Genomic DNA, 965,000 nt, shown 5'->3' with positions numbered 1-965,000 from the left:
TGTCGCTAAAATGTAAATTCCTTGAACCATATAATATAAAAACTTTATTTTGAAACCTTTTTTCCCCTTTTTAAGTGACTTTGGAGCCCATGTAACAAGTGATTTAGGAACCCAAGTAATCTAACCAAACACGAACATATAGGTTATATATATATGTTTTTTTAATTGCTTGAGGAGCGTGTTATTTTTTAGAACAAATATTTTATTTTTCCCTTGTATGAGTTTTTTAAAAAAACATCTAATAAAAGCAAAGGCCTTGGAAATATTCATATTACAAAAATCTTGAGAAGCAGGGAGGTCTGCAAAAAATGTTGTTGTTTTTCACATTCACAATATTTATATACATAAGAAAAATTTTGTTTTACAGCATAATGTTTTTTAGCTATATTCTTACAGTCCCACTGGAATTGACAATAGAAAGCAGTGAGTTTTGAGTAATTTAAAGGGACAAATCTTGCCCCTAGAACTGAACTGATTTATTTAAAAATTTACAGATTTATTAATAAGAGCTATAGTAAGTTAGATAAAATTTTAAAAATATTTTGTGTGTTTCTGTTATTAAAAATTAGGCATTTATATTTAACCTTTTAGAGTCACTGTATTTATTTCAATGTATACTTGTTTCTTCAGATATTTGGAGGGTATTTAATACATGACTCAGTGTCATTTGCATTATATAGGAATATTAATTTTACAAGCTCTATTTGAATAACTTTACATATTGACCTAGAAAAGAGCTTAATCAAATTTGACTAATTAAAGTAACTAATTGTCATATTCGGAGGAACTTCATATTGAGAAGAAGTTAAAGACATAGAAATCATTAGCCTTTGGTTTGAAATCAAATTTAAAGGATTTTACAAAGTTGTGTTATATTTAAATGAAGAATCTATTTATTTTACATTAACCCTAAAGTATAGGTAATCTAAAACGTTAAAAGACAAATGTCTGGAGAGTGCCGAGCATTTAGCTTTGTTTCTGAAAGAAACAAAACACTAAATTACAAAAGATGAAAAGTATGACAAGTAACTATGGTACTTTTAAAGGTACAAAGGGTGCAGTAGGTATAGTAGGCATACGAAGGGTATAATAAATATTTCTAGAAATGATGAAAGTCAAGTAAAATTTTCCATAGTGTATGACTTAATGTACTAGTCCTCATAATGTACTACTGATGCACCTTTGTGATCAGCAAGTCCAAATAATAATGGCACTGACTTCTGGATTCCTGTCAGGGTAGTGGGGATGACCTGGCCCATCAGACCATTTATTTGGAGCAGTAACTTTCAAAGATTTCTGACTGGGACTTACAGTTCCTCTCACATTCTGACATACCATCCTACACACATTCCTATATATGCCCTTCTACACAATGACTCGACACTCATCTCTGTACAGCAGCCTTCTCGTATCCCTACGTACATCTTTGCATATGTTCCTAAACACACCCCCTACACAGCCTTTCACAAGACCCTACCCTTCTCACACCCTGAACGAAAACATACTCTACACTAAAACAAGACTTGCCTTCTTATCCCTATTTTTTGTGTTGTACCCTATTTCATTCTTTTCTATTAAATTTCACGTTTAAAACAAATATTCACAACTCACTAAACACACTTTTTGTCATGCTTGCTGTTATAATATATCCCAACTGATATATAGGTCTATTGCTAGGTATCTAGGCAATAGAGAGGCAAATATAGATAGTCTAGGAGGAAATAATAATTTGCTTATATTTCTAATTTTGTGTAGGGTCTTTTTCAAGCTTTTGTGATGTGATCTTTCATTGTTCAGCAATAATGAGGTATAGATTATAAGCTCCCTTTTTTCCTCACAATATGATAATACAAACTGCCAGAATATCCTATGCAGAAATATTGAAAGAAACTAGAAGTTCAAGCAAAGAGGATCATATAATAAGATTGAAATTTCTATACTTTTATGTTATATGAAGGGCTTCATGCCACTAGAGTGGCAGTAGGTTCAAATTTTGGCATTATGTGAAATTGTTCCTAACTACTTACTGACATTGAGAAATGTTTAATTCCTGGGAAACATCTTTGATATACAGTCAGTCTTGTCATATAAATGTCAAGAAGCCAATACTGTTCCTGTTATATTTATTATCTCTGAAGTAACCTCTTTTATGTCTATTTCTATAAAATTGAAATTAAATGAAATATGCCTGAGTAGCATGAGATTTGTAGTCATACAGACCTGGATTTGAATATCCACTTAGGTAGCTGTGCCATTCTGGGCAAATTCCTTAACCTTTCTGAGTTTCGATTTCCTCATTAGTAAAGTAAAGATAATACTTTATAGACATGTTCTGAAGATTAGAGAATAGCGTATGTAGAATGCCTGGCACAATTGCTGGCCCATTAAATCCTCTATTCATGGTAACACATGTCATCATGATTATTATAGTTATTACTAATATTGTTGTTAATCTCATATTATATTTATCTTGATTTACAAGCAAAGCCAAGCTATTTTGTTAAATGTATGTTTGATTTTTCATAACCCAAAGGATAAGAGATGCCTAAAAATTTATATCATTATTACTGTCAAGAAAGATTGCTTGAGAAAAATAGTATCATGTATAAATTTGATTATAAATTTGGTTTTCCTCACTCATAACCTATGATTTCTGGATTAATATGAAATTACAGCATAGTACTGTTTCACAATTTATTTCAACAGAGTGATATGAATACTGTATTTTCTAAGCATCTCAATTTTTAGTGTTGAATTTAATGTGATATTAAATTATTGATAATAAAAGAGGTCAGTTATGTGCTCAGACTTACCTGAAAATAAGGAGTGTCTCGCTTAAAAATTTAGTTTGTTAGAATTATAAAGCATTGACCCAGGGAGAAAATTGGTTCCCCAAGGTTATTTGTGGAAAATATGTTTCACCTTGAGTTTTATTCATAATAGTATATTTTCATTCATTTAGAATAGTTGGAATCTTAGAATTTAAATCTAGAAGTGACTTTATAGATCGACTAGTAAAATTCTTATTTTCCTTAAGAGTATCTGTATAGTTAAGAAATCTGGAGTTTCAGAAGATTTGTGAATGATTGGTTGAAAACCGATAATAAGTAGCAGGGCCAGATAGATAGACTTTGACTTTCTATCTCCAAGTCCACTGTTTTTCCCCTATATAGTTCTGATGTCCAGTGCTCATTTATGTACATTTGTGGTTAAATCTCTTATAGTGCCTACATAATTCTCAAAGGTTGTATAATTTCTACGATTATCTAATCGGGCTTATTGCTTAGCATATGTACCCAAGATAATAATATTTTCTTATTTTGATAAGTTATTCAAAAAATTTCCTTGCATTTTGATGTGTGTGTGTGTGTGTGTGTGTGTGTGTGTGTGTGTGTGTGTGTGTATGGTCTGAGTTTCATCAAGAGCATGATTTGATATATACTTCCCATAAGGAGGTTTAATCTATATACAAATTTATTGTTTAAATCATCAGCTTCTTTTGCGTCAGTGTTGTATGTGAATCTCTTAGTATTTTTGTGTTTCATTTTTTAAACCTAGTTTGAATTTTTTTTTGTTTCTGGTAACTGTAGGCTTTTATACTTATATCACTTTATTAGTGATATTGCTGTTCCTACTTGATACTTGCTTCTCCTTACTATGTAGTCTCCCAAAATTTAAAAATACTGCTTCATGAAAGAAAAAAAAAAGTACTAGCATATTTTCCTCAAATTACCAGACTATGAGAATAATTTGCCTACAAAATTTTAGGTGGCAACCTTTTAAGTATCTAATATCAGAAATAGCAAAGTAAAATGAATAATTTGCTTAAACAAATAGCTTAACTGGTTATTATTTTTACATTAGAATATCTTAGACATGTTTTTTCTTTGTTTTACTGCTACAGATGCTTCTCAGTTAAAGCAAATAGTTTTATTGAGTGTGCTATAGAAAATAGTGTTAAATTTATTATCAACACAAAATAATGAACACGGACACATATCCCAAACACAAAATTACAGATTCTAAATTTTCTCAGTAACCTTGGGTATCCTCAAATTTAAAGATGGTAGAAATACTCGATGCCCTTTTCTGTTCTTACCATGGTATACATCGGAATTGCTCACTGCTCCATACTGGATCATTTTTATCTATATCTTGTGTCTGTTCTTTTTATATAGAATAAATATTTATGTTTTTTCATTTTTCTAAACTAAGAGATGCAGATAAAATAGGTTTGAAGTATCAGCTATAATTCACTGTTTGAAAAGAAAGGCCATATACTGATATTGTATGGAAAACTATCTAAATCATTTCAGCAGCAAGCTTATAAACAAGATAACATCAGCATTTTCCTTCTTGAAAATGTATCTTCCATATATTAAAGTAAGGAAGCAGTATTTTATTAAAAATAGTATGACAAGCTTAAGCTATCATTATCACAAACCCAGCTTAAAGAAGATCCTGTTATGTTTGCTAGGGAAACAATGGTAAGATTTTGTTTTAGTCATATTTTTACTATATAAGATCATCAAAAAAACTTCTAAAATATAAAAACATAAATAAATAAAAAAGTAAAATAGTTCTTATGTTAATAGCTCATAGTTTTCCACTTTCAGTTCTCAAAAAAAAAAAAAAATACTATCCCATGTAAATATAATAATAAACTACATTAATGACTTAATGGCTAGTTGACTAACATCATAAAAGTTATCAATTTGTAAAATCTATAATTTTATTTTCTTCTCACACAAAATGTAGCCTTGTAATTTAGCACTGATTGCATTTTTTTTTTGTAAAGTTAAATATTTGTATAGGATAGGAACAAGCTAACAACAGAGCACTTGATATGCATTACTTAAAAATTAGGAATTAAAAAGGTTTTAATTATGTTAGAAATATTTGACATTCTTTGGAAATCCCAATTTTCATTTCTTGACATAGTATTACTTTTTTCAAAAATGAAAAATAAAATTTTATTGAACTATGATCTATATAATAAAATATGCCTTTAAATAATTTTTGATGATGGTATGCTAGAGTAATTTGTAAATAAATAAAATTTATAAACTTCATTTAACACGTTTTCTATAAATGACCATGCTGCATTAGTTTATTTTTATTATTACTTTTCATATTGCTACTTATCTGTGGTGTATTCAGTAAGGGAGTAAATGGCAGGTTACATTAAGAGCTGCATTTTTAAATGTATGAATTACTTTGTTTTCATTATGAAAGTAATGCATGTTCATTATTGATCATTTGGAAGATGTAGAAAAGAGGATTAAAAAAACAACAACCAGAAGTCATATCCTACCTCCCGGAGATTACCACTGCTAGCATGTTGGTGTATTTCTTTCTAGCTTTTCTTCTTGCCTTCATTTCACAACTATTTACTGAGTGTCTTCTAAGTGTAAGGCCCAATAATAGTTGCTGGGAATACTATGGTGTTCGTGGCAAGATATCACTAACCCCTGTCCTCTCGATGCTTATAGTCTTTCGGAGAATATAGACAAACGAGATGAAAGTTAAGGAAGAACCGAAGGTACTGTTAAAGCCAGCAGTAGGGGGACTAACCTGGTTTGATGGATCCCAGCAAATACTCCTGATATTTTTAGAATATGGTAGGAGCTTTGCTAGATTCCCATACTATTATAGGCATATGTTCTCACTTGTGCTCTCTCATATTTAAAAAATTCCATTGGCCATGTCAGTGAGCATCTAGAAGGAAAAAGAATTTTTTTGTGCATATAGCCTTCATATCTGAAAAATTCACATTACTTTAAAAACCACTATGGTATCATTATCACTGCTATAAACTTAAGTAGAATGAAAATGAGCAAATCTCCAAAATATCTATTAGGCAATTACTTCACTAAGGGCAGAAAAGAATTTAGCATTTCCATATTATTTTTATGATAATATAAAGTTGCTGATTCACTTGTTATATTTTATAGAAGTATTTTATCTTATCCAGTTTTAACGCTACTGTTGTCCTAAAACGATTATCATGGTTTCATAGCAATTTTGTAATAACAATTTAATAATAATATTGTACTTAACTTAATCAAATTGTTTAAAGACCTATTTTTCTAATCACGTAATCATGTGCATTGTTTTTACCATTGTGCTAATCAATTTGAAAAGTAACCTGTACTATAGATATATTTAATAGTACCATAATCCTACATCATTAAAGCAGTAAATTCAGAATGTCACAGAACACTTTTAAAGTTGGGAAAATTATTCTGATTTGACTGTTTCTTTATGATTGGGGTGTAAAGCAACATATGTATACTTTTTTTAAAAAAAGCATTTATGGAACTCTGCTCTGTGTGAAAGTTCTCTTTACATATGTACATTCAGCTCCATGTGATCATTTCCAGCATAATAAGGATTTGCAAACCTAAAAGGGGATGCGGAAAGATGTTCTATTTACAGTATATACAGTAAACTCACTCTGTGAAAATCAATGCTGCAGTTGTTTTTTTGTTGTTCATTCAAACTGAAAGTCTTAAAGACCAGGATAAGAATATATTATATATTGTTTTCAGGGGAGGGATATTTTTATGCTGCAGGAAAGGTTTAATATAGGAGATATAAAAATATCATGCTTAGCAAAAAAGCTGAGTAATAGTATTGTCAGCAGCCCAGGCTATCAGGAGTAATTTTACTATGATTCTTTTGGTCTTTCCACCATGGTACATGGTTCAAAGATGGCTACTTCCAGTCCTGAAATTAAAGAGGAAGGATGAAGTGCAAAATGGTATTTCCCCTTCGTTCTTAAAATGCAATTTCAGCCAGGCTTTGATCCCGTTATATCTACTACTCCACTGATACGGCTCTTAATGCTGAAAGTGTCTTGTCACTAAAATCTCTTTGTTTTGTCAAATTTAATAGTCATGCCTGTCTGAATCTTATCTGACCATTCAGCATCACTTGACAATGTTGATCACTCCTTTCTTGAAACATTTTCTTATCTTGGTTCATATGAACTTCCCCCCATTATCCTCTAATTTTGTTCCTACATAACTGTCAACTCCTCAGTCCTCTTAGCTGAATTCTCCACTGTACCCAAGTTGTATTAGCATGGCCTAGTCCTCGGGGTCTTTTTTTTTTTTAAATCTATATAGTGTTCCCTAGATGATTGCATATAGTCTCATAATATCTATATGTTGGGACTTCCAGACTTCTAATACCAGCCCTGAACACTTTTCCTAAGATCTTTGTTCATATATCCAGATGTTTGCCTGACAGTTGCATTGAATAAAGATTGTCTCAAGTTTAATGTTGTCAAAATAGAATACTTTCCTGACCCTTCCTCATTTCTATCACAACTTTCTTCTCTCATAGTCTTTCCCAACTCTATACCATTCTGGGGTGCCAAAGAAAAAGGAATCATTCCTAATTACTCTCTTTTGTTTATTCCCCATGTCTACCTGTCAGCGTCCCCGGAATCTGAGCCATATCATACTTGTTTTTATTCCCACCACTACTACAGAACTTCAAGCTGTTATCATTCTTGATCTGGTTTATTGCAATAGCCTTCTGCCTTTTTTTCCCTGTTTTCATTCTTACCTAACCTTTACCCTTCTTTCTCTATACTGCAACCAGAAAAGCTTCAAACACAAAATCAAATCATTGTCACTTAACTTCTTAAACCCTCCAATGGTTTCTCATTTTTGCAAATGGAATAACCAGTATCGCCTACATACTCACACCTAACATGTCACTCTCATGCCAGATATGCTGACCTTTCTGGTGCTCAAACATGCTGACCTCGTTTGTACTGTAGGGCCCTTGGCCTTGTTTTCTATGCCTGGACATTTTCTTCTCACAGATTAGTACATGACTGTTCAGTTACATTTTTGCTTTATTATTCTCTTGAAGTTGAATGCATCACTAAGACACTTCAAACTGTAATGGAATACAGTGTGTACAATTTATTTTCTATTTTAAGATAAAATTGGAATAAAGAAACCACATTCTACTGATGTTTTCTGTCTGTGATAAAATATGTCCCAGTAATTGAAAAAATAAGAAAAGTAAAATAATTTTTTGAAAACCCCTTCATACTGCAATGGAAGGTTAAAATTTCCTGGGTAATTATTGAACATCTGTATTATGAAAATTAGCACTTTCTAAATGTTTAATGTATTTTTGATTTAACAGTATGGTTGCCATATAATGTGGCTGTGAAATCAACTTTTATTTTTTCATTTTTATAAATTTAAATTTATAACTTCATGTTTTTGTTAACTATTGCATTATGTCAGGGTTTTATATTCAATTTAACAGTATACTGGGATTTTCTTTTGAAACCCTTGAGTTTGAACTCTCTAGATTCCTAACAGCCCTCAAGAGTCCTTCATGGACCTACCTCTGTAGAGGCTTATGAATCTTCTTCTTACAAATAGAGGCTATTTTTTTTTTCTTTCTCCGAAAGTAAGCTTTTGTGTTAGTAGCTGTCAAAGAATTGAAAAAGCCATGGACCTTGATAATAAATCCTCTTTACATGAGCTTATTTGAAGAGCAGTCATTCCAAGGTAAAGACAGAATTTTATGTTGCTCAAAAAGTGATTGTTGCAACATTTTCCCATACCCTTTTATTGTCCTCAACTATTCCTGAATGAGATTTAGGAAATATAACACAACAAATCCTAAATATTGTCAGAATGCTTGAAAAATGAAAAGCAATTGGTATGTTTATCAAAATTTCTATAAATAATCTTCAGGGAGCAGAATTGTTGAACTGTTTTGGATTTGAAGGTTGCTTTTGGATCAGTTCTGGAAGATAGACTCAAGAGCTTTTTGTATAACTGATTAATGTGGTCAGTATCTAGTGGGGGGAAAATCTATTTGGAAAGGCATGTGAAGCTTTTAAAATTTATTGATCGTGAGCAATTCTAATTCTCCATATGTTATATGGGAAAGATAATTCTTTGGAGTCAGCCAGAGCTGAGTTTGAAGCCCAGCTCCTTTTATATTTTTAGGTGTATGACCAATAGCACTTCCTCAATGTCTCCAAGCCTCAATTTTCTCTATGGGAAATGGGAATGGTAATACTCATGTTGCCTGGCTTTTGTGAGGATTATATATAATGCATGCAAATACTTGGTATTTAATAAGTAGTCAAAAAATCAAAACATTTATTTGCCACACATCTACATCGTAGGGAATTCATTCATATATTTAAGAAGTATTTATTGAGAGGCTATAATATAATCGGAATGGCACTAGTTCCTGAGGATGCTCCAAAATCTGCCATCATGGAGCTTACACTCTAGTGAAGGAAGACAGATGATACATACAGAAGCAAGTAAATGATCATTTCATTGTGATAAAGGTTATAGAGAACAATCTGAGTGGTGAAAGAAGGGCTGGTTTTGTGCACGAAGTCAGAAAATTCCTCACTGACTGAGACCTATATGACAGAAAAAAAAGGAAAAAAAAGCATACCAAATCCAAGGCAGAGGAAACAGCTCGTGCCATTTGTTCAAGAATCAGAGGGAAGAACAGCATGTTTGGAGCCAGGTCAGCAAGTTGGAGAATTGTACAAGATGAAGCCAGAAAGGTAGGGGGCACCAGATGGGCCATGGCAATGGTTTGGATTCTACTCTGAATACAATGCTACTAAACAATTTCAAGCAAGGGTAGGATGTGATGTCATATGGTCTTACAAAGATTGCTGTTTGCTATATGGAGAGTAGGTTGTATAAGTATAGAAGCAAGAAGGTTGATGGGGAAGATACCAGAGTAATCCAGGAAAGAAATATGATAGGTTAGAGTAAGGTGGTAACAATGGAGATGGAAAGCACTAGACAGATTTTAGATACCCTGTAGTGATAGAGGCAACAGGAGTTGTCTCCAGTGTGTGAGACAAAGAAATTAAGGAATAACCCTAGAGTTTGGGCTTGAGTGATAAGTGAATTGTAGTCCAAGAGAGGTATAGAGCTCTTTGCGGGGGTTGGCGATGGCTTAGGAAGGGGAATCGAGAGTTTGGCTTTGTACATGGTATATTTGGCATGCCTATTAAAATGCCAAATTCAATTCAATGAAGTAGCAATGGTATATGAGTTTAAAGAATGGAATATATACTATCAGGGCTGAAGATATAACTTAGAGGGTCATCATAAATAGATGGCATTCGAGACCGTTTAGAGCTATCTCCAAGTGAGGTTATCAAAGGGTAACAGAATTCTAAAGACAGCAATAAAGGGAAGTTAAAAAGAAATAAAAGACACGGGAAAAACTCAGAGAACTAGGAAAAGAAGAAATTTAAGAAAGATGCCAATATTGTGTTGGTAAGGATGCTTTAACTGCAAGTAACAGAAAACCCAACTTTTTTTTAACATTACCTATGTTGTATATTCAGCATTAGGTCGTTATAGGGTTAATTAATTAAAGAAGATTATTTCCGTTGTCTTCTGGCATTATCAGTGTGTTGACTTTTAACTTTAGGCTTGTCTCTCATAGTCACAAGATGGCTGCAGTAGCTCCATGTATTGTGTCTTCACATAATAATACAGAGAAGCAAGCCAAGGAACTGATCCCTGTCTTGTGTTCTTGTTTTAAGAGGAATACTTTTACAGAAATTCCCCAGTAGGTTTTCCCACATGTCTTATCTACAGTCAGTTCATGTTTCCCATAGGGTCTACCATGATAGTTAAACACATTTGAGAGAAACGAATACATTTAACCAGGTTATATATATATATGGAATTTGCCTCACAATGAAACTTCATTCCTGTGGTATGGACTATTCATTCAAATAATACTATATAATAAGAAATAATCATGTTTCCCATGTATTTGTAAAGGCCTCTCCATTTAAAATATTGTCCAATTTAGTATGTGTATGTGTGTGTGTGTTTGTGTGTGTGTGTGTGTGTGTGTGTGTGTGTATTTAAAAGAAAAACAAAATTTATTATTTCAGGGAGGTAAATTAAATTACTTTTACCTTCTCTTCCAATTCTATAATTGAATATTTCTAAAAATTGAAGAATTTATCTGATTGTGACCTGTTTTCTTTGAAGCAACAACATGCCTTAAAGGGTCTTAGTCAACTCTACAGGAACTATATTTGTCTAATTTCTACAGCAAATCATTATTTATTGTTCTTATATATTGAACCTACCTAGATCCCAAGATTATTTTCATTTCAGTTGGACCACCACACTAGGGTTGTTGCTTTATTCAGGGAGAAAAGTATTAATTTACATTCATCTGCAATTACAACATCATGCAGACTATAGGGTAACTCTGGGAGGAACTGCCATAAAAAATGCTAATGAAAGGCCTATGTTGTAATTTTGAAGAATTATTTAATTACTGCCTTTCCATAATTATTACCATTTATGAATGAGTATTTTTGAGAGTAATCATTCACCTGATTGACTTATTATTTATTGTTGCAATCTTTGAGTCTGGTAATACAAACAATTGAAATTGGAAGATCCTTTGTTGCTTTCAGTTTTATATCCCACATATGAGTGAAGTCACATGGTTCTCAACTTTTTCTGTCTGACTTAGTTCACTTAGCATGATAATCTCAAGATCCATCCTTGTTGTCGCAAGTGGCAGCAACAAAGGAACAAGACAAATAAAGAAACAAAATCTCATAGACACAGACAACAGTTTGGTTACCAGAGGGTAAGCGGGGAGGGAGGGATGGTAGAAGAGGGTAAAGGGGGTCGAATATATGGTGATGGAAAGAGAACTGACTCTGGGTGGTGAGCACACAATGTGATATATAGATGATATATTATAGAACGATACACTTGAAAGCTATATAATTTTACTAACCAATGACACCCCAATAAATTTAGTAAATAAAAAAAAAATGTAATAAAGTTAAGTCTGGAAGAAGGCAGGAATAAAGCTTATTGAGTGCTTTCTATGGGCCAGGATCTGTGCTATTTTATTTCATTCAATGCCTTTAGCCATCAGTTGTAGTTACTACCATTTTATACAGGGGGAAAATGAGGTCCATAAAGGGTGATTTTTTTCAAAGTTGCATAGCTTTGGATAGTGTGTGCATCAAAGTTCAGATTTGAATCTAGGTTTGCCAGTCGCTGACCACAAAGCCCAAGTTTCCTCCACGACACAATTGTATAGAAGAAACAGAACAAATGTAAAGTATGTCTGAAGACACCATCCACTGGCGTTGTGTAATGCCAGAACCAGAAAATGATGTAACCAAGTATTGACTACCTTTCCATGTCATGTCCTGCTCCTTTCCTGTCTCCCACTGGGCTTCAGCTGACTTAACCTTCTCACTGTTCCCTCTACCTGGAATGCTCATCCCTTTATTCTCTACCTGACTTACTCCTTATCCTTCAAGTCTCAATGTATTTGTCATTTTCAGGAAATTGGGGAGCTTCCCTGAAACTTTCAGGTCCTTCTATTGAAAGTTTAATAGGCCTATACTTTTCTTTCATTGAACATATTATAATTGCAGTCATATTAAACAACTCAAGTTATCAATTGTTTTAGTCACAAATTACAAGATCTAAAAGGCAGGGACCACGTCACTTATATATGACAGTATTTTTTAGCACCTAGCACAATACCTAATACATAGTTGATACTCAATCATGGAGGGATGTATACATAGATAACTTAATAACTCTCTGAATATCTTACTCAGATAGGATATTTTAAAATGTCAATGTATTAAATATTTTTTCCAATGTCCTATAGCCTAGATTATAGAATTTTGAGAAATGCTTTATACTTATAGAATAATTAATCAATCATAGAAAATATTGGTTAAATGAATGCATATTCAGGCAAGCTTTGTAAGTCAATTGGAACTTGCAAAGTGGCCTACTCTTTTGAACCATTTAAGGACATGTCAATGGTTTCATGGTACCAGTTTAAAGCAAACAGTTGAAAACATTTAATGTTTTTCTTAAAAAAGCAAATTGTGGCTAAGTGATAATCTGTAAATTCAAGATGTGGAAATGTGGCTCTTATTTTTGACACTGATTGTGAAACACCACTATTAGAGAATTTTGTGTGTGTGGAATTATCTAAAATAGTATTTTTAATTTTTTTAAGCAAAGTCAACTTTCGTCATGTATGAAAAATTAATGTGCCATAGGAGATGTGTTACTTGGCTGTCTAATGAGCAATTAATTTCAAATAAAACTGTGAAGATTAATGGGTTCACTTTGGGAAAAATAGCATTCAAGTTGAAATAGAGATATTTGAGGCAACTTAATCTGTTCACTTGGGAGTAAAATTTTGAAAATGCAGTTTCTAAACTTAAGGTTATTTCTAAAAGATACAGTCCTCAATGTTGTTCACCTTAATAAAGGATAGTTTAAGTTACATTAGGAAGTATTTGTTTTTAAAGATTCACAATATTAATTTTTGGTCATGTGGGAGGGTATATTATTTTGATGTGATAGCCCAACATGTAGAATATTAATCATTTAAAAAACAAATTCTCCTTATGGATTGTTATAGTTCCGTTTTCTTTTCTATCACATTTATATGCCTGATGGACTTTATTACATGCTTTCTCCATTGCATTGTAATTATATGCACACCTGCCTACCACATTGGAACATGGGCTCCTCTAGCCAGCAAGACATTTTATTCATCTTAGTTACTTCCAACACCTTGCCTAATGTCTGATACACAATCATTATTCGTAAGTTTTTGGGGGAGGATGAAAGGAAGAATTCTAGGAATAGACTTAAGATCATAAAATGTTTAATATGAGTCAAGGGATAAATGTATTTCAGACTCTTCTAAAATAAGAAGATTGTTTGATCAATACAATCAAGTCTGTCATTGGATTACAAAAAAAATCAAAATGATTCTTTAGGTTTTGATTTACTAACATTTTCATTTTGTTTTGACATTTGTACACAGTTAAGTCTGTATTAGATCAAATGATGTTTCTATGGATAAATTTTTGTTAAGGAAAAGTACTTCTTTTTCTCTACATAATAGTCAGAGATGATTTTTTAACCACTGATTAAAGGTACTTAAATAAAACGTCAGTATTAATAAGAACATCTGCTACCCCCCAAAAAAATCTACAATATGATATTAATAAAAACAGACCATGTTATATTTTAACATATTACAGGTTGAATCTTGTTCTAATTTTTCATAAAAAATTCTTGTTTCATAAATTGCATGAATCCAAAAAACACGACAAAGAATTTCATGTGGACATTACTTGGTATTATTGAATGACTGCATGATTTTTACCAACAAGCAGTAAATATTTAATTCATCGTATCGAGTCTGTAATAAGCTGTTCACATCATGGAAATGCCAAAACCTCGTTAGCCATAACTCTGATTACCTCTGCATACTATTTCGCTGAGAAACTTTATAGTATTTGAAACCAAACTATACTTATTACTAACTTATCTAACAAAGATGATTTGTTTGCTTATCTGTTTTTACTTTTGTATTTAAATAAGTTTAGATTTTAAAAGTTGCAAAAATTGTATAAAAAGTATGGAGTACCCAGCTTCTCCTTATGTTAACATATTATAGAAGCATAGAGCAATTATCAAACCTAAACCTTAGTATAACATTAAGTAAATTATAGAACTTTTTGGATTTTAACCAGTTTTGCCAATAATGTCCTTTTTCTGGTCCAGGCTTCCCAATGTCATTTTATCATCATGTCCCCTCAATTTGTGTTATTTTTTCCTTGCTTTTCATGACCTTGACACTTTTGAAGAGTACGATGCATTTATTTTGTAGATTATATCTCAATATAGATTTGTCCAATACTTTTTTCATTATTAGATTGAGTTATGCATTACTAGGAAGGCTACCGATTTTGGTATGGTTATTGCTCATATTACTGAAAAAATAAAATACGCTATAAAAGTATTTTCCAGCTGTGTAATGACCTCAGTTGTTGCTTAATAATTGCTAGTCATAGCATATATATAAATATATACATATGTATATATGTATATATACATATATATGTGAGTGTGTGTGTGTGTGTGTGTGTGTATATATATATATATATATATATATATATATATATATATATATATGAAAATCTTAATGCTCCAATTACTGATTTTTTTTTTTTAATCCAACTTGGAAATCTCTTGGCTATGGAAGTATAATTGGACTGGTGATCTTGCATATCTCAAACATTTTTAAACATTGTTTTTGCGTTTTTTAATTTAGTAGCATTTTTTAAATGCCTGGCAATTAAAATCTGTATGTGTATACTTAGGGCAAAAAATAAAAAAGTTAAATTTAGAAATGTCTCTTCTCCTTGTATACCTATGATGAAAGTAGAAGTTTATATGTATTGTCTTTAAATATTAGCACATTCTGGATTTTGAAATGTTATATTTAGTGAATAGTTGATAATTTATGCAAAAATGTTTACTAAAGAATGTCTTTAAATATTGTATTTTTGTATGCCGTAAACTTTTAATTAATATATATTAGACATATGCTGTCCTCATTTGCAAATATATTTCTGTGGGCCCATTCTGGAATTTGAGGGGTTTTGGTTTTGGTTTTCTTGTTTTCTATAATCAGTGCTGACCACACACCAACTTACCAACCTAAATACTTCAAAAGCAACTCATATCTTTAAAACTAAAAATGTTATAAATGAAGGAAAGTTATTAATGTGGGGCCTCTAATGTAGATTTCTATGCTTATTTCCCAAATATTAGAAGACTACTAGAGAAAGAGAGGTTTTTTTGTTTGTTTTTTAAGATCATAAGCTCCTCAAGGGTTATGAAACATATTCATCATATAAGAACTCACCTGTCAGAAGAAGAAAAAAGTATGGTGGTATTCTTAGCCTCCAGCAAGTTAGCACCATATCTTAAGTACCTAAAAATTCACATTATGAAAGTTGTGCTTTTTTTCATGTTTCGGGGAAGGTTATAAACTTAGAGAATTGGGTTTAGGCTCATTTAGAGTCTACCCTAACTCACACATACTGTCCACCATTCATTTTATTTCCTTTTTTTATCCCACTTATTTTGCTAGACTCTCACCTTCCACTCACTGATCTTCATTTCCTCTGCTATAAATAAATATGCCTTCCTTAGATAACTGTGCAAATCCTTAGGGTCTTTCTTCCCAGGTCAGAGAGATTCCTTCTTGATACCAAATCATACCTGGGAAATCCAAATCTTATTTTTTTTTTAATGTATTGGGGTGACAATTGTTAGTAAAATTACATAGATTTCAGGTGTACAATTCTGTATTACATCATCTATAAATCCCATTGTGTGTTCACCACCCAGAGTCAGTTCTCCTTCCATCACCATATATTCGATCCCCCTTACCCTCATCTCCCACCCCCCACCCCCCACCCCCCTTACCCTCTGGCAACCACTAAACTACTGTCTGTGTCTATGAGTTTCTGTTTCTCATTTGTTTGTCTTGTTCTTTTGTTGTTTTTGGTTTATATACCACATATCAGTGAAATCACATGGTTCTCTGCTTTTTCTGTCTGACTTGTTTCGCTCAGCATTACACTCTAAGATCCATCCATGTTGTCACAAATGTTCCTAATATCATCTTTTCTTACCGCCGAATAGTATTCCATTGTGTATATATACCACAACTTCTTTATCCATTCATCTATCGAAGGACATTTTGGTGGTTTCCATGTCTTGGCCACCATAAACAAAGCTGCAATGAACATTGGAGCACACGTGTCTTTATGGATAAATGTTTTCAGATTTTTTGGGTAGATACCAGGAGAGGGATTGCTGGGTCATATGGCAATTCTGTTCGTAATTTTTTGAGGAACCTCCGCACTGCCTTCCATAACAGCTGCACCAGTCTGCATTCCCACCAACAGTGTATGAAGGTTCCTTTTTCTCCACAGCCTCTCCAACACTTGTTACTATTTGTCTTGTTGATGATAGCCATTCTTAGTGGGGTGAGGTGATATCTCATTGTGGTTTTGATTTGTATTTCTCTGATGATTAGTGAGGTTGAGCATTTTTCATATGTCTATTTGCCATTTGTATGTCGTCTTTGGAGAAATGTCTCTTCAGGTCGTCTGCCCATTTTTCAATTGGGTTGTTTGTTTTTTTGTGTTGAGTTTCATGAGTTCCTTGTATATTTTGGATATTAGCCCCTTATCGGAGGCACTCTTTGCAAAAATCTTCTCCCCTTCAGTTGGTTGCCTCTTTATTTTGTCGACGGTTTCTTTTGTTGTGCAGAAGCTTTTAAGTTTCATATAGTCCCATTCATTTATTTTAGCTTTTACTTCCCTTGTCTTTGGAGTCAAATTCATAAAATGCTCTTTGAACCCAAGGTCCATAAGTTTAGTATCTATGTTTTCTTCTCTCCAGTTTATTGTGTCAGGTCTTATGCTTAAGTCTTTGATCCGTTTTGAATTAATTTTGGTACATGGTGACAGATAGCAGTTCAGTTTCATTCTTTTGCATGTGGCTATCCAATTCTCCCAGCACCATTTATTGAAGAGGCTGTCTTTTCTCCATTGTATGATTTTGGCTTCTTTGTCAAAAATTATCTGTCCATATTTATGTGGTTTTATTTCTTGGTTCTCAATTCTATTCCATTGGTCTATGTGTCTGTTTTTCTGCCAATACCATGCTGTTTTGATTATTGTAGCCCTGTAGTACAAGCTAAAGTCAGAGAGTGTGATACCTCCAGTATTGTTCTTTTTTCTTAAGATTACTTTGGCTATTCGGGGTCTTGTGGTTCCAAACAAATCTGATGATATTTTGTTCTATTTCTTTTAAAAATGCCATTGGGATTTTGATGGGGATTACATTAAATCTGTATATTGCTTTGGGTAATACAGCCATTTTAACTATGTTGATTCTTCCAATCCATGAGCACGGAATGTCTTTCCATTTCTTCGTGTCTTCTTCAATTTCTTTTAAAAATGTCTTATAGTTTTCAGCATACAGGTCTTTCACATCCTTGGTTAAGTTTATTCCTAGGTATTTTATTCTTTTTGCTGCAAGTGCAAAAGGAATTGTTTTTTGTATTTATTTTTCTGAGATTTCATTGTTAGTATATAGGAATGCAATGGACTTTTGTACGTTGATTTTGTAGCCAGCAACTTTACTGTATTCGTTGATTGTTTCTAATAGCTTTTTGGTGGAGTCTTTAGGGTTTTCTATATATAGCATTTTGTCATCTGCAAAGAGTGATAATTTAACTTCTTCATTCCCAATGATGCCTTTTATTTCTTTCTCTTGCCTAATTGTTCTGGCAAGGACTTCCAACACTATGTTGAAAAGCAAAGGTGATAGGGGACAGCCATGTGGTGTTCCTGAACGTAGAGCAAAGGGCTTCAGTTTTTCACCATTAATTATGAGATTAGCTGAGGGTTTGTCATATATGGCCTATTATGTTGAGGTATTTTCCTTCTATACCTATTTTATTAAATGTTTTAATCATAAATGGATGTTGTATCTTGTCAAATGCTTTTTCTGCATCAATTGATATAATCATATGATTTTTGTCCTTTATTTTGTTTATGTGATGTATCACATTGATGGATTTGCGGATGTTGAACCATCCTTGTGCCCCAGGGATGAACCCTACTTGGTCGTGATGAATAATCTTTTTAATACATTGTTGTATTTGATTTGCTAGAATTTTGTTTAGGTTTTTTGTGTCTGTATTCATCAAAGATATTAGTCTGTAGGTTTCTTTTTTTGTGTTGTCCTTACCAGATTTTGGTATCAGGGTAATGGTGGCCTCATAAAATGAGTTAGGGGGTACTGTCTCTTCTTCAATTTTTTGGAAGAGTTTGAGCAGGATTGGTATTAGATCCTCTTTGAAGGTTTGGTAGAATTCACTAGTGAAGCTGTCTGGTCCAGAACTTTTGCTTTTGGGAAGGTTTTGGATGACTGATTCAATTTCGTTACTGGTGATCGGTCTGTTTAGATTTTCCAGTTCTTCATGGTTCAGCCTAGGAAGGCTATATGTTTCTAAGAACTTGTCCATTTCTTCTAGGTTATTGAATTTGGTGGCATATAGTCCTTCATAGTTTTCTTGGATGATCCTTTATGTTTCTGTGGTGTCCGTGATAACTTCCCCTTTTTCCAAATCTTATTTTTAACTTCCCCATTTCCATGCTACTAAAAGGCACCACAAAGAAGTAAAAAGTGACAAGAAGAAGTAAAGACTTAGAAAAGCAAAGCTACTCTACTAGATCTGCTCCAGAATCACAAATTGGAGAGATAAGTGATTGCTCAACAAATGAAATAGAATTATTCATGTATTCTCATACATGGAATTAGAAATTCATTATTGCCCTTTTATCTATCTTAGTTGCTATTAAAATAAAGGATATGATTTTATAATATTAAACAAAGGGAGATTTCTTTGATTAGCTGTCTTTTATTTGAATCAGTAAGTAGAGAAAAAAAGGGAGAAATTTATAAAATAGCTCCATTCTGTTTAATGACAGACATGTTTGAGCTAGGTTTACTGAGAACCTCCCTAGTTACTTTAATTTTACAATATAGCCCTAGACTTTCTAATTAAATATGCAACTTCTGTCATAAGAAAAAACCTCTTATGCTTTTTACAGTAAATTTAATTAAGCATTTCTTGTAAGTTCATTTCAGTGTCTATCATGGCCCACTAAAGTTGGAATTCAGTCGTAAAATGGTAGATTAATTGCCTTTTGTATTAAATGAAATAAGAATCTCAAATATGCAAAGTCAGGAAATTTAATTGTGGTATTCAATTGCTTATTCAGTGCATTGGAAAACTGAATGCAGAAGTACAGAAAAAAAGGCCAAAGGTTGTTTAATGTAGCACATCACACACATTTTGCACTTTACTTAATGATCCAAGTATTTATTACTATGAAGTAAATGCACCATTTAAAGAATTATGGTGGAATTGTAAAACGTTAAAAACTCTAATTAATTTTAGTCTGAAGCATGCAGTGTGCTCATTTTGCCTAAAACATTTTCATTATCATCAGTATTTTTCCAGTTATTAAGATAAATTTTTCCTCATTGTGCAGCAGCAGCATATTTTCTGTATTAAAAGCACAGTCTTAAATGCTGTTGAGAGTTATATCTGGTATGTGTTTTAACTGAATAAAAAGGTTTTTGACCACAGATTGGAACAATATATATTGCTTTTTGACATTTGTTCTATAACTAATAGAACAGGTTAAATGTGTCTACATATTTTTCACCAGAAACTATATAGATATAGATATAAATACATTTAAAAAGGACATTATTAAAGCATATAGATGATTTTGACTGCTTATTTGAATCCAATTACAATAATTCTTCCTTCTCTGATTAGTCAATGGTATATTTAAAATCTAAAGAAAATATGGTAAGAAAATAGAAATAGTTTGTCAGTGCTTAGCTGCACCTTCTCACTTCATTTCACTCTGGTACCATCATGTGTCTTTGTTATGAACAGCAAATTCAGTGAAATAAAAACAACTGACATCATTCTCTTTGTCAACATAGACCCCCAATAGGGTTACTTATTTCTGGAAATAGTTTAAGTCACCAGGTTATAAAGGGATTTATTAAAAGAAAGCTTATATTTTCTGATTGTGAAACTAATCCATACTCAGTGTAGAAAAAAAGAAAATACATGAAAGCACAGATGATAAAATAAAAAATTCACATAACCACTATGAATATTTAAGGTACTCAGGAAAGGAATTTTAAGTAAAACCATGAAAAGCAAACAATTTATTTTAGCTGCATATTTTCAGTGTAGGAGCTACAGGTGCCTTAGATTTTTTCCCCCACATACAATCTTTGAGCATATTTCACACTTACTTTGATTTAGAAAACTTTAATTAAGTAGCCATTTTCATTTTTATAATCTATTTTGAAATGATCTTGGACTTACAGAAAAGTTGCAAAAAGCCTACTAATAATCCACCTTTGCCCTTCATCCAGCTTCCTGTATTGTTACCATCTTCTGTAGCCAAAGTAAATTATTGAAACCAGGAAATTAACATCAAGACAATACTATCAACTATTGCGTGAACCAATACTCAAATTTTGCCAGTTTTCCCACTAAAGTCCTTTTTATGTTCTAGGATCCCACATGGCGTTTAGTCATGATGTCCCCTTAGTTTCTTCCAATCTGTGATAGTCCGAGCTTTTTCTGTCTTTCATGACCTTGACACTTTTGAAGACTACTGTTCAGTTATTTTGTAGTGTTTAAACTGATGTTTTCTCATGATGAGACTGAGGTTGTGCATTATCGGGAAGGCGACCACAGACCAGAGTCTGTGTGCTGTTTTTAGTGCATCATACCAAAGGGTTAGTGTTAATAGGTATCACTGGTGATGTTAACCTTTATCACTTGATTAAGGTTATGTTCTGTCTAAGTCATCTTCAAAGATACAAAGAAACAATAAGGAAAGTTGTCACTTTGTGTAATTCTACCTTTAAAAGAAATTTAAAACTTGGCAGTCTACAGGATAAATACACAGTTATCTATACTTGTAGACTGTAATTTAAATCTAAATATTACTTGAGCAGTAGAAATTTCAGCTCTAAAATAATTGGCATTTGTTTGGAGTTGGTTACCTCCTAAGAGAAAGGAAAAGCAGATCAATAGCTTTATTAATTCACATCAATTCTTTGAACTATTATGAGAACTAAGTGACATTTGTAAATAAAGAAAAATAGAAGGCATCTTTATTGCAAATTGATGGTGCAAACTGAGTAACATTTAAACAAAATCTTGCAAGTTTTGTTCAATGGTAAGAAGGATTGAGTTTAACTTAAAATGGCAGTGTTTTTACTTATTTCTCTATTAGAATAGTCTTTTAGTCTCATATTGCCAACTGGAGCATTAAACCATAATTACATGGGACATGCCTAGAAATTACATTCTCCTCACTACAACAATGTTGTCAGTGTAAAAAGAGCAAGAAGACTAAGGAACCACATTTAGGTATTTGACATTATGAACGTTATTGTTATATGAGTGCATATTCTTGAAATTCCACATGTAACTAGCAATCGACATGTTTTCTGGAGTATGAATTAACAAGCTTAAACATTAAGAGGTAAATCTGTCTACTTTCCAGTAGCCCCAAAGGGTACATTTTCTTGCTGGCTGCTCAGAACACTTCACGAAACAAATGTCAAACTTGTCAGGGCTGTCACTAAGAAAATGATCCGTGTGGCAAGGGTCTTTCACTGGGAAACAAACAGATGTCTTATCTCAGCAAAGAATTGACAAAAAAAAAAAAAACCCTGCCACCTATCAGAAGAAAATTTTGCCTGCCTTTAATATTGAGTAGTGAAGAAATACTTTGGGGGGGAAAAAAAATTCCTTTCTTTGCATTTCCATTCTTTATGCAGTCATTTGTCAATGATACTTGATTTGCTTCCTGAGCTATTGTAATGATTTTATTAATCTTGAACTGCACATAAAATTCTTACAAAAATTGATCTGCAATGTTAGAAACACAAATTAGCACTTCCAAAAAAAAAAAAAGTCAAAACAACCTCTAAAATCCTTTTTAGAGCTTTCTTGTCTCTAATTCCAGTGCTTTTATTTCTAATAATAAAATCTATTAGTGTTATTTTGATTATTTTGATGATATTATACTATAGCAATTCTGATGGTTATTCTTTTGCAGTTAGGATTAAATGCCTCTCCACCCCTCCATGATTCTTTTCTACATCCCGATCACAGCTATCCTTGTACAAGGAAGAAACAGATTGGATCTTATTACTTACACAATGGTTTAAAGGCATAGAAAGGCAAGATATTTTGAGACATGTCTTCAGCATAAAGGAAAGTGCGAAACAGTTTTTGGACCTGTGCTGAACAGGAGGCAATGTTACAAAAGACATGCATATGTAAACCTTTCTTTATTACTAAGAAAAATTCAACAATAAAACGACAGGGATTATATGAAGAATGTTAGTTAAATATGAAAGTAAAGCATAGAGATACTTCCTAGCCCTCAGTATCATTATTAAGCGTTTACATTTCTCTTTTAACTTAAAACATCATTGAAGGTTGCTAGGAAAACTGAATAACCAAGCTTGTTAAACCAGTAAGTCATGTTGGTGTGGGAAGTTAGACTTTCCACATGATAAAAGCTCCATTCTTGTACATATTAAAGGATATGAGCTTGATAATGGCTGTCTTGTCTGATATTGCTTCAGACAGTTTAGCTTATTTCTGTTTTCAGTACTGTTCTAGTAAGTTCCGATTGCTAGAAGTGTGACTACTGCATAAGCAAGGATATTGTGGTTTTCTGAATTACGTATTAGCTTAGGTATACCTCTCTTTTACTCATTTTTTGCGCCACTGTTTCACATAGTTCAGAAAACATTTACTGGACTCCAACTATGTACTGAATGTGTGCCCTGTTCGATGGTAGAATGTAAGACAAAAGGTAGCCCTGCCTTGGGGAACATATAGACAAATTCAATGCTACCTAACAAAAATCTCTTGCCACCTTTACATGCTGATTTCACACTTTCTGTCAGTGTGTCGCCTGAAGAAGGCAGTGGAAAGGGTAGAATAAGATTTGCTTTTTTATTAGGATGTCATTAAAATGTAATCTTTAGAAACTCTTGTCTAAAGTGGAAACTACCTGTTCGTGAATAGATTTTCAAGAGTTAAACATAATATCTCTGTTCAGTAGAGAGAAGTTGAAAAAAATATGAAATAAAATGCAGTGGATTTTATGCTTAGAAAAATATATTAAAATTACATTGCCAAAATGATATTCGAAACACCATCCCCTGTATCTCACATATCTATAATGACTCAGGTTTGTTGACAATATAATTTCTCTACTTTCCTGGTGTGTTGACAAAGACTAAATCACAGATGCTGTTGAATTTAGAGACACAGTTTATAAAGGAAGCTTTCTCCATCTTAATTTTTACAGGCAAAGGTGTGGTTTTTCATGGGGAAAAAAAATGATTTGCATTTGTTTATAAAGTCAGTTTACTAAGCAGAGCTCAACAATTATTTAATTGAATTGAATTTGGTTTTATAAGATGTAGAGATACAGGGTGATGTGTTTGAAATAACTGCTATTATTACTCTTGTCTAGATATACTCAAGAAGTAGCTACTGCTGCTTTAATGAACTCAGAAAGAGTTTGGCAATGCTTTTAATTCAAAAAATAAAAATGAAAGATCTTGACATGTCATAAATATTAGGAACTGCTTTTGGGATATTGTTGAAGGAACAGGTATGATGAGATGGGTTTCAAATTGTAAGATGAAATACTTTTCCAGACTCTCATTATTTATACTTTGGAGGTTACCATTTAATACTGAAAACAAAATATACTTCATTCCTATGGAAGCAGACATTATGATATCACTTCATTTATTCACCATGTTCCACAGGAACCTGTTGTGAATTACAAGGCCACCACTTAGAAGGGAAACTGTAGACGGTTGTAAGCATTCTATAGCCTGACATGCCCATGTTTCCTGTTTTAGAGCTGACTGATCTTCAGATAACATATGGCGGTACCAGTAATTGGAAAATTGGCAGACCTGTCAAGGAAGCATGCTACTAGATGAGACAAAAAGGCCATGCAGGAGCACATACAGTGTCTTAGAAGTTAAATTTATTGCTTTTCATCAAACAGTGAAGTAAAAATATCTGATTCACCCCCTAACAAGGACACTTTTTAGTGGCAGGTGTTTTCAAAAGTAATATTTAGGTCGTTGATAAAATAAGTTGCTTTTAAAAATATAGTAATTTTTAGACGCTATGTAGTACAAAACAGCACCCACTATAAATATTTAAATGTTACATAATTTTACCATTTTGTTTATAGCCTTCCCTAGGATTACTGGAATCACAACAGTCAATTCTTGAGAGAAACAGAGTTAAAATGTATTAGGTATAGCTAATAAAATGCCCTACAGTTTATATTTTAATGTTTTCTAAAATTTATTTCACAGGAAGATGAAAATGAAGCTGAAAGAAAAAATATATCTCAGGAGCTCAGCATGGAACAGAAAAATCCAAAGAAATAAAGGATTTTCTGTAGTGTTTTGAAAAGTTTGCAACTTATGTAGTAGCAGATAAAATTTCTAATTGTAAAATGTTAAATTGTAAAATCTTAATTTGCAAAATGTTCTGAATAAAGTTGAAAATGAAATAGGAGCTTGCATTTGGAATTTGTATGTTTTTAGAGCAATTTAAACTTTTATATAAAAGTTAGACCTTTAAAATATATATATTTTTTAAATTCTTAACTGAAATTTGAGAATAGAGACAGAATTTTCTCTTACCTATAACCTAAGTGTTAGCACATCTGGATGACCTGAAACAAAACTCTGAAAGTTTTTTATCCCCTTGCTAGTCTGTATTGTCTTCTTCAAAGGCCTAACAGAATTGCAATTATTCATAGAAAGAAAAACCAGCACAGTTCAAAACTGAACAGGGAACATGTGTTCATGAAAATACTTAAAATCAACAAATGCCACAAGATGAAATGGCATTTTCTGATTTTTTTCAACTTGTATATTACATGATACTCCAGGATTGCAGGCAAAGACTAAAAAGAAATAATTTAACCTTTTCTGTGGCAGAAGTAGGGCCATGACTTTTAATTCATAAAATATTTACGAAGGTTATCTACTATGTGCTGGGCCCTACACTCTTTTCCTGGACATTTCAAGAACACGTCCCATCTGTGTGTTTGGCTTTAGGAATTTCCTAAAATTCCTTTGATCCCCATCTTTATCAGTCCCCAGTAACCAGCCATTTTACTTTCCCGGGTTCTAATACCCAACCTTTCATTTGCCAACTTTAGCAGGAGCAAAGAATCACCTTGGTATTTCCAGAGCCACATGTTTTTGAGATGTCTTTGTTTTGATTGTTTAAGGCAAGAGTTTCTCGAAATGAGAGGCAGAACTTGAGAAGGCTTATAAGAGAAGGTCAGCATACAGCTTCTTCCCTGTGAGAATGGAATCCCTGTACTTGCCCTAGAGCCATAGTTTTATCACATGCATCTGACAAGCTCTATAAAGGTATGACAGTGGGACATGCTGTCAGCAATGGTACAGTGGCTGAAATGGGAAAAAGTGCAGCTAAACAAGAGAGAAAATTCATTGCTATTTAAGCCTCCAATAATGCAACATAACTGGGTATCAGGAAAACAGTTATATCCCACAGACTGTACTCCCTCAAAGAATTAGGAGCAAAGACTTCGAGCCAAAGAAAAGTCAGAAATCAGGTCAGCGTCTGCATCAGGCTTTTGCAATAAGCAACTACAAAAATTAAGTTGACTTGTTCTCCTATTTTTTCTTTTTTTTTTTTTTTTTAAATAGACATCAATCTATTTCAAAAAGCCCATATTCACATAGATTGGAATTACATTAATGGTGTCACTTTTGAAAAGAAGCAATAAAACATTCATATCATAGCTGACACTTATTATATTTATTATGCTGCAGGTACTGTGCTAAATGCCATTGAGGGTGCATTAAGCCACTAATCATCCCAATTAACATACCAGATAGTTACCATTACCATTCCAATTTTACCAGTGATCCAGCTGAGGCTTTCTGACATGGGAAATAAGTTAACTCAGTGATTTTTCATTAGCTTTATGGCCATATTTTTCAGGAGATTGTTTGTTTAATTAGTATTGTGTTATCATCTCATCTCTTAATATTTTAATTTCTAAAATAAGTTTTTGAATAGGAGAGGCACAGTGACACTCAGCCACCCAGCCATCATTTTAAATATTTATATTTAAATGATACCTCTAAACACTCAACACCCCGGTTTTTCTTTCTAATTTTTTTTTTCAAAATACATACTCCTTGGTTTAGGACAGTGAGTAATAAAGTGGAGTCACTGTAAACTTCCTTTAGGGAAAAGTTACCATATGAGTTTCTCAAAGTTTTAAGGTCCATACATTTATATAAATCTTATTTTAATGCTGTAAGTTTGCTTACATTATGTGATTAAGCTAGTCGCTATTTGAATCAAATTATGCAGATTATATATTTTATATTGTATAGAATATTACCTATTAGCTCAGGCTGCCATAACAAAATACCCTAGGCTGGGTGGCTTAAACAATAAATTTTTTTTTTTCACAGTTGTGGAGGCTGGCAGTCCCAGATCAAGGTCCAGCAGGTTCTGAGTTCTGACGAGCCCTCTCTTCCTGGCCTGCACATGGCGGCCTTACTGTACCCTCACATGGTCTTGCCTCAGTGAATGCATGCGGAAAGCAAGCAGGCAGCTCTCCAGTGGCTCTTCTGATAAGGACACTAATTTGTTTGGATTAAGACCCTAAACTTATGACCTCATTTAACCCTAATTACTTCCTTATTCAAGTACAGTCATACAGGGGTGGGGGTGTTAGAGCTTCAACCTATGATATGGGGTGTGGGTACATTCAGTCCCTAACACATTATTTAAATAGGTTCAAATACCTCTGTTATAACAACTCTGAGGTCCGTTAAGGAGCGCTAGAACAAAGTCCCAGTGAAAAGGCTATGGCAGTATGGATTACATTTAGGGTCCTTCGAAAAGTTAATTGGAATATGACCAAAAAAATTGATTTATAAAGAAGACAAGCCACTGCACAATTATATGTACCTGTTTTATCTCTATATCTCCATTAGCTCGTTTTCTGAACCATACTAAGTGTAACATTGCCACTATAAATCAGCCTGGAACTAACAATATAAAATATCTAAAAGACAAAATTCTTTTTTACCTCATGATTCCTATATAATTTCCACCCACTCAACTAACGTATATTCTCTTCATGTTAGTTATTGAGTTATAATTATTCACATCTTCAAAGAATTTAAAAGTAAAACAACTTTTAATCAGTTTTCTCTATCATACTTATGAATAGCATTTTAAAAAATGTATTCAGCATTCTCTTTCCTCGGGTCTATGGAACAAACAGCAGAACTAGGGAGAGGTCTTATGCTGTTCTCACATAGGCAGTGCTGGGCATTAAGATACCCAAATTCTTAAATTTATTCAGCAGAACTTTACTGGGACCTGCTATATGCCATGTACTATCTAGCATGGGGTATTCAGTAACAAACTCCCTCTACTGTCACAGTCTTGAAATTCTTAATACTTTTTAAATAAGGGACCCCGCAGTTTTGCATTGCACTCGGCCTGCTAATTACATAACAGGTACTACTAACAATGTATTGGTTTTACTCTTTAAATCAATTTTATTGGAGTATAATTTACATATAATTTACAAAATGTACCCATTTTAAATATGCAGTTCAATAAATTGTGACAAATGTATATATCTGCGTAGTCACCACTCCAAACTAGATATAAAGCATTTCCATCACTCCAAAAAGATTTATTGTGTAATTTTGTAATCACTCACACATACCTACTACATATAATAACCTTTCTTTCTTTCTTGATTCATTTTGCCTGTTCTAAAATTTCATACAAATGGACTCATTTTGTATGTGTTCTTTTGAGTCTGGTTTTCTTCACTCAACGTAATATTTTCAGATTCACACAGGTTATTGCATGAATCAGTAGTTTATTCCTTTTTATTGAATACTTTTCCATTGCATAAATATACCACAATTTTTGTATCCATTCACCTGTCGCTGGACATTTGAATAGACATTATACAAAAGAAGATAAACAGAGCCAGTAAGTAAATGTAAACATACCCATTTAGGTATAAGGAAAATGCAAATTAAAACCACAGTGAGTTACCACTGCAGATCCATTAAAATGTCTATAACTGTTTTCTGATCCAGCCACTAGCCACTTGTGGTTATTCGGCACTGGAAACATGACTAATCTGAACTGAGATGTGTTATAAGTATAACATACATATCAGATTTTGGTGACTTAACATGAAAAAGGATTTCATTAATAATTTTTTCTGATTACATGCTGAAATTATAATATTTGAATACTTTGGTTAAATAAAATATTACAATAAATTTCAACTATTTTCACATTTTTAACATGGTTCATAGAAAATTTGAAATTACATATGTGGTTCCCATTGTATTTCTACTGGACAGACATGGGCTATATTTTAAAGTCTGATGATGAAATGTTGGTGATGTTGTAAAACAACTAGATGTCATACAAAGGACTCAGCTAAGCCATGTCCAAACTCACGACCCATGGAAACTGAAATAAAAAAACGTGCATTGTTATGAGCTGCTAATTTTGTGATAATGTTTATGCGGTAATTGAAAACTAATAAAGCTATTACATAAGAGGTTGAGGATAGGTTGCTGCTGTTGGCAAGTTAGGCATTCAGCAGTAACCGAATTAATCTTCAAGAGTAAATATTCATGTCATTGAGTCCCTACATAGTTCTCATTCCTGCAGAATGGCCATTTTGTTCATGATCCTATTGAAAAAGCAATGATGTGGTTAATTAATGCAAGTGTAAAATGCTACGCCACTTTGGGAGAGATTTGGAAGTTTCATACCAAGTTAAATATGCTCATAATATATGGCTCAAAACTCTACTATATATTTTTACACCAAAGAAATGAAAATATGAGCCCACACAAAGATTTGTACATAGATATCTTTAATAACTTCACTTATAACAGCCAAAAACTAGAGGCATTTTTTTTTTTCTTTTTAAGTAAGAGTCATACTTCATAATGGTTATTCTTTTCAAAAATCACTTGTCACACTAGGCTGTGTAGTATGGTTCACAAAATTAGTGTTCAAGCCTTGATTTTCTTTCAGGGAAATAGGATGCATTGTGCAATAGTATTTGTAACCACAGTATAAAAGTTAGAAATAATCACTATCTACAAAAGATGCCAATGAAAATTAAAAAATAAATTAACATCCCAAAAGTTCAACATTTAAAAAATAGTGTGATGTGTTATTGAAAACATTTAATGTAGTTAAAGCTTTTTAATGATTCCATGTTCTGTTTTAATGATTTTTTAATGGCCTTTACAATTGAAAACACATTTAAACCCAATTAAAATATTTTAAATCATAACGGTATCTTCTGAACAATTTCTATCCATTTCCCTTTGGATTAGAAAGCTTAAGGGAGGAGGAAAGCAAGAAGTGTGCCCAGTTGCTCTAACTTCTAGGGTCCATGAATTGCTTTGCGTGTCAAGAGTCTGTGAACTTTGAGTTTCATTGCCACACACACCAATGCTTTTCCTAGGGCATAATAGTTTCTCATTTGTCACTTTCTGCTCATCCAGATGAAATGAGGTGAGTCTAGGTCATTTTGCTTATTTAATATTCTTTGGAAAGTGATAATTATATTCTTGTTGCACATTTTGTGTATTATGTTCTTTCTGTAAAACAATTGCTAATGCCTTTCCACTAAGCTTAAACAGTGGAAGACATTTAGAATATCCGTGTTGTCCTACATTCAATATAATTTGTCTTGATATTCCCAGATGCAACAAATGGTTGCTCTTTAAACTGAATGTATACCAAATAGAAAAAAAAAAGGCGAATGTCCCTACAACTGCATCTCTTACATGGCTATGTAAGATTTACCCCAAAGTCCATTGAGAAAGAAGAAATAATTTTAATTGTTGACAATGCCCCAGTGCCTTGCGTCCTGAGGCCTGCACACATTTCTCTTGACTGGGTGCTAACACTGTGTGGGACTGGTGCAAGTTATTCCTCCCGAGTGTAGGCTAAATGGCTAAATAGGATGCACTCTGAGTAGTGAAGGTTGATTAGAAACCTCCTCCATTTCACATTACCTCAAGAAAACAATTTTTACATAGTCATAAATGAGCACAATTCAGTCCCATCCCAGACTATCCTGAACAATGATAGCAGGTAATAAACGTCTCCCCATGGTGAATTCAATGTGGAGTCCATGGTTTTGTTATCTAAAGAGGAACTTAAGAGCGAACCACAACAGCAGGAAAACACATGCAACTACGGCATAATTCTGATTTGTTTCAGAAAAACTATTAATTTCCTTGTTACAAAGCCAAGTAAGAACAACCCTTTAAAACTGTTGAACCACGAAAGCCATTTTCCTTAAGGGTTTTAAACTTGGGAACAGACTCATGACATTTATAGCTTTAATGAGATATTCTTTGCCTGTAGCCAAGATGAGAGCTAGATCATTGGTTTCCCAGCAGGACACCCATGTATTCTTGTGTGCACTTGATATCATTAGGCTCATAATAACACAGCCAACATCACATTAACGTTTGAAAGGTTCACTGTTGTCTCTTAGTTTATGTCTTTCATTTACACCTACAGCATGCTAAATATCTCACCCTAGAAAATAAGATATACTCTACTTTTATTAATATTGTCAGTGGAATAAAAAAAAAAATACTATTTTCATAAGCACGTTTCAAGCCACAATCAACAGATATGGTTTCCAGAAAACAGTCGATAACTGAATCAGATGTTGTATGTGTACGTCTGAATATGATAACCTTCCTTATTGATACATAAGGAGCAGAAAATGTGGCTCTACGGTGCATGTCAGTTCCAACCATTACCATTTTTGATACTGAGTCTAATTCTAAAGGTGATGCAAGATTATTGTTGCTGTTAAAGATAATGAAGTCTCTCAGGATATTTCAATTTCAGGGCAATGAGAAAAGCAGCTTATTAAATAGTATCAGAAAGAGGTGCTAACCACTGTAGGAATCTGTCATTGTATGCTTCATGATGAAATACCATATGCAAGACCTCTGAAGACAGTCAAACCTATTATTCGCAAAATGTCATTATTATTTTGACATTCTACAAAGAAATTCTGTGATTACAGAACCTAATTCTATAAGCTGTGTCCTTAAATTTGTGCCAATGCTTAAAGGTATTTTATCCATAAATTCACAATCCTGCTACTATTTATTATCATCAACAATAGCAGACACAAGAGAGTGGAGAGAAGAGTGTAATGAATCCCCACGTACTCATAACAGATTCAACAAGATTATTAAGGCTTTGCCACACCTGCTTTATCTATATATTTGTTGCCTTTCTTTCTTTCACCAAATTATCTTAAAGCAGATCACAGACTGCAGTGTTTTCTAACGCATATTGTGCTCCTTCCAACAATTCATTTCTGATTGGATATGATTAGTTTATACACATTTTTCTATGACAGAGGCACATTTTGTTTTGTTTTTTAATAATGTGAGATAGTCGATAGGTTAACATGGTAATGGACGATTGAACCACAGCGTATTCTGCCTTGTGCACCTCAGGTCACATTCTTAGTGAGATTCAAAAGAAGATATTTGCTTTGAACTTTTTTAGTGGTGATGAGGTAAGAAGCAGAAATGACACAGAATGTCAGTTCACATTTGCACCTTAGGCAGAAAACCAGAACTAATCAGAGATGCAAATCATAAAGGAGAAGACGGTTCAACCTCCAGAGCACTGCTGAGCCAAGACATCGCTCTGGACGCAAGTGGTATAGTCAGCAGTGCCTTCAAAAACGTATCTTGTTAGTAAAAATCAAATTAACAAAAGGAACATCTGTTCAGGATTACGATTCTTTCTAATTTTTTAGAGTGTATCTTTTTGGCAAGTATTGATTTGGGATTTGAAATTTTACATTTGATTATATCTAATTCTGGAAGTCAGGAATAGTTATGGAAAGGCTTTAGTAAACTATTTGTCTTCAGTTCCCTTAGACACACCTAATTTGTGAGTTCCTTCTTCCCTCGTACCAGCTCAGGTCTATCATTCCAGATGAATAAGTTCTGTTCAAGACCTTTCTTTCACACCTGCATCCTTCCCAGAATTCTCTAAAATCTAGCTCTGCTTCTGCCTTCCCTCAAACCCAGACTCTCTTTCCTATGGAGTTTCACATTCTGCTTTTAGTTATATCGCAAGAGAATAGCTGATCAGTATGGTGAATGAATTCTTTGTGTGTTAGTCAGGCTAGGCCACCCTCTGGAAGCAAACATCCCTGAAATCTCAGTGTCTTAAACTAGCAAAAGTTTACTCCTCACATCACTATCTGATGGGAATCAGGGTAGCTCTTGGCAGTTCTTGGAGAAGAACTGCCTCATGGTTGATTACGTTCCCTTTGCAACTTAGCCTTTTGTGTGTTCACCATGCAGGGGAGGGGAGGCAAGGAGAGGGGAGGGAGGGAGGGGGGAGGCAGGGAGGGAGGGAGAAAATCTGGTGGGAGAGACAAAAACAGACCTAAAAAATGGTCATGAATAAATGCTTCACTAGGAGTTGTTAAAGGGTGCTAGAGATCACATAAGGGAGCAGCTAAATAGGCCCAGAGGTGGAAAAACACTTCATAAATTTAATAATGGAGTACAGCTTTGAAGACATGAGTTTTCAAAGGTTGAAGAATATCCAGCACGTCTGGATCCAAGGAAATGCAGGGCAGGAAGTGAGAGGAGCCACCTCTGGGAAGACAGAATGAGGTTTTCTTATGAAAGGCCTTGGGCTTTGCTAAGGCACTTGGATTTAGTTCTGCAGAACTGACTATTTATTCAAGTCAAGAAGGAAGAGGGAACGGTGGTAATAGCTGTACACTATTATGAATACAATTAATGCCACTGAATTATATACTTTAAAATGGTATATTTTGTGTTATATATATTTTTACCACAGTTAAAAAAAATTAATAATGGAATGTACCAAATGCCATTGAATTGTACACTTTGAATTGACAAATTATAAGGTATGTGCATTATGTTTCAATAATGCTTTAAAAAAAAAAAGATTTAGCCTGAGAAAATAAAAAATCATGGGGAGCTTTTTAAAAAACTGACACTTGAGCCCCATCTAATGATCAAGTAAATCAGAATCTGTGGAGGTGGGCAAGGAATCCAGCAGCTTCGAAAGCACTCTGGGTGATCCTAATGTGTGGTCACGGTGTAGCATCACTTCCTAGGCAATAAGGATGCGGCAAAGAATTTCAATCAGGGGAATAACATGATCAGAATTGCATTTTTGGAACATATGTCCTTTGCTTTTCTACTCAGATCTTTCAGTGGCCACAAGAATGTGTACATGCACAGTAGTCCCCACTTATCCGTGCGGGGATATGTTCCAAGACCCCCAGTGGATGTCTGAAACCATGGATGGTACTGAACCCTATAAATGCATTATGTTTTCTTCCTATGCATACTTACCTATGATACAGTTTAATGTATAAATTAGTCACAGTAAGAGATTACAACAATAACTAATAACAAAATAGAACAATTAGAACAATATACTGTGATAAAAGTTAGGTGAACGTGAGCTCTCTCTCTGCAAATATCTTACTGTACTCTAGTCACCCTTCTTACGATGATGTGAGATGATAAAATGTCTTATTAAGTCAAGAATTTTTACCTTTTCACTCAAGGAAGTACTTTTATGCCTTATCTTTGGCATATTAAAATGGCCAGCATCACTATTCTGGCGCTTTGAGGCCATTATTAGGTAAAATAAGGGCTACGTGAACCCAAGCACTGTGAAACCATGACAAACAATCTGATGACCAATATGGTTACTAAGTGACTAACAGGTAGCATCTAGGCATCCACAGCATGGAGATGCTGGACCAAGGGATGATTCAGATCCCAGACGGGATGGAGCAGGACTGCATGAGATTCCATCCTGCTAGTCAGAGCAGCACACAATTTAAAACTTATGAATTACTTATGTCTGGAATTTTCCATTTAATATTTTCAGACCATGGTTGACCATGGGTACCTGAAACCGTGGAAAGTAAAACTGCAGATAAGGGAAGGCTACTGTAGAGACTTTATTCATAATAGCCCAAACCTGGAAACAACTGAAATGTCCTTCAACTGGCAAACTGGTAAACTCTGGTATATTCATACAATGGAACACTAGTCAGCAATAAAAAGCCTGCACCACCTTGTCGCATATTAACTCTCGTTTTTCTGCTATTTCAGGCTCTGTTTGCCGAGGCAGAATCTGCTCTGTTTTCTTTGGGATTGTCCTCTGCCCAAAGAAAACAACCAAACTTTCCTATTAACCTTAGCAATGTCACTCTCCAGTTGTCACTCGAGTCACAAATCTCATTCATTTTGCCTTCACTTTTAAAAGTTACGATTTACATATCGTAAAATTCACAGTTTTAAAGTACAGTTCTGTGTGTTTTGACAAACCTTATGGTCATGTAACTACCACCACAATTAAGATAGAGAACAGTTCCATCACACTCTCAAATCCCCTGTGTCCCTTTACCTCCTACTGTCAATGTCTCCTCCTCACCCTCAACATCTGGCGGCCATTAGTCTGTTTTCTGTTTCTGTGGTTTTACTGTTTTTCAGAATATCATAAAAATGGGATAATACAGTATGTAGCTTTTTAAGTGGGGCTTCTTTCCCTTAAAATAGTTCATCCATGTTGTTTCATGGATCAGGAGTTCATTCCTTTTTATTACTGAGTAGCCGTCACTGTCTGGAGTTTGTATATCTAGTCACCAGTTGAGAGACATTTGAGAGGTTTCTAGGTTTTGGTGATTACGACTTAAGTTGCTGTAAACATCTGTGTACAGATCTTTGTGAGGACATAACCTTCATTTCTCCGGAATAAATGCCTAGGTGTGGGAATGCTGGGTCAGATGGTAAGTGTATATTTATTTAACTTTGTACGACGCTACCGAAGTGTTCACCAAAGTGACTAACATTTTACATTCCCACCCTCCTTAGGTGATGGCTATCGTTGCTTCACATCTTCACATTCTCACCAGCACTTGGTATTTTTTGTTTGGTTTTGCTTTGTTTTGATTTGTCTTTAGCCAGTCAAATTGGCATCTCATTGTGATTTAAATTTTCAATTCCTTAATGACTAATGATGTTGCACATCTTTCATGTGTCTATTTGCCATCTATAAATAATCTCTGCTAAAGTAGCTTTTGCCCATTTTTTTATGGGGTTGTTTGTTTGCCAATTGTTTTTTAATGTCCTGGTTGCCTTTCGTGAACTATGACTGAAGCAATCAGTTGTTCCTCCATTACAATAATCAAATTTTGTTTCTTCTATCATTAAATGTCATTCTAGGTCCTAGAATGTCATTCCAGTCTGGAACTCGTAGCATCCTCTTGTTAGATTCCTATTCCAGCCACCTATCTTTCCCCATTTGAGGCCGTTTCTCACAAAGCTGATGACGTCTCCAAACTTTCCTCCTCATGTAATAAAGCTTTCAGCTGTCTTGCATTGTCGCTTTTCTTCCTTCTGTTCTCCTAAATATCTATTGCACGACCGCTTTCTCCGCTTTCATGTTGAAGGCTTTCCTCAAATGTCTGCACATTCTTGACTGCCCACTCACACTTAAAGACTGGACACTATGTACGTGGGGCAGCACGTAGGCTGGTGAGCTTCACCCCAGGGGCTCGAATAGGAGAATCCTCCACAAGTAACCACCTCCGATTCTTTTTTATGAGGCTGTTCATTTCCTCTAGGAAGAATGCTACAGCCTCAATCCTGGAACTATGTGTCTCAGGGTGGTGTGCCAGGGGTGAGGGAGACAGGCCTCTAGTGGGGCTAAAGAGTCTCATGGCCCCACGTGTAAACTCACTCAACCTCCCTGTGGTCAGCAGGAGTCTCCCCTCTGTCCTAGGAGAACCTGTTGGCCCTCCATCTGGAAACTCTGGTTTACTTTTCGCAGTGAATGAACTTCCTTTCTTCAGCTGGAGGGATACTTATCTGACTATGCAGGTTGAGGAAGTGCAGTTAGATATCTGTTCCTCCTCCGTGTTGTTTTTGAGCTTCACTCTTTACTCCAGCCTTCTACCATGCCTATGGTTCTATTACTTGAGTTTTTATGGGGTTTGAGACATATGCTGGTCTGAGTCCCATCCCCCTTAGCAAACACCTCGGCCTCAGCTTCTTTGCTCAGCTAAGACAGTTACCACTCATCATGCTCTTCCCATCGGTCCAAACTTTGACTTCATTTTTCTCCTTGCCCCTGTGGTTACAAATCCCTTTGTTTCTTTACTGCAATTTGATTGGGTCTTAGAGAGGCAGCAGTGAGGAACACAGGTTCAGTCTACTATTTTTCAAAGAAAAATCAGCCCTAATTTTTAAATCTAATTTTCACAGGATTGTTGTGAAATTTCTTAGTCACATACAGCTAGTTTGCAAAGAATAAAAATCCACTCAAGCCTGTTTATGTCAAAGGAGATTTGATGTGTGAATTCAGGGATATCTCACAAAATCCAAGTGCCAGAAAGCCTCTGACAGGCTAGAATGGGGAACTAGAAAGTTTTCAAGAATCAGGGTAGTTAATTGGCAGCATTCTTCTCTGTAGTCTTCCACCTATTTTTCTCACCTAAAATTGATTCCCTTCTCTCTCTCTCTGTAAATAACCTCTCTTTCTGATTACTCGTCAGCATAAGTTGTAAATGAATCATAATGAGCCCCTGATCTAACCCAAGAAACTTCTACTAACGAATTCTAAAGTCTGAAATGAGGTGATCTGGTCCAGCTCTTGAGTCACATGTTTCCCCATATCCAATCAGCTTTGGGCAGAGTGGTAGGCTACAAATGCAGTGACAGTTAGGACCATTGGAAGGACACATTTCTCCTAGACCAGGGTCACTAAGGACACATTTTTCCCAGACCAGGGTGCTACATAAAGATTAAATAAGTAAAGGACATGACAGTGTTCTGGTACATGATAGATATTAAATAACTTTATTTTCCATGAAACAGTTCTCTATCTCGTCCTTCATAAACTCATTAAAACATTTTACTCTCAAATAAGCTTAAGCGGCATTATAATCTAGTAAGAACAGAAAAGGAAAGCTAGTAATATTAGCCAAGTGGCTCAGAGAAGCTACACATGGTGACGGAAACTCAAAGCATGAAGAACAGAGGCCTTGAGGGAGAAGATAGTTAATTTGTAAGGTCCTAGACCAGAATCTACAACCTGAAGGCGAATACTCAGAACAAGACCTGAAGCTTCGTAATGAGGCCAGAACACTGTTAAAGTGAGGAATCTAGAACCAAACCATTAATGGAACAAAAATATAAATAAAGCTGTCTATTTGAGAAGAAATAGTTTTATTGAAAAGCAGGTGTAAATATCAGGGGTGAAAATGAAATATAAAAGAAGAGGCAAAAATCTGTACAAAATTTAATTTAATGTTAGAGCTATTGTGGCTTTGGGTCCAATCAGCTGAGGGCAGGGAGTGAATAATATTACTTTTCCTAAGAATCATACTTTCAAAGATAGTATACAATAGTATTGCAATGACAGAAATGATGTAGGTTGGAATACTAAAGATAACGCAAAACTAGGGAAATAATTGATTTAAAACACTCTTGCAGAATGAGGACCAATTTCACCTTTTAAAAAGATAAAATCTAGTGGAATGTTATTTTCAAAGCTTTGAGAATAAAAAAGTTAAACACAGATTGGTCTTTAAATATTCTCAGAGCACACAGGGAAGATATATTTCTCTGGCTTGTAAAGGTTTGCATTTTCTGCAGTTCACTGAACAGACAAAATGTCAAAGGGAAATTTCAGGTCTTGGTGTCCATAGTTTATATTATAAAACATAAAAGAAGCTCTGAGCTTCCCTTAAAAAAAAAAGAAAGGCAAAACACCACCAACTACAAAACCCTTTTGTTCTGTACTCATTCAACACCGGGTTAATGTCTTTTCCTCCTGGTTTAGTGTATCTTGATCCTCGAATCACATGCACCTTTTGAGAAACTGGGCTGGAGGTACAGGTTTGGGAAGGGTCTGCAGAGGAATCAGCCCTACAGAATCAGAGGAGAGAAGTCTCCTAGCCAGTGACCCTCTCTTCGCAGAAAATCACAAGAGTCAGATCCCTGCTCTTTAGTTGATTGTTGGCCTGAGGAGACCAGAAGGAGCACATGTGCTACCAACACTGCCTCAGAAAGATTCTTTAAGTGCAGGGTCAAATAAACATCCCCAAACTATGTGTGGCTTTGCCTGGCAAATATACTTCTTATAGAGCCCCAATTCCAGACCCTCTTTGTATTCTTCTAACTCAGGCTTGAGCTGGATGAGTGGAAAATTTCCCTGCCCAGAATTCTCCTGACTCCTCAAGGGTAAAAGAGTGAATTCCCATTGAGGGGCTGGTGTGTTACTGAACTCCAGCTCAGTTTCTCTCTTCCAGCAAAGCTGAGACTTTATTTTTCTTCCTAAAGTGACTAAAGGGGATCACACCTCACTACCAAGAGAATTCATTTCCACCCACTAACCACCCAGGCCAGATCTATGTTACATGCCAGATCTACAACCAGATTGTACTTCTCTGCCTGTGGTTCTTTTCAATATCAAAGACCCCTAGTCTTTCATTTTTATTAACTTATTTTAAAATAATTACCACCCATTAGGAACATGTCTATTATGTAAGAAGAGAAATACCCAAGCTACTCTACAAACACATAATCTACGAATGTTCATCGAAGCTCAGCTTTGCTAAGCTAGATGTGTTAGAATGGAAAGCAAAATTATACCAAAACCTCTAGGTAATTGTCAGAGATAAACTCTTAAGGTTGCCTGTCAAAGAAAACAGAGTAGGATATTTGTCAATGATGGCAAGACAGATTTTATTTGGACTCCGGCAATAGGAGAGAGACACTTCTGTGTAAACTGAGTTCAACTCCACTGAAACAAAAAGCAGGGTGCTTTTGAAATGCTGGGTGTGCAAAGGAAAAGTACAAAAGGATGTTGTGAAGGGAAGTTGGTCAATGTGATTAGACCATCTGTGTCTGCTAACTGGTGTTTATGGAAATTAGGCTCCTACCCTCCCACAGAGAATGGGAGACAAGGGACCTATCTTTCTTGATGATTATATTTCAAAGAAATGGCTCATAGGTCCTTGAGAAAGATACCCCTGGGTTGTAGAAGATACATCTCAGAGGAACAGAGAAAAGATTTACAATTGCAAATTTTCTCAAGTAAATGCTCTACCAAAAGGGAGATCTGGGACCTCTAGTCAGAGTTCAGCTAGAAGAAACAGTAAGTTCTTCTGGCAGCACTGAGCTTTCTCAGGGCAGCCATTTTAAGGGGGCTGGGGTTGTCATCCTAGGGACAACCATGCTAAAGTTTGTACAGGTTTCTTAGTGTAGGTGGTAGACAAAATCATTTGTACATAAAGTTTTGCAATTCTTACCTCCATGATTCCTATCTTGACATTCATGGCTTTGTGTAATCTCCTCCCTTTGAGTACAGGTGAGACCTATGACTTGCTTCTAATCAAATGACTTCAACCACAACGACGGGATGAACATGACTACGTTTACCTAATTACATAAGATGGTAATACACATCTTGTGAAGAGACTCCCTGCTCACTTGTTGATTTTAATAAAAGGAGCCCCAAGACAAGGAGCTGAGGACGGCCTCCAGCCAACAATCAGCAAGAAGATGAGGTACCCAGTCCTACAACTCCAAGGAAATGGACTCTGCCAATAGCTTGATTGGAATGAACTTTCCCCCAAACATTCAGATGAGACCCATCCCCACACAACACCTTGAATGCAGCCTTGCCTAAAAGAAGCAAAGTGTAGCCACACTCCTGACCCACAGAAACTGTGAGATAATAAATGTGTGTTGTTTTAAGGTATATCTGTGTTAATTTGGTACAAGGCAATAAATAGCTAATACAGTCAAAACTTCCAAAAGCATGTGTAGTTGAACACTTTTCTCATATTGGGCTACATGGGGGGAAAAAGAGGGGGTTTCACATCCAAATCAGTTTGGGAAATATTGCATTCTATGTCCCCTAACCCCTTAAAGAGTCACAGTGCATTCTGAGAAATAAAAGGAAGAAACTTGGTTAAATCAGATTCACCTAAATTTTATTTCCTTCTGGATCCTAGTTCCATTTTGATTTTCTAATGTCTAATAATTTCTTGTAAAACTAGCTTTCAAATTATCATACCACAAAGTAGTGGTTGCAACAAGCAATAGCCTTCGAGCTGGGGAACACATCCCCTAAAGGACTCAATTTCCAGATTGTCACTTCCTTATGTTCTTTTCCCAAGCTAACAGTCCTAGGAGGGGTCTTCAAGTTTCTCTTTCCCACCTTACAAAAGAAAAGTGCCCCTCCCATTCATCCCCAAAACACCTCTATATGATAAACAAAAGGACAACTTGAAACACTGGTGCACATGTTGAGAAAGTGAATGACCTTAAGACTGGATATCAAATCTTTTCACAAACAAGATTTTTCTTTATTTACTTTCACATTGCAGAAGAGCTTATAGGATTGGGGAAATTGATGTGGCCATCTTTGGAAAATACAGTCTGCCACAAATGGGCAAATAAATTCATAAATGAGTCACCTCATAGGTAATTAAAACAAAATGAAGTATGTCCAAATATAGGGCTAGGATGCCCCCTGGGACAAAATATAACCGATAGCCCTGAATGTTGATGAATTCTGTCTGAGCATGGCAGCCGGTCATGAGGAAAGAAGGAGGCTTAAAAATCCCTGGGGTCCACATATAGAATTAATTCCTATTTCAAGGCAGGGAGGGAGTGAGTAATGAGGGAACCCTGTTCCATGCCAGACATCTTCACGTTGACTCCTCACAACCACTCAAAAGGTAAGGGGAACTATTACCCATGTTTTATAGGTGCAAGAAACTACACATTAGTGAACTGCAAAACTAGGATTTGAACCCAGATTTGGGACTCCAAGTCCAGTGTGCCTTTTTAATACCATACCATCAAGTGGATCTTCTCTATTACAATGCAAAGGCAGCTAACCAACCCTTTTTATTCCCCCCCTTGAAGGGAACAGTTTAGTTCCTTCTATGGAGCTTACATCTCTGTAAATGGATCTAGTGACCACTGGGCTCCCAGGGAGATTTAGATGCAACTCAAATGCCTGAGATATAAGCCTGTTCAAGTTGCATTCTTAAATTCTAAGCATAAAGGAGGGCCATTTTTTAGCTCTTGAAATGTCTATTGAAAGACATGAGATTCTAGTGATCAGAAAGTACTTTTTCTAATAAATAATGACATGGCTGAGAAATATTTATAGAAACTGAAAATATCATTTACATGATATAAATGATTGTAGAAATTGAGACACACCAGTCTAACCTTACTACATATGACTTTGTTTATTCATTTCTAAAGTGTATTCAGCAGTCACTAGTAAGGTTCAATAAGACAGCTAAGTGCTTCATTGTCTCTGAATGAAGTATACCAGGAAAGAACAACCGCAAGGGAAATTACAATTTTTCCAGAAATTGCTCTTATGAGATTAAATACAGAGACATGTATAATCAACCTGTATTTCTTTCTTTATATCTGGACTATTCCCTAAAGAAGTAGAGATGGCCTGTAAAATCTATACAATAAAATAGAAAAAAATAAACATAAATAAATAAAATCAGGAACGGGTAAAATACAAATTAAGAACGAAGGTCAAGACGGGAGAGAGATAGAATGCAGACAGGTAGATTCTACTGAGTTATTAAAATTGAGCCACAAATTTGGCTCTGAGCTTCCTGGAGGCTAAGCAGCTAGAAATTAATGAATAGACTAAGAGATTTTGATATGTTATCAGTAGGAAAAATGTATTTTTTATTAACAGTCTAATTCTATAATACTTCACACTAAATATTCTTTGCAGATAAACTTTAAATATGGTGTTTTTTTTTCCAAAATAAAGGTTTTGCTAATTAGAAGGATGAGCATAAAGAAGTGTGTTTACAAAACTGTTTCTCATTATGATGGTTTCAAAAAATGTATTATGATAAGGAAGCATTTCAAAGAGTTCTCAGGTTAATCAGGAAAAGTAACCAAGGGCCTGCTGCTTTGAAGGTTTAATCCAAGATGCTTATCCAGCATCTTAGTTGAACAAATTTTGCAAATAAGGTCTTCTCAGAAGATTCACAGCATTTTCTGTGGGAGTTTGAAATGTCAGCAGAACAGGCTTTTTGATGATATTATGCTGGCATAACATCCTAACAGTTGGGGTGGGGATGGAAATGGAAGATAGCAAAATAGTTTTGCTGCCTGGTATTTAGGCTATATTACATTAACAGCTTTTCTGGCAATGATGATAGGGGTAACATAAAGAAAAGACAAAACAGGTAAATACACCAAAGAAAGAAACCAAAACTTGACAGGAGCCAGAAGCTCTTTGCCCTAATAACAGATTCTTCCATGACTACCTTCAACCTAAGACTGCAGCCTTTGACGAATGGATGAGATTCGTGAATGTCCAGAACTCAATATCAACAAATCCTTAGTTAAAGCATACATTTCAAAAGAGGATAAAATCAAAACTCTTATGAAGATAAAAAAAGTGAATACACATTAAAGATTTTATTTAATGCACTGTTAACAAAGGAAGCAGGCAGATGTTACAACTTGTTCAAAGAAGAATCCAAAGAACAGATATATTTACAGATCAGGCATATTGAAATGAATCTTCAAATGGACCCATAAGAGAGGACTGTCCCTCCACCAGACAATTCAGTTGCATGTCCATAAACATGCTTGATTTGCTTTGCCATCAATTGTAGACTAGATCAAAGGCCATGAAAGCTATAATCAGATAACTTTGGAAAGATGTTTGTCTCTAAACAATATATAGTTTTCCACTGGAGACTCCCAGTAATCTTGTTCATTCTGAATTTCCTTACACTGGTAAGTAAATACGTCCTCCATCCTTGACTCTGCACTGGTACTAGCAGTGCCCACCTTTGGGGCATTTTGAAGCATATGATGCTCTTTATCTGTCTTCCTGAGATTTATAAACAGAACAGTGGCCTTCAATCTTACTTGAAGAAAACAAAATAGTGTCATGAACAGAGTCTTATTGTTTTGTGCACCCTCAAGATTTGTTCCACAAAACTTTCAATGGCTGCCTTTAAACTAAGGCTAAGGCATTATGATAAATGAGTAAGATTGCTGAATGCCCACATCTCATCAGCATGGACAAATCTCTCTTGCAAGAAGTTACCTAATGCCACAATTCCAAAACAATGCTTTAGTAATGCATTTTAATAATTTTAAATAGTCAACAAATAATTTAATTTGTTGACTTTTTTTATTATTTAAAGTAATTTTAAATAGTCAACAAATGAATAAAATTCATCCGAATTCTCTTTCACTAGGTCTTTCCATTGGTAGGAGAGACACTACCTGTTCACCACATTTATCTCCTCCTTTGTTAGGTTACACAGCTAGACTGTGTTCTCAGCTACCTTTGCAGTCAGGAGTAGATATATGGCTGCATTCTGGCCAAAACAATGTGGGTAGCAGTGATTGCCCAACTTCTAAGCCTATGCCTTCTCCCTGCTCCCTGCCCCACCAGCTGCATGCAGAGGACTCTGAGATACATAGGAGGCCGGAGACCTATTCTGAAAGGAGCGTATGTCTCTGAGTGACCATGATCTTTTGGACTCTATGTGAGGGAGAAGTAAACATATATTGTATTAAGCCTTTGAGTTTTGTGATTTATTTGCAATAGAAGCTAGTATTACCTTAACATACAAGCACCCCAAATTTCTTTTGAATTTAAATTTTAAAAAAAATAGGCAATAAAACAAAAAATTGTTTTAACCATCAAAACAATGTCAAAGGTGCACATTTATAATCTCACTCCCACCTTATTTCTGTACACACTAAATATCAGTGCCAGTTAGGATTTAAGCCCAGTCCTAGCTGATTACAGAACACAGGCCCTGCCCTACCTTCATCAGGGAGACAGGTACCTGGAAGAATTGGTTCTTTTCTTCACCAAAGACAACAATATAAAGCACACATGGAGAGTCAAGTAACCAAAATAAAGTAAGGATGTGGTTGAGTGGAATTGCCCTCATCACACCAGGTGGCAGGAAAAAGGCGCAGCAGCCTCATTCAGCAGTCTGCCATGTATAATATTTTCTGTCAACAGCAGATTAGAACGAACTGTATTTGTGCTCCCAGACCTCCCTATCCTATTCCTTATGAAACACCAGTTTGGAGGCCATCGTCAATCTACATATCAGAGACAATTTTTCTTTTTTTTTTAAGCTCATAGCCCTCAGAGCTGAAAGAACAAAAAGGATACCTTTTATTTTCTCCCTCAATTTAAAATTCTCTAGCTCTTGGTCTCCATTCTCACTTCTCTCCCTGCCTCCTGCACATTTTATCTTGGATGTCTAAAACCAGATGCTGCTTGCTCACCTGCCTATTTCTCCTGGATTCAAAGTCAAAGAGCCATTGCTGAGTGTCTTATACCCGAAAGGCAGCAGCCAAGTCCTCATGATTTTTGGTTCACAATGTTTCTCACACTAGGTAATGTGGAGGAGGCATGACTGCAACCTAGATCTGTGTGGTTCCCAATGCGGAGCTCGGGATGCTTTTCTATGCTGTATAAATTCCTTACTGAGCATGTTTTAATATATAGACACTGTTCCCACACCAGTGTTCCCATCATCCTCACTGCTAACAAAGCCCACTGAGAATACAGGACGACATCAATCAAGGGAAAGGTTAGGAACTGGGCATGCTAGTGAAATGGTAGAACTTTCGATGGGAAAAGATACCTAGAGATTAACTTGTCCAACAGGCTCTTTTTCCAGATGAAGAAACAGCATCAAAGATGATGCGTCTTGCTCAAGGATGGACCCTGAATGAGCAACAGAGATTTGGTCTTCTGATGTCCACTGCTTTTTTCCTTATATTTCATGCCTTACTTTCAAAGCTTTGTATTACTAGCCATGCTTTTAACTATTCTCAACTTAGCAAGTGCTCTATTAATGGGCTGTTTTCAACCTGCCTAAGTAGTCCCTAGTTTAAATAAGGCTGAAAGAAATCATGGAAAATTGTTGACCTTTGCATATGTGAGTAGTGAAACTTCCTGTGCTGTTTTGAACCCAAATTTCTTGGGTAAGCATGGGAGTAAGGGGAGAACAGCTGCGTGGGCTGAGATCTAGAGAGTGGCTGTATACTCTGGGTACGTTATTCTTTCCACCTTTCCCCTGAGCATCTGGAATGTTGCTGATTGTAAATCTGTGTCAGTATTACAGGGCACACGAGTGCCTTCCCAAGAGAGCAAAGGAGGTAAAGACACCTATTCTGTTATCATTTAGTGCTCAGACTACATTTTTCCACCTCAGTGTGAATTTAATACCCTACCCACAGAGTTAACATTTGTAGACTTAGTTTATGGCCTGTCCAGAAGCTTATTCAATTTGCATCATGTCAAATCATGACTTTGGAAAATGCAGTGTGAGGCTAAAAGTTGTTTGGCTGCTGCATCCTTGGAAGGGGTTAGCGCCTGGCCCGTGTCTAGTCCTTTACTTTGTAGGTTCAGACTCAGTTTCACCTATTAGCCTGAGACCATTGGACATAAATCATATTTGGTTCACGGTAAAGAAAGGTAGTGACACTGACTTTGTATGTCCAAAGAAACACCCACCCTTCATTCCCCAAACTTTGGAAGAGTATTCTCACGCATCTGAGACCACATGACCCTGAACTGGACCAATCACTGTATTTCACCCCTTGGGCATCCCTCACAAATGAACCTCTAATCCAAATCTGAACAATAGGAGGATGCGTCTTTTAGGTTTTTCTCAGCAGCTGGAACTAGCAACATATTTTCTCTTTCTTCTTCCTTGTGAGCTATAAATATATAACCTCAGAGCTGCCAGGTGTCATGCCAAGTGTATAAAATCCCAAAACAACGATAAGCGCAGAACAGGAAGTTCTAGTTTCCATATCCTGAAGGCCCTGAAGCAGCCCTGGTGCCTGAAGTTTCTTCTCTGTGAACCAACTTGACAATTTTCTAGGAAACTCTTTTCATTTAGCTTAAGTTGGGTTTCTGTAATATAAAGAGTCCTGGCTACTCACCAAGATTCTCAAGAGTTTGTTTTATAAACTAGGTTGTCAATCTCAAAAATTATGCTAAGAAATATAGCTGCCAAGTGGATTGGCTGTTAGTTCATTCTCTTCCCTAGAGGACGGACTATGTAGGAAACTAAATTATGATGAAAAGGTTGCTGCACAAGTGCAATGTCAGGATAAAAGAAGCAAGACCATCTCAAGGGGCACTTCCTGGAATCCATCGCACTTTAGGGACACAATGTCTGTTAAGTAGGGCAGAGCAATTCTGCCAGCTAAACAAGGCCCTACTCCCTTGCATAATTCTTAGAGGCACGTTGACAAATTCTTCCTTCCAACTTTTCACTCGAAATTTTCTTATCAATCACCAAATCATTCTGGTCCTTTCATCAGCTATCATGCAGTTTTATGCTTCTTTGACTTTGCTCATTTCCTGTGCCACCATTCCTCCCTCATCAAACCCCTTACCACCATCCACCTTCTTTCTCCTCTCTGATTGTAGAAATCTGCCAAACCTTCCAGGATTCGATGCATACATCAGTTTCTCTGGGAGGCTTTCCCATTTTTGCCCAAGTTGGAATTCAATCTCACTCTCTTCTCTGTTTCCCTTTAGGAGCAAATTGCACTCATTTTGCAGTATTGCAAGTTGAGTGTGCATTGCATCTCATTCTAGATTATAAGTTCTTTGAGGACACAGAGTCAATCTTACTCACTCTTTCTGATCCCCACTTTTTAACATAATCCATTGCAAATAGAAGATGCATAAAATGTATGTTGAATGTTAGATATATTAGCAGAAATTATTGCAGTTTGCTTTTGTTTTGTTTTCCTTACAGGATGTTATATTGCTCAAGACTCTTTGGGTGATATTTGACAGAAAAGAAACCTAAATTAAAAGGGTTTGGGATGAAGACCTCAGAAGCAGGCTTGAACAACCAAATGACAGGAAAGGCAGGAGCACAGCTGAGACTTGAGACCAACTGGTCCTAGTATCACAGCCCTCCTGAGACTCTCTCTGTCTTTGGTCTCTGCACCTCTCCCCACACACCACTGCAGACCAGCTTCTTCCTCACACTGGGGTACATGGGTGCTGACCACCTCAGAGCTTCACATTTCCTAATGTCTGCTACTGACCAGGAGCTAAAATTCACTGGCTTGAGATGGAAGATTCCTGAAGAAGTGTATGGGATTCTGTGGTAGATAGGACATTGCCCCCAATTCTCAGGTCTCCCTGACTTTTTATCTTTTGTGTTTGACTGGAAGTTTTACCTCACAAAAGACAGACTGTATTTCCCCCTATTGGACTATGTTTGAATGAGGTGAAGACAATAACATGCTAATTCTGAGCCCAGGCCTCAGGAGACCTCTTTTATTTCCATCTGTGCTCTCGCTCATGGGCTATTCCATAAGGAGGACTTGCCCAGGCCGGCCCTCAGGTCCCAGAGGGGATAAGAGATGCATGGAGCGGCCACCCAGCCCGCTCCAGGCTGTATCTTCTGACCACAGCTGACCTAGCTGCATGCGTGAGCTCAGCTAAGACCCTCAGAGCTGCAAGGCTTAACCAGCCAACACCCATGTGACCCAGATGTGGGAGAATATATGAGCGTTATTTTAAGCCACTGAGTTGTTAACCCAGCATTTTCATGGCAAGAGTTAATTGATAAAAACCAAGTCTCAGCTTTGCAACTTTCTAGGTATGTGACCCTGAACAAGATACCTAACCATCTGGATTTCACTCCCCACCTCTGCAAAATGGAGGTTTTATATATATTTATATATATATATATATATGTGTGTATATATATATATAATATATAATTATATGTATTATTATTATTTATATATATATTATATGTAACAATTCTATGACTATATATAGAATCATAGAATTGTTTTGAGAGTAAGAGGAGTTAAAAATCTAAAGTGTCTGGCACATAAAAAACACTAACATATTTTTTATTATGATTACTATTTCACATGCCCATCCACAAATGCTTGTACCCAAGGAGGTGGGAGGGGGCCTAGGGAATGGTCTGGTTTGAGCAGGTGTCCATCTCTGGGTAAATCAGCTGTGGACAGAGAGGACAAGGGTCTGAAAGAAGAGAGCAGCTCCCACTGAGGGAGATGGTTGGATGTGGCGGGGGGGGGGAAGCATTTCCCAGGAGACCTGAAGGCTGATTCCACATTAAAATGGGAGGTGGGTTGGGCAAACAGAAGAAGAATGCACCCAGGACGCTGTAGTTTTTTACTCGAATCCAAGTTTCATTGGTAAACTCTGAATCACTAGAGATGGTTTCAGATACCTAGCACAGAGCAAACAGCACGAGTGTATGCTGTCTCTTCTATTTACTAGGCTGGAAACGTAGGTTGTTCACAGACAACCTGCGTTTAAAAGCTCAAAGATTACGAACTTAGCTTCACTTAAATTCTTTGAATATTGAAGAATAGAAATAGTAATTGCTATCTCCTGGCACAGCTTTAGGAATTAAATGAGATCATGTATGTAAAACAAGAGCACAGTACATGACATACAGCAGGCACTCAGTAGCGGTGGCTGTTGTTTTTGTAGCTGTTATTCTTGGCTCCTCCTGGGAGGTGCTGTTTCTCATTAGCTTCCATTACAGGAGGGGAGCCTTCCTAAGCCAGCAATTTCCATCTCTGGGGCTGTGTTCACTGACTGCAGCCTAATCGTGCGTATGAAGTCTGAACACGAGCAAGGTGCATCCACTCGCGTGCAGTTAGTGCTGACCATATCCACATCCCTCGTTTTTCAAAGGTGACAGGCTCAGAAGAAACCTTGTGATACGTAATCTGGAAAGGCTTTTTAGTGCAGAATCTGAATTGCAAAGCTCTTATTCAACTTACAAATGATCAGCAATGGTAAATGTGTGACATTAACCCTCTGACCCTCTTTCTCTCTCCTTGGCTGACACTGGAAACCTGGTGGGCAGCTCACTGAGTTGGGCTGTAATTAGTGTGTGCCTAGAAATGCAGGTTGTTCACAGACAGACCTTTGCAGGGAATTGCTCATTATTCTTGTGATTTCGGGAAATAGAGATTAATTTCCAAGCCTAAGATAGAAAGAAGAGCAACATACAGTTTTCCTTGGGCAACAAGAATACGGGGAAAAGCTGATCAGACCCAGCTTGTCTACCCAAGACCACAGTCTGATGGAGTGCAGTTGTCCCTTCTCATCCCTGTGCCTGAGAGCAAAAAGACAGGACCACCATCTTCCCCGGAGGAGGATGAAGGTGTGCTTCAGTGGGCTGGTCTTTCCAGAAGCTAAGAGCAATTGCCTTTTGTCCTACCTCGGACTGGTGCCGGGAGATATGCTTGGGAGGAGAAGGCAAGTTTGCAGTGCTTTAATGAAAACAAACCGAGGAGAAGAGAAAGAAACTGTACCATGTTTCTACATGGAGTTAAATAAACTACCAGTCATAATTGTAGATATATTCTCTGGATAAATAAACAGTTTTCATCCTCCTATGTGTATGTTTGAACTTGGGTGTGTTGGAGTGAGGCTACGGAGGAGGGAAGGTTGTGAGTAGAGTGCAGTGGGCTAGCATGTTCTAATATGTTGCTAAATGTCAGGGAAGTGGAATCATGTGCACAGTGGGTTGCCCTGGTGCCTAGCTCAGAGGCAATGAGAAGATGTTAGCAGGCTCGGGCATCTCAGCATGTCCACAGAAATGCCACCACACTTACTATCCTTAGGGGAAAATGGTGAGTTCTCAGACAGGGGAGGGGCTGCAGTGAACTACGGGGACGCTGTGATCAGATAGGATCAGTGGTCCTGGCACCTGGAGCGAATTCTACCGACTTTGCACGGAAGACATGATCAATGGCTGTTTTGGAAAGATCTTAATGTTAGGTAAATTCACTTTCCCATCATGAACGCTACACTATCAGAAAGACAAATTAATCTAGCATAAGTGGCTTACTACTCCCTTATGAATTACTTTCCAATTGTTTTTAATAGCATCTCTTTATCTGTAGCACAAGAAAACACAGTTGACCTTTAACAGCCTCTTTTATAAATGAACCCAATTGTAGTTCAGCGTTTTCACTTTCAGATCTTTATCTCCTGGCACCTTGAATCCAAACTCATCTGAATGCAGGTCTAGCTGCCTCTCTAATGGTATCTATCCATTAATTAAACACTCGGTTCTAAACAGCTTGCACACCAGCAGCTATGAAAGATGAGAAGGCAGTTCTCCTTTAATCTACAAATATTTATTTTCTTTTGGTGCATTGGTTGGGAAAAGATTAAATGTATAGGAGGATAACCAGTTTATGGAGAATGTGCGTGTTGTGGTGGAAGTGTCTCGCCGAGTCACACCAGGTACAGTTAATAAGCAGGGAGGCTGGCTCCTAATCCCTGCAATCATAAATTAAGAAGTGCTGGTTAGAGCAAGTGTCTTCCTCCATCTGGGCTGAGGAATGTGTCTGTGTTCTCTGAGTATTTTAATGAGTGCATGTTAATGAGTTTACAGGGAGAAGTGAATATAGCTCACACAGAATCGGACTCTGATATTTATGGGATCTGTCGGCACAGGCGCCGGGTCATGGCTTGTACATTCTTATCCTGCCATAGTGCATTATGGGACCTTCCTTAGTCCATTTACATTTTTCCTTGTTTCTCAGACTCATTCATCACTGAACTGTATAGAAACTGTCCTGGAATAACAAAACAACAGGTTGAAAGTTGGACACAGCATTAGCTTTTTGAAAATGTTCTTCTTTTAAATACAGAAACAATATATGTGTGTGGTAGAATATTTGAAAATACAGACAAGCAAAACTAAGAGAATAAAGAAGATGATCTTGCAAATACCTAGAGACTGAAGAGTCAATGCCTTACTGTATATCTTTCCGGATCATTTTATGTCTTTGGATATATATATATACACACACATATATATGTATATATATATACACACATATATATATATATCCAAAAATATGTATATACATTTTAAGAAAGGAAAAAACTGCATTAAAATTGTAATACAAAGAATGACGCTAGCATTCTTTTGACTAATGCGAACGTCACACTACACATCACTACCGTAATTCAATTCAACTTGGCAAAGTAATACCTAGATAACATCTCTTAAAATGTGCACATTTTTGGCACCCCCAGTATATACATACATATATATATACACAGATATATATATATATATATATAGATAGATAGATAGATAGATAGATATGTTATTTTTGTAATCTGCTTCTTTAGTTAACAATATCTATTTTCCACTTATAATTGTCTCAAAAATGTCCTTTATATTTGCTTTGTCCACACCAGCATCCCATCCAGAACCACACATTGCCTTTAATTGCTATGCCTCCTAGATCTCTCTCAGTCTAGCCTGGTACATCTTTTCATGCACTAATGTGTTAGAGGGAGTGGGCCAGTTAGTTGTCCAGCTCAAGTTTCCATGGCTTAGTTCAGGTTCCCTGAGAGCAGAGCCTGAGATAAACACTTTTGTGTCTGTAGTTCTGGAAAGTGATCTCATGAAGTAGAAGTGAGGGGCAGGAAGACAAAAAGGAAGAAGGAAATGCTAATGGGGATGTGTGTTATTGACATTGCCACCATAAGGATTTGGGTTCAATTCTGTTAGGACTGCTGAGAAGCACTGAGGAATCCCCTGGAATTGTCTACCTAGGAGGAAAGTGAGGTACTTAACTGCCAGCCTCCCTTGGGAAAGAGGGCATTCACTCTTTTCTGCTTCCAGCTTCGCTTGCACAGGCCTAGAGCTTGTACAGCATCAGAGAAAGTCCTGGGCAAGAATGCAGAGCAGCCCATCCAGTGTCTGTCTTCTCTGGATGTGGCTGCGATCAGAGGTGGGCCAAGGGGATATGATGTGAGTCCTGGGAGCTATAGCCCATGTTTTGGATTTGTCTGTATTTCCCCCTATGTAGTATTATTCAGTATGTTATTCTATAGGACCATTTCTTATAAACTAAAAGTTATCTAAGGCCAGGTATAGTTAAATTAAGCATTGTGGGAAAAAGAATGGCTTGATTACTATTATTTACATATGACTACAAAGACATGCTAATCCCTTTTATTCTCTTTTCAAGAGATTAATTCATCCGACAAACTTTTACTGAGCATCAGATAATGAGATAGGTGATGGTAAAATAACCCTGTTGTTGAGTTTTAGCAAGTTTTGTAAAATAAAATAGTGCTATAGTAGAATTTTATAGAGAGTGTGGTACTAGGTCAGAGGAGGAAGTGATCAATTCTTTTAGCGTAGTGAGGGAGGAGGTAGAGGAGAGAGAAAAGTCTTTCCCATGGCAGTTGTGCTTGACCTGGGTTGTGAAAGATGAGTAGATGGGGAAAAATGTATTTGAGGCTGAATTATATTGGGAACAAAGGTTATAGTCATGAAGAGGAAAACTTGGGAAACTGAAAGTCATTCATTATGACTGGTGAGTGGGTGAAGCCAGAATCAGAAAACAAGGAAGGGGCACATCATGGCGACCTTGTACATCAGACTAGCTATTGTCTTCACTGCTGATTTGACATGGACCATTCATGGCAGGAACATAGCATGCTCCAATCTTTTTTCAAATTGTGAATTTTGGAATAAACAAAACTGATATTTCAAAAAACAAACAAAATTTTCTAGAAGGCAACTCCAGAGAATTGTTACAATTTAGTTAGTCAAGATTCTGATTGTATAAGCATAACTTTCACGTGATTTTAAAATGCAGCTATGGATGTAACTTCTTTTTGGGTCATGGAGTTGCATTAGACACTAAATGTGTAAAATAGAAACAACCTAGGAGGTGGACGGATGAGACAGTAGGATTCCCTAGACCTCTTTTTGCAAGAATTGATAGGCATGAGTTGGAATAGACTTCAGGAAAGTGGGAAACAGGAGTCAGGACTGTTGCTTCTGGTAGCCCACTTCTAGAGACTTCTGTCGAGTCCCATAAAGCAGAACTAGTGGCCAAGATTGATGGAGCTGTTTCCATGAGGGAAGGTGAGGCAAAGAGCGTGGGCAGAATTGCTTTTGTACATCGGTGCTGAAGGGCAGCATGGTGCTGGGGAGAAGAGAATTTTTCCACTTCCTCAGGGACATAGGCCGTCACTAGCTGCTTGAAGGTTGGGAAGTTCCAGAGACGTCCCCCTTGACAGAGACGTCCCCCTTGACAGAGACATTCGTGTTCTCATAGCAAACACAGCAAGTGGGGCAGCATCACTAAGCGCCTTTGCAGGTTGCGGGCAGTGGTTACAAAGGAGGAGGCAGGAGCATATGCTGCGACATAACTCGGGCTTGAACTGACAACTTGGTAGAAACTTTGGTGTGATCACTGGAGACTCGCCAAAATCATTAGGTCAGTCTTTGCAGGGGACAGCAATAAGGAGATGGAGTCAGGTCACTGAAATTAGTGTTGACATAGATATAGTGAGCCCCATTTGATTCCATGTGTAGGTAAGGCCTGGAAGATTGGGGTTACAGATAAATGATAGGAGTATTCCTGGTTGGGTTTTTGTGGCTCAGGGCCCGGAGCCTGTACATGAAAGCCTTTCTTACATGTGTTTATGGCACCATCGTGATGGTCTCCATCTGGTGGTCATATCCTCCTAAAATGTGCATTATTGTTATGGGCTATACCATGAATGTTGGAAGTTCCTGCAACATGAGACATAATTACCAAAAGCCCCAGACCTATTGCTCCCGTCCACCCTTTGTTGGCTGGCTTATCTCCATGCAAATATTGATCACTGCACGGGGAAAAGACTATATATTCAACCCCTTCTGCCAAAAGGAGGAGATTTATCTGAGTATAAGTAATGAAAGGAGGCAGGAAGAAGGGAAATATGGCCAGGAATCAGCTACACTTGAGGAGAGAGTGATGTCTGGAGGAGTTAGTGACAAAAAAGAGACAAATCAGAGGAGCATCACTCTCCACAGCACAGCCAGCAGCACCTCCAGGTGATGTATGATGATACAGGTTGCCGAGTGCTACTTTTCTAACTGGTCTATGCTGAGCTCTCTTGAACAAGCAGATTTATTGTACTGTCATTGGTGCATCACCGAGCAGAGAAGTTGTAAGGAATTGTGGGTAATAGGTTTTTGTTTTTTTCTTGTTGAAGCCAACAGCCTGCCTCCTTTATCTCAGCTAGCAGGAGACTCAGAGACAGAACAAAGTGGAATTTATACATACACGGCTTACGTTCCTATCCCTCCACGTTTTGTTATAGGGTGTGTTTGAGCTTTGTTTCTACAAAAATGGTAGAATAAAAATAACACAACTATAGTCATACATAACATGAGAAGGATAACATCGTCTTCTGTCTTTCCTGATGTTCCTATATTTTTACCAGGGGTCTATCAATCTTGATAATTTGTTAATAATTGTGAGCTAATGATAAAATACATCGGGTTTCTATTTTGAGGGTGAAAAGAGGGAGGGAACTAGATGGGTAGAGAGAGTGCTCATGTACCTTGTTGGTGGCAGAATTACTTGACTCACTGTTCTGGGGGGCAGTTTAAACACCAAGCAGAATTTAAAATGTAACCTTCCTTTGATCCTGCAGTTTCACTACGAGAAACACTTCCCTACAGATATGCAAGTGTGCAAAGATAGATGGAAGGATGATCAGAGAAGCACCCTTTAGAGGGGTAAAAATTGGAAACAACTGAAATGTTGGTCCATATGGGACTTGATTAAACACATTACAAGTGCAACCTCACGATGAAATATTACTCAGCATTAAAATGAGTAGTGTGCATTGACAAAAAGCAAGATGTAGAACAGTTTGTGGAGTAGGATGCCCTTTTAAAAACATACACATGAGTGTATGTGTATGTGCTTGTATATGCCTAGAACATTTTAAAAAAGGAATGAAAACTGAACTATCATTCTTGTGGAAAATGTGACAGGGGGGTGCTTATAGAGGTAGATGTTAGATACTATTGTATAAGGTGAAAAAATATATTACCAGCATCTTTATGTAAATTTTAAACACACTTGAAAGTAAAAAAACAAAAAGGAATATAATTAGTTGTCAGGATTTTTTTTTTTTTTTAACACAGCCTGTCTCAAGATAGATGGAGGCCCCAGATGACTACATGGATGTAAGTCCGTGTCCTTTGATCTTATGTTAACACATCTCTCCTCAATACGGTTTTCTTTTCCTCTTTTCACTTTCAGTATGATTTTTTTGTAAACTATCTCAGGGAAAAATAAATTGAGTAAAAGTGTTTGTGTGGAATTATGTAAAAACACTTAGAAATAATAGGAAAAAAATCCTTGTTGACAGCCATCAACCAAGAGGAACGCACAATCTACTTTCCATGGCCCTTTGTGATGGGCTGTTCCTGTGTGCGGCTACTGCCATGATGATTTGGACAAAGTCATTGTCATTTTAGTCACACGCAACTCCCCAGAAGTCAGGGTTGGATTCTTCCTTAATTTTCTTTCCTATGTCAGGAAAGCTGTGGCCCGTGTTTTTGCAGCTAAGTGGAGCCAGATCAATTTCAGAACAAGAGCATCTCCAGTTCTCAGTATTAGTTTGTGTGGAGAGATCACTAAACACCCTGAGGTGTCACCCATTGTTTGATGTTGCTTGTAAAGAAAATCTGTGCATGAAACCTATACATAATTGGTTAAACTGAACTTTCTTGATCGAATGGCCATTTTCGGAAACTGACCCCATTTCTAATCCAGCGGCATCTTTGAGCACTTTCTATGTATCAAGCCCTACTAGGCCCTGGGGATATAAAGACAAATGTGCATATTCTCATGGAGTTTACCGTCTAGTTGGAGAAGTAAATATACGGCACACAAATTACAATAGAACATGTTAGTTGCAATGAGGTGAGTAGGTCCAAGGCATAGTCATTATCAGGAGACACACACACTGATATTTATAACCGGAAAACACATACCCACTTTAGCTTCTTAATTTGACTGAAGGAATCTACCGTTATAGTCATCATCTTAAGGTTTTCCTGGGATGAACTGTATGTACAACATTGTAAAATTGTAATCTAATGCTGGGAAAAATGATCTTGTGGGCAAATAAATCACTATAGAATTTTTGACTGTCTATTTACAATATGCATCCTGTTTCCAATCTAAAGAGATTCCCTGCTTCTCCAATTAACATTGCAACAAAACTCAGTGCTCTCTTATGTGGTTTTCCAAATCTGTTCACTGAGAAAAAAAAATTATTTCCTCTGAATATTGTACAAGAAACAGTTAGATTTGGATTGTTTAGTAAAACTTATTAGGACATTTTGAAGCGAAGATAGCAGCTATCAATGAACAATTAAGAGAGCTCTCGACATTGTTAAAGACCAGTGGATGTCTTTCCTTTCCATTCTAAAGTCTTCTACACTTGTTAATTCCATTTACTTTTAATTATACCACATGAATAAATCACATGGAAAAACAAGAGATCTATCTATGTTAATGATGTATTGAAGGACAAATAAATCCAGCTGATCAAACTGAACAGAACAAATATGTGTGTGCTCTTTGGTTATTTTTGTTTGGCTGTCTGTTTTAACAAGCATTACCCAGGTTTACTTTGCAGCAGAGTAAAAGGAGAGCAAAAGGAATGCGATAGGTAAATCTAAGATTATGTTCAACTGAAATAATGGAACTAAAAATTAAGAGCCCAAAAGTTGTATGACAATTTTTTTGTTGTTGTTGTTCTATAATTTGATATTTGGGGTCCTTCTGAATATGAACTCTTTTTTGCTTTCCAGAAGGCTTTGGAGTTAGCCTCGTGCCATCTGCTGGATAAGATTAGGGTTTGCATATGAACTAGGATGATCTGGAAAGACATTTGCTTTCACAGTTATTCTCTCTTTTGCTACTGGCCACCCTTTTTTTTCTGGCCTGTAGCATTTCCCTTTGACGATGTTTTATTTTCCTTCTGCCTTCACTGTCAGAAAAATGGATAAATTAGGAAAATTAGGAAAATTTAGTTTTCAAATCTTATGTCTATACATTATGGCCTCCACAAACAAATGAGATTTAGGGGACAGTGAGTGAATACACAGACCTGAGTCTCCCTGTCATAGGCTTGTTTGGGTGGTTATATCCTTTACCAGGGGAGAAAAAGATGTAGCCAGGTAAACTGAGTTATGAATGTCCTATTTTATTTTCTCTGTTCTATCAAATATCTTGTTAAAAAGGTGTCCAGAGTAAGTTTATTCTGACAAACAAGCTGCATCTGATAAAGATGAAGAGATATTTCAGTAAAGAAAAAAAGGAATTGATAAAATAATAAATATTTAAAATATTAGGTTTATGGAAAGATCAACACTTGAAATTGTGATTGATGGTTTATTATTCTAGGATAACTATACGGACTTTGCAATCAAATCACTGCCTAAACACTACAGAGTGGGAGGAATTCAAAGACTATTTCATCATTATATACAAACAGAAGCAAATAACCAAAGCTGTAGAAAAATGCCCAAGGAACATATTCTCATTGGACAAACATGTAAGGTCTTATTAGTCATAAGTTCACTACTTGGTGCATTTTACATTTTGAAATTGTTGGAGCATTCACATGGGACACAAACATAGCCACTATTGCCATGGTAAAGATTTTTCTATCATTTCTTTATACTTTGCCATTTTGTGGGCATTATAGTGCTTGTGGCAGAGTGTTATCTGTATTTCTAACTGCACTTTAAGCCTAAAAAAATTGTAGTACTTCTCATTTAGCCAACCAGCCCACTTCAACAAGTTAGGAAAAGAAATACATTTGAGACACTGAGTCCCTGTCTTACAAATTGTGCAGTGTCACAGAAGACACCGAGCCAGATAGCAAGCTGGCATTTTATTCTTTTACGGATAGAATAATAGGTCAGCGGGATTGCAGTGTGAGAGCGAGTGCAAATGTCTAGAGACTAGGCACGTAGAAAATTGACAGCTTGCTGTAGTCTTGTTATGCAAGATCAGCTGCTCAAGAACAGATCTGTTAAATCTCACATTCATTTCTTGTCTGTCACTAGGGTTGGCCACTCTAATAGATGCAGATGACAAGAGGAAGGCAACTGTGACAAAACAGAGCCTTGCATCTCAGGGAAACTTTTGTCATTGCCCCGTTTCATTCAACCTCAGCACTGAGTCCCACACATGCACCCTCCAAACACCTACTTATCTCTGGGCCACTTTGATCCAGAAAAGACTGAGTTCCATGAGACTTGGGGGAAATAGAAAATATATGTGTGGATATCTATAGGTGACAACTCTTGAAAGCGGTCACTTCTAAAACACATTTATTATTACAAGAACCCCTAACTTATTTAGGAGAGTAATAGCAATGGGAGTATAGGGAATAACTTATATCTTCTAAAGTACCAGGGATTATTCTTTTTAATTAATTTATTTTATAAATAAGTTTTTATGCGTTTTCTATGCTGGTACATTATTCAGCCTGCATAGCTAGCCTCAGAAAATGAAAAATCTTCTATTTACATATGCAAATGAGCATATTCATAGTTCCCCATTTTCATAATGATCCAGTGCATATTTTAGAGGGTTCCTATGACTACTACGGTTAACAGTATTTAAATTGGAATATTTGGCTTGAAATTACATAAGAGTGTTCTGAAGAACTTGGAGACCACGGGATTGACTATAGAACTATGGCTTAGAAAAATCAAGGACCGGTTAGGTCAATAGGATGGTGAGTATATTTGTCTAATGGATCTGAGCATATTGGTAAGTCAGAACCAATTTACAAACGATTCAATCACTAGAATCTTGCATTAGGTGAAATTTAGAACAATGAACATTATGTGTAAGGGATAAAATGGGATAAAGCCCATATGCTCCCTCAGGAAGCCTATTGTCCAGTATGGGTAACAGACTTCAATATATCAACCTCTGGTAAAATGCATTACATGGTGATTATCCCCAAATGAGAGATAAGCAGAACACTATGAAAAGGTAATGATTCTGCGCAATGTAATTAAGAAAAGCTTTATGGAGAAGATGGCATTGGAACAAGGCTTTGAAAGAAAAGGGAATAGAGCTAAGGTTGATGGAACAGCACAACTGCCATATTCAGGTTAGAGATAATGAAGGCTAAAGGAGGCCACAGGGAATTGAGGCAGAATCAAAAGAGTATTCAGGGAATAGCTGATAGTTGTGTGGGGCTGGTGTGTGGGCTATCTACAATTAGATTTCTCATCTTATTTGAGGGGAAATCAGAAGCCACTTCTGTGTGCCAAGAGAGGCAAAGACAGGATCCAAAGCACGCTTTTAGGTAATTCTATTTAACTTTATATTTTACAATTCCATATATCAATCTGTGAAGATCTACTGATGTTACTGCATAATTTTCTGGTTCCTAGAGACACTGTGAGAAGGTATAGTTTCACATAATTTGCCGGCATCCATTATGAACATTAATTTCCTTTTTAATTGAGTGGCTGTTAATTGCTTTCTTCACACCAAGGTTCCCAGTAAAATAATTGGTAGTTGTTCTTAATTCATCAACAATGTTCACTGTGTTGCAGTGATTTGGTCCATGAATATTTTCTGAAACTTTTTATTGTTTCTCTTATTGCATTGGGAAGACCAGTACCAAGAATAGATATTTTGCCTGAACTGCAATCATTAATTGTACTCCTCTTATTGAATCTCTGTGATTTTTGATTTGTAAATGTCCTAAGTTATCTTAGATTTAACATTTAAATGTTAAATCTAAGGAGACATTAAAGGATTAAGGTCTGCATTTGGACAGATCCATGCATTTCCAATACATTCTTTCATAAGAATGATTGTATGGATGGTTGTCCTTACTCATGTAGAGAACTCAGGTTCTGTTTAATAAATACACTTAAAAAAATACATGTCAGTGGGAATGGAAACAGAAAATGAAACGATTCCTCACCAAAGACATTTGGCTATTATGACATAGTGTCAGGGAAAAGAACAAATTCAGGGTACTGCCCGTAAGACATGACCTCAGAGGAAAGAGTAATTCAAGGCTGTGGTTGTAAGGCCCTTGGCTAAGACTTTTGAAATGATTAAAGTTCGTACTAGATCCTCTTACATGGACAAATGAGTTCATACAAAGATTAAGGTCTTGCTTCTATAGATGCTGGAAATCTCCAAAGTATTTGTAATAGAGTCTCCAGAGAGAGAAGCATGTCTCAGAACGAATTATGGGTGTCATATATTTTGGTGCCACAATGTCTAGAACTTACAATGTTTTTGAAAGAGCCGTATTGAAGAAAGCATTGCCAGCCTGAACTAAGGACTGACATCATTTGCGATTTAAAAATGTCCTGGGACCCCCAGCTTTCCTCCGGCAGGAATCAGGCTGGGAACACTGCTCAGTATCCCAAAATCTTAGGTCCTCCAATGCCCTCTTACAAAGTGGCCAAGGCAGATGATGGAAAAGGAAGAGGGCAGAACCATGGAAATTAATGAATCAGTGAATCACTTTCAGGAGCAGAACCAGGGCCTAATCAAGAAACATTTCCCACCCTCTGAATAGTGAGTTCTGGCAACATATTTTCCACTGGGATTACAGAATAGCTATGAAACAGTGACTTACATGTATCCCATTCTTCCATTTTTCTAATGGGAGTCCTTATTACTTTTATTCTATTCCTGTTCTATCTTTGTATGTTGGATGTGTTCTGGGTGGCTAACCTGTTATTTTATTCAGAGGTCTCTGTATCAAGAAGATCTACATGTAGTCCTGACGTAGATAAAAAGGTCTTGGACTTTGAACCTGATGGTTGATTGAGACTTTTGAGCGTCTTGGAATGGGGATGAGTCTATTTTGCATATGGCAAGGATATGAATTAATATAAATAAGAGACTAGACTATAACAATCTGTTGTGTTTTGGTTCAGCAAATACTCCTTTCTGCCTCCCACTGTCTCATTGGTGCTTGGCTTGTCCATGTGATTTGCTCTCACCAACGGGATGTTAGTAAATATTACATAAGCAAATGTTTGAAATGTGCTCGTGTGGTGGTGCTTCTGTCGTTACCATGAGAAGAACACATCTTGGGGACTTGCTGGTCCCAGGAGAAGAGAGACATGGATCAGAGCCGGCTCAGCTTCCCCTCATACCGGCAGCTTAAAGGTGTCACCCTAGCCAATTCCAGACCTCTGAGTAGGAGAATAAAAGCTTGCTGCTGTTATGCCACTGAATTTGAGGGATGTTCATTACATATCCATAGCTGACCAATAGAATGCTATATCCAAGGCACCATGCTAAGCACTCAATCATTTCTCAGCCACGAAAGGTGTATTATTAGCTCCACTTTGCAGGAAACTAGAGTTTAGAAGAGTTCAGTAACAGAGCATAGTTTATAGCCAGGCCTGTCTGATTAGAAGTGTTTTCTCTTTTACCCTGTTAATATTTTTTCAATGTTCTGTAAAATTCAGGTGTGATTCTTTGCTCCCACTTGCCCTGACCCTGCTTGTAAAGGGAACTTTCTTTGGGAAGAACATACTCTGTTTTTCAGCGTAGGACAGGAAGGTTCTCTGCGACCAGTTTTAAACCTCAGCAGAGATGACACCAACCAAGGCTGGTGCAGGAATTGGTTGTGAAGCTGGGAAAGTTGATTTTGGGTTATGCAATGGCATGTACTATCCTTACCATTCAAGTACTTTTTTTTTTTTTTAATTTCTGAGTCCTTTGGAAATGAAAAAGAAAACCGAAAGGAAATATTTACTTGGTGAAAGAAACTCATCAACACCTTGTATTCTTGATCCTACTTCCTTGTACTTTAATCTTCTTTTCTCTACACGTGGAATTTAGGGCTTTGTAGTCTCTTAAATATATTAGAGTTAAATGTGAGCAGGTTAGGGAGACTTTGGGGGCTGGCGAAATACAAGTAATTCAAGCAAATCTAGCTCTGAAGGGGAGGAAGGAAAGAAAAGAAGGGTGAAGAGTCGGTAAAAGTAAAGAACAAAACATAGATTTGAGCTTACTGTAAGTGCCAGATACTTTACAAGTGTTCTGGTGTAGCATGCAGCCCACCTGGAAAGAAACCATCCTACTAAGAGGTGCCACATACACCTTTCATCTACTCTGGAAAGTTGAACTGTGGCTGAGATAGTTAGATAGAGGCTTCTCTCTTGCAACCCACCCCACCAGCAGAAAATGACTTGCAGCAATTCTTGGAAAAAGTCCTTTTAATTATTATTTAGCAAATTATGCCTTATATTGAGTAGAGTTGATTTTTAAATTTCTAGATTTTTCTTTATTAAGAAAACTGGTAAAAATCACTGGCTAAGGAAAAAAATTCCCTAAACCTTATTTGAAATAGAATCTTTTTGTGCAGTATAATTGATGACTTCCTGCAGGGAAGGTATTAGTATGGAAAACAAAATATTAAGCAATTTTCTGATAAACTTTATGAGAATTAAGGAGGCTAAAAATTTGTTCTTGGAAAAACTACCACCCATTCTTCCAAGAGTCTAAGGGATATTTTGCTTTTTTTTTTTTTTTTTTTTTTTTATGTTTGATCTGAAAAAGGTTATTTAACCTTTCTCAGTTTCTAAAAATGCCATTACCAAAACTAAAACTTTAAGTTGCCCTGCTAATTAAATTGTTCTCCAAACAGCAACATTGTAAACAAATGTTTGCTTGTATGCATAAATAGCAAGATTATAACCAAACATGTATCTATAACTAAATTTCCCACTGGGGGAAAATTTTTAGAACATTTTTCTGGGCCAATTCCTCTTCCTGTGCTGCTTGAGGCTATTTGTTCTCTTTGTGGTTCACCCTGTTCTTCTCACAGGCCAATGTGTGGGGGGGCGGGGTTGGGGGTTTGGGAGATGGGTTGGGGGCAGTTGTATGACATTGAATTCAGCCATGGTGGACCTCATGTTACATGATAATATTTGCATAATGCCTGGCATGGCATAGCTACTCAATCACTGTTGATTTCCTGCCTTATTTCTCTGCCTTTCCTTCCTTCCTTTTTCATTCCCTCTGCTCAGATCCCTCTTCTCAGAGCAATCATAACTGTCAAATGGTTTTTAGAGCAAGAAGATCGGCCGCCCCCCTCCCCCAAAAGGGGAAAAAAACACCTTCAGGCTCTTATCCTCATTCTGCTCTTGACTTTTCACAATTGCCCCTCTACAGAAGTCTATTCTTTCAGTATACTCCTTTAATCACATAATAATTTGCTTTCTCTCTGTGTGGCTGACCCTGCAGGGTGTTCTTGATTGAAACTGAGCATACTGGTTCCTCTTCTATGGGTGGGGGTTGCATCTGTGTGGGGATGAAATAGATGTGGGTGTTCTGTTCTAATCCCTTCAACTCAAAGATCAACGTCATGGCTGAGGTCAAGCTGAGAACAGAGCCCTCCACACTGGGCAGAGACATAACTACCAGGGCACTTTTTGTCCTGCATCGTTAAAGCCTACCCCTGACAGTAGAAGTCCAGGGTTGCCCTTTTTCTATTTCATGCCCCCTATGGTGTGTGCAGGCTAAAAATCACACTTAGTCACTGCAGGAAATCTGAAACATGGGGACAGACACCTTTATTTTGTAGAGGGGAAAATGGATTCTCAAAGAGATAGGTCAGTTTTCCCAAGGTCATATGGCTAATGAGTGGAAGAGGACGATTATCACATTGGCTGATGGTGGAGCCCGTGTGCTTTCAGCACACATTTTTGTACCTGCAACGCCTTGGACCTTTCTATACAAGTATGGACTGCAGATCTATGGCACTGGCATCTCCTGGGAACTTGCTAGCAATAAGGTATTGCAGGTGCCACCCTGCAATACTGAATTAGAATGCTCACTTTTACTGTGGTCCCCAGGTTATTTGTATGCACGCGAGTTTCAGATACACAGAGATAGGACGTAATGTGCAGCTACTGAATAAAGGCATAGAGGATATGAAGGAAATTTTTACAAATATGTAGGCTAGATAAAAACGTCCTGAATCTAGTCACTTAGGAGAGCTAGAAGAAGAGAGCAGAGAGAATAGCTGGAAGGCCACGTGTAAATAACAACAGAGAAAACTTTCTCGGCGTTACCTGTCAGACTGAATGGGGTCCCTGAGTACAAAGTAGAACAAAGGGAGAAACAACAGCCACTCATACCTAGATAAACTGAAGACACACATATTTCAGAACACGTAGGATAAGGGAAAAACTTAAAACTTCCAGAGAGAAGAAACAGATTAACTAGGGAATGAGAAACAGAAATATAAGTTCCAAGAAGAAAATGGGATAACACAAATATTCCTAGAAAAAACATATTTCAACCTAGTATTCATACCAGTGAAACTGTTATTCGAAGACAAGAGCAAAAGAAACGTATTTGCAAACATAAAAGTTGATTCAGTTGTGATTCTTAGTGGCAGATCACAAAACTGTCTCTATCAAGTTTCAGCAGAAAGGGACTAATTAAAGGTTTTTACGTAGGTCACAGATCCTCTGGGAAGGTGAAAGAATGAGGTTAGCAGGTCCCACAGCCAGGAACAGTGCAGCCAAAGGCTGGAGCACTCACTCAAACCACCGGACAGTGTCAGCAAAAACCCATGACTGTGGTCTCTTAATGCGCAGTGCCTATGATGCTAAGAACTGGACACGAGGAACTCCGCTGCAGCCCCCAGAGGAATCAGATACCTTTATTATTGTGTTTGCCTAGAGTGAGCTCTCTCTGCACTTTGTGTCCACTTGCTCTTGCACATTTCTCTGTCTGAGCCTCATAGGGGTGTAGCTGAGGTCCCATGGAGGCAATAGTGTCTGGAAGTTGGAACCATAGTTTTCAGGATGACAGACTCTACAGAACAGGAAGGCAAGCTAGAAGAGGGGTTGAATCAGAGTTGAGTGAGCCAGACGACAGTGTTTGACATAAAATGGTTCAAAAAAGTTCACAGGTAATAAATACCCTCTGAAAGAATTATTAGTGAATGTACTCCACAGCAAGAACAATTTGAATCCAAGATGAAAAAAGGATTACAAGAAACATGGTGATAAAAGAAGCTAGTGTTTAAAACATGTTTCAATATGTATTAATTATAAGATATTTTGGATCTGAAATTTCAAGCTTGCCTTCCCATTTCCTTCCTATGAGGACATCCATGTTTTCCAAACCTCTGGTCAAACGTGACGAGTCGTGGGTAAGAGAATGGGTTTTAAAACAGCATACACTAGCACTTAAATCCAGGCTGTGCTACTTAGGGTCTGTGTGAATTTAAGCAAAGTCATTTTCTTTCCCTGAGCCTCAGTTTTTAGTTTATAAGGAGGTTTAATAACAATATCCAATTGGCAAAATCAGATATGAGATGAGTGTACTTGACACCATGTTGCCATAACAGGAGCTATTACGATGACATAACTTTAGGTGCCCTTGAAAAATAAATTAGCTGGGAGATCTAAATATCTTCACTGTTGATGGTGAATGTGGTGCATCAGAGACCCAATGTAAGAGGAAAAAGAGAATAAAATAGACGATTAGCAAAGTAAACTGGAGCCATTAACCTATAGGAACCCTTTTTTATTGCTTGCAAGTCTCATTGCAGTTATTTTGACAATATAAATCTAAAGCACTGAAACTAGGCATTTGGGGGCAGCAATTCTTTCAAAAACTTTTCCAAACAAGTCAATTCAATCATTTGTTACAAACCAGGCACCGTTCTATACACTTGGGATACATTAACTTATAAATTAAACCTGCTAAATTGAAAAAAATATGTATATTAGAATTTATATACCAGAATTAGGATCCAGCCTGAAGTACAAATAAAAACAGAGCTTTTATTTTTCAGTCTAATTCGATTACTTCTGTTCCAGATTGGCAGCAAGTGCTGTAAATCTTTGGTGAGAGGACCAGAGTCCCTCTTTCTTCAGAACTGCACATGAAACACACAGGTTTAATCAGTCCAAAAGAGCTTTTACAATTCCTAATAAAAACCTTGTGTCAAATATATGGTGATGGAAGGAGAACTGACTCTGGGTGGTGAACACACAATGTGATTTATAGAAGATGTAATACAGAATTGTACACCTGAAATTTATGTAACTTTACTAACAATTGTCACCCCAATAAACTTTAATTTAAAAAAAACAAAACACAAAAAACAAAAAGCCTTGTGGTGAGAGAACTAGAAGACAAGCTCTGTTTACAGAGATTTGTCAGCTACTATTTACTGTTACTGTTGCTCTCCTGTAGTGACTCTGAAATCAGCCCCAACAGCACAGGAGACCAACAACTATGACACCCATGGTTCAAATCCCTGCACATACCAGTGCTTCTTCCAGAAATGGAGCTCTGCTTTTCTGAGCATTAGTCACAACAAAGAGCGCTCCATGTCAGGGCATTGACTTGCTTTATCTTGAGGCAATGGGATTATGGGTAGTTTCTTTTTTTTTTCTCTTTGCTTATCTGTAATTTCTAATTTTTCAATAAGAACGTGAATTATGTGTATTAATTTTTCAAGTTGAAAAGAGAAGCCACTTTTAAAGTGAACCTTATCAGTTATATTCAATGTGAAATTCCTCTTGTAGAGCTCATTGAGAAAAGATTAAGCGTGGATATTCATTTAAAAATGGCTAGATCAAACTTTTCTTTTATGCACTAGTCTTTCATTCGGTAGGTAATTTGGAACATGGGGTTTATGACAGGGAGACATGGATAGAAAAGGGACATGGCCCTACATTCATGGAATTTACCAATTCGTCACTACATGCTAGTGAAACACATGGAATCATTTTCTGGCAAAGCAGAAAGCTCTCTACTCTAGATGTGGTGTCTCTGCCATTAGACAGTTACAAATGGCATGTAACTCAGGTGTAAAGGAAGGCTTGGACTTTCAGATGGATGTTATAAAGATATACAGAGCCTGGTGGACAGATGCCACGATGAGGCAGTACCACCTGAGCTTCCATCCTGGTTCTGTCAGTGACTCCTGTGTGACCTTGGACTAATTATTCCATTCTCTCTTCATGACTCAGCTTTCTTATCTGTGGCACAGCATAGTTTTACAACAAAGAGTGTTGGAATCCACATTACTGCCACCTAGATATCCCTGCTCATAGAAAGGTGGGATCCAGCCCAGTTCCTTCCTCCCCAAACCTTTCTCTGGTAGGTTTTGGGACTTGAATTATATGCATGCCTGCACTGGCCCATACCACAGCTGCTTCTTTGCTGTCTCCTAACACATGTTCTCCTTTCTGTCATCTCCAGAAAGCTTTACACACTGGATACTCCTTCCCTCACTCCTCAGACCATCCGTAAGATAAGACTGCTGTGTCCAATAGACATGCGAGTAATATAAGGGAAACATAACAATACAGCAGAATTTGAATACATGACATCATTGTTAAAAATTTCCAGGCCTCATAGGTATAAGGGATTTCTCACTGTCACCTTTCTCTGGAGGTTCTTCTGCTGCTGTGTGAATGGCCTTCTGTTTGGCTAAAATCTTTTCTTGTCTTACCAGCTGCCTGGGAGTACATTTGATGTCTTTGTCATACAAAACAATTTGGTCTTCACCTAGATTAAGCTTCTGGTCTACTTTTGCAAATTTAAAAAGAAACTAATGACTTCCACTCAACAATAATCAATCCTGAAGTCAAGTCTTCATTTCTTCTGGAATGTTTAAGTTGAGGCAGAAATTCTCTTCTTTTTTAATAGAATGCCCCCCCCGCCCCCGTGTGTTAAACTAAGCTATTGCTGTTGTTGGTTCTGCCTCATCGAAGATAGATTCTAGGAACAGGCAACTTGAAAACAAGTCAGTAGACTGGGTGTGTTTTCCCAGGCCATTTCTCTAACTATGCTTACGCTTTGAGGTGAAACTATAAACTCCTTAACACAATTAAGCTTAAATTGTTGTTTCTCCATTTTTTATTTCTGTATTGATTTTTGTCCAGTGCGGTGCAATGTTTTCATGAAAGAACTTCATAAATTTGATTGGATCATCACTTCCATATGCCTCATAGGCACCAGGGCTGAAAGATAAACCTAAAAGCAGAGTGGGTGCTGGGTTTCAAAGGACAATGGTGATAGGGAAGAGAAGTTAGGGATTAGTTTGAATGGTACTGCCAAGATTGTTTCCACAACTTGAAAATTGCTGATAAACACTGTAGGGGAAAAAAAAAAAAAAAATGAAGTTCTCCATTCCGTGACACCTGCTTGTCCAGATTGGGTTGGGTCACTTCTAGCCGGTGACTCAAATGTCAATGGGTTTACACCGAAGGAGACAATCTGGTCTAGCAGTTCTTGGACTGGAAAAGGGAATGAATTGATAAAGAGCTGTCCTAGGCACGCCAGTCTTTGAAGGAGCTGAGGAAAGCCCACTGAGTGCCAAATTACTGCAGGGTCAGGATGGTGCTATATATCTATTAGCAGGCACAAAAATCATCATTTTCTTGGTATTAAGGATAAGATCTTCTGAAGACAATCGCCCAGATGAAAAAATGCAGAAAACAGATATATGTTGAAAAACTCAGTGGCAGAATATGAGTAAAATTCATAGTCTCTGGGTTTTGACATGAATCTAGGGGGATACTGGAAAATAACCAGCAAATTCACCTACTTATTTCATTACCTTTTAAGCCTAAACATTTTCATTTCAATTGTAACCATTTTTTTTTTAATGAAAACAATTTTAGATTTGGGAAATATATGAATAAAGTATGTTCATCTTCAAGTATTTAGGCGATAAAATAATTTTAAAATGAAAAGAAAAATATCAACAATAAACTGCCATCCAATAAAATTATTCCTAGCTTTACTTATGATGTGTACCTTTCCAGATGATTTACACACACACACACACACACACACACACACACACACACACACAGAAATACAAAAATTTATCTGTGAATGCATTTTTCTTTACTTACAGAATGAGATCAAACTTCCACATGTTGCTTTGAAACATGTCATTTAGCATCTCACTATGCCATTGCATGTGTCCATATTAATAAATATATAGGCGTAACCCATTTGATTGTACTTCGCAGATATTGTTTTCATCAACATCAAGACAAGACTCTCCACCAGCAAAAAGATCACTGAAGGCTCAGATGGTTAGCATTTTTAGAAATAAAGTATTTTTAAATAAAGATATATACACCGTTTTTTAGACTTAATGCTATTGCACATTCAGTAGTATTATCAACAAGTCACAGATAGAGCAAAAGAATCACTAAAATCTGAGAATGAAGGGGCAAGATATGAGCAGAAAGCTATTCAGCTGCATTCACCTCCTAACTGAAGGACAGATCATTAATAGATTTTACTAGTAGATTTGACACCTTAAAGTTAATAGGATAGAAAAAGGGGATTGTTAACTGTGATGAAAGGGTGCAGCACAACATGTTGATAAATTCTTGGTCCATCATTCAAGAAATGTGAGCTTCCTCAATTAAAAAGAACATGCTTTCCTGCTCTCCTTCCTTTCTTCCTTATAAAAGGACAACTGCTGTTTATTATGTCAACAGAAGGAAAGTGAAGTGAACTAGAGATCAGATAAGTAAACTTAAATATCATCAAGGAGTCTGTAGGGAGATGGAAGGCCACATGAGGTACTTGGCAATGAGAGGTGGCAGAGGTTAGAGGAGGTGGAGAGAATGCAGATATAAAAGAATCAAGTCAGTTATTTAATCTCATGTAATCCTTCTAAAGATTAATTATATGTTTGAAAATGTAGCTTTTGACTCAGTAAGTATATTTTTAGTGCCTAGCCTGCTAAGGCCATGTATAACATTGAAGATAATGGCAGTCAAAGAGCTTACAGCAGCATTTTCCATGTCTTTAATCAGTGTTGTTCAAAAGTTGCATGATAACTACTACCTGTGGATGTAGGAGAGGGCAAATGAGGAGCTATTGTTAACTTTAATTAATAAAATATTTCTGGAGAACAGATTGGCAATGTAAATAACAAGCTGTAAAATTTTGTGTGCTCAACGTCACTAATCACTAGGAAAAGACACCTGTACATCACGACCACAATGAGATACCATCTTACCCCCGTTAGGATACCTATAGTCTTAACTTGCTATGGCTGCCATAATAAACTACTGCAGATGTGGTGCCTAAACAACATAAATTTATTTTCTCATGATGCTGGAGGCTAGAAATCCAAGACAAGGTGTAGGCAGGTTTGGTTTCTCCTTAGGCCTCATTCTTTCACTTGCAGATGGCCACTTTCTCACTGTGTCTTCTTCACATGGCCTGTCCTCCATGCACGCATGGAAAGAGAGAGAGATCTCTGCTGCTGCTTCTTCTTCATAAAGATACCAGCCCTACAGGGTTCGGGCCTCATCCTGATGACCTCATTCATCCTCAATTATATCCTAAAGCCCTCATCTTCAAATACAGTCATATTGGGGGTTAGGGCTTCAACATATGAATTTGTTGAGGGTGGGAGGAACACACAATTCAGTCTACAACAACCTCAGTGTTTACAACAGGCAAGAATTAGAAATAACCCAAATATCCACCAACAGGAAATTACCTAAACACATCTCTGTACACTCATACAATGGAATGCTATGAAGCCATTAAATAAGATGATTTACATGTAACGGCAACACCTTGCCTTGAGATATGGTAGGTTCAGTTGCAGACCACCCCAATAAAGCAAACATCGCAATGAAGCAAGTCATATGAATTTTCTTGGTTTCCCACTGCATGTAAAAGTTATGTTTTTACTATACTGTAGTCTGTTGAGTGTGCAATAGCATTAAGTCTAAAAAACAATGTATATACCTTTATTTAAAAATACATTGTTTCTAAAAATGCTAACAATCTGAGCCTACGTCCTCACTTGCTGTCTTTTTTTTTTTTTTTCTTCTTTTTCATATTAATCATCCTAACAAGTTTGAGGAGGTATCCCATTGTGGTTCTGATTTGCATTTTGCTGATGAAGGAAACTTTCAGGTTTAGACCTTATCTGACAAAATGTCCTAGCTTGTGTGGAAATTGCTTGAAGATTTCCTTTTCACTTTAATCTGTACCCCTCCCTGACTTTTTGTGCTTTTCTAATTAAAACAAGGAAGAGTCATTCAATTTCTTTTTCTCAGGAAATTCATATATCTATTGGAATAAATAGGAAGCCATAAAATGGTTGAGCCTACAGGTATACATAAAAACATAAAGTTAAACAGCTAACAAGCATAATCTTTGGAGAGGGTATTTGGAGAAGAATCGCCATCCACTTTCCCACAGGTGAAAAAAAGAAAAAGATACCTAGTAAGTGGAATCATGAAATGTTTGTCTTTGTGTGACTGGATTATTTTGGTTGGCATAATGTCCTCCATGTTCACCCATGTTGTTGCGTACTGCAGAATTTTCTATTGTTTTTAAAGACTGAATAATATTCCAGATATGTATTCACCACCTTTTCTTTATCCAGTCATCTGCCTATGGACATTTAGTTGTTTCCACATCTTGACTACTGTGAATAGTGCTACAAAGGTCAACAGGTGTTACCAAAAAATGCTCAGCAACACGAATCATCAGCAAAATGCAAATCAGAACCACAATGAGATACCACCTCAAACCTGTTAGGATGATTAATATGAAAAAACACACACAAAAAAGACAGCAAGTGAGGACGTAGAGAAATTGAAACCCTTACACACTGTTGGTAGCAATGTAAAATGGTGTAGCTGCTATTGAAAACTGCATGGATGTTCCTCAAAAAATTAAAAATAGACTGCCATATGATCCATCAATCCATCAAGCCCTTCTGCATATTTATGCAAAATAATTGAAATTAGGAACTAAAAGAACTATTAGCACTCCCACGTTCGGAAGTTGAGTCTTAAGACGTGAAGGTGTGGGATGAGGTCAGCCAGAGGCCTAGTAGGAGCAAAAGTCCCAGGGACAACAATGTCGTGTGTGGAGGGCAACCACAAATTGTACTTTGATATTGTCCATTGGTTAAGTGAAGGCAGGCAAGGAATGAAGCAAGCAGAGCCTAGATCACCTGGAGTGGGTGTAGGACCTTCAGTATGACATTATGGAGATTGGCTTTTGTAACACAGGGAAGGATGTTCACCTAAACCATTTAAAGAATACAGCGATATGGCCAATCCTAAGATCATACACATGACCTGGTAGACTTTGACAGGATAGCTTTTCAGGGCATGAAGTAGGAACTGGAGGCTAGTATCCACGTCAATTGTCCAGGAGAAAGAGCGTGAAGGTGTGAAGTAATACTGTGGGAGGAGGGTGGAGAGAAGACAGAACGGAGAAATATTTAGGTAGGTGAGACATGAGGGAGAAGATAGAGGAGGGGAAGAAGTCACTGTGGGTATATGGGTTTTTCATTTAGGAGACTGAGTAATTGGGGAGTGCCCTCAACTGGGTAGTGATTCAAGAGGGAGGACCCATTTGGGGATGTGGGTGACAAACTTCATTTTGATGTCCATTTGAAGATTCTTAGAACCTATGGGAAGAAGAGCTCTAGGTCAGTTCTTAGGCTGTCTGTGACACAGGGCCTGTTTTGTTTTGTTTAATTTCCAAATCATTATGGAGTAAGAAACATGAATAACTAGGAAAAGTGAAAAAAAAAAAAAAAAGAATGAGAAGGAAAAATGAAAAAGACATACAAAATACAAGCCCAAGTAAACACAAAGTGACTTTGTCAAATTACTGTCAGTTTCTAACTTCTTCCTACTTCTTTACTTAATTTATCCCGGACATGTAACTGTTTCTTTTAACAGGGACCACACTTTGAGTAACACAGGCTCTAGGCTATAGATAACGATTTGAGGATCATTAGCACATATTTACTTAAGATTTTATATTATCTCCCTATTGCCATCAGGATAAAATCAAAAATATCTTATTAATATTTACAATTCAATTGTTTTCTAGCTTGGAGCTTTTCAAACTTTAAAGTACATAGGAATCTCCTGGGGGATCTTATTGAAACACAAATGCAGGTTCAGTAGGGCAGGGGAGAGGTCTGAGCTTCTGCATTTCGATGAGCTTACTGGTGGTGCTGATGGTTCTGGTCCATTGACCAAACATTATCAGTAGCAAGGTTAGCCAAGTGCTTCTCAACCCTCAATATGTGCTTTCCAATCACCTGGGGTGACTATGCTGGCACCCTATTCACAGATACTGTGACTGTGTGTGACTCAGTTGGTCTGGAGATTTTCTAAAATTTCCTTCACTGGTTTTGGGTAGCCACAGTTGATAACCACTGATTTGTTTCATTCCTTGCCCTTTAACCCTCATGTGGAAAGTAGAATGCCTGGCTTCTTCTCAGCAACCCACACGAGCATGGAGTTCCCAGAATGGCTGGCAATTTTTTTTCTAGCTTTATTGAGGTACAACTAGTATCCAAAAAGCTGCACATAATTAATGTATACAATTTGGTGAGTTTGAAAGTATGTCCACACTTGTGTTACCGTCATATGATTGGTAATTTTTAAAAGATAACAGGTACAAGAACCTGGGCAAAGTAGGTTCTAGAAATCAGAAATTCTATAGTCTTAAAAATAGGGTTAATAAGTGTTGTGGTTTGCCTGGGATCGTTAGCTTATGGCTGTTAACATCCTAGTTTAATTGTTTGTAGTTTCTCCTCTCACTCACGAAAACTTTCTCATTTGTACAATAAATAGTATGGTTGATCTACTTATAAAAGAGCAAACTATGATCACACGTAGATTCTCTGAACATTCCTCCTCTAGAATTTCTTCCTGTATTCTTGGCAGAACACAGGCCTGGGAAGCATCATCGAGCTATGCAAACTTGATTTACTTAAGATTTAGTAGATCAGGTTTGTGGGAGAGCTGACAGGCAAGACTAGGCAGACGCTCTGAGCTCATGGGCTCAAAGTTTTCCATTTAAAAACGTGATCTGTCATTGTCTTTTTCAGGAACTACACCTTAAACTACAAGTTCCCTACTGACTAAGATACCTGTTGCTTTGTGAATCACATTTGTCTAATTCTATTGATTTACTTCACTCTGCTTTTACCTCAGAGCAGAATCTCTTACAACATATTGTTCATCCTAAACTTCTCCCTCGTTTTAATGTGGTAAAATTTCCTCCTGATATGGTACATTTTCCTCCCGGCCACCCTTCCTCATTATGTGTTACACGTGTCTTTCTAAAATTTTTCTCTCTTTAGGCATGGAGCTAACATTTGAATTTTCTACATTCTTCTCTCCTGATTGGTATTACCCATTAAAACCAACACAACATATGATGCTACCATGGTAAACTCAAAGGAAATACTGATAGCCCATTACATGGATTGTCAGTTACTATTGTTCACAGTTGATGTCACTTATATTTTTCACTGAGGTTAAAATCTCCTGTTCTAACGAGCAAAACACCAAATTAAAAAACTGGCATGTAAGTACATTGGGGGAGGGTTGTTTAGGAGAAGAGAGAGGCCAAGAAAACAAATCTATAAGAGAAATTTGTTGGTGAGGGACGAGGAAGATCCAGGTGAGTCAGGACAACTAAGCAAGGTTTAGTTTATCAACAATGACAGAAGCTACAGGAGGGCAGTCTATGGATTAGAAAAACAAAAATAACAAGAAAAACAGAAAAGATGACTATTCAGGTACTTTATGTTGTTCCAGTTTCTTATAATACTGATTTATTTTCCTTAAAAGTCAAATTTTCTGACATAGTATTAAAATTAAGATGTTTGAACTAAAAAAAAAAATTCACTGTGCAACATATTTATGGAGTGTCAAGCCACATTATTTGTAATGAGATATATCTAGGTATATTATTGCAAACATAATATCATTATTGGATTATTGGCTACTATATGAGGATATTCATAATGCGTTGGAGCAGTTGGCATTGTTTAATGAGATTGTCTATTTTTCTTCAATTCATTCAGCTTTTAATACTACCAGTGTGGCTTGTTTCATATTTCAGTGGGCTGGCAACAAATAGTTGTGAAACAAGGGGAATGCTGCAAGGTGGCCTCCGTCCTAAAGTGCTGTTGCCAATTGTCGTAAGCATTTTGGGATCATCTCTTTATTCAGTCCAAATTCCTCTTTATCGTGTTTTGTGCTCTGTCATAAATGATAACATTGAATTACTTTTTGTTTGCTCACAACATGCCAGCTAAGCCCTGTGCAGTGTTCCAGGGAAAATATATACTTTCTTTGAAGTATTTGCTTTATGATTTTTTAAAGCTTAATCTTGTTGCTAGCTGCCTCTTCCATATCTCAGATATATATATATATATATATATATATATATATATATATATATATATATATAGTGTTGAATTACAGAATTAAACAAACAAAAAAACCCAACAAAACCCTTATTACTATTTGGGCACCAATTGAGTTTCATGTATCCATCTATCCTGGTAAGATAATGAACTAAGTTTATTAAACATTTCCATTATATTTTTATTATTCCTTAAAGATTTCCAAGCTGTTTGTGTGTGGGCATGAAGAGGCTCTCCGTCATTAAGTACATTAAGAAGAAGGTAAAGAAAATGGTATGTTTATTTTCGACTTATAGGATTTTAACATTTCAGGGAAACTATATGCACGCCTGATCAATGTAAAGCAACATTCTGAGTAAAACGTGTAATTATTGCAAATAAACTCTGAGAACCCAGCTATCATTTGCTGTGATTAGCACCATAAAGCAAATTACCCTATCTTTTGTTTTACGTAGTTTGTACCACCAATTGTAAGGTAACTAACTACAATCTTTCTGTAGAACAATTAATATAACTATTAATAGTACTGGTTTACATGGCTGTAATTGTCTCTGTCTTTTACACAGTAAGTGTAAATTGTCTCTGTCTCTTCCTCGGTAAGTGTTTTGATCATGACTTTGCTGATTTTATCCTTTTGTTGAGGATAATGCGGAAATTGACAGTTTTCTTTTTCTGCAGTCCTTGCAACCCTAGGGATTTCATTTTGCTACTCTGTTGAAAACAGGTATTTAGTTTTAAATTCTATGATTTGCATATGAAAGTCTTCCCATCTCTGCCCCTTAAGAAATTTGCAGTAGGTGTTCAGTGAAAAAATTGAGGTGAATGCTACCAATAGAATACTTCACAATATTTTTTTCTGGCACTGTAAATCTCTCCTGAACTCCTCTTCTCTGTCCTCACGACTCCACACCTGCCAATGCAGCAACAGTAGTGGTCCTCCTTACTTCTACCAGGACTATGGCTATAGATTGCCAACTGGTTTTCAAATGCTACTTCCTAGTGGTCAACAACACCCCACCACTCTCTTTTCCATTACTTTGCCTTATTTTTCGTAATAAAAGAATAAATATTGGAAAATGTCCATGGCTTAACACATTTGTATTGTAAGTGAGAGATTTCTAAAATACACTGCTCACACCCCTGATCCTGTACACAACAACAAAACTATGGTTAGGTTCCAGTTCAAGATGGCGACATAAGAGATCCTAAACTCACTTCATGTCCACATCGGATCTACAGCTACATACAGAACTACTTCCTCTGAAAAAAAACTAAAAACAGGCTGAAAGACTCGGAAGCATCTGGTGAATGAAGGTTGACATTGAAATGGGTAGGAGAGGCTGGGTGGGACTCAATCTCATCATAAATCCCAAGCCTGGCGCAGCAACTCATAGTGGGGAGGGAGCTCAAAACCTGGAGCTTCTCTTGGAGGAGCAAAGGATTCATACCCTACCTCAGGCACCGCAACTTGTAAGACCTGCTATCTGAGACAAGTCCCTAAAACATCTAGCTTTGAAACCAGTCGCGCTCATGTCCACAAAACCCGCAAGAGTACAAACAACTGAGATACGATTCTTAAAAGGCTTGTGCCCATGAACTCACCCTCTGCAGGGCCCAACGCAGCACCAGGCATGGGAGGGGCACTGGAACTTGGGCTTGCTGTGGGAGAAGCTTGTGTGCTTGTCTTGGAGCTTTGGCCTGAGGGGCAGGCATCTAATGGACACTGTCATGCAGGGTGGCCTGCAGGGTCTCTGCTCCCGCTCCCCATACAAGAACGCAGGATATGGTGAGGCCAAAAAGGAACACCCACGGAGCCATAGATGGGGGAGTCATACCACTATATTCTCTCTGGCGGCACTATACTCTCACTGGAGGCTGGATCCACACTGTCCGCAAACCGCCATCCACATTTGCCAGCCCAGCCGCCATCTTCTTGCTAGCCCCATTCTTTCTCTCTTTCCTCCTTTCCTAGCGTAGCCACAGCAGTTATATTAGTGGCCAATGGCTCACTGGTTATAGCTGACGGCCAACTAGCCACAGCTGATGGCCATGCAATCACAGTTGGCCATTTACTACCTGAGCCAGCACCTGTCTATGTGAGGCCGAGAGCCTGGAAACTACTCTCTGGGGCTCCGCCCCCACAGACACACACAGGGGGCAGTCTGCTGGGGTGCTCTCCTGGATGAAAACTGTCTGGTGCCATCTTTGTTTGCTCTCTCTGCCTTGCTCCAGTTGCCTGGCTCCTTCTTTGTTTGTTTGTTTTCTTTCCTTTTGGGTGCAATCTCTTCACTTTGGTCATTCTAGTCGGTGGGCGCCCTCTTCATACTGTCCCTCTGCCTTGCTCCAAACTCTATATTCTCCCTCTGCTTCACTCCAGCCAGTGGGTATCAACTTTAAACACAACAACAAAAAAGAAAGAAAACAAAAACAAAAACAAAAAAACTCTAAGCTTTTCTGTTTCATTTTCTTCTTTCTTCAGAAAATTTTTCTTTCCCAGCAGGCACCATCTGTATGCTCCCGTCCCCCTAGCTCCAGCCAGCAGGCACCATCTTTGCGGTCTCCCTCTGCAGCAGGCTCTAGAGCAATGGTATCTTCTGGAGGGGAGCTTTTACCTGTGTCTGCCTCAGTTTTATGTCTGGCTGCTTGACAGGGGACACTTCTACATCGCCTGGCTCTGGTGGACAGTGGGGCTGACGGAGAAAGCGTTCTTAAACAGCTTCCATCTCCATGACACAGGAAGAGGCAACAGACCCAGGAGCTCAGTCTTTCTTTGAGAGAGGGCCAATTAGCTAATCATCATGACTACTGCCTGAGGGGCAGGCTTCTAATTACAGGCATTTAAGGGCTGACTAAACCTTCCTTCTGAGGGCAGGTGCTATCTTCCTAATCTCCCCCTGCTGTGCTCCAGAGCACCAGTAATTTCCTCGCATTCTGGAGGGAGGGATCTTTTGCATGCATCTTGAACCCTAGTATTTTCTTTTGGAGCCCTGATCTTTGTCGCTGCTGCCCAGTAGATATTCCTTAATAGCCTGGCTCTGGTGGCCAGGGGGTTTTGGATTTCTGGGTCCCACAGGGCCATCACAATTGGAGGGATAGTTCTTGGCAGGCTACCATCCCCAGGATACTACACAGCCAGCAGACTGATACACATGTGTCAACTGAAAAACAATATCGACTAAGTGTTTCATCACCAAAAAGACTTATATGGAAAAAGGAAAGGGTTGCAAACCAGTGCGTGCGGACACGGAAAGCCACTTATATACTCTGGCCTGCAAGCCAAGATGGAAGAGTAATTATAGAAGGAAAAAATAAGTTAATGGAAGGGGCAGTTAGGGCCAGAATTCTTCCTGTACAGTTTGCACTTGTATGGTTCTTGTGATTACGTAGAGTGCGAGAACTGCCATAAGCCTTAGCTCCTCCCATAGACCATCCAACGACTGACCATGTTTGCTTAAAGTTCCACTTAGTCTTTATCAAACCCCAGTCGTTTCATGAAAGAGGCCTACTTGCTTGTCCTGGAGTTGTGGCCCGAGAGGCAGGCTTCAGGTGTGGCACATCTAGGACCTACAGACTTGCTCTCAGGGAATGTAGGCTGGTACATGCCATCTTGGGTTCTTTCTCTGCCTCACTGCCCAGGGAACTCCTGTAGATCACTTGGCACTGGTGGCCAGTGTGGCTTACACTTGAAGTCCCATAGGACTGTATATATTTACATACCTTAAAAGCTGCTGCCTGAGAATCTGGCTTCCAAACAGCTTGAATCTAGGTGTTGACTGACATCCCGTTTAGGGCATTGACAGGTCTTGGCACACCTTCAACTACTGGGAGCCATTACAAGTCAAATAGGCCCCTTGAACAATCACAAAGGTTTGAGAGACAACAAAAGGCTAAGGCAGGGTTGAATGATAAGTCATGGGGATGTAATGTACAGCATGGTGACTATAGTTAATTATACTGTATTGCATATTTGAAAGTTGCTATGAGAGTAAATCTTCAAAGTTCTCAACAGAAGAAAAGAATTTTTTGTAACTTTGCATAGTGACAAATGTTAACTAGACTCACTGTGATGATCATTTTGCACTATACACAAATATTGAATCATTACATTGTATACCTGAAACTAATATAATGTTATTCAAATATACCTCAACAAAACAAAACCATAGTTAGTTGATTTAACTGTGTTATCAAACAACAGAGGCCTCATGAAAGATATCTTTAACATATGGATCATAATTTCTATTCAAGTAAGTATTTGTATTGGTCCAGATAAGAGTGGGTACAGGTTTATTCCTACAGTTCTATGTTAACTTTCTTGGCACTAACATATTTATAGGGCTTCATAATTCCCATGGTGTTCTGCTAAGTATATGGCACCTTCATCCATAGCCCTTTGTCATAAGATGACTATTTTCTCATTTTCAACATAATTTTTCCATTTATGGTTTAGTTTGTTTAGCATCCTTTGGTGATAATCCAAAAATAATCCTTTGGTAGAGGATTAACTCAAATTTCAGGAAAATATCCCTTCCCTGTAACACATATTAATTTACCCTTTATTTCCTAGTTACAATTTAGTGCAGTTTTTAACTTCCAGCTGGCCTTAGAATTCCTGGCCACTTTCTTTTTCTTGAAAAGGACATCCTGACCTGATAGGATGTTTTTATAGCTTGAATCTAACTGGGTGTAAAATATTGCTTATTAAGAATTCACTCAAAAGTGTTTTCACCTAATGAAAGCTAGAGAAGAAACAATTCTGAGGAAGAAACAGCAAATATCTCAATCTTGTCTTATTCACATGAATTATTGTATTAATTATAATGTCTTTCTTAGTCTTTGAAATACTATGCTTAAGGATAAAAGTTTTAAGAAAGCAGCACTATTATCTGTAGTGTTATCTTGTCAAATTAAAAGGTTTTAATAAGATATGATGTGATTCTATATGTACTCAGCACTATTATTTGCCCTTTCTCTTCTATACTCCATTAGCATGTGAGTCAAATTATGATTTCCTCTTAGATCCACAGTAATGCAAATTGAGTTACTTGAAACAAATCCACCACCGTACATGAGTACATTCCAGTATTGCAACTCTGGCTGACAGAATACTGCTTTGGGCATCTACCTGTAATTCTCAGTCCAAAGTTAATTCACATCCATAGAAGTTAGGCACACTCTTCTCAAATTAAGTGCCCCAAATTAAATACTTTTATGTTAATCAACCTTTAGCCAGATACTTAACAGTAAAATCAAAACCCAAATTATTTCTTTGTTTAGCAAATAAAGCAAAGCAACATTAATGTGAGTTCATGGGTCCTCATTTACATTTCAGTTGCCTTCTTAATAATTTTCAACTTGTGGCCTGCTGTGTCCCCAGTTATTCTGCTGTGTCCTGAAAAAAATCAATGGGGATGTTTTCCACAATTCAATGTGCCTTTGGGACCACAGCCAATGCTTTTCTGAGAAAAGATGACAGTTTTACTGACCTTGTCTAATTTTGAAACAGAAAAATAGCGAGTTTCCAGCTTTCTTTAATTTTTCTTTTCAGGGGTGAGAATGCTAAATGACAGCTGTGTGGGCCGTGTTTAGCTCTTCACATCAAGAAAACAGACTATTGGACCATCTGATAAAAGTGCTGCTACCATTTGAGTGTTACAACAGTTTCTCTCCTCCAGAAAACATCTAAACAACCATGAAACTTGAAAACTGGGAACCAAAGGAACCTTTGGCATTTTGTTCAACAGGTAAGTTAACCTCAAATTCTTAAATATATATATATTTATTTTTTTTTTTTACAACGAGGCTGAGAAAGGAAAGTGTCTATCAGAGTCGAAAAGGCAGAATTGAAAAGGAAATCAGAGTTTATCAACAACTGTAGCCACAATTTATGGTACTTCCAGATTTGAGATTTGTCGGTCTTTTTTCTCATATCGCTGGTCTTTTTTCTCATATCTCCATGATAACCACTATCATGATTGTTCTCAATGATTTTTATATCAGTGATGACTAGTAATAATAAAAACGAATAATTCTTGATATCCACCTTGCACCAGGTACATTTTAATGCACTCTTAAATACACACTGTCATTTAATTCTCACATCAATAGGTATCTCCATTTTACTGATGAATGGACTGGGTCTTGGAATAGTTAAAGAACTTTGCCTCTAATCACTCAGCTGATAAATTGCAAAACTTATATTGAACTATGGTCAATTTGAATTCAGAGTCTTAGCTTAACAATTACATATTTCAATATAATATTTATATTGTTTTAATGAAGAGTTGCCTGAACTTGAAATCTCTAGGATCAGATTTGAGTTCCCTTTGATTTGATAATATATTTATTTTTAGCTCAATTTGTTTAGTTTTGTTGTACCTGTTTAACTGTTAAAATTTGAAGACTCAAGAGAATTACATAAAGGAGATGCTCAGGTAAAATTCTATTTGTTTTTCATAGAGCTCATAGCAAACATTTAAAAGAAAAATAATCCAATAATCTCTATGACAAACAAAGGCAAGGTATATCATTTAACTCACAGAGTGAAAGTGCCCATTCTTATACATGAAGTCTTACATTAGCATTAGAAATATGTGCCTCAGTGAGGCATACCAGGCTCCTTTGTCCACTGCTTAGAGATGCCATATGGAGTGGCTAGAAGAGCACAGATCATTTTGTGTCATCTCCAAGATCTCAGTTGTCATACTTAGAGATGCCAAAGTTCCCTCTAGAAAGTATATTCCAGTTTTCTCTTTCCAGTAGGGTATAGAAAATTCCAAAGCAATCACCCCAAATCTCTCTCTTTATATATATATATGTACATACACACACACACACACACACACACACACACAACTTTCACTATTTATTTTAAAGTTGTGATCAAATATCTGTGGTTCTAGGGAAGTCATCTAAAAAGACTGAGATCCACAGAGATCACTGTTCTAATTACACAAAGGCACTATACCACACAGAGTTATTCATGAGTATTGTTAGGCTGCATGGTAATGAGGCATGAATGAAAAACAGTTCACTAGAAATAAATAATTCTAGTGTTTTTTTTACAACTGAATCAAGATTTCTTAGACTATGAAGTCAATTTTCCAGCATATATTTTTAAAGTTGTCAGTGTTGATACTTTCTTTGCATACGACAGTACTAGTTAACAATCCCTGACTAGCTGGAACACTTGTGCATTTCAGAATACTGAAGTTTAGCTTCCAAGAGTGAGAATTTCTTTCCTCCAACAATAAAGTTCTCTGTGATCTACTACTAGAACATTCTAACTCTACCACCTGTTTCCTTTCCAGCTCCAGACTCCTAGATCTCAACATTTCTTAAGCGGTATGTATAGTCTTTGTATCAGAATCACCTGAGGTATTTAATAAAAACACAGATACTCTGGTCTCTCTCCTTGCAGAATCAGAATCTCCACGCATGAGGGAAGTCCTCAAACCAGGTTTTCAAGTGTGTCTGATGCAGACTAGAGTCCCCATGCTATATTGTGTTAGAAGTCTTAAGAGTATAGACAAATTATACCATGGACCTGAGATTTTTGGATGTGTGACTAAGATATTGTGTAAAGAGAGGACATACCCAGCCAAGTGAGGAAAATGGTGAGAAAAATCTCAGCATTCAGCTTTCTCTAAATCTCACTTTTCCAAATTTATGATGGAGAAATATGAGGGATGTTTGGGTATTATATATGTAGTGGACATAAAGCATATGACATAGAGTATTATTACCCATAGTACATGCTCATCAATTGTTGTCTTGTGATATTCATTCATTCAGTCAACTAATTTTTAAGTGCCTACATTGGTCAACACTATGCTAAGCACTGACTAAAAAAATGAGCAAAAGCAGGCATGGCTTCCCCTCAAGGGGCATATAGAACATTGGTAAAGACAGACAATAATCAAGTAAATACAAAAATCAATATAAGATATCAAATGAGACAAACACTGGAAAGGGGAGAGAGATGGTATTAAGGGAGTATACACAAGAGGAAACTTGATCTAGACAGAGAAAGGGAACAAGATTATGTTTCCCAGAGAAATCCAAAGGAAGTATACAGAAGGCCTGGAGATTTGGAGTATTTTTAGGCCAAAAGATCAATATGCACTTTACAACCCAGTGGTTACTATAAATGCCTATGTTCAGTGATTTTTGCCTCATAAGTCTTTCAATTTTTTACTCTTTAGTAGACAAGAAAACTGAGACTCAGAGATATTCATTAATGTGAGCAAAGTCACACATGATTTAGCAAGTGATGGGTTTACAATTAGAAATCCATTTGGTTCTGTTTGAAGCTTGTAATCTTTCTCATTTGGACATGAATGTATTTCAGAGGGCAAATGACATAGTGTCTTCTCAGGCATTGCTTATAGAAGGGTAAGAAATCAAGCTTTAAGTCTATAGAGTTGGGAGGAAGAAGCAAAAGGAAATAAAAAGAGGGATATAATGATACTTTCTTGTATCACAATTTTGCTGTGGGTTGAGAACCACCGGTATAAATCCCATTGTGGTAGAAACGGCAGAGTTGAAGCATCTGGAATTTCCATTGTCTTCTGAAAGATTGAATCGAAATCAACTCTGTATCTCTGGAGAAATTGTAGATGTTAGTACTACCACTGAAGTCTTGAAATATGAAGATTGATGGTTTTTATCACATCCACAGTTAGGTTAATGCAGAAGACAAATGTATCTTGGAGTATGGTTGTGGGTTATTATAAGCTTTATCAGGTGGTAAATCCAATTATAGCTGCTTTTCTTGGTGAGGTCTCCTTAGTCGAGAAAATCATCACAGCCCATTGAATCTGTTATATAGCTATTAAACTGGCAAATATTTCCCCCTTTTGTCCAGCAAATAAAAGATAACAGAAGCAGTTTATTCTTACCTGAAAGGGAAAACAGTACATTCTTAGTGCTTTTCCTCAGGTTTTGATCAGTTGTCCAGCTTTGTGCTACAATTTTGTCTAAAGGAAATGTAGCTATATCATTGTTTCACTGAATGTCATGTTGGCTAACCACATTTATCACATCCTTAAAATATGAGGGAAAAGGAAGTAGAAAAAAGCCCTGGAAGCCTTTGTAAGACACCTTACCAAGTACCAGAAGAGGAGCATAAAAATCTTGACAATATAATGTCTTCTCACCTCTTTGAAGTACCTGGAAAATATCAAGATTTTTTTTTTCTTCACAGTGAAAAACAAATAATTATGCATTGAGCTTGTTACCACTAAGAAAAAGGTATAATTCTTTAAAAAATTTTTTGTGGGTATGCTTTACAGGTAATGCATTTTACATCTGCATGTATTCTATGACCCTGGAAGTTTTCAGTGCAATGAAGAGCAAGCAGTTATACCACTCTACTTTAGTGACCTAGAAGATGCTGTGATAATAAAATTGTCTCTGGAAAACTGGGAAATTAAGTGAAAGCAAGTAAAGCTCCAAGAGGAGAATCCATAACAGAGAGGAAGCATAATAATTCCCTTTGGGAAAGTAACTGTACTTATCAAAAAGCAGCTCTTATTTCTAACTAGCGCAGTAGGGACCATAGGACCGGGGGATGAAGTGATCCAAGTTGCCCCTTGTAAGTTGGTATCATTATATCTGCCTAACAGCACACCGTCACCAAATCAAATGTCAAACCAGCAGATCCTAAAGGTACAAGAAAGTTGCCTGAGTAGGTAGTTCAAGCACTCAGTATGCCTACTGCCACCCTACGTGACCCCATAGTCATGGCTATTTGGGGAGTTCATTATGACCTATTTATGGAGGAGAAGATTCAAGTTTGAATTATGGATGGTGCTGATGTTATACTCATATAGTCCTCATGAAGGACGGTGGGAAGAAAAATTCCCTAGGTGGGCTTAATTTCAAATATATTATATTGACCTCTTTGGCAGAAGAAAAGGCTTGAGATAAAGGAACAGCATGCCTCATGAGTAATGACTAAGATTGGCAGGATGATCAAGATCTTGAAAACGGAAAAATTCAAGGATCCAGGGGAAGATGAATACTTTGGGTATTTCCAAGAATGGTCCCAGAAAGACAGAATATTTGAGTCTTATGTAAATTCTCATCAAAAGTGCCCTACTGCAAAGTACAAAATGACTATTCTATGGATGTCAATCAGACTCAGTCTCCAGCCACTCCAGTGCTTGTTTATTGAATTTGTTCATTCAACCAAGTCAACATTAGGCATCTTTTCGTAAGAGTTGTCTGCAATATTTTCACTGAAGGGAATGTTGTATCTTTCTAATTATGGTTAGAAGGATCAGAGCAGGGATGACTGGATTAATGTACCCCACGATGTCGTGGTAGTAATTTTCCATTCTAAGTTTCCATTCTAATTTAACTGCCTCTTAAGACAACTTCACTATACCAAGTAGATAGACAATTTAGAAATTGATTAAACGATTTAAAAAGAATACACTTTGGAATATTTTATTATTTTACTAAAAGATTTAGGGAGATTAGATGGTGAAGTAAAAAGAAGGTAGGAATGAGGTGGAGTGACAGAATATTGGGTAGTACATCTGTAGAGCACTTCCTGCTAACGAGTTGTGCTAGTCTTCTTTTAGAAAGGTCCTCATTTAGTCTCTTGAATACTCTGCAAGAGAAGCATTACTATTTTCAATGTAAGTGAGGAAACAGATTAACAAAGATGAAATAATTTGCCCAACTTAAACAGTGAGTAAGTGATAATAATCAAAGTTGAACTTAGCTCTTCTGGCTCGAATAATCAAAGGGAAAGACGGATGATGAAGGAGATCATGAGTTTTAAGCATATTGCTGGATCACATAGAGCTGATAAATGGTTCTAGTGGTCATTTTTGACCACATTAATTAGGTGGAAAGTGAGCGGCCAACTCACGGAAAAATCCTGCCAAATAAGAAACTGCAAAATACTGAATCATTAATTCCCCCAAACAAGATAAATAAGGTTTACTGATTGTGTGTGTGTGTGTGTGTGTGTGTGTGTGTGTGTGTGTAGTCTATGTTTAGAAGGACTGAGTATTAAAATGGCATGTTCATTTGACACATGGTTTCTCAACAATAGGGCTTTTGGAAAATTTAGTTCAGCTTTGGATTTAAAAAAAAATTACTTGTCAAGTATGGTTTTACAAAGATATGTTTTCTATAGAAAAATAGACATTCAAAAGCATAGCTTTATTTCACCATGCTGGTATAAAAGAATGGGAAAATATAATAAACTTAAGGGTACCCTAGAATTTCTATTGATACTGTTGTATGTGTTGAAATGCAGCTGAGCAGTCTGTACAAAGAAACCCATTTAATTGTCCTAAACTCATTTTTTTTCTATTCTATTTGATCAAATAGCCCATTTAACATGGAACATACATAAGCATTTTTAGGAAACCAAGTCAAGGGAACACAATTTGAGGCATACTTTCTAGGCCAACGTCTTTTTTTCAAATTCTTTAAGAATTTCCTATTAACTATGTAAAGCTGAGTTCATATAGGAAACTAGGTAGTTACTATAACAATCAGAAAGGGGGTCATGATGCAGTCTTTCTCCTGATATGGACAACAGAGTTTAGGGTATAATAGTCTATCTTGAAGTCTCTTTTTCCCCCTCTATTTTTCCCTCCTTATGCCTGACTTCTCCCTATTTTGTTGTAGCTGGTGATTAATACTCGAAGAAAAAAAGAATTTCCAGTGTACATGGTACATGTCTACACAAAATGGGAAGTTTTGTGAATTTTATATTTGGTAACAGACTTCTCTGACCTGTTTGTACAGATTCTGAGCCTGGATTCTGGACAGTGGTGAGGACACTATGGACCAGTGGGGGATTCATGTGTAATAGGGTCATAAGCAACTGAATTTCTTCTCATAAACTCAGGGAGAGCCCTCTGCTCAGGATACTGGCGGGTGCATATGAAGGCTACAGGACATGCTACCAAATGACTAAACAGCATGTGGGAGATCAGAAGAATATATCATGCAATAGAGCCAAAAAAAATGATTTCTTGGGCCAAATACACAGCCAAAAATTTGCGGAGTGCATTGGCAGAAATTAACACTGCATAAAGTCTATATTTGAACTTTCAGACCAAGAACCTAAAGGTTTTGAAATATATGTTAACTTAGAAAAAAAGAAACTAATAAAAAGACTTTCTAGTTCAGATGTTAAATGACAATGATAAATCAAAGGCAATGGAGAACTTGAATTCATTCATTCACTCCACAAATATTTATTAAGCATAAATTATGTTGCTGGCATGGTGCTAGATGTTGGCCTGATTTCTCTTCTAAAGGGACTTACAGGGTACAACAGACAGAATGGAATAGCCTAGTTAGGCCAGGGACATTTCCTTTAGCCATACATTGCTAAAGGAAGTAGAAATTAACATTAGACTGACAATGAATATTAACTATAGATTGCTATGTGTATTTATTTCATATTTAGGTCAACAGGTAAATGAAGTCCTCATATATAATACAATGGTTTAGGATAGCAGAAAATAAGAGTATTCATTCTTCATCATCCATAATCTGTAAGTCTACTACTAAATAGCTTGTGACCTTGGGCAAGTTATTTAACCTTTTAGTTCCTCAGTTATCTCAGTCAAATGGGGAATGTATGAATACCCACCTTAAAAAGCGGTTCTGAGAATGAAGTGTACCTATTAAATGTCAGAATGGTGCCTGGTATATGGAAAATGTGCAATATATTTTGCTATCATTATAGTTTAAACTTATTATACTAGCTATTGGATAGTCCAGTGACTTTAAATTAATTCTTTATTGTCATTTTAAGAAATTTATTTAAAGACCTTTATAGGTTCTACCATAGGTAAATATCTGGCCAGAACAGAACCAAACTAAAACTTAGTACAACTCTCTTTGAACTAAGTAAACCAATAAAATAGCTCTCCTTATCAAAGGCTGCCTTATCTGGGTTGTTCCTGTACAAACACACACATTTCCTACAATAGCATGTTTGCTTGAGGGTGAAAGTCCTATTCCACATCTGTAAAATGACAAGATATTACAAGATAATCTCCAAAGTCTCTTTAGGCTCTAATATTCTGTATAGTGTCATTAGAGCTGTTAATAATATTCTGGTCTTCTTCTGGGCACGCTTGAAGTCAATAATTTGCTTGGCCGATAAAATGTGAGTGATAGTGATGTGTGTCTTTTCCAGGCTGAAGCTTTTACAAACCAGTGCACAAGTCGCCACAACATTTCTCCTGTCGGAGATTGTGGAAGCAAGGTTGACACGGTGTGCTGCTAGCCACATAATGTGAACCAGAAATAAATCTTTGCTGTTTGAAGTCACTGCTATTTTAGGGCTATTTGTTCCATAGCAATAACTGGCATTCCCTGCCTGATACATGTGATATAACCCAGTGCAGAGGCAATGTGTATATAACATATCGGCCACAGTATGTGGCTTAAAACTATCTTGTTTTATGGTTATCATGATGATTTGTTATCTGACTCAAAGAATTGATAATGAAAATCAAGTGGCTCAGTTTTACTTGAACATTGAATTATTCAGTAATGTTTTCAACCTGATTTTTGGTTGTATTCAACCACATATGGTCTCCCTCTCTCTATGCAAGATTGGTTAGTCAGATGCTATCAGGCCCTGTGTCTGTGTAGTGCAAAATATGTGAGAACCAGAATGTCTATTTTTTTTTTGGGGGGGGGCGCCAAAAAGTTATGACCTGTTTAATTAAAAAGGCCATTGAAAGAACACATGTTATATGCCAGGGACTATATTAGGTGACTATTAGAATAAACTTCTGGGATTAAGAAGATAATTCTCAGGAAGCCTGGATGAGGTACATTGTTTTGGACTTAGAAGAATAATGTGTGACACGGTTGGTATTTCCCTTTCCCATGGCACTGGGAGTCACTGGGTATGGCTGCACTCTGAAAGCCTGGCGTCAAGGACTGAGAGCAGAGAGAACTAACTGGACAATGGCACTGGGAGCCAAGCTGTGGAGACTTGGCAGCTAATGAGGAGCTTCGCTGTGAGAGTCTGACTGAGATTAGAAATGAAGTGGGCAAGATAAACTTTGTTGATGCCCACGTTTTAGACTTTGTTGAAAAAGAGAGGGAAAAAAACTTGTAGAATATATGTTTTATAACCCCGTTATTTTAATTTTAATCATCTTTTATACTTTAATTATAGGTTTTAGGATAAGGGGCTTGAGGATATCAGAAAATACATCATAATGCAATTATTTCTTTTTTCCCCTTTCCATTTTTCATTCTTTTTGGAAGTCTCGAGAGCCCATCTCTAGATGCTGATAGTCCTTAAAAAAAAAAAAAAAGTTTAAATTGCAGTTGATTACACTGACCTAGGAATCTCTTAATATCTAATTCTTGCATGAACATATAACGAGCAAGATGACTCCTGCTGGCTTAATATGCTTATTAAAAAAAAGCCACTTACAGTCACAGAGCATTGATGTAGATATTTGAACATTATGAAAATGAATTCATAAGCCCAGTCTGTCTGTCAGATGTTTTTAATTTAAATGTTCTGATGAGTGATGAGGCTCAGCATGAGGGCATCAAAAATTGTCTTGTGAAATTAAAAAAAGTTAGGGGAAGAGGCTAGAAAAATTTTACCATTTAGTTCATAATCATGTGCCTATTTGGAATTTAAAGTTTCAGGTCAAGCAAGGAAAGTTTTGATTTTCCAAAATTGAACTTTACTACTTAAAAATCACGTGTGATTACATTGGGATTTTTTTTTTTTTTTTCATGGCAGAGGTTATATACTTTAGCACACATCACCTGTGGAAGGCTGGCGATATCAAGTCAGTAATAATATTAAGTACTTTCACCTGAGCTTCTAGATGACCAACACTTCAAATTTCTCTTTCTAAATAAATGCAGGTAGCTTGAGGCAATTTTAATGTAAGGCTATTTTTCAGTTTGTGTGTGTATGTGTGTTTTAATGAATGCTGTAGTTTTCATGTAGCATAATGGTCTGCTGCATGACCTTCTACTAGACAGCAGTGTTCCACTATCACTCCTGCACAGCGTCATTCCACAGGTTTATTGCTAATGGGAGGGCGGCCTGCAGCTATTTGAAGGTCCACAGCCAAAGGATTGCTAACTCCGGCCCACCTTGCCTCAGTTCAAGACTCTGTGTTTCTGCCTCCCTAATTCCTGCACTCCGACTGTACTGTCTTCATGGCAGTCACATCCTTAAAACTATCAAGTAAGCATATAAGAGAAGTCAATAATTTGTTGGAGACGGCCAGGATGATAATGATATAGGCTCTTTGCCAGTTAGGCAATGCCGATATGCAGCACAGAGTCAGAAATCAGACTTAGAGATAGATTCTTATTGGTTCTTTCATTTCTCTCTGGATCTTTTCCAAGCATTCTGAGTTTAGCCTTATTCTTAACATTAAGCCAATGCTCATTTTCTCAAGAAGACTTTCTTCCTTGTTTATAGTTTTTCCTAAACATCTTCTATAATCTCTTCTGCTGTACATTTTTTTTTGCCTCTCAAAATATGTAAAAGTGTCATTTAACGAGATTTTTTTTTGTGTGTGGAACTATCACTACGAGTAAGACCATGATATAAAAGTTTCAAAGGAGGTATTTGTCCTAACTTTAATACAAGATTAAATTTCTACCATTATATAAGAGTAAATAAACTAATTGCTCTACTGCGAGTGTATTACGATGACCACATACGTTTTTATTACCTAAGAGGTACCAGAAAACGTCAAGGGGCCTGCATTAATTTTCATCCAGGTATCAAGAAAGATCCAGCCCATAGAATATACTTTAAGAAATAGTAAGAGACAGAAATAAATTTTCTTTATATTTTTCAAGTCATGATTGTTGAGCATAATAACTGCACAAAATTTATATGGCAAGCTGAAAGGTAGACACTATGAAAGAAAATTGGTAGTGTTCTGGAAGTTTGGTGGATAGAACATATGGGATAAGAGTAACATTTATAGAGCCAAGCAAAGCTAAAAAAAAAAAATAGTTTAAGTAGGCAAAAAGGAGGGCAGAGTTTCCCAAGTACCCTGTTACTCTCCAAACCTGTCTATGGGTAAAGCTTAATTTTTACAAGAAAAAGATAATAAAGTTTGTTATTTTACCTTGCATGACATATTGGAATTCAGAGTTCAAAATATGCTAGATTGAACTTAAAAAATATGTCAATCAAAATGAAAAATATAAGAAATATCATTGGCCAACATTTACCCAAGGCATATAAGTTACAAAATTAAAGCAGAACTTTTCTTTTTCTCTAAGCTTGATACATACTGAGGACTTCCATAGGACATGAGGAACTCTTTAAAATAATTCATCTAACAGACCAGAAAGTGTGTTCCAATTATTTATTTTCTTCTTAAGAATGTTTTATATTTCTAACTTTTCTAAAATGCAAACATTTTACATTTTTCAATAAATGTTTAAAAATTCTAGGTGTCTTTTCTAGCTTGAGGAATCAGATGGTTTGTGGGAAAGTAGGAATGTTGACTGACATAGTAGCTGGGAACTATTAAGGCACTGATTAGTACCAAAGAGTCAAATGACTATCTTTGTAGGGCCAGCATTTTCTGTCTGAAGTACCTTGCCTGGCTGATAGAGAAGGGAGGGCAGAAATATTTTTCTGGTATGGATCTTCTTTCTTGACGCACGGTGACAAATAAGACTGTGCCTTAGTCACAAGGAAAGAAGAAGAGTGCCAGCAAGAGGGACAACAAGCTGGGGAAATCAGAAAATTAGGCTAAGTCGCAGTGGTTTGCCCAAACAGGTTGCAAGCAAGCCACCCACCAGGTAGCACTGCATGGCTGCAGCAAAATCTTTAGAGTAGAACACCAGCTTCATGCCCAGAACATAGAGGCATTTCAGTCGGAGCCCAAATGCAGAGCATCTGTCACTAAATCACTTATAATTAATTCTGCCTTTAAATTAGTAGCTCTCTTAGGACATTTTGCTGGTGGGTGGCTTGGGGACAAAGATGCAATTTAGAGTGTAATGGATTTGAGCTTGTTCATTTTAGGGTGACCACAGTATCCAAAATTGTGCTTGTCTGAGGGCTCTTCATGTTTATAACAGTGGTAGTGACCCGTTTTGACATCTTTAATATTTTCTTGGCAGACTAGAGAGACAGTTAAGGATTTAGACCATCAAATTGTTCTAATTCTCATGCAACTTGTAGTCACATAATTTGAGGGAAATCTTATTTGATTTACAAAAATCAGTCTAACATTCTGCCAATTCCTGAGGTAATGGACACTTAATTTTCTTTCCTCCACATCACCATTCGATCTACCAGAGAGCAGAGATTGCAGGATACTAGTTAACACAAGTGTTAACCTGGTGGTTGTGGTGACAGCAGGACACTTTTACACATCTTCTGAGTTGTCAGATGATACTGGCCCTCGCATGGTCATTTGCTTCTGACCGTCATCCCTCCTTCCCAGATACAAATGATTTCTAATATTGTATGTTCAGGTAAAACTTGCTGGATTAATATTTGGTGACATGAGTTTCATATTTGGGTAGATCCCATTTTACTTGTTCTTTAGGATATTATTTGAAGCTTGAGCACAAGTAGTACCTCATTCGTTTTTGCTAACAATAAAGAAAGAGCTGTTTGGTGAATTTTCCAGATGACAATAATCATAGGCGCTAGCATACATGGAACTCTTATAATGTGCTAACACTTTGTTAAACACAATTGTGGCAGCTTCCAAGAAGACCCCCAGTGACCCACCTCCTGGAATTCATGTCTTGTGTAATCCCTTCCCCTAACTGTGGACTGGATTTTGCGACTGTGACATAACTATTTACTGTTTTCAGCTACTAGTTTTGTGATAAATTTTTACACAGCAATCAATAACTAATACAACTTTAAATGTATTACTTCATCTTTATAACCATCCAAGGAAGTCAGCATTATTATTACTACTGTGAAAAAAGACTTGGAGAGGTTAAATATCTTGTCCAAAGTAATACTACTACAACCAGGCTAAATTAGCAATTTAAATTTAGATCCGCCTGACTCTAAAGTCAGGTCTTAAAACTGTTAAGCTATTTTGTCTCAGATGACAGAAATTTTAAACATCAAGGCATAAATAAAACTTAAGCTTTTCCCATTAATCAGAATGTTGCTGTCACTGAAAGCTTCTTTGCTTTTCAGAAGTTGAGGTGGAAGTTGTTCTGAACCCTGATTCCAGTTGTAGCGAGGAGGGTATTACAGTGTGCACGTGGGGTTCCAAGGTGTTACTTCAACGCCCAGTCCCTCTGGTCTCCTCTCCGCTCCTCCCAGTCGGCACTCCCATGCTGCCCTCCTATTGCCAGCAGTCCTCTAGGGAACTTGGCTGTTTTCTCTCCCTACCCCTCTCCTTCTGCCCTCTTGGGAATCATCTCCCTTGGCCACTGACCATCTGTAGCTCTCAGGAATTCTGGAGAGAACACTTCCTCCCTCTGGTTGAGTTGTAAAGATAGCCATTCATTTTGATGATGATGTTAGATGAAGATTTTTCTCTAGAGGTATTGCTATACTTTTGCTCGTATTTTCCCCACATCAAGGACATCAGATTGTTGTTTTCATAACAGTTTTTTTAGTTTTTCTGCTTTCGTGTTTACTTTTTTTTTTTTTTTTTAATTCTCCTTCATCTTGAAATTCTTTACAACCTAGGATGGATTGCATGATTTTCAAAGTAAAAATAAATAGACTCAGAGTAAGGACTGAGGGCCACTTTCTAGTGTGTGTGCCTGTAGCCCCCTCTTGCCCCCACCATCTCTTTTCTTTTCTTTTTTTTTTTTTTTGAGAACAGGTTCACAGTTTTATTTTGGATACTAGAACTGCCCAAAGTTAATTTCTACCTAAGTGAGGTATTTCTGTCTTTTTTCATTTCATTTCTTCTTATTTGTCAAAATAGACACATTCTTATTCATTTTATTCCTGGATAACTCCAACAACTTTCTAACTATTCTTTCTGCCAACATTCTATTCGTCTCCAGACCAGCCTCTCAATGGCGATCTGATAAGCATTTCCAAGTCACTCCACTTATATTATAGTGTAATCTGATGATGACCTCCAGCATAGCTTTATGAAACAATCCGAGAACTCTTCTTAGGGTTAAATACTGATTGTTTAAATAAACTAAAATGGAATGTTTAGAGTGAGGAATTGGCTAATTAAAGTTGGGCTTTGTCCATTAAAATTATCAAATAGGTTTATGATGACTATACCACTAATCCTGATTGATATTAAATTGCATTAAGTGTGAAAATAAGTAGAAAAAAATAGTGTGATTTCTAATTGAATAGTAACGCTTAATATAATGAAAGTCATTTAGGTGTAATAGAAATAATTTTAATTACTATATTATGTTACTTGAGGTATACTAATAGTGATAGAAGTAACACTGGTAATGTTGCTAATAGGTAGCTTGATAGAGTATCTACAGTGGGACACTGATTGTGACAAAGACCTTATACACATTGTCTCTTTTGACCCTCAAAAAATCCTATGATATAGGTACTAACACCATCCTACAATTTATAATCCTATTTTAATTTCACAAATTAGATTACTGCTTTTTTTTTCAAACTCTAAGTAACTATCAGTCCTGTTTTTATCAGTCAATAAAAATTTCATGTTTTTTGGTCTTCTGTTATAGACATGTGCAATACAGCAGTTTAGGGAAATGAAATATCTTTTATCATGAAATATTATACTACTCTAAATCAAGATTTATTATAGCTGTTTGAAGCTTCCACCTGGGAGAATTTTCTGTCATACAAGTCAAAGAACTTCTATTTGTTCTGCCTAGTTTAGCTTTTCTCTCTACTTTGCTGGATAAAATAAAAAGATGTGACAAAGGAGACATTAATACCCACAAATCCATTTCCACAGAAGTGAAAATCGGTAGCTTTTATGATTCCTTTGGCAAGAGGCTCCTTCTAGAAGGGAGTAGCAATTATAAATAATACTAATAGCAGTGATGCTAGTAATAGTAGTCAATTTATCTTAGAACTTCTTTTTTATTATGTACTTTTACTTTTTCCAAGTGAATCAAGATAAAGTTCATAGTATCTCTATCATAGTTGTGATGTAGAGGTGAGTCAGGAAGAAAAAAAATATGTAATTTTCTTGCCTGTTAAAATGTACCATAAAGCATTATCAAGTGTTAGTCAAATTATAATACTCTTAAAGTTCCTAAGTCTTGATTATTTCCAAGCTTGTTTGATTTAGAACGATGAACTTGGGAAGTAACTTTTGATAACAAACAGTAGAAAGATGAAAGCTCCAATCTGTTAGAAACAACTTCATTTTTGAGTATGTGGTGAAATAAAAACCAATTCTCCCAAATGAATCCTTCCCAAGACAAGTCCCTATATACTTCTTATAGGATCATATGGTTGAAATGATTTAGAGGCAACTCAGCAATAATCTTGGTCAAACATAAAATATATTATGAGTTTCTGTTTCTCATTTGTTTGTCTTGTTCTTTTGTTGTTTTTGGTTTATATACCACATATCAGTGAAACCAGAAACTCATAGACACAGACAATAGTTTAGTGGTTACCAGAAGGTAAGGAGGGTGGAGGGTGGGAGATGAGGGTAATGGGGATCAAATATATGGTGATGGAAGGAGAACTGACTCTAGGTGGTGAACACACAATGGGGTTTATAGATGATGTAATACAGAATTGTACACCTGAAATCTATATAATTTTACTAACAATTGTCACCCCAATAAATTTAAATTAAAAAAATAAATAAATAAAAATATTAAAGGAATTAACAAATTCAACACCAGTTATTACACTATTAATTCCCTCACGTTCTATGTTTGGGTGTACAACATACATGTAATATAGGCAAACTTGAAGTTTTAGAGAACTGCTGAATACATTTTAAAAAGTCAAGATCAATGGGCTGGCTCGGTGGCTCAGGCAGTTGGAGCTCCGTGCTCCTAACTCTGAAGGCTGCCGGTTCGATTTCCACATGGGCCAGTGGGCTCTCAACCACAAGGTTGCTGGTTCAACTCCTCGAGTCCCGCAAGGGATAGTGGATAGCGCACCTGCAACTAAGATTGAACACAACACCTTGAGGTGAGCTGCCGCTGAGTTCCCGGATGGCTCAGTTAGTTGGAGCGCATCCTATCAACCACAAAGTTGCAGGTTCGATTCCCGCAAGTGATGGTGGGCTGTGCCCCCTGCAACTGGCAACAGCAACTGAATCTGGAGCTGAGCTGCGCCCTCCACAACCAAGATTGAAAGGACAACAACTTGACTTGGAACAAAGGCCTGGAAGTATGCAAGTATTCCCCAATAAAGTCCTGTTTCCCTTCCCCAATAAAATCTTAAAAAAAAAAAAAAAAAAAAAAAAAAAAAAGGTCAAGATCAAGGTGAACTATACCTGTTGTGAGAAATTGTATCATGTCAAATCAAAGGATGCATTCCAATGATAATAAAATTGTAAAACAACTACTAGTTTAGGTATTTTGTGTCTTTATTAGTCTCTGCTTGCATATGTTCATTTGCCCAATTATCTGTGATTTCTTTTGAATAATCACTTCATGCTATGTAATTTCAACTAAAATCAGGCAGTGATTCAAGAAAAGAGATAAATAATTCTAGTAAATAATAAGTAAGTTTTCAGAAATTTTGACTGTTCGTATTGCTTTAATGCACTCATTGAATTTGGTAAAGTTGGCAAATAAAAACACACACACCCCAGAAACCTTTCCACAGTCTTGAGTGGCTTGTGTGTCTCGTTAGTAGTGTTATCAACTCAGAATCAATGGAATTTAGCATCTTATTCTTCCAAATAAGTTTACTCTTGTAATATCCATATTATATGTGTTTCTGTCCATACTTAAGTCCTTCTCCTAAACTTCCAGGCTTGGTACTTTCGTTTCAATTTGGATTCAGCTAGTATCCTGATTCCTCACTCAGAGCCACAGTTTTGTCAGTGCTTGCTTTATCATGGGCTTTACATCCCCCTTTCCTCACTTTAATCTCATTAATTCAGAATCTTATCGAACTAATATGTTCTCATCATTTCGCATAAAATTCTTTAATATTACTCCATAACATATAGGATAATATCCAAAATCTTTAGCCTGGCATTCAAGATATTTCACAATATAAACTAGAGCAAAGATAGTCTATTAATTTCCCTTTCATTTCTTTCACATTCTACTCCAACCAACTTTATCTTTTAGCTGTCTTATAAAATGCAATTCTCCTTTCTGCCTTTATGTTTTTACTTCTGATGTTCTCTTAGCTTCCCTCCCCCAATGCCTGTTCCCTTCTAAGGCCTCATAGCCTCCTCAGATCCTTTATGTTTATAGCAATTATTTCTGCATTTGAAGTCTGAGAGTCTATTATTCTCAACTTCACTGTTATTCTGTGCTCTTCTTTAGGACCAGACCATTCTTTATATCTCTCCTTTGAGTCTATTTTAGGGCCCTTTAGATATCACCTAATTTATTTTTAAAAGTATTAAAATTCAATACACTGAATTTATCATTCCAAAAGACTTGCTATGACGCCCCTTCTACCTTTCTCCAATCCCAGACAGCTACCAATACAGGTATACTAAGTAGGCACTGAGACATGTGGATTATGGCACTCAGAGGTTGTGAAGATTTTTGTTAATGGGACATTAAAACAGAGCTCTTTATTCTATAGGCCCATTATTACTATGGCCACCACAGAATTAATAGCAAAGATAGTACTGTTTTGGATGAATATGTATTTGGGACAGATTAATCTACAATTGAAAAAATTTTAGAGGCTAAAAAAAAAAAACCTAGGTATTTTTTTGTGGAGGAAAAAGGGGAGAAGGCAGAAGTGAGACTTTACCTTGGGAAAGGTTGCTTTAAACTGATAGGAAACTGTTTTTACTGGCACAGACTGGGACAGTGTTCACTGAACATGGCATCTATCAGGATTCGTACTTTCAAGTGATAGAACCACATCTGGTTAATTTAAGCAGAAAATCAGATTTATTAAGACTATTAGATGGTAACAATCTCTGTGACTGCTGGAAAACTAGACTTGGAGGCTTCGTACTCAGAGATAAAGTCCAAATCATCCTGCAGAACTGGTCCATCAAGACAGCACTGTTGAGAAAGAGTGTCTCCACTGGAATAGCTTCCATGATCAATGCTGGACAATAAATAATGCTAGAACCCTTTCCACTGTTGCCGCCTTTGGGAAATGGACGCACCTACTGCCTTTCCTGCCGATATTGACAGAATGGATTCTGCATACTTCCTGGTTCTTTGCATCCCAGCTTCTAAGCCAAAGTATAATGTGGTGCATCTTATTGTCAAAACCTAGGTTCTGCAACTAGCTGCAAGGAAAGCTGGGGAAAAGACTTTCAGTTTCTAGAGTCAGCAGTAGTCACTGAATCTCATAAAGATTTAGGAGTAGAGATTTTCCCAAATATAGAGGGGAGTGGTGGGGTTATTATAGTCCAAACAAAAGTCAATGTCCACCTAACAAGTTTGGGTTTTCCAGCTATCCAGAAGTATAGGATGGGGGTTCATGAAGAAATTTTATAAATTAAAAAAAATTAATGTAAAAAAATGTTATGTATATGAAAAGTTTTCTTCCCAATACAAATGCAAAACCTATGAAATACATGACTTTGTTTCATGCCAAAAATATAACATGAGGGGATTTATAAAATCTAAAACAGTATGTTTACTTGACCTTCATTTTTTTCTGGAAAAATGAAGTTCTAACATAGCATTTAGAAACCAGAGAATATTCCCAGGACAAATATATAGGAATGAATGTTCCCATTTTGATATTGAAAATAAATATTTAAGACAATTAGAATATCTAGGAGTGAGTATCTAATAGATAACACCCTTATTCTCTGCTTAAGTGTAGAACTGTTGGAGAAATAGTTACACAAGGCGGGCAGATAAAAATGGAAGTATTATTACTTTTCTTGCTAGTTTAAAGAATGGGGCTTAAAAGAGAGGAAAAAATGAGGTTGTTAATGCTTCCCAGACAGAGACTTACCCACTATCACCACCTCCCACTCACTGGTTTGGGTTGCTAGAGAAGGAAAGAGCTTATGTCCTAAATATTGAAGAGACATCTGATTTGGAAACCTGAGCTACTAATTTCTTCCCACCAAACAGTGAATGAGCAGTGGCTATGAGTAGAGAGTGGCAGTGCATAGGACGAGGAGATTTACTTGAAATCTCTACATAGAAATCTCTCCATGAGGAGTGAGGGGTAACTATTTTCCATAACATTTCCAATTTTTTGCTCCTTTAAACATTGGGTTAGTAATTAGTCATTGGTTCTCCAGGGATGTGACTGTGGGCCTCAGAGGCGATCACCACTTATCCAGATACTACTCTGACCCTCATGAAGACATTCTCTTAATGCCAGCAGGGCTCTTTTGTGCAGATTTCTGGGACCACTGGTGAGCAGTGTGGGTTTTGATCTAGAAGCCTCTAAAAATAAGTGAGGACGGTGTGTCATTTAAATTAATGCTAGGACCTTGCTCTACCTAATGCTTAGAGGTCTCCTTATTCTATTTCTCTTCCCACATTAAATCTAGACACATGGTCTACTAGATCTTCCCAGAGGATAGGCAATGAGATTATGCAACAGTATAAAGATATTCCAAACACAAAACGCCACCAAACAGAGGTGTCCCGAATTTGAATATCTGTGCTTTGCTGTTATCAAATGGCCATGGAAAAACTGACTTCAAAGATTAAGAACACAAAGAAATTAAATTCCAGAATTCTTAAGTTAAATTCCAAGACAATTAAAGCTCTCAATAAAATTCTCTTGTCCACAGGTTATAAATCCAATGAATTAAAGTTCAATTTTTTTCCTCCACCTAATCTTATATAATAGGAATCTTTTAAAAAAGCATGACCGTGAAGCCCATTTAATGGCCGTCTGTTCCCTATACATCTGTTCCAGGTTTAGAAACATTGACCATAATACAATTCCCAACATCGAGTCATGTATTTCTTTCAGGAGAAGACCTGTGGTCAGTGACATGATAAACAGCAAACGGGATCCAAAAACTCCCAGTCCTTCCTTATAGATGAGTCCTTTGGATGGCACATTGTTATATTTTCCTGAGCTGAGGAGAATATCCTCTTCCCAGTTAGAATGAGAGATTGATTTCTCATCTTAAAAGTGGGGGTGCCACGACTCCAGGGCAGTGTCTGAAGGCTTATACTCCAGGATTTGCATAGCATACCTAGGGATGCTTAGGCCATTCACAGTACAGCTGGCACATCAGACACCAGTTGACAGATTGAAATTCTAGGCTGAGCTTCCTTGGGTCATCAGTATATCAAAGGTAATAACAAAAGCAAAAATATGAACCCAGTAAAATTTCCCAGGCCTCCAGATACCTGGGATAAGTCACTCCCCTCAAGTCCTAGGTGTTCTGTTATACATGCCAGTATTTTACCATCAAGTTTAAGGGATAATCCAAACCAACTTTTCCTCCAATGCAGTGATCTCATCCCTTTGGTTTCAGTTCCACATGGCATCATTTAAGAGCATCACAAGTGCCTCTGTGCTGGTTCTTATGCTCCAATCCGTTAGTAAACCCCGTGGAGTGCCGTGACATAGGACCCATTCTAGAGCATGATTTGGCATTCTTGTATCTTTATTTTGCAGTCTGATAAATTTTCATGGCCACCATTCAATATGTGATCAAACAACTGTTTTTTAAAAACACTTTTCAAAATAGTTGTGTTATGTTCCCTTTTCCCTTTTTGTAGTGGTAGAAGTCAAACTCTGGAATACCTGAAACATCATTTTGATGATAACCAAGTGATTCCACAGACTTAAGATCCTCTCCTTTTTAAGACAGAAAGAAAAGTCAGCGACAGTTTTCCCTCATATGTTTGAAACAAAACAGCTGACAAAATCATACTCACACATACTACCAAGAAGTGTACCTGTCTTGAGAAGAGACCAAGTGGAAGGCCCTGAAGACTAGAATCTTTTCTCTCAACAGGTGTCAACCAATCTGGGGGCACATTTACAAATGGCATCCTGCTGTCATCCCATGATGCCTGGTTGTTTTTTCTAATTTTCATGGGAAAAGGTTCCATCTATTGGGATAATTGTAGCTTTTTAACACATTTCACTATAATTAGTTAATCTGCATGTCAGTGTTTTCTAGCATATTCCCTGATTGAATTGGAAACCGTTTTAGTTCTCCCCATGATCCGTCAAAGATAAAGAATTTGTTTACTGTAAATTGCACACCACTCACTCCTATATGCCATCTGCCACACTTAACTGCACAGTGCTATAATTTTCTAATAATAGCTCTTTGAATTTAAGAAAAATAGTCAGAGGTGTTAATCATACATGCTAAGGGAATATTTACTTCTCTCTATCAACCTTTTACGTATTGGTGGGATTTTCATTTTAGTGCATCAAGTTAAGATGACATTGTACTTCTATCAAATAGTTCACAGCCAAGCAGGGTTCAGAGATTCCGCTAAGAGACTGTCATTTAACATAATTTTGAGAGGTTTATTTCCAAGAAAAAGTAGAAAGTCATATTTAAGAAAGGAATTTATATTTTTAACATGGCTGTTTTTGTCAGGTCATAGGTCAAATCTGTGAAGTTTGCCTCTAGAGTGCTCTTACCTTCTTTTTTAGTGCTTTCTCCTTTTCCTTACCTTTTTTATGGAAATATTGGGTAACAATGAAGTCTGTAGGTCATGTTCTTAACTTTTCTTCACATTTTTCATTATTCCAAATGGGTCTCCTTTGATGCCATATTGGAAAGAGTAATAAACAAAGTTACTTTAATGATTTATTAAGCAAAAGGCCCATGATATTAACAAGGCCTTTCTTCAAAGAAATGAGTTGCTGAAATTATCTATCAATAGCAACAGTGAGTAGATGCAGAAGGCCTTATTTGGTTAGAAGTTCTCAGAGCCCCTTATATTGTAATAGCTGCCCTCAGATGACGTATCTGGCTGTTCCAGTAGAGTCAGAATAATTAAATCTTTTACTTATAAAAATGAAATAAAACAATGAAACCACTAACGAACAATTAAACAATAAAACCACTGTGTACCTTTTTACAAAGCACTACAGCCCATTGCTCCTTGGGAATTTTGTTCTTTCATTTGGATAACCTTAGAGGACACTGCATGATGGAGGAAAGCCAGCTGGCTGGACTTGAAGGGCAGGTTGAATCCCTTTTTCAACATTTAATATTTATGTTCTCAAATATGTCCCCAAACATTTGAGGATATTGATGTTATGACTTTATTTTTGTTATCTCTGAGTCATTGCATTGCCAGAGCCCTCATTTAACTAACTGTGATGAAAGAGCATCATAGATAGTCTGTCTTGCAGAGGACAAGCTCTAAACTTTTCCTTTGAAATTTATCTTTTGTACTTTGATGTTTTTGTTACCAAATGTCCCCTGTGCTCACAAGCTTGGGATAAAATGAAATTGCATTTGTATTTACGACCAAATTTCATTGGCTTTAAAACCTCACCCAGTTTATTAGCAAGGTTTCCTTTCCCAAACTTTTCTAAGTCTCTCCAGGGATGTTTACACATGCCCATGAATCAGTTATCTTAGAAGAGATAGAAATTCAGACCTTTTGTCTGGACCCACTGAGGCTGACACCCAGTTAACTTTATCTGTCAGGTACGTCCTATCAATCAGGTGCTTCTAGGTTCTTTGGAGCCCAATCTCCTTAATTCAGTGGGAGCAGACTCAAGGGCCCCAGGAGATTCACAGAGATATGGCTCAGTTACATTTTCTGTTCCTCCTGGTTCTCATGTCTCCCTTGCTGATCCCATTGCTATTACTGCTGAACCTCTGCTTCTTTGGATACTTTGTCCAGCCATGAATTTTCCTCTCAATGAGAAGGAGAACAGTATCACACTCAGAAGGGAGAGACCCACACACAAAAAACTGCTTATATCCCAATATTTATTAGTAGGATGCTTTAACTCTTTGAATGCACATACACAGTCATTTCTCCAGAAATATACAGAGTGCAAGAGTAACTGAATAAGATTGGGTTCCAAAGTTAAATAAAAACAGAATTCCAGAAGCAATATTCCCATCTGGAACAGAGGTCCAAACCTTTTCTTTCTTATGGTATTTTTCAGTCAGAAGCCCTCATTGTCTTTATTGCAAAAAGACATGATTTTATATTTTGAACTTTACTGTTGATGGTGGGTTACTAAGTGGGGAGAAGGGTCATGGTCCAAGTTCTTTATCTATCATGAGACTCCAATTCCTCCCAATAAATCTTTAGCATTAAAATGTATGTTGAGGGAGGGTTTTTCCCCACTTTCTCTCAAGCCAAGCCATTGGGAAGAAATGACATTACATTTCTATTGCTGATTACATGTAAGCACAGATTTTTACTCAAGCAAAACTCCTTGTAAATTTGTATGTTATATGTTTTGGGTACTTAGAATTAACACATTCAGTTTGCTGTAGTAGACTCCAAAACATATCGTATGAGGATGAAATGATAGTGTGAGAATTGGGGTTAAGGTCATAACTATCACATAAATAATATATGTGGACAACGGTCTAGTTTTTTTCTAACTGGGAACAATAGCATCAATTTAACTTAATGAAAAGCAGCACAAATTTAAGTGGTGAAAAGATCTGTAAATTATGTGGTACGTTTTCCCTGACCCTTTGTCCTTTTCTTAACTACCCATATTCTCATTATATTTTTATTCAGCTAACATCTATTTTAATTTTAATTAGGTTAAGTCTTAGAGATACCTGGATTAATTAGATATCATCCTTACTCTTAAGGAGTTCATGGTCAGAAGAAACTAAATAGGTTAAACACACACACACACACACACACACACACACACACACACACACACTACCCATTATCAGGGACTCAAAAGAGTCTAAGATGTCAGTCAACTTAAATGCTTAAAAAGTGAGTCTGCTACAGTTTTATTGATGCTGGCATACGACATGAGATTCTTGGGTCGGAGAAAAGAACTTTATTACTCATGGCACAGAAGGCAGTGTGGACTTCATGTTCTCAGGGATTCCTACCACATCCTCACCAAGTTCCATCGGGCTAATGTAATGTGGCCGAGAAACATGTGTGTACAGTAGGTTTGTATCACAGTTGAAGAACCCTAAGCTTATGAAACTCCCAATCTGATGAAGGAGGCTGCTAGCAAACTTGCCTAACCTTCACCTTGGTGGCAGACATTATCTATTATCAAGATGGGTTAGGAAAAATATCTGCCTTCTTCCCCCTTGAAAGGAGACACTTCCAAGGAAGTCAACCATACAAAAAGCCTTGAAAAGATAGTTAGAAGCAAAAGCTATCAATGTCTCTGCTCAAATGGGCAAATGTACAACAGCCTTATGGAAAATTCCCACACTATATACTAACAATAGTAACAACAATGTGATACATTCTGTAGAAGAGTGATGGATATGCCACAGAGGAGGGCACAACCAAGTCTGCCTAGGGGAATGTAGGAATAAGGGAAGATATATTTTAACCCGATATGAAGAAGGGGGAAAAATCCGGACAAAGGAAACTTCCTAAGCATGGAAACACCGACTGCTGCTCCAAGACTGCCCTCTAGTGTGTGGAAAGGCTTCACTTCTCTCGCCTTCCGCGTTGATGACTTTCTGCAGCTCCTTGGCATGCCATTCTCGGTTATCCTAAGAATTTATGCTACTAAAAGTTTCTCTCACCTTAAAGCTGCCTTGCTGATTTTGTGTGGTGAGTTTAAGAGGATGACTTCTCTTGGGGTCAGATAATAGAAGAATAGCTTATTGGTTTTGATAGTTTACCCCTCATTGCCTGTAGATTGTATGTGTATGACATGAAGGCGTGGCCCAGATAAATGGAATTATTGGGACAGAATTATAGAACTAAAAGTTCTTAGAGTTATCTAGTTGTGCCCTCCTTTTCTTTTTCCTTCCTTATTTTCTTTCTTTCTCAAACACTTTACTTTGTTTGGGGATACAAAAATAAAGGACAATGGCTTCTTTCCTTCAGTTGCTCACAGAATAGTAGAGAGGAAGAGACATAGTGGTTAGGGAACCTGATTCAGATAAGGGTATCATAAATGAATGCCCAGAGGAGATAATTCCTGAATTGTGTCTGGGAGGATGAGCAGGGGATGTCTAGGGAAAGAACGGGAATGGAGGCGGTTTTTTATGTCATGCAGAGGAGTCTGGATTTTTATCCCAGTTGGTTCCAGGGAATTTTGGAGGATATTTATCAAGGAAGTGATATGATCAGATTTGCATTTTAGAATAATTACTTTGGCAGTAATGTGGAGAATAGATTGATAGGAGAAACACAGACATGAAGATCAATGAAGACATTGTTACAGTGACCTAGGCAAGTGACAGCTGACACTCTGACTCATAAAAATTAACTTGCAAATTGAAAGGAATGCCTAGATACTAGCAGTGAAATCAATAGAATTGGTAAAAGATGGAGGAAATGGGAAAGAGTGAGGATTCAAAGATGACTCATGTACGTGTTTGGGTAACTGGGTAGATGGGCTGTCATCAAACAAGATCTAGAGAAAGAAAATGTGGTAACAGACTTGAGATTAGTTCAGGTTTTCACACACTGTGATTTCATCTTCTCTGAATCATCCATACAGAAATGATATCTAGACTTGGATTTATAGATAATGGGAACTCACTTTTATTCTGCCCTATCATTGCTCGATTGGCATTTATTCCAGTTTTTCATTTTTTTCTGTAGACCCTTTCAAAGTCATCATGCTTGAGCAATGGACAGCAATACTATTGCAAAGCATTTGGGGTTCTCTATTTCACTAAGCACATTTCTCTCATTGAATGCTCATACCCCTGAAGGCAGTTGTTTCATGTAAATCTTTGCTTCACAATGAATGTGACTAGAATTTATTGTAAGGTACACACCTTTATTTGAAAGTCACTTAATTCAATGGTTCTGTTGTCATAAAAATGTTTTTCAATAGATATGCTTTTCTTTTTTCCCTTTATGTTGGAAGCATTTAGATTGTTCGGCAAATGTTCATAGCATTCTCAGAACTATTCAGCTTGCCCAATACTTTCTGAATCTGTTATACTGGGAAATTGTAGATTCGTATGATGACAAAAAATAGTTTCATTTTTTTTGTTACTATTTGCTGTTTGTGGAATTTGGTTTCTGCATTATATTTATTCAGCATGAATTATTTAAGAACAGCACATATTAATAAAGGCATTTTAAACACTTAAAAAAACAGAATAATTTTTGCATTTCATTTCATATTCACCAACTGCTCCATGCTTTACAATTCAACCTCTTCACAATTACAATCCTAAGGTTATTCGTAACTTAAAATCTACTTCATTCTTTGTATTATACTGACTAGTGAGTATAGATTTATTTTAAAAATATTTTCATCATTTTGTAAACAGAATGACTGTAAGTAGACATAGAAAAAATATTTATTTTGTCAGAGATTGAAACTTGAGAAAAAGATCAGCCAAAGGTGTATATTTAAGGTCTTCTAAGCTCCTTTCTGAGTCTGTACCATTCCCTGAGCATGCACAGCCATTTTCTAATTTCCGCCATATATGCAGTTGCTTTGGAATATTCTGATCTTTAATTTCTGGCTCCCACAGTGGGAAAAAGAGAAAATAAAGTATGGCGGAAAGGAGCTAGCCCTTCAAGTGCCAGAGGGAGGGGCCTGCAATAAGAGGTGCGAAAACAATGGCCAACCACCTCTCAGTATGCACTTCTGTGATCAGAAGCAGCAATTAGTAATCAGAGCACAAAATCCTGATATTTGGAGGACAGGGTCCTTTTTGCCCACCCTGTTTTCTGCAATCTATGTGCAGGTTGGTCAAGGGACATGGGAACACATGCACAGCTACCTCCCATGTGGAAGTTGATCAAAATTAACTGCCATTTACTGCCCAAGCCTTCCTCTGGAAGGTACAAGCCTTCAACAGACTCCAGAGTTCCAAAATAGTTATATCAGACGGTTTCTGCCAGTGCAGTTGCCTAGTGCTTCCTAACCTACCATCTTCTCTTCTCTTCTCTTCTCTTCTCTTCTCTCTTCTCCTCTTCCCTTCTCCTCCACTCCCTTCCCTTCCCTTCCCTTTCCCTCCTCTCCTTGCCCCTCACCTACCTTCCCCTCCCCTCTTTCTACTGTTTCTCATTCCTTGTCTCTTCCCCTTTCCTTCCTTCCTTCCTTCCTTCCTTCCTTCCTTCCTTCCTTCCTTCCTTCCTTCCTTCCCTCCCTCCCTCCCTCCCTCCCTCCCCCCCCCCCGTCTCTCTCTTTCTTTCTTTCTTTCCTTTTTTTTTTTTTTCTTTACTTGTGTGTCAGTTTACCAGCACACCATTGTGGAAAGGCTGCTGATATGTGTTCCTTGGTATAAGTCGGGTTGGGATCAACTGGACCCTGACTGCAGTTTTCCAACTAGTTTTCTTCATGGTGCCCCATGGCTCCTTCCCATTGCTGCTTCAATGCACTGACTCTGGGAGTCATTTAAGTGGAGGTGTTTACAGTCTGTGGTCCCAAATTATTTTCAAAATCTTGATGCCAAAAAAAAAAAAAAAAAAATCTTGATGCCATTCTTTTCTTTCACAGGTCTTTTATGTATGTCCTCTTCCTGTAGACACCTGTCCTAAGCACAGAATTGCTTTCTCTTGCTATCATTGGACTCTCCAATACTGTCCTGTATCATCATTTCTCATTATGGACAGGACCATTTCTATGAGTATGCATAGATACTCCAGGGCCTTCTATTAAAAAAACAAAACAAAACAAAACAGCAAAACAAAACAAAAACAAACCCTCTTTTGACCCATCACCCCTGTCTGGCTACCATCCCATTTCTACTGCTTGTCTCCATTTTCATACCTCCTACCTACTCTTAACCCCACTCCATCACTTCAGTAACCTGCCCTTGTCAAAATCACCAGTGGCCTCATTTTTCCCCCAAATTCAATGGAGTATTTATTGTTGGATTGCTTCAGAGCTTGTTCTTGATATATCTTCTTTTATCTATTTCACTCTCTCCACAGTTGAGTTCATCTAGACCCATCTTTAAAATACAACTTATGTACTGATGATTTTCAAATGTATTTATCTAACCCTGAACTCTTCTCTAAGAATCTCATATAGACAAATATTTGACACTTTTATTTTAAGGTCTAATAAGCTTAATAAGCTTTTCAAAGTTTACACTTTCAAATCTGAACTCTTGATTTCCCTCCCAAACCTAGTCCTCTCTTAGTCTATCTCAGATCAATCATACTCTTCATGACTCAAATGAAAAATCAAGGAATAGTTTTAATTTCCCTCTTTCATCTCTCATACACAAACCACAAAGAATTATTCTCGACTGCTTTATGATACATCTCAGAGCCGTCTACTTCTATTCTTTTTCACTGTGTTCTAAGCCACTACTATTTTTTATCTGGCGTGCTGCAAAAGTTTCCTAATTGGCCTCTCCATAATTCCTTCTTTACAAGCCAATCTTTAAAGAACACAATAGAGCATTCCACTTACATGCTCAAAACCTTCAGTGGCTTCACAGTGTTTTTAGAATAATGTTTTATCTCTTCAGTGTGACCTAGAAGTAAGTGCATAGCAGCTCCTTACTTCTCACACTTCATTGCATATTGCTCCCTCCCTTTTCTCTAATCACATTCTTTTTTGACTTAGGATTTTTGTACTTGTTTTCTTTCAGCCTAGATCTTTCTCCTCTTAGTTCATTGACCCCTACCTCACCCTCTTTTAAATGTTTTGTTGCACTGCTATCTGAAATTATCTTGCTTCATTATGTAACTACTCACCTTCTCAAAAAAATCTGTGTTCTCAGACTTGAATGCAATTTCCTTGAGGTCAGGGACTTTGTCTTATTCTCTGCTCTATCACCATCTTTAGAATGATATATGGTATTGGTCTTCAAACTGGAGTACAAATACTCCAAGAGGGACATAAACATTGACGAGAAATCCACCACCAATTCAGCCTCTGTATGTATTTTTTCCTAAAATTGATCTGCTTGACAATCCATTGTTCAGATTCTTTGCCAACTCCAATGTAATGATAGTCCCTATACTACTTAAAAAAGACAAAGCCTATTTCCTGCCTGTCTTAATGTAATGCATTGCTCTAAGATGCAAAATCTTCTAGGGCACCAAAAATGGTTCAAATGGAAATATTAGAAATAAATTTCAAATGGAAATTTAGAAAAGTGAAGCATTCCAATCTCTAGATAGCAAATGGTCTCACAATTCAGGTGGTTTCTAATTGATTTCTAATTCAGTATGGTTTCTAATTGATTTCTTTCAACCAAAGGGAAGAATAATTGCAATTTTTAAAAAGTGATAAATTCTTATATGACTTTTTTTTGTTTGATGTATAACTCAGAAACAGTTCCGAGAATTGGGTGGCACTGCTACAACTAACTGTTCACATTCACTTCTACTCTTTGACTTAGTTTTACATTATTTAATAAAACCAGGTTAATACAAAAAAATCCCTAAAAATTGAAAACAAATGGAAATCAGTCAACTTAAAAGTAGATCTGGTTTGTGAGGAATGTGTATCTAGCTGACTTACTCAGCTAGTGACTTAGTTTGTGCAATGCCATTTGCTGGATGGCTGTGGCAGCCTACACATCTAGTTAGGATAGAAAGTGGGACTGAACTTCTGGAGTTTGAAGGTAAGAGGCTAAGTAGGAGAAGGGAAGGAAGTCCAGTTAGTCTAGAAAGCAGGATTGAATATAAATGGAATCTTCAACAGCAAGAATTTCCACAAACCCATATACAGAAATGTGTCACTTCTTTTATTGCCTTATAACTGGAATTAGTGTCTGTCTTGAGTCTTCCCTTCTCTCAGTCACTATGTTTATGTGACATGCTCTCTCCTGACTAGTTTCCCTGACATTATAAGCCATTTGTGATATGTTCTTGCTTAAAACTTTAAACACCATCGGTTTTCCTAATTTTCTCTACTCGTCAAGAATTATTGTACTTGTTTTTCTTGTTTAGACATATGTTCTGTGTCACCCCAGTAACAAGTTGTTACTAATAATCTTGAAATCATCTTTTCCTCAAACCAGTGGCTGATTATTTTGACATGTTTTTTTCTTAAGCTACAACAACGCAGTTTATCTTTGACGTTGTTGCTTTTAAACATCAGTTAAAATTTACAATTTATAGTTCCTTTTGTACAAAATACTATTAATTATTACACATTTTAAGGGTTTTATAGACTTACAGAAAAGCAGGGCATTTCAAGGATTTCTTTCTCGGGAGAGGCATTTTTAGGGAAAATAAATTTAGTTCAAGGCCTAATGACAGTTACTAGTTTCTGGTGAGTTACTAGTTTCTTTGAAGAGGTTTTAATCCAGTTAACATCTATCAGAAACTGCTTCATAGTTCATCAGGAATACCATCTTTTCTTGGGATGACATTGTATATTGTATTACAAAAAAAGTTCCTGTCTCTGAGCAGATTTGGGAAAGTTTCTAGTTTAAAGTCCTTCTTTTGACAATCTTCAAAGATATGTATCATTCAAAAAAAAAAAAAAAAAAAGCAGGATCTCCTTGCATATTTGTGCTAAGATCACTGTTGAATTTTTTGTCCAATCACTTTCACATTTTTTATAAATGACAAAACTTAGACATAAGCTTAATTTATGCTATATATGTGGAGTCATGCTTCACAGGTCATCCGCAATGTTTCATTATATATTGATATTCCTTTTCCTATATAATAGGAATCTTTTTAAACAAAATCCTATGGCAACTCAGAATCAGTATTAGCTGTTTTATGTAGTCTGTGGACTAAAGCTTTTATTTTAGCTATGTTATTTTCAATGTGGCCTACTTTATTTACCCCAGCCCAATTAAGATGCTGATTAATTGTCTTGCTATTTGCTTAACCAAACCAGAGTTATTCCATACTAAAGATAGAGGATTAACTTCTATTTGGAGATTACAAAAAAAAAATAAAATCCATTCTACATTATTGTCCCAGAATCTCCTTTTCTCTCCTCCCCTCCATTCACACTCTTCTGTTCTCCTCTCCCTCCCCTACTCACTTATCTCCTCTTTCCTCAATTCTTTCTTCCCCTCTTCCCTCTCCTTGGTCCTCTACTTTCCACTTTCCTTTTTCCTTTAATTCTTCCTCTCTCCTTCCCTTCCTTCCTTTTCTTCTTCCCTCCCCATCTTTCTTTCCTTCCTTCCTTCCTGCCTTCCTTCTTTCCTTCCTCACTTTGTTCCTCTTTCCTTATAACTTCTTTCATCACCTTATTTACTCTGAGGAAAAGGACCACTCAACAAGTGGCTGTTTACGTCTAGGATTACCAACCATCTCTAAAAATGTAGGGCTATACATTTTTTTTTATCTCTGAGAACTGAAATTTATCATTGTACCTGGTCTTCCAGGAGTGGTGATACACTCGTATATATCCCTGTAAGACTGGAAATCTAATTGTCACAGAGTAGGTACCAGACTAGGTTATATATATGAAATAGTCCTTTAGAGTAGGCTTGTCATACCCAATTAAATGAACTTTGCCTTTAAGTGTGACATTTCTGTTATAGTTCTGATTATAGATTTGGTTTATCTAATTATACTGAAACTACGTAAACAATTACATTGTCATGAGCAATACAGGGAATCAGTAAAGGGACTGTGCCTAATATTTGACCTGTTTTATGAATAGTTTTACAACAAGATCAATCCACATATATGTTATTTTTTACAGAATCATCATAAGTACCATCAGTGATTTAATTATTTACAGATCTTTTGTGGTTAGAATAAGTAACTACCAAAACATATTAGCTTTATAGAAATGAGAAATTTCTTATTTTCCTGTCGGTTTGCCTTAAACTGTTTACAGTTACGAAATATGCCAAAGTAGCTCCAGAGTCAATAAACCTTTTTAACAGTACACATAGGTAGCAGTTATGCCAAAAAATGCTATCTGGGTAGACTATGAAGAAAGCAAAAAGATTTTTGTACAACCTCATATTGAAAACAGGCTGTACCCTTAAAGACCAATTTTCTTTGTGAACTATCAGTGCTCATTTCTCTACGATACATAACTTTTAAAAAATTGAATCTTACTACCTCCAAAATGTTTTTATTTTAAATATTTAGACATATACTACACAATAATAAGATATCACTTAAGCTTAAATCATTAGTTTTGAAATGCAGTTATTCTTATAAGCATATTTTAAGGCAATATTTTCACTCCACTAATTTTATCCTCTTAAAGTAAGCATTAAGAACAAATGTGTTTATAAACAAACAAGAGTATATAAGTAAAAATTAGTGTGTGGTGACCAAGTATGTTTGTTTGAGACTATTGGCAAACTGTCTGTTACAAGTAGAGGTTTCTATTTATTTTAATTATTTAAACACTTTCAAGCCTTAGATCTTAAAGTTAATTAAGTTTGAAGTATTGAAGTTAATTAAGGGTCATAGAATTACAATTTCAATTGACATTAAAGAACAATAAATCTATCTGGTGTTAAACACTTACCCCTAAAATTTTACTCAGATAATATAAATAAAGTAACTGTAGGTTTAGGCAATTTGTAACATTGCTTAAAGTTTACAAGAACAATATTTAATATGTTCATTATTTTAAATATTTATGTATATATGCAATATTAAGATCTTCGTATAATTAATGATTGTTATCTGGTCTATAAGATAGATATAAGTTGTTTCCAATTAATTATGCTCCCTGTCAGAAAATAAGTTAGAATCATGCATGAACTAAAATGTTTGCATTTTATCTCATACTGCAATAATATTTAATTTGTCTAAATATTACTGTAATTAGAAATGTTAAAAATTGTAATCTTATATAAAATAGTTGTTAATGAAATATTTATTTATCAACAATTAAAGTATTTATAAATTAAAATTAAAAACTTTTTGTTTGATTAATGGCATAGTCTCAATACAAAACAGTTTCTTAAGGATGACTGATGCCTATCTGTCTTTTGTTTTTAAATCTTTGTCACCAAGCCCATAACTGTTAACTGAAATTCAGTTGTCTCTGTTTCGGAGACTTTTCCCCCTTTCTGTAAGGAGAACAAATTATTTTTAAAACCAACCATGGTAAAACTTTCCTGAAACACTTAATGTATGGGTTATTGTTTCTAGTTAGGCATTCATTGTTTTAGTAATCTATTTCTTTGCAAATATAGAAATAGATGCAAAGGGCCTGTCATTTACTGGGGATTTTGAAATGGATTTAGACTTATTCTGAGATCTCTGTATTTTCATGGGTTTTCCTAACTGATACATTACTCAAGCTAACACTTAGTTTTGCAGATTTCTTATTGTCTTTTAAGATGTTATGTTGGCAGTGTTCTGATGCAATTTGAATCTCATCCAAAGTGGCCCTCTGACAATTGAACATTTGCTTTTCACCAAACTTCCAATGTCAGAATTTAGTCTTAAAAAGTAGCAGCCCAAATACTCCTATCTTTATGTTAGGATATGTGATACCAGAGTGTTATAAAAATAACTGATAAAGGTACACAGTACTTTACAGTATGAATCTCTAAGAACAATTGCTCTAATTCATAATATTAAAAATATATTTTGGCCTGATTTAGATGAACTTTGTTCTGGTGAGAGAAACTGGCTTACTTTATCATTGGAGAAAATTTGGCTGTTAGCAAATTTACTGAAATCAAACAGAAAACCAGAGCTGAGATTATATTCTGAGGTTTCTCATCTATAATTTTAATAAATAGAAAAGCACTCCTAGGAAAAGAAATAAGATTTACATTACCAAGTAGCAACTGCAGGTTGATAACAGAGATGGGAATATGTGTATAAACTGAAAATTTTGTTTTCATGATTACAAATAGGATTATATACATAGGCTTTCTACAAAGCTCATACACACAGGGAAAATTTTGTGAAGCTCTTTGTTTTAGTGGTTTTCTATTAAGGATATGAAATTTTCATTGAGCCCACCACGCCTTTCCCTTTCTTTTCCATACTCCATTCTTTTTGTCACCTACTTATTCTTTTAGTGAATACCTTTACAATATCATGGTGCTTAGAAAATTCTCTTTGTAAATGTTTTTCTTTGCTTCTTGAACCAGAAGCCAAAAGCATCATGTGTTTCTGTTTTTGAAGTGTAACAAAAGGAGTTTCTAAAAAATACGAATGGTGTAGTTGAGACGGGATGGCAGTATTTTTTAGAAACACGTTTTTATAGAACCAGATGGTCTAGTATATTCTCAAACAAACATGTCACCTATAATTTGATGAATACCTTCCAAAGGAAAATAATTTTTTTAGTAGATAACAGATGGTATCAGTCAAAAGCATATCGAGACACTTTAAGAAAAACTTGATAGCTCCAGTGATTTAACCAACAAGATTTCCTTCAATGTGCCAAGCATGTTTTAGGGTCTAAAATTTATCATCTGCAAATAATTCAGCCTGATTTCTAAACTTTACTCCATGGAGAATTGAATGCAACCTGTTTTATATGCTACCTATAAAAACGATAAAAATTCTGAAGTTGGTTTCTGGCTCTGGTTTTCAAGTATCTATTACATTATACTTAAAGAAAAAAAGTACATATCTAAATGTCTTAAAACAATAAACAGTTAATACTCAAATATAAAAATATTTTAATAGGACTGAAATATATTTTAGTCACAGGGTATAAACTTGTAGTAATAGTGAACTTTTTAAAATGCTTTTCTTAAAGCTGCAAAAATTTCTGAAGCTGCAGGTATGTTTTATTAAGAAATACTTGGACTATGAGTCATTAATTTTGCTCTGTTTTTTGGAAAATGATACAGGGCCTTGGTTCAGAATCCCCAACATACTGGTATGTTGATAATAAGATCTAAAGCCTTTCCTAGATAAGTATGTGATTGCCAGTCATATTCTTCTTTGGGAAAGTCTAGAAAGTAGATCAGCTTTAGCCTAAACAGAGGGAGCCTATTGAGGGAAAAACTGGATTTTTTTTTTAACTGAGATAAAATTGACAGATAACATTGTGTGAGTTTACGATGTCCAACATATTGATTTGACACATTTTTATTGCAATACAATTGTCTTTGTAGTATTAGCTAACACCTCTGTTGCATCATATAATTTTTTTTCTTCTAGTGATGGGGATAATTAAAATCCAGTCTCTTAGCAAACTTAATGTTTGTAATATAGTTTTGTAGTCTATAATCACTGTGCTGTGTATTACACAGGACTTATTTATCTGCTGGTTCAAAGTATGTACACTTAACAACATCTCTCCTATTCCCCCATCCCCAGTCCGTGGTAACCACTGTTCCAGTCTCTGTATTTTTTTAGTTTGGCCTCTTCTTTTTTTTTTTTCAAGTTCTTGTTTTTTGTTTTTAATTATATAGGCTAGTATAATTGATTGAATCCAGAGGGGACTTAAAATTACAGTTTCTTTTTCCCATGAGACATAAGCTTGGTCAAGACTTATAAAAGACAGGTAAAATTTCTTGCAGTTTCCTCACGCTTAGAGACAAAGTCCTGCTAGAGAGAGAAGGGCAGTCTACATATCAAAATATTTGATACATCAAAATATTTGACACATCACTATATTTGAAGGAGGGGGGAGCAGGAAAATATAGAGCCAAGTTCAAAATCTATAATGGGCAGACTGTAATCTCCCATTGTATTCAGGACTAAAGAGACAAAGACCTTCCAGACTTTAAAGCAAAAGTCCAGGATACCCATGCCCAAGGAATATTTTTGAACAAATTGTGGACTGCCTTTTATTAAAACTGAAACCTAGGCCTGATTCAGTTAAATTTTTGAATGGGTTTCGGTAATCAATTTTTCAATTTATCTGTCTAAGAGGGGAACAGAATAACCATTCTTTGGGGAAAATAACATGATCAGCAGATCCTACAATTATTTTTTGCAGTGTCAAACATACAATAAAAATTATGAAAATATGAAAAGATAGAATAATATGACCAATAATCAAAATCAAAAGGGCAATAAAAGCAGACTTCAGATTTTAACACAATTTAGAAGTTATACAGAGAATAAAATTGACATGTTGAGGTAAAAATACAGTATATGATTACTTTAAATGCAACTGGATTAAATGTTCCAGTCAAAAGACAAATGGATATAGAATATGTGGTACTATATACAATGGAATATCATTTGGCCATAAAAAATATGAAGTTTACCATTTGTGACAACATGGATGGACCTAGAATGTATCATGCTAATTGAAATAAGTCAGGCAAAGTGAGACAGATACCATATTATTCAACTTACATTTGGAATCTAAGATACAAAATAAATGAACAAACAGAAACAAACTCATAGATACAGAGAACATTGATGATTGCTAGATAGAAGAGGGTTGAAGTGATGGGTAAAAAACATGAAGGGATTAAGAAGTACAAATTGCTAGTTATGAAAATTACTAATCATGAGAATATAAAGTACAGTTTAGGGAATACAGTCAATAATATTGTACTAACTATATGTGGTGATATTTGAGTACAAGACTTATTGGGGGGATCACTTCATTATACAAATGTTATATAAATGTCTAACCACTATGCTGTATACCTCAAACTAATATAATATTGGATGTCAGCTGTAATTGAAAAACTTAAAAAAAAGTTAATTCAGTATTTGAAATTAAGTATAATTAAGTGGCTTAATATCAACCTGGATACAGTGAAGACAGTATTAGTGAACTTGAAGATAGGTCAATAGAAACTATTTAAATTGAAATAAAGAGAAAAAATACTGAAAAGAATAAATCAAAGCACAAGGGACAGTAGACACAAGAAAATTTCTAACATACAAAGACTTGGAATTTGCAAAGGAGAGTTGATAAAGAATTGGGCAGAAGCAATATTTGTAGAGATAACATCTGAGAATTTTCCAAAATTAAAGGAAGTATCAACCTACAGGTACAGGAGACTCAGTGAACTAAAAGATAAGTACAAAGAAATCTTTATCTAGACATATGATATTAAACAACTGAAAATCAATGTATAAAAAATGCTTAAAAGTAGCCAGAGGAAAATAAACACATATTATCTTTAAAGTAGTAGCAATAAAGTTGATTGCTAACTTTTTGGTAGAAGCTGTGGAATCCATAAAACAGTGGAATGACATCTTTAAAAAGCTGAAAAGGAAAACAATGACTAATATGTAATTTTATACACAGTAAAAATATTCTTAAAAAACGAAGATGCTTTATACTATGTATTATCTCAGATTGTATCCTAGGACAGAAAAAGGACATTAGTGGAAAATATGGTAAAATATGAATGAAGTCTGTTGTTTAGTTAATGGCAGTTTTAGTGTTTTAGTTTTGAGGTGTGCCATGTTTGTCAAATGTTAATCTTAGGGGAATCTTGGTAAAGGCTATAGAAAACTCTCAGTAGCATCTCTGTAATTTTTAGATAAATATAAAATTATTCAAAAAATATTTAAAAAATAATTATAAAATAAAGAAGCTTTCAGATAAATAATATCTGAGTATAATTGTCACCAATAGAAGCAGAATATAAGATATAGTCTAAAGGAAATTCTTTATACTAAAGCAAAGTGATTCCAGATGGATGTATAAAATTACAAGAAGAAATAAAGTACAATGGAAAGTATAAATATGAAACAATATTGGTGTTTAAAAAAAACATAATAATATCCTAGTGGATTGTAATATATGTAAATGTAAAATATGTGAGTATAATGGCATAAATGTCAAGAGGATGCAAATTAAGTTAAACTGTTGTAAGGTTATTGCATTGTTTGGAAATGATAATACAAAAGTTAGGAGGATTACATGAAGATAAAGATGAATACTGCAATGTCTAGGATAATTTTTAAAGCGTAATAAAAATGTAAACAAGTCTAAAGATGAAATAAAAGGAAGTAAATATAATTTTTGATTGATCGTAATGAAGGCAGGAAAAGATTTTAAAAAGAAACAAATACCAGATGGAGCAAAACAACAATAACAACAACAACAACAACAACAACCAATAATTGAGATGTTGTTAAATGCAGCTACATTAGGAATTACATATAAATGGAGTAATCACTATTTAAGAGACAAATGGATTAAAAAATTCAAACACATGGTTTCTAAAGAGACTCATTTTTAAATATAGACATAGATTGAAAATAAGAGGATGAAAGCAGATATACCATATAAACGATAACAAAAAGAAATTTAATGTGGCTATAATAATGTCAAGCAAAAAGATTTTACTGCAAGAAGCAAGAAATATTGCTAGATATAAAAAGATATTTCATAATGAAAAAGGGTCAATTCAACAAGAAACCAAAACAACTAAACTCATATGCACTTATTAACATATCTTCATATATATATAAATTGACAGGATTAATTACGATTGTGGATTTGTCTATTTTTCATTTTAATCTTGTCAATTATATTCTAGTCTTAATTTGTATGGTGATTACATTTAATACTGTGTACTGTATATATGTTATACCTCAATAAAAAAGCTTATAGAATATGTTATGGGCCAATTAGGTGACATATTTAATTTAGTATATTTATTTTATATTTTACCAAATCTCTGAGACTGAATAATGAATAGTCCTATATTAGAGGTTGCTAATATGTTTAAATAATATTTAATGGAGTGTAAAGGTCACAAAACTCATCATAGTTATAAAGACATTTGGAAACCTTGTATTTTTTTATATATTAATTACCTCATTACCCTAAAAATATAAAGAGAAATATGGGTTAAATTGTGTTTTAAGATATTCCTCAGGAAATACATGATCTTCTTTATAAAAATTATGGGAGCAGGATATTACCATACATATTTTTAGATATAGGGAGACCAATAAATAGTGGCTAAACGTTGAGATATTTTGGATAAGCAAGTTCTAAAATTAGTATTTACTTTTTTTCTGGCATTGTTTTAGACAACGCTATTAGAATAGGATATTCTAGTATACATTATGTTCTTTAAGATATTTCAATTTCATTTAATTTTGTAACAGCTTTCTGAGATATTAATGACCTATATTTTCTACAAGAAACACTTTCATTTGCTGATAGTTAATAGCTACCGTGTGGTTTTTTTTGTGTGCTGTTAATGATGATAGCTATTATTTAGACAAGAACTTAGAGAAGCGTTATGTGGAATCTCTGTAGTATGTACTTTTTTCTAAGAGCTCTATAAAGTGATTATGAGTCTTTGAATCTTCAAAATATTTATATAGTTTTGTTTAGTACATTTCCTGACAATTATTACATACTCAGGAAACAACTGGGGTACATGTTAGTGCTATAGTAGTTGAGGCATTTGCAGAATTGGATTTGGACTAAGAAGATTGGTAGGATTTATAGGAAGAAAAAGATAAAGTTACCTGATACAGGAAGAAGAACTGATCACAGTATTATACTGAGAAAGAAAAATGTATATAATGAGATTCCCTATCTAAAATACAGACAGTTGTGTAGAAGTTGTAATTTGCTGCCTGGATTCTATTTTGGGATTGGAGAATTTATTCTCCCAATACAGGATAAGCTGCTGACAGACAACTCTCAGCTGTCAGCTCTTTTTGGGATTGTCTTAGTTGAAGAGACTCCTATAGCTCAAGGTCATGGTCCCTTTCTGGGAAACCTGTATCAATGACTGGTTGATGAATTTGTATAAAGTCATGGTCCCCTTGCCTCAACGCTGGAAAACTCTGAGGGGTCATTCCATCTCTAGAACACGCTTTAGGATTGACTGAGTTCTTCACTGAGACTCCATTGTATCCAAACTTTTTTCTTCTGTCCAATCCTTTTGTTTCCTTTTTTTTTTTAAGAATGTTGTTTCCAAGAGCAAAGCTAATTTCAGTCTCAGAATTTGCTTTACTCGAGTAGAGTTTTTTCCTAAGTTTCAGCCTGGGTTTTGACTAGGTCATAGGAAATTTGGAGAAGAATGTTCATTGTTTGGGACAGAGTGGAAAACTGGAGAACTAGTGTTTCTAACTTGACCACTAGAGGCCATTAATAGTCACTTGAGACCATTAGCAGCACAGCTGGGGCATTAAAGCTTAACAAGGCCAGGGATAAGAGGCTGAGAGAGATGCTTGAGACATGTGACAGTGCACATGGAATCCTTAGAAGTAATTGGTAGATGAGTTCCAGTGGGAGTGGATAGGGATTGATGTATTGTAACCTGATATGATCACAGGCTAGTGAGGCCTGGTATTCACAGTAAATCAAGGTCTTGGTGAGAACACAGGTTTAAAAGATAAGAGGAAGTGGAAGAATGATAAGTGGTATATCAGAAGTTTCATTAAACAATTGAAAAAGACCCACAGATTGTATTTCTACTTACCTCCCTAAATAGTTTATTGGTAGTGGGCTGAAAAGGGTGATGGAGTGGCATATACGGGCATCACCACACACCAATGTCACGGTGGAGGAAGGAGCAATGGGAAAGAGTTGTGGAGCTCTGGATGAGGTCCCCCTTTTTAAGGGGAGGTTGAGGCCTGGAGTGTTGAGGGGAATGTGACAAGCATGCTATATTCCCCCCCCCCCTCAGAAAATAAAGGGCATAAACCACTGTAGATGAGTAAAATTATTATAAAAAGGAATAATAGTAATTAGAAGTAGGAAATGCCTTGACAAGATAAGAGTGTTGGGAGTCTCATAATAAAACTGACCTATGCCATTGTTTCCATAGATGAATTATGGATTTTTTAAACAAGGTCATTTTGTTATTCAAACATGATATGGAACATCTTGGAAATGACCCCAAAATAGTTTAATAAGATTCCAGCAGGTCCCTAACAATGTGTTTGGCATACAGAGGAAGTAAGTTTCTCTCTTTGCCCTTGAGAGGAAACAAGATTGTCTTTTATAGGAAGAGCTATAGAAGAACACGATCCAAGACAATTCACTTACTGAAAGATAAACAGTATACTGATATGCCATTGTAATTTCTCCAAGTTCATAAACACTTAAATTGGAGATTAAACCCTGGTATTTTGTTTCTCATACATTTTTATGCTTTCTTCCTTCTAGGATTCAGAGAGCTATAAGATTAGCATTAGTAGTTTAAGCTCTTGCTCAAAGTGTGAAATTCTGTTTATATTAGATGATCTGTTAGGTTATAATCTTACTCTCTACCAAGCATGTCATGGAAAATGGCTCTTTCTCGAGAGAAATGTAGACATCAAGAGTTGATATCTTTTCTCATTTTGAAGAGACAGAGTTGAGGTTGTACAATTCTTGAAAGCCATTGGTTAGGAAAGTTTCTTTAGTTTTTAGTTTTTAGACTACCACACACAAACATTGGTTCCATGATATCAATATCCAGAGCTCTGTTTTTCTGCTCTGTTATCCAATTATCTCTGTTTGGTTCTCATTTACATGGTGATTTAATTATCACAATATGGTTGTTCCAGTCCCATCTGTGTTCAGGGAAAGCAAAGCACTCCCAGAAGTATGCTAAGGTATTATAGGCCACAGTTGGCTCTTCTATACCTAGTTGCAAAGGAGTCTGGGAGATACACTTTTTTTGAGTGGAATTTTCCCAAGGACAGAACTCCATCAGGTCGGCAGTGGAGGAATAAAGAGTTGGATGGAAAATAAATTAGAAGGATGTTTGTGAGACCTGAGACAAAAGTCCTCCCTGAGGGTGTTACATGGAGAGAGGTTGACTGACTATCATTGTGCCAATGTGAGCTTCACGTAGTCTGTGCAAAGAACCTTCATTACATTTTTTTGGGGGGTGAGGTGGGGCAGAGAAGGCCTTGCATTGAACCTGACTAAAGCTTTCTAAGACTTGAATGGCCTCCTTTGGAACTTTTTTAATGGTGAGATACTCATAACCTTGGAAACAGAGGGTGGGTTTCATGACACTTAAAAGCTGCAGGCCAGGACAGAAGGGAAAACTTTTACTCTTGATCAGGACTGCAGAAGAGGAAAATTTCCTCCCATTCACCCTTCTGCTAATAATTTATGCACAAATATTATAGACTATCTCTTCTGTGATTTAACATGTTTTCTTAAAGTCTTTATAGCTTGAATTTCAGTTTTCAAAAAATTTCAGAGATGACAAAATTTGGAGAAGGAATGGGAGAAAAACTCAAGGAATTTTTAAATAAAGCTGTGCCTGAACTTAATATTGCAGTAAAGTCAAGGGAACTCCACCAACTATTTTTATTATAAAAGTATTTAGAAATATTCTTGGACAACTTTTGGGAATGACCTTCATCATTGCTTTTAACCTTGTCTCTCTGTGTGTTTCCCATTACCTTTGTTTGATTTATATTGATATCAATGTGGTTACACTTCTATTGTGGGGAGCTTGCGGTAATGGATATTCATGTGCTCACCAATTTTTACAAAGTATTGGGCAAATAAGATGTTGCCTTTCACAGGCTATCCTAGGGAGAACACATTGTAAATAAGTAATGCCCCCTGAAAAAAAGAAGGGAAAAAAGAATGTGTGGATTTGAATGAATATAAACCTTTTAAATTTTAATTCCATCTTCTCAGAAGTGAGACTAGTATTCTTGCTCCCTCCAAAATGTATTTGATGGATACTTCCACAGGTGTGTGCTTTTATTATGCTATTCATTTGATTCATGATTCATAAAGCGCCTTTGTACAAAAGCTGGCCAGTGTCTAAGCCAACACACTGACTTTACAGATATGCTTGGCCATAATTCTCTGCTCTCTGACTAGAGCAGCAGGGAACACCAACAGAATTTAAACTCAGAGTCTTTCAAAGTAAAATTTGATAAAGAGAGGCTGACCTAAAATATTGTTGGTAAAAGTAAAAGGAAGACAGTGACTAGGGGAAAAAAATGCAACAATTGTTCTCTTTTGGAGCTATTTTTTAAAAGAAAAATGGTCGATCTTTTCATTCTTGCTATTCAAGTATTTTCCCCAACTTTTTGACAAAATAGCATTATCATTTTCGACAAGGGGAGTCAGATATTATTTGGTTTTTAACTGGAACCAGAATACTGTGATTCTGATTAGTTATTGTAAGTTTTAAAATATGAGAGCCATATTCCAGCCAGGGGTACATACAGGTTTTTAGTGGATAGGAAGTCGGCCTGTTTATATGCTTTTTGACACAATTCCAAGAGTGCTGAATTCCAACAATCAGACAACTCAGCTCTCCATTCGTTCTGATGAGCAGAGCAGTTCAAGTAATACTGATAAATTCTTTAAATGGCTTTTTCTTATATAATGGGCTTTTACTCTTATAGGTAACACAACTGGAGGGTAAATAGAGCAGAATGAAGCAGTGTTGCCAAGGGGAGAACCCACTATTACTCTTAGCATTCTACCCCACTAGAGTTAAAAGCTTTAAAATAAATAACTTTTTTTGGAAATTATTAAAAATTCTCCTATAAACAGAAATAGCATTTTTGGGGGGATACGTTTCATGTTAAGTATATATTCAAAAGCTTTAAATATATACTAAGCTGGAATAAGGGAGGGAGCATTTTGCGTTCAGCACAAGCAAAATACTTTGGATTATGTATCTAGGGTCTTAGTTAGTAGTAACCGTTATTGATAAAGGATAAGAAATTAAAGTCTCAAATTCTACTCTACTTTGCTGGTGCCTTTTGGGAAACGCTGCCTTAGCTTGTCACCTTTACTTCCTCTGTGACTCAGACACTAGACTTATGGAAATCATACCTGATTAGCATGACTATGGCTCTTTTCTTCATTCAAAATAAATGAATGAATGAATGAATGAATGAATAAATAAATAAATAAATAAATAACCATTTTAAAATAATACATACATAGAACTTTTATCTTTCAATTTTCACAACAATACCTTATGGTAATCAGAGTATGTGGTATTATTTCCATTTTGCAGATGTTTATGAGATCTTAAGATTTGAAAAAGGTAGGTGACTTACCCACAAGCCTAAATCATCCTGTAGCTAACACTAGGGTGTCCTACAGTCTGTAGTCTCTTCTTGTTAACATTGTATGGCACTCTATACCAGCAAGATCAGGTGATCCCTAGAAATTCAACTGGGCCAGTGACTAAGCAGCCAAGGTCAGTTGACTTGGTTTCCAGCATTGGCTGAGGCCAGCTCTTCTCTCACCAATCTGGGACTGGGGGAGATCAACTGAAAGAAAAACATCTGATTCATGTCTGGCGCTGTCTCCCTTTCATAGCTTTGGCTGTCTGAGAGTAGGGAATCTGTATTTTGTGGTAATTTCATGTCTGACACAGAGTTCTGGGAACTGTTCTAATGAATTCTTGAAAGAAAGAAAAAGAGATTGTATACCTGAAACCTATGTAACTTTACTAACGATTGCCACCTCAATAAACTTTAGTTTTAAAAAAGAAAAAGAGCAATGTATCTATCTCTGAATTGCTCAGGTCGGTCAGCTGGGAGTAAGCAATGCCTAGTTGCATGGAGATTGCCTTGAGGAACAACTCAATCAATTCACATGTGATGCCAAAGAGCAAAGATAATGGCAACTATATAAAATCCAGTTAAATGCACCATCCTCTGTTCTTGCCTTTCCTACTCTGAAGTTGGTGTGTTGATAAAAATGACTTTCTGCTATTAGGTGTTCATTTCAGGAAGAAATGCTCTATATTTGGGAATATTTTCTATTTGATTAATGACATGTATATATCATTCTTTTTTCCCTTTTGGATTCCTTAATACATTTTTTTCTTAATTTCATATATATAGGAAATTAAGAAAAAATCTATTAAGGAATCCAAAAGAATAATATTTTGCAAATAGTGATACCACCACATAGTAACATCTCAGAGTTGGGAGCAGCCTTGAATGATTCAAATGCCCTACCTTATGCATGAATTCCCTCTACAAAATCCTGAATGCACTGTCTCCAACCTCTACCCAAGTCCCAACATAGACAGCCATTTTCTTACAACAGTCAACTAAAGTGCTGGATTTCTATAATTGTTACAGCTCTTTCTAATGCTGAATTGAAACCAACTCTCTTGTTTTCCACTCATGCTGCTAGTCCTCTTATTTTTTCTATTATTATTATTATTACTATTATTATTGTTATTGAGTAAAACAGATGTAAATTTGCTGGATTGGCATTTAAAATTAAATTGAAAAATCCATGTGTGATATAGGCATATGTGTATTTAAATATATTCTATGAATAGTCTTTTGAACTGGATCTTTCAAACAATGCAAAAACCCTTCAAACCCCTGCCCCCACCCTTTGTTCTATTTTTAAGCACCCTCATTGCACTATTTCACTCATGTAGGTTAAATAGGGATCTCTGTTTTGGACTGAACTGGAATTTGAATGTGTGTGGGCATGATTTCCATCTGGTGGGTGGGTCTATGAAGAGTTCATTTAGATTAAAAAAAATGGGGTGCTTAGGAAGAAAGTGGTTTGTTCTGTTTCAGTATCTGATCAAGGAATTGAGATGTATTATAGCATGGTGTTTGCGCATCATAATGTCCCTTTCTGAGACTGTAGAACAGCAGCCAGAAGGCAGAAGAACACTTTACATGAAAGACTGCAGGAAATATGGAAAAAGTGATAGTGCTTTGGCTTTAGTGCCAGTTACAAAGTGTGACCCAAGGCAGGGAGAGAGTTGTTCTCTTTGCATCTCTTTGAGTCCCTGGGGGTACTGCTCTGAGAGTTTTTTGGTGGTGGCAGTTTTGGTCTGAAAAAAATTGCACTGGATAGAGTTAAACAGGCAAGACACATTTTATTCAAGACTATTGTAATAGGGGAGAGAGATTGAACTCAACTCCACTGAGGCAAAGTTGGGAGAGTTTTAACCACTGGGGTGATCTAGTGGAAAGTAACTGGAGGACATTAGGGGGGAAGGTTGGTGGATACAGTTAGTCCATCTGTGTTTGCTAATTGACACTTAACACATTTAGTCTCCTATCCTCCCACAGAGACAGGGAGATAGGTGCTCTATCTTTCTTGATGATTATATTTCAAAGTCCTTGAGAAAGACATTACTGGGTTGTAAAACTGGCAAGAAGCTGGGAGATTTACATCTCAAAGGGGTGGAGAAAGAATTTGCAATTCAAGTTTTCTAAAGTTAATGCTTTAAGAAAAGGGAGTTCAGGAGCCAGTCAGGAAGAAGGCTGTCTAAAACTTGGTCAAGCCAGGGAATGTTAAGGCAATTTTGGTCAGACATCAGTACGGCTGTCACAGTGGCACTGAGAGGCACTGTCTTCAAGTGATTTCAAGGCAGTGGGCATCACTGAAAACACAGGGCTGGGAGACTGAGCGGGCAGCTCAGAAGAACTAGTGATACATGACCCCAAGAAGCATGTGGAGGGGTTTGCAAAGGGCTGAGAGTTTGTGTAATGTAGTTAGAGGTAAGTCTAGTGAAATTTGGGTCATTGCCATTAATGAGATTCCCACAGATAACCAGTGACTGACAAAGTCTGGGGAAACATTTTAGACTGACTTTGAAAGTTATCATAACCTTTAGTCTAGGAGTGCATATAATTTGATGTCTTGCTGCTTTGTCCTTTTAGAAGAGGTGTTGTGGTAGACTTGAAATAACACTGGATAGACAGCTAAAAGATCTGAGTTTTTAAATGAAATTAAATTAAATATTATTCTTCCCTTCACCAGCTACATTGTCTTACATGAGTCATTTATATTTCCTTTACTTTCTTATAAGGAAATTGGGGATAATATATCTGTTGCACAGGGTTGTTATCACAATGAAATAAATGCACACGGCATCCTTTGTAAAGCAAGCACTATGAACAATAGGTATAATGCCTTTCTTTTGACCTCTAATGTCTCATGCATTACTTAAAAACAGCCTTAATATGACCCCAATCATGTCTCTTTAGAACCATTGTAAATTTTCATAATCAGATTATTTTTCCTATGATCTGTTTATGCAACCTTATTTCAGTTCCCTTTAATTTAAGCAGAACATACATGTTTTAAATTGAATCTTTCTTTCTATGGTGTGCTTTGTCTATTTCCCAGCTCACCAAGTCTTACACTTGAACTTTCTTTTCTACAACACTGTCTCTCAGAAGGTCTTTTGTAATGACACAGAAGTCAGTGGGAGTCTTGCCCCATACACTCCTACCTGAATACACATGTAACTACTGCCATTGTCTCATCATTGATAAGACACCTGAGTGTTTGGTTAGTGGCTTTTATGTTCTTTATGCATCAGTTCAAATCTGCGTAAATTATGCTATGTAGCCATAAGCTGCGTGACATCAATATCTATGCCTGATATACGTATCAGTTTACAGAATATCTAAAGAAGATGCCAAAGAAAAATCTGTACTCTTCGATAGAAACTGTGTTGATAAGAAACAAATATATATATTATTTGATGAGAAAGCTAAACATTTGCTTACCAGCAAAAAATAAATAAATTCCCAGTTTCAAAGGACTTGCTTATTTTTCTATTAAATTCTCAGGACAAAAAAAAATAACTATTTTGAGAGGACTATCTAAAGATGAAGTCATAGTTACTTAGGTATCTGGCCCTTGTTCTGGAGTAATTTAGTCTGAACAAGACCCAAGTGTGTGCTATTTTTCGGCTTTACAGTCGTCTTACCGTAGGCACTGATGGCATTCATGATTATGGATTAAACAGGGCCAACTCTTGTCAGTAATGTGTTAGAAAACTCCCACAGAGATACCTATGATGCTGCTGAACAATGACTTTGGTCGTGTGTTATTTTGCTTTAGGAAAAGCTACAGCATTCCAACATGGGGTTCAATGCCTGGTACTGGAAGACTCTACTCTATCTGATGTAAATTAGACCTTGAGTACACTCTGCTTGGTATTGCAATTAGCATCTGGGGTCTGACCAAATTCTAATTTGTGCAATTGCAGATTACTTACCACTGCATAACAGACTCCTCCATATCCTTGCTTTGTTATGTGATTTTTGCCTGGGGTTGTTAAATCACTGTTGCATTCTGCCACTGTATGCAGCCAGTGGGCTTTCAGAAATTTCAGCATGAAAGGCTCTCAAGAAAACATGAAAGTCTTTTAACATAAGGCTATCTCCAGGAGACTACTTTTGGGTTTAGTTATGTGATTGCATTTGAACAAATGTATTTTTCTTTTGTCCTACTTAATGTTTTTTAAATTGATGGACTTCCACGATAAGTTTTCAGACCTTGTGCTTTCAATTTCATTTTGGGGATAAAAGTTTCCGAGTGAGATATGAAGAGTTTTGTGGGATGAATAAATTAACATATGATCAATTAGTATTTTGCCAATCTGAATTTTTTCTGGAAATAAATAAAACAGTAGAAAGCTAGAATCTCTAAGTAAGAGAAAATAAAAATTTTAGAAGATGTTTGCTGGATAGTCTAATATTTTATATACTCATGAAATCTTTCATATTTCAAAGAAAATATTAATTGAGGTACAATTGGGTTCTTCGTGAGGTGGTAACAAAGGGCTTCTCGGTTTACAGAAGGGTCAGCAGCTGTAACCCACAGGCCAAGTCTGTCACTTTTTTTTTTTTCTTTCTGTAAAAAAGTTTCATTGGAGCATGACCATGAACACTTGTTTATATATTTATTGTCTATGGCTGCTTATATAGACTGTATGGCCTATAGGACCTAAAATATTTACTACATGGCTTTTTCTAGAAAAACATTTGCCAATCCCTGGTTTACACAATTACCTTCATCTTGTGGAACCAGAGCTGAGTGTGCACATCCTCAGAACCATGGGAAAATCAAACCATGTACTTGACAAACACTAAATCTAGGACTTTCCCATGCTTTGACTCTGGCTAGACATTTGTGGCAACCACAAGCTTCCCCTTCTCTTTCCTCCTTTTTCAAGTTTCTGGGCATCAGTTCTTATCTGTGACTGTGGCACCAGCAATTTGATAGACTATTGTTAGATTGACGGTGTGTGTCTTTACCTAAACACTTGGAGTTACGTTTTGGAACCAATGGAAATATGAATTTTAGAGTAGTCTCGCATTTTAGGCTGGCTGTTTAGAGTTGCCATTGTGCTACAGTTTACTCTTACACTATAAAGCATAACAACACAGTTCTCCTCTCTTATCATTGGCCTAAACTGATCACACACACCTTTTAAACCACTACTGTGGACTAATCAGAATCTTCCAAAATCTGCATTTTGGAATAGTGTTATTTACCCTTGTATCACTTGGGAAAAGGGTGGATACATAGATTGGTAATTTTTGTTTTGCCCCTCCAGAGCTACCCACTCTCTGTCTATTTTATCTTGGATTTCCCCCAAAAGTAGAGCTTGAGAAAAGGAATACAGGAAGTTAGTTGTTTTGAGAAATGATGCCAGGGAATCAGATTCAGAGAACTTGGAGTAGGAAGAGAAAGAAGGCTGTAAGACTAATCCAAGAGCAGAGTTATTAAGGTTGAGTGTTAGTTACTGTTATGGGCAACTGGGCCCAATCTGGCTGAGAACCCTCTGAAGATCCTATATAGATCCTGTCTTAGAATTGTTTGCTCAAGACATGGAAGAGTGTTTATTTGTCTACTGGCTTCCAACCCTAATTGGTCAAGAGTTGTCCCCAGGACAACTAACTTCTTTGTATGTACAGGTAACTATGTTGCAGAATGGGTAAACAGTCTAGTCTCATGTAGACTTAGGATTCTTGAGGTATAAGAGACATGCTGTGTAGCTGAGCCAAGGTGCTATTGCCACAGTGGTTGCCATAGCAATGGCCAGATTAAAATAGTGGCCCAAGGATGTGTGTCTCAATGCCCTTCTCAGAAAGATGCATATCTCACTGCCCTTCTCAACCTGCTCCATACCTCAGGGCACCAACCTCTTTGCCTCAATCTCCTGAGCTCTCTTGCCACCTGGCTTGTCTTTGAGTCTTGGTACCAGGAGACATGGCAGGAAATCTGAAAGCAGGAAAATAGAATGGTTGGATATTTATTTTCCCCAGCTTCCTCCCTCCTTGCATTACCATTGGCTGCAATTCCTATTGGGTAGTCCTGCTTCCATGGCTCCAGTTCTCTCTGGGGTTTGGTAACACCATTCTCTTTACAGCAAAGGCTACAGCTCCTGTCAGGAAGCCTTGTCCTGTAGCTACACCTCTCTTCTGTATTCAATAACCTCTTGCCCATCTTTCCCTTCAGGCCTAGAGCAGGTTTTAACTCTCTATTGTTACTGACCTTTGGACTCTGCCCAAACAAGTCTAAACAGTGCTTTCACTGAACTTTTATCTATTAAGTACTTTGATTGTGCCTTTATTTTCTGCTTAAAACAAAATTGGGGTTTTGTTAGTAGTAAAGAAGGGGGAACATTTTTGGGTTGGCATCTAGGAGTGTCCATTATTCTTTTTATGGGGACCAACAAAAAGTGTGTCAGCAGTGTAATGCCTTCAACACACTTCAAAAAATGGCATAGAGATAAAATTCCTCTTCTGGGGCAGCTTTCACCTTCAGTAGCTGATACTCCCATATTTTGGATTGCTAAATTGGTAATGCTAAATTTAAATTTTTTCTTGTGTTATTTTTCTTCTTATAACATTCATATATTTTAAATGTAAAGGAGTTAAGCAGTACATAAAGGCATACAGATAAAAGTGAAAATCTCTTTCATTTCAACCACTCTTAGATAAATATTAACATTTTGGTGTGTATTCCTTCAGACTTTCTTAAATGGGTCTATAAAATAAACCAGCGCCTCAATTTTATGTTTGGAAGGAGGACAATGTAAAACAGAGGATGGTGTGAGAGGAAAGGAGAAATAAGTCACCTTGTTGCTAGATAAACACCAAGTTTGGAAATATCTCTTACTATTCAAGGCTGTGAAAAGAAGAAAAAAGGGAAATAGAAGAAAAAAGAAAACAAACAAACAAAAAAATAGTCTTTACAATCCCTCCAAAAAAACTATAATTCACTAATCAAAGGAAGACCATACATTTCAAAAAAATTTTCATGGGTAAATACTTTTGACAACTTAAATGTCCATCATGGGGTAGTGGATAAATTAATTATGATGGATTCATTCAGTGCTACTTGCTCACTACTCTGAGAACAGTGTTATTTCAGTGAATAAATGTGATAGCCCTTCTATGATGCATGTAGAGAAGTGTTTATAAACATGTAAAACAGATGTATGTATGCTACTTGTGTACTACTTTGAGAACAGTGGTGTTGTTATACATTAGAACGAGGTAGAATGAATATTCTATGCTAACATGAAATGATCTTCAAGACATATTTTAAAAAGCAAGGTCTATATAAAATGATCCCTTTTGTACTAAAACAAAAACCATAAATATGTATTTATACGCTCATGTTTACATAAAATATTTCTGGAAGAAAATGCAAAATTATTAACAATGTTTAATTATAGGGAAAGGGTGGATATTTTGGATAGGAGGGAGATTTGCTTTTGATTACATATATTTTCTCAAGTTTGATTGTTTTTGTTGGTCACATATTTTTATTAAACTAGCGGGAACATAATTACATCATAACTGTGCACACAATTAACTTCAAGAAGACACAGAATCAGTGAAATGAGAAGAAAGATGACAGAAAGAGTGAAAAGGGGTTTCTATACAGTTATAAATATAAAAGGAGCTGGCAAGAAAAGTTTAAATTGTAAAGAAATTAAAAAGGTAATAAGGAAATTAAAGTCTATGTTAGAAACAGTACAGATAAGAATGATATCTTCAGTGAAGCAACCAGTGATGTGGAAGACGTCTTTCAACAATTCTCCCAGGACTCAGAGGATGAGAACAAAGAGAAGAAATTACCAGAAAGAAAAGGATAGATGTGAAAGGCAAGGAACAGAAGTTCAACCTCTAGAAAATCAGTCTTCCAAGAAGAGAGAACAAATTGAACAGATCAAGGATCAGGAAATAATGGTATAAAACTTTACTGAGATGAAGAATATCCGGAGGCAGCACATAAGGCAATTTGGGCAAAAGGAAAACAACACCTAAAAATATCCTGATAAAATTTTTGAATTTCAATAGTAAGCAAAGAACATCTTACACATCCAGAAAGAAAAAGTAGAGAGATCTGACTGGTCTCAATCATATCCTATATAACATTGAATATTAGATCTCAGTCGGCAATGTCTATGGAATTTTGAAGTAAGTATAACAATCTGACGAGGAATTTTTTATTTAGTCACCGTATCATTAATGTGTAAAGAGAAACTTTTTATTTAGCATATATTGATTATGAGCTTTGGAAAATATACCCCACGTTTACTCCTGTTGGAAAAAGATTATTCAATGATACACTGAAACTAACCAATAATTTATTTTTATTTGTAAAGAAACTCAGGCATTCTGCTTCTGGGAAGATAAAGTAGGTGTACTTTTCCTTATTCTTCCCACTAAATACAGCCAGAAATCCTGTATATTACATATAAAACAAACATAAGAAGACTTTGAAATGTGGAGGGAAGAAGGTAGCCTAGCTAGCTGCAGATCTTGGGACCCAAGTTATAACAAAGTGATGAGTAAATGGATTAAATGCTCCAATCAAAAGATAAATAGATAAAGAAGAAGTGGTACATATATGCAATGGAATATTACTTGGCCACAAAAAGACTGAAATCTTGCCATTTGCAACAACATGGAAAGACCTAGAGAGTATTATGCTAAGTGGAATAAGTCAGATAGAAAAAGACAAATACCATATTATTTCACTTATATGTGGAATCTAAAAACAAAACAAATGAACAAACATAGAAACAGACTCATAGATAGAGAAAAACAAACTGATGGTTGCCAGATCAGAGGGGTGTTGGAGGGCTGGATGATTAAAAGTAAAGTGATTAAGAAGTACAAATTAGCAATTACACAATAGTCACAATGATGTAAAGTACAGCTTAGGGAATATAGTCAATAATGTTATAATAACTATATATGGCGTCAGGTGGGTACTTGATTTATCAGGGCATCACTTTGTAAGTTATATAAATGTCTAACCACTATGCTATACTCCTGAAACTAAAATAGTGTTGAATGTCAGCTGCAATAAAAAACAAAACAACAACAACAAAAAACTAAAAATAAATTTTAAAAGTTTACAAAAGTGGAGATCCTATTAGTCCACAAAGAAACCATAATAAGTTCTAGAAAGCAGAATTATATTGGATACACTCTTCAGCCTTAATGTATAATAAACCTTATTATTAATGCAAAATTAATATGAAGGATGCAAAATACCTCCATTTGAGATGAAACAAACATTAATGCCAACCAGCCTCCTTGTAAACTGTTAAGTCAAAGAGAAGTTCAAATCAGTTATTAGAAAAAACAATAGCAAGAAAACCACGTAAGAATATTGATGGCATATTATCAAAGCTATAATCTGAGGCAAATTCATAGTTTTAAATGTTTTCATTATTAAACCATAAAAATAAATCAATTAACTCAGAAATAATCAAAGGTAAAACCAAAACACATGAAGTTAAGCAGAAACATAAGTTTATATAAGCCCCATGAAGACATGGGCCTTGTCTATTCTGTATTGAGCTGGCAGCTCTGGTCTGCGTCCTGAACCAATAGACAATCAATAAATATTTGTTAAATTGATGTGTGAATGAATGACTGAATAAGTGAATGAGTAGAAACAAAATTTGTGGGGAAAATGAATATGAGTGGAACTGAAAATCTCAGACCTCCTCAGAATGCTCAGGCTGTATTCTTAAAGAAGATTCTACCCTCTACCCCTTGAAGCTGTGAAAATGGACAGATCAGTGGCAAATACCTGTTATATAGAGAAAACAGGTAAGGTGAACCAAATGTGGTCTCAGATGCACAGCTGGGGAGGGCTAGAGGCCTCACTGCTCATTTCTGGAATGTTTGGCACCTTCTGGGGGTGTAGGGGGGCAAAAATCTGTCACAAAGGGAGGAGACTTGCCTCTGGTTGGGCCTGTGTAGGGACCATTTTGTGGTATTGCAAAAGAAAACAGCCATTCTTATTGTTTATCCTTGAAATCCTTTGAGCAGGTGCAGAAGGCTTTCATTTCAACACCCAGAATAAAAACCTTTGCAGGATAATCCATTGATTTAGGTTTACTGTGAGGTTTGTTAGTGAAAGCAGAACCTTTCCTGAATGCACAGTTTTAGATGGGAGATGCTGCACTGCTGGGTGCGGACAAACTGAAGGGGAGGAAGTGTATTCATTACTATGGGGAAGAACGTAGGATGGTTAAAGACTCATTTTAATTATACATTTTCCCAATATTAATTCTCCAGAAAAGAAAGAACAAACAGAATCTCAAGCTAATGACACATTGTGACTATAGAGAAAGTCACTTTTCATGGTTCCCGTTACGAGTCACTCTGACTGGCTTCCTTCACTTATATCCCCAAGTCTTCTGATGTCAAGATGAAATAAAATAACTATTCCTCTACTGTCAATCTTTTGTCCTAAAAAAAAACAAAAACAAACAAACAAACAAACAAAAAAAACACTGCTTTGACCCGTGAAAAGATCAATCAAATTTAAATGAAAGCCTTCAAATTTCAAAATATTGAATAATATGGATAATTAAAATTTCCTGTCATGGCTCAGGTGAAGGTCCCACTCACCTGACCGCCCACTTAAAAGACAGACTTCTTTTTAATCAGACAGTATTGGCCAACACCCTGTTTAGAATCCTAGCTACACCTCCTAATTTCTCAGGTGCTTCACACTAAAGACTAGTTTGCTTTTTTGCTTTTGTTTGGAAAGTCACCTTTATCAGGGCTGTAATTAATTCTTGCCAGGCTAATAGTGTTCCCTGTGAATCACACAGGTCTTGAGGGGAGAAAATTGATAATCTAATAACCACAGCAAAGTGAGACATCTTCAGCTTCTAGACCAGGTATCTGCTGTCTCTTTTTGGCTGACACAGCTTGGTCTGTAGATCTGACTGCTGCTAGCTATAGGAAAAATAAAATATAGTTCCTTGGTGTTCTTTAGGTTAGCAGCATCTTCTGTCCCTGCTTTCAAGTACAAAGTCAGATTCTGAGTCACCCCATCCCCTTACCTGGAAGCAAAGGCTTTTCATGTAATGAGATACAACAGCTTAGCTTGCATAAGGTTTTTGGGAAAAGGCCAAATATTCAAAAAACCATCTGCTTGCACTGCTCATAAATCACAGAAATGATTGCCCTTGATCTGCAGCCATTCCCCATTACAGAGGATATTGGTTTCCAAAAGATGTCGCAGCATATTGAAATGAGATGGTCTCTTCCAAGCAGAAAATTCCTCTTCACCATTACATTATATCGTGGAGTAGAATTATGTCATGTTAGCCCTCAAAGGCAGGATCTCAGAGAAGATGCAGGTGGAGGGGTGGTTGTAAATTTTGCAACTAGCATAAAGGACAAGCTGCTAACATTTTTTATGCTTGGCTCCAGTCAAATGCCGTAAGAGTTTGAAATGATTGGGAGCAAGGACTTCTATTTCTGAAGCTGTCTTTTAACTAGGTGTCCATCTTGTCACTTGTAACACTGTTTCTCACCAAAAGCAGAGACAACGGCAGTTAATAGAATAAGTATAAAGAATGACTGTACTGCAAATAGCCCATGAAAGCTAGACACTGTTATTATGTAACACTTGGGGAGCCATCTGCAGAATACTTGGCATTGTACAAAGCACTGGAGATGACAGAATGTCTGGCCAACGACTTTGATGATCTAAGTGAGACACAACCTTCTGAGGAGCTGCCATGGCACATGCAAGCTCTTCTCATTCACGCTCTGTGGTAAGAACAAGTGAAGTGCCAGGTCTGAAATCCACAAAGCGTTAGGGAATTCCTGGCACGTTCTTTAACACCCAGAGTGCATTCCAGCTGGGCCAATCTGACAGCATGTTTCTGGGTGATCTACAGGGAGCTGGTTGCAGTTACAGGCTCATATGTGGTATCTTTGTTGAGAAAATGGTTGCAATAAGGGTTCTCTCATTCTGAGTTTACTTTACCATCTGGTCCGAAATCACTTGTGCACTGTGTATTTATGTTGATTGACATAAAAATTCTATTGTTACTAAATGGTGCTGTGTACCTCATGTATGCATTGAAATTGTCTTCAATAAACATTAAGTGTTACAAGTGTGACCAACCTCGATTATCACTTTGGTTTACATTGTTTTTCATGACAGCCTTGTGTGATCTTATTAACCTGTTTAGCTATTGAGGATGTTGGGATAAATTATGGCTCATGCTTGGGACTGGAAAGTAGGGGAAAATCCAGAGTGGGTGGAGGAATAGGGAAGATAGTAGTTAAGTGAAAGATTTTGGTGTTTTATAGACTTGGGTTTGTATTCCACTTCTACTAATATTACTTTTGAAATTATATGACATTGGGAAAGTTATCTCACCTCTCTAAGACTAATTTCCTTCATTGATAATAATAGTACTATTTCATAAGAATTAAATGAAGATTAAAAATAGATATGTGTGTGTTTAAATATGCATATATGTATATATATATACATTATATATATATTACATATATATATATATATATATATATATACACATATACATACACCTAAATATCTATCTATCTATCTATCTATCCATCCATCCAGAACAGATCCTGAATAGAAGATAGATTTTATTATCTCATTCAAGAAAGCAACAATTCCAGGACAGCCTTTGGTAAAACAAAGAAGTTAGTGGCTACAACGGAATTGACAACTAAAGTGAGAGTTGATCTGATAAAGACTGGGGCAGGATCTTCTTTAGCCCCATCTAGTTGTGTGTTTCGCCTGTTCCTATGGGAGAGTGAAAGTTCAAACTGAATCAACACTGAGCAGTGTGTGTGTGTGTGTGTGTGTGTGCGTGCATCCTGCATGTGTTTGTGTGTGTGTGTGTGTGTGTGCGTGCATCCTGCGTGTATGTACATACTTCAGCTTGCAAGGAAAGAAATAGGCTCAGTTACCGGAGGCATGGGGATTTACTTCCAGGAAACATGGAAAGGACGGAAGACAGGGCGTTCTCTGCAGCTGCCCTTGGGTGTTTAGAACCCGGAATGAGGTTCACAACTGTTTAGGTTACAGCAGCAGCTTCAGCAGCTTCTGTGTGTATGGAAGCTCAATCATCTGTCACCCATCAGAAAGAGATGCCTACTACCCAAAGCCCACCCCCCACCTTTACCCCCTCGTGTGAGCACAACTGTTCCTTGGCTAAAGTTATACCTTCCCGTGCTTCTCTTGACTTTCAGAATAGCTCATTGTCTGCCTTCTATAGCTTCTCTCTGAGGGCTGGATGTCCAGTGGTCATATGTGTACTACAAGGTCTTGTCTCCCTGGCATAGCTGATTGACCCAGGGGTGGATACCTGATCTGAGCTGGGCGGTATTATGCTTTCTCACAGGAATTATAACATCAGAACTAATAGTGAGGGAGGAGCAGCCGCTGAGTTTTGTTAATAGCCACTCTCTAGAGCAGGGTTTCTCAACCCTGGCACTATTGACATTTTGAGCTGGGTAATTTAGGCTGGGTCTGTCCTGTGCGTTGTAGGATGTTTAGCTGCCAACTTGGCCTCTACTCACTAGATGCCAGGAGCACTCTCTCTCCACCCCCTACCCCCACCCTCACTCCCCCACCGCCACCTGCTACATTGTGATAATCAAACCTTACCCAGATGTTGCCAAATATCCCCATGGGGAGAAATCACCCGTGGTTCTGAACCACCACTCTAGAGTAGTGCTATAAAAGTGTGCTCTATGGCCTGGCAGCATTCGTGCCGCCGGGGCTACTAAGAAATAGGAAATGTTGGGCCTTACCTCAGAGCGACTGAATCAGAATCTGCGGTGAAGTCCAAGAATTGGTGTTTTCACAAGGTTTGCAATGACCTTGATGCTTGCTCAAAGTGGAGAAGACCGCTCTAGAACTTTGCCACCCTAGGTGTGGTTCGAGGATCCACTACCTCAGATCACACGAGAGCTTGTTAGGAATTCATCACCTTAGACTCCACCCCAGACCCAGGTTCAGCATCAGCTGGGCACTTGTTATAAATGCAAATCATTTCTAACTGATTTTATGTAAATCAGAAACTCTGGGGCTGGAGCCCAGCAATCTGTGTTTTAAGAAGCCCTCCAGGTGATTTTCATGTAGCTAAAGTTTCAGCCATGGTTGCCAACTGAAATCACCCCTAGGATTTTAAAGGACACTGGCATCTGTGTCTCATTCCAAAAGATGTTGATTTTAATTCTTCTAGGGTATGGACTGAGTATCAGCATTAACATTTCAACTGCCATGTGATGTTAATGTGCCAACAAACTTGAGAACCACTGCCAGAGAGAGAAGGTCTTGAAACTCTGCTGCAGATGTCCCTGGAGTTTCTGTGGTTTCTTCTCAAGGCTTCATGGCTCAACTCTCATTTTAATTTGTGAGCTACTCCTATACTCTTGCAATAATGTTTTTAATTAAGCTAGCCAGAGTCCATTTCTGTTGCTCACATCCCTAATAATCTCAACCAATTCGGTCAATGCTCAGGGGAGAGAGTGCAGGCAGTAGACTCTCAGGAAAAGTGGGAGGTCAGGTATGTGGAATGGTTATTAGATTGTGTGTGTGTGTGTGGGAAGGGGTTGAGGGGTGCACCCCTGCATATTCTGGAATGGATAACTAGTAGTCTGTGATCCATACACAGCCAGCTATTAGGGACTCTGCTCAATGTCTCTTCCTGCCTGTAGCCACTGGGAAGAGGATTGCAGCTGTAAGACATTAGCGAATAACACTCAAAGCAGCTGGAAGACTGGTGCACCAGCCTGGGCAAGGTGGTCTGGGCAAGACATTGAGAGTACATTCTGTATGGGTTCATTACATTGATGATGTCAAGGTGATGGGCCTGGAAGTACTCGTATAGGAAATGGGAGGTACCTCAGAGGTTTTGGTTAATGGAATAGGAGATAACTCCTGGTAGTTGATGCTATGCCATTTGTATGGCAAGAATAGTTTAGAGTATGCTGGAATCGTATTTCCAAACTAAAGGACACGTTTCTATACCCGATGTCCTCTACCATGGAGAAGAAGCACAACACATGGCACAGTGGTCCTCTTCAGATTTGGAAGAAGCACGGTGCACATTGTCTCTGCCCTGTCTACTTGGCATCTTAGTCTGTGTTTGCTAGGTTTTTCTGTGTAACAAATAATCTCGAGAACCTCCGTGGCTTACAAAAACAAGCATCTATTTTCCCCTCATTTGCATAGCACATCGCCACTGCAGCTCTAATCCAGGCTCCATATGTGACTCATTCAAGAGCCCAAGTTGAAAGAGTGTCACCCACTTGGGATGTTCTCTTGGTACAAGGTGAGCGTGCAAGAGAGCAATGGGTAACACACATCCCATTTTAAAGTCTCTCTTTAGGAAATGGAATACTGTAATATCCACCCACATTCCATTGATCAAAAAGCAAGTCATGTGCTGATGAAACTCAAAGTCTGGGAGACAAGGAAATATATTCTATCCACAGTGAAACATGGCAAGAAAAGGGAGGGAAAGAATTTTGAATTTTTCCCTTGTGGGTACCTGAAAATCTCCCAGAGCAAGAGAAGCATTGTTAGCTCTCACATAGCAAAGTTTGCATTGCTGTTTACTCAGCCCCATGACCAAGCAGTTCCAAAGGTGCTGTTTGGAGACCAGGATGCACAATGGAGTCTGTGATAAGCCCTAATCTAATGGTAGTCTCTAGAGATTGAGAGAAGAGCCATGATCTTCTTTTCATGTAACTCTACTCCTTTTTAGAATAAACTCCCAACTTTCAATGGACTCTGGTAAGGACAGCATACCTAGTTTTGGATAGCTATAGGCTTTGAGCTACTCATAAGCAACAAATATTATTTGATGTATCTCGCTTTAAAACTGAGAATAACTAGTAATATTCCACCATCACACACGATCCTGAAGGCACAAATTATTTGCAGTCAGGTCACATACACTCCCACTGTTCACACTGCCATAAATTCCTCAGTCCATATCTATGCATGGCCTCATGGGTAGTTTTCTATGACCACTTGACTAAAGATACATGCTTGGTTCTCTGTGAAGTGCTGACAAAAACTGGAAACAGTCTGCAGTGTTACTGATCCAGACAGGAGTAGACTTGAAAGACACTGGAGAAAATTAAACCTCTTTGTGGCAAGAATACCAAACATAACAATTTGTTATTTACTTTGTTTAAAAGGAAATTTGGCCTAAGAATCAGGAACTACGGGGTATGATCAAGAAATACGGTGAATGTTTAGGGGGGAAAAAATTACAGTAAAAGACACATTGCCATTAATCCTCCTCAAAATACTCCCCCTCACTTCGAACACACTTATCCCATCATTCTTGCCACTTCTGAAGCAGTTCTGGAAGTCCTCTTTCGTGAGTGTCTTTAGTTGCACTGTCATGGCTGCCTCCATGTCCTGAATCATTTTGAATTTGAAGAAGAGCCAGAAGTCACATGGTGCCAGATCCAGTGAATAAGGACTCACTGTAATGTTTTTATTTGACAGAAATTGTTGTACCAGAAGTGATGTGTAACATGGAGTCTTTCTGTTGTGATCACAAAACACCGTGAACATTGCTGCCGAGTACCATCCAACGGAAAGGCAGGGATCTTCCATACGGGAAGCAGTGCATTGAACCTTAGTAACGGGGTGTGACAAGTTTCAACTTGTTTGGTGCAGTCAGTCCGGTGTGAGCTACAGTTGAGAGAAGGTGTGTTTTAAAGTGTGCCATGAGTCATCTTCCATTATGACAACGCTCTGTGTCCCACATTGCTTCTGGTATACGGCAATTTCTCTCAAATAAAAACATTACAGTGTATCCTCATCCACCTTATTCACTTTATCTAGCACTGTGTGACTTCTGGCTCTTCCCCAAATTCAAAATGATTCAGAACATCAAGACAGCCATGACAGTGCAACTAAAGACACTCACGAGGACTTCCAGAACTGCTTCAGAAAGTGGCAAGGACAATGGGATAAGTGTGTTTGAAGTGAGGGAGAGTATTTTGAGGAGGATTAAAGGCAATGTGTTTTTTACTGTAATAATTTTTTTTTTTTACTTCAACATTCGTTGTATTGTTTGATCACACCTTGTATACTGATTTCTAGGCCAAAGTCACTGTCTGGCCCTTGTTGAGGAGGAGCAAGATTGGAATATTAGTGACAAGAAGGTTAAGGATTATCGGGCTGGTGTGGTTGGATCTCTCAGAATGAGATTAGAGCATGAAAACAATTGTATCCCCAATACATCTTTCAGAAGACTTTCACTGTAGAAGAGACACTTAGTAATCAGGTAGACAAGACAGCCCAGAGATGTCAGTCATTTTCCTTTATTAGCCTATACAGTATTTAATCAGTGGGCTATAAACAAGGCAGGTATGGTGCAAGAAATAGATGCTATGCTTGCTATGGGTTTTACTGCATGAATTTCCCTCACTAGATTTGACTTGCCTAGGTAGTATCATTCTTGAACGCCCAGTTTTTCAATCAACAGCATCCAATCCTGAACCACAATGTGGCATCAAACCTCAAGGGTCCTGTCTAAGTACCTAGTAACTAGATCAACTAAAGTGGGCCCCTTCCATAAGTGAATAAATCGGAGATTTTTTTACTATCAGAATAGAAATGCATGCTCTGGGTTTGGGTTTACTTTTCTTCCCTGTATACCTGTGCTCGTCATCTATGAGTTTACTGAAGGTCAAGCACACTGTCGGAGTAAACATATTACCTCCAAATTCACTTCACAGCAAAAGTGGCAAGGCAATGGGCTGATACCGGAGGGATTAATGGACACTATCATATGCCCTATCATTCAGAAAATACTGGCCTTCTAGAATGATTCAATGACCTAATAAAAACCCAGCTGTGACATGAGCTGGCAGTTATCACCTTGCAATTTTAGGGTGCTATTTTGTAAGATGTACTATATGGTCTGTACCTGTTATTGGCAGATTTGTAGAGTAAAAGTCCAAGATATCCCTGGAGCATCTCTATTTCCTTTTCTTTCTGAAAGTAGATTATTCAAACTCTTCTTCACTTCTATGAAATACCCTAGTGTACAGCTATCAATCCCCCTCCTTTCTTTTTTGCTAAAGCTTGTCAGTTGGTTTGAGTCATTTGCAACCAAAACATTCTTAATGAACATATCCTACAATTAAATTCTTCTTTTTAAAAATAGCAATGAGAAGCTCTAATGATCATTTTCATTGAGGTAAATAAAATAGTTGACAATTTTCCAAGTGTATGGCAGACATTTTAGTTGTGTATCCAGTATCCTTTCTCCTTTGCTTTATTTGTAAAATAAATTCTGATGTTCTTTAAGAAAGAAAAACACCCAGCTAAAAAAAATGCTGTGTTGCCCAGCCTCTTCTGCAGCTGGGATGAGTAAAGAGGGACATAGTTCTGGTGATGTGATGTAAGTAGATGCTTTCAGGAAAGCCTTTGAAAGGAACAATAAACCTTTCATCTTTTGCCCTTGGCATTCCCTCGTTTGCCTGGAATGCAGAATGAGTTGAAACTGCAGCAGCTATTGTGTGTCCATGGATTAACAATGTAAAGCAAAGCTATCCACTGAAGAGGACAGAGAAGAAGTATTAGGGGAAGTTGAGACACTGATATCCTTGTGGAGTCCTTGGACCAATCCCGGGTTGCCTACCTCTGGACTTACTCTAATGAGAGGAGAGTTGAACCCTCTTTGATTAAGTCCCACTGTATGTTGGGTTCTATTATGTTTAACTGAAGGCACTATGAAACTAGCACATACAGCTTCCTTTCTTTTTTTATGATAGTTTCAACCCAGAACAAAAATCTTTCTATTTCCATATAGATGACAGAGCTGTGAAGGTGAGTTGAGGCTATTGAAAGTAAAATTTATGGCCGTTTTAGGAAAATCATAGGGATTCAAATAACTAATAACTTTTGTTAGGATTACTTTAATTTTAAATGACAAAAGGAACACAGATGAGGAATTTAGGACAAAGTTAGTTTTGATGTGCCAATTCCAGGCACATTTGTGTATCTTTATTTCTCCAAACACAGAAATTACATTATTTTTTAAAAAGTGCTATATTTTCTGTCACCAATAAATTCTACCACCACCAGGAAAGGTGTTCCTCCCTTTTGGTGCTGATGGATTTGTGTTCTGCCTTAAACTCTGCAGAACCGTCTCCAGATTTCCTTCAGCAATATTCGCATTTGTATCGATAAGCAGTTGCTAATCCATTGTGAAGAGTTTTTTTTCCCTCCCGGATTGACTCAAGGGTCTTATCTTCAGCTTCTCTTGTTTTCTTTCTTACTGTTCAGTTGGTGCAAAAGTAATTGCGGTTTTTGCAATTATTTTTAACCTTTTAAACCACAATTACTTTTGCACCAACCTGCTAAATAACCTTTGAGATTTTGTACATGGACATCTGGGGGTTTGCCATTTCAATTGTATAGGTTTTCGTGTCACTATATCTACCATGTCAAAGCACAGGAATGTACACTTCAAGAGGTCCAGGAGCTAAGACTGTAATTTCTAGACAGAAGGTTGAGGATCGTGGTTCCTAGAGCTGGAGGAAATCTTCAGTATCATGTGCCTTAAACACTCACATCCAAGACTCCTAGATAAAGGATAAGAAGGTGAGAGGAGGAACTGCCCTACTTTATAACTAGAATCGGAGACCTGAGAACAGAACCCTAATTTCCAACTTAGCGCTCTTTCCAGGACCTTACACTTTTCTTTCCTTCTCTACTCAGGTCTTTCCCTCTGATACTTGGTTTCTCTTTGAACTTTCTTCCATTTGAAGCCAATCCTACTTCTTTTGAATTTTTCCCACTTAAGCCAGAAAGGATTTGCATCTAGTTGTTCAATCATGATGTACTTTCTTTGGGCGTATCTGAAGTCACTCATCAGAAGTCAGAAGTCGCTAACACTGCGATGCCGCCCTCTCCTGAAGCTATGCTCCCTCGTCCATAGCATGGCAGGTTTCTTCTGTATTGATGGCATACAGCCTTACCAAGAATTTCCTCCTAGACATTGCCACACCTCCTTGTATTGAAAGAACATCTATCTTCGTTTCCTATGGCTTCTTTGAGAAAATAACACACATTTTCTGGTTTAAAACAACACAAATTCATTCTCTTAAAGTTCTAGAGGCCAGAAATCTGAATGGGCTGAAACCAAAGTGTCAGCAGGGCTGTGCACCCTTCAGAGGGTCTAAGAGGCATTTTGTTTCCTTGCCTTTTGCAGTCTTTAGTGGCTGCCTATGTTTCTTGGTCTGTGGCCCCTTCCTCCATCTCGAAAGCATATTGGTCAAGTCTCAGCTTCCAATCTCTGCTTCCATCTCCTCTAAATGGAATCTTCCTCTGCCCGTTTCTTATAAAGACACTTCTGATTTCATTTAGGGTCCACTGGATAATCTTGGATAATCTTTCCATCTAAGATCCTTAACTTAATTAATCATGTTTGCAAAGTCACTTTGGCCACATAATTAATATTGAGATGTTCTGGACATTAGAGCCTGGATATGTTTGGGGGCCATTATTCAGCTTACCACAACTACCTTTTCCGTTTTTGATCTCTACAGCAGTCCCCCACTTACCTGCTAGGGATATGTTCCAAGACCCCCAGTGTATGCCTGAAACCGTGGATAGTACCAAACCCTCTATATGTACTATGTATTTTCCCTATACATTCATACCTTATCACATAAAGGAAGCACTTTATGGCTTATCTTTGGCATATTTGAATTGCCAGCATCACTACTCTTGTGCTTTGTGGCCATTATTAGGTAAAATAAGGATTACGTGAACATAACCACTGTGATGCCACAATAGTCAATCTGATAACCGAGAGGCTACTAAGTGACAAATGGGCAGATGCATGTACAGTGTGGAGACGCTGGACAAAAGGATGATTCATGTCCTGGGCAGGATGAAGAGGGATGTCATGAGATTTCATCATGCTCCTCAAAACAGCACACGATTTAAAATTTATGGATTATTTTGGAATTTTCTGTTTAACATTTTCAGACCAAGGTTGACCATGGGTAATTGACACCACAAAGTGAAAATGCAGATCATGGGGGAACTACTGTACTTTGCCATCTGATTACAATGAGTACTGACATGTGACTACATCTGTGAACACAGCTTATGACCCAAGATTAAGATGTCTACATAATCCAGTCAAAGTATTAGCCTGTATATTACAATTTGTTCTGAGAAAAATCATTCTGTGTTTGCCCCAATAGCAGAAGTTATAGTGTGTAAAACTCAGACCATTTGGTAGTTAGTTCTGCCGTAGTAGCAGAGAAGATACCAGTTGGGGGGGGGGGGGGAGAGAGAGAGACAGAGAGAGAGAGACAGAGAGACAGAGAGACAGAGAGACAGAGAGAATATGACTGAAGACCATGCAGCAGAGATGGGGATAGGGTGCCCTACCATGATCCTGGTTCCATTCTTGAGGCCCATCTGAATTTCTGCCCTTACCTTGATCGGCTGGTCAACCCTTTCTTGGTTTCTGTGAGATCCCTTATCTTAACAACAAATTCCTTTTCTTTTCCCTAACTCTGATTATGCCACTGTCAAGAAGAGTCTTAACAAATGCAAGAATATGGAGGCGGAGAGAGAATGTTAATGGGGGGTAAAGAGGGCAACACCTATAGATAAGCATTTGACTTTGATTCTGTTGGTGTTAGGTGGGCGGGAGTGCTAGGTACAGGGATGCGAGATAGAGCTACTACGTTGCTCTGTCAGTATGATATTCTGGCTCTGATAAATGGTTTTCAAATGTCCAGATGCTGTGTAGTAAAAGTAGGTGATATTTGCAACGAAGAAGTAGGGAAGGAAATATTTATGGCATTAAAAGAACAGTTCTTTCTAGTCCCTGAAACACTGTTACTTAATCTCTTGAAGATTCTATAGTTCAAGGTGTGTTAGCAAAAATGTATTTTGGGGGGGCAAAATTCAGGCATTTTATTAGGAAAAGGCTATTAAAGTGAAGGAAGAGGAGGACATAGAGAAGGTCCTAGCCCTCTTGAAAGTCCCTAATCCTGGAAAACATCCCTGGAGTTGCTTTGGAGATTTATTTAGAACTCAGGAAAGCAGCCTTCCCAAGGTCATGTAGCAGGTCTTTCTTGCGTCTCACTTTTCAATTGCAAACCTCCCTGGAAATGGCCCTAATTTAAGCTGGTATTAATGATCTGTTAGCTTTCAGCAGATAGCCAGCCAGGAGGAAAAATGAGGAAGAAAAGTTGCCTGGGGAGGGTAGGCTAATAAGAGTGATGGGGGTGGTAGTTTTGCCTGGTGTTGACAGTGTCTCTTCCAATCATCACACATGTCTGAACCCCAAAGGGTAGAAACCCAATATTGTTTTTTGAAATTGAGGAATAGAAATCAAGTTTTGTTTTGTAACACATATGGTCCTATACTTCAATGGAATAGAAGAGACTTCTAAATTGAAGAGGAGAATTTAGATGGGATACCCAATGCCAAGTCTCGGAGCAGAGATAGCCTACCAAGATATGACACCCTTCTTAGCCCAGGACTACCTCATTTATTTATTATTATTACCTAACAAGGTGACACAGAGGGAAAATCAACAATTCCTACCTAATGCAAAATGAAATACGGCATCTAGGACACTGGAAAAGTAAAAGAGATCCTCTTTCTGATGGAACAAAGGGGTTGGAGAAGATTCCTGAGGGTCCTTCCAGCAATAAAGGAGGAAGGGAGAGAGGGAGAGATGCAGCCTATGGCAATGGGGATGCAGGTGGGGCAGAGGAAGCCACCCTGACAGAGTTCAGAGATGGCATGACAGCCTAATACACCCTCTCCAGGAGGAGAAAATCCCGCTTGCAGCACAGTGTGCCTGCTGGTCTCCTGCGAGGCATGGGACTGCTCATTGCTGGGGTTATATTATAAATGTTAGCTCGACTGACACGACATCTCTTAATAAGGAGAGAGTCCTTCATGTATTTTTCATAGTGCACTGGTGACAAAATCCCTCTCAGTTTAGCAGAGAAATACTGCAAGAGTAAATTGTCAATGACAACATCAGTGTCCTCGCTTGGCTTCAGGGATTAAGTGAACAGCAGCCAGGGCCAGACCCCGACATTGCTTTAGGCACTTAAAAAGAGAGAGAGAGAGAGAGAGAGAGAGAGAGAGAGAGAGAGAGAGAGAGAGAGAGAGAGAGAGAGAGAGAACCAAATTAAGGCCACATATATGAGGGGAGGGAAACCTCCTACCCTGGCAGGGAGCTACCTTTGATTAGAGCTCAGCCTGACCTTCCTGCTTCATCACCACGGAAATTGAGACACATTTCCTAAATGGCAGGACTTTACAGAATCGTAATGAGCAAGGACCAGGATGCTTTGTGCTGTATTTCCATCTTCATTCCTGGGAGCGGGCAAAGGAGAACATCCAGGAGGGTCTCTACTATTTGTTATCCAAAGAACAATGCAGTCCTCTTCCCCTTGTTTCTTTTGCACAAAGGCAGAATTATCTGTGGAACAAGCAATCATTCCTGGACACTTTAGATTGCTTTTCTGCACAGCTGAATTCTTAGGGTATTAGCATTTAGTGGATGCCAGCAGTTTGATGGGGAATCTTCTGTTTTGAGGGTGAAATGTATTAGTAAAGAATTCACTCTGGGAAAGCAACCCAAGCTTCAGGGAATATAAAACAAAAACAAAACCCAACAAGGGTAATACCTATAAACCAGAGGGTTTTGGTTTTAGGTTCTTTGATGTTTCATTAAATCAAAATTACTTAAATTGCAAAATGCCCAAGTAGTCTATGAGATCAATAGGACTTTTCTGTTTTTATCACATTCATTTTGTGAAATTAAAACAATTTCTACCAACTTGGAAAACATTTCCACTGTAGCACTGCGTTAGTTCTTCTTGTGAATTAAAATAAAAAATTAATAAAAACTGGGTTCTTACATTTTTAATATCCTCCATTTAACTTTATTTCCTATTAGAGCTATAGAACCTAGCACATTTTGGGGACTTAGTAAAGATGAAAACATTGTAATATAATATTTGTATTGGAAGCCAGGTTCCAATGAAATTGTATAAATATTTTTTAAGCTTGGAAAACAGTACCTCATCCATCATATTTTTACAGAAGCAGTATATGTGGCTACAAGGTTTTGGTGAATATATACTCACCCAAGACAGAATAGGTTTTCTGAAGGTAAACAATGCTTATTAAAGAGAAAAAATTCTGTCAGCTTGTGTGGAATGAAATTACATGATCTCAAATAGCTTCTCCACTGTCCCCATTGTCATTTAACATGTCCTTTATGCAGTGTCAGGTCTGTGTTCCTGCAAATGGTGTGCATGTATCCAATAAAATCTCACCTGCACAGGGGAGGAATGTATTATGTGCCCATCAATGTTCCCAGATGAAACCAAACACATTTACGTTTAGCAGCGGTCTGCTTGAGAAGGGGAGAAAAAGAATCTCCAGGGGAGAATGGAAGCACAGCCCACCGGTGCACTATTCAAAACTGAGGACAGACTGCCCTCTTGTGGAAACCTCTGGTGCCAACACGTGCGGCCTGGATTGAGTGCTGTTATTTTCCTAGAGAAGGAATGGTTTTAAATGGTTCACTCCATTAGGATCTCAGAACAACATTTGAAAATTCTAGTGGCATTCACATACCGTCTTTATTCTTTCACTTACGCTCTTGGTGCAGAGAGTCAAATCTCAATCTAAAGGCTAAACCTTACTATTGTTCTTTCACAAAATCTTTGATAACACCTTCCCTGAAAGAAGAGACCCATTCCTTTTCTTCAACTTCCTTCTTTTCGCTCTCTTCACTGACCCTATCGAGAATAGAGTTTACAGCTTTCTTGGTAAAATAAGCTAGCGAAAACTAGACATTTCAGGGTATTTTTCCCCCCATTTTCTTTGCTTTTTTTTTTTTTTTTTTTTTTAAGATTTTATTGGGGAAGGGGAATAGGACTTTATTGGGGAACAGTGTGTACTTCCAGGCCTTTTTTCCAAGTTAAGTTGTTGTCCTTTCAGTCTTAGTTGCAGGGGGCACAGTCCACCATCCCTTGCGGGACTCAAGGAGTTGAACTGGCAACCTTTTGGTTGAGAGCCCACTGGCCCATGTGGGAATCCAACCGGCAGCCTTTGGAGTTAGGAGCACGGAGCTCTAACTGCCTGAGCCACCAGGCCGGCCCCATCTTTGTTTTTGTTTTTGTTTTTTTGTTTTTTTTGAATAAAAGGTAATTCATGCACAAAACTTGGAATAAATGGTTAGCAAGTAAATGCTAAGGAAATGTCTGGTGCCAAGCTGAAGAGGTGAAGGAAATTAAATGACAACGTTTAACCACTTCTCCCCCAATTGCTTTGTTCAACTGTCCTCTCTCACCTCAACCCCTGGCACACTGATTTTCCCTTTATTCAGAAGATAATCTTACCTCCTACTTTATTGAAGAAGTAGATGACAGTACATTCATCTTAGAATTATTATTTTCGTCCTTCAGTTACCAATCTACCTGGGTCCACATTGCGAAACCTTCCCCAAGGGGCAAGGATCGCCCCATCTCCAGGGAGGCTAATCTTTTCCCCTCTCAGGAATGCACACTTCCTCCCCACGTGTGTTTGTATTTTAAAATGCTGCCCCTCTACTGACTCATCCCCAATCACCTCCAAATACATATGTCTCTCACATATTACAAACAAAAATAGAGAAAAACAACTTATGATCAAAGCAACAGAAAACAAAACACACCTGCCCTAAATCCTCCACTGTCCTCTATCTGTAATTCTACTTCTTTAGATTTTCCTAAAGAAAAGTCTACAGTGTCTTATTTCTTCGTTGTCCACTCATTGCTTAATCTACCTGGCCATGAAGCTCTCAGCCCTTCTGTGGAAAGAGGCCCCCATCTGTTCCTTCACCATCGAGTAGTTTGGCATCTCCACAAGCTCATTCCCTAAATCACAGTGTCCATGAAAGAAGATGTTAGTGGTTCCATATGTTTGGGAAATGCAGCCTGCTGTAGGCTCTTGTAGACTCAGAGTGCAGATAACCCACTTAAAGCACCCAGCAACCTCACGGTGACAAAGTCTGATCAATTCAATGTAACTTAGAGTTACAACCTACTTGATGGAGAAACCCTTTGTTGCTTAATACCTATTATGCCCTGGAGAAATAGTGTTTCACATACATGTTTTTCCATAAAAACAATTCTTGACTTATCCTTGAGTGTATCTTGTGCATGTGTGCAAGTCTTTTTCTGAGAAAGATTCAGAGGAGGGATTTACTGAGTCTTAGGCAAATTCAGACAAATTGCCCGGCAATGTGGCTGTACTGTTTAGTTAAAGCCAACGGCATACATAAAAGTATCTGTGTTGTCACACAATTGTCAAATCTTGATATGACGACATTTAGAAAATTTTGACAGGTGAAAATGGAAATATTATTGAGATTTGATATATAATTCTCTAGTTTCTTTTTAATGAGGAAGGGGCACATGTATATACGTTCCCCTTATCTGAGAGTTGCTGTATATATTATTTGATTTTTTAGAAGATAGTTTTTATTCTTTATATACATTCTGGATTCTGATCTTTTGTCTTTTATGTATAATGGAAATATTTTCACTCCATTTTTATTTATAGTTTAATTTTTATGATGCTTTTTGCAACATTTAAAAAAAAACTTTGCCATTTGCAAAGTTTTAAATTTTGATATTGTCAAATCATTAGTATTTTCCTCTATATCTTTTAGGAAGGCCCTGACTTTTACCAGGAAAAAATATGTCTATTGTCTTAACATTTTCTATATCAAACTTCTTATTTCAACATTTTCATTCAATACATTGGTATCATTTTAGTATCTATTTTTTAAAAATGTGTTTCTTAGTGTTTATTTGTATTGGTACCTCTGTTCAAGTATATATGCATTTATTTTACAGTGAATTTTAAAACGTGATACATAGAGATTCTTGGAGAGGGTACTTTCAGGTACATATTTGGGAACAACAAAGAAGGACAATTTGGATGACAAAGGAAATATTTACTTTCCTTTGAAACGAAGAAGAATATTTGATCAAGTAAAAATATATCTAGTCACTAAATCTTTGAAATAGACTAGGTGCTAATACTTATTTTATTCTAGTCCATGTCATTGGTAATGTGTTATTTAGTAGCATTTTTTTCTTTCATTTGTGTAATTGAGGTTTATCTACATTTTGATTGTTCTGATTGTCTATTTGTTAGAATTAAAAATTCATGTCCTGAAATTCAATCCAACATTCACGACACTGTAACTGGCAGTTGCTTGACACCATTCTCTTTCTATATTCATGAACTCTCCCTGTTTTACTAAAACAAATTACAGACAAATAGTGTGATAGCTGAATTCTGGAAGGGGCAGACTGAAGGATTACAGTGTTTTGAAGAAGAATGAAATAAAGAGTCACTATCCTTCTTGACCCAGCAAATGAATACCATTAGGTGATTTCTACCGACTTTTTGCTCTAGCAATTCAGTCTCAATTAGTGATGATTTTAGTGGAAGGATAAGGGCCAATTACCAGAGACTCAGAAGTATTTCTTTGTCCTTGGGTGCTCAGGCAGCTTAGTGCGGCTGATGAATTCGTCTGAGGCATTCTCAAAATAACTGGAGACTTAATTCCACTCCCAAACCAGCATTGAAATGAGTAAGGGTCCTAAAAGGAAAAGCATAGAAAGCCACATTAGACAACGACCTGCAGTCCCAAGGCCAGATGACAGGTATAGGGTACTGTTGCGCATTCATTCCACTCTGGCGGGGGGGAAGAAAGTGTTTCTCAATTTTATGGCCTTGCAGGGCTCTTCTTTCCTTCCAGCTTTTCCAGCAGCCAAAAGGAATCCATGAAATGGTTTCCCCTGTTGAGGTTCAGAAATGCCCTAATTTAAATTCAAAGTAATTTTCTCTGGAATAAAGAGGGGAACCTTTTAATTAGCATAAATTAAATTCCTATCTTGGGAGGGGAGGAGACATACAGGTACATGATCAGTCTGCCACCTTGAATTGCAATTTTGGTTTTGTTTCTTCTCCCTACTTTCTATTTCGTTTTAGACAAGAAACTCCGCGTATTTCCCGGTCCCTGATTTTGCTTGCTGGGCCTGTGAGGATCACCAGGCAGAGATGCTCTGGAAGGCAGAGAGGACAGCCACCACAAGGCCACACTGAATCTGGTTCGCCTGCTGACGAGGACTGCTTCAAGGAGGACCTGATTATGGCAGGACGAACACATGGTAGGGACCTGGCTGGCACGCTTCAGACCCATGACACGAGGAGCACGAGCGAACACGGGCTCACTTAGGGGTACCTGCTGGGATGGAGAAGCTGGCTAATGATAATCACTGAGCAGATACCCTAATTGTCACCAAGCACAATGAAGGGAACTTTCCAGAACTTCTCCTCACTGTTTCTTCATCCTCAGTCTGGATGGAGGGCCTGGGTCAGTTTTGCTACACTACAAACCACCTACATTTGCATCTTACCGAACACATCCCTCCTTCCACAGAATGTGCTCAAGAATTAAACTGCTTCTCTAGCTGGATCGTCGGATACTGGAGCAGACCACCTGTCTGAGGAGAACTGCCCTTTTATTGTGACAAAATGGAACATGTGTAAGAAAGGCTACTTTTCAAAGCAGACTTCTGAATACAAATACCTTTAGGAGAAGTGGTCTCTGGATTCCAGCCACAGTTCAGTCTGGGAACTGTCTTAGCTCTCTGTCATGAGAATGTCATGTTCTATGCCAATATAATGGCCTTTCTTTATTTTGCTCCACGTTCTCTTTCCCATTTTCTTTTTTCTTATTGCTCTTTGTGTGCTCTTGACACCTGCTGTTCCTCTCCTAGAAAGCTTGTCTTTTCTCCTTCTCCTCCTTGAAGTCTCTGGTCTCCTCCAGCACATCTTCTCTGGTTTGACTTTCTTTACTCATTTACCACCCTATAACACATTTGTATATTTCACTCACTTACTCACCCTGTGCCACAAAAGCAGGGATTTAAAAAACAAACAAACAAACAAACAATTGTATTCACTGCTAAATTCCTAGAGTCTGGAAAAGCACCAGGAATATAGTAGATGCTCAATGAATGTTTAAGTTAATAAGTTAACCTTCACATTAATCTCTCTGAACTATCTACTGTTCCCTCTACCCAATCTATAAATTGGGAGCCATTGCTTTTGCCCATTATCACAAGTCCAAATCTTATCAACCTTCAAGGTCTACTCAATGTCACCTCATGCATAGACTGTCTATTGGCTCTCCCGAGTTACAAATAATGCCACCTTCCTGGCCTCACTATAACTTTCATAAGTAGCACTTTCTTAACGGTATAGATATTCATACAGAGGGTGCCAAAAAATGTATACACATTTTAAGAAAGGAAAATTGTATTAAAATTTTAATACTCAAGGGGCCAGCCTGGTGGCTCAGGTGGTTAGAACTCCATGCTCCTAACTCCGAAGCTGCCGGTTCGATTCCCACATGGGCCAGTGGGCTCTGAACCACAAGGTTGCTGGTTCAACTCCTTGAGTCCCGCAAGGGATGGTGGGCTGCGCCCCCTGCAACTAGCAACAGCAACTGGACCTAGAGCTGAGCTGCACCCTCCACAACTAAGACTGAAAGGACAACAACTTGACTTAGAAAAAAGGCCTGGAAGTACACACTGTTCCCCAATAAAATCTTAAACAAAAAAAAAATTAATACTCAATATATACCGATAACAAACGATGAATACAAGTCACGTTTCACTTCTGCAGTTATAAGAGTGCTCAAAGTGGTACCATCAGCATCCAGACACTTCTGATTACGGGGAACTACTACATGAGCAATGCTGACCGAAGTGTCTACTTGTATACATTTTTTTGGCACCCCTGGTGTGTGTTTTATCCCTATTCCTAGATGGTAAGTGATTCGAAGGCAAAACATATTTCTTATTAGAATGTATGATCCTAGAAGCTTAAATACTGTTTCATAACAATTTTCACAAAGCATATATAAAATAGCCCAGAGCTTAAAGCCATGGATTTTGCAGTCAGATGAACCTGGATTTGGTATTTGACTACTCCTTCTCACCTGTCACGGAGGGCTGTGTGGTCTCTGGAGGGCCCTGGGTTCTGGTTTTGAGATAGTGACATGTGGTGTCATCGCTCTCCATACACTCCATATCTTCGCCCCCTCTCTCCTCCACTACCTCACCTTTTTCGAGGTTATAGCTCTGAAGGGCAGTGACCGTAAGTTTTCCTACTTAATCCAATTGAGTACCTAGGGTGTGGTAGAAATTCAAGAAATGTTTGTAAAAGGAATGAAATAGTAACTGTGAGAATTGTACTTTTAACGAATGAGTATGTTTATCCCCTAGATAGCTGCTCTGTGAGCTAAGGTATAAAGATTGTGGGAATTAGAAAATGTCAGACTGAGAGTAGCATGTTCTCTGCTACATTGTGCAGTGGAGATGGCAGCAGAATGACGGTAAGAGATACGTCATAAGGAACTTAGGAGCGGAGTTCTCCAAAATGATGGTTGCCAGAGAGGAGGGGGTTGGGGAGCTAAGGTGAAAAAGGTAAAGAGATTAAGAAATACAAATCAGTAGTTACAAAATAGTAACGGGGATGTAAAGTACAGCAGAGAGAATATAGTCAATGACATGGTAATATCTATGTATAGTGCCAGGTGGGTACTCGACTTAGACTAATCGAAGGGTTCACTGCATTAATTATATAAATGTCTAATCACTGTGCTGTACACCTGAAACTAACATAAAATAACATTGAATGTCAACTGCAACTGAAAACTTTTTTAATAAAAAGGACTGGCATTCTCACTCATTACTGACTCACTGGGTGACCAATAAGTCATGCCGCCTTTTGGGGGGAGGGGGGATGGGTGGAGCTTAGTTAACCATTGGTAGAACAGGATTGTGGATACACACCTTCTTGTGTTATTTAAAATCTGGATCTCACAGTGCCTGTGCAGACAGCTGCCAAAGTTTGTTGAATGAAAGAAAAGTGAACGGACCATTATTAATAGAAACAAAGACAATGTTATTACTATAACCGTTGATATCAACGAATTATTTATTTATTTTTAATGACCCGTCTGTAATTCATACTCTAGGACATTTCAGCAGTATTTTTCAGTTTGTTAGTTACCGCTCTTTCTTTGCGGAATATATATATATATATATATATATATATATATATATACACACACACACACACACACACACACACACACACACACATTTTTGTTTCTTAATCAAAGAAAGCAAAGTATGAAAGGGAATGAGCTGTATACTGAAATTGTACACTTAAAGATAGGAGCAATTAATCATGTTTTCTTTCCATTATTAGTCTTAGCTGTGATCATTAAATATTTACCCTTTGCTTGTTTATATTCCTCATTTTAGCATTTTGTACCTCATCAGACCTTCTCTTAGTCTTGTTTTTTTCTTAGTCTTTTGGTTATTCAGATGTTACTCACTTTGTTACATGCAGCGTCCCACGTCTGCCATCTAGTGGAATAAAGCGGTCAAGTCAAGTTTTTATAGTGATGCAACCGTCCAAATCGGGCAGTGTTGCTTGGAATAGAAATGGCTCCTTTCATCCGAGTTCAAAGCAACGCCTGGACTCCAATTTACCAAATTTGTGTAGTAAAACTGGAAATTGCATTTAATTCTCTAAAATGACTGCTAGATATGTAACTATGTTTTCTGTTTTATTAAATTTTTCAGAGCTTCTAAAGATCTGAGTAACCCAAAATAGGTCTGTTATATTTGCTGTAAAAAGTGTGATAGTGAAAGTAATGACAGAAATGATTCTATAATAAAGGCTGACATTAGAAGCAGGCATCTTTTCTGGGGCCCATCAAGGATCATAGCCGTTTTGTCCTGGAAAAAGAAAATGACAAAACTCAGTCACTAATCTCCCTATTAACTGTATAGTGTGGAGTACTTTAGGCTGGGGCAGATGGTCTTTGAAAGGCAAACACATAGCTGATATTATTGAACAATATATTATCATACTGTTTTATTACATTTTTCTGCATAGGTGAGTGAAGAATATATTACCTATTTTTTATCATCAATCTGGAATTTTTGAAACATATTCTATGATTATAAAAGTAGCGCAGTTTCATTACAGATAATTTAGAAAGTTCAGAAATACATAAAGAATAAAAAAGACACCTGTACTTTTGCTCTCCAAATATAACCACTTTTTTTTATCATTTTGATGTATTTCCTTTCATCCTTTAATCTCATCATAGATGTAATATATTTGTAATTTTTCTTTGACTGAATTTCAGTGAGTTTGGTTCTTCGTTTCTTAATTAACATTACAAGAGGAACATTGTCACGCAAGTGATTTAAGAACATAATTCAAAAAATATTTTTCTTAATTATGTACAAAAGTTGTGCAGCCAATCCTAATTGTTAAAAGCATAGGTTGTTTCCAAATATTTTGTTCTTAGAAATACCGCCACCTTGAACTCTTGGCATGTACCTATTAATGAGAATCTTATTGTTTCCTGAGGACAATTTTTTTTGAAGTTCAGGTTTTGCAATAGTAAAATATTTTATGGCTTTTGATTTAAATAGCAAAATTACCTTTCATAAAGTTGTAATAATTTTTTTTAGGCTAGCATTGTATGAGAGAATCTGTTTCATTTCATCCTAGGCAATATTATTTTTGTTTGATTAAATAAAAATTTAAGAATATCTCAATGAATAATACTTTTTATTTCTTTGATTATTATAGACTGAATTATTTTATGTTTACCAGAAATTGCATTTCTTGCATAATTATTTGTACTTTTGTTCTATTGTGGTATTTTTCTTGTTGATTTGTTAGAGCTATTTATAAAGTTAGGCTATTAATAATTTCTCATCCTATATACTACCAATCATTTCCCCAGCTTGTGTGTGTTTTATTGTTTTCTGAAGTTTCAACTTTTTGTGTGTAGTAAAATTCATCAGTCTTTTTTTTTTTTTTTTTTTTTTTGCATTCCATTTTCAGCTTTCAAGTTCAGAAATACCCTTTTCATTTTTCACCTTCATCTGTCTTTTGCTTATGCTTTTCCATTTCCATTTCATAGAGGCCAGGCATTTTGCATCTTTTTGAAGATATCCTTTAGAAATGGTTCTTGTATTAAATCATTTCCCAATATAATTTTTTCCTCTTAGCCTTTGGGAAAAGGAAGCAGCATCTTCCATAGGTCACAATTAGTGAAAATTTCTCTCCAATTGTGGAAAAGTTTTTATTATTAGTGAACTTTCTGTTGTGAGAGTTTTTTTCTAATTAGCACTTAATGGGACACTGGGGGACACTGGGACACAAATTCCTTGCCATCCTAAACAATATGTCTGCTTCATACCTTTTATTCAGAAGGATCAAGACAGAGTGAGAAATGAGTGAAGACTGGGAATTGTGGAAATGGAGATAATTCTAAATGATACTGAGTAATTCATGTCAGATACTGACAATACGGATACGCTTGCCTCCTTGCTGGGACTGTAGATTGGGTTAATTCCTTTGATAACTCAAATATGAAGATTCGAGGAAATTTAGGCAGTCAGAATGGCTAGTGTTTTGATCTTTTAAGTATTTCTTCCTCCTATACCCTGCTCAGCAATTACTGAACTGTGGCATCTCATTTTTCTTCAAGCGCCTATTCATTAAATGACAGGTAAATGAAATCGAGGAATATGACATTTCAAGCCACGGTATGTGCTTCCCCTGTTGTCCATCTGATAACCTGAACTTTTTGCCCTTTTGCTGTAGGAAGACCCCTTAAGTGACATGGCAGCACTACACACTTTTTGTGGTTTTTACACCCTAATTCAAAATAAAATAAAGGCAAATGAAGGTGATTTTGATCAACTATCCCTTTTTCCCCCCTCTATTTTCTCTTCTTGCCTTCCTCCAGTTTAACAACTCTATAATCTAAAGTTAAAAACCCTGTAAAGTGGAATGAAAGCTTATCACACCCCCACACAGTCGTAAAGTGGTTAAGAGCAAGACCCTGGTCTGGCCACCTGGGTTGACTGCCTGATCTACCATTCCTATCTGTGGACAAGTACTAAACTGACTGTGCCTCCCTTTTCATCCCTAGCATGGTTATAATTCTACCTAGTTCACTGAGTGGTTGTGAGGATTAGCTGAGATAACCCATCTAGAGTATTTAGAAGAGGACCTGACACATAGTCAGAGCTCTAGCATGTCATTGTATGTTACAGAATTGATGTCTTTTAAAGAAAATACTCAGCATGTGCAAGGGGGAGCTTCGTCACAAGGATAATCTAAGGGATGATAATTTTACACTCTTCCACTAGGGGTCTCTATAACTGTATTCAAATGTTAATTTTCTGGGAGCAGAAACTCAAGTGTTAGAAATTATGGATATTTTGAGATCAGAGATGTACACATTTCTCCCTAATAATAATGCAAACCTCGGAGTTTTTGAGATTGCAATTACAGTGATTCCTTTGAACTAGCATAATTAGATATAGGCAGAGAGGAAAGTGGCAGTTGAATTTATAAAGCTAGAACTTTATACACCCTCAGGACTTCCTTCTCCTTGTTTCTAGCTTTCCTCTTCCCTCTCATTGTTGACTGTCTCTCTGCTTCCCATACCAGAGGGTCAACAATTCCAAGTGTATACGTTCATGCTCCAGCCACCAGAAGTACAAAATGAATCCATTCTGCATTCTAATTCTAGCTCCACTCTTCCCCCAGGAGAGCACACTGGGATTCCTTATGTGACCTCTTTGGAGAGTGGGCTTCCCACTCCTGGTCCCATTAACTGTGACTCCTCAGCAAACATGCCCACTGGGAATGCTCTACATAACGTGTGCGTGGAGAGAAGGGGCAAGACCCAGAAAGAAGGGGCTAGGAGGTAACCTACAGGGTGGCCACCAAAAGTTGGCTTATAAATAGCATGTCCATGCTATTAGGACATGCTATTAGGATGGTGCAAAAGTAATTGTAGTTTGAAAGGTTAAAAATAATTGCAAAACTCACAATTACTTTTGCACCAATCTAATAGAAACTACAGAAAAGAAAGATGGTTCAGAGGAAATGATGAGAATTCTGAAATAACAATATAACCAAAAGTTAGTGATGACTTATGACTTTATACCTTACTTCAGTCCCCAAAATTTTGATGAGACTAGAAAGTGGTTGATTGACAGAATTTTCATACTTACCTCTCTAAAAAAGTAGAGGAGAGTAATATAGAGGGTGCCAAAAAAAAGTATACACATTTTAAGAAAGAAAAACAAAACGATTAAAATTGTAATGCTCAATATATACTGGTAACAAAAGATGAATACAAGTCACATTTGACTTCTGCAATGACAAGAGGTGCTCAAAGTGGTTACCATCAGCATCCAGACACTTCTGATTATGGTGAACTACTGCTTGAGCAACATTGACCAAAGTGTACACTTGTATATTTTGTTTTGGCTCCCTCGGTACATTACTTTCCTTTGGGATTTACCTGTATTAAGAACAATTAATGAAAACAAAGAATTCACAACATTGCATGACTAATTTTTTATTAACATTCTCTGAAATCTAATGTCAGACCTACTTTGCAGTCTGTTGCTATAGACAAGCTTGGTTTTACTTTGCTAAATCATGAACTACACAGAAGTGTGCCTATAACAGGTTCCTTATTTTCTAGAGCTATATGATATATCTGTGGTTTCTTGAGCATCAATAAATAAAGACGCCGTGGCAGTTTTATTATGAAGACCCCAAACGGATCCTCTTGTTTTTCATTTACTTCAATTGCATATTTTCCTGTCAAAGCTGCTAAGCTTAACAGGCTTGGCAAGTTTATCTTAAAAACCATTTAGAGTAATTTGTGATGGAGATTGGAGACACTTCAGTTGCCTGACAGCTGCTCTGCAGTCAATCAAGATGGCGAAGTAAATTAATCCCATGGCTTTTTCCCTTGAGAAACCTTTATGCAAATAATCTTGTCAAAGAGAGATGTGACAGCTCTCAGTAACAGTACATAGAAGTTGAGGCCGGGTTTTCTTTAAGGGACAAAAAGCTGGTTTTGATGCCTAACTTTGACTGCCAGCCTCACCCTCAGAAGCCCTTCTTGAGTTGCTAAATTATCTGACTTTTAAAGGGACAGATGGAATTTGGAGCAAGTCCATACACAATATTTGGGCGGAAAGTAATGCCAATTATGATTGTGGCTCATTAAATAAACTTTTGAAGTTTTATGAGCAAAGCATAATTTGTGGAAACTTAGGCAACTAAGAGAGTCAGGTTTAAGATTGTTTTAGCCAATTGATTTTATTATTTTATTATTGAATGACTATGTCTTAAATAATACAGTAGATTTATCCCAGAAAAGAGGAGGGAGCTCAGAATATATATTTCAGACCATTCTGACATGAATACAGGTTTTGTTTTGTTTTTGTGACTGTCTGTTTTTCTGTGACAACTTGACAAAAATTTCTGGAAGTGGAAGAAATAAAGCTAAAGTGGGCCAGTTTTGCTGACCCATGCACTTAGTTCTCTTCACTAAATAAATCATTAAGCCCAAAGAAGCCACAGACATTTTTGATTCTTAAAGAACAACTTTTCACTTTTAAAATGATGCCTTCCCTCCCCCACCCCCCCGGGGGTGCTCTATGTGAAGAGAGGAGAAATTTCAGAGTCCATGCACCATGATCCTGAATGCTTGGGAAAGAGCGCAATGAACTCCAAACTGAAGCATTTCTCCTTGTGATCCTCATTACAAATAGGGGATGAACAGTTGAAATGCCTCACCCTGCAGGATGATAATCAGAGGCTATGCTTGCAATTATCTCATTGTAGCCTTGCCCCGACCTGTAAGCTAAGCAAGGTGGGAAGTAGTGCTCCCAGTTTTATACTTGAGGACATGGTGAGGTGACTTGCTGAAAGTCATATGGCTAATAAGTGACAGAACCAGCACTCTCTCCTAGACTCTGAGGTTTCATCTATCCCAAACTCCAGTTATTTCTTTTCTTCCTTCTCTTTTTCCCCTTTCTTGCCTTTCTTTTTCTTTCCTTTATTCTTTCTAGAAAATGAGCGGATCCAAAGACTCACTGAAGACATTACACAATGTTTGGACTAAATAGTCCCTAAAGGAATAATTTGGATTTTTCACATTTCTCAAAAGTGATCCTATGATTATTTACAACTATTCTTACTGTGTCTACACATGAAAAGACTTCTAGTTTAATGAGCTTCAAATCTGAGATTACTCAGTTAATTATTTTTAATTTGAGATTTGACAATTCTTTAAATTACTGTAGGATTTTTTTATTTTGGAATTTGTGTACATATTAGAAATATCTGGGTAGCTACTTAATAAGAACATATTTTAAATATAAGGGGGTGTGGTAGGTGAAATAACGCCCCCCCCCCCCCCCACCAAGATATACAGGTCCTAATCTCTGGAAATTGGGAAGATATTACCTTACATAGAAAAGGGGATTTTGCAGATGTGATTAAGTTAAAGATTGGGAGAACAGAAATGTATCCTGGATTATCTGGTTTGGCCCGATGTAATCACAAGCATTGTTATAAGAAAGAGGCAGGAGGGTCAGCGTTAATAGTAGACGTGATGGTGGAAGAAAGAGGTTGGAGTGATACAGGGAAAAGCCATGGAGTGAGCGAAGGAAGAAATGCAGGTGGCTTCTAGAGGTTGAAAAGGCAAGGAAACAGATTCTCACCTGCAACCTCCAGAAGGAATGCAGCCCTGCCCCGCCTTGATTTTAGACCACTGATCTCCAGTCCTGTAAGGAAACGAATTTGGGATGTTTAAGCCACTAAATTTGGGGGTAACTCATTACAGCAGTAATAGGAAAGTAAACAGTAGGAATTTATCTTGGTTATTTTTTCTCTTCAAGTCAGAGTATCTTAGTCAAGCAAAAGAGTATCTATTTTGGTAGATTAAAGACAACATTCTCTTCCATTACATTTTTATATGGATTTTTGTGGCATCTTAATTACAAGCTAAGGGTCAATTTTTATTTAATCGAAATAAATCTTTTCAAAGGAACATTTAGTTTTTTTTGGAGCAAAGCAGGCCGCCTAAGCAAATGTTAACTTAGAACTGGATTTATTGTTGCTGTTCCAATGATTTATTATGTTTTCTTGTTATGACACCATTTACTCTCTGTGAACATTTCAGGTAATATAAAGGTATAAATAAGAAAGTTAAAGTTGTTTAAATGCCACCATCGCTGGAAAAAGCTCTGAGGTCAAATCTGGTGTGATTGTCTTGTGGAGTTTCCTCTGAAAGCAATATGTGCTTCTCCAGTTAATCATCAGAGATTGAGGGCTCTAGAAGTGGGCTTTGGACTAGAAGGTGAACTTGGGGAATGAGGGAAGTGACACTAACAAATGCCTCTTGTCTGGGTGGTAGTTAGCCTGATGGAAATCACTCAAGTTGTCCTGATAGCCATGGGCTAGGACAGGGGACTCTGGCAAGGAAACCAGAGGATACAGGTAGGCTTATGCCCTCTACGTGTAGTCGTAAATATTGCTGCTCATAAACACTTCCCTTCGCTCCCTTTGCCCCAGATCCTTCTGTAAGGTCCCGGTGACACTTATCGGGTCTCTGTTCTGCTCTGGATAATTAACTTCTGAACTTCTGCCTTTGGAATGGAGTCATGGAGGTAAGGGCACTTACTTCTCTCCACAAGCCTGGGTGTTTCTAGCAGTCAAAGGAGGAATCCCTCAGTGTTTGGTGGCTTCTCCTAATGCTGTGAAAATCTGCCTTGCTGCTGCAGAAGCACCAAATCTCTCCACCAATAGGTACTGCTGCACCAGCTTTCAAGTTTCTCCTCACACAGTCGCTTATCTGCCAGGGAGCAGTTTCCAGAGTCCTCCAGATATGAACTGCGGGGACTATCCAGCATTGGAAAAGCCCCATGTTTGCTCAACATAATATCACAGAGGCAGATTCCTGGGAGAGCTAGAAGTAGCTAGAGTTCACGGTGAGGTAGGAGTTTATTTCTGACCGGCTGGTGGTAGCTCAAGCATGTTATTTGGGAATGGGACGTAAAGTGATATCATTTGGAATTTGGAGGCCTGTGTTTTTACAGTGGCAAGTATACATTTTATACAGGCAAGTTGTCATCCACAGGAGCAGCCGTGGGAAATCCTGGTATCATGTATAGATCTACGTTTAGAGGCAACACAAAGACCTGCTGGGCTGCCTTGTATGGCTGTCTAGAGTTCACTCTGCACAGTTTTAGTCTATGATGTGTGTATGATATTCCCTGGAGTTTTAATGTGCAGACGCCCTGCCACCTGACTTCTGTGTATTCAAGTATTTGAAGCTCAGTGTTGTGTAATAATTAATTTGCTTAGGGTTGTCTATCATTATCTATCACATACTTTAGTATTAAAACCCTCAGGGGTTTGACATAATCTTTAAAGACATTTGATGTCAATCTGCCTAAAGATGAGACAGCTACAGTAGTGTGTGTGTGTGTGTGTGTGTGTGTGTGTGTATGTGTTACAGCATGATCAGCTTTGTTTTCAAGGAGCTTTGTTACCTGGGATATAATAGTAAGTGCACGCATAATCTACAGGACTCTCTCCAAACTATTGCCTTCTGTAAGGCCCGGGCACAGAAGTTAACAACCAGGAGGTGCTAGCTATGGCTCTTTTGGGGATGGTTGGGGTGAGACAAGTGGTGATATGGCCCCAACTTTTCTGTTAAAAATTTAAAGCATGACATTTAAAAAATTTCTTTTGGAAAGTCAACATTAGATGTTCCTGGGTATTAAAATGTCAGGGTGTAGACAACATCTTGCATTATACATTTCATACTCTACCATTGATTTAAAAAGGAACAATAGTACAAATAATTTGAAATATAAAATAATCCGAAACAGGCTTTATTTGATGATGGAATGTAAAGTAGCAGCTTCCTGTAGTTCCTCTAGGAAAACACGCTAACTCCTTCAGAAGCTAGGCTGTGAAGATTCTTGAAGGCGTTAAACATTACCGGTTTCCTTATTCTTCTCCACTGATTGCCTCCTGCCGTTTTGCTCCAGGTTGAGAACATGTAACCCTGACTCTCGGATGGATGGGGAGCACGTACTGGTGAGAGAGGCCAGGCTACCAAGGCCTGGTTTTGGCTTTTAGAATGGCTATGCTCTCTCAGCTTAGGTTACTTCTACCTCAAGTTCTACCCAAACAGTGCAAGCAACTACGTGAAGGCAAAAGAGAAGTGAACACAGCTCCCTGTTGCCTCCCTGGCTCTTCAACAAAATTCACCTAAAGTTTGATCAGTGTTGAGACAGGTTAGTGAGTATGATTGTTAGGCAGACAGGTAGGTCCCTGGTAAGATAAAGAAAAGACAGCCATATCCTAAAACTTCAGGTTTTGATATCACTCCTTTGCTCCAGGACATAATGTAACAAGGCCTTTGAGGTAAATCATAAAATTCATTTTGGCCTGACAAATGGAGCAGATTTGATAGATAAGAGGGGATTGCTTTGCTAATTCCTCTAGGATGGGCAAGCAGAACCAACCTGGTAGACAAATTTCATTAGAAAGTGCCAATTCCCTTCTTCAAATAAGTTCCCTTCTTCAAACAGCTCCCCTTCCCCAAGCAGGCAAGGGAAGGTATAAAAGAGCTTTTGCCTTAGTCATGGGGCACCCCCCATTCGGGACCCCCTCCAGCTCGGGAGCTGCAACCTCTTCTCCTGCCTCTAATAAACTATCCTGTTTTTTAAAACTTTTTGCCTCTCCCTGGTCTGTGTTTCCATTCTTCGGCTTCACGATACACGATCCCGGCCCACACTCAGAAACTGCCGGCAGATCCAACATCCCCTACATCAGTGACCCATGTGGTACGGGGACTCCTCTAAGTCATTTAGCTCAGAGCAGATGAAAGCCACTGCTTTCATCCCACTGGACTGAGAATGTGCCATGATGGCATTTATGGGTCTACCTACCATCACATAAGGGATTCCTGGCTGGGCACTAGTCTTGTGTTCTTAGCCTTGCGGACTATGCCTGCCAAAAAGATAATTTGAGTGGTTCCGTTTCTGCCGTTTTGGGGCATAGGATTTACCTGCATATATCTGTTGCCTCTTACTTCTGACTCTGGTTCACATGAGCGAGCATGATTCCGACATGACCTGCAAAGCAAATAGGAGCTGAATGCAGTGTTGTTTGCTATTGCTGCTAACTCTTTTGCCAGATTGTTGTTGCCCCCCCACCCGCATCTGTTTTCCTTTCTTCCTGAGACATGGCTGACCAACTTGAGGCTGGGTGTAGTTATCAGAATAAATACTCACCTATCTGTAGGCCTCACCAAGGGTACAAGAGGCAGCAAGAACCTGGATCCTGGATGACATCACTGAGCCAGTGACCTAGTCAATCCACAGAGGTCTTGGTTCCCTGCTGTGGAAGGTAGTAATACGTGGCGTCACTACTTGAGCAGTTTGAGTCAAGGTTTCTTGCAGCTGAAAGCATGCAAATGAATACTCAGGTTAACTAGTCCCTTTCCAGGCATCTTGTCAGGGCTTTTCCCAGAGCAAATGTGACTGATTAGACCTTATCAGAATTACAAGCTTAACTCTTTTGCCAAGTGTTTTAAATTTAGCCATCTCCTCCTGCTGCTGTTTAAGCATATGTTTTATTGTCCTGTCAGTGGAGAAAAACTAGGCAATATACTGCATGTTATTTGGCAAATCTTCCCCACTACTTTTATATCGGTATTAATTAGAATCTAGAACTTTAAGACTTTCTTACTAGATCCTATTTTATAACCCTTTAAATTGGATCCAAAGAAGCTAATTACATTATGGTGTATGGTGTAACTGATCTCTTTCTTTCTTTGTTATTTTATAGTTTAAAACTGTTATGCTTCAAAAACTTGGGATTAAATAATTGTTCTAACATGACTTCCAAACTCCACAATTGCTCTAAGTTAGAAAAGTCTCTTCCAACTTTCACAAGCAACTCTCAGGGGACCCTTCCAGCTTCCACCTGCTACTTGGGGCAAAGCCAGCATCACATGGTTTAGGTTTTTCTAACTTCTAGAGACCAAATTCTGTTATCTATTTCTGAGTAACAAATCACATACAACTTAAGAGGCTTACATCCACAATCATATATTTGGCTCACAGCACAGTGGCCAGACGTAATGTCCCTGCCAAAAGTGGAAAAGTTTGGGTATAAATGTAGAGAAGGAAAAATAGTAGCTATGGGTAAAGGAATAAATAAATGCATTATGTAATGAGGGAAATCCAATATCACATCAACACCTCAAAAGACACTCAGAGCAAGAGATGATCTTGAGCTTAGCTCAGTTACATCAGATGCCTGCAAGGGTGAAGCCATATATTGGTGACAGGGGACATTCCTTCTTTTGGAACCTGACAAGATCGAATGGTATCTCAAGTAGATAGTGTCAGAATAGAGATGAACTGTAGGACACCCAGCTGGTGTCTGGAGAATTACTTGTTGTTTGCATGGGAACCCCCTCCACCCCAGTAAATTGGGTCCAGGAATCCAAAGTAGCACACATGCTCTAGCATTCCCTGTCACCAGTATCCTACTTTGTTTTTTCCATGGCAATTTTCACCAACCAGCATATTATATTTCCTTATTTTTTGATTGCCTCTTTCCCCTCATTAGAAAGTATGATCAGTCTTTTATTATTCCTGACTGCCCACCATTCAGAGCCCACAATGGTGCCTGGCACATAGTTGGCTCTCAATAATTATTAGTGAATGGATAAATGGGCAGAGAGAGACACACCACAGGCTCTGTCTTTATTTGGGGGATCTGAGCGAAGGTTTCAGACCTCTCACTAAGTGGTCTTCTCAGACTCTCAACTTTAATTGCCTGCAATTTCCTCTATAAGATAATATAAATATAGTTTGCCAGCAGTTGCCATATTAGTAAATCAATCGGAGAATGTTAGAACTAAGTCTTTTCATGTGGCAAATAGCATTCTCATTACACCTGCCTTTGGATTGACCATCAATACTAAGTTCCCAGGATTTTTCAACTTTCTCTTACTAGCTGGATGGAAGATAAAAGCTTTTCATGTGTTTACTGATCTTCACAGCAGAGTTCTAACAGAAGAGATATAGTGATAATCCAATTAGATAAACATTTGTTCCATTTTTTCCCCCCTAGGGGCCTCTGATGCGCATTTTTGGAGAGTTTTTTCCCCTACCTATTTTATTAGCTTCAACAATTGAGGCTGGATATCTAATCAGAAAGACAATGATCTGTTCTCTGTGCTTCCGAAGTTGGTGTTTTATGTTTTTCTAAGTCCAGATGAGCTGTAAACGTTTTGCTCATTATCTGGTAAGCACCGACCACTACAGACAGAAACCGGCTTCTTTTTCCAGCTGCTCTCCCTAATGTTGCAGAAACCTTCCCGTTCAGTTCATTAAATTTAACTTCAGGCAATTGCTAAAATGCAAGATAATTCTTTTTGTTATTTCTTTGGCACTTCCAAAGTTCAGTCTCACATTAATGACAATGAGCCGGAGGGTTTTTTATTTTTATTTTTTCCTGGAAGAAAGGGGCTTAGGCAGAAATAAAGATCCATTCCAAACGACAAATATTCAGCATTGTATTTCCTTTTATTTATGCTGAAAGGCCCTGAATTGCAATTGCCTTTTAAATTGGCTTTCCAAGTGCATGATTAGGAGGAAATATTTTTGAGTTTCATACTGCACCAAAATCTTGATTCTCAGTTTCCAATTGTTTGTAACATTTAAAATAAACAGGTTGAAGACCATTTTCAAAGCATAAGTGAGAAATATTTTGGGAATGTGTGTGTGTTGTGACTTCTCACTAATTTTTGTCAGACCGCAGTTCTGAAAAATTAAAGACAGAAATAAGAGGATCTTATAAACAAGATCTTGTATAGTATTCTGTGTTATGTATGGACCGTAATTTACTTATTTAAACTTTCCATTAGTTATATCCATTTTGTTGCCTCCATAGGTTTATAACTACAAATATGATAAATATCCCCATAGTATATCATTGTGTACCTGCTTTATATAAATTATCTATCATCTAATCTATCATCTATCTATTATCTCTGCACACACACACACACACAGTGTGTACACATATACCACATATTATCATATCTTTATCTGTCTATCATCACTCATTTATCATCTGTCATATCTCTCTCTAGACTTTAGGATCAGTTTCTAGAAGTGGAATTATTAGGTCAAAGGACGTGTTCAATTTTAATTTAAAAACAGTGTCCACATTACCATTCATCACCTTGAATCAATACGTTCCCCACTAGTATAAAAAAGTTTTTGTCCTTATACTTGATAAGATTGTGTATTGTCAAACTTTATTTCCCCATCCATTGTATTATTGTTTCAAGTGGCATTTTTTCCACTATGAATGATCATAAGAATCTTTTCCATAAGTTCAAAAGCCATTTATATTTCCTCTTTTCTTCTTGCCCTGTTCTTATATCCTACCAGAAAGTAAAATGGAACTTTAATTCAAGGTTTCTGGTTCCTCCTTAGAGTTTCCTTTTTTTTTTTTTTTAACCGCTTTTGTAAAATATGCAAGATCTGATAATTGTCAGTGGTAGGTATTGCTCTTAATAGTTACGTACCAATGGACTGTGACTGTGAATGGTGTTGTAGTCTAAGTAAAATAAGGTAGCACTTTATCACTACATCTGCTTTGATTGTAAATCCATAATTACATTTAAATGTTTTTTGGCTAGGAATTGTTGATTTTTGAAAGCCAATATCGTGCCTAATCTGAAAGGAATTGTATCAAAGGCCTCTTTAGTTTTTATCGCTGAATAAACATTACCAAAATCTTTTTGCAACATGCATTATATCATGATTACTACCAGGCCTGGCTTTGGTCGATCATTGTTTACTTAATTATGAGACATTTTAATTTGATTTTCTTGTGGATTCTTACATATAGACATTAGAATGAACATGAGCATACAAGATTTATTTACTTGTAATTTTTAAGGGTCTTTTATGCAAATATCAGATAAAATCCTGTCCAGTATGACTCCTACAGCCAGGATACTTTGTTCTCGATTTATTTTTGTAAATCTCTTTTCCCATAGATGGCAAGGTAGTACAATCAGAAGAAAAAATTTGTAGTCCTTTGGCAAAGATAGTAAAAAGTGATAAACATAAAAAAAAATAATCCCCCAGAAGACAAATATTATAAATGAGTGAAACTTTTATATAGATAAATTGTGAAAGGGAATGGTTATACATCCCTTTCAGAGTAGCAGCTGGAGGGTCACTGGGGATACAGTTTGACAGGGTTTTCACTATAATCCCTATGTTTATGAAAGACCAGCACGCAGGCCTATCCCTTCCCTTAAGATGTTCACTTTCTCCTCCATGTTACTTTCTAGACTTACTGGCTAACTCTGATTTTGTAATTCTTTCCCTTTCCCAGGAAATCAACACATTGTATTCTACAGGGAATGGATTTTAAATGGTCTCCCGATGTATTTACGTGGTTGCTGAATGTCCCCCTCTATTGTTCCTAAGTGAGTTATGGGTATTTGGGAAGCACTTTGAATTGTAGCTTTATTCTGTTCTGTTTTATTTCTGCTTTAAAGCAAATCATCTGACTATTATTGATACCATAAAATAAACTAATATAGTTTAAGACTGAATAGGTTAGACAGGCTGCTTTTGCATCCTGGAACAAGAGCTGTTTAGAAATTTGCAATCGCCCTTTCTTTCATCGGCCTCCCTTCCTAATTTTTCAGCATTTCCAGCTCCCTCATATACTCCCATGCAATGAAACTAAAACTGAGAAAAAGATTTGACAAAATTTTTTCTTTTACAGACTCCACTCTCGATACCAAATCCCACAGCACACGTCTTACTGGTATTTCTTCAACTGTCACTCCTCCATCATGTGAGGCTCAGTCACCACTGTTTTTACTTCTTAAAACTGCTCTGTTACTGTTCTGTCCATGTCACAATACTGTGCCTTCTGAAGAGTTTAGATGAACATACTCCTGGCAAGTGAAATGAATATAAAATGTATTCATGATGGAGTACTGACAACTTTAAGCTTTGGATGAATTAGTTGGTCTCTTCATCTTAGCGGCTTCTTTGTAACTGATCTGCTATTTAACCTTAACCACTCATTGCCCATAAACCTCGCCATTCACAAATTCTTTTGTTCATTTATTCACTCAATAAAAACTCATTATTCTTGCTCTGTGTTGGGCTTCATTCCTGGCAAGGAACAAAACGGATAAAGACCTGGCCTCTCCCATGTGTGAGAGAGTGAAAAAAACACCACAATGACCTCTCCCCTAAATATATCAGATGCAAAAAAAAAACCCACAAACAAACAAACAAACAAACAAAAACACCCAAAAAACAAACAGAAAAAACAACACCAAAACCTAAACAAGGACAGGGGAATAGAGAGTGACAGGAGTGATCAAAGAAGGCTTCTCTGAGGAGGTGGTATTTGAGCAGAGCCCCGCGTGAAGTGAGGGAGCAGCCAGACCTATATTGAAGGGAAGAGGGTTTCAGGTAGAGGTAACAGTGAGGGCAGAGATCTGAGAAGTACATGGTTTTAACAGAAGACTGGGTTCCATGAGAAGGGGTGAGCATGGTCAGGATACAGCAGAGCTGGGGGCAGCCACGTGGCAGGGGCCATTGTAAGAGCATCTCTGCCTGGAATTAAAAAAAAAAAAAAAATAGACTGTGGAGAAATAAAATCCAGAAAGCTCTATTTTCTTTACCAAAAAGTTAATTTTGTTGATGGCCTAAAATTAACAGCCACTTGGCATCACCACAATTGCCATTTAAAAATGATATATAATAGAGGATCAAATCCAAGGAGCCGACACATAAGAAAAAAAATGAGTTGCTCAAATTTGCTAGTAGTCAAGGAAATGAAAACAATGAGAGGGATTGATGTTTTATTTTTGCCAGGATTCGGACTTTTTCATAGCTTAAATTGTAAACAAAATCTATGGCATTTGCTTTAGATATTGTGGGGGTGGAACAAAGGACATTTTACCGTGTTTGAAAATTGTAATAGGAAAAACCGACACTGTTTTCTAATTGTATCTACTAAATTCATCCCATTTCTCTCCCTCTCCCTCTCCCGCCACTCTTTCTCTCTCTCTCTCCAACCCCGTCTTCCCCTATCCCCATTATGTTTACAAGTTATATGGTCAGGGAGAAATATATAGCAGGACAGATATCAGATTGTTAAACTGAGCTACCTATGCAGAGAGATGCTGAAGAGGAAGGTAAAATGGGGGAGGGGAAGTCATCTGAAAATAAAAAAAAGAAAAAGACTGCAATATCAGAAAGAATGACTGCATTTAAGTATTTCTGATGTATCTAGTATCTTTTGTGAGTAATTGACATTGATGAGAACTGTGAATTGAAGTGTGTTGGCTTTTCTTTGGAATATATTCAGAGTTTAATGGAAGGAATCACTAGGGACCCAGAAGAAGCAAATAGAGACTGTAGCCCGGTCATGTTCATATTTGTGTTTGGAGGACATAAATTGGAGCTGCAAAATAAAAAATGAAGTTAGTAATTTGACTATAAATATGTATATGTATATGTGTGTGTGTATATATATATATATATATATATATATATATATATATGTAATGTATATGTATACACACACACACACACATACACACATACACACACCAGGGGTGCCAAAACAATGTATACACATCACTTGTATTCATCTTTTGTTATTGATATATATTGAGTCTTACAATTTTCATACAGTTATTTCCTTTCTTATAATGTATATACATTCTTTTTGGTACCCTCTGTGTGTGCGTGCGTGCGTGTGTGTGTATCTGGGTTGATATACTTGAAATTGTTTTCATCTAGATTCAATTGTAACGAACAATACAGAAAATAAAGGCAACTGCAAATCACCATTTTTCAACAAGCGTTTGAAGCTAGCTGCATATTTTGAGTGGTTCATATACTAAGTGTTTAAAGGGTTCCCCGCTTAGTTATATCTTAGCAACTAGCTATTTCAGAAAATTGTTTAACTGCAAGCTACCCTGGCAGTAATTTATCTAATTTGTGCACCCATTCCTGAATTGTACATGTAGGAATCTTACTTAATTTGGGGAATTAAGGGAATCAATTTGTCAACGTGTGAGCTCCTGACTTGCTTTTTCGGTTTGGTCTTTAATTGGTAGACATAGGGAGAAGGGACAGCAAAGGTTTGTCTTCTGACTGAGGCAAGAAGGGGTTGTGCTCTATTCTAGAGTGTTTACCATCCTTTCTTTTAATTGACTGGAAACCAAGAGATCTTTGTCCAAGATGATTAATCTGGTGGCCTCAGCAGACTATTAAGGTAAAGGTTTGCATCTCTTGAACTTTCTAAATTGGAGTTGTTAAAAAAAGACTCAGGAACAGGCAATTAAAAGTCGTAAAAGGATTTGGATATTCACTGAAAAAAAAAAATTAACCCGCTTTTGAGCAGCAAATGATGCAAATTAAAACAGATACACATGAGTAGAATGAAAATGGGTTCCGTGTTTATGTTTCTCAGCAACATACTTATTTACAAATTACCCATATGAAAATGTAAAAAAGCATATTACATCTTCACATGCCATCTGTATTAACTGAATAAAGCTTAGTGGCATTATTTGCAAATCTGTAGTTAATTAGTACATAGACATTTGTGCATTTAAAAAAGAAATGTACATAATTTAAAATAAATTACATTAAACAATTTACAAAGTAATATTAACAAAAACTTCTTAGACAGCTGCCTTCTTATTTAAAGAAAATAAATATTCAGGTAATTAAATTAACCAAAAAAACACATTTAGGGATTATAATTTATAGAAAGACATATTGCAAATTTAATAAAGTTATATTTTACAACAACAGATACCGATCTCTTCAAATCTGTGCTAGAAATAGGCAGGAAAAAATACCAGAAAGGGAATCTTAATGTTTACTTTAAAAAAAATAAACACAAATAGATTCCTGAAAAATAGTCGAGAAAAGTTCATTAAGGGTTCAAAGTAGGCGATCTAGAAACTATTGCTTTAAATTTAAAAAAAAAAAATCTACAAAACACAACAATAAGACTAACACCCAATTATATATCTAAATAGAGATATTTGATTGCTGAAAACATGACTCCCACACACTAAGTCTTCATAATACTGCCTGTTTTAAGGTCTGGCTTGGTATAAGCACAAAAAACATAAAACTACAAAACTAACTCTATCCATTTAGGATTTATTTTACTTATTTAATAATGTAGACATAATCATTTATCAGTGTCCCTGCTAGAAACAGAATGATCATATCACACATTCTTTTCATAAAGAGTAATGTTTGCTAGGCCCACAACACACCAGTTCCAGACACCTGAAAACCTGTTCTGCAGTCATGACCACCTGAGGATAGTCCGGGTGAGACAGACAGATGTTTCAGTTCTCACATCTAAACTCCACCCAGGAGGGATCCCTCTCTGACAAGATCCTTCACAGATTTGTTTATGCACTGCTGTCCTTTCCACACCCTCCGTTTTCCAGGGGAAACAGAATAAGAAACAGATTTGAGTTTGGTAATATTTTTAGCAATAGTGAGATCCCAGGTCATTTGGGAAACATGATTCTTGCAAATCAATTCAGATCCCAAATCAGCCTCAGAATTGACTCTCCTTTGCGAATGAAACAGTGTAGGCCTCCCTCACTGTCTGGTACAGTGGGATGTGAAAGAGGCAAGATGGAGGTCGGAGGACACTGGGTTGTGCTAAATTGACTGTAGGAATTGACATTTTTACAGAGAAGGTTTTTTTTTTTTTTCTTTTTTTTTTTTGCATGTCGTCTGCGTCTTTCCTCTTTACTCATGTCTTTGACCAGTACACTCTGTTTAAATCAACATGTTCACACTCTAAGTGACACTTTGACTCCAATACGAAGGAAATATAGGTATTCCCCTCTTTTTTTTCCTATTAAAAATGTGGGCATTTTAGTAGAAGGTGGTTCTGAAGAGAGAGTAGACAAGGTTAGTTGCTGATAAGAGACTAGAGAGAGACCAGGCAGAGAAAATCATCATAAATGAACAAGGATATAGGGAGTTAGTGGAGGTAAAAAAAAAAAAAAAAAAAAAAAAGGAAAAAATAAAGTGTGAGATGTTACTTGCTTCCTCTAAGCAGTTTTAAATAAGTGGCTTTATCTTGAAGTCTCCAGGATTTTAAGAAGTTTCTGATAAGCCACCATGACCACTGCTACCTGCCTGAGGGTAGAGGAGGGGTACAGTAAAAGCATAGCAGCATGGCCTGAGACGCAGACATTATACAAGGAAAAACACTAGCCACACTGAAAAATCACATCTAGAGGAAAGGGTGATGTGTGTAAGTGCTATTGTCACTCGTTAAGAAGTTTTTCCTTCTTTTGAATGTCTTAGGTACCAATGTATACAAAAGCCACTACTAATTTTATTTTTTTACAGTGCCTAGCTGAGTGTCTTACCTGTGATAATTTAATAAATATTTGTCTTATTATAAGTAATTTGTGCTTTGTTATAAGTAATTAAGAACATGCTTTTATGCACTCCTTTCCAAATTAGCTTAAGTTACACTGTAGTGTACTCAAAAAGGCTTTGAAATAAGGATTATGGCCAATATCCTAGTTTAGGTATTGATGAATGAGCAAATTGACCCATTTCAAGAGAGATCAGTTATGCCACTTCAACACGGTTTATACTGGAACACTCCAACACAATATTATACTGCTGTGTCAATATTCTTTAAAAAACCAACAAAAACAAGCAGACCTTCATACTTATACAATAGTAGTTGTAAACCTTTTTGGGCTCAGACCATTTTGGTAAGGCAGAAGTATCAATAGACAAGTGACTTATATATTCTCCTTCTGAATTCTTAAAATGAACAGGAGGAATCAGATTTTGATGAAATTCCAGTAAAGTATTTAACTCATTATTGACTCATGTCAGGAACAAAAATAAGGCCATTTTCATGTTATAAACATGAATATTTATCCAAACTAGCCAGCTAACTATATTCTCCTCTTTCTACCTTTCTAACCAGAGGCCATCCAGTATTCATTTATTTTAACAATGAACTTCCGATATGCCCCCTACTGTTAGGTCATATTGGACCCAGTCTCCTGCACATACATTGTGTTGTAAAGTGTAATCAATTTATGAATAAAATCACCTTGCATTTTCATAACATTTTATAATTTTGATCAATTTATTCATTTAATTCTTATAATAAAGGTGGGGTGATACTGATCTACTTTCTGAATTAATGACATTTTACAGTATTGTAAGTATAGCTTTAACAGTAACAATACTTTATTTTAGTCAATACTTTCAAAGTTATTAGGTGTTGCATGCCTTTCATAAGGCTGTTAGCTGAATTCTTTAAGTAACTGCAATAGATTCTTTCTCAACCATTTTGGTCAAATGGAGTTTATTTTATTCAAAGAGATCAATTATGGAAGACTCCTGAGTACTTATACTGTAATCACAGTTTTAGAGTAACATATTATTTTTGTCTTCCTTTTCAGTAAGACAGGTGAAATGAAATTTGTTTTTATGCTTTTCCTTGTTTAAATCCATGGTGTAAGGTAAAATTCTCATCTTCCTGACTACTTGTTTGCTTTGAAATTATTTACATTGCCTTATACAGTGAATATTGAATAAGGAATTAGTGTTTACTACATTTAATTCTTATTGAAGTATGTAGAAATCTGTTCATTTTGGAGACAATGACATCCCAATCTGATGTCTTCTATAATTTTTGCAAATACTTTAATGAACAGCAGGGGGAGTTCAAACTCTAGTATGAATGTAAAATACCTTGTAGTCCAGAACACTTTCTAGCAACACAGCTCTGTTTAAGATAAAATAACTTGTTATGCTATTTTTAAAAGACCTCAAACCCTAATGTCCTCCCCTCTCTCAAAGTTTGTTGCAGTAAATGTTGCTTGAAAATGGTATTGCTTTTTAATGACACCTTTTGAATTTTCTTTTCATATGAAAGAAATCAGCCAAGTTAAATATTATTTCACTGTGCCACTCCCAGGACTATAGCTGTAATATATATATATATATATATAATTTACAACATAGCAATAAGTTTAATGGCTATTTTTCACCTTTGTAATTAAACACTGATTGCAGTCTGAGTCTGAGGGTAAATGAATGAAAGCTAATGATGACCCAAGGGAGAGTTAGCTTTTAAAAAACTTCTAGACTAGCAGCCAGCAAACCATGACCAGCAGATGTGGCTTGCTGACTGCTTTTTTCAAGAAAGTTCTATTGGAAACATCCATGCTTTTTCTTATATGCCCTGTGTATTGTCTATGGCTGTGCTTTCACAATGGCAGAAATGAAAAGCTGCGACATAGACCTGGCTGAAAATATTTATCATGTGGCCCTTTACAGGAAGAGTTTGCCACTCTTGGTCCAGAATGAAGCCCTGGGCAAAACATTTACTCTTCTCTTTTTACATTTTTAGTTTTTGAAATCATATATCAAAAAGACCACTTCAAGTTTACCAGTGAGAAGGAGAAAACTATGGATTTTGAAATACATTTGGTTTGAAACTAGGAAGACAAATCAGGGAGAAAGAAAAATCAACACACAATTTCTTTTAGGTACAAAAATCATCAATTCATTATTTTCTCCATCTGCTCAAAATTAAAAAGACAACCAGTTCCTCTTTTTCTTTTCTTTTCTTTCTTTTTTTTAAACAAAGATAACAAATATAAAAATCTAGTCATAAATAGCCTTCAAAGTACAATTAAAAACCAACTAGAGGGATCCATCTTTTGGAGGGTTAATGAGTTTGGGATTTCAACACTTAAATTATCGCCATGTTGTCGATTTTACAATGGTTGCAGTGATGAGGAAGAGTGTATGCAGCAGATATAATAGCTAATTCCATCCTGTCGCCATCCAAAATGAACTTGACTCTCTTCAGGATACAGTAACTTGTAAATGTCTCCATGACACTCTTCGTGTAGATATCTTCATCCCATATGAAAGAGGCAGTTTCTATGGCAATATTTGTTAAGTGCCTATCATGCTGCACTAATATAGTGCAAAAATGTGCCTTCCAGGCAACCAGTTTGAAATTAGGGAAAGTAGAAACTTATTGTATTAACACAAGCAAATTAGTTTTCCAGACAATAACCACTATAAAATACTGAACTTGAGGACTCTTCTAAGGTACTAGTACATGTCCAGCATTTGTACTTTGGAGAGAGACAAGAAGGAAGTCTTATAAAAGAGTCTTTGCCTCTGAAATGCAGGTCGATAAAAGCTACCATCAACCACCAAGTTGCTGCATTTATTCAATGGGTTTTCTGCTCAGCTTTGAGCTTATCTTTTATTCATAATTAAAATGGCTTATTAACAAGTATATAATCTGACATAATAATATGTATTATTCAGTTGAGGATACATGATATTATGTTTGCCTATGGTAGTAGAGATCTCGTTATAAACTCTACATGCTAAAATGTTACTACAGGTTAGCACTGCAGACAGAGGCTTGCGTGAGGCATCCTAATTGCCCAATTCCATCACCATATTTTAGAGATGAAAGTAAATTGCCAGTTGGTAGGTTTTGTGAAAGATCACATACGTAACACTCTCAGGAGGCAGCATGTATTCACCTTAATCTCCTAGACTTCTCAGGGCTGATGGTTTCTATGTAAGTGGTACTGTCTTGATATCTCCAATGGCACTGTGGTTTTCACTCTTTTCTTAATGATGATCTTTAAAAAAGGTACAATGCATTTTAATCCACACAGTTTGAATAGCTTTGTGGCTTCTGGATATCTACTGCAAAGTCAGAAAGCTGAAACTGGTTGTTGCCAGGATAAATTATATTTTACATGTCAGCATCTCCATCATAGGCTAAGGTTAAAGGTTTCAGTCGGTTGTTTTGCCTTCTTTGGGGTTTCTTTGGCTTTTTGCTGTTAAAATAAGTCATTAAAATTGGGAGAAAAAAATCAAAATCAATCTTCCATTGTAAATTTTATTGCTTTGATTGAAAAAAAACTGAAACATATTGATAAACCTAAATTACTTAATCACATACATTGCCTAAATTCAAAATTAAAATTTTATTTTCTGGTATCTTTGAATTTCTCAGTTTTATACTCTGAATAAACTTAAAACAGAACCCTTCAAATATTTTATTATCCTGTAAAAGATAAATTATCCAAATGGAAATCCTCTAGTACTAACAACAGACATAGCATTATAATATAATCATTCATATTTGGCCAGAATCCTTTATGAATAATACATAACTTATAAATAATACTTGTTTTAAAAGATACGTAGTTGAATAAGATTAGGTATTACTACAATATCTTCCTCCAGTAGTAATTTGATGTAGAAATCTACAGTTCACCATAAGCATATTCCCTGCATAACCAAGCCTGAAGCAAGTCTGGCTCATCTGCAGAAATAAATGGCTCAGATTTGGTAGTTTTTAGACTAAGACTAAGGCCATGTTTCTTCAAATGAACACTAAATAAACGTGGAACACTTATTTGGGACATTAGTTTGCTATTCCTTTATTATGGTCAACTGAAAGTGTTCCTCTGAAATAGAGATTATGTATCCCCTTAGATTTTGAAATATTTAAACACTCACCAAGCTAGATAAATCATGGAGACAATAAAGATGAGTAACACACATGCCCCAGCTGCTACACCGTATACCCAGGTCTTTAGTCTCCCATCTAAGAAGAATGGATATTAATCATTAATTTATATTAGTCTGGTATATAAATGACCGTCTTTAACTATGACCGATGACCAGTCACATAAGACTAAATCCTTTCAAAACTCAAAATGAATTATTGCTTAGGCACAATTAATAATTATGAGCTAGATGCTCCTTCATTAAAGATAAATCATCAATGAAAATTGAATGGAAAAGTAATAAATAATATTTTTAATTTGAGTTCAGATTTCAAGTGTCTAAACTTCTGCTGCTTCTTATCTGAATTTTACTTTGAATCCAACACATGCATAATGCTATATAAACATTTTCTTCTGATTTACATTCTATTTTGAGAAAGGCAGTTATGAGGAAAGAAGAAAAATAATGCAATTTCAAGAAAGTCCTACAACTTAGAGTTAATGCAGATGGGTATTTGCACATAAACTTTGTCATTTTAACATTTTTTCCAGATAAACTGAAAAGGAGTATATTTAACATGTTTTGAAATTAATAATCTTTCATCTAGTTTATACTTACAGTATGCCTTAAAGTAGATTTGACACTATTGTTTGCAAAAATAACCAAGTTTGATTCACAGAAAAGTACCTCTAAATAACTTTTTTCTATCTTTTCTATTACAGGTATCCCCCGCTTTTTGAAAGTTCTCATTATATCACTTCATTTTTCTTTTATCAAGTACCTGTTTTCACTAACTGAAAGAAGTCCAAAGTGAAACTTCTCTTTCATGAAAAAAGGCGAAAAGCAAAAATAGTGGTCAGCGTGTGTTTTGCAACCTGCTGTTACAGAGCAGCATGCACTCCAGGCCAAGATAGCTCGTAAGGGTGTTATGCTTCGTGTAAAACTGGGTGTAATTAAGTGTATTTGATATGAATTGGTAGGCTATTTTTTGGGCCTGGGACCACTTATTTTTTTTTTCCATACTAAAGGTAACTGCTTCTTTGCTTTACGCCATTTCAGTTTATGAAAGGTTTCATAGGAATGTTCTACTTTTGGATAGCAGGGAAAACTTGTATATGGAATCAGATAAATCAGGGTCTTTTCTAATATGGTTTTCTGATCTTATTCTGTCTGAACTTCTCAGTTTTATGTTCTGAATAAATTTTAAACAGAAGACATTATTAATGACTTTGCTAACTTAATTTGGTCCTCACATCAAAAAATATTTTCTGTTGCATGCATGCAATTAAACATATGATATTAGTGTTAAATTATGGATTGGGCAAATTGACCCTATAAAAGACTCTGGTTTCTTCAATTTTTAAATGGCATTAAAAGCAAATCAATACTGTGGAATTCTTTTCATCTATATCTGCATCAACTTAGGGGTTGGTTCAATTTGCTGGAAATAAATTAATATTTTAAATGCCATTTCTTTTTGATTCTAAAGATTTTAAAATTTAAGCCTGAGTTTAAAATCAAAAGAGCTGGCCCACTCTTGGCTATATCTGCCCTGATAGTTCAACAAATATTCTTTGGGACTTTCAAAAACCAAGAACAGGGTCTAAATGTATTCTTAGAACATATATCTTTTAAATATATTTAAAAAGTTTACTTTAGGTAAACTATATATTACATCTAAATTGACAATCATAATATTCCCTCTTTTTAAAAACCAATTTTGATGTGAGGAGACCTGCTTGGATTCTTTGTCAAGGTCAAGATTGTTATGGCCATTTGCTGGTCCACTGTCTTGAACACTGAGAGAAGAGTTCCCTATGTTTACACAGTCAAGTCAGCTTTGCAAAATACAATGTATTTTTAACTAAAACCTAATCAAGGCAGAGGCAATGTGGCTGGATAATGAAAATACTTAAAATAATCCCAACAATGATTTTCCGGTAATGGAAAGTGTTCTGACTTAATGCCTTAAGAATAGAGATGTGTTAGCTATACGAATTCCTTCCTTCCTTTCTCATATTTCTAATGGAGTTATAAAGTAGTCCATGCTTAGCTTTGCCTGGAGATTTCCTTTGGTTATGAACTAGTAATGCCTCTTGCTGTGAAAAACAGTGGCATGATATTAGCTACCATATAGCCCTCATAGCACATTCTAGGGATAAGTTTATGGTTGAATCCAACTGGAGAGAGAAAGTGTGCAGAATAGGAATAGCATTTCATCAGGCCTTCAAGCTTTCGCCTGTATTGGCTTCAAGTCCATTACTAGACACATTAAGAGCTGTCTAATATAACAAGCATACGGTCAGTCTCCAAGTTCGGATTGTCCCATCTAAACAGGAAGGCTCCTTCCCTCCTCCTGTGTATCTGGTGCTAGTATAGATGCTGAGATTTTGAGTGTGCCAACTCTAAGGGATGATAGAAATAGGCCTGGCTACCACGTACCTTCCAGCATGGCACTGCATTACTAATGTTCCTATTTTAGTTTCAAATTATTACCACTCTGTGGTCAAATGAAAAATTCTTGAATGTCTTTATAGTTCTATTAGTTCCAGTACTGAATGATAACACGCTTTCTCCTTCTAATTAATACTTTCATTGTTAGATTTCTTTGCACAATGTGAAAATAATTTTACTTGTAAATTTAGGACTGAGATTGAATAACTAATACCAACCCTAAATGTTTTTTCTCAAAAGAAAGTAATTTAATTTCTCTGAAATTTGAGCATGAGTGTTTTTTTCATAATGGAAAAAAAAATTAAGATCATGTGTCAGAATCAGAACAAATGTTTCAGTAAAATAATAAATAGCTCACATTAAAATGCTTGCTCACTTTTCAATCTCTTGGCATTGATTAAATATGTAACTAAAGAATTGTACATCAATGCTGCCTAGTCAGTTCACCTGGCCCAAAAGGCTGTAGAAACCAGGTCCTTCCCCGTCCTGCCGGGTTACTGGAGGGTTGGGTTGGATGTACTGCCCGGCTGGTTTTCACATCTCCTCTTTTGTCCTCCACGGTGGGTATCACCACCACAGGGATCAGTGTGCATTGCTCAAGTGTACCATTAGAAGACAGGACTTCAGTGTACCCTTCTTCACAGCTGCATGTCCTCGTCTGCAGGAGAAGAAGGAGGTTTCTATTGTGCATACAATATCTTTGAAAGCATAAAAGACCTTACCTGAAGAGAAGCCTTTAAAGAAGTATTGTTTTGGGAATTTACTGTATGTAATTTCTGTCTTTACTATTTAAAACGGAACACACTTTTTGTATGGTACACAAACTTATTCTAACAGTAGAAGTAAGTGCATTCAGAATTGTTTATATTGATAAAAGGGGAGGTCCAAAAATAGAACGTTTATGCCTCAAGATATGATTTCTTTAAAGGGAATTGGATTGCACGAGAGGCAGTAAGTAGGGTGACAAACGATGAAGCTGGCTTGTCTCCCCTAATGACTTCACACATACCTCGCTACAGTAGGAGTGAGGTTGACTACACGGTGGGTGACAAGACCTGTCAGCGTCAGGCTGGCGTACCACCAGGCAGCCCCCTGCAGAACAGAAAACCAAGTTTTGACAAGTAGTATCGCTTGCAATGATAAAAAAGACACTGCTGTTATAGGCTTGTCTTTGAATCCTGAACCACTTTGGGAATCCCACAGATTTTTCTGAGGGTGGTGGACTGTGAAATATTTGGTTAACCTTGATCACTTTATTTAGAAACTCAAAGCTCTTCTTAGTCAGAGGAGACAGGCAGTGCCTGGCTTGGCAGGTGCTCCTTAAGCACTCGTGAGCACAGGATTTTATAGTTGCTACTTTGAAAACACCGATGGCACACAAGCTACTTCTGTCATTTTTCTTGAGGTCACATCCCACACTAAAAAGTAGATTTAATTTTCTTTCAAAGTTAAAATTCTTTCTTGGCTATTCAAAGAAATAGTTTTCATGTCCTTTGAGATGTCTCTTTAATTTATGTGACGACCACATAAATGCATTTTTTATTATGTATATTTCTTTTCGAGAAAAATCACTATGCCCACTAATTAGGGATTTTTTGGGGTATAGGAAAGAAAACAAATATAGCTACTAAATAGTGTTCTTACACTATTGTTTTAACTTGACATTGCAGCTCTATTTATCCCTCTTCTTATTCCTTCTTTTCCAGTATAGTATCACAAGTCCCTAAGTTGTTATAAGTAAAGTTTTTAAGATGAGAATACATGTCATAAGGAAACAATATTGTTGACGTGGAAGGAACTCATAGTTTCAAACCATCCTTGTTTAGTTTAACAGCATTTTAGCAAAGCAAAGTTTTTCCTTTGTTTATGGAATTGATGATACTCTGGAATTTATCAGAGGCAACTATTGTTAATTCCTTGCCTTATCTCTCAATATTATAATCAAAATACTCATAGAAAAAATGTTATGGAAAGCAGGTAGTCATTGCAAGGCAGTTGCAGTTAAATGGCCATATTAAGTTATTATCATTAAACACATGAGAAAAAGGAAAACAATATTTTGACTTTCTTAAAAGGATAACTATTCATAAAATTAAAGCAATCAATCAAGGTAAGTAATACACTTTACATGCTTGTCTATTTCTCATAAAGAATCTCATTCCTCCCAAAAGATGGAAGGAGAATGCACATAAAGTTTATCACAAATAATTTGCACATTGGCTTTTTGGTATCAAACAGTATTAGAAAGAAATACACTGGACACTATATTGCATTAAAAAGAAATTGAAAATATGATTTCTACAGGTAAGTTGTTTAGAATTTGACTTTTTGCATTGAGGGATAGCCCTAAATTCAGTGGGAAAAGCACTTTTACCATGTAGAAGAAAAGGCAAATATTATTTGCATCCATATTTAGGAAAAAAAAAAAAAAAACATTGGAAACTAATAGGACCCCCAGGGAAGCTATAAAATTCCCTCTGGATAGTTTGAAGAAGAATGTAGACATTCATTTTCAACTCCTGAGTTGAGGGAACCACCTCTATAATGGCTTCCGGGTTCAAAAAGCCTATATTTCCCCTCCTGCAGCTCTTTCTCCCCCTATGTCTCTTAGAGTGGTGTGGTTGGAACAGATTTTTCCCCCAGAAGATAATACTGTGAGAGAGCAAAGGGTTTCCTGGAAGGTGTCTTTTTTTGTTATGCACGTGTCCACTGGGAGTTGCTATTATCAAGGGTTTCCCGGTACAGATTTCTCATGTTTAAAATCTTATCTTCACAAGAATACAATTTGACATCCTGCTCCAGATCTCATAGGGAGGAAATGAGTAATTAGGTTTCAATAAATCCAGGTAATTCAAAATTCAATATAAAAGTTGATGCTTTCCAAAAAGCATATTGATCCCTGCTCCTGTTATCTTACTGTATATATTACGGCTAAATTTATAAATGGACATACTCAGGGGCAACCAAATGCACATTACTTTTTCTCCCTGTCAGAGGGACTGAACAATGGCAACAAGTCAGCAGGTCACCCTGAGCAGTTAACTGTCAATATTCAAGCTACTGCTATGCTATGGGGATATCTGCAAATTAGATCTTTTAAAAATACATTATTTAAGAAGAGACATTAGATCTTTGGGTCCATGTACTTGAGGTTGAGCTTCTGTTTCCAACCTCAGTTTCTTTCTAGGAAATTTGCAGGGTGGCTCATCTCACTAAAATCTGGAGCTAAGTTTCTTCCCTCTTCAAAAGAATCCTTGGGATGGATCTCTTGCCTTTACTGGGCTCAGATAAGGAAACTTGTAGTAACTGCACATTAAAGTAGTTCTTTGGAGTACATTTGGGTATAAAGGACATTCAAAAAACTTCTTCATTTGGATTTCTTCTTTGGATGTATAATAATTTTTGAATGGGTGCACAGTAGGTGAGCTGTTCAGATGTTTTGGGTTTGAGATATACCAACAAATCTTTCCTATTAATTAATTTTTAAAAACCACAGACTTCTGAATTCAAGAAGATATTTGGATTTGTATAATATTATTCCCTTGGTAATATTTTTGGTCTGCATGTGTATTGCCTTTAAGTCACAGGAACAAATATAGTCAACAAAACAGTGACTATATTTTTAAGAAGTAGTGAGTTATTAATATGTTAAGTATCTAGGAAAACAATATGATAATTATTTATTTACTTATAATAATTATTTGAGTTAGACAATAATTTAATTAAATGAATTCTAGTAGCAATGTCTAAAATGTCTGGATGAGGGAGAATTTAACTGAAACATTAAAAAATGAAATAATTTGTCATTGGTCACCAGGAAGTTATACAGTTCAGGTATCCTAAATCCAAGCATGTGTTGAATATTGAAAGAATATCTTTCCTTAATATATATATTTTTAACCTATTACATATGTGTTACAGGAAGACTTTCAAAGAACAAAGAGAAATTGGAGGTTTACCTGTTACATTTATACCATCTGACCTTTGACACCAGACTGTTCGGGAAGAGCCTTTCCAAGCACTAGCCATCCATTTATACTCATAACACTGTCCATCTGCAGGAATACAATAAACATTACCAGAACATTCTGCTGTCCAGAAATACAATCATGGGAATGGAGTATTAATGAAATATTTATAAGCAATTGAAAAGTGATAAGAAATCCATCTCAAAATGATTCAAATGTCAATTTAGTGTCCCGAAGTTGCCATAAATTCCAGATAGATACCTAAATCCCAACACATTTTCCATATCTGCTGTTATACTATCTGATGTGAAACTGGATTTCTAATTTAATTTGATGTTTTACTTAAAGTGTTATAAAATATCAAACATACACACGGGACAGAGGATAGCTAAAAAAATACATTCAATTACCGATCATGCATTTTAACAAATATTACCATTTAGTCATATTTACTTTTGTTTTCTTTTGCTTGTTGATAAGTAAAAAAATAACAGATAAACTTCATGTCCTGTTATATTCCTTTCTGATCAGGTCTCCCTCCATGTCTGTCCAGCAGCACCTACTATTCTGATGTAGATATATGCATTTCTGTGACACGTTTATTCTTTTAATATAAATATACTATAAATACAAATATATATCCATGAATGATACATAGTGTTTTTAGTCAGTCTTAACATGAAAAAGAGTATCATATTCTGAAGCATTCTAAAACTTAATAGTTAACATTACAGATTAAATATTTCTATGTGATTTTAGTGTAGATATAGTCAATTTATTTTAACTGCTATGTAGAATTTCATGGTGCTAATTATTACTATTTATTTAGCTATTTTCTCTAAGGGTGGACTCTGAGGTTGTTTTCCATCTTTGTTATTCCAACAATGCCTCAATGATCCACCTTGTGCAAGTCTCCTGGTGCTTCCTTAAGTAAATATCTAGAGGGGAAATTTCTGGGTATCACAGTAGGGATAGCTGATTTTTATACTAGGTATAGCTCTTTTTTTTTTTTTTCCTAAAAGATGACCATTTACATATCCACCAGCCGTCTACAGGGTTACCATTGCTCTAAATCCTCATGAATATTTATAATTGCCAGATTTAAAAGTTTTTGTCAGTCTTGTGGGTATGGAAAGCTATCGTGTCATTTAAAATTTTAAACAGTAACAAAAATGTTTTGGGGCATTTAGATTTCCTCTATATGAATTGCTTATGTATATCTTCTGGCCTTTCCCCCCCTATTAAAATATATGTGTTTTCTTATTGAGTTATGGGAATTCTTTATTCTGGAATAGCAATTCTAAAAGTATGGTCCAGGGACAACAGGAGACTGACATTCTTTCAGAATGTGTGTATGTGTGTAGGCTGGATTTTCTTCATATACATAAACTAAACTAAAATTGCAGTAGATTGAATGCAAAAGCAGATAAGAGAATCCAGCTGTCTTCGTTTAAACCAGATATTATAGATATTTGAAAAAGAGTAAAACAAGACTATGCTTGTCATTAAAGTCACTTTCTTTTTGTTTTTATAAAAGTATTTTTCAGTAAATACAGTAACATACATTTGGTTTATGATTATTTTAAATAAATTAACAAGCATTTAAAAAATCATCAGTTTTCATTTTTAATATGATAAAATTTGATATATGTCTCACAAGAGGAAAGCAGTTTGGGGTCCTCAACAATTTTAAGAGTATAAAATTATCTTGCACTGAAAAATTTTAGAATTGTTCCAGACATTAATCCGTTGGAATTAATTGACTTCACAAGTATCATTTCTAAGTCTGTGGCTTGTCTGCTAACATTGGTTTTGGTCTACTTTATTGTGTAGAAGATTTAAATTTTCATTTAAATATATTTTTTATCTTTTCCATTTTTGTTTGTGCTTTCGGTGTCATATTAGGGAGATTTTCCTCAACTTTTTTTTCAATCAACTTTGCTTTACTTCTCAAGATTTCACATAAATGGGAGTTGTCTGTTTCTTTAAATTTTGGTAAAACTCATAATAAACGCCATTTAGGTTTTAGCCTGTGTATATGTGTAAGTATATATTTAATAGATCTGAGTTTTTAATAGTTACAGCATCCATGCTTTAGCTTCTCTATTACTCTTGGTAAATTAGAATAACATTCTAAATTGTCTTCAAGATTTTATACTTATTTGCAAAATTTACTCATAGAATATTGTTTTCTAAATACTATTTTATTTGTATTAGTACTGATTTTGTTCTCCTTTTTTTTTCTTCATTGATTTTGCCATGAGGTAGTCTATTTTGTGTTTGGTCAAAGAACAAGCTATTGATTTTGTTGATTATCTCATTGAATTTATATTTTTCTGTTATTTAATTACACTCTATTTCTTTTTTTTTTTTTAAATTGAGTTGAAAGCTTAGTTCATTTTAAACTCTTCTCTCTCCTATATAAGCATCTAAAGCTTTAAGTTCTCTTATAAGTATTATACTTTTAGATGTAAGATTCTAAAAGTGTGGTTTTCAGTTTTTACTTGTGTGTGTGCTTGGGGGATTTCTTTTGCAATTATAATGTCAATGATGTCTAATTTTATTTCATTTTCATTTTGGGATGAGCAATTCTCTTTCTTTCCTTAGAAATTATTGCATTTATTGTAACCTCTGACCTTTCTACTTCTTTACCTACTCTATTCCGGCACATATGAAATGTTTTATCTGGCTGGTAAGTTTGGGAAGATTTAACAGACAATGTAGATAATTCTATTTGTTGGATTAAGTTGTCTAGACCATTTGGATTTCATTTCAAGCATTCTTCTCCAACTTCTAAGCTTTCTCCTCCAACTTTTCATTAATAAAGATGATATTTTGGCTCCCGTTTGCTATTTTATGTCATACTCCTTGTTTCCGGACACGAGCAGGAAGAAGCGTGTTGTTCGATATGCCCTCCAGTCTCCGCTAGACAGCAATTCTCCTGTTCTCATTTATACTTGTAAATAGTGCCCCCAAACTTTGACATTTTAATACTCTGTGTTTCTTAAAAATGTCATGTATTGCTTATATTTGGTGCACGGCTCTACGCATGTGGACACATATACACACAGAAATAAAAATATGTGTGTTCAATAGGTTGCATGTCAAATTTAGAGTAATTCCATTTTCAAGTTTTTATTAAAAATATAACTAACATACAAGATTATATCAGTTTCAGGTGTACCCCATAGTTATTCAACATGTATATACCTAAGGAAGTGATCACCATAAGTCCAGCAACCATCTGACACTGTACCACTTTATCACAATATTTGACTATATTCCCTATGCTGTATGTTACATCCCTATAACTTATTTGTTTTATACCTGGAAATTTGGACCTCTTATTCCCCTTTACCTTTTCCTCCCGTTTAAATTTTTTTTAATTACAGTTGACATTCAATATTATTTGATATTAATTTCAGATGTACAGCACAGTGGTTAGACATGTATATAATTTAAGAAGTGATCCCCCTGACTGGTCTAGTCCCCACCTGGAACTATACCTAGTTATTACTATATTATTGACTATATTACCTGTGCTTTACTTTACATCTCCATGACTACTTTGTAACTACCAATTTGTACCTCTGAATGCCTTCGTCTTTTTCACTCTGTTCCCCAACTCCCCTCCCACCCATCACCTTGATAAATCTAGTACCCATCTGACACCATACATAGTTATTACAATATTATTGACTATATTCCTTATTCTATACCCTATATCCCATGACTAGTTTGTAAAAACCAATTTGTACTTCTTAATCCTTTCCTCTTTTTCACTCACCCCCTTAATCCCCCCTCCCATCTGGCAACCATCAAAATGTTCTCTGTATCTATGATTTTATTTCTGTTTTGTTTATTTTGTTCTTTAGAGTCCACATATAAATGAAATCACATTGTATTTGTCTTTCTGTGTCCGATATACTCCACTCAGCACATTATCCTCCAGGTCAATCCATGCCGCTGCAGATGGCAAGAACCCATTCCCTTCCATGGCCTAGTGATATTACATTGTATATATGTAACACTTCCTCTTTATCCATTTATCCATTGACAGACATCCAGGCTGTCTCTATGTCTTGGCTATTGTAAATAATGCTGCAATGAACACATGGAGGCACATATCTCTTCAATATAGTGTTTTGGGTTTCTTTGGATAAACACCCAGAAGTGGGACTACTGGGTTCTTCTTTGTCTCTTGTTATAACCTCTGTTTTAAAGTCTATTTTGTCTGGTATATTGCTACCGCAGTTTTTCTTTCTTTTTTTTTTTTTTTTTCTCATCTCCATTTTCATGAAATAACTTTTTCCATCCCTTTATTTTCAGTCTGTGTGCATCTTTCAATCTGAGGTGTAAGGATTTTGTTTTCTTATCCATTCAGGCACTCTATTATTTTGATTGGAGCCATTTAATCCATTTACATAGAAAATAATTGTTGACAGATATGTAGTTATTGCCATTTTATTATTCATATTTTTTATCTCTCTTTTTTTTTTTCCATCTTAAAGAAGTCCCAATAACATTCCTTTTAATACTGGTTTGGTGGTGATGAACTGCTTTAGCTTTTTCTTGTCTGGAAAGCTCTTTATCTCTCCTTCAATTTTAAATGATAGCCTTGCTTGGTAGAGTACTCTTGGTTGTAAGTCCTTGCTTTTCATCACATTGAATATTTTGTGCCAATCCCTTCCCGCTTGCAAAGTTGTGGTTGAGAAGTTAGCTGACAATCTTAAGGGAGGTCCCTTGTAAGTAACTATTTACCTTTCTCTTGCTGCTTTTTGGGTTCTCTCTTTGTCTTTAACCTTTGGCTTTTTAATTATGATGTGACCTGTTGTGGTCCTATTTGGGTTCATCTTGGTTGGAACTCTCTGCACTTCCTGGGCTTGTATATGTATTTCCTTCCCCAGGTTAGGAAAGTTTTCCTACATTATTTCTTCAAATAGGTTTTCAATTCCTTGTTCGTGTTCTTCTCCTCCTGGTATCCCTATAATGTGCAGGTTGGTACACTTTATGTTGTGCCGGAGGCCCCTTAAACTATCCTAATTTAAAAAATATATATATTTTTGTTGTTCTGATTGGGTGTTTTCTGCTACCTTGTTTTCTAAATTGCCAGTTTGATTACCTGCATCATGTAGTCTGCTGGTGATTCCTTTCTAGTGCGTTCTTCATTTCAGTTATTGAATTCTTCATTTCTGACTGGTTCTTTTTTATGGTTTCTATGTCCTTTTTTATGCTTGCTATGTATTTGTTGAAGTTCTCTCTGAGATCACTAAGCAACCTTACAACCGGTGCTTTGAATTCTGTCTCTGGTAGGTTGCTTGCCTCCATTTTGTTTAGTTCTTTTTCTGGAGTTTACTGCTGTTCTTTTACTTAGAATTTATTTCCTTGTATCCTCATTTTGCCTGCCTCTCTGTGTTTATTTCTATGTATTACATACATCTGCTATGTCACCCAGTCTTGCTGAGTGGCCTAATGTAGTACGTGCCCTTTGGAGCCCAGTGGCACAGTCTCCATGGTCACTTGAGCCAGGTGCTCTGGGAGTGTCCCTTGTGTGGGTTGTGTGTGTCTTCCTGTTACAGTTGAGACTTAATTGCTATGACCCTCAGGCTGACTGGCTATAGGATTTGGCCAGTCCATAGCTTATGCACTGCTCTGTGGGAGGCTTACCCCATGGAGCGGGATTTACCCCAGTGGGCTCTGTTGCTTGTTGAGAATGTGCTTTGTGTGTACCATTTGTGACACTAATTGGGTTGTGGTGTGAAGCCAACCTCCAAGTATGTTGGTTCTGGTCTCTCTTGGGAGGGGCTCTGGTGCAGGCCAAGGTCAGCCAATGCCTGTGACCAGCTGGGGACTACTTAGTGAGAGCTACAAAGGAATCCATGGTTGGTTGTTCTTTGTTCTGTGTCTGGAGGCATGTGGAAGAGGCCATGCTGCAAACCAAGGATATCTGCCACCAGTATCAGGCCTAGGGTAGCGCTGCAAAAATAGAGCTTCATGAGGTACAGAGATGGGTATGGCAGGGTCCCAGTGAATCACCAGGGTGGAGAGAGTGGAACTCATCTGACCAATTCAGATTCAGATTTGGCCATAGGCATGGGCAAGGGGCTCAACACAGAAAAGATGGTGTTTGCATGTGGCTGCACAACTTTCCCTTTCCCCAACAAGGGAAAATGGCAACTGTCCCTCCAGTCTGAGCCCTGAAGCCACACAACTAAGTCTTGCCTGTATGTCTCTGATGTCCCCTGTGTCAGTGTCCTTCTGCCAGAGACCAGGGTGAGTTTATGTGCAGGCTCTTGAAGAGGTTATCTGGGTTTCTTGCAGTATTCCAACCCCCACAGATGGTTGGAATCACCACTGTTTTTCACAGCCAGATGCTGTGGGGGCTCCTCTTCTTGGCACCAGTAATCTGGGCAGGGAACCTGTGGGGCTGGTGTCCCTCACTCCTCTGGGGGGAACTTCTGTGCCCAAGATATCCCTCATGATTTTCTACTGCCACAGGGAGGTCTGGGGCCAGCCCATTTCACATCTCTGCCCCTTCTACTAGTCTCAGTGTGATTTCTTTATATCTTTAGCTATAACATCTCTGTCAGCTAGACTTCAGATAGCACTCCAGGTTGATTATTCTGTAATTTGGTTGTAATTTTGATGTATTCACAGGATGAAGCAAGGACAGCACTTATCTACTCTGCTGTCTTGGATTTCTTCCCCATCTAGAGTAATTTTTATTAACATACACCAATTAATTAATATAAATCAAGACATCAATTTATGATAATTTAGTAAAATCTCTTTTTGTTGTAGATTTGTAATTTTTGATTCATTGTTTTGATGTAAATAAATTCAGGACAATGCTAGATTCATACACGATCAGGATTGCTATAAGTATACAAATAATGTTTTCCTAATTGTCTCAGCTTTCTTTAGCTCATAAACCTGGGAGAAATTTTCACAATATTTCATATCTAATTTATGAAGGGTGGCCAGATTTTTCTTCCTCTAAATCTTTAAAATTCAGGACCATACCCTTAAATTAATTCTCAGCCTTAAGAGAGATCTTGGCAAATTTGCTTCTTTAACAGAAAATTATGTATCTTGTGCTTTTGCTTATCAACACAAAGTTAAAATGAGTAGATTTCATGAATTGTGGCACTTACCATCACATGATTTTGTTTCTAACATCTGCTCTGGGCACAGGTGTTGATTCTCTAGTTCTTGGATAATTACTGCTCTCGAACGGACCTGTATTCCACCAAAACCTAGGTCCTCACCATTCACACAGGTCAACTGACACAGGCTCCATGAAGACCAGTCCTTCAAATAACAGTCACCTGCAAAACACAGGTGTGTAGTTTATACCCACACCCATAAAGAATAGCCAGCCAGATAGTCATTTTATTTTTAGCCCTGCTGGGCGATGTCTGTAGGTATGCCAGTCATACATGGTATTTGTAAGATTTAGATAAGTATTTTTATTTTTTAAATTTATTTTATTTTATTTTTTATTAGTTTCAGGTACACAAAACAATGTAATAGTTAGACGTTTATCATTTTTATCCCTCACCAATGACAACCCCCTCTCCCCATCCGCTATCCCTCTGACATCGCACACAGCCATTATATTTGCACTGTCTCTATTCCTAATGCTGTACTCCGCTCCTTGTAACCATATATATATAATATATAATTGTAATATTTGCAAGATGTGTGTAGCTTTACAAGTTTGTATTAATATTATTATTTTCTAAGTAGTGGATATTACTGGTATAGAATATGTGCTGCTTTATGATATAAAATGCAAACTACTGCTTGAAGGAGTTTGTCCATTATGATTTCCCTCCTCTTAAGAGATAATAAATACTTGATTAAAACCTACTACCACTTTGTTATTATCATTGTAAAGGGGTTAATTAACTACTTGTTACTATTCCAAGAAAATCTAAATATACATCAAACTTGCCTTCTAGGTATTCACAATTTCAAAAGAGCTTGAAGTCCAAGTCTGAGAAATCTGTATTTTTGTTTTATTCCTATGTCTTTCCTGAGGCACGAAGGTGCTAACTGGGCAGTTGCAGTAGTGGCAATAATGCATGACATTTCCTTTAATTTACATCTTCAGTCAACTTTGCCTTTTTTGTCAATTATTGACTGAAGAATAATATTCATGCAAAATGATCACATATCATAAAAGCACAGATAGCAGAGTTTTCACAACCTGATGATATATTCATGTAACTAACATCCAAATCAAGCAACAGAGCATTCTCAGAATCTCAGAAACCCGTCTCATGCTATGCATGGAATTGTACCATATGTATGTATTTTTTGTTGCATCTGGCTTCCTTTACTCATTTATATTTTTTTGTGAGAGCCATCATCTATGTATATAGTTCTAATTTGTTCATTCTTCTGCTGTGCTTTACTCTTATTATATAAATTACCACAACTTAGATGTCCATTTTAGTATTGGTGAGAATTTGGAGAGTTGTAAATATTTCCTATTATGAATACTGCTGTTGTAAACATGTTAATACAAACCCTTTGGTGAATTCATATATATGCATTTCTATTGGGTACATACCTATGGGTATAATTGCTGGGACATGGTGTAGTACGTACATGTTCAACATCAACCTTTTCAACTATTTTGAGAACAAGGAAGATTTAATGAAGTACACCTTTCCCATATACACATCCTCTCTTCAGGACTGACTGCTTGGTGATACTTTTCAGAAGATACAGTAAATTATGATAGACAAATCCATATGGGTTCTTATCACTTTAATTATTCCAGGCACATCACATGAATAATTCATACTGCCTTATATTATGCTGAAGTAGTCTAATACTATCACAAAGTTTCCTGGATATTTGATTAATGAAAAAACTTCTTGTGCTGTGATTAAGAAATCCTACAAAGACATGAATTATTGACTAACTGATACATATACAATAGTAAAGTGTAATGGTTTTTTGTAGACTTTTATTATAGTACGTCATTAATACTATCTAATGTCATCCTGAAGTGCAGAAAATTCTCATAAATTTTGGAAGTGTTAAGGAGAAAGAAACTAGTACGAATTTTTAAGTAGTCTAAAAATGTTTCAGAACTATTTCTATCCCCTAGGAAATGCCCCTCTTGGGTTACTCAGTTTTACTTATGCAGTAGAAACTATTAAAATTTAAAAACTCCAGTCAATATGAATATCGTATGCCTTTGCCTCTGTGATTGCAAACTACATGGAAATAAAACAAATCTTTTTTACTAGCAGGCTTTATCTCTGTGTTTCTATCACTTCACATAGTGTATTTTGCAACAAAACTCAATAAATATTTTAATGGTAATCTGTGAATTATATAATAATCACCCCCAAAGAATCCGTGTCAGGCTTCAAAGATTCAATAACAAATGAGAGTGAGACATTGCCCTGTACTAAACATATTTTTATATTTTGACTCTATAAACCATTGTAATAATAAAACTACACTATGCCTGTCAAAGATATGACAATTAAGTATATAAAATGCTTTCCATACTTCTGTATTTCACTCTTCAAAGCTTATTGGCTCACATATTGCTAGCTTTCAAAAACCCATCACTGGAGACAACTACCAAGAGAGGGATTGAAATGAATAGATTGCAATTTATAAGAGATGAGCAGCCTCCTCCTGGATTTGTAATTAATTAGAATGGTGTGCTTACCCTGTTCTGTTATTAGGGGATCTAGCAGTTTTCCTTTGCCTGGCTTACCACAGATTTTAATCTTATGTTTATTTATGTCACTCTTAGATTAGCAACTGAATCTTCCATTAAAAAGGTAAACTCTATGAGGACAGAGTGTTTGTCTCCCACTGTATCTCCAACCTTGAGCCCAGTGCCTAGCCTACAATAACACTTGATTAATAATAATAATAATAATAATAATAATAATAATAATAATAATAGTAAATGGGTGATTGTGCTACAGGAAGTATAATGACAAGTGGGGAGACTCCACAATAAATCACATGCCAATGCCTGGCAAGGATTCCAGGTCTGCTTAATGTCATGGGTGTCACAAGGATCCTGTTATTGGCAATGGAGATTTAGTTTTGGATTAGGTAGTTTTTCCAGCTTTTAGCTTTGGTTAACTTTTGATGACCATGTGGCTGTTCCACACATCAAAGCCCCAAGGTTCACTCCCTGGCCCTGTCCACAGCCCTAATCTATTGTCACAGCCCCAACCTCAGTCTGCTGTGAAGCAAAATAATTTTATTAAATTGTATTGTGTGTGAGATCTGGACGGAAATCAGGCTAGTTTGCACGGGCAAGAAATAAAACAGGGTAATTGCTGGATCAGGAAAAGGTTATTATTGGCACGTTTGGGAATATCTAAGAAACAATACTTTGCCTAGGTTCAGAGTCAGATTTAAAAACAAAACGTATTTTTTTAACCTTAGTATCTGAAAATATCAGTATGTGCAAAATCTATTATTACAGCTGAAAATATAGAGTGAGGAATACACTCAAAGTCTAGCATATAGTTCAAAGTATCAGGGGTTATTTTATTTACTGTTCTATTTAATTTATTCAGTTTATCTTAATAATAAACTATAGAAACTACCATTATTATCACCTCAAATAATTTAGTTACTAAAGAATAAGAAAATTGATGAGTGAATGAATGGGCAACCCATGCTGTCAGCTCTTCCAGCTTTTAGGGACTTGACCCCATTTAAAAAAGAAAAGAAAAATACTTAAGTTCATCCATTAAAAAAATTTTCTTAAGTCATATGACTTTTATACAGAAAGTCTATTTTATGTCCAATGGGTATTTGTTTGCCAAATCCTCATTTTTGTTTTTTTGAGATCGTATTTGAAACAACCTGTTTTTTAAACAGATTTATTTTTTCTTATCGTAATTTTAAGCAAATTGGGAGAACAAACATTTTCCACTTGAGGGTAAAATATAGGTAACTCACTTCCAATTTTGTTCTTTTCTAGTTCACTAATAAACTGTTGCCACCGTATCTTTCTCAAGGCCTTAGGCTCATACTTGTCATCGAGTTTATTTTGACCCTTTATCTTCCCTAAAGTTCTCTGCATCAACCCAAATTCCTAAACATTAGCTTAGCACTGTTTGGCAATTAGTTTTATACTATTTAGTATACAACATTTGTTTTTCACATTTTACTGCATGCTACCCTTTTGTCGAACATTGCATCAGAATGACTTCTTTCAAAGTTTTCTTCATATATATATATAATTTTTTCATTCTTGAATCATAATTTAGCTAGGGATAGAATTTTAGATTGATGATTATTTTCCATCATATTTCAAATACAGTCATGTGTTGCATAACGATGGCTCGATCAACGATGGACCACATGTACAACGATGGTCCCATGAGATTATAGTGGAGCTGAATTTCCTGTAAGAAATGGAAGGATATGTGGTTTAGGAGGAATGCTTTCTTTCTCTGATGGGAGCAATACATGTGGGGCTTGGCAACAGATTCCCTCTCACTCACAGCACCTTCATTTTGAGGGCACAGATTCCATCTCCATCAGTCAGGCACTGACCTGTTTTGGCACAGAGGAGCCTGTACCCCAAGCACTACTTATTCAGAGGGTGCTACAGCCCTCCCAGGTCTAGCATGGCCTTCAGAGTACATTGCCGTAAATCCTTCTTGAGAGCATAAGCTCCCGTACAGGACACGGGCCCACAGGAGCGGTCTTTTAACAAGTATTAAGTGTCACTGCCGCTTTACCAAAAGGTTTCTGTGGTCGTGTGGAGCCAGCCTGTCCCTGTACTTTGGAAATATTTTGGGGTTGTCATGATATAAAGCATAGATATGTTTTATTTCTTCCATTGATTCAATGCCAGAGAGAGCTCTCTGTGCCTGACAGGGTCAATGGAACCAAAAATATTACATCCTCAGTTCTACACTCTCTATAAGCTAATCACTTTCCTTATTATGAACACCACAAATTTACTTAATCTGACCACTGCTCTAACATCCCTAGATTTGTGTAAGGAGACTGTATGATGTTCTCACAACAAAATCTCCTAACAATGCATTTATCAGAACATATTGACACGTGACATAATATTCCATTGTCTTTTAGCTTTCATTGTAATTGAAAAGAACTCTGCTATAATTCTAATTTTGTCTTCCAAAAGCAGGTAATCTGTTCCTTTCTCTCTGAATGTTTTAATAGTTCTCTATTTTCTATATTTTCTGTTTTAACTATAGTGTATCTGGGTATGAATTTGTTGTTGAATCTACTCAGGACCCAGAAGAAGCTTTCATTATATGGACTTAACTTTTTCTTTAGCTATTATGTGTTTAAATGCTGCTTCTCTCTTATTTCCTATTCTCTCCTTCCAGAAATCCTAAATAGATGTTATGTTCTATCCTTATTTTCTCAACTTTTCTTTCATTCTTTCCCTGTCAAGCATGAGCCTAAGGCTTTAATTGCCAACCCCTGCAGATGTTAAAACTTCAAGGTTGTATGTGTCCATCACAGCCACACAGGAGACCTGGACTTCACCCCCACTTGGCAGTAAGGAAGCAGCGCCTCCATTCACCCATACTATAGTATCCAGCTATTGGCACACATCGTACTGAATAAGAAGAGTGCTGACACCCCTTAATTTAGACAATAGGTGCATCCTCTTCTCGACCCCCAGTCCTGTTAAGAAATAACCAAAATATGAATTCTGTTTTGCTGTTGTTACCTGGGCAAGGCTGAGTGCAGGTTTCCTCTAGGACCATTTGTTTATTACCATCTATAATGGGTTCAACTTCGGTACAGAATTCTTCATCCACTACTTTGCTGAAATCATCAGCTGACCCATCACTCACTACACAAGAAATGTTTCTTGTTCTGGTCCCTTCTCCACACTGGGCATCCTGGAATGAAGGAAGAAATAACTAATTAGGAAAAGAAAAATAATTCATTAGTGAGCTCATCAATTACAGTCATCTCTGCACCACTGATTTTGATTTATGAGCAGTTAAAGAAGCATTTGAAACCCTAGGGAAGAAGTCCTATAGGGCATTAGCTCTAAAGCATACAATGAACAATTTATGTGTTTCCTAGCCAAAGACAGGCAAATACATTTTCATTAAAATGAATCAGTTCTCCAAATGATTTTAAAAATACAGGACAGGGAGTGCTTGTTATCAAAATTAATTAAGCAGTTATGAAATGGCAAGGCATCTAAAATCTGAAAGAGGAAATATAATGTGGGCAAGCTCTGAAAAATAATTCTAAAACCAAGTCTCTGCAGATAAAGAATGCACATTCCATATAACTTCTTGGGATTTGATACCTGTACTTGGCATGGAGACCAGTGACCATATTGCCACCGATAACAGGGCTTCACTGGGCAAGGCTTGGATTGTTCCATCAGGGCAGGGCATGGTCTTCCATCACCCTGAAAGGGCTGGGTAACTGTTCGTCTTCGGATCATTTTTCCTTTAAGAGATACAAGGGAGGCAGCTTTATTGATATGTTATAATTGTGCAAACACATATCTTATTGGGAAAAAGCATCACAGACATTCCTCCTGAGGAGATCTGAGGAACAAAGAAGTGTCAGATGCTTTGGAAAGAAGGATGCCCTGATTCAACCTTACTGAAGATTATTTGATATGACTGAAAGCAAGAAGGACATTTATTTTTCTTATTTTTTGACCATTAGCCTCATACTAACCAAGGTGCACACTAACCTGTGAGGCCACATGTTTGAGAACATTCTGACCAGGGAGACCAGTCAGAAAGCTGACAGTTCACAGGGCATTCCACCATGCAGGATGTGTTCATCTGCCAGTTCTTCTCCAGGCCAAGCTGAAAGGAGAGACGTAGATCTGTTTGTACTGATATGAAGGCATTACTACAATGGATTGCTGATGGGAGGAGGGAGGAAGAAAGAAGACAGGAGTGGGGATGAAAGGAAAGCAGAAGAGAGGAGAGGAAGAATAAGTAGGATGCAAGACAGAATAAAAAGGTATCTGGAGGACAAGTACCCAAACCGTTAAAAACATAAAGTGGATCAACCCGGGAGAGTGGGAGCAAAGGGTACATGATAAATGAAGGAACACATTTACTTGATATGCTTATACAGTTTTGAACTTTGAAAATAAGCAATGAAATAATATTTCATTGCCAAATTAGTTGAATTTCCCTAAATGAGGAACAAATAAGTGTAAGCATGACTATTTTCCATTAGTTAAAACCCAAGAACACCAAAAATATACAGATCTAAAATTGTATCTTTGGGATATTGTTTATTTTTATGTGTGCATGTTAAATTGAAAAGCCAAAGGTAAAGGTTTTAAAGATAAATTGTCACTCAAAACTAATAATATATCGAAATAATATAAAATATCAGTTTTTAAGTACGCTATCTTTCTCAAAAGTAAATCTGGATCACTAGATTTTTTATGAATATTTTATATACATATTTTAATTACAAAGATTTTTTTTCTTCTAAAGCTAACCTCAGAAGCTAAGATATAATTCAGTTATTTTAGCATTAGCCTCTCATCAGATAATAACATTGTGCCATTTTATTGGCATTGAGTTCCAATACTTATTTAAGTATTCTTTAAAAATACTAAGATGAAATTTCATCTACTGTATATACAAACATTAAAAAAGTCTAAGGTACAAAGTAACATTGAAATAGAAAAATTTAAGAGCATGTTAGGAGAATACAATTTCTTAAATTGGTAATCATTGGGATTTTCGAGACCTTTTTTATTTCTTCATGAGGAAGAGGTTTATGTTATCTAATTTCTATATCAGAAGATAGTAAAAGAAAAACATTTCTGAAATGTTATTCTGTGGTTCAAGTACAGCTCTCGGCTCTAAGTAATCCACTGAGAGGAGATCGGATGAATGATTTATGTACTATATCCCTCTTTGGGCACTCAACTTATTAATATATTTTCCATCAGTAATACTTGACAGAGATGGGCATTTGGTATGAAAACTTACCATATCACTTAAATAAATTCTCATAAAGTAACTTAAAGTCGTGGGAGGTTGGAGATTAGAGTAATAAGGTGAGATGATAAAAATGTTGTGTTACATTTAAGGTAGCTAATAGTTTTCAAAGAGAGAGGGTTTGAATCACAGAATTGAACCACCACTGACTTATTCATTTAAAATTAAAAATGATGTCTATTTATAGATAAACTGGGTATCCAGTAGTAAAACTTTTTAACCCTATACTACGTTTTTACTTATATTTATTATATGTCTTTATTTTCTCATATCTATCTATCTATCTATCTATCTATCTATCTATCTATCTATCATCTATCTAAACATATGCACAAAATGAAATCTGTTCAGGGATCAAAGGATAGGAAAGGAGAAATCAATTACTAGGTATCAGGTGAATAAATGTCTGGAAAACTTCAAAGACAAAAATACTATATAAACGCTGGATGGGTTTAACCTCAATTTTCCTCTGTTGGGTAGTAATGCCATCTTTCCTTTTGTCTGTTAGAGGAACAGCAAGAGTTAGCTACTGCTGTTGCATTGAATGCAGGGTTTACACATGTATTAGTAGGCAGGCAATCAATCCATTTGTAAAAAGATAGCCTGCTCTTCTAGGCTATTATTTAATCTTACTGCATCCATGGGGATGGATAAAATGGCAGATGGGTTATTTAATCCAATTCCTGCAGAGAGTAGCACTGTTCTCCCTAAAGACAGTGTTTGTTAGGATGTTATGATTTAAATCCCTAATTGCCATTGCAGTCTTCAAACATAATATATTTACATAAGAGTAAATTTTTCTAGTTACCTAGATACTTAAAATTAGTTATTTGTCCGGTTTTTACTCACATTTCATATAAGAAATGAAAGACCTTATTTATACCTTTGTCGTGTAGTTAGTTATATGAGCTATTTTAAAATTGGTCTTCTATGACTTGGGTTAAACGTTCAAAAAGCTCTTAGAGCTATTCATTTTATATTTCACTCTGACCCAGGAGGGCTTTTATATGTGCATTTGCAAGAAGAGAGACATAGTAATCAACTAGAAGTAGAAAGCTCTCCAGCCAGTATCTGACTATAGTCAAGTTTATTAATAATAATGATATTTTGATAATGATTACATTACTTTGATGTTATTCGTTTCCAAACCAAATTGATTCAGGTATAAAATTTCTAACTAAATCTAAAGTACGGATAGACTAATTTATAAGATAGATGAGAGTGAGATAAATTTGTTTTCAGCACATTTAGGAGCTCTGTTCACATGAACAGACATAAAGAACGTAAGTTAAGTCCACATGATAAAGATGTCAGATGGATTAACATATCTGCATCTCGAGTTGTTCCCTTAGGAGTTGGAACGGTTTACCACAGGCTTATAACAACCCGCAGGATGTACAGACAGACAGCAGTCGTAGTCACCATATCCACTGAACCCTAATGTGCGTTCAGTAGCTCTACCAAGTCTCTACCCGTGTGTTCTAGATCTATCAAGGCTCCTGCTGATCTTGGTTTATGTTTAACCCAGTGGGCCTCCGATGCAGTACCAGTCAAAACCTGTCGGCAATGTGAGTACCCTTTTGGTATGGAAATCAGACAAAACAATTACAACATGAAGTGTAGCTTCCTGAAAACTAAGAAAGGCCAAAAACCGTTTCCTCACATGTCAGAAGGTCACATCTAGAAATAATGCTATTACTTTTGCAAATTGGAGAATTAACAGTTTCAATTCTCTGTATCTAAAATATACTAATGGCAGACTCCATTCCTTTGTTTGAATTTCAATCTCTCCCTTATCCACACCTGAGTACTTAGACTCTCACAGCTGGGTATTAGATCTTAATATCAAAATCTGCTACAAAACCACATGCGATCAATGTTTAACAACAGAGAGAATGAATGATGGATCTTGGCAGGTGTCCCGGGCAACACAAAATTCACATGAAATTACAAAGATGATGAGTAGTCTGATTAAGATTTATTGCCTATCTTCACCTTGATTATTTATTGTTCCCCAAGCATTTCTTTCAGAAAAGGCTAATTAACATACCTTTGGGCAGAACAAAATACAGGAAATTATGTGTAGAAATCAGTAGTGTTGGACAGTGTCTCTTTTCAAAAGGGTGCTTAACAGCCTCTAAATAGTGCAGAAAAACATCTGCTGGCGATAAGCTTCGTGGAGCATAGGTCACTTGGCTCAGCATGAATTGGAATTATTAGGAAAGAATTTACTCACAAAGGTATAACACAGCATCCCCTCACCTCTTCACAATATTTCAGGTCAACCGACTTGCCATCACTTCGAACACAATCCAACATCCTGGTTTTAATGCCATTTCCACAAACGGCCTTCTCACTCAGCTGGCATGTACTCCAGTCTGAAAGGAAGGGAGCTCATCAGAACAGAAGGCCACGTATGAAACAGATTTCAAATGGAACTCTGATGACCTGAATCCCATATTTAATTCACAACTGCTTCCTAAGCCCCACAATCAATCATCCCACATGCAGAGCATATGGGTCCTAGCTTTGAACATATCAGGAGTCAAATGGAATTGCTGGGGTTGCACATAGCTGCAGGGATTATTCTGGAAGGCAGATGTCTACTTGACAATCTTGATTGCCGTTTGGTGGTATTATAAAAATGGCTTTGGCCTACAGATCAAACGTGACTTAAAAACTTCTCCCCTCATAAAAGCAGAAATTTCAATTTTAACATTATTTTTGTTTTAGCAAAAGAATCATAATTTAATGGATGGTACTTTAACTGTGTTATATTCAAATAAAAGTCTATTTCACTTAGTGCTCATATTTGGAACGTTTTAAAACATACATTTCAAAATCACTTTGGCTGTACTTATTTCTCTTATTTTATGTCTGTCGCAAAAATAATTTTTTCACCTTTTTTTTTTTTTAGAGTAACATAGAGTATCCCAGAAAACTCTGATTTCCTTGTGTCATCAGAGAAAAATGAAGAGGAAAACCTAAAGAAACAAAAGCCAATCTGACTGCTGTGTATCATTGTACAATTTCTGGAGTTTATTTCAGTGTGAAAATTACTTGGAAAAATTCCAAAAGCTTCAGTGTTGTCCCAAGTCATATACAAAAATTCTCTTCTTTCTTCGAGTATATGTTTTGATGGTGTGAGGTGAGGGTTAGGGAAAAAAATAGAATTTATAATAAGCCTTTTTTTTTCTGAAAAAAATACTAATTTATCAATTTTTATCTGTACCTTTGACAATATTGAAATCGTTAGATTTTCTTTATATACTTTTTGGCAAGCTTAAAATTGCTGACATTTTTACATACTTATGAAATACCCCCCACACAAAGAATTGATGTCCCACTATGTTATAGCGATTAAACATCTTCTGAAATAGAAAGACATCTCACAATAAACCTGATACCCCCGGGAAACATCTTTTATTTGCACCTTCCCAAAGTGGATGTCTTAAATAGGATCACTTATATGGTTTGCAATCTACCTTCAAGGCTAATGTTTGTGTGACATTTTCATTATCTATATCTTGATGTTTATTAAAAAATAAAACAGATAAATATTTCTGTTACATAATAAAGAATTATTTCTGGGAGAGTAAGCAGCACATCCAAAAGAAACACAAATGGAGATGAACAATACTTACGGGAACACTGCTGAGTCGACAGGCACGGGGTTTGGCCTTTAACTCTGTGATGAGATGACTATCCACGTACCTGTTACATTATAATCGTAGTGGAAGCAGTTTCTGTTCAGGTTACAGGGCTCCTTCTCAACAGCATCAGGGCAGACTCTTCCTTCATCGGCAGGTTGTCTGATGGGATCGGCTGACCTTTGCCGGAAACTGCTTTGATTACAAGGCTGACAAAGAATAATACAACGCCTCAGAAAGGTGACTACTCAGCTACAAAAAGGATAACGTGTTAGGAAGAGCACTGCAGCAAGAGTTAGGACTTGGAGCCACTGGCTGACTTGAACAATCTTATTATACATCAGTTTCTTCATCTATAAGATCAAAGTGGTGGGTGAGTTTATGATGTCCCATCTAGCTATAAGATGCTTAAGAGTCTGTGTGTCAAATACTAATAGATACATCACATCACATGTATGTAAACATACATATGGTCATATTAATTATTACTAACTAATTACTACTAATTACTAATACGGAAATTATTATCAATCTAATCTAATCTAGTCTCTTGGACCCAAAAACTGTTTATTTCAAGGGTAACTTTAAATGACTAGCTGTTACCTAGTGACCTTTATTTCCTAATGTGCACATATTCATGCACACAAACACAATTTAGCACTTAAAAGGACTGGCTTGCCAACTTCCTCCTGGTACAATCTTGTTCTGAAAGCGATTAGTTTCTAAGAACAGGGGCAGTGACTTCAAATCTGATGCTATGGAATTAGAATAGAAAATCATTTGCATACCGTTGTGAAAATTGATTCTTTATTACAATTTAATCTGTATCCAAATCAACTGCCAGCCCTGTTTTGCTCTTGCTGTATCAGTTGGCTCTAATCAGCACCTTTAGTAATGTTAACACTGAGATACAAAATTAATTTTTCCTTGAAAACATGCGTCATAAATTCTCTGAAAGGGTCCTATATTGTATTTCAGCAAATTAATTCCACACTACATGTATTTACCCCATGCTTTTCATGCCATTTTGAAATGTGCAGCTTTACAAAGCTGCCCAGGGGTAAACCCAATTTTCTACATCATCAGCCAGTTCTGTTTCAAATGACTCTCTTCCCAGGGTCCCATGGAGGAGTCCCTATGGGCTGGTGAAATCTAGAAGCTTTGTGTGATTTGAAACTCTCAGCTGGCCTCCCAGGCCCAAAGAGACAGGGAGTCAGTGTGTGGAAAGAGATTCATTGGCGCGCAGCTTTCTTCTTTCTACTTCCTTTCTTTCCAGGATCCTTTGTGTTTCAATGTTAATACTCCTGCTGCAGAACCCCCACTGTGTGAAAGATTATTCCTACAATTTAAATAAAATGGATTGGGCAAAAAGCAAGGGATGACAATAACCCGACACTATTAAAGTACCTTTACTAGAGCTCCATTCTTTGTCCCTTTACCTGGAGGAAGTCATTATGACCACTGCAGTTCTTCACCTGCTGTGTATTTATAAGCCAATCTGAAGGTGTTTTGTGCTGGGTTAGGAGGATGCTGGAGGAGTATACAACTGGCAGGAGGTCAAACTGTTCTAGTGTGAGTCGAAACATTGCTGACTTTAAAAGACACACTCACAGAATGAAGTAGCCAAGAAAACACCCTTTCCTTTGATAACTAATTTGGTAACTAATTTAGTAACTATGACTTTCTTAAAAGTTTTCTTTAAAGCTTTAGTGGTAAGGCATGAAGCAAACTCTATATTAATAAAGGGCTAATCATCTCACCAAAGTGCATCGAGTCCATGGACCCCATTCAGATATCACACAATCTTCCGGACATGGTAATTTGCATTCTCTAGAGCCCAGGGGCATCTCCTCTGGGTCACAGAGGTAATCCTCTACATGGTCAGAAGGGCCATCCGCTGTGTTCTGCATGCATCTAGAAGAAAACAGACCTATCAGTGAAGGAACCAGGACAGTTAGAACAATGGCTAACGCACAGGATAGATGGTTAGTCTTGATACCATCATGGGGTTGGGGGATGGAAAGGTTTGCATTTAATGAATAAAATTCTTCAAATGTGAAGACATAAAAGGATCTCTGCCTCCCATAAATATTAGTAGAGCTTCAGTATGATTTTAAAATTTATGCATGTGGATGTCATCACAATCCTTAAAAATTATAACCACTGTGTGTATGTAAACTCTGTATGTCTTCCTCTGAAGGGAGAGAATCATGTACAACCGTGTATGATGCAGGCACTAATGAGCAGTGGTCCAAAGAGATTCATAGAGGGGTTGCAATTTTGGAATATAAGACATTTACGTTTTCTTCTGAAGAAAATGGCAGATTCTGTAGAGAAGGTAGACGCATATATGATGGAAGACGAGGCACACTAAAATCTCCTAGTGACAGGTTTCACGAACGGCTATTGAAAGTAACTGATGACATCTGTCAAACAGTTTTGTCATTTAAAAAGTTATTTAGCCTCTCGTGCTGATAATTGTAAAAGAAAGCAAGAAGTGAAAAAACAATTATCGTAATAGCAACATTCTCTAAATGTGGTTGTTTGGATCTTACTATATTTATTATTATTATTTTTATTAGTATTACCTTTTTTATTATTAGTTTTTCTTTGTAACAGAACAAATTCAAACATTTTATTGCATTTCATTCTATTATAAGCAGTCATGAAGGGCTGTTTACTTGGGCATCTAATTAATGTGGCTAGTATCAGCCTTCACTTTCACCATACTTAATAATCTCTCCAGGCACTTTTCTAATAGAAGAGAAAATCTTCATCCTTCATCTATAACTTGGAGAAGGTCAACCAAATTAATGGGTTTGGGAAGAGAACTGCTTTGCCCAAGATGAAGGAGGCTGGAGCTCTTACGCCTCTCAAACCCATTGCAATGTTTTAAACTGTCACTTGAATCACGTTACCAATTATACCTGAGATCTCAACTTTTTCCCCCAGAAATTTACAATCAGTTGGGGCACTGCAATTTCATATGTCTACTCCGCAGAATAACTTTTCTATACAGTGCTGCTGAATTTAAGAGAAATGTCTTTTTCCTGTGGGGTGCATTCAGAAAGTGTGCTATTAGTCATGTCTTAATTTGGCTTGTAGCCTGAAAAAGTATCTATACAAATACCCACCACCTCTGTATTTTTTTTGTAAATTGGATAAATACATTAAAGAGCAAACACAAAAACACACAAAGGTAGATATTTATTTGATTTCATTGTTGAAAAAATCACAAATTTCTTTGAGAGAATTTTAACTTCCCACGAAAAAGTTCTGCCTTCAATGGCCTTTTAAAAATGTTCTGCGGTACATTTATACAATGGAGTATTATTTGGCCATAAAGAAGAAGAAAATTCCATTTGCAATGGTATGGACCTAGAGAATATCATGCTAAGTGAAATATGTCAGATGGAGAAAGACAAATACCACGTGATCTCACACATGGAATCTAAAGAACTGAATAAATGAGCAAACTAAACAGAAATAGTCTCAGAGAAGACAGAGGAAAAACTGATGGTTACTAGTTGGGAAGAGGGTAGGGATGAGGGAGAAGGGGAGGGGACTAGAAAGCACAAATTGGTAGTCACAATATTGCCACAGTTATATGGAAGACAGTTTGGGGAATATAATCAATAACGTTGTAAAGATGTTGTAGGGTGTCAGATGGGTACTTGTCTTATTAGGGAGACCACTTCATGGATGGTGTAGATGCCAGACCACTGCACTGTACACCTGAAGCTGAAGCTGAATAATACTGAATGTCAACTATAATTTAATATATATATATATATATATATATATATATATATCCACAGGATGTGAAGTACAGTGTAGGGAATAGAGTCAGTGGAATTGTAATAGATATATACGATGTCAGAGGGGTAGTAGATTGGGGGAGGGGGTTATCACTTTGTGAGGCATGAATTGTCTAACTCTTACATTGTTTTGTACATCTGAAACTAGTACAAAAAATAAAAAAAAAGTTCTGTTGATAGCAGCTTTGAGAGGACATAGAACAGACAAGAGAGTTCAATGCTCAAAGCTGGATCTGCTGCTAAGAGATTGCACTCACTGCAAGAACTGACAAAATGCACAAGGATTAACTTGCAAAATTACCTATTGATTCGGAGTTAAGGACAGATGGTCAATACTCTATTAAGTACTTATGCACATAAAACTTCATTTTCAAAGGCTTTTATCTTCCTTTAATTTTTATTATACAAGCAATATGTTCATTTTAGGAAAAACAGAGGAAATAAAAAAATTTGCATAATTCTTATCAGAGATAACCACTCTTAACAGACTATTATATTTAAACATATATTTTCATTTTATTAAATGGGAGCAAACTTTACCTACTATTTGTACCATTTAAGAAAGAAAAGCAAGAATACATTATTGATGTCTCTCTTGTATTATTAACTATTTTTCTAAGATATAATTTTTAATGACTACATTTGAATGTGCCACAATTGAAAAAAAAAAAAAAAACAACAACCAAAAAACAAAAAAAACCTTTATTGTTGACATTCAGATTATTTATGTTTTATTTATTTTATTTGGTATTAATGATTTATTTAATCAATCTAGAATACAGAATATTTGGGTCGAATTTTGGGCCCAAAGGAAGACACTTTAAGTTCATTTGCTTTCTTCAAATTCTTGGCCTTTCTCCTTTCCTTAGGAAAGGAATTGTGCCGTGAGAAAACTGAACTGTATTAGAAAACAGTGTAGAATCAAGATGGAGGCTGAGGGTGGGGCCAGAGGCTCACATGTGGCAATAGGGGGTGCACTGTTTGCAGAGAATTCTAAAGCAACAATAAAAATAACCAAATCAATCTGTTTTATTATTATTATTATTATTATTATTATTATTATCATCACCATCATTATCATTGCAATGTGTTGGAAATTTCAAAAAATTGTCAGTGAAAAGTATCTCTTCCCACCAGGGCAAACCATTTCTATCACTCAGTCTTTGATATGTCATACCATCCTAAAGTAGAAAGAATGACATCAAATATATTCAATCCTGCTCTTACAGACTCATCCATCCTAAAATGTCATCGATTGCTGACAGCTAAGCAGGACACTTGGACCTTAATTAGCAGAGGATAAGGTTAGGGAGGTATGCTACTCAATAAAGAAACATTATTACATGATCAGAGATCACAACCAATGCTGACCTTCTCTTTTCTATATATGCATTAAAGATGTTTACTGAAAAAAATAAGTTGATCAGAAAAGTTACTTTATTTAAGATGTGTTTGGAAATGTTGAGAATATCTATGCACAGAGCAAAAAAACACGTACACAGATAGTTGAAAGGAAAGTTGAAAGAACAGTAGTTCATTATAATTTCTTTTATTAACCAAAAAACCAATGTACCCAAATACTTAATATCAGAGAAATATTTTTAAATTTAAAGAAGAAATTTTAAATTTTGAAGAAGTGTAGAAAGCAGAATTTCTGCCTTTTCCTTCCGTTTCCTTATCAACTCATTACCTCCCCTGCTCCCATCCACCTTTTTTTTTACGTTACTCAGAAAAATAACTTGAGAGTTCCAATGGCTTTGGAAAAAAGAAATATATATATATATATATTAGAAGCGAAGTTATACGTAGTATGTCAAGGACTTAGAATAACAAAAATTGTTAATTTGGTCTACTTTTCTATTGAAACAGATTAAGACATATGAATCTTAAACTGATAAAAAGTTAAGACAGCGGTGAGAATGAGCTTTTTCAAAACATGAGCTGTCAAGTTCTGGATGTTCTTAGATTTGTCTTTACTTTGTGCCACTCAGCATGGTTAGAAGAAACTGGTATAATTAAAAAGCATCTCTCTCTCTCTCTCTCTCTCTCTATTTATATATACATATATATGTATATATATGTATAAATATATATATGTATATATATTTATACATATATATTAAATTATAGTTGACATTCAATATTATTGAGCTTCAGGTGAAACTAATAAAAACATGAAGTGACAAGAGACTTAGGTTTGAATGCAAACTGTGTCACTTTACTAGAGGTAAATTAGTACTTGTGAATCTACAAAGTGGAGATAGTAAAACCTCATACACTTGTTTCCTAGGTTCTAGAACTCTTAAGGATTGTATGCAGATGCTGTGGAGAAAATTTAATGAGTATCACTCTTGTATTATGTGTCAGGGAATTTCTATGACTGTGACAAGGTCTCAGTTTGGAGAAATGTACAGGGTTTAATAAAGGCGACAGACATGTAACGGGAGCTTTTCAAAACAATGACGTGCACATAGGGTACCATGGAACAATGCTGCTCAACAGAAGTTTCTGTGTTGATGGAAATGCTGTCTGATGGAATAACCTCTCGCTCCCCGTGGCTACTGAGCACTTGAAATGTGGCTCCTGTTAACTGAGGAAACACATTTTTTATCTTATTTCATTTTAGTTAGCTTACATTTAAAGTGAGAGTGGGCACACGTGGCTAGTGGCTACTGTCCCAGATAGTGAGGCCACAGAAGAAGAAATGAGAAGCGCTAGCCAGCAGGGGTTTTAGAGACGGCTTCCTGGAGCAGGTGACAGTATTCAAAAGTTGGTCAGTTGGATATAAAGGAGCAAGAGTTTATCACACATTATCACTGAAATGCAGTTAGAAATATATTTGGCGTTGAAGGAAAAAGTTACAGGGGTTGGAAAATCGGCATTGGTTCAGCTCGAATTCAATATGAGACTCTTTCCCTGCAAGAAAAGCACCTTGAAGCGAAGCTTCCTAAATCAGAAAGCCGAATACGATAAACTGCTGCTCGAAGCAGATCCCTTTAGAATGTTCCATGAACACAAAGTCCCTAAAAATAAAACTGAAGACAGTGTATTTAGGAGACTGGCGAGCAGTGAACGCTCATGTTGGCAGGTGTGAAACTGGGAGGTGTTGTGGATTTTGCTTCTCTGGGCACTTCAGCTTGGCCTCACCTCACTTTTCGGGTTTGCACGCCCTCTCCGCAGTTATCCCGCATGTTCACGAAGGTCACCTTGCAGACGCTCCATGGCTCTGTGACCCATAAGTACTGGTGGCAGTCACTGTGGCAAGGGACGACCTCATATACCTGAAACACACACCATTCTCAATGATCTCATCTTAGGAACCTGATGAGAGTGAGTGGGAAGACTACAGCTTAATAATCATTATATTCTTATTTTACATATTTTTATTTCTCTCCCTTGTTGTTCCTTATTCTAAAATAGAATCACAGAGATGTTTGTTGAGACTTCTAGCACTGAAAGGCAGGGCTAGCTAGCTGTGTTTTATTCTGTTCCTCCATTATTACGTTGCAGCTATGGATCTGACCTGCTGGACCACATTTGACATGTTACTTCCCCCGCACTGACCCTCCCCACACAGTACTATGATTTCCTGGGTCATTGGTCTTATTTACAGTTTTCTGTGTCTTCAATAGTTACCCCTGGTTACTCATATGCCAGGCATTTAATAGAGATTTGTTGAATGAATGAATGAATGAATGAATGAATGAACGAATGAAGGAAGGAATGAATGAAATGTATCAAACTAGCTGTTTTCAAATAAATGTAATTTGGCTGGTTTTCCAAATATGTATGTGTTACAAAAAACACGTGCATCTTTTGTGTTCCATTTATGAAACTAAGCTAAAAGATAAAGAACATGAACATATCTTCAAAGTAACCCTCAATCATATAGGGCTTGGAAGCAAGGTCTGCAATTGGTTTCATATCACATAGCTACAGCCTGAAGCAGTGAGGGCCACAGGAAGCAAAGCAAACTGTCTCTGCTCCCTTATGCATAAAGATTTTCAGCCCCAAGTTTGAGGTGGTTTGTTTGGTTTCAGGATTTTTAGAACAATGAACAATTATTCTCTTTTCTCAGTGAGAAGAATGGCTAAATAAAGGAAATAAATGGACCACTATCCACTGCAACAGAGATGACTCAACCATTATAGAAAATGTTTTTTTCAATCATTTCAAAATCTATAATAACCTGACTCTATTTTTTTATGCTACACACACACACACACACACACACACACACACACACACATGAATGTCTTATATAACTAATTCCAGAAAATATAGATTTAAATAGCCCTTTGGAGTCATTCTTTGTGCAAATTTTAGTGGACTTCACCCAAATAAAGTGACAAAGGAGATCTATTTCCAAGTAAAAAATGTGCACTGTTGGTGAAAGAATCTATACTTACTGTGATCAAATTCACATTGGGTGCTATATTAAAATACGACTAAATACTACTAGGTAAAACATTACCTTAAAACTTGTGGGAAAGGGAAAAATTGAAGGGGAAATCCTTAGATGGCAACAAGCATTTTAACCTCCTACATTGCAGTGAGTACAGATCAGTTCAGCAAACTCCTGCCACCCACTTTCAGCCACCTGTGCGCTTACTCTCCCTCTGAGAAGCATGAGATCATTCAGGGGACGTGTCACTGTTTTTTCAAGGCTGGTGAAGTAAAGCTAGTTTCCCACCTCAAGCCCTGATTCTAAAATGAGAAAACACAGGTAGCATGCTAGGAAATAAAAAGGGATCAGCTGTAGAACACACATTTTATGGAAAGTATGATATTTTCTTTTTCCTGTAAAAGATACAACACAACAGTAGGAAAAAAAAATACATTTTCAGAAATCAGAAGTAAAACAGAAAACAGGCAGCACTCTCTTATAAGCCATGAGGTTTAAGAGTTCTTACCTGTGCCTGGAGTGGTCACATTCAACGGAAATGAAAAAAAGGGAGAGAAACAAAAATAAGGAAAATGTCAGTATTTTTAATAACACACGTTCTAAGTTTCAAATATTATACCTATATAAATCCTATTTTTTTGGTAAATGATTAGAACATTTTTCTTTGGTCTTGGGAGACAAAAAACAACTTATTGTCTAAAATTAAGATGCGCAAATGAGTAATGCAAACAGCAGAGTCAAGGAAAGGATTAGATTGGCAGGATGAGGACATCTCAGAAAGCTGAGTAGACCGCAAAATACCTACCATGGGGAATTGATATATAACTACACATGTCTTGTGGCTCAAATTGTGAATGGACTACCTACGTATGGATTGATTGATTGATCAATCTACCAATCTTCATCCATTCTTCTATATTTCTTAGGAAATGAGGATTTGTTTCCTCAATTGGAAAATGGAACCTCAGACACAATTTTCGAGTCAATGTACCACCAGGCGTTTTGAGGAATGTGTAATTGTAGTAAAAAGTATGTGATTTACAATTTTCAATATTGACACACATTTTTGCATATGCTTTATGTTCCTAATATTTTACTAATATATAAATCCCTAGAAGTTTCTTTCTAAATGTAGAACAATTATGCTCAAGGTCAAATATTCAAGAATCTATTATTTCTTGTTTTAGCTTTGATTTTTCAGTTGTTAATGCCTCAATATACCACCAGTAAGCTGACAACACATACCCAGATGTACTTCTCAGACTCTGCATTAGATTCTATCAGCATTGGAGAGTGACAGAGAAATGGCTTAGATTAAAGACTTTTCATAGCATGACAACTTGGCACAAAGTATTGAACCTTTGCAAATTCATTATTAAACAAAATGCTGAAGCAAACACAATTACTTTTAATTTAAGAATTGACTGGCTGTGCACACATACACATATATACTAAAGTATAAATATGTATAGAATTTCTCTTTATTAGAATTATGGATCAAAATTTGTTAAAATTTGAATTCTCTATTGGAAATTAAGGATTTTAAAACTTGTAGGAAAATATTATTTTGTATTATAAACATTACATTTCAGTTATTCTGTTTCATTAGGGTGATGGAAGTGAATTTTCTTTTTTGGAAATATTCACTAGGACAGGGAAACCAATAGATGGCAGCAATGCAGTGTGTTACTCCCTTTCAGTTGCATTTAAGGGCAAATTTAGCTACTTCACTAGGGGGAAATCAGGATTCATTCAGAGTACTTTCTAGGGAATTTAATTCTTCCCTTTCTTCATCCTAATCCCTTTATTCAAAAGTTCTCGACAGTGTACTCTCATTGCTATGAACAATTTAGGTTAATTTAGGAAGGAAAGTCTGTGTAGTGGTAAGCAGTGTGTTTGGAGGTTAAAATTAGACAGTCTATGTATGTATGAAACATGTCTACACATTTAAGGTTGGTTCGTACATATGACTTGGTTCATTTGATTGTGACATAAGTTTAAATATGCATTTTAATATTTACATATACTATATGAAATTCTTTGTTAATTCACATGTAAGCCAAGCATGATAAGAATTGTCTGATGCATTTTCTATTACTTTTAGTCACAATTCCTTCTATTAGCCTTTTTCTTTATATTTCCAATAGAACATGAGTAACAACTATTAAGAGCAACTAATGAAATGTGCATTCAAAGTCAAATAAAGTTCCAAATAAGATTGAAAAGTCCAATGACTAAATTGATAAATAACATACTTACAGTGGCTTTGAGGCCATCTTTAAATTTTTTAACATATTTTATATCACACAAATTTAAATGAACATACAGTATATATTTCCTAATTTTAGACCCAAACCCACATACTTTCTCTGATTTTTAACTGAAGTAGCTAGTCATTGAGATACCTTTTCTGAGAGTCTAGAGAATTCTAAGAATGAGATAATCTTGCTCTCAGCATACAAGTTCGATGTACATTAAATTTTATATCAAATACCTTGCCATTATTTCAAAGGTAGGTTTCCTTTTATTTCCACTGAAGGCAAATTCATTTGAAAAATACGCAGGGTACTAACTCTCTTGAGACTACAGAGATGATATGTCTGATTTGGGATTTTAATAACATATGTGTATGTACTCAGGCATTCTAAAGATAACATGCTTATTCAGGGACTATTTGCTTTTGTCTATTTTGGAACAAAAAATAGATCATTGTGAATCTAAACCACAGTATTTTAATAATCCCAATGGTAGAAAATACCTGGTTGACATGGTCCAGTTTGGGGCAAGGCCTTCCTCCATTGTACGGTTTTTCTCGCAACCATTTAGATCGAACCTTCACACCACTCCCACAGGACTTACTGCAGCGGGACCAATTGGACCACTCACTGAGCTTGCAGTCGGAGGGGCAGGGGATGATGCAGGCCTCTTCGATGTAACCTAAGTGGAGGAAAATGAGTCGAGAACCATCTCCTTCACATGTCAGTCGCCCTCTACCACCCACCATTCTAGCTCATTTAGAAGGTCCAAGTTTGACTTGACAGCAACATGCAAATGCAGAGATGTCTCTGTCATTAAGGAATCAAATTAAATTCTGCGGGAAAATGACACATACACGCGGTGACTCTGTTATAATAACAGCTGAGCAGCTGCCATATGATCTGCTTAGAATTCACGTGCACCATATTTCAACATTTCTGACTTTCTGACAGCTAGTGTTTAATTGACAATAACCTGTCTGCTGCCATATCATTCTCATGCTGCCAAAAGATTCATTAAAAAAATTATAACAGTTTTCTACAAAATCCTATCTGTTAATGGAACACAAGTTCAGGTTTCTGAGTCTACGCAATGTTCTTCCTCAAGAAGAAAGCCAGACACTCTCAGTGGATTTCCAAAAAGAATCATTTAACTTAGCACCTTATGTTTCTCCTTCTTTGAAAATCAAGTCTGAAGAAGAACAGTGAAGGATGTTAAATAAATAATGTCTCATATTTTTATAGTGTTGTCCATTTCAAAGTGCCTTCATATCTTGTATTCATTGGATTCACTTGAAAATCTTATAAATGTATCGGGCAAGTATTGATTCTACTGGCAGATAGGGAAACAAATGCAGAGAGATAATTGACAAGTGCAAGGTCATCCAGCAAAATGTGGGGAAAGGTTTTCTGACCTCTGGTCCAGTACTCATTCCATCCAATCACACAGCCAATTAACTTAAGAGTCTACAGAGTAGTTGTGAGAAACAGAAGCATTTTCCTTGAACAGTCCCTTCCCATCAACTTGGTGTTTCTATCAATTTATCACTATTGTTCTCTAGGCAACTATGTGGAAAAAACAAAATTCCTCTGGTCAAAAGTAAAATGCTGTCCTCCGTAACACTTTGTGGAGAGTAGTTGTTCTGGATGCAAGAACACATTCTGCCTTACCCTTTTACATCAACATGAAGGATTCTATCTTGAAAATGATTATAATATAAACAATTTATACTAGGATTTCTAAGTAGAATTTTAAGAACTTTATTGAGCCATAATTCATATACCATAAAAGTCAGCTCACATTTTGGTATTTAATATATTCATTGAGTTGTGCAACCGTCGCCACCATCTAATTTCAGAACATTTTCATCACCACGTAAAGAAACCCTGTACCTATTAGCAGTCACTTCTCATTTCCCCCAACCCCCCATCCCCCGGCAACCACTAATCATTTTTATGTCTCCAAGGATTTGCGTATGCTGTACATTTCATAAAATGAAATCAAACATTACATGGTCTTTTGTGATTGGCTTCTTTCACTTAGTGTAATGTTTTCAGGGTTGATTTATGTTGTAGCATGGGTTAGTACTTCATTCCTTTTTATGACTAAATAGTATTCTGTTGTATAACTATATCATATTTTGCTTATTCATTTATCAGTTGATGAATACTTTAGTTGTTTCCATATTTTGCATATTATGAATACTGCTGCTGTGAGAAGTTTCCATGTGAAAATGTTCAGTTCTCTTGGGCATATAACTAGGCGTGAAATTGCTGGGTCATTTAGTAACTCTGTATTTCACTTTTTGAGAAGTGCCAAACAGTTTTCCAACATGACTGCCTCATTTTACAGTATCATTAGCAAGGTAGGAGTGCTCTAATTTCTACATTTGTTATGTCTTTTAAAAAAATTTTAATGTCCTTTGAGGAATAAAATTTTAAATGTTAATGAAAGTCAATTTATCTCTTTTTTCTTTGGTTGCTTGTGTTTTGATGTCATAGCTGGGAAACCATTATCTAATTCAAGCTCATACTATTTACACCTATGTTTTCTTCTGAGTTTTATAGTTTTGGCTGTTAATATTTAGTTATAAATTCATTTTGAGTTAATTTTTGTAAATGATAAAAAGTTAGGCAGTCTAATTTCATTTTTTTGTATATGATTATCAAGTTACCCCAGGCCCATTTGTTGAAAAGACTATTCTACTACATTGAATTGTTTCGGCACCCTTGTTGAAAATCAATTGACCATAAATGTAAGGATTTATACCTGGATTCTAAATGCCATTCCATCAATCTCTATGCCATTACCACACTGTATTGATTACTGTAACTTTGTAGTAAGTTTTAAAATCAGTGAGTCCTCATATTTTTTTTTCTTTTGCAAGATAACTTTGGCTCTTTTGGGTCCCTTGTATTTATATATGAATTTTAGAATCAGCTTGTCAGTTTTTGCCAAAAATGAGAGCTAATATTTTGATAGGAATTGTGTTGAATAGCTTTATCAATTTGGGAGTATTGCCATCTTAACAATCCAGATACATGGATAATTAAGTCCTATGGCACGATTAATATATATATATCAACTCTTAACAGATCATCTTCAAGCTACCATCACTTTCTATTTTCATTTTGTATTAGATTTGTGTTATTTCTTTATGTATGCATTATTTATCTTCATTACTAGGATATAACTCCTTCAGAGTCTAGAAGGATGCTTGGAACACAAGATATTCTTAACAAATACCTTTTGACAAGCTGACTAAATTATAAAGGAATTCAACTAAAAGAAAAAATTTCCTGAAAAGATAAATGAATCAGGGACAATGCCCAAAGATGCTGTTAAGTCTACAAGTGACACATGGGGAGATTTTGAGGTACTGGTTATGATGTTCCATTTCTTGAAATAAATGGTGGCTATTACATAGTTCACTTCAAAATTATAGTTGAAACTTACAGATATATATTCTTTCCATTTATTTTGGTCTTCTTTAATGTTTTTTAGTGATGTTTTGTAGTTTTTAGTGTATAAGCCTTTTGTTAAATTTATTCCTAAGTATTTTATTCTTTTCACTTTAGGTAGATTTAAAAGAAAATGAACAAACATTGATTTCTTTTATTATAGTGAAATAAGATCACATAAAAACCAATATGACAAGTTTAGTCTATAAGTTCATGCCCAAAGTGCCCTGGATTGAGATAGTGATTTAAAAAGCTTGCTGGGCTGGCCCGGTGGCTCAGGTGGTTGGAGCTCTGTGCTCCTAACTCCGGAGGCTGCCGGTTCGATTCCCACATGGGCCAGTGGGCTCTCAACCACAAGGTTGCCAGTTCGATTCCTTGAGTCCTGCAATAGATGGTGGGCAGAGCTCCCTGCAACTAAGATTGAACACGGCACCTTGAGCTGAGCTGCAACTGAGCTCCCGGATGGCTCAGTTGGTTGGAGCACATCCTCTCAACCACAGGGTTGCCGGTTCGACTCCCACAAGAGATGATGGGCTGCGCCCCCTGCAACTAGCAATGGCAACTGGACCTGGAGCTGAGCTGCGCCCGCCACAACTAAAATTGAAAGGACAACAACTTGACTTGGAAAAAAAAAGTCCCGGAAGTACACACTGTTCCCCAATAAAGTCCTGTTCTCCTTCCCCAATAATAATAATAATAATAATAATAATAAAACACAAAACAAAAAAACAAAAACTTGCTAATTTACTATGAAGTATTTCCTAACGTTGCTTATCATAAATTTCCTGGAATACCTGTTAAAAGTACATGTTTACAGCAACCCCAGACATTAAGCTACAGTTCACTTAGTGTAGGGTCTGATTTGGGAAATTAATATATTTTCTTGTGTTTATTTGGCACTTCCTTTTTTTTTTTTTCTTATCAAGATAATTGTAGATTCACATATAATTACAAGAAATAATTGAGAGAGGTCCCTTTTACACTTTTCCCAGTTTCCTCCAATGGTAACTATAGCATAATTTCAACCAAGATACTGAGATGGATGTAATTTATTGAGCTTATTCAAGATTCACCAGTTGTACTCATTTGTGTATGTGGGAATGAAATTAGGAAACACTTTTACAAGACACAGATGGAACCAGTAAAATCTGGAAGAGGAGTAGATTTGTAGCCTATCTGTTGTGCGGGGCGGCCTGTGGGGTCTCTGCTCCCACTCCCCACATAAGAACACAGGATGTGGTGAGGCCAAAAAGGAACACCCATGGAGCCATAGATAGGGGAGTCATACCACTATGGTCTCACTGGAGGCTGGGTTCACACGACGTGCGACCTGCTGTCCGCTTTGCTGCCAACCAACCGACTCTCCTCGACTCTCCTTGACTTCCCTCGACTCTCCTCCATAGCCGCGGCAGTTATATTAGTGGCCAATGGCTCAATGGTTACAGCTGACAGCCAATCAGCCACAGCTGACGGCCATCCAATCACAGCTGATGGCCATTTACTACCTGAGCCAGCACCCCTCCACGTGAGGCCAAGAGCCTGGAAACTGTTCTCTGGGGCTCTGTCCCCACACTATCTTTCTATACATTATCCCCGATACTTTTGTCAAAGGTATACATCACCTGTTTTAAACTTACTGTAGTCTCTATACACAAAAGTGCATCTTTCATAAATATCAAGTTCACTAAAAAAACTCATAAAACTAACACTCCAGAACCCTCCTTTGTGTTCCCTTCTGATCACTACCCCTTCTCACATGGGCAACCATTATCCTGATTTCTCACAATGCAGAAGAGTTTTGCTTTTTAAAAGTTTATGTGAATAGAATCAGAGTGTATACCCACGTGTGCTAACCTCCTTTCACTCCACACTGTGATGTGAGATTCATCCCTATTGTTGCATGTTGTTCGAGACTTCATTCTCCTTGATATATAGTATTCTATTGTGTGAATATACATTACGGCTTATTCATTCAGTCTATTGTTGGCGAGTGGGTATTTTTCAATGTGCATCTATGATTAACAATAGTTATGAACATTGTAGAACATGTCTTTTGGTGAACATATGCACGCACTGCTGTTGGGAGTATTCCTAGGAGTGAATTTGATGCATCAGAGAATATATGCATATTATGTCACCTAATTATAATGAAGAATGAAAGACAAAGTTTTTTTAACGATGGGATCACAAATTTGGTCTGATGAACAGGATGCACTAAATGAGTTTTCCAAAGTGGTAATTAGTCTCAGATAATCTCCAGGAAGGCAGGTGTGCCGCCAGTTGGGGTTTTGTCAGTTGTAAAACACTGAAGACAGGAAGAAGATGCAGATGTTAAGTTTTGAATATACTTCTGACACTGAGGAAGGCTTTTGGAGTATTGATAATGATCCAGAGGAAAGTCCAGGAGTGAATTGAAGGAATAATTTATGAACATTTTGAAAAGCATAATCTTTAAGAGGGGTGTATTCGTCTACTTACATCTGATAGCTTGACTTTAATTATGGCTTGAGGTGAGGAAACAAAAGCCCACATCACTATTTTGAATTGAAATATATTTCAAATTCCATTCCCTTTTTCCTACAGCACAGCCAGTTAATGAATTTACCTAAAACAGCATGAGATGCTTAAAAATGTAACTCCTGATTTGGCTAGTAATAATTTTTTAATGTAATAGTTTTGTGTTGTCTAGTAATAGTTTAAGAAATAAAATCAAACTGTAAAAATGTCTAAAGTTATTCCCAAATCAGTGCCAGCCTGTGACCAAACTGTTTAATGTTTGTAAAAGTCCAATAATATTTTTAAATCACAATTATTTTCCAACATCATCAATTGCTTTGGAAAAAGGACACTAGTATTTTAAAGGTGATATTACTGAAATATTTCTAGCAGAATTGCATTTTTCCACCATGTTAAACTTCAAAACCACTTCAAAAGTAAACCTCTCAACTTTTTTTATTTAGTAACTATAGTGGAAAGTAGAAAACATAATCTTTCATGACTCTACTTCTTGGAGTAACAGGTAAATGAAAATTTTTTCTTTCCATTTTATCTACTGAAATACTATGGCAGTAGTGAGATTTACTATGTATCACTTCAGACTGATTCCCTTTGTATTACTGAGTAGACAAATATAACACATTATGTCTGAACTTGCAAGAGCGTATTACAGAAAACATCTCTCAAATAAAACTCAACCTATTAAATTGTTAAAAGATACAAATTAGGCACTGAGATAAAGACAAAACTGCAGCATAGTATAATGCTCAGTATTCCATTTTTTATTTTCCAATTGTGCAACAACATTCAATAATTGCCTGTCATGTTTATCTAGCACAATTAAAATCCTTAATGCTAGTAGTGAACTGCTAGATAAGCATTTCCCTGCATTCTCTGCTAAGATCATTTTTGAAGGCAATTAACACCAAACAATCATGGGTGATGGAAAGACAGAAACATTTGATGTGTTTTGAGCTAAATAAACTGATGGCATCTTGTAGCAATTTATGGCTTCTGAGGAGTGCTGGAATAAAATAAATGACTTCACAATTAGGGTGTTAAAACTTTTAAGAGCTCAACACTGAATTTGACACATGGAAAAATCTAACTCCTGATTTGTGTCCTATATCTGTTCTGACTGCTCTTTCAGGTTGAAATGAATACAAAACACTGGCAGCCTTAAAGTGGCAACTGGAGGACATATTGCCTTTGAGATATATCCAATCACCTCATTCATTTGAAATATGAATGTGCAGATAAAGTAGCTTTCAACAACCTTCACAATTACTATTTTGTGCTGCTGAAAGGGGAACTGTTGATAGATTAAAGAGTTCATTTTGAAAACACATGGAAAATATTGGTTCTGATTTACAGCTGTGTGAATGAGCCACTCTGGCACTCAATGTGAAACATCTGGATTAATTTCCAAAGTGACCTCAAAAATCTCCCCTACTTAAATGTGTATTACATGCATGTGACCGCAATCAGGAATGAGAAAATTTAGCTATACCTTTATCTACTGTTGTCCTCTTGGGTTTGAAAATGTATATATTTTTTAAATTAAAATATTCCGAAATGAACAGAATATTCTTTTGCAATTAAGAACTTTTAACTTGATAACCCAGGGAAACCAAACTACTATGTATATATCTAAACTCCTACAATCAAATGTTCTACCCAAACTCATATAGTCAGTGTATATATCAGTGAACATTGGGCAATTAAAGTTTTCATAGTGGAGTTTTCAGGTAAATTTCTATAACTACAATGCAATGCTATTTTAATTTTATTTATTTATTTTTTATACACATGTGAAAGCATATCTCTTCATATCTACTAAGTATTTAAAGGTTTTTCTCAGGAAATTTCAACATCAGTGTTAATGACTGTGGGGTTCTGTAGCTGTTGTTATTCCACTACTGGGAATTTACCCAATGATTAGGTACATTCAGATTCATTTAGATACATCTATGTATAAGTTCATTCATTATCAAGGACATTGCTCATAGCAGGCTCTGAAGCTTTCTGTTGTATTAATATAATAAAGAATTTGGCTGGTCTTCATCCCAGATGACTGGGAGACAGCCTCCAAGCCCTGACATTTCTTGAGTGATAGGACCATCTCTGTTATCCAGGGTGGTCGCCTTGGACTACACATGAGTTGATGGTAAAGGTGTCTGGTTGAGTGGACTGGTCACCAACCAGATGTTTAGAGGGTTGGGGCTTTAAGTCACATGATAACTGACCAACCTCTGAGGAGGGGAGTTGAGTTCAACCATGTAGTCAGTGATTCAATTAATCATATCTACGTGATGTAACCCCAGTAACAGCTCTGGCTATCAAAGCTCAGGTGCATTTTCTGGCTGATTATAGACATTGATGTGCAGAGAGGGTGATGTTCCTTGGCTCCACGGGAAGAGAACATGGAAGCCTTGTGTTTGGGACCCTCCCAGACCTTGCCTTTCAGTCTTTTATTTTGGCTGGTTTGGATTGTATCTTTTTGACATAATAAAACTGTAATTGTAAGTGCTTTCCTGAGTTCTCTGAGTCATTCCAGTAAATTATTGCACCTGAGAGTGTATTGGGAACCCCCAAATCTGTAGCCAACTTGGCAGTAGTAAGGTTAAACTGTGGACCCCCAAACTTGCAGCTGATGTGTAAAGTGAGAACAGTCTTGGAGAGGACTGAGCCCTTAACCTGTGATGCATGGCCTAACTTCAGATAATTAGTGCAGGAACTGCACTGTACTTTCAGACATACATTTTATTTAAAAAGGAAATAAATAAACTTATTTATGTTAGAACCTGTACTATAGTTTACTTATTCATCCAAAATAAAAACCTTGGGAATAATTACATGTATTAAGACATTTACTGACATTCTCCCCAAATTTAACATTTATAATTCTAACTAATACTCTACTAAAAATCATAGATAAGTTAAAAAAAAACTCACTTGGGTAATAGAATTTTATCAGCAATATAAATATATTTGATGGAGTGTTCAGATTATGAAGTAATGGGAAATAAATTAACTTTGAAACTTATAAGAGTAATTTATTTTTAACTTGATCCGATGCAAGGCTCTGTTCTTTCAATCAGTGAAAATCATATATTACCACAGAAGTATTTCCAAAGGATGATCTTTAAACACTAATGTGTTGGATTGTAAATAAGTATTAAACATTACTTTTAGAGAAAGCATGCTGTGGTCAAGTTAAAAAGTTGTTGCATTAAACTGGGTTAAACAGGTCTCTTTACCCTGGGCTTACTTCTTTTGCTAATTATGAACTGTGAATCTCTAGGAGTATGACTCACATACTGCATTTCTATACTCAATGACTTTTTTCTATAGCATCTCACTGAACACGTGAGAAATAGATCATACACATAGGTTGTAATTATAATGTATTCAAATTGGATCCATATTTTGAGCTGTACAGAGTTTTAATATTTTTTTAAAGTATGCTTTCTTATGCCCATTTACATATACGAAAAAAAAAGTAAAAGCAAGCATACAAATTAAAAACATAATCCCCCAAACTTAAGAAAGTTTCATTCTTTTTAAAGTATTTGATACTTTAAAGTTTTAAAGCTTCAAAGGTCAAACTTAAGGCAAAGGGAGGGGAAACTGGTATGTGGATAAATTTAAGGTTTTTTTTAATGGCTATTTAAAAAGATCTTAAAAGGAGTCAATTTTGTTTTTATGCAAATTAACTAAAAATGTCCTATATGGGCCAAATTGACCTTCAATGCAACTATAAAGAAATGGGATAAAATGGAGAGTAAAAACAACTAAATATTTTTCTTTAAAATTAAAATTTCAAATGCCCACACAGTTGTTGGCATGCTCTCAGGTTACTTATGAGTCCATAGATATGGTTTATGTCTAATATATGATTTCTTCATGCATTTCTTAAAAAATTCCTGTGTGTAAGCCTTGCTCACTACACGACCATTATGATGATGCTTTGAAGTAGAAAAAGACTTACATTTTAGGAATGAAACTAAATCCAACTCATGGACTATAGAGCTTTAAAACTATTTTGGATTTGCAGGACTTTAGTAACGTAATAGGAATATATATGTGGATTCACATAGGTCATTTAGCATCTCTGTGAATTATGAAGCCTTGCAACACCATCTAAGTAACAAATAACTCTATGGTTATATCAATAAAATTACCACAGATATCAGGAAGATTACCACTCTAATGATTTCATTGAAATTAGTGTAATCACTTCCCTACGGCATTAGGGGGAATAAGGGCCAGTGATCCATGGAAAGGATATGGAGTAAAATATAACAGCAGAAATTGTTAATAAAAGCAAAGATCAAATTTCTTTTTCTTTTTTTATTGTTGCAAATAATAAATTATTCTTAACCGTTAAATTTATTTTAAGTAGCAGGACACTTTCTTCCTAAAAAGTTGAAAAGCCCTGTAAGTGTATGGGATATATTGGAGGCTGTGTTTGACAGCCTGGCTTGGGGGGGCTCTGTGGAGCCCAGTCTGAAAACTATATTATTCATAGATGAGTTGAGGTCTCTGGGACATTGAATACACAGAACTAAATGCTAACACCAGATGGTTTTCCATCACACATGACGTGAACGGTAGCTGCAGGAAATTTTCCAACGAGAAGTCTCTCTCTCATCAACTCCACAAGCTCCTTCAGGGAGCCTATTCCAGAATAATGCTGGTATCCATACATTATTTAACTTTAACCCTAGGCAATCACTTTCTTTTTGTATACAATTATCCAGAGTAGTCCTTTCCTTCTTTCCCTGGCTCTTTAAACTTGCAACTATTACTTCAAGAAAAGTCTGTCCCTTAACCCCTGCCTCTCTTTTACATTTGGTAGGAAAAAAGATCTCAATTGTGAAGAATAACGGCAAAAAATATACTAGCTGTACCTGTGCTATCAAGTCATTTAAATTCTGAAATGCAATAGACAATAAATGAATACCACCAACTGAAAAAGCTTTTCAGAGACAGCAGCACCCCATTTCAGCTTGTTTATGAGACTATTTATTGCCCTTTCTGCCAAGTTTAATTAAACATGCTCTTCCTCAAATACAAGCATCCACTATGATAAGGAGCAATTTCTCAGTCAATTTTGTTCCTAATTAACCTCTAATATTAAACTTACATAATCTTCTATAGAATCCCATTACAGATAGTAATACATTCCAGGAATATTATAGTTAAGTGCTCATGTGGGCTATAATTAAATCTTTCCATATTCATAATTATTTTTATCAGTTGTATCTGAGTTCCATACAATGTCTTAAAAGTGCATGCTACTGAACTAAAATCTATTTGTAAATTGAGTACTACATGCATTTTTTAAAAATTCAATTGGGCACTTGTACCACAAATATACCCATGATGTATTTATTCCTTTTCTAAGTGTGGATGATGGTTCCTTTTTGGTCCCATAAATTCTAATAAAAAACAATCCCACACCTGTGGCATATGTACTTTAGGCTCTGACTGATAAGGCAGCACCTAGTAGTTACAGTTCCTTGCAGCAGGTAAGGATGGTCATTTACACATGATACTGGCTTTGAAATCATCTGCATCATAACTGTGTGAGGCTGGTGAAATAAGGATGTAGATCACCTAGGATATTAGGCAGCAATATTTAAAAGTTACCATACAAGGGGAAGCTACAGTTATAATGTGAAACTATTTTATTGACAGTTTCACTTGTAAAATGTGTAGATTTCTATTTTAATAATTAGTGCTGTAGTGCAAACCAACTGTGAAGCGAATCCTGTAAGAGCAACTTTGGGTGCCAGCGCCAGCCAGGGTTTTTGCAAAATACCAACTTTAATGGGCACACTTTGAATCCCACAGATGTTTCCAAAAGCAATTACTAAACCCATTCATTAATGACTAGAGGTTCTTTGTAATATCATTCATAAACAGAGTAGGCAAAGAGAGAAAACATGGCTGTGTCAATACAAATAACTAGACTTTAAATTTAACGTTAAAGGAAAAGTAATCTTATTACACAAACTACTTTGAACTATTCAAAATGACTACAGTCAAAAGACAAACTGAAGTAACTAAAAGGGGTAATGTGAGCAAAAAAAATGTTTTGCAGCTGTCTGACTACCACCATAATGTCCAAATGGCAAAGTCCTGATAATGTTAGAGCCATTGGATCATGAGTATAAAGTGCACAAAGTCAAATGCACAGTCCTTTAATAAAATAGGGTATTCTGTTTACTTATCGAGCAGTAAGTAAAACCAGAGCTCTCTCTTATTTCTCTGTCTGAACAATCATTAAATTGCCAATATCCTTCCATAGAAGGTCCTATAGACGCATTCTGTTTTCAAAATCATACCTAAATAGGCATTCACCTTGTGAAGACCCATTGTTATAAATTTCAAACATTTCCTAATGTTCTCTTCCCCACAACGGGTAATCAAGTGAATATCACATGGGAGGTGTCGAATGTTTTGCCCAGACAGCATCAGATTGTGGTTCTCTGGATGGTGATCTCAACAGACCTTTCCCATCAAGGTTCATGCTCATGATTCATACCTAACCCTGTGAGTATCCTCATGATCCAGTGAAAGAAACTTTAAATGTGTCATAGAAACCCCTGGGTATTTTTTCGAAATGCAGATTCTGGCTCAGCAGGTCTGCAATGTGGCCTGAATTTCTGCATCCTCTCCTTTCCCTTGATGTCTACATTTCTAGTGAACCAATCAAGATCTTAATGGATTCTAGCCATGAGTAGAAAATATGTGATTTGGTTTTTGAGTGACTTAAAATCTGTTGCTACAGTAACACCATACAAGATTTCATACCAAGAGTAAATATATAACTTATATTATATGTTTTAGGATAAATGCCAAAATGTATTTATATATCAATATTTGTAAAAAAATTATATATAATGACATGTATGGGGGGAAATGAACATTTATGTGGCACCCATGGTATACTTTAAGCTCTGATTTTTGAAGAATAGATATATCACTTTTCAATATAGATTCTATTACTATGGAGAATTCCAGACCTAAAAGAATTGTGCCTCAAGTTTAAGACATTAAAAAATGGTGACTACATAGGAAATGGCCTAATGAAATCAGTGAAAGTAAAATTGCTTTATCAGTATAATAATTGATAACATGATCCACAGATGGACAAAACAAACCAAATAGAAATGGCCTACAGCCATGATTGAACAGGGGATTAGTGTCTTTGCACTGCATACATGTGGGGATCGATTTTATATTTAAACTAAAAGTACGAAGAGACTTTTTTTGAAAAACACTTCAAAACCCCATTTCTACCATCCATCTGGAAAGCTGATTTGGCTGCGACAAGGCCGTGGTCACAGAGACAGCAATTTAGAGTATGCCTAGGATAGAGTATCAAAGTTACAGCATTTCACTGACACCATCAGAACTGACAGAACATATATATACTCGTATATTAAAAAAAAAAAAAGTCATAATTTCCAAAGGAATCAGGCAATAGAGATTCAATTTTCTCAGACCTTACTTTGAGTAAATATGTTAGTAAACACTAAAATAATCCATTGGGCATATATCATATATCAGATTTAACGAGAAAGGAATGATGCTGGACAGACATAAAAAACTAAACTGGAACCGTTCACTTAGTTAAGGATTTTAGGTTCTTTCACAATCCTCATAGTTCAGTGCCATCATGGGTCCATCTTTTTCCTACCATATTCCCCCGAAAATAAGACGTAGCTGGGCAATCAGCTCTAATGCATCTTTTGGAGCAAAAATTAATATAAAACCAGGTTTTACTTTACTATAATATAAGACTGGGTATAATATAATATAACATAATATAATAAATATAATACCAGGTTTTATATTAATTTTTGCTCCAAAAGATGCATTAGAGCTGATTGCCCAGCTAGGTTTTATTTTCAGGGAAACATGGTATATGTACTTTTCTTCCAGATACTGCTTTCTTCATGCTTTGATTAACAATACTAAGTTAGGAAGTCTACTGCCTTTGGCCAATTTCAATTATTTTTGTACTTTTACTGTTTTTTTTAGTGATCAAACATTTTTGTGAGAGTCACAGGATATTTTAGAAGTTTTTTTCCTAAAAATAAGATGGACTGTTACGTGGCTTACTGAAATGCTCATGCAATTCATTAACAGATCAGGGTAAAAGTGAGAATATATGAGAGTCATTCTGAAGCTTACAGGTTATGTTAAAAACAAATGATTACCCTGGTGATTCACTATGCATAACAATTTAAAATATGAGCAAACACTCACATGCTACATTCCAGGAAAAACACATTTTTAAGGTCATATTTAATTTAAAATTTTAACAACTAATTATGATCTTATACATTATCATATCATCTCAGAATGAAAAGTACATTTACATTTTTCCTGGTATCTAATTGATAGCATCTATGATATTTGATGTAGAGAATAAAATATTCAGTTATTCTTAGAGCTGTTTCTCAAAGTGTACTTATTATAAACACTAGATTCTTTTTTCTTCTATAGTAATTGTTCTAAATGCATGGGAAAATAAACTTAGCAATGCACATATATTAAGCTGAAAAATACTTATATCTGGAGTTTCAGTATCATGGCGACTTTGGGGTTTATATCATCAGGCTTTGATAAAATAGGAATTCTGAGATAAGCTGAAAAATAGGATAAGGTTTTTGGAAACTTCTTTGTCGAGACTAAGAGATTCCAACAAATGTGTCACTATGATACCTTGATGGTTTATAAAATGTGAGACGGCCCTATTAGTTCATGTTGATTTCTGAACCATATAATGAAACTAGAGGAGCACCATTCTAGTACAAGTTATTTCAGCAAGATTGGAGGGTAACTGCTATGCACCTCCCTCCTAGCAATTTAATTCATCTTCCTAAGGCACCTCCCTGAAGAAGGTGAGAGGATCATCATCCAGTCATTGCAAATATGAGACATTTACAAATCAAACTGTCCTTCTATAAGCTGATCTCATTCCATTATATATATGTACACATATGTGTACATATATGTATTTTTATATTTTAACACATATGTGTACATATATATGTACACATATATGTATTCTTTCATTTTAATATATAAGTAATATATATGTTATATATATATATATAATAGATATGTATTAATACATATCTATGTGTTAAAATGAAAGAATGGAGAAATATTGTTTCAGGCTGACTATATTAAGACTTAGAACCAAAGGGTTCACTATATATGTCAAAGTATATGTCAAAGATGGCCACTCTTCATAAACTTTTGGCAACTCAATTATTATCACGCTATTTTAGTTTCTTTTTTGTTTTGGTTTTGAAAACAAAAGTGGGCACAGTTTCCTAAGAGTATGTACTTTATTATTTGGTCAATCTCAACTCAATGAGAAATAAACAAGGGGTTTGAGTTTTCACCAATTACGGCTTTCGATCCTTCTTCCCCGCCACTTAATAACATTTTGGGCATATTGCAAATCTGGCCAGTTTGGCAAGTATATAGTCTGTCTAGTTTCAAACTTCATCCTCAGACTGAATTCAAACCTCCTTTCCTCTTCCCTCCCTGTCTGTACACAGACCTGGTAGGGATGATTGCGCTTATTCAACAGACTCTTAATTAACTCCAAGGGAGGTTTCTGGCACCATTTTTGCCTATCTGTAAGGCTTTTTTGCCACCAATTTTGGGACTTAGTTGCCAAAGTCTGGACAATGAGACAAGTGCCACCAAATGTCCTGTTACATAGAAATGATACAGTGTGGTGTCCCATAATGTTCAACTGAGAGCTCACTTCTATGAACCTTCATTTCCCTCCATTCTCATACACATGCATTTTATTTCCCTCCACTCCCCAACGATAACAAATGTATAACAGTAAAGAAAAATTGGATTACCATGGCTGTTGCATCTGGATGTTTCCACGAGCCGGCCATTTTGATCGTAGCATGCCACTGCTTGATAACGGTATCCTTGACCACATTCCCTGATGTCTCCTTGTACTTTCACTCCCAGCAACACTTCCACTTTCCCCTCTGGTAAAATGCAGTCTGACCAGTTCCCCACAGGCTGTGCATTGTATTTGTCACAAGGACAATACTGAGTCTCAATCAAGGGGTACAAATGAGAATTTTTACATTTGTCCTTCTTTTTACTTTTTCCTGGGGAGAAATTTAAGTTGGAAAATGTCATTATTAATTTCAAGGATCGCTAAGTTTTCTCTTTTCCTAAACTTCCTCTCTCCATTTTAACCATATTCTATAGTAGCCTATTAAATAAATGCTATTTTATCACTCCACAGTGCTTTCCATATAGGCTCTTGTTAGTACTGGGTGCTTTGTACAGTGAAATATTTTTTATTTTAAAATAGTCTATTTTTCATAAGGCGCTAATTGTGCTAAATTTTATACTCTTTAAAATGATTAAAATCCTCTCAAATGATCACGTGCTTTCACTGACTGGGAAGTTTGAGGTAGCTGCATAAATCTCTCCTTTATAATGTGCAAAAATATGAAATAGAGTGTCACTGCACGGAATTGCACAGCTTCTTTGTTAATTCCAGATAGCTGGTATAGCTATATAAGAATACAATTTAGAAAATGAGATTTTTGTATTTACTTTTCTGATTATGATTTTTCATCTTTCAGTATTTCTGGAAAGTAATCATTTTGACATGATGATTAATGTAGGAAATGTCAATAACATTCAATATGAAGATATTAAATATCAGAATAAAAATATTAAAAATGCTTTGTATATAAATATAAATAAATCCCCTTAAAAAAACAAAAAAAAAACCCTCAAGTATAAGAGTAATACGTGCTTTAAAAACAATACATCACGATTTTAATTAGATCACATACATTTATATAATTGTATTACATTATGTGCCATATATTATATGCTATTTAATTATATTGCATATCATTACATATGTTTTACATATAGTTATCTCTTTCATAAGCTGCCTTATATAATTTTCAACAGTCTTCATTATGATAGGCAGCTCATTTATAATTTTTAAGTTCTGAGTAGTACTAGCACTGATATTTTTAGATTTCTTTTGCCACTGACAATACTTTTGAGTGCATCAGGATTTAGTTTAGTATGATGGCTCCTGTTCATTATATTACTGCTTTTTGTCATTGTGATTGCCTTTTAAAATGTAGTTTTCAGCTACAGAATTAATGCCACATTCCTCTTCTAGGATATGAAGTAACCTGAGGCGGTGACAGTGAGAATGGGTTAAGAAAATAAAGTGTCAACCTTTCTCCTTGTTCCCACAAAACTTTCCTTTAAGCATTTCACAGTCTTTAGGCAATGAACCAAAAGTACATATTTAACAAAAATAATCTTTCACGTATTGTGCTGGAAGACAGAGTTTGATTTTCAAGGCTACTTTTTTCCATACTAAAAGTACATGTATCTGTCACTGCCAACTTTCATTAAAATAAATATCCGAATCCATTGACATATTAGGTGTAAGGATAGCAACAATAAGGCATATCCATGCATTTTCCAAATACATTGTCAGAACTCTCTTGGTCTGACATTTTTGTGTTTTTCTGCCTTGACAAGTGTTGTCTTTGGCATCCCAATTATTCTTACCAACAATAGTACGCTTTCTGGTCCTAATTGCACCACAGTCTCCATTGCATGCAGAAAACCTGGACCAGCTGGTAAACTGACAGTCATCTTGGCAGGGTATCTGGCAGGCTTGGGTAAGGGCTGGCACGGGGCCTGCATACTGGAGGCATTCATGGATGCCAGCCGGTCCTCCATCTTGCTTTCGACAAGTAATGGCTAAAGGAAAAGCATAAAACTATTTATAACAAACTTGAATGTCTGTAATTGCTCTACAATTTAGGAATTAACCTAACATTTTCTTACACAGTCAGAGGAATCCTCTTTTAATTCTTTACTTGCAGCAGAAATCCGGTAGTTTTTCTAATAATCACAGTAGGCATTAAATTGATCCTGTAGGTTTTCTTTTTAAATAATAGATAACCCTCAGTGGTTTTTGTGTCACAAAAAAAGCATATGGATGCATGTATGCACGCATGTACGTGTACACACACACACAAACACACACACACATACACACATGGCATTTAGCAGCTTTTATTAGATGCTATTAAGAATTCCAAGTCACATATGGAATATATTTAGAAATGAATTATTTACGAGACAAATAAATAATGCATCGTCTCTGATAATAGTTTATGTTGAGCCAGACTATTCATAGAGGTTCTGGGAGATACCACATATCTCTAATAATTATTTTTATATTATTGACCACTCTAGGATACCTATATAAAAGGGTCTTACTGGCAGTAAATTGGTTGGAAGGTTTCAGTGGGAAGGGAATGCTTACGGAACTTGTCTTGAAGCTGCATTTGCATAGTTTTGTTTCTGTCTTTGTTTTTTCACATTGGAAGTTTGTTGGGATGGCTTTCAAGTGGTTAAAATGGGAGGGAACAATGTCAAAGGTCCCCACCCTATCTGTCCACAATTTCATCCCATGCACGAATATCAACCATGAACTTAAAAATAAAAATAAAAACTTTTATCACCCTTAATCTATCATATCATAATTGGTATTTCCTCAATCACATATGGGCTCTTAAAAATGGTCAGATAATTTTGATTCACATACATTATTTCCCAAGATATTGCTCTACTGAATTCTTTAAACCATGTCATAGTTTTATTACTTATTCAATATAGATGTACTTGCTTTAATATACTTAAATATACTTGCTTTAACGTAAAAAGGTCCTAAAGAAAAAGAGCAAATGATGTTTAAAGTGTCCTTTCTCCCTCTGCCATTTCCCCCTGTTGATTTTAAAAATCATTCATTCATTTACTGAGGAAGCAGATGAAACATTTATACCGTGGTCCTAAAGTTAAGTCTTTATTGAACTAGCTTAAATGGCCTCAGTCAGACTGATTTACATGGCTCTTTCAGGTTTATGGTCTAGGCTGAAACTGCTGCTGATCTCTGCCCTGCTCAGGATTTTATCGTGAAACTAAGGTGGAGGAGCCTGATATTTTGATCCCAAATTACAGTTAGGGCACAGAAGGTCTCAGGTTAGACAACGCTCTCTGAATCTGTATACTAAAACTTCACGCCTAGTAGTGTAGGGCTGCGTGATGGAGTCTGTTTAAGGATATAACAATTCTAGAAAGGGAAGACTTTCTCTGTGTAGGGGAACACAATTTGTTGCAGCTGCTACAGGATAAGTTATGTAATTGTGCATGTGTAGGTGAGTACTCACCTATTTCTTAGCGATAGATATGTCTTCATTTAGTATGCACAACATGAGAAGGACCAGTTTGTATGATAAGGACAGGCAGCACTGAATTTTAAAGATAATGAAAACCTGGTAAAGTGGACAATAGTGGCCTTTCTGAAGGTTGTGTGACAAGACTCACCCCTCAGGGAGGAGCCACCTGGTGATCTGTGTTTATCATACTAGTCTAAGGTAGTGTTTCTCAGTTCAGGCTGCAGATTAAAATTACCTGGATAACTTTAGGAACATGTCCACATCCTTGCTGAAGTCAAACATTCTGATTGAATTTGTTGAGGACAGGGGTCCTGGGCATGAGTGTCTTTTCAAAATCCCCTTATGATTCCAGCATGCAGCAGTGCTCTAGTAGATATGTATATATCCACTTACATCAGACACACACCTGGAAGCCTATTACAGGGGAAGATTCTTGGATTCATTACAGAGCTCCTGAATAAGAACTGTGTGGGGGGACAAGGAATATGCATTTTTTTCAAGCTGTTCAGATGTTCCTCATACACCTTCAAGTTTAAAACCTACTAGGTTTGCGTATTCAGGGCACAAGAAGGGGTCTGGATGATACTTGTGGCCAAGACTGAAAGTTCTTTGGTGCTCAGTCACCCTGGCACTGTGCCAAGCTTTGGGAAACAATGGCTGAGCACGTGGGAATGAGCTAAGGGTGGTCTGAACTTGGAGTTCAAGGGGACTTGTGCAAGGAGTGGATCAAAAAAAGCATTCATATAATTTGGAAGAATGTCATCTGTGGATTGGTGTACAGGGAATCCTATCTGTGGAATGATGTGGTATATTAATGAGCTGATGGGATTTTGCAGTTCTCTCCACACCTGCCTTGTGGAAGTGGGGTTGATTCCTTAAACATTTTAAACTTTGTAAGTTCTGATGGTTTCTGGGCAAAATTGCTCCAAGGAGACCCAAGAGAAGGGATTGATAAAGAGGAAGATATTAGACATTTTACTAATCAGGATATGTAGGAACCTCAAGAAAGATAAATTTGGAAAATAAGAGATTTGACCATATCAGAACCCTATGCTTTAAAGAAGGTTGCACTGTTATAACTAAAAGAAAATTACAAAATTAAATCTGGGTACTTTGAAATAAGACTTTTATCTACTCATCCAATTTGACTCTCTGAAACAGAAACTTGGATATAAATCTTTTGAGAAGCTAAATGGAATTGCCTTAAGTTCTCCATTAAGGTTTTTTCTCTAAGATTCTCTCTCACAAAATGTATTTCAGAATTGCTCCAATTATCATAACATTAAGTAACAACAAAAAATGAAAACAAAATAAAACTATTACCAACACAATTCCAGAAACAAATTCATTATCTTTGTGCAGATCTATACTATTTATATAAATCTAAAGCCCTTTCCTATATACCTGCAGTACCTAAAATAGTTTGTATTTCAACTACCGTGTTTCCCCAAAAATAAGACCTAGCCGGACAATCAGCTCCAATGCGTATTTTGGAGTAAAAATTAATATAAGACCTGGACTTATTTTACTGTAAGACTGGGTCTTATATAATATAAACTAAAATAAAGTAAAATAATATAATATAATACCCAGTCTTATTTTACTATAAGACCTGGTATAATATGATATATGATATAATACAATACAATATAATATAATATAATACCAGGTCTTATATTAATTTTTGCTCCAAAAGACACATTAGAACTGATGGTCTGGCTAGGTCTTATTTTTGGAGAAACACGGTAGTTGAAAAGAAAAGAAAAAAGAGGTGTAAAATTCCCACATCTGTTCTCAGAAACCCACTTAGCACTCCACTGCCCTTATCTGCCATGTTAGACAGGGTACTTTGAATGAATTACTCATGCAATGTTATGCAAACATATAGCAACACCACCATTCATAAAATATATTGAAAATTTATCACACATCTCAACTTGTTTCTATTCTGATGTAGAGGAAATACTGTTCAAACACAGGAATGCAATCTGAAATGAACTTCCTGGGGTGAGGAAAATATAAATGTTTGCAAAGGAAACCATCTGGTCTCTCAACTTTATAAATCTTAAAAATCTTTCTAAGGTACTGAAAACAGGGTGGTTTGCAATATAGAAAAGATTCATCATACTAAGCATCATTTCCTAGCACACCAGAAAGCTACATGTACTCGGACAATTGTATCTGTATTTACAGGTGGAGCATGTGTGTCTTGTGTATAATGATTATGCAAGTGCCCCTTTGGGCTGAGGTCTTGTTAGAAAGATGGGCCCAAACCATGCTGCTTGCTGCCCTATGGGTAATTCACCATGAAAGCTTCTTGGTGAGGTCAACAAACACCAATGTAATTATTGTAAAGTCAAATTCCACATGAAACTCTGTTGATTATATTCATTTATTTTATTTATAATTTTATTTTATTTACAGGGCACAGTAATTTTTATTTAGGTGTCACGGTCAGGCTGCTTCCGGCAGGCTAAAAGCCTGGGAGACATCTATGTGATTGACTGTGGGTTACATATGAATCAAGTCACACAAGCTCAACCCATCAATACTGAGGAAATGTTGGAAAGATAAATAAGAAAGCCAGTTTCTTCAATAAATAAATGCTCTGAAAAAGGGAACTAGAATTGTTAGATTCAAAGTGACTTAAGAAATATTCTAACCAAATGCAACGTGAAGAACTTCATGAACGCTGATTTAAACAAATCGATTGTAAACAGTTTCGACACAAAGGGGGAAAAATTAAACAAGGTCTGAATTTTAGATGATATTAAAAATTACTGTTAATTTTATTTAGTATTATAATAATGCTACTGTTATGTTTTAAAAAAATAATTAACTATTTATAGATGGTATATATATCTCCTTTGAAGTTGCTTTATTTTAATTTTATCCTTTATTTAATTTAATTTTAATTTTTTTCTGGGATATTTTATCCCAGAAAAATCTTTTTAAGTATGTGAGGAGTGGCAGACAACCAATAATGGCAACATGTTAAAAACAAATATATGGTGATGGAAGGAGAACTGATTCTGGGTCTTGAGCACACAATGAGATATATAGATGATGTATCACAGAATTCTACACTTGAAACCTATGTAACTTTACTAACCATTATCACCCCAATAAACTTTAAGAAAAACAAACAACAACAAAAAACTGTTGAGGCTGAGGGAGTCATGACTACACTACTAGTACTCATTATACTATTCTCTTTACTTTTGTGTATCTTTGAAATTCCCCATCAACTTAAATTGTAAAAGATTAATAAGTAGAACAAGTAGAGTCAATTCCAGAATGCTTTCATGTAAGTTGAATTTTGAGCTGTGTTTCAAAAAGGAGAATAATAAAGGTTCCTGGAATGAGGGGGAAGAGATAACATTGGTTTGAGCTAAAAGGACACGGATATTGGTGTTACGCATATATCAGTATGTAAATGAAAGGCTACTGATGCAGCTGTGAAGTAAATTTAACAGAATTCACAATGTAGTTGCTCATCTTCATTTTGTTAAGCAGGAATGAAATGCCTTTATTATTTAGGATGCAAAGAAAGGAAGAGTTTATTAGTCTATGGAATACCCTTCAGTGTGTAAGATCATGTTGTCATTTCATTGCAACAATCAGTGTGAAATAAATTAGTAGATCTAAAATGTGCACAGAGAAGTTCATTACAGGAATCAGAATAAGATCAATGCCCAATTGCAGTGAAAGCTTCTGGATTATATGTAACAAAGAGTTCAAGGAGCTCTGAGACCTGATTTGTTAAATTGAACAGTATTACCACGGTTTATCCCACAACAACAGCGTCTGGGTAGCACTAGAGACAGACTATGTTCAGCTGATTAGAAGAGTGATTAGAAGAGTGATTTTTCTTATACTGTTACGAAAACATGTTAATAGTGAGAATGAATCATGTAGGAATGAAAAAGTAAAAGCTTTATGTGAGCGGAGTTAGATACCAAGAGACCTAATTGTGCTTAGAAGACCAAACCTATAAATAATGCAAGAGGGCTCCTGTTGTCTACTAGGGGGATATAATGATCCTCATCTTTCTCTGTGTAAGAGAGATTTTCACCGACACATTTGCCAAATTATACTTCCTAATTAATGTGAATGGAACTGGCAGAAAGGGGAAAAAAATGCACTTTTTAAAACTGATCCTAAATAGTTATCAATGATCCCCGGTCTCATTGATGCTCATAACATATGAACGTTCTTGTAGGAGGGCTTACTAGGAAATAATAATCAGCTCCCAGTGGACTAGCTCAGACTGAGGTCAGCGAGGTCCCCTACTGGGACCTGGGAAGGGTTAACTAACTGCCTGACAACAAATGAAGCTTGGTGGAACCATGGCAGTCACATCCCTGTCAAGCTGCTTTTACAGCGCTACTTTCAAAATAGGAAATGCTAATAATCATTTTATGACAGGGCTGTCCTAGACATAGAAACAAAACCAAAATCTCCATAGACTAGGGTGCTAATATTCATAGACAATTAGAGGAAATGATTTAAAAATAGAAAAAAATCTGGAAGTTGAACATAATAGCTTATATAAATGAAGCATACAAAAATATTGGGTGGTAATTTATAAACATATTAGCAAAAAGAAGATTTTAAAGATGTTGTGTGGGCCAAATTTCTTTAAATCAAGCTCCTTTGCTGTTTTCTATCTAGTTTGTTTTCCTCTTCTGTTCTTTTTCTCCCTATTGCATAACAATCTCTAAAAATTAATAGATTAATGTGAGTTACTGAGATAAGTTGGCCCAGATATTCTGGGCATAATCCCAACAATGCCTCTAAAATGTAATCTTTTAAAAAGAACAAAGTGGGCCAGAGTTTAAGCAAAGGAGTAAATACCAAGAGCATCAATATAGTTTAAGACACTTAATTTAAGCATAAGATTTAAGTATATTTGTTCACTCAAAATAACAGCATAAATGGTAAATACTTATATCTCACATGCTACAATATTTATTTAACTTTGGCAGAGGGAGAATTAGAACTTTCTCTTTTCTTTCTAGACTTTCTATTTATAACCTTATTAATCAATAAGTGATATAGGGTGAGGACCCCCCCAGGGCTGGGAGGGTTCCTGCTATGTGAGGCATATTATTGAAGTTTTTTTTTTTTTTTTTTTCCTTTTTTTTTGGTCTATATTAGAATCATGCTGGCTTCCACATAAACAGACTGATGTCAGATCTTAATGACACGTCAACACTACAATGGGCATTCTTGGCAGGTGAGGATACAGAGGGGCTGGAGGATTAGGATAGGTGGGGTTGCTCCTGGGGATTATTTATTCTAGCTCCACATAATTTACAGAAAGTATGCTTGTCAGGAGATAGCATGAAATCACATAGAGATCAAACAAGAGCAAATTTGAAATTATTTTTATGAAATCTCAACATCTAATCTATGACACTTTTGCATCATACTCTTGGTATAAATATGTCACATAGTAATAAATAGTGGAATAATATACTGGGGGGGGATGCCAAAAATGCATACAAATGGACACTTTGCTCAACATTGCTCAAGCAGTAGTTCGCCGTAATCAGAAATGGACACTGGTGGTAACCACTTTGAGCACCTCTTGTAATTGCAGAAGTCAAACGTGACTTGTATTCATCTTTTGTGTATTACAACTTGAATACAGGTTTTTCCTTTCCAAAAATATATATACATTTTGTTTGGCATCATCTGTATATACATTTTAAGTAGTAGTGACTGACATTGTCCCTTAGGGCAGTCATAAAGAAAAATTAAGTAAACCGTCTCAAATTGTCATTATTATGAGCCATGTTTTTACTTATAATGCAAATATAATGGTTGACTCTAGCCACAGCTATATGAGTAGCTTTCAATGACACAGTCACTGATCCACCCATAATATAGCCTTCTAAATGCCATCCAAACTGAAGAATGCGAGTAAAGAGAAAACACAGATGTTAGTTTTACTAAAAGTTTATACACAAGTGACTCAAATAGTATGAAGCAAATATAAGCCAGCTATTCACTTAAAAATTAAATAGAAGGTGGATATAATTTCACGATAGTTGCATGTCTTTTATTGACATTATAGGAAAAAGATGCTTCTTTCAATGGTCCTCTCAAATTTCCCTATGAAATTTAAGAATGATTTGTTTTAAAGTTGTCAAATCCTGTCACTTCTTTCTTCTTTAAAATTTCTTTCTCTTCTTTCTTTTTAGTTCTTATACCATTAGATAAAATTTCCTGGAATACACCATTGTCAATATCCAAAGCCTTGCTGAGATTCTTTACTATTTCTAATTTTCTACTGAGAAAAGTCCTCCTCCCCTGCCTCTTTTTCCTCCTTCTGGTATTCAAATACTCCTGGAGATATTCAAATCCTCCAGAGTGTGACCCCTTGCCTCCAGCTCACTCATAGGAACTCTAGGCAAACTGGTCAATGCACTATTCATCAAACATATAGATTTTACTTCCTGCCTTTGTGCTTGAGTCATCCTATATTTAAATGCCGTTTTCTCTGTTACTATGCACTATCAGTGGTTACCTTTTTATCTTTTTCCAATTCTTAGGGTTGTTGTATATATACATTACTAATGTATTACTAACATGCTTGAAACCTGAATCATATATATCTACAGTTTGTTTCCTACCATAAGAAATTAACTGAAACTGTTATATAATTTTATTCTCTTGACAGGCTGGGCCCAGTACCATGTAAGCCACATGAAACATGTGGTATGTATTCAATAAATATGTTTTTGATAAAAGAATAAATTGTACTGAATGATATTCAGTTTCAGTTGGCTTATAGGGACTGGTGGTATAATCCTGTTTTCACAGCTTTCTTAGAGAGATTAATACTAACAAACGTACAGCTCGTACACCGGGATGGGAATTTCATTTAAAGACACTGATCCTTCATTATTGCTATGGACTGAATTGTGTCCCCTCCAAATTCATATGTTGAGGCCCTAACACTTGTATTTGTGATATATTTGGAGATGAAGGCTTTGGAAGGTAATTAGGCTTAGATGAGGTCATGAATGTGGGGCTTTCGTGACAGGATTAACGTCCTTGTAAGAAAAGATCAGAGGGACAGCTGGTTAGCTCAGTTGGTTAGAGTGCAGTGCTCTTAACAACAAGGTTGCCAGTTCGATCCCCACATGGGCCACTGTGAGCTGCGCCGTCCACAACTAGAGTGAAATAACTACTTGACTTGGAGCTGATGGGCCCTGGAAAAACTCACTTAAAATAAATAAAAGTTAAAAAAAAAAAAAAAAAAAGAAGAAGAAGAAGAGATCAGAGAGCTTGCTCTGTTTCTCTCTACCATGTAAGGTCACAGCAAGCCAAAAAAAGAGATCTCAGCAGGAGCCAAGTTGGCCAGCATGTTGGTCTTGGACTTTCCAGACTGCAGAATGGTGAGAACCAAAGTTCTATTGTTTAAGCCACCCAGTCTATAGTATTTTGTATGGCAGCCCAAGCTAGATTGATATAGCTATTAATACAAAGTTTTAAGCATTTACTTTACAAAAGATTCCTAATGTTTCTACAGAAACAATGAATTTAAGGAAAAATATCCTGTTTGTAGTAGAGTAGCTAATCCAATTTAGAGAAAATTGGGCAAAAATTACTGGTGATTCTGGGAATGGTTGATATAAAATTTTGCTTCATCATTATTTCACTTTTCTTTTCAAATGTAAAAAAAAATAGGTGTGCTCGCTTAGGCAGCACATATACTAAAAAAAAAAATAGGTCATAAATAATCATAAATTCCTATGTACTTTTACAAGTTTCAGGAGTATATTGATTTTCTTTTGTGTTCTAATGTAATAGTTCAGAAAGTATTTTCACATAGTTTTGAAATATATAGAATATAATTTGATCAAAACTACATTTACTTCGAGTGGAATCTTCTTATAGTCTTACGCCTATGTTATTCTAACTCATTTCTGGTGAAGCTGAGTCTCACTAATTTGCTTTTCAGGGAGTGTCAGTACTTCAATGGTAAGCAGTTATTGTTAGTTACTTGCTTAAAGAGACTCTGGGAACATAATTTCTTCCCAAATCCTTTGAAATGCATCACCACAGACAGTTCCTACAACTGGAACTATTATACTATTAAGAATATTAATAGTAAAAATGAAAGTCTGTATATAATGGCCACACTTTTTATTAATGAGTGGTGAAAGTACGTATAAGTGACTGGATACTAGAAGACCTAAGATGGTTGGCTAGTAAGCTAGTAAAAGAGAACTTTGTGTAATATTTTTTTACTAATATGGAAGGTTCAAGCAATTTGAGAAATCCTGAATCATAATAGGTAAGTGTTCTTCTGAGTGGTGCATATTCTATCAGACTCAGACATTCTTTCCTTTCTATGCATACTTAGTAAATTAACTCTTGATGTCCAGTTGTTGGGTATGATTTATCATCTTCTAGACAGAATTATAAGGACATTGTCTCTTATCTTCCTTATCCCATGTTTTATCTGGTTTCACTTTTAACTCTTAAAATTTTTTTTTTTACTACTACAGGTTTTAGAGTCACATTTTATTCCTAAATTCCCCCAAAGAATGCAGCAATTTTATCCTAAAGGTATATATTTTACTACTGTGAGTCTTTAAAGTCCACTGCTCTTATAACTATAAAATTGTTCCTTCATAGATGAATTGAATTTGAAAACTTTTTGCCAAGTGACCAGATAAACTTTGCAGATTTTCTAACCCAATAGGGTAATGACTATTCAGTACTACGAGAAATTGTGACTGTATCATGGCTTTAGAATTTAGATCAGGGGTTAGCAAGCTTTTTTTGTAAAGGGCTATGATAGTAAATATTTTTGGCTTTGTGGGTCATATGGTTTCTGTAATAACTACAGTCATCCCTCTGGATCTGCGGGGATTGGTCCCAGGACCCCCTTGGCTACCAAAATCGGCAGATGCTCAAGTCCCTTATATAAAATGGAGTAGTATTTACATATAACCTATGCAGATTCTCCCGTATACTTTAAATCATCTCAGAATTACTTATAATACCTACTACAATGTAAGTGCTATGTAAATAGTTGCCCTGTATGGGTTAGGGAATAATGACAAGGAATAAAAGTCTGTATATGTTCAATTCAGATATAACCATCCTAGGCCAAATCACATAGTACCCATCAGCAACAATCTAACAATTTTTTTTTTGGTGTGTGTGGGTATTTTCCATCCCTGGTTGGTTGAATCTGCAAATAAGGAACCTCTGGATACAGAGGGCTGACTACACGCAACTTTTCCTTGTATCATAAATACAGCCATAGACAATAGATAAATAAATGTGTATGGCTGTGTTCTAATAAAATTTAATTACAAAACCAGGCTGTGGGTTGGATTTGGTACACAGGCCATTGTTCGCTGACCATTGATCTAGACAAACAGTCTGATAAAAGCTATGCAATAAAAAATTTCTACCATTGGAATCAGAATGGTGAAGCTAGCTATCTCATGTTTTAGTTCATATGGTGTCATTTCTGACACAAGCAAGAAAATACTAATTTAAAGTTAATACCATTTAAGTTCTTTAGGTGAAAAGAAATGCTTAAACCGTCTACAAATGCAAACAGGTTAGAGAAAAAAAATCTATTAATGGTAAAATACAATAACCTCTTTCTCCCCTGTATATAATGTATTTTAGAGATCTTAGTTTCTCCTATGACTTCGTCAGATCCCTTTACGGGGATTACACAAATCTCTAACTGCTTTCTTAAGCTATTTCTATAGCTACATTTCTACATTTCAAATGCATACTTGGATATTTCTAATTGGCTCCCCTGCCATCACCTCTAATGCATAATATACAAATATACTTTCTATGACCAGCTCTACTTTCAGACCTAGGAATGTTCACCAATATTATAACTACTCTCAAGCAAAAAATATTGGAGTTAAAGAATCATACAATCACCTTTGATTTGTTTATTTCTATTTCTACTACTATTCTGCCACCAAGTCCTAAAATTATTTTCCTCTACTGTATGTTGAAAATCCATTTATTTTTGCTCATTCCCATCACTGTGGTTCCAGTCTGAACCCGATTACTTCATCCTTGCATTGCTACAAGAGTGTACTAAGCTGGCGTTCAGACCTATGCATCTTGTCTTTCTAATTTATTCTGTACATGCTGACGGATAAAACACTGCTTTCATCAGTTGCTTGCTCCTACTACTTATTGAACAAGGTCTAAAATACTGATCCTGACATTTATAGCCTTATACAAAATCACCCCAGGCTCTAGCTCACATCTTCAGTGTTTCAATCTACCTACTTTTCTGTGAACACATTTAATGTTTTATGTTTTTTCTTACCTCAAATGCTTAACTTATAAAATTGATCTTATTTTGTATTCTTTTTTCCTTTCTACTTATTATGATATTATGGTACAAGTCTCAGTTCCTCCTTTAGGTCTTTCTTCAGCTCTTTAGTTTTAAAATATTGCTTTTGCAATGGATCAGTTACAGTTTTTAACTCATACAGAGTGGGCAATGTTACCAGTGATCTCATTTCCCTCATCAAATGTAAGTTCCTTGGCTTGAACATCTTCATTCTTTCCTGACACAGTCTTCTCAATGCAATCATATTGAACTAGCGACTGGAATTAGAAAGTCTGACTTACTAGAGAGAAAGCGTATAGCTTCTCTATAGTCTTTGCTGATTGATGCTAATCCTTACTACACAATTATTTTAATCATCAACAAACAGTACAAGTTGGCACTTTTTAAGTTTCTGACAAGATAAAGACAAAGATTAAAATAGCAAGAATCTGATGGGTCAGTCATGCAGAGTTTTGAAAACAGTCCTGACCACAAAGAGGAAAATTTTGCCTTTATGCCATATGCAAAAGATATCTCTATACTCTTGATTCTCCCTGTTTCATATTTCTATAGAAACATAGGCTCTAAGGAAAAATAAAATAAAGAAAAACACTTTAATCTAGCGAGGCAACAAAGAAAAAGATTATCTTCATATGGAAGTTAAGGAGGTTCTTCTTAGCATTTTTATGCAGAAATGACTTTCTCTTTCCACCTATCTTGAAAATAGAAAAAACTGCAGAGATACAGTCAGTCAGATGAGTATTCCAAGATTAGAAATCATTATTTAAGTACAGGTGGAGGAAGAGGAGCCAGCAATAGGAAACAAAGAATGAGACAATCAGAAAGCCAGAAGAAAGTAGTATCGAGGAAGCTGAAGACCGCTTTTCATGGTGGGAGTGGATCACAGTACTAGATACTACATAGCAGTCACCCAGGATGAGGAATGACCAGAGGTTATCAGATTTGGAAATGAAAAGGTTACTGAGACTCACAGAAGAAACAGTTTTTTAAACAAACTTTGTGTCAAAAAACAAAACACCCATGTTGATTGATATTGCTGTTTCTATGCCTACTATGACTTATGCCCACATTCATTGGGGCCGTGACCTAGCTGGCAGTGGGAAGGATTTCACATTTGATGAAGACTTAATATGTGCAAAACATTGTGAGGATCATGATGTTCTCAGCCTCAGAGGGAGGAAATAAATGAACCAGAGTTCTGCAATTGTTACGTAGTAGAGTTTGGAACTGAAGCTCTTTTCACCGTATCTTCCAGTGGCATTCTATCAAAATATGGCCTTCAACTGTTTTACTTATTTTCATTTCACACTTGGATCACTGCGTATTATCTGTGCATAGATAATAGAATATGTAAATTGGAATAATTCTAAAAGATCATTTGGTCCAACCCTCTTTTCCTTTTTTTCACTTAAATAAACTGAGACCCACGAAGCAGAAGTGATGAATAAGACTCACACTGTACCAGTGAAAGAACAAGGACTAAAACTTGTGTTTCCTGATTCCCAAACTCGTATCTGTTTTCATTATAAACTCCAGGTAAGGCCCAAATTGCATGCAAATGTATGCTTCATTCAAGGAGGAATTAGTAGGGCATGACAAGAAGGTCTCACATCACTCAATTTCTCGATGAATGGCTTGAAAAATGGGAGAATGCCTTTCAATTCTACATACCTAAATCTCTATAACTGTAAAAGGAGACTTATTTATTTATTTTTTTAAGCTAAAGCTGATGGTGGAGAATACATCATGAAAATTAAGTGTATAAAATAAAATCTGGGCCGGCCAGATGGCTCAGGCGGTTGGAGCTCCGTGCTCTTAATGCCGAAGGCCACTGGTTCGACTCACACATGGGCCAGTGGGCTCTCAACCACAAGGTTGCTGGTTCGACTCCTAAACTCCAGCAAGGGATGGTGGGTTGTGGCGCCTGCAACTAACAACGGCAACTGGACCTGGAGCTGAGCTGCCCCCCCCTCCCCCCCACAACTAAGATTGAAAGGCAACAACTTGACTTGGAAAAAGACCTGGAAATACACACTGTTCCCCAATAAAGTCCTGTTCCCCTTCCCCAATAAAATCTTTAAAAAAAATAAAAAATAAAATAAAATCCTAAAAATCACTAGGTAGTTAATATCATGTGTAAACAAAATGTTATGTTTCAAATGAAGACTTCTAAAATGATGATTATAAATATAGAAGATTTTTATAGAAAAGAAGCTATTTTTCTCAAATTAGGAAAACAATCTTTTCACTGTAAAGAAAAGGGGGTCCTAGGTCACATCAGCAAAAGCTGGAATTCCATTTTGTATGTTCAAACTTTTGCATTATCATCAAATTTACACAAAGACAAATGAGGGAGCAAAACTTGTTTTTATGAATTAAAGAGGTGGCAGTGTATTCAATTATACATTCTAGGTATATAGCAGAACTACATGCTAAAAGTCGATATGAGTAAAAACAACCATGTACTCTCTAAAGACTGAATTTGCAGCATGCATAAATAACATGTTCCAAAGCTTGGAATATAAGTATTATTTATAATACCCAGTAAATAATCATGGCAAGTTGGAAACATTGCAATCATTCACTTCTGCAAAATTCCATGTTGTCTCATAGTGCAGACAGATTGTGGTCCACATATGGCAGGTTTCGAGTACATAAATCTGCCATTTAAAAATCAGTACTGAATATGAACAGAGTCAGGGATAGCCATGGCAATGTTAGGGATGCCATTGCTAAGAATTTCTGGGAAAGTTAACCAGTTATATTACTTTATGTACATGCACATATATAATGCATATGGGTAAGTATGTAAGGATCTTATTGATTATTAAGGTGACAAGCAAAGTATGGTATACCATGATCCAAAAACTAAAACAGCAACAACAAACAAGCTACAGTTTAATCTATGTCATAAACCTTTCAAGAGCATGGTCTGATTATCTTCTAGATATGAACGGGGGAAAAATTCAATCGGAGGAGTTATGGGCTAATGTGTCAAAGAACAAAGGACACGATTTAAAAGACAAGTTTCTGTGTTCTGGTGTTAGCTGAACGGGTAGTAGCAGATGCACATTTGCTCTGCTCTGTTGGCTGAGCATGGCATCAAAGTGCCAAATGCGTCAGGCTAGTGGTTAAGGTAGAGACGTTGGAGAAATGAAAAGCAAATCAGCTGTGGAATGAGGCTTGCTTCCCACCTCGTGCCTGCCGTCCGGGCCCACAGCCCTCCTGCGCTGCGGGGCTGTCCTGTTGCACGCTCCATGGGACTAGTTGGCACCTGCGCCATTTGTGAGTCTTCCACCTACAAGAAAAGAACAGAAGCCTCATGGAGGGGAAGCAAAAATGCCAGGCAAATGATAGAGATATGGTGGCATGGAAACACGACTTCGACCACTACAAATGGAAGTGTGACAATGCTCGATCCTCTAAATTTAATTTAGATCTCCATCAAGGCATTAGAAAAAGCAGCATGGCATATAAAAGTACTTCCTATGGCAGTGGAGACAGAATCCATCATTGTCAAGTTGTATGAGAATAAACTACTAATAGCCCTCTTAGCCTTTTTAATGGTTAGGACTGCCAGCAGACGTACCAGATAGCAGATGCATTCTATTTAAATAAGGTATATTTAGTTTATATTCAAGTTGTGAAACTGCACTCACGTCATCAATCTTTTGATAACAGTGCTCTTTTGGTTAGTGTTATGGGGGTAACTCAGAAACTGCAATTATACTCTTTACAAAAAACAAATCCCCCAAAGAAATACATTTGGGCTAATAGTTGTCAGTGTTCATCATATAAACATGCAATTGCATTATTTGTCATCTCACAATTAAATACAGATAAATTAAGATGGCAAATTTGTCATCAATTTTCATCTTAAAGTATTATTTTGTGATCACACATTCCATCAATGGATGCCATAATATTTCATTTGTTGGCAGGATTGCAATTATATGCCACATCAAGTTTTAATTAGGTGCTTTCTTTTTATAGTCCTGAGGAAAACTTTCTCTAATAATTACTAAAATGATAATATATAACTTCAACCACCTGAATTTTCTTTGAGGTGGCCACAAATGAGTAGAACAGACATCTTATTGGTATCACTGAGATAAAGACGTCATTTTGTGAGCCAGAATACCAGCACTGAGGAGGAACACGTGCTTTGTGGAGCAAGGGAAGGGTGCTTAGGCTATTTCTCCAAGTGAAAAAGAATTCCTTCCTAAAGCATGTTTTGTAATTATTAACCACTTTCCTGCATTCCTTACAGTTTATGTCAACGTAAGAAATACCCCCTAACTCCTGCAGCTAATAACACAGCTTGGAAATTTCACAAGTAATTGTCTCCCTGGATATCATTTCAGTGGGAGAGCAGCTCTTTTAAACAGTCAAGGAGCGGCCGGTTAGCTCAGTTGGTTAGAGCACACTGCTTTTAACAACAAGGTTGCCGGTTCGATCCCCACTTGGGCCTGTGTGAGCTGCACCCTCCTCAACTAGATTGAAACAACTACTTGACTTGGAGCTGATGGGTCCTGTAAAAACACACTTAAATAGATAAAAGTTCAAATTTAGATTTGCTTTAAAAAAAAAAGTCAAGACATGGCACATACAGCCATAAACACCCCAGACGCCACTGAGCCTGAGGGACAGGGTTGGACTTGAAGTATTTTGCTCAATGCCCCATTCTCAATGCTTCTTCTTTAACTTGGTTACCTGTAGCTTTGGCACATCTGCGGGGCCTCGCAGACCTTCTCTTCATAGAGAGGGTCCATGCAATCCCTGCCTCCATTGGCTGGCAGCTGAAGGATGACCCGGTGCCGAGACTGCTTCTTGACTCCGGAATCCCCTGGAACGAGGCAGCTTTTTAACCTCTGTACTCTGCACTGATAAAAGAATCTTCAAATACCAGCCCGTGTGAAGAAATTACATTGCCACCAGCTCCACGTGCTTTGACAATCTTCAATGAGAGGCCTCATCTGGTCTAATCATTTCCTAAATTCTCCTGAAGACTACTTATATTGAAAACCCAATCAATTTATATTTAAAAAATGTGAAGAATGGAGAAAACAGTACCGTAGTCAACTAGCCTTCCTAATGTGCAGTTGCAAAGTAATTGTTGTTCTGTATATTTCTTTGCCCTTGAGAAATATGACAGATCTAATTAATTTATTTTCCTCTACTTTAAGTTTATTTTCATGCCATTTCACATAGCACTGTTTGCCACATGGGACTCATATACACGTCTAATGAATCTTTCTTAGGAGAATATATTCCATGTTTTAATGTGAAATTTTATTTCTTTGTTATTCACTTAATTTCAGATGCATAACTCGTAAATTATTCTAGTCATTTATTATTCATGTTAAACAGTCTAAGATCTCTAATTCAGGTCGAATTCTAAACATCAAGGCTGTAAGTAGTGAAATGAAAGTCATTTCCTAGAGGCAGAATTTTTAGGGAAGCATTTGAAATAGCAATAACTACTGTTGGTAAATGACTCCAAATTATGCTTAAAAATCAATGGAAATAATCAAGATTTACTTTCACCATGAAGATATCAACTTGACAGTTGACATAAACATGTTCACATTTTTTTAGTATTAGAAAAAGATAAAGTATAAGACTTGTCAATTTTAAATAAAATATATTCCAACTTACAATACATACACTTTAAGGATGAATAGCCCCATGACACAATGCACTTACAAAAGAATTCCCTAAAAGGTTATTTTAATAGAATCCCCATCATGTATTTACATTTTTTGGTAAGATCAGGAAATATTTGATTCCTAAACTATAGGAACTGAGAAATGTAGATGGGTTAGCAGCCCCTAACAATGAAAGCTTAATCAGAAATGAGATGAAACATTCTTAAAGTGATTGTGTTAGGAGAATAATATGATTTGACAATTAGAACTTTCTAATACTGTAAACATCTTTTCTCATGAAGTCAGGGTATCCCACAACAAGGTCTGGGCCACTGACTTCCAACAACGTGGACTGAAGTTTCCTGTGTTAGATGGGAGAATGGATCAGATGAGTGATTCCTACATGTCTTACTGCATAGGAGAATTTCTTAAAAAAAAAAAAAGAACACCAAAAACATCAAAAATGTATTTCTCAGCCTATACCCTGAACTACTAAATCAGAATCTCTGAGAGCTGGGTTTGGAAATCTGATTTCCACAGGCTTGCTAGGGAACTGTAATGAACAGGCAGGTTTAAGATCCACTGGAATGGACTACCTTGTATGTCTTGTCCCAATTTCAGAGTCTAGAGTTCACATGTAACTTTTTAGCATTATTCCCATTGTGGGGATATCTGTACTATTAACGATTGTATTAACTATTTTAGTGAATAATTGGACTACTATAGGTAATGGAGTAGGGATTTAGGGACTGGTGGTAGTAAGTAGCAGAGAACTAAAGTATTTGAAAATATTGTCATGGGCATTTTTATTGTGACAGTAGTAGTTTGAATGTTACCTCTAAGTTTTTACATATTAAATATCATTTATCTAGGAAAGATCTAAGAAGTGGCAATAGGACTTTTAATAAAATTGCTAATGCAGTCTCCATCCATTATATTATTCAATGACCCCTATTTTAAGGCCCAGGTGATAAATTCCTCTAATAATTCAGAGCTAGGTAAAAATTCATTTCTCCTGACAATCTGTTAAGAAGCCCCTGTGCTTCTATTTTTTTCCTTTGTTCACCAGAATCTCAGAGCTAATTTTCTTCTCAGTTGCAGCTTACCTTAACACTGATTTTATAGTATAATCTTTCTCTTTCTCTCCCCTCTCTCCACCTCCACTTACTAACTGACTCCATCCTTCTTGTATACTTTCTGTTATTTTCCTCTTGTTTTATGTTTATTATTTTTCATTAATCTTTTCAAAAGAGTATGTGAACTAAATGATCATTTTTATCATTTGTTTAGCATTGGGGGTTTCCCTTAGGAAGGTATTCACTTGTTTTGTAACAGGGAAAAGAGGAGAAGAGCAGAGAAGCAGGTCTTTGTTTCCCAGGAGGTCAAAATTATTAGAGTCAATAACTCTCCAATCCTATTTAACCTCCAGGTAGACAACAGACACACAATTGAGACACAGGGATCCCGAGACTGTGGGTGACTGTGAGTTCAGTATCACTGGCACCTTATAGATTGAAGCTTCTGGTCATTAACTATCTAGATATCACCTGGTACAGAGGCAGGGATGTTCAGGAAGCAACAATCAAATGTCAGTGTTTCAACTCTACTTCGTTTATTGACTTGAAAGCGAAACTGTCACCGAAGGTACAGCCCTGAAACACTCCAGTGCCTATTCATCACAACCTTTACAAGTTCGCAATTGATATATAAGATCATGGTAACTTTTTTTCACTTCCATAATTGATTCCACACTGGCAATCCATTTATTCTTATAAAACGTTCTTATAAAACCTTAACCTTGTGCAGCCCACATAATAGAGACTGCAACCTGATTAAAGAGAGACATTTCGAAGCCATAACACCTAGAGAAGAAGTTTAATGGAGTTGCACAGGAAGTGTCATGACATCCATGTTTCTATCCACTGGGAGGTTCATTTCTTCTCAGATCTCAGTTAAGAAATTACTTGTACACTCACAGGAACAGCTCTGTAGACCTCAGCCAGGCTACAGAACTCTCAGATCAAAGTGCAGACAAAGGGAGAGCTACAGCACACAGTGAAAAAGAAATCTGGAAGGTTCCTCACTAATAACTTGAGCTGGCAAACCGGAATTTTACAACTTTCATAGTTTCCTGTCTGTATTTATACCTAATTTACTATATGTGGTTGATATACAGATATAGCTTCTATTTATCTTTGTGTTTTAACACCTAGAACAATAGCCACATACAGTAAGACCTTAATAAATACACATTTATTTTGCATCTTCTCAACTGGATTATTAGCATCTTCAATTTCTTTCAATGCATTTCCTTATAGTAGTAAGCACATGGATACTAAATCTGTGCATTTGGCTTATTGGAAATAATGAGCATGGGAAAAATAAACAAATATTCCTATTGTGTTTATACTTGAAAATAACTATCTAGGACAGGAATAGGAAAAAAATAGGAAAAATATATTCAGAAAACAATTATGTGATAATGGGGCACGTAGATTCAGAGGATAGGTAATGTCTCACAGAGTTACAGCATTTTTCAGATTTCTTAAGACATTCAAGATACATTTCATCAGAGAAATTACTTAATGGAAGGATTTAAAGGGCAGGCAAAACTTAGATATGTTAAGCTGGATGTAGGATGGATGACAGGCTGAAGCAGCATAGCGACAGGAAATGGAAAAGGAAATGTTTCATGCCAGTAGTAAAATGTGAAGGTAGTTTTCCTATCTTTGGGGTAATCCTAGAGTAGTACTGCTTAAGGGTATCAAAGTAGAATAGATGCCGCTGCAATATCCTTTCTAGCTCTCCTGTCAATAAACGTAGTGTGAAAAAAAAGGAGTGAATAATATTTGAGCAGCCAAATGTATTATTTGATCAAAAGCATTGATTTTTTTTGAGTAGGGTTACAAATAATATATGCATAAATGTTTTTTCTTTTCCTACAAAAAAAAAATGCCCTTTGTAAAATTTATGAAGATTTGAAAAAAGTTAACAAGTGCACTGGTTTAAGGATTAAACTACTCTCTATTCAATGCTGATCTTTATTGGCATTGATTTTTCAAAGCATATCTTGAGAGAGGGCTGAATAACATTTCAAATAACTCTTTTTGTTCTTCCTGGAGTGCTAAGCTATTCTGTCCCATTTTCTGCAGTACTACAGTGTAATTTTATCTCCTTAAAGTGATTTTTTAAAAAAAGTATAGCTTCACATTTTTAAGAAATCAAAATTCTTATAAATTTTAGACTTTACCTGCATAATTAAATTTAAAAGAATCATCCCATCCTTGAATTAGTTTTCTGTTGCTATTGTCTATCCTTGACCACACCACTTTGTTTTGCATTTTAATTGTGTGTGGAAGTCAGTGTAATTGCAGTAAACTTAGATTAGTCCCATTTCATACCAAATAATGAAAAAAACTAACCATATGTCATTGCTTCATTTTCGTTACAACAAAAGGCTAGTTTTCTGTAACACCACCGTGCCCTTCTCCTCAGTCACAGCAGTGTGCAGGCAAAATAGTCAAGGCTTCGGGACACACAGAGCATCTTGGCACTGTCGTCCAACAGCCACCCCTCTCCCAACTCCGAGTCTTTCTTTCTGTCCTCAATACACAATTGTAGTTATCTTTTTAAGTCTGAGAGCCTAGGCTTAGGGTTTTGGAGAGCCTTTTGTTACAGGAGATTCAACATACTAGAATAGGGAGTATTGATCTGCTCCTGGTGAGATGACCTGTGCTCAACCCATCACAGCCCCAGAGAGTCTCTTGCTCACAGGACAGCAGATACCTGAGAGAGCATTCTTGCACTCCTTGGTTACCACCACCCCAGGAGCTCCAGGGGAGAATAGTATCCTAGTGTGGCACCATGCATTTTAATTTAGAGCAGTTACCTGCCTTACTCTGAGAGACTATCGCAACTAAACCCATTATATCTCACATGCCTGATATTCATCCCAAGAAACTAGTTATGCCACCCTATGCCTGCCATGAATGTCTTCCATGATCACCTGGATCCACAGCCCTATCTACATGCATAACCTGATTTTCAATTCTCATTCTTTTCCATCCTCTAATCCTTCCACCACCGTGCCCATTGGATCTCATGGTTTCTCATCTTCCATCTCTTAGAAAGTTTCCTTCCTAATCTTTGCCAGTGGAAGCTGACTCTACCTAGCCATTTCCTAGTCTTTTCTCCTCCCTCTACTTTCAAAAATCTCCCCTGAAGCTCCTGTTATCAACTTTACTATCAGTTATCCACCCTGTAGCAGCCATCTACCAACACTAATTAATGACTTTAGAATGTCCCTCACTGTAATCCTTTCTTTTCCTACCCCTGTTACCACTTTGGTGGCTTTGGTATCCACGTGGTTATTATATCCAAGGCACTGGACTCCATGTTATTGCACTTCCTCATCTCCAATGACATTTTCCTGCACCTCACATCAATTACTAGCTCTTCTGTTTATCTTGTGATGTTATTATCATCAGTCATCTTTAAACATCTTACTTTCTGATCATTCCTCTAACCTTTAAGTTCATCTACTTTAGTTTTCATCTTACTAAAATTCTCCAAACTCATTTAAAACTGTCAATTAAATTTCCCTATCACTTTTTAGTATCTATTATTCCCTTCATGACCTCATCTCCATCCTAACATAATTTAGATTTCATACTCCATCATTATTACAAGTACTCATTTGAAAACACCCTTGACTCCCTGGTTCCTCCCCCGTTCTGTACTTTCCTAGAAAAGTCCCAACCTCAACCAAAACCAATTATTTTCCTATACTTTTCCTGCACTCAGGCAGTTGAACATGGCTGGAGAAACACTGGCAACTGTGTTGAGCAATCCCTTTATAAAGACATGACTAAATGCGCTCTCCGTGCTGCCTAGAAACTCTATTACACATTACTAGCTTGCCCACCTTTGCACTCTCCAAAATGATGTTGCATCTTCTTCTCTTTCCTTAACATCCCTGAACCTTTTACTTGATCCTTCATACTCACTGAGAAATTAGAATAATCATTAAATGCCTTACCTATCTTGTTCCACCAGAATGGGCATTGGTTTCTTTGTTTACTGATCTGTCGTTTATATATAAAATTGTGCCAGGAGCATTATAGTTACTTGAAAAAGTATTGTAGAATGAAAAAAGCTAATGATTGCTTCAAATGGTTTCTACTTTTTCCTTGAACAACACATCTTACTTGTGGTCATCTAAGACTTTTACTGATGCCTTTGATTCTCACTTGGGATTCTCTTGTGTTCACTCTTTCAAAAAGATCTCTTCTACCATCTTTTCAACAAGATTTTCCTCAATATTTGCTCCCACAATGGTTTTCCCTTCCCTTTCCTAGATCTCATTTTGTTTTACTACTAAATCTTATTACTGAATTCACATTATCTGATTTATGGAGAAGAGTTCTATATTTTAAATGAGAATCAAAGCTTCCTTGGGGGCGGCTGGATAGCTCAGTTGGTTAGAGCACGAGCTCTGAACAACAGGGTTGCTGGCTCGATTCCCACATGGGACAGTGAGCTGTGCCCTCCAGAACTAGATTGAAGACAACAGAGCTGCTGCTGAGCTTCCAGAGGGGCGGCCGGATGGCTCAGTTGGTTAGAGCGTGAGCTCTCAAAAAGGCTGCCGGTTCAATTCCTGCATAGGATGGTGGGCTGCACCCCCTGCAACTAAAGATTGAAAACGGCGACTGGACCTGGAGCTGAGCTGCACCTTTCAAAACTAGACTGAAGAACAATGACTTGGCGCTGATGGGCCCTGGAGAAACTCACTGTTCCCCAATATTCCCCAATTAAAAAAAAAAAAAAAAAAGCCTTCCGTGAAGTCAAGGACTGTGTCAACTCCACAGAGCCATCAATGTGTTAGTTATATAAAGGAATCAATCAATAAAAAAAATTCAGTAAGTATTTATGCATATGTTACAGATGAGTATTAATTAACACATACAAAGCATTCACAATCTATTTGTTCCCTCTTGTATCTGCTAAATTTTTTAAGTGCCTTATGTAAGTTATCACAGTTGTCACATAAATTTTTAAAAATTTCATAATTGGTCAAACAGAAGAGTAAATTACTTTCTTAGTACTATAAAAATCATCAGCAGAGAGCAATGAAAAATCATATTATTAGATTTTCAATTTTTTTTAAAGAGTAAGTTACATTTATTGTTTTCTTTCCTTTCCTCATATAATCCATACTAAGATCACAAATACATTTTAAAGACTTAACGAAAAAAAAATTCATAGGCTACTAAGCTGGTTCCTAATTCCTGGATACATTCCAATATCCAAATTATTTTCAAGTGAAGGTCTAAAGAAATGAGAAAATTTTACCTGATTCCACGTTTTTATGGGTGACTATCCAAGAATCAATTTAATGGAATCTTTTTTTCTCTTTCCTTCCTTCCTTCCTTCCTTCCTTCCTTCCTTCCTTCCTTCCTTCCTTCCTTCCTTCCTTCCTTCTTTTCCTTCCTTATTTATCTCTCTCTCTCTCTCTCTCTCTCTCTCTCTCTCTCTCTTTCGTTTTAAATTTTATTTCCTTGAAATACTTTTGACCAAATCAACTTTTATTTTAAAATACTTTATGCAATATAAGGAAATAACCAATATATTAAAAGGCAAAGTTTTTTCCCCATTTTCAAAAGCTTCACTTAATAATGTTAAATTTGTTGGACTGTTATCATACAGTTATAAATGTAACTGCATATGCTTTGGAACTATTAGTAAATGGCTTTATCTCATACTAACACAAACATCAAGTATAAAAATATCAAGAATAAAATTTCCAAGCATATGAAGTCCATGTAATAAATAACCTTTTCATTGTAGTGATGAATAACCAACATTTACCACAGAAATATTAACCTATTAGAAAGTACAATTCTATTGCTGATTATGACCAAAGCAAAGGACATCATGTTTAGCTTTTAAGAAAATAAAGGGATAAGAAAAATAAAATTCAGAAAAAAATGTCAGAAATGATATCTCTTTTTTAGTAAGATTAATGCCATTAACATTTTTTTAAAAGTTAATGCAAACTCCTTTTGACCCAAAAGCTTGTTAGATGTCTTAAAAGACTTTTAAAATCAAAATTTTCTATTCTTGCTTACCTTGTGGTTTAATTTTATTTGATACTACAATGGTACTTAAACTAAAAAAAGGATGAAAAGGGAACTCATTTCTCAACTATATAAAATTACAATCACATTGTAAAAAAATCCATTATTAAATTTATAATCTCATATATCTTAAGGATTTAAATAATTTCTGGCAACTTGAAATAGTTGTTAAAATTGAAGTTGATTCTTAATTGAATCTCTAATTAAAGTCAAGAAGCATAAATAAAAAACATACAAGGAATTTAAGAAAAACTATCTGTATTTGTTGGGAGAGTAAAATAAAAAATAGGAGACAGTGACATTTGTGACATGAAGAGAAAATTTACTCAGTTATTGCATAAATCACTTGGAAGTTGTTGATACCTTTCTCAGTAGCCATGACAAACGACCTGATCCTTGAGGGTAAGGAATTATGAAAGTATTTGCTATGATATTAAAGAGTCTATGTCTGTGAGTAATAAAAGGAACACAAAACCAAAATGAGAACAAATCCTCATCTTGTAAATGCCCCATGGCAAGTTAAGAGTTGGCAGAGGTAGAATTTGACCATTTTTCTCTTTCTTTTATTCCTATCCTGGGTCACATAATTGAATCTGTAGTGAATCTGCTCCCATGGCTATTTCTTGCTATCAAGTAGGTTGGAAGCCATGAGTACTAATAAGATCACTTTACACTCTTTCTGAAATATATAAGGTCACTGTACATTCTTTTATAATTAATGTTAAAGGAAGCATTAATAACGTCTAGAAGCCTTTCACTTTGTTCTATTATCATAAAGTTTTAAGTCAGTTTTGGCATAAAACTCATTTGTTTGGTCCTCTAAAGCTGTATTATTTTTCAGAAGGAAACCAAAATTTTATGGCATGTATGCCAACCCACGGTTACACAGCCCCATGTAGGAATCACAAATACTGTTCAGTCAGAATTTGGGGGGTCCCAGAGAGTGGTTTTCTAAGTGAGGAGCCTTCAGAACACTTCAGGTCGTACCTTCTTTACATGAGGAAGGGCATGATGTCCAGTCACTATATGGGGTCACGATACAGTCCTTCCTACAAGGAAGCAGACAGGGCCTCACTGTTTCAGGCCGAAGACTTTCAGGACACCTAGAAAAAGCAAAGGGAAGTTACTAGGCCTCTCTAGTCATCCAGAAAACCAAGTAATTTAATACTTTTAGGATTTTCGTTGTTAAAATTGCTAAATAGTCACCAGTCTGTATTATTTCACTTCCAAGACCCTGGCTTTTGACAAGAAATATACAACTAAATTAATTCTTCCAAACTGGACCTCAGTAAAACTTCTCAAAGCAGGATGTATAATTTTAATAAAAGTAATTATGCTGTCTAGAACAAAATGCAATAATTATACCTTATCCCCTTATAATAATCTCTTCCTTAATAAATTTGTATTTTCTAACACGTTTTCAAGAAATTTGTGGAAATTCAAATTAACAATTTAAGGACTCAATTCTACATCTTTGTGTAACTAAGTAAGCTTATTGCTGATTATAAATTTTCAGATTATTCTGAACTTGATTTTTACAAAATATGTGCAGCACAAAATAAATTTATAATGGAATATATTCCATACACAGTACATGCTTAAACAAGAGTTGTATTTACAGCTACATATTTCATTATAATAAATAAAATAATAAAAATGTAGAGGTCATTATGATACGCAGTTTTTGTTTTATTCCAGGTTTCATTTAATGTCTCTATTTTCCATCTGCCATTATGTTCCTAGTTTCAAATTATGGAATTTTAAATATTTTTAAATGTTATAATATTTTTTGGAACAAAAAGTGAATATAAACAAAAACAAAGATAGTCAATTGTAACTTAAAGAAAATAAAACACTGTGTTCTTGACATAAACTATGGTAAAATTAAATTATTATTTTTACAATATAGCAACATATATTATTTATTAGGAACACAAGAGAAAAATAATGACAAAACACTGAAACGTCTTACATTATATAAGATTTTCACTTCCTAAAAGATAATTTTAGGGAGCTGATGGGTAAATTTTAAATAGATTGTCTTGTTTATTGTGTACTTATTATATGGTTTTTAAATTTCCCAGTTCTTCTCTACATCTTCACAATCTGATTATACTATTGCTAGTGGTCAAATGTTGGACATGAGCATGAAGACTGGAAGATGTACATTAGGACAACAAAATATAATAATTCATGTAACTAAAAGTAACTTAATGTTCTGATTCCTAGAAAATATTATTTTGAGGTCATATAAATTTCCAAGAGGTTAAAAGGCAGTGAAGAAACAAACCAAACAACAAATAAATCTGTTAAAGGAATAACTTGACAAATTAGTGAAATATGGGATTTAAAAATACTCCCCATGAGAGAAGCCAAATTTTTTGTAGGTCAAGATAAATTGTGGTTTAACAAGTAAGTTAATCAGGTTTTCAGAATTGAACTATGAGTGAAATAAAACATCATTAATCTCTTTCCTATAATTTCTTTACAGAAGCTTGCTGATGCTTCATTTTTGATATGTCTTGTATTTTCATCATTTATTTATGTGTTCTATCTCATCCATAAATACTATGTTCTATTCAATTACAGATGCATGCTTTCCTCTCTCACTCTATACAAATGTCATTCAGAAGTGGATTTAAAAGACATATTGGATTTAACATTTCAAAAAGAAATAATCTCCATGTTGCAAATAAGCTTGTATTTTCTTAATTGCTATGACTACTCAAAGTCATGAATGACAATTAAATATAGATGTGAATCACAGAAGTTAAAGTATTGTTACAAATGAGATTATAAATCACTGGAATTATCATTTAACCTTCACTTTTAACCAGGAAACATTATATGGTAAAACCTCACATAAAATCTTGCTAATTCTTTTGGAACTATGGAGCTATTAATAATTATTATTGGAAGCATGCCTTTTCAATGAGGCAATTTTATAACTTTAACCATGGGAGAGCATTACTCAATTGTAAGCTTTTCAAAGTTTAAGCCTGAATAAATGAGAGGAATTCACAATGCTATAATTGACAACCTCCAAAATTTTGTTTTAGTTTAGAAATATCCACAGCAAGATACTTGGCTAACTGTGGAGAACAAAATTACTAACAACAAAGCCATTAAATGAACACACAAAGATAAATTATACAGCCTCGATTACATCCAATAAAATAAATTCAGACTTCCTTCAGCGAGGCAATTGGTTCAGTCAACATGCTTCTTTTCTCTTTTGTACTGTTTATATTTAGTGATTGTGGTTTACATCCAGGAATTGATTTACCCCCAAATCTTATTCAAGGTCAAATTAAACAGATATGGTAGGAGTTGAAGTTTGTTACTCAAAGGATAGCTGAGATCAATAACATTGATTTTACCATTGCACAGTAATCTGTTTTATTAAGAGGAGTTTAAAACAAGTTTTCTATTTGCATTTCTGTTTCAAATGCTTGTACTGAAAAGCATTCATTGAATTTAACCTAGCATTTATACATAAGAGCAGTAACATTTTCTTTTGAATTCACACTATTTGCTTACTTTTTCAGAATTTTAAGGGCAAAGTAAATCCATTTCATTTAACCAATTTACCCTATCCATGTGTCCAGGTCATTGAATAAAGGCTGCAAGGGCAAAGCACATTTTTAATGGATTATTGTGGTGGTCCAACATGGGGCTTTATGACACCATCCCTATTGAATGATTTAATGACATTAATCCAGCAGGCTTTTTCACACATAGGCTTCTACACATGTACATCCACTGCTCAGCACAATATTGTAGTTTGCATAATGGAGGAAAACATCAACATCAACATTTGAAAGGTGATTAATTGTAAGACAGGAACAGAGTGAGCTTACTTGCAGAAACTCAGCATTGTAACCCTCTGTCTTGGACTATGCCAGGTCGGTAAGGTTATTAACACTTTGCAGTGACTATTCCTACCTCTGTGCTTATCCCAGAAAGACCCAGAATATTCCAGGACTGGGGACATCTTTCTCCTGCTGTTACTGCTATTGAATTTTAATATACTGCCCATTAATTTCTTTTGTTAGAGTCATCACAACTTTAGCATTGCTTTCTATCAAAATACTGGTCTGGGGCTATCTATTACGCATGTGGAATAGTTTCTCAATTTACTCAAGTCTTTTTGCCATATGTTTTCTAATATGTTTCCTAATTTCAAACCATATAAACAAAGTGTGGGGCAAAATTTCCCTAATGTCTGGAACCCTGCCCAGGTAAAAGCAACTCATAATGGGATTCTTATTTATTCTCTGGGGTTTTCCATACAGCAGGTACATTATTATCATTTCCCTGAAACACTAAGAAGTATCTCAAATTTCTAAGAGAAAATAACAATTTCTAAGATTTACTGAGTAATTACATTATTTTTTCTCCATTAAGTCCTTTCAATAAACTGAAAACTGAGGCCAGAATCAGTTAAATAACATGCTTATGATCACATGTAGTATTTAAGCAGTTGGCCAAGTAATTGGAAATTATGAGGCCATTTTCATATTAATGCAAACTTGACTGGTTTTACTTCTAATGTTTCACATGGCTGAAATGACTTGAATTTTAAAATATATGCAGTCTAAATCTCAAAAGATAAAGAAGTTTTTTTCCTCCATAAAGGATTACATTTTTATAGTTAATTTATTGATTTTTTTCGAAGAATGATTAGCCTAGTTATGTCATGACTTGTTTTTGTTTTTGTTTCTCACAATGCATATATACTACGCTAACTCTCTAGTTCTTTGTCCTCCCCTCTGGCAAACTGTTTGCGGCGTTATCACACTATTCGTAACCACAATAAGAAACTGATGGTGTTTTCTACTTGTAACACTCATTCTATCCCAAGGCTCTCTCTTGGAAGTAAATAGCTTATTCGTTTAACAATTAAAAGATGTAATAAGTTCAGCCTCAGTATTTTTGACATAATATTTGCTAGGGGATATGAAAGGCAGATCATAGAAGGCCCAATTAAACTAGGCTGGCAGCCTCCATAGCCTACGGGGAGATAGGCGGCCATGAATGACCTAGACCGCCAGGACTTTGTACACCATCATTATTGATCCGCCAGGCTGAGAGCAAGCACTTCTTTCATTGCCTCACTAGCTTAATAAAAGCAGAAAGTGCTACTATAAAACTGAAAGTAGGTATCACATAGAAAAGTTTCCACAGAATTTATGGATCCCAGGCCCAAGACCCTGAAGCTGTTGTAACTTTATCCACGGTTGACATTCAAAACAAATAAATCTTACTCGAGGACAGGTGTGACAAGCATCAGAATGTTCCATTTCAGGAAGCAAGTGAAGCCTGAGCCAACCCCCTGCATGGCTGGCCCACAGGATTGACTGCTGACGTTCGTTAGCCCTTACTTTTTGGGTCCTACTTGGCCCACATTGACCCGCACACAGATGACTTTTCTTGTCTGCATGCCGACAGAGCAAGAGGCCTCCCCGTTCCACGTTGTAGTGGTGTTGAAGGATGATACTGAGGTGTCCTCAATGCACTGGCCCCAGGGACCGGTTTGCCAGTGGTACACAGTACAGGCATGCTCGTTACAGCTGCGCACCTCTTGCAAAGCACTGGTATTTGGACAGTGAGCTCCACCTGTAACAACGGACAACGTTAGCAGATGAGATACGGTGCCAAGAGAAACCTTATCATTCTGTTTCTTGAAATTAACAATGGTAGCTGCCATTTATCAGCACATAGCATGTGACCAGCACATTGCTAGGAAGGCAGGCAAATTACATATTAATCTTACATCACTTGGTGTGGTCTGGCTTTAAACTTAAACTATGTGGGGCACATGAAATGTGTTTTGGGAGCTATGGAGCACCTCAAAGAGAGAGGCCATTGTTCTCCAGAGATGCTGAAAATGAGGGACAAATGAAGTCTATGTGATTGCTAACCAGGAAAAACATGGGCATTAAGACTCTGTGAATGGAGAAACCCACTGTGTTTTCAAATGTTATCCCCCAAATTGGAAGTCTTAATTACAGGTTTTAAATTGCTACTTATTTTAATGTATCAGGCTTTAGGGTGATTAGAAATAGGGTTTTAAAGTCTATTGATACTGTTTGATCTTCCATAGCACTCCTGGAAAAGTCATGTAGCAATATTGTATTTCTTCAAATCTAAAATGTCATTTGCTGTGAGATATACCATCACTATATGTATCCCAAAGAAAGGTAAATGGCTGTAAATTAAACTACAATGCAGTGTTTTCTTATCAACTCTATTTTGTATTGTATGCTTATTAAAATAGCTTTGTGTGACTTACTTACATAGTTGTTTTAAATACATATGTCACTCTTTTGCACACATTAAAAAGGAAGATATTCCTAAAAGTTCTTTACATTCAGAGTTTAAATCTTTCGAATCACTTTTAACTCAGACTCATCAAAGTTTGTGTTCTCTTACACAGGATCATCTCTGTGTCATCAAAAATGTTGATGATGCAGGATTAAAAAAAGAGTGCTCACCTGTTGTCTCCAGGGTTTCCTTTCAGGATACTGGTACCTATATCTAAGTTTTGATGTTATTGCTTTCTTAATTGCACCAGATGACTTCAGCGAAGTTTCACCAGGTAATCGAGGAAGAGTTTATTTTCCTTTCTCAAATGGTCCTTACTTGTTTTTGTTTGTTTGTTTTGGGCAGAACTATCACAGGTTGCTATTGCCACCAGGAATAACAACAAAATTCATGTGTACTATCAGTGACAACTATGTTATAACTGTTGCTTGGCTAGCAGTTACAGTGATTTTAAAATGCATCCACTGTAAGAGGCAGTAATTATAGAGATGGTAAAGGATAAAACAGATGTGTCTTCTAGTCAATAAAATATGCTGTGGAGTTTTCATTATGGAACACTTTTTATGTGCTAGCACCATTATAGGTACTTTGTAGGTGGGATCTCATTTTATACGCACAACTACCTTACAAGTTAAAAATGATAAAATAGATGAGTCCATATAGCTTAAATGAGGTCACAGGAAGAGCTAGGAGTTTACAGAGTCCAGTTTTTTAACACTGTTCTATTTATAATGCCAATTATGAAAGCAAAAAGCTTTATATTGTTAAAAGCAGAGTGTTGGAGGATGTTATTGCTTGCTTTATTGACAATTTGATCTATTCAAACTTATGTAGACTCTGGATTTCATCTTAGGAACAGAAAATAATTGGTTGTTAATGTGGAATGGTGGGAACCTTGGGTGTTATCATCACAAATATTTGTGATAGTAAATGCAGGAAATATTGAATATAATAAGAGGTGGGTTTTAGATATCAGGAAATCAAGTTTTAAAAGGTTAAAAATAAATAACAAAAGGTGACCCAATACCTAGTGACTCTAAAATGGAAGATGACCCCAAAAGTTTGAGATTTAGGTAAAAGTTATAAACAAAACCACAAATCTACACCCTGAGCTGATCTCTAGGTGTCACTTCACTTATGATTAGGGACATCCCTTTATTCAGCAAATAAATTAGTAAGAATTTAACTGCAATTTAGAATCATTTATGCAGTGCCCAACATGGGATCAACATTAGAATAACTTGCATTAAACAGTATTTCATTAATGCCCCCTTATTCATGAAGGTGAAAACATCTGTCACCGTTTATATCCTCTCCTCCATCACACAGCTCAGTGACTCTGGCAGCTTCTGAAAAGAAGTTTAGGATTTGAATAGGAACAAATCCTAAAACATACTAATTGGATTGGGGAGAAGTAAATGAGTGCTCTTATAGTCCATTCCCCGAGGCTCTAGATTTATTCAGTCTTATCTCTCAGACAAATACATGTTAATTACACACACACACACACACACACACACACACACACACACACACACACACAGGGTGCCAAAAAGAGTATTCATATTTTAAGAAAGGAAAAAATGGTATTAAAATTACGCTAATGGTAACCATTTTGAGCACTTCTTGTAATTGCAGAAATAATACTAAGTGACTTGTATTCATCTTTTGTTGTTGGTATATATTGAGTATTACAATTTTAAAACATTTTTTTCCTTTCTTAAAACGTGTATTTTTTTTTTGGTCTCTGTCTCTGTGTGTCTCTGTCTGTCTCTCTGTCTTTTTCTCTCTGTGTCTCTCTCTGTCTCTGTCTCTCTCTCTGTCTCTGTATCTCTCTGTCTCTGTCTCTGTCTGTCTGTCTCTCTCTCCCTCTCTCTCTCTCTATATATCTATATATCTATATCTCTCTATATATAACCATTTAAATCATATTGTTATATTTAATAGGAAAATTACTGATCTACAAAATAATGTGTGTCTTTACATACCTCAATATATGTATGCTATTTAAACTGTGATTTTAAAACTGAATTGTTTTTCATGTTGGAATTAACTGGTTGGCTCTGGAAAAAAATGGTAAGAAAAAAAGTTCTACAACATCAGCATAACGTGTCGAGGAACTGCAAAATAGCTGTTAAGTTTACAGGTATAAAGGCTATTTATTTTCTTGGCCCAATCCACATTAAAGCTACATCAGCAGTTTGGGGCTGATGTAAGGATACTTGTACAGATAAGCCCCAATGTGGTCTTAATTATAACAATGATGCGGCAATTTCGAAAGTACGGCTTGGAAGAATCAGTCATTGTAGCATTGTCATGTTGCTTTGGGAATGATTTTATGGTAGAAAAATTGATAGATATAATATGGAATTTATTTATTATTTATGAGCAGATCTAATTCCAGACATCTGTGAATATTTCCATAATACTGGTAAAATTATAAAATGTTATCCATGACAAAATTAGTGATAAGTATATTTTTTTAAAATCTTCATACATAAAAATATATACTTCATATTAATGTGACTAGGCTTTCTATCATTCCATCAAAAGGAAATATTTTATAATACTTTGATGAAATTCTGCCAAATAAACTTCCATGCTTATATAAAAATATCAAATGTTATATGAAACCTGTCTCTTAGAAATTAAAAAATGACTTTTTCTTCCCTCATCAAGTTCATAAAAACTTTGTGAGGATACATTTGAACAGACCTATGGTGTTTCTGGTTCTGGCACTAAAATTCTTACAATTTAGATGGCAGATTGGAAAAACAACAACAAAAAAACTGTTCAAAACATTAATTGGATATGTGTGTATGCAATGTTTCTGTCCGAAGTGTCAAGGGATTAAAAATAATTCCTGCTACTCTCAAGGATCTTATAATGTAGTGGAGAAAAGTGGTAGGGGGGATAAGATAAACATACAAATGAGTATAATTCTAGGTAGAACATAAGAATTATGTTAAAAGAGTTTTTAGTGTAATTGAGATTCAAAATTGTCAGATGCCATTAATTTCGGGGTCCTGAAAAATATGTTCTGGTAGGAGGCATTGAGATGAGTTTTGAAGTAGGATTTTGACAAGCAGAATTCTTGAAGGGCAAGAAGGAAGGGAGAGTTTTATTTAAACTGCAGAAAAAATAAATAAAAGCAAAGGCTTGTAGGGAAGTATGACCTTGGGAATTAGCGATATTGATGCAGTCAATTGGAGTGCAGAGTTCACACAGGGACGTAACTGGCAAGGAGGAAAAGAAAGGGGACTGGGCTCATATTAAGAGACTGTTAGTGTACAATGAATTACAGTTTTAAGATGCTTGTAATGGCCTGCTGTTGCGGCCCGAATCCTCTTGATAGCAGACCACTGCTGGGTGAAAAACACTTTGGCAATGCCAAGGTTTCAGGAATTGAATTGGAAGAGCATGAGCCACACAGGGAACCTTAGGAGATTCTGCTGAAGGCCTCTTCCTCTTCTCTCTCTTCCGTTCCTTGCTGAAAGAAGTAGAAACCTTCCTACTATGGAATCTGCATAAATCCTGCCTAGTGGTGAGGTAGGGACAGACTGAAGCAGAACTTCTTTTTCAAAGTGGGAAGATGAGGAAGTGATAGTATTCACTTAGAAGTCAGAGTTATGTGTGCATATACACATACAATGCTTCCAGGGTTCTTCAATTTCCTCTACGAAACGGAAGTGCTCCCTGGCTCTTAGGATGAAACTCATTTAGCTGCAAAAACTGGACAAATTTAATATAGAAACATTCCTCTCCTCAATGATTTATACTACAAAATTTTTGAAGATGCCTAATTATTTGAGTCAAAATTGGCATAATTCGATTTCAATTTGCATCTATGCTCTTCATGTATAAAGCAGGTGTAAAGGCACACTAAAATTTGGCTGACAAAATTATACCATCAGGTTATTCTGAACTTTGCAAAAATAAACACTCCCATTTCTTGCTCTGGGTGAATAATTAACTACGTAATGAGAATTAACAGAAGTTGTCATACTCAATGAAAAACAATTTGAAAATCATTTTTCCTTTGTAAATCAGCTTTGTTAAGGATCTGCAACACGGGTTCAAAAATTAGAGATGTTATAAATCTAACATAAATTTTTAATTCAAATTCAACCTATTACTATTCATATTAAATATACACAGGACTTAAGTGTTTAGAGATTGCTTCGTTTTAGGATTTCCAGCACAATTTAGAGTAGCTTTTGAGACCCATCCTACAGTTTATACAATACAAGGAAGATTTTTTTTTTTTACCTCAAGGTAACATACAATGTTAAAAAACAAGTTACCAATTTTATTTAACAAGAAGTCAAAATTTAGGAATATACACACACATACACATACACACACACTCAATTTTAGTTTTTAATTAAAAGAAGAAATTTTTTTACTTTCTCCAGTATATTAACTATCTCCAGTTGCTACTATTTGTGATTTGGTTTCCAAATGATAACAATTCAATAAGAAACATTTTATGACAACTTTTATGTATTGCTGATAATAGACTATATAATGTTATTCAAAACTGTATGAAAAGCATTTATATTCAAATCATATTTATTCTATTATTTTTTATGTTTTAATTTTGAACCAACCTCAAAATTACAGGAAAATTAAAAGTATATTATCACTAATTTTTTCCCTGAACCATTTGGAAGAAGTTGTTGCATGATGCCTCATTACTTAAGTACTTTAGTGTGTATTTCCTGTAATCAAGGCCATTTTCCGACACTTAAGCACATTCAAGATCAGAAAATCAGGAAATTGACATTGACACATTATCGTCTAATCCTCAAATCCATTCAAGTTTTCCAACTGTCCAAAAATGTCTTTTTTAAAGCAAAAGGATCTAGTTCAGAATCTAGTGTTGCATTTAGATGTGATGTGTTGTTAGTCTCCTTCAATCTGGAATAGATCTCAGTCTTCCCTTAATTTCCATTATTTAGACACTTTTGAAGAATAAAGGCTAGTTATTTTGTACAATGTCTTTCAATTAGGGTCTGTCAAATGTTTTCTTATGATTAGATTCTACAATATGCATCATTGACAGGGATATCACAGAAGTGATGTCATTTTCTCATTGCATCACATGGGGAACACGTGATTTCTATTTGCTCTGTTACCAATGATGTAACTTTTGATCACTGGATTCAGGTGGCATCTGTCATACTTTTCCATTAGGGAGATAGTTGAGACTGTAATTATAATTCTTTTTACCAGATATTCAATTAACACTTTCATTTATTTATTTATATCAAATATGGCTCCATGTTTCCTATTTTATCTAATTGGTTATAATCTCTATTACTATTATTTTGGCCTTCCAATTGATCCCATATGTGGCGGGTGGAAGACCCTTCAAGCTAGCTTCTGTGACCTTCTGACGTGCTCTCCTCTTCCTTTCTTTCTTTCTGGCACAAGACCTTCTAGGTACATCTTATACTTTTCCTATTCCAGCCCTGGAATCAGCCATGGTTCCAAGGAGCCCTGGTTCCTTTTTTCGGAAAATGGTACTAGAAACCAAGATCTGAGCACTGTATGCACTTATTGCTATTGAGATCTTGCTGCTCTCAGGTCCTTTCAAAGGACGTAGTTAATATATGTATATGTATTACACAGATAATACATATACTTACACGTATACTTACATTTGGGGATGCCAAAAAAATGTATACACATGACTTGTATCCATCTTTTGTTATCTGTATATATTAGGTACAATTTTAATACAGTTTTTTCCTTTCTTAAAGTGTATATACTTATTTTGGCACCCTCTGTATTTAATTCTATATCCATCTTTATGAATTGAACACAGTGAATTCCCATTGCTAACTTTCAATTCCAATATAATATAACAGGGTGTATTCTAGTTTTCTTTCTTAACACAATAGTAACTCCCTTCCCAGCAATAGAAACTCGACTCCTATTATTTTTAATACATGTGCTTATTTGGTCACCCCCCCACCCCCACCAGCACTACCAGTCTCTCACTGCCATCTCCACTGCTGTACCCACAAGATATCTTCATCACTCTGCCCATGTTCTGACACCCTGCATGAGGCTACGCCACATTACAGAAACCGTTCTCAACCCCTGCCTGGCTCCAACGCTGCACACTGGCTGGCTGCCACAATGATGGGATTGTCTCTTCACCCTGCCTGTGCTATGACATCCTGCTGCTACCCTCGTGTACAATCCTTGTGCCTCTTGTTGCTTAGCCTATTCAGTGTCTCTGACTTTCATGCCAGGCCACCCTCTTTCCACTGGGAATGCCCTTCTCACCCAGCCTGGGATCTGACAACCCACTCTGAACTATTGCCAACCCCTCACCTGCTGGCACAGATACTCAACAGCTTGGCTCCGACTAATGGCTTTTTAGATAAATTTGTTCAGGAAGGGAGAGAAAAAGCCTACAAAGGAAAGGGAGGGAAGAAAAGGTAAAGGAAAGGGGAAAGAAAGAAGCATAGTGTGAGGAAGAGCAAGTGCTATTCTATTATTCTATCATTTATTTAACAGGAACAAAGAAATGATCAATACAAGTCATAACATTTCAACAATGGAGAGAGGCCTAGTTCATTGATTAAATTAGGGCCATATGGAATAGTCCTTTATAATCTATCTATGGATATAGATAGATGATGAGATAGAGACAGAGACAGAGATAGAGATATGATAGAGATAGATATAGATATAGACAGAGACACACATATACATAAAAACACACAATAAGAAGACTGAGTAAACCAGGGGAAGGCTGGTAACCAGCACTCTTCTCTTTCTAGCTCACAATCGGGTTATATTACCCCTCACCCTGCACTCCGCTTGAAGTTAGACTCAACTTCAAGTCATGATTGTATGACTTTCTTTGACAATGGAATATCATTGGCAATGACATAAATCACTTCTGGATGGAGGAATTTAATGCTGATGCTTTTAAATCAGCAGACAGACTCTCCCATTATCATCTTCCACTAGGATGGGGATTATGAAGTAGGTCTTGGACATGGAGGTACAATGCCAAAATATTTGATGGCAGACAGACTGTCCTGGAGAGTTACCCAACATTAACAAAGTTCCCATAAGGAAGAAATAATTGTCCTTTTAAGTTGCTGGACTTCTGAGCTGTCTGTCACAAAACTTAAACTGTCCTTATTAATATAAGAGGGTATGTAATCTTTACTTAACGTTTAATGGTAAAATTCTGGCTGAGATAAACAAAAATATAGGGTACAGCATTTATTTTGTAAATCCGATAAATACTTTGCATATGAGTCTGAAAGTTATTTCACCATAAAATCATAGAATTGCACATCAAAAAAACTCGATATGTAATTTTTCCAGTGTAATCTTTTTCCATAAGGTTATCACAATAATTTTCTGATCCACAGAAAATTAAAAACATTTATGACACATACAAAATACTAATTCTTGGGGAATTACAGAAAAACCTACTTTTATATAGAATTATAGTTACCTAATTACAGGGAAACATATTTGAAACTTTGTGCAAATATAGTCCTAAACTATTTTTAAAATAGCTAAGAATTATGAGAGGTTTATTTTGAGGAACAGAAAATATGTGCAAGTGTTCAGCAAATAATAGGTATTAAATAAATATGAATTTTTGTAAGACAGATTCTTCATTAAATATCTCCTATAATTACACCAATTTTTGTAACTGTTATTACCAAAGACAAATAGAAGCAGATTTCCCATTGACAGTTTCCATTAAGGTTTCCAATTAAAATCATGTTTTGAATTCATGCCTTTATGATTTACTATATAAACATCTATAATTTTCCAGCATGGCTTTCTTATGGTCGCTACTAGACTTAATTAAAAATTATTGAAGTCTCACCTTGTCAAACTAAGTGGATGATACATATCAAAGAGCAATCATAAATTTCTGCCTTTAAAGCATTTCATGACCTTTCAGTGTGAAGCATCATGTCTGTAAAAATAATGATCTGGTGAGTTCTGCAAGCCTGGCAAAAATCTCTGCCATGTGACTTACAGGGTGAAAAGTCACTCATTACTAGTCACACAGAAAGTGTCTGCAGAGTATAATGGATTTATAGGAAGCAGGGTGACCACAGATGCAATTTTAATGAAGTTCAAGACATAATATGAGCTGATAGAGTTTGAAGTCTGAATATAATCTATACAAGGTTAGAGTTATTGTTTGACAGCACAAGGTATATAATTTTTTCTCTAAAAGCTTCTATATTTCGATTAGGCCCACAAATACACTGTTTATTTTTGTTTGTTTGTTTTTTGGTAGCAAATTGTTAAATTTATATTAAGGTGACAGAAAAAAAGTTTTGTATACTTTAAAGAAAATTCAAAGTTTTCCCATATGTCGACTATTTAAAACACGTTAAAATTTTCTCTGATGTCTTAAGGCAAAGGGAATTACATTTTTGCATAGATATTATATACACAGCAGGTTTGATCAAATAGGAATACTCTAAGGTTTCTAGCACTAAAATGTTTTATAAATAGAAAGATGAAACAGTCTACCTGAAAATTCCTCCAAAATTGATTACTTGGGAATATACACAGAGAAACACATGCTTATTACAAACATAAATTGTTATTTATCATGTGAATGAAGAGAAGTCTCATTCAGTTTGATAATATTTAAATAACATATGCCTATATATTCTTGAGACAGAACATGCTTTAACGTGACAGAATTTGATTGACTTCTGTTTTTCTTACTCCTGTGTTATTTTCCAGAATGACAAGATAAGTATGACATTGTATCACCTAGTCTCACAGAGGCCAAATTAGCATTTGGATATAAGCTTGAGAGATAATAACCAAGAGCCTTGTATTTCTCAACAATAAAGCTAGCACAAGTAAGGTATGAATATATGACAAAACATGTTTTATGCATCCAATAGGGTGAACTCATGGAAGAGCAACACATTTTAAAAATGAACACAATCTATGTATCAGAATTCTGGATCTCAGAGTTTATGGTCAGAAACCTGAATGGTAGGAAACCCATGTAATTTTTAGTCAAGCAATAGCCATGTTGTTGTTTATTTTTAAATAAACTTCATTATTGAACATATACACCTATTTATGAGAAGACAGAAAGTGATTTCAAGGAGAAAAACTGACTGCTAAAATAAAGAAAAAACAATGAAATATGACATCAAGAGTTTTGGGATTCATTTTCAGACCTTTTCAAAGGTTTAACGCTTTGAACTGGAAAGGATTTTAATTATTATGAGGGGAGAAAAGGCAAAGCGAGTTCACTTTTAAAAGTCTTACTCTTTTATTAAAGATTTGTTTTCAAGATTAATTTTGGGGAACAGAAGCAAGTTGCCCAATATGTCAACAGATTTTAAATCTCCTTGGATAGCTGGATTTCTGGAAGGTGATTTTTCTAGAATATCATCTTATCCAGACACGACAAAGTAAATGCAAACCAACTTCTGAAAGAAACACGTCTCTTCTAAAGCTCACGCCCTTACCTTCCTCACCGGCATAGGCCAGAATGGACCGCGATCGTATCTGTTTCCCTTCTGTGGTTTTCCCTGAGCAGGTGTGTGAGCAGGACGACCACGCAGACCACGCACTGAGCACACAGTCCCTTGGGCACGGGGCATAACAGGCCACGGGGATGGGGAAGATGGCATCTCTGCACAGCTGTCTGTCAACTTCTTCTCCTGGGAAAGACATCATCACCGACAATCTTATCATTTCTCAATAAATGTAAAATGAGCAATTGAAACCAGATGGGCAGCGAGATAAACTAGGTTATTTCCTTTTTGTTCTTAGTTAAAAATGAAGCCAAAAGTGTGACTGCCTACTACAACCAGATGTTAAAAGATCACACACACACACACACACACACACACACACACACACACACACACATATTAAATGCAGCATAATTTAGGGATGGATATCTCTATCTATCTATCTATCTATCTATCTATCTATCTATCTATCTATCTATATATGAAGTTTAGGAATGTAAGTTAAGCACATCGTTAAAAACATTTACCTGCCCAGTAATTTTCATACTTAAAATATTACACTTACAATAAGGAGCACCAATGAAATAAGGTCCCCTCTTTATGTCTCGTTATTGCAGATGAGCCATCATTTACAAATATCCATAGCCTGTGCCATATGTTTTCATGAATCAATTCATGGTTATCTCTATTTGTAAAAGTAAACTCTCTTGTGCCTCCCAGAAAATTTAATTTTGTGTAATTGGCAACCTTTCTTCTTTCATTAAAAAAAAAGTTCGTTAGAAATAACCAGAAAATGTAAACGATAGGATAACATTATTAAACCATTGTTTAAGGTGGTCCCATTGGGAGAGGAGAAAAATGACAAGGTAAGGAAATGGCAGAAGGAAGATGGTGTCACTTAAAACTCTTCAGTTGTTTCCTATTGCTGTTAAGATAGAGACCAGATTTCTTAAAAGTTTACAATACTGGCTCTTGTTTGCCTCTCTAGCTTCATCTCATTCCACTTCCTCTCTTGTCCTCGAAGCTCTAGAGATTTGCTTTCATTTAGTATTTGTTGAATGAACAAAATGAGATATACAAAAGGCTAATTAGAAAGAAAACATTGGTGCTGTTAAAACATGCCAAAGATAACCCAAAAAATTACAAATAAATGACCAAAATAGTGTATGAAAAAAGTCTGAACTCTGTGACTTAGCTGGTTAATGTAGGGTGCTAAGGAGGTCATTGGAACAAAGTGAATACACAAACAAGCAAAAATTAATCTGCTGTTTCGCCACAAAATACAACCATAATTCTGCATGAATGTATCAGAAATGTGTGCGTTGGGGCAATAGGCATTCAGGTGATAAAGGGTGACTAACTGTGCCATTCTTCACTTCTATTAGCCAAATAACTCAAAATTGTTTCTCACTGATGGAAAGTTAGGAGCACCATTTTAATGTACAGTCCTTTATTCTTATATTTGAAAAACAAGACAGAAAATCAGAGGTCAATTGGAAATGCTCTAACACATTAATGGCTACCAGTTTTCAGGGCCTTACGTCACTGGACAAAACCAGAAGTCAACTGGAATGTACCTAACATGTTAATAGTCACTAGTTTGCAGGCCTTAAATTATTAGGCATGCTCACTAGTAAAATTCACTAAAATGACAATTGTGTCATCATTACATCATTCATTCTTCCTTACTTACTTGGATCTGTGGGATCGCTTCTTAATTGTTTTTATTGGCCTTAGAGTTTGGCTTATATCACGGTAAAACAATATGATAGATTGTGGATTTATAGTTATACAGGTATAGTAAAAATCTCATTATAATGCGAGGCATTTAATATTTTACAGTTGACATAATAATGATGACTATATTTACTACTAAACTTTTTTCTTAGTGCAAAGATGGGCTTGCATATGCCTTATTGCCTTCATTGTTATATTTTATTGTTCCAGCTACTCTCTTTCACGTTCATTTCCAATATTCTGTGGAAAGTGAAGCAAGTCTGGGGCTACAGTTTATAGTCAACTAGGAATTATATAGTTTCACGTCTTCTCTAATAGTTACTTAATCATTTCTACTCAGAAAAATTTAATTTATTCTGCAGTAATTGCGAGTGGTGTGCTATTTTATGTGCTATTAGATTAATTTGCATGGCATGAGTGATATATTTCTGTTTCTTGTCGTGTAAACCTAAGGGATGTACAGTTTGGACCTTTCTTGCTTTTTGAGTTATTCTTTCTCTTTTTCAATCTGTGTCCCATATCTTATATTCGTTCTTTTTCACTTTTCTTCTGTTTGGCCAGGTGTATTTTTCTGTAGCTACGTTTCTTCTAGAGTATACCTTAACACTCTGTGGAGCTGTTAGGACCCACCTGGGATCCATCGTCTAAGAGTTCCTTAAATTTCAGCCTTTACTGCACTCCCCCCAACTTCTCCAGGTGTGACCTTGTCCCTGTTTGCCCCTCTGATTGTTCCCACCACTGTCTTGCATCCAAATCATGACATTTTTTTATAGCCACACAATGGCTCTTTCCCTATCCACCTACAGAGCAATCTCATTATTGCCTCAAATCCTTTGCATTCTCTCTTTACTTTGTATGAAAATGTCAGAACTTCATATAGCAGACTGCTTCTCAACATTTGGGTTTCAGTTCAATTGTCTCCTTCCTAGAGGACTTTTAATTGACCATACACAATCTCACAATAACCTCATTTGGTTTTCACTATAGTTTTTAATCACCACTAGAAACTATTTCAATCAATTGTTTGCATGCTTATTGTCTGATCCTACCATTATATTAAAAGCCCAATGAGGGTGTGATTCTTATCTGTCTGGTTCATTATTTTATACCTAGAACAGTGCCTGGCACATAGTAGACACTAAATGATCCTCTGCTAAGTAAATGGATTAATAAATTTTAAGCTGTTGTGTCAGGAAACAGAATGTAGCATTAGACAAATATGGGATTAAGTACAGTATTTTTTAAACTGCCACACATTCAAGGGCTCTAGGATTCTGCTAAAACATAATCAATGGACAGGCAGCTTATGCATCAGAAGTTTGCTGGAAATGCAGTCTCTCAGATCCTACTCACTGAGTCATAACTTGCATTTTCAAAAGATTCCTAGGTGATTCATAAGTACATAAAATCTAAGAAGCATTGCCCTAGGATTTTCCTGCCTTTTTCCTCTTGTGGTTTGAATAGAACCAGACTGCCTCTTGAAAGGGCAACTGTATAAAACAAATTCATCTGGATTTCATACCAAACACCATTCATTTCTCTATGGGACTTCCCTTTATATTTCTCTTTATACAGAGTATACTTGGATGAGAATGAGAACATTCGTTCAATGAATGGTTACTGATTGCCTATCTTTTGTCAGGCACTGTGCTTTGAATATTGTATACCTCATCTCACCTAAGGGCACAGTAAATTTTTTTTGAGGTATAATTGACATGTAACATTAGCCTCAGATAGACAACATAATGGTTCGATATTTGTATGTATTACAAAATGCACAGTAAGTCCAATTAACATCTGTTCCCATACATAGCTACAAACTTTTTTTCTTGTGATGAGGATTTCTAAGATTTCCTCTCTTAGCTAGCTAGCATCTTTCAAATATGCAACACAATATAACTAACTATAGTTACATTGATGTAAAATCCAATCCCTTGGCTTACTTATTTTCTAACTGAAAGTTTATACCTTTTACAACAACCTTCAGACACGGATATTTTAATAGCTGTTTTTTTCTTTAAAGGATATTGAAGCTCAACAAGTTTAAGTTTACTGTCTGAAATAATATAAGTTTGACTAAAGCAGCAGAAATTTGAATTGAATTCTAACCAATTGCCTAATCTCCTTTTTAACTGGTGCGGCGGTCGGGAGAACTCAAGATGCCGAGGACGTTTATAATGGATGAGTATTTGTCTACAAAGAAGTCAAGAAACTGTCACTCTGAGTTGTTTCTCAAGAGACAGTGATGTATGGTCACAGCCACACACTGTCTCAACTACAAAGAGTATGCATTGTTAACATGTGCAGGGTTACATATTTTGGACGACAGCCATTGAACAAACAGCAACAGATACAGAAATATGAAATCATTCAGATCTTTGACTTTGCTTTCAATGGATGCTTTAATCAACTCAGCTAATTGACCACTAACTGGAACTATTAGGAGCTTTGTTCTTGTAAACTAAATCTCCAGCATTCCAGGCATCAGTCATCTGGGAAACATTAGAAAAAATAAAGGTGGATTTGTATCTATCACAGGAAACTCCAAAACTTGTCATCTCCAATTAGTTTCAGAGGCTGCTACTTCTATCTTATTTTGAATATAAAAAGTGACTCTGGAAATAAGGTCTTTATTTATAAGATTGCAGAAAATAATTCCATCCCTCTTCCTCACATTAAAACTCGTTTTGATAAACATTATTTTAATTAGATAAGGACTGTTTTGCATGACATTATTTTGGAGAATATATAGCAGTAAATTAAACATGTACATATCAAACTATCAGGTTAATTGATTCTCTTTGCATATAGAGAAATGGAAATCTTGCTGCTTAGCACTCTGGAAATTCCACTTTTCCTTATCAGCTGCCTTACTATTAGGATATTTTCAACCACCATATGTCCCCATTATAGAACCATTTGAAACTTTGATTATCTGAGTGTGCATCCCAATGAATCTGGGCAGACACATCCAATTACCATTACAGTGAGTGATGTAGTTTACAACTCGTGCAGGCACAGACCAATGCGACCTATTTTTCTTTTTTCAGTCCTTCTCAGGACAATTTCTTAACTAGATTCTGTACATGATGTCATCAACATTTAGAATCCTCCCTATACCAGCCTTTGTGTATTACATATATCATATATGTATGTATATATTTGGCATGCATCTACCAACATAAAAAGTTTCAAAAACTGCTTTGCATTTATGTAATTTGTTTTTCCCCCCATGAAGCGCTAGGCATTTTAATTAATCCTGCAAAATGTATATTTGACATGAAATATACAACACAGAACTAAATGAGTCAAGCATCGTCTACATATTACAACTTAAATCTTACTTTGAAGTGCGAACTAAAGCATATCTGGTAGTTTAAACACGTGTAATGTTTTTGATACCCTGTACAAAAGGTTGAGAAATAAAATGAAAATGCTTGGGTTTATTTATTTTAATGAACTCAAAATGAGATGTAGATAGTTTAAGTTAATGTCTCCCCATTTAACCTCTTTCTTCACAAATACAATTTTAAGAATATATTTTTAATAATTCATCATTGTAATGAACTTAAACATGTATTTTGACATCTTTAAAGAAACCCCCAAATTTCTCCTTGTTTGGCCTATTTTCATGAACACTGCCAAACTCTTTCATAAACTCTCACAAAATATCTCCTTTCATTCTACTGTGTTTCCTATTATCAAGATAAGAGAAATGAACATCTGTTTGAAGTAATTACGCTAAAAAAACATGAAGATTTCAATAGAAATAAAGCAAAATGAGAATTGAGATAAGAGGATAGACTTTTTTTTCTTAGTAAAAGTGTATACTGGAAGTTTTTGTATTCATTGTGCTGGAGCTTCAATATAATATAAAATATAAATCTTGGTTTATCAAGATTTTTATGGTTTCCAGGTTTTATAGCTTAGGACCTGAGTCAAGAACACAACATTAATACATTAAAAATACAGCTAATTGTATTTTAATATCAGACAAATACGTATTTAGCACTATTCCCTAAATGCCCCTTGCATTATCCTGATTTCTTTTTAATCATAGAAATGTGAAGATTGTTATGGTTAATTTTTCAATCACAGTGGTACAATGTGTAGTGTACCTCCAAAAGTCATTGCACAACTGAAACTCAGCAATGTAATGAAATTGAGAGGGGGGTGAGCATAAAGGAGTAATTAAAGCAGAGAGAAACCAGACACAGAGCCAAGATTTATTTTTCCTTTAAAACACACTGTTTATAAAGTCTCTGGTATTGCAATTTCGGTATCAGATATCTCTTGCCAGACCAGTACATACTCTACTATAATCCTGAGAAGTATTATTGAGTCATTGATGTCTTTGTATTCATCAGAAATTATCTTAAAAATTCATATTGACTTTTGATAGTGAAAGTCATTATTTATATACTTACTTATTTATTGAAAACCAATACATATGTTTAAAAGAATTGAGATGGAAAAATCATGGAGTCTCATATTTGCCTGGATTATTCTAGAAAGCATTTTCATTTAATAGTCTTATCAGAACTTTATAACAACTGTAAAATATGAAGGTCCAGAATCACTCTCAGTTTGTTGAAGAAGAGAACTCATGAATTGAGTCTTATAAGTTTCTTCATACCCCTCCTTGAAGAGTAGGTACAAATCTCCTAATTTTAAGTGGAAAATTTACAAATCATTTTTAATCCCTGTACTCCCTTTGCTATCACAACCAGGTTGTGAGTCTGATTTATTCAAGGTACCAAGTATATCCTGACCTCATGTCCTCTTCTAGACCATTGCACACTTTGCTCTGGTCTCCTGCTGTATCACACTTTCCCTGCAGCCCATCATCCATCCTGACCCCAAGGGTGTGTTTCTATAATATAAATATGAGCATCACAGTTTCCCCAATACTTAGGATCTGAAGACCAAATTCCTTACTAGAGCATAGAAAATCTTTATCTTCTGTCATTTCCTCATGTTTTCCCTACATGCTACCCACAGAAAAGCTCTTTGCTTCCCCATGAACTGACATGCTGCTTTCTCACTTGTCTGCCAGTTGGTGTACACTGATTTCCATGTCTGGTTGACACACCTCTTCCTACATTATCCTCTAGGACTGGATTTTCTTCCTCTGTTAACCCTCTCTGACTTTCTCAAATTGCCCAGATGGAGTTCTGCTCTATCCTCTCCATTCCCACAGCATTGTAGACATAACACTTTTAAGACTTTTTACGCATATAATTGTCTGTTTACTAACTTTCACCTCCATTAGCCTATGAGAACCTTCTGGCCAGAGATTTTGTCTTATTCAACATCTTTATATCTGAATCCTTGGGTCAGCTATAATCAAAACTTGAATTTTGCAGTAAATGTTTGTTGGATGAGCTGGAAAAAAAATAGATGAGAAATCCAGGAACATACATTACTTTTCTGGAAGAAAAACAACCTGACCAAGATGGTGTTAACACTGCCCTCAGCTTGAATAAATCTTAGTCAAGTTGCTTCCTGATTCTAAGCCCTTGATCTTTTGCAACTATACATTCTTTTCTTTTGAAACTTAGGTAAATCTTCTCCTAGCCTCTCCCAGTCTTACGCCCAGGAAATGTCCTCAAGGAGAACTATCTCTGACAAGGAAACATCAAAGGATACAGTGCACTGACCTCCCAGTCTCTGTGGGGTGGTAGGTACCTAACTTCTTCAATGGACACCAATTAACACACACAGATGATCATCTGTGTTACAGAGAAAGACATTGACAAACTCAGAAATAACTCAATGTGCTCAACACTTCCCACTGATCATTCTTTCCCCTAATGTCTTTGAGTGCTTTTCCACTAGCTCACCTCAGTGCATAAAAAATATTCCAGCCTTTTGTTTACTTCTGTAGAGTTGATTTCAGTTTCTCTCTATTGTAATAGTTTAGAATAAAGTCTTGCTTGTGTAACTTTGGTGCAATTTTTATTTTGACAAACCAACTTATATCCAATTTATAATATGAATATTATCTTTAGCTCATCCTCTCTTTCCTTTTTTTAAACAATCTATATACCTGTTGACTTTTAAATGTATTTAAGCAACCTAGGGTCTCCCTATTATGATATAATTCTTTTCAAGATTTCCCCCCTTTTACATCATCTTCGAACCCTTTCCATTCTCAATAAGTTTATCTCTCATGTTCCCAGTATATTCTCTTCCTTGTCACCTTTCTTTGTTTTGTGATCTCAAGTTTCTGCCTCAGTTTATATTCTTTCATGAGCCTGGTGAAATGAATCAGGTGAGTCTGAGGTAAAAAGCTGCCTTCCTGCCCAAAGCAGCATCCACTTTCCTACCACAGGCTCTGATGCAGTTAAGAGTACAACCTTTAACTGCATTTTTGAGAAGAAACACGTTTTAAACAAAGTGTAGTAAATAACATAATTTGTTGTAAATAGATGATAAAAATTTAGTGCTAAATTGAATCATAACTTTGCATTGTCTTGCTTTGCTGAATTTAAGGTACACACAGTGTAAATTGTCCATTTAGTGAGCAGGGTGCTAAACAAACAACTCTTTATCCATGACTTCCTTTCTTAATAACTCTGGTTAAGGATTTCACTTAGGGTTAGCCAGGAAAAAAGGGTGTCCTTATACTCTGTAAAGTTTGACATTGGGCCCATGACTTCTGCTCCTGTTTAATACCAACCATCACGGCATATATATGTATATGTATATGTGTTTTAGAATAAAAATGTGAGATCTGTTTTCTTAACTTCATTTAACTGAAAGTAATACTTCATTTTTATGCTCTTGCCTATTATCCTTTTGTTTGTGTGCCTGGAAGTCTCAGGCTATGCAGCTTTATTTATTTTCAGTGAATAAAAAATGAACTGACTCATGGTTATAAAAGCACAATGGAAACTCTAGAAATTTCAAATAATGACTTCATCTCTGGCGTTATTTGAGATTAAACAAAGTTTTATTCATTCTTATTTCTCAGGATTTATTTCCTCTTTTCATTCTTGAATATTTATTTCTTGTAACTTCATTCTTCTTCATTGTTTTTGAGTTTGAAATGATCTATAATGTTAATTTCATCTCCTCTAAATTTACTTTTTTTGTGACTAGAAGTCAAACTTCCCTAGTTCAAATTCTGGCTTTACCCTTTACCAGTGATGTACTCCTGAGCCAATCTCACAGTTCTAAGACTCAGTTTCCTGATCTATACATGGAAGCTAATAATAGTACTTATCTTATAGCACTGTTATGTAAAGTAAATGAGAAAAAATGCAAACGAAGTGTGCAGCTCAGAGTCTGGCACACAGGTTAAAAATATTACTTATTAAAGAATACCATGTCTCCACTTTCGTCGCCTTCTGTCAGTGGAGGAGTTGACCGTGGCTACCGTACACCATGGGGATGGATCTGCTCCGTTCTAAAGAGTACTGTGTTTCAATCAACTTGAATGAATGTGCTTAATTAGTATTTTTCCTAATTCTGCTTATAAGCGGGCTTGCAGAAAGGTATTAGTAAATGCCACTGCATTAGACTCATAGTATGAGCTGGAACATTCAGTAATTTTATAATTTTCTTTTTGTTAATGTGTTAAGGTTGTGAGGGAATACAGGAACCCAGGAAAAGTAATTTATGTAATTATGACTATTACATGTTACAGTTCATATTTTGAAAATTATTTACTGTTGTGTTATAAATAACTTTTGGCCAGCAATCAAAAATTTTAATTGGAGGTTATACTATAGAATATTTAGCTCACAGGATAAGCAGAAGTACCAAACATGTGGTATCCTATAATGCTCCTTTAGTCCTCTTTCTCTCTATGGACTAAATAATTTACATTAATGTTTAAAAACTGTAAATTAAATAGCACATAATGATTTTCAGTCATTAAGTCTCTTAGGCATCTTCTAGATAAAAAGTAAAAAAGCTTATTCTGGAAGTGTTATGATGCAGTTACACTGAACTATATAATACAACTAAATGAGAGAAATTATGCTACTAAATGAAAAAAATATATATAGTAAGGCCATTTTTGAAGAGTTGTCAATATAATTAACAAAATAGTCATGTTATAATCTATTGGTTTAATTAATTTAACTTTAAATGCTTATGTAAATAGACAGTTCCACATCAAGTATTTCAGTAGAATTTTATTTACTCTGTGAGGAAATACAACTCCTATGTTGATCTCCCCAGCCTCTCCCACCATCATATTAAGGCATCTTGCAGATTCTATCCCAGTCAGTCCCTCATGGAATCTTACAGGGCTCTCTGTGAATGGGGGTCCTAGGAGTGGCTTTTCCTTTTGTTTTGCTTATATATATGAATATGCTCAGATCGTAGCTACCTCACATTCTTTCTCTGAGGGAGTATCACATTTCCAATCTGTCCTGCAAATTATCAACCAAACAGTCTGCCAGTCACACTGCTGTGAGTACATTATACTCTCAAATGATTCCCTATAGCTCTCCACATCATGCATGCATTCATGTCTGTTGTGTTTTAAGACATTCCACCATCTGCCCCCACTTGACATACCTTGTCTAACAAGTCCATTTCCCACGCTCTGGGTGTGTATGCAACAAGACTAGGCTCAGGGGACCTCATTGCCTAGAAAAGGATGACTCTGTGTCTTTATCAACTCTTTAGCACTAGGTTAAAAACCAATTTTAATTTTCAAATGTTCTTGTTTAAAGCAATTTTTACCACCTCTCTGCACTCCTACATTTTGAGATCTCTTTCATATTACCATAAATAAAAAGATAGCTGTTCTATAGATAGTTATTACAAGATCGCAATGTATAAACACATCTACAGAATAATGGGAAAATTACCAAAAAAAATTTAAATAAATCTATATTCGACTTTGGAATCTCACCATGATTAAGATGACCAAGTGACAGAGATATTATGTTTATTACATGAAAACATTCACCAGTGAACTTAGTGTAAAATTTCAGCCCACTCATAGACTACGGATTGATGGGATGATTAGAAATGGCACAGTTTATAAAGAAAGACATTTTAAAGGCCGTGAAATTTGAGGGAATGAAAGACCTTTGAGGGAATGAAAGCTAAGTGATTGGAAATGAGAAAGAGAAATTACACTTAAAAAAAAAAAAGGAAGCTTGATCTGGTCTACATGGGAAGGTTTTGAATCAAAAACTATTTCAAAGAATTAATCATCACCACTACACGTTTCCAAGATCTTCTATTCTGTCCCCTGACGACCCACATGTAAGAACATTGAAAGTTTGGACCGTGAGGATGAGAGCTACAGCTGAGTAAGTCACACCCTGATCCCTTTCATGTTCATAATAATAGTATGTCTGCTAGCAAATAATAGGAAATGAATCCAAGAGAAGACAAAGTTTCAACGATATGGGAAGTATTATCCTATTAATTAGTCTGAAAGCTGTTGTTTCCACGTTAAAAGCCACGTATGTGTTAGGAAAACCTAGCTCATTTCATCAATAGTTAAGATTTATAAAAAGTTGTTCAAGGCTATGTCAGAGTTAATAACGATCATAAGAGTTTGTAATAAAAATGTACTCAGCTGATGGAGAAACAGCATCATCAGTTCAGGAATTTAGATAGAAAGTGACTGTTAAAATAAAAATAAAAAAGCAAGCCATGATTAACGGACACCTAAGAGTTCTATAGAGAAACTATAGAAGGAAGGAAAGGAAAGGAAAGGAAAGCCTAAGAATTCTATAAAAACATTCATATCTGTATTGATGAAGGAGTTGGTTAGTCTGAAATGGGCCAAAATGGAACCCAGGAACCAGTCGACAGATGTCAAAATTAAACGACAATGAGAATAAGAACCAGGAAAATATAAAAAATTACTCCAGCTCACAGTTTTCCAAACCTGGTAGGGGTTTCTAAACAGTTCTATCTTCTGGTCCCATCAGAGAACTGCTCAGTTGGATCTACAAAGCAGTATCTTAGAAATACTCATTTAAAAAGGATCTCTAAGGGGAGCAGTCCCAGATGGTGATGTAGGAAGATTCTGAATTCACTTCTTCCCACATATACACTGAATCTACAGCTACATATGGAAAAATTCCCTGTGAAAATGAACTGAAAGCTAGCTGAAGAGCTGCTGCTCATCAAAGGAGAAAACGGCCACATTGAGGTGGATAGAAGACTTGGATGGGGATCTTGCCAAAAACGCCACCTCTGGTGCAGTGACCCACAATCAGAAGGGATCTTACAAATCCAGAGCTTCTCCCTGAGAAGCAAAAGATTTGTACCCCACATCACACACTCCAACTCTTAAGACCTGTGCCTGAGAGATGAGCCCCTAAAACATCTGGCTTTAACAATCAATGAGGCCCAGGGCTGTAGTTAACTGAGAGACTAATGCACAGATTCATTTGCTCCAGTGCCCAGTGCAGAGGCAGCAGTTTGGAAAGCACCCAGACTATATGTGAATGAGATTCATTTGTTAATTTTAAAGCATCTGCTGGAGGAGCAGGTGCATGTGGGATTCTCTCTGAGGAGAGAGGCAGTGACGGGTGCTATTTTGTGCTTTCCCTCTACCTTGATAAAGCCAGTGGACACATGCCATCCCGTACCCGCCTTCCACTAACTAAAACTGGCTGGAGCTGTTCCTGCTCTCTTCCTCTGCCTCATTAATGCCAGCGGGTGCCGTCACTGCACTCTCCCTCTGCCTTGCTGAAGCAGGAGGGTGTGAGCCATCCCTGGCTCTCTCTCTGCCTCACTTAAGCCAGTGAGTGTGCACAATCCCTGCACTCTTCCTCTGCCTCACCTAAAGCTGGCAAGTGCCATCCTGGCACTCTTCCCCTGTCATGCTCCACAGTGCCAGTATCTTCCAGAGTGGAGTTTTTACAAAAGTTTGGTGCCCTGCTTTTTTCTTTTTTTATGTCTGGTGTCCCAGTTTTTGTGGCAGCAGCCCAGGGGGCGCCCCTTGAGTGCCTGGCTCTGGAGACCAGGAGGATTTGTGTTCCTGAAAGCCACTGGATCATAACAATCAGAGAGATAGTTCTTCTCAAACTATCACCCACAGGGCACTGCACAGATAGCAGATTAAAACATACTTGCAGTCTTTCTGTGACAGAGGCCTATTCACTTATATTAGAGCTTCATCCTGAAGGGCAGGCTTTAGGTTAACCACACATCTAGAGGCTATGGAGGTGCTTTCAGGGAACGTGGGCCAGGGGATGCCATCTTTACACTTTTGCTCTACCTCTCTACAGCTCACTGGCATCTCCCAGAAAGGAGCTCATATACTTTTTTGAAGCATCAATTTTTGCAACTATCACAAAGGGAACACCTCAGGATCACCTGGCCTGGATACCAGCTGGGTTTATGATTGTAGCACCACAGGAATGTAGACATTTGTATACTTTAAAAACTGCTCCCTGAGTTTCTGGATTCCAATTAGCCTGAAACTCAGTGCTGACTGAAATCCCTCCCTCTGGAACACTAACAGGTCCTGGCACACCCTCAACAACTGGAGCTATTAAAAAATAATAAACCTAGCTGCTTGAAAAAAATCAAAAAGATTCGAGATATAACCAAGAGTTAGGGCAAGGTTGAACAATAAGGTTCATCTCTTATGCGAGGCCACTCCTTCAAGACTGGGAGAGGCAGCTTTTTCATCTAATACATAGAAACAAACAGAGAATCAAGCAAAATGAGGAAACAAAGGAATGTGTTCCAAATGAAAGAATAAGTAAGAACCTGAGGAACAAACCTTAATAAAATAGAGATAAGTAATTTACCTGATAAAGATTTCAAATTAATGTTCAAAAAGATGCTCAATGAAGTTGGCAGAAAATGGATGAATACAACGAGAACTTCAACAAAGAAATAGAAAATATGAGAAAGTACTAAATGGAAGTAACAGAACTGAAAAATATAATAAATAAATTGAAAAATACACTAGATGGTTCAATAGCAGACTAAATAAAGCAGAAGAAAGGATCAGTGATCTCAAAGATAAGGAAGTGAAACTCTCTCAAACAGAGCAACAAAAAGAAAGAAAGAAAAAATAAAAGTAAAGACAGCTTAAGAGACTTATGGGAAAGCATCAAATATAATAACATTCACAAGGGGTCCCAGAAGGAGAAGAGAAAAAGAAAGGGGCACAAAACTTATTAAGAGTAATACGGGCTGAAAACTTTTCTAACCTGGGGAAGAAAACAGACATCCAGATCCAGGAAGCCCAAAGAGTTCTAAAACTGATGAATCTAAAAAGATCCACATGACACATTATAGTTAAAATGTCAAATATTAAAAGTAAAGAATCTTAAAACCAGTGAGAGAAACACAACTTGTTATGTACATGGGAACCCCATAAGACTATCAACAGATTTTTCAGCAGAAACTTTGCAGGCCAGAGAGAGTGGCAAGATATATTCAAAGTACTGAAAGAAAGAAAGAAAAAATCTCCCAAACAAGAATACTCTAACTGACAAAGTTATTCAGAATTGAAGGAGAGAGAGTTTTCTAGACAAGCAAAAACTTACAGAATTCATTACCACTAAATCAGACTTACAAATATTTTAAAGGGACTCCTTTAAGCTGAGAGGAAAATGCACTAATTAATAATAAGTAAATATATAAAAATATAAATCTTACTGGTAAAGGTAAATATATAGTAGGGGCAGTGTATTAATCATGTATAAATAAAGTTACTATGGATGTAGGGCACTGAATGCATTAAAAAGCAGTAAAAATAACTATAACTAAAATAATCAGTTAAGGAATATACAAAATAAAAAGTTGTAAAATGTGACATGAAAAACATAAAATATTGGGAGGGGTGAGTAAGAATGCAGAGTTTTAGAATGTGTTCAAATTTAAGTTGTTGTCAACAGAAAATAAGACTATTGTGAATATAGGTTGTTATATGTAAGTCCTATGGTAACCACAAAGCAAAAACCTATAGTTGACACACAAAAGATAATGAGAAAGAAATCTAAGCATAACTCCAAAGAAAGTCATAAACCACAAAGAAAGTGAGAAAGAGAAGAAAAGAACAGACAGGAACTACAAATCTCAGAAAACAACAAAATTACAATAAGTACAAATCTATTAATAATTACTTTAAATGTAAATGGATTAATTCTCCAATTAAGACACAGAATGGCTGAATAGATTTAAAAAACAAGAGCCATCTATATGCTTTCTGTCAGAGACTCACTTCAGATGTATGGGCATAGATTCACAGCGAAGGGATGGAAAAAAATGTTCCACACAAAGGAAAACCAAAAGAGAAATGGGGTAGCTATACCTATATCAGATAAAATAGACTTTTAAACAAAGTGGAAAGACCACCTACTGAATGGGAGAAATATTGCAAATCGTATATCTGATAAAGTGTTAATATCCAAAATATATAAATAAATCATAAAACTGAATAGCAAGAAAACCCAAACATACAATTAAAATATGGGCAGAGGATCTGAATAAACATTTTTTTTCCAAAGAAGACATACAGATGGCCAATAGGCACATGAATAGATGCTCGATATCACTAATCAGGGAAATGTAAGTCAAAAACCACAATATCACTTCACACCAATTAGAATGGCTATCATCAGAAAGACCAAAAATCAGTGTTGGAGAGAAGGTGGAGTAAATTGAACCCTCATACACGATTGGTAGGACTGTAAGTTGGTGCAGCCACTATGGAAAACAATATGAAGATTCCTTCAAAAACTAAAAATAAAACTACCATATGATCCAGTGATTCCATTTCTGGGTACTTACCTGAAAAAAACAAAAACAGTAATTTGAGAAGTTATATGCAACCCCCCATGTTCATTGCATCATTATTTATAATAGCCAAACTATGGAAACAATCTAAACATTCATTGGTAGATGAATGGATAAAGAAGATGTGTCATTCACACACACACACACACACACACACACACACACACACACACACACACCAGAAAACTACTCAGCCATAAAAAAGCATGGGATTTTGCCATTTGTGAGAACATGGATAGACCCTGAGGGAATTATGCTAAGAGAAAGAAGTCAGACTGATAAAGACAAAAATACCATATGAATTAACTTATCTGTGAAATCTCAAACAAACAAACGAAAAAACAAATCACACCAAATCAAGTCAAATACAAACAAAAAACACAAAATCACGTTCAAGGATACAGAGAACAGATTGGTGCTTGTAGGGGGTGGGGAGAACAAAATGGGTGAAGGGGATCAAAAGGTGCAAACTTCAGCTTTAAAATAAATAAGTTATGAAGATGTAATGTACAACATGGTGACTATAGTTAATAATACTGTACTGTATATGTGAAAGTTGCTAAGAGTAAATGTTAAAAATTCTCATTACAAGAAAAAAAAATTGCAGTTATGTATCGTGAGGGACAGTGATAATTAGACTAATTGTGATGATCATTTCCCAGTATATACAAAGATCAAATCATTATGTTGCACACTTGAAACTAATATGATGTAATATATCAATTATACCTAAAAATACCCCTAACATCTCCATTACATCACATAATTACCATCTCTTTTTCTGTGGTGAGAACATTTAAGACCTACTCTCTTAGCAATTTCCAATATTGTTATTTATAATCACATTGCTGTGCATGAGACCTCCCACCCCCAGGATTTATTCATCTTCTAACTGGAAGTTTATATCTTTTGTGCAAAATCTCCCCATTTCCTCCAACCCCCCGGCCATTGGTAATCAGCATTCTACTCTCTGTATCTACAAATTTGGCTTTTTCGGATTACATATATAAGTGAGATTATATCCTATACTATTTGCTTTTCTCTGTTTTATTTCACTTAGTATAATGCTGACATTACAGTGGTAATAATATTGCAATATATAATTGTATCAAATAGAAACCTTGTAAATTTTAAAGCTACACAGTGTTATATGTCACTTCTCTCTCAATATAGTTGAGGAAAAAATGATCCCTAAATGATTCTGATAACAGCGTTTGGGAACTATTCTGTTTACTCATTCCTGATAAGTGCCAATATGTAGAAAGGAAGGATTAATTGTTCAAAACAAAATCTCATAGTCATTTTTGTGACTAGAACTTATAGATACTTATTTAATTAAAAGTATATAAGGTTGGCCCATTTTACCATCTTAATTTATCTCAAATAACTCTTTTTTGTTGTTCATCTCAAGCCCTGAGTTGAAGCAATGATTTTGGTATTTTCAGGAGACAGAGAAGTAAACCTTACAGGAGTTCTTTTTTATTTCACACTCTTTTGTGAACAAAGAAATGAAGTTTTATAATAGTGGCTGCCTAATAGGAACATTTGGGGGTAATAATATCATCTAGTTTATAAGATACTTTGATGAATGTTAGGAGGACTATTTAAACATGAATCAATAAAATGCAATTGCTTTCTGAAGGAAACACACATTTACATCAATGCACACGTAATATAATTTGACCCAAAATCTAAAAGTAAGTATAAGTATACGCGTACATTAATGGGAAACATGCTCTTATTAGGAGAGTACATTTTTTCTAAAATTGAAAGCTAACTAGATTCAACTAAATACAAGTTTCTCATGTAAATATGGTGCTAATATTCAGTTGGTGTGTGTTGCTTTCCACGCATAAAGACACACTGGTTTTTAAAGACAAACCAATTGGTCAAGACACCTGTTCAGATTGGTCTCAGCCTTGTGCTTTGGTTAGTGAATATTTTATTAAATATTATTTTGAATAAAACGCGTGGGTATAATCAACAATTTATAAATCTTGTTTTCTTAATTCTTAGTGTTCTAATTATAATTTCAAACAAAAACAAACAAAAAACAACAAATAATAAAAAAACATGCAATTTAACTCCAGAGTCTTAAACTTTTTCCCAATCTAAATCTACTTATGACTGCAATTCAAGGTAAGATGACCTAACATTTTTTTCGTGTTTCTTTTCTGTTTAAAAATCTGTAATAGTTTCACAGTGATTATATCCTGGATGAAGGGAAAGGATAAACACTTTTGAGCATCGATTATGTGCAAAGCAAATGATCGTTATGGCGATTCAGGAGGTAAATATTTTTAAATTGCATGTTACAGCATTTGAGGAAAAACAAAATAACAACAACAACAACAACAAAACAAAGCTGTTTCCCTTTGCCCCAAGTCAACTACTTAGTGGCAGAAGCAGGATTTCCAGCTCACCCTCCTATTCCAAAGCTCATGTTCTTTCCATCATAACGTGACAAATTTCAGGAACAAGCATCTGATAAGCATTTGATTAAAAATGGTAAAATTATGTGAGATATGGATAATGTATTACAGAATCGTACACCTGAAATCTATGTAACTTTACTAACAATTATAACCCCAATAAACTTTAATTTAAAAAATGGTAAAATAAATGAGCTCTTTTAAAAAACTAAATCTATATACTAGAGCATTTTCCAAAATACACTTTTTCTTTCAGAGTGTCATCTACCCTTAAAATTGACCAATTCTATTACAATCTGGAAATCATCAATAGTCTAACTAGGAAATGGAATTACAGTACAGACACAAATTTTCATGAATGGATGTTTAATTTTTTCAGGGATTAATTCTTCTATGCTGTATAATTGTTTCTGACATTTCAGTAATGCTTTTATGAGCAACTTGACCTGTGATGCATTTCTCTTTTCAAGATTGTAGCTTGATAATTTGACAGAAACACTACATTCAGGATGAAAGTTAAATGAGCAAAACAAAACGACCACAATAACTGGCTTATACAGCAATGCTTTTTCAGATGAAATTTTATCTGATTTATAATTTCACCTTTAGATTTATTTTTAATACTCTACATGTACATGCTATTTTACACGGTCCTTTCATAATCTGTGTTTCAAAATACATGCAATAACTAGGTAAGTAAACTTTAGGGAGGCATTGGCCCTATATGCTTATGAGGATAAATGTTAAACACACTAACTGTAAGCAAATGAAGAAAGAAGGGAAATAAACAGCACTTACACAGGTAAACTCTTTTGCTAAAAATCTGCTTGAATACTAAAGAAACCATGATCATGTTCTCTTACAAACCCACAGCACTTTTATAGCCCAGTTCTATAGTACCTGCTAAACAGTATGAATGAAGACAATATAAAATCAATTCGAAAACTTTCTACTATAAAATTATATCTTCTAGCATTGTGTGCCAAGATAATGCTCTCTAGAAGCCAGGAAAAAAATCAAAACCACTATTGAACTAGAGAAATCTTAAAAAGTGCTTGGCTTAGGTGTACATCTGAAAAATGGAATAGAGACTGCCTAATTGATCAGAGAGAAGACGCAAGCGGAATGAGTCCTATAGTTAATGTGTTAAGACTTTTGAAGTCTTTACCCTGAGGGTAGGAATAATAAGATACTCTGCTTGGATTTGGATGGACTTGCAAAGCCAGGGGCGGGAAATGGATGAGACAAAACACACAGAATCAAAATAATAGGGGACGTGGAGAGTTATGATTTTAGGCTATGTTACTGGAAAGTCAATGCACAGACTAACAATAGAGACACAAACAGGAGAATCTTGTCAGCTATTCTTCTAAGGTCATATATTTTTCAAGTGATAAATTCCACAATGAGTCAGAAGTATAAAGAAACACTATGTTTATATCTGAATACCATGTTTCCGATTTCCAGTCTAAAGGACATAACATAAAATCACCACCTGGAACTAATAACTGCTAACATTTACGGGCATGGCGATGTGCTAGGCACTGAGTGTTTTACAGGTTTCAACTGATGTAATTCTCCAGTAATCCTATGAGGTTGACATGGTTATTACACTCATACTCAAGAGAAGAAAACTAAAGTATGGATGTTGATTAATATGCCTAAGGTTACACTGTGAGTCTTTCTTACTATTGGGAGTGAACTGATTGATTTATCTACCCTTGGGATTCTCCAGTAGGACTCTGTTTTGTTAATGTAATCAGAGAAGTATACAGAAAATGTGGGAAAAATCTAGTTGAAGGAGTGGGAAATGAGGCCCAGAGAAAAAACTTGCCCAAGGTCACACCGCTAGTTAATGACAGAGTTGGGTTTTCATTCAGTGACCATATGGAGGTGGGGCTTAAGGATGCAGCATTTATTTTCTCATGTATGAGGTCATTACAGAGATTACAGGTATGGCCTCACAGCATTATGCTCAATTTTCTGATGCACCAAGAAAATACACATAAATTACATTCCTCCTAAGGGCCACGTACCTGTGCTATGTAAACTGCTTATACTAATCTTGAGAAACAAGAAATATAATCTCATTTTTACAAGTGAGAAAACTGTACAGATCAAATATAAAAGCAGCAAACCTCACTCCAGTATGCATGGGGTTATAAACATACAATGAGATTTTTCTTGAAAACAAAACCAAACCACTGAAGAAATTCAGCCAATCAGGAGTAAAACCAAAGTCAACCATTGGGAGTGGGAAAGATACAATGTTATTGGCCTGATAACAATGATTGAATCTACATAAATTAAAAAGAAAACTGAAGTTAACAATTGTGAAACTCATTCCAGAAGACAACATAGATGCCATGAATCCAGAAATGAAACTATCCAACATAAATCAAATGAAGTAATTTTATTGGATATATATCTGCTGAGATAGGCAAGATGTTTTGGTATACCTCCTAAATTTAAAAAGTAATGGTATTGAGAATAATTTACCTCACTGTATTTCATCAGGAGACATTAGAAATAAGGTAGTTCCTGAGGAAGCAGTTCAAACAAAGCCAGTCTTCAATCCAACATTGTTTCAAAGACAGCATGGAAAACACGGATCGTCCTTTTGGTAAGCACCTTTTGTAGTGCAATACACTATCGCTAATCTTTAATACTTAATAGCATGTTCCTTTCAGAAAACATTTTTCTTAAGGATAATTGTGCAGGTAAACTATTATCTTCATTGCACATATGAGGTAACTAGTCAGAGGTGCAGAGATGCAGATATGGTTCAGAACTCCTGACTGCTAAACTGAACTGTGGCCATTGCATTCTCCTTCGGTTCAGTGGGCAGTTAAATGGATTGGATAGGACTATCACTGCTTAGGAAAAGTCTTGAATTTAGGACCCTTTAGAGGATGACAAAATTCAATTATGTTTACAAAGACAGTAGAACTGAGTCTTGTCAACACCAGAGGATTAAACACCTTTGATAAAAGGAAATAATAATTAAAATTCTGTACCTCATTTCATCAGTTGTCCCAATACCTCTCTCTAAAAGTCCTTACAAATAAATGGTCCCTAAATCCAAACATCCATTTCTAATAGTTAATGTAAGACTTGAACTTCCTTTTTCCTTTTCAACTTAAAGTAGCAATGATTTGAAAATTTAAAATAATAACTCAGCTACAACTTACATTTCCAAAAACTGACATTACATTGTAAAGGAACAGTTTAATTCAAAAGATTTGAGAAGAAGAGTTAAAGAAAAGATGGCAAAGTAGTTCTCACAATTAAATTGGGAATAAAAGCTCTGTCACAGATAGAAACGTCAAAATTAAAAGCAGGTATTTTGAACATACTTTTAAGGCCAATAATTAAACACACTAGAGGATTTATATAATAAAAAGACTCTAGATGGATTCAGGCAGAATCATCCTTTCCATTAGAGTGAAAAATAGGAATTCATATAACATTACTGTGTTTAGTGAATAGGGTTATGGAAAATTTCACATGGTTAAAAGTGAAGTAAGGATTGAAGATAATTAGGAAATGAAGCATGCTCCCTGAATGCCATTTGTGACGTTATCACATTACTGAGACATGCATTACAGCTTGAAATTTATATGTCTGTGGGGCTCGTTATCGAGTTTCTTCTTCTGGTAGTGACTTGGCGTGATAAGAATCAGGAGTTATGGGATGGAGAGTCTAAGAGTGCTTTTCAAAGAGTACCTGTTTTTAAAAGTACTTCTTAAATAAAATTTTACATGAACAATACAGACATAAGAGGTCCTGGAGCGATGGCACATTTACTGAAATGGGACTAAAGCAGAGGTATCAGCATATACTATCAATTTAACTCACTAAGGGACACCACAAAATACAAATGTTTCGATGCTTTTATTTTTTTCAGTTTTCCTATTAAGTATTTTCTTAGCAAAGAGCATGCCTTTTACTATGAATTATAAGGACTCTACTTGATTTATATGGTTATTATTGTATTTGGTTCATTTTTCTCCTGATTGTTTCATTACTGATTTGGCCATTTTCTAGGTTCCGGCTTCCACTCTTGTTCTTCTCCACCCAGCAGCCTGAACAACCCTTGTCAAACATAATTCAGATCACATTCCTCTGCTGAAATCTTCCAGTGTTTTCCCATTAATGTCGAATCATTTCCTGAGTCCGAAAGGTCCTGTGATGATCTGGTTCTCGGCCACCTCTGCTCTTTCTCTCCCGCTTGATTCTGTTCCAGCCACATTGTCCTTTATGATACTACTGGGACACTGTAAGCATCTCCTGCCTTGGTTCTTCTTTCTGCTTATGACACTTCCCTCGAACACTGGCTTTATTTGCTCCCTCACGTCAAGTCTCAGGATAACTTTCTTCTAACAGAGGTCTTGTCTGGCCATTTGGTTATTTGGTCAAAAGTACTCTTCTCCCCACTCACAGCTCTCTATCATCACACCTTTATTTGTTTTGTTTTCAGGTATTTTTTTTTTTTTACCATTGTTACATACATTAAAGATGCATTGTATCTTTTTGTGTGTTTATGTTCTGTCGTTTCCAGCTAGAATACAAGTTCTACCAAGTCAGGCATATTATCTGTTCACCTCTCACTGCTGTATTCCTAATGATTAAACAAGTACCAGGCACATAGTTCAAGGGTATTAAACATTTCTAAGTAAATAAATGAATGTTACCTAAAGACTTTAGGCAGTCATAATAAGGAACACTTATAATTCAACAACAAAAAGACAACCCAATTAAAAAAATGGGCAAAGGATTGAGTAGATGTTTTTCCAAAGAAAATATATAAGTAGCCAACGAGCACATGAAAAGATGCTCAAGAGCATTAGCCATTATGGAAATCCCTATCAAAACCACAGTGAGATACCATTTCACACCCAAGAAGGTAGTGATAAAAGAAAAAACAAAAACAAAACAGGTGTTGTTGAGGATGTAGATAAATTGAAACTCTCATGCATTACTGGTGGGAATGCAAAATTGTGTTGTCCCTTTGGAAAACAGTTTGGCACTCCTGAAAAAATAAACTAGAACTATCATATGACCCAGCAGTTCCACTCCTTGGTATATACTCAAGAGAACTGAAAATATAGATCCACACAAAAACTTACACAAATTTTCACAGCAGCGCAATTCACAATAGTCAGATGGAAACATCCCAAAATGTCCATCAACAGATAAAATGGATAAACAAAATATGAGATATGGCATATTACTCAGACATTAAAAAGTAATGAAGCACTGATAAATGCTATAATGTGGATAAACCTTGAAAGCATTATACTAAGTGAAAGAGGCCAGACACCAAATGTCATATGATTCCATTCATAGATATATCCAGAATAGGTACATCCATAGAGACAGAAGGAAGACTGGTAGTTGCCATGGCTGGATGGTCAATGCAACAAGAAGTGACTGCTTAATGGGTACGTATTCTTTTGGTGTGATGAAAATGTTTTAGAGCTAGATAGAAGTGGTAGTTACATGTTGTGAATGTATTAAATACCACTGAACTTTATACTTTAAATGGTTACTTTCATGTTATGTGAATTTCACCTCCATTAAACCATTATGTGTGTATCATAGTCTACAAGGCCCTCAGCATCTGGTTCCTGCTATATTTCCACTATCTCTACCCCATCTACTGCCCCTGTGCATGTGTACACACACAGGCACACACCGACGTGCACATGCACACACACTCACACACCCAGTCAGGCATACATGTGCACACGTACACACTCAGCTTTGGACACCCTGCCTCCTTCCTAGTCCTCAAACCAGCCAGGTGTGTTCCATCTCAGCATCTTTACACTTGCTCTTCCTCCATCTGGCACACAATTCCCACCATTGCATTCAGGGCTTATTCCCTCTTTCTTTCTGGTTCTGCTTAAACGTTCCACCTCAGTGAGGTCCTCCTTGACCACCCAAAATAAAATAATACACTTTCCTATATCTCTCACCCTGTATGTTTTTCTCTATAGTCTTATCATCTGACTCATTATATTTTACTCATTTTCTTGTTTATTGTCTGTTTCCCCACTAGAATGTGAGGTCCATAAAGGCAGGGACATTACTTTAATCCTGTTATATCCCTTATATATAAAACAATGCCGTGCACAGAGCAGGCAATCGATTAATATTTATGGAGTAAATGCATATAATTTATGTATAGTTCCAAAACAAGTAAGCATAAAATGCTTATGAACATATTTACATGTGGTAAAACCACTTGAGATGGCAAAAACATAATGATAAACAAAAAATTCACTTAGAAAGTAACTCTGGAAAGTGGTTGAGTAGGACCCAGGGGGATGAGGTCATGAGGGTCCAGGGAACTTCCATTCTATTAGCAAAGTTCTATTTAAATTGGATAGTGTTTTAGTGAGTGCTTACTTTATCTTTATGCTTTATGACACGTAACATTGCATGTAATCTTTCATATACATAAAATATTTCACAAGAATTTTAAACAGGTTAACAGTATAATTATTTGGGTAACATTTAAAAAATACTAAACATACTTAAATAAATTACTTGTTTTCTCCGCTTAAGACTATTAGTTTGTCTTCCAGAAGACCACAGGGGTATTTGGTTAAGACTGAATGAATGGCGGCTCTAAAACTAAGGATCCCCAACATTCACTGACAGTGACTTGTTACTCCATTCCTAACTGCTCAGGAAGGATGTGTTCATCCAGTCCTGAAAATATCACCAACTGCTTCATATTTATACACATTTAAAACTGTTTCTTTTGCTTTGAATGGTAAAATAAGTGATAAATGAATTTATAAACACACTATCTATAGAGAAAAATGTATACATGTAAATAATCAGGATTCACAATTAGAAAGACCTTTAGAAAATATTACAAGTCATGCCTTCAACTGAAAATGAAAAAACGCTGTTATGATTTTAGTTTCTGTTCTAATAATAAAAATGTTTTAAGTTAAAATTTATTGGGGTGACAATGGTTAGTAAAATTACATAGGTTTCAAGCGCACAATCTGTAATACATCAGCTACATATCACATTGTGTGTTCACCACCAGAGTCAGTTCTCCTTCCATCACCATATATTTGTTCCCATTTACCCTCAGTTCCCACCTCCCTCCTCCCTTACCCTCTGGTAACCTCAGCCTTATTGGCTTCACAACATCACAATTAGTTGCTGGGTGTGCAATATTTTAACTTAATAGTCACAACTCCAACAAGATTAGCATTGAACAATCATAGGAGATGAGGATGGCAAATTGATCCTATTTTTCCACCTGTTATTTATTTGATATATCTCTGGTTGACCTCTGACAATTTTCAACTTGATTTCAAACTATGCAATCTACCTTTTAGCTGAAACAAGAAAATTCCTCTCTGACCCTGTAAATGTTCAAGACAGACAATTTAATAATCTAGAGTGCCATAAATCAGAACAAGTAGCAACAATCAAATAATGATGTATCTACTTAATACGAATAATTCACTTATCATCTACTAATCATAAAAACAACTCATTGCCATTTCATTTAGAGCTGCTTTCATTACCAGATACTGAGTTATCGTCACAGAAAATTAAAGCTTCAGAGATTTTGTCCATTATTTTTAGAGATGAATAATCTGAGCTTGTGAAAGGAGAAACGACTTGTCCAATGCTTTACAGTAAGTGACAGAATTAGGATTAGAATTCAGGTTCTTTATTCATATTTTAGTAGTCTTTTCAGTACACCTCTGGCAATGAGTTGTATACATATCTTGGTTGTATTATTCAAGGATATAATCTCACAAATTGTTTTGGCTGAGTTGGGACTTCATCACTGGGACTGGCCAAATCCCATTAAAAGCCTGTAGCTAAACTATTATCTGTGTCTATGAGTTTCTGTTTCTCATTTGTTTGTCTTGCTATTTTGTTGTTTTTGGCATATATATATATAGTTTAGTGGTTGCCAGAGGGTAAGGGGGGTGGGGGGTGGGGGGTGGGAGATGAGGGTAAGGGGGATCGAATATATGGTGATGGAAGAACTGACTCTGGGTGATGAACACACAATGGGATTTATAGATGATGTAATACAGAATTGTACACTTGAAATCTATGTAATTTTACTAACAATTGTCACCCCAATAAATTTAATAAAAAAATAAAAAAAGCCTGTCGCGATATTTCAAGTGGCAGTACCAATCCTGATTTAGAGTATACTATGAGGGAGCAAGTAATGGATAAGTTGTTTAAAGTATATAAATACGAGACCTTTTGGTTGTGGTCATTTTTTAAAAGTTATTTTTTAACTCCCTTTCCTAAATTGGAGATTTCTAAGAGGTACTATTTGTATGCATTTTTATTTTAAGCTGTATTCTAGCTACAATGAAGTATAATACCTAATTAGTAATTTAATGAACTTACTGGAAATAAATTCAAACCCAATGTCAAGGTAATGACACTTTTAAAATACATACATCCATAAAATACACTCATAAAATCAGAAACTTAAAACTAGTTCATTTACCCATTTCTAGAAATCAGAAAGTCAGAATGCAAGATAAGATTGTTGATTAAACTTAGCTAATGTCCCTGTACTCTAGAAATGACACTGTAAGAATTGATTCATGACTCCAGAAGACCCAACACTGATTTGTTAGCTCTTCCAGAGAAGAAATTATGAGAGTGTACTTTGCAGATATAATATAGCCGCCCACCCCCACCTGCTTATAAAATGAGGCTTCCACAGGACAGTCGACCTTCCCTGTGTGTAAAGATGACCTTGATTGTCTAGGTGCAAGGGCCAATGTCTGGGCGTAGGATGAAATGCTGTAAATAATATTTGGTTATACATTTTTAATTATCCGCAAAACTCTTTTCCTTTTTTTCTTAAGAAGAAGTAGGCTATTTACTGACAATATAAATCTCCATAAAAGAACAATTTATTCTTTATAGGAGTGACAAACAAGCTGAATTTAAATTTCATTTTTGAAAGACTGACTATTAATTTTTAATTGAAAAGCAGGATATATTTAAGTAATTCCTTAGGCGACACCATGTGTGTTTAATAATGAGCTTGAATTGGGGATATAGTTCCAATTGTTCTGTCATCTCATTAGCAGTTTGATAAGAGGAGGATATGCACATCTTTATATTGCTGTCATCTATCAGAATTATAGTCATTATATGAGGCAAAGGGATAAAAAAGAGAAAGCAGTGGTATTTTTTCCCAACCAAACAATTATTTTTAGATGTAAAATGTATTGCCATCTGTTTGTTACATTCATAGAGCCAACAGTTTAAGCAAAAGAAGGTAGAAGTACTTCCATATAATTAAAAAAAAATCAGAACACTATTTCAAAACCAACTGTCTACTGAGATAGAAAAAAAAAGTTTTCCCTCCTGAAACACAGCTATGTCATTAAAAATAGATGCATTGAGAACAATAAAGTCAGGCTACATAGTAAAAAATAAGTCCAATTCAGGGAAGAGAAACAGAAGAAAATCCCAACATATAAAATTTTGGTGTGAGCTTTTGATTACCACTTTACCTCAAGTCCTTTTTAGGGCCTTCTATTGATCTGAGCTGTCAGAAGACAACTACATGGTTTTAAACACAACTTCATAAATGTCTTATATAGAAAACACGTTTTAAAGGTGCATACAATGAGATACAAAGAAGAGAATTTTGTAGTAGGTTTACTTTCTGATACTTTATGAAAAGTGACAGACATATCATCTCTATATGGGAATCACTTCCCATCTAGAGTCAGGTGTTCTTCAGGGAAATTCAATATTTATAGCTGAAGAGCCAACAGACTGCTCAGATTTATAAATCTTTGTAGGCCACCCCCGTGCAGGACACTGGGCAAAGAGCTGTAAGAGGTAACAGATGGATAAGACAGGCACACTGCTATGGAGGCGGCATGGAGATATGAAAAGGAAACCTGGCTCCATCTTGACCTTTTCAACTATTTCCTCTTCCCTCCTCCTTAAAGTAACTACTCTTCTGATGTTCAAATCAGTCTTTTAGTTTTGTCTGGTTTTGAAATGCCTAGGATAAGTTTTTATCATTCTTTACATATTTGTAGTACATCTGTGCACACATTTCTTCTTGGAATATACTTAGAAATTGGGTTCCTAAGTCACTGGTGATGAGTTTGTTCATTTTTGCTAGATAATGGCAAACTGTCATTTTTTCCAGCGGTATTTAGAATTCCCTTGCTCTATATCCTCACTAACTCTTGGTATTGTCTCACTTTTACATTTTAGCCATTCTGGTGACTGTTTAGTGGTATATAAAGCTGGTTTTCAGTGGCATTTCCCAGTTACTAATTAGCATATGTTTTAGCATATTTATTGGTTTAGGGTGTCTCTTGAAAAATATCTGTTCAAGTCTTCTATTTTTTCTACTGTAATGACTGTGTTTTTCTTATTTATATATTTATTTATCTTACTGAATTGTAGCAGCTCTTTATACATTCTGAATACAAAACCTTCGTCAGCAAATATGTTCTCTCATTTTTTTCCCTTGCCTTTCCATGGTCATGATAATGTTTCATGATAATAGAAACTACTGACTTTAATTTAACTTATGAATCCTTTCCCTCCTGTGCTATTAAAGAAAACTTTATGCGAGTTCATAAATTTGATCTCCTGTATGATCTTCTGGATTAGAAGATCTTTATTGTTTGGTCTTTTATATTTTGATATACAATCCAGCTGGAATTGGTTTTATGTACTGTTCGAGAGAAGACCAAACTTCTTTTTTAAATTGATATTCCATTGACCTAGTATCATTTATTGAAAATTTTTTCTCTATGCTTTGCATTGTCATATTTATCTTACATTTTGTCCATAAGTCTGTGGTTCTGTTTCTGGACTGTGGATTCTCACAATTGTCCTAACTGTGTATCTTGCCTCAAAAGCACTATGTATATTTATTTAGATTAATAAAAAGTTTTACTCTTTGATACAACATAGTCTTCCATATTTATGTTTTCAGAGTGTATTAATTTTCTTGGCCCTTTGAATTTCCAGATACATTTTAGAAGTAGCTCTATTTTCTGCCAAAGAGTGACTGAACAAGTAAACAGATTATAATTTCTATTATAATCTTACAGTTGGATATGTTTAATATCAACATTTGATAATTAACTAATAAATGACTGAAATAATAGGAGGGATGAAAGTATGTATCCTTTTCTGTTGTTTATGTCAGAGGGAAAGCTTTAATATTTCACTATTAAATATGATGCATGTTTTAGTATTTTTTCATATACTTATGAAGTTAAAGAAGTTTCCTTTTATTCCTAGATTGCTACAGGACTTTTTTTTAAAATAACGAATGGAGGTTAAAATTTATCAAATATCTTTCCTGAATCTATTGAGACAATCGCTTTCCTTTTATTGTGTTAATTAGTTAGATTAATTAGAATAAACTTTAATTTTTGATTGATAAATTGACCTCACACTCTTGGAAAAAGACATAACTGTTTAGCATTTATGACCCTTTTTATATATAATTGGATATTGTTTGCTAACTTTTATTTAAGGTTTTGCATCTAATTTTAATATCTAATTTTGAAAAACGTCTGAAAATGTTCTTCATTTTTGATTTTCTCAAAAATTTTCATAAGATTGGCATTGTATGTTTGCTTAATATTTTGGCAGTATTTGCTGGTGAAGCCATCTGGGTCTATAGTTTTCTTTGTAGGAAAAATCTTTATTTTGGATTCTGTTTTGATGAATTGTATTTCTCTGGGAATTTATTCTTTTCATCTAAGCTTTAAAATGTTAACAGCATGAAGGATACTCGTATTCTTTTACTAAATGTTGATGTCTTTAGGATCTCTAATGATGTCTCCCTTTTCACCCTTAAACTGATAGTATGTGTTATTATTTTTTCTTCTTCATTTGTCTCATATGGATTTTTAAATGTTATTAGTCTTTGAAAAAATACATTAGTATTTATCATATTCAGTATATGATTTCTTTTCTACTTCACGAATTTATTGCTCTTTATTTTTTTTCCTTCCTATTATTTTATTTGCATTTATATTTCTATTCTATTTTTTTAAGTGCATGTGAGGAATACTTTGTTCATTGATTTTTAAAAAGTATTCCTTAATTTCTAATATATGTGTCTTTAAAATTATATATTTCTCTCCACACATGGCTTTAGCTACATCTCACTAGTTTTGAGATATATATATATATATATATACAGTATTAACATTATAATCAGTTTAATATATATTGTACATTCCATTTTGATTTTTCCCTTTGATTCATGCATTACTTGCAAAATTATTTCTTCATTTCCACACATATGAAGAATTTATATATTTTATATTTACTGCTAGCTTAATACACTACAATTAGAAAACATTCTGGAAGATTTGAACCCTTTTAAATATATAGAGCCTTTTATGTGCTATAATATTTAAAGATTTCAAATTTATTGATAAGACTACTCTGTGATTGTTGGATGTAGTGTTCTTTTAATTCAAATTTGTTAATTTTGATTTTCAAATCTTTGTTATTCTTATTGGTTTTTGTGTAATTGTTCTATTGGTTATTGATAGTGGTCTATTAAAATCTCACATAATGTTTATGTACTTGCATCTTGCAATCCTGGACAACTTAATCCAATTTTCATGATTGGAATGATTTGAAGTTGGGTTTCAGATTCTTTGTGCATTTGTCTGTTTTCTTAATTTTTTTACTTTTTATTTCTCCTAGGATAGAACTTGTTGAGGTCTTACACCAAAAAGACGGATGAATTTATTAAGGCTGCCTTGTTTGGCAGGTTCTGAATTATAATTCTTGTCTCCATAGCGCTTATGAAGCTATTGAAAGCTCTGCTAATCTTCTCAGCCTCCCAGTCACCTCTTCTGGAGATGCAGATATACATAGAGCGACAACTGTTCAAATACCAAACTTATATTTTTGTTATTATTCTCTCATATCTTTGACCTGTAATTTTTTACTGCCTTGTTAGCACTTCAGGGCTTTCAAACATTTCTATAAACATATTTTTCCAGTCTTTCTAATAGTTCTTAGAAGTATAGTCTTAATTATTACCTTTCCATTACCAGTAGAGGAAGTGCTGCTAGCTATGACTTTATTGAGCTGCTTAACCTAGGTCTCAGTTCACTCTTCTATGAAACAGAAATATATTACTACCGTTAAAATTTTCTAGTGATACTTTGCATATAGTAGTAACTGAGACAAGAATTTTATTTGACTCCATACTTTCTTTGCCTAGAGATATCGTCTAGTGGAATGGCTTTATATCTATCTATCTATCTATCTATCTATCTATCTATCTATCTATCTATCTATCTATCTATCTATCTATATTTCTATCTATCTATCTATCTATCTATCTATCTATCTATCTATCTATCTATCTATCTATCTATATTTCTATCTATCTATCTATCTATCTATCTATCTATCTATCTATCTATCTGTCTGTTATACATTTGACAAGCCCTACTTTGTTTCCTGACATGTCTTTTGAAGTTTTATTCCATATTCATCATTTGTTGGTTGCTTTCAATGTCCTTATGCCACCAATATCTCACATGTAAAACTAATTCATCTAAACAAACTTTTCTTCTCAAAGTCATTTGCTCCTGTGAATTTAGATAAATCTGCTTATATCAACTTTTTTTTAAAGTTACTCAGACTCAAAATCTTGAATCAAACTCAAAAAGTTTGAATCAACTTTTTACTCAAATTGATTCAGTCGCAAAGATCTGATTAGTCCTTAAAAATGTCACTCACAAATAGTCTTTTAGTTCCATTGCATGAATCTTGTTGTGAAACGTAGTCCCATATCTTTGGACTACTTTAAATGTCTCCTAATTCTTCTTTCTACTTTCAGATGCTCTTACATTCCTTCTGTCCTGCTTTCCTGTCAGGGTAATACAGTAGTCTCCACAGAGCATTTGTTAGCATTATCCTTTTCCCCCAAAGCCTTCAAGTAAATCTGGTACATTCAAGAATAAATCCCAAGCCATTAGGTGGCATACAAGACCTTCTACAATCTTAAATTACTAACTCTCCCTTCAAATTATCTCCAAACTACTTTCAGATGAAATGTCTGCTTTGTACATATCGATATATTCAGTTCTCCAGGATGCATGTGCACCTCTTCTTGTCTTTATTCAAGTTGTCTTTCCTCCCTTAGGACCCTTTCTTCTCTCAATTTACTGGATCCACACCATAAAATGCTGAGTCTGAATCAATCACTTCTGTCAAATCTTTCTGACCACTAGAGCTGGGAACAATCCTTAACTTCTTTTGAAAATCTGTAACATCTATGGAGATGCAGTATGGTACTTTGAGAGACTGCAGGCATTAGAGACAAAGGAAGCTGAATTTTAAACTCTTTTCCAGCTGCACAATCTTATGTAAGTTACTAGTTTCTTGTCTGTAAAGTGGAGTTAATATTATACTAACTCTTTTGGAGGGCTGCTACAAAAATTAGATATAATATATATAATAGCTGAAGACAGTAAAAAGAGCCTAGTACATAATACTTGTTAAAATAAATGGTGGATATGACTTATTTAAAATTAATCGTGTAATTTTTATTGTCAATTATCTTTTGTGGATACATTCTATATATGCCACAAGGATATAAAGTCCTTTAGAATAAGAACCATGATATACCTTTGCATACTGTGTAAATGATAAGTACTTGAAAATGTTTGTTGATTGAATAACATATTTATTAGGTTGGTGCAAAAGTCATTGCAGCTTAAAAGGTTAAAAAATGCAAAAACTGCAATTACTTTTGCACCAACCTAATACATATGAATACGTAACATTTTTAGGAATAGACTTGCTGAATATTATTTTAGGTTGATAAAAGAGATTACAATTGTAAAATAAAAATCTTAAAGTTTTGATATAATCTGACTAGAACCTGAACATCCCAGCTTTTATTTATGTAGGTAGTCACAGAAAGGTCTATAAAATCAGTGAACACAAGCGTATTGATTGTACTCAACGACGGAATCCTTCTGTTGAATAATCCAATCGAATGTCATTTTGGCAGGAGAGAAAAAGTGAGTTTGATGACAGGCAAAGGTCTCAGGGGTGGGGAGGGAGAATCGATTTTAGTCATGGAAACAAGAGGGATCAATATGCAGACCACCAATACACTGAGTGGCTTATAGGAAATCAGAATGCTGACTGTGCTATTAAAAAAACACAACCCACAAATATTGTTCTTCAAAATGTAGTCATTTAAATTTTCTGTATCTTCAGAGAATTTTCAAAACATCACCAATCAACCTGATTTAAGAAACATAGCGATAATTATTAACATACTAAACATTCAGACTTTTCATACATCTGAAAACACACACACACACACACACACACACACACACACACGTGTAGAATGCAGTCCTCAACCTCAGCTATCCCATTAGTAGTACTACTTTCTGATTACAAAATACCACGATACATCACCTTCCATTCTTTTAGACCTTTAAAGGAGTTAAATATGCCAACTATATGTAGCCTTATATTTTCAAAGAACTTTACATATAACCACTATTTTTAAAAGATTTATTTGCTAACTGGCTAAATGTGATTACTGAGATAGAACTCTCTAGAGACACTGGGGTCACTGAGATAGGGTCACATGCTTAAAAGGAGCTTTCATAGTACAATGCTTCCACTGTATGACTTTCCATTCAAATGACTGATTGGGGTGGTGGCAGGAAAAGAGAACTGCCACATAGCAGGAATAGGCAGTCACTACCTTCTGATTGGTTGACTTCAACAATTTATAAGGCAGATGTGTGGAAATGGAAATTGAATACATTAATTAATTCATATGTTACCTTGTTCCCCAAAAAATGTTTTAACGTGGTTTGTAACACCTAGCCATTAGCTGTGGTTGGAGTTCTATTTCGAAATGATCTGATTATACCACTTCCCTAGCAGAAGACTTTTAATTCCAATAGAAACGAACACAGTCTCTTTAACTTGGCTTCTTTCATGACTTGGTATCACCTAGACGACTCATCTCCTCCAACTTTCCAAAAAAATTCTGCAGTAAAATGCCCAAATATTTGCTCCCCTAGCTTCTCTAGTTCTTTCACACCTCTGTGCTTTTGCATAGCTGTGCTTTTAGTCTAAAACATACTGACCTTAAGAATTTTTATTTATCCTTTGAGTTAACATATGTCATTTCCTTTCTAAAGCCTTCAGTGACCTCCTGGGTTGAGAGCAAACTCTACCCACTCTGTCCCTTAGCACTCTGAACATATCTCTAGTTTAGAAATTATTGCACTGTTAAAATGATTTGATTACACAGTTTCCCATCTCCAATCAGATGTTGGGTACTTGTTGGGCAGAAACTTTCATTATTAATATGAATATCGCCAGCATATGCTACGTTGCCTGAACCAGAGCAGGCACAATAAATGTTGTGGAAAGAATGAGTGAATGAGTCTAGGTAGCAGACTCTTGGAAATCTAACCAACGTTCAAACCAATTCTAAATGTTGTTCATGAGATCAGAACTTCTCTAGAGGGTTCTAGCTCTTGCATGGAATGTAGCCATCTACTGGGTTGTATATCTTAGAAAAGCCCAGACTAAATATTCCAGAGGCTCTTATTTAAAAATCCTAATATAGCTCCAAATCAAAGTTGACAAAAATGTCAGGCAGATATTTTGTGACATCATGGCATTTCTTCAGGATCCCAGTAAGGATTTCCAGCAATTGAATGTTGTAACGTTAAAAAGGTAGAAGACAATAGGAAGTAAAAAATAATCTTTTAACAATAGTGACAAAAAATTAGACACCTTATGGCACGTTAGACACTCTACCATTTCTGTTGGCCTACTTCTTCTTCGGTAAGGACATGATGTTTTCTGAATCTAACATCAAATGCTCTGCAGAGACAAAGCAAGTCCCTCTTACTTCAAACATATTCTCACCTGCATTCTTTCTACTGAGAAATCGTCTGTAGAAATTGACTTACTTGTAAAAGTTACATTAGACTCTTCATTAGTATAATTGAGGGGTTTTGCAAATGTCACAGATTTTTTTTTTTTTAAATGGAGAGTGAATAATTGCTTATAGGTGACTTTTGGATACATCTGAAAATATAAGCTCAGGCAGCCACTCACTCAACGCAGGAGCTTTCTAAATAAAATTTTCTGTATCAGACCTCTTTTGGGGTAAAAATAATGAGGAGACTTCAGTGGTTGAAATAATGGCTTTGGGTAATAATTAAAAAATGGCTTCAGGTGAGGACAGATCCAATGACTCAAATGATACCAACTAACACCTCCAACTCTCCTCTTGCCTTTTATATTCTCAACTTTATGCAGTGACCCTGGACAGAGCCAGCATCTCTTTTAGTTGTTTCTGCACAGGTTCTTGGATGTATTCTCTTTTGTTAGCCCAAATTGGGTCCTATGCTCATTGTTAAAGCAATTGTTATGACCAAGTAGAGGGGATACAGCCTTTGCTGGGAAGTGGGATCAATCCCAGCAAGCCTTGTGCATAGGTTTGGGGAAAGGATACATTTCTCAAAGAAAAATCATAGGCACAGTTAATGAGAGAAGAAAATGAATGAATGGTGAGGAGGCAAGCAACACATAACACATATCTTTTAAAATTTTAATTAAGCTAGCAATTTCGTTTGATTAAAGATTTATATTTTTAAAATGAAGATCAAAGATTTAAAAATTTTACTAGTTAATTTACTTAAATTCTCTACCTACCTATTAGCCAAACTGAAAGCCAAGAAAAATGTACTGTATTAATCTTGTGGCTTTGTATACTATATTTCCTGTTTCAACAATAGGTGTCCGTCCTAAGATATAAGAAATCTCAGATTGAGAATCATAGCTAAATAGCATTTCCTCTTATTTCCTAATGTGGATTCTTGGTGAGTTTTGGGGGAAGATATATTTTTTCAAGCTCCCATTTAATGTAGTGCTCAGTATCAGCAGTCTTGAAGTACAAAGATTACTATAGATTTCTTTTCTCATTATATTTAATTGCCATTTCACAACAACATTCCCCAATCTTACATAAATCAAGTTGAGTCCAATTTCTCGCCATAGTCAGTGACTTATCTTTCTAAGGAAAGAAACAAAACTATAATTTCCTGATGTGACACATTCAGTGCAATTGTTAGGTCATACAAATAGAAAATGTACACTCGTACTTTAAAATTAATAGCAGTATGTAAACAATAGTTAATTTTCATAGATTTGGTCAAAAAATAACCTTAGTTCTCTTCAGAAGACATTACTAGGTCAATACTAATTTGAATCAATAATGTGTCAAGTAGAGAAAGACATGTCAATTCAGAAATCTGTTTCACTTGGTTAACAGGTGAAGGGATTGTTGTATTATGAAATTTTAATATTATACATTTATTTTATGTGTCAATAGAACAGGAAGCAGGTGCCTACTTCTTTAAGGCCATACATATACATACACTCTTTAAAAATAAGCATATTTATGAAAGCGTAATTTAATAAGTGTGTTATAAAAAAAGAAAGACTATAATTCATTTGATCAGTATGAGTAAGTAGTAAAATTCTTATCCTTAGCCAAACAAACAAACAAAAGGGAATGTTCTTTGTGCTCAGTTAACTTTTTCAGTATTGAACTCAGAAGAACGACACTAACAGCAAATACTAAATAGTACTCATGGGTCAGGCATAATTCTTAGCACTAAACATATATTAACTCATTTACATGCCACAACAATATTATGTATAAGTAATTGTACTATCCTTATTCACAGATGAGGAAACTTAATCACACAGGATTTAAACAACTTGCCAAAGAAAGTGGCAAAGTTAGCATTTAAATCTGTACTCTGTGTGCTTCAATGACTGTGTTTCAGAAAATTGAATCTCAACAAAAAATAGTCTAATGGCAAAATGCTGTGAGTGAAATTCTTCAGATTACAGGTTTTTATGCACATTCTGTTTATTTCTTTTTTCTCTTTATGCAAGTTCAGTAGCTCTTTTACTTTGGTGTACTGGGACTTGAGAGTAATTGAATTTGAAGGCATTTTGAGATGGTAATAGAGTGTGCAATTTGTGTCATGCTTTATCTGACATCTGGTAGGCAAAATTTGAATTTTCAGTGAGTGCAATAACAAAAGTTTATTTAAGGAGAAATTGAGAGTCATTTTCTGAGAAGATGTGATGTTTAGGGATAAAAGAAAGCAAGAATTTAGTGATGAATCAGAGGTTTATTGACAATCTGTTATGTGAGCACAGTGCTAGGAAATAAGCATACAAACATAAGCAAGTCATGATCCCTATTCCCTAGCAACTAACAGCATAGAGGAGAGAATGGGTAATAGTAAAGTATAAACAACCAAATCCTGGAAAATGTACAATGGTATAATAGAGGATAGGAAAAGCACTTGGTAAAGTGGGCAAGATGGGATCAGGGGAGACCTGTGATTCCTAATGGCTTTGAACTTTACTCAAAACACAACAGGAAGCCAGCGAGAAATTTTAAGCAGCTAAATGACATTATGATCTCGAGAGGATTTGTGGTGGAAGACCTGTAAACCCAGAATAAGGAAAACCAGATCCTGGGATACTGAAATCTCTATTAACTGCCTTGGTTCTTCCCAATTAGTTTAATTCTTTTAAACTAGCAAGCCCCCACCCCTCTTTTATTGTGGCAATCTTCATGTAAGCCCCATCGCCATCTCTATCCTGAATTACTGTAATAGCCTCTTCACTTTCCTAATACTTTGAAGTTCAGTCTCATGAAAGCAACATCAGTCATTTTTTAAAAACCTAAGTCAGTTCTGGTCACTCAACTACTCAGACCCTCTAATAGTTTATATTGTACGATGTATTTTCCTTTTCCCCTCAAAAAAAATCTATGATTAAAGAATAGCACTAAATCATTATTTTGAAGCGCACGGGAGAGATATAACAAATTGCCCTATGGGAGGGGAAGACAAAACAGCTCCTCTGACAATAAGAGCTCAAAGTAAATCAATGTTAAAAACAGAAAAAAAAAGAAAGGAAGCCACACCCCCATTGCTATACCGAAGAAGTCTCATCTATACCAGGGGTGCCAAAAAAATGTATACTAGTGAACACTTTGGTTGACGTTGCTCAAACACTAGTTTCCCGTAATCAGAAGTGTCTGGACGCTGATGGTAACCACTTTGAGCACCTCTTGTAATTGCAGAAGTCAAACGTGACTTGTAGTCATCTTTTGTTATCAGTATATATTGAATATTACAATTTTAATAGTTTTTTTTTCCTTTCTTAAATGTGTATACATGTTTTTTGGCACCCTCTGTAATTGAACCGGATGAAGATTATGAGATAGTGAATTTTAAGGCTGATGATATAATTACATGAGAATTTTGGTGGCCTTGGGATGGGAGGGGATATATTTTGCATGTGGGAAGAGTGAAAACAATTGTGACTAGAGAGTGAAACTGCAGTAAACTAAATTATTTGCCATAATTCTTTGTAATGTCTCTTATTAAGAGGTAGAGTCTATTTTTCTACCCGTATGAGTTATCACTGTGATTTGTTTTGACCAACAGAATGTGGCAGAAGTGACATTGTGTGAGTTCAAGTGGCCTGTCAACTTCTGTTTTTGTCCTGTGAAAGCAGTGCCCTAAAAACACCATGTAAGAAAGTTGGTCTGCTTAATGAAGGATGAGAGTCCATGTGGAGAACTGCCAATACACTTCAGCAGAGAGTCAGCACTAACGGCAAAATATGAGAGGGAGGCCATCTTGGACCTTCCTGTCAATAACCAAACCTTCACAAGTGAGCCCAGGTGAAACCTGAATAGGAACTTTCCAGAATCATGAGAAATCCTAATTGGTTTTGGTTTCAGTCAGTGAGTTCTGAGGTGGTTTGTTACCCAGTAATAGTTAAATGGCACATGGCCTGGAAGGTAGGAAAGAAATCAAAGGAATGCAGAATTAATGAGGTCATGGGAAGACAAAGTCTGACAGAGAAGCTAAGAGATGAGCAGAGTCAAAGCAGCAAACGAGGATCAGGAGATGCATCTGTTAGGTTTTAATAATCAAGTTCCTGCCTAATTTGACTGAAAGGTGTGCTTTCTATCTATACTGGCTTTTACTGACCCAGCTGTGAGAAAACTAGCTCCCCTGGATTGTGTTAAGGCATTTGACCACTCATGATGAAGTGCAAAGCTATTTTCTCTTATATTTGCCACCTGAAGCGGTAGCTTACATTGAGTGGGAACTTTATAACATTTGCTCATTAAGTGGTAAGTAAACTACTGTTTACTTAACTTTCATCTGAGGTTTCTGTTCAAACCACACTATTTAAAAAAAGATCTCTTTATATACTCTTTGCTAAGATATCACTATGCAAAAGAACAATGGCTCACTGCTGATGATTTTTGTACAAACCAAAAATATGATTTTTGTTAGTAATATATAAAAATATATTATCACACACACACACACACACACACACACACACACACACACACACACACAGCAGACAGATCAGGGTATCTAATGCCAGATTTTTGAAGGCCAAATAAAATTGTGAATACTACAAACAAACAATGAAGAATAACTTATTGCCTTAAATTAAAAACAAAAAAAATCATTTTCACAACGAATTCAAAAGAGAATCTCAACCCAATTATAGGAAACAAACTCCTACCAAAAGCGTTAGATGATCCTAATTGTAAAGTAAGAGACCTTAGACTTAAGCATAATATCCAACCTAATTATATTCCAAACACATTAAATGGTGTAGCATTCTACAGGAAGGAAACTTTGTTGATTTATTGCTTAAATTATGGAAAAACAATTCAGTTATAGGACGTATTTTTGCATTTAAACAATCAGCTTTTCCATATAATGGCTGTGTAATTGGTGTTAAGAAGCAGATTCCAGTTCCAGAGAGAGATCATGGTTTTGAAATTGCATTCTCTTCTGGCTCTATAGACTTTTGAATTGACATTCTCTGTTTTGCTTCTTTGTTCCCTCTTCTCTTACTGGTTTCTCCTGGGAGCACATCTTTAATCAACTCTGTGTATCCTAATCCTTGACCTGGCCTATGCTTCTGGAGACCTTACAAACATTCTTTGTCAAAACATCAGTCTCAACTATAAATTTTGTAATTTCTCTCTTTCTGTTTCTGGTGCTTTGCTCCTTATTCTCTCTCTAATCCTTATCGCACATACCTCTGTTCCGTGTCCCCACTGTTACTCTTTAATAAACATATATTTGGACAATTTAATTCAGTGTTTATACAATTTATAAATTAGATACAAATTTTACTACAAGGCTTAAAACAAAAGAGACCGGTACTTTGCCCCATCTGTCCTCACACTGAGTCCTGTCTCAAGAGTTAAAAATTTTCAATATTTTTAGGTGTTTATTCCTGTATTTACCTCAAGATATCAAAATATGTATCCTTATATTACTCTTAATACTGAATGTATGGGAAATAAGAAGTATGACGTGAACTACTTGGGAAAGAAATAGTATTCAAGTCTTCCTTTCCTTCTATCATATGTGGATACATACAATTCACTCCTGAAGGAAGAAACTAGGGGTAGAAATTTCAGAAAGACTAAGCAGTTGCATGACAAGCCAGCGCTCTGAATAGTAAAGTCATCTTCCTCCGTCTTTCATAGTTTTTTCGGTACTTCTGATGATATGCACAAATGGTTCCAAAAAGAGGCAGAAAAACTTAAAGGCTTGCCTCAGTACTTAGCTTCATACCTTGTTAATCACAGGTCTTCTTCAGTGTTACCCAAACCCAGCCAATTTGCTTTGGTGCTAAGAGTCTTGGGGTAACAGAGTTGGGTCTTCGGTTCCACCAAAACCACCCTTTTGTCATTGTAGTACAGTGGTTCACAAACTTCACCGCACATCAGAACCATTGAGTTTTCTGGGACTTGCCTCCATAGGTTGTAATTCACTGGCTCTGTAGATAAAGACTTAGGAATCTGATTTTTACATCCCTTAAGGAAATTCTGATACTAGGGAATCTAGGACACTCTTTGCAAAAACAGATCTAGCATCTCACAGGGTAAATTGAAAAAAAAAATATTTGCATATAATGAATACACACACTTAAGTCCACATATCTTATACCTATATATGACTTATAAACATCTAATATGATTGGTATAGTCTATATATACAAGAATTGGTTGGCAGACATTGTTAATAATCCAATAGTTTTTAGACATGTGGCATGACACAATAGTGTGTTATAATCAGGTTTTAGGTGTATGTAAAACAATAGTTGTTCATGACATGTAAAGCAGGTCAGTTACTTTAAACAAATAAGTTAGAGTGATTCAAGCTTATCTGTATAATAATGGCATTCCCATTGCATTTTGATATACTTTACCCAATGGAAGGGGAAGGAGGTCAGCTAGAGCCATGGTGCTTCAATAATGACATAATTCACTCTGAGGACACAGACTGGTCACTGCTCTGACTACTGCACCTCTAGAGCAGGGGTGTCCAAACTTTTTTCAACGTTTTTCACCAAGGGCCATATGCGGTAAAATACACAAACAGCCGGGCCACTCATTTGAGGTGAAGTACGTATTGCCTTACCTGGTTTATTTAAGTAAACTAAATATATTTTTGGAATTTGCTGTGGGCCAATTAAAAATGGATCGCGGGCCGCAGTTGGCCCGTTGGCCGCAGTTTAGACACCCCTGCTCTAGGAGTTGTGTAACGATGAATTGCTGTTTCGATTTACTTCCATAGAAATATTTTTTTGTTTGTTTCATAAAACGTGGTGTCAAGTATGAATATGAATCATGTATGTCAATGTCACTGATTGTGTTAACTTTTACGTATGTGGAGAGAAATAAGGAAGGTAGCGTAGAAGGTGCAGGCATTTTGAAACTGCTGAGGTTCACGGCTTTACAAAGCAATATCCGAAACAGAATAAGACAACCGTGGTTTTGTCAATACTCTGATACCTGAAATAGGTAATGAAATATGGATGGCATTATTTTATTTTTCAACAGAGGAGAGAAAAATACTAAAAAAACAATATTTGGTTTACAGTCCCCTTAAGTAATCGATAACACAATAGATTCCCCCCCCACCCCCCACTATCAGCCTAATAGCCTTGCTTTGTTCTGTCTCTAACCAACTAATCTGAGAAACAAAATATTCTTGCCCCACCAGATTTATACCTTTAAATGAAACACCGGCAAATTTTGCAAAATCTGAAATAGGGCAGATATGGAGCTTTCTCATAGATTCATCAATATCTAGCATGCCCCCTACCCTCAAACATTACCACCAGACCTTTGGAGTAGGTCTTATTTTTGTGCTGAGAGACCTAAAATTGAACTGCTGATGATCTTTACATTATGAGCACTATTTTTTTATTACACTTGAGATGTTTCTCTCTGGAGAGTCAAATTGTCCTCTGAGTTCTCTTTCACCTGAGTACCTGCATTCTCTGAGTGCTCAGAGAAGTTACACTTCTCTGCCAGTGAATCTGCCCAGGACTCCTGGGAGTTCTCCCAACCCTTCCCCAGTCCTGCTCCTTGGCAGACAGTTGAAAAACTGAAAGCAGCAGCAGCAGCAGCAGCAGCTAATCCTAATGATCTCTGGAAGCCCAGACAAATCATATTTCAGGGAAAAAGGTTTTGAGACTTTACATGTTTTGAGGTCATTAACAAACTTGTAAAATTGGTGAGGAATGTGGAGAGAAAATACGTTATTTTATTATTTGCTACATTCACAGACTCTAATTTTTCATTTCCCTAGTTGAGCTTTAACTTAATTATAAAACAAAATCTATAGCCGCAGCCCAGCCTAGAGGTAGAGGCTGCACAACTAATCAACTGGAATTCCCTGGGTTCGATTTAATTACAAAACAACATTTGGTGCAGCTGCTGAACACTTACCAGGTAACCACAAGATAATAGTACTGGAGTAGTATTTACAGATCTCCAGCTTTCGCTCTGATTCCATCAGCACAATCATGCTTTGATTATATATAAATTTGAGCAGCCTCTAGGACTTACAATAATAGAGACTTTCCTGGAGTTTATACACCCCTGTAGTTGAATCTAGTCAAAATATTGACTTGCACTACAACTAATTACTGTCAGGAAGTAAAATTCAATGATGAAAGAGGTGTTCTGACAAAGGACAATAATAACAAATTGAATATCAATAGAATACATGTTACCATTCTTAATTCACTTTGTGAGCTAGACGAAGTGAAAACAGCTTATGTATACTGAAAGTTATCAGTTTGCTTCTAGGTTATAGCATACATTACTTTTCAATGACTAGACATGTCTAGCTCATTCTTCTGTTCTTCAGTGTTCCACAAGGCAATTTAGGAGGTGAATATTTGTGTTACAAAACATTTTTTACCAGACAAAATTAGAATTAACCACTGACATATTTAAAATTGCCAGTTCCTCTAGTATATTTAAAATATACTCAATTTGCAATAAATGAGATCTGATTTTTTATTTGATAATATTTAGGCAGAAGTCCCATGCACAATTAACTTTTCATCTTAGGATATTTTTTTTTTTTTTAATTTTACCTCACCCAAATACACCTTTTATAATACCTGGGATCCCAGTTCCTTCCTAGGTCTATAGGAAAATTATTTGAATTGAGCAAAAAAGTCAAGAAGCACTATCAGTGAGGGAGTTACCAATGATGCTAAAATAAATATGATCCCTTACTGTTTTTAAAGCAACTCAGAAGATAATACAAAGAGTGCCATCTAATCCAAATTAGGATCGGAAGTGGGTATATAAGTACAACAGAATGTTTATTTTGCTCTCTTTTTCCTAGATGTCAACCCCCCTTTATTCTTTCTCTTTAGAACAGAACTGGCTAAAAGCTAAAGAGAGGATGTATCATAGTTAATTATGTCTACAGAGGGAAAGAACAGCAGAATACATGAAATTCATTGTAAAATACTTGGAGAATAGTCCCCTCTTCACCTTGCCACCTCGGTGCTGTTTCGGGTTTTACCTAGTGGCGTCCCCGCAGGACTGCCTTGGAAGCCTGAACAAAGACAACACTGCACGTCTCAAAGTTGAAAGGCTAATTTCTCAGTACTGAGAGTGTCTGTCAGTCTCTTACCCCAGAGAGTATCTTTCTCTACTGAACAGTGACTGAGTCACCAGAGGAAACAATTCTGCTGGCTGGGAGAAAATACGATGGAAGGAGTGATGACAGTTACCAGATGTTCTCGTGCCCCTGAGAGGGCACCAGAATGTTTCCACAGATGCTGTAAACAGCACAAACTGACAAACCAGTGGACCCTGGGGCTTGATGCTCATGCTGCTCTGATGTGCAGAGTCATAGAATTCGAGAGTAGGAAGGAATTTTAGCAATGATCTTAGCCAGAGGTTTTAAACTATGTGTGCAGAAGGTCTGCGTTACGTAAGTGTGACTCAGGGATGGCTGAAGAGTCAAAGGATTTCCTCAAAACAGTAGCAGCTCTCTTGGAAAGAATGTAACAATCTTATGTCAGGGATAACAATAAGACACGATATTGTATCAAACAAAAGTCAGTTGTCAAAGTCCAATGTGTATAATGCCTGTGGTTCAGGAAAAGAACCCTGTGGAAAATTACCATCCCAGTGGCTCTATGACATTTCTAGAGGGGTGGCCCCTAAGAGCTCAGAAGTTTGATTCAGGAACTCTGGGCTCTGATACACCTTGTGGATTGGGAATCAGGAAATTAAATTATATCACTAAGACACAGTATCAGGGCAAAAAATAAAGGCTTCTCAAGGCAAGTCAACCAATCCTTACAACCCTTCTCATTTTCTTTGGAAAAAAAATAAATACCACTTAGAAAAATGTTACCTTTCCTTGTTGTTTTTAAATTTGGCAATTTAATACATTATTGGCCTGATGATAATTTTAGCCTTATTCAACATCACCTGTTTTCAAATTAAAAAAAAATATATATCCTATAATAGTTCAAATAACCTTGCTACTGCTACCATTAGAAAGAAAGGAAAAAGAAAGAGTAAAAGAGAGGAAGGAAGGAAGAAAGGAAGGAAGGGGGGAGGGAGAGAGTGAAAAGGGGGGGGCGAAGAAAGAAAGAGAAAGAAAGAAAGAAAGAAGAGAAGAGAAGAGAAGAGAAGAGAAGAGAAGAGAAGAGAAGAGAAAAAGGAAGAAAGAAAGAAAGGAGGGAGAGAGGGAGGGAGGGAAGGAAAGAAGAAAGGAAGGAAGGGAGAAAGGAAGAAACAGCTATTTCTGTCTTTGTAAATGGAAGTAGTTAAGATGAACAAAGACAAGTTTTTAACACAGGGTAAAGGATATCTCCAGGGTTAAACATTCATTCATAAAAACAACATAGATGCAACTGTCTCACCGTCACTGTTGATGCAGACAACCTCTTGAACTTGACTGCCTGGACCACACTCTTTTCCATTATCTGGTTCACAGTCCGCAAGCCTCACTGCTTTCCAGTCGTAACAGGATGGCTCTTCACAGGGAATGGCTTCCAGTAAGTGAGGGCAGTTCCCAATGCTCCCAGAACCCCCCGTGGGCTCACTGGTAATGCGCCGTTTCCTCAGTTTGAAACCTGTATTATTGGGAAAGAGAATTGTTACCATCATGGGTTGACTATTGCAGAAGGCTGAATGAAACCCCAAGTGAAAGCTGGATGAGGTTACAGGGTAAAAGTCATATCTGCTTTAACCACTGGTGTATCCCCAAACTCCAGCTTAATGTGAGCTCATTAATAATTTATTAAATGAATAAATGAATGAATAAACAGAATGGCCAAAGAGGGACTTTTGGTGTTACCTTACTATAGTAAAAATAAGGCAAGAAATGCCAAGTACCTACCATATCCCCTGAGGGCTAGAGTTGGGGGGAGGGAGGGAGGGAGAGAGAGAAAAATCTAGATTGATTTTGCCTGACTTGGGAAGTCTGTAGTTATAAAATATTCAAAGAAACAATGAAATCTCAAGCTATTCAGAAATATTCATGACCAGACAAAAGTGCTATTACTCTGAATTCTTTAACACTATCACACAATTAACTTTGAAAAGGAGCTTCCGAGAAGTTGGATAGTCTCAGAGAAATTGCCTCTTTGAGCGTTAGTTGATTTTAGACTCCCTGGGAATTTGAATTAGGGATATAAACCATCTGGGCTCTAATGAGGAGTATTCAAAGTCCTGGTCTGTGCTTTAATAGCACCTAAGTGTTGCCCTTCCTGACAATGTACAAGAAAATTAATGTCTGTTTATTGCTATGTGAACATAGTAGACCACTAGGATGCTGTCCTTTGGAACAAAATACGAAAATGATTTCAGTTATAAGATCATGTGAAAATTATCCCACCATGCCTACCATGGAGTAAACCATTGCATTTATTCTACTCCTCTTAGATATATCATTCACATCATGAAAGCAATAGAGTTTTATTTTTGTTTTTACCTTCAAAGTGATGAATTCTGTTTACTGGGCATTAACTATAGGTCAGGCATTGAATTATGTACTTCATGTTTATTATCTTATTGAATCTTTAGAGACAACTTGGATGGTAGATATCATTACACTTCTCTTGCAGATAAGGGGACAAAGATTTAGATAAGTTAATTAACTTTTCTAAAGACTATAGGACTGAGTAGGTTTTCCAGGCCAGGTCAGTCTGACAGCACAGCTCATCTTAACCACTGCATTAAATTGCTTTAGATGGTCTCCATCTGTCGTCTAAATTAACAAGTATCTTGTCTATATTGTTCTTTAGTGTTAATCTTCTGGTACCATCACCAGGGTAGATTTATTCATCTTTTGCAATCAATACTCTTGACCCATTCTGGAAAAAACCACAAATGAGTAACTGCAAGAAACAACACGGCAACATTGTTAAATAATTCATGCTTTGACTCAACTGATGGGAGTTTTAAGCATGTCATGTGACTATTAACGTACCTTTCTTGCCTTGCTGGTCATTACAGTTTTCATAAGTACAAGGTCCCCAAGCTGTCCAAGGCGAAACCTCGCATTCAACAGGACAGGGAACGTGGCACAGCTGTGAGGTATTAGGGACAGGTCCAGCGCAAGATTCCAAATCCACTGGCTTTGAGGCTGTTGGCAGAAAAGCAGAGAGATTTCTAAAGCATCAAACAAATTGTTGTGGTCAACGGTATGATTCTTCTGAATACATGGAGAAGGAAAATGCTTAAAGAAGTGCCACCAAGACATTATTGCAATGCTTCTTAGCTACCTCCTGAGAATAAAAGGAAAAGGAATGTGTGTGTGTGTGTTGGGAGGGGGGGGAACAGGACAGTGTAGTCAAAGAAACAGGACTAGAAGTCTTATGGATTGTTTGATCACCAGTTTTACCACTAATTAGCTACATGACTAATAATGCTGAGCCTAACTTCACCAGGCAGTGAAATAATCCTTATGGCCAATTTTATCTCTAAAATTCTATAGTTAGATTCTAAGAAAGTGGAATCTACTTTAGAGAACTGAACACAATAGGAAGGGGACTACTGCATTATATATATGGGAAAAAATTCTCCACTGAGTGCCTTTTGAGGGAGTCTCTCTTCCCAGTTTTGAATACCAGACAGGTAACTAACTGGTGGATATGATGGAGAAAGCGCTCATGCCACCAAATGTGGTATCTCTCCCTATCTCCAGCTGCATGACTCACCAGACACTTTCGAGACTTTTATTGAATACATTACGTGCATACGTGATCCAAGTCTCAGAATTGCTGAAAAGACTGATTTACAATTGTCCATGTCTGTTCATAAGTTGACCAATGAACTATGGATACATATTGCTTGCCCTTGCTTCTCTTCTTTTCTATTTGGATGCCTGTAGTTTGGCTATTTTGTACAGCACATTCATTGGACAGTTAATGTCAAGATGTGTCCATATTTCTGGTTAAAAATGACTCATTGGACAGTTAATGTCAAGATGTGTCCATATTTCTGGTTAAAAATGACTAAGTGAGAAAGACATTTGAAGCTATATAGACAGCAAAAGAGAATCAAGTTTAGCATCTTGTATAGTATTCAGCGATAGTTACTTTTGTTAAAAGTTTTAAGAAGTATATATCTTAGAGACACATTTCCTTTAATAAAAGCTAGTTCTTGTTTCCCTCTGATAAGTTAGAATGCCCACGCCTGTGGCACAAAGCACTGAAATAATAGATGTCTTTGATAATCTTACTGTCTTTATGTAAAGGACTATCACATTCTAAATACATAAAGAAGCTCACAGAGAAATTAAAATATTTTAAAAATTAAGCTATATTATTGTAACTTTTAAATAAAAGTATTAAATATCTCTGCTTGTAGTTTACACTCTAAGGCAAACTGTAGGTACATGTGCGTCCCTCAACTTTCTGCATACACAAACATACACAATCAATACCATGTAAAGGCTCTTACGTTAACTCCTCTTTCTGGCACTGATTTTCTGTTCTGAAAAATATTCTATAGATTTTATTTTTTCTTTTTCCTCTTAGAAATGCCTATCTGCATCCCCTCTTGCTTCTCCCCACCCACCCCAAACACACGTGCTGCAGTGAATATCAATGAATGGGCACCCCTAGTTTGCTTAATACGGAGGACCATGAGCATTCTTAAATTTATCACAATTGCTGCTAACATGCAGCCAAAGCCCAAAATGATTAATTTTATTGCTTTCCAACAATGAAAGTACTTGGCACACTAATGACAGAAAGTACAGAAAGAAATGCTTCACTTCTCTGAATATAAAACATAATTTGACATCAATAATACATGTTTCACATAAAATGAATTGTTTTTAATATCCTTACAGGCATACGAGTCTTTTGACCATTAATTTTATGTGTTGACTTGACTGGCCTAAGGGACACCCTGATAGCTGGTAAAACACTGTTTCTGGATGTGTCTGTGATGGTGTTTCTGGAAGAGATTAGCATTTGAATCTGTAGATTGAGTGAAAAAGATCACCCTCACCAATATGGGTGGCGTATCAACCTATCCACTGAGAGCCCAAATAGAACAAAAAGGTGGAAGAAGCGAAGATTCTCTCTCTTTTTCCTTGAGCTAGGGCATCCATCTTCTCCTACACTTGACATCAGAGTTCCTCGTTCTGGGAAAGCAGGAACCAGTGGCCCCACTGCCATAGTAATGTGATCCAATTCTCATATAAACATCCATCTATCTATCATCTATCTATCTATATTACCTATCTATCTATTATCTATCTATTATCTATCTATCTATCTATCTATCTATCTATCTATCTATCTATCTATCTATCTATCATCTATCTGTGTCTGTCTGTCTGTCTGTCTGTCTGTCTATCTACCTATCACCTATCTATCCTATTGGGTCTGTTTCTCTGGAGAATCTTGACTAACACAAATCTACAGTATGTAGAAAACTATAACTGCAAATAAACATAAGCAATTCCTTCACTTGTGGAAACTTTCAAACATCATTAAAATTAGAATCGTGTATGTAATCACGTAAAAAGTCATTTTTTCTCTTCTTGACTAAAAATAACTTAAACCTAAGTGATCATATTGTTTCAGAAATCACAATGACTATAAAAGGAAGTCTACTGGATATGCATCTGTGAAGACTATAAGAGCTTGAAGAAATTTATTTGATATATAAGGTTAAAAACTTTAGGAGGGAACCAAGGTTTCATTGAGGAAACAGGTTAAAACATTGTGTTTCTAATTCCTGTCCCTTTTCTTTTCAAGCTTAATTTAAGCTTTCAGTGGATTTTGAATGAATCAAAGAGAACGATCAGTTACAAAAATCTTCTTGAGCTTTGAGAGAAATGTGATAAATAAAGGCTTGAGAAAGCATAGCTTAAAGCAAAATACTCGAGACCTTCTCAACTTCTAAGCTAACCAAGTCAACACTGAGATAACAATTTTTGAAAAATAACTTCAATTTTATAGATGTCTTTATATAGTAAAGTTCTTTCATTATCAAAGAAACACAAGGAGAGAGTACATGTTTGTTTGTGTATTATTCTATTCCTTCATGATTTTCATTATAGGCTTTTCTTGTAAATAGTGTATATATTGATTAATGTAAATCACAGATAGTAGCTGTGCTTCTCAAAGCTATGAGTCAATTACATTTTTGCAATTGCCCAAGGGTTATTTGGAATAAGTATGATTCAGTGAATGAGGCAAAGGACAGACCCTGGAGACCTTACTGAGTTCCAGTGTAATTTGATAATTCCTGTAGTTCTGTATTATATAACATAATATTTACTGCTGATACCATATTGTCAAAAATTGAGATGTGTATTTTCTAGAATGGCCTAGTCATTATTCTTGTATAATTTTAAGACATTGTTCATAAAGAAGAAGTTCCAAAGAAATATTAATACATATTAGACTTTTTAAAAAAAAGTCATATTGTCTAGCCTATAAAAATAAAGGTGAGATTTTTATTGTTTTCATATGACTTAAAAGATATTCAATTATACTTACTTTGCATGCTTCACGAGATCACAAAAAAAATGTCTGAACTTTTCTAGAATTAACAAAACAAACCAAAAAAATGAGTGCATTTTTGTAGGTCCAAAACATTTCTGTATTTGTATGTTAGGAACATTACAGATGCGGAAAAAAATCATTATAGGAAGCAAACTTAAGACTTTTGTTAACAGCAATGTGGTCAATGAGGTATTCTGAAAATACAACCACTGCAGAATCCCCAAGAACAGCTAATGTATTAGTTTAAAAAGGAAATGCTTTGAGATGATTGTAGATTTACATGAAATCGTAACTCCACAGAGATTCTATATATCCTTTATGCAGTTTCTCCCAATGATAAGATCTTAAAAAACTACAGTATAATATGACAACCAAAATATTGACACTGGTACAATATAGCTTGCCTGCCTTCTCTCCAACTTCCAGAGTCATTTTATGGTTTGTTTACTACATAATGTCCAGAAATTTTTCTTTTTCAAGCAGAAGAATTAGAAAAAATTACATCTCTTAGATCTTCCTGGAAGCATAAGTTTATACATTATTTTTAAATAAAACCTCTTAATTATATAACTGGAATCACAAGAAGGAAAATCCTCAAAGTCTTTCCCAAATTCACAGCTGGGGTCTGGTATAGTAGTAGAAACCTAAAACTGGCTTCTTCCTGGCACGTTACTGAGCACAGATCACAGAACTTTCAGTTTTAACGGCCTGGTGGGAGACCTAGAATTGCATATCCAGAATTCTTTAATTATCAGGAGCAAAGGAAGACATTTTTCAGACAGAAAATGAAAGTTTAATGGACCATTATTAGGGAATTTTCCAAGGGTTTATTTCTCATAAAAAGGAAAGTGAACACAGAAACAGAGTCTAAGATGCCACATGTAAGGTGATCAAAGAAAATCGTAAAGGTGAGTAAAATAAAACATTGGCTATAAAAGCATAATTATAATAATTAAATAGGGGAGTGTGGTAGGCAGGATAATGCTTGCTCCCAGCACCCCAAAGATTCCATGCCTTACTCTTTGGAATTTGTGAAGATGTTATTTGAATGGCAAAAACGACTTTGCAGATATGATTCAGGGTTCAAACCAAAAACGGGAAAGGGGTCTGGAGTATCCAGGTGGGCGCATTCTAATCACATGAGCCCTTAAAAGCAGAGAACACTTCCCAGACAGGTCAGGAATATGAGTCAGAAGAAGCAGGAGAGATTCGAAGCATGAAAGGTACTTGATTTGCCATTGCAGGCTTTGGAGGAAGAGGATAAGAAAAGCCAAGGAATGTGGATGGTCTCTAGAAGCTGGGAACAGTCTGCAGCTGACAACCAGTACAGAAATGGAGAGCCTTTCCTCTAACTGCAAGGAACTGAATTCTGCCAATAATTGGAATGAACAAGGAGACAGGTCCTCTCCTAGAGCCTCCAAAAAGGCGAGACCCATGTCCGATTTCTCACTTACAGAACTATAAGATAAGGTGTTAAGTCTGTGGTAATTTGTTATGGGAGCAACAGGAAACTAACAGAGTTTTAAATAGCAAGACAAGACTAAAATTCAAGACTGCATAGTACATAAGTTGGTGAAGGGTAATCAGAGGTAAAATAGTCTAAAGCCCTTAGGAAGGTAAATATATTAAGTAGAGATTGTATTCATTTGGGTCTGGACCTTAACATTTTAAGGTAATCTCTATATATAAGGTAATCCCTCTAAACAAGGGAAACAATGTAATAACAACAAACTCCCGTAATAAACTCTAAGGAAGGAGAAACAAAGAAACAGGAAAAGTGGTCAAAGAAAATAAAATAAGATTTGGAAGAAATGAATACAAAATACTAAACAACTCAAAGCCAGAAACGATCAGACTGAATAAAAAAGTAAAATAAAATCCAAACTGACATTTTATATCCACCAGTTTATCAGAAATTTAAAAGTTTGACACTACCAAGTACTGAAGAAGATGTGAGGCAACCAGGACAATTAAACACCACTGATGGAAATCTAACTTATGCTCACCATTTTGGAAAAAAACTTGGAATGATCTAGAATGGTTGAAGATGTGAACACTCCCAGGTGTATACCCTGAAAAAACTGCCAGACATTTACCTCAGGAGACATTTATAAGAATTGTCATTGAAATATTGCTTATAATTGCAAATTTCCAGAAATAACTCAAGTGTCCAACAGAAAGGGAATGGGCATAAAATTATGGATGTCAATTCTATGGAACACTAAGCAGAGTTAGAAATAAATGAACAAGAGCACAGTTATCAGTAGGGTGAAACCCACAAATATGTCAAAGAGGGTAGAAAATCAGAGAAGAATACAAAAGTATACCATTCATATAAACTTTAGAAAAAACAAGCACTATTATCATGATTTGGAATAAATACTTAAGACTGGGAAAGAGGAGAGCAGCCACCATTGTCTAGAAGCTGGCCTGATACTTTCAGTTGGCCTTGGTGTTTATATAATAGCAGCTGGCCTGGCACTCAGAGCTGTGCCATGGCATTGTCCTGTTGGACATCAACAATTTCATAAAGCGTGAAATCAAGCAAAGTCATTCTGTACTATGATGGAGTGAGACAAAAAATAAGACCACTTCATGATTTGTCAAAGTAAAACCAGAGTACCTGTGAGAACCATCAAAGTTATCAAATAATTCCCTCTGCCAGCTAATATGAGCTCTGTTTCTTCACCAATTATAGCTTTAGTCTCCTGCTAGTCTTTCCTCCTTCCAAATAAGGTACATTAAGATACCTGGCCACACAGTTATCCTTGCTTTCTTACAGCATTCAATCCAGACCAAAGCACACTTATTAGACCCTCCTAAAAAAGTCACAACGGAAGTTCAAGTCCTGTAAGTCCTTTATGACACTGTGACTGAGATGCCCACAGATGTCCATGCTGTGCCCACAGATGTTCCCGCTCCCTGCGATGAGAAATAAACCCAACTTGTCCAACCACAGATGTGTTCCTGGTACACTCTGGCTAAAGAACAAGGGCAAGTCAAATATACAAAGAAAAGCACGAGATGTTAAACATAAAATTTAAAATCGGGAATCCATTTGTGGATGGAGTGAGATGTGATTTATTTATTAACAAATGCTTATTGGTATTTACTATGTGCCAGATAATGTTATGGCATTCTAAGTACTTAACATATATTAATTCATTTAATTCTCACAAAACCCCATGCGGTAGGTATTCAATTATCCCCATTACGGGGGGAGGGATAATTATCCCCAAATGGAAAAAACTAAGTATAGAGAGGTTAAGTAACTTTCCCAAAGTCACATAGCTAGGAAATCGTAGATTTTGCATTCACATCCAGGCAGTTTGCCTCCATAATCTTAGATATTCCTCAAACTATTACTCCATGTGATTTGGAAGGATATGTGAGGGGGTTTCAATAGTATATACACAGATACACATACACATGCAAATACATTTGGTATAGAATGAATTAAAATATAATTAATAGGGGTTACTACTATAGTGTATGTCATATTAACATAATAAAACAATAGGCTATCAAGATAATCCCACATCAACCCTGCTGGCCTATCAGTGAAAATCATTCGGACTTTTGTATTCTAATTGGGAATGGAAACTAAACATTCATTCTACCAGATATCAAGAACTGGATGTCCAATTCAATTACTATTAAAGTGGGAGGTTCTGCACTTGTACTGATAATACAATGGTAAATATTTATATTGAATTTATTAAATGAAGTCTTTTAATCCTCACAGCAATCTTATGAAGTAGGTACAACTGGAATCCCAAATTTAAAGATGAGGAGACTGAAGCACAGAGAGTAACTTGCCCAAGGTCACATAGCTAATTAGTGGCAGTTGGGATTTGACTTCAGAGACCATGCTCTTATCCACTCATCTATACTATGATATGACAATTAGTAGAAGCCACGTGCTTCCCTCATGTTTGACCTCAACTCCCTGAGGTCTATACCGTATCTCCCCGAAAATAAGACCTAACTGGACAATCAGCTCTAATGCATCTTTTGGGGCAAAAATTAATATAAAACCCGGTATTTATTATATTATATTATATTATATTATATTATATTATATTATATTATATTACATTACATTACATTACATTACATTACATTATATTATAGACCGGGTCTTATACTAATTTTTGCTCCAAAAGATGCATTAGAGCTGATTGTCCGGTTAGGTCTTATTTGCAGGGAAACACAGTAAGACAAAGGGTAGCTTGACTAGAACACATAATAAATTTTAAATCAGTGCTTGGTTATTGTTGTGTGTGTGTTGGGGAGGTGACAGCAGGAACTGGAAGTGACATTCATCTGGAAAATGAATCCTCAGTATTTTAATAAGAAACAGTTTAGATTGTCATCCATTTTTAATAATGATTTTGAAACTAATTCTTGTTCTAGTGCCTAAAAATATTCCACATGTGTATTTTTTTAACTCTTTTTATCATGACAATATGTATTTGGATTTTCAAAATTGTTTAAATCAGAGATTTCACATGCAGCCTACTGCAGACCTATTTGTAAAATGATATGCCCTTTCTGTACTCAAGCAAAAAACATATTAGGGTTCAAAGGTTGAGGAAAATGCAATAAGTTTAATAATTCATTCATCCATTTAGCAAAACAGCTGAACATTCTAGCCACTCAAAACCTACTGATATTGTATTTATTTTCCACTGTCTTACCCGAAGATCTACACTTTTCTTGAAATAGCATATCTTAAACAAGCTTATTTGATTTCTAACTCACAGTTACAACAAAATTCTCTTGGATTTAAATTCTACCTTCTACACAGGAACTGACCAAACGTTATTATTAAGTACATGATAACAAAAGAGATTCTGAAGACCTGAAATAAAATCAGTTACAAATGGCTTCCTTTGTTATTCTGTTGTTAAGTCAGTTGAAATAAATGTTAAATATCTATTCTGTGCAAAGTCCTGCTATTGTGTGATATAGCACCTATATGACAAAGAGTGCTACGGGATCAATGGTAATGGCAATGGTGATTTTCTATTTTCCCTTAATTATTATTAGTGTGTGATAACATTCAAGGTATATTTAGCCGAAGCAGTTTTAATTCCAAGAAGGTTCTATTTGATGGTTTACACAACACCCACTTAATCTCAGCTAGAGGCACTATAAATTCACTCCCAAGAATTTATGTCAAGAAAATAGAGAAAGCCTTTATTCTGAAAATTAATTAAATTCTACATGTATCAATAATTGCTTGAGGCTTTTTGAAGATGTTCTTGTACCCAAATTTATTCACAGAAATTTCTCTCTTGTCTTTCTCAGGCTGTTGTATTTAATGGGGACACGAAACCCATTGTGTTCTTTTTAATAATATAGGGTATTGTTTTTCAGAGAACACACTATTCTTGAATCAATTTTGTAACCATATTCAAAGCAATGATTGGGAATTACCTCTTGGGATTGAATGTGCTTCAGAATTCACTGCCACTCCTTTCTGGCTATGATTAACTCATTATGGAGCTATTGTTTTTGATGAATCTTTTCTTCTTTTAACTCAAGACATTCTAGACTTTGTTTAGGAAGCATTCATGCACAGTTCTTGCGTTCATTTTCTACATCATAATTAATGTCGTCTGTATCCAATAGACTCATCACTGCTTTCGTGTAGCCCATGAGCGGCTAGCCACGACTGTCATCCGCAGGCCATCTGCCTGATCACAGCTTACTTGTGCTTGCTGCTTGGATAACCTCTTGAATTGTGTTGCAGTCACAAATTGCAACAGGTGACTGAGGTCCCAGACCATTTTTTAATCTTTTTTTCTTGTATTACACTATTTCAGAGCTAAGCTATTTGAGTGTTCTCTGTATTTGGAGTTATAGTACTTTTTTAACATAGGCTTCTTGATTTTTCTGTTTGGTCATTTTTGCGGGGTTACAGAAGACCTAGGCGTGTCCTCAAGTGGAAGTTATCCCAGATACATTTCATAAATGCAGATGAGGTTCTTCCCAAGTATTCCAACACAGGACATTTAGGTTCAGATTGAATCTAGAGTAGAATATTGCTCTTTCTTTTCTCCTCCACAGTATGTTCTAGTTTTAACTTCCCAATTGTGGGTGCTGAGGACACTGATGGTGGAAGGAACAAGCACATGACCAGCTATGTAAGCGATACAAACTTCCAAGAAAGCCATCTGCCCTCTATAAAGGACTCAGCTCACCTTGTATCGGGGCTGCGGTCTGAATACTGACTGTTAGTGGAGTCAGGAGAGCCCCGGTGATGGGCCTTGTCTTCAGCCGTCACTCTGCTGAGTTTGGGTGCCAGGGAGAGTCCCGTCGGGATCCCTTCCTACTCCTCATAGAAAGTCTACTCTTTCTCACAGGGTTTGTTCTTTTGCCTTGGTCCCTCCTTTCTTTCATTCTTTTATCCATATCGTCTTTACAAATAGAAACCTTTCTAAAAGCCTAGCCTGTGGATGGGTTCTCACCTTGTTTCCAGAACTGATGTCGGCTTCCCTATTTGTAAATTCCATTGGTCATGGTCGGAAATTATAGAGAGAGGGCCACCTGCCTCTGCTCACCATGCCATATTGCCTGGAAAACAAATATCCCCACAGCTTGACTCAAATAAAATAGAACTGTGATATCCTTTGAAGTATTTATAGGAATAAAAATGGCAGGTAATTTCTTTCACTGACCCTGATTTATATACGACAAAAAGAGTTAAAAATAAGTGGGATTTCAAAATACACATCTCTGTAGTAATGCCAATCATTGCTATGATTTAAATTTCACAAACTCTATCAACAGCTTGATGAGGACATCGCTCTCCTACTACTGGGGTGTACCATCTGTTGCAACACTGCAAATATGGAGTTGTTTTCCCCCCTTTAAAAACAAAAAAACAGGACATATTGTAGAACAGTCTATGTAAAACTCACACTGAAATCTTCCAGCAACACACTATTATTGACTCAAATTCCCATTTATAATGTACCTAACCTAACCAGACAAATAGTATTAACAGATATTCTAAATTAAAGTAATCATTTGGAACCTGTACTTTTTCCACAATATAACAATGCAGACCCTCACTCCAAATATATTCTGATGACCAAGTACACTTAGTTTGCTAGGGCTGCCATAGCTAAATACCATAGACGATGTGGCTTGAGCAACACAAATATATTCTCTCACAGTTCTGGAGGCTGGCAGTCTAAAATCAGGTGCCAGCAGGGTTGGTTTTTCTGGGGTCTATCTGGCTGCCTTCTCACTGTGTCCTTACATGGCCTTTTCTCTGTCCTTGCACATTCCTAGGATCCCTTTCTCTTCTTATAAAAAACAAAACAAAAAAACACTCACATTGGTTTAGGGACCCACCCTGATGACCTCATTGAAACTCAATTACCTCTTTAAAGGCCCTGTCTTCAAAACAAGTCGCATTGAGGGTTAAGGCTTCAATATATGGATGTGGGGGAGGGGGGGGAACAGGTTTCAGTCCCTAATGTCAAGCTTGATGGAATATTGAAGAAAGAAATCCTTTGTGAAGAATGACTTAAGCGTAGTCCGGAGTGTGACCATATTCACTGGCACATTTTATCAACTTTTCACTGCTCTTCTTGCAGGAAAACAGATCTAGGCTAAAGCTGCACTCACTCAAGTTTCTCCGTAGCAGGTGACTGTCACCATTATTGTCTGACCACCGCTAATTTAGAAGCAAACAGAGGTAAATGTATCCAGTGTGAGGTTTTCTGTTTTATTTTTTTCCTGAAATTTTCCATTCTTTTCTCAAAATCTCCATTTATAGAATTCTAAATGTAGAGTTCCAGTTCCTGATCATTGCATCAACAGTGGGTGAACTTGCCAAAAGTCTTGAAGAAGTTTTTTTAGCTTTTCCTTCTAATGTCTTAGAGTTCAAAAATAAAATATGACCTGGAATTCTGAGGCAAAGGCCAAAAGCATGATTTGTGGGTAACTGAGAACTATAACCTCAAACCTACTTATCATCTGCAAAAACACTGTTGTCATAATGAGTTTCTTGATGCCAGGCTCACTCATATTTTCTGGCTCAGCGAGTTATTTTTACCTTTCTGGGATTTCTCATTCTAGTTAATTGTCTGTCAAATCCTTTGTTATTATTCCTAAATTTCCCCCTTACACTTTGTCAGGATCAGATGTACCTTGTGACTATTTACTTAATTAGTAGATTCCACAAATGTTTACTGAGCACCTACTATGTACCACATACACACTAGTACCTACATGGTGCTTAGGATGTAGTAGAGAACAAAACAGATGAAGGTGCCTGCTTTCTTGAAGCTGACATTCTCACTGAGGAAGGAAATAGAAAATCAGTAAGCTGTATAAACACTAAATGGGACAGTATGGTGTAGGCAAAATGAGCTATGAGAAAAGAAAAAGAAAAGTAGAGGAAGGGTCTCGAGTATGTGTGGGAGACATGGGTTGCAATGTCAAACAGGGTGACCACATCCAGCCTCTTCAAGAATGAGACGTTTGAGACAAGGCTGGAAGGAAGGGATGGGATTAGCCAAGCACACGTCTGGTGGAAATGCATTCCAGGCAGAAGATGTATTCCAGGAACTGCAAAGGAAGCCCCAGTGACTAGGCTGCAAGGAGTAAGAGGCAGAGGAGTTGGAGTCAGGGTCAGGACATGAGTGGAGGAATGGGAGACTGGCTTGGAGTGAGCTGCAGCATCCATAGATGCACGGCTATGTGCGGGAAGAGGGACAAAGCCTGACGTGAGACTTCAAATGACTGCTTTGCTGCTGTGTGGAGAATTAATGGTGGGGGTACATGAAAAATGGGGTTACCTATGAGGAAGCTATTGCAGTAATAAAGACAAGAGATCATCAGACCAGGGGTCGATAGTGGAGGTGAAGAAGATATTGGAGGAGGAGCCAGAACAATTTTCTGAGGAACTGGTTGTGGGAATGAAAGACAGAAATCAAGAAGAAATCCAAGGATTTTGGTCCAAACAAGTGATCTCCAGCCCTTGGTTGTCATTGCATGATTTCTGATTGTTCTTGACCATTTAGACTGTGATAAGTCATTTTCTCACGCAGCATTTCAGAAGATCAAGGCTCTGTGCTCTACGCAACATTCCAGTTGACAGACACCTCCAACCCCGCCAATTCCTGCTCCCTGTACCTCCACTGTTGCCCTGCGCTGCATCACCTCCCATCAATCCACCCATTCCTGTAGCTGCCAGCTGAACTGGCAGGTTTGCATTAAATTACCGGGTTTGACATTTGAACAGTTGAGTTTCCCACATGCCTAGGTTCCTCTTTTATTAGGCTTTAACCTGAGGGCTGCTAATGTTCACCCCATTCATGGTAACATACAAAGAGTTCATGTTAGGACTCCTTGAAAAAAGAGCATTACTCCTGGGAATAATTTTTTCAATGTGGCTGAGTCACAACATCACCTGTTGGAAAATGTCATCATGTAGCATTAGAGCTTTTCAGCATGTGACAAAGTCACTGGTTTCTGAGTCTGTGGAACAGAATCACAGTTTTCGTGGTCCAGTTTAACCTTACAACAGTGACTTTTCAATTTTCAGTGCATTCAACAGTTACTGGAGGTGGGGGGTCGAGCAGGAGTGGGGAGAGGGGTTGTTTTACTGAAGCAGACTCCTGGGTACCATGCCTGGAAATTCTGGTTCATTACAGTTATATTGAAACCTAGAAATAACCTAGGAATGTGGATTTTTAACAAGCACTTTAGCCTGTTCTGACGCAAGTAATATTGAGTACCCTTGAGAAACACAGCTATGCATGATTGGAGCTGAAGGTGACCACAGGATGCCATAGCACTGTGGAACTAAATGCTTACCTTACAGAAAATGTCATGCACATTACAGAGCTGCATGCACTCTGGCGAATTGCTTGCTATTGTCTTTGGCCATAGAATATTAAGAATTATTTCTTCGGTGGTATTTTATTTTTTCTATTGGTGATTTATTTCTTCCTGGACATTTTTCTAAGCTTAAGACTGAGTCTACATTTTTACTTACAACAGCCCATAAGCTGAGTTTGAATACTTTCCCCAAGCTTACACAATATTATTTTAAGTAAAAATGCTTAGAAGAGTGATACTGGATATTCTGGAATATCTGCCACTGTGGATCTCAAACCTCACTAGGAAATCCTTCTGGAAGTTTGATATTGGTGCTCCTTGACTCACTTTTGTGGGAAGGTAAAATTGTCTTAGGGGAAAAGGATAAAAAAAAAAAAGAAAAAAAAAAGAGGGCTGACTGGGAAAGATCTACAAGGCAGATTGGCTTGTGTATTTTGGATATTAACCCCTTACTGAATACATAGTTCATAAATATTTTCTCCCACTTCATAGGTTGCCTTTTGATTTTGTTGGTGGTTTCTTTTGCTGAGTAGAAGCTTTTTAGTTTGATGTAGCCCCATTTGTTTACTTTTGCTTTTCTTGTCTTTGCTTTTAGTGTCAAATCAAAAAACTCATTGTTAAGACCAACGTCAAGGAGCATACACCCTATGCTTTCTTCCGGGAGTTTAACAATTTGAGGTCTTACCTTCAAGTCTTTAATCCATTTTAAGTTGAATTTTTTATTAATTATTAATGAGCCCCTCTTACATTTTATCTCACAGATTTTAACTTTTTAATCTCAGTTTTATACATTTGTGTCTTTATCAACTTCTAGCCCACTGTAATCATTTAAAATCTTATCTATTTTGTCTTTTTCATTTTTTATTTTAATGGTATGTTAAGTATCATATTTGTTACCTCATTACTTTTTCTCTAAATATTTGTTTTGCAACTTAAAAACTCTACTCCTAATCACTACTATTATTATTATTTTTCAGTTCCCTATTCTCGTATATTTCAAATTTTTTCCCCCCTCTGGACAGTAAAAATGAGAAAACCTACAGCCGTGTACGTGGAGTGGGCTCTTCCCTTTTCACTTTGCTCATCTTCTGTTTAACCCCAAAGCATCTCTATATGGTTTCAAGTACAGGTTAAAAAAATGCAATGAACTTGTGTTTTAATATTACACATCATTCAAAGTTTACGAGAAGAGTTATATGGTTTAAATTCCATTAAATCTGACACAAAGAATCACTGAATGTGGAGGAAAAAAGATATCAGCATTACAACCCAAGCAAGAGGGACCGTAGGCAAGTGTGCAGGGATGGGCTTTAAGTCTCTGGCTTCACCTTGATGAGGGACCAGGTGGCATGCAACCTGACAAGAACTCTTTAGAGGACATTTAGAAGTGAATCCAAAACTAGGGATCGGTCTCCTATGTATTTTGCTTGGATCTTGTGTCACGATGACTTCTGTCTCTGTTCTTGATGGATTCATCAAAGGGTCCTCTTGGCTGAGGCTTTTCTCTGGTCAGGGAAGCGTTGCCCAATGGGCTTAGCTGCATTTCAGTTGGGAGGCCACGTTTATTTGTGAAGAATGATATTAGGCCAGCTGGCACCAAATAGATCTGTAAAGCCATAAATATGAGAAGGGAAGCTGGTCTTTCCTCTAGGTTTTGGTTCCAACCGGATGAAGCTCTCTGGAACTGAGTTCCACAGCCCTTCCCAAAGGAAATTTGGATGTTATTCTGGGAGAAAGTTGAGAACTGGGGCCTGACGGCACTTACTTAAGTTCTAAGGTCTAAGGTATAAGGGTGGGAACATTTTATTCCTCACAACACTACTTGTGAGAGGAGAAGTTATTCTAAAACAAGGGCCATACTTTATATTTTAGATCAGATTTATTGAGATCAGTGTATATGCCTGGCATGGTTCTAAGTACATGTGTTTTCTCATTTAAAATTTTTACAAGTTTTATTATCCCTATTTTCTAGGGAAGGAAACAGGTTCACAGAGAAGTTAAATAAACTGTGCAAGATCGCATGGCTCAAACATTGCACCTTCACAGTTTACACTCTTTTTAACTGTTTGGTAATGAATTCTCTCAGCTTTCATTTCTCTGAAGATGTCAGCTTGTCCTGCTCAGTGTTGAGGGTATTTTTGCTGGATATAGAAATCTCACAATTATTTTCAGCAAAGACATTGTTTCATTGTTTTACAGGCTTCGTTGTCTCTGATGAGATTTCAACACTCATTTTTTTACCTTTATTCACATGTACATTTTGTGTGTTTTTTCCCCCCTCTGGCTGCTTTAAGAATTTTCCTGTTTGTGTTCAGCAATTTGAGTATAATGTATTTTTGCTGTATTTGACCTTGCATTTACTCTGCTTGGGGTTTGCTGAACTTCTCAGATCTGAAAGCTGATGGCTTCTTTTTCAACAAATTTGAGAAATTTTGGGCCATTATTTCTTCAAATATGTTTTCTGTCAGATCATTCCCTTTCTTCTCTCTGTGTGATATCATTAATACATAGATACCTGGATATTATTTCACCACTCACTTAGTCTCTTTACACTTTTTAATCCCCCCTCAATCTTCTTTCCCTCTGTTCTTCAGATCTGATAAATTTCTACTGATCTGTCTTTAAGATCAATAACCTCTTTTTTCCTACTCAGATCCAATAATTTCTATTGATCCGTTTTCAAGATCACTTAGCCTTTCTTTTGTAATCTACAATTATTATGCCCACTGAGTGAATTTTTTGTTGCAGATTTTTTATATTCTTGAATTTCCATATTCTTATAATGTCTGTTTTTCTCCTCATACTCCCTTCTGTTCACTCTCCAATACAATCTTTCCTTTAAGTTTTTGAACATATGTGTATTAGTTTCTCAAAGCCTTTGTCTACTAATTCTAATATCTGGGTCCTCTCAAGATATATTTCTACGGAATGCTTTTTTCTTGATAATAGGTCTATCTATTCTACTACTTTCCTTGTGGAGTAACTTTTAATTGGATAGTGGATTTTGTGACTGGTACATTGTAGAGAGACTGGATTATGACTCCTTTATAAGTTTTTTTTTTTCTTTTTTCTGTGAAACATCAAATTGCTGGCAGGTACTTTTGATCTTTTCAGGTTTGGTTTCATTTGGATTGGGGCTTGTCTGATTCAGATTTGAACTTGGCTTTGACATTGTGGTTCTTACTCTTAATCTATGTGGCCCACAATGCTTAGCAAATGTTTTTCACCCTTGAAAAGCCGGAACTCTCATATCTCCCAGCATTGTACTGCTTATACATTCACATCTCAGCCAGCCTTGCAGCCCAGGATCTCTGCTAGACTTCAAAGAGTCTCACTCTGCACATGGGCAGCCCAGCCCTAGGCCAAGGGCACCTGGTGTATACCCACCAGACTACTGGACTCCATCACTCCCCACAGAGCACATCTCCTTTCTCTATATCCTGCTCCGAAATTTCCAGTCACTTCAGCAGCCTGGAACTCAGATTTCTGAGTCCTTAGTTCAGAAAGATCTGATGCTATACTTGTTCTCACTTTTCTAGTTCTGTGCTCAGAAAAGCCTTGGGTAGACAACCAAGGACATTGGTCACCTCACAATTGTAATCACAGTCTTCTGCTGCTTGCTGTTTAATGCCTAAAAACAGTTGCTTTGTATATTTGCCCAATTTTATAGTTATTCTTATCAAGAGGGTTCCAATTACTCAATTATGTCTGGAAACAGAAGCCTACCAATATGCTTGCTTTTCTGGTTATTTAAAATATTTACTTACCAGGTTCTGTGGTATATTTCTAAATATGCATATCTTAGAACTTTCATCTCCATAGCTATCAGAGGAAGACAATCTGACAGAGAAAGGATTAGTTGGTAATCATATATATAAACTCTTGGGGCGGGTCATTACTAAGTCCATTATTTACTCAATAAATATTTACTGAACACTTATTATGTATTGTCTATTCTGTCAGTGATTTTTTTTTTTTCCGTAAAGTAACTTTAAGGGATTTACCACATCTATTTAACAGGTCATGGAGCTTGTACCATTCAGATATATGTACTCTGATATTGTTTTAAAACATTTATTTATTCTGCCATGACAAGTGTTTGTGGCAGGGAGACAAGCATCCCTGGATTAGTTATGATCGGAGATGTCAAACAGAAAGATCAGTATATGAGTTTGTTCCTCAGAGAAAAATTTGGGGCTAAATACATAAATTTGGGAACCCAAACAAATACCCTGGTGGTCCAAACTATATCACTACCATCCATTCTCTCTCACATCACCTTATTTTAATTATTTACATAATACTTATTTCTATCTCATAATTTCTTATTTATTTATTTCTTTTCTTATTGCCTCTTTCCATCAAAATACAAATTCTATGAAAGTAGAAATCTTGTCTGTGCTGTTCACTTCTCTATTTTCAGCACTTAGAACACTGCCTAGAGATGTAAATATTGATTGCTTAAATAATAATTTGGGGCCACCAGTTAGCTCAATTGGTTAGAGCGTGGTGCTTGTAACACCACGGTTGCAGGTTCGATCTCCACATGGGCCAGTGGGAGCTGTGCCCTCCACAACTAGATTGAAACAACTACTTGACTTGGAGCTGATGAGTCCTGAAAAAATAAACTTAAAATAAATAAAAAGTAAAAAAAAAAAAAAAAAAAGAAAAAAAAAAGAATGGCTTCATGCTATAGAAAATATAAAAATTGGCATTATCATACATGCATAGTTTTGTCATTAAATAAAAATAACTGTAATAGTTATTTTTTTAGTTACATACATTTAAAAGAAAAGCCCATATTCTAAAACCAATATCACTTAGAGTGGAGATAACTTTTTCCCTACATCAAACTTGCTTACAATTAATAGCCTTAACTCCATGGCATAATGGTTAAGAGCACAGACTGAGGAACTAGAATGTCTGATTCACAATCCTGGTTATGACATTTATTGGCTATATGCCTTTGTAACATTATTTAACTTCTCTGACCTTAATATCATATTCCCTGTTTCCCCGAAAATAAGACCTAGTCGGACAATCACTCTAATGTGTGTTTTGGAGCAAATATTAATATGAGATCCGGTATTATATTATATTATATTATATTATATTATATTATATTATATTATATTATATTATATTATATTATATTATATTATATTATATTACATTATATTTTATATTAATTATATTATATCATATATTATATCATATCATATCATATTATATATTATATTAAAAACCAGGTCTTATATTATAGTAAAATAAGACTGGGTCTTACATTAATTTTTGCTCCAAAACACTCATTGGAGCTAATTGCCCAGCTAGGTCTAATTTTCGGGGAAACACGATAGTAATAGTACTTACTTTATAGGTTTGCAGTGAGGGTCTACTAAGAAAATAAAAGTAAAACAGCAGTGTCTCACATATAGTATCTATCATACTTCCTAATCCTCCTCATCATTATAATTATTACTTCAAATTAGCTCATTTAATTCTATAGATTTATACTTGGAACTCATTTCATTTTTAAGAAGATACCAGAAAGTTAAATTGCTTCTTCTAAGCGACATTTCTGTTGAAGCTGGGTCTCCCTTGCATCTGTTTCAGATTTTTTGCTATGGATTATGAGCTATGGAATAGATACATGGTTCTTTGCTTTTCCTATATTTGTGCCTAAACTTTTTCTTTGTGCTGCATCTAGTTAAGCCTGAACTCATCCCCCTGTTTGAAGTGGGATAATATTTTATTCAAGTTTATGTCCTTGTCAAGTCTTTCAATTTTCTTTTAAGGATGCTAATCCTATCCTCACCTAGATGATAGCTGGAAAATGTGTCTCTGCACTTAACTGTATCTAAATCGAAAGCAAAATAGCAATACTCCAGATTCTTGTGTCAGGGGATATAAGGGAACTCTCTGCCTCTCAACATCTATCAAAGCTCTGAGGAGCGTTGCCTGAGGGCATAGCTATACACCCATTCATTTAGATATTCCGAACTCTATTCCTGGGTTATCTTGCTTAGCAGAGACCTATAAATCTGTACCATATCACTGTAGCCCCCACGGATTTGCTTTTCCTGAGTTATGTTTTCATATTTATGCTAGTGGCATACATTGAGAAAAACTGCTTAAAGCAAAAGCTTCCTTATACAATTAATTGTGGTATTTATTGTAAAGATGTTAATGGCATTGTAATTCAATACAGTTCAAGTATCTTTATGAAGGCCTAATGGTGAATTATTTTGGGGACCCTATAACCAGAAATTGCTGTACTTCTCCTTTACACCTGGTTTCTCTTGTCTAACGGACACTGCAAATTTCATAATTAATGTAGTGTTCCTCTTTGCGTTCGCTATGCCAAGCTTAGAGACAAAACTTCTGTCCTACGTTAAGAAAGTCACAGGATCTTATGGCACCTATTTTGTACATTATCTTTCCTATATTCATTAGTAGTTTGATATTCTCTTCCTAAGAGCATTTTTCTTTGCCCCCTATTCCTTTTCCATTGAATCCTTAAAATCACATGATCTCCCTTTATTCTAAGTATCTACGTAAAACAAAGTAGAACATAGGTTAAGTATTGAAAAGCACATCATTGAATGCAGAAGATTTCTTTTCTAAGTGCACATAGAGTAAAAGCTGCTTGATGAATTCAAGTCATTCTCAAGCCCTCACTATGAGTTATCACCCCATAAAAAAGTATCTACTATGGGGAAATCTACATATTTTTATAGAAGACCATCATTACCCTCTCTGAAGCACACCACATACAGCATACATGCATATCGTTCGCATGGAAACAGTGACCACAATTCACAGCCAGTAGCTGCAGGCTTGATTCTGATGGTGACAAGGCCAAGCCACAGAGTAGTTCACACCAGGCGACTTGATTTCCTACAGTGATGGTTCCTATTCAATTGAACCATATGAAATTGCCACTAATCAACAGCTCTTGACCTACAAAAATAACAATTTCATATGATTCAACATAATACTGGTTCAAATAAACATAGAGAAGATTCTGCTTTGACCTTAAGAGCCATCTCAGAGAATGAACTTAGTTGAATTCTAAAAAGGGCTTAAATTATGCCTAGTTTCCTTCAATTTTCTGTTATAAGAGGCAGATCTCTATGGCATTTTTATTTATTTTTGCAACAGAGATTATCAGATAATTTGACATAATGCGCTTACTTCCAATGATTTTAATAAAGCTGTGGACAGCTGCTGTATGCAGTTATTTACTCAAAAATAAATTCATAAGGCAGGAGAGTATGACTGATAGAGTTTAGACTTTAGAGTAAAAAAAACTGGCTTTGAGTCTGTCCTTTGTCACGTATTACCTCAGTAGATTTGGGAAAATTATTCTCTAATTATTCATTTAGTCATGCAATGGGAAAACACTATCATAATACATTTGTTTCTTTGCTTATTCCCTTGTGATGGATTTTTAAAAGACAGTGAGAAATGAATCAACAGCTTTCTTAGTGAAAAACATGACTTTATTTTTAAAGTACTTCTGGAAATTCCTAATGGAGGAGGAACTTAATTGATTCATGGCTTTCTAACCAGACCTAGCTGAGAACCTGTAAAACAATATTTTTTTTTTCTGCACTGATTCATTAATATTATTTTGACACAGAGAGTTAAGGTGTCCAGGGCAGAATGCTGCCCAACCAGTGTGGTTTGTAGATGTCCAGGAATCCCATGTAATGTAACAGGCAGATGAACCAGTGTGGAATTCTCATATTGAACAATGGTGAAAGTGTCCTTTTCAGACCAAAGAATCCTAGGTCTATTGCAAGCATTTCTTTTGGAATACTTAAGCACTGAGTGCTACTTAAACTTCTCAAGGAACCAGTGGCACAAAGTAAGGGAAGCTATAATTGTTCTATCTCCAATAACTATAGAAGTAAACTTAGTTATAGTTCTTTTTACTCTGAAATGATACAAAGAAAGTCTACTTTTTCCAAGAAAGCAGCAATTTCATATATAATGGAAGTAAAGAGGCAGAATTTTGGAACATATTGTAAAGAGAGACTCCATGAATTAAACATCCACTGTTATGGTTCTGAACTAGCAAGGCCAGTATACACTGATGTCTTGCTTACACGCAAAAAAAGTTTGGAGTGAAAATACTACTTAAAAAAAAAAAAAAAAAATTCCTCCCTTTTTATCAATTTAACAAAAAAGGAAACACATACACAGAAGCAATTACTATTCATTTGGCATATAATAAGTGCAAGGCCTTATGCTGGGGGATGTTTTACATATGTTATCTCATTAAGGCTTTGCAGAGGAAAGGAATGCAAAGAAGGAAAAGAATGAAGTTAGTGAGGCATGTAGATGAATCTGAAATGAAATACTATAAATGAGATTGAAGGAAGTCAATGTCCTTTGTCTGAAGGGCTTTCTCTGTCTTTCTTAAAGATATTTCTAAATGATACAATTAACAAATGTACTCAGACCTACGGAAAGAATGATGGATAATACTAAAGTTCAGGAGGGAAAATAAGGCCATTCCCTCTTCAGAAGCTTAAAATCATGGAGAGTTGGCACGAATATTCATGAGGCAATTGTAAAAGAATAGAAGTACATGTAATCAAGTAGTAAATTGAGCAATATAGTATGAAAAGATTATAGAGTTTCGATGAAGAAAGATTAGTGAGTTTTTATAGTGTGAAAAGGATTATTTGAAATAGGAGGAGCTATTTGGATAGTTGGGATGACCTTTGAAGCATTTCAAAGGAGAAAATAGAGGAGCACCAAGAGAACAGGAACAGAAATGTTACTGGTCTCTGTTGCAACAGATAGGGGATCCTAGGCTTAGAGAAAGTTCTTGTCTGTGCACAGATACAGCAGAGACTCTGATGCTGTGTAGATTTGTTGAATATTGAAAATGTGAAGTTGTAAAGAGGTGCATCATATAATTACAACAATATGGATGGCTATTTCGCATTATTGAATTGTGTTCGATATTCAATTTTTCCCCCTATATACTTGTTCACCCAATAACAGGCATTTTTAGCAGATTCCAGACTAATAATATAGATCCTTGTATTTCGAACGTATTTTTGTGTGTAATAAATGGTGAGACGTTTCCAAGATGAATCTGTTGTCATGGCTTCCTTTTTCCATTGCTATTCTCCCTGGTTTATTTCCCTTTTTATTGCCCATTGCTTTTAGAAGGAATAAATATTAATGAGCTCCACAATGTAGTTTGCACTCCTCTGTTAACACTGGTGAGAGTAGCTGCTCCCTATTGAGCAGTCATCAGCAAGGCAGGGAATAGGCAGCCACAAACCATTTCTTTTACATTCTTAGATAGCAGGGCTGTGCCTCTGAAAAAATGCTATTCATTCACCAGTGCACATCCCTGAGTGCTCGTTTCAAAATTCCTTCTGGTGCTATCACTCATCCACAACGGACTTGATGAAATCAGTGCTTAAGGGTTACAAAAAGCGCACACACTACGGCGACTTGATAGTGTCAGCTTTTGTGACATTTTATCCACCATCTTTCTTTCATTAATGGAAGGCCCTTTAACTAACAGCTTTGTCTTCTTTCCATCTTGGGTTACAGGTATAAGATGAAACAGTATCTGCGAGTACTAGGTGTTTTTCCTCTCCCATTTCCTAGCTTAAATACTAGCAAGGTAAGGTACAAGGGCTTTCTAAAGATTTGCAGCTCAGAGACCTAAAAGCAGGGCTCAGTGAGTATAAATAAGACCTATATTAGAACTGAAAGTTCTGTTCATTTCTGAAGCCATAGAGTGAGTTTTCCCAGTTACGCTATTCTCCCTGATCTTACTTCCAGAACTGTGGGAAAGAGGGCTTTTTAGGACATGAATGTCTGTGTTTATGTGTCTCATTTTAAAGGAGTGATTCTTTTTGTCTCTAATAGAAGCCAAAAATCTATGTTAGAATTTGGGATACATTTATTGAGGAGCCCAGGAAGCTTATGTGTCAGGGCCCTTCACATACACATGCCCCTTCTGAGACCCTGGCAGAGATTTTAGTGCTTTTGTACTTCAATTTTTATTTTTATTTTATTTTTTAATAATGACGGTCCCCTAAATTGCATAAGCTTTGGGGCTCAGAAAACCTGGACTTCCCTGACCCTACCCCAGTCTCTCCCAAAACTTTGGAAAGAGCCTTTTAAGAGGACTCTTATGAGCTTTTTGGTAAAATCAATTCCTGATTATTATCACGATGGTGCTTGTAAAATATACACCCTTTCCAGACCTACAGAATCACAATCTCTATGTATAACATCCAGGGATTTTTGCATTTTCTTAAAGCATGCAGGTGATTCTTAAACTGCATTTTGAGGAGGCGTACTTCCCAGAAAAGCAATTTACCCAATGAATAAGGATACAGGTTCTCTATTAAGGATGGACCATGGCTGTAGTGTGCTTTCAGAGCTTAACTGAAGAGCCCCACCCTGGCATGTCTGCAGACGTTTCTCCATGTCAGTCTTGGGAAGGGTCAGTTCTGAACCCCCAGTAAACACAGCTCTAAATACAAGGTTACTATTACGCCATAAGCTCCCTAAAGACAGGGATCACCTCTGCTTTTTAAAACATTCTTCAACATCTAAACCAGTGATGCAACATAATCGTTGTTCAATAAGCATTAACTGAGTTAATGAAGGAATAACAAGTGAGATATCTAAATCTGTAGTACTTCATCAATCAGATTGTGATTAGCGTTTGGTAGAGTAACACTTGGAAGAACAGACACAGAATGAATTGTACATTAAGTCACTGATTCCAACTGTTTGTCCCCCACCTTAATCATTTAATCTTCACAGCAACCAAATAATTAACATAGTGCGTTAATAAATGCAATCAATATTATCACTGTCATCATATCATTCTCATCATTATTACTATTCTTTTCTTTCACAGTGGGCATTTGGGACTTAGGTGTAGGTATTTGTATTTCATTAGGCTTCACACACTGTTGGAGAAATTCCATTGTTTTTAGCCTATTAATACCTTTTTGTGTCATAATATTATCCAATATGTTTTATCCTTATTAGCTTAATATCATTCACATATTTTTATCAGCACATGGGTGTGTGACTTTGTCTAAGACACCAACATACATAATGAATTTTATTATCTTCCATAGGTAATAATTCCTTTGTCGTTGTTACCTTTGTTTACATAATAGTGCCAATGTCATTCATGTTTCCTGTTAGCAAAGTGAGAAAATCTAGAATGCCACAAAGGAAGATATGTATGAAATACTCATGAATTTCAGATGTTTCTCTTCTTCAATTTTAAAAGTTTTCAGTCACTTTCATGTTTTATGGAACAATATCAATTTGGCAACATAATTTTTATTGAGTGTTATATTTGTGGAGATTATCCTTCATTCCAAAACTACTGAAGAAAATTCTGGGCATTTTTGATTATCCAAGAAAATTTTCTATCAAATGACATTTAATTGATCCAGAAATTCAATATTTGGAATAGTTTTGACATTGTACACATATATATAACGTAAGTCAATTTCATGTTATTTCCTTGAGAAAATAAAATCTTCCCCAGTACTTTGTATATAAAGGTGACACTATTGCCTGGGAAATACAGTGTGTGGTCTGTTAGTGTGTTTATGTATTTGCCAGAAGTGGTAAATGTTGAGACTGAGTAATCCATACTCTTTGATCACTGTAAACACTTATAATACAGCTGGCTGGTCTCACAGATGCTGTAATAATTAAAATAAAATGATTTTCTGTATTAACCTTTGACTCTGACATTTAAAAGTCATATTTCTAGATTTTTAATCTTATTTGGTATTAGATTATCTCTGTGAAAAAGGTGAATTTTTTTTCTCTTATTCAGTACCTCTTATTGAATTGATTGAATTTTATTTAATCCCTTTTATTTCCCCTGCTGGACTGGAAAGTACATATAATTTAATTATTAATAATTGATTTTTTTATCTTATTACACAAGTATTAATAATTATGAATTTAATAATTATTCTTACATTTTTAACAACATGATTTAATAATATATAAGGGTGCTCAGTATCTCTATCCTTTTCCAAACAATATACTGCTTATCATTTCCTCCCATCATATATTAATGTTGTTCATTGACCAACTGTACAGTGTTTTAGCCATGAAAGTTATTAGTATCACTTCATACATATCTATAGTTACATAGATTACCCAGATATTTACCCACTTCTTTGTACATCTTGAATTCTTTTCTTTCTTGGCTCAATTTCCTTCTTCCTAAACATTACCATTTAGAAGTTCTTTCAGTGAGGGTTTATTAGAGGTAAACCCTTCCATTTTTGTCTTAATTTTGCCACTAGTCCATAATGATAGGTAGCTGGATAAATCATTCTAAGTTGACAGTTATTTTCCTCTCAGTACTTTTAATACAGAATTTTTGTTATTTTGCTTTCCTGTAGCTGTTGAGAATTTCACTGTTGTTAATTCTTTTATAGTTAATTTTTTTCCTTCTCTGTATTCCTTTTAATGTCTTTGTAGTTTATGAGCTGAAATCTCAGTACTTTGTACCTAAATGTGCATATATTACTATCCTGCTTAGAAATTGTTTTTCTTGATTCTGTTCTGTTGGCTTTTATTGGTTCCAGAAAATTCTCTCCTTTTACCTTGATTCTCTCATTTTGAACCTTCTTATTTAATTCTGCATGACTATTATCTTCGCTTTCATTTTCAACTTCTCTTTTCAGTATGGCAATTTGAATAATTAATTTCCTAACGTTTGTCTTCAGTTTACTAATAACCGTGTAATCTCCATCTGTCTAATCTATCCATTTACTGTATTTATTTCCAGAAAAAGTACTTTTTTAGTTCTAGAACTTCCGTTTCTTTTTTTATCAGTTGTTTTTCATTATGACTTATTATATTTAATGTTTTGAATTTTTCCTTTCATCTTTAATAAGTTTTACATTTGTATTTTATGGTCTCTATCTGATATTTCTTATATTCCCAATCTTGAGACTAATCTTACACTGTTGGGCATTTAAAATCCTGTTCACAATGGATTATTTTTCTTCGTGTAGTTTGCAATTATAAATGGTGTACTTTATCTGGTGAAATCCTGTGGCTTAGGTTAAAGGATTCTCCTCTTCAAAATTTTTGTTTTTCATTATGTCAGGCACCCCAGTGGTACCATTGGTGAAACACCATGACTTATATTAATTTCTCAGTGGTCTTTGGACTCATGGAAGTACCATAAATTTGAAACTTAAACTTGTGAGTACTGGGCCATAGTTAGAATTATTAGAACAGGTTTGACCTGAGGCTGAGGCTGACCTGCTTCTGGTGAGCTCCCTCTATAGGTAAATTGAATTTCTCTGCTTACTCCTTGATGCTATAACCCTTTGAGGTTAATGAAGTAATGCAATATTTCTGCTTGTACTCTCTTTTTCTGAGTAAAAGTTGAGTGTCATGACCCTTATTGGCTTCACTCCCGCTACGTTCCCATAATGTGTAACCCTCCTCCTGCCCCATCCCTACCCAAGGATGACCACAGAAAACATTAGTTCAACCTTCCTGGTTTGTTCTGGGGAATCATTCAGTTTCAAGACATCTGCTCTGCTCTTAAAAGCATTTAAAATGACATTGTAGTCTCCATGTCTAGGTGTTTTATAAAGGATGATTTTCAGTTATTCTAATGTGCCATATTGCAGGCAATGGAATGGGAGAGTCATTAAATAGGTATTTTTAGGCAGATAAAGTTAAGCAATGTGCATAAGGATACAAGGACAAGCAGCAATAAAAATCAGGCTTCCTGATTATATATTATATCTGGGGTTCTTCTGAAAGTGGCCTTCAGATGAAAATTCAAAAGATTTTTAAGCCAAATATATAATTAGAAAGGAGAAAAAAAAAGAAATATATATATAAAATATATATATATATATATATATATATATATATATATATTATTCTATAATTACATTACAGTGCTTTTTATGTCTCCCTGCATCAGTGTAGGCTATGTGTGTGTATATATATATATATATATATATATATATATATATATATATATGTGTGTGTGTGTGTGTGTGTATATATATATGTATATATATACATATATATGTATATATATATGCATACATATATATATACACACACACCCTTTGAGGTTAATGAAGTAATGCAATATATATATATATACACACACACACATATATATATATATGAAGCCTTCTTAAATAAGTGGCCAAACCGAAAATGTACATGAATTTTGACTCTCATCATTTGATCTAACAATTAGATCACGTTTTCTCTATTCAAAGTTAGAGGTGTGAATAGTTATTTAAGCTGTGTGTGAATATAAACCCTTGTTGAAACAATGTTTTTTAAAGTGTTTTTGATATGTTCAAGAGCGAATTTGCAGACAAATGAAAAGAAAACTGTACCATTTTTACAAATGATAAACATATAAAACAACAAATGTTTATTAAATGTTGGCTGAGCCAAAGTTAGTATAAGCATACTGTCTTCATGTTTACATGACTTCCGAGCTGCCTTGTATTTTTCTTTAATTGCGTTTTGGTGGAATACTTCCCAACATCTTGTTAGCAAGCTCTTCCTCTACTAAAATTCTAAGTTACCTCTGGGGTAGACCACTGACCTCCTTAATCTAATTCCCAGCATGGAAATTTTTATTAGCTTCCATCCCAGTGGGTGAAACCTCTTGGCATCTCACGTTCCATTTTGTAATCTACTGATCACATAGAAATTTCATAGGGTAACAGCTCTTCTCTCCCACAAAATATCCAGAGAACTGATTTCCTAGGAGGATCTGATTCCTTCAGGGATTTCCTATATTTTAATTATTCTATAATTACATTACAGTGTTTTTTATGTCTCCCTGCATCAGTGTAGGCTCTGTTTCCAAAATGTAGCCATTGTCTGATTTGGTACCTTTTTTATTTACTACATTAAGAAGAGCAGAGCACAACATGAATGTGCTTAGAAATATGATAAACTATGAAAAATGTTCTTACCTTCATTAATTTATCCCAACAAAAGTGTTCATAACCAAACTTTATATATCTGTTCATATTTTTAGGGATCCTAGTGCCATTTTTACGTAAGTAAATTTAAAAAAAAAAAAAACTTTTTTGTTTTTGCTATAATTTACATCTATATAATGATGTTATAGAAAGTCAAGAAACATGAAAGCATTTCTATTTCATGGGACAGCTTTGATGTATTTCTAGCAAAATAGAAAGTGAAAGAAAACCACTATATTTCCTAGAGAGTTTAAGGACTATAAAAAATCTCTGATACACATTTCTGATTGAGGTGTTATGTAAAATATGCTCACCTACCTGTTATTTCAAAAGTGGTGGATAGGAAAGGTGTAGCACTAGCCTTCGACAAATTCTGATACTTACTTTCTGAAATAACAGGGAAATAGCACCATAAGCGTAGCTTTTTATATTTAAATAGCTTTGACTAAAGTGGGCTAGTTTGTGGAAACTGTAGATAAAATACTACAATTATAAAGAGTTTGCATCCCATTTTGGGATAGTGACTATTTTATTCTCCTTACTTCTTTGCAGGATGTGGGAAAACACGAGCTCTTTATTCATCTTTCTGTCTGCCCATTCACAGTTCAATCATCCTTCCCTCCATCCTTCTTTCTATTGATCCTCCAAATCTTTCTGCCGGTTTATCTCATTCTAGGTCATCATACAAGCTCATTATACTGGCTGTCTTCCCTAATAACCTCAAGTCCTACAGACATCATCCAGATTCCACTCTGGATTATTTGATATGTTTTCTACAAAAGCATGTTCTTAAGTTTCCTATAATATAAATCATGGTAAGCATCATGGTGCTTTATAACCAATATTTTTGGTTTCCCTTATTTAAAAACATGGTCAATCTATATCAAATGGCAGAATTTCTTGAGTTGCTATATGGAAAATCTACTTTTACCTCACTTTGTAAAAAAGAAAAAATCAGTTCATGTTCATGCATGCAGCATTTGCATCAGCTTTCTAGGATTTACACTGATAACCTCCCCACGGGCTAGGCTTCTTCCTGTCAGTTTCTGATAAGGGTAGGTTTCATGCCAGCATAAGCTGGACATTCTTCACAGCCTACTGGAATTCAGATCAGCTGGCAGAACACAAATTGTCAAGGGTTGTACTACTAACTCCTCTCAGTTGTCAGGATTGAGAGGGTTACCTATGGCCCTCAGCAATGCATGAATAAAATGTAGATACTCTCCAATATCAAGTAGACATATTTTTCCTGTTGCCTGTAGACACTATCATCAACTTAACAAACATTCTGATGATATAATTCAATTGACATAGATGTGATCCCAAGTTGTAATTATCATACATTATATACTCTGTACTTTAATAATACATACGTATTTTGATTTTCTGGAAATTAAATACATTACCTGCAAGGAGGAAAATTTGTACAGCCTAGTGTGGTGTGAGTCAGTTAACAGCAGTGAATATGCCAATAAATAATGCCCTGTCCTTGTGGTAAGGTGGTCATTAATATGATGTGCCAAGATAATAAAGGGAGTTTATAGAATTTCATATCACTTGTTTTCAATATTTTTGTATCAAGAAATTTTATTTTTGAATTAGAGTATTTTATTTTGAGTTAAGGCATTTCTAATAGCTTGGATACAGATGAAAACAACTTTCATAGGACACATACTGTGTTTCCCCGAAAATAAGACCTAGCCGAACAATCAGCTCTAATGCGTCTTTTGGAGCAAAAATTAATATAGACCCAGTCTTATTTTACTATAATATAAGACCAGGTCTTATATAATATAACATAACAACGTAACATAACATAACATAACACCAGGTCTTATATTAATTTTTGCTCCAAAATACGCATTAGAGCTATTGTCCAGCTAGGTCTTATTATCGGGGAAGCACAGTAGTATGAACCTGCAAAAACAACAGTACAGACTTTTTTCTTTAAATGAAGTATAAAGTGAATTGCTCTTAAGGTAACTTGTTCATGGACAGAGCTAGGATTTCTTGAGATGAGTACCTTATTGTTAGAAGTGATTGAGGGAGTTATTCTGAGAGGTTTCCTTCTCTTTATAAAGTAAGCTTTTATTCTTTCATATTTATTGAAAGAAGACAGACTACAAACAATCTTCACAACCCACAGTAGTATTGTTCTCCATTTTTATAGTCTTTACATGTCATCCTTGGGAAGCTGGTATATTGAATAAGTTTCATATTGGGGAATGTTAAATGCTTCTGGGGAGAAACTCACACTACCTATGTTGTGAGAAAAAAGAGCTGCAACTCATAGGGAGAATCAACTAAAAGAGTTTTGCAAAGTGTATAAGAGACTTATTAGTATTCTTCATATTTGACACGAAAAGACACAGATTCCTAAGTTATTCATGTTATATACTTACATGATAAATGTTAATTTTAGGATAACTGATTATTTCTGTATCTATTGATTTTTGATTTGCCATTTGCTTAGTCCAACACACATATCTTAACTATGCTATTCTTTTTTGTTTCCTTTTTTGTGTGACTATTTTTGGTGCACTGCAGTGCTTTGACAGCAGTAGGGAGACCCCATGACAAAATGAGTTTTAAAAATATGGAGTTGCAATTCAGAATTCTGGAGGCCCTTTTGAAAGTAATAACCTACAGGACATAATTGACATTCAGAAACTAAAATCTGATCTACCTCTAGCAATGAAATTATACTACTCTGAAAGGACTGCTATAATAAATCCACTTAAGAGTGTTAAAAACGTAACCATTAAAGTGGCCAAGAAAATATGAATGTACTAACATTACATGTTTTATGCTACTTCCTTACAATTTCAAGATACATTAGTAGTCAAATACATCCCTAGGCTAGATTCCTAAATGAGTTGACATGCTATGTAAAGCTAGTGGATACAAAACAATTAAATTTTGCAAATTGCAAATGCAAAACGGCAGCCTATTTTCCATGAATTGCTGGTCACTCGTGCCACTCCTTTTTGGGGAGGCAGAGAACACACCTCTTCTTTTGTTTTTCGAAATATTCATTTCTCTTGGTTGTTTCCCTTCTTTTCTGGTCATTCTTGATCAGATTCCTTCTCTAAATATTCCTTTTTTTTGGTGGGGTGGAGGAGAGGGTCTTTTGTTTGCTGGTATCACCTAGGGTCTTTATCCTTCTTCTTTTCCCTTTCCAAACAAAATATTTGCTGGGAAATACTATCCTATCATACCCACAACTTGCTAAATATAACATACTCATCTTTTCTGGCAAGATTTCTCTTTCGTTTTTGCTTTTCTTTTATGGTGTGCTTTCATACATGCTGTTCCCTCTGCCTGGAGTAGACTCCCTCTTGAATTCCTGGCCCTCTTAACTGTAGGAAATGTGTGTCATCACTCAGCTCAAGTGCCACTTCCTTCCTCTGTGAAGGTTTCTGTTTTTGTGATTCCTCCTACAGTTTGATACTCTAACACTCATTTATAATGCATATAATATTGCATTATAATTATTGGTTTGTTTGTGTGCCCTCATGCTGACCATAAGCACCTTCCTGACACAAAATTTGTACTGACATTTCTATCCTAACCACCTTACACAAGTGTTGGAACTCCATTGGCAACTGAAAAATATATGCTGAATAGATTTGAGATAGAAGTCCTGTTATCCCTCAGGTAGAGAGAAACGTAAGAGGGTCTGTTTACAACATGGCTTAAAAATATTCATATTTCTGTGGACTTAAAGCTACTAAATGAATATAAACTTGATCTAATAATGACTAGAGTAATATTAATACATAATATACATTTACCCCTGGCAATCTTTTTTTTTTTTTTGCATTCACTTATCCTATTGCACATTTATCACACCTGGTCTAAAACAGAATTAAACAAAAAAATTCTAAGATGTGATTTTTTTTTTTTTACTGTAGTTTTATTCTGTAATTAGTTCATTTAAATTCAAATAGAAATTTTCACTCGATACTATAACGTACTTCTCAACCACATTATAAGCAGCAAAAGGAGGTGTTTTTTATAAGCAGTTGTTATTTCTTATACAAAGAAAAGAAAACTTGGGCTTTAGAATATATACTTGCATTCTTTGCATATACTTACAAAAATGAGTGTTTACTCTATTTTTTATAATTAATTACTCCTACCAAATTTTGACTAAGAGCCTAAAGTCAAAAAACTTAATGAGAGACTTGTCAATAAATCAGAATTAACCAAAGAGTGAATGGCTTACATTTTTACAACCAAAATTTAGGTTCCTATTCACCATAGTGGATATCACCACGATGTGAACAGAAATACAGATATTCGCGCCCCAGAGGGTTGAATGTATAACCCTCCAGGGTCATCCCATGTGAGATCCTGGAGAAGAAAACCATGTTTACCTTCTTTGTCCTTGTGGGTATTTAAGTGTGAGAGGAGGTTTTCATTGATCTGAACGCAGTACACCTCTCGGGTCTGGACCCCTCCCCCACAGAGGGCCGTCTGGTTGCCTCGCCTTTTGTCCTGCTGACTGAGCAAAGGGTCCACGCGGCACTCGGTCCACTCCGTGGTTCTCCAGCCATACCTAAGTAAAGAAAACACCAGCAGTGGCAACCATGTTTATTGAGTAAAACTTTTCTCTGCTCTTGTCATCTTTTTTTCCTAAGAAAACTAACCTGAAAATCACTTTCCTCTTGAATCAATGGTAGACTACTAACTGCATGTGTGGTGCAGATTCAGTTTCAATCTCTTCTCCTTTATTCTCAACAGTGCTCCATTTAAAGAGGGGTTAAATTTAGGATGATCTTGTTTTAACTGCAATTACTGGAAGTTGTTTATAAATATTTTATGAAAGGAGAGCATAATGCTGAAAACATGAAATTTTATGTTCAGTTAAACTGCACTCAGGCTTGCCCTTTCTGGATGCTTATAAACAAAGGAGGATTGAATATGAGAATAGGAAACATTCTAAATGACGATCGACCCAAACGTTTGTTTTGCCTTTAATAAAACACATGAAAATTGCTTCTTCACATTGGATCAAAATTATAATTGTGTGTGAGGATTAAAACATATAATATAGCAATTTAGAGTTTTCTCTTTATTGTCAAGAATCTTGAATGTTTTCCTGTAGCACTGAGCATCCCTGATAAGTGCTGATAAATGATGAAAAGAGCTGACATTTCTCATCAGTGGAACACAGGAAAGATGATCTGTGATTCTAAATTAAAGCTCCAATCAAGATTAGGCTGGGGAAGAAATGTCAGCAGCTTGCCAACCCAACACGTGTGCTAAGGAGATGGCCAGGAAACCATTTCCCAATGCTACTGAAGACAGAAAGTAATGGCATACCTCCACCTCAAGGAAAGTGGATATTCTAAAAGCACAAGGAAAAAATGGCTCATGAAGCACTTTGTGTCACTTTAACCAAGACACTTTGTTACTAATCTGATGAATAGCCCACATAGGTAGAAATGGACATGCTAATGTTCATCTCAATTAGACAGAAAGATTAAATGGGGCCTCAGATGTCTCATCTAGTGCTTTGCTTTGTTAATGGTAAAGTTTCGAGACAGTGAAGCTGACTTTCATGCCCATTTTTCATTTTTAAGTGGGGATTTGTGGCTTAGCAGAGGCGCAAGACGGGGGCATCAAGGAATAACACTCCTGACATATGTTTATAAAGGAAGCACAGCATTCAGGTCAAGTCTAAGCACATGGATATTTGATACCTTGGGCGGAGCCTGGAATTGTAAGGAAAGTAAAACCCTACAAGTCGTTCATTAGGGGAGTTAAAATGAAAATGTTATTTTATTTTTATTGACTGGAGTTCCAATTTAGGTCACCCTAATGAGTCCTGTGAAAGGAATAGGCTTTCAATAATGTAAATTGGGTTACACATTCTAAAAATGCTACCCTCCGAAAAGGGGGAGAAGAAATATATCTTTATTTTGTTACTGATGTTTGACTATCAGAGAGGATAAAGAATAAAACATCTAGCTTGAGACAAAATTAAGAAGAAGAAAAAAAAAAACTCCTAGGAGACCAAACACTCTGATTGGAGACCCTGGCGACTTCCTCGAGCCTAGTATGTGGAAAGGAACACGCAGTCAGTGGGACTGGCAGAGGAGTTAGGACAGAAGCTCACTGGGGTTTTCAGTCACTTGTTACCTCAGGGGAGAATGGATGATTCCAGAGTGCTGCAGAACTGAAGATCTCATGAATCACCACTATCTCCATTATTCTCGTTAGAATGAGCAGCAGGAGGAGTAGCGATAATTTACCTCCTCACTGGGTCATGAAGTTTGAGCTGTCTACATGTTTTTTAAATGTTTAGAATATTCCAGACAAGCTCCAATGAAGCTTGTTTAGATCTATTGGGAAACTAAGATTCTCTAAATTATTTTTATAAATATTCCATATTCAGACTAAGCTGAAATGTATTTGTTGCCAAGATAATTCACAGTAATGTCTTGGAAATGATGTTTTTTTGTTGTTGTTGTTGTTTTCGTTTTTGTTTTTTTTTAGGACAAAAAGAAAAAAAGAATATGGTTATACTGCCAAATATTTCAGAATTAGTCTTATTTATCTGAATTCAACAAACGTTTATTGGGCAACTGCTGTGTGTCAGGCCCTGTGATATATGCTTTAGATTTAAAAGAACAACAGTTGAATAAACACAGTTCTTGTCTTCAAGGAGCTTAAAGTCTCATAATTTTGATGTAATATTTTATTCTATTCAATAGGATTTTTACTGTATGTTAATAGGATTTGCTCAATAAGCAGCAGAAACCTATATTTTGGAAGTTTATCTTACAGAATAGGGTAGACAAAGTATGGCTCAATGACTAAATCCAACCTGCCACTTGTTTTTGTAAATAAAGTTTTATTGGAACACGTCCACACTCATTTGTTTACATGTTGTCTAAAGCTTCAATGGCAGAGTTGAGTCAATGTGCCAGAGACATATGTGACCCATAAGGCCGATTATATTTACTATCTTCCCCTTTACAGAAAGAGTTTGCTAACACCTATTATAGAAAATATATAAACAGAGAACTGCTGCTAAAATCTAGCTTTCATGGAAATTTGGAAATTCAGCTGTTAAAGACTTTCATCTTGTAAAACCTTCTTTTTTAGGATAGTGTTTATAAAGAGATATTTTATGTTTCCAATTAGAATTTGTAAAAAATCACTATTTCCCAACATAGTACTCAGTTGAAATTAAACAGCTGAACAAACATGCAATTTGGGTAGAGAGAGCAGCAGAGGCTACAGTTCTCTATTCACTCACGTGGCACAGGGGGTAGCTGCATCTCCTTGAGACACACAAGGTTCTTTTTCCTCAAGTTCTGGACAATCCTTCTCACTGCCAATAGGAAACTTTCTGATGATCCGTGTCCTCACACGAGTGCCTTTAGGAGATGCCCTATCGAGGCACGTTTTTGAGCAGGAGCCCCATTCTGACCACTCCGACACCTGGCACTCTTTGGTGATCACACAGGACTGGAAGGTCATCGGCAGCTTCTCTTGTTGGCAAAAGCTGCAAAAGAGCACCGATATTCTCACCACAGACTCACAGGCAGTCATGAACTTTGTCTTCCACCCTGCAGAGTGAAATCAGCTTGGACGCTTTTATTTCCACTTGGAGTTGCAATTCTAATTTCATTGTAAATATATCAACTTTTATGATGTGTAAAAGCAGCTAGACTCACAGCTAACATTTTCATTTCCTCCAATTTTACAAGAGTTGTTAAATCATTCATAAGACATCGAAAATAAACGGACTAAGCAAAATTAGCTGAAACTAAGTTTACCGTTTTTTTCATTTCACCCATTCCAGATTTGTTTTAATTTAGAAAATGAGAAACCTAGAACTGTTAACAAATGATAATTTCCATTCTGTTTTGGGGTTTAAATGAACATCCTTGGCTAACTTAGTGCAATATAGTTTTGTCCAGAAAAGTAATTTAATATATGCTTACCATTACCTTTACTATTTGAAACTTTAATTGTCACTTACAATCATAATGTACATTTATGCAAATATATCAACTTTTCCAGGTCGCAGAATACATTGGGTATCTTAAATATGCCATAAGCATTAGAAACAGAAATCTATTTATATCTATATTACTGCAGAGATATAGTCTAAACAGATCTCTCATTTTTATCGGTAAAGTACTCGTGTTCAAACTCTCTCTATTCCTTCAGTTGCAGGGATGCTGGATTCTAAATTGAAATGTCTACATATGAAGATAAAGATGATGTCATGGACATCAATGACCAAGGACATACATTCTGAGGGGTTTTCCTGGAATTGAACGGCCTTGTGTTGAGTCTTAGTTGAACTTTTGCCCATTCTTAATAACCAATAGTGCACATTTACAAGACACAGGCAGCCCATTGCCAGCATAGAGCTGTCTGTTCCAATGGGAGAACACACTGAGAATTCTGCCTTGTCATTCAGCTGCTATATTTAACTACGGCAATCAACCATACAGAGAGGCAGGTCCATTAATGTAACAACTCACATCCCATCTTCTTAATTCTACTGGCATGTGTATGAAAATTGCACTCTTAGGAGACAGGGCTCAAAGCATCAAAGTCCATTTGTCTGAGTTGAGAGGTCTGGGAAGAAGGACCCTGTGAGAGTGATGGTCAAAGGGCTTTGGGAGTCAGCTCTGTTTTTCTTACAACAGCAGAGGGGACTGAAATCCCACTTTTACTCAAAGGTCATGTACTGAGTAGTAATGGTGTATTAGGTACAGCATGAACCATAAAGCAAAATTTTCTGTGTGAAATAAGCAAGTTTTCACTGTTATACTTAGGAGTTTATCCATGAAAATCAGGCAAATCATGTCCAAATGCTGACCTCCAAAACTCCTCTCTTACGAAAGTCTCCCTATTTAATTTCCTCTTGGGTACATTTCCCATCCCTCATGGACTGTTTTCATATACATATACATACATTATCCTTTATGTAATGCTTATTAAGTTCATATTGTATGCACAGCAGAGGATTAGCAATCCCTTTTAACCTTCTATAAAGAGTGTTAACATCAGTTAACTGCCTCCAGGTACAGTTACCCTGGTAACCAGATGAAAGTTGAAATGTCAGCTATGTTAGGAGATCATATTATTTATCATAAAACGACCCCTTTGGATAAATTCCATCTGCACTGAGGAAACTATAAATACCTGGTAGGCTTCCCTGAAGGTGGCAACTCTTAGAACAGGGCTTGTTTTTTTGGGAGAACTTGCAGGCTATGCTACCATTATTTCAAGAGATATCAGCACCTCTGAGAATTTCAACTAGATGAGGAATGTCTGATGCTACCGTGATGACAAGTTCTGATTCTTGTTCTATATTCTTCTAAGCAGACTGATGTTAAATGTAGCTGGCCTATGGTAGTTTTGTGAGTCTTGTGTATCTGAAAGTTTTTACAGCTTACATTTAAAACTAAACTCATATCACCTCATTTGACACTCACAATAATCCTTTTACGTAGGTACTATTATAATTTCCATTTTGTAGGGAAGGGGTCTCTGAAAGGGAATATGTTCAAGATCAAAGAGCTAGTAAGTAGCTCTTGGATTTTCTAAAATCAGAGCCCATTTTCTTAACCAGTCAGTCCTGCTTCTTCTCAGTTTAAAATGATTGTAAATCTTAGTTTGCTTTAGCTGAGGGTGAGGCCAAAGTTGTTGGCACATTGTGTGAATCAACTAGTATCACTATTTCACAGGCCAGGATTTATACCGTCCTTTGCAAAAGTGCTGCTTGTCCTAAGCAAGACTTAGTAACTATGGAACACCCAAAACAAAGCCATTTTCCTGATAAATGTTAACAATTTTCAATACAGGTCCTACATATGAGAAATCAGTAGCATAAACATGAGGATAGTATTAACTGATATGATGATGTACTTTTAAAATATTATGTGACATCTATTTATCTATCTATCTATCTATCTATCTATCTATCTATCTATCTATCTATCTATCTATCTATAGTTTGTCTCTCCTGTAATTGTTCAATACCCTGAACCATTATTTCTACTTCAGAAGTACAAAGACAAGATTACAATAGTTAAGTTGGAAGCATATAATTCTGCTTGGGGAGGCATGGAACATTACATGAAGTAGTAGGTTACTACGGTGAATTTAAAATGATATGTTAGAATTTTCCTGATTGAGATAAAAGTAATTAATAGAGATATGAAAGAAAAATAGCCTTTTATTTGTTGGTGGGTGGGGGAAATACATACTTTCTCTTGGCCTCAATGTGAGGAGCTTGTGTTGAGCAGCAGAAATAATAGTGGAAATGAAGCCTAGGTCAAATCCAGAACAGTTATGTTGATTCAGAAAAGCACCTCCCGTGGGTCAGGCACCACTCAATGATTAGGAGACAAAAAGAGATGATATTTGTATGTTACGTAGATTCTGATGGTGGAACAGAGAATGGAATATTAGGGTACATGCTTGGAGGCTATGATGATGATGATGATGATGATGATGATGATGATGATGATTATAACATTAATATTTATAACAAACATATATTGAGTGCTTACTATGTGCCAGACATTGGTCAAGCTGAGTGAGGTACGATCATGGACCTGAGTTTGACCTTCATTGCATGACTACTATGAGCCATGTACCTTGTGGCGTTTTACCAAGACTATCTCATGTAATCCTCAAAACCACTCTTTAGAGATCCACATTTTTTAAGGATAAGGAAAATAATGTAAATGTCTCACTCAATTCGAGAAAGGAGCAGGACTGGGATTGTAACCTGATCTTTCTTCTGATGAGGTTTATGAAGGTGTCAACAAAGGCAATTACAATAGAAATTCAAAGGAGTTACAAACTATAAGAAGACTTAGAAACTACACAGCCTGATGAAGAGTTGACAGGGTCAAATCATTTAAAAACTTGCAAGTTTCAAGCCTTGGTGATCTGGTTGAGCAGCACTGCAATTATTTGAAATGGAGAACATGGAATGAGAAAATAGTTTTTGGCGGCTGGTAAATGAGTTCAACATTGATATCTTAATTTGATATGGACATATCCAGGACACATCCAACAGGGTGAAATGCCCAGTAGGCAGGTCCAAAATTAAGGGTTAGTGTTTAGTAAAATTCTGGATGGCTTATACACGTTTAGAAATCCTAAGCATATCAGAGTTCAAAGCTAAGGCCACAGGAGTAGCTGAGCGCTCGCACACGGGGGCTCATTTTAGGCATAATTCACACATGGACTTACAGTGAGCCTTGGAAGGCCCATGAGCATTATGATGTTTATTCATATCATTTTTTGATTGTTCATGAGACTAAATAAAGTCATCAAATCATCCATAATTACTATATTATTCAGCTTCCATCCTCTACCATTCTTTCTCTTATTCTGGCCATGCAAACCGTTGATACTAAAGAGCTTCGGGAAGTACATATTCTGGTTCATTATGGTTTTCAGGAGAACATGACTCTGGGAAGTCAAAGGTGTGGGCTATGCTTCTGCAAGGGCAGCCTAGTAGAAGATATGATGGCCACTGTGACAATTTCCTTTTTATTTACGTGGTATGTTCGAGATAACCCAGATAGTTAAGACGGACTAGAACAAAAGATCGGCTTTGACACAGAAACGGATATTACTTAGTACACCTTGTATCAGATAGGGTAATCAGATAAGTATTGGAAAAAAATGAAAAAGTGTAGAGCAAAATTTAATATTTGTCTTTTAAGAAACTTCATTAAGAGATGACAGAGCACAGATATTCCTGACAGGTACTTTTAAACTCTGATTATCCAGTATATTTAACATTTTTTATTTCAGGTCAAGGTTAAAAAATTGATAAACTGTAAATTTAATTTTATTTCACTTTTGATCATTCAAGTGATAACATACAAAAAAGAATCCCATTTTAAATCTTTTTCCTAAAATTAATTCTGTAGCCCATTTAATCATCATAACACCTGTGAAAATACACCTTCTTTCTGAAGGTAGCCTAATTAATATACCAAAATACCATTATGGTTATTTAGCTTCTTAAACAGAATCTTCCCAAGACCCTCATTTTCTGAAGATCCAATCCAAATTTTCCTTTCTGGTAATCAAACTTTCCATAATCCATCACTGCTTCACTGCTCCCTCTCAGGTTGTCACTTAGCCAAAATTAACTTTCAGTCCTCTTCCCCAGTAGCCTGAAATTCTGCCCTCTCTCTTCATTGTCTCTAGAGAAGAGTAGCCCAGTTCTATCCTCTCACTTTTATTATTTACATTATTTGCCATTTAGAGTCCCAGCTCCCAATTATTTGCCACTCTGAAGCTAAGTCTCTCAGGATCAGGTGGTAAGGCTAATGCTCAGGAAAAGTCTCCAAATGTGGCCTGAACCAGCCCTCCCCACACAGCATCATGTGACATTTTTTCCTTTTCATGAGAAGCAGATGAAATTATAGACTGAAAATACGATGCCAAAGCTACTGGCAAGCAATATGTGTCCCTTACAAATAGGTAAGCTGCATATCTGCATTGAATTGGCAAAAAGTGACACCTATAAATCCCTTGTTTGAAGCCTCTGCTTGGAATCTACTTGTTTAATATCTCTCCTCTCCTCTCCCCTCCCCTCCCCTCCCCTCCCCTCCCCTCCCCTCCCCTCCCCTCCCCTCCCCTCCCCTCCCCTCCCCTCCCCTCCTCTCTTCTCGTCTCCCTCCCTCTCTCTCTCTTTCTCTCTCTCTCTCCCGCCTCCCCCTTCCTCTCTTCCTCCCTCCCTCCCTCCCTCCCTCGGTACAGGTATAGACATATGAGAAAAAGCCTTTACTCCTTGTGTTTCTACTGAGAAAAAAAAAAAAAAAAGAAAACGTTATGGTTGGATGTCATCATAGGCCCTCCTTTTTTAATCCAGAGAAAGTAATAAAAGTGATCAGAATAGTTTCTCTTCGTCTTGCTGAAGCCTAACATCTGCAGTCTGGGGCTCTGGAGGTGGAAATTATTCCTGAAGGCCTAGTTCAATCTAGAGTTTTGCTCCTCAAAGATTGATCTTTGGATCAACACCATTGCCATTAACTGGGAGCCTGACAGACATGCAAACTCTCAGATCCCCAGGCTGCACTCCTGAATCAGAATCAGTATTTTAACAACATTCCCAAGAGATCCGTATGCACAATGAAGTTTGAGAATACTGGTCTGGGGGAAACTCTCCCAACCACTGCAAATGTATAAAGGCATCCAATATTTACATTGGCTAATGAATCTTTATTAGGCTAGCCCTACTTCTGACACACAACAGGAACTGAGTAGATCACATAAAATGGGAATATCAGATATTAGGTGGTTTATACGCTAATTGGATGGGCTGGAGAAGAAGGCTTCTAAGCCAAGCCTCCAGGACAACTTCCAGCCCTCAGAGTCACTTTGCCATTTCTCTAAGCCACAGAGCTGATTTTGCAGCTACAGGAAGCCACATTTCTAGCACAAACTTCCCTGCCTCTTCCTACTGACCTCAGTTTAGAATCCAAGCCCAGCTGTAACACTGTGTTGGAGTCTAAATCACATCCAGGAACCTGGCTGCAAGCGACTTTGCACGCTTTACTGTATATTATAGTTTTGTGGCTTCATAGTACAGGAAATCCCACTAGAGCAGCGTTAGTCCAAATGTGGTCCGTGGATGAGGGCAACTGTTTGTGAGGGGTGTGTGATGAGCTAAGCACAGGAATTAAAAGTAAGTATGGAGGTATTTTTACAGCAATTTGAAGTCTGCAACACTCAAGAGCATGATCAGTGCATGTAACTTGATGTGCAGGGTGTACACCAGTTCTGTTAATGTTGAATGCCATGGTGAGAGGTATATGGCATGAGCTACATGCTAGACATACACAGTAGGACCACGTTATTGGGAGCTGTAGGAAATCAAAGACAAAAAATGAAAACCAGCAACGCATATCTGACCTTCACCACAGACAGCACAAGAAGCACTGCACTGGTGGTGTGGGATGATTCATGAGCCAGCCGACCTGTGCTCATTTCCTAGCTTCTTCACAGGCCTAGGACTGTGAGGAGCTCGTTTGATGTTTCAGAAATATAAATCATTTTGGCACTTAACATATTATCTATAAACAAGATCCATAGCAATGTATTTTTTAGTTCCTGTAGAATTCGCCTATAATAAGCACTTATAATATTCTTATTGAATTAAAGAACATGCTTTCTTTCTGTAAAGATACAAGTGAATTCAGTAACACTATTCATGTTACATATATATATATATATATATATATATATATATATATATATATATAGAGAGAGAGAGAGAGAGAGAGAGAGAGAGAGAGAGAGAGAGAGAGAAAGGATATTACCCTAAATCTTTCCATAATATTAACAAGCATCCTCAAATTTTGTGATATGAACAAACATAATTTGGTGTGCACAGTAGATTAAAATATTCATTTTATTTGTATAAAGCGAATATGTATTTGTAGGCTTGTACCCTCTGTTATGACAGCATGGTCACTCACTTAATTTGATTAGGTAATTTGCTCCAAGAATGAAAGTGATTGTTTTAATCCTGGCCAGCAAAATACAGGGGTCATGGGCCTTAAATCGTATGTAGAGTATTATTGTAACCCTATTGACTATTTCAGAAAAAAGAAAGGCATGCTTTTTGGGATAGATGCATTTTTCAAATATACTGATGGATGACTGACATGGTATGGACAGCCATCAGCTAACTGACCAGTTTTGTCTACAGTCCGATCTCTTATGCTTGCATATAAACATTTAATTTTAAAATTATATCCAGAGATTAATACAAGAATATAATGCTCAGATACATCTATTTTTCCTACCAATCTGCTATTTTCTATTTCAATGAAAAAAGTGAATGGACCAAGAAGATCGCCTGTTTTTCTAAGTCCCCAATTTGCAGCAAGTTAGAAAATGATTCTGTGCTCCTAGTCAAGACACCCAAGCCATTCCTAAATTGCCACTCTTGAGTTTCAGAACTGATCAGGCAGCGATTACTCTGCTCCATAGTTTTTCCATATGGTGAGATTCCATTTTCCTAAAAGATTTCTAAAGTCCCTTTCTTCCATAAAATTTAAGACTCTCTAGTTTTCATAACCTAATCAATCTGAATTCTTATCGGCTTGTGTTTTGAGATGGAATCTTTAAACAAACAAACAAAACTTTTCCCAGCTTTAACTATGTTGAAGCTGCATTCCTTTTTGAAACACAAAATTAAATTTCCTGTAATTTACCATTTATTTATCACTTTGAGTTAACAGTTTACAAATTTTCTGAGCTAATTTCACTCTCTATGTGTACCCTCTCCACAGAATTCACGAAGTTAGAAGCAATCATTCTTCTGGAATTAAACTACATGCACAAACCACTTTCTTTGTAAAGGCAGAGGTCTTTTCCCCTTGCTTTGATATTTGAAAAGCTTTTGTTGAGCTGCCGGGAACATTGCCAAATGGTGTCACCTGCCAGCTGGAGTGATCATATGCTCCCTATTAAAGCTGAGGGCCACGGTATTGGTCAACAGCTGAATGTGAGGGTATCAGCACTGCATGTATTTAGTAATGGGATAAACTGCTACAGCAGTGAGGCCTCCCTGGAAGGTCCAGTACATGCATTTTCCATCCTTTCGCACAGCACATACTTGCATGCAGCTGTTTCCTTATCACCCAGGCTGTTCCAGGTGGCGAACCATAATGGAGATTCATGGCACAGTCTCAAAGCCACGGCAAGTGAAAACTCTAGACAGCTTTATGAGACAGGGTAAAAACTACCTACCAGACTTCTAAAAGGATGGTATGTGGCATGATTGATTTGGCAATTCTTTTCATCAGAGGCATTCTTTAGTATTAAGGAAATTTTCACCTCTGTTTTTAAAACTCCAATTAAAAAGAGAAATGAAACATAACTACAGCAATATTTCAAATATTATTTTGGGTTCTGTATGCAATTTCAATGTGTGTGGGGGGAGCATGGGTGGGGACAATTCTTAGACAACAGCAAGTTGTCTGAGAATTCAACATGATTCTGACACAGTCTACCTGGAGATAGTGTCATATGCCACAGGTTAAGGGTTCATTCATACAAGACTACCACCCCACCCCACCCCCTACTTCAGACACCCGTCCTGAGTCGAGGTTGTCACCTGTACTTATGACCAACTGCGTATAAATCAGAGGTTCCCATAACCCCGTCCTCAGGTTCAATTAATTTGCTAGAGTGGCTCACAGAACTCAGAAACATTTATATTGACAGTATGACTGGTTTACTATAAAAAGATATAACTCAGTAACAGCGAGACGAAAGAGATGAACAGGGCAATGCATGGGGAGAAGGTGTGGAGCTTCCAAATATGCCAAACTCCCAGCACCGTCCTGTGCCCACCAAATGTGTAGCTCTCTGAACCCAGTCCTGTCAGGGGTTCTTGTGGAGGATTCACTATATAGGCATGGCTGATTAAATCATTGGCCACTGGTGACTGACTCAATCTCAAGCCCCTCTTCCCTCCTTGGAGGTTGGAGGGTGGCATTGAAAGTGCAAAACCTCTAATCACATGGTTGACACCACTGGCAACCAGCCCCATCCTTAGGTGCTTCCCAAAAGTCACCTCATTCACATAACAAAAGACACCTTTATCACTTTCAACACTTAAGAAAACCCAAGGGTTTTGAGTGCTGTAAGCCAGGAAACCAGGGCCAAAGACTGATTATATATGAAGAAAAATTCTGGTCATCTAAATGAGCAAATATATATTTTTATCATAAATTATAATATCACATAGCAATTATTTGTAAGGAGAATTACCAAGTATCAACTCAAACACTGATTAACCATCATAACTTTTATGACAAATGAAAGAGAGAGAGAAATCAAGCCTAACATATCCAAGTTAAGGGATAGAAGTGAAAGGCAAGAAAGCTTTGGGAAAGTAATAATGACTGGATATTCTTTTCTATGTTGGATTCCATTAATATTCACCTGACCCTGGCCAACTCCCCAATGCTTAGAAAATATGGAGGTCCCAGTGATTATTCTATTGAATTTAGTATAAAACAGAATCATAAAATGTAATTCATAACTCATAAAAATGTAAGAAAAATGCATTTTTAGTCTAAAACAAGAACATCTTTTCCTGCTTTTGACCAGTTTTTTCTTCCTTTTCTCTGAACTTTTACTCTAAGATGAACATCCATAACCATGACTCCAACCAAAATAACTACAGACATATTTCTATCTACCACAAATATAATAGCTCCTATATGAAATTCATCCGCTTCCCCTCAAACTGACTTTCCCATTCCTCCTGACTCTTCATTGTCAGCTCTCCCCTCTACCAAAATAACAAGTTATCACAAATCTTTATAAAGAGCATTTTTTTTCCCCAAATCATCTTCTGATCTGTTTCCACTCTTACAGCCCCGAGCCAAGTATTCTTTGTCTTGTGACAGGAGGAGGAGGATAAAGCGCCATTTTTCTTTCATCTGCCCCTGTATACACCATTCCATGCTGCCCTGTCAGAATGACTTTTCTGACAAATTTATATTGATCCAATCTATCACCTGCTCAAGAACGCACACTGGTTGGCTTACAGTCCACTTCATCCCATTGGTACCCTTCCTCCTGACTTCCCAGGTCCTTCACATCCTTCCTATCATCTCAGGGACATGGGAAAAAAACAGCATGTTGATTTCATCGTTGTCCTTACAGCTTCTGGTTCTCTCTCATTCCCGTTGGCTACCTTCATCTCTCAAAGGTGGCATGCTCCAGTCCATGATATGTTTACTGAATACTGAATTTAATAGGAGACATTTTAAATATTGAATTTAGAACAAATGACTCACCCCGAATTGACAAAGAGTCAGAATTGTTTCCCAAGAATAGTGGATCGTCAGGATTGACAAACATGGGTCAACTGGTTCAGGTCAGGTGAAACTTAAATGGGGGCAGGAATTCTGCTGCACACAGGAAAGGATTCCTAAATATTGTAGCTGTCCAACATGCAAAGAACTGCCGAAAAAGAGACATGGTCTGGAAGAATTGACACAGGGTCTGGGTGAATATCCATCAGGACAGGGTAGTGTGGTCAGGCTAAAGGGACTTTAATGAGTGGTTCTCCTGGAATCTCACCTTCAGTTCCTCTAAAGAAGCCTATTTAATTTTTTTTTTTAATACTCTAGGCTAATGTTTAGTTTTTGTTTAATTCAATGTTCTGGTGAAAAAACTTTTTTTTTTTTCCTTCTTTTTAACCAGTGGCATAAAAGAAGAGAATTGGCCTGGAGAGAGTGAAAAGATTTACATGCCTACGTGTCCTTTATTTGTAACGTGATCTTGAGCAAATCCAGTGATCCTCTCAGAGTCTCTAAATTAGGGACAGCAGAATTTGGCTTTTCTATTTTATAAATAACATAGTTGTGAGAATCATGTGAGTAACTGACATGAAAACTACTTGAAAATTGTTAATTCCTACAAATGTTATGTAGGAAGATGATGGCGAAGATGAGACGGACATTTACATATCTGAATCTAACCTTCAGCATTAACTTTTTCCCTCTGGAAATTCCCTACTCTCCCTTAACCAAAAACTGTTATCTCCTCTGACACAGAAGGGAACACTTGATAATTTAGTGTCTTTTATTCATCTGTAATTTCTACATGTGTGATACTATTTTCTCCCCTATTGGACTTTATATTTCCTCAAATATTGCAGCCTTATCTTATTTACTTGTTTACTTTGCCTTATACACTCAGTTGATAAACTACATGATGTAGACAATCAAATAAAAATAAGTCATTGTCAATATAGTGAGTGAAGATAGTAAAGGGTATTTTATACATAATAAAACTGGAGAAGAGGCTTTAAATTGGAAGACATCAAGAGTTCTTGAGCAATAGTACTTTAAAATATCCTCATCAAAAACTCTTTAATAAACTCTTGAGAGACACACAGTCTGTAGGATGAAGAATGGTTTTCTTAGTTCTTTCTACACTGAGAGAAATGGAAAAGCTAAATCATTTAAAAGAAGATAATTCTATTTGCCATTCCATAAGGCATTCTCAAAGGCTTCAAATGGCTCAGGGAAGAAACTGAGACAGTCAGAAATAGGACTTGAAAATCAACATCTTTAGATAAATGGCAATAAACAGGAAAAATGAAAAGTCATTACAACTATATGGAAATTCTTGCTAGAATATTTATTCAACTTAATAGAAAACTACCCATTGTTGGCTATATTTTTATCTCATTTTTTCACTATGTTCCAATATACATACTTTGTAACCTCAAAGTTATATCTCTTTAATGGTAGAAATCTCTTTCACTGAATTACAAAGTTACATAAGGAGATTAATAAAAAGGAGAAGGTACATTCCCGGTTTAGATACCTTTTTGACACCTTATAATACATAGAGGGTTTCCAAGTTATAACTGAAGTCTGATTGGGACTCTAATAACCATAGCTGTGAAAAAACCTCATGTTTCAACCTCAACTGTACAAATTTCTTAAAATTATGAGAATTTGCAAACATATTTACCAGTTAAAAAACAGTTTTCTTTTATTGCTACTTTAAGTATTAGGGAAGAGCTACCTAAATCAAAATTTAATGTGCAATAAAAGAAACAAATTCAATTTTATTTTAAAGGAGAAACAATGCATTAAATATTTGCAGATGGCACTCTTAACTGTATATATTTTTATTTTGGGGTGGAAGGGTTGATTACAATATGTTGTTTTGTTGTACTACATAGTCTATGATAACTGATTAATAAGGCTATTCTTCAGATTATATTAATCCTAATAATAGTGGATAACTGTGTAATCAGGCAGGAAACCTGTTATATTACTTGTGAAAATAATCGTTGTACATTAAATGTTTACAAGGGAATAAATATTATTAATCGATTTCATTACTATTAATAACCATAACCATTGATTTAATGGTTTGGTAGGCATTAAATATCATTATTTGTTAAGAATAGCTACTATGCATACTGGATTTGTAATCAAATGCAATAAATTTATAGATTTCATAATATTATAATATACTGGGCTTTAAACTTCCTGAATCAAAGCAATATATAAAAACACAGGACAGTATTAGGTATCCAAGAAGCATAGCAATGATTGGCTATAAGTATCATAAAGCACACACACACACACACACACACACACACACACACATCTATACCTATTCATATCTATCTATATATCTGTATATCTGTATATGTGTATATAACTATATATCTATATATCTATATCTATATCTATATTTCCCCTTGAAAGGAACCCAAGATAATACTCCCAACTGACTCCTCAATTTTACAAGTGAGTTAACTGTGACCCAAAAATGTTGAGCAATTCGCCAAATTCATAGAATTGCTACCACTGGACCTTTCACATTATAAGTGCTACCATCTTAGAGCCTACTGAGAAGCCTTGAGATCTTTATGACAGCACCCCAGCCCCAACCTAGCATATCCTGGACTGCCTAAGGGAAAGGCACCAGGTTCCTACTGCTGAGGTTCTATGCCCCTCCAGGTAGCTTCACTGAACTGCATCCAGTATGACCCCATGCTGGTCTCCCTCTCCGTGGCGTGACTTTCATGGTCTTCATGGAGTCTGCAGGAAGCAGCCTCTGCCGTAATTGTGTCTGACAGTGTAGGGCCTACATCATAGCCCTCCCAGGACACAGCAGTATTCTGCTGACACTGCCACTCCAAAGCAGACAATAAGCACAAACTTGATTCCCAGAACCCAGGAAACAGAGAGGTCCCGAGGAAAGGTCCCTCATTGGGTATGAGGTGAAGAGGACAGCCTCTTTTCAAAGAGATTACTTCACAAATTTTTCTTTCTCAGTGCTTTGACTCCTTTTTATATTCTTGAAGTGGATATGAAGATCAAAATCTGTCAGACAAGTATCCAGATATTTACTTTTGAATCACATATGTGTTTCCTAGAGTTACATTCCATACTTGCAAAAACAAACATCCTTAAACATATACAAGGTTGGACTCATGAACTCATCCTAGAAAAAGTGCTACAAATGTCATTGCTGAATATCACTATGGTTACCTTCAAAGCACTCCCCTTGGGAAGATATGCACTGATGCCAGCGCCTAGTCCACCCTTCAAAGCAATTTTGGAACTCTTTTTCTGGAATGGCCATCAGAGCTGTCATCATATTACCCTTGATGTCCTGAATGTCATCAAAATGTCTTCCTTTCAATATTTCCTTTATCTTCGGGTAAAGAAAGAAGTCATTGGGGGCCAGAGCAGGTGAGTTGGGAGGGTGTTCCAATACAGTTATTTGTTTATTAGCTAAATACCCCTTCACAGAGAGTGCCATGTGAGCTGGTGCATTGTCGTGATGCAAGAGCCAATAATTGTTGGCAAAAGTTCAGGTTGTCTAACTTTTTCATGCAGCCTTTTCAGCACTTCCAAATAGTAAACTTGGTTAACTGTCCAGTTGGTACAAATTCATAATGAATAATCCCTCTGATATCAACAAAGGTTGGCAACATCATTGAAACAAGTTCACAAACTTAATTGTCAGACCTCGTATTCATCATTATTTAAATGTGTATATGCAATGTATCACTAGGAAACTTATCAGAAGTGACTTTATCAGGTCACACATTTTAATAGTACATTTTGACAATATTGCCAAGTCACCCTCCAATTTGGCAATCTTAATTTATATCCTGATCAGCAGAATATGAGCACCATTTCATCATATCCTAATCCAAACTTGATATTATTAAAGTTTTATGTAAAGTTTTTAAAACTGGAAGGATGAGAAGTGGTTAACTCTTTGTTGCCTTATTTTGTATTTCTCTGATTATTCTCTGGTTAGTCCCTCATGGACTCTTTGTATAAACCAACTGGCCTTCTGTATTTCTACTTTGCTTTCACATGATGAGAAGAAAGAACAGCTTCCGTATCTTACCTTAGGGTTGCATTAAATCTCTGTGCCACAGTTTTTTCTTCAGGGATCTCATTCATATCATCATCCTAAAGGGTATTTACCGTGTTTCCCCGAAAATAAGACTGGATCTTATGCCATGTTTCCCCGAAAATGAGATTGAGTGTTACAATTGGGAAATAGATGAGATATAAATTCAAGTAAGTTTTTTGGGTGTCCAACAATCTTAGGTAGATGATGTCCAAAGGAAAAGGGAAATTATTGTAACTTGCTTCTCCTTACACAAAGAAAGACACAATGTTTGGGGAAACTCTTTGGATTATGGAGGAAACACACAACATTTAGTGCTTTGGATCTGATCCATTTACTAAGAAAATTAAGTAAATTGGCATCCTTCAGTGAAGCACAGAATAAAACCAACCAACCAACCAAGCACTTCTAGCTCATTTTACCTTTTATACCAGCAGCTGTAATATGAATCAGGGGAACTAATAACCATGGAATAATCAGAAAAGAGGGTTTTATAGTTTTGTGCAAAGTCATGCTTTTTCTTTATACCTGAATTCTACCTGCCCATGGATGTCAGTCATTTTGTTTCTTCAGTCGCCTCAAGGCTTGTACATGGAAAAGGTGGTCAGGCTGGCAAGGATGAAGGTTTTGAATGGGCTCAGACATACAACTCTCTTCACCAAAGTTAACTGGATACCGCCATTCTGAGAGTTTATCCCATTAGCAGCAGTGGACAACCCTCAGCTCTGGTACAACACCACATTATCTGGGAGAATCTGTGATCAGTGGTAGATTGAGCTTCTAATCCTGGAAGAAAGGGGCAGTTTGATATCACTGGAGCACACAATTCTTTTGGCTGTGGATTTGCCTTCCTTGTTCACTATGCTTCTGCCAGCACCATCCTCTAGAGACTTACTCAGTGCCTTATTCAGTCATGGCATCCTACTGTTTCGGAGCAGTTAACTTATTTTACAGCAAATGATTGAAGGCAATGAAACAGCCATGATGGAATCCACTGGTCTTAACATGTACCTCATCAACCAGAAGTTAACCGGCCCTATGGAAAGATAGGACCGTCAAAAGAAGTTTCAGTTAAGACGCCATCTGGGAAATAATAGTGCATGAAGTTGCAATGTTTTTACCTGAACCAGCAGCAAATATATGGTGCCAAAATATATAATTCTAGGAATCAAAGGGTAGGATAGGGAATTATAGCTAAGGATCTATTTGAAAAATTTTGGTTTGCATGACTTTGAATATCCCGCTGTAGAGGTTTTAGTTCCCAAACGATGAATGCTTCCACTAGGAAACAGTATTTCTAGTGATTTGGAGGCTGGCACAACCAACATGCTGTTTTGGGTTCTTCATCCTACTAAATGAACTAGCAAAAAAAAGGGGGTATATTCCTCAGTTGGCTGTGGCGATTGGTCCTGATCATCACAAGAGAATGGAGTTGCTGCTTCAAAATGGGGGTGCCTCCTGGTGCTGCCATGTTTAGTGGTATAAAGGCAGGTCTACCAAGCTCAAACCAATAGGACATTGAAGTTTCGAGTCACTCAACTAGATAAAGATTCCTGAGGCAAAAAGAAAATTGAATATACACTGAAAGAACTAAGTGACATTTCGTAGCTATGGCGTAACCAATTATAGAAATCACGACTGTGCTAGCTTTTCTGTCTTGCTTTATTATGTATCTACGTATTCATTTATAATAACATTATTTTTCTCCCTATGGTCCATTACATTTTATATAGGGCATGTTGGAGTGGATAATATCATAATATACTCTTATGTAGATTTTGGATTGTAGCTGAAAGATCACCAAGGGATGAGATTTCATGACTAATGAAACTTGGGGGAGAAGGCAAACATATTTTCCTTTGTAAATGGATAGTGCAATTTCAATAGCATGTGTTTACTAGGATATTTGATATATTAAAATAAAACCAAAATATTACAAATATTGAGTATGCAGAGGAAGGACCTGACCACGTCAAATATCACAGACTGTTCAATTCCATTCTACTCCAATCTCCTTGGAGCATGTCTCCTTGTACATCAAAGGCTGGAATGACAAGGACCACATATCTTTGGCTCCCTTGCAGCCTGGGTTACACATGAGACGTAGATTTTATAAAGCAAATGCAACTGCATGCAACTTGGAAGGGATAAGAACACAGCTGCATGCAACTCAAGGGACGTGACCATCCTGTAACAGAGGCAAGCAGTCACAGAGGTTTTTAGTTATTCTTCACCAGCCAGAATGCAGCTTCTGTCTTAAAGGGTACTGAGTAGTGAGTAAAGGCACGGGACCTCTGCTGGAGCTGTCACCTGGTGGGACGGGATAATTCTCCCAGCTGTGCTTGTGGCTATGTGACAGCCAAGCTTGTTTCCCTGTCTCTCCCACGAATTCTGCACTCTGCTTATTGCCAATAATGAACTCCTTTCTGCTTTTAAAACAGCTGTTGTGCACTCCATTATTTTCAGGTAAGAACACTGACCAGTATACTAATTTTCTAATAAATTCACTATGTCTGTAATTACTGTTTTGATCAAATGCCACACTATATATTTTCATATGTAGTGTACTCTTTTTCTATTATTTATAAATGGCTTTCAATTTTTTTAGCTTAATCTCCTCTTTAGCTCAAGAGCACATATTTTTCTTTTGGCTATCTTCAACTTGCCATTTTCTAATTGTAATGTGCAATTATAGTAAATACAGTTTGTCTGAAATAAATGGAAGAATACTGATTTAATCCAGATTTGTCTGGTTTCACACAATGTACTTTATCCATCACATAATACCTATAATTGTGACTTCTGTGATTTCCTCCATTATTTTAATTACTTTAATGGAGGAAATCCTCAAATTAGATAACATTTATGTTTTCTCCTATTTTCCTCCACTCCGCAACATTTAAAAAAAAAATCTCTCACTAGTTGTGCTGTAAACTAGGGCTCTAAATTCATTTTTTTTAAAAAAACAATTCTCTGTAACTAAACTTCCATGTATCACTAATATCACAGTACTATTTATTGCATACATTTTCCTTTATCCACTGATTTGATACTTCCTTTATGATAGACACAAATTTTAAATGGAGAAACTCTCTCAATCCCTTAATTTTGTAATTCAATTTTTATATGCATCAGTGCAGGCACATGACTGGTCTCAGTAACTTTTGACACATTTGCTACTCCTTCTCCATGAGGTTATCACAGTTCTCAACTTCTCTGCTTGTAAGAGGAAAATGAATCATCAGAAAATGTACCTGGAAATCAGTTCAGCATAATCTTCTGATCTCATCTTTCTCCTCCCACTAAGTTGGGATTGTAACAAAGCCAAGTCAAGAGGACACATGTGGAACCCCAGTAAGGTACATGTCCTGTAATAACGATATGGTCTGACAGTATTGACCCAAGGCTATCGAGAGTGGCAGAATAAACATTTTGGAGGGTATTGCTTTATTCTATCCACAAATGATGTAAAATGTAAGCATAGTCAAACTTGAAATTTCAGTCCTTTCTCAATTTTTCTCATACTTTAAAAGGAATCAAGAAAATGTGGTTCCCAGCAGCACTGCTTACATTGTGCATTCTCTTATTCACTTAACCTACAAAGACCCTTCAAAAGCCTAGTTTTTCTGTTGTTCTAATTGAGTTTCATGAGAGAATACACCCCTACATCTTTCTCCCATTTCTCCTTAGAGAAAAAAAGCAAAGGGGAAAACATGAAATAGCAAAAAGAGGGGAAGAAGGTTGTGAATTCTCACTGATCATTGATTTCCATTCTCTAACAGTAATTCAATTAATGCATTTATTTTTTAAGGTAATTGTCATCATACTCTTCAAGGAGACACAGAAAAAAAAATAACACAAGCAATATTTTTAGAATCTCACAGTGAAGGTATATTAGTGTTTTGCAAAATAACTATAAGAGTATGCAGATACAGCCAGGCAAGACATTTTATGAAACCAAGATTTCCTCTAACCAAAAGAAACTTTCAATCTAGTTCATTGTACTGATTCAACTTGAATAGCTTTATAGAACGATTGTATAGATTGTATAGATTTGTGTTGTCAACAGCAGCTGACAGAAGAAACCAGTATATGCATAATCCCCCCACACACACACACACGCATGCACACAGACTCATTTAAAAATACAAATCGTGTTTCAATTTTTTCTACTAGCTGCTCAAGTATGTAAGTCTAACTTTTGTTTTCAGTCGCTATAGCTAACCTCCAAATGTGATTTTAAAACTTTATATAATATTTCTTTTTTCTGCTCTTTCAATATATTGCATTCACTCTTTTGTTCATTCATTTAGCTTTTTAAAAAATAAAACATCCCCAAATCCTAATTGGAAATAGCCAGATTATAATTACATCATATGAATGCTAAGAGACATCTGAAATAAATATATTTCTAACATTTTTATTGTTGGCAAATGACACTAATACTTCACGCTATTTAGCATTCTATTTATCACACAGTATCAACAATTACTAATTTCTTTGTTGTCACAATAAGTTAGTTAGATATTATGTTTTGGTCTAATTAGAAAGTGAACTAGGATAAAGGGAAATCAACCACAATGTTTTGTTTCAGACATGTAGAGTTAATTGAAAATTGCCATTATCGAGAGTCTTTTCAATTAGCAATCAGAGAGGAAGAACATATTATTGTATTTGAAGATGGTAGGTCTCATTGCCAGATCTGGTTTCCAGTGGGAATTAACAGAACAGGAACTCTAACTCATAACACTTTGTATTTCCTTAAACAGGATTCAACTTGTGTACATTCCGTAACACAGTCAATGTTATAAAGCCTCTCATCTTGAATTATTTTTACGATAGATAAATCTCAGTCTAGAGCACAGAATACATCTGAGGTTTCCTAATTATCTGCAGAACTTCTGAGGATAAAAAGAGAACTTCAGTACGATATTACTATTACATGACTTGATTTTAGACACATATTTTCTTCTTTTGTGCTCATAACTAAAAATAATTATTTCAGTGAACTTTTAAATACATACCCTAGGGAACAAAATTTTTATTGATTACTGTCATAGTTGAAACTGCTTTGTCCATTCCAGTAAAACTATGAGGCAAAGGCAATAATTGACATAAACATTGGAAAAGATGAGAGAGAAATTTCTTTTGTTAATGTTATCATTATATACTCTGAAAAGTAGTATAGCTTAGTCGAAACTGTAATAAAACACTTTTGGAATTAAAAACATGAATGGATGTAAGTTAAATACATAAAAATTAATAGTGCCTAAACATAGAAATGTTAAAAACTCTATTTATATTAGCAAGGAAAATTATTTATAAAATATTTAGGAATAAATGCAGCAAGAAATATCCAGAATCTATATAATAATTACATTATTTTAAAACATGACACACAATATAAGAGCAGAAGAAACAGAAAACACTAATGCAGTCAATCTTGTTGGTAATTCATAGTTGCAATTAATTATAATTTGTCACAGTTAAAATCACATCATAGTTTGTCTTACAATTATATATAAAGACCCCAGCATTAAAATAGCTAGAAAACCATAAAAAAGAAGAACAGAAAGGGGAGTACTTGCCATTTCAAATACAGCAAAATATATTATACATTCACTGTAGAAAAAACTATGTGGTATTGTACAGGAGAAGACAAATAGAGCAGTCGTATAGTATAAAGATTCCAGAATTAGATTCTAAAAACACCAAGATATCGATAGTTCAAACAGGTGAAGAGATGACCTATTTAAACTGGTGCAAACTATCCAAAGTAAAGAAAATAAAAACTGAAGTACTGCCTTACATGACACAAAATAGAGAAAGATAGGATGTAAATTTAAAATTAAACTAACACAATATAAATCTTTTGAGAAAATCTAGGAGATTAAATTTATAATCTGTCGAGGAAGCCCACCTTAATCTCAACTGAAAATACAGTTATAACAGAACGGTGATGGAAAGTGAACTGACTCTGGGTGGTGAACACACAATGTGATATATATATATATATATATATATATATATAGATGATGTATTAAGAATTGTACACCTGAAATCTATGTAACTTTACTAACAATTGTCACCCCAATAAACTTTAATTTAAAAAAAAGAAAGAAAAAAAGACATGTCAGATGTTTTAAAAAATTAAAATTTGTGCTAGTCAGCAGATTGATGACAAGTTTGAAAAATTTGAAATTAATATTATAGAGATTTAATTACTATAAAATAACATAAGCTATTGTAAATTGATAAGAAAAGCCCAAATGGAAATACACATCTTTTGTTCATTACATACACAGATGCATGAAGAGAGGAAACTCAAGGAGCCATATACAAATGATAAAATGCTTAGGTTCCCTACCCAGAGAAATGAAAATTCAAGTAACAATGCAAAATTACTTGATATGCGTGAGACTGGCAACAATTAAGAGCTTTTGTTCAGAGGAATGAGAGGAAAAGGGTACTCTTAAACATTGGTAATGGAAATGTTAGATGCTGACCACCTTTTTGGAAAGCATCTTTGAAAATACCTTTCAAAATTAAATTTGATCTAGCAATGCCACACCTAGAGTTAATTGAAAATTGCCATTATGTGCTATAGAATATATGCTATAGAATAAAAACATCAATTCACATGAACTTATATATGAGATTATTTATTGCAGCTGGTTCCTGACAGTCATAACCAGAAATAAAGTTAACCCCCATCAATAGGAAATTTAAGAATTTAAGAAGAATGGATTAGAACTATTCTGTATAAATTGAAAGGGTTTCCATAGGGTTGCATTTAGCAAAAAATAAGATGTAGAAAAACGTATACAATATAATCAATTGTTTTAAAACTGAGCAAAATAAGTTAGTTGCATGTATACATGTGTATGTATAATCCTTATGTAGAAGTTCATATGAATACAACTTGTTAGCTTACACTCCATGGGGGATTAAAGATGTGCTCGCTGTGTTAATATGATGCAAGAAAGGGGATGACAAATTTAGCCTGTATGATACAATCCAATTTATGTAAAATTATATGCTATAGAGACACAGCATGATGCATAACCACCAAAATATTAATGATTACTTCAGTGTGGTAATCATTCTACATGAGTTTTACTTTCTTTATGTTTTAATATATTGTTCTCAGTTTAAAAATAATATGTATTATTTATATATACAGAAAAATAAGTCTATTTCCAGAAGTCACACATGCCAGAGTTGGTATATACAGATCAATAAAAATAAGTATTTTTAAAAATAATTACATTATGCAACATTTATATGTAAGCTAGAGGATATAAGGAACAGAAATATCATCAGGAAATTTTAAAAAAGGAACCGGTTTCATTTATTGTTCCTGAAATAAACTCGATTTTCAAAGCTTTTTTAAATGTAATTTTATAATACTGATGACTGCAACAAATGTTCATAAGTGACTCAACTATAATTTGCAGCCATATCTAGTCATGAACAACTAAGTTTCAAAAGGGAAGTCTTGATATGATTTATGAGTTTTATCTAAACTTTTCATTTAAAATAGCCATACGAGTAAAGAACAATTTCTTTCATTTCTGTACTTTTAAAATGATAGGTGATATGGAGAAAGGCATAAAAAATATGAATATCAAGTGATATTAAAATGTAAGTCAGTTTCAGTAATTATGACTTCCTCTGATTGTATACTTGATATTTAATTCTGTCGTCTTCCTAGAATACAAGGTGTGATCAAACAATATGGTAAATGTTTAAATAAAAAAAATGATTACAGTAAAAGACACATTGCCATTAATTCCCCTCAAAATACTCCCCCTCACTTTGAACACACTTATCACATCATTCTTACACTTTCTGAAGCAGTTCTGGGATCCCTCTTTCATGAGTGTCTTTAGTTGCACTGTCGTGGCTGCCTCAATGTCCTGAATCGATTCAAAACATTTACCTTTCATGGTCATTCTGACTTTGGGGAAGAGCCAGAAGTCGCAAAGTGCCAGATCCGGTGAATAAGATGGATGAGGACACACCGTAATGTTTTTATTTGACAGAAATTGCCATATACCAGAAGTGATGTGTGACATGCAGCGTTGTCATGATGGAGGATAATCTATGGCACACTTTAAAACACACCTTCTCTCAACTGTAGCTCACACCCGACTGACTGCACTGAACAATTGAAACCTGTCACACACTGTTACTAAGGTTCAACACACCACTTCCCATATTGAACATCCCTGCCTTCCTGTTGCATGGCACTCGGCAGCAGCATTCACTGTATTTCGTGATCACAACAGAAAGACTCCATGTCACACATCGCTTCTGGTACGGCAATTTCTGTCAAAAACATTATGGTGTGTCCTCATCCACCTTATTCACCGGATCTGGCATTATGTGACTTCTGGCTCTTCCTCAAAGTCAAAATGACCATGAAAGGTAAATATTTTGAATCGATTCAGGACATTGAGGCAGCCACGACAGTGCAACTAAAGACACTCATGAAGAGGACTTCTACAACTGCTTCAGAAAGTGGCAAGAATGATGTGCTCAAAGCGAGGGGGAATATTTTGAGGGTGATTAATAGCAATGTGTCTTTTACTGTAATAATTTTTTTTATTCAAACATTCACCATATTTATTGATCACACCTTGTACTGTTACAATTTTATAATTATCCTATCTGTTTCCATTTCATATCATTACCACTTTTGTATAAGTGGAAATTGCTGACACACATGTCCCAATCAGCTACGGCTCATCTCTAACTTAGAACAAAGCTCTAGTCTGGTGCAACACTTCTTGAATACCCACTCTACTTCTCTCTCAACCCACTCTACTTGTCTCTCAAAGGCAGAGAGTAAGATGGTAATGGCAAACCATGGGGTTAACAAACATCTGATCAGTTATGGGATCATTTTTCCCAGCAAAAACGAGTAATTAACAATTCTATTCTTACTTTATACCTTTCTTCTATCATACAAATACCCAAAAATTGTAATTCCAATGAATGTTCAGCAGTCACTATCTTTTCCTGAAGTATGTTGCATTATTGGTATTTTTAAAGCATATTTTAGAAATCTAAAATAGTGTATCCATTTCTCCTTTTGTAAATGTGTTAGATAAAATTCACCAGAACTACTTCTTTTTAACCAATGATATACCTATGGCACTGAATTACTGACCTAGATTAATTTAATTTCCATGAAGAAGTACTATGCTGTATTTGTATAGCACTGAAATAATAAATACAATATTTATAGGGGGATGACAGGTATAAAGACGTAACAGAATTTCCAACTTTAAAAACTGACACTGTTAATATGGTCCTTTCTAATGGAGATGATCAGTGCTGAACAACATCAGGATAACTGCCCCCACTCTGAACTCATTCTCCGCTTCAATTGTTCCTCTGGCTCCCGAGGGTTCCAGACTGCCAACTTCATAATGAAAGTAGGCGGTAAAATGAAACTATGCAAAAATATGTCACCAGTGCACTCTTACCAGAGACCTCCACAAATCACATTTAATAATGTTTTCTTTTCAAATTGATTTATTTCACAACACCCTGCTTTGGTTGTTCAAATGCAAACAGTTTCAGAAATCAAATTTGCAAGTCTAAAATTAAGATGACACAGCACAGCATATGCATCATTCATGATGATTTCACCGTGTTTTCTAGTCTGACTTCCAGTTGTCAAAATTAATATTACATGACATGATTTATTATCTGTTTCTCTCAACACTGCATCATCCAAATAATGACAAATTTAATTAAAACTAGTTTTGATTCATTCATTTCAATCCTTCCATTTATTTCTTTTAGCTCCTCTCTAGCCTTTTCTTTTCTTGGCTCCCAGATATCTTATAAACTTGAGGTTTCTAATTTTGTCATCCCCTAAATACCAATTTCTTTATAATTTCCAACACAATCCTCATTTTCATATTTTAATAGAAGATTTGGATTACCTTACTTTCCTTTCTTTGATTTATCTTCTTTATTACAAAAAAAAAATCCACATTGTTATTAACTACATCACAGATTTCTATCTTTATGTAGAGGTAGCTATAGACATAAACCCTTTGCCTTACAGACACAAATTTATAAACAAAGTTTCTGTATCCAGCTTTATTTTGAATGCAGTGTCTTACAAGTTAGGAAATAATTAAGGATGAAATAAGAAATACGAAATCAATTAATTATTTTGTAATGAAAATTTGTTATGCAGTAATTTTTTCTCAAGGGAAATTTCTATGATTTATTTCTATTATTTATTTCTAATATTTATTTTGATGATGTTGGCTGTTACATGTTTGTATTGGATTTGCTGAATATCACAAATCATATGCATTTTTTTAAAAAAAATATCCTTATAACAATCATACAACTTTTATACAAAGGAAATTTTATTTTGTGTTTAGTAGGATGTATGTAAAGATAACATCATATTGACAATATTTTGGATGCTTCTAGAATTTAAAATAGTTTTTTCTGGCTAGTGTGAGTACAAACTAAGATTCTGGGAGCTTAGCAGAAAGACGTATTCATAGTAAAACGCATATACTTATAAAGTAAACACTTTCTTAATACTACTTTACCCTAGCATATTAAAGGTACTTTGATATAAAAGTGTTTATTTTCATTTGTAAAACCACATACACATTGATTTCTTTCCATCTGTGGAATATAACTGTACCTTTTTGAAAGAGATTTAAAAAACTTAAGAAGTAAGTTTTGTGTTCTTTTCTTTGCTCCTTTTGTTTTCAATGATCTTGACCATCCAATTATTTTAGTCATCCTTTATTATTAATAAAAATTCACATTTTTCTCATTCACTCTCAATTTACACAGCAATTTTACATGAATAACTTTTTTGTATCTTTATAATAATGTGACACATACATAATATAGGAATATTATCCCCAGTTTGGAATTAAGAAGTAAGTGCTAGAGTTCTGACTTGAATCTAGGCTATGATTCTGGTGTTTTATTACATCAGTTGCATGAAACTACCGCTCTAGTGTCTAGTCTAAGATTCTAACCTCCCAGCAGATGGAGACACTACCTCCTCTTCTCACACTACCCAAAAGAGGAAGGAGATGCCTTTAAAGGGGCCACCAGGGACTCAGCTACCTTAATTTTTTTTCTCTTCTTAACCTGCTTGAATATCTAAAATTGATTCACTCACTATTCCTTTTGAATAACACAGTGACGAACCATATCTTATGATCATGAATATGTGAGTTGTTTTTTAGGTTAAATAACCCTAAAGGAACAAAATTAAAGCTAGGCGAAATTTAGACTGAGTAGAGAAACCCTCCAGAAATGCCACAGCATGGGTAGAGTTTAAAAGGCTTTAGGTATATCTATGTAGCCATAGAAGAGAATAAAGGCACAAAGTTGAAAGGACTCCCACAAAGGGAGACACTTAGGCTCAGGAAAAAAGTAATGAGTGATTTTGCACCTGTTCAAACTTTATCCCACAGTGCCTTGCACCTTCCTAAAATATTGTTACATTCACAGAATATCTAAATTAGAAGGTAGGGATCACAGAGGTCAGTGCTCTTAAAACTTACTTTTCAAAGGAAAGATGAAGCACATCATAGGTGCTCATTAAATATTTGGTGAAAAAATATACAGATACAGATGCTGAACTGCTTTTGGAGGAAAAGAATATGACACTCCTCGATGCATCAGCCAACTCACCCCCTACCTCACCCAGGGTGAGACTAGGGTCAGGCTAAAAAGTGCCCAGGGTGCAAAATTGAAGGAGGGAATGGTTGCCAGTCCCTGGGAGACACTCACTGTCTCCTTAAATTTTGTGCCTCAGAAACTTCTCTTGCCTCCACTAGTTGGGCCCTTTTCCCATTCCCTACTAATCTAAATTGTCTACCATGCTTTGATCGAAAGTCCTTCTTTCTTATTCATTATCAAAAAGAAAAAAGAAAAAGCTAAGCCAACCCCCTTAGCAGACTTCCTACTCTTTTATTTCATTTCCGTATTAGAGAAAATAAATAAACATAGGGGTTGTGGGGAGTGAGTAGAATGAAGTGATTACCAAAAAGGATCCTCTTTTGCATCCCTTTTTCTTCCTTTTTGGAAAGGTAAAACCGAGGCAGTATAGAGTTTGACTAACACACATAATTGTAAGGATCAAAAGTGATATGTGTGGATATGTTTAACAAAGGGAAGAAAAAGTCAGTTGTCACCATTGTAAAAGGTAATCAACAGGCATAGCTAGGATGAGCTTCAGTGTTTTGTGTGACCCCAGAGTGCCCCTGGCTCTGGTCTATTGAGGAAGTGGGACCCCAAATAAAATGGGCAGTTTAAAATCTATGTATTACTGGAGAAACATGAAATAACTGATCACCGAAATAGGAAAGGTGACTTATTGTCCTCTTTCTACTGTTTTCCAGTGTCCCATTTTAGCTAACCTGACCATCATAGCACTTTGTCACTTATTTGTCAGAGTTCTGGAAATTGGAGGCTCACACCCAGGCAGAGATCAGAAGACTCAATTAAACTTGAACAGAAATTTCTAAGATTAAATTTCATCTCAAATGATTCTGTATTTTCTGCATGACCTCAGAATCCCCAGTGCTGCTATGCTGATCCAGGCAGTCCTTGCCCCATTCTTGGATTATAAAGATGACCTAAGCCTCGGCTGCCCAAACTCTACATGTGGGTTCTCGCATCCATTCTGCGTGCCATTTCTGTTTAAGAACATAATTCTGCTCTTGCTTATTGGACTCCTCTCCACACACCCCGAAAAAAATTATCTGCCATACTATCAGGGTTTTCAGACTTCCTTTCTAAAGTTATTTACAATTATTTATATGCCCCTTTAATTAGAGTCATACCAGTTTCTTTACTGCCTTCTATGGATAACCTGTCCATTCCCACCTTTCAGATTTTTCTTTTGTTTAAAATCATGTTTGACTTGGAATGCTCACTTTTCCTATCATACCACACTTAGGTAAATACAATCCATTTTAGGGGAACGTGGTAAAATTCTATTACCTTATCACATTACTCTAGTCAATATACTGGGGGTGCCAAAAAAATGTATACAAGTAGAGACTTTGGTCAACGTTCTTCAAGCAGTAGTTCGCTGTATCAGACGTGTCTGGACGCTGATGTCACCACTTTGAGCACCTCTTGTAATTGCTGAAGTCGAACGTGACTTGTATTCATCGTTTGTTATCAGCATATATTAAATATTACAATTTTAACACAGTTTTTGTTTCTTAAAATGTGTGTACATTTCTTTTGGCACCCTCTGTAGATGCAGTTTTCCTTTGAAAATTTTAGCCATTTTTATATTAGATTTATGATTTCACCAAGCATTTTTACCAACCATGAACTATATATTAAAACAACTCATTAAGGACACATTCTGGGTTTATATAAAGTTACAGTAATTTAAAGTAATTTTATTTATTTTATTATTATTATTACTATTACTATTATTATTTTTACTTTTTATTTTTCTCTCCTTGTCTCTCATGCATAAAATTAAAGATATCAAGCACAGGAACAATGCTTTACACAGAGCTGAAACTATATGGTGTCTATTATGTTCTTGTTTATCTGTTTCTTTTATTTACTATGTGGGATCCTTGATAGATTAGAACCTGCCAGAAAACTGCATTTTTGATCTATGTATCTGTATATATGTATATGCATATCTATACCTCTATCTATAAACACACACACACACACACACACACACACACACACACACGTCAGTTAGTGGTCTGGCTTATATCTATTAGTAGCCTTTTGGAAGTGTTAATTTTTTTTAACCACAGAGGATATTTAATGTAATCTTAACTATAAGTGGTCACAATTGATTTTTCTTTATAAAAAACCTGCTTTGTTCCAGCACTCTACATGATTGTACCAACATTCCTAGATCTTTTTAGTACAATGGTTTCTTGTATTAAGCACAGCAGAGATTTTTGTTCATTTACAATTCAATTGCTATTCTGGTAAATACTACCCAAACAAATTTTCCATGATCACATCCTTTTAAAATCTAGTAGCAATGACCACATATTTGTACTAAGGAGGAAAAAAAAAAAAAAAAAAATATATATATATATATATGTGTGTGTGTATATATATATATATATATATATATCTGTCAAAGAAATTTCTGGGGAAAGCTAGATAATCACCCTGTAATAAAATGATACAAGATTAGAGAAATAAAGAACAAAGAACATAGGAAGGTGAATGTGTGAGTAGAGGCCTAAAATAATTCCCAGTACATAAGCAACAATTTTAAGATGGAAATCAAACACATGAAATGACTAACACAATGTGTTAGTAGACTCTGAAAGAGTGAGCATATTCTTGATTAGTTTATACAAATAGTGCATAAATGATTTATTAAATTCCTTATCATATGCAGATTTTTTTTTTCCTATTGAACGTATTTCCTCCCATTTAAAACCCTTCTTGTTATATTCCAGTCAGAGGGAGACTCAGTACTACCCACATAAAGCTAGTACAATGCCAGCAAATAGACGAAAACAATGGGTGAGATCACAGTTGCTGCCAAGGACAAGCAAGGTCAGTGCCCTAGTCAGTGGCCAGGCTGCTCAAGGGAGTGTCAGCTCAAGGAAGTTTCTCAAGGAAACTGTTCTCACACCAGCTCAAGGATGAAAGCTAAACTTAGAACAATCAAACGGGAGAGATTAATGAGGCTCTGAGGAAAAGTGAGAGAATGGGAATGGACTTTATTTAAAGTTTATGTGAGGGAGGATTAGGCAGTGATATTTACAATGTAGTTTAAAGTTAATCCCTGGCCGTAAATGCTTTCCTCAAATATGTTTTCAAAGTTACCTAAGAGCTCCTTTTTGTTCAAGTGTCGCAGGATAGAATCATAATTTAAACCAGCAATACTCCTAAGAAGTGATAGAAGTATAGGAGAGGTGAAGCTATCCAAGGCATGATGCGTCATGCCTATACACCTTTCATAGAAGTTTATAGGTGTATATTGACAATATTAGTCTATAGTTCATCATCGTCATCAATGCCAACTAATTGATAGTTATGACTGAATAGTTTAGTGGCTTCAAGATGTAAAAGCTGGAATGATAGACTACATAAGTAAGGATGCTTGAAATGGACCAAAGATTAAACTAAATAAACTAATGCTCAGAAACTATTGGAGTACATGTACAATATTAAGAATGACACATTTTCTAATTTCTGCAGAGAATATATTTTATTTAACTATTCAATGTCAATTGTTTAGCATTAACCAGGCACAATGATACTGACATATAGTCTCAGTTGTATCTCCTGAATGGAACCAATATTTATATTCTACATTCTATATATTCTGCATTCTCTTAGTTTAATATGATGTTTCAGTTGGTGACATTCTCTTACATATTTTGGATGTTTTCTTCATAATCTGCAGAAGTGTAATCTCCTATTGGCCTTAATGACTCCTTATTATTCACTAAAAGACTCAAGTTTGAAAACCAAATGACTCCCTTAAATTTTAGTACTTTAGCAAACATTTATTAGAGGCTGATTATGTGCTAGGCATTGTCATAGTTGAATGGGAGCTATAAATAATATTGTCTTTCACGAAGTAGCTTATTTGCTACCTGTTGCTATTACATGGAATGTGGATGTATACATATAAGGACATATGTGTTAGTATATTTCCTTACATAATATATGTCACAAGGCCTGAGAAAATTTCAATATTTAACAAAATACAGTTTTTAATGAAATTTGGGACCTGACATGATATGAATGAGCTGATAATTTTCTAAAAATTGTTTTAGTATTAGGTTGGTGCAAAAGTAATCGCGTTTTTTGCAATTATTTTTAACCTTTAGAACCACAATTACTTTTGCACCAACCTAATACAATACCAACAACATGTTTTTTTTGTTTTGTTTTTGTTGTGTTTTTTTTTTTGTCCCCCCCCCCCCCCCCCAAGGAATGGAACTAAGTTAAGGAAAAGAGCAGAAGGAAATAGAAATGAACTTTGATCATGCTGTAAGTAAACATATCAGGGTGGGAGATGTGCATAAATTCAATGTAAGTATGAAAAGAAAAATGTCATGGTTAGTGAGGGATGTTAAATAAGAACATAAAAATATGCAGACGAAGACAAGCTTTTCCTGCTTTATAATTTTGACCAGAGCAGCTATCTTGGATCCTAAGGCTGGTTTAGTGAAGTATATTCAGAGTTACAGGCATTTGTTCTGACAGGCCAGTTGATCTAATATTTTGAAATGAATAGAAACACATTCGATAGGCGCATAAAAATGTGTTTCCCTTTTACTGATTATAAATAACTGGATGCTGTATTTCCCTCCTCATTATCATAGTATTCTGTAATCTAAATGGGGTACTTTCTGGGAACACGCAAAAAATAAGAAAATGGAAGACTGACACTTCTGCTGTGAATCAGCCTCTTTATAAAGGGTGGGGAGATCATCATTGAATCAGATCCAAAGAAGCTGTCTCCCCTAAAACAGAAGTAATGGAGAAAACTATTTAAAAAATGGGTATCCTCTGAGTTTTGAAATATATCCCTGTTTGTGGAGAATAGCTTCAGCTTCTTAGAAATGCCTTCATGAGAACCATCTTTCCTCCTAGATACCCATGGCAGCACTCAGGTCTCACGCACACAATGGCTGGACAACTCTGATCAAGGCTTGTTCAAAACCCTCTGCTTTTGCTCTTTTTTGGGTAACTGGGATAAGACACTTAAAACTTCTTATATTCAATTTTTGCCATCTATAATATAGGAATAATGACAGCTGCTTTATTTTATACATAGTGACCTTTAAAAAAAACTGTTTCAAAGTAAAAGTTAGGTTTTATATAATTGCAAAGTTAATTCTGTGTTTGGCACAGCACTGAACGCATAGTAAGTGCTGAATAAATACTTGTTTATTGATTAAGTGATTATAATACACACGTGACATGGTAATTATATTCATGAACCTTCAGTGTTCAAAATAAAGTTTATTTAATTTATATATATTTAGTTAAATACATACCTTTATAAAATAAAATAAATATATATAAAATGGACTAAAAATCACTACCAACAACAATGTACCTTTTCGGAGATAGTTTAAGATTTTAGCCAACGATAACATGAACCTATATGATTAGCAAAATATTTCCTTATTTCTTTATATTATACTTAGTTTTATGATGATTTTTAATAACTTATACTATACTATAAAAGTATAGCATACTTTTATAATACTGTGGATTTAATTTTTAAATAAATAATACATATATTGGGATAGGCTCAAAACACTGTTTCTAATAAATTTGAAGATGATTGACCCACAAGATATAAAGCCCATTTACCTTGAAATCTAATATTTCCTTGGCTTCTCTTTAGTTTCTCATACATATATAACATAATCTCTAGATATGTGAATAATCTGCATACATCATATACTTGCACAATGAACCATTGCTGATGCAAGTTTCAGTGCCTTTGCTCTTGCTGTTCCCACAGTTTTCCACTCTCACCCTCTACCTTGTGCATATCTGCCTACTAGTCCTTAACTCTAGCAGCATTTCCTCCATAAGGCTGTTCCTGATCTTGTGAACTTCCCTTTAGGAAGAACTCAGTACCTCAGCTGTCACTTGCATGCACTCCCCCCACACACACACGTGCACGCACGTGCAAGATAGGACTTGCGATGTATTGTTTTTTTGCACCATATTTCCATAGCAAAGAATAGTTCCTTGAGATTAGGGTCTCCACTTTGTTTTTTTGTTTGTTTGTTTGTTTTTGTCTGTATACTCCAGCACCCAGAATGTCTTACACTTCGTTGAATGAAAAAGTAAATAAACATTAAGTGAATGAATGAATGAATGAATGACCAGCAATGACACAGAAGTCATTCTCTGGCTCTAACATTGTACTCTAGTATACATCAGTTATACTCATCAGGGTCCGCAGAAAACAAATCGCAAACTCATGGGCTAAATCAGAAGAATTTAATAAAAGGATTATTAAGTGTGAGCAGTGTTAAGAGAAATCCTCAAGGGATGGTGAAGACCCCTGGGGTTAGCAAATGTGGGAAAATGATCTTCCCAAGTGATAAAGGGGTTGGGGGAAAGGACTCTACCAGAAGCTGAGATGGACCGAGAGCTGTAAGACAAGGCTGCTGGACAGGGGCTGAGCCCTTTGGTTAGAGGAACGTAGCCATTGCTGATCCAAGAAGACAGGAATAAATGCCCCAACTCCCCTCTCCTCCACCTTCTCATATACTGCTACTGCCTCCCATGGGTAGAATCCAACCAGAAAGAAGAGCACTGGAAAGTCTTATTAATCCTATTTTTACTAATTATTGTTATTAATTATTAAAGCTCAGAGGTCAGCCTGCAGGCACGAGCAGGATCTGGAAGGGGAGGAGGACAGCTCTCTAAGGGCACACTACCCAGTCAGCTCTGCATTTTGAGAGAAGTAAAGGTTCCCTTGTTAGCCATGTACCATCGACAAAAGAATGTGGGCATACTGACTCTACCCCTTTCATCAGATGTGGGCAGCAGAGGCATGCTCGCTCGTGAGACAGGATGACAACGAGTATCTCGGCAAGCAAATTGACACTGGGTACTACAGGAAGTTTTATAATCTAAAAGCCTACTACTTATGCATGAGTAGTAATTTCATAAATGGATTCTAAATAACCTAGGAGTAGTCAGTATTACTTTAAATAGTGGGCAATTTACTCCCTTCTTTTTGGGAAGGTTAGAATTAGATTTGCAATTTCACTGATTCACAAAGTCATAATGTGGGAATGGGCCCTCAGGAAACATGCAGCATATGTATGGAGTAAAAACCCTGCAGTATTTTCAAGACTTCTGAGAGCTGTCTTATTCTACATGCACTATGTATACTAACTCGTGGCAACACTGAGCTTTTTATTGTTTCCACAGTTTGCCTTTTCCAGAACGTCATATAGTTGCAATCATACAGTATGTAGCTTTTTCAGATGGGCTTCTTTCACTTAGTTATATGTATTTAAGTTTCCTCCATGTCTTTTCATGGCTTGATAGCTAATTTGTTTTTAGCACTGAATAATATTCCACTTTCTAAACTAACACAGTTTATTTATCCATTCACCTACTGAAGGACATCTCGGTTACCTCCGAGTTTTGGCAATTATGAATAAAGTGTAATAAACACCCATGCATAGATTTTTGTGCAGACTTAAGTTTTCAGCTCCTTTGGGTAAATACCAAGGAGCATGACTGCTGGCTAAGAGTGCATTTATTTTTGAAAGAAACAGACAAATTGTTTTCCAAGTTAGCTGTAGCATTTTGTATTCCCACCAGCAAAGAGAGTTCTGTAGGTACACATGCTCAACAGCATTTGGTGGTGTCGGTGTTCTGTATTTGGCTATTCTAATAGGTATTTGGTGATATCTCCCTGGTTTAATTTCCATTTCCCTAATAACACCTGATCTTTTCATATGCATATTTGCAATTTGTATATCTTTTCTGGTGAGGTGTCGAAGTCTTTGGTCCACTTTTTAATCAGCCGTTTGTTTCCTTATTGTTGAGTTTTAAGAATTTTTTTATAGATTTGAGGTAACTGCCCTTTTATGAGGGCAACTATGTTTTCCCGGTGTAGCTTGTCTTTCTTTTTCCTGAACTTTTTTTTGCAAATATGTTTTCCCAGTGTAGCTTGCCTTTCATTTTCCTGAACTTTTGCTGATTTTTATATTAGATGTTGAACCTTTCTCTTAACGATTTGTAGAAGTTTTTTATGTATTAAGAAAATTATCTCTTTGTCAGTTATATGTGTTGCAAATATTTTTTCTCAGTTTGCTACTCGAGTTTAATGTTATTAACACTTTTCCTGAACAAATGTTCTTTTCTTAAGAAAATATGATTGAATATGAGTATATCAATCTTTCCCTGGATGCTCTTTGCAATCTGTGGTCTAATGTGTCCTTCTTTAAGACTTTAAACATTCTGTCTTTTCTTCTAGTATTTAAAAATATAACATTTTAAGTATTGAATGACACCTGACATTGTTTTGGTATAACAACTGACAAATGGATTTTTTTTTTCTTATTTATTTACGTGGCAAAGCAATTACCCCTTAATTTTTTTTCCCCAAAATTAATTTGAAGAAAATGCGGTGAAGGAAATGTTCCTTCACTATTGGAAACATATTTTAAGGTTTTGGGGCTCTTTTCTTTTCTAGACCCTATTCTGTTTGACTTGATTATCCAAGCACTAACATAAAATTGATATTATTATTCATGGAATATAAGGCATTTGATTTTTCTGTGATATTCGTCTTTTTACTTTTATTTTTTATAATCTTCTGGCTTTTATTATATACTTATTTTTCCCTTGGTAATTTACAGGGACAATGTAGGGACAATTGGTTTACTAGATGTTCTAGATAGTCACATGGTTACTTTTTTACTTTTCCAAGTCTGGTATTATGTGCAGAACTTTTACAGTTAGGCTTATTTCCTTTTTTTTGTTTGTTTACTACTATAAATGGGGATATTTTAATTATTTTTTCCCCATCATAATGCTGAGCTAATTGTTTGCATCTAGGGAATATATTGATCTTGGGATATTATTTTTGTATCCATCACCCTATTGAATTACTTTATTGTTCATAATATATTTTCAATTGGTTATCTTGAGTTTTCTATGACATTTGGAAAAAAATCTTAATTTTGTCACCTACTTTCCAATTTTCATTTCTTTCTCCTTTCAACTACATTGACTAGTACTTACAGATCGATGTTAACTAACAGTGGCGATAATGTGTTGCCCTGTCTTATTTTGACTTCCCTGTCTTATTTTTGACTTTAAAGAGTTTCTAGTGTTTCAGATTGAGTGCTGTTCTGGCATTCTGTGCAATGTCTCTTGTCTCTCTTTATAAAAATTGTTCTAGATCAGTTCTTGCATGAGGACATTTTTCAGCCTCTTTTAGCAGATTATTGGCCCTTTGCGATTTCAATCTGAGGATTAAAGTTTTCCTCGATTTCAGGAAAGTTTCTATTATATCTTTGTGTTTTTGTGTTGTCTGTTCTATTATTTTTTTTCTGTTGTTATCTTCAGTAATGCCAGAATTTCATATAGTGATCTCCTTTGTTTCCGTATTCATCATATTTTTGAAAAGCGACAGTTTACTTGATGTTCTGAAACTGTTCTCTGTATTGTTGACTCTTACCACAGAATATTTTCCACTTTTTGTTTCTTCTAATGTGAATTTCATTTCTTTTTTGGTTTTATAATTCTCCTCTATTTCTTCTATGAGCTCTGCCAAATCACTTTGAAATTCATTCAGTTTTCTTAACTCTTCCTTGAATATTGAAATTCTTTCTGATGGTTCAATAAAAAAATGTATTTCCTTTACTATCTTTGGTTTCTTGTAGAACTCTTTGCGTATACTTTCATACTAACTCTTGGCCTGGGGTAATATTCTATTTAAGCCAGGCTGAAACTCACTGTTTCACAGGGAAGCCCCCTGGACACATGGTGTGTATGTAGTAATTTAGAATTTGCTTCCAGTGGTCATCAAAACTTGAACCCTCAGTCTATCAACATGATAATCCTTTCTTGGAAGCAATGGCATAGTGAGTTTACTCTCTTAGTTCTGTCTATTATGCCATTTTGTTTGAAAACAGAACTCAAAGATGCTTCAGCAGCCCTTTCACTAACACAGACCATGCCATACTAAGGTGAGGTCATTGGCTTGGCCCCTCAGAAAGTTCAGGCTAGTCAGAGATTTTGAGTTCCAGAAAGTTGCAAAGACATCATGCTGCCCTAAGTTTCCTCCCTCAGTTTCCTTTAATTTTACCATGTTCCCCAAATCTTCTCTGTGAATTGTGATTTGGGACTGTGACTGTTTCCTATTATCATGAAATAATGGACTTTTCATTTGTGTTTTTCATACTTATTGATTTCAGTCTGTTTGAAAGCAGAGCGCAGGGCACATCTATCATCTTTAACCAGGAAGCTCAAATAGAAATAAATTATTTTTATTCGCCTATAATATTCCCCGATATCCTTAGGTTTATGTAGCTAAATTCATTTAGTTATTGTAATAAGATTTTTTTTAGCCTTATTAAATGATTTTGTATTCTTTTACATGAAAAAATTGTTTCTGAATTTAATATAAGATTAAACATTTTACATTTAATCACCAAGTCAGTAAGCTGTGGCCCTGAGCTTTGATGGTGTTATCAATTTACTCTTCATTTGATTAGCTTCACTGATATGGTATAATGTTTGAGCAAAATTTAGGTCAAAATACCTGACTTTTCTCTCTTCTTAACTAAGACTTTAACTTTTTTAATCATATAGTTTATTTATATATGTTCTTATAATTCTTAAATAAGAGAAATATTAATAACCAATTTGTTTAAAATAATGTAAAATCTAGGCCCTAATGAAGTTACAAGATATATGCAACTATCACTTTTTTTGGACATTCAATACTATTTCATCTTTTTTTGGATATACAACTAACCAGGGGATCACTTCATAAATTATATAAATGTCTAACCACTATGTGCTTAGCATGGAAGCTGACCCCACAGAGTGGGATTTTTCCTATGGGGCTCTTGTGTCTGTCGAGACCAGCCTCTGGGTGTGTTGCTTGTGGGGTTAATCGGGTAGTGATCTAGTGTGTATAAAGCTAACCTCTGCGTGTGTTGGTTCTGTGGCATCTTAGGAGGGGCTCCTGTGCAGGCCAAGGTCAGACACTATCTGTGACCGGCCCAGGGCTACTTGCTTGCTAGGAGCTAAAAAGCAATCTGCAGTTGGTTGTTGCCTGTGCTGGGCCTGGAGGCAGGTGGGAGAGGCCATGCTGTGAACCAAGGTTGGCTGCCACCAGCAGTGAGCCTGGGGCAGCTCAGCCCCAGGCCCTGGGTATCCTGAGGCCTGACATCACCTGTTACCTACCTGTAAGGCTGCGCCACTGAAAGAGCTTTGGCTGGTATATGAATTGGGTGAGGTGAGGTCCCAGGTAGTCACCACCAGGGTGGAGTTAGAGGGATTCACCAGGTTAATGCAGATTCAGGTTTGGTGCCAGTGCTGAGCTTGGGGCCCCTCACAAAAGTGTCAGAGCACAGTGAGGCCAGGCACCACCTGCCTCAGCCTGCAGACCCCTGAGAGTTGTCCAAGAAAGACTGGGGCTGATTGTCTGCCACCAAAAGTACCTCAGGCAGCGCGCAAGCCAAGGCTGGCTGTTTGCTGCTAAAAGAATCTCCTGCGGTGTATGGGGAGGGGCTGGCTGCTGGGGTTCCAAAAGTATCTCCTGTGGTGTGCAAACTGGGTGGGGCAGGGTCCCAGGGAGCCACCAGGGTGTAGCAAGGGGAGTTTACCAGGCCAATGCAGTTTCATATTTGGCCGTGTCAAGGAGGGCTCAACACAGGAAAGATGGCACCCACCTCTAGGCTACATGGGAGGAATGGTGGCTATCCTTTAGCCCTTGCCTAAAGCCACACAACTCAATCTTTCCCTGTATGTCTCTGGGGCTTCTCAATTTGCCACCCCTCCACCAGATCTCAGGGTGAATTCCTATGAGTGAGTCTGTGCATAGACGCTTTAAGAGGATCCTACATTGCCAGCAGCCTCTTCCATCCCATTCAGACAGGCAGAATCTCCAGTGATTTTCACAGTAAGATATTGTCAGGACTGCTCTTCCTATCACTGGAACCCTGGGCTGGGGACCCAGTGTGGGGCTGGGGAGCCCAGTGTGGGGCTGGGGCCCCTCACTTCTCAGGGGAACATCTATAGCCAGGATATCCCTCCAGATGCTTAACTACCATACCTGGTTGTGGGCCGGCCCATTTTGTGTCTCCGCCACTCCTACCAGTCTCAATGTGGCCTCTTCGTAACATTCTTAGTTATAGGAGTTCTGTTCTCCAGGTTTATTATTTGATTATTCTATAATGTAGTTGTAGTTTTAATGTAGTTAGAGAAGGTAGCAAGCACAGAGCTTGCCTACCCCATCATCCTGCCAGGAACCCACAGCTCTCATTTTATTGGAATACTTAGACATGTTATTTCTAACAGAATATAAGCATCTAAAAATGATCTAAAAAAATTAAAAATATTTGCTTATTTCAAACAGCTGGATGGCTATTTTAGGCTCTATGCAGTAGCAGGTACTATCCCAATTACACTTTTAATTGAGTAGTCAACATTAAATTAAATGTCTACAGTATGTTAACACAGTGACAGTGGGAGACAACTCAAGTTGCCTTGGAGGCTCATTCAATTACTTGGTGGGAGCCAAGTAACTAACATAACTGTAATTCTTCAGGAAAGGAGATCAAGAAATCAGCAGAATAAGTATAGTCAGAAAAAGAATAAAACAGGGATGGAACTGAAAATACACATGACACAGAATCAGAGGTGAACACACATACACACTTAAGGAGTTGTAGGGAACCTGGAGAATGAAGGCAGGAGAATAAACAGCTATTAGCAGGACCAGCCATGCAGTTGAACTGATGATACCAGAAGGGAGAAAGAGTAAATTACTATGTGGCTGAGAGAAAATACAGTGTCTCCCCCAAAATAAGACCTAGCCAGACAATCAACTCTAATGCCTCTTTTGGAGCAAAAATTAATATAAGACCCAGTCTTATTTTATTAAAATATAAGATCGGATCTTTAATATAATATAGTATAGTATAATATAATATAATATAATGTAATGTAATGTAATGTAATGTAATATAATATAATATGATATAATATAATATAATACCGAGTCTTATATAAGACGGGGTCTTATATTACTTTTTGCTCCAAAACATGCATTAGAGCTGATTGTCTGGCTAGGTCTTATTTTCGGGGAAACACGGTTTAACTGGTAAGTCCAAAGAGGGAAGAGAGTAACAAATACCCTAAAAATAGAGACCAGAACAATGCTATACTGAGACAAATTATTGTCTTGCACAGGTAAGTCTAGTGTTTGTTTACTTATTTACTTAAACTCTATCCTGCACTAAAAAGGCTTTAAATAAGCTTTCAAAATCTGTAGATAGCAAAATCACTAGTCAAGAATGAGTGAAGAAAATCATGAGGACGAGAAAAACATGAAGCCGGTGGGGTATGTTAGTGAACAATATAATATGCATGTCACAAAGTCCTATTTATGTTCCCAACAGCCAAAGTCAATAGGAAAATGTGATCTGTTACAAGATTTCCAGCGGCCATAAAGAAAACAATCCAGCTGTTCACCAGAGGCACATGGGTTGACAGTTCAGTGAAATTTATCTTACATGTTTTTAATTAAGAGAACAGACATATGATGGAGTAGATGACATTTTCAATGTCGTTTCTACAATATATATGATATAAAATTTTGAGTGCTGTTACCATAATTTCTCTTAATTCAGTCCAAATCATAGCTGCATAAATATTTCAGAAAAAAGCAATTATGCAAATGATCCACATAAGCCACTCCCAGATGGTCTGGCTTATCCAAGAGCAAAATTTAGAATACACAGAGAACATCATACCCTTTTAATAATCCTCAGTGTATAATCCTTAGTAAATAATTTCACAACAAATAAATCACACATGAGAAAATTTTTCATAATACAGTCATTATTTATCCAGAGATAATTTGACAAATAATTTCTGTCTAGAAAATGCAGCCAATTAATTACACGTTTGCTAAACGAGGCAACTCATGATTAAATGCCATCTACTTACCTTAATTTCAACTGGTTCCCCTTTCCTTCTCTGGGAAGAGTTATTTCATTTTATAAAACGTGAAAGGGAATTATTTTTAGGTATAGCTCCCTGGTTTGCTATTTAGATTTTGTTTATAGGGTAATTCTGAAAATGCTATAATCTTGGAGAGATTACAAGCGTGCCTTATTCTCAGTAAAATAAGTATCTGAATTCAAAATCCAAAAACTCTAGCCTCTATTTTTTTTTTTTTCCGTTATAGGTGGAAAACAGCACTGTGCCCTAAAGAAGCCATATCACCTCACAGAGAATCACTCATGCTCTAGGTTTTGACAGAAAAATTGAAATGAATTCTAGTAGTATAGTGCCTAAACATGAGCAAAACAGAAATGCCAGGAGACCCACCAAGTTTAAATGCCTTAAAGTGGAAAATATCATACTTGGGGATAGTGCATACTAGCCTGTGAGCATATGGATTCCAGGATTTCATACAGCGTGTCTTAAGTACTCTCTAGCTCATGGTCTTGACAGGGAGACACGAGTAGTTAACAGTAATAAAATGTTACCTCAAATCAGCAGCTTTCCCCGTCTTGTTCATACAGGTAACCTCTCTGGTCTGATATCCAATCTGGATGTCCCAATATTTGTTCTCTTGTCGGTTCTGTCTGTTTCTATTTCTCTTTTTCTTAATAAGTTCCCGGGCCTCTGGATCCTTCACTCCTTTTCCTCGGTCTTTCTCCCGGTCTCTATTCTTCCCACGCCTCCTTGCTTGTCTCACTTGTCTTGCGTGGGGCACTGAGCATGTGCTCCAGGGCCCCACATGCAAGCTGTACATGCTTTCTTCCGCTTCGCAGGGACTGGACTGACACACCTGAAACTCAGTCAGGTTGGGGCAGCCAGAGCCTCCAAACTGAGGGGGCGCCACCACGTGCCGAGTCCGGTGCTGGAGGCCACTGCCACAAGTCTTTGAGCATTCTGACCAGGCCGAAAACTCAGACACAATGCAGTCTTGCTGGCAGGGGATGAGGCAGGCCTGCTCCAGGAGAGGCTTGGGCTCAAAGTACTCGCAAATGATATCCTCCGCAGGAATGTCTTTCTCTTTCTGGATGCACGTTATCTCTCTCACTTGAATGCCTTCTTCCCCCTTAATGCATTCAAGGGGTTTCTCCAGGCTTTTTGAAATCACGGGCTGACACTGATTCCACGCTCCCAGCCTCCAATCGTACAACTCTTTGTGCCAGTCACAAACTTTGAAACAATTTTGCTGGTTACTGGGTCTCTCGGCCTGCTTACAGTTTGTATGTAATGTTGTCCATCCTTCCACATGAGCACACCACACAGCCCGGGTCTGAATGCCTCCTGGACCACATTCATCTCCCATGCATCGGCCCCATGGACCTAAAAATGACACCAGAGTTAACAGTGCTACTAGAAGAAAACTAAAAGTTACTTTACGTTCCAGAAAGACATTTCAAGATCTAGTACATTGACTTCCCCAAAGTGTTGCAAAGTAGGTCTCTGCACATGACTGTTAGAAAGTAATCATCTGCATTCAGAATTGCAAAAAGGGAACTGTGTCACAGTCTATATAAGGTAACTGCTGGGACAATTTCACTCTGGGTCCTTCTGGGATTATTAAAAGCTTGCTTCTATTCATTTCCTTAATTTTAGGTTGTTAGAGAACCCATGCTCATAAAGGACATCAGAAGTTGGTCACAATGAAAACCTATTACTCCTGCTTCATAACCATCAAATCCATTTCAGAAACAGGCAGAGAAAACAGTCCTATGTGAAGAATTTGGTCTCCTGCAGGCTATATGCCACACGTCAAATTTCTTTTCCTGAGCAATTAACTGTTTTATAGAACAGGCTCTCTTCTGTCTCATTTTCTATTGCTATACACCGTGACTGCAAGAGCCTAGTAATATATGTGTGTTGACAGAAGCAGTTACTTTCTGTTAACCAAAGCTGGGAAGTGAAAGTCTTCATCTAAGCACATTTTACCTTTAAATGTACCCCCTTCCCCAATTTCATTTTTTCTCATCTCCCCAGTGAAGTATAAAACTGGAAAAGAGAATTCAAATTTAACTAAAAGACTGGCAGCTTTCTGAACACTGAAGGGTTATTTGGAGTTCTATTAATTTATTCATTTCCTAGACATGAACTATTTGGTATTATAGAGCTATTTTATGGGATACTTAAGTGGCTTTAATATGAAACATGGGCCTTTTACTTTTGAATCCTTCTTAGCATAGATTGAAACCTTTTTATATTTGCATAGATTATTTCTTTTTTAAGGTATATAGTAGGATTTTCAGTGCTTTAACCGGCAGATCTCAATTTATAAAATTGAGAATTATATTATTTTGGAATTTTAAAGAAACACGATGATCATATAAATACATGATTTTCAAAATGTGCTCCATGAAACGTGAGAAATTATTTGATGTAACCTCGAGTCATCTTCAACAGGTTGTGTGAAAAGGTGAGGGCCAGCATGTAGGGTTGGGCTGTAGGGTTCCCCAACCCTACCCCACAGCCCTCCTCCCTCATTGTTGCCTCTATAAGAAAAGTTCCATTATTATTATTTATTGTATGCATGTTGAGATTATGCATAAGATTTTGTCTGACAAAAGGCTTCTGCTGCTGAAAGGTGAAAACCACTAAACTAGGCCAATAGATTAACTGTATGGATGAAAAAAAAACAACAGGTGACAAGAAGGGGAAGTGATTGCCAAGTTGGTGTTTTGAATGAATAACAAAAGCCATTGTGAACTTCAGATTCCAGTTCTGACTTTTTACCTTCATGATTTACCCTAGATTTTAGAACTCAAGACTTAGATACTCCTATACAAATTGATTAATCTACAAAGAATGAAATACGAAGAATGTGTTTATCATTTAATTTAGACATTTAAGTTTGTTTAACTAGCAAGATGCTTACAATTTGATAATGTTAATTCCATTACAAATGGAATAATGGAGGTGTAAATAGAAAAGGGATTGACTGAGAATATTTTGCTAACTAATCATTATTGTGTGAAAATAAGAATTGGATATTTGGCATACCCGTATCATTACCTTGTGAAATTTGTATGTGAAGAGTTATAAGGAAGTTAAAATACAGTTAGAGAAACAGTCTTTCCAGAGGGCTGATGTCAAAATTTTATGAGCTAAGAAAGTAAGTTTGTTACATCTGCCCATGTATAATACCTGATATTTTAATCTTATTTTTAATTTGTCAAAGGGAAATACATATTTATAAATCTATTCATGCTCTCTTAGAGATTTTGTAAATATTCAATTTGGGAATCACAGAACCTAGGACTGTTCTCAATAAGGGAACATAGTAATATATATAAAATTTTAGAATTCATTCCATACATATCTTAGATATTCATTCCTTTCCCCACTGTTCTTGAACAAAATAGTAATCCTTATTTACCACCCTAAATAGAATATAAAGATATGTTTATGTTGGACCATTAAGTTAGAAATAATAGCTATATGCCATATGTCTAAATTTCAAAATGAACTGAGTCTAAATCTCAGATATAATTCCTGCAAACTTTTTTTGATATTTTGTTGTTTTCCATTCTTTGCTATTAATTATGAAATTAGACAGATGAATTAGACTAGGACTATTAAGAAGTTAATTTTTTATCCTCAAAGTAAAAATGAAAAAAAATTATGACAAATTATAAATTTGTCACTTAAAAATATTTAATTGTACTTTTTAGATTGGTTGTACTACTATTAGTGCTTTAATTAACTGATGAAACAATATTTTATTACATAAATCTGAATATACAAAATGTGAATTGACTTCAAGTCTGCATGTTATTGCTGAGTAAGGAAAACATACATACCAAAAACAAAACCCCCCAAACTATGAACCAAACCTATACAAAACTAGTGAACTATTAAGTTTGAAAATTATCCTAGATAAGAGATTGTGAAGATATGAAACTTTTATACACCAAATTTACCAAGCACTCCAGGCTTACTTTCAAGTTTATTCAAAAATTAAAGTGAATGATGGTTACTTTGAAAATGACTTATGGTTTATGACATCAAATTAAGGAGAGTTCCCGTCTTACTCTCAGAAACAGCACACACGTTTCTCACATCATGCTTATCGCTATTTCAATTAGTTTACCGAATGATGGTTTGCCAAATATCTGTTTATCACATTTGACTGACTCTGTGGCTCCTTCAGGAGAGAGCATTGCCTTTCTTCTGCAATATTTCGTTTGATCGTGTCTTTTAATTTTCATGGCTGGCTTTTGAATGAACTTCCTTAATCATTTTGTTCAGAAAAGAGAGAACTTAGTTTGTAGATCTTACTGTCCAAGACATTACATGGCTGATGTCAAGGCAAGCAGAAAGAAAGAAATAGAGTTCAATAAAACTTCTACACTATTTTATATACATTGATAATGAGTAAGCATTTCTAAAGTTTACTCAGATAACCACGGAAGCATACATTGTAAACACAAATACAATTCAAATTCCATTCCAAAAATATTATCATAGATTCCTGTTAACCAGCTACTCATAGATAACACTGTTGCGTTTACTTCATTCCCTATATATTTACACTGAGAACCAGAAGATTGGCTATCCTGAGAAAATTCCATAGAGATCTATAAAAATACGGACTGGACTAAAGAAAGATAAAATACATGAGGACACTAGTGAAAGTAGAGATGGCAAAATAATCACAAGGGAACATAAAGAAAACTCATTCATTTTGCAGGCTTTAAATGCTGTCTTATCTTTTCATTGCACCTTGGGTATTACACACGTGTCCAATTAACAGACCTCTTGAAAAATCAGATCTTTACCACCGTATACCGATGAAGGGCTGTCTACTTCTTTCCTCCGAGCAATCTTAAAATAATCACACATTGAACAGAAGGGAGACCATATCTAAAATTGCTCTTGACAGCTAAGAATTGTTAGCCTATTTAGCTACCAGGTTTCAAGGAGTACAAATGTTGCAAAGGGCAATTTGAAAGCACAATCTGCAAACCCTATCAAGGAAAACATGAAGTCCTCTCCCAAGCACAATATGAAACTGCGATATTGAACTTATATGTCTGTATAAATGTTAAATTGTAGCCCATTTTATATTAGCAAGAGTGTGAAGTGGTGGTGCTGGAAAGGTGGCATATGTGTGTGTCTGGGGGTGGGGGATGTTTCCTATTTAACGAGAATAGAAAGGATTTCCACTGGTTTGGAACTTGCTTCATTTAGTATTCTTTTTCATGATTACATAAAGGGAACTTGAAATCTAATTGTGCAAAACAAAGGACAGGCAGCTTTCTACTTAAGGCCTTGGATAATACCACATTATGAATGGAAATGTATTCCTGCATACAGATTTGCAGGTTTGTGTTCATTCAGTATCATGCAAAACATTTCTAGGATGCGGGTCAAGAAATATATGTAGGACACTTAACTTGACAGGTTTTACGTAAATTGAGAAAAATACTGGATGTCTTATTCCACTAAAAAGAAGTTAAAACAACTGTTTACCCAAATTATTCGTGCAATTGACAGGCTCACAATAGAAATATTTTCACTTGAAATTGAGGCAAAATGATACAAAATTGTTAAAACAACTTTAAACAAGTGCTACTTGGCTTAGGCTTCGATAGGTTAATGCTTTAAATATAATTCTTAACTAACTTTCCAAAAATGTTGATTAAAAATGATTTTGTTTATTCCTGCTAAAAAGGGTTTTATAATATCCCTATTGTCTTCATGTCATTCACCGCTCTCTCTTTATTTCATTCTATAAAAGACAGGCCTTTAATTTTAAAATTAGTATTTTGCCCACCACATTCAACACTGATGTCTTCTAATACCACTTTTTATATGTCAAGGGCACAAGAACAATATAAGGTTGAGTCTATAAAAGGCCACATTATTCACAGGTGGCTAGCAACTGTTCCAAAGAGCCTTGTAAAAGATAAACACTATAAAAGGAGCATGAGAAAATTATGCAAACTACTTTCTGATCTTGTTTGCTATAAAATTCTCAGATGAGCCAGTTTCTTGTTAGACTAAATATGATTGCATCCTTCAGATGAGACAGTGCATTTTCCCTCATGGATCTGGTTACGGAACAGCGTTTTCCAGTTTGCCCAGATCGAGGAAAGCACAAGCAGTTTAGGAATATACTAAATTCTGTCTCTTGAATGCTGCACAGTAGACCACCATGTTTCCCCGAAAATAAGGCCTCACTGGACCATCAGCTCTAATGCGTCTTTTGGAGCAAAAATTAACATCAGGCCCGGTCTTATTTTACTATAATATAAGACCGGGTCTTATATACAATACTACACTATACTATACTATACTATACTATACTATACTATACTATAATATCGGATCTTATAATATAATATAATATAATATAATATAATATAATATAATATAATATAATATAATATAATACCAGGTCTTATATTAATTTTTGCTCCAAAAGATGTATTAGAGCTGATGGTCTGGTTAGGTGTTATTTTCGGGGAAACACGGTATTTAAAATTCATAATTCACAGAATTAAAAAAAATCTGTTTTTACTCAAGTAAATCAGTGCAAAAAAAAATTAGAAATTACTGCTAGTAGGAAAGAAAATTCCTCGTCAATCCCATAAACTATAGGTAAGCAGTCTTCATATTTTGCTGTCATCCTATTAGGCAATTAAAATACATATTTATATAAATTTGGGACTGTGCTTTAAATTGTTTTATAATCTGCTTTTTTACTTTACAATATGCTATAAAAGTAATTCAATTTTAATAAATGTGGGGGATTCAGATAAACACACACACAAACATGCACACATACACACACAGGTTGATCTTATTAGACAATTACTTAATCTCATTTGTTTTTAATATTGACACAATTAGATCTACACAATGGTTCCATAGTATGTTGTATAAATTTATCATGATTTATCTAATTTGTACTGTAGTTGTGAAAATTTACATCTTTTTTTCTAATTGTTTACAATATTATAAAGAATGCTACAATGAACATCCATTGTTACATACTGGTCAAGTAGTTTAGTCAAACATTTTGTAAATTTTAAAGCTTTTGATATAGACAGTATTGCAAAAATGCCCACCAAAATGTACCAGATTGCCCTACCACCAGCAATTTATTAGTATCTATTTTTTCCTCATATGCACAGACTGTTATTTGTGCAGGTTTGGGCTTCTACTGGGGGAACTTTATGTGCTCATTTCTTCATAAGATCCATCCTTTGGCTGTTTTGTCTCTAAAGATAGTCTTTATTCTTTTAAATACAATCCTTTGTGTACTGTGGTCTCCAGAAAGACCTCAAAGCTTCTGAAGAACTGAGAATATCTTTTTTTTTCAGCACTAAAACATAATTCTTGACTATTTTATCTTCATCTGGTCATTTAAAAGGACTTTTGCTGTGGATAGAAGCAAACATGTGGACTTATATGTCTGTCTTGAAATACTTTCAGAGATTATTTGAGTTGCCTGGTACATTATGCCATTCAATATCGAACTAATTATTTTAATTATAAATATGCACTCTGTCTAGGACACCCCTTTGTATAGATTTATGAACATAAAAACAATTAAAGTTTGAATATTTAAAGATAGTTTAACATTTCTTTTTAAAGAAAAACAAAAGGGGAGCTCATAGCTTCTTGACTTGAGTTTTAATTTAATGAAATTTAATTTAAAATATAATTCTCAAATGACAAATCACTTTGGTAGATAAGGCAAGATCACTGTGAAGTCAAGCTGAGCTTTCATCTTCAACAAGTAATTAAACTTTAAAGGAAATTATGTGAAGAATATCAAATTAAATGTACAAAATTAGGACAAGCTCTTTAAATCTGAATGAGGAATCAGCGACTACGATAGCTGATTTTACAGTTGCCAAATATAGTAATCAATTTTCAGACCCTATCATGTTTGATCTCTCTTAAGAAAATTACTTAACCTCTTTGGATCCTGGTTTCTCCCGTTTGTAAAATATAATACAAAACATGTCATTAACTTTTATCGTCTCATAGTACTATCTAAACCATAAGCTAAGTATCAATATTATGAAGTGTGGGAGTACAAAAAATTAATTTCCTTCCACATTCTAAGTTATTCTAGCTGGGCTAATAATCACGTTAACATGAGGCAAAAGAACAGAAATTGTCCAAAATTTATTACAGATGTATATTTGGGGGTGTCATACGATATGGGACCAAAGACTCATTGGACAGTCGTGGACAATCAAGGCTTGTATGCCATTTTGGACAAAGGAAAAAGAGGGCATGGGTCAGGGATTTCAAAGGGAAAGTAGGTAATTCACAAATAGATGAGAAAGAGCAAACGTGTGATAAACAAATTCGTGCTGAGCAACTCACAAACAGTGGGACACAGAGGGGAACCTAGCAAACAGATTTTTTGCTGGGATCCTCCCTGTTTGCACATTTAATTCATATATGCTAAGGTGAATATATTAAGGTTCCCTTCCTGATGTATACACTACCTCTTAGGACACCATAGTAAGTCAGGATCTGGTGTGTGTGTGTGTGTGTGTGTGTGTGTGTGTGTGTGTGTGTGTGTGTGAGAGAGAGAGAGAGAGAGAGCGAGAGAGAGAGAGAGAGAGAGAGAGAGAGAGAGAGAGTTGCTTTTCCTTTCCCCTAAAGGTGAATATTTCTCTGTTGCAGAAAGCATAGCCTTGATTCTAAATCCTAGCTGTCTATGCTGCAATTCTCTTATTAGGGCTAATTAGAGATTCCACATAGCCATTTTCTCTATCAGAAACCTGAGTAATAACATCGGATCTTCTGGGCCGTTGTGACCTGAGTAATTTAGCAGCTTGCACCACAGCCTGGACCTGCTGGAGAGGTCTCTACTGTAGGATCCATTTATACCTGGCAGTCTTCCACATCAAGCAATAAATAGATGGTGGTAATATTTCCAAGTGGGATGTGTGCTGCTTTCAGAATGCACAGAGGCTGTGGTAGCCAGCCTCCAAGATAGTCCTAGTGGTCGTTGCTTCTTAGTATTCATGCCTGTCTACAGTTCCCGCTAACACTGAGTAGAGTTGACCTGTAAAACTACTAGGATATTGTAGAATTATTGGCATGTAATGTATAAGTCTGGATTCAAAAAAGATAACGTGACTTCTGACTTTCCCTATCTTGGTTAATTCATTCTGGAAGAAATTAGCTGTGATATCATGAGGATATTCAAGCAGCCTTTTGAAAAAGGACTGAGCTGTCCTGCCAACAACCACGTGAGTGACCCATGATTTCCTTGGAAGCAGATCCTTCAGCACCAGTCAAGCCTTCAGATGACTGCAGACATGGCCAATGCCTGGACCATAACTTCGTGAGAGCCCGGAGTAAGAACTACCCAGCTAAACTGCTTCCAAATTTCTGATACACAGAAAATGTGAGATAATAAGTATTTATTGATTGTAATATGCTACATTTTGAGAAAAGTTGTTATACAGCAATAGATACCCAACACAGCACCTGGAAAACAATGCTGCCATAACCAGAAGTCAAAAATATGGGAGTGGTATACCTGAACTGGGCAGTAGGCAGAAGCTGGAAGGACAATGAGGAAAGTATTCGTAAAAGCCAAAGGTGCTTTGAAAAGACTGTTAGAAGAAGCCTAATGATGGCTGCCAGCCAGTAAGGACTTAAAAAGTAGTGAGGAGAATGTTATTGGAAACTTGGGGAAAGGAGATTCTTGTTACATCACGGCAGATAGTTCAACAATACTGTCACCTACAGTCATGTGTAAAATAGAAAATATACCTAATGGACTGGGAGATTGAACTAAGATTTCCAAGCAGTGTGTCGAGGGTGCCACCTGGTCTTTCCTATTAGGGTATTTCGAATATTTGCCACTTCTTACTCACCAAATCCAGCTAGCATATGTCCTGAATACAGTGGACCAGTGTGATGCTCTGAGGATGTCAAGACAACCAAGGTCCCTGCTAACTATAGAAGGCAGACGTATTCACCTGGCCCCGCGGTGAGGGAGGGAATGTGTCTAGGTCTACATTCTCCAGTAAAAGCGAACAGTTTTTGATCCTTTTTACTAATGGGAATTGAGAAAAAAATAATTTTGCTAGAGCAGTGTGCCAAACACTGTTTTGATTTGTTCTAGCTTAATACCAGCTCTTTGATAACAGCTGCGGTTGGATCTAACACTTGGTTACGTTTACAGCAGCTGGCTGTCATCTTCCATGATCCATCCAGTTCTTACTTTGTTCAGGGACAATACCTGAATATGATGTAGACCAGTTCTCCCGCCATCTTCTGAATGTGTGATGTGGCACTAACTTTGGAATTCCTCCAAGGATGTTATGCTAGAGGATAACACAAAATGCTTCACTTACTATTTACAATTCATCCCAATTTATCAAAAAGGTAGGAGTCTTAGTAACTCAATAGTAAGCTACCATACGTCAGCCTAGAAGATGAGAAAGCAAAGCATTTATCCACTTGCCCCTATTCATCACTGGTCAAGAATAAACCCATGACCATTCACATTAACTCCCTCACAATTTCAAGGTGTGTGTGCGTGAGTGCTGAGTGAATTTCTATAGGAGTCTTGCACTTCCATGTCAGAGAAGCTCCGGGAAAATAGGCTGTTCAGTCTGTGGTAAGTTGCAGTCAGTTTGCACCTGTGTGAATCTGGTTAAATGTGTAAAAAACTGGGAGTCACAGAAGTGACTGGAGGTGAAGGTGGAGCCAAGAGAATCTGAAATGACCAATTAGTGGCATCACATGCCTAGCAATTGGTGAAGGATTTTGTTTGTTTGGGTTTGTGTTTCTTCTAAAAATGTCAAACCAAAGGAATCTCTTTTTCTATGAACAATATACCTTTAAGACACAATTGCTAAAGGCTGAAGATGTCTGATTTTTTATCACATTTATTTATTCATTCGACAGATATTTCGTGTGAGCCTACAAAGTGCTAGTGCTGTGATAGGCAAGCAAAATAGATACATATTAAGATAAGAAAGCACTTCAAAGGTGAAAACAACCCAAACATCCATTAATGGAGAGACAGATAAACAAAGTGTGGTATATACATACAATGGAATGCTATTCAGCCTTAAAAAAGAATGAAATTCTGAAACATGCTACAACACAGACAAGCCTTGAAAGTGAGATTAGCTAGACACAAAAGGACAAGAATTATATGATCCTCCTTAAATGAGGTATCTAGCATAGCCAACTTCATAGAAACAGGAGGTACAAAGTTACCAGGGGCTGAGGGGTGGGGGTGGGGGAGCAGTGAAAAGCTCTTGTTTGGTGGGGACAGAGTTTCAGCTTGAAATGATGAAAAATTCTGGAGATGGATACTGGCGATGTTGCACAACAATGTGAATATACTCAGTGGCACTGAATTGTTCACTTGGAAATGGTAAAATGGCAAATTTTATGTTATATATATGTACCACAACAAAAAAATAATACTACAACAAATTTTAGCCAACACTTTTTATATTCACATCTATAATCCTCTGAAACATAGGGGACCTTTCTGGATATAGCAACATGGTGCCAAGGTTCTAGAAAGCTACTGCAAAATTCAAAGACTTGGAGAATTCTTAACTTCCTTAGACCTAGAAGCAATTTATTTGAGGCCTTCAAGCAAAGAGGGAAGGGCCAATTATGGATCTGATAGACTTTTCTTTGTCTTATTAAACGCTGAAAAAAAAGAAAAAAAAGAGTAGCTCAGAGATGCCACCATTATCATCTTAGGTAGAGTGTCTAGCATATTAAATAAGTAGTTCTCATTCAAAATAATATATGCCATGTTCTTCTGCTGATGAGGTTATACAGTTAATTGCATACCTCAATAATTACAACATAGTTTTAGCCAATAATTTCAAATTGTGCATACAATCTTCGCAAAATGAAAAATAAAAATGAAGTGAAAATAACCACCTTTTGATGTCTGTGCTGTTTTTATTACACATCTAGAAACATATATTATTCTATGATTCTTTAGGAGTTTTTTTTAACCCATATTCTGGTTAACAAATATATACATATCTGTTTTTATAATAAAGCTCATTTTTAGGTACAGAGTATATTTTAGTATTCCCTTGCATACAATAAACCACTCCTCTCAAACAGGACCCAAGTAGATTTTCCCCCATAATATTATACAACAATGAATAAACTTAGAAAAAACATTAATTTCTTAATTTCTGGCACTAGGGCAGGACTGCCTTCATCACAAGCAATTATTAAGGATGATGATAATTCAGTTTTTATCTTCTTTCTTAAATAGTCTACTGCTCTACACTTAATAAACTGAGAAATATGACTTCTTTACAAGAGACCATAAAGCCTTCCTTCATGGTAACTTTAATCAATGACCATGTGCATTGCTGTATATTTTTATAATCTCATATAATTTCTATCCCACAAAATGCTGTACTGTAATTTTATAGTCAAAAAAGTAAGCAATTCAAGTACCTGAAATAGATTTCCAACATAATTGGTACATATATGGATGTAAATATAAAAAAAACATAAATATAGTTTTAAATACAAATGACTTTTGCTACTAAAATATTTGATCTGAACGTAAATACTTTATCTGAAGCCAAGTAAATCCTTACAAATCCTACGTGTTTAAGGAACTTCAGTGTATGGTTTAGGGTAGTATTTTGTAACATTGGTGACTTGAAAATATCTATTAGACCTTAGATTATTATTTCCATAATTGGTAAAAGTCAAATAAGTGCTGTAAAGTTAAGCATGAGCTCAAAATTAGAAGATGCTAGAAAAAAAATAGTCAGTAGGTAATCAGTAAAAGATTTGCATGTAAATGCTTCAATTTCTCAAAAGTGAATTGAGAAACATCTTAATTTTTCAATTGTATCTTTCCAACTTTGATAATAAAATGTAACCCACAAACATGCACAGATTTCTTAAGGATTAGATTAGTTCATCACTTTTTTTTTGTACAATAATTTTAGTTTGGAAAATATGGCATGTGTAAGAAAGCCCTAAATTAAGTCATAAAATGCAAAGCCATAGCTATATTTGATCAATATTGTGTATTTCTTATTCTAATGAAAAGATATGAACTCTATTAATAAAATCAGATAATTGGTTTTATATTCAAAGGAATATCACCAATAAAGCAGTGTTGAAGATGCATATAATTCTGTTAATTGTTCTTTAATTAAATTATGGACACTATAACTAAGAACATTTTCTTTTAGCCTGAAATATTAGGATCTATACAAAATTAGGAAATTGGAAATAAATACCCATGTTTTAATTTTTATTTCTATGCATACTTTCTTTGTATTTGAGTATAAATTTCTCCTGGGATATTAAATTTCTAAAGCTAACAAATTCCACAAGTGTTAAATAGCCATAATTTTAAAATCATATAATATTAATACCAGTTTATGAGACCAATCTATACTTTAAGACAGTAGTCTTTGTGAAGACACATGTACATGTAATATTTCTTTTGTTTGATTAAAAATCACAGTAAGGCTGAATTTCTTAAACACATTATATATAACAACTGAATACTATTAACTCAGGGCATTCATACACATGGTTTCACTGAGTAATTGGTTCCAAGAGTATGATATTATTAGAATCAACTAAGGGAGATAGTTAGATGAGGAATAAGGGAGCTGACAATTGTACATTCACAGAGATTGTAAAATTTAAAACTGAAGGACACTGTAGTGATAAGTAGTGTAACATTTTAGAGCCAAGATCTTAAGACCATCAGAAGTTAAATGCAGGTTATATAGTCATCCAAACCAGGGTCTGAACCCAGGTGTCCTGACTTTCAAGCTCAGTACTTTCACATTCTACCTTAGATTTAATTCAGATAAAAGCTCACAGTGGAATTCTATTTCTCAAACTCTAGTTAGTACATTATCAAAATTATCTTAGTCTCCATAAAAAAATTCACTGTCACAAACGAAAATTATCTTTATCTTAGAATCTGTGATTTGGAAGGATCCAAGTGATCCTGAAATACCATCTTTCTTAATCTGACATTCTTTCAGCCTCAGATGGAACAATTCTGGTGACAAAAACTCACTGTTAAGCAAAGTTGCCCAGGCTGTTGATGGACAGCTTTATTTATTTATTATTTCTTTCCAATAGTCCTATAAAATCTTCCTCTCTACAAATTCTATTCTAACCTCTTTCTGACAGCTTTTCAAATATTTTAAAATTCCACACTAACAAATCTCTTTTTTTTCCCTCTTATTCCCAATAAGACTCCTGGTCCGATCATTAGACTTGTTGCTTTCCTGTGGCACTGTTAGGTGGTTCAATAATATCATAGAGAAATCTGGGAACTAGTAGAGAAAAAATAATGGAGTAGACAAATAAACTGCCTGACCACATCCACATACTTTTATTCTTATTAAGATAAAAAAAGGCAAATAACCTCATATCCATTTCAATGGGATGAGTCTCACCCCAGGTCTCTAAATACTGTGTTAACTCGTCTCACACACATTCTGATGAGATTCAGACTTCCTTGATTTACACTATGCTGTGTAATGAATTTACTCACTATGGTCATTCTTTTGGTAATTGCTGGGCTAACTTAGCCCCATAAGGACAAAGGCACAAGTTGAAAATTCTGTGCCTAAACATCTATTTCTACAATGAATCCTTATTCAGAGGCTGACTTGAGGAGCTGTGTCCGTTTCACCTCTGAGCTGTTCCACGTTACTTAATCTGCAACCTTCAGTGACCCAAATTCTTGAGATGCCATGTATTCAGTTATCACTCCCCAAATCTTTTACTCTCAGAAGGCTGTAATTCTACTGCATAGTCAGAATTGATAACTTTTAGGTGACGTTTGAAGATAAATACCCTCAATATATGTTTGTATGTTCTGACACAGAGTGTATACAATGCTATGAAGGAATAAGAGTGATTACACAGCAAATGCTGTACACATCTATCTGCATCAATTTAGTATTCTTGTGGTGGAAAGAAATGAGAATTTAAATCAAAATCACACTCATAAATTAAATTCTCTTAATAGGGAGCAATTCCAGTGCTAAAAATATTCTGAGCATTTTATATTGAATGTTCATTATTTGCTAGAGTACATAGGGCAGAGGGGCTCACAGACCACAGATGGTCTCCAGGCTAAATAGGACACAACAGCGGGATAGAGGAAACTTGCATTTGAATTACCTAGACTGTGTTTCCTACCAGAATTCAATTTTTATTTTTTTAAAAATTGTCTTATTGTGGTAAGAGCACTTGAGGTCTACGCTAAAATGTTTTAAGTGTATAATATCTTCTTGTTGACTATAGGTACAATGTTGTACAGTAGATCTCTAGAACCTATTCATCTTGCTTACCTGAAACTTTATGCCCATTGGTTAGTAGCTCTCCATTTCTCCCTCCCCCGAGGCCCTGGCAACCACCATTCTACTCTGTTTCTATAAGCTTGACTGTTTTAGATATCTCCATTGTATACCTCATTTTCATTTTGCATTCATTGACGGACAGTAAAATAGTTTCTACATATTGCCTATTGTGAATAGTGCTGCCATTTCTCTAAAGAAGACATACAAATGGTCAACAGATATATGAAAAATATGCTTATTTTCACTAATCATTGGGCAAATGCAACCAAAACCAAAATGAGATATCACCTCATACCTGTCAGGATGGCTATTATCTAAAAAACAAGAGAACAAGTGTTGGTGAGAATGTGGAGAAATTGGAACCGCTGTACACTGTTGGTGGGATTCTAAATTGTTCAGCCTCTATGGAAAAGTCTATCAGCTTAAAACTAGAAGTACCTTATGGTTCATCAATCCCACTTCTCAGTATTTATCCAAAAGAACAAAGATTAGGATATCTAGGATATATCAGCGGAATTTATATTTAATAATTATCTTCTGATGTATCCATCTTGGCTCTGGGCTTTGGTTTAAATAACCTGTTTTTCCTAAAACAAGTGTGTCAAGCTGTCTAATGATTTAATATCCATGACCCCATTCATACCAATATCTGGTTAATCGAAACATTCCATTCCATTTAATAAATATTATGTATGCCTAGAATTTTAAATATCCAGATCTCTTTGTCAATCCAAGCAGTCAGAATTATTTCTTTCCTCATTTTCCCATGGACTTCTTGAGTTGAAAAATACCTGAATTTAGAGGTGGGTGAAATTTTATTTCACATTACTGAAAAGTCATTATTGGAAGAGTCAAGTAGTTTTTAATGTAGAAAAACAAGGATGAGCATTGTTGTCTTCTTTTTAAAAATATAGCAGAGAGAAAAAAATAACTATTGGTTATTCACAACAAATTCTGAGGTAAGGTCTATGTGACCCAATTGTTAAAACTGCCATGTAAAGACATAGAAACAACTGAAGTCTCCTTTGACTGATGATTGGATAAAGAAGATGTGGTACATATATACAAGGGAATATTACTCACCCATAAAAAAGATGACATACTGAGATTTACAACAACATAGATGGACCTTGAGTTTATCATGCTAAGCAAAATAAGTCAGACAGAAAAAAATCAAGAACCATATCACTTCACTTATATGTGGGATATAAAACTGAAAGCAACAAATGAACAAAGCAAACAAACAAGCAAAAATTCCTAGACACAGACAACAGTTTAGTGGTTACCAGAGGATAAGGGGGGAGGGAGAAATAGAAGAGTGCAAAGGGAGTCAAACATATGCTGATGGAAGGAGAACTGACTCTGGGTGGTGAGCACACAATGTGATATATAGACGATATATAAATGTACACTTGAATCCTATATAATTTTACTAACCAATGTCATCCCAATAAATCTAATAAAAAACAAAACAAAAAAACAACAAAAAAACACTGCCACGTAAATTTCAGTGTTCTGCTGGCATTATTTTCAAGAGTGGAGATGAGGAGACATACACGTTAGCAATGTAGCCTAAATGATATGCTTGAAATCATAGCTCCTTGTTATATGTCATAAGTTAATATTTATGAATACTTATAAATAGTAGAGTGAGTTTTGTGGATTCCAGTCAGAGGGGAACAACAGGTATACTGAGAACCTAAAGAAGGAAGACAGACTCTTACTCGGAAACTCAAAGCTTGATGGAAATAATAAGATTTGAATTGGAGAGGTAGAAATGGAAATCATGGGACTTAATATTGGACAGGTACAAGTATGGGAGCAGAGAATTCCAGGAATAGGGAACAACACAAACAAAAACAGGAAATGCAGACTGTATATATAAATAGGCACACAGAATCCATAGATTATGAAAAGAAAACAGAGTTTGGGCCAGGTTGTGGAAGGCCTTGGAAACTTTCCCATAGGTGAATCCTAGCTCAATATATCTTATAATACTTTACTATAAGTAAATCCTATTTCTCTTTCAATAATGTGCTTATGTGCTTTAATTGTGCTCACTCATTCTCTTCTCATGTGAGTTTAAGAAGATTTCTCACATTACTTGTCTTACATGTTTTAACACATTGTTAAATTGTTTCTCAACTGTTTACCAAGTATTTTGTGTTTGCAAACCTATTTCTCAAATCAGAGTTTAAAGCACTCAGAGGTAGGAGCTTTGTTATGTTCCTTTTGTAGTTCCCACTATGGTGCTAAACTGCCAGTAAAAACTGATATGAGAGTCCTTTTCAGAGTACACTTAAAATATAATTGGTATTTCCCTTTATATATACTTGGTGAGCTACAAGAGATAGTGGAAGATGGCTGTTTCTAGAAATCCTCAAAGGAAAAATTTTGAATTAAAACAACAACAACAAAACATTTGGCATCCTGTATGTATTATCAAGGGGCCAGAAAACAGACTAGCTGGCTATGCAGGTCAAGGTTATACTACACTCAAAAAGTGACAGTAATAAGTGAAGTACTAGATATTGTGGCCACCCTGCCAATATCAACAAGGGACCAGTAGCCTGGGAGTTCGACATTAAAAAAGCATCAATTGCAGGGCTAATTGGTGAGAGAAATGAACTCATAGGTTAAGAAAATTGGTGCCTAAAAACTAACCAAAACTCAATCAGCTGCTCAAGGACATTAGATAATTAAAATGCAAAGTTTGAGATAGAAGCACCCATGACTGTTGAAACTTTAACAATCTTTAATATTTCTATCATTCTGGTTTATTTATTTATTTATTTTTTGAGGTTGCCATCAGGAGGCTGCATGTTTATCAGGTGTATTTCATTTTAGACTTGTTTGTCACTTGCTAATATACTTGTGAAGATGACTGTAAGAAGTGATGGAATTAAAATTATTTTCCCCTTATAGGTCTTCTTTCACTCTGATAGTGTTAATGGTTGACTCATTATTTCGACGGTACTTTCTTCAATGTCACAATGTCTCTCTGAATGTCTGTTACATTTTCATAATTGCTATCGTCCTGAAACACCTTGGTTTCTCCAGTGACAAACAATGCCCCTAAGATTTGAGATTCACAGCTTTCACAAGAAACCTCAATCTCTTAGAGGGTTCTTTAACTCATTTTGCCAGTGGCTAAATTTTTTATTTGTAGATAAGCAGTTTTTCAGAATTTTACATCATATAAAATCCAGTCTTATGTTCTTTGATATTTTACAGTTTTCAATTGACATAATGAATTATAAAGTAGGGGCTTCTGGTGGGGGAATTTCTTTATCTCTGACTTTTCTCTAGCTCCTGTAAAACATGGTAATTGTTGCTTCTCTTGAAAAGAAAATGAGCACATATATGGTGCATTTGACCATATTTTAAGGTTCTTAGCAGAACACAATAGAATGTTATATGCCTAAAACAATAAATGAAAAAAAGTGGAAAAATTATCAGGTACAGGTATATTTCTTTGTACTTAAAATTGTACCTTTTGGAGGTATTTTGAAAAGAAAAATATATGACATATTTTGGGTTTTGAATTTACTCAAATTAAAAAAATAAAAGCCTTTTCATCTATCTCCAGCTCTTCTGGTCATTACCCATGTGTCACTGATTTCCTTATTTTCCTTATTGTATACATGCTTCATCATAAGTAACTTAGATTCCATTTGATTATAGTATTTTATTAATGTGCTTGAAGGCTCTAAAGCAATCTATACTCAGATACGGGATTCTAAAATTGTAAGCCAGTTGTCCACATTTGCCCACCTCTAATCTGGTCTCTGCACCAAGCAGCCAGACAGATCTTTTCAACAAGTGAATCTGTTCATGTCACCTTTTTGCTTTCAGCTCTTTGATGCCTACCCATTGTTCTTAGGTTACAACAAAGCTTGTTAGCACAACCTATAAATTCCACCAGGCTCTGACCTGTACCTCCCTCTCAATATTGTGCTTTAGCCATACTCACATTCTAAACTATTTTCCCTCCAATAGATCTCTATTATAGCACTTAGCATGTTACCATTATTTATGTCTTTCTTCTTTACAGATTGTTAGTAACTTGAAGACAGATACTGTCTTTTTATTTTTCTATCCCCAAAGTTTAGGATAATGCATATCACATATTAATTACTACTACATAAATACTTATTTAATGAATACATTTAAATGAATAAAAATTCTGCTGTTTAATTAGGAAAATATATATATCAGTGTTAACACATTAGTGAGGAGAAACCTCTCTCAATGAGCACAAGATCTTAACTGAGTTATTATAAAATATAAATTTCCACTGAACTCCTATTTAAGAATCTAGACTCGTTCTACTAACGCGTGACCCAGGGACCAGCAATATCAATGATGTTGGGGAGCTTATTAGAAATGCAGAATCTCAGGTCCGACCCAAAACCTACTGACTGAATCAGAATATACATTTTCAAAAGACTCCTAGGTAATTTGTATGTTATTAAAGTTTGAGAAGTACAGATCGTTAATTTACAATGATTTAGAAGAGAGACCTTTATATCAGTTTAGAAGGAGAGGCATATGCTTGCATATGTGAAGAATTAACACAGAGAGAAAGCCAATTTTTCCTAGACAGTATTTTATGAATATATTTATGCTTTCAACCAGAGATAATGAGCAACAATTGTCTGCCAATGACTGGATATACCATGATGTTTAAATGTGATGCGATTATTGCCCTCCTACACTGTTTCACGTATTTGGAAGATTAGCTTACATAAAACCCACAAAAACTATTACATACTTAAAATTAGAGCAAAGGCTAATAGAAAGTTCAGTTAATATAAATCAAATAAAAATTCTAATAAAATAATTTTGCAAGAAAAATGTTTCTAAATTTCATCTCTTATTAAAATCAACTATATCTAAAATAAACATTATAAATAAAAGCAATAATATTGGGCTTTGACTGCTTTTTAAAATTAAACCATATTTTGATGTCAAAAGAGATAAAATATGGTGGCAAAGTAAGAATAGAAGAACAGTTCAACAGAACATAATAAAATATTCAAAACCAAAAAATTAAAGCATATTGTAAGTAAAATATGATAAAAGTGGCATTTTATATTAATAAAAGTACTGAATAAAATAATAATGAATAATATTGAATTCTTGATTAACTCTTTGGCAAAAGAATTTAAATCCCTACCTGGTGACATATACTAATGTAAATTTTGTATGGATAAAAGAACTAAATATAAAAAAGGAAACCTTTATAACCAGAATTAAGAAAAATAGGTGTGAATATATATTTAAAACAAAAAAAGAAGTCTTCTGCTTCACTTGACATACTTCAAACCACTTTTTTCAATGAGAACAATTAGAATAGCTAGTTAAAGGAAAAAAAAAAATCTGTCTGAAGGCATCAGAGACGTATCAATGCAGCAAGAACTTAAGAACCATGATCCCAGACAAAAATAAAGTGTAGAATACATCTGACATGTGTCTCAACTTATACCCTACAAGCATTTTCCATTTCTTAAACTGTGGTCAAGAGGTGAAATAGATGAGCAGAACTTTTAGCCATTTTATACCTGGGAAGAAAATATTATGTCCAGGGTTGACCAGGAAAAAGGAAACAACCTAGCTGTCAGATATGATTTCCAAAATGCTATACTTGTGGATAAAGTGAAAAGAAAAAAGAGGTGAGTTTTTAAGACAGCTGAAATTCAGCTTCTAATCAGCTGAATTCCAGACTAGATGTGATTAGTATTTTCCAGAGAATGGAAAAACATGATGATGAATTTTAGCAGAGAGCAGAAATTTACTTTAAAAATAAATTCAAAATCTAGAACTGACAAATACAATAACTGAATTAAGAACTGAATAGATTTTGCAGCAAGAGGACTAGTGAGATAGGAGATGACTGAATTAAAATGTCTAGAATGATGGAAAATGAATAGCTGGAACATAGAAGAAATGTTTAACATTCAAATGAATTAATGGAAGAGAGAAAAAATATCCAAGAAGAAAACATTTAATAAGTAATAAATAAAGATTGAAAAAGTAAATCCAAGTGGATATTGAATTTATAAAACAAAGTTAATGTCTAGTGCTGTTTACATTTATATGGAATAAAAATACATATTACTAAGAGCATTAACAGTGAAAGATGAGGTAAATGGAGGCAAACAGTTCTAAGGTTATCGAATTTTCTGGGATGAGATAGATTACTAATTTAGAGTTGACTTTAATAAAGATAAGTATAAGCCACAAAAATAATAACCAAAGAATGTACAATTAATGCACTATTAGAGGAGAAATAGTAATAATAAAATAATTAATAAGATAAAGGAGAAAAAAGATATGTAGAAGAAATGAGAAAATAGTAAGATGGTATACTTAAACCAAAATGCATGAATTTACATCAAATGTAAATGAAATAAATACCTCAGGTGAAAGACAAAGGTGGTTAGGTTGGATATATAACCAAAACCCAACTCTTGCGGCTTATAAGAGTAATACCTTAAATATAATGAAATTGAGTGATAGTCAAAAGACTATAGCATACAAACACTACCCAAAAGAAAGCAGGTGAAAATATATGACTATCAGACAAAGCATATTTTAAGAAAAGCATTAAAGACAGGCATATAATAATAATATGAAGAACCAATCCACCAAAACGATAAACCATTTTAAAATTTGTATGTACCTAATAATATTTGGCTTCAAATGTATAAAGTTAAAATTGACAGAAGTAGGAGAAATACACAAACATTTAATTGTAACAAAACACACTATGACACTCCTCTTATTAACTGACAGTAGAATTAGAGATATTGCCGCTACCAATTTAGGAGTTTTGAACATGGTTAACAGAATCGCCATAATTGACATACACATACTATTACATTCAGAGCTGCACAATAAATACTGTTTCCTTTGAATGTCCATAAAACATTGACTAAGATTGATCATATGGAAACTTTAAAGCAAGTCTTAACAAATCTCAAAGGATTGATCTCAGACAGTGCATTTTCTCTGACCACAGTGAAGTTAAGCTACAAACCAGTAACAAAAAGATAAACAGAATTTTCTTGAATGCTTGAAAATTAGCAATACGCATGGAAATAACATGAGTCAAAGAAAGAATCACAATGGATATTAAAAACTATTTTGTGTTGAATGAGAATAAAAATGTGACATATCAAAAGTTATGAGATAAAGTTAAACTAATTCTTAGAGAAAATGTATAACTTTAAGTGCTAAAGTTACAAGTTCTTAAGGATAAAAGGTTATGATCTAAGTATTCATCTAAAGAAGTTAGAAAAGAATAATAAGTAAACTCAGGTAAACAAACTCAAAGAAAGAAGAAAGAAGGAAATAATAAGGATAAAAACAGACATTAATAAAATGGAAATCAATTCTTCCACAGCAAAAAGCCATTAAAAAAATAAGACTGATGATATTGATAAACCTCAACCAAGACTTCTGAGTTAAAAAAGATTAGCACTGACAAATGACTAATATTTGGAATAAAAAAAAGAGACATCCTTAGAGATTTTGCAGACATTAAAAAGAAAATAATAATAATAATAAAAATATGACAAATCTTATGCCAAAAAAACTGGAGATTAAATGAAATAAATTCCCAGAAAATCACAAAACTTACCAGAACTGACATAAAGATATATATATTAAAAAAAAATTAAGTATTGCTCTTTCTATTCACTTCATAGTGAAAGCATTCCCACAAAGAAAATTATTGGCCCTGATGACTTCATTGATAAATTCATCCAAACATCTAAGAAAAGAAAATTGTGATAATTTGAACCCTAAAATATTTCAGAACATAGAGAAAAAGGGAGTCATTACAAGCTCCTTTTATAGAGTTATAATAACCTTGATCTCAACACCTGACAAGAACATGAGGAATGAGGAACATTACAGGCCAATACTTTTCATGAACAAAAATGTAAAAAATAACTTTAAAAAATTTACAAAGCAATCCTACAATAAATAAGTCAAAAGGGTAATACATCAAGACCAAATGTAGATTTTTCTAAAATATAAGATTGGTTTTTAATGTTTATAAATCAGTGTAATGAAATGAGAATTCATCAATACATACTGTTAAGTCATGTATTGAAATATGTAAGAATCTCAATTTTGTTGGACAAAAACAACTGGAATGACATTTGCAAAAGGCTAATGGTGTTTTTTTTCCCCTGCTTTGTAAGATAACAGATTTTAATTTCATTTTCCTTTTTGATAATATTTCCCTTCATTTTAAATAATAAATAATGATATTTTTTTCTTTAAAAATAAATGTAACATGCTACAGGAAAAACAGAAATTGTCCTACATTCTGGGCTCTTTTACTTCTATATGCCATTAGGGCTAAGAGCTTCCTTCTTATCCACTCCTTTTATTATATTGGTGCTCTCTGGCCTCACCCTTAGTATAAAATCTTGTTATTCACCTTTTATTGCTTTCAGTCTTCATCATCCACATTCTTTTATGAGAGAGTCAAGATATTTCAAGAAGGCCAAAAAGTTAGCTGTTAGAATAATAAGGTTATCGAAGTACCTTAAAACACATGCACATTGTCCCTATTTATGACAAAATATAATCTATGGAAGTCAGAAGAAGAGTGCAGAGAGTATACTTGGTATTAGATGGATCCGTTTGTGCCGATGCTTGGCTTTTATTTATTATACTTCTTCGGACCACTTAACTTCTGAAAGCATCTATTTCCTCAGTGTAATATAGAGGATAATAATAGAACACACTGCATAGGGATGTTGTATTAAATAGATCACGCACTTTGCATTGTTAATACTGAAAGGGAAAAATCCTAGAATCAGATATCACATTTGCCTCCTTCAGAGATATAGTTTGACATTTAGCAATGAGTGGCAAATAGCCATCGAAACCAGTGTGAGGCTGCATATGGCCTTTAACTGTAATATTTTAAACATGCTTTCTAAGATACTTAAATTACTACCAAGGAAAGTAGTGGAACAGAGTCTCAAGTACATGATGGTAACCGTAAAGTGCTTTTTCTAACCTCTGAATATCGTGCCATTAACAGCATTTACTGAGACCCCAGTTTTCCTTGGAAACTATCCTTTCCTTTAGCCTGTATCCATGGATCACCTTGAGGGCCTCTTATCTCTGTCACATTTTCGTTTTTCTTATCTTCTCTTTCAAGGGTTGAATGGGATCAATAAGAGAGTGTCACTTTCTAATAAGATGGATGCAAATCAAAGAAAAGAAAAAGGGTGACTTAAGTATTAAATTGACAGGTCTGTTACTTGTAGCAGAATTTCACAATTCAGGAGCCATCAATACCAAGTCACAGGTGAAGGAGCACCAAAAGGCTTTGTCTGGGATGTCAAGCAGAGTTTACTTGGCAGCCTCTTGATGGCATAAGCATGTTTAGATTCTAAGTAAAGAGAGGAAAAAATCCCCACTTCTCTCTGCATTTATAAGGTCGTGCAACAAAATTTATTTCTAAGGAAAAAATGCGAATGTCAAAAGAGACAAGCCTCTGAACTAGTTATTATGATATGACGCCAAAGGATTTTTTAATTTCCACTGAAATTGTTCCTGCCCATTAATGTTAATTACCAATAACTTTCAGACCCTGCCAGCAAGAACAGCTTTGCAGGCATATAAATTCAATAAATATGGTATGAGTAGAACTAATCAGCGGTAAGGTTGAGACCTTAAAACCCCACCAAGGGAAAGAAGGCAAATGCGAGCTAGGTTTCTATTGTGTCCTTAATTGAACCTTTCTTGATCCATCAGCCACATACATCCCCTAGTCAAAAGCTGTTCTCATGCCTTTTCAAAAAAGCTTTCTGCTGTGTGACAATCATAAACCCTCTACAGTATGGAGAGGAGGGGTTTGGAACGCTCATCTACTTTTGTAACCTATAGATATGAAAGTTCTCTAAGATTGTGAGGCCTAGTGTAAAAAGCGTAGTCTTGAGAATCCTGAAGACTGGAGCCACCCAGCTCACTTTTCAGCTGCAGAAATAGATCTAGGTTTTCTGGAATTTGCAGTTTATACAATTTGGGAACCTGGTCTAAGAAAAAAAAAGGAGTATGAGGCTACAGATACAACATTAGGTCCAAGAGTGAGTTTTTTTATAGAATGAGAAAATAAAGACACACATTGCAAGTGTTTAAAAGACAACAAGAATAAAAATATATGACACATGACATCACCAGAGCTTCTCCCTCCATCCAGGGCTTTATAAGGTGTCTGTGCAAAGGAGACCCTTTATGCTCTTCAAGGTAAATCCTTCTCTAATTGGCCAGTTAAAGGTGACCAGGCTATTTGTTATTGATTCTCAATTCATTATTTGGACTTCAAAAGGTTGTAGGAAATAAATTTTAAAATAATACATTTAGAAAATATCTTGGGAAGTTCACGTAGGTGTTAAATAAATAGCAGGTAATAATATTACTATAATTTAAATTCTGCCTAATACAGAGACTAGTATATATTGTAGATCAACCAACGTTTTATTGAATAACATTTTTATGAATTTATTATCAAGGGTCATATAGTAGTACATTTGGCTGTCCAGTGGTAATGAAACTGGTTTTTTTTTATTCCTTTAAATATTACATGAACTTATAATGCAACATTTTGTTGAAAAATATACTTGAGGCTATGTTTTATAAAATACATGAAAAATAATGCAAAACAAACATTTCTTTTAAAAATATGAAAGTTGACATTCCGTTTATAGACGTGGTTAGCTAATAATGTAGGAAAAAGAGGAATTAAAACATTTGAAATATTAATGGTTGATGCATTTAAATGTTTTTTTTTCTAATTTAGTAGACGTGTATTAAAAGAAGTCAGAAAAACTAAAATGTCTATGCATATTCCATAGAATCTAGATAGCACTGTTATGTGTTTTTCGTTTGTTTGTTTTTAAATCAGGTTTCATATTAAGTGCAAATTTTCTGGACTGGTACAAGTCCATTTATTGTATATTCTAGGAGGCATTATTAGCTTTGTCAACAAACCTCTTTTACATTTTCTTATTAAACCAACATTGGTTCAACCTGCAACAAAACACCTGTGCTCTTTCTTATGCTCCTCTCTCTTCTTAATACTCATTATTAATTGCATACTCTTTTCTATCAAAACCTTAGCCTCCAAATAGGAACAATTATAATAAATACTAAATTAATATTAAAGAGTAGGGCAAAGTGGAGAGAAGAAAAACTTCTTTGCTCTGCAAAGCAATCACCATAGTTGCAGATTATGGCCATATTACAATAAACATACTACTGAAAAAAGAGATGTTCCTTTTGGGCCCACAGTTTAAATACCAATAAATGTTAATGGGTAAACAAATATGTTGTGATCAGTACCCTGTCTACACTAATTTACGCAATTGAAAGTAACCTATGGGTCCCATGATTTTTTGATAATTCCCTGTGATTCATTTTAATAAAACTGCATAAAGCAACCTTGAAAAACATGTGAAAGAAACAGCTCCTCTGCTTTATTAAAGACACTTAGAAAAAATTCCCAAGCCATACATTAAACAAAAGTATATGTATTAAGAAAAAACAACATGTGCAATTTCAATATTAATAGCTAAACAGAGGCACACTCTTTTAAAATTGCAAGAGACTTCAGAGACAACTGAGCTCAAATACTTTATTTTGTGTACATAAAAACAAGACTGCTGAGGTGATATTTCCAAGGTCAAGGTGGGAGTCTCATGACAGCAAATGGGGCCAAGAAGCATATGTACTCTGAAGTCGAGTACATTGCTCTACTCTGGGTATGAAATCTATTATTTTTTTCCCTATAAGAAATGGAAGTTGTGTGGCCAGTTTTCCCAGTGGTTAGAGCACAGTGCTCATAACACCAATGTCGCTGGTTTGATTCCCACATGGGCCAGTGAGCTGCACCCTCCACATCTAGACTGAAAACAATCACTTGATATGGACCTGATGGGTCCTGGAAGAACACACTGTTCCACAATATACCCCAATAAAAATTAAAAAAAAAAAAAGAAAGGAAGAAATGGAAGTATTTTGGTCTTAACCTCACAATACACCAGAATAATTCAAGAAGACAAATTAGTCAAACAAATGGTGAACATGTGTAAGACACAACTAGGAGTTAATAGGCCTGCCCCAAGGAGACTCTTGATGTTGTCAGTAAATATACATCCTAAAATAGATATATGGATGGAGGAAAGTGGGAGTACAAAGCAAGGTGCATGTCATTGAGACTTCTGTCTTGAAAAGTCACAGATTATTTCATTAACGTCAACTGATTTTTTTAGAAGTCAAACAATGAGCCTGGGCTTTACTGGTTTTTATGCATAGAGGGTGTCAGTATGTAGATTTTCCCCACTATACTGAATTGTTTTTCCAAATCAAACCTAAGTTTCAAAATGTGGGCTGGAGTAGTATTTTTAGATGTGTGATTGCGGGCTAGGTCTAGGGCACAACTCTCAGACTAGAGTCAGGATTTGACATTCTCCCCAGCCAAGCTATTTATCACTTGAGAATTCTCTTTTCCTAACCCACATATCATTATGTATACAGAGGATCTCTGCTACAGAAATGTCCCACATGGAATATGAAAGGGCTGAATAAAATATGAATTCACTCATTTATATAACTCAAATCATTAATTTTGCTGCTAATACGCAGAGGAAACTACCTCACCAGAGGACAGAAAAAGACCTATACCCCTAGCCAACAGGAAATACTTCTTAGTGTGATAGAAAAATAACACTTAAAAAGACAGCTTTCAAAAAATGAATACTTCAAGTCACTAATTTAAGATTTATTTTTCTTTCAGTTACTATACTATGTGTAGGGATAATAGAATAAGGGTTATGGCTTGCCATTGGGTAACTACAAAGCAGTGTGAGAGCTCTTTGAAACACTCTGAAAATTTAAGAATGCTGTAATTTAAGACTGCACAGTGTCAAGTGGTCCTAGATAAATGAATGATCGACATCATTAGGGAAATTAGAGAAAGATTAGACCACCTTCATTTTTTGTTTTAATTTCCCTAGTTCTAGATACATCATTATTTTTTACAAGAGTAAAACTTTTGGTGTTTAAAAACTCCCATCTGCAGATTTTATAAATATAAATTACTGTACATTAATTACTAATTCACAAGTTGGTAAATGGGTTATATCCATAATCTAATGATCTTGCTTCAGAGGCACAATACTTCTAAATTTATTTATTATCAGTGCAGTCCCACAGACATTAGAAAGTAGACATTGTCTCAACAACGTACAGAATCCTCCATCTGAGGGCTCACTGTCCCTAGATTCCTTCTTGGCCTTCCAGACCTTTGTTACTGTATTGGAAGCATATGAGCCATTCCATTCGCAGTGACAACTCTCCCAACCTTTTCATGTCTAGGAAATGTATTTGTGTGTGTGTGTGTGTGTGTGTGTGTGTGTGTGTGTGTAGGTGCCCATGAACATGTGTGTTACAAATATGAGCAATGTAGGTTGTAATGTGTGACATCAACAGGCATGAAAAAATTGGGCAGAAAGCACCCCAAGCTGAACAAACAGCATGAGCAGACACAAAGAGCAGAAAATCTTTGGACTGACGTGTTTCTGGGAAGTCCAGTTTAACTGCAGTGCAGGACTTTGGGAGTGGGACATGAGATTGGAAACCTAGTTTTCACCAGATTCTGGAGAGCCTGAGGGGTTTATACTTGAACCGTTAGGTTCTGCGGTTATAGACAATGGAGAGCCACTGCCACCAAGGAATCTTCCATGAGTAGGCAGAAGCTAAGAGCTTAAGGGCTTGTGGCTATGGAATGGGAGACAGACAGATGGTCCAGGCATTCAGCACGGCACAACCTGGGGGCCTGGGTTCTGAATTTTCGTATACGTAAAGGAGGAGAATATTTGTGTCCAAGAGTTTGCCTTAGGGCTCTATTAGGCAGCTAAATAAACTGATAAATGCAGCCCAGTGGTATGGATATTAATAAGTTGATATTTTACTTTGATGCTATGCTAATATGTATCTAACAGAGCCCTGCTGGAATCGAACTAACTTTTATCGAAGACAGGGTAGTTAAGATGCACGTTTCCAGAATTTGGATAGTTTAATAAAGTGATTCAATCGCGTGAAGGGGCCGCATATCAAAGCACTGCAGACAATATTAACTTATTTAGTAAAAGCACAGGCCTCGTGTATTTCAAAGTCTATGGTATAAATGTATTATTCAGAGAGTTCCGATCCTATCTTTTTGAAGATGCTTTCACAGTATCCATAAACTAAGGAAACTGGGTCTCAATACTCAAACTGCCCCCAAATAGTCCTACTTCTTTACTGCTGTGATGTTAAACTAACACCTTTTGCTCTTGCCTCACATTTTCATAACAGACTGGCAGTCAGCATAACAACTGGTCTTAGATGATGAGGCTCTCTGACTTCTGTAAAATAATATTTCCTGTAAGACTTAACAAGTTTGCTGATGTTTCAAGTCTGATGCGAAGTTTTCATTGGTGCAGTTCTGGAGGCTAATAGCAGATAACAGATAACAAAGATCTCTCCTGTCATGTCTGTGGAATACCTGAAGGCTACAAAGGAAACTTAATAGACCCTCGATGGTAAACAGTAGGAATGGAAAGTAGCAAATGCTTTTAGTTGCTTTTCTGATGCTCCTAGCACTAGTGAAATCAATCTTCAAAATGAGAGGGAAACCTAATGGCCAGCTCCTTTGATAGCCTCTGGTTATGTACTAGCGCTGCGTGGTTTTAGTTAGAAGACATTACAAACTCCTAGGAGAAAACTGATTACTTTCCAGTTCCAGACATGATTCAGAGCTATATATTGTTTATTAATAATACTCAAATACCTAATTAACTTGTAGGAACAACAGTAAAATAATTTTGTAGGCATGAGTCTTTGAAGTCTGTAAGACATTCCTCTTGCTGAGAACCATCCTATAGAGCTGGCTTTGTGTTCATTCATTATTCATTGTAATTTGCAGTTTGCTGAATTGTACTGAAAACCATTTACGGTTTTACACACCCTTTCAAAAGATGGTCACATTAAATCTTTTCTTTGTTGTTTTGACTTTCTAAATTGTGATGCTTAGCTTTATGAGTAGATGACCAGAAAATTGCAATGCATGTAATGTATTAAAACATAGATACAGACAGAAGGTTCGATTAAGAACGTATTTTTGGGTTTTCATGAACTCTTACTAGGGCAATGAAACACAATCGACACATTTCATCTGTAATACATGTAACACAAAGAAGGATGATTAAACTGTTCCACAACAATTTTAACTTTTTCATTGTGTGGTTGTCTAACAGATTCCTAAAGAGAGTAGGAGAGTTTATAATCAATAGTATATTGAAATTCTGATGATTAAATGATATTAAGAAAATAATAATTACTCTTTTCTCTGAGCTTCATTCTTTTTCCCTTCTCACTTTTAAAAGTAAAATAATGCCAACTATTATGAACAGTGGAATTCAGTATGATTTGAGATTTTTTAATTCCTAACTTTTATGAAGTTATTCTTGTTAAAGTTTATAAAATATCCCAGAACTTCTGGCATACTTGATACCACAACTTTGAAAAAGTTTGCTCATTTCCTGGATGTGGGCATTTCTAATTAGAGAATCATTATATTTTTTCCTTTCTTTCAGATATTCCAATGGGGGAAACATTAAAATCCTAAGAATAATTTTTTGCAAACTCAGGATGTAGTTTCTGATGATATTTTTTGCTTAAATGTTATTTCTGTTCTTATCGTTTGCCATCAGACAATAGATTATACAATTGCTATTTATAATTACTGTATTTAAAAGCTATTTAATCAAGCTGTTATCGAGGCTTTCACTCTAGTATTAAAATCACACCTTTCACTCTGTTATTAAAATTCTCTCATTGGATTGTGGTCTATCTTAGATTAACGTTAAGATGTTAATACTACATTTATGATTCATTCTATTATTTTGAAAAGCAATTTATGTTTGTACTACATTATGTTTGTACTACAATATGTGACATTTCACAGGACATAAATATTAAATCCTCATTAATAATATAGAACAACCATCTTTGTCTAACTTTTAACTTTTGACAATTTTAATTGATTTAACAGCGTCACACATTTACTTTTAGGTTAAGTTAAATTACTTTACAAATAAAAAGTCATTATATGCATCACAGTGCCGTGGGGACCCATGATGGAGCCTGAAGCAAAAGGAAATATGTGGACTCTGACTTTAATAGAAGCGAACTCATCAATCACTTTTTTTCAAAATCCGCTTCTTTGCTTATCTTATTTTGAATTGAGAAAATTGCTATATTTGAAAAATTCCCCTGACCAAGCGACAATCTAAAGTAATTTTAATTAGCTTCAGCTTAATTAAAATTATAACAAATTATTTTGTGCCAAACCTGTAGCATAAAATATCTTTGAAACATTTTATCATCAACTATATTGTTCTGAAAAAAAAAATCCATTAAGAAATATATAAAAATATTTATCGAAGGGTACATATTTTTCCTTTTGCCACAGACTCTGATATGTCTCAGCATGGCAGTAATCTTCATTTAAAATTTTAATATTTTCTTCAGTATCGATTTTTTTGCACTAATTGTGATTTGTAAAACTATTACATTAAAATTTTATTATTTTGATTAATGAGTCTTTTTGGCACCCCCACTTAAATTTTGCACTGAGACAAATTCCTCACTAGCCTCACATGTTGATATATAACAAAATCACCAGCTGTGAATAAATGAAGATAATACTGATAATAATGATAAAAAATGTATTTCACTAATAAACAACAAAAATAAGTTTATAAATTTTATTAAAAACAGTTTTTTTTGGTTGGAATAAGCAGGAATGACTATTCTATGATGGGAATACTGGTTTATCATTTTAGTGATCTATGAATAGATTTTCTTACCTATAGATAGGTAAGAAAAATCAAATATACATACACTCCCACAGCTTACGGTCACATTTTGTGGCAGACATGCTTAAAACAATCCTCTCAGGAAAATAACTGAAAGAAAATATCTTGTTTTCATTACTGGAAGGGGAAAACAGGATTAGTTTTTATTTTGAAGGTCAGAAGAGTTACTTATACTCGCAAGTATCTTTTTTCATTTCGACTTTCAGAGTACTGTTGCTTGAGAATTTTTCTATCATCTCCAAGGTATGTTTGAGCAAACAATGAAAACTAGGATGTCAGTAATAAGCCAGACATTAATCCAAACATTCATGTCCCATAGATGATCATAACGTGTCTCATACCTGCCTAGCTCTCTGCTGATGGCCAAAAAGTTACCTCGTGCTTTCCTGTAGCTCAGGGCAGAGCTTCTCAACTGTGCTCTGAGTTAGAATCATTTGAGGAACATCTCAACAATACTGATACCTGGGTCTTACCCAAGGCTAATTACTGGAAATTTCTAGCAGATGGAGCTCATGTATCAATATCGTTTAAAAGCTCCCCAGATATTGAAAAGTGCAGTCTGGATTGAAACTCACTGGCTTATGGTCTCATGGAGAGAACACAGGCACTGCATACAGCCCTTCATCCAGACATTCAAAATGAGATGGTGCCACGGGAGAACAAAAGGCTGCTGTTTTTGTAAAGGAGGAGGACTGCCTGCCTACACAGGATGCACAGAAAGACCTTCCTGAGAGATAAAATTTAAACAGCCAGAAAACGATGAAGCAGCAGCCATGGAAAGGGTAAGAATAGGACATTTCAGGCAGGCAGGGAGAAGAACATGAGCCAATGTTCTAAACGGGAAAAAAAAAAAAAAAAGGAGATGAGTGTGCAGGATTTCGGAGCAGGGAGTAAGAGTGACAAGAGGTGAAGGTGGGGACCTATGAAATGGGGGTAGTGGAGGAGGAAAGTGACCAGGAAATCCCAGTTTTGTGGGCCTGCACTTCATCAAGCCCAGTGTTCTGCACTTGCCTTGAATGATCCCAGTTAATTCACATAGCAACTCTTGGAGATTTGTAGTAAGCAAAATGCAAGAGTTCAAGCTATTAAGAAGGATATAATGAAGACAGACTTCACTGGAATTCATGTAGATAAGATACAAAAATAATTTTAAAAATAAGTTTCTGTCACTCTATCTTGTCTTTGTTCTCTCCAGTGGGAATAAACTTTTATAGGATTTCCTTCTTTTTAGGATGAAAATGTGAATAACTATTAATTTCCATACAATAGGGAGAACACATTTATGATATGACAATGAAAGCTCTGGTCATGGTAGGGCTATGTCATACAAGAGAAGCTAGAGAGTCTGAGCTGAGGAATTTTTTATTTAACAAACTATCTGCCCAGCAATTATGCCCAAATTGGTGAAAGCTGCTAAAATGATAACTATTATGTCAGGTCAAAGCACTTGCTGGTTCAATGACTGCCTTCGATATCACAGTGTGCAATAAAATGCCTTTCTCCTCACTGCCTTTTTCCCTAATTGTATTGAAATAAAGAAGTAACCGATACTGGAACAGGATTATGACTTTTAACAACTTGACAGTGCAGAGAGTAGATGTCACTTCTGTGACCTTGGCTTTGTCATATCCTGTTGAGAAAAGATTTTTGAGGAGCTTTTTGAAAGACGCAGTCCATCCCTTTTTTGTGTGTTTTTATTGGTCAACTGAAAATAAAATCATGTTTTTGCTTTTGTTTTCTTTCATCAAACCAAGTAAATGATGTTATGCTCCTAAGAGCCACAGGTTAATGTGCCATTTTAGTTCTGCTTCTCCGGTCGCATTCCTTTAGACAATGGAAATGTCATTCCCAGGTGCCATTCTCTTTCAGGCAAGAAGGTCAACCCATAATTTCAAAAAATATAAGAGGTCTAACCTTTAGAAATCAATAGTAAATGGAGTAAAGATAGCTTTTTATGTATGGAACCTATTTCAATTAAGAAAGCTCTCATCCATTTGGAATGAATAAAGAAAAAAAGGTTAGCTTTGGACAAAGACCATTGAGCATTCCTGCCAAGCTGAGCTCCAAAGATTTGTATCTGTCTGCACTGAAACCTTTGGCTGTTACTGAAACGCTGCCAAATTATAAATTTCATTTTATTTCAAGGAGAATATTATGAAACTTTATTAGCTTCAAGCAAATAATTAATTCATAGTAAGTACCAAATATGAACCTTAATACTCAATATGACCATATATTCTTTGAATGGAGAAAACAAACAATATTCCACATTCTCCTATAATTCTTAGAGGCTAAGTATCTCTTTAGCTATTTTTTCAAGGGATAAGTTGCTTGTCCATTACAGTAGACTACTATATATATAGTTCTACCTGACTTTTCAGAGTCAACCAAACTTGGTGACTATACAAGAAGTAAAGCATGCGTTCACCTTGGTTCATAAAGTGTGAGGTGGCCATATATTTTGAAAGTGCTTGCTTCTTAAAATTTGTATGACAGGTTAATATTTTAAGGAAAGTATAAATGTATTGGAAAGAAGGCATGAGGTACGTACTCAATGTGACCACAACAACTTAGTTCTCTCTTTTTCTCAAAGTGTATTTTCTGAAAACTAAGTCTGACGGGTGGCAACAATCTATTCCATTCGCTCATGTATTTTATTTCCTATCTTGAAATCTGTTCTGAGGTTCATGTTTGTGCTTTGTCTTAAACTTTATTATTTAAGGAAGTTGCTCCAATATTTCACAGAATGGATGTTTGGGACAAAACTTGTTTCCTTGAAGACTCTTGCTCCGTGGGAGGTGAGCTGATCCATCCTGAGAGTCCTCTGAGGAGATTAGCACCCAAAGGCTAATTTATGCCACTCCTGAAACAACTCATGCTTTCTCGAATCTTCTCCTTGGGAAAAATAAGTCAACAACCTCCTTAATCATTTTTTTTTTTAAATAGACTAAAACCAAATACATATTTGTGCTGATACTCCTAGCATCCCTGCTTAGCTAAAATATTCCCTTTTAAAATGTTAGCTGAGTCAAATACAATTGTGTTCACATAGTGGGATACTTGAATGATACTTCTTTATCCATATTTAGCTTCTATGACTTTCTTCGTGGTATCTTCTAAATAACAAAGTATTACCTAAAGTAGATAGGTATCAGTAATAAATTTCAGTGGAATACTGAAGTAATATAAAGTCATATAATTTTTAAGTAATTCCTCACTTTAAAAGAAAGGTGATGTTTTCATTATATTTTTGGAAGAAATTAAGAAGGAACATGATTTACATCTGAGTGAAAATGTCCACGATGTGTGAGGTTTTCATATCCTTTAAAATTTGGGGTGAATGTAATTGCAGATGAAAGAAATAATTCACATTCACGCATTTATTCAAACTTATTCAATGTTTATTTCCAGATGGACCCTCAGAATCTAGTAAAGCTAAGTAATAACATATACTCTCCACATATTATAATTTTAAAATAAATGCAGGAAGTTTAAAGTGACTTGCTCAAAGTTACTCAGCTAGAAAATGGTCAAGGTGAGACTAACACTTATCCCTGAATTCAAGATTAAGGTCGTTGAGGTATCCAGTTAGAATACTAAAGGTTAACCATAATTAGACACTATCTTATCTTGTTTCTAATAAAAGAGTAGTGGATTTGGTGTTATGTTTCCCTAATGGAAGAGTAGTAGCTTTGCTACTGACTAGGTTTACTTTGCTACTGACTAGGTTTACTGTATGTTCTCCTCATCTTAAAAGCAAGGATAGTAATTCTTACAGGGTTACTGTAGGAGCAAATTAGAAAATATATGTGCACAGAATCCAGCATGTATCAGGTTCACATACCATGATATATGGTAGCTGTTGCTATGGTTCAACACATTATTGCTATTACATGCATATTTTTGAAAAAAGTTCTATAATACAAGAGGCTTGAAACTAATTAAGGCATCTCTAACCTCTCATAAAAGTTCAATAAATACTTTTGTAGCAATTTATTTCATAAAACTCAGAGGAATAATTTCACTTTTTATTTTTCCCAACATCTCACTAGTAAACTTTATAGAGGTACTCAAACAAGTTTTCCACCTGAGATTTTTAAATATGTAGGGATATAGAAGTATAAGTGAGTGTAGCTAAGGAGTTTTGCCAGTCTTAACTACGTGTTTCCGCGTAAATAAGACCTAACTGGAAAATAAGCCTTAGCATGATTTTTCAGGATGACATCCCCTGAACATAAGCCCTAATGCGTCTTTTGGAGCAAGCCTTAATGGAATACCCAGTCTTATTTTGGGGGAAACACGGTACATACATCATCACTCATTGTTCCTCATGGTTTCATTTTGCTGCACCTCTTGGCTATCCTCCTAAGCTTGACTCCAGTTGATCAGTGACTTCATTTTGGACGTTTTACGTTGTTACTTTCTTAGTATGTCATTTCTAATAATTGCTGTTTGCCTACATACATTTCAAGGAAGGGAAAATCAGTGGACCAACTCTATGCTCTTCCCAGGCCACCAAAAACCAGTGAGACTAATCTCCATTGGAGAAGAACTGGATTTGGATATAGTACTCTACATGTTTAATCCTGTTCCATGTCACCCACTAAAATTTGAGCTCTAGTCTACCTCCATTGTAGAGTTTTCCAGTTAAAATGAATACTGAGAGTATTCAGACATAGAGGAGAATACCCATAAATGGGTTTAATGACAGATGCTGCCTTGCAGAGAGAGTAAGTAGCTGTGATCCCACCAACTGAATGTGAGGTGATGAACCTTTCATAAGCTTTAGGGATTGCTCATCACACTGTTCACAAGGTTTGTTAAATACAGCTCATCGTAATCAGAAAAGGGACAGATGGGTTTCTGTTTGTGCTGTGAACGTGGTCACAATATTTGAACTAAAATATGCAATATGCTTCCCATTCCAACTTTTTTTAACCTAAATGTACTAATCTGTTGTATTTCATTTCTTAGAAATATAAATTAATTTATATATTTATCAAAAAAGTGGGAGTTCAAAGTCTAGATTGGAAGAAGACGATCCCACAAAAATTTAGCATAACTATAACATACAGTAATCATGTGATGAGAAGTTCTAGAATGTAAACCCAATGTAAATAATTGAATATAAACTTGTTACATGCCAGAATCCTTACCTAGACTGTATCACTTACTCTCAGCCATAGATCTGTGGCTAGATACTATTATTCACATTTTATGGATAAGGAAACCAGAGTCAGCGGGGTGACTAAATGTCCCATGGTCACATAGGTAGCATTTGGATGAGATGAGATATTAAACCAGCTATATTTTTTAAAGTTCAGAGATCTTTCACCACAGAATAATGTCTCCTGTTTATCTCTCGCTGACCATAATAAACCTCAATTAAAGGAGAATATTGGCAAAACATAAAATATACCAAGAATAGTCAGGATAATGAACAATTTTAAAATCTATGAAGATCAGGTGATGTTTAACCTAGAAATAGTTGTTGATTCATTTATCCAGTTGAAATTTAATGAGTGCCAAGTGTGAGCCAGTTCTCTGTGCTAGATACTAGGATTCCAGAAAATTATCAAGATATAATCTGTATTCTCCATAACGTACTTAGTAATAGAGAAGGAAAAAAAAAAAAAAAAAAAGGAAAATACTGATTCCCATGTATTGCTAGTTCTATGGATAAGGTACTTTGGAAAGATAAAATTGAGTACCTACCGTGTTTCCCCGAAAATAAGACCTAGCCGGACAATCAGCTCTAATGTGTCTTTTGGAGCAAAAATCAATATAAGACCCGGTCTTGTTTTACTATACTATATAAAACCGGGGAAACAGTAATCAGTCTCAAATGGGGTACAGCAGAATGGCCTCCCCAAGGAGGCATTAACTGAACTCATACAGGATCCAGGGGAGTTGGCCTCATAAATGAAATGGAAAAGGATGTTGGGAGAGCAGTTAATTGATGAAAAATATGGAAAACTAAACAGTAGTTTGATTGGTCCAAAGACAGTACAGTTAGGACATAATAATAAATGATTCTAGAAAGGCGATGGAAACAGATTCTGAAAGGCAAGCTAAACAGTTTGGACTGCATCTTGAATATGTGGTGAATAAATACTATTTTTTAAAATTAGGAGAATAACTGGATTCAATCCACATTTTATGGCAGCAGTATGAAGAATAGATTGAAGGTAGGCATGGCTCAGGACATGGGGAGTGGGAGGCGACTGCAGTGGTCCACGGTATATGATAATGAAGAATTGAAGTAAGTTTTAGTGCAGTGATAGTACTTGCTAAATGGATCTGAGGTGTGAGGTAAAGCAAAGAGTTTTGGAAGACTGAAGATTTCTGGACTGAGTCATTTCATGAATGCTGAAGCCAATTACTAATAAAGAAGTAGAATCTGGTTTGGCGAAAAAGATGATAAGTCCAGCCTCAATTCAGATGTGTTTGAATTACTATGCAGGACAAAGTGTTCAGTGGGCAGTTGGAAAGAATGAGATTGCAACATGGGTGTTAATTAAATCCATAAATGAGGGTGAAATTGCCAAGGGAATAATAACTCGTATATTGTTTTAAAGGTTTACCATAGGAAAAAAGATTAGACTCCTAATGTGATTCCATTAAGCACACATCAAGAAAATAGCTGGAAGATACAAATAGATTTTAATTCAGTATATGGAAGGACTTCTGAAACATGCTCATGCTCTGAAACATGAAGGTGCTACCTCAGAGGGAAAATTCTTGGTAGCGTTCAAAGAGAGGGAAAAAAAAAGTATTACGGAGGTGAAATGGCGTTCCTGAATATTATAGGGTAGGGTTTGCAAACTCATATACTTATTAGGCAAGTAAAGTAAATAACTGAAAAGAGTCAGCAGTAATATAATACGGAGAGCCCATGTCCCATCCATAATGGAACATGAGTTCTGTTCTAATTAGGGCCATAAGAGAGTATGGCCCTAATTTTTGATCAGAAGTTCAAGAACTCTGGGAATGAGAATTCTGTGGGAAATAGCAAGCTCTTAAATACTGGCGATGAATTCAATATACTTGAATTTGGCAAGGCCAAAGTGATTGCCATAGCTGTGGATTTAAAAATGAATTTCCATGGCATTTCCTACTGTGAGATTCGTGATTCTTTCAACCTATGCTCTCCAAATAAATATTGTAACTTCCAGTTTTTCACACATACTAGTTTGTTTTCCTATATTTGGGCATAATTTTATCATTTGCCATTGAACAACCTATCTTTTGCCTTGAACCTTCCAAAAACATTACTTCATTACATTCCCTGTACCTAGAAAAAACTCCCCAATTACTCAGATTATTGTCAGCTCATTAATTCTTTAAGGACCAACTCATGCCCAGAAGTTTTCACAGATAACCTCAGGAAGAACAAAATTCTCATTTTCCTTAAGTCAGCTAATACTTTCTTTTTCATGCTTGTTATACGCTACCAATGACTACAAACTCCTTGAAGATACTGATGACTTATAGAGTTTTATATCTTATATGGTATTCTGTCCAAATTGAATGTGTAGTAACTAGTTCTTGGATGAACATCAAGGTAAATCTTGAAAGATTGTGTAACAAGATAAATATTTTATATCAATACCCAAGCAAGAAGCAGGTGCAATTCCTGCTCTTCACTTGTTTACTGAACCCCAAAAGGAAACAATAATCATTATTGATCCTTTACAGTTTACCAACTGCTTTCAAACGTCTTCTCATTAACCTTTGGATAACTTTTCAAGATGAGAGAAGAAGCTATCGTTAATAACCGTCCATGTAGTTAAAGATCTGTGTGTAGAAAATGCAGGGATCTGTACAGTAAGAAGATCAAATTGAAGGTCACCTAGTTTCTATATGTAGGCGCCTTCCTAGAAATTGAAATAAAAATAACACCAATTAAATGCATGTAAATAAGCACTGCTCATTGCAATATTTTAGTAAGCTACTAAGTGCCTGATACCTTGTGTTTCAACTATATATTGATTGCACAACTTCCCCCAGTTGATCTGGGAGCCGTTACTGTATAATCATAATCATTAAATTAGCCTTTGATGGACTCTGACACTTACTATTGTAGTAGATCTGCTGCCCTGCCTGATTCCAGACAACTTTTTTTAAAATAAAAATTGTTGAATATATCTATCTAAATATGATATAATGATTATTTCTCTGTAAACTATTTTCATAAAAACTAACAAATCAGAAAAAAAATGCAACCTGCCTAGATACCATTGGTCTGATTTTTGGATCAACAAATATGATCCTGACAGGTAGGAGCTTCTGCCTGTAGAGAATTTAAACAGTGAATCTAAGAAGTGATTTTTTTTTTCATTCTTTCAAATTGCATGAGTTGGCAAATCAGCAGTACTGTATTTCATTTCAGCTTTCACATAATTTATTCACTGCTGCAAAGAGACAAGGCCCACTAGGGACTGTCCCAAATCTCTGTAATGTTACCTCTTACTATATTTCCCATTTAGCTACAGCTGACAGATGTGACAAAATTCCAAGTACCCAGGCAACTTCCCCACCCGGGCCCTACAGAAGCAATTCCCACAGCTGCACAGAAGAAAGACTGCAAATTATTCCATACTCAGGTTAAATTATTTCAAGTTAATTTGCACTTGAAGTTCTCTCTCCAAAGACACCTTTATTTCTCAATGTATCATAGAGCTGTTCTGGGCTGATTCTATTTAGGTTCAAAACAACACTTCAAATTGGAAACCATCCAACACTGAGAGGAAGTACAAAGATTAAGGAATTTGCTGACTTCAGAAATGGTAATGTGAAGAGAGAGCAATGTCAATTATAGAAACTAACGGTTCTAATCATTTTAAGTAGGTACACAAAATTGGAGAATCAGATCAGGTTTTGAGTCAGCTATGTAGCCCAAGATTATTTTTTTATTTTATATAGAAGTGACTGAAAAATAAGCACATATATATGTAAGTGCCTTGAAATGTTACTGATTGTTTTTGCATTTACAGTGCCATGATACCGTAACATGGCTAAGAGTCAGATAACTAATTAAGAGCCAAAAAAGCCCAATACAGCAAATTTGCAGCAAGAAAATAAATGAACCTGTGTCATATTAATAAGATAGTGTGACTTCTGTGTTCAGGCTAGTTAGATGCTGACCTTGAGGCATGGAATCCCAGGTTCTGTCTAGCAACACAGCCTCAATCTTTACAAAACATTAGCTATATTTTTAAAATTGTGTCCCACAGCCATAGAGAAGGAAAATGAAGCACACAAATATACTTTAAAGAAAAATTAAACCTATATGTACTAGTATCGCTCTATTAATATTATGCTTTTTATTCCTTTTCTCTGGGGGGGGGGAGGAACCTGGAAAAAATCCACTAGAAAATGTCTTTCTAGTAAAAAGCACTAATGTTAGCTTTGCATCTTTCAGGATATCCATCTATTTATTACCACTGATTCTTAATTTTTTATCAGTTTGTTTTTTATCAGTCTCATTTTATGACTACAAATCCTTAGCTCAATACATTTAAAGTATAAATAAAATATATAAAATATAAGCAAATCTTGCATGATGCAGACAAATTCTTAAAAACTGAGCACATGAGTTACCTTAAAAGTTAATTATAGTGATGAAGATGTGTCCTACATAAATAAATGCTGCATATAACTTTTTAAAAATTCCCATTCAAAATTTCTGAACCCGCTAGTTTTGCTATTTGGTGGCAGCACTTCTCCAGGGTGAAATCTTCAGCTTTCCACCTGTAACTGAAGTGTGACAGTTATTGCATAACTGACTTCCTGTATAGCACGTAAATAGTGTTATAAAAGTGATTATAATTTGCACTGACTGCAGTGTCAGGAAAGGCCTTGAATGTGTACACATAATAGATGATTGCTTTGTCCCAATATATGCTTGTTGCCCCAAACAAAATGTAAAACAAAATCTTCTCAGAAACAGAGTCAGAATGGTGTATAAGAACACTCTTAAAATTATATGGAGATAGCATTTATTACTTTCACAATTTATTAACAGCATATTTATTTTAATTCCTTATAATTATTGAAGATTTACTATTTTTATAAAGTAATTATTTTCTGAAAACCACAAGGCATACCACATGCTAAAGATATGAACTCTATTTTATCTTCTGATCGTAGATGAGGTGAAATAGATCTCACTTGTTAGATCAATTCCTGGCAGGCTTCCAACTCATGGAATAACAAATAATATACTCTCTTTTTCTACAATAACAGTGCAAAAACATAGTTAAGGCCATCATTTCAAATAACCCCCCCCCATATGATATTGGAAATGTCATAACTTTTGGAAAGTAGTTGAGTTTTATGTAATTCTAACTTTCCCTACTAAAGAATTCACTTACTAAGAAAACAGATATTCAAGTCTAACAAACAGATTATTAACTCAAATTAATAACATATATATGTGTATATATATATATATATATATATATATATATATGTATGTATCAGTGGAAAAAATTAACAGCTCTCTATATAACCAAAGGACAAAAACCTCACATGTAAATTCTTTACTAAAAATTATCTTATGACTAAAACTGGAGCTGAAATGTTTTCATGTTTGCCTATTTATATATAGCCCTTCATGAAAGAAGATGAAAGACTAAATTATCACTCAAACATTTCTGAAAATCGTAATAATTTATTCTGATCTTAATGGCAATCTCACGTTGGGACTGTTGTGCCCTGGATTTCATGGCTCTTTGCTCTCACTGCCTTATCTATTTAATAAATTATTCCCACATTCATGATTACTTCATAGCCTAGGGAAAAATAACAGACTTCGTCTACAAGTAATTCCAGCATCACAATGGAAAACATTGGCAATTTTAAAGAACTGTTTGTATTTAAATTTATATGCCTTAGTTGTTTGCATTGTTTTCTTTAAAGCAACGCAATCTTTACTAATTTTATTTTACAAGAACATGAAAAATACTCTATCTTTTCATATACTTATTTTTTAAACTCTTTTGTAATTCTCATTACTTTAAAATAGGGTTATCTAATTTAAAACAGTCATTTTTTTCTTTATAATTTAAACACGAAGTAATATTTCTTAGGGTTCTAGTTGCCATGTTTCAAGATATACATACCATTCAAACTGTTAAAAAACACAATGTGTACGTTTTTCTTTTTTTCATGTGGGATGTTGCATACCAAGATAAATCAGACCAGGCATGGAACATATAGTAAATACGTTATCAGGGTTTTCATATACAATTCATACAGATTTTCAATATGCAGATCTTTCTTTAAAGATGTGTGCAAATCATTTGAAAAGTCATGGACATGAGTTATTTATTTTCCTTCTTATTCCTACAATCCATTTATCTCACCTTTGAATTTTCTGAACAGTTTTTCTAAGCTCTATATATCACTATAACTCACTAGAAGGACACTAAGAAAAAATAGAAAATAAAAAAATGATTCAAATTCCATTCCAATCTTTTTCCTTAGCTACACTCTACTTGGAAACTAGCAGAAAGTGTTATACAGAAACTGCTGCTACTGCTGTTTTCCTAGTGCAGTGCTTCAAAAACTTTAGTGTGCAAATAAATCATTCAGGACCTGGTCAAAATGCAGATTCTGACTTACTAGGTCCAGGGTGGGAATTGACATTCAGCATCTCTAACAAGCTCCCAGGTGATGGAGATGCTGTTGGTCCTCCAGCCACATTTTGAGTTGCAAGGCTCTAGGTGACATGTACATGGTCCTTCTGCCCACTTCCCAAATACAAGTAAACCAGAGGGCTGTCTCAGACTACATTCCCTAAGGCTGACTCATGTGATAATAAGTGGGCTACAGAGGAATCGAACTTCTGAACCAATCTCTTTCTTTTTCTCTCTCTACCTCTCTCTGTCTCTCAGTCTCTCAGTCTCTCCCTCTCTCTCTCAAGACCTGCGCACACCTGAGATTACTTTCTCCCCTGGAGATGATTTCTCATGCCAAACCACTGGCTCTACTTTGTCACCTCCAGGTCTTAACCCTGACTGCTAGGTGTTATTTCCTGGGTCTGAGGTCTGTTTAGTGTCTCAGTCTATCTTCTACTTCTGCAGAGCTTAGCAATTAAGGGTAACATGCACTCAGTAAATTTGTGACGATATTAGTTTTCTATTGCTATGTAACAAATCACCACAAACACAGCAGCTTAAAACAATACCCACTCATTCACTCATACTTCCGTAAGCCAGATGCCCCATATGGCATGACTGGGTTCTCTGCTCAGGGTATCACATGAGACTGAAATCAAGGTGTCAGCTAGATGGGTTGGTTGCCTGTAGGATCTGGGAGAAATCCACCACCAGGCTCATTCAGTTGTTGTCAGAATCAAGGACCTTGCTGCTGTGGTCCCTGGTTTTGCTGGCTATCAGTAGTGAGGCACTCTCAGGTCTTTTCCAGTTTTTCCCTCCATCCTCAAGGCAGTAATGGCACTTCAGATCCTTCTGGTGGTTTGAAACTCTGACTTCTGCCACCAGCCTGAGAAAACTCTGTGCCTTTAAAGGGCTCATGTGATGTTGTCAGGCACACCCACCTGGATAAATTTTCATATTTTAAAATCAATTGAATTTGAATTTGAATTATGTCTGCAAAATCTCTTCATAGCAGTACCTAGATTAGTGTCTGATTAAGTAACCAGGAGCTAGGAATCTTAGGAAGCCATCTTAAAATTCTGCCTGAGCAAATTAAACAATTCTTTGTATTTCAGCTCATCTGTAAATGAGATTAATATGAATAGCTATCTCATAAGATCTTTGTGATAAATATTGTATACTATATATAATTCATTTAGAATACTATCTGGCTCATGCTAGGTACTTAGTATCTATTAACTACAATTATTATTATCAATATTACGGTCACTGACACCTTTTGTGTCTTATCTCTGGTACTACCATGTTTCCCTGAAAATCAGACCTAGCTGGACAATCAGCTCTAATGCATCTTTTGGAGCAAAAATTAATATAAGACCTGGTATTACATTACACTACACTACACTACACTACACTACACTACATTACATTATATTATATTATATTATATTATATTATATGAGACCCGGTCTTATATTATAGTAAAATAAGACCGGGTCTTATATTAATTTTTGCTCCAAAAGACGCATTAGAGCTGATTGTCCCACTAGGTCTTATTTTCGGGGGAACACGGTAAGCTAGCTCAGTGTAATTTTTCTTAGCCTTCTTAGGCAGAAACTTGTAATCATGCCTGCTCAGCCCTCTGGAAACTCTCAGAAGAAGGCACTGTATTAAACATCTGTTTGAGAGAGCATGCTCAAAGCTAAATATTTCTGCCCAGGGAAAATATGTACAACCCTCTTGGATAGCTACTTTCTCTAGACAAAATTAGCTCTTTGAATGTCCCTTGCATCGGTTTCATTCTTCCTAAGTGAACTAGAATGTGTGTTGCTGCACACAATCATTCCAACTTCCTGACAGTACTGAAGTATGAGACAGGCAGAAAACCCTTTCCCAAATTGTCCTAACTCGCCTAAACACAGTCATAATGGCACAACTGCAAACTATGAAAAATGGCTTCAAATAGACACACACACACAGACATACATACGCGCGCGCACACACGTGCTTGTTTATTATTCCTGCTTTGCAGTTTAGAAATCTTAGGTTCAAAGTGATTTTATTTCAGAATAAATAAATATTATTTTACTAAATAAAATTTATTTTATTACACCCAATGAGTGGCATCACTAGGATTAAAACTGGGTCAAGGTAGATCCAATGTCCATAGTTTTTCTAGTCTTTGTACTGCGTCTCTCACTTATCCCAATTGAGAAGTTGATATTTCTCTGGAATTAATATTTGCCATTTTCTACAGACATCTGTATTCCTTAAATGTTTACACATGTACTGCTATGTACTAGCATGGTGCATGGAGTAAAGACTTATATGCAGTCAGCACTTAATACATGTTTGCTCAGAGAATATTAAAATTAAATATACATTGTGGTATCTGACTGTATTTTGACCTTCTCTTTCCCTTTGATTTCACATATTATATCTTCCTAACGCTCTGATCAAACAGACTCTGATGGACAATAGGATGCATTGAAATGCACTGAACAAATTAACATGCCTCACATAGCATATCATTTTTGAAAGAGGAGCAGAGCTGGGAGATCAGAGAAGCTTCCGTTAAAGGCATCCCCTCTATCTAGTGCATGAAGGAAGAAGAAAGCCTCACGCTGAAACTGGAATTAGTTGCGGTATAATTGGCAACAGACACGGACTTGAGCTGAAAACAAAACAGGTTTCAGAATGCATTAGATTATCACTTAATTAATGGTACCTTTGAAGGATAAACCAATCTTTACACTCATTCTATACACAGAACAAGTATTTAATTGAGAGGAACAAACCAAAGGAAACCCCTGCTGGAATCCCTTAATACAAGTGGCAACAAGATAGTTTTTACCTACAGGTTGTTTGAACTTTTAATCAAATTTTTAAAGCAAAACTGAAAGCAATGAATCATGGCACACCATTACTACTAATAACACAAGGCTACCTGAAATCCAAAATCCTCAGCATTTTTAAATAGAACATGGGGATAAAATAAGAACTATGATATTTTTAAGACACAGTAAGTAATAATAGATAACAATATATCTTGGTATACTTAAACGTGTCTTACTACTGTGTTTCCCTGAAAATAAGCCCGGGTCTTGTATTAATTTTTGCTCCAAAAGATGCACTAAGACTTATGTTCAGGGGATGTCATCCTGAAAAATCATGCTTATTTCATGGTTAGGTCTTATTTTCAGGGAAACACGGTATTAATAGAATTAACAACGTTTGCTTTCCAATTCATGCACTAGATATAATTTAAGTGACTTCACATTGTGGAGAAAAGTGACATAGGTGGAATATCTGTTTTAAAACAATGTCTCCCTCACTGAGTTTCTTTGATGGATAAGGGGAAAAGCAGGAGAGGAGACAGAGACCCTTAGGCGTCTCAGTGGTGTTTGGATCCTTGGAAAAGTCACTGCAAGGCTTGTTCCACCTCTAGCCTTCCATAGTTTTCTGTCCCTCACTCCTTGCCAATTTTACTTAATTCAGTTGAGCTATACATCTGTCACTGGGGAAAAAAAATCTACTCATCAGCCAGATTATTATAATTCATGATCATTATCCTCATATAAATTCTGCGAATCATACCATTTTATCTGGTCAGTTCTGAGACACATTCCATCAGAAAAGGAAAAGCATTTAACATATTCTGAAATCAAACTCTTTTCAAACTTATCCCTTAGTTCCAGGATGTAAACCTGCCTCATACTTCATAGCAGAATAAGAGAGCATGCGTGAATTTCAACTTTCTGCAACCACACCTGCACTGTTCTAACTTCTGCACAGTGATTAAGATCCTGGGATTTGGAGCTGGGCTCCTGCACTTCCGATGGGTGGCATTATGCCTGCAAGTCATTTTCTATAAAACTCAGTCCTTTCATTTACAAAATTAGAATTTAATAGCCTCTATTGGATTGAGTTGTTGCAAAGATTAAATTAAGCTATCCATGTAAAGTGCTTAATATGGGGCTTGGCACATAAATTACAATAAATAACTATATTATATTATTATTATTATTAATTAATTAATTTTTTTGTGGAACTATTCTCTTTTCCTTACCTTCTATTTCAACAGACAAGGTTCTTCTCCCACCAAAGGCCAAAGTTTCCATACATGTTTTGAACATTTACTACTTACTTCCACTTTTGTGATTAGTGTTCAGTGTGAAATAGAAGGTAAGGAAAAGGCCGTTTTTATCATCCTTCGGAAGTGTTACTATCAATCGTGGTCCCCAGAGTGGGGCTTGTAACCTGATCTAACCCTGGGTGCATGCTATGTGAATGTACGGATGTGCTTCCTCTCCTGCCACGCTCTTCCCCAGCATACAAGCTATTCATGGTTCACGGCCAAGAAAAGCTTAAGGAACTATTCCTCTATAGCTTCTGACACAATTTGGGGCATAATTTTCCGAGTTATGTGGCGGTTTGGGAACTATATCATGTGGCACCATAAAGAAAATCAAATAAGTGAACATGTTTCATTTACGATAGCTCTCCAAAGCAAAAACATACCCTCAGTGGGTGCTTTGCCTAAGTTTAATGGCTGCACTGTATTTGAAATGCTAATCATTAATTGACATTTCAGAACTAAATGACTTAAAAAATATATACTCAACGTACTATGACCAATTTCAAGAAGTGATGAATTCCCCATGGATAGAGAGGAAAAAGAAAGTACTATTGGGTTTGTGCATGTAATTTGAAAGTATTTATCATTGTTATGCTGACAATTTGAGATTATCATCAAGTATCAGAAAACTGGCTCCCTACACCTATAAATAGTATACTAAGTAAAATAAAAGGCTTCATCATGATTATATTTGCTTAATAAGTGTCACAGAGATAGTTAAGTAACTTAAAAACATGTTTAAGCTACCTAGGTGAGTAAAAAATCATATGTAAAGCTCAGAAAGTACCTAGTATAAATTCCAAACATTAACATAAATGTGATTCAAATTTAGATAAGCCAGGTCTAGTTACAGCTACTTCTGAAAGGTGACCCAGTGATAAACACTTTGATTAAGTGTTGTGGTGACTCCAGGAATCCTATTTCCTTTGCAAAGGCCCATGGGACTTTGATTTCCTCTTCACTTCCCTTTCTATTAACCTGTGGCAGCCTGGCCTTACCCTGGACCCCCATTTTCTTTTATCCCTCCCACAAAAAAGGACAGGAGGAGATATGCCCTTAAGTTAGGGACTGAGGAATGCAGGAGGATTTTTACCTTTTATTTTGTTATTTATTAGATTTCATGATAGAATTTGTACTGTATGTTAGGTACACTTCATCTAATTTAGTTGAGTGGGCAAATGATTACTTTTGTTTTCCCTATGGGAAAATGTTTTTGGAGTACCACAACCCATGACAAATTAATTTCTGTAAATTAGTTCATTTTGTAGTAGGGATTACCAAAATATAGAATTGGCTTTTCACAGTTCAAAACCTCATCTTCTGTATTCTAATATTATTGTTATTCAGTGTCTCTAAGAATACCTGTCACATTGTAAGGCTTCCAGCTGGCCCTTCTTATAGACGTTTGAATAAAATGAGTGAGCACATAATACATGGCAACATATAAAATCACACATTTATCAATGATAGCATTTCTATTGTCATAGCTTCCATGCTATACAAATGATTCAGGTTATAGTTTTTCTTTACTAATATATTTTGAAACCACATTGATCTGGTTCTTACAAAATATTTCATAATTACCATAATTTTACACTTGAAAATTGAGCTAAGAAGGTTTTTTTTATTTCATGTAGATAATATCTTAATGTAGGATTACCAGATACCATATTTACATAAAAATGTGCTGCTAAAAAGGCACCGCTTTGCAATTTGTGCACATACGTCCCTTTGTTATAGCTAGAGCCACATGTGTATTGTGCCAGTGTCAGACCAAAGGCTATAGTCTAAAATATGAATGTACACTAAATATTTATAAAACTAAGTGCTACTTCCATTGGTGTGCAAATGACTATTTCAAAGCAGAGATTGCACATTGAACTTGCAAGTGGGAAGACATACAACGAGGCTTGAGAGACTATGATTCCTCAAAAAGTAAAGAAAAATTGCATTAATTTGCAAAAATAGTCTTTATATTTTGGCAGCTAAACAGTCTACTTTTATTCACAAGGCTGGTCTATTAGAAGGGACATGTGTGTTTCCCTTGTTTTCAGTAGTATATTAACATGGGTTAATATATCCAGGATTTAAGTGGAAACCCTATTAATTTAAATTACTCTTTCTTTATGAAAGTTTCTCTAACTTGGGTTTTGAAAATAGTCTAAAAAATTTAAAGGATACTATTTAAAAGCAAAAATATCAACTGCTTAACAGGAACACAGTTGCTTCTTAAAACAAAGTACATCGATACACTAGGTGAAATACATAGCACAAATCAGAGGAAATGCGCTCTAATCACTTTCAAAGATTAAGGCCAAGCTTAACAGAAAATCATTAAAATACATTTATCAGAGCCTAAAGAACCAATGACTTATTGGTAAATGAGTGATCAGTCATCTTCTTGTCATTATCTGAACACAGAAGATACTAGCAATCCAGTCAGCTCTGAATCAGGGTTTTTCACCTGTTGTTTGTATGCAAGAAGAGTTTCTCACTGACATAATTTCCTATTGTTTCTTTATATTTTAAAACATGACCCAAAGAGGTAGACGAAAGTGCAGTCTAGAGAAAATGTTACCCACAAAATGTGCAACTGGCTTAAATACAAAATAGAATGAGTTTCCAAAATGATTTAACCATTAAAGGGTGACACTGAGTTTAGAAAATGAGGTAGTCCTTTTTGTCTCAGGCACGGAGCAACCACTTTGAAATAGACCTCAGAATTCTCATTTCTAGCCAAGATACCATTAATAGTTCTGATTCCTTCCATGATTTTCCTGAATTCATGTCCACGTCACTGTAAATCACACTGGAGCCAGAGTGGGAAGAAAATCACAGTGTTTGTCTTTGCAAGGGATTTTTACCTCCTGGCTTGAATGTTGCCTCTTAGTTATGGAGCTATTACTTTTTTACAGACCTGTTCACTACCACACCCTGTCTCATATGCCAAGTGTGTTGGCTGTTTGCTGAACCAGTACATATAATCCTGCTGGATTTAGTAATCATGGGAGACTCTGGGAATTTATTATTAAGAGGAGCCCCAACTGACTTTTGTTTTGCCATTTGTTAGCTAAAATCAATACATTCTATCATTATAATCTCTGCAAAAACTCGGATGTGTGTGCCTGGCAGGTAAAACCATTAGAAAGACTAAGATCTTCCCCAGCAGTGGAGAAATCTGATTTTTATTTTTAATTAATATAAAATGCACATCGAAACCAGGGGCTGCGAGACCCAAAGGAATCTGCTGTAAAGCCTTTAGCAGCATGTGGTACATGCTCATCTACATGTCTGCATCCTTTGGTGCTTATTTGATATTCCTTTGAAATTCATTTAGCTTGGGCCAAAATAACTCCTGTAGGTGAAAGAAGTGCATACAAATGAAATATTTTACTCAAGGATCCTGTTAGGTTTTCTACTTATTTTTTCCCAAACAGACTGTCAAAAGTTTGAATATTTCATTTTTCAATTTTATTTTATTTCTTCCCCTATTCATGATTTCTTAAACCTAAGAAAATGTGTCAATAAATTGGCTAAGAAAGTAGCATGTAGCTCAAGCAAGTTGAGGAACGCTAAGGGGTCATTCAAATATTCCTTGCAATTTCCCTCATTTTATATTTTTTTAACCACATTTCTCTAACCTGGGAGATAATTCTAGCTTCTCTGTCTAATCAAGATTTATTAATCTCCAGAGTGCTTGGCTCAAAGCCTGGAGTTTGAGCTGTCTAATCAGATATTTTATATATTACAGAGATAATATACGGACAACGTTATAATTTATTTCCCAGTGTTAAACATCTGCAATTATTCTTTCAACTCATGTGGAAACATTCATTATAAAGAGTGATACTTTACAATCATAGGTACTATTAAAACATACTTTAAAAAATTAAATGGATTATGCTCATGTTTTCTATAGGTTTGAGAAAAAACAAACTAACCAACAACGAACAGAATCCCTACATATTTACTGTTTGCTTTCTAATATATTTGCCTATCACGGTTGCTGTATTATGTTCTATTGAGGGTGCAAAAGGACAACATTACTGCATAAAGAACTTCTCATAAAGTCAAAGATCAACAACCCAAGAGAACAAAATACCAATCAACACAGAACCGTAAGACCTTAAAATAAATCACTTAATCTTTCAGAAACTAGGTCTTCTCAGTTGTAACATGGAGACTTTGGAGTAAACGATCTTTAAAGTCTGTCCTAGCTCTGAATCGCTATGCCATTACATTTTCTTCACTTATTCCAGCCCAGAGATTTATGCCTTTTCTGAACTCAAAAGTTTTAGAACACTCTGCAGACAGTGTTCTGTTGTGTGTCATCTCTTGTATTGTGTGGTGTAATATGCTGTGCTGTGATAGGCTATTTCAACAATCATTAACAAATAATTATTGTGGATCAACTAAGCATAGTCCTTGAGGAGTTTAGGTATACAAAATATTATTTACTGTGACTCCCAGATGTTTAAACATTGTATGTAGGCAAATTAAACATATTAACATCGGAAACATAATGGAAAGCTGAGCAATATATTATTGATGCCACATGAGTGGATTAGAAAGTCATTATAAGGAAAATTCAGACAAGGAAGACAATGAAGGACCTCAATTTAGTTGATATTTACTATACACTAAAATTTGTATTAAGCCCTGGAAAACTAAAAATGAATAAGATATGACCCCGTTCTCATGGAAATCACTAGTATAACCTGAGCTAGTCTATGAAGAAGACGAGGCTGCAGGGTTGTTGAGCCATTTATTCAGAATAGTTAAGTCCCTGCTTTGTTGTAGTGCTCTGCTCAAGCTGCATAGGTTCAATGTGAAATGCATCTTTGGTGCCCCATCGTTTCTTGCACGCACTAGGCACCCAATAGATAACTCTTGAAAGATTGTTTCTCTTAACCACATGAAGCTATGCTCCCAAATACACTACTATAGTCAGATCTGCCTGAGATTAAAATGAAGAAAAAAAAAAAAAAAGAAAGAAGAAAGAAAATCTGCTGGCGTGATTTACACACAACCTGAGTGTCAGGGCTGCTGTGCTTTCTGACTTATCAGTCTCATGATTTGACCTAGTAAATGAGTTATGATGAGTTGAATCACTGATGATTCAGATTTGAGTCTATGGCCATAACTCACAGCTAGAATGGAAGGAACCAGAAGGAGTCTCTTCTTTACTTCTTCAACTGCTGTCTCTTTGGTCTATATTTCAGTCTGTGCCTGACATATTATTAAAAAAGAAATAGAATGAGGCCTTGACAGACACATATGAAGCAGTTTAACTTAGCTTTGATTATGGTATATTAAATACACAGAAGGAACCAGGACTTGGAGGTTGCAGACAATGGTCCTTTCTTTATCAAAGTGGGAAATAAACCCTTAGATTTAGAAGAGAATGTATATCTGGGAAGCCACAGAAAGCACAGCAAGTTTATCAAGGAATGTAATAGTTCCTGCTAGTTAAAGCCTGATACCTTTCCATGTGAGAGAAAAGCCGAAGGTGCTCTGGCTGCCAAACAGGATTGATGCAAACGTGCTTTCCTGCTTGGATATGACTTTTCACAGCCAGGCTTCCTGAATGCTAACTCTTAAGAGAGCAGAAAAATATCGTATGTGCTATCTGCAAACTTGATTAATGTCACTGTACTTAAGAGTCTTCTACATTTTCAGTACAAGTTTAGTTTTACAATCTGACTCTATTGACAATGCAAATAATTGTGTAAGCGCTATTTACAAAACTGATGGGTCCATTGTACACATTAAAGCAAGAGGTTTCAAAACTTTGGCTAGCATGAAAACTCATGCAAGCTTGTTTAAAAATAATGCTTGGCTCTACTTCAAGACTTTCTGATTCAGTAGGCCTGGGGTGGGGCCTGAGAATTTGTATTTCTAACAAGTTCCCAAACGATGCTGTTGCTAGTGGGCCATGAAACAAGCCTTGAGAACAAGCGCATCAAGGATATATATAATATTAAATACATTTTACATTTTTAAAGACGGGGAAAAAAAAAAGAAAATTTTGATAGAGCTATTTTTGCTCATGGTTTTTCTAATTTTAAATAGATGAACTTTTTATAACTCATCTTTCTTTCAGACCATTTGGGGAACCTGAATTAGATTCCCAGTAACTGATTTTGTTCCATCCCCTCATTAACGCTGGGTCTCACAGATGAAATTCAGCAATGGGCAGTGGAAGTCTTCATCTACAAAAACATGCAGCAAAAAATATACTTGCAAGTCCCAAATGGGTGGATGCCAAATTATTTGAGGGTAAAATCCAGGAGAGATATTCCCTGCTGACTTCCTGCATGCAGAATTAAAAAGCACTTCCTGAGTTCTAATTCAGAGAGAATCTGTACGTTGACCTACTTCACAAGAAAGCATGATTGATCAAGTTTGCAAAATGTTCTGAGGATAAGTGCTTGATTATTTCATCCAAGTAGACAAAAAACAAAACACAAAAAAAAAACAATAACTGTGCATTATTAAATTTCTCTTTCTAACACACCTCTATTTACAGACTATCATGTGCTTAAGATCATCAGGATATTATGCAACTTATATCAAAAACAGGAAGAGAATACAATACAGAGCTGAATGTAAGTTTCAGGATCTAACTGCCTAATATTTGCTATTCAATTGATAATTGTGATTTATTTTACCTTATTTGATAAAATAATGTACTTATTAAATGGTTTGAAGAGCAAACAATATATACATATTAATTTGTCTCAAGATGTATCTATTAAATAATGTATGTTAAATAATATTAATTCTGCAAAGGATATATAATTAACTTCTTTTGTACTGTGTTTTCCTGAAAATAAGACCTAGCCGGACAATTAGCTCTAATACGTCTTTTGGAGCAAAAATTAATATAAGATCTGGTCTTATATTATATTATATAATATAATATAGTAAAATAAGACCCAGTATTATATTGTATTATATTATAATATCATTATTATATTATACAAGACCCGGTCTTATATTATAATAAAATAAGACCAGATCTTACATTAATTTTTGCTCCAAAAGACACATTAGAGCTAATTGTCTGCCTAGGTCTTATTTTTGGGGAAACACGGTAGCAAACGTCTTAGGAATATTCCCAATACTGTCTTCTTTATTCTCCAAAGACTGTTAAAAATCTTGGTAAGTTGAAGGAATATAAATCAGATAAACAAATGTTATCTAAGTATTTAGCTAAACACACAGGGAAGGGACTTTTAATAATTTGTGCCTCAGTCATTTCAAACCATGGGTTTTGTCCTCCACTCCATATGGAGAACAAATGAAGGACTACAGAAAGTGACTACTCTTGAGCCTACAGAGTTCAAATTTGGTTCCCACTGATTAGTTGTATTGATGCCCTCCAGTGTATGTGACATTCCTGTAACCCAAGTGAAGGTTCTAAAATTCTGCTTCAATCTTAAATCTGACATTTCTTTGCTTATGTAGCTACTTAATCTCTCTATTCCTATGTTTCTTTCTCCTTACATATAAATCCAAACTTGCACTTCCATGGCTTAATATCATCGATTTCCTCATCAGGAAAGCTACCAGATAAGACTGTTGTTAGGATGATGTGAAATAATAAATGTGAAGCTATGACACAGCACAATGTGGGTACTTAACATGGTAATTTTCATTGCGGGGGGGGGGGGGGTGGCTAGTGCGTTATATCCCAGTGAGTAATGGTAGAAGTCTGTAACTCCAGTGACAACAAAAAACTCAGTCTGCTCCAGTTTCATTCTGTAAGAAATCTCTCTGAGCAAGACAAAAGTGGTCAAAGGCCAATTCATGTGTGAATATCCTAGTTGAGATAAGCATTGTTATTTACCACCTTTGTATTCATATCAACAAAAGACTATCTTTCAGGTGCTCACTGATTTTATTCGGATTTCTCTTTTTGTCACCAGAAAGTGTCTATTTTTAAATCCTCTAGCTAGCACACAACAAAAAGAAATAAACAAAAAGTTTCAGCTCAGCTGAAACTAAAAACTCAACACATGAAATGTTCAAAAGAAACCCTCATGCAATAAACCACATAAATATGGATGGGAAAACTATAGAACTTGTGTCTACGGTGTATGTTTCCAGAATATCTTACAGCTGATTACTGGGGCTAGTGCAAATGGGGAATTTACCCAAAGAGAATGATGACAGCATTATACAAAAAGACAGGACCATTTACTACTCTACGTTCCTGGGTCATGGGCTGACCCTATGTATTAAGCACTAATATTACAATCCACAATCTACTACTGTAGCTGGGGATTATTCATTATTGGTTGGTGCTTGGGCTTATAGACCATAAATATGTAATCATAAACCAGGGAAAGGAACAAACAAATTTTTCCTCTTGTCACATAAAATGCCATTTGCTTGTGTTGCTTTGGAGTTTACAGCTCATACAGAAGTCACCTAATCTTTACTGAAATCACTTACCTCTCGAAAAGGTCAACATTTTGATATAGCATGAATCATTAATCTAAGTAGTTGACTTTAGGTATTCCCCTCACCTCAAAATATCAGTACTGTGTATCCCTGAAAATAAGACCTAGCCGGACCATCAGCTTTAATGCGTCTTCTGGAGCAAAAATTAATATAAGACCCAGTATTATACATTATTATATTATATTATATTATATTATATTATATTATATTATATTATATTAATTATATTAAAGACCCAGTCTTATATTATAGTAAAATAAGATTGGTTCTTATATTAATTTTTGCTCCAAAAGACACATTAGAGTTGATGGTCTGGCTAGGTCTTATTTTCGGGGAAACACGGTAGTTATTTGCATTTCCTATGGACACAGCTATTGGTATCCAGGACCCAGATGAACTTGATGCCTCAATGACCCAAGCAGAGTGTCAGAATTGCTGCCTCAACTTTAGAAACTCATTATTTACTCAGTGTCTTCTACTCAATACTAACATCAAACCTCATGTGTAAATAAGAGGTAATAAATAAGTGGCTGACTGTAAGTTATTGTAGGAATTAAAGTTCTTTGTTTCTATGTAGAAATCATCAATTTCCTAATAAGATTTATTAAATCAGAAGTCAAGGCAAAGGGCAGAATTCATACACAGAGCAGACAGTAATCCTAGAACCCAGATGAATTTAAGTCCTTTCCAACTTGAACATTCCGAGCCCAGAAATAAGTATCAAATTTCTCCTTCCTTTCTACTTCCACAACATTACATTTCTACTTGCCTCTGATCAGTTGTTCATTTTTGTGTGCCTATGCATATGTAAAGAGTGACTAAGTGAACAGATAATCTTCTTAACTTTTCCAAACACAGGATGCCTTAATCTATAGCTCCAAAGCTATGACTCCTCAATTAACACAATTCTACATAGCACATTGCTGCTGAATCATTTAGCAGTCAGGTGAAATGATGCAAAACTCAACTTCTGAGATGGTGGCATTTTGTCTCCATCCCATTCCTCAAAAGATGGAGGGACTAGAAACTAAAAAAATAGTAAAAACTTTAAAAAAGAAGCTGATGTCACTTTACAGAGTTCAAGTTTATGCTTATAACCCTTTCCTCTCTAAATGCCTTTTTCAGCTTGTCTAAAACATGCCATGTTACAGAGGTGATTACTGGTTAAAAGAAAAGAAAAGAAAAGAAAATGAAAAAGAACTGATTGCTAATCTCTCTGTCATGAATAAGACTCCCGCTCATCCATGTTCTGAGAATGAGGTCTGAATTTACTGTCATTCTGCCCCGACTGCAGATTACTCATGTGAGACTAAATAGGTATATGCAGAACACAGGGAAACTCCAAGGACAGAGTAATTGACAAAAGTTTATTACACATATCAGGAAGCGATTTTATGGATATTTTAAACATGGGAAATTCTAACTTTTTTCAAAGATTAAGCAATATACTTCAACCTATATTATAAAGGTCCTATGATCATATTTCTCTGTCTAGTGGCAAACCTCTGCCAATTCTACAGGTACACCAAAGCCAGATATTCCCTTGTCACTTCAACTCTGTAATTCTTATCAGGGGTCCGGAAATTTAAACATGACTCAAATTTTATTAAACGGAATGCTGGTAATACCGTCCACATGTACAAGACAAAATTCATCCAAAGAATCTGTTTTTCCTCAAATAATCTTTAAGAATCCTGAATTAGGCTGTATCTCTCCACTCCCACTGCACTAAAGTAGCCACGGCATTTCACCTAGATGACTGATAGAACCCTGCTAACTGTCCCTTATACCTGGTCTTCCCCCTCTTTGATTCATTCTCCAAGTTGCAGCTCTAGTGATCTTTATAAACTGGAAAATGTGTGCATCATTTATTTGCAACCCTTCAATGGTTCCCCAATGATCTTAGGTAAAAATGCAAAGTTCATATGCTATTCCAGGCTTCTGAGCGCTCGCCCCACTATATCGCTTCCACTTCATTTAGAGTCTCTCTTTTGCTCTTGATGCTCCACACATCCCGAACTCCCATCTTTTGTCCCTAAGATTCTTGTATATGCTCTTTCCTCTGCTTCAAAACTTTCCCATCTTCTTTGCCCGGTTAGTTTCTACTTTTATTTCCACTCATGGCTTAAATTACATGTTGTTCCAGAAAGCCCTACTTGACCCTCCAAATCCAGGTAGGTCTTCCATCTGAAGAGTACCTAGGCACTATACACTTTCGTCATACCACTAAGCAGGTTTATTTACCCACTTTGTAAAATACTGATTTGTTTATCTCCTTAGACAAACTGTAAACTTATTGAAGTCAGAGAGCTTGCCTGTCATCTTCACAAATTTTCTTCACAACTCTCAGTTCATGAACAACAGAAATTCAATAAACACAGCTTTTCATAAAATAGAATGTGAAGTGTCAATGCCTTGTGTGTATGTATACACCTTAAACAAGAACAAAATTATATTCTATATACAAGAATGAAAGATCCTTGAGCTATAAGGAGTCTAAGAAGCAATGTTTCTCAACATCCTCATTTTTAAAAATGTGGAAGATTTGAACCAGAAAGGGTCAGTAATTTGCCCAAGGTCATAGAATTAATTTATTTGTTTTCTTGATAATTGACATTTCCAAGTAGCATATATATATATATATATATATATATATATATATATATATATATATATATACATACACCTGCCTCCTTTATTTCTTTATGTCAGTCATTTAGATGTTTCGTTTTTTTTTCATAAGACTTTGAAAACTTGAAGCTGCTATTCATTTGCTATTTAAATACACAAGTAATCTGAATTTAAAATACTGGAATGGAAGAATAAATATATGTCTTTAAAATGTTTTACTTATGCCAAACCTCCCTTCTAATACCTGTACAATTGTTATTTTTATTTCCTCTCCAAAATATCCTGGTAACATTTTTGATTATGTACAAAACAAATGTAGCAATGAAACCTGTATATTTTCCATCCCTGTGATCTTCTTGCAATAAATGTGTTCATTTTTTCAACAAATATTTATTGATTGCCTGCTAGGTTTCAGGTGCTGTTCAAAATACTTTGCATATGGCAATGAGGAAAAGAAAAAGTCCTTGCCCTTACAGAGCTTGCACTCTGGTTGATGAGATAGAAAACTACACTAGATAAATAAGTAAATTAAATGGTATGTTAGATAGTAATAACTACTAAGAAGATAAATAAAGCAGATAAGGCAAGTTGGAAATGTCACTATTATTTGTTTGTTGGCGAATGGTTTGCAGCTTTATTTGGAGCTATGACAAGAGGGTTCTCATTGAGTGAAGATGAAGGAGATAAGAGAGCTGGCCATGTATCTATGTGGGAAAAGAACATGTCAGCAGAGGGAATAGCAAGTTCATAGGCTATGAGAGATGAGCATTTCTGAAATATCCAGTCATAATAAGGATGCCAGTAGTACTGTAGCAGAATGAGCAAGAATAGTAGAATATAATAAGGTCAGATAGGAGGCAACTGGACCAGAACAGTAGGGCATTAAAGGACATTGTAGAGACTTTGGGTTTTACTCTGAGTAGCGTGAGAAGCTACTGGAGGATTGTGCACACTCTAGCTGCTAAATTGAGAATAGAACCAAAAGTAAGAAGGATGCGATCAAAGAGACCAGTTAGGAGATGATTGCAATAATCCAGGCAAGAGATGATGGTGACTTGAATCCAAATAATAGGTGTAAAAGTGGTGTTATACTGTGATATTGGGATATAGTCTGAAAATTGAGCCTATATGTCTTGCTAATGGATTAAATGTGGGGTACAGGTGTACGAGAGGGGTCATGGATGACGCCAGAAATTTTGCCTTAAGTACATAGAATGGAGTGCCATTTAATGAGATGTGATATTCAAAATATTAGATTGAATACTGTTCTTGAGCAAACTATAACAATTTCTAGTTTATTATTCAATATATGCACAGTCTTTTTGCAGTTAAGCCAGGATAGCTTCATTTTTGGCATATGCAGCAGAAGTATCTCTTTATTAAATATTTTCAAGTAATTCTCCTCTGACCTGACTCTGTGATATTGAGAGCAGAACTATATACTGATTTCATTGCTTACAACCAGTCATATGAAATATTACTGTGGATCCAAACCTAAGCAAAATTTCACTTTAGGAAAAAGAAAATATGTGTGTGAGTATTTATAATATGTATGCACTTAAATATGTATATACATGAATATATTATTCCCCAACCTAATAATGCAATATTTAAGCCTGAATTTTGAAAATTTGACCCTTGGCAGAGTTAAAAATAGTTTTTAATTTATTTTCAACTTATTGCAGACATTTAAGAAAGCCAAATTTTTAAATAAAAAAATTATTTTTTAGTTAAAGAAAAATAGTTCTTTTATTTTAAGGCCACAGTCATATATATGACTGTCATATATATATATATATACACACACACACATATCTATATCTATCTATAGCTATCTCTCTCTCTACATATATATATATATATATATATATATATATATATATATATATTTCTAAATCAGTGCATGAACACAAGCATGAAAATGCAAAAGTACACATAAGAGCTAAAAATCAAGCCTACTGTGTAAGCTGTGAGTGCAGTAATCAAAAAAGTAAATGCTACTGAAAGGTTCCTCCCCCCCCCTCCCCAGATCAAACCAGGGGAACACTTAAAAAAAAAATCCCTAAACACCTTTTAGTGTAAGACGTGTGACAAGGACAATGCATAAATTAAAGAAACTCCTCAAAATTAAGAGCAAAGAAACAGCAGAAATATTCTTTAACTGTTGAACATATTTGTTTTTGTAAAATCTAAAATCCACCTCAAACACGATTCATGGAAAAATAATATATTTTTGAATTTGAGTTTTAACATCATCCCTTTGCACTTCTATAGCAAAATACTGAAGTGTTAAAGTACAAAAGCATTAATTAAAAATAAATCCTACTTTCTAATTCCTACGGATGCCTGATACCGCTTGTTAACTTGATTACACATGTAATGAAACAGGATTAACAGGATTAAGTTTATATTAAACCTGAGATGTTCTCACCAGAAACTGCACATAGAGACTGAGCTTGCTTAAGCACTGAACACAGTTTCTACGATGAAGACTTGTACCAAACGTCTTCAGATATATTGTTTTCTGGGATGTTTTTGTTGTTAAAGTTATGAAAGACACAGCGTGTTTGGATTTGAATGGCAGTGGATATACTAAAATTCATTACTTTCTCATTCTGTAAAATAATTTTACATTTTTTTAGAATCCTGGATGGACAATGAAATGTCAATAGGGCCATATAAAAACGGAAAACGATTTTTAAGATTGAATTTTATGTGGTTAAAATTTTAAAAAATTAGCTACTTCATGTATTTGAAATAGACTTTTATTTGTGTATGCTGAGATGTTCACGGTGTTTTTTTTATGTTTATATCTATGCATGATATAGATAAGCAGATACATATTATATTTATCCAAACATCTAAAAGCATTTGTGTAACATTTGGTGTGAATCTGTTGCTTTCTCTGAACCTAAATTATCAAGAATACCAGGTTAGATTCACGATTTGGTTCAAATTGTAGGTCCAATACATATTTGTTGGGAGTCCTTAAGTGAATTATTTATGCTGTGTCCTTTCATCTATAAAAGAGATAATAATCATTGCAATATTAAATTTTGCATGTGTAGTATAAATATACTGAAAGTGACTTAGAAAAATCATGATTGATATTTCAATACAAACAAGACTAACTTAAATTGTTCTTTCACTGTGGTTATCACACTATAGTTTGATCACATTTTACATTAGTTAGAAAAAAAATTTACTTGTGAAAATTTGTGCAGTTTTGACTCATACAGTTCATTTTGGCAGCTGGAACCAGAGTTCAAAAGTGAGATGTAAATAAAATATCAACTTTTTTATTTCTAATATATAATGAAACTTTCTCTTAATAATTTGATAATGGCCATCCATCCCCCGTCATCTCATCTATAGCTTCTACCACACATCATAGTTTTAGGTTTTAAAAACAATGATTAGGTGCAGCTGTAAAACACACTGATTGAAAATGAGTTTCATTAGTCACATAATAGGAGCAGCACCAAAGAAATGCACAATGAAATCTGGGATTTCCCTTTTGTCTACTTTTTGGTAGTTAATCTGTTTTGGCCGGAGGTCTGCATGCAGACAGATGCCCAGAATTGATTGTGTGTGTGTGTGTGTGTTTCCCCTAATGATTTCCTTTCCCCTTTTTGCATTAAATTGATCAGGGTGGCCAATGACTGCGCTGATATTCTACATGGATTGTGACCCCTTCATGGCACACTTGAATCAAGAAATGCAATTTTGACCTATATTTTTCCACATTGGCTATTTTATCTGTGAGTGCCATATGAATCCTGACCAGTATATAAATAGTGCTGAAATTCACTTATTTCCCCATATATTTTCTTCCATAGCCTGAAGACAGTAATACTGACTTGGGAATCATAAAACACAAATATGCCACGTGGGGTTCTAGATTACTTTTCAATGATCTAAGAATAATCCCTCATGTCCATCCTAGTCTCTCTCTCACACATCGAAAAGCAGAAGTTTGGGGCACAGCTCTTGACAAAGTTACTGGGGCTCTGACAAGAGCTACATGATACCACTGGCTGGATGACAGGGGTTCCGAGGCTCACTTTAGAAGCATTCAAATTATTTTTTGTATTTGATCTTGAGACTCCAGTGCTAGTATCATATTATAGCTATTGTCTTTCTAATGAAAATGTAGGCTACAAGTGATAGGAACGGCTGTACTCTGTCCTTGTACCAGAAATGCATGTGAAGCTGAGTCACTGAGATTGTTACCAATCTCACCAGATAGTCATTTTCAACTCTCTTGAAACCTTCCTTCATTCCTTTCCCAATATTCCTTGCCTTTCTTTCTCTCCTTGACCTTCTTCTTTTCTAGGTCATTATATTTTCATTTTAATTGCAACAATCCCCCTTAATGCTCTTTTTTTACCCTACCAAGAGAATGTGATGTCTCAAAATGGTAACACCCATAATAAGGGGAAGGAACGATTCAAAACAAAGATAAAATAGTGCAATGAGTTAGTAAATATATCACCTATAGAAACCCCTATTAAAGGGATTCCTTTATTTATTACGCCTTTTCTAAATTCATTTTAGTACCAAAATGTTGAAATAATTGGTATACATCATTACCAACTTAGCACAATGAGTAGATGTGGAAAATCAATATGGGTTTTTTCATGTTTTTAAAAAGTGAAATACTTCAAAACATCCTTTATACTTTTCCAGCTTACTTAGGAGATTTGATATTTCTGCTGTTTTAAATAAATGACAGAAGAGCATCTCAAAATAATATTTAAAGGTGCTCCAATATCAATAGTATTTGTTCATTTACAATGAGATTTACATTTCTCTTACAATATATCCATTATTTTCCATATCCAATAACAACACTAACCCTTTTTACGTCACTACTGAGTAGTTTACAAATTGGTATCTCTTTCTTTGATCCTTAAAATAAACTTGATTTTATTTTGTTTCTTAGAAAACACTTAAATGACACTGTACTGTCAATAGCTGTCTTCAGATTGGAAGCTTCCTACAGTGTTTGTAAGAAGAAGCACTGAAACGTTGCAGGATCTTATTATTCTAAGTGTGGTCCAGGGACCAGCCGCCTGAGTCACCTGGGAGCAAACTCACAGATTCTACCCCAGAACTACTTTATCAGAATCTGCAGAACATTCTCCAGGTGTTTCATTAATTTTTACTCATGTATTTTTTCTATAAAACAGGAAACATTAAGTATTACCAATATTTAGTGTACAAATTGATATTGGCAGCCCCACTTTGTCCATTTGCTACATACGCTATTCTGAGATAATCAGAATTTGATCAAGCAAACACATGCTCAAACTTTTCTTTCATTTTCACATGTTTAATGTATTGGTGCTTCCTTGTACACTAATACATAGAATGAAGGATTCTATAATCTAGAGTAGCATAATTCAATCTTCTCCAAAAAATATATGACTTAAAAACTGTATACATGAATTGAATATGGGACAAAGTATGCAAACACAAGTGAACGAGAAACTCGCAAATCTGATTCTCCTTTTCCTATCACGAACTCCCTTTCAATCGTACTGGGGGGTGCCGTGGAACAATGACAATCAAGTCATATCTGATAAGAAATTGACCAAATATTGAGGGTATTACTTAAATTATGGTTCTTGAAGGCTAGTACTAACTTCTGTAAGTGTAATTTCTACTTTGAGATTTGGACTGATCAAATCCTAACTTTCTCTTGAAATATTCTATGTACCCAGTAGACTGAGTGAGGCGGCCAGTATCGACTTGTATACTAAATATCAGTAATACTTAATGTATTTGTTTTCTAGTAGCTTCGGGCTTCATGGTGGAGCAAGATATTTTAAAACTAAAGATTTTATTAACAAAGACAAACCTCTCCCACTTTTTCCACAATGTTAAAAATCATGATAAACCATCACTTTACAGAAATGTCCCACATTAAATAATATTTTGAAATATCTTTTGCAATTTCTAATTTAATGAAATTACACTGTTAGGGAAATGTAGATTTATTCTGCTCTGGTCAAAGAAAATGACAGAAATATTATATAAAAAACAATATGGCGACAATTTAAATGAATTCTCTTGTCAGCAAAGTTTTTTTAGGGGGGTAGGATTCACACAGAGAGCCTTGCTGACAAGTTGAAAGAACACACATGTCAAATTATGTAATTTTGGAAGGTGTGTTCATAGCAATATGCAAATATGAAAGTTTCTACCCTGTCTTAGCTTGTGAAAACCATAGTTTGAGATACTAAATAAAAAGGTGTATGGGGGCGGCCAGATGGCTCAGCTGGTTAGAGTTCGAGAACAACAGGGTTGCCGGTTCGATTCCTGCATGGGATAGTGTGCTATGCCCCCTGCAACTAACATTGAAAACGGCAACTGGACTTGGAGCTGAGTTTCGCCCTCCACAATTATATTGAAGACAACTACTTGGAGCTGATGGGCCCCGGAGAAACACAGTGTCCCCCAGCATTCCCCAATAAAATTTATATGTAAAAAAGAGATGTATGGAGAATGATACATTCTGAGTAGTAGATGACATTTAACAAAAGTTGTGTTTTGTGGTGAGGGGCCACTGTAAGTGTAACAATTGAAGTAGATTCTAGAGAAAGGTTACCAAGAGATAACACCTTATGTAAATTACTTTCACTCCATCCTTCCTGCCCAATGAAATGCAAGACAGAAACTGAAGGATGAAGAGCCCAAAGTGCTCTTCTACAGGATGTTTTAGAAACAAACAAAAAACACCAAGATTTATAGTAACTTCTTCACAATATTCTGTAATGCTATGTGGGCAGTGACCATGGACATCATTTACACTACAGAATGCTTTGCTGACTTTCTCATGTAAAACACTTAAAATAATTAGAGTTAAAGGTACATTAAATGGTTTTCTCTTATAAATGGAAGAAGTCCAAATTTACTATCTTTCAGTAGACTGCTGCCAAGTAGATGGTTTGGAAAACATACAGACATATTTAATCTGTCTTTTCAAGATAATATTTGAAGCAACTGAAGTTCCCATGGACACTATGAACACTTATATTTGGAAACACAATTTGCTCAATGTCTAAAAATATTAAAAAATAAAGAATTTCAATAGGCTTTAGACCTATTTATTAAAGTATGGGAGGGGGGAAGTCTTCAATTAGTTTGCCAAAGAACTGATTGACATCAGTTAAGACAGAGACACAACCAGCTAATGAATGTTGAAAATTTCAATATCAACAACATCAGCATTCTTTCTATACTTGGTGAGTGAATTTGAAATGACTATCTTGATTTAGCAATCATGGACAATAATATACTTTTTCCTTTTAGATTCACCTATTTTGCTACAAAATCACTTTGCTCCTAAATAAATTGCACCAAATACTAAATTTAACTAAATTCGGAACCAGAACTTTGACATGTTATTTTACAAACTGTTTAACCATAATTAAAATAAAGGAGAGAAGCATTTTAAAAATATTTTAATAATATTTAAATTAGTTACTAAGTATATTGAGTAACGTTCTTTTAATTTCTATTTTTGTATTTCTCTTATATAAAGTAAGTAAATGGAACTTCTAGAGGATATCACATGTACTCTAAATTCCTTAGTCTTATTTTTTCCTCTTTTTTAATTTACATTTCTGTCTTATAAAAATTAATGTTTTAAAATACAAAGTGTTAATAATGCATTACAATATATTTTACTGTGATATAACTATTCTAGAGGAACTGTTTGACTATTATTATACGTATTTTTATTTTCCCAGTTCTCCACCTTTGGTTGAAAATATGAATTAAATATAAGATGTTTCTGTCCACAACTTATCCTCCTCACCCAAATATTTCAGAGAAGTAAATATTTATCCTCCTGAACGCTGGTAGTTATAACTAATGTGCTGTTCCTTTACCTTCAGACCAATACTCTACTCATCTCTTGCAGCCTGCTGGCCACCCATTTTGAACTACATCTTTTATTAAGTATCCCTTTCATCTTTTCTTTTCTGTCTCTTGAGATTCTCTCAATTCACCGGTAGCCCCTCAGCTGTTTACAGAGCACCGATTTGCCCTCCACTAGACAGTCTCAGCAGACCTTCCATTCTTATTTCCCTCGTCTCCTACACCAACTTTCTACTCCAGTTAAAGTAGCCTCTCCGCTTTCCCCCAGACATACAATATACAGATGGTCTCACTTCGCAATTTGCTTTCATCATTATATCCTTAAAAATGCTTTTTTTTTTTTGGCCTTTCTGTATATATAATTAATTTCCTTTAAGAAAGTTCATGTTTAATTTTGTCCCTTTCCCATATACTGAACTTATTTGTTCTACTGAAATCCTATAATATTTCTCCTGCAGATAATTTGATAGTAAATCCCTCATTGGCTTGTGCTGTATACACTGACATACTGTATTGTGGCTTCATTATGCACACTGACATATTTTCCTATTTAGTTATTTTGTTATTTTTGCATAAAAAATAAGCTTTGTATCTATGAGGCTTGAACTTCCACAAAGGGAGATAACTTCTGATTTCTGTGCATTCCCAAGAAGGCTAACCATGCTGTTGACAGACTAGATCTTAAAAAGGTTTTAATTTGGGAAAGATTTATCAAGTACGTATAGTGTAGATATTTATGTATAATTCATACAATTAAGAGTTCTAACTATGTCTAGAATGGCACAGAGTTATGAATAGAAATTACATATTTATAAAGAATTCTTAAAGTTAATTGCTTGAGTTCAAAAATCGGTCGTATTTCCAATATCTCAAGATCATTTTTCCTTTTATTATTTTATCTTGTAGTCTATGTTTTTTTATTCATGGAGTTAGAGTAAGTTTAATTGCCTGATCTAAATAAATAATACAAGCAATGAGCCAAGCAGCAATCAATGCACCTGTGAAACAGAAACATAATATGGTTAAAATGACAGAGGAAATCAAGTTGCAGACTAAATCAGAATCTTTGCAAGGAAATCTAACCTGTACTCATGGAAACAGAGAAAACTGTTTATAGAAGAAGAATTATGACACGTGGCATTCCATCCTTCTGCTTCAAAAATGCCATTAAAAAGCACTAAACATTGATCATCCTAATTATTACAAGTGATAGCCCTCTAAGCCACCTTATATTAGTGTTAGAACCTATAGTACATTACGTTTATGATATGTTACTATGTATGCAGTCATTTCTGCAAACTTAATAAGTGAGTATTTGCACAATTAGTATGTATTAAAAACAATGCCATTCATTACCTAAGCATTTAAAAAAGTGTCTCTCTGGAAAAAAATCCTCACTGCAAAAATATGATTTTCAGCTGCAAAAAGAGAGACAGTGTTGTTTATTGGACATTAATCACATGGGCACATATTTGTTCTTTTGAAAACATGAGTGAATATTTTTATTTTAACAGAAAAAGATCCACACACCTTTGGTAATCCCTTTAGAGTGAGATTTTTGAAAACATACCATGCATTGCTTCAAGTATGATAATGTATCATCTTAATACATAAATAGATGAACCACAGTTCAGAAATGTAAAATAAAATTTTGAAAACCAAGTACAGTGTGGCCTACTGCAGGACACACAGTACAGAGTGAAACCATGTCAAAAATGAAATTAATTCTCATTCATGAGTTTAACCCTAAAGGGATTATTCTTCCAAGCTTGTATATCAGTGTCTTTTCTTCTTTCAAAATATTTTCAGCACATGTTAAATTAAAGATATTTTACACTGTGCCTACATAATACAGTTTATGCATAAAAAAATAAAAAAAAACACTCATGTAGTGAAGACTTTTCAAATACTTATAAAGCAACAACAACAGTAAATGTGCTCTCAACTCCATCTAGAGTACTGCCTAACCTTGGATCCAGAATTAATTATCTTTATGGCTTTGAAAGTACATGTAAGAGTCCTATGGCAGTGACCTTATTATAAGATTATCAAATGGAGGTGAGGGCATATGAACCATGGTTGAAAGCCTATTTCTTCAGATGAATCATTTTCAAAGTTTGCAACCTATATTATTCACAAAGATTTTTCTAAAATATCTTTAAAGAATGTGATTTCAAAGATAGACATACATTGGGATGATCCTGGACATATTTAGCAACATTGAACTACCCTATATAGTGATGAACTTTCAGTAAACACAGCCCCTTGAACATAAATATCCGAATAGTATTGGCTAATGTTAATTACTCAGAATTATAAATAAACATAAATTGACAATTTCTGAAGACATCTTTATTTTCACCAACTAAAAAGCCAAGCCCATCTCATGTGCACAACAAGGCGATTTCTTTCCTCTGCTGGGTCCTGTCCTGTAATAAAAACCCCTGAGGGAATCAGTGTTTCCTGTGGGGAATGGTGCCTATAGGAGAAACGGAAAAACAGGAATGACATATCCATGTACTATAGGTGTGACTTACTCCACTTCAAATTATGTCTGTATCAGCCCTGTTGTTATTCCCATCGTTGAGTTTTCATTTGGTATCTCCAAAAGTTACAAAATACTTGACTTATATACACAAACCAATATGTCTTACTGTTGATGTTTCTTAAATGGCATGTAATGATCAAAATCCAGGATACATGTGTTCAAAAAATAATGGAATGTCCAGAGCCCATGGTCACTTCATCTGCTCCTAACACTTCCATGTGACTGGTTGGAGGTAGAGAGAAGTAGTGATGGGATGACCTGGCTGATGAAATGCCAAATGTCACTGGGAAGAAAACTGTGTCCTGCAGTAAACAAGACGCTGTTTCTAAACAAAGAGTAGGAAGTCGAGGTCTGAAGTAGTGATTCCTTTGCTAAGTCATGATTGACAAAGATGTGGGATCTGAATAAGAACAATTAGAAAGAGAAAGCTCCAGATAAGGTAGAAATTAAGCTTCACAAATATCCCAAGGACTCTCGCTTCTTCCCTTAGTAAAACTGCTCCTGATCTACTTGATATTCACAGATATTTTTTAGTTCATATCTTAAAATAATTTATATGTTGTTAATAATACTATGCATTACAAACATCTCCCTTTCTCTCTCTCTCTCTCTCTCTCTCTCTCTCTCTCTCTCTCTCTCTCTCTCCCTCTCTCCCTCTTTCCCTCCTTCCCTCTCTCCATCCTCTCTTGCTATTATACTAATTTTCTTTTATTATATTTTCTTTCACAGCCTTTCTTCTCTTCAACTTCTTAAAGGCAAATTTTTCAGGGTTCTATTTTTGGTCTTCTCACCTCTTTCTGGGATCTCTTCCTTGGGGGTTCCCTTGTATTATCTCTTTGAACCCTCTCTTACAGGTATGAATACCTGTCATTTGTTGTGGTTTCTCTCTTAGAGCATTGATAATGATCTTTCTTATGTTATTAGTGTTTGCGTCAATATTACTTTATTTTCTAGAAGGTAAACTTCCTACGGAATGAAATTGCTCCCAAGAACAGGAATTTCAATTTAATACAATTTTCATTCCACACAGGGCATGACATAGTGCCTTGTCACATTTCCTGAAAAATATGAGAGTTTGGAGAAATGGAGAAAGTAATTGAATAAACTCTTTTTTTTTTTTTTTTGACAAAGTATTTTTCAGTTGATTTTACAGCCATTTTATAGAATTGTTTGGTTAATGATTTTTATTGCCTAGAGGACCAAATCCAATTATTTTATTTTTACCAAAGCTAAATTCATTGGACTTTCCCAAATTTACAGGTTACACCATTTCTCTGTAAGAACCCTCTGCTTCTTCAAATACGTCTTCTTACATATTTAGATTCCCTATCTGAAATGCCTTCCATCTCTCGTTGATTGCGCCATATACACCTCCAGTTCTAATTCTTAGTACTCCATTGGAGTGTCCCCATGTCCCCAATTCATTTTGGGCAGGTTTTTCTTCTCTTCTATAGTCATAACAATTTATCACTTATTTGGCATTTAGGAATGTATTAGTTAGTATGAGTTTTTGAAGTGTCTATAATGTTATAGTAACAGAAGTATTTTTCTGTATATTAAAGAAGGAGGGAACAAGGACCCTCAAATACAAGTTTCATGGATTAGTTTTAAAACGACTTTTTGTTACATCTGAATATGTAAAAAATTAAAAGTTGAAGCACTGTTAATATGATGCTAAAATTGTTATTATTCATTTTTGGATGGATAATGAAACTTTTGACTCATGAGAAGGCTAAGAACACAGTGTTTTGTTTATAATATAAATATCTTGTTTGGATATATTTAGAAATATATGGAAAGTGGACATATACATAAAATATTCTGTATTAAAATACAAACTATATGACTTGAAAAATGGAACCAATACTACCTAATTTCTTTTTTTTTTAATTTATTGGGGTGACAACTGTTAATAAAATTACATAGATTTCAGGTGTACAATTCTGTATTACATTATCTATAAATCCCATTGTGTGTTTACCAGCCAGAGTCAGTTCTCCTTCCATCACCATATATTTGATCCCCCTTACCCTCATCTCTCACCCCCCCACCCCCCTTACCCTCTGGTAACCACTAAACTATTGTCTGTGTCTATGAGTTTTTGTTTCTCATTTGTTTGTCTTGTTCTTTTGTTGCAATACTACCTAATTTCTTACACTCAAATGGCAGATTTATTATTTCAAGCGCTGTATTAATCATTTAAATATGTTGTTTTAAACATCTACATGGTAAATACATAGCTCTTAAAGTTCAACAGTGCACTTTTGTACTCCTAATTTATAACTAAATTTTCAGACTACAATCAAGGCAATGAAGTAACCCATAATGTTAATTGACATTGAGTAAATCCTTTTCTAAAGATGAATACATATAGAGTAAATAAAGATATCATTTGTCCAAAGTAATAGATGCATCTAAGATATTTTGAATAATAATTAATAATAAAGCCTAGGTCCACATGAAAGGAGTCAAAGTAAAGTTCTACATCTTTAATGATATTTAATATATTTAACATAGTAAACACGGAATTCAATTAGCCTTTCTAGAGCTGTTTGAAGCTATTGTAAGACTGTAATAAGAAAGGTATAAACACTGTTTTTTTCGTTCTTTTGGCACCAAAATCATAAAAGCAATCCACTTGATACTCAAAAGAAATGAGCTAACTATACACATATATGGGTATACTTACATGCAAGTGGAAAACTAAGAAGCACCAAATGGTGGGGAGGGGGCATTCTTGGCCTTCAAAGAAGGCTAACAAAAACTCTTTGAAACTATTTCGGCATGTATGTCATTTTGCTGACAAGGAACAGAACATTTTATATGCCAGAATATGAGAGCGCTGGCAAGGTGAGGTTAGACTGAGAGGGGGGGCTGCTTCTGGAGACAGAAGCTGCTTTCTGTGTGGTGGTGGTAGGGGAATGGGTCCCACTTCTTTTGGGTTTTTCTAAGAGAGGGAAGGAGGTAGTGGCTTATGGAAGGTCACCAAGCATGAGGAAAAGAGGAAAAAGTTCAAGGGTCATGGAAGGCCAGTCTGATCCCTTGCCAGTGCTCTTTCCCAAGAATTCCCAAGGCTAAATTTACTCTATTCACTCAGCTTTTGCCACCAGTGGACAGTTTCCAGAAAATCTGTGAAAACACGTCATCTTGTGCACAGGGGAGCCCAGAATAGAGGGAAAGCTCAGGAAGAAGGCAAAAAGTCACAAACAATGAAGAATCCGAGCAATTACAGATAATGACATTAGAGCATTTATTGGTCAAAGTAAATCTGAAATAATAAATATTTCTAAATTATAAGGCTAAAACATTTGGGAGGGGAAAAGGCAAGTCAAATGTAAAGTAAGACATAGAGTATCTATGCAAACCAATTTTTGAATGACTATGCTGATGACAGAAACAAAGATATAGTTGAGAAAAGTTCTCATCTTATCCCCAAACTATTGGTGATCCGAATAATTGTATTTTGTCTTTGGCAATAAGATTTATAAAACTACTTTTAAATATATATGTTTTCTGTTTTCAAAGCTCATGTGTATACATTGTTTCATACGGTCAGCACACACACACACAATCTTTATGTTAGATAATGCCAGCATGGTTATTTTTATTTTAAAGATGTAGGTGCTACCGTGTTTCCCCGAAAATAAGACCTAGCTGGACCATCAGCTCTAATGCATCTTTTGGAGCAAAGATTAATGTAAGACCCAGTATTATATATTATATTATATTATATTATATTATATTATATTATATTATATTATATTATATTATATTATTGTACCTTGTCTTATATTATATTAAAATAAGACTAGGTCTTATATTAATTTTTGCTCCAAAAGACTCATTAGAGGTGATGGTGCAGCTAGGTCTTATTTTGGGGGAAACACAGTAATTCTCAAAGATAACTGACATCTCCAAAGTCACACAACGCTTAATTTTGGACTTAAACCCAGACTTCTTAAATTCATACTCCTATTCATTCATGCAAGTCTTTCACTTTTAACTTGAGGAGTACGAAAAAACTGGTAAATTCAGAATTGAACTACACTGCTTTTTGCTTATTGTCTAGTTGTGATTTTCACAGGAAGCTAATCCAGAGGCAGTATAAGAACAACTGAACTGAAGATAATTGAAAAAATACAATTAAAAAACATGATTGGAGTCAACAGTCTTTAATGATGTAATAATTAAGGTGAGAAGAGAAAAATAACTAAATAAAAAATTTTCAGTTGTCATTTAAAAATTTGATTTCTCTTTCAAATGATTAAATTAGCAAAAATTAGATCCTTTGCCTACTGCCTCAATTTTATTTCCAGTAAAGGGAAATAGTTAAATATGATATTCTTTGTTTCAAGAATATACCTACTCTACTAATTCTTAATGCAAATCCTTATGATAATGGTTTGATAGAGCACATTCCAAGAACTCCTGCACTGCCTAATAGGTGAAGAGCTTAGATGCATGACCTAGAAATTCTATATCCATTTCTAAGAAATTTTCATAGAAAATGCACATTCTTTCAGCTGCAAAAGAAAACCTCTGTGCATGTCACTTGCACTTGCAGTGAAAGCCAGAATACTTGGATGTTGCTATTAATAAGGTCTCCTGCTGTCATTGCACATCATGATTTATCACCTTCACATCTAAGTGGGAGGAGGTCAGATCAGACAGAGGAAGCCATTCATTCAAAGGTGGCATTTCTCCTTCCACAGCCAGGGCTTTAAAACATGGTATTTCATAATTAATGGCTATCTGTTGTGTCATTATGATTTTATTCATTGAGGTTTACAATACAAACTGCTGCTACTTTCAAATATAATTCTTCAATAATATTACCATTAAGATTGGAAGTGTACCTTGGCAATTCGGAGTCCTGACTCCTCTCCCTTGTGGAAAAAATTGCCGACTACACCAAGGTTCATTCAAAGGATAAAAGATCAAGAAATGTTATGATTTAAAACACTGTGCTATGTATGATAGCCTTTTCAAACTCTAATTTATAGCCAGTGACATTTGTTTACCTATCCTCTTTCACTGACATTTATGAAAGCATATAAATACTTTATAGCCCTAATAGATAAGATACTTAGCAATGCTTTACTGACTTTCATTATTCAGTAGTAAATAATTCAATAATAAAGAGTTGAGATGTTTAGACTATTCCACCAAACCTAGTTTTACTGGTACTGTGTTACCTTATCTTTTACACCTGAAACTTATAGCAATTGGAAATAAATTTATCATTCACTGGAAACATTTATCAATGTCTGAGAGATAAATTTATATTCTACATGTTTTCTAGGTATCTCATCACTTTTGGGATGATTCGATGGAGAACAATGTTTGAGGATATCAACTAACTAAAAATAAATATTTCATCCTTTTGTAATAATCCATTCTGGTTTCAGATTTTATTTTCAGTTATTACATGTTAATATAGTCCTCTTAGTATATAATGTGTTTTCTTGAGGATCTATTTCCTTTTGGAAACACTCATTTCACTCTAGATACAAACTACAACACAGTCACATGAAGACTAATTACGAAGTGATTATCTCCTGTAAAACACACAGAGTCGTATTAGTAGATAGAAATCTATCTGCCCAATCCTATGTTATGTTCACCGACTAATATCTCTACATTGCATTGAGGGATCTCTTCAAAAAGCACCTCTTGCCTATTTTATCAACTTTCCATAAAGAATCACAAGGATCTTTATGATTCTTAAAAATTTAAATTTGAGATATAAATAAATACTGATAAAATATGCCATCATTAAATAAACTTTGAGCATATTGTTAACTTTAGATGGCACCAAACCGCATTCCGACCCACGCAACCACTTGAAATGTAAACCAACTGTCAGACATTTAATACAGACTAGATTGACATAGCCTGACACTATACAGCACTTTAGCGGTTCTTACGCTCTTTTCTTCTAGAGCTGCCCTGATTTCTAAGGAACCCCAAACTAATCCACACAGCTTTCATAAAAATTTAACATCTCATGATTTTTCACATGCCATGTTGGGTATTGCAGATAAACATTTTTAATGACTGACATGTTAATAATAAACTAGAAGATCTCTTTTTTGACCTTAATGTAACTGACTTCTTGGATTAAAATTAAGACCTATGTTCATTCTGACTAATGTACCAAAACATGTGGCAACAAACTTATAAAGTAAGCTTTTTCCAGACATCAGAAGATTGATTAATAACCATACATTGATTCATTTTCAATTAACATAAGTAAATTCATATTAATATTTGTATCAATTATTATGATACGATGATTAACTGACATTTTAATTAATTAAAAACTGTATTCACTTAGTATTTTCAATTGTTTCATTTACCCTTACATTTTATATATAAACATTTATTTTGAAATAATTACAGAATTATAGAAAAGTTGCAAAGATTGTATAGAGTTCCAATATAACCTTTACACAGTTTCACTTAATGTTAATATGTTTTGTTGCCATGTCACATTTGTCAAAACGAAGAAACCAACATTGGTCTATTACTATTAACTGAATTCCAGACTTTATTTGAATTTCACCAGTTTTTCTGCTAACATACTTTTTGAAGTCCAAATTTGGATTCCCTCATTGCATTTAGTTATGTCTCCTTAGGATACTCTAGACTGCAACAGTTCCTCAGACTCTCCTTTTGAAGCCCTTGATAGTTTTGAGAAGTACTAGTCACGTATATTTTGTAGAAGTTTCCCCCATTCGGCTTTGTCTGATGCTCTTCTCATGATTAGCCTGCGGTGGAGTGCCTTTCTCATCACAATTTGTAAGGGGTATATTCTTTCAACATGACATCACTAGGGATGCTAACCTTGATCATTTGGCTAAGGCAGTGTTTGCCAGGATTCTCCACTGTAAAGTGGCTATTTTTTCCTTATGCAAACTCCATTATTTGGAAATGGGTTATTAAATTCACTCCATACTCTCGGAGGTGGGGTTAAACTCTACCTTCTGGAGGAGCCAGTTGATAATCTAGTAACTTATAAAGAAGATTTTCTTTTCCACTGTCCTTAGCTTTTACACTTAATATTGATTATCATCAAGGCCTCATGTCAACGGTGTCTGCTTTCCAGAAGTGGATATCATTTACTCCCATATGAGTTTATCTAATGACAAAGTTACTTGGAGTGAAAGTTATTTTGATGGTTTTACAAATTATTGGCTTCTTTAACTTTCCATAAGAGAAAGAAAATGTGTTTTCTCTTTTGAAATGGCTAGTTTTAAAGAGGTTGTACCCAAAAGTGAGAATCTAAAATACTATTAATAGACTTGATTACTTACAATGAGAAAATTGTATGATACTTCTTAAATACTTTATAGTGCTTTTAGCATTTGTTATAATTATTTTTATTAATTGTTCTTTAAAGATACCTGTGAGGGAGCCTTAGTCATGCATATAAAGATGCACTTGGCCTGCTTCTCTAATGAGTTTACTTGTGATTCTAAGAACTTAAATACCTCTCCTTTGAGCAAGTTTAAGTGAAAAAAATGATATGAATTTAGAAATACTGAAATACAGAGAAATATAATTAAATTGTTAGATTGGTACAAATATTATTAGATGCCAGATTAGCTTTATCCATTTCACTTCCTGGGTGTATTCACTCATTCTTTTATTCCATAGGTTTTAAGTCTAGCACAGACCATGCCCTGTACCAGGGCTGGAGGTGCATACAGGAAAGACAGTCTCAATTAGTAAGGAAATGGTTACCTAGTATGTGTGGATAAACAGAGTAAAGGAACAATAATTTTACAGTAAATACATGCTGCTATAAAAATGGAAAAGGGAAACTTGGGAAATACAAAGCCAGGAGAGTTTAATTCTCCCAGAAGGCCATGGGAAACTTCTTAGAGAAAGTGACATATACTCTGAATTTTAAGGAAGGTATTAACCAACAGAACAATGGACAGGTAGATACTCTTGGCTAAAAAATATCAGTCAACAAATGTAAATGTTGTGAAATCCAATCTTCTTGTTCACTGAGCTTCCAGGAACAATTACAGAACACCAGCTTCACAGGAGGCCAATTATTGCCACGTAGCCTCTAGGCTCACATAATCACATCTATAAAAGCCCCCTTCATGGATGGTTTACAGTAGATTTTATTACGGCTTTCATGTTGTACCAGAGGCTTTAGTGCATACTGTGCTAATAATATCAGCAAACAACCAATTGAAAACCAGATAGTCAAAATTATTACTTTTAACTAGAAATAATTTATAATATTTAAATTTGTTCCAACATGACACTATTTTTTAAGCAGTACTTAGAAGTTAATTAACCACTAAATATATATTTTGGAACACAAATAGAAACTACTCGACTATAGTATTCTAACTTATAATTCTAATACTAACTTGATATACTGCTGAGATCATGATAAGCTATAAACATGTCTAACAAAATCATAAATATGTCAAGCCATCAAACAAACAGAAAACACTTTGGGCAGAGTCTGAAGGTTTAGTTGCTGTTTCTAAAACTTGAGGAAAACTTCAATGACATAAAACACTATTTAAGACCTATACAGCAATTCTTAAAAAATAAACCCATTTCAGGAATAAATCCCCCTTAATCGTGGTGTATGATCTCTTTAATGTATGGCTGAATTTAGTTTGCTAATATTTTGTTAAGGATTTTTGCATTTATGTTCATTAAGGCTATCGGCCTATAGTTTTCTTTTTTTATTTCTTTTTTTTTTTTTTTTTTTTTTGTAATGTCTTTGGTTTCAGAATCAGGATAATGATGGCCTCATAAAATGAGATTGGGACCCTCCCTTCCTCTTGAATTTTTTCAAATAGTTTGAGAAGAATAGGTGTTAATTCTTTTTTGAATGTTTGGTAAAATTCACCTGTGAAGCCATCAGATCCAGGACTTTTAGTTTGTTAGAAGTTTCTTGATTACTGATTCAATATCGCTACGTGGTTTTGTACATGTGAAACTAATTATAATAAAAAATATACAAACCCATTTCTAGATACAAAAGTTGTCCTGGGTTTTCATTAATGAAACGTATTTCATTAATGGTTAAACAAGATATAAAAATCAATACTTTTTTCATGGGGAAGAGAAATCTAAAATCTGTTCATCAAAAGTTGAAAACAACATAATGCCTCAACTATTACAATCTGGTCAATGTATAATATCTTTGCAGACAGTATCACTTATAGAGAAATACACTTTCTGAGAGTTTATTTCAGGAAGACACTTTTAGCATAGTTTTTTTTTTTTTTTATAAGGGGCATTATCTCGTTGCATATATAAAGTGTGCCTTTGAGGAGACTTATTGACATGTGGGGGGTGATATGTTATGAAAAAGTTGCAAATTGACAAATTCTAAAAGCCTCTTACTCATGCCACAAACACTCTTCAAACCATTCTCCATTTCGATATCACAACTGCCTTTCTAACTAATGGTTTCCCCTTGCTCAAAGTCTCCTATCACCAAGGAAAACAAAAAAATCAAAGACCACTTTGGTGTAGCACATAAAGCCATTCTGAATTGTGTAATATCTTTCCTTACAACTATTCCCTCAATATACACTATACACTTATCCTGTTGGTAATCAAATCATCCCACAGCCAAGGAACATGCAGATGTAGTTCTCTCTGCCTCAGGTGACTCTCCCATCTCTGTCCTCATCTACTTTATCAACTTTATTCAACCTTCAGGTCTCAGCTAAAATGTCACTGCTTGGAGTAATTCTTGGCTGCCCATATCTCTATTACGCTGAGTTACATGGTCCTCCTTTGTGCTCAAAAAAATTAAAAATATTTTTTACAATGTATTGTTATGTGTGTATGTATATAAACATACGCACATATGTACACAAGTATATATGTCTACAGACACACACACACACACATATATGGATATCTATATATGGATGTGTATGAATATGTATATTTTTTATATATAAATAAAGCCTAACCTGTAGCATAGTGCCTAGAAACAGTCTACTCAAAAAGTCAAGTAGATGGATTAAAAAGGCTTGTTAGCTCTTCTAATTTAGTGTAACTAAAAAATCAGTTTTTACCACCTTGACTCATCCTTAGAACATAATTTCCCTTAATGATTATATTATAGCAATATTTGTGTTTGGTCATTAAATAGTGTTTCTGCCTTTCAAGGAAAAGATATATCTTCCTTTCTTAATTAAATTTATTGAGGTGACATTGGTTAATATAATTATATAGGTTTCAAGTGTTCAATTACAATTCTATGATACATCATCAATACATTGCATTGTGTGGTCACCACCTAAAGTCAGATCTCCTTCTGTCACCATACATTTGACCCCCTTTACCTCCCCCACTCTCTCTTTTCCCTCTGATCACCACTAGACTGTTGTCTGTGTCTATGAGTTTTTCTTTGTTTGTCTTGTTTGTTGTTTTCAGTTTTATATTCCATATATGCGTGAAATCATATGGGTCTCGACTTTTTCTATCTGACTTATTTCACTTAGCATGATAATCTCAAGATCCATCCATGTTGTCTCAAGGAAAAAGACATTTAAATAATTGCTTTAGCTTTTCTCAAAGCTCTTCTCTATTGCTCATTTTATTAGGATTTAAAGATAATATATTTTATAAAAACATGTCAGTTGGAAGGATAACATAAAATTTGTGGAATAGTTACATAAGACTATGATTAGTATAAAGCAGGGATAAGTCAGATTTTACAAAACTTTAAAAAAACAACTGTATCATCAGTTATTCATTATATTGTTAAATTTTCCCTCATTTCTCTATTTTTTTTCCTCCATCCTTCCAATCAACAATCAGAGAAAGAGTATAGATAAATCCTGCAAATCTTCATTTTAAACACTTAATTACGTATTTCCCCAAAAATAAGACCGGGTCTTATATTAATTTTTGCTCCAAAGATGCATTTGAGCTTATTTTATATCACGAGCATCCTGAAAAATCCTGCTACGCCTTATTTTCTGGTTAGGTCTTATTTTTGGGGAAACACAGCAGCAGTCTTCCATTTTATCCCTAAGTGGTTATGACTCTATACTACTGTGCCTTCTAGCCTATATGTACCTTAAACATGTATGGCACTATAAGGAAATATCCAATATTCTTTAGAAAGAGGCCAGAAACTGAGCAACTGAACTCCATAATTATCTGAGCCTAAGTTCCTATCTCAAAGAATAAACAGAGATTGTTTTTTTTTAATCCTAGAGAGAAATCTAAATAGTTTGACTTTGTAATGATTTAGCAAAACATATTCTAACAATTGGGTGTCACAGCGTCTATTCAGTGATAGGGGACTCTTGAGTAAATAGTAAAAGTGAAAAAAATGCAACTACTTATGTGCGGAAGGACAATAAATTTGAAAAGAAGGTTTATGAAGTCCCGCGCCCCTTGACCTTCTCTTATTACTATTGCCTGGTGACCCTTTTCAAGATAAATGGTGTATATCTTTATCTATGACAGTCCATTTAGCAATCACAATATTTCCTATAAGTTAGATAAATTGTCCAGTCACTTGACAAAAAGAAAGGCCAACATCAATTGCAGCAAAGGTCACTCAATTCAGTTTTGTTCTGTATTAAATTGTCATCAGACCTGAACAGCAATTTCATCAATAACACATCTAACTAGAATGTTCCAAAATTTAGAAATCAACTGTCTGCTCTATGGGAAAAAATGAAGTAGGTAAATAAGGCACAACTTTCCAAGGTAAACTCATAGAGTATTGAACTCAAGATCATACTCTTCTAAAAGTGTCATTTATCTTTTAAACTAAATGTGACTTTTAGAAATAACTGTTAGTTCAACGTTTGTCCTTATTGATACTACACAAGTGAATGTTATGTGGACTCTGAAAATGTAAATTTGACTTTCTTGGCCAAACAAGCCAAGCAATGAATATATGAAAAAGAGCAAAGTGTATTATATTATGACCTAAATCTAATAACAAAAAGTCTGTCACACAGATCCAGAATAAGTGACCTGAAATCTGCCAGAGATTAAATGCCATGAAGAATAGAGGGAGGCAGGACTCAGATTGGGAGACAAGAAACAGGCAGTTCAGCCAATGCAATGAGTGGGCCTTGGTTTATTCATGATTAAACAACAACCATACAGCTAAAAAGGCCATTTTAAGAAAAATAGGGGAAATTTTTAAAATGTGGAAAATTGCTACTTGTCTTAGGTGTGGCAATGGGATATGGGTGTGTAAGAGGAGGTCTTTGTTTCTGGTAAATGGAAACTGAAAGGTTTAGAGGGAACTGTTGTGGTGTTTGTAGACAACTTTTAATGACTTGGCAAAATGGTGTGTGTGTGTGTGTGTGTGTGTGTGTGTGTGTGTAGACTGAGTAACTGTGGAAAGAGATAGAGTTCATGAATCTATAAGAAGGATGTACAAAGGTACATTACATATTTTTTCAAGTTCTGTGAATTTAAGACAATTTAATTTTTACAAATGAGATCACGTTATTCCTCAGCTCAAGAACCTATACTGGTATGCCATTTTATTTTGAATTAGGTCATTTTTCACAGTGGTCTACAACACCCAACATGATCTGGTTCTTCCTAGTCTCTGATCTCATGCCTATAATTATTTCCCTTTTGTTATTTTACTGCAGAGACACTGGCATTATTTGCTGTTTCTCAAACATATCAGGCACACATTTGTACTGCCGGTTCCCTCAGCCTAGAGCATTATTCCTCTAGATGTATCAATTTCATATTTAAAGACACCTCAATGAGACCTCCTCCAACTACTTTATTTAAAATCGTAATTCAGTTACAACACATTTAACTTGCTGTACATTTTTTTCACATCACTTCTCAAATTGTTATGTATTTGCTTACATAGGATATTCACTTTTATTGTATGCAATACCCCAAAGTAAACTCAAAAACAAATGGATTGGGGTGGGGGGGGTTGTTTAACTGAAAAAACTAGAAGAGCACATAATAGATTCTTAATTCTTGTACAAAATTTAATGGATGACAAAAAGCTTCATGGCTTTCCTTGTAGTAAGGAAAGGAAAGATCTGCATGAAATTTTGTGCTGTAACAAAGTGGATTGAGGAAGATAAAAGCCCAAGGAGGAAAGAGCTCAGCACAGGGAAACAGAAGTCTGCCAGGAGATCCAAGGAATAAGGAGTTAAAATGAGAGATGACCTCAAGGTATGTCAGATATTTGCTTAATTTTACAATATAAATGAAAACTATTTTCTACATATTTTGTAATGTGAGAAAGCTCATTTATAATCAAAGGATTTAGCATAAATGTAATGCAGTGAGATGTGCATGAAATATTCAATCAAAATTTAAATAAAAAGATATTTGTCAGATTATGTAGTATCGTAATCCAATGATGGTACTTATGTTAATGTTGAGCTTGAGTGTTACCTGTCTTCAAAGCTCCTCTACAAAAGAGCCTAGGACACTACTAATGCTAGTTGTCCTATAAGGGATATTGGCAAATGGAACCATACTCATATGCTTGCCATGAGGCAAAACCACCTAGTAAGTTATTCATATTTCAACTGCTAACATAATCCAGCTGCAATCATAAACTGGTTTGAACCCATAAGAACTAAATAACCAAGCACATGTAATGAGTGCTTATGGCAATGTGAAGTCACTCCAACTTTCTGAGAGTGGAGAGATATGGTTAGGAAACTTGAGGTTGGAAGGCATGACACTCATAGCCTCTTTTCATGATATGCATTACATTGCCACTTTTCTCTTCCTGGGTACTAGTGGAAGCTATTTAGGAAAGTAGTGATGGGTGTGATCAAAAATGAAACCAACTCTATCATATGATTCTGAGCTCGGGATAGACTTCTTGAACAAGGACAACGAGATCATGGTTTCACCTAAAATGTGTTGGGACATTTCCCATGTGTTTAACATATACCTTAGTTTTTAAAAAGAAAACATAAAATTAAGGACAGCTTATTGTGTGTTGTTAATTTATATAACATTCTTTGTTTTTGAAGATTTTTCTAAAAACATAACATTTAAGTGAAAATACATAATTTGAATTACAATTATTTGACTTACAAATTTTCTAGAATATAAACAACCTCAACCTCCCAAGAATCACAGTCCTTCATACTTTCAAATATATGACCTATCATAATACATTTAATGGATATTTAAATAATCACTTGTAGAGCAGCCTAGTCTGGAAAATTAATTTCAAATATATTTGTAACCAAACAACAGTTAATTATTAAATAATCAATGCAGTGGTCTCTTACTTGGGACTTAAAGTCCATAAGGTTATCACTGGGCTGCCATTTAACATTAGCTTATAATGATAAATGAGTTTAACTAGACATGTATCTTTTTTCCTCAGGAATTTATTCCCCAAGAAATGGACCTTAGGGAGACGCACTTTTCTAAGCAAAATTATATTGAGTGTTTTTATCTAGAAACACTCTGACATTTGCATCTAGGCATTCATTACCTTCCATGTAATCCTATCTCACCCAATTTATTAATTTTGGCAAATAGAGTTTCAGTTCCTACTATTCACAAGTATTGCCTGCAGCTTTTCTTTCTAATTATGTATCAATTTATTTATATCAAGTTGATTTATTTATACCCAATAAATATTTGCATCTCTAAACGAGTCCGCCTCCTAATTTTAATCTAAAAATATCTTTATGATTACTTGTAATATATAGCAATTATTAATTCAAGCATCTTGAAAATTAAATAATTTAAATAAGCATTTTTACAAACTAGATATTTCACTTATATCATTCTAATCTTAAATTGTACTTCCTTGTCACTATTGCATTTCATGCTAAAATGAAATATTATGATATATGGCGAATATTATGATATTTGACATGATAGAAGTAGACTTGAATAGTGGTGATCTAAACATTCATACCACTATTTCACATGTGTTCATTCTTTTTTTATATAGTGAATTGACAATTCTGTGATCTTTATGTAAACTGAAAAAATAAAAAATTAAAAATACTTGAAGCAGAAATAACTTAATTATCATGAGTAGTTTTATAAAATTATTTTATTTTCAGTCACTCACTTGAATATTACTTTATCATACTCAAAGACATTTAATCAATAAAAGAATCAAGTTAGAGTTAATTTTAAGTAATTAGTGTTTAAATAACTAATATTGCACTCAGAAGCCAAGCCAAATGTTTATTTCGTTAATGGGAATAATATTATTCCAAGAATTATATTTTAACCTCAACTAATCTGGTTTATTCTTACATTTGCTAAATGTCTGCTCTTAATGAAATCAGCAGAATAAATTTTCTGGTTTTCTAAGGTTAAGAATGTACTTTAAAGAGCAAGGTTAATCCTGATATTGAGCCACATTTTACCAGTGTTCTCCAGGAAAAGGACTATCATAATATTATCAGTTGTAACTGATGAATGATAATTTCAATCTGACTTTTGAACTTTATCATTATTCAGATCTTCCTAAATATCTCTTTTCTACTTTAAAAATTAAATACAATATGGAAAATGAATGTCAAATAAGATTATCACAGATAATTCTAGATTGTGTAGTTTAAATGATTTGTTTTTAACTGCCAGTGTTTTGAAAAATATATGGATGACATCACTCACTTCCTTTTTTAAAAGTAGTATGTATGTTTTGCAAAACAAAACGTATGTAAACAAGATCAATATTTATGGCTTAATAATTTTTATTTCCTAATCTTCTGAATTTACTGAAATATATCAAGAGCTCTTAGCTAGATAAATTATTTATGTCACAGTTAAAGATAGTATTCTTCGTAATATATGAGGTCTGACAATTACGTTTGCAAACCCATTCCAGAAAAAGTGCTACATATCTCATTGCTGAATATCACTATGGTCACCTTCAAAGTACTCTCCATGGGAAGCTATGCACTGACACCAGCACCTAGTCCACCCTTCACAGCAATTTTGGAACTCTTTTTCTGGAATGGCCATCAGAGCTGTCATTGTATTACATTTGGTGTCCTGAATGTCATCAAAATGTCTTCCTTTCAATATTTCCTTTATCTTCAGGTAAAGAAAGAAGTCATTGGGGGTGAGATCAGGTAAGTAGGGAGGGTGTTCCAATACAGTTATTTGTTTACTGGCTAAAAACTCCCTCACAGACAGTGCTGTGTGAGCTGGTGCATTGTCATGATGCAAGAGCCATGAATTGTTGGTGAAAAGCTTAGGTCGTCTAACATTTTCAGGCCGCATTTTCAGCACTTCCAAATGGTAAACTTGATTAACTATTGACCATTTGGTACAAATTCATAGCGAATAATCTTTCTGATATCAAAAAACGGTTAGCAACATCATTGCAACAAGTTCTCAAACTTAATTGTCACACCTCGTATTATATTAAAAAAATAATAATAATTTAATGTGAAATAAAAAATGCATTCATATGTATATGTTTGCCCAATAAACATTGGAACATTTAAAATGTTTGCATTTTTTGAGATATAGAAAACTAAAAAAGAGGAGATAATTTTACATAAGTATCCCATAACACCCTTCTATTTTAATTCCACCCCCATAACAGGCTAATTGTTCAAGTCTGAGAAAGACACGTATATTAACACAGACCATTAAAAGATTCTTCATCATAAGTAATATCATGAAGTATCTTTATGGCATAATTTAGAAGCCCATAAATATATTTAAACTATTTCTCCCCAATTAGAAAAATCAACAATGGCATTTTTCAACTCGGTACTAATTGCATTCTACACACTTCTAATAATAATGATGAGTAAGTGGACACAATAATCAAAGAGTTTTAATTTAATTTTCATCAGAAAAAAATAAAAACAAGACAGAATATGAAATCATTGAAGATGTCATAAAGACACAAAAATCTGACATGTGAAAAATTTAGTGTATATTTATAATTAAATACTTAAGTAGAAAATAAATATAGCCAATGTGAGTAGCTCATTTAAGGCATTGATAAAAAAGCGGCAGTCATAAAATTTCAATCTATATTGAACTGCTATTATAAAGATAAGTTTATTCTCAGAATACTCTATGCAATTTCAATCAAAATTCTAGTGATATTTTTTCCTGGAATTTGGAAAAGTGACTCTAAAGTTCATTTTGAAGAATAAAAGTACAACAATAGCCAAGATAATTTGGAAGAAGTGTAGCAATAAGGCCAAATTGTGTTTCAAAGAAACAACTCTAGTGTCCATCGATGGATGAGTAGATAAATAGAATGTGGTATATACATATAATGGTATGTTAGTCAGCCTTAAAAAAGGAAGGCAATTTTGATATATGATATAACATGGATGAACCTTGAAGACATTATGCTAAGTGAAAGAAGCCAGCCACAAAAGAACAAACACACTATGATTCCACTTTATAGAAAGTATCTAGAGTAGTAGAGCTCATAGAGACAGAAAGTGGAATGGTGGGTACCAGGACCTGGGGGCAGGAGGGGAGGGGGAGCTACTGTTTAATGGATACAGGGTTTCAGTTTTGCAAGATGAAAAAAGGTCTGGAGATAAATTATGGTGCTGGTTGCAAAACAATGTGAATATACTATCACAAAAATATACGCTTAACATGGGAAAAGTGATACATTTTATGTATATTTTACCACAATTTTAAAAAACAAAAAAAAGGAATCATACTAAATGTTCCATAGAGTAATTAAAAATAATTATAACCATTCCAATAATGAAATAGATACCTACTCCCTAAATCCCCCCACCCCCCATCATGCCCTCACTGCTATAATTATAAAGGTACATTTGGTAAGTAAAATAAATGAGATCTGATATTCTGTTAAAAAGAAAATTGTTAGTAAAGCAGGTTTTCTTTGTAGTCCTCTTTTGAGGGTGAAGCAGATGTTTTCTAAGATATGATTGGCACAAGGGTGCTGCAATTTCAATGAAGCAAGCTGAAAATTATTCTCTGGATAGCTTCTATTGGGAAAAAATAAATAAAAAATTGCTGCTTTCCAGACCACCGAAGAACTGAAACATGAAAGTCAGGGCATATGTTTCATTTTCTCCTTCAGGGCAGCTAACAGATTTGTAGATGAAGCTGTTCTAACCTCACATATGAAATTTTGCCCCCGAGACTGGATCTGCATATGAAAAATCAGGCCCAATAATGGAACACATCAAGCTGCTGTGACTACAATGCCTGGAAGGAAAATGTTGAAGGCTTTATAATTTTTCACAATTCCCTAGAGAGAAAAAGAAAATAAAAAAAGCCCTCCCTTTATTATCTGGTCACTATTCACAAGCTTATTTGCTAAATAGAGAGGGTGGTCCATTATAATCAGATCTCATTTTCTGTTTAATGACTTTATACAGAACCTACTTTAAATTCATATTGTGGTAGATGCAGCATTACATCATGTTTGTCTCTTTTGCACTCTTCTGTTTCAATGTTTCCTGTGCTTCGTAAAATGGGATTTTATCATTCCATTCTTCATATCCAATTTGTAAAGTATTTTAAAATAAGCTTCTAAAAATATAGACATTATATCCATTGAGTGAATTAACAAAACATGACAGAAATGTTCTAAAAGAGCCAGTGACCCATCCTGACAATTAATAAAATTGTTTTTTATATAAAAATCCTAACATCATAGAGTTTGAAAGTATTCCACAGCTATTTACAAATTGTGAAGCACCGATTATTAGCTGTTCCCTCTCATCAAGACCAATATAAATTTAAGGCATTCAGCCATCAGTGGCAACCACTATTAGCTTTTGAAACACCACTATATATTTTGCAGTTGATTTAACATCAAGATGTTTAACCATCCTACATTTATTTGCTTATTTAGGCATTTATTCTGTGTATATTCTCCATTGTTGTAAAAGCATTCAAAGATATAATTTACCATTTTTCAGAACAGAATGAAAAGTGATGCTTATTTTGCATGAGAGCAAATCACCGGACATAATGTATAAGGAAGAAAAATGTAAAAAGTAATATAAATTGCTCAGCTCAATTTCTGAAAAGTCCATTTCCTTGAAGGATGCAAACTTATAGTTGTCTCTATCAGTAGAAGGGGACATTCGATGCCATTTGATAGCATTTCCAAGAGATTTACTACACTTTTTTCTCACAAGGAGACCAAAATTCAATAAAGAGAATGCTCACATATCCAACAACACAGAGAATATTAGAGCCAATAGACCCAACAAATTGACAGGAAAAGGCCATAATTCTGCCATAATGGCATAACATAATGGCCTCTCTCCTCTCCTTTCTCCTTCCCTCCCCTCCTCTCCCCTCCCCTCCTTTCCCCTCCTCTCCCCTCCCCTCCCTTTCCCTCCCTCCCTCTCTCTCTCTCTCTCCCTCTCCCTCTCTCTCTCTCTTGCTGTCTTGAGGTAATAATGGCCAGCATCTATGGTGTACTGGATTTTAATATGATTCAGAGTAAAGGGCAGGTTATCCCCTTTACTGGGGGTTCAGAATAGGGAATAGAGAAGACAATTCCTAGATATTATTTATTTGTGTGTCTTCTAAATGTCCAATATTCATCCAGGATAAATAGTCCAATTAGAGAATTCCCTACCAGTTAAAGCCCATGAATGTAAGAAGGCACTGATGAAGTCAAATTCAGCAAATCTATGTTAAATCAATAATATTTAAAAGGAATGTAATAACTAATATGCGAATTGTACCTTGAAATACTTTTGAAGCTGGTATATTGTTTTCTCTTATAATCCAGAATATATCACACTATGGAAGCTGTTAAAATTGTACCTGCTGCTACAATAAGAAAAAAACTTCTCTGTTTAACAGATACATTAACAGACTTGGGGTGTCAGTTTCTAGATGGGGTTTTGGAAAAGATAATCCACTAAGTAGATTCCTCTTCCTAAAAGATGAAAACTTCCTCCTCACACATCTTGACACTTTCTTCAAAAATAAAGCTATTTGTATTCCTCACCAGGTCATGCTTTAGTTATGACTAGCCAAGTTATAACACTTATTTAATGGGTAGATATATTATCATACCTATTTTTAAAGCACTGTACTTCATTAATAGCACCAACAAAATAAAGCTCAAGATAATGAGTCTGAGGAGATCAGACTAAATGGAAACTAAGAAAAAAAGGTGGAAAAATGGGGAAAGAAGAGTAAGTTTCTTTACGAAAATCCACTAGCTTAGAAAAAAAGGTTTCTTTAAAAACTAATGAAACACTTTTAAAACTGTAAAGAATGATGTTTATATTCATAGATCACAGTTCAATCTTTATGCCTAGAGGGACAATTAAAAGAAAATAACTTCAGACTATAATTTTTAGAAACTGCTTTCATGTGAACAGAAATTGTCACATTGAAATCATACACTGAAAAATATACCGCTGATTCCACAAAGTGTATACACAAACAAAATATATAATACCCTTATTAATTTTTAAATACCACGCAGACTCTGCATTAAGAATTTATAAAGCACTTTCATATACATTATCTAATTGTGTTATTATATCAATCCTATGAATAAGAATATTAATATTCAATAAAACAAATGTAAACATAATTGGTATCATTAACTTTTTGACCCAGATGTACCAGAGAGATTTCCTAGGTTAAGTCTCCTATTGGTGTAAAAAGTAAGGATAAATGAAATAAATGATTCTCCGGAGATAAATCTGCTGGTGAGTACCACACATAAGTCTGACACCCAATGTAATGTTGTGTTCATTATACTGTTAGTTTAGCTAGAAAAAAGCATTTACTCCATCAATTCTGTTATGAACTACCAAGAAGTATTTAATCCACCTTTCATAAATGTCCACTTCTGACCCATGTTGATGTATCCTCCCTTTCTCTCTCTCCTTCACTCACCTTAACTATTCCTATTAGCAGTTAATTCCCAAACAAGATTTTTAATTAGGTGCCCTCTTCCATAGAATAGATCCAAGTTTCCAACTCCTTCCGGAATAGTTTTATTTGAAGTTATTTGTCTGACATATCAAGGTCATGAAGATTGACATTAGATTCACCATCTAAAAGTACTCTTTACCTGTGTGTTGTACCATCTTACTTAAGGTCATGTTCTTTCTGTGAGCAGAGGCAAAATTTCTCATAATGATCTGCAGTTAAAGCCTTTAATTTACCCTCAAAGCTTATTTATTCAATCTCACACCTCCCCATTCTTCTCCTATCACTCAGTGTTTATTTCTGCTTCCACAGGCCTAGTCCTCATCCTCCTTGGAATGAATTGTTATATTAACTTGCTTATTGATTTCTCTATTTATAGTTTCTTTCCTTTTTTAAGTCAACAACCAGTGGACTGCAGAATTAACATAAACATAACTAAATAATTTATTAACATTCTCTGTGACATATAAAAGTAACAATTTTGACTAATTGTAGTAAAATATTTTATTTAATATATCAGAAGTATGTGAACCAGAATCAGATGCCCCCAGTGGTCTATAGCTTCTGGTTTCTGTGTCTTGTATAGTTTTCTCCCACACTGAAAAAGGCTGACTTACGTAACCAATCAAATATTATGGCAATGACAGTGCATGACTTTTGGGGCTAGGTCATATGAAATATTCTGGTTTCTGCCTTGCTCTCTGAAATCACTAGCTCTGGTGGAAGCCAGCTGATATGGACGCTGGGAGCCCTATAAGGTCTACTTAGATTATAGGGTCCCATAGAGGTCCATGTGGTGAGAAACTGGCCAGCCAGCCAACAGCCAGCTCTAACATGCTGGGCATGTGAGTAAGCCACCTTGGAAGTGATTCACCAGCTCCAGTCAAGTCTTCAGGTGACTGGAGCTCCACTCAGCACCTTAACTGCAACCTCACAAGACATCCTGTGCCACAATCACCCAGCTAATCCATTACCTGGATTCCTGACCCATGAAAACTGTGCAATATTAAAAGTTTATTGTTTAGTCACAGCAATGACAAATTTTTACATAGCAATGGATAAATTAATAGAAGAGAGCTTTAACTTTATGGGGAGTGTTATGTAACAAGAAAATATCCAGGACGGAGAATCAAAACTTGGGTGCTAGATATGAGATAGTAAAAACATACACTGTACAAAGTATTCTAGAAGGTCAGGAGATAAAGAAAGGGAAGGTCATCCTGTAACCTCTACTCCCACGTAAAAATCAAATTTAACAACCTTTTATTCCATAGGTGGTTCATGTGTTTTTGCTACAAATGAAACAGATAGTATCAAAACGTAGGTGGTTCCTAAATTAGAAAGATTGGCCACGTCACATGTGTCTCTTGCTTATATGTTTGTGGAATATCTGTTTGAGATACTAAAAAGTAAACAACAAAAAGTAATGTCGGATTTGTCTCTACAGTGATATACAATTTCTCTTCTCTATTTTGAAATCCAGTTGGTAAAGAGTTCTAACTCCAAAAATTTAGTGCAAAAATTGTATTAGAATATTTTAAGTAGCTGTAAAGTAAAAGAAAAATATGCCAATTCGAACTTACAAGCCTGGCTTTCCGACCTCTACTCTACACATTCTTTGTGGCAGGTGCTTTCCTCTGCATCGTAAGATGCTCAGCAGCATCGTTGGCTTTGACCCACCAGATGCCAGGAGCACCAGGCCCTTTGCAGCTCCACCTCATAATGAAAAACGTTTGCAGACTTCAAGAAATGTTCCCTAGGCGGGCAAAATTACCCTTGGTTAAGGACCACTGCTACAGACACAAGGATGTAATGTAACCTATAGGCATTTACCGAAAAAGATATTTTTTTCCCACAAGTTGGAATAGTCTCATCTGTTCTGCAGAACTTCATACCTAAGGATGCAATATAAAGAAAAGCCAGAATTTCAGTTTGGATTTTCTGATTAAAGAGTCTGAGGCCATCTGCCATACTTATAATAATCTGTCAGATTGTCACAAATGATCAGTTTGATGTTAGGAATCAACAGGAAAAATATTTTTTTTAGATGTGTATCTGATGTCTTTGTTACAGAAGATAAAGAAGACTGTTAATTACACACACACACACACACACACACACACACACACACACACACAGACGTACTCTGGAAAAATCATCCATTCATTTTCAGTACTTCTAGCAGGTGGCCAAATGAACTCTGAACTTTTTTTATTTTAGGAAAGAACAAAAGCAGTAAACTTTAAGCATCGAGGATGACAGAAATTACAATCCAAAGTCTGTTCTGAAGTTTTCAAAGCTGAGTGAACGGTAATCATCACCTAAATTAATGAAAGGTCTTGAATACACAAAAGAACAGAAATTTTCATTAAAAGAGAAATAAAAACAGTATATATGTGAGTCTCTCCTACTTATTAGAATTACAGCTATTTCTGCCATGAAATATTTCGCTGTGACCCCCCAGGCTACAGAAAGCAAAGGAAATGATTTTTGCAGTATTAAGGACTTTTTTGCAATAATACAAGGTATTTTGGAATACTGTTCCATAATGAATGCTAAAATTACATACATTTTACTACTTTACTTGAATAATTGGTGAATCATTTACTTGAATATTGGAATCTTGACCATAAAAACAGAAAAAAACTATGCTACTTTTTAATTTTACTTATGGTTTCTGCAGAAGCTGAATCTGATACAATGATTTGTGTGTACAGACTTTATTTTCTGGTAAAGGAAACACTGGTAGAGAGATGGGAAAGTGAGACACAGAAAGAGGGCAGCCAATAAAGGGCACATGCTTAAACTAGCTGTCACAGAAATCAACTGAAGCTTAACCCCATTAGAGAAACTTTGAGAGAGCACAGAAAAGGCACGATTCAGAGTCACCCCACTGACGGGCACAGGAGCTGTGGTGTTATACTCCTGCCTTCCTCTGCCACTGTTTGAGGGCTGCGGCCAGGAACATCAGTTTCCTAGTATTTTTTACTTTCTCCACAGGCAGTGAAAATAGACTTCAGGACCGGAAAAGGCCCTCAGATGAACAAATACAGATTTGGGCAGTTAGAAGTCAATTAGCTAGTGAGTTAGAGGGCATATAGATAAAGCACTGGCCACATCTGCTAGATTACAACGTCTATAAAACAAGAAACATAATAGTTCAGAAATGTCACAGACACACTGCCTTCTTAATTAGATATAATCTTGGAGTTGCAAAATTTGCCCTCTGTATCAAAACTGCAACAAAAATATCTTTCTATTATGAGAATCTAAATGAAATTAGAAATGCAAATGTAATTCCCCTTGGTTCATCAGTTGATTAATATAGTCCATACCTATATTCTATACACTGTCATTAAATTTTTATAATACTTATTAATTTTTTAAAGATAAAGAAGCTTTTGTTTTACGGGATTAACAAATTCAAACTGCACATAAAGTTACAAAATAAAACTGAACACCTCCTTCTCTGAAACCAGGCTCTCTCCCTAATCTTGCTAAAGAGAGCTATTGTTAATATTTGCTTGTGATTCCTTTCAGAAATCCACATATGTCTGTGTGTGTGTGTGTGTGTATATATATATATTAATTTTTATTAAATTTTTTATGCTTCTTGAATCTTAGGATGTATGTCTTTCATCAATTCTGAAACATTCTCAACCAATATTTCTTCAAATATTGCCATCTGAAATTCCATTTAGATACGTTAGATAATATCATTTTCCCCTCCATGTCTCTTAACCTCTTTCATAATTTCCAACTCTTTTCATTGCATTAAATTTAATTTGATCTTCTTCCAGTTAACTAATTCTCTATTCATCCATATATAATCTGCTGTTAATTTATTGTTTTGTTTTGTTTTGTTTTGTTTTTTGTTTTGTTTCTAGGTTTATTTCTTTCTCTTTCAAATATGCCTGGTTTTCTTGGATAGTATTTTTTTTCTGTTCCTGGAAGTTTTCATTTTATATTTAAAGTTTTAGTCATTCTAAACATAGTTATTTTACAGACTGGAGCCAATAATTTCATGCACTAAAATTCTTGGAGTTCTAATAACGTCATTTGTAGTTTCTCTTGAGTCTTAGTCATGGGATCTGTATTATACCCCTCTTTCCACAAAGGGGGAGCCCTTCACAGGTCTGACCTTTAGGTGGGAGGTCTCAATTCCAAATGCCTATTTCTCTACCTCTACGGCCTGGTCTCCTGTCCTCATATTCCTACAAAATACCACATCCCCTAATTATTAAACTTGGAAACTTCAGATCAGTCTTAGCTTCACTGTAGAGTTAAGGACTATGAATTTCAGTCTCATTTTATTTTTGGCCATTCAAATTTCCTTTCCATTCTTATGAGCTTACCCTTATTTTTAATGTTAGACTACATTTCCTTCCACGTTTACATTTTGTAATATACACTATACACTCATGATATGTAGTGTTTCATAGTATGTAAAATTTCATCTGTTCATTCCCCTTTCCACCTGCTCTTAATCTTCATTGTTAATCCTGCCCTTTAAATATCTCCTATTCCCTTGGTACATTATGTGCCCCAGTATGATTTTATTTCTTCCATATTCCAGGAATCCATGATCATTAAAATAATGTTCTAATAACCATTTTTGAAATCACTCACGTGTATTCTGCATATTTTATACCAAATCTGCTTTTTCAATCATAAACATTGAATATATCCTAGCCTCAGTTGAATTTCACACACGGTTGTAATTAGCTTGCCAAGCTTTAATGAAAAAAGTAATAAGCTAATCTTTTACTCTACAAAAAAACTCCCTCAAAACTCAAATGGGCTCTTAGGGCTCATTGGTAATCTCCAGTTCATCCTTTACTAAATCTCTGATATACTTCCCCTTGCTTCCCCCTGGATCTTGTTTCCCATTTCAATCTGAAATGACTTACTTTACACTGGTTTATCCATTACAGAGTATCTCTACATATTAATCCATTTTTTTCTCCTTTTTCTTCTCAAATAATAATTTGTTTTACTTCTTAGTTTTCCTTCTTTTGACTCTTCAATTGTTCCTTCTCCAACATCCTTTTTCTAGTCTAAAATATTTTAATTTTTTTATACTCTCTCCTCTCCTAGCACTACATCATGGCAGATACGGGACCAATCACACAAAAGCCATCATTCACCCTGTTATCCGTTACCTTCCTCTATAATAGAGGCAAGTAAGCCAAATTACTCAACTGTTCCTCGTCCTCTGGAGTCATGGATAGCCATGCTACAGGGTTGTGGTCAATAAAATGTAGCTAGAAAACCCTGAAGAGAGATTTCCTCATTATAAAAAAAGGCACAGTCTTACCAGGACAAATAGCTAGTCTCTCTTTGCCTCCCCCACTCTTTCTGCCTAGAATGTGGTTGTTAAGTCTAGAGTTGTAGCAGCTGTCTCGCAGTCATAAGTCACGACTTTGCAAAAAATGCTAAGAAAGCTTAAATAGAGAAGCAGAAAGCACCCTGGGACCTTGCATATTTTTCAGCCACAGAACTTCCAAAATGCCTCACTCTCTCACTTCTGAATTCTTGCAAATGAAATAATAAACCACCATTCAAAAAAAAAAAAAAACCCAGAAGTAGAACTTATTGTAGTTTTATTTTTGTTAATTGCAAGCCAATATGATATTTATTAATGGATACCTTTCTTTGATCTCTCCCTACCCTCACACCAACTGACCCAAAAAAATCAAAATATTAACCAAACTATATATATATATGCTTGTTATCCCTATTTTGTCACCAACCTTTCATTACAAAGCGATAGTCGAAAACTGGTAGCCCTCAGGGTATATTAGTACCAAAAGGTACTATGCTTGGCTCTAAAGAGTGTATACAAATTTTAAATTAGTTGCCAACACTTAAGCATTAGAAAATGTTAGCTTTGTGCATTTCTGGGTTCATCAAAACAAAAAAGGTAGGTAAAAATGGATGGACCCCATACATCCTGAAGCAACACAGAGGGAGTTGTATAATGGCTGCTTTTGAAACTGAAGCAAACAATACAATGGAAGAAAAAGATGTCTTTTTAATAATGGTGCTTGACATCTATATGCAAAAGACAATGAATCTAAATACAGATCGTACACCTTTCACAAAAATTAACTCAAATGGATCATAGATCTAAGGGCAAAACACAAAAATAGGAAACGCCTAGAAGGTAACGTAAGAGAAACTTTAGATGACTTTGGGTATGGCAATGACATTTTTAGATAGAAAATTAAAGACACAATCCATGAAAAACAACAATTGATAAGTTGGACTTCATTACAATGAAAAGCATCTGCTCTGTGAAAGACACTGTCAAAAGAATGAAAACACAAGCCACAGACTGGGAGAAAATATTTGCAAAACATATATCTGACAATGGAGTGTTATCCAAAATATACAAAGAACTCTTAAAACTCAACAATAAGAAAATAAACAACTAGATTTAAAAATGGGCCAAAACTTGGACATTTCGCCAAGGAAGATACCCAATTGGCAAATAAGCATATGAAGGGATCCTCCACATAATATGTCATTAGGGGATTGCAAATTTAAAAAAGAACAATGAGATACCACTACAAATATATTAAAATGGCTAAAATCCAAAACACTGACAATACCAAATGCTAACAAGGATGTGGCATGCATTTCCATGCATTGCTGATGGAAATGCAAATGGCAAATCCACTTTGGAAGACAGTTTGGCAGTTCCTTATAAAACTAAACAAACTCTTACATAGGATCCAGCAATTATGCTCCTTGATATTTACCCAAAGGAGTTGAAAATTTATGTCCATAAAAAAACCTACACAAGGATGTTTAAAATAGTTTTATTCATAATTTCCAAAACTTGGAAGCAACCAAGATGTCCTTCCATAGGTGAATGGAGAAATAAACTGGGGTACAGCCAGACAAGAGAATGTTGTTCAGTGCTAAAAAGAAATGGGTTTTCATCAACCCATGAAAAGACATGGAAAAAATTTAAATACACATTACTAAGTGAAAGAAGTCAATCTGAAAAGGCTAAACTGTGAAATTTCAACTATATGACATTCCAGAAAAGGCAAAACTATGGAGATACTAAAAAGATCAGCAGTTACCATGAGATAGGTGGGAGCGTAGATTTTCAGGGCAGTGAAAATATTTTGTATGATATCTCAACAATGGATACATGTTACTATACATTTATCAAAGTCCATGAAGTGTACAACAGCAACAGTGATCCCAAATGTAAACTAATGTCAATATAGATTCATCAACTGTAACAAACATACCCCCTTGGTACAGAATATCAACAGTGGGGAGGGTGTGTGTGAGGGCAAAGGGCATATGGGAACTTTCTGTACTTTCTACTCAGTTTTGCTCTCAACCTAAATCTGCTCTAAAAAATGAAGTCTATGAAAAAAAATTGAAGTGAGCACTCTCTTCCTGGTCATTTCCATCATTACCTGGTCAGCTTCATTCATTTACATCACATGCCTAATCTCCACAGGTATTTACCACTTGTAGTCTGGACTCTGCCCTTATTGATCAACTATTAACTATGCTAGACAGTTATAAATGAACCTGTCATTAACCCTAACGGCCTTTTCTCAGCTCTTAATCTCCTCGATATCTTTAGCACAGTTGTCAATCCTGACCCCTGTTTTCTTCGGTGGTGCACTCTTCCCTCCTGTGCCGTCTCTAAAACTCTATTCTCCACGTTCTTCTCCTTCTCTGGTTTTTGTTCCTGTCCGTGCTCCAAAGTTGTTGCCCTGGAACTTTTCATCTTGCTTGCTTTCTCTACTCACTATCAGTCTGCTGTATTAGAGAATGACTTGGGGTAGAACAGATTTTCCACACTCTTCTGTTTTCACAGCCCCAGAAATGGCTCACCCATTTCTCTAATCATGACCACTCTCAAGCATCAGTCCAGATTTTCAACACCTGCTGGAATGTCCAACAGAATGTCCAGGAATCATTGCAAAGTCTGTATGTCCAAAACCAAACTCATCATCTTCCCTGTAAAGTAAGTTTATTTTTCCTCTCCCTCTTAATGACATCACTATCCTACAATTTTTTTATCCAAACTTTGAATAATCTTTTCATCTAATCCTTCCCAAATCTTTCTACAAGCTCATCATATTTATGTCATCAATATCTCTTGCCTGTATCACTTCAGTAATGATACAGCCATCTTTAGTATTCTCCTTCCATTGTTCTTTCTTAATGATTCTGCCACATTAATCTTGAAACACAAATTTGATATTTTTACTCTTCTATTGAAATACCTTGACTGGTTTCCCACTGCTTAATTGTATCTTTCATACGTCCTTTTGTAGTCTGGCCCAAATCTATCTGACCAGATTTATCTTTCTAAGGCATTCAACACTCCTTGCACATGCCCATTTTTATCCCTGACAGCCATTTGGTACTATTCATTGCTGAGAAGTGTTTTCCCTTCAGCCTCTACACGAGTTGTGTAGGTCCATACTTACTATTCCCAGCCTAGAATGTGTATAATTCTTTTTTAATAATTATTTGAGTACAGACAGTAAGACACACTCTTTCATAGACATTGTCAGAGAAGGCATTTCATGTGAAGACTGGAATGTAGAAGGGAACTGCGGATAAACTCACAGGCTCTGGAGTCAGGCTGCCTTTACTCAAATCTCAACTCTATCACTGTCTTGGGTGAGTTTTGAAATCTTTCTGTGACTTGATTTCATTATCTGTAAAATAGGGATAACAATATAACTAACCATTGACGTTGCTAAGTGAGTTAATACTCAACACTGAGTAAGGACAGACTAAGTAGCAAAACATAGGAAGTTATTATTACTGTAGCTTAGTGAGAGAAATCAGACAAGAAGCAAGTTATATAAATAAACAAAATGATTTTGAAGTAGTAATAGTGCTACAAGGAATATTAAACAGAGTGATGTGATAGATTGTAATTCAGGATGAGGAGACAGACTGGATGATCAGGGAAAGCCTCTCTGAACAGGTAACACTGGAGCACTGACTTGAACTTCCAAATGGACCCAGCTTCCCATGGATCCAAAGGCATGGTTTCTAAGTGGAGGGAAGAGCAAAGTGCAATGGCCCAAAGTGGTGTAAGTGTGAATAACATAAAGGCCACTTTGCTGAGCAAAAGGGGAGACAAGAGATTTGTTCAGATGAGGGACGATTAACCAATAACAATAGGCTGCTGCAGGCCATTGTGAGGGGATACAGTTTTATTCTGAAGTGAAAAGGGAAGTCCTTGGAGCATTTTAAGTAAGGGCATGCACGATTACTCTGACTGCTTTGTGGAGGACAGGAAAGGAGGCAGTTAGGGATGCCACTATAGTCCACCAGGCAAGAGAAGACCATACCCTCATCTTCTTTTCCAAGTAGATAAATCTCGGTCATTTGAGAACCAACTGAAAAAATACCACTGTTTTAGAAATTCTTCTGATCCTCCTTTAAATGGCCACTTATCTGTGCTTTCCTTAAGGTACTTGGTGTATAATTATTCATTCATGTGCACTTCTTCCTAAGCTCTTTGCGGGTAGGATTTATGTGATAAGGATTTCTGGATTTTTAATTTTGTGTCGTAAATATTTATTGAAGAAAGTAATTTTGTATATTGAAATTTGCATTTCTAGAATTAAATAGTAAAATGTTGTAAATATGAATAACAAAATATTTGCACTGTATTGATACATTTCTTTCAATATTTATTTGAAAATTAAACCTTATGGAGATACAAATGTGATGAGGCAAGGAATAACAAAATGGGCATTGAAATATATATTAAAAGTGAAGATACTCACTTTTTTAAATCAAAAGGGAGCAAATTAAATGTTTATTGACTTCTCAATCAGAGCCAAATAAAAGCACACATGATTGAGCTAAAAGTGCTGAGTGTTTTATAATGAAAGCAACCAAATTGTTTTGGATTGAAAATCAACTTAAGCAGCTCAGATACTGCTATACTGTATGGAAAATGAAAATTAAACAGAAAAGGATGGTGTTGACTGTCGTTTAAGGTAGTGAATAGTGTTGAGAAATTAAAAAAAAAAAAAACATATACATCCTATTTACGGAAACTAAATTGTAAACTGACATAGTCTGATTGGTAACATTTACTCAAAACAAACTGTAAGAACTATTACCCAGAGATTTGGAAAAGAATACCCAGTTCTTCACTTTGCAATACAATGGTTTCATACTCAACCCTTCAAATTCTTGTATGTAAGGTCGTTGACTGCTTTAGCACAACAGGCAGGATTAATGTTTATAAAATAAAACTGTTCCAATGAGAGATAAAGGAGCATTTCTGTATGAGCAAATTAAAAATTACATTAAAGATGAAATATTTTTCTACTTAAAAATTCCCTAAAATTATAAATTTTTTTAAAGTATATTAAGCTGAAAAATACTGATAAATACATGATTATTAAATATTCTAGAAAAGTTTTTACCAAATGATTTTTATTTAAAATATTTAAGAATCAATTGTACATATATATGTACATACAAATGTACATATAAAAATGCGACACATATATTACAAATTTATAAAAATTATATACATATAAGGACTGGCAGATACTCATTCTGACACTCAGTGAAACAATAGGTGCCTTTTTAAAATTTTCTGTAATTTTTATATAAAAAGTATAAAATTTAAAATAAACATTTTTTCACTTGGTTGACTACTCACACACCTGTCCCTGCCTTCACCATTACTTTAAAGAATAAACCCCATTTTAGACATACCTCTATATTCTATTGTAATCTGCCATCATGCTTACAATACTGTGACTAATGAAAAATATAGTGAGAAAGGTCAGAAGCCAAGCCTTGTATAACTTTTTATCTACTATAAATCTACAAAATCAAAATAAAATTAAATTTGGACCTTTTATTTCAATGGACAACTTTAATAATATGTACTGAACTATCCTGCGAGTACACAGATTAGTCAATACATAAATGCAGTTTGAGATTACAGCCTAAAATCTTGAAGTTTGTATGTCTGCAGCTAGCTCTGCAGGGCCTACTCTGATTATCACCCAGAGCCCTCCATCTAATTTATTTGGCAACTGGTATTTGTTATCTCTTATTATAGATAGCTATGGAAATTTCTCTCTCATAGTGATAAAAATGTTACTCCCCCCAGCCCATGATCTCCTTTTTCTAGGAAATTTTGTAATATAAGTGGTCAGATGAGATATGTTTACCCTCTGTTAAAGTTAGGGGAAAGTTGTAGTTCTCAAAGTTGAGTTGATTATGACAGTTGAGGATTTTCTATAAAGTGTGTTACATAGTGAGCCTTTATCTGCTGACAGGAACAAAGTTTCATAGAGAAAATTCCTTAGTAAATTATAGCATCCTAGGTATCTACTATTACCTTCCTTTTACGCATGTATTAAGACATAAAGAGCTCATAACCTATACAGTCTATTTCTTTAGATCTCAAATTTTGGTACTAATGGCTATTTTCTTTCATATAAGCAAATGAAACACAATTTCTACATTCTAAAGTCACAGAGGGACTACACAGAGTGGAATATATCAGGTAATGATGCTTCGCACCATTTAGTTTCTCTAGATGGCTCATCCTGTTCCTGTTCGCTGCTTCCTCTTTCTTTGCCTAGACCCTACTTCTTTGTGCAATCCCCAGAGGCTTTTTCCTAATTTTACCAAATTGGTGGTCTATTGTTTTTATAGCTTCATCTAAGTGCCCCACAGACATCTTCAACTCCGTAAGCCTAAAAAGTGTACCATTAGTTCCTAGGAAAACTTCTCTGTGCACTTTCTACCATAGACACAGTCACCTAGCCTAGAACCCTTGGACTTGTCTTTTCCCCTCCATCCTTTTCACTCTTATCTGTCATTGTTTTTACTCTCTAAATGTCACCCTATTATCTATCCATCATTATCACTTGACTGAAGTTTCTTACCCTTTCTGGCTTGGATTATTCTGAGTCATCACTGATCATACTGCTGATAATGTAAAACAGAGCTTTTCCACAGTCAGCAGTGGCCAGCCTGTTCTAAAGCACAAATCTGAATGTGAGTTTCCTGGTGAGAAGTCCTTGATGGCTGCCCATTGCAAACTACTCTTCATGGTATATGAGTCCTTAATAATCTGACTCCTAACTCCAAGCTCTACCAACTCTGCTCTTTTCCCAGTGCATCTCAAGACAAGTCTTATAGTGGGGCCAATCTAATCAGAGCTTTACCACACAGTATAAGGTACTCAACACAAATTCCAGTAGCAGCACATCCAAATAGACTAGCCAAGGTTATTTGTTCAGCCCACGGAGTAAATATAATACCTCCCAACTGTATCCAATGAGGAATCCGAATCATAATTCTGATAAAGGATACCGGAAGCTCTTAGAGAGGGAGAAATGGGTAGGCAGCCAAAAATCAAACACAAAAAACAAAATTAGAAAAAAAAAAAGTCCACTATACTGTAGGTCAGTAAACATTTTCTATGAAGGGCCAAACACTAAACAGTTTAGGGTTTTCAGTCCATACCGTCTTTGCCACGACCTTTCTCTCCTCCATTGTAGCCCAGAGACAGCCATAGATAATATGTAAAGAAATAGACATGTCTGTGTGCCAAGAAAATTTTATTTATAAAAACAGACTGTGGTCAAGATTTGGCCTATGGTTGAAGTTTTTCAATCCCTGCAATATATCATAGCATCATGATTTCAAAGTAAGATACACATGGATCAATTAAGATTTTGTTGTGTGTTTAATGTTATCATTGAAAATAAGAAAACAGTTACATAAATCTCTTTGGTATCTCCAAATGAATAAAAGAATTACAGTCTCTATGCAACAGAAAGAGACAACCACAGGAAAAGTTAAGCTAAGAGGATGAGATGGGAAGACAATAAGAGGGGGAAAAAGAGAGACAGAGGAGGTAAGAAGTATTTCAAGACATCAAAATTTAATGCCAGAATTAATATTTATTTTATAAGCAAAACAAAAATAAACATAATTAACAATGTCAAAACCATCAGCCATATGAGAAAAACTGCAAACGATTCTTCCAGTATGTAATGGAAAAACATAAAGCCATGACAAAGGGAGCTATGACATGCAGGGACTAAAGACTGAACTTGAAAAAAAACGTCTGCCTCTGAGGAAGAAATCTGAACATTTTTCACAGAAATAAAATTTAGACTTAAAAAATAATCAAAAACTGAAGAATCTAGAAATGGTATTGTAATGCACTGTATTTTTTTCCTCCAGAAATCAAAACTACAGAAATAGATTAAAATAAAAAACAAATCAAAGATATACTGTTTTATTAAGTTGGTTTAAAGGTAATTGCGGTTTTTGCAATTAGTTTTAACCTTTTAAACTGAAATTACTTTTGCACCAACCTAATAATATCAAAAAGTGAAGAAACATAAATGTCAAAACCTACAATATTATGTAGTCATTAAGCAAGACAATGGTGCTTTTTAAAAGTCATGTGGAAATGCTACACTATACTTTTCAAGTAAAATAATCAGATGTAAAAATTTACAAATGGCACATTCCAACAGTTTTTTAAAAAATAACTCAGTAAAACAGAATGAAAATACTCATGGTTAATATTAACCATGCTGTCTTGAACTTCTAATATAGATTTTTTCTGCTCCTTTATGTATTCCTTTCTTTATAAAAATTTTTAAGGACAAGTAAAGAATTGAAATAAATGAAAGCCAAATATGCAGATGTATTTTCAATCTGTTGATCAGATTATTAAATATAAAATGACTTCACCTTTTGGAAAATTAAGGTAGAAAAACAATGAATCTTAGGTTCCACTTTCAAAACCTGATGTAAAATAATGAGGAAAAAAAAGAAGAGAATTGGAAGAATTTTCAAGTGCATAAAATTTTTCTGAAGTTATAGTTTCGCTTAATTATGTTCTGGCATGTTTCATTTCCATTAAAATCAGCAAAACACAGACAGTAAAAAATATAATTTGTGAGGTCAAGATACCTAGACTTTTTTTTAAATATAAAAATAAATGATATACTACACAGATGCATAACAATTTTACTCAGAACCTGAAAAATTACAGTCAGTACTTCAGAGCTTGACAGTGTTTCCCTGCATAATTTAATTGAGAATTTCTTATTAAGCCAAATTGAATAGCCTCCTCTTAGCCTAGAATCATATCCATATCAAACTTCTGCTCAGGAATTAATGACCATTAGTGATGTCTTTCAGACCAGATATAAAGGAAAGTGGAAATCTCTTCTCTTCTACAAATCCACTTCCTTCTCTCCCCACTGCTTATTTTGTATCAGGCAACATAATATAAGGATTTAACTCAGGTCAATCTCTTAGTAATCCACAGTGTGAAGAGAAAAGCATCACTGCTGAGGGGTCTGTACCAGAATTTTAAGCTTGCTTCTTTTTCCAGTAAGCTTTATGTCATTGCGTAAGACCTAAGAATCAATAATGAGGGGCTCATCTTCATAAAGTCACTTGAAACATAAGTCTCTTTTCCAGTGAAACATTTCAAACATCCCTCCCACCCACTTTACAATCATACAAAAGCACACATGCCATCTTTGGCTTCTTCAGAATAGAAGCACATTCTTTATGTCAGAGTATCGTGGACCAGAAGTTTACCTTTTTTAACTGTATTATATTTAAGGACAACAAGATACATTTTTCTAAATATCAATAATAAAATAAATTATATACTTCATAAGTACTATCATTGGTTTTGAAGCTTTCTGTCCTCTAGAACAGTTTCAAACACGCACAACATAAATTGAACATCCTTAATATGTAGAAGAGGATTTAGCGGTATGCTGTTTTTTTAAAAAATAGATTAGATTTTAATGAAATGTTGCAAGGGATTTTTTTGTTTTTGTTTCATTTTGTTTTGTTTTTACTTCAGTTATACCCAACCTTGGATTTTAAAAAACAGGAGAGATATTCATTCATTTTAAAGAATTACAGTATTCTCAAGAAAATTAACTACACTTTAAATTTTAAAAGTATATTTGAATACACACACACACACACACACACACACACACACACACACACAAGGATACATACAACTAATGGCTGACTAATGTCTGTTTAGGGAGGGAATAAAAATACTAAAACCTCAATAGTCACCGTTATATTTCAATAATTCTAAACTCAACCCCCACTAGCATTAAAAGCCACTTATGATTTGTCAGAAAATGATGCTATCCTATATATAGGAAATCTCAATTCATGTTTTACAAATAAACAGGTGGCCTTCAATTACTTTTCTGGAGATGTCCCGATTAAAAAAAAGAAGTTTTAATCTAACATAATTTGTAGACTCCAGTTGTTGTAACACATTTTATTTGTCTACAGGTTTATGTTTTAGATTTCTTTGAAATAAGAATATTTACTTATAACTCAAATATAATATATATACAATTACAGAAGAACTTGCATACAACTTAGAAATGAATACATATTTGTTGGTATGTTCTCTGCTCCCCTTACCTTCTGCTTCCTGACCAGGATGGAGACAAAAACATTTGGAAACAATGGACCACAACATGCAGTGAACTGCTGAAATGAGAGGCCTTTGGAAGTATGAAAGATATTTGAGAAGAAGAGAGAGGAACAAAGTATATGGGATCAAGGAAGACCTAAATGAAGAGTCAGCAAACAACTAAGCAAAACTTCATCAACTTCAAAATTTTATATAAGGTCAACTATTTTAAAATAAATTTTAAGCCATTATAAATTGTAATACTCCTAATTATGCTTAAACTGTTTCCTAGAACTGTGCTAAAACATGTAATTTTGGTACTTCTTTGAAATTATATCCAGCATAATGTTTTTTTAAAACAGTCATGATACCTAAAAAGATTTAATGATGTAGACACTTAGCAAGCACAGATTAGCCTTTACAATAATCTCAGGTGTACGGTTTAAATATTATATATCTGTATATCATTCTAGACTACATTCTTTACACTGATGTTTTTATTCTTATGCCAAAATTTACTGTTTTGCTTAAAATAATGTTCATATTTTAATATCTGGTAAGAAATGTCCACTCTCCCATTATTATTTTTAAAATATTGGCATTTCCCCTGTATTTACTCTTACAAAGAACTTCAAAATAATGTTTACAGGTCTCTACAAAAATCCTTTGGTATTATGATTACAATCACATCACACTTGTATATTGATTTGGAAATCATTTTCATGTTTATGACATTAAATTTTCCATCCAGTATACGGCACATTTTGCTATTTGCTCAAGATTTGCTTCATGGTTTTCAATGGAATTTAAGCATTTTCTTCATTTAGGTCTTACCTATTGCTTGTTAAATTTATCCCTATATATTTGACGTGTTTGTGGCTATTATTTTTGTAGATAATGGGAAAGATGCTCTATCTGCCTTTTTTATATTTGCCTACTTACTTTAAAAATAAATAATTACCAATTTATGTATATTTAACACATATAGTCACTTAGCAAACTTTCCTATCAATGCTAATATTTTGCTCTGCCATGTCAGCTTTTGTAGGTAACACTCATAGCCCATATAATATGGTTTAAAATGTGTAATAAAATGACATTGCTGAATTTCCACTCAAAATGTAATTTAAATGTGAATAACAAATTGAATGTGTGGCAGAGAATCCTTCTCGATTCTTGTTTTGACTTTTTAGTATGAAAAAAAGCTCTCTAAAGGGAGCCAACCAACAGATAACATTAATTGAGGCAAATTCTAATTATGTCTGAAATACTACCAACAACCTGAAATCCTTCTCAGAAACTTTGTGCCAATCAAAACAACCCTTTGACTAGTTAAACATTTACAATTCGTGTACGTTTTTGTTTATTTTTATGTTTTTACTCCAGCTGAAACACAAAAAAAATATTGCTTTTAAATTTAACTGACTCACTTGATAACACTGGTGGTATTTATGGGATACATTTAAATCACATGCTATTTGCAGCCATCCATTTCCAACTTATTCATTCTGCTTTCTCAATTTTACTTTTATAAATAGCAAAAGTAGATGCATGTGGAATTTCACTTTAATTAAAGTGCTAAATCACTTTATAAATAAAAATACTACATCATCTCAAAGATAATCAAACATATATCACTCTTCTGAATGACCCTGAAAAATAGCTATTTTAATATGATTTAAATTTTAACTCAATACCGTGTCATCCACCTGCATTTAATTTAGAATATTGATTAAGAGACTAATAACATTTTAAATAATTTATCGGAGAAAATTTAACCATGCTATCTAGACCTCCACCTTAAAATAAAGTATCCAAAATACAGACACTGTGAGCACCACATGGGCAGAAGTGGGGGAGGGGCAGAGGCCAGTCAGGGGCCGAAGCACTGATTAGAACTAATGCACAGTTATGACTAAAAGTTTCGTAAAGAATTCATCTAACCATTTTGTCCTATTAACATGAAAAGAAGGAGGTATAGTTATTAGCACTATCTTCTTACTACTATAATAAACTCATCTGTTCTTTTTAAATTAGCTTTTGTAGAAATACAACATGCATACAAAAATGTACATAATGTTCTGGATGAATATTCATGAATTGAGCACACCTGTGTCACCATTATTTAGGTGATTTGAGAAATATTTTCATTTTTTAAATACACACAAGGATGCAGCTGACAAATATAAACATATTTTTTGTTATTAATGTGTGAAATGAGTATATAACTAATAAATCAGAAATAAATCATTTCATTCATTTTGGCTAATCAAGAATAATACCATGCACAGATATTAACAATGGCGTTCATATTTTGAGGAAAATAATACTATCTGAAAGGAATGATATTAAGTGTATTAACAAATAATGTAAAAAACATTTCCCCCTATTTCTCTATTTGGTATATATCTACATTTTGGTTTGAAGTTTAGAATCTAATTGCACAACTTTTATGATCACAGTCACACAAAAAGAATCACTGTTTTAGCTGCAAGAGTAGTTAGAAGAGGCATATGAATTTGAACAAATAAGTTCTTTAGTTTCTAGTGTAGAAAATTCTCCAACTCTGGTGTCCTTTTTATTTGTAATGACAGTATAATGTACTGCCTTAGACTACATCATGCTCCAAATTATATTACTTCATAACTGCATCAGGAAAACATTAATGCTCAGTTAATAAAGCTATTCCATTTTGCATAACGAGGGAAATTAATAATATATTTAACTAGCAAATAAAGTTTTTTTTGTTGTTGTTGTTTTTTTCATTCTAGTAGGCTTCATGAATCTTCTTAAAGGAATAAGTATGCCTGCAGTATAAATGCACTCATGCCTAAAATCATAATCCTGGTTGTCCTCCAAAAAGATTCAACTGTGTTGTTTATTGGCAGTAAAGGCCTTCTTTGGGATTTTATATCTCATATTAAAAGTTTCTATGCATATTTAAAATATTGTTTTTCACTTAACAATTAGTTATCACATACAAAACTAGATCCAAATTGGTATGATATAGAAATTGTTTGTTTCTTGTAGAAACATTACAGATTTAGATTTTAACAGCTGGATGTGAGTATAGAGAAAAATCCAATCCACTTGTTAACAGCTGTTGAACTCAAGGTTACACAATTAGGTGCAAAGCTGTTGATTTTGATACTACCCTGTTTCCCCAAAAATAAGACCTAGCCAGACAATCAGCTCTAATGCGTCTTTTGGAGCAAAAATTAATATAAGACCTGGTATTTTATATTGTATTATATTACATTACATTATATTACATTACATTACATTACATTACATTATATTATATACATTACATTATATTTTATATTGTATTATATTACATTACATTATATTATATTATCTTATTTTACTGTAAGACCAGGTCTTACATTAATTTTTGCTCCAAAAGACTCATTAGAGCTAATTGTCCGGCTAGGTCTTATTTTCTGGGAAACATGGTATATAAAGTACATACATAAAAATAACATAGACTGAAGCTCTCATGTGCCTACTTTGAGACATGAAAACCTTTTAGGGATGTTAACTGATCCATGGGAATGTAAAATAATGGCTCCACTATGTGTGTCTCGATCAAAAACAGGAGAACCAAGAACCAGACTTAGATCTATTCTTTCCAAAGGCCATAGTAAGACTTTGGTATACATTATTTTACCAAATGCTAACAGAAAATCTGTGATGTACAAATGAGTGAATTGAGGCATAATGAGTTTAAGATACTTGTCGAAAGTAACAGTGCTAGAAAGTGCCAGAAACAGGATTTTCAATAGGGTACATTTGAGTTCAGAACTGTCATCGCACCTCAAACAATTATGGATTCCAAATTAATGTAGTCTACATTACTGAGTGAGTTATATTTTAAAAGTCATGCCTATCCATATAAAAGTTTAACACATATCACTTCAAATTTGTAAAAGGATTTCCCTTTTGAATTGGAAAAAAATAACTGAAAATATAAGAATTGGAAAAAAATAAGTAAATTCTGTTTAGACTTGGAAAAAGGAGTGGGAAAAAATTATACAACACAAACAATAACAGAAATATAGAACAATGATGAAAATAATCACAAGAAATCTAGAGTCATAATCATGTTTTATTCTAATTTGTTCAAGAGCAGTAATTTTAAGTCTGTGATATTATGCACATAGTATATTGTTCTAATTAGGCAAAACTTACTACAAAATTGCAGTGACACACATTTATGCACATATATGCATATGCTCACACTGCATAGTTATTAGGAACACATTTAAATCAGTTCACATAAAAGATTGCAGTGTTACTTTTACAAAATGAAGATTTCTCATTTCATAGACAGTATTTCAGTATGAGTTTTAAAGCCACTTAATATTGACAGCTTTTTTGCCTATTGTCTATGATGTAACTATCTCTAACTACAGAAACACCTCTATGCTCTTTACAAAACTTTTTAGTCTCCAACAATGAGAGTTTGTTTTCCCAAGACTGAAATTTCCTGTTTTTAGAGTATAGGGATCGTCTCAACTGTATCACTTCCGTGCTCCATAGTTACGAAACCCTTCAAAATCTCTTTCCTTCCCCAAATCAGAATTCCTAGGGTTTAAGTTCCTCCAACACTGATGTAGACATGGCACCTGCGTTATAGCCACTTGAGGATTTCATATAAAGGTATATATTTTGGCTTCACCAGTGAATGACTGAATTAAAAATCTTGGAGTGAGGAAAGGGGATGTATGTTTGGAACATTTTTTCACATGCTTCTGATGCAGACAAAGTTTGAAAAATGCCATCTGTGTGTCGGAGGCCTTGCCAAAGTATACATTTCAAAGCCAACACAACTGAAATATAGGTTACTTAAAATGCTTTTGGAAATTAAACATGCTGCACAAAGTGCTATACACAGTTTCAATGTGCATAGGTTAAATTGACCAAAACAATGCTTATGGCAGATAAATTATATTTTTATGATATCATGTGACCTTCAATCACTAGCTAATGATTAAGGCTAATATCTTTCTTTCTCAAAGGAAATGGAACACCAGGCTTATACCACCTTTAATGCATTCAATACTGTAACTGAACATTCCGCACTTCCATTGTTTATTTCATGGACTGCCTGGTACTGTTCAGTAACGACCCTTGGCCCTCTCAATCCCCATCTGCAGATTGAACACACCCAGGTTCTCGGATCATTTGACTGGGATGGTGGACAGTAATAATGAGAGATCTACACACATTTGGCGCCTCCATTGAGTCACCATTAATTCTGGTAATGGATATTTTTTCCTTATTCACTATCCTCAAGCCCTCAGTTCTGGGAATTGGGTAAAGAGTTGAATCTCTGCATTGGTTCCCTATGGACGGCTATAATTATACCAGGGCCCAGCTTTTAGTCACTACATCTTAGTCTGCTACCTCTCTGCACTTGTACACATGCCTGCAAGTCTCCTAAGCTTTGGCCGATGTACCTAGAGTTCCTCCCCTTATTTACCACAGAACACTTCTCTATTCACACTCCCACTGCACTAATATTTGAGATTTATTCTCATTCTAAGATATTCGAAGGAAATGGAGACTATCTCTTTTCTGTATCCCATAGCCATGAAAATACTAATTAAAACATTGTACCGTGTTTATTATTGCTAGCACCTGCAGAAACAGCACCAAAATGTGATAATATAGTACCCTTTTTTAATCAATAAAAGAATATATACTTGGGATTTCACTGTGGCTACAAGTCTCTACGCTGTCAACGCAATATTTGCAGACAAAAATATATATAAACAAAATCTCCACAAAATTTTAATGGTGTCTATATTGTGCATAATATTCTAATTAAAGAAATATTTTAACATCTCTCTAAAGCTTCTTTAGGGAACATCATTTCCTTATATCATGCACAAATGAAAAGATTTGTTGACAACTTTTATTTATTCACACCTGATTATATGGTCTAGAAATGTCAGTTAGTAACTTATAATGTAAAGGAAATCATAACAATTTCCACTGTAAGACAAATTTATAATCATATGAAATGTTAAATAATTTGAAGTATCAAAAACCACAATAATTTTATTCAGAAATAGTTGTAATTTGCTTGTATTCAACATAATTTATGTATCACTATTTTAAAAATATGGTACAATTGTAACATACAAATCTCAAAATTTCACTTGTTTTGACTGTAACTAGTAGATTATTTTTGAAAGGATAATATGAATTATATTTGCCTTACTGGTTGATTTCAGATGCTTGCAAGGGCAAATGGAAAACTATTCAGTGTTGATTCTTTATTTTTATTGGGTCCTTCATTCAAAAAGCAAAAGCAATTCTAACTGTCACACTTCTGGATTTCTCTGTGATAGCTAAAACACATTTTTTATAATTTTTTTAGGAAAAATGAATCTATTTAATGCCCTCTGATCAGCTAAATATTCATGTATCATGTGTCTCCCTCACAGAGACAACCAGCATTCTACAGGTCAGTAATTGTAACTCCACATTTTAAAACTATTTATGTTTAATTCTGTTCTAATTGTATTCATGCAATGAATTCTACAAAAGTATTATTTTTTATTTCCAGAAAAATAAATAATATACTTAAACAGAAATAACATGCTAAATTATTTTCAAAAGGTACGTTAAATCTAAATCCAACCTTTTATTAAAAGTAAGTCACTAGGAATAAAACACTCAATACAAATGCAAAATACAGACCTTTGGGAAAATATTTCATATGGACTATACAGTTCATGTTCCCAAAGAAATAGTAAATAGGAAATATATTAGGATTTATAAACAGGGGACTTCAATTTTAGTCCACGGGATTGAGAAACGGTTGCTGGTATATAATCATTTAAAAATATATACATATAAAAATAAAAAGGGAGAAGTATGGTGGGCTATCTGGTGTAAAAAATGGTCCTGCATTAAAACAGGTCGATGTTTTGCCCCAACAGTTCTTGGATGATGAGCAGAATATTGTTCAGAACCTCAGGAACCAGGAGGCCTCATGGGGTCTGAGTAGTGAGCAGAGAGCTGGTGGGGGAGATGTGTGGAGCTGCAGCCTGGAGAAGGTGCCAGCCCGCAAGGTCTCTCCTCTCTGCTGTGTGCTTGTGTCTTAAGCTTCCCCCTTTTCCCATCCAAATACCCTTGGACTTTATGTCTCCCCTCCACTGCTAATTTAAGACCTTCAGCATAATTCTTTACCTGCGCAGAACACTCAGTGCAGCACTATTTTTAGAGACTGAAATCAGTTCATCTTCTTCCCTTTCTCTCCCCCTCTGCCTCTCTCTCTATTTCTGTTTTTCTTGCTCTTTTTGCTCTTATTCTCACTCTCTCTCACACACTCTCTCCTTCTAGGGGTGTCTAATTAGTTTTAAGTTCTTCTGCATACATGACATAGACCCCAGTGACTACTACTAACTGCCTTTTTACTCTGAAGCATTTTGATAAAAGAAATGTTCCCTAGGTGTAACTTTGGCATTTTTTTCCTAAGGAAAACATGTAGATTCTCTCTGCTGCACCCTCAGGCCTTCTAAATTACGGCTGGTAATGGGCTGTAGCCATTTGGGAAGATGCTACAGTGATCACATGACACAAGGCTATCACTAAGAAAGGTGAGGGAGTGGGCTGGGGAAAGATGGAGGCGGGATCTTATTTGCATAAATGTTTCATACTGGCTATTAGCTACTGTTCAAGAGAACAGCTTGAAATAAGTGTTTGAGAGAAAGGTTTTCCTACATACTACTTATTTTGGGTATCGAGAGGGACCATAATCATTTACTAGGTTTTTAATCAAGTAAAAGTCTGCTTTCTTACATATATAGGTGATATGAAAAAAAAAACACAAGAAGGTAAAAGTACAAAACCAGTTATTGATTTTATCATCTTTTTCATTTGAAGACTTGCGTAACTGTAAACCAAACTGGAATAACATTAAATATTGCAAGTTTTAGCCCCACCCGAACCCAAACTTATTTTGAATAAACCATTTAAATGTGAACTGAATTATTCACAGCATTAATTTATGATTGAAAATTTAGACAGTATGCTTTTCTATTTATCAGGAAAAGATTTATAACACCTAAGGCTCAGTCTGAGCTTTGCTTACTTGCTCAATTTCTGGATCTAATGAAGACACTAACAACATAGATGTCATAAACAAATTTTAATTGGTTTTCCCACTAAACACAAAAATGGGTCTCTTATGTACCAAAGCATAAATGGTATGATACATGGTTCAAGGTAAATATAACTGAAAGTTGTATCTAATATCTGATTTTAGTTACTTGCTCTTTTGGGGCTCATGTTGAAGTTGGGAGTTCTGGAACAGTGGGCTTGACAAGGATGTTAAACTCAACTGACAGTTTGGTTAAACATGAGACTGAGGAACTTGGAAAAGTAACAGGCCAGGTATAAATCAGAATCTGGAACTCCAGCAAAAAATCCCATGGAAGCATTATAGGAGACTGAACAAGAAAGCAGAAACCAGGTCGAAACTGGAGCTGTTGCCTAAAGCTGGCAGGTTTAGGAAGGAGGACAAGAGGCAAAACTGACAGGGATCACGGAGTTTGTTGAGGATGCCCACTGGGAGTTGCTGTATGGTTCAGAAATAGGGAGAGAATTTTCACAACATAAAAGCCATTAGACTGTTCATTCACACCACTGTACCTTTACCATGTGCTTCTCGTTATCTCACCTCTCAGTGTTTCTACCCATCCTTCAAGCCCAGCATAATTGTCAACACCTCTGGCAGGCCTCTCCTGGAACTTGCCCTTCCTCAGCCCAGATGAATCGATCACTCCCTCTTCAGTGTCCTTAGAGCACTTCCACGTGCCTCCTTGATAGCGCCAATTACACTGATTTATAGTTATGTATCTGCATCTCCTTTAAAGATATGAGCTTTTCAGTGACCAAGAGATCGGTCATATTGTCTATATTTCCCCATCGCTTGAAGCGGATCGAACCCAGGAATCAGTAAAACGTTTGTGTAGTAAATAAAGTGCCTCAAAGGGCACCAAACTTTATGCTGACATCCCCAGTATGTCTGCAATAGATTAAAACAGGGAAGGGAGACAATTGTTTTGCTTAAAAATAAAACAGTAAACACTCTGTCTTCATCTCAAATTTATCTTCCCATTCTAGAAGTATTACTATTATGCCAAGAATAATAAACTAAATACTATATATGGTGTAATCAAAAAGTACAGTGAATGTTTAAATTTAAAAAAAAACAAACAAACAAAAAAAACATGACAGTAAACGACACATGGCCACTAATTCCCCTCACTTCAAATACACTTATCCCATCATTCTTGCCACTTTCTGAAGCAGTTCTGGAAGTCCTCTTTCGTAAGTGTCTTTAGTTGCACTGTTGTGACTGCCTTGATGTCCTGAATCGATTCAAAGCATTTATCTTTCATGGTTACTTTGACTTTGGGGAAGAGCCAGAAGTCGCACGGTGCCAGATCCAGTGAATATGGTAGATGAGGACAAACTGTAATGCTTTTATTTGACAGAAATTGCCATATACCAGAAGTGATATGAGACACGAAGCCCTACTGTTGTGCTCCCAAAATATGGTGAATGCTGCTGCCGAGTGCCATCCAATGGAAAGGCAGGAATCTTCAATATGGGAAGTGACATGTCGAACCTCAATAACAGTGTGTCACAAGTTTCAAGTTGTTCAATGCAGTCAGTTGTGTGTGAGCTATGGTTGAAAGAAGGTGTGTTTTACAATGTGCTGTAAATGTTTAAATAAAAAAAAGGTATTACAGTAAAAGACACATTGCCATCCATCATGACAATGCTCCACATCACACATCACCTCTGGTGCAGCAATTTCTGTCAAATAAGAGCATTACAGTGTGTCCTCATCCACGTTATTCACTGGATCTGGCACCAGACAACTTCTGGCTCTTCCCCAAAGTCAAAATGATTCAGGACATAGAGGCAGCCAGGACACAGAGGCAGCCATGACAGCACAACTAAAGACACTCACGAAAGAGGACTTCCAGAACTGCTTCAGAAAGTGGCAAGAATGATGGGATAAGTGTGTTTGAAGTGAGGGAAGGGTATTTTAAGGGGGATTAATGGCAATGTGTCTTTTACTGTAATACATTTTTTTAATTTAAACATTCACTATAGTTTTTGGTCACATCTCGTACACATGCACAGGTAGACAAAATCATTGAAGATATTAGCACAGACTTAGAATGTTTTAATTTCAACTCTCAAAGTTATGGATGTAAGATAATATGGGTCTCTGTATACTTCAGAATGAAGAAAATCATTAAGAAAAATACTGAAACTTTTAAATATGCTTTAAAAGTACACAATTAAATAAGACAGAAAGACTCCTCAAATATGGTTTAATTCAGCATCTGACAAACTAGAAATTTCTTAAAGAATTTCCTCACAGTTCTATTAGAGCTATAAATTTTTGTTCGTAATGAAGACTGGTGCACTTCAGCCTTATGAAGACATTTATGCATCATGATAAACTACAGATTAAATTATGTGCAGTCTGATGTTAGTGTTAAGTACATTTTATTGGTTTATAATATTTTAAAACTAGGTGATTTGTGTGTTAATGTCTCTTCTGTCCATTAAGCAGACTTTGATTAAGATACAAATTTCCTGTGCACATTGGCCAAGTGAATTATCAAATCCACACACAGAGAGAAAAACAACTTAAAATAAGGACATGCATTGTCCAAAAGTTTTGTAAAGACTTTCAAAATGGAAAGACTATTCCAAGTTGTCCTCTGTGGTAAAATTGCTATCTGGGGTAAAATTGTAGTACGTACTTCAGGAGTAAAATGCTTCCACCAAGTGCTCAGGATGAATTTAGGAGTAGCTAGTCATCCACTCTGTCAGGAGGAACTTTTGTTCTAATATTCAGGAAGACACAGACATGGATCTGAATTCAAATTGAAAATGCTATTACACTGGTGGTAGGAGAAACCTACTACATAAATCTCTGAATACTAACAATTCTAATTTTCCTCTCTTTCATCACAAGCCCTAAGATATGTAGTATCTTTAGAAAAGACATTTTTAAAGTACAAAAGCCCGAATGAGAATGTTTCCAAAGCCTATTTACTGTCATGTTTGCAAAGGATTTCATTTGAATAAATTTACACTAGTTCTTTTACTTTCAATAATAAATTCTAGCTCATTTCACAGCTGTATCATATACAGCAGTCTACACTGAATATATCATAGCTTGGCTGCCGGTAAACAAATATAATGATGCCGGCAGGTTTTTACTTTGTCTCTTTCAGGGAAGAAAAGAAAATGAAAACTACAGCTGGAATGCAAGTCTCTCTGTACAGGACACTGCAAATGTCAGCATTTCTATTGTTGATAATGCTCCTATTTAAGAAATGTTATCAATTTATATACTTGGGAAATTACTCACTGAAATGAAAAGTAGACTGCATATTGTACCCAAACACAACACAGATGTTCAGACATGGAAGGTAAAAGAGAAGCGAAAGGATCAGCTTAGTAGTAAAAAAGAAATTTAAGGAGAGTGTGAAAGAAACCTGAGACTAAATACTAGAGTTAAAAGGGATTATGTGTGTGAGTGTGTGTGTGTGTGTGTGTGTGTGTGTGTGTGTGTGTGTGTGTGTCTGTGTCTGTGTTGGGGGGGTTGTACCAGAGGTAGGAGAGACAGAAGCTCTGTGGGGTTATTTCGGGAAATGTAAAGAGGGATTAAGGATGGTGTGTTGTATTGTGTTCAGTGTACATTCCTGTGTTATACTGTCAAGAAAATCCAGTTTAAATCTACATAACATTTTTTAAAATGGAATGAAAAAGACAACATCAATATATTGAAACTAAATATTGAATTATGACTTGAAGCAGTGCTTTATACTCTTCAGTGTTAAGATTCATTGCATCAGGAATATGAGAATATGCTTATATATGATTATATGGCAATAAATTGTTTAGATTAAATATATTATTATTCTACGTCACAAATTGAAAAAGCTATGGAAGTAAGGTTAAATCTCAAGAACACTGTCAAATGTTCAGTTAAGATACTGAGTAGTGGGGCCGGGGCCGGCCCCGTGCCTCAGGCGGTGGGAGCTCAGTGCGCCTAATTCCAAAGGCTGCCAGTTCGATTCCCACATGGGCCAGTGGGCTCTCAACCACAAGGTTGCCTTGATTCCCGCAAGGGATGGTGGGCTGTGCCCCCTGCAACTAGAAACGGCAACTGGACCTGGAGCTGAGCTGCGCCCTCCACAACCAAGATTGAAAAGACAACAACTTGCTTGTCTAAAAACATTAAAACTAAATTTCTGTTATTGATTATTATTTATACCATATAATGCTCATTTAAATATTTGAACCTTACCCTTTACCCAACTGAAGATTATTTCCCCCAACCTTCAGTTAAAATATCAGGAGTATATTTACAAATATTTTGGAAAAAATTACTATTTTCGTGTATGTCACAGCATAAAAGACACCAAGATATTTGTCCTGGCTACTAGTCTTATACTAAGAGTGTGATTTAGGTCAAATCACTTAACCTCAGGTACCTGAATTTATTCTTTCATTAAAGGGGACGGGCATTGCTTCTTGTCCTATATTTATGAAGAGATTGTGAAAATCTAGGAAAATAATATGTAAGTATGAGTGCTTGGAGAATTGTAGAGTACCATGTGAACACAAGCAGGTATTGTTATTACATCCATTAAGCTATAAAGACCAAACAGGCAACTTCTAAAATGCATTAACATTTAAATTTTTCATGAGTATCACTTTGATTTCTCTGTGCATTTTAACTGAACATTATTAAGTCATCCTCTCTTTCTTTAAGTCATCACAGCACTCTCATCCCAACCACTTTATTTTTTTCTTTAGTGAAGCCTTTGCTATGTGATTGGATTAAAAGCCCAAAAGGAGCTTGTTCTGGGCATCCCATCAAGAGTGCTCATGATGACTTCAGCAGATTTCCCTCCTACATGTGCTTTTATCTTATGAACGAGGTCCCCTAAAGCACTTTTCTATACTTTTTACTACTTACCTTCTAATTACACAATGATATCTTTATTGGAACTTTAATGTATTTTCTCAAATGACAATTATTAATATATCAAATTGAAGTTGCTGGAAAATAATGTATAGTACGCTGTGCTAAGTGCAAAAAAATATGGCTCAAATAGCCTGGCAGTTCCTTAATATTCTTCAAAATTTCGCGAAATTCTGACAGTTCCTTAAGATTAAACATAATTACCATAAAATGTAGCAATTCCACTCCTAAGTACATATTGACAACAAATGAATATATACAAAACTTGTTTCCATAGCAGCATTATATATTATAGCCAAAAAGTGGAAACCAAATGTCTATCAACTGATGAATGGAAAAACAAAATGTGCTGTATCCAGACAATGGAGTGAAACGAAGTACTGATATATGCTATACCATGGATGAACCTTGAAAGCATGCTAAGTAGAAGAATCCAGCCACAAAGACCACATGAGGCATGAGTCCTTGTACCAAATGTCCAGAATAAGGTAATCTATAGAGATGGAAAGTAGATTAGTATTTGCCTAGGGCTGGGCCTGACAGGGAAGAACGGGGAATTTGGGGTGACGGTTAAGGGGTGCAGGACTTCTTGCTCTAAAATTGACTGTAGTCATGGACACACAAGTCTGTGAATCCAGTAAAAGCCACTGAATTGTACACTCTAAACAGGTGAATTGCATGACATTTGAATTTTATCCAAAAAGCTTGTTAAAAACTGGCTCTGTGATAGCAATTCCAATAGTCAGCATATGGTTGACAAAGCAGATTCATCTGATATATAATGGCTTGGTAGAAGAATCACTTTTTCCTCCAATTTTCACATTTTTTTATTAACTAAACCACTTAATTTAGAGTTCAGATGATTCTATCAAGGTAGAAAATTACTTTGAGAAGAAGATCGGGGAAGCTCTGAAAACCTGCATCGGGATCGGGGCCTCCTGATACTCATGGTGGGGTAACGCTTGATCAACCCAGGCTGAAAGATCACCTCGTCCGCTCTACAATATTTATTCTCTCCTTGTGGAATTTTCACAGTTGAAGCAGTTCAAAGCCAGTTCTCTTATAAAACAAGCCAGGGGAACTAAAGAAATTACATTAAATCTTGCAATAAGAGACAGGGAGAGAGTACTTTTTTTTTTTTTTTCTCAGCAGCAGTCAAAGCTTTCCTTATGAATTATTGGATTCCATAAATCCAAATCCATTTTGATGGCTCTCGCATTTGGGATGTGTAGTCACCACGGCAAACTGTCAGAAGAGCCTAGTTTTAGAGAGACTGAACTCTATGATGCCTGCTGCCTTTCTGTAATTACACGCGCCAGCTCCGGGCAGCAGGGGCCTTGCTCCTTGCTAGCAGCGCCTCTCATTGTGCGGGGCCCGTTAACTAATGAGAACTAATGATGCCTAGTGTACGGAGAAGAGGAGGGAAATGTTGGCTGGCACGAGGGCTGGTCAGACACTTCAATGTGAGTTTGATGTTCCATGTATTCTCAGGTAGTCATTCTCTAAAGCAAAAAAAAAAGTGTCTTCTAAATATCTCTTCTGCCCCTGTATTTAACCTTCAGATTTTTACACACCTGAGATGACTGCCAAAGGCAGAGGTTGTAAACCAGTACCCCACAATCTAACTTGGGCTCACCAGACATTGTATTTGGTCAACAATGTCATCCCGTATGAGATCTTATAAAAACTTGAATCCCATCTCTAAATGATGGCAAAGGATACACCTGCAGCAGGGTAAAGGACGGTGTTGCTTCTTTAATTAACCAAATCCACACATACAAGTTAGTACAATCAGCCTGTACACCATGCCTGGTCCACTTCACTAATTTATATTCTCCATCACTGACCTCACCAGAGAAATACTACATAGACTTAAGGTTGATTCATTTTAACATTGGCCTAATCAAATTACAGAAGAAAAAAAATGAAATACTGAAGCACCCTTATATATAAACCAGAAAGGATACTTCACTCTTGAAATAAATATCTTTAATTAGCATTACTAAAGAGCATTTTTCATAGAAAATTTGCAAGAACTGTGCTAGTTCATTTATATAATTAACAATCTAGTAAAATTCATAAATTCACATATGACTGCACCTCTGCAAATACAGTCTATGATTCTTGCTAGTATTTTATAAATCCAAATAGACTTGGGTTCTTAGATTCCATGAGACAAACAACAGCAAACAAAGGCCAGACTCTTTATCATGGCAGACTCGGTGTTGTCCTCCCATTCTGATCCTCACACACGGAACACCCTTCTTCGTACCCCAATCATACCCTGCTTTTCATGCCCAGAACATCCTGCTGCATCTGGACACACATGCCATTTAATTTCTTCACAATGGCTCCTCTTTGCCTGGAATTGTCTCTTTGTCCATTTTGTAAACAGTCTCTTTTTCAAACTTGTGTTTTATGAAATCTTCCCTTCCCTGTTTCCTTCTTCGAGATAATCACCCCTTTTCTGTTCTACATATGTAGATACTGGGGGTGCCCCAAAAATGTATACAAGTGGACACTGTGGTCAACGTTGCTCAAGCAGTAGTTCACCATCATCAGAAGTGTCTGGACACTGATGGTAACCACTTTGAGCACCTCTTGTAATTGCAGAAGTCACACGTGACTTGTAGTCATCTTTCATTATCAGTATATATTATTACAATTTTAATAGTTTTTTTCCCTTTCTTAAAATGTGTATGCATTTTTTTGGCACCCTTTGTAAACATGGTTCTATTTTTGCAGTAACTTCGTTAAACAAGAATTCCTTATTTACATGTGATAGGGAACTTTGGAGAAATGGGTCCATGTGCTATTCATGCTTGCCCCCAGCACCTAGCACAGAGCTTGGCATAAAATAGACACTAAGCATCTGCCAGTTTTACTTAATTGAACCTGATGGACAAAAACTGGTAAAGAAAAAGTTCACCTAATTCTGACTGTGACTGAAGTCCCTGATGTTGTTCAATGTACTAGCTCTGAATGAACTCTATTTTTATAGGAAAAAAATACATTATATATATAATGTTTTTATTACACACACATACACAAACAAGACAAAAAATACTTAATCCATTTATTCCACCTGGGTCTCTTACTAGTACTGCCTTAATAATATCATAATCGATATAAAACATTCAAAAGTGATATTTTGTATAAATGATGTTCATGGATATGCTGGCAGGCAGATGCTACCAGAAAAAGTACTTCTTAGAAATTTGTGCAAGAAGTACAGTTTAAGGACATTGTTCAGGAGCCAGAGTAGCAAACACAGGAAGACAGTTAGACTAAAGGGATCTTAAAATAAAAGTTGTAAGTTAGTGGGAGATAGTGCAAGGACTTATATAATAAGATCTTTTATATGAGCACGTTCCTGATGAACATAGGGTTCACATAAAATTTTCTAAACTTTTAACATAAATTTTTGTATAATTAATATTTTACTGAAAAGTATTCACATTTTCACAAGTTATCACTATAAATACCAGATATAAAACACATTCAAGGAGGTATAATAATTTCCATAATACTAGATAAATTATGAAGTCCTGTGTAGTAATTTAGTCATATATGATTGTGCTGTTTGCATGGGCACACATGTTACATTTATGCACCTATGTATGCATTCACATATGTGTGTGAGTATACTTGTAATGGTGCATTAAATTATTATTGTAATTCTATCATAAATTTACCAATGCTACATAAACAGGTTGTAATGCGCATGAAAGAGCTAAATCACTCTCCTCCAATTTCAGAATCATTTTAGTTTCCTTCAGAAGATTTAGTACCACAAATATTGAGGTGTGTACATAAAGATATTTATATATATGACAAACACATATACCGATCATATACATGGCATGTTCATGCACATAGATATATAGAGACATTGAGAGAGAGAGAGAGAGAGAGAGAGAGAGAGAGAGACTTTAGGACAAGAAAGAGGATTCTGAGAGGGGAAGGGAGCTTCAGCATTCACTGTAGACTTCCTACACTCTTTCATGCACAGCATCACAGACCATGAATATTCTTGCCAAGAATATTCTTAGGTGTTTCCACACAAAATCAGTTTGGAATGCATAGTCCCACTTAAAGAGTCACACCTCCAACATTTCCTGCATGGCAGAGATATGCACAATCACAAGTAAAAATAAAACACTGAGGCAGATGTCTCTGGGTTTTAAAACTATACTTTGAACAACTCTGCAAATGGCAAAGCTGAGGCCTGCAACGATGCTGTTGTCTCTGACAGCAGGTAAGAAAGCAGAGCGACGTCAGATGCAGAGAAGCTTAAGATGAATATGCAGATTCATCTAGAAAGAAGAATCAAAATGAAGAAGGAAAGGATACAGGCAAACCCAGGACACAACCTGTAGCCCAGTGTGGAGGCATTCGCAGCTTGCACCAGGATCACACCCAATAAGAAATAACAGTTATTGAGCATTGACATTGGTCACCATCTCAGTGCTCTATCGGTAGGTTTATATCAAGTTATCTGTCAAGTAACCTGGAGAGTTACATACTAATATCATACTTACGGTATGGTTGAGGAATAAGACACAGGGAGACTAGAAATCTTTTTCTTAACAAATTGAAAATTTAGGTCAAGATACATGTCTGTCTGGCTCAAAGTTTGTTCTTAAATATCTCTTATTTATTACACTCACATGCAAAGGTTCACAAGTTAATATTTATTTAACTACTGAGCAATCAGTGCTTCTTTAATTTCAAGCTATGGGTTCAATTTTTTGAAACTAATCTCTTTCACTGTCAAGGGGAAGTATCTGAATATAGTGGACCCCTCTGCCACTTACAGTTACACACTGTGGTTTTAGTAGAGAAAACAAAAATAATCGTTAAATAGGCACTATTTGTGTTCTAATGCCATTCTTTAGCAGGCACATTATAGAAAACACTTGCAAACAGATCCATCTACAATACTCAGAACGGCCTGTTACTGCTCCTGCTATTATAATCCAAGGAATAACTTTCTATCCAGAATGTGTGGTAGAATTAGAAATCCCTGCATGGGGAACAAGTTAACAAGTTATATTATTCCAACTACAAGACAACAAGTTAAACTATTCCAACTACATAATCAATGCCTCTGCCTCATATATTATATTTGCTTGGAAAAATTAATTTTCCATCAAGCTCTCACTATAGTTCTAAGTTAGCTACTTGGGTAGTGTCCTGTGTTTCTAACCCAATGCCCACAATGAGTCACTGTTCTACTCGCCCAATTCTGGGGGTGCTCAACACTTTGTGTCCATGGGAAGGTCTGTGGGAGCAATCTAAGGAGGAGGGGGCCTTGACAACTCGGTTCCCAGGTCAGCTTACCAGGGGTTGAGGACAGTGTACCTCCACTGCTTCCCAGAAGTTCAGGAGGATATTTTACCCTGTGTTTTGTTTGTTTGTTTGTTTGTTTGTTTGTTTGTTTTTTGCCTGCCCATGGCTTCCTCCATGCAAGGACAAGAGAAAGTAGATATTCAACCACATGATTCATGAAACAGACCAGAGTCAGCTAGAGATAGAGCAGGTATGTGATACACTTGAAAATCTAATAAGTTTGCGGGCTCAATTTAACTTTTAATGTATCAGACCATTTTCTTCCATTTCAAGGTATCGTTCATTACTCCCAAACCCTCTCCCAAGGTGTTCCCCTCAAGGTGGAACAAATTAGACCAAGTTTAGGACCATCTCCATGTAATTTTTATTCTTTACTTAATTTCCACGTACTTTCTTTCTATAAAACAATTGCCTTTAATGTGGGCCATGGCGTCAGGGCAAGTAGAGCTTGTGCAGCACAGGATGGACTGAAACTCTGAGCTCAGTCACGTAAAGCTCCATCAGTTCCTGTGACCCTTATTTACACTATGAAAAGAATGCCGATCCCTCACCAAAGAAGACACACAGATGACAAATAAACCAATGAAAAGATAATGCTCAACATTGTATGTCATTAGGGAAAAGCAAATTAAAACAATGACAAGATACAATGATGCACCTATTAAAATAGCTAAAATTCAAAACACCGACAACACTGTTGAGAATGCGAAGCAACAGGAACTCTCATTCATTGCTGGTGGGAATGCAAAATGGTACCAACCACTTTGGAAGACAGTGTGGCGGTTCCTTACAAAACTAAACACACTCTTACCATATGACCCATCAACAGTGCTCTGTGGTATTTACCCAACAAAGGTGAAAACTTATGTGCACGCAAAATCATGTTCACATCTTTATTCATAATTTCCAAAACTTGGAAGCAACCAAGATGTCCTTCGACAGGTAAATGGATAAATTGTGCTGCATCCATACAATGGTATATCATTCAGTAATTAAAAGAAATGAACTATCAACTCATGAAAAGACATGAAGAAAACTTAAACGCACATTAGTAAGTGAGTGAAGCCAGTATGAAAAGTGTTTCCCCGCAAATGAAACCTAGCCAGACCATTAGCTCTAATGTGCCTTTTGGAGCAAAAATTAATATAAGACCCGGTATCATATTATATATTATATTATATTATATTATATTATATTATATTATATTATATTATATTATATTATTATTATAGTAAAATAAGACCATGTCTTATAGTAAAATAAGACTAGATCTTATATTAATTTTTGTTCCAAAAGACGCATTAGAGCTGATTATCTGGCTAGGTCTTATTTTGGGGGAAACACAGTACTGTATTATTCCAACTACATGACATTCTTGAAAAAGCACAAGTATGGAGACAGAAAAAAGATCAGTGGTTACCATGGATTTAGGGGGAGAGAGGGAGACATGGAGGGATCAACAGGTAAAGCAAAGAGGATTTTTAGGTCAGTGAAACTAGTCTACATGATACTTAATGGTGGATACACGTTGTTATATATTTGTCCAAAACCAGAGAATGTGCATTAGAGGGAACCCAAACATAAACTATGGGGTTTAATTATTAATAACGTATCAATATTGTCTCATTAATTGTAACTGATGTATCCCACCAATTTGAGATATTCATAATAGAGAAAAATAAGGGGAGAATAAGAGGGTATATGGGAACTTTGTACTTTTGAATTAGTTTTCTGTAAACCTAAAACTACTAAAATTAGTAGTTTTAAATAAATAAAATTTTAAAAGAATGAAGATGACTTGCTGTTTTCTCTTTTCTCTCCTTGTTTTGTTGCTCTCTTATAACGTCTTACTTCCTCAAGTTTTAGCAGTCATGCTAGCTTCTCCTGAACTTACTGATGTCACTCAGTAAATTCCATGTAGACCATCTCTCTCTCTGATGTCTCCTGGGGCTAGAGGCCCCCTGAATATTACCCAATTACATGTGTCATTTGAAATTATTGTCTATATAAAGAAGCACAGTTGTGCTTTTTCACATCTGCCCTTACTTCATTTTTTTCTCATAGTATAACTTTGATACAATATGGAAGCAATAAGAACAACACAAGAAAGATAATGACTTCATGTCATTATCTATGCAAAATATCAATTAGCTCAACAGTTATTCTGGAAGATGAAAGGCCTTGTGGTTAGGTTCAATTATGTACCAGAAGCAATAGATGACTTTTTGGTATCTACAACAGATGACTGTTTTAAGTACTGTTATGTTTCCCTAAATCTTTTCCAGTGTGTTTTTAATTGTTATTTCACTTCCTCTAAATGTTACTTTTCTTATTGCTTGGCTACCTGGAATTTAATGCAATTTCCTTTATTGTTCATCTTTTAATGTATTCTAAAGTGTCAAGATTAAAAAAAGATCTGATGACAAAAATTAGAAAAAAATCTCTACCTTATGACTCATTAACACCTCTTACACTCTGTGATGTGCGTGTGATAGGAAAGATATATTTTCCGAAGTGCTGTTTCCCCAGTGCTTCTTTCATCGAGGGCCACTCTAATGTTCCTCTGTATTAATTCCAAGGGAATCTGTTCTATATATTTGCTAGACTGAGAGGCTTCCACTCTTCCCCCTACAGAGAGGCTCTGCTGCCCAATCTCACCATTCTAATTTAAATCAGAGGTTGAGAGGTTTGATTTTCTCCTAAAAGGATCCATGGAACATTACACTTCTCCCATAACTTAATCAGAATGTCAGCATCTGATCCCACCACCATCAAGCCAGTTCTTTATATAAAATTAATACATAGAAAAAAATCTGGGTATGTGCTGCTCTATATTGCTCTTAACTTCAGTCCTGATTAGGGCTTTCATCATTTTGCAAACCAGGTAGCTACATACTTATCTTTTGCATAAGGAGTGACCTGAATTACCAGAGTCACTGAGATATTAAAGCTTCACAGATCCTCCTGAGCCTTTGACTTTTGATCCAAATAACCAATTAATGAATTTTGAGCACTAACTCTGCTACGTATGCTAAGAAAGAAGGGTAGGCAAACAAGACATAAACTGTCATATTTTTTAAGTTAATTTCAATAATCACCTAAGAAGTAAAACAAAACAATGCATACACCACAGACAATTCTACTGTGAAAGCATTTAATTTGGAAGGAATATGTGATAATGCTATTGCAAGAACGTGGAAATTCAGATTCTTGAGAAATCCCCCGAGACACAACACAAAATGAAGTATAAAAAAATGCTAATTAAATAATTTGTCCTGAATGTACTGCTTAAAATATTTTTTATCATCTTTAGTCCATGCTGTCTACATGTAAGTGCCAAAGTAATAAAAACAAAAAGACAAGCCTATAATAAAAATAACTTCTCTTTCTGGACCTGTTTTATTTTGTTTTCCATGGCGTCCCTTAGTAGGATAAGACAGAGAAATGCGTTGGATCAGTAAAATTCCCCAAGTTATGTCATTTTTAGGGGATAGAAAGATAAAGAACAGGAAGCAAACAAACATTTTTTGAATGCCCTGTGTTAGGGGTATTGTGCTAGATACTTGTTATTTACTGTCTGTCAAAACGTGACGAACGCCCTCTCACTTCAAAACTTCTGTCACCATTCTAAGGTAAGAAAACAAAGTCAGAGAGTGTAAGTAACCTGATCCATCAGGAAGAAGTATGATTTGAACCGTGGCTTGTCTGACGCCAAAGCCCATGTTCTGTCCACCCACAATGCTGTCTCCCTTATTATTTGTTGGAATATCTAGCACTCTAACTTATCAATTTGTAATTTCTAGTTCATTTACAAAAAACAAAAATGCTTTAGCGAAAGCTAGTGCACATTACTAGACTTGCTCCAGGTCATAAAATTAAGTAGTCATTGTATTACATTAAGTCGTCATTGTGTTATGTAATAGAATAATAGCAATAATAAAACTACAATTTACTGAAGTTCTAATATATATCGAGCACTTTACTGGTAAAATACATAACATATGCTACTATATTTGATCTTCAGAAAACCCCTATGTAATACATATTGTTTATCCATACTGGAGATGGGGGGAAAACTCAGGGAGATGAAATAATTTTGTAGGTAACATGGATATATTCTGATCCATGTTGCTCTGTATTAACTGGCATGGATGCCCACAGTCTGTCCACTCTACTCCATCCCTATCCTCCATTCCACATTCCAAATTAAGGCAAACTGTAAGCACAACTGAAGTGCAAAACACTCTTAAGATAATGCCACCCTAATGTTAATACTACTGGGATGGCACTGACCTTTCCTTTGCTATTTAATGAACAAAACTGGGATTGATATTTTTCCATATACCTTGCAGAATATGGATAACACTTGTTTTTATTTTATGTTGAAGCAAGGGATTATTTTATACCCCACTTACTGTGTAAAAGGCAGTGATTGTCATTAATAGTATTATTTTGCGTTGGATGAGCCTAGGTCAAAAGTATTTAAGTGAGAAATAATTTCCTTGAGACAAACTCACACCTATAAAATACCCTCATCACCTGAATTCTTAACAATGGCTAGTGTGTACCTGTTTCTCGAATTTCAATGTAATTACATTATTACAAAAATAATTCAATTACTTCTTAAGACCATTTTGAAAATATATCTCTATGAAAGAAGTTGACAGAAGTTGGAGGTCTTCCATACTTTCTGTCTGATTCATGTTTAGTCAATCACAGTTTGTTCAATGTACTGATACTCTTAATTTTGAATTGTCCGGTGAATATAATTAGCCATAATTATTATCAAAACAATTCCACATTCTAGAATACTAAAAAGTGATAAACTAAAACTTATCAGTAACAGTAATTATTCATCCTCCAATAATACAAGTGCTTTACCTCTCTGTGTATGAAATACATCTTCTAATTATTCACATAAAGATAATTTGAAAGTTACCGTCTAATGACTGTGACACAAAACTGTTGAAACATTTAACTTTTTTTATATTTTAATAAATATTTTCAGTATCTTATATTCTTGGGTTTTCTCTGTCAAAAACAACAGTGTAGTGGAGAGAATTACACACTAATTAGTTATTCGACTTTATCGATATTATGCCTTTTCCACTATCTTGATTATTATTCAATCAAGTTTATATTTCTATCACTCTGCTTAAAATGTTACTTCCCAAAACACTATTAATTATCTTACCAATTCCTCCTTTCACGTGATCTTTTCTGAAATATTTCATAGTCCCTTTCCAGACTTTCAGAATGTTTTAATACTTTTTGCCACCATCCCCTTCGTAACTTATCCTCTCCCATTTAGTACCTATTGCCATTTTTCTTGGACCTGTTCTGATCACACTTTCTCAGGCTCTTTCCCTAGCTTCTCTTCCATAGTAGCCCTTTAAATCTCACTATTCTCTGTAAAGTATCCTGTCCCCATTTTTCAATATTTTCTTCTTTTAATGATCCCTCCCACCACCATGTCTTAAAATAACATATATTTATAGAGTTCCAATCCTACACCTTCAGCCTTACTCTTTCTCTTAAACTACCCACCCATTCATTAAGTTTCCTATTAGATCTATTAATCTGATTGAGTATTGCTACCGCAAGTTCAGTATATCTGAATTAAATTGATATTTTTTCCCCAACGCCAAGAAATCTGCTCTTCCTTCTTTCATATCCTCTGTCTCAAGTAACTGTGTACAGACATGATGAAGATCTTAATAGCATTATTTCCCCCTCTCCTTCGCAGACATTGTGTTTCTTCACTTTAAACCGCAGCTAAAACTTCTGCCACGTGACCCCAGTCCTCCTACCCTCTTCCTTCACTAAAACTTCTATGGTCCTAGTTGTGCTTCCCTTTACTTCTCAGTCCCTCTCCTTACTGACCTCCCAGCCTCTTACCTCTCTCCATTCTGGGCAAAAACTATGTCAATCCTCTGCTCAAAGCTTCCCATGGCTTCCACCTGCATACAGGTTACACTAACACCTTTACCACTGTTTGAAGGTTTTCTTACAATCTGGTCCCAACTCACCTCATTGACATCAAATCCATTCATTCCCACCAAACATCTTGAACTTGAGGTGCAGTAGTTCCAAGACCTGGGAATGTTGTCATGTCTTTCATTTTTATTTTCGCTGTTACCTCTGCTTGGAATGGACTTCTGCTCCTCCCTGAGTAAAAATCTAGCTCATCCTTCAAAAGCCACATCAACATTAACTGTTCTTCAAAGCCCTCCACAACCTCATTTATCAGTTTTGTTTATGAGTATGGTATGCTGTGCTGTAGTTGTTGTGCATTTAGAGTATTATTCAATTGTGAATTTCTTGAGGGCAAGAATGACAAAATCCTAGTCATCCTCTACAATAGTGACGTCATGTAAGTCACACAGTGAGTCCTCAGTAACTCTGTTGTGAGTTAACCTAATAAACTTCCATATAATATACATTAACTTTTCACAAAATATACATTATGTATTATATATTATGTCTCATAAACCTCATGTATTATGTACATATATATGTTAATACATTATGTATGTATATATATATATATATATATATACACACACATATATATATGCATAATGTATGTTTATGGTGGATGTACGGTGCATATGTATATAAACTTATGAAGGCACTTTCAGGCTGATAAAGCCCTTAGATATCAGCTTTTCTTTTTGGTCAGCTCTTCTAATCAATGAATATTACAAAATAAGAAACCAATAGCCAAATCATTAGATGACTTTGCCAACATTCCATAGCGTGTTAGTGATAAACAGTCTGAGACTTCCTTGTCCCAGCTTCTCATCCATTGTACCATTCACCACATCACTTTAATTCAATGATCTCACCAATTATATGACTCCCTACAATCTGCTGTACCCAGATCAAGTTTATCCCACTGGAGTAGACATTCTGGACTGTCTCACCTCATTTTTCTCTCTCAATTCCCTCCCTGCTCTTTATTTTCATCAAGTGAGAAACACACGATTCTGTCATGCCTATATTTTTATTTACAGTGCATCCCTCCCCTTTAAGTATTCCCTAGTTCCTCCAATAACTACTCTCAATTCCTTTATAGACACGGTAATGTCTCCTTTCCTTCTCTAAATAAATAAACAAACAAACAAACAAACAGGTCATTATTTTGCTCTCCAGGTTAATTCACCTTTTCTCACCCAGCTAAGGATCATCATAAAAGAGATGTCATTATCATCCTCATCATACTAGCTGATGTTCCCAATAGGCAAACAACTTTGGAGTCGACACATTACTTCCTTATAACTCATTCACTTGATCTTCGTAACACTATAAATAGTCAGAGAAGGTATCACATTTATACGCAGTTGAAAAAACTAGGGGTGAAAAGTTAAATGAATTGCCAACATTCCTATAGCTAGCAAGCGCTGGAACTGGCACTGGAACAAAGGTCTCCACATCCTAGCTCCTGAGAGCTTTCCGTTTTAAACTGCTTATTGGCCTGTGTTCCCATCTTGACATTGATGTTAACATATGTTGGTACCTCGGATCCTGCACAGTAAATGCTACCCAGACGCTTCTTTTATCTGAATTCTTGCTTGGCTCTTGCTACTTTAATAGTACAAATTTCAAACAGGCAAGTACTATTTTGTGCAGCACTTGCTTACCTGAGAAGCTCTTACCAAGTATCCAAATAATACCATTTAATGACACATTACAGTTTGATAGTGTTTGCTGTTATGACTGAGCCTTTGAAAAGTAAAAACATGGCTTTAGCTGAATTAGAAATCTTCAACTCTTTGTTTTAAACTGAAATAAATTAATTTGATTTCATTTGCATCCACTAATCAACCGATCTTTAAACCTTGAGTGTTAGCAAGAATGGCTAACGCTAATCAAAATGGCTTTTTAAAAAACCAGTGTGCGTGTGTGTGTGTGTGTGTGTGTATTTCATACAACATTGCGAGGCAAATTATGTACTTTAGCTTTAAGTAAATTTCTGTTCAATTTCCTCACTAATTTGCTGCATAGTTACAATTTCTTTAAAAATTCAGGATATCAATGTAATATTAGAGTCAACTAATCTGCCTCTGCAGCAGAAGGCTACAGATAGCTGAAGCCAGGAAAGAGAGACTCACTCTCTGTAACTTGTTTGCAATCCTTTGACAAATACATACTCTCCCTCCTTTCTACTGAACCCTCTTAATGTTAAGTCATTGCCAAGAAACTTAACTTATCCCTAGCCCTAGGCAATAGCAATAATGTTTCTTACTTTATGCCTATAAACATGTGAAGTTTCAGGTCTGTTGAAGAATTCTCAGTGTCCTTTAGAGGAGAAAGGAGCTACTTGCTGGAGAGGGGGCAGTGATTCCTCACTTGGCATTGTTTTCCTGCCTGACGCTGCCCCACCAGGACCTCTAGTCAGCACTTTTGTCTGGAGGTTCAGAGGAACAATTAGTGGTTGTTTTCATTGGTTGGTTGAAAACAAGCAAAATAAATCTCAAGACAGGAAAAGTTTCAAGCTGAACATCCTCACAACTGAGCACTTGAAACATCCTGCAATTCACGAGTTGAGAATTGAGCTTTACCTGGTCTCAGTGAGCTCACCGGGGGCCCCATTTGCCTTAGACTGTCAGAACTGTTCTCGTTTGGCTTGTTTCCACGTGTCCCACATATGGCAAAGCTATAGTCAACAAACCTAACTCTATAGCCATCTGTATCACGGCAATGAGCAAAGAGTTTGCCTCAAGACAGAAGAAAAGACCGGTGCTAAACTGTTTGCGTGTTCTTTGCTAGACAGATAGGTAAGAAACTCGGAGTACGGTGAGACTCCAGAGGTTAAAAACACTGCACTTCATCGTGAAAGTGCAGCGTCGGTTGTCCTCATTAACTAGTGAGCTGCGAGAGAAATGTCATTCCGGTGACTCACGAATGCCGCTTAGTTGTTAGGTTTTGCTTTCCAAATAGCATCGGACATGACCTAATTTGCGTCCCTGGAATCACACTTTTAACCTTAGGATCCCAGCACACCCGAGCAGCAAGAAGCATAGGGGTCTCTCCTGAAACCCGGCAGTTTCATAATGTGGACCCAGATGTGAAGTAGGAAGAAGGGGGAACTCCGTCTCACTTACCAGTCTTCCACAGATAGAGGGTGGGCGCCTCCGCTTCGCCCGGAGCGGCAGCCCCGCTGAAGCCCGGGCGGAGCAGCAGCAGCAGCAGCAGCAGCGGGAGCAGCTGCATGACGCCCCGGCGCGGGCCCTCCGCTCCTGGGCTCCACAACGCCGAGCGCCTCGCTTGCAGCCCCATGCCGTCTGCAGGCGCTCCAGGGTCCAGCTCCGGAACGAGGTTGGATTTTTCTTCGCCCTCGGACCGTCTTCCCAAGGAGTACAAAAAGCAAAGCTCTTCCCTGCTATTGTTCGTTTCAGATGAAAAGGAGGGAAAGCTCCTTTAACACCAGGGAACAATAGCTTCCGTGGCGGCCGTGGCTGCCGCTGCCACCGCCACTGGTGGGGATGCTGCTGAAGCTGCCATACCGCGCAGAGTGGCAAGTCCTAGTGGCGAGGGAGGCAGCCGTCCGCAGGGGGCCCCAGCTGACTGAGCGGGTCCTCGAGGTCCAGGAGGCCGCGCAGCCCCCGCCGCCAGCTGGAGAGAGAGGAGAGGGGCGTGAGCCCAAACAAGGGAGAGGGGGCTGGGGGTAGCAAGGGGAGGCGAGGGCGCAAGGCGAGAAAGGAAATGAACGACGGAGAGAGGGGACACCCAGATGCAACATACCCGCCCAAAGAACTCCCGTGCACATGGTGTGATGAAATGTGTTTGGAAGGATACACCAATAAAAAGAAGCATCACCCGACAGGCTTCAGCATGACAAATAGCAGACATTGAAATTCATCGTCACCCAAGGAGTCAAATGCTAGATCTAGTGGCATGTTATTCTCAGTGTATATTTACACTAAGCATCAGTGTTTATAATTTATTCTAAGCGTGTCTTCTGAATTAGTTTATGTGGGGAGCAGTATTTGTGATCAGATGGGTAAAACATAGTAAAACAACAGAGATGTTTACTTGCTGCCGAAATGCACTTAAATACTTTTTTAAATGTTTTTTTAAACTAATCTATTCTCAAGAAAAATATGCTTAATATTGATCTGCTGCGTTAAATCAAAGTCCATTGTCTTTTAATAGCCTTTGAAACAGAATTAGTATTTAATAAATATTCACCATACTACCTAGTTAAATGGATAAAATTTTACAAAAACTAATCAAAAACTTATATTTCAGATACGGAGTAAATAAAAAGTGCTACCCTTTTATCTACTACTCTGTCAAAAATATGCCACCTTTAAGTATCCATATACTTGTGAGTAAAATTAAAGGAAAAACTGAGCTTCTGTTACTTGGCTATCTCCAAATTAATAAATGTTTTACTTAAAAATCCCTGGCACTGATTTCTCTGAACTCTTACTGTAGAAAAACGCCTTTCATAATCAAAGAACCATGGGTTTGGGTCTTTTGTTCTTTGTGTTTTCACTTTCTTAAGCCAGTAGTAATAGAGGAATGTGTGTGAAGTCAGATAATGCTTTGCCCTTTCTCTCTTTTTTTCTTTCCCCCAATAATGACCTTTTATTAATTCATTTCCTAGTAAAGCTAAAATAATATCAAGGCATTTAGCCAATTAATAATACAGCAAACAGAAAGCCAAAGAAAACTATTCACATCCCGTCAGCAATATTTGGCCAAATAAAATAAAATTTGAAAAGCAGGAAAACTACTCTTTGTGAATTTACTCCATCAACAGAGCCAATCCAAGAGTTTAAAATGAGGAAGCTAGCTAGTGTTTCTGAAAAAGGAAACCTTCCCTAAAGCTCTCTTGGGACGCCGCCTGTCGTTTTGCAGCTCATTCCAGACACAGCCCTTCTGCATGCATTAGATTAAAAGCAGGTTTGATCAAATAATTCCCAGGTCCTGCCTGTTTAAGTATTCTGACATCAGAGGAAATTAGCAACGTTGAAGGTTGCAAATTCAGTCTTTGTTTACTTTCCACTCTGTTAGGCCTCTAAGAGAATTAAAAAGTCACAGAGCCCTAGCTCTGTGAGTCCGTGATTAGGAGACATAAACTAGTGTGGATTTCTATTTCTTCACTGGTGAAAAACAGGCAACAATCAAAAGATTATAGGTTGATAAGGGATTCAAATGAGCCTGATCTTAACTAATGTATGGCTCCCCGAAGAAGAAACTTGTTTCCACAGTTACATCAAACAAGCAAATAGGACCTGCTTGGTTGTCTTAGGGAAACCTCTGCAATCCCACTGTACAATGGCAGTGTTTTCCCTCCCTGTTTGCGTGAGGGCCCTAAACCCTGAAATCCTCTAACTCTGGCACAGGGAGGATTTCAACTAGGAGCACCCTATTAATATCAGCCCACTCTAAGCATTGTTGGGAAGTCCCAAATCAATCCACCAAATAGAAACTTATTATATCACAGAAGATAGAGACTCTAAGGAGTCAAGTTAGTACAATTTAATGTGTGGGTAATTACTTAGCCCTTCAAAAAACCATTATATGCGATACTTAATAGCTTAATGTCAAAAGAAAGTTTAAGATTCTAATCTTTATATTTATCCATGGTTGTACAATAATCAACTGGGGAAAAGTTTAAACATTGTAGCTACAACTTCAAGCATTATACATAAGAGCCAGGGACCACTGCTAAGTCAAAATTTGCTGCCATTTAAAATACACAACTAGGGTGGAATGGTCTACAGCAGTGTTTGAAAATAGCCTACAATTGGCTTTTTTCTTTCATTTTCAATTGATACAAGGCTTAAGGACCACACGTAAACACATACACATGCTCAATCAGTCAGTAGCAAAGACATATCTGGACAAGGTTACAGAAACTATGGTCATATAAACATTTGTCTCCACGACTGCCACATATCTGTTCTATAACAATGTCATTATTGCACTTGAGGACAAAAATGCATGGGTCTCTGAGGAGACAGAAGTGATATATATATATATATTCAGATAAATGTTCCTTTGTGAAAGTTATAGTGTCCGGTTGGATAAATGCTATCAATAAAACTGATAGACAGCAAGAGCTAGAAAGACATGGCATTCTTTGTTTTCTAGAATATGATATAAATAACACACAAATGTTTAATGACATGATGTCACAATGTAGTCATGAGAAGTCTCAAGGATGCAGATTAAATTGACCATCTGTATAGCCTGCCATGAAGTAAATCGTTCATCATTTTTCATGAAGAACTGTTCAAGTATTAATGAGCCAGGGCTATAAAAGTTTTCCAAACCAGTGGATGAAAAATGCAAACCATAGTTTTTAATGTTTAGAAATGAGACAATTCTGAACCTATCACTTCTCCTGTGGTGTCCTTTCATCTATCTTTATTATTTTTGCTATCATTGCCAAAATCCAGACTGAGAGTGTGTATATATCTACACATGTGATCTCCTTTATTAGAAAACAAGTATATAAGCATACTTCATAACCTATAAGACATATGGACAATGACTTTCAATGATTACTACCAACATTTAATATCAATCATAAAAAATGGAATTACTTGGCAGAAAGGGAAACAAGTTTTAATATCATCAGTTTTTTATAAATAAAAACAATAAGTAAATAAAGAAATATACAGTTGACAGAGTGTTACATACAGAAGTGTCAAAGAACGTCAATTTTAAAATAAAAATTCTAAATAATTTTCTCTACATAAATGGATTTGCCTTATTAAAGACAAACAAACAAACAAACAAAAAAACACCCAAAGGAATTCTGTGTTGTGCAGCCTCTAGGTGTCATACTTGATCAAGAATTGGGGTAGACAAAATTTCTTTTGGGCTTCTTTCTAGTCCCCAATTCTTGCCACACCCACCAAATTATTAAAACATAACAGTTCACATTTTATCTTTTGTAATAAATAGCCCCAGATTTTCTTTTCCAATTATAACTTTCACCTTCTATTTTCCTTTTAATTCCTTTTTCTTCATAACTGTGTTTTGTTGTTTGATTGATTAGTTTGCTGGTTTGTAGGTAAGTATAACGACAAGAGGGCAGATTTTAAGCTTCAAATAGTTATACAGAAAGAAAATTAATCCCATGGTTTCTCCATTTTAGTCAAAACTGAACTTTTGTGGAAACAATAAGGATGTGCTACAAATAGGTGGACCCCTTGTTTTTAATGTCATGTGAAAACGTAGAATATTTTGGTTTAGCTCTTTCTAGGGTTTGGGGAATCACTCACTATAAGCCTTGCAATAAGGAGCCCATCCTAGGTGATATGTGAGGCATGAACAGTTCCTGATACAAAGTAATAATACCCTGTTAAAAAAAAAAAAAAAATTTCACCAGCGGTGACCTGGGAGACTGCTTCTGTAGAGGAGAACACCCTGGCAGATGCAATGCTTTAGACATTTGAAAAGTACAGAGATACGTGTATACAAGTGTAACACAACTAAGTAGTTATCACTAGTTAGCAGTGTCTTACAAGTGGATTATAAGACGGTACAGGCCTTTAACAAACAACTGAAAACTAAATATGAAGGCCAGGAGTCCTTAAAAAGAGACCCTTGTCTCAAGCAGTGGCAGAGTAATAAAAAGCTAAAGATCACGCTGAAAACTTGAGCTGACAACTGCAAAGATGATTGGATGATCAACCGAGGCAGGTTTGTTATGCTAAGATCAGGGTTCTGGTTTGGAAAACCTAGAAGCTAATGTGTAGGACAAGTTTGTGTGGATAGATGCCCCAAAGTCTTTAGCTCCCAGACTCTTCTAAGCTTTCAAAGGCTTCAAGGGCACCCCACCCACCCCCTATTGATAGTGGGCATACCGTCTTCCCTGCCAGGCCTGCCCCACCACCTCTCCCAGTTTCCAGGCTGATAACTAGGCCGATGTTGCAACATTAAGTCAGCCTGGGATATGCTAGGCCTGTTAAGAGAATAAAAAGGACTACACAGCAAAGGAACTTCAAGACTTAGCTAGGATGTACTAGTAGGAGCCAGTAGAGGATTCATGGGGCTAGACTTTGAGAGGTTTGACTAGGTGCCAGGACCTAGACAGGAAAAGAGAGAGTTTATTAACTTGGGGGAACACTCCAGGATATGGAATTTAGCATCCCGCCAAGTATGGAAAGGGATGGTGCACATTGGTGGTTCCTAGAAATCTGGAGAAACACTGATGGAAACTGAAATTCCTAAATTACCAAGGAGACAGGGAATGAAAGGACATGCTGGAGTAGATACATTATGTAAGGGAAAAAAAGACCCAAGAAAGCATTGTGCTCCTCCAAGGGGACACACAGAAAGCACACCAATCACCAAAGCCATCAGGAATGTGTTGGTGAGAGGGACACCAGAATCATTAAGTCTCATGGTAGCTCTTTACATGTCACCAGTCGGAGAGGTGGTCACACAGTTTTAAGTCTCTGATAGGTTTGTACATTGTACAAAGGTTCTACATTCATTATTTTTCGCAAAGATATCCGATTGCTTCAGTGCCATTTAAAAGACCATTATTGTTTTCTTTGAATTGTCTCAGCACTTTTTTTTTTAATTAAAAATCAAGTGACCATAAATGTAATGGCTTATTTCTGTTCAACTGATACATATGCCTATTTATGCTCATATCACACTATCTCGATTACTGTAGCTTCTACTAAGTTTTGAAATCCAATAATGTAAGCCCTCCAACTTTTTTCTTTCTCAAAAAGGTAAGGCTAGTGCAGGTCCTGTGAATTTGCTTATCTATCTTAGGATCAACTTCTCAGTTTCTACAAATTGCCTGCTGAGATTTAGATAGAGATCGCAATGAATCTATAGATCAATTTGAAGTGACTTGCATCTTACCAGTACTGAACCTTCCAATTCATGAACATGGACTATCTCTCTATTTATTTAGATACTCGTAAATTATTTTCATGAATATTTTATAATTTTCAGTTCACAGATTGCACTTATTTTGTTAAATTTATACCTAAGTGTTTTACGGTTTTTGATGTACTCATGAATAGACTTGTTTTCTGAATTTGATTTTGGATTATGTATTGCTAAGATACAGGAATCAAGTTGACTTTTACGTATCGATTTTTGACCCTGTAACCTCGCTTAACTCATCATTTATTCGTTCTATTAGATATTTTCTGAATTTCAGATTTTTCAGTATATAAAATTGCCATCTACAGATAAAGACTTTTTAAATATTCCTTTTCAATCTGCAAACCTTTATGAGGATTACAATTATGATTATCTTTATTGTCTTGCCTGTTACACTGGCTAAAACTTCCAGCCCAAGGGTAATAGAAGTGGAGAGTATTACATTTAATGAGCCTTGTTTTGTGATCCAGCTTATGCTCTATTGTGAAGAGTGTTTCATGGGCACTAAAAATAAATGTGTCCTTCATTGGGTCAAGTGTTTATAAAGTTCAAGTCAGTTGATAGTGTTGTTCAAATCTTTTATATACTGGCTGATTTTCTGTCTAGTTGTTTTATCAATTATTGAGAGGGGATTATTGAAAGCTCCAGATATTATTGTTGAATAGTCTATTTTTTTTTCCTTTTAGGGCTATCAGTTTTAATGTCTTGTATTTGAGAGCTCTGTTGTTAGGTGTGCACAAACACAATGATTGTTATATTTTCCCACGTGTTGACTCTTTTATCCTCAGGCGATGTCCTTCATTGTCTCTACCGATTTTTCCTTATTGTGAAGTCTATTTTTTCTCATAATATAATATGGCTATGCCAGCTTTCTTATAGGTGCTGTTTGCATGGCATATGTTTTTTGCACCCTTTAGCTTTCAATCAACTCGTGTGTTTGAATCTCTTGCAGATGGCATATCGTTGAGTTTGATTTTTAATCTAGTCCAATCATCTTTGCCTTTAGATTGGGATTTTTAGATTATTTGTATTTGATGTGATTATTTATGTGGTTATACTTACATATCATTTTGCTATTTATTCTTTGTCTTACATCTTTTTTTTATTAACAGCTTTAGTGAAACATAGTTCACATACCATAAAAGGCACCCATTTAAAGTATATAATTTACTGGTTCATTCATAGTTGTACAACTATCACCATCATGTAATTTTAGAACATTTTCATTAAGCCAAAAAGAAATCCCAAACCCATTAGCAGTTACTCCCATTCTCCCCCTCCCCCACACTGGCAAACACTCACTCACTTTCTGTCACTATGGATTGACATATTCTGAACATTTTATGTAAATGAAATCATACAATGTGTAGCCTTTTGTGAATGGCTTCTTTCACTCAGAATAAGTTTTCGAGGTTCATTCATGGTATGTCATGAATCAATACGTACTTGTTTTCTTTATCATTGAATACTATTTTGTTGTATGCATATACTGCATTTTTTAAATATTTTAATCAGTTGATGGATAGTTGAGTTGTTTCCATTTTTATGGCTATCATAAATAATTCTGCTGTGAACATTTATGCACACTTTGTATCTTTTTTCATTCCTCTCTGCACCCTTTATAACTTGTTTTTTAACAAACCATTTAAACCCCTCTGGATTTTTTTAAATACTTTTTTGAGTTATTTTTTAGTGATTAAGGGCTATAGAGCCTGAATAATATCTATCTCAGCTTTTCATATTCTAGTTCAGAATATTATTTACTTAATTCTCATAAAACACAGAATTTTTTCCCACACGTATCCTTTTTCCCCATCTCCTATATGATTTATATATGTTATGAACCCAACAGAACAGCCTTATAAATACTGCTATATAAAAAAAAATATGTTAGAGAGGTTAGGAGAAAATAATATATTTATAGACTCTTTCACATATTTACCACTTCTGACATCTTTCATTTCTCCATGTGGGTTGGAGTCACTGTCTCATTTTCTTTCAGACTGATGGACTTCCATTAGCATTTCTTTAGGGCAGGTCTGCTGGTAATGAGCCCTCTCAGATTTTATCTCGCAATGTCTGTTTTTCATCATTTTTGAAAGCTGGTTGTGTTGGATAAAGATTTCTTGGTTTACACATTTGTTTCCTTTAACTCTTTGAATATGACATTCCAATGTCATCTCTAAACCACTGTTCCTGGTGATAAGTTAACTGTTGGTCTTTTCATGGAACTTGTACTTGAGGAGCTGTTTTTTGGGGCTTTTTTCGTAATGCTTTATAACATTTTCTTATTGTCTTTGACATAGCACTCTTATTTTACTCGGAGTTTGTTGAGGTTCTTAGGTATTTAATGTTTCTCATCACATTGGGGAAGTTTTTGAGCACTGTTTCTTCAAATATATTTTTCTCTGCTCCCTTTCCCCCTCCCCTGGAACTCCTACTGCCTATATGTTGGCATGCTTGATGTTGACTCACAGGTCTTTGAGGCATTGCTCATTTTATATTTTTTCCCTCTCTATTCAGAAGATGAGATTAATTTTTATTGATCTAATGTATACTGATTAAACTGTGTTATTTTCTAGGGACTTATGTTATTTCTATCTTTGATTCAGCACCTTAACATGTGGCTTACATGGTTGCTTTTGAAGGAAAGGAGAGGGCAAGAGAGTTCGCGAGTTCTAGATGTTTACACTATGTCTCTCTACATACCACTGTGCAACATGATACCATATTGCCACAATCTAATTGTAAGGACAGCTGGAAAATTTGTCTCGCTGTATTCCCAAGATTAAGACAACGGAATGGATTTAATAAATGCATAGCGATATCTCTGCTATGAATTCCTACATTCAGGCAACTCTGTCACCCACAAGGTTTGTGATTTTTCTTTGCTTACCTAAATGTTATAACGCTCTATGTGTTTTCAGGTCAAGTTTTTTGGCACATACATAGGCAATAGTGGGTTAATAATTATTGAAATGTAAAAATTAAAGTCTATTTTCTATTAAGCTGGCAATGGTATACCATTCTTAGGGTTCAACTCTGATCAACTAAGAAATCAGGTTCACAGCAAACACAGGACGGAAGTGATTACTTCACCATGGGTAACATGATGGGTGAGCATAAGAGTTCTCTCTGCTTCATTCCTAAACCCTACTAAAACATCAACAACAAAATTTTAAATGTGTAAATATATAAAGCCAAATAGAACAGGAGAGAAAAACAAACAAACAAAAAAACAAAAAAAGTACAAAACATGTGTCTTTGATAAGAGAGGTGAATAGATAATGGTTTCCTATGTTGCATCACCCCTTTATATGTGGGCAGGTTTTTATAACAGGTTATCAGACCTCACTTCATAATCTCTCTGTTGTCATTCACATAAAGTATAATGTGAATGGCTCACACTGAGTTGTAGAACATGACCTTCCTTCTTTACTCCACCTTCAGAGTATGAGATACCTCTTATTTCTGACCCTTCCAGATAAATTATTTTTTGCTTTACTTTTTGATACATGTGGAGTCTCAACTTTCTCCATTATTTAAGAAGTTTTCTCCTATTTTAATTTTTTTCAAAATTTTTAGACACCACTCATTTTGTACTCTAGTAAGTCTCCACTTAACATCAATAGGTTCTGAATTTTAAGCTAAATGACATACAATAAAACCAATTTTACCATATGCTAATTGATACCTATAAACAAAAATTCCTATGGTATCACTTTAACGTTATAATGAAACAATGCTGAATAAAACAATGTTATTTAAGGGCCTGCTCTATTGTCCTCTCCTGTTCTATTTGGCATTATATGTTTATACATTTTAAATTCTGCAGATGGTGTTTTAGTGGAGTTTGAGGATGAAAAAGAGAGAACTTATGTTTAACCCATCAGGTTTTATTGGTAGTCAATTATTGTATTTTCTATTTTTCTTTTTATTTTATATTTTTCTAATCAGCTATAAAACAAAACTAACATTTAATTGACGTTCATTACTTTCACATGTTAAATGTCAGTTAAACCTTTCACATTACATGAAACAAGTGGAGAAGATACTATTATGTGGCAAAAGAAAAAAAATAATACAGAGAGGTTTACAGCTTTTCCATATAATTAGTGAAGAGTTTGAAAGAAGAAGGATACCATGATTCCCTATACATTTTGTTTCCCAAATTAGAGACAGCTTTCTGGAAATCAGTGATTCTATAGAGAAACCGTATAAAAAACTGAAACACTGAAAAAATATAATAAACACAAGTGCTTGTCTAATTTGAATTCATTTATAGTACAAGGTCCACAATAGATGCATGACAAGTACTTGTGAAAAGAGGGAAATAATTTAAATAATTCACATGCCTAAAATTTATTACTGTTATTTTTTAATTTAGTAATTAGGAAAGGAAATAACTGCCCAAATGTTCCAAGACCAGATATGCAGAATTAATTCAAAACAATAATCTCCTAAGAAAGAATGAATCCTGGCATACATGATTACCCATAAGTGAACTAAAAACTTAAAGCTTGTCCATGAGATAAAATTTATTATATAAAAGTTATGTTTGTTTTAGAAAAAAAACTGACAGATATGTTTGACAGTCTTGCTACTGATTATTCTGAGTTGACAGATCTTTCTTCGCTAAGAGAGTGGCCTTTCTTTATATTTCTGAATAGTAGGTGGTGAAAAGAGACCAGCTGTTCAACATATCTTGGCACTCACAACCGTAAGATGCACTCGTTCTTGCAGAGTAAGATAGGCTTACATCTCATACTCCATGCATAACAATGCAATAGAAAAAAATCTATAGTTAAGCTGAATTCACCATTTGGCAATGAAAACCGAGCTCAGTGTAAGATGAAGATATGACACAGAAGAAAAAAGCAAATGTCAATAAATTAGCTCTATCCATTGTACTACCCGGTGGTAGACCACAGACATCACTACCAATTTTCACAAGTTACTACCGTGTTTCCCCAAAAATAAGACCTAGCCAGACCATCAGCTCTAATACGTCTTTTGGAGCAAAAATTAATGTAAGACCCGGTCTTATAGTAAAACAAAATAATATAATATAATGTAATATAATGTAATGTAATGTAATGTAATGTAATGTAATGTAATGTAATGTAATATAATGTAATGTAATATAATACAATATAAAATACCAGGTCTTATATTAATTTTTGCTCCAAAAGACGCATTAGAGCTGATGGTCTGGCTAGGTCTTATTTTGGGGGAAACACGGTAGTATACGTCTGTAACTGAAACCAGAATGTGAAGCTTTCTAATTAATTGCTACTGGCAGATCTGTTACTTTCAAAAATTTTTCCCTTGAGATGCAGATGCTAACCTGTCTCGGCATACGACAACTGCATCCTTCTGCAATTTACAAAGAAATTAAGTTTTCTTGCACTTGCTAATTGGTGGCACAGAAAATGTTGCAGTAGATCCCAGATGATGATAACATTTTGTCCCTTCTAAACTGCATAATGGGTTAAGAGCTGCCAAGTTTTGGTTGGACACTAGCTCACCATCCAAACTTTGTTTTACTCAACTGAAAAGAGATCATCTTAAGCTGCTAATCAGAGATGTGAATAAAAGCAATTCTTCAAAACTATATGAGACAGCAGGACTATTTAATCCACAATATATTTCACTTAGCAAATTGTGAGTGTGGACAAGATGCCCTTATAAACACACGTGTCTCTAAATGAAAAGTGACAGAAACCTCATCTATAGGTATTTGAATATTCTGAAATGGTTACATTTTCAGTCCAAATTAAAAAATAGGAATACAATAGTGACTTAAGAGCAATACCATCAAAACCTTGCAAGCCAAATATCTAGATCGAGGCCCTTCCCATTAGGACCCAGATGTGGTTATGCAAAAGTTTATAATACTCACTTATTTTATCACAGTTCTTATGGAATCTCCACTCTATCCCCCAAATCAAAGCACTAATAAAAATTTACCCATTCATTCAACCAATGGGAAAACACTTATGGAGTGCCTGCTATGTGCCAAGCACTGTGTCAAACTCTGGAGACACAGTGACTTATACATCATGCATTACTCACTGAGCTTTCACGTATGCAAGGCACTGAGCTTGGAACTGTACATGCTAGTCAAACCGCCAGGGTCCTCAACTCTAGAACAACATAATATATATAATAGGCGTTACATAAACAGAGAATAAAATGTAATATGGAGAAAGAACACAGAATGAAGAGAAAAGCTCATTAATACATTAGTACTCAGTATATTGTGTTGGTATGTAAATAACTAACAGTGGGCACTACCCTCAATCAATACTCTCCAGGATAAACGAATGGCTCCCACAGGCTTCCCCTACAGTGTGTAATGAGCAGAGACTTCATGCTCGCTGTGTTGTCACTGCTGATCTTTGAATCCTGCTGTTTTCACATTCTGAGCTGCTGAGATGACTGCACTTTCTTGGCAGCTGAAAGGGAAGCTTGCTCTGGTTTCTCCCATAACAAGCAAAGGACAAAACCTATAATCCATCTTAATTTCATCCCATGTGACTTGAAAGGTAGTGTTGGTGGGGGCAGGAAACATCACTGACAATGGTTTATGCGAAATAAATAAATAAACAAACACCAAAGCAAAAAAATTTTTAAAAGGGATCAAATACATGGTGATGCAAAGAGAACTGATGCTGGGTGATATATAGATGATGTATTACGGAACTGTACACCTGAAATCTGTGTAACTTTACTAACCATTGTCACCCCAATACACTTTAATAAAAAAAGAAAAAAAATCGATGGATTTAAATTACAAAGATTTTTCTTTAGTTAAACTGAACACAGACCCAGGCCTGATCATATTTCATTAGCTCATTATACACATATAGGGCTACTAATAGTTTATGTATTCTTAAAAAAAATAGGTTTCACAGAAGAAGAAAAACATAGAATAAGTAGACATTTTTGAATGGATAATGTGTTGTTGACATCAGCACAGATGGTATTTTTTTAATGAACAGAAGCACTGATGTGTTTCATTCTTTCAGATGATACAAGTACAAAGGAGCACAAATACGAGTCTATTTTTAAAAGTATTTTCTTACTATATTCTCATGAAGTTCCTGCAAGTGTTTAAGGTTACCCATGACATAATATGTATTATTTCCTTGTTTTGCATGAAATTAAAAAAGCTCCCGCATTATGTCTCTTTATATTGGCCTGTTAGCCACTATATTCTTCAGTCTTTTAAAAGAAGAGTCTTAACCACACGATAAATAAACCTAATGCTTACCTCTAAGCAATAAGTAATTAAAATCAAATCATAAGCATTTGCTTTACAGCTTGTTTTTCCTCTCTAAATTATGATTTTGCAACATTTCTTTAAATGGCTTTCACTTTTATTGCATTGCAAAAGTGATATCATGTTCTTTGTATGCACTTTATTATCTCATTTGATTGGGTTTTAATTCCTGCAACATACAGCAAAGGCTGATGTGCGTTTTGCAATTTGAAACAGTGGGTGCACGCTGAGAATAATTAGCGTCACTAAGGCAGAACAAATGATTTCTTTTCAAAACACCAAGTCTGTGTTTCAACAAAGATAACTGCAGAACGTCCAAGTTATCTTGGGGCTTCCAGTATAGTGGTTACTTTGAGTTTAATTAACATTTTTGTAATCTTAATTCCCTAATAACTACAGTGACCCAGATATCATAAAGGATGTTGCTTTTGAAATTGGTTCATTTGATTTGTCACTTTTCATTAAAACATTTATTTTATATAGATATTTCATCAAATATTATTTGTTTCTAATTGTTTCTAGTCATACTTTAAGAAAAGTAAAAATTTAATTGTTGCCTTCAGCTACCAGAATGGTAGTGGGCTATCCTTCCTGCCTAATCCACCCAAAATTTTGAAGATCTTTCATTAATCCAGTAGAGGAACATTTACAAGAAGCCAGATTAGTAGTAGAATTTTCTACACTTTTTTTTTTTTAGCAAGTTAATATGAATATGGTAATTAAATACCACAAATCAATTTATACTAAAAAGAAATCATTTAGTAATAGCAATAACAGAGAGATGAGTATAATTTCTTATAATTAAGGGGCTAATCTTCTTTAAACAAGTAAAATCTGCACTAAAAGTTTAATTCAATTGTTTATAGTTTAGCTACAATTATTGATGAGTTAATGATTATTGCAGCACCTTGAGTGGAAGCATTAATCAGAGTTCACTGCACAGTAAAAAGGTCATGAATGCATACTGCTCTGAAATTAAACCTCACTTTCATATGCCTTTATGGATGCAGGAAACTTAAGCTGTTGCTGCATTGTGCAGAGCCATCTAGCTTCTCATAGTTCCAGATAACTAGTGTTTTGACAAGTCTAATTCCATGCAAGACTCCTTCGATTGATCTGACCTTGCTACAAACAAATTCATCCTATACATCGTTTCTGGAATAATTAGGTAAACACAAGCTGTAAAAGTTCTAAACTTTATAGGCTGTATTTTCATCTACAGAATCATTGGCAGACAGACTAGGAAACCATGATCAAATTAAGTTCTATTCTATATATTTTCAATCTTGAATGTTAATAAGTTTCTGCTATTGATTTGATTGAGATAGGAGGAATGCTTTTAAAAATCTAAGAAATTATCCTCTTTTCCTCACTTTGAAACTATTAAACACCAAAAAGTGTAGTATTTTTTTGGAAAGTGAGTTATAGCTTCAGAATTGTAACTCTGAGCACAATTTTGAAATGCAAGTTGACCTTGTTGTATAAATGTTCTTAATATAGCTACACTTTGTTAATGTAAATACCAGCCCAGGTAGCAAAAGCAATGAAAGTCATGAAAATTATTTAAAGATTATTGAAACAGTAAAAAAAAAGTTTAATAAAAACAAACTTGAGTAAAAGAATACAAAATTCAGAGTATTTTAAATAGCTTGCCAAAGAACATATTTTTATTCAAATTTTTATATAGACTATTTCATCTAATAATGTGTGTTCTTTATACCACCAAGCATCCATAGAGGTTTCCAAATTAATTTTTTCTGTAAATGACTTTGATTAGGGTCAAGGTGTTATATCTTGGGATATTTAAAATACTCACATTTCATATAGTTTTAGAGACACTGATTTCAAGTAAAATACCGTTTTAGTAACAGATTTCAAGTAAAATACTTTTTATTTGGCAAGTATGTAACTTTAACATTGTTTTCTCTCTTACTGAATTCCATTTCTGCCTCGTATTAGTTAGATTAGGTTCAGAGCCATATTTATTTCTTTTAATAAATGTGAATTTAAAAGAGGTTTAAAAAATAATGTTCATTGAAATTCTTTCCCATTACCGTAAAAGTTCATTTTTCTTGCAAATCAAGTATAGTTGCCTTAGCAACCCTTTCATTTCAAAAGTTCAAAGTCAAACTCTATTAAGAGAATATAATTGGAAAACTATAATAAGAGAATATAAACGGCAATTCACTAAGAATATCATGATGTTGAAATAGTTTGATCATTAATTTAGCATCGGTGATATCAGTGACAAACTATTAAGGTTTCATATAAAAGGTTGATGACTACTGCTCAGAAGCACTTAAGTGACAATAAAAAAGGGACTGTGTTTTTTCATATGTGGTAAGAGAAGACTGATTTGACTGAGTACCAATGAAAATATAAAATATAGTAAGAAATTATTTTATCCTCTCTAAAGTAATAAATATCACCAAGCTCATTTACTATTTATGTACTAGTTGGGGTATCCTATCTTTCTACCATTTGAAAGCAAATAAATCAATATATAACTATATGAATCACACCCCTCTTGCCCCTTCCACTTGCCTCATAAAAATAAATTTTATTTCAGATGAAACAAGAAAGACAAGACATACCAACTGAGAAAAACAGCCTACAGTGAGGCTGGTTGGAGGAGGGAGATGGGGTAGCACAAAGCTATCTTTATCTTGAGACAATACATATTATTTTGTTATCTTCCCCAAATTCATTTAAAATTTAATGTAATTAACATATATAAAATTAGCATGTAATCTGGAATTGCACTCTTTTTCTTGTTACATCAAAGCCAACATAATACAAAGATATAACAATAATATTTAAGATATGACAAAAAACTTGCAGGCTAATTTCACTAAGAAATATTGATATTACATTTTGAAATAATATATGGGCAAACTGTTACTTGGTAGAGCAACAGAATATCACAATAATATATTTAGAGTCATGACCAGAATGCAAGGATGGGTGAAGATTAGGATTTATATTATGTATTTCCCCATATTAATAGGGCTAAAGAGACATTTTGTGATTATAATACACCAAAAAGAAATTTGATAAGCTTTCTTAATGAAAAAAAAGAATAGACTGATATTTTCATAATGTTAAAAGATGCACAACTTCTACCACAAGGCAATTATGTATTTTATAAAAACATTTAAATATACCCTCACGAAATTAGTGAACAAGATACAAATTCCAGTAATACCAAAAAAGTTTCATATTATTCTAATAATACAAGAAAATATAATTAGCCAAAATAAGTAAAATGGACAACTAAGAGAACAGGAGAAAATTATCAGTAACTAAAAATTATACCTGACAAAAACTAATGTATTAATAGAAAAATCTTTAAAGTGAATAAGAGAATTCAGACAATTAAATGATTTATAAAATTATCATTAATTTTCTGAAAAATAAGAATAATCAATACACATAACATTGAAAATGTGATTAAAGGGATTCCCATTTATAATTTATAAATGAGATAAGCTAAAAGAACTTAGGAATTAATAAGAAACATACAAGACACATATTTAAAAAAATGGGTGTGATATAAGCATCATGGCAGTGTAAGAAGACCTCCAGTCTCTCACCTTAATGTTACAAGTTGGACAGCTATAACTCCACAAAGGATTCCCTGCTCAACACACAAATATGTCTGAGAGATTCCCTACATTGAGACGTGTGAAGGTGGGTGTATCATAGACAGCAGGGGAGGCAGGTGAAAGGGAAGGACAGAGATGAGGGTCTCAGACACAGTCCCGTACTGCCCTGAGCCTCAGCCTACATGACAGCAGTGAAGGGTCCAAGTGCAATCCCCACTGGGCAGACCCGAGGGGCAGAGGCAGCAATCTGGCCTCAGTGGCCAGTGCACATTGAGGCTGAGCCCAGGATCGGGGCAGAGAAACAGTGCAAAGGGTGGCAGTGGCTGACAAACTGCCATCACCAGGCAAATAGAACCACAGATGCAGGAATTTACCCATCACCTTTCAGTGGCCCACTCTGCATTACAACCCTCACTTGGCAGATCATGAAGGGGCAGAGGCAGCATTCCAGCCTAAGTGGTCTGTGCTCATTGCAGTTGAACCCACTGGAAGGAACAGAGCCACAAACATGCAAATCCACTTCCCTCCACCCACACCTCCCCCACCCATCGCGGTGGAGCAAGTTAGAGTCAGCTGTGTCACCTCAAACAGAACAGTGTGGCTGGTGACTTCTGGTTGCAGGATAGCAACATCAGGAACATACAGACCAGAAGGCCCATTGCCTGCCACATCCACCACAGGGTGGTCCCCTGAGACCAAGACAACCAGGTCATAAAGAGGATGCCCACCTCCTCTGGGAATACAGGGCATTTTACATGGCAGGTGACACCACCCCAAAGAGATCCTGGAAGTTTCCCAGTAACACAGGGAAGAGAAAACAAGAACTTGCCCTATATCACCACCTGCAGGAAAACAGGAAACACCTGTACTGATTGACCTCCTAAACAGTCAAAAGAGACAGTACTTAAATAAATAAATTAATTAATTAATTAAATAAATAAAGCCCTTAAAAGGCCAGGCAGAGAAATAATCCATCAACCAAGGTAGCAAGGAAGTTCAGAAAGAAAAATAAAAATCTCCAGAAAATAAACTCAAAGTCATGAAAGACTGTGATGTAAATGACAAAAAATTCAAGAATGCAGTTCTGCAAAAACTCAATGAAATGCAAGAAAACTCAGAAAGGTAGTTGAATGAGCGCAGAAATAAAATCAACAAAAAACAGGGGTCTCTTACCAAGAGATTGAAACTATAAAAAATAACCAAACAGAAATTCTGGAACTAAAGAACTCAATTAATGAGGTGAAGAATGAACTAGAGAGATTAAGAAATAGGACATACAAGATGGAGGAAAGAATTAATGACACTGAAGATAGAAATCTAGATATGACTCAGGTGCAAGAAGAGATAGAATCAAGAGAAAATAAAAATGAAAGAACTCTATAAGAACTATCTGACTCTATTAGAAAGAACAATATAAGAATGGGTATAGCAGAAGGAGAAAAGAGGGAGAAGGGAACAGAGAATGTATTCAAACAAATAATTGGCAAGAACTTCTCAAAACTAATAAAAAAACTGGACACTATAATCCAAGAAGCTTACAAAAGACCTCATTATCTCAACGTAAAATGGCCTTTTACAGGGCACATTATATTAAAGCTGTCAAAAGCTAATGACAAAGAAAATATTCTCAAGGCACCCAGGGAAAAGAAGATGGCAACCTATAAAAGGACAGCCCATTTGATTATCATCAGAATTTTTAGCAGGAGACTGTGAGATCATATATTCAAATTATTGAAAGAAAGAAATCGCCAGCCAAGAATAATATATCCAGCAAAGTTATCCTTTAGATATGATGGAGAAATAAAAGCTTTTCCAGACAAACAGAAGGCTGAGGGAATTTATCATGACAAGAACTGCATTACAAGAAATGCTGAAAGGAGCCCGTCCACCAAAAATAAAAAGGCAAGAGGATACAAAACTGTGAGTAAGATCACAAAGAGACAAAAGCAGGAAATTACAATTCTTCTTCAGAATACAGTATTAAACACTTGAATATAACATATAGGTTAAAGGGGGTAAAAGCTTTTTTTTTTTTTCTTTTTTTTTAAAGATAACAGCTACTGCAATTTGGAAATGTACACACAGCTTAAAAAGGGATGATGTGTGACAACAAAACCATAAAAGGGGAGAGGGTGAGGACTGAAATCGCACAGGTGAATGGCAATAAAATGCAACCAGAAGAAAAAGAACCAGTACACATACAAAATATTTTTTTTTGCATAAACCTAATGGTAACCACAAAACAAAAATCTAGAACTGAGACAGGTAACATAACAAAAGAGGAAATGGGGGGAGAAAAATCATAGAAAACCACCAGTCAACAAGAGAAGACAAAAACACAAGGAAAAAGAAACAATGGAGACACAGAGCAACCAGAAAACAAAAGATAAAATGGCTATAGGAAGTCATCATATATCAGTAAACATGGACTAAATTTACATTAAAAGGCATAGAGCATGGGATGGATTAAAAAACAAGACCCAACTATATGTGCCTTCAAGAGACTCATCTCAGTTACAAAACAAACACACTCAAGGTGAAGGAATGGAAGGTGATGCTCAAAGCAAAAGGCACCCAGAGAAAAGCTAGTGTAGTTGTTTTTATATCAGACAAATAGATTTCAAGACAAAAAGATAACAAGCGACAAAGTTAGACATTTTATAATGAAGGGGGGGCAACACATCAAGAAAACATAACACATATCAATATATATGTATACACACTCAATGTGGGAGCACCAAAATATATAGCCACTACTAACAGAGTTAAAGTAAGAAACTGAGAAAAATACAATTATAGTAGGGGACCTAAATGCCCCATTGACAGCAATGGGTATATCATCCAAACAGCAAATCAATAAGGAAATATTGTCCTTAAATGACACATTAGGTCAAATGGACATTTTATAGAGATTTTCATCCTGAAACACAAGAATATATACTCTTCTCTAGGGCACACAGAACATTCTCAAGGACAGACCATGTAAGGGGGCACAAAACTATTATTCACAAATTAAAGAAGATTGAAATCATATAAATCATATTCTCTGACTACAACAGTTTGAAACTGGAAATCAACTACAAAAAGAAAGCTGGAAAAACCACAAAGATGTGAACATTAAACAACATGCTACTGAACAATTACTGGGTCAAAGAAGAAATAAGAGATCAAAAATACAACGAGACAAATGAGAACGACAATGTGACATATCAAAATTATGGGGATGCAGCAACAGTGGTAATAAGAGGGAAGTTTACGTACCATTAAAGGCATACTTGAAAAAACAAAAAAAAAATCTCAAGCAAACTAACATTTCACATCAAAGAAATAGAAAAAGTAGATCAAACGCAGCTGGACATCAGTAGAAGGTAGCAAATATAACAACATTTAGAGCAGAATTAAACAAAAAAAAAACAGAAAAAATAATGTAAAAAGAGTTGGTTATTTGAAAAGATTAATAAAACTGACAAGCCTCGGGCTAGATTCACTAAGGAAAAAAGAGAAAAGAATCAAGTAAACAAAATTAGAAATGAAAGAGAAGTTGTGACAGACACCACAGAAACACAATGAATTATAGAAGAATACTATGAAAGGCTATATGCCACTAAGTTCGATAACCTAAGAGAAATGGACAAGTTCTCAGAAATATATAACTTTCCTAAAATGAATCATGAAGAACTGGGAAATCTAAATGGACTTATCAAGTGAGGAAATAGAAACAATCATCAAAAACCTCCCCAAAAGCAAAAGTCCTGGACCAGATGGCTTCATTAGTGAATTCTACCAAACAGTCAAAGAAAACTTAATATCTATATTTCTCAAACTCTTCCAAAAAGATGAAGATGCAGTACTTCCTGACTCATTTTATGAGTCCAACATTACCCTGGTACCAAAAACTGGCAAGGACAACACAAAACAAGAAAATTACACACCAATACCTCTCATGAATATCAATACAAAAATCCTAAACAAAATACTAGCAACTTGAATACAACAATACATTAAAAAGATTATATATAGTGATCAAGTGGAGTTTATTCCAGGGATGCAAGGATGGTTCAACATAATGCAAACTGACCAATGTGATACACCAGATAAACAAAATAAAGGATAAAAATCATATGACAATAACAATAGATGCAGAAAAGCATTTGATACAACATCCATTAATGATTAAAACACTCAATACAATGGATATAGAGGTAAAGTACTTCGACATAATAAAGGCCACAGATGACAATCTTCAGCTAATATCATACTCAACGGTGAAAAATTGAAAGGTTGGGAACATAGCAAAGATGCCCACTCTTGTCACTGTTATTCAACATAGTACTAAAAAAACTAAGATTAAACCTAACAAAGGATATAAAGTACCTATACACTAAAAACCATAAGACAGTGTTGAAATAAATTGAAGTAGACACAAAGAAATGGAAAAATATTTCCGTGTTCATGAATTAAAAGAATCAACATAATTAAAACGGCCATATCACTTAAGCAATATACAGATTTAATGCAATCCTCATCCATTCTCCAATGCATTTTTCAAAACAACAGAACAAAAAAAGTCACCAAATTTAGATGAAACACGAAGACCCTAAATAATCAAAGCAATCCTGAGGAAAACACATACAACGAAAAACAGAACTGGAGGTATCACACTCCCTGACTTCAAATTATACTACAAAGCTAAAAATACTCAAAACAGTATGCTATTGGAAGAAAAATAGACACACAGACAAATGAAACCGAACTGAGAATCCAGAAATAAACCCACATGTATATGGAAAATTAAGTTTTAACAAGAAGCCAAAAATGTACAATGGAGAAAGGAAAATCTCTTCCACTAAACGGTTTTGGGAATACTGGAAAACCACAAGCAAAAGAATGAAACTAGGCTTTTATTTGACACCAAACACAAAAATTAACTCAAAATGGATTAAAGACTTAAATATAATACCTGAAACATTAAAATGCATAGGAGAAAACATAGGTACTAAACTTACGGACCTTGGTCTCAGAGAGGCTTTTGTTAACTTGACCCCAAAGGCAAGGGAAGTAGGAGCAAAAATAAATGAATGGGACTATATCAAACTAAAAAGCTTCTGCACAATAAAAGAAACCATCAACAAAACAAAAAGTCAACCAAACAATACGAGAAGATACCTGCAAACAATACCTACGATAAGGGGCTAATACCCAAAATATATAAAGAACTCATACAACTCAACAACAACAACAAAAACCAAACAAACAACCCAATTAAAAAATGGACAGAGGACTTGAACAGACATTTTTCCCAAGAAGACATACAAATGGCCAACAGATACATGAAAAGCTACTCACCTTCACTAGCTATTAGGGAAATGCAATTCAAAACCACAATAAGATACCACCTCATACCTATCAGAATGGTTATTATCAATAACACAAGAAATAATAAGTGTTGGAGAGGATTTGGAGGAAAAAGGAGCTTCATACACTGCTGGTGGGAATATAAACTGATACAGTCACTATGGAAAACATTATGGAGGTTCTTCAAAAAGTTAAGAATAGAGCTACCATATGACCAAGCAATTCCTCTTCTGGGTACCTACATGAAAATTTGAAAACATTTATCCGTAAAGATATATGTACTCCTATGCTCACTGCAGCATTATTCATGGTGGCCAAAATATGGAAATAACCTAAGTGTCCTTCAATGGATGATTGGATAAAGAAGATGTGGCACATATATACAATGGAATACCACTCAGCCATAAGAAAGAATCATATACTGCCATTTGCAACACTATGGATGGATTTTAGGAGTATCATGCTCTGTGAAATAAATCAGACAGAAAAAGACAAGAATCATGTGATTTCTTTCATACATGGGATACAAAACAGAAACTAACATATGAACAAATAAAACAAAGAAACTCACAGACACGGATAACAGTATGGTGGTTACCTAAGGGGAAAGGACATGGAGGGAGGATGAAGAGTAGAAAGAGGGTCAAATACAGGGTGACAGAAGGAGACTAGGCTTTGGGTGCTGAGCACACACTACAATCCATAGATGATGTATCATAGGATTATATGCTAGAAACTTATATAACTTATTAATCACTGTTACCCCAATAAATTTAATTGAAAAAGAGAAATTTGAATTTTCCTAAGGGAGCTTTGCTAAATAAAGAAAAAAAATACCTATTCAAATGTAAACAGATCATTTTCCCTAAATTATTTTATATGTTTATTAATCCATTTTAAAGCATTATTTTTCTTACATTAATCCATATGATTAAGTGGTAGTGAAATATGCAGTAGAACATTGCTAAACCACACAAATGGATTCTAGCCGTTATGTGGAAATACACAGCTGTGAAAACAATCATAGTAATAAAGAGGGAATGTGGTTCTACTAGATAAACATTACTTTAAAAACAACCCAGTATTGGCACAACTGGTAATGTGCAAAACTGTAGACCTGCAGAGAAATCACTGGGTGGAAGTTTTTAAACAAGCAAAAGTTTATGTGGTAGTTTAGAATATGATAAAGGGAGCATTTCAAATCAGTGAAGAAACAATGAAGAAAACAGATGTTTGGACAAATTACTGGCCATTTGGAAGACAAGAATAATAAACCTATCTTTACGCTTTAAAATATAGACGTATCAAAGATGTAGTTTAGAAAAAAAATAAAAGTGTACCAACACTAAAATAAAATGTAGGTGAATTTTTTTGCAAAAAGTGGGTAATGAGTCCTTTCTAAGAAAGTCAAAAACTCAGAAGCCATAAAGAAGCCACATGGCTTCATCATGATGAATTCATCATAATGACTAAAGCAGAGAAAATAACGCACCAAAAATAAAATCACAAAACAAGGAAAACCTGGGAAAAGATTTTGCTATAATTTGCTTCATTTTTTAACATATAAAATCTCTAACAAATTAAGAAAAATGTTTAACAATACTATTAAAAAGAGGATAGTTTATCAATAGGCAGTTCACTGAAAGTGATATAAACTTGATCAAGTGACATGAAAAATGTTCAAGCTGATAATTAAAACAATAACATTTAAAATAGCAACGAGAAGCCAAACTTTCACCTCATATTAGCCAGAATTAAAATGTTTAATAACATGCAGTAGAGGATCTGCATTTTGTCTGCACAGCAATCCTTCCGGTGAAGAAGCACAACACAGCCCCCTACCCCCCATTTTATAGTAATCTTGCCTGTTTCATATTTTCCATGAGATAGTTAATTGCCTTTATCTCCCTGCAGGTCCAGGAGTAGCTACATGGTACTGTAAGTGAAAGTTTGGATAAATCTGCTCTCTCACCTCTGTATGTGGGATCCTGGTTAGGTACCACCTCTTTGCAATTTGGAAATATTCATCAAAATTAAAAAGGCAATACATCTTCTAATCTATCAAATGTTTCAGAGATGTATCCTAAATATATAAGATATATAAGATGTAAGATATAGGACACATTTCTTTCTTATTTTTTGTCCTCCAATAATATTTGAATTTTATCTCAAAATGAACAAGTACTATTTGTATGACTGAAAAAAAATAAAAGCTATTAAAAAAAAACCTAAAAATTCATAGTGGACCAGTAGATACAATTAAAAATTCACAAAATAAAATTTGTGGTCTAGAGGAAAAATGATAGAAACATACAGATGATACCACAATAAAGGTCCTGAGATATAATGACGAAACGTAGCTAAATGATACAAAGCCCAGTGTAGCTTTCTTAAGAAACTGGAACAAAATAACCACATTTCAAAAAGGAATAAAAAATCTTATAATTGTAAAAAGGAGTCTTCATTTTGAAAGTCTTATTACAATTTCTCTATAATCATTAGTGAAATGAGGTCCAATCATAGGAAAATCAAAAAACCTCTCAGCCTTTGATCACTGAATTAAAGAAAATTTTACTTAAACGTATATTTGAATAATATAAAGTGTAAACTAACCATGTATTGAACATCTTCCCTATATGTTGAAAATGTTTCAGATTTCCAGAAATACATTCCTCTATTAGCTACTAGCATTCTTCTACTCCACAGGAAACTGGAAGTTACTCTCAGGAGAAGTTAAATCAGAGAGATGTGGGATACTAGTGGAGATGAGGGGTTCCTCTGAAATGGGGAGGGTAAATAGATAGCTTTTAACTGAATTGAAAAACCTTCAGCTCCCTCTCTTCACACAGCTCTAAGAATGCTGGAGGTAGGGTATATTATATTGCACAAGGAGATTTGAGGATACCTACCAGTCTCAAAGGAAAGAAGGATACTGAGATTTTCAATGAGAAACACATATAAAGTGTCTATGCACTGTCCAATTGGCTTTTTAGTACTTCATTCTTAAACGTCAATAAATAATTCACAGAAAAGCCTCTGAAATGAAAGACATAAACTAAAACATATACACATATATTAAAAAAAGGGGGCAGATCAAAGGGAGTAAAAAAATCAATACTAGAGCAAAATGGAATCAGGAAACAGAAACAAGATGCTATAAAACAGGAAGAATCACAACACAAAAAAATAACACTTCAAGCTTCAGAATATGGTAGGAATTAAAAAAAAACAATACACAATGATTTTACTAGGTAAGGTTGAAGAAATATCTCAAAAAGGAGAAGTAAAATGAAGATGAAAACCTTAGTTCTAATTGGCACTTTACTAAGTAGGATAGTCCTTAAAATCCAGGAAATTGTGAATAGTTTTACCAGGCACAAAAGATTTCAAAAATTCTCAAAATGATGAAGAATTCATGGAAACAGTTTTCTGAATATTTGTCTTAATCATTTTTCCAGTTTTATTGAGATATAATTGGCACATAACATTGTATTAGTTTTAGGTGTACAACATGATGATTTGGAAAGAAAGAGAATAGAAATTATGAGGTGGAAGGAACATGCAGGCCTCAAATTTTGTAGGACATTTTTCTCCTTTAGAGAAAATAGTAAGTGTGAAAATTGAATTCTATTTTTGACAGGAAATTTTACTGAGGGAGCATCCAGTTTGCCCTCAAAACACTTTTAAATAAAATTTAGTTTTTCATGAGCCAAGATTCTGTGAGTCTTTGTCTAGGTGCTTTGTTGTTCAGTCATAGCCACCAAAGTTGTCTTCTTCTCTAAAGTTTCTTCTACAAGGAGTAGGTGTTATTAGGCTCTAAATCTTTATACAAGGTAAAGTCCACACTTTCCAATAGGTACTCCCAGTTACAACCGATGTAAATACACACAAACCAATACATGAAGTTTGAGAATCTACTTTTTAGAGACTTTCTATTCATACTTCCAATTCTAATGCTTTGGCAGCTTCAAATCACGTGCTGAAAGCCAACCAAAAGGTGGGAGAAACAAAGCACTTACAAACTGACCAACATAAATCATCCCTTGATCATGGTTTCCTACCAAAAGGCTCTGGGGCAAAGCAGTGTATAACAGACAAAACACAGCAGTTTGTGTCCCAGAACTCGCGCGAACACTAATTAGGTACAGCTCACACAATATGCAGTGGAAGTATGTTGACACTGAAACATCAAGTTCAAGAGCAAAATCTGAAACACACTGGCACTACATACTACCTAAGGCAAAAACTAACACAGTAGTAAGTCTAGTGTTAGTACTTGGTCCTTTACTTTTGCAAAGCTGTCTTGTTGTCCAGGAGCTAAGCAAATCAACTAGCGAATTTTTAGACCTGCTAATTATATACAATGAAAAATGTCATATGCCCTGTGGGCTTTTGAGATTTTTATATTGCCTTACTTTATTTTTGGACAGTAGCTTGAAACGCCATACATTTTTACAATTCTTAAAAATACTCCCAGTGTTAGTATCACAAAGGGGAATTTTCATTTTTTCACGTTAGAATTATGTAAGGAAGACAGGTGTGTCTTTTTAACCAGTATTTCTTGATTTTAGTTCAAACAGTATTTTCTGTTAAGTATAGCTATCTACATGATATCAAGCATTTCTGCTTCCTGCCTTTTCATTTTGGTTTAATCATTCTTATTCTCTTCAGAAGAATAAAATACAAACTTTCTTACTCACCAAATGTGTTACAGCCTTTGATAAATGGAAGAACAGTTATTTGTAAGGCTGATAAAATTTAGTTCATGCTGGTTAGACAACACAGCATGAACTGGATTGTGTGAAGTAGGTTTTTCCCTAAGGGTGGCTTTAAATAGGTTTCATGGGCTGTTGGGGTATTTCCTGGTTACATTTTGGAATGTGTTTAGTACCATGGTACGCTCATCTCCTCCTGCGATTCTTAATACTCAGAGGGAATGTTTGGCAGCACCATTACCTTTGTCATAGTAACAATAAAGAGGAAGAAAATACATATCTTGTTCTTTGTCAATTTGTGTACAGTATTGAGATTATGGTGTCTTTACAACTGCATCTAAGATTATTTTCTAAAAGAAATAAAAAACATCTTCACAGACTTACTGTCATCTCACTAGAGCCCTGTCAAGACTTTCTAATAACTGGTTTGTTAAATTTTCTGCAATCTTAGTCACATCCAATGGAAGAAACTGAGAATAGTTTCACCAGGTACAAAAATTTTCAAAAGGTCTCAAAATAATGAAGAATTAATGAAAACACAGTTTTTTGAATGTTTGTCTTAATCATTTTTTTCCAGTTTTACTGAGAGATAATTGACACATAACATTATATAAAATGACATATACTTGTATTATACATAATTAAGTGGTATATGTTCTATAACTGGGCAATATACATGTATGAATATGCATAGATAGATAGATCTTGATATATATACATACATATATATATATATATATATATATATTCAATGTATCTATACAAATTGTGTATCTTTTTCACAAATAATATACCAAATATGCCCCTTAAGTGGAAACAGAAAATATTAATATAAAATTTCAATTTTCCTAAAATATTTCCCTTTAAAGCCTTAAATATCTTCAAATAGTGGCTCATTTGTTTACACACAGCCTCCTGTGAAGTCCTCTCTATACATAGAGAAGGTGAATAGAAAGAAGTATGAATAAAAAGCAACTAAAACTGGGGAACTTGAAGGTAGATAGGTAGCGGGAGGAACCACTTAGAACACCAGAAATTACAGGAGGTATGGTACAAAAACGGTGGTGAATGTGCCCCAAAAACGAAATGTGCAGCTTTGTCCAGGGTCAACTCCATCCTAAATAATGATACTAATAGCTAATATTGGTGGTATATTCTTGCATTTCTGTTTTTCTGGTAAGATTTTAAAAATATGAAATTATTGCTTTACTAGAATCCAAAACACTCTTTAAGGAAACATTTTTATTAACTTATCCATATATATATATATATATATATATATATATATATATATATATATATATATGAAACATCTTCACAGACTTACTGTCATCTAACTAGAGCCTTGTCAAGACTTTGCTGTCTTTACAACTGCATCTAAGATTATTTTCTCAAAGTAAGAAAAAAATAAAAAGCATATATATGTGTGTATATATATATTAATAATACATATATATAGCTATTTAAAGTAAACCATATACTCCATATACTCCTAAGATTCTCATATTCCAGTGAAATTCTAAATAAAAATAAATTTGGCAAGAGATGAGTTGAAATGAAACTTGGAAAACTTAGGAAATGGATTATCTAAACTGCATGTTTTATCTATGAATAATCAAGAGGGACATCATAGGAATACTTCTATGACATTAGGATAACATATATAATCTTCTATACACAAAGATAATACATGTGCATCTGACATATTATAAAATAACAGAAGCATCACCAATTTTTTAAAGTAGTAACTGGGCATAAGACTAGTCTTGGATTTTTAAGACTGTATCTATTTTAATCCTCAAATATATCTAGGGCTATTTATTAGTAGCACCTAGAGTTGGGTGGTTTGATCTGGAATTCTTGCTTACATCCTGATAATGAGGGATCGTCCAATACAACTAAAGCCTTCCACATTATATTCATTGTATCTAAACTTACAAATGTGTAAAGGTGATCAACCGTGACAAGATTTCAAAGTTCTTGAACTACAATTTTAATTCCACTGGAAAAAAACTAAAATAAGCCAAATATACTTGTAAATATGAAAATGTAAGCATATTCTATTGAGTCAACTTTGTATTTGTTGAATAGTGGATTATTTGCAAAATTAGTTGCATGCATAAACCTATAAAAAAACTACAGTAATTTGAATAAGAGATTGAACTTGAAAAACAATATGTAGGATAGTTTTAGATAACAGATGTTCAGGAAAATACAGTTTATTCTTCTTCATTAAATATTTCAGACATGTCCTGAAAGATGAATGGAAGAGAGAGCATAGGCTGTTAATATGTAAAGATCATTTTATTGAGAATTCAAAGTTTCAAATACTCAAAATACTCTGAAAAATCAAGCAGCAAAGAAATATCAGTGAAAGCAAAATAGCAATGTGAACATGTAAAGCAAATAATTATTAAAAGGAGGCCGAAGAATTTTGTCAGTCTCCAAGAAATAAAAATGAAAATAAACTGAATATTTACACATATATATCTATACACACATATATGTGTATGTACATAATACACATGCATAAGGACTCAAATGTGGACTTTAAAAACTCACTATTGGGATCAACTGCAGGCTTTTTCTTCAGGCTCACTGCTGCTCAAGGGAGAGACAGTAGGGAAACCCATTCGGCCTGATCCAATTTAGATATGCAAATTTTATCTTGTGTGCTTGAAAGGAACATGATGGCACTGCATAATTTGCATTTTCAGTTGTAAGATATAATATTTCTAATCTAATAAAAACATCCCGTCATCGTTCATTTTAACACTCACCACATTTATCCTACCTATTGTTCCCTTTCACTTTCAAACTATACTTTCATAATTTAAACTATCAAATTATTTATTAGGAAAAGACAAATATATTATGGAAGTCAGTCTCACAACAAAAGAGGGGAAAATCTTAAGTGGTAATTAATTGGTAACATATGACATACTTCAGAGGGAACAGACAAAGAGAGTCTTTGGAAGAAATGAAAGAGTTGCATTAGTCTATGTCAAATATATTTTTTACCGACAAGCCTGATAGAAAGAAATTTTGCAATGAGAACTAGATTTTTTTAATTAACACTATACCTTTACAGAAAGATATTACACTCAACTAAAGTTATATTGATTTAGGGAGGGAGCTTTGAAAAATCATTTTAAGAGCAAGCCTATTGGGTTAAGGTCTATCTGTAAGTCATAATTTTAGAGTGACCTTTTTCTCATTATCAAGACAAGTAGTAGCTGTCCATATTACATTAACAATTATTTCCACTATTCATACATACAAACTTTTATGTAGGAGAAATATATTATATATCGGTCTTCACATTAATGCTTCTGTCTCACTAATACTAATATTTCTGTCAATACCATGTGTACATGGAAAGAATTTAAATGACACCAAGTTTCATTCAGTAGACAAGATACAATGAAATTTCTATTCTAAAAGTGGTATCACTCCACCTGCCAATTCTCAATCATACTCATCTCTCTCTCTGTTATCCAAGATGGAGATTGTAGGAGTAAGAGCAGTTTGGAGAGAAAGGATGAGTTCAATTTTGGCCATGTATAATTTGTAGAGATGTGGAAGAATAACACAAGTAGGTAACTATACATACAGCTCTGGTACACAAAATAGACACTAAAACTAAAGATTTAGGATAAACAATAAAAAAATAAAGCTTGCATTTTCAAAAAGTACATGCTTGTTTTTCCCCCTAGGCAATAAAGAATTCATAGGAAGAGAGTTAACAAATTTCATGTTTCTTAAGTTCGCCCTTTCTTTTCCAAGCCACTTTCCATTAACTGCTTTGGACTTGGAAACCTCAGAAATGGTCTTTTTGTCTTAAAACACCTCTCTGCAATACTGTCAAAATGCTTCTACCAAAACCATATTTTGAACACAGAAATCTGATGTTTTTTTCCCCAGCTAAAACATGTCCCATGGTTCTTTTTTGTCTTCAGGAAAGTATCTCAGCCTTTTAACATGTTCATAATATTATTCTCACTCACTTCTAGAGCACCACTTCCCTCCTCACCCCCTCACACAGAATGAGTCTGCACAGGATTTTGAGGTCCCTAGAGTGTAATGTTCAAACTCAGACCTCCTTGTCTTTACTCATGATATCTCCTCTTTCTGGAAACACTCTCACCATCTTCTCTACCTGGCTTACCTCTTTTCATACTGTAAATTCCTATCGTTTTTTCTCATTTAGAGATCCTTTCTTAATCTTTAGACTAACACGAACTATGGTGCTCTATAAGTGAGTCATGCTCTGTCCAGGTTCAGAACTCTTATTGTAGTTATTTGTCTCCGCAGTTAGACTGTACATTCTGGGAGCTGGTGTTGTTTTTTACATTCAGCTTTATCACAGTTCCCAGAAGTGGTCTGTGCATAATAAGCACTCTGGGTATTTGCTGAATTGAGTTGAATTTGGGCTTTCACATTGAGCATTCAGCTGATAAATCAACCTTCAGGAAACAAACCTTGTGGGTATAGAAAAGAATCCAGTTTGTTACTGCATTTGTAACTTATTTCAAATTGTCTTCTTTGTTTTCTTCATATTACTCTGTTAATCCCTTCATTACTTTTTATTTTCTGAAATCCATAAACTAGCAACACTCATTACTTCAATATCCCCAAACCTTACTTACTAAACCATCAGCAAAGAAAAGCATTTCAGGTAGTACTTGTTTGCTATCTTGAGTCACTACATGGTTCATACCTCAGTGTCAGCACTCAATAGCCTGAATGTTGGTCAGTTGCTTAAATGGTTTAAGCCTCAGTTTTCTTATCTCTAGCATAGGATGAATGCTATATCAGAAAACAACAGATTTTTTAATACTTTTGCAGATTAAATGAGGCCATGCATTTTATGTTCAAATGTAGGAGTAGAGATGAAAAATATAGTATGTTTATACATTTAATAAACTTCAATTAATTTCAACTATACTTACAAACATGAATAAATCTCAAATACAATATTGGCTAAGGTCACAAAAGGATATAAACAGGATCATTTAATTTATATAAATTTTAAAAACACACAAGACTATATACAATGTTAAAAGTATGTATGAGAACATATATTCTTACTAAAACTACTTATAGTGGATAGAAATGATACACCTCAAGTTATTGCTTATCTTTGTGAAAGAAGAGGGATAAGAAGGAAGCATTTTTAATTCTATCTAAATTATTTCCCCTCTTTAAGATTTTGAGAAAATATAGTAAAATTTAACCTTTTTTATACTGGCATATAGATAATAGTAGTTGCTAAATTTGTGTTTCTTTACTTTTAATATATCTGAAAGAGTTTATATTACGAGTAAGGAATTAAAGGCAAATGAGTTATATTGGTTAGAAACACATCTATATATCAGACTCAATGGTACAACTAAAATATAATAGAAAGTTAGATTTAAACTATCTTGAACTATTAAAATTAATATTATTTCAGATTTTAATTGGCATCACAGAGAGCTATTTGATTTTTCTTTATTTTTAATGGCAAAATAAGCCTCACATAAATAAAAAGTAACCATTTAGCACCAATTTGAACATCATTAGCAAAACAGTTGGACTTTTAATGACTACGCATGTTGGTTACTGAAGCTGGAATTTTGCTTAATTATACAACTCTGAATTATATTTGTGGATGAATAGAAAAGGGGCTTGAATTAAATTAAAATACAATTGTTTAAACATTATCACTTGAAATATAAATCATGACAAAAGCAAAAATAAAATCTAAATTAATTTGTTTTTAATTTTTGCAAAATATCTAAAACTCTTCAACATTCTTACCAACCAACTACATGAAATAAAGAAAATATAACGCTAGCAGCACAAAAAATTGGTGCTCTAGGGCCAACTTTATGCAACAAAATGATGTAGGAAGAAAACTGTATCATCTCTCAATCCTTCATTTTAAAAATGTCTTTTATGAAATTTGGAATCATACTATACACATTTTGGTTATCCATTTTCTCCATTATATTAGCCCATGGGCTTTTCACTACTTTAATATTTTCCTATAATGTATTTTCTGGTTGCTGCACAGTATAATTGCACTATTGAACCACTATTGAACCACAGTATAATTGCACTATTGAACCACTATCATATTTGGTAATTTTGCTTCTAATTTTAAATTTTTAACATCAAATTTCAATATACATTAAGTGATTTTAAAGTAAATTTCTACAGTGAATCACTAATTTTAAAAATGTAATTCGTGAAAGAGACTATCTTTGAGAACAATTTTTAGATTTGCAGCAAAATTGAAAAGATAGTACCAAGAACTCTCATATATCCTACATTCAGTTTCCCCTATTGTTACCATTTTATATTACTATGGTAGATATGTTATAATTAGTAAACAGTATTGATAAATTATTATTGACTAAAATTCATAATTTATACAGATTTCCTTAGTTTTTTCCTAATGCATTTTTTTCTGTTCCAATGTGGTTTTCCTGAATCCATCAGATATTTTGTAAGCTGTCCCGCTATTGGAATTTGTGTGTTTTCCTCATAACAGTGGGGTTACAAGTTGCTGGGAGGAAGACCACAGAGTAAAATGCCATTTTTATTACATCATATCGAGAGTACCTATCATCCACATGATTGATTAATGTTGATGTTGACTTTGATGACCTGGCTTACATACTGTTTGTCAGGTTCCAGTGTAAAGTCAGGCTTTATTTTTTCCCCCTTTTCATACTGTACTCTTTGGAAAGAAACCAGTATATGCAGATGACTCATTAGGAATGGCGAGTTATATTCCCTCTCCTTGAGAGCAGAATATTTACATAAATTATTTGGAGTTCTTCTCCATGGGATATTTGTCTCTTTTCCCTCATTTACTACTTTCACCAAAGATTTATTTATATTAGTATGGATACAAATAATGATACTATGTTACACTTTAGATTATAATCCAGTGCTATTTTATTTTGTTGCTCAAATTGTTCTGGCTTTGGCGGTTGGGACCTCTTTCAGTTGGCTCCTATGCTCCTTTGTAAAGTCTATAGATTTCATTCCATATTCTGTTATAAAAACTTTAAACACACAGAAAAGTTGAACAAATTACAATGAACATCTCTATATCCATCACCTAGACCCAATTCAACAATTTTTAACATTTTTCCATATGCGCTAATTTATCTCAATATATATTTGTTCTTTGTTGTTGTTGTTGTTGAACTATTTTAAGGTAAGTTGCAGGCATTTTACCTCTAAATAGTTAAGCATACAACTCCTAAAAATAAGGAACTTCTCCCACATAACTGCATAACATTTCACATTTTAGAAAATTAACAATAATTATTCGTTATCATCTAATTACCGATCCATACTCAAATTTCATCAATGGTACAAAAAAAAAAAAAGACAATTTAGGTTTTTTTTTTTTTTTTTTTTTTTGGCAGAATGCTATGGTTTTATTAAAACACCATTTGCACACAAGCTGTCTACGCATTTTCTTGGCTGCGCAGCCGGGCATTGGGATTGGTGACTGATGGCCAGCTGGGTGGCTCTTTCCACAGTGGCTTTACCGTTCTTTGAGGAGATGTGACAATTTCAGCACAGTACGATGTGTTGCACGTCAGCAGCACTTCAAGCTCCTTGACGCTGTGAACCAGGAACTTCCAAAAGCCACTGGGCTGCTAGCACGTGCTTTGTTTCCTTGTTACGCCCATCACCAATGTTGGGCATTAGGAACTGGCCCTTGAATCCTCCACGCACCCTACTGTCAACGTCTCTGGGTTTCCGCCAGTTATGTTTAATTTTGACATATCAGTCTGGCTGGTGCTGGAAGAACTTCTTGGTCCTCTTTTTGACGATCTTGGCCTTCACGATGGATCTAAGGGCAGCCGTGACACTGGGCAGGAGATGGGTGCGACCTCCATAGGAAGCGCTGAGGAAGAGCTAGTTGTTGTTGTTTTGTATGTTCATTTTTTACTGGAACCAACCAAGGCTCATACCTCTTTAGCCTCTGTAACAATCCATCCTCCCACACTCTTTTAGGGTGCTCTCCTTCAGAACTGACACATCATTCTACAGGTAGGTTTTATTTTTCGTGTTTTGGGGTTTTTTTTTTCTTTTTTTCTTTTTTCTCCTATTCACTCACTGGGAAAGAATCCTGGCTGTCAATTGTCACAGTCTTGGAAGAAAGCCAACGGTATTTTACTGTCTTTTATTTCACATGTTTGTTTTCAAATGCCTTATCAATGTGCTTTCCTCTTAATCCTTAGAAAAGCTCACAGAAATTGCAAACCAATGGTAGTCTCATCTGCATTCTATCTAAACAATACTCCTTTATGATTTCTGATAGTTGGATGGTAATCTTCATATTACCCAATGTTCCTTAAGATGTTGTTGTCTTTTGTTTTCCCTTGAGAATACAGATGCAGCATAGTTGGACATCTGTGCTCATGCTCCTGATTTTATCTTGCCAAGATTATTTTAGTCCCATCCTTAAAAATTTCCTCAGCATTACAAACCAGGTTAAAATTTAGACAGGAATTAATTCAAAGATAATCAATAGACTATGAAAAATGGAAAGTTCTCATGAGCTTAAGCAGAGGAATAAAAGCATTAATATGATCTTTAATCCTTTTACTGTTAGAATGTAGTTTGCCCCACTCACTCCTATCAGAAAAAGGGGTTTCCATCATGTTGGCCAATGCCAAGTGCACAGAACTAGCATGCTAATAGTCACATCATTCCAAAAACTCATCTTAAATAGTATTCAATCTAGTTAAATACACATGGACAAATTAGCTTGGTGTTAACAGTTTGGAATTAAAGCAATGGGCAGAGGGAAAAGAAAAAGAAAAATTAAGTCACCTTTCCAATAGCTAGAACAACAGACATTATCAGCCAAATAACTGAATACATGACCTTAGGACTCTAATGAAAACACAATCACATTATACTACATTTGAAAACGTTCCACTCTTCCCCAAGTTTTTGTTTGTTGACATTATGAAGCTTTCCTCATTTTTCACAGACTCATCTTTAAATTGGATTCATATATGCCCTTAATTTATATCTTTTTTTTTTCTGTAATCCATGCCTTTTTAAGCAGGAATAGATGTATCTACCAAGGTAGAGCAAGTGAATTTACAGGTGACAAAAGTAAGGTAGGCTTATGGATATGCAGGAATATTAAACAAGCATTCCACGCCCCCATACAGTTTCCCACTTCTCCCCAAAATATCCTGGGGGCTTCATTTTACAGTCAACACCAGCAATCTCAGGGGGTTACTACACCATGTGCTTGTTCTGTTGGAAACGGCATACAAGCCTTCCTGCTCCCATGATTATCACATCCCTCAAGGCACTAACCGTGTCCCCAGACTTTAATTACACAGTCTCTTTTTCCTTTCCACGTGCAGAACCTTTGTGAAAAAGCTAGCATATCTCTATTCTTCTGTAGTATACTTTAAAGAAATGGCTGGAGTATAAGAACAGATTATTAACACAAATTAACCTGACTTTTTCTAATCGATTTAGCACATTTATTGCTGTATGTGCCACAAAGTTGTGGTAATTGGTTCTTACATTTTATTCAAGATAGGTCCATTATAGGGACCTTCGACTTGGCATTTAGATTCCTGTATAGAGATAGAAACAGAATCATTAAATATTTAGTTTCTCTCTCACAAGGCTGCTAGAGCATTCTGTATGCTTTTAAATTTTTTCATTTAATATTTTAATCTTCCACTCACACTGTTTAAGGTTTCCACCATAAAGACACATAATTTTTTTTGTCTTTTCAAGTATAAAGTGTCTTCTCCTTTGTGAGGATTTTTTGAGTTTATTCTAATGACTGTTTCCCAACACTGATTTTTTACCTTAATGAGTTCTTATGAAAATAAACTTCTCCCTCCAGAGTTCATTTTAATCATCATCACTAGTAAATGTTTTTACATGTGTATTACTGTTAGAGCCTTTTGTTTTCTCAAACAAGTTTTCCTGTAGGGTTCAGTTACACAGCTGGTTTGTGTTTGAGGGCATGCATTTTCAGAATAGATATTGGCTGAAGAAAGAAGCAAACTCAATAAAATGACAAACCAGGGCAATATCAGCTGTCTCAATATTCCCTTGTTAAAATTCTCACCAGGCAATTTAAGAATGTTAAATAAAGCAATGTCCACTTGGGGAGAAGAAGCTTAACTGTGAGGCAGGTTTTTATTAATTAGATATAGTATATAGTATGTGCATTTGAAATGAATATTCTGTTCATCAGCCAAGTAAAACAGCATGAGTGAAACTGATGTGACATCGCTTTTCCTAAAATTTGTATTCACTTTATTTTTCACTTTATTCTGCTTTTCTGCCCCTTGAATGGAATTGTCAATTTCCTGCTTTCCCATGGGAAAAATTTCAATGAGCTTTTATGTAGACACACACTTTTTATAAACCTAAGCATGCAACTGTATGCAGTTACTAGATAATATTAAGTCCACTTTTACAGTTTTCACATATTATGAAGTAAATGAAAACCTTTTTACTTAATGGCCAATAATCAAAACCACTGTAATGCATAATACTTTTCTGGGTTTTTTTCCATATATAAATTCAGAATTACAAAACTTTGGGAGAAACTGCCTTGCAAACCTTGATTAAATTATCTAGACCCAGCTGTATATGGAAGTGCAAATCTAGTATTTGTAATCTATTATATTCTCTGCTCTGGTGCTTAACAGTCCATAAAAAGATTTTAAGCAAAGCTCCAGGTTTAATCTATGCAGGTTTACATCTAGGATGCCACACTGAACCAGGCTCTTAATGGTAAGAAGTCAATGATGCAGCCACAATCTCTAAACTATGACAGTGATTTTTTTTTTTTTAAACCCTGAGGAATTGCGGGCCCATTTACTCCATCTGTGGTACAAGGCAGGGTAAACAGCAGCAAGGGTATATGAGACTTCAGTTACTGAATATAATGATAACTTCTAGGCATGGAAAGCTAAGAAAACAGACGTTAGCGTGCACTATGGAGTTTAGCATCTTCCTCAAAGTGAGGGAGATGGGCTTTTTACTACTAAACCCAAATTGCCTAGAGAACCCATCCATCCTTATGTTATTTCCAAAGCACCTAATAAAAAATAATTCAAATTACTTGATATTTTAAAATCTTGATAGATTTATTTTGTATAACTAGGAGCCTAAGTTCCAAATTTTCAAACGTGCTTTTACCAAACAAACAAACAGAAAAAAAAAAAAAAAAAAGAAAAGAACACATAGGTATAGCAAGAGTAGAATGTCAGGCTATTCTTTGTTACATCAAACAATGACACTAGTAAACAACAGAAAAAGAGCAAAGAAAAACAGTTAAAGGAAATAGTGTCATTATCCCAGGTTAATCATAAACCCCTTTTGAGACACTCATTTGTTCAAACAGGGCAGTAATCGGTTGACAGTCATTTTTTTTTGAGGATCCATATCTACAATCCACATGGTGTTCAGCTTTAACTATTCAGCAGGTCCATCCTGAGCAGAGCATTTGAAATGCTAACAAACAAACAAAGCAAGAGGTTACTGAGTAACAGAACACCCTGAAAGCTATCATCATTAAAGTAGAAACAGAAAAGTGCTAAAGAATTTTCAGATATGAGGCATATTAGGGTTACACTGGCTATTGATCCCACTTATCCATATCATTGTTTAAGAGGGACTTGCCAATAAAAAGAAAAGACAATAAAATGAATGACTAAATCAAATCGAAACTTATAATCTTGGACACTGTCATCAAATTATTTGTCTTTTCTCCTTCTATTAGCCATATACAAGCTATGGGCATATATGTACTTGTGGTATCTTGCATAAAACCAAATACATAATGTTAAAATGAAGTTCAAGAAGTTCTCCCTAGTTTCAGAAATAAAATAATAGAAATGTAAAATTATAAGAGACAGATCAATTATTTCCAAAATATTCCTTCTATCTATGATGGAAATTCTAGGGGCAAAAGAGAGGAAAGGAAGAAACAATGACAATTAATTAATTAATTAATTAATTAAAAAATAAAATAAATCCTAGAAGGACTTTTCTTGTGAAGTCCATAAAATCTTTATCTCTAACAGAGATTCAAAACCAAACAGACAAGAAAATGGTCTGTAAGAGGGCAGACTGGAAGGTCTCCTGCTCAACATACCCTATGCTCAAAAACAATAATTTGGCAGCTATATATAAAGGCTTTTGTGGGAGCTTTGGGATCCAGGTAGGAGACTGTGAAATACCAGTGGAATCAAGACCAAAGAGGGCTGTTTTGATGAGGCAGGCCCATGCCCAGGTGTTTGACTCCTTATAATTTTTATATAAATGTCATCCTGATGTACTGAGTATAACATGGAACAGGAATGGTATCTTTTCCTGTCTGAGATAAAAATAGTTTTGATGAATAAAAGCTATTATGTTAAATTGTCTTGGCCCTGGTTTATTGTTCATTCCAGACCATCACAATCACTTTGCTTCCTAATTCTCCTGATTATGGCCTCAGTCATTTACCAAGTTGTGTGTCTTTTGTGAATTTATTAAGTACACCTATGTAGGTTGCTGATTTTCAAAGGAAATCAGGTAACAAATGCTCTTCAATCCTATAGGGGACCTAGATATTTAGGGTGCACAAATAGTAATAACTATAAATAACTAACATTTGTTGAGTGCTTATTCTGTTTATGACAAAAGAGCTACTTATGAAACAACTTTGCAAAGATTATCTCATTCATCTTTTAGCTAACCTCTGTGAGGAAAGCCCAAATTATATCACCAGTCTTGTGTAAGAAAAATAAAGCATGGAACATCTAAAGAGCTTGCCCATGGTCACCCAGTTCAGAAATGGCATAACGATTTTTGTAAGCCATGGTAAGTGTCTATTAGAAGCTTCCAATATCATTGTGTATATATTATGAACAAAAGAATAGAGATTTGTGTACCGAAGACTGAGAAAGTGCTCAGGAGGCTAAGAAATAAAAGAAATTAGCGGTACAGGAAACAGCATGGAATAATGACATATATAAATATTGCAAACATGATATGGTACATCTGGGAACCATAATTTGCTCTTTGTAGCTAGAATGTAATTTGAGTGAGGAGGTGGCAAATGAGGAGACTAGATAAATGACCTGGATATGGTATTTGAAATCAAGAGGTATTATGAAAATTGAAACCCATTATCAGCATGGCTCATTAAAGTACTAAAGTGTGGCTATCAAAGTACAACATGCTTTCAGAAAGTGGACAAAGTGCTGGGCACCTCCTTAGATAGTACTGACAATGCCTACTGGAGCAGCTATATTATATCCTAAATAGGAAGCTCTAGATGTGGTGAGAATGTCAAAGCCAGCATCCCAGCTTGGGTCCCTGGATAACTCAGTGGCTAGAACTTGCCTACTCACGATTGCACGTCAAAAAGAAATAAGCGTCTTTCTACGCAAGCTACAGTATTTGGGGTGTCTTTGATAGCGGCTCCTTGGCCTACACTCTCATTTAATCAAGGATTAGTCATGTTTCTTTAAATAGCTTCATGTGTGATGTTCATTTTGCGACTAAAATTCAATTCAAATATGTCAATATAAAACATTTTGTTATCAGATATATTAACATGCATATACAAACACTGCATTGTCATAAATTTGAGAATGATAAATATGTGGGAAGTGTTAAAAATACTTATAGAGGAAAAATTTAAATGGGATGTTTTATAAATACTTATAGTTATCAAGAGTATCCTATATTCTTTATATATGTTCATTCTACTTTGAAGAAAATTTTAAGAAGATTAGAAGCTCAAAAGCAATGCAAAAATAAATATATAGATAAATTAGGTCATAGACCTCCTGAGTAAAAGGGCCACAAGACATAAAGAGAATATTAAAACTAGGTACTGAATTTGTCACCAGATTTTCTTGCCGCTAAGGCAAAAATAATATATGCTCTATATTCTTTTTTAACATGCCTTAAAATATATGAGTGTTTTTGAAACAGAAAATAACAATACAAATTTTCTACTTAAGATCCCACATTTTGGATATCTTCAAATATGACTTTTCAAAGAAACATTTAAAGGAATAGATTCTCTTATCAATTAAGTGCCAAGTCCCAAGGCATTCTCCTAAATATATAGAATCTAATCAATTAAATTGAAGATTTAAAGAAATCTTAATAATCCATAACCATTTAAATATGGAGAGGTTGGCCAAAATGTCAGAGTGCTCCCATTTCTACAATATTAACACCTTATACATAGTATTTCTCAATCATCATAACACATACTCTTTAGTCATATTAGCATAGTTTGAAAACCATACAAACTTAACTAGTCTTCATCAAGTCAAAACTACATGCATTAGGTGAAAGAAGTCAAGACTGACATTAACCCGTCATTATTAGAAAGGAAAATGACTAAGTAACAGAAAGTTTCTTTGTATCTACAATAGAGTCCAGGTTTCTAGGATTATGATTTTGAAAGAATGGCATGCCCTGATTTCACATTCAGTATGAAAGGAGCCATAGAGACTAAGAGATAAAAATTCCCAGCACTGCTATTGTTTTTTCAAATTGGAACATTAATTTCAGCATAGCAGGTTTATTTTATTTTGTTTTTTTTCTAAAAAAAAAAAAAAAATGCCAAAAGAATCAGAATTGGTGATCTCAGATAATGAGATAAGCCAATTTCACCAAGAGGACACTGGATTTTAAAAAAAGTCATTTCAACTATCCAAACATAAAAGCACTCTTCAATTTTGGTAAGAAATCAAGTTACACTGGTAATTATGCCTCCAGCACATTTCCCAAATAGGAAATGTTTTCCAAGACTTTTTTTTTTAATTAATTACATATTGCTAGAATGGCTCAGTGATTACGAAAGATATCTGTCAACTGTACTTCCATGGAGAGGTCCATGAGCTGTAACAGCTTCCTGACTCAACATTCTGGGGATATATTCTCTTCTAAAAGCACAGAAAGCATTGAGTGCTTACTATCTTAGCCTTTACATGGATGTTTTATTGTACTTTAATAAGATATAAAACGCGGTACCATTTGATTTGCAAAATTGTTTATCTCCCTTTACTTTCATTTCAGGGTATCTCTTTAATGAAAAGATTAAAATAATTATGATGATTCAGAGAGAACATTAAGAATGAATACAGGATTGACATACAAGTAATCTTAATGGAATTAAACCTGTCCTGAACAAAGACTGAGATAGAATTAAAATGTGTTTTAGTAAGTAAAAACTGACACAGAATTGAAGAGTAACAATGACTTGCAAATATCTGGATTGTTTCCAGAAAATGATAAATTATTTTGCATATTCCACACAAACCTATCTGTGAAAAACAATAAATATAACAGGAAAATACGCTAACAAGTACTAAAAATTTAAAGATGTCATATTGTAATAACTTGAAAGAAATGAAATCTGGGTAAAAATTAAAACTACACTAGATGGAGAGCTAAATGATATACATATTCATTTACCTATGACTATAATTTTAGGAAATTCATCATTTGAATATGAACCTAACATCACAATCATTTCATAATGAAGAAAACTTTGTGAATTATAAAGACTTTTGCTGCATGAAAGTTAAACTAAAGCAATTTTAAAATAACATGTCCCATAGACAAAATGTTAAGTTTTTATTTTGAAAATGGATGCGATTTTGACACTAAGGCCCATTCAGTACTAATGATAAATGAATGAATTTTATTTAGTGAACTGACTGACTTCTCTTTAAGTCACCTAGACTATACCAATCAATTTTTTAACTTCACTAAAAATGAAATTTCAAAAGAGTCTATGCAAATCTATACATTTGGATGAATCCCCTTTTCAGAAATGTTACAATATAGAGTCTGTACTGGAGAAAAATAATGGTGAACATCATTGAACATATGCTAGGCTCTGGTCTTGAGCACTTTACAGAGATAACTTATTTTGTGCTCTCAGTAATCTTAACAGGCAGCTATTAATTACCTTAATTCTACAGATGAGCAAAGTGAGGCAGAGGGAAGTCAAGTAACTTTTCTAAAGTTAGAGAGCTGGGATTCACATCTGGGCTCTGGATTGCATACGCCCAAGCCACTATACTAAACGGTCTCCTACTAGGATAAGTTGAACCTAATTCAACTTGGTCTACCATCAGAATTCGATGGTTTTGTATATATATATTAGTGAACATTCTGGGAGACGATGGTGGTATGATATTGGCATCACCCATTGTCTTTCTGAATTTTACCTCACAACCAATGAAAGATTAGTATACAAAAATGTAAATACTAGTTTTGATAAATGTAAACCAGAAAATAAATAAAAGGGCACAAACCAAACTCCCATGTTTCCAGTGGCAGGAATGGAATGCATAGGCTGAGGATGGGAGCACATAAGCAAATCATATATGAAAATAATATTCTGGCCCTATGGCATCAGGGAATAACAAAATATTTTATTATGTGCAAAACTACAGTTGCATATCTCCATTGGCTTAAGATACAGATAAACAAATATAAATGCAAACCCCCTAGGTCATTAGCAAAAATTCTGTTTGCCTGGAAAAATTCCCCTGATCCTCCATGATTAAAAAAAGACAAAGGAAAAAGTCAGCTCTTTAAAGATTAGATCCATTATAAAGCTATAACAAGTACAGAAAACACCGCAAGAAGAAAAAAGTATATTGTGTCAGATAAAGAAAACTCACTACAAAAAAGTTACCAAGTACATAGACTCCTAGAGCTGCCATAAAAAATTATCAGAAAGTGACTGGCTTACAGCAGAAATTTATTCTCCCACAAATGTGGAACTAGAAGTGCAAAATCAATGTGTTGGTGGGGTCATGCTCTCTCTGAAGGCTCTAGAGAGAAATTCTTCCTTGCCTCTTCTAATTTATGGTGGTTGCCAATAATCGTTTGCATTCCTTGGCTTGCGGGTGTATCACTCCAACTTTTGCCACATTGTCACATGGATTTTCCCAGTGGGTCTCTCTGTGTCTTCACATGGCTTTCTTACAAGGATATCAGCCACTGGATTTAGGCCCACCCTACATCCTTATGACCTTGTCTTAAATAATGGAGACCCTATTTACAACTAAACTCACATTCTGAGGTTTTGGGTAGACATGAATTTGAGGGGACACTATTCAACCCAGTATACCAAGGAATACATGAAAACGTGTCCAAAGACTTCTCTATGAATTTACAAAGTTAAGTAATGATAACACTTTCATGAATCAAGAGTTCTAAGCAAAAGTATAGGAATTTGGGGAAGACTTGGTAAGAAAACTGAGATAACATGTAAACTGAAAGAGCTCAGTGAAGAAGTGACGTTGAAATTAAAACATACAGAAATTAAGGCAAAATTACAATGCATCTGACAGAAACAATTAAAGAAAATAAATAGTGAACATAATTAATATTTATAGGTACACAAATAAACGAAATCTTAAAATACAAGTAGATTGGAATCCATGATAGAAAAATATGATACTGAGGGCCAGAATGGGCTACATGTAAACATATCCTACTAAAATTATCAGCAATTAAAATCAATCATTTGTGCAGTCAGATAAAAGTTCAACCAACATATATGGGAAAATTTCTGAAACAGTCTCCGACACCTTCATATCAACCTTCAATGTTATCCTCTATACTTAGTCAAATAATGCCAATAGATACATATTTTAAAGCTTACAAATCAAGAACACTAATATAAACTTATTAAATAGTATACGTGTAAATTCTAAAAAAAAAGTATAATTGACTAAAGGTTGACATACACAAAACGAAGTGGGGTATAGAAGAAGAGGATATTTTATCATTAGGCTTAGTAGATTCAAACATACGATAAATGAAATAGAATTTATGAATTTATTGTTTTGATTTCCTAGGGCACAATTATATAGCAATTATAAATGTACATACATAACAATATGATCCCAACAGTCATAAAGCAAAAACTATAAGTGACATAAGACAAAATATATTGAAATAAATCAGTAATATAAGATAGATTAACACCTCATTCATTTTCAGATAAATTGAACAAAATAATTATGAATATAGAACACTTAAAAAACAATAAAAAACCCAGAATACATCTTCCTTGATATTAGTCACAAGTATTAGTCACAAAAATGATTAGTATAATTCTAAAGACTAAATATTCCATAGTTATGTAGCATCTTTTCAAAACTAAGCAATTTAAAGCAAATACATCATAGGTTTTATGTCGTATAATTTAAATATTGTAATTTAAATGTTAGTGATTTAAATAATTTATATATTAGTGAATCCCAATATTATTTTTGTTCTGAGCCTAATGTGATAGTGTCAACTATATTGCATTGAAAAGTTATCTTTGATATGGTGGTTATAGGATAATAGTATTAAAAATAAGGAAGACAACATTCTTATTTAACCCTCAAGTAGTAGTTAGGAGTTTCCTCAATTTCATTTGTTTTCCAAATATTTTCCAAGGTATTTTCATTTGTGTAAAATATTGAGTGTATTACCAATGACTAACAATTTACCTATCACCCAAGAGACAATGAATGAATGTGGAATTAAATATTTATTGATGTCATTCCAGGTATTACTTGACTTGCTTAGGCAAACACGATTATACCCATTTTGAAAACAACTACGATATCTATAACAATTATTTGTGGGCATATCTATATTTTCTACATTATTAGAACCTCCTTGAGACCATATTAGTTGTTTCCCCATTACTTTGCAGTGCATTATACATTATAAATTCTTATTAATATTTCTTGAATTTAAATATTTTTACCAATAGAAAAAGATACTTGCTTGAAGAAACATTTGATGTTTCACTCAAAACAGAGATTAAAAATAATCAGACCTAAGGGAAATAGAAAGAAGCGTAAAGTGCTTAATTTTTGCTTAGGCTAACTGCCCATTTCTAATTAGACCACTAACACACAGGCCTCCACTTATGTCCATGCTTCTTTTAAAGCCCTGGAGATAACAGAACAGTGATCATGGCAGCCAAGCAAACCATATGGGAACCAGTAGATCACAACTTAATTAGCCCTGAAAATTTGTACTAGTAGTGTCAGCTTCTATTTTTATATTATTGCATTGTCAGAACCTCAAAGTTTTCATAAAATGCACTATTTTGCCTTTACACTTATGTTTCCTTAAAATATAAACCTTAGGAAAAAATCACAATTGTATCTATCAAAGAAATTTACTTGAAGGCTCACCATGGCAGCAAAGAAAAACATTTAAAGGATCCTGCGTTCCAACAATCACTTCATTGTTATGTTTCAAATATTACTGACTATTGAAAGTAAATTTCATATTTAAACAAACCACACTGGTTTTATTTTTTAAAGGCACCTGTAGTACATTTCAATAGTAAATATTCAAAATTAAGATGTTAAGCCCTTTACTTTCTAATCTTTGTATCATAATGTATCATCTTTTCAAAATTTTAGGAAGACTTAATTATCTCTGTGTTGATAATTTGAAAATATACTTGATAAAGGAGTGATGGATTCGAAAGCAGAATTGGGAGCAAAACTGTGGTCATCTCAGTCTCAACTCAGCATTCTTTTTCTAGACTAGGAGGCAAGTGAAATCTCAAAAGAGCTAGAATCAATTTACTTAGCTGCTATTTATACCTAAATTTCATTAGTTTATAAAAAAACAACAGGCAAACTGCTGATATGAAACTTCTAAAACTTGTTTAAACATTGTCTTAATTTGTGTCCTCACAAATAATTTAATTTTGAAAAACAGAGATAATCGTGAATACTTTAATTTTTCCTTCATCTTTCAACCTATGCTAACCACTCTACTGGGATAAAAAAAGAATTTGGCAATCTGTGGACATCAGGTAAATTTAATCAGTACTTAGTAGTATGGAATTTAATTGTTCTAATTAAATTAACAAAAAGAGAATAAAACACCAAAATACTTGTGTCTTTTTTTTTCCTCATAAAATTCTTTGTTGTACCATCTGGCCTAGAAAGCTTGCAAACATTGCTGTCCTGACAGAGATATGACCAAGTACCCAGAGGCTAAATATCAAAACATTAACAGTCTTCAATAACTTACTGCTCCAACCACCAGTCTGACATTGTTATATCTATTACTTTTAATGAATCAACTATTATATTAGTCATGTTCACTGTTTTAAACCTAGCCAAAACATTTTATATAATATTTATATAATACTAGTGTTTTTCAAAAGACATGATAAAGAGGTCTGCAGGAAAAAAACACACAGAAAATACCATAAAACTCGCTGATAGGGTAAAAAGAAACTATATGTTAACAGCACTGAAATGATGTTTTTAGATTTATATAATAAATTTAGTTATTACCAAAAAATTTTAAACAAACTGATAAAGCTTGAGTTAAATCAATACCACAATATTATTTCTTTTTTTACTAAGTTTATCTTTAGAATCTGCCCCATAAAATCAGAGTAATGATTACCAATCTCTAATGAGTAAGCAATTAGTATTATAAGGGCATTTATTGACTGGTGTTTTAAAGTGAAACAACAATAAGTGAAAATATAATAGCCACAGGGGGTGAATCATTCAAGTTTTAAACTTAGTCTTTCTGAAAATGGTTTTGGACATCTCCATTTTGAATAAAAGAAAAAAAAAGAAATTTACCAAAAAGCATGCTGTGATTCCTATTGATCTGGCACTACTGGAGTTCAGCACACTTTATTGTATCACTTAATTTCACTTTTGACATTTTGTTCTTCAAGGTACAAATCCCTGGAGTGAAAGGCACCTACAATGGCTTCCTTTGCTCAAGGAAGAAATCTTTGGGAATGGGCCCAAAATGGCAATTTAGACAGCTGTTTCCATTTTACAATATTTTCTCATAGACAATGAAAAGAGTGAAAGGGAACCAGAGTGACAAATACGGTTCCCTACAGATGCCTAGGTACCTGACACAGAAGTTTTAATTACCACAGAGCAAACATAAATTGCACAATGCTTCAACAAGTGGGCCCTAGGGGGTAATGAATCTTTAGATGTAAAGAGATAGTACAGGTGTGATACAGGAATAAGGGTTTGAATTATATTTTGCAGTTTTCTCTCATTTCTTTGACAACTATTTTTGCAGCACCGGATTTCTGATAGGAGGAAAGTTTAACAGAAGTGAGTTGGAATGGTAGTGATAGATCTTCAGTTTATGTATCTAAATTAAGTAATGAAATAAATAATAGCACCAATACAGCAAGTTTGTTAAGGTTTCTAAAGTTCACAGTAAGCTATTTGAAATCTGGAAAATGAGAACACAGCATATTGAGTCATATTGAGTCAAGCAATATGAAAGTTCAAAAGAATAGATGTGTTTTTCAGAGAAGCAGGGTTGAATGGAATTACTTTGAAAATTAAAATCTTTTCACTAAGAAATCTGCTTTCTAGCCGCTTGACACCAGGTAAAAATTGGGGTAGATTATTCAACACAGATAATAAGTTAAATTATTAAACAAGCTTTGATCGTTATTCTGAAAGACTGTTTAGATTTGCTCTATAGTCAAGCTAGAAATTAGATTTGCTACTCAGGAAGGAATCTACTCTTTGACTGGGAGAGAGCCCTTTTCTTACTCTGCATTTTGTCTATAGAAGAACATGCTCATTTTCGTTTTTTTCTTTTATCACCTGTGTGCTGATAACATACAGTTGTGCACCTACCCACCCCTGATTCTCTAGAGCTCATACCTTGGACAATGATGAATAAAATTAGTAATTTCCTTTCTTTTAATTGTTCAATAAATATAATAAATATAACTTCTAGCTATTTTAGCATTTTTCTTAGTAGAAGAAGGGGAAAATACTGAAGTACAGCTCTCAGTCCCCCATACTCGCTATAAATATTGGAAATAGACCTTAAATAAAGAAGATAGGTGTAGTGAACGTTGTGGTGTATTGTCTATAACTCCCTTTCAAATCTAGGAACTAATTCTTCCACCTGGAAATGTTGGCTTGCTACTGGTTCTGAGCCGTATCTTTCCTTAGCATTCTGCTGAAGGGATCCACCTCACAAAACGTTATCTCCCTTTCCTAAGGAGAGCACATATCCAATGATCCCTGTTACCTTCATTTGTGATACCTATGAGGGGCCATCCCAGAGCTCCTAAAATCAACTCAAAAGCACTGCAGTACAACTTCTAGTTCTGCTCAAGTCTACTTTCCTCAGTCCCTCATCGATGTTATTGCTGAGTGCACTCCGTAATAAATTTCCTGCATGGAAATCTTGTCTAAGAATCTGTTATTTCTAAGTATATGACTAAAGAAAACAGGATACTCATAATAAGTGGTTTAGACTTCCAAAAATGTTTTCTATATTAACAGCTAGCATGAAGATCAAGTATGCCATTATTCATTATTCTTTCCCAAAGAACGGAAAACATATTCTCTAACCTACGCAAGACTAGGGACTCTTTCAAGTCGTCTGTTTTTCTACTTTAATTTTCTATCTCAATTTCCAGTTAAATAAATACCATTACCAAATACAGGCATGCCATAGTCATCTAAACAGCAAACAAAAGAAAATTCTTTCTCTCTGTTCATAGTTATCAAACCACATTTATGATCATTGGCTTTTGGAAAATGGATCATGGAATAAAGCAGCTGTGGCCATCCTCTTGTTTCAGTGTTTGCTCTAAAATGGGAAAATACTACCACATACCTGTTTCACATCTAGAATACAAGATAAATACAGAGAAAAGACAGACACCAACTATATACATTTTTATACCTTCAATGTACAACAAAGTAACTGCAATACAAAAGGTATTCAGTAAAGCTTGTTGGATTCATAAATAAAAAAATAAAAACAGAAGGATACATTTGGGGTGTATCATCATAAATATCTCTAAGACTATTGTAGAATTGATTTTTAATTCTAGAAAGAATTGTAGTATAGAACTTTAAACTTCATAATATGAAATCAACCTTCAGAAAATTCAGAGAATTAAAAACATTCATGGAACTAAAAGCATTAAAATTAAAGATATTGAAGTTTAAAAGTAGACTAATATATTAATAATCAAATAATAAATGAAATCCAGGTTAGCTGAAAATTCAATAAAAGTAAAATAATAGAAGATCTAAAAAGACACTGATAAATATGCTTTAATGCAGTAAACTAAATGAGAAATTGTGGCTGAAAGATTAGATTTCTCTTAAGAAACAAAAATCATAGCAGAATGAACAAAATCACACTAAAGATGATTTTAAAAAGGAACAAGAGCACACAGAGCAACTTGGCCAGCTTTTGTGCACCTGCATTTAAAATAAATCAAAATAGTCTTTCCGGTCAAGATGGCAGAGTAGGTAAATTCTGTGCTCACCTCCTCTCAGAGCCACATCAATTACAACTAAACTACAGAAGCACCATCATTGAAAATCAACTGAAGTCTAGCTGAATAGAAACCCTACAACTACAATATACAGAAGAAGGCACAATGAGACTGGTAGGGGGGACAGAGACCTGGAACGGGCTGGTCCCACACCCATGAGTGACCATTAAAAATTGAGACAAATATCTCAGCTGTGGAGGTAATCTGCAGAGGTGCAAGGGGTCCCAGCGCCATACTAGGGTTCCAGTGCTGGGGAGAGATGTCTCCATAATTTCTGGTTCTGAGAACCAGCAGAGACTGAGGCTGAGTGAGACACAGGGTAGCTGGAGTCCCAAGCACTCCTCTTTAAGGGACCGTGCACAAACTTACTCATTGACAGATTCACTCTCTTTGAGCTCCAGTGCTGAGGCAGCAGCTCAAAAGGTGCCAGAGACATACAGGAAGGAAATAAATTGTCTGGCTCAGGGCAAGGGCTGGAGGGGCAGCTTTCTCTCAGATGGAGGAGCTAGTAGAAGACATTGTTTCTTCGTTGAGCCCTTCCCACTCCCTGTGTGCAGACACAGGCAAATGCCATATTTGAGTCTCTGTCAAACTTGTTATCACCTCTTGTGAGCCCTGCCTTATAGTGAGACCCTGCCCACCTAACTCTTGGGCACAGCCAAGCTGCTTCCAGTGGCTTTTCCCTACACACAACCTGTCTTAGCTCATGCTGTGGACTATCATAAAATGTCTCAAAGGTTCACAAACCCAAACAAGCAGTATCTAGCTTTGGTGTGTTCCCTACCTCTGGCTGAGCAGCTCTAATGCCAGCATTAGTGACAGCCAGCCTTGGTTTGCAGATTGGCTTCTAGAGACATGTCTAAGCCCAGTGCAGGTGGCAGCCATCTGCTGGTTGCTTTGGGGCTCATACCAGGTGGCCACAGGCAGAGGACAGTCTGCAGCTAAACTTGGCCTGCAGCAGGTTCCCTCCCAGGAAGCCCTAGGGATGGTACATCTGGTGGCCAGTTTTAGACCAAGCCAGAGCATCACCCAGCCATGTCCAATGACAACACACCCAAAGGGCAGACTGGGCAGGCACCACAGTCCTGCTAAAGTGAACCCTGCTCTGTAAGATCAGTCTTTGCTGCACAGCTCCTCTAGTATAGTCAGGGCCAGTCTTCACAACCTGAGGGTTAATCCCTCCTATTGATGTGCAAACAGCAGCCAAGGCTCACCTACAACAGTCCATACAAAGACACACCTGGAACACCTGACTCTGGTGACCTGGGAGACTGCACCACTGGGTCCCACAGGACACCTACTACATAAAGCCACTCTACTAAGACTGAGATGCATAGCAGCCCTATCTAATACATAGAAACAAACACAGGGAGGCAGCCAAAATGGGAAGACAAAGAAACATATCCCAAATTAAAGAACAAAACAAAGCTCCAGAAAAAGAACTAAACAAAATGGAGACAAGCAATCTACCAAACACAGAGTTCCAAACACTGGTTATTAGGATGCTCAATAATCTCAGGGAGAACTTCAATAAAGAGATAAGAAACATAAAAATGGAGATAGAAAACATAAAAAAGAACCAGTCAGAAATAAAACATGCAATGACTGAAATGAAGAATACTCGTACATTAGAGGGAATCAACAGATTAGATTAAGCAGAGAATGGAATCAGTGATTTAGAAAACAAAGTTGCAGACAATACCTAATCAGAACAGCAAAAAGAGAAAAAGAATTTTAAAAAATGAGGATACCGTATTTTGCTGTGTAATGTGCTCCCATGTATAATGTGTACCCACGTTTTGGCTCAAACTTTCAAGGAAAAATCTTTCATTTTAATTTTTCAGTTGTTTACATTTAGGTACTTGTTTTTGTTTGATAAAGGAATTTTAGCATTTATTTTTTTAACATATTATGGTACAAGAAATTTTATGTAACAAATGATTGCAAAACACAAGAACAGATACAAGGTACAAGAAATTTTATGTATCAGTAACAAATTTATGATATTTATGCCTCATAGAAGGCCAAGAAGTCTTCGTGATTGCAAGTTCGTCATAAGTTCAACCAAACTGATTATCCTATCCAGGGTATTATTTTGCATGTGGATATTGTTATTGATTTCTAGAGTTACACTTTTGACTCATAAGCATAAATAAAAGAATTAAAAACATCTATATAGATAAAGGATTAGTACTACCCATGTATAATGCACATCCTTATTTTTCCCTCACAAATTTAGGCAAAAAGTATGCATTATACACAGTAAAATATGGTAGTTTAAGAGACCTGTGGGACATCAAGCATAACCACATTCACATCATAGGGGTACCAGAAGGAGAAGAGAGATAGCAAGGGATTGAGAACTATTTGAAGAAATAATGACAGAAAACTTCCCTAACTTGGCAAAGGAAAAAGACGTACAATCCCAAAGAGTGCAAAGAGTCCCAAATAAGATGAATCCAAAGAGGCCCACATCATAATTAAAATGCCAAAGGTTAAAGACAAAGAAAGAATCTTAAAAACAGCAAAAGAAAAGCAGTTAGTTACCTACAAAGGCTATCCCATAAGACTGGCCGCTGATTTCTCAACAGAAATTTTTCAGGCCAGAGGAATTGGCATGAAATATTCAAAGTGATATAAAATGAGGCCCTACAACTATGACTACCCTACAAAGCAAAGCTATTATTTAACATTGAAGAAGAGACAAAGAGCTCCCAGACAAGAAAAGTCCAAAGGAATTCATCACTACCGAGCCAGTATTACAAGAAATGTTAAAAGGACTTATTTAAGAAGAAAAAGGAAAAACAAACAAAGAACAAGAATATGAATAAAATGGCAACAACTATATACTTATCAACAATCACTTTAAATCTAAATAGATTAAATGTTCCAATCAAAAGACATAGGGTGGTTGAGTGGATAAGAAAACAAGACCCATGCATATGCTGTCTACAAGAGACCCATCTCAGATCAAAAGACATGCACAGAATGAAAGTAAAAGGATGGAAAATGATGTTTCATGCAAATGGAAAATAACTAGGGTAGCAATGCTTATATCGAACAAAATAGCCTTCAAAATGAAGACTAACAGTTATTACACTAAGTGAAATAAGTCAGACTGAAAAGACCAATGACATATGATCTCACTTATATATGGAATATAAAGAAAGGAAGAAACAAATAAAACAGAAACAGACTCATGGATACAGAAAACAAACTGTTGCTAGATGGCAGGGGTGTGGGGGGGATGGTTGAGAAAGGTGAAGGGATTAGGAAGTACAAATTGGTAGTCACAAAACAGTCATGGGGATATGAAATACAGTATGGGTGTTCTAGTTAATAATATTGTAAAAACTCTATGGTGTCTGACGGGTACTAGACTTACCAGGGGGATAACTTCATAAATTATAATGCCTAAGCAATATGTTATATATCTGAAACTAATATATGAGTAAAATAATACTGAATGTTAACTATAATACACACACACACACACACACACACACACACACATATTCATAGAATGTAAAGTACAGAATAAGAAATGTAGTCAGTGGTATTGTAATAGCTATGGTCAGTGTCAGCAGACTTGGGGTTATCGCCTTGTGAGGGGTGTAAATATCTAATCATTTTGTCGTTTTGCACACCTAAAATTAATTTAAAAAGAAAAAAAAGCCTGTGTTCTGTTAAAAAAAAAAGTGGTATTTGCCAGGACCCTGCAATCTATAGTTATTGTTTTCCCTATTCAATTATTAAATTGAATAATAATTGTTTTGCTCTTTATGACCAAGGGAGTATACTTGGGGACTATGTAACTAGTTAATGCCTGTTTATTTTATACCTGCTAGTTCTAGCAGGCACAGCTGAATCTTTCCTGTACTGTTCACGTGTTCCTCAAATGTTAGGAAAATGGATGAGAATGAGGTATAATTATTGGGAAGAACACCTTTCCTAACAGCAGAGATCTCTTAGTCCCTCTTAAATATGCTATGAAGGAAAGTGCTACCTGTGAGATTGTTTAACACCAGCTTTGTCTTGGTCAAATTCAAACCCTATTTTAGGCAAATTCCAGAATTTACAACTTCTGGCTCTTTGCCAGAAGACTGGGTATTTCGCTTTTGCTGCAGAATTTAAGAAAGTCAGTTTAGAATAACAGGCCTCTGCAGATTTTATTTACTAAATCTACCAAGGACCAACTTAGACAAGGCTTCTTCTCTCCCCATCATTTATTGGTTTGAAAAAAATAATGAGATCTTTGCATAGAAGGGACACTAAAATTTGTACCACATCTTCCCTGTACTGCATATATTAGATGCATTATTTGATTTAATCAAAATAATTTTATAAAGAGGATACTACTACTCTCATTCAGATAAGGTGAATCTAAGACGTAAGGTAGTAATAACTTTTCCAGTATCACATGTAAGGAATAGAGCTCAGTGTACAATCCAGGTAAGTCTTTTCCCAAAGCCTGAGCTTTTCAACAGTACATACATCGTCTAAAGAAGAAATCTAAACAGGAACAAAAATAGTAATAAAGTGACAAATATAAACTGGAAAAAAAATATATAACCACATAGAAAAATAAAATCTGTTTGGATGGGTACCTGAAAGTACATCGTGCTGTATAAACAAAACTGTGAAAATAAATCATGTTTATTTGAGGCACCGTAACAACAGACAATGAAGGAAAAATAAATAAATAAATAAATAAATAATAGAATACAGAGTGCAAAAACACACTCTGGCTGCTGAATTCATCATATCAATGATGACAGGTCACCCAAATGGCAAGAAAACTATTCTCAGTGAGTACACGTAACATTTATGCCAAAACAGCAGGGGCCCATCAGAGCCAAAACAGGAGCAGTAGAGGCATTTGCAGCAATTGTATCCTTCGAGGCTGAGAAAAGAAACGTGCTTTAGTGATGTGAGGAAGCTAGCCTAAAGACAGAATTGAGAAAAAAATCTACCAGAAGAATAAGAATCTGTGCCTACACAATCTGGGCTATCAGGAACAGGTACCTTTTACACAAAGGGTACAGTATTGGCAATAAACCATGGTTTTCTGTTCACGCACATTGATATACAAGAAAAGATGTGAGGAATTATGAGAAAATTATCAATTAGTACTTATTTTTCAAATTAGAACTTTTAAGCCAGTATTGAGTTATAATACACCAAACAGATGGTACAAACTCAGGTACAAAATGACTGGTACATAGGGAAATACTAATTGACATGATGCAATTAATTTCACTTTTTAGTTGTTTAACAGCCCATTTAAAAATTTAGGTTGTCTGTACACTTCACATGGAGAGTGCTTTCTTTTTATTTGCATAATGTATATATATCTTAATAAAATTTGGGTCTGGAAAACATAAAATCAGGTACCTAATAAAAGTGATAGTAATATATGTATTAGCAAATCAGATAAAATATGTTAGTATAATATTTTAACTTTTCTTTATATGATGTGAATCCCATCAATAGTTGAGTAATTAATTACACACTATCTTTAATGACAACTCTTTTTTTTGAATACCACTCAATTCTTTTCTACATACATGTTCCTCACTTAACTGACTTAAAGACACAGAACACTAAGAGAGATGATCTAAAATGCTGTAATTTACCATAGCACTCCCAGCCCTAAATACAATCTTAGTCCTGGAGACTGAACGATACAATTGTGAGAACCATATAAATAAATAAAGTCAAAGGCTTTGTGGGCAGCAAGGAAGAGGAGAAATGAAATTCACATCTTCTGCCCTTTTCACTACCCTTTCCTTTTAAAATTCTTAACTTTATATCAATGCTCAATAAACTATTTTTATTCAGCTGGCAAATATATATTGGAGAGCCAATAAAAGAGAAATGTGGAAGGCAGCTAATGGGTATTGGAGAAGGGCTAAACTTTAGTTTCTTAATAGCCCCTGCTGCTGTTAATTCAATTCTCTTTGGGATAACTCCTTATTAATTTGCAGTTAACATTTACCAGTAATAATAGAAGTTCAAATCGATAGTCGGAAATTCCCAGAGAACAGGCAAAAATAAATATCTGCTAGACTTTTCAAGTTATTCTGCCAAAATAAGGGATTTTTCTTTAAAATATATTTATTAAGACTTTGCCAAGCTTGAAGTGCAATATGGTTAATACTTATTGCCTTAGAAGGGATTCCAGAATAAAATTATTTATAAAATGATATTCATGCTAAGTAACTTTTAGAAAGAGAGCTAATATCATGATTAAGGTGTTTAGTATTAGAGCATAATATATATAATTCCAAAATATGGTTCCAATTTTTCCATCAAATATCAAATATAAAGAGTAAATAAAATTTTACAAAAGGATAAAAGTCCCAAGGCCCTTAATATTTATTTAAATTCTGTACTTTCTTCAAGAATATTTCAAATATATGACAGAAGCCTAGATTTAATGAATAAAATGAGCTGAGATTATAGTATCAACGAAAGTATCAATTATATCCAAATCAATAATCTATTGCAAGGGATAGTAACAAAAACCAAATAATAATAAAATTCAATGTCTGAAAGTTGAGGCTTTTGTTTTATTAATAAATTTCACCCAAACATTTTGTGATAGACACCAGTTTACAAGGAAGAATCTATGAAATAAAAAATATCAGGATTTTACTTTCAAAGTTCGAGAGTGCTAAGAAAAGCTAGGAAGCCTCATTCTAAATGCTCCAAATGGCATCAATGCCAAAGTTATGATTCAGAACCAGAAATTCACAGTGTCAATTTTGACCTTCAGTTCTGAACAACAAATCATGTTCATTATAAAACTTTAACCTGCAGCGCACAGACCTTTTATTATTGAATGTGCAAAATAAAACACTAGCCATGTGTTAAAATCATCTTTCTACCTTTTAATGAATAAACTTTATTAGTTGGTAGAATTTCTCCATTTACCAGGAATAAAGGACACAAGAAACTTCCATTGTTCAAGCTGAGTGGACTGCCAGATAGATGCCTCATCAGTCACTGAATTGCCCTTGAGCAACACAGGTTTATGATATTTCTAAAGGGTCTGTTTGTTCCTGAAAATGCTCTTCCACTTAAGAAATGCGTTCTGGAAGTAGACCATTTTCTCTCTAGTCTATTCTCAGGCAAAACGAGAGAGAGAGAGAGAGAGAGAGAGAGAGAGAGAGAGAGAGAGAGAGAGAGAGAGAGAGAGAGAGAGAGAGAGAGAGAGAGAGAATTTTCTTTATTGCCTTCCTTTGTTTCCCACACGCACATTCAATAAACTGTTCTGTCAAAAGAAAGAGCAAAGGGCTCAATTCAATAAAAAATTGCAGTGATTATGCTATGCAATTTTGCTCCTGCTACTTTATCACAATTTGCCATTCAAGTGGACACTGCTGTGCTCCCGGCTTTAGAGGGGGGGAAAGTCCATCAACCGAGCTGCAAGGTCATTTTGCACCACAAAGACACAGCTTCCATTGGAAAGCTTGACTGTCAGACTGTCAGCACTCCCTGCATCCGAAACCAAAGTCATGACTTCAAGCAACACAAAGCAACCACAATGGATCAGTATCAAATAATACTTATTTACCTAGAGAACCTCAGGTTCTGAGTTAATCCCCGACTGTTAAGTAAGAAGCTGTTTCTTCAGCTCTTTCAGGCCTCACAGGTACGATTAAACTAGTTATTGCTCTTTCTCACTCCTTCACCTCAAGGCCATTCTAGTGGGTATGGAAAACTAGGAGGGAGCTCAAGCTTGAAAGGACTCCATTGGCTTGGTGCTTGGTGTGTACTTAGAATTGAAAGGTGGGAAAGTAAAGCGACTCTACCCTCCAGGGTGATCTAGGTCTCCTTTCAATTAGGTTATTTCGCTGGAAACTACCTGACTTCAGATTGATTCAATATTAATATAGTAAAGATTTCTACAAACACCTTTATGTATGTGCTATAATGTGCAGCATGCTTGTAGCCATCATGGGTCTATAATATAAATATTATTAATCTATTTTACATTCTTTTTATTTATACTAAGTCACCAATATCTGGTATGCATTTTGCACGGACAGCACGTCTCAATTCAGACTAGTCATATTTCAAGTGATGAATAGCCACATGTGGCTATTTGCTGCTATACTGAGAGCACCACTCTAGAATCTTACAGGTAAAGCTACACATGTTAAAAAAAAAAAAAAAAAAAAATATATATATATATATATATATATATATATATATATATATATATATATATTATGCCAAGTTCTCTAAAAATGGTCCTGGAATTCAAAAAAGTAGAAAGTGTTCATCTGGAAAATCAGGGACAGTTCATGAGTCCATGTGATTAGTAGCTATCTGGTCATGGTTTTAACAACAAAGTATGCAAGATAATGGATATATTAGGGTAAAAATATACAAATGAAAACTTAAGCTGGAAAAGTAGAGTGTATATGAGGAAGAAATGGATTTTAGTATGCCTGGAGGTGACCTTAGGAGGACAGTCAGGTATGCGGAAGCTATTCCTCAGTAAGTGAAATGTTAACAATGAACTAAGCAGCAGTAATGGAATCTGGAAAGAAAAGTGAGGACAGAAATAAAAAAGACGTTGAACATATAGAATTAGCAGGTCTTTGGAGTCCTAGCAAAAGTTTACTACCTAAGAGATTCTGATATTGTGACCTTGTGAAAACAGAAAAATAAGATGACCAAACAGACTGAAATCACAAGAAAGGAAAATTGATGAAATAGGACACACTTCACAATTTGACTATATATTGTGCAAACACTATTTACATTAATAAATAAAATTTCTCATTTTTTGCATATCATCGGAAGTCCATGGTTTTAAAAACATCAGTACTCACATAATACAATATTCATTCTAATAAAATAACCCATAATGCGGTGTGTGATCCACACGTATCAGCCATCAAAGTGACTCACGATCTAAGCTTCAGCTAATTAACAATGTAAGTGAATGTGTCACAAATAAGTAGGCATTTATATAACACACTACAGTGAAAGACTTCTTTAGCACTCTTTGCGTAGTATTGTCTGTGTAAATTTTTAGATGATATTCTCAGAAGTCTTTTTTCAACCTCTGTGTCTCAGTGAGCATTAAATTTCTCATCCTGAAAAATTATCAGGATAAATATGTACATAATCCACTTCAACATTTTGTTTTTTATATTATCTGTCTTGTAACTCATGACAGTAACAAAGAAAAACAGTATGAGCATTTTAGGAAGAAGAATATAATGAGTTTCAAAAACACTTTTGGCTTTAGGGTTAATTGTTGGATTTTTAGGATTTAAAAGCTCTAGGGTTTAAATAATTCAGTTTTTGGTAAAATGTGTAGTATCCAATTAGAAATAAATCTTCTACAAAGCGAATCTGTTAAAATTTTGCCTGTCACTTGCATATTCTTCTATATGTATCAGTTTTACTGGTTGACCGACTAACAAGTATTTATGTAAATAAGAATATTCAGAACTGTTTCATCTTTAAGTGCCTTCCAGAAAACAAAACAATGCTATGTCTTTCCTTTACCCGATTTATGTATAGGATGGATGCCAGTGTTTCAAAGATTTCTCACTGCTATTATTTCAATTACCCAGGTTCTGTTCATAGAAACTTGTATATACAGTAAATCAATGACCAAAAAAGGAAAATGCAAAAACAAATCATACATTGACACCTTTAAAGGGAAAACTTTTAAAATCTTACAAATCAGCCAGCTGTTCAAATTAATAATGTATGCTGCAGCTGGCTCTTACATGGGTCTGGGTGTCCAATAGTAGCAGATGTCCCAGTTCTATAAATGCGTTAGTAGACAAAGGTCCTAAATTGAGATTGAAACAAATTGTGATGCAAGCCTCCAAGTGAGCCTTTGATTCAAGAAATAACAGATCGAGCATATATTTTTCTAAAAAATTTTTGTAGACCCAGAGTAAAATGCTGTTTAGCTAAAAGATATGAAAATACCTTATAGCCTCTGATCGCTGCATTGATTTTTTTGTTTCAGATAAGCTCTTAGTCTCCTACCCTTTCAAATAAGTGTGTGCTTTTTTTTCATCTTAGAAATATGTTTAGAACTTAGAGAAATGACAATTCAGACAATTGACATGGATCTGTCTACAATGACATTTAGTGATTTAATGAGGACCTGTATGAGCCTAGAATTGCTGGTAAAGCAAATGCTAAGATGAAAAATCGCACACCAAATATTCAATGAAAACATTAAAATATGACATGCACCCAGTCTTCAAAAATGTCCACCTAATAAGGAAAAAGAGATTTCAATAAGTAATGTTTAACTCCAACAAATGAAGGGTGCACACAAAATAACAGTCGCCTCGATAAGTAGGTAGTGCCTTCTTACCTATGATTTTGCTTTCTGTGGTTTCCCATGGTCAACCAAGGTCTGAAAATATTAAATGTAAAATTCAAGAAATTAAAAAGTTAACTTTTAAAGTGTGCACTGTTCTGAGTAGGTAAGGTGATGAAACCTCAAACTGTCCCACTCCCCCCGTATGAATCATCCCTTTGTCCACCATATCCACGCTGTACCTGCTACCTGAGAGTCACTTAGCAGCCGTCCAGGTTATCTGACCGACCGTTGCGGTACGCAGTGCTTGTGTTCAGGTAACCCTCATAGTAACCTAACGTTACATCATAATGCCTACGTCATTCACCTCACTTCTCATCACATAGTCATTGTATCATCTCACATCATCAGAGAAGATTGAGTGCAGTACAATAAGATATTTTGAAAGAGCCACATTCATATAACTTACTAGTTTACTAATTGTTCTATTTTATTAGCTATTATTGTTAATCTCTTACTCTGCCTAATTTATAAATTAAACTTTATCATAGGTATGTATGCATTTATATGTGTATAGGATAAAACAGCATATGTGTAATATAGGGTTCCATACCATCCTCAGTTTCAGGTATCCACTGGGGGTCTTGAAATATATCTTCTGCAATGGGGGGCTACTGCAAGGCCATCATGAGCAAGAAAGAAGGTTAGAGAAGTTCTCATAAAGGAGATGATTATCACGTTGGTCTGAAAGTTTGCACAGACATTTCTTGAGTAAGCAACATATTGGTAGGGGAAAGTATTCTAGGCAGAAGGAATAACACGTGCAAGGTCAGGTATATTTGAAGTAGTGTAGTGAACATGTTTGGAATGACTGAAATACAAAGTAAAAGGTGGAAACAACAGTCAAGAGGAAGACAGGAGAGGTCATATATGACCTTGTATGCTATGCTAAGGAGCTTAGACTTTATCCTATGAGCAATGGAAATCTACTTAAATTTTTTTGAGATGTGGAGAAGCATGTATTAGATGGTTCACACTAGGAAGGTAAAATTCTTCCATTTCATTGTACTGAGAATAAAATAGAGCATGAATACACTGGGGGTATAGCTAAGAAGATACTGAGGTCATCCATATGAGAATGATGAAGATTTGAGGTAATGCAGTGAGGATCGACATCATTACTTTAGTGAAAACCAATATATGCCTCCTCATTAACCCTTCAATAAGAGTCAAACTCTTGGTGTGAGCATTAAGTTTCTCATCAATTTGAATCAACCTTCCCTTTTAACCTATTAACCTATTCCCACCTACATTCCCATACCAACTCCATTTCAGTATACTGGATCAATGTTCCAAGATAAGACCTGGTCTTCCCCATCTGTGTCTCCCCTAAATCCAGTCACCCATCTTTATTCGGCAACATTAATTACAGCTCTCTGATATTTTTGAGATCATTTCAGTTTTATCCCTGTAATTCCTAGGACAGTATCTTCTACATGGTGTAGAGTCTCAATAAATATTTGCTTAATTTCATTGACTCTCTTGCCTTAGTACACAAAGAAACAAACTCAGATAGTTTGTTTGTTTATCCAAGATATAATAGCTAGTTCATGGCAAAGTCAGGGATAGAATTTAATCTAAGGCGAAATTCTCAGGCTACTTCATCTTCACCATACTATGAGACTGTTAATTTTAAGTCGAACTGCCTCCACCTAGATGTTCCTCCAGCATTATAAATTCAATAGAGTCATACACAAACTAACTGACTTTCAGCTATTTCCTACCTCTCATGCTCTTGCCAGTATCTGTTAAATCAGCAATGACACAGTTATCTAGATGTAAAACTTCCAAATCAGCTTGTTCTCATCGACCCCCACACATGACTTCAATTACTCCCGAGTTCTGTCAATTTTACCTTTGTGGCGCCTCTTTGTTCCGTTTTACTCTATGCTAGACTTTTAAAATAAGATCTTAACAGTTCCCGCTACTGCCATTAAACACCTCTTTATTCAATTTATCCTATATAGCAAAACAAACTAATCTTCAAAAAATACAATGCTGACCATGCCAATTTAATGGTAAAATAAAGTTTCAGTGTCATTGAACAGTATTTTGAAGTGTTTAGCTAACACAATTAGCTAAGAATATTAAAAATTTGAAAGTATATGTTGAAAAAGAAAATAATTTTCTTTGGGAATGATATTATTGAAATAAAATATCCCATCATCAATAGTAATAATTTTCAAAATTATGAAACACCTGAAAATTTAAAAATTCCTTATACTGAAAATATGCTTAATAAATATGAACTACATAAAATTATGCAATAATGTAAAATCAAAATCAGGAGAATAAAAAGGCTTAAGTGGAGATAAGCTCCATTTCCTTAAAATAACTAATATTATAATAATGTCATATGATTGAAAATATGGTACACAATTTTAATGTTTGTCATTACTGAGTTATTTTTACATCTTTTGTTTTGAAAACGAGGAAACAATTTTAAAATGAATAAAGAAGACATATGTCCCTAAAAAGCTGAAAAATGTTTGAAAAAATCAATAGTGTAAAGGAAATTTGTTCTGCCAACGTAGTAGTTTACTACTGCTGTGTTACAAATTACCACAAAATTAGATGGTTAAAACAATGCCCACTTTTTACCACATAATTCTTGAGGTCAGAAGTTCAGCACTGCATAGGTAGGTTCTTTACTCAGAGTGTAACAAGACTAAAATCAAAGGGTCATCTGGCTGCATTCTCTTCTGGAGCTTGGCGCCATTTAGATAATGGTGCAGGAAACAAGATTTATGTATGTTGCTACCTCTCACTAAGAAACACTTCATCCTGTCTTTTAACAAGACTAGATATGGAATTGAATATGTAGCCCAGTAGAGGTAAAAACCTAGCATGGAGAAGCATATCTGGTGCCAGAAACCAGGCCAATGAATGATAGAAAGGCAAGCATATAAATAATAGACACATCATTATTTCTTTATGTGTTTCACATCCTTACTTTAACATATACATATATGTGTGTGTGTATCTATCTATCTATCTATCTATCTATCTATCTATCTATCTATCTATCTATCTATCTATCTAATTTTAACAACCATCATGTCACCTTGTTCTGTGCAATGATATTAAAATATCTCCCTTCTGGGTACTAGGCACAGAGAAAGACTATCACCTCTGCAGGCCCACCCATTTTGAAGGTAGCATTGGGTTTAGATACATCATTATACTAAACACACTTGTATAATCTTTGTCATTACAATTGTATTTTCATGTAGTCAAAGGCATTTTTTTAGAAAAAGTGCTGTTTGTCTAACCGTATTTTAGTAATACGTATATTTTTTTCTACAGAAAAAAAAAGAATATGTATTTCATCGCAAATGTCTCTTAAAATAAATGCAGTTATACTTACACAATATTAACAATGCATTGTAAAAATTGGTGCCGGTGGACAGCGACATTTTGAAAAGCAGCTTTAATACTATGGTTTTTACATTCAAAAAGTAATTGTTATTTTTAAGAGCTTGAGGAAAACCCACAAAAGCTGTTAAAACAAGGATGGGTCCTTATTAGAGTTATCTTCCTAAAAGATAAATAATCAATTGAAAATTATCTTCTGTAAATTATGCCATGTAATAATTCTGTTTATTAAAAACTACTAGCAGATGTTATTTCTAATCATGTTCAACAAGGATTTGCTTCTCTCATCCCCAAATGGTCAAATCATCTTAGGAGGAAATATTCGTATATGGAAATTCTTTTGCAAATCTGATTCTACTTAAGGAGAATTTATCCAACCTATGAATACATTTATGCTGCACAGTATTTACATTTAATACTTTCCTTCTTCTAATCCACACCCTTGGAATTAAAATGAGAAGCTTTTGCACTTTAATGAATGCACGAATACAGTATTAATATTTACTCAACAATACTGTTTAAATTTCCCAGTGCAAAAAGAAAATGGCCAAACTCATTTCCATTGGTACTTACTCAGCACAGACTCAATTAAGTCACACCAGTGCTTAATATGCTTGATAAACACAATAGGTTGGATAATTCCATGTCTCTGTATATGCATATTTTTTCTAATGTTCTGACAAGAAAAAACATTTAAATTTGCCAGTTAAAATAATAATAATAATAATAATAATAATAATAATAATAATAAGCCAGCCTAAAGCCAGAAAATCTTAATAAGAACTAAAAAAACAACTTTGTAACAGAAATGGTAACTTAGCAAGTGTAGCAAAATAGTTTTCTAAATATCACAGGTAAAAGGAAACTAGGCTTAATTAAAATTATGGTTTAAATAAGTTTATATACATTTTTGTGATTTGAATTATTAAATGAAAAATAAAAAATAAAACATAAAATAAAAAATAAAAAGTGAGTATAATCTGTCTCTTTTTCTTTAACATACCTGGAAAAAGTATAAAATTTAGTAAATTTTCAGGTTTTTGAGGTTTGTTTCTTAATTATTTGCTTGCTTGCAAAAATAGTCCATTTTTCTATTCTACTCTTCAGGATATTACTCCACTTATGTAAATAACATTATATTAAATCTTCTAGTCTATCCATGGGGATCATATTTTTAATCTCTTTTAACTTAAAAGAAATATATATAATAATTTAGGAGTTTTTAAAATGCAAAACACTGAAGACGAGCTACCTATAATAAGGAAATCCTTGGTGATTATTATGGGTTTTCCTTTTTTATACCGTGTTTCCCTGAAAATAAGACCTAGCCAGACCATCAGCTTTAATGCGTCTTTTAGAGCAAAAATTAATATACGACCCAGTCTCTTATATTAATTTTTGCTCCAAAAGACGCATTAAAGCTGATGGTCAGGTCAGGTCTTATTTTCGGGGAAACATGGTAATAAAGAGTACAGAGAAATATCTCTCAGACCAAAGACAAAAAAGGTATCTTCAAAGGTAACTGACCCTAATACTTGCTTGCTTTAATATTCAAAGCCTTAATATACATCTATGGATGCAGAAGAAAAACTTGTATTTTATAACTAATAAATCTAAAGTAAAAGCAGAAATGTATTCACTAAATTGGCATTTTTGTGTTTGGAGATAACTAGTGTTATTTTAGGTAAGCACACCTCACCTCTAAGTTTTAATCAAAGAATAAATCAAAATCTTAATATATTTAAGAGCACTTAAATCATATCAAGTATCTTTTCTGATCACAATGCTATGAAGCTAATTACATGAAGGAACTGGAAAATTCACAAATATGTGGAGATTAAACAACATGCTACTGAACAACGAATAGGTCAAAGAAAAAATCCAAAGATAAATCAAAAATTGCCTTGAGACAAACAAAATGAAAATATACCAACATTTGTGGGATTCAGTAAAAGCAGTCCTAAGAAGAAAGTTCACAGAGATAAACACTCACCTGAAGAAACAAGAGGATTCTCAATAAACAACCTAACTTCACACCTCAAAGAACTATTAGGTTGGTACAAAAGTAATTGCTTTTTAAAGGTTAAAGATAATTGTGATACCTTAATTACTTTTGCACCAACCCAATAAAAAAAATAAATAAATGAAGCCCCAAGTTAGTAGAAGGAAACAGATTAGAGCAAACATAGATGAAATAGAGACTAAAAAGACAGTAGATAAGATCAATGAAATTAAGAGATGGTTCATTAAAAAGATAAATAGAATCGCCAAACCTTTATTCCGAGAGAGAGACAGAGAGAGACACACAGAGAGACAGAACATTCAAATAAAAAAAACCAGAAATGAAAGAGAGGAGGTTACAACTGATACCACAGATATACAAAGAATGGCACTATTATGAACAATTATACACCAACAAGTTACACAAACTAGAAGAAATGGATAAATTCCTAGAAACATATAACCTACCAAGACTGAATCATGATGAAATGGAAAATCTGAACAGATCAATAAAAATTAAGGATAGTGAGTCAGCAATCAAAAACCTCCCCAAAAAGAGGTCCAAGAACAAACATTAAAAGAATACCAATCCTTCTCAAACTCTTCCAAAAAATAGAAAAGGAAACTCTTCAGATTCATTAAATGAGACCAACATTACCCTCATACCAGAACTGACGAGGATGTCACAAGAAAAAAAACAAATTGAAAACCAATATTCTTGATGAACATAGATGCAAAAATCCTCAACAAAATATTAGCAACAGTACATTAAAAGGATCATACACCATTATCAAGTGGGATTTATTACAAGGATGCAAGGATGGTTCAACATCTGCAGAGCATTCAACGTAATACACCATATTACAAAATAAAGAACAAAAATCATATGATAATGTCAATATGTGCAGAAAAAGCATTTGACAAAATTCAACATCAATTTATAATAAAAACTCTCAACAAAGTGGGGATAAAGGAAGTGTACCTCAAAATAAAAGCCACATATGACAAGCCCGCAGCTAACATCATACTCAATGGTGAAAAGCTGAAAGCTATTTCTCTAAGACCAGGAACAAGATAAGGATGTCTACTGTCACCACTTTTATTCGACATAGTATTAGAAGTCCTAGCCAGAGCAATTGGACAAGATATAAAAGCCATCCAGATGGGAAAGGAAGAAGTAAAACTGTCACTATTTGCAGATGACATGATACTATATATAAAAAACCCTAAAACTCCATTAAAAAAAAAAAAAAGCAAAAAAACAAACAAAAAAACCTGTTACAATAAACATATTCAGTAAATTTGCAGGATGCAAAATCAATACAAAACATATATTGCATTTCTATATACTAATAACAAACTATCATAAAGAAAAATTAAGAAAAACATCCCATTTACAATTTCACCCCCCAAAAAAATTCATAAAAACAAATTTAATCAAGGCGGTAAAAGACATGTACTCAGAAAATTATGACATTGAAGAAATAAAGTGAAGAAAATACAAATAAGTGGAAGCATACTCTGTGCTCTTGTATTGGAAGAATCAATATTATTTAAATGCCCATACCACATAAAATAATTACAGATTCAATGCAATCCCTATCAAAATTCCAATGGTATTTTTCACAGAAATAGACCAAAATGATCCTAAAATTTATATGAAACCACCAATAGCCAAAGCAATCTTAAGAAAGAAGAACAAAGCTGAAGGCATTATGTTGTCTGATTTCAAACTATATTACAAAGCTACAGTAATTAAACAGTATGGCACTGGCAATAAAACAGATATAAAAATCAATGGAACAGAACAGAGAGAACAGAAATAAACCCCAGCATATATGCTAAATAAACTTATGACAAAGGAGCCAAGAATATATCCTGGGGAAGAACAATCTCTTGGATAAATTATGTTGGAAAAACTGGACAGACACCCACAAAAAAATGGAACTGGACCACGAACTTACACCACATACAAAAACCAACACAAAATGAATTAGGCTAGGACATAAGACCTGAAACCACAAAACTCCTAGAAGAAATCATAGGTAGTAAGCTCATTGACATAGGTATTGACAATGATTCTTGAAATCCAACATCTATCAGCAGCTGAAACTTAAGGAAGCCTGCAGATGGCAGCAGGCCTCCAGGTGTCCTGGCTTTTTGCAGACCTAACCCAGGCCGAGTACTGGTGGTATATGTCCATGGTTCGCAGCGTGGCATCTCGCAAATACATCCAGGTATAGCACAGGCAGCAAACAACTGCAGATCACTTTGTAGCTCCTATGGGGTAACCCCCAGCCAGTCACAGGCAGTGCATGATGAGGACCTGCACTGCAGCCCCTCCCAAGAGGTCCCAGATCCAATATACTTGGAGGTCAGCTTCAGACCACAGCAGAGCACTGCCCAATGAGCCCCACAAGCAGCATACACAAAGGGTGGTCTCAACAGGCACCAGAGTCCACTGGGTGAATCCCACTCCGTGGGGTAAGGCTCCCACACAGCAGCGATATGCTGTGGATGTGGAAAAAACCCACAACCAATCAGCCTAAGGGTAAATCCCACTCACTGATGTGCCAAGAGCAATCAAGTCTCAATTATAACAGGAGGGCACACACACAAGGGACACTCCTGGAATACCCAGAGCAGATGACCAGGAAGACTGTGCCACTGGGCTCCACAGGGCACCTACTACATAAGGCCACCTAGCCAAGACTGGGAGACATAGTAGATCTACTTAATACATAGAAATAAACACAGAGAGGCAGCCACAATAAAGAAACAAAGAAATGTATCCCAAATGAAACAACAGGAGGAAACTCCAGAAAAAGAACTAAACAAAATAAAGGAATGAAACCTACCAGATAGAGTTCAAAACAATTGTTATAAGGATGCTCAAAGAATTTAGGGAGAACTTCAACAAAGACATAGCAAGCATAAAAAAGGACTAGTAAACCATAAACAAGAACCAGTCAGAAGTGAATAATACAATAACTGAAATGAAGAATGCACTAGAAGAAATCACCAACAGACTAGATGAAGCAGAGGATCAAATCAGTGATTTGGAAGACAAGGTAGTATAAAACAACCAATTAGAAAAGCAAAAAAAAAAAAAAAAAAAAAAGATTCAAAAACATGAGGATAGTTTAAAAGGCCTCTGGGACAACATCAAGCGTAACACATTCACATCATAGGGGTACCAGAAGGAAAAGAGAGAAAGCAAGGTATTAAGAACCTATTTGAGGAAATAACGACAGAAAATTTCCCTAACCTGGCAAAGGAAACAAGACATACAAGCCCAGGAAGCACAGAGTCCTAGACAGAATTAACCCAAACAGGTCTACTCCAAGACACATTATCATTAAAATGGCAAGGGTTCAAGACAAAGAAAGAATCCCAAAAGCAGCAAGAGAAAGGCAACCAGTAACTTATAAGGGAACTCCCATAACACTGTCAGCTTATATCTCAACAGAAACTTTGCAGGCCAGAAGGGATTGGCACAAAATATTCAAAGTGATGAAAAGCAAGAATTTACAACCAAGGGTAATCTACCCAGCAAAGCTATCATTTAGAATCGAAGGATGGATGAAGAGCTTCCCAGAAAGAAACAGCTAAAGCATTTCATCACCACCAAACCAGTATTACAAGGAATGTTAGAGGGACTACTTTAAGACAGGAAAAAAATAAAATAAAATAAAATAAAATAAAAATCAAAGTTATGAACAATAAAATGACAATAGCTACATATTGTCAAAGTAAAAGGATTAAATTATCCAATAAAAATTCATAGGATGGCTGAATGGATCAGAAAACAAAACTCTTCCATATGCGTCTACAAGAGATTCACTTCAGATTCAAAGATACACACATACATAAAGGGATGAAAAAAAACATTTCATGAAAATGGAAACGGGGGTGGAAAAAAGCTGAGGCATCAATACTTATACTAGACAAAATAGACTTTAAAACAAAGGCTATAAGAAGAGACAATGAAGAACTCAGGAATCGCACTGCAGGGTATTTATCAAAACAAACAAACAAAAAAAAAAAAACCAAACAATCAAAAAATGCTAATTCAGTGACATGTGTATCCATATGTTCATTGCAGCATTGTTTACAATGGCCAAGATGTGGAGGCAGCCTGGGTGTCTGTAGATGGAAGAATGGATAAAGAGGGAATGGTAAATGTATACAATGGAATATTGCTCAGCCTTAAAGGGAAAAGGCTTTTGACATCTGTGGCAGTGTGGATGGATCTGGAGGGAACTGTGCGGAAGGAAGTATGTCAGACAGAGAAATACAGATGCAATGTGATTTCGCATATATCTGGAATCTAAAGAACAAAAATGAACAAACAAAACAGAAACAAACTCATAGATACAGAGAACATTTTGATGGTTGCCAGATGGGAGTGGGGTTGGGAGTGTGGGTGAAAAAAGGGAAGGGATTAAGAAGTACAAATTGGTTGTTACAAAGTAGTTATGGGGATGTAAGGTATAACATAAGGAATACAATCAATAATATTGTAATAACTATGTATAGTGCCAAGTGGGTACTAGATTAGGCAGGAGATCACTTCTTAAATTATATAAATGTCAAACCACTATGCCATACACCTGAGATTAATATACAATAATATTGAATGTCAACTGTAATTGAAAAAATTTAAAAAGAGGGGAAAGGTGAAAGGAAATAAGAAATCCAAGTTTCCAGGTATAAAACCAATAAGTTATGGGGATGTAATGTATAGAATAGGGAATATAGTCGATAATATTGTGATAGCGTGGTACAGCATCAGACAGTGCTGGATCTGGCATGGTGATCACTTTTTTAGGTATTGAGTAACTATGGTGTACCCCTGAAACTAATGTAATATAGTATGTTTGCTATATTTTTAAGAAAAATAAACAAGGTGTTCATGGAAAAACTGGTAAAATTCCAATTTTCTCTGTAATTTAGTTAATAACAGTATAGCAATGTTAATGTCCTAAAAACGAAAAGAATAAGAAGCTCGTACCTTGTAATCTCTTCCAACAGAAATATTACATAAACCTATACTGAGTTACTGATCATAGATATATAACATCTATTAAATTAATGGAAGAATAAATTAGTGTTTAAACTATTTGACTAGGTTAAGTGTTGCTTATTCTAATATCTTCCACATTTTCCCCCACTCAGGAGTTTTTTAATCATAATTACTCTGAGAAAGATATTACTGGTCAGCTCTTTGGGATTCCTCTTCAGTCAGATCCACTAAAGTAGAATATCTGTGGATGGGGTAACCAAGTCTATCTTTTTAAAAGCTCCTGAGGAGATTCTTCTGTGGAAATATATTAGAGATTTTGTCCTTTAAGGTATAAATATTAATCCCAGAAAACACCGTTTCCTGTATGAGTCATAGAAGCAAAAAAATCTCATAAATAAGATAGATGTTTGGCAGTCACATAAAAAAAAACTCAGTAATAAATTACTTTTCCTGGAGTTGTATGTTATATTTAGTTAAGTGTTTTTCTGTGTAATTCAAAGAAAAACCAGTATAGTTGAGATCATCTCTTCAACTAACTAACACAATTTAAAAAAAAGTTTAGTTTAGAAATATTAATATGATAAAACTGAGTTCACATAGTCAATATATGTTGCAATTGTAATAAAACTCATCATTTATCTGTTGTCATCTGGCAAAGTGTTAAGTAGTTACATTACACTAGGAAAATGAATTCCCCACAGTTAGAGCTCAATACCCTTGATGGTTATAACTGCCAGTTAAAGCTGTCATCACTCAGGATGCTACTGGGTTTTCACGTGTCCTATTGTGAGAATGGCTTGAATTTTCTAACATCCAGTTGTTAAGGGAACTTGGTAAATGGAAGGAAGCAATTATACAACAAGGTTCATAGCTATCTTCAACTAATTTATTACTTGAAGAAAAAAATTGCTGTGGCAATGTGTATCACAAACAGCCTATAAAAAATGCACCAAATACCATAATGGGTTACGCAGGTATTTACAACATACATTCAGAAGTGATCTGTTGTATTCTCTAAATGAGTACACTTCCCTGAATGGAATAACTATAGTTAGTGCCAATCATGCCTTTTTGGTTAATAGAGCTCTAAGATTTAAGTAGTGTTTACCTTAAAAATCAGTTGCTGTACATATATCAATCACAACTGAACTGTATAACTTGAAAAGAAATCATGCTGTCTAAACCCTATTCTTTCTCCTTGCTGTGATATTCGTTCATCTTATAACGTTAACAGCAAATACACAGCTTGGAATTTGGGGTTATGTATTATTTAGTGGAATCAGCAGGTGGCACTGGGAGAGAAACGATGAGTCTGTCACTAGGGACTATATTCAGCAGAGCATAAACCATCCATGGGACGCTATGGATGTGACAGACATCTGCGGAAACTCTGTAGGGAAACTGAGGAGCATCATTCTTCAAAAGTCAGTTTTTCCAGTCTAGCTAATTGTAACGAAAAGGTGTACGTTTGTGTTCCCAGAACCACATTTTCCTCATAGGTTTACTGAGTTACAGCATCTTCAAAGCAGAATAAATTTTATATTGTTCCCTCACACTCTCACAAGACCTCCTAGTGCCTAGGTTGTGAGTGTGGTTATAATTAGGATGCTCTCCTCCTATTACAGATAGAAATAGTAGTTACATTTAAAAGACTATATTTTGCAAGTGACATGTCCGTGTTCTGACACCAAGGTCTTCTGAGGTATATGCTGAAGTCTGTGGATATTAAAAAAAACAAAAAAAAAAACAAACAAACAAAAAACTCAATAACTGCTCATTAATTTCATATAGGGGAAAAGCTAGGCTGTACCTTCTTTGAATATGCTCTGTGTGTGTGTATCTCATTTCCATCTACTGATCAGTTGATCATATGCAATTGCAATAAAAATGCAATTATTTACTTAGTTCTTTACTGATTACGTCTACCAAGAAACTATAACACTGAGAGGATAAAAATTAAGCCATATATATTAAAATTACTGTGTCACAATAAAAAAATTCTGAACACAGCAAAAAAATACACACACACAGAGCATAACTGGGGGTTACATGGTATATGATTTGGGAATTCACTTTTTTAAAAGTTTTAGGTGCATTCTAGCATGAATCTGATACTCTGTTTTATAGTATGTTACAGAGCATGGGTTTGCAAATTATGGCCTGTGGGCTAAGTCTGGCTCCTGCCTGCTTTTATATGACTGGTGCAATAAAATGCTCCACCCCCACCATTTTTTTTTACAGTTTTATATGATCACATTTTGAGTAATGATGTAAAGACCAATATAATATGATCAGGTTTGCCTCTTGGCACACAAAGCTTAAAATGTTTATTATCTGACTCTACAAAAAAAAAAGTTTGTCCTGGTATTGCGTTTTCTGCACCTGTTAATAAACTGACCATTGTTGTATTCTGAGCTAGGCTCTTAATAGTTCAAAAAGCAACCAATCATCACCAAGTTATCAGCCCCCCTCTCCCCAGGCTAATTTTTTAAGCTGTACTCATCTGTCTACCTCTTACTCCCTAGCCATCATTCAGAGAAAAGATATAAAGTCAGGTAAAAGTCAACAAGATTTAGTAAAATAGTATCCACATGTTATTTTATTCAACGATATGTATTCTGTACCTCCTTAGTATTTGAAAAATAAATTAATTAATGTGCTGTAGATCAATATCCAAGTTACTGCCGTGGAGAGCTGTGTAATCATTCATTAAAACAGTATTGAAAAAGAAGCAAGATAAATTAAGGTTCTGAGATGTTTATGAGGCATAAGATGGAGATACATGAAAGCAGTTGAGAATATGGTCTAGTGGAGCACGGCCTAAAGAATAGTATTTCAGAGCTATAAGCATGTATAGTTGGAAGTTCAAAGATATCTCAAATTTGCCAAAGAGAGATGTACAGATAGAGAATGCAAGAAGAATACCTGGGAATTACCAACAAGTGTGAAATAGCTAAAGAACTACCAAATCAGAAACAATATTAGGGAAGATGAAATAGCTTTGATCTAATTTTAAGAAGGAAGTCATGGTTATCAGTATTGAATAGTTTTAGAGACGTCAAATAATGATTTTTTTTTCCATTGATTGTTTTTCATTTAGTGAGTATTCATTGAGAGAAAATTTGTGATTTCAGTGGAAAAGGAAAAGTATTAAGGGAAGAAAATAGATTATACTGTGTCAAGCAAAATTTGTACTGGACAAAGTTAAACCGACAAGGGAGATTTTATTCAAGGCTATTGCAATAACAGAAAGGTCAGACTCAGTCTGAGATCAGCTCCACTAAAACAAAGGGCTGAGGAATTTTAAGAGATGGGGGAGGGGGAGGTGATCTTTGGCTACCTGAGTTTGCTAATTGGTTTTACCCACCCTCCTTCCCCCACCCCTCCAAAAAAGTAAACTTTCTCCTACCCGCACACTTGGAGGTAGTTCTACAATTTGGACAAGGTGAGGTGCCTACCAAAGTTAGGTCCCTACTCTCACAGAAACTGGAAGACAGGGGCCCCATCTCCCCTAATGATTATATTTCAAAGGGATAATCCCTAGGTTTTAGAGAAAGATATTCCTGGGTGCAAAACTGGCAAGTAGGCCTTTAAAACAATTTACACCTCAAAGGGGAGCGAAAGAATGCCCAACCGCAATTTTTTTCTGAAGTAAATACTCTAAGAAAAGGAAAGTTAAGGGCTGAGTCAGGAAGAATCCTATCTAAAGTTTAGTCAGGATGAGGGATCTTTAAGGCTGTCGCTCAACTAATCTGAGGAGTGAATTGGGTGGAAACATAGAGATCAAGATATCAAATTACTTCTTCAAGAAACTCCAGAGTGAGTTGACGAAGACAGATCAAGAACTAGACACAACGCAGGATTAGAGACTGAATATAAATCTTTATAATAGAAGAAAAGCCTTTTATAATCTGCAGAAAATGACAGGAATATGATATGATGGGGATAACAATGGAAACAAGGACGTCCAGCAAGAGTGTGTTGGACACAAAGTACATTCTTAATGATGAACACTGAGAGTTTTTCTTCCACTGAGACCATAAGGATAGAGGAATCAGAAAAGAGTTAGAGTTTTGTAGCGTAGCTTAGCAGACTATAGATATACGGAAATTAATTAAAATCAATTTCCCCCAGAATAGAAGCCTGGCATCAGTGAGAACCTTTTTTTTTTACAACTTCGTACTAAACTGTTTAAATTCAAATTTTCTTAATATCATCGTCTTGTTGACAACTCACATTTTACTATATTATTTTCAGGCATTTGAGAAAAAGACCCACAACTGATGACCTTGGAAATTACATGAACTTTCTCATTGCCCAGGAGTGACCCTGCTATATTCGGAGGAGTGACAAGCTGTTAATAATCAATAGCTCTTTAGAGTGAAAGTAGGATTCTAAACTGAAGGTTAAATGCAATCCAGTCTGCAAGAAAAATGATGTTATAATCTTGAGTTTGTATATGGATGACTGAATGCTGGAAAATTTCATGTGACAAATAAAAATATACCGAAATATAAATGGGCTCTGGTAAGTAAGTGAATCCCTAAATCATGCACAAAATTCTCTATACCATCTAGATTAGCAGCTTTTACATTTTGTGGATGCATGATACTCCTTGAGAGGCTGATGAAATCTTTGGACACATAAATTTTCTCTAGTATAGAGGGACTTCATTGCCTTTGATCTCAGTTGGCAATGTTACCCTGGTATAAAACATAAAGATAAAACAGACTGTACCATAATATTTGAGGAGGGATAAAAAGAATATTAAAATGGCATATTCTCATAAATCCAAATGGAATTTCAGATTTTTTAAAAAGTTACTTGTGCTAGTCATCCATGTTTCAATATTATACATGAATTCTATGGATTTACATCAGCAATATTTCTGTGCAAACAAGAACACTAAATTTAGGCTCTAATTTAGGATCCAAAAAAAACTTTTTAACATCTCCATATGTGGGTCATATTCTACTTTGACACAAAATTATCCCCAATGGAAAATGTTTGGTACTTCCAATGCTTCTAAGTAAATTAAAAAGTTTACAGATAATTCATTACTAATATTAAGAGACATATACATGAAATGATATTTCCTGAAAAAAATCACTAGAGAAACATTAACATCATAGCATTCAATAAAAGGAGATCCTTTAAAGAAATACATAATTTACACTTAAAATTTTATATCTAATATAAAAAGTTAGTTTACATAATGTTGAGTAATGCTTTGATCTTTAAAGCAATGTAATTAGGAAAAGCTATGTCATTTAACGTACCATATGTTGTTTTATTCTAGATTCTCCAGATAAGTGAGGAAACAAAAGTACATAGCATATAGTATTAAAATAAAATTAAATAAAACAAAATAAAGTAAAATAAAATGAAGACCAGGTTTGAAAATCCCATAACAACACAAAACCATTTAAGCCACATAAACAAAACTAAATCTAGCTTATTTTATGAAATAAGTGGAATTTAACTGGTTATTTCTTATAAGTGCCTCTGATAACTGACAACCATCTTCTGAAAATGTTACAAGATAATCACTTTTAAGTAATCCTCTGCTGGCTATAAACCCCCTTTGTAATAACCAGTCCTTGTAAAACAACTTCCTCATTTTCATGTTATAAGCCATCCTGTTACATCATGCTTCTGAGCTTCATACCAGTTTTGGGTTAGAAGTATCCCTGTTCCTCACTCAATAAAAAGTTCATCCCAAGTAAAACTCTCTGAATTTTCTTCTAACAGTAGAAAGCTAACAAAAATGTGAGACAGGTTTCATTTGTTTTAAAATTTTCAAGTTGATTAACAAGTATCTTTGATATTGGTAAGGTATCTAGAAAATAAGATTTTTCTTCTTTAATGAAATGATTGAAAGGAATATGGAGGGAGGAAAAGTCATGGCACACAAAACAAGATGCATGACATGTTAACATATCCCACATAAAAAGCAGACTAAATGCCTAGAAGTAGTTCTCTTTACACAGTGAGGGATAATGAGACTCCCAATCTACCTATAATGGAGACCAATGGCTTATTACAGAATAGGAACTACTTTCAACTCCAAACCAGCTCTCAACGTCAGTGAATGAAGAAGTATTATGATGATTTAATATCTACTGCATTAGACCACAGTAGGTAAGTCTAGTGATTTAATCCTCACAAATGAAACCTATATCTCTAGAAAAGAATAGAACTACAGGAACATTGGATGGCAATAATTACCAATGTGGTCTCCAGGCTAATTATTTCAAACTTAAATAGCAATGTTTATGATCTATCTATTAGTCGTCAAGTTATTAATTCACTATGAAATGTATTTGCAATGGAATAGATGTAATAAATTTAATAGAACTGAAACTCCATTGTTTCACTGACGTGCACATTATGATCAATACTACAATTAGCTTTTGTGGACAGCTATAATAAGGCTGCCAGCTAGTCTTACTGAAGGATAAGTAGATAAGCAGCAAGGCCAACAATAAACATCAATCATTATTAATATCTACTGAAGGGGAAATGTCCACTACAGCACAACTTTTTGTCGCACTGTTGACAACTTTTCATTCTTTGTTGATATACAATGAGAATATACAGCAGCTATATGCCTAACTAGCTTCAACGTAGTGAAATGAAAGATATCAACCACACATAGGAAGGCACAAATAACAGAAATAGATAATTAGATACATGTGTAGATAAATTACTCTATATCCATTTAGCTACATGAATAAGTATATATATGAACATATATATATACACATATATATATATACATATACATATATGTATATATATATATATAGTCAATCTCAAAAGTCATAGTGCATTTATGCATTGTTAGGCTTTAGATGTTCTAAAAATCAGATGCGAAGATTAAAGCACTACTTTACCCTATTAGGAAACAATGGTAAATAATGACCAAGTTGTAGAGCCAGAATCCATCATCCTTTTCTCCCTTTCTCTCTTCCTTCCTCTTTTCTTTTTCTTCTTTTTCCTTGTTTCTTTATTTTTATTTTCCCAACACTTACTGTCTACCTTCTTTGCGCTATTCATTGTTCAGGATGATAGAATACAGCAAACACAGAGCTACTAAATTCTATATGTAATAATGATTTGCTCCCCCTGGGGAAAGAGACAAAAAAAAAAAATCCAAAACAAAACCAGTTATAGAATTATTCTGGGGATGCAAGGATGGTTCATCATGCACAAATCAATAAAGTGATACACCATATTAACAAAATTCATATAATCTAATAAATATGTATGATGCCAGTTAATGGTAAGTGCTATGAGGAAGTTAAAAGAGAGTAAGAACATAGAGGCAAGTGGGTGGGTTGGGAGAGAAAAAAATTTGATTGAATGGCAAAGAGAGACTTCTCCAAAGAGGTAACATTAGTAGAGATATAAATGAGGTGAAGTGCAAGTCATGGGACAATCTGGCAGGAGAACATTCCAAGGTGAGAAAATCCCAACTAAAAGACCTTTCAGAGGTGGGGAATGACCTTGTGAACTGCATGAAGGCCAGTATAGCTTACGTGGAATGATTAATAGTAGACTGACAGAAAATGAGTATGAAGACATGGACATAGAGACTGAAGGCCATGATACAAGATTTGGATTTTCTCCACTAACTATGGCTATTACGCAGAAAATTATGACAGGTAATTGTTTTTTATTCAAACAACAAAATCAGAGGCAGGTTTCAATTGGAGACAGACTCATTTCATAAAGCACATTTAGATATAGACTTTTAAAACTATGGTACGCTTAAGTCCTTTTGGCTATACAAGGACCCATAATTCTAGTAACACATGTATAATACCTTCCAGCTTATAAAATGCTTTAATTATATTATTTCATCTCATACTCACAGTCTTTTATAGTACAGAGAAGATGGTTTTTCGGCATCTATTGAGGTGATATAATTTTCATCCTTCATTTTGTTAATGTGGTGTATCACTTTACTGATTTGTGTATGATGAACCATCCTTGCATCCCCAGAAAAATTTCCACTTGAGCATGACGTATTATCCTTTTAGTTTGCTTTGAATTCTGTCTGCTGTTGTTTTTTGCTTTGTTTTGTTTTTTTAAGATTTTTGCATCTATGGTCATCAGGGATATTGACTTATAATTTGTCCTTACGTGGCTTTGGTATGAGAGCAATGCTGGACTCATAAAATGAGTGTGGAAGTGTCCTGTCCTATTCAGTTTTGAGAAAGATTGGCATTAATTTAGAGAAGAAATTAAAGCCAATACTTCTCTAAATGTTTGGTAGAATTTACCAGTCAACTTTCCGGTCCTGGACTTTGGTCCGTTGGGAGGTTTTTGATTACTGATTCAATCTCCTTACTCTTTATTGGTATGTTCAAATTTTCTATTTCTTTATAATTCAATCTTAGTAGGTTTTATGTTTCTAGGAATTTATGATTTCTTGTAGGTTAACCAATTTGCTGGCATATAATCATTCATAGTATTCTCTTATGATTCTTTCTACTTCATTTCTATAGTATCAGTTTTAACATTTCTTTCATTTATAATTTTATTTACCGAAGTCCTCTTTTTTCTTGGCTAGTCTAGCAAAAAGTCTGTAAATTGTTCTTATCATTTTAAAAACCAAGTCTTAGTTTTGTTAGTTTTTGTGTATTGTTTTTCTAGTGACTATTTCATTTCTTTCTGCTCAGATCTTTGTTATTTCTTTCCTTCTACTAACTTTGAGCTTAGTTTGTTCTCTTTCTAGTTATTGGAGGTATAAAGTTAGGTTGTTTGCTTGAGATCTTTCTTTTTTCCTTAATGTAGCCATTTATTGCTATAAATTTCCTCTTAGAACTGCCTTTGGGTAACATCAGTAAGACAGTGATATAGGAATCGCTAACACTCATCCTCTACCGGAAGTATCAACTTCAGCAATTATTCATGCAAAACAAAACAAGAATTAAGGATTCCAGGTGAGGGTTTACAACACCTGGGTGAAGAACAGGAACAGCAAAAGACTCATCAAAGAGGACAAGGAAAGAGTTGCACATTACCCCTGTCACACTTCCCCAAGCCTGGGCAGGTCAATGTGAAGAAAGACCCACCCCATGGGGGAGGGAGAATGAAGTGAGTGCCCAAATTCACCATGAACCCCAATGCTGACCCTGACTTGCACCAGGCTGGCTCCATAGCCCCAGTCTCCTGGCCCACCCCAGTGCCAAAGTGGTCCCCCACAGACTGCCTACTACAGACAGCATCCTGACCCATTCAATCACCAAACCAAACCCTGTGGCCCCAGGCAGGCCCTTGCAGAACACGGCTCCCAGTCCACCCCAGCACAAGGCTGGCTTCTATAGACCCAGTCTCCAGACTAGGCCCCTGGAAATCTAGGAATCCATGTTCCTGGTCTGGAAATCTAGGAATCCATGCTCCTGGCCTGCCCCAATATCAGGCTAGCCCCCATGAACCCAGACTTCCAGGTCAGCTCCCACAAAGTGAGGTTTCTGGTATGCCCCAGAATTAAGCCATCCTCCACGGCCTCTAGCTCCAAAGGGGCTCTAACAGACCCAGGCTCCTGAGTCTTCTCAGGAGCTGGACCCTGTGGACCTCGCCTCTAGACTGGCTGCCAGTGACCCAGACACTAGGCCAGCCCCTGTGAAGCCAAGCATCAGGTCTGCCCACCTGCTGACCCAGGCACCAGACCTGCCTGCCCAAGAGCTCCAGTTATCACCTTAAAATAGACTGTTATGTCTATATGATGTACAGTAATTCCTCAATGTTATCAATGGGCTCTGAAACTTTAAATGAAATGATATATAATGAAATATATTTTAACAGGCTAATTGCTATAAACAAGAGTTAAGTTCCTACAGCAAATCATCAAAGCTATAATAAAATGACAGTTAATGAAACGTTATTCATGGACCTGTTGTATTATGTATCGATCTACATCAGATACACAAAAGATAAAGAGAATCAAAGCATACCACTACAGAAAATCATTAATTCACAAAGGAAGACAGCAAGAGAGGGAGAAAAGAACAAGGTCACTATAATACAGCCAGAAATCAATAAATACAAACGCATTAGTAGTCCTTATTTATCAATAATGACTTTACATATAAATAGATTAAATATTCCCATGAAAAATCCGAGTGGATTAAAAAAGCAAAACAACAACAAAAAATAGTCTCAAAGCTTTGCTTGATAAAACAGTCTTACTATAGGTTTAAGAGAACACTCAGTCTGAAAGTGAAGGGATAGAAAAAGATTCTCCATGCAAATAGAAACTAGAAGAGAGAAGAGGTGACTATTCTTATATCAGACAAAATAGACTTTAAGTCACAAACTTTAAAAAGAGACAAAGTCATTACTGAACAATAAAGGGATCAATCCATCAAAAGGGTATAACAACTGTAAATATATATGCACCCACTTTTGAGCACCCAAATTTATTAAACAAATACTAACAGATGAAAAAGGAGAAATGGACAAGAATACAATAATTGTAGGGGACTGCAGTACTGCACTTTCAACAATGGATAATCCTGACAGAATATCAATAAAGAAATATTAGACTCAAATTATACTTTAAACCAAATGGATCTAATAAACACATACATAAAATTCCATCCAACAACACTAGAATACACATTCTTCTGAAACACACAAAACATTCTCCAGGATAGATCATATGTTAGGTCATAAAACAAGGCTTAGTAAAAACTAAAATCAGACCAAGTATCTTTTCCAACCACAATGCTGTGAAACTAGAAGTCAATGACAGGAGTAAAACTGGAAAATTCACAAATATATGAAAATTATACACTCCTGAACACCCATGGGTCAAAGAAACCCAACGGGAAAATTAAAAAGTATCTTGCAAGAAATGAAATGGAAACTTGGTAAATGGTGCTTGTGGGAGGACCCAATCCAGATTGGGCTGTAGTTGAGTCCACAAGGGGCAGGGCTGTGTCCAGGCTGATAAACAGGACCATGGTCCTGGGTGCAGACTTGCCTTCTCAAAATGGCCCTTCTTAATCTTGGGCCTGAATGGTGTTTCATAAGCTCCTACCCGGACCCCAAAGCTCTCACAATGGCTTTTGTCCACAGATGGCTGTCAACTTATTGTTATTGTGGAGAGATACATGTGGGATACTTCCTATTTCACCTTCTTGCTAATATCATGCCCACGTGCTATGGGCTTTTAAGTGAGGATTCAAGTAACTTATAATATTAAGTTTTTCCTTTCTTAAAAAATATACTAATTCTTTGCCTTTTGAAAATTGTTCTGCAACTCCAAATTTTGTGACAAATAAACAAGGTGGAATCTGATCTTCTAAAGAAGCACCTGGAATAATCCCTGTCAACTACTAAGGTTAAGCAAATTGATATAGTTTCTACTCTAAAGAGACATTGGCCCTACAGAATGGATTGGTTATATAGGAGAGTTTTGTCATCTATAGACCTGTTTCTTGAAACAAATGCCCAGATACTATATGTAAAGATATTTTGTAAACTATAGCTAATAATAGCATGTTAGTTTATTAATTACTACCACTGATAGTATTAATAGTAATTCATAACAGTATTAATAATAATTCTTATGATTACTGTGAGGAAAAAGCAACTATTTACTGTGCAATAGGGATAAGAAATACACAGGGAACACCAAAACCTTTTTTTTCCCTCGTCTTTTCAGAATTACCTAGAGTTTGGTGAATTTCTTGTATCTCTGTTTACTCAGTCTTAGAATTATGGTTATTTTTGAGCAGCATTTTCTGTATTTCAAAGCAAGTATAATTCAAATTTTCACATAATTTTGAATAAATTATGGCTCTAGTTATTCACCATGTGAATCAGATTTTCTTTATGCTGTAAAGTAACTCCCCAAATTTACATGTCACTATTGAGATATTTGGTAAAATAACCATGCTAAATTATGTGCTTCCCTAGAAACTCTTCTAAAAACGTTTGTCATATTATACAACACAATTGTAAGGGCAGTAGAGAAGAATTATTTTATAGACTGTCATGGTCATGCTTTGCAGAAAAAAAGTACCTTTACCAACTCTATTCTGCACTATTTTGGCAAAAAAAAAAAAAAAAAAAAAAATGCTCCAAAGGAGCGATCCCTTCAGGCACAGCAGAGAAATGATGTAAAAGGTGTTATAAAAATTTCCTTTGGGAACTATTTGTTCCCTCATATACACAGATTTGAGCTGGGCATTGGGCCAAGGAAAAGACTAATGCCAAACCATGGATGCAGAAGTACACTCTAAATGCAGATAAAAATCAATGAGATAACCAAAAATAATTCCAGAAAAAGATAAAATGAACAGATAAAAAAAAAAAAAAGGAAAAACAAAACAAAACTGTTATGAAAGAATTACTTCCAAAGAAATTCCCAGATTAGGTATTTGAGCTCTTCACATAAAATCAGTTCTGCTATAACCCCTATTTAAACAGTTAATTTGTTCCAACACAATTGGAACATTAAGAAAAAATTTAACATAGCAAGAATTTTATGTTTGTTTAATTGTGATATCATCTGCAGAAAATATTTAGAGACAGCAGAAAGATACCCGGCTGAACAGAGCCAGGTAAGAATACAAAACACACACACACACCACCAGCTACCTCAGTTCACACCCATCCATAGATGGTATTACAACTTTCCGTCTATTTCAGTTAACTCATCTTCTACCACTTCAAAATAACTCATAGTTGTACCCTGTCCAAGTGCTACTTCACAAGTAAATTTTAGGTCTTTAAAAAAAAAATTACAAGCCATATTTACTGTAGTATTTATATATATATGATTTAACCATTTAACATCTGTAAAAACTAAGTGTTTCCATTTTTTATTAGGTTCTACATTTTTGTATGTGTCACTGACCAAGCTTTTGGGAGTTGTGCTCATGTCCCTATTTTCCACATAATCCCCATGTTTTTTTTTATTGCATCTTTTCGCATAGCAGGTGATTTATAAAAACATGTTTCATGTTATAGTGGAACTGACTGTACTGGAAAATGTGTAATTCCAATGCTACATAAACCATTCAAGGAAAATTTATTTATTCATAAGATATTCATTTAGTATTTACTAGGTAAGAAACATAGCAACTTAGGAATCATTTATCTAAACAAAACTACGACTATAACTAGCCAATATGATTTTGGTACAAAAATTACCTGTGCAGCATAAGGTTTTTATTATTGCTATCTAAAGACATTTCTTTTTGGTAATAGCAGAGTTGTTTTGTTTTAATTTTGGGTTTTCTCAATACACATTTAAAAGTTCTTAAATTGGTTCATATCTGGTAAAGTTGAGATTTTTAAGAACTGTATTTTTAATTTATAAGTTACAACTTAATTAACTTCAAAAAAGTAACCTGTAAGGACCTATTAATAAAGTAATAAAACCACATAAAATAATGAAACCACAGATCAAGCCACAGATGTTTGAATCTGAATTTCATAATGCTAAACAAAACACTACCAAGCGAATGGAATTCAAATGTATAGTAAAATAGTTATTTATCACAGTCATGTCATATTATTCTATTGATACACTAATATTTTAGCATTAGGAGCCAGTATGTTATAGGTACAATTATGTGAAGAAGAAAAGGAATAAGAGTTGACCTAACTCAAATACTTTTGATAAAGTTCAATACCCATTCCATATTAAAAAAAAAAAAAAACTTTCAAAGACAAGTATTGTTCAAATCAGTCTTACATTTAACAATAAAATATTAGAAATTCCCTGCTAAAGGTGGGAACATAATGTTTCATAGTCTCAATTATAATTTCATTCTGCAAGTACTAAAATACACAAGTGATGAAGCAAAAAAACAGCTATTATCAGAAATTCAGTACATTTCAAAACCATTTACTTAAAAAAATAAAAGGAGAAATGAACCAACTGAAAAACATTTATAAAATTAATCCTTGCTAAATGACTTTCTGTTTTTAGGTATCAGAGTAATGCAAGTTAATGGATAAGGGAACCATTAGCCAAACTATTGGCAATAGTTAAAGGAAAAAAGCAAATAATAACTAGTTTGAAATATGCTTCTAAGTAGATAAGAAACTGTACATCTGTATGGAAATGCATGTAGAATACCTAAATAAATGAAGACAAAAAAATACCATTACTAAATGGGAACAGATTTTTATTTGTAAAAACTTTTATTCTTCCCAAAATAACACTCCAGGGGTTTAGGGATTGAAAATAAATTTAATGAAATTATAGAGAAGTTCAACTAGAAAAGTTAACAAACATAAATAGCCAAGAAAATTGAATAAAAAGCCATAAGAATTTACACTAATACATTTAAATTAAAAAGCTCCATAACAGTACAATAGCATGCCAGCACATAAACATAAACAGAAAGTAAGACATAACTTAGAAATAGAAGTTTATTAAGTATAACATTTAGTATGTGATAAATAAACTACGAAGTCAATAAAGAAAATGTGTTGTTTAGCAAATGCTAATATGGAAATAAAGAATTGATAGGAATAGAATCAATTTAGGTGTTCAATTCCACCTAGAATAAATTCCAGATGGATTAAAGTGTTGAGTATTTTTTTTTAAATCACAGGAATACTAAGATAAAGAAAACAATACAAGAAGAAAAACACCAGAAGAAAATACTCTCAAGGAACATTTATGTATCTGTTCCTTGGATAAAAGACAGAGGTATAAGCATTAAAGTAAAAAAAGAATCACAAAAATTCCGTATGTCAAAAAAATTGCAAAATAGATGACAAACTGAGAAATCACTGAGTACAGTAAGTTCTCACTTAAGGACAACAGTGTCAATGAAAGAAAGTCCAAACCTATAACAAATATTTATAAGAGCTTATTTGAGCCAAATCTTAGGACAGCCCAAAAGCATGATCTCAAAGGATTGAGAAAATGCTCCAGAGAACGACAGTTTTACAGTTCTTTTTATGCATTTAGAATCAAAGGAGAGACCTTTGAGACTGTAAGGAAGATTACATAAAAAGCAAAATGGAGAGATACATCATTCTTTTACACTGGTGGGTACAGGACAGTTAACATTTAACATTTATAGTAAATAGAGATGGTATGTGGGCAACAAGATAACAATGAAGAGTTTCATGTCTTGTGATATGGTGCGGGCTGTTACTCCTCTAACACATCTGGCAAAGAAAATTCCTCTGACATTTCAAAGGTATGTTATCCTAGATGCATAATACAATGGACAGGGATCATTTAAGGTAAAGATTGACCTTTGCTAAGAAAGCTATAAGCTGGCAATGACTACCCACCATGACCTGCTCAGTTAGGAATTTATGATCAGACCAGGATGTGGGGTTCCTTTCAGTCACTGAGCTTGTCAGGTTAGTCATGTAGCCTCCTGAACTTATAAGGTCTTTTATGTAGCCCCTTTTATAGGCACAATAGGTTTTACCAACACTAAGCAAAATGATAAATAATGGAACCAATTTTACCATAGGCTAATTGATACGAACAAGAGTCAAGTTCCTAGGGCATCTCATCAATGTTATATAGTGGAACAATGTTGAACTGAATGACATAAATCAAGGACCTGCTGCATTTAAATATGAAGGGCCAGCTCAGATAGATGTTTATAAACAATAACATTAAAATCCAAAAGAAAAATGGGTCGGGCATTGATCAGTTTATAAAAGGACAAAACAATGGACAAATAAAAACGAAAAATAAAATCTTACTATTAATCAGTTTAAATAGCAAAAGAATCAAAAAATAGCTTTTCATTTACTAAAGAATAAATACTTTTAAATGTTTAGTATGGATTACTGGTGACCTTGCAATAATACAGGACCTCTTGTATTCTAGTAATAGGGTATTGTATTAGTTTACTCTGGCTACCCAAACGAAGTACTACAGCCTTGGTAACTTAAACTACAGAAAGTTATTTTCTCACAGTTCTGGAGACTACGTGTCTGAAATCAGGTTGTTAGTAGGTTTCTTCTAACGTCTCTTGGTTTCTTTGAAGGCCTAGCTCTTAGGCTTATAATGTCTGTCTTTTCCCTATATTCACATGGTCTATCCTCTGTGTGTGTCTGTGTCTTAATCTCTTTTTATAAGGATACCAGTCATATGACTTATTTTCACTTTACTAATCTCTTAAAGGCTCTACCTCCAAATACAGTCACATTCTGAGGTACTTGGGGTTAAGACTTCAACAAAGGGATTTGGGGAGTAGAAGAACAATTCAGCCTATAACAGGTGTCAAAGTAAAAAAAAAAACAAAAAACAAAAACAAAACAAAAACTGTCCATGGAAGACTGCATTCAAGGCTATTACAATAGGGAAGAGAGGCCAGAGCTCAATCTGAACTCAACTCCACTGAAACAAAAAGCTAAGAGTGGGGCCTGATCTTAGTCCATCTGAGTTTGCTAATTGGCTTTACCCAAAGGAAATATATCTTCCTTACCATCAGGACAGAAGATAGGGGCCCTATCTTCCTTAGGGATTACATTTCAAAAGGATGGCTCCCAGGTCTTCTAAAAAGATATTCCTGGGTAGTAAATTGACAAGAGGCCTTTAAAAAGATTTCATCTCAAAAGGCAGAGGAAAAAGTGGGCAATTACTTGTTTTCTAAAGTAAATGCTCTAAGAAAAAGGAAGTCAGGGGCCTAGAGTCAGGAAGAAACTGGGCTAAATTTTAATCAATCTGAGGGAAATGTTAAGGCCATCTGAGTCAGGAGGCGTTTGCTTTTCTCTAATCTTTCTTGTAAGCATTTTGAAATATGTATCAAAGTTCTTACCAACTTATATCTTTGGAATAATTCATTTCATTTTGAGGATGCTACTCCAAGGGGGAAAAAAACCAGAAATGTACATAAAAATAAATACCTGTTTTCAAAGCATTGTTTGTAATAGTAAGTGATTGTTTCCAAAATATACAAATAATTAAGAGATTCTAACATGCATTTACCATAAAATATAATCTAAGGACTATCAATAGGGTTTACTAGAAATTTTTATCATATAGAAAATGTCCATGATTTATTTTTAAGGAAAACATAAATACAAAATATGATCTGCTCTGCAAAAGCATTTTATGTATACACATATGTACACACACACACACACACACACACAGAATCAGACACTAGACAGATTTGAAGGAAACTCATTGAAAATATTTATAGTAGATACGTCTGTTAAATAATAATTATGGGATTTCTGTGTTTATTTTCATGTATTTCTAATTGAAAACTATAACATAAGCAGGTCAAGAACAAGTAGAAGAAATATAATACACAAATAAATCCAACCGATTTAAAGAGCTGGTAAAAAAAAACAGAACAGATTATATTAGTGCAGTGTAGAAGAAGTTGTCACCCCAAAATATACCTCTTTGGCATAAGACTCCTGTTAGGCTGATTATTTTTAAGAAATAGCAGATGGCAAAGGCTCTCAAAACCACGTAGAAGTTACCCTTTTGCAAGAGAAATTTGCATTTATAAGGGAAATCTCCATTTGTGAGAGTGTCTTGTCTCCTTCTGCATCAGGAAAAGGAGGATGACTCTAAATTTCTAGAAACTCTCATGTATGGAGAAAGTAACTGCCATAAATTGATTCAGCTTTACCCTTTTAATTGTGTTTTGCCTGATAACCTTCCCTGACTAGTTCCTCAACTCCCCAACATTTTCTTCTGCCTTTAGCCGGACGGAGATGATATTTCAGATGGTGCTTGGGCCATTTCGGGGAGTTACCCAGCTTTCCTGGGTATCTACCATTTATACAGGAAGTACACATGTTATTACATTTCTGTTTGTTTTTCTCCTGTTAATCTGTCTTTTATCATGAGGGGTGCGGATGTTTCAGCCAAGAACCTGGAAGGGTAGAGGGAAAATTCTTTTTATTCTCCTACATTACCGTTTTAGACATATTTCTCTGATGGCCATTTATAGGCTAGATTTCAAAACTGAGAGGTCAACAGACAGCCAACTATTATTGTATTCTTTTCTAAAACCAAGACTGAATAAACATTGCTGAATATTCTAAAATTGAAAGGAAGAATTTTTCAAGTCCATTTTCTCTTGAGTCATTTTACTTCATTTCATTCATCTGAGGCATGATGGGGTTTCAGAGTTCTCCTCCTCCTACACTTTTTTTTTGTCCCTCTCAATTGTCTCATGTAGTAGGAAGGGAATGTTTCCGTAGTGTTCTGGAGCTGGCTCATGTCAACTTGCAAGAGCCAATTGTACATATCATTTTCCCAACACTATATATAGTGATCTCAAGTTGGTAATATGAAACCTGCAATGATGGAATTTACACCAGGGGCAGTGACTTCAAAGGAGGACATGTTTTTTCTTTAAGAGCCAGTTGTTTAACATTTATCAGCACACCTTAGTTTTAGTATGATAATATATCAAAGCAATGCAATGAAAAGCCATCAGTAATATTAAAAAAAAATACATTTGTCTTCTAGATGCTATTAAGACTGTGACGATCTAAGGAAACGGGGACTTGCAGACATAAATTCAAAAGACAGCTGTATGAAACAGGATTTTCCTGGCGAAACCTAAGGTTGCCATCAGAATAAAGCCTGGTGGGAGAGAGGTAGGAAAGAAAGAAGAGAAGAAGGCCAACAGAATGATTTCAAATTGAACTGTGTAAGGAGAGTCACCGTTGGTTTAAAGGAATACATGACTGAACAATCCTACAAATCAAGAAATTAGAGGGGATTATTGATTTTACTCAGAATTATATCACTCGCAGAGCTGGAACAGCCCTGGTATGGTCTCAAGAAGTCTTATTATGTGTTGTGGAAGGGTAAATTCCCATTCTACTCTTCTTGAGTTCTTATGACTGGACTAATAAAATTGACATAAAAACCATATTAACAGGAGAAAAAAACAACTTAGTATGAGCACATAGATGATAATGATGTTCATAGAAATGATGAACCAGCCAGAATTATATATATATATATATTACACAAAGAAACAATGAATTTGTGAAGAATGAACAGGACAAAAAAACATAGGTTTGGGTGCTAATTAGTGAGGAACCTAAACAAAGTTTGGGCTTTGGTAGTAAATTAGTAAACAAATGACAAAGTTGTTTATATAGGATTCTCAGTCATGAATTCCTTAAGTCTGTCAATAAGGATGTCTCTCTCAGCCACCTTGGAGCAAGGAGGGCATCTTTCACAGTGGAGATTTATTTCCTACATCCAAGGAGTCAAGGGTGGTCCACGTACCCTTCTTGCATTGGCTGCTTGTCAAATAAGTTTTATTCGAAGTAATTAATATGCTATTGTGGGATATTTTGGGGTGGCCTGTCCTGGGCCCTAACATATACTCCATGGAACCTAGCAAGTTGCAATATACCTAATGGAATGCAATACATAACTGTCAAACAGAAATGAACAAGACCAGATACCTCCTTTTCAATTGCAGTATCAGAAAAGCCTATTGACACAGAGCTATATTAAGATTTAAAGAGAATAAATCTGCCTGAAAAGCATCCGAATTGGCAAGTCAATTTAAACAACGATTGTCCTAAAATGCAAACAGGCTCACTCCTTTCCCCATTAAAACCATTTTATGGTTTTCCATTGTTGATGGCATGAATTTCAAAATTCTTAGCATAGTTCATTAGACAATTCATAATCTGGTTCTCCCAACTCTCCAACTCCCCATGCTTTGCAAACTGCAGTCACATATACCTTCTTTCACTCCTACATATCCCACTGTCCTACACCAGAATAGATTTGCTGGTTCTACATATGTTCATCAAGCATACAGAAAGTTCCCATCCCACAGCCCAAATCCCCTTGATTTGTAAATCATAAACCTACACCCCTTAAAGAATCATAAACTCTGTGAGAGATAAGATTATGTTCATCCCAGCCAACACTTTCCCCAGGCATTGTGCCCAGATGTGCAGGAAACACTTTAAATAGATGATATTTAAAGATTACTTACAGAGTCCAAGAAAAGAAACAAAAAACTAGCAGTTATAGAATAAGCATAATTTATGTATTATTTATTTTTTATAGGCTATGTATCACTAAGAAATGACCAAAGAGCCCCAGGTAACCAATGAAGTTTAAATCTAGCACTTTGTTTTCATGTTAAATACTCTGCCAACTCAGAAATTCCTTTATGCTTTGGTCAGCTATACCAGACTAACCTAACCACTCTCTCCCTTATTCAAAGAAAACCTGGGCAAAAGATTGGTTAAACTTAGTGAAAATTTTTCTAAATAAGACACAATATATATTATTGCTTAACTCTCTGAGGCAATGAGTGTGCCTATGTGTAAACATTATACAGATGTGGATAGATGTACATGCATAATCCAAATTAAAAGCCGTATCAATCAGTAAGAAAAAATATAAATTAAAAACAAACGAAAAGATAAAGACTTGTGTCAATTTTTTGAGTAGATTGATTAACCCAATCAATTCCCTTCTCCACCTACCTCTTCCTCCAAATCCAGACCACACCATTCCACCCAGCTTGACCGAGTGATGGCCTCTGTTTTTTAAAAATAAAACCTGTGGCCAAATCTAAGCACTTCAATCAAGCGTCATTTTTCTTGAGAAGGACCTAACATTTAGTTCTGCATAAATCTGCCTAGCAGGCAGTTCCGTGTATAGTTTTTAATAGTGTGAATGTCTATTGCCAGACATCTGTTTTAAACCTATCTTCTTTATTGTATTTACTCCATCTAAATGCATTATTTTGGTAAACAGAAGTCATTTAAAATGACATGTACTGAATCAGGCCCAAACTAATTAGTTTTTTTCCTCCCCAAAAGATGGAAAAACAGATGTTTTTGTTACTCTGTCCTGATACTGCATATCTTTTTTTATTATGAAATCAATTTGTTTAATCTTTTCAATTTTCTGCTTTTAATAGACGTTACTACTTGCAATCTTACACGGAAGTAATCTTACAACATTTACCTCTTGAAATTGTTATGTTTTAACCATTATTAACTTTCAAATCTGATATCCTTTGATGTGAAAGTAAGAAGACCCAGTGGAAGAACTTCAAGGTAGGTAGTAGAACCCATGAACAAATAGTCTTTCACAAAATTAACCTGTGGCATCAGATAACTACTCAAAGTTTGTTTCTTCATCTCTGAGATGAAGTCAAACTAGGTAACATTTGAATTCTCCAGAGTCAAAGATAGGACAAGGATTTATCACCACCACCACCACCCCTTTCTGGGGGTGGGTGTTAAAAGAAAATGATGCCAGCAAAAGAAAAAGGAACAGTTAGAAAAGCAAAAACAGATCACTACCACAACGCCAGAAAGGAAAGAGTAAAGAAGGAGTCTGTCAATAATTCCAAGTGAATGATAATAATTCTTCACACATACAGTATTTTACAGTTTCCAAATATTTTTTCATAGACTAAAATTTGTTACCAATGTCAACTCTGTGATGGAAGCAAGACAGATATTTATTTTTCTCTTTTATGGATTAAAAAAGTCAAGATTAAGGAAGATTAAGTCAAAGAGATAAATATAAACACAGGAAAATCTAAATCATAAAATGTTTTGTTTTTTTCCCCCCACAGTCATAATTTGTTACAAACACAGTTTCTGATCTGGACGGTCTGGGTTCAAATCTCAGACCACTGGGTGTATGCTGACCTTTTGACCACCCCGGGCCTCAGGATATTCATCTATAAAACACAGATCTTGAAAAAACTGAATGGAAAGACTTGTAGTAAGAATTAAAAACCTGGATATATGTAAAGCACTCAGACAATTGCCTGGCATATGATAAAAGTTAGCTGTTATTATTACAGTCGATAAGGTGACCATCAGACAGAAAATACAACATCACTGCCTTGGTTGACCTTCCCTCTATGGGTTCTAGAGGAGTTGAGGAGACAAAGGAAATGTGTCAAGAGGGTTTTCAATGAGCAGTGGCCAGGCAGCCACTTGAGAAGGGTGACGAGATCTAAGGCCCTAGTCCCTGCCACAGATGCTGGAAATGGTCAACCCTGGTCTGGGCCGGCTCCCCCAAGGACAGTGTATGAGTAGGTAGCCAGAACTTGCCCATTTACAAAGAATTTACATCACTCTAATACAGGCTTTTGTTGCAAGACAATGTTAGCGAAAATCATAACATGTGAATTTAATTCCAGTCTAAGAAATTATACAAGTGTAAGCATGTAAGTTAATTACTTTTAATGTTGAAGACAGAATTAACTCATGTAGTAACATCTGGTGGGTCGATTTGCTTTTTCAAATTAGGATAATTAGAACTGACAAAGTACCTTATTTCCAATTTCTCTCTTATCTAAACCCCTTAGATTATTTGCCAGTTTGTTTTTTTGTTCTCGTTGTGGCAGAGGTTTTTCTTCCCTTTTACACAACATCACTCAACTCGTTTTATATTAATCTATAGTAACTGTAATCATTACCATGCCACTATTCATAACACAAATTTATATTATGTGGAAAAAGTCCTAATATGAAAGAAGTACAAAATTTAAATGGTGAGTACTCATAATTATTATCATTATTATATAGTATTCATGAAACTATACAAGTTGAAAGACAAGTTTGTAAAAGACTTTCTAAAAGACATTCACTCTAGTATTTCCAGCTCTTAGAATAGGGCTTGATTTACAGCAGGCATTCGATAAATATTTGTGACATGAAAGAATGAATGAGACAGTCAATCTATGTGCAATTTTATAGTGGTTTATGTTAATTAGAACATAATTATTTTGCCTTTATTTTAGAAGTCTATATTCTTGATATTTTAACTTATGAATATTTTTGTTACATTTATTCCAAAGCATATACTGGGGGTGCCAAAAAATGTACACATTTTAAGAGATGTTATCTATGTATTACTTTTTGAAGTTAAAAAGCAATGTGTAGTATGATATTTGCTCAAAAGATGGCATTAATCAAATGAATGCTAGTGTCATTCATAATATTACAATTTTAATACATTTTTTTCTTTCTTTAAAATGTGTATACATTTTTTTGGCACTCTCTGCAAAACTCCCTTGGATTATGTCCTTTTCTTCTGTGCATTCTACAGATTATTTCATTGCTAAGAAAAATGATTGCACATATAAAACTCTATGATGTCATGTTTTATTAAAAGTATAAGGATTACTCATTCTATAATTTTTAATGTTTTTTTTACCAATCTTTTATAACTGACATAAAAGGGCACGCATATTCAGAATAGTAGGTATTCATTCTAAGCCTTAAAAAATTCACTTAATCTTTCTGTGCCTAAATCTCATCATCTATACAATGTTAATAATCATATACTTATTTTCTTTAGTTCAGAGGATTGTTCTGAAGTTCAAATTATTTCTTGATAAAAAGCTACATAAAATGATTAAATTACAGTGTACCCTAATGTGTTTTAGGTTTGTATTTGTTTAATGTAAACCACAAAATATTTCAAATATACTACTTCCAAAATATATATTAAAATAAATTTTTTTTAATGTATTAGATTTACACGGCAAAAATATATATGATATTATGATTGAGTAAAAAAAATAAAAATGAGGGACTCTACCTTAAAATCCTATTTTTAAGGTCATCTGAATTTATAAATACAAACAAAATTGCTAGGTCAATAAGTTCATTAATATTTTCTTTAACACATAGTCTAAATCAATCAGTTCAGATAAGAATTCTACAACACTGAATTTTTCCACCTTTCTCCAGAAGTGAGGTTATATTTTCATTAGAATGCTTGTGAACATACCCGAAATAGCTAAATGGGGATTTTAATATTTTAAATATTAACCTGAAAACAGTGGCAACTATTTAAGAAGAGAATTTTAATCATGCTATAGTTAACCTAAAACATGTTTATCACATGATGGTAATAAAATTTCACAAGCTCAGTATCAATAATACTTTGTGGGATTAAGTTTAAATACTAATAGAAAGCCAGATCTTCTTCTAATTTCTCTTAAATATTTGTTCCTTGTACTTGTTCTTAGATGTGCTAACGTTAAAAATTTCCAGAAGCAATTTTCAGTCTGTAAGATATAGTGTTTCCAAAAGGTGCCTCATACAGCATACACTAAAAAAAAAAATCATTAAAATGAATACAGTGAAAAGCTTCTAAGCTGAGACATTCATTTCCATAACATCTTAAATATGAATACGTATATTACAGAGTCTCCAAATATAAATTCACAAAGACCTATAAATGTAGTATTTCGGTGATAATTTTATTGAGATTATTTAAAGTTAGAATTTACTCTGCCTTAGGCGACTTAACAACTGCAGAGTATAACAAACATCCTAAATTTCCAATGCATTAACGAAGCAATTAGCAAAGAGATGAATGCAAATTGCAAGCAGTTGTGGGGAAATGGGAAATGAAAAGAAGGACAATTCAACCCATTGACTACAGGACTGTTTCCCCTGTTCAGTTCCTTTGAGAATAACCTGGCTTGCCCATTAATAATGAGTGTCTGTCAAAATTGTTGTACATCAGGCGCTTTCCTATTTTAAACATGTGTACCAGATGGTGAAACTCACCACAGACCTTTACCTCCAGACTGTAGTCAATTCTTACACAAAAGCCTTTTGCATTTGTAAAATATCTTTCATGCAAGGACCCCAGAGGATGTTTCAGGAAAACAGAGAGAGGGAATTTATTCCTCCCGGGTATCTCTCAGTCCCATAGAGTGAATCTGGGAGTCACATTAACTATGGATGAGCTAAGAAATTAGAGGATAGATACACTGACAGATATTCTCACGACACAAAGAACTAATGGACTTGACTTCCCTCGGCAACTTACCTATTGTCAAAGAGAAGTTTAACTGAAACTATTATTTGGGTTTATTCTCACTGGCCTTTAGTATTAGCTAGGAACAAAATCCACTTCAGTCTACAATGGAATTAAGGCCTACCGTACAAATGGATAAGGATTTCAAGTGCCTAAATTAAGCAAGTTGATTTTATTACAAAAACATTGTTTATTCAATGCTCCTTTAAGTGACCAGAATAAAGGACAAATAAACAAAACAAGCTATTTAGAATCCCAGTTCTGCCAAGTATTATGCAACTTTGGGAAGGTCCCTAACTTTTGTGCTTAGATTTTCCTGTTTATAAAATAGAACCTGCCTTATACACTGGTTGTGAGGTTTAAATTAGTTAAACAAGAACTTAGAAAAGTGTCTGAATTCCTGGAAGCACTGAAAATGTATTATCTATTTTCATAAATTATATGATCTAAAAATTTATTTTAAAAAATAGCTCCTGTTCCCTACCACATTGAAAAACTTAACTCTTTATGGAAATCAATTTTCAGGTGTCATTCTATACTATTTATAACCATACAAATATATCTACACCTAATTTTCCTTTATTAACAAAAAATGGTCATACTGGGAACATTACATTCTAACTCACCTTTCCACTTAGTAGCACAGCAGATAATTAACACAGCCAATAATTTTAAAATAAAGCACAATTTTTGAAGCATTTATGTTCCTTATTAGATTTTTCTTAAACAAAGAATACAAATTACAAAGGAATGAAATATGTCCTTGATTAGTCTAATAAAAAAGATCCTTAAAAGCAAATTCCAAAGCACAGTGTGAGTTGTATAGAGGTAAATGCAACATTTATGAGAACACAGTCTAGAGTGACTGTCTTGGGAAGCTGAATGGAAATAGGTTAATTTTATATAATTTCTATCTTAACTTTTAAGACAAACAAACAAATGCTGTGATGTAGAGCATGAAACATTAAATCTAGTAAGCATTATAGAGATAATTGTCATTCCCCCAAAATTGCCCCCAAACTGTCATTCATCAAATAAAGAAGAGTGATCTGAGGAGGTTAACTTTCTAGTGTATATCAAATTATTAGAAATGATTCAACTCAAGATTTCACAACACTAAATTTGAAAAAATAATAATAAACATTTGGCTTCTACATCTGGTAATGGTAGATTGGGTCATTCAGGCAATCCTTCTATTCAGGATAATTAGAATATCTGGGAAACATACAAAAATCATCAGTTTGAAGGAACTGGAGAGATGATAAAATATTGAGGAATTACCAGGCTAGGATCTGGGTAAGAGCAAAGGTCCCATCCTAAGGGTCCTTGCTGAAACCCCCTGCTTTAACTGGAACATCAAAAAAACAGAAGACAATCTACCTTTGAATCATTTCAATCCTTGAAATGGGAAAAATAATTTTGAGATTGCAAAATATACACATGGTAGAATGAATTGTTACTCCTCTTTGATAAAAGGTTATTTTATCCAGGGATTCAAGACATTTGTACAAAAAATCCTGCAAATACAACTTTGATACCAAAAACAAAAATAATCACACATAAGGAGATAACAAACAAAACAGATCATAGGCACTCCCAATAATAAAGTTACCAGAGCCAACCTTTAAACTTTTTTAAATAGCTATAATTACTATTTCCATATAGTTAAAGAACAGTGCTAGAAATTTAGGCAGAGACTTAGGAAAAAAAACACAAAAACTGAAAAACTGAATAACAGGGATGCGTTTCTGAAATGGCAGAGTGGGTGCCTCAAAAACGAACAAACAGAAAAATTCATCCATAGAACCAACAAGTGCACTGACAAAAAACGTCAAAATTAAGTTCTTCTGAGCTCTGAAAATTAATCAAAGTTTTGAAACAATCCAAAAAATTGTTTATTAGAGAAAAGTGGTTGAAATTCCTTAAGATCAGAAAGCTCCGTGGTGCTTTAACTTGCCATCCCTTTCTTCCCTGTTCTTGGATAACCTTGAAAACCAACACCCTCACAAATATAGTAGCTGTGAAAATCAGCCATTAAGCAAACCACTGGAGAGGCAGAATAGGTATAGAGCTCTGCAAATGCCCCATCTCCAGATGGTCACTATTTGACCTACCTGACCACTCTCTGAAAAGCCTCACTCTTAGGAGTTGTCTTTATTCAATCTACTGTGACTTTGTGTGAGCAACACAATCCCTAGGACACTTGTCAAAAACACATTGGACAAGTGTTTAACATTGCAGCTGACTCACTTTCGGGTAGCGGGATGCAGTATGATATCAACTGGGGCTGAAGAGATTCTGACCAAAAAATTTAAGAGGAATAACTGGGAAATAACATGTTCATAGAGAGACTTGAAAATCTCTGAGATATTCTTGGCAGTCTAGAAGGCCATGCATTGTAGAGCGTTCTGGGTATGTCCAGAAAAGACCTAAGAGGGCCCTAATCTCTCATCGCTGGCTGACCTTCATGATCTATGCAAGCAGGAGGTGAATGCTATGACAGAGTTGTAAATTCCCTGATGAAGGGTTGAAGGAATGCTCCAAAACAAACACAGATCTTCTCAGCAAAATCTAGAAGACTTTGGTGCAAGGTATTTAAGGAAATGTCTGCCTAATCATTAGCATAATTTACAAAGTTGTAAAAACAGTCCAGAAAAATCACTCAATTAAAAAAAAAAAGCAGCAGCTGCAGCAACAACTAAGAGCGAAAGCAAAAGATCCTGGGGAGGGAGACACAAAGAAGTAGGAATGTGTGGCACATAGGATAAAATGTAGGCAAGCAAAACCATTCCTGAGGACGTGCTGGTGTTAGACTTAGATTGCTATTATAGGCATGCAAAAGAACTAAAAGACCCATGTCTAAAGAATTAAAGGAAGTATGAGAACAATGTCTAGCCAAATAGAGAATACCAATAAAAAAGAAATTATTAAAGAGAGCCAAATAGAAATGAAATTGCAAAGTATAACAACTGAAATAAAACATTTCTTAGGAAAATTCCACAGTAGATTTGAACAGCAGGAACAATAAAGAATCAATAAACTTGAAGATAAATCAATTTAGATTATCCAATCTGATGAACAGAAAGGGAAAAAAATGAAAAATGAACATAGTCTTAAGAGACATAATTGGAATCTCAGAAAGATAATGTATATGAGTATATATTTTTAAAAATCTAACCCAGTCCCAAAATTTGATGAAAAACATTAATCTACATATCCAAGCAGTTCAATAAATCCAAGTAGGATAAGGTCAAAGACATTCATGCCTTGAAACATCATAGCCAAACTGTTGAAACACAAAGAATCTTGAATGTAAGAAACAACTCATCACATAAAAGTGATCCTTAATAAAATTAATAGATGAATTCTCCACAAAAATCATGGAGGCCAGAAGGCAGTCTGATGACATACTCAAGGTACTGAAAGAAAAAGACTGCCAACCAAGAATGCTATATCTTTAAAAATTATCCTCCAAAGCAAAGGAGAATTTAAGACATTTCTAGGTAAACACAAACTAAAAGAATTCATCAATAATAGATTTACACTATAAAGAATGTTAAAGGGAATGCTTTAACCTAAAATGAAAAGACACTAAAGAGTAACTCAAAACAAAGAGCATTAGTAAAAGTAACTAAATAGATAAATATAAAAAACAATATAAATGCATTTTTGTAATTATTTTCCCCTATCATATCTAAAAGATAACTGCATAAAGTAATAGTTATAAAACTGTGTTTATAATTTATAATGAAAAAAAGATATAATTTAATGGTAATACACAAAGGAGTGGTAAGAAATAAAGCTATATTGGAAAAAAGTGTTATATACTCATTAATTACTTTGTATTAATCTGAACTACATTATTCTAAATTAAGGTTTTAATTATAATCCCTGGGACAACCACTAAGAAAAACACACAAATATAATAAAACAAATAAAATAAACAAGTAACATGAAATACTTTAAAATATCTATTTAACACACAAAAAAAGGCAGTAACAGAGAAATATAGGAAGAAGAACAAATATGACATATAGAAAACAATTGCAAAAAGGCAGGTATCAATTCTGTTGTATTACTAATTACATTAAACATAAATGAACTAAATACTCCAATCAAAATCAGAGATTGTCTAAATGATGGGGACTTTGGGAGGTAATCAGGTCTAGATTACTTCATGAGAAAAGGACCTTCATGATGGAATTTACATCCTTGTAAGAAGAGGAAACCAGAGTACTCTCTGTGTGAGGATGGTGCAAGAAGGCAGTTGTATACAACTCAGGAAGCAGGCCCTCACCAGGCAAGGAATGTCCTAACAACTTGATCTTGGATTTCCCAGTGTACAAAATTGTGAGAAATAAATATCAAGCCAACCAATCTATGGTATTTTGTTATAGCAGCCCAACCTAAGACATTCAGTGAAATGGTGTTGGTAAATTAAAATTGCCACACTGGGTGTGTTTAGATTATGGAAATTGACAAACACTATATATCAGGGCTTTTTTTTTTCCTTCTGGACATCTGGTTGTTAAATACTTTCCAGCATACCACTGTAGGATTGCAACCTTGTCTTCTACAGTCTTATGGAAACAGGAGAGCTAACTCAGTGAGAGGTCAGAGCTTTCACATCTAATCTGTGAGCCAAACTTCTCCGCTGAATAGAAAAGGCTTTTGAATATTGAAAATATTTAATGAGCTGTGGAAATTACCCTCCCTTAGGTTAAAAGATCATACTGGGCACAGATTTCAATTTTAATGTGTCACAATTGACACACCAAGATCATTCCACCGCAAAATTCCTATTTTTTTTTTAGTACAATACAAGCTAAATAACTTAGTTATTCACGTTCAAAAAATGTAATCTTCCAAATTGGACAAATGTGAATTGCCGTGCAGTTGACAAAGTTTCTGCTAAACATTTATGATGTTAATCTTCATTATTTGTTTTCACCTTGTTTAAAGTCGTGCTGGTTATAGCTGACTTTGAATAGATGGCTGATGAACAGATATATTTTATTTCCCTTGTTTCTAATTTCATAGCATAAAAAGCACACACCTTCTAATTTAATAGCAGCATAACATAAGAATACATTTATTTTATTGAAGAAACAGGGGGATCATCAGATCATTGACTTTCTGCCTATTCATTCCACTAGCATGATTTCAGTTTGTTTTACTCTACTAACTGCACCTTCCCTTAGATTGTATTTTTTTCCTCTTGCATGTAAAGAAATAATACTTTTTATAAGTACTGTTAATGTAAGATTATCAATATTCTTATGTTTGCTTTCGGTTAGAACAGAAACAAATATTCTTGTTTAATTGTCTTGCATAATTCAAAGCTAAAAGCTAATTAATAGAAACAGTAATTCCGGGTCCTATTTATATGACTTGACTATTTAATACAAGCTATGGGGGGAAAATCAATCAAAATTAAAACGTGGGTTGCCCTGGTTAGATAAGTACTCTCAGTTTCCACATGCTCTTTTTCTCCTGACTTTGTGAAAAATTATAAAATATTTTGAATAAAATTATCAAAAGTGCTTATCCATAGGATACCTCAGGTTTATACAATGAGCATACAATGATATAATTTTCTAATTTACATAACCAATAAATCTGAGGTTCAGAATGTGAGTAAGCAGGAGAATCAGGAGAATTGAGGCTTTCTAATATTTAGTTAACTACAGAGGGTGCCAAAAAACGTATACACATTGTAAGAAAGGAAACAACCATTAAAATTCTAATACTCAATATATATCGACAACAAAAGATGAATACAAGTCATATGTATACAGTTTTTTGGCACCCTTGGTTTATGTCCCATTTCGCTCCATAAAACAAAAGGGACCCTGTCATCCAACTGGCTTTGATAGATTAACTCTAGAATCTCTCACCTTAGCCTGTTAGTCACTTGTGTGACTCTAGGTCTACACTGTCTGATACAATGGCCAGTAGGCTGGGGAGCACAAGAAATGTGGCTACACTAAATTTTGAAGACTTAGAATAAGGGAAAAATGTAAACTATCTCACTTGTAATTTTTGTAGTGATTAATGTTGAAATAAAATTTGAGGATATATTGACAAAGTAGTTTATTAAAATTAATTTCACTCATTTGCTTTTGAAATTAGCTACCAGAAAACTAAATAGTATGTATGTTCTCACATTTGAGGCTTGCGTTATATTTCAAACCGACTGTGCTGCTCTAGATTATTTGCACTCACGTTCCTGTGCTTGGTTTACCCTGTATCTTTATGCAAATTATACTTTCCTACTTGCAACACTGATTTCTTAGCACAAGGATTATGGTTCTCCACTTTGTTCACCTTTGGAAATATCCCTCAGATGCTCTCTGACCATGGCGTTGTACCCATAGGACTCTGTGCTTCAGCTAAAGCTGAAACCTCACTAAAATTGGGAGCGGGGTTCTGCCTATTCCCTTACATCCCTGAGAAATGCAGCACGTGCACAGCATGGAAGGGCATTCAAGACACCATCTGCTGAATATTATCATCTAGAAAGCCAAATCCTCCATCTCACCGAGGCCCTTTCTGTTAGAGTTAAAACAACCAGTCAATTCTGTGCTAGAATAAAGTCTACTTAGTAAATGTTTTTTAAAAGAAAAATCCAAAGAGGTGATTTTTTTTTCACCTTATCCAAAATTAGAATTTAATCTAGAAATATACATGCTTAAAAAGACACACGAAGAAAACAAAAATGAGTTTTCTGGGCCATTTTAAAAACTGATCATTTTCATAACTCATCAAAATGCAGTAAAAATGTACTGCCAATCTTCTATTTAGAAGCTATCTAAAACATTTTATTTAGAAACATTGAGTATAAATAAATAATACAGAATTTGCCACATCGATATGAGAAATAAATATAATATTTGTCTTAATGTTTACTTTCTCTTTCAATTTACAATTGGCTTTAGGACAAGAACCAGATATACACAATTACAGGGAATAACCGAGAGAGAGAGAGAGAAAGAGAGAGAGAGAGAGAGACATTTAAAAGACCCGCAGGGTCCTAATGAAATAATTCTGTCCTGTATAGCAAAATAATGTTTTCCTTTTTAAAAACCCCAATAAAATCTGATGAACCCAAGAGTCTTTTATGTCACCCACTTATAATTAAAGGCCCACAAGTGGAATGCTCTTTCTAAGATGACAGTCCTGCACCACTCACTCTAGATGGTCAAATGGAGTTGAAGCACAAATAAATGTCTGGTCTTTATCTTTCAGACTCTGATAAAAAATAACTATCATATACATACATTTAATTTTCTCCTTTTGTGTCATATAACCTCAAATTTTTAAACTGAGTTGTTTTGTGCTAGAATAACATCTATTTATAACCTTTTGGTTTTAAGAAAAAAATCAGGAGGGAATTTAAAGTTTTCAAAACTTCACTTTATCCAAGGAAATTCCTAACAAACAAAAGAAATTTTGTGGAAGTATAGAGTCCACCATATTGTAATGACTACTGCATTATATTTGCACGATAGCCTGCAATTCATTCACGATTCAGTCACAATTTGGTACACACGCTTTGTAAATAATATTAATGAGACTAAATTATTTCTCTTCTGTTTTGATAATCTCAAGCTTTCTAAAATATATAAGCCATAACATCACTAACACTGTTTTAAAGAAAACTTTTGATTTGCATGTGAAAATAAAAGTGCCTGAACAAGAAACGGTCAACATAACTCTTCAATAAAAAAAGGAAAAAGTGAATCTCAGCAGAAGTTGACATACCACGCAGCCATAAAGCATAAGTTTCAGGGACCCTCATTTCCAAGTCCTTCTCAAGATCCTGAATGTAATCTTATATTACTAACTTTGCATACATTTTCTTAAAGATGGTCTTGAGATTATTTTAGCCTCAGGCCCTACAAAAATCTAGAACAACCCCAGATTCTAAGTTAACACATTAGCTATTTGTATTTTGTTTTGTTTTGTTTGTCTTTTTCCAGAAAATAACCAAATGCCTATATTTATCTATAAGCTTATTTATCATATTCATTCCATATCAATGAAAAAGAAAACCTTAAATATCAGTGGATTGTGACATTTTCATTACCAAGAACCCCTTGGGTTATATTTTCCTTCATGACTTTGATGTTCAATATATTTTATAGAACAAATAGGATTTTACCAAAAAAATGGCATGGATAACCCATTGGATAACGCTCCAGGCTCTATGAGTTATCACTTTTTGAATAAATCAATACACAAGAATTTACAAACTTGGTCATACTCCCATCATGGAAAAGATGAACAATGTCACATAAATGTCTCTATACAACCAGAGAGATAGAGACAAAGACAGAGGCGAAGGTTTATATAAAGTGTAGAAAACAATATAATATTATAACTACCGTGATCTTTAGTCTTAAATATTGTGTCCCTTGATGATCTTAACTGTTGTTTTAATTGTCACTTATCTCTTAAATGTTCAATATTTTGTGTCCGTCTATTCTATTATTTTAACATCTCAGGTTTGACATCTTTGTCCATTTAATTCTTACTCATATAATATTTCCTTATAGGTAGAAGTACCTTTGGAAAATTCTGTTCAAAATCTAGGGGGTTATGTTTCCAGATTTGGGTTTCTGGTCATTCATAGTTATTCACATTGTCAATTTATTGTCTTATGTTGTTTGATTTTTGCTGTCTAGTGTTTTGATGATCACCATGCCATTTCTTCTGACCTTAGGCCTGACTGGACAGCTCTTTCAGCACCTTCCATTTTCACCAATGGATGACTTACTGATTTCCTTTCTACTACATCTGAAGCAAGAATGCTTTCCCACTAATATGTGGTTTCAGGTCAAAGAAGTTAGTATATACTCATATTTTTTCTACGCAGTTTTCTGTGGTTTGAGAAAATGAGTAGTAAGACTGAAGACAAAGGTGAATCACAAATGGAGTGTCAAATCTTCATAAGCTATTTGAAATTAATTCTCCATTCCGAAGTTTTTATGAAATATCCTGTACCAGGACATACGTGGGTGGTTACCCATTCTCATGAGAGAAAACTCCAAGACTTAGATGACTTCTCCCCAGTTCAGGGTTGGCTTTGGAGCCTTTTCAGTTGTTTACTTCCCCAAGTCCATCTGTTTCCAATTCTCCCCAGTGGAGGGTGAGGGGGAAGAAGAGAGGAGGGGACTTTAAGACTGAGACTATTTCCTTATTATAATTTAATTTCCAGTGCTGTTTCTCACCCTTCCCTTGTCCTATAATATGTATTTTAGTTGCAAGAATCAAAATCTATTGCAGCTGGATCTTTCACAAGATCCAAGGTGTAGTTGAATCAAGCCTCAAAGAAAATAAAAGAAACAAGCTTAGCTCTCCAGAAGTTTGTTGATCTTCAGTGCTGCTACCAATACTGAGATTTGGTCTAAGGCTTGACCTTAAGCCTCTTGTTCTGTTCCCATATTTCAAATTCCCAGGAAAGCCTTATGATAACAAAGCTTCAGTTTGGCACCCAGCCTTGCACAAATCAATGTGGTCATATCATACAGACAAAACCACTACTCAGGACTGCTACATAATTTTGTGGACTCCAGTGGTTTCCCCTATCCAAAAATTAGGAATTTTAAAGGAGCCCAGCAGGGTATGAGGTTCTGTGTAACTGTGTAGTTCACACGTTCATAAAGCCATCCCTGGAAATCATGGAATCTGCATAGGTGTGTTGGGGGTAGGGAAGTAGTTTCCAGAAAAAGCTACTGAACAGAAAGGAAAAGAAAAAGAAGTCCAGTACACTGTACATACCATATGATTATTTTTAAAGGAGGCCAGGGGTACTTCTCATACTGAACCTTTTTGAAGCCTATATGGTCTCTGACATCCAGGGTCTACAGTATCCTCAAAAATGTCATCAGGTTTTAGACTTCTCTTTCTACACCATCCTTTCTAATGCCCTAATTAATATATTTTGACCGTAGTGTAATATTTTTTTATTTTAAAACTTATTTCCAAATAGTTTCAGACTAATATGTGTGTATAGAGAATAAGTTATTTGAAAAATATAAAATGTAAGCTCCAATTTTTATTATTAGATTCAAAATATTAGGTTGGTGCAAAAGTTATTGTGGATTAAAAGGTTAAAAATAGGGGCAGCTAGTTAGCTCAGTTGGTTAGAGCACGATGCTCATAACATGAGGGTTGCCAGTTCGAATCCTGCATGGGCCAGTGTGAGCTGCACCCTCCACAACTAAATTGAAACAACTACTTGACTTGGAGCTGATGGGTCCTGGAAAAACATACTTAAAAAAAAAAAAAAAAAAAAAAAAAAAAATATATATATATATATATATATATATATATATATATATATATATATATTTAAATGCTACCTCTCGTGTGTGGAAATAGCTCATGTAATAAAAATAAAATAAAATAATAAATAAATAAAAGGTTAAAAAATAATTGCAAAAACCACAATTACTTTTGCACGAACCTAATACATTTCAATAATATAATCAGAATAAACATAACACAGGATAAGAGAAGATTCAAAGGAAAAAGGTATTAGTATTTGTTAAAAATGTATATATGGGTAATTTGTGGATAAAATCACTATGCTTCTTGCAACTTTTTGTTTGGCAACCATAACTTAAGCTATGAGTGAAATATAGGTTGGTGCAAAAGTAATTGCAGTTTTTGCAATTATTTTTAATCTTTTAAACCACAATTATTTTTGCACTAACCTAATTTAACACACACAATTTAAACAAATACCATGTGTAAGAATATTTAAATATTTTATGTGACAAGTAACCTTGCTTACTTGTCAATTTTTCTAATCTATATTGTATTGATGGCAATGCTATTTGTAAGCAATAATGTATATCTAAAATATTTCTACATTTGTTAAACAAAATTCATTATAGACAGCCATCTCACATAGGAATGAAGACAGAAAAGGATGAAGAGCTCTTAAAGCAATTTCATCAAGCTTGGGATATTAATTTTTAATTTTTATCCAAAATCAAGCAAGAAATACTATATTTTCAAAATTAACCATCTAAACCTCATCCGTAGCCAGTTTCAACAATTTATCCTATTTGTAATTGAATTTACATCTTTAAAGAAGTGAGTGGATTCCAAGTTTTTTACAATACTGGATTGCAGCTATCACCAATCTTGAAATATTATACATTAGAACACAAATTGTGCCTTCTGCAACTCAGCAATCAAGTTCAACAAGACCCTAAATAGTTTATACCCTGTTCCACCAGAGCAACCACTGAACACATGTTTAGACATCATGACAATGCCAAATTGCTATACAAGTTTCTAACCTTGCTATACAAGTTTCTAAACACTGACTTTCAATATCTGTATTTATCTGTAAACAGGTAACAGTCAACCATGAGTCCACTAATCATACTTAGTGTACCCTTCCCAGTATCTAGCATCTATGGAACAAAAACCTTATACTACACAGATGTCCATGTGCTAACTAGGGGCAGACGGAGTCAATAGTAAAAGATGCAAGCAGATGTTAAAAGTAGAGGAAAGAAGTCTAAAGCAATGTCTGGAGAGAGGTACCCAGGTGAGAGAGGTAATTTTACCAGTGTTCATCCTGCATGTTTAGTTAGCTTTGATTCCATTAAATATTAGATGTCTGTGTGGTTAATATTAATGTCTGTAATTTTAACATTTGATAATCCTCATAAATTCTACGTAGACTACCTGACCACACTGCATTCAGGCCTTTTTCACTTTTTATTCTTTCGAGCCAGAGCCCATATTTCTCCTTTAATAACCATCATCGTTAGTTTTCTTCTGATATTTCTGATTGTCTTAAAGTTATAAACGCTAAGTAAAATGGAACATGGGAGGAGCATTTAGAAGGAATGTGTTTCTAAACAGAAATAGTAAGTGGTTTGTCCACAGAGATGCATTCATCTACTCTTAAGTCCCTCAAGGATACCTCATTCCATCAAATAGCCCTAAGGCAGCTCGAGGAATGAAAAACCCCGGACTTGACAGGGTTGCTGATAATGCCAGCTGCCCCAGCTACAGCAGTAACACAAATGAGAATATCCCCACTTAATTAGAGTTTCAATGCAGAATGTACTGTAGTTATTAACGCAGAGGGAATACAAGATCTGGAGATAGTGATACATACTTTGGGGCCCAAATTATTAATTTCACATTAGTTGATATGGTATTATATTATCTTAACATTTGCTAATCCTCATAAACCCAGTAGACCACCTGACTATATTTCACTCAGTCCTTTTCTTACTTCTAAATAAAATAAAACATAAAATAAAAACTTAATAAAAGAGCTCATATTGCAACAATCAAGAAAATTCTTTACGAGATCTGGTGTTGAGAATTAATGTATAATTTGATGCTGCACTGATTCATAGTATTGAAATACAAGCTTTAGTATATTAAAAGTCATACTCATAATTACTAGTGCTCTAATTCTCAAATGTGCTTGAACAGGAAAAATAATCCTTTGTAAATTTAGTTCTCTAAAAAGAAACACTGTCCTAAATTCTTCTCAATTGGGCTGATTTCAGCAGCTGATATTTAACTTGGTAATTTGAAGTCAGTCTTAGAAGAAGATTAGAATACATATTATTAGCTTAGTGATCATTTGGAGGACAAAAAAAGAAATTTATATTGGAGGCTAAAAAAAGGGAGATGCAAATTGTGCAGGAAAAACCAACAAACCAACTTCAGTTAAAATGCATTCAGGTATAACCTGGAAAAACACTGCCTGCCTCCTGAGCCTACAGCTCTAGGGGACGAGATGAGAAGGAAAGATGCCTAGTCATCACTAATAAGTAAGGTGTGTGGATTGTTCTTACTCCCACTTATTTTTCCCCCACTTCGAATAACTGGATCCACTTTCCTGAAACAAATCTCAGAGTCCACAGATCTTGGGGAAGTCTTTGTTAGCCTCAGATGGGACTGTCATAGGCTTATTTGATTAACTGTTTGATTTTTAACATACGAGATATATGAAAAAACTGTAATCCTTAATATGACCTGTTATTGGTTTCCCTCTCTCTACGCATACTTTGTCTACGAATACGGTTGAGCAGTGTAAATTTCACCCCATTCCCGGCCTACTGGAAATTGTTTTCTAGAACTTAAATACATATGAATACAAAAGATGGTATGGTGGCAGGGACAGAATGACAGTGGCTCTCTAGCTGTTTAAAAAAGGGGCACCAGTGAAGTACAGAAATATTCTTCAGTCAAAACTTTCATTGCTAAACTGGCGGATAGAGGATGGAGGAAAGTCTCTGTGATCCTCCTTCACACTGAGAGATATGTTCAGTTTCCAGCAGTGTCAGTATGAGTAGATGTGGATTATGTTTGCCAATTCAGTTACAAGAGCCTTTCAATTCATGGAAATTTCTTCCAGACTGTATTAATAATAGCTATTTTTCATCCCTCTTCTTCTTTGTCTATATTATTGTTTCATACGGCTTTTATGATGAAGCTGAAGGCGGCTAAGAAATGATTGGTAGTTATAGCCCCATTTTAATTTCAATATCTAACATTTAATGCTTTATTCCTTTTTCTCCATCTAGACTGCAAATTCCTTAGACCATAACCTAGCGCAAAATGATGCATATTCCCCAAAGCAATTAGTCTATAATTATGCATATTATAGGCATCTACAAATTTGGTGAATGCAAGAAAATTTATATCTAAACTTCAAGGGAAAAAAGCAGAAATAAAATGAATTCAGAGTATAGTTGAAGTTACTGAGGTTGCTTCTAACTTGTCAGGCTCTTGTAGATACTGCTGTTTTATTAGACTGACTCAGTGTGGTTTATAAATGGGGCTATGATTTTTATGCCTGTTCTCTTGAGAGCCAGAAGCCATTATTTTAATCAAATATTTATATAATACCTCTTTGAGCAGCTTGGGGTCTAAATGAATGGTTGTCTATGATGATGAAATGAAATGACTTTGCTTCATCAGAAAATGTATAACCCACTAAACACTAAAAGGGCAAAAATTGCAAGATGATGGGAAGAAAGTATCAGTGATAAACAAAATAGCAACACTAAAAGCTCCCAGGCTGTGATCTCAAAAAAGTTTTATTCCCTCAAGAGTTCTTAACTCTGGAATGAAGATATAATTTTATATTCTTTGGATGGTTTGAAATGTCCACAAACTCCTTTTGTTGCTAGAATCCACTTTTAGGGCATAGATCACCTGGTCATGGCTCCTGTTTCTGTGAAAATTCTTTAAACCGGCTCACCTTAAAGGGACATACCTTGAGAAATGATGCTGTTCCAGATGCAACTGAAATGTGGTAACCACTTTGTCGCTATCCAAGATTCAGTGTTCAAACTGTCACTGCTTATCACAGCCATGCTTAGTTACACTGACCTTTTTCCTTTTATCTCTATGCAAAATTTCTCTTTTTACAAAATCTTTTATAAGAGAAGGCCAGAATTCAATTTTTCTGGCCTCCCCAAATAGCCAACATATGGTATTTTCTTTTCAAGTTGCAACATGTATAATACATTCACTACTAGTTTCAGCCTCATTTGCTTTGTTTGTGAACCTTAAAAAGAGATAACTAATGAAAATATGCATAGCAGTTATATAAGGTTCAAAATGAATGGCATGCCTAATTAAAATAACTATGGGTATAGTAACTAAAAGGTAGCCAGAGAATGAAGAAAGGGAATTGACACTAGTAAAAAGAACTCGCTGTCTGCAAAGCATCGTGCAATGTGTTTCACTCCATTACTGATAATAATTTTGTAAGATGAATTTTATTATTCTCATTGTAGTGATAATTATCTTGAATTAAAAGATTCAAAGAGGTTAAGGGAATTGCTTAAGGTCACACAAGTTGCCTCAAGCTATCTGCCTCAGAGTCTATACAATTTGTTAGGGAGGGATAAACATCAATCCTGATGTGGAAAGGGAAGCAACTTTTTCTTTTTTTCAAGTGATTTATTTCTAAACTAAAGCTGTTATTAAATGTGACACGTGGTAGGAGACACAACTTGGTGTGGTTGCCTTGCTCATGATAACGTCCAGCTGGTCATGAATGTGCTGCGCTCCCTGTTCAGGTCGTGGACTCCACTGCTGGCCACAAATGGGCAGGCCAGGCCATCACAGTGCCTCCTCCCGGCCTACAAGTGACTGTAGCACCGGAAAGGTGGTCCTCAATCAAGCTCACACCATAAACATGGAAAACTCTGTCAGGCGTCCTCATTAGCCCTGGATCACGGCAGCAATGCTGAACTAATGCATCTGTGCAGGAGACTGGATGTAGCTGATAATAAAACAGTGAAAATCCTTTGTCATGCAGGGTCTCTGGTCCAGCTCCCCACATAAGAACGCAGGACATGGTGAGGCCAAAAAGGAACACCCACGGAGCCATAGATTGGGGAGTCATACCACTATATTCTCACTGGTGGCTGGGCTGGAGACACAGGGAAAAAACATCTGCCAGTACCCCGACAAGGGGTCTTCCTGCACACCAGTCTTGCTGGCGGCCAGGCGAGACATAGGAAGTAGGAACCACACGATGCGCTTTTCTGCCTGCCGGGAAGCAACTTCTTGACTCATTGAGAGGACAAACTCGGGGGTTCTTAAAAAATGAACAATACAAACTTAGAATTGATCATAAAGAAAGGAGAGACCCAGAAGTTCAGAGAATATAATGAATCAATATTTTAAAAAACAGAAATGTAGCCAAATGTTGAATTACCATAGAAAGATACCAGAAGGAAACAAGCTATGTTAGTAATTAGACCATATTATAATATGGATTATAAGGAGAATGAAGGGGAAAATGCCCTATTTAGGATTAAACAAATCCTAATATGATCCCTATTTGTCTGCATAATCATCTCCACTGCACCAATCATTATGAGAAGAAAAGGCGTGTTCTGCCCAGTACTGGATTCTGGAAGAACTAAAGCCCAAGTCTTTATCCTCACCTTTCCTACCACTAATGCAGGTGAGAGTAGTTGAAGAGGAGCTGGGGCTCTACCAGTGGAGAGACACGCGTTTCTATCAGAGTACTTGCAAGACGGCACCCATGATTGCCTTATTTCTAGAACAACAGTCTTAGAGTTGGGAGGAACTTTTAAAACAACTGATACATGAATTCCCTCTGCAAACCTCTGATAGATGCTCACTCAGCTTCTATTTGAGCACTTCCAGCTGTCATTCTCGTGCTGTGGTAGGGATCATTGCTGAAATGATCTCTCATAGTTAACGCATTGTTTGCACCTTGTTTCGATCCCGATTGGAACAAACCAACTGTAAACAGACATTTTTAAAATAACTGGGGAAAACTATGGATTTAATATTACGAAATCATTACATTTTTATTGTTATAGTATGGTATGGGACTGTATTTTTAAAAGTTTTCTGATAGAGCTATTAAGTATACTGAGTATATCAATATATGAGTATATGGATACAGAATACCAAGCATACCAAAAATATGTATACAAGTGGACACTTTGGTCAATGTTGCTCAAGCAGTAGTTTGCCGTAATCAGAAGTGTCTGGACACGGATGGTAACCACTTGGAGCATCTCTTATAATTGCAGAAGTCAAACGTGACTTGTATTCATCTTTTTTTTACTGGTATATTTTAAGTATTATAATTTTAATAGTTTTTTTTTCCTTTCTTAAAATGTGTACATATTTTTTGGCACCCTCTGTATAATGTCTGAGGTTTTCTTTAATATATATACATATGCACAGTATTGGAAGGGATTATACTCTTCTCTCCATTTTTTTGGATGTTTGAAAATTTCTAGATGTTAAGAAAAAGCCACTGATCTTGTGTGTGTGCATCATTCATGTATAAGTCTTGGAGCAAACAGTTTTGAGCACAGTTATGGATTTGCCTACTTTATTTGTGATTATGTTAATTTTTGCTTTTTGTTATACCTGCCTGTTGAAATATTCATTTTGGGATTAATTTAAGAATACAATTTATCACCAATACATATTTACATGAAAGTCTACTCTGACATTATTAAAGCTAAAAGAAAAAAGAAGAAACGTAATTTAACAACAGGGTGGATAAAGGGCATAGGAAAATGCTATCTCAAGAACGTTGTCCTGGGAGACCTCAATATGCCAGTGGTGACGGGGAAATGGAAAAGCAAAGAAAGCTAAAAGTGGAAGACCAGGTGTTCACAGGTAAATCTCACTGATGCAGATGGATGCAGTGTGTTTGTAGTTAGTGTTTGTATGTGTTTGTCTAAATTTGAAAGTCAGCAATCAAAAATATTCACAATGACCATGTCTATGTTCTGTAATTCAATTTGATTTTTTAATTTCACCTCTCTATGTCTCTATTTTATCATATTTCAACAATGTGCAAGGTTTTATTTTATAAACATTGGAAACATAGAAACATGTATAAAAATGTATTAGGGGTAATTTTTTTCAGTTACACTTGACATTCATTATTATTTTATATTAGTTTCAGGTGTATGCACAGTGGTTAGACATTTATATAATTTATGCAGTGATTCCCTCCGATTAATCTAGTATCTAACTGGCACTATACATGGTTGTTGCAACATTACTGACTATATTCCCTATGCTGTACTTTACATTCCAGTGATTATTTTTGTAACTACCAATTTGTATTTCTTAATCCCTTCACATTTTTCACCCAGCTCCCACCTAATTTGAAAAGATATATGTACCACTATGTTCATTGCAGCACTATTTACAATAGCCAAGATATGGAAGCAACCCGAGTGTCCAAACATAGATGACTGGATAAAGAAGACGTGGCACATATATACAATAGAATATTACTCAGCCATAAAAAAGAATGAACTCTTACCATTTGCAACAACATGGACGAACCTAGAAAATATTATGCTAAGTGAAATAAGTCAGACTGAGAAAGACAAATACCATATGATCTCAGTTATATGTGGAATCTCAAAGGGTAATTGTTAAATGCAAGAACTTCCAGCTTTGCCATGTTTTACCTTAGTTGGCTACAGAACATTTATTTTAAAATAAACTACATTGGTTAACTGCCAACTATTTTTTCAATGAGAAAAAGTAATCTCTGAAGTCATAGATGCAATAGAAGATGCAGATGTCAGGGAAGAAATCCCAACTACAGCTCTCATAGATCTCATCTGCTACCTGATTACTGACACTTTCGAATGATACCTTATTCATGCCTGAGAGAACTTAAGCCATGCAGAGAGAACGTAAACCATGGCAGTAAAGCTAGCTATTTTATCCATCATAGGGAGATGCAACAAGCTACTCTCTATAAAGCAAAAAGAGGTAATTCATCCAAACTACCATTTAGAAATTGCTTCTTGTTTACAGGCAGGGAAAACCCTGTGGGCTTTTGGCCTCCAATTAAATACTCTTTTGGAGTTCTGCTCTAATTTCACTTAAACAATTCTCATTCAGTCTCCCTTTCCAGTCAGTGTCTGGCCAAAGTGAACACTTTGACACTTGCAGAGTACTGGAGGGTGAATAATACATTTCTGTCCCCCTCTCGACAATGTCCTTGCAGCCACTTTTGGCTCTTTGTCACTCCTTTCATTTGCTGGTAAATGAGTGAATATTTTCATTTGTTCTCAATCGTCTTTTAATATGTTTTATTTTTCCTTCCTTCCTTCCTTCCTTCCTTCCTTCCTTCCTTCCTTCCTTCCTTCCTTCCTTCCTTCCTTCCCCTTTTTTTTTTTTTCGTTAAAGCAGCTGGCTTTATGCTGTCAAAGAGCTATATCCCTAACACCTAGCACAACATTAAGTACATATGAGGAGTTCTATAAATAAATACTGAATGACTATATAAAAGCACGCAGTCTTGTACTTATCCACTCACTACATAAAAAACGGCAAACATAGCCTTCAGAGGTTAAAATATTTAAGGATCTCTTTGCTAAAATTTTACTCATCTAACTGCAGGAGCCATTATGTTATTTCTGAGGGCATAGAGATTCTGTTTACTTATCAGTTTGCTGGACAATTTAAGGTATTGATGATCTATACCTAACAACATGAAAACACTAAAGTCAACCAGTAGTGTTAGACAGTAGAATGGGGTACTCATTTTGTATAATAAAAACCTGCTATCCTCCATCTGCACAAATATGCTACGATTTCATAGTCAGAGTACTGCAAGATGTTTCTGGCAGCAGGGCTGCTACACTTGATCTAATGCATTCTCACTCTTTAGGTCTCTGTATTGGAGAGATGGCTGGAGGAGGGGAGATGAGCATGCAATCTGTACCTACAGAAAAGTCCAATCTGCATGACTACAGGGAATCTTAAATCAGTGATACTGAGTTCATAGGTAACGTGTACCTGCTATACAACCAGCTCACCTCAAGTTTCTATAATTCAAATATTGCCTTTTGAGTACAAAGTACTATTGTGGACTTTCAAATTTTATTTACTTCTTCAAAAGTTATACCAGACTAATTTTTTTGTTTGAGACTGATATTGTCATTTGATATATGTGTTTCTGTGTTAATGTCTATATTTTCACATAGTAAAGAAAAAGGGGAGGACTGAACTGCAAAATTGAATATTTTATTTTAGAAGAAATCAGGAAGAAGCTATGATATGCCTTTCCATTTTACTTTATTTTTGTTCCTCTTAGAAAACTACGAAACATAGAGCTGTGAGTGTTTCGATAGTAAAGTAAAATAAAATGTCTTACAATAAATATAAATGCCTATAAAATGGTAACAAGGCTTTCTCCCTTAATATATGTTTTTGTCCCTCAATAATAAATCATGAATACTTAAACAGTAGACTTCCGAGAATACAAGTAAAAAACCTAGAGACATCTTAGGAACCAAACCCCAAGAAACATTATCTGAGTTTCCACGTGCTTTCTTATATATCCCACCTTCCCATTTTAAAACAATATCTCTCTTAATTTAATGTTTCTTCTAACATGACACAGACTAGAATTCTTATGGAGCACTGATACGAGACAATTGAATATCACAGAGTACGATTTTAGGCTATAGCAGAAGAAAAGCAAATTCTAACACAAAGATACTTTTGTATCATCATGATGTCCAAACAACTCTAAAAGCAGTACATGCTAATATCATTCTCTCTTTATTATGATATAGCATTTAGAGTGGTTGTCTTCCTAAATCAGGGAAAGGAACAACCAGAAAGTTTTTTTACTGCACGCACAATAAGCATTAAATAAATTTGTTTACTGTTCCTTCAGATTTCTTAAAAACAAAGAGTAATAATAAAAACAACAATATACGTGTTTCTGGCATCTGTTTATGTTTTACTATATACAATAGTATTACAACCATGCATTTATAACGTGTCTATAAAACATTGATTTCCTCTGTTTTATCTCATCTTTGTTTTATTTCTTTTTCTTTGTGTTTGTTAGAGAAAGAGTCCCTCAGGCACTTAAATTATACAATTAACGAATTGTCAACTGTCATAAAATGTGAAATATCGACGTTTGGAAAACAGCCTTAACTACACATTATATTTAAAATCAAATTCACCATTCCTAAGTTATTAGAAATTGTCTATTCTGTGAAAACAGAAAGTTACATATTGAGAAATTAAAGCAGCATTTGGGCAAAGCTGGCTTGCTAAGAGTATCTTTCCACCAGGCCAAATAAACTGCATTAAAGTCAGGCTTTGTTTTAGAAGAATGCTTACATAGCTTTCAAAATATGTGTTTTAACCCATCAAAATTTTGCTGACAAAAGGAGAATTCATATTATAAATGTTGTGGAAAAAAACCATAAGGGATTCAAAGGTTGTAATAGTGCTAATGAACAGTTTAATTTAGAAGAAAAATGTGGGGGGGGATGTGAGGGAAGGGCAGTGCGGTCAGCTCCTGACTCCGACATGCACTCCTCCTGCTCAAGAGTATTAAGGGAGAAAAGAACAATGTGTTCTCAGGATTAGTGTTCACCTCGAGATCTCGATAACACTTTATGTCTACATGTTAAGGAGCCAAGGAAACAGTAATATAGAGAAATTCATGAGCATATTAAAATATATGAGGCATATTTCAATTCAGTTGGTAGTCAGAATTTAAAAACATGTCAACACAGAAATTGCCGCCAAGTTTATAATTACGCTATTAAAATAAACTCCTTGCTTAGGTAAGACAGGAATAGACAAACAAACTAAAATGAAAACTCACACTAGAAGGGTATCTTTAATGAGCATGTTTTCAAGGAAGAGTACTTGTGGTTCTTAAGACCATTGAGATTGACTCTGAAATTATTTACTATACAAACATTTGAAAGTACATTTTGCTGTGGTTGGATAAATATGTGAAAAGTTCAAACTGAGCTTGGATTTTTCACAACATATAATCATTAAATTCAACTACAATTGAATATGTTAGGGTCAAATGATTTATACATCAAAGCCTTGTGCCATATATAATCTTACAAAAAAATTAAAACATAAAAACTGTATTCAATCAAATTTCTCTTATAATTTAAATAAAACATTGTTCTCAGTCAAAAATGATTCTCCAGAAGAAAACAATGTTTTAATGGACGTAGGTAAAGACTCTAACATTTCTCTAAACAGAATTCTCATTTTAGTTTTATAGTAACTGTATTTCTTAAAACAAAAAGGATTTGGAATGCTTGAAAAAATAGGGATATATAAAAATAGTCATCTTCATAAGTCTTCAAAAATCTAGTCACATTTAATCAACCATTGTATTAGGGAAAGTTTATACAAGTGTAACTATATTCTTTAAGGTTATATTAAGATCTCAAATCTGAGATTATTTACAGAGAATTCAAAATTAAGAATGCTATGACTCGAATCTTCCTAAATATGACAAACTACCATCTGTCTAGAATGTTTAAAAAAACAGAATAGCAAAGAATTAAACCTCAAATTTATTCATAAAATAATAATTCTGGTTTATTTATCTGAAATACAGAAGTGACCAGATAGTGATGGACATTTTCTTTTCTTTTCAATTTTTAAAGGATATAAATTTAAGCAGAATAAATTTGAAAAAAAGTAAAAGTCATAGCTTTTTTCCCTTTTTTGTTCCTGTTTCTAGTAACTTAAAGGAAACATAGAACTTTGTGTTTGATTAGAGGCATGAAGGATTTCTCCTTAAGCTTTGTCACTAACCTGTTGTGGTCTCTTGGGAACATCACTTCACCTTTCTGTATAATTAGGGGACTGAATTTGATGATCAGTATAGTTTATTCTCACTTACCCTCTCAAGTAATTAACAACAGTAGACAGTTGAGGGGAGGTGGTTTAGAAAAATAAATGACAACTCATCTGTTTATTAGGTATTCTTATCAATAATTCCGGCAAGTCAATAATTCTTTAGATAGAACTAGGTTAGCTTACATGGTGATTAAGGATGACCATAGCCTGAGTGTTTGATGTAGGCTAATGCATTCTTTCAGGCTCTTGAAATGCTGTTTCAAATGATCACAGGCAATTCTGATAGAATTTCATCTTGATTACATAATTCTCTTGTAACCTAGATTAAACAACATGCAATATGACCATTTAATTCCAAATTAACCAAAAATTAAGCGAGCAAATTAATTTTTACTTCTAAATATTATGGATTTAGTATTTACTTAGAAAACTTTTTCTTTTAATTGCTTATCTATACATCTATATAGTATAGATGTAGATATAGATGTAGATATTGTATTATTTTTATCATTTTTACTTGTCCCTTATAGAATTTAACTCTGGGCCTTGCCTATAATAGGAGTTATCACCAGAAATAACTTTTTATGACCTATTTATACGGCAAGACCAAGTACCTAATTGATGAACATCTGTTCTTATCATCCTGTGAATGACCTTCCTCCCTTCTGAAGCCCCAAAGTACCCTACCTCATCCTTACCTCGGAATGCCATATACACGTCTACCAGATTTCATCTTTCTGTCTCTGAATGTATCGTGTATGTGGGGCTTCCATTTACATATATATATGTATATATATATGTATAATTTATATATATGTAATATATATTACATTTTATATATTATATTACATAGTACATTACATTTCAATTTATATAAATGCAACAAGTATATCACGTTTATATATGCAATATATAGATTATATATGTAATATATATTACATATATAATTTATATATATTATATGTAATTAAATTTGGTTATTTTCTCTTTGTAATCTGTTTCATGCTCATTTTATTATTCGACCAGCCAAAAGAACTTAGAAGGAGAAAGTTTCTTCTTCTCCCACATCAGCAATGTGGAAAGCAATGCTAACTAGCTGTAATTTATCTTTAGCTGTTAAGTATTTTAAGGTGTATTAGCTACTGGCTTTAAAAGCTGCCCTCCACCCTTTTGTGCCAATAGTAAATTAGCAGAATCACCAAATCACATTCACTAAAATATCCATTTTCCCATCATTTAGGAATGTCAAGGTTTTAGTATGATCCTCAGTGGAGAATGTAATATTGATGAGTGCCTTTTTCTCCCAGAGGAAATGAGTATTCTGGATTATAATGAGAGTCCAGCCTGGAGGGTTTTGTTTTGCACTGTTTAAGGAAGAACATATGACTACAGTAAACATATTTCATTAGTGAGTTGGCATCCAAAGGGGCCAAAGGAATCAAGGCTGAAAAAAAAAATGTTGTAAACACAATATGTTAATAGGACTGCATTAAAGTTTAATAAACTTAAATTGATAGCAAAAGTTATCTAATGTCTTTTTCTGAAAAATCTTTATCTCTCTTCCATTATTTACTTCGTAAAAATCTATACTACGAATTATAGCATCCTTTCCAAGAATGCAAAGGGGAAAGAGTTATATTTATAGTTCTATGATTTGTATAGCAGGATATATGTATCTACTGAATTTTGAACTTCATTGGCCAAAAGATCAGCAGAGAGGGACTGTCCACAGACACGTCTTCATAAAAGTCAGTTTTACTTTGACAAGTCCATACTGTCTGGCAAGCACTGTATCAGATTCATTCAGTTAGTAAACTCATTTTCCCCTCATTGTAACCCTGTCAGAAACATTTTCTAGGGTCAAATTAAGCCTCCAGGAAAGTTTTCACCTGCCTCATTTTATCTCTATGGTTGCCAAGCTTTCATATCATGATACCCAAAGAAACACAATATGGAGGAATAGGAGATCTCAAAAATTCCTGTTGAGAGTGTAAATTGTTACATTTTGGAAAAATTTGGCAGTAGCTAATAGAGCTGAGCATATGTATACTCTGTGATGCAACAGTTCTACTCCTAAGTATATATTCAATAGAAATTCATATAGGACTTCTATACAATAATGAGAATGAACATCCTAGAACCACGACAAAATATGGTTGAGTCTTACTAACATAATATTGAGCAAAAGACCAGATTCAGAAGATTACATATAGTGTAAATCCACTTATATAAAATATGAGAATGGGCTAAACTAATCTATATGTAAAATGCATGGTTACCCATGAATTACAAGGGCTTCCCAGTTGCTGTTAAAGTTAGGTTATATTGAGAATGTCCATTTTGTGAAAATTAATTGAACTATATGCCTATGATATCTATGTATATTATACCTCAAAAGCAGTTTTTAAAAGTTAAATTCTCTATAATTTTCTTTGGTTTTGTTCAAAACCTAAAATATTGCTCCAGTATTTCTCACTAACTAGAAATATTTATTCATAACTTATATAATTACCCTAAATATGTTGCCTTACTTTTAGCCATTTCTATAAAAGTAGTCTATTATTTATTAATAAAACTAGCTTTAGTCATATATGAAAAGTTGAAGTGTTGTGAAATTCAAAGAATTTTAAAATAATCATTTCTTTTTCACTAATTATACTTGTCAGGATTTATTAAATATATATTTTATATATATATATACATACATACATATATATATATATATATATATACACATATATATATATATAATTAGTTTGAGAAAACACGCACTTAGTCTAAAAAACAAAAACATGTGATTCATGTGAAAAAACACTTTTATCATGTCTCATCTTGAAAATGTTCAACTTTCTCCACTCCAAAAGTTCTCCACTTTGTACAGGGATTTTTTTTTCCACATTTTAAAAATAATAGTTCACAAAATGACCTTTATCGGTGTTTCCGGTATCAACTCTCTTCAGTCATTATTTTATTCATTTGCACATTAAGAACTATTGACTGAGGGCTTAATGTCCCAGGCACCATTTTAGAAGTTATTTCAATAGAGGTAAATAAGAGAGGAAATGTCCCTTATCCAGGGGGATTACAATGTAATGGAAATGATGTATAATAAGAAAAACTATACATATGGGGTGTATACTCCTCATCCACGCCCACCCCCACCCCACACACACACGTAGTCCCTAACTTATGACTAAAGGAAGAAATTCAGAAGATGCTCTTGGTTTTCTTCTGTTATACAGAGCTGGAACTGATCCTAACAAATACATGTGGTACACATGGTAAATTTAAGAAGGGGTAATTAAAGACAAGAGAGAGAAGGTAGCCAAAACAGTCCAAATTATTCAGAAACATGTAAGAAATCTCTATGGTAGTAGAGGAAGGGATCTGAAAGGCAGGACTGGAATCTAATGATTATGGTAATAGATACAGAGTCAAAAGCTACTGTTAGCTGCCTTTATTCTTACTCTAAATGAAGTGTGGTATGGTTAAAACAACAACAACAAAAAAAAGGTGTACTATCTAGTAAATAGAAGCAAAAAACTTTCGAGAATTATTGGTGTTTTATGGTCCTCATTTAATGAAACTCCAGATCAATCCTGCTGCAAAGAAAAAGTCATGCTGGACCTGAACCTAACAGATAAGTATCCTTTAAGAGTAAGCTTTAATATGTGTCATGTGTGAACCTGTCTCTACTGCATTATTTTGAAGTACACTATTTTCATCGTACTAGTCATCTCACGCTGCCATAACAAAATGTCATAGTCTGGGTGGCTGAACCAATAGACATTTATTTTCTCATAGCTCTGGAGGCTGGAAGTCCAATATCAGGGTGCCAACATGGTCAGGTTCTGGTGACATGTCTCTTCCTGGCTTGCACATGGCCAACTTCTCCCTAGGTCCTCACAGGGAGGATAGAGAGAGAGAGCTCTTTCTCTTCTTTTTCGTATGAAGCTACCAATTCCACAGTTTAAAAATCATACCATCATGCCCTCATTTAATCTTAATTACCTCCTTAAAAGCCCTAAGTCCAAATACAGTATTATTAGCATTAACCACATTGTGAGTAAGAGCTTCAGCATACGAATTTGGGGATGGGGATAAAATTCCGTCCATAATATTTTGTAAGTTTAGGATACAGAGATAAAGCCATAATGATTAGTGATAGCAGCAGCATAATAACTGTATTCATGTTTCAAGATGCTAATGGGCCTGTGTGTTAGTGAGCTTTGACATCTACCTGGAAATGAAATAATCTTTGTAAAAAGAATACTTTATTAGATAACCTCTGAGACACAGCCAAAGAATTGATCTTGGCTTTAGCTTCCAAGGACATATTCCTCAGCTTTATTAAATTTAGACAGATTTATTTTTGATTATAAGCCTCTAACCTCCCTTTTCTCACTTTAGAAAACTAAAGTGAGTCTTATTACTTTAGAAAACTTGCTGTTGCAAATTCTTTCTCTGCTCCTTTGAGATACAAATCTTCTCTCAGCCTCCTGCCAGTTCTACAGAGCAGGAATGTCTTTCTCAAAGACCTGGGAGTCATATCTTTGAAATATAATAATCCAGAAAGACAGTGCTCCAGTCAGTGGATAAAAGCCTAACTTCCAGAATCACCAATTAGCAAACAGTTGGCCTAGTCACCTTGCCGAACCTTCACCCAATGCTTCCCCCATAAGTTTCTCACTAACTCACCCCAGAGCTTTAAAACTTTTCAGCCATTTTCAGGGGCAGAGTTCAATTTCTCTCCCTTACTGCAATAGTTGTGACCTATATTTAACAGTCTTGAGTAAAGTTTTCTTTGCCTGTTTAACTTATGTAGTACAATTTTCTTTCACAATTCTAAATAAAGTCATGAGGATAATCAATAAGATAAATAAACCATGTTAAATTCTATATTCTTATCTTGCTGAACAGTACATTTTACAGTTTTCAGAAGTGTGAAAACATTTAACTTATTTTTAACCAAGAAGAAAGTAGACTACAGGAATGAGAAGGGGACTGATGAGAGAAAGGACGCCACAGAGCTGAGGTTTTCTCCTTTAGTTTGAGGAGAATGCTGAGCTAATGAACCAATTACATCAGAAAGGTAGACTGTATAACTGTATTCATGGGTCAGAGGGAAAAGCTATAAGAATATGAGAATTGTTTTCCAAGGCCTGGTTCTTTATCTCCTTTATTACCGTGTTTCCCCCAAAATAAGACCTAGCTGGACAATCAGCTCTCATGCGTCTTTTGGAGCAAAAATTAATGTAAGACCCGGCTTATATTACATTATATTAAATTACATTATATTATAGACCCAGTCTTATATTATAGTAAAAATAAGACTGGGTCTTATATTAATTTTTGTTCCAAAAGACGCATTAGAGCTGATTGTCTGACTAGGTCTTATTTTTCAGAGAAACATGATAATTGTAATCTACCAATACCTATTGTCCTAATTTCAACATTATATATATATATTTTTAAATTACTTAGAAAAAGTCACCTTTTAAACATTTCTAGAAAGGATATTAATTAATAAAAAAATAAAGACTTCACGCTGTTGATTTTTTTTAATCAAAAGGAAGTCATTTCATCTTCATATTACTATTACTAGTTTAAAAAGGATTTTGGTGACTGAAAAATGACAATATCTCTTTTGGTGCTTTATTTCCCCTGCTCTAAATTGTTCCCAATACCAGAAACATACATTATTCCAAAAGGGGAAAAAATGAAAGTAATAAAACAGAGATAAGATTAAAGCAGTATTTTATTACTTTAAGTTTATTTTCTCATTATTCAAGGTCAAACACAAGAAGCAATCAGCTTCAAGTTAAAAATAAGGAATGCAACAAACCAATAACTTATAATTCTCTTAAGGGATAGAAATTGCTGAGGAGCTTTTTATATTTTAATGGAAAAAAATAAATCTAACATGAGCATGATTTACAAAATCTTTCCACAAAATAGTATTCAGTAAATTATTATACACAACCTCACATTTGTCATAAGGCATACCTATTTTCTTAAGCATATTTAAATGTCATCTCAACGAACCATCTTATTTTCCAAACTGGCTTTTTTGGGGTCAGGTTTCATTTTAGCAGTGAGGCACATCTCATTTGCTTTCTCATGGAAAGCTGTATTACAGCTCTTTTAATTTATCTATAAGCCATCTTGGATCAACAAAGGAATTAATTCATCTGCTATGCTTCTAATTTTTAAGATGCATTTGGCATAGGTCCCCAACTTTTTTTTCTTTTTTATTAGTTTCAGGTGTACAAAGCAACATAATAGTTACACATTTACACCCCTCACAAAGTGATAAGCCTCCCAATCTACTACCCCCTCTCACATCGTATATAGCTGTTGCAATACCATTGACTATATTCCCTATGCTGTACTCTACATCCTGTGATTATATAACATTATATATATATATATATATATATATATATATATATAAAATATATATATAAAAAATAAAAAGAAAATTATATATATATATATATATATATATATATATATAATTTTCTTTTTATTTTTTTTAGTGACATTCAATATTATCCAAGTAAATTATTAAAAGTTATTATGTGCCCTCCAAAGTCCTTTAATGTGTATCCCACATTTGAGCAAATGCATATCTGAGGAAAATTCTCTTAAAGTACAGATTTCTGTTTCCTATAAATTATGTTTTTAAAAAGCAGGTCCTTCAACTGCTTGACAGAAAGACCAATTTTAATCTTCCTAATGCTTACTTCCATTTTGCTTTGCAGAAGGAAGGTACTCAAGATATGTTAGTGAACTGACATTGTTTTGTCCTACTCTCAATTATTTTCTTAGCGTTACACTCTCAACACTTAAACTAGTAATCAATTGGTTTTCTTTATAGGAATGCTGCTTAATTACTTTCAGAGTAAATTATAAACAGTACAAACTCCAATAGAAGCCATCCAGAAATGCAAAAAATTGGTATCATTTGATCAGAAAAGTTTGTAAAGTGGGTTTATTCATGTTACTCCTAATTCAGCATTGAAGTTAGTGGCTGACAATGTTAAAGCTATAATCCCTAGCATTTTCAAGAATGATGATTACGACCCTACCTGGAGGCAGGTTTTCTATTGGGATATTAGTAACCTCAGCATCGCATTATTGGGTAGAGTAGTATGAAAGTCACATTTAAGAGGTGAAAAGAAGTCTCTTTATTATTTGTGCTTAATGAAGCCATTAGCTATAATCCAGTTGTACAGTAATGCTTTTTATAAGTGACCTTCAATTATATAAAGTGGTTCTCATGGAGTAAAGAGTCTGAAATGAATTCCTGATGCTAATAGAATCAGTTTCCTTAGACAGGAGTTTGCGAGATTCAATAAGATTCCAAAGCAGGTTATTTTATACCCTACTTTAAGCTGAACTATATTGGCATATCTTCAAAAGGGACTTAAATAGCCTTTTCAAAGTGGGGATATATACAACTGCACACCTTCTCTGTAGTACCATATATTTAGAGAAAAGGCTTGCTTGGTCTGTACAACCTAGAGAATATTGTTGCACTACGGCTTACGTTTACTCTTTCTCAGATGTGATATGGAAAATGTACTACTAGGTATTGACCTCGGAATGGGATATGATCACAACACATGAGGCAAGGGCCATGGAAAAACAACCCTTTTAGAATAAACAAGAAAAATAAAAGCAGTGATTTTGGAGAAAATTTATACATGAATTTGTAGCATAACTACTTAGAGTAAGCTCATTAAGTCACAAGGCCCTTGAGTAGATTGTGAAAGAAGAGGTAACAATTATTAGTAAGCTCAATATAAAATGAATTCACAGACAACTTCAAACCCCACTCCAGACCCTGTGAAGCCCACAGTATTCCTCATGCTTCTGAATATTCACAGGAGGCTTATTCTCTAGTTCTCACTGACATAGCGGGCAACATGAAAACGCTGCCGACCACGTCAACTGAATCATGAATAATGACCTGTTCTCCTGTTCTCCCAAAATCATCTCTTTCCTTGAACACACCAAGCTGTTTTCCACATCCTTGTCTTTGCACATGCTAATCCCTCTGCTAGTGTAGTGGGTTGAATTGTACAAATGTAATTAAAAATTTCAAATGAATTCATTCTGTAGTTAAGGTGTGCCCTAAATCGAATGACAGTTTTCTTATCAGAGAAAGGGAGCAGGAGGCTTGGAATACAGACATTCAAGAGCAGAAGACAATGTGAAGACAGAGGCCAAGATTGGATTACTCCAATTACAAGCCAAGGAATGTCAAGGATTGCTAGGGAGAAGCATGAACAAGATTTTCCCTCAGAGTCCCCAGAAGGAACCATTCCTGCTGACACCTTGATTTTGGACTTTGGCCTTCAGAACTGGGAGAGAATAAATTTCCGTTGTTTTAAGCCACACCAAGAGTGTTGTTGTTACAGCAGCCCTAAGGCACTAATATGCAAGGAGACCAGCTCCCTTTTCTTGGATGTCCTTTGCTTCCTGTCTGCCGGAAGTTCTCCTCCTCAGAGGGGTTTTCCTTGGCCATACCATTAATATAAATCACTAAACCTATGGATCTCGACCACTGAATCTGTTCATTTTTAAGCACTTGCCACGAGCTACAATTACATATTTACATATTTGTCTATTTATTACCTGACTTCCACACTAAATAATAAACTCTGTAAAGGCTCTTTTTTGTTTTCTTTGTTTGATTAAACAGTGTGACCAGCAACTCACACATGCTTAGCACACAGTTGGGTGCAACATTATTGTTTAATACATAAATGTATTACTAAACGAATAATCCACCTATGAAATTCAGCACATTCACCAGTTTCTAAAAATACAGCACACATAGAACATTAATAAACACAGTAGAATTCACTAAAGAAGAGAGATGGATTACACCATCCACTGCACAGTAGAGATAACTCCAAATCTTAGATATTTCTGTTCACAAAATTCCTTTGGGTCATGCCACAACTATTGGTTTCCCTTGACCTTGCCCCATGCAGTGCTAGATCTCATATTTCCTCTGTGACTCATGTTCTTTCTGGACCCTTCTTTATTATGTCATCTACCTTTCCTCTTGGAATTAAAAAGAAATTCATATCTTGTGCAGATGAGTTTTGTTCTCTAATCTCTAATGCAGATGAGTTTGGGGGTATAAATGTAAGCCCCCAGCATATCACCTCTATGCCCCCAGCATATCACCTCTATTATAGAATGCTTCTTTCACATTATTGACTATTCGGTTAAGAAAACAATATTCACAATGTAGAAATAAGGCAAAAGGAAAGTAGCTTATCTTTTGAATTTCACATCGGATCACTGTTTAACCAGCCCATCTAAGGATTATTTAATTATCTAAGAGATGTTTCTTTGACTTTGATTATTAATTAAAAGCCTCCAAAAATGCAAAGGTACAAGTGAACTTGTAGATTTTCAGGGATGCAAATGATATCTGTCTGGTAGAAAAGGTAGTCCCCAAGGTTATGGGCTATTGCCCTGTAGGACATTAACTAGTGATGTATCTAATCTAGTCATTCTTTCCCAACAATCTTTCTCTAATGCCACATAACTCTCTTCCTATAATTAGCTGCATAAGTGTTTGGCATGTGCTCATCCTATATTTGTATGAATCATATAATGAACTTTAATAAGTGATAGTTTAGCAGTTGTAAGTGCTTTAAAAATATTAACTCACCAATTACTTATCTTTTTATAAATAAGGAACTAAAATATTCTCCCTCTAAATGAAGTTACACTGGCAGCTCTTGAGATACTACCTTAACAGTTTCCCGCCACCACACACACGGTCACTTAACATGTAACATGAAAGACTTTTAAGAGAGCAATAGTATAATGATAAAATGGAAAGACTTGCCTTTGCTTTACCTCTGAGTGATAGACCACATTTTCCCAACAGCCCCACTCTCATTTTTTCTGATTAACATCAAAGTGATTTAAAAAAGCAGACAGACCATACAGAAGTCAGAAAACTGTTCTCTCATTCACACTGAAAATATATTACAGAGAGAGGTATTTAGGATAGTCCGTATTCATCACGATGCTGCTTATATCACTTTTGCAGCATCCACCACTAAAGTTATCTTTGTGCCAAATGTCTCTGCAAATGGCACTAGGTCAGGGACAAAAGTTTGGCAGGCCATCTTCATTAAATATCTCCCTCCGTTTTGGAGAACAAACACCAAGTCAAACAATAATGTCAAATAAAGCCATTCATAAGTTTATGATAATCTGCTTAAACTATCTTGGACATTTAAATTATAATAGTCACAATCAAAACCTATGGTTTTCAGGTTATACATATAAGCATGCACACACACTTACGTAAATGCATACATTTAAATTATAGTAATCATATTAAAGAAGTAATTTGTAGTTATATTAATTTACAGTAGACTGTCAATTTGACTTTTTATTAAACTTGAAGATTTGGTTACAGAAAAGTTACTTTAACTAATAATGTTATTGATTCTTTAAATATTTTGATGTATGCATCAAGGTAACAACGGAACATCAAAATACTTACTATCCTTCACTTCACATTTGTCCCTAAGATAAGGGACATCCTAAAAGATGTAATATCATAGTCTTATTAGGACACCAGATAAAGAGGTAACACTACCAAATGAGTGGGTGGGTGAGCGAGAGTGACAGTGAGAGAGTGAGAGAGTGAGAGTGAGAGAGAGAGCGAGAGAGAGAGAACACATACTATACATCTAGATCTATTCTGCCACATACAGAATACTAAGGATGAAATTAAAAACTTGCTTATAAAATATGTTTTATAGTACATTTTCTTGACAAATTATTAGACCCAGGCATTAATATGGAAAATAACTGAATTTATTTTATCTTCTATGGTTGAAATTACAATTGTAGATCATTCATACAACAGATATGAACATACAAAATAATGCTAATATAGAATATATGATAATATTTCACTCTTCAGCAAAGACACTTTGTACTCAGAAAGAACAGAGGACATTATTTGTTTTTGTTTCCTGTTTTATTTTTATTTGCTCTAGTGGCATTTAACCTAAACAATAGTATCACAGGATGCATTGTACATTTCCTCAGACTCATCTAAAATATGTTTTTTGAAGAGAAGTCTTCAAATTTAGGAGCCTACCAATCTATGTATCTGAGAGTTTTTTCTCCCTTAAATTATAGAAGTGCCGCTGCATAAGTGCTCAAATAAGTAACTAATAAATCTGGCACAACAGGTTCTATTCATCAGAAATACCAAAGAGAAAAATAATCCGAAACAGTAATTATGCACACAAGATATCTGCCAGTAGTTCCAACCTGGTTTTGATCAACCATATATTGTTCCAGTCCTCATCAGCCCCACGGCCACCAGTGTTGAGTGAGACCCCACAAGGTGCTGAAATAGGTCTAAAAACTTGGTAGACAGTAGGGAGAAAAGGGCAGGTAAAACAAAGGTGCAATAAAAAAAAAAAAGAAACATGATAACGAAGAAAAAGTAATAAAGTGGAAAAGGATGAGAGATGCAACTAATAATATATGCCAAAAGAATAACCTTCCAGTGCAAGTCTGATGTCATTTTCTAAGAATGTTCGCGCCTGCCTGATTGTTATATAAACTAAAAGTATAAGATCTTTCTCTCTCTGTTCTTTAGTCAAAAGAAAGTTTAGATAGATAGATAGATAGATAGATAGATAGATAGATAGATAGATAGATAGATAGATAGATAGCAGGTTTTGTGGTTGAACTATTTATCTATTACACATGAAAAAAAACAATATTTTGTATCTTACTGAATAATGACAAAAAGTCACAGAAAATGTAGACATTTAATAAATCTTGTCATTAGAAAATATGGACACAATAACTGGCACTCAGCTTTCCCTTCTTTCCTGTCCTATAAATTAACCAGAAAACTCTGTGTATATCAGTAAGCTGGTGTGTGTGCATAATACAAATTGGTTATATTTTACATAGTCCCTTCATTATTTAATGATATATAGACAATGTACTAACTGTCAGACATTCTGCTAGATGCTATAATATGCAATGAATAAAACCTTGCACTGATGAAGCACACAGCGTATGTAAACAGACATTAATAAGAACATCAATAACATATAAATATATATTTAAAATCTTGATGACTCCTATAAAATTAGTGTTAGGATAGTGGTTACTGGGGGGGGGGCACTTTTTCTACATGTATATTTACTTCACGTTAACAAATTTTTACATTTTTGGGGGTATATCTACATGGAGATGTCAATTAGCAACTGGATGCATAAGTTTGGGTTTTTAAGAAATGTTCTGGGTTCGAGCACAAATGATCAGATTCAAGCCTGTAGGTGGTCTTCATAACCACAGACGTGAATGATACAAACGAGAGAAAGCTCATTGTTGTCCTCCAAAGCTACAACTATAAGACATATTTAAATGTCAAGAGCAGATATTAATCAAGATTATTTAATTCAAATTCTGTCTTTTAGCAAATGTGCTATGCAACTAACAGTCCTATTCAGTGATTCCCACCTCTGCCTCCAAGTGGTACCAATGTAGATAAAGGAAATAAAAAAAACAATTCTGTTTGTTTATTTGAAAGGAGTAAGTACTGAGGTCACTTTTCAATCCAGTCACTTCTGGCTCTTTGACTTTAGATTATTGCAAGGAAAATTAAAGGATTAAAATAAGTGACGGGTTAGTCTTTCAAAGCTTGAATTTTCATATTTGTGAAATGCTGCTACTAAGTCTAATCTCATAGGGTTAATATAAGGATTAATTAATTGTGACAATGTTCATCAAATACAGAGATTCAGTAGAGTCCATAGAATGATCAATTTTTTTTTCCCATTTTCATGGATTTTTTTAAATTAAAATTTATTGGGGTGACAATGGTTAGTAAAATTACATAGGTTTCAAGTGTATAATTCTGTAATATATCATTTATATATCACATTGTGTGTTCACCACCCAGAGTCAGTTCTCCTTCCACAGTTTAGTGGTTATCAGAGGGTAAAGGGGGAGGGGGTGGTAGATGAAGGTAAAAGGGATCAAATATATGGTGATGGAAGAATGATCAATTTTAGCCTTTCTACTTTAAAGCTCCATTCACAAGAATACCAAGTTTATTAACTCAAGTGACTTGACCAAAATCAAGTCCCCATTTAAGTCCTCCTACTTCTCAATGAAGTGATTCCTCTAAAATTTCATAATACTATGCTATTCAGAGTAAGCCTTGTTCCTAATTATCTCCACTATAAAGAAAAAAATGAGGATACAAAATTAAGATATGCTTGTGGTTATGAAAAAATTGTTTCTTTCACTTAAGGACAACTAATGCTTCTTCAGTTCTCATATACAACATCTGACTACACATGCCACCCTAAAATATCCAGAAGAAACAGCACAACAACTAAATCTAAAATTGGAGAATAACATTTACATTATTCTGTGTTTCTCTATCCATGATTCTATTCAATCTATCTCAGCGATCTTTGGAGACAATCATTATCCTGATACTTTGCTTACCTCTAGATTTCCTGATCCCTGAAATACAAAGGATTGACACTTCCAAAATAGTTTCTGATTGAGTATTTACACTGCTTTATAGGTAAACCAGGTCAAGACTATCTTAAATCATAAACAATGTCCCAAATATATCCATTGTCCTTACGAAATACTCAACCTAAGATGTTTTTCAAGGATTCTGAAAAACCCTTATCACACATACCTTCCCAAATAATTTTTCTAGTTATGTCATATATATCGTATTCTGAAAATATATGATTTTCATATGTATATGTAAAAAATATATTTCATTTACCAACATGTAAAGGATCAAGACACCCAACAAATATTACTGAATATTCTGCTATATATGTAACATGATCCGACATGATGCATTCCTTTATATACCTTCATGCAAACTATCATCATGATACTGTCTTCTAAGTAATGGGGTTATTGTATATTTATCAAGAAAATGGATCAAAAACCAGCTGGAGAAAACTTTAATGTACTCAAACTTTATATATTAGTTATTCTAATCCAACAAGTTTCTAGGATTCATATTTCTGAAAAAATGACCTTGGCTGATTCAAAGAATTAGTTGTTATCTCTGATAAAATCATTTTGCCTTAATTGATAATATTACCATCTGGCTGGGTTTCAACCAACTGTTATGTTACTGGGCTTTGCTGACTGGATTTCAGAGTGACCTCACTATAGTGCACTGCACTTCAACAGATGAGATAAATATCAAAAAGGTCATATGCAGCAGGGCTCCTGCTCAGTCACTATATCAACTGACAAAGCACCACTTGTAGAGACATAACAGTAAAAATATGACCCTAGGAAAGGAAATAAAGAAACTGTTGTGCATTTCTGAAGGTACAGAATTACCAATGAATTTAAGAGTTGTGTTTTGTCATTATTTTTATGGCATCTGTTTGAAAATTATCATTTGCAAAGCTCCCCCATGGACTGAATTCAAAACTATTCCAAGTGTTCAGTGGTAGTCCACTGACCCAAACTGGATCACAACTTCAAATTAAGTCAGATGGGTCATCCAAATTGATCTGTATAACAGATGAAATTTAGCTCCAGTCAATCCAAACCCATCTAATTTTAAGTTCTGATTTTAGTTTTCTCTAATAACTAATATTCTTTGAATGCCTTTCATGGCTGAATATAACTTAGAACCATTAGGGAAAAGGGATCCTGGAAAATCTATTTCTATGATTCTCATGGAAGAACACAGACTGAATGAATATAGAAGGGAGTAACAATGATTCCAAGTTTATTACAGAAACCTAGCAGACTAACCAAGTGCTAGCCTACACACTGGAAAATACAACTGCTGATTTACAATAAAAAATTGTTCAACTTTATTCATAATGAAAGAATGGCAAATGGTAAAGTTTGAAAAGATCAATAAAGCTTAGTGTTGTTTTTCACCATTGTTTAAAATGGTGAAAAAAGAGAAAAAGACTAATTATCCACCTACTGGAGTATGATTCACCCAGGTAGTGGAATGCTATGTAACCAGTGAAAATGAAAATGTTTCCATCAGAAAGAATAAAGTAGATTAAAATATTTAAAATATCTAACAGGAATGGGACTAATTTTTACCCAGAATTTCTTCCTTGCTGCACTTAGAAGTAAATGTACTTTTACAGATTTTTTCCCGCTATAATCCTTTCCCTAAATGTACACCTTTTCTTGATGTTTTCTAAGATTGGTTCCTGCCAGCAGCAATGTTACACATTTCACTTTCAACATTTTTACCTACAAGGGAAATACCTATATACAGGGGATAATGACAGATGTTTGTATATATAAAGGACCAAAGTAAGCAAACTGAGAAGAATAAGGACTTTGAGATATACAGGAGCAAGGCAGAAGGACAAGGTCTGAAAAAAAACAACCTATCAGAACAGTAGCTAGTGGAAAATGGCAGTATTCTTCTCTTCTTTATGAATTCTTATGATTTCCAATGCAAATTCTGCATTTTTTTAAACAGGTATTGACACATTGGAAAAAAAGTATGAAAGTGGAGGCCAGAATTTGAACAAAGATTTGCAATAACAAGAAAGAAATAGAAAAGGATGTTATAAATTGCAGCATTTGGGAGAAAAGAAGAATTAGAGTAGACACTTGGCCGAATCAGTTATTTCTAAATAAACTTTAAAGATATACACATAAGTTAATCACAAAGAAAAGATTACCTATGCACAAATTCACTTAGATTAAAAACTACAAATTTTAATTGGTATCATTTATTTCTAACACTTAAGTTACCAACATCATATGGAATATGGTAGAATAAGCTAGCTAGGTATCTGACATGAAAATGCTAGCTCAGCTAGCAAGTTAAAAACACATGCGAAATACTTAATAAAAAAATAAAATAAAAAAACAAATAGTGCAAATGTCACCTACTGGACGATTAACAAACGTCAACTACATTTTATCCTGATAATGTAAAAAATACCACTAATTGCATTTCCTTAACACAATTGAAACATGTGAATATAATTATTTCATGTAAAAGTGAATTAACTTTGTTCACTACTTTATATCATGATAATCATACTCCCCACCATTTCTCGTCTCCTAATCAAATCATTCATAAAAGGTTATCAAGAGAAATGTATATTTTAAGATGATTTCCATTTTTTAAAAATTCTAAAATAAATCAAGAACCCAGAAATTTCTCAATTACTTAGAAATATTAATTTTTCAGACTACCTTCACTCTCCAGCAATGCAAAAGACTGGTTAGCATACATGATTGAAATGTCAATATTGGCACAAATATGCATGTAGAGAACTATTAGAATTTACCATCACAATGGACTTGAGGCCATGAATAATCTGCCAATAAGACTTAATTACTTGAGCCAGACATTTCTCTGGAACTTATTTTTAAAGTTCTTGAGTTCAGAAACAATAACTTGTTTATCTTTGTGTCCCCAGGGCCTCTAACACAGTGGCTGTCACATGATATTGTAGGTGACCAATAAATTCATGAAATGGATAATGGTTAATTTGGAACAATAGAGAGACAAGGTGCAATTCCTGTTTCTTTGGTGAAGGATTTGGACTGAAATATTAACACCAACCTTCAGCTAATCAGAGAAAGAAGCAAATACTAGAATATAGGTAAAGAGATAAAGTAAGAAAATTCAGAAAAATAAGGTTCTGATACACATTATTTATCAAAATATTATAAAATATTATAATAGACGAAAGATCTTTTAACATAACAGTTGAATATGTGAAATTCACTTTTATAAAAATATAAAAATATGTAAGAAATTATAAGAATAGCATTTGGTGGCTATTTCTAAAAAATGAATGACCATATCTATTTGTGAAAATATTAATTCTTGGGGATAGTAGCTCTGAGTGCTTTGTAATACTTTTGTCAATATTAACCAGAAATTGCTCCCAAAAGATTCAGAGATCTAAAAGGCTATGAAGAAAATCTTCATTATTCTCAACTAATTAAAGCATAGATATTCTAAGCTAAATTTTATTGATTATCCTGTTACTATACTGTCCTCCCTTCATAAATAAAATCACCTGTAATTTTAGTTCTAGATTACCATATATTGAACATTTGTAAAAACAAAACTAATGTTTCATAAACATATCTGTAAACATTCCAGTTTGACACAGGATATAAAATCTACAATGAGAGTGGGAACGAAGAAAGAAGACTCTCTTAGAGGTTATGTATCCTCCTGGTTTACCAATTTCAGGATAACACTGGACAAATTATTTTATAAGAAGTGACTTCTTACTCATCCCTCCTATTATTCAGGAAGAAATCTAGAAATAGAAGAGAAGCAAATAGGCCTAGCACCTTTCATTACCTGTTAATATAAGACAATTTTTAACATAGCCCAGGGCAGGGAAAGGCGGATGCTCTTGTGTTATAATAAGCCCAGAGTTATTAGTTATTTGTTTGTTACAAATAAGGTCAAAGTTATGTTAATAGAAGGAATATGAATTTCTCATGGATACCAGATGGGGACCTTTAGAAATAAATGAACATCACAGTGGGAGGTGTGTTTGATTTCAGATACTTTGGGTGAAAATAACCTACAGCCTGGAGTGAAAACACGTACCCTATTCCATCATCAATTTCCTCTCTCTAAATGGGAAACAGCCTTCATTATGTTCCTCTAACACAGCCAGACTCAGAAACCTTACAACAAAGGATCCTCCCTCTGCAGGGCCAGCAGAAAACCATCAGGATAGGGGAGAAAAGATGAGAACTTTCAGCAATGCTTTCAAATGAAAAATTTGAAAGAAACAATGGATAATTGAAAACAGAGAGGTTAGGAAATCCTGTATTGGGTTGTGGGGAGCTCAAGACAAAAGGAAAAGAAGATAAAGGGAGAGGACTGAAGGAAAAGAACAGAGAAAGGAGAGATCGCAATTTAGGATGTTCATGTGTGACCCTACCTGGTCCACAGTTCAAGACCTAGTCCAAGTCATCGGTCCTGATGTGACAAGAAGCAGTCAGGTAGCTAAGCCACCTCATCATCTGTGCAACTAAGTACAGGTAACTTTGGGATCAACTACCTGAAGCCTACCATAAATTCCTTAAGTTTCCCATAATATTCTATATACTCACTTTGGGAGCGGACACTTAAGGTTGAATCTAGAGAAAAGTGAATGTTGTAGCCCCATCTCTATACCATGGTCATCACAAACTTTGGCAGCATCCTAGATGTGATTTACTGGTGATGAACGGGATCTACCCACAAGCCCAAGTTAGGTAGGTAAGGTAGCTCCACTTTCACCCTCTTTCTAAAAAATGGCTTGGGGCAACAGAGGTTGGGCAAGAAAAGGAATATGATGTGAACTGGAAACAATGTTAGTTCTCTTGAAATAAGACTATCACTGACATCAAATTCCTAAAATGTAAAACAGGAATCACCAGAAAAATTTCTTCCCTAGCTATGGCTTTCAAATTATCAGTTACAAGTTTGCAAACAGGATGATGAAGAGAGATAAATAGTAATGATAGAAAACCTTAAGTAGGAAAGATTCTCCATGGTTAAGAGCAAATAACAGAAATATAAATGTATAAATTAAGAGAAAGATACAATGAAAGCTGGCAACTGTAAAATTCTCCAGGTTTTCAGGAGGCTGTATTTTTCAACATACTTTCAGGGGACTCCTCTGTTTATTAACATTCAGTGAGAGATTATGCCCAGAGTTAGTTGCTCCAAGGCAAAGACTTTAGGTGACATATTTTAGCATAGCACACACTTTTTAAACATCCAATTTAAAAACCTAGAATAAAAGAATATGAAATAGACAAGTCATGAAAGAAACATAAAAGAGACTAACAAGTTTAAAAATGTGGGCAACCAATTTTGTAAAACTCCACTCAAGTTTGTAGAGCTGCAAGTATACATAGAAGATACGATTTTTAATATTTTTTGTCAAAATAATTAAATACAACTTGTAGAGTCACTCTTTATGTCACACATAGACTATATAAAGCATTTACATAGTATATGTATATATGTATATATGTATATATATGTATATAGATATATACCTATATAGAGAGATATATTCATACATACGTGTGTATAAACAAATTCAATTTGGAATTGCATTTTAATGTCTCAGCAGAGAGAAAGCATTGTAAGCAAAAGCTCAATAGTTAGGTTTCTCTGAATATATGTTAATCATGAGATTAAGCAGTTAGAATTAATGAACAGTGTGCCTCGGGCTCTCACTGTTTTTACTGAAAAAAATAGGTGAGGGAGGTGGAAAGAAAGTCGAAAAATTTTTAAAGGTTTACCGGTTAAAAAAAATCTAAAACTGAATTTATATCTAGAATTTCTATTACCATAGAAATGCAGTTTGAAAATAAACACAGACATTGATAAAAAGTATGTTTAAATCCAGATCCATAAGGAAACAAGGAAGCAGGACACTACGATCAGTTTCTCACTGCATTCCACTATTCTAGAATTACTACGATCTCAGAAAACGTGACTACTCTCAGGGCTGTCATATATATTCACTTCTGAGCTATATGCTCCTTCTGCCTTGCAAAGGGTAAGGTTTACAAGCAAAACAAGACAGGAGAATACCAATAAAAGCAGAAAGAACTGAAGAACAGTCTCATAATCTAAACCCTCCCTTATTTTTTCCTATAACTAAACTTTTTATTGTGAAATAAGAATCAAATGGGGATACCATATAATTAAGGCAAAGACAAAAAGGCCTGATGACCTTGGTTGATTCCTTTGAAAAAACTCTCTTCCATTTTTTTTTGCTGTCCATTTTATTCCCCGCAAAAACATTCATCCTGGAAACATTTCTACTTCTTTTACCCTAACATTTCCCTTTTCTCTTTTCGTCATTTGTTTTCTTCTTTCCTTAAAAAGTGACTCCAAACTTTCTTCACAGTCCCTTTTTAGGTGCTTTGTTAATGAAATCATTAAAAAAAATGTCAGGAGAGAGTGACTATTATTTCTACCAGGTAAGACATCCTTTATGGAAATAGGGTAGGGGTGTGGGGCTTTCACAAATATTCTCAACTTTAACAAGTAATCAATGAAAAAACTAACCATAAAATATAAACAAATCAGAGAAAGATATTCCACATTCCTAAATAGATTTTTCTCCATTAACATTTTTCAAAGATTTACTTCAACCAGACCATACCCTTAGTGAAATTTAAATGTTTTGATATACACCCCTACCCCTACAAAACTGCATCATAATTTTCCAGGAACATATCAATTGTGAAAAATTAAAAACTTAAAAATTCTCTTGTAAATATTATTGCAGTTGAGTATTCTACAACTTTCAATATTTTTTAAATTTCTTATTTTTGTTTCATTGGTAATGTAAAGCTTCTACAATTTGCCTGGAATTTTGTCATGTTCATTCATTTCTGAAAAAGGTTTAGTATATTCATTGTTGACAAAAATTAAATGTGAAAGCAGGGTGTACCACCAAACAAAAAGAACTACTAAATTTCACCATGTTTGCCTGTCTCTCTGGTTTTTGAGGTCATCACTTTGCCCTGTGATTTCAATTCTTTGATGAATCTATAGAGTTAATTTTCCGTTTGTTCAGTTTTTTTGTTATTGCATAGGTGAGAGTTATGACTTCCAAGCTCTTACGTGCGGGACCTGGCTTTATAAAGGCTACTTCAAGGAATTATTCATCCTAATTTGCTTATAAATACTTACAATACTCTTTCATCCTTAAACATTTGAATATTCAGGGACATAACTCAATCTAGTCACCATTTATCCTATATTCTGCTATATTGTAAAAACTCACAAACTTTATTTTCCTTACCTACTGAGAAACAGAACTGGTTCTCCTGATCTTCCCAACATATATCCTGACTCCTAGTTCAAGCCTGATCCAAAAAGACCTATCGGTGGCTTGAGACATACCTGGTATTCACTAGTATATAAATACCCTGATTGGCAAGAACTGTTGGGAGATCATCTTAAATGTGATTAGCAAGTCTGTCTTTATTTGGCCACAGGCAAAAGACTCACTGTTAACGGAGAGGGCACCTGTTCTGGAAATTGTTAAAAGAAACATCAACTTATTACAAGTTGCAAAGCAGGTCTACTGTTCTGTTTGTATGTCATTCTCTGAAAATACTTTTACCTAATTTGGCAGAAACTTAGGGTAAGTGCCAAAACACTGTGTACAAAAGTTAAATAAATTACCTTGAGACAACTAATGAATGGAAGATGATTAAAAGTTAATGTTTTCATAATAAAATCAACCTTGAAAAATGGTCCTGTTGAAGAGTTCATGGTGATGTATTCATGGTGAACCTTGACAGTCAAACCAAAGGATTATTTTGGGTGGTTTAAAGTTACATACTATTCAGTGAGTTTGGCACCATTCACACAGCCAAAATGTGTTATTCATACTTTTAAAATATTGTTATCAAACAGACCGAGTAACCACATTTTCACATACCCACTTAGAGCCAAGGCTCTGATTACTTTTTTAAATAAAATTACACAAGATAATTACACTAAACTGCATGAAATCTCACTCGATACTTGTCATTAGTAGAAAGGAAATGCCTTCATGGAGAAAATGACATAAAGAAAAAAATATAAGCTAAAACTTTAAGGGAGGTGGGAACTAATGATGTGTGAAAATTTAATAGGCTAAAGTACGCCTACTATGTCGTACTCCATTTATTAAAGAATAGTAGAAGCAGCAGTTCTCTGGGTGATGTGAATAAGGGTTATTAGCAATAATAATGGTTTGCTAGCTGATAAATTTGCAGATTAAGCAACCTCTGCCATGGAGGTTAGTAATACTTCAAAGATATTGTTCAAAAGAGAATGGAATGGGTATTTTATTTTTGTATCGAGAAAACTAGACTCTTTACCAAAGTGTGTGGCAGCAGAAGTCTTGCTTCTCACATTTTTCAGTTTTAATGGGTGATGAGCATTCTACCCGGTACTAAAAATTTTATGACATTTCACTCATTTGATCATGCAGTGTTCTATAGTTATGCTCAAACTGTCTGGTACTCTGCTTTTCTTGTTAAAGATCACATCAGAAAAAAAACAACAACCTATTTCATATCCAGGTCATTTTATAATAAAAATAAGGAATAACATATGTAAGTATCTCTCTGGGGATTGCAGTTTTGCCATTTTTGTAATGAAAATAACTAGTGCTCGATTTTGAAAATGACCACTAGGTTTCCTAGATTTTAATTTTCATTTATTAGACAAAAAGCCTTTAGGAAAAGGCCCCTGAAATTTTCATAAAGCAAAGCTAGGGTGCCGATGTTCTCATTAGCTAGCCTGAAGGTCAAATCCAGGTGTGGACAGCCACAGGATTGTTCTGTTGATAACAATGGGAATCCATAAAGGTACCCAAGAACATAGGTCCACAGTTGAGTGCACTGAGCGCATGGTTTAGTCTTATCTACGCAGCTTTGTCAGTTGCCCATCATAATGTCTTGTTTCATGACATCATTAAATGGAAGCCAGAACCACTCAAATTATATAATTAAATACATTCCTTTTTAATCGTAATTACTGTTTGACCTAAGATCACTCTATGGCAGCTGCCATCAGCAGTTCCGTGAACACACAACATTAGTAGCCAATTTGTACTAGCCAATATGGCTAAATTAAATTTGGCTAAAATAAAATTTGCACTAAAATGTTCATGTAGATCATGACTAGAAGACATGGGGTGTTAATTTCCAGATCTTAATCTGAAAGGCACAAGCAAAACTATTTTTGGTAGAGGACCGACTACACTTTGATAATAGCTTAACTGATGTGTGGTCCGAGAGCCAGGGTTGCTGACAGTGCCTGAGTCAGAGCCTCTCTGAATTCGGGTCAATTTAGGAAGCAAAAGGTCAACACCAGAGGCTAGCAGACACAGATCTCAGTGGAGGCTTCCTCATGAAGGTAATGATCATGGTTGATGATATAACCCTGGAGGGGGAAAGGTAAGAATCCTGCCCAGGCTTGGATGTTGAAGATGATGATGATGGATGACAGTGAAGATGGAAACTCCTGTACCACAGTAAATCCCTAGTCCATTGGTTCTCAAACTGTGCTGCACGCTTGGATCACAGAGTGTTCCTTACATAAAACTTATGGGAATAAAATTATTCGAGGAACAGATATTAAGCAATTTCCTTTAAAGATAGGGAGTAAAGATTCTTTAAATAGATCTTAAAGCAATTTGTATCAAAGCCCCATTCCCTTTCCATTTTCTCCACGCTGAAGAGTGTTTGGCAGGCAGAAATGTGCCTTTTCCTTTTCCACTTTAGGCCTGTTCTTACATCTTAGATAAGAGTGGTCCCAATTTGAAAGGTAAAGAATACCAGCAGGTTGCAGAGGAGCAAACCATCAGGTTCCCACTTCAGGAGGTTACCATTCCCTGAAATATGGGGTTTGCCTGTATAAATTAAAAGTCTTACCAGTTGTTCTCAAAGTATGGTCCCAGAACAGGAGCATTAAGACCACCTGAGAATGCAGCCATTATGGAATTCAGTATGGAAGTATCTCAAAAAACTGGAAATGGAATTACCTTATTATGACCCAGCAATTCCACTCTTAGGTATCTATCCAGAGAAATCCAAGACACTGATTCAAAAAAATTATGCACCTCTATGTTTTTTTTATTGCGGCACTATTCACAGTAGCCAAGACATGGAAACAACCGAAATGCCCATCAGTAGATGACTGGATTAAGAAAATGTGGTACATTTATACAATGGAGTATTACTCAGCCATAAAGAAGAATGAAATCTTACCATTTGCAACGATATGGCTGGACCTAGAGAATATTATGCTAAGTGAAATAAGTCAGACGGAGAAAAACAAATACCATATGATCTCACTCATATGTGGAAGCTAAAGAATGGAATAAATGAACAGGCTAATCAGAAACAGTCTCAGAGATACAGAGAAAAAACTGAGGGTTGCTAGATGGGAGGGGTGGGGTGGAAATAAGGGGGAAGGTGAGGAGATTAGAAAGCACAATCAGTAACTACAAGATTGCCATGGGGATACAGAAGACAGTTTGGGGGATATAATCAATAATGTTGTAAAGATTTTGCAGGGTATCTGATGGACACCTGTCTTATTAGGGACCCAATTCATGGACGGTGTTGGTGCCTGACCACTGCAGTGTACACCTGAAGATGAATAATAATGAATGTCAACTATAATTATACACACACACACACACACACACACACAGTCACAGGATGTGGAATACAGCATAAGGAATAGAGTCAGTGGAATTTTAACAGTTATATTCGATGCCAGAGGGGTATTAGATTGGGGGAGGGGAGTTATCACTTTGTGAGGGGTATAAATGTCTAACTATTACATTGTTTTGTAACTAAAAGAAAAAATCAAAAAAACTGAAACTAAAAAAGAAAAAAAAAATCACCTGAGAATTTTCTAGAAATGCAAATTCAGCTCAGACCTACTAAATGAGTAATTCTGAGGGTGGAGCCTGGCAATCTGCTTTTCAACAAAACCTCCAGATGATTTGGATGCATTCCAAAGTTTGAGAAGCACTGGTCTTTACAGTAATTTATGTCACCTCTTTACTATTTTTTTTTTTCCTGAATTGGTGGGCAGCCCTATAATACATACGGATATCAATACAATTTTTAGATTCAATTATGTTTGTCCTAAATTTTTATTCAAATGCAATCTCTGTACTGGCCTGTCTGCCTATTTCACTCAAAAATTTAAAAGTCAGAGGGAACAGTTGTTATGATTTTCAGGAAAAGAATCTCTAAAATACCTGGACAAACCACCTGCATTCCCAGAGGTTTCCTAAACCAGTGACTAGCCTGTAATTTTCTAGGACATCCCTTTTATGTCTTCTACCTTATGAACAATCTAGAATAACCATAGGAGAAGGAACTCTTGAATCAGAGTCCAATTTAGCCTTTGGTTCGTCCTGTATCTAGAAGCATGACTTAAGATAATTTTAAGAGCTTCCATTTTCACATAAAGTGGGAATATTAAAAAATAAAGTAAAATACAAATAAAATATCTCACATAGTGAGAACTGAAAGCAATCATTTATGTGGGGGAAAGGTACTACCAAAAATAATTTGCATATTTTACCTAATAGTTCGCATATTGTGAAATGTATTGTGTCTTACCCTATTCTATGGCAGACAGAATAATATCCTCCCTCCCCCCAGATCTGTCCATAACCTAGTCCCCAGACCTGTGATATATTATCTGACATGGCAAAAGTGCCTTGGCTGATGTGATTAAGGTTAAAGACCTTGAGAAGGGGAGAATATTCTGTATTTTATGCACAGGGGTCCAAACTAATGGTATGAATTCTTAAAAGTAGAGAACTGTTCCTACCTGCACTCAGAGAGAGATATAAGAACAGAAGAATGGTCAGAGATGGACCTTGCTGGTTTTGAAGATGGAGAAAGGGAACCATGAACCAAAGAATGCAGGCAGCCTCTAGAAGTTAGAAAAAGCAACAAAATAGGTTCTCCTCTAAAGCCTCCCAAAGGGAATGCAGCCCTGCTAACACCTTGATTTTAGACCAGTGACACTCTTATTCAACTTCTGACCTCCAGAAATATATAATAATAAATCTATGTTGTTTTAAGCCACTGAAGTTGTGGTAATTTGCTATGCAGCAATAGGAAATTAATACGTATTGCTATGCTTATTCTCTTGAAGTTACTTTAAGATGTAAAACTGGGTTGTGCTCCACCCATCAACATAGTAGCAGGGCCACTGACACCGATAGACCCCAGGAGCAGATTAATGGTCCAGAGCACCACGATCACAACACACAGGAAATGTAGTCACTACAGATAAGCAATATGGATCCTTCTTTCACCGAATCAGAGAGAGTAAACTCACACGAAAAAAAGACTCAGATCACAATTTGGCGATGAAGCTGGACTTTTGAACTTTTCAACTCACCTTTTTGAAATGGATGTTTCTCTTCTCTTTGTCTCTCTCTCTTTTTTGTAAGACTTGAAATATAAAGTCTTAGACACGCTAGCCACCATAAAACAAAGCTATACTTACCATTACATTCCCCAAGGGAGAAATAAATCATGAGTAGATATAGCAGAAAGATGAGTTTTTTGAAAGTGTCTGAATGACTGTGTTTGCCTAACATTACTATAAGGGAAGTGTTAAGGAATGGACCATGTGCTTTTTGATTGTTAAGTAAAATATGTATCCAACTGCCTCAGCAGCACAAACACATTCTGATAGTCTTAAAAGGAAATTGAATATGCCATATTGGTACTGTGTTTTGTCAGGACTGCAAAAAAACAGGATCTCACTTTTAGAATTATTTTCAATATTTATAATTGTAATATTTCAAATACAAACAAGAACATGAACTGCACAATATATGGGTTTATAAAGAGCATTAAGATCTTCTGTACAGACAGACTATATACGAATTGTGAGATGCTTGCTGATGACTCTTTTCTCACTGTGTTTTCACATGTCAGAGACTAGAGAGGGCAAGCTCTCATGTCCCTTAGAAGAACACTGATCCTATTCCTGAGGGTACCACCTTCATGAGTGAATTATCTCCCAAAGGCCCCACCTCCTAATACCATCATATCGAGGGTTAGGATTTCAACCTATGAATCAGAGGGAGTGGGACACAAACATTCAATCCACAACAGGATGAACATTTAACCATTTAGACTCTCAGTCAATGTTGCATGAAAGGAATGGTGTGACTGTGGGACCAAGTGGACTACCATACAGAACACTATGCAGGCTCAGAGAGTCTTGAGATCAGCATCTGGGATGAGGAACCTGATAGAGCCTATTAAGGGTGTAATGGATGAGGGTATGAATACAAGGGATGCTGGCCTAAAGCCTTGCAGTACTTCATGACCCTTGTATAAAAAACTACTTAAGAAACTGGGCTAGAAATCAGATTGCATAGGGTTGAATTCAAGCACCATCACTTAATGCTTATGTTTCCTCTAGAACGTTAATTTCTCTAAGCTCTAGTTACCTATCTATAGATGGAAATGAGTATCTGTATGTAAGACTGTTATCAGTAGAAATGGGACAATCTAAGGACTTACCTAGTTCCACTACATAGTGATCAGTCAGTCAGATTAACTATTACCAAAATTATTGAAGAAGATAATTATGCTGGGTCTGCTGCTACAGTAACATAAGTTGGAGTTGAGAGAAAGTGCGAGGAAAAACGAACAACCTACACTTTTCTTCTCCTTCCACCTATTTTTTTTTAAACCAAGGTAGATCATGTGCTGGTCCAGCCCTGGGATTATATAAGACACCAAATCAGGGTCATGTGGGATAAAACAGAAAGTAGCAGGCTGGTTGTGAGCTGTGCGAATACAAGAAAAGGAGAAGGTGAGAGAGGTGTCCCTACTTTTATAATAGGTGAGCTAGAAGATAAGGTTCTTGACCCCAGTCTGAGGAAAATTTGGCTGCAAGCAATACCTCTAAGTCTCACACACAAATAAAATCAGACTTTTTTGTGCATTCCCAGTGGCAGATGACACAATTTGATTGTCCAGTTTATTCCCCTTCCTCATGCATGGCCCAAGCTCCCAGAAGTCACTGCTCAGTGATACTAACACCAGGCCATCACTAGTGATGAATGGGTCTCTGAGCAAGCTGAAACAGTTAGATTCTCTCTTCTAAAGCCACTTAAACTTCAAATATTGTTAGACCTATTTATACAATACAGGGAAATGGAGGTTAGCCATATCCCACCAAGTTGATAGAGGAGACAAAACTTGTTTTGCAAAAAATGTAAAACAGATATGCAGGAAGGAATAAAGATGAAGAACATAGAGTTACAATCAATTTTCCTATTTATTTTAGCTGAGACATGGAGGAATTTCTGCCCCTGGATTCTAGGTTATGCCCCAGTACCTTCATCGTTAATTAGCCTTTTGACTTAAGAGATATCTTAAGTTGGTTTCTGTTGTTCTTAATCAAAGAATTCAAACCATGTAATTACATAACCTCTGGTACTGAGCCCGGGATTTTTGCCTCAATGGTAACCCCCTAGCTCAATTTGGAAATAGTACTGGATCTTCCTCTTGAATAGTGAAGACAATGGGCAGAAAGTATCACCATGACTGCAACAGACTAATCCTGTGACGTTATTAAAGTTTTTCATGTGTATCGATGCTACTTTATAGAGATAACAGTATGACACTCTAGCTAACTACAAATAATAAAACCGAGCCAACTATGAAACCACTAAAATATCCTCAGGAATCCTTATATCATTACTATTAACACCATGTAATGTAAAAGTACAGATTATTGGAATGTTGTGAACACACACACACACACATAGTATTTTAATACTGTTTGCTGTAAACAAAGCACTATTAAAAAAATAAAACCTCATAGTTTAATGGTTGCTTTGTTTTGCTAAGAATAGCTGAAAAAAGGACTCTACTCAAGATGGCTGAATAGGTCAACGCTGTGCTCACCTCCTCTCATGACCACATCAAAATTACAACTAAACTACAGAACAACCATCACTGAGAATCGCCTTAAGTCTAGCTGAACCAAAGTACCACAACTAAGCACATACAGAAGAAGCCACCTTGAGACTGGGACAGGGGGCAGAGCTGCAGAACAGGCTGCTCCGACACCCATGTGTGACCATTAAAAATCTGGAGGGATACCTTGGCTGCAGAGGTTCCCCTCCAGAGGAGCAAAGGGGTCCAGCCCCACAACAGGCTCCCATACCCAGGGTAATAGGGCTGGGGGAGAAGTATCCACAACCTCTGGATGTGAAAACCAGCAGAGATTGTAGCAAGGGGAGCTGAAGTTCCAGACATTACTCACTGAGGGACTCACTTGCTCTGAGCTCAAGCACTGGGGCTGAAGCCCAAAACGACACAGGGACAGATGGGGAGAACCTGAGTTGTCTGGCTTCAGGGCAATGTCTGGAGGGGTAACTTCCTCCCAGACAGAAGTGTTAACAAAATCCATGTTTTTCTTCTTGAGCCTTTCTCCCTCCAAGAATGCAGACACAGGTGGTACCCATATCTGAGTATCCATCAACTTGGCTAACACCATTCATTCACCCCACCCAACTTTCAGGCTCACCTAAGCCACTTCTAGTGGCTTTTCCATATAAACAGCTTGTCTTGGCTCATGCTGTAAACTTTCCTAAAATCTCTCAAAGGTTCATAAACCCCAAACAAGCAGTATATGTCCTCAGCATGCCCTGTGCCTCTTCTGAGCAGACCCTGGCACTAAGTGCAGTGGCCTCAGTTCACGGTGTTTGGCCTCTCAAGGCAACTCCAAACCCAGCATGGATGGTGGCCATCTACGAATTGCTCTGTGGCTCAAAACAGGTGGCCCCGGGCAGGACACAGGTTGTGGCTGAACCGGCCTGCCAATGGGGTCCCACCCAGGAGGCCCTGAGTCTGGCATGCCCTGTGGCCAGCTTCAGACCCAGCTAAGCATCATTCAGCCAGCTCCAAGGCTGAAACACACAAAAGGCAGACTAGGTAGGCACCAGAGCCCTGCTAAAGCAAATTCTGCTCCATAAGGTCAGGCCCTGCACCACAGCTCCTCCACTGTAGTTAGGGCCAGTACTCACAACCAATCAGTCTGACGGTCAATCCTTCCCACTGATGTACAAACAACAACCAAAGCTTAACTGCAACATGAGGGCACACAGAACACACACAAGGGTCACACCTGGAGCACATGACTCAGGTGACCAGGGAGACTGCACCACTGGGCCCCACAGGGCACCTACTACATAAGGCCACTCTACTAAGACCAGGGGACATAGCAGCCGTACCTAATACATAAAAACAAACACAAGGAGGCAGCCAAAATCTGGAGACAAAGAAACATGAAAAATGAAAAAACACTACAAAGCTCCAGGAAGAGAACTAAACAAAATGGAGGCAAGCAACCTACTAGACACAGGGTTCAAAACAATGCTTATATGGATGGACCGTGAACTTATTGAGAACTTCACCAAAGAGACAGCAAGTGTAAAAAAAAACTCCACACAGAAACCATAAAAAATAACAAATCAGAAGTGAATAATACAATAACTGAAACAAAGAATTCTCTATAAATAATCACCAGAAGACTAGGTGAAGCAGTGGACCAAATCATCAATTTGGAAGACAAGATAGCAGAAAACACCCAATCAGAACAGCAAAAAGAAATTTAAAAAAATAAAAATAAAATGAGGATAGTTTAAGAGATCTCTGGGATAACATCAAGCATGACATTCACATCATAGGGGTACGAATAGGAGACTAGAGAGAGCAAGGGATTGAGAACCTACTTCAAAAAATAATAACAGGAAACTTCCCTAACCTAGTGAAATAAATAAACATAAAAGCCCAGAAAGTGCAGAGAGTCCCAAACAAGATAACCCAAATAGTCCCACATCAAGACACATCATAATGAAAAAGTCAAAGGTTAAAGATAAAGAAAGCATCTTAAAGACAGCAAGAGAAAACTGTTAGTTACTTATAATGGAGCTCCCATAAGACTATCAGCTGATTTCTCAACAGAAACTTTGCAGGCCAGAAGGGATTGGCACAAAATATTCAGTGATGGATGAAAAGCAAGGACCTACAATCAAGATGACTCTACCCAGCAAAGCTATCATTTAGAATTAAAGGACAGATAAAGAGTTTCCCAGACAAGAGAAGATAAAGAGTTCTTACGTTCTTACATTCTTACCACCAAACCAGGATTACAAGGAATCTTAGAGCGACTCCTTTAAAAAAATAATAATAATAAATTATATATACATATGTATGTATAACAAAATGGCATTCTCTATAAATATGTTATATATATATAACAAAATGGCATTAGTTATGTATCTATCAACAATTGCTTTGAATGTAAACAGATCAAATGCTGTATTCAAAAGATAGAGTGGCTGAATGGATAACAAACAAGACCCTTACATATGCTGCCTATAACAGACTCACTTCAGATCAAAAGGCACATACAGACTGAAAGTAAAGGGATGGGGAAAAAAAGTTTCATGAAAATGGAAATGAAAAATAACACCTAAAATAGTAATACCTATAGCAGACAAAATAGACTTTAAAACAAAGGCTATACAAGATACAATGAAGGACCCAATAATCCCAGTTCTGGGTATTTACTGAAGAAATCCAAAACTCTACTTCCAGGGGACATGTGCATCCATACATTCATTACAGTGTTGTTTACAATGGCCAAGACATGGAGGTAGCCTGGGTGTCTGTCAATGGATGAATGGATAAAGAGGAGATAGTACATATATACAGTGGAATATTGCTCAGCTATGGAAGGGAATGGGTTCTTGCCATCTGTGGCATCATGGGTGGACCTGAAGGGTACTGTTCCAAGTGGAGTACATCAGACAGAGAAAGACAGATGCAATGTGATTTTGCTTATATGTGGAATCTAAAGAACTAAACAAACAAATGAAACAGAAACAAACTCAGATACAGAGAACATTTTGATGGTTGTCAGATGGTGGGGGGTTGGAGGACAAGGTGAAGAAGGCATTAAGAAGTTCAAATCAATAGTTACAAATTAGTCATGAGGATGTAAAATAAAGCATGGGGAATATAGTCAATAATATGGTAATACTCTGTATAGTGCTAAGTGGGTACTAGTTAGTGGGTGCCTCTTAAAATATACTAATGTCTAACCACTATGCTATAAACCTGAAATTAATATAAAATAGTATTGGATGTAAACTATAATTGAAAATTTTTTTAAAGGGGTCAAAAAGGTGAAGGGGAATTAGAAGTTCAAAATTCCAGATATAAAACAAGTCATGGACATGTAACATACAGCACAGGGTATATAGTCAGTATTATTGTGATAGTATAGTATGGTGTCAGATGGTTGCTGGACCACTTCCATGGTGATCACTTCCTTAGGTATATCAATGTTGAATAACTATGGTGTACACCTGACACTAGTATGATAATGTATGTTAGCAATTTTTAATAAAAATCTTTTAAAAATAGCTGAAAAAAAACCAAAAGGAAGGTTAATGCCGCAGCATAAATTTTTACTGTATTTAATGACTATGTATTTAGCTTTTTTTTTTTTAAACAAAGCACTTCCAATAAGGGGAAAAAAACACACAAAACATTCACTGTATAAAACAATCAAAGTACAAGTCATAGAACAGAGATTTTTCACTTCCAAACAAAATTTCAACTTATTCATATATTTTGTTTGACAAATTGCCTTTTTGCTATCACATGCAACCAACTGGTATCAAGCTGTATTCCTAATATATATCACCATATTTATCAATGGTACTTTATCCATGAAGATTGAATTTTTCATATGATAATCATACATTCTTGAAAAGACAGTAATTATACTTTTGGGGTAAGAAATATTTACATCAACCTAATTAGAATTACTAATATAGGGAAGAAGGATCCAACTTTAAGTGACATATGATTTCTTTATAGCCAAAGATTTACTTGTTTTAATAACATCAAGAGTGATATGCCAAAATGCTAACACATTTTCATCAAATGATTGAAAGTGTTAGGTAGAAAGATTTCAAACATTTTAAACTGTCAGGTACACACTACAAGGGGTAAAATACAAGTAGTTTCACGAGCCTGTATGTCTAATATAGTATGGATTATAGTCCAGTCTCCTGTAGTGGCCTGGCCTAGGTTGCATGTTGTGAAGCCAAGGTGAATTACTGTCTGAGACTTGTGTAGCCACAAGCTAGGAAACCAGAGGAAATTTGAACTATTAGGTACAAGGCCATGGGAAGAGCACAAAGCAAGATTCAGCACCCAAAACTAAGGAAGATGTAGTCAGAAGGTGGGACTTGGTGAGTCCTTCTGGACAGAAGAAGTAGAATGGCCAAGTTCATGGAGAATATAAAAGACACCAAGAATCACCATGCTCTCCTCTCCTGCCATGAGTGAAAGGCCCTACAATTTTCCTAAATCACCTATTGCAGTGTTCTCCACCCAGGATGGACACTGAATCACCTGAGGAGCTTAAAAAATATACTAATACCTGCATTTACCCCAAACCAGTTTAGTCAGAATCTCTGGGGATTCAAATACACAGCCAGCATTGAGAACTACCAATTAAACAGAAGGAATTACCCAACTCAAGGAAATGCTGGTGGTGAAGTGTGGGTTATTACGAGGAACGCCCTGCACCCAACCCTTCCCAGAGGAGTGTCCAGAGAGCTGGCAAAGTAACGGGGCTTGTATGGTCAGCAGACGTCACGTGGGGAGGGCTAAGGCACTAAGCCAGTTCAGAGGATGTGCTCAGCATCCTAGAGCAACAAAAAGTACATCAACTCATACATAACGATGTCCACAATAAAGTATATTCCAAAATGGGTTATCACAAAATGGTTATGACTTAATACCCTATATAAGTGTCCATTAAAAGCAAATGATGAGAAATGCCCCAAATCCTTTCTGTGTTCAGTGCAAGGTATAACAGGAAGAAAAATATTCATGTTTCCTTTGGTCTAAATATGAAAAGGTTTTAATTTTCTAAAATCTGCTTTTGTCCCAAATGTTCAGAAGTTCACATATGCAAAAACAAAACAAGAACTCTCTTAGCTGCGGTATTTTTCCATCCTGCAGAATAGCATGCTTTTGTGTATTTCTACGTGTTTTCCTCCTGAAATGTGCACCTGGAAACCAAAATGAGATGACTTCCTCCTCTGTCTCAGAGACAGAAAAGGGGCTTCCAGCCTTTGCCCTGAGGTCAGAGCTCTCTTGGAACGTGTCCATCGTTAAAACAGTGCTTGAGGGGGTTTGTCTGCTCACGTTTTAATAATTGTTTTACTCACCATTATGTATCTTAACATAACCAAACCCAACCCCATACCTGCTTTCTAGCAATTATTTTCCTTGTTTATTAAGACATTTGTGTTTACACCAAAACAATAATGTTTTTAAAAATTCATCATGTTCACTAGCGTTATGATAAAATCAATCCCTTTATACCACTGGTGCTGGAGGACAAGATAAACATGCCACTTGAGCTAACATTTTAGTTTGAGTCAGCATAATAATTATTCTATTATTAGAGAATTCTGCTGTGCTGATTAGCATACATCAGCATACAAATCAACTTCAAACCCTTTCTGAAAAATTAAGTCACATTTATGCAGTTCCCCACCTAGGCCCACTTCCTTTCTGCCAAAGAAAGCTGGGAAATTGAGAGCCAAAGAAAGATTTTATTTTTGCAACATTATTTAACCAGTCAGGAAAAGACAAGACTTATTTGGTAAATAAACTATTTTCTTCCTTTAAATACATAACGTGAGGAGGCCAATTCTGCAAAACCAGGGGAAGAAAAAGTAGATAATGCATTCCACAGTTTGGGTAAGATTCAACATTAAGGTTCAGGTCTGGTGTGTGTCTAGGGTTAAAGAAAATAAGAGATCATTGGATGATGTGTTGAAATGTTAAAAAAAAAAAGACCAGAGTTCATTCACTTAAGGGGCTCCTTAAGGACAGAGATTAATTCTTGGAGGTCCTTGAAATTCAGTACTTTTTTCTCTTTTCCAAGAGCATAGGCTTTATGAGAGAGAAATTTTCCTTCCTCAAACCTTCACCCTTTCTATTCTTAACCTGCAATTTAGAAAATTCCATTTTTATTTACTTGTGATTAATATTTACTTCCTTTATGTTGTAAGGTTCCAGAAGAAAAAATCACCTTATTGATTTTTGCATTCCACAGGTTGCCTAATAGTCAATATGTTTTCATTCATTAGTTGTTTTGTTCTAGAAATGCAGTAATATGTCTGAAAAAATTATTTACTCAGGTCATTTCCACATGGAAGAGATGAATGAAAGTGCCTATGCCAACAGGTGTCACTTCCCAATTTGGCATGTAAGTACCATGCTTATTATGGAAAAGAAAAACTGCATATCCAAATAGGTAATGAATCTTATAAATAAAATAATTTTTCAAAAGTATGAATAGTGATACTTAAATGGTAAAGTCATGACTTGGTGTCATACATTCTAAAACAAATTTGCATTGAGACTCTCTATATTTTTTTCAGCCTTGCTCTTTAGCGAGTCCCATTTCATTTCTGAAGACACCTATTCATTATCATTCCTGCTTTATGATCTTCGCTGTGTGAAGCTAAAATGTCAGGAACTCTAAGTACTTCATAAGCATTCAATATCTTTTAGTTTAACATAATTACAATAATGATTATAATTATCTTCTCTAAATTGTGTATTTTTTTTTCATTCTTTTCCACAAGTAGACATTCTTGGTGGCTAGCATCTGTTTCTACAATTCTTAGCTCAACAACCCATACAATCTATATAAATAGGAACGAATGTGTAGAATGCCAACCATGGTTAAATGAAACCAATACTCAAGTGCACCAAGTACATTCACGTGCCTATAAAAAATTTCATGCACTACAACTGATTGCCACTTAATACTACCGTGTTTCCCGGAAAATAAGACCTAGCCAGACAGTCAGCTCTAATGTGTCTTTTGGAGCAAAAATTAATATAAGACCCGATTTTATTTTATTATAATATAAGACTGGGTCTTAATATAAAATATAATATAATATAATATAATATAATATAATATAATATAATATAATATAATATAATATAATATAATATAATATAATATAAATAATATAATACCAGGTCTTATATTAATTTTTGCTCCAAAATACGCATTAGAGCTGATTGTCTGGCTAGGTCTTATTTTTGGGGAAACACAGTAAGAGGTGAAAAACAAAGATTCATTTTAGCAAGAATACTAAATTCTTTAAATTTATTCAGTATATGAATAAATGCAAAGGCAAATAATAATACATGAAGATTTGTATACAATTGCGTGTTTTCATTTTTAGGCTCAGGAGGCTGATGATCACTATGGTGAAATAAAGAAAGGTGATATTAATCCACTCATCAAAAAAAGATTACATGTCAAAAACAAGAAGTAGCCTCAACAAATTATTCATGCAGCATATTAGTTATTGTATATGTCACGAGTGAAAGTCATACTACTACTGACTTTTCAGGCATCAGAAAAGCTTCAATATTAGAAGTCAAACTTTTCTAGTGTATATATATGCTAATAGTTCAGTCAACTATCCTCACTCCTGTAGCCATTAATTAATGATTATAGTTTGGAGATGGTAATGAGGAGGGAATGTTTTTCTTATTAAACTGACCCATACAAATCATCAATAAAAGACATCAATACTTAAATGAGTGCTCACAGATTATAATAATAATAATAATTTACATCTGAAATTTTGGGGACCAAATATTTCAGCGTGTACGTTGTAGTCTAACTATTTTTCTTGAATCAATCACTTCATTGTTTCCTTAAAGTGTTATGTCAAAGCCATAAGTTAGAAGCACTACTAAATGATTAAATATCTAATTCCTTTTATGTGCCTTTCTCATTTGTTTGCAAAGCTATGTGAAATAGGCTTCGGGCGAAATAGTATATTAATGTGCATTTATAGTAATTCGTAGTGTTGAGTTATGTGAAGTAATAAAATGGCATTTCCTCTACTGAAGGAGAAGATTCTCATCAGGAACTGAAACAAATAACATTTTTATAAGAAATGTGAACTTAGATTGAGACTAACAGTCAAGAGCAAGGAATATTTACACATTTTCAGGCTTTTCTATATTTGTCATCATTACTTTTACTATCATTCAACCTCAAGTGCTTTATCTATTACCAATTTATTTATTACACAATAAAAACAAATTGATTGCAATGATAAAAAGTGAAATGGGTTAAGTTCAGACGTGAGCCACAGTGGGAATCCTGTTGGCCCTTGGTTCCAGCCTGGACCTGAGGTGCAAATGACATATTTACATAGCTTTTTGAATGGCATCATGTTGTAGTCTAAAATGTAGACTATGATCTGCACTGGAAAATCCAGATCTAACGAATTATGGAACCAAATTATCCATTATATGGTGTCTTTTAAGTACATTAGCTTATCCGCTCCCAGGTTAATATGTTGCTATTTACTGCACAGTAGGAATATTTTTGAATATAGTAGTCAAGTGCTCTGAAATCAGTTATCACAAATTCTATAAAAATAACATAAATGTATTTTACATTTTGCATTGTACTTCCTACAGAAGAACTTGTTGCAGACAAACGCTCCAAATTACACCATTTGAAGGCAATGGAGAATCCTAAGGCTATAGACTTGAGACCATGACTCCAGACAGAAGAGAAGTACAAAGTATAGAGCCTGACACCCATTACCTCTTTTCCCCTTAAATCATTTGCTAATGCACAAGCAAAGGTAGGGGGTGAGAAACTGAACAGACTTCTTATGGGGCTGGGGAGTAGAGGGGCATCAAGGAGAAGGGATCTTGGTAAACGTCCCAGTGGGGACCCATGATGTTGATGTCAATGCTAAGTAACCAAACAAGATTATATGTCAAAAGTTTATATTTGTATATGTGTGCATGTATGTGTGTACACACATGCACACACACACACATTTATTTCAGAGTTGAAACAAAAAAAGAGCAGCCCAATGACTGAATTGCAATTCTGAAGCTCCATCCCTGATTGAATTGATATAATTTATCACTTCTTTCTACTTGAAGGAAGCAAAACTGAATTTTCTTAAGAAAATACCCAGAGACTCAAATTACCCCTAAAATTTTTCATACACAATGTGAAGAGAACATTCCATTAAAAAATTTTCACACACCCCAATAAAAAACACCCAATGAGTCAAAGCCAGAAAATAAAAAGAAAAAAACAAAAAACTTGAGAAACAAACCATAGCAGAAACAGATTGGAATTATCAGACATGGTTATTAAAATAAACATGATGAGTATGGTCATGTGGTTACATAATAATATGGAGAACTCCAGTCAAGAGCTAGAAGCAAGTATGAAAATTTATCAAATGGTCATTCTAGAAATAAAAAATTTACAATGACTAAAATTAAAGTAACAATGTGTGACTCCAGGCATATAATTCTATTAAGTATCATCCAAATTCTATCCAAATGAGATTGATATCACGTTTTTTCTAAAACATATAACGCAATATCATTGGCTAATTTTCCTAAAAATTATTCCATTAGTACGTGAATTTCATCATTATGTACAATATAGATTCTGGTTACCATTTTCCTTCTATGAAAGTATCATTTTTTATTCATATGTGTCAGACTACTTGAAAATTTCAATTTCCCAAGCACATTAAAACTGAGTTCATGATTATACTGCAGTCAAGTTAACCAAAGAGAATCCTGAAATACTAAATGGGCCAAAAATATTATTTAGTATTTCAGCATGCATATTCTTGTTTATTGTTTTCATTTATATCTCTGAACTTTGTTACAGTTTTGAAGGAGAACAAGTTAAAGGTAGCTACTTTAATTCTCTTAATTTTTTTCTAAAACTTCAAGAAATGATGTATCAGGTAGAAAAAAAACTATTAAAAACAAATATATATGTATATATATGTGTGTGTGTGTGTGTATATATATATATGTTGTATTCACTTCTTTAACAAGTCTGAAAGCATACAGAGGATCCCCCCAAAAATGTATACATATTTTAAGAAAGAAAAACTGTATTAAAATTGTAATACTCAATATATACTGATAACAAAAGATGAATACCAGTCACATTTGACTTCTGCAATTATATTAATAAAACATAACATCACCAACTTCACAGGATTGCTATAAGGATTAAATGAATTGACATATATAAAGGACTTAAAACAATTCTTGGTAAGCATTGCATGTTTGCTGTTGTTCTTGTGGCCATTACAATTATTATTGTCACTAATTATTATTTCTGCAATTACAAGAGGTTCTCAAAGTGGTTATCATCAGTGTCCAGACAATTCTGATTACGGCGAACTACTGCTTGAGGAACACTGACCAAAGTGTCCACTTGTATCGTTGTGCACGCCGTTTTAATTTCTTCACACAGTACCATGCGACTCAAACTTATCACAAATGCGTGCAATTGTTAGGCATGTTGGATCTTCTGTTGCATACACACACCTCCAGTGTCATTGTACTCACATAACGTTCTCAAACTTCAAATAACATTTCAAAATAGTCTTGTGCTCTTCAAACAACAACCGTGCTTCCTCCATTTTCTTTGACTGCCCTGCCTGTCACATGGTGACGCTAGCATTCATTTGATTAACGCCATCTTTTGAGCGAATGTCATGCTACACATTGCTTTTCAACTGTAAGAAGTAATACACAGATAATATCTCTTAAAATATGTATATATTTTTTGGCATCCCTGCTCATATTATATATTATATTATATTATACTATATTTATTATATATTAATACATACATATATAAATACTCCCACACAAACACCAAAGATATAAAAAATAAGTCATTCACCGCTGAAAATTTTAAGTCAGATATAATAGTAAAGAAGATACAACCTAAAGATTATCCAAGGAGAGGCTCGACATTATTCAATAAATAAAGCAATTAATTAATTATGAATTCTTTAAATGGTATCCCATCCTGCTTTTATCACTGATCTAGGCAATATGTGGATGTCACTGAGCCTACACATGCACAAAGGAAATAATGCTTAATAGCTACATTGCCGCTTTTAGATTGTATCACATATTTGAACATGCTGTTCTACATTGTTTTCTATTATTTTATGTTTCTAAGTCTTACTTCTTCTCCATTGATATAATAAAAGTACATCTTATCCTGGGAAACCCCTAACTCAAATATGTGTTATAATTCAAAAAGACTGTCTATGTCAGAAGTTAGGAATTGAAAACTAATTATTAACAAACATATTCCCTACTTACCCTTTTTAGAAAGAAAGCAGAGTGCCTGAGCTCAAATTCCAGAGCACTGGGTTCAAATTCCAGGGCAGACTGAATGGGTTCAAATTCCAGGTCACCAGCTGTAAGAGGCTGTACTATGTACTTAATAATCTCTCTGTGCCAAAGTTTCATCATTTATATTAACAAAACATAATATCACCAACTTCACAGGATTGCTATAAGGATTAAGTGAATTGACATATATAAAGGACTTAAAACAATTCTTGTTCTTGTGGCCATTACAATTATTATTGTCACTAATAATTATTTTATTATATGTTTAAGGTCCTCTGCTGAGTATGTATTTCCTATCTTTCTTTCACTCGACAAAATATTTCTCGTTCAAAAAACTGCCCTGAACCACTAGAACAATCTCCCTGTGCAGTGCTCCCATAGCACTTTCTTTATGACTGTCACTCTCAACCAAATTGTATTGAAATTATCTCTCTGAATATCTGATATCTTTTGACACACACACCCCCGCCCCTCCAGCTGTATAGGCTCCTGAATGGCGTATCCTGTCTTCCTCTATTTGTTCCCTAGCACTGATGCACAGCTGTGTCAGGGGTCCCCAGACCACCCCAGGTTCAATGTTTCACTACTAGGAGAGCTCACAGGACTCAGCGTATAGTTGTATTCATGGTTACAATTACAGTGAAATGATACAAAACAAAATCAGCAAAGGGAAAAGGCTCATGGGGCAGAGACCAGAGGAAACCAGGTGTAAGATTCCAAGAGTGTTCTCTCTGTGGAATCACAAAGGACATGCTTTTTTCCCCCTCCAGCATGGAACTGTGATAACACATGCTAAGTGTTGTCTTCCAGAGAAGTTCATTGGAGATTCAGTGTCCAAGGTTGATATTGGGGGTTGATTACACAGGTACTCTGCCCAGCTGATTACAAAACTCCAGACTTAGTGTAAACCACACAGTATAGTCTAAGGAGAGAGATTCACTTTTTTTTTTCTTTTTTTACAGTTTATTGCGGTGACAACTGTTAGTAAAGTTACATAGGTTTCAGGTGTACAATTCTGTAATACATCATCTATATATCACATTGTGTGTTCGCCACCCAGAGTCAGTTCTCCTTCCATCACCATGTATTTGATACCGTTTACCCTCATCTACCACCCCCCTCCTCCCTTACCCTCTGGTAACCACTAAACTATTGTCTGTGTTTATGAGGTTTTGCTTCTTCATTTTTTTGTGTTGTTCCTTTGTTGTTTTCAGTTTTATCTACCACATATCAGTGAAATCATATGGTTCTCTTTTTCCATCTGACTTATTTTGCGTAGCATAATAATCTCAAGATCCATCCATGTTGTCGTAAATGGCATTATTTCATATTTTGTTATGGCAGAGTCGTATTCCATTGTGTATATATACCACATCTTCATTTAGCTAAAGTTTTACATCATTCAAGAAAACTGTTTATTATTCATGTTCCCAGATACCAACCAAGGGCCAATCTTGCGAGCAGACCTTTCTTTACCGCAAAAAAGCCTAACACATGAAATGTATTCAATACTTATTTGGATACACTGGACTAAATGAGCTAGGCTGTCCACCAGAACAATGTTAACAATAGTTAAGTAAAATAAACTCAACTCAAAATCTCATATAATGTATAATGCAACTACAATGCCAGGAAATCATGTACACATTCATTTATGAACCATTTTTTCTGGGTATACTATATACTATGCAGTGTGTTAGGTATTGCAGGTACAAAGATCAGTAAGACATGCTCTCTCTTATAAAATGGATTCATTCAGGTAGAGAAGTCAGATGTATAATGAAATTAGAACTAGCTATACCCAGTGTAAAATATATATAATTATGGCAATATTGCTAGTGATTAACACAATGCCATCACCTTTTTATTTTATGGAATTAAATACTTCAATATTCTTAGGATAATTAAATGCTTTAAGTAACAATATATAAATGTCAACATATTCCTAAAACTTCATTTGTGGTTCTGCTTTTGATAGTATGTTTAGATAAGATACTCTAAAGAGTTTTACTGATGAACCAATATAGAACATGCTTTTAATGTTTGTTTGTTTTTTCTTGGTTTTCAGAAATCAAGGGGAATAATTAAGGCTTTCCACAAAAACAAGCAAACATATAAATAAAATCCTGAAACCAGGGCAGAAAATTATCAATTAGAAGTAAATAGGAAACCTGGGTTTGGCTGTGGGGCTAATCCCAATATTGACACAGGGATTGGAGCTATGCCTTGGACCCACCAAAAGGAGAGCTGGGTGGGACGTGGTAGAGGGTTAACTGGGAGCGGTAAAGTGGGATTGAGGGATAGAGAGAGCGAAAGAAGATCCATCCATTGCTTTCACCAGATTCCCAGTGGAGTCTGTTTTCAAAACAAATTAAGATCCACTGAACCAGAGGCTTAGAGTCCATCTAAAGAGACTGTTTAAGAATCCAGGAGTTGGATGCTAATTTTGAAGGACCAGGGAACGGAGGAGGAATCGTTCCAAGTTCCAAAAGATAAAGTCACTATACTTGAAAGATATATTAGAAGATTCAGCACTAGGAACTACACAGAAATGATTGCTTTTGAAAGAAATGATAAATTACCTGTGTGGATATAGTAAAATATGACTTGTTCTTATTCTGCTTCAATTAACTTACTAGAAAATATTCAATAATTTTGAGCAATCATACATAATTTAATAACCTCCACACTCTCACTCCTACCAGGCTTTATATAAAATTAAACTCTTTGAAGTTCATCTTCTTTGAAAGTATTAAGTACTGGGATAAAGACAATTAGAATGCAGAAAATTATTCTTGATGAGCTTAAGATCACCTCAAAAATATGTAGCTAAATTTTGAATAGCATCTTTCCTACAAGAACATGACAGAAACCCAATATCCATATGAAATAGAAATTTAGGTTGTATAAATATGAAGAAAATGTGATACTACGAGAAACAATGATCATTTATTCACAAACTAGCAGAATCTACTATTTATGTATAGAGATGCTCTTTTCTCTTACCAATTATTAAAGGCACGGAATTAAAAAGATATAATCAGTATACGTTGACCTACATAAAATTCAATCTCCAAAATATTAACAATTAACTTAAATATATTTTATCCTACATGATACATCACAACTTCTCCATGTGGAGCCATATCAAGATTCACCAATCAGCCAACACAAAACCCCCAACTACATGGATTACAAAACTTCTATCAGGATATTTTTCAGTGCATCAGGAAGATAATACATATAAAGATGTCTCCAAGCCTATTTAACTCAACTGCTGCTTACCTTTGCAGATTAAAGATTATATATAATTCTATATACTTAACTTTTATAATTATTTTAAACTGTTTCTATGAAAGCTCAAAGCACGCGAGAAAACTAAGATATTCCAAATATATCTTAGATGCTATATTTATACAATATAGAATATTTGTATTAATATGACTTAATGTGATTCAATAATTTTTTAATTTAAGTAAGACTGCCTAAATTCAACCCCAAGGCCTGAATGCTCTGCATATGTTAAAATCAAACACTGACAATTTTAACTAATATCCTGCTTTACTTTGTATCATATTCATATAGCTGTATCTTTCTGTATCTATCTAATCTGTTTATATAGTTATTATACATTAGTCTGACTAGGCAAGGTTATACTGCAGTTACAAACAATCCCCAAAATCTGTGTCTTTAAATAACAATCCATTTCTCACGCATGCTACATGACTATTCCCATTAATTGGGAGCTATGCTCTATTTTGCTATCTTTCAGGGACACAGGCTGAGGGGGGCTTCAACTCCATATTATAACAATTGTTAAGGCAAAGGAGAGAGAGGAGGGAGAGAATGAAGGACAGAGGAAGGAGGAGCCACATAATTCTGTACCACTCAGGAACTTTAAATTTTTGCTTCTGCTCACTTCTCATTGGCCAAAGGATGTAACAGAACATATCTAATTACTTCAGCTTATGGGGAATGTCAGTCCTATCATGTGCCCAGAAAGTGGTGAGTCAATAACATTTAATGAACAGCACTAATGGTTACTGTAAGAGTTGAATGCATGCCAAGCACTGTGGTAGTTACTACAGAAACCTATGCTACAAACATGGAAGCACAGTCTCTCTTTTTAAATTTAAGATTATATTATCATCAGTACTATTGTTCAAAGTGTTTCATTTTACATTTCTTATTTTGTTCTCCCAAAAGATTTTTGGAAAATTATCTGGTTGAAAATATCAGAAAAATAACAACAAAAAAATGACAGTCTCACACCAAAGAGACATATAATATTACTTTTTTTCTATTTCTTTTAACTATAGTTGTCCTGAAATTAAACAGTAAATTGGAACTCAAGTTTTTCTTGGTACAAATGATTCATAATTACTTTCTTAGCACACTGACCCGATCAATTAGCAACAATCATTAAGTTCCTACATTCACAATCTCAGAGCTAGTTGTTAGGGAAGTTTTAAAGATGTATGGACACTTCCCTATCACAGGTATTTACAATTGCATTACCCTCTCTGTGACTGAATGATGACTTAAACGCGTCTGTATGAAATATCACAGGTTCTAATACAGCCCTACAGGTCTAGATACGTAACTGAAATACGTTTAGAAAGATTTTTTACTGCTGAGAAAACTCAACAGTATTATATCAAGTTTTCTAGCACACACAATTAAAACAAACTATTAAAATTTTATTTTAGCAAAATAGTTTTAAAGAATCAGGTATCCAAAGAATATTTTTAAATGGTGTTAGAAATATTCTGCTCAATATGTTTTACCAAAAACTTAATTTTCTGTATAAAAAACAGTACTCAAATTCACGATGACAAAGAGCACAGCAGACAAAGCTTAAGGAGAAGCCAGCATCCTGTAGGTTTAATTATTCAGCAATAATTTGTGGTGCCCCAAACAATTATAACATCGAAGATCACAGATCACCATAACAAATAAATAATAAAGTTTTAAGTATTGTGAGAATTACCAAAATGTGACACAGAGACACTAAATTAGCAAATGCTGTTGGAAAAATGGTGCCCACAGATTTGCTTGACACAGGCATTCCACAAACCTTCAATTTGTCAAAAAATGCAATTATCTGTGAAGCTCAATAAAAATGAGGCACAATAAAACATGGTGTGTCTGTACACACACCATATATATTCGCCAGGAAAATTTATGTTTGTAACAAAAATATTTTTTCAAGAATGCAAATAACTATTACACATTTTACAATAATAATGCAAGAAAATATAACGTGTAAGTTGGCTTTTGAGAAATAGAAATTATGGGAAATATAACTCAATTTCAATTGTCATTAACACTAATGTCTATCTAATCTGAAATAACGTATTTTTAGATTCAGTGCTTTTAGCAGCAAATATTATTCATATTAGTTTTCTAAAATATACTATTGATGGAAAACTATAAGTGCCTACCTCAATAGAATGTGAAATAAAAAATGTGCAGGAAAAATGTTTCCTTGCCTTTTCAACCAATTTAGATCATTCAAGAAGCTTACTAAAGTTCTTGTTTTTTGTTTGTTTGTTTGTTTGTTTTTAACTACAAACAGCTTTTAGTGGAAGTAAAATGTTAAGTCATTCTTAATGTTTGGGATTAGTAACAAATATACAATATAGAAATTCAGGCGGAAAAAAGAACATGAAATATCTTGAAGCTGAAAACAAATCCCAGGCATCATATTTATCACAATGATTTAGTGCAGCTATCACTATATCACTATCATTACCATATCATAATTCTCATAAGATTAATATTATTTACACCTCAGTTAGAAACACATACCTACCTTCTTACCTGAAAAATTGCAACTGAATGAGTATTTCTCTTCCTCTCCTTCTCCTCTCTTTCTTCTTCCCCCTTTACTCCCCTTCCCCCTCCTCCCTCTCATTCTCTCTCCTTTCCCTTTTCTTTCTAAGCGCTACAGAAGAAGAACTTGAGAAAAACACCTTTTCATTATTCAACAACTATATGTTTCCATATTTCAAACTCATCATGTTTGGCAAGAATTAATTAAATTTACAGTAATAAATTTGCACTTGCTGCTGTATGAGAAATTATGTTTTTGGTTCACAAACAAAATGTTCCTTAGTGAGATAAAATAGTAGACATAACAGTGCTGATTTGGGGAAAACAATAAGGGCTCTCTTTCTAAGAAAAAAAAATTTAGTCATGAGGAATAGGTGAATTAATTTTCAGAGCGATCCCATTTTTCCACTTCTTCAAATAAACTTCCAATGTAGCACCGCATACCAGTAAAGAACCCCCTTGTGAGGCTCTATTTTATGTTGTAAGATTACAATTGGCATGAAATAGAGCAACAACAAAATAAACACACAAGTTCTAATATACTGTGAATATTTCTTCGGTGGTCTCAAACCTGATAGCCACAATCTGGGATATTAACTTCACCTAAAGAAAATATAATCCAAATAGGTCCATGAATGGCAAAATCTATGTAAATTATACCCTAGCACAGTCCACATAAAGAAATGATAGAAGGAAGATCCTTAAAAAAAAAAAAAAAAAAAAACCTCAATGCCCTATTTTTTTTTTTTTAACACAACATCTATGACTACAGTCATTTTTATTGTCCCACCTCCAGCTTTGAATGTTTCTAAGGGCAGTGGGAAAGACAGATGTGGGCAAGAGAAGAGGAGGAAGAGGACAAGAGAAACTCTTAAGTCCCAATGCCATGATCCACCTAAATTCGAAGTACAGAGATTTTGTTCTTGGTTAGAAACTTTGCCTCTGAGAGATAAACATGGCAAAGGGCAAACTGGGTAAGAGAAAATGCTACGAGGCTAAAATTTAGTTCATTCATTAAATAAACCCGTTTAGTACCTACTATGTCACCCCAGGTAAAGATAAAAATCACATCATCTGCTCTCACGTAGGTAACTAACCATCTAACAGGGGGTCAAAAAAATGTACCATTTAAGTACAATATAGTCAAAGTTCAATAATATATTTATGCACTGGCTACTAATGCACAAGAGTCAGAGACACTGAGGAAGGGAAAAAATATTCAATGTAGAGACAGTAGTACTAAAATGCAGAAGCAAGAAAGGACATTGAATCAGAAAACTGAATTGCAAATACCTTGATATATATGGAATGCAGGACTATGAGTAAACAAGAAAATACGACTGAAAAGTGGGCAGTGCTTTTAACATTAAAAAGTTAGGTATTTTAAATAAATCATTGAGATGCCACTGAGGATTTTTTCATGTAGTAATAACACATTGTTTATTATGTTTTCAAAAAATATTATATATAATTCTAGAAAAATGAAGGCCAAAGAACAAAATAAAAATACATAAAAACACATGTATTTCTAATTTCTAAAGAAAACCAACATTAATTTTTATTTCATTTCTATCATAAATAGAAAATAACTCCTCTTTTTTGTAACATGATCACAATACTAAGAGCACACTTAAAAAAAATAGTCAGAATTCCTTAATGATTGTAATATCCAGTTGGTATTAGAGAAAAATTTTGAAATAGGGTAATGATATTGACCATATTTGCTTTGGCAGTAGTAGGGAGGGGAAAGTTGAGGTGGGGTGGGGGTAAAACTAGAAGACAGTAATATGACTAATTAGAAGCCTATTGCAATGATTCCAGACAAGCAGATATGCCCAGAAGATACTTGGCTTCTAGTTCAGAAAGTGCGGAGCTGGGAGTCTACCTTTAATTGACTGAATCTATTCACACAAATAATAACCAGCTCTACTTACATTCAAGATTATTAATTTTAGCAAAATTCTAGTCAGAAATAAATGATTAGTCTTTCCAGAGAGGGACCTCCTAAAACTCAAATATTAGAAAACAAGAATTCTTAACTCTTGGATCCCCTATGTTAAAATTTGCAAAATTATAATAATTAACCCTTATTTATAATTATTGAGTCCTTTTATATAGGGGAATAGCTTTAAGTCCTTGACACAATGACATGAGTATGAAAGGCTAAGTCCTGACAGTTTCAGCTCTAAAGGCTGTGTTTCTAAGAGTTTTGGTGCAAGGATAGAGAAGAGGAGGAGGAAGTAAGGGAATCGAATTCAAGAACCATAGGTGCGTAATCAGTCATTCTCAATATTGCGTGATCCAAACTTGGGTGTCTATGTTCCAAGGACACTGGAACATCTATATTCAACAGTCAATACTGGACCTTCTGAAGAATAAATGAAATCTCGTTTTGTGACTAAGTCAAATGAAACTTGGAAATTTAGGAAAAGACATTCCCTAATAATATACTGCTTCTGTCATTGGGGAAAAAACAAAAATCTTGGTTTGAAAAAATAAAAGAGAGAGCTAAACTAAACAGTATGCTTAGCAAATGGTAAAAAACCAGAATTATAATTCATTGTATATTGTATGTTAAATTCAAGATTTTATCTCTATCATATGATACATGGAACATGATAATGAACAACAAATATTGCACGCTTATTGTGGGGAAAAGTTTTATCGCAAATGTTTAAGTTTGAAACGGGCTGGTAGTTTTTCTGAATGGTAGGAAATGTTCGGTGTCAAACTTGTAAAGATGAAAAAAATGTGTCTTATATTTGCACTATTTTTAATGATCCAGGGGCGTTCTTTACTGTGTTTTTTTCACTTGCTTCATTTTGGATAAGAGGTAAAAAGGAATATTCTGAACTTGACAAAGTTGCTTTAAAATTTCTTCTCTTATTCCATCAGCATATCTATAAGATACAAGCTTCTCTATAAGTGTTATCAAAATTTGGAAACAATATAGAACATCACCCCTTGAGTAGCAATTCGATCAATTAAATCTAGTTTCAATTAGTTCACAAGAAGCAAGCTCATTCATCACATTAAATATCAATATAAGGAAAGACCAAAGTATGCACATGGGTATTGACAATGAGAAATCCTTACGTCTTTCATAACTGTTGCATGTAATCTTATATTTCTATATTAATCCCCAAGGCATCATTTTAATGTACAAAACATACAGCTGCATAATTACCTTTTCTCCTGTTAGGTTTGTTCTGATCATATTTATTGATATACAATTTTAGGTCTATTGAATCAAATGATAAGAAATTGAATTTGAGTTCTTTAGTTTGCTTTTTTATTTCATACTTCTAGTAATCCATTTTTAGTGTATTTTACAAAACTATTGGTCCAGGAGTAGTTGTAAAATATTTGACCACCTGTAAAAGTTTACAAAGCATTGGTTTTCTTAGACCATCTATTTCCCCACTCTCATGCATCTCTGCCTCATGTGCCCCAGCAAATATAAAGTTGTTAGGAGTCAAATTAAAACAAACAAAAAAAGTCTTGAATTGTCATTTTCTTGTATTATATACAAAAGATTAAGGTATCTCCCATTTGACCAAATTCTTTTTGGGATACTGATTCTTATTTTACCCTCTGCTCTTTACCATCCTCTTCCATTCCAAGAAGAGACTGAGGCCCTTAGAATTTACTTATCTCTCATGGAGATTTTTTTTTTCCTGGACATAAAACAAAAGTTTTAAGTCAAGGGTTTTTTCCCTTTTTTTTTTTTTTAAGCTCAAAAAATGTATTAGCGTAGGTGTCTTTACTCACAGCAAAGAAAGAGGGAGTGCCTTTAAGTGGAGTAAAAAGAGAACCCCACTAAGCAACGTAGGTTAGAACAGAATTAAGGGTATAGCCGAGAACACTAAAAAGCAGCTCCTGGTAGGCAAAAGCTACAACAGTAGCCACTGCACCATATGGTCTATTCACTGGTATAAGACTGCTGACTGGTAGAGAAATAACTATTATAGATATCTTGGAGGAGTCCAAGACATTACTTTGACCTTTTCTGAAGGTCTAATATGGCTGAGTATCAACAATTTCATATGACTCAACCTATTCATCTAAACATGGATTAATATGAAACAGTAATCTTTTACTTTAATGTGTACAGTTGATATCTCAGGAGTTATCACGCTCTAATAATGAAGATTTTGGTGCTAAAAGGACTTGAGCATATTATATTGGTGTTTGTGTGTATTGTGGGGGATGGCAGGAGTAGAGAAATAAACAACAAAGTTCAAACTCCTGGTCTTAAACAGAAATACACACACAGATTATATGAGTATTGCCTTGGAGTGGGGTAGAAGAGGGAGATACATTTTTTATCAAATGGTCTTATTAAAACATTTCACTATTCCTCAATTTGTAATCTCCATCCAATTCCACACTCAGAAAATAATCAGTCACATCATATAAGCTTTCGGTCCTTGATTCCAATGCCAAATTCTCTGGTGTTATACATATAAAATAGAGCTGATGAAATTATTAATATCCTCATTTTGAAATAAAAACTGAAGGAGGTAAGAATATTTACCAACCCCTTTAATGTGCCAGATATTTTACAGGACATTTTACATATTTTATTTCATTTAATGAGCATATAGCTGATGGTTTAGATATCGGAATAATCTGATAACAGTAAAAACATGATAGAGAATTATGACAGGAAGTATCAAATATCAAGTTATATAAAAAGCTGTACATTCTTCACTCACCTCTAAAATTAATTCAATTTATGCTGTGGCACCTAACTAATATGCATATAATGACTTTGTTTGGTCAATGTAAAAGCTAATTTGTCTAACAGATTAATATTGATTCACATAGAACTATGATCAATATTGGAATTTGAGGGTTAGTTATTTTTAAAATGTGTAACCTTATTGACCAAACAGGTTATAATTGCTAAAATATACAACATATTAGAAAAAGATACAGTTGAAGAGAATCCATTTGGTATTTTAAAGTTATATTAATATAGGGAAAATAACTACCAATTTAGTCACTTCAGAGACATTTTTAAACAATCTCCAGATTTTAATTTGAATTTTTATCCAAAGCTTTCTGTCCAGTGTGGGTATTGGCAGAAGGTCTGCAGGGCTTGGTTGGGGAGAGAAGTAGGAAAACATATTCCACCTTCTTCCTCACTGTGACACTCAATATGAACACACTCTCCCTGTCGTCTGCATTTCTGGATTTACAAGAGCAAACAAGGAGAGAAGGAGACATTTAAATAGGAAAGTAGATAGGATACTGGAATGTGACTCTTCAGAATAATTTACTCCAAAATCAAAGAAGGTAATCTAAACTAGCAAAAAATTGGGAGCACCAACTCCCAGCCATAGATTCTGGAACTGCATAGAACCTCCTTAATGTTGGGGATTCTAACAAAGGCCCCTCTGAGAGGTAACCAAAAACTTTAGAACCCCACCAGGAAGGTCATGTATTATTTCTTTTTAGAATAAGTTCTTTATGGAATGGGGTGTGTCGTTATTGAGGACTATTGTTTTTTCCCTAAGATATAAGATTAAACATTTTCAACAGTAAAGAACATTTTGAACTGTGGTCAATACCTCTTAAAATACAACATCCTGTCAGTTTAAATTCTACGGTCTTGGGTTTATTCTTTTTTTTTTTTTTTTCTTTAAGTTTCTCAAGCCTGTATGCTAAGTTTGGTGCAAAGGATAATCAGGGAAGTTCAGTTAATTAACTTTTACTTATTCTTTATGTGAAAAAATATTTAAAATGGTATGATTCCTGCTATTGCTAAACAAAGCTTAGGATTTGGCATTGTTGTTGTTTTTTAGCTATTTGTATATTACAAATAGTAAAACACATACATTTACTGTGTGCTTTCCATGCCCCAGGAACTGAGAAGACCTTTATATATATTAACTCATTTCATTCTCATCTCTACCCTATGAGGTATGTGCTATTGTTTTTTATAGATAAGAAAACTAAGTCACAGTTTAGGAAACCTACCTAATGTAACCCAGCTAAAAAATGACAAGAAAGGATTCAAATCCCCTCAGTTTGGCTTTACAGTTATGCTCTTAGCTGCTATGTCACACCACATTCACGGAGTTTTCCTTCTGTTGGCTGGTGTTTGCCTAAGTTTTTCCAGGTCATCATTTGTTAGAAGGCAAGCAATTCAAAACAAAAATAGATAGAGCTCATGGACTAAATTAAAAATAAGGGAGAAAAGTGCTGTAATCTTAAGAAGAGATTTTAAAAGTATGTTCTGGCATAAATCTGTAATTTTCCAAAAATAGGATTATCTAGGCCAGCCTCCCCAAAACGCCAACTGAATTTTTCAGAACCATTCTCTTCAAGTCCACAAGGCAGTAGCACATGGGAGATATTATTAGATACTGCCAATTAAAGAACATTTAAAATGTATTCATTTTTCATGTAAATAATTCAACAAAAATTGGCAATTCACAAAGTTGTGAACCAGATGAATACAAACTATGAATCTTTGATTAAAATTCACAGAACTGTCTGTTTTTAATGAGTCAGTTTTGGCAGTGCTTTCTGTAGAAGAGTACCTCGGAGAAAACAGCAGCGCATAAAATAGACCAAATACACGCTAGGTGGCACAAGTTGGAGACAAATAGGTCATGCTTTCATATTTAGCAATCTAAGGAAAATAGTATAGAAATCTAAAAAGTTCCTTGTATACACATAAACTAAATACATCTATTTCATAGGAAAGCACTTTCTTGGGGAGTTAACTAGCTCTCTCCTATCCTTTTGCTTATTATTTTTTTAAATCCCATGATCCATTCCTTTCATATGTAAGATATTTAAAATTGCAAAGCATATATTATTTGCATCTGATATATACATATATCACAAACATGTGTCTTCTGTTGTTTTAGTATTTCTGTTGTTGGTCTGATAGTTTTATTTACCTGCCACATATTTAAAGACTTGTCAGTTAGATGATACACAGATGAAAACAGGAAAGATGACATTGACGGATTTGAGAATGACATTCCTTGAGTTATATTTTGGCATAAAAAGGAGAAGACAGAAGGATTCTTGATAAATCTCTGAATATTTGAAGAAAAAAACTATGTTTTGAGTTGCTTCTGCTGTAAGATGTTAAATTGGGCTTCCAAAGTGAGGTATATCCTAGAGACAAGGATTTATTAAGGGGACCAAGAATCACTGAGATGACTACTAAACCCCTCGGTCACACTGAATAAAGGTTTAACGTAGAGTTTTTTTAAAGAATGGACGGATGGGAAGCACTGTCTCCCAAAAATACTCATAAATGAAGTGATAACCTTATAAAACCCATTGCCACTACACATTTAATATTAGTTACTCACATCATTGCTTAACCTCTTTTTATCGTCCAGTCCCTCACTGATTGTCAACTGAGGCATTGACCATGCCATTAAATAAAATTTAAATCAATTACAAAGTAAAACAGAAAATATAGTAAATTACCCAAAGTCATGTTGGAAAATATAATTAGGTGTAAAGTCACAGACAACTGGTCATACACCAGAGTTAAATTAAAAACTGAAGAAAAGAACAATCTATCAAGTTAAACTTCAGGAAAGAACAATTTGAATATCAAAGCATTAATAAAGATGTTTGAGACAATGGTTGGATAGCAGATGTTTTAAAAGGGATTCTCGTATTGACTGTGCAGCAGAACTCAAATATAAAGTGAAAGGATCAGGTCAAACTGTCCTATCATTCTCTTCGGGAAAATCATAGCAAGAACATGCTATAAACTATTATAAATAAATGTCTCCATAATTTGTATTTCTATTTTTAAGATGATGCCCTACCAGCGTCCACCACCATCCTCTACTACGTATTATAACATGTTGATTCTTATCTCTAAAGGATTTACTTACAGTGGGAATTTTTTCTGATACAATTATGTTTTGATAATAAGATTGCCACAATCTCCCCCATTCTTCTGAACACTTGTTCTGCTCACAAATTTCTAGGAAGCATGACAGAGAACATACAAGCATCTTGCATTGATTCTGCCCCACCTTTAAGTCTGTGACCTTTTTAGTCTCTGCTCAAACCACTTCAACTGAGTCTGGCTAGCTGAAGCCCACATACGCGTACAGACACTGGATTCAGCATTCTAGCTGATACCCCAAATCATATCTGAAATATTTAAAAAAATAGTTTTACACACTGAAAAAAAACTGGGACACATCTATGAAGGCTTTGAGAACTCAGTATCCTACAACATGCCAGTAGAATTTCGTTATATTTAATTACTAAAATAGCTAGTTAGTATCTCTATAACTACAATATAGTATTTTAGCATAATGAAATTTTCCCACTGATTGACCCTCATCTCTATTTCCAATGCAGTGTCTGTCGCTATTAGTGTCACTGAAAGCAACACAGAAGTAGACTATGGCAGCCATTCCTGAGGGAGTTGCATGCTGTTTGGAGTTACAAAATAGTTGCAATTACAAAATAGTATTCAGTTGATAATAATTACTTAATTTTTTAACTTTATATTATTAATTATTCACAATTTAATTAGTAAAAGGGGTAAGAGCTGCAGAAAATAATTTAAAGCATGTTACTGAAGAGTGGGAATTGGATTTGTCCCTTTAGAGAGGTGTAAAATAACCAGAAATTAATTGAAACAACCTAAGTGCCATCAACGGATGAATAGATCAAGAAAATGTCTCACACACACACACACACACACACACACACACACATACACATACACAGGAATATTATTCAGCCAGGAGAATAAAGGAAATCCTGCCATTTGTGACAACATGGATGAACCTCAAAGGCATTATGCTAAAGAAAATTAACCAGACACAGAAAGACAAATACTGTATGGTATCTCTTATATGTGGAATCAAAATAATAAGTTAGAATTTAATATGAACTAGAGTAGAACAATGGTTGCAAAGAGCTGGAGGTGGGGGAAATAAAGAGATATTAGGAAAAGGATACAAACTGTCAGGCATAAGATGAATGAAATCTGAGGATTTAATGCCCAACGTGGTGACTAACTATAGTAATAACACTATTGAGTAATTAAAATTTGCTAAGAGAGAAGTTAAATGTCCTCACAATCCAAAAAAAAGATAAATATGTGAGGTAATGGATGTGTTAATTAGATGGGTGGAATCCACTCACAATATACGTATATATAAAAACACCATGATGTACACTTTAAATACCTTACTCTTTCGCTTGTCAAGTATATCACAATAGAACTGAAAAAAGGGGGAGGGAAAGAAAAAAGGAGACTCATTTGCTTAAGCATTTAATAAGCAAAAAGTCATAATTAGTAAAATGTAATAAGTACATTTGGATAAAGATGTGGTATATATACACAATGGAACACGATTCTGCCATAAGAAAAGATGAAATGGTGCCATTTGTGGCAACATGGATAGATCTTGAGATTATAATGCTAAGCGAAATAAATCAGACAGAAAAAGTAGAGAACCATATTCTTCACTGATACCTGGTATATAAAACTGAAAACAACCAATGAACAAAACAAACAAATGAAGAAACAAAAACTCATAGACAAAGACAATAGTTGTTACCAGAGGGTAAGGGGGAGGGGAAGGTGGTGGATGAAGGTAAAGGGGATCAAATATATGGTGATGGAAGGAGAACTGACTCTGGGTGGTGAACACACAATGTGATGTACAGATGATGTATTACAGAATTATACACTTGAAATCAATGTAAATGTACTAACAATTGTCACCCCAATAAACTTTAATTTAAAAAAATAGCCAGAAAAGAGGGTAGAGAATGATCCAAACAGAGTTAATGGCTTAGGAAACAAACAACAAAAAACAAAATCCACACACATTACACTGGCAGTTTCTAACCAATGGGGCAACGGTCTGATGGGTGGTATTTTACTGGGAAAAAAGAGATACAAAGAAAGGGAAAATATATGGTAAACTGAGAGTTTTCATTACATTTCTTCTTTGTTAGTCCTTAAAGTGGTGTTGTCACAAAATAAGTGTTTTTCATATAAGCAATGTATAAGGATCTATTCAAGAAGTATAGTTAATGTTTGTCTGCCCTTGAATTAGTTAACTTATTTCTGCGTCTCCCATAATTTTGAACATAGGATCTTTTTGAACCTTAACTCTTCAATTATTTAATTTTATAGAGAATATTTTTCTTTGAGATAAATACCTTATACACCATTCTAATTTCTATCTTTAAATCTCAGAGTTTGAATTTTATGTTTTGCCTCTCTATTCTGAATGATAAAAACCTTTATCTCCTTGTTTTCTAGTCTGTACAATTCCCAGGTTGCAGACACCCATCTGCCAGGAGCTTATTCCTTTCTTGTTCCTACTCCCTGTCCTTCCACAGTCCACCGCTAATGTAAAAAAGAAGAAAAAAGGCAACTTTGGGCATATCTATCATCAGTTTTTCTTATTGATTTCCCCCCTTTCCTACCACTGCACACCTTTGAAGAAAAAGTAAAAAAGTAGTCCCCTCCTGCCTAAGTACTTTATACTTCCTTGGCAGAATGTGGTTTAAAATGTGCATAAAATACCTGAACTGTCTTTATAGCTCCTAGGTATTTGCAGTTATAAACATCCTCTTTAGTAAGACGATGCCTTACAAAATGTTCCGAAAGGATTTTGTATTCCTAGGCGAGCATATTTTTAAAAGCCTTTAACATTTATGTTGTAACTTAAAGAGGTTCCGTGATCATTAGTAATATGTGTCACAGATATAAGTCGGGTCTGTAAATAAATTTCATTTTCAAACAGTAATGCCCTCATAAATGCTTGATTTTACAATATCCTCTACGTTGTTTGAAAAGGTGCTTGGGCAACTTAATTTATGTCTAAAAGAAGACTTGTGATTATTCAACACATTCCATAGATGTTGTTGCACTATTCAGAACTCAACACACACACTGGATAGTCCATAAATGTTGAGTGACTTGGCATAAGCCTCTAACCCTGCAGCTGTTACCAGCCACTGGGATAAAAGCCTTAATAACTGCACATTCAAAATCATTAATTTTTAGCTCACAGATATTTCGTTTTCATTTTACTTGGGTCTACTATCTAATTTTCTGGAAAGAAAAAACCTAATAAAATGTGGACTTGCATATTTGGAAAGTAAAACTATTTCATTTCATTTTGCAGCCTTTTATTTAAAAAAAAAAAAAAAAAAAAAAAAAAAGCAAAACTGGGGTTTGGGGTTTGATATGAAGGTTCATTTGCTGAGATTAACTTGAAGGTTACATGTCTTTAAAATCACCATTATTTTTCCACATTAATAGATCCTCCAAAGTCTCAACATTTGTTAAAAATGCCAGTGGAGAACCCACAGATTGCTTTATCTTGTAATAAGAAATGACTGCTCTTATTGTTTGATCTTGGCAGGACAAGATGTGGTTAGGTATATCTGGAAGTAATAATTCCAAGGCTGAATTCCCAAATCCAAAGCAAAACTGAAGACTCAGGCAGTGTCTCATGTATTTTGAGCTGATTATAAATAAGATGATTCTATAGGAAAATTGAAAAGTAAATAATAGACATTTATGGAATGGACAGAGCATTTTACATTGCAGGTTTTTGCTTAAGTTACCAGAACTATTTCAGGTGCGAAATACAGTCTGATTTTGTACCCTGACATGAAGAAAATCATTTTTGATGTTTACAAATTAAAATAAAGACAGCTGTTTTGCAAATGCTACTTTCATTGAATAAACATTGTTGTTCTTATGTAATGATGCTGTACAAGTCCATTAGTAGATATGTTCTTGGAGTATGCTTTGTTTATGGGGAAATAATTGTGGATTTTTTTCTTAGTTCCCTTGGTGAACGAAGCCAACATTTCAGACAGTTTTAAGAGTTAAGTGTAGAATAACCACCACCATCACATTTTTCAGTTTACTCTTTGCCAGCTTCCGTTTTAATCATCATTTGAACTATGACAAACATCAGAGGAATTCTATAAATGCTTTTTTATATGAACTATGAGAAATGTATAATTTTCAAACCATTTCAAAGGAGACCTAGTTAAGTAACTTAGGTAAGATTCCACAGCTATTAAGTAGCAAAGGCAGCACTCTCACCCAATCTTCACTCAATAATCCTAACCACCACAATGAATTTTTAGTATCCTTTGGGCAGCGGGGGGGAACTATTTCTTTGACTATTATGTTCTGGTTCACAGCTTTGTCGCCATTAAAAAAAAATCTTCAAAGAAGTTTGGGAACAAGTGATCTAATATACACAGTGGTAAGTGTGCATATCCTATGCCTATCCATGATTAATACTTGTAAACATATGTAGAACAAGCCACACAATTGCCTCTAACAAAAGATAACTCTTTACGGGAAAGAGGAACCTTGTATCTTCCATCAAAATATTACTTATCTGTCTCTCATATGCACCACTTCTATATGTGTTTATATATCCACATAAACACATACACAATTTCATCTTACAGAAGTTAGATTCATATCTACAGGGTTTATGGAAAAAACTAACAGGAGAAGGTAAGAGGTGAGAATTTAACACAAGATAATCATTTGAAAAGCACTAAAGCCGGGCAGAAGGGGGGAACTAGCTGTTAGTTAATACCTGCTGATAATTCCTTGTGTGCTAGGCAATATTCTAAGGGCTTTATATGTGTTAAATTATTCAATCCTGAAAGCAATGCTGTTAAGAATGTATAAATATTATGTCACTTTACAAATAAAGAAACTGAGCATCATGGAGGGTAACTACTACTATGTCCAAAATTACGTGTTTAGGAAACGGTGAAGCCGAGATTTGCATGCAATCTGTCTGGCTCCACCGTCCACGTCTCTCACCATTAGTGGGCTAGTTTTTTTGTTTGTATGTTTGCTTGCTTGTTGTTGTTTTTTTAATCAAGAGTGCAACAGCCGGCTAACATGTGACAATATAAATTTTCTCGTGTGTGTGACTAAAGGCAGTAGCATATTGATAACAACTGATTTATGCTAGTAGAACACTGTCTTTGTTTTATGATAAACCAACAATCGTGATTACAAGTTAGAGATAATGCAATTTTAAAAGAACAAAATGTAACTCTGGATTCTTGAACTGTTACTAGAAGATAACCCAATTTCAAACATACCTTAAATATATTATGACAAATGAGCCACAATGCTTAAAATATTCACAGATGTCCTGGACTCCTATACTTAATGTATCTGGTTTGAATCACCTAACTAAGTACTTAAGTCCCACTATTTCAGTCTGCTGGTCTAACGCACAGTATCAACAATACCTGAGGACAAAACAAATGAGAGAACTTGACTTCCTGATGCATTTTATAACCAATTTCAGGAACTGACATGAACGAACAACCACCTACCCTTTACTTAATGACCCAAATCTTCCTTCAAGCACTCCTGATGGTTTCAACATCACTATACATTAAACAGATGAAAACTCCTGTGAATCTACTGAATGTGTTTTGTATTTGTGTCTCAGAGCAGCTTTCATTGTTACTTGCCTAGATTCACATCAAGTCTGTCACTGGTTGGTTAAATTAAGGGCACCATTTTTACCCAGTGCAAAAGCTGTTTTACTTTAACTCATGGTGACTGAAGAAAATTTAATTAAGAGTTTGATGAGTAGAAGAAGGCTTGTGAAATTTCTAAGTCTTATAGAAATTCCAGAAGATTTCTAAGGAAAATCAAATGCTTACTTTATTCACTGTTTTATATCAAAATGTATTGATAACATAAGTATTGACAATCATTAGTCTTATAAATCATAAGGCTAATTTTATATATTAAGTTTAATATCCTCTTTAGTAATTAGTTTAAATATAGCCTAGAGCTTAAAAATTTTCTTTTTTGAATTCATTTTAATATTTTTCACTTACGGTTGACATTCAGTATTAGTTTACATTATTTTCAGGTGTACAGCATAGTGGTTAGATATTTATATACCATATTTCCCCCAAATTAAGATCTAACCAGACAATCGGATCTAATGCGTCTTTTGGAACAAAAATTAATATAAGACCTGGTCTTATTTTACTATAATAAAAGACCAGGTCTTAAATAACATTATAATATAATATAATATCTGGTCTTATATTAATTTTTGCTCCAAAAGACGCATTGGAGCTGATTGTCCAGCTAGGTCTTATTGTCAGGGAAACACGGTATTATAATTTACAAAGTGATCTCCCCATAAATCTAGTACCTACCTGGCAACATACATAGTTATTACCGTATTGGCTATATTCCCTATGTTTTAGCTTACATCCCCATGACTTTTTTGCAACTACCAATTTGTATGTCTTAATTCCTTCACCTTTCCAACCAGATCCCAACTCCCCACCGATCTGGCAGCCATCAGTTTGTTCTCTGTATCTGTTTTGTTCTCTGAGTCTGTTTCTGTTTTGTTTGTTCATTAATTTTGTTCTCAAGAGTCCACATATAAGTGAAATCATATAGTATTTGTCTTTCTCTGCCTGACTTATAAAATATTTCTTATTATATATATTTTCATTAATCCACAATCTGTACAATTGCTTTTGAATGGATTGCCAATTTTGACATTACCATTTATTAAATAAACAATCCCTTTTCCATCTATAAAAATTCTGACGGGCTGAACAAGTAAATTTCTATGCACATATAGTATTGCAGAGATTACAAAGAATAAACTAGATTTTTAATATTTAATCCAATAAACTCCTATAAAGCTATTTTTTATGAAAAATGGTATGCCAAGTAGTTAATAAATTTGACAAAATACCATGTAAATCAGAACTACTTGACTTTACCAGAATTGGAACATTCAAGTAAAACACATACACCAGTACATAATACAATACTTAATATGTCAAGCCTTGAAATTAAAAGTTATAAAATGAAAAATATTAAAAATTAAAATGCTGGTTCAAATTCCTTAAAAATTATTATTTTTCACTATTCCACAAAAGTTAGACTCCAGGAAATGTTGAAAAAAATTGAGAGTTTTAAAATAGACTGCCATATACTAAAGATTACTGGCATATACTGCCTTACTAATGACTATTAATAGATCCTATGGCTTTTTTATTTTCCACATAACTTTTAAATGTTCTCTCTCACATTTTTGAACTAGAGTTTATAGCTCTAAATAAACTAGGAAGATAACTTACATAAATGATTTTATGATATCATTTCCTATTCCCTCATTAAATAAGACTGACATTATATCAAGTTAAGCTATTCTACCAACCCACTTATGTAAAATTTACCAAAATCAACCTTTTAAATAAAACGAAAACAAGACACTGTCACAGGTTAACTTTCCTGGGCTGCTTTTTATCGTGGAGAATAAAGATGTATACTTTAGGTTTTAGCTTCCAGTCCTGGCCCTATTAAGTTGATCTAATACCTTCCCTTAAGATTCAGCCATAAAACGAGGAAGCAGGGCTATATCCTTATGGTGTACTTTCAACTCAGAATTGTATTTCAAGCTTGTTTAGAATACTTGCTTCCAGAAAACAAGATGGGTAGAGGAAAAAAATACGTTGTTAAAATTATAGAACTGTATATATTTATGACAGCATTTTCACTAAAATTATATTATTTGCTACTCTTCAAGACTTTGTTTATTTTCTTGCAAACACATAGTTTATATTATGAAAAGATAATGATACTGTATATCCCAATATAAAAACTTAGTTGAAAATATAAAAAGATTCTTCCAAGTTCTGATGGATTTGTACTGATCCTTTGCCTCCCACCCTTGAAATGTTTTTATCTCTGCAATTTAAGAGCTAAGAAGCTCTGGAGGGAAAATGAGCAAGGAGTTGCACAGTTATTTTGTCAGATCCTAGTGATTAAATATTTATAGAGGAATAAGTGTTCTCAAAACCAACCATATTTGGAAGAGACTAGAGACAAAAAGATAAAAGTGCTAGGTAAGTTTTTCTTCTTTGAGAGAACAGAAAAAATGCACCATGAATATTCAACATTTTATTTTTTTATTATACTTCAATTTGTGTGGTTAAACAAGTCATAGCGAGGTATTTTTCAGTAAGCTGAATGTCTTCTCCTTTGGGTATTTTATTAACTGAGGGTTTTTTTCCTGGTATGCAGATATGTGCTTATGTAGTTTCACTAAAAGTTAATAGAAATGCTAGAACCAAGTATTTATGTTTATGAAGCTATTGAAGACCATCTACACATTTTCAGTGCCTTCCTAAACACATATTACTCTTCTGAAATTTAGTATCTGTGTTTCATATCATAATATATTGATTTATTTTCCTCACCAGACTAAAGTTAAAGCCAAGGAAAGCAAAAACTATATTACTTCATAGATGGTCACTATTTGAGCTGAACCTTCCTGCTATTTAACGTCAAAGTAGTGGTTCTGAGCTTTCAAATGTTTACATATTACCCAGTCATGTGTGACTTTGATATTGGATTGTTTGAAACTCATTCACTGGCATTTCGATTTGAACTTCTATATAATCTGAGCTAGAAGTATCTGCTTTGCCTTCAACAACTGAACTCCATTTGAACGTCATTAGCAGAATCTTTTTTTTTCTAAAACTATTTTATAAAAATAGCCACTAGAGTCTCTGATTTGTGCCCCAGTTTCCATAACGACATACTTAGTTGTATCTTTAAGAAGCTGTTTTACTGTGTTTACTACAGAAGGAGTCAGAAAAGGCTGGTTAGGGAAGTTGCAGTGTCCTTCTTCACATCTAGAAGCCACAGCCAGAATCAAATAATCAAACAAGTTTATGCTTTTGCTCACCACTTTTTTCTAGCCCAAGCTCAGAAACCTCTTGGTTTCTATTGCCTTACAAAAGTCATTCTGATAATCCAACTTAACAGAAGACAAATTTGTACCTAATTGAGCCGAATACTCAACTAGGAGCTATGACATTTGTGTGAAAATCAATGACATTAATATGTAATATTTGCTTACATGTGTCAGGCACTATGGTAATAACAGCTAATTTTCACAAAAAGATTTAAGTTAGGTACTGATATTCTGCTTGTGTCCTGATATAGAAACCAAAGTTTTGGACAGATTAAGTACAATGGCCAATATCCTCCAGCAGAGCCAAAGTCAAAGGAATTATTACAGAATACCAGTTCATTAAAGAAGTTTGAGACCTTAGTGTGCATAAAGAACTTTCTCCCACTGTCTTTCAACCTTCTTCTAGGGGCTAGTTCTTTCCCTGCCCCTAGATAAAACCTCAGGCAGCATCCACAGCTTTCTAATTCCCTTTAAGCAAAAGGAGAATTTTATTTCACTAATGCCCACTTCATGCAAAAGTCAAAACCTCTAAATTCCCAGAGAGGTAAAACATCTGCTTTTCCCACCTTGAGCCCGTATCAGGCTAAGAAACCTGTAGTGGTCATGGGATTAGGGCCTTTTTCTCCTCCCCCCTGCCCCTTTACTAGATTGTGTGACTCAATACAGGTCAGATGGTGGCAGGGGGAAGGAGGCAGGTGCCATTATCATATGGAGTCAGAGTCCTCTGGGTGACAGGACAACTCCTGATTGAAGGGAGAAGGAGCACATTTGCCAATTTCTCAACAGTTCATCCACTATGAATAATGGACTTCCTCTGACATGGAACCGTCTTCTCTCTGCTAGTGGCTTCCACTCACTTCCCTAAGTTTCCACAGGTCAACCTTTGGTCCCCTGGGGTAGAGAAACTTTCAAAGTGGCTTTAGGTCCACTCCTTCCCAAGAATTAGTAAAACATACACATCCTTGCCTAGCACAGATGTCACTGAAGTTTCCTCCCAACGCAGCTTTCTAGCTCTCTGTGCTCAGGCAGGGGCATCTCAGTGTCTCATCTTTCCAGGCATAATTAGTAATGTCCAAAACACCAAGAAACATTATCAGACACTATGAATGGACACTTTGAAGCTTCTCCACTTGATTTCAGCAGAGGGGAAAACAACCCCCCTTCATAAAGCATCCTCTTCCATTCCTCCATGGGAAAGGGATTTGGCCTGAACAAGCTTTCTCCAGATTTCACCATCATCATCAAAGCTCTAGCTACCCCTGATATGTCCTCATAGTAATGGATAAGCTCAGAAATGAAACGAGATTTTTACTATCTCCCTTCCAAGTTCCATGCAGGTGGTGTAGAGATGACTGGGGATGTGCCCAACAAAATTCGCACAGTTCCTGCATTCCGTAGTTCAAATTCTCCAATTTTAACACCCTGTTATGATATCGTAGAAAGAGGTTAAAGAGAAAGGAGAATTGTCCCAACTGTAACCTTGGAACTAGCTGATGAATAGGTTTATAGAATCAAATCTGCACAGACTATCCATCCAACCTAAGCAATCCCAAATATCACCTCATCAAGGGCTGAGAAGTTTTGACTCAAATTATTAATCTCCACCAGAAAAAGGGGTAGCAAATCTCCAATCTTTCAAAATCTCATGGACAGAAATATTCATAATCTAATCAGAGAAAATTTAATATTTTGCTCACTTTCATATATATTTACATAGATGTATATACATATACACTATAGCAATCCATATAAATAAAATGTGAGATATTTTATCAATAGTAGGCCATGGTTATAAGTTATCTGAAGTACTCAACAAAATAATAAAAATTCATCACAGATACCAAAGATTCCAGGAAATTCCAGTGAAATCAGGGAAAACAAGGCACGTCATAATGCTAAGAAGGGGCTCAGAATGAGCCAATTTAAATGGAGGAACTTAGCCAGATTGACTGAGACACAGGCAAACCAGATTAGAAATTAAAGGCTTATAATGTTATTTTTCTGTAGCCCAATAAGACTTTAAAAGTATTCATTCTTAAAAGTCTGGGCACACACACACACACACACACACACACACACACACACACACACACTGAATTTAACGTGTGGCATGCCATACTCATGTTTCGACACAAAAATATTTCACCTAAACAACATTTCAAATACAACTCAAGGTAACGTATTCACCACCCCATCCTGTTTAAAACTATATTTTACTACATTTGTGCTTCAGAAGAAAAAAATATGACTGAAGAAAAAATGTCGGCAGAAAAATCAAATATTCAGTAATGTATAAAGTTAGATAACTTACCCAGCCTCTAATCTAGAAGGATTCAAGGATTTCCTGATAAGGAGGAAAGAGTAAAACATGATCAGAATCACCTAAGAAATACCTTACCCCATCTCCACCTGGTCTACCTCAAGCCATTGGGGTGGGAAAGCAGATACAGTGTGAAAAATAGCTATATATTAATAGTGTATTCCCACTAATCAAACCATTGACTATCATTTAAGGTTGATGAAATTGATCTCCAAGTGTTAAGTGACTTGTTTTAGACCACACAATTAGTGAGCAAAGCTCCAACAAAAATCTTCAGATTCCTTTTACTCTAGCTTACATAAAACTGAAGTTGTATTAAAGTAGTTTAGTTTACAAGTTAGGCATTAAATTTGTTTTATATTACAGAAAAGCATCCTTCTCTCCCTTCACAACCACCCCCCGTCCCCCCCAAAAGGATCTCCTTACAAATACGTTACATTCACAGAACTGTTTGAGAGTGTTTTTGTGTGTGTGTGTGTGTTTTTTTTTTGTAAGATATGCACAGGGACAGGATTTTAACACAATTAGCAAACTTAACCTTAACTATCTTTTCGTATTAAAAATCAATGTTATCTCTAGATGTTAGGCAAGAAAGAGATAATGAAAACTTATTTTTAAATTTTTGAAAAGACTTATCCTACCATTTTTGTTAACCAGCCCTGTTTCAGCTGAATTGAATGATTCCATTAACTAAGTCTGCTTGTCTCATGAGAACCTACGTTTTACTCTCAATGGACTTCGATTTTTCACTAAGTCTAACTTCAGTTCATATTTATTCAACATGATAAAAGAGGACAGCTTGGAAGGATGAAATTATACCATGGACCCGCTAATTTAAAATATTTACTGTTTCTATGGGGTCAAATCTCCCCATTTTCCCCACAGCCCACTTCACACACCCACCCCTAAAAAATAAGTGGAGAGGGAACTATTTTGGAACTTCCAGTTCTCGGGGTGATGTCTAACTAAGCAAAAAAAACTTGCAAGCAACAGTGCTGACTGTGGATTCTTGCCTTAGAAACAGGCAGAGAGCTGAGGTCCTGCAGGGCGCAGGGGTGCGGTTGCCCTCTCCCATCCTGCACCAGCCTGCTCTGGCACAAGTGGGGTTTGCCCTGTGCCCCAGGTGCACCCTGGCGCTCCCTGCAGAACCCTAGGAAAGGACGTGTGAGACAGAGATACTCACTGTGGGGACAGAGCCAGAAGTGCAGCTTCCAGGAGCTGGGCCGCACATGAAAAGGTGCTGGCTCAGGTAGTAAATGGCCATCAACTGTGATTGGATGGCCATCAGCTGTGGCTAGTTGGCCGTCAGCTGTAACCAATGAGCCATTGGGCACTAATATAACTGCTGTGGCTACGCTAGCAGCAAATGAGGGCTAGCAAGAAGATGGTGGCTGAGCTAGCAAGGGCAGATTGCAGCTAGCCAGTGAGGTTGGTTAGCAGAGAGAAGTGGACGGCAGGTTGCGGATAGTGTGGCTCCTGCTTCCTATGTCTCCAACCCAACCGCCAGCAAGACTATAGTGGTATGATTCCCCTATCTATGGCTCCACTGGTGTTCCTTTTCGGCCTCACCATATCCTGCGTTCTTATGTGGGAAGTGGGACTAGAGACCTCACGTGATTCCCTGCATGACACTCACTCAGCCTGAGACGGAGAGGGAGGCAGAAACTTGCTAGTTCCTGGAGACAAGCAGGCTCGGCGCTCAGACAGGCAGTTCCCTCCGAGGGCACCTCTGGTTGAGCCTCCTACCTCTGGCTCTAGACCCCTGCACTTCGCCCACCCAACAAATGCCGGGTCCGGTGCTGCGCTGCCTCAGCCACCTGTTCCAGCCCCAATGAGCCTGCGCACCTCCACCTCTCCGCGAGGCTTCTTCATTCCTTCCCGGGATGGAGGACCTACCGCAGCCCTGGCCTCAGCAGGCCCCAGCACCTTTCCTGGCCAAGCTCGTCAGAGCCCCAAGATTCACGTCCCCTTGCAGGGGTCCCACAAGGGCCTCTGGTCAATGCTCGTCACCCAAACTCGATGCCCCAGAGCCCTAGCCCGTCATGGAACCAAGGTCCATTATACCTTCTAAGGCTGAGTTAAGAGACCAGCACATACTTTCCCACTTAAAATTGACTGAGTCAAACTTTTCACATCCTTCCCAACAGCTTTTTGCCTCGACCCTCTCTCCCCCACCTACACCCCAAAATAAACTACATAGAACAATAACGAAGGATACCACTGTATTCTTATCTCATTCTCTTATCTTTTTGAATTTTGTTCTTATTCTATTTTTCCCCTCCATTTCTTTTTCTTCCTAGCCATCCTTAGTGAGACACAAAGGCCAAAGCAACCATCGATGTGATCCCCCAACACCCATGATAGAAAAGCTTTCCGATCTAGTTTATTAAAAGTCTACGTGGGTTGTTTCTCTAACTTTTGAAAGTGTCAGAGGTGAAACTAATGAATGCTGAAAGCATAGCTTTCTTTTACACTTATTTCAATTTGTCTCTATTAAATTTCTCCTTTTCCGTCCACAACCCTCAATAAATAAAATCTTTTCAAGTAATAACAAAATTTTATCATCCATTGAATCTTAGCCAGAGTTTCTCAATCTCAGCACTACTGACATTTTGAGCAGGATAATTCTTGGTTTGTGTGGACTCTCCTGTGCATTGTAGGATTATTGACATCTGTGAACTCTACTGACTAGATACTAGTAGTAACAACCCAAAAGTTGTTACAATGTGAAATACCTCCATATACTACCAAAGGTTCTTTGGAGACTAACCATCTCCTCTTTCCCTGAAGAATGACTGATCTAAACCATTGGAGTACTTAATTCTACAAGTAAATTGGAAAAATCTACTTCTTTACATTATAAGTTATTCCTAGTATGTTTTGAGTGAATGACAAGGAATCACTTAGGGTTTTCCTGGGGCTATCATATATACTTTATCTATATTTTTCAAAACTGAAAGCAAATGGATTGCATGGTTATTTCTTTACTGGCATTTATGTTCTATTTCCTTCCCCTAAATAATAGGGAAACTGAAAAACAGACTCCAGGGGGTGGGGATAAAATTAATTGCCCTGTGTAAGGGAAAATGGATGGATACACTATAAGAGGATTATAGTATATAGGAAAATGCATTAAAAATTTATAGGGTAAATCTGTTAAAAATGAGAAAAAAATACAACACACTGTCTTTGACAAGTTTTCAGACCTAACTTCAGCTACAAAACCTATTTAATGAAAAGATGAGATATAGTAAATTAAAATACATATAATGTATTTTCTGATAAAAGGTCTAATGCCAGTTTCCTGGTCATGGAGGAAAAACTGCACTAAAATAATTATGTTAAATGTATTCATGTAATTTCTAAGAGATCTGTAGCAATGAAAAGCGTTGTCCATGTGAAACAAAGTTACTAAATAGCTAAAATAAAGGCATTCAATAAAGATTACAGCATTATCCGCATTAACTGGATTCTGTTTAGAGCTCTGGTTTTGACTCACCTCCAAGGATATCCCACAAAAACGCTCACGCTCACGCAGTGACATCACTTTACCATCCATAAATTCTTTGTGTGTCTTGCACTTTTTAAATTTCAGAGAACTTTCATATCTATTATCTCATTTATTGCTCATGGGTACCTGAAACAAGTGGGGGGAAAATCAGTCTTCCATTTTAGAAAAGGGCAAACTGAAGCTCTGAAACTGTTAATTCCTCCCCAACGACAGTCGGAAAACAAAGCAAGGACTCACACTTGTGTTTGAATCTACTTTCCTTACTTCCAAATTGACTTGTATAACTGGTATGCTTTTCTCTACTTCATTGACCTGGCTGACGCGTGGCAGTTGTTTACGGACTCTCCAAAACACACATTAGTCTCAACACACTTAATAAAAAAACTCTCTATTCCTTGTTGAGACTTGAAGACCCAGAAATTGATCAACGTGAATTCAAGCTTCAGACTAGAGCCAATGTACTCCGTAGCTTTGGGTAACTGTGGAATATCAGTTGTCTCATCACAACCCATACTTTCAAGAGTAAAAGAAGATACATGGAAAGTCTCTCCTGTTGATGGACCTGAAAACTACCTCATCAAGTGTACCCAAGATAATCTTAAGGATATAGAAATTTTCACTTTATTAATTTGAATCTACTAGATTTTTTAAGTAGCCCTTTCATTGAATTGTTTGTTTGTTTGTTTGTTTGTTTATTTCAATTACAGTTGACATTCAATATTTTATATTAGTTTCGGGTATACAGCATAGTGGTTAGACATTTAAATAATACCTAAGTATCAAATATAAAAATTAATTCAAAATAGATCACAAAACTAAATGTAAAATGTAAAACTATAAAATATCTAGAATAAAACAGTAGAAAACCTCTGTGACCATAGTTAATCAAAGATTTCTTAAGTATAACACCAAAAGCATAATCCACAAAAGAAAAAAGATAAATTGGACTTCATGAAATTAGGAAATTTTACTTTTTAAGACACTGTACCATCAGTGAAAAGGCATACACCAGATGGGAGAAAATATTTGAAAAATGTATATCTAATAAAGCATTTGTATCTAGAATATATAAAGAACCGTTAAAACTCAATGATATGGCAAGTAAGCACATGGAAAGACATTCAACATCATTAGTCATTAGGGAAATGCAATTAAAACCACAATGGAAATTACTAAACATGTATTAGAAGAGTGGCAATTAAAAGACTGACAAGGGACAAGTATTGGTGAGAATGTAAGACTCTTGCACAAAACTAATGAGATTGTAAAACGGCACATCTATTTTGTAAAACAGTTTGACACTTTCTTTAAAAAGTAAACATTCACCTACTATATGACTCAGGGATTCTTCACCTAGGTAGTTACACGAGAGAAATGAATGATATGTCCACACAAAGACATACATGATTGCTCGTAATAACTTTGTTTATAATAGACAAAACTGGAAATGACCTAAATGTCCATTAACAGATGTATTGAAACAAATTCTACACAGTGGACTACTACTCACCAATAAAAGGAGCTGTTGATACATGCTACAACATGGATGAATTTCAAAATAATTATGCTGCATGAAAGAAAGACAATACTTAATGTATACTATATAATTCAGTTTATAGAAAATCCTAGAAATTGCAAACTAATCTATAGTGATAGAACACAAATCTGCGGTATAGATAGGGAAGGAGAGATTATCAAGAGGCACAAGGAAACTTGGGCGGATGGATATGTTCATTATCTTGATGGTTCCATAGGGAAGTATTCATAAGTCAAACTCATCAAACCATACACTTTAAATATGTACAGTTTGTGTTAGGCGAATTATACCACAATAAAGTTGTAAAAAATAAAAGAAAGAATGAAACCGAGAGGAGCTTTGTATGGAACAATGGTGACTGACAATACGCCAGGTACTGGGAAAAGTGAGTTTAATTAATTCATCCATCTGCATCTAAGTTCCTCTAAAACTGTTTTAAATGAACAATCATATCTGACAAGAAGATCTGCTCAATGCTCTCAGTTATGGCTGCTCAGAACCAGAGATACTCTAGCCTACCAGTCATTCAACGCTAGCTAACCTTACTATGGTTATCAGAGAAATCTTACTATGGTTGTATCAAATTAGCCTTTGATATGCAAGCATTAAAACTACTAACTTAAAAAAAAAGGAAGAAGAAATCATTGGTGTCATGAAGAGCTAAAGTTTAAAGAAGACTTTAATAGTGTTTTAAGAACAAGACGTGGGTTAGGCAAATTGGGATTTTGATAGTTTATCTACCGTAAACAAGTTGAATGATGCTGCCAAATTTCATCTATGCTCCAGTCCTTCTGTCCCCTTATTATCTACTTCAAAGGATTTTTAAACCAATAAGTAAGATATCAAGGTAGTTTTAATCCTCTTTGGAGTTAAAAAAGAAAAGTCATGTCTTACTCCAGGCCCCTGTTGAATTACCCATTATAAAATCATGTCTAAAGGAACCATATTGCTTTAAGGATATTCACATACACACGGACTTGCACACACAAATACACACACACACCACATTATATTCAGACACAGACATCTTTAATGAGTGTACCATTTGGGGAGATTCTCCTAATACTCTTAGTAGGATGAGAATTTTGGAAAATAGAAAATTTGTGAACAATGATCATCTATTTCCATCACTTTCATCAAATTCTAAGTTAAATATGACATTAAGGATATTCGAGCCTAGAAGGAAACACTGTAAAAGAAAGTGGCAACTGAATTACCCTGCACATATTGAAGCATGTACATCCTGTGCCTCTAAGGAATGAAAAGAGGAAATATAGCTCAATTTACGGTCATACTCAAAATTTCTCAGGAAAAGCTCTTCAGAGACCCTTTCTTAGAAAGAAAAGGTTATCAATTTCAAGGCAATATTGAATCTGGGTCAAACAGAAAAATGTCACTATTCCATAGCAGAATATCCTCCTAGAATGTTGTCAGTGATCATAGAAAGCCTAAACTCTATACCAAGAAGCAAAAAACTATCTTGCAGACTGTGGAGCATGCCTGCCTAGTTTTCTTCCCGAAGTGAAACACTGATGTATCGCTCTCACTCTGATACTTCATAAATTCTAGAGGTTCAAAGAGAATTACTTTTCATTTCAATTTGCTGTTAACTCTATATGCAACTTGACTGAAATTTCAGGCTTCTATATCTCTCGCTTTTTATAAAACTGCAAAAGTCTGTCTATGAAATTAATACAAATTGTAAGCTATTTTCCACAATGTGGAAATTATATTAAGCTTATAAAAAGAGGAATTATGTCAATAACATTTAAAAGAGGTAGCCAAAGAGATATGACTTTTCAGGTGAGAAATACTAAAATGATATATTTTCAATATTTGTTTCATTGGAGGCTGTTTGAAATTTGTAGCTTGATGTAATTATCTTGAGTCACTGCAGTCTTACACTGATTGGCATGTCAAAAGCTCTGTGATAAAAGCCTTGTATGGTTTTCACTGAAGATTGTAAAGGGACGTACTTTTCAAAGATGAGATCATGCAGTCACACTGGGCATTATATTATGTGGCATTATAGCATCAGTTTATGAAGTATCATGTGAAAAATACCATGCCTTTAGGTAGCAGTAATCCAAGTTTTCCTATACACAGTATTAAATATAAGTGAGTTTTACTGAGCAGTAATCCTAATTATCTGTTTTTCATTCTGCAAGGAAAAATAATGGTTTATTCTTCAACAGGCCTTCTAAATTTACAGTTAGCTGACTGAAGTACATGCTAATGGAAATAAAACTGCAGCCCTGGGACATTCTAAAACATGACACATGAGGTTGCCAAGGTAACCCACCAGGAGGCTGTCTTGGCATCTTCTGGAATAAAAGGAAAGAAAACATTATAGTGAACAGACGGGGGATGGGATCTTCTGGGCCCAGTTATATAATAAAAGTGTTGCAAAAACTGCAGCTCCATGAAATTGGTTCCAAACAAAAAAAGGAACAAGGTATTTTTCACATTTCTAATGTTTAAATTGGGCAGGATTTATGATTCATTCACAAGAGTGGAATTTAAAACATTTTTTTAAAAACATGATTTAAATGTAATAATCTTTTTAAAGACACTCTGTGATAACATTTATCAATTTTTATACTCACAAAAAAAATTCAACAGGAGTATACAGCTAATATTCAAGGTGTAAAAGGGATACTAACTTTGTAATATTTTGCTATTTTTGGCAGGTCTTGGGAACAGAGCAGAACTTGCCTAAAAACATATTCTTAAGCTACAACATCCCAAGAGAACAATAAAAGAATAGGTGACACTCAGAATCATTTCACTTTAGCTCATTGTAATATTACATCTATTCCTCGCATTCTTTTAGAATTACAAAGTGGTCCTTTGATTTAGGAGTTGTTTCTTTCCATTTCACAATGCTGCTGTTTCTACTGAACACACACAGAAAGCTTTAGTTCCCTCTCTTTGAAAAGCTGATTCTCTCTAACATAAGGTTATTCTATAAATAGTCAGTGAATCTCCTTGGCCTGTCCTTAGGCTTTTCTCATTTCCCCTCCGTCCCTGAGGGTTGAATAAGAACTCTCTGAGCTGATGAAGGACAAACATGATGATAGGCTACTTTGGTGTGGTGTGTGACAGCTCTTATGGGTGACACAGCTGAGTTGCATTTACAAATTCTACATACATAAAAGCAAAAAGTTCCAATAAAAAGAGGAGAATTTAAAAAAAAAAATTATTTTAGATGTTTATAAACTTAGGAACTGCTTTTTTTCTTTACATAAAAACACAGAATTTGTGTCATTTGGAACATTGCCTGTAAAAAGGCAAAAAAAATTGGAATTGGAATCTTTGTGTGTCCTGGACAGCAGTAATCCAGTCAACTCAATTTTTTAAAAATCAAAGCTGATTATTTTATACTGTATATTTATTCATAATAATCAGTTATTTTGCTGTTTCGATGCAGTGACGATATTAAGGCACAACCTTCCTTTTAAGAGATTACTTTCATTTCAATACTTAAACAGCTACAAACCTCCATCACAACTTTTCAATCTTTTAATGTTTCTCATCACCTATAGACTAGGAGTTTCCTTATTGTAATTCACAGAGCCCTTCTCAATGAAGCCTCTAGATTTCAGCTTATACAGGGTAGGCTCCAGCCCCAAGAAATTTGCATTCTCTTTGAACATATGGGGACATTTATTTTTCTCTTTCTACGGTATGTCTACTTCCCTGGAAATCCGCTTCAACCAAGCTCACATGCCCCATATTCTGTGAAATGGTGCACTCTCCTCTTCTCCCCCAAGGAAAGTGTTGTTTTTGTGTGTGTGTGTGTGTTTTTGTTGTGTGTTTTTTGTTTTTTTTTTGCCCTTATTGCACTTTGTATTTATCTATGCAATATGTTTCACATCATGATGTGATTTAGAGCTCTAGCTTATGTGTGTGATATGCTTCTTGAAAACAGAGATATGTCTTGTTCACCATGGATCACGGGTGCCCACAAATTCTCCAGCACACAGTGGGCAATCAAAAAATGTTTGCTGAATATTGAATAAACTTCTTCAATGATAGTGTGAAGAAGTGCCAGGGTAAGCAATGGATCCACAACTAGTTGATTCCTGAACTTTCAGTGAGGTAGTAAAGTAGGTCTCAGGTCGAACCAAGGTATTGCAGGTGATTGTGACACCAGAGTTTGGGAAGTGTGACATACAATTTTAAAGAGTATTTCACATGCACTACAAGTTTTCTAACATAGGAAAAAAAAATGGTTGAATGGAGGAATAACCTGAAACTGGAGATACTTTCCGTTCAATGAACTAACTCATGTTGAGAAAATATAGTGTAATACACTATAAATCCTTACCATTGATTCTAAAATCTAATCTGTCTACACTTTTATTTTTAAAAACTGGTGTCTCTACCATTTTGAGGAGCAAGTTACAAGGCCATAAACTCGTAATCTCAATTAGGTAGCATGTTCTATCTTCTCAGGGTCAGAAGAACATCCATAATATCATCCTTTTAGCATTCAGACATGTCAGACCAAGCATCCCTATAGTCTCGCAGTGAGAGTCTTAGGATTCTTTCTTTGTATATGAGAGAAATGAGAGAAGAGTTTTAAAAATTAGTGTCAAGTAGGAAAAAAACTACTTCAGGGCTCATATCATGCAGCAAAGTCTCTGTTGCTTGGGAAATAAACACTGGGCAGCAATAAGTTACCACAATTATTGGCTATATTTCAAATTCTGAAATAAGTTCATTAAATCAAGCTATTGGAAGAGTCAGGAAATAGGTGCTTATATATTTTAGCTGATCTGGTCCTAAAATTACTCATTTTGCTACTATGTTCCAAGGGTCCCTAAGGAAATGCTAAGTGGGCTTGCCTCTAGTCTCCTCTCCCTACTTTGTTTTAGGGATTATAACTGGTCTCTCAACCGTACACACAGTATATGATGTTGAGCTCTGTATACTCGTAGTCACCGTCTATACCAATTTCTCAGTAAGAATGAGCTAATACATAGAAACCTGTGATACCCACTCCATCTCACGTTTCAGTACCAGGTCTCAAATAGGGAAGGAACATCTCTCCCTGAATCACACCTTCCCTGTTGGTTTCTGATGTCCTGTCTTGCCCTAACTCTTTTTATCACCTTCAGATGCTAAACAGCACAACTTGTACACTCCCATCCCAATCCCAATCACTGACCAGAATTCTTTCATGGTGGGCAGATCACTGGACCAGGATGCCACCAAATTTCAAATTGTGCCAGCTAGACTTCTCATGTTGCTGAACCCAAGTGAAGCATAGGGCTCTATCATCTATCCACAATCACCATATCCATGACTGTTCTCTCTAAGCCATTCAGATGATACGCAGATAATTATTTACCACAAGATCCAGCTCTGTAGCTGTCATATCCCTGGCCCCAACAAACTGGATTATTACTTTCTCCACTTTTCATCAGTCTGAAATGGTAGGGCTTCAGCATATGTTACTACTAAGTTCGCAAGTGCTAGGATATGATTGGGTCCTGATGAACTCATGAGTTCACTGGGAAAATAATGCATTATCTGTTACTGAGAGCCCCAAAGTCCTAACTCTTGTTGGGAAATAAACAGTCACATTATTTAAGTACAGAATCACTTCATTTTAAAGGCAGTTTTTGCCTGTACATTAAAAACGTTCATTCTACGCTCCTTTAGAAATTCATAGATTATTTACCAAAAAAATGTACCGTAGAGAAGAGTTTCTCCTCAGAGGGGAAGAAGCATCCTTTCTAAAGGAAAACACACCTAGAAATTAATAGAATATAAAATAAGAATTGGTCCAATTTTGGTTGATTTTGGTTGGTTATTGTTGTTTTGCACTTTTTAAAAACTTTATTTATAACTTTCTCATATGAGTTTTTCAATTGAGCTGGTTGGTTGAAGTAAGTTGTAATATTGTAATATTATCCGACTAAATTGGAAACAAGAACAACCGAGAGAAGAGAAATGGAAGAAACAGGAGACAAGAAACTATGTCATAATTAAAAATAAATTTTTCCTGACAACTTTCTCCAAGAGGCTTTAAAATCTGAAAAATAAGAGAGCCTAGAGTCAGAGGACATGCAGATTCTCAAAAGGATGATATTTCTCTATTTTATAGATTTCAGGAAATCATGGGAGAAAAGCAGCTCTGATAAAAGCAGACAGAGCAACTTTATTTGCTTTCCTTCCTCGCTCTACTTCTATGGTCCTCTGAAGGCTAATAATGCAAAATGCTGTAACCTCCCCGTCTGCTTTGCTTCTAGAGCAATAACACTAAAGGATAAGTGTGCATAGAAATGAATCCTATGGAACATCAATTTCCATTTGTAAACTTCACTAGAATTTGACAATTATTCCAGTAATTAGTTGAAGATACGGAAAAAGATCTTTAGCAACTTTGCCTGAGTGAAGATTAAGAATTAAAACCAATGATGTAAAGGAACAAGACAAACAAATAAAGAAACAAAAATTCATAGACACAGACAATAGTATAGTGGATACCAGAGGGTAAAGGAGGAGGGGGGTGGTAGATGAGGGTAAAAGGGATCAAATATATGGTGATGGAAGGAGAACTGACTCTGGGTGGTGAACACACAATGTGATACATAGATGATGTAATACAGAATTGCACACCTGAAACTTAGTAACTTTACTAACCATTGTCACCCCAATAAACTTTAATTTAAAAAAAAATTGCTGTAAAGTTTTGGTATCATAACTAAATTATTTCTCCATAGTAGCTACATAAATATATTTCTAAGTGTTCATTTAGTGACAAAAATATTAGCAAAAGAAAAATTAAGTATCTTTAGTTCCTAATTAAAAAGCAATGTAAAACTTGCTACCAAATGTGATACTAAGGAGAAATATAAAAGTGTGTGTGTTCATTAGTAGTAGTAGTAATAGTAGTAGTGCCGTGTTTCCCTGAAAATAAGACCTAGCCGGACAATCACCTCTAATGCGTCTTTTGGAGCAAAAATTAATGTAAGACCTGGTATTATATATTATATTATATTATATTATATTATATTATTATATTATATTATATTATATTATTATATTATATTATTACATTTATCATATTATATTATACCGGGTCCTATAGCAAAATAAGACTGGGTCTTATATTAATTTTGGCTCCAAAAGAGGCATTAGAGCTGATTGTCTGACTAGGTCTTATTTGGGGGGAAACACAGTAGTAGTAGTGAGGCAGTGATTACAGTTACTGATATCATGCCCCAAATAGAATTTGGTGAAAAAAAACCCTCAAAAGCAAATATCAAACTTATATATTGAACCTTATTAATAAAGGATCATTTTAACTACTATTTACAAAGCAGTGTGTGCCACTCACTGTGCTAAGCATTGTAATTATAGTATTGCATTCAATCCTCATAAAATCCTGTGAGGTAGACACTGCAAGGGAAAAATTAATAGCTATATCTGTGCTTTTTTTTTTCTTCTCTAGTTTTAGGAATGCCAGAGGATTTGACCCTTGGTCAACTCTCCTAGCAATATATTTCACAAAATTTATAGAAAAATAGGATACCAGATAGAAGATAAATGATAATCCAGCCAAGAACTATGTATTGGACCAAACATTTGCTTTATTGTCCACAGTAAGTGATAAATTATCTATATTGATAAGAAGCAACTTTTCTGAATTTGGGGGGTAATTATGAGCACCTGAAGTGACTCTGTGTCTAATTAAACAGCTAAAGGGATCTCAGCACTGACTACTTCTCTAAGCCTGGGTTGTCCAGCACCTTATGATCACACTTTCTCAAGTATGACGGCCTGGGACATCTAAAGCAGTGCATGTCAACTCATCATGGAGACTACATAGCCTCTGCTATGATGTTGCTGTGTGTGCTGTGCTATTTCCTTCCTGTCCTTCATTAAAGCTAAAAAGTTTGGTGCTGGATAAAAGAGACTGTGTCCCACGAGCTTGATGGCCAATCCAAACCATAGACCATTACTGCTAGTATGACAGAGAGGGTTTGTAAAGACTATTTACCATCTCTGTTTGCAAATAAAAAATGTAGGTTGAGAGATTAAGTTGTGGTAAGTGGCCAAGCCAACACTGCAATTGTCTGACATCACAGACTGTGCTTTTGAATACTACATATTTTGTCCAGATTGCTTCCTGTTGTCTTACCAAGTCCAATAATGAGACTCTCAATTGTTGGTTACTAATGACTTTATCATATAACTGCAGTTTGATAGTTGATATATAATCTAATTATAGTATCAATGGATGAAACTCATCAGTGCACTGCTGGAAATCTATCTGATATCTACCCCTCAGCTCTTCCTGATTTATTTCCTTCTACTACATATTCAAACTATCACCGAAGTCCCATGTTTTCCTTGAATTTCTCTCCAGGAACACGGGAGAGTATATCAACATTTTTTCCAAATTTATTTACATTGGTATCTATAACTATTTTCCTGATTTCTTCCAAAATGCAGCAATACCCCAGATTATTAAGTTTCTTTTTTTTACATGAGATAAGCAACACTTTATTGTAAAATAGGCTTTATGTTAGATGCTTTTGCCCAACTATATGCTAATGTAAATGTTCTGAGCACATCTAAGGTAGGCTAGGCTAAACTATGATGTTTGGTTGTTTAAATGCATTTTCAACTTACGATATTTTCCACTTAAACCCATCGAGGAGCATCTGTAATTCCAAAATTGTATTGAATGTTAGTATTAGTTACTTGCCCGAATACTCTTTTATGTGACTATTCTCATCCACGTTATCACAGTCTACAACTACTTTAAAGGTAGGGACCAACTACCTTTGCCAATGTTTTCAGCCAATGTTTTCTTCTGTGTGTCCTGATGTCATAATTGTTTAACAGTGATAAATATTATAATAAGAGATCATTAATACACATATGTGGTATGCAGAGCTTTATTGCATGAATAAATAGACATACTAAATTTAACTTAGATTACTGTTTTTATAGAACACCCAAAGAAAAAGCTGAAATGTATGAACCTGGATTTATGCTAGAGGGTTCCAGGAGGAAGAAATTTCATCTGAGTTGCAATTTTGTATTAGTCTTAGTTGTAGAAAAACTTTATTCCTTTTTGCTATTATTTTTAAAGAAGGGATACATTTTATTACAAAACCTACACAAACTTAATCATTAGAAGAAAAGTTATTTTATTTTCTAGCCTAACCTTAAAATAATAACTGAATCACCTGACTCTGCTTTATATAAAATCGTATAAGAAAATCACTTTTCATTTTTGTGGGTCCAATTTATAACTGGCCTTTGCATTTTTTATGTTAACCTGTTAGGGTTCTTTTACCCTCCAAATTCAGGAAACACAATTATCTCTTTAGCATCGCAATGGATCACATTAGGTTCCTGTAGCATACATAGTCAGTGATGACAGGATACTTTCCAGAGATACTCACAAATACAGAAAATTTTCAAAGGATATACATTATGGATAATAAAGATTTTCTCCTAACAAAATTATTATTTTTATTCTAAAAATATAAGGCAATACAGACTCATTAATGTTATATATTACACTCACTAGTTTATCCAAGAATTCTATTAGCTTACTTAAAATTCTATTGTCTTCCCCTAGTTTTTTTTGCACAATTGTTCTTTTTATATATCTAAGTGAAGATGTATATTTTTACGTTACATATATATGTATGTGTGTATATATGTATATATGTCTGTATCTATAGATATCTATATATAAATATATACATATATATTTAATCTATGGCAATTGTCCTAGTCCAGGTGACTTATCCAACAAACATTTATTTCTCACAGTTCTGGAGGCTCGGAAGTCCAAGAACAAGATGCCAGAAGATTTGGTGTCTAGTGAGAGTCCTCTTCCTAATTCACAGAACGGGTAGGGAAATCTCTGCAGGCACTAACCCCATTCATGACGGCTCCACCCTCATGACGTAATCACTTCTGAAAGGCCCCACCTTTACATACCATCACATTGGGGATTAGGATTCAACATATAAACTTGGAAGTGACACATTTAGTCTGTAGCAGTAAATTATTGAAAGTATAATTATTTTTCAAAATTCCTTTGAAAGGAAGTTTAATACGTTTCAATGCGATCTTCTTATAGGTCTTACAAAGAATCTATTGTAACTCTACTTTCACAGAGAATAAAGTACGACTCAGAGAAGTTAAATTAGTGAATAACACAGCATAGATTTAAACCAAGTCTATGTGATATTACAAGTTATATTTTATTTCCGATGCTTAATTTTTATATTATTATAAAAGTAATTCACATTCATTGCAAACCATGTTAATAAACTGTCACACAGAAATAATACCTGTTTATATTTATATAACACCTATTTATACTCAATGAGTAGAAATTCTTCCAGTTATATTTATGCATATACACATGTATTGAACAGAATATATAATCATGATATACCTAACATTGACATATTTTTATACATGTATATATATTCATAGGCAGATGTGTTATAGTCTTAATATATTTTTAAGATTTTTGTATACCAAATATTATATTCAGTATTTCAATTTATGAGTTAGTGAGCTTTTTTATATTATCATTAAATATTCTTCTGTTACATCACTTTTAATGGTTGTATAATACTACCTTATAATACTTTACAATGTAATAATGTTATTAACTTAAAATTTACAACCCATGTTGTCAAGTATTTAGATCATCCAGCAATATGAAATTGGCCAAATTGTTTTTGAAGTTGGCTATGTTCATGGCTTTCCTTTCACAACCACCAGCCCCACCCTCATTCATTCCTCAACTCTGAGCAATTTTTTTATTAAAACATAATTGATATACAATATTATGTTAGTTTCAAGTGCACAACATAGTGAATCAACATGTATATACCTTACAGTGCGATCATCATATTAAGTCTAGCAATTTGAATTATGTTGTCTACCACTCAATGTTACCACTGCTCTTGCCAAACCAACTTACAACCTTCCTGTTGCTAAATATAATCGCTATGTGTCATTGTTCTTCACTAACTGATCTGCAGGGGGTGACACTGTAGACAACTTTCTTCTTTTCTTCTCTTGGCTTATATAAGCCCAGATTCACTTCTTTTCACCCAGTGATTTCTCGTATCTTTCCAATCTCAGCTTAAAAGCTACCTCCCCAAAGAGATCCTCCCAAAGCATCCTCTCTAAATAATTTCCCCACTATTTTACATCCTGGACATTGTTCATTTAGAAAATTGTGAACACAAGTTGTTCTTTAAAAACAAAACAAAAACTTTGTTTATTCAATAGATGGAAAACACTAAAGTGCAAGAAAACTTCCTATTTTATTTAGCAATGTAAACCTATTATACATCACGTTGCTTGGCTGTAATCTGTGCTGAATAGTGAATGGAACTTTCCTTCCTCCCCTCATTCCTGATGGGGGGAGAAGGGCTTTCTTTGGAACTCTGTCACTGACAGGCATACAGGTGCTGTCTGATCTGAAGGAATGCTGTAAGATTTGTAGAATTCAAGAAAAGATATTCTAAGGTGGTAGCATCTAAAAGAAAACAATGTGTCTCTTAAGTAAAAGAAGTTATCCCTTTTTATACTCATGAAACCCTTGTTGATGAAGCCCATTAAAACTCTTTGTCACTGGGTATAATCATGAGCTATTTAGTCAACCTGCCCCAGGACAGATTTTGATCAGGAATGACAGACATCTCACCCGGATTAATAACTGGAGACTCTTCATTAAAAAAAAAAAATTAAAAAATGATGCTAAGGAAATGTCATAAATTCACACGTTCTTAGGTTTCACCTTTAAAAGTAGATGATTCTTTGGTTCTTGAAAATTCAATTATATACCTCAAAAAGGACAATTGCTATTACAATACTTTCATTCTTGAAGATTAATTACTTTCCTCTAGTTTTGTTCCTTCAGTTGAGTTTCCTGTAGCAGGCATTTGCTGGCATTCCACTGTCAGCATTTTTAAACATTGATCTCAATTATATATAAATTTCTGCATCCTTATTTTCAAACTAGTGTGTTAGAAGTATAAATCAATGCTTCTATGAATCCTTGAATATTTAAACGTGCTTCTGTACGTTCAAGTTTCAGTTTTGTCTCCTGATAAGGAAACGTGCTTGATTTGATTCTTAATCTTAGAGAACTGACTGAAGCTGATTTCTTGGTTTAAATAATATTTTAAAGGCCATTTTTTTCAATGTTGAATAGCTCCCACATAATAAAAGAAGAAAAGCAATCTCTGTGCAACCCATCATTCATCCACTTCCTCTCCAGTTCTCTCTTTTCCCCCGTCCACATTGCCTATAGTATGAATTGTATTCTGAACACAAACCAACCTCTTTATCAAACTCATGACCTGGCAGCAGAGCACAGCACAGGGCAGAAGCAGCCCCAGAATATGTTCATTTAACCAAGATTCTTTTCTTTTTTTTTTTTTTTAAATGGAGCTATCTGTCCTTTCAAAGATAGTAGTATACTCCTAAAATCACTGAATTCCTGAGATTTTTATATTAAACCACATAGTGATAGTCCTAATTCAATCATATTCTTGTCATGTATGGCTTACTTTAAGAAGATAAGTAGATTGCAGCTGCGAGAGGTTTCTTCATTAGTTCTTCTTGGAATACATAATACATTTACGTTGTCCAAAATATATTTGGTTCGTAACAATATGTCTTGTAAAAAAAAATTTTATCAATACGGGCAAACAGTTAATTCATGATTATATCTCAATGAAGAGTCGTTACCTTATGCCTGAACAAGGGACCAACACATATTCAGCATCAGAAATGATGTTGTCAGAGCATGAGGTTTCATGGTGATTGCTGGAGACTTACAAGTCACAGTACTTATTAAGATGTTGACAATTTAAATAGAGAGTCAAACCAAAAAACACACGAGGCAAAATAGGCATTTTTAGAAGTGTGAATCTGATTTCTTGAGTAATAGTAAAAGCTGCTTCTAGTAGAGATTTATATGGGACATAGATTCATTCAACAAATATGTGCAGAGCCCTACTGATGAGATAAACGGCTCTGGGTTCTGGGAATAAGAAGATGAGCTAGGCACAGTAAGAGCCTGTGCTTCTGGAACTTGTACTCTACTGTGGAGGAAGTGGAAGCCAACAAGCACTCACCAATATAAACCAAATGAAAATATCACCAATGACCAGTTCCAAAAAGCTAGTAGACACCAGGTGATGTCACACTCAATGAGTGGTAACATTCTAGACTGAGTGGTCAGAGAAAGCCTTTCTGAGAAGATGACATTTACTTTGACGTGGTGTTGATAAGAGAAGCAGGAAGAGGGAATAACTACTTCAAAGGCTAAAACTGAGAGTAAATATAGAGTATGGCCGGGGCATGGGAGCAAGGGGTAAAATCATAGGAAATAATTAACGGGGAAACTCATGTTAGTCTGAAGACCCTGGTGAGGAGATTGGTCTTTATTCCGAAAGTATTGGGGAATTATCCAAATGTTACAAGCAGCAGAGGAGGGATGTGTTTGGAGAACGTGGACCCAGTTGTACTTTAAAAAGATCAATCTCTGAAACACAATAGATGATTTCAATAGGATTCTTACTAGATTCTTACTTTTGATCAAGAATTTCCCGAATGTATGCGTGGAGGACATATGCTAAGGTGGCTTCCTGAGTCAAATCCTTGTACAATCCCCTCCTTTTGAGTATAAGCAGAACCTGTGGCTTATTTCCAACCAAGGGAAACCAACAGAATATGGCAAAGGTGATGGGATGTCACTCATATGATTGATGGCCTGAAGTTATGTAAGACTGTATTGCATTAGCTCGCTGACTGGAGGGATGCTCTCCTGCCTTGAAAAAGGACACTGCCATGATATGAGCCTCCCAACATAATGGCAGGGAACTGCCGCTGGCTAGGATGTAAGGGCAGCTTCTGGCCAGCAGCTAGTAGGAAGCTGGAGCATCAGTCATACAGCCACGGGGATATGGATCCTGCCCACGACCTGAATGAGCCTGGAAGTAGATTCCTCCCTAGACAAGTCTCCAGAGGGGAATGCAGCTCAACCAATTCCTTGATTGTAGCCTTGTGAGACCCCGAGCTGAGGAACTGGGTAAGCCATGCATGGACTCCTGGCCATGGAAACTGTGAGATAACTGTTTGGCCAACCCTGTCTCCTTATAAAGGTGACACTCATTCATTTCTCTGTCCTTCTTTTCATGTTTATACCCTACTTAATATTAATATCCCATCCCTCCACCTATTGACTCAGTTTCGCAAATACATAATGAACTTGTTCCACGTGTGTTATGCACTGTTGATGCAGAAATGAGTAATACACAATGCTTGGTCTTGAAGAGCCCACAGTAGATGGGAAAACAGACATATTTACAGAGATAGATGGTAAGACCCATGTTAGGAATAAGAACAAATTGCTATGGGAGCACCAAGAGGGAGTCAGAGCCTGGGAAACGCACTGTCAGTGGAATTTTACTAGAATAATCGAGTCCATATTAGTTTACTTCTTCTGTGAACTCATGTTGCCTTCATTTTGCCACTTAATACTATACTGTCTTTTTTGTTGTTGTTATTATTCAGTGGTTTCGTGAATGTGTATCTCTTTTCCCAACTGAATTTTCAGCCTGTGCTGGGTGAGGAATGTGATTTTCTTTTCTTTTGTATTTCCCCAAGCATCTACCACGATGCATCACACTTATTAGAAGATCAAATAATGCTCAGAATTATCTGTCTATTCTTCTAGATGGTAAACTCCTTAAGAGTAGGACCTATTTATTTATTTTATGAGGAAACGTAAAGTTTAAGAAGCATAGTAATTACTATGAGTCCTATATTTGCATAGGCATCCATTTCATTCAGACACTCCATCTGAGTTTTAGCACATTTTGCTCCGCCAGAAATTTCCATTTACTTCTGTCCACTGAAACTCATGTATAAATTCTGTCAACAAGAGAAATAAATGATAAAGCAAACCTCTCTTCGCATCTGTTTAATATTTGTCCCTTCCCCTTCATTAAAATGAGAGCAACCACATCATAGGCAAGTGAGGAGAATTAAATATACCAACAAATAAGTTTAAGTCATTTTTAATACAGCTAAATATACATTTGACCAAGGCTTAATTGAATCATATCAGGCATTATAATTCATTGTAATGTTTTCATTTTTAATGTTTTTATTCTGTCATCTAAAAGTAGTTCTAACTATATACTAGTCTCTTATTACTACTTTCATAATAAAGTTCCCCCAAATAGGATTTGTCATATAAGATTTGGCACCATAGCTAATTTACTGCAGCACATATTTTTAATCACTTGCATACAAGGTAGAATTCTATACTATCTTTTAAGTAAGTTTTCCATAAAAAGATAATAAAAGCAATTTAAATATCTATAATTTAACACCTTCGGTTGCTTAATACACATAGAATACAAAACTAGCTAATAGTGTGATATTATTTCTTTTGCAGTAGTTTAGTATTTTACATGCTCTAATTCCAACTGTGCTTAATCCATACATCGCAAAAAAGAAACACTATAATTATTACAGTAAAAGACTCTAAAAACTGAATATTAAACATAATATGTCACTTTCTTCTATTATATTCCTTCCCTACCATGCTACAGCCATTGTATATCTATTTTTATTTAGCATTAAGAATCATTTTAATACATAATGTATTTTCCATTTTTATAAATCAAAGGAGTTAGGTAATATGATAGGAGCACATTGAACTCTCTTTATCCTTAGAGTAGGGAGAATAAAAAGGGCACTAGAAAGTGTATTTGAGTATCTACTCTATAAAAGACTGCACATTCTAAGTATAAATACCAGATTTCAATTATCTTGCTTTAAGTATTCCTATTCTCACTGTTCTATAACATATTTAAGGTGGCCCCATCTTCTACATCTTTCCTACTTTTTTTTTCTTAGCATCATCCTACTTTTACTATCCTTCCTATCTAGCTCAGATCACATTGTCTATTATTTCAAATACTCTCATTGATAACTATCCTTGCCATCTTCTTTGGCTGTTCTTCCCACCTGTTTGCCAAAATCCCAACAGGTATCCACCATCTGTAAGCATGCTTCTAGGTTGCTAAAGTCTGCTGGAAAAAAATAATAATAATAACCAACAATAGTGAGGCAGATTAAAACTTTCCAATTTCACTGATTCCAATAATGCCTAACACATTTCGGAATACATCACTAGTCAAAAACAAATTAGGGGAGGGAAGGGAGGTATAGGAGAAAAAACAAACAAACACTAAGCTCCTATCTTGTATAATTAGCTCTATGGAAGTTATCGGATTGTCAAATTTTAGAACATTAAATTTAATTTTCTCATGAAAAGCTGATTTGTTTACAGGAGCTGTACAAATCAGTCTATCAAGAGGCCAGATAACGATAAGCACAGATAGACTTTACGATGACTCACTCTCTGTTTCAAATGATAACCATTTGCAAAGACTGCTCTTAAACAACACTCAATTTATTTTATTGGTATAAATTGAATGTGGTTTTTCCTTATGAATCCAATCTGCCAAAAAACGAATCTAAAATTCCTCTTGCTGCTTTTTTATTTAACTCAAGGACACCTAATGTCATAATTCTGCCCCTAAGCATACGAGACATGGTTGAAGGTAGGAACCTGACAATTTTTTTCTCATTCATTACTTATTGTTTCATTCTCCATAGCCTTATCTGTGAAGCAGTGATAAAATTTAGCTCATCTATCAGCTCCTTGTGCAATAATGTTACTCACTCTTATGTGGAAAAAAAGGAGTTTTAAAAAATTATCCCTTCATAATTACAATGAATTCCTAAGCTCTTTCAACAGCTGTATCTAAATCTAAACTTTCAGTACATATTTTTATTATTTAAAATAATTCTTTCTTTGAGATCTATGGTTAAAGGATCTCATTCTGTTTTCAATACATATTTTAAATGTTATTTAATGTGTATACCACCAAGCAGAAAATAAAAAGATCTATTTTTTTAACAAAGAACAAATGACTAAGATGAAAATTAGTCTTCTACCTGTCATAATAATTGACTATTTAAGAAAAAAACATTAAGAAGCTGGATTGTTTATTGATTTTTCTTTGTGTTCAACTTTAACATACTTTATTTAGAAATTCAGTTCTAGCTATCTACTTGTCAAAGTCAAGGTTTAAAAGCTTAGCTTAATATCTCTTCCACTGCTCATTCCTGTTGATGATTTTCCTCTGAATCACATTTTCATTCTCCCTGATCTCTTGTCTTTTTATTCAAGGTACTTTTTTAATAGTTTCCCTCCTCCTCCCCACGTCCTTCCCCAACCCCACCTCACACATTCAAGCAGCCTGTAACAGCTCTTATTTCACCCACAAACATCTCTGGCATCAGTCATCTTTTTTCCATGTCAACTACTACAAACCTGGTTTGTGTGTTCAATACCTCTGAAGTGGCAAAGCTTAATAACCATTAACTGATTTCCTTTTCTAATCCAGTTGTTCCTAGCTTTTGGAGAGTTTCAGAATCCTTTGAAAATCTAATGATAGCTTTAGATCCTCTTGCCAGAATATTCCATACACACAAAATTCACCATACCATTCCAGATGATTAGCAGAATTACACAAGCCAGACCACAAGTATTACTTTAAATATTTGCTCGTTTCCCCCACTTTCAATCTGCCACTTTAATCCCTCTAATGTATTAAGAAATCATGTTAATTCCATCAGAAAACTTGTTTATCCCCACTATTTGATGAAATAAATCTAAATCTTTATTCAGGACTCAAAATTCTAAAAGCCACAGCTTTAATTTGGGGGACCCTCACAATTACTTCACTCTGTGGAGCCTACAGGCTAACCCAAACTGATATTCACCAAACTTCCTTCCATGCTGTCTTTCCTTTGCTGATTTCCTCTGCTTAAATGCTCTCGATACCAATTAAAATATACCAATGCCTAGGTTCCAAACCAAGAAATTCTGAATTAGTCAGTTTGGGGTACAGCAGGAGCATCAGGGTGTAAAAGCTTCCCAGTATCTCGAATGTATAGCAAAGTTTGAAAATCACTGATGCAGGCTATCTGTCTCACAGCCTAATCTCTTAGATCTTTAACCATTTTAATAATCTTTACTTCCAGCCACATCTCAGAAGATATCATTAGGATATCATTAGATATCATTACAACCAAATGAAAGTCAATGCTTTCTGAAATAGAACACAAAAAGCACGAGCTACAAAGGGAGAGATTGTTTAATTAGACTTGATTCAAATGAAGAATTTACATTCATCAAAAGACTACAAACTGGAAGAAGATATTTAATATATGTATCAGGCAAAGTACTCATATGCATAATATATTATATTAAAAACTCCCACAAATTAGTAAGAAAATGGCAAGAAAAAAATTTTGAATGTGCAAAAGTCTTCAACAGGCATTTCATTAACGATACTACCCTTATCTAAGTGACCAACGATAAAATAAAGATGTGCCCATAATCAGGACTCATAAGGGGCATGCAAGTACAAAGATACAATAGTAGGATACATCAAGAAGGTTGAGTACATAGACTGACCGCATAAAGTGGTGGCGAGCAAGTTCAGAACTGGTGTTCTCTCACACTGCTCAGACACACAGAAAACCACTTTGGAAAACCATTTGGCAGCAGCATCTATGAAAGCTGAACATACCTAAATATATACCTCCTTATGACCTGCTAGCCACTCTACCCTTAGGTATCATCCCCAAAGTGATATTTACACAGACAAGTAAATACAGCATTATTTAATATAGCCCCCAAATGGTAAACATACCAAATTTCATTGTACAGTAATTAGACAGGTAAGTTATCATGTTTACTAATAAAAAATAACATTGAAATCTTCTCATAATCTTAGGGGAGCTCCCTAGCACATAAAAAATTTATTTTCTCTTGCTGATTTCAAGATTTTCTCTTTGTCTTTGACTTTAACAGTTATAATGTTTCTCTTGGTGTTGACCTCTTTGGGTTCATTCTACTAGGACTTTTTTGTGCTTCCTGAAGTTTGATGTCCAGTTCCTTACTCAGATTTGGGAAATCTTCAGCCATTATTTTCTCTCTCTCTCTCTCTCTCTCTCTCGCTCTCTCGCTCTCTCTCTCCCTGGCCGCCTTCTGGAACTCCTATAATGTATATATTGGCTGCTTAATGGTGTTCTGTAAATCCTTTAGTCTTTCTTCTCTTTTCTACATTCCTCCCTTTTTTTTTTTTTTTTTTTTTTTGCTCCTCTGACTCAAAATTTCAAATAACCTGTCATTGAGTTCATTGATTTTATTTTTTTCCTGCTTGACCAAATCTGCTGTTAAACTCCTCTACTGAATTTTTTTTCAATTCCGTTATTGTATTCTCAGCTCCAGGATTTCTGTTTGGTTCTTTTTTATACTTTCTGTCTCCATTGGTATTTTCATTTTGTTCCTGCATTTTCCTGATTTTGTTTAGTTATCTACCTGTGTTCTCGTTATAGATCATTGACCTCTTTTAACACAATTATTTTGAATTTTTTCAAGTTATTCATAGATCGCCATTCCTTTAGATTTCTTTTATTCCTTTGAGTAGACCGTATTTCCTTGTTGCTTTGTGTCCCCGTGATTTTTTTTTTTTCTTTTTCTGAGTTTTTGCATTTGAATAAACAGCACTTCTAACAGTCTGTATGGGCTGGCTTTATACAGGGAAAGACTTCCACCAATTAACCCAGCTAGAGATTCTGATGGCCTCTAAAACCTTTTTCAGGGGGATGCAACTTCTCCAGGTTTGCACATGTTAATTTCCCAATTAGAAAGTTTCTCGTTTCTTTTTCAGGAGCTCATAATCTCTTGCGCCCTCTGGTGTTTGTTTGCCATACTACAGGTTCTGTGGTACTACAGCAGCATGTGGTCCGGCTCTGTTTTGTTCTCATTGACCTCCAGGCTTCCGAAGTATCATAGATCCTTGTCAGGGCCTCCAAGTCAGGCCAAACAGAAACCAGTTCCTTGGGCAGCCCTTCATAAAGCTGAATGAATGCTTCACTCTTCTCCCTCCCTCACAGGAAGCCATGAGTTGGATGCATTCTCCTGATAGCACCAAGTCATAACGCCTCTGTCTGCAGCACTGCAGTTCACCTGGTGTGAAAGCAAGCTACCCACATTCTCTTACTTTCAGCAGTCCCCGTGCATCCAAACTATGCTACTTCCAACTATGCCACTGCACTGCTCCAAGTCAGATGAGAAAGAAACAAGTCCCCGTGGCAGCCCTCTGAAAGGCATGCACATTGGACACAGGTTCCACTCTTCTTCCCCCCACCCCACCCCACCCCACACACCCCTAAAAGCCATGAACTGGAACTCTCTCCAAAGGCACTGAGCTATGCTGGCTTCCGGGTAGGGCAATCAGCAACAGAATGAAAGTTCTCATTCATTTCAATACAGCTGTTCTCAACTTTTCACCTTCCTGGGGTACTGCAATTCCTTAAGTGGTTTGTGGAGTTCCTATAAAGTTATTTTGGTCCATTTATTGTTAAGGAAGTGTCTCTGCAGGGCAACGAGGGTGGGGTCTTCCTATTCTGCTATCTTGCTCTTAGTCTCATTGATCTCATTGATTTCTGCTCTGATCTTGATTATTTTCTTTTCCCATATACTTCGGTTTTATTTTGCTCTTTTTTTCCCCCTATTTATTATGGTAGACAATGAAGTCATAGACTTGAGACCATTCTTCTTTCCTAATATAAACATTTGGTGCTATAAATTTCCCCCTTAACACTCTTTTAGTAGCATCACACAAATTCTGCTACATTGCACTTTCATTCAATTCAAAATACCATCTAAACACTCTTTTGATTTTTTTTTCCTTTGACCCATATGTTATTTAGAAATACACTATTTAATCTCTAAACTTTGGAGGATTTTTCCAGACCGCATTCTGTTGGTGATTTCTAACTTAATCCCTTTGTGTTCTATAACTTACACTGAATAACTTGAATCCCTTTAAATTTATTGAGATTTGCTTTATGGTCAATGCAGTCTATCGAGTTTGTGCATACTTGAAAAGAATGTTTTTGGTGAAGTATTTTATAAATATCAATGAGGTCAAATCAATTGACAATGTTGTTCAAATCTTTTATTTCCTTACTCATTTTTCTTTCTCTTATTGCATCCCTTATTGAGAGAGGGTTATTGAAATCTCTCACTATGATGGTGGGTTTGTCTATTTCTTCTTGTAGTTCTAGCAGTTCTTGCCTCATGAACTTTCAAGCTCTGTTATTAAGTGCACAAATCTTGATAAGCTCACCCCTTTATCACTATAAAATAAACTTATTTATCTCTGGGTAATATACTTTGCTCTGAAAGCTATTTTGTCTGATGTTTTCTTTTTATATAAAGTGTTAGGATGACACAGATTCTTTCACTTTTACCTTATTTGTGTCTATGTTTATGTATTTGAAATTTATTTCTTATAGGCAGAATATAGGTAGTTATTGCTTTTTACCCAGTCTGACAATCTCTGTATTTTAATTGGAGTTTCTACATCATTTAAATATGATCTATTATTGATATGGTTACATGCAAAGCTATCACCTTGACATGGTTGTGTTTTGTTTGCTTCTTTGTTTTTTATTTGCGCCATCTTTTACTTGTTTCTCTTTTCCTCTTAACCGAAGTTTTTTGGTTTAATGAATATTTCTATTATTTTATCTCCTTTGTTGGCTTTTTAGTTTGCTTTATTTTAATGGTTGCTTCAGGATTTACAGAATACATGTTTGTTATCACAGTCTACATTTAAGTGACACAATACCACTGTGCATACAGTATAAAAACCTTAAAACAGTATACCTCCATTTTCCCCCTCAATATTTGTGCTATTGTTGTTATCTATTTTAGTTATACATATACATAAACCTCACATTACATCATTATTATTTTTGTTTAAACAGTTACTTATCTTTTAGCGAGTGAGATAACAAAGAAAAATCTTAAATATTTACCTATCTAGTTACCATTTCCTGTTCATTTTGTGTACATCAATATTTCTATCTAGTATCATTTTCTTTCTCCTTAAAGAAATTATTTTAATCTATTGCAAGACTACAGTTTACAGATTCTTTGTAATCTTTTGTATGTCTTTATTTAGCCTGTGTTTTGAAAGTAATTTTTGATAGGTTTAGAATTCTAGGATGATATACTTTTCTTAAAGTTTTTAAAAACTTTGCTCCACTGAATTGTTTATATGAAATATGCTATCATCCTTCTTTTTGAACTTCTACATGTAATATGTCTCCTTATTCTTTCTTCTTTTAACATTTTCTATTTAATACTAGTTTTGAGCAATTTGATTATGATGTACCTTGGTGTAGTTTCTTCATCTTTCTTATTTTCTTATTTTGGGGGGTTAAGATTTTTGGATTTGTGGATTTATAGTTGTCATCACACTTGGAAAAATTTTGACTTTTGTTGAATATTTTTCCCCACTCCCTCTTCTGTCCTTTTGGCTCTCCAATTCCACAGAATTAGGTATATTGGGTTGCTTAAAGTTGACCCACAACTCAGTGATACTCTGTTTACACTTTTTCTCTATCTTTTCTTTTGGGTTTCATTTTTGATAGTTTTATTGCTGTGTCTTCAACTTCACTAATCTTTTCTTCTGCAATGTTTTATCTGCCATTGACCCGATCCAGTGTATTTTTCATCTCCCAATTTTAATTATCATCTTTAGAAGTTTTATCTGGGTCTTTGTTTATATGTCTTCTACGTTGCCACTTAACTTTGATCATATGGAATACTTTATAACTTTTAAAGTCCTTGAGCTCTGGATCAGTTTTGATCATCTGATTTATATCATCAGGATGAGTCCTACTTTCTTTTTCTTTATTTATTTTATTTATTTATTTATTTATTTATTTATTTATTTATTTATTTATTTTTGTATAGTTGGTAAGTTTTGATTGGTCACCAGATATTGTGAACTTTAATTTGTTGGGTGCTAATTTTTTTTTCATCCCTATAAATATTCTTAAGCATTTCTTTTTTTCTGGGATCCAGTTAAATTAAATTCCCTGGTTTTGCTTATGCCATATTTATTTGGGAACAACGTAGTATTAGGTTTGGGGTCATTCATCTCTATTACTGATGGAAGATACTTATCTGTACACTGCCCAATGATCCACGACATGTAAGATTTTCCAGTGTGTTTCTACGCCTGGCCCTGTGTGAACACTGAGCATTGTTACATTTTTGAAGGTTACTTCCCCAGCCCTATGTCCTCACACACATGCTGATTAGTAATCAGTTGAATACTCAATGGAAGATCCTCTAAAGATCTGTCGAGTTTTCTGTCAGTATAGCTCCTTTTTTGCCAATAATTTATTCTGTGAACTCTATCTTCTTTGGCTCATTGGACTTTCAGTTCCATATCCTCAACTCACTGTGTGCACTGAACTCCACCTAAGTTCTTCTTCCTGTGTTGTGGTCTGAAATCTCTCTCAAGGGATAATTATCTTAATTGCCTGATGTTCAGTTTCTTGAAAACCATTGCTACATATATTTTGTTTGCTTTCTTATTCATACAGGAGGATAAAGCCAATCTCTGCCATTCCATCTTGACCCAAAGGTGAAGTTCACCAAAACGTTATTATTTTTCTCAGAAAATTTCAGTTGTTTGCATTGAGTGGATCATTCTAAATGCTATAATACCTATATTAACACAGACTCTGTTGATTTTTTTTTTTTTTAACCTTTTGGGATATCTATACTTGGTGTTAATTAATAGTTATTTCCCAATATCTTCCTATGCCCCCAGTGATTCTTATCCAGGGAAGAGACACCTTATTCAGAATTATATTGTAGTTAAAGAGTTTACAAATAAAACAAGTCATCCTTTCTGACCTCAGAGATAAGTAAAAAAATAAGATTATATATATCAACATACAAAAAACTAATTTAAATCTGTTTATTATGATGACCAGCCAATATTGGTCTCTCTAAGCAACATGATATATTTTGATGACAATACAACCTGTCTCTTTCATTGTATGATTAGACATTGAAATTCTACTAAAAATATTTTTTTTAGTTTCTTTACTTCAAGTTGTAGTGGATAATTTTCCCATTTCATTTTTTTATAATTAATGTATTGAAAATAAATATGAAATAAATATTTTCTATTTCTGATGCTGTCTTAACACTTTCTGAAATGGTAAATTTAATCTCACACACAGATCTTTAAAAATATTTCATAAAAACAAATTATATTCTCTGCCACTTCCCTTGCTCAATTTACAAATATATTTTCTTGTATATAAGAAATTGATGTCCAAACTTAAAAGCAAGTAGTGGGTTTTCGTTTTTTTAAATTATTATCTTAATTCAATAAATAGTTATCAAATATACAACTGAATGACTTTAGACAGTCCTCCTGTCCTGAGATTTTAATATGCCCATTACTATATTTCAGAGCTTTTGGCTTGTTTGTGTGTGTTTGTGTGTGTGTGTGTGTGTGTGTGTGTGTGTGCGTGTGTTATAATTTGGACTATTTAAGTACATATTAATGAATTCCCTTTATTTCATTTTAATGATGGCTTATAGGAAAATAGAATATACAACTGCAAATAGTTTATTTTTTCTGAGACTCTAAGTTGAACTGTCAGATAATAATAGTATTACCTGTAATAAATAATCCTAAAATAAAATTTATCATCACAATCTTTATTTCTTTTAGTAATATTTAGATAAGAAATATAATTAACATTTTATTCCACTGTTTTCTATGTTCGTGTACTGAAAAGAAAAACATTTACATAAGCTTAATATTCAAACCAAGTCGCTTGACTCAATATGAGTCTAATTAGGCAGCAAAATTTTAGGTAGTAATAGAAATCTTTACGGTCCACAAATAAAAGGACTTTTTTCTTGAATGAAATAGAAAGAGATGATACAAAAGGAAATGAAAAGATAGGACACAGTAGCAGAACTGAAGCCTGAAATCAAACATAAAATTTAAAAGAGACCCTGGGAAATCTGTTTAATCCTGGATTTTATGCTATATCAGGAGCTTAATACATTTTTATGAAGTAAAACCAGTTGTTGTTTTTATTTATTTTTTTTTGCATTTTTCATTTTTTCTTCTCTAAGATAACCAGTAATTAATATGATAGGTAGTGCCTGTCTGTTCCACATTTTTATTATTTTTTTCATAATATAGTCATCTACTTTCTGTGAGTAAATGGAAAGCAAATCGAGCTCTAGATATTAATTTATTTTAAGGTACTGTGCAAGGTACTGTAGGCAGCATTGTTCAGACCAGTGATTTCAACATTCTTTAATGTTTCTGTGTAAAGTGTTTATACTATGAATAATGTGACAAAGATTTTATATCCTCTAATTGGCAGAATTTTGTTAAATTTTAACAGGTTAGGAAGGAGGAAGTGTGGAGAGTTGAGAGGGGAAAAATGACTCATATCTCAAGACAGCCTACAATTTCCACCTCCAAACAGTTCCCATATATGAACCCTCTTAAATTATATTGTAACCCTTCCCTCTGGAGTCTTGACCTGCAGTTTGAGAAATACTGGCATTGATATATGAAATACACAGATAATGCAAAAAACTCATTTTACCAGATAGTTTCACCTTCTGCCCCCATCAATCATATTACAAAATCTGTCAACAGGAAGTAAATTGCTTGGCTTAAATTTCATCCCCTCTCCCTTTATGTAGTCACTTTAGAGGAAGTGTTAATGGCCAATATAAATACCAAAAGTGAACAGAAATAAAGCTACGTAAACACCAGCCTAGTTAATTAGCCTTTAAATAATAATATCAAACTATATTTCAAACCTTGTTTTGAAAGAAAAAAACAGAAAAGCCTTCTGGGCTCTCATTTTATTATGTTTTGAAGAAGACAATATTCTTTTCCAGTATCAGTGTTTCTCTTTTACCTTTTCTTTGCTTTCCTACTCTGCAGCTCTTCAGACATTCTTTTCATCCAACTTTCTCCCTTTCTTACTTCACTTAGTACCGTGACAAAGCCCAATATAGTAAGGGATGCGAATAAACTTAGAAAAAAAATATTGTAGGTATATAAAACTATATAGTAAATTCTGAATTCCTGTATTTGTCAGTTGGTTAATGAATATTTACTGTGTGCCTACTACCTACCGAACAATATCATGCATTCAGATGATGAATAGTTAACAAAATAGTCCCTTCCCTCATGGAGTTTACACTCAACAATTAACAGAGAAGTAAAACATATTTACCAGTATTTACGAGCTATAAACATTATTTACTAGAAATTGTTATGTGCAAAATGTTGGGAGTAGATTTTCGTAGTGCTAAGAAAATGTGTAATTTCAGGATCACTTTATTCCAGTGCATTAGGAAAGGTTTACCTGCATAGCAATATTCATACTGTGATTTAAAAGACCACCAACTAGGTAAGGTAAAGAGAAGGGGTAGAACATTCCACAGTGTGTTATAAAGGGTCTATTATATCTCACAATGATCTCGCTGCATTGACAGCCCAGGAAGAGGGAACAGCATGCTTTAAAGCCGTGAGGCAGGCGATAGTACAATATGCTGCAACAGAAAGCCAGAGGGGCTGGCCTGAAGTGAGCAGATGGCAGAGCTGTGCAAAGGAGACTGGAGAGGCAACTGAAGGTCGGGTTGTTGGGATTTGTCAGGGCATTATTTGAAGGACTACTGGAAGCTGATGAAAGATTTTAAGAGAGAAATGCCATATTCAAGTCTGTGTTTGAAAAAGGGTTGGTACTGGCTGCTGCATGAAGAGTGAAGAGGAGCAGGCAGAGGGAGTATGGCTGTGAGGACCGCAAGCCTTGAGGATGCTGACAGTGAACAAAGATAGAAGTGAATGAATTAGAGTTAGTTAGGTGGTGGAATGTACTGAATTGGGGTAGGATGAGACAAGAGTGACCTGAAACTAAACTGTTAGCTGAATATTAAATATTTGAGAATCAAGAATTTTCATTTCCCTGCTTAGAGATTATAAGAGTTCTGGGTAGACGATCCAGCTGGACCATTTCTTACTAAAACTTTCCCAATTTGGTATGAACATCTTGGGCATATAAAAAAAATGTAAGAATTATTTTCAAATCTATATGTGCATGTTAATTTACTTCTCATGAAGAAAAGAAAAACTATGTTTAGAGGAAGGGCTGAGTAAGTATGTCTTCTTTCTGTATTCATAATTATAAGAGGAATTTCTAGTGGTGAAATAATGCCTTCAGGACACAAAAAGAGATTTAAGCCTTTTTTTTTTTTCCTCATCTATTCCTTCTGTCACTGACTTTGCCACTATAATTCTCAGTTTTAGCTTATAATTCTGTTTCTCTACACAATGGGCTACAACTTATATCTTTTCTAGACACACAAACCCCAAAGCTGTGCGCTGCTCACCCCAAACTGTTTTGAATATCCTTTCTAAATACAAAGCCCAGTTACTACCTCATTTTTCCCCCATAGTAAACACCAGTAATCCAAATATCAATCTTTCATTCAAGTTCACTGTAACACCTATTTTCAGCAAAATGATCTGCTAAGTGCTAAACTGAAACATATAAATATTAACTGTTAAATCTCACAATGATCTTGCTGCATTGATAGCCCAGCACTTCACATAACTTTGGGAAGACTAAACAAGTATAAAATTATTAGCAACAAGTCTTCGATGAAATTATTAATAGGTTACCATTAAACCTTTCTAATATAGGCCTTCAAGAATCTTACTGGCTTGCACAGTTGTCTTTTCCAGTAATAATGTAAGTGGTAAGATAAAGTCTAAGAGAAGAGATCTTAGCATCTTAATTAAGAAGTAATGTCGAATGCTTACTTTAACTCATTTGATACAGAGCCTGAGCTCAAGCTTTTTATACATTGAAATACTTATAAGTGAATCAATGAGTTATACTTGGAATGGCTCTTCACCACCATCACCTTCACTCCCTGTTAGCCGTGAGTGATCATTAGTTAACACACATGTTAATGTTAATAATGTATCTCTTATACATTACACAACACATCTCTTAACATCAGTAACTGTGAGAAAGAGATACATTATTAACATTTCTCCTAAGTGAGAACACTACTCTGTTTTGCCTAACCTTGCCTAAGTTATTTTCTAGTGATTATCCAACTCTATTCAGACTTTAGTAGAACTGCACTAAATCTATTTAAGTATTATTTTTAATTGTCACCTTTTTAAAAGTAAATAAAAATGGGATAAAAAAATCTTAGGATTCATGGATCATATATACTTTATTGCTTCTACGATGTATTTACTGGTCTGGTATTTATTATTAACTTGAATCATGCATAATTTATGTTGCTACTATGGGCTTCCGGTTCAAGATGACAAATGTGGCACAAATATTCACCTCTTCTTACTCATAAATTTAGAACATTTTGCAGATTTTATAAAAGCAGAGAATGCTAACACAAATAAAACTAGAATCTTGAGGAAAAATTGAAAGCTATATAGTAAAGTCATGGTCCAAGTATGAAATGAAGTGTTCAAATCAGAATAAGCAGGCTTAAGGGTGAATAATGAAATGGATACCAGAAATTGAATGAATGAATGAGATGTTCATTATAAAGATATGGTGAGGAAGGTAAACAATTTTTCTTCCAAAAAGAAAAATGAAAGATAATAAGAAATGCCACAGAATATAAAGCTAAATAAGAAAAATATGAGGAAAATGCAGAAAATTAAACATGATGTGATTTTGAGAATTCAGTAAGTATTGCTTCTCTCTACATTTCATTGGCCTTTACTTACTTGTGGCAAACTGCCGTGACAACTGGAAACATAGATTAGCTGCACTAAAAAAAACATTTTATGAGTATCTAGCTCATATTTCACACAGTTACTATGGGATAGTAGCAGTTTAAACTGTTATTTTTTATTTAATTATTCACAGAAATGATCTCTTGACTCCCCACTTTGCAAGATCATAGTATTACCATATTCCCATCTCTCATCACTCTATCATCCAGTTTCTGCCCCCTGTACATTATATTTTTATTTTAAGATTGTTCTATTTAATAATAAATTTGCTGTTTTTTCAATATTGGTTAATTATAAAATTTTATAGTCCATAACATTTATCTCATTATAACTATTAGGTTGGTGCAAAAGTAATTGCGGATTTTGAAATTATTTTTAACCTTTTAAACCAAAATTACTTTTGTACCAGGTTAATATATATTCATTCATTGTAGAAGCACATTGTGTTCTATTGTTGTATTCTATTTCAGTTCTATTTACACTTTACAGGAATGTTTAATGGATTTCCTTACCTTACCCTTTCACCAATTTGGACAACAAAAAGAATATACACACCAATAAATAGATAGATAGATAGATAGATAGATAGATAGATAGATAGATAGATAGATAGATAGATAGATGATAGATCGATCAATCAATCGATAGATAGATAGATAGATAAATGGATAAATAGACAAACAAATAGGGTCTGTTGGACTATAACAAAAGACTTTACGTTCTTGCTACCAGAGTCCTGGGAGAAGAGAAAAATGATGAGACTGGAAAAGTACTGAAAGAAGCCATGGCTAAACACTTCCCAAATATCGCAAGGGACATAAACCTTCATATTCAAAAGGCTGAGTGAACCCCACACATGATAAACCCAAAGAAATCCATGTTGAGGCATATCATAATGAAAGTCTGAAAACTAAAGACAGAGAAAGAAAAAAATCTTGGAAACATCTAGAGGAAAAGAACACCTTACCACTTACCAGAGAGGCCCAAAGAGAACGGCATAATATTTTTCAAGTGAAAAAAAACAAACCAAAAAACCTGTCAACCTAAAGTCCTAAACACAATGAAAATGTCCTTCAACAAAAGGGAATTCAAGACAACAGATGAAAGAACACTAAGACAATTTGTTGCTCAAGAACACGGTAAGCAAAATTATGGGTAAATAAAGTAGACCTTCTTTCTCTTGAGTTTTTATTTTTTTAACTTTTAAAAATTAGTTTAATAGTCAATTTAAATACAGAATTAGACAACAAAAACATGAACCTGAAGAAATGATTCAGGGAGAGGCACAGAAAGACAAAAATACGGAAAATATGGAAAAAGACATGATTTCTCTTGAGTTTTTAAATTATGATTGATAGTTGAAACAAAAATTCTAACACTGATATGGTTTTAAATATATGTAGAAGGAATATTCTTAAAAATTATAAATGGGGGGATAAAGGGAGAAAAAGGGAGACAAGGTTTCTACACTTCACTCAAACTACTGAATAGATGACACCAGTAGAGTGCGATATACATCATAGATATATGTAACACAAATATATAGATATAATACACACATACATGCATATATACACATATAATGTACTAGAGCAATTAGTAAAAGGTCATATAGAAAGATATGCTCATAAACAATACAAATTAATCTAAATGGTAATCTAAAAATGCAAATAAAAACATGAAAATTTGAAGGAGACAGCTGAAGCAGTGCTGAGAGGAAAATTTCTAGCACTAAGTGTGTGTGTGTGTGTGTGTGTGTGTGTGCGTATTTATATTTGTTTAGAAAGTTAGATTTAAAATCTAAGGATTATAATATAAAATATTTTAAATGTATATAAATTATATGTATGTCTATATGTGTGTATATATTATGTATATATGTATATACATAATACATAATGTATATGTATTATGTGTATATATACATCTATAATTTAGATCCATTTTTAAAAATATTTTTAAATACAACCAATGGGTCAAGAGCAATGTGAATTTAAAGGAGATATGCTAGAAAAGAGTGAAACAACTCTTTTAGTCATACTGGTTAAAATCAAATAAATTAAGCATTGACCAAGACAAGTTAGATAATTTTTTAAATAAGGCCTCCACTTCTACTTTTGTCAATACAAACTAAATTAGATTTTAAATGATTATTATTAGGGAAAAATGGCAACAAAAAAGCATGATGAATTATAGTATAAATTATTTGTAAGACTCTTTCACAATAGTAATACTTAGATAACCTCTGAAATCAGCCTATTTGGTTTCTAATTCCAGATGCGGTAATTTGCTGTGGGACCTTGGGCAAGTTACTTAACCTTTCCGTGCCTCCTTTTTCTCATCTGTATTTTGCAAATAATAATAGTACCTTCCTTATAGTGTTATAACAGTTAAATGAGAAACAAAAACTGCTATTCAAGTGTTAGCTACTAGCAGTAGTAGTAGTAGCAACAGAAGCAGCAACAGCAGTATAGCTTAACATGTCCTGAGTGAGCTATCGAGTGCCTTTATTTATGGATATCTCTAAGGCAAAACATACTAAGAAAAAATTGTGCTTTATAGATGAAATGTATACATAATAGTAATGCATTGAATTTCTAATGGTTTCCATAATTATAAACATTAATAATTTTTCTCTAAACAGCACTATACAGTTATATAAAGACATAATGCAGACTTAGAGGCTGGGAATTATCTTTCTAAACTCATGCTTACAGCTAAAATCTCATGTACACTATCCTAACCATAGGTGATTTATTTAATATGTATTTAGATATAAATGAATGTCTAATATTGCTCATAATTATATATTTTAATGTTACAGTTAAGTTTCGTTATAAATATTTGTTGTTTATGATTTATAGTATCTCTTCTCTAGATTATTATTGTGATAATACTATTAATTTATCCTTGAGACTATCAATGCTCTGTCATATTGAATCGTAAAAAGGAATACAAAAACATGTAGCTCAATAACGTATAGGAATCTGTAACTAGTTTAATTAAAAATAAATTAAATAACGATGTGGTTAGTCTGCATGAAGTAGAGGATACCAATCACTTAATCTGAATTCAATATTTCAGCACACGATTTTAAATGTGTGACTTTTTATACATGTTAAATCATGTAATCCCAAAAAGATATGTTGAAATCCTAGCCCTCAGTATCTTCAAATATAAGCTTATTTGGAAATAAGTTCTTTATGAAGTAATCAAGTTTAAATAAGGTCGTTATGCTGGGCCTTAATCTAGTATGATTGGTGTCCCTATAAAAAGGGAAAACTTGAATGGAGAGACAAGCACAAATAGAGGGAAGATGATGCAAAGACACACGGGGGAATGGCATGTGAAGAATGTCACGAGATGGTAAGATTTCATTCTTTTTTATGGCTGACTAATAGTCCACAGAATACTACATATACCACCTCTTCTTTATCCATTCATCCATTGATGGACACCCAGGTTGCCTCAATATCTTGGCTATTGTAAATAATGCCAAAATGAACATATAGACGCATAAGTCCCTTTGAAGTAGCGTTGTGAGTTTCTTCGGATACATACCTAGAAGTGCGATTACTGGGTCCTTCTTTGTCTCTTGATATAGCTTTTGTTTTAATGTCCATTTTCTCTGGTATAAACAATGATACTTCAGCTTTGTTTTCTTTACATCTTTCCATTTTCATGAAAGATCTTATTCCATCCCTTTACTTTCAGTCTATGTTTGTCTTTTGGTCTGGAATGAGTCTCTTGTAGGCAAAATATGTAAGGGTTTTGTCTTTTTTTGTTTGTTTAGTTTCAGGTGTACTAAACAATGTAATAGACATTTATCTCAGCCATAAAAAAGAACGAAATCTTGCTATCTGCAACAACATGGATCGACCTAGAGGATATTTTGCCGAGTGGAGTAAGTCAGACAGAGAAAGACAAATGCCATATGATTTCACTTATATGCGGAATCTAAAGAACGAAATAAACAAACAAAACAGAAACAAACTCATAGATACAGAGAACATTTTGATGGTTGCCAGAATGGAGGGGGGATTAGGGGATGGATAAAAAAGATGAAGGGATTAAGAAGTATAAATTGCTAGTTACAAAATAGTCATGGGGATGTAAAGTATAGCATAATGAACACAGTCAATAATATTGTAATACCTATGTATGGTGCCAGACAGATACTAGGTTTATCAGGTGATGAGTTCATATGTAAATATCTAATTGCTATGCTGTGCACCTGAAACTAATAAGATTTTTTATGTCAATTGTAATTGAGAAATTAAAAAAATATATTTAAAAAATTTAAAAAAAAATAAAAAGAATGTCACAAGAACACTGAAGTGATGTTTCTGTTATGGAATACTTGAGACTACAAAAATTGAGCCTCAGGAGAAAAGCAGAGAAAGTTCCTTCCCTAGCACCTTCAGAGGAAGCATGGTATTGCCAACACCTTGACCTCAGACTACCGGCCTCCAGAACTGTGAAACAAGAAATTGCTGCTTGTTTTAAGCCATCCCGTTTGTGTGGTATTACTTTTTTATGGCAGTCCTAAGTAAACATGACTTTTTACTAGAGGTGCTGTAACTTTTCTGATATTGTGCTACCTATCTTGCACTATCTTAATTCTAGTTCATTCAAACTGAAACTGTTCTCTAAGAATATTTCAGTATTATTTCCTTGGAGAAATAATACTGAATCTGAAGGTGTGACACCATAGACATAAGCCAATTTTTTACATCAGTAGATTTCAGTGTGTTCTCTTATATTCTGTAAAATGTATATTTTATTTATGTAGAAAAATTGGATTAGGTTTCCCAATAGAAAAAGCTAATGTAAATTTCAGAGTTTTTAAAAATTAGAATAATCTATTTTATCTTGAACTGTTTTCAGTAAGAAATGGGATCTTGTGTTCTTGTACACCTTGATTTGAATATGCAATAGATACACATCTTAATGCTAACATTGGGTCAAGGATAACAAGAATGAAAGAGATATAATAAACCACAGCCTACATATATTTTGAACCACAGTAAGTAAATGCATTGTATAATATGTGTGCGTTATAACCATTCACCATGAGCTGATTACAAAATAAACTAAAATTTCCACTATAAAGCATTCCATTATAATTGAAAAACATATTTTGTATCATCCTTTTTTAATATTTGAGAAAGTAAATGTAAATTATGGCTTCATTCTCAAGCTATAATTCCTAGGTTATTCTTATATATAATGCATTGAACCTATAGCATAATAATTGTAGAAATGATGAGTATGTTTACTTATTTTTCTTGTACTTCAAATTACTTTCCTTCTTTCCTCTTGCACTGCATCATTGTTTAGGTTCAAATGAATAGATTTTTCTCTGATTCCTATCTGTACACTATTTTATTTCAGTTTTCAATTCCTCAACTATTTCAGTCTTTATGGAAAAGACTAAAATTCATAAAAGATTATGCCTATTACACAATGTAAAAGCAATCATGTGATGCAAAGACATATGTTGACAGCTCCCAAGGGAAGGAAGAATTAAGTTGATGTGACCTGGACGAAGGACAAGAGAAAACAAATAAAAAAGAGTGGAAAACTCATGCAGGCATAAAGAACACCAATCAATGATCAAAAGTGGAAACTTGGAATCAAAAGATCCGAGCAAGTTTGCCACAAAGGGAGGCCCTATTTAAAGGAAGTGGTTAAGTGTGTAGATTATGTGGAGTCACACCACATTTATTGGCTGTATCTCTTACATAATAGCTGTGTAATCTTGAGCAACAGTTTTCTCATCTTAAAAAATAATAATAATAATACTATCTACTGCATTAGTTTATTATACGGATAAAGTGAGATAACCTTCATAAAGCTCTTAGCATAGTATTTGCACATCTTAAGCCTCTGATAGCAGCCAACAATTAGTAAAGAGTGATAGCCTAGTTGAGTCAGACAAGAACTGACCCATTAAGTAGCAAAACTGATCTTAGAATTGTTTCTGCAATCCTTTCATTTTTTTAATCTAGCTGACTCTATAGTCTCATGTTATTAGAACAAAATATCTACCATTTTCATGTTTATTGATTATATTTTCATCCAGATAAGATATCAATACCTTGATAACTCTAAAATTTCCATCTCCACCCCTGGCGTTCCTTCTGAAATGCATATGCAATTGCCTACTAAGTTTATCCACTTGGGTGTCTACAGTGGATTTAGATAATCCCCCATCATCTTCACATCCTAGCTTTCATGTCCTTGTAGAATCCCCTCCCCTTGAGCCACAGAACCTGTGACTTGAATATGACAAAGATGATATCACTCTTGTGATTCTGTTACATTATGTAAAACTCCATCTTGCTAGCTGACCTGCTCTCTCCATGCTGATTTTAAAGAAGTAAGCTTCCATAAATCCTAAAGCTGCTAGGCAAAGAAGTCTGTATACAACCTGAGTAAGCTTGGATGAAGCTCCTTCCCCAATCCAGCCAACAGATGAGAGCCCAGCTGGCTGATACCTTACTTGCAGGCTTGCAGAAAACCCAGCTAAGCTATACCCAGACTCTAACACCACAGAAACTGTGACATAATAAATCTGTGCTGTTTTAAGTCACTAAATTTGTGGTAATTTGTTATACAGTATAGAAAACAAATACAAGAATCTAATTGGCATCTTCTCACAAATTAATCCTGTCCAAAATAAAGTACTGGTCCTCCCGCCAATCAAATCTATATTTCTTTCAGTGTTCCCTATCTAAGTTAATGGCCCCGCTACTCACCCAGCTGAACAGGTAAAACATCTTGGAACCATTATGATGGCTTTGTTCTTCTCATACTCAAAAAATCTATCATTCTTACATGTCATATCCAGAATAGGAATACTTCCTGTAATCATTTGGTTCCATCCACCATAAATTTTTACCTGAACTAGTGTAATAGCCTCTTTGCTTCAATTATTGACCCTCTAGAGTCTATTTTCACACAACAGCCAGAGATACCCTTTAACAAGTAAACCATTTATCAATTCCCTGTCAGGCCTTCCAAATATTCTCATTATACTTGGAACAAAATCCAAAGCACTTTTATGACTTGGGGCTCCAAATAATCTGGCCCATGAATAACTCTGTCTCATATCCTACGTCTCTTCTCCTTATTCATTGTTCTTCAGCCACACTGATCCTCTTGCTGGTTTGTGAATACTCCAAGCAAATTCCCTATTATGGAATTTGCTATTCTCTCCATCTGAAATGATTTTTCCTTAAATATTTTAACAACCTGCTTTCTTTTTTATTCAAACTTATGCTCACATGTTCTCTCTCCCACAAGTTTTTTTTTTTTTATAAATGACCTATCTATAGTTGAAAACTACATGTCTACCATTTCACTTATCTTGCCTTAGAATTTTTTTACAGTACTTATTAAAACTATCCTTATTATTTGCTTATCCATTTACAGTCTGTACTCTCAGTAGAATATGTTACATAATGCCAAGTAATGTTTCTATATTTTGATTCTAATGTTCATTTCTATATTCTAGAACTCTACATGGCACAAAGTAAGCAGTTGATCAATTTGGCATAAAACTGCAGTTGAAACCATTATGGAATCCTTCCAGAAAAGATATTCTGCCACGGTCTTTTATAAGTTAAGTTGTCTCAGAGAAAAGCACAAGAGTAGATTCCAAACTTTTATTGAATGCTAAGTAATCAGGAGACTAAATTCTGTCTTCATCTTGTTGTATTGTTTTTGATAAATTATTTAGATGAATTATCTTCATGAAGTAATGAATATCCCAAAGCACAGCTCTTGACTCCTCTGCCAGCTACATATCAAGAAGCATTTTATACTCTCTATTGTGTATTTATTGTGAATAAATAAAAAAAAAACAGTGCAGCAGAAAAGTAATATAACTTATTCCCCCAAGTATGTTAACAGTCAGTGTTAAAATAATCAGGTCTGTAATGTCATCTGACAGAGGCCAGAGACTGTGTTCGTGAAAATCTGCTCGGGGTGACCCAATCCATCATATTGCCATTGTTTGACAGTTACACACAAGAAATGCCTAGGAACTGCAAATGAATTTTCTCACTACAATTCATAGCAATTTGCAGAACATTGTATTTGGCAATTTCCTTCACATACGTTCCATATGTTAAATAAAAGAAAGCTGCTTTTTATGCTGTTCATAATTTACACAAAACAGTATTTGCTAACAGTAGTGTAACATGTCAGTAAATGAAATCAAATCATTCTCCCCTCTTGTCTGAGCCAGTGCTTTGTTGATGGAGCAATGAGTAACGTAGATGATTAATAACAGAATCCATAACCTTTCACCTCCAAGTCACCAATTTGAACCCAACCTAGTTGAGCAATGAGAGACATTTGTTTCCATAGTCAGTTCGTGAGAGGCTTGCATGAAATGAATGAGTAGTCTCTATTTGCTTATTGGACCTGAAATGATAGCTACTTTGCAATGAGAAATATATTCTGTGTGATTAAAGACCTAGATTATCATTATACTAATATTGTTTTTCAAAACACTAAAGTTAATATATGATATTGGTTGGTATTCAGTTGTCTGACTAGCATTTTTACTCTTTGAGGTAATTTATATTCAGTGTTCTCGACATGAGATAGTTATAATTTTAGAATTTTAATAATTAAAACCTAAATGCAGTATAGTAACCAAACAGGCATGCAATAATTAAGGTTTTTGCCTTAGATTTATTTTTATTTCTCAGAAGTTGGGATGTCAACTTTAAATTTTTTGGAAATTTTAAATAGCTTTTATATCTTAATTAAATAATTAATGAATTTAAAAGTAAATTCATAGAAGGATGTTTTCTGAAGATGTTTCAAGATAAGGGAGATCACGTCTTCCCCTATGAGACTAACATGTGATCCAATGGGTGAGTCAGTCAGAAGTGAATCAGGTTAGTTGGGGCCTCCTTTATCCAAGAAGCTATTGAAATATATGTAATGGAAGAAAAGGTTATTTGCACAGATAATTAAAATATGTATCATTTGTAAGAGTCTACTTTGTTTGGAGTATAGAGAGTCCCTATATTCATTAGAATGGTTACGGTTGTCATCAGAGCTATTTAAAAATAATCCAGCTGTCATTCCCAACACACAGTAGGGTATTACATCTCCTTGTTGAAGTTATGTGTAAACGTGTGATTTGGTTTTTGCCTAATAAAATGTGAGTAGAAATGGCATGTGTCACCTTTCCTGCTGTTGCTGTGATCGTGGAAGCATAAATCAACCTGGTACACACATCCCTCCTACCAACTTGCATTGGGCACGTACCATGAGCACCTTTTTTTTTTTTAATATTAAGCACTTGAGATTTAGGGACTATTCATTACCAGGGAATAACCTAACCTATCCTGACAGACACAAAGCTATTCCACAGACACAACTATGATATCAAATTTTGCCTCTGAGGATATAAAAGTAGCGAGGCCTGAGGAGGACTAAAATATATAGCGTAAGAAGAGACTGGGGTGAAGCAAAATGTGGGAGAATTCAAGGGAGATCTATGCACAAGGAATTATATAAATTATTGGGAGGGCAAGTAGAGACATCTTCACTGTCAGACAGCTGACAAAAATGACATGGAAACTGATTCCTCAGGGAAATTTTTAGAGAAGTGAAAATGTTGTGTGGTATATAGTAAGTGACTCATGCCCCTTTAAAGCCTTCTCCTCTACTGGGTCTTTAGTGAATTTTTTTTTGCACACACTCCGCTGTGGAGTGTATTTTCTTTGGGGGAATTAGAAAAAAGAAGTTTCAAAGTTACTACAAGAAGAAACCAAGAGCTACCAATGTGAGGCAATTAACACGATTTCTTTCTCAGAAGATAAACCAAAGGTTTATGTGTATAGAAAATCTATAGCCTTTGATTGTGGTTCATATTTAGGTATTCATAAATACTGCAAACACTAAACATTGATTCAATCAACAGATGTAAATATGTGTGTTGGAACTATAACAAGTAGAAAAGGGTTATGTGATAGGAAAGGAGGAACCAAAAAGGAGGAATAAAATGCCATTCCAGAAATTCAATAGGTATGTGTAATTAAAAATCAAGATATATCAGTATGCATGTTATTTAGAAATATGGACTAATACACTAGAATAAGCCACTAAATTAGTTGAAAGTGTTTGTCTCTGAGTAATAGGACTTAGGAGTGAGAAGTGTATGAAAGAACCAATTAATCCTTCAAAAAAGTATATTATTTATTTTTTGACAAAAATTAATGTGTAAGTAAAATTAAAGAAACAAAAATATATTCACACTTTCTCTTTTTTAATCATCTAAATTTCTGTTTTGATGTCCTTAATTTTTTAAAAATGTTAACATTATGAAAATTGTACAAGAAAATATATACTCATTTTACAAAACTAGAAAATACAGAAAATTATCATTCTAACTTGACTACATTTCCCTAGCCAATGTCCAGAGTTATTCTATCTCACACAGGAAATGATGATCTAAGATGGAATAAGAAACTACTCAACTAGACATCAGGTTTTGCTGGAATACTGAGACTATCTTTCATCTCAATATTCACAGGATAATAAAATGCCAACTTAAAAAATAATTATGGATTGAAAATATTCAATTGACAACTGAATGTGAGAAGAGAGTCGATGTAGATTATCAGAGCACAAAGCAAAGCATAATTTTCAGAAAAGACTTGAAATGATCAAGAAAATCATTACTTGTGATAAATTACACAATTATTATCACTGTGAGAAACACATGCTCAACTAATCTATTTCCTTGAAGGATTTTTGATCAATCAGTCAAGTAAAGAAAATAATCAAAGAAGAAAACAGACAACAGTAGACTTTTTCCTGTTCTTTTACCCCCTCCCTCTTTCCCTCTCTCCCTCCCTTCCTCCATCCCTTCAGTTGTAAAAAATGAAGAAAAGGCAATTCTTAGTAAGTAAAAAGGTTTCTCCTTAGGAAACAGTTGTTTCAGGCTCAGGATTCAGCCTAGAATCAATCTTAGCTGAAGAGCAGAGTGAGAGAAACAGGATTAACCAGGCACTTTTTTCATGGTTGTGACCTCCAGGGGTTACCATTCTTGTTGATGTTGTTTTTGACTTGTAGTTTTCTAACATTTCCCACTAAATCGATGATTGCCTTTAGAAGTAATTTCATGGCTTTTGGAGTACTATAGTTTTATCTTTCTAACCTTCATGGTGCTGTGAAAGATTGGTCTCATTTCTTGTTAATTCTGATCCTTCTTTGAGGTTATTCTTTCACTCTCCACAGGAATCATCAGGGATCATTTTATTAGTCTTACACATCATGCCACCTCTGGGGAATTTGTACTGACTAATTCATCTTTCCTGACAATTGCCAAAATAAATGGTAGCCGAAGCACTTGTTTTATTTCTGTGAACTTATTTTATTGCTTGCCACCTTTCACAGCAGTGAGCAGTCATAAAGACCAAATAGAACAGGACTTCCTTTTTCCAATATTATATATAATGGCTAGTTTTAAATCATTTTAGTTGCAAAACTTTTTAAAGAATAGTTTAACTCTACATTCTTTATCTGATATATTTATACCTTCCTGTATATGACAGTAAAGGGTAATGGAAGAAAACAACTCCCTGGCATTAAAGTCTAGAATCTGCTCCCAGCTCTACATATGACCTCACACAATTTACTTAAGTCCTCCAAGCCTCGGTTTTGTCATCTGTAAAATATAAGAAACAAACTCTGAAGCTCGCTTAAGTTTTAGGAGATTGTGTTTCCTGGAAGGAAAAAAAAAAGAAAGGAAAAAAAAAAAAGTATACACACACACACACACACACACACAACTGTCAAATCTTTAAACACCAACAAGTTCACCCAAGAGTACATTTTACCTTCCATTCATTGAAATGTATCCAAAAAGTAATGTTCGAATGTCTCAGTTTTTTAAAAGACGTCTTATTGATGAAGTGCTTTCACATATACACAATTAACAATAGGCCAATGGATGTCAGAATCATTAAAGGTTATGAAGTTTGGAACAAGGTCTTAGAGCAAGTTATTAGAGTAATAGATACTTTTGATTTTTCCTCCCAAATCCAGCCTTCAGAGCCTAAAATATTTACTCTCTGGTCCTTACCAGAAAGTTTTCCAACCTCTGGAATTAAATAAACTAGGAGGGAGAAAGAACAAATCTTCCTTACAGAAGAATTCCAAAATTAAATACAGAAGAAGTGTGAGAAACAGAAAACCACCATTAGAAAACAATAGTAATAATTGCTGCAGACAAGTTTCAATGATGAATGGTAAAATTAACGGACAAAACTCTAAGCAGAAACAGGATACTTGCATAGCTTCAAAGTATTCCCCCCAAACATGTACTAATTATTATGGTGATTTTAATATGTCTACAAAATGTTTGATACTCCTCCCTTCAGAAAATTGAGTTCAATTTTCCTACTCTTTAGTGTGGGTTGGATTTAATGACTCAGTTGTAAAGAACAGAATATGTAAAGGGAAAAATAGGGACTTTACAGTACAGAAACCTGGCAGATACAATCTCAGATGAGCAATCAAGGTTAAGGTAACCAGTGATAATACACAGTGTTGGTAGCATGTGCCTCTGGTAGGATGCAATGACAGGCATTTTCATCTATGTGGTATCCTTCCCCAAGATCCAAGACCTCAGTGTAATCATGAGAAAACACGTTATGCCCAAATCATGCTTCAAAACATCTACCAGTAATTTTCAAAACTCATGAGGTTTTAAAAAACAAGAAAATACTGAAAAAATGCCATAAACCAGAGAATTAAGAGACATGAGGCCTAACCACATTGTAATATCCTGGATTGGATGCAGGAACAGAAAAAGGACACGAGTATACAAATATATATCGATAAACGTTTTGTAGTTGGCGAAATACTTAAAAGTTTGTAATGAGAAGTCAAACAATACAATTAAAATGAAAACCTTTCAGTGGGCTGAGGCAGGCTGATCTGTCCCAGAGTGAAGGTAGAAACAGAGAGGTCTTTGAAGTTAAGTGTGCTCCTTTCACTGTTCTTCTCCACTTCTCAAAATCCTATCCAATTTGCAAGGCCAACATGACATGCAATACTTAGGAACTGCAGTTTTTAGAAGTTTTAATAAAGTTTATTATTTAAATAAAAATATTCCAGTGTTTGTCTATTCTTCTCTCAGAAATCACAATCGCCCTCAACAAATGCTAGACTAGAACAGATGTGAACCTCTCGTTGTTACCAAAATAACAAAACAGACTAAACAACTGACAAAAGTAGGCCTGGACTGACAGAATACAGGAAAATGCGGAGAGAAGATGCTCCCAGCTGTATATCCCTGACAGTGCTGGTAGAGTAACACTTCTCCAAATAAACGTTTCATTCTGAGATACAAAACCAAACATTATTTGTCTACAATAAGGGAGAAAGGACAAGTGGGCATGTAGTGAGAGCATTCCTACATCTCATTTAGTAGAAAGATGAATGGCGGGGGAAGGAACACAGATAAATCATTTTTGAACATTGCTTCTCTTTGTGGATCCTGGTTACTCAAGTATTCATTTGCAATAATTCACTGATCTGTATATTTATGTTTGGTACATTTTTCTGATGTTATACTTCAATAAAAATGATAGATAAGGGGGATCCAACATCTATTTATTGACTTCTATAACCTGAGCAGAGAGAATGCAACTTCTGTTCTAGTTACAGCCGTGTAACAAATTACTCCAAACAACTATTTATTATCTTCATACATTCCGTGGGTCAGGAATTCATACAGAGCATAGCAGGGATGGCTGTTCTCTGCTCCACAGTGTCGTCAGCGAGAAGGCTCCAAATGTGGGGGCGGGAATAATCTGAAGACATTTTACTCACAGGTCTGACAGTTGATTTTGTTTCACAGCTAATTAGAGGATATTATACAGAATACAACTCCATTTACAAGAGCAACAAAAGAAACCAAAAGGGAACAAGGAATATGAAAGATATCTATGAAGAAAATGTTAAAGTTCTACTGTGTTCAAAAATCAATGGAAAATACATACTACCTTTCTGAGTTTAAAAAACTACTAAAGAACACAGATGTTAATTCTCCCTATGTCAATTAACAGTATTACTGTGACGTCAACTAAAATTAAAACAGCATTTTTTTTTCTAGGTAAGGCAAGGAACATCAGCTGTTCCACAAGTTTTTACTAGATGCAGATGACCTTTGTCACTTCTCCAGCTGATCCAAGCCACCATCATCTCTCATTTGGGCAACTGAAATAGCCTAACTGGACTACCTGATCCATTCTTGCCCTCTTCTCCCGGATTACCCTCCCACCTGTTAATCTATTCTCTAAAAGCAGTGTTCCTTTGATAGCATCAGTCAGATCCCATCCCATCATTACCTGTTCCAGTGGCTTTCCTAAACACTTAGAATATAATCCAAAGTTCTTAACATGGTCTAAAAGGCATTCCAGGACCTCTTGCTCACTCTGACTACATTTCCCAACATTGCTCTACCTATTTACTTTTCTACTTTTTCTACTCTTCACCTTTCTCCAATCATGTTCCTCAGCTATGCTTTTCAAGATACAAGCTTTTCAAGCTCCTGCCAATCAGCCTTTGCACTCATTGTTCCATCTGCCAGCAATGCTCTTACTCTATGGAACCACATTCACTCAACTCTCAACTCAAATGTTACCTCCTTAGAGAAATTGTCACTGAAAATCTTATACAAAATATAGGCATTTATACTGCTTTATTTCTTCATATTACAGATGGACTTGTTTTGGAGTCACTGTCTTGTCTTTTCCACTATCAGGTGTATTTCCATGAAGATAGAAACTTTTTCCTGAACACTGGGAATAATATCTGGCATACCACAAGTGCTCAATCAATACTGAAATGAATGAGTAAACAGAGTCAAAATCATTTTGGAGGTTCGTATATCATAAAAATAACAATGTAGTCCTATGCTAGCATAACATAAAGAGCTCAATGGAATATACTGGAAGGACCAGAAATTGGTCCAAATACAAATGCAACTTAGTATAAAAGAGAAAAAACATTTCAAATTAGGAAAAAGCTTGGTTCATAATTATTGGTGTTTCAACAACTGAATAACCATTTGGAACAAGAAAATAAAATTAAGCAGGATCCTATTCCTTAAAACAAAATGAACTCCTGATGAATTAAGTATTTAAACATCAAAAAGGAAACCCATGAGTACTATAAAACCAATGGAAGAATTGTTAGTCATTTCAGAAATAGGATTAGTTTTATAAATATGGCACAAAGCCCAGAAACTATTTCTTAATGGTGAAAAATTTGACTACAAAACACTTTTTAAATGTCTTTATTTTAAAAAATCACTTAAAAAAAAAGGGGGGAAACATTTCTAACTCATATCACATACAGACAGCAAATTTCCTCAATATATGATGAGTTCCTAAATATGAATTTTTAAAAAAAACAAACCCAGGAGAAAAATGAGCGAAGCATATGAATAGATATTATATTGAATTACATATTTCTTAAATAAATGAAAAATGCTCAATCACATTAAGATGATGCAATTTGAATGACAATGACATGGTATTACTTACCTATTTTGTTGACAAGCATTAAAAAAAAAATGATACCATGCTGTGTTACAGAGGGTAGATACAGGGTACCAGGCACACTCATACACTGTAATTGGAGGTATAAATTGGAACAACTTCCATGAAAAATATATTGATTGTTTATTTCTACATAAACAAATTACCCCCAAACTTAAGAGACTTAAAATGACAGTAAACATTAATTTTCTCTGATAGTGTCTCTGGATCAGAAATCTGGGAGCAGCTCAGGCTTGGCAGTTCTGGTTCAGGGTCCCTGATGAGGCTGCAACCAAAGTGTTAGGGCTGCAGTCATGTTAAGGTTTGACTAGGGCTGAAGGATCCACTCTTAACAGTGGTTCACACACTTGGCTAGTGAAAGGGACCAAATCTTTGCCACCCTAAAATGGCCTTTTGGGGTATGAATTTTAAGCTGGTTATTAAGAATCAAAAGACTCAAATAATATTTAACCTACCCAAGAGATTCAGATGGAAAGACCTGCTCCAGGAAGGAAACCTTAGCATGATCACCTTGGCCAAATTTGAATTAAGTATGGTAGACAGGAAGGCTCTAAGCTACTGCCCGTTAACTAGATCACTCACTATGTCCCATTATTTCTGGGTTACCTAGCAAGAATTCGCCTATGTGTGCTCCACTCTACCTAAACTAACTGTAAATTGTCTATTTCCTGTGAAATCTCAAACCCCCATCCCTTTCTCCTTTGTCCATAATGACATATAAACCTCAAATGCCCAATGTGTTTGGGGTCTCATATGACACCCCTGGCATGTACATCTGTATAACCTTTGGACGCTATCCCCTGTTAACCTGTCTCTATTAATTTTATTATTAGCCCAGTTATAAGAACTTAGAAGGTGGAAGGGAAAGTATTTTAGCCCCTACTCTAGCAATGGGGTGCTAGTTGCTGATGGAAATCCTCAGTTCCTGTATAAGCCTCTCCGAGGGCTGCAAAAATGTCCTCATGACATGGCAGTTAGAGTCTCATTAAGGCCGGAAATCTAAGAGAAAGCAAGGTGGATGCTGTGGTGTCTTTTATGGTTCAGACTCTGCAGTTACATAGCATTTTCTTAGTATCCTACTGGTCACATAGGTCAGCACTGTTCAAGGTGGGAGAGGGCTACACAGGAGGACATATTTCAGGAGAAAAGGATAATCAGGGGTCTTCTTGGAAGCTGGCTACCACAGGGGACAATTTGGAAAACATATTTCAAACTGAAAATTTCACATAAATTCTGAAACCAAAATTCTGCTTCTAGTTATTCTTCAGATACACAGTCAGATGTACAAAAGAATATGTTTGTATCAGCATTTATAGCAATCACAGAAAATTGAAATAATCTAAACGTTGATCAATAAAGGTCAGACTAAAATAAATTAGAGTGCATCCATACGAAGTGATATATATGCATGTTAAAGGAATAGGATACCTTTGATAGGATCCACAAGAAAATAGAACTAGCATTGCCTTTGGGAAAAGAAAGCAGTGATCAAGGTGACAAGGGAAGAGAGAGAAATTAATTTTTCAATGAGTACTCTTCTGTACATTTCATATTTTGCAACCATGCAAAAGAATCATCTACTTTGATTAAGTGTAAAAAAAATACGTAAGTGCCGAATTTTTGTAAAACTACTTATTTTGCAAGCAAATGTGAGTTGGGCTCCACTGAGCCTTTATGGCTCGCTATTTTGTCTTTTTGTGATATGCTAATCAATTTGCAATCATTACCATCTACATTATTTGGACTTTTAACTCAATTCTTCCCTGGGATTTCAGGCTCTTGAGTGTACTGATTATCTGGCATATTTTGTATCCCCAAATATTTCTAATCATGATATCAAACACATAGGAAATGCTCAATGCGTATTTGTTTAAACCGGGGTTTCCTAACCAATACTAATATTTCAGGCCAGATAAGTTTCTGCTGTAAGGGGATGTTCTGCGCATTGCATGATGTGGAACTGCATCCCTGGACTATTCTTTCGAGGTGCCAGTACAACACTCTAAGTCAGGACAAACTAAAATGCCTCTAGACATTGTCAAATGGCGCCTGAAGGGTAAGAAGCATCCCCAGTTGAGAACCATTGGTTTAAAGTAATCACATAGCCAATCTTGAGAAGTGGCTATAGCATTTAAAAACAAATTTTAAGACAAGACTTAGTATATATATTTTACTACAATATAATAATTTGGTATATACCATTATTATAAGTGAAATAAGAGTTGAACTATGCTATATCCTATTAAACTAAAGATTGATCTTTAATACTTTTGCCATTATTCATTTATTAATCTTAATTGTTCCTTGTTATTTTATATTCAGAATTAACCTTGAAGAGGAATGTGAAGAATTTAGAATACACCTTTAGTGAAACAGTATGATTTGCAACATGATCAATGACCTATAGGTGAGATACATCATTCTCTTCCCCCTTTCTTCTAGATGACTATAAATGATAGTAAAAATTGATTATCAGTACACCAACGGTATGATTTGGAGTAAACACTCCATTCTTTGATTACTTCATCAAATAGGAATTAAACTATAAACTATGTAAAGATTAATTACACTAGCCACAAGTGTTAGTTCTGGGTGATTTCTTTTCATTGATAACCTATGGTTTACAAACTAGGAATTATCATCTGTGAAATTGGATAAAGAGCTTTACAGTGAGAATGATAGGCAGAGTCACACTCAAGCTATCTGGAACAGATCACTGTCCTCTCACAAACAGCATTACTGGGTAGAAAAGACCTCCATAACACATGGGTAAAGGAATTAACAAATCTCTCCTTATATTTAAGACTATCATTTGGTCATTGAAGTTTTTGTGGTATTAAGAGTATTTCTCATCTCGCCTCCTCAACTCATTTCCCCCCTTTATTTTCCAACAAAAGGAGAAAGAAGAAAAGGAAAAAATAAGGGGAGGGAGAGAATAGGAGGAACGGAAAGGGGGAGGGAGGGAAAAAAAAAGAAAGGTAACAAAGGAAGAATGAAAGGAAATTTTTCTGTGATAGAACAAAATTGTCACAAATCTCTAATCTATAGAATACAAATTAAACTAGTGGCCTAATTTTATATCTTCTTTTTCTTTAATTCCACCAAAACACAATGTAGCCAACATCTATAAAGCCCTTTTTGAAAAAATATTTAAGAAATTTAATTAGCTAAATGACTGTTTATTTCCATATTGTACTTTTAAAAATATATTATAAAGGAACTCTATAGACAGACTTCTTGGTGGTGTTCAGCCTAACTTCAAACAATATTGTTTTAAAAACTAAAAATTCTGTACACTTGAAGCCTATATAACTTTACTGGTCATTGTCTCTCAACAAATTTTAATAATTAAAAAAAAACCTGAAAATTTCTACTTCCTTTCATTCTAAATGCATCGACTTCTCTTATCTGCCCTGATACCTGAATATTGGCCACCAAATCCACATGGTTTTATACATCTACAAACAGCTCCAGTACTTTAGAAAAGAATTAAAGGTATTTTCAATTAAGGAAAAAAAATGTTTCTCCTAATCCTAATCGGACTAGAATACAATATATGAACATTAGGTACCATTTTTAATAATAACTCCATTTTATTTGTACCATTACTGTATAAGAGTTCATCTAGTTAAAACAAAACATAAGCAAACAATGTGGTATCTAGTTAGTCATTATTTCATATTAACTTAGAACATAAATGCAGTATATTATTATACATTATGTATTTAAAAGGCTACCACTTTTATAGCTTGCTGTTTATAAAGCAAGAAGAAGACATTATAAACTCATACTATCCAGGGAGGTCACATGTATAATACCTAGAAATTCACAAGGAATCCACAATTCAGTCGTTTGAATGACTGGTCATTCATCAAGCTTTAAAGACAAAAATAATCAAGAATGAGTATGGTTTCTGTGCTTCAGGTACAAATATTACATTTTCTTTGTAAGATAAATGTTAGTTCACAGAAAATAATAATTCCTACAATATTATTAACCTCAGATGAATTGATCTTAGAATCTTGATGAAGCTAAGCAATAATGTTTATATTGATGAAGCAACATCTGATTTTTGTCTAAAAATCCCAACTTATCTTTTATCCAAGAAAAAAAAAAAACCTGACATATTCATTGGTTTTTCAAAGACAAATACTCTTAGTATAATAAACATTTATCCATTTTCCATTGTAATCCCTCTAATATTAATTTGAGCCAAATGAAAGAAATTGCAATTTCTTATGGGTGAACCTAATTGAGCAAGAAAACTAAGAAACTGAAATAGAAGAAAGAATATGTAAAGGAGAATGCTGGTTTAGTAAAGATAGATAATCTTCTTTAATTGTATTATATCCAAATTATTTTAAAAGCAATTTAGGAAAACCACAAAAAAATATTAACATACAAATGGCTCTTTCACTTTGAAAAACTTACATAAAACATTATGAAGTTTAAACAATGTACATGTGACAAATGAATTTTACACTTTAACTTCGTGTCGTAATTGGTAATCTAATTCATGAAAGATTAATAAATTAAACATTCTTTTCAACACTGAATAATTAAGCAGAATTAATGTATAATTCTGATTATACTTTACAGATATTAGCAATGTATTTGCAAGAGAAAAGATTCTTTATTTTTTCTTTAAAAGTTGACAATGGCAAGGCTTTATCTCTCTCGTATGACTTTGATTTTAAAATTATATTGTAGGAACTAACAGATGGTCTGCAACACTTTACACCTGAAACTGCTCTAGCTCAAAACCTAGGAAGCAATCTGGCACAGGTTTACTAAGAATATAAATATTTACAATCAATTCTAAGTTATAAATCAACTATATAATTGATATATTTTGAAGGATATAAAGGTCAACTATCTATGGTGATTTAGGACATTAGTACTGATGTAAGAAAAACAAAATTGATGAAAATACCACTGATCTCAGCTTCAGTTTGATAACTTATAAAATTGGCATAATATCCAGACCAAGTGAAATGCAATCAGGCAATTTGGGGAATATTGCCTAGGTTAAGATTCTTACAGTACAGAACTTGAAAGCATTCAAAGCCCTCAGTGTAGGGTGTAGGACATTAATCAATATAAACATCACTGATCATATTTTCTATTTGAATACTGAATTTTGGGTATTCCTCTAAGGGGCAGAATCAGCCGGTAATTTAGGTTGAGAGAATTACTCGGCAGTTTGTTGCTTTGTCTAGTACTATTAAATTTTAGTTGTCACATAACACAGTACTGTTAATTATAGGCATTGCAATGTACCCGAGACCCCCAGAACTTACTCATTTTATAGCTGGAAGTGTGTACCCTTTGACTAACATCTCCCCAATCCCTCCCACCTCCTGCAGTCCCTGGCAAACACCATTCCACCCTTTATTTCTACAAGTTCAGCATTTTTACATTGTACATATAAGTGACAACTTACAGTATTTGTCTTTTGCTCTCTGACTTATTTCACTTAGCGTAATGCCCTCAAGGTCCATCCAGATTGTCCCAAAATATTTCCTTATATTTGAATAATATTCCGTTGTGTATATATACATTTCCTTTTTTTTAATTAACAAAATTTTTGTTAAATTTATTGTGGTGACTTTGGTTAGTAAAATTATGTAGGTTTCAAGTGTACAATTCTATAATACATCATCTATGTATCATATTGTGCGTTCACCATCCAAAGTCAATTCTCCTTCCAACACCATATATTTGACACACTACCCTCTTCTATCTCCCCTTCTCCCACTTACCCTCTGGTAACCACTAACCTGTTGTCTGTGTCTATGAGTTTTTGCTTGTTTCTTTGTTACTTTCAGTTCTATATCCCACATCTGAGAGAAATCATACAGCTCTCAACTTTTCACTTAATAATCTCAAGGTCTACCCATGTAGTCACAAATGGCTGCATTTCATCTTTTCTTATAGCCGAGTAATATTCCATTGTATATATGTACCACATCTTCTTTATCCAATAATCTATATATAGAAGGACACTATGGTAGTTTCTATGTCCTGGCCACCGTAAATAAAGCTGCAATGAACACAGGGATACCAATTATCTTTATGGATAAATGTTTTCAGATTTTTTTGTAGATACCCAGAAAAGGGATTGCTGGGTCCTATGGCAATTCTATTCTTAATTTTTTGAGGAAACTCCATATTGTTTTCCATAGTGACTGCACCAGTTTACATTCCCACCAAGAGTGGATGAGGGTTCCTTTTTCACCACAAACTCTCCAACATTTGTTATTACTTGTCTTATTGATAATAGACATTCTAACAAGTGTGAGGTGGTATCTCACTGTGGTTTTGATTTGCATTTTCCTAAATAGTTATTTAGGTTGCGCATCGTTTCATATATCTGTTGGCTGTGTTCCTGATCTTACAGGAAACGCTTTCAGGTTTTCATCATTAAGTATGATATTATCTGAGGGTTTGCCATATGTGACCTTTATTATGTTGAGGTACTTTCATTCTATACCCATTTTGTTATATGTTTTAATCATAAATGGATGCTCTATTTTGTCAAATGCTTTTTCTGAATCTATTGATATGATCATATGATTTTTATCCTTTATTTTGTTTATGTGATGTATCACATTGTTTGATTTGCGGATGTTGAACCATCCTTGTGCCCCAGGGATGAACCCCACTTGGTCGTGATGAATAATCTTTTTAATGTATTGTGTTATTCAATTTGCTAGTATTTTGTTTAAGATTTTCGCACCTATATTCATCAGAGATATTGGTCTGTAATTTTTTTTTGTGTTATCCTTACCAGGTTTTGGTACCAGGGTAATGTTGGCCTCATAAAATGAGTTAGAAGTTACTACCTCTTCTTCAGTTTTTTGGAAGAGTTTGAGAAGGACATGTATTAAATTACCTTTGAATGTTTGGTAGAATTCACTAGGGAAGCCATGTGGTTCTGGACTTTTGTTTTTTGTGTTTTGTGGTTTTTTTTTTGAGGGGGAGGGAGGGTGATTGTTTCAATTTCCTTACTGTTGATCAGTCTATTTAGATTTTCCAGTTCTTCATGATGCAGTGTAGGAAGGATATATATTTCTAAGAACTTGTCCATTTCTTCTAGGTTGTTGAATTTGATTGCATAAAGTCTTTCGTAGTATTCTTGTATGATCCTTTGTACATCTGTGGTATCCATCCTAACTTCTCTTTCATTTCTGATTTTGTTTATTTGTGTCTTTTCTCTTTTTTTCCTTAGTGATCTAGCCAGGGGTTTCCCAACTTTTATATTAATCTTTTCAAAGAACAAGCTCTTTGTTTCATTAATTTTTTCTATTGTCCTTTTATTCTCTATTTCATTAATTTTGCTCTAATTTTCATTATTTTTACTCCCTCTGCTGACTTTGGGTTTCATTTGTTCTTCTTTTTCTAGTTCTTTAAGATGTAGTGTTAGGTTTTTTATTTGGGATTTTTCTTGTTTCTTGAGATAGGCCTGTAATGATATAAACTTCCCTCTGATTACTACTTTTGCTGCATTCCCATAGTTTTAATACATTGTATTTTCATCCTCATTTCTAGTTTCTACATCTTTGAGTTCTAGACTACCCGACATTTCCACTTGATGGTGAACAGGTATACCAAAATTAACATGTTAAAAAAATGTCTTACTCTCCATCCATAACCCCCAGCCAATATTATCTATTTCAGTTGATGATACCACAGCTTACACTGATCTCAGGACAACCTCATCATTCCACCTACTACATTCAATCCATCAGTAAGTGCAGTTAGCTCAACTTTCAAATTCCAAACCTAACCACTTATCCTATGTACTGTTCACCACCCTAGTCATGAAAAACCTTCTTATAGCTCTCCCAACCCTGGCTCCCAGCAATATATTTTTGGCACAGCAAATAGAATTACATTTAAAATGAGAATGGGTAAAAGAAAAAAAAAATATGGGAAAGGAATAGCAAAAATATGTAAGGGGAAGACAGATAAAAGAAGGAAAGGAGGAAAGTGGAGAAGAGGAGAGAAGAGAAAGTTCAGGAGAATAAGGTGTACATGAGAGAGAATGTAAGAGAGAGAGAAGAAAGGAAGGATCGGGGGAAACTGAGAAGTAGAATGGATAACTAAAGAAAGCAGAGTTAAGAGAGAAGAAAAAGACACAATAGAGTCACCCTCTCTTTCCCACCTTCCATATGTGATTCATCAGCAAATCCTCGATTCACCTTCATAATCCATGTGAAATCTGTTCATTTTTCACTTCCGCCACTACTTCTCTAATACAAGACATCACCTCTTGTCTTGACTACTTTTAACACTTCCTGACTGGACACCTCACTTGTGCTCTTGATGTACCCACAATCTATTTGTCACATACTGGTCATAGTGATTCTTTTAAAATGTAAATCCATGATATCATTTCCCTACTCTCAATCTTCCAATGGCTTCCCGTTATATTACTAAAGAAATAATAATGGTGCTTGATTAGCTGAACCCATGCTTGTTCTCTGACTTTGGTTCCCATTACTGCCCCCCTTGCTCACTCTTTTCCAGACACACTGAAACCCCACATGTGTCTTGGGGTTTCCAGAAACCCCAAGGCTGAATAACCCCAAGTGCCTCACCCTCTTCTACCTCATACACATTGCTCTTCCCGTCAGATGTTCTTTCTCCAGAAAATCACATAGCTGGCTCCCTCTGTTTAATTAAGTCCCTGATGGAATACTATGTGATAGTTTAGTATATTAATATATGCTGGTATTTTTTTTAATCAGTCTTCCATATTCCCCCACAAGTTACGACCCATGAAGACAAGGGCCTGTTTTGTTTGCTTTTGTAATGCCTACTATCTAGAACAGTGCCTAGCACATAGTAGGCAATCAATAATTATTTATTGAATGAATGCATGAAAACAATTAAGCTGGACTTATTTCTAAAACCCCATCCACTTGTTAGCATGAGAAAATATAAGATAAATGCACGTAATATCCGATTTCACTTAAACTTAGGCAGAGTCAGCATTTACAAAAGTCCCTTCAAGTTATAGTTGCTCATTTGGACAAAATACCAAGTCTTCCAACTACCTGCTTCCATCTCCATGTCTCTCCCTAAAAAGGTGACTAGGGACATGGGTGACATAATAAGGCTTGCAATATCATGTGGCAATGAGAGGTAGCCCTTAGCTAGTTAATTTAATATGCCTTTTGGCTAGACTATTTTCTGCAAATATTCTTTCTTGTATGGTGTTTGTTTCTTCATACTATTTATAGTTGACTTATTTTTGTCACAGAAAATATCAGAACTATAGATATTTGTATTTGTATAGATAACAAGTTATATTTTGGCACTCAAAAATTTCTGGTCAGAAGTAACTGTGTGTTGCATATGGTTTGTTATAAAATACTAAATAGAAATGATATTAATTCTTGATTGTAAATGAACTAAACGTGTTCATAGACATTGATTCTGCTAAAAGTATTCCTTAAACTTTTATTTATAAATATCTAAACTTGTTTAAGAGGAAGAAAAGGAGTCAGTCTGCATTTTTGGAGATTATCTGATGATGAATATTAGTGTTTGGACCTTTCTTACTTAAAAAAATGCATAGACTATGCTACTAAATCATGAACTTGTTTTATGATCTAAAGTATATCAGAGAAAATTTTGTCCTGATCACATTGTCTGACTCGGTATATTTTGATTTCTAATATAATGAAATGTTTCTCTTTAAGATAAAATAATTTATCCTTTCAAGGTAAGCTCTCCCTTTTATAATATTAAAAACAAAAACAAAAATACCAATAATCTACCTTGCTTTAATGGATCAGAGCTGGGCAATGTGTACTGACCTAGAATCAAGGAATGGGGTTGTTACAATCCTATCACATTTGTTTAGATGGTGTTTTGAGAACCACCTCAAACCTTATCTTTTCCTTCATAAGAGCAAGCAAAGCTATAAAAATGGGGCTCAGCAGCAACTAAATTTTGGTCCAGGAAAGGTAACTGACAACCTCATCCATCCAAAATCTCCAGATTCTTCTACTTTGGGACAACATAAAGGGTGATTAGTGCCATTTCTATTTTTTGCCTTGTTTCCACTACATCTAATGGATAAATTTTTGTACTTTCCTACTAAGTGGTGTTAAAGAGTTCCCAATTCATGTGAATGATGTTGTTGACCGAGGAAGAATAGGAATAGTTTCTGTACTTAACTCCCAGAAGCCACCCGCAACAGATAAACACACAAAAGCTATCCAGAAACCATCAGAAGTATTACAGAGTAGGGAAGAAAAGAAGATGCGTGACAGAGGGAAAATATGATTAAACAAATAGTATAACAAGGGTCATAACTTGGTTTCCAAAGGTCTACAAAAGATATTGTGATACTTTCAAAGACTTTGGACAAAACAGAGGAACCCAGCAAAATAGCAGAAACTATAATTTACTTAAGACAGATGTCACCAAAGAATAAAAGATTAACTAAAAAAAATAATACTTCGACTTATGTCAATGTCTAAGATAATGTACTAAATGCGTGAGTTCTTCACATTTGTTCTCATTATGAATTCCTAAAGTTGTTAGTCACAACTTTTTCAATAGTGTTTCAGACTGTGATTATTAATTTGACAATTGATTCCAGAATAAAGTGGTCATTGAATCACTTCATATATGATGCTGTTGTCCAAGTAATGCTGAACTTAAGACAAGTCAAATTACATAATTGGTCTCCCTAAACTTACTGATGTATATAAAAATTAAGAATAAAGAGTAATTCTCAAAATAAGTATTTTAATTTGGTTAATGACCCTAAGTATATAATTGCTACCAAATCTATTTACATTAACATATTAGCAAGTGAGTGCTCTAATAATTTTTGGATTTTTTTTTTTTTTAATTTTGGTTTTTCAGGTTTACCACACACCTTCAAATACACAATTTAGCAGATAATTCATTTGACCAGTTGCCATATCAGTTACATGTATGTTTTCACATGTCAGACACAAACAAATCTCAGATTCTCAGCTTTATACCAGATGAGTGAGCTGTCCCGTAACCACACCACAAAACACCTAGGAATTGAGTTCTTATATAGAGTTTTTCTACAGTGATCTGAACAGGTAATTCCAGGTAAATAGCACTTTAAAGCAGAGGCAACAGCCAAAGTATAGAAAAGTGTATCTTTAATATGCATTTCATTTGAAATACATGAGTTTAAGATCTTTTAGCATTTTTAAATGATAATAACATGCCTCCTAATATCAGAGAAGGTATTTGTATAATACATACAAATGCATGCATTGCACTTTCAAAAATTTCAAGTAATATTTTTAAATAAACTTTTGTCTATATCTGTGTTCTGTTTTTTTTCCACTTACAAAGAATTCTTTGGATTATCATTTATCTTCAAACCAAAAATATGACACATTAGTTGCACATTTGATTATTCTTCCTTTTCAGCCTTATATTTTTAATGCTGGATGACAACTACTAATCTAAGGGGAGAATAAACTAAATTTTTAAACTGTTGCATACATTATTATTTTACATAATATTTTTAGGTTGGGAAACCAAATTCTATTCCACAGTCAAATAATTATGAGGAAAAAAGGCAAGTTATGTAATAGTATGATTAAAAATTTTCATGTGAAAACTATCAGTACGCTGACTTGACAGAAAAATTTCATGTGGCCTCCTCAAGCTTAAATATACATACAAATTACGTAACAGAATGTGTTAGAACGCACTCACCAGATCTAGGCTGTGTTCTGAGATCTGCATTTGTAGCAAGTTCTAGTGATGCCAACGCTTATAGACCATGGAACAGGCTGGGTAACAAGGGAAGATTTTAGATAATTCCCAACACACTATATTTTAAGTACTGTAAATGTCATCCTTTTACTGATCATGTTAACCTCCTAAATATTCATCTAAGTTGGTATTTGTTCTTGACAGAAATTAAAGTGACTACCCAGCTCACACTGATCCTTCCAGTGGCTTTACTACTGATATCATTTCCCATCCACCCCCATCCCTGTCATAGGACATTGATCCAATTACAGACACCTGAGCCATGACGACAATAAGATTCTTTCTGGATGATAATTACAGTTTAGTCACTTTAACGTCAGCCCTTCCAAAGGTCTCAGTCTCTGACACTGAGGATCCTTGAAGCTGCCTTTGTGTCTGCCTTTCCGAAGCTCAGTTGATCAATTTGTATTTTAACCCATGAATTAACTTCAATACCCTTCCAAATAAATCCTCCTCTTAATGTGTTACTCAGAGTTGAATTCTGTTGCTTTCAATCCAATGAACAACAATAACACAATTTATCAGAGTAAGGATCAAAGCGTAATTAAAAACATCTGCTCTACTGAATACCAAAAAAAATAATAGTAAGTGCTGCTGTACTGTCCAATAGAATAGCCACGAGGCACGTGTGACTATTTAAATTTGAATTTAAATAAACTAAAATTAAAGGAAATCTACAATCCAGTCCCACTGTCTCACTAGCCATATTTTAAGTGTTCTATATCCATTAAGTGGCCAGTGTCTATCACATTAGATGGAGCCAATAAAGGTTATTTCCATCATTGCAGAAAATTCTATGGGAAAACACTGTCTAAAGACTGGGCTTCATTAAATTAATTAGAGTCTGTGGGTTTGGCAATGTCTGGAAAAACATTACTCAAACATGGTAAGAAATTCCTTCACTGGCCATTGTATTAAGAACATATTTATAAACTATGCCTCTATGTCCTAATTTCTCTTTTCAGAAAGACACTATTCATAAGCTAACTGCCCATTCCTCTAGGAATGCTATGACATTCTTGACCTGATTTCTATCATTCTTTGGTCAGTAAGCTGATCCAACTGTTATATTCATTAGTAAATCATACACAGTTATTACTTGATAAAACAAATTTTCATTTACATGATAAAAATTAAGTCTAAAATGGGAATTATAAATGACTAAAATAAAAACCATTAAAGTACTGGATAACAAATGCTAATTAATTCATCGTGCATATTCATATTAAGTCAAATATGCTAAAATGAGGCCATTCTCAAAGACATTAAAACCAATCAGCCTTATAGAGTCATTGCAGACTCATGAGGAGGGGCTCAAAGGCCACTCACCATCCATTGGTTGGGCAACGATGTCTTTCATGGATAGTACAAGATATCATTTTAGTATATTATTTTATTTGTATCTAAAGTCATATGTCATAATATATTTCTATATTACCTGCACAGAAAAAGTAAAATAGTACAATGTTAATGTTAGAGACTAAATATTTACTATACCATCCACTAATAGGAATGCACTTATTAAAGTGTAGCATTAATTTTATAAAGGGGAAAAGGCATACGTATATTAATACATTCATGCACACATATATACATTTATCTACAAATCTGGACTCAGACTCTGATTTGCCTGAATCTTCAGCCCTGTGCTGGGAAAATATACCGTGTTTCCCCCAAAATAAGACCTAGCATGATAAGCCCTAGCATGATTTTCCGGGATGACATCCCTTGGACATAAGCTCTAATGCGTCTTTGGAGCAAAAATTAATATAAGACCTGGTCTTATTTTTGGGGAAACACAGAAAGCATAAAAATGGCCACTCTTTTTTGTTTTTTCTTGCTTTCAAACTATACCTCTAGCAAGAGGCAATAATTATTTTTTTAAATCCCCTTATTAATAAAAGTAGTAACAAGTTACAGTCTGTATCCATGTATAAACATGGCATTATAAGAAAACCCACAATATTCTGAAGTAAATTTACAGTAACAAACACTTATAGGCTGATGTTTTCTCTAACAACTTATAAAGCAACTCTTTTTCTGCATGACATTTTAAATGCAACATGGTACATTTAATCTGAGTGTCATGATGAAAATAACGTATGTTGCCCATTTGATAGATTTTTAAATAAATAAACCATTTAATACCCATACAAAAATATGAACAATACCTGGAACACGAAAAAATTCTGACTTTGAAATTTAATTATTTAGGCTTTTGAATAATGCAGGGAAGTTTTTAGAGGTAGATGATGAATTAACTAAGCGATAACAACAATATGCTAATGGACTGAGACTTTTCCTTTATACATCAGCTAATTTCAGTCTTTTTCATACCTCTTAAATCTGAAGACTGTGGGTTTGTATGCCTGTGTGTTTATGTGTACTGTGTGTGTGTGTGTGTGTGTGTGTGTGTGTATTTGTGTTGGGCGGAGAGAGTGAATTAAGATAAATGATATCTATATAAGGAAGAACAGCTATGAGTACATGTGCTACTGACATTTCAATAGTATCATTTACTTGAAAATTATATTTAACCATATTGCTCGTTAATTAAATTACAGCATCCTCTAAATCTGGAGTATTATGGTTTCTGTTATATCATATGCAACTCTATAATTGATAAAATAATTTTGGTGGGTCTTCCCAGCAGATTTACCAGCATAGATTCCAGGAATTAAACCAACCTATTCAACTGAGCGTTCAATTCCATGTAATTGGCCTGTGCTCTCCTAACTCAAAAAACAACACTTATTAAACTGCAATATATCTTATTACTTTATATAAAAAAAAGTATCATACATCTAAGTTATAGAGCAGCCTTAGTGAAACAAAATCCTCTCTTCCATTTTAGAGGCCATTAGAAAACCAAACCTAATAGGTGAATCAAATCCATGGGGGAAGCTCAGATAGAACAGTAAAAGAATATGGACAGGGCTTCTCTGAAGGATTACAATCCTGTTAATTTCTCTCTTGAACTGTCATCAGTGACTCCTACACTTCACTCCTACGTATTGTGTGACAAATGGAAAGTATACCTGTTTCAAGTATGCAATCATATTAAGACTCTGATGATTTGCTATTCAGTTGTCCCATTTCTCTTCTCAAGCATGTCATGATGTTACTATTATTATTTCGTTTATATTACTTTGCATTTTCCAATGAAAGTATGTATCACTGACTCTGAATATTTTTTACTTACCACTACACAAATTTTACATTAATGTAAATATGACTAAGGAAATCTTATTTTGCAACATTGTCATTACTACTGATTATAGTGTTTGCACTTATTCAAAGTAAGTCATTGCAAGGAGGACATCATCAAGGTATTTCTTCTGCACCAAAATGTTGTGATATTTGTTAATGTATTGTTTTATGTAAATTAACATGTGAATGTAAATTTAAATGTCTTAAAAAAACATTTCATTCAATCTATATAAACCTGTTGATTAATTATAACCAGTGATCTACACAAAAAGAGCTTGTGAGGTGCAAGTATACAAATGAGAGCAGTAGAAAACTAAGAAATTTAAATTACAATCACATAGACTTTTAATCTAAAATCAGTGTTCCTGTAATAAACAGTTCCTTTTCCACTAGGAGGTGGAGGAAACTGAGTAGGAAAAATGTTTATCAGATACTGGGTATTCCAAATAAAGAGGGGAAGCTAGTACATACTCCTTTTCTCTGCCTCTACAGTACAGCTGCTGTCTATCATCACAGCACTAGAGTAAGACCATGTGGTCCATTCAATGAGTGTCTTCATCAACGGCTATTGATCAGCGTGCTATTCTATAGTAAGTCTTATTATCATTCCATAGTTTGCAATTAGTTCCTTACTTCCTTCATTTTTTTAGAGTATCCTTCATGAGTCTTATAAAGAAGTTCAAACGCTTATAAGAGCTCAGTGCAGTGAAATTCTTTTGAGGGAGGACAAAGAATTGATACTGGTGGGGAGAGAGTAGACAATAAACAAGCCAACACAAATGGGAATAACCAATAATAATAAAAGACTATACAATAATGATGAGTGTAGTTAGTTTTCTGTATCTCAGGTTTTAGCACCATATAAGTGGTAGTAAAACGATAGTAAAATATTTTTCCCTCTTTGATTTTTATTCAACAACTATTTATCATTCATCTATGATATTACTGGTAATTTGGTCTGGGATAAAATAAAGTTACTTTTGATACTTTCTGATAAACATGAATTTTAGGTCCCTAAAATTTTGTACTTATACAAGTACCTCTTTATAAAGTACATGAAGTGCCTTCAAGTACAAGTAATTGAAAGTGTAAGTAATTGAAACACTGTAACAAAAAAAAACATCCACATAATTTAAAAATACGTGAAGAAATTTTGATTTAAAATATTTTAATTGGAAAACAAGCAGAGAAGTATTCTTACAAGGCTGTATTTTCACTTGGGAAGAACACGAGTCCTGCCACATGTGAACAATGTCCAAGCTACGTATATACCTTATTAACAATTTCATAGGTCCACCATGGTGACAAAAACTCTTTCCTGAGGTAACTTGTCAAAATGAAATTAATTTTTACTATTATGTAAAGAAGAAAAATTAACTGGAGGAATAGCGAAAAGTACTGGGTTGTAATTTCTCACCTATGTTCTATGCGAGGTTCCAACATGGACAACATGTCAGTGCAACTTTAGAATGATTTGTGCCAAAAGGGGAAAAAAAATCACCTTCACTGTAAAAATTATATAACTAAGTATGTAGACAATTATTATAAACCATATAATGTACTGACACCCAGGTCTAAATATTTAAGACAAAATCCTTCAATGTTTTTTGTTATGACTTAAGACTAGATTTAAGCCACCTATTTTCAGACACTGGACAAAATGCTGAAGTTCAATAATCTGTACAACAATGTTCAAAATTATTTGTAGCTAATCTACATAATATCAGCATAAAACAGTTTACAATTAACACTCCAGGAACTCTTTTTTGGCATTAAAGAAAAAGGTATGGTTAGTACATTTCTGCTCTTTTCAACTTGGATTCTTTCCTTCAAAATCATTAGAATTCTGTGCCTCTGTTATGGATATACTACGTAGGCAATTACCCAGAGAACACAGACATCCATAAAAAAAAAAAAAAAGGATAGGTGCAACACATTTTCTCTAAAAAGAAAAATAAGCTGTATTTGGAAATATAAAATTGACACTATGCATTTTACTAAAAAAAATGTTTTAAATGATGTCACCCTTTTAAAAATATAACTAATAAACATAATACTTAAAACAAACTTTGAAGGTTTGGAGTAAGAATTAGAAACATTTACAAAATCAACAGGGGACATAAACATAGACACAATAGAATACCTACCATATTTGGAAATCACAAGAAATGAACTCAGATTTGATTTTTAAAAAGTGATGTCCTTCCGTACACAGGGTAAATTTTATGGCAATTTCTTAATGAAAAAGGAAATGGAAACTCACTGTCGGTTGCACATAATTATGTTCTTAGTTGACTGCATAGTACAGTTTTTATAGTTCTCATTCCATACTAATTTCAGTGATTCTAAACATAAAATATTCTAAGGTAAAATATTCTTAGAGTCCTAATAAAACAATTCTCCCAGGCATATTTGCAACCACGCTATGTACTCTAGCTTAGTTGTATTTAGTATCAGTAGTGTCAGGAAAAGCGAAATACGCAGAACCTTCTCACAGATCATTGTTTCTGTGTTAGGTTTTTTTTCAGATGATTGTTTTGGACAAGGATTATTTTTGTCTGGTTGCTCTACTTATTACGTATGCATACCTGCTCTCTTGTGAAACTAAAGCCTCATAGGAATGCCAAGGTTAGAAGTGAGGCTCTGTAATTTTTCCATTCGTCATCAGGTACGAGACTCAAGTATCAGATTGTCTTTCAACTTGTTTACATAGTTGGTACCAAAGCCTGTTTGAATGTTCCTGTGTGTTGTTTACTTTTGTATTTGTGACTAAAGTATTGCTGCCAAGTTTTCTATGGGCTCTCCAAAATGTTTCAGTGATAATAGGTTGGAAAATGTTATAGAAATTTTTAAGGGAAAAAGTTCAAGTAAATTAAGGGAAAAAGTTCAAGTAAATCTATAAGCAAATGTGGGCGGAGCCACTTCCATGTAGATCATTAACTCTTAATAAGAAGGATAATAAAAGTAAGGCATGGATGATATACTGCATATTTAATATTAGCAGGGAAATAATGGTTAAGCAGTAAAAAAACATATAAAACTGAGACTGGAAGGTGATCAGCAGAGCAGAGATGAAACCACTGTGGCAGGAAGAACAGGACAGAGAAGGCACAATAGCAAGGATGTAGAGTCCTGGCAGAGTGTTTGTACGTGGATTCCCCTGAAGAAAGCATCCTGTTAAATGGCCATCCAGCAAACATTCAAGCCCAGATGCCCAGGCTCAGACACTGAGGGATTAACCGCTACAACAAATGTGAGCCCACGAACAAAAGGGCCCCCTCGCCTGGAATTAATCAGCCAGCTCTTCAGGACACAAATCTCATTTCTCTTTTCTAGTATCTGACAATATCCTTTAACTCCATCTCTGGAATGAAGTGCAAATGACATGCTGATATCACCATCTGATATCAGCTCATCATTATTTTAATTTATTTTTCATGAAAGTGATTTCTTTCAAATTCATCATATGCAATGCCAATATTTATTTCAAAGCCAACATATTCCTGTATTTCATTGAGCAGCATTGTGGAGATAGCACAATGAATGACAAAAATACATAGACACAAGAATGGGCTTTAAAGTCCTTACAGGTATTGAAAGTCAGAAGAGGCATTAGGTTCAAAATCCAGGAAAATAGTTTGGACAACAGAGATAAGCTAAGGAAATAAAGAGACTGGGAAACACAGGCCAGACAAAGGCAAACCTTCTATACAATACTAGAAATTTAGAGCTCAATTCTGAATATTAATGGGAATTATACGATATCAACATAAAACAGGGCCTGAAAATAGCAAATTGGACTTATTCCCTTAGTGTTTTCAAAAAGTCTGAAGTACTGAGCCTCAGTAATGAAAAGCCAAGACAAATAAGAACCTCTGGGGCCTGCCCGGTGGCTCAGGCGGTTGGAGCTCCGTGCTCCTAATGACGAAAACTGCCAGTTCGATTCCCACATGGGCCAGTAGGCTCTCAACCACAAGGTAGCCGGTTCAACAACTCGACTCCTGCAAGGGATGGTGGGCTCCACCCCCTGCAACTAAGATTGAACACAGCACCTTGAGCTGAGCTGCAGCTGAGCTCCCAGATGGCTTAGTTGGTTGGAGCACGTTTTCTCAACACAGGTTGCCAGTTTGACTCCCACAAGGGATGGTGGGCTGCGCCCCCTGCAACTAACAACAGCAACTGGACCTGGAGTTGAATGGTGCCCTCCACAACTAAGATTGAAAGGACAAAAACTTGACTTGGACAAAGTCCTGGAAGTACACACTGTTCCCCAATAAAATCCTGCTCCCCTTCCCCAGTAAAATCTAGAAAAAAGAAAGAAAAAGAAATCTCTGAGCTGGAAGACAAAGTAATGTGAAGAGAAAGAAAAGTACACATTAATATTTTTTTTTAAGTTTGAATTTCGTAACAAAGTATTATTTACATATAATAAAATGAAGACCCTAAGTGTTCAGTTCAGTGAGTTTGGGCAGTTGCAAGAAACCCTTTAACTATCACCAAAAACAAGATAAAGAACATTTATAAAATCCCAGAACCTTCCTTTATGCCCCTTTTCCTGTCCATTTCTACCTCTACCTGAGGCAACCACTTTCTGATTTAAATATCCATCCTGGCAAACACTCAAGCCCATATGCCATATATTAGTTTTGCCTGTTCTTGGACTTCATGTAAATGAAATCACATTGTATACTTTTTTTGTTTGTTTGTTTTGTTTTGTTTTTGCATCTAGAGTCTTTTGTACAATGAAATAGTCTTGAGATTCATCCATGGTGCTTCTACCAGTAGTTCATTCCTTTACATTGCTGATTAGTATTCCACTATACACACTCTACATCATTTGGTTTACTTTGTTGATAGATATTTGCTGTTTTTGGTGTTTTTTTTCCAAGTGTTGGCCTATTAAGAATAAGGCTGTATGAATATTCCTGTAGAAGTATTTTTGTGAGCATACGTTAGATGTCACTGTAGGTATCTGGGCCATAGGACAGATGTAAGTTTAACTTTCTAAGCAACTGCCAGATAGTTCTCTGAAGTATTTTTCATTTTCACTAGCAATTTATGAGCAACTATGTACCCGTTTCTACAATATGAAGTTTATATTAATATAGTAACTTTGTTATAATTTATGAACCAATATTGATAAATTTCATATTGTCAGGTGTTTGCAGCCCTGCAAGTGGATGGGAAACTGTACTGATTTCAATTTGCATTTCCTAATGACTAATGATGTTCATTACTTTTACATTTTCTAATTATCTGTTCCTATGTATTTTTTTGCAAAGTGTCTGCCATGTCTTTTGCCCATTTTTGAATTGGATCATTTGTCTTGCATATTTACCTTGTATACTATGAACTTACTAATAATTTATTACTGCTGGTATCTTTCTTCAGGCCCATAATATTCTACATATAAAATCCTGTTTCTTTACAGTCTTGTTTGTAAACCTTATGCCTTTCAGTCCTTTCCATGCCTTATTACATACAGTGGGTAGAAACTATAGTAAAATGTTGATATAAGTTGATGAGAGCAGACATTTTTATCTTATTCCTGATCATAATGGAAAGTCATTTACTAATCTGTCATTATGTATTTTATCCCAGTTTGCTCAAATTTTTTATAATGAATGTTAAATACTGTCAACAAGTTTTTCTGCACTTATGTAGATGATCATAATTTTTTCTCCTATTTTGTTATTTTGTGAATAACATATTTATTTTCAATGTTAATTATCACATTTTTCTCCTATTTTGTTATTTTGCGAATAACATATTGATTTTCAATGTTAACCACTAGCATTATTCTTTTATATATTCTTGTATGGAATTTGCTACTACTAACAAATTTCCCATCTATGATCATGGGAGATATTGGTCTGTAATTTTCCTTCTGGAACAGTTATTTACCAGGTTTTGATATCAAGATCATGCTGCTTCATAAAATGAGTTGGGAAGTGTTCCCTCCTCTATTTTTAAAAAGAATTTATTTAAGGTTGGTTTTATTCTTCATTTAATATTTGATATAATTCACTGATAAAGTTGTCTGAGATTTCAGTTTTCTTTGGGAGGTTTTAATAATTTTCTTAATATATATGGAGCTATACAGATTTTTCTATTCCTTTATGTGTCAATTTAGTAAGCTGTATTTTTCAATTCATCCTTTTTATTGAATTTATTAACACAAAGCAGTTTCTTAACTTCAACATGATGGGCATTATGGCTGGACAGGTCTTTGTTACGGGAGGATGTTCTGTGTCCTATAGAATGTTTAGCAGGATCCTTGGCCTATATCTCTAAGATACCAGTAGCACCACTCCTTCCAGGTTGTGACAATCAAACTATTTTCAGTTATTGCCAAATTTGCCCTCTGGGAAAAACTGTCCCCAGTTGAGAATTAATCAAGTTTTTCATAATAGCCCTTTATTATGAACGTTTGTAGGATCCCTATTAAGTGTCCCTCATTATTTAATGATTTGGGTAATTCATATTTCTCAATTTTTTTCTGTTAGGGGTTACCACATGTATTAATCACTTCGAAGAACTGTTTTTTATTTTCTCCATTATTTATTTTCTTTATCATTAATTTCAACTTTTTTATGTATTATTTCCTTTCTCTTAAGTTGGGTTTAATTTTGTATTCACTTTTCTTTCTTCATGTGGAAGCTTAGCTAATTGACTGTACACCTTTGATCTTTTCTAACATAAGTAATACATGTTATAAATTTTATTTTACTGGTGTTTTGGATGCATCCTACAAATTTTGATATATTGTGTTCTCATGAACATAAGGAGTTCAAAATATTTCTCTTTTTTTTTCCCTGGTTTCTCCTATGATTCATGGATTATTAACTTCTAAGTATGTTGGCACTTTCCAGGTATTTTTGTTATTGATTTCTAATCTGTGGTCACGACATATACTCTATGTTTCTGATCTTTTGAAATGGCTTGAGACTCACATGCTAGCATATGATTTGTCTATCATTTGAATGCTCTTTGCGCAGTTAAAAGGAATTTTTACTTTTAGTTGATGGATATCATATTCTATTAACTCTATTAGGTTAAGTTGGTAGATAGTGTTATTCAAATCTTCTACATTTTTCCTGATTTTCTGTCTACTTTTATATCAATTATTTACTGTAGATTTGTCTATTTCTCCATTTGATTCTGTCAAATATTTCTTTGTGGCTTTAAGGTTCTGCTAGTAACTGCGTGCATATTGAGAATTGTTATAGCTTCTTAAATGATGAAGATTTTTACCACCAAGAATATGCTTTTGTATCTATGGTAATAAATCTTTGTATTGAAGTCTATTTTTTTTTAAATGAATATGGTGATACCATCTTTCTTATACTTATATTTGTCCTGGTATGTTTGTCCTACCCTTTTCCTTTACGTATCTTCAATTTTAAAGTATTATCTTCAAATAATAAATTACTATGTAAAGAAAAATATAAGAACAGTGCAACACAGTAATTCAACTTACATTCCCTCCTACACTTTGTGCATCAGGACTTCTGTCTGGTATCATTTCACATTAGTCTGAAGAACCTGTAGAATATATTCTAGAGATGTTCTGGAGATAAATTTGCTCACTTTGTACATCTGAATATACTTTATTTTGCCTGAAATATTTGTTTGTTTTTTCTAGATACAGACTTTAAATTGATATAAAATTCTTATATTCTTAGCACACTTAAAAAATGTCAATTTCCATGGCATCCATTGTTTCTGATATAAAAAACACTAGTGATTTTTTCTTATCACTGTTTCCCTGCATGTATATCTTTTTCCTGTGACTGGTTTTAAGATTTTTTGCTAATTCTCTTTGCTTTTCTTTGGATTTATGCTTTTTGGGATTCACTGTGCTTTCCAAACATATGTATTGATATCTTCAGTTACTTTTGGAGATTTCTGTTTTATCTCTTTGAGTATTTCCTCTGCCCCCTTTCTATTTCCTCTCCTTGGATTCCAAGTACATGTGTGCAAGACCACTTGATATTATCCTGCAGATATAAGAAACTTTCTCCCATCTGCCCCTTTTCTTTTATCTTTACATTTGGTTTGTATAATTTCTATTGACCTGTCTCAAGTTCATGGATTCCTGTGCTGTGTCCAGTTTGTTGATAATCCTATCAGTGACTTTTTGTGTGTGTGTCTAATATTTTATTACTAGCATTTCTATTTTTTTAACATTTCCCATGTTGTCCACTTTTTCTACAAATCCTGTAACATATCATAGTAATTTTAAAGTCCCTATCAGATAATTCCAACATCTGGTCCATTTCTGTGTTTGCCTCTATTGTTTTCTTTTGCCATGGCTCACATTTTCTTGTGTCTTCAAATATCTCATAATTTTTTATTGTACGCTAGATGCTGTATAAAAAAAACAGTAAATAATATTTACTCTAAAATATATCTTGCCACTTTTTCTGTCAGGCCTCTTGTTTGGAAGGCTGAGTCTACGGAATCTTCAGATTTGCTGAGTCCGGGTTTTGTTGACGCGTTCATTAGATTCAGTTCACCATTTCCTTCAAATGTCCTTGGGTTCATAGTAGCACTGGCTAAACTCTGGAGATCACTTTGTACCTGACAGCTCATCCACTAAATTATCTCCAACTCTTTTAGCTAGAAAGTCCAGCTTTCAGAATGCCCGGGAGTTGTTCTCTTTATTCCCAAGTCTTGCCTGTCTTTCTGTGTCTCAGTAGAACTCTCTGTCCTACGGCCCTGCCCCCAGCCTTCAGAGGGCTGCAGCAGTACACCTGAGGAAGGCCTGGGATCCTCAAAGGCATTGCTCCCAAGGACCCTGCCTCACTCCCTGCCGTTCACTACTTTTGCGCACTTAATTTAGGCCTTTGGAAAGCAGTTCTAAAGGGTGGGAGCAGACTCACTCTGACTGGAGTTCCATGAGACTGTAATCTGTCTTTGCAGCCCACACACAGCCATTTAAACATTTGGCTGGCCTTCCATTGCCCCTGCTTATGGTGCAATCATGCAGTAAAAAGTTACTCAGTGTTCCATAAACTGTTCTGTAAGAACTGAAAGAAGCTGCCATTCTCTGTTCTCTTAGGAAGCTCTCCTTTTGGATTTAAGTTCATTAAAGTTTATTTGTGCCCTCAGCTCTCAGTTTAAGTTTTTGAACTGACTTTTAAAAATCTTGTCTGGCTTGTGCTTGTTGTGAAGTAGAGCATGTCTCCTGTAACTTTATAGATCCTGATTGGACTCTGTATTTTTCTTATTTTATAACCCTTTCAGAATACCTCCTTCAGGGTTTCTGGACTCTTCCTCTTTTCAGAAGTAGTGATGATTACTTACTGCAAGACTGAAACTACTCCGTTTCTCCCCTAGTCACTGAACTTGACTCACCGTCCTCCCTTGATTCATGTAGTAAACAGCTACTGGATCCCCTCGTGACTCTTGTATCTGGCCTTGTCACTTAGTCCCCAGTCTCTCGCTCCAGTCCTCCTTTCCTTCCTCTATATCTATTCAGAGGTGGGCCTCCTAGTACTTTGAGAACAATTCCAACCTTTGGTAGGAAACATATAAATACACCTTACCTTAAAGACGCTTGGTTTATTAATAAGCTCCATTCTGGGATTAGCACCTGCCACAGATGTACTGCTCAAACATTTTGCCTAGATCCTTAACTTGTGTTACGTAGGTGGTCTGTTCAGGGCTTCTCGCACTGTTTTAAGGATAGCCTCTTCTTGAAAGCTTTTGTTTCTTCAATACTAACCATCTGGTCTAACCCTGGAATCTGAAACTACTTACCAGCTGGGCTGACCTTTTAGATTTGACAAATTGCCCAGCTGAACGCATCAATTGCCTATCATTCTTTGACTTCATCTATAGTTATGGCCTCTGAAGAAAAACGTATCTGTCATTTCCCCTTCCCTCCAATTACTAGAACTCCATGTTGAGTAGTCCCATTGTCTTCCCAAGTCACTTGCTAAATTTATTGTCTCACCTGAGATTGCCATCTGAATATTTGATTTAATACATAAGCTTAAAATACAAATATAGGAGATACTAATTAAGATATTAATACTAGGAGAATATATCGGGGGTGCCAAAAAAATGTATACACATGACTTGTATTCATTATTTGTTATCGGTAGATATTGAGTGCTATCAATTTTAATACAGTTTTTTCTTTTCTTAAAATGTGTGTACCTCTTTTTGGCACACTTTGTATTATTTAAATCCCAAATGATCTTCAATTTGAAAATGTATCAGGATATATTTTTTAATATAGTGGGCTTCATCTATTCCTTGACTGCCAGTGGTTATTACTATTTACTGATCGTTTTGGTCTACCAGCCATCTCATTGATCCCGTTCCACTAGTTCATTAGGGAATATACAAAACATGACGAAATTTCAAAACTTCAAATTATGCAGCCCTACTCCTCAGCTACATCATTGATGCTGTTCAGGCTTAACAACTCCTTTCTCCAAATTTCATATTTAACTCCTTTCACTATCTCTCAGGAAATATTCAGTGATAACCAAATCCTGCCAATTCCATTTCCCAATTATTCCTACCTATTAATCTTCTCTGTACCCCAGACATCATTACGTTTGTTCTGGACTCTTCTCACACTTATCTAGTCTCCCAGCCTCCAAAATCCTTCATTCCCATTCCCCATTCATTTTCAGCAACAATTCCAGAAGGATCTTTTAAAAATGCATATATGACCCAAATAATTAGCATTATCATTAATTCCTTAACTTAATGCACAGGCTCCTTCATGACTAAGTTACTTTCTCAGTCTTCAGACATTTTTTTTTCTATTTTGTCCTTACATCTAGACTATGCTTCAGTCATACAGATGTTTACAGTTAAATGTACCATACTCTTTCATAGCATAAAGCCTGTGCACATGTTATTTTCTTGTCTGCAACTCCATTTCCGGCTTTACTCAGCTAGCTAGCTGCTCCTCAGGTATCTCCTCCTTCAGAAAGTCTTTATTAATTGCTGAATCTGAATCAAGTTCTATTTCTCTATGCTTCCTATGCAAATCCTGATCACAGCACTTACCACATTATGTTGTAATTGTTGATTTACTTAACTCTCTTCCCCACTAGGCTTTAACTAATGTTGATGAATTTGATTCCATCAAAATTAAGAACTACTGCTCTTCGAAAGGCTTAGTTAAGGAAATGAAAGGATAACCACACACTGGGAGAAAATTTTTGCACATCACATGTCTAATCCAAAATCCATGCTTGTATCCGTCATCCATGCTTGCATCTAGAATCCATGCCTGTATCCAGAATATACAAAAACATTCATAACTCAGTAAAAAGAAAACACTATAAAAATGGGTAAAATTTTGAATTTTTACCATCTTCACCTAAGATGTTAAGATGGCAAATAAGCACTTGAAAAGATATTCAACATTAGTAACCATCAGGAAAATTCAAATTAAAACCATAAAATAAAACCCACATAACTTATCTATTATTAAAATGGCTAAAATTAAAAAGAATAACCATTCAAAGTGCTGGCAAAGGTGTGGATCAACAAAAAACTCTTAAACACTGCTAGTGTGAATGTAAAAGGATACAGTCACTTCAGCAAATAGTTTGTCGGTTTCTTAAAACATTAAACATACACTTACCACAGTAAAAAAAATGCAAGCAACATGTCTGGAAAGACTTGTACATGAATGTTCACAGCAGCTTTGCTTGTAACAGCCAGAAAGTTGAAACTTTATTCAGTGATAAACATCCATAAACAGCTGAACAGACACATTGTGGTCTAGCTTTATAAGGGGATACTACTTAGCAATAAAAAGGAATGAACTATTAACACTTGCAACAAATTGGATGAATCTCAATATAAGTAAACTGAATGAAAAAAAAAATCTGGACAAAGAAAAGTAAATAATGTTTGATTCCATTAATGTAAAATTCTGTAAGATTCAAGTTAATCTATAATTGCAGAAAATGTATCACTGGAGGAGCAGCAAGAGTGCAATTACAAAGGGACACAAAGAATTTTTTTTTGTGGTGTAAATATGCACATTATTTTGATTGTGGTTTTGGTATTGCAACTGCTCAGATTACACACTTAAACATGTACCATTAATAGTATGCCATTATTGCTTTTTTATTAACCACATTATTATTATTAATCACAATAAAACTTTCTAAAGGAATAAAAAAATGAAAACATATCTACAAATGTGTAAAAATCTCACCTTCTTTATCAATCTTTTAGTACCAGTTACATTATTCTCCTATGCATACTTCTATTACCATATACCTTATCATGTTTCATTGTTTTTGTTTTTGTTGATTTATCTGTCTGCCTCATTAGATTTTCAGCAATATGAAGGAAGAGATATTATTTTTGAGATTGATTTATTAGAGATAAAACATGGTCTCTCAGAATAACACATTGTTTCTGCTCAAAGTTGAACACTGACTTGAACAGACATTGTCTTATACTGATACCTAATGCCTGCTTCTAATACTATTTGTCGTTGTTTTAACATGATCATTATTACTAGTACTTGAAATTTGAACTAATCTGGGAGATCGGAAGAATTGAACACCTTCACAGTGATATTTAAGAAGTTTGAAAAGTTGGAATCAGAACATTAAATACATGTATTCTGACATACCTCTTGCAGGTATACCAGCTTCTACTTGACTCCTCTGTCTTAAATCTAAAACTAATCTGGTCATCCTATGCATTTCTGAGATAGGAAGGAGGCAGGGCCTCCAAGAAAACCATTAACTACCAGTTGAAGACAAAGGACCTGTAAATCAAGAAGAGACAAGGAAACCAGTCAGAAGGGCCAAGAACAAGATGACTCGGAGATTCACCTCCAACTAACCTCCAGCCACACTATAGTCATGGTAACACATCTCCATCCTAAATGATGCACCCATCAGCACCATGACACCTCCAGAGGGCACTATATAAGGACAAAAAAGGGGTGTATCCCAAATTCCCAGAAAAGCTCACCCCTTCCAAGAATGAATACGAATATTCCTCCTCCTTATTCCCACATTAAAAAGCTTAACTAATAAAAAACACAGCTGTAAGGAGGGTGGGGACTGCCTCTAGCCTAAGGGCAGCAGCTTCTGCTCTGCTTACAGAGTGGATCTTTATTCAATAAACTACTTTTGCTTTATTTCCCTGTTCATGCTTGAATTCTTGCCTGCAACATTTCTGTGGTTCAAGATACTGCGTTAGGAGTGTCATGTTGGGAAATAATAAGAAATAACAATGCTAATATGTCAGGCTGTAACCATCTGTCCTAATTTAGGAGTCATAGCGGGGAGGGGCTTTAGAAAGCACTTTTAGGAAGAGAAAGTAAGTAAAATGAAAATTAAAGCAAGTTTTGGGATTAGCATAAAAATCTTAATACAAATTAAGATGAACTGTAAATGGTATTCTTTTCTCCCACAAACTAAAACTTTTAAAACTATGTGCAATCAAAAACTCCTAGGAACTCTATTGGTATTTTATTATATTTAGCTGTGTTGTCTAAAATAATGTGTCCTGCCCACATGAGTTCTTCAAATAGAGCTAGTCTGAATTGAATTGGGCAAATTTTTGACTTCACATGAAAAACAGAATGTAAAATATCTTTTAATTTTTTTATCTTGATCGCATGTTGAAATAAAGTCTTAGGCATATTGGGCTATTAAAATTAATTCCTTTTTCTACTAGAAAATTTAAAATTATATGTATGGCTTGCTTTTGTTGCTTGTTCATAGTTTTGACAGCATTAGTATAGAGAATAAACACTGTCATCCAATGCCTGACCTGATAATTGGCATTTCAGAGGAAGACTTGCCTTAACTATAGTTAGTCCTTCTTATGTTTTAGTCATTCTATTTTGAATAGAGGAACAAAAGAAGAAAAGACTCCAAAATTTTAACAGCAGCTGTCACTGCATTCTAAAAGGATTGGGCGGGTACTGCTGTGTGGAAACAAATGTTAGGGGGCATTTTGGTTATAAAAGAGAGGTCTCTAGGCTAGTCTTTCTTACGAAAAAGAGGTTGAGATACGGGTTGAGCCAAAGTGGTCTGTATAAGAGAAATCTTCTGTTTTCATCTATAGCAGCTTGAGGAAATGGGAGCCTGGGCCCCAGGACTTATAGTAAAGCATCTGGGGAAAAGCTCTTTGGAGTGTCAGAGTGGGTCCCTGCAGAACTCCTGGAGGGCCCCTGGAGCATACTGGGCTCAGAAGGAAGGGGGATCATTACATTATGACTCTTGGGATAAAATGAACTTTAAACTTTAGTAAAAAGCAATGTCTGATATTCCATTTTAAGTTATTTCCCTTTTTTTTGTGCTTAAACCACTTTTTCAATTGCTACAAACCACTGGTAATAATCTGTTGCACATACAGCTTTCAATTCTTGGTAACTTATAGCATGATAGAAAGGAACCATGTTTAAACATGTGGCAAAGGGACATAGAGAGAAAAGAAGCATCCTGAAGCAGTAATAAGACAGCACAAAGGGATTGAGACTTCAGCCAGGAGCAGAACACATAAAATAATGACAGTCAATTATCATCAAAAAGTTGTAAGCCCTTCTTCTCAGAAATCTTTAGAAAAAGTGGGGCGTACACTCCCTTGGAGAAGGGAGTTCAGCTTATTTTATTTGCCTGTTAGTAGTGAAGGGGACCAAGTTTTGCCACCCCAAAATATGCCTTTTGCAATATTGATTTTAATGTGGTAATTAAGAAACAAAAGACTCAGAAACTTTGACCCTCTCCCTTAACTGCTATACAAACCTCAACTGCCCAATGCAACTTCAGGTCTCATTCTTATGGCACCCCGGAAGGTACATCCATAACAAATTTTGAGCATTTTCTCCTGTTAATCTGTCTCATGTTAATTTATTAGCCCAACTAGAAGAATTTAGAAGGTGGTAGGAAAGTTACGTTTTGTGCCCCCACAATGGAAAGGGCAACTCTGGAAGATTGGAGAACTAGGGAGACAGATTGGGTAATTATATTCGTACACATGGGATCTCTTCTCAGATATATTCAGTTTCTCATCTACTTCCAATTCGTAGCTCAAATTTAATATGATATGAGAAAGGGCAGATTTACTTAATTACAGGCTCTAGATTTTTTTAAAACATTATTTTGAGCTTAGGGGGTACTAGGTATATATAGGCACTCCCTTAAGACTTAAATTTTAAAATTTTAATTAATATGATTTTTGTTAATTCACTCTTACTTTAAATTCATTGTATTATATTTAGAAGCTCACTTACATTATTAGGGCATTGGTATTTTTTAACTGACAATCCACTGTGGATGAAAAAAGGGGCCGCATACTAAAACTGACCAGCTCAGGAGAGGCCACATGGCCCTACAATCTCAGTGACCGAAATTAATCACATAGGATGCTCTGAACATAAAAATTACTAAAAGCACGTTATGGCAGGCAGACACTCTGGGCCTGTAGCTTTCTTGACAAAGGTCAATCTTTACCTTAAGTAAGCTTGTATTACATCTAAGGCAACATACCCTTGAAATGTCACAATAATCCTGTTTTCTAGACCCCTCAGGGCACAACCCACTACACCAGAACACAAGACCACAAAACCTCTCATTGATATCTTATATCATGTCTATGTGCTGTAAATGTTAATTATTAACTATCCTATAGTCACCAATATAAAAGTGTGTCTCTCCGTTTTACTTTTTATCCAATCCCAGAGGTTTCCCCACTTTGCTTTCTCCTGCCCCCTTAATCTACCATCAATGGATTTCTCCTCCTTTGATTCTAAAGTATAAAATAAGCTGCAAAACTACCACTCTCCAGAGCATTTTCTTAATCCGTTGAGATTTTGCTTTCTGGAAATTGTCATCACATTGGCTCAAATAAACTCATGAAAACTCTCTACAGGTTTGGACGTTTCTTATGTCCACCCCAGAAAACCCTGAATCTACTTAGATATTTCCCCACTGCTCCTCAGCTATTGGGGCAACTTCAAATCTCTATAGCCAGATTCAACAGTGTCCACGTTGTGCCCCATTTCATATATAAAAATTAAAACTCCTTGAAATGTTAAACTGCAATTTAAATAATGATAATACCTTTTAAAGACAGGAAAGAGAAAAACTTTAAAAACAAAAAAAGGTTGAATCTGTTTAAGGTTTTCTATAAAGAAATGTGGGGTCACCTAATATTGATATACGACAAGTGAATTACGCCTCTGTATCTCTAATTCATAATTAGTTTCCCAAAGCCACTTTTAAAGATGAGGAGAAATAATGGCTAACAAATACAAGACCACTGTGGTAATGACTGAGATCCAAATATAGCCATCTTTATCTAATTGGGTTTTATAATCCATTTTCTTGCCACAAAATCCTTAGCAATTTTACTGCCAGGGTTTTTAATCTGGCCTTCATGGACAGACGTCAAGAAAACCTGTGAACCTTTGAAAATGTATACAAAGCATTGTTGTATGTCTCTCCCTACCCACCCCACCTTGGGAGAAGGAGGTCCCCATGATTCTGACTTTAGTCAAGCTATTTATTTTGAAATAGCAAACAATGTTATTGAAGGATGTCCACCCCTGCCCCACCTTTGGAAGACAAGGGCTGAAAGAGGAGGTTGTAACTGATTTAATCAGAGTCCCACTGTTGGACATTTAGATTAAAAGAACACACTTTGTATAAAAATATTTTTAAAGTTCTCATTAGGTTTCAGATAAATTCCAAAGGATGGGATTGCTGGGGTAAAGGGAGTCAAAATTTAAAACTTTAATATTCTCGATACCTACTGCCTAATTGCTTGCCAGAAAATGTGAGTTTACATCTTTGACAACATTGTGAGAAGGCTCATTATTTCATACATGGATATATAATTCTAAATAATAAATTGTATATTGTTTTGAATTGCATGTCTTATTTTTACATATTCCATTGGCCAAACATACCTGTCAGAACAGAGAAATAAATTAGTCACTTCCTTCCTTGGTTAATATGTATATATGCGCGCACGCACATACACACACACATACACACACACACACACACACAATTGTAACCATGAATATAATTCATTGAATCTTAAACTTTCTACAAGCAATGAGATAACCTAGTCTCTGAGACGTTAGAGAGAATAGCCCAAGTCACAACGAAGAGTTGAAACACTGGGATTTGAGCTGGGATCTCATACTTCTCTAACTAACCACTGAGTTAAGGGGGGGTGGAGGGACACCATGTACAAAACCAGAAAACAAACCAAAACCAATATAAGCCAAAACTAAACGAAACAGAAACAGTGTTCCTGCCCGCTTACAGTTTCCTTCTATTGAGCAAGAGGTTCAAATTAAAATAAGTGGGACTTCTCGGCTGCCAGACGTGTCTACCATGCAGTTTATCCCACTCCCAGGGTCGTGAGTGTAAGGGATGGAACGTGGACTAGAAGACGGTGCAGCTGAGGGCTAAGGCAGACAGTGCACGTTTTTCCCCTTTGCAAACGAAAACGGCCTGATAGCGGGGGGGTGGGGAGGAGTAGAAGACACTACTGTTAAATTTTTCAAGGCGAGGGTGGCCAATTTTTACCTTTTAAGTCTTGAGAGACCAAGGTAACGCAACCAGAAGTGCGCAGAAGTACAGCAGCTGCGCTTCCGGGTTTTAGGACGGAGGAGCAAGGACGCATGCGTCGTGCACGCTCCTGAGCCGCCCACCTGCGAAAGCACTCTGCGCAGGCGCGAGCGCAGGTTGCTACGGGGTTGGCCATCAGCTGATGCAGTCGTTGCGCTGCCCCTCCTTCCCAACTCCGCGGCGGCTGTGGTGTAGGCCTATCGCCCCAGCCCTGGCACCGGGGACTGCGGATTCCGTGACCCTGCCCTCAGGCCGGTCCGCGCCGGAGCAGCTCGGGACTGCGCAGCGCCCCGCGGGCGTGCCGGTGAGCGATCCCGGACGCGCAGCCCTTAGGTCCCCTTCCGGAGCGGGGCCGAGCAGAGACGCCTTGGAAGAAACCGAGGGGATAGAGGAGGGGAGGCCGCCGGGGAGCTGGGCCCGCCTGACGGCTGGGGAGGCGCTCTGGGTTGTATTGATGGAGGTATTGAGTCACCTCCTCCTACCCGGACCCAGACTCCTGCCAAGGGGCTCCAGGCTTCGGCCCAAACCCCACGCACGGGGTTGATTCCAGCTCCCCAACAACTTGTGTAGCCAGGTGGCCCCTGATTTTGCTATTCTTGAGTTTTCTTGCACGGTTGCCTGGATCTTGAACCTTTCCAGTGTATGCTGGGTTGTTTTGTTTGTGTAGCTTACGAAGGGACTGGCTTCCATATCACAGAAGATGACGACCTATTTAAGTTGGATGGGGTGCTATACTTTCTATTCGTACTGAGTCTGAGATCTGTATTGGTTTAAAAGACTGCGATAAAAATACTGAGCATAGAGATGAGAAGAGGGCCTAGCACATCTGTATGCACCAGCCAGTCTCCAGGAATAAAAGTGGTTAAATTTATTAGCGCTTTGAGGAAAATCCAGTGGGAAGGGCAGGAATGCACAGTCCCTGACAAAGTCTGGCGCTAGTCCATTGCCTTGAAACAAACACCTGTAAGAGGCAGACTATCAAGACAAATGTTAGGTGAAGCCCAGAGAACCACCGGTTTTGCCTTCTTTGTGTTTTCCCCCTAAAGGCAATCCCGTGTGAGAGCAGTGATGTTAATTAACTCCTGAACCACCTGTGACTGGCAGGTATTGGTTTGGGTGGGATTTAATGTCATTGAAACGAATCAGACGCATTTGTAGACATAATCATGTTTCTGAACTCACGTGGACAATATGTGCATAGACTTTTGTAATAGTGAAAATACGCATCGTTATTCATCATTCTACAATTTTAAGTATAGCTGTTTTTGTTTTTTTTCTTGATGCTTACACGATGTTTGAGTGACCCCAACACATGAACAGCACACCAGTTTTCAAAAGCAAACTTTTTTTGAAGGATAAATTGAATTATTTTGACTGTCATTTTTGCTTTTGCAGTCAATGAAAAATTTTTAAAGAAGTATTTATCTTTTTGTATGTATATCTATAATCTATTTTTAGGAACTGTTACAAAGTGTATAATCAAATTTAGGAAGTGAAGAAATACTTTGCTTTTAAATTCTGCTGTATCATTTTATTTTCCCTTAATATCAGCAATTTGGATTATATCACTTATTTTCATTTTTAAAATTGTATGGCCTTAACTGCAGTGTTATTGCATTACTTACTTGAGGTTATTTTGGTGTACTAATTACATTTAAATACTTAGCTTTAAATTCGTATTTAATTTTCCCCATGTTATGTTTTGATACTGTCCTAAAATTTTGAAATTAAATATTCTAATTTTTTTCTGCTTTGTATTGGTAAATTCAAGATTTTGGAATATTAATTTCATGATTTTAACTGCCTACTGCTAAATGAAAGGAAAATCTGCAGAATTTGTTTTTTTGTTTTTGTTTGTTTTTAAAGATTTTATTGGGGAAGGGGAACAGGACTTTATTGGGGAACAGTGTGTATTTCCAGGCCTTTATTTCCCAAGTCAATTTGTTGTCCTTTCAGTCTTAGTTGTGGAGGGCACAGCTCAGCTCCAGGTCCAGTTGCCATTGTTGCAGGGGGTGCAGCCCACCATCCCTTGAGGGAGTTGAGGAATTGAACCGGCAGCCTTGTGGTTGAGAGCCCACTGGCCCATGTGGGAATCGAACTGGCAGCCTTCGGCGTTAGGAGCACGGAGCTCCAACCGCCTGAGCCTCCGGGCTGGCCCCCAGAATTTGGTTTTTGAGTTGTTTTTGTTGCAAGTGTTTAAATGTTTAAAGCAAGAAATGTGAGAATGAGAAGAATTGTGGATTTTATTGATCACCAAAGGGCTTGAATTTTAAAACTATGAAAAATACTACTTTGAACTAACAATAGCTAGCTGTAGTCAGTCTGCCCAAAGCAACTTTTACCTTCAGTGCTAATTTTAGGTTTAAAAGTGAAATGTGTTTTTGGCTTATTCCAAGAAACTGGAAGCCCATGTTTTTCAGAGAACCCTAAGAAAGTTTTTTGTCAAATTTTAATGTTGTTTGAAAGCCCATTCTCATCACAAATCTGATACAATGTCATTTCATAATATTTTGATGGAAAAACACTTGTGGACTCTAGTAAATGGCTCCCATATTTTAGATATTACTTTGATTGAATATAATTCTAATCCCCAAAGTTGTGTGAACATTCCCTTGAAGTTTTTTCTAAATTAATTGGATTGCCATAAATATCTCATAAATGTCTTTGAGTATACATTTTTTTCCTGAAGTTTACTGTAAGATTATTCTTTTTCTTTAGACATGGGAAAGTCTTTTTCTCATTTGCCTTTGCATACAAATAAAGAAGATGCTTACGGTGGAGTCGCATCAACTGATAATATGAGGAATGGATTGGTTAATAATGAAGTCCATAATGAAGATGGAAGAAACGGAGATGTCTCTCAGTTTCCATATGTGGAATTTACAGGAAGAGATAGCGTCACTTGCCCCACTTGTCAAGGAACAGGAAGAATTCCTAGGGGTATGTGTTACTGCATTGTTTTCCCTTTAAAGAATGATTCCAAACATTTGCATAAGAAGAACTACACGGAGAGGGATGGTATGTGAAGATGAGCTAAATAGGAAAAAAAAGTCAACTTGGCTTATCACAGGGGAAGTCAGAAGGGAATACTCCCCCTGTGCTATTTGTAGGCTACTTTAGTAGCAGTGGCAGCAATAGAAATAATGAAAGTGCCTTGTGCTGTTCTCATGTTCTACTTAGTCAAAGTTGATATGTGACTCTGGAGAGACGCTGAGGGAAGGACAAAGTGACAGTATAAGGTCCATCAGAGTCTCTGATAAATGTCTTGCAGTTGGGCAAGTTTATATTTGAGTTGGTTGGACTTTGAATGTGAGCGTTTTATCTTTGCAGGCAGAGCAACAGTTTGAGAATAAAAGGATTATTTTAGTTGAAGGGATTAATGTACCAGGCTGTGGAGGAGGAGGAGAATTATCTGTATATATTTTTGAGGTATGGCCGGTGGGGTTTTTTTGGCAGCCTGGAAGTATGTTCTGGATAGTAGGAAATCAAGGATAATTCCAAAGGTATTTTTGTTTGAGCAATTGGAAGAAAGGAGTAGCTCTTTATCAGGATGGAGAAAAGGTATGCGTGTGTGTGTCAGTGGAGAGATCAAGAGCTCAACTTTAATTTTGTACCTTTGGAGATGTATATTTGACACCTAAGTGGATATGTTCAGTTGGCAGTTAGTTATAATAAGGGCCTGGAATTCAAGTGCAAGGCGTAGGTTGGAGTCGTTAGTATATAGATGATATTTACAGCTAAATTGGATAAGAGCACCAGGTTCATCTGTGTGAAAAGAAGGAAGAGACCCTATCATTGAAACCTGGGGCATTACAACATTTTGAGGTAAGTTACATAAGAAAAAATTAGCAAAGACCCTGAAAAAAAGCAGCTAGAGTAAAAGGAAGAAATCTCTGTTTCAGTGGTATCCGGGAAGACAAATGTAAAATGTGCACCAAAAAGGAGAGAGATCAACTATGTTAGATGCTACTGATAGATCAGTTAATGTGAGTGCAGAAAACTGACCTTGGATTTGGTGATTAGAGGCTACTGGAGACCTTTCAAAGAGCAGTTTTGTTAGCCTGTGTAAGCATGCGGATCATGTATAGAATGGGACCGAGAAAGCATAGGAGGAATGAAGTTATTTAGTGGGATGATAGTTTTTCTGAGGAGTGTTGCTGTACAAAAAAGCAGGAAGCAGTATAAATGGAAGGGGCTCTGAGATCAGGAGAGGGATATTTTTTTAAAGATGGAGTGACTACTATGTTTGTATGCTACTGAGAGTGATCCATAGAAAAACACATTGATAATGCAGGAAATGGGAGAATTATTAAATCTAGGCACAAGTGCACAGGGCTGCACTTCCAGACCAGCTCCTGTACTTTATTCTTAGTAACAAGAGAGAAGGTAGAGAGTGTGGACACAGAAATAGATAGGTGGGTGAGTGTGGTAGTGGGAGCTTGTGGAAGTTCTCTTCTGTTTGCCATATCGTGACCTAAGAATGAGGCTAGGGAAGAAGGTATTGGAGGTTTCAGAAAGAAAGTTGAAGTTATGAAATTGTGATTGGTCTTGGATGTCAGATTGAAAGTGTGAACTAGGGAAATACAGTATGATACTTGGCATCATTAAGGGCCACTTGAGATTAGTGATCTAAAATGAAACCAGTGAGCATAGTTGTATGTTTTTCTCTATCCACATTCAGCTGTGTGGATTTGGCATAGTAACTAAAGGGTTGGTTTTGACCAGAATTGTAGTTTAGCCAAATGAATACCACCAAACAAGATGATACATATACAGAGAGAGACATATACATAATACGCGTGTGTATATTTCTATGTGGGTGTGGTGGGTGTAGTGTAAATGAGGGGAGATTTGTAGAAAGGGCAGGGAGGAATAATGGAAGCGTTATGGGAAGCTTTAAAAGAGAATTTGACTGTAGTGCTTTAATAGTTCATACGAAGAGCCAACTTCTGATAAGATTGGAAAAATTGGCATTTAAAGATCCATTTATCCATTAAAGTATGTGGATATAGCTCAACCCAAGAAATAAATGATGGATTTTGAAGTGACTTAAGGTAGAGAGGGGTGTGGCCTGAAAGAGTCCTGGAAGAATCGATATATAGGGTTTCTTGAAGCATGACACTTGGTCAGTTTGGGGTTTCCATGGGGATGGCGTAGGAACCTCTTGTTACAAGGGTTTCAAGATGTACAGGCAGCAACTTGTTTCTTCTGCTGTCATCCAGACAACTAACTTGAAGTCTTAATGGAAAACGGGGGGGTTGAAGGAAGGCCTGGCTAATTCAAGTCTTTTGATAGCTGAAACGTTTAAATTTTGTTTTAATGAAAGAATTACTCTTTCTCATTCTTCATACTATTTCAGTTAGCTAGCCATCTAGGTATGAAAAAAACATAAGGTCTGCTCTAGAACTCAACATCTACTGAATAATTTTTGAAGATTTTGAGAGCAATTTACTAAAGGAATGAGACGAGAGCCAGATGGTATTCTGGTCTCCAAACCAGACTTTGATGAGGAGCTACTATATATTTAATTAATCATGTTAATAAAAATTTTAAACCTACTTCTTTCACTTTTAGGGCAAGAAAACCAGCTGGTGGCATTGATTCCATACAGTGATCAGAGATTGAGGCCAAGAAGAACGTAAGTGATTATAAGAAAATGGCTTTTTTTTTTTAATTTTTTGCTTTACAAATTATGTATAATCATTATTCTAGTTAACACTATTAAAAGGAAAAATGCTATCAGGTTATTAATATATGCTTATATGCTTTGTGTCATTAAAAAAAGGGTTCTTCATTGAGGTAAGGTCTTGAAAGCAGCATAGTGTCTGAACCTTCTCAAATTTGTTTATCACAACAGGCAAACCTAGAATAGCAGTAGGAAACACACATAGAGACAACATGTTTCTATCCAAATGGGTGTTAAGGTATTCCAACTAGCCCCAGAGTAAAAATGGGTATTCAAACCATATGACATCAAGGCCTCAAACATGCTGAGCAGCTGTATGGAAGTTGTGAAGGGAAGCAAAAAGAGTTCCTAGGAGACCTAAGACGCCTGACACCCAATGCAAATACGTTACCTCAGAAGAAGAGGACCCCACTCAGAGGACTTCTAGCAAATACCTGAAAATAACCTGTTAAAATGAGAGGACTCTGCATGCTCTAGCTTGGATAGAGTACCAAAAAAGAGATCCATCCCTCTGAGGGACCATGACAAGGTCAGAAGGAACTGGACCATCGTAAGCCCCCAAAGACCTTAGGGAAACTCTACAAAACCCCTTGCAAAAGGACAGGTACATCCTAAGGAAAAACCTGTTCGGGGTAGAATCCAGTTAGCTCAGGGCGAGAATATGGATATAGGAGAGAAAAGCTTCAGAAACTAGAGAAATAATCTCGGAACTATAGAAATGGATATACCTAGTGCTGTGTTTTTTAATACATTGTATAACAAGAGAGGATGGCTGTAAACATGGGGTGAAATTGACGAGGCATGTGGCTATCGCATTATTTTAAGGGTTTCAGAGGTGGTTCTGATGAGTAGTCACTTTAGGGAATCATGATGGCAAAATTCACATGTGAAAATTCTGTTTCCATGACTTCAGAAGGAAGTCTTAAAATTTATATTTTTATAAAGCTCCCTATCTTGATTCTAGCATGTAGCCCAGTTTATGAATAACTTTAGTGATGTTCTAGCTATAATAAGCCCAAAATCATAGTCTCCAATAAGGTAAATGCATCTTTTAAGGAGTACATTTTAACATGAATAGACTCAGACCCAACCCTACTCGGTATTTTTATAATGTAGAAAGTTGGTAAAATACATCTTATCCAGCTGGTATAATAATAGGGGGGAAATTTTAACTTGAAAACATAGTCTCTAAATGTTTATTAAATAATTTTTGATGCACATGTATTTAAATACTCCCTTTTCCTTTTCAGAAAACTGTACGTGATGGCTTCTGTGTTTGTCTGTCTGCTGATTTCTGGATTGGCTGTGTTTTTCCTTTTCCCTCGCTCTATTGACGTGAAATACATTGGTGTAAAATCAGCATATGTCAGTTATGATTTTCAAAAGCGTACAATATATTTAAATATAACGGTAAGTAAAAATTTATATTAAAAATACTTCATTCTTGTATGATGTTAAGCAGCACCTTTGTCTCTATTGAGAGAATGTTAAATGTGACACTGGTCGGTTTCCTTTCTGTATGTGCTGTGGTGACCTCTATCGTTTCTGGTTATGAAAGTGACAAATTGTAAACACTGGCAATTGTGTATACAGAATCAGTTAGCATTTGAAGATGCCTTTGGGGAGTAAAATGAACTAAACAATTAATTGCTGGCAAAAACACTTACAGTCTGTTTACTTTCCAACGTTTGACTCTGAATAGCTCTTAGCAAGATGTCAACATAGTTGATTGGATAAATGTTATAAATGTCATATTTTCACTTCCTTGCATTTTGTAAAATACAGTTTTTGCCATAGTTAACAGACCTCTAGATCCTGTTGTAGTATTAAATATTGTAAGTTTATAATAAAAAATAATAAAAGTCACGTGACATTCCCTTTAAAATACCAGAAAGAGTATTTAAATGTAAATACTCTATTTTAATTAATTATTCAGGAATTCCCACATTTTGAGAACTAGCACTTAACTAAATTGAGAAAGACTGAACATTAAATATGAAATACAATGAACATTACGTTCTAGTTGACATTGAGATAAGAGGCTGAGATTTTTATAGATTCTCTGTCAGTATTTTGAATATATTAGTACTAACTCTTTTAGTGCTGTTTATTGTCTTTCTACTTATGAAAATATTTAATTATTATTATAAGATATTTGAAACGACTGTAATGTATAAACATTTGTACTGGTACCTAGACCTAACCATTAACATATACATACATTTGCTAACGATGCATATATACATTTGCATACATGTATACATGTACAAATGTAATCAGACTTTTTCATATGTATATAGGGGATATACACATGCACATTTTAACTGAGATTTTACTACGTTTTCCCATATTAACTGATTGCATGTAGTCTTTTACATGGTCATATCACAATTTACTCAACCATTCTCTAAATAAATATTTAGTTTGCTATTAAACAAATACTTATTCCGAGAACATCTTTGTGCTGAAATGTTTCCATTTCAGATCATTTCTTTAGGATAAATTTCTGAAAGTAAATTTGCCAATTAAAGATCATGGAGAGTTTAAGCTCTTTGATAATAAGTTATCATTATTTGAAAGCTAATAATTGTGGTCCCTTGACGTATAAAATAAATGGATTCTCATTGCTCTCAGTAAAAAAATATATGATCTTTAGTACTAAACTTTTTTGTCCTATCTTACTTTTTCTTGTCTTTCTTCATATTTTCTTTTTATCTTCGAATGTATCTTTTACTAATTCTCATAAGTATTTTTACTCTCATCCTGTTTTGTATCACTGATCCCTTTAATATTTTAATGAAAACTATGACACTTGGGATAAAGGCATATGCCAACATTATTTGCATGTATGAAAGATTCCAAGATTCTCCTGAATCCCATTCCTTGGTCTGTAGAAGAAGGTCCATTGACCTCAGATCAACAATCCCTTTCCTAAAATGTCTAGAAATGAAATTGACATAATGAGTATTAGGAGCTAAGTAGGTGAAAAAATGTTTACATATTTAGATAAAAGTTATTTCTACTATAATATGGAACTTTAAAAATGTTTTCTACATTTGTAACAATAATAATTTAAATGAATGCATAAATGTGATCATATAGTTCCTGATTGCTAGCACATTCTTTTCTTTATTCTGTTTTTACTAAAACTATCTTCTTTCTTTCTATATCTTTTTCCATATTCATATTAACTTATAAACTCACATGATCAGTTTTTCTTAGGTCATAAGTTAGTTTCAAAAAAAAACAACGTAGTTTTTCTCTCTTACGCACCTTTGTTTTCTCACTTGTTAATACCTTGTAGAAATCTCTCCTAATTTTCTGGCTTAGAGTTAATCCTTTCTTATTAATGGCTACATAATATTCCATGTAATGACTTAATATTAATTCACTCATTACCCTTATGGAGGGGCATTCACCTTTTTTCCACTACAAAGAACACTCATTAATATCCTAATGTTTTTATTTCTGTGGAATAAATGCTCAGAAGTAGGATTGCTGGGTCAAAAATATATATAATTTTTTTTTAATGTTTATTGCTAGGTTACTTATCAAAATGACTGTAATGCTTTATATATTTACTAGAAATGTAAAAATATTTCCTTTGCTCATGTTATAGCCAGGAATAGAATTTGTCACTTTCTACAAGTTTTACTAGTTTAATGGCTATAAAGCAATATTCTGTTTTTACTTAAATCAACTTTTCCGAGGTTATAAATGAATTTGAGAATTTTAAGTGTTTTTCTGCCATTTGTATTTGTACTCTTTTGATTTGTTTACTCATATCTTTTGCTCTTGTTTTGTTTTTTCCTATTAAGGCTTTGTCTTTTTTTTTTTTTTCAGTTTGTAAGGGCCCTTTGTATAGATGGTAACCATTACTGTATGCCTTATAAACATTTCTTCAAGATTTACCATTTGTCTATTGATTTAGTTTACGGTTTGTTTTGCTATGACTGTTTTAGGTGTTTTATTTATTATCTGTTATTTCTTGACTTAACATTTTTTCTTTCTTCCTTTCTTGGCTGTTTTCTAAAGTACACCATTTGAGACAGTTGTGAATTAGAGTCATAGAAGTTGTTCCGAGCTGTTACCTAAGCGTAGAAGTGATGTGCATTTCTTTCCATCCGAACAAATTAGAATCTTTCCATTTTTTCTCCTTAGTGACGTGGTGGAAATCTCTATTCATATATAAGTTAAAACTCTGATTTCTTTTAAACACAAAGTTTATTTAAGTACTGTTTAACATTTTAAATGGCCATCTTTGTATTTATTAGAACAGGAAATACCTTACTAATAGAATCAGTAGAGATAGCTACATATTAACATTAAGTAAAAAAGTAGATGAAATTTCAAAATTATTTTTATTCAATTTTTGCTAAGGCCACAAATATATTTTCTAACATTCATTTTTGTGTATTCCTGCACCATACATTTTCTGGGCCAATTTTTTTTTAATTTTATGTTTATTATAGCATATTGTATGCATAGTACTCATATATAAAACCAAATAAGCAGTGCATTTAATGTTCTTTAACATTTGTATTAATACTTCTTTTCCTCCTATTAAATGAAGCATGGCTACAACTGAAGTTAATTTCTTTATTAATTTTGAATACATATTTGTTAGGCTTATTTTCATGTAACTTGTACATTTTCTGCCTCCTTTCTTTTGCAGAACACACTAAATATAACAAACAATAACTATTATTCTGTTGAAGTTGAAAATATCACTGCACAAGTTCAATTTTCAAAAACAGTTATTGGAAAGTCCCGCTTAAACAACATAACCAATATTGGTCCACTGGATATGAAACAAGTAAGGTTCAGTCATGAAATACTTTGGGGGAAAGTTAATGAGTCTCAACTTTGTTTATCATATTAACTTGAGGGAGGTGAGGGTTTCTTTAAAAACTTGACTTTGAAATGTATCCCATGCATGTATAAGATAAAGTCTTAGTATCATACTTATAAAAGAAGAGATTTCTGAACTCTTTGAAGTTATGAAATGCTTGCTATTTTGATCCTGTTCTCTATTGGTTTATTTTCATTTTTGCTTTTCAGATTGATTACACAGTACCGACTATCATAGCAGAGGAAATGAGTTACATGTTGTAAGTTCTGATTTTTAACAATTTTCTCTTTAAATTATAAAAGTTGAAGAACTGAATACACACACCACACGCACGCTCGCGCTCACACACGCGTGCGCACACACACGAAAGGTCAGACAATTAAGTTCTCGAACTTTCCACTTGCACTTACATGGTGGAAAGTTCATGAATTTAATTGTCTGACCTTTGTGTGCACGCACGTGTGTGTGTGTGTGTGTGTGTGCATTTATTTATTTTTAATATCCCATAATCTTAGCAGTCAGAAAACCACATTTTGGAATACTGCTTCTGGCTTCTGCTCATCTTTGTTTTTCGCTTCTCCCTTTTCAATATATAAAATATTTATTTACATGTACCTGTACATATAATTTTTTTTATAATTAGGATCATATGCACCATAGCACTTGTTTACTATGTTACGAAAACTATATTTTCATATATTCTAGTATTTGTTTATGTTTTATTGTAGGAGGGCTAATGCTAATAATTTCTAAATCCTAGTGTTGGTTTGAAGTTCTAAAGCTTTTAAATTGGTTCTAAATGATGATTAATTCCTGTTAAGTAAAAAATAATGGTAAATTTTCATCATCTTTTCATGTCAGCCTGATGTAGAATTTCTGAGTAACAAATTGGTTAGTAAAATTTCAAAAGGTGAATAAAAAGTAGAAGTAATTTGTTAAAACAACTCTATAACAGCTATAATAGGAAATCATATTGTTTTTAGAATAAGAAATCATGGAAATATTAACCATTATTATTTGAAGTATAGAAAATGCCAAACCAATAAATGCTTACCTATTATATCTTTGTAATAGTATCTCTGTTAGTTTTAACATAGGAAGAATCGTAATTAAACTTTTTATAATGTCAGAGGTTGCATGTATTCACATTGTTTTCTTCAACAGTGATTTCTGTACACTGCCGTCCATCAAAGTGCATAACATAGTACTCATGATGCAGTGAGTATGAATTTTTTTTTGAAAGAGAATTTCTTTGTTCAAACTTCAGATCCCTTGCTGCCTGTAGTAAATAGTCATTAACATTAGTGAGAAGTAATTCGTTAACATCCTCATTAACAGTGACAAGTAATGCTATTGTTTTTTAAATCGGGTATTATCCTAAGCTGTTAAACCATTGTGGGTTATAGGTTTAGTGTTTGGGCCATTAGCTAACATTTGATTAAGTCTTCCTGTGATGAGCGAACTATATGATTACTTTTAATAGTGTAATGAACTCATATATTTTTAACTAAAGATAGGTGTTTTGAAGAAAATTACATTTCTTGTATATAATTACTTGGATAGGGTTTGCTCAGCCAGTATTTCTGTTGCCTGTTGGGGAACTATTCCGTAAGAGGCCATGTCCAGAATGTGAAGTTATCATTAGTCTAATAATTTCTTTCTGTAAAGAATTTTGATGCTAAAAAAAAAAAAGAATTTTGATGTATAAAAGTATTCTCACTTTAGAAAACTTTTTATATATACCTATTCAATGTTTCTCCCCATTTACTTGACTTTTAGAGTGACTGTGACAACAACATACTTTGGACACTCTGAACAGATATCCCAGGAGAGGTACCAGTATGTCGATTGTGGAAGGAACACAACATATCAGTTGGGGCAGTCGGAATACCTAAATGTGCTTCAGCCAAAACAGTAAAAACTGAAAGATACAGCTGGAGAAGAAAAAAATACCTATTGATATTTTTTAAACTGAGGAATAAGGTATTTACTTCTTGAGAGGAGATCTTAAATTGAACAAACCTAAAGTTTACACACCTATTGTAAGGGTACAACTAAAAGTATGTGGACTTGCAAGTTATTGCAACTCTCCACTCTGTGTTCATATTTGTACCAGGATCTTTTACTTGAATCTAAATTTATTGATTGGTTTTCTTCTCTCTCCACCTCCTATGCCCATTCCTCAAAAGGGAGAACTGAGACTTCTCCTACAGGACAATAAATCTTCAAAATTCACAGCTCTGTCACTACTAAAAACATAATTTTGGTAATGAACATAATTTGAGAAACTTTATTTCTTAATGTTTTTATAGACTATTACTGAGAGCCTCTTCTTCATGAAAGACTTTTAAGGAATAACTTTTCTTTCCTGTTTTATAAATTCCCATTGCTACATGGTTGTATTTCAGCTACGTGGTATTTTATCTTTTAGCTAAACATTTTTAGTTTTTCATTTGTTGAAATTCAACTCAATAGCATTTTTTGTCAATCTTAATTTCAAGCGAGTGCAGTGTTTGAATAATACTTATAAACCAAAATAATCTTTGCAAAATTCTTCACTTAAAATTTTTAAAGCCCCTAAAAAATGTATTTCACATGTCTTTCCATATTAGTTATAGTTTTGTGAAATGTTTGTGTAATCTTCAAACATAGTTAATGTACAATATTGTAAATAAACTGCATGGCTTTTATATAGCTTTAATCACTGTCAAAAGTACAGATGCAAAATAAAGTAAGTTGCTCATAAAAATAAAGAAAACAGGAAAATGAAATTCAGAAACACAGAATGTGAATATGATTCCATTTACATACTGGATCAGGCAAAAAGTAAATTTGAAATAAAATATTTTGATGCTCCACTTTTTTTAACGTTGCTTTTCATGCTAAAAAATTGTGAAGACATTTAACTTCTCAACTATTAAATATACAGGTCATTAATTTTATGAATGTTTTAGAGGAGGAAATTACTTCTTTGGCAGAGATAATCCAGTAAACCTTATATTAAATGATGGTGGCTATATCAAAATAAAACCTGTGTTATGCTTTTAAAAATTTAATCACTTTGCACATCACATGGATTTCATGTCTTTATCAATTATACTTTTAAAGTTTGTATTTTGGGTATGGATTTTATTTAAGTTATTTTCTATTTCAATGACTTACTCGCTTCGCTGTTTTATATTTTAGTACCACTTATCATTTGGGCTTTTTGCTTTTTCACTTACCAAGGTCTAAGTACCTTTTACATACATACTACTGAGCACAGGGGCTGAGTATGATACCAAAAAAAAGTGGCCTGAGATTAATTTCTTTCTGTTCCCTAGTGACAGAAATCAGGTTCCCCTTATCCTCCTTCCCCCAAAGTGCCTAACTTAGGTCTAAAACATACCTATTATTAGTCCGAGTCTCTCAACTGTAAAACATAAACTGTATTTAATTATTTAGAGCTAATGAAGCCCTATTTCTGCCTTTAAATACACTCAGGTCTCCCCTTAGCTCCCATACCATTTTCTCCAAGTTGTTCTGAGTGAACATTGTAAATGGGTGAAGGCACTAACTTCTTTTATTTAACTTTTTAGTTTTCTCTTAATGCTTTGCTAACTCATCCATCCTTACTATCAAATTAAAATCACCCCTTTACATTTATTATGGACTTTCTAGTCAAACCCAACCTTCAGGTTTGTTTTTTTTTTAATGCTATGTTTTTTGATTGCTCCGATTCTTGAAACTGAACACTTCTCTATTGATTTTATTTGTGTGTTTCAAATCATTCTCATTACATTTTCCCTCATTATCTTTTGCCATCTTTTAATGACTATTATGTTGACCATCTTTTTCCTCAAAATTTGTACTCCTATGACTACAATAATCACCTATATTAGAGCTTCCAAATCATTTGCATGCCTGACCTTCACCTATCTACTTTCTCATTTAACTAATGACCCAGAGATAACAGTATTTCAGTGACTCTATGTAAAATCCAAAAATGTTTTCAAATTTTTATCATGTTTTGTTCTCCCCTTGGGCTCATGTCCCATTTACTTCAAAAATTGCCATTAATTTCTTCAGAATCATCCTTCAGATAGGCCTCCTTCAAAAAATCAATCCTGATTTATTTTCTTGCTTTTGTATCTTTTAACCTTGGAAAATTAGATAGTGTAAGTTAAAAAGATTTTTCTGTTGGTTTGTGGTTCTGATATTCTTTTAGACTGCATTTATAGAATCAACTGAATGGGAAAATTTGCTTTTAGTGACTTAGGTTCAAATATTTTTGAGTATTTTTTCTTCATTCTTTAAACTAAAAATTCTATACCTACTTTCCATGGAGTTTAAGTCCAAAAAAACCTAGAATTTAAATTAAGTAAAAAGACAATAGTAGAGAAATAAAGATCAGCTATGACTACTTTCAGAGAGAGTTAAGTAACCACCTAAAACAAAGCATGCTGTATATTAATAAAACTACGAATACGCAATTCAGGTAAAGCAGAATTATAGCCATTTAAAAAAACCTAGAAAGAATGAATGAGGCTTTAACTTTTCTTAGGTTGTTGTCCAGTGTAGTTCCTTACATGGTAATAAGATAGGTATCGATGCATTTTTTAAAACTGCTTTCAGACTTATCCAAAGGACATATAAAGATGTTACAAATTGTTTTCTGATACTTCCAAGAAAAACTTTCCCTTAAATTATATCTTTAATAGACTGGTCCTCTTAACCAAATCTAATACTATTACAAGCCTATGTGTGTTGATATTACATGCATACAGCACTTTGCCCTTTTTTAGACCTTTTTCATAAGTTTTTATGTGATTTCCGAATAGCCTTGTGAGTCAGACAAAGGAGGGTGATAGCATCTTCATCTTTTATAAGAGGAAAGAGAGGCATGAAGAAGTTGAGGGACTTGCTGAAGATCATGTATTTAGTAAATAGTTTAATTGAGGCCAGACCTAGTTTTTCTGTCTCTCTTATCTGTGCTCTATCATTTAAAATATCCATTGGAAAGTACTGTTGACATTGGTTAGTACGTTTAAAAATTAGAGAAGACATTCACATAGCTAATTGTGACAAAATAATACTGATGGACTAAGATTTTTTTGGTACCTGAAATATTTAAAATGGGAAATGAATTCTAATAAAATATTTTGAAGCATAATTTATAGATTAATTTTTTCTGTTACAATTTAGTACTCTGTGATCATTCCAATAAAGCTCTGACTTGTGTCATCAGAGTAGACTATAAATAATAGAGATTAATGAATTTGATCTTTGAAATGTGAACAGTGTGAAAATACTAAATACCAGATAAATTACTTGAAATTGCTAAAATGGTTATTTTAGTGCATAACGTAAATGACTGGTTTTATGTATGTGCAATTTTTCTAGTCCTTTTTTGTTTTTTAGGCCAGTAAGGTAATTATTTTCTCTAAAAATCTATGACAAGAAAACAAAATTTACTTCAGATCTTCTGAATTGTAGTTTGGAAATGACATAGTGCAGGGTTAAAATAGATAAGAAGTGACTGCCGAAACACAACAAAAGTAACCTAGGAGACTTCACATGTTAGCATAGCGAGTCCTTTGTGGTTCTTAGCCTGATCATTATTGCAATATAATTCTGGATATTTCATTGGAGGGCATGTCCCCAACTCTTGCCCATACTATTTTGTTAATCTTTTTAAAGTTCTTAAACAGTTGTTTACATAACGATTATATCTTATTTAAGAAAAGAGTTTGTTAGCTGCTGGACCCAAACTCAGTCACTGTTAGGTATAGCTAATGTTCATTGATTACTTACTGTGTCACATACCGTACGAATCTTTTATGTGCATTATCTCACTCCTCAGAACAGTCCTCTAAGGTAGATACTGTGATTGCCTCCCATTTTATATCTGAGAAAATTGAGTTTTAGGGAAGTTAAGAAATGTGGCTAACCTTATAAGTAGCAGATACGAGATTCACCCCACGTCTGTTCGACTCAAGCATCACTACTCTTACATTTAGCATATTTTCTTTCCAGTCTCTGAAAATGTTTTATTTGTAAAAATATAGTGGTTGTTGCACTTAATATATAAGACTTTGAGGTTTTTGATAATACAGTTGATCCTAGAGCAGTGTGGGAGGTGGGGAGAGTTAGGGGCGCAGACCTCTCACACAGTTGAAAATCAGCTTATAAATATGGTCAGCTATCTGCATATGGGGATTCCCAACCATGAAATTGACCCTTGAACATCAGGGTTTGAACTGCGCTGGTCAGTTGAAAAACATCTGTGTATAAGTAAGCCTGTGCAGGTCAAATCTGTTCAATAGTATTTTCAAAAATACTATTGGGGATGCTTTGTTATTTTGTGGATATTTGGTATAATAAAAATGTTTATCATTGATTTTTTAAATACTCATCTGTTAGGATTTTTTCTTTTAAAAGATGTAAAATTTTTAATTTACATGTCAACCTTTGATAAACAGTATGAATTGAATTTCAGGTTATTAGGTTGTAAGCCAAAGGTTACCGTAATGTCATGATTTTTAGCTTATAATGTCTGGAAGTAGCAACTACTTGGCTCAAATACAACTAAGAATAATCAGTTTGATTTATTTCATAAAATCATTTTAAATTAGATATTTATCTTAAATTATTTTAAGGAAGAAATATGTTTGAGAAGATGGGGTAAAAAGACTTAAACATTTCTTTAAAAAAATTATTTTTACATAAAAAATATATTTACAATGTGCTTCAATCAAAAATTTTACTTCTATATCCCAAATCTACTTATTTCAAAGCAAAATTTTTCACTTGTCAACTGAAATTTCTGGTTAGAACTCATATTTGTGTATTTTTGTGCTTAAAATGTAAATTTCACAGTGGATTTTTTTTTTAATTTATCCATACTATGGATAAAAAGCAAGTGATACATTTATAGTTACTATTGAGATTAAAAATGGTAATTTCCATTTTTTTAACTACTAATATAATTGATTATGTTTATAGTTCTTTTTACATGTGTTTAACACAGGCTCTAAATTAAAAAAATGTAATATAGTCTGACCCTAAAAATATTTCATAAATTAATTTAACAAATACATGATAAATTTTTCATAGCTATTCTAGAAGGAGATTGTTCCCTTCTGTTTAGTTACATTAAATGAAATGTGTTTAAGAGAAATGTTTTCAGCATATTTTGTATACTAAAAAAAAAAAAAAAAAAGATTAGTATTGGGCCAATGGCCAAGATGTAATATTACTACCATGTAGACTGTTACAGTTCAAATTATCCCATTTCCCCCAGAATTTTAGAAACTAGAAGTCTGGGAGATACTGTATCAGCTGTAGTTGGGTGATTCTAAGTGCTGTGTAAATACTATTCATCTTTTAATTGTTTGAGATGGAACATATGCCAACTTGCAAAACATGCATAATTTCATTATGTAATGGTTTGTTTTAGGCATAAAATATCAGCAAACCATGCCTTCTGTGTTTTGTCTTATATTTACTTGTAGAACTAAGATTTTAGAAAATGATTTGAAATGGTTGCTGATTTGACCTGCTTGGTCAGATATTTGAATGACTATGGCATTACTGGGTAGATTCTAACCCATGATTCTAATTGTGGAATAAAGAATAATGTAAAGTATGAGACTATGGGCACTTACTCTTTGTTTATATTATGTATTAACCTCTATTATAACACACTAGTAAATTTCCAAGTTGAGCAGTTCTGTAATTATACCTATTGTTGTTCATGTAACAAAACATTCTTATGGTAGTAAAATGAATAGAAGTGCCCCAAAATTCTGTTTTTAATTCACTTGTAACTGTTACTCTTGTAATTGTGTATGACAAAATAAAATTTGTAAAAATTTTAGCATGAAAAATAAAATTTGTATCAGTCAAGTTATCTTGGTTATGGTTTTGAAATTCTCTTGCCATAGATCAGTGTAGATCTTGAAAGCCCTTTAGCTTAAAGCTCTTCAGTTCTTACAGTCCTTACCCAGATTCCGCTTTAGCATTGTCTTTGATTTTTTTCTTTCATCCACTTAGCTTCCAATCCAGTGCCGAATACTATCTGTTCAACCTCTGTAATATCTCTGGAATCTGTCTTGAAATCTCTGTTGTTATTACATTGATCATCTTAGGATAAAACAATGGGAGGTCTTCCAAACTAACTCCAAAATACAGAAACCAAAAAGTGATACTGGACACAGAAACTGACAAGTAGACAATGTTAATGGGAAACCATATATCTTTTCCTTGAACCTGAAAGTTAAACATATTGAAGATTTAGGTAAAAAAAAAAAACAACAAGAAAAACTCCAAAATGGAGATAAATACTCTAAACCAGAAAGTGCACGTTATTTCAAACACAAAATTTTGTCAAAACATTACTATATGGGCAGACCATAGGTAATTTCCACTCACCCTGAATGCAATACAACTAGGAATCAATTTAAAAAATAATAAAACTGCATAAAGTGAGAAATTTAAAAGGTGTGTAAGACAAAGCAAATAGAAAATAAAACGGAAGTCACTTAGAACTGAACTGAAAGCACTACATTTTAAAATCTTTCAGATATATCTAAAGTGACAGGAAAAGTTGTATCCTAAAATGCATGTATTAGAAACCAAGAAAGATTGAAAATAAGTTATCTGTATTTCCAACTCACAAAACTAATTTTTAAAAAATCCCAAAGAAAATATGAGAAAAATCTATGACCATAGAGCAAAGAATAATAGTAAAGCAGAGATTATTAAAAACAAATTCCAAAAATCAGGACTTCTATTAAGGTGTGGTTTGTGTCTAGAGTCCTTCCCCATACAAAACTTGAAAAAACACTACAAGAATATTTTTAAAGACATGATTAGGCTGTTGAGAAAGAAATCTTTGGAGGTCAAAAATCACTTAGAAAGAATCACAAAAGAGTTGCATATCAAAAATTGTGAGGTAGGGCCGGCCTGGTGGCTCAGGCGGTTAGAGCTCCATGCTCCTAACTCCGAAGGCTGCCGGTTCGATTCCCACATGGGCCAGTGGGCTCTCAACCACAAGGTTGCCGGTTCAGCTCCTCGAGTCGCACAAGTGATGGTGGGCTCCGCCCCCTGCAACTAAGATTGAACACGGCACCTTGAGCTGAGCTGCCGCTGAGCTCCCGGATGGCTCAGTTGGTTGGAGCACATCCTCTCAACCACAAGGTTGCTGGTTTGACTCCCGCAAGGGATGGTGGGCTGTGCCCCCTGCAACTAGAAACGGCAACTGGACCTGGAGCTGAGCTGCACCCTCCACAACTAAGACTGAAAGGACAACAACTTGACTTGGGAAAAAAAGGCCTGGAAATACACACTGTTCCCCAATAAAGTCCTGTTCCGCTTCCCCAATAAAATCTTTAAAAAAAAAAAAAAAAGTGTGTGAGGTAGCAAAAGGATTACAAATAATGAAGTTAGTCAAAGGAAATGTTACAGCCTTTAATGCATTTGTTGCAAAACAAAAGAGATGAAGAATCAAGTATCTATATAGTTTCACAAAACTAAGGGTAAAGGAAAGGAGAATGACATTAAATCAACCCAGACAGCTCCAAAGCCCCATTCAACTCCAACATACGGTTAGAGGTCTGGAATCTTCAGGAGATGGAGAGCCCTTTCTATCAGGTCCAGAGTTAGCTTCTCATTTTCTGGTGACTTATATGCTAGCATTAACAAATGTTCTCTCCCAACGCAAGCAACATACAGGATGACTGTAATTAACACTGCCATTTAGCAAAGGGAAGAGTTGGGAATTACCATTGGGATACCACAGGCACACCAGAGGACAAAGATTTCAACCCCATTTCTGAGACCTTTGGGAAGGAGGAGGGGCTAGAGATTGAGTTCAATCACCAGTGGCCAATGATTTAATCCACCATGCCTATGTAAAAAAGCCTCCATAAAAGACCAAAAAGACAGGGTTTGGAGAACATCCAGGTGGGTGAATGCATACGTGTGCTGAGAAGGTAGTAAACAGTTCCACGCGCACAAAAGCTCCTGCGTTCAGGTCTCTCTGGACTTCATCCAATGTACCCATTAATCAGGCTGTTTATCTGTGTTCTTTATATCGTTTATAATAAATTGGTAAATGTAAGTAAATGAGCTCTGTGAGCCACTATTGACTCCAAGGAAGGGGTCATGGGAACCCTTAGCCAGTAGGTCAGAATATAGGTGACAACCTGGACGTGCGATTGGTTTCTGAAGTGGAGGCAGCATTGTGGGACTGAGCCCTTAACCTATGGGATCTGATGCTATCTCCAGGTAGTGTCAGAATTGAGTTCAATTTGTAGGATGCCCAGTCGTGTCCACTGAGAATTGGAGCAGTGCTTGGTGGTGGTGGAAAGCAAACTGCTCACTGACTACTTTTCAACTCTCAAGTATTTCTGCCTCTTCTCCGTATCTCTGGAAGGAAACAAAGTGGCCTTTCAACTAGAAGGCTTTGTAAAAGGTGGGTGAGCACTATTTCTACTATGCTATCTGAAGTGGATGATGGCTGGTAACTCACAAGAGACAATCCTACGTAGGAAAAATGAACTAATTTTATAAACCTGAAATGTGATTCACAGATGCAGAATATTAAAAAGCCAACACTTTCTGCCAGAGCCATTCAGTACTCCAGGGGAAACTCGATCTGTCTGAATTATAATGTTATAATGGTAATAACCAAGTGCACCTCACAGGGATACTAAGCTTTGATGACTTAATGTTTGTGGAACCTCCGAAGTTATGTAAGCATAAATGAGTAAGTCGGGATATCATATACCATTGTTATTTCTGCATTAAACATCTCCTGAAAATTTCTTAGAATGTCTTGTAAGGTAGGCGCTTTATGAGATGAATATATGAACAAAGTCATAAAAGAAACAAAGTATAAAATAATATATAGTAGTGATTTCCAATGAAATGATTATACTTTCATATTCGTGAAAGAGAATGGAGTCAATAATTGTACCTCTAAAAAGTCATTCCTAGGTTATAAAGTAGGAAAATGAAAATCTGGACTAGACACATAAGATATAAATGTCTATAAAGAATTTGAAAAAACAGTTGTTAAATATTTTTTTTATGGAGGAAACAGACTTCAGTTGCTTTTTGCACACTGAAGAAAAGAATGATTTCCCTTTAATTTATTAATAGTAATTGTATACATTATTCTTATATATCTTTCATTCTGCCTTTCCATTCTCTCCTCCATCACTAATATTAGTTATTCAGTATGGTAGCACTTTTAATGTTCCTAGATTAAAAAAAAAAATCTTCACAACCCTTTATGCGTTTATTATATTTTTCAAAATGCACCATTGTTATTGTGAAATTATTATATCTTTTGTGGATGAAAAGGGGCACTCTAATAAATCTAACCAAAAATAACCATACAGGGTGATCTGATCATACATTCTTAACTCGGCAGGTCATGGTGGATAGTCATGCTTTAGGCATATGAGTTTTTTAGCAAAAGCTCATCTTTGCCTGAAAAAAGCCCTGCCTATTGTTTCTGTACATCTAGGTTACTACACCTTGAAATGCCTCCTTTCAAGACTTCTCAAGAGAGTACATAATTTCAACTATCATATAATCTGATCTCCACATTACCACCCCTAAGAGAGCACATAATCTCAACTATACTGTAATCCCATCCCCACATTGCATCCTTGCACCTTCATTTAATTTTCCTTGCTTTCCCTCCTTAATTCCAAATGCATAAAAGCAACTGCAAACTGTCATTCTCTGAAGCATTTTTCTCAGTCTGTTGAGATCTTCCTTCCAGGCATATCCTCTGTTTGGCTCCAATAAACTCTTATACAACTTTTCTGTAGGTTTGGACAAGCTTACGTTGTTGACACTTTTGTATTTGGACAGGCTGGGCCTGATTATGTAACGGAGCAGTCATGGCACTCTTGGGTACACTTTTTGGTATAGGAATGAGAAAATTATTGATGCAGATGAATATTCTTCCAGGAGAAGAAAGCTCCATGGAGAAGGTGGCCTGTCAGCTGACCTGAGACAAACAGATGTAATGTCACATGGGGCAATATGAAAGAAGGAATATCTTGACGTCACTCCCCCACTCTCTAATCTCCTGACTTTGTCATTGGCTGAAGCCTCGGGCTGCGGGCAAAGGAATCATTGATGCCTTCTAGAGTCAGCATCCTGGGGCAAAGACAGGGTGGAAAAGATAGAGGCACACAGAAGGGAGTATCGGCAGGCACACAGAAGGGTGTCAGTGTAGCAATGGAAACAAAGCATAAACAAATATCTCAAAAAAAGTACTCCCTCACTGGAACAATTAATTAAATGTGTTCAAATAATAAGTTTGAGGCTTAAATGAGCTTTCAACTTGGGCTTAATTTATTTGATCAGACATCTCTGATGTGTCCCACAACTTTTCAAATAAGTTCATGGAAAGGTTTCATCAGAGATATGAAAATGACTCTAGAAAATAAATCAGTCTTCTTAATGACTACATTATAAGCCAACAGACTTTAAAATGATATCTGGTTTGTCACGATTGTCCAAGCCCTGTGGGGTTCAATATGAGTGCTGTGAAGTGGAATGCAAGGATATGGCAAAACTGAGTTTCTCAATTGATTTTAACAACCTTTGAAATTAGAAATAGATGTTCTCTGACAAATAGGTTAACCTTCTCAGTTTTCAGTTGAAGTTTTATTACACTGCAGCTTTTCAAGCAAGTTCCGGTATTTAAGAGAAAAAAAAAAAAGGAAGTTGTATATACAACATTGTCTTTTTAATTGTATGTTATCCATTACCCATTTTCTAATTTAAAAATAGCATATTCCATAATGATAAGGGATACCAAAAAAGAATAATTTTAATTGAATTTAGAAACTTCTTTTTTTCTCAATATCCTAAAATCTTTTATATCAATTCAGCATCACAATGCTGAGTTTTTTTCCTTAGCATTGTGATAACCGATTGTGTATGGATTATTGTCTATTCACAGTTATCACTGGGGGTGACAAAGCAGCAAGAGACATCTAATAGAATCATCGAAATGTCAGATATACATTTTTATATAGATATAAATCTAATAGAATCATCGAAATGTCAGATATACTCTTTCCTGCCCCTGTTACTAGGAGCAACTTTACCAGTATCTCTTTACCATAGTCAGATCTCATTACCCCTCCCAGTATAGGATCTCTTGCTTTACCTGTTTATCTTTGGTAGCAGGAATCCAAAATGTCCAGGTGGCAACCACGGCAGTAGGTTTACCAGCAAGCCCTCTATCTCCACTGATAGAAGCATCCCTTCCCTTACCTCTCCCCCGACAAGTACCTCTAATCCAGCAGAGCCTAAAGCCATGGGAGAGTTAAGTACACATTCCTCAAGTGAGTCAGTGTGAGAGAGTCTATTCCTACTCCCATTCCTTGCACCCAGTCTCATGCATTCTAGCTTTTGAGAGAATTTCACCATATAAAGCTTTGGTTTTAGTATATACTGCATCTTGAAGAACAACATTCCAATCCCCCTCCCCCAACCATTCAGGGTATTATCCGCAGGCTGAAGTTTCAGCTGGGTATCCTTGGGATATGATAATGGAATTGGATCACTCATCAGTTAAATGCCACTACAGTCCCATTGCTGGTGGCAAATAAAATGTGATAGTCCCTGGGATGTCATAGCATCACTAAGACCTTCAGTCGTGGTGAGTTGGGAAGACATACAGCTGGCAAGTGATGTGCAAGCTTATAGAATAGCATTAGCACTTGGGGTATGATATTATGATTGTGGAGTTCGTTGGTTTGTTGGAGTTAATTGCCATTAAGATATGAAAAGAAGAAGATAACAACCTTAGGTCATCCAGTTCTCCTATCAGTGTATAGTGGACAAGCCCAAGTGTATTTAAAGAGATCTTCACCTTCCATAAATCTACTCTGTGACATCTTTTTTATCTTGGCAATGGAAAAGCAATAAAAAATTACCAAGGGATAGCCACACTAAAACATAAAAGTTGTGATGATGATTTGCACAAGGCAACATAATATGAAAGAAAAGATCACATCAATAAATATGGCTGGAATAACACTCTTAACGTTGTATAACCTATTACGAAGATATAAAATAATTATTTTCTCTCCAAATATAGACTAAGCTTTGTAAACATAAATATCTTTGTAAATTCCCTTTGCACTTCCGGTAACTCAGAACCTAGAAACGAAGTTCAGTTTCCCCTGATTTATAGTTAATACTTTATATCTAAAAATCATTAGAGTTTAAACTATGTCCCCTCTAAGAAATATTTCCAAGTCACAGTGAGAACACAATTCTTGTAAAGTGACATGTAATTTGGCCTCAGAGCCTCTGTACGACAAAATTCTACACTCTTATTAAATTTCAGTATGGTGAAAACTGATGGCCCGGCCATTTGCACTAGGTAACCGAGGATCTTGCCTCTTTTTAAAATTTATAACCTTATTTCAATCAGTAAAAGTTAGTATTGGAATCACTTATACTCCTACTTGTAAAAATTACAGCAAATTTTTGTTTCAAAATACGTTTTCTGAAACACATAATCCTCCTAAGATAAGCATCAGTTTACCATAATAACCGAGTGCTTATTAACCCACTTGGTTAATTTTATTTTTTCCTTTAAATCTTGTGTTAAAATTTATAGTGTAAATAGGACTAAAATGCTCTGTTGATACCTCCATGAATCCCCCAGACTATTTTTTGTCACCTCCTATACACAAGGCATGGCAATGGTGCTAGGAACTTAGAATACAGTATAATAGAGACACTTAAAATATGCACAAGGCTCAGCACATAGATACTCAAGCTGCCTGGGCAGAAAGAGAAAATCTTGGAGAGGAAAGGGACCACTCCAACTGGTAAGACTTGATCTGAAGGATGACAAACTATGGCAGGTGACTGGGCTATCGGAGAGCCTTCACTATTGTCTTGTTCTTGCTGACACACCCTGTCTAGTTCTTCCTGCCATGACAGGAGTCTGAGCATTAGCCTTGCATCAGTTTCTAGGGCTTACCTGAAGGTGTTTCCTTTCCCATATTCGGAGATATTGAGTCACGGGTGAAATGGCTTCTATAAATTCCTGACGTTGATCCCAGTGATGTGGGATATTCTTTCCAAACACTAGGTTTAGTAGGCTGCTTGTGGATGAGACCTGGTTTCTCTTTTACCCATATCATGAGTTTGTCAACACTTTTCCCCCTCAAATGAGACTATAGATTTGTGAGTACCTCTGTGTCATGTGATTACAAATATATGCACTAGGGAGAACTTTTAATCCCAACAGTTGCCAATCAAATCCTTACTAGGAAGGAACTGCCTCAGTTAAAGAAAAGACCTTATTAAGGTATTTGGGGTAGTAAGTAATATTACTGCAGCAGTAATGAGAAAGCTCATTACTCTGCAGGAGAGAAAGAGAGGACAAAAATGAGATTACATTTTTTTTTCCTGCTTTCATAGGCAAACAAAAAGGGAATGGAGGGAGAAAGCCACAGAAGAGAATAAAAAGAGAGGTAGCAATGAAAAAGTGGAAGGCTGACTTTTACGTGGCGTAAAATGGTGAATTAGAAACCCTTAGTGGTATGGGTGTTTCTAGAAATGTTCAAGAGCAAACGTGTCCAATTAAAGTTTGCTATTTACTGTGTGTAATGTAATTATCGAGTAAAATTTCTGCTCCTTGCAAATCTTATAGTACTGGTTTGGTTTGATAGGGAGAGAGAAAGTAATACAAGGCTTGGATTAATACCATGTGCACATGAAGGAATAACCATAAAACACAAAACAACAGAACAACTCTAAATTTCATGCAGGAATTTGCGGAGGGTATCTAATATTGATTTGAACTGACTTTATATCCCAAGGGATTAAGGCATAGTGCTGACATAAAGCTCATACACAATTATAATAAGCAGTTTGAAACTAGATTTTATATGTATGTCCCACGTCAGAGAATATTTCACACTAATTCTCATAGAATACCAAAATGTAATATCTTCCTTAGTATAATGAAGTAAGTTTCCTTGGGTTTTTAAAAATAAAAGATAAATACATGTTAAGTTTGTATTGTGTACCTTAGGTTTTATTTGTTAATAATGAATTTTGGTTTTGACCTCAATTTAGGGCATATTTAGGTTTCTGGACACTTACTAGTTCTAGTGTTAGATTTAACATTTGATATGTATCCTCAGAAACAGGTGAACTTTTTTCTTACATAATTTCATGTTATTTTGGTGATCATTCTGTGGGTTGTAGAGAAAAAAATTATATTGCAGTAAAAATAATATTATAATAGAATAGTAGCAAATATTCCATAATCATTTATGTGTTAACATTTATTTTACCCCATAAATTTGATGGGTCACATGTCTCATTCTTTATCTGTGTCTAGAAATGCTCCTGGGTCCTACCATTAAACACCCAAATCAAGTAAAGTTTAAATAGTTTTCAATCTCAGTGCATTCATAGAAATTGAGCTCCTATCGTATTAAGTATATATCATGTATGAAAGAAATTACTCCAAATTTGTTATTTTTATTCCCCTTCCTCCTATTTATCTTTATTACTTTATATTTATTGCATATGTAGTATATATATAAATATATATATACATGTATATATATATATATACATTATAACATGACATTCATTATGCATTGCATTATAAAGTACATATCATATAGATTATAGTTACCTTTATTAATCGATGTATAGTTCATTTAAGAAATCCCTCTTATTTGATTTCTCACTATAGCTGTGATTCAAATTATCAAAGCAGTTTATTGATATGTCAATTGAAGACTTAAGGTTATTTAAATTTTAAAAGTATATTTTGAAGTATGATAAAATAAACTTGAAAATGTTTTCTTCCAAATTTAGTTCATTAATATTTTTAAATCAGTGAATCTAGCCTTATATCCAAAGTTGTTACAATTCTTGTATAAATCTAAGAGTATTTCTTGAAAAATTGCTCTGCATATATTTGAGGAGTTCTTACACAATGCTTTGCAAGAAACATTCAGAAAATAGGGAACTACATGATAGCGACAAAGTGGCTTTTTCTTATGACCAATATGAAAACAAATCAGAAATACATCATTTGTGATACACAAATTGCTCCTTTTGGTTTTATTCTCTTCTGAATGTGTGTGTATATATATATGTATATATATATATTACATTGATTTAATAGAACTTGGAATTATTTAATGAAAATTTTGATTAAAATTGCTTTTAATAATGACGTTGAAAGTTAGAATTTTAAAAAAGATTTTTATTAAAAATATAGTTAGCATACACTATTATATTAGTTTCAGGAGTGTATCATAGTTATTCGACATTTATATACCTAAAGAAGTGATCACCATGGTAAGTCCAGCAACCATCTGCCACCATACTATGCTGTCACAATATTATTGACTATATTGCCTATGCTTTACTTTACATCCCCATAACTAGTTTTTGTAACTACCAATTAGTACTTCACCTTTTTCAGCCTACTCCCAACCCCCACCCGTTTATCACCCAGATAAACCTAGTACCCATCTGACACCATATTTACTTATTACAATATTATTGACTGTATTCCTTATGCTATACCATACATCCCCATGATTACTCTGTAACAACCAATTTGTACTTCTTAATCCTTTCTCCTTTTTTCACCCACTACCCCAACCCACCTGTCATCTGGCAATCATCAAAATGTTCTCTGTATCTACGCATTTGTTTCTGTTTTGCTAGTTTATTTTGTTGTTTAGATTCCACATACAAGCAAAATCACATTGCATCTGTCTTTCACTGTCTAACATACTTCACTCAGCAAAATACCCTCCAGGTCCTTCCATGCCACTACAGTTGGTAAGAACCCATTCTGTTCCCTGGCCAAGCTACATTTCATTGTATATATGTACCATTTCCTCTTTATCCACTTCTCTATTGATGGACACACAGGCTGCCTCCACATCTTGGCCATTGTGAACAATGCTGCAATGAATATATGGATACACACATCCCCTCGAAGTAGCATTTGGGTTTCTTTGGATAAATACCAGGAAGTAGGATTACTGTGTCCTTCTTTGCCTCTTGTTGTAGCCTTTTTTTCAAAGTCTAGTTTGTCTGGTATGAGTATTGCTACCTCAGCATTTTTTGTTTGTTTCCACTTTCATAAAATAACTACTTTTTCCATTCCTTTACTTTCAGTCTGTGTGTGTCTTTCAATCTGAAGTGAGTCTTTTAAAGGTAGCATATGTAAGGGTCTTGTTTTCTTATCCATTCAGCCATGCTATCTTTTGATTACAGCATTTAATCCACTTACATGGAAAGCATTTGTTGATGGATATGTAGTTATTGCCATTTTATGATTTATATTTTTGATCTTTTTTTTCCTTTTTCCATCTAAAAGAAGTTCCTCTAACATTCCTTGTAATACTGGTTTGGTAGTAATGAACTCCTTTAGCTTTTTCTTGTCTGGGAAGCTCTTTATCTGTCCTGAAATTTTGAATAGCCTTGATGGGTAGAGTACACTTGGTTGTAGCTCCTTTCTTTCCATCACTTTGAATATTTTGTGCCAATCCCTCAGTCCAGCAAAGTTTCTGTTGAGAAATTAGCTGACAGTCTTGTGGGAGCACTCTTGTAGGTAACTAACTGCTTGTCTCTTGCTGCTTTTAGGATTCTCTCTTTGTTTTTAACCTTTGCCAATTTAATTATAGTGTGTCTTGGTGTTGGCATGTTTGGGTTCATCTAATTTAGAACTCTTTGTACTTTCTGAGTTGTATGTCTATTTTCTTCACCAGGTTAGGAAAGTTATCAGTCATTATTTCTTCAAATAAGTTCTCAATCTCTTTGTTTCTCTCTTCTCCTTCTGGTACCCCTATGATGTGAATGTAGTTACACTTGATGTTGTCCCAGAGGCCCCTTAAACTCTCCTCATTTCTAAATTTTTTTTTTCCTTTTTGCTGTTTCGATTTGGTGTTTTATGCTACCTTGTCTTTCAAATAACTGATTCGATCCTCTGCTTTATCTAGTCTGCTGGTGATTCCTTCTAGTGCATTCTTCATTTTAGTTATTGTATTATTCACTTCTGACTGGTTCTTGCTTATGATTTCTATGTCCTTTTTTATGCTTGCTATGTCTTGGCTGAAGTTCTCACTAAGTTCCTTGAGAATCCTTATAACCATTGTTTTGAACTCTGTATCTGGTAGGTTGCTGGCTTTCGTTTCATTTAGTTCTTTTTCTCAAGTTTTCTTCTGTTCTTTCATTTGGAATGTATTTCTTTGTTACTTCATTTTGTCTGCCTCTCTGTGTTTTTTTCTATATGTTAAGTAAGGCTGCTATGTCTCCCAGCCTTGCCAAATTGCCTTATGTAGTAGGTATCCTGTGGGGCCCAGTGGCACAGTCTTCCTGGCCACATAAGATGGGTGCTCTAGGAGTGTCCTTTGTGTGGGTTGTCTGTGCCCTCATGTTGTAGTTGAGCTTTAATAGCTGTTGGCCTGTCAGTGGGTGGTATTTACCCTCAGGCTGATGGGCTGTCGAGTTTGGCCACATCCACAGCTTATGGGCTGCAGTGTGGGGGGCTTACTCCATGGATGGGTAGTCACCCCAGCAGCGCTGGTGCCTGTTGAGACCACCCTTTGAGTGTGCCACTTATATGACTTATTGGGCGCTGCTCTGCTGTGGTCTGAAGCCAACCTCCAAGTATGTTGGTTCCGGGCCTCTTGGGGGTGACTCTGGTGAAGGCTCTGATTGCCCACTGCCTATAACCTACCAAGGGCTACCTGGTAAGAGCTACAAAGTGATTTCTGGTTGTTGACTGCCTGTGCTAAACCTGGAGGCACTTGGGAGAGGCCACACTGCTAACCAAGGATAGCTGCCACCAGTATGGGGTCTGGGGTAGCTTTACAAAACGCCAGCATACTCCAAGTCCTGCTGTCACCTGCCAGCTCCCATAATGCTCTGTGACTGATAAAGCCTCCTGCAGTATCCATGTTGGGTGAGGCCGGGTCTCCGTGAATCAGCAGAGTGGAGCATGAGAGCTCACCAAGCCAATCAGATTCAGATTTGGCCTGTGGGGGCAGGCTCAACACAGGAAAGATGGATCCTGTTTGCCAGCTGCACAGGGGAGGGCACCACACATGGAAAATATGGACTGTCCCTCCAGTCCTTGCCAGGAAGTTACACAACTCAGTGTCTTCCCGTATGTTGCTGATTCCTCCAGAGTCAGCGTCCCTCCGCCGGAGCCCAAGGTGAGTGCCTGCGCGGGCCCTTTAAAAGGATGTCTGTGTTTCCCACAGCCTTCTGTCCCACTGTTATAAAACTTATGTTCAGCTAGATTTCAAATGGTTCTCCAGGTTGATTGTTCTATAATTTAGTTGTAATTTTGATGTGTTCATGGGGTGAGGCAAGCACAGCTTTTAGCTACTCTGCCATCTTGGATCTCTAAAAGATTAGGTTTTATTTTTTCCTCTTGCCTTCCATACATAATTATAAATGTGAATTCATCATCACCTCAGCTAACTGTGATATTAATTCATATTTATATATGACTTTCTATATACATATATATCAATTAAAAATAATTACAAAGAAACTGAATATTGAAACTTCCATCCATAATCATCATCAATGGAAAGAAAAAATTAAAAATTAAGCTGTGGGGACGGAGTCCCAGAGAGCAGTTTCCAGGCTCCCGGCCTCACGTGGAAAGGTGCTGGTTCAGGTAGTAAATGGCCATTAGCTGTGACTAGCTGGCCATCAGCTGTAACCAGTTAGCCATTAGTCACTAATATAACTGCCATGGCTAAGCTAGCAAGTGGGGTTGGTTGGTTGGCAGAGAAGTGGATGGCAAATTGCAAATTGCGGATCATGTAGAGCCTGCTTCCTATATCTCCAACCCAGACAGCCGCCAGTAAGACTATGCTATGAACCATAGTGGTATGAACCCCCCAGCCATGGCTCCGGTGGTGTTCCTTTTTGGCCTCACCATATCCTGCGTTCTTGTGCGGGGAGTGGGAGCTGAAACCCTGCATGACAAAAGCTATTAACATATTTCAAACCTGAATATTCAGGTTACCTTTCTGAACATGAAGATGCTGCTTTGAAATGTAAAACTTAAATTATTGGCAAAATGCAAGAAAACATTCGAAGTTTAGTAAACTGAAAAGTCAACAAAAGTTTTTGTTCAAATTACAAAGTAAAATATAGATTCAAAGAAAAAAGTCATAAGTTTCTGAAAACTTTACTAGGATTTTGAAATGTTTCCTGTAAATGGAATGAACATCTGGGCAGACTCAGATGAAAACAGAATGCCATAATCAGCTTCTAATATAAGCCAATTCAAATAGGAAAAGACAATTCTTAAAAAAGAAAACCCATTTTGAGAATAAAGGAACATACTCAAAACCGACAATTTATTCTTAATGATGCTTCATTTTTCATTTGCTTTATAGCAGCTTTCTACCCAAGGGGCAAAGATTGACAGACTATTCCTTAGTCCCTTAATTTTAGCTGTCCCCTTAACTATAACTCTGGGGCTGAAATGCACAAACAGGACAATAAATCAGAAAGAACAAAGAACCTTTTAAAACTATTAGGGAGAGGGAGGAAGGAAAAGTATGCTGAAAAATTCCCATTACATGCACCTTTAATAACTGATAAAAAGTATCTAGTTTGCTGATCCCAGTCATATATTTTTCAAAACAGATACATTTGTTCATAATTTTCCCTGTCAAACAAGACAGACAGTGCTATTTCACATTTTCTTGTTGATGTTATACTCTAGTCAATCTCTTTAAAATTAGAATAAATTGTGTTTAGTTTTAAAAATATTCATACTTGCTGTGCCCTCAGCACTTTCAAAACACACGAGGCATGCCTCTGTTGTTTGAAGTAAACCTTCATTTCAACATCATCTTTCTAAAAGAAACACACTGCTGCTTTAGTCAATAATACTCTGAATTTATGATTTCTCTTTAGATAAATCTAAAACTTCTGAGACAAGTTTAATTTGCTAGCTCCAAAACATAAATATCTGTACTTTTTTTGCCTCATGAATTGATATAGACCAGGTATCGTTAAGTTTTTTTTCTTTTCTGACTTAAATGTGTGGTTTTTTAAAATTTAATAGTTGAACTATGTTTTATCTGTGCTGAAACATTGTAAATATTTCCTTTACATAAGTCATAAGATATCTTTAATCTAAGGACCAGAAGCATGCATATCAAGGTCAATTGCTGTCATACTAGTATTCATTACTATTTTATTTCTGTCATTTGTAGGATGGTTAGAAGCATAGTTAGGTCAGAAGGAAACCTGAAAAAGGAGGGGCTGGCTAGAGGAGCTTTGGAGTAGACAAACTGACTGAGTTATTTGGGGAGGACCTTGGGGAGACTAAGCAGGTTAGGAATGGTAAATGACCATTGGGTAGAAGAGAGGGGTTGGTTAAGCTTTCCTGCTACTAACTCTAAGTAGGGGTGTTGAAAGTGAGAAAAGCAGCTGTGGGAATGATGTACCCATGCTTCAGTTCCATCGAACTTTTCAGGGAAACTGAAAATGAACCTGGACTATGGCAGTGCCCGTACTCACATGTATCAAATATAGATAGTCAGGGAATGCTTATAAAATACAGATGAAGGAAGAAGTTGTGTGCTAGTACAGCAGTTTTCCTTTACGGTATGTAGTTAGTTTTTTCAACATTTTTTAAATTCTGTTCTTCCTTCTTAAGTTTAAAAGTTAACTCACAATCTTTCTACTTTACATGTCATTAATATTGTAGTCATTGCCTATAAATAAGTAATAAAATGATGCAGAAAAGCAGCAAAGCATTTTTTATGATTAGCATCCATCTTTTATGTCAGCAGGAAAAAAACGTTTTAGCTCATAAATTCACTTTTCAGTAGCCTTTATTTTTCCTTTCCAGAAACTTTCAATCACATTATGCCAAACCTTTAAACATTTTTTCCTTTTTTGTACTCAGACTCCCCATGTCCATTCAAACAACGTCCATTCTGTTACCAGATGTGCTACATCTAAAGAGATTTGCTCTGCCTCTTTTACTTAGAGTGGAGAAGGATTTGCTTGTTTATCTTTAACATTCTTGAAGCAATTTCACACAACACTCAATGATTACGGGCATAGCAATATTCAGGTGAAGCAAAAATGATTTGTTTTTCATGGTTTTGGGGGGAATTGTTTCTGATTCTGAAGAATTTAATTCAGTCTTGATTGAGGTAAAATAACCCTTTGTGTTTTTATGTCTTTCATATATCAAAGACTATATCTCAGCTTCACAAAGACATAAAATGTTAATTCTATTAAAATGCAAGTGTTCTGATAACACAGGGAGAGAGAGGAGAGTAAGTGCCCTGACATCTCCCTCCTCTTGGCCTTAGATCTCCTGTTGATGACTCCTGTTGCCCTGGCCACATCAGAAACTATAGGGCAGGGGGCCGAGGTGAGGCACTCTGTAAAGATCACTATACAGAGCATAGAGTCAGGCAGAGAATGGCTACCCACCTGCTCAGATGGATAAAACAATAGATTAGAGACAACTTAGAAGACAATTAGTGATTTAGAGATAAGTCTAAAGAAATTACCCAGTAGCACAGAGAGGCAAGGATTTAAAAAATGGGAAAGATTAGTTAATTGACATGAAAATTGGAAACGACAAGTGTTTTATATGTTTAATGGGTGCCCTAGAGGAAAGAATACACATATTGGGTGGGGAGGGCAATATTAAAGAAGATGATAGAAGTAATCATTATCCAATAATAGAAAATACAGAGGTCTGACAATTAAGTTTGTGAATTTGTTGCAACAATGTTGCTGACCTTTTTTATATCAGGGGTTATTCATCATGAATTTGTACCAACTGGACAAACAGTTATCCAGGTTTACTATTTGGAAGTGCTGAAAAGCTGTGTGAAAAAGTTAGACAACCTGAAATTTTCACCAACAATTTGTGGCTCTTGCATCATGACAATGCACCAGCTCACATGACACTGTCTGTGAGGGAGTTTTTAGCCAGTAAACAAATAACTGTATTGGAACACCCTCCCTACTCACCTGATCTGGCCCCCAGTGACTTATTTCTTTACCGAAAGATAAAAGAAATATTGAAAGGAAGACATTTTGATGACATTCAGGACATCAAGGGTAATACGACGACAGCTCTGATGGCCATTCCAGAAAAAGAGTTCCAAAATTGCTGTGAAGGGTGGACTAGGCACTGGCATCAGTGCATAACTTCCCAAGGGGAGTACTTCAAAGGTGACCATAGTGATATTCAGCAATGCAGTATGTAGCTCTTTTTCTAGGATGAGTTCACGAACTCAATTGTCAGACCTTCGTACATAGCATTTACTATGTGCCAAGTCCTGTTCACAGCATTTGACATTTATTAACTAATTTACTTCCTATAACAACCTATGAGTAGGTATAGCATGAATCCATAGATAGAAGAAACCCAATAATTATCAAGCATTATAAATTAAAAAATAGACACCCAGATACCTTGTAGTCAAACTACAGAGCACCAAATAAAAAGAGCCAGAATAAAAGACAGTAACAACAATTAGACTGATAGCAGAAATTTTAAGAACAGTGAATAATAGCTCCAATGTATAAAAAGAAAATAACTATAAACTAGAATTAGGTATCCAGGAAAACTATTTTCAAGTATGAGGGAATCGTAGTAGTAGTTGAAGATGAGAACAGAATGTTTACCATCAACAGACTTTTAGTGAATGAGTTTCAAAATGAATGTAGTTCAGGAGAAAGTACATTGATTGCAAAAAGTAGATCAAGAGGCAATCAAGAATTGTGAGCAGATTGGTAAACATTTAACTAAATTTAACCAAATATTGTCTTTATAAAGTATTAGTAATACTTTCTAACTTAGCATACAAATGAGGAAAAAACTAAAACACAACAGCATGTAATTTGGAAGGAGGTTGACGGGAGTTAAACTATTGAAAAATGTCATATTTTTTTAAACGAGAGTGAAGAACGATTTATATTTTGTTCATCAGTTAAGCATGTCAAAGGCAATAATCAAAACAATAATATATGTTACTCCCAAGTCAATTAGAAAAGATGAGACAAGAGTCACATCTCAATCAATACAAAACAAAGCAAGAAAGGAAAAAATTAGTAAAAGTGCAACAACTAGCAAAAACAAAATGGTAGAAATCAGTCAAAATATTTATAACCATAACACATTTAATTCTTTCCAGTTGAAAGATAGAATGGATAATTGTATTTTTTTAAAAAAAGAAATTCAGCTAAAAAAAAGAAATTCAAGAGGTATACATAAAACCGAAAAAGACAGAAAGGTTGAAAGTATAGTAGAAAAAGCTTAATCAGGAAAATACATTTTTTTCAGGAAAATATTTTTTTTTTAAAGATGGGGTAGCTATCAAAATAACCTTTAAGTAACATTGAGCATAAAACATTATTAGGGATAAAGAGGTCAAAATATTTATTGGTTTACCGTTAGCTGTATGTCAACCACTGTTATAGACTTGTAAGTATTGACTTGCTTGAACCTCATTTTAATCCAATCAGCTAGGCATTATTTCTATTTCCATTTTTCAGGTGAGGAAATGAAGGGATGGAGGTTAAATAATTTGCTCAAGGTCACACACCTCGTAAGGAATAAAGTTAGGATTCATATCCAGAAGATAATCTGTCCCCAGAGCCCATGAACTTAACCACTATGTTATTCTGCCTGATAGAGATCTTAGTATACTAGAAACTTGGAGACATCTAATTTAATGGCCTCATTTTACCTTTTTCTCAAAAAGCAAAATTTGATAAATCTATAGTGAGAAATAGACAAATACAAAAATTATTTTTAAAAAAGAGATTTCAATATCTTTCTAAATTTGCCAGATGAAGAACTGAATACAAAACTGAAAAGTATGATTTAACACAAATTAATATAATCTGTATTCTTTGTCAAAACTTCATAAAAGGCAAAAATATTGGTTATTAATTGCTGAGTAACCAATTACTCCAAATAACACGTATTTATTATATCACATTTCTTGTGAGTCAGAAATTCAGGTCTGATTTAACTGAATGCCTCTGTCTGGCTCTTGGTCTCTGAGGTTTCTGTCAGGATAATGCCTGGGGTTACCTACGCTCAATGGGGGATGTCCAATTCCAAAATCACTCCTGTGGTTGGTGTCCAGATACAGTTCCTCCTGGACTGTTGGACTGAGGGCCTCATTTCTTCCTGGTTGCTGGCTGGAGGTCTCCCACAGTTCCTTGCTATACAGGCCTTTTCATAAGTAAACTGACAGCATGGCAACTGGCTTTCCTCAGAGCAAGCAAGAGAGAGAAGGAGAGTGAGGAGAATGAGAGACGAGAGAAGAGAGTGAGAGAAGTGTTTGTGTGGGAGACAGAGAAAGAAAGAGAGAGAGAGAGAGGCCATAGTTATTTTATAACCTAATTTCAGAAGTAATCGCCATTACTTCTGTCATATTCTATTTGTTAGAAGTAAGTCACTAAGTCCCCCTCACCTTCTAAGGAAGGGGATCACATGAGGTATGAATACCAGAAAGTGGTAGTCATTGGGCACTATCTTAGAGATTGCCTAGCACAGGCAATAAACATACCAAAAAACAACAACAACAACAAAAAACAGGACAATAGTTTGGGGTGGGGAGAAGCAGGATTTTAAGAGGCGCCTAGAAGTAGGTACAACTATGTTGGCACTGGCATATTTCGTAATTGGATGATTGAATTGTGGGTATCCACCTTGGTATGCTTTATAACTTTAGAGATATAGTACTATTTTCTTTTTTACGTATAAAATATCACATATTTTTTTCAAAAATAAAGATAGTGATCATCTTCTGAGACAAAACAAATCTCTACCTATTCAAGACTGATCCTTGATAACTTTAGTTTCTACTGAAAATTGACCATTGCATTTCATGTGATTTATGAGTCTTTGAGAAGTTTACTTCATCCTTATACACCTCAGATTACATATATAAAGTAATATTTTACTTTAAAGGTAGAATTGATATATGTATATATATTAATATACAATAAAGTAATATATTAATATCTAATAAAATAATATATATTAATATATAATAAAATATTATATAATATATAATAAAATAATATACATTTTTTTTTATTCTACCTTTGAAGTAAAATATTCTTTTAATTCATATTAAAGTATCATTAATTTTTTCCTTTAAAGGTTCCAAATTTTTCATATAAAAGGCACTCTACAGACTGTTAAGTAGAAAAATTATTTTATGGTATATTTGCTTTCATAAATTTAGGCAAATGTGAGGTTTTTCTTGAGTAATTCAGGTAATAAACTCAACTCTGTTGTAAATGTGACCTGTAAATATGAGAACTAATGTAAACAAAAGAACTTGTTTCCCTCATTTTGATAATGTTATATAGTTCTTTCCTGGCAACCCCATTGCATGCTATTATCAGAAATATAGTTTGATAACATGAATGAAGCTAATAACATTAACCCATGTCTGATCACTTGTCCAGTTTGGCTTCATATGAAATTAATTTTAATTTTAATCTTACGATTACACTCATGGGACTGCAAACCATTCTCCTAATTTAAATACAACTGTTGTCAAATTAAATGCTTATACAATAATGAATTAGCAAAATCCTTTACTCTGAAAAGAGTGTAATTATAAGTACCACAACTAAATTTTTAAACAAATAACATATTAAAATTTTAATTAATTTTTATTGCCTCTTTTCAGTTAAGAAAATGTATGCAGTTGTTCTTTGATTTTCAAATCATATTATTCTGAATGTCTCTTAGGCAGTATTTTAAGAAAGCTGCATTGTTTGAGGCAAACTGGAGATTCTGCAAAAGTATAAATTACATAAATAATCTAAGAACACTATAATTTTTAAGCAGTGCATATATATGTAAAGTAATAAGTTAAATCTACCTAAATTACCCTTTAGCTCCTAATCCCACTTCCTTGAGGTAACCAAATTTAAAAATATTTTATCTGTCATTTAAGAATTATTCTGTTATTGAAAACATATATGCATTTATAGAAATGCAAACATACACATTTTTAAATGAGACTATACTACAATTATCTGAAAATTTGCCTTTTCAGTTTTTTCATTTAATAGCCATATTTATAAGATATAGTTCTATGTGAATCATTGTTTCATTAGTTATATAGAAATTCCATAGCTGGAAATACAATAATTTAACTATTTTCTTGTTGATGTCATTTTAAATATTTTGTTTTTTTATTATTTTTTATTTCTTAGTATTGAAATTTTAGTAATTTTGATTTTTAGTAATTGTAGTATTTTCAGTGCCACAATAAACTTTTTTGGCAGTGGAATTATTATTCTAGTAATTAAAATAAATTATTAGAAGAGTAATATATCAGAGGGTATTATTTAAAATTGATGCTCTAAAATTGCTATATCTATCAAAATTTCCATTGACAGGTCCTATTTCACAGCACTGCTCTTAATAGTGGATGTGATAATGCTTTAAATTTGGGCCTCAATAAGTGGTTACAAATTTGTTAATTCAATTACTATTACACCTTAACTAAAGTATTCATAATAGTATGCCAATTTCAACTCAAATGGGCTGCTTAAAAATAAAATTAGTTTTAAATAGTTGATCTATTTTAGCATAAAAACTGTAATATGGTTGTGGAAGAGTGTTTACTCTTCTCTGCCAGTTTTGTACATATAATAAAGAATTTGCTTTTGAAAAAATAATGAGTAGCAATCATCTTAATTAATTGCAATGAGGCTTTTACAAAGAGCTTGGGGCCTAATTAGTTAAAGTCTCACATGTAATATTTTCAGCATGACTATTCTATCAGAAGTTACAAACTGATTATTCGTTTTGGTGTCAACCATGCTTGTCATTTTAGCATTCCCTGAACAGTGGGGAGCCGAACAACTCTCTCTAACAAGTTATCTCACTATGGCTTAGTGAAATGGACTGGCAGAGCCTGTAATCTGCCTGCCTGCCTGGGTTGGTAAAGGATTTTTGTGTTTTAATGGAAACTCAATATTTACGCACTGGGAAGACTATAATGGTGTTGAAAACAATTAGAAATAGGAATTTTGTCTTAATAGTTTGGTTTCACAGTGATTGGAAGATTAGGTCATCTAAGTAGAGCTGACAGTTAGTGCTCTGTCTGGCATCTTTGTTTTCTCATTTTGGGAGGAAAAAAAAACATCAATGTGTTTCTTGGCAGCCTCCTTATTTTTAATGTGAATCTCAGATTGGTAGCTTTTTAAAATATGCATCAGGACTTTATCATTAACTGTAAACTGCCTTCTGTCAGTTCTCCCCCATTGCCCTTCTTGATTCAACCATATGGGTTTAGAAAAATCTCTTTGGCCCTGCAGAGCCAGGCACACAGCCATATGCCAACCCTCAAAATGAGCAATTCAGGTTTTATGTTCTGGTAATGTAAAGTTCCATTTCCTACAGCTATTTCATCTTTTATGGGGAGGAAAAGTAAACGAAAACATTTTTTTTCAAAATATTTGTGTGACTTATGTGAGACAGATACATTTTCTCTGTGAAGGTGCCTACATTTTTCACCAAGTTCTGCTGCTACCTTGTAATTTTTTTTCCTGGATTGAACCATTCTGCTCTTCTGTATAGGTCACTGTGTACGAAATAGGGTGGTCAGACTACACATATGACCTCTAATATATTTACTTCACTTATAATGCTGTAGCAGAATATGCTAATGGTATTGCATTGGAAATGGCTGGACTCTTTGATATGGAGAGTTAGGTTTCAGGCAAATTCCAAAGAAAGAATTGACTATTATCACAAGAAGGGATTAAAAAAAATCCTATTTCCACAGTCCTCAGAAATTGTCAGTCATCAGTGAAAATGAATCAGCAGAGAACACCGACCTGGCAAAGAGCAGTCAGAGTAGGAGTATGAGGCATCCAGCAGCTGCCGTATCCACTAACTAACATGGGAGGCAACATCAAGGTCTTCCCTAGAACTGAAGGACAGGACTTGGCTAAAAATACAAGTTGGAGCCCTGGAAAAAGCAAACCCTAAGAATTTCCTTTGATTTGTAATCAGTGCCTTCAACCAAAAGAGAACATCTCAGCTCAGGTAGCATTGAATACAAACAGTGAAGAAACGCAGATGAAGATCCTGAGATCTAGAATGAGAATCCAAACTAGAACATAACAATATCTCTTGGACATATTAGCAAGGATTACCACTAATTCCTTTGTGAAGAAGATCAGAATTCATTCCACATAGGTTGATCTGTCAATCTGCATCTATCTATATCTGTGAGGTATGATCAAACAATATGGTAAATGTTTACATTAAAAAAAATTATTACAGTAAAAGACACATTGCCATTAATCCCCCTCAAAATACTCCCCCTCACTTCAAACACACTTATCCCATTGTTCTTGCGACTTTCTGAAGCAGTTCTGGAAGTCTTTTTTCATGAGTGTCTTTAGTTGCACTGTCATGGCTGCCTCGATGTCTTGAATCGATTCAAAACGTTTGCATTGTGATCAACAAATACAGTGAATGCTGCTGCCAAGTGCCATCCAACAGAAAGGCAGGGATCTTCAATATGGGAAGCGAAGCATTGAATCTTAATAACTGTGTGACAAATTTCAGCTTGTTTGGTGCAATCAGTCGGGTGCGAGCTACAGTTGAGAGAAGTTGTGTTGTAAAGAATGCCATAAATCATCCTCCTGACAACACTTTGTCATAACAACACTCTATCACACATTGCTTCTGGTATACGTCAATTTCTGTCAAATAAAGACATTACGGTGTGTCCTCATCCATCTTATTCACCAGATCTGGCACTGTGTGACTTCTGACTCTTCCCCAAAGTCAAAATGATTCAGGACATAGAGGCAGCCATGACAGCACAACTAAAAACACTCATGAAAGAGGACTTCCAGAACTGCTTAAGAAAGTGGCAAGAACAATGGGATAAGTGTGTTTGATGTGAGGGGAAGCATTTTGAGGGAGATTAATGGCAATGTGTCTTTTACTGTAATAATTTTTATTTATTTAAACATTCACTGTATTGTTTGATCACACTTTGTATATCTATATCTATATATGTCTATATCTATCTATCATCTATCTACCTATAGCTATCTAGCTATCTAGCTGTCTATTTGAGGGAATTGAAAAATAAAATAAATTAGAATTATTCTCACTATAATGTTTATGTCCAGTAAATCTTATTACTTTTCTCAAGTTTATATTGTCTCAAGTCACAGGCTCTCCAGGTATTGTCATGTATAAGATATATAGCTATGCGGACCCTTCTTACTTCAGACAAAATTATGGTGCCAAAAAAGGAGCATATTCAGGAAAAGTATTGTCCTTTACAAAGACTTTTTTCTCTCAGGGTCTGCTACATATTGACTTACAACTATTTGTCAATGGCAGGGAAAAGAAGGTATAATTCTGAAATAACCTGAAAATACTGGCTATTTTAACTGCCAGAATTTTCCAAGTTCAATGTATATATGAAAAATAAAAAGTTTTCTGCTTACCCTAATACCACTCACAACAGTTTGAATCTCATGTGGATTCAGGCACCAAATCTTCAAATGAAATATCCCTTACCAGCACGATGGGAATTAACTGCACGCAGCCAAGTGGCTATAATCATTGATTAACCACCAGGTGTAACAAAGACCTCTAGGCTCAGGAAAGACTGATGTTGTGTTAATGAAAAATTTTATTTTTGACAAAAGTCATATTTGAATTAAATATTTAACACTCTCTTGCCAAAGCGGTTGTTTTGCATTTCTGGCAAGTTCCCCGGGAACTGAGGATCTATCACCATCTGCAGGCAAGCATCTTCTCATTTTATTTGACAGTAGAAACAATTTTACAAAAGCTTTCCAAGTGAGGTTAAAATTGTTTCCACATGATAGAGAAGGCTGTCCTTACACTCAAAATATAAGTTGAATTGATTAATAAATTCCACTTAGATCACCTGTGTTGCTTTGTATGAACAGATGGCTATTCCCCTCTTTAAAAAAAGAATCTTAAAACTACCTATTATTTACTATTATTCATAGTTTATAACATTGTAGATATGCAGTACACCTTTTCTCCTTTAAGGTTTTCAGTATCTTTTTCCCCCCCTATTTAACATGTTGTTTAATATTTAGGCTACTTCATCACATTTTGGAAGTAACTGGCATGCATATTGTAACAAACAAATTAACTGGTATAAAGAAAAACAAAATTTTATATTAATTTGATTCATATAAATATATATGGTTTAAATTCTAACCCATAAATATTTTTAAAACATTTACATAGTTATAATGGTGTTTGTAAAATGTATATACTGTGTATAATATGTTTGTGTTTCCATTATGGGCTCTAAATATCCCCAAATAGTTCTAACCTGAAATTTAAAATTTTATCATTTATGTTGCAATTGGGACAAGTTTTATAATGTGTGAATATAGAAAATAAAATACATTTATAATTATATCGAAAATATTATGATACTTTAACATTTTAGAATAAGGAGTATTAGGCATATTTTGAAGTTTAGAGAAATGCTGTATTTTAAATAGAGGATCAAAAAAGGTAAGAATATTTGATAACACATGTATTTCATGTAAAACTTAATATGAAGAAATACAAAATGGTCAAGGGTATTTAACAATATCTATTATATGAATTCTTTTTGGAAAAATGATTTATAAGATAAACACTGAATGTTACACATTTTAAAGTACTCTTGCATAAATTATCAAACAACCATTATCTGCAATGTATTTTCCAAATAGATTTTGTGTGAAAACTTTTTAAGTTAATAGATGTGAAAATATCACCAAGAAATAAACAAAAAATTAAAAATCTTTCCCACAAATTTATTAAATTTCTTGCTTTTCTAAACTCACATTATATTTCTAAAATGTTACTTTCATTTGCATGAGTCATTAGCTTTTATAAAAAATGTTTTTATTTAAAATCTGTAAACCATAGCATTTCTTTATTATTAGCATATACCGGCCCATTAAATCTATTTTAAATGGATAGTCTACTGATTAATATTTTAATTGTAGCTTGGGATTCTTGGTGTGGATCTAGGAAATGTTTATGAAAGATTTCAAGTACTGGTTTAGACATTTCAGAATCAATCCCTGAGCAATTATAATGTTTTAACCATAAGATGTATACATTGAAAATTAAATAAGGCTAGTGATAAAATTGCTATGCTGTTTATCAAGCAAAGCTGTCAAAAAGATGGATATAAAATTGTATTTATTTTCATAGTAGGAATATCAATTCCAATTATAAACTTTAAATAATTACTCATTTTTGTCTAATTTTGTATTCCTAGTACTAATGTTTTCATAAGAGCTTAAAATTTTAAGTATACACCAATTACAAAAGGTTTATTTTACATTTATGTTTCTGTATTTTGGGGAACAAAATAAAATATAGTGAAATGTTATATTCTCTTAAATAATTCTTTAAAACTACCTTTTAGCAAATTTGAAATGATAAATTAAAAATCTCATTAATTCTGACATTGAATGCTATTACTTAAAAAATTATCAAAGTTAGCAATAATTTTATTTTAATAATGTCTACTTTATCTTATAGTTTAGACATGGCTTAGGAATGCTCACCTTTCTACTTAAATAAACAAAATGAGTTTTGTAAACATATGATTTAAAATAGATATGTTCATAAGTAATGGGGATATAATGTACAGCATAGGGAATATAGTCAATAACATTGTGATAGCATCATATGGTGTCGGATGGTTCCTGGACTTATCATGGTGATCACTTCTTTAGGTATACAAATGTTGAATAACAATGGTATACACCTGAAACTAATATTGTATATTAGCTATATTTTAACAAAAATCTAAAAAAAATAGGCATGTTCAAATAAAATGAAATGTTTTCTGAAAGACAAATGAAAAGTTTGAAATCAAATGTGAGCTAGTAGGAGAAAATTTTATAACTGTAAGTAATCTATAATTATTTGCATCTCTGAGTCAAATCTTTTGATTACATGTATATTCCCTGTTGATGTTACCTACTTCCCTAACAATTCATGTCATTTAATTTTGCTTTTATTAAACATACATTTCTCTTTTGATATTTGTGATAGTTTCTCTCTTGCTTCTACACCAAAATAAATCAAGATACCCAAAGAATGGAAAGATGAAACAGATATATTCAGGTTCTTTTTACACATAGATACAATTATCAAGTAAGTCTTTTAAAAACAAAGAAAAAAAATCATTATTTCTTCTTCCTTGTCCAGAAATAGTGTAGGTGAGAGCAATAGAAAGACTGGAGGGGAAACACAGACAAAATGAAATATGGTGTTTGTATCACTGAGAAGTGCTGGCTTTTCTCAGGAATATAGTCCAAAGCAATAAGATGCAAAACATTTAGTACAGCTTGTGTTAGCTCACAGGTCCCCTTGACATCACTGTCACTTCCTTCTAAGGCTAGGAACTACATTTTCCAGAATCCCCTTCTCTGTGTGGTTCTGAGTTAGAGTTAGCCAATGAGAAAAGCTTTCTGGAGAGTTAGAAAATGGAAATAAATAGGAAGCCATTATTTTTTTTCAGAGGGATTTGCAGCTATATACTTGGATGATGAAAGATTCACAATGGCTTTTCAGCAAATTTTTTATAATAACACGGTTTGCCTGAGATAGTTGGTGGTATTTTTTAAAGTTTCTCAAGTATTGCAGTAGCTCCAGGAAAGCTTCTGAAAAGCACTAGTTGGTGCTGTAATCTGACATTTTTGGTATCAACCTCTTTGACCTTCAGCAGCTGCTTTCTTGACCTCTACCGGTACTGTCCCCCTCTCACTCCAACTCACCCCCTCCTTACCCCCAGCTTATCCAATATTCCTGCAAATTCCTAATTCTGTACTAAACATTTTATGTCGGAATACATCAAGCAGCTTCTGTTATGCTGACTGATCCCTGATGATAAAGATACTGTCACAGTAAGGACTGGGAAAATACTCAGTTTATTAAATATTCTGAATGTCTGAACTATCAGATACATCATCTCAATATGTAAATATCAAATCACATTTCATAGTCAAATTTAGATTACCTGGATTTCTTCTTTGCTTTTCTCTAACAATGGCAACTAAAACAATTCTGTATTTTATTAGTTTCTTCAGTCCTTAGAATAGTTTTTTTTAAATGATGGTCAAAGAAACTTCAAGTAGTTATCTTCAAATTTTTATCAATAAAAATTTATGTTCTTAAGAGATACGCTTGTAATTCATATACTTGATATTATTCAATGGTATTTTATCTGCAGAAGGAAGAGGGAAATCAAGTTTCAGTGAATATTAGAAAACCGTTTAACCTTTACTCATTTGCTGCCTCCTGTCCTCTGACATGATACGTAGAGCTCTCTAGGTTCTATATTTGCTACTAGAGACTAAATACTGCTTTTATAATGTTGCGATGTAATCAAGATCATATTTAAAGATCAAAGCAGTTGTGATCAATGGAGCTTGGATACTATAGGACTTCATCTCAGCAAATAGTTACATTCAAAAAACATCCATGGTCAATGAATCCAAATATTTTTTTCTGATATCCTTCAGGAAAAGACCATTGATATTCACAGTGAATTGCAACATTTCTCTCAAATCTTTTTCCATCCTTCTCCTTCTCCACTTCTCTTGATTCCTCTACTCATGTAATAACTCACGACAAACTTACTGTTTTCTATATACTGGGCACTGTTCTAGGCACTTCACACTCCATTTAGTGATGACACCATTGGGCAACAGGGTAAAGCTAGAGTGAGAATTGAAGTAAAGAACCTGGGAAAGCAGGTTATAGTAAATCAGGACATATAGTCCTTGAGCTAGTCTTTTGTGTTTTCTTTTTCCTTCCCCATGACCTTCTTCTCTTTCTTTCCTTAATGTTGTTCCAGTTGCCATCTCAGTAGCAACACTAATGGGGATAGAGATGATGCCATTGATCTTATGAGAAAGGATTCAGATGGTAAGGAACTCAAGGTTTTATAGTTATTATTCTCAATATTGTTTTGCTCATTAAATAAGTACTCAATAATTTTTGTTTTCTGGTTTTCAAACCATAGTAGTATTATGATATCATGATCTTTTTTTTCCCCAAAATGAGTACCATATACTTCCAGGATGAACACCACCAGTGCTAGGGGAAAAACATGTATGCATCCACTTTGCCCCTAAGCCAGACTGATAGATACAGTATTACACTTCAAGAAGAAAATTCTTTATCATTTTTCAACTTATAGTACTCCAAAATACTTTGATATTTACGCTCCTTAGCCTTTTTGAAGTGCTAAATGGCATATAATTGCTTTTTCAATTAAACCTACTACAGATGAATTTTGAGCAATTTTTGAGAGCTTCAATTTTTTTGTGATCGTGAGAGCCACCCTGGTATGTGTAAGAATTAGGACTGAAAAAATAATCTCAGCTTTTAATATTTAACAATTTAAGATTAGAGACAAAACAAAATTCAGTTTAATCTTATAAGCACAGATATGGTCACAGAGTTTTTAAAACAGTGTTTATATAGCACTGGCCTTGCAAGTAACTATGGGGCGATTTCAGAAATTCTACGAAAGTTTCTATTCTTCCTTTGCTTTCTTGATTTCTGAAATACAAATAAATCCTAATTCTAATAATAGGTAGAGGTTTTTTTGTTGTTGTTGTTGTTGTTGTTTTGCTTTTCCTGAATGGATTTTAATAGGGAGCAAATGAAGAGAAAGAACCACTTTCATGGGGAAAAAATTAGGATAGACAAGGCTTAATGACACATGACCCACTAAAAATGTTTAGGGGATCCCCAAATCAACAAAGTAATGATTCATTGGTTTAAAAGTGGTAGATTTTTTTAAAAAAGGGTGAGTGTGGTCTTTTTATCTAACATTTGACCAAAATGTAAATTAATGGTGTCTTAAATCCATATTGGGGAATATTTGCTCTCTTTCAGTTCCAGTGCCATGAACTACTGCAAAACATTTGATAGTTATATCTACACACTGAAATTTCTTAAGTGCACGTCAAAATTTTGACTAACAAGATAACTCTATAATGACACAAAATAATATTATTTTTAGTTTTAAAGACAAATAATAAATCTTTGCATGTCTTTTATTTGGAAATAAAAGAAAATAAAACATTATCAGGTAGGTGTCGATTACTAAGTAGAATATCTGAGTAGATAGCAGATGTCAATATCTAATATTTATTTTCTATTTAAAAAATTAAATACCTGTATTTTATTTTCACATTTGACTCCAGAATATCCAGTGCGGCAAGAACAGACATTGGGAAATACACATCTGCCTCCATAAAGACATTTTTGATTGCAAATTGCTGCAATACACAAATTTTTACAGTGACCATTTTTTGACACAAATGCTTGTGGCATATTCTAGTCCAGTAGTCTTAAGCCATTCAACAACTTGGCTACAAAAATTGTCATAAGAATCTATGAATGACCAGCTGCATTCCCATCTTCATGCAACCAGAGCGTACACACACACACACACACACACACACACACACACACCACCCAGCAGTTTTACAATGTCTATACAGACATTATTAAAGAAAACACAATTTTCATTGGTTACATTTTAAAACATTTAAAATATATCTTTTTGTTTTCTTTAGAGAGGAGATTCAAGTCAGTAAGAAGATAGCATTCATAATTTTCTTTTTAACAATTTAGCAAAAATTTGAAAGAGACCAGTGTATGGAAAAACAAACAATTTTATATACCATTATTAGAAGTTTAAAGTGAAATAATTCTATTGGAAACATCTTAAAGGTTTTCACACAGTCTGTACTAGAAATGTTTTCCTTAAAATCCCTCCTAATGAAATTTTAAAATACCTCTATCTCAGTATATCTCTATTATCTATCTATCTATCTATCTATCTATCTATCTATCTATCTATCTATCTATCTATCTATCTATGTACTCACCTACAGAGAGAAAATTCTTATAATAGTAATACCTAAAATGTTCCACAGGGGAAAGTTCAAGTGAATTATTGTGATTGATATTAAACTCAATCCATTCAAAATAAATGCATAAATGAAACAGAAACAAACTAATGGATATGGAGAACAAATTGATGGTTGCCAGATGGGAAGAGGGCTGGGGGACTAGGTGGAAAAGGTGAAGGGATTAAGAAGTACAAATTGGCAATTACAAAATAGTCACAGGGATGTAAAGTACAGCATAGGGAATGTAGTCAATAATATTGTTAATAACTATGAATGGTGCTAGATGGGTACTAGACTGATCAGGGGATCACTTCATAACCTATATAACTGTTTAACCACTATACTGTACACCTAAACTAATATAATATTGAGTGTCAACTGTAATCGAAAAATAAAGAAAAGTTTGAAAAATACACATAAAGTTTCTGCTAAGTTTAAAAACAGGGTGCACATCTTCAGGCTGTGCTCAGAGTACCTCCACCCATAGTCATTGGAGCGTATTTCCACATGAATATGCTTTTAACATCTCATTATCCTCTCTCCTGGTCACGTAGTGTTCTCTCCAGGATGAGTAGCCCAAATTGAGGTTGACAACTTTTTTCTAGCATTTTATCATATATGCTTCCAAAGAGAATTGCTGATTTTTGAGCACATACTTCTTATGTAACTACGAGCATTTAATGAATTCTTTGATAATATTTTCCGAGGATGAGAAATGTATAAATTATAATAATAATTACTATAAAAATAAAGTCTAAGAGTCATGAAAATCATATGTAGCATCTCTGATACATGGAAACAGATGTGGTTCATAAGATGTTGACAAGCAGGGCAGGTATTTCTACATAGTAGAAAGCCATGGTCATTTTGCAACTGTAATTTCAGTCAATACACTTCGTTCACCAGTTTTGAAATTATGTAATTATTGATCATTTGAAAATATTTTGAGGGGATTTCCAGTTTTCCCATTAAGTTAATCTTCCTCAGTATTGTAGCATGCTATTTCAAGTTTTCGTAAATTTAAAAATCGCATAAAATTTGATTTTCCTCTATATCCTGAGATCTCATCTATGTAAAAATTTATGAGTAAAACTATAATAAATGGAAATATATTAAAATACTAAAATCATAACAGCACAAATTAGTTCTAGGTGGTGGAATTTGGAGTGATTAATTTTTAAAAACTTTATCCTATTTTCTATGATTTCCATGATAAATATGTATTTATATTATAATATGAAAAAAATATTTAAACTATATGTTAAAACCTTCTTCAGCCTACCTAAGAGAACTTTGCCGGCAATTCATAGACCATAATTTGGAACTATCTATGTCCCACAAAATATTAATATATTACACCATATGTTCTTTTCTCTTAAATGGGTATAAAAATGGATGAGATTTCCTTGTATTTCTAAAATCATTTTTTTCATGGATCAACATGCTGAAATTTTTTTTCATGTGGATTTCTCCTAATGCTACACTTCCTTTAATAATTATAACAGATTTGGGTTTAGAACACATAGTAGAAAACAAATTCTGTAGGCTTACGTATTTGACACTGCATTCCTTCCCATGTGGTAGGACAATGACATGTACCAGGAGCAATACATTCACCACCATTTTTACATTTCTGAAAGCAGATAGCTGCAAATAGAAATATAAACAAGTTGAAAATATAATTTGCTAGTCAAATCCTATCATAAACCATAAAAATTTTCATTAAAAAAGAGAAAGTTAAAAATTAGTGATTGAAGCATCTTTTCCCTTAAAATTTTATCGAGAACATTTCCAATGTCACTATTTATGCTTGAAAAACATAATTTCAATGTTTGTATAATGTTCCATTGATAGAAATCACTGTGATTTAACTTTGCACCAATTGTTAAAACATTTATGTGGCTTCTCATTTTTCACTTTGACTAGTATAATAGCTGCTAATTTTAATTAATAATTTATGAAAAGGGGAAAAAAATGAAACATTTGAATGAGGTTAGCTAAGCATTCCAAAAGTTAGCCAGATTTTAAAGCAGGGGCACGCCACCTTTGGAGGTTCTGAATTGGCTGGTCTGAGATGGGGCCGTGGAATCAGTAATTTTTTTCAAACTTCCCCTGACTCCTGCTTAAGAATAGAAGACCAGGATTTAAAGACTTGTCATTTATCCTGGCAATTGTAGTGGACAGTCTGGAAAATACAGTATACCCTCTTCCTCTGCTAACTTGAAAGAATAGGTGGAAAGGACTTGGCATTTCACTCTTTCTATTTCAAAAATGCATCTCCTAAAATAGAAACAAATAAGCAAAAATAGAAATCAACAAATAAAAAACAAGGAAAATGCTACTTGTCTTAAATTCTGACTTATGTTCTCAAGATAATGTGAGCTTTAGTTTCTTAAGAGTATTCCACTTACGTGTGTTGCATTGTTTCCCTCTCCAACCAGAAGGACAAGAGCAAATGTTGGGTCCTACACATTTTCCGCCATTCATGCACACGGGATCACAGATACCTTAAGGTAAAAGGATGAAATATCAGCTCTTAAATGGCAATCATTTTGCTATTTAATGTATTTGCTTTACCTGTAGTTGGCAAATACGTATAGTGTTGTCTTACATTTTTGGCATCTCCTACCAGTATATCCTTCACGACAGGCACACACATTACTTCTTATGCAGTGACCACCATTTTTACAGGGAGGGTGACAGATAGCTGAAAGAATACATGGCAGCAATCTGTGAATATTACACATGCAGTTATTATATATTACATATTGCATCATGTTCTTGTTATCTACAGGGACACAAGGCAGAGAGATGTGCTATTAAAATAAAAGATCACAACTGCAAGTCATTGAAACTGTCCTCTCTAAATCATAAAATACAATGCTTACAGCTATAAGCTGCTAGTAGGTTATCACAATTTGAAATGTATTGGCGACATGTTTGTAACAAATGGAGTGTTGGGCATTATAGTGCACTTATTATAAACCTTTTCTTATGTTTCCCCATACTTTGAAGTAAAGAGTGTAATTATCTGGTCAAAACCAATAAAGTAAGTCAACACCTCGCTCAAAATAAGAATTTATTTGTTCCTGTGAAAATTAGAAAAATCAGAACAATATGTCACATAATATTTAGAAAGTATTTTTAACATTTGAATACCTACTGAGCTCATAAAAGCAGAGCTTTATATGTGACATTTTGTGACTGCTTTGTAAAAATATTTTTAACAATAAATCTTTCTTTTTGTTAGAAATATTTATTGAATGACCTTGAATATGCTATAGTATCTGCTATATATATATGATTTTGTTCCAAGAAGAGCAGAAACTAGTATTTATCATCTTTTATGGGAGGATTATTATTGTTTCCTGCTTCTCCCAAATATGACAATTAAATGCAGTTACTTTAAAATTAATAATACATAGGCAATTTTTAAATTCAATTTTCCTGAAATGACAAATAAGTGGGTTTTAGTTTGTGTTTTAAAAGTGAATGTCAAATTAACTGGTTTTGGTAATAGTGCCATTGTAGACTGACTCCCGTTTGAATTAAATACACCTTTAATATTTATTAAAGCTGCTTTCTTTATTTTCAAACACTGTAAAAAAATTCAACTGATTTCAAATGGATTTATAAATGAGAACAATGTAGCACTTGTGTAAAAAAAAAAATATTACTGAATGATTTGGGCATATGGATAATTTCCACTACTTTAGGCTGAGTCTTTGCTGGTTTAACGCTTGAGTCTACTCTCTCTGGCATTTTTATTGCTATTTTTTATTATGGAGAAATGCTCTTACATTTTCTCCTTCTTGATCTTTATACAATTTAAGATTAATTCTATTTATTAATAAAAATGTATTATTTTCATTGTAAAAAACATAGAAAATACCTATGGTTAGAAATTTAAAACTAAAAATAAATAAAAGGAACAGAAGACCTAGTTATGATGGATGAACTTGGTATATTCAATACTCATCCATTCCACAAAACTTGAGTATAAAGATAAATACTACATTTATACAAAAAATATGTGTAATAAAATATATAAAGATGGCATAAAACTTAGGTTTAGTCATGCCCACCCTAATCCCATTTTAGGAAAAGAACGTTTAGGAGAAAATCTACCATCACGTATGTATTTAAGAAACTCTCTAGGCTTCAAATGAATCTTCCACCAAACTCCAAACTGAGCCAAGTAATCAAGCCTCACCTTCCATGTGGAATGGGCTCATGGCATTCAAGGGATAGTTAGAAGAGTGTTGGAAGATGTATTGAATCATCTCTCCAGCCACGCATTTAAGCTTTATTTATTAATAATGTAGTTTAACTCCTTCATGATGTTTCTAGCTCAATTTCTTTCTTTTTTTTTAAATTTTATTAAATTTATTGGGGTAACAATTGTTAGTAAAATTACATAGATTTCAGGTGTACAATTCTGTATTACATCATCTATAAATCCCATTGTGTGTTCATCACCCATTTCTAACTTCCTTTTTTGAAATTTTACAGAACGAACAGTATGTGCTCCTCATAATTTACTTTTAACCATAGTCTGCCTAATTGTATTCAATGGCTTTCGATGTGTGTACCTACCACTTTCCCTTTCCACTATTTGGGCTCACGTGAGTTTCACGAGGGCATGTGATCTAATAAGAATAATGACCATGTTTTATTTCTTTTGCATATTCTGTAACATGTCTTAATGACAATAACATTACATAATGGTAGCTAGCCATGTGCTGATTATCTGTGAAGATGGTCACCTACCTGTGTGTCTCACTTGTACCTCAGAGCAACTGTTTGGTTCAAACTTGAAAACCAAGATTTCTGAGGCCTTAAACTTGAAGTAAATTTCCAAAATCTATGCCAGCTATGAAGTTGTAGAGACTAGCTAATTTCAAAACCTGCTAACATGACATGTTCAACAGATAATTTTTAGTTCAACGTGATAATTTAGAGAATTCCTTCCTTTCCCAGGTATACATATAAATTTTAAAAGAGAACTTTTCTAACTATTATCTTACATCTATTGAAAGTAGTATGAGAGATGTAAGTTTTTCATTCCCCTTCTTACATTCTCCACTCAACACTATACCTATAATTCATAAAAGTGTGTTTCAACATAGTCTCTTAGTTTTCAAGATTCACCTTGACTTTGTCTTTACTTCCTTCCATTTTGCAAACTGGTTCCTTAAAGGAAATCTGAATTAGAGGAATTCATTTCCTATGCTCACATATCTAGTATTAGAATGATGTTTTTTTGTGTGTGTTTTTCTGCCTCAGTTACAACTTAAGACTCCTAGCCAACCTCCAAATAAAATAACGGAATCCAATTAAAGTATAATCTGGCAAGGAGAGTATAGATTTTAGGAATTAAATCATGACATGTTCTGACATGCTTTTACTAAAAATCTAACCTATATTTTGCATAAACTCAAAAATATAAAGATACAGAAAATACATTTTAAATTTTGTTTATTGACATTAAATCATGCCGACACTGACTGCCTCAGGCCACCCCCATTATTGTGAAAAATATGTAGCATTAACTATATGAGGGAAAGTGTTAAAATAACAGGTCATGAAGGGGAAAATGATGCATCTTTATGCTCCCTTACCACTTTGCCTAGTCTTGTGCACAGCTGGCTCTTCATAAATGTTTAATGAAACTAAAGTGAAGAGAGATCATGAGATAATAATGGACATTAGATTGACCACAAATAAAATATTTTTGCTGTGAAGGCAGCAAATATGGCACCATTTCATTATAACAGACTGTAAGGGAACCTTGCTTATTTATTTCATACCTTGGCCCTACAAAACTACACAGACAACTGCCAAGGTTGTAAGCCTATATGTTTAATAAATGTAACCATTTTTCATAATAACTCTGATATGTTTTTATGAACTGATCTTTGGTGGCTAAACCTGCAACATCACAAGAAATGGTAGAAGAAGAAAAAATAACATCTTCCCCTTTGGAACTTGTCTCTTTGTATTTATTCAGAGCTCTGTTTATGTCTAACTTTCCCTTTGCTTTTTTATTTATAAAGAAAGAATAATTACCATTCTGACACTGTGCACCAAAGAATCCATTTGGACAGAGGCAAGTGTTTGGCTTATTACAGGAACCACCATTGAGACAAACAGGGTCACATAAAGCTAATGAACAGCAGGAGGGAGAGAGACCATAAAAATTTTATTATTTAAAAAATGAAAGCTGCACATAAGTACAAATGGTGCATAATGAAATATTTTATTTTTACTGCAAGTAAAACCCATAACCTATAATTAATTAGACTTTGCCAAACATAAGAGAAAAGAAATAACTGGGTAATCGCTTTGAAAGTCTGTTCATTAAGCTTACAAATAATACCAAGCTAAGAATGTGGAGGCTGAGATTTGAATTCAGAATGCCCTCAATTAGCTGAACAAATGACTGGAAGTTCGGAGAAGACAATTCAACAGCACAAACAGGATGGTCTGTAAGCTGCTCATGTGGCCATGTGTACCTCTTTAAGTCTCCTTTTTAATTCAAAAAGGAACGGTGCACTCGAGTCCTAGCACACTCAAAAATATTCCTCGTTTTGGCTTCTTTATCTCTGTTCCAATTTGAAAGGCACCCCCAATTCCATTTTAATTTTTTCTCCTTTTTAAAAAAAATTAAATTCATTGGGGTAACATTGGTTAATAACACTATATAAATTTCAGGTATAAAACTATATAATACAACATGTGTATACTCCATTGTGTGTTCACCACCCAGAGTCTAGTCTCCTTCCATCACCATATATTTGACCCCTTTTACCTCCTCAACCTCTTCCCTAACCCTCTTCCGCTCTTGTAACCACCATTATATTGTCTGTATCTATGAATTTATTTATCTGTTTGTGTTGTTTGTTCATTTGTTGCTTTTTGTTTTATATCCCACATACAAGCGAAACCCTTTTCCATTTTCCAGCCCAGGTTTTACCCATTCTCCAAGGTCTACTTCAAATATTTTTCCTTCTAAACTGCACTTGCCAAAATTAATTTTATTCTTCTCTGCCCCCAAGGAACTGTACATTAATTACATTACTTATTATAACCCAACTTGTATCATAGTATTTTTTGTAATTGTATCCTGTGCCTCCTTCATTAATGATATGTTACTTAAACTCTGGTCAAAATCAAATAGATCTTTGTTTCCCTTTGCATCATGCTTCACATGTGTTGGCAAGCTACAAACATTGAATTAAATCTACGTTGAAAAAAGTCATTAGATCACAATGGATTATGTTAAAGATAGATAATTGCAAACTGCTGCCAAAGAAGTAAGCCTGATACTGTGTTAAATAAATGGAATAACATGATGAGTCCACTTAACTCAGAATTGCTTGAATGTTTAATAAAAATAGAATATCTGTGTTATAATTTTTTTAAAAAAAATTGAAAGAGCTCTAGAAGATGCAGCACAGATGTTTCTCTCCATCGTAAGGCAATTGGATGAGGAAAATATAAAAGAAAAAAAATGTATTGGTCGGGTTGGATCACAGTAAACCTGAAATACACTCTAGAGTCTAATACAAGAAGAAAAAGAATGAAGATGAAAGATAGGTTTTTAACAATTTGTATGAAATAAAAACCATAACAATCTTGTCAGATTAGTTTTATGTGTTTGGGTGCAACTCTTTAGGACACAGGCTCATTTTAAATTTCTTTTAACTGACAAATTTATTGAAAATATTTCTGATTTTACCTGTACCACAGGTGGGTCCATACCAGCCAGACTTGCACTGGCAAACATCTGGAGTGAGACATTCACCTCCATTTTCACAGTGCCTGTTACAAACCACTGAGATCATAGAATAAAAATAAAGAAAGATAAATTAGGCTTGGAATTGGTCATATTATTGGCTATTACCTAGGTAGCTTATAACTGCCAATCACAACCTCTAATTAACAAAATCAGAAAGAAAGATAAAAATAATTTATCCTTTGGCTTTAAATGGTCTCCAATTCTCACATTCTGTAATTATTAATACTATTATTTTTGCTACTAGAGATGGGGAATGTAGAAAACCATTGAGCTTAATGGTAAATAAGAGATGGCCATTTGGGAAAATTATTGGTTACTGATGAAAGTAATCACAGACATAAATAAGATAAATTCATACATAATTCAACAAATTTGAATTCTTGTTGTCTCAAAGAAATGATCATAGATAGGGTCAATAAGAGAGTTACTTCTAAGAACAAACTTCTTTATCTTAGTATTGGCACCTAGTACGTTACTCTCAGTGGTATGTAGAATGGTAATTTTCATAATAAATCATAAATGTATATTTTTTACTTAGGGTTTGTGCTTATATCATTTAGCATCAAAGCCATCGGCTATTCAGAGGAGCAATTTCATTATATTAGACTGCAAGAGAGCTTTGCTTACTTGTTTCACACCTTGGTCCCACAAAACCATATGGACAAGTACAGCGATTTCCAGCCTGGCAGGTGCCACCATGTTGACAAGGTGGGTTACAGTGTTCTGCAGACACAGATTATGTTATTAAGTCAGCTTTTAGTTTCAAAAAAATGTCAGTTTCTGTTTATGAAGCACAGGTACTATAAAAGTTTCTCATAAGAGCAAATTATAATAAGCTCAGTTCTCTTTCACTATGAAATTTAATTCTGTGGGATTGACTACGAGTTCACACTCTCCAAACACCCACAAATCATCAGCATATTGTGGTTTATAAAATGTGTAGTTAACTGGATGGAAATATATGATCATGGGTTTCTTCTGAAAAGTGAGACTTAGATTTATGCATGCCTGCCCTACAAATAAAACACTTCTGTATTTGCATAATTATTTTCATATGCTATTGATATTGAATGTTTCTGTTAGTTCACTCTAGATTTACTTTAATTTGTTCATTTATACCTTGTCATAAAAACATTTACTGTGTCTCAGTTTATTAATAATTATATTGACATCACCCAACATGTATTCTTTAAAAATATTATTTTAAAAATAACAATTTTTTTAAAAAATTTTATCCATTTTAGTAATACCATTTTATAAACGCTCCACTTAAGAGTTCAATCGAAACAATACAATTATATGGCTATAGATATGTTTTTAAAAATCTCTTTTTTGGGGGAGGGGCATATAATCAATAATGTTGTACAGATTTTGTAGGGTGTCAGATGGGCACTTGTCTTATTAGGGAGACCACTACAAGGATGGTGTAGGTGTACACTAAGCTGAATAATATTGAATGTCAACTATAATTTAATAAATATGTAGTCAAGGGATACGGAATACAGCATAGGGAATAGTGTCAATGGAATTGCAACCGCTATATAAAATGTCAGAAGGGTAACAGATTGGGAGAGAGGGTTACCACTTTGTGAGGGATAAAATGTCTAACTATTATATTGTTCTGTACACCTGAAACTAATTTTTTAAAAAATCATTTTTTAGGTTTCTTCTTACTACATGAAATCTATTTATTTGGCATTTCACAGTTTTTTGGAACCATGTTTGACAAGCCATTCAATAATCAGGCATCCTTTTCTTGAAGCTAAAATATTTGTAGGGATATGGAACTTTATAACTAAATCTCAAAAAATTATTTCTGAAGATAATTTTACCAAGGACAAATAAGTGATTGCTCTTTGGATCTCTGACTTTAGAAATTTAAGTTTTTAAATCTTCAAATAAATTATTATTTTAAGAAGAAACAAGATGGTTTAATTTATAAAGTCAAGAGTTGTTGTTTTTTTCTTGAATACAGTGTTCAACATGTGAATTACAAATTATTTCTTGGTACAGAAATGGCACCTTGACACTTCCCTGGGAGTTAATCCAGACAGAATTATTTGTGTGCAACCCTTAACTATGTGTCTGCCAGCAATCACCCTCTCTCCCTGATTATAGTGATACGTAAACTCTTTCTTATGCAGAATAACTGGGAAATGCGGTCTTTCATTCAACTGAGTAGACAAATACAGTATAGCACCATTGATTTGTCAGTAGACTTGATATTTTCTGAACTCCAGGTCAAGACTTCACATTTAACCTGTCTCTGATGATCTCAAAAGCACTTGAGAATCCAGCAGTGTCTCATGGTCACCGATTATTGCTGGACCGTATTATGAGCTAGAGAAGCTTTGCAAAGTCTGTGCTGGTCCTGAGTTTTCACTCTGAAAAGGGTTTATTTGAATAAGGTGTTGACACATTTGCTCTTTATGTCTGTAGGCTCAAAGTGAACAACATAGGCAGCTTCACCTTATTCATCCATAGTTCCTAAATTTTCAGTAATGAAAATGTATTATTTGTGTAAAAAAAGTTAGAAAATACTAACAAAAAATTAAAGGTGAAATACAGGATGTTTGGATCCCAAGAAAACAGGAGTCTATCGTGGTTAGAAGTCAGGTTGACTGCAAATAATAATTAGGTATAATTGACAATGCCTTTTCCAAAGATTGTGTTTTTGCTAAGTTATATACATTATCACTAGCTTGAGTTTTCACCCCTTTCTCTGACTCTCATTACCAGAGTCACCAGATGGAAAATGTAAAACATTTTAAAAATAGCTGTTTATGAGTGAGTAAGTCACCCAGCGCACACTCCTCATATTTCCTATAGTTTCAGACATAAAGGGGAATCAGTTCAGACAAGAATGATCCTTGCTGCTCACCCACCAGCTCATGCATCCTTCTTTTTATTCTGAGAGTCTCCTGCTTGAAACAAAAGGTTAAGCACTACTCCCAGTTCCTGATACAGCTAATCTCTGTTTGGTGTTCAAAAAATAGAAGTCTTCAATTCCTTCTAGAACATGCGTTGTAAGTGGAGTTCTTTGGTCACAAGCTCCTCTTCAATGTCATCTAGTGCCCCTGGTGATCTGTCAGCTCCAAAGCTTCCCACTCTGTCCTGAAAACTTTGTTGGTGTCTCCGGGCCTGGCCATGGCTGCTCCAGTCATTTGCTCCTGCATTATCCATTGGCCAGCAGCATTATCTTGGCCCAGAATCAGAAAGCAAATGCTCTGAAGCCCAAAGACATTGAGGAAGTACCAGGATGCAGAACTCACCCAGGATGCATCTAACATGAGTGGTTTTTTGCTGTAGCATAGGCTTAAAATGGAGGGTTCAGTGGAAATGGGACCGTGGTTGTGACAAAACCGGAAAATATCATGTTAATCTATCCACTGATAAGAATCCTAGAGAGAACATTTGTGATGTTGCCTTTCATCATGTCTGTGAACATAGTGCGGTCAGTCATAGGAAAAGGAGGCACTACTTTCCTTTTCGTGTTTTGAAAATCCATTTTCTGGGTTGTTGAACTAATATCTTCATGTCAAGAAAGACTGTTTGGGAATGTATTTTGCGTTTTTCCTTGAGGACTCTGCTTTGAATTAAGACTTGACAGTCAGAAACGTGTTCCCGGGTGAGCTTCTTGTCGCTCTGTAGCAGGATGGACATGTAGTGGAGGATCATGCCCAGGGAGAAGGTGATGATGATGTTGGGCAGGACCACCCAGAAGTGGATGTTGAAGTCCAGCAGCCGCTCAGCCCGCCATCTTCACAAAGCGCCCCCTCCTGGCCAGGTGTAGGCGGGTTTCTGTTCCCCGGGGCGTGTGGGCTCCCCTTCGAGTTCGCCTCCGGGCCTCTCACACCCAAATAAATTATTTTTAATAAACATTAAACATTTTGACTCCCTCACCAGCATTAATGAGTATGTATTAGTATATACACAGTAAAACTGAGTTATCTTTTTAAAAGGTTTTAAAGAAAATACTGTTTTATTTTGGCCTTATTATTTGGTTTTTAATTTGAATCATCACCTTCATCACAGGTTGCTCCACCATATCCTGGGGGACATTCACAAATGTTAGGCTTAATACATTTTCCATGGTTTTTGCAATCAGGATGACATACAGCTGTATAAAATAAAGCTCATGGTTAGAAATATCAATTATCAATTAAATTAATTTTGCAAACTAACGGGTGCTATACCTACCAGTTTGGCAGTTAGAACCAGTGTAACCAGGTTTACATTTGCATATGTTTGGGGCAACACATTCCCTGCCTTTTCCACATGGGTGTCTACAAATGGCTGCAAAAATCAAGGAAAAAAGGCTGAATTGTTGAAACAGTATGTACATGTTGCCCATAGGCTTAATTATAATAAAAATAAAAATTCTCTGAATCTTGAAAAATTTGATACTACTATTAAGCAACAACCACTACATTTATTCCTAAAATTATTTTCCCCCTTATATTTGTTTTACTACTAGAATTACTGAGGGAAATGATTAATAGAGTAAGATGAACCAACCATGTGTGGTAATTACTCCCATAGCAAATCCTGTTGTTGGAAATGGTTGCTAACCATAAATGAGATTACAGTATTTTTTCAGAGGGCAATGAAGTTGCAGACACTAATCAGGTAAATGTTGATAAATGGCAGGATAATCAGAATTTCAAAGAGCAAGATGCCAGGAATATATCATAAGCTTACAGGTTTGTATTCCTTAAGCTTCTCCAACTATCTGATCTATTAGGCATTTAACACTTCTGATGTAACTGAAATGCATGAGGTTACTTTGTTTTATTTGTTAATGAGTTTTATATTGTATGTAAGTATTGAAGGTTATTGTTATCATTATGACTACAAAAAAAGAAAAAAAGAATTCCTCTAGGTAATACTGAGAACAAAGGAATATGCCAACAGTTCTATTGCTTAAATTGGTCTCAGACAAATCAAAACACAAACAAAACAACAATAAAGAAATAGCTTCTATCTTATCATAGCCAAAAATTTGATTTGCATCAGAGAAAACAATGCTGATAGTTATGAAAAGAAGTAAACACCTTTTCAAAATTAAAGTGATGCCCAACTTGTTTTATTCTCAGGAACTGGAGGTTTTACAGAGAAAACCTAGGTTATGCAAATAACTGAATATGCCAGAATTAGTAATGTAAAGTGGTAAATGTCCACTGTGAGCTGAAAAGAACCCAGACCACAGTGTCATTCACATTCTTACTTCATCTCTTTAGCTGCTTAATGCCAGGAAAGTCAGTTAGCCCTCTAAGGCTCTGCTTTCTCATCTGTATAATGGGAAAAATAACAACCAATATGTGGGAGTCCCTGTAAATTATATGACGTAATTGATACAGAATGTTCTCAAAGACCCTAGAACACAGTAGATAATAAATATATTTATAATATATTATGTCATTATACTATTTAATATTAACATTATTAAAAAATAACTCAGAAACACCCATGTTGATTTTTTGAAATGTGAAGAGAATAGACAAACACTAAATAAATGAAATGAATAGAAATTAGTGAAATAAATGGAGTAAAAAGAAACTAATAAATAGAAAAGCATATCTTTATAATCAGTGTGAACTAGATAACTTTCTTTGTATCTTCTGAAGAATTTTCATACTACCTCTGCAATTGATACCATCTCCATAATATCCAAAGGGACAGTGTCCACATCGGAAGTGACCATCTGTGGTTGGCACACAGGAAACACCAAGAAAGCAACGCAATTCAGCACAAGTCGATATTTTGGTCAATCCAGGCTTTTTTGGCAAAACAGTGATGGCCTTAGTAACTGGTGATGCAAACCCATCCCAATGTTGGGTGTAACTGTGGGCAGACCTGTTAATTTGATAATTATACCCTCCTGCCTCTGTTTTGCTGGTGCCCTGGGTAACATCCTTTACTTCGCCATGGGAATGGTTTTGGTTAATGCTTAAAGAACTACGGTTGTTCATAGGAACTTTCAACTTCCCCAGGCTGAGGTTTGTACTGAGAGTATGATCCGCATGTTTAAAACCTGATATCTGATGGAAAATAGCCTTCTTTGAATTTATCATTTGAGTTGATTTTAGTGAGAAGTGTGAGATGTCATAGGTTGTGTCCAAGAACTTTTTGATAGTAGCAGGACTGTGGGTAAAGCTTGTGCCAACTGGAGAATGGTCTCTTGATGGTGACTGAAAATTTATATCTAAACAGCCAAAAGAAAAGAAAAAAAGAAATGTTAGTCATAACAATACTGCTCTACCCACAGTATTTAGTGTTAAATAATTCATTTCTTCATTGATTATCTACTACACGAATAATACAATACTAGGAGCTGTTCAATAATGAAGACTCATCATGTTTCCTGCCTTTAAGAAACATATAATCTATTTGGTTACACAAGATAACAAAGAATGTTAAACAGTATAAAAACCAAAGAACACTAATAATTTTAATAAGAGTTAGAGTTAGCCAACAAATGTGTATTACCACCTAACACACATTAGGCTCAAAGCAAAAGAAAGAACAGACCCATCTTTGAGAATCTCAGTATTGTCAAGAATATAGATATGTGATCAATTCATTTTAAAAATCTGTAAGAGTGACAGCTATAGGAGCATAGAGGAGTGAACAACTAATTTTGCCTGGAAAAGGGAAGACAGAAACTGAATGCTTAAATGAAAATTAATTGGTAAACTATATAAATGTTATTTTGTATGAAAGGCGAAGAACTGTGGCTCTAATCATTTTACCAATGTGACAAGTGGGATTTTATATCCCTGTTTTCCTTGATTGCTTAAGTACGAATTAAACATTTTTGTGTGTTTTCTTTTTGAGGGGAGGTCATCATTTTTTCTCTTTTCCAGGGTATTTTATTTTCTTTATACAGTAACTCTTTAAAAAAAAATACTTCGGTCTGAAAAATTTAATTAATTTTAGAGTACACTGGGGTGTAGGGCTTCCATAACAATGTGAATGCCAACTCTACACACTTTCACCTAAACCAAATACTTGAAATTTAGTAACTTTCTTTTCCTCACCATGCTAATCCCAATCACTGACCAAGTATTATCAACTTGCTTCTTTAGTGTCTCTTTCATTTGTTATCTCCTCACCTTAGGTCAGAATAGCTTCACGTCTTTCCTACATATTTGTGATATTGTCTTAACTCTTCTTCTCACCTTCAAACTTAAACAGTTCTTTACCTACAAGTGGTCCATCTTCCACACTGCTCTTAAATAGGCTTTCTCAAATGTAAGCCTTATCCTGTTTTTGATAGTTTCTCATTAGTCTCGACACTGGCTACCTATCTAAGCTTCAATTCCTGTAGCAGCTCCCTTCCCCCAATACTTCAGGCATACTAAATAATTACTCACAGTGCCCAAGGTGTGCTGTGATGTTTGTGTGTGTGACACCTCTGTACCTTTGCTCTTGCTGTTTCCTTTGCCTAGAATATCTTTCTCTCTCTTGATCAGATACGTCAGATTTAGCTGTAGTGACACTTCCTTTTGAAAACTTTCCATTATCCCTCCAGGGAGACATGATTCCCTGTGTAGTATTCCTACTATTCTCTCTAGGCTCTTCTATAAAATGACACAGACCACCATATCAAACTATGTGATTAAGCGTCATATTCCCTGCTATTATATCAAACATATTAAGTCAGAGGACATCTCTTGTATATTTCTACATTCTCTGCATCTAGCTTAATGCATACATACTGAATGAATGCATGAGTAAAAGAGAATGGAAACGAGTGATTTACAGTCATTAAATTCAGCAAAAAACATTGTATGGCAGAAAATAGGGACTTTTACCATGACATAGTTTTCCATCACCATAAAATCCTTTTGGACATGAACCACAATGATAAGAAGCAAAAGTATTGAGGCACTCTACTCCTGGAAAGCAAGGCCTGGATACACACTCATCAACATCTTCCTGGCAATGTTTGCCTAAGTGAAATGAAGATTGAGAGTTCAAATTATTTAATTTGAAAAACAATGTATGTCTAATCAAGAGCTCATTATCTGATTTCCTTTACTCTTTACGTATGTCCTCCTAACTCCAAAAAAGCTATCATACCTTAAGAGAAGTGTACTGTTTTTACATTTTATTATACACTAAACCAGACCCATCAATTACATAAGATTTTCCCTATAAATAATAAGACTTCAGAAATCCATTAATATTTTAAGGCAAAAAAATTACCATATTATAGTAGTAATTTGAACTTTGCTTAAAAATTCGGTGATTTTTTTTTTTAATCAAGTTATTAGATGGTTGCCTGCTTAGCTTAAGGACAACTTATTCAGTCCATTTATTGCATTGGCTGTGAAAACCCATGCAAATTTTAGTGTGCTGGAACAGTCTTTCCTCAATAAAATTTTTTGAGGTGAAACAATGCTCTTTGAAATGTTTAACAACTTCTTTGAATTAGTAAATTCATTGTCATTAATAGATGATAGTAAAATCCATGAAGCAATCAACATTTGAATTCTTCCAGTGTAGTCTGTAGCAAAATAGTCCGAAATGATATAATTGTTGTTTTAAAATGCTGTAGAAAACACCTATATATCCCTCTTAGTTCTATTGTAATGTTAAAATAGAATGTCTTCAAGGAAAATATAAGCTGAATAACTGCATGTTTTCTTATTTAACATTTTCATCTATTTAAATTAAATTGGGAAATTGAAGGTTGTCAGTTATATACTTATCTGGAATCAGGCAATATTTTTAGGGCAATTAATCAGACAACTTTTTTAGGGCAAATTAATTTAGGGCAATTAATGGTTAACAAATATGTGAATGTTTCATTTGATTTTAACTCTATACCATGATATTTCTAAGCCAATGAATTAATAAAACCTCTCTTAAATGATAATTTTTACATTTCCCATGGCAAATGTCTTTATTATCCCGTATTGTATTTCAATAGTAATGCATTTTAATATATTTCTACCTACCAAATATAGGTAGAAATGTTTAGAAACCTGCAAAACACAATATACACAGTTTTTCTATTAAAATTATGAAAATGGGCAAAACAGTAAGACTACACATATAAATATATATATACACATATATTTATGCAAATTACAATTTAAAAAGGGATGTGGATAGCAAATATATTTGTGATGACTTTTACTAGAATTTTTAAAGGTGTATGAAAATATTTAGGACCACCCATTTCTTGTGTAATCTATAGATGAAGGTTCCAAGGAGCTTTCCTTTCTAATTTGTTTATATACTAATTTTGTTCATGAGGAACCAAAACCTACCTTTGAGCTCAGGTGGACAATCACAGGAGTAACTGTGAAGTTCACTAATACATCTGCCAAGGCCACAAGGATTCGATTGGCACTCAGTGACATTCACTTCACAAAGACTGCCCTGGAATCCAGGCAAGCAGACACACAGGTATGCTCCACTTCCTGGAGGAAATTTAATATCAGACACACATGATCCACCATTCAAACAATCACAAGACGTTACAGTCAACTGAAAAAGAAACAAAAAATAAGTACTTTATTTTTCAATAAAATCACCTTCAGTTTATGTCTCACAAATCATGATAGGCATACGTTTACATACAAGTAGGACTAGATCACACATTTTTACAAAAATATGTATATTTAATATAAAATATCATGTAAAATAGCTTAATAAGGCAATTATGCCCACTCTCAAGAGCATAGCCATAATATAAATGCTAGAAATAACATTTTTAAATGTTACATGATGATCAATTTCTGTAATGCAAGCAGAACAACTAGAAAATAAAATACTTTTACAGTGCAAAGCAGTTAGTCACCAATCTAGAGAGTAAACAGTCACTTGAATTACCATGGTTGACAGGACATAGTACACAATGGTCCTTCATAACATTACTTCTGTGTAAAAGTGTGTCCTAAGTTTCAAGTGAATATAGGGCACAAAGAAACAGTGTTGAGGGTACATGACTGACATAATCAAAATTAAGTCAATTTAAAAAAGAAATATAGTTCACAATTAGTTATTTCAAATATTACATTTGTATTGTTGATTTTACAATTCAACATCTAAAATTCCTTCACTTGAAGGAAAAAAATATATATATATGTTTACCCTGAGAAGGAATAACCTGCTAAGAAGGGCTCCTTGTGGTTAATTAGGCTAAAACTCAGAACCAGAGTCTAAAAGCCATTGCTCACAGATGCCTCTTGTGCATTCCGCATTTCAGTGAAAAAGCCATAGGCTGAATTGCCAGCTTTCTGCACTGGGTTCCTGCTGGCTGAGCTGACCCTTATAAGGGACTTTCTGGAATCATCTTTCAACCAATGGACTGACACCTGCTGTGTCCAATTGGAACTGCACAGCTATATCCTCATTTGCATCTTTACTGACCAATCAGAGCAGGTCCAGAATGACCAATCAGAATACATGACAATGACCAATCAGGACAGTGCTATTTGGACCATTCAGACTGCAAATTTGGATTCCTCAGTTGCATAGAAATGGACCAATCAGGACAGAGCAGGAATTTTCCTTACAAAAGAGGCCTTTGTCTCCACAGAGAGCACTTTTGCTTTCTTCTGGAGGCTGCATATTCTGGGTTTACAAACTGTTTACCTGAATAAAGTTTATCCTTTTGCAGCACAGAAGATTAGGGACTCCTGTTGGCATTAGATTAATGGCAGTGACCTTTTGTTGACAGGTGTCTTAGACTAATCACAGATCTTTCACAGAGATGGAAATAAACGAGTTCTCTATCCTTGTCATAGTTAAGTGCAGAAGAAAATGGTCTAGGAATTTAGGTCTGTGCTCTAGACTTCAGACTCTCTATTCAGACTTTAAATTCTTACAAAAATAGTAAAAATTTTGGCAGTTTAATTTTCCATGGAATGTTTAACAGTTTAGTTCCTCTTTATGAATTCAAAATACAAATTTTATTTTAAATTTAAAATAAAGTTACTAATATTGTTAATTGAATGGCATTTATGTAATTATAAGTAATACCTCAATTGTGATTTTAGTTTCAGCATTGCAGTCATCACTAACGTGTAGAATGAATTCCTGGGGAGTTTGTGACTGTGTTTTCCACGTAAGAAGTCCTGAAGAGGAAACATTTGCTCCTTCAGGACCAGAATACAAGGTAAAATGGATGTCGGAGCCTTCTGGATCAAAGGCCATGAACTGGTACACAAAGTTTTCCCCATAAAATGTCTGTAGTTTGTCTTGCTGTATTTGAATCCTTGGGGATTGGTTGTCTATAACAGAGAAAAGATTTATTTTTGTACCTGTGTAGAAAAGGGAGGGGAAAACTATAATACAGAGAGCTCCTATTGTGACAGACATTTTGATAAAGTTTGAATTCCGCTAAAATTTCCATTACCTGCTTTTGCTTTTTTTTTTAAAAAAACATTCTGAAAAGATTCAATTTTATCATTGGAAAATACCATACAACCCAGCAAACCCTCTTATGGATATCTACCCCAAAAAATCTGAAAACAAAGATATATGTGACCCTGTGTTCATTGCAGCATTATTCACAGTACCCAAGATATGGAAACAAACACGTGTCCTTTGACAGATGATTAGATAAAGATGATATGGTATATATACACAATGGAATATTATTTGGCCACAACAAAAGATGAAATACTGCCATTTGCAACAATGTGCATGGATCTTGAGATTCTTATGCTAAACAAAATAAGTCAGACAAAAAAGTTGAGAACCATATTACTTCATTCATATGTGGGATATAAAACTGAAAGCAACATAAAGGAAGACAAACAAACAAACAAAAGCTCCCAGACACAGACAACAGTTTGGTGGTTACCAGAGAGTAAGGGGGCATGGGGGTAGAAGAGGGTAAAAGTGATGGAAGGAGAATTGACTCTGGGTAGTGAACACACAATGCAATACATAGATGATGTATTATAGAATTGTACAATTGAAACATATAATTTTTCTAACCAATGTCACCCCAATAAATTTAATGAAAAATTTTAAAAAGGAAATGTAAAAGTAACTGGCAGATACAAACTTTAAGCTTTGCTATGAGAGTGTGAAAACACTTTGACTACAACATAAAATATACTTGTGTTGCCCAGATGAGATGCACCTTCTCTTCTGTCTGAAATTACTTAGTGTTGACAGTCTCACCACCTGATCTTTCACTCTCCCTTGTTTGCCCCCTGCCCTTTTCAGCTTTATTTTCCCTTGGTACACCTCCCTTTCTCTATTTCTCACTTCCTTTCCATGAGTGGATTATTCATTTGGCTCCCTGGACTCTCCTTGCTGTATCTGCCTCCCCAATTACAATAATTGGGAGTCATTTAGTCATTACCAGTCGTCTACTCCTCAGAAGTCCTTGTAATGGCTGAGTTCACCCACTGGAATTGTGGCTGTTTCAGGGGACAAGAGGTGTTGCCTTTATGCTCATGAAAGGATTTAAAACATTTTATATTGTCTTATATTTTAAAATGTCCCCCTTTATTGCCCACATGCTTAGTAGATAAGAAAGAATAGCCTCATTTCACTACACTGGACACAGACACTCTGCTTCCATCAATATACAATTTACTGATTTTAATTCCCTCACCCTCAATATAAAGGATTCGGAACACATGATATTTCAAGATCCATTATATCTTTGAACACTGTGAGTCTATGATGAATCAGTTATACCAAAGCCATTAAAAACATAAACACCAGTTCAGAAGTTACGGTGTGTTTTCCCTTATCTCTTGCACTAAATTCTTCCCCCTAATTTCCATTGTCTTCCCATAATATCACAAAAATTTTATCTGAGCAATGAATTATCTGACAGATGGTCTAGTACAGTAATTAAATTTGCACATACAATAACATATATAGTGATATTACAAAACATTGTATAAATATAAGGTCTTAGAACTCCCTTAGGTAAAATTACAAGGGACCACGGAGTAATTATATCTTGTATTCTATGATGCCTGGTCTTTTGACTAAGGAAAGGGAATATGAGGAACACCTATGTGGAATCATAAATAGCTGTATTTAGGAAAGTGTAGAAATTATATGGTATGTGACTATAATTTGGGGTATTTTTTTGGTGGAACAAAGTATCCACAGATTATTCATACCCAATGTTATGCTCACAGAGTCACAGACTGGTGGGCCTGGAAAGCACTTTATAGATGATCAAGTCCAGATAATCTTATTTCACAGGTGATGAATGCATGACTTTTGGAACTTAAATGGTTAAATTCCTTGTCACAAAACTGAAAAGAGGTGAGGCTAAGAATAAAATTTAGACCTTTCATGTCAAAGTAATGTTTTCTTTCCACTAAACCTACCGACCTTTACTGATGGATGTTTTGTGTACATAAGTAGTGCTTGAGAGGCCATTTTGCTAGTAGCTATTTGACTTGCACAAATTGTGTGTAGTTGAATTAATCATTCCATTTCTTCCAAATAATTCACATTTGCTTTCCTTATCAAATATTAAAATAAAAATCCCATACCCTTTGGTAGTATAAAATAAAAACATTACATAAAATAAATTATATTAAATAAAAACATTGATATAAAATAAAAACATTTCATCTTATATTTCCTTTCAGCAAAGTAAATTGTGCAGTTAGGGAGAAGCTAAATTAAATATAATGTTCATCTTAAACAGATTTATGTAACTTGTCGTTTAAAATCACTTAAAAATATCTTGTATAGGAAATATTTGGATTAATAAAGAATAACTTACTTTCTAAAATTGACCAAGTAAATTTTGAAATTTTAGGTCTACAAATCAAACAAGGGCTGGTAGGATTTTTATCCCCTTCAATGTAGCAGATTCCATCAATAATGCAAATATTTTCCTAATGAAAAAATGTAAAAATTTTTATAAAAGGAAAACACCAATAAAGATACAGCTATAATTAGTATTTAGGGGAAAAAAAACTATAAAAAGAAGAATAGCAACATATAGGTATATTGATAATTCCAATGAAAGCATATTTAAATTTTTTTTTGATCAGGAAATATTTTTTTCATAGCTCCTAGTCGTGAATGCATGTTAGAAAACAAACCATTCCTTTATGTGTAAGTGCTTATAGAACAGATCAATATGGAGGTAATAAAAAATATATATAGTTGTATCTCTGTGCAGAATACAACTTATAACTTATAAATAACATGGAAGAAAACCTCTCTTTTCTTTTTGTCTTTTTTACTGCTAAACTCATATTGTAAGTGCTACTATTCATAAAAACATGAAATAAACCTTTTCCCCCAGCACATATTATAGAATCACATTAGCTTATATAATTATCCTCCCTTCTTGTAGGAGTCCACTATATCCTGTAAATACCGCAAAACTAGACCAGATCCATGGCTTAAATTATCCACACATGACAATGGATATCATTACACAAAAAGTGGAAAGAGATGCTGACATGCACAGAAATAATATTAAATGTCACAATTGTGTTTAATCTGGGAAGAAGACCAAATTTTGTTCAAGATATATAAACTTAGTTCACTTTACAAAATCTCTTTTGACATCACTTGGAACGTTGCACAAACATAAGAACAAAATAACCCAAGAGGATAAAACAGTCATGAATAACAACATTTTAAGAGTATTTAATATAGGACATGTGGAAATGGAATATTTGGGGGAAAATAAAAGTCAAACAACTTTTCAAAAACAGAAACGTTTCTTATTGATAGGATCTGATTGCTAATCTCAAGAAAAAAAGATTTAAAATTTACAAATAATACTTTTAATTTCCATATACATAAATATTATGTGATACTCTCCTCAGTTTTGAACAGCCAAGTGATATTAGATCCCTGGCATCTGTTAAATCAGCAGCTGACCTGTGAAAGAGAGCTGGAGATAACCCCAGGAGAGCAGATATAGAGAGGTAAGAGGATATGCTAGTGAGGATTCAGCTCAAATTGTGCTGTTCTGTGACCCCTCAAGTGCTAGGTATTAGCATGGTTCAATGAATTTAGTTGCCACAAAAAAACTTCCTGAAAAAGTGCTAGTCTTACACTTTATACAAACCCTACCCAAATGCATGTCACTTGCCACAGAGACAATTAGGTAACTACAAAGAGATCTTTTTTGGAAAATCATTACTACTACTTAAAAAAAAAAAAAGTATGTAGAAGTGAAAATTCAATCTGAACCTTCTCTTTTGATTTTTTTTAGGAATGAACCTGCCACTTCAAAACGTTGAAGGTAGAAACCGCTTCCTTGCCGTTTGAAACAAGATTATGGACAAAGTGAGTAACAATTTCAATTAATCTTGTATAAATTTGAGGAAGGCTTTTTTGTATTAGTATTTCTGATATGAAAGTTTAAAAACTACATTAATATGCCAACAGCATGGGAAACAGAAATTCCTATAATGCTGGTGTGAAAATAAGTGAAAAGATACATACCTTTATAGTACACGAGTTCTTTTCGTAGAGACCACAAACTTGACAAGCCCCATCATATATGATCATTATTTTGGGATTACTGAACCTATGGCCATCATTAGATACCTGTAAGATGTAGTTCTATAATGATAATTTGTTCTAAATGTAGCTTCATAAACTATGAAATTATAATATACAAGTATTAATTTGTAAATATGAGGATATCTTTTATTTTTTACCTTTATTTGCCACTTCACAATTGGTTTCTCACCCATGAGATCCATGGTACCAGACTGATGTACATCAGCAGGCAGCTGACAATCAACAGTTCTGCTATTTTGAAAAACAGTACGTGCATAGATGGCTTCTCCAAGGACCCATTCACTGCTATTATACTGACGGCATAATGAGAAAGCAATCAACCTTTGTTAAAGTATGGAAATATTTTGCTAGTGAATTACATATGATCAACATACAAATTTGAAAATACATGTCTGGTATAATGAAATATATAATGAATAAACAAAAGTAACACTGATAGTGAGTTTCATTGAGAATAATGAAAAATGTATACACCTTCATTTGATGTAAACTGCTCTTAATGACTCACACATTTCTTGCAGTTCAAGTTTAAAAAGTTACCAATATTGGCCATATATACAATGGATCACTATGCAATGACTTGTGTAGCAAAGGAAACATGCTTGACTATGTACTTGACATAGTGGATTTCTTTTCTGCTCACAAACTTCCTCATCTCTCTGGAAAAAGCTCCCACTTTTTACTTCTACTAGAAACTCCTTTCTGCCCTCCATTCACATTTCCCACAGCCCCTCTCATCCTCTTACATGACCCTTGACTGGTCCAGGGGTGGACTTAAGCTGAGCCAATGCTTACGTTACTTGGGATATTTTAACTTTGTACTAGAGGGAGTATTGGGCCTGTCTGCCTCTGGTGGCTTGAATAGCAAGGTACAAAGCTATGGAGCTGTCGGTGGCCATGTTTTTTCACTATGTGAAGAAAGCCAGCACCGAGTGAAAGGGAAAACTGAAGCCCAAAAACAGAGGAAAGCAAAACTGAGACAGACAGATACATCACACACACTCACAAATGCGTGCATACTGAGTCTTCACAGTAGTTAAGTCTCAAGTTCAAGTTTTTCCCTGAGAATTCAGCTACATTGCTTTTCTTGGTTTTGTGAGACACTCTCTTCATGATAAACATCAGTTTTGCTCAAGCTAGTTGAAATGAATTTATGTAACTTGAAACTAAATAAATCTTAGCCAGTGCACCCTATTTAATAATTCAATGGTGTATCATGCTTAACCTACACATTAAGAATTATTTTCCAGTATTGAAAATGCATTGGTGTCTAAAGAGGAAAAAACAGAATAATTTTCAGGGTACTGGTAGCTACATAAAAAAACTAAAAGGATGTATTTTATTGCCAAAATTTAGATTTAGATTTTGTTTTTAATTTTTTACTGTAGAATGCTTTCAATCACTCAGAAATGGTCATGGAGCCTCCTGATACTTCAATGTTGTAGATCAGTAGGAAAAGGAAAGGAAGGCAAGAACATGTGAATCTTTGCCTAGTAGAAACTATGTTCCTGAAGATTTGATAATTGAGAGTGGGCCTCAGTACAAATCTCCATAGTTAAAGGGGATATACAGTCGAGCCTAGCAGATGTATCAGTGATTCCCCTCTAGTAGAGGGGGACTGACAACAGTGTCTTGGGGTCGTCATGATATTGATACTTAGATGGATTGTTTTTGTGTATTGAAACAAGACTGCAGCCAATGACTGGGAGTATAGGGATTATTTCAATCCCACTCCTTGGAGGAGCCTACCCAAAATGAGGAATAAACAAGGTTCTACTTCTCAGCCATTCATCAATATTTTGAGAGTATCTATATGTGCTGAAGATATTCTGATGAAAAGAGATAACAGAAGAAAAGACAGACAAATAAGGCCGATTTGTGTTGTTGCTATAACCGAAATCAAATAAGGTACAATGAGAGAGAAAGAAGACTAGCATAGTCAAGAAAGGCTTCAAAAAAAGATGATACTTCTCTTCCTGAAAGTACAAAAAGAGACTGTCACTAGGACACTGGGAGCAGAAATGGAGAAAATGCTTTCAGCCTGGCTGGAAGGAATAGCATGTTAAAAGACAGGGACGCATGAAACAGTATGGGATTTTAGTGTAGGATGTACAGGACGTTTAGGTCTGTAACCATAAGCAAAAGCCACGTTATGAAGGGCCATTAATTTCCAGGACAACTTGAATTTAATCCAATAAGTAAGTAATTTAAAATTGGGATTCTGTAGAGTCCTGGCTGCTTTTCCAGGAGGGCGTGAAGGAAATGATTGGGTGATTTGATCTCTAGCTATAACCTTATTTAAAATCATTATTGCAAAGATAGAAAAGAACATCTATAATATGCTACCCTTCATGTAAAACATAAGGGATATATCTCCTCCTTTGTACAAAAGAAATACCATAAGACTATACCAGAAAATAATAACAGTAGATACCTTCAAGGGAATGGGATGGAAGAAAGAGGTAATGGAAGTAGGGTGAGAAGAAAATGACATTTCTCTGTGTATACCTTTCGTATGGCACCAACTCTTAGAACCATGATAATATTTTGCACACCTTCCAAGTAAGTAAATAACTAAAATCAACGAGTGGAAATTCAAAATGGAATACACATATTTAAAAATATAGTTAATTGTATTACAAATGAAATATATAAACACTCTGAACAGGGTGGAAAAGAAAGTAGCTAATCTAAGTTTGGTTTTCGCTACAGAGAACACATTTGTTTCTCTCTAAAGTGTATTAAAGAATTCCAGAGTGTACTCTATTTATCAGAATTTTGGAGGAGGAAAGTTGTATGTGAATAAATATCACAGCAAATAAATGTCTAAAAGTAAGTACCAAATGTACTTTCCAAGAAGATATAAACCTATAAAATTCTCTCTTGGCAAATCACTTAATATTAGATGATGACATATGATTTATTTTGCCAAAAAAAATAAAATATCTACTCTCCTGAGCGATCTTGAAGTGAAGAAATTTATACATTTATACCTATATATAACATTTTATATTGTGTGTCTTATTATTTCATTGGCATTAAGAGATTCCATGGCTCATTAGAAAGATTGTATTCATAGAATCTTGAAATAAGAACACTTCTTGAGTATAATTATTACACTTGACAAAAACACAAACAAAAGTTATTTCCTCCTGTAAATTTTCAGTCTCAGAATCACATTTGGCTTCATCAATTTAGAGAAAAAATAAAAAGAATGTTAAAATATGATTTGCTGTTTTAAGTGTCTGCTTACCCATGCAAATACTTTCGAAATTCAAAGAGCTTTCCTTAAAATAAAATTCTACTTGAGTGAAGAAAAACAAGCCTATATAAATAACCATCAGAAAGAAGGTACAATTTGATATACCAATGTTCAAACTGAGTGATCATGTCTGTCCTTTGTGGCTTCAAGAGAGAAAAACACTACTTATTTTGGGGCTGGGGGATAATTTTCCAGTATGAAACTCATAGTAAGGGAAATAGACAGGATGAGTGCAGCTCATTCTCATTTTTTGGTTTGTAAAGGGGATTGCTCATATCTCTTAACCCTGTAATTCATGTCGGGTGTCAGATAAAAATGATTTCTATTTTTCATGTTTTTATATTATAAGAAATATAGAAGCTTACATAACAACATTGATAGTCTTTTAATTTGTTATTATGACTGAAATAGTGCTGCAATACCTTGATAAAAATCATACAAAATAGTTTAATAGAGTTAACAAATAGGAAATCTTAAAGGTTAAGCAACTTAATCATTTTCCTGTTCACCTCTGTGTGGATATGACACACTTTGGGATTATGTTGCTTATTGATACACCGAATTAATCCAAAGTAAAATTAATCTGAATAACTCATAAACTTAATTGTCTTTCAACTTCGTAATTCACATACCTGCAGCTTAGTAACTTCACATTTAAATGAAGGTGATTCTTTGAAGCCTTGACCAAAAACTCTCACCATCATACAATTATATTTTCTAACATTACAGAATCCAGCATTCTCAAGATCTATAATTTCAGGAGTCTTGTCTTTGGAAAAAATGATAACAAAATAAGACATATTTTCTTTAATTCCAGTAGAAAAAAACCTAATTATTTTTAAGGCCCAAATTAAAAACATGTAAAATAATATTTCAAAGTCTATTCCAAATACCATTAAATGTTAAGAATAATCTGGTATTTAAAGAAGTGTTATCTACCATCAAACCAATAGAAATAGTGTTACAAATACTACCAGAGCCTAAATATAGAGTTCTAATTTATATTTTAATTAATGCTGATATCAATTAAGGGCAAGAATAAAGAAATTACTACTAAAACAATCTATGTTTTGGTTTTGGTGTTTTGGTTTGTGCCCTATAGATGGGTTATAGAAAAAAATACTTTTGTAATAAAATATTATAGTTAGCAATATAACGTGTTAAACATTTTTAAATACTTAAGCTTTAGAAAATACTTATCAAAATTTATATATGCTGCCATTCTAATATTGTTGATGTTTTTATGCACTATTGCTATTCTACATGCTACCATAATCTCAGTTGTACTTCTCAGTCATAGAAGAAAAACTTTCTTCTAGAAGTTAGAGTTAACTGACCTTCATATGGCTACATCCCTGGTCTTGGTAAGATCATACATTATATACATAAGCCGGATCTGGCTGTTAAATAGATAAATGAAGTATATACAATTAATTGAGTCTTTTGTCTAAGTATTGACAAATCTAAGCAAATATAACTTTACTAGCTATTAGATACATAAGTTATGTGCACTCAGAAATCTAAAAATATTTATGAATATTAAAAAACAACATTTGTTAGTTTATTCTTTCATATGTGCAATAAATGACTACTGAGCAACTTCTATTTTTCTGGTATTATTCTAGGTTCTGGGTATATAGTAATGAACAGAACAAATTTCTTCCCTTCTTGTAACTTATATTGTAATATGAAGACAAAAAAAAAAAAACACAAGTGATAAAATAAACATAAAATGTATTATATAAGTGTATTTAAATCTATGGAGAAAAAGTATATTGACTATATTAAGGGAGATAGAGATTATGGGGTTGTGTGAGGAAAAAGTACTTCATTTTTAATGACCATGAAAGGATTCTCTTCTAATATGATATTTGAACAGAGAAGAGAAGAAAGTCAGTCATGAAGATACATGGTGGAAGAATGCTCCAGTCAGAGGGAACTGTAAGTGCAAAGGGCCTGAGGAAGGAGCAGACTTGGCCTCTTTGAGGAACAGCAAACAGCCATTTGAAAGCACAGGAGAGCAGTGAGCTATGGAGAGAATGGTAGATAAATTCAGTGAGAGTGGAACCTTAGAGTATATAGGCTAGTCTTCTAGGCCAGAATAGGGACTGTGGATTTTACTTGGAAGGAGATGGAGAGCCATAACAGGTATTTAAACAGAGAAGTAATATGATCTGATTTACATTTCAAAGGAACCACTTTAGCTGCACCTGGAGAAAAAACATCTAGAGAATGTATAATAATCTAGGTGAAAGATAATGGTGGCTTGGACTAAGTTTGTACCAGGGAGGGAAATAAAATTTTTTGAAGCTAAAGCTGGATTTGCGGATGGATTTCCTAACGGATTTGTTAGTGAATTAAACATGAGGCATGAGAAAAAGAAAAGTCAAAATTCCTACACATTTTTAATGTGAGCGATTAGAGGAATGAAGTTTGCATTTACTGAGATGGAAAAGTCTGCAGTTGGAAAAGGGCAGGTAGTGGTAGGAGGAAAATCAGGAGTTACTGGTTTAGTGGTTCATGGAATCAAATTGACTTAAAAATTTCTTTCTGTGATATAGTGAGACAAAATAGTTTGTCCCATATAGATGGGTTATAGAGAAAAAATTAAGCAAATTAGTATAATTAGCAAAATATTATAAAGAGTGCTTAAAAAATGCAAAATTGGAGTTCTAGAAAAACTTATTCTCTGCAAGTAGAGGCTCCAACTGTGTGCCAAGTCCCCACGGTCAAGAGAATCGGCATTTTCCAGGAACAGCATGGAGACCAAAGTGGATGGAGTGGAATGAGTGAGGACAATAGTATTGGGAATGACTTTCAACAGATATTGTGTTTGAGATCACATTGTGCCTTACAGGCTAAGTACTTTAGCTTTTACTCTCAATAAGATGACTCTGGGAAAATGATTAACATTAGTTAATATAATTTGTTCTTTCCCCTTTGTTATCTGAACAAACCCTGTTTAAATCCTGACGGTAAAAAAGAACAAAGATGTTTTCATAATCAAATAACTGTCACAACATCAAAGTTGAAGAGTTCTTACTTACTCTGTGAATCACTGCAATCATAGGAACTAAAGCCTGGGGCACACATGCATCCCCACTGTGTACACTGCCCGTTGCTGCTGCATAAATTGGGGCATTTCAATACCAAGAGAATGTCTTCAATTGATTTGCCGTATTCTTCAGTGTTATATTTCCCTTCTTCCAAAATCCTCCTTTCACATTCATTTTCTAAAAGGGCTATACCTGCTTCTACCCAGGTAAGATCATCTTTTAGGAGAACGTCCTTCACACACATGTCTATAATACTGTCGAGTCTCTTGCCAAGGAAGGCAAGACAGTGCCTTCCTATGCTGGAGTTGGCTAGAGTCTGCTGACACAATGCCAATGTGCTGTATTCTGTGAGGCCAGAGGGTGTGGGCCACGTGGGGACAAACTCTGGGTGGACATCCTCAGTATGGTCCTCGGGGAAAAAATAAGTAAACTCATCTAGGTCACTCTGGCTGAGACTTTGGAAAGCAAATAAAGGAAGAAAGTCATAAAAGTTTTGCCGTTTCCACCTGTTTTGACGATGCCACACTGTTCCTTGGCTGTGGCTAACCTGGTCCTGTGTATGTGTCCCATTGTCCAAAGTTTTTGGTGCATCTTGTTTCTCATTCTCAGGATATTTCTGTAAACTTAAGTCCACTTTGGTTAGGTTCACATGCTTATGTTCTTGAGGAAAGAAATTTAGATTATTTCCTTCGCGAGATGTATGCTTGTTTCTCCCTCTGACAAGAGTTTCTGAATTAATATATTCAGAGGTGACATCTAGTTCTGGTATTAGGGAAGAGAATTGGATGTGTCTGAGGTCTTTGCAACCTGAGACAATATCTGGTGGAGAAACATTGTCCAGATGATAAGATGGATACAGTGAAGTGGTGTCCACCAAGCAGCTACAGTAGGATAGTTTGCCAGGCGATGGCCGAGAAATTGGCATTGTGTCAAACATGCTCTTTCCTGGCAAAATCCTTCCACACAGAAAACAGAAAAGAACAAAAGTTTGGACAAGAACATTTTTCCCAGCAAGTGATGGAAAAACAACCAACCAAACAAACAAACAAAACAAAAAAACAGAGTGTTGATTTATCACTCATTTTAAGTCAAATATTAATACAGTAACAAATAAAAATAATGTACTTTCTTACCTCCATTCATTAATAAAAGCAACACAATTATTAAAAGTTTGATCAATTTTGATCCCATTTTTGTCATGGAAATCATTTTCTGGGTTTTCATCAAAGGTGCCACAAAGTCCCAAAGTGTTTCTGAAATCTAAGCTAGGGGCTCTGATTGTTAAACTCATGCCCCATTCACTAAGATCAGCGCGGATAAATGCTCCAGAAGAAAACCAGATCTGAAAGACAGAAATGAAAGCTGTTTAAATATTCAATATGGATTAAGAAAAAAAAACTCTATTATTTAAGGAATAAGAAATAAATGCATTTATTCCCTCAATATAAGAAGAAAACAGAATACTGATTTCCTTAGTCTACGCATTTCTTATTAAGGCTATATGTCAAAATAATCAGTTATTGTATTTTGCTGACTTGAAATTTGGTCTCCGTATTGAAACTTTTATTGAGATATTTTGTTCAAATGCTCTTCTTAAATAATTTATACTAAAGACATTTTATACAATTAAAACTACTATAAATGTTGAGGGTAATGTTTACCAAGTAATATCTCAGATAATAGTTATTCGATATTGAACTAAACTACCAAGTAATTAATTTATACATATAAATACAATTCCAGAAGGGTACACATTCCTGTGGCTAATCAGCATTCTCTTGCTGTCAGTAGGCAAATAGAATCAGAAGCCAAATTATAACCAAATCGTTGCATGGGGATTCAGGTATGAGAGGAGGGCGTTTGTTGAATCATTTTAATAGCTTGTGTCATCTAACTCTGATCATCCTCACAGGTGTGTCAGCTCTCCCAGGTCAGGAACTTGGATAAACATGTTCTCTCTTTTGAAAATCACTGAAGATGAATCACCTGTTTGTTCCGCTGACTCTCCTTCCCCTTTTAATTTCTTAAATTTAAAAATAGCACTTTTTTCTTTTTTTGTAAAAATGGTAAGTGTTCATTGCAAAAAATTATCATTTTGTAAGATTTTTATTAAAAATATAGCTAACATACAATATTATATTAGTTTTGGTGGTACACCATAGTTATTCAACATTTGTAGACCTAAAGAAGTGATCACCATAAGTCCAGCAACCATCTGACACTGTACCACGCTATCACAATATTATTGACTATATTCTCTGTGCTGTACATTACATCCCCATGCTTACTTGTTTGATACCTGGAAATTTGGACCTCTTATTCCCCCTCACCTTTCCCCCTCTTTTTTAAATTTTCAATTACAGTTGACTTTCAATGTTATTTTATATTAATTTTAGGTATACAGCATAGTGGTTAGACATTTATATAATTAAGATGTGATCCCCCTAATCTAGTACCCACCTGGCACTACATATGGTTTTTGCCATATCTCTTGCTTTCTCTCTTCTTCTGATACCCCTATCATGCAAATGTTGTTATGCTTGAAGTTGTCCCAGGTCTCTTAAACTATCCTGTTTTTTGGATTCCTTTTTGCTGTTCCAATTGGGTGATTTCTGCTACCTTCTCTTTCAAATCATTGATTAAATCCTCTGCTTCATCTAGTCTGCTGGTGATTCCTTCTAGTGCATTTTTCTTTTCAGTTATTGTATTCGACACTTCTGGCTGGTTCTTTTTATGGTTTCTATGTTCTTTTTCACACTTCCTATCTCTTTGTTGAAGTTCTCGCTTAGATCCTTGAGCATTCTTATAACCACTGTTTTGAATTCTGTCTCTGGTAGGTTGCTTTCCTCCATTTTGTCTAGTTCTTTTTCTGGGGTTTTTTCCTGTTCTTTCATTTGGGACACATTTCTTGTTTCCTCATTTTGGCTGCCTCTCTGTGTTTGTTTCTAGGCATTAGGTAGATCTGCTATGTCTCCCAGTTTTGGCTGGGTGTCCTTATATAGTAGGTGTCCTGTGGGGCCTAGTGGTCACTTGAGCCAGGTGCTACAGGAGTTTCCTTGTGTGGATTGTATGTGTTCTCATGTTATAGTTGAGCCTTGATTGCTCTTGGCACATTTGTGGATACGATTCACCCTCAGGCTGACTGGCTGTGGGGTTTGGCCACATCCACAGCTTATGGGCTGCTGTGCAGGAGGCTTATCCCAGTGGGGTGGGATTTGCCCCAGCGGGCTCTGGTGCCTAGTGAGACTGCCCTCTGTGTGTGCCGCTTGTGGGGCTAATTGGGTGCTGCTCTGCTGTGGTCTGAAGCCAACCTCCAAGTATGTTGGTTATGGGGCCTCTTAAGAGGGGTTCTGGTGCAGGCCCAGGTCAGTCACTGCCTGTGAGCAGCCAGAGAGTACGTGTCAGTACAGAGTGATCCCCAGTTATTTGTTCGCTGTCTGTGTGGACCTGTGTCATGTGGGGTCTCTGGTCCTGCTCCCGCACCAGAACGTAGGGTCTGGTGAGACCAAAAAGGAACAACAATGGAGCCATGGATTGGGGGTTCATACCACTGTAGTCTCTATGGCAGCTGTTCGAGATACAAAAGCAAACATCTGCCAGTACCCCAATGAGAGGGTCTTCCTGCACCCCAGTCTCACTGGTGGCCGGGCGAGACACAGGAAGTAGGATCCACATGATCCACAATCCACCATTCGTTTTTGCAACCCGACTTGCAAGCCGCAATCTGCAGTCCGCTTCTCTGCCAACCAACCCACCAATCAGCCTCTTGCTAACTGCAATCCACACTTGCTAGCTCAACCACAGAGCAGTTACAGCAGTGGCCAATGGCTAACTTGTTACAGCTGATGGCCAAATAGTTACAGCTGATGGCTGTCTACTACCCAAGCCAGCACCTTTCCACGTGAGGCCGAGAGCATCGAAATTGCTCTCTGGGGCTCTGAACCCCACAACCTGGAGGCCCATGGGAGAGGCCAGGCTGCGAACAGAGGATTGCTGCCACCAGTACCGGGACTGGGGAAGCTTCACAAAAAGCCAGTACACCCAGAAGCCTGCTGCCTCCTGCCAGTTCTCTTAAAGTTCAGCCACTGATAACACCTCATGCAGTATGCAAGTTGGCTGAGATAGGGCCTCAGGGAATCACTAGACTGGGAAGAGTTGTGGTCACCAGGTCAATGTAAATTCTGGTTTGGTTCCAGAGCCTGGAGTGACTCAGCAAAAGTTTCAGAGCACACCAAGGCCTGTCACCACCTGCCGGGGGCTTGCCAGCCTCTGTTAGTTTTCCAAGAGTGCAATGTGGGTGGGGCTGGCTGCTTACAGAGAAAGTGCCTCCAGCAGTGGTAGAGTTGAGTGGAACAGGGTCCCAGCTGAGTTATCAGGGTGGAGCAGCAGAGCTCACCAGGCCAATCACATTCAAATTTGGCCTGTGGGGGGCAGGCTCAACACAGGAAAGACAGCAGCCACCTGCCAGCTGCACGAAAGATGGACGCCTCACCAGAAAAATTCTGACTGTCCTCCAGACCTTCCCCTGCAGCCACACAACTCAATCTGCATCCCCGTATGTTTCCAAGGTCCCCCGAGTCACCATCCCTTCACTGGAGCCCAAGGTAAGTGCCTGCGAGTGAGTGAGTCTGTGCACGGACTGTTTAAAAGGATGTCTGGTTTTCCAGCATCCTTCCAGCCAACCCAAATGGTTGGAAACCCCACTGTTTTTGACAGCCAAATGTTGTGGGGACTCCTTTTCTCAGCACCAGTACTCTGGGCTGGGGCACCTGGTGTGAGGGGCTGGGGTCTCTAGCTCCTCCGGGGGGACCAAGGTGGCCAAGATATCTCTCCTGATTCTCAACTGCCACAAAGTTGTGAAGCCTGTTCTGAGTCTCTGCCCATCTTATCAGTCTCAATGTGGCTTCTCCTTTGTAGTTTTAGTTATAGGACTTCTGTTCAGCTAGACTTCAGATGGTTCTGCAGGGTGATTGTTCTATGCTTTAGTTGTAATTTTAATGTGTTCACAGAAAAAAATGAGGGTGCAGTGTTTATCTACTCTGCCATCTTGGCTCTCCAGAAAATTACTTTTAAGCAAACAAATCTTATATTAGTTACTACTCAGTCTGAGGTAGCTAATGTTAAGAGCTGGTGCAAATTCTTCAAAAAACTTTCCTATAATTCATTAATTTCTTTGTTAACAAATACACATCTACTCCAAAATTTTCGTGACTACAAAGTGTTCTATTATGTGACATTACTATATTTAAGGTTTGGGTTACAATTTTATTCATCACTGATTAATCATTGGGCTTCTATAACTCCTTAATTATTCTATTTTAAATTTTCAGATGTAAAGTTTCTTGAGAAATGACAGCGATAGTTTCAATTTATATTTATATTTTATATATGTACATAATGTATATATATGTATAATATATGCATATTATATATGCATATATAATATGTACATATATATTACTTACATATATGTCTGTAGAAAGACTGTAACTACTATTTCTACTCTTGCCAATATTGTGTGACAGATGTTTTGTCTTCATCTATTTGATTACTAATGAAGTTGAGGTTTTTATGTTTTTGTTGGCTATTTGTACTTTTGGACTTATCAGTTTTATTTCTTTTGTGAATTGCCTGTTTATATTATTTGCTCATTTTAACTGGACTGCTGATTATACATTACTGATGTATAAGAGTGTTTTCTATATTAATTGTATGTTTTATATGTAGCAAATATTTTCCCAATTATTTACATTTTGGTTTTTGATGATGGAGTTCAAATATATAGAGTTATGCTAAAAATTCTTGTTCACCTCAATGTTATAGAAACATTCACCTACATTTCTACTACTTTCACTTAAATTTTATTCAGATGGAATTTACTTTTTTGGAAAGTGAATGAAAGATGATCTTAACATACAAATACTAGCACACAGATATGAAATATTAAAAATATTAATGAATCTTGGATCTTTTTCTTGATTTTCTAATCTCTTCCATGTGTCTACCAGACTGTTCATAAAGTGGAACCATCTGTATTCATTTCAAAAATTGTTTAGCTATTCCTGAATATTTATTCTTAACTATATATTTTATCTGTCTGATATACCATTTATTAGGCACTGGCAAAATAATTTTATGAATAACCCACCAAGTTATCATATTTAAATCTTAAATAAGAAAGTTTATATTTGACAAAGTTTTAACTCTGCTATGTCTTTTTATGTGTGTTAAGTGAAACAAATTTTACTCCAAGATCAGTGTTAATCTTAAAGCGATTTTCTAAAAAAAAAAAAAAGAAAAGAAAACTTAATGTTGAAAACGATAGCTTCTAAATTAATAGAGATGAAAAGAAGTTCAGATCCAAAATCTACAGAAAAAAAGGGGAAATACTTTTAATCCTAAAGAATCATACATACTGTGATTTTTCTTCCTAAGTAAGATTCACTTATCTTGATATTGCTGGTTAAATCTTGGATCTTTACATATAAGTATGGCTGTGATTCATGTAGCTGACCACCACACATATCGAAAGTAACTATATCACCTTCTTCTCTGGCAACAAACCCGCAGTTACATGACACAGGATAATGAAGGCTTCCACAGTCCCATTGACGTACATGGACTTCAAAATCACGTGACATACTCTTATAAAGCACAAACGTTCCAGTCTTGAAATTATCATATACCCTATCATTAACAAAAGTAAATTAAGTTAAAAATTGGCATAAAATATCACAATAGAATGTTATACACCAAAAATATGAGTTAAATTTTTATACGCATTCAATATATACACATTTAATGCAAGAATGAAAAATTATAATAGCTTTATATATCATGACAAATTATGTATAGGGCACTGAATGAAAAAAGTAGTGATAAACACCTAAATCTCTCTCACTACACTTCTGTTTCACGAGTTCAGTCAACCCCTACTTCCAGCTTTCTCTTTCCACCCTGCTTTAGCTTTCATTATAGACCCTATCTTCCTCAGATGAACCATGTATTTTATTTATTCTGTATAGCTCTCTTTACCTCTACAAAGGTAAGTTCTATAAGGGGAGAGTATCTTCATGTGTTTTGTTCACTGCCATACGCCCAGCACTCGGAACACAATCTTGTTGGATTATAATGGATTAAATTAATCACCACTACGTTTTCTTCAGGTTTTCCACTAAAATTTCTAAGGCTTTAATTATAACCATAAAAGTATTCTTGCAGGTGGGATTAGTTCCTACAACTTTTCATATTTGTTCAAACTTTTGAAGTATTATTTGTCATTGTAGAGGATTTTCATCTATTCACTAATATTGGCTAATTTTACTGACAGTGATCTCATTAAAATTTAAAAATAGAATTACCTTGCATCTTGAATAAAATTTTGACTCAACAATGAGGTGTTCTTATCATTTTCTTTAGGGACATTTTAAAATCACGAATTCCTCAGAAGTATAATTGAATTTAAATCCTTCTATGTAGATATTAATAGTAAGGTAGCTTAAATTGCTTTTTGGTCATTTTGCCTATTTGACTTTCAGTTCCAGAGGCAGATATCCAGATATTCATGATAGCTACAGTAGTTTTTTTCCCCTGAATACCCTTGCCATGAATTAGAAGTGATTCATTTTTTAAATAATTATTATGTGTTAGTTTACTCTTCTTAAACCTTAAACCTCAAATTTTCAGTATCATGTAGAAATGCAATATCAGTAAATAGCTCTAGAGCAAATAATTTAATCATTATAAAAATAAGTAGTCAAGCTAAAATAATTGTCTGTATTTGTATCTTCATTTTTACAAGATCAGCCTCACAACTCATCCATATATTTACTAAGAACTAGATTTTAAAGAAAAAACCTTGCACACAAACAAATTAATATTTTCAAATAAGCCAGTGATGTCCATACATGCCTTCCTTTCTAATCTTTCAGTGAATAGGACTAAGATGTAGCAAATAGTATGATGTTTGAGAAACAACAACAAAATCCAAAAGAAACCCAAACTACTAAAAGAAAAAATTTTAGGAAATTACCTGCCATCAAATGTAATTATATGTGGGTCAGTAAATGAATAGCAGTAAGCAGTTGGGACATCCTTTACTCTGATCTTAAAAGCAAAGATATTTTCAGTAAATGTTATCATTAGTTGTTGTTTAGTGATTTACAATAAATTGCTTAGCAATCTCAATGAATTTTCAGCTATTTTTATCGTAGCTATTGAAAATGAAATCATTTAATAATTGAAAAAATAAATAAAACTACTCATTTTTAGAAAAAATAATTTAAATAATATTTAATAATTTTGAAAGGAAAAGTTTACAAGGTATAGTGATAAAATATATGTATCTTTTTTAAAGCTTCAATTATGGAGATATTTTTTGTCATTTGTCAACCTGGATGCTGTCTGGAATGTAGCTGTTCCACAGGAAATCTTCATTAACTATAGGTTCCACCATAATGTCTGTAACTCTATTTCCATCTCGAGAAAAATCTGTTACAGCAGTGTAGTACACAAAAGCATGGCTACAGGTTCCGTTAGCACAGGATGCTGTCTGGTGAAGGTCCACATGACAGGAAGACAATGCCAAATTTAAGCCTAGGTGTTCTTTACCTTTTTATGAAAAAAAATATATATATACATTGATAAATTTGTAAGGGAATATTTCAAGCATGTAGTAACTCAATTTACATGAAACATTGAATTGAGAGATTATTCTAAAATTGTTTTCTCTTACTTAAAACATGGTTATAGTTTTTGTCTAAATAAAACCAAAGCTGTTGAACTCTACCTGATCTTTACAAATAATCAACTTCAATATATACATATAAATGTATATGCATATTACTATTTCCAATAAGGTTATAAATCCATATGCATCTGAATAAAATTCAAAAGCAATGTATAAAATTCATCTTTGTTTCTGTAAAAAAAAAATTATAGTTCTAGCACTAAGTAACATAATTTGATTTTTTTTCCTAAGAATTGTCCTTGGGTCCAAATATGTTTGTAACATTTCTTAGGGCTTGCAGTTATGTCTATCCATTGTTGAGTGATAGCAATGATTATTGATACAGAGCTCATCGTGCAGGTTTAATTATTGATACAGGGTTCGCCATCTTAAAAAAAAGAAAAATCAAAACAAATTAAATTCCACACCAGTAGGAAACTCTCTTTTCACCTCCCAAATGTCGCAATATACTAAGAACCTCAAGATGCTCCTTTGCCTATAGAACAAAGAACAAGAAAAAATAATTTAGAAAGAAAATGGTAACAGAAGAGAAGGAAGGAACTCCAGGAATTTGTGAAACTGAACAAAAAGGATGATTTCCTCTGAAACTTGGCTACAGTGAAAGTTTGCTCACATATTCCATTAATGAATACAAAGTCCTTCTGAGAATCAAGGAGGAAGAAAGAAGTTGTTAAAAACTTTTTTCCAAATATCATTTTCAGGTATAAAATTATATTTGGTTAACAAAGGAACACTGCACTAGATTCAAAATTCTTGAAAAAATATTTATCTTTATGCATTTTTTAGGACTATATCCTTTCTTATGCACATAAAAGATAATAGAAACATTCAAACTCTTAACCAGCTCCCTGAAGAGAATATGGAATAGAGCTGGCTCATATGTAGCCCCTGACATCATTTCCACTGCTCTATGGCATGAGGGCCAAGTATTGCTTCTCCTTAAACCTGTGCAAAAGCAGCCTCGTCTTTGCAGAAATACGCTAGGAAACACCTACTTATTCTCGATGAATGTAGAGATGTAACGGAAATATACTTAAAGAATATTAGTTAAGTAATATCCAGAATAAAATCAAAAGATTTTCCTCCAGAAAAAAAGGAAATTATTTTTAATGGATAAAGAATAAAAACATGCAAACTTCTAAATTGTAGGAATACATTTAGGCAGTTTTATGTCACTATAGCAATGCTAGCCTTGTTGAAAGAATTGAGAACACACAAATATAATTTGAAGTGTATTTGTAACTTGAAAACATCTTGCCCTAATACAATTTTGGAATGTATCGATAAAATCATCCTCTTCCTTTCCTCCCTCATAAACTGTAGGAACATTTGCATCATATGCTCTTTAGTGGTAGTTTGAAGTAGAATTGTGTCAAACAGTCTGAGAACAGATGGTTTAATTTTGTATTTCTAGGCTGTATTTCAAACTATAGTGTTGCTCATGGCATTCCTGAAATTTGAGTCAGTAGCTGAGTATTATCAACTAAGCCTGTTTACTGTCACGAATCTTAGAATAGCCTCTCTTGATTCCTCCTTCTATCTCCATATCATCTCTTTTAGTGGGTGCATTATTCCCATGAGTCAGTCTCTCTCTCTCTCTCTCTCTCTCTCTCTCTCTCTCTCTCTCTCTCTCTCTCTCCCCCCCTCCTCTCTCTCCCCCTCTCTCCCTCCTTCCCCCTCCCCCTCCCTCCCTCCCTCCCTCCCTCCCTCCCTCCCTCCCTCCCTCCCTCCCTCCCTCTTTCTCTCTCCTCTCTCTCTCCTAGCATTTGTATCCTTTTGTTTCTCTAATTTAATTAGGAATAATATAAACAAGAAGACCTAGAGACCTACATACATTGTATTTGGTGTATTTACTAAATAAAATTTTATGTCCCATGGTGAAAAGGTATGCAAACAGAATTGTAATCTCTCTTACAGATTATATTTTATTTTCTGTATTCCTTAATGTGTTTTGGTCTCTACCTCAGAGGCTTATGGAGACAAAAATAACCCAATCAACCATATCACTGCAATACCTGGTTTGCCCCCTATTTTTTTCATTCTGTAGGAGAATTTCAGCTCTCTACATGGCTGTGACAGTGACATATATGTGGCCATATATCATACAATCTATAAAATTAGTAATTTAAATAGAAGACTTTTAAAACAAAGCTCTCAAACACAAGCTTACTTTAGAGAGAGAAGTACAAAGAATGCATCATGCGATCCATGGTGCATAAGCTTGAACTTTTAGCGTAATTTATCACACCTCACTCATTAGGGATGAGTTGGAAAATGTTAAAGAGCAGATTTTCCCTCAATCTCTGAAAACAAAGCAAAGAGAAGAATAAGTAGGAGGATGAGGAGAAAAAAAGGAGGAGGAAAATGAGGAAAAGGAAGACATAAAAGGAAGAAGAGGAGGAGTATATTGTTCATCATTTTTTTAAAATTTATACTTTGAATCCAGGAGGACTAAACACGGATTGCAATTTGAATTGCTCTGGCAGTCATAAATCTGGCCCAGTATTATTAATATGATTGAACTATAATTTGATGGAACACATGAAGCATAATTAATTATATGAGTACATTTCAATGACTTTCTCTAGGGAAAAAAATAATTAGTTATTATTTGAAATCTAATAATAAAATTCAGTGGATTTAGTATATTACCTTGATCAACAGTTTTCAGTTTTAATGAGATTTTGCATTCCTGATCCAGCTCACTGAATTCAGGACAAACGACAGGAATTGTGCTCTCTATTCTTAGCTGGTATTCTTTCCCATCTTCTGATATAGTGCTAAATTCAGGTTGTAACTGGTATAAGAAAACATGTAGAGCCATCATGTAAAAATATAATTTATTTCTAAGATACAATAATTTTGAAAGGGCTTTTTTCCCCCTCAATATACTGTTAAATGAGCTGGTAGTAAATAGCTTCAGCACTGGAATTTTTGAATTGCACAAGACCAATTAAAACCTTTAAAAATATCAGCAATGCCTAGAGGACTACATGGAGTCGCTGTACTGCTCTGAGTTTGGGCACAAGTTTGTTTCCCAGCCTGACAGGCAGTCTGGTTGAAGCCTGCCTTAGTGATTCTGGTTCTATAGCGAGAACTGGAGAATGGAGGAGACAGATTCCAACATCTTTCTGTCTGTTTACTAATGTTTACGGACATTCTAAGGACTATTTGTCCTTAAAAATTAATATCATCTGTAATATAAATTAGAAAACTACGTATTTTTAATACATAAATCAAAACATTACTGTCACCTGAAATACCTCAACCTTCAGCTTATTTCTCAAGCCTCTGCTTTCACAGTTGAATTCACTTTGAGTCCTGAAATCTAAGATTGGTCTTATCCCAGGCCAATCCTTTTCTGAGGCAGGAAGTTTTTAGGCAGCTTCAGTTCTTGGCTGGCTCTCAAAACAGGTGGTTCATTTTTTTAAATTTGTTTTAATTTACTTTCAGGTATACAAAACAATGTAATAGACATTTATACCCCTCACAAAGTGATAACTTCCCCAATCTACTAGCCCTCTGACATTGAATATAGCTGTTACAATTCCATTGACTCTATTCCCTATACTGTACTCCACATCCTGTGACTATATATATACACACACACATATATATACACACACACATATACACACACACACACACACATAGTTTAATTATAGTTGACATTCAGCATTATTCAGTGTCAGTTGTATAGAGTAGTGGTCAGGAATCTACACAGTCTATGAATTGTTCTCCCTAATAAGTCCAGTGCCCATCTGCACCCTACATAATCTTTACAACATTGTTGATTATATTCCCCATACTGTATTTCATATCCCCATGACTATATTGTGTTTACTAATTTGTACTTTCTAATCCCTTTACCTTCTCCTCCATCCCCACCCCTCTCCCATCTAACAACCATCAGTTTTTTTTCCCTGTATCTCTGATTCTATTTCTGTTGTGTTTGTTCATTTATTCTGTTCCTTAGATTCCACATATAAGTGAGATCATATGGTATTTGTTTTCTCCATATGACTTACTTCACTTAGCATTAGATTCTCTAGGTCCATCCATGTCGTTGAAAATGGTTAAGATTTCATTCGACTTTATGGCTGAGTAATACTCCATTGTATAAATGTACCACAGTTTCTTTATCCAATCAACTATCGATGGGCATTTCAGTTGTTTCCATATCTTAACTATTGTGACTCGCGCTACAGTAAACGTAGAGATGCATATATTTTTTCCAATTAGTGTTTGGGATTTCTTTGGATAGATACCCAGGATTGGAATTGCTGGGTCATAAGGTAGTTCCATTTTCAATTTTTTGAGGTACCAACATACTGTTTTTCATAGTGGCTGCACCAATCTGCAAACCCACCAGCAGTGCACAGTGGTTCCCTTTTCTCCACATCCTCACCAGCACTTGTCATTTATTGATTTATTGATGATAGCCATTCTGACCAGGGTGAGGTAGTATATCATTGCAGTTTTTATTTGCATTTCTCTAATGATTAGTGACATTGAGCATTTTTTTCATGTCTGTTGACTATATGGATGTCCTCTTTAGAAAAGTGTCTCTTCATGTCCTCTGCCCATTTTTCAATTAGGTTGTTTGTTTTTTTGGTATTGAGTTGTATGAGTCTTTTATAAATTTTGGATATTAACCCCTTATCAGATGTATCATTGGCAAATATCTTCTCCCATTAAGTAGGATGCCTTTTCGTTTTATTTCCTTTGCTGTGAAAAATCTTTCTAGTTTTATGTAATCCCACATGTTTATTTTTTCTTTTGCTTCCCTAGTCTGAGTGGATATACCAGTAAAAATATTATTAAGGGTAACATCTGCATATTTACTTCCTATATTTTCTTCTAGGAGTTTTATGGTTTGGGGGGGTCTTACATTTAAGTCTTTAATCCATTTTGAATTTATTCTTGTACATGGCAGAAGAAGGTGGCCATCTTCATTTTTTTTCACGTATCTGTCCAGTTTTCCCATCACCATTTTTTAAATAAACTGCCTTTACTCCAATGTAAATTCTTGCTTCCATTGTCATAGATTAAATGGCCATATAGGTATGGATTTATTTCTAGACTCTCTATTCTGTTCCATTGATCTACATGTCTGTTTTTATGCCAAAACCATACTGTTTTGATTAGTATAGCCTTGTAGTATGATTTGATGTCAGGCAGTTTGATACCTCCCACTTTGTTCTTATTTCTCAACATTGCTATAGCTATTTGGGGTATTTTATTGTTCCATATAAATTTTAGGATTATATGTTCTAGTTTTGTGAAAAACGTCATTGGTAATTTGATAGGGATTGAATTGAATCTATATATTTCCTTGGGTAGTATGGACATTTTAACTATGTTAATTCTTCCTATCTATGAGCATGGTGTATGTTTCCATTTATTTGTATCTTCTTTAATTTCTCTCTTCAGTGTCTTATAATTTTCTGAGTACAGGTCTTTTACTTCCTTGGTTAAATTTATTCCTAAATATTTTATTGTTTTTGAAGCAATCGTAAATGGGATTGTTTTCTTAATTTCTCCTTCTGATAGATTGTTATTGGTATACAAATGCAACTGGTTTCTGAGTACTAATCTTGTATTCTACTACTTTACTAAATTCATTTATCAGTTCTAGTAGTTTTTTGGTGGAGTCTTTGAGATTCTCTCTATATAGTATCATGTCATTTGCATATAACGACAATTTTACTCCCTCCTCTCCAATTTGGATGCCTTTTATTTCTTTTTGTTGTCTGATTGCTGTAGCTAAAACTTCTACAACTATGTGGAATAAAAGCGGTGAAAGTGGGCGACCTTGTCTTGTTCCTGATATTAGGGGTAATACTTTTAGCTTTTCCCCATTGAGTTTGATGCTAGCTGTGGGTTTATCATATATAGTCTTTATTATGTTGAGATATGATCCCTCTATTCCCACTTTGCTCAGAGTTTTTAATCATAAATGATGCTGCCTCAACAAATTAAAGTGTGGAAAACACAGTTCCAGAGGAATAATCTTTCTGATCCATCCCCACTTGTACATACCTTAATACCTGCAAAAAATTCTTGGCTTTCGGTGGCTGAACTTTGTACATGTGGTTTCTCCAAGAAAAAGATGGAAGCAGTACAGAATATCTATAAATATGATTAAGAAATAATCATTTATCAATAAAATTGTGGAGGAAATATGTATAAGTTACTGTTTAAGTACTTAATTTTAATTTTTAGTAGATAGTACATGAGACATAACTAAATAATTTTAAAAAGTTGCTTAGAAATTAAGAAAAAATTTATCTTCATAAAAATATTAATTATTCAAACATCAACAAAATTAGTGTTGTAGACTTGGTATTTGAGACGGATTTAAAAGTGGATAATAAGTATTATCATCATTGAAAAAATGAAAATATTGTTTTCTAGAATAGAAGTGTATCATTTTAAAACCAGAAAGAGACATAAAATTACAAGGGTTCATTAATAATAATCAACGAATTGCTAGAAACAGATACTCATAGTCACTAAGATTACTCACTCATCCAGTTGTCACTGGAGTTGGCACAATTGCCAGGGGGCAAAAAACAAACAAAACATGAATGCTTTATAGTATGGGGACAAAAACTTTTTAGGATCTGATTAAAAAATCAATTTTTGAAAATTAATACATTCATGGAAATAAAAAAGAAAGAAAATCCAATTGTTTTTTAACATACCCTGTCTCCAAGTCTGAGATTTATTCCATCCAGTTCTAAAAGAGAGAATGCCTGAACTGTGGTCTCTTGTTTCAGCTCCTCTTTGATTTCTTGAAAAGAAAGCCTAGACCAGACTATGAGAAATCCCACTGAGTAGTTTGTAGGGGAAACATCAAAAGCACACCTACAGAAAACCCTGGACTCAATCAGCTCCACCAAAATCTCTGGCCTTCCTGGAGGTGGTGGTGGCAATGAGGCAGACAGCTGACCTGGTGGGAGAAAATGCATAATTTGTAACTGGGCATCTTAAAAAATGGAGACTGCTTATAGGAAAAATTCACAAAGACTAACTCAGGGATTTATATTAAGAAAAAAATACATTTAGAAAAATAATTATTCTCTAGCAATCAGCAAAGTAGCACATTCTAATATTGGCCTATAATCACATAAATTTTGATAGAAGAGAAATTTATCAGCTAAACACGCTTATATAAATGTATGTTGAATGTGTCTACCATTGAAAAGTCTAGCTTTTTAACACAAAAGTAATTTACCTTCTTTTAAGCTACTACCTTTTCTAAAAGATGAAACAAAACAAAGTCAAGGTGTCTTACATTGTAATTTCTTGTTATAAAGAAGTCACTATAATATAAAATCGAATGACTTATTTTACTCTTATATGTTATTATTATAGTTCAACGCATCATTATCTGGGTTGAAAGAGCTGTTCCTTATGAAAATGATTATACTGTGTTACTGAACTATACGAGCGTTAAACAATAGTCTTAATCTTTTCATTTTTCTGAGGTTAAAAATGTTAGATGTCTCCTCTAGGAACTCAGAGAGATTTCACAATTTTTATCTTTGGACATTTACAAGATTAAATCTGGGCATCTAAAATGTTTCTAAATGAGATTTTTATTTGCTTTACCTTGTTTTAGAAAAGAGAAAAATACATGAGTGATAAACTTCAAAAGTAAGATTTTTTAAAATGTGAAAATATTTTTTCTATGATGTACATGGGAATTTTATGATAATCACAGTATTGATTTTTCAGTCCTGTAATACAGATTTTGGAAAATTCTGAGAAACTGTAACCTAAATGTGTGTGTGTGTGGGGGGGAGAACCTTAGGTATTTTCAAATATTTTAAAGTGTTTTTTCATTAGATATCAGGTAACAAAAATCCCAATAACAAATGAATTGTTCTCAAATTAATCAAAATAACAAATATTTTGTCAAATATTTTAAACATTAGGCCAAAACATCATATTCAGATTTAAAGAAAATAATAGATTACTTTTGAGTATGTACTGATTTTTTTTTTTAATTATATATCTTAGTGAAAATTCCTTCTTAAACAAACTGGGAAAAAGAAGCTGAATTTGAAGCTGAATTTATTTTTAAACAGAGACTAACTATCTATGAAAATAGTTATTAGGAATGAGAGATTACAAATGACTGAAAACTAAGTAATTCATGAAAATTAAAATTTTCAAATCAATTATTGTAAATAGCATCAACTCTCTAGGTGAGTTGATCATTGCTTGCATCAACATTGATCAGAGAAAAAATTTTAAAAGATACTTAAAGCTTATAAAAATGACAAATAAATTATTTCTGCTTGAAAAGTACAATTATTATCTATTTGTCAATTCTAATATTAACATGTGCTAAATAGTTAATATATTCCTATTCCATCATGAAGCCTTATCTGTTAACTTTTGACTCAATATTTTCATTCAAGTGCTACTTGCCCATATTGTGTATAATTTTATATAGTAATTTTTTCCAGTTAATTACATAAACATTCTGAATAGCATAACAAGTAGCTTAAATTTATTGCTTATTCAAGGAAGAAGAGTGATTTTACTATGTGTGTATGATAAAAATAATGCAAACCTATTATGCAGACTAGCCAAACAATTGAACTTTATGGTTAATGTTACTGTTATTAGGGATATTGTTTTATTCTCTTAAAAACTTAAATCACAGGGTCTAATTAAACTGAGGCTTTCAGATAAAATAATAGCTTTTTATAAAAACACTAGAAAAGGAGACTGGAAAATCCATTTACAACTGGAATAAGGCATAGAAAAGCAACTCAGAGTATTTATTTTGAGGACTATTATACTAGTACTTTTTAAATACAAAGCATATTAATTTTTAGCCCTAGTATCTGTATATTACATGATCTATCCTTATTTGTTTTATGTAATTATGGCTTATTTCACCATAAAAAAAAGTCTTTGTTAATTATATTAATTATATGTCAACAATCCCTCATTCATTTAGAATATCTAATTTCAACCACAGGCCCCAGGAAAAGGCTAATGTTTCAATAAATAATTTTGATTTCTGACCATTATTTAGGTAGAAGTCATAAATTTTATTAGAAAATCTATTTAGAGTGGTTTACCTTAAGGAGTATTACACTTGGGGGGTTTCTTAGTATTTGAAATACCTTTAAAATTTTTAACTAAGTTAGAAAATGAAAGATACAAAGTGAAAAGAGGAGAATAATTTTGACGACCATTTACCCTTTTAATGTTTATCTTTCAAGACTTATTTGGTACAAATGCAATCATTCCTAGAAGACAAAAATATTATTGTGGTGCATAATCTGATTTCTTAGCTACAATATGTCATGAGTATCTACTAATGTCAAAGAATGTATTCCTGCGTTTTAATATTGTTTACAGAATAGTTTATTATTCTGGATGCATCAAAAATACTGAATCAACCAACAGTTGTTGGTTATTTGCAATTTTCTCATATTACTAGAAAATGCTGGGCAAATACTGCATTTGCACTCTTCTTTAAATATTTCTCTAAGCTAGATTTTTGGAAGCGGAATTGCTACGAACAAATACACGTGGATTTTTAAGATTGTTGAGATAAATTGCCAAATTTTCTCATAAAATGATTTCACCAATATACACATATGTCTGTAGGGTATGAACATGCTCCACTATCTGTTTATTAAAGGCATAATAAAGTGATTTTTATTTTTGATATTCCATAGACTGCGGCAGTATCAAATATTAGCATAATTCAACATCTAAAGTAAGTCACAGAGTTGTTTTTTTCTGGTCAAGATGGTGGAGTAGGTAAAGGTTGTGCTTACCTCCTCTCACGACCGTATCAAAATTACAAGTATCAGGGGTGATCAAAAAATACGGTGCATGTTTAAATTTAAAAAAAAATTATTACAGAAAGACACATGGTCATTAATCCCCCTCAAAGTACTCTCCCTCACTTCAAACACACTTATCCCATTGTACTTGCCACTTTCTGAAGTAGCTCTAGAAATCCTCTTTCGTGATTCTTTAGTTGTGCTGTTGTGACTGCCTCTATGTCCTGAATCAATTCAAAATGTTTTCTTTTCATGGTCATTTTGACTTTAGGGAAGAGCCAGAAGTCGCACGGGCCAGATTCAGTGAATAAGGTGAATGAAGACACACCTAATGTTTTTATTTGACAGAAATTTCTATATACCAGAAATAATGTGTGACACAGAGCATTGTCATCATGGAGGATGAAGTAAAACACTCACAAAAGAGGACTTCCAGAACTGTTTCAGAAAGTGGCAAGAATGATGTGATAAGTGTGTTTGAAGCAATGGGTAGTATTTCGAGGGGGATTAATGGCAATGTATCTTTTACTCTAATATTTTTCTAATTTAATATTCACCGTATTTTGTGATCACACCTTGTAAACTACAGAACAACCAGAAGGATCCAGTAATCCCACTTCTGGGTATTTATCCAAAGAAACCCAAAATGCTACTTGGAGGGGACATACTCATCCATATGTTCATTGCAGCATTATTTACAATAGCCAAGATATGTAGGCAACCTGGGTGTCCCTAAATTGTACATACTCATATATAGAATGGAATATTACTCAGCGATTAGAAATAATGAAATCTTGCCATCTATGACAACATGGATGGTCCTAGAGGGTATTGTGCTGAGTATAGTAAGTGAGACAGCAGAAAATAAATGTCATATGATTTCACTTCTAATTGCAATCTAAATAACAAAATAAACAAACAAATGAAACAGAAAAAAATTCATAGATACAGAGAACATTTTGATGGTTGCCAGATGGGAAGGAGTTTGGGGGTAGGTGAAAAGGGGAACAGATGAAGAAGTACAAATTGGTTGTTACACAGTAGTCATGGGATGTAGGGTATAGCATAAGAAGTATATTCAATAATGTTATAACTATGATTGGTGTCAGATGGGTACTAGATTTATCGGGTGATAGATGGAGGTGTTGGGGACAGGGTGAAAAATGTGAAGAAATTAAGGAACACAAATTGGAAGTTACAAAATAGTCAATGGTATGTAAACTAAAGCATAGGGAATATAATCAATAATATGGTAATAATTATGTATAGTGCCAGGTGGGTACTACACAAGTTAGGGGGAATCACTTCTTAAATTATAAAAGTGTCTAAGCAGTATGCTGTATACCTGATGTAATGTACAGCTAGGGAATATAGTCAATAATATTGTGATAACGTGGTACAGTGTCAGATGGCTGCTGGACTTATCATTGGGATCACTTCCTTAAGTATATAAATGTTGAATATCTATGGTGTACACCTGAAACTAATATAATGTTGTATGTTAGCTATATTTTGATAAAAGTCTTAAACAATAAAGTAAGTCATAGAACATAAAATCCTGTTGAAATTATTACTTTATAAAAACATTAAAAGAAATAAAATGTGGTACTTACGAACACAGTTATCTCCAATTTCAATTTCGTCAGGGCCACATGGGTGTAATTTTACATCAGAAATAGCTGTAAAAGGTTAAGGTTTTTATATTTATCCAAATGACCAGAGAGAGAGAGAGAGAGAGAGAGAAAGAGAGAGAGAGATAATAGATATATGGACATATAGGTATATATCTATATATTAGATTGGTGCACAAGTAATTGTGGTTTAAAAGGTTAAAAATAATTGCAAAAGCCTCAATTACTTGTGCACCAACCTAATACCTCTCTCTATATATCTGAGATGACAATTCTTGGGGGAAGAATGTTTTAATACAGAGTAAAACTTATTTGTTTTCTCTTTTTTCATAATACATTTTTTCCCTTTTTAGGATGAGATCAAATGGAGATAACATGATATCATATTTTGAAACAATTACATCTTTTATATTTTGTTTTCAAAATTTTAGTCTGCGTTAAGTAATGAAACATTACAATCTCCAGAAATTTATGTAACAGTTGGTTTACTACCAGTTCCTCAGGAAATTCCTTCGCCATAGTCATGCACAGGATTACAGAAATGAGTCGACAGCTGTCATGGTGATACTTATAATCCAATGCCAATGTTGGTTTATTTCTGGACTCTCTATTCTTTTCCTTTGTTCTATTTCTCTATCTTGATGATAATATAACTCTGTAGATTACCGTGACTTTAAAATAAGTCTTAAAGTCAGATCAAGTAATTTGCATTTATATTCTTGAGGGATATTGTTCCATAATTTTCCTGTAATGTCTATATCTGGTTTTAGTTTCAGAATAATGCTACCCTTACAAAAGTTTAGAAGTAGTCATCCTCTTTATTTTTCTGGAAGAACTGTATAAAATTGGTATTATTTCCTCCTTAAATGTTAAGAATTCCCATGCCTTTAAGGCTTGGTGATCTTTTGTTGTGTTTTCTTTCTTCTTCTTTTTTTTTTTTTTTTTTTTTTTAAATTTCAGTGGGATAGATTTTAACTAGAAATACAATTTCTTTAGTAGATATATGACCATTGAGTAGGGCCATTGAGGTTATCTAATTATTTTTGAGTTAGCTTTGGTTTTCTGTGTATTTAAAACAAATTTGTTCACTTTATTCCAGTTGTCAAATGTAGTGACAGAGTTCCTCACAATAATCCTTTTTTTTTTATTCTTGTAATATCTGTAGAATCTGTAGTTGTATCTCTCATTTATTCCCAATATTGGTTATTTTTGTCTTATCTTTTTTTACTGATCATATTGCTGGAGTATTATTATTATTTATGGAATTTCTCAAAGAACCAGCTTTTGATTTTCTTTATCTCTGTTTGTACGTTCTGCTTCATGGCTTTCATTGTGATCATTACTTCTTTTTGTCTGCTTATTCAGGGTCTCATTTGTGCTTCTTCTAGTCTCTTGTAGGCTGATGTCTTTAATTTGTGACCTTTCTTTTTTCCAACATAAATGCTTAGTGGGTTTTTCTTTTAACTAACTTTAAATTCTTTCTAATATTCTAATTTCCTTAATTTAGGGCCCAGAATGTGATCTATCTTGATAAATGTTTCATGTGCACTTATAAAGATTATTGATTATGCTATCCTGTTATAGAATCTTCTCTAAATGTCATTTAGATCAAGTTGGTTAATAGTTTTTCTAGTGTCCTCCACTTTTTGCTGTTTTTGTTTCTATATATTCAAGTCATTATTGTCAGATGGGTGTTGCTCTCCAACGTTAACTATAGATTTGTCTGTTTCTTCTTCAAAGTCTACGGTATAAGTTTTGCTTCATGTGTCTTCAATCTCTTTATTAGGCACATAGGTACTTAGAATTGTTATGTCCTATTGTTGAATTAACCCTTTGTCATTAGAAAATGACCCTTATTTTTCCAGGTAATATGTTTTGCTCTATAATCTACTTTATCTAATATTAATATAGCCACTTTATAAGTCATATGATTCATGTTACCTAGTTATACCTTTTTCTATCTTTATACTTAAAAGCATATGAGGTTAAAAACCTAATTTTTCTTCATAAAATTGGTTTGTCTGGCCAGCCTATAGTTGGTTCTTGCTTTTTTATCCAATCAGACAATTTCTGACTTTCAGTTGGGTGTTTAGACCACCTAAATTTAATATGCTTACTGATATTTTAGGATTTAAATTTATCATGTTGCTGTCTTTTTTCTGTATATCCTATTGGCACTTTTCACCTTTTTCTGAATCTTCAAAAACATTGACTATATGTTATGAATCCATTTTTTCTCCTGTGTTGAATGATTAACTATAATATTTTATTTTAGTGAGTGCTGTAGGGTTTACAGTGTACATACTTCTCCCAGCCTACTTTCATTGATATGATGCCTCTTCATGTATAGCATAAGGACCCAACTAGCTTGTTAACTAAAAATACGGAAAATGTGAACAGTTTTCCCCATGAGTTCTTCTAAATAAATAACATATATACATATTTTATTTAAATGGCTTTGCTTACAATTATCTTGAATTAATGTTTCTTTTCTTATTTAGCTTCTAGAAGTCTTTAAGGGTAAATTGCATGAAAATGATATATGAATTATAAAAACCAAAACATAGTCATGAGAATGTATTATTAAAGTGAAAACTTGTCCTTCAATTTTTGCTCTTTTGATGACTTTCAAATAAATGTGACTGTTGACTTTCTCCATCGAGGTGCTAATGGTTGAAGGCAGCAACATGTCCAAGTAAAAAAAAAGAAAAAAGAAAAAAACTGCAATTCACGAACTGCCTTTAAAGCTAAAGATGAGCCAGAAAATTCTTCTAAGTAGTTGTGATAAGGTTTTGCCAAATAAACTACTTAAGAGAGGGTAGATTTCTGTTAGCACAAACCCTTTATAAACTTTTGGGCATTCCCCTTTATCCCATCTAAAATACAGATAAAAAGGCTAAAACTGGACTTTCATCCTGTTGCCCTGAGGTGAAAACCTAGAGACTCATAGACTTCAGCCTGCTGTTTCAAAATGGCCACATCACCATCAGCAGTGATCATCTACTCTGATTTCATGGTAAGAAAAAAAACAAAACAAAACAACTCTTAAATGGATTAAGTGACTGCCACTTTAGTTTGCTATCCGTGCAGTCTAATTCAAGTTCTAAGTGATATTTTATGTTAAGGTTTTATTGGCAAAATCAGAGAGGATAATTTATGTATATGTCTGATTAATAACTTATACATTGAGAAAATAAAAATCATTTCCCAGAAATTCCCTCTCCCTAAAAACAGTAGGAGGACTTGAACATGGTACAAGGAGGTCATTTTGAATATTCAAGCCTGAGAAATTGAGTAGGTGGTAGTGATATTAACAAAACAGGAAACAGTTTTTTGCTTTAGAAGCATGTCATAAAAATGCAAATTTTAAATATTGAGTTTTTTAATTCAATGTAAACAACATTTCTGTTGAAGTGATTATGTGTATTTTATGGTATCCTCTGGTGTGAACATTTTATTTTCATTTTTAATAGTTGTCAATATTTCTTAAACGCATGTAAGTAAATTGTGGTGTTTTTTTTTCACTGAAATACCTACAGAACTTTCCAAAAATATTTGGTAATATTATTTAACATTTTATAAAAATTAGCTAATTTTTGATGGCAAGAGTACTGAAAAATACCAAAGAGGCATTTTTCAAAATCTCTCATCGTGGCCACCCAATGAAGCTGATCCACCTCTCTGGAGTTTGTCCTTCCCAATGACATGCTACAATATTAACTATTAAGCTATTTCCACTTCCCCTAACCTTTAAGCTACCACCATCTCTCTATTGAATTAATGCAATAGCCTCCTAAATAAAGTCATACTGTGGAAATGGTAAGCTTTGAAATACAATCCTCAGAGCATATTATCCACCTACTTAAAATTTCTTAAGACTTTACACTGCACTATGACTAAATCTAAGTTGCTACCATGCACTGCAGACTCTACAGACTTAGTCCCCTTCCTACTACTCTGACCTCATTTTCTGAGGCCCATCCACTCAGTCTGTTCCTCCTACGTTATTTCTCCTTCAGTTCCTAGAGTCGTCATCTTCATACCTACGTAAGGATATTTGCATCTGCTGTTCGTTTTACCAGGAATGCTCTTTCTCCATATCTTTTCATGGCTGTCTCATTCTCCTCATTCAGAGCTCAGCTCAGGTTCATCACCTATTCAGAGAGAACTTTCCCTGGTACGCTTACAAGATAGCAGTCAATTCCTATTCATTGACCAGTTTTCTTTAACACCCTGATAAACATTTTATTTTAAAATAATTTTAGATTCCCACCAAAAGTTGCAGGAAATAATACAGAATGCTCCCTTATACACCTACCCATCTTCCACTAATATTCACATATTACAAAACCACGATACATTTGTCAAAACTAAGAAATTGACCTTTAGACTCTACTCTTAAATAAACTGAAGACTCTATTCCAATTTAGCAGTTTTCCACTAATGTTCTCTTCTGTTCCAGTATCCAAGCCAGGATATTACCACATACATTACTGACCATGTTTTTTTAGTCCTTTCTAATATGTGATAGTTTCTCACTCTTGCATGGTTTTCCATGATTTAGACACTTTTGAAGAGTACTATTAAGGTATTTTGTAGAATGTTTCTTAATTTGGGTTTATATGAATTTTCTCATGGTTAGACTGGGGTTATGACTTTTGAGGAAGACTATCACAAAGGAGAAGTGTCCTTGGTATTCATGTTATCAGTAGGTAGATGACATCAACATACATTATCACTGGTGATGTTAACCTTTGATACTTTCACATCAACAAATATTTTTGAGGATTTTAAGATCTTGGCAAAGAATCCTAAACAAATATGGCCAATTGAAACCAGAAATTTAGCTTCATTCTAAGAATAATATTCGACCCAGTCTCTTACTGAGATTGGCATTAGCTACATACAACCCGTCCAGAGAATGGCATAAACACACCCGCACACAAAGTTCCATGATTAGCAGTTCATGTATATTGCTCATGTTTTCTTACCTTCTGCACAATATCCCATACATCCCTGAGTGGGTTGCAGCAAGTATACAAAATATTGTCCACAGTTTCTTACGGACACTGGGATTTGAAAAAAACAGCAGTCTTTCGTAGTGCTAAGCAAAAACTGCCATGTAGCACAAGCTGTCAGTTGCTTGATCTCCCCAGGTGACGGCAGTGTTTCTGCATCTCTCAGAGACAGCCAGATGGGGGCTTGTGTTCCACAGTGGTTCATCTTTTGTGTCAAAAGAGAAAACAAAAGTTAATAATTCAGTTTATTGTCATACATGATAGACAATCAATTTTGCATTTTCTTCTGAACAAATTTTAAATATTAAATTATCAATCTTTTTTTAAAATCTAATAACTTGTACCTGTGTTATCAAAGAAAAACTTAACTATAGAACAATAAATTTAAGGGTAGATTCCTTATAATTAATATAATCTTATTCAATTTAAATACCTTTATTCTATTTGTTATATTTGTATTGTGCACAAGAGAAATTCAGTATCAGATAACAAACTAAAATAGCTGCTACAGTCTAAGTCAATCTAAAGTCATTTTAACATATTCCCACAAAGATAAACTAATCTTGGAGATTTCTTGAAAAATTGCTGGAAATAGTATATTTAAGAAGTTACTATACAGTTCAGAAGGCATCAAAAAAATCAGGGGAGAAGGAAAAGATTGTTCACAATCTGGTGAAAACAAGTGGTTGGCAATTTGGAAAAAATGAAGTTAAAGCCTCAGTTGAAGACAATTATCAAAATCATTTCCAGATGGAAAATAGAATCAAATAGAAAAATAACCCAGGAAAAGTAAGAGACTATATATGATTTAAGAAGGGCTGAGGCACTTACTAAATGCATTACCTTGGCAAGTGATTTAAAATTAATATTTCCATGCTTATAAGCAAAGAAAATCATAAAGAAAAAGATAGTTATGATTAAAAACTAATTTTAAAATATAAGACAAATAAGTTATCACTTTGTGAGGGATGAAATGTCTAATTATTACATTGTTTTGTACACTTGAAACTAATACAAAAAATATATGTATAAGACAAATAAAAATTAAATAAGGAGAAAGTTATTTAATAGCATTGTATTTAGTATATTATTTATTTATTGTTACGTTATTATATTTCTTATTTTATATTAATCATGTAATATTATCCACTTAAAAATTCTAGGTCACAAATAGGCAAAATAGACAAATGTGTAATTCAAAGAATAAATACAGGTGCCTAATGAATACATGAGAATATTCAATATTCCAACAGGCATTTTTATGTACTGCTACCGGAATTAAAAATTAGCACTAGATTCTTAAATAACTTAATTATATGTATTAAAACCCTTTAAAAGACATTAACCTTCACTAATTTAACTTATAAATATCTATCTTACCAAATACACTAAAATATAAAATATAACAATGATTTATATACATATGTGCTAATTACAGGATTACTTATTATAGGAAAAGCGTGAATGTGCACATATGGTAATGGTTTAAATAAATATGGTATATACATATGACAGAATATTATTTTCAACAGCTATCAAATAATTTTTAAAAGCATGGGAAAATGTTAATGCTGTAACAACTGAAAATGAAAACGTTATGCAATTGAACGTATAGCATGAACCTTATAAAATAATATAAATCAGAGGAAACAATAGCAAAATGTTAGTGATAGTATGAGTGTGTGGGTGGATTATGAATGAATGTCATTCTATTACCTGTCCTTTCTTTATTTTCTATGTTTTCTATAATGCACATGAATTACTTTAAACATTATAAATAGAAATTTATTTACACAGACTTGTATTATCCTATAGACTAAAAGAAAATCCTATCAGTTCTTTAGTTAAGTGGTTGGTCTAAAGACTTGGCTCAAGAGGGCATGAAAGAATGGGAACAGGGAACACTTCCCCATGAGGCACAGAATGACCATTTATTAGCTGACCTCTAGGAAAAGAGTCAGTGAAAAAAAGATCCAGTTCATCTTTACATTTGTGTGAGGTTCTAGAATCAATTATAGTTAATTTAGCCAAAGGAAAAGAACACAAATATTTAGGGACATAATGAATTTCCTCTGATTTTCTCAAATTTTACTTTTAAAATCTGATTTTTTTTCCTTTTTTTTTTTCACTTTATTGCAAAGGAAATGTTACAAAAGTGCTAAGCAAATAAACCAGGAGAAAATAAGATAGCTACCATGTCACGACTTAAAATTAAACACTGTTAAAATTTGTATCTCTTTCCTGAGGGTTTTTTTTTTTTTTTTTGCATGCTTAAAAGGGAAAATAATTCCTGCTTCTGTATAATTCACAAAATCTCGGTAGTAATAAGGAAAATAATATTTCTATTTAAGATTGACAAGAACTGAAGCAGATTTTCTGGTTACTTGTGGTTAAGTATACGAGCCTGTGATCAAAACCTGGTTGTTAGACCAGCTAGCTGGGTGACTCTAGGTGTGTTATGTCTAAGAATATTTTTCCTGCACTGTGTGATAGAAATAATGATGATAGACTGTATTCTAGAGTTGTCAAAATTATATAAGAGACTGGAGGTAACAATTCTTGGTGGACTACATGAGCATAACATCAACTATTACTACCATTGTTGTATAATATTAATAGGAAACATGGGAATATTCCTTTAGATGAATTCAATCTTGACACAAAATTAAAATAATATTTCAGCGTGGGAAATAAATTGGTTGTAACGGGACTCAATCCTCATATGAAAAAAATAGATCAGAGAAAGCACATATAGTTCTTAGTGAGTTGCAATACCTCAACACATTTGGTTGGCATCTCAGCAGGTCTGTCAAAGATGAGAAATCGGTACCATCCAGGAGTGAGGGAATGGTCACATATCAGGTCTTGAATGGCTGACTGCTGGAGGTGCAATGAGTCAAAATGGACACTTCTATAAGGACTCTGAAGTAACTGGTGTCCCCCGGGAGAGCACTCCTGAGCTAGGATGAAGAGATACGTGTCTTTATGTATGTGCTTTCTTCATTAAGATAGTTCAGTCCTCAATGAAAATTGATACCCAAAACAAAAATAAAGCAAATCAACCTGTAATGGCACATAGAAACCATCTGAAATGTCAGGGTCCCTTAGTAAGGCAAAGATGACTTAGCTTGCACTTTCCATAAATACAATAAACTCTTCAGAATGTGTTTTTGAGGTGTTTAAACTTAAAGAACTTTATTTTCATTTTATTTTGACAAAGCGATATTGCTACTGATGGTGAGTTAGGATATGTTTATTCCCACCATTGGAAGTCACAGGCCCTACAAAGATTCCTCTTGAGAATGGTCTTCTAGACTTAAATGCCATTATTGACCCTCCATGACCTGCCTTCCTCTACAGTAGCAAATCCCATGTGCCCCCCAAACCCTGTGTTGGCCAGGTCCCAGAATACAACAAACTAAACTAATCTTTTAATGCCAATCTAATTTTTGTAAAATGACCTTCTACTGAGGTTTCCTGCATTCTTTAGTATAGGAAAGGATATAAAGTTTTTAAACGTTTGTTTGTTTGTTTGTTTAAGATAAAGTATTGAAGTCCATTTTTATTACTAAGCATAGGAAAAGGAATGTGGTAAAGGCAAACAGTTTTGAAGGGGAACCAAAATAAGACCAGAGAGAAAGAGATAGTTCTGTATTTTTTTTTTGTTTGTTGTTTTTTTAGGGAAACCATTTTCTGAGCAGCAGTTGGCTTAGAAGATACTTTTTCTGTCAAATCACAAAGGCAGAACATAAAGCCATAGAGGAGACAGTCATAACAGAGTTATCCTAGAAATACAGTTCTTGTTTAAGGCTCTGACTCCCAAATAATAAGAAACTCCCAAATAATAAGGAACTATCCTTACTTAGATACCAGAGTATCTTGTTGACACAGTAGCTAGTAAATCTCCAAATATGAAATATTATGTTAGTTGAAGGAAAACACTATAATAAAGATAATATCTATGAAATAAAAATGTGAGAAAGAATTTAAATATTCACAAATGTACCTCACTGTGGAAAAAAATTAACTGAACAAAACTTTCAAACATTCGTTACATAATTTTAGGTTACAGAAGTGTTTATAAACCAAAATCAGTTTCTGAAATTAAATGAATAAGGAGCAGAAAAACTAGAGATATTAATTTGCAAGTCTATCTCATAACTGTAGCTTATAAAAATTGTCATTCTTATCATTTATTTTGCTTTTCATTTTATTGCTTATAGTTATAGAAACTAAATTATACAAAAGGTATTGTTGTGAGAGATAAAAGATCTCCCTAAAAGTTTTTTTTAGTAAGATATTTTAGGAATGGGGCTGGCCCAGTGGCTCCGGTGGTTAGAGCTACATGCTCCAATGGCTGCTGGTTCGATTCCCACATGGGCTAGTGAGCTCTCAACCACAAGTTTGCCGGTTCAACTCCCGCAAGTATGGTGGGCTGTGCCCTCTGCAACTAGAAAATGGCAACTGGACCTGGAGCTGAGCTGCACCCTCCACAACTAAGATTGAAAGGACAACAACTTGACTTGGAAAAAAGGCATGGAAGTACACACTGTTCCCCAATAAAGTCCTGTTCCCCTTCCCCAATAAAAAAATCTTAAAAAAAAAAAAATCCATGAAACCAAAAAAAAATTTTTAAATGTATATATATTTTAGGAATGACCACAAAACGTCTCTCTTTTTGTCTCTTGCTGTACCAGTTTTCAATTTACCAAGAAGAATTTAACCCAAAAGGCTCTAGTGACTTTGATGATCTCAATCTGTCAACACTAAATAAATATTTTATAAAATGTGTGTGGATAGAAGTCATGGGATGTGCTAGCATTTCATCTAATTTTAAAATAACTCTAAAATCCTGTCAATATCAGAACATTGCACCTGGTTAGAAAATAAGGAAAATGTTTTAAAAGATATTACTAGTGAGGTCTGCATGAATTATTGAAACATTTTCTCTGATCTCTTTCTTGCAATAGAATTTTGTCTTGGGAAAAAAGTCAATAACTCCATCTTTATTCTGTGCATTATTTCTTCTTCCCAAGTACTTCTGTAGTTCTCACATGTCCTCTAATTTTTTGAAGAATTATTTTCTAACCCAAAGATAAATATGCAATGAATGTAAAGAATGAAGTAATCATAGTGTGACATCAACAATACTAAAGAAGTGCATAATATTTAAACAGGAATTTTCATTTAATATTTATTTTAGAGGAAATTTCTTAATTCATGTAATTAATAATAATAGCTCATATTTTACATTGGTTATGTCATAATTTTTCTCCCAAATCTACTTATCGCTTTTAAAATGTTGAATGTGTAGAACATTTTAAAATTTTACTTACAATAAGCCACACTCTTAGAAAACTCATTACAATTTTAACTCTAGAATGTAAGATATAATTAACTAAATGAGAATTGTAAGGATGGTTTGGGCTCCCACTTGAGAACTTGGGGGCTTAGTTCCTCAAATAGTAAAAGAACAGATTTACAAGCCCATCTCACTTATCAGTCAATTTCATAATATGGATGATGTACAGAGCTTTCTAGCAAACCCCCAATGCCTTCCCTCAAAACAAAAGTACATGTGAAACATATGTACATTAAAATCTATATTTTATTTGTCCTGCCTTTTTTCCCAAGATAATTTAAAGCAGCTAGCTAGTATATAATAGAGTCTGAAATACTTGGATTTCAAATACTTTGAGAGAACGTATCAAGTTATATATGATTGATACATAATAATACAATATGCAAACGGTTTTCAAGTTTTGTTTATAGATGTAAGGTAACTTGTACTAGATCGCTTTCTGGTTTATTACAATGGCCAAGACTAACATGCTTTAAGATTCATAAATGGTTGAGAAATGTGTTAAGAAACTTAATGAATCATGATATTTTCAAGAACTGAATATGCTTAATGCCTAAAGACAGAAACTTCATAACGTCTGAGTTTGTCATAAAACCTTTGGTATATTGCTCTATGGGAATTTCGAATATCTGTGAATTTAAAAATTTTTTTATAATTTTCCCAAAACTGTGGGAAAGAGATAAACCACCTCTGAGCTCCAAATTCAAGGAGAAACAAAAGATAATCATTAAGCTTCTGACACTCAAAATAGAATTATGGGTTCTGCAACAACACAAAAGTTCAAATAGAGAGCGATGGTTTGCTAAATCTCCTTACTTTGCCTTCCTTTATGTTTAAATTTAAAAAAATTATTAAACTAAAAGACATATTGTAATCCCCCTCAAAACATTTCCCCCTCACTTCAAACACACTTATCCCATCGTTCTTGCCCTTTCTGGAGCAGTTCTGGAAGTCTTCTTTCCTGTGTGTCTTCAGTTGCGCTGTCGTGGCTGAATCATTTTGACTTTGGGGAAGAGCGAGAAGTCGCACGGTGCTGGATCCAATGAATAAAGTGGATGAGGACACACCATTATGCTTTTATTTGACAGAAATTGCCATATACCAGAAGCAATGTGTGCCATGGAGCATTGTTATGATGGAGGATGATTTATGGCACACTTTAAAACACACTTTCTCAACCGTAGCTCATACCCAACTGACTGCACCAAACTAGTTGAACCTTGTCACACTGTTACTAAGGTTTGGTGTGCCTCTTCCTGTATTGAAGATCCCTGCCTTTCCGTTGGATGGCACTTGGCAGCAGCATTCACCTTTGTGTTCACAATGGAAAGGCTCTGTGTCACACATTACTTCTGGTATAGCAATTTCTGTCAAATAAAAACACATGGTTTGTCCTCATCCACCTTATTCATCAGATCTGATGCCATGCCGCTTCTGGCTCTTCCCCAAAGTCAAAATGACCATGAAAAGTAAATGTTTTGAATCAATTCAAGACATGGAGGCAGCCACAACAGCGCAACTAGACACTCAGGAAAGAGGACTTCCAGAACTGCTTCAGAAAGTGACAAGAATGATGGGATAAGGGGGGCGGGGGGGTTAATGGCAATGTGTCTTTTACTATAGTAATTTTTTTAAATTTAAATTTATTTTTTTAATTCACCATATTTGTTGATCACACCTCGTATGAGTCTCAGTTTCCCCACTTGTAAAACAGGAATAACAATAGTACTTGTGGAGTTATTGTGAGAATTAAATTATTTCATGCGTATAATGTATTTTAAAGTGCTTAAGATAATGTCCCACACATAGTAAGTGCTTTCTATATTTACTATCTTAAAATAATCTTGCAAGGTTATTACCTTTCCAATTTCACAAAGGAAGAAATTGGGAGCTACCCAACGTTTTGGGTCTTAGGGTGGTTAATTAAGTGCAACAAATAGGCTGAAAATGAAATAAGAAAACAATTCCATTTACAATAGCTTCAAATGAACAAAATATTTAGGAATAAATTAACAAAAGGAGTACAAAACATATACTCTGAATATAACTAACATTGTTGAAAGAAATTTAAGATCTAAGTAAATGGAACTACATCCATGTTCATGGATCAGGAGACTTAATGTTGTTAAGATAGCAATACTCCCCAAATTGGCATGCAGATTCACAAAATCCCCATCAGAATATCAGATGACTCCTTTGTAGAAAATGACAGAGTAATTCTAAAATTTCAAGGGACCCGGAATAGTTAAACCAATGTTGAAAATGAAGAACAAAATAGGAAGACTCACGTTTTTCACATTTCAAAACATACTACAAAGAAACTGTCATCGAAACAGTGTGTTGTGGTATAAGGATAGTCACAGATCAATGAATAAGATTGAGAGTCCAGAAGTAAATCCATATATCTTGATTTTTGACATAGGTGCCAAGACCATTCATGAACAAAGAACAGTCTTTTCAACAAATCATGCTATGAAAACTGAGTATCAACATGCAAAAGAATGAAGTTGGATCCTTACGTTATACCACTATTTCATTATACAAAAATTAACTCAAAATGGATCAAAGACCAAAACACAAAAGCTAAAACTACAAAACTCTTAGAAAAAATATTGGAGTAAATCTTCATGACTTTAGATACAGCAATAGATTTCAAGATATGACAACCACACACAACCAAAGAAAAGAGATAATTGGACTTCATCAAAATTAAAACTTCTACGCTTCAAAGGACATTATCAAGAAAGTGAAAAGAAACCCCACATAATGGGAGAAAATAACTGCAAATCACATTACAATAGAAAAATTGTATCTAGAATATACAAATATCTCATACAACTCAATAATAAAAAGGCCCACAACCCAATTTAAAAATTGTTGGAGGATTTGAGTAGGTATTTCTCCAAAAATATACAAATGTCCAATAAACACATAAAAAAAAAATGCTTGATATCATTAGCCACCAGGGAAATGCAATCAAACCACAAAGAGATGTCATTTCACACCCACCAGGATGGCTAGAATCAAAATCTCAAATGATAACAAGTGTTGAAAAGAATGTGGATAAATTGGAACCTCATACACCACTGCAGGAGTACAGAACAGTATGGCCACTTTGGAAAATATTCTAGCTGTTTCTCAAATGGTTAAACACAGAGTTATCCTATGATCCTGTAACTTTACTCCTAGATATATGACTAAGAGAAATGGAAGCAAGTCCACACCAAATCTCTACCCAGATGTTTATAGCAGCATTACTTATAATAGCCAAAAGGTGGAAACAACCCAAATGTTCATCAACAAAACATGGTATATACTTAATAATGGGAAATTATACCATCACAAAATGAAATGAAGTATTGCTACATGCTACAACATGGATGAACCTTGAAAACATTATGCTAAATGAAAGAAGTTAGTCACAAAAGACAATTATATGATTTCATTTATATTAAATATCCAGAATAGGCAAGTCTATAGAGCAGAAAGTAGATTAGTGATTGGAAGTTACCAACTTTACCATGATATGAGTTTAGAACCTGATAAGGGTTAATATTTTCACTTTCAGTGGAGGGATTGCAAGACCATTATAGTAGAGGCAAGGAGGGCTTTATATGATCTATAGTAAACACTGAAGCAAATTCCTTTATAACTATTGGTCATTTTTCTTGCAATAGTTTATCTAACTGTAATAAATGCATATTTAATGTTATTGCATGTACTTTTAACAGTTCTTCATGAAGATCTAGTAAATCTTTAAGCAAACTAAAGAAGGCACAGACTAACAATACCTTGTTAAGATGTATCACTTCAGGAAATAATAAATTGGGTTTTAATATCCTTTTTAAATTTTTACATGGTAATTTTTTTTACAGAGGAAATTTACCTTAGTATTATAAAATAGATTGAGCTTGGCAAGATGATAAGAAGAAAAATTACACCCTAAGTAGTTACAAATATCGCACCCTTTTTTTTTTTTTTCCCCCGAGCTGCAGGTAGTTGTACACAGATCAGATTTATTCTGAAAAATATAAGGAAACTTACAATATAAGAACAAGTCATCTTTCGTTTAATGTACTTATCTGTATGAACACAAAAACAATCAGAAAGAGCTAATGAATGTAATTTTTTTTTTAACCTTATTGTATTTCAAACTTTTCTTTGTCGTGGAGTAAAGAATGGGAGGGGCGCTATCTATCCGTAGAGATCTCTTTTGCAGCAGCAAAACGGATTCTAACAGATATACGAAAAATATACCCAACTTAGTTTACTGATTCATTGTAGGAATAAAATGCTCGTCAGTTAATCGTTTCCAGAGTGGGGCGGGAGTGAGGTAGAGATAGTGCAGTTTGGAACTGAACTTTCTTTTCGGATAATTCAGATCCCCTTGCTGCTAGAACACCTGACATATCCGGCGAATGTTTCTTATGGTAAATTAAAGGGAACTTAAGGAGCAGGATATCAGCAGGAAACAAACAAAGGAACAAAAACAAGACTGAGGGTCTTAAAGAAGGGCCAAAGGAGGCAACAACCACCTGTACACTAAGAAAAGCTAACGAGCACCGAGACTATAAAGTGACCATTTAAAGACAGTTGTAGGACAAGGTGGACGTCGGTGAGGGACAAACATCAGATGCAGCCATAAAGATGCACAGGATCTCTCCACGTGTCATCTGGGAAGTCACCGCCCTTCTCCCAAAGTCCAGGTGACGCCCCTGCGCTCCCATCCGCTAGCGCCCTACCTTGCCGACCTTTTCCCGGGCCCACGAGCATCAGCGCCAGCGCCAGCAGCGCCCAAACTCCGCCAGGCATCGCTGCTGCTGCTGCTGCTACGGGTGGGGCCGAAGGCGTCGCAGAGCTCCGGGCGAGGGTGCAGGGAGGATAGGACCCCCGCAGCCCCTTAGTCCTCGTATCCCAGGACTTTTTCCGTCTCCTCCCGCTGGGCCTTCGTGGTCACTGCGTGTCCTCGCTCTGGATGCTACAGTCCTTTCCAGGGACAGCAGCACTAGCCTGGTGACTCCTCCCTCCCAACCTTCCGCCCTGCCTGCGAAGAAGCCACGCCCAACTCGTCCCAGGTACGGTGGTTCCCACGAATCTTGGCTGTGGCCCTGTGCAAGTCAGCAGCAGTCGTACGTCCTGGGGGCAAGCTCCCAGGATATAGCTTGGCATCCTGCGTCTCGCTGTTCTAACACATACGTTTGGAAAATGTGAGAAGCCTAGAAACTCTTCAGATGGAATCCAAGAAAAGAAGGCTTGCAAGGCTCTGCTGAAAAGACAGTACCTGTGATCATGCCTGCAGATGGGTTTTTAACCCAGTAATCAGGGTTGCTTGCTTGCTCCCTCCCCAAAGGTGCACATGCTTCGCAGCTGTTGCTCCTGCCACCTCAGGCCTCAGAGATGAAGGATGGAAGAAGGGAGTAGAAATTAATGTGGCAACAATAGCCATTCTCTTCCTATACCTCTACGACAGGTGCTCAAAAATGGAAGTGGGACATTTAGAAATTTTCTAAACATGAGGGGTCAGTCATTGTGTATTTGCTAATGATTCCAGAGCTTTGTCATCTAGTGGTGACCCAGTGACAGGATCCTTCAGCACCTTCAGGTCTCATGGCTCCTCAGGTTGTCCTGGGGAATGGGCTCCAATCTGAAGTTGTCTTCAGATGTGTGGTTGATTGTTCAAAGGGAACACACACACACACACACTTTTTTAAAAATTGATTCTTCGTATTTTTATGTTATTAAATGAAACCTCTTCTAGTTTTTCTTTGGCAGTCTCAGTTCTTGAGTCCCTTCATCCACCACCTGGTCTTTGCCCTCAGAATGTGTACCTGAGGGAAAGAAGAAACTGGTCAACAGAAGGTAGTCCTGCAGGGTGCCAGAGTTCAGGACACAATTCCATCCATAGATTTGGAGGATTGAGGCTTGGATTAGACATGGTGATAAAGACAGGAGGTGCCCAAATACATAAAGAAGTCCTTTTTAAAATCATTTATAAATTTTGTTATTTGAAAGAGAAATTGCCATTTAAAAGCTGTTTCCAAAAGTATAAATATTAACATATCTTGCAAAAAAAAATTATTTGTGGTACACAGAATGTGTGTGGAGCTCCCTTTGACATGCAGAGAAGGCACCTAGTCTTCTAGAACAAGAATGAAATAAAACTTTGGTGGGGGGAAGCAAATGATTGTCATCTTCAAGTCTAATTGTGGGAGAACAATTTAATGTGAACAGGATGAAATCACAGAGATTTTTAGTGCATGTCGTTTGTTTCAGTGTCTAAAGCCCTAATAAAACAGAGACAGAAAAGTAAACGTCAGTTTTCTCAGTCTGCTTGTGATATCACCAGGAATAAAGTAATGGCTATAGTCAGGAATAATTCATAACAGGTTTTTGTAAATTTATCGCACAGTAATCGCTGTAAAAATGCCACCGACTTTTATACCTTGTTGTCGGTGTACATCACTTACCTAACTGAAACCAAATTTAAGGGACAGGAAAACCGTGATTAAGTGCACAAACCCTGGGGTCAAGACACCTGGGTTCTAAGCCTAAGTCTGCTACCTCTTTACTGGCTGTGTGACCTTGAACAGCACACTGAACCCCTCTTACCCTCATTCTTCTGTACAGTGGGAATAGTGGTAATGAAACATACCCCATAAAGAACAGTGTGCGTATATGTGGGGGTGAGCACAGAGGAGGGGTGTGCAGAAAGAGCAGTGCCTGAGAAAGATAAGTGTCTGACACAGAGTAGCTGACATGAATGTATATATAGTTTACTGTTAATAAAACAAAGGTGCAATGACACATAATTATACTTTTTCTTATATCTTGTTATTATATACAGGTGTATCATTTTTCAGCATTATCCTATTATAGTGTGCAGTATAATTTGGAGTACCTTTACCAAAAAATACATATTTATATAACATATGAATTCCTTTGCCTGTGTATGTTTTACTGAATGAGAGAGCCTAGCTCTCTCCCGGATACATCTCTTTTGGTATAATTGGTAGAAATAGTATCAGGGAAGAGGATGGTGTCACCAAATCAGTACTTGAGCTGCACAAATGAATGTCTTGGCTCTGGCTCTGAGTTTATATTCAGGAAGCCGTTGCTCCGAGACAGAGACACTAAATGGAACAGACATTCCGCTCCCAACAGTAAATTCCTGTTTGTTAATGAGGAGTCAACTAGAGACTTGATATATTCAAGAAAATTCATTTAGAATGTCCATTAACTGTGAGTTTTATAATGGTTATTGTGGCATGCCTCTAGAAAATAATGTAGATAAGCTGGGAGAGGGGAACTGCCTGACTGGTATGAAGCGTTATAGGAATGAATCTTTCTACACCCATATTCATAGTAGCATTATTCACGATACCTAAAACATAGAAGAAACCCAAGTGTCCATCGATGAGTGAATGGTAAACAAAATATGGTATATACATACAATGGACTATTACTCAGCTTTATTAAGGAAGGGAAATTCTGATAGAAGCTACAACAGGGAAGAACTTCGAAACATTATGTTAAGTGACATAAGCCAGTCACAAAAGGACAAATACCGTATGATTCCACTTATATGAAGTACCTAGAGCAGTCACGTTCAGAGAGATAGAAAGTAGAATGGTGATTGCCAGGGGCTGCGGGGAGGGGCAATAATGAGTTATTGTTTAATAGGTAGAGTTTCTGTTCCGGAAAATAAAGTTCTAGAGATGGATGGTGGTAATATTTGCACAGCAATATGAATGTACTTATTGCTACTGACCCATAATTTAAAAATGCTTAAAATGGTAAATTTATGTTATACATATTTTACCACTACAGGAAAAAAACAATTTTTTAATGAATCATTTACTTATCAGCCTGAAAGCAAGCCTTTCATCTGAACATCTCAATATCATTGACTCCAAATCGGTTTCTTGGAAATGTTCAGTATAGAAATGGTTTAACCCCAAATTGAGTTAACTTTTGGATATAAATTCATAATCATAGAGATTGACAAACTAATTACATATCAATCAGCCATGCGAAACCACATAGATTGCAATATGGTGATGTAAGCTTTTTCAGCTAAGCAGTTTTCCTATCTGATCAGGATATTTTACAGAAGACTGAGAAATTACTTTTCAAAGATTTTATTTCTGTCATTTTTAAACAGTAAAAGCAACTTGTAAAAATAGTAATTTTAATAAAGAAATTAACTTGTTTCAACTTAATATTTTCCACAATGTGATTTAAAATTAGATTGGAATACTAAAGTTCCTTTGAATGGAGTTGGAAAAAGCGTGTATTTTCCCTTTTAACAACCATAGACATAAGCAATACTGTTCGCCTCTGAAGTATATATTATAAAATACCTTTGTAATTGAAATGTCTGACTAGTAAGAGTCATGATTATACCTGAATGTTATTTAGATTCTTGTAGAAGCTTTCAATAAAATGTTGTAGCAGCTGGTAAAGCTGTGTGACATTTCTGTTTTTGTTTATATGATTTATGTTACTACCCCCTTCGAAATCATGAAGCATTTTGAGCCTCACAGTTATAACTTGTAATATATAATTAGTTAAATTCTATAATTATAGAAAGAATGTTTGATAATCTCGGAGCAGTAATTTTATTATTTAGGACATGAGTAGTTAGATTTATAAAACAATCTAATAGATGTAAATACATTTAGTTTTGTCCAACTGTCCCAAACACCCACACTAATCCAGTATGAAATAAATCAGAATTTTACAAGATGCAAACATGGTTTTTAAAACAGCTTTATTGAGTTATAGTTTACATAACATAAAATTCACCTGTTTTTAGTGTACAATTCAACGAATGTTGGCATATTTACAAAGCTGTACAAACATTACCACGATCTAATTTTGGAACATTTTCATCACTGTAAAGATAAACCTCATGCCAACTTACAGTCGCTTTCCATTCCAATCTCCAATCTTAAGCAACAATTAACCTTTTTTGTGCCTCTATATATTTTTCTTTTTTGGACATTTCATGTGAATGGAATCATATGTATGCTTTTGCGACCAGCTTCTTTTACATTTTGAAATTATCCAAGTTGTCTCTTTATCAGTACTTTATTCATTTTTATTGGGAAATAATATCCCATTGTATGGATATGCTATGCTTTGTTTATCTATTCACTAGTTGATAGACATTTTAGGTTGTTTTCAATTTTTGGTCACTATAAGTAATGCTGCCATGAACATTTGCGTGTAAGTCTTTGTGTGTACATGCATGTTCATTATTTTGGTCCTGTTCTAGGAATGGACTTGCTGGGTCATGTGATAAGTCTATGTTTCATTTTAAAAGAAATGTCACTATTGTTTTCCAAACAAACTTGCATTAAGAGGGAAAGTAAACTTGCATATCGCATGTGTGTTCTTGGCTTCTATTTATTTTTCTCCAAAACAAAAATTCCTCAGACATTGTTTGATTAAAAAAATTAGGTCTCTTGTTTTTTCCATGATTTAATTTTAAAACTTTATTGGCAAAATTTTATAATAATGTAAGCCATGATTTTTTAAAAAACTACCTCAAAAATGGCAATGCATTCCATTTGATATTAGGTAAACTAAAGTAAAATCTCTTAAAAATCTGTATAAAACTGAGATGACTGGTTTTGAAGTCAATCTCTTAAAGGTTCTCAAACTCTTATGAATATTGCACCTGAAAATACTGCCAACAGTTTGGAAATTTTCAGCAGCTTTTCTTCATGAATAATTTGTCCAAAGGATGCTTAGAACATTCAAAGAAAAACACAAAAGCTTTAGTGTACTTTGTAAAGACAGTCATAGACAATATGTAAATGATTGGGTATGGCTGTGTTACAAATAAAACTATCCTCCAAAACAGACTGCAGTCAGATTTGACCCGTGGGCACAGTGTGCAGATCCCTCACGGATAATTAAAAGATTAAATGTGTTAGTATCTACTTGCATTGCTCATAGTGAATTACTTTCTTCCTTAATTTTTAAATATATGATTTTATTTTTTGTTTTATTGAAACATTTTAAACTTACCTTAGGATTTCTGTATTTTCTTATCTTCATAATAACAAAAATAGTGAAAAAGATATGCTCGTTATATCTGAATAAAAGATACCCATTTTAGAACCAGAAAAGTCATCTAGATCAAGAGTTTTTAGGCTTATTTTAAAACAAACAATTTATTTAAAAAAATAGTATCAAAGGCCTTGGTCGAAGATGGAGGGGAAGTCCTGGAGCCCCACCCAGCAGTTCTGTGGAGGATAGTTGGAGAAACGCGGCTTGAAGGCAGGGTACATCCTCAAATGTGCACAGAGGCAGGGCAGGATATGGAAATATGTGACAATGATTTGGTGCAAGACAACTGAGGTAGGTAGGGACTCAGGTGTGAAGAATGCACTAACCATATAAAGGGAGCGGCTGCCTCCACATGCTAATTGTTGTACTAAGAATTTAGGCCTATTTTGCCAGATGATTTCTCTTTTCAAAACAACCTAATATTTTTCTTCTTTCATTCTTTTTTTATATATATATATTAATGAAATACTACAATTTTAAAAGTTGGCAACTGGTTTAAAACAAACAAACAAACAAACAAAATACATATTACTTGTCAAGCCAAAGAAACAACTCTAGGGGACCCAGCTGCCAGTCAGGTACCTCTGCTGAGGACCCAGTTCCTTGTTTTATGAGCAAAAGAATGGAGGACCAGGAATCATGACTTGGGTCATGCTGGCATGTGCTCTTGGACTTCAGTGTCCAAATGTACTTTTTATTAACATGTTATCTTTGATTTGAGAAGAGAATAGAGCTGATCATGTAGCAGGTGAGAGCGCAGACTTTGTGGTTGGGCAGATCTGTTCTAGAAATCCCAGCTCTAGTATGCCTCAGCTTCCTCATTTGTAACATAAGGGAACAAATGTGTACCTTATAGGGTAGTGGGAAGGACTAAATGGAATATAGTGAATGGAAAGCACTTAGCCCCTTCCTGGCATATAGTAATCACTTGATAAAATAAGCTATTATTAAATTTTAGATTGTAATGAAACATTTTGACATGTGGTATTAAGAAAATATTGGGTAAGCGTGACTATGCATACGTTCGTATACATGCACTTTTTCTAGGTCTACAGAATACCTCTAAAATTACTATGTTTCCCTGAAAATAAGGGGGGTCTTACATTAATTTTTGCTCCAAAAGACACGTTAGAGTTTATGTTCAGGGGATGTCATCCTGAAAAATCATGCTAGGGCTTGCTTTCCGGTTAGGTCTTATTTTCAGGGAAACACGGTATTATACAAATCAGAATTTTTAAGTTACATTAGTTTTCAGTCAACGGAAAACCAACAATGTGAGTGCCTATGGAAATTTGCAAAGAGAGATGGGATGAGACTATTCTTCCACCTATGTAACTCTGATAATTCATGTGCAACCAAGTCATATAGGGGAGCCCATCAGCTAGGTGACAGTGACCCATTATGTATCTCAGTTTTACCCTTAATGTTGTGACACTTAATCTGGATGAGAAAGAAACTCACCTCAAAATAAACAGATGAATATAATTCACTACAAAAGGAGACTGAAAAAATTATCATGTTCATGAAACATGTGGCTTCCTGTAAATTATGTCATGTTGAACAATTGTTTTAATGAGAGACTTCCAATAAAATGAAGCCTTTGAAAAAGGCCTCTTTCTCCCCCTTTAACTACCAAACAAAATCCCCAGTCTTGCTTTAGAGAACTGAACTTCCTGTCTGTAATTTCTTAGAGCCACAAGTTGTTTCTGTGAGTGGCAGTTTTAACTTCAGGCTGTAATGAAATAGGTGTGTACCACTAAAGCACTGTAATAAAAGGATTTTATAGATGATAGAGGACAATATCTGAATTAAATGAAGAGAGGTTTCAAAAAACAAATCACTATATTCAGGTTTCATTTCTTAAAATCATAGCTCACCATTAGAAGCAGGATATAAAACAAGAAGATTCCTGGAAGTCCTTGGCCGAAAACATATTCTTTACGGTTCTCTTTAAACCTGATTATTTAAACAATAATCAGCTTGCTTTAATGAATCAGCATGACCTATTCTTAATGATAATCTCTAAAAACAATAGAGGAAGGATCAAACTGGCAGCACAGTTGTGTTTTAAAATCTTCTAACTGCATTGAACATTCCTAAAAAAATCAAACTAGTAATACTTATTATATTTTTCATTAAAATAAATATTTGTGGGCTTTGATTTGTTGGGTACTGAAACCAAAACAGATATAAATAATGGGTCACTTTAAAATAGTGAGAAAGCTGTATCAGTAAGTTGCAGTGCAGAAACCATATGACATTGTGATACGTAAACAGGAAGGGGGTTTAATGGAAAAATTGATGCTCATGAAATCATTGCAAGGGCTGAGAAAAAGACGAGGTTGATGAGTATACTCACTCACCTCCTGGTCTTCATTTGTGCCTCCCTTTCTCTTTAAACTGTTCAATGGCTCCCTGTCATCTTTGTTCATGCGAAAACATGCAGGACTCTTTAGGCTTGGCTGCTGTCCTGTCATCTTTCTCTTCAGTCTCCTACCATGATACAGCTCTCCAGGCACAATAAGTAGCTTGGAATTTTGGACTGATCAAGTATTTTCTGTTCCTGACATACTTTTCAGATATTTTTGCCCCCAATCACTTGCAATTGAGGAAATGTTCACGCCTTTTGCGGAGATTATATCTGTCCATGAACACGAGCCTTCATCACTCTATTAAATAAAACTTCAGAGAACACCCGTCTGTTCTCTTTTAGGAAGGTCTACTGTATCTCACTGACTTCACCATATTTTTCAATTTGGGTAGAAAATCTTTCGGCTAGATCTTTTTCCCTCAAGGTGCATTAGCTTTTTAGTAAAAAAACAATCAAATTTGTTCTATTCTGGCTCTGTTACTCTGGACAGCCCAAACTAATGTATTTACAAGGAGCACTCTAGCGTCAGGAGTACTTTATCAAATATATTCTGATTTAATCCCCACAACCAGTAAGTGAGGGCAGGTACAGTGGTGTCATCAGCTCTATATTACTCATCTTACAGATGCAGATACAAAAACTCTAGGAGGTTAAGCGACATATCCAAGGAAAAACATTTAGCAAGTGACAGAATGAACACTAGAACACAGGATTTTTGGCTCCTAACTCAGAACGTTTTCCACAACATCACACTGTGCTACTATTTAAAACAAAACAACACAACACAAAACAAAAACAACTTTCTTGTTGGCCTAGACTGATAATTTCTATTCTTATAAATATTTCTATTAAATATACCTAAAGTACACAAATCTTCAATGTACAGCTTGATACATTTTTTTCAAAATAAACATACCTGTGTAACAACCACCCGGTTCTAAATCTACATTATCCCCTCCCAGAAGCCTCCCTCATGTTTCCTCCCAGTCATTACCCTGCCAAAGTTAAATGACTTTTCTGATTTATTTTACTATGTGTTATTTATTTTGTGATTTTGAACTTCATTCAAGTGGAATCACTCATTATGTACAGACTTCAGTCTTGCTTTTTCGACATTATATTGATAAACTTTATTCATGGTAATGTATCAGGTGGACAGAATTCTCCATTGTGTGAATGAAACATAATTATCCTTTTTTTTTTTTTATTGATCAGTGTTTAGGTTGTTGTCTGACAATCTTTTTCTTACACTGTACTTATACCACTTACATATAATGAACCTATAGATACTTTTTTGTTTAAATCTACCAAATTATAATTTGCTATTTTTTTCATCTTTTACATTTCCCTGATTTTTACACTTTTTTTTGTTTTCTTTTTAATTAGTCCATTTTTTTGTTTGCTTGTTTGTTTCACTTTGTTGGGCTTTTGTTTTATTTTGATTGTTCTTTTCAATCTTCCCCCCTCTCTATTACTTTGGAATTATATGTATTTTTTTATTCCTTTAGTGGTTATCTTAGAGATTACAGCATAATTCCTTAAATTAATAGCCTTTACATTACACTATTATTTCACCACTTTTTAGACCTTGTAATGTTTTTACTCCTTATTTTAATTCCTACCTTTTTTGCTATTGTTGTTGGGTATTTTTATTTTACATGTATTAATATTTGGCCTCATATATCTTATTTTTTGTATTCTTCATTTGTTCTTGCATTGCCATGCTTCTCTGTAAAATCATTTTCTTTCTGCCTTTCTTTCCTTTCTTATACTAAATATTAGATGGTGAGAAATACTCTGAATTTTTGTTCAACCAAAATTATTTTGTATTGCCTTTATTTATGAAGGATATTTTCACTTGATATAGAATTCTAAGTTTGCATTTAATTTTTTCAACATTTTTAAGATGCCATTTATTGCCATCTTCTTTCATCATTTCTGTTGGAAAGTCAACTACCAGTTGTATTTCCTTGAGTGGAAAAGCTGCTGTGAATTCAGGGCTCCTTTCAATACACTTTTCTTCTACTTGGGATCTTGGTCCCTCATGTTCTGGCTGCCTTAGTGCACTATGATGACTTTAAACAGCTAATTTTTCAACCTTTATATTTGTTATTTTTGGTAATGTTTGTTTGATATAAGCTATTCCATATTAAAGAAAAAAAAATTCAAGAGCAGTCATAACACCAAGCTCCAAAGAAGGAAAAAGAGATATAGACGTGCATATACATATACACATGTTTTGGGTGCGGTGAGAAAAGATGCAGCTCTGACATCAGCAGCTCACTCCTTTACTCCTACCCTTTTCACTGAAGGCAAAATATTCTTGTGGTCAGACTCTGTTTTGTTTTGTTTTAACTTTATTTTTATTGGTTTCGGTTGCACAAAACAATGTAATAGTTAGACATTTAGACATTTATCATTTATATCCCTCCTCTGAAGCTGAAGTGGAACAATAATGAATGCCAGACTCTGTTTTGAACTTGATGGTTTTTCTTTTCTCTTTTTGGCAAACACAGTGTAATTGATCCTTTCTGGACCATGTCTTTGACTATTCTAAGGCATTCCTCTTAAGTTATTAGTTCAAAGGGAAACCCAATGTTTTGTGTTGAGTCTCTACGCATAATGCAAACAAATGTGATATTTAGTGTAGTTGTCCGCACTAACTCCCTGTGGATCAGTTTTTTCCTGATGACCAATGTGTGTTTCCACCATCAGAACCAAGAAACTCCTCTTTATCAAAGGAATCTTTTTCAGAGTTGTTTTACCACAGTCAGTCCCACCTCTCACCGATTCATTAAAACCTCAGTTACATGGGGCACAAGCCTAATTGTTATTGGCAAATCTACTTTATCTTAATAGTAATTCTAGGAAGTAGAATTTTATATTAACCAAGTCACAAGCAGCCATAGTCTTACTTTCAATTTATTTTCATTATAGATGCAGTCCATAAAAATACTTGATGCTTATTCTTTTTCCTAAGCCCACAAAGTGATAACTGGCAACATTTAAAGAAATTCCTATCATGAGAAATCAAAAAAAAAAAAAAAAAAAATCCAACATGGAACATAACAAAAATAGGTTTTTAAATTCATATTCTATTACGAATGACAGCTAAGTGTAAGCATGAAAGATTGGGGATAAAAAGAAAAATTATTGTTGATAGTACAAAGCAACCTAAAATATTTTAAGAGCAGATGAGCATAAAAGTTTGCCACTTGAAATTTTCGTGCTGATTCTACTCACCTTCCAATGTAAAGCATCAGATATGGGATATTTTAACTGCACCTTAGTGATGGTGGGTGTGGAAGATTGGAGAATAGCAGACGAGGATTATTTTCAAATCCATATTAGTTCTGTTTATGTTTAAACAATCTCTAAAGTAGTTTTGGTGTGTAAGCTAAGAGATTGTGAAGATTGCAAATACTTAATGTTGTATATTATTGTTGTGTTAAAAAAAAAACACACAACAACCCATAAATATATAATAAAGGACACTAAGAAAGGATTGAATCAGTGACTTAGAAAATAAGTAGCAGAAAACACCCAAACAGAACAGCAAAAATAAAAAAGAAACCAAAAAATTGAGATAGTTTAAGGGGCCTCTGGGACAACATCAGGCATGCATGCATTCACCTGACGGGGTGCCAGAAGGAGAAGAGAGAGAGCAAGGAATTGAAAACCTATTTGAAGATATAATGACAGACAACTTCACTAACCTCATGAAGGAAATAGACATACAAGCCCAGGTAGTGCAGAGCATCCCAAACAAGATGAACCCAAAGAGGCCCACACCAAGACACATCATAATTAAAATGACAATGACAAAGACAAAAGAGAACCTAAAAGCAGCAAAAGAGAAGCAGTTAGTGACCTACATGGGAGCCCCCATAAAACCATCAGCAGATTTCTCAACAGAAACGTTGCAGGCCAGAAGGGATTGGCAGAAAATAATCAAAGTGATGAAAAGCAAACAAGATTACCCAGAAAAGCTATCATTTAGAATCAAAGGACATATAAAGAGCTTGCCAGACAAGAAAAAACTAAAGGTGTTCATTACCACCAAACCAGTATTACAAGGACTCTTAGAGAGACTTCTTTAAGATGAAAAACGGAGGAAAAGAAACAAGATAAAAAATATGTATACTAAAATGACAATAGCTTCATATCTATCAACAATTGCTTTAAAGGTAAATGGAGTAAATGCTCTAATCAAAAGAACGTGGCTGAATGAATAAGAAAACAAGACCCTTACATGTGCTACCTACAGGAGACTCACTTCAAATCAAAAGGTACATACAGACTGAAAGTAAAAGGATGGGAAAAATAAATTTCATGACAATGGAAATAAAAAATAAAACATGGGTTAGTAATACTTATACCAGACAAAATAGACTTCAAAACAAAGTGTATAACAAGAGACAAAAAATGACCCGTAATCCCACTTCTAGGTATTTATCTGAAGAAATATAAAACACTACTTCAAGGGAATGTGTGCATCCATATGTTCATTGCAGTATTGTTTATAATAGCCAAGATACGAGGTCTGACACTTAAGTTCGCAAACTCATTCTAGAAAAAATGCTACATACCTCATTGCTGAATATCACTATGGTTACCTTCGAAGTACTCCCCTTGGGAAGCTATGCACTGACACCAGCGCCCAGTCTATCCTTCAAAGCAATTTTGGAACTCTTTTTCTGGAATGGCCATCAGAGCTGTCCTCATATTACCCTTGATGTCCTGAATGTCATTAAAATGTCTTCTTTTCAATATTTCCTTTATCTTCTTGGAAACAAAGAAGTCCTTGTGGTCAGGTGAGTAAGGAGGGTGTTCCAATACAGTTATTTGTTTACTGGCTAAAAACTCTCTCACAGACAGTGTTGTGTGAGCTGGTCCATTGCTGTGATGCAAGAGCCATGAATTGTTGCCAAAAGTTCAGGTCGTCTAACTTTTTCATGCAGCCTTTTCAGCACTTCCAAATAGTAAACTCGGTTAACTGTTTGTCCAGTTTGTAAAAATTCATAATAATCCCTCTGATATAAAAAAAAAAAAGATTAACTACATTGTTGCAACAAGTTCGCAAACTTATTGTCTGGGCTCGTATGGAGGTAGCCTGGGTGTCCATCAATGGATGGATGGGTCAAGAGGAGATGGTGCATACATAGAATGGAATATTGCTGGACCATGGAATGGAATGGGTTCTTGCCATCTGTGGCAGCATGGATGGACCTGAAGGGTTTTGTGCTAAGTGGAGCATATCAGACAGTGAAAGACAGATGCAATATGTGAAATTCAATTTGCTTATATGTGAAATCTAAAGAACAAAATAAACAAGTAAAACGGAAACAAACTCATAGATACAGAGAACACTTTGATGGTTGCCAGCTTTGAGGAGGTTTGGGGGACAGATGAAAAATGGAAAGAGATTAAGAAGTACAAACTGGTTGTAGCAAAGTAGTCATAGAGATTTAGGGTATAGCATAAGAAATATAGTCAGTAATATTGTAATAATTATGTATAATGCTATGTGGGTACTAGACTAGTCAGGGGGGTCACTTCTTAAATTATATAAATGTCTAACCATTATGCTATGAACCTGAAATTGATATAAAATAATATTGAACACCAACTGTAATTGAAAAATTAAAAAGGGGGGGAATGTGAAGAGGTTCAAACTTCTAATATAAATCATGTAAGTCATGAGGATGTAATGTATAGCATGGGGAATATAGTCAATAATATAGTGATAGCATAGTACAGTGTCAGATGGTTACTGGACTTACCTTGGTGATCACTTCGTTATATAAATGTATATAAGGTATATAAATGTTAAATAACTACGATGTACACCTAAAACTAATATAGTATTGTATGGTAGTTATATTTTAATAAAAGTCTTTTAAAAAGTGCTTTGTCCTCAAATTTTTTCCCCTCAGATATTTAAAACACAAAACTTAAGTGGATATACAATCATTGCCAATTGGCTCTAGTTGCTTACCAGGTCAACAAAATGCTCAGTAATTAATCATATTCTCAGGAAACTGTCCATATAATTTTTCAAGTCACAGTATAATCTATTCCAGTAACACTAGCATGACACAACTGGTGGCATTATAGCTAGACTACAGAATATCAGATGATAAAAGTGTCTTGTATTTGGATTAGGAAATTGAGATTGATGCACACTCTTCTTTGTAGCTGCACTATATTGCATGGTGAAGTCCAAATGTACCACATGTTCTCACAACACCCTTATTTACACTGTGTGCTTGGCCTAAACTGCCTTTCCCACTATTTCTTATTGGAAAGATCTTCTTCATGATTCAGTTGCAATAAACCCAGTGATAAAGGACTTGTAAATTCCATGGCAAGAAAAGTAAGTTATCTCCAGAGTGTCACATTCATTGTTCGCCATGCTCCCACTTTGTTGTACCCACTAATCTTCATTTACACCTGCATAGTAATTGTTGAGCTGTATTCTAATAAACTTTATATGCTTCTCTCCAACATTGAATGATTTGTTTCTTGTAAGTAAGCGACATTGGCAGGCCGTGTTTGGGGGGGGGAAATGTTGTTGAACAGGCGGAACTAAAGTTGTAAAGCAAATACGGCATTTTTGTAAGGATTAATCTTAGTTGTACTATGCTATGTGAAAGTAAACAGACTGAAATGGCTACATACTGTTCTACTGCACTTATATGTCATTATTGCAAGGCCATACTATCTGATCAGAGAACAGAGAAGCAGTTGCCAGGGGCTGCGGGTAAGACAGTTGTTTCAAATGGACAAGGACGTACATTCTGAGGGGAGATAATCTATTCTACATCTTGCTTATAAAGCAGGTGCACACTGACTATGTTTATAAAAACTCTCAGAACTGTACACAAAGAGGGTAGGTACATTTAGTGTATGGGTATTATGTTATTTTGAAATGAGAAGAAAAAAAGAATTGAGAAGCAGCCACATGTGTGATCCATACCCATAAACAAAAATCCTATCTGTGGTCAAGCTTTCCAGCTTGGCAAGAGGTGAGGAGGCTGGGAAGGTTTGTTGCCAGTCCTTTTTTTCTTGACTTGGGCGTTGTAACAGAGATTACTTTGTATTCAGATTGTCCCTGATTTATTTAATTTTATGTACTTGTATGTGTGCTTTAAGCGACATTTAAAAAGTTGACAAAATTTTTACAAAATCTAACCCCCAAGTAAGCTCATTCCTAAATATCAACTTATGAAAAATACATCCCAAATTTAGTAAAATATTGAGCAAATAAATGGCAAGCTCTGAGCTAATTCTGTGAATTTTAAGTAGTTCACAGAATTCAGTAAAAATAAAGAGCGGCAACTAAAGTGTCAACATAGTATTTCTCAGCTGAAATGACAAAGTGAGGGATGTAGCACCATACCCTAATTTCTAATAAGTCACAAAATGATAGGAGGTGTGTGGGGTTAAATGAGGAAACACCATCAATATAACAAATTGTGTGTGTGTGTGTGTGTGTGTGTGTGTGTGTTTGGCATAGGGGTTTTTTGGAAGAGAAGAGAGTACAAAGATATTCTAATTATATCTGAATACAAAAATAATTTTTTAGAACTGGAAAAATCATCTAGCTCAGTGGCTTCCAAGCTTTTTAAGATTAAAAAAAATATTAAAAGAAAATTGTGTTTCACTGAAGATAGAGTGGGAGTCCTGGAATCTCTCCCTCACTTGCCAGAACAGCTGCCAACTGGCAAGCACATCTTGTTAGTAGGACAGACTGCCAAAGACGATACCATCAATCCGAGGACAAAGGCAATCATGGGAAATGCATTCAGCTTAGAGTCTAGAAAAAATCTGACTTCACGTTACACTTACCTACTCTTTTCTGGCAAAGCAGGCTTCGTAGTTTATTTCCTATAGGTAGCAATGTCATTCTATGAGTCAAGCTTTTCAGCACTTGTTACCATTAAAATTGAAATATTAATTTAATGTCATATATAAATATTTCACATGTGAGTCGACTTTGCAAATTGACACTCAAATAATAACATATTTTCCACTACGCTATACTTTTCTTTACTTCCAGGTTTTATTTCTGTATTTGAAAATATTACAGTAAAAGGACACGGATGTACTCATTAATTAATATTGGTTTTATGTTCTATAACTGATTATATGAAATAGATTAACGTCCACAAATTAATCCTGATTATATGTTACACTAATTGCTATTAGTTAACATTATATATTCTATTTAATGTTATTTTATATTGATTTTACTACACAAGCACCACATGTTTGTATCAAACATTTTTTAAGACTCCTGTGACATGGAAAACACAATTTAACTTTTTTCCGTGCCCTAGGAGTCTCATGGTTTTACCTTTGTAAACTATCTCCTGGTAGGCTTCTTGCCCTTCTGACTCTTAAAAAAATGTGTTTATAACTTCTCTCCTTGGCTCATTGTTCTCAATTTGTCTATATAGCATTATTTTATAATCCATTCTCTGTCATGTTGTATCTATTCTTCATATCCAACTCATAAATGTGAATCTCCTGAACTTTTGTCTAAGCTTCAGATTCATATTATCAACATGTTCTTCCAACGTGTCCAGGACGTAACTAATTGCATATTACCCACAACACACACAAATACACTAATGTTGTATTAATTTACATGAAATATTTTTTCTGTTTTAAAACAAACAGTTTTCCATTTTCTGTGCTGTGTCTAACTCCTCAACTTCTGCTCCTCATAATTCCTGCTTTGCTCTTATACAATATTAAAACTGAACTCTGCTCTTGTCCCATAGCATAGTTTCTTTTATCTCATGGTATTGAAATGTATCTGTTTCTAGGTTTATTTCACCTACTAACTCTTTGAGGATCAAAGCTTAACTTCTTTATCTCTGAATGCCCAATGCCTAATTTAGTGTTAGTATTGATGATAAATATTGTTTGAACTGAATTGAACTAATCTCAAATATATGAAACTCAGTCTACATCTGACATTCACTGCTGTGTAACAGGTGGATTTTAAGAAATCTTGATGCAAACTGTAACACTCTATTCTTATCCATAGGTGGCAGCAAGACCTTAAAATTGGGCAGGGGTGGGAAATGATCTGGGCATACATAGGTAGAACTGGTCACAGAGGTTAGAATCACAGTCTAACTTACATTTGGGCCTTTACATGAATAACATCATGTAAGTTTTCATTTTACAAAAACACTAAGGAGAAAAGAACACAATCTATTAAACTGGAAGCTCTTTGAAGTGAGCGTTTTTCTGCCTTAATTTCTCAGTATCTTCAGAGTCACCTACAAAGTCTCGTCTCACTCCTTCCAGCTTGTCCTATTCGGCTGTTGTGCTGGCCTCTACAGTTTTGTACGGTAGTTGTTGAGCAAAACTGTTAAGTTGGTTAAATTCATTTTAGTAACATCTTTTTCCTTTGACAAAAGGCCCTCTTTCTCTAGCTATTCCTGAACTACTTATAGCTCATTCTATACCAGTCTCCCTGCAGTATTCATCAATTAATATCTAATAAAATATTAGTTACATATTCTGAAGTATCCATAATACAGGATAATCTTTAAAAGAACAAAATTACTAAAGGCAGTCTACCCTCTATTTTCTAAGTAACCAATTATTACACAGGGCATGTGTGTATCCTTCTCTGTATTTATACTCACAGAAAGCACACACATACACACACGTATACACAGACACACACAGAGAAACACAATATTTGGATAGTACGGTTTATAAATTTAATGAAAATGAGCTTATGTTCTATTAATTTACATGAAGTATTATCCTACCTTAAAATAGATACTGACATTCTTCCAGGTCCATGTGTAGAGAGAGCTCTTGTTATTTTTAATAAATAAAAAATATTCCACAGTATGAACATATTAAAATCCAGTCAACTCTTCATGGTTAGTCAAGTTGATATCAGCTTTCGATAGTTCCTTCCCTCAAAATACTGCCATACAGATAGATATTTTACAATTTACCCTTAGGTATGGTCCTTTGTCTTTGTGGAAATCATATACAAACAGGAGCTCCAAAGAATCCTTTTCTAATTTTACTGCTATCATTGCAAAGCAATAATAATTAATATTTCCACCAACAAAGTAAAGGTCATTTATTTAAAAAACCCACAACTAATACGTACTCAAAGGTGAAAGACTGAAAGCTTTCTCCCTAAGATTAGAAACAAGATGTCTACTTTCACCACTGCTATTCAACATTGTATTGGCAGCTCTAGTTAGGACAATTAAACGAGAAAAGGAAATAAAAGGCATATGAATTGGAAAGGAAGGAGTAAAACTATCTCTATTTACACATGACATGATTCCTTATATGGAAAATCCCAAAGAATTCACGAGAAAAGTACCAGAGCTAATAAAAGAATTCTTGCAGGGTACAAGATAAGCACACACACACACAGACACACACACGCACAAATTGTACTTCTAAAATACCTGCAGTGACGATCCAAAAAGGAAATTAATAAAATGACTCTATTTACAATAGCATTTAAAATAATAAAATACATAGGAATAAATTTAACAAAGGGAATGCAAGTCTATGCACTAAAAACTATAAAACATTGCTAAAAGAAATTAATGAGGACCTAAATGATGGAAATGCATCCCTTCTTCATGAGTACAAAGACTAAATATTATTAAGCTGTCAATACGATCCAAAGTGATCTACAGATTCAATGTCATCCTTATCAAAATTTCAACAGTGTTTTGCAGAAATGGAAAGGTGGATTTTCAAATTCATATTAAGTAGCCATAAAATCTGAAAATGAAGGACAAAGTTGGAGGATTTATAACTCAATTTCACACGTACTACAAAGCTACAATAAACAAAACAGTGTATACTGGCACTAGTATAAGCATACAGACAGACCAGTGGCATAAAATTGATAATCAAAAAATAAACCCGTACATTTATATTCAATTAATTTTTGAGAAGATTGCAAAGCCCATTCAAAAGGCAAAGAACAGTTTTGTCAACAAATAGTGCTGGGACAACTGGATTTCCACATACAAGGGAGTTAAGTTGGACCATTACACCACACCATATACAAAAATTACCTCAAAGTGGATCAATGACCTAAATTTGAGAGCTAAAACTATATAACATTTAGAAGAAAATGTAGGTGTAAATCTTTAAGAACTTGGACTTGGCAATGAATTCTTAGTTATAAAACCAAAAGCAAGAGCAGCAAAAGAAAAAAAAAAACAGATCAATTGAATTTCATTAAAATTTTTTTTAAATGTGCCTCAATGGATATTATCAAGAAAGTGAAAAGACAACCTACAGAATGGAGAAAATATTTGGATACCATATATCTGATAAGAATTGAATATTCAGACAATATAAAGAACTTCCTACAACTCCACAATAAAAAGACAATTCATTTAAAAGGCAAAGAACTTAAATAGACATTGCATCAAAAATGATATGCAAATGTATAATAAGCACATGAAAAGATGTTCAATATCATGTCATTAGGGAAATACAAATTTAAAGTAACAATGAGATACCACTTCACACCTCCTACGATGGCTATAGTAATAATAGTAATAATAATAATAATAATAATAATAAAAACAATGAAAAATAACTGTTGGTGAGGGTGTGGAGAAAGAAGCTGAAACACTTGTCCATTGCTAGTGAGAATTTAATGATGCAGCCACTATAGAAAATAGTTTTGTGGTTCCTTAGAAAGCTAAATATAGAATTACCACATGTCCTAGCAATTCTACTCCTAGTTATATACCCCAAAGAATTGAAAACAGGGACTCAAACACACACTTACATCCAATGTTCTCTGTAGCATTATTCACAATAGTGGGAGGGTGTAAACAATCCAAGTATCCATTGACAGATGAATGCATAAACAAAATGTGATATATGCATACAACGGATTATTATTCAACCAATAAAAGGAATGAAGTTTTGATACATACTGCAACATGGATGAACTTTGAAAACATGCTAAGTGCAAGAAGCCAGACACAAAAGGACAATTACATGATTTCACTTATATGAATAGGCATATTCATAGAGCTAGAAAGGAGGTTAGAGGTTACCTGGGGCTGGATGAAGGGGTGAGTTGGAGTTTTTGCTTAATAGTTGCAGAGTTTCTATTTGGGGTGATACAAGTCTTGGCAATAGAGAGTGGTGATGGTTGCACAACACTGTGAATGTAATTAATGCCACTGAGTTGTACACTTAAAAATGGTATTAAAAATATATATCCCCACCAACAATATGCAAGTTTTCCTTTCTTCATATTCATGGCAACACTGGATAAGAAAATATGTTAACTCTTGCCAACCTGGTGAGTGAATAATGACATTGCTTCAGTCTGCAGTTTTCCAACTACTGGTGAGATAAAATATTTTTTCATATTTACTGAACATGTAAACGTGAGAGTTTCCTTATCTGTGATTTTTTTCTTTATACTTTTTGCATATATGTGTGTGTATTATATATATATATATATATATATATATATATATATATCTGTATATATATATCTGTATATATATGTGTGTGTGTGTATATACACACATCTACATATATATATATATATATATATATATATATATATATATATATATATATATATTCCTTATCAGTTTGTAAGAATTTTTGGCATATTATGAGTATGAAGATAATCTGACATGTGTATCACCATTTTTTTCTTATTCACTTATTTTTTTTTGAAACACAAACCTTTAAATGTCAAAGGACATAACTCCTGTTAACTATGGGTAGAAATTAAGAGCATCCTTAACATTAGTTTCACAAAAAGAAAAAAGATAGATAGATAGATAGATAGATAGATAGATAGATAGATAGATTGATAGATTGATAGATAGATGATAGATAGATAGATGATAGATAGATAGATACATAGATACATAGATACATAGATACATAGATAGATACATAGATAGATACATACATAGATTCATAGATAGATAGATAGATAGATAGATAGATAGATAGATAGATAGATAGATAGATAGATAGATAGATAATATAGATATAGTTGATATGTCTATGGGTTTAGGTATAGGTATATTTTGAGTTCAATGAGGAAGGGAGCTTGTGGTATTAGCAGCTCTGAAGTTAATCCATTTTTGTGGCGCAGGCTATCTTCTGGATTTGACTGCTGACAAAAACAGTATGACTGATATCTTCTTGACCAAGTCTTTGAGTAGTTCAGAACAACCTGCTTTAATACAAGTGGAAAGCCAACATTTTGAGTTAGGTCTTTATGCATAACCCAAATAAATGTCATATTCAGTGTGATTGTCCCACTCCGTCCCTGAGGATGAATCCATCTTTTCTCTATCCTCCCAAAGTCATTCCCACCACCCAAAACAGGAAGCTGCTCTTCATTGACTCGTATTCCAGAATTGTCAGACCAATTGTTAGGTGCTGTTTCTAATTAATTCAATGACATTGTTGTTGGAATTAAATTTTTGTTTAACCAGATCACAAGTAGCCTTATTGTTATTTTTTATTTATTTTCATTATAGATGCAGTCTAGAAAGAAACCTGATGCTTATCTTTTTTTCATAAGACCCCAAACAAATCACTAACATAAAAAGCTTCCCATAATAAATAAGCTACACAAACTAGACAGTGAAACATCCAGATAGAAGAACAAATAGTTAAAGATGAAGATCAAGGATATGGAAATGCAATGGCTCTGTGAGATGTCAGAGGGATAGTGGATGGGGGGAGGGGGGTTCACACAGTGTGAGGGATATAAATGATAAACGTCTAAGTATTAAAAAAAAAGATCAAGGATAATGATGAAGTTTGAGGATAACAGTAATCAGATGGTGATGAGCATTTTTTTCCTTCTAAAGGAAGAGAGAGGGACAAAAATTTTATTCTGTTAAAATTCCTTTTACAGTATTTGTTTGGTTTAAATAGAAACTGTTTGTATCAGTTATGATACTTTGAAATATCTACATTAATAGTGAGCACATATTGGATACTTATATTTGTAAAATCATCAATTTTAATCATTTACTCAGTAAATAAACTGAATTTAGCTAGCATCTTACTTCTCAGGCTTTTTCTCCAATATCAACACACTATACGAATTTGAAAAATTTTACTACCCATAAAATTATTTTATAAGTTTCTTCTGATACCTTTCACACTTAAAGCAGTAATGAGGCTCTGTAATAACTCAGTACCAACTTTACAAATAACACTGAAGGAGTAACAACAAAATAATTCTTACCTAGGACTTTTTCTTTCTCAACTGTTTGGAAGAATGAAGTATTAATATTATTTTTTTTTATTAGATCAGCATTAGACTCTTGTTTCTGATATGTGACTTAACATTGCCATTCATTTTACTAAGAAATACCAAACACAGCAATATCATCTTTCACTGGTTTTTATATACAATTTGAATAGTCATAATTTTATTTTATTATTTAATAACATGATTGTATTATTATTGCTTAAGTCACAAAATTAACTTAAGTTATTCCTAAAGAAAAAATACATTGAAGACTAAGACTGTTTCAGTTAGATGAAACAGAGTGAGAAGAAAATACATTTGTGTTTGTACATTTGTATATGTGTAGGTGTCAATTCACATGTGTAATACTGTTTAAAAAGATGAAGTATGCAATATGGCTTATATTTACCATACTTTAAATTCTGACATTCTATAAAACACCTTTGTTTATTTTATTACCTATAGATCAGCAATCTCTCATTCATTAAAAAATATTCCATTTAGTCAATAGACCCCATAAAGAGGCTATGGTTTTTTCATTAAATAATTATAATCTGTCCTTTTTTTGGAAGGACGTAATAAATATAATTAGTTAATCTAGCCCCAGTCTTTTAAATTTTGCTTTATTTTTAGTTAGTATCCATATATTTTGTGAATAGCAAAGTATTTTTAAGTAACAAAATAATGTTAAGCTTTAAATTTACCTAGAATAACATAATTTATTTTTACCTTTCTTTATTGGCTTATTATACATAGCATTGCTTTTACTGTATTCTATTGGAAGAATCAATCATTAGTTTGCCTAGATTCAAGAGAGGGACAAAGACCCCAAACTCTCAATGGGAAGAGAGCCAAAGGATTTTGGTCTATGTTGTGAAACCCCCACTATACAGTAAGGCATACTTACTCATAATGCAAAGCCATAACAGGCATTATTTTAATAAAATAACCTATAAACATTTCTGTAATGGAAAAGTGTGAGCTATTTCACATCCCATTCTACTCAAAGAGCTCATATGATATCAATCTTATATTTAATACATGAGGATCTTTATAAATCGTTACAATCTTTATGTGATTTCTGAACTAGGTAAGAAAAGGCCATTTGGCTTCTTCCTGATTCTCTTGGAATACTGGCTCTGAGATAAGCAACCACCATGTAAGACTACCTACTTCCCCAATTAAATTGAGTGTCACAGTAGGAATGCTGAAAAGGAAACAGGCTTAAAGACACTTTAGGGATAAAAATTTGAAATGTTGTTCTTTATACTACACTGAATAACAGTTAAAATTACTGAGAACTTGCTTTGTACCAGGTAAATGCAAGAACATATATCTATATGTGTTATCTTGTATAAGTTTCATATGATATTTGAGGATATTATGGTAAAGCCATGCTATGGAATATTCAACAATAGAATGAATTGGATCTAACACATGGATTTGTAAAGATGCCCATTATATATCACGTAAAAATGGAAGTTTCATATATATATATACATATATATGTATATATATATATATATATATTTATTTCACATATATATGTTTCACATATATATGTTTCACATATATATGTTTCCATATATATACACACATATAGATTATATATATTTCATACATATAGATTATATATATATATATGCATTTCAGTTACAAATGAAAATATTTGTGTCTGTATTAGCTTAGAAAATATATGAAAGAACACTTATCAAATTGTTATAATTGGTATCTTAAGAAGTTGGGATTGGAGTAAGGAAGGGCATTTTCCTTTTTTTGTTTTTGTTTTATAGACCTCAAACTATTAGAATACATGTATATTGCATCTGTAGCAATAAAAAAAATAATGTCAATATTTTCTTTTGGTTCTTTTTTTTTTCTTTTTGACCTCTTTATTTTTAAAAGATGGTTATTTAAATATAGCTAACAAATAATATTATATTAGTTTCAGGTGTACACCATAGGTATTCAACATTTATATATCTAAAGAAGCCATCAACATAAGTCCAGCAACAATCTAACATCATACCACGTTATCACAGTATTATTGACTATATTCACTATGTTGTACATCACATCCCCATGACTTATTTCATTTATGCCTTGAAATTTGAACCTCTTATTTCCCTTCACCTCCCTCCTTTTTAAATTTTCAATTACAGTTGACATTCAGTATTATTTTGTATTAATTTCAGGCATACAGCATAGTGGTTAGACATTTATATAATTTAAGAAGTGATCTCCCTGACTACTTTAGTGTCCACCTGGCACTATACATATTTATTATCATATTATTGACTATATTCCCTGTGCTTTACTTTGCATCCCCATGACTACTTTGTAACTACCAATTTGTAATTTTTAATCCCTTCACCTTTTTCATCCTTCCTCCCAAATACTTTCCCATCTATCACCCCAATAAAACTAGCACCCATCTCACACCATACATAGTTGTTACAATATTATTGACTATATTCCTTATGTTATACCCTACAACCCCAGGACTACTGTGTAACAACCAATTTGTACTTCTTAATCCCTTCCCCTTTTTTACACACCTCCTCAATCCCCTCCCATCTGACAACTATCAAAATGTTCTGTGTATCTATGACTTTGTTTCTGTTTTATTTGTTGGTTTATTTTGTTATTTAGATTCCACATATAAGTGAAATCATATTGCATTTGTCTTTCTCTGTCTGACATACTTGACTCAGCACAATACCCTCCAGGTCCATCCATGCTGCCACAGATGGGAAGAACCCATTCATTTCCATGTCTGAGCAATATTCCACTGTATGAAGGTACCACCTCCTCTTTATCCATTCAACCATTAAGGAACACCCAGGCAGACTCTAAATCTTGGCAACTGTAAAAAATGCTGCAATAAACATGGATAAATACATCCCCTTGAAGTAGTAGTTGAAGTTTCTTTGAAAATATATCCAGAAGAGGAATTACTGGGTCATTTTTTTCTCTTGTTATAGACTTTTTGAAAAGTCTAATTTGTCTGGTATAAGTACTAGTACCTAATTTTTTTTTGTTTCCATTTTCATAAAATATCTTTTCTATCTTTTTAGTTTCAGTCTGTATATGTCTTTCAATCTGACATGGGTCTCTCGTAGGCAGCATAAGAGTTGTTTTCTTATCCATTCAGCCACTCTATCTTTTGATTGGAGCATTTAATCCATTTGCATTTAAAGTAATCGATACATATATAGTTATTGCCAATTTTATTTTTTATTTATTTATTTATTTTCATCTTAAAGAAGTCCCTTGAAGATTCCTTGTAATACTGCTTTGGTAGTGATGAACTCCTTTAGCTTTTATTTGTCTGGGAAGCTCTTTGTCCTTCAATTTTAAATGATAGCTTTGCTGGGTAGAGTAGTCTTGGTTGTAGGTCCTTGCTTTTCATCACATTGAAAACAGAGGGTGACAAAAAAATGTTTACACAGTTTAAGAAGGGGAAAAAAACTATATTAAAATTCTAATACTGAATATATACCAATAGCAAAAGATGAATGCAAGTCATGTATATACTTTTTTTTAGCACCCCCTGTATTTCCTACCAATCCCGTCTGACCTGCAAAATTTCTATTGAGAAATCAACTGATAGTCTTATGGGAGCTACCTTGTAAGTAACTAGTTGTCCTTCTCTTGCTGCTGTTAGACTTTTTCGTTTGTCTGTAAGCTTTGCCATTTTAATTATGATGTGTCCTGGTATGGGTCTCTTTGGGTTCATCTTGTTTGAGACTCTGCTCTTCCTGGGCTTGTATGTCTATTTCCTTCACCGGGTTAGGAAAGTTTTCTGTCATTATTTATTCAAATAGGTTTTCAATTCCTTGCTCTCTCTCATCACCTTCTGGTAATTCTATGATGTGAATATGTTACTCTTGATGTTGTCTTAGAGGTCTCTTAACTACCCTCATTTTTTTAGATTCTTTTTTCTTTCTGCGGTTCCAATTGAGTGCTTTCTGTTACCCTGTCTTCCAAGTCACTGATTCAATTCTCTGCTTCATCTAATTTCCTGTTGATTCCCTCTAATGTATTCTTCATTTTAGTTATTGTATTCTTTATTTCTGACTAGCTCTTTTTTATGATTTCTATGTCCATTTTTATGTTTCTTATCTCTTTGCTGAAGTTCTCCCTGAGATCACTGAGCAGCCTTAGAACCAGTGTTTTGAACTCTTCATCTGGTAGATTGCTTGTGTCCATTTTGTTAGTTCATTTTCTGGAGATTTGTTATGTTCTTTTATTTGGGACATGTTTCTTTGTTTCACATTTTGGCTGCCTCCCTGTGTTTGTCTTCTGGTCTTAGTAGAATGGCCTTATGTAAGGTATCCTGTGGGATCCAGTGGTGTAGTCTCCCTGGTCACCTGATCAGGTGCTCCAGGTATGTCCCTTGTGTGGGTTGTGTGTTCCTTCCTGTTGTAGTTGAGCCTTGATTGTTGTTTACATGTTCAAGAGTGGGATTAACCCTCAGGCTGATTAGTTGTGAGGACTGGCCATGTCTACGATGGAGGAGCTATGTTGCAGGGGCTGACCCTATACAGCAGAATTTGCTATGATGCTTGCCCAGTCTGCTTTTTGAGTGTGTCGTCCATGGAGGCAGTGAGTGAAGCAACTGGTGGATGGCTTCCATCCATGCTGATCTTGGAGTTACCTTGAGAGGCCAAGCTGCAAACTGAGGCTGGATGCTGTTAGTCTGTTCTTGGGACTGCTCAACAAGAGATATGCGGTATACCAAATCCACATACTGTTTGTTTGGGTTGTGTGAACCTTTGAGAGATTTTAGGAAAATCCATGAGCCAAGACAGACTATTTGTATGGAAAAGCCACTGGAAGTGGCTTTTGTGTGCCCACAAGTTGAGTGGGGTGGAGTCTTATCCATGTTGATTGAGACTAAGATATGTCGACTGTCTTTGTCTGTATGCTGGGACGGAGGAGGGCTCAACAAAGAAACAATGGATTCTGCCAGCACTTCTGTCTGGGACAAAACTACCTCTATAGCACTTACTCGGAAGCCAGACAACTCAGTTTCCACCCCCCCACCCCACACCGCCCCTTCCCCCCAATGTCCCTGGCAGCTTTCAAACTGCTGTCCCAGTGCTGGAGCTCAGAGTGGGTGAATACATCAGCAAGTAAGTTCAAGCACTTTAAGTGGAATGTCTAGGACTCCAGGCACCCTCATGTCACTGAGCCACAACCTGCAGTGGTTTTCACAGCCAGAAGTTATAAGGACTTCTCTTCCAAGCACTGAAGCTTTGGGCTGGGAAGCCTGGTGTGGGGTCAAGACCTGTCACTCCTCCAGGTGAGGAGTTCGAAGCAGAGATATTGCTTCTGATTTTTAATAGTCACATACAGGTGTGGGACCACCCTGTTTCACATCTCTGCTCCTCCTACCAGTCTTGAGGTAGCTTCTTCTGTACGTCCTTAGTTGTAGCACTTCTGTTCAGGTAGACTTCACACAATTCTCAATGATGGTTGTTCTGTAGGTTAGTTTTAATTTTGATTTGGTCTTGAGAAGCAGCAAGTACTGCGTTTACCTATTCCACCATCTTGACTGGCCAATGTTATAATATTTTTGAGAGAAAGAATGGGGACAAAGAAAACTGAGAGTCATAAATTTGACATTTTAAAACTTAGAGTCATAAATTTTAATCATGGAGAGGTACAAGACTTTCAAACCACAGTAATAAGTACTATGGGAATCTGAAGGAAGGAATGTTAGATCCTGCTTGTGGGGTTGGAAACATTCTGTGCTCTAAGAAGGAATTCTCTGGACAGAAGCAAGTTGAAGGAACCTACATGCAGAGGAGACTATTCATGCAAAGACATGGAGGAAGAAAAAGTCTGAGAATAAGAAAACTGGCCATGTTTAGTTTTGTATGAGAAAAATGTCATTGGGCAAGAGAATAACAAGTGATAACTGATTAGACCCAGTTATAAAAAACTTTGAATTTTTGGGAGAATACTGTGTTGAAATATTATTCCATCTTCTTTCTATTTCTTTCAATAGTTTTGCCTTTGATCTGCTCACATTTATCGTACATAGTCTGCTCTGTGTTCATTGCTTCAAAGAGAATTCTGAGACAGAAAGCAGAAAGTTGGAATATATTGAGAATCTTCCACCTATTGCTTTAATTATACAATTATACTTAGTTTTATACACAAGGAAATATCTGTACTCTGTGGATAGAGTGGTACCCTTGCACCTCTGCACTCCATTCAGAAAATATGCACATCACCAGGGAATGGAAAACAGAGAGTGATGATGAAAGCACAGAGAACATGGGTCAGAGAACAGAAGGGCCATGCTCTCTATCATTGTTCCAACGGTGAGCCTGGAGCAGAGAAGCAAATATTTCATGTGTGATTATTAGTTTTGCATTAACATTTATTTTTACCTTGCCAAATTGCAAAGTTATTACAATTATTGTGACATCCCATTTTGCCCAAGATGGCTCTCTTGTTTTGATGTAATTATCGTAGTCTCTCCATTTTATTCTCAAAAATGCCATGGTTTGGGTGATAAACTATACAGTCACTCCAATTATAATCAATATATATCAGAAGTATTCTCTAGTTTGTGTTCTTCCACTCTTTTCCACTTTTCTCATTTTCAAAGAAAATTCAAAATGTCTTTCAGATTCATAGTTCAATTATAGGGCTATCATGCAAAGTTCTAGGGTTGTAGTTTTCTTCATTTATAAACTATAAGGCTAGGACAAATTTTCACAGACTTGTTTTGACTGTGTATATTTCAAGACCATTTTTTTTTCTTCATTTCTACACTTCTAACATCTTATTTTTGTTGGACATATTTGTAGAGAAATATGCCTCTGACTCAGGTACTAACATCTTTGTTACATGACACAGCTGAATTGTCATGATGGATAATAGAAAGCCAATCTTAGAGAGACAGCTAGCAAAGATGTAAGAGACTATGAACCGCATAATTATACCATATTAAATTCGATCTCAATGTACCCACCAACTTAACTTCCTTTTAGACAGATCTCAAAAATTCCTGCAGTCACTCCAATCACGTCACCATGAGGAAAGTATAAAGAAGGCAAATAGAAGAGAAAACAGTCTTAGCTGATTTCAGATAAAATATTTACTTTTGTAAATGTCACAAAAGTATATGCTCACAAGCATTACTAGGGCCCCTTACAAGGCCTTGAAATTAAATGGTCAGGGGTAGTAAGAGACCTTGAAGCTTGAGCTTTGTTAGCTTCCTGGTAAATCTACGTCAACCTGGAGAGTTGTGTTTTGTTTTACCAAAAGCTGATCTCCTGGAATTCTTCCCTCATCCAAAGTTGATGAATCTTTGTAGACATAGACAGAGCTCTGTGGCGCAAAGCATCCACATAGCTTCATAAATATTTGCTTAGCTAAGTAGATCTCTTTCCATACCAAAAATTATTTCAGTGAATTAGACTAATAAGTTTAATGATACATTTAAATTATGATAATATGTTTATACTATGAGGGCAAATAATAATAATAATGAATAGTTAACTCACCTGTAATAATGTTTCCTTATGTTTACATGTTATTTTTAATGTTTCCATGTACATTTCCATAAAGCACTATGGCTATTAACTAGATTCACTGTCACTAGTAAAAATCTAGATAATACATGTAAATATGGATTAGTAAAAAGAGCCATAATCTCACTTATTTACATAGAAGAAAACCTGCATTTACCTACAGTATGATGACTTAATGTGTCAACAGACACAGCAGGAACTCTAACCCTCCTGCATGTAAATATGTGTCATTCTATATATACAAAGTACCTCTAAAATAAAATGAAGGTTAGATAAATGGGATTACAAGCCATAGTATATGATTTTATCATTATAAATATGTTATTTCAGAAATTTCAAGTATTATTTTGAGACCTAAAAATTAGTAATCTCTTTTATTACATCACATATTTAGTTATTTTAATGACCCAGTCACTAATGATAAAAATAAAAATAATATTCTTGTATTAGTTATGGAAGAAAAACAATACAATGATTAATTATAAACATACCTGTATTTTGATAATGGATTATGACCAGAATGAGAGTTTAGTGGTAAGAAAAATCTCTATTTATGACTTTTTATTTGTTTTCTAAAAATTATTATAATCAGAAAATTCTCTTTCAAGTAACACATATAAGAAAAATGGAAATGCAAAGTCTTATGAACAAAGACACACAACAAGCATTCTGGTTCTTATTTATGTGCATTTCATCTCAATAGATCAACAATGTGTTAATCAGTAAAACAATTTAAAAATCAGAATATCACTTCAACTTTAATCGTGGGAACAGTAAATCAGCTGTGTCATCTGCTTATTGAACATGATAAATTCTGAACCTACATTATATAACACCAAGAAGCTGTTTTTTATAATCAAGTAGTGGACATGATTCTGTCTAAATGATTTCCTGTGAAAAAAATTGACTTGAGAAGATATTCCATAGAAATCAGTCTTAGTATTCACAACTGATGCCTTTGTTTTTTACTACACCAAAGAAAATGCTATAATTACATCTCATTCAACTAACACTAAATTAATTAGTCTCACAAACTTATATGAAATTAAAATTAAACTTCAAAATAAGTAACTTCACTTCTGACCAAAGGACTTTTGGATTGACCCACCACAGATTTTGATGCAAATTTTCATTGAACTTTATTTATTGTGTTTTATAAAAAGATAAATCTCCAAAGATCATTTTATCACCATGCCCAACATGTTAAAATACAATTGTTTTATTTTATTTTATTTTTTATTTACTGATTTTTTAAGGAGGGCACAGCTCACAGTGACCCTTGTGCGGATCGAACTGGCAACCTTGGTGTTATTAGCACCACACTCTAACCAACTGAACTAACCGGCCACCCTCCAGGTGTTTTAAAAGTTAGCTATTCTGACCTTCCAAAACGTATATCTTTGTTTTCTTAATCTGGGCCTATTATTCATGAATCAACCTCAGATTCATGAAACCCTGAAATTATATATATAATTTTTTTTTGGGGGGGGCATATTGTTAAAAGAAGATAGTTCATCATATTTATCAGATTCTTAAAATAGTCTGTGACCCACATGGTCTTAATACCTAATTGACATCACTGTCATCTGGAATGTAAGAGAGTGAAAAACTAGTATCTAAGAAAGTCTTTGGAGCCCCAAGAGACCATGTTTGAATGTCTGTATCCAACTGAATTTTCATGTTGGTAAGTTACTTTTATATATAACTATTGTACATTTCATTCAAGATAGATTTTCGTCTGTCTTCACTGCAAACCAGTCACGTATCACTGATAATACTTAAATGAAGAAGTACACAGAAATCGCTTGCTTAGTATTTTCTGAAAATTACTGAAATCTAAGGCTACATATTTTTCTTTCAGTTCCAAATAATTGTATAACAAGAACTGTAATATTGTTCAAATTAAATGAAAAGGAGTCCCAAAACGGTTCACTCATTTTGTTATATTTAATACAATGAGTTACTTATAAAATAAGACATAAACACAACCTTTTGCTTCTATGAGGTCTGACAATTAAGTTGGCGAACTCATCCTAGAAAAAGTGCTGCATATCGCATTGCTGAATATCACTATGGTCACCCTCGAAGTACTCCCCTTGGGAAGCTATGCACTGATGTTAGTGCCTAGTCCACCCTTCAAAGCAATTTTGGAACTCTTTTTCTGGAATGTCCATCAGAGCTGTCATCGTTCTACCCTTGATATCCTGAATGTCATCAAAATGTCTTCCTTTTAATATTCCCTTTATCTTTGGGTAAAGAAGTCACTGGGGGCCAGATCAGGTGAGTAGGGAGGGTATTCCAATACAGTTATTTGTTTACTCGCTAAAAACTCCCTCACAGACAGTGCCTCATGGAGCTGGTGCATTGTTGTGATGCAAGAGCCATGAATTGTTGGCGAAAAGTTCAAGTCATCTAACTTTTTCACGCAGCCTTTTCAGCACTTCCAAATAGTACACTTGGTGAACTGTTTGTCCACTTGGTACAAATTCATAACCAAAAAAGGTTAGCAACATTGTTGTAACAAGGTCGTCAACTTAATTGTCAGACCTCATACGTGGTGTGTGTGTGATTTACAGGAAAGAGCCTAATAAATACATAGTCTTCATTTTTTCAACTTAACATTCCATCACTCTGTCTGTTACTCACTTCCTAAAAAGCCATTATAATTTGCTTTTCATGTGGTTTTTCAGCACATTAATTTTTGTGTCCAGTGATATTTAACTTGTTAAAACTGACACTTGGGAAACTACCAGGATACACAGGCAGCATTGCATCTTTTAAGATACTATTTTTAGAAATTTATTTTAAATATTAAAACTTACTGTATTACATTTTAATTTCCCTAATTGAAGAAGGTTTTGCCCTTCATTATTATTTTGTTTGTTTTGTTTTGCTTTGCTTTGTTTTGCTTCCTAAATGGCTTCCAAGTAATTTATATAGGATCCTGAGTTGTCATATTTTTTTTTTCTTGAGAAAGTAAAAATATGTATTTTATTGATACCTCTACTTAAAAAAAGTTAAATTAGGATAGCCAGAATTTAGAGTACAAAGTAGACAAAATTCTTTTGTCTATGATCAAGGTCACATGTTGGGTCTACCAGGTCTTTCTTTGTTAGTGATGCCATTTTTATCAGATGGTTTTGTTCCTCAGTCACTCATTTTCTGAATCAATTCATTTGAGATTTTAAAAAAAAGCTTTTAAAATCACAATAGCCACATTATTAGTTCTAAAAACAATGTATCACAGGAAAGAGTAAAACACTGTAGTATCCACAGGAAAACAATAGAAAGTGTTATATGTCTAACAGCCGTTCAAGATAGTTTTCAAGTTTGTTTGAATGATAGTTTTGCCCTTCATGCAATATGTGTATGCTTCAATGAAGGAAAAACTATTAAAAAGCAGTTTTATTGGGAGAAAAAAAGTATGTCCATTTTTCTTTTATCACGTAGAACAATATATGATTTTAATATTGTGAAATTGTCTAACCTTGTTTCTGAGAAAACTAAAATCACTTGAAATAGCTATGAGCATTTTATAACTTATTCATACATCCACTGCTAGGAAAGGGTAGAGGATATTGTGATGGTTTAATTCTATAAGTTCCTACTGTGAGATGTTTCAAAAGAGCAGCCGGAAAGGAGTTCCTACACCTTCTTATTTAAAAAGTCCACAGAAAAATAAGAGTATATGTGCAAATTTTTTTTAAAAAAAGCAGATTACTGACAACTTTTATTGAGTACATAACATATTCAACTCACTCAGTTTCTGGTCTTATGTATGTAGATAGCTTCACTGTCCCTTCCAAGATTTTAATCTGATCTTCAGTCTGACAGACCCTCAGCATGGTTTTCTGAAAAGCAAATTAGTCCTTGGAAGGATTCCTCTCCAGTAGCACCACCAGACGAGCATCTTCCCGTGAAATCCAGGGTCTCAGCTCTGCAATTCAACAGTCATCCATTCTGTCACCCACTATAAAATACACACTAAACACCAGCAGGTACTTTGTACAAAGCTGTATCTTTTTTTCTTTTTTTTTTTAAGTAAAGAGAAGCAGAGAAACGGATGCATTAAAAAATGTGATTTGGTTAGATGTACTCTTTTCACCTAGCAATGACAAATTATTGATTTAAAAAAAGAGAAATTTAATGAAATCTATAGATAATTCAAGAAACTTAACATTTGGTACTGATTTGAAGATTTTTCCTAACCCAAGGAACCAAATTACAGGGGAATAACATGAATTGTTCAAAATTCCACCTTTTAAAAAAAAATCCCTATTTTTTAGTAGAGATAGTAATGAACAGTGAAATGAGCTTGAAGGAACTGGATGTGCACTGCTCACATCATCAGTCTATAAGAGTCTACACAAATGTAGACCAAATGAGAAAGAGGGGCTTAACTTCTTGGCAGAATATGTTATCAATCTTAAATGCTTCTCTCATACTTACCAGTAGATTTCCAATATACTCTGAGTTTCACCTGCTGACAGTGTATTAAAAGGTATTGAAACAGATTAAAAAACAAAGCATAATAGCTAAATTAAAGAGTTTCCATTAGAATTGCTTTTACAAATGATGCAATAAGTTCATATTCTGCCAAATAAATACATAATGACTTTTATATATATATATATATATATATATATATATATATATATATATATATATATATATATATATTTAACTTTGTCTTTTGGATTAAGAAACTATTTAAAGCTTAAAGATGAAAGGAAGTTCCCATATCCCTCAATCACAACAAAGAAAAAACAGGCAGCAGGTATAAACAAACAGATGAGTCACAGAAGAGAAATGTTAAGTGGATAATCCATATATCTAAAAAAAACATTTAACCACAGTTCTAACTATGCAAATAAAAAAGTAAATGTAATTTTCCCTGTCAAATTAGATAATATCTTTAAAAGATTACACAAAATGCTGCTAGGTATACAGTAAACAGAAGCTCTCATTCTGCTCATTGGATGTAAACTGGTTCAATTTCTCTGGTAACAATTTGGCAATATATTTCCTGAATTTAAAAATAGTCATATACTTTAGTCCACTCCTATATCTTCACCTAAGGAATCAGAAATGAAGTCAAACAATTATGTGAAAAGATGTTCCATGTATATTATTAAAAATTGGGAGCAACTTAAACACCTAACAAATTAAGAATAATTAATTATTGCATGACTGTATTATGAATTTTATTTACCTATTGGAGATAATGTTTTTGGAAGATTATTTACAATATGACAAAATACAATATATTGGAAAGAGAAACAAGCTGCTGCATCAATGAGTTAAGTTGTCAATGTGCTACGTATACACATGGAACCCTTTTCATAGTAATTATATGTAAAATGATTACAGCAACATTCTTTTCTAAAGAAAAAACAATGGAAATTGTATTGAAAGTTTATGCAATTGTGATTCTAGACCTAGATTAATCACTAATCTATATTTGACAAAAAATATTTTACAATATTAGGGTTAACATTCTTAGAACTATAACTAGCCTTGACTAAAGATTTTAGTTTTCATTTGGGATAGTCAGCAAGAAAAATTTCCACCAACAGTGTATGAGGGTTCCTTTTTCTCCACACCCTTTCCAACACTTGTTACTATTTGTCTTGTTGATGATAGCCATTCTAACTGGTGTGAGGTGATATCTCATTGTGGTTTTATTTGCATTTCTCTGATGATTAGTGATGTTGAGCATTTTTTCATATGTCTATTTGCTATTTGTATGTCCTCTTTGGAGAAATGTCTCTTCAGGTCCTCTGCCCACTTTTAAATTGGATTATTTGTGTTTTTGTTGTTGAGTTGCATGAGTTCCTTGTATATTTTGGATATTTGCCCCTTATCAGAGGCATTTGCGAAAATATTCTCCCATTCAGTTGGTTGCCTCTTTATTTTGCCGATGGTTTCTTTTGCTGCACAGAAGCCTTTTAGTTTGATATAGTCCCATTCATTTATTTTAGCTTTTATTTCCCTTGCCTTTGGAGTCCAATTCATAAAATGCTCTTTGAACCCAAGTTCCATAAAATTAGTACCTATGCAGTTTATTGTTTCAGGTCTTATGTTTAGGTCTTTGATCCATTTTGAATTAATTTTGGTACATGGTAACAGATACCATTCTACTTTCATTCTTTTGCACATGGCTTTCCAGTTCTCCCAGCACCATTTATTGAAGAGGCTGTCTTTTCTCCATTGTATATTTTTGGCTTCTTTGTCAAAAATTATCTGTCCATATTTATGTGGGTTTATGGAAGACAGTGTGGAGATTCCTCAAAAAATTAAGAATAGAATTACCATATGACCCAGCAAAAGAATAGAATTACCATATGACCCAGCAATCCCTCTTCTGGATATCTACCCCCAAAATTCTGAAAACATTCATCCATAAAGACATATGTACTCCAATGCTCATTGCAGCTTTATTTATGGTGGCCAAGATGTGGAAACAACCAAAGTGTCGTTTGATAGATGAATGGATAAAGATACTGTGGTATATATATACAATAGAATACTATTCAGCCATAAGAAAAGATGAAATAGTACCATTTACAACAACATGGATGGATCTTGAGATTATTATGCTAGGTGAAATAAGTCACACAGAAAAAGTAGAGAACTATATGATTTCACTGATATGTAGTATATGAAACTGAAAACAACAAAAGAGCAAGACAAATAAATGAAGAAACAAAATCTCATAGACACTGACAACAGTTTAATGGTTACCAGAGTGTAAGGGGGGAGGGAGGTGGTAGATGAGGGTAAAGGGGATCAAATATATGGTGATAGAAAGAGAACTGACTCGGTGGTGAACACACAATGTTCACACCGAATATAGATGATATTTACAGAATTGTACACCTGGAATCTGTGTAGCTTTACTAAGAATTGTCACCCCAATAAGTTTTAATTTAAAAAAAAGAAAAAGTAAAAAGAAAAAATTTTTCTTAACCAATGCCAAAACACTGAGATTTATTCACAAGTAATTTGCCAATGATCACTGAGCAGACAGAGCAGGGTAGAAGGGAATCCAATCTGGACTCAAGAAACAGTAGAAAATGCTGAGACCAGTCCAAATGGCTGATACCTGCTGACTTACATGAAGGATATAACCAGGTTTAGATGCTTATTTCCCAAGCTAATAGGGTGGTAACCTTAATCCAAAATGTGATGATTGGATGCAGACCTTTGCAAAGCTATGATGTGTCTTCAGGGATGAAATTTAAAATACCAATGACCATATTATTAATAAAAATGATAAAGAGACACTGTCTATATACTTGGCTTTCCCTTTTGTAGAGGAATCTGTTTAACAGAATCTGTGGTTATATTGAGTTAACTCTTTAACATATATTTTTAAACTTCCTAGAAAGAATAGGGTCATTTTGTAATTTTAGTCATATTTATTTGACTGATCACTGATAACTATTGAGTGATTTGATACACCAGTTATGGGCATGTTATTTTGCAAGATTTACAGTGAATGGACATATACTCTTTTCACTTGGAGACAGAACTGTTCTAGCATAAATACACAAAGGAAAATTTCTCAAGAATTTCCTTATTTTCCTCTACTTATCAGTAATGCAAAATGTTAGAGAACCAAAATATATAAATTTCAAATAAATATATCTCCTACAATGTTGGAATTTTTACACGTGGGTACATTTTGACAAAAAGTTCAGTTTACACACTGTTATGAATGTAATCTTTTTTTTTCTCTGAGTTAGCACAGAAGTCCCACTTGACCACATCCATATGTAAAGCAAGGGAAGGTTGTACCACTTTTTCTCTACTTGTGAATGGATTGCTTCATTCTGAAAGGTTCATATACTGCCACTTCAGTTCATCAGAATTTCTTCTGAAATGTCAGTATCACCGAAACCGGGCATGGAGCTTTTTATTTTCTATAAATGTTGTCTCAAGGTAACATCCCCTAGATCTCAGACAAAGAAAAATATTGTTTAATTAAGCTTTTGAAATATCTAAAAAACAAAGGAGATGGAAAAAAAAGACAGAAATTGATCTTGAATTATGAACACTCCAAACTACCAGAGTAAAGCTAAAGAAGATAAATGATGGTGTTGGACTTTTAACTCGTTGCCAACTGGTTTCTAGCTGCTACAAATCTTTCCTTTTAAGAATTTGTCTTTGAACAGATCAGAAAAATAGTAATAAATATATCACTCTCCAACAAATTGCTCTCTGTTTGCTTTGAGTCCAGAGCGCCTCTAGAAATATAAGTGTATAGCAGGGTCTTACGATGGAATATGGTCACTTCATATATGGAATGGACATTGAAAAAAAGGATATAGAAGAAAACACACACTGGAAAAAGTGATAAATCACTGTCAAAATAGGTAAACATTGTGTAGTTACTCAAATTTATTGACATAATTTAGCCATTAAAATGAGCTAAGTAATAGCCTTTCATTCATTTTTGTATTGTTATTATGTGTATTCTGAACCATGATTTGGAGTTACATACTTTTTATATCTCAGAGTATGAAATGGCTCAACTATGTAGAAAATGTGACTTAGCGTACCAGAAAAGTATCAGTTTGTGTATAGGGAGATCAAAACTTGACCTGCTTTTGTCATGGATTGTGTGGTTAAATTCAGGTAAGTTATCTAACATCTCAAGACTGCACTTTCCTATCTCTACAATAGAGTTAACTCTTCAACAAATACTAGAACAATTTTAATAGTTAAATGAGCTTTTTGCACTCAGTACTTTGGTAGAGAATGTATCATTTAATTATGCCCCATTTACTTTTTTTTATATAAACTATTTTATGAAGTCTGAATTGTAGGAGTGCTATGCTATTAGTATATTTTCCTCTGTCAGCTGCTTTTCCTGATTACATGCATGTTATTAAGGAATGCTATACATCTAAAGGTGGCTACAGTCCATTTCAGTATGGAGATGTAATAGAATGCATGTTTTACTTTTGTTAGCAAACCATTCTAAATACTTCTCTCTGACTCTTGGATTAAGCCTTTCCTCTTTTGTCTGTGTCTGTTGCGTTATTTAACAGTTATTCAATTGATATGAAAAAAATAAAATGTTCCTCTCCCAAATTTGCCTCTTCTATTATCTTAGATATACATCTATTATATTCAGCCAGCTCGTAGCAACTAATTCACATTTTCCATCTTTATGCAATTTTCAAAAATATTGCATCCTTAATTTCCTGTTTGTTTAAATTGTCCCATGGAATAATAAAAGTTGAATTTTAGTGATAGTTTAAGAAGATAATGAAGTCCTTAATTAAAAAGTCTCTGAGAAATTGAGCTCTTCTCTACCTCCTCATTCACTGATTGTCTAAGATACAAATTAAAATTTGCACATCAGAAGGCCTTCAAAGTAGAATTATAATAAACATTATGATATCAGCTTGGGTTGGGGGAGTTGAGAAGCTGGCTCATAAAAAGGACATTAATCCAATATATTAATCAATGGATCATGAAATCCTATTCTTTATGTGTCCTAGATGAGACATAGCTCGTGCAAAGGCAGCTCAACAGCTTCAAGGTTTTGGCGGAAAAGGAGTCTGAAAATGTTGACAAAATCAAAATTGCAGCTATCCACCTTCCCCCCCCCCCCCATATACTTATTTTGCCTATGAAGAAATGAGAAATGTAAGCCTAGAAAAATTGAAATGACCTACACAAGTTCTGCTAGTTTTTACTCATTGAATCCTTGAGTAAATCACTTAATCTTTTGGATTCCAAAATGTCTTTCTCTATACAACGGGGATGGTTGAGGTGGAATCTGATTCCTTTCTTCTACCAATAAGGTTTCTATGACTCCTAGAAGTTCTATAACTTTCCCATGAACTGAGTTGTCTCTCACTTTCCACAGAAAATTCAGGGATAATATATACTGAATACTTACTACTAGGTTGTATTTGCTGTTTGCTGCCTAAGTCCCATGACATCCGGATGCAGTCAGATATGCTAATAGTACAGGGTCTCCATGACTTCATCACTTTACCAATGCTCCTAAACAAGTAGGTCATATTTAACTTTTTCCTATTTATGTCTATAGGAAAGGAAAGGATTATAGCTATTAAAATGTGATTCTCCAGTTGATTTTACATGTGCTAACAATTTTGGTGACGCGAATGATTCCAATCTGAATATAGCATCGTGATTTGGGCTCCAGACAGAGGCATACTATAGTCAAATCCTTGTTTACATTATCTTGAAGCTTCAGTCTTTGAACTTCATTTTGTTCATCAAGTGAAATAATTCTGTATTTTTTTTCAGTAAGAATTAAATAATAGTAAATATGTAGAACAATGCCTACAATAAAATAAATATTTGCTAATATTATGCAAAATTGACTGATATATTATTGTCGAATCTGAAGACAATTAGCAAATTTCCTTAATTTCTATTATTTAACTTAATGTCTACTTTTTTTTATTCAGAGAATAACTCATGAGTGAAGTATAACACATGTTGGAATAATTATGGCCTCTAGGATTATGAGCCTGATACTCTACGTGAATTCTCCTTTCCTCACCTCATACTTAATATTATAGGAACTTGGGAAGGGAACTCAGAGACTAAATTTTAAAATTTGTCTCCAATCTCAAACCCATACAGACAACCTATCTAAATACTGAAATCAACCCAATATAAAAGAAAAACTACATTGATCATAAAAAGACATGAAGACATATTGCATGGACTTTAAAGCATTGTTTCTCCAGGGACTGGAGTCTGGTCTCAACACTGAGACATTGGCCCAAATGCTGCCAATATTGTGAACAAGGGATTTTTCAAAACCACATAGACTCCTCCTTTCACTTCCTATGACCATCTAATGACAAGAAGACAGTGTAAGTGAAATTTTGAATTAGTTTTTGACAGAAAGCCAAAAAACATTTTGAGTTTTTTTCACAAAATAAGCCAATCTGATGGATTAATTTGGACCAATAATGGATTCAGTCTGCCAGTCCTCAGCAAAACTTCAACACCAAAGCAATGGTAGCAAAGACACTGCAAACAAAAATATTTCAACTGCAACAATGAAAACAAGCTTCAGTCTTATTCGTGATTTATAAAGCACCGACGCACCAGAAAACGGTAGCAATTCAATGTGTTTCTTTTAAAAATTCAGACATTTGTACAGTTATAACCTAAATGACAACTAAATAAGCTGATCTCTGTGTATGGAAAACACTTGGTCATAATACCAATATTTAAAGTTTATCGTAATTTTCAGAGCAATTTATGAGCATCATCTTAGAATCAGGTGGCTCTAACCACATTGTTCAAAGTAAAAGCAAAACAAACAAACAAACAAAAAACTCTGCTGGAGGTACCCCAGTTTTCAAGGTTTATGTGAGCACGTAGAAGAACATGTATTGATTAGAAGATGAGTAAACTGAAATTTGCTTAATGAATTATAAATGTCCAATGTCTCTTGGTAGATATTGTTATTTTTTTAATTAATTAATTTTTCAGTAAAGCTTTCAGAGGGTGTTTAATTTGAAAATCATCTCTCCATTTGGCCACTGAGTTTTCCAGATCTCTAAATAAGCCTATGCATTATTAATTTCAAGATTGTCTCACTCTCCATTAAGTTTCCCTGATCTAAGAAAGAGTTTTTCACTAAAATTCTCTTTCCAAAATAGGATTCAATAAGGGCAAATGCAAAACAGTCCTTATATGATAGGAAAATCACAAATGCAAATACAAACCAGCTACATTACAGCCGAACATCAATTACACCTTTAAAATAGTTCTTGGAAAATTCAAGCGTTCTCTTCAATTAACTGATGTGTTTAGGCAGGCAAATAAAAGCTGGAATCCAGGATTTCAGAATGAAATCAGTTCTGAATAAACTCAAATCGTATAACTCATAGACCATGCTGCCAGCTCCACCAGTATAAGTGTGACAAATAGAAAGTTGTTTGAAACCAACTCAATAAAAAAATTTAAATGACTTAGACACTCAATAAGGATAGATTCCAGCTTATAAATTATAAAATGTTTTGTATGACTTCATATTTTCTTAGGGATTTATGTATCCATAGCATATATGCACATTCTGAGGTAGCTATTATAAATATGCAATTTCATAAAAAGATGTGCTTTTTCTAAAATATAATTGTCAGAGAAATTAATCTTGATAACAATAAATTTGTTAATTTTTTTTGGCTATCAAGAGTTTCCATATATTGGTCCATCTTTTATTATCCTAGTTTACTATGGAAAATTGAAAGAAATGACCATAGCAAAGGAATAATGGGGAATAAAGAAGATAATATGATGTTGTCTCTCCGAATACTGGTTATCATGGTGAAGATATTTGAAATATAAAAAGATCCATATTGCTGCACTAGAATAGGATATATTTTTGGTATGTTAATATATCCTTTGCAACAGTATAGGCAAAAAGCAATGAAACCTCTTTCATAATTAAAAAACAAACAAACAAACAAACAAACAAAACGTTGTCAGTATACCCTCCAAGATTTTTAGTTTAACATTACATAATTAATAAATTGTCATATAAATATAATCTGGTTGGTTATGCATATGCCAAATTGTTGTCCATCATTTGTTCAAGAGTCTTTAATTCAACTAGCTCATTCAGAGAAACGAAATCATGAATCATGACAAAATATTAATTAAAATGTCATTTTTGGAAAATTAAACACTATGATTAATTGAAATTTTATTTTTTTTAACTTTTTTTAATTAAAGTTTATTGGGGTGACGATTGTTGGTAAAGTTACATAGATTTCAGCAATACAATTCTGTATTGCATCATCTATAAATCACATTGTGTGTTCACCACCCAGAGTCAGTTCTTCTTCCATCACCATATATTTGATCCCCTTTACCCTCATCTACCACTCCCCTCCCCCCTTACCCTCTGGTAACCACTAAACTATTGTCTGTGTCTATGAGTTTTTGTTTTAAGAACCAGAGTCTGTAATGGTCTACAGTATTTGAAAACTTAGTTATCAATTCCTTTATATGCCATCATTCAATATATATAACCCAGGTGGGTTGCAAAACCAGTAGTTTAGAAGAGATCGGATGGGATAAATCTTGTTGCATTAGGATAGCTGTGATGTGTAGAAGATGAGTGGGAGGGTGATGCAACTAGCAGGTGAATGCCACACAGGTAGCACTGACACTGGCTTTCATGGGCTAATGGATATACATTTTATGGATGACTTTGGGAGGCTTTTAAAACCATGAATGGTGTGGACAATAGGTGGAAAATCTAGCTCTAGTTGTTTCTATTTTCAAGACTCCTACAATCTTATTGAAAATATTTCAACTATCTGTTGAAAATATTTCTTTTTCTTTTTTTTTTAATTTATTGGGGTGACACTTGTTAGTAAAATTACATAGATTTCAGGTGTACAATTCTGTATTACATCATCTATAAATCCCATTGTGTGTTCACCACCCAGAGTCAGTTCTCCTTCCATCACCATATATTTGATCCCCCTTACCCTAATCTCCCATCCCCCACCCCCTTACCCTCTGGAAAATATTTCTAAGTAGAATAATTATTTTCATGCTGGGTTAAACACAGTATGAAGACAAACATTTAATAGTATTAACAGTAGTTAACATTTGTTGAATGCTTAGCATGACTTAACCACTTAGCTAAGTACTTTGAGCACCATATTTTATCTATAAAGTAGTAATGATTTATTTACATTTTATCAATGATGTAAATACATTTCAACAAGGTTATGTGAACATTTCTTTGTAATAGAGGAAGCTCATTTTAACACATAGGTAATTATGCCCTCAGCTGATGTTTAGAATTTTGTGTACTCTCTACCTTTTGAAATGATGTCTTTAAACATGAATATTAGATGATGTCAACATGTGGATTAATTGTGCACTGCTTTTACCATTGTGGTTTGCTAACTCTCAGGTCAGAATTCTACCAGGAAGGCTTTGAAAATATAAGGGATCACTTAGGGGAATGAAGGAGTCTTATACAAAGTTAGTTCCCGGGAAGTGATTTTCAAGTCTGGGGAAGAAATTGCCTTTGGTGGAGCTTCGGAACGGTGGGCAGGAAGAAGGGGAACACTTATTGAAGTATACTGGAATTATTATTAGAAAAGAAAAATGTATTAAGGAAGGGCCACATCTGAGGTTGAATACATGTGGCAACAATAGGAAATAGCTGTCTGTTCCAAGGATGTGGCATTTGCCATTAGGAGAAAAAAAGACAAAAAGGAAATAGTAATAACTGAAATAAAACATATTTACAATCAGATTTTTGGCAAAATTGCGTAAGAGTGTGAATTGAATAATGCCAACAGGCCAATTTTTCCTAGGATGTAATTAGAAGACCTAACCATCATTCAAATCTTCAGATTTGCATTACCTCAGTTTCATTTGAAGAGCCTCAGATTTCAAAAGTAGTCCCTCTGATTTTCTTTCTTAGGTGAAAAGTCTAGTGCAAGACTGCACTTTTGATCCAGGAGTTGGCAGAAGGTCATATTTCTCAGTATCCGTTCCTACCTGCAAGACCATCTGGAGGAGGTATTTAACACCACCCACAACGAAAAGCTAAGATTTGTGGTAGGAAACATGACCTTCTCACCGGGTATTCCTCATTTTATCATCATTTCTGCAGAATTTATCACAGGGATTACAGTAAATGGATTTCTTATAATCATCAACTGTAATGACTTGAGCCAAAGCAGAAAGCTAGCACCAGTGCCACTCCTTTTAACGTGTATAGGAATGTCTAGATTTGGTCTGCAGGTGGTGTTAATGATACAAGATTTTTTCACTGTGTTCTTTCCACTCTATTATCAGGACACATTTTATGATGCAGTGGTTGTGCTCCTTTGGGTGTTTTTTAGCTCTACTAGTCTCTGGTCTGCCACCTGCCTTTCTGTATTTTACTGCCTCAAGATTTCAGGCTTCAGCCAGTCCTATTTTCTTTGGCTGAAATTCAGGATCTCCAAGTTCATGCCTTGGCTCCTTCTGGGAAGCCTGCTGGCCTCCGTGAGCACTGCAGCTCTGAGTATCACCGTGGATTACCCTAAAACGGAGAAATACTATGTCCTCAGGAATGCCACGCTAAGAACGACTACACTCAAGATACAGCCAATTAATGAAGTGCTTTATATCAACTTGGCACTAATATTTCCTCTAGCCATATTTGTGATGTGCACTTTTATGTTACTCGTTTCTCTCTACAGGCACACTCATCGAATGCAAAATGGACGTGGTTTGAGAAATGCCAGCACAGAAGTCCATCTAAATGCCTTAAGGACAGTGGTAACATTTCTTGTCCTCTTTGTTTTGTATTTTACCGCCTTCATGGTAAATGCATCATTCACTATTCCTTACAAAAGTCAACGCTACTTTGTGATAAAGGACATAATGGGAGTATACCCTTCTGGCCATTCGGTTATAATAGTCTTGAGTAATTCTAAATTACAACAATCATTCAGGAGACTTCTCTGCCTCCAAAAGAATCAATGAAAAAGAGGACCAATGTAAAATATTTCATATTTTCTTCACATGGAGTCAATGGACTTGTGTTTTGTTTTGTTTATATATATTTTGTGTGCTGTCTCTCTCTCTCTCTGGAAAATTCCTGCCCATCTCCCAACCCAAAGTCATGTGAAACAGTAGTTTTGATGTTGGACGGATAGGATATCTCTTTTTCTAGGGCTTGTGTACTTAAAAATATTATGGTAGTAGTAGAACATTTATAGCTAGTACTTGTGTTGGCATGCCAGGGGTGTTAGAAATCCAAATAAAATACTAAATCTTCATTTGCTGACCACTGTAGTTCTGTTATATCCTCCCAGGTCATTGAGAATTTTCTGGTTTAGATGAGGAAAATCGAATTGATTTAGTCTAAAACTTGGAACAATATAATAAGTTGGCTATTTGGTTGCACATAACTATTTTTCAAAGAGAGTCATTAGTTTAATTATTGTTAAAATGCAGATTCTATGTCAAAAGGGTATATCAAGGCAATGTACTCAGATAAACAAGTAATATCTTATTGCTTTTGATTGGTTACCAGTTGAGATTGATAAATGGTAAGCTGCAAATAGAGCTGTGTATATGCATATACACAGACAATCCAGGGTCCCCATTTTTCACAAGATAAAAAATATATATTTTTCATGCCCAAAGAGAATTGAGGTAGGTTGCAGATAAATCTTGTTGCATTTGGACAGCGGTGATGTGTAGAAGATGAGTGGGAGAGTGATGAAGCAGGCAGAGGAATGCCACACAGGTAGCATCATGGGCTAGTGGATATGCATTCTATGTATAGTCCTAGCAGGAAAACATTCAACTGGTGTCTTCACCCCTTACCCCTTAACTGGTGTCTGGATTCCTTCCAACTGGGAGTCTTTTCTGGAGTGTGGCAGCAGCAAATGACGTAAAGATCTTAGGGAAAACTTTGACATCTGTTGCTAAATTTGAATGGATTCTGCTCTTCAAAGATCTTAAATAGTCTTGCTTTGAGGAAGAAAAATATTTTTTGCACTATCTTACATCTCAGAGTTTCTGTTTGACTCTGTGAAATTTTTATTGGCTCTTAAACAAAAAGATGTCTAGTTATTTTTTATTTTATTTATTTATTTTATTTGTTTTAATTAAAGTTTATTGGGGTGACAACTGTTAGCAAAATTACATAGATTTCAGGTGTACAATTCTGTAATACATCATCTATATATTACATTGTGTGTTCACTAACCAGAGTCAGTTCTCTTTCCATCACCGATGTCTAGTTATTTCAATTGTAAATAAATTGTATTAAAGTGGATTAGAGGTTGCCAGGATGAAAAAAAAACAAAAACTTGATGTATGTATGTTTGTGAACATGTATATATGGATCTTTTTTTTATTTTGCAAAATATTTTCACATACAAGTATTTATTTCAGTCTCAGAACACTTTGTAAAGTAGGCAGTACAATCATCTCAATTTCACACTTGAAAAAGTCAATTCTGAAGAGGTTATTACATATGTCTACACTCAAGTGGTATAATTGGAACTCAAACCTGCCTCTTCTGTCTCTAAAGCCAGTAACTTCTCTGTTGGTTTTCTTTCCATTATTGTGTGTGTGTGTCTGTGTGTGTGTGTGTGTGTGTGTGTGTGTGTGTATAGTCATTTAAAGTAAATTTTTACTGATTACATTGTTGATGTTATTTTTATTTTATACTTTGGTTTATTTTTCCTTTAAAAAGAAATTTATTAAAATGTAGCTAACCTACACTATTCTTTATAGCAACTTTAGATTCTGAAAGTCATAACAAGATATACATTCAACCTATGACCTATTAACATCCTGTGACCTTTTCTCTGTATGTCCCTAGAAAGTAAATTAAGAAATATTTCACAAATCTCTGAATTATTGGTCAAATTATTTATTTTCTACTTCATTTCGTATTTGGTTTACTAATAGTCTGAAGTGATCTAAACATAGGTGCCCCAATTTACATTTTAATATCACTTGACTTATATGGTAGAGAAATTTCTATGGTAGAGTCTCACTTTGTATAGATCAAAACTCTCTGCTGGCAAAAACTGGTATTCACTGTTTTACATGCTGAGCTCTGGGTAGTTGTGTAACTGGAACTTACTCCTTAGATTACAGAACAGACCTAGAAGCTTTAACATAATCCCATGACTCGTGGTACCCATGGCCAAGCTGAAAGTCTTACTCATGCTAGTGCCTGAGGCAGTCATGGCAGACATTTCCATACTGAGGCCTGATATCATTGGGCCACTTATATCCTCTAATATATTCATTTATTTTTTTTAATTAAAAAAATAATTTTGAGAATTGTTTTTTAAATTATAAACTAATACATAGCCAATGTAGAAAATTGGGAAAATACACAAATATAAGAAATGAGCCTGATATAATCACAGGTAAATTTTTCATATACATTTTTTCAGGCTTTAAATTACATGTGAGAAATTTTGCATTTTTAATGGCTTCATAGTATTTCATTTCATAGATGTAACTTAGTTCTTAATCACTCCTTTATTATTGTATCTCCATTAACAAAGAGAACTACAGGGTCGAACATCATGTTTATATTACTGAAGAAAAAAAGGAACTCACCCAAACAAAACAAAATAACAAAAAAATGAAATAAAAGTCTACAATTAAAGAAAAAGGAGAATTTTTATTATTATTATTATTATTATTATTATTATTACTATTTATACATGAGTAATCAAGTTAGACTTAATGCCTTGAAAAATTTTGAAGTGGGAATTACTGGAATGGTCCTGTTGGCATGGGAACCTCTCTAATGATCTTATTATGGGTTGGGAATTCTTCGGAATGGAGCTGTGGAATCTCAGGCATTCTAAAATCTTATCAAGTCAAGTCTGTATAAAGTGGCATCAATGCTTTAAGGAACTTCAATAATCAGGTAATTAATTTTCTATTTCAGAATTGCTTACTTTTTTGTGTATATTATTCTTACTGATCTTCACAACGATGGTAGAGAATATTATTATCTATATTAAAGATGAAGAAATCTAAACTTGGAGAGACAATAGAATGGGTTATTTACCTAGACCTTAATCTCACCTTCTAAATCTAAATTCCAAATATTTTTTCTAAACGTAATTGTGTGTCAAAGTCACGAAGGACATATTTTTAAGTTGTGGATTCCCAAGCTTATCCTGGACATGGTGAATACAGGTTCTGGGGATGGAACCCAAGAATCTATATCATAAATCTCCACAGACAATTCTGATACAACTTTTGAGCCCAGAGTTTATGAACCAGGGTTTGTGGCCCACCACATTACAGCACATTAATGCTGCTAATTGGAACCTAGAAAATATATTCATGTCAATATAAAGTCTTTCTTAGCAAAAGTTTTTGAAGGCATTTAACTGACATTCTTTTCCATTACAAAACATTCATGTTATAAGTCACCCTTTTATTTAGACTCTTTTGTTGAAAGGAACTGATTTACATTTTGGTCACCTAATGTAATGAGACACAGGGAATGATAATGAAGAAATCCTGTCATGGAAATCCAAAAATAGAAGCTGAAGCTGGCTGAGTCAAAGGCAACTCTATAGAGCTCAATAGCCATAATTTTTGGAACTTTCTCTAGTGCCAATTCAATATTGTGAGTCAATCTGTCTGCGTATCTACTTTCCTCCCCTCACTATAAACATTTGTTCTCTGACCTCTATGTATATCACTTCTCTATCATATTTTTCTCATCAGTGCTTCTTATACATAATTCTTACTTCATCATAAATATACAATTTATTCTGGGCCTTGAGTATACCTCATAACTTCTCTCTAGCCAACCATTATATTTTAATTCCTATCAGTATATGTGATTTGCTATATTTCTCTCAATTCAAATTTTTCTAGAGTAAATCTGAACTACACATTTGTCATGATTATCAGACCATGTATTAGGATCACTGACTACCCATGGATCAGGGTCCAATTCTGAACCAACCAAGTTCAATCTGGAAAGCGAAGCCACTGGTCTGCCTAGGGCTATTCCTGTCTCTTCAGCTGGGTTGTGAGCAAGAAAGTTCCTCCGAAAGCATCTTGGGGTAGCAGGCACCAAGATTATCATGAATCTGTATGCTTCTGTAATGCCTAATTTTTTCAGAACTCAGATAAGGCAAGGGATACCCAATAGATTAAATGTCACCGGGAGCTTGAAATCCACAAATAGGAGTTTGACTTATCTTCCCACTATATTCCAGATAATTTTTTAAAATAAAAAATGACTCGTAATATATAAAGGTGAGATCTTTTACTGTACAAGACCATCTATACAATATTCACTAAATAAGTAAATACTGGGAGTCAATTAAGTAGGCACACGGCAAAGTCCACATATATATGTTTGCAGTTCTTAGGCACACCACCGCTGATTCAAACCTGAGTCTGAGGACATCTATATTTATTCTATTTCTTCTGGCTTTTTCCTCAGTAGACACAGCTCCCTCTTACTGATCTCAACACTGACAATTTACATTTAATTACTCAAAAGAGAGTTTTCGTTTTAGTCACTGGAGTTATTAGAGAGAAGGTATTTCTAACTTAAGTCTGAAATCTTACACCTCTTCTGTGCAACACTCCTTAAATAGTAGATCTTTTGAAAATTAAAGGCTTCCTCTCCACATACCCACACATCTATCCAAACTTCTAAAAAAACTAAGAATTACAAAATCTTATTGCTTAATAACTTCTTCCATTTTATAAGGCAAGCTTCTTGGATTTTACTGAATGGGTAGGGAAATTACCAATAAGTTTCACATAAGTAATTTCAGGATGAAAAGAGGCAATACAAGTGTCTCATGATCTGGGTTAGGAAGGGGCCACTCACACTGCTATGATAACCAAATGTTGCTATGTTGTTATCAGAAGGAGTTATTCTGGTAATAGAATGGACTAGCTTTGTATTAGTTACATGACCCTTGATTCCATGGAGTAAAAAGAGGAGGTCAATTTCAATGAGGATGTGTGCACTCCAGAAAAACCAGCTCTCTGTATGTTTGAGTCAAATGGGATAACGCTCAGTATGAGAGCCAGTAAGGGGTGGGATAAGAAAAAGGATAATGGGGAATAAAGGTATATTATATCAACTTTGCAATTTTTGTTCACGGTTCTGCTCTGTGTTACAGATTCTTCAGTACAGAGGTTCACTGACACATGGAAAATTATAGCCAGATTTCATGCTCAGAGTTGAAGGGAATGACACATTAATGGAATTCTTCTGATGATGCCGTCCTCTGAGCCCATGTTAGATGTAAAAGACAAATGAAAGAAAATATTTAAATGTTACAGCTCAGGAACTAACACAGAGGTTTTAAAGACAATGGAAATGGTACACCTTGGAAAATTATGAGAATTAGAGAGGTAGGGTTTTATGCACCCAGTTTTCTATGTTGTGAATCTTAACTTTCAAATTTAAGAGACCTTAGTTGTTGCAATATGTTTTACTAATTCATTTAAAAATTAATTTAAAATTTGTTAAGTTTATGCTTATGTCCTTTATAAAATATCTGACTTCTCCATTATGGTCTACTATAGGTTTCTCAATACCTAGTATTACAGAAGTATAGTAAAATGCCCCCTCCTTTTTTTTTTCATTAAATCACCTTAAAATCATTAATAGATTTTTTTTGGTTATTAGTTTTGTTTTGTTTTTTTGTTTGTTTGTTTATTTGCTTTTCAAATATATACTAAGTTTCCTAAGGAATTCTGTAGTAGCTCTACTAGTATTTCCAAGTGTTCTAACACATGCAAAATAATGTGTTAAAGCTTCTACAATAATTTTAGTCATAAAATTATATAAAGAGACAGCAATTATTCACTAGCAGATAATACGACCTTGTCTTTTCAACAAAGTTTCAAAAGATACTACCTCATTTCCCACTGTCAGTTCTCTCATTGTTCTGAAATGTAACTCATATGGTTTTATGGAGATGAACTCATGTAAATAACTGTTATTTTATTATCTCCGCATTTATCTCAAGCTTCAATTCATTCCTATTCATTATTTGAATGAATTTTTTTCATTCCTATTTGAATTATTTTTGGCTTGGAAATTGTTCCCTTTTATAATGAAGGAGAGACAATAGAAGCTAAGTTATTTAGCTACATTATGGCACCTGTTACTATTATTCCTTCTGCCCAAGTAAAGAAACTTCCTTATTCTTCTTTTCTTATTCTGGGCATAATTTAAAACAGATTTTACTTCATTATCAATTTATAGAGTATTTCAAACTATAGCTACTGGTTATATGATGATATTACTACAATGAATTTTAAGTTACTTCATTTTTATAAACATATAGTATTGAAGTAGATTTTTCAAAAGTGTGCATATCCCTTAGTACCTAGAAAGATAACAGTCAGAGTGTTGAGGTTTTTATTTGACACAAGACATTACTTTCCTAAATTTGTGGAAATTGAGTAACCGATCCCTGCACATCCCATAGGTATTCATGTACAGTAAAATTTTATTATACACTCAAAATTATCTTCCTGAGAGTAGATTTTTCAATGGTTCTATATATAACTTGAATCACTTAACTATGAAATAATAATTCCCTATCAGAAAATTCTGGAAAGGCATTCATGAAAGCATAAAAAAGTATTCCAGTAGTTTTTATGCTGCTCACCCATCCAAACCACCTTTCCTTCCTCTCCTTTTTATTAAGAACTTTACTATTATCAAGGATCAGAATTGATCTTAGTCGCTTTGAGAAATCTTCAGAGATGTTTTCAAACTTCAGGGAATTTTAATTTCCTATGAGAGTAACTGTCAGGACTGATCACTCGGCATTTAGTTCCTTGATTTGTAATATATTCTTATAGATTTGTATATTTTCTAACCAATTATATGTATACACACACATATATATATATATATATATATATATATATCTGGAGTTATTTTATATGTATTTTGGCACCCCTACCAACTAATATTAGTGAACTCAACATAGATACTTGAACATGGGATTTTGAGAAAGAATCATATACATCTCTTTGGAGAGAGAGAGAGAGAAAAATCAGATAACATAAAGATAGGTTAATTTTACTTCTAAAATTGTAAGAAATTGAGTAAGCTCAACTTTATTGTTATTTACACGAAGAAAAAACATGATAAAATTGAACAATGGGGGAACCAGTACAGGCAAATTTATCTTTGTGTCTCAGTTTATAAACTGGGATAGAATTATAAGTAATGCACTGCCACCCAGTGGCAAACTTTCACTTTAAATAAAATAATGGTTAAAACAGACAAAAGACTCCAGCTATTAGGGATCTTTTTTCAGGAACTTTTATACTCCATTAGGAAAATATGAGGAAAAGAGAAGTTAATACTCAGGTCATAGGAAATGTTAGACCAAACAAGAGTAAATAACTATCCCAAATCAAATAAACAAACTCTAAAGAAAACAGCACAAACAAAATTATTTTGATATTTATAATATAAGATAAATGGAAATTTGAATTTTGCCTAGATATTCAATATCAATAAATTGATGTTTATTTTTTAGATATCAAAATGGTGCTGTGCTAATGCTTTAAAAATAAAGGCATTTTTATCTTTTAGGGGAAAATTCAGGAATAATTATTAATAAAATGATGTGCTGCATCAAAATAATATGAGTAACGGAGGGAGATAAGTTGGAGTTACATTTGAAGAATTTGAGCTAAAAATTTATCATTTTTTAAGCTAGGTGATAATTACATGGGGATTCATTATACAACTCTGAATGAATATATCCTATCCTTAGGCCTATAATTCAACACATAAATGACTCTTGCCAAGTAAAGAGAAAATCAATAGGACTGATAATACAAAAAAAATGGCTAGCAAGAAATAATAAATTTATTCCAGTGGGAAAATATAGGAAATCAGTTAAGAGTGTGGCCTTTGGAATCAGATCATTCCTGTTCTTTCACTTTCTATTAATTTTGGACAAGTTATTAAACCTCTTTCCTTATTCATAACAAGGGACAGCAATACATAACTTTAAATGGTTATTTTAGGTAATGAAGGACACACTTATATACAAAGTAGTTACAACAGGGTTGGAATATTGAGGTATTCAATGAATGTTGACTACTATGAACTATTAGAATAAAGGTTGCAAAATCCAGAAAGCCAAAGTCCATATCCTTCTTTACTTGTTCAACGTATGTGATCACTTCTATTCATAGTAAATGAAAGATGTTACCTTTTGGAGATGAGGGGTGGTCAATTAAATACCAAATGTCACTGGTTTGGTTAACTATTTCACTAGGTCAGCTGGAATTATAAGACTTGGGTAAGTAAGTGTGGTGGGACATTTTATTTTGTTGAATTAATTTGTTTCTATTTGGTGAATTGGAGGCAGCATGACATAAATTGTGAAACCACCAGGTGTCAGTATTGTCACAAATTGAACCTCCACTGAAGATTTTTTTTTTTTTTTTTTTTAATTAACTTGGTCTCACATTGTATTTAATTAAAGAGTGAAAAATCTTATATTAGAGAGTTTCCTTTTTTAGGACTTTTAATATATCCTATTGGCTTGTGGCAGGACCTAGAGTCACTCACTAAGAAAAGAACCCTGTATAACTTCTGCGTGATACCCCCATGTTCACTCTTATGCCACATTGATTCTGCCTTCAAGCAGAGACATTTGTAATGTCTTATTTGATTAGTTTCTGGAAGTGCAAAAATTAGATTTCTGTTCAAATTGGTCCATTTAAACCATCTTTTAACAAAAACTACTTTTTTTATAGCTTACTAAAAAACAATCAATAGTTACTTTATTCCAGGCACAGCAAATTATTTTAGCTTTGTTCAAAATTTTTCTTATGTCCCTGAAGTAAGTTCAGCTCTAGAAATATAACATGTAACTCTATGTGCACTTAAGATTAAGTTGCCAGATTTTGAATAGATTCCCCTAATTCCATCCTGTTTAAAATACAATTTCTGATTTATTCACACAAGAATACTTGAAGTACTCTTCACCATAAAATGAATTCATCATACAGTATCTTGAATCTTAGATTATTCTTTCAAATTTTCATATGCAAGTTTTAAATACTACAACAAAATCCTCAAAATTGCATTTTTGCCAATGAAATGTTTATTATTTGGAAGAATCAAATTTCAAATGCAGTAAGAAACAGTATTTATTAATAATTGCATAATCTGTTCTTTACATATCTAGTACCAACGTGATTTACCAAACTTTGTAATAACTTACAAAAGAGACACTTTTGAATTAAAATTTAAGTCACAACACTTAATAACAGTAAGTCATTATCATAAAGTTATGAATATGGTAGGAAACTTTCTGCATTATATTTTAACAGTAATACTTATAAAGGCATATAACTAAAAAAGTGGGGTCTTTACTTATCACATTTAATATTAAATGGTAAATATTTTAAATGCCCAGTTAATTAAGGGTAACAATTCATTTACTTTGTTACCCACAATTTTAAATTTATTATTGAAGATTGAGTGTGCATTCAATGTATCATGTGTAGAGAACCAATGAGTTTCTGTTTAAGAGTGTAGACTCTGGAAGCAAGCTGGATAGCTTTGACTTTTGGCTTCGCTGCCCCAAATTATCTCAACTGTCTATCTCTTGGTTTCCCCTTCTATAAATGGGGATGTAATAATTGAATCTATATCATAGAATTATTGTGAGCATTATCTATTATATGTAAAGCAAATAGTTAATATATGTAAAGTACATGGTACACACACACACACACACACACCGTTATTATCATTATGGTGTCATTTGTATAGTGTTTATCTAGAGTTAATTTGTATTATCTAGCATTCTTATTTGGATAAGGGTAAGTAATATATGTCTGATATATTTAAATATTACAATTACATATCGGTTATAAACAAAACAATAGGATGTTAACAGTGGTTGTCCCCAGGTAGTGGGATAATAGTTGAATTTTATTTTCTTCTTTTTAAAATGAGAAACTAATAGTTTTATAACTGTAAAATTTAAGATAATTTATTTGCAAATAATGTACACACTTTAGCATGGATTACATTGATAAAAGTGTAGTCTAAGTGTGTAAAACCTGACGCACATCAACTTCCCTTATACGGTAGAAAGTAAAATACGCTATTCAAGTCATAAAGAACTATTGAGAAGTTTTAAAAAGGTTTCCAGGGAAATAAAGGAAGGTGGCTTTGATTTGGAGTTTGAAGAAGAAAGACAACATTAATTCCAGCAGAAACAGCAGAAAGGATAAGCAAATTTTATTTAGATTTGCACTTATAAATTGTCCAGCAATTTACTACTCCTGAGTCCTCACCTCTAAAACAATACCATATTCTGAGACACCATGGGCAAAGAGTCATGTAATTGTTAAGTTTCTCATTTGTCTTCATATCTCTAATATATGGGTGCCAGTGGCTGAAAGATGATAAACAGGATGGTATAGAAAGATGTATCACCTACAAGCCTTGTCAATGCAGCTGGGATTCAAAAGCAATTTTACCAAAAGCCAGGTGGCCCATTAAATCTGCTTCATACATGGTGAGTTTGACTTTCTCTACATTTGTTAGAAATGCCTCCAGCACTCTTGTTAACAATTGCTTTAATGCAGGAGTTTTTAATTTGTTGTTAGTGTATTGTATACAGTAAAAGCTTTCCTATCATTAAAAGTAAATCATGCAGACATCTGCTTTTATTTTTACATGCAAATAATGGATTATCTAGAATTTTGAATTTTCTTACTACAAAGACACGTAGATTGAGGCCTGAATATTGTGAGGAACTTCCCCCATATATACTCCCACCTCATTTGGAGCAGTCCATTTTGAGTGAATTACACTCCAATAAAAAGACATTGAAAAACATACTTTTACCATGGATCAAATTCTACCTTGCTTTGTAGCCCTGTACAAGTGTGTCTAAGCAGACAAGATGTGCATTTGGCATACAGAACAATCTTTTCAAGCAAAGATGATGAAATAGCAATTTTAAAAAGATAACAAAGCCCATACATGTTTACTTTCACTAACTTCCTTTGTACCATCTTCCTTAACAGATACAGAAGGTGAGGAGATGTGTATAGTGTGATTACAGATAACGTGGAAGAAAAGTTTACCAAGAAGACATTCAAGAGCAGGTGAGAAAAAATTTTAAGACTTATTATTGACTCTTTAGAAGACTTGTTATTAACTCTTTAGAATTACTACTCAAATGACTTTCTTCAATAACGTGTACCTTATCTTATAGAAATCCTGCTCTCGTACGAACTGTAAATAAAGTATTTTTAGTGGAGTCGGAAAGAATGAAGTCCCTCGATCAGAGAATTATTATTTGTCTTAGGTTTCACTTAGGAAAACCACCAGTGGTGATGTCACAATTCCAGGTTTGGCAGACACTGTTGGTGCCGTCCATATCCTCTCCGTCTTCATCATTCCCAGGCATTTCTGCCTCTTTCCTCTCCCTGCCCAACAGCTTTCTCGGGCTGCTGGAGCTGCCCACGAGGGTCAGAAGTGCTGAGGGTTTAACATCACCCAGCAACAAGTCCTCAAGCAATAATTGAGGTGTTCGTGCTCCCCAGGCCTCCCCAAGGGGGTTAAACTCCAGTTGCGCCAGTGGTTATTTGCAACTTGTTGGCTTCCTTTCTTTGCCTGTCTTGCTTACCCACATCCTTACCTCCATTTGAGCGATCACCTCTGCTTCCACTAGAACTCTTAAGTGTCTGCTTCTGGAGAAACCTCAGTCAGGACATCAGGAGGCAGTATATTGATCTTAGCAGGCAGAAAAACCTGGCTTGGAATTCCAGCCTTGCCAAGGGATCTTGGGCAGATTATTTAACCACACTCTCCCTCAGTTCTTCACCTGATAGATGGGAATGATGTGTACTCTCCTTAGACCCAGACAAGGGGGGTCTGCGTCACAATATGCCTTATAACTTCTCTTACTTGTCTTTATTCACTTGTCACTGTCATTTATGGGAAGGGGTCGAAAGGCAGATTCATATGGTGGATAGAGTTTGAGCTTTGGGTTTGACTAAAATAGATTTCAATTCTAACCAAACTCCCTATAACT

The 965,000-nt window shown here is 35.0% G+C and overlaps 7 protein-coding genes, 1 long non-coding RNA gene and 2 pseudogenes across 17 annotated transcripts in view; 5 read left to right on the top strand and 5 right to left on the bottom strand.

Annotated features, from left to right (window-relative positions):
• PHF14 (PHD finger protein 14) overlaps positions 1-40,537 on the top strand; it is a 175,300-nt gene extending 134,763 nt beyond the window's left edge. For 2 of the 4 annotated variants that reach the window (XM_088797733.1, XM_074340774.2), the window contains exon 18: positions 24,909-25,113. In XM_088797733.1, coding sequence (XP_088653859.1) covers positions 24,909-24,983 — 75 coding nt within the window. In that variant the 3' untranslated portion in view covers positions 24,984-25,113. Of the gene's footprint in view, positions 1-24,908; positions 25,114-27,062; positions 33,006-40,086 lie in introns of those variants that run through there. The other 2 variants (XM_074340778.2, XM_074340776.2) reach the window with 2 other exon arrangements.
• A 40,889-nt stretch (positions 40,538-81,426) lies between these two features.
• LOC141573205 (uncharacterized) lies at positions 81,427-157,539 on the top strand. 2 transcript variants are annotated; one of them, XR_012498891.2, is made up of 3 exons: positions 81,427-81,614; positions 83,181-83,214; positions 152,876-157,539. It is a non-coding gene; the product is annotated as an uncharacterized LOC141573205 (long non-coding RNA). The 2 variants fall into 2 exon arrangements; XR_012498890.2 differs by lacking the exon at positions 152,876-157,539 and adding an exon at positions 85,164-87,511.
• Positions 157,540-177,541: 20,002 nt separating this feature from the next.
• On the bottom strand, positions 177,542-530,317 carry THSD7A (thrombospondin type 1 domain containing 7A). Its single transcript, XM_019726870.3, has 28 exons — positions 529,663-530,317; positions 396,723-397,554; positions 355,802-356,050; positions 352,911-353,092; positions 320,113-320,268; positions 318,542-318,754; positions 273,252-273,446; positions 262,809-263,043; positions 258,412-258,527; positions 249,354-249,486; positions 247,835-247,938; positions 232,599-232,793; positions 230,888-231,151; positions 215,528-215,706; positions 213,278-213,283; positions 211,512-211,645; positions 206,307-206,460; positions 204,611-204,755; positions 203,159-203,274; positions 199,618-199,735; positions 199,219-199,364; positions 198,622-198,796; positions 193,058-193,231; positions 185,895-185,990; positions 182,945-183,027; positions 182,383-182,593; positions 179,491-179,578; positions 177,542-178,802 (listed from the first exon to the last, which is right to left on the bottom strand). The coding sequence occupies exons 1-28, from the start codon at positions 529,835-529,837 to the stop codon at positions 178,718-178,720; spliced, it is 4,959 nt and encodes a 1,652-aa protein (XP_019582429.3). The 5' UTR covers positions 529,838-530,317; the 3' UTR covers positions 177,542-178,717.
• LOC148758342 (uncharacterized) lies at positions 529,953-794,430 on the bottom strand. Of its 3 annotated transcripts, XR_016021069.1 has the most exons (3): positions 794,314-794,430; positions 773,492-773,568; positions 715,822-715,943 (listed from the first exon to the last, which is right to left on the bottom strand). XR_016021069.1 is itself a non-coding variant. In XM_088797731.1 (2 exons), exons 1-2 carry the CDS (start codon positions 794,408-794,410, stop codon positions 529,953-529,955), a joined length of 318 nt encoding a protein of 105 aa, XP_088653857.1. In that variant the 5' UTR covers positions 794,411-794,427. The 3 variants fall into 3 exon arrangements, 1 of the variants encoding a protein (XP_088653857.1); XM_088797731.1 differs by lacking the exons at positions 715,822-715,943; positions 773,492-773,568 and adding an exon at positions 529,953-530,173 and having other exon boundaries at positions 794,314-794,427; XR_016021068.1 differs by lacking the exon at positions 773,492-773,568 and having other exon boundaries at positions 715,808-715,943; positions 794,314-794,422.
• On the bottom strand, positions 563,859-676,586 carry LOC109444823 (large ribosomal subunit protein eL32 pseudogene; annotated as a pseudogene).
• A 39-nt stretch (positions 794,431-794,469) lies between the features above and the next one.
• Positions 794,470-810,138, top strand: TMEM106B (transmembrane protein 106B). The gene is made up of 8 exons (XM_019726885.3): positions 794,470-794,659; positions 797,074-797,295; positions 799,930-799,993; positions 801,292-801,451; positions 804,717-804,857; positions 805,103-805,152; positions 806,058-806,111; positions 806,673-810,138. Exons 2-8 carry the CDS (start codon positions 797,076-797,078, stop codon positions 806,809-806,811), a joined length of 828 nt encoding a protein of 275 aa, XP_019582444.1. The 5' UTR covers positions 794,470-794,659; positions 797,074-797,075; the 3' UTR covers positions 806,812-810,138.
• Positions 810,139-839,902: 29,764 nt separating this feature from the next.
• VWDE (von Willebrand factor D and EGF domains) lies at positions 839,903-921,140 on the bottom strand. Of its 4 annotated transcripts, XM_088797728.1 has the most exons (31): positions 920,160-921,139; positions 907,865-908,950; positions 900,536-900,720; positions 897,734-897,965; positions 892,725-892,790; positions 887,998-888,245; positions 887,333-887,422; positions 883,943-884,087; positions 880,934-881,151; positions 880,574-880,647; positions 878,958-879,228; positions 873,675-873,883; positions 872,533-873,497; positions 870,118-870,254; positions 866,361-866,516; positions 866,143-866,247; positions 864,455-864,569; positions 861,724-861,974; positions 860,007-860,226; positions 858,543-858,680; positions 856,367-856,930; positions 854,926-855,021; positions 854,750-854,845; positions 851,353-851,448; positions 850,666-850,761; positions 848,994-849,089; positions 845,536-845,631; positions 845,336-845,431; positions 844,476-844,571; positions 842,182-842,285; positions 839,903-840,217 (listed from the first exon to the last, which is right to left on the bottom strand). In XM_088797728.1, the coding sequence occupies exons 2-31, from the start codon at positions 907,932-907,934 to the stop codon at positions 840,203-840,205; spliced, it is 5,346 nt and encodes a 1,781-aa protein (XP_088653854.1). In that variant the 5' UTR covers positions 907,935-908,950; positions 920,160-921,139; the 3' UTR covers positions 839,903-840,202. The 4 variants fall into 4 exon arrangements, with proteins under 4 accessions (XP_088653854.1, XP_088653856.1, XP_074196886.2 ...); XM_088797730.1 differs by lacking the exon at positions 854,750-854,845 and having other exon boundaries at positions 920,160-921,140; XM_074340785.2 differs by lacking the exon at positions 848,994-849,089.
• LOC109444808 (ER membrane protein complex subunit 3 pseudogene) lies at positions 851,467-854,607 on the bottom strand (annotated as a pseudogene).
• Positions 921,141-951,996: 30,856 nt separating the features above from the next.
• On the top strand, positions 951,997-952,908 carry LOC109444830 (taste receptor type 2 member 2-like). Its single transcript, XM_019726518.3, has one exon. It carries the CDS (start codon positions 952,003-952,005, stop codon positions 952,906-952,908), a length of 906 nt encoding a protein of 301 aa, XP_019582077.3. The 5' UTR covers positions 951,997-952,002.
• Positions 952,909-960,076: 7,168 nt separating this feature from the next.
• On the top strand, positions 960,077-964,050 carry C4H7orf78 (chromosome 4 C7orf78 homolog). Its single transcript, XM_074339753.2, has 3 exons — positions 960,077-960,094; positions 962,130-962,231; positions 963,348-964,050. Exons 1-3 carry the CDS (start codon positions 960,077-960,079, stop codon positions 963,579-963,581), a joined length of 354 nt encoding a protein of 117 aa, XP_074195854.2. The 3' UTR covers positions 963,582-964,050.
• Positions 964,051-965,000: the final 950 nt, after the last annotated feature.

This window comes from Rhinolophus sinicus, chromosome 4 (genome assembly GCF_057876585.1).
Source record: "Rhinolophus sinicus isolate RSI-liver-muscle chromosome 4, RSI-T2T, whole genome shotgun sequence".
NCBI lineage: Eukaryota > Metazoa > Chordata > Mammalia > Chiroptera > Rhinolophidae > Rhinolophus > Rhinolophus sinicus.
Note: the sequence above shows the minus strand (reverse complement) of the source record. Positions and strands in the feature narration are given on the sequence as shown.

Excerpts from the sequence above, each read along its gene's own strand:
- THSD7A (XM_019726870.3), bottom strand. The coding sequence starts at position 529,837 with ATGGGGCTGCAAGCGAGGCGCTCGGCGTTGTGGAGCCCAGGAGCGGAG. Across the intron at positions 273,447-318,541 it reads TGTCTGCATCAACAGTGACG|GAGAAGAAGTTGACAGACAG; the intron begins GTGAGACAGTTG and ends TGTCTTTCCCAG. Across the intron at positions 206,461-211,511 it reads GTGCAAACCCGAAAAGTGAG|ATGCATGCAGAACACAGCGG; the intron begins GTGAGGCCAAGC and ends GTTTTCTTCTAG.
- LOC148758342 (XM_088797731.1), bottom strand. The coding sequence starts at position 794,410 with ATGCGTCCTTGCTCCTCCGTCCTAAAACCCGGAAGCGCAGCTGCTGTA. Across the intron at positions 530,174-794,313 it reads GGTCTCTCAAGACTTAAAAG|CTGGCGGCGGGGGCTGCGCG; the intron begins GTAAAAATTGGC and ends CTCTCTCTCCAG.
- TMEM106B (XM_019726885.3), top strand. The coding sequence starts at position 797,076 with ATGGGAAAGTCTTTTTCTCATTTGCCTTTGCATACAAATAAAGAAGAT. Across the intron at positions 799,994-801,291 it reads AGATTGAGGCCAAGAAGAAC|AAAACTGTACGTGATGGCTT; the intron begins GTAAGTGATTAT and ends TTTCCTTTTCAG. Across the intron at positions 801,452-804,716 it reads CAATATATTTAAATATAACG|AACACACTAAATATAACAAA; the intron begins GTAAGTAAAAAT and ends TTTCTTTTGCAG.
- VWDE (XM_088797728.1), bottom strand. The coding sequence starts at position 907,934 with ATGCCTGGCGGAGTTTGGGCGCTGCTGGCGCTGGCGCTGATGCTCGTG. Across the intron at positions 858,681-860,006 it reads TTGTCCACCTGAGCTCAAAG|GCAAACATTGCCAGGAAGAT; the intron begins GTAGGTTTTGGT and ends CATTTCACTTAG. Across the intron at positions 856,931-858,542 it reads TGATGGAAAACTATGTCATG|ATATAAATTTTCAGTCACCA; the intron begins GTAAAAGTCCCT and ends TTGGCTGTTTAG.
- LOC109444830 (XM_019726518.3), top strand. The coding sequence starts at position 952,003 with ATGACCTTCTCACCGGGTATTCCTCATTTTATCATCATTTCTGCAGAA.
- C4H7orf78 (XM_074339753.2), top strand. Across the intron at positions 962,232-963,347 it reads CAGTAAGTCATTATCATAAA|TGGCTGAAAGATGATAAACA; the intron begins GTTATGAATATG and ends TATGGGTGCCAG.